The sequence below is a fragment of the Hypanus sabinus genome, chromosome 6, assembly GCF_030144855.1.
Source record: "Hypanus sabinus isolate sHypSab1 chromosome 6, sHypSab1.hap1, whole genome shotgun sequence".
In the NCBI taxonomy this organism is placed as follows: Eukaryota; Metazoa; Chordata; class Chondrichthyes; order Myliobatiformes; family Dasyatidae; genus Hypanus; species Hypanus sabinus.
The window spans coordinates 59,278,045-60,197,711 of record NC_082711.1 but is presented as its reverse complement, the minus strand read 5'-3'; the positions used below and the strand labels follow the sequence as shown (position 1 = coordinate 60,197,711).

Sequence of the window (919,667 nt, the reverse complement as noted above, 5' to 3'; positions counted from 1 at the left end):
AAGTATTTTGATAGACATTGCTAGCAGAGTAGAGTATTTAAGCTGCAGGTGTATGCATTCACTGATGTAATATTACAAAAGCTTCAATCATGTAGAACCTACAAACCCTATTGACTTTTGATAGCAATTATATTCCAATCATCAGATAATCTCTTTTATGGTAAATGGTTCAATGTAACACATGGGAAAATGCCACATCATGGAGAGAGCTCCATGACAAATTAATACCTGGGTACATTTTTAAAATAAAGCATTGCAGTATAACTCCCAAAACAAATTTACTTCCTTCTTTTCCTCTTTCTCCTGAAAGTCTAAATACAGAATGGTATGTCACCTTTCAACTTTACGAGGCATTGGTGAGACCACACTATAATGTGTACAGTTCTTGTTAGCCGACAATAGGAAAGATGCCATTAAGTTAGAAGGGATGCAAAAAAATTTTACAAGATTGTTACTGTGACTAGAGGCCTTTAGCTTTAAGAAGAGGCTGGATAAACTGAAATATTTTCCCTGGTGTGTAGGAAGTTGCGAGGTGACCTTATAGGAGTATATAAGGGAGATGATCACATTTTTTCCCAAGGTGACAGAGTTTAACACTAGAGATGAGTGAGTAAAGATTTAAAGGGAACTGAGGGGCATTTCTTTTCGCACAGAGGCTGGTTGGTATATGGAACAATCTGTCAGAGAATACTGTAGAGATGAAGACAATTACAAAGCTTATAGACATTTGGACAGGTACATAGATGGAAAAGGCCTAGAAAGGTACAAGAAAGCACAGGCCTAGAAATGGGAATAAACTCAGATAAGTATCTCGAGCAGCACAAGTAGCTTGGGCAAAAGGGCACATTTCTGTTCTGTTTAACTCTGACTCTAAAGAGAACACAGCTGAACTAAATAATCAATCTTAATATGAAGCAGGTAGTATCATCAACCTGTTTGACACTATCAAACCTAAGTTCAGTCCTGCCCTTATCCATTATTCAGTAGGATCCTGGCAGACTTCTGATCACTTTCTACCATATTGTTCAGAGACAGAGATACCAGTTCAATGTCCAACTACTTTCTTCAGTACAAAATAATTAATGCAATATCTACCAGGAATTAAACTTCTGCTAGTTCAATTCAATAGCAAAACCATGCATTTTCTTCAATAGCAGAACCATCAGATGCTTTGTTTTTTTTATTTCTTTCAGTTATGTTTAATGATTAAACTGGTCCTGTGGTCTCATTTGAAACAAATACCTATTATCACTAAATTCAGTTTATTGATCTATTATTATGAGGATCGTATGCATAATAACATTCCAATCAGTGGTGATCAAAGATAAGTAAAAATTGAAGATGTTATTACCAGAAAACCTGATGTATGGTGAAAAAGAGTAATTAATGCATTTCTTCACTTTACATGCTTGGCTACATGGTCCATGAGTCAGACTACTACATCGATTAATGGGTAACTGGCCAGATATGGATCATGCACACTGATCTCGGATGATGTGGATTTCTTCCTGATCTTTTTCTTTAATTTGCTTCTTTGAAATAATTTGTGCTTCCAACCAATTTAACATTTTAAACAGCAGTCTGCATGCAAATCACGCTGTCTTCTGACCTTTTCTCTTGATACCACTGTGCTTGCCTTCAGGTCTGCAAAGGCACCAAATAGCATCTGGTGTAGTTATTGCATTAATCATGACCTTATATATGTACTTCAGTGAAACATCTTTTCATTAGCAGCAGTGACAACATGGCATGACAAACAGGAGAAAACTTAAGGTCCTGGCTGATTTTTGAATATCTTGACTTTATATGACATTGCCTTCACAGACCAGATGACAGGGTGTGAGATGACCCCAAAAATTACAGTTGTCCCAGAAAAGTCAAATCTCCAAAGGAAGCTGTATAGATGTCCTGTTAAAACAAGTCAAACAGTATACAAAATGTATTGATATCTTGGTTAGTTTAGAAAAATCAGAGTTAATTTGTTATCAAAGTACGTATATGCCACCATTTTCTACCTTGAGGTTCATTATCAGAATCAGGTTTATTATCAGCATTCGAAGCTCAATGTACATTTATTATCAAAGTATGTTTGCTGTATACAGTCTTGAGATTTGTCTTCTTGCAAGCAGCCAAAGAAACAAGGATAGAATCCAGTAAAATACACACAACAAAGACTGTCAAACACCCAATGTGCAAACAAGAATCAATTACGCAAATAATAAAAATGTTAACAAATTACACACAGATCATCAACCGTGGAGCCCCCAAAAGTGAACCCATGACCTTGGAGCAAGGCAGGTGAAGCCTCCAGGAGCCTGATAGCTTCAGGCCACAGCCAATGAATCAGTTCTGTGCTGAGATGAGCACCAATGGTTGCAAGCCATGGCCAATGAATGAGTTCAGTGCTGAGACGAGCACCAATGGTTGCAAGCCATGGCCAATGAATGAGTTCAGTGCTGAGTTGAACGCCAATGCTTGCAGGCCAAAGCCACGGAATCAGTTCAGCACTGAGATGAGTGCAAAAAGTAAACAAAAACACATGGAGCATGAAGTAAACAGTCCTGAAAGTGAGTCCACAGCTGCGGAGCCCGATGGCTGCTGAGCAACAACTTCTCCCAACCTGGTAGTGTGGCACCCAAGATTCCTATACCTCCTGCCTGATGGCTGCAGGGCAACAACTGCTCCTGAACCTGGTAGTGTGGCAACCAAGATTCCTGCACCTCCTGTTCAATGGTAGTAGTGAGAAGAGAGGAGGACTGGTCAAATGCAAGCCCACAGCACTGAACACATGTTAGTTTTCCGCTCTCCTCCTTGATGATTTCAGTCTTGCTCACTGTATTAATCGGTGAAGAGTAATGGAACTGACTGTGGGTTTGTCTTCCACCATCAGACCTTGACTTAGCCTCCATGGCCACCCCAGTCATACAGCTGCACCTCCACTCTCAAAAATTGAGTTCGCTGAATCTCCCAGGAGATCGCAAAAGCACCAAGTCATTCAGTCAGTTCAAAAGAACATCCTTAAAAGGAAAATTACAGGGTGCAGACTGAAGAAATCGCAGTTCAGATTTTCAATCTCCCTTCTATATGCCACCTTTATTTCAGCCAATAACAGTGGCATTGTCAGCAACTTAAATATGTCATTGGAGCTGAAATTAGCCACAGTCATAAGTATAAAGTGAGTGGAGGAGCTTACTGAGCACACAGCTGCCTGGTACACCTGTGATGATGGTGATTATGGAGGAGATATTGTTGGCAATCCATGATGACTACAGGTGAGAAAGTAGAGGATCCATTTGCACAAGGAGGTATTGTGAGACCCAGATCTTTGAGCTTAGTGATTAGCTCTGAGGGACGATAGTATTGAATGTTCAGCCAATATCAATGAAAAGCATCCTGATGTTTGCATCTTCACTGTCCAGATGTTGCAGAGCTGAGTGAAGAGCCAATAAAATGGTATCTACTAATGACCCACTGTGATGGAATGCAAACTGAAGCAGATCCAAGGCAGGAGTTGAGATGTTTCATCATCAATGTTAGACTGGAAGGAAGGATAGACAAGGGCCAGGTTAATAAACATGGTGGACTTGACTGAAACATATTTATTTTAATTCAAGGAGTATAATTAGTGAAGCATGTGAGTTCAGAGTCTGGATTATACGTGGAGCTATAATGTTGTTGCTATTACAGAAACTTGATTGAGACAGTGGCAGAACTGACAGCTCAATATTCCAGAGTTTAGATGGTTCAGATACAATAGACAGAGATGGAAAAGAGATGGGGAGTTGCATTGCCATTTAGTGAGAATTTCACATCTGCACTTAGAGAGGATATCTTGGAGTGCTCATCTAGGGAAGCAATATAGGTAGAGCTCAGGCATAAGAAAGGTGCACTTATTATGAAGTTTAAACTACAAAACTTCCAATGGCATTTTGGAGATCAAGGTACAGACATAGAGGCAGATGAAAAGAAATAAAACAAAAGGGTAATTGTAATGGGTGATTTTAATTTTCCCAATATTGACTGTGACTCCCTTTATGAGAACAGGATTAACTTGCATTTGGAAAAGCATGGACTTTATTAGGGATAGTTAGCATGGCTTTATGCAGGGGAGCACCTGTCACAAATTTCATGACATTTTTTGAGGAGGTGATAAAGATTGTTGATGAGGGTAAGGTAATGTATGTTAGCCACATGGAAATACAATAAAGTACAATAATCAATGAAAAACTACACACAAACAAAACTGACAAATAACCAATGTGGAAAAGAAGACAAACTATGCAAAAACAAAAAAAGTAAAAAAGCGAATGGAAAATACTGAGAATGAGTTGTAGAGTTTTTGTAAGTGAGTTCATAGGTTTAAAATTTTAAATTTTCTCCATTTTAAGCAATACTTTAGTATTTCATTCAAATTTACTTTAAATATTTAAATATTAGATTATTGAAACAATTATTAATCAGCTTAAGCAACTTAAACCACTAAATTTTAATTTCTATTCGGATAAGGAGCAATATTGTAATTAAAGGGCTGGTGAGCAGATCAGTTAATAATACAGGTAAGTGTGAAGTGTTGGATTTTGCAAAGTTAAATCCGGGTAGAAATTTTGCAATGAACATTGGGGCCCTTGGGAATGGCTTGGAGTACAAATGAAAGTGGAGTCACAGCTTTATGAAGGCGGCTTTTGGCATGTTAACCTTAATAACTCGAGGCGCTAAGTATAAAAGTTAGAAGGTTATGGTGTAGTTTACAAGATGCTGCTGTGACTCCACTTGGAACATTGTGTTCTGAATTGGTCACCCACAAAAGGAAATATATACTTATTTAGAGATACAGTATGGAATATTCCCTTCGAACCAGACTGCTCAGTAATCTTTGATTTAACCCTAGCCTAATCACAGGACTATTTACAATGACCAATTCACCTACTAAGCAGTACATCTTTGGACAGTGGAAGAAAACAAGGGCATCAGGAGAAAACGGGGAGGACATGCAAACTCCTTACAGAGAGTGCCAGGATTGAACTCAGAACTCTGATGCCTGTAATAGTGTTATGCTAACTAACCACTACGCTACTGTGGCGGTCACAGTGTTAAACTTCAGGAAACTGGATAGAGTGTAGTAAAAGTTTACAAGGATGTTGTCAGGATCTGAAGGACAGATTTATAGGGGAAGAATGAACAGGCTCGGACATTATTCCTTGGAGCACAGGAGACTCAGAGATGATCTTCTAAAGGTTTATCAAATCATGATGGGCATTGATAGGTGAATGTACGCAATCATCTTCCCCAGAAACAGGAATCAAGAACAAGAGGGAAAAGGTTGAAGGTGAGAGAGGAAAGATTTAAAAGAAACATTCCACATTTACCCTATCAATATTCAGTAGGTTTCACTAGAACTCCTCGCACTCTAAAATCCACCAAATACACACCCAGAACCATAAAATGTTCCTCATACAGCAACCTCTCCAACTGCAGAATTATTCTTGTGAACCTCCTCTGGACCTTGTCAAAGGCCATCAGAAAATCCAAGTAAATAACATCCAGTGACTCTCCTTTATCCTGCCTATTGCTTCCTCAAATAATTCCACAGATTTCCCCTTAAGGAAACCATCCGGACTTTGCCTATTTCATCATGTGCCTCCAGGTACCCTAACAACATCCTTGTAAACTTTTTCTGCTCTCATCCTTAATAAAGGACTCTAATGTTCATTGACTTTAGTCTAACTGGCCTACAATTTCCTAGGTTTTTTCCCTTCTTCCATTCTTCAAGTTTCAAGATCTTCCAAAATGTTTAATGTCATTTCCACCACACAAGCGTAAAGGAGAACAAAGTAATTGTTACTCCAGATCCAAGCAGCACAAAAATTACACAAGATAAAAAACACTGTAATTAATAAACACAATAAATATAAATACACAAGATAGCTTATATGCTTAGATTAATCATATGTTAGTGATTATATGTCACAGGAGTCTTTGTACATAAGTTGACTCTGACAGGAAATGATAAAGAGTGGTGATGGGGTATGTGGGCTTAAAGAGTGGAGTGACATTAGCAATTTTCCAATCCTTCGGGTCCATTCCTGAATCTAGCGATGCTTGAAAGATCACTACAAATGCCTCCACAATCTTTTCATCTGCCTCTGTCTGAACCATGGGGTGTAGTCCACCTGGTCTAGGTGACTTACCTACCTTCAGATTTTTCAGTTTCGCAAGAACCTTTTCATTATTAGTAGTGACTACACCCACTTCTGCTCCCTGACACTCAAATTTGTGCCGTGCTGCTGGTATCTTTCACTGTGAAGACTAATGCAAAGTACTTCTGAAATTCAACCACCATTTCTTAATTTCTCATTATTCCCTCTCCAGTGTCATCTTTTAGCAATCTGATATCCACTCTTACTTTTCTTTTACTCTTTAAATATCTGAAAATAAAAACTGTTGCTATCATATTTTATATTATTGGCTTCATATTTCATCTTTTCTCTCCTTATTGCTTTTTTATTTGGCTTAAGTTGATTAGAAAAGCTTCCCAGTCCTCTAGCTTCCAAATAATGTTGCTATATTAGATGCCCTCTCATTTGATTTTATGCTCTCTTCGACTTTCCTTATCAGCCATGGTTGCCTCATCCTCCCTTTAGGATGCATCCTCTTTGGGATGAACTGGTCATCTTTCTTCCAAATTGACCATAACCATAAGACAAAGGAGTAGAAGTCGGCCATTCAGCCCATCGAGTCTGCTCTGCCATTTCATCATGAGCTGATCCAATCTCCCCTTTAGTCCCATTCCCCTGCCTTCTCACCGTAACCTTTGATGCCCTGACTACTCAGATAGCTATCAATCTCTGCCTTAAATACACCCAATGACTTGGCCTCCACTGCCGCCCGTGGCAACAAATTCCACATATTCACCACCCTCTGGCTAAAAATCTTTCTTCACATCTCTGTTCTGAATGGGTGCCCTGCAATCCTCAAGCCATGCCCTCTTGTACTAGACTCCCCCACCGTGGGAAACAACTTTGCCACATCCACTCTGTCCATGCCTTTCAGCATTCAAAATGTTTCTATGAGGTCCTCCCTCATTCTTCCAAACGCCAAGGAGTACAGTCCAAAAGCAGTCAAATGTTCCTCATATGTTAACCTTCTCATTTTGGAATAATTCTAGTGAATCTTCTCTGAACCCTCTCCAACGTCAGCAGATCCTTTCTTAACTAAGGATCCCAAAACTGCACACAGTATTTCAAGTGAGGTCTTACCAGTGCCTTATAGAGCCTCAACATCACATCCCTGCTCCTATACTCTATTGCTCTAGAAATGAACGCCAACATTGCATTCGCCTTCTTCACCACCGACTCTACCTGGAGGTTAACCCTCATGGTATCCTGCACGAGGACTCCCAAGTCCCATTGCATCTCAGAACTTTGAATTCTCTCCACATTTAAATAATAGTTTGCCCGTTTATTTCTTCTATCAAAGTGCATGACCATACACTTTCCGGCATTGTAATTCATTTGCCACTTCTTTGCCCATTCCCCCAATCTATCCAAGTCCCTCTGCAGACTCTCTGTTTCCTCAGCACTACCAGCCCCTCCACCTATCTTTGTATCATCAGCAAACTTAGCCACAAAGCCATCTATTCCATACTCCGAATCGTTGATATACAACATAAAAAGAAGCGGCCCCAACATGGACTCCTGTGGAACACCACTGGTAACTGGCAGCCAAACAGAATGGGATCCCTTTATTCCCACTCTCTGTTTCCTGCCAATCAACCAAAACTCTATCCACGTATGTAACTTTCCCGTAATTCCATGGGCTCTTATCTTGTTTAGCAGCTTCATGTGCGGCACCTTGTCAAAGGCCTTCTGAAAATCCAAATACACAACATCCACTGCATCTCCCTTGTCTAGCCTACTTGTAATTTCCTCAAAAAATTGCACTAGGTTTGTCAGGCAGGATTTTCCTTTAAGGGAACCATTCTGAGTTCTGCCTCTCTTGTCATATGCCTCCAGGTACTCCGTAACCTCATCCTTGACAATCGACTCCAACAACTTCCCAACCACCGATGTCAAGCTAACAGGTCTATAATTTCCTTTTTGCTTCCTTGCCCCCTTCTTAAATAGCGGAGTGACATTTGCAATCTTCCAGTCTTCCAGAACCAGGCCAGAATCTATCGACTTTTGAAAGATCATTGCTAATGATTCTGCTACTTCCTTCAGAACACGAGGGTGCATTCCATCTGGCCCAGGAGATTTATCTACCCTTGGACTATTCAGCTTCCTGAGTACTTTCTCTGTCGTAATTGTGACTGCACATACTTGTCTTCCCTGACACCCTTGAATGTCCGTTATACTGCTGACGTCTTCCTAGTGAAGACTGATGCAAAATACTCATTCAATTCCTCCGCCAACTCCTTATCTCCCATTACAATTTCTCCAGCATCATTTTCTATCGGTCCTATATCTACTCTCATCTGTCTTTTACTCTTTATATACTTGAAAAAGCTTTTAGTATCCTCTTTGATATTATTTGCTAGCTTCCTTTCATAGTTCATCTTTTCCCTCTTAATGGCCTTCTTAGTTTCCTTTTGTCAGCTTTTAAAAACTTCCTAATCCTCTGTCTTCTCACTAATTTTTGCTTCCTTGTATGCCCTCTGTTTTGCTTTTACTTTGGCTTTGACTTCCCTTGTCAGCCATGATTGCATCCTTTTTCCATTCGAAAATTTCTTCTTCTTTGGAATATATCTGTCTTGCACCTTCTTCACTTCTCGCATAAACTCCAGCTACGGCTGCTCTGCCATCCTTCCCACTAGTGTCCCTTTCCAGTCAACCTTGGCCATTTCCTCTCTCATGCCACTGTAATTTCCTTTACTCCACTGAAATACTGGCACATCGGATTTCGACTTCTCTTTCTCAAATTTCACAGTGAACTCAATCATGTTATGATCACTGCCTCCTAAGGGTTCCTTCACTTCCATCTCTCTAATCACCTCTGGTTCGTTACACAATACCCAACCCAGTACAGCCGATCCCCTAGTGGGCTCAACAACAAGCTGTTCTAAAAAGCCATCTCGTAGACATTCTACAAATTCTCTCTCTTGAGATCCAGTGCTGACCTGATTTTCCCAATCCACTCGCATGTTACAATTATCATAACACTGCCCTTCTGGCAAGCCTTTTCTATTTCCTGTTGTAATTTGTAGTCCACATCACTGCAGCTGTTTGGAGGCCTGTAGGTAACTGCCATTAGGGTCCTATTACCCCTGCGATTTCTTAGCTCAACCCATAAAGATTCTGTACCTTCCAATCCTATGTCAACTCTTTCTAATGATTTAATATCATTTCTTACCATTAAATCCACGCTCCCAGAAGCTCCAGCCATTGCTGCTCTACCATCATACCTGGTCCTGCTTATCCACACTTGAACTGAACCTGAGGTCAAGTTTCTAATGTACACTGTCATCATTATTTTTTTCTTCTTTTGAGTCTTTGCTTGTACTTCAGCCAAACAACAAGCAAGTTTGGCACTTCTTGACTCAGCAGACTGTGTTTAAAATCCCATACAGGATAACTGAATGGCCATAACATATGAAGGGAAAGGGTAAATACATGTAATCACTTTACCAAATTTGGGAGCTTGGTAATTGGTGAAGGATTCCAAAAGGACCTAAGGGAGCAATGTCCTCACACAGATGGTGATGTGTATATTGAATTAACTGCCAGAGAAAGTGGTTGACACAGGTACAGGAACATCATTTCAAAGACATTTGGTTAAGTCTATGGATAGTAGGGGTTTAGAGTGAAATGAGGTAAAGTGGGCAAATCGGTTAGCTTGGTGGGCACCATGGTTTTGGCATGGACAAGTTTGACCATGAGGCTCTTTTCATGCTGTATACTCCATGACTTTATGACTCTGGTAACAGATTGGAAACTGGATGGTCATGCAGTTGTTGTTTCTACCTGATCTTTTCATGAGTTCACAGAATAGGTTTGCTGAGGGAAGAGGAAAAGATGTTGTTTTGGTGTTTCATAAGTGTAGAATTAAGCCAAGCTGTCTGACGATATTTTATCCCTACTTTGATCTGGTGTAATTTTTTTTTTGTTTAATTCCATCACTGTGAGCAGTTCAGGAAATTTTAACATTAAAGACTTTATATAAGTGAAATAAGTTGCTGTTACATAGACAGAGCTCTGCATCTGTTTAATTTTGAGTTGTGATAATGTGTTGAACAAAACAGAGCAGTTCCAATTTCCACACTATCACCCCTCACCTTAATGGAAGCAACGAAGAAAAACGTATTACAAACGTTTGTATTTTGACCAATTCCCATTCTTTTTTTTTCGTTTTATCCAAGCATGCAGAACCTGGACCTCTGTACCTCCCTCTGCAATTCTATCCTTAACTTCCTAACTGGAAGACCATGATCTGTGTAGAATGCTGATAATATCTCCTCCTCGCTGATGATCAACACTGGAGCCCTTGTCTACTCTCTCTATGCCCGTGACTGTGTATCTAGGTATAGCTTAAATACCATCTACAAATTTGCTGATGGTAAAACTATTGTGGGTAGAATCTCAGATGGAGATGGGATGGTGTATAGGAGAGATATATACTAGCTGGTTGAGTGGTGTCACAATTACAACAGTGCACTCAATGTAAGTAAGCCAGAAGAGCTGATTACGGACTTCAGGAAGGGTAAGATGAGGGAACATGAACCAGTCCTCACAGATGGATCAGAAGTGAAGGACGTAAGCAATTTCAAATTTCAATTTCCTGGGTGTCAAGATCTCTGAGGATCTAACCTGGTCCTACCATATTAATGCAACTATAAAAAAGGCAAGACAGCAGCTATGTCTCACTAGAAGTTTGAGATCTGGTTTGTCACCTAAAACACTCAAAAACTCCTATAGATGTACCATGGAGAACATTCAGACAGGCTGCATCACTGTCTGGTACAGGGGGCTACTGCACAAGACTGAAAGAAACTACAGAATGTTGAAAAATTAGTGAGCTCCATCTAGGGTACTGGCCTCCATAGTACACAAGACATCTTCAAGGAGCCGTGCCTCAGAAAGGCGATGTCGATCATTAAGGACCCCCCATCACCCAGGACATGCTCTTTTCTCACTGTTACCATGAGGAGGGAGGTACAGAAACCTGAAGGCACACACTCAGCAATTCAGGAATAGCCATCTGATTCCTAACTGGACATTGAACCAATGAACACTAACTCACGTATTTTAAATATATATTATTATTTCTGTTTTTGCACTATTTTTAATCTATTCAATACATATACACACACACACACACACACACACTTACTGTAACTGATTTGATTATTTTTTTCTTTCTATATTATCATGTATAGCGCTGTACTGCTATACATTTACTGTTAACAAATTTTATGACATATGCTAATGATAATAAACCTTATTCTGAAACATGCATTTAACATTTAAAATGAATGCATCCATAATAAAATAGATGCATGCTTCAAAATATAATGACAAATTCAAGTTTTATTCCTCAATGATTTATGGAGTCTTATGGAGTTTAGTCCTCCAGTCTACTGCACCTGAATTTTAAGAATGATTACATTTTTAGTAATCAATGTTAAAATTGGAAGAAATCTAAAAAGTCAGCAGAACATGTAAATAATTATTATAAAGTTTTCCAGCTCTATATCTTAATTCATATAACTCTACATGTATATCTTAATTTATGAGTCTCAATATCATTAAATATTGCATGAAATTAGAAATAATTCAGTTTTACATTCTATCAATTCCTTTTCATGCTGTTTCTACCACTGGTGATGCTTAAACTTAAAGCAAAGAAATAGAAATATGTGTGCTAGTAGTGAGGTATTGTGACTTCACTGGGTATAAGTTCTACTTGACTCAGGCAGATGTGAATTGAATCGTGGGATCCAAGAAAGCAATTCTGCAATGCTTCGTGGAGAGCGAAGGCCATGATAAGGCATAGAAGACATCATAGATATCCACTGCAAACAAGGAAGACCCCAGTTTGTGACAACTACTCGTATCACTGGACCCAGACTTCAGAGGTTGAGAGTGGAACTGTCCCAGTGCAACAGCTTTTCCAATTTAAAAACTTTCCTGTACTGGTTTCACTGTCATTGTTGGATTGTTGGATACAATGGACTGCCGTGTTTGTTTGATTGACTGTAAATAAACAAAATTAGAGTAGAACCAGTGCAGATAATGGATATCCCCTATACAGTGCTTTCAACAATAGTATCCTCTAAATCTTCATTATGTTACATATTCAGGCAACAATAAATATATGAGTTCGGCAAGGGATTTTATAACAAATAACACTTTTATTAAACACTGGAAACAAACCCCCCCCCAAAAGTAAACAAACACTAACGTAACCGGAATCAGCTGCTGTGCGGCAGCTCAAACAGTTCAAAGTAATGTTGCAAAAACAGTTCTTTAAAGTAGTATTGCCAAAAGTTCAGAAATGCTCACAGTCCATTTTAAAAGGAGAGACTTTATAAGACGATTTAAATTCTCTTTCACGTCGTTTTGCTTCAATCCCCGACGTCGAACTTTTCCCACGAAGAATTTACTAAACGAAACGGCTTAAAGGCACTGACCTTTCCTTTATCACACTGTCCTCAATCTTCTGCTATCCCGCAGAGATTAACATGAGAACAGTCAATGAATTCCCTTTCGAATAAGGATTAAATAAGGTCGAACCCGTTTCACAGTCAAAATAGATTCTCCTCGATCTTTAACTCCCGAACTCCGATCTTCACTCTCCACTGACTTCTGAACTAGCAGTATTGTAAAGAAACTGCTGGCAATGACCTTTTAACCTTTAGGCATTAGATAAAAGCTTCATCCTTCAATTAAACTGCGTCATCACATTAAATTACGCAGTGGCATGAAGACAACTTGGCAAATCCAGCCACGAACTGCCCCTCCTCACAGGGTGCGGTCTTCCTTTTATAACCTGTAAAAAAAACCTGTCACATGATCTCTACTGGCGGGAAAATGACATCACTCCACCATCACAAGACCATTACCTCAAGTCCAGTATAGCTTCAACCCCAGTCACGTGACAAGGGCCCCACTGTCATATCACGAGTACGTAACAATTATCATTGCAACATTTTAAATGTTTGTCGATGCCATCAAATTCTTTGTAGATCCTAACTTGTTGAAGTAGTAGCTTTGTTTCATTTTTACTCCCAGAGGTTTCTGGTATCTCCAAGCATGAATGCTTGAAACCATAGTGAGCAAAGCAATTCTGAATTGTGTTACTGGTTATTTCTCACTGGTTTTTTCTCATCAGTGACAAAAATTGCCTCTTTTTGAATACAAACTATTTAAAAACAGCTCAATCTAAGCACAATGTAGAGTCTAACAACCACAAAAGGTCACATTACTGACACTAGTTAGAAACTGTTTGGCAACAGTCTTCTGTCCCAATTAGTGATATAGTGTCCTAAATAAATGAAGGAATTTCTGGCTATTTTCTCAATTAGTTTTTATTCTTTAAGAGTTGTCCCAAATTAAAAGATCTAGCAAGTGTGGATTAGGGCAGGCTGTTTTCAAGCAAAAAATTACTTGATAAGTGGGAGCCCTTCAAATGTGAATTTTTGAGATTACAAAGCTTGTATCTGCTTGTCAGAATAAAAGGCAAGGATAACTTGTTCAAGGAACCTTGGTTTTTTGAGAGATGTTGAGACCCTAGTTAAGAAAAAAAGATAGGAATAGATACATAGGAAGAAATGAGGTACTTAAGGAGTACAAGAAATACAAGAGAACACTTAAAGAAGAAATCAGGAGGGCCAAAAGAAGGCATGAGGTTACCCTAGCAGCCAAGGTGAAGGAGAATCCTAAAAGTAATGTTAAGAGCAAAAAGATTGCAAGGGTCAAAATTGGTCCTTTGGATGATCAGAATGGTAATCTAAGAGCAGAGCCAAAAGAGATGGGGGAGATCTTAAATGGATTTTCTGGCTTTATATTTACTCTGGACACTGACACAGAGCCAATAGAAGTGAGGCAAAGCAGCAGCAGGCTTGTGGAACCTATACTGATTACAGAAGAGGAGATGTTAGCTTTCCTGAGGCAATTTAGGGCTGATAAGTTCACAGGGTCTGACAAGATATTCCCTCAAACACATTGGCTTTGTGGGAGAAGACATAGTGGTAATAGTTGGTTGCCTCTCTGACAGGAGGCTTGTGACTAGTGGAGTGCTGCAGGGATAGGGGCTTGGTTCATTGTTGTTTGTTATCTATATCAACCATCTGGATGATAATGTGGTAACCTGGATCAGCAAGTGTATGGATGGCACCAAGAAGAGGGTGTAGTGGACAGTGAGGAAGACTATTGAAGCTTGCAGTGGGATTGGGACCAGCTGGAAAAATGGGCTGAAAAATGGCAGATGGAATTTTAATGCAGATAAGAGTGAGGTGTTGCACTTTGGGGAGGCCGTCTAAGGTAGGTCTTACACTGTGAGTGAAAGCGCATTGGGGATTGCAGTAGAACAAAGTGATCTGAGAGTACAGGTCCATAGTTCATTGAAAGAGGGATCACAGGTAGATAAGGTCATAAAGAAAGCTTTTAGCACATTGGCATTTGTAAATCAAGAAGATGGGATGTTATGTTGAAGTTTTATAAGAGGTTGGTGAGGCCTAATTTGGAGTATATTGTGCAGTTTTTCTCACCTACCTACAGGAAAGATGTAAATAAAATTGAAAGAGAAAAGATGTTTCTGGGGTCTGGAGGACCTGAGTTAGAAAGAAGGATTGACTAGGCTAGAACATTATTCCCTAGAATGTAGAAGACTGAGGGGAGATTTGATAGGGTAAATGCAAGCAGGCCTTTTCAATTGAAGCCTGGTGAGATGACAATTAAAGGTCATGGGTTAAGGGTGAAAGGTAAAATGCTTAAGGGGAACATAAGGGGAAACTTCCTCACTCGAGTGTGGTCAGAATGTGGAATGAACTGCCAGCACAATGGTGGATATGATTTTGATTTCAACTTATAAGAGAAATCTGGATAGATACGTGGATTGGAAGGGTATGGAGGCCTATGGACTGGGTGCAGGTCAATGGGACTAATCAGTTTAAATAGTTCTGCATGGAGTAGATGGGCTGAAGAGCCTCTTTCTGAGCTGTAGTTTTCTATGTGACTGTAAGTAAGTGACTGCCCTGATCAACTGATGGACCACTTATCTGGAATCCACTGTATTTCAATAATATTAGGTTGACCAATAGTGCTGGGACATGTGAAGGAATTCTGGAGTGCAGGGAATTGTTTCTGGATTAGGGTGTAGCTGATCAAAAATAAAATTCATTGACCAGGGGCTCTGGAAATGAGGAAGAAAAAGCTTGACTGTTCAATGACATTAAGTAGCATGTCACAAACTGTCTTGAACTCATGGTTTTTTAGTTAAGGAGAAAACAAAAAGGCGAACACATTCATTTCTCACAAGAATTCATATTGATTTTTCTTCCATCACAAGCTGTCTGGTCAGGGTTCTGCCTATGCAAACAAACTCCCTATTATGGAGCCCGACATGCTGTATACCTGCTGTTTCAATTTAAATGAATTGGCAGCATTAATTCCAGAAGGAAGTTAAGGGCTAGACATCAGAGAACATTGCTATGATGAATGGCTATCTTTCCATATTGAAGTATATTGCTTAATGGAACCATATGCTTTTGATGTACTGCTGCATTGAATTAATGGAACGAGAACTACAATGGATGACACTAAATTTATTCATTCTTAAAATCCAAAACAGGTCAACTTTAGTCTGCACAAGCCTAAAGATGGAGGTGTGATAAATTTTTGATTTGAGATTGCACGTTACACATGATTAGTTTGAATCACACAGCACTTTGTGAAAACATTTCAATCCATTAACATGAAATAAATGAAATTTAACTGCAAGACAGTTCTGAGTTCCAGCAAATTCTTTATTGTGATTTTAAGTCAGATAATAATTTGAAATTAGATTATTTTCTCCTTTGTTCTAGTTTTGAATGAAACTTAACAATTTACTTGCTTTAAACTGTGATGGATCATAGTTCAAAGTATATTTTATTATCAGGATACATATATATCACCAAATATTACCATGAGATTCATTTTCTAGGGGGCATTCACAGTAGAATCTATGAAAAACTACACACAACACACAAAGACTGACAAGTTGTGCAAATATAAAAAAAGTAATAATAATAATAAATAAATAAATAAATAGATAGATAGATAGATAGATAGATAGATAAATAAATGGATGGGTGAGTGGCTATGGTCAACGGGACTAGACAGTTTAAATGGTTTAGCACAAACCAGATGGGATGAAGGGCCTATTTCTGTAATATAGTTTTCTATAATACACTTACTCTGAATGAATGATCAAACAAATACATAAATAAATAAAAAGATAAATAAATAAAGCTGAGAACATGGGTTGTAGAGTCCTTGAAAGTGAGATTTTGTGTTGAATGATTAGTTCAGTGTTGTGGTTAGTGAGAAGGTCCATGCTGAATCAGGCGCCTGATGGTTGAAGGCTAATGATTGTTTTTGAACCAACGGTATAATACCTGTGGTTCCTGTACCTCCTTCCTGACAGTAATAACAAGAAGGGAGCAAGACCTGGATGATGGGGGTCCTTGACTGTTTTCTTGTGGCTGCAGAATTTGTTGATTGAATTGAATTGACTTTATTACTTACATCCTTCACATTCATGTGGAGTAAAAATCTTTACATTACATCTCCATCTGAATGTGCAATGTGTAATTTATAGTAATTTGTAATAAAGGGTATGTACAACACGACTGCTCTTCAATGGTGAAGATGGCTTTCCCTGTGATGAACTGATCTGTATCTACCACTTTTCACAGGCTTTTCTATTCTTTGACACTGGTGTTTCCACACCATGATACAGCCCGTCCGAATGCTCTCCTCTGTGCATCTATAGAAGTTGGTCAGAGAATATTCACTTTCTAGGGCCTGAGAGGCTAATTGCTAAGCTAAGATTTCTAGCACAGCATGACCTTTCCAAAGGGTCAAAGTTGTTTTTGATAAAGTTAATCTTCTAGTCAATGTTTCGTGGTCAGCTTCTAACTTGTAAACAAGTAAACAGTGAGGTCTTGGGAGCCCATGTTTAAGCGACATAAGACAATAGAGTTATCTTAATGGCCTGCATCAAACCAGAAAACTGGTTAAGTTATTTGCAGCATTGAGACTAAGTTCAAAGGCGCTTGCCAACCAGACTGATTTTGTAATTTAGCACGCCAAACATGGTCACAGTCCCAAAAAGTCAAATATTTACTTTTTTCCATAGATACTGCCTAGTCTGCTGAGTTCCTCCAGCATTTTGTGTGTGTGTTGTTACGATTTCAAGCATCTGCAGATTTTCTCTTATTTGTGATTGAATAATCACAGATATAGTTGATCAATCAATAGATAAGATATTAGTGTACTCTGTCTAGTCAGCATTCGTTTCGGCTGTTTCAAATTTCTGTCCACAGAAGCTTTTAGACTATCTGTGTGAATTACTTTGTCCCAGTAAAGGTATCGGACAGAAACATCTCATGCAGATAACATCAACCAGAGGCAAAGTACTATAAAAGTTAGAAAGGAATGTGCATTGTTATGAATGACAATGAGAATGAAAGCCTTCCGTTTCTATGACAGATGACTCATTCATCTGCAACTCAGTGATATGTTCTTTTAATTCATTAGAATTGTACCTATGGTTGGAGATTGTAGTTTATAAATCTTTTGGAATTCAGAAATATTTTATAAATCAGAAATCCTCTGTAAGTGTGTTGATAGCTATCTGTCTAAATTTCAACATGCATCATTAAAAATAAAATAAAATGTGTTTAAACTACTTCATTAGTTGGAAGTATCTCCTTCTTGGTAGGAAGGGGGAAATGACCAGTGGATATTGGCAACTAGACCTTGCTGCAGAAAATAGACAGGGAAGTAAGCTAGTTTTTGAAGAGCAGGTGAATACAGTATAACCTGCCTGTAGTGAGGGTATCTGTAGATAGTTATATCAGTTAGGCCTTAAAATCTACTTTTGAGTTTTGGGCTTTAAGGATAGTGAACCCAATGCCATCACAAAAGATATTTGTTTCTCTATAGATCTTAAATAATTTTTTTCTTTTGTTAATATTAGGTATGTTTGATAAGTTTGAACAAAAATCAGTTTTAATATTTCATTAGGACAAGTCCACTTATACATATTCATAGGAATAGTGCACTGCATAATACCTGGAGGGAATGCGCACATGAGGTACTTGGTTGAGCAAGCTATCACTGCACCCTGCACCATCTACACCATTACACCATGGTTATAAATATAGGTTTTCTGAGGCAAGACTTTCTGGAAAGAATTTAACTTTTCACAGACAACTGACTCTGAAAAGATATTTTGTGACAAAAAATGGATTTTGAGCTCCAGTTCCCAATCTTTTATTTAAATCCAATTGTACCATATTTTTCATTGACCCATTATTGCTTTTAACTTTTGATTATATTACCAAGGCAGAAATTATTGACATCTAGCAAGTAGATGGCAGTCCATCTGAGCTCCTGGTTATTAGTTACACTAAGCACTGTTTCCAGTGCCATAGCACAAACCTCCTCAGTGGAGGCCTTCAACCTTACATCAAGCATTCATTTGAAAAATGGTCACTAGCCTTGATTGAAAATTTCAGTGAGATTTATGGATTAGAGAACATAGAAAACCTACGGCACAATACAGGCCCTTCAGCCCACAAAGCTGTGCCGAACATGTCTTTACCTGAGAAATTACCTAGGGTTATCCATAGCCCTCTATTTTTCTGAGCTCCATGTACCCGTCCAGGAGTCTCTTAAGAGACCCTATTGTATCTGCCTCCACCATCATTGCTGGCAGCCCATTCCACGCACTCACCACTCTCTGCATAAAAAAACTTACTCCTGACATCTCTTCTGTACCTACTTCCAAGCACCTTAAAACTGTGCCCTCTTGTGTTAGCCAATTCAGCCCTGGGAAAAAGCTTCTGACTATCCACATGATCAATGCCTCTCATTATCTTATACACATCTATCAAGTCACCTCTCATCCTCCGTCACTTGCAAGGAAAAAAGGCTGAGTTCACTCAATGTATTCTCATAAGTCATGCTCCCCAATTCAGGCAACATTCTTGTAAATCCTTTTCTATAGTTTCCACATCCTTCCTATAGTGAGGCAACCAGAACTGAGCACAGTACTCCAAATGGGGTCTGCAACATTGCTCTCGGCTCCTAAACTCAATCCCACGATTGATGAAGGCCAATGTACTGTATGCTTTCTTAACCACAGAGTCAGCCTGCACAGCAGCTTTGGGTATCCTATGGACTCGAAGCCCAAGATCCCTCTGATCCTCCACACTGCCAAGAGTCTTACCATTAATGCTGTATTCTGCCATCATATTTGACCTACCAAAATAAACCACCTCACACCTGGGTAGAACCCCATCTGCCACTTCTCAGCTCAGTTTTGTATCCTATCAATGTCCCACTGTAACCTCTGACAGCCCTCCACACTATCCACAACACCCCCAAACCTTGTGTCATCAGCAAATTTACTAACCATCCCTACACTTCCTCATCCAGGTCATTTATAAAAATCATGAAGAGAAGGGGTCCCAGAACAGATCCCTGAGGCACACCACTGGTGACCGACCTCCATGCAGAATATGACCTGTCTACAAATACTCTTTGCCTTCTGTAGGCAAGCCAGTTCTGGATCCACAAAGCAATTTCCCCTTGGATCCCATGCATCCCTACTTTCTCAATAAGCCTTGCATGGGGTACCTTGTCAAATGCCTTGCTGAAATCTATATGCACTATATCTACTGCTCTACCATCATCAACGTGTTTAGTCACATCCTCAAAAAATTCAATCAGGCTCATAAGGTATGACCTGCCCTTGACAAAGCCATGCTGACTATTCCTAATCATATTATGTCTCTCCAAATGTTCATAAATCCTGCCTGTCAGGATCTTCTCCATCAACTTACCAACCACTGAAGTAAGACTCACTGGTCTATAATTTCCTGTGCTATCTCTACTCCCTTTCTTGAACAATGGAACAATATCCACAACCCTCCTATCCTCCAGAACCTCTCCCGTCCCCATTGATGATGCAAAGATCATTGCCAGAAGCTCAGCAATCTCCTCCCTCGCTTCCCACAGTAGCCTAGGGTACATCTCGTCTGGTCCTGGTGACTTGTCCGACTTGATACTTTCCAAAAGCTCCAGCACATCCTCTTTCTTAAAATCTACGTGCTCAAGCTTTCCAGTCCGCTGCAAGTCATCCCTACAATCGCCAAGATCCTTTACCATAGTGAATACTGAAGCAAAGTATTCATTAATTACCTCTGATATCTCATGCGGTTCCAAACGCACGTTTCCACTGTCACACTTGATTAGTCCTGTTCCCTCACTTCTTATCCTCTTGTTCTTTGCATACTTGTAGAATGCCTTGGAGTTTTCCTTAATCCTGTTCACCAAGGCATTCTCATGGCCCCTTCTGCCTCTCCTAATTTCATTCTTGATCTCATTCCTGCTAGCCTTATAATCTTCTAGCTCTCTATCGTTACCTAGTTTTTTGAATCTTTTGTAAGTTCTTCTTTTCTTCTTGACTTGTTTTACAACAGCCTTTGTACCCTACAGTTCCTGTGCCCTACCATCCTTTCCCTGTCAATTTGGAATGTACCTATGCAGAACTCCACACAAGTATCCCCTAAACATTTGCCACATGTCTTCCGTACATTTCCCTGAGAACATCTGTTTCCAATTTATGCTTCCAAGTTCATGCCTGATAGCCTCATATTTCCCCTTACTCCAATTAAACGCTTTCCCAACTTGCATGTTCCTATCCCTCTCCAATGTTATGGTAAAGAAGATAGAGTTGTGATCACTATCTCCAAAATGCTCTCCCACTGAGAAATCTGACACCTGAACAGGTTCATTTCCCAATACCACATCAAGTACAGCCTCTCTTCTTGTAGGCTTATCTACATACAATGCCAGGAAACCTTCCTGAACACAGCTAAAAACTCCACCCCATCTAAACCCTTTGCTCTAGGGAGACGCCAATCAATATTGGGGAAATTAAAATCTCCCATCATGACATCCCTGTTATTACTGCACTGTTCCACAATCTGTCTCCCTATTTGCTCTTCAGTGTCCCTGTTACTATTGGGTGGCCTATAAAAAACACCCGGTAGAGTTATTGACTTCTTCCTGTTCCTAACTTACACCTGCAGAGACTCCATAGACAATCCCTCCAAGTCTTCCTCCTTTTCTATGACCATGACACCATCTCTGATCAACAGTGCCACACACCCACCTCTTTTGCCTCCCTCTCTGTCCTTTCTGAACATCTAAAGCCTGAAACCTGAAGTAACCATTCCTGCCCCTGAGCCATCCAAATCTCTGTAATGGCCACGACATCATAGCTCCAAGTACTGATCCACTTTCTAAGCTCATCTGCTTTGTTCATAATATTCCTTGGTTTCTTCATAATTCTACATGGTTTTACTTGATAAGTAAAGTTAAATATTTGATAGTTAACAGCATTTTAAAGTAATTTTATTTTTCATAATTTTTGATTTGTTTTTATTATTCACGTAGATCATAAACAATATTATGTGGTGTTGTAGGACATGGGTGATCATGGTCTTCCATCTGTCCTTAATCTGCAAGTCATTGCAGCATGTGGAGAAGACTCCACTCACGCTGCCATTCCCACTCCTGTCTCTATCCATTATTCTTGGCAAGTCTTTCTACAGAAGTGGCTTGCCATTGCCTTTACAAGACAGGTGACCCCAGCCATTATCAATACTCTTCAGAGATTGTCTGCCTGGCATCAGTGGTCACATAACCAGGACTTGAGATATGCACTGACTGCTCATTAGACCATCCACTACCTGCTCCCATTGTTTTTTGTGACCCTGATCAGGAAGCTAAGTAGGTGCTACACAGTTCTCAATGGTGATCTGCAGGCTGGCGCAGAGAAGGAGTGCCTTATACCTCCTTTGGTACAGAGGTAGCTCTACCTCACCTTCCATCATATACATATGAATGCTTTTTAAGCAACTTTGGCTCTAACAGCATCTAGCACAGTAGTTCCCAACCTTTTTTTGGCCATGCCCCACCTAATCACCTCTAAAATCCTGATGCCCCCTGTGGTGATATATAATTCTTATTATTCAAAAAGTGAACTCCTATTCACCTGGAGGAAGCCTAAAAGACCATTAACTTGGTTTAAACAAGCTTCCAAAGAACATGGCATTCATGAAAGAGAAAAATAAAAGAACCAAAGGACTGTTAAAGTTCTGAGGAAGAAATTACTAAGAAATTGTAAAAAAAGAACATTAAGTGATATTAAAATAATAATAATAAATAAAACAATGCCGATTAGTTTCAACAGCATACAAAGACAGCTATACCGTTTAAAAGAGATGACGCAATGTACACACCTTCACACCACCAAGAACCGAAAGCTACTGCAAAAATCAGCATTGGCGCGACCTCGTACGAGTTTCTTACGCATTTGGACTTGTTCATTCGTTCCTTCCTACATCAGTCAATTCATTGATTTAATTATGAAAGCCATTTGATGGTTGCAATGATGGTGATACACTATATATACAGTACATACGCAATTACACATGTACATACACACAAGTATTTTTATGTGTGCATACTGTATATACACATATGTATTAACTCGCACACACACACTCATACTCACACAGACTTACTAGAAAAAATTCACTGTTAATAACTCATTCTCAAATTGCCCCCCTTAAAAATCAAATTACCCCCCTGTGTTGGGAACCACTGATCTAGCAGAGGAGTCACAGGAACCAGTACGAGACCAGTTTACTGACTGGGTTCTATTCTGCTTCATGAGGCATCTGTAATCCAATCGCAGAGCCACTGAAGGAATGCTTGGTCACAGGAAGTGTGCGGTGGGTGAGTGTGGGTAGTGGGCTATACTGGGATAGTGTGACACGAGCACAGAAGACACACACGTTGGAAGAATACTTGCCCCATTCAAAGACTTGCATGCCATGATTGTAACAATACAAGTTGCATGAAGTGTAATTCATAGTTAATGAGACTACTTGAGACAAAGTATTTATAATTTTAGTTAGTGTCTGATGTTTGGAGATGTTTTATTTCAAGAAGTGTTTTATCCTGGTACACTACCAACCTCACTTCAAAGCCTCCAGCATTCAATGGACTCACAGGTTCACAAGGAAGTTATGCAAGACTGATTATGTCTGATCTGACCAATGCAGCAGACTCTATGAGCCACAGTTTAGGAAGGAATAAAGATCTTAGAATGGGTATGGAGAACATTTGGAGTGATGAAAGACTGTTGCTATTTTGTGAGATGAGCGAATCTATGGTGATTTTCCTTTTGGGGAGAATGGTTGGGGGTGAGCAGATAGCAGTGCTTGAGATATTGAAAGGTTTCGGTAGAATGAGTAATGCTTCCAGCATGGGCAAGTCAGTGACCAGGTGATGACATTTTGAAGTTAAGTAGCAAAATGGGAAAATGTTTTTCAATGTAGTGACTGGTCTTAATTTGAAAACAAATATCTGAAACATTGGTGGAAGCAGATTTAATATTAAGCTTTGTTATGAACCCCATAACTGGGTCACTTACCAGCAAAGATAGAGAGGTCCGTTGGAGTCTAATGATACTATTTTTAACAGTATTTATTAGTAAAAATACACAAAAATAATATCAATGCAAATATACAGATAATATACGTCATCAATACTAAACCTAAAAGTGCGGGTATAATAATAATCAATAAGAAATAAGCTCTATCATTATCTAGGGGATAATGTATTGTCCGATGGAAATATAAAGTTTGCTTCAGTTCACACAGGCTGCCGTCGTTTGTTTATCGCTGTGTTGCAACTGTTGGAGAGAGAGAGAGAAAGAGAAAAACTTGCCGACTTTCCTTTATGATTTCGATCCATCGGTGTCTCGTTGGTGTGGCCGTTCAAATATGACCTCTCCTTTAGCTAAACCGTTCTTCTGTGATGAGCCTGCAACCCAGGCAAGGGAGGACACACACGAGCTCCCACCGGCTTTCGCTATAAAACGCTGTCACTGGATTACTAGCGTTTCTCCTGGTGCGTCTAAAGGGGTGTTCCCCAGACCCATCTTTTATCTTCACTCATGGGGTCTCAGATGTCATTCAGGTTGGGATGATGCAATCCCTCAACCAGACCACTCTGGTTGTCCCCTGAGGGGTTTCAATGAATAGTACAGTACTAAATACACAATTCCTTCTCCAAGAGACAATAACAGTGATCAGTGGTTCCGTTCCGCTTATGTCAGGAGACATTCCACCTGGTTGTGTATTCTGCGTCTCTCTCTCTCATTTCCTGGGTCTCAGACCCGAAATAATAGCAATCTTGCGATTCTCAAAAAGGAGGGGGCGACTTTGTACCCTTCAGCTCCTCAGAGTTGCTCCACATTCGTAACAGCTTCATTAAAAAATTGGGGTGCAAAAAGACAACAAAGTGCTGATTTGAAGGTGTTTGGGGTGGACAAAGTAGTTCTTTCAAACTGCCAACATCACCAAGATGGCTGGATGACTTCCTTCAATCTATCCAATGTTGTTTTGTTTTATCTCTAAGCCACTATTGGTAAATTTCAACCTTGTCTTTCTGATGTAAGTGATAATTATAGGCCTACAGATTAACTTCAGCACACATGAAAAGTGCTACAGGCTTCAACCACCCTCAGCTTGTCATAATAATAGACAGATTTTCAACTATGATTGCACATATCAGAAGATTGAGAAGTCAAGGTCTGAATAGATGACAAAGCAAAGTGAATTCTGTTTACCTTCCATATTCAGTATATGTCTAATTTTAAAACAATGTCATTAATGGCTGAAGTCCAATTTCTGGAAAGTAATAATTGCACCATCACACATGGGAAGGGGAGATGGAAAACAATGTCACCAAAGGTGAATAGCAGTCAAACTAAACTTGTTAAACTAGACTGAGATCAGATGTTATATTTTTCCACTGACAAATAGCTTTTCTGGTTATCACATGGTATGAAAGGAGATATAAACAGGATACAGCACATAGAAACATAGAAGACCTACAGCACAATACAGGCTTTTCGGCCCACAAAGCTGTGCCAAACACATTTCATGTACTCCAAGATTCACAGTTGATGTTAACCTGGAAGAACTCAAACACGTGTTGTATAATGTAAGTGTTAAAATCCATTTATTCATGAGAATTTCTATTAACTCTCTGAGCAGAGAACTAGATAATATAACAGCAACACTCAATCTAATATTGCATATCAAGAACCACTGTAAGCCCTGTATGTACTGGGTACATACCCAGTAGTATGTAAGCCTCCGTTAGTCTCGATAGACCATGAATTTGCACCTTGGAAAGTTTCCAGGGCACAAGCCTGGGCAAGGATTTTTTTATGGAAGCTGCACATAAATCTCCACACCACCAATGTTGTCCAAGGGAAGGGCATTAGGACCCATACAGCTTGGCACCGGTGTCGTCGCAGAGCAATGTGTGGTAAAGTGCCTTGCTCAAGGACACACATGCAGCCTCAGCCAAGGCTAGAACTAGCGACCTTCGGATAACTAGATGAACGCCTTAACCACTTGGCCACGCGCCAACATACAATCTAAGTACCACGTTCCTTTCTGCTCCCTCCATGTGATAAATTGTACCAATCGAATGGTTCAAAAGTAGGCATCTCTGTTCAGCCATACTCAGATAAAGAAAAGGTTTAAGAGTTCCAGGAGATGGGAGGGAATAGAATTGAGGTCACAATCATGTCAGCTTATCGAATGGCGGAGCCGGCGCAAGAATTCTGTCCTAATTCAGAAGTCCATATGTCAGTAATTCACAGATGTGGAAAATGGGCAAGTGCTGCTGGGTGACAGAACCAGTGCAGGGTTCACTACCTGGCCCAGTCGTGCTCACATTCCTCACCAGAACAGGAGTCCCTATTCAACTATCACAAGAGATTGGTAGGAATATGGAAGAGCAAATTCATTTATTTACTAACTTTATTCAAATCTCTTTTTATCTATTTATTTGCATTTTGAAATGCTTAGTCACTATTTTAATTGTTTAAGTATGCAGCAGAGACTTATGTTTTTAATTATTTAAATAAGTAAAACAAGTCTTAAATTTTGCTCTACTCTATTTGAATACCTAAATCATATTAAAACTGTAACAAAGCCTTGACAGATTAAGTTACTTAGAAAAGTATCGAGAAGTTTGAGCCATTGATCCTGATGCAATGAGTTCAGATCCCTCTGTACAATAGGGAATCTAGCATTACGTAATTAAATCCCCTCTTCCATTGAGCAGAAGCTATATGTCCTGAAAGCATGCACAAGGCTCAAGGATAGCTTCTAAACCACTGGCATGAGACTGTTAAACAATTCCCTCATATGATATGAAGGACTCTTGACATCACAATCTACCTTGTTGTTTTTTACACAGACATTGGTTGATATCTGAAACATACTACCTGAGAAGGAGGTGGAATCTGATACAATTACTATCCTTAAGGCAAGTTCAGATACACAATTAAGGCATGGAAGCACATATACCTACTGGGGACAAATAAGATCAGTGTAGATCGGTATAAAGGCCAGCATGAACAAAGTGGGCTGAAGGGCCTGTTTCTGTGGTGTACAATTCCATGAGGCCACGAACAAGTGTTTGTTAAGCTTTAATGATATACTACTCAATAACATACTACTTCATAAAGTACCTACCTTAAACACTGAATATGAATTAAATATCCATAAATGGGCATTTCAAAATATGAACCATTTCCTCAATGGTCATGATAATTCATCTTGTAGCTACTTCTGCCTTAAAAGTATTCAAGGATTTGACTTTTGTTACCCTTTGGAGATGAGAGATCCAACAACTGAAAAAATACAAAATAATTGCCACAATCTGTCACAGTTACTTATTTATTCACTTATTTATTTATAGATACAGCACAGTAACAGGCCCTTTGGCCCAATGAGCCTGTGCTGTCCAATTACACCCTTGTAACCAATTAAGCTACTAACCCTTGTGCCTTTGGGATGTGGGAGGAAACTGGTGCACACGGACAAAAACTGCTGTAACTCCTAGTTCTAGATTCTCCTCCAAGAGGAAACAGTCTTTTCACAAAGGTTAAGGATACTCTTAAGAGAGAAATCAGGACATTGATGAGAGGGGATGAGATGGGTCTGGCAGGCAAAGTTATTAAGGAAAATCCAAAGAAGTTCTACAGCTATATTAAAAGTAAAAAGATGACGAGGGAGAGAGCAATTCTCCTCAGAGATCAGCAGGACCTCCAATGTCTTAAACTGCAGGAGTGTGTAGAATTTTTAATGAATATTTCTCCTCGGTGCTTACTGAGAAGAAGATCATGATACTCAAGAGATAAGGAAAACAAGTGGACATGGTTTGCACAGTAGTCAAATGAGCAGGAAGGAGGTATCTGCACCCTTATAGCAAATTAAAATGGATAAATCCCTCGTGCCTGACTGAATGCATCCTTGGGTATTTTGGGAAGCTAGAGAGGAAATTGCAGAATACCTTGTAGATATATTTGCTTCATTATGAAGTTCCCAAAGATTGGTAAGTGGCTGAGCATGTTCCAATGTTTTAGCAAGGATTTCAGTGGCCAGGCAGAGAACTACAGGCCAGTCAGCCTGACATCACTTGTGGGAAAGTTGCCGGAGGGAAGTTACTGGGAGTTGTGAGTGCAAAATTGTGCTTGATGAGACATTCAGAGTTTTTTGAACAGGTAAGCAAAATGGTAGCATAGGGCAATGTACATTGTCCTTTTGAACTTTGGCAAGGCTTTCAACAAAGTCCCACATGGTAGGCTGATCTTTCAGATTTGGCACCAGGGAAAACTAGTTAGGTCAACTCAAAATAGACTCTGAGGTGGGAAGCAGAGAGTGATGAGTGAAGGCTGTTTCTCGGAATGGAGGCTGGTGACTAGTGGTGAGCTGCAGGGTGAAATATTGGGACCTGTGTTATCCATTATTTATATATATAAAAAATAATGAATACACAAGATCAGTATGCTTGCAGATGACACGGTAGTCAGAGATGCCTTTGAGAATGAAGAAGGTTAACATAAATTACAAAGGATCTTGATTAGTTAGGGAAGTGGACTAAAGAGTTGCAAATGGATTTCAATACAGATAACTGAGAGATGATGCATTTTGGAAAGTCAAACCAGTGTAGGACTTATGCTATTAATGGAATGCACTAGGGAGTGTAATGGAACAGAAAGTTCTAGGAGTACAGGTGCATAGTTGATTGAAAGCAGCATCACAGGAAGAAAGAGTGGTAAATTAGGTATTTAGTATGGTGACATTCATCAGTCAAGGTATTGAGTATAGGAGTTGGAATATTGTGACGCAGTTGTAAAAGTCATTGATGTACTCTCATGGAGTACTGCATATAGCTTTGGTCACCCTGTCATAGGAAAAATGTGGTCAAATGGGAAAGAGTGCACTAAAGATTTATGAAAATGTTGGCAGGTCTAGAAGGTCCGACTTATAGGGAGAGGTTGGTCAGACTAGTATTCCACTCTCACCCTGAACACCAGCGTGCCTCAAGACTGTGTGCTGAGCCCTCTTCTGTACTCCCTTTTCACCTATGACTGTGTTCCTGTACATGGTTCTAACTCCATAATCAAGTTTGCAGATGACACCACGGTGTTTGGCCTGATCAGATGGGATGACGAGACGGCCTACAGGGATGAGGTCCAGCACCTGGCCGCGTGGTGTGCCGACAACAACCCTGCCCTTAACACCCGGAAGACCAAGGAGATCATTGTGGACTTCAGGCATGCTAGGAGCCGCACTCACATCCCCATCTACATCAATGGAGCTTTTGTGGAGCGTGTATCAAGCTTCAGATTATTTAGTGTCCACATTTCTGAGGATCTCACCCGGTCCCTGAACTCCTCCAATCTGATCAAAAAGGCGCAATAGTGCCTTTATTTCCTGCGGAGCATCAAAGAAAGCTCACTTCTGTCCCGGGATACTGACGGAATTTTACCACTGAACCATTGAGAACATACTCACCAACTGCATCACATGGCAATTGTCCCACATCGGACCGCAAAGCACTCCAGCGGGTGGTGAAAACTGCCCAGCGGATTATCAGCACCCAATTACCCACCATTGAGAACACTTATCATAGACGCTGCCTGGGCAGGGCAAAAAGCATTATCAAGGATGCATCTCACCCTAACCATGGACTTATTATTCTCCTCCCATCCAGTAGACACTACAAGAGCTTCCACTCCCACACCAGCAGGCACAGGAAGAGCTTCTTCCCTGAGGCTGTGACCCTGCTGAACCTCACATCACAGCGCTAAGCAGTATTGCACCCATACTGTACTGTCTCAGTACTTTTGTATTTGTATGCTGTAGCACTTTTTATTCGCAGTTATTTTGTAAATAACACTATTCTTTGCATTTCTGGTTAGATGCTAACTGCATTTCATTGGCTTTCTATCTGTACTCAGCACAATAACAATAAAGTTGAATCTAATCTAATCTAATCTAATCTAATTTATTCCTTGGAATGTGGGAGAATGAGGAACAACCTTACAGAACTCTGGTATTTAAAATTCTGAGAGGCAAGGATAAGGTAAGAGCCTTCCTCAGGGTTGGAGACCAAATCTAAGGGATATAGATTTAGGGTATGTGGGGAACGATTTAAAAGGCAACTTTTTTCCACAGAAAGGGTGGTGAGCATATGGAAGACGACAGAAAAAGTAGTTGGGGCAGGTAGAACAGAATTTTTTAAGAAGCACTTGGGGAAGTGAAGCATAAAAGAATATGGGCCTATAACAGGAACAGAGTGCTGGGTGGGCACTCTGGTCGCCAAGAACTCCTAGACCCAAAGGCCTGTATCTGCACTGTATTACTCAATGGCTCAATGACACTGTGACTCTATCCATTCTGATTTAAATCGAGTCACTTTTCATTCTTTTAAATTTCAGCAGACACAGCCTGTCCAATATTTCCTTGTAATACAACTCATCATTCCAATATTAGTCTAGCAGATCTTCTCTGAACTGCTTCCAATGCATTAGCATTAAATAAGGGGATCACAAATGAACACAGTGTACTAGATAAAAACACAAAATGCTGGCAGAACTCAGCAGGCCAGACAGCATCTATGGGAGGAGGTAGTGACAACGTTTCGGGCCAAAACCCTTCTTCAGGAGTGAAGTAACATGGGATGGTCACAGGGGGATAAGGAGTGGGGGGAGGGATAAAGTAGCGAGCTAGGAAGTGATAGGCTGGAGGGAAATGGGCTAGGGGGAAGGTGGAGAATTATGGGAAATAAAAGAGAAAGAAAGGTAGGGCTTGGGAGAAATTATAGTGAGGGGGGAAAAGAAGAGAGAGAAAGATTACCAGACTAAAATAATAGATTGGGATCGGGTAAGGGGGGGCAGGGGTATCAACGGAGGTCAGTGAGTTGGATGTTCATGCCGTCAGGTAGGAGGCTACCTAGACGGGAAATGAGGTCACACGCAGGTCGATGGAGCAATACCTTATCTCCCACCTAGGTAGCCTCCTACCTGCCGGCATGAACATCCAACTCACTGACCTCCGTTGATACCCCTGCCCCCCCCCCCTTACCCCATCCCTATCTATAATTTTAGTCTGGTTCTCTTTCCCTCTCTTTTCCCCCCTCACTATAATCTCCACCCTGTCATGCCTTTCTTTCTCTTTTATTTCCCATAATTCTCCACCTTCCCCCTAGCCTATTTCCCTCCAACCTATCACTTCCCAGCTCTCTACTTTATCCCTCCCCCCACTTCTTATCCCCCCTTGACCATCCCATGTGACTTCACTCCTGATGAAGGGTTTCGGCCCAAAACGTCATCACTACCTCCTCCCATAGACGCTGTCTGGCCTGCTGAGTTCTGCCAGTATTTTGTGTTTTTATTTATTTCCAGCATCTACAGATTCACTCGTGTTGACAGTATACTAGATGTAGTCTCACTAAAGCACCATATAACTGAAGCATAGCCTCCATATTCTTATCTTCAATTCCTCCAACAATAAATCATGCCATTCTGAAAATCAAAAACAATCTGAAATCACTCAGCAGATCAGGCAATAGCTATAGAAGTTGAAACAGTTAACATTTCAGATTAATTGTTTGTCGGAACTGGGAGGAGAGATTACAGTTAGTGTCAAGTTAGGACTGCAGGATATTCATTCACAGCGGGTCAGCCTGTACTAATAGACAGAGAAACACTAAGCTAAAATAACAGATGGATGGCAAATAACTTTACATTCCTTTGAAGGTGTTCTCACTATATAAATGCTCTCTTTTCTTAGTTTTCATGAACAAAGGACCGTGGAGACTCTCTCCAAATACCCCATTACTTCATGAATCTCAGATGGCATCATTTAAGCTCCTCTCCATAGCACCCCTGGATTTGTCCTAGCAAAGATGTTCCCTCTGTCCTATAAATCTATCCCTGCAGCTTTAAAACAAAGGTGTTTTCTCTCCAACTCAGTTCTCACAAAGGGTCTCAGACTGCAAGGAAGAACCTTTCGTTGGTTTCTTTTTCATAGAATTATAAAGAAATGCAGTACAAAAACAGGACCTTCAGGACTATCCATCCTGACCACCAGGCACTCATTTACATTGCTGTACATGTCTATTGCAAACCATGCGAATCCCCCCTACATCTCAGAGCTCTGAACTGAGCCACTCTTCAGAAAATATGTTTTTATTTTATCTGTTTCTTGCGAGGTTTCATGCTGGATGGCCAGCCTTCGGCTCAAAGGAGAGGCTCATCTCTGTACAGTGGAGTGCAGGCTCTCTCAACTGCACTCACAGAATGGCTTTGACACTCAGTAACATTTACCCTCAGGTCCATCCAACTGCAGCTGGCATTGATTGCAACAAACGTTCCGCTGGTGGCTGTCAATGTGGGGGATAACTGAGTCAAAACCAAGTGTCAAGATTGGAATTGCTTTCCTTGACATTCACAAATATTCAAAAAGATCAGAAGGTAACAACAGAAAAATATTAAATAGTAAGACTGACAAACATTTGCTTGAAATATTTTTAAATTTACTGGCCTCAGTGTTCCTTCTGCACTTGCAGTACATTTAATGCAGGCTTGGAGGAAGATTTCCTAGGGGAATGGAACTTAACTGCAATGAAAATCTGATTATAAGTCTGGAGATAGATTTAATTTCCCAATCCATTTTCTTATTTAAGAAACTGAAAAACTGCCAGCCTTGTTAGTTACATTATGTAAAGCATGCATATGTGAGTGAGAGCTATTGACCTGGGTTAAACAGCTGGGCCTTATGTTGTGTTGCACTTCTGACCAATGATTACTCATTCTCCTTATATCTCTACCTTCCTATGAGATGGAACAAAGCTAAATAAGAATAAGCACCTTCATTACAGTTTGGGGCATTTTCTGCTCAGAGACTAGCTTCTAAAAGCAGTTTTGTCAAATACAATCACATAAGATACTATTGAATCTAAAAATAAAAATTCTCTGGTGCATTAACCCAATCTTAGATTAAATATTCATTTAGCTATGTATTGACGTACCATTTATTGCTTTGAATGGTATATTTCCACTCAAGCCCTGTAATGATGTAGTCAATGAGCATTTTGCTATCTTACTTTAAGAACAAGCATAAAAGAGAACTAAATTAGTTCTCTCCTGTGTGTCATAGCAACAAAGGAAGACTGATGTGAAGTCAAATGCGTAATTATTTTCCATACATGTGACATGGCCAGCACTACCAATTATACAAAGTTTGTTATCAAGATGAAGTTTGGATGTGCAGCTGGTTGTAATTTCATCAGCCAAGAAGTGAAATGTTCACACCAGGAGAATGTTTATCCTGATACATGAAGGATGTAGGAGCAGTAGAAAAACTGCAGAAGAGGTTCATCAGGAATGGAGAACTTTGATTAAAAGGAGTGATTGGATAGGACGGTTATCAACTAAAGCCTCTAAACTGAGTAAATACCTGAGAAAAATAACAAATGATTGGAAAAGAAGAGGGAAGAAAACTTAATTGGGTGAGACATTTCAAAGTAACAAATGGACTCCTGATTTGCTTGGTACATCAATGACTCTTCAATTAATTTGACGGACCAATTCAGCAACTTAAAGATACTTGTTCATTCCTGAGCTTCAAATATTCTACAGTCTGGTGACTAAATAGTGAAAATGCAATGAAATATATTGCCAGAGGCTGCTTCAATGGACCTCTGAACAGATTATCCATAACAGAGTGACAGAGTCATAGAGACTACGGCACAGAAACAGGCCTTTCGGCCTGTCAATTATGCCAGCCTGGTTTTCTGTACCCAGACTATAACCCTCCATACTTTCCTCTTGCATTATCTATCGAAACTTCTCAAAATTGTTACCATCGAACAGTTACAATACCTACCACTTTCACTGGCAACTCATTCCACATTTGCACTTCCGTCTGAGTGAAGAGGTTCCCTTTCAGGTTTCCCTTAAATATTCATCTTCATCCCAAGCCTATGACCTCTACTCTAGTCTCACCCAACCCAAGGGGAAAAAACCTGTACCATTCACTCTATCTATACTCCTCATAACTTTGTGTACCTCTAAAAGATCTCTGCTCATTCTTCTCGCTCCAGGGAATATAGTCCTTACCTATTCACTCTGTTACTGTAATGTAAACATCCATGTAAATATTTTCAGCACTTTTTCAAGCTTATTGATATCTTTCTTGTAGGTAGGTGACCAGAACTGGGACTTTGTTACGTACCAGCAGCAATAGATCACAAATTGAGTCAGGTTTTAATGTTAGAACCACTACATTTATTAGTATCTGCTCAAAAATATAGAAAATTAAGTGAAATAAACAGAAGTTAACAGTGTTATGTGTGTGTGGCTCCCAAACTGTCAAGCTTAGGAACAGTTCTTAAAGTCTTAAGATGGCAAACTAGAAAGGTCCAGTGATCCACAGAATAAGTGAGGGGAGGGACTGGTAAATCCACGTTAAAATGTAGAGAGGAGGCGATCACAAAGAATACCACAGGTTCCACGCTGGGAAAACGAAGTTACAGTCACTGAAGATCTTATCCATCGAGTCATCCCAAAATCCACGTAGAAATATCACAAGCTGACAGTCACAGAGTATTTCCTAGCACAAGTGGTTACCACATAACATACCCAAAACCAGGTAAGGGTTAACAAAAATGGTTGCCACAGGATACTCCAACAAAATCTGGATATGGATCATATGAAGTGGCAGTCACACATCCAATGTGCACTGTGTGCCATTAATTAACCCAATCCTTTGGGCACGGGAAAGTATGAGACTTTACCCATTGTCACAGCAAGCCAGCAGCAGCAGCTGCTACCAGCAGCTTGCGCCCAAAACCTCCACTCTCTCTCTCTCTCTCTCTCTCTCTCTCTTTCTTCCTGAAAGTCCCAGCGGTCTGTCGCAGCTTGTTATACTCACCTCCTTCTACCTTAGGCCACAAACTTATCAATCACCCCGATGAGTTATTAACTTCAAACTTTCTGCATAATCACTCAAAGAGTTGAACTGCAAGTGCATGTAACGAGAGCTGTATGACTCATCTCCTTCTACCTTAGGCCACAAACTTATCAATCATCCCTGCTGTCGAGCACTTTCTGGAGGTCCAAGATCCGTATGCTCCACAACTGCTGGACTGTGTGTAGATGTAGGAGAGGACTATGTTGAAAAATAAATGTGCTAGGTTTTCTAAAATTGAATCCTTCTAGCTTAGGCCACCAACTTATCAATCACCCCTCGTATGTATCCTGTCCCTTATAATCCCTTCCAATAACTTACCCATGATTGGCATCAGGCTCACCTGTGGCTAAGGGCGTTTCAAATATCTCTGCTATCCAATTTCTGCCCCCATCTCCCTCATCAAGGCTCCAGGCGACACCTCATCAGGCCCTGGGTATACATCCACACTAATTCACCTCAGTGCTGTAAGCACCTCCTTTTCTGTAACTGGCTACACTCACTGCTCTTCTCCCTCACTTCTGCAGACTCTGGGTCTGTCTACTGAGTAAATACAGGTGTTAAAAATCATTTAACATTTCCTCTGTTTCCTTCAGCTCCAGATCACACTGACCTTCAAGGGGACTAATTTTGTCCCTTGCTATCATTTTGCTTTTAAAGTAACAATCAAAGCCCTTAGAATTTTGTTTCAACATGAAGCTGCCAGAGAAACCTCACGTCCTCTTTTAACCATCCTGGTTTCTCTCTTGTTTTCTCTTACATTTCTTATGATCCTTAAGCACCTATATCTGATATATGCCTCTTTTGTTTTCTTTACCATGGTCTCAACATCCCTTGACGATGCTAGAAAAAAAAATTAAATACTAATGGAATTAACCTGATACTTAGTTCTTCAGAACTTTTTGGGTAATAAATATATTGGATTATGTTATAACATAAGAAATTAAATGCTTCAGAAATATATAGTATCTTTGCATTAATTCCCACAACTACTGGAAATCACAAGCAGATTAGAATCACTTATCTTCATATAATATTTATATTTATTTTATTCTTTTATTTCAATAACTTGTCTCCACCAACTTCTGGGCAACTACAGTATCTGCTTGCCTTTAAACACAAAGGATTTCCTTTACATCTACTTCTGACGCAACACATGATAAACTCCTGCGCATATACTCATTCTGGATGGTGGTGGGGGGTGCCAGTAGCAGTAAGAATCTGATCATCTGTGTACTGATTGCAGAGGATTTTTGCAGAGGTCTAGCAGAAATATGCATACATTATTTCAGCAGATTTATAACTATAGTATAACACACAAAATGGCCATTTGACTCAACAAGCAGAGAGTAACGGAGTAACTATGCAACAACAGGTTCTCTGGTCCATCACGTATATGCAGATCCATTTGCCCAATACCTTCTACATCTTGTCTCTTTAGATGACTGTCTAGATGTCTCTTAAACGGTGATTATATTTGATTCCATTCCATCTCATCTAGCAATGTTCCAGATATTAATCACTCTCTTTGTAAAAACTTTACACTCAAATACCCCTTAAAGCTCCTTTCTCTCACCTCTTTTGTTTTAAATACCCATACCATGCTTCTTATAACTTTATACACTTCGATCAGGTATACCTCAGCCTCCTGTGCTCCAGAGAAAACAAGTGCACCCTATCCTATTTTTTTCCTATAACTAAAGTCCTCCAATCCAAGCAGAATCCAGGTGAATTCCCCCAGCACTCTCTCCAGCACAATCAAATCCTTCTGACTGTGCAGTGATCAGAACTAAACACAATACTCCAAGTGTGGCCTGACCAGTGTTTTCAAAAGGAGCTCTCCCAGCTGGTCATTCTCTCTTCATCCAACTTCCACTGGGCAGAAAACACCAAAGCTTGACAACACATACCTCCAGTCTCAAGAACAGCTTCTATCCCTTTGTTTTAAAATTCTTGAACAGGCCTGTCATTTGATACAGATGATTTTTTTTGATCTTTATATATACCTCTTCATAGTCCTTGCTTTTTATTTGTCTGCCTGCACTGTATTTTCTCCCTAAAGGTAACACTATATTCAGCATTCTGTTATTGTTTTCCTTTTATACTAGCTCAGTGAACTTTAAAACCATAGGTACGCAATGAATGGATGGCTTGGAAACAACAGTTTTCACTGTACTTCAGTATATGTGACAATAATAAACAGTGGCATGAAGAGGGAAGGCTTGCAGCTTGGGCAACTGCTGGTCTCCCATACAACCCTGCCCAGGCCTGTGCCCTGTAAACTTTCCAAGGCGCAAATCCATGGTCTCTTGAGACTAACAGATGCCTATTAATAAACCAATTACCAATATTCCACCTTATCTACTTGTATTACTACTCTTAGGCTACGTCCACACTACGCTGGATAAATCCATAACCAAAGTTTTTTCTCTTCATTTTTACCCTCCGTCCACACTAAAACAGAGTTTTTGTCCCCCGAAACCAGAGCTTTTCAGAAACACTTTCCAGGGTGGGTATTTTTGAAAGCACTGCTCGGGCAGATCAGTGTGGATGGGGTAACTGGAGACTTCTGAAAATGCTATCAGACAGCAGCACACTATTTCATTGTTTTCTTGAACGCAACTTAACAATTTCAGAACCAACGGAAATGAGACTGAAGCTAGAAGAGTTAGAAACATACTCACCAAATACTTCGACCCATAACTTACTGAATAAATATACTCACTTTGCCCTGTTTTCTGTCCTTGCTCGTATGAAGGTGGTTTACCTATTTATGCAAGTACTTCTCTGACAATAGATGTGTAACAGCCTAATGTAGCATTGTATGGAAATACAAGATAACACTGATGCAGACATTAAAACATTCATACATTTAACAAGGTGCTTTATTAATGCAACAGGATTAGTAAGTTTTTCAATGTTCATCGTCAGCCAGGTCATACTGTCCATGAACTCCCTGTCAGTTGCCTCCGTACGCTCCAGTATTTGTTTTTTTTTACTTTTAAGTTCTGCGCAAAAGCCAACAGCTGTCCATCGTTTTAAGTTTTTCTAGTCTGTAACTACACAAACACGCACTTTTACGGCGAGATTCGACACCAAACATGTCGATTGTTTTCAATAGATGTGTCCTGCGCATGCGCAGCAGGAGGAGATTCACCGAAATCTCCGTTTCAGTGTGGATAGAGATATTTTCAAAAACGCATAGTATGGACGCCTATCATTTTCACGGGAAACCGGCGTTTTCAAAATTATCTGGTCTAGTGTGGATGTAGCCTTAGCGGAGTAAGGATTTGTGAATCCTACCCTAAGATTCCTCTGTTTACCAACATTCTTTAGTGCTTTACCATTTACCATAAATGTTCTTCCCCAATCTGGCTTCCCAAAATGCATCACCTCATACTTGTTGCGATTAAATTCCATCTGCCATCACTCCGTCCAGCTTTCCATCAGATTCATATATTACTGTACCTGTGGCAACTTTCCTCACTATCCACACTACTAACTCTCATGTCATCCATAAATTTACTTGTCACACTTTGTATCCCAAGTTTTTAATTTGTATCACACACAACAAGCTTCTCAGCTGCAATCCCTGCTCACAGAATTCCTATCAGGGAAGAATACTTCTTCTATTATTCTTCCTTTCATCCTACCACCAAGCCAGCTTTGGATTCAATTAGCTAGCATGCTTGGATCCCACATGCACCAACCTACCTTGCAGTACTTTATCAATGACTCACTGAAGTCCATATAGACATTATCTACCACCCTGCCTATGTTAATCTATTTGGTTACTTTTTCAAAAACTCAGTCAAATCAGTGATGCTAGATTTATCTTGCAGAAACTTGCCATATATATGATCCTTGATCACCCCTGGCCTTGTTAAATATAAATATAGACTTTTCATAACTTCTGTACCACTGATGTAAGGGCTAGTGACCTATGGTTTCCTGAAGCCCTTCTTACTAAATGGAATAACATTAGCTATCTTTTAGTCTTCTGTCACTTCAGCTGTAACTAACGAAGATGTAAAAGTCTCCTACAGGGCCCAGTTTTCTCTTTTCTTTCTACCCATAGCTACCTGCAATAGAACTCCTTCGATCATGATGATTTATCAAACTTTATCTGACACCTCCTCTTTCCTAAACTGACCTGCTTCAGATTATTCATATTATCATCACTGAACTCACTATTTTTCATGTTTTTCACTCTTTGATAAATAAGGCCATCACCCAATTCAAGATATTAACTTGAGAACCAACCTTATCCCTTTCCATAACTACTGTAAAACTTGGGCACGGTTCCCAAAGTGTTCCCTTACTGACCCTTCCATCACCTGTCTGATTTCATTTCCTCAGATAAGTTTGAGCCTCTAAAAGGATTCTCTGCATATTGTCTTACAGAAGCTTTCTTGGACACGTTTAACAAATTTCATCCCATATAAATCCTTTGCATTATCGCAATCCCAGTCAATATTGTGAATGGTAAAATCACTCAGTACTCACTGGTCTATAATTTCCTGGGTTATCTCTACTCCCTTTCTTGAACAAGGGAACAACATTTGCAACCTTCCAACCCTTTGGTACTTCTCCCGTCCCTGTTGATCATCTCTAGAGGATCAGCAATCGAAGTACTAGCATTCTGTACTTCCTAAGCAGAAACTGGCCTCCCCTTCCCTGTTTGAACTCCCCGCTCTCAAATCTAAGCCTCCTGCACCCAGATCATTAAACTGCTTGCCCATGTTCCCATGCTTGCAATAATCTCATAATTCCAGTGCTGATCCATGCTGTAAACTGATCTGATTTACATACAAGGTTCCTCGCATTAAAATGCCTGCCAGCCCTCTTTAACCTGCCTCCATCTACCCTTCCCACTGGATCTTCTTAATGAATTCTTGACAGTTTTCTTCCCACTTGCTGCGCTATTCCTATGCTTGTTTCAGTCTTTATACGCCACTGTAGTTTCCAGCCATTCCACAGCATATCCTCTGTTTACTTTCTCCCTTGTGTGCCTACCTAGCTTCTCTAGATCATCTTCACACACAACGTATACTCGCTGTGATTCCCTATGCTACACCATTCAAAAACATTTACTCTCATAAATTATTGAATTTCAAGTCACTATTGAGCTTACAATTTCTTCCTCTATTCCCCATATCCTGTGCACTTATGATGTTAGCGTGCCACAGTTTGTTTTCCTTGACCCTTGCATCAAAAAGTTATTGGCTCAAGTTCTCACCAAAGAACTTTATGCTGACATGCTGGTACAGTGGCACAACAGTGACGTGACATTCCAAAGCCTCCTGGATGGTGATACAAATATTCTTTAAAATGCACAATCTTATTTTTTAATGGTTTTTGTTCAACTTTCAGTTTCATTATGCTGATAAATGGCTCAGGGCATTTGATGGAAAAGAGTGGGGAAGTACCCCAGGCCTGCTGACCAGTAATTACATTTCAATCAACACACCAAAATAAATCACTCATCCGGAGTTCATCACGTCGCTAATCATGGAATATTTCTGGGCACAAACCAGCTTCCATGTTTCCTATGTTATGACAGAGGCTCGATTCCAAATGTAAAGGGCTTGAGGACTCCCAGGGTCTTGAAAAAGCATGATAAACAAAACAAAGTTATTTTGAACATTTTATTTAAAAGATTAAATGCAACATGGCAATGGTCACTTGTGACTTGTCAGTGTTACTAACAGTCCTCGTCAGTTTCTCTGCTAACAACCCAGCAATAGGGTTGTTTTTGTAAACTACACTAACTGGTCATTTTGAGACTAAAGAATTGTTAGGAAAATGAACCTTTAAATGGGGATATAAATCAACAGTTTTTGGCTTGCATTTTGGAAGCCAGCAGACATGGCAATTATTTTCCTGCTGGGTAATTATTCAGCTTGTAGTACAAAGGGGTATGTGGAGAGTCGTCTTAATTTGCACTTCCCTAGACAGCTTGGAAAATGTTCTTCAGGAACATGAATTTTCTCTTCCAGGGTTTAACATGATCTCACTTTCATTTTGTGAAGTTATTAAATTACCCAGATTATTGCTTCTCTCTGCAGATCTTTATCGATAATGAAGTTCAAAGTTCAAAGTAGGTTTATTATCAAAGTACATAAATGTCACCATATACAACCCTGAAATTAATTCTCTTGTGGGCATACTCAATAAATCCTTCATGGAGTAATAACCATAATAGAATCAATGAAGCATTTGACCAATGTGGGTGTTCAACCAGAGTGCAAAACACAAAAAGAAATAAATAATAATAATAAATAAATAAACAGTAACTATCGAGAACATCACATGAAGAGTCCTTAAAAGTGAGTCAATAGACTGGGGGAACATTTTAGTGATGAAGCAAGTGAAGTTATCCCCTCTGGTTCAAGAGCTTGATGGCTGAGGGATAACTGTTCATAAACCTGGTGGTGTGAGTCCTAAAACTCCTGTACCTTCTTTTTGATGGCACCAGCAAGAAGAGAGCATTGCCTGAGTGGTGGGTGTCCTTGATGATGGACGCTGTTTTCCTGCAACAGTGCTTTGTGTAGATGAGCTCAATCTTTGAGGGCTTTATCTGTGATGGACTGTGCTGTATTAATTAGTTTTAGACCAATTTTCCATTAAAGGACATTAGTGTTTTCATACCAGGCTGTGATACAGTCAGTCAATATACTCTCCACCAAACAACTATAGAAGTTTTAGAGGTTATGCCAAATCTTCACAAGCTTTTAAGGAAGTAGAGGCACAAACATACTTTCTTCCTGCTGGGTTCAGGACAGGTTTTCTGAAATAACACAGGAATTTAAAGTTGTTGACCTTCTCCATCTCTGATCACCTAATGAGAACTGGCTCATGAACCAATGATTTCCTTCTCCTGAGTCAATAATCAACTCCTTGGTCTTGCTGACATTGAGTAAGAGGTTGTTGTTGTGGTACCACTCATCCAGATTTTCAGTCTCTCTCCTATATGCTGATTCATCACCACCTTTGATTCGGCCTCCGATAGTGGTATCATCAGCAAATGTAAGTATGGCATTGGAGCTGTGCTTAGCCACACAGTCATAAGTATGAAGCAAATGAGACAAGGTGCTAAGCACACAAACTTGTGGAGATTGTGGAAGAGGTATTGTTCCCAGTCCAAACTAATGGGGACTGCAAGACAAGAAACGGAGGATACAATTGCACAAGGAGGTATTGAGGCCAAGGTCTTGAAGCAATTGTTGATTACTTTTGAAGGGTTATTGATTAGTTATAAAGAGCAGTTGGATGTTGAATAAAGTGAACCATGACTGGAATCACTGAGCACACTGGCCCTGATATTTTGGGCTTTTTCACTTTGGCAGAAATATTGATCGGGATAAAAATTAGCAGAAAGTGTATTCAATCTTTGTAGAAAAAAAGAAAAAGGCTAATATTTGTCTTCCATATTTTTGATGAATCTAATGGCTTTGAGCTGCTTCACATCCCCCACTCTTCAGCCACTCTTTGCTATTTTGCAATCTCTCGAACCTATTTTGCTCTCAGTTTAAAATACTCGTCCTCCATTGCCATGCACCCTGTCTTGAGCTCTTTGCAACAGCGCAGGGTGCTGGAGAGCATCAGGCCTCAGTGTACAGACGCACCTGAACATCATTGTTTTGTTTTTACTAGAGATTGTTACGTGACTGGTTTGTCATTACAGTTTCATTGTGTTTATCGTGCCACTTGCTTTTTGAATGCAGGTTCTTCGTGCAACCTGTTTTTAGATTTTTGAGTTTTGATTTTGATACACATGGGTGCCCATGCAATATACACTAACTTAGTGATGCACCATCAATAACTCACTCTGAGACGTAAGGCGAGATATCGGCTTTTATTGACTGGAAGAAGGAACAAACAGTGAGTGACCACCATACTACATCCTGTAGACTGAAAGGCCGGGCTCAGGCCGCGATCACCTTTATACCGGGGTCTGTGGGGGGAGCCACAGGAGCAGTCAGCAGGGGCGTGTCCAGACAGGTATATGTAGTTCACTACACTTAGTCCATCACCACTAGCGTTCATTGCTGAGTCCTGAATTTGGGTTCCAAGTAATCTAGCATTCTGTGTACTCTGGTCCTCTCAAGGAAGTACGCTCTGAGTCATTAGTTATTCCTCTGTTACATTCTTTGAATGAATCCTCATCATTACTTCCTACCTTTGAGTCTGGCGTTTACTCCATGCCTGGGTTTGCTTGCCTGAAGATCTTATTACACATCCATATGTCTATAATACATCCCACCTCAGCTGCTTATTCAAAGTTGAAGGTAAATTTATTATCAAAGTAAATATACGTCACCATATACAACCCTGAGATTTGTTTTCCTTTGGGCATACTTTACTTTTTTGTCACCAAACAACTGATACTAGAGTGTACAATCATCACAGCAATATTTGATTCTGCACTTCGCGCTCCCTGAAGTACAAATCAAAGTAAATATAATAAAAATTTAAATTATGAAGCATAATTAGAAAATAGAAAAGGGAAAGTAAGGTAGTTCAAGTCAGGTCCAGATATTTGGAAGGTCCGGCCCAGATCCGGGTCAGGATCCATTCAGCAGTCTTACCACAGTTAGAAAGAAGCTGTTCCCAAATCTGGCCATACAAATTTTCAAGCTCTGAACCTTCTCCCGGAGGGAAGAGGGACAAAAACTGTGTTGGCTAGGTGGGTCGTGTCCTTGATTATCCTGGCAGCACTGCTCTGACAGCGTGCAGTGTAAAGTGAGTCCAAGGATGGAAGATTGGTTTGTGTGATGTGCTGGGCTATGTTCACGATCTTCTGCAGCTTCTTCCAGTCTTGGACAGGACAACTTCCATACCAGGTTGTGGTGCACCCTAGAAGAATGCTTTCTACGGTGCACCTATAAAAATTAGTGAGGGTTTTCGGGGACAGGCCAAATTTCTTCAGCTTTCTGGTGGGCCTTCTTGGCAGTGGACTCTGCTTGGTTAGACCAAGTCAGGTTATTGGTGATATTCACCCCAAGGAACTTAAAGCTTTTGACCTGTTCCCCCTGTGCACCACTGATGTAGATGGGGTTGTGCGGTCCACTACTCCTTCTGAAGTCAACGACCAATTCCTTCATCTTGCTGGCACAATGAATCCAAGAAACATAATAGAATCAATGAAAGACCACACCCAACAGGACAGACCAACAACTAATGTGCAAAAGACAACAAATTGTTCAAATACAAAAGAAGCAAAAAAGAAATTATAATAATAAAAAATAAATAAGCTATAAATATCAAGAACATGAGATAAAGAGTCCTTGACGGTGAGTCCATAGGTTATGGGAACAGATCAGTGATGGGATGAGTGAAGTTGAGTGAAATTATCTTCTCTGTACAAGAGCCTGATGGTTGAGGGGTAATAATTGTTCCTGAACCTGGTAGTGTGGATCCCAAGGCTCTTGTATCTTCTTTTTGATGCAGCAGGGAGAAGAAAGCATGACCTGGGTGGTGGGGGTCCCTGATGATGGATGCTGCTTTCATGCAACAGTGCTCTGTGGTTATGTTCTCAATGGTGGGGAGGGTTTTATCTGTGATGGACTAGGCTGTATCCACTACCTTTTGTGGAATTTTATTTCTGCCCTAAACTCTGCAACTGCTTGCCAAGGCCTTATTTCAGTCCACAACTCTCCTCCTCCATTTGCACCCTCATTGGTAAAGAAGGCATATGGTATGCTTCTCTTTGTTGATCAGCACATTGAGTATAAGAGTCAGGAAGTTATACTGCAGCTATCTAAAACATTACTTAGGCCACATCTTGAGATCCACTTGATCATGGATAAAGATAGATCTGGTCCTCGGGTTGAGATTCTAAACTGGAAAAAGGCCAAATTTGAAGAAATGAGAAAGGATCTAAAAAGCATGGATTGGGACAGGTTGTTTTCTGACAAGGATGTGATTGCTAAGTGGGAGGCCTTCAAAGGAGAAATTTTGAGAGTGCAGAGTTTGTATGTTCCTGTCAGGATTAAAGGCAAAGTGAGTAAGAATAAGGAATTTTGATTCTCAAGGGATAATGGAACGCTGATAAAGAAGAAGAGAGAGATGTATGACATGTATAGGAAACAGAGAGCAAATAAGGTGCTTGAGGAGTATAAAAAGTGCAAAAAAATACTTAAGAAAGAAATCAAGAGGGCTCAAGGAAGACATTGGCAGTCAAGGTGAAGGATAATCCAAAGAGCTTCTACAGGTATATTAAGAGCAAAAGGATAGTAAGGGATAAAATTGGTCCTCTTGAAGATCAGAGTGGCTGGCTATGTATGGAACCAAAAGAAATGGGGGAGATCTTAAATGGATTTTTTGCATCTGTATTTACTAAGGAAACTGGAAATGAGTCAATGGAAATAAGGCAAACAAGTAGCGAGGTCATGGAACCTATACAGATTGAAGAGGAGGAGGTACTTGCTATCTTGAGGCAAATCACAGTAGATAAATCCCCAGGACATGACAGGGTCTTCCCTCAGACCTTGAAGTAGACTAGAGTTGAAATTGCAGGGGCCCTGGCAGATATATTTAAAATGTCGGTATCTATGGGTGAGGTGCCAGAGGATTGGAGGGTAACTTATGTTGTTCCGTTGTTTTGAAAAAGGCTCTAAAAGTAATCTTGGAAATTATAGGCCAGTAAGTTTGATGTCAGTAGTAGGTAAATTATTGGAAGGAGTACTAAGATTTAAGATCTACAAGTATTTGGATAGACAGGGACTTATTAGGAAGAGTCAACATGGCTTTGTGCGTGGTAGGTCATATTTAACAAATCTATTGGAGTTTTTTGAGGAGGTTACCAGGAAAGTGGATGAAGGGAAGGCGATAGATGTTGAATGGACTTCAGAAAGGCCTTTGACAAAGTTCCAGACAAGAAGTTAGTTAGGAAGATTCAATCACTAGGTATACATGGTGAGGTAGTAAATTGGATTAGACATTGGCTCAGTGGGAGAAGCCAAAGAGTGGTAGTGGAGGATTGCTTCTCTGAGAGGAGGCCTGTGACTAGTGGTGTGCCACAGGGATCAGAGCTGGGTCTGTGGTTATTTGTCATCTATATCAATGATCTGGATGATAATGTGGTAAATTGGATCAGCAAATTTAAGAGGATGTTGAAGATGAGGGGACTGGAGGGATATACTGTAGATCATGCCCAAGCAGAAGAGAAGCAGTTTAATGTTGTGGACCATAAGGCTTGCTGCTGTTTCCATGTTCTATCATCCAGTCAAAATGATAGATGCTCCCTAGGCCGACATCTTCCAGATGGTTCACGAAAATATTCTTTTTACTTCCTTTACATCTGTTTTTCACCTTAAATGTGTTTCTGAGACTGTTACAGTTTGGAGATTGTTTGAGTGATCCAGAGCTTTACTGGCTCCAAGAAGATTCAGGAAGGTGAGTGCATACTCAGACAGCCTCAATGTGAAGAAGCTTTGAGACAGGACACTAGCCAATGTTTGAATCAATTTCTTCGTGTATAGGGTGGTGTGTCCATTAAACACCAATTAAAGCCTCGAGGTAGATTGGGACATCAAGGCAAATGCAGTAGCGAGTGAGAGTTTCAGCCCCAACTGCCTGCTTTTTGATCACTGCTGGAGGATTCTGAGAGAGGCCTATCACTGTGGCACACAGGTAGGCCTCTCTGCCTTGTGTGGTGTCCCTCTCTTCTCTTTTAATGAACGTTGGAGATTTCGTAGGATGGTGCCGTGGTTCTGCGTTTATGGATTGGACTATTGCGTTTATGGACTGTGGATTTTTTTCAGATTTATGGTTTTTATATTTTGTGATTTCTTATCGCATGTTCCTTTTCCATTATATTGTGGGAGGGGTGGGTTTTAGGGGGCTGATGTTCTGTTGTGCTCTGTCAGTATCTGTGCAGAGGAGGTTGGTGTTCCTATTTTGCTTGTGTGGGGGGAGGGTGATTTTGCGGATTGATAAGCGGGATGCCATTCATTTTTGTATGGAGGAGTGGGTTTGATGTTGCTCTCTGAACAGCATTCATGTTCTTTCTAGTTCATGCGGCAACCTGGAGAATACAAATTTCAAGTTGTATATGGATACATGCTTTGATAATAAATGAACATTTGATCTTCTGTAGCATAGCATCTATTCTTGTCAGAATAAATCTTTGGGATGTGCATTAGTGCACATTTTTCTATATCAGAGGCACTAAATGAGGCAAGATGGTGTTGTTAAATATCCAAACCAGATTTTGCCCTAAAGGTTGTTGTCAAAAAGAACATCTAAATCCCTTTCATCCTGTAGAACAACCCTGCAGCAGCCAACAATTGGCAAAATTTACTAGCACAGAACCAAAAATGTTGACTGTCTCTTTATATGCCTACCAATGTGATAGAGGGGGAAGCAAGTTTAAGGAGAAAAGAAGATACCTTAAGGATACTGGTGTGGAAATTCTCATCATCCGATTAGATACAATGGGGACAGTGAAACTGGGAGAATGGAATCCTTACACAAACTATAGTGGGAAATGATGCCTGTGGGATCTGGTGGACATAGGGAATCATGGAACAGTAGCAGCACAGAAGGAAGCCACTTGTCTCATTGTGTCCGTGCCTGCACTCTTCCAGAATGACTCATCAATTCCAAATTTTCTTCTTCAGTTTGCAAATTTTTCTTCGCTCTATATTTGGAGGCCACAGTAGAAGCATTTTTCCAGCACTTGGCTTTGACAGTTAACTTAACTAGTGATGTAAGATAGAGGTGTGAAGGAAGTGAAGAGTCACATACGGAGAGCAGGATGGAAAATGGAACTAAAGGTGATGAATTTTTATTGAATTCTGTCACCAGCATGTCATGCTATGAATTTGCTTCAATTCATTGTGGATTCTCTAGTGCTTAAATTTATTAGATCTTTGACAGTGATTTTAGATGAGTGATATTATCAGAAGTCTCTTCACCGCCAGGCACTCAGAAGTGGAGATAGCAATTGAAGATTAATGTTGATTTTGGCAAACTTCAATGTATTCAGTAATTTGCAGCTTTCTGAACCTTCCCAAGCTAAATGAAGTTTTGAATTAAGCTTTATCTAGATTAGCATTGACTCTGAATTTTTAAGATGAGACTGATTTTTCAATGAATTTTTATGGCAAAGCAGATGGCAGAAATTGCAACAAGAGATGTGTTTCTGAAAGTAAATTGCTGCCTATCGCAAATAAAAAGCTCCTGGAAGATAAACAATAAACCCTATAAACAGCCAACATCCTCAATAGAAAAGAATTAAAAATATAAAAACAGAAGAAAAGAGAAACCTTCTTTCTGGAGAAATTGAGGTGGCCATGAACATAAAGGATGAGCCTGTCTATGATATTGTGCTGTATTCACTCCAGTATCTGAACCTGTTCAGATCTCTAGGACGTACAGGACATTTGCTACTGTAGTGCATGATACCGTATGTATTCTTCACCAGACCATGATCTGAGAAAATTTGTGAAATACTATATTTTTGAAACACAAATTTTGAAGGAAATAAAAATGGTGACAGCAATTTCTTTAGCATTGTTAACATTAGAAAAACAAACTTTATAAATAGGAATTGATAGAAAGAAAGAATCAACAATTTCTCCTTCGGTTCCTACGACTTTCTCAAGGAGTAGTCATTGGCACTTGCATGGACATCAATTATGCCTGCCATGTTGTTGGTCAGATAGAACAGACCATGTTCCAAGCTTTCCCTGATAATGCTCCACAACTCTTTCTGCACAACATTGAGGACTGCATTAGTGCTGCTTCATGCACCCTTGCTTAGCCTGTCAATTTCATTAACTTTGCCTCCAATTTCCAACCTACCCTTAAATTCCCTTGGTTCATTTCTGACACCCCCCACCTTTCTCAATCTCACTGTTTCTATCTCCAGAGACAAACTGTCTACCATCATCTTTTATAAACCTACCAATTTTCACGGCTATCTTAATTGCATCTCTTCTTACTTTGTCTCTTGCAAAAATGCTATTCCTTATTCTCAGTTCCTTCGCCTCCACCACATCTGTTCCTAGAATGAGGTTTTCCTTTCTCAGACATCAAAAAACGGGTTCTCCCTTCCTCTGCAATTGATGCTTCCCTCTACTGCAACTCCTCCATTTCCTGGACATCCACGCGCAATGCATCTTCCCGCTATCTTAATGGACAAAGTTCCACTTGTCCTCACCTATCACCCCATGAGCCTCTGCATTCAACACATCATTCTTCACAACTTACGTCATCTTCCACAGGAACCTCCTTCAGGCTTATGCAAATAAAACTAACTGAGGCGTATTATGTTTAACGAATCCCATGACACATTTTATTGAACTCCAAAACCTACACAACTAAAGCGCACTAAAAATCCTTACGTAACAATGTCTTCATGTCAGGCCAGCCTCTTAAAGTGAAACGGCAACTCAGTGGTTGTGAATTATGTACGTTTCTGCCAATTATGTTACCCTACACAGGGCCCTCCCCCAACCCCCACAGAATTCACTAAAACCGGCATCGTGAGTCTGTCCGGAGCTAAGACAAGCTGCTTTGCTTGGGTCATTTGTTCCGTGGCCAGAGGAATCACAGGTGTCTCTGGCTTGTCCAGAGGTGCTTACACACACTCATGGTCACATTGTGACACCAGGGGATGGCAGTGGAAAACTCCAAATCTTGGTGTGCTGGTTTAAAGCAATCTACTGAAATATGTTCAGTTTTACCCCTCTTATCTACGATAAAAGTCTTTTCTCTTTGTTGCAAACCGTGGAAAGGGCCATTGTAAGGGGGGCCTAAGGGGATGTCGGTGTGCATCATGGTGAACAAAAACAAAAGAGGCAGAACTTAGGTAAACAGGGACCCAAGAGTGCAGTACACCCTGATGGAAGGTAGGAATAGATGAAAAGGAATTGGATTTACTGAAGAGGGTGGGATGCTATTGCTAAGCTGACCAGGCATCATGGCATCAGGAATGAAATCACCTGGCACTTGTAATGGCCGTCCGTATGCCAACTCAACCATGAACGACTGCAGGTTCTCCTTCGGAACTGTTCTGAGCCCCAGTGGGACCCATGGGAACCAATCATGCCTACATTCATCAGTCAGGGAAGCCCTCAGAGGGGCCTTTAAGGAGCAGGGAACCCGCTGGAATACAGGTGATACACCATGGTGTGATATAGCCTACACTGAGTTTCTGGGCATCACAGTCCAGAGGCCTGAATGAATTAGAGACCGTGGTCAGAGGGAACGTCAGAGGAAACATCAGATGCTGATGAACTCCTGACACTCCACACAGGCTGTAATCCAATCACACGCATCCTTTCTGAGGCCGTGCCAAATAAACTTTAGTGCAGCCAGTTTCTGTGAGGCCTTCCAGCCGAGATGCATAGGGCATGTATGAATCTGCAAACAATCCATCTCCATTTTGTGGGCACAGTGGGTCAGGGAGACTGATTGAGACATCGCACAGGAGAGAAACACCAGCTTCCTGGAACTTAATGTCAGTCAACCACAGACCCATAACTGCTGTTCAGTAAGCCTGGACCTCTGGGACAGTAACCTGGTTAATTGCCATGCCAGCATAATCAACCCCTGTGTTAATGGCATCAACAGCTGGCCATGGGAGTTAATTGGCCATAGTATTATTTTTCCCCTTGTTCTGAACTCGGATATGTACGCCAGGTGGTGTTGCAGCCTTGCAGAACAAGGGTCTGATATACACACACAAATTCCTGAAGAAACTGAGCAAGCCAGGAAAAGAGTACAGTCAACTTTTCAGGCTGTAACTCTTTGGCATTGTCTGATATTTTGGCCATCATGTGCACAAGGGGTTTATAGTCAACGAACGCTGTGAACTGGCGACACTCGAGAAGAAAATAAAAACGGCAGACAACCAGATAGAGACCAAAAAGATCACGGTCAAATGTGCTGTCCTTCCTTTCCAGGGGATGGAGCTGCCAAATGAAGACGGTGAGCATTTGCCACACGACTCCATGCACTGCACCCACAGCTGAGGCATCAGTTGCAATGGCTGTGGGTGTGCAAGTAGGGTCACGATATAAAGAGCTTGTTTGGTGTCATCAAATGCCCTGGTCATGCCTGCTGACCAGTCAAGCACTTGATTAGGGGTATTGCCTTTAAGCAGGGGAACAGAAGTTCACTCACTGATTGAAGCGATGATAGAAATTCACCATGCCTCAGAACCCCTGTAGTTTATTTGCAGTGCAAAGCAGTGGTAATCTATAATAGCAATTATCTTTGATGGGAGGGGTTTTGTACCTTCTGCAGAGAGTTGATGGCTGAGAAAGTCAATGGTTGACAACCCAAAATGGTATTTAGCAGGATTAATAATCAACCCATATTGGCTTAAGTTCTCAAAAAGTGTGCGGAGATGAGATATTTATCTGGATTTGTACACACTGGTGACAAGTATGTCATCCAGATAAACAAAAAGAAAATGTAGGTTATTTAATACAGAGTCTATCAGCCACTGGGAAGTCTGTGCTGCATTGTACAGTCCAAATCACATGCACAGAAACTCAGAAAGGGCAAATGGGTTACTGCAACAGTTTTGGGAATGTTCTCCAAGTATTCAGTCTCCTGATGGTAGCACTAACTAGATTGACTTTGGAAAAAATTAACTTTCCAGCTAAATATGCCAAAGAGACCAGATAGAGATCGAGGGTGGTGGCCTCGTCAAGGCGTCAGTAATCTCCATTTGGGCAGCAACCACCACCAGACTTAGGCATAGTACAGAGGGGTGAAGCCCAGGGGCTATTTGACCAGTGTACAATGCCAAGTCTTTCCATTGTGGGCAAACCCAGCCTTTGCAGTTGCCAAATTTTCTGAGTCCAGTCTAGACTGGTGGGCCAATTGTGGGAACGTGGTATTCAACCCCATGTCTTCTGACTGTAGTGGAGATCGTGAGCGTGGTGAGGTCTGGGAATTCATCCAGCAGTCGAGTAAACTCAGATGTGGTAGTGCATACACTTGACAGGGTTGTTGTGTGGAATTTACTGGGGTTGCCAGGTAATAACACAAAGTCCTTGACATCCATCAGCCAGCAGTTCATAAGACTAACAGTCTTTAGGTACACAGGGAATCTGCACCGAGCAGAGGTCTGGCTACTTTAGCCAGGACAAAGTCCTATCTGTAACGTCAACCACTGAAGCAGAACGTCACCCATCGTGTCCTGTAAGTCTGGATCTTGCAGCTATTGGCAGCCTCCAGTGAGGTTTTATTGCTCTTTGCCTTCTTGTCAACAGGTGATGCTGGTAGCACTCTCACTTGAGCACCCCTGTCCCACAGGAAGCACTGCCCGGTGTCTGTAATGTACAGTAGATGATCCTGGCTGGAACCCACGGTGTTCACAGACCTCTGATATCCTGATGCGCTGGCACTGTCGAAGCAGCAAGGCGGTCGGCACTTCCTGGCATTCCTACCAAAGCGAGCATGGTAAAAGCATAGGCCCTGCATCATCTGTTTCGCAGCCATGGGCATCCTTACACTGGGGGCCTTGCTGACTGGGCTTATCGAGGCAGAGAAAGGAGGAAGAATGTTGCATTGCTGCTTAGCCAGTGTAGACTATCAGCCATCCTATCAAGCTCCCTATAGTCCTTCACAGGTGCATTAGCAAGAACTACACAAACTGAATCAGGGATGTGTTGTATGAACAGTTCTTTAAAAATAAAACAGGGATGTGATTTCTCAGGAGAGACAGCATGTGGTCCATTAGCTCCGAAGGATTACCATCACACAGTCTTGGTAAGGAGAGCAACTGTTTGCCGCGTTTAGACTCCAGAAGTCCTAAAGTCTGTAAAAGGTGAGTTTTCAGTGATTGGTATTTATTGTGTTCAGGCAGGTGTTCAAGCCGACTCACCATTCTCACCGCCACGGAATTGCTGAGTGACACTACCACATAGTAGAATTTGGTGTCAAACACAGAGATTCAAACTGGGCTTCAGTTTGTATGAATCAAGTGGCGGCATTTTGAACTCCAAAACTCCAGAAGTTTCAGAGTGACAGTGTTGGCTGACATGTTCAATAACTCCTAAAATTGTCCTACAGTATTGGGGTCATCGATGTAGGTTAATGCAAATGAAATTAAGTGAGACATTTTATGCTTAATGAAACCCGTGACACATTTCATTGAACTCCAAAACCCTCACAGCCAAGGCACGCCAGAAATCCTTATGTAACAAACATCACCACCTCAGACCAGCCTCTTAAAGCGAAACCCCAACTCAGTATCAGTGGTTGAGAATTAGGTACATTTCTCCCAATTACATTACCCTTCACTACCATCAAACTCTACCTCCCCTGCCCACTCTCTGCTTTCCACGGAGATTGCTCCTTCCATGATTCCCTTATCCATTCATCCCCCCCCAGAGGCCCTCTATTGTATATATTGTTCTGGATGTGGCCTCCTCTACATTAGTGAAACCCAGTGTAAATAGAGGGAATGTTTTGTCAAACACCTCCAAACCATTTGACAAAATCAGAATTTCCAAGTGGCCAGCCATTTCAATTCCTATCCCTATTCCCATTTCAACTTATCAGTCCATGGCTTCCTCTTTTGCCATGATGAGGACACTCTCATATTGGAAGAGCAAGCCTATCACACCCCCCCCCCCCGGTCCTTTCCTTCTTCCCTTTCTTCCATTGTCCTCTCTCCTCTCCTATCAGATTCCTTCTTCTCCAGCCCTTTACCTTTCCTGCCCACGTCGTTTCAGCTATCATCTTCCAGCTAGTCCTCCTTCCCCTCCCTCCACTCTCCATTTTTTCTAGCATCTTCCCCCTTTCTTTCCAGTCCTGAAGAAGGGTCTTGTCCCAAAACGCCAATTGTTTAATCATTTCCATAGATGCAGTTTGACACGCTGATTTCCTCCAACATTTTGTGTGTGTTGCAATAGATAGGAAGATGGGCCGTGAGCCATGAACAGAGAGAGAAAAAGAGACACAGGGAGGTAGGTGGGCAAAAACTGATACTGTAACTGATGAAGTTGCAAAGAAGAGCAAATAGCTTCCACAATGTTAACTTGCTTTTAGTTTTTAAGATTATGAGTCATAGGGTCAAACAGCATGGAAATGGGTCCATCAGCCAAACTGGTCCATGCTGACTAAGATTTCCATCTGAGTTATTCCCATTTGCCCACATTTGGGCTATATCCCTCTAATCCTTTTCTATCCAAACACCTATTCAGATCCCTTATGAATGTAGTTAGCGTAGCTGCCTCAATCACTTCCTTTGGCATCACATTCCATTTACTGCTCATCCTCTGGGTGAAAAGTTTTGCCCTCAGGTTCCTATTAATTTTTTCCCCTTCTCACCTAAGTTCTTGATTGCTCAGCACTGGGAAAAAAGACAGTGTGTGTTACTCTATCTGTGTCCCTTCACAAATATATATACCTCTAAGTGATCTAATTAATTAAGGAAATTGGTAATGGAGAACACACACACAGTTTTGATGAAGAATATTAGCCTGAAACATCAACTCTTGATTCCTCCATGTAGATACTGCCTGAGTTGATGAGTTTGTGGGTGTTACTCTGGATTTCCAGCAGTTGTAGCATCTCTTGTCTTTATGATAATAGAGAGCTATTTCAACTTTGGGAATTCAGAACAAGGAACTAAAATCTGAAAATTAAATTTAAATATAATCATTTGATGGTAAAATAAAGAAGGGGGATAAAAATAAAGGTCTCTTTTTCAGATGCTGAAAATTTGAAAAGTTCTCTCTGAAATCAATAATTTTTATTATGTATGTTTATTCAGAATATGTGGCATAAACAGAAAAGCAGGTTTTTGAAATTGAATATCTTAAGGGACTTGTTTCTATGGTAAAGGTGCAAGTAAAAAAACTGAAGCAGGAACAGGAATATATAACTTCTTTGGAAAAGGGAGAACACTGTATTTAAGTCCCACCACCAGTATTGATAAAAAGATGGGATTTCAGACAACATCAGAGACAAATAGTTTTATCATCTAAGAGAATAAAATTCATAATTCATTTACATCCACCCAACATTATCTTTCATTAACTTTCTACTTGCTGTTATAAGATTAGTAAATGTTTCCATCCCAGTACAACAAGATGGACCCTTGACCTTACAATCTATTCCATTATGATCTTGCACCATACTATCTGCCTGCACTGCACTTTCTTGGTTGCAGTACACTTCATTCTGCATTTGGTTATTGTTTTACCTTGTACAACCTCCATGTAATGAACTGAGCTTTTCACTGTCTGTCAGTACATGTGATAATAATAAGCCAATTCGATACCAATTCCATTGATTTCAGTTTCCCCATGGGTAGGTCAGGTTGAGGAAACAAGGATTCAGGGGAGTTTCCAATGGTGTGAATGGGACCTGTTGTAAAATGCATAGGTTGTTGCATTTTCGATGAGTTGGAGTTTATGGAATATGAGAAACAAAAACCTGAAAATAGGACACTGAAATAACAGAATCAGATTTAAACAAGGTTAACATTGGAACAGAATGAAACAAAATTGAACAGTTCAGCATTACCAAGTGATTGAAAAGTTCAGAGTTACTGGAATAAGAAACAAGTTTAGGGTAGAGACTGAAAACTTATGGCCAAGAATTTCTGGCACTCTGAAGAAAGTTACAGTTTGATGCTTGGTAGACAATGGTTAATATGAAGATGACCATTGAGCTAAGAAAAATGATAGAGTTCTCGAGCTGATTGTCTTTAGAATATATACTCAGTGGCCACTTTATTAGGTACACCTATACACCCACTCATTAATGCACTTTTCTAATTAGCCAATCATGTGACAGCAAGTTGATGCATAAAAGAATGCAGAAATGTTCAAGAGGTTCAGTTGTTCTTCAGAACAAACATCAGAAAGGAGAATAAATATGATCAAAGTGACTTTGACCATGGAATGATGTCTGGTGTCAGACAGGGCTGTTGAAGTATCACAGAAGCTACTGATCTGGGATTTTTACGCACAAAAATTTACAGAGAATGGTGTGAAAAACAACAATCGTCTGGTGAACGGCAGTTCTGTGGGAGTAAAAGCCTTGCTAATAGAAGAGGTCAGAGGAGAATAATCAGACTGGTTCGAGCTGACAGGAAGACATCAGTAACTCAGATAACCATGTGTTGCAACAGGGATGGGCAGGCGAGCAACTCTGAAAACACAACTCATTGAACCTTGAAGTAGACTGGTTACAGCAGAAGACCACACCGGGTTCTAGGGTGTACCTAAAAAAGTGGCCACTGATTGTATATTGCTATTGATACATGGCTGGCAAGCTGGAAAGAAATTTCAGGAAGACAAATTTTGACCTAAAAATGTGTTAAATAAAAGCCCTACTTTACTGCAGGAAGTTTGATTTAGTTAAGCAGGGAAGATGTAACAACATCTTGCATCACTTGAGGCCTTAGGTGCTAAGTTCATAATTTAATATATGAGTTAGAAATATTTTTTGGACAGTATATCATTCAAAATAATACAAAGGCATTATTCAAAAGAAACAAAATCAAAATACTATTTAACAATTGCCACAGTTACAGTGGTAACACAATCTGAAACAACTGTAACTGAATAACAATGAAGTGGTTGGCCATTCCTTCAACTTATTGTACTTAGTCAGATCAAAGGTTCAAAAGTTCATTTATTATCGATGTATGTATGCATTGTACAACTCTGAGATTCTTCTTCTCCAGACAGCCACAAAACAAATAGAAACCATGAAAGTCAGTTCAGAGAGAAACAGCAAACACACCCCCTCCTGCACAATAAAAGAATGGTAGCATGATGATCAACACCCCTCCTCCCACAGGAAATGCAACAAGAACATCGGCCCCTAAATCTCCCTTTCCCTGCCCAAAAAATGCAACAGGAACATTGACCCTGAAAGCCCCCACCCCCCTGCACGAAGTGCAACAAGAACACTGGCCTCTCCAAATCCTTGTCTCTCCACACAAAAAATTAACAAAATCGCAACAAGGACATTGACCCCCTGAACCCCCTCCCCCACACCAAATGGCACAAGAACATCAACCCCAAATTCTCCTCCTCCTTCACAGAAAAAGACACCAAAAGAAAGAACAGGCAAAAATACAGAATATAAAAACCATAAGGCTGAAAAAATCCATAGTCCATAATCCAAATCTATAAAGACAGAAACTTCAGTAACATCTTCCAACATTATCGAAAGAGACAGACCCAGAGGTCTGCCCGCTGGACACTGCAATAGACCACACAGGCTCCCTTTCCAGTGGCAGAGAAATCCCACCATCGACCGGAAGTTGGCAGTCAGCCCTCTCCACATTCGTCTCGATGCTTTAATCTTCCTTGTCGCTTTAATCAATGGAAGCTTTAATTGGCAAAATGAAGTCAAACATAAGATTGCATGGTGTCGCGGAGGTAGTTTCTTCACCTCGAAGCTCATGCTCACTGCTTCCTGGAGACAGCCAAGCATTCGACCACTCAATAGATCTCCAAACTGCTTTACTTTATAATATTTTTATTAGCAACTACACATCCTGTTGTATCATTGTAGCAATCTCAGAACGATTTACCTTTGGTAGCTTGATATGGCTGACATTCTCTTCAATTAAATGTATTTGGAAATTCTAACTACTTACATAACAAAAGTTAATTTACAATTCTAATGTCTACCAGGAAGCTTCCAACACTCGATCTTTTTTGTTGTGTAGACAGAATTTTTGAGAACATCTACAAATTCTTCTGATCATTCTCACCAGCAGTATTTATAATCCATTCATTGTGCTTTGGTAATATGTCACAAATTTGGATTAATTTCAGTTTCTCATTTTGTTTCATACAAACCCTCTCCAAGGTATACTTCTTAATTTTATAGGAAAAGGAAAGATTGTGTAATTGCATTTTTCCCAGTGCCTGAAAGTCACCTCATATCCTTACCAAAACGCTGAAGCTCTGGAATCTGGATTTTAAAGCACACATCAGACCAGCTTTCCCTGGTCCCCGAGCAGCACACGGTTCCAATGTGCTTCAAGGCCGCCACCTTTGTCCCTGTGCTGAAGAAGTCTTCAGTGTCCTGCCTAAATGACTACTGTCCCGTTGCACTCATATCCATCATCATTAAGTGTTTCGAGAGGCTCGGCATGAGGCATATCAAGACCCTGCTGTCCCCCTCATTGGACCTCCTGTAGTTTGTGCACCGTCCCAACCGCTCAACAGATTACGCCATTGCCATCACCCTCCACCTGGCCCTAACCCACCTGGACAAAAAGGACACATACGTTCAAATGCTGTTCATAGACTTCAGTTCAGCATTCAACACAATCATCCCTCAGAAACTGATTGGAAAGCTGAGCCTACTGGGCCTGAACACCTCCCTCTGCAACTGGATCCCAGACTTCCTGACTGGGAGACCTCAGTCAGTCCAGATCGGAGGCAGCATCTCCAACACCATCACACTGAGCACGGGGGCTCCCCAGGGCTGCGTGCTCAGTCCACTGCTGTTCACTCTTCTGACCCACGACTGTGCTGCAACACACAGCTCGAACCACATCATCAAGTTCGCCGATGACACGACCATGGTGGGTCTCATCAGCAAGAACGACGAGTCAGTTTACAGGGAGGAGGTGCAGCGGCTAACAGACTAGTGCAGAGCCAACAACCTGTCTCTGAATGTGAACAAAACAAAAGAGATGGCTGTTGACTTCAGGAGGGCATGGAGCGACCTCTCCCTGCTGAACATCAACGGCTCCTCGGTAGAGATCGTTAAGAGCACCAAATTTCTTGGTGTTCACCTGGCGGAGAATCTCACCTGGTCCCTCAACACCAGCTCCATAGCAAAGAAAGCCCAGCAGTGTTTCTACTTTCTGCAAAGGCTGAGGAAAGTCCATCTCCCACCCCCCCCCCCCATCCTCATCACATTCTACAGGGGTTGTATTGAGAGCATCCTGAGCAACTACATCGCTGCCTGGTTCAGAAATTGCACCATCTCGGATCGCAAGACCCTGCAGTGGATAGTGAGGTCAGCTGAGAAGATCATCGGGGGTCTCTCTTCCTGCCATTACGGACATTTACACTACACGCTGCATCCACAAAGCAAACAGCATTATGAAGGACCCCATGTACCCCTCATACAAACTCTTCTCCCTCCTGCCATTTGAGAAAAGGCACCAAAGCATTCAGGCTCTCACGACCAGACTATGTAATAGTTTCTTCCCCCAAGCTATCAGACTCCTCAATACCCAAAGCCTGGACTGACACATTACTGTCTTGTTTATTATTTATTGTAATGCCTGCACTGTTTTGTGCACTTTATGCAGTCCTGGGTAGGTCTGTAGTCTAGTGTAGTTTTTTTTTCTGTGTTGTTTTTTACTTAGTTTTTGTACTGTGTCATGTAACACCATAGTCCAGAAAAAACTGTCTCATTTTTACTGTGTAATTTACCAGCAGTTATGGTCGAAATGACAATAAAAGTGACTTGACTTTCATCATTATTCCTTCAACCTCCATTTTAAAACTGTTCATGTGATCTAAATGCTAATATTTTCAACAGCATATGCATATTACTGAGTTATTTCACAAGCAACACAACTGCTCTGTAAGGGTGTAAGTGATATTTATTACTTCAAGGCTGTCACCCATTGAAGGACTGTGGCAATAACTAACTGCTCCTGGGTCTGTCTGCCTCACTGGGTGAAGGAACTCAATATGAAGAACCCCTGGATAAACTACACCTGTTAAGGTTCGAATGCCTGACATATATAGTTGATCATACTGTGCAATGGTCTCTGAAATTAAGAACAGACCAAACACACAACTTTCACACAGTCTTTATTCAATTAACCATTCTGCTGTGACATAACCACAGGTATTACTCATATTCTCCTCTAAGCTAAAGCTTACAATGTAGTTACTGAGACAATATGCTCCATATCCTATTATCAATAAACAATTCGCAAAATATTCACATCCCCAGTGTTGTCAGAGCATTAAAATGGCTGCTTAGGGGTCCTGATGAATGTCAGCTGTTCACTCTTTTCCAGAGATGTTGCCTAGACTAATGAATTCCTCCAGCTTTGTGTGTGTATTGCTTAGATTTCCAACGGCTGCAGATTTTCTCATCTTCATGCTCAACATTTTATCTGTTTTCACATTTTGATTGACCTATGATGCAATTCCAGCATTTTCAATCATTTATGATTGGAAAAAATGTTAAATAAAACATTTCCATTACTTCTGCCTGCAGGCCCTTTCAGATGGCCAGTTGGCATTTCAAATTAAGATTTAAATAAAACCTCAGCTAAGCTTCTTCTAAAGCATATATGGTCCCTCAGGTCTGCAAGTTCTGCTATGTCCTTATACATAGGCAGCTTTTCGTTTTGGATATTTTAAAATCTATAAAAGTCAGCAATGCCTCTTTAAATAAATCATAAATTTTGCAGAGTGATTAAGGAGGTTAAGGTAAAGGAACCCTTAGGACAACAATATTCATAATATGATCAAACCTGCAGTTTGAAAGAGTGAAGCTAAAGCTGGATGTATCAGGATTACAGTTGAGTAAAGCCAACTACAGAGGCACAAGAAAGAAGTTGGCTAAAATTCATTGAAAGCGGATGTCAGCTGGGTTGATGGTAGAGCAGCAATGGCTGGAATTTCTGGGAGTGATTCAAAAGACGCAAAATAGGTTCATCCCAAAGAAGAAACTTTCCAAAAGAAGGATGTGGCAATTGTGGCTGATGGGGGAATTCAAAGACAGCATAAACGAGAATGAAGGGCATACAATATATGAAAATTAGCAAATTAGCGGGAAGCTGCAGGATTGGGAAGCTTTTAAAAACCAACAGAAGGCAAATTAAAAAGCAATAGGGAGCAAATAGATGAAATATGAAAGTAAGTTAGCCAATAATTTAAAATGGAACACCAAATGTTTTTGTACAGTTCTGTGCAAATTTCTTAAGCACACACACACACACATAGAGAGAGAGAGAGAGAGAGAGAGAGAGAGAGAGAGAGAGAGAGAGAGAGAGAGAGAGAGAGAGAGAGAGAGAGAGAGAGAGAGCACTAGGGTGTCTAAGAATTTTACATAGTACTGTATTTGTCAATGGTGAGTAGAGAACAAATGTATAAATCTGGCAGGAGCAAAGCATGGTGGGAATGGGGCTAGTGGAAAGCCACGGGAGGGGCATGGGTCAGGTAGTAGAGAATGAGTATCATAGCAGATGGTGGTGCAGGTACACACACACCCAGCCCTGAGACACCAGGCAAGATCATTTGATTCCAAACAATTGGTTTATCGATCATTACACAATGTCTCTCTGCTGCTTCCCATTCCCTCCCCTCTCCCTTCTCCTTTTTCCATGCCCTCTCCCTGCCCTCTTCCCACTCTCAGTCCACATTAAAGACTCATATCAGAAATCAGGTTTATCTTCACTCAAACATATTGTGGTGAACTACATATACCTGTCTGGACACGCCCCCCCCCCCCACAGACTGCTCCTGTGGCTCCTCCCACGGACCCCGGTATAAAGGCGATTGAGGCCTGAGCCCAGCCTCTCAGTCTCCAGGATGTAGTATGGTGGTCAACCACTACTTGTTCTTTCTTCCAGTCAATAAAAGCAGATATCTCGCCTCCCGTCTCAGCAAGTTATTGATGGTGCATCACATATCATGAAATTTGATTTTGTGTTGCTCCAGCAGTACTGTGCAATACATAAAATTGCTACAGTACTGTGCAAAAGTCTTATGCACCCTTGCTATAAATATGTGCCTAAGACTTTTGTACAGAACTGAAGATATATAAAGAGTAAAAGAGAGGCAAGAGAGGATATTAGACCACAGGAAAATTATGCTGGGAAGATAGTAATGGGGAAGAAAATAACAGTGAATGAATTGAATTTTATGTCAGTCTTCACTGTAGAAGACACCAGCAATATACTGGAATTTTGAGAGTGTTGGTGGGGGAGGGCAGAATCAAATGTAATTGTTATTACTAAGGGTGCTTGAGAATCTAAAAGATCTGAGGGTAGATAGTCACCTGGACCAGTTGGTATGCACCCCAAAGTTCTAAAAGAGGTAGCTGATGAGATACTGGAGGCATTAATAGCGATCTTTCTAGAATCACTGGATATTGGAATGGTCCCAGGGACTAGAAGATTACTCCTTAAGAAGTGAGAGAGGCAATTGTCAGGAAATTACAAGCCAGTTAGCCTGACTTCAGTAACTGACAAGGTATTAGAGTCCATTATTAAGGATGATATGCCAGGAAGCTTAGGGGCACACAAAAATAAAAGTAGGCCTAAGTTAGCGTGGTTTCCTTAAGAGGCAATCTTGTGGATAAATCTGTTGGAATTCTTTGAGGAAGTAACAGGCATATAGACAAAGAAGAGTCAGTGGATGTTGTTTTCTTGGATTGTCAGAAGGCCTTTGTCAAGATGCCACACATGAGGCTGCTGAACAAGATAAGAGCCCATGGTATTTTCAGGAAAGACACCAACGTGGGTAGAAGATTGGCTGACTGGCAGAAGGCAAAATAGTTTAAATAAAGGGGACTTCAGTGATTGGCTACCGGTGACCAGTGGTGTTCCACAGGGGTCACTGTTGGATCTGCTACTTTTCACATTTTATATTAATGATCTAGATGACAGAATTGATAGCTCTATGCCAGATTTTGCAATGGTACAAAGAGATGGAGGGGCAGGTAGTGTTGAGGAAGCAGGGAATCTGCAGAAGGACTTGGACAGATTAGGAGAATGGGCAAAGAAATGGCAGGTGGAACACAGTGTAGGAAAGTGCATGGTTATGTACTTTAGTAAAAGGAATATAGGTCTATTTTCCAAATAGAAAGCAAATTCAGAAATCCAAGGTACACATGGTTTTGGGATTTCTAGTGCAGGGTTCCCTAAAGGTTAATTTGGTGAGCTGAGATGGAAAGATGGCAAGTGCAAAGTTAGAATTAATTTTGAGAGGACTAGAATATGAAAGCAAGGACGTAATATGTAATACAGAAGAGAAAATCTGTAGATGCTGGACATCTGAGCAACACACACAAAATTCTGGAGGAACTTAGCAGGCCAGGCAGCATCTATGGAAAAAAAGTACAGTTGACTTTTCAGGTCAAAGCCCTTCGGCAGAACTGGAGGGAAAAGGCTGAGGAGTAGACTTGAAAAATTGGGGGGGGGGGGAGGGGGGAGAGAAATGCCAGGCGATAGGTGAAATATGGAGGGGGAGGGATGAAGTAAAGTTGATTGGTGAAATAGACAGAGAGCCATGGAAGGATGAAGAAAGGGGGAGGAACACCGGAGGGAGGCAATGTGTGAGCAAGGAGACAACATGAGAGAGGAACAAGGGGAGGGGAAGAGATGATGGGGGGGAGTGGTGGAGGCATTACTGTAAGTTTGAGAAATCAATGTTCATACTATCAGTTTGGAGGCTACCCAAGCAGAACATAGGTTGTTGTTCCTCCAACCTAAGTGTTGCCTTTCCCATGAGTGGAGGAAGGCATGGATGGACACATCAGAATGGGAATGGGAGGTGAAATTAAAATGGGTGAACTCTCGGAGATCCTGCTTGTAGATGCTCAGCAAAGCGATCTCCCAATCTACACTGGGTCTTACTGGGAGCACCAAGCACAAGTATATAACCCCAATGGACTCATGGGTGAAGTGTCACCTCACCTGGAAGGACTGTTTGTGGCCTTGAAGGGTAGCGAGAGAGGAGGTGTAGGGGCAGGTGAAGCACTTGTTCTGCTTGTAAGAATAAGTGCCAGGAGGGAGATCAGTGGGGAGGGACAAATGGACAAGGGAGTCGCTTAGGGAGCAATCCCTGCGGAAAGCAGATAGTGGGGTAAGGGAAAGATGTGTTTGGTGGTGGGATCCAGTTGGAGGTGGCGGAAGTTTCAGAGGATTATGTGCTGGACGTGGAGGCTGATGGGGTGGTAAGTGAGGACAAGAGGAACCCTATCCCTGGTAGTGTGGCAGGGGTAAGAGCAGACGTGTGTGAAAGGTAATGCTGAGACCTTATAAGGCATTTGGAGCATTATGAGCAATTTTAGGCCCCTTATCTAAGAGATATTGTGCTGGCTTGGAGAGGGTCCAGAGGAGGCTTATAAGAATGAGCCTGGGAATGAAACAGGGAGCATTTGATGACTCTGGGCCTTTAATCACTGGAGTTTAGAAAAATGATGAGGATGAGAAAAATTGTCAGTATTGAATGGGCTAAATAAGCTGGGTGTAGAGAAGATGTTTGTAATATGGGGAGGGACTAGGACCAGTTTAGAGCAGGGATGAAGGGGAATTTCATTAGCCAGAGGGTGAATCTGTGAAAATCATTGCCGCAGATAGCTGTAGAGGTCAAGTAATTGAGTATATACAGTACGAGGGGTGATTGATAAGTTTGTGGCCTAAGGTAGAAAGAGTCAATTTTAGAAAACCTAGCACATTTATTTTTCAACATAGTCCCCTGTACATGTACACACTTAGTCCAGCGGTCGTGGAGCATATGGATCCCTTCTTTGTAGAAGTGGTCCACAGCAAGGAGTGATTGATAAGTTTGTGGCCTAAGGTGGAAGGAGATGAGATATTAACTTCAAACTTTCTGCATTATCACTCAAAGAGTTGACTGCACGTGCATGTCACAAGAGTATCTTGAACCTTCAGGTGGTCCACAGCAGGGATGATTGATAAGTTCGTGGCCTAAGGTAGAAAGAGATGAGTTATACAGCTCTTGTTACACACATGTGCAGTTCAACTCTTTGAGTGAAAATGAAGAAAGTTTGAAGTTAATAACTCATCTCCTTCTACCTTAGGCCACAAACTTATCAATCATCCCTGCTGTGGACCACCTCTGGAGGTCCAAGACGCCGACTTCTACAAAGAAGGGATCCACGACTGCTGGACTAAGTGTGTAAATGTAGGAAAAATAAAGATGCTAGGTTTTCTAAAATTGACTCCTTCTACCTTAGGCCACAAACCTATCAATCACCCCTTGTATTTAAGCAGAGGTTGATAGCTCTTGGTTAGTAAGGTGTCAAAATTACCGGGAGAAGCAAGTGAATAGGATTAAAAGGGAAAATAAATCAGCCATGATCAAATGACAGAGCAGACTTAATGGATTCAATGGCCTAATTCTGCTCCTATGTCTTATGGTCTTATGGTGAAACATAGAAACATGGAAAACCTACAGCTCAACACAGACCCTTCGGCCCACAAAGCTGTGCTGAACATGTCCTTACCTTAGAAATTACCTAGGGTTACCCATAGTCCTCTATTTTTCTGAGCTCAGTGTGCCTATCCAGGAGTCTCTTCAAAGACCCTATTGTATCCGCCTCAGTTGCCAGCAGTCCGTTCCACGCACTCACAACTTCTGTGTAAGAAACTTAACTCTGGCATCTCCTCTGTACCTACTTCCATGCACCTTAAAACTGCGCCCTCTCATGCTAACTTCTTCATCCCTGGGAAAAAAAATCCCTGACTATCCACATAATAAATGCCTCTCATCATCTTATACACCTCCATCAGGTCACCTCTCATCCTCCGAAACCCGACTATTTCTGAAACCAGAGCCTTAAATTGAAGGAAATATGGTTATGAAGTTGTGAGGGAAAAGTACATTGTACTCCAGGTGTGCTCTCATCAATTACAGCAAGTCTTTCAATTCACATAATGCATTCTGTTATAGTATTTGCCTTCCTAATTGCTTGTTGTACTGCATTTTAACATCTTGTGATTTATGTATCTGGACGCACTCATCCCACTCATACCAATGTTCATCAGTCTGTGAATTTTGAAATGCTACTTTGATTCTTTTCTTCAAAACAAGTTGGGTATTTTTGTAATTCCCTATGGTCTATACCATCTGTTACTTTCTTACCCATTTTTAAACTAGTCCTTTGTACTTTATTTGTTTTCTCCTCACAGCTATTTTTTATACCTTGCAGAGTTACTGGCAAACTCTGACACCTTCCAATTACGTTCTTCATCAATGTCATTGTTAAAGATTGCATATTGGTATGGCCCCGCAAATGATCCTTGCAACACTTTATTGTTATTAACTCATTTTTCTGGACTAACTAATGCTTAATGACAAACCTTTTGACGCATCTACAATTCTGTAGTTTGGCAGAGCAGGTGCAGAGTTGTTCTTTAGCCTGGATGGGATGTCTAGAATCCATGGTGTTGTATTGTCAAAATAAGTGGTCAAACATTTAGGTCAAAATGAGTTGAGAAGAAATTCCTAAACAAAGAGGGCAGTGAATCTTTGGAATTATCTAACTAACAAGGAATGTGGAGACACTATAAATGAATATGTTTCTGACCAAAATTAATATGCATTTGCATATTAAGGGAATCAAGTGGGGTCAGTTCAGGAAAGTAGTGCTGAACTGAAAGAACGTCTATGATCTTATTGAATGAAAGTGCAGGTGCAAAGGGCCAAATTGACCACTTCTGCTTCTACTTCTTAAACTTTAATGTTGTAAAAGGAAAGAACTGTGCCTCACCATTTCTGAATTATGTACTTTTGATTGAAAAGTATTAATATGAACAATTATTTATTATTCTGTGAATTTCTACTGGGTTTCATTTGTTTGCACAGTGCTAATGACATCAATGAGAAAATTTGCTTTAAAGCACTACTGAGTCAAGATTGTTGGTGAGAGAGAATTGTTCTGGCTAATACTGGAATGATGCATAAGTAGATTTAAAAGGCATGGCTTTGATACACATAGCAACCTGCATAATTCGTCCCTCACTGTGGCCTACAGCTGAAATTAAATGATTGCTTGGCTATGGATTATGTAGAGGAAAGCTTCCTGAAGGAGGTGCATAGACAGACAAACTGATGGGCTTCAGGAGAGTTATCATTATTTGCTCCTAGCTGTTTCAGAGCTTCCTATATTGCTTCTAATTTTATATTCATGCTGAGTGTCTGCCCATGCAGGTTACAGCCTGCAGAACTTTCCATGCATAGGCAATAAGATTTAAAGCATTGCAGCAGTTGCTTAAAGGACTTTTATTTTATATGAGGTGAACATTAAAGGATTAAACAGAGACAGTATTTATCACCACCAGATAGCCCTAGTAAAGGAAGAACCTGTTTATAAATGGTGTCCTTTTGGCCCTACAACATATAGGAAGGAACTCAAAAACCCAACTGAAGTACCTGGTCTGAGATTACTTTCCCAGCAACAAGACACTGGTCACGTTGACATTAATCACTAGTCTTTTAACTTCTACATTTCGACTTCAGCTCTTTATTTGTTAAAACAAAGAAGCCCACCCTGGGAGAAACTCTGGAAACATTAGCTGCCAATGCCTATAAGAAGACCAGCCTGGAGATAGAGGTTTATTGTTTTTTAACTGTCCTTATATTTGATACCTTACTCAGATTCATATGCACTTTCACAATATAGTATATTGCTGAGGAAATTCTTTGAGTCTTGATCCAGCATCCTAACAAATTACAAAACTGTGCTTTACAGTTGTTCCATTCATGTGCATTCCAGCCAATAGAGAACTTTTAGTTAATCCCACCTCTGAGTTCTTGATCCATAGTAGGGAGAACAATCTTCGACACTTCGTTAATGCAATGAGTGCCAGCTCGTTTCATTGCTCCTAGTTACTCACCAACTCTATAGATCCTAGTTACTAGCATCTCTCCTAACAGAAATAGCTACTTCTTGTACACTCTGCCTAGATCTTTCCCAAATTCATGTACTTCAGTTAAATATTTCTGTAAGCTCTGTTATTTCAAAGTATGCAACCCTAACCTGGCCACTCAGCCGTCAAAGCAAATTGAAATTTGAATGGATACTTAAATAGTCAAGGAGGATACAGACCTAACACAGACAAATGGAATTTATGTGGCTAGGTAAAAATTGACATGGATAATTTGGACTGAAGTTCCATGTTGCACAGTTCTATGACAATATGTCTCGAGTGCAGTGACAGAACTGTTCAGTTCAGCCATGGCTTACCTGGGGATTGACATCATTCTCGCATAACCACATTGTTCTTGTGCTCTGTGTCTTGGCCAATGAAGGAAAGTTACGTCTGATTAAAGACTGATAAAAAAGATTATGTTGTTATAGGGTCATACATTACAGATATGGCAGGGGTCATTTCAGTGGTTAATTAATCCACCAGTCTTCAAGTCTTTGAGATGTATCAGAAAACTGGAGCACCTGTGGGAAACCCATGTAGTCACAGGAAGAACTATCAAACACCAAGCACACAGCACTGGAGGTCAGGATTAAACTCTGCTTGCGGGAGCTGAGCTGTGCTGCTATGCCACCCCTGTTGATGTTTTCTGAAAAAGACCATCATTTTCACTTCAGATGGGGTAGGAAACTGGGCATTTGAGGTTTATTATGTAACTGCCCTGGCTTACACTGCAACTCTGCAATAATGGTTTCCTCAGAAAGCATTCAAGCTCTTAGGTTAACAGTATGACAGATCTGAAAACATAAATTGGAGACAAGTAATGGGATGAAAGTTCATGTGAATCTTTAATCAGCCTTGCTGTGCAACAGCATGAAAGAAAATGTAATTTATAGATATCAGTATACCATAGTCTCACAACACACCCAGCAAGCTCAGCGGAGTGTCAGCAACTTGGTAACGGAAGCCAATCTAATTTTAAAGTATGCTGTTCATTCTCCCTGATAATTGAGATAATAACAGGAATTACCAGTTCTGTGGTACGAACAAAACCAATTTGTGTTTCTGGGGCTGCTGTTTAAAACTGCAATTTCTTCTAATAGTTGTCAGCTTGTGAATTTGAGGATAAGCATTATATGAAATTGTTACGGAAATCAGAGATTCACATATGTGCCTAAAATTTATATGATGCATTTAAAGTGCAACAGATCTTTAGTGGTGGGTATAAAATCAGTGTAGAATCTGTTTGTGCCATTCCTGCGATGGTGCCTGCTGAAAATCTCCTCATGGTAGCTGATAATTGCTGAAAACTGTCTTGAAGCTCAACCTAAAGCAAAGGAATTCTCATTTTGAATTCAGCTCAGTCTTCCTGGGACTAAAGTCGGGGTAGAAAAGTGACAAAGACAGCCGGTAAATATACGTGGAAACTATCATCTAGATTTTTCTCTTTCTGAAACTTCTTCTTTTGTATGACCAGATACATCTCAGTCAAACATTTAGTTTGTCAATCTACTCAATGGTTTCTTGAGATGCCATATGGAGAGAAATCGTTTCTTGCAACAGGGCTCAACCACTAAATCAATGTATTGTTCTCCATGCATTATCACTTATGAGTGCCAAACAGACCTGATGGAAATGGGGTGAAGAGTTAACCATTCCCCCCCCCTTGAGAACTATGAAATATTGCTATTGCTATGCTGCTAATGAGGGAGGGAGATGAAACACAGAGGCAGGGACATCTGCTACAGATAAGAGAGAGACACACAGTTGATTTATGTATTATGGCTTCCTGGATTGTTTATCTTTCGCTGCAAGGACGTTACTTTGCTCGTTATTAGGCCTGATTTGATGGACATGGTCATTTTGAGTTGATGGATGGCTGATACCCCATCAATAGGGATAAAAGACAGGTGTGGGGAGACACCCCCAGATAAACCAGTGGACGCTGACCAAGTGTTGTGCACCCACAGGAAGGTGGGAGCTTCGAGGACCGAATCAGGAGATCGGTCAATAAAGCTCACAGTGTTATGGCAGGGCCAGTGGGGACTTGTGTGTGTGTCCACTCATACCAGAGTGATGAGTCCACCACAGAAGAACGGTCTGGCTGAGGATGGAGGGGTCATAACCGAATGACCACAATGGTACAATGGAATCAGAATACAACAGAAGGTTTGCTGGCTGCAGCTGCTCAATCTCGTGTTTGCTCTCTCTCTCCAACAACTTACAATACAGCAACCGCAACTACCTCAGCACACATGAACTGAACTGAACTTTATATTCTTCAATGACAATTCGTTTACCCCTAGACATTGATAGAGCTTGTTTATTATTATTGATTATTATTCCTACACTTCTATGTTTTATTATTGCTAACCTGTTTTATATATTTGCATTTTTGATACTGTATTGTGTAGTTTACTAATAAACACTTTTAGTTTTCGGTACCACCAGACTCCAACGGATTCTTCTATTTCTGCTGGTCTGTAAACCCAGTTACAGGATACATAACATGGTAATAACAGCAAGTCTGCAATATTTTCCATGGCCTATGTGTGTACAGTGGAGAGTTATTCACTGTCTTTGAGAGAGGTTGAAGACTGTGACCTTTCCATGAGGTCAATCATGAAACATTTCCTCCCTGTGATGCACAATTCCTTCCATTTGGAGGAAAGACTGCGTTTTGGCTCCAGATTTCCAAAATACTTGGTGTGATTTTAAACACTTTAGTAATGGCTGCTCTAAAACTTTGTGCATGGGAGGTTGGTGTTGCCCACGATCTTTCAACTTTGAAGAGCATACTGGAATCCTGGCAAATATCTGTCAGGGCAGTGCAGCCTGGTGCCAGTGTAGCCAATCAGACGATGGAGTTAGAGATCTTTGTTGCCATCCACATGATCTTGTTTAGTTGTACGCCTATGAAGTCTGTCTGATGATTCCAGGATTATAACGCAGAGCTGAGTCCTGGAGCAGAGTATTCAAGGGTTAGAGATACAGTGTGGCTTGTTCAGGCTGTACTCCCATATAATGTTCCAGTGAGTTTCCAGACCTGGTACTTTCCTGAAGGAAGTGCTTTGAGCTTCTTTTTTGTAAAAAGAGTATGATTTTTAAACAGGGATGATTTTTGTCATGTGACGTAAATAGCATGAATCAAAACTTATCAAAGAAAGCCATTGCAATATTATCCCTTAAACAATTTTCCACTCGCAGGATCCATCATCCACCCTTTATTCCTTAGTACAAAGCAGGTTTATTCATTGTCATGGTGAGTTCAGTTTGATAATGGAGAACAGAAAGATTTAGACTTATTGGAGGAGAGATTCATATTTAGGATCGCCGTACTAGATTCACAGGTATTTCTGGAAATGTTCAGGCACGGTGTTTACAGGAGAATCATTGATTATGTCTCCCTTCTTTTGGGTTCTGTTTGTGCTCATAAACTAATTCCACTGTTACATCATTTGCAATAGGGAGATATATCCAGATAAAAACAAGATAGTTTGTTGTTGGACATGTGAGCCCTGTGGACCACTTTAAACTGTAGGAGGGAGTGGCGAGCACATAGTGATGAAGTGTTAACCAATTTAAAAATTTCATTCCAAGTCTCCTATGAAATGGAGAGGGTTCACTAATCCATATAATTTGGACATGTCCAAGTCTTGAAAAATACTGGAAGGAAGTATTCAAAACTTTTTCTGTACTTTTTAAAGTAAATTTTAAGCCTAACCCTTTGACTGCCTTGTTTGGTATTGTTGGAGAAAAAGGCAGAACTTTGGAGACATCTGATTTGCATATATTGGCTTTTATTTCTCTTATAGCTAGGAGAGTGGTGTTGCTTAAATGGAAGGATGTTGCTCCGCCTACTCACACTCAATGGTTACGGGATGTTATGTCATGCTTAAATTTAGAGAAGATCAGTTGTTCAATTTCTGATTCTAACCAAGACTTCCAAACATTGTGGGGACTATTCTTGAACTACTTTCAAAACCTTTGATTTGGCGTTAAAGTACAGATGTTGGCTAATAACATAAATCACTATGTGATAAGGATTATTTTTCATCTTTCTTTTTTTTACCAAACAGCTTCAACTTTGATAGTGGGTTTAGATTCTTTTTTATAATAAAATTATTACAATTCAAACTACAATTTAATTAATATACATGCTTGATTATGAATAAAGGGTATTGCAATTGCAAGTGTGATTAAAATATAATGTATTTGGTACTATTCTATCTTTTTTTGATTCATAATGTATATCCTCATGTACTCTGTATTCTTCTATGTGAAAATTAATAAAAATATTGAAAAAGAAAGGAACTAATTCCAAAATGCTGAAGCTGACTTCCTACAAGCAATATCATTGGAAGTAGATCCAAGAACGTTCTATTTGTTTATTAATGCATTAATTTTATGAAGCTTGAATAGGTGATGCAAGAGCACAGAGGTTCATTAAATGAAGAGGTCAATCAGTGTAGATTAAGTACCACTGATACAGAAAGAAACTTGGAGTCCTCGTCTCCTTGGAGGGAATTAAGTTTATGCCAGTACCATGTTAGTTTTGCAAATGTTATTGCAATGATCAAAGAAGATAAGCACATGTAGGAAATGCACATGATAATGCTAAAGCTGATGGAAAAGACATGTTACAGTTGCCAAGTTTCATCTCAGGATGAATTAGCATTTTGGATATTTACTAACTTTCTTGTATTGATCTTATTCTTTAACATCAGCTAGGGAGCCTCTACAGCCGCCCACCCCCCACCAGCTTTCACTCTTGGTTTTATTACCATCATACATTAACTTGGCACCCCAGAGAGTATGCTTCATAGTTGCAGCTTTCAAACAAAGAAAACCAAACAAATAACCACAAAGCAGGCAGATATGCAGTCTGTATTGGAAAATTTGATTGACCCAGGGATATACTGAATGGCTTGAGGTTTGTCAATCTTTTGTCAATGTTTTCCTAACCCTAAACACTTGATAATAAACTTATATTGATGTCTCATCATTGAATCATTAAACAGAGGAACGAGGGGAAGATTTCCTCTCTGTGGGGTTTTTCGGTAACTGACCAGCCAGTAATGCCCATGCCCTGTCCCACCTTGAGGAATGTTTCTCTTAACGTGGTCAGCAGTAAATAGAAGGCAGGCATCTAGGGCAGTCTCTGTCAGGAGCACTTCATAAAGTTTGTCATGTGGGATCAAGTTCAAATTCAAGTTTAATTGTCATTCAACCATAAATGAATACCCAGGAATACAGCCAAATGAAACAGTGTTAGTCCAAGGATAAAGTGTAAAATACAACACCAATAATCATACACAACACAAAGCACATATATCACATAGAAGATAGCAGTAAACGTACATACAGTCACACACACAAATAAAATAATCCAAGTCCCTGACTCCATGAACATTACAGCAATCTGCAAGTGCACACAATACAGCTTGTCTTTCACTGAGGCAGCAACACACCACCTCCAACACCAACTCTCCTACAAACAGGCAACATTGAGGCTTCAAGTCTGGGATGTGTGAGACTTAGACTACTCAAGAGCAAGAAAACTTATTACTGCTATAAGATTAGAACAGTTATTGTGCATGACAAAATGGGCAGCAAGCAGCAATGTTTCTGTACAAAATCAAGTTTTATTAATACAATTTCCATACTTAACAACTGCCAATATGTGATGAATAATTCACAACCCTTGACTGCTGGACCTGTCTGGAGACAAATGACATTGTCTTCTATGCGTTCCTTTGTCAATGGGATCTGTAAGCCTATGTGAATCTTTCTTCTAAGTGCTTAAAGTTATCCTTCAGTCCAGATACAAAAGCTACTCAATCAATATCTATGCTGATTCTACTCAATGTCACCGTCTCTGATGATCAAAAACTCCATCAATACTTAAGGTTGTGTGCAACCTTTCATTTCAAAGCTCAGTCAAGACTACATGATGGTTTAATATTGATTATAATAATCTGCTTCATATGAATACGTATGCAACATTAAATATGACTTTTATTGAAAACTTCAAAAAGGATAATAAATAGAAAAGCCACGGCTTCAGACTCTTTTTTGATTGTTCCTACTTTTCTAACATCACACACACCCATTTTGATACTATTCTTCTGCAACTTCTGTCATGTAGAATTGTAGAACTGCTCTTCCTTATATCCAACAGCCAAATGACCACACAGATTTAATAATTCGCTGCTTAATTATTGTAACCCTCAACTTACTTACTCTTGCTTATTCCCATACCTTATGATTACAATTTTATCATGATTTTCAAATAAAAAACCAAGAGAGATTCATTTGATGCTACACTGCATGATTATTTGTGCAGAGTTCAGAGGCCTTCGACACAATTGATCACAACATTCTCCTGGATCACCTTGAGGACTGGGTTGGCCTCTCTGGTGGTGCCCTTAACCTTAGAGATAATTTTTTTTGCTTGTCTTAGAGATAATTTTTCTAAGAAATACAATATACTTAGTGTTGCTCAGGGAATCTGTCTTGGTCTCCATCTCTTCCCCTTATTCATGCAACATTATACATGTGACATTATTGGAGAGTGTAAATTTGATTTCCACACAATTGAATATCTTGGTCGAGCCTGACGATTGAGCTTGGATTTGCAGCATCTGCAGACTTTCTCCTGTTAATGATAACACCCTATCTTCTTGACATCTGGTCTGGCTGCAATAAACAAATGGATGGGCAATAATTTCCTAAAACTAAATGGAGATAATACTGAAATATTTCTAGTTGGTCCAAAGGCCAAAATAGATAATCTTCTTGATAAACTTGGACACTTAGCTCACCTTGTAAAATCAGAAGTAACAAACTTGGATGTTATCTTTGATTCAGATTGAAATATTAAATTCCACATAAAGAAAGTGGCCAGAGCAGCACTCTCTTGACTGATTAGCAAGCACCCTTGACTATTTCAGAGAGCAGTTAAGAACTAATAGTATTGCAAGTGACAAGAGCAAGGAATGCATCAAACTAGATTTTATCATTTGTATTAGTGAATTATTGGAGAATTGTTTCATATTTACCTTTACCAATAATCCAAATACTGCAGACACCACTAACTTGCAAAAATAGGCAGAAAGTTTTTAAGGCAATTAGCAGATTAGACATCATCAATGAAGAATGAGGCAGTTCTAATCTTTCAGATGGATAACTCTTATTCAGTTTACTTCTACAGACACTGGACAACAAAGATTTTGCTCCCTGAATACGCTTGGGTGCATCTTATGGATTTTGGGCTGCTGAAAACCACCACAAAATTTCCCTATCACATGCTATTTTTCTGAAATTGCCTATATTTGTTATTTCAATTTATAACTCAAGTCAATTAAAATGTTGCCCACAATGTAAGCTGAAAAAATGTCTGTCTTTTCCAGGCATGCCTTGGCCTGCTTAGGCAGGGAGGATGCTGCATGGCAGGGCAGGTTTTAAAAGGGTTATACATTTCTGTGAAGGATTTCAATATTTGTGACAGATGTTTCTCAGAGTAACTGATGCCAAAGTGACAAGATTTTTGTTGGTCCACACATCCAACATGTCATCAATGACAGGCAATTCAAAGAACTCCTAGTGGGACCGGAGAAAATCACATGAAAGGGATTCAAGGATGTTGTTGAAAATTTTCTTGGCAGCTACAGATCACCAAACTACGTGTAGCTAGTTGACAACATGCTTCCGGAATACAAAACAGTAAGTGCAATATGTCACTAAGGATTCATTTTCTGTATTGCCATTTAGACCTCTTCCCTGCAAATTTTGGTGCTGTCAGTGACAAGCATGGTGAAAGGATTCATCAGGATATTGCATCCATGGAGAAATGATATCAGGGCAACTGGAATCCATCAATGCTGGCTGATAATTGTTGGTCACTTAAGTGAGAAGCCTCAGACACAGTACAAATGAAAATCATCAACAAAATGTTTTTTAGCTTAGCAAAGCGTTGGCACTGTTATGCAATTAAATGCATTATATTCATTAAAAGTTAATTCTCCAAATTCTTACATGATATAAGTAGTCTGAAATTATTTTTGTATTCAGCTTCGAGTGGTCTGTTATTAAAAAAAATTCTGAGGAAGCAACACTTTAGAAAAATGTTTTATCCAGTGCGAACAGCATGCAATTTCTCAAATAGTTGTGGTGGATTTTAAACTGGCATTCCACTGGATTATTAGACTCGATCTCTGGATTCTCCTCTCCAAGAGATAATCACTATTCCATCAATTCTAATAGATACTTGTTCGAAGATCCGTTCACCACCACCTCTCCATCCCTGCAGAATAAAAACAGAAATCAGAAAATAAGTTTTAAGGTAATGATTCAGTCATCTTTTCCATAGGTGGGCAGAAATCTAAAGGACTGCACTGAAATGTAAAGGATGCTTAGCTGTCTAAGCTAAATAAAAATAATCCCTATTCATAAGTGCATATTAAGAAGATGCTGGTGCAACACATTGTGGTTGTCAAGGTGATGCTGGTTGAAAAGCATAGTTTAGCTTTAAAGAATTATAGTAAAAGTAAGTTGTTCATTGAAAAATCTTAGGTGAGTTATTACCTAAATTTTCAATTTATTTCTATGAAAGTAGTTACCTGTTTACTGTAGCATCTGCAGATTCAATTAACCACTTATAGTTTGCTGTTACTGTCTTTTATAACTTCAGATGGAACAAGATCAAAGAGGCTGGTGGAATCTCCCTGGTTGCGTTTTTATTAACCAATTCCAAAATAGACACTTTTGTTTTCAAGAACCCAAAGGCTCTGAATCAGATATGCCTCATGGTGTGCCATAGACTTATCAAGTCCAAAACAATACCAGATTTCATTCTTTAGCTTGTGAAATTGGCCAATTATTCCAGTGGAGTCAATGTAAATAGATGTATTGTCAGAGGAAAATAACAACATGTATTGCCTGATGGAAATAGAACACAGAGAATAATGAGTTAAGGTAACCGTACCCTTATCAAGGCTTTATACTGTCAGAAGGAAAGAAAAAGGGGGAACAAATATGGTGGAAAACCTAAATGTAATAGAACATAGAACATGATGTTATTCCAACCTTTTAACCTACTCCAAGATCAATTTAATCCTTCCCTCCCATACTGCCCTCCATTTTTCTTTCAACCATGTGCCTATCTTAAATGACCTAATATATCAGCCTGCACCACCATCCCAGGCAGTGTATTTCGTGTACCTATTGTGCTCTCTGTAAAAAACCTGCCTCTAACATCTCCTCTATGCTTTCCCCCATCACCTTAAAATTATACGCCGTTGTATTAGCAATTTCTATCCAGGGAAAAATAATATGCTAGCTTTCTACAGCTCTATCAAGTCAGCCCTTATCCTCCTTTGCTCCAAAGTGAAAAGCCCCAGCTTGTTCAACCTTATAAGGCACGTTCTCTAATCCAGCCAGCTTCCTGGTAAATTGTCTCTGCATCCTCTCTAAACCATTCACATCCTTCCTATAATGAGGAAACCAGAACCAAATGCAATACTCCAAGTCAGGTCAAATCAAAATTTTATGGAGCTGCAATATTACCTCACGGTTCTTGAACTCCTTTCCTCGACTAATGAAGGCCAACACACCATAAGCCTTTTTAATCTTCCTATTAACTTGTGTGGCAACTTTGAGAGATCCATGGATGCGTACTCCAAGATCCCTCTGTTCTTCTACACTGCTAAGAATCCTACCATCGCACTTGTACACAACCTTCAGGGTTGACCTTCTAAAGGGTATCATTTCACACTTTTCTGGATTGACTCCAGCTGCCACTTCTCAACCCAGCACTACATCAATAACCTGTTTGTAACCTGCAACAATCAGCTACACTATCCATCACACCACCAACCTTCATATTATCTGCAAATTTACTAACCGAACCTTCTACTTCCTCTTCTAACTCATTTGTAAAATTCATTAAGAGCTGAGGTACCAGAACAGATGACAGTGGAACACCACTGGTCACTGACCTCCTAGCACACCATGCTCTATCTATTACCACTCTTTACCCTCTGTGAGAAGAGTCAATTCCAAATCTACACAGCCAGGTTTCCCTGGATCCCGGGATCTACCATGGGAATCTCGTCAAATGCTTTTTTGAAATCCATCTACACCACATCCACCACTTTACCTTTATCAGTCTGCTTTGTCACATCCTCAAAGAATTGAATCAGGCTTGTGAGACATAACCTGCCCTCATTAGCCATGCTGACAATCCTTTATCAGAGCATGCTTCTCCAAATGTTTACAAATCCAAGAGGAGATTACCACTAAATGTGAGACTCACTGGTTATTAATTCCTAGGATTATCCCTGTTAACACTCTTGAACAAAGGAATAACATTTGATATCCACCAAACTTTCTGGTACTCCTGTGGATAGTGATGAAGCCAAGCTTATCTCCAAAGGTGCAGCATTCTCTTCCCTCACTGGGATATACCCCATCCATGCAGGGACTTAATTATCCTAAAGTTTTACTTTCTTAACTTCAATGTGTTCCCACATATTATCCTGTTCTACACTGACTTCACATTCATCAAGGTCCCTCTCATTAGTGAATACTGAAGCAAAGCATTCATTAGTGATCTCCCCTACCTCTTCCAAATGCAAGCACGTTTTCTCTTTTATCCACAATCTCTTCGACGTTCATTCTACTCATCCTTCTGTTCTTCACATACAGCACACGTAGAAGACCTGGGTGTTTTTCTTAATCCTACTCACCAAGACTTTCTCATGCCTAGCTCTCCAAAATCCATTCTTAAGCTCATTCCTCTTATAAATCTCAAGATTCTTGCTTCCTAAACCTTACATAAGCTTCCTCTTCCTCTTGACTAAGAGTTATGCTTCTCAATCATGGCTTCTTCTCCCTTCCAACCTTTCTCTGCTTTAATGGGACAAGGACCCCATAAACCATCCAGAACCCCATGCAAGGGTTCCATCAAAAATTTCCATATGTCAGTTGTACATTTCCCTGAGAACATCTGTTCCCAATTTATACTCCCAAGTTTCTGCCTAATAGCATCCCGAGTTAAATGTTTTCTGATACCATCTGTTCCTACAAGGAAGTTGGAAAGTTGTAAAGATCAGGAAGTTGTGGGCTCTGTCTCTGAAATGCTCAGCAATCGAGAGATCTGTTCCCTGACTAGGTTCAATAAAGCACTTGTGTATATGACTAGAATGGACTGCATTTTTCATAAAGGGTATAAATAAGAACATAAGAAAGAAATTCACATTCAGTTTCTAGATATGTGATATATCTGCAACTAGGTTACTGGGAAATGTTGACAATTCCTTGGATTGACAACTTATATCAGGATTTTCAGGAAAACAAAACAACACACCAGTTGATTCCTCAATTGCAAAGCTATGCTGGACTTCTTGTAGAGTCTAAAGCAAAGCACAGACCAATGAGTATCCCTGGCACTGAGAAATGTGCCCACAAATCTCCAAGTCCTGTTAGACCTGGCAAAGAAACAGTGGAGAAAAACAGTGCAAGGGACTGAAGGCATTCTCCGATTTGCAGTTTTTGAATTAATAGATGTTTTAGGATTATTAATATAAATAACACAATGTAGGGCCTCACAAAGTTCAAAGCAAATTTATTATCAAAATGCATATATGTCACCATATACAACTGTGAGATTCATTTTCTAGACAGCATTCATAGTAAATACAAGAAAAACAATAGATTCAATGAAAGATTGCCCCCCAACAGGATGGACAAACAAACAATGTGCAAAAGATAACTAACTGCAATACAAAAATATCAAACACTATAGAAAGAAATGAATATACAGTGGGAATATTCCTTGATCTAAAAAAAGCATTTGACACCATTGACTGTAAGCTATTATTAACAAAATTAGAAAGATTAGAAAGGTATTGAGAGGGGTGACACATGACTGGTTAAGTAGTTATTTGGAAGACAGGTATCAGTAGGTACATATAAACAACTCAAATTCAAAACTTTTGGGGGTAACTTGTGGAGTTCCACAAGGTTCAGTGTTTGGTCCATTGCTGTTCATTCTATATATAAACAATATATGTATGGTCTCTCAGATATTAAAATATATATTATTTGCTGATGATACAACTATATTTTGTAGCGGGGAACATCTGAAACAACTTTTGGATACAGCGGAGAAAGAACTAAAATTTATAAAGAAATGGTTTGATACTAACAAATTATCACTGAATCTTAGTAAAACTAAATTCATAATATTTGGAAACTTAGAATAAATGATGCTGAAATTGATAAGGTATCTGGACCAAAATTTTTAGGAGTGGTAATAGGTCATAAATTAAGCTGGAAACCACAAATAAATTATGTCAAAGCAAAAATGTCAGAAACTGCTGCAATACTGTATAAAGCGCAATGTTTCTTAAATCATGAATCTTTGTATACATTATACCATTCACTTATAGTCCCATATGTGACTTACTGAGTAGAGGTATGGGGAAATGCATACAAAACAAATACAAATTCAATATTTCTACTCCAAAATAAAGTTATATGAATTGTAAATAAGAGAGGTTATTATGAGCCAACCAATCCAACAGAACACTTAAAAATTCAGAGATTTCGTACACACAAAATGCTGGTGGAACGCAACGGGCCACCAGGTGGAACGTAGCTGAATGAGAATCAGTATCTGGATGAGCTGCATTCTGTGGTCCATCAATTAAAAAGAGGTGAGGGTCAAAGGGGATGTGCCATATTTCTTCAGCCTCTTGAGGAAGTAGAGGAGTTGGTAAGCTTTCTTAGCTGTACCATCCATGTGGCTGGACCAGTAAAGGTTATTGGAGTTTGAAGCTCAAAACCCTCTCGACCTGAACATCATTGCTGTAAACAGGAGATTGTGCACTGCACTCACACCCTCCCAGAAGCTGATCACCAACTTTTCAGTATTGCTGTCATTGAGGGAAAGGTTGTTGTCTCAACACTATGTCTCCAGGCTAACTCCTTCCTGAACTCTGTTATCATTATTTGAGACACAGCTCACTACTACACTGATATCATCTGCAAAATTGTAGATAGATCAGAACAGAATCTGGCCATACATCTGTGAATGTGTAGAAAAAGATGGTGAACCCAAGATAGCACACATATAATTTGGCACATGGCATGCAGTGCTGCCTCACAATTCTTTAAACCTAACCCATAATAACAGAGGGCTATGGGTAACCCCAGGTAATTTCTTAAAGTAAGTACGTGTTCAGCACAGCATTATGGGCTGAAGGACCTGTATTGTGCTATAGGTTCTCTATCTTTCTAATAAAAAATCTTTTTAAAAGATTAAATGGTTCTGACAAAAAGTCTTCAGTACTACAGCTGCGATGTTGTCTGTTCCGTTGTGTTTGCACTGGCATCTGTGAGGATGATCATCCCAAAATAAACCATTCTCCTGGTATTTTTGGCTGGGCACAGCTGGAAATTAAGTGATCAACTGATTGAGATACAGTGTGGAATAAACCCTTCAAGCTGCATCACTCAGCAACCTCCGATTTAACCCTCACCTAACCACGGAACAATTTACAATGACCAATTAATCTAGCAACTGGCATGTCTTTGGACTCTGGGAGGAATCCAAACCGGAGCACCCAGAGGAAACCCAAGTGGTCATGGGAGAAAGTACAAACTCCTTACAGGCTATGGTTAAGGGGCAAAAGTTTAGGGGTAACACAAGGGGGAACTTCTTTACTCAGAGAGTGGTAGCTGTGTGAAACGAGCTTCCAGTAGAAGTGGTAGAAGCAGGTTCGATTTTGACATTTAAAAAAAATTGGAAAAGTATATGGACAGGAAAGGAATGGAGGGTTATAGGCTGAGTGCAGGTCGGTGGGACTAGGTGAGAGTAAGCGTTTGGCACAGACTATAAGGGCCGAGATGGCCTGTTTCCATGCTGTAATTGTTATATGGTTATATGGTTACAAATTATGTGTAAAGTAAAAAAATGGACAGCTACCACAACGAATCCAAAAGTTGTTTAAAATGAGAGAAAGTCAACATGATTTGAGAGGAATATGTATATTTCAAAAACAAAGGATAAAAACAAATGTAACAATCATTGTCTTTGAGTCAGAGGGGTGAACCTATGGAACAGTTGTAGTAAGAATTTAAAAACATGCACCATACTTAACAAGTATAAAAGTTATTTTAAAATTATTTAAAGAACAAATATAAAATACATGATTTAAAATGAATGAGAGTTATATACATAAATGATACCTGGAATTGGATTTTGTGTTAAAAGATTATGAATTTTTTTGTTTTTGATGTGATGACTGACACCAAATATCTTGTTATATAAGTAAGAGGGGTAGGTGGAATAAGCTGCAGCTTCAACCTACACTCTTTAGGTCTTTTTTAAAGAATATCTATGTTTTGTGGTGTAATTTTTTTGTTGTAATTTTGTCCTATGAAATCATCGTTGTAAATGATGCTTTTTGTTATGCTTGTACTGTTACGTCCATGGCCCCCTCCTTTTTGAGAATCGCAAGATCACTATTAAGTCAGGTCAGGAGACCCAGGAAATGAGAGAAAGACATGCAGAATCCACAAAGAGTTTGGAATGTGTCCTGGCCTCCGAAAGGCGGAACCATTGATAACGGCTATTGTCTCTTGGAGATGGAATTGTGTATTGAATACTGTACGATTCATTGAAGTCCCCAGGCAATGAACCGAGGGGGAGGTTGGTGGAGAGATTGCATCATCCCAACCTGATTGACATCTGAGACCCTGTGAGTCAGGATAAAGGAGGGTCTGGGGAACAGCCCCTTCAGACGCACCAGAAGAAATGCTGGAACTCCTGTAACAGCGTAATAGCGAAAGCTGGTGGAAAAGCCCACATGCGTCCTTTTCCATTTGCCTCAGAATTGGTGGGCCTTTACCATGGAAGCACGGCTTTAGCTAACCACAAAGGGGAAATCAGTCCCCAATGACTCTCAAAGGATTGACATCATAAAAGGAATGGGCAAATAAAACCTCCGTCTTTCTCTCCAACCAAAAAGCTGCAGCTTGAATGAACTTGAGTGACTTTTATATTTCCATCGGACAATACATTATCCCCTAGACAACGATAGAGCTATTTCTTATTGATTATTATTATACCCGCGCTTTTAGATTTAGTATTGATGACGTATATTATCTGTATGTTTGCATTGATATTATTTTTGTGTATTTTTATCAATAAATACTATTAAAAATAGTACCATCAGACTTCAACAGACCTCTCTATCTTTGCTGGTAAATGACCCAGTTACAGGGTACATAACTGTACTGACTAAAATAAATTAGTTTCATTCATTCAAAAAAAAAGAATGAAAAGAAATAATAATAATAATAATAATAATCCAAAATGGATTAATATTAAAGTTAGTAGACTATGAAATAGAGCAGCAGGATACAATACGATAAATAGATGAATATGAAAGGTCTTTTGGGATGGGTGTGACCTGTACAAAAAGGACAGGTTGCACTTGAATCCCAGGGAGACCAATATCCTGGTGGACAGGTTTGATAGAGCTGTTGGAGAGAGTTTAAACTAGTTTGGCAGAGGGGTGGGAATCAGAATGTGAGTGCAGGGATTAAGGTAGAAGGACAAGGGGATGATGCTAAGAGTTCAGAATTGATGAGGAAGGACAGGCAGGGGACAGAACATAATTGTAGCCAGTTAAACGGGTTGAAATGTGTTTATTTCAATGCCAGGAGTATTAGGAACAAGGAGGATAAACTTAGAGCATGGATTAGTACGTGGAACTACGATGTTGTGGCTGTTACTGAAACTTGGTTGGAGGAAGGGCAGGATTGGATGATGCAGGTCCTGAGGTTCAGGTGTTTTAAAAGGAATAGGATGGGAGGTAGAAAAGGGGGGGAGTGGCATTGCTGGTCAGGGATAGTATCACGGCTATAGAAAGGGAGGATGCTGCAGAAGGAGTGTCCATGGAGTCAGTCTGGGTGGAAGTTAGAAATAGGAAGGGATCAATCACTGTGCTGGGAGTAGTCTAAAGGCCCCCAAACAGCCCTCGGGACACCTAGGAGCAGATAAGCAGGTAGATTTTAAAATGGTGCAGGAAATACAGGGTAGTAGTTATGGGTGATTTCAACTTCCCTCATATTGACTGGCACCTCCTGAGTGCAAGTGGGATAGATGGAGCTGAATTTGTCAGATGTGTTCAAGAAGGATTCCTGACATAGTATGTGGACCGGCCGACGAGAGGAGAGGCTATACTGGATCTAGTTCTGGGTAATGAACCTCGTCAGGTGACAGACCTCTTGGTGGGGGAGCATTTTGGTGAAAGTGGCCACAACTTCCTTAGCTTCAGCATAGCTATGGAAAGGGATAAAATCAGATGAAATGGTAAAGTGCTTAACTGGGGAAGGGCTAACTTTGAAGGGGTGAGGCAGGAACTAGCAAGGGTAAATTGGAAACAGATGTTCAAAGGGGAAAGCACAGAAGTAATGTGGGAAAAGTTTAAGGACCACTTGAGCTGGGTTCAGGATTGTCCCACTGAGGCAAGGAAAAAATGGTAGAAAATGGGAACCATGGCTGATGAAACATGTGAGGCAACTCGTCAAGAGGAAAAAGGAAGCATAGGTTTGATATAAGAAGCAGGAAGTAGGAGGGGCTCATGAGAAATATAGGGTAGCCAGGAAGGAGCTAAAGAAAGGACTTAGGAGAGCTCAAGGTGGGCATGAGAAGACCTTGGCATGTAGGATTAAGGAGAACCCCAAGGCGTTCTATGCGTATGTGAAGAATAGGAAGATGATGAAAACGAAGGTGGAATCGCTAAAGGATAAAAAGGGCAACATGTGCCTGGAGGCGGAGGAGGTTGGAGAGGTCCTAAATGAAGACTTTACTTCAGTATTCACAAGTGAAAAGGATGAGGTTGAAGTAGAGCGGGCCTGTGTGCTGGACAATGTGGAGATCAAGGAAGAAGAAGTGCTGTATCTTCTTAAAAACATTAAGATTGATGAATCCCCAGGGCTGGATATGATACACCCCAGGTTGTTGTGGAAATTGAGAGAAGCGATCGCAGGAGCATTAGCTATGATCTTTGAATCCTCTTTGGCTGCAGGGGAAGTGCCAGAGGACTGGAGAATGGCAAATGTAGTCCTCTTGTTTAAAAAAGTTCATAGGGAGAAACCTGAGAACGATAGACCAGTGAGTCTTATGTCAGTGGTATGCAAACTACTGGAAAGGATTCTTAAGGATAGGATCTATGAACATTTGGAGAAGTACAGTCTTCTCATGGATAGTCAACATGGCTTTGTGAAGGGAAGATTGTGCCTCATGAGCCTGATTGAGTTTTTTGAAGAGGTAACAAAAGAAATTGATGAGGGTAGGACAGTGGATGTGGTCTACATGGACTTTAGCAAAGCATTTGACAAGGTCCCTCATGAGAGACTCATACAGAAAGTCATGAGGCATGGGGTAAGTGGAACCTTGGCTGCTTGGTTAAAAATTTGGCTTAAAGGAAGAAAGCAGAGGGTAGTTGTGGAAGGAAAGTACTCTGCCTGGTTATCGGTGACTAGTGGAGTGCCGCAGGGATCTGTCCTGGGACCCCTGCTATTTGTGATTTTTATAAATGACCTGCATGTAGAGGTGGAAGGATGGGTGAATAAGTTTGTGGATGACGTGAAGATTGGAGGAGTTGTGGACGGAGCTATAGGTGATCAAAGGTTACAAGAGGACAAAGACAGGCTGCAGAGTTGGGCAGAAAAATGGCAGATGGATTTCAATCCGGACAAGTGTGAGGTGATGCATTTTGGAAGGACAAACCAGAAGACTGAGTACAGGATTAATGGTCAGTTACTTAAGAATGTGAATGAACAAAGGGACCTTGGGGTTCAAATCCATGCATCCCTCAAGGTCGCTGCACAGGTTGATAGAGTAGTTAAGAAGGCCTATGGGATGCTAGGTCTCATTAACAGGGGGATTGAATTCAAGAGTAGAGAGGTCATGTTGCAACTCTATAAATCTCTGGTGAGACTGCACTTAGAGTATTGTGTTCAGTTCTGGTCACCTCATTATAGGAAGGATGTGGAAGCTATGGAGAGGGTGCAGAGGAGATTTACTAGGATGTAGACTGGACTGGAGAACAAGTCATATGAAGCAAGAGCTGGGACTTTTCTCTTTGGAGCATACAAGAATGAGAGGAGACTTGATAGAAGTCTACAAGATTATGAGAGGCATAGATAAGGTGGAAAGTCAGTACCTGTTTCCCAGGGCATCAATAGCAAACACCAGAGGGCATATGTACAAAATTAAGGGAGGGAAGTTTAGGGGAAACATCAGGGGTAAGTTTTTTTACACAGAGGGTTGTGAGTGCCTGGAATGACTTGCCAGGGATGGTGGTGGAGGCTAAAACATTAGGGGTATTTAAGAGCCTCTTGGACAAGCACATGGATGAAAGAAAAATGGAGGGTTATGGGGTAGTGTGGGTTTAGTACTTTTTTTTAAGGATTATTTGGGTCAGCACAACATGGAGGGCTGAAGGGCCTGTACTGTGCTGTAGTGTTTTATGGTTCTGTGGTTCTATGTTCTATGGAAACAGGTAAGTATAACAACAAGCAAAACAAATAGATCATAGTGCAATAAAGGGAAAAACATTCAACAGAATTTATTTCAAGGCTTAAGAAAATCTGTCAAACAGAGCTCAATAGTAAAAATATAACAAAGGCAATGAACACTTTCCCTAAACCCTTACTAACATATTCTTCTCACATAATATTTTGATTCAAAACCGATCTGGAAAATTTACAAAGAAAAATAAGAACTGAAATGACAAATTTTAGAAACCACTATGTATGTTTTTCTTGTATTTAGATTAACATGACCTAGGACAGAAGAGGAGGAGGAATAACAGACTTAAAACATTTACACAACAGTCAGATAAAACTTCTAAGGATATATTTTCATCCATGTAAACAGGACTCAGCTCCCCACACAAGCATATGCAATTCTAATAAGAAGCATACATCACTAAAATTAAATGAAAGTACAACCCATAAAGTGAAGAAATTATCACTATAGAAAAAAATTAATCAATGGAAGAGCATGGCTTTCCATGGAAGACATCCCCACAATCTGAGTCAAGTTGATTGCAACAAGGAAGCATCGAAAGCCTGGCTCAGAGTTGGAGCCCTCCTGCTGTCTGGGAAGAGGCACCGAAGCATTCGGGCTCTCACGACCAGACTATGTAACAGTTTCTTCCCCCAAGCTATCAGACTCCTCAATACCCAGAGACTGGACTGACACCTTACTGCTCTACTGTCCTGTTTATTATTTATTGTAATGCCTGCACTGTTTTGTGCACTTTATGCAGTCCTGGGTAGGTCTGTAGTCTAGTGTAGTTTTTTTCTGTGTTTTTTACATATTCCAGTCTATTTTTGTATTGTGTCATGTAACACCATGGTCCTGAGAAAACGTTGTCTCATTTTTACTATGTACTGTACCAGCAGTTATGGTCAAAATGATAATAAAAGTGACTTGACTTGACTCAACTTGAGAGTCTTCCCAGAAACAGAAGGGTTCCTTGTGGCAATACAGGACCAGATGGTTAACACAAAAAATAATAAAAGACCAACAAATTCAAGGTGATAAATGCAGATAACACCAGGTGAAAACAGGGACAATCCAACAAATTACAGGATACTGTTGCAATTTAACTCAATCCGATAACTTACACAGCAACCATCAAGTGGCAAACAACATTAAGCAAACTCACAAAAGACACAATACCTTGCAAGCCTGATTCGGTTTTAGAGTCAGAGTCCTACAAGTTATTTTACAACTGATCTGCTATTACAGATTGGACAATCCATAATAACCTTCTGGATATAATTTTACAGGATAAATCAGGAAGAACAACTTACTTAATAGAAATAGCCATTCCAAAAACATAACATACAGAAATCAACAAGTGGAAAACAGCAGAAATATACTGAATTAAAAGAGGAACTTGAAAGACTCTGGAACATGAACAGGGTATACATTGTCCCAATAGTAATATCTACAACTGGTATCATCCCAAAGTCACTACATAGTCGCTTTAAACAATTAGGCCTACACAGCAATATTTATGTAAATCTCCAGAAAGCCACAACACTAAACACCACTAGAATATAGTCTGAAAGTTCCTAGATTGAAAAATGAGTGAGCTTGGCTATGCCTGTATCTTGGGTTTTATCAGCTTGAGCTGAGAAAAAAATAAAATATAATAATAATAATAAGTAAGCAATAAACATTGAGATGAAGAATCCTTGAAATTAAGTCCATAGGTTGTGGGAACAGTTCAGTGAAGGGGCCTCATGGCTGAGGGGTAATAACTGTTCTTGAGCCTGTTGGTTTGGGTTCTGAGGCCCCTGTACTTTCTACCTGATGGGAGCAGTGAGAAGAGAACATGGTCTGGATGGTGGACAATAGATGCTGCTTTATTCCAGCAGTGCTTCGTGTAGGATGTGCTCAGTGGTGGGGAGGCTCTTGGACCTTCAGCTTCCTCCTCCTGAAGTCAATAATCAGCTCCTTGGTCTTGCTGACATTAACCGAGAGGTTGTTGTTATGGCACCACTCAGCCAGATTTTCAATCACAACTTAGTTTCCATAAGACCATAAAGCACTGGAGCAGAATTAGGGCACCTGGCCCATCACTATTCCATCATTATTATCCCTCTCAAACCCTGTCTTCTCGCGGTAGCCTTTGATACCCTGATTAAGCAAGATCCTATCAACTTCCACCTTAAAGGTACCCAATGACTTGGCCTTCTCAGCCATCCATGGCAATGAATTCTACAGATTCACCAAGAAAGAAAAAATAACTTCATAAAGACTATTTCGAACCTGTGCCCTTTGGTCCTAGACTCCCACACTACAGGAAAAATCCCCCCCATATTCAGGCTTTTCAATATTCAATAGTTTTCAATGAGATTCCCCCCCCCCACCCCGCCCCATCATTCTTCTAAACTGCAGGGAGCACAGGACCTGAGTCATCAAATGCCCCTCATTCATTAACCCTGTCATTGCCAGAACTATTCTTGTGAACTTCCTTTGGATCATCTTGAATGCCAGCACATTTTTTCTTAGCAAGGGAACCAACAGCTGCTCACAATACTCAAAGTGTAGTCTGATCAATGCCATATAAAGCCTCAGCATTACATTTTTGTTTTTATATTCTAGTCTTCTGAATTGAATGCTAAGTTTGCATTTACCTTCTTTACCACCTATTCAACCTGCAAGTTAACCTTTAGGAAATCTTGCACAAGGACTCCGAAGTCTCTTTGCAGATTTTTGTATTTCCTCATTCAGAAAATAGTCTATGCCTTTATTCCTTCTACCAATGTGCATGAACACACATTTTGCTGCACTATATTCCATCTGCCATTACTTTGCCCTTTCTCCTAATCTGTCTAAATCCTTGTGCAGACTTCCTGCTTCCTCAACACTATCTGCCTCAGCATATTATCTGCAAACTTGGCCACAAAGTTCATCACAAATTCCATCATCCAAATCATTGACAAGAATAGAAGCGATCCCAACACCAACCCCTGCAGAACACAACTAGTCACTGGCAGCCTTCTAGAAAAAGCCCTCTTTTTTCCCACTCTGCCTCCTGTTAGTCAACCAATCTTCTATCCATGCTAGTGTCTTTCCTATAATACCATGAGCTCTTATCTCGTTAAGCAGCCTCGTGTATGGCATTTTGTCAAAGACCTTCTGAAAATCCAGACTGCAAATTCATGCTGGTGGATGTGCTAAGAATTTAGTAAGCCAAGCAGCTCACTGCTGTTGGCAAGTTCTGGTGCATAAAGTTGAACATCAATTTAACAACAAATTTCAGTTCATATACACTCAAGAAATGTAATGCATATAGTTAGATAATGCAGACACTGTCAGAATGAAAATAGTAATTTTCATATCAACTAAAGCAACCAGCAAATTACATGCCAATCATGTGAATAAAATCAGAATATTTTGTTGAGAGATAGCATTGAAACTAGTCAATAAGTTATTCTGTGTTCTTCTCCAATTACCAGCAGCAGTCTCCAGTAATGCATACATAAATACAGATATTATTCAGACTGTCAGAAACAACGCTATTTTTGATCATTTGTAATCCAGAACAAAAATAATTCCTTAATATTCACCCTTCCAATGTCCAATGTCGTCACTGGAACAGGGTTTAAGCTTTAGTTATGTAATAGGCTGTAACACACTATGAAAAATTTGGATCTCTGTCAGAGGGACTAAAAAAATCACCATGCAACACTTAAGTATGAATAGATTATTTACCTCTTCTGAAATATGTAATGTCTAGCTGTTCCAAATCATAAATAATTCTCTTTTCCTAGTTGTCAATCACTCAATTATGTTGCATGCTTTTTCTCCAAGATAAATGAACTGTGTCTTTTTGAAAATGGATCCAGTACTTTCTCAGTGGGCATGATGAATAAACTCTTCTCAGGCTTCCAGCGGAGATAGTTATCAATTATTAGGTGTCTTTTTGCCTCATTTTACTTGGTTTTTACTTTATATAATGGACCATTTTGTTGTATGCATTAAACTTCAACACATCTAAGTGCATCTGCAGATATTTTGGATGTACTTATTGCCACAGCATAAAAATAAACATCAACAGATGTGGAAGACTGGATGCAACTTAAGTTATCCCATGATAAACTTGTCAAGTTGGAAGTCCACTACCCATTAAAAGATAAACCAAGATAAACTCAATCATCTCACATACTCGTAACTATTTGGAAAAATATCTGGGTTCATTTATTTCTCATTAAGGCCTCATGAGAGAAATGTCTCTTCTGATGATTGAAGGTATCAACCAGAATGAGAAGGAGAAATAGTCACTTCCAATATCATCATTTTATGTCCCTGGCTAAAGAGCAAATTATCTCTCACACACAGATATTAAATAAAGCCCAATATTCAAAAGAAGCAAATGGGAATGATTGAAGTAAATTCAGTTTTCTTAAAACAAAATATCCAAACATACTTCAATGGTCACATCTACACACAGATACATGACTAATGCCTGTATGAATTGAGGTTATATTTTTTTCCTCCTAATCTCATGTACTTAATTACAAACTTATATGGATGACTTCTCATCACTGATTCTTCAACCAGAAGAAATAAGGGAAGAGTTTCAGTCTCTAGTGCTTTTAGGTACCTGGCTCAGGACCTGCAGCACCAGCCAATCTGTAGATGTAACAGGCATCCCCATATCACAGTTTTCCTCAGTATTCTGCTTGAAGAGCTTTGGTCTTTTTTTTGTAATTTATTTTTTTATTGAAGTTCATCATCAAACAAACATTTTCATAAGATGTATTTCAGATATTGTACATATATATCATATATTCATATTTGCCACAAATCTCCACATATTTATCTGAGGTATACACTTATAGAAAAGAGAGGAAAGACAGAACAAGCAAAAGGAGTAAAATATGTACAAGTAGGGAGTGATCTTTTTTTTACGACATATTCATTGATCTGTGAGAAAAAAAATCAGGCCTGTGAGGTCTTATGTAGTTAAACCATTTTTCCCAGTATGAATCAAATTGGTCCAACTTATGATTAACAGATGCTGTTACCTTCTCCATTTTGTAAATGTCCATTGTAATTTCCATCCATGTAATTAAGGTTGGGCTCTCCTGTGATAATCATTTCCTGGTAAGAATCTTTTTATCAGCCACCGGCAGTACATTCATTAAATATTTATCTCTTTTCAACCATTCTTGAGGTATATACCCAAAATACATGGTCTTACTTTCTAAGGGTATTTTACATTTAAAGATGTCTTGTAGGGCATTGCATATCCCACTCCAGTAGTCTTTGATAACGGGGCATTCCCAGAAAATAGAATAATGGTTTGCATTTTGATTTCCACAATTTCTCCAGCAAACAGGGAGGTTACTATCATAATGGGATTTCAGAGAGGGTGTAATAAAATATCTTAACAAGTTTTTCATCTAAGCTCCCTCCATTTCTGTGAACTGACACACTTCCATTGATACCTCCATATTTATTGTCCATTCTTCCTCAGATATAATTATCCCTCCTTCCTTATCCCATTTTGTTTTAATGTATGAAGTCAAATGTGTTTTCAGTTTTGACAAACCCTTATACACGCTTGAAATGATTCTACTACCATTACCTGAATTATAGGCTTTTCTAAATAGCTCTATCAAACATGTACTTGCCTTAGTTACATTTTTAATCGTCCTGTTAACATATTGCTGCATCTGTAAATACCAATAAAAGTCTTGTTTTTCTAATAAGTGTTTCTCTTTAAGCATTTCAAAACTGAACAGTGTTCCTTCTTTCATTATATTGTAAAGAATTGTTTTTCCTTTAGCTGTCCAGTCCTTAAATCTAGCATCCAGTTTATTCAGTGTAAAATCCAAGTCATTTGCACACCATTTAAGAATTGCAATATCTCCCTCTAGTTTATATTCTTTTATAATAGTTTTACATATTTTAAGAGTCCATTTCACCCATGGGTTATCAATAGTATTTATGTACCTTTGTAGGTTGTTATCAGCCAGAATTCCCTGTATGGGGATGGGAAGTATCCCTTCCTCAATATTTTTCCATTGAGTGTCATATGATGGGTTGCACCAACTTAACACAGCTCTCAACTGTCCTTCAAAATAATAATCTCTAACAGAAGGTAGGCCCCATCCCCCCTTTTCCTTAGCTAATTGTAAAGTTTTGAGACGAACTCTAGGCCTTTTACCTTGCCATATATGTCTTGATAACATTTTGTTCCATTCATTGAATTGATTTGATTAATCTCTATTGGTAGGGTCTGAAAGAGATATAATAGTCTGAGTAGTATATTTGTTTTAATAGATTCAATCCTTGAAATGAGACTTAAAAAAGGAATTAAGTACCATCTTGTTATATCTTTCTTAATTTTTATATATAGGCTAATAATTGCATTCTGATAATTTTGCCAAATCTTTTGGCATAATGATGCCCAAATATTTGAAAGACTCTGTTTGCCATGCCCAGGGATATCTACTTTCAATTTCTCTTGGTGGGCTATAGTAATATGAAAGTAATTGGGTTTTATCTATATTGATCTTGTATCCTGATAATTGACCATATTGTTCAAAGGATTGCATTAATTTAGGTGAAGAGTATGTTGGTTGCCCTAGATAGATCACAATGTCATCTGCATAACAGACAAACTTATGCTCTGTCCCTTTAATAGTAATTCCCCTGAGACCTTCATTTTGTCTGATATATTTGAGCTAATGGTTCCAGATATAATGCAGAGTAGCGGTGACCATGCACAACCCTGTCTTGTGGCTCTTTCTAGGGTAAAACTATTTGATAAATACCCATTGATTTTAATCCTAGCAGTAGGGTTGTCATATACTGCCTGTACAGTTTTAATAATTGTGTCTTGGAAACTAAATCTATGTAAAACTCTGTAAAGGAAAGTCCAATTAACTGAATCAAATGTCTTTTTTGTGTCCATACTTATCACTATTGCTTCAATTTTTTTGTATATGATCCATAATATAACCATATAACAATTACAGCACGGGAACAGGCCATCTTGGCCTTCTAGTCTGTGCTGAACGCTTACTCTCACCTAGTCCCACTGACCCGCACTCAGCCCAGAACCTTCCATTCCTTTCCTGTCCATATACCTATCCAATTTTTTTTAAATAACAAAATCAAACCTGCCTCTACCACTTCTACTGGAAGCTCATTCCACACAGCTACCGCTCTCTGAGTAAAGAAATTTCCCCTCGTGTTACCCTTAAACTTTTGCCCCCTAACTCTCAACTCATGTCCTCTTGTTTGAATCTCCCCTATTCTCAATGGAAAAAGCCTATCCACGTCAACTCTATCTATCCCTCTCATAATTTTAAATACCTCTATCAAGTCCCCCCTCAACCTTCGACACTCCAAAGAATAAAGACCTAACTTGTTCAATCTTTCCCTGTAACTTAGGTGCTGAAACCCAGGTAGCATTCTAGTAAATCTTCTCTGTACTCTCTCTATTTTGTTGACATCTTTCCTAGAATTCCCAGAACTGTACACAATACTCCAAATTTGGCCTTACCAATGCCTTGTACAATTTTAACATTACGTCCCAACTCCTATACTCAATGCTCTGATTTATAAAGGCCAACGTACCAAAAGCTTTCTTCACCACCCTATCCACATGAGATTCCACCTTCAGGGAACTATTATTCCTAGATCACTCTGTTCTACTGCATTCTTCAATGCCCTACCATTTACCATGTATGTCCTATTTGGATTATTCCTACCAAAATGTAGCGCCTCACACTTATCAGCATTAAGCTCCATCTGCCTTCGTTCAGCCCACTCTTCTATCAGGCCTAAATCTCTCTGCAAACTTTGAAAACCTACTTCATTATCCACAATGCCACCTACCTTAGTATCATCTGCATACTTACTAATCCAATTTATCACCCCATCATCCAGATCATTAATGTATATGACAAACAACATTGGACACAGTACAGATCCCTAAGGCACACCACTAGTCACCGGCCTCAAATCTGACAAACAGTTATCCACCACTACTCTCTGGCATCTCCCATCCAGCCACTGTTGAATCCATTTTACTACTTCAATATTAATACCTAACGATTGAACCTTCCTAACTAACCTTCAGTGCGGAACCTTGTCAAAGGCCTTACCGAAGTCCATATAGACAACATCCACTGCTTTACCCTCGTCAACTTTCCTCATAACGTCTTCAAAAAATTCAATAAGATTTGTCAAACATGACCTTCCACGCACTAATCCATGTTGACTGTCTATCCAGATAATTATATACACCATCTCTAAGAATACTTTCCATTAATTTACCCACCACTGACATCAAACAAACAGGCCTATAATTGCTAGGTTTATTCTTAGAACCCTTTTAAACAATGGAACCACATGAGCAATACGCCAATCCTCCGGCACCATCCCCATTTCTAATGACATTTGAAATATTTCTGTCAGAGCCCCTGCTATTTCCACACTAACCTCCATCAAGGTCCTAGGGAATATCCTGTCAGGACCCGGAGATTTTTCCTCTTTTATATTCCTTAAAAGCGCCAGTACTTCCTTCTCTTTAATCTTCATAGTTTCCATAACTTCCCTATTTGTTTCCCTTACCTTACACAATTCAATATCCTTCTTCTTAGTGAATACCAAAGAAAAGAAATTGTTCAAATTCTCCCCCATCTCTTTCAGCTCCACACATAGCTGTCCACTCTGATTCTCTAAGGGACCAATTTTATTCCTCACTATCCTTTTGCTATTAATATAACTTTATTTTGGATTCCCTTTGGATTTATTTTCATCTTACTTGCCAAAGCAACCTCGTATCTTCTTTTAGCTTTTCTAATTTCTTTCTTAAGATTCTTCTTACATTCTTTATATTCCTCGAGCACCTCATTTACTCCATGCTGCCTATATTTATTGTAGATATCTCTCTTTTTCCTAACCAAGTTTCCAATATCCCTTGAAAACCATGGCTCTCTCAAACTTTTAGCCTTTCCTTTCAACCTAACAGGAACATAAAGATTCTGTACCCTCAAAATGTCACCTTTAAATGACCTCCATTTCTCTATTACATCCTTCCCATAAAACAAAATTGTCCCAATCCACTCCTTCTAAATCCTTTCGCATCTCCTCAAAGTTAGCTTTTCTCCAATCAAAAATCTCAACCCTGGGTCCAGTCCTATCCTTATCCATAATTATATTGAAACTAATGGCATTGTGATCACTGGACCCGAAGTGCTCCCCAACACATACCTCTGTCACCTGACCTATTTTCATTCCCTAACAGAAGATCCAACACTGCCTCTTCTCTAGTTGGTACCTCTGTGTATTGCTGAAAAAAACTATCCTGCACACATTTTACAAACTCCAAACCATCCATCCCTAATGTGAAGTGTCCTTCGTATATTGTCTTGTGTTTGGTGTAGTTGTATAAAACCTGTCTGATCATTACGTATAAGTATGGGTAAAAAACCTTCTGATCATTTGGCCATGATGGAGGTAAATAATCTATAATCCACATTAAGAATGGATATTGGTCTAAATGACCCACATTCTATTTTATCCTTGCCTTCCTTCGGTATAGCTGAGATTATCGCTTCCTTCCAACTGGGTGGCATTTGTGCCTTTTTTAGAGCCCAGTTCAGTGTGGAGAGTAAGACAGGAATTAATTCGTTTTCAAATTCTTTGTACCACTCTGCCATATACCCATCTGATCCTGGTGACTTGCTTAATTTAAGCCTACTAATTGCAGTTTTTAGTTCACTTCAGTCATGTCAGCAGTCATTGTTCTATGTTGTTCTTCGCTTAAAGTGGATAACTCTAGAGAATTCAGGAAGGTGTCAATTTGTTAAGCTTCCCCCGGAACTTCGGAATACAGACTTTTGTAACACACTTCAAAAGCTTCTTGAATTTCACTTAGCTTATTTTTGTATCATTTTTGTTCTTGGATCCCTAATTCTACGAATTGTATTTTCTGCTATCTTTTTTTTCAGTTTCCATGCCAGTATTTTCATAGACTTAGATCAAGTTTCATAATGTCTCTGTTTCAGAAACAATAAATTTTTCCTGATTTCTTTCATAGCCGAACTATTAATTTCATTCCTAAGTTTTTTAATTTGCTCTAATGTATCCTGACAAATTCAATTTGTGTTTTTTTCTAGTTCCTTCATCCTATTTTGTAATTCCTCTAATGTTTTATTCCTTATTTTCTTCTTATATAAAGTGTTACGCTTGTTCCCCCCCCCTTTTTGAGAAACGTAAGATCGCTATTAATTCAGCCCCTTTAGACGCACCAGAGGAGAAACGCTGGAAATACCGTGACAGCGTTTAATAGCAACAGCCGGTGGAAGGTCCACGTGTGTCCTTTCCCGTTGCACCAGGATTGAGGCCTTACCACGGAAGATGGCTTAGCTAAAGAAGAGATCACCACCGACGATATTTCAAAGGATCCACATCATAAAAAGGGAAAATGGGCAAGTTCTAAAAACATCGTCTCTCTCTCCAACCAAAAGCTGCAGCTTGAATGAGCTAAAGTGACTTTTATATTTCCATCGGACAATATATTATCCCCTAGACAACGATAGAGCTATTTCTTATTGATTATTATTATACCCGCGCTTTTAGATTTAGTATTGACGACGTATATTATCTGTATGTTTGCATTGATATTATTTTTGTGTATTTTTATCAATAAATACTGTTAAAAATAGTACCATCAGACTTCAACAGACCTCTCTATCTTTGCTGGTAAGTGACCCAGTTACAGGGTACGTAACAAAAGAAATCGCTATAATTTTCCCTCTTAAAACAGTCTTCAGAGTATCCCATAGAATGGGAGGTGAAACCTCTCCATTATCATTGAATCGTAAGTAAAGACCAATTTCTTTTTTAACTTGTTCCTCAAAGTAGGGATCATTGAGTAGATGTGAATTTAGTTTCCAAATAGTATTCTTTGGTTGTAGATCAAAATTAACAGATAAATATATAGGTGCATGGTCACTTACATCTGTTGTCCCAATTCCACAGGTGTTTATTTTGTATTTGTCTTTTTTATTTCATGAAGTAGTCTATTCTTGTACATACAGAATGGGGGGGCAGAATAATGAGTGTAATCCCTTCTGATAGGGAAAAGGTCCCTCCATATATCAATTAGACCAACATCCTCAAAAAGTGTATTAACTTTCTTATGTAAGGACTTTGTTTCATAGGTTTTTCTATTGGAAGAGTCAAACTTCGGTTGTAATTGTAAATTTAAGCCTCCCCCATATATCAGGAGACCTTCTGTTTCTGTTACCATAATATCAGTAATTTTCTGAAAGAAACCAATATCACTTCCCGGGGGTGCATATATATTCAATAGAGTAACTGAATTCCTATCTATATTCCCCCTTACCAGAATATATCTGCCCTCCTAATCTCCCATTTCGAATGCTTTTTCAAAATTTAGCTTGCTTGAGATAAGAATAGCAACTCCTCTCCTATGCCCTGATTTATATGAGGAGAAAATCAAATTAATGAAGCCCATTTTCTTTCGTTTTCTGTGCTCATTATCACTTAAGCGAGTTTCTTGTAAATATACTACATGGGCTTGTTCTTTTTTCATTTTGGATAGAATTTTACTGCGTTTGATTGGATTCAACAGCTCATTGACATAAAAGAAATGAATTTTACTTTGTCCTTAGCCATGTGTATTTATCTGTCAATATATCATTGAAATTAACAGAATAAAACTTAATCCATCTATTTCCTGAGCAAATAAGTCAAGAAACGCGAATAATAAAAAAAAGGCAACGAAGGAGTGATTCCAAGCCTGAGGTCTCTAGTAGATGACCCTGGGTTGAGCTAGAGGAAATGTCTAGCTGTGGGGGATAGCCCCTCCTACCTGTGAGTTGAGTGCTCCCATTGCAGTACCCATAAAAGTAAGTGAACAATTCTATGTCCATTACACAGAAAAGATTTCCCTGTGTATTCCTCCCATATATATATTCTCATTTAGGTTTGGGAAAAGGAGTGAATAAATGAATTAAAATAAAATAATTGAGTAATATAAAATCCACATTGTAATAAGTATTTCTTGAGATAGGTCGTCACTTTCATGGCTATCCCTCGAGGTCGAGGATGATGGTCTTCGTTCTGTTGATTTATTTATGGGCTCTCAAGTGGCTTCTGTGTCCAATCATGGCTTTGAAAGTTCTTCCACATTCAGGACAGGTAGTTCCAGATGGCAGATCGGGCTTTGGTTGTTGGCTTTGAAAGTTGCTGTTCCTTTTTAGATGATGGCTGCCAGTTTCCTGTCCTTGGCATTGGTTTCCCAATTGTTGATGTTGATGTTACATTTCTTCATGTTGGCTTTTAAGACGTCTTTGAATCTCTTCTGTTGTCCGCCTCTTTTACATTTGCCTTCTTTAAGCTGGGAGTAGAAGATTTGTTTCGGCAGATGTTTGTCTTTCATCTGAACAACATGATCTCTCCATCTTAGTTGGTTCTTGATGACGTAGGCTATAATGCTTGTTGTTTTTGCTTCATTTAGCACGCTGATGTTGGTTCTTCTATTTTCCAGCTGATATTTAAGATGTTTTGAAGACAGCATTGATGGAACTTTTCAAGCGCCTTCAGATGTCGTCAGTATGTTGTCCAGGTTTCTGATGCATACAGGAGTGTTGGGATTACCACTGCTTTGTACACTCGCATTTTGGTGTCTGTTCGTTTGTCATGATTTTGAAAGACGCTTGTTCAGAGACGTCCAAAACCTGTTCCAGTGCATTTAAGATGATGTTGGATCTCGTCATTAAGGTCTACATTGGAGGAGAGGAGACTTCCAAGATACGGAAAGTAGTCCACGTTTTCCAGGGTTGTTTTGCCAGGTTGAATTGATGGATCTATCCTATTTGTCTCAGTTGGTATATGATCTGAGTCTTATTTGAATTGATGGTAAGTCCAAGTTTTGTATATGCATGGTTGAAGGCAGTCAGAATCTGTTATAGGTGGTTTTCTGAGAGAGCTGCAATACAGTTGTCATCTGCATATTGGAACTTGATGAGAGAACTCATAGATGTCTTGTTTTTGGACTTGGGACGGGAAAGATTGAAAAGTCTACCATCTGTTCTGTAGACAATTTTGATTCCTGGAGGTAGGTCATCCTTGATTATGTGGATGATTGTCGCAATGAAGATGGTAAACAAAGTTGGGGCAATCACGCATCCCTGTTTTACTCCTGATCTGATTGAGATAAGTATAGCACCATCTATTTTTTGCTTCTGTTTAGCTTATCAACACTTTTAAAGTTAGCCAAACCTTATGGCTCTTCTGGAGGGGGTGAGGGCTGTCTTTGGAAAACTCACAGTCTCTTCCTGATATACTTCTCTCACCCTCCTCCTGTCCCCTGCTTTCTCGATGTTTCCCAAGCAGATCGGGATAACTGTTCAGCCAGGCTTTCCCTCGGTTTGATCACACTGACGGGCAACCCTCTATTCTTTATGCCTCTTCCACTGTCTGATACAGTTGTGTCCCATCTTCATAAAACATTCGCAGTTTAGCAGGGTACGGATTTTGGAATCTAATCTTTTCTTGCTTTAATATTCGCTTTACTTCAGAGTATCCGTTACATTTCTGCAGGACCGCCAGGTGTAATGTTGATTGAAATATATTAATTTCCCATTCAAAAACACCCTCTTCTTTCCCCAGGCCCTTCATAGAATCTCTGCCTTGGTATTGTATCGAAGGAATCTAATTACTATTGAGCATGGCTTACCTTCTCTGTCTCCAGTAGGCCTTGGGACAAGCACACAATGTGTCCTCTCAGTTTCAAGCTCCATAGGTGCAGCTATCTTCATGAAGGGCAACCTGAGAGGGTGTGGTCCCTACGGCAGATTGTTGTTCATTGCCACAATAGCAGTTCAACTCTGATTAAAGCTGACGTGAAAGGGGTATAACTCACTTTATTCTGCAGACATTCACATTGTTGACCACAGGAATACCTTTTGAATATCTCCCAGTTGGCACCTGGTGCTGTGGGACCACAATTACCTAGTTCTATTCATATCTGCCTTCTCCTCCGGTACCTGTACCTTTTCCTGTGCTATTTCTGCAACATCTTTTTTTGACTTCCACCTTTTCCTGATCAACATGCTACCTTTGTCCACATACAAATATGCATTGTTACCAACTTACACATGCTTAATTTCACTGCTCCTTCCTTGATTTCTTATTTGCCTCATTTCACACTGTGGAACATCTATGTAGTATTGGATGAACAGTAACTTCCTCCAAATAAATAGTGGGAAGATTGAAGCCAATGTTTTTGATCACATAACAAACTTTATGCCTAAGGCATTGACTCTATCCCTTTCAATGCTAGTTGTCTGGACCTTCAGCCTTGATGACATACATACTCCTCAGTTGGGCAAGCTTTCCTATGTCCATACATTTTCACTTCCGAAACATCACCCCATGCAATGCATAGCTCAGGTATTCAACTGTTGAAGTTCCCATCTGCTAGACTTCAATACTCAATGCAATCCAACTCTCTCCTTCCCATGTCCTGTCCACATATCATCCAGTATCTTCAGTCTCCCAGTTAAAACAATGCCTTGCTTTTAAAATTCCAATCAATCCAAAGTAGTTCTCCACTCATTCTCTATAAACTTCCCAGTCTATTCAATGCTCAGAAACTCAGTGGATTCTCATTAATTGGGGTACATCAAGTGGCTGCCTAATTAGCTAAAGTTTCATAAAAATAGTTACAAGGTATTAAAAAAAGACAAACTGCCATTTAACTGAGTCATGTATTTAAATGTAAATCCGAGCAAATTAGAACACTACCAATACTACTATAGTACTACTGCATAAAACTGTTAATTCCTGATAGTTATCGATGGAGGAATTAAACCACTGTCACGTTTTTTTTGATTCACTGTGAATAAACAAAATCAGAAGACACCTAGTGTGGAAAATGGACTGCCTTCATACAATCCTTTCGACAATTGCATCCTCCAAATCTTCATTCTCATTGTGACATTCAACTTGATTGTTGATACCCTTAAATAGTTTGCTGTTGGAGTAGTGAAGTCACTTCATTTTCATGCTCTGCTGTTTCTAGCATCTCCAAGTCTGAATGCTTGGAAACATAGCAAGCAAAACAGTTTTGAGTTGTCTTACTGCTTATTTCTCACCAACTATCAGTGACAGAAGTCACACACAACCAAAGCTATTTAAAACTGTTTGCTCTAAGTACGGTGGACACTACACCATGTTTAGAGCATGCAGCCGATGCTACCTTGGCAACAGCCTGCAGCCCCAGTTGAGCAGCACCGTGTCCCTCATAAATGAAGGGATCTGCGCTATTTTCTCGGTTAACTTCTGTTCTTACTTCTCCCAAATAAATGACTACCTCAATTAACCAATGGCCCAATTAACCAGAATCCACAGTATTGAATTTCCTTTAAATCTTGACCATCCCTGAATTTAGTTGTTACCTCATTGGTGATTGCACTTTCTGCTGTTGAAGTGCAGATAGTGGAGTTCCCTTCAAACTTCTCCACATTGCCATCTCTTTCCTTTTTTTCTTCCTTCTTTGTCCATCTCTTTACAAAAACCTTTGGCCTTCTTACTTAATCTCTCTTTGAAGGGTGACTAATCTTGCAACAAAAAAAAATACAGTGAGCAGTAGTTCTATGGATGAAAACATCTTGTTATTGAGAGAGGTCAGCAGAGAATAACCAGAGCGGTTCAAGCTGACGGGAAGGCGCCTGTAACTCAAATAACCATGCATTACAACAGCAGTGTGCAGAAAAGCATGTCTGAATGCACAACACATTGAATCTTGAAGTGGATGGGCTACAAGTGTACCTACTAAAGTGGCCACTGCTAATATGTTGCTATTGCTACAAGGCTGGCAAACTGGAAAGAAATTTCAGGCACAGAAACTACAACCTGAAAATGTGTTAAATAAATCGTAGTTTACTGCAGTAAGTTTAATTTAGTTAAGCAGGCAAGATGTAATAACGTCTTGAATCACTTGAGGCCTTTGACGCGAAGTTCCGTTTTACAAGAGAAGTTGGTTTGTCCTGGAAGCTGCTAAATGAATTATAAATGTACATTAAATGCCTTACCCATTCAAACTTACTCTAGTTAGATGTAGGTATGTTAATGAAATAAAAACGGAAAATGCTGGAGATACTCAGCAGGTCAAACAGCATCAATGGAAAGTAAAACAGATTTAGCATTTCAAATTCGTTCAGAATTGCATAGAAATTCTTTTGTTCAGAAATATTTTTGGATAATACAATATATCATTTAAAATATTACCAAGGCATTATTCAAAAGAAAACAAATCAAAATGCTATTTAACAATCATATAGTTACAGTGATAACACAATCAGAAACAAACGTAACTGAAGAACAATGAGATAGTTGTCTTGCTCAGTGATAACTCTTTCCATTCCTTTAACTTACTGCACATCGTCAGCTTATGAGCTTTATATTTTGTTCCCAGCTGTTAATATCTAATAGCATGTATCCATAATGATAGTTTGCATCATTATAGCAATATCAGAATGATTTACCTTCTCAGTAGCTTGATATGGCTGACTGTCTCTTCAATTAAATGCATTTGGAAATTATAACTACTTCTATAACAAAGGCTAATTTAAAATTCTAATATCTATCAAGAAGCTTCCAACACTCGATCTTTTTTGTTGTGTAGACAGAATTTCTTGAGAACATCTACAAATTCTTCTGATCATTCTCACCAGCAGTATTTATAATCCATTCATTGTGCTTTGGTAATATGTCACAAATTTGGATTAATTTCAGTTTCTCATTTTGTTTCATACAAACCCTCTCCAAGGCATAATTCTTAGTTTTATGGGGAAAGAAAATTATGTATAATTGCATTTCTTCCAGTGTCCCAGTGAAAGTCACCTCATATTCTTATCAAAAACCTGAAGCTCTGGAATCTGGATTTTAAAGCACACATCAGACCAGCTTTCACCATTATTCCTACAACCTCCATTTTAAAACTGTTCATGTGATCTAAATGCTAATATTTTCACAGCATATGCATATTACTGAATTATTTCACAAGTAACACATTTCCTAACTGCTCTGTAAGGGTGTAAGTGATATTTATTACCTCAAGGCTGTCACCCATTGAAGAGCCTTGGCAACAATTAACTGCTCCTGGGTCTGTCTGCCTCACTGGGTGAAGGAACTCAATATGAAGAACCCCTGGATAAACTACACCTGTTAAGGTTCTGTTGCCTGGCATTTATAGTTGATCACATTGTGCAATGGTCTCTGTTTGAAATTAAGAACAGACCAAACGCACAACTTTCACACAGTCTTTATTCAATTAACCATTCTGCTGTGACATAACCACAGCTATTACTCATATTCTCCTTGAAGCTAAAGTTTACAGTGTAGTTACTGAGACAATATGCTCCATATCCTATTATCAATAAAACAAAGCACAACATGTTGTCCCCAGTGTTTCAGAACATTAAAATGGCTGCTTAAAGAAAATTTATTTACATTTTGAGGAAGGTGATATTCTGCAATGTTTTCCTTTACAGAGCTCTTGGAATCTCAGAAGTTCATTACCATTGCATTTAAGATATCAAGCCCATCACTTCATCTGTTTTCACATTTTGATTGACCTATAATGCAATTCCAACATTTTCAATCATTTATGATTGGAAAAAAAATGTTAAATAAAACATTTTCCTCACTTCTGCCTCCAGGCCCTTTCAGGTGACCGGTTGCTATTTCAAATTAAGATTAAAAAATAAAACCCCAGCTAAGCCTGTCACAAAGCACAAATTCGGCCCCTCAGGTCTGCAAATTCTGATATGTCCTTGCACACAGGCAGCTGTTCTTTGTGGATATTTAAAAATCTATACATCTCAGCAATGCCTCTACAGACAAAATATAAATTGTGCATGGTGGCATAGAAGGAACTATAAACTAAACTCTTAATTTTCAATGAACAAAATAATTAATACGTGTCAAATGAACACCACATCAATCAGTGACATCTGATGAAGTCCATCAGCTGACTGACTCACAACAGAGATTATATTTTGGAAAGTAGACTGGGGTATCCATGTAAACCCTATGAGGCATTAAATATTAATCCACTTCAAATTTAGCTATGTGACTCTTCTCTGAGATAGGGATAATTGTATTAATTGGAGATTAGACAATGTGAAAATTAATTTCCAGTAGAAATACATATTCTCTTTGCTATTTGAGGTGGCGTATTAAAAATATTCTTCTTTTATTCTGTGTTTAAGCTTTGCTGAAAAATTGTAATTGCAGATAGAACATTTTCTCCAAGTCAATTATGAACTGGGCATCGTAATTACAAGGTATATTGTGCACTTGCTTCTAATTTTCTTTTTCCCTTTGGCTATAGAATCATTATTCCCTGGCTACTTATATACACACACACACACACACACACACACTTACTTTAGATATATATATATATAATTTAAGCCTCAAACTCTAATCCGGTTTGCATGATATCCATGCAGAAACTTATCATAAAATACCATTTATAATGCTGGTGAGAAGTCGTTTGTTCTGTTTACATTTCGTAGGTTTTTTCACCGGCAGGTAACTGCTATGAAACATTGTCAGGCGTCTGATAAAAGTGGCAGGAGGGATTACTGAAGTAAAGGTTTCACTTTTTATTCGTTTACTGCCCTGTGTAAATCAGGTTGTAAGCTGTAATGATGTAAAGAAGAAGGTAGACAACTATGTCTCCGTTATTCTGCATAATTCCATGTACAATTCCAGTGGATCAATGCTTGGCATATGAAACTGCATTTTAGGAGTAAGTGATACAGAGATATTTAATAACATATTCAACATCCTTTCCTTTCCTTTTTTGCTGAAAACAATCTCAATAAATTGTTCTGAAAATTGGACATTAAATGTTGCCTCACAGAACCTTTGTTCAAACTTTATTTTAACAGAGAAGTTTTACCTTATTGTGGTCCATGAGCAGTTTTGTTAGAAATATCAGGTCTCTTCAGTTGCAAGGTTTGGGTTAGGAGGACTTTTGAAAATTGTCAGAGGATCGTGAGCAACACATGCAAGATGCTGGAGGAACTCAGCAGGCCAGACAGCATCTGTGGAAAAGAATACAGTGAACTTTTCAGGCCAAGACCCTTCGGCAGCACTGGAGAGAAAAAGATAAAGAGTAGACTTTAAAGGTGGGGGAGGGGAGAGAGAAACACAAGGTGATAGGTGAAACCAGAAGGGGGAGGGTTGAGGTGGAGCTGGGAAGTTGATTGGTGAAAGAGATACAGGGCTGGAGAAGGGGGAGTCTGACAGGAGAGGACAGAAGGCCATGAAAGAAAGAAAAGGGAGCAAGCTGTTGGAAATGGACCAGGTAGATTTGAGGGTAGGGTGGAAGTTGGAGGTGAAGTTGATAAAATCAACGAGCTTCATGTGGGTGTAGGAAGCAGCATCAATGCAGTCATTGATGTTGACTTCATCAACTTGCCTCCAACTTCCACCCTGCCTTCAAATTTACCTGGTCCATTTCCAACAGCTTCCTCTCCGTTCTCGATCTCACTGTCTCTATCTCTGGAGACCCCTAATCTACTGATGTCTGTTATAAACCCACAGACTCTCACAGCTACCTGGACTATACCTCATCCCACCCTGCTACTTGTAAACGCGCCATCCCTTCTCTCAATTCCTCCATGTCCAACACATCTGCTCTCAACACATCTTCATTCCAGAATGAAGGAGCTGTCCTCCTTTTTCAAAGAAAGGGTCTTCCCTTATTCCACCATCAACACTGCCCTCAACCACAGCTTTTCCATTTCATGCACTTGTGCTCTTACCCCATCCTTCCACCACCCTACCAGGGATAGAGTTCTTCTAATCCTTATCTACCACCCCACTACCCTCTACATCCAGCAAATAGTTCTCCAGAACTTCTGCTATCTCCATTGGGATCCCACCACTAAGCACATCTTTCCCTCCACCTCCACCTTCTGCTTTCCACAGGGATCGCTCCCAACGTGACTCCCTTGTCCATTTGTCCTCCTCCATTGATCTCGCTCCTGGCACTTATCCTCGCAAGCAGAACAAGTGCTTCGCTTGCCCCTACACTACCGTTCAGGAACGCAAACAATCCTTCCAGGTGAAGCAACACTTCACCTGTAAGTCTGTTGTGCTCATATACTGTTTCCAGTGCTACTGGTGTAGCCTTTTGTATATCAGTGAGACCCAATGTAGATTGGGAGACTGCTACGCCGAGCACCTACGCTCCATCCGCCAGAAGAAGCGGGATCTCCCAGTAGCCACCGATTTTAATTCCACTTCCCATTCCCTTTCCAATGTGACAATCAATGGCCTCCTCTGCTGTCATGATGAAGCCACACTCAGGCTGGAGGAACAACACCTTATATTCCGTCTGGGTAGCCTCCAACCTGATGGCATGAACATCGATTTCTCAAACTTCAGTAATCTCCCCCCAACCCTTCACCTTTCCGCATCCTTTTATCCCTCTCTCAATTTATCTCCTTGCTTGCCCATTGCCATGCTCTGGTGCTGCTCCCTCCTTTTCCTTCCATGGCCTTCTGTCCTCTCCTGTCGGATTCTGCCTTCTCCAGCCCTGTATCTCTTTCACCAATCACCTTCCCAGCTCCTTCCTTCATCCTTCCCCCTCCCAGTTTCAGCAATCACCTTATATTTCTCTCTCCCCTCCCCCCACCTTTTATACCTACTCTTCATCTTTTTTTCTCCAGTGCTGCCAAAGGCCCGAAAACATCGACTGTGATTTTTTCGTTGATGCTGCCTGGCCTGCTGAGGTTGTCCAGCATGTTGTGTGTGTTGCTCGGATTTCCAGCATTTGCAGATTTTCTCTTGTTTGTGAGAAGGTAGTGAGGCTGAATTTTCACCTGCTATTCAGGCAGAGAGCTGATGGATAGGCCTCATGTATAGAATTAGCCTGATTTACAGTTCTTACTCCTCAGAGATGAAAAGCTGATGCAGTTTGGCTGATCTTTATTGTGGCAAAATTACTACTTGGAGTCAAGTCTTCTTTCAAGTCTTCTTACAAACATGCAGGAAATTGCTTCGTACATAGGAGTTTTTCAAAATAGTGAAGATTAGCTGTATTTGTCATAGGTACATTGAAACATACAGTGAGATGTGTCAATTTGCATCAACAACCAACACAGATTGAGGATATTTGAAAGGCATCCCACAATGCTGTCATGCTGCTAGTGTTGAAATAGCATACTCACAACCTAATAGCCTCACGTTTTTGGAATGTGGGAGGGAACTAGAGCACCTGGAGGAAACCCACATGTTCATGCGGAGAACGTGCAAACTCCTTAGCGACCGCGGTGGAAGTAGTACCCTGTTTGGTGATCACTGGGGCTGTAAAGTGTTAAGTTAAACTCTACACTAATGAGCCATCCGCAAAGTGGTTATACATTCCGACACATAATTCCACCTGGAGTAATAGTCAACGTATTCAATATATTAACACTTCATATCTTGCTAACAAGTGCATATTATGGTCAAATTTAACAGATATTCCATTCCTATCCTTGGCATGAATGTGTTAACAGATCTCTGGTCTTCAAAATTTAATGCTAATGCAATCTCTTGGTGAAATGTTGGCCCCCACATATGTGGTCTGCATACCTTCTCTTGCAGTTACCATAGCAATCTAATAGAATGATCTTTAAGTTATACAGGTTTGAAGTTTTGTTAAGTATACAGACATTTATACATCTGTTGTTTATTGTTAGCATTCTGAGCAATCCTCGGGTCTTAACAATTACCACACAATCTCTTTTTTCTTATGCACTATCTCATCTTCCAAATATTCATTAAAAAATTGATATAGTTATCATAAAAATGTGAACTCTGTCATTCAGGACAATATCAATGTTCATCATTTTAGCAGAAAGATGTATTAAGCAGGATGTATTGTGCAAAAATTGACATGGGAGTCAATCATTGAGGATCAATCTTTCAGCAAATCATTGGTGAAAGAGAAGCAACAACAAAAGTTACAGGAAAAGCTCAACAGTTTAGGCAGCCTGCAGCAAGAGAGAATTAACTGTAAAATAAAAGGTCATCAACCAGTTTCGCACTGTTTCACTCAGCTTACCTGCTGCATGATTTGCTGAGTATTGTGAGCATTCTATTTTTGTATTAGTTAATAAGTGTGGCTTAATAACACTATCAGCCATCCCTCCCACTACTTTGCCGACAATTGAGCATAGAATACTGGGACAACAGCTGGGTTGGATTTCTCCTGCTTCTAGTTGGGTCTGTCTTATCAGGGCAACTTTCCAAATTGGCATCTGTGTTGTACTAGGGCAGCTCAGTAAAGTAGTTAGTTCTGAAGTGCTGTTATTTGGCACTGTCAGATTCCATCGTTGTAAATGAATCAATCACGTGTACCGATTTATCAGATGGCAGGGAACTCGGCAGAAAACTGAGATTGATTCTTTCCTTGGCACATCAAGTCGGTTTTAAATGTTCCAGCCTCCTCTTTGGCACCACTATTACTGAGGTGGGGATCTGAGAGATACCACATTAAAAGGCTTTTTATTCCAAATTTATTTAATTATTTGAAATTTAGTCCACTAAATACTGTAGTGAATCCAAATTCATGTACTTGGATGAAGACCCCAGATCTCAGGGTGCTGGTCCAGTAATATAGCCAGTGTCATCAAATCTGATTTTATATTAATAATTTATTCTAACTGTTATTAAAATAGAAACTGTTTTGCTTTAGATTCATCTCAATGAACAATTCAATTTAATTGGACAATAGATACCTCTGAATCAATAAACATACAGTTTATAACACTGAATATTTTTTCAAGACAAGAGTAATTTGATCTACTAATTCACATGAATCTTACAGTATATCTGATACTAGGATATATTGTCCGGCAATGAGGTAAGTTCAATCCTGGGGCATAAAATGATACGAGAAACATTTCTGCATGTAAGTCAATGCTTTGGCTCCCGAGTGTGATCATGATTATTGGCTGGAATTTTTACTAAGATTCTGCAGATAGCCCATTGCAGCTTTGGCAAAATTTTGAGGATAATCAGCATTCATGGCTAAAAATGGCCTTTTACACTTTTGTTACTAGATGTTTCACTGAGCTATTAATGAAGCTACAATGGAAGATCAGTCAAATCACTGTAAAAATTAAGCATTCAGAGGTGCTCAGTGACTTTACCCACAATGGACAACAAAGATTTTTCTTCCTGAATATTTCTGGATGTACTTTAAGAATTTTAGGCTGCTGATCGTGAAAATCACCATGAAATTTCCCTATCACACACCATTTCTTTGAAATCGCCTTTATTTGTTATTTCAATTGATAATTCAAGTCAGAATAACCAATGCCAAGATTAAAGAAGGCATTTTTGTTGGTCCACAAATCAAACAGGTCCTCAATGACTGACATTTCCACGAACTTCTAGTGGGACCTGAAAAAATTGCATGGAATTGCATGAAAATTTTCTTAGGCAGCACAGAGCACCAAATTATATGCAGCTGCTTGACAACATGTGTCAAGCATATGAAGTGCGACATATCACAAAAGATTCATTTTCTGTTTTGCCATTGTTATGATCCCAGCCCCCTCCTTTGTGAGAATCGCAAGAGCACCCGTTGAGGGGGGGGGGGGGGTCAGTAGACCCAGGAAGTGAGAGAGAGACGTGCCAAATTGCACGTCCCACCCGGGATACAGAATAAGATGCCAGCGACTATTGTCTCATGGAGACCACGTGAAAAGCCCTCGGGCAAGGTGGGCTGGTTGAGAGAGAGATTGCATCATCCCAAGCTGATTGACACCTGCGACCCCGTGAGGAAGTATAAAGGAGAGTCTCAGGGGGACAGCCCCTGAGACGCACCAAGAAGACACGAGAGAGTGATCCCACAGCAGCGGGAAGCCATTCTGAAGGAAGCCACATGCGTTAGATTCCGGGATTGGAATTTGTGGCTGGAATCACAGAAAACCGCTTTCAACTAACATCGGGGAGAGGGATCCAACGCTCCCCCGATTTCACGGAAGATTCATCGAGACTCGGCAAGTTCTTTCTTTTCTCCCCCAATCTCTCTCTCTCGGTCGCCTCACGTGAAACCCAGCGATTTTCAAAGGGCTGAGGCCTGCAGACTTTCAGAGTGACTTTTATATTTCCAACGGACAATCTCTTAACCCCTAGACACCAGCAGAGCTCACTTCTTAATGATGATTATTACTATACCCGTGCTTTAGATTGAATGTTGACAATGTGCACTATCTGAATGCATGTATTAACCCTACTTTTGTGTCCCTTTATAAATAAAACGTTTGAAAATAGTGACATCAGACTTCAACGGACCTCTCTATCTTTGCTGGTAAGTTCTCCAGTTACGGGATTCGTAACACCATTTAGACTTCTTCCCTGCAAATCTTGGCGCTGTCAGTGAGTAAACATGGTGAAAGGTTTCACCAAGAGATTGCAGTCATGGAGAAATGGTATCAGGGCAACTGGAATCCATCAATACTGGCGAATTATTGTTGGGCACTTAAGAGAGAAGCCTCAGACACTGAGAACAAATGAAAATTATCAATAAAACATTTTTAGCTTAGTTGAACTATTGCAAAGCATCAGCACTGTTATGCAATTAAATGCATTATATTCAATAAAAATAATTTTCTTGTTGCTCCAAATCCCTATGTGATACAAATAGTCTGAAATTATATTAGTGGTCAGCTTCAAGCAGTCTATCAAAACAAAAAACAATTCTGAGGAAGCAACTCTTATGAAAAAAATTGGTGTTCAGTGCATTCATATAGACTTTATCTCATTTTAAAATGAAGTCAAAGAAAACTGTCTACCGATGTAATTTTACATGGAGGGACGAGATTTAGTTTAACTTAGTTGAATGTAATGAAAGAGCACTGGATCACATTTCGCCCAGTTGCATGGGTAGATTTGAACCTCATTTCAATAAATGAAATCAAATTTGCACATTGAAAAGTGATTGAAAAACAGATAGAGACTATGTTTGTCAATCATTTTCAGATCAATGCAAATAGAAGGTACAACCAAACATCCTGTAGAGTAAATTTATTTTAGTGAGGGAGAGTTAATCTCTTATACTCTTCTTGCTCGGAGATGCTGCTGAAAGCAGGTTTGAGGGATCCAGTGAGAAGTTGTGGTTCTATTGGTTTCAACTGTTCAAGCACTAACCCTGAGCTGGAGGAAAGTGGGTTGTGGATCAGGATTCTCAAAGTCCATTTACCAATGTTAATTGCTGATGTGCAAAAGAAATAACCAAGATCCAGCCGTTCACCATGCTCTCCAACCCTTGTTACAATATGCAACATTGGTTTACTTACCACAGGGAAGATCCACCCAATGTCTCATTCAACTCCTCTAATTATTTGGTTCACTTACCTTTAAAACGTGATTTTGAAGAATAAGTGTACTGGAGCTCTGGCTTATGTGGGATAGAAAATGCATTTTCAAATTGCCATAAGAAGTAGATTTGATCATTTTCCACATCAATGCTTTCTATAAGGCAAAACTTCAAAATAGTGATTGATTTTTATTGCACTCAGCTTAGCAGAGAATGCTACTTGTTCAAAAAATACTGTGGTGAGTCAGTGACTGGGGTTGAGGTTCAACAGCACAAATTGAAATTTTGTTTAACAAAGGTCAAACACCTCACATGTATTTATTTCAGAACTCTTGTTGGATTCCATACAAAACCTGACTGGACAGTTGCAACGCAGGAATGAAAGGTTAAGGTGATGGTATCGATTCTGTTTCACGTCTTCAGTGAAAACACCATCAAAACATTCAAATAGACACACAAGATATTATTCCAGGAAGATGAATAGGATAATTCTTTTTTATAGATTGGGGAGGTCAAGGTCATAGCACTTAATGTTTGTTGTATTGGGGTTGGTATTAGGTCTCACAGAATCTAAAGCTGAACAATTGGATTTCAGATTATTCAATGTGATGTGAGATGAGAATTGTGGGGCAATTTTTACTCATATTGCAATGGAAACCAAGGCTGTACAGAGAAGCAAAGGCAGGGGGAGAAAAAGGCAGTCAAAAAGTATTAAGTTAATTTCTCACTTTCACAATGCGAGCCGTCTGACTGACCCATCTCCTCACCAATTGTGAAAAAACACCAGACATTGGTATAGTAACAGGAGTAGATCATTCAGTCTTTCAAGCCTGCTCCATCATTCATGACAGATTCTCTAACTCAATATCATATTCCTGCTCCCTTTTTGTATCTCTTGTTTCCTTTTGTGTCTAGAAAGCTGTTTTTCTCTTTCTTAAATATGCTCATCAACTTGAGATATGAGAAGATTGCAGAAGTTCACCACCTCTGAATGAAGAAATTCTTAGAGTCATAGAAAAGTATAGCACAGAAATAGGCCCATCTAGCTCATGCTAAACCACTTAAACTGCCTACTCACATCAACCTGCACCAACTGTAGCTCTCCATACTCCTACAATACAAACTTCTCTTAAACGTGGAAATCAAGCTTGCAAGCGCTACTTGTGCTAGCGGCGCATTCCACACTCTCACGACACCTCTGAGTGAAGGAGTTTCCCCTCATGTTCCCATTAAACTTTTCACCTTTCACTCTTAACCCATGTCCTCCGGTTGCAGTCCGCCCAACCTCAGTGGAAAAGCCTGCTTGCATTTACCCTATCTATACCCCTCATAATTTTGTATACCTCTATCAAATCTCCTCTCAATCTTCAATGTCCTAAGGAAAAAATTCCGAACCTGTTCAATCTTTCCTTATAACTCAGGTCGTCCAGTCCTGGCAACATCTCTGTAAATTTTCTCTGTACTCATTCAACATTATTTACATCTTTCCTGTAGGTAATGGACCAAAACTACACACAACGCTCCAAATGAGACATTGTCAACATCTTACACAACTTCAATATAACACCCCATCCCCTGTACTCAATTTATGAAGGTCAATGTGCCAAAAGCTCTCTACCTGTGGCACCACTTTCAATGAACTGTGGACCTGTATCCCCAGATCACTCTGTTCTACCACACTCCCCAGTGCACTACCATTCACTGTGTAAGACCTACCCTGGTTGGTCCTCACACAGTACAACACCTTGCACATGTCTACACTAAATTCTAATTGCCATTCTATAGCCTATTTTTCCTTAGCTCCCACTGCAATCCTTGATTGCCCTCCTCACTGTTCACTACACCCCCAATCTCGGTGTTATCCACAAATTTGCTGATCCAGTTAACCACATTATCATCCAAAATACTGATATAGATGACAAACAACAAAGAACCCAGCACCGACCCCTGTGGCACTCCATTAGTCACAGACCTCCAGTCGAAGAGGCAACTATGTACTACCACTCTCTGGCTTCTCCCACAAAGCCAATGTCTAATCCAGTTTACTGTCTCATCTCAAATGCCGAGTGACTGAACCTTCTAGACCAACCTCCCATGTGGGACCTTGTCAAGTGCCACATAGACAACATTTACTGCCTTGCCTTCATCAATTTTCCAGGTAACTTCCTCGAAAAACTCTTTAAGTTTGGTTAGGCATGACCTATCACACACGTAGCCATGCTGACCATCCTTAATCAGTCCATGTCTGTCTAAATAATTATATATCTGTTCCCTCACTGTATTTTCCAATAACATTCCCACTACTGATGTCAGGCTCACCAGCCTATAATTTTATAGTTTAATTTTTAGAGCCTTCTTGAACAGCAAAACAATAGTTATCATCCAATCCTCTTGTACCTCACCTGTAACTAAGGATGATTTAAATAACACTGCCAGGGCATTTGCCTCCCATAGGGCCCTAGGGAATACCTTGTCAGGCCCTGGGGATTTATTCACCATAATTTGCCTCTGGACAGCATATAACGTATCCTCTAATCTGTATGAGGTCGATGAAGTTGATGCCGCTTTCCCACACTTCTATCGAATCTGTCCATCTCCTGAGAAAATAGAGATAGCAAAAAAATTTATTTAAGATCTCCCCCATCTCTTTTGGCTTCACACACGGATAACCATTTTGATTTTCCAGAGAAAGTATTTTGTCCTTTGCAAATACTTTTGTCCTTTGCCTTGTCTTCCATGGTATCCTCACACCTTATTTTGGCCTTCCTGATTTCTTTCTTATGTGTTCTCCTGCATTTCTTATAGTCCATAAGCACTTCATTTGTTCCTATCTGTCTATCCTTGCTTTGCCCCTCCTTTTTTTCTTAACCAGGGGCCTCAATATCTTTTGAAAACCAAGGATCCCTAAACCTGTTCTCTTTGCCTTTTATTCTGACAAGTGCATACAAACTTTGTACTCTCACAATTTCACTTTTGAAGGCCTCAAGCTCACCAAGTACACTTTTGCTAGAAAACGGCCTGTCCTAATCCACAGTTACCAGGTCCTTTCTGATACCATCAACATTGACTTTTTCTCCAATTTAGAATCTCAACTTATGGACCAGACCTATCTTTTTAAACGAATGGCATTGTGATCAAAAGATGCAAAGTGTTCCCCTACACAAGCTTGTGTCACCTGCCCTATCTCATTCCCTAACAGCAGATCCAGTACTGCACGTTCTCTCATTGGGACTTCTATGTACTGATGAAAGAAACTTTCCAGAACACATTTGACAAACTCTATCCCACCCAGTCCTTTTACAGTATGGGAGTCCAGTGAATATGTGGAAAGTTAAAGTACCCACTATAACAACCTTCTGCTTCGTGCAACAGTCTGCAATCTCTCTGTTCCTCTAAAGTCCTCAGACTGTTAGGTGATCTGTAATATAGTCTCATTAACGTGGTCATATGTTCTTTACTTCAGTTCCACCCATAATGCTGCACTAGATGAGGTCTTCCGTCTGTCCTGACTGAGCACTATCGTTGCATTTTCCCTGATGAATAATGCCACCCTTCCTCCTTTAATCCTTCCATTCCGTCACGTTTAAAACAACAAAACCGTAGAATATTGAGCTGCCGGTCCTGCACCCCCTACAACCAAGTCTCCCTAGCGGTTACAATATCATAATTACAGGTGTTGATCCATGCCCTGAGCTCATCTCCCTTTACTACAACACTCGTCATCTTAACATTCCCAATGTGTATCCTAAGACTGCAATTACCAGTTCCAGGTCTTCAGCCCCTCACCCTTCCTGCAACTAGGCTATTGAACCATGTCAGAATTAGAATCAGCAGTTCTAGGTTTTATTGTGAATCACGGAAACAAGCTATTCAGCACAACCCTTTCATGCTGACCAAAATTTCTGTCTAAGCTAGTTCCATTTGCCATTGTTTGGCCCCTAGATCTCTAAACCTTTACTATCATCTTCAAAAATGCAGAAGTGAGCTAGTAAAAATCCAAATGACTCTTAAACGTTGTAAGTGTAGCTGTTTTGCATTTAGTGTTTCAATGAGATCTTCTTCCATGCTTTAAACTCAAGTGATAACCAGCCTAGTCTTCTCAAACTCTTCTCACACAACAGTCCTGGTATTCCAGGCATCAAACTGATAAGCCTCTACTGTAAATTCTCAGAGGTAACTGTATCCTTCCTTAAGTAAGAAGACTGCTTTCAGCCATTGAACTTTCAGAAGGCTCAGCCCAAAACGCTGACTGTATCCTTTTGCATAGATGCTGCCTGACCTGCTGAGTTCTTCCAGCATTTTGTATGTGACACGTGATCTTACCCTACATTTGGTGTGGGTCGACAGCCAGTGAGATGTAAATTAAACCCAGATATTAATCTACTTCAATACTGAAATTTATGGACCCTTTGCTTAATTATTCTGTGCCTGTCCTCCCCATCATCAAATATATACTTATTGAAAAAAAGCCTTTCATAACAGTTATTTCTGTAGTTATGCAGGTCTAAACCAGATTACTTTTCACAATTTGATTGTGATGTGGCCTGTGGTTAACTTGCTACTAATTTTACAACACGGTAGATTGTTTCCATGGCTGGAAACGCTACACCTGCAATTACCTTTTTAAGTGCTGTTTAGTTCCTCGAGTTCACAAACGATTCAAAAGATCAATTAAAAACAGGGCTAGGCATAAATTGTTCTGCTCGGGAAAATCTCAGCAGGATATGTGTATGGCCTGCAGTTTCTTCTGTCTTCAGGAAGGTCAAGGTCAAAGATATTTAAAAATCTTTGACTGCCATGGTCACTCTGGCTGCACAATAATCACTGTGGGTCAGACCTTGAAGCCTAAGCACAGATACACCAGAGTGCCCTTCAGAATCCTATCACTGATTTCTGCGTCGAATGCTCAGAAAGATGAAACATTGCTGTAGCATTTACATGCTGAAAAACACACAGATAAACTAAGTAAACAGAAGCAGTGTTAAAGATCTCACTATTATTAAAATCACTTTTCTGTGGTATCACTGTCTCCATGGCAATGTCTTTTAAATACATAAAACCTGCAACTTTAATAAGAGATTTAAAGCAACAGCCTGATGATATTTAATCGATGTCAGAGAAAATCCCAATATGAAGAAGACATGGCTCTCATGTGATTTTGCATTGAGACCCAAGGGTTCCTAATCTGCAAGAATTGGAAATACTCTCACTTAAAGTGGTGCTACAATATGCGCTCGATTTGACAGATAGTGAGGAAAATTGTTGGAGGGGGAGGTAATTTTTGGGAGAGCAGAACGTTTGGAGAGGCAAAAGGCAGCATGCCTGCTGCCCCCAGCTGACAATGGTAATGAGAAATTCACTGCTTTTAGTGGTTACATCTGATTTAATTTGAACACACATACTGTGAGTGCAAATCTCACTGCTCACAGACAGCCTAGTGTGTGGGAGGACAGGGCTCATGGCCATCACTGGTTTGCAACAACACTTTAGAGGGGAGTATCTAGTATCAAATAGAGCTGGAGATTTTAACAGTACAGAAATTTTACTCTGACACAATCATAACAGTGGGAAGGAGTTAGAAAATTAACTATTGCCATCATGAGCTGGTCCTTTATTGGCTGTCATGTGACACAATAACTGCATTGGTGTTCTGGCAAGATCAATTGACACCTGTTTAAATATTTTATTTAGCCTCTTCCATGTTTCTGCTTAAAACACCTCCTATCTGAGCTAAGATCTGCCCAATAATCGGATTGGCAGAACTCCAGGTGTGAATGGGGAGAAGGGAAATGAAAATCAGTCCTGTGAAGTTGTCTGATAGATACTGAACTGATGGAACTGTTCAATGGATTGTGTTGCCATTAATATATCCAGCATGAATGATAACAGCACTTATAGGTTTTACTGCCAATACATTTGCCTTCACACACTGCAATATATGCTGTACTCTCATAGACAACACTGGCTAATGTATCAGTGATTAATAATATTACCTCATTGTCACTCAAAGGGCTTCACACAATGAGTAACAATGAGTGAGTAGAGGTCCATTATTAAGGACCCTCCAGCACCCAGGGCATGCCCTTTTCTCACTGTTACCATCAGATAGGAGGTACAGAAGCCTGAAGGCACACACACAGCGATTCAGGAACAGCTTCTTCCCCTCTGCCATCCGATTCCTCAATGAACATTGAAGCTTTGGACACTACCTCATTTTTTTAATATAATGTATTTCTGTAAATCTATTCAATATACGTAATTGATTTACCTGTTTATTTATTATTATGTTTTATTTTATTTATTGTTTTTTCTCTCTCTGCTAGATTATGTATTGCATTGAACTGCTGCTGCTAAGTTAATAAATTTCACATCACACACCGGTGATAATAAACCTGATTTTGATTCTGATTCTGAAGTATAGTCATGTCCAGAAGACAATATATTTATTCACTGTTAGAATAGCGTGCTGAATTGGTGCAGCATTGCAAATTTAGAGTCTCATGATCTGTATGAAAACCCTTTCATACATTGCTGAACATGGGCTATTAGTAGGGAAGACTCTAACCAATTCCACACAGAGGGTGTTTGCTGGTTGGCTTCTTCTCACTGCTGCTACAAAAGCTTAATGTTGGCTAGAATTCCCCTTAAGTTGTTCAAGATTCAGGGAAATATTTCATCAGGTGCTCAAGGACTCTGTTCTGGCTTCAAAGCTTCGACACAGACCAATTACAGACACGGGGGTGTTAGCAGACACTTAACTTGAAATGCAGCAAAGTTGGGAGGAGAGAAGATGCAGAGTAAGAAAATAGCCAAAAGAAATTAGATGGTGCGGTGTGGGGAGAAGGGGGTCTCTAGTGCAAGCTACATCTGGATGATGGGGTGGTACATTGGATTAGTAAGTATGCAGATGATACTAAGATAGGTGGCGTTGTGGATCATGAAGTAGGTTTTCAAAGCTTGCAGAGAGATTTAGGCCAGTTAGAAGAGTGGGCTGAAAGACGGCAGATGGAGTTTAATGCTGATAAGTGTGAGGTGCTACATTTTGGTAGGACTAATCAAAATAGTAAATGGTAGGGCATTGAGGAATGCAGTAGAACAGAGTGATCTAGGAATAATGGTGCATAGTTCCCTGAAGGTGGAATCTCATGTGGATAGGGTGGTGAAGAAAGCTTTTAGTATGTTGGCCTTTATGAATCAGAGCATTGAGTATAGGAGTTGGGATGTAATGTTAAAATTGTACAAGGCATTGGTGAGACCAAATTTGGAGAATTGTGTACAGTTCTGGGAATTATAGGAAAGATGCCAACAAAATAGAGAGAGTATAGAGGAGATTTACTAGAATGTTACCTGGGTTTCAGCACCTAAGTTACAGAGAAAAGTTGAACAAGTTAGGTCTTTATTCTTTGGAGCATAGAAGGTTGAGGGGGGATTTGATAGAACCTCGGTGAGCAACAAGGTGCGAGGTCTCCAGCAACATGTCCAGCAAAGCAGTCTCCTTCAATGCTGCACCAAAACGTCAGCCTAGGTTTTATTATGATGTCCTGTGGTGGGGCTCAGATCTGCAGCCTTCAGAGATGAGTTGCATCACCAGTGAGTCAAGTTGACATTGAATCACAAAGCTATCATGAATTCTGCTATGTAGTTTTAGACTGCAGATTGAGTGAATGGTGAGGGAACTCCAGAATCTTGAAGCTTAAGAAAGAATTAATTAGAAAAGCAATCTTCATTTCAGCAAACTAAGAATGCTTAGATTGGAATTCAATAACAAATTTATAATAGTGTTGAAATGATATGAACTGAAACCAATTCAGAAACGATTGTCAACACCTCTAAGCTGACTCTAAAAGGAACATTTTTACGCATTCCAATAGATTGTCCCTGTTTATTAAGACAATAAGATTAGAATATGGTGTCGGTGCAGTGGATCCGCTTTGTTACACAGCCGGTAATTCAGCAACCTGAGTTCAGATTCAGTTTATTGTCATTTAGAAACCACAAATGCAATGCAGTTAAAAAATGAGACAACATTCCCCCAGAATGATATCACAAAAGCATATGACAAAACAGACTACACCAGAAAGTCCACATAACGTTTGGCAATCCCCAATCCAGAGTCCGGAGAGGTTGCTGCATATTAATATCGCGCTACCATCTTAGCGCGTTCCTCGGAAAGGAGCTCCAATCCCACCAGACAAACAAGACCAAAAACTAAAGCTACAAGACCTGCACAAAACCACATAATTACAACATATAGTTACAACAGTGCAAACAACAGCATAATTGATAAAAAACAGACCATGGGCACAGTAAAAATAGTCCAAGATGTTAAGGGACTGTAAGTTCAAAAGAAATCACCACAGTTTCCACAAGTCCCCAGGGTCCCAACAGACTCGCCATCCCATGCCGGCGGCAGAAGGGAGCACCCCCGCTATGGACTTCCAAGGTGCCGCCCAACTCAGCCTCGCAGACGCAGCACAGAATGGAAGCTCCGTCGAAACCAGCCTCGCAGACACAGCACACACCAAATGTGACCTGAGTCCGTCGAACCTCCAAGCTGACGACCATCCCCTCCGGCACAGCTTCTCCAAGCACCATCCTCTGCCAAGTGTATTAAGACGGCCCCACCAACGGCCATCGGCAACGCGATCCCGAGGACTGGAGGCCTGTTCTTCCCAGCAGAGTCCCGGACCTCACAGCAGCAGCAGCAACGAAGGAGGTCTTCCTGGAATTTCCCAATGTTTCTCCGTACTTCCACGTCCGTTTTCAATCGATTATGATTGTGCACGGCACCCCACTTCACAAATAACAGATAATCAGTTCTGGAGTTCAAACTCCATCAAGACACTTATGGGATTTAAATTCAGTGAATAACTTAAACATCTAAACAAACCTTTTTAATGATGACATCAAAACTATTTGATTGTTGCAAAATCCTCTTCAAGCCCCTTTAGGGCACTGAGGCCCACACCGGCTAACAAAGGAGCTTAGCCAAATGCTTTCATATAGAGTATTATATGCCAGCAGCTCTTCACCTCAATCTAAGATGCCCTCTTACATAATACTTACAATGCTGGAAGTTTGTCCCAATCTAGGATATCCTGTTACATAACAAAGGCAATACTGGAAGTGATTAATAGGACAATCACACTTGTGGAGTGAGAAACAGAGTTAATGTTTCAGCTAAATTGCCTTTATCAAACTTCCCTGTTTTTATTTTCGGATTCTGGCATCTGTAATGTTTTGCTCTAGTATTGACCTCCTATAACCCCTTGCATTTTTCGTGTGTGATGTTATATGCATCAAGAAGCTGTTAAGCTATTTGAAAGCAAACTTAATAAAATCTTATCAAAAATAAAAAATTAGAAATGCAGATGCTAGAAATTTGACAAAACAGACAATATTAAAATGCTGCCTGACTTTCCGTCTGTTTCCAGCAATTTGCGCTTTTATTTAAAATGATTTAAATCTCTTTTTAATATCCTTCCACTTTTGCATCCTGCAACTTAAAAGGGTCCAAATGATAACAGAGCTATTGGTCTCTTGCAAAAGCAACTATTCGTCATATGAATGACCTTAGATTATAAAGAGTGACAGAGTATGATTGGAACACAGTCAAATCCAATGTTGTCATTCAGTTCAAATTGCAAGATTTGTAAAGGCTGAGGAAATCTGAAAAAGAAGTGGATAAGCTGAAGGCAAGATTAGAGATCTCAGGAACAATCATAGAAGTGTCTGCTGAGGACGACATAAACAGCCATCAAGAACCATTAAAAATGGAGAACTATAAACATCAGTAATCTCTGGTTGATAAGCAAATGATATTTACGGGAGAGAAGTGAAAGTTATTTTGTTTATGAACAAAATGTTTGTGCTACAAACTGATTACACTGTTTCAAATAATGAGGCAGAAATGTTAAGAAGTCAAAATATTAATTTGGTTGGAAAATCTCTTCAGTGAAAAATGTTAACAGAATTTTTGTACATTACATTCAAGTGATTTGTAAATGTACTTCAGCTTAGAAAATATTTGGCATCTACTACAAGGAACATGATATATAACACAAAAACATGCATGTGTATTGCTAATTTAGTATCGAAGGTAATAATCTAATTATTAGTTAAGTAATAGAAAAATGGAATGGAATTCAAAGACGTTGTAAAGGAGTACCAGAATACTTTTCCACTATGGGATTCAATTATGGGATTCAGGAGTTAGTAAAATATCTGTGAATGATGTACGTTATTCGGTGTTAACTTCATCATTTTTAACCTGTTAAAGCAAAGACTTGTTTGTTAATCAAATGTTTTCAGGCTAAAATGAAACTTACAACAGAATGATAAAATGTAAAAGGAAAATTAGAAAGAACATGAAAAATGTTCATGCGAATGTAATTTTAAATTCCATGAAACTGTACATTGATTGCTTTCTTCTTGCTTTCTTCAAAGTTATCCCAAAATAATTGATTATTATTTCAGAAGTTTCAAATCATCTGTCAAATATTAAGGGTATCAACAATCTTTCTGACCTTATATCAGAGTGTGCTGGAAATACCAGTCAGGTCAGTCAGCATTTGTACAGAGAGAAACTAAGCTGTGTGCTCATATCACTGAGTTTTCATTCATAATAGAGAGAAAAGAGAAGAAAGGAGTTTTAAGACGGAGAGAAAGGGAGAGAACAGAGAGAACAAAAGAGCAAATAGAAATAAAGGAAATGGAAAACAATTAGGATGAACGAGATTTAAAAAAAAACAATGGTAATTCAACTAGAGAGAAGGACAGAATTGCTAACAGGTTGGCACTCCTGAAAAATAAGTGTAATTTATGGTAACTTAGTACTGAAAAAGGAAAATATTGCAGAAGATGAGAATCTGTAATAAAAACAGAAAGAGCTGGAAGGGCTCAATAGGTCAGGCAGTTCTGTAGAAAGATAAACAGAGCTGGTGAAGAAAAATATTTCAAGGTGGTTATGGAAAGCAGAAGATTAGTACAAAATATTAACCTTATTGTAGCTTTACCTATGCTCTTGGTGATTCTGAAAGCACACTGGAGTAACCTTAGTTTCTGCTGACGATTTTTGGACCTGAAGAATTACCTGTCTCTCCTTTCACAGTTGTTGCTTGACCTGTTGAATGTTTCCAAAATTTTATTTAATGCCAGATTTCATAGAATTGTGCAGAATTAAAACATGCCATTTGGCTCAACTTAACTATGGTGACCAGTGGATACCCTCTTGTATTAACCCCATCACCCAGCGCTTGGTCCATAGCCATCTACAAGCAATTGAAATGTTCATCTAGACCAGGGTTTCTCAACTGGGCTTGTGCGAGAGGTCGCTGGGTGTTCAGCGAGAGATCATGATTAAAACAAATAAGCATCATTTTTTGAACTGACACGGCAATGGTAGCGCTCACAGTGGTGTGCAGTGACCAAGCAACCCCATTAGAAAAATCGTTAAAGGTCTCTCAGCTCAGTGTGGCAGTGCACAGCAGGACTGTGATTATTTGGTTAAGTCCATTCTCAGATAGTGGATGCTGTTAATAGTTAGTGAGCTATGTATTGCATGGAGGGGATGATGGTAGGCTGATGAGGAGTGCGGTGTGTTTTCCGAGCATTGAATGGACTTGCCCAATTTGGGTTGTAATGTCAGCCTCTCCCTTCCGAATTACCTCCCCAAGTTTCCCCTTATGCACCACCGACTGACTTATGGGAGTGAACAAACTCTACCAGTGCAGAAAATTGAGGGAAATTTTCATTCTAAAGAAGGAATTTTACACACATGTCTGACAGTCCAATATGGCAATTTTTGAAGAGGAGGTATGAGATGGAAGAGGAGGATTCTGGGACTGAAGGGTCTTGACCCGAAACATTGACTGCTTCTTTCAACGGATGCTGCCCAACCTGCTGAGTTCATCCAGCTTTTTTGTATGTCTTGATTTGGCCACAGCATCTGCAGTCTACTTTGTGTTTACTAAGTAGCTGAACTATTCAGTAGCAGAACTTTTTACTCAGAAAAGGAAAAGTCACACAGTTGGTGACAACCTAATAATGACAGCATATAAAATTATAGTGGGTAAAATGCTAGGACAAGATGCAGTACAAGAAATTGAAAAGGATTCATTCTTTTGAAACAGTTTGATAACTTGATCTATTGATGACATGCTACATGATACTGAAGAGGTTTTGTGTGATAGACTGAAAAACAACAGCTCCATACTTAGGTTTATGAGTCGACAGATTTCACCAATAAATATCATGTTGTAGCATTTGTAAATGATGATGAAATTCATGAAAACTTTTTCTGTTGCAATGAGCTGCCGGAAACAAGAAAAGACCAAGATATTTTTAATGTTTTGTCTTCATATCTGGAAATAAAAAGTCTGTCTTGGAGGAACTGTGTTGCCATCCGTACTGATGGTGTCCCATCAATGATTGGCTTCATAAGAGGTTTCATTTCTCTTGTTAAAAAAGAAAATCCTGATGTTTGAGTTGAAAAGTGAATGGCAGAAATACTATCAAGAAAATAGTAAGCCAGATTTTGCTGAGTGCTTTGAAGATGAAGAATGCCTGCAGAAACTAGCTTACTTAACAGACATTTTTCATCTTATGAAACAATTGAACAAGTCCCTACAAGGCCCTAGAGAAGATTTTTTGACTTCAAGTGACAAGATTATTGGATTTAAAAGGAAACTGAATCTTTGGAAAAATCATGTTGCAAAGGGAAATCTTGAAATGCTTCCATTGCTGCTTGGACTTGAGAGTGAGGAAGGGTATCAGAGTCTTCCGTCTTATGGAAAACCAGCTGGAAGAAGTGCAGAACAAAATTGAACAGTATTTTTCCTGTCTTTCAAAAGTGTAAGACTGAGTGAGGGACCCGTTCTCTGAATCTTCTGCTCAGCCTGAGAACTTGATTTTGAGAGAAGAGGAAGAACTTTGTGAGCTACAGTCTGATTGTGTACTCAAGATAAGATTTACTGACCTGCCACTGGACAAGCTCTAGATTTCTGTGAAAGAAGAATATACTACCATAAATAGGAAATCAACGAACATTTTGCTGCAGTTTTCAACTTCTTACAAGAGTAAGCAGGCTTTTTCTTGTTTAACAAGTATCAAGAGCAAGGATAGAAATCATCTCATTTCAGCTGAAGATGAAATCTGAGTGTGCTTACCTCACATTTGGCCCAGAATTGAACACTTATCCAGCAAAAAACAAGCACTGGATTCACATGCTAGGCCTAGAGCTCAGCCTGATCATGTCACTTGGTAAGAAAATGCTTTTTCAAAGTCTTGTATAAAATTGTGTCTTAGGCTATATCTTTATACATATTGCTTTGGCTTATGGTTTTTAGTAACTTTGCTATTCAACATTGTCAATAAATATTCATGTTGTAAATAGCATTAATTAAAATCAGTCTACAACTTTTATTTAAATTAAATCTACCAAGCCTACCTTTAGAAAATTAAATCCCATTTTGGCTTCAGCCAGTTACTCAACAGAAATTTAGTATGTTTGCCTTATGAGCTTTTAAATTTTATGAAAGGAAAAGAAAGAGATTAATTTCAAGAAAGGAAAGCTAAGCTTAACTATCTGCTTTTTTTCAAGAAGGGTTGGCTAAAAATTCATTCTCTACTCAAAAGGGCATTGACAATTATTTTTGGATGATTGTATCTACAACTTACTGATTATGCTAACGTACTGTGAGCTGTAGATAGAAAAAGTTTTTATGCAGGGTTTCCTTAAGACCTGAAGGTTATTTCAGAGGTTCCTCCAGGGCAAGAAGGTTGAGAAAGGTTGAGCACTTCTTAAATGTTGTCAGTGACCCACCTTCAACTAATCTCGCTAACAGAGCATTCCAGAAAATTACTGGTCTCTGAATGAAGAAAGTCTCTCTAATATCCCTTCTGAACCTCCACTCCCTTTGCTCTGAACCTATAACCTCTAGTTTTATCAATTACTGACGTGGGGGAAAGTTTCCTGAAGTCCACCCTATCTCTCCATCTCATTATTGAATATTCCTCAGTCATATCCCCTCTTAATCGCCTCTGCCCCATGGAAAAAAGACCTGACTTCTAGTATAGAAACATAGAAAACCTACAGCAAAACACAAGCCCTTCAGCCCACAATGTTTTGCCGAACATGTACTTGCTTTACAAATTACCTAGGGTTACTCATAGCCTTCTATTTTTCTAAGCTCCATGTCTCTCCCATACTCAAGATTCAGAATAAAGCCCTTCTGGTCCAGATGAAGGGCTGTGACCCAAAATGTTGACTGTTCATTCCCCTCTATAAATGAAGCCTGACTTACTGAGTTCCTCTGGCATCTCATGTGTTTCTGTGGTTTGTCTGATTGTCACATTGAAAACATACCTTTTCTATATGCTCCTTAGCTTAGAAAGAAAAGCCAAGGGTGTAGAAAAATTGTTAAAATACTTCAGTTGGATTTTGGTAGGCACAACTTTGTAAAACATATCGCTGGATTAAACAGCTATGCAAGACACTGTCAGTTTATAAGTTGTGGTGCAAGGATGAATATGGGTCAGGCGAATATTGATTAGAGTGCTGTGACAATAAAATAATCTGATGAACTGAAGCCATAAGCAGCCAGGTAGGATTATATCATAATGGCAAAAATGCCACACGCAAATTGAGAAATGAACACTTAATATTCCTAAGGGCAATGCATTCAGCAAAGGTAATGGAGATTAAAGAAAAGGGGCAGGGGATGTCAATGTTGATCAAAAATACTATTACAGTATCAGAAAGGGATGATGTACTTACGGAATAAATAGTACAATCTATTTGGTTAGTATGAAGGAAAATATATTCAAACAACAGGGGCACACCACAGGTTAATACATAGCAGAAAGTAAATTTCTGGGCAAATTGCAAAAAGATTTAAGAGCTTTGGAATAGAGATAATGTGGCACTTAATTTATTCTAATGCATAATGAAAAAAACCAACAGAAATGCTGGGAAGGAATTGTTGAAGTATATACAAGAGATTATTTGAACAGCCTAAAACAGAAAGAAGCAATGCTTGACCCAACTCTGGGGATGACATGGAGCAAATTTTAGTGTGAAGGCATTTTTGAAATGGTGCGCACGTAAATTAGAGTAAGATTGCTCCAGAAGTAGCCCCACCTACAGCCAAGTTGTTTCAGTCCTGTTATTAGAGTCCTGCCTCTACCTGATGACCTGGTACGTCCTGTTCACAAAAGAGAGGATGAATCCAGACAGGCTAATTACAGCACAGTCAATATGATCTCCATCACCACCAACCTAAGATCAACACCATTACTCACCCTTGATCATGTTACATTTTGCCAGAGCAACTTGACTCCAGTCCTCATCTCACTCAACATGGCTGCAGACCTGGGCAAAAGATATGAATTTCAGAGATGAGGCAGGAGTGCCGTTCAGATCACTGCATCTTTTGACTGAATGTCACACCAAGGCACATTGGTAAAACTGAAGTCAATGGGCTTCAAAGGTGATAAAAAGCACTTCAATGGCTGGATTCAAACCTCAAACAGAAGAATGGCTATTGGAAATGGTTGATTCCAGCCCTAGGGCATCAATACAGAACGAAGGGTCTTGTTTTGTGTGTGCGTTGCTGTGGAATTGTATGACTAATATTATTCACAGTGACACACGGAACTGTTATTGAAAGAACTATCTAATTGGTTCCAGTACCCTGTTAATTCTAGTTCTACAAACTTAAATGATTTCCCTTTGAGACCTGTTTCAAAATCTGCTTCTGGCACTGATTCAGATAGCATATTCAAAACTGTAACAATTCACTTTTTTGTCGCCTACAGTTCTTTAGTCAATTACCTTAAATTTATGCCCACCAGTTATCAAGCATTCAGCCACTAGATGCCTGTAATTTTTGGTCCAATGTTCATAAATCACTCTAAGGCCTTGACATCTGTCCAAAAATGTGGAGCTCAGTTTGGTCCTGAGCAGTCATTTATAAGGATTCATATAAATTTCTCAATTTTATACTGCGTTGTCTCTACTGATTGCCTTTTTAGGAGCTTTGAATGTTCTACCACATGCTATTAATAATTGTTCCGTATCAAAAAAAACGTATTTCCACCAACTCCAGGGGAATATCACTGCAATTTATCTCCAATTTGAAAAGTAACTCTTCACCACTACAATGTTTTCACCAAGCTGTATGTACAATGCATTATCCCTTTCTCCTGGACTTCTATCTTTCTGTAGATGTCATTGAGAGTAACAGAGACAAATAGCAACACAGCATTTCAACAGTCCTTTTAGCCCACCATCCAAATAATATCTATGGTACCATTGTTCCATTCTGTTGCTCCATCAATGACTTCAATCAAGCTGGTCAAAAAATGATTTACCCTTAACAAACATAAACTGACCTTCAGGCCATGTTTTCTCAAATCCCCATTTATTTTGTCCAGATTACTGTCCCTAAATGTCCCATTATTGATGTTAGATTGACTGAACTGTAGGTGTGAAGTCGACAGATCTGTCAACTTAATGTTCCAGAGTATAGATGTTTCAGGCATGACAGATGGAGAGGCAGATATCACACTGCTTATCAACTTTAATTTTGCATAGATAGACAGTTAGTGTCAGCGTTATCCTGTATCCATTTTGCCTGGTTTATTCAAGTGTGTGCTTTTGTAAATAGTAATTGCATCGACCTCACCATCTCCGTTGGCAGCGCTTTTTGTTTACCAATCATTCATTGTCTGTGTAAAAACATGCTCCTCAGATTCCCCTTAAAACACCTACACACACCTTAAACCCAAACCCTCTTATTCTAGAATGCTTGCTGTGGGAAAAAAGATTCTGAGTACCAGCCCTATTTATGCCTCTCATAATTTCTTATGCCTCTATCACATCTCAGATTCTTTTACTCCAGGGAAAATATACCCCTGCTTCACACAGACAGTAGTTATCTTCATCAATTTATGGACTCCGTGCAGCATTCTGCCACCCGTGAATGGTATGTGATGTTTATCTAATTCAGGTAGGTTTTGGAAAAATATTTCTCATTGTATCTTGAACTGATACTGAACCATAAGTTCACCATCAAAGTCCACTGAAAACCACAAACTCACCCCAAAGTTCACCGAAAACCATAAACTCACCCCAAAGATCACTGAAAACCATAAACTCACCCCAAAGATCACTGAAAGCCACAAACTCACCCCAAAGTCTACTGAAAACTATAAACTCACCATCAAAGTCCACTGAAAACCATAAACTCACCATCAAAGTCCACTGAAAACCATAAAGTCTCCCCAAAGATCACTGAAAACCATAAACTCACCCCAAAGGTCACTGAAAACCATAAACTCACCCCAAAGGTCACTGAAAACCATAAACTCACCCCAAAGATCACTGAAAACCATAAACTCACCCCAAAGATCACTGAAAACCATAAAGTCTCCCCAAAGATCACTGAAAACCATAAACTCACCCCAAAGATCACTGAAAACCATAAACTCTCCCCAAAGATCACCGAAAACCATAAACTCTCCCCAAAGATCACTGAAAACCATAAACTCACCCCAAAGATCACTGAAAACCATAAACTCACCCCAAAGATCACTGAAAACCATAAACTCACCCCAAAGATCACTGAAAACCATAAACTCACCCCAAAGATCACTGAAAACCATAAACTCTCCCCAAAGATCACTGAAAACTATAAACTCACCCATCAAAGTCCACTGAAGACCATAAACTCACCATCAAAGTCCACTGAAGACCATAAAGTCTCCCCAAAGATCACTGAAAACTATAAAGTCTCCCTAAAATTCACTGAAAACCATAAACTCACCATCAAAGCCCACTGAAAACCATAAACTCACCCCTAAGATCACCGAAAACCATAAACTCACCCCAAAGATCACTGAAAACCATAAACTCACCCCAAAGATCACTGAAAACCATAAAGTCTCCCCTAAGATCACTGAAAACCATAAACTCACCCCAAAGATCACTGAAAACCATAAACTCACCATCAAAGTCCACTGAAAACCATAAACTCACCATCAAAGTCCACTGAAAACCATAAACTCACCATCAAAGTCCACTGAAAACCATAAATTCACCCCAAAGATCACTGAAAACCATAAACTCACCCCAAAGATCACTGAAAACCATAAACTCACCCAAAAGATCACTGAAAACTATAAACTCACCCAAGTCCACTGAAAACCATAAACTCACCATCAAAGTCCACTGAAAACCATAAACTCACCATCAAAGTCCACTGAAAACCATAAACTCACCCCAAAGTCCACTGAAAACCATAAACTCACCATCAAAGTCCACTGAAAACCATAAACTCACCATCAAAGTCCACTGAAAACCATAAACTCACCCCAAAGATCACTGAAAACCATAAACTCACCCCAAAGATCACTGAAAACCATAAACTCTCCCCAAAGATCACTGAAAACCATAAACTCACCCCAAAGATCACTGAAAACCATAAACTCTCCCCAAAGATCACTGAAAACCATAAACTCTCCCCAAAGATCACTGAAAACCATACACTCACCGTCAAAGTCCACTGAAAACCATAAACCACCTAATAAAAATAGCTTCCAATATGTAGAAAAGGGTTAAACAAACCTAGAAATGAGTAAGCAAGTATAAAGCTGTGGGATACCTGCATCACTGATGAAGACTCCAGAAATGGTTGTTACAAATACAGTGTCTCTTTAAAATCATTGAATGAGGTGACTGTGGCTGCATACTACTTGTTTAGTACAGAGCACTCCCAGGTAAGTAAGAGTGGTGTTATTGCTTTTAAAGATCACTTTCAAGATTGGGTTTGTGCTGCTTTTATTAAAGAGAAAAGTAGTGATGCTTTTTTAAGGGGAATTTGGTCTGAGCTTCTAATTCCAGTAATACTCCTTTATGGTTTTTAAGTGCCTGTTCAGAGTGAATGCAATGAATTTAATGGCTGCCCATTGTGCAGTTAAATTGATGTCACTCTCATGTGCAAACATGTAAGACTCTGTGGACGTTGGACAGTGTTGGTGTGAGTTCTGAGGTTCTGCACCCTGTGGAGGTTCACTGCTGAGCAGCAGGGTGAGAGGGCTCTCTCACAGCCAGGTACACCTGCTGCTCGTCAACAGCTTTGTTAGACCATCCAGCAGCAGAGGCCTCATCAGATTCAGATCAAATTGATTTATTTATCAAATGTACATCAAAGCATACAGTGAAATATATTATTTATGTTAACAATCTCTCTCTCTCTCTCCCCCCCCTTCCCATGACATGACTTCCCAACTTTTATATTTGATGCCCTAACTGATGAAGGCGAGTATACCACATGCCTTCTTTACCACCCTATCTATTTACATTGCTACTTGTAGGAAGCTAAGGACTAGCACCCCAAGAATGCTCTCAATATTAATGTTCTTAAGGGTCCTGCCATTTACTGTATAATTTCTCTTACATTTGACATCCAAAGCGCAACACCTTGCACTTGCAAGGATTAAGTGCCATTTGCCATTCCTCTGCTTTTATCTGTAACTAATCCTTAGCTTTCAGTATCCTTGACCACCTTCCTTACTATCCACATGCCCATCAATTTGTGTCACCTGCAAACTTACCGATCAGCCCATCTACATTTCCATTCAAATCATTTATATATCATAGTCAGAATAACACCCTTTATCATTAACCCCATCTTCTATGCAAGCCAATTTCAAATCCAATCTATCAAGTCACCATGGATCACATGCATCCAAAATTCTGGATCAGCTTACCATGAGGGACCTTGTCAAATGCCTTACTGAAGTATATATAGAAAAATCCACTGTCCAACCTTCATCACTCATGCACATCATCTCCTCAAAAAACTCGATCAAATTGGCAGAACATAACATCCCCAACACAGAACCATGCTTACTATTCCTAATCTCTATGCTTTTCCAGCAAATATTCTGGCACTGTATTCATTAATAACCAGAAAATCTATCAATCTCTGTTTTAAATGAAATCAATAACCAAGCCTCACAGACCCAAACTTCCAAGGGTGTAGAACTTCCAAGATTTACCATTCCCTGTGTGAAAAAGTTTCTCTTCATGTCAGTGCCAAGTGGCCTATCCATTCTTCTGAGATATAAATTCCTCAGCAGGATAAACATCCTCCTAACAACTAGCCTGATGAACTCTGTAAGTATTTAGCAAAATGTCTATGGGATTGTCCCTCACAGTTATTAACTGTGAATGATTAGAGTCTCAGCCTAGTCATTCTCTCCCTATACAGCAAACCTACTATCAATGATAGTGTCTCATGGCTCTTCATTGCACAACCTCTAAAGCTATTATATCTTTTCTTCAGGCAAGGATACCAAAACTGAACTGAATTCTCTAGATGTGATCCCACCAAAGCCCTACATATGTGCAATGTGACCTCTTGCTCCTTGCAATTAGATATAATTTCTCTTGCTTGTCATCTATCAGTGACTTGTGTACAAGGCAATTCGGAAAATTCAATCTTCCACATTCTCTTCGATCGGTTCTCTTAATTTGGGAAACTCTGAATCTGTGATGGAGTTTTTTGCTTGCACAACAGTGTTGTACTTTGAACAAAACTGGCCAACCATGAGGTTGTAACCAAAGGTGTGACAATGACAGACACATTTGCCATTGGAGGCACGCATTTTCTGGAGTGCAAGGACAACAATTTCATGAACTTTCAGCATGCTTGCCATGTATCTGGAATTCAGCTGAAGGGCTCCTCCACTATTTTACCTGTGGATCCCTGTTTTGGGCTGTCTGGTGCGCTTCCTGGCCCTGGAAAGGGATGCCACTGTGGTTTGCATCATTGCCCTGAAAACTCAGAAATGAACATCTGTATATTTAGTTAATGGTATTAGACACTATTTTTCATTTAAAGGAGCAGGTTATTATTCTGTGTTTATAACACACACAGTCACAAGCTCAAATTGAAAAATTCAATCATTTTAGAATAAGGTTCACTTTACCCTTACACGTATGCACCAATCTGTGTGCAGCCATTTAAATACAATGTTAGAAAAGAAATATAACAGCATCAGAGTTCAAAATAAAATTTATTGTTAGTGTGCACGATGTCTCAAAATACAACCCCGAGATTCTTTTTCCTGTGAGCATACTCATCAAATCTGTAGAATAGTAACTGAAAACAGGATCAATGAACAAACTGTGCTAATGCAAATATAAATAAGTATCAACAAATAACAAGAGCATGAAATAACAAGATACAAGTCCTTAAAAGTGAGATCATTGATAGATAGATAGATAGATACTTTATTCATCCCCAAGGGGAAATTCAACATTTTTCCAGTGTCCCATACACTTATTGTAGCAAAACTAATTACATACAGTATTTAGCTCAGTCTAAATATGATATGCATCTAAAATCACCCTCCCAAAAAGCATTAATAAATAGCTTTTAAAAAGTTCTTAAATAGCTTACTAAAGTGCATTGAGTGGTAACTTAAGCTCAGTCCTAACCCCGGCACTTTAACATGTCTTGCCCCTGGTGGTTGAATTTTAGAGTCGAATGGTGTTGGGGAGTAATGATCTCTTCATTCTGTCTGAGGAGCATTGCATTGACAGCAACCTGCCGCTGAAGCTGCTTCTCTGTCTCTGGATGGTGCTGTGCAGAGGATGTTCAGGGTTTTCCATGATTGACCGTAGCCTACTCAGCGCCCTCCTCTCTGCCACCGATGTCATACTCTCCAGTTCTGTGCCCACGACAGAGCCCGCCTTCCTTACCAGCTTATTAAGACGTGAGGCGTCCCTCTTCTTAATGCTGCCTCCCCAGCACGCCACCACAAAGAAGAGGGCGCTCTCCACAAATGACCGATAGAACATCTTCAGCATCTCACTACAAACATTGAATGACACCAGCCTTCTGAGGAAGTACAGTCGACTCTGTGCTTTCCTGCACAGGGCATCTGTGTTGGCAGTCCAGTCTAGCTTCTCATCTAACTGCACTCCCAGATAGTTGTATGCCTTAACCTGCTCCACACATTCTCCATTAATGATCATATGAGACCTAGGTCTCCTAAAGTCCACCACCATCTCCTTGGTCTTGGTGATATTGAGACGCAGGTAGTTTGAGTTGCACCATATCACAAAGTCCTGTATCAGTTTCCTATGCTCTTCCTCCTGACCATTCCTGACACACCCCACTATGGCCGTGTCATCAGCGAACTTCTGCACATGGCAGGACTCCGAGTTATATTGGAAGTCTGATGTGTACAGGGTGAACAGGGTGAATATTGGTTGTGGGAACATCAGAAATAGAATGAGTGTAGTTATCCTCTTTTGTTCAAGAACCTGATAGTTGAGGGGTAGTAACTGTTCTTGAACCTGGTGGTGCGAGTCTTGAGGTATCTGTACCTTCTACCTGATAACAGCAAGAAAAGAGAATGGCCTGGGTGGTGAGGATCTTTGATGATGGATGCTGCCTTCCTATAGCAACATTTCATGCAGATGAGCTCAATGGCTGAAAGGGCTTTATCCATAATGTACTGGGCCAAATCCACTACCTTTTTAAGGATTTTATGCTCAAAGGCATTGGGGTTCTCATATCAGGCTGAAATGCCGCCAGTGAACCGCACACCTATAGAGGTTTGGCCAAAGTTTTTGATTACATGCTGAATATCTGCATGCTTCTGAGGAAGTAGAGATGCTTTCGTGCTTTTTTTGCAATTATATTTATATGATGAGTCCAGGACAGGTCCTCTGAGAGAGTGACACCCAGGAATTTAAAGTTACTGACCCTCTCCACCTCTGATGATCACTGGCTCATGGACTTCTGGTTTCCCTCTCCTGAAGTCTACAAACACTTCCTTGGTCTTACTGACAATGCATGAGAGGTTGTTGTTATTACACCACTCAGCCAAGTTTTCAGTCTCCCTCCTGTATGCTGATTCTTCACCCCCTTTGATACAGCCCATTACAGCAAACTTGTAAATGGTGTTGGAGCTGTACTTAGCCACACAGCAACAGGTGTAAAGCAAGTAGAGCAGGGGGCTAAGTACACATCCCTGCAGTACTCCTGTGCTGATGGAGATTGTGGAGGAGATGCTTTTGCCAATTCGAACTGACTGGGGTCTGCAAGTGAGGAAATCTGGGATCAACTTTCACAAGGAGGTATTCAGACCCAGGTCTTGGAGTTTACTGATTAGTTTTGAGGGGGTGATGGTATTAACTACTGAGCTGTAATCGATAAAGAGCATCCTGATGCATGCAGCTTTGCTGTCCAGATATTCCAGGATTGTGAGAGCAGCCAATCGAGATGGGATACACTGTAGACCTACAGCTTCAGTAGGCAAATCGGAACAGATCCAAGTTGCCACTCAGACAGGAGCTGATGCGCTTCAGCACCAGCCTCTCAAAACACTTCTTCACTGTAGATGTAAGTGCCACTGGGCGATAGTCAATGAGGCAGGTTACCACACTCTTCTTGGGCACCAGTGTGATTGAAGCCTGCTTGAAACAGATGGGTACCACACACCGCTGGAGCAAGAAGTTGAAGATACCCGTGAACACACCAGCCAGCTGGTCAGCACAAGTCTTCAGTACTCGACCAGGTACTCCGTCCAGACCAGATGCATTCCTTGGATTCACTCTCTTGAAGGCAGCCCACATGTCACCTTCAAATACTGAGACCAAAGGATTATCGGGAGACATGTGAGTGAGCAATGTTTTCTCCCTGTTCTGGTGGCCAAAGCAAACAAAGAAGGCATTGAGCTCATCTGGAAGTGAGGCTCTGTCATTCCCTATACCACAAGATTTAATTTTGTAGGAGATTATGGCATTTAAACAATACCACAGCTGTCGAGCATCCCTCGTTGATTCCAGTCTACTCCAAGATCTCCACTTTGCTCTTGAGATGGCTTTCCAGAGGTGACACCTGCACGTCTTGTAGCATTCTTCATCTCCAGACTTGAATGCCTCTGACCCTCTGAGCAATCAGAGAAAGGTTTCTATTCCTAAAAGGACACTGATTCTCATATTGATAACCTGATGTCCAAATTGGTAGGTAAGTTTGTTGAAAATTAAACACTTCTAATGAGGTATTTGTACCTATTTTGATTGAGAGCAATGTGTTACTATGGCAGCAGTTTGATAGTTTGATATATATAAAAAAGGCAGGAAGCTAAATTAGAATCAATCCAAGATTAGCAGATTTATATATTACAAGAGAAAGTCATGAAGAGATTGTAAGAAAGCAATTGAAAATAATAGAATATGGTGTATAAACTGGTACGAAATGCAGCATTGCTTTCCCTTTCCTTAATTTTAAGCTATTCCAGCTGGGAAATTTACAAAGTAAATTTCTTTCTTTTAAAGCAAGATTACTTTTTTATTTCCATCTTTTACAGTTTCAAAATAACAAAATAGAAAAAGGGCCCGAAACAAAAGTTTGGGCATCCTGCATGGTCAGTACTTAGTAACACCCCCTTTGGCAAGTATCACAGCTTGTAAACGCTTTCTGTAGCCAGCGAAGAGTCTTTCAATTCTTGTTTGGGGGATTTTCGTCCATTCTTCCTTGCAAAAGGCTTCTAGTTCTTTGAGATTCTTGGGCTATCTTGCTTGCACTGCTCTTTTGAGGTCCATCCACAGATTTTTAAATACATATTTATTTATTTATTAAATTTTAGAAAATTACAAAGAATAAATGTGATGATAAATAGTGAGAAAAATAATATTGACCCCCCCCCTTAACCCTTATCTAAAGAAAGAAAAAAAAAGAGAAAGGTTGCCTGGATATCGGAGGATCCCCACATGCTCCATGGAGTTCAAAATAATTTTAATATTTATTTTTACTTTCCCCAATTACTTTATAATTTTATCTTCAAAGGACCTATGAATTTAATCCTATCTTTTGTAGGTATGGGAGCCAAATTTTCAAAAATATATCATATTCATTTCTTAGATTGTATGTAATTTTTTCAAGTGGAATATAACTATGTATTTCATTATTCCAATGATCCATAGTTAAAAATAAATCAGATTTCCAAGTAACTGCGATAACTTTTTTGGGTACTGCCAATGCAATTTTTATAAATTTTTTTCTGATACTTATTCAATTTAAGTTTCGGTATTGTCCCTTCAATGTCTACTAATAAAAATAATACAGGACTATGTGGGAGTTGTACTCCAGTAATTTGTTCCAATAAAAGTCTTAGATTTATCCAAAATGGTTGAATTTTAAAACAAGACCATGTAGAATGTAAAAAAGTACCAATTTCTTGATTACATCGAAAACATTGGTCAGACATATTTGAATTTAATCTATTTATTTTCTGTGGTGTTATATATAATTGATGTAAAAATTATATTGTATTAATCTAAGTCAAACATTTATTGTATTTCTCATACTATCAGAACATAATCTTGACCAGTTTTTTCCATCAATTTTAACATTCAAATCAAATTCCCATTTTTGTCTTGATTTATGAATTCCTGATTTAATTGTTTTTGAATCAAATTATACATACAAGATGTAAATTTTTAAATTTTTCCTTTTCGAATTAATATTTCTATTTCACTATATTTTGGCATTAACATTGTTTGACCCAGCTTTTCTCGTAAATAAGCCTTTAATTGAAAATAACAGAAGTGTTATTTGATATTTTATATTTATTTTTTAATTGATCAAACAACATCAATATACCTCCTTCAAAACAATCACCTATATATTTAATCCCCTTTTGGAACCAATTATGTAAAAGTTTATTATCCATTGTAAAAGGAATAAGCCTATTTTGAATTAAAGATCTTTTTGCTAATAAAGATTTCTTTATCTCATCATCCATATTTACCTTATTCCATAAATCAATCAAGTGTCTTAATATAGGAGATTCTTTTTTTTCCCCGTATCCATTTAGATTCCATTTATATATAAAATCTTCTGGTATATTTTCTCCTATCTTATCTAATTCTATTCTAATCCATGTCGGTTTTTCTTCATCAAAAAAAGATGCAATAAATCTAAGTTGATTTGCTTTATAATAATTCTTAAAATTTGGAAATTGTAACCCTCCTAAATCAAATTTACATGTCAATTTTCCAATGATATTCTTGACATCTTTCCTTTCCAAAGAAATTTCCTTACATATTTATTCAGTTCTTGAAAAAACTTCTGAGGTAATTGTATTGGTAAAGTTTGAAACAAAAATAGCAATCTAGGAAATATATTCATTTTTACAGCATTAACTCTACCTATTATTGGTAACATCATCCATTTATCAAGATCCTCTTTTTTTAAATAATGGCAAAAAATTTTGTTTATATAATTTTTTTACATCATTATCAACTCTAATACCTAAATATTTTATCCTGTTTATTGACCATTGAAATTGAGTTACTAATCGACATTGATTATAATTTCCTTTGGTAAGGGGTAAAATTTCACTTTTATCCCAATTTACTTTATACCCTGATACTTTCCCATATTCTTCCAATCTAAAAGATAAACTTTGCAAAGATTGCAATGGGTTTGTTAAATAAATCAAAACATCATCAGCAAATAAATTAATCTTATATTCTTCTTGATTAACTCTAAAGCCCCCAATGCCTGACTCTGTTCTAATTAATTCAGCTAATAGTTCTATTGCCAATACAAATAAAGCAGGTGATAATGGGCAGCCTTGTCTAGTTGACCTCATTAAGCAAAATAGTGTTGAAATCTGACCATTTGTAACTACTTTAGCTTGAGGATTAGTATTTAAGGTTTTAATCCATTGTATAAAAGATTTTCCTAACTCATATTTTTCCAATACCTTAAATAAAAAATCCCATTCCAATCTATCAAATGCTTTTTCTGCATCCAAAGCAACTGCCACACTCATTTCCTCGCTTTTTGGTGCCAAATGAATTATACTAAGAAAATTTCTTAAAGCTTGTTTAAACAGTACAGGATGAACAACACAACCAAGATGTGGTATAAAGAATAGTGCACCTCATCCTAAACTCATTAAATTTATAGATGTACATAAAGCATCTCGTAAAGTATTTTAAAGCTAAAATATCCAAAATCAATCAAGAAAATTTCAGATTTTGTTCAAGTTAAGCTGTTAATCCGTGTAAAATAGGATTTTGTCAGCTAGATTTATCACCGAGTAGCAAACACAGCCTAATGCAAAAGATGCAACATGATATATAACTTTGAAAAGTAATACAATTATTATAATTTGTTAATGCATACTTAAGTGTAATTTGATTTTCTGTCTTTGAAAGTAATAATAGAAAGCCTGCCAATGTAAGCACATTGCAATGGAAGCAAAATACTAATAGCTGCATGTTCTAACAAACTTAACCTCTGTCATTCAGTGTAGATTTATCACAGAACCTGTTAGAATCCTCGTAAATCCTAGAAATGATATGCTCTAAGGCATGGACCCATGACTTTTAAGAATTCATCTCACCCTCCCACACATCAAATGCTCCTTTACCATCTTACTCATGCCAATTTACAGATAAAATTGAACTGCAGAGCTGAATGACAGATGGATAGTAAAGACTGAGCAAGACCAATGAAAGGAGTTTCAAATCCTCTATTTCAGGTTATAATCATTAGAATTGGCACTGTTTATGCGAATATAGTCTTCAGTTCGTTGTAATTTATCTGTGTGTAGTAAATCAGACAATATTCATCTGCTTTGAAAAATGTAATTTTGAGCTATTATGGAGATGGAGGTTCATGATTAATCCCATTCCTGAGGGAATGTGCTAAACTCAAGTTGTAGATAGGTGCTTGGCTGCACTTCATCTGCTGCTGATGTTATAATATTGTTAAAACTCTTTTATGGCTTTGAAGTGATTTATAGTTCTATAACAAAGAAGCAAAATAGGATGTAATGCAAGCTACAAGAACAAGAATATTTAACCATAGTTAAGTTGGTACTTTTTAATCTTGAAGAAATGTCATTTTATTTTTGTCTTTCATTTGTATATTCCTGGAATTGAATGGTAAATTACAGATTCTTGACAAAGGTTAGCTTTGTCTGATTGATCTTCTCAAAGAATACCAACACTGCAAAAATTCTTTCCACATGAAAGGAAATTGGTGGCATTGATCCAAGGTATTATAAGGATATGGGACATTCTAAGCATAATTTTAAAAATGTCATTCCTTTTATAAATTCATGCTGTGCTTAGGTAGAACTCATAATAGAAATTGATCAAGCTTAAGTCAATTTAAACTCAGACATAAAGACTTCATAGATGAAATCAAAATATGCTAATACTTAAAAATTAAATTGGTTCTAAAACTCCATTTAGAAAATTACCTTTTAGAACAGGAGCAATAAAAATGATAACATTGGCGTATGCATTAAGCCCATTGCCATTCCTCAGCCTTCCAAACTGCAGTGTCAACAATATTAACCAATGGATCGATAAAAACAAATGCAATAATTATATTTATATTTCTGACTAATTTTGGCTATTTGAGAAGTAATCCTGCACAGGTAGATTCAAAACAAAAATGAGTTGAGAAGCAATCACTGAATAATGGCAGGTCTTCAAGACATAGAACAACCCATCCTATGCCAGTGCTTTACAGTTGATAAAGTTCTTAGCTATAGAAAGATGCACAGTAGAAATCAAAACTGTGCTGTCTAGCTACTCTTTTTCCCATAACTAAGTTATAAAATCTCTTTGGATTCTCCCTAATCTTCTCAACAAAGCTACATCATGCCCACTTAAGTCCTCCTGATTTCCTTCTTGTGAATGCTCCTGCCTCCCCTACAGGATTCATTTCATCCCAGCTGCTTGTACCTAACCCGTCTCCTTTTCTCTGGCCAGTGCCTCAATATACTTCATCACCCAGGCTTGCTTCCTCCTATCAGCCCTGCCCTCCACACTTGCAGGAAGATGCAAATCTTGAGCACTCACTCTCATCTTTAACAACCTCCCACCTGCCTGCAGTCCCTTTGCTCACAAACTCATCCAAACTACATTTGCAAGATCTTGTCTCATACTGTCAAAATTTGCTTCACCCCATTTAGAACTTGAACCTGTGGACTAGTTCTGTCTCTTCCCGTAAATAGTTTAAAACTAATAGAATTATGGTCACTGCCGCCAAAGAAATTGCTCCACACTGTCCCCTCAGTCACCTACCATCTCTAGAACCTAAGAGTTGGTCAAGCTTTGCTTTCTCCCCAGTAGGGCCCTCTATACATTGCCTAAGGAAACTTCCTGTAATACATTTAACAAATTACACCTACCTAATGGCAGTCCTACTCTTTGTTAGGAAAGTTAAAATGTCCCATTACGACAATACAATTATTCTTGCAACTTGTCACAATTTTTCAGCATATTTGTTTCTCTAATTCCCACTGACTATTTAGGGGCCTATTGTACAACTCCAGAAATGTGATCATCCCTTTCTTATTTCTCAGCTCCACCCATAAAGTCTCACAGGATGATCACCTCTGACTACAGCTGTGATATTGCCCTGAATCAAAAGTGCAACTCCCTCTCTTCTCTTCCCTTCAACTCCATCCTACCTAAAGTGCCTGTGTCCTGAAATAGTTAAGGTATATATGTCCTGTCCCTCCGTTAGTCACATTTTTGTAGTGGCTACAGCATACCATTCTCCATATCTAACCAAGTCCTAAGTTCATCTGCCTTACATCAGTGTGGAGAAATGGAGAAGATGGGGTGGGGAGGGAAAGAGACATGGTGATGGGAGCAGATTAATGAGGAGAAAATAAATGGAAAAGGGAGAAAGAGAAGTGGTGAGTGAAAGTTGGAAAATTCAATGCTCATACTGCCAGATTGTAAGATATCCTGGAGGAAATGAGATGCCAATGTTCAGACTTTACTGGATGTCGATTACTGACTGTTTCATTGCCTGAGGATAAATAAAACTGAACACTGTGCTCAGTTGTTGGCAAATATTCCCATTGCTGATGCATGGAAGATCACCAATAAAGCAGCCAAAGATGCTTCATTTCTGGACACTACCTTGAAGACCTTCTTTAAGTGGTAATTAGGGACTAAAATGATTGGCATCCAACAAGTGCAGTGACCTTCCTTGTAGTCTTCCTCTTTACTCTCTTCTACTTCAATTACTCTATTGTTTTCCATTTTTGTTCAAAGACTGTGTTACTGTAAAATCTCACTATGCATCTCTCATTGCATGTTTGGAATTTAACTCATTTGTTCATTTTTTGATCAAGTCTTTTAAGAGATTTGTAATGAAATGAATAATTCATTTGTAAACAAATTACAGCTGAACAACTCTGTTATCGAACCTACTACCAGTTTGATTAAGATTGACCGGTACACTTTTGATGGTTATTTGTTAGATCCGATTTATCTGCTCTTCATGAATTGGAATACAGGATACTTGGCAGGGCATATACCAAAGTGCTACCTGTGCTGCTATAACTTGGCTGAGGAGGTGTCTATTTCCCAAATAGGTATCTTCACTCATGTTGTCAGGGTCTGCAGCCTTGCAATAATATTCACTGAACTCAGCCAGTTTTTAATAATACATTAATTGAATTGGATGGATCAGAATCAGAATCAGGTTTACTACCAACAGCATGTGACGTGAAATTTGTTCTTAGCAGCAGCAGTTCAATGCAATACATAATCTAACAGAGAGAAAAAAATAAAATAAAACATAATAATAAACAAGTAAATCAATTACATATATTGAATAGATTATTTAAAAATGTGCAAATACAGAAATACTGCATATTAAAAAGGTGAGGTAGTGTCCAAAGCTTCAAAGTTCATTTAGGAATCGGATGGCAGAGGGGAAGAAGCTGTTCCTGAATCGCTGAGTGTGTGCCTTCAGGCTTCTGTACCCCTACCCTCTACCTGATGGTAGCAGTGAGAAAAGGGCATGCTCTGGGTGATGAAGATTTTCTGTGATGAATTTGATATGCACAGTTGTAGCAGGTGGGAACAACTTAAAGGATAACCACATTGGCCTCTTCTTTTAGTAGTGGTAACACTAGGCACTTTCTGATCAACTATTTGGACAATATTATTAAAGAAGCCTTAGTAAACTGCTGCACAGCATCTTCAGGTGGTACCCACTGCGATCAATTGAAGGGAAGGAAAGTTTTGGGTGGTGAATCATTCACCTATTGTATCTGCCTATGACTGAAAACACTGCAGCTTTGAGTTATGCATTTGCATGCTGAGCTCCATCCACCATGAGGTTGTTCCCTATATTCTCTTTTTGAGTGGAAGGTGCCCATTCAACTCATCGTATCCAAGCCAGTGCTCAGAGCATTCCCATCAATATCAACCCTCCACTTATAACCCGCTGCTTATTCTTTTTAAACACAGTCGTGATTCGTCAACCAGCCACTTACACTCAGTAGCCACTTTGTTACACCTGCTCATTAGCGTAAATATCTAATCAGACAATCATGTGGCAGCACCTCAATGCATAAAAGTATGCAGATGTCAGAATGGGGAAGAAATGTGGTTTTGACTGTGGAATAATTGTTGGTGCCAGATCGGGTGGTTTGAGTATCTCAGAAACTACTGATCTCCTGGGATTTTCACACATAACAGTCTCTAGTGTTTATATCTCCATCCCTTATCTCCATTTACAGTTCCCAGGGTTCAATTCCCGCTGCTTCCTGTAAGTAGCTTGTACATTCTCACTGTGACCTTGAGGGTTTTCTCTGGGTGTTCTGGTTTCCTCTCACAGTCCAAAGACGTACCAGTTGGTAGGTTAATTGGTCATTGTAAATTGTCCTGTAACTAGGCTGAGATTAAGTTGGGTGATTACTGGGCAGCATGGCTTGAAGGGCAGGAAGGGCTTACTCTGCACTTTATCTCAATAAATAAATAAACATACATGCTGCCGGCTCAGTTCTGTGGGAGAAAATCCCTTGTTAGTGAGAGAGGTCAGAGGAGAATGGTTAGACTCGTTCAAGCTGACAGGTAGGCAACAGTAACTCAAATAACCACACTTCCCAATAGCGTTTCCGAGCACACAACACGTGTTATTACCTCCTCCCATAGATGCTGTCTGGCCTGCTGAGTTCTGCCAGCATTTCGTGTTTTTTTTTTTCCCAGCATCTGCAGATTCACTCGTGAGGACAATTTAGAATTGTTTTGCTCACTGTGGTTTCAAGCATTCAGGCTTGGGAGATTGCAGAAATAGCCGGGAGTGAAAATGAAACAATTTCACTACTGCAACAAGTTAGGAATGATGAATAATTTGCTTTTGGCATTCATCTTGAATGTTACAATGAAAATGAAGATTTGGAAGATGCAATTATCCAAAGCATTTATGAAGGCAGTCCATTACCTTCACCAGGTATCTGTGCTAATTTTGCTCATTTAAATTTAATCCAAAGAACACAGAAGCATGTTGGTTGTCCTTCATATCCAGCGTAGACAGAAGAGTTTTTGAAGTGGACAAGCTGTTGTATTGGAATAGTTCCACTCTCTCGACCTTGGAAGTCCAGGACCAGTGGTACAGTAGTTGTCACAAGCTTGGGCTTCCTTGGTTGCAGTGGTAACCAGGACTTCTGTGCCTTATCATGGTCTTCGATCTTCATGAAGTGCTGCAGAGCTGCCTTCTTGGCCATTGGATCTCACTATTGATCTCATCTGCCCAGTCCACTGGAGCTGATTTCAAATGCATGTCCCTGTTTCACCAGCTACCCTCAGCTGGTTTAGCCTGCCTGTCAAAGCAAAGTAATGGGGTGTGGCGACCGTTGTGCACAGCCACTCAGAGCCACAGGACAGAGCTGAGTGTCCAGTGAAAACCAAAGTTGAGTGAGCTGCCCCTTCACCAGGAGATAATCCTCCGTGGACATCCCATATATGGCACCATACTTTGGATGAATTCCAATTGGATGAAGGCAGTCCATTATCTACACTAGGTGCCTGTACTGATTTTGTTAACTTACAGTCAAACTGTTAGGAATTAACACACAGTTCTATAATGTAGAGGTATTGATAGTGTTCTAATTTGTTCCGTTTTTCATTAAAATACATAATCTATTATTTAGTTAAACAGTGGTTTGTCCTTTTTTTATATCTTTTTAACTTTTTTCCATGAAACCTCTGCTAATTGAGACAGCCACTTAATTGGGCTAAAATTTACTGGACATAATGTGTCCCAATTAATTGGAATCCACTACATTTTAATGTGAATATTTGTGTCTGATTAGTTCCTGCTGACCACATGAATGGTTGATTGATACAATGAAGAGGAAACTGAAAATGCACGATCTATTTGTTAATATCAATTGAAAAGTAATACCATTTGAGATACCTAGGGCTAGGTTGTGAAGTCTAGAATATTTAATTAATCTATTTTAACATTTTATGACCTAGGAGTTCAACTTATGAATCCAACCCTGAGTTTCTTAAACTACACTTTCTTAAAAACTGCAAACCTATTAAATCAAAACCATTACACGAGAAAATCTGCAGATGCTGGAAATTCAAGCAACACAGACAAAATGCTGGTGGAATGCAGCAGGTCAGGCAGCATCTATAGGGAGAAGTACAGTCCTGACGAAGGGTCTCGGTCTGAAACGTCAACTGTACTTCTTCCTATAGATGCTGCCTGGCCTGCTGCGTTCCACCAGCATTTTGTCTGTGTTGGTTAAATCAAAACCATTATTTATTTTATTTGTATTATAGTGAAAACAGTAAGTGAAATAAAACCACTATGAAAGTCCCCTGAATATAACTTAAAATTTTATTCAATAGATAATAATTAGATGTTTGTTTTGATATGAACACGCCTAATTCACCTGCCAACTTGTACTCTACCTCCCTTTCCCCCACTTTTTTACTCTAGCTTTTCCCCACTTCCTTTTCAGTCCTGATGAAGGGTCTTGGCCCAAAATGTTGACTGTTAATTTCTCTCCTTAGATGTGGCCTGATCTGCTGAGTTCCTCCGGCATTCTTCTAGATTTCCAGCTTCTGCAGAATTTCTCGTGTTTTAAATTATAAAGCAGTCTGTGAATTTTGATTTATAGACTCATGTTATTTTATTATTATTTGATAAATTATTAATTGAGTTTAACCAAAAACTTCAATGCGGCCAAATGCTTAAATACCAAGCAAATCCATCAAGATTAAAACAAGATAGGACAAACTAAACACAAACAAGAGAAAATCTGCAGATGCTGGAAATCCAAGTAACACACAAAATACTGGAGGAACTCAGCAGGCCAGGCAGCATCTGTGGCAAAGAGGAGAGCTGATGTTTCGGGTTGAAACTCCTCAGCAGGACGCAACCACAGACAAGTTGGAGACTGAAGACAAAAGAGACTAGAATCTAGAAGGGAAACAAAATGCTGGAAGAACTCAGCAGATCAATTAGCATCTGTGGAGGCAAAATGTGTAAGTTAAAGTTCTGGCTTGAATCTCTGCATTAGTATTGAGAGGGAACAGAAAAGATTCCCGGTATATAGTCGTACATAGGAGGATGGGACACAGGGCTAGTAACAGATGGATTATGGGCAGAGAGCACTAGGTGAAGAGAAGAAATGATGAGACAAATGAACAATGGGAGAAGAAAACTAGGTAGACAGTCAAGTGTTTGCGAGAAGAGAACACTGGGATTGTGGGTTGCCTGGAATTGGAAAATTCATTATGAGTACAATTGGAATGTAAGCAACCTCAGCAGAATTGGTGATACTTGTTCTTCACATTTACATTCAGTCTCTCTATAGTAATGAAGGAAGTTGAGGACAGACAGGTCAGTGTGGAAGGGAGGTGGAAGAGTTAAAATAACATACAACTGGAAACTGGAAATGACCATTGTGGAAGAACACAGCTGTTCTATAAAATGGTCATGGGGTAGAGCTCTTTTTTAATCACAAACTCCATCAAAAGTCAATTCTTCATATACGTAGCAATTTTCAGCAATTTGTGTTTTGTTGCAGATGCAGTATTTAACTTTTTGTTTCAATTCTGCCCAACCCCCCCCCATCATCATTTTTAAGATAATTTTACAGGAGCGAATACAGTACCCCAGAATACTCGTATCTCATTTTAAATCGGTTCTGTAATGACAGACAAAATCCCATCGGTGACACAAGCATAAGATGCAACGCTGAAGACACCATATTGTTAACGTTGCCAATACCTGGCCTGCATCAGCAGTGAAATTTATACAAAATACTGTTGGAATGTCTTGGGTTTTATATGTTCACAGAATTTTTATTTGAAGTTTCCAGTTCTTAAAGCAATAAACTTTTTTTTAAGAATTCTCAAATTAAGTCAAATGTACAGATAGCTTGCTCCAAGTTCAGTGCCAGGAATATATCCACAGCAACATGTGGTAACAGGGACTCTGCCTCTCACTCATAAAATGTAACTTCTTTAGAAAAGGGTTCCTTTACTTGCCATTTTTGGGTAAAAGTAGTCAGAAATGTTTATTGAATTATTCCTGTTGCATTTCCTCATCCTCACTGGTCTCTACAAAGTCATCCTCGATGTTCTCAATGGGAAGTTTCTCACTGTCTGACAAGTCCAGGTCTTCACTGGGTCCCAGCTCCTCCAGCAACTGCTCTGTGTGAACCAGCAGGGAGGTATCATCACATTTCACCTTCATGTAAAGCTGCAAAACACAAATAAACTATTAAGCTGATAATATTTAACAGTTTAATACATAATTCAATCAATTGCAATTATAAATAATCACACTGTAAATAAAAAGTCATTGTTCATTAGTAAAACTCAGAAAAGTTGCAAAGAGCAATTTTAGGTTTATAACTAAAGTAGAAAGCACTGGAAACTGTTAGCACGTCAGGTCCATCTGCGGGAAGAGAAATAGATTCAATGGTTCTAGTCAAAGAACGTTTGTAGATTGGAAATGTTAACTCTGTTTCTCTCGTTGCAGTTGCAGCTTGGCCACTGAATTTTTCCAGGATTTTCTACTTTTGTTTTTCTAATTGTTTTTCTTTGTTCTTATTCTATGATTGAGAACAGGATCTTATTTAGGATTTAACTTTGATGATCAGTCTCCACCTAAAATCAAACTTTTGGAAGTAAAGATGCTGTGTCAATACTGACAAAATAAAGACAGTTTTGATAGTTCCATTTCTACCACTGGAAAGCTAACAAATGATGACGTACAGCAGAAGCAGCCAGTCTGAAAACAAATAAAGAAAGTGAGTTACCCTGAATCTAATATTGAGAGCAGGAGGATGCAAAATGCCTCGGTGTGTCTAGACAGAACATGAGGTGCGGCCTTTGGGCCTTGTTGAAACAGTGCAGGATACCACAAAACAGGTGGGTGAAGTTTGGAGTTGAATGGTAAAATTAAGTGCCAAACAGCTGGATGTTGTCTCCACTATACAGTAGCAACCAATGCAGTATGGTTAATCCCTAAACAGAGCACTTTGTTTCAGTCCATTGGGGGTGGGGGAGAGCAAGGAACTTTGAAGTTCCATATGCCTATCACTTTAAAGTTTGTACCCCAACTTTCATCTGGACATATTAAAAACTTTTGGACACAATATCACATTTAAATATTTCAGTCAAATCACATTCTCTGTATCAGAACAGCAAATCCTACTTTGGTCAGATGGACATTGCTAATAGCTCTGATGTGAATTTTACTGTCTCTTTTCGCTTCCTCTCTAACTTTCCTTATTAATATATCAACCATAGCCTTATCAACAGTTTATCAATACAGCAACCCAGATGCCCCCCACCCCCCCTTAAGGATAGCATTTTTATTCTATATATCCTTCCCTAATTTACACCAACTTTTCTTTTTTTCCCAGTTCTGATGAAGGGTCTTTAACTTGAAAAATCAACTCCATTTCTCATTCCACAAATACTGCCTGACCTGCTGGATGTTCCTAGTATTTTGCTTTTATTTCAGATTTACAATCTGCATTTCTTTTTTCATTTTAAATACTTCAGATCAACTTAAATGGTCAAATTGACGAACTACTTATGATCTGATAAGAAAAGTATTGGAAGATGCAGGTAAATAGGAATTACAGATGGAAGTGAACGTTAAGAAAGTGTGCTTATACTGAATCCATTCATAATCACTCAGGATATAGAAATTGTATGTTATATCTTTTTACCTACAATTGTTTGCAAATTGTCATAAATTTCTTATTTCTTATATCATTCAATAACACGCCAAAACATAGGAAGTGTCAAACTTGCAAGTGAGGTAAGGGCAAATAAAGTAGTATTCCTAGAATTGAACACAAGAGACTTTGCTCTACATGTGGCCTGTGAGATATCTAAACCATGGCTGGAAAAAATGTACATTTTATCTCTCTCATAATGAATAATAAAACACTGCAGTAGAGAAAAAAATCCCCTGACCGACATGAAAATTTATATTTTGATCCCAGCAATACTAAAGAAAGTATGGCTATGGGGTAGTGCAGAGAGCTTGCAACCAGATCTGTTGCATGCCATCACTTATTGTTAAATGTAACTCACCATTGTGTAAACCTCAAGAGTATTTTGTCTTTTGGAAATTTTGCAGAAGATTGCAACCTTGAAAGATAAGTCACAAATGATTATCCCCACCCAATGATGGTTCTTCCTAAAAGTATAATTGTGAGAAGGAGGAGAATGGGAATGTCCATAGCGCAAATGAAGTGGAGGGAAGACAAGGAACAAAGCATAATTGTGAAATTTGTGACTTTCGAGTTAACTGCAATTGATGATCAACACCAGAAGTCAGACTTTTAAAACCAAATTTAAACAGCATGAACTTTCAAACAAGTTTCTGATAAATCTTCTTTCCACTCTGCTATAGCTCATACACCTATGATATTTCCTCTCTCTACTGACACTTCCGGTCAAACAGGCATTGCTTCAGTTTTGACCTGATTTTACTGTCTTCCCTCATTAATCAATTAGACAGTTGGCTATACAGCTTATCAGCTCAGCCATCTAGCCCTCATCCTATCAAAGCTATTCCCTCTATCCTGATCACCTTTTCCCCTTCCTTGTTGTATCCCAAGTTACCTTGTGGAGATTTTAGAATCAATCTAGAAACCACAAATTGTTCTTTTAGACAGCATAGTTTCTGGGCCTTGTTGAATACAAAGTTTAATGAATTAACATTGTTTACTTCATATGAAGAGTAAATCTGGTCAAGTTTGACAGGGGTTGATGCACTAGAAATGAAAGTAGTTACTTGATTCTGAAATGAGAGTCCTCTCATTGAATCAGGCTTTAAACAGTAATAATAAAATTGTAAGAGACTTGAAGTAAACAGCAATCAATTGGATAGGTATATGGATGGTAAGGGAATGGAGGGCTATGGTCCTGGTGCAAGTTGATGGAAATAGGCAGCTTAAATGGTTTCAACATGGACTAGATCAGCCAAAGGGCCAGTTTCTGTGCTGTACTTTGCTATGACTGTGACACCATGTGTCTTTGGACATGAAAAATTTTGGAAAGACACAAAAACTTGAAATACTGATATTGAATGGAAAAGTTCAATTTTTTTTTAATATATAGGGAGAATTAGGGTCAAACTAACTTAGAGAGAAAGTCCAATCACAAACAAGAGAAACTCTGCTGATACTGGAAATCCAAGCAACACACACACACACAATGCTGGAGGAACTCAGCAGGTCAGGTAGCAGCTATGGAAAAGAGTGCAGTCAATGTTGCAGGCCAAGACTCTTCATCAAGACTGGGAGAGAAAAGGATGAGGAGTCAGAGTAAGAAGGTGGGGAGAGGGAAGAAAGAAACACAAGGTGATAGGTGAAACCATAAAGGGGGAAGGGTGAAGTAAAGTGCTGGGAGGATGATGGGTAAAAGAGTTAGAGGGCCGGAGAAAGGGAATCTAATTGGAGAGGACAGAAGGACTTGGAAGAAAGAAAAGTGGGGAGGAGCACCAGAAGGAGGCAATGGGCAGGTAAGGAGATAAGGTGAGAGAAGGCAATGGGAATGAGGAATGGTGAAGGAGAGGGGTGGGGCATATTACTGGAAGTTCAGGAAATCGATGTTCACACCTTCAGGTTGGAGGCTACCCAAACATAATATAAGGCGTTGCTTCGCCACCTGAGTGTGGCCTCATTGCAACAGTAGAGGAGGCCATGGACTGACATGTCGGAAAAGGAATGGGAAGTGGAATTAAAATGGGTGGCCACCGGAAGATCCTGCTTTTTCCGGCGGATGGAGTGTAGGTACTCCGGAAAGCGGTCTCCCAATCTATGTCAAGTCTCACCGATATACAGGAGGCCACACCAGGAGTCCCAGATACAGCAAGATCCCAAAAGACTCACAGGTGAAGTGTCACCTCACTGGGAAGGACTGTTTGGGGCCCTGAATGGTTTTGAAGGAGGAGGGGTAGGGGCAGGTGTATCACCTTATCTCCTTACCTGTCCATCACCACCCTCTGGTGCTCCTCCCTCTTTTCTTTCTTCCATGACCTTCAGTTGTCTCCTATCAGATTCCCCCTTCTCCAGCCCTGCATCGCTTTCACCAATCGACTTCCCAGCAGTTTCCTTCATCCCTCCCGTCCACCTGGTTTCACCTATCACCTTATGTTTTCTCCTCCCCTCACCCCTCATTCTTACTCTGACCTCATCTTTTTTCTCCAGTCCTGATGAAGGGTCTCGGCCCAAAACGTCAACTGTACTCTTTTCCATAGATGCTGTCTGAGTTGCTGAATTCCTGCAGCATTTTGTGTGCGTGCGTGAATGCGTTGCTTAGAAGGAAAGTCATTCTTTACTCCTTCTAAATTATATGTACACAAAATTCACCATTCTCTCACTATTGTTAACAATACGTCCTAATGTTGTAATTAGTACTTTTCATGATAATTGCTAAATATTACCTTTGAGTTTTAGTTTTACATGTGTCTAAAATAAATGCCAGTTAGACACATTAGGTGCCTCATTATAGAAGAAATGATGATTGTGAAATGTTTTGGAACATTCATTACATGCAATCAATCTATTGCTAAAGCAGACCTTCACATTTTATGATAACAGTCATGGTGCAATCCATTCACTTTTATGTTACTTGAGACAAAGCATAATTGAATTGTTAAAATGTATTGGGCACATAGAAATCGCAATGCATCTGTTAGAAAAAAATACCGATTAAATTGTTTTTACGATTTGGCAGTGTTCATAAGGTATATTTGAATTGTACAGCAGTGATGGTTTTATGTAGCAAATATTAGCTAGAAGCAGTTACCATTCTTTCATTTGGCCAACACCTGTCCGAATGTTAAAGATTCACTTTACACCTTCTTTCCTTTCTAGCAATAAAAGTAGTATTTTTAATTTGCTAATACCTTTTTACTCATTTTTATTCTGCCAAAATAGAATGCAACGTGAATACTCTGTTAAAATCTGTGCAATTGTCTACTTAATCTCAGTATTTTTAGGAACAAACTTGCATTCACACCATGCCTTTTACTCCATAACACACTTCAAAGCCAATGAGATGCACTTGAACAACAATCACTGTTGTGGAACTGCAGCTCACAGTGTTCAGTTAGGGACATACAGCCAACAACAAATGACCAGAAACCATTTTTCAAACAGATGTATTTGAGCAATGAATATTGGCAGAAAATCCAGGGAGAATTCCCTGCAAGTTGTTTTTCCAATGCAATTTGATTTTGGAAGATTATTGAGCCGAAGCACATTCCTTTATATTTGATTAAAAGCAGATCTAGTAGTTCCCTATCAACCAGTGCTCAAGCCTCCTCTCTGACACATTGGCCCTCCAGTGGCATTCAATAAGTAACACTTTCATAACACTTCTACTACTTCTTAGTGTTGAAAAAGAGATGGAACTTGTGGACTGAATTCCAGCTCCTGATCCAAACTAGCTTCAATGATTTTTTAATATAGTCAGGGACAGCTGAGAAAATCCTCAGGAAAACAGCAAAACAAAATAAATGTTCATAGTAACACAAATGGAGAACTCAGCAGATCAGGCAGCCGCGATAGAGAAGTAGAAACAGTCTGAAGTTCTGGGCCAAGACCCTTCATCAGGACTGGAGAGGAAGCGGAGGGGAAGGAGTACAGGCTGTACGGTGAGAAGTGAAGCCAGGTGGGGGGAGTTAAGTGAGAAGCTGGAGGTGAAAGGTGGAAAAGATGATGGGCCGGAGAAGAAGGAATCCCATAGGAGAGGAGAACTGAAGAAGCATATAGCTTTGACCAAGCTATTTGAAACCATAATTACAGAGATAAATAGAATTAAATTATAATTGCTATTCATACTGGATATGGAACAAAATCCTTTCTGTGATCCATCATTGCTACTTGTATAATTTATTATATACACCAGAGGAAATAAAAACAACTTGGTATCTAGATCCGAGCATCAGTTGTACCACTAATGAAGTCAGTCATTGTACAATACATGGTTTAGATCTTCCTTTGAACTAGAGTTCAAAGTTCCAGACCAGGATGACCCTAAAATATGCAGACTTCAGATACCTCCCAAATTCCAAACTGGACTTAAACCAGCAGGAAATGTTTGATGCAGCATTTGTTGCTAAACTACAATAGCTTTCTTAGTAGGAATCATGCTGGCAGGTCTTCTCTACCAGAGGCTTTCTAGCTATGGACTATGATAAAGGAGATACAAAACTGTTCACCTGTGAGAACTATACACGAGGAATCTTCGAACAATGTTTTTGCAAGCTAAGGTTTCCTCATGCTTATACCAAAGATAAATAAAGTTTGCCAAGGACACCACACTGCGTGGCATTTAGGTTTTGCAGAATGGAGTTCAGCGAGACCTACTTTCAACTGTTAACTGTTTCTGAGACTTCAACAACTCAAGCTGACCATTGACAGCGCAGCCATGCAAATTTTAGGACCGAGATGGAGAATTCTATGAGGCTCCACAAAGGCTGATTTGTGTGTCATCATGTGTATAAATGGGATATACTGTATGTACTATTTCACAATCTATTCCTCTGTTGCATTCATTGTCTTAAAACTACAGCTATTGTTTCGACGAGTAGCTTAATGATTAGCTTACATCATTAAAAAGCCAATACAGAAACCTATCATCTTAAGATCTCAATGGTGGAGCTGGCAGCAGATGATTACACATCACAACCGCAGTGAAGGTGGAAGAAGGCTGCAGCATTGAAGGATCCCCCGTCATCTTTCATTCCATGCCACTGGACCCTGACCCTGATCTATTTGCTGGCTACCTGTGCACCAGCCTCGCACCCTCATGTTAAACAAAGCTTTGTACAACTGTTCTCCATTATGTTATACTACTGTTAGAGTTAATACACTCCCACCTCCAGATAACTTTATTAGGGGCTTTACACCTTGAGATGTAAAGTGATAGCTAGGTAACCCAAAGAGATGACCATTACTAAGCAAAGACATGCAATGTTTTGATGCTACTGAGCTCTGGAGACTAAGAATAAAACAAAACTGTTTTAAACCTTAAAAGTGCTTTGTTCCCACACATATCACTCTTTCTTGCAAGTAGCATTAAATGAAAATGAACAATGGATTTAACATATACGAAGCAGTTAAAGAGTTAAAAAACTATGATGTCAACTAATCACTTATCACAGCTACTAAGACAGGGATCAGCAATTAAAACTGTTTAGTCTTTAAGAACATATTACTCAAGTACGGATGCATATCTAATGTTATTAAAGTATTACCTTGAATTAAATTGATTTCTTTCAAATTTAACAGAGCATTAAAGCTATTTCAATAGTCTGAATTGAAACATTAAACTCAATTAATATAAGAATGACAAGTTTGTTGATAAGACTTTCACGACTCCCCAATGACCAGGATACCCATTTTTACAACTGAATAGTTGTGCTAAACACAACTCCTAAATGTAATGCCTCATGTCTCTGCTGCATGCCTCATTCACAATCACTGCTTAGGAGAAATTAATAACAAAGAAAGTGATCTGTGGAAAAAGTCTATTAAATTAATGTATGATGTTACATTATTCAGTACCACATTAATAAGAAAAAAACGTAAGTAAGACTGTACCTGAATATTATTTATTGTATTTACAGTAAATTGCCTTTGGCACTGGATAGATAAATACAGTCAAGATACCTGCTGCTGAATTTGTTAAATCTGCGAATGCTATTTTCATTGCCTACTTGGGTCACTCTTAAGGGCTATAGGAGTTAGGAATACAATACTTAAGTCCATCATATTTCTTTCTCTAAAAATGACTATCACCCTGCAAAACACCAGAGACTCTAGCACAGCAGTACAAATTTACGGCAAATGCCTAAGATATACATAACTTGAACCTAAATGTACAACTGAAATAGCTTGTGGGCGTCAAAAATTGCATTTCAAGCTGTGCCATTTTATCTCAAACCCTTAGATCATCTATTACAAGAATTTGTTCATCTTTGCTTATTTTCTAGGAGATGAGAATTTAAGATTCAATTGGCAACTTCCCTGCCCCAATGCTTTAATGTACATCCAAATTTAAAAATGCCCACTGAATATGTCATGCAATCAGGCACGGTGTAAGCAAACAACTTAACGAATGACAAAGATCATCCCTCATGGAGTTGAATAATCCTCGTATTTACATGAAATCAATGATGTACAAGAATGATTCATGGAACTACATCCTGATCATTCTAATCGCAGTCTGTATAGCGTAAAGGCCAATTCAAAAGCTGCTAATTTAAAATTCTAAATTATTACATTTTATTCTTTCACATCAGTAGGTACATGTTGTAAATGTACATCAAATAGGTCAGAGCTCTGTGAGGCTTAACTGGTCTCAGAATCAAAAGAGACCTAATCAAAAGAGACTGTTGTGGTCTGTTGATCTTTTTCTCTCTCAAGCTCACTGTATTAAAGACTGCCCCATAAAAGCAAAGATTTCAAGCACTCCTGCCAGTTGTTCAGATACATCGTCATTCCACAATTGTGAAAGTAGATAGTAAAATAGTTGAAGCACTAGTAAAAGTAATATATATATAAAGTGGGGCACAGTGGTACAACTAGAGAATTCACTGTCTCACAGCGTCAGAAACCTGGATTCAGTCCTGAACTTGGGTGCTGTTTGTGTGGAGTTTGCATCTTCTCCTCCTGATGTTCCAGTTTCCTTCAACGTTGTAGAGACACGGTGGTTGGTAGGTTACATGGCCTTAGTATAGCCTAATGTGAACTTGAGTGTAAGAATCTGGGGAGAGTTGATGAGAGCTTGGGGAGAATAATAATTGAGATTAATGTAGGATTTTCATAAATATGTGATGGATGACTGGTGTGAACTCAGCAGGTTAAAATGTCAATTTCTGTGCGCTGTGTCTCTATGAAACCATGACTTTAGATCAACTATTTTAGTATTGCCTAACATCATTTTAGCATGTGGGCAGGTCACTCTGATTTAGGGACTCTCAGTCCATGGCTTGTGCAATTAGCTCTCACCTTGGTTTAAGTGTGGTATAATTGATCTATTCTCCACAATTATCCACCAGTGTTCATTAGAGATGGATGGACACAAAGACATGACTAGGGGCTTGGAGAAATATTGGTGTGGGGCTTTGAGAGATGTCAGGTAGGTGAAGGGTTTGTATATATGTTAGCAGAAGACACTTGGAGGGCTAATAGGGTGGAGAAAAGCTTGTTGAGATTATTGAGGATTAGGACTATAGATTAGCGGAGTGAAACAAACCATTGCAAAAGGGGTTTGCAATAATTGACTGGGACTGGACAGATGATTTGTCAGGAAGCCAGGCTGGGGGAAGTGGGGGCAGTGTCGAGAAGAGGTTATTGGGAGAATGATTACAAGGTGGATGGGTTTGCTGTTCTGAATTTGAGGCTGGGGACACTGATAAAGGGTCGATAATGATAGTAAACTGTAAGGGCATCTGACTAGAGGACACTTGATCCCCCACATCTCTGGAAGAGGCCCAAGTATGGTTGTGTTCTTTAAGGAAGTCCAAAGCAGATCTTAAGTTTTCAGTTAAGATCTACTGCTGTAGTCTGGTGGGTTGTATGTGTGTGGGAGAAAGACTTGCACACAACTGTCTCACTGACCTCACTGCATACAGCTATTGGCAATAATCCGTTATCCCTGTTGCAAGGTAGTTATTCTGAGTGATGGCTTTTGACTTCTACCTGAAAATGGCCCTCCAAAATCAGCAGTCTGGACACTCATGTATTAAAATACCAATATGTATTTCAACATCTACAGCAGACGTAGTCTCATAAAAGCCGGATAAATAAACTTCTTTATTCTTCTACCACAGACCTGTTATGATCAACTCCAATATACCCACTGCTCACTCTGCCAGCGTGTTAGTCTTGTATGTTAATGTACCAACACACGAGGTCCTGCTATGCAAAGGGGCACCCCTCTCTACAGACGCACTCCTAACAGAGAAGACATGGCACACAGGTCATCCATACAATTTCCTTACAACCACATCTCCAGTTCAAGACCTCTCCCTATCAGATGTTTTATGCAGAAATTTGGCCTTGTGGTTTAAACTCCAACATTAAAGGATTTGTAATCTTGAAAATCACAAGCTAATTTCTGCAAGATTGCTTATGATTGCTGTAAGCAAACCTAAACCTGGAAAAATAGAATGACAGAATGAATTATGCTCAAAGGCCGAATTTACTTCACAATTACCAACTCAAAAACTTCGAAGGAAACTAAAATCTACGGTATGTACAATCTTAGTTGAAGAAGTAAATAATAATCATTTATTGCCTGACTTAATTGTTTTTGGAAAGAAATGAATTGCAATTAAAGATGGCAATTGTTTGCTTTATGCCACTTTGCTTTTACAAAAGACCTACATTAGTAACCTGTTTTCACATTACAAAGAGGATTTTCACTTTTATGAAAATTTTTCCCATATAAAATAATGGTTTTTCACTTTACGCCATTTCGGCTTAAGAAAGGTTTCATAGGAACACTCTACTTTTGTAAATGGTGGGGGAGGGTGACACCTATACTTTACGTTAAACAGAATAACAGTACACATGGGTGGGTACGAAAGCTGTGATTCAGCTACAGAAGACCAGCAGGTGACTCTGAAAATGCAATTTGATCATGTCATTCTGAATATTCCACCAATTTTAACTGAAGCCCACTCTGGTTAAATGAAAAGAAAACTAAAATTAAAACCAATATTGTACAACTCAGAGAGATATTAGGGAAGTATTTGAAACTACTTGTTTAGCTTCAATTTTAATGTAATTGCTCCAGCAACATATTAATGCTTCATAGAGTCATAAAAAAGTATGGAACAGAAACAGGCCCTTCAGCCTATCTAGTTCATGCTGAAACATTTTAACTTCCTTCTCCAATCTAACTGAACCTGGACCATAGCCGTCCGTCCCCTCCCATCCATGTACTTATCCAAACTTGGCTTAAATGTTGAAATTGTATTTCCATATACCACTTGCCTGTTCCACACTTTCATGACCCTCTGAGTAAACATGCTTCCCCTCACATTCCCCTTAAGCATTTCACCTTTCACACTTAACTCATGACCTCAAGTTGTAACCCCACCCAACCTCACTTGAAAAAGCCTGCTTACATTTGCCCTATCTATACCCCTCATAATTTTGTATACCTCAATCAAATCTCCCCTCCATCTTCTATGTTCCAAGGAATAAAGTGCCAACCTTTCCTCATAACTCAGGTCCTCCAGTTCCAACACATCCTTGTAATGTTTCTCTGTACTCCTTATTTACATCTTTCCTGAGGCAGAATGACCAAAACTGCACACAACACTCCAAATTAGGCCTCACTAACGTATTATACAACTTCAACATACATCCTATCTCCGGTATTCAATACTTTCATTTATGAAGGCCAAAGTGCTGATAGCTTTCTTTATGACCGTATCTACCTGTGATGCCACTTTCAATGAATTTTGGACCTGTATTCCAAGATTGCTTTATTCTACCACACTCCTCAGTACCCTATCATTCACTGTGTAAGACCTATCCTGGTTACCCCTACCAAAATGTAACACTTCACACTTGTCTGCATTAAATTCCATCTGCCATTTTTCAACCCATTTTTCCGGCTGGTCCAGATCCCACTGCAAGATTTGATAGTCTTCCTTGCTACCCAGTATACCCCTACTCATGGTGAAATCACAAATTTGTCGATCCAGTTCACCACATTATCATCCAGATCATTAATATAGATGACAAACAACAATGGATCCACCATTGATCCTTGTTACACCCCACTAGTCACAGGCCTCCAGTCAGAGAGGCATCCATTTACTACCACTCTCTGGTTCCTTCTACAAAGCCAATGTCTAATCCAATTTACTACCTCATCTTGGATGCCAAGTGACTGAACCTTTTTGACTAACCTCCATGTAGACAACAACTACTGCCTTGCCTTCATCCACTTTTGTGGCAACTTCTTCAAGGAACTCCATAAGATTGGTTAAACATGACCTACAATGCACAAAACCATTCTGACTATCCCTAATCAGTTCTTACCTATCCAAATACTCACATGTCCGGTCCCTTAAAATACCTTCCAATAACCCTCCCACTACTGAATAGGCTCCCTGGCCTATCATGTCCTGGTTATTTTTACAGCCTTCCTTAAAGAGCAGAACAACACTGGCTATCCCACAATCCTCTGGCACCTCATCTGTGGCTAAGAATGATACAACATCTCTGCTAGGCTCCTGCAATTTTTGCACTGACCTTCAACAGGTCCCGAGGGAACAACTTGTCAGGCTCTGGGGATTTACCCACCCTAATTTGCCTCGATAGCAAACATCTCCTCCTCTGTAATCTGTATGGGGTCAATGACCTCACAACTGCTTTGCCTCACTTCTATAGACTCTGTATCCATTTCCCAATTAAATACAGATGCAAAAACATTCCATTTAAGATCTCCGCCATCTCTTTTGGCTCCACACATAGATTACCATTCTCATCTTGCAGAGGATCAATTTTGACACTTGCAATCTTTTTGTTCTTAACATATCTGTAGAGTCCCTTAGGATTGTCCTTTGTCTTGTCTGCCATGGCAACCTCATGTCTTATTTTGGCTTTCCTAATTTCTTTCTTAAGTATTCTTCTGCATTTCTTACACTCCACTGGTACCTGATTTGTTTCTACCAGCCTATACCTGCTCCACACCTTTTCTTTTTGTTAACCAGGGCCTCAATATCTCTTTGAAAAACAATGTTTTTGTTTTGCCTTTGTTTTGTTCAATGTACCTGATCTGCTTTGTTCTTTATTTTGTGTGGGAAGAGGGATTTGGGGTCGATGTGTCTGATCTGTTTTGTTCATTTTTTTGTGCAAGAGGAGGGATTTGGGGGTTGATGCGCCTTATCTGTTTTGGTTTGTTGTTTTTTTTTACGGAGAGGTAGGATTTAGGGGTGGATAATTGTGCTGCTTTTCTATTCTTTCTTGGTTAAATGGCTACCCACAGAGTTGAAGAATTTCAGAATTGTATACTTTGATAATAAAAATGAACCTTTGTTCCCTAAACCTGTTATCTTTATCTTTTATTCAGACGGGGACATATAAGCTTTGTATTCTCAAAATTTCACTTTTGAAGGCCCTGCACTTACTAAATACACCTTTGCCAGAAAACAGCCTGTCTCAATTGACACATGCCAAATCCTTTCTGATACCATTCAGATTTGCCTTTGCCCAATTTAGAATCTCAACCTGCAGACCAGACCTATCTTTTTCCAAACTTACTTTGAAACTAATGGTATTATGATCACTAGGTACGAAGTGTTCCCCTACACAAATTTCTGTCACCTGCCCTGTCTCCCTAATAGGAGATCAAATATCACACATTCTCATTGGGAGTTCTATATACTGATGGATGAAGGAAACTTTCCTGTACACATTTGACAAACTCTATCCCATCTAGTCCTTTGAAAGTATGACAGTCCCTGCTATGTGGAAAGTTAAAATCCCCTACTATAACTACCTCTGCTCCTTGCAACAGTCCGCAATCTCTCTACAGATTTGTTCTTCTAAATCTTGTGGACTGCTAGGTGGTCTATAATATCACCCATTAATATGCTCATACCTTTCTTATTACTCAGTTCCACACATAAGTCTCACTAGACAAGTTCTCCAGTCTGTTCTGACTGAGCACAGCTATGACATTTTTCCTGACTAGTAACACAATCCCTCCTCCCTCTCTGTCACATCTAAAACAACGGAACCTTGGATTACTGCGCTGCTATTCTTGTCTCTCCTGCAACCAAGTCTCACTAATGGTTACACTATCACAATTCCATGTGTTGATCGATGCCCTGAGTTCATCATCCTTTCCTAGGATACTTCCTGTGCTGAAGTGTATGCAACTCAGAACATTAGTCACTCCATGCTCAATTTTTTGATTTGTGACTTTGTCTGAGGCCTTAACAACATCTGTCTCCACAATCTCTCCATTATCTGTTCTGGCACTCTGGTTTCCATCTCCCTGACCTCTAGTTTAAACTCTCCACCATCCCCCACCTCCATGAAGCACCAGAAAACCTTCCTGTGAGGGTATTAGTCTCCCTCCACTTCAGGTGCAAACAATCTCTTCTACCTTCCCCGATGATCCAAAAAACTGACACCCTCTTCCTACACCAATTTCTTACCCACATTAAACAAAATGATCTTCCTATTTCTAGCCTCATCAGCATGTGGTCCAGGTTGCAATCCTGAGATCACAACCCGAGAGGTCCTGTCCTAAAATTAGCACCTAACTCGCTGAACTCACTTTGCAGAACCTTGTCACTCTTCCTACCTACATCACTGGTGCCTATATGGACCACGACCTCTGGCTGTTCACCCTGTTCACTTAAGAATGCTGAGGACTCGAACCGAGATGTCCTGAGCCCTGGCCAGGAGGCAATGTACCATCTGGGAATCTGATTCTCATCCACAGAACCTCCTTTCTGCTTCCCTAACTAATGATTCCAGATTCAGCTTCTGAAAGAGCATGTTGCAGCACTGAAGAAAGAACTGGATGACCTCAGGTTTATCCGTGAAAACGAGGGTTTTCTGGACAGGACCTACAGTGAGGTCGTTACACCGAGGATCCCGGAAGAGAGAAAAGGGGCGACGATGAGGAAGGAAAGGATGCTTGAAGTACAGGAGACCCCAGGGGATGTACCGCTTGTAAACAGGTTCACCTTCTTGGAAGCTGTCAGGAAAGAAGATACTGCCAGTCTGAGAGGTGGACAGGTCTGCGAGCTGAAAATTGGCGCAGAAGCAGAGCCGAGGAGTCAGACATCAGGAAGAGCCGTGGTAGTAGGGGACTCCATAGTAGAGGTACGGAAAGGGGTTTCTGTGGTAACAGGCAAGGTTTAAAGTTGTGTGTTGCCTCCCTGGTGCTAGGATCCAGGACATCACGGACCGATTGCAGGGAATCTTCAAGGGTGAAGGTGAGCAGCCTAAAGTGGTATTGCATGTCGGCACAAATGACATCGGGAAGAGGAAGGACATTTTGCAGCAGGACTTCAGAGAACTTGGAAGAAGGCTGAAAAGCAGGACTTCCAGAGTGGTTGTCTTTGGTTTGTTTCCAGTTCCTCGTGCTGGAGAGGGCAGGAACAGGGAGATAATGGATCTGAATGTGTGGCTGAGGAACTGGTGCAGGAAGCAAGGATTTACATTCTTGGACCACTGGGATCTGTTTTGAGGTAGGGATGAATCGTATAAAAGGGACAGGTTGCACCTTAATAGGCAGGGGACCAGCATTCTGGCAGACAGGTTTGCCACAGCAATACGGATGTGTTTAAACTAAGTAGTGGGGGGGTGAGGGGATGAGCTGGAAATATAAGGATGGAGTTCAAGGGAAAGTGAAAATAAGAAAAGTTAAAAAGGACAACAGAATCAATGGAGTAGAAACCTCAAGAAGAGATCATACAGTATGGCCAAGTGAAATAGGAATTGATATGAAAGGAGAGGGGAGTACCAATTAAAAGTATTATATATGAATGCACGAAGTATAAGGAATAAAGTAGATGAGCTTGAGGCTCAGTTGGAGATTGGCAAGTATAATGTTGTGGGAATAACTGAGACATGGCTTCAAGCGGACAGGGCCTGGGAAATGAATATTCAAGGATATACATCTTATTGAAAGGACAGACCGACTGGCAGAGGGTGTGAGGTGGCTCTGTTGGTGAGGAACGATATTTAGTCCCTTGCGAGGGGGGACATAGAATCAGGGGATGTAGAGTCAGTATGGATAGAACTGAGAAATTCTAAGGGTAGAAAGACCCAAATGGGAGTTATCTACAGGCCCCCAAACAGCAGTCTAGATGTAGGGTGTAAGTTGAATGAAGAGTTAAAATTGGCATGTGCGCAAAGGTAATGATACAGTTGTCATGCGGGATTTCAACATGCAGGTAGACTGGGAGAATCAGAATGGTACTGGACCCAAAGAAAGGGAGTTTGTGGAGTGCCTCCGAGATGGATTCCTGGAACAGCTTGTACTGGTGCCTACCAAGGAGAAGGCAATTCTAGATTTAGTGTTGTGCAATGAACCGGATTTGATCAGGGACCTCGAGGTAAAGGAACCATTAGGAGGTAGTAACCATAATATGATATGTTTTAACCTACAATTTGAGAAGGAGAAGGGAAAATCGAATCTGTCAGTATTACAGTTGAACAAAGGGAAGTATGGAGCTATGAGGGAGGAGCTGGCCAAAGTTCAATGGAACAATACCCTAGCAGGGAAGACAGTGGAACAAAAATGGCAGGTATATCTGGGAATAATGCAGAAGGTGCAGGATCAGTCCATTCCCAAGAGGAAGAAAGATCCTAAGGGGATTAAGGGGCGACCGTGGCTGACGAGGGAAGTAAAGGGCAGTATAAAAATAAAAGAGAAGAAGTATAACATAGCAAAGATGAGCGGGAAACCAGAGGACTGGGAAGCTTTTAAAGAGTAACAGAAGATAACAAAAAAGGCAATACGCCAAGAAAAAATGAGGTATGAAGGTAAACTAGCCAAGAATATAAAGGAGGACAGTAAAAGCTTCTTTAGGTATGTGAATAGCAAAAAATAGTTAAGACCAAAATTGGGCCATTGAAGACAGAAACGGGTGAATTTATTATGGGGAACAAGGAAATGGCAGATGAGTTGAACAGGTACTTTGGATCTGTCTTCACTAGGGAAGAAACAAACAATCTCCCAGATGTAATAGTGGCCAAAGGAACTAGGGTAAAGGATGAACTGATGGAAATTTATGTTAGGCAAGAAATGGTGTTGGATAGACTGTTGAGTCTGAAGGCTGATAAGTCCCCGGGACCTGATGCTCTGCATCCCAGGGTACTTAAAGAGGTGGCTCTAGAAATCGTGGACGCATTGGTAATCATTTTCCAATGTTCTATAGATTCAGGAACAGTTCCTGCTGATTGGAGGGTGGCTAATGTTGTCCCACTTTTCAAGAAAGGAGGGAGAGAGAAAACAGGGAATTATAGACCAATTAGCCTGACGTCAGTGGTGGGAAAGATGCTGGAGTCAATTATAAAAGAGGAAATTATGACACATTTGGATAGCAGTAGAAGGATTAGTCTGAGTCAGCATGGATTTATGAAGGGAAAATCATGCTTGACTAATCTTCTGGAGTTTTTTGAGGATGTAACTATGAAAATGGACAAGGGAGAGCCAGTGGATGTAGTGTACCTGGATTTCCAGAAAGTTTTTGATAAAGTCCCACATAGGAGATTAGTGGGCAAAATTAGGGCACATGGTATTGGGGGCAGAGTATTGATATGGATTGAAAATTGACGGGCTGACATGAAACAAAGAGCAGTGATTAACGGGTCCCTTTCGGAATGGCAGGCTGTGACCAGTGGGGTACAGCAAAGGTTTGGTGCTGGGACCGCAGCTGGTTACAATATACATTAATGATTTAGATGAAGGGATTAAAAGTAACATTAGCAAATTTGCTGATGACACAAAGCTGGGTGGCAGTGTGAAATGTCAGGAGGATGTTATGAGAATGCAGGTGACTTGGACAGGTTGAGTGAGTGGGCAAATGTATGGCAGATGCAGTTTAATGTGGATAAATGTGAGGTTATCCACTTTGGTGGCAAGAACAGGAAGGCAGATTACTATCTAAATGGAGTCAAGTTAGGAAAAGGGGAAGTACAACGAGATCTAGGTGTTCTTGTACATCAGTCAATAAAAGCAAGCATGCAGGTACAGCAGACAGTGAAGAAAGCTAATGGCATGCTGGCTTTTATAACAAGGGGAATTGAGTATAGGAGTAAAGAGGTCCTTCTGCAGCTGTACAGGGCCCTGGTGAGATCCCACCTGAAGTATTGTGTGCAGTTTTGGTCTCCAAATTTGAGGAAGGTCATACCTGCTATTGAGGGAGTGCAGCGTAGGTTCACAAGGTTAATTCCCAGAATGACGGGACTGTCATATGTTGAAAGATTGGAGCGACTGGGCTTGTATACACTGGAATTTAGAAGGATGAGAGGGGATCTGATTGAAACATATAAGATTATTAAGGGATTGGGCACACTGGAGGCAGGAAGCATGTTCCCGCTGATGGGTGAGTCCAGAACTAGAGGCCACAGTTTAAGAATAAGGAGTAGGTCATTTAGAACAGAGATGCGGAAAAATGTTTTCACCCAGAGAGTGGTGGATATGTGGAATGCTCTGCCCCAGAAGGCAGTGGAGACCAAGTCTCTGGATGCATTCAAGAGAGAATTAGATAGAGCTCATAGATAGCGGGGTCAAGGGATATGGGGAGAGGCCAGGAACGGGGTACTGATTGTGTATGATCAGCCATGATCACAGTGAATGGCGGTGCTTGGTAGAAGGGCCGAATGGTCTACTCCTGCACCTACTATTGTCTATTGAAACCCCTATCCCCACAGCGTGCCTCTTCTTCCCCCTTCCCTTCTGAGTCACAAAGCCAGATTCAGTGCCAGAGACCAGACTGCTGAGACTCTCCTCTGCTAGGTCATCCTTCCCAACAGTATCCATACTGATAACAGTTGATGAAGGGATAACCACAGGGATAATCTGCACTGGCTCCTTAACTCATTTCCCCTTCCCATCAAGCAGTCTCCTGGCTCCTGCATCTTGGGTGTAACTACCTCTCTCTATGTCCTATCTATCACCCCCTCAACCTCCCAAATGATCCAGAGTTCATCAAGTTCTAGCTCCAACTCATTAACAGGGAGTATTAGAAGCTGCAGCTGGATGCACTTTTTCTAGATGACGTTGTCAGGGACATTGGAGGTCTCCCTGCCTTCTTATGTCCCACAATGGGAGCATTCCACTATCCTGCCTGGCAACTCACAATAAGAGAAAATCTGCAGATGCTGGAAATCCAAGCAACACACACAAAACACTGGAAGAACTCAGCAGGCTACACAGCGTTTATGGAAAAGTGTACAGTCGACATTTCAGGCCAAGATCCTTCAGCAGGATTGGAGAAAACATGATGAGGAGTAGATTTAAAAGGTGGGGGGTGGGGGAGAGGAGAGAAACAAAAGGTGCTAGGTGAAAATGGAAGGGGGAGGGATGAAGTAAAGAGCTGAGAAGTTGATAGGTGAAAGAGATACAGGGCTAGAGAAGGGGAATCTAATAGGAAGGCCATGGAAGAAAGACAAGGGGGGAGGAGCACCAGAGGGAGGCGACAGGCAGTCAAGGAGATAAATTGAGAGAACCAAAAGTTTGAGAAATTGGCATTCATGCTATCAGGCAGGAAGCTATCCAAATGGAATATAAAGTGTTGTTCCTCCAACCTGAGTATGACCTCATCACAACAGGAGAGGAGGCCACAGATTGACATATCAGAATGGGAATGGGAAGCGGAATTAAAATGCTTCATTTGGCATAAGGAGATCCTGCTTCTTTTGGCGGAGGGAGCATAGCTGTTCGGTGAAGCAGTCTCCCGATCTATGTCGGGTCTCACCATTATACAGGAGGCTACATTGGGAACCACCGGCCACAACAAACAGTATATGACTCCACAGCAGTCTCACAGGTGAAATGGCACCTCAACTGAAAGGACAGTTTGGGGCCCTGAACAGCAGTGAGGGAGGAGGTATAGGTGTAGGTGTAGCACTTGTTCCGCTTGCAAGGATAAATGCCAAGAGGGAGATCAGTGCAGAGGGATGAATGGACAGGGGAGTTGTGTAAGGAGGAATCCTTGACCCCACTTTCATTATCTACCTCCTCAGCAGCCTCAGCGTCCAGCACACAATTCTCCAAAAGGATCCCACCATCAAGCAAATCTTTCCCCCCCCCCCCCAGCCTACTTTCCCCCCTGGAGAAATCTGCTGTAACTATTCTAAGATGATAGTTTCCACTTCAGGACATCTTCAGAAAGTGCAGCATCACTTCCACTGTCCTTGATAGAGCTCTCTCGTGCATTTCCTCAATTTTTTCAGATGCCTGCTCACAGTCTTCTCTTCTCAAAAAAGCAGTAATAGAGTTCTTAGTTGTCATCTTACAAACCTCTACATCCAGCAAAGTCAAAGTCGAGTTTACTGTCATGTGCACAAGTACATGTCAGCACAGTTGCAATGAAAAAAATACTTGGAGTAGAATCACTGGCACATAGTATCATATAACAGAATTCATGAGAAAAAAAAAATTAAATCTAAATGATACACTATTTTTACCTGAAAGCACAGTCAGGACAAAGAAAAAACAAGCCTATTTTAATGCAAAGTGGTCCAGGATTTGCTGAACTGTAGTGATTAGGGGTTTTCCCAAATGGTTCAAGAAAAAAATGGTTTAAGGGTAGAAACTGTTCTTGAACCTGCTGATGTGGGCCTACAGGCTTCTATACCTCCTGCCTGATGGTAGCTGTGAAAAGATGGTGGATCCCAGATGATAGATATCCTTGATGATCGATAATGCCTTCTTGATTTTACCAAGGCTGGGAGGGATGTGCCTGTGATATATTGGGTAGGGTCCATTACCCTCCAGGTTGCATCCATCCACTACCCACACATATCACCTGTCAGATTTCCTCCTCCCCATCTGGTTCCACCTTCCCTAATGGCTCTCAGAAACACCTTATTTATCAGATGGTAGCATTTGTGTCCCAGCTTGTCACCTTCGAATAACTGTCCCCACCTACCCCTGCACTCAGCCACATCTACTCTTTTTCTTCCTTGTCTGCTTCTACCTGTCACCCAACTTTCTCTGTCTCCCAGCTCTGTCCCCTTCCTCCTGAACAGGTTCTAACTGTTCATGATGCTTCGTCTCTCCTAACTCCACCAATTGCCTACTTGTCCCTCTCTCACACCTTCTCTTCTCCCCTTTTTATTGGCTATTATCCCTTTTCAGTGCTGATGCAGTGTCTCAATGCAAATCATCAACAATTACTTTTCTTCCACAGATTCAGTTCAACCTGCTGAAATCTTCCAGCAGTTTGTCTTTTTTTTACTGTTGACATAATATGCATGTTTTAAAATTCACATTTAGATTTAGATTAGTTTATGATTTATTGATTTAAACAAGAGAAAGAAATTGTGGGGTATATCTATGTATGTCAGTACCTTCAATATAACAGCAAGAGCTCAGCAACATCTTTAAAGTTAATGCATGCGCTGTTGTATGGTGAAATATGGATTTGCACTAACAATTGTCTGGTTTTGTTGAAAAAGACATCTACAAAGTTGCTAATCTTTATAAAGAAACAGATTACATTTACATCAATTATGCAGCACCCAGTCCAAAAATGCAACTTACAGAAATCATGGGATCAAATAATCATGTTGATTAGGAATACCCATGGCACATCAAAATGTAAAATGGAGGAGGATACTGTTTAAGGAATAATAATTACAATGTTTTGAGGCAAGCATTGTTACATAAACTGAGAGTTCTTCTCATTGTTCTCTTTTATATTAGAACATGCCTCCGTTTGAGTAAACAATGTTCTTCATATCACCAAAGCATTTCTAAACAAACTACATTACTGGAACTTTAATCAGTGCTTTCAATGAGCAATCACTTTACAAACACGCACACACACACACACAAGCCTGCACAATTTTGTGAAAGCATAAAATTGCACTCTGTAGTTTTCTATCATAAACACAAGGAATGCTATTGGACCACTTTTTAAGAGCTGATTCAAGGTCTGTGAAAACGGAAAGGCATCAAAGGAGTAAATATGTTGAAATTCATTCTCCGCTAGTACTTTACATGAGTGTACTAAACAGTCACACTTGAAGAAACATTAATATGCTTCCATTTGTTTTTGAACTTCTGGTATACTTTATCATTAATATAGCACACTTATCCATGTACAATGGTAGAGAAATATTCTACCGGATGCTAAAAGTTAAATTAAAACCATGTTATTTAATCCCTGAATACATTAAACTGCATTCTAAATAGCAATAATTCCAAATTCAATATGCCTTGCTTACTCGCATAGGATAATATGTAAACCACACATTATTCAGTGCACATTTACAGCCAAAATATATTTCAGTTGTCTGGCCAACAATTTATAAATCTTTCATTCTGAATATTAAAAAATGTAAATTTTGCTCTAGGGTGCTTTCCCATTGATAGTTGAAAGCTTAATTTGAATTCTTGCAAACCATTTTACTTTTTCCAGGTCAACTCGTTCTAAAGCAAAACAAATTTTATTTAATCAAATGACATACAAACCTACATAGCTGGGTAATAAATAGTCAAATTTTAATAGGACTATGCTGAAATGGTTTTAAAGCAAATCAGCTTCTGGAGGCAAATAGTACGGCCTTTTGCCAAATCAGCTCAAAACAGTTGAACAATTGAAAACAGGTAATGATGCAACGAGATACTGCATGGCATATAAGAGATAATCAGGCAAGTCTGCATTCAAGTAAAACATCCTAAACTTATGGTTAAAAAGACAGAAAATAATTCTTAATATTTCCAGTTTACTGCTGCAGGCCGCATTTGCTCATTTCACGGTCAATCGTATTTATACATGTCAGATTAGGTCTAGTTAATAACCTCCTTGAAAGTATGGTTTGTCTTACATTTGCAATTTAAATATTTTCACATACTTGATAAAGGCCTTTGGCTGAGTTGCCTTCTTATAATTTTTCTGGTGAATAAACTGAAACCATACTTACTAATCTGCTTTATCACAAGAAGCTGGATTTTCAGTTTAACCTCAGGCTATTTTAGCTAGCATTCTGAATGTCTTCAGGGTGTCTTCACCGCAATGAAAACTCAACACGATTAAGTATGGTGCTTAACAATCCTGAGCTTAACAGGAGGATGAGAGAGTTAACTCCCATTATTAATGCAGAAGTTGTAGTCAGTTTGTAAGTTGGTATGATATGCTAATTAATGATACTGCATCAATGTCCCATTCAACTTTAAAAATATAAGACAGGCAGCAATGTGTTCTCAAACACTTACTGTACATTTTATCTTCAATTCCACTTGCAACACATTCCAAATCCCTCAATCACTGGACAAAATAATCATGAAAACTAGAGCTAATCAATTGTTTTTATATATTTTATTGGAGAAAGTCTTAAATTTCACTCAATACTGAATCAATACTGTATTTTGTTCCAAATATTTTTTGAAGGTGCCACCACAGTGACTGTACTGTTGAGCTTCCTATTAAATTGCATGGTGTGGACAGTACTTGCGTCTCTGTTCCTGTATCTTGGATGTCAATCTCACTTCAGGCAATGACTGAAAAGAGTAATATAGATCCTTTTGTGATTGGAAGGTTAAAAAGTTAATCGAAAACTACACTCAATATTTATTTTACTCTGACCTTCATCTAAATTATTTTTGCTATTTCAGAAGAGACAGAATCTATCTGATGTGACATTATTCAGGAGTCTCTGAAATACTTTGAATTATTGAAGTAATACTTCTAATAATTATTTGGCAATTGCAAATAAAAATTAATTTAGGCTAAATTATGCAGCATTTAGTATTATGGAAGAGGAGAAGAATTTCAATATGTAATGATCTAGGCTCTGGTATCCACTCTAAGTAAGTGGAAGATACTGTTTTAATTCCATAGTTAATCATATACACATGTGTGCACACACATGCATGTATACACACACACACACACACACACACACTCACTCTCTCTCACACACACACACTTAATCTTAAAATAGTTCAAAAGGAATAAAATTAAAATCCATACAATTGGGGTATGGATATCCAACCAAGTGGTATGGATTGAGATATTATCATTGGACATAAAACAGACTAGGGTCTTTTTCAGGATGGGAGGCACTGTCTCGTAACTTGCGCCAGGATCAATGCTTGGGCTGCAGCTGTTTGTAATCTATATCATTGATCTGGATAGGTGTAATATATCCAGGTCTGGTGCTAATACAAAGACAATCTGGTCTGTGAAAAAAATGTACCATTCTTAGCAATCAAGTTAAAAAAGTACACTGATGATGTTTGCAAGCTTATTGACTCTGTGAAGTACAGCCCTATAGGAATACTTCATTAAAGATATGGTATTAAGTATCATGCTTCCATTAACACTTAAGCAATTTTCTCAATGCCACTACTAATACTTAGCTACAATTCATATTCTGATTATGCTAAATGCAGACAAAGAGCATATCCATTTCTGATTTCAAATATATAAATAAAATATATTGATGCCAATACTGTCATGATTTAATTTTCCATTATTTGTGGATACATATAAATAGATTTTAAAAATAGTATTTATTTAAGAACAAAACTAACTTTTCATCATTCTATTTTTTTATCTTGGGGAAGCTAATGACTAAAGGAAAATAATTTTGTTACAAGATGTACATATTCACACAGGCAACTTTATGAAATCTGAAGCTGTCTCATAAGCACAGCAATGAAATGCACAATGTTATTCCGGTAAAATATATAATAGCATCTTGGCTTAGTTACTTTACAGAAAATAATCCCTGTATTAAGAGAAAGTGCTCTCATGATGGAGTATTATCAACTGTCAGAAAAGATTCACACAACACCGATGACACTCCTGAAGATAAATGACCTGTCATCCAAAGAATCACTGATGATCCCATCCCAAGATAACGGTGACATTCATAAGTCTTGCAACTCAGTCTCAGGAGAACCATGTCCTCTCTGGTGATTGAATCCACTAAACCAATTCACAATGTCAGTGTTTGTATAGTAATGAAAAACACAATGACAGAAACATGCTGATGCATGAACTCTCTTCTTCATCACGGTGATGAGTCAGAAACACAACTCAGATGTAGGTAGGATCACGGCATGAAGGTAGGCAAATGTGCTACATAGATGCTTCAGAATAGCATGAACTGCAATGGTATTTTTGGAAACACAGAGAGGAAAAATAATGACAAATAGAAGCAGTAGGAGCTAAATAAATCTGGAAACGTGAGTGAACATGATCTATCACAAACTAAAATAAATTTCTTTAAATGCTGGAAATCTTTTTTTTGTAATTTATTTTTTTTCTTGAAGTTCATCAAACAAACATTTCCATAAGATGTATTTCAGACATTGTACATATACATCATATAAATCACACAATCTCCACAAAGTAATTATCTGGGGTATACACTTATAGAAAAGAGTAGAAAGAAAGAACAGGCAAAAGGAAAGAACTATGTACAAGTAGGGAGTGATGTTTTTTTTTACAACAGATTCATTGATTTGTGAGAATAAAATCAGGCCTTTGAGGCATTATGTAGTTAAACCATTTTTCCAAGTATGAATCTAATTGTTCCAGCTTATGATTAACAGATGCTGTTATCTTCTCCATTTTGTAAATGTCCATTGTAATTTCCATCCATGTATTTAAAGTGGGCTCTCCTGTGATAACCATTTCCTAGTAAGAGTCTTTTTTACTAGCCACCAACAGTATATTCATTAAATATTTCTCTCTTTTCAACCATTCTTGAGGTATATATCCAAAATATATGGTCTTACTCTCCAAGTGTATTTCACATTTAAAGATGTCTTGTAGTGCATTGTGTATCCCCCTCCAATAGTATTTGATAACAGGGCAGTCCCAAAACACATGATAATGATTTGCATTTTGATTTCCACAATTTCTCCAGCAATCAGGGAGGTTACTATCATAATGGGATCTCTGAGAGGGTGTAATAAAATATCTTATCAACTTTTTCCATCCAAACTCCCTCCATTTCTGTGAATTGGTACACTTCCATTGATATCTCCATATTGTTGTCCATTCTTCCTCAGATATAATTATCCCTCCTTCCTTCTCCCACTTTGTTTTAATGTATGAAATCGAACGTGTTTTAAGATTTGGCAACCCCTTATACATGCTTGAAATGATTCTACTACCATTATCTGAATTATATGCTTTTCTAAAGAGCTCTATCAAGCATGTATTTGCCTTGGTTACATTTTAAAGTGTATTATTAACATATTGTCTCATCTGTAAATACCAATAAAAATCTTGTTGTTCTAATTAAGTGTTTCTCTTTAAGCATTTCAAAACTGAACAGTGAACCTTCTTTCATTATGTTACAAAGAACTGTTATTCCTTTAATTGTCCAGTCCTTAAATCTAGCATCCAATTTATTTGGTGTAAAATCAGAGTCATATGCACACCATTTAAGAATTGCAATATCTCCCTCTAGATTATATTCTTTTATAGTAGTTTTCCGTATTATTTTCAATTTCACCCATGGGTTATCAATAGTATTTATGTACCTTTGCAGGTCGTTATCAGCCAAAACTGCTTGTATGGGAAGGGGAAGTACCCGCTCCTCAATGTTTGTCCATTGAGTGTCATATGATGGGTTGCACCAACATATCACAGCTCCCAACTGTGCTGCAAAATAGTAATCCCTAAGAGAAGGTAGGCCCCATCCCCCGTTTTCCTTTGCTAATTGCAAAGTTTTGAGACGAACTCTAGGCCTTTTACCCTGCCAAATAAACCTTGATAGCATCTTGTTCCATTCATTGAATTGATTTTGATTAATCTCTATTGGTAGGGTCTGAAAGAGATGTAACAGTCTGGGCAGTATATTCATTTTAATAGACTTAATCCTTGAACCGAGACAAAAAAAAAAGGAATCAGGCTTCATCTTGCCACATCTTCCTTATTTTTTTTATATAGAGGCTGATAAGTACATTCTCATAATTTTGCCAAATCTCTTGGCATAATGATGCCCAAATATTTGAAAGACTCTGTGTGCCATGCCCAGGGGTATCGACTTTCAATTTCTCTTGGTGGGCTAGAGTAATATGAAAGTAATTGGGTTTTATCTATGCTGATTTTGTATCCTGATAATTGACCATATTGTTTGAAGGATTGCATCAATTTAGGTAAAGAGTATGTTGGTTGCCCTAGATAGATCAAATTGTCATCCACATAACAAGCCAATTTATGCTCTGTCCCTTTAATAGCAATTTCCCTGATATCTTCACTTTGTCTGATGTATTGAGCTAATGGCTCCAGATATAACACAAAAAGTAGCGGTGACCATGTACAACCCTGCCTCGTGCCCCTTTCTAGGGTAAGACTGATAAATATCCATTGATTTTAATCCTAGCAGTAGGATTGTCATATAATGTCTGTATAGTTTTAATAATTGTGTCTTGGAAACCAAATCTATGTAAAACTCTGTAAAGAAAGTTCCAATTAACCGAATCAAATGTTTTTTTTTCAGCGTCCACGCTTATTACTATTGTTTCGATTTTTTTTTGTATATGATCCACAATGTGAAGTGTCCTTCGCTTATTGTCTTGAGTCTGGCGTTGTTGTATAAAACCTGTCTGATCATATCAGTATGGGTAGAAACTCCTCTAATCATTTGGCCATGATGGAGGTAAATAACCTATCATCTACATTAAGAACGGATATTGGTCTAAATGACCCGCATTCCATTTTATCCTTGCCTTCTTTTGGTATACCTGAGATTATCGCTTCCTTCCAACTGGGTGGCATTTGTGCCTTTTTTCGAGCCCAGTTCAGTGTGGGGAGTAAAATAGGAATTAACTAATTTTTAAATTCTTTGTACCACTCTGTCGTATACCCATCTGATCCTGATGACTTGCTTAATTTAAGCCTACTAATTGCAGCTTTTAATTCAACTTCAGTTATGTCAGCAGTCATTCTTCTATTTTGTTCTTCGCTTAAAGTGGGTAACTCTAGAGAATTCAAGAAGGTGTCAATTTGGGTTATGCTTCCCCCTGGAACTTTGGAATATAGAGTTTTGTAAAACACTTCAAAAGCTTCTTGAATTTCACTTTGCTTATTTTGTATCATTTTCGTTCTTGGGTCCCTAATTCTATGAATTGTATTTTCTGCTATCTTATTTTTCAGTTTCCACACCAGTATTTTCATAGATTTTGATCCACTTTCATAATGTCTCTGTTTCAAAAACATTAAGTTTTTCCTGCTTTCTTGCACAGCCAAACTATTAATTTCATTCCTAATTCTTTTAATTTCCCCTAATGTATCCTGTGCCAAATTCAATTTGTGTTTTTCCTCTAGTTCCTTCAGCCTATTTTGTAATTCCTCTAATGTTTTATTCCTTATTTTTTTCTTATATGAGGATATCGCTATAATTTTCCCTCTTAAGACCGCCTTCAGAGTATCCCATAAAATGGGAGGTGAAACCTCTCCATTATCATTAAATTCTAAGTAGAGACCAATTTCTTTTTAAATTTGTTCCTGAAAGTATGGATCATTGAGTAGACTTGAATTTAGTTTCCATATAGTATTCTTTGGTTATAGGTCAAAATCAGTAGATAAATATATAGGTGCATGGTCACTTACATCTATTGTCCCAATTCCACAGGTGTTTATTTTGTCTTTGTCTTTTCCAAATATTATGAAATAGTCTATTCTTGTATATACAGAATGTGGAGCAGAATAATGAGTGTAATCCCTTCTGACATGGAAAAGGTCCCTCCATATATCAATTAAACCAACATCCTCAAGAAGTGTATTAACTTTTTTATGTAAGGATTTTGTTTCATAGGTTTTTCTATTGGAAGAGTTTAAGTTTGGTTGTAATTGTAAATTTAAGTCTCTCATACATATGAGGAGACATTCTGTTTCCGCTACCATAATATCAGTAGTTTTCCAAAAGAAACCAGTATCTCTTCCCGGGGGTGTATATATATTCAATAGAGTAACTGAATATATTCCCCCTTACCAGAATATACCTGCCCCCTTTATCTCCCATTTCAAATACTTTTTCAAAATTTAGCTTACTTGAGATATGAATAGCAACTCCTCTCCTATGTCCTGATTGATAATGAGGAGAAAAACAATTTAGTGAAGCCCATTCTCTTTAGTTTTCTATGCTTATTATCACTTAAATGAGTTTCCTGTAAATATACTACATGGGCTTGTTCATTTTTCATTTCGGATAAAATTCTCTTACATTTGATTGGATTTAATAGCCCATTTACATTAAAAGAAATGAATTTTACCTTGTCCTTAGCTATCTGTAATTATCTATCAAAGTATCATTGAAATTAGAATAAAACTTAATTGATCTACTCCCTGAACAAATAAGAACCAAGAAACGGATAATAACAAAAATGGCAACGAACGTGAGATTCCAAGGCTGAGGTCTCTAGTAAATGACCCTGCGGTGAGCTGGAGGAAATGTCTAGCTGTGAGGGATAACCCCTCCTATTTGTGAATTGAGGGCCCCCATTGCAGTATTCATAAGTCAGTGAACAAATCCATTACACAGAAAAGATTTCCCTGTGTACTCCTCCTATATATATATATAAAACACACACAAATATATACATATGCAGACATACACACACACACACACACACACACACATATACATATATTCTCATTTTCGTGGGGAAAATGGAGTAAGTGAGCGAATAAATTAGAACAACTATGCAATATAAAATCCACATTATAATAAGCATTTCTCGAGATAGGTATATCAGCGTGTACTTTTGCTTCTATTTAGCTTCTCAACATTTTTAAAGTTAGCCAAACCTTATGGCTCTTCTGAAGGGGGTGAGGACTGTCTTTGGGAAACTCCCGGTCTCTTCTTGATATGTTTCTCTCGGCTTCCTCCCGTCTCCTGTCTTCTCCTTTCTCGCACTATTTCCCAAGCCGAGCGGGACAATCCCTCAGCCAGGTTTTCTTTTGTTTTGGTCATGTTGACGGGCAACCCTCTGGCCTTCATGTCTGTAGTCGCCTCTTCCACTGTCTGGTACAACTGCATCCCGTTGTCATAAAACACACTAAGTTTAGCAGGGTACGGAGTTTGAAATCTAATCTTATTTTGCTTTAATACTTGCTTTACTTTGGAGTATTCTTTGTGTTTCTGGAGGACCGTGGGGGGGGGGGGGTAATCTTGGTCGAAATATATTAATTTATCCTCTAAAAACACTCTCTTCTTACCCCAGGCCTTTCATAGAATCTCCGCCTTGGTGCTGTACCAAAAGAATTTTACTATAATTGAGTCTGGCTTTCTATCCTGGGTAGGTTTTGGAACAAGCGTGCGGTGCACTCTTTCGACTTCCAGCTTCATAGCCAGGGGAAGCTCCAGCGCATCCCGCAGTAACTTTCCGACAAACTCCGTCATAGTTGGGCCCTCCGCTCCTTCGGGAACGTTGTAGATTCTGATATTTTTCCGCTGTGATCTTCCCTCCAGATCAAGCAGTTTACCTTCTTGGTGATGTATGATTTTTATTGTCTTGATCAGTATCTGCTCCACGTTTTGAACACTATCTTCCACCTTCTCAATGCGAGTCTCTGCCACCGCTACTTTTTGATTAACTCTGGCGAGCTCTGCCTTAATATCACGGAGCTGCTGCTTTATATCTTTCTGGACCTCCATTATTTCTTTCAGGATTTCGAAGATAATCGCCGCTTTGTCTGAACGAGGCCCGGCGGCTACCTCGCTAGCACGCGGTCGGGTCAGACAGCCACTCGCTGCACTCCTCTCGGACGCAGGCTCCGCAGTGTCACTTTTTTTATTTCCATTTCTTCTCCCCATTCTTGCCCCTCTTTTAAGTTCAAATATTTTTCGAAATTATATTTGAAGGGTTAATGGGGCTTAATACGTGTTTTTCCGGAGCAGCTAGTGACTTAAGCTGCCATTCTTGACAATGACGTCACCAGAAACCCCCAAAATGCTGGAAATCTTAAGCAAAAACTAAAAAAAACCTGAAAATATTTAGAGATCTGGCAGCGTTTATGGAGATAGAATTGGTATTCATGGATCAGTAAAATGACCTATCAAAACTGGGTAACATTACAGGTATAACACCCTGGAAAATGTTTCACTGCTAACATAACTGCTGTTCTGTAGCAGCAGTGTTTGGGTTATGACTAGAGATAACAGGGGTTTTGGAATGTACACCGTGCAATGAAGGGAGTGTTTTTTCTTGTTGTATGCCTGAGAACGAGGTGATCTGGGTTTTTTGCTTGGCGAGAGATGAAGAGAGAAGAAGCCAGAAAGGAGAGGTCATAAACAGCAGGATGGGAGCCGGGAGTTGACGAAGCCTGGGGAAGTGAAGGAGGACCAACAGAAGAGAAACCATGAGCTCCAACGTGCACCCACAGACTGTTTCATTAAAATGGGCCTTTTTCTTTTTATTTTCTTTACTAACCCTTCAGTCAAATTAAGAATTATAAAGCTAAATAATTTAATTGCATATTGTGTAGCGTCTGTTATTTCATGGTACTGATTTGTAATGGGGGAACAGATCACACAGCATCCACACAAACAAGAGGTTTTGCACCTCAGATTTCACATATTTGGCAGGGCCAGAGACGGTCTTCCTGAGACAAACGCTGCCGGTTGAACCTGAGGGTCACACAGGTAACTCTGAATAGGTGGAGAATAATGGAGCGGGGAGAACGAGAAAACAAAAATTATGATAGATAGGTTAAAGGACAAAAGGAGCACCGCACAGCATCCTGAGTCAAGTAAAGGAAGATAAAGTCAGTATGGATGAAGAGTATAAAGGAAACACAGAATTATCATCTGAAATTACTGGACTATTGTACATCTGAAGTAAAAGTGCCAGCATTTCTAATTTTCTTTAATTGTTGAACTTAATGTTGCATCCGGAAAAAGCTGGTTAATGTATTCTAACCAGGAACATCAGGGAGATGTTAAGAGAATCTCATGGGATGGTAAGATCTACATTTTATAATTTGACATCAGTACAGTGCTCTACATAGAGAATGACGTCTCATATTCAGAATAAACATGGTCAACCCCGTTAGGACAGGGAAAATCACTGACTGAAATTTTCACATGTTTAGTCAGCGCTAACTCTGAGTAGCTTAGAAATAGACTGAGAATAAGCAAGATTGAGCAATCCAGGAAAGAGATTGAACAGGGAGGACTGCAGGCTCTGAAGGGATTTTTAGAAATAAAGGGAGAATAGAAAGAGTAGTTCACGTCAGAGGAGGAGAGAATAAATGGAGGGTGAATGGATGCTGATTTCTAAAAGTTAGAAAATGAAACCCATTTCACTGTCAATGGTAAAAATTAGGAAGGAAAGGAATTGTATTTTGGAGATGAACATTAAAATATGAAAACTTATTCTACAGCTACCAAATGATAATTTCTTTTCAGTTTGAATGATGAGATCTGTGAAAAACTGATATACTTTAATTATGTTATGTTGTAGAAGTTTTGAACTCCACAACACATAAACAAGATATTTGGCAAAATATGCCTCTGTCGGATATTTAGAATTGCAATAAAAAAAGTCACATTGGGATCTCTCTCTTTAAAGCCTTATACCTTCTTCTGTGAGAAACATTATTTTATATTTCCTTAATATATTGGTCCGTCTCAGCCACTCCCTAAGGCAAAGCATTTTGAAGTCTAGCAACATCCTACAAAAGATTGTTAAAATTTCTACACACAAATGTTGCAGGAACTCCACATTTCAATGTTTCCTGCTGAGACTCTTCATCAGGACTGTAAAGAAAGGAGGAAGCACAAATAGGGTGGGGTAGGATGGAAGGGGAAGGAGTACAATTTGGCAGGTGATAGGTGCGACAAGGTGAAGGGGAAAATTGGTGGTGGAGTTTGATGAAGTAACCTGGGAGGGGATAGGTAGAAAAGCTAAAGGGCTGAAGAAGAAGGAATCAGACAGAAGAGGATAGTGGGCCACAGAGAAGAAGGGAGGAAGAAGGGAACTAAAAGGGGGTGATGTGAAGGTGAGGAGAAGGCGTGAGAGGGTAACTGGAATCAGGAAGAGAAAGAGGAAAGGGGGAGAGTTTACTGGAAGTTGAAGAAATTAATATTCACACCATTAGGTTGGAGGCTACCTAAATGGAATATAAGGTGCTCTTTCTCCAATTGTGTTTGGCCTCATTGTAGCAGTAGAGAAGGCCATGGACAGACATGTCATAATGGAATGAAAAGTCAAATTGAGATGGGTGGCCGCTGGGAGATCCTGCCATTTGTGGCAAACAGAACAAAGGTGCTCTAAAAAGAAATCTCGCAATCTATGTTGAGTGTCATTGATGTAGGAGGCTGCACCAGGAGCACTGGATACCAAAAGACCCATAGGTGAATTATCACCTCAGCTGGAAAGACCGTTTGCGATCCTGAATGGTGCTGAAGGAGAAGGTATAGTTAGGGGCAGGTATAGCACTTCTTGTCACACTTGCAGGAGGGAGATCAATGGAGAGGGATGAATGGACAAGGATCATGTAGAGATCACCTATTCTAAGTGGAGAATTAGGGGGAAGGGAAAGATGTGTTTAGTGGTAGGATCCATTCGAAATGGTGTAAATTACCATAAGACCATAAGATATAGGAGCAGAAGTAGGCCATTCAACCCATTGAGTGTGCTCCGCCATTCAATCATGGGCTGATCCAATTCTTCTAGTCATCCCCACTCCCCTGCCTCCTCCCCATATCCTTTAATGCCCTGGCTAATCAAGAACCTACCTATCTCTGACTTAAATGCACCAAACGACATGGCCTCCACAACCTCTCGTGGCAACAAATTCCACAGATTCACCACCCTCTGTAATTTCTCTGCATCTCTGCACTAAATGGACATCTTTCAATCCTGAAGTCGTGCCCTCTTGTCCTAGACTCCCTGATCATGGGAAATAACCTTGCCATATCTAATCTGTTCAGGCCTTTTAACATTCAGGATATTTCTATGAGATCCCCCCCTCATCTTCTTGAACTACAGGGAATACAGCACAAGAGCTGCCAGACATTCCTCATACGGTAACTCTTTAATTTCTGGAATCACTCTCATGAATTTTCTCTGAACCCTCTTCAATCTAAGTCTCTCTGCAATTAATGACCTCAGCATGGGCACAAGAATGCAGTTGTCAGGAAAAGTTATGGAGCTTTACCAATGTAGGCTTGGAACATGGACTGTTCCCCGTAGCTGATAAGCAGGCAGCCATAGCTGGGGGGCCCATGTGGGTGCCCATGGCAACACCTTTAGTTTGGAGAAAGTTGGGAGGAACTGAAGGAGAAATTGTAGAGGGTAAAGATCAGACAGAGGTGGGAAGAGGCAGTGGGGTTCTACTTATGTCTGTTATCAAGAAATGTGGAGAGCTTTAAGTCTTTCTTGACAGGGGATAGAAGACAGTTGATATGTTGGGTTGAGCATTCTTCATCAGGACTCAAGTCTTTTGCCCCTTATCATCAGATTTACCCAGATTTAAGTATGTCTTATCAAAATTATCATAGCAACCCTAATGTGGCACACTGCTTTAATCAGTTAATTTTACAACTATACTAATTATTTCCTCTTGTATGCAATGCCCTTAATCAAACCACAATAGTATGCAAGAATCAGCTCTTTGTAGCAAGTATAATCTTTTCTTGAATCTGCAACAACACAGGGCATCATTCATACTAGCTTCATACACAGTAGCGTAGTGGTTAGCACAACGCTTTACAGTATCAGCAACGGGTTCAATTCTCACCGCTGTCTGTAAGGAGTTTGTACATTCTCCCTGTGACCTGTGGGTTTCCTCCAGGTGCTCCAATTTCCTCCCACAGTCTAAAGATGTACCAGTTAGTAGGTTAATTGGTCATTGTAAATTGTCCTTTAATTAGGTTAGGATTAAATCACGGGACTGCTTGGCAGCGCAGCTTGAAGAGCCAGAAAGGCCTATTCTGTGCTGTATTTTAATCAATAAATAAATAGAAATAGAAATCAAAACCTCAGATATCAATGATAAAAACTTCTTTGCTGTTTCCACTGCTGCTTGTATTCAGTTTAGAGAAGAGGAGGAGGAGGAGGAGGAGGAGGAGGAGGAGGAGGAGGAGGAGGAGGAGGAGGAGGAGGAGGAGGAGGAAGAAGAAGAAGAAGAAGAAGAAGAAGAAGAAGAAGAAGAAGAAGAAGAAGAAGAAGAAGAAGAAGAAGAAGAAGAAGAAGAAGAGGAGGAGGAGGAGGAGGAGGAGGAGGAGGAGGAGGAGGAGGAGGAGGAGGAGGGAGGAGGAGGAGGAGGAGGAGGAGGAGGAGGAGTGAGGAGGAGGAGGAGGTAGGAGGAGGAGGAGGAGGAGGAGGAGGAGGAGGAGGAGGAGAGGAGGAGGAGGAGGAGGAGGAGGAGGAGGAGGAGGAGGAGGAGGTGAGGAGGAGGAGTGAGGAGGAGGAGGAGGAGGAGGAGGATGAGGAGAGAGGAGGAGGTAGGGAGGGGGAGGGTGGGAGGGGGGAGGGGGAGGGGGAGGGTGGAGGGGGAGGAGGAGGAGGAGGAGAAGAAGAAGAAGAGGAAGAAGAAGAAGGCCCTTAAGTCCGAGTGGAATCATCGGGACGCCATCGTGAAGCCGTTTTGTTTAGCAGGCTTTCTTGTTTTTTGCCAGGCCGAGTTGCCAGCTCGACACTCAACCAGCAAGGATGGAAAGCGTGCAAGGGAGCCAGCTGGATTTGAACTCAGGAGCCTTCTCTACGAAGCCCGACGCCAATGCTACTACGCCACCAGCCGGCTAAAGGGAACATATTTGTGAAATAATACATTCCATCACAATGGTCTGAGTACATTGTACTGACAAACAGAAATCATACAATATACTAATAGTCTGAAGCTTAGTTGCAGGAGGTGTAGTAAAGCATAGTAATGTTTCTATTTGTGCTTTTCACACTACCAAAATAAAGGACTCTTAAACATGGTGTTACATTTCCGAATAATTAGATGATTACAGGGGAAAACATGACAGATTCTAAAGATGAAGAACTAAGCAGCAACCTTTAATCAGTTTTGCTCCCAAGTCTGAGACACATCATACAATGAGGTTGTGAGGCACCACCACAGCCTGTCACATATGTTTTGCAAACATTGCACCACCTATGTACATCTCAGACATCTTCCAGGTCCTGATGCATTTTGAGTGAGAATTAATAAGACCATGAGACATAGGAGGAGTATGGAGGGCTATGGTCCAGTTGCAAATCGATGGATCCAGGCATATTAATAGTTTGGCATGGAGTAGATGGGCCACTGGGTCTATTTATGTGCTGTAGTTTTCTATAACTTTATAACCATAAACACATGTGAGCAATATTAAGCTGTTCAGCCCCAATGAGTTTGCTTCGCCATGGCTAATTAATTATTCCTCTCAATCCCTTTCTCCTGCTTTCTCTTTGTAAACTTTGATGCCCTTACTAATCAAGAATCTATCAACCTTTGCCTTAAATATACCCGATCACTTGGCCTCCACCGCCATCTGAGGCAATTAATTCCACAGATTCACGACTCGGTATCTAGAGAAATTCCTCCTCACCTCTGTTCTAAAGGGACATCCTTGTATTCTGAGGCTGCCCTCTCTGGTCCTAGTCTCTCCCACTATTGAAAACATCCTCTTCACATCCACCTTATCTAAGCCTTTTAATATTTGAGATTTCCCCTCATTCTTTTGCTCCATAGAGCACAAGCCCAGAGCCATCTAGTGCTCCTTATATACAGTATTAATCCTTTCCTAATAAAAGAAAGTGGAAAACAGCCTGGTTTACAGAGAAATACTTACTGTTTTTGTTTCATCTGTTTTATTCACATTGGTATCTTAACGAAAAGCAGAAAAGATGGCTACTAGTAAGCCGTAAAAGAGCTTCACAGAATAACAGGACGGACTAGGGTGGTCAGTGCTGATGTGTGAAAAACCTGGAGTGAAAAGCTGCATGATTTGACTTTGTGTGTGATGAAGGTCAAGAGAATAAACAGAACTTTAACTTGAAAAATACAAAAAACTATTAAAAAAGAAACTGTCCGTTATAATGATAACTTTAATGATATTCTGATGGTCATTTAGTCCCAAAATTCTACAACCTAACATTAGTAATCATGACATAAAAACAAAGATCATCTTCTTTCAACCAATCTATAAGGAAATGGGGTTGAGGTACCTTCTCAGTATCAGCTTCAGGTTAGGTTAAGCACAGATTCTGATGTAACATTAGGGATCTGGTCAAGTTGGGCTGTGCCACCCTGGCTCTCTATTTATCAGGAGCAGGGTGATTTTGCTCAGTCTAACTATACATTTTATGTTCAGAATCAACCTCAATATACCTATGCATATCATAGCAAACCTTTCATCCACTATTTTGCAAATGTCTCCTGTTGAGGCAGGATTATATATTTTCATTCTGGAAATTATAAATTTTTAAAATACAAATCATATGCACGTATTTGAAGTTTTTAAATGTGCAATGATCATCTGCCCAGCAGACAGCAAAGGACAATTAATTATTCTCTTTAGCAGTCCTTAATCCCACAGGAACATCTGCTACATGCTTCACTGGACAATCTTGTCCATCGGCGTTTGTGCCGGGAGACTTGCATGAATTACATCGATTACAGCAAGCACTATTTTAACACAATCAACGATTTGCAGTCAATGCATTTAGTACGTGTTTAACTGTGGAGTGTTGTTTAAACTGGGGTTAGTCCGAGATTGGCAAGAACGTGCATGAACTGTTCAAACAATATGGATTTGCAAGGAAATTCACTAAACAGACTGATTTGCTGTATTTTGATTACCTAGGTCACTCATGGATGTGATAGGATAGAAACTATTAGTAATTCTAATCTTACTGAGTGACTCTTTTCAAGATGCTTTTTGTAAATTAGGGGCTCCTTGTAGAAACACTAAAGTAGTAAAATACTGTTAACTTTAAAAAACATTAAAGGATTGATGCTTATGATTCAATGGAAATGAATTTAATTAGGTACTTGGCAAATATATCCTGAAATGTCATGGCTGAGGTCATGACTTTAAATCTCTGAGTCTATTGTAAAATAAAATGGTTGTAATTGAGACTGTAGACACGCCATTTGCTTGACTAAATCATCAGAAGTTTTCTGTATTTTTACAGTCCCATTCTACAGGTACACTATCATCTCAATGTGTAGCTTTGCAGTGTATTTGAAAAAAAGGGTGTTTTTTAGACTCCCCGGTGTGTACAAGGAACATACTTAATCAAAGACAGTTTATCCTTTGACAAAAAAAATGAACTAGCAATTTAGCAGTTACACTTCTATGTTTCCTCATCTGATTATAGCACAATAAAATTCAAGTTCAAAGTTCAAAATAAATTTATTATCAAACATGTACAGTAGTGTGCAAAGCTCTCAGGCACATATCTAAAGCTAGGGTGCTTAAGGCTTTTATGCAGTACTGTATTTGTCAACGTGGAGTAGAGAGCGAGTTTGCAAATCTGGCAAGGCAAAGAATGTTGGGAATGCTGAGGGTGGAATGCTGCGGGAAGGATGTGGGACAGGTGGCGGAGAAGGATGCTGGAGCGGGGGGGGGGGGGGCGATGTGGGTGCAGACACACCCAGCTCTGAGATACCAGGCAAAGTCATCTGATCCCAAACAATTGCCTTAGTGATCATTACAGAATGTCTCTCTGCTGCTTCCCACTCCCTTCCCCTTTCCCAACCATGATTCCCCTTTCCCCGACCCTTCCTCCCTCAGTCCACAAAAGAGCCCCATATCAGAATTAGGTTTATCATCACTCACACGTCAGGAAATTTGTTTTTTTTTGTAGCAGCAGCATTACAGTGCAATACATAAACTTACTACAGTACTGTGCAAATGCCTTAGGCATCCTAGCTATATACATGCCTCAGACTTTTTTGCACACTATTGAACAACATTAACCTTGAGATTCATCTTCTTGCAGGCACCCACAGAACAAAAAATAATAATAGAACCCAGGAAAAGCACACACAACAAAGACTGACAAATATCCAATATGCAAAAAGAGGACTAATCACGCAAAAATTAAATAAAAGTAACAAATAATACATAGAACCTTAACTGCAAAGTCCCTGAAAGTGAGTGTCTAGGCACATTAGTGCTAAGGCGAGTGAAGCCGGCCCAGGAGAACAAATGGCTATAGGGCAACAACCGTTCCTGACCCTGGAGGCGTGGAACGCAAGACTCCTATCGGTAGTGGTAGTAAGGAAGAGAGGCAGATGGGTCAAATGTAGGCTAACAGGACGGGCTCAGGCAGGTGACCTTGGATGGCACGGAGTAATGAGGGGAACAGCAGGCAAACTGACTAATAGGTGTTTAACATACAGCAAGTAATGAGCGACTGAAACCAGCTATATTACCACAGAAATGGCATCTTTGGCACATACTGCTGTTGGTATTGGTGTTGCAATCCATCTCTAAACAACATGAAACCTATTATATTAAGAACTAAAGCTGCATCCCTATCTCGTGATCAATTTTTTCAACTCATTTCAAACTGGGAAATATGCAGAAAAATACATGAACAGAGGCAATCAGTTAAACTGAAGATTAAAGTCTAGAAACTCAGTTGGGAAGTGCATTTGTGAAGATGAACAGTAACACGATCTGGCTTGTCTTTAATTGCACCTTATTAAAATAACTTGCCACTTGGCCCAGGTGTATTAGTCACCGGTAGCCAGCCAGAAAAGGTTACTTTTATTCCCACACTTTGCCTCCTGCCTATCAGCCTCTGCTTTATAGATGTCAGAATCTTTCCTGTAATAGCATGGGCTTGTAGTTGTTAAGCAGCCATATGTGTGGCACTGTAGCAGTGTGCTACACGCAGCGCTAAAATAACGACAAGGAGTTGGTAAACTGCAATTAAAGAAGATTTTATTCGAACTTCACAGCCTTGCTTTAAAACCTCCCTCATCCCAGCCTCCCCGGGTGCGGATGCTGTAAGGGACACGTACTCACAAACCCCCGCAGGCTTTCCCTTTGTTGGTGAAGCAGACCTGACCTTTGTGCCGGCGCGCTGGCTATTTGTGAGCCGGTTCGAGTGCGCTAGGAAGTGGGTCGCCACATACCCCCCCCCCCCCCCCAGAACCAGCGATACACCCCCCAATGTCCACAGTCTGGGCCGGACCCAGTTTGGGAGATCGGCCTCTGCGCCGTGGTGCCGGAAACTCAACTAGTTGTGCCAGGTCCACATGGGCCGGTTTGAGACGATCCACCGTGAAAACCTCCTCTCTCCCCCCAACGTCCAGCACGAACATGGACCCGTTGTTCCGGAGCACCGTGAACGGCCCCTCATTGGGCCGTTGCAGCAGTGGCCGATGCCCGCCCCTTTGTACAAACACAAACTTACAGTTCTGCAGGTCTTTAGGTACGCAGGTCGGGTGCCGCCCGTGCTGTGAAGTGGGTATGGGGGCCAGGTTGCCGAACTTCTCACGTAGTCTGTTGCGGGTTCTTCCTCTTGCCCCCTTGGGGCCGGTATGAACTCCCCGGGGACGACCAGGGGCGCGCCGTACACCAACTCGACTGACGAGGTGTGCAGTTCATCTTTGGGCGCTGTGCGGATGCCGAGTAGGACCCAGGGAAGCTCGTCCGCCCAGTTGGCTCCTCTCAGGCGGGCCATGAGAGCCGACTTCAGGTGACGGTGGAAATGCTCCACCAGTCCGTTCGACTGTGGGTGGTAGGCAGTGGTGTGTGCAGTTGTGTCCCCAAAAGGTTGGGCATAGCTGACCACAGGCTGGAGGTGAACTGGGCGCCTCTGTCAGAGGTAATGTGGGCCGGTACACCAAAGCGGGACACCCAGGAGGTGATCAGTGCCCGGGCGCAAGATTCGGAGGTGGTATCGGTGAGTGGGACCACCTCTGGCCATCTTGTGAACCGGTCCACGATAGTCAGGAGGTGCCGCACTCCGCGTGACACTGGCAGGGGGCCCACGATATCCACATGAATGTGGTCGAAATGCCAGTGGGTGGGGTGGAACTGCTGCGGCAGAGCTTTGGTGTGCCACTGCACCTTGGCCGTCTGGCAGTGCATGCACATTCTGGCCCATTCACTGACCTGCTTGAGGAGTCCGTGCCAAACGAACCTGTTGGAGACCATCCGGATGGTTGACCTGATGGAGAGGTGCACCAAGTTATGAATGGAGTCGAAAACGCATCGCCGCCAAGGTGCCGGGATGACGTGACGGGGCTGGTCAGTGGTGACGTCACAGAGTAAGGTCCTCTCACCTGGGTCTACGGGGAGGTCCTGGAGCTGCAAACTGGAGACAGCGGTTCTGTAACTCAGGATCTCCTCATCTGCCTGCTGCGACTCTGCCAGTGCCTCAAAGTCTACCCCTTGGGGAAGAGCATAAATGTTAGGGCGAGAGAGTGCGTCCGCCACGACATTGTCTTTACCCAAGACGTGCCGGACATCCGTCGTGTATTCAGAGATGTAGGACAGATGTCGCTGCTGGCGGGACGACCAGGGGTCGGACGCTTTCGTAAACGCAAAGGTAAGCGGTTTGTGGTCCGTGAACACGGTGAAGGGCCGACCTTCTAGGAAGTACCTGAAATGCCGGATTGCCAGGTATAGCGCCAACAGTTCCCGGCCGAAAGCACTGTATTTGAGCTTGGGTGGCCGCAGGTGTTTGCTGAAAAACGCCAGGGGTTGCCAGCAACCCGCGATGAGCTGCTCCAGCACCCCACCGACTGCCGTGTTAGATGCGTCCACTGTGAGGGCGGTAGGGAAGTCCATTCTGGGGTGCACTAGCATCGCAGCGTTCCCCAAAGCTTCCTTCGTTTGAACGAAAGCGGCGGCGGACTCCTCGTCCCAGGTAATGTCCTTGCTCGGACCCGACATCAGGGCGAACAGGAGGCGCATGATTCGGGCAGCTGAAGGGAGGAAGCGGTGGTAGAAATTGACCATACCTACAAATTCCTGAAGGCCTTTGATCGTGGCGGTTCAGGGGAAATGGCGGACCGAGTCTACCTTAGCGGGCAGAGGGGTTGCCCCGTCTTTAGTAATCCGGTGGCCCAGGAAGTCAATGGAGTCGAGCCCGAACTGGCATTTGGCCGGGTTGATTGTTAGACCGTATTCACTCAGTCGGGCATAGAGTTGACAGAGGTGGGACAGATGCTCCTGACGACTGCTGCTGGCTATGAGGATGTCGTCCAAATAGATGAAAGCGAAGTCTAGGTCGTGTCCCACCGCGTCCATTAACCGCTGGAACATCTGTGCGGCATTCTTCAGGCCGAACGGTATGCGGAGGAACTTGAAAAGGCCGAACAGGGTGATGAGAGCCGTTTTGGGGACGTCGTCTGGATGCATTGGGATTTGATGGTATCCTCGGACGAGGTCTACCTTGGAGAAGATCCGTGCGCCGTGTAGGTTTGCTGCAAAGTCCTGAATGTGCGGCACAGGGTAGCGGTCCGGTGTGGTAGCCTCGTTCAGCCTGCGGTAGTTGCCACACGGTCTCCAGCCCCCTGTCGCTTTGGGCACCATGTGCAGGGGGGAGGCCCATGGGCTGTCGGACCGCCGGACGACCCCCAATTCCTCCATCCTCTTGAACTCCTCCTTCGCCAGTCGGAGCTTGTCCGGGGGAAGCCGCCGAGTACGGGCGTGGAGGGGTGGTCCCTGGGTCGGGATGTGGTGCTGTACACCGTGTCGGGCCATGGCTGCAGTGAACTGCTGTGCCAGAACCGATGGAAAATCCGCCAGGACTCTGGTGAAGTCGTTGTCGGACAGCGTGATGGAGTCTACGTGTGGGGCTGGCAACTGGGCTTCTCCCAGGGAGAACGTCTGAAAGGTCTCGGCATGGACCAGTCTCTGCCTCGGCAGGTCGACCAGCAGGCTGTGAGCCCGCAAAAAATCTGCATCCAGAAGCAGTTGGGCTACGGCGGCCAGTGTGAAGTCCCACGTGAACTGGCTGGAGCCGAACTGTAGCGCCGTGAGAGTCCGAAAGTCCTTATGAGCAGGGCTTTGAATTCCGTGTACTTGCCTGCCGCTGGGGGAGACTGTACGAACTCCACAACCTGGGCTGCTGTGTCCTGGTCGAGGGAGCTCACCACGTAGTAGTAACGTGTGTCCTCTGAGGCTATCTGTCGAATGTGGAATTGGGCTTCTGCTTGCTGGAACCATAGGTGAGGTCGCAGCGTCCAGAAGCTTGGCAGTTTCAACGAAACCGCATGAACAGATGTGGCGTCGGTCATCTCCAGTCCAAAAATCGTTTGGACCATTGGGGTCACCAATTGTAGCGGTGTGCTACACACAGCGCTGAGATAACGACACGGAGTCGGTAAACTCCAATTAAAGAAGATTTTATTCGAACTTCACAGCCTTGCTTTGAAGCCTCCCTCATCCCGCCCTCCCCGGGCACGGATGCTGTAAGGGGCACGTACTCACAAACCCCTGCAGGTTTGTACTCACAAACCATGCTGACCTTGGCCTAGTTTATCATGCATCTCCAAGTACCGTGAAACCTCATCCTTATCCAACATCTTTTCAACCACTGAAGTCAGGCGAACTCGCCTAGAATTTCCTTTTTTCTGCCTGCCTCCCTTCTTAAAGAATGGATTTCCCAAAGAACACTGAGGCTGCCTACAAGAAGGGTCAGAGCCGTCTCTACTTCCTGAGGAGACTGAGGTCCTTTAACATCTGCCAGACGATGCTGAGGATGTTCTACGAGTCTGTGGTGGCCAGTGCTGTCATGTTTGCTGTTGTGTGCTGGGGCAGCAGGCTGAGGGTAGCAGACACCAACAGAATCAACAAACTCATCTATAAGGTCGGTGATGTTGTGGGGGTGGAACTGGACTCTCTGACGGTGGTGTGTGAAAAGAGGATGCTATCCAAGTTGTATGCCATCTTGGACAATGTCTCCCATCCACTCCATAATGTACTGGTTAGACACAGGAGTACATTCAGCCAGAGACTCATTCCACCAAGATGCAACACTAAGCATCATAGGAAGTCATTCCTGCCTGTGGCCATCAAACTTTACAACTCCTCCCTCAGAGTGTCAGACACCCTGAACCAATAGGCTGGTCCTGGACTTACTTCCACTTGGCATAATTTACTTATTATTATTTAATTATTTATGGTTGGTGCGACTGTAACGAAACCCAATTTCCCTCGGGATCAATAAAGTATGTCTGTCTGTCAAATTGCCTAATGCTAAAAGAATGCTAATAAGAAATAATAATAGCAATGCAACTATTGTTGTCTGTGTGTGAGACTTCTCATCTCTAAAGTTAAGATGATTTTATAAAGACTTATTTTGATCTGTAAGATTGGAATTGTTCCAGCTAAGGAGTAAAATTAAGCTGACATCCTGGTACGATCATAATGAGGACTTAGTGCTCAAGTTGTTGACTTTATATACTAATGCACAACAGTCAGTTCTAGTCACCCCATATCCCACATTGCTCACACACACGGACACCCAACTCACACCCATGTGGGTAGGAAAGAGAGAACTTTCCTGGTGGCTTTTCCTTCCTCAAGTCTGGTAAAGGGTATCATCTGGCCCTGTTCATTACCAAGCCCACGTAGACCTGGTTAAGACACTGACGGTCTCCAACATAGACCAAAGCATCTTAGTTCATGCTGTCAAGATTCCAACTGCAGCACAAACTCTGCTAGCGTATCAAGGAAAACCTCACCTGAACATTCGCTGGAAGTTTTGACAAATAGTCCTGCCTGCTTCACCAGAAATAAGTTGAGAAAGAATCAATAGTTTTTAAATACCACTGACATTTGGATATTTAACAATTGTTAATATTGAAGTAAATAATTAAAATATCAAATTTTAAAAAGGGTAAAGTATGAACACACAAGTTTCAAATCAATAATTCATAAAATTAAACTAAAACAAAAGATACTGACTTTCCTGTTGCCTTCAAAGTCACAGTTAGACACTGAAATCAATAATGTGCTGCATCTCAAGTCAGATCTCATCACTGTACCTCCACATCCTCAATCATAAATAAAGCTCCACATATTCAATCCAATACATTCAACACCATCCAGAATAAACCAGGCGTCTTGACTAACACCCCATTCAACACACTAAACATTTATTCCCCAACTGATAAACAATGGCTGTGGTATGTATCATTTAGAAAATGCTCTACTACTGCTCATCCAGTTTACTCTGAATCTGTCTTCTAAATCTGAAATCTCTACCACCAAGTCAACAAGAACAGGATACAATCTAATCTCTAAGTCAGGCACTGTCCTGACTTAAAAATATATAGCTGCTCCTCTGTTGTCACTTAGACTAAATTCTGGAACTCCCTGCCCAACTGTGGGAGCTTCTTCATCAAAAGAAGTATCCACTACTTTCTCAAGAAAATTTCGAGATGGGCAATAAAATGACAGGCCTTGTCTATATCAACCAGCTCATGAAAATAAATATGAAAGAACCATAACCCCTCTCTGTATGTTATGTGGGGCTAGAAAAGACCCAAGCCAAAAGCTGCACACACAGAACTCCACAAACATCTAAATCGCAAATCGAGAAATCCCATGCACAAAGACCGTTGCACACCCCATCCCACATACAGCCTTACCCAGTTCTCACCCAGAACAGACACACTATGGCACATATCTCCACATTTGTTTTCACTTTGACATGAAAAAGTTTTTTTCTGTTATTCATTGTCAAAAAAAGCCAAATTCAATCCACTGCGATTCAACGTTGTAAAATAATAAAACATGAAAACTTCCAAGTGGGTGAATACTTCCTATAGGCAGTGTAAACCTCCCCCCACACTGAACCTCTTAAATCTCACCTACAAATACACACCCAATCTTATAAACCCTCAGCAAACTCCATAAACTACTCCTACCCCTCTACATTCAACCCCATTAACTGCCCCACACACATACCCAAACAATCTCAAAACTCACACACCCTTAATATCACACTTTAACTGCCACATGCTAAAATAAAAACTAATGCACTTAAGAGTAATATGTTAAAGCCAAATTGCACTTAACATTAGTTTATGTGGACATGACCAAATATAATTGTTGATATAAAAATTTAAGATAAAACTTCAAGTAATACATGATATTAATCTATTTTAGACACATGGCCAAGTTTTTGTTTAAATATTCACACATTTTATAAATAGTGTCAAATAAATGAGCAGTATCCCAACCATAAAGAGAACCTTCCTTTGCTTTCTTGCTAAGGATTTAATTATATATGTGACTCCACAGGAAAAACTGGCTCAAGATCTCAGAAAAGCAACAAAAAAAAACCCGACATGTGTTGCAAACAAATCTTAAACTGGTGCAGTAAAAGTGCTCATTTGTATTTTCAATAATTGACTGTGGTGTAGCATTGGCAAGCAAAAGGTGGTTCGATTTAAAGAAGTTTATCTGCCGGTTAAAGTCTCATTTAACGGGGAAAGATAGTTTTTATTTTGACCTGTGAGTATGTTGCCTCACCATAATTTGTCAGTATTCTATGTACTTACCTACAATAAAATTTAATAGAGTGCAGAGGTTCTGTGGGTGGGCCACAGAATAGATAACATAAATTCCTCATTAAAGTTTTGCATGTAATAGGCAAGCTTCATATATAGACTCCTACTGCAAAATCTGGGCAGTGAGACACGCCTCCACTGTCAACAAATAACTCCACTGAGTGCAGATATTTGAAGGGATGCATTCTCAGGAAGGACATCATCTTTTCATTCTAATGAAGCTTAATATTAGCATGAACTATTTCTAACCATAATAGATAATGAGATTTTCTTCCACATATCTTTAGAGTTCATTTTCTTACTGTCAGTTTAGAAGGACAAGGAACATATCGGTAGATTTGCAGTCCGTCACATGATTTGTAGTTTTGCCATCTTAATATTTATTATAGTTTAACTTCTTAACTTTAACATATGGTACAAAAAGCCTTTATAGTGCACAATATGTTTTCTTATGCTTAGAAGCTTTCAAAAACAGTGGTCGGGCAACAGCTGGTAATGCAAGAGACTGCAGATGCTGGAACCCGCAGCAACACAGTCCACTGGATGAACCCAGTGACTTAAGCTGCATCTGCGGGAGGAGAGAATTTGGTGATGACTCGGGTCGAAACCTTGCATCAGGACTGGAGTATTACTTCAAGTTCTGAAGTACTAGCACAGTACCAACAGTCACACACACCACAAGGCACATTTAAGCACATATATCAGTAAAGTACAGTCACACAAAAAAATAGTCCAAAGCCATGAGTCCATGTATGTTGCAGCAGTCTATGGTCAACCACAATACAGATTGCCTTCTACCAATTGAACACTGGAGGGGTGGAGGGGGTGTGAGCAACACCAACTCCAGCTTGGACACTGCACCACACCGCCTCCAGTGCAGTGCACCAGCAGGGTCTTGCAATCATAAAAAGGACAAGAACACCTTTGGTTGAGCACGCAGAATGCACTGCAATTGAACACACTGCTATCTTACTGGACATCCCATGATATGGGAGGTTCTTAATAAAGTGGACACTGAGTGTATATTTAATTTAAAATCTATACTGTAAGCCTGTTCTCCTCTGGCCCACTGTTCCAACATCCAGTAGGTCTGCTGTAGTGTTGAGGGAAGACATCACAATCATCTTACCCAAACTACATGTTAAGATGATGTCATATGAAGAACGTTTTCACTATAAAAAACTAGAATAAGGAGTGACCTCATTGAGACCTATTGACTGATGAAAGGCCTTGATCGAGTGGATGTGGAGAGGATGTTTCCTATGGTGGGGAGAGTCTAAGACCAGAGAACAGAGCCTCAGAATAGAATGGCATCTTTTAAAATTTTTTATTTATTTATTTATTAAATTTTAGAAATTACAAAGAATAAATGTAATAGTAAAAAGGTAAGAAAGATAATACTAACCCTCCCCCCCTTAACCCTTATCTAAAGAGAGAAAAAAAGAAAGAAGAGAAAGATTGCCTGGATATCGGAGGATCCCCACATGCTCCATGGAGTTCAAAATAATTTTGATATTTATTTTTTACTTTCCCCAATTACTATAATTTTATCTTCAAAGGACCTATGTATTTAATCCTATCTTTTGTAAGTATGGGAGCCAAATTTTCAAAAATATATCATATTCATTTCTTAAATTATATGTAATTTTTTCAAATGGAATACAACTATGTATTTCATTATTCCAACGATCCATAGTTAAATTTAAAACAGATTTCCAACTAACTGCGATAACTTTTTTGGCTACTGCCAATGCAATTTTTATAAATTTTTTCTGATACTTGTTCAATTTAAGTTTCGGTATTGTCCCTTCAATGTCTCCTAATAAAAATAATAGTGGACTATGTGGGAGTTGTACTCCAGTAATTTGTTCCAATAAAAGTCTTAAATTTATCCAAAATGGTTGAATTTTAAAACAAGACCAAGTAGAATGTAAAAAGGTCCCAATTTCTTGATTACATCGAAAACTTTGGTCAGACATATTTGAATTTAATCTATTTGTTTTCTGTGGTGTTATATATAATTGATGTAAAAAATTATATTGTATTAATCTAAGTCGAACATTTACTGTATTTCTCATACTATCTAAACATAATCTTGACCAGTTTTCCCATCAATTTTAACATTCAAATCAGATTCCCATTTTTGTCTTGATTTATGAATTCCTAATTTAATTATTTGCTTTTGAATCAAATTATACATACAAGATGTAAATTTTTAATTCTTCCTTTCTGAATCAATATTTCTATTTCACTAGGTTTTGGGATCAACATTGTTTGTCCCAGCTTTTCTGGTAAATAGGCTCTTAATTGAAAATAACAGAAAAGAGTGTTATTTGATATTTTATATTTATTTTTTAATTGATCAAATGACATCAATATACCTCCTTCGAAACAATCACCTATATATTTAATCCCCTTTTGGAACCAATTATGTAAAAGTTTATTGTCCATTGTAAAAGGAATAAGCCTATTTTGAATTAAAGTTCTTTTTGCTAATAAAGATTTCTTTATCTCATCATCTATATTTACCTTATTCCATAAATCAATCAAGTGACTTAATATAGGAGATTACTTTTTTTTCCCGTATCCATTTGGATTCCCATTTATATATAAAATCTTCTGGTATATTTTCTCAAATCTTATCCAATTCTATTTTAATCCAACTTTAAATACTAATCCTCAAGCTAAAGTAGTTACAAATGGTCAGATTTCAACACCATTTTGCTTAACGAGGTCAACTAGACAAGGCTGCCCATTATCACCTGCTTTATTTGTATTGGCAATAGAACTATTAGCAGAATTAATTAGAACAGGTTCAGATATTGGGGGGGTTTAGAGTTAATCAAGAAGAATATAAGATTAATTTATATGCTGATGATGTTTTGATTTATTTAACAAACCCATTGCAATCGTTGCAAAGATTATCTTTTAGATTGAAAGAATATGGGAAAGTATCACGCTATAAAGTAAATTGGGATAAAAGTGAAATTTTACCCCTCACCAAAGTAAATTACAATCAATGTCGATTAGCAACTCAATTTAAATGGTCAATGAATGGGATAAAATATTTAGGTATAATAGTTGATAATGATGTAAAAAATTTATATAAACAAAATTATTTGCCATTATTAAAAAAAAGAGGATCTTGATAAATGGATGATGTTACCAATAACATTAATAGGTAGAGTTAATGCTGTAAAAATGAATATATTTCCTAGATTGCAATATTTATTTCAAAATTTACCAATACAATTACCTCAGAAGTTTTTTCAAGAACTGAATAAATATGTAAGGAAATTTCTTTGGAAAGGTAAAATGTCAAGAATATCATTGAAAAAATTGACATGTAAATTTGATTTAGGAGGGTTACAACTTCCAAATTTTAAGAATTATTATAAAGCAAATCAACTTAGATTTATTGTGTCTTTTTTTGATGAAGAAAAATGGCGTCCTTTTAGAACCTAGGAATTTCTTTAACCAGAGAATGGTGAATCTGTGGAATTTGTTGCCACAAGCAGCTTTAGAGGCCAGTCTTTATGTATATTTAAGGCAGAGGTTGATAGATTCTTGATTGGTAAGGGTATGAAAGTTCCAAGGTTGTCAAGCTGAGGAGTGGTAGAGCGGACAAGCTCCCACTACTTGAAAGATCTCCTCACCGCATGCACCTCAAATGGCCTCTGACAACCAAGTCCAACTCTTGGTCTTCTCGTGTGGCTTAGCCTCTAAGCCCGGCGGAACTGTTTCTACTGACAGGAGAAGGGGCAAAGGCGGGTCCTGGCACCTTAAAACCAGTGCTTTGGGTAGATGGAGCTCGTCAGCCTGGGAAGGCAGTCCATCTAAGAGAGGGAAAACTCTGATTTCAAACCTCTGCTGCCTTGTGGCCATACCCACTCATGGGAAATGCTTAGAGAGTAAACCCTGAGGACAAATCTGGAGCTGGAGTCCCTAAGGCAGTCCGACATTGTCTTCAACCTCGTTCTGGAAACTCCTGCAATGACACTGGTGCCAAGCTGCATCGGCTCTTGCCCTTCCCTTGGACAACAGCCGATCTTCTGTACAACCTTGCCCAGGCCTGCATCCTGGAGAGGACACTCCAGTGTCGCCTCATCGCGACAGCACAACACGGAAGACTTTCCAGGCGCAGTTCCATGGTCTCGAGAGACTAATGGATGCTATCACCAAGGGTATGAAGGGATGGGGAGAAGACAGGAGATTGGAGCTGAGAGGAAAGATGGATCGACCATGATGAAATGGCGGAGCAGACTTGATGGAAAAAATGGCCTAATTCTGCTCCTTTGTCTTGTGGTCTTATGCCTTAGGCCTCCAGTGACATCAACACAGTCCTATAAGCATGTTTACAGAGAAGAGTCCCAGGTCAGAACTGGCAACCTTGCATGTGTAGGTTTGCACTGCAGTTAATCAGGTTCTGAATTAAATATCTTTTCTGCCTTCCCTCCAGCTGATCATTTGTAATCAAACAACTGCACAGTTCAGTATTTAGAAATTATTTTGCTTTTGATCATTTTGATCATGCAGCCATGTCTAGATTAATATTTAATTCCTAGAAACTCTGGGACAATCCTGTATTTTTGTCAGCCTTGACCCTGAAATGGCACAACAGTTTAGTATCCGTATTTCCTACAGGAGATGGGTTAGTCAGCTAAAGGGAAGGAGCCAGGTAAATCCTCTATGATAATAGCAGCAGGAAGACTGAGGTGATGGAAACATTTGCTCCACAGCAGCATCCAATGGTCAGAATTTGATAGAACAGTCTCAAGCTAAGCCTTCAATATAGGGTACCTCAGAATCACAAGGTGAGAAATTTGATCACGTTGTGCAAAGTTTTTATCCACCGCACAATAAATCAACCTCCAACATTTAAAAGGAATGCATTTTTTCTTCAGTGCTTTGATTGAGGCACGACTGTGCAGGCGCGTGGGCGTTGAGTTAGACTGGCGGGAAGAATTTTAAAATAAGACAGTTTTATAGAGCAGGCATCAAAGTAGAGGGCTTTGGCTCAACGGGACTTCAGCAATAACAAGTCAGAGTGAAGTAAGTTACTTGTGAAAAATAGGAATAGGAAGTAGGTCTGCGAGGCCGGTGTTCTGTACTAGATGTAGGATGTGGGATGTTCGGGAGACTCCCAGCCTCCTGGACGGCCATACCTGTGCCAGGTGCATCGAGCTGCAGCTCCTTAGGGACTGTGTTAGGGAACTGGAGATGCAGCTCGATGACCTTCGTCTGGTCAGGGAAAGTGAGGAGGTAATAGAGAGGAGCTATAGGCAGGTAGTCACACCAGGTCCTTGATTGACAGATAAATGGATCTGGAGGGTGAAGGGCAAGAGTCAAACGCTGGAGAGTACCCCTGTGGTTGTCCCCCTTAACAGTAAGTACTCCTGTTTGAGTCCTGTTGGGGTGATGACCTATCTGGTGGAAGCAACAGTGGCCGTGCCTCTGGCACAGGGTCTGACCCTGTGGCTCAGAAGGGTAGGGAAAGGAAGAGGATGGCAGCAGTGATAGGGAACTCCACAGTCCTCTATCTCAGGGGGTCTGACAGGCAATTCTGTGGACACTGAAAGAAACACGGATGGTAGCTTGCCTCCCATGTGCCAGGGTCCGGGATGTTTTTGATCGCATCCACAATATCCTGAAGTGGGAAGGTGAACAGCCAGAGGTCGTGGTACATATTGGTACCAATGACATAGGGAGGAGGTCCTGAAAACAGACTACAGAGTGTTAGGGAGGAAGTTGAGAAGCAGGACCTTAAAGGTAGTAATCTCGGGATTACTGCCTGTGCCACGTGACAGTGAGTATAGGAATAGAGTGAAGTAGAGGATAAATGCATGGCTGAAGGATTGGAGTAGGGGGGCAGGGATTCAGATTTCTGAATTATTGGGCCTTTTTTGGGGCAGGCAAGACCTGTACAAAAAGGACGGGTTGCACTTGAATACGAGGGGAACCAATATCCTGGCAGGGAGGTTTGCCAAGGCTACTGGGGAGAGTTTAAACTAGAATTGCTGGGGGGTGGGAACAGCACTGAAGAGATGGAGGAAGGGGCAATTGGCTCACAAATTGAGAAAGCTTGTATCCAGTGTGAGAGGGAGGATAGGCAGGTGATAGAGAAGGGATGCGCTCAAACTGATGGTTTGAGATGTGTCTATTTTAATGCAAGGAGTATCATGAACAAAGCAGATGAGCTTAGAGCATGGATTAGTACTTGGAGCTATGATGTTGTGGCTACTACAGAGACTTGGATGACTCAGGAGCAGGAATGGTTACATACAGTGCCAGGCTTTAGGTGTTTCAGAAAGGACAGGGAGGGAGGCAAAAGAGGTGGGGGCGTGGCGCTGTTGATCAGAGATAGTGTAACGACTGCAGAAAAGGAGAAAGTCATGGAGGGATTGTCTACTGAGTCTCTATGGGCAGAAGTCAGAAACAGGAAGGAATCAATAATTCTACTGGGTGTATTTTATAGACCATCCAATAGTAACAGGGATATCGAGGGGCAGATAGGGAGAGAGTCTAGAATGGTGCAATGATAACAGGGTTATCAGGCAAAAGGAGGCTGTTCGGCCCTTCAAGTCTGCTCCACTATTTAATCATGGGCTGATCCAATTCTTCCAGTCATCCCCACTCCCCTGCCTTCACCCTATACCCTTTGATGCCCTGGCTAATCAAGAACCTATCTATCTCTACCTTAAATGCACCTAATGACTTGGCCTCCACAGATGCTCATGGCAAAAATTTCCACAAATTTATCATCCTCTGACTAAAGTAATTTCTCCACTTCTCTGTTCTAAATGGACATCCTTCAATCCTGAAGATGTGCCCTCTTGTCCTAGACACCCCTACCATGGGAAATAACTTTGCCATATCTAATGTATTTATGTCTTTTAACATTCAGAATGTTTTTATGAGAAATGTTCTGATATTGATTTGCATCTCCCTAGAGCAAGGGGCTTAAATGGGGTGTAGTTTGATAGGTTTGTTCAGGAAGGTTTGCTGACACAGTATGTCAATAAGCCTACAATAGGAGAGGTTGTACTTGATCTGGTATTGGGAAATGAACTTGGTCAGGTGTCAGGTCTCTCAGGTCTCAGGGAGAGCATTTTGGAGATAGTGATCATAATTCTTTCTCCTTTACCATAGCATTGGAGAGGGATAGGAACAGACAAGTTAGGAAAATGTTTAATTGGAGTCAGGGGAAATACGAAGCTATCAGGTTGGGGATGTTGTGGATAGTGTGGAGGGCTGTCAGAGGTTACAGCAGGACATCAATAAGATGCAAAACTGGTCTGAGAAGTGGCAGATGGAGTTCAACCCACATAAGTGTGAGGTGGTTCATTTTGGTAGGTCAGATATGATGGCAGAATATACTATTAATGGTAAGACTGTTGGCAGTGTGGACAATCAGAGAGATCTTGGGGTCCAAGTCCATAGGACACTCAAAACTTCTTAACCAAAGTACAATGGTTAAGAAGGCATACAGTGCATTGGTCTTCATCATGTTACAGCTATACAGGACTCTGGTCAGGCATCACTTGGAGAACTGTGCTCAGTTCTAGTCATCTCACTACAGGAAGGATGTGGAAATTATAGAAAGGATGCAGAGGAGATTTACAAGGATGTTGCCTGAATTGGGGAGCATGCCTTATGAGAATAGGTCGAGTGAACTCTGCCTTTTCTCCTTGGAGAGATGGAGAATAAGAGATGACCTGATAGAGGTGTATAAGATGATGAGAGGCATTGATCGTGTGGATAGTCAGAGGCTTTTTCCCAGGGTTGAAGTGGCTAACACAAGAGGGCACAATTTTAACGTGCTTGGAAGTAAGTACAGAGGAGATGTCGGGGTAAGTTTTTTTTACGAAGAGAGGGGTGAAATGGGCTGCTGGCAACCCATTTTGAAAGACTTTTGAAAGTCTCCTGGATAGGTACATGGAGCTTAGAAAAATAGAGGGCTGTGGGTAACCCTAGGTAATTTCTGAAGTAAGGACATGTGGGCCTAAGGGCCTGTATTTTGCTATAGATTTTCTGTGTTCCTGTGTTTCTAATACAGAGCCAGCAAACAGTTAGAAAGTAAATGGAATGCTGTCCTTTATTGCAAACAATAATCTCTAAAAGGAAAGTATTGTTGCAATTGAAAGCAGAGTTACTGAAACAGATTTTCAATACCACAGTCAGTTTTGGTCTCCTTCTTTAAGGAAATATATAACTATACTGGAGTTCACTCAGCTAATTCATGGGATGAGAGGGGTGTAAGAACTGATTGATCAATGCTCAGTGGAGTTTAGAAGAATCAGAGGTAACTGACTGAATCATGTAAGAATTTGAGGAGGCTTGGCAGATTGGAAGATGATAGTATAGTTCCACTAGCAGGGCATCTAGAGGATAGGTGATTGTTTAGGAGTAAAGGGTCATCCACTTAAGACAGACTTGAAGAGGAATTTCTTATCTTAAAGTGATGTGACCCTTTGGGGTTGTTTATCTCAGAGAGCAATAGAGGCAGAGCTGTTCAATTTATTCCAGACTGGGATAGATGGATTTTTGAACTATGGAAGAGTTTACAGTAATGGTAAATACACTAGAACTAGACACTAGAAAACTACAGTACAGTACAGGCCCTTCGGCCCTCGATGTTGTGCCGACATATATATTCCTTAAAAAAGAAGTACTAAACCCACAGTACCCTGTAACCCTCTATTTTTCTTTCATCCATGTGCCTGTCCAAGAGGCTCTTAAATACTCCTAGTGTTTTAGCCTCCACCACCATCCCTGGCAAGTCATTCCAGGTACTCACAACCCTCTGTGTTAAAATCTTACCCCTGATGTCTCCCCTAAATTTCCCTCCCTTAATTTTGTACATATGCCCTCTGGTGTTTGCTATTGGTGCCCTGGGAAACAGGTACTGACTATCCACCCTATCTATGCCTCTCATAATCTTGTAGATCTCTATCAAGTCCCCTCTCATTCTTCTACGCTCCAAAGAGAAAAGCCCCAGCTCTGCTAATCTTGCTTCATATGACTTGTTCTCCAATCCAGGCAACATCCTGGTAAATCTCCTCTGCACCGTCTCCATAGCTTCCACATCCTTCCTATAATGAGGTGACCAGAATTGAACACAATACTTTAAGTGTGGTCTCACCAGGGATTTGTAGAGTTGCAACATGACCTCTCTACTTTTGAACTCAATTCCCATACTAATGAAGCCTAGCATCCCATAGGCCTTCTTTAACTATCCTATCAACCTATGCAGCGGCCTTGAGGGATGTATGGATTTGAACCACAAGGTCCCTTTGTTCATCTACAACCCATTAACCCATTAACCCAGTAACCGACCATTAACCCTGTACTCAGCCTTCTGGTTTGTCCTTCCAAAATGTATCACCTCACACTTATCCAGATTGAACTCCATCTGCCACTTTTCTGCCCAACTCTGCATCCTGTCTATATCCTCTTGTAACCTTCAACCACCTACAGCTTCATCCATAACTCCTCCAATCTTCATGTCATCTACAAACTTACTCACCCATCCTTCCGCCTCTTCATCCAGCTCATTTATAAAAATCACAAACAGCAGGGGTCCCAGGACAGTCCTTGTGGCACTCCACTAGTCACCAAACTCCAGACAGAATACTTTCTTCCTGTAAGCCTATTTTTTATGCAAACAGCCAAGGTTCCACTGATCCCATGCCTCATGACTTTCTGGATGAGTCTCTCGTGGGGGAAGGAATAGCCAAGGAAGTGGGGCTGAAGCCAAGGTCAGATTATTCATGAATTTACTGATGGATACAACAGGCTCAAGCATTAGGGTTGCTTAATTTCTTCCTATTACAACAACATTGAGGAACTTAGTTGAATTCTTCTGTTCTAAATTCCTTTACTTATTGATTAGCCCAAAAAACGAGGTGTTGCTCTGGTGCCTATTGCCCAAACAAAATGCATAATCTTTGTCCATGAAATCATCTTTCACCTCTGCCCCAAATTGGCCTTATTATTTTATATGCTTTTACCATGGTTCTGGAGGAATGGAAAATTGCAAACGACACTTCGCTCGTCAAGAAGGGAGGGAGGCAGAAGAAAGGAAATCATAGGCCAGATAGTCTGACCTCAGTGACTGGGGAGATGTTGGAGTCCACTGCTTAAGAATGTGGCTTCAGGGTCCTTGGAGGCACATGATAAATTAGACTGTAGTCAGCATTGTTTCCTTAAGGGAAAATCTTACCTGACAGATCTATTGGAATCCTTCGAAGAAATAATAAGCAGGATAAACAAAAGAGAATCAGTGGATGTTGTGTACTTGGATTTTCAGAAGGCCTTTGCTGAGGTGCCACACGTAAGGCTGCTAAACAATTTAAGAGCCCATGGTATTACAGAAAAGGTACTAGCATAGATAAAGCATTGGCTGATTTGTAAGAGGCAAAGAGTGGAAATAAAGGGTATCTTTTCTAGCTGACTGCTGGGGACTAGTGGTATTCTACAGGGACGACTACTTCTTACATTACATGTCAATGACTTGGATGACAGAATTGATAGCTTTGTGGCCAAATGTGCGAATGATACTAAGATAGGTAGAGGGGCAGGTAGTTTTGAGGAGGTAGAGAGGCTACAAAAATGGGTAAAGAGTTAGCAGATGGAATGCAGTGTTGGGAAGTGTATGGACATACAATTCAGTAGAAGAAAAGAAATTCTATTTTCTAAATGGAGAGAAAGTTCAAAAATTTGAGGTGCAGGGACTTGTGAGTCCTCGTGCAACATTCCCTAAAGGTTAATTTGCAAGTTAAATCAATGTGGAGGAAGGCAAATGCAATGTTAGCATTCATTTTGAGAGGACTAGAATATAAAAGCAAGGATGTAATGTGCAAACTTTATAAAGCACTGGTGAGGACTCACTTGTAGAATTGTGAGAAGTTTGGAGCGCCTTATCTGAGAAGCTGACATTAGAGAAGGTTCAAAAGATGTTCGTGAAGATGATTTCAGGATTGATAGGGTTGTCATGGGGAGCATTTGATGGCTTTGCACCTCTACTCACTGGAATTCAGAAGAATAAGGGATGACCTCATTGAAACCTATTGAATGTTGAAATGTCTCAATAGAGTGAATGTAGAGACAAGTTTCCCACGAAGGTGGGGGGGACCAGAGGTCACAGCCTCAGAATATAGGCTGTCCTTTTTGAATGGACTTTAGGAGGAACTTCTTAAGCCAGAGAGTGGCAAATCTGTGGAATTCATTGCCACAGGCAGCTTGAAGGCTATCATTGGAGCTAATGAAGACAGAGATTCATATACTCCTGATTAGTCAGAGGATGAAGAGTTATGAGGAGAAGGCAAGAGATTGGGCTGAGTGGAAAATTGGATCAGCAATGACGAAATGGCAGAGCAGACTCGATGGGCCAATTGGCCTAATTCTGCTCCTATATTTTATGGTCTTATGGTTTTACGATTGCACAGCAAATAATGTACATTTTCTGTGTGATTACGCATAGGAATTCAGGAATTTATGCTTTGAATGTGAATGATATGTAGCATATCATGTACTTTAGAATGACTGGCTTTTGTAAAATTTGAGCACGATCTTAAATAGCTAAAATTTCTAGGTTACAGATTTTTGAGACTGAGAAACAAATTCTTGAAACCTGAAAACCATATTATGCGTGTCAACTGCAGACAATTAAAAATATAGTGAAGAGACAAACATAACAAATGTCAGGTATAGCAATTTTAAGATGTTACAGATTTGTTCTTCCATTTGTGTTTTCCCAATGTGATACTGAGGAAAAGAGATAAAAGGCTCTTTGACATGCACCATTGCCACACCTTTGCAGTCCGTCACCCAAGAATGAATTATAAATTACTAGATTACTAAAGCAGCAGATGCTGATTCAGGGTACTTTAAGGGTAACATGAGAAGCTGGAATATGATGCTGTTGTATCCATCTCTTAATATTAAAGTAACATCCTTGATGATTGCTGGAAGGCCAATGTACTGCAATACCACATTTCCCAGTCAGATTATAGATTAAATTTGATACAGGTATCTGACAAATGAATTAAGCAAGCCTTATACTTACACAGCTCCAAGGTTGCATGTGGAATTAACATTCAATTTTCAGAAGTAGACCCTGTTAGCTACATGCAACCTTTATGGAGTGGAGATTTTTTTTAAAAAAGTGATTGCAACAACAAATTAAGTACTACAATCCCCATAAAAATGCATCAGATGAAAATCAGGATTATATATGTTGTTTAGCCCTGGCTGACCTAAGCATAGTAAGTGCATGGTAAAATAAACATAATCAATCTGAAATCCTGTCCATGACCCTCCACTCACCTCCCCTCATGACACTCCAGATAGTGACAGTGCTGTGAAAACAGTTCTCATTCTCTCGCCTCACATACTGATACTCCATTTGCCATCACACTAGTGAACTCTGAGAAGGCCAAGAATATATCTGACCAAGTACAATGCTAATAGGAGGCAGAAAATCGAGTTTCCTTCTTAAGATAAAGTACTAGAAAAACAGAATGACAGTAAACCCTAAATGGCTTGACCAATCCAGTGAAGCCTCACATTATACACAAGAGAAAATCTGCAGATGCTGGAAATCCAAGCCACACACACAAAATGCTTGAGGAACTTAGCAGGTCAGGCAGCATCTATGGAAAAAAGTACAGCAGACATTTCGGGCCAAAACCCCTCAGCAGGACTGGAGAAAAAAAGCTGAGGAATGGGGAGAGAGAAACACCAGCTGATAGGTGAAACCTGAAGGGGGAGGAATGAAGTAAAGAAGGTGAAAGAGACAGAAGGCCATGGAAGAAAGAAAAGGGGGGAGGAGCAGCAGAGGGAGTTGATGAGTGGGTAAGGAGATAAAGTGAGAGAGGTAAAAGGGAATGGGAAATGGTGAAGGAGAGTGGGATGGGGATCATTAGTGGAGGTTTGAGAAATCAATGTTCATGCCATATAATGTTTCACATTATCCTTATTCAAACCTAAGCTCTTGTTTGTACACATAGAGGTCAACTGTCCTCTTAGTACATAAAGGAAAAAGGAACTAAGTGTATTTCTATTCATTCTTTCCTCAATTACAATGGTTTTCATGTCCATTGAGCAGACAATTCCTGTTGGGTGTCATGCAAATGATTTTCCACAAAAACTATTACTATATATATAATTTTCTGTTCGAGCACAGCTGCCAGTAATTAGTTCATATAGTTCCGAAGTTCAAAGTAAATTTATTGACAACATATGTCAATAAATATGTCACCATATACAACCCTGAGATTCATTTTGTTGTGGGCATTCACAGAGAAACACCATAGAATCGATGAAAGACCACACGTAATAGGATGGACAAACAATTAATGTGCAAAAGACAACAAAGTACAAATACAAACAGAAAATAATAAAGAAGTAAATATATAAATATGTCAGTAAATAAATAAACAATAAACATTGAAAACTTGAGATGAGAAGTGAGTCCATAGGTTGAGTTGAGTTCAGTTTTAGGGTATATGAAGTTCTCCTTCCTGGGCTGTTGGTTCCCCCTCCAGTTCAGGTGTGTCCTGTCCTTCGGGGAGATCTGATAGATGTATACAAAATTATGATGGCTATAGATAGAGTGAATGCAAGCAGGCTTTTTCCACTGAGGCTAGGGGAGAAAAAAAAACAGAGGATGTAGGTTAAGGGTGTAGGGGGAAAAGTTTAAAGGGAACATTAAGGGGGTGTCTTCTTCACACAGAGAAGTGAAGTGTGGGAGTGTGGAATGAGCTGCCAGATGAAGTGGTAAATGAGTGCTCACTTTTAACATTTAAGAAAAACTTGGACAGGTACATGGATGAGAGGTGTATGGAGGGATATCATCCAGGTGCAGGTCAGTGGGACTAGGCAGAAGAATGGTTTGGCACAGCCAAGAAGGGCCAAAAGGCCTGTTTCTGTGCTGTAAAGTTCTATGGTTCTATCTCAAGAGCCTGATGGTTGAGGGATAATAAATGTTCCTGAATCAGGTGGTATGGGTCCTGATGCTTCCTGATGGCAGCAGTGAGAAGAGAGCTGGGGGTTCTTGATGACGGATGCTGATTTCCTGTGTCAGCACTCGAATAGATGTGCTTAATTGGGTGTCGGGGGGGGGGGAGGGCTTTACCCGTGATGGACTGGGCCATATCCACTACTTTTTGTCGGCTTTTCCATTCAGGGGTTTTGGTGTTTCCTTGCCAAGCTGTGATGCAAACAGTCAATATACTCTCCACCGCACATCTATAGAACACAAACTACCAAGAAAGTAGAGATACTGCTGTGCTTTCTTTGTTCAGTAATGTCACTTACATGCTGGACCCAGGACAGGTCCTATGAGATGATAACACCTGGAATTTAAATTTTCTGACCCTCTCCACCGCAGATAATTTGATCAAGACTGGGTCATGTTCCTCCAGTTTCCTCCTCTTATCATCAATAATATGCTGCTTGACCTTGGTGATACTGAGTGAGAGGTTGTTGTTGTGGCATCACTCAGTCATGCTTTCAAACTCCCTCCCATATGCTGAATTGTCGCGATCTTCGATTCAGCCACCTGTCAGGTATGTATACTCCACCCAACAGATTTCTGTTTAGTTAAGGCACTTTTAAAAAATATACTAACCCAACCTTCTCCTTCCCACACCCTAACCTACAATCCTCCCACCTCTCCCCAAAGACCACCTGACACCTCAACCCACTGGCCACCTGGGCCATGAGCAAAACTCACTTCCAGCCCATTGATCCCATCTGACCTTTCAGGTCTACCATCTCAATTTTTCTGCGATTCCCTCATCACCACCCCCACCCCACCCCCATCAACCACTGACTGGGAGCCTTAAATCCTTGGTCATCTTGCTCACAGGTCTACAACACATCAACCAACTAAAGATATAAGGCTGTTCTCATCAACAATGTTCCTCATTGACACTGGGTGCAGGCATAAGCTTATCATTGCCATCAGTGGACATCAACACCAACCTCTCTTCCATCCACAACCTTCCTCCCACCCTGGGCCTTTATCCTTCTACTTCATCCTACCCAATTTTATGCCCTTGTTCATTTTCCTTTTCACACTCTGCAGTGTTTCTGCAGGCAAAAAAAAAAGCACACAGCAGTACATCAGGCTGTTTCAATTGCCTAAATGCTTTGGGCCTCAAGTAGTAAACCCACATCAAAATATCTTGGCCTTGTTGTGGCCCTTTAACACTACACTGCTAAATTTCAGGGCTTATATCCTTAATGCATTAGATTGCTATCCATGGCATACCTCCAATGCTAAATTGTAGATTTGCCAATTGCACAACATCTTAAACAAGAATTAAACTCTTCCCAAGCAAAATGCCAAATGTTCATATCTATACTTGCCAGACAATTACGAATCTTCGGCGATAAAAGAACACCAACGGGACAACAAAATCAAATGAACCAGAGAAATTGGACATCCTCCAAGTCTCCTGTTTGACTTTACTTCTTGTTACCTAATTATTGGCTGTGTTATCAGTTTCCATTTTACAACAGGTTTTTACCCAGCTGGAAAACAATGAATAATGGCGAACAGCCTATAAGGGGGATGAATAGAGTTCAAAAATCACAGTTGTCTTTGACCTTGCAGGAATTTTCCTGATCAAATGCAAGGAAGACATATTTCCTAATCCAGCAATGTGGTCAAGATATCTAGAACTACGTCCATTCTTCTGTAAGCCTCAGATGGCCCCATAGCATTTTACAGTCCAACAAAAGTACACTTAACACGTTGAAAACTGTTTTACTATTTTTCTTAAGAGCTTAAAATAAATTTAATATGGCTGTGTACTGCTGCTTGATGACACCAAGCACTGCTGCATCATCTAGTGACATCAAAAAGAGATGCAATTCTGTTCTGTGACAGGGAGATACCTCAAACCTGTGGACAGGACAAAACAGCCACAAGACTGACTCGCAAAAGAGAGGAAGAAAGAGTTGAGCTATATCAGCTTATTAGTTTTTAAAGTAAGAAACTGATAAGGGAATGTAACAAATTACAGTACTTCATTTATGATGTACATTTTCTTCCATAACATGAATTTATACAGCTGATCAGCAAGATAAAGAGATAAAAATGCCACTTTTAGAGTACACTCTGTGTACCCCATATCTACTTAAGTAGGGCCAGACGTGTTTCAGATTTCAGAATTTATTCAGCTTTTGGAGAATATATAATGAGGTAGCTTGAGATCATATCCAACTGTGAATTTTTGAGCTACCGGTAAGCAGTCTTTTTCTTAGACTAGTTCATCACACATCTGTAGTTAACAGTAAAAATTAATCCATACCATTAATACAATGAGAATATAATATGTTCGGGGTAACAAAAGCAGCACAGCTTCGTTGGGAGAGTACCTGAATCAGCTGTACAGCAGGCTTTCAGACTCCACCTACAATGCCACATTTTGATTAAAAGATTACACTACACTGTATTTGAACTTTATTTTAGGTTTTGTGTGAAGTAGAAAAGCAATCAGTATTGTAGACATTTTCCAGTGTTAGATCTTTATCAGCGATGCTTTAAAAATTTAATGCTGCGGCTTTTCTTAAATGTCTGCAGAATACTCACAATTACCTTCAATTTTCAGTTTGTCGTGATAAACCTTTGCTTGTTTCATGATCAGCACATTGTTAAGCATTATATGTTTACTCCAACGCTGATGGTACACGATCGAGATCCTCATTTTTCACTCTATGCACGCTTTTTCTATTTTTTGTTAACTTCTGTTATTTACATATGAGGTCACTTCTCAAAACTGTCTGTGGTGTGCACAGACCTGCAGATCACCTGGAAACACTTCCAGCACTTTGCAGAATTTTCCTTTTATCACATCATGTCAGTACTCAAAAAAAAAATTCAGATTTCAAAGTATTTTGTATTTTGATAATTCAGATAATAGGACTAATTCAAAAGTGATTCTCCTTATACTTATCAAAATTAAACAAAATGGAATTGGAATATTCAATGGAAATGAAAAGTATTCAAATTTCAATTCGAGTAGGAGTAAAATATAGAGTTCTGTGACATTACCATAAGAACATACGATAGAGGAGCAGAATCAGGCTATCTGGCCAATGAGTCTGCTCCACCATTTCATCATGGCTGATTCATTTTTCCTCTCAACCCCAAACTCCTGCCTTCTCCCCATATCCCTTCATGCCCTGATCAATCAAGATTATATCAACCTCTGCCTTAAATATACATAAAGACGTCCTCCACAGCTGCCTGTGGCAAAGAATTCCACAGATTCACCACTGTCTTTTCATCTCCATTTTAAAAGGACACCCCTCTTTTCTGAGGCTGTATCCTCTGAATTTAGACTCTCCCACCGTAGCAATCATCCTCTCTATATCCACTCTATCAAGGAATTTCACCATTCTGTAGGTTTCAATGAGGTCACCCCTTATTCTTCTGAATTCTAGTGAATACAGGCCCAGAGCAATCAAACATATGACAAGCCATTCAATCCAATCACCTTTCCAGCTCTTAGCTTCATCCCACCCCCTCCGGTCTTCTCCTATCATTTTACATTTCCCCCTCCCCCCACTACTTTCAAATCTTTTACAATCTTTTCTTACAGTTAGTCCTGATGAAGGGTCTTGGCCCGAAACGTCGACAGTGCTTCTCCTTATAGATGCTGCCTGGTCTGCTGTGTTCCACCAGCATTTTGTGTGTGTTGTTATCATTTTCATGAGTCTCCTTTGAACCCTCTCCAATTTCAGCACATTCTTTCTAAGATAAGGGACTAGAACTGCTCACAATACTTCAATGGGCTTGTAGCTTGTAATGCAGCCTCATGTGAGGCACCATTTTAAATGCCATCTGAAAAACCAAGTACACAACATCAAGTGATTCTCCTTTGTCTACCCTGCTTGTTATTTCTTCAAAGCACTCCAACAGATTGATCAGTAAAGACTTTCCGTTGAGAGAAACATATTGACTATGGCCTATCTCATCATGTGCCTCCAAGTACCCTGAGGCCTCATCCTTATTAATCGACTCCAACCACTGAGGTCAGTCTAATTGGCCTTTAGTTTCCTTTCTTCTGCCTTTCTCTCTTCTTGAAGAGTGAAGTGCCATTTGCAATTTTCCATTCTTCCAGAATGAATCCAGAATCCAGTGATTCTTGAAAGCCAGCCTTGCATAACTAAGCAAATAAAAGAATGCAGCAAACTGAAAGCTCATGCATAGAAAGTCGCCAGGAGTAGTGGGAAACTGGAAGATTGGGAAAACTTTAAAAAGCAACAAAGAAATTCTAAGCAATCAACAAAGAAGCTAGATTATGAAAATGTGCGTGTGTGTGTATGTGTGTGTGCGCCCTTAACTCCTGGTGGAGTTGTCGGGGGCGCCGTCATGACAAGCTTTTTGCACTGATCTTTTTGGTGATTGCTAATCATATGGCGTGTCTTGGGCATCTGAAACCTGGTAGAGCCCATCCCCCTCCAGGTTTTTTTTACGAGGTTGAGTTGCTAGCATGGATGGAGAGCATGTAAGGGAGCCTGGTGGATTCGAACTCGGGACCTATTGCCCCAAAGTCCAATGCTGATGCCACTACGCCACCAGCCCACATACGAAAATAAACTAGCACAAAATGTAAAAATGAATAGTAAAAGTTTTTACAATTATATAAAGCAGAAAAGAATGGCTAAAGTGAATGTAGGTCCCTTGGAGGACAAGAAAGGGAAATTGATATTGGCTAATGAGGAAATGGCAGAGGTGTTGATTGACTATTTTGTGTTGGTCTTCACGGTGGACGGTGGACACGTCCAACATGCTAAAAAGAGATGTTATGGTTGTGATGGGAGGTGAGGACCTCGATACAATAGCTATGACTAAAGAGGTAGTGCCGATCGATAAGCCCCCTGATCCAGATAGAATGCATCCCAGGGTACTGAAAGAAAGGGTAGAAATTAGAGGCTTTGGTGATAATTTAGCAAAATTCTCTGGACTCTGGGCAGGTCCCAGCAGATTGGAAGATGGCGAATATCATGCCATTGTTCAAAAAAGGGTGTAGGCAAAAGGCAGGTAATTATAGATTAACATCTGTAGGTGGGAAAATGCTTGAAGCTATCATTAAAGACATAGCAAGGAATCTGGAAAGAAATGACTCTATCAGGCAGACACAGCATGGATTCAACAAAGGCAGGTTCGATTTGACAAACTCACTGCAGTTCTTTGAGGATATAATGAGTGCAGTGGATAGAGGGAAACAGATGGATGTTATTTACTTGGATTTCCAGAAGGCGTTCTATAAGGTGCCGCATAAAATACTTATCCATAAGGATGTGTAGAGTTGGGGGTGATGTATTAGCATGGATAGAGGATTGGTTAACTAATAGAAAGCAGAGAGTTGGGAATCAGTGGCCAGTGGTGTGCAACAGGGGTTGGTGCTGGACCTGCAACTGTTCACGATATACATTAAGGATCTGGAAGATGAGACCAATAGTAGTGTATATAAGTTTGATGATGATACTAAAGTGAGTGGAAACGCAAATTGTGCAGGAGATACAAAAAGTCTGCAGAAAGATATAGTCAGTTTAAGTGAGTGGGCAAAGGGTCTGGCAGATGGAGTACAGTGTTGGTAAATGCAAGGTCATCCACTTCAGAAGAAAAAAATGCAAGAGCAGATTATTATTTATATGGTAAAAAACTGCAGCAGGCTATCAAGAAGGCAAATAGAACATTGGCCTTCATTGCTAGAGGAATTGAATTTAAGAGCAGGGAGGTTATGCTGCATCTGTACAGGGAACTGGTGAGACTGCACCTGGAGTACTGCGTGCAGTTCAGGTCTCCTTACTTGAAGAAGGATATACTGGCTTTGGAGGCAGTGCAGAGGAGGTTCACCAGGTTGATTCCAGATTTGAGGGGGTCAGACTATGTGGAGAGATTGAGACAGCTGGGATTGTACTTGCTGGAATTCAGAAGAATGAGAGGAGATCTTACAGAAACATAAAATTATGAAAGAGATAGATACAGTGGCATGCAAAACTTTGGGCACCCCGGTCAAAATTTCTGTTACTGTGAATAGTTAAGTGAGTAGAACATGAACTGATCTCCAAAACTCATAAAGATAAAGATGAAACATTCTTTTCAATATTATAAGCAAGACTAGTGTATTATTTTTGTTTTGTACAATTTCAGAGTGAAAAAAAGGAAAGGAGCACCATGCAAAAGTTTGGGAACCCCAGGAGATTTGAGTTCTCAGATAACTTTTACCAAGGTCTCAGACCTTAATTAGCTTGTTAGGGCTATGGCTTGTTCACCGTTATCATTAGGAAAGGCCAGGTGATGCAAATTTCAAAGCTTTATAAATACCCTGACTCCTCAAACCTTGTCCTAACAATCAGCAGCCATGGGCTCCTCTATGCAGCTGCCTAGCGCTGTGAAAATTAAAATAAATGATGCCCACAAAGCAGGAGAAAGCTATAAGAAGATAGCAAAGTGTTTTCAGGTAGCCGTTTCCTCAGTTTGTAATGTAATTAAGAAATGACAGTTAACAGGAACGGTGGAGGTCAAGTTGAGGTCTGGAAGACCAAGAAAACTTTCTGAGAAAACTGCTCTTAGGATTGCTAGAAAGGCAAATCAAAACTCCCGTATGACTGCAAAAGACCTTCAGGAAGATTTAGCAGACTCTGGAGTGGTGGTGCACTGTTCTGCTGTGCAGCGACACCTGCACAAGTATGACCTTCATGGAAGAGTCATCAGAAGAAAACCTTTCCTGCATCCTTACCACAAAATTCAGCATCAGAAGTTTGTAAAGGAATATCTAAACAAGCCTGACACATTTTGAAAACGAGTCCTGTGCACTGATGAAGTTAAAATAGAACTTTTTGGCCGCAATGAGCAAAGGGATGTTTGGAGAAAAACAGGTGCAGAATTTCATGAAAAGAACACCTCTCCAACTGTTAAGCACGGAGGTGGATCGATCATGCTTTGGGCTTGTGTTGCAGCCAGTGGCATGGGGAATATTTCACTGGTAGAGGGAAGAATGAATTCAATTAAATACCAGCAAATTCTGGAAGCAAACATCACACTGACTGTAAAAAAAAGCTGAAGATGAAAAGAGGATAGCTTCTACAACAGGATAATGATACTAAACACACCTCAAAATCCACAATGGACTACTTCAGGAGGTGCAAGCTCAAGGTTTTGCCATGGCCCTCACAGTCCCCCGACCTAAACATCATCGAAAATCTGTGGATAGACCTCAAAAGAACAGTGCATTCTAGACAGCACAAGATTCTCACAGAACCAGAAGCTTTTTGCAAGAAAGAATGGGCAAAAATCCCCCAAACAAGAATTGAAAGACTTAGCTGGCTACAGAAAGCGTTTACAAGCTGTGATACTTGCCAAAGCGGGTGTTACTAAGTACTGTCCATGCAGGGTGCCCAGACTTTTGCTTTCAGCCCTTTACCATTTTTTTTATTTTGAAACAATAGAAGATGGAAATAAAAAGTAATCTTGCTTAAAATATTAAAGAAATGTGTCATCTTTAACTTTATGCCTTTTGGAAATCAGGTCATCTTTTATTCGCTTAGCTATTCACAACAGAAATTTTGACCAGGGGTGCCCAAACTTCTGCATGACACTGTAAGATAGAGGCAGAAAAGCTTTTTCCTCTGGTAAGTGAGACTAGAACTAGAGGACATAGCCTGAAGATTCTGCGGAATAAATTTAGGATAGAGATAAGGAGGAATGGCTTTTCCTAGAGGGTGGTGAATCTGTGGAATTTTCTGCCCAATGAAACAGTGGAGGCTACCTCAGTAGATGTATTTAAGACAAGGTTGGATAGATTTTTGCATAGTAGAGGGATTAAAGGTTACAGGGGAAAGGCAGGTAGGTGTAGATGAGTTCATCATCATGATCTTATTGAATGGCTGGGCAGGCCAGATGGCCTACTCCTATTTCTTATGTTCTTAGGAAAGATCATTACCAATGCCTCCACAATCTCTTAAGCTACCACTTTCCCAACTCTGACGAGCACACCATCTGGTTCAGGTGACTTATCTACCTTCAGACCTTTCAAATTCCCAAGAACTTTCTCTCTAATAAATGGTAACTTCACACACTTCATGCCCTCTGGCACCTGGAACTTCCACCATACTGCTAGTGTCTTTCACAGTGAAAACTGATGCAAAATACTTACTCAGTTCATCCGCCATTTTGTTGTCCTCCATTACTACCTCTCCAGCATCTTTATCCAGAGGTCTTACATCCACTCTCGCCTCTCTTCTATACCTTTTGTATCTGAAGAAACTTTTGGTATCTCCTTTAATATTATTGGCTAGCCTACTTTTGCATTCCACCTTTACCTTCTTAATGACTTTTTTAGTTGTCTTCTGTTGGTTTTTAAAAGCTTCCCAATTCTCTAACTTCCCACTATTTTTTGTTCTATTATATGCACTCTCTTTGGCTTTTGTGTTGGCTTTGACTGCTCTTATTAGCCATGGTTGGGTCATCTTTCCTTTAAAATACTTCTTCCTGTTTGGAATGTATATATCCTGTCCCTTCCACAAATTCCAGCCATTGCTGCTCTGCCGTCATCCCTGCCAGTGCTCTTTTGCAGTCATTTCTGGTCAACTATTCTCTCATGCCTCTGTAATTCTTTTTATTCAACTGTAACATAGATATATCTGATTTTAGCTTCTCTTTCTCAAATTTCAGGGTGAAATCAAAATTATAATCACTTGTCTCTAAGGGTTCGTTTACCTTAAGCTCTCTAATCAATTCTGGTTCATTGCACAACACCCAAACCACAATATCTGAACCTCTCATAGCTAAACCACCAGCTGCTCAAGAAAGCCATCTTATAGGTGTAACACTTACCCAAAAGGCTGGTATGTGTCTAGGGGAAACGGAGATCCAGCCACTCACCAACCCACCTCCCGTTCGCGCAGGTGCTGTGAGAATCAAGTTTATGCTTCGCACCCGCCAACAGTATCAAACCCACAACAAATACCGTTATGAAATACACTTTAAAGAGTTTACTAAAATTAAAAGAGTATTAGGCAATACAATATATATATAAGGAAAAAAACAAAAGGCGCCAATTTATCAAAGTTCAGTCTGTTTAGTGCACTCGTTGGAGCTCAACCATCGAACCAATTGACCCTTCGTCGCCTGCCTCCAACTTCCACGTCTTCCACCCCGGACTCCCCGGTGGTCTTCCGAGCGCACGTCCACCTCCCTCGGCGTCTTTCTCCCGACTCCCCTCACACCAAAAACCCGCGAAAACCCCTCCCCCAAGTTCCCAGCATCACAAGACACAATAACATTCCCCATTGATTAACAAATGAATACAATTACCATATCAGCCATTCTAAAGCAAAACAACGGCGAGAGAAACACTTATCCAACAAAGAAGCATTCCTACTACTAACAAACCAAAGAAGCCATTTTGAGTAACATACACAGGACATTGTACATAGGCACTCTAGAAATTTTCCCTCCTGTAATCCAGCACCAACCTGATTTTCCCAATCTACCTGTTGAAGTCCCCCATGACTATTGTAACATTGCTCTTTAGGCATGCATTTTCTATCTTCTGTTGTAATTTGTAGACCATATCCTTACTACAGTTTGGGGGTCTGTATACTACTCCCATCAGGGTCTTTTTACCATTGCAGGTCCTTAGCTCTATTCACAATGATTCAACGCCTTCCAACCCTATGCCACCTCTTTCTAATCATTTGATTTCTTTTTCTACCAACAGAGCAACGCCACCCCCCCCCCCCCGCCTTCTTACCTGTCTATTTGATACAATGTGTATCCTTGGATATTAAGCTCCAAGCTATAATCTTTCAGCCATGATTCACTGAAACCTACCTCTCCATATGTCCTATCTATCACCCTTCAGCCTTCTGAAAGATCCGGAGTTCATCCAGTTCCAACTCCGACTCCTTTATGCAGTTGTTAGGAGCTGCAGCTGGAGGTCTCCCTGCCTTCCCTCATCCCACGAGGGGAGCGTTCCGCTATTCTGCCTGACATCTCTACTGTCCTACCTGAGCTAGAAAAGGAAAAAACTTGAGCTTTCACTTCCTTTGCTTTCTCTGAGTGAAGCCTGTCTTTGCTGAAGACTCGAAGAGCAAAAGCCTCAAGATCACCCCTCTGACTCTGTCCAATCAGATGATGGCCACTGTGCTTGCCCCTGCCTTCCTTTAATTTGCTCTTACTAATCAACCCCAGACTCCGATTAGCTGCTGGTCAAAGCTCTATTACGCTGCCATGACCTGCTGCTGTCTTTTATCCTTGGGCAGTGGACCTGATTGATGCCCCCTCCTCTCCAAACTTCCAGTGTCTGGACTGGCTACTGGTCAAAGCTCTGTTACATATATCTTCAATGTGCTGAAATTTTTTATTGCCTATTTTTGTGGTGTTGTCCTGGAAGAGCATTTTCTGCAAAAATTTCAGTGTTTTTCTGTATTTACCCTCATGGAATTGTTTCGGTTTTCAAGAGTGCGTATAATTCTAAATTTCCTGCCTGCAGTCCTGTTTATAAAGATCTTAGATCAATAAGTTTGAAAATCCAATATTTGCTGTGAGATAAAATGGCAAAATTAAAATGGTTTGCCAGTGTTATTTAACTTCAGCTAAAAGGCGAAAGAAGTTTTAAAATATAAATGTTTCTACATTACTTTTTGCCATAGGTCTCAATTTTAGATGAACAATGCAGTTGTAGTATTCATTATTGACTATAAAAACACTTAATGTTGTACCAAATAAAATGCTAAAAGCTAGCTCCTTACAAACAAATTTTGTAACTTGAGCATGGGTTCTTTATAAATTCATTCCAGTATGTTAAGCTTCCAATATGACTGTAGAAATTTAGGGCACATTGTTACAAAGCCATGTCTTACAGAAGTATAGCAGGTCACTTATAAAATTAATGAGGCAATCAGAGTCATTATGGCTTTATGAAGAGGAAATTGTATTTGAGAAATTTGGATTGTTTGATGAGAATGTAGTAGTAAATAGGGTGGATGAAGGGGTACCAGTAAATGTGATATACTGGATTGCATTCAATAAGGGACATATAAAAGATTATAATAGGAGGCATCTGTTGGTCTCGTGAGACCGTGGATTTGCGCCTTGGAAGGTTTCCAGGGTGTAGGCCTGGGCAGGGTTGTATGGGAGACCAGCAGTTGCCCAAGCTGCAGGCCTCCCCCTCTCCACGCCACCGATGTTGTCCAAGGGAAGGGCACTAGGACCCAAGCAGCTTGGCACCAGTGACGTCGCAGAGCAATGTGTTGTTAAGTGCCTTGCTCAAGGACACAAACACGCTGCCTCAGCTGAGACTCAAACCAGTGACCTTAAAAGATTACTTCACAAGATAACAGCATATTGGTTGGGGACTATGTACTTCTATGAATATATGAGATTAACATATAACTAACCAACAGAAAGTGGTGTTGTAATAAATGGGCAGTTTTCAGACTGATACGACTAGGTAATTTGTTAGGTGGAGTGCTTCTTCCTCCATTTACATGCGACCTCAGTACTTCTGATGCAAGGACCTGAAGTTCTGCTTCTCCGCTTTGAGCAATCACGAGCACAGATTCCTGAAAATTAATAGTAATGGTATACGTTTTCAGGAAGGCGTTCCAAACATCTTTGATTTGTTGCTTCTTTCTATCTTGTCATCTCTTGCATCAGTGAACATTTTGGTAACATCAGGCATGTGAATGATATGGCTTGCCCACTGGAACCAACTTGGTAAAATTAGGAATCAATATTGGACATGGATATGCACCATGAAGGACATATAATACTGAAAGGTACAGGAAAAGGACCAATAAGATCATTACAGATTCCACCCACCCTGCTCAAGGACTGTTTGTCCTACTCCCATCAAGGAGGAGGCTATGTAACGTCCACACCAGGACCACCAGACTCAGAAACAGTTACTTTCTCCAAACAGTAAGGCTGATCAACACCTCTACCTCCACATCGTTAACCACCACTTTATCATTTCCTGTCAGTCACCTTATGTACAATCACGCCTATGCCTAGCATCATTTTACAGCATACAATCAATCCATGTATATAAGCTGTCTTACGTAATTGTATATATTATGCTTTTTATTATAATTTTGTTCTTTAACTTATTTTGGTTTTTCTTGTGTGCTGCATTGGATCTGGAATAAGAATTATTTTGTTCTCCTTTACTCTAGAAATATGGCTTTGGAGCTGTACTGGAACTGACATTAAATAATCTTGAATCTTGAATATTAACTTGGAAGAAGATTCAGATTCAGATTAATTTATCACATGTACAAGGAAACATACAGTGAAATACGTCAACACGAGGAAATCTGCAGATGCTGGAAATTCAAACAACAGCACACACAAAATGCTGGTGGAACACAGTAGGCCAGACAGCATCTATAGGGAGAAGCGCTGTCAATGTTTCGGGCTGAGACTCTTTGCAGGTGTTCCCACCAAGCTCCCTCCTGGCACTTATCCTTGTAAACTGAACAAGTGCTACACCTGTCCTTACACTTCCTCCCTCACCACCATTCAGGGCCCCAGACAGTCCTTCCAGGTGAGGCGACATTTCACCTGTGAGTCGGCTGGTGTGGTATACTGCGTCTGGTGCTCCCGGTGTGGCCTTTTATATATTGGTGAGACCTGACGCAGACTGGGAGACCGTTTTGCTGAACACCTACGCTCGGTCCGCCAGAAAAAGCAGGATCTCCCAGTGGCCACACATTTTAATTCCACGTCCCATTCCCATTCTGATATGTTTATCCATGGCCTCTTCTATTGTCAAAATGAATCCAAACTCAGGTTGGAGAAACAACACCTTATATACCGCCTGGGTAGCCTCCAACCTGATGGCATGAACATTGACTTCTCTAACTTCTGTTAATGTCCCTCCACCCCATCCCTGACATATTTAGTTGTTTGCCTGTTCTCCATCTCCCTCTGGGGCTCCCCTCCTCCTCCTTTCTTTCTCCTGAGGCCTCCCGTCTCATGATCCTTTCCCTTCTTCAGCTCTGTATCACTTTCGCCAATCACCTCTCCAGCTCTTAGCTTCATCCCATCCCCTCCAGTCTTCTCCCATCTTTTCGCATTTCCCTCTCCCCCCACTACTTTCAAATCTCTTACTATCTTTCCTTTCAGTTAGTCCTGACGAAGGGTCTTGGTCTGAAACGTCGACAGTGCTTCTCCTTATAGATGCTGCCTGGCCTGCTGTGTTCCACCAGCATTTTGGGAGTGAAATACGTCACTTGCATTCACAGATGTCAGTAAACACCCTGGGAAGTGCTGTGGTTAGCCCATAAACGTTGCCACACATTCCTAACATAGCATGCCCACTTTGACTGGCAGAACAAAGCTCTAAGTAAACCTATTATTAAAGAACATATACTGTAAGTTACCAAAAACTACCCTGAGATTTATTTTCTTTCAGGTGCTCACAGTTGATAGAGACACAATAGAATCAATAAAAAAAAGACTGACAAACAACCAATGAAAGAGGACAAACTGTGAATGTACAAAAAGTAAAATAAATAATAAACAAATACATAAATAATAAATAATATTGATAACATGAGCTGTAGAGTCCTTGAGAGTGAGTCCACAGGTTTTGGAATCAGTTAGGTGTTGAAGTGAGTGAAGTTTTCCACTCTGGTTTTGGAGCCTTGTATTACTATTGTAGGGAATAAGTGTTCCTGAACCTGATGGTATGGAACCCAAAGCTCCTGTAACTCTTAACTGATGGCAGCCCTAAGAAAAGAGTATGGCCCAGATGGTGGGGTCCTTCGTGATAGATGCTGCTTTCTTTTGTCAGCACTCTTTGTAAATGTGTTCAATGGTGGGGAGGGCTTTTTTTCTGATGAACTGGGCTGTATTCACTACTTTCTGTAGGTTTTTCTGTTCATGAGCATTGGTGGTTCCACACCAGGTTGTGATCTAACCAGTCAGGATACTCCCCACTTTCACCTATAGAAGTTTGTGAAAGATTTACATGATGAGCAAATCTGTGAAACTTCCCTTCTTTGAAATGGCACTTACTTGCTGCTCTCAGGACAGATCCTCTGAAATGATAACACTGAAGAATTTAAAGTTACTGACCATCTCCACCTCTGATCCCCTGATATGGACTTCGGGGTTCCTCCTTCTGTAGTCAATAATCATCTTCTTGGGCTTGTGATATTCAGTGAGAGGTTGTTGTTGTGGCATCACTCAGCCAGATTTTCAATCTCCCTCCTATATGCAATTCATCACCACTTTGATTTGGCTAACAACAGTGGTGTTGTCAGTAAACTTAAATATGGCATTGGAGCTATACTTAGCTCTGCAGTTATAAATAAAAAGCAAGTAGAGTAGGGAGCTAAGCACACAGTCCTGTGGTGCGCTTATGCTGATGATGATTGTGGAGTAGATCTTGTTCCCAGTATGAACTGACTGGGCTCTGCAAGTGATGAAGTGAAGGATTCAGTTGCATTAGGAGGTATCATGGCCTAGGACAGAGCTTGCTGATTAGTTTTGAGGGGATTATAGTGTTGAATGCCGAGATTGAGGTGGGTGGGTACCTCATACTGCTGAAGACAGAGGCTAAAGATGACAGTAAACACTGCAGCTAGTTGATTGGAACAGGGTTCTAGTACTTGGCCAGGTATACCATCTAGGCCAGATTCTTTTCATGGGTTCACTCTACTGAAGGATGCTCTCACGTCAGCCTCAGAAAGTGAAATCGCAGGGTTGATGGAGGTTGTGGGAGTTCGTGAAGGTGTCCCTATGTTCTGTCAGTCAAAGCAAGCATAAAAGGCATTGAGATCATCTGGGTGCGCAACATTGTTGTCACGTATTTCACGTGGTTTTACTTTGCAGGAGGCAATAGCATTCAAACCCTGCCACAGCTGTCAAGTATCCTTCTGTGATTCACATTAGGTCCACAATTGCCAATTCACTTGTGAGATAGCTTTCCAGAGGTCATACCTGGACCTCTTGTACTTTCTTTGACCACTGATCTAGCCCTCAGCAGATTGCAGATCTCTTGGTCCATCCAGGGCTTCTGCTTGGGAAAGACTTTGAATGATTTTGTGAACAAGATAGAACACAAAACAGAATACACAAAGCAACAATTCAAAATTTAAGGGTAGCATCATCTAAGGTGGACACTGTGGCTAATATTCACCATGGCTTTGAGTATATCAGGCTTTGACCAGCTGATAATGATGCAAAGATCACTATCTTCTAGGCAGTAGGGATCTCTGGCACTGGATAAGTGTTTCATATGTGGACTACCTACAACAGGCACTCAAAGCATTGGAGAGAAGTACAGTACAAGGAAAGCCACCATGCTGTTTTGCATATTATAGCATTTTATGTAGATATCAGGGAGAAGTTTTGTGATAAGGAGATCCAAATGCTGAAGTCCTACAGAGTATGCAAAGGAAGATAGTTGTGGTTGTCTGAGAGCAGACATTAATGTAGGAATTTTTCAGGGCAGTGTCCTAAACCCAATGATCTTCATCTGCCTCAATAATAATCTTCCTCGTATTACAAGTCTGATGTCTGCTAACGACTGCACCATCTTCAACTCCGTTTGCAACTCCTCAGCAAATACAACAGTCCATGGGTGCATACAGATAAATCATGACAACATTTAGGCATAGAATGCTGAGTAGCACACTTATGTCATTAAAGTGCCAGACAATGACCATCTGGAGAATCCGAGAGCCTAAATATCTGCCCTTGACATTCAATAGCAATACTGTCTGAGTCCCATAACATTAACTATGATGGAGCCACAGTTAACCAGAAGCATCTCTGGACCGGCCATCTCAACTCTGTAGCTCCAGTGCAGGTCAGGAAATTGGATATACTTGGGGGCAGTGACTCACATGACACTTCAAGATCTTTCCATCACCTACAATGCAAAAGTCAGGACATGCATGTACTCAGAATGGTTGAAGATTACGCAACCACCTTGTTGGCAACCCACTCACCACCCACTCTGCAGCACTGGAGCCCAGTGTGTTCCATGCACAAACTGCACTGCAGTAACTTCAATTGCACGAGCTGCGACTTCTCCAGGTGTATCTTCCAAGCCTGCAAACCTCTCCACTAAAAATAACTACCTACAGGCTCCCCTCCAAAGCTGACACCATGCTGACTAGGAAATATGTGAACATTCTTTCATCTTTGCTACATCTGAATTCTCATATCCTCTATATCACAGCAGTGTAGCAGTCCCTTCTTTGGAAAGTCTGCAGTAATTCAGGAAAATATTCATCACCATGTTTCCAAGGATTATTGCCCAACACTGGGCAATGTTGCAAGTGAGGTTGTGGATTTTTTTTGTGGTTATCTTTTGTCCACTGGCTATTTCCACTTCTGCAAATTCTCTAGGTTTGCCTGTATACCAGGAATCCAGAATAGAGAAAAAGAAGATACAGAATTTCAGAGATTGAAAACTTCTGAGCAACTTTACAAGATCATGAATGACTGTCAATGTGGTCTTACAATATGAGAGGATGGCAATTTAAAACCTAGGTGTGTAGGAATTTCTCAAAGCGGGTGGTGAATCTGCCTCAGAAGGTTCATTAAGAGTAACTAAAGAGTTGGTAGAGAGTAACTAAAAGATAAACTTTTTAAAGCTTGGGAATTGAGGGCTTTCGGGAACCAGGAATGGAAGCGAGGCCAGTACAGATCAACCATAGTCATTTTAAATGGCAGGACAGACTTAAGGGGCCAAGTGGCCTACCCCTGCTCCGAATTTATATTCATTATTCTAAAATACCCTGAGCTGAAAACAGCGCAATAGAGAAAAAGACCTTTCTTTTGTTATCTCTGGAGTGTAGCAGGCTGAGATATGACCCTATAGAGATCTATAAAATCATAAGGGATGTAGATAATGCAGATGGTCAATGCCTTTTTCCCCATCGTAGAGGAGACTATAACCAGTGGACATAAGTTTAAGGCGAGGGTATAAAGATTTATAAGGGGAAACATTTTCATAAAGGAGGTGGAGAGTATATGGAACGAGCTACCAAACAAAGTGGATACAGTTACAATGTTTGAAAGTCACACAGAGATGGATAGGAAAAGATTAGAGGGATACATGCCAAATGTAAGCAAATAGGAGTAGCTTAGATGAGCACCTTGGCTGGGATTGATGAGTTAGGCTGAAGGGCCCGTTCCCATGAAGCAGAACATGAATCTGCTGGAGCACGGAGTGAATGCTTTGCCACAGCAGCAGCCCGGCCTGCCAAAGCTACATCTTTTAAAAGAAACATAGAGGGAAATTTGAAACAGAGAAAGACACACAGTTCACAAAAAATATCAAGATAGTGAAATACAGTTTGGATTGATTTTTCTTTTCCTTGACACTTCGTTTAAAAGGTCCTTCACACTTTTTTAAAAGTTTTATTAAATTGCCCTGCAGTCTTCGAAGATTGGACCATCTGAGCTCCAAGCACTGCTTTTAACAACTTCTTTGAAAGGAGCATTGTTAATTTATACTACCTCTTTTTCTAAAGAAATATAAATGTTGCAACTGAGTATGAAAAGAGTCTGATATGTTAGTATAGAGTATGCTATGCTGCCGTGCAGAGAGCTCAGATCTGCTGTTTTGTTTCCAATGCCAGATTAAGCTCAAGATTTGACATGCCAGCATGTGTTCCAAAATGTGAATGAAGAGTAACGTCTGGAGAAACCCATTGTGCCAAATTCATCTGACTGGATTGAAAGTTAAATGACTTGTCCAAGGATATGTGACAATCAAAGACAAGCTTCATAAAGGAAACACCAAACCTTGATAGATGTTGTCAAGACAGTATTAATTGATGACAGCCTTGCTTCACTCCATTCCTGGATAAAAACGCAAGTGCAAAGTGTCATCAATCACAAACAGCTTTAGGTTAAAACCTATCTGATTGGACACACTTCAGGGAGAATTCATGGGATAGAAACTCCTTAGATTACTCCAGTAAAGAAGAGTAGAAAATTATACCAATCATGTCATGTAAATGAATTTGCATGTGTTTCTTGGAAAATTCATCACCATATTTTACAGAAGTTTAAACTCCCTTGTACTTTTAGTCTGGCATAACAACCCCCACCCCCCAATAACATCAACTGCAGCAAAACATGCGCCACTCATCTGATGTGAGATGGAAAAATATTGGTCTGGAAAAAATAATTGATGACTTACATTCATTATGTTTCCCTAGTATGGTTTTATTAATTTGCTCATAAAGGTCAATGTCTAGGTCACTTGATTGCTATCACAGTTCATAGTTTGCTGCTCACTGCTTCATCAATTAAATTATCCAAACACCATACTCAAGAAGAGTAGACTTCAACTACATCCCATTCAGTCTGCATTCTGGTTCTTTTTACTACCCCTGCTGTGATCTACCTGAACTGCTTGAAAAACTGAAGCTTTTCATTGTACCTTGCTACATATAAAAACAATAATAAAACAAGCCCTGCTTCCTCAGGAGGCTAAAAAAATTTGCCATTTTGCCTTTGGCCATTGCCAATTTTTATTGATGTATCCTAGCCAGAGGCATCATGACTTCATAAGGCAACTACTACTAGAAACTGCAGAAAGTTGTGGACACAGCTCAGTACAACACGGAAAACAGATACCCGTCCATGGACTCTATCTACAGCTCTAGCTGCCTCGGTAAAGCAGCCAGTATAATCAAAGACACCAGGCACTCTGGACATTCTCTATTCTCCTCCCATCAGGGAGAAGATGTAAAAGCATGGACCACTGGGCTGAAGGACAGCTCTTATCCCATTATTATCACACTTTACAACAGACCTCTCAAACGGAATGAGAGTTAAAATGCCACTGGACCTGCTTCATCCTGGCCCTTGTACTTTATTTGTCTACCTGCACTACACTTATTCTAGGACTGCAAAGCTATATTCTGCATTCCGTTTAATTTTTACTGGCCTCACGCTTATGCCGATCTGGCATGATCTGTCAAATTAGCAAGCAAAACAAAAGCTTTTCATTGCAGCTCAGTATCTGTGACAATATGAATAAAACAACCAAATAAAAAATAAGTTTTGTCTCCTGAAAACACCTTGTTGGGTAGACAAACAACAGCACAAACCCTTAAATATATCGAGTGTACTTAAATATTAAAACTATGGAATATATATAAAACATTTCTTGCCATATATACAGTATAACAATGCTTCTTTCTCAACAAAAGACCCAATCAGTTCCTCTCCTCCAACATGCTCATCCGCCTGGCAGAACTGGTCCTCACTCTCAACATTTTTACTTTTGGCTCCTACCTCTTTCTCCAAACTGAGGGGTAGCCATGGGCCCCAGCTATGTCTGCCTTTTCACTGGCTACATAGAACAATCCATGTTCCAAGCCTTCCCTGGTAGTGCTCCTCAACTCTTCCTGCCCTACGCTGATGACTGCATTGCTACTGTTTCATGCACCCATGCTGAGCTCATCAATTTCATCAACTTTGCCTCCAACCTCCACCCTGCTCTTAAATTCAATTGGTCCAACTCTGACTCAAAAACTCATGTCCTGTCTAGGTAGCCTCTAATCCGATGGCATGAGCATCAATTTATCCTTCCAGTCATTATCTCCTTCCCGTTCTCAACTCTCTGTTTCCATCTCTGGAGACCAACTGAATACTGACATCTTTTACCAACACACTGATTCCCATGGTCATTGTGACTATACCTCTTCACGCCCTTTCTCCTGTAAAAATGCTATTCCTTTTTCCCTGTTCCTTCAACTCTGTGCCACATGTTCCAGGATCAGGCTTTCCTTTCCAGAATCTCAGAAATGTCCTCCTCCTTCAAAGAACAAGGCTTCCCTGCCTCCACCATTAATGCTGTCCTCATCCACATCCATTGCTGTCCATTTTCTGGAGATCCACACTCACCCCATCTTTCCGCCACTTCAACAGGGATACAGTTCCTCTTTTCTCACCTACCACTCCATGAGATTCCGCATTCAACACATCATTCTCCATCTTCAACAGAAACCTACCACCAAAGACACCTTTAACTCCCCCCCCCACTCTCAGCTATCCGCAGGGAGAGCTCCCTCCATGATTTGCTTGCCCATTCATTACTCCCCACTAATCACACGTCCCTGCAAATGACAGAAATGCTACAGCTGCCCATTCACCTCTTCTCTCATCTCTATTCAGAGCCCCAAACAGTCCTTCCAGGTGAAACAAACTTAACTTGTGAATCTACTGGGGTCATCTATTATATCCAGTGCTTCTGATGCACCACCTCCTCTTCACTGGTGAGACCCATTGTAAACCGGTGGGCTACGTCGACGAGCACCTCTGCTCCATCTGCTAAAGCGCAATTTCCAGTGGCCAACTATTTTAATTCCCATTCCGATGTGTCAGTCCATGTCCTCCTCTTTTGCCACGATGAGGCCACTCTCAGGTTGGAGGCGCAAAACCTCAAATTCCTTCTAGGTAGTCTCCAGCCTGATGGCATGAAAATCAATTTTTCCTTCCAGTCATTTCTCCCTGCTCTTTGCTTCTTTTATTCTTTTAATCCCCACTCTTATCTTTCCTCCTCACCTGTCTATCACTACCCCCGGTGCCCCTCCTTCTTCCCTTTCTCCCTCCTATACTCCTCTCCTATCAGATTTCATCTCATCCAGCCCTTTACTTTTCTCACTTGGCCTGGCTTCACCTATCATCTTCTAGCTAGTTCTCCTTCCACTCCCACCATCTTTTTATTCTGGAGTGTTCCCCCTTCCCTTTCAGTCCTGAAGAGGGGCCTTGGTCCGAAATGTCAACTGTTAATGTTAACTGTTAAGTTCATCCAGCATTTTGTGTGTGTAACAGCATTTCTTCTCTGATCCATTATCACTGACCTTGTAAGACATTGATTTGATCCAATACCAGCACTGTACTCCACTGGACACCAAAACCAAAGCAGGACTGTGCTCATTTCTGTTCAGATGTGATGAACTACTTGCTGAACATTGAGAAATTTAAGGAAAACTCAAAGGAGCACATATGCTGAGATGCTGATACTGAGGTGAAGATATTTAATGAACCATTAAACTATAGCCATGAACCTCACTGGAGCCCCTACAGTTCACATACCATCCCAAATGTTCAACAGACGACGCCATTGCCATCACCCTCCACCTGGCCCTAACCCACCTGGACAAAAAAGACACATACGTTCAAATGCTGTTCATAGACTTCAGTTCAGCATTCAACACAATCATCCCTCAGAAACTGATTGGAAAGCTGAGCCTACTGGGCCTGAACACCTCCCTCTGCAACTGGATACTAGACTTCCTGACCGGGAGACCTTCGTCAGTCCGGATTGGGAGCAGCATCTCCAACACCATCACACTGAGCATGGGTCTCCCCAGGGTCGCGTGCTCAGTCCACTGCTGTTCATTCTGCTGACCCATGATTGTGCTGCAACACACAGATCAAACCATATCATCACGTTCGCTGATGACACAACTGTGGTGGGTCTCATCAGCAAGAACGATGAGTCAGCATAGAGAGAGGAGGTGCAGTGGCTAACGGACTGGTGCAGAGCCAACAACCTGTCTCTGAATGTGAACAAAACAAAAGAGATGGTTGTTGACTTCAGGAGGGCACGGTGCAACCACTCCCCGCTGAACATCGATGGCTCCTCGGTAGAGATTGTTAAGAGCACCAAATTTCTTGGTGTTCACCTGGCGGAGAATCTCACCTGGTCCCTCAATACCAGCTCCATAGCAAAGAAAGCCCAGCAGTGTCTGTACTTTCTACGAAGGCTGAGGAAAGTCCATCTCCCCTCCCCAACCTGAGAAGATCATCAACGTCTCTCTTCCCGCCAATACAGACATTTACACTACACGTTGCATCTGCAAAGCAAACAGCATTATGAAGGACCCCACGCATGCCTCATACAAACTCTTCTCCCTCCTACCATCTGGGAAAAGGCACCAAAGTATTCGGGTTCTCATGACCAGATTATGTAACAGTTTCTTCCCCCAAGACATCAGACTCTTCAATACCCAGAGTCTGGACTGACACAAACTTACTGTCCTCTACTGTGCTTATTGTCTTGTTTATTATTTATTGTAATCTCTACACTGTTTTGTGCACTTTATCCGGTCCTGGGTAGGCCTGTAGTCTAGAGTAGTTTTTTCTCTGTGTTGTTTTTATGTAGTTCGGTGTAGTTTTTGCATTGTTTCATGTAGCACCATGGTCCTGAAAAACGCTGTTTCATTTTTACTGTGTACTGTAGCAGCAGTTATGGTCTATTAATGGTAAGAAGGAATGCCATTTGAAAAATGGCTCATAGATAGAAATAAGTGACACATAAGAACATAAGAAATAGGAGCAGGAGTAGGCCATCCGGCTCTTAGAGCCTGCCCCGCCATTCAGTAAGATCATGGCTGATCTGTCCGTAATACAGCTCCATCTACCTGCCTTTTCCCCATAACCCTTAATTCCCTTACTATGTAAAAACCTATCTAACTGTATTTTAAATATATTTAGTGAAGAAGCCTCAACTACTTCCCTGGACAGAGAATTCCACAGATTCACCACTTTTCTGGGAAAAACAGTTTCTCCTCATCTCTGTCCTAAATCTTCTCCCCTGAACCTTGAGGCAATGTCCCCTAGTTCTAGTCTCACCTACCAATGGAAACAACTTTCCTACTTCTATCTTATCTATCCCTTTCAAAATTTTGTATGTTTCTATAAGATGCCCTCTCATTCTTCAGAATTCCAGAGAGTATTGTTCCACGTGACTCAATCTCTCTTCATAAGTTAACCCCTTCATCTCTGTAATCAACCTGGTGAACCTCCTCTGCACTGATTCCAAAGTGAGTATATCCTTTCTCAAGTATGAAGACCAGAACTGAACAAGTACTCCAGGTGCGGCCTCACCAGTACCCGGTACAGTTGCAGCATGACCTCCCTGCTCTTGAATTCAATCCCTCTAGCAATGAAGACCAACATTCCGTTTGCCTTCTTAATAACCTGTTGTACCTGCAAGCCAACTTTTTGCGATTCATGCACAAGCACTCCCAAGTCCCTCTGCACAACAGCATGCTGCAATCTTTCACCATTTAAATAATAATCTGCTCTTCTATTATTCCTTCCAAAGTAGATGATCTCACATTTACCAACGTTGCATTCCATCTGCCAGACCTTGGCCCATTCACTTAACCTACCTGTGTCCCTCTGCAGACTCTCCACATCCTCTGTACAATTTGCTTTTCCATTCAGTTTAATGTCATCAGCAAAATTTTGCTACGCTACACTCAGTCCCCTCTTCTAAGTCATCAATGTAAATGGTAAACAGCTGCGGGCCCAGCACCGACCCCTGCGGCACCCCACTCACCACTGACTGCCAACTGGAAAAACACCGATTTATACCAACTCTCTGCCTTCTATTGGTTAACCAGTCCACTATCCATGCCAATATACTTCCTCTGACTCCATGCATCCGTATCCTATCCACTGCGCTCATTATGTCCTCAAAGAACTCCAGTAAGTTTGTTGAACAGGACCTGCCCTTTCTGAATCCATGCTGAGTCTGTCTAATGGAACCACTCCTTTCTAAATGTCTTGCTATTTCTTCCTTAATGACAGTTTCAAGCATTTTCCTGACTACAGATGTTAGGCTAATTGGACTATAGTTGCCCGTCTTTTGCCTACATCCTTTTTTAAAAAGTGGCGTGACATTTGCTGTCTTCCAATCTGCCAGGACCTGCCCAGAGTACAGAAAGTTTTGGTAAATGATTACCAACAGATCTACTATAACTCCGCCAATTCCCTCAGCACCCTAGGATACATCCCATCAGGACCAGGGGACTTGTCTACCTTTAGGATCCTTAGTTTGCTCATCGCTATCCCTTTAGTGACAGTGATTCTAGCGAGGTCCTTACCTCCCATTTCATACATAACATCACTCTTTGGCATATCAGACACGTCCTCCACTATGAAGACTGACACAAAATAGTCTTTCAATGCCTCAGCCATTTCCTTATCACCCAATATCAATTTCCCCTTCTTGTCTTCCAAGGGACCTACGTTGACTTTAGCCACCCTCTTCCACTTTATATATTTATGAAAACTTTTGCTATCTGTTTTTATATTTTGTGCTAATTTACTTTCATACTCTGTCTTCCCTTTCCTTATTTCTTGTTTAGTTTTTCTTTGTTGCTTTTTAAAGTTTTCCCAATCCTCCAGTCTCCCACTACTCTTTGTGACTTTGTACACATAAGCTTTTAATTTGATACTATCTTTTATTTCCTCAGTTATCTAAGGCTGGCTCTCCCCACACTTACTGTCCTTACTTTTGACTGTCCTCAACTTTTGTTGAGCACTGTGAAAAATCTCTTTGCAAATATTCCACTGTTCCTCAACTGTCCTACCAAAAAGCCTGTGCTCCCAATCCACATTAGCCAACTCCTCCCTCATCCCATTGTAGTCTCCCTTAATACACTAGTTTTATTTCATCTTCCATCTGTATGCAAAATTCAATCATACTATGATCATTCTTTCCAAGAGGATCCTTGACTACAAGATCATTAATCTTACCTGTTTCATTGCACAGGACTAGATCTAAGATAGCATTTTCCCTTGTAGGTTCACTAACATGCTGCTCAAGAAAGTCATCACGGATGCATTCTATGAAATCCTCTTCAGAACTTCCTTGACCAACCCGATTCACCCAATCTAAGTGGAAGTTAAAATCCTCCATCTGCCGTTCTGTTCTTACAAGCCTCAGTTATTTCTTGATTAATTGCCTCTGCCACTGCAATATTTTTATTAGGTGGCCTACAGACAATTCCCACCAGTGGATTTTTTCCCTTTGCTATTCTTAATCTCTACCCAGATGAACTCAACATTCTGCTCCGTAGATGTTATATCATCTCTCACAATCGCCCTGATCTCATCCTTAATTAAGAGCACCACCCCACCTCCTTTGCCTTCCACATAACTTGTAAAGAGATGTGAAGAGACCAATCTTCTCAATGAAATAAGGGGCATGGGAACTAACTGGGCTACAAATATTATAATATTCATGAAGTGTAATGAATCAATGGGAGATACAGTAAAAATTATTTATGTGAAACAAGAGTTGAAGGACATGATAGAAATGCAGTTGAAAGAACCATATGCTAAATGTTATTATGACAAATTAATCTATTACAACTATTTAGTAGATAGCTTAGAAAAAAGTCATTGCTGAAGAACTCAGTAAAGAAAGTGTGAACACATCACTGACTTAGGAAACCAATACCTGATCATAGTTATTATACTACGTTTCAGTGGAAAGGAATAGCTGATGTAGGCTGAAAGGCCATCTTTCTGATATGATGGCCTATGTGATATATTGTTTTGCTTGTATGCAAATGCTTTTGAAGTAAGTTATCAACATTCAATGGCAAGATTCTATAGATGGGGAAGAGAACATACAGTTGACTACTATTACATAAAATATTGAATTATAACTTTTACATAAATAACAGATGGTTGAAGGTGGGTTTAGAAGCTGCAACTTCATCTGGGTGAATGGGGATGTTAATAAACTGGATGAGTGTCATCTCATGGTTTACAACATAATATTTTACAGCTATGCAGCACATTCCTGACAATCTATTCTGTTTTATGTGTTTTGCATTGTATGAAACACATTCAGTTAAATTTTACAAGAAAAGATTATCTCTGGTCCTTAAATGTGGAGAAATTACTGCAGTGTTCTTTATACTTTTGCTTCCAGCATTTACAAAGAGCAAATTAAACTTCCTTCTACTCACAAAGTATGGCTAAATCTGTGATTTGCTGTGATTGAAAGATTGGTTATAACTACTAATATAAATCTGCCAGAGATGACAGAGCTTGCTCATCTTTGGAGAGACCTTAAAGCAGACAGAACTTAAGCATGTTTATTACTGAATATCTAATCCCTATATCATGGTAGAAAATATCATCCTCAAATCATGAGTAAATTATTATAGCTTAAAAACATTTTCAAAAACATACTAAAATACTTTAGAGAACTGAATTGCTGAAAAAGTGATGTCTTCCTCTGGAACATGCATTAGTGCAATTATAAATCTCGAAAGAAAAAGAAATAATGCATTTTGTTAATCTGCATTTTGGCAAATGTAAATTAATACACTGCAGGTAGGATCAGCCTCCTTAAATTTTTCACATGTAATCACTCTTTAAACAAAATATGGTACCCATAGAACAAGGTTACCTTTTTGGTTTTTGTTAGGTATGTTCTGGCAGAGTCCTTGAAAGACACATCCTCATTGGGCTTCTCTGATTGAAGGTAACAAACCCAACCCAGTAGATACCAGACCTATAAGACAAGTACATTCTGCAGGTTATCAATATAGCAATTATAGGGAGATAGTCACAAAAAGACTTAATAATAATTATCAGAACAAAATGTATGTTATGCAGAACATCAGATGCTCAAAGAGTGCATTTTATCAGTTAATCATTGACATATGGATAAAAATACTATTAGGAAGTCAGTGTTTTATTACCTGTCTATTATTGATAGTCTCTGTATTATTCCAGTAATAGCTGGAAGGTTCTTCTGGTAAGTAACATTGAAAATACTTTGTAATAGCAAAAGACCATTGGAGTTGGTGTGGAGGTGGTGGAGGAAGTGGTCTAAGAACAACAAAGAGGGAGGGGCATTAAGTAACAGAATCTGTTATCAGACTCCATCAGGATTAGTTTTGTAAGTTCTTACTAAATGGAAATATTGGTAAGATAGCAGAAATAGCATACAGTAAGAAAGTAGCAGGAGGTTGTTAATATTTGAAATATGGCAACACTAAGCTCAATTCTCTGGGAGAATAAGAGGCAATGAAAGGCCAAGTCCAAGTCACAAGGAGCAGGGTGGGGCTAAACTCCCAGACAACAAAGGTGAGCGGCATGGTGTCTGACAAAGTAGGCATCAGAGGAGGAAAATCTGGGGATTCTGAGACCCAGGGGAATGGAGAGAACTGGATGTGACCAGATGAATTGACATGACCTTCTGTGGATGACTAGAAACCTATCCAAGAACCTCAGTAAAGAGACTCCTTTGAAAAATGGGACAAAGGCTTTGATCAGGATGTGGACGAAGACCCAGATATAGCAATGAGCTTTATATTACCTTGATACTTGGTTATGCTAACAATTTTACCAAATATTATTAAATAATGTTGTTAATGCTATCAAACAAAGATCTTGAAGATTTTGTACTTGAAATAAATATGGTCAATCGAATGAATAATGCAAACCCCATGTCTAAAATAATTAATAGAGATGAAAATAATTGACAGACAAATTTCAAAGCTGATGAATGTTCTTTTCTTCACATAATTATAAAGGTTCAAGTACAAAGTAGATCCATTCAGATAATATTTAATGCATTACATTCAGTAACTTATTTTCACTTCTATTTCTCAGTAGAATTCTGATCATAATATCTACAAAGAATAAGATAATACCAGCCAGTGATTATAGTCTGCTGTTCACATCCTGTTCTTTATATTCATTAACAATGACCTTACAAGTGACAAAGATAATCTAATACAACTACCATCTGGTTAAACTGATATTTTCTTGCTTTATTTTAGTGTACATTTGCCTACAAATGGGAGGACATTGAATATCACTGGATCATTTGTTCAAAATGTCAATAAAAGACTAGTCAATGCTTTATTGATTATATTTTAAGTTAGAGAACATTTTGAACCTCAAAGGCTCTAAGATGTTTTACTTGGTTGACTACATTTGCTAAATTTTAATCAATAAAAGATCTCCTGTGGCATTGCTCTCAGTGACTCAAATGCTACAATATTTTATAATGACAGAAGCAATGTACCATGTTACACACAATATATTAAATTTAAATCATCTCCCGTAGCATTACTCACTCGAAAAAGAACTGATATATCTCTTCCAGTAACTGTGGTTATTTCTCACTGTCTAATTCTTATTCAGCATTTGCTATGCCAGTTCTTTCTCTGCCATTCTACATGCTTCATGGAAAAGAAATTCTTACTGTAATGTCTATCACTTTGACCACTCTTTATGTGACACTTTCCTCTTCCTGCCCTTATTTATCTTCTATGTCTTTCTTTGTTAATGTAGTTGATATTTATCTCATCTTGTTAAGGTCTAGGCTTCACAGAAAATTAAAAACACCAGGTACCAAACTGGATGTGGGTGTGGAAGAAGATTGTCAAGGAAGTAGTAAAGGGAAAAAGAAAGTTAGGTGGAGTTGGGAGAGGTTGCTTAACTGGCAGTCAAGTACAACTTATCCCAAATCTGGTCCGTGTAACTGCAGATGCATGCTGCCTGCTCATTATGTTGACTGCTACTTGCAGGTGCTAACTGTGTCATTTATTAGGAGTATGCAGTAACAGTAAAGCACAACATCAACACTACAGCTCTTAGCAAATATACACCATAGTTTCTGGAGCTGTAAACATAATTTGAAACAGTGCTGCCAACCACCTCCAATGGCTTACCGTGGAAGGATTGTGCACAACGGCATCTGATTGTAGCACCTGAAGTTTTGATGCAGAAGGTGGAAAGGAAAAGAGAGAAACTAGTTTGTCTGCTGGGAACAGGAAAGCAGGCCCTTTGGGCACATGGTACACAAGCAGTGGGTGAAGTTTAAGGCAATAGCAAACTTGCTGCACTTGTAATTCGGAGAACCAACCATCCAGAGATATGAGTTTGAATTTCACCAAAGCAATTACGAATTTGAAAAGAAAGGATGAACCACCCATTGTAATGATCTATTGACTTGTAACAACCCATCTGGTTCAATAGTGCACTTAAGGGATCAGCCATCCTCGCCATGTCCAATTTATTTATGTCGTTTTGGTTATAGCAAGGATGTCAATAAGCTGGAATGCTGCTCGGCCTCAATGCCCTGAGTTACAGGGAGAAATTTGGCATATGAGTAAAAAAATCATGAAGATCATAGATAGAACGAATATACACAGGTTTTCCTTCCTCGAGGATCAAAACTTAGAGGGTACAGGTTTAGGGTGAGAGGGAGAAGATTTAAAAGGGACCGAAAGGGCAACTTTTTTACTCAGAGGATGGTGCATATAGTATACGGAATGAGCTGCCAGAGAAAGCAGATAAGGCAGGTACAGGAACAACATTTAAAAAATTTTTGGACAGGTACACAGACAGGAATTGTTAATAAGGATCTGGCCCAAATATTGCAATTCCACAATATCCTTCAATGTTGCAAAAACAAAGGAGCTGGTTGTGGATTACAGGAGGAATGGAGACAGGATAACCCCTATTGACATCAATGGATCTGGGGTTGAGAGGGTGAATAGCTTTAAGTTCCTCAGCATCCACATCACTGATGACCTCACACGGTCTGGATATATCAGCTGTGTGGTGAAAAAGGCACCTCAGATGGTTGAAGAAGTTTGGCACGTCCCCAATCCTAAGGACTTTCTACAGGGGCACAATTGAGAGCATCCTGACTAGCTGCATCACTGCCCGGTATGGGAACTGTACTTCCCTCAATCGTAGGATCCGGCAGAGAGTGGTGCAGACAGCCCAGTGCATCTGTGGATGTGAACTTCACACTATTCAGGACATTTATAGAGACAGGGTCTGAAGGATCATTGGAGACCCGAGTCACCCCAGCCACAAACTATTCCAGCCGTTCTGGGAAACAGTACTGCAGTGAAAAAGCCAGAACCAACAGACTCCAAGACAGCTTCTTCTGCCAGGCCATTGGGCTGATTAATTCCCACTGATACAATTGTATTTCTATGCTAGATTGACTGTCCTGTTGTACATATTATTTAATACAAATTACTATAAATTGCACATTGAACATTTAGACGGAGATGCAATGTAAAGATTTTTACTCCTCATGTACATGAAGAATGTAAAAAATAAAGTCAATTTAATTCAAATACGGGCAATTGGACTAGACAGACAGACAGACAGACATACTTTATTGATCCCGAGGGAAATTGGATTTCGTTACAGTCGCACAGCCAAAAATAGTGTAGAAATATAGCAATATAAAACCACAAATAATTAAATAATAATAAGTAAATTATTCCAAGTGGAATTAAGTCCAGAACCAGCCTATTGGCTCAGGGTGTCTGACACTCCGAGGGAGGAGTTGTAAAGTTTGATGGCCACAGGCAGGAATGACTTCCTATGACGCTCAGTGTTGCATCTCGGTGGAATGAGTCTCTGGCTGAATGCACTCCTGTGTCTAACCAGTACATTATGGAGTGGATGGGAGACATTGTCCAAGATGGCATGCAACTTCAACGTGCATCTTGGTTAGCATGGATGAGTTGGGCCGAAGGACCTGTTTCCCTATTGTATTACTCCATGACTCTATCCAACAATACTGTTAACGCTTAAATACCCTCTGAAATGTCCTAGCAAGCAACTCAGCTGCAGCTTCACTGCTGAAATTAATAACAAAAAGAAAATCCAATATCAATTAAGTACTGAATTCAGACATAGCAAATGTGTTCTCATCTCAGCTTCCTTCACAAAGTTCTCTTCATAATCTGTTGTCAACATTAAGAGAGTTTTCATCAGAGCAGTCCAGCAAAAATTTGACATATCATTCTCACAGAGTTGCATCTTATAGACAATGTGCCAGGCGCTTCACTACAATCCCTGATTACATTGTCCTACAGAAAAGACAGAGCCATAAGTATCAAGAGATAAATTGGTCCCAGCAAACTTCAATTTTGACTTTAGAACCCATGAGGTCTAATGCAACCAAGTTTAGTGTGGGCAAGGAAGCTTCCTCCTGATCGCTGTCCTGCCTCAGGAGATAAATGAGCATTCCTATACACTGGGAAAAATAATCTGTGAAAAACAGTGAAGGCAGCAAGAACACAAAGTGTGTTCTGGAGGGGGGGGCTTCAATGTCTAACACCAATGTCAAAATCCATGGGATGCCACGGCAATTAGAGCTCCAGGCGTCGGAGTTTAGTTCCGCTGCCGTCTGTAAGAAGTTTGTGCATCCTTCCCATGAGTACATGGGTTTCCTCCCGCACTTCAAAGGTGCACTGGTTAGTTGGCTAATTGGTAATTGTAAATTGCCCTGTGGTTGGGCTAGTGTTATGTAGGTGGGTTGCTAGGCAGTGCAGCTCGTTGGGCTGGTAGGGCCTGTTCGGCTCTGTATCTCTAAGTAAGCAAATAAATAAATAAATAATGGCTTACAGCCCTAGTACAGACCAAGCTGGCTAAGAGGATATAGCTAACATAGTATATCTGCAGAAGATGTTGGTATACTAATGTGATGAACAACCTTCAATGATCCCATCTTCATCAATTTATTTTTAGCAATACATCTGTCTGTAATGGTATTGTTTGAAGTGGCCATCACACCATCTTTGCATCAATACTCAGGAAACGTTGTGTGGTCTACAACTGCACTCAGTGCAATAGGTTCAGAATGGAGTTGGGCATCTGTGGACAATCAGCAGTCACATATATGAACACCACCACAATTTCAAACCTCAGAGCCCAGCACATCTCTCAGTTTGCCATTACTATTACGCTTGAGTCAATGAGGAGTGCAGAAAACCTGGAAACAGTACCTGGCACACTTATGAATGCAGGGCTAATCTAGTGAAATCATGCTTGCTGTTATATGTCTGCTAACCAACATGCAATAAACAACTAACATATAACTGACGATCAGATCAAATCTCGGCAGTCTTATCACATCTACAGTGAATGTAAGTGGACAATTAGACAGCATTTGGATATGGTAGCTCCCGAAACGTTGTTGTGCACAATGAAGATAATGTGGGTGCTAAAGGCAAAATGATGTATTCACAGTCATATTCAGCCATTAATATTTAATATAATACAATCGAGCTTTCTCCTGAGAGTTCCACCACCAAAGCAGCCATTCCTTAAAAAATTCAATCCATTCTACATAATATCAAGAAACAACCCTGGATGCATTAAAAACCATTGGAGCATCTCAACTATAGCACGGAAAACTCTAAAACTAGCATGTAACCAGCCGGTTCCAGTACACTTACAATATCTGCACCTACCTAACAAAGAGGGAAGTTGCAAGTTATATATCTCTGACAAAAAGCAGGACAAATCAAATCCAGCTAATTACCAGCCAGTCTGTTTTCAATCATCAGCAAAATGATAGGATGTGCTCCTGAGAGTGATATAAAGCTGCATTTACTTCTCAATAACCTGTAGATAGAAGCCAAGTTTTGAGTATTTCCAGGAAAACTTAGCTTCCAGACCTCATTAATCCTGATTCAAACTTGGAACAAAGAGTTGAATTCTAGAGCCTACAAGCGAGTGCCCTGGACATTGAAGGAGTATTTGACTGAATGCTGGTTATGGAGCCCTGGTAAAAGCTAAGACAATGGAAAACACCCAGAGCTTGAAGTCAAACTTTCTTAAGAAAGGTGATTGAGGTTCTTGGATGACAACCATTTCCATCCCAGACATCACTATACGAGTTCCTCACAACAGTAGCCCAGGCACCAGCACCTTCACCTGCTTCATTAGTGACTTTACTTTAAATTAACAGGTCAGAATTGGGAAGGTTCACTGAGCAATCATTAATGTTCAATACCATTTGCAGTTCTTCAGCCAGTCAAACAGTCCGGCAAGAAGCTACACACAGTCAGACATGGGGAATAGTACAGCAAACTTGTTGCAACTTTGAAGATAAGGGAATCATAATGCTTGTACTTCTGTGTTTATGATTTTTTTTACTTATTTACATTGTTAGTGTAAACCAGAATCCTTGTTCTACATTATTTTGTGCAGGTTCCTATTATCCAACTAGCATATAATCTTCCAGCATGGACATAGTAGTTGAGAAAAAAACCTTTTGTGACATTAAAGTGAAGAATTTTCTGCAAAGCACCATCTCATATTTGTTCACATTGAAATTCTTTTGTCATTTACATATATCCATTCTGCAAGTCTATTTAATACTTGTTTTGTGTTATAAGGAAGGATGTATTTGTTTCGGACTACTCATCTTTATTTCAACCTCTAAAGGTCTTCCAAGGTACAAAAATTTGTTTAGTGATCAAAGCTGCAGCATGCCAAGAATTTCTCTGTGGGACAGCAGGGAACGGAGTCCAACCAAGATGAAAAAAGTCAGGCCATCTGGCTATCCCTAGAGCCTGGCTCCCTATCAGAGAAGTTCAATATTGGAGTCCGAGGCAGCTGAGCAGCATATAATTATCAAGTGATCCTTTGCATTCCTTCAGAGAGCTGTAACAATGCTCAGTATTACAAATGACATAAGGTAGCAGAGTATTTCAAAATATGTAAAGAAACATCAACAAAACACCAAACATCAGAAAAAAATGTCTGCTTAAATGATTTTTATGCTAGGTCGATTAGGCATAAGTTCTCTTAACTCTTCATTAAACTTTATGAGAAACGAAAAGCTTTGCTGGCACAAATAAACAGATTACAACCGCTATCAATTAAGGTATACTGCTCTCTTTGGTGGTAAAGAGCTCCCACTTAGATGCACTTTTTCATGCAAATATATTTGAGTGTTTATCACTATTAATAAAATATATGAAGACATATGAAATGATAAGTCAGTGGTACAATTGAGAAGGAAAAGTACTGAGAAAGAGAAAAGTGCCACAGATAACATTGAATGCAAAGTACTTCTGTATGTGCTTTATACAAAGGGGAAGTGTTTCTGCCTTTTCCCTGTTGAAGTCCTGTCCACTGGGAAACTGTTAGGCCTCTTTCAGTTGTTTACCCCAATGTGAGTGTTATTCCCTCGTATTTTTCACGTGATGATTTCAAGAACATGTTGAAATTTATGCAAATTATTCATTTAACAATAACTTGATGAAAAGGTTACAGTTTACCTTTATATTTTTATCATTATATTTGACCTTTAACAAAACAAGAAGTTCATTCACTGAAAGTGACATTAAAGGAAGTTACTTGGCTAATTGTATCTGTGTCAAATGAAAAATTATGAACCTAATTCCAACTTTAAGCATGTGACCCATTATGGCTCTTCCAGTTCTTTCCAAGTACTTTTTAAATGTGATAAGGTTATCTGTCATCACCCAGCTCTTTCAAGTAGTGATTTCTAGGTTGCAACCACCCTCAAGGTTGTAAAGATCTTTCCTCTCTCCCATGTAATCCTTCTGTTGACTACTTCAAATCTATCCATCTAGGTTGTTGACAACCTCCTCCAAATTACTCAATTAAATTCCTTCGTAATGTTATATGTCTCAATTAAATATCCCCTCAGTTTCCATTCTTCTAAAATACCGAAAAAAACATTTACCGGAGATCTGAAATAAAAGCAGAAATTATGGAAGCATTATTTTCAGCATTATCTGTTCTTATTCTGGATTAGTCAAACATTCCTCATGCTTACAATTCTCCAGCCCTAGAAACATCTTTTGTAAATCCCTGCACACTCTTCAGTGCTATAATATGTTTCCTGTATATATCACACTTGAGATGTGCAAAAATAGGCAGCAAATATTTCATACCTTGGCTCGTAAATAAAAGCATCTCATAGCTACTTCTACCCACATGAGCCTGTCCTGTTGCTTTTAGGAATGTGGTTCCCTTGTTGCTCCACTTTCCTCAATATATCCCCATATACTCTCCGTCTTGCTGCAGTTCTCCAACTGCATTGCCTCCCGCTTCTTTGGATTAAATTCCAAATGCCACTTTTTCATCTAAATGACTAATTATCCACAGCTACCCACGTGCTACAGCTTTCCTCCTTATTATCAAGGTTTGCATTGTACATAAACATTTTTGTTATCATACCTGAATGTTTAAGTTTAACTCATACTGAATCCTGAAAGACCCTACTGCTTGTAGTCTTCCAAACAGAATAAACACCCTTCAACCATTATCATTTGAGTCCAATCACTGATCCAATGTGGGATCCAATTTGTCACTTTCCTTTATACCCCAATGCCTTTTACATTTTTGAATTTACTCCAAAATGGTAGAGAGTTACATATGATTTAAAGTGTCCTGGCTGAGATATGTATTTCATATTATGAATTCCTTCACTCCCTGCATGCATATTAGTTGTATTAAAAATATCACTGCAGACAGTGCTGAGCAAGGATCCAAGGACATCCTCCAACTAAGTATCATGATCTCCATTACTCTCTTGTCTGCTGATCCCTCCACCTGCCCTCCAATCCCTCTCAAGGCACTTATCCCTGCAAATGTGCTGTGTTACACCTGCTCCTACACTTCCTCACTCACCACCTTAAAAAGTCCTTCCAGGTGAGGCAGTCCTTCACACGTGAATCCATGGCAACTTTTACTGCATCCAATGCTTCTCCTTCACATCCATGAGACATCAAACAAATTGGGGGATCACTTTGTCAAACAGCTTCACTCCATCCAGCGTACCAGCAGAGATCTCCCTGTGGTCAGCTATTTTAAATCCACTTCCCATTACCACACCAACATATCTGTCCACTGCCAAGTTGAGACAAGACACAGGTCAGAGGAACAGCACCTCATATACCAGCTGGGCAGTCTCCAACCTGATGGCAAGAACATTGATTTCTCAAACTTACACTGGTCATTCCTGTCTGCCCACTTTTCTTCCCCTTATCGAACTGGCCTCCATCACCCCATCCCTTTCCCCTCCTTGTTCCTCTTGATCTGAACATTGCCTACACATTCCTCCCAATGGTTTGGCTCCTCAACTCTTTCCCTTTATTCCACGTTCCACTCCTCTTCAATCAGACTGCATCTTCCTCAGGCTTTGCCACCCCACCTATCACTTTCCAGCTTTTTACATCATTCCTATTCTCCTCCTCTCACCTAGATTTACCTATCACCCACCAGCTCTTGTTCCGCAGCTTCCCCCACCTTTTTATACTTTCCAGTCCTGATGAAGAGCCTAGACCTGAAACATAGACTGCCCATTTCCATCCATTGATGCTGAGTTCCTCCAGCTTTCTGAGTAATGCCTTAATATTTCTACTTCTTTTGGAGCAGTCCCTGCCTCTTTTCACAAAAGGAGACACAAAAAGCCTCCCACTGTTATGGTCCAGTCCGGAGCCCGCTTTCTGGGTCTTGATCCGGTCTGCGGACTCCAGGTCTTGTAGCCGTCCCTCCTTTCACCTTTTAGCCCAAATCATCCTTAACCTATCTTGGCTTAAGGAGGTGCACCTGAGACCTTTCGGCTTACAGGTGGATATAAGGGGCTCTAGGACTGAGTCTAGTTGGGGGGTGCTCCCTGCTCCGAAGTAATGTGGCCTGCCCAGGGGGCTATGCTCCCAGCATTCCTTGTCCCATAGACCCATCCTTTAGCCTAGCCAGGGTGATGCCTTTGCCATGAACTCCAGGGTCCTGCCTTTGCCATGAACTCCCTGAACCCAGGATCACTGTTGCATGCCACGGTCTCCCCATCTTGTTCTATCCTTTAGTTGTTCCTGTCCTGCCCCTAGTACTTCAGTGCCTGCGTCCTGCATTTGGGTCCAGTCTCCAAGTCCTCTTGTGACACTCACAAATATTGGAGAGCAAAGGATTTAATACTGGAGAAAGAGGAGGCCCAATACACATGAAGAAAAAATAAATATTGGGTGCGATGTAGAGGAGAGATACCCTGTGTGAAGAGGTGAGAGGGAGAGGTGAATCAGGGGCTGGCAGACATTAGGTGGAACCAGATAAGGAGAGAATGATGGGCAGATGGTGCCAGAGGGGGAAGAGGGAGGAATGGAATTGAGAGACAGTGGCAGATGACTTAAAATGTTTGAATGAATTTGAGTGTCCTCATACACAAGTTACTGAAAGCTACAAGAGTAAAGATGTCTTACTATAATTGTATATGGCAGTGGTGAGAGTACACTGGGAATTTTGTGAAGAAAAAACAACTCTGATCTCTTTATAGAAAAAATAAAATTGATATTGTGAGAGTATGTGGAAGATTCATCAGAGTGGCATATCTGTTGTATTAGAAAAGTCAACAGGAAACAGCGAGCAACCTGGGTTTAATCCTGATCGCTGTGCGTAAATCGCATATACTCCTTGTGACCATGAATTTACCCTGGGCATTACTCTCCTTCCAATACATGCTGGGTCGTTAGCTAATTGATCACTGTAAATGCTCTCACATAGGTGGGTGGTGGAGAATCAGACCTGAGCTGATGCAATGTAGGAAGGAATAGAGAAGAGGAATATAAAAGGGGGAAAGGGATTTAGGGGGTTGCACTGAAAACTGGAATACACTTGATTGGTCAAGTGGCTTCCTCCTTTGTTGCTCGGCAACTTAAAATAAGTGAATGAATAGGCTACACTGTTATTATGGAGAATGAGAGAGGAGTGACACTGAAGCATACAAAATACACTGCAGACTCAGTGGGCTCACACTATAGACCGTTCCTCCTGACTGAGGTTTAGAAATAAGGGTCATGGTCTCAAAACAATGATTATTCTGTTTAGGAATAGAGTGATGGGAAATACTTCACACAGAGGGCAGTGAATTTTTGGTTTTCCTTCCATCCTCAGGCTGTGGAAAACTTTTCAAGAATATACAAAAAAAAAGTTAATGGATTTCTGGATAGCAAAGGAATCAAGGCACAAGGGGAAAAGCTAAGAAAATGGTGCCTAAGGTAAAAGATCAGCCACAGTGTTGTTGAAGGTAAGAGCAGGCTAAAGCAACCAAACTGCCTGTAGCTGCTCCTATTTCTTACATTGAATTTAAAATAGTCATATAATTAGAGTCATAGAGCACTACAGTACTGAAACAGGCCCCTTGGCCCATCTAGTCTGTACCAAACTATTAATCTGCCTAGTCCCATTGACCTGGATGATAGAGGTCCATACCCCTCCCATCCATCTATCCAAACTTCTATTAAATGTTGGAATCAAATCCACATCAACCACTTCCAAACTCTGATTGAAGAAGTTCCCCTTTCACCTTGAATCTATGACCTCTAGTTCTAGTCTCACCCAACCGTGGTGGAAAAAAACTTGCTTGCATGTACCCTATCTATAACCTCTCATAATTTTGAATACCTCTATCAAATTTCCCCTCGTTCTTCTACACTCGAGGCAATAAACTCTTAACCTATTCAAATTTCCCCAACAACTCAGGTCCTCAAGTCTGGGCAACATCTTTCCTGTAGGAAGGTGACCAAACTGCACACATTACTCCAAGTTAGGCCTCACAAATGTCTTGTACAACTTCAACATAACATTTCGACTCCTGTACTCAATATTTGATCTATGCAGGCCAATGTGCCAAAAGCTTTCTTTACAACCCTATCTACTTGTGATGCCACTTTCAAGAAATTATGGATGTGTATTCCCAGATCACTCTGTTCTAGCGCAGGCCTCAGTGTCATATCGTTCACTCCATACGACCTATCCTGGACTGGTCACCCCAAAGTGCGTGACCCCGACCGTATAGGTATATGTAGTTCACCACAGTGCAACACCTCAAACTAGTCTGCATTAAATTCCATCTGCCATTTTTCAGCCTACTTTTCCAGCTGGTCCAGATCCCACTGCAAACTTTGATAGTCTTGTTCACCGTCCATTACACCCCCATCTTCGTGTTATCTGCAAATTTGATGATCCAGTTTGCCACATGATCTATCATTGAAATAGATGACAAACAACAACCTATCATTCATTGATTTTTATTTTGTATAGTAGGGGAATTAAGGTTTATGGGGGAAAAGGCAGGTAGGTGGAAATGAGTCCATGGCCAGATCAGCCATGATCTTATTGAATGGTGGAGCAGACTAGATGGACCAGATGGCTTACTCCTGCCCTGTTTTCTTTAGTTCTTGTTTTGGGTCACACCTCTAGTCCCCAGCCTCCAGTCAGAGAGGCAACCATCTACTATCATTCTTTATCTTTTCCCATAAAGCTAATCTGAAATCCAATTTACAATCTCTGATTGAATGCCAAGCGACTGAACCATCTTGACCAACTTGCCATGTAGGACCCTGTCAAAGGCCTTGCTAAAGTACATGTAGACAACATCCATAGCCTTGCCTTCATCAACATTCCTGGTAACTTTCTCGAAAACCTAATAGAGAGAAGAGACATGCACTACCATGCACAAAGCCACGTTGACTATCCCTAATCAGTCCCAGTATATTCAAAAACAGTGGATTCCAGTTAATCAGAAGACATCGGGACCAGTACATTTTGGCCCAATTAAGAGGCTGCTCCAATTAGCCAAAGTTTCATTGAAATAGGTAAAAGGTACTGTATAAAAAAGACATACTATTATTTAACTGAGAAACAAATTAAAGTATTTAAATGAAATACAGCACAAATTAGAATACTACCAATACCTCTACAGTACAATAAAACTGTTCATTCATTTGTAATAATTACCAATGGAGGAATTCATCTGCTGTGTTCTCATGATTGACTGTAAATGAACAAATAAGTGGAGACCTAGTGCAGATACGGAGTGACTTCATACAATGCTTTAGACCGGGGTTTCCTATCTGGTTAATGGTAGGAGTCTATGGCATTAAAAAGGTTGGGAAACCTTGCTTTAGATGATTGCATCCTTCAAAATCTTTATTTTCATTGTAACAATCAAGATGACTGTCAAAAATGAAATCATTTCATTTTCACTCCCAGCTATTTCTCGCATTTCCAAGCCTGAATGATTGAAATTGCTGTGAGCAAAACAGTCCTGAATTGTCTTACTGCTTATTTCACACCAACTATCAGTTACAAAAATCACTGCTTTTTAAAACACAAACACACTGATGGAATTAAAAAAAAATGATTGCTCTAAGTTTGGTGTAGTGTCTAATGGCCACAGAAGTGCACAAAACTGACACGAGTTAGAAACTGTTTGGCACCAGTCTCCTGTCTGTATTAAACAGCATGATGTCCCAAATAAACAAAGGCAACCCTAGCTAACACGAGGAAATCTACAGGTGCTGGAAATTCAAACAACACACACAAAATGCTGGTGGAACACAGCAGGCCAGGCAGCATCTATAAGGAGAAGCACTGTCGACGTTTTGGGCCGAGACCCTTCATCAGGACTAACCGAAAGGAAAGATAGTAAGAGATTTGAAAGTAGTGGGGGGGAGGAGGAAATGTGAAATTATAGGAGAAGACCGGAGAGGGTGGGATGAAGCTAAGAGCTGGAAAGGTGATTGGCGAAAGTGATACAGAGCTGGAGAAGGGAAAGGATTATGGGACGGGAGGCCTCGGGAGAAAGAAAGGGGGGGAGCACCAAAGGGAGATGGAGAACAGGCAGGGTGATGGGCAGAGAGAGAAAAAAAAACAAACAACTAAATATGTCAGGGATGGGGTAAGAAGGGGAGGAGGGGCATTAACGTAAGTTAGAGAAGTCAATGTTCATGCCATCAGGTTGGAGGCTACCCAGCCGGTATATAAGGTGTTGTTCCTCCAACCTGAGTGTGGCTTCATCTTGACAGTAGAGGAGGCCATGGATAGACATATCAGAATGGGAATGCAACATGGAATTAAAATGTGTGGCCACTGGGAGATCCTGCTTTCTCCAGTGGACCGAGCATAGCTATTTTATTGATTTAACTTTTTTCTTTAAGAATTGTTCCAAATAAGTGGCTACCCTGATTAACTGATGGTCTAATTCACTAGAATCTACTGTACTTATATAACTTTCCTTAGAATATTATCCAGTAACCTACCCTCTACTGATGTCAGGCTCACCGGCCTAACATTAGGTTTCCTCCTATCCTCTGGCACCTCACCCATGGCTAAGGATGCTTTAAGTATCTCTGCCAGTGCCCCTGAAAATTCTGCAGTATCCTCCCACAGGAGGCTACCTACCCTAATATGCCTCACATCGCAATACCTCCTCCTCTGTAATCTGTATATGGACCATGATCTCACCGCTGCTTTGCCTCACTTCTGTGGACTTGGTGTCTGTCTCTCACGTAAATACTGATGCAAACATTCCACTTAAGATCTCCTCCATCTGTTTTGGCTCCATGCATAAATTACCACTCTGATCTTCCAGTGGATCAATTTTGTATCTGACTGCCAGGAGGCAAAGAGTGGGAATGAGGGGAGCCTCTTCTGGTTGGCTGCCAGTGACTAGTGGTGTTCCACAAGGGTTGGTGTTGGGACCACTTGTATTATATTATATTTTAATGATTTGGATGATAGAATTGATGGCTTTATGGCCAAGTTTGCTGATGATATTAAGGGCAGGTAGTTTTGAGGAAGCAGGGAGTCTGCAGAAGTACTAAGAGAGATTATGAAAATGGACAAAGAAGTAGCAGATGGAAGTGTATGGTCATGCAGTTTGGTAGGAGAAATAAAGCTACAGACAATTTTCTAAAAAGGGAGAAAATTTAAAAATTGCTGAGGGACTTGGGAGTCCTCATGCAGGATTCCTTAAAGGTTAACTTGTAGGTTGAATTGGTGGTAAGGAAGGCAAATGCAGTGTTAGCGCTCATTTTGAAGGACTATAATATAAAAGCAAAGACGTGATGCTGAGGCATTGGTCTGACTGATTAGGTTCGGAGTACCGTGAGCAGTTTTCGGCCCCTTATCTTTCTTTTTTTCTCTCAATTTTTCCCATTTCAACCTTGGTTTCTCAAAACTATCGCTGCAGATATGTAGATAAAAAGGGTTCCAAAGCTACTTAAAATACATGGCACTGCTGAACAATATTAAAAAGGTTGCATTTTATCAGGAAATAAAGTGATCCAGTCAAAAGTGAATAGTACCAAACCATTTTCTCTAAATTGCTGAGTTGAAATTCATGTTTCATTCCACAATTTTACTAATTTATTTAAAGTGGCTGGTGCTACAGCTACAACAAAACAGAGCCATAGTAGTGGATTATAGCTGAAGCCATATACTGGATTATTGTTGAGCCCTTTCAGGATCCTGTACCATTCAATCTTAATTTCATTTTCTGGCATTGCACCCAAAGCTCTCTAATCTCCTCATAGCCAGAAAACAACCTCAAAACATACCTCTCAGTTACTGCGTATTTAAAGCCATCTCTATATAACATATACCCTGCCTATAAAGATTTTGACATTCTCCCCCGTGACTGCGTGGGTTTCCTCCAGGTGCTCCAGTTATCTCTCACAGTCCAACGAAGTATCAGTTGGTAGGTTAATTGGTCATTGCAAATTGTCCGGTGAGTAGGCTTGGGCTAAAATTGGGTGACTGCTGGGTGGCACAGCTCACAGGGCCGGATGGGCCTTTTCCATGGTGTATCGAAATAAACAAACAAATAAATAATTGAATAGCAGATCAACAATCCTTCATATTTAAGACCGTTCGCATTCCTGACCTTTATGATCTGACTTTTTTTAAGACACTGATGCATAATTGTAGTTGCCACACTCTGTGAATCCCCTTAAGAATCGTGTGTAATTCAGAAATTGACTTTCATCTTTCAAAACTATACTCTAAAGGATATATTCCTTGTCTTTTCACTCTCCTCATAAGATAACTGTTCATTCCAGAAGTCAATCGATAAAGTATTGTTGCATCCTTTGAGGTTAGAACATCTCTTTTAGATAAGGATACCAAAACTGTACACCTCATCACTGCCAGCTCATTGAAGTCCTAAATAATTGCAATAATGCTCCAGAGGTTGCATGCATTGAAATAGAACAGTAAGCAGGCAGTGTGAATATTAGGTGTGGCCTCTGTTTACTTAAAGGACTTGGGCTAATTGTGCATTTGTTCAGCCTTTCATGGGCACAGTCCAACTCTGTTCATTAGATTCAGCAATTTGCAGGTGTGAAGGAATAGAAGGATCTTAGGGTCTACATCCACAGATCCCTGACAAAGTTGCCTTGCAAGCTGAGAGTGGTTTAGAAGGGCGTATAGTACTTTGGATTTTGTTAGTTGGGGGATTGAGTTCAAGAGCTACAAGGTAATGTTGCAGCTCTATAAAAGTGGTTAGACCACATTTGGAATATTGTGTTCAGTTCTGATCACCTCATTATAGGAAGGATGTGGAAACTTTAGTGAGGGTGCAGAAGAGATTTCCCAGGACACTGCCTGGATTAGACAGCATATCTTAAAAGGAAAGGTTGATCAACCTAGAGATTTTCTCCTTGGAACAAAGGAGGATGAGAGGCGACTTACTAGTGCTGTATAAGATTATAAGAGGCATTGATAGATGAGACAGCTAGTGCTTTTTTCCCCAAGATGGCAATGGCTAGTACAAGAGGACATATTTCGAAGGTGATTGGTAGAAAGTATTGGAGGATGTCAGAGGTAGTTTTTTTTTAAACAAAGTGGTAAATGCATGGGACGAACCACAGGGGTGGTGTTAGAGACAGATACATTTGGGACATTTAAGATTCTCAGACAGGTACATGGTTGAAAGAAAAAATGGAGGGCTACGAGGAAGGGAGTGGTTAGATTGACCTTGGAGTAGGTTAAAAGGTTGACACGACATTGTGGGCTGAAGGGCCTATATTGTGTTGTGCAGTTTTATTTTTTTGGAATCACACCTATTTAAAAATATTAAAATTGTTTTATGTGCTTAAAGTTGGCTCCATTAACTTCAGTTATCCTTGTTTTATGGACTGCTAGCTTACAGATTCATACTCTGCCCAGCTTTCCAACAATTGCTGGGGGTAAGGGAGGCTGAGGTTAAGCCTATTTAAAATTCATAAGCATTTTCTGTCCCTTGTTCATGCAAACGATTTGACATCACCTTTCCTCACTGTATTCTATGTAATTGTTTATTACCAAGACTAACCCTTCCCTACCTCCCCAACACCACCACCGCCACCCTTCCCCACCCCCATCAATACTTAGAAGTCAAGCATTCTTGAATATTTATTTGCCAACCTTGTTTATACACCCACATACCCATGTCTCAGTAATTAGTTTGGCACATAAATTTCATTCTGTGTGGATTCCTGACTTAAGCTAAAAGCAACAAATATTGAAAATATTCACCATGTCAGGCCACATTTGTGGGTTAGAGAAATAGAGGTGGTCATTTCAGTTTGAAGAATTGAGACAAAAATAGTTGGTTAAGCTGCAGAGTGGGAGAATTACTCTGATCAGGTAAAACTGGGCTATGAATAAAGTTCTCCAGTCAAAGAGTGAACGGAAGTAGTTAGAGAGTGAGAACAAAGACTAAAGATTGTAGCCGTTGCGAAATGCAGAGCAGGACGACTTGTTATGAACATCTCTTCCACTCTGAGATGAAAAGAAAATTAAATAGGAAAATAAACAAGCTGAGCTGACTAGATGACCTAGTTGTTTGAGAATATACCGTACATAAAGATATTGCATTTTTTTCCTTGTCTTCTATTAAAGGTGCATTCAGCAGGATGTTTTTTAATGACTACAGCTCAGCCTCAATACCATCAACCCGTCAGTTGGAGAGCTACGAGAGAGGAGGCAGCGCACAGATCCAGGAGTTTAAAAGGAGAAAGCTCGGCAGCAACTCAGCTGTAACTGGAGCACCAATTGTGTGTTGAAGAACAGGGAAGGATCAGGCATAAAAGGAAGACACTGCCTAGCAGAGCGGTCATCAAAGGAGCGGTTTGAGTCAGAGTGGTAGGGCTTTGGCGGGGTAAGTGGTTATGGACTTTGTTTTTTCGAGGAATAGAGAGCATGTCCTGTAGGGTTAGTGCTTCGGTCTGAGTGTCAGATGTGGGAATCGTGGGAATCTTCCAGTCTCCCAGATGGCCACATCTGCACCAGGTGCACTGAGGTGCAGCTCCTGAGAGACCGTGTTAGGGACTTGGAGCTGCAGCTTGATGACCTACAGCTTATTAGGGAAAGTGAGCAGGATTACTTGCATGTGCCACGTGCTAATGAGCACAAGAATAGCATGATCAGGAATATTAATGCATGGCTGAGAAACTGGTGTAGGGGGCAGGGTTTGGGCTCCTGGATCATGGGGGCCTCTTCTGGGGGAGGTACAAACTGTACAAAAAGGACAGGTAGCAATCTTGAGATTACTACCCTGGAGATCCTACCGAACTCCCTGAATTCTCTTCAGGACCTCCTCCCTTTTTCTACCTCTGTCATTGGTACCGATATGAACCAAGACTTCTGGTTGATCACCCTCTCCCTTCAGAATACTCTGTACCTGATCTGAAACATCTCGTACCCTGGCTCCTGGGAGGCAACATGCCCTGTGGGTATCTCTATCAGGCTGATAGAACCTCCTGCCTGTTCCCTTCACTATGGAATCCCCTATGACTAACGCATTCCTCATCTTCTTCTCTACCCTCTGCACCACTAAACCAAGCTCAGTGCCAGAGACCCGATTACTGTGGTCATCTTCTGTCAGGTCACACCGCCCCCAACAGCATCCAAAACGAGATAAGAATTACTGAGGGGGTGGTCACAGGGGTGCTCTCTCTCTCTGAGCCCTTCCCTTCCCTTCCCTGACAGTCACCTAGGGATGAGTTGAGCCAAAGGCCAGTTTCCATGTTGCATTACTCCATAACTATACGCCTTCCCCTAAATCCTTACTCCAATCACTTAAAAACAGCAATTTTTAATTTAGATTCCTTTGCCAAAAGAAACAGACCCTTTCTACTTACACATTCTAAATTTTGCCATAGGTAAACAATAAAATAAAACTGAAAATGCTGGAGTTAGACACACCTTCCATTTTGCAGCATAAACAGAGCAAAATATCTATCTATGTCACTTTACCATCACTGAAAGTAAAACTCAGACACAAATAATAACCGGGTCAGCAGCAATACTAAGTTTTCTACGTAAAGCACACAACATGTATCTTAGCACTAACCCTAAGAGAAAATTCTTTCCACGTGAACACTTAGCTGCTGTGTTATCTCAAACTCAGATCTGGTTCCCAGCAGATTTGGATCAATATGCACTCTGGCTGGTGTCAAGATGAAACTAGGACAAAGTGCCAGAACTCAATTCACATGTGTTATTAACAGCTACCAGTGCATGGAGATTGTCATTTCCTACATGGCCTTGATAAAGTTCCTTGTCTTCAAAGGGTAAGGGCATTATCTATTTGAGGAAAGTAATTAATTCAATATTTCCTAAGCAGTATGTACCTAGTGGTTAATTTCATCTATTATTGCAAAATTCATCTCTGTAAGATTTGAATCATAGCTGTAAAATAAATCTGATATTTTACTTTGAAATAACTTGATTTTTTTAGAATTTTTAAAATATTCAAATCAGAATTTCACTACAAATTTGTATCAACAAGTGTAGAAAAATATTTAAGTTACAGTTAAATGCACAAGTTACAAAGACTGAGGCAAATTAAGCATGTGCCAAATGTCAGGAAACTTTAAGAAGAAATGCTCAAAATGCTTAGTAGATCAGGCAGTATCCTTGTTGATAGAGAAGAGCTAAGGGCCACATCTTGCCTTGAACCTTGGATTACCACCATCTGAACCCCACATTAGTACTTATCTGTTCTGAATGCAGAAGGCTAATGTTACTAACTTCATGGATCCAAAACAACGTGTGAAGTCTCAGAGGTGTCCAATGCACAACACGAAAATCTCACCCATGAAACTAGCCTAAAAGCTTTTGACAAAACTTAGAGCAGAACATCATGGACCAAAGGCCTGGTCCTCATGTTATACTGCTCTATGATCCAAAACTCCCACATCAAAGAATAGAATCAGAGTAAGTTATTATCACTGTTTTATGACATGGAATTTATATTTTTGTGGTAGCAGCACATTGCAAAGTCATAAAAATTATTATAGAATATACAATACATAAATAATGCAAATTTAAACAATCACGATGAAATTATGTTCATGGACATTTCAGAAATCTGATGGCAGAGGGCGGAGAAAAGGTGTTCCTGAATCATTGACTCTCCTGTATCTCCTTCCTGATAGTAGTAATGAGAAGAGGGCAAATGTGTGCTCTTACAGTGAATGCTGCCTCCTTGAGGCACTACCCTTTGAAGATGACCTCAGTGGTAGGGAGGGCTGTGCCTCCATTGGAGCTGGCTGAGTCTACAACCTTCTATAGCCACTTGCAATCCTGTGCAGTGGAGCCTCCATGCCAGTTGTGATGCAACCATCTGTACAAATTTGCAACAATCTTTGTTGACATATCAAATCTCCTCACATTCTTAATGAAGTAGGCCTAGGTTTAGAAACTTGATTAATACTGAAGTGATGATGGTATTGAAACCAAGCTGTAACTGGTTAAGAGCAGCTTTACTGCTGTCTAGATGTTCTAAAATCAAGCAGACAGCCAATAAGACTGCATTTGCTGTAGACCTGTTGTGGAGGTATGCCAAGTGCAGCGTGTTCAGGTTCTTGCTCAAACAGGAATTATTTACAGCCATAACCAACCTCTCATTAGAGTTAATTTGAATACTATTAGTTGATGGTTGTTGAGCAGCTTACTCTGAAGTTCCTGGGCACCAGTATGATCGCTGCCCTTTTGAAGGGGTTAGGAACCTCATGCTGCAGCAGTGAGACTCTGAAGAGAAGCAGTGAAAAGGTGAACACTCCAGCCTGTTGGTCAGCACAGTTTTCAGTACCTGGCTCGGCACATCACTGGGTGCTCCCATGTTTGCTGATGTAGCCATGAGGTTTTGGTGAAATTATTAACTTATTTTTATAATTATTTACAATGAAAATATAAATTTAAAATACTTAAAATAATTGAAAATATTAAACAAATGCAAAATATATTTTTTGAAAATAACATATCTCCCTCTTTCTTTCCTAATCCTACAGGAAGGATGTGGAGAGCAGAGAAGAGTTACAAAGACGTTGCCTAGATCATAGGCCATGCCTTATAAGAATAGGTTGAGTGCACTCCAGAGGATGAGAGGTGACCTGATTGAGGTGTACAAGATAATGAGCAGCATTGATCGTGTGGATAGCCAGAGGCTTTTTCCCAGGGCTGAAATGGCTGACATGGGGGGCATAGTTTTAAGGTGCTTGGAAGTGGGTACTAAGGGGTAGTCAGAGGTAAGTTTTTCATGCAGAGAGGGTTGGGTGCATGGAATACACTGCCAGCAATGGTGGTTGAGGTGGATACAATAGGGTCTTTTAAGAGACTCTTAGATAGGTATATGGAGCTTAGAAAGATAAAAGGCTATGCGGTAGGGAAATTCTAGTTAGTTTTCCAGAGTGGGTTACATGGTTAACAAAACATTGTGGGCTGAAGGGCCTGTAATGTGCTGTAGATTTCTATGTTTCTATTACTGATCAATCCCCATTGAAATGAATGGACACCAGATTCTGGTATGGGATCCTTGAGGTGATCTTCTGCAGGTCTCAGTCTGTCACTGGACCTCAGACACCTTCTGTGAAGAGAGCTCCACAGGTGGAGTGGACAGTTTCACCATGGAAGACTTAAATGATTAACTCTCACAGCTTCTTTTCACTGAAGTTGACATTAATGAACATTCTATGACCCATTGTTTCAGATAAATGATCTTTCGATTATCTTTTTTCTTCTGCAAAGAGAGTGTCAGCTCCTTGAAATATTTGCAGAAATTTAAGATTTTGTTTCCCATTGCCTCAGCATCCAACTAATTTTTCTCCTCCATTTCCAAGACGATCCTACAACCAGTCACATCTTCCCTTTAGCCCCACCCTTTTTGCTTTCTGCAGAAAATGTTCTCTCCGAGGCTCCCTGGGTTGTTCATACCTCAATGAGCCAACTGGTTTGCAGAGCACCTGTGCCCTGTATGAAATAGCCTTCTCAACCAACACACACAAGATGCTGAAGAAGCTCAGCAGATGTCCTCCTCCATTGCAAACACAAACTAGAGGAACAGTAGCTCATATGTCACTTGGGTAGGCTACATCCCAATGGTATGAATATTGAATCTCGTAATTTCAGGTAACCCACATGACTGTCGTTCTCCATCCCCATATACTTGTCTGTCCACCTAGTTTCACTTCCCTTTGTTCGTCCCTTCCATCCCCTCCTCCCACCTAATTACATCTGCTTATTATCCTCTTCACCATCTGCTTCCACCCATTACCTACCAGCTTCTCTCTCACCCCCTTATCTACATATTGGCAAAACCTTCCTGTTCCCTCTCAATCCTGATGCAGGGTCTTGTCTCAAGCATTGATTTATATATTTTGTCTCCACTACTTGACCTGCTGAGTTCTTCCAGCATTTTGTTTTCGTTCAAGGTTTCCTAAGCATTCTGTACAATGCTGAGATAACCCCTAGGGGATGCACTGGGACACATCGTCAGTGACATAACCTTGGATCATTGGGTGTTTCAGGTTCTTCAACGTCAGACCCTCACCCAGGCAAACCAACCAGGGTTGATCAGGCCCTGACTTGTGTCCCAGCAACACTGGTCCATGGGTCACACCTCTGGATCCATAGCCATCTGGAAGTTCACTCAGCAGCCTCTGTGATGGACCTGATTGCTCTTTTCGTTGCAACCCCCGCAATGCCAAGGGAACAGCCAGAAAAAACTCTACACCTGGCATCTACAGCCTCGCATTGTGTCCTACAATCCTGTCTCTGGCACTGCTCTACCAGCTCCTGATATCTGGCTTTCTAATGCTCAAATGCTCCCTCAATCCGGTCATCCTAAGGAACTGTCAGTTCCACCATGACAATCTGCTTCGAGGTCTCTGACTGAATGACCATGTCAGGGCTCAGGAATGAAGTCAGGGAACTTCAATTGCTTGCACAAGTTCTAATTTCAGTTGCTAGTCAGATGCCATGGTGAGCACGCTTGCTGGTGATCTGCACTGAGGCTGTGGTTGGTCTTTAGCTTTGTCAAAGGGTTGACAGAGGTGCTGATTACTGTTAATGGCCAAGGAGATACTTTCTACCACTGCCTTCAGCACCTGATCATGGCGCCAGCAGTAGCGGCCCCCTCCCAGGTATTTGAGGCAGCTAGTGACGATGTGTTCCAAGGCTTCTCGACCAGGGCAGAGAGGACTTGACGGTGTCTCCTCTTTTCCTCAAGCAAAAAGGTTCTCGGGACCAGGCAGGATGTTGTACACAGTCTGAATCATGAACATGATGCGATGGGGTTCTATCTACCAGATGTTAAACCAGGAGATCTTCTGATTCAGCTCACCCTCCTACCTGTTCCAAGCTCCCTGCTGTCCTACCATCCTAGTGGGACACACATTTCCTCAACAGCTGCTCATACCTCATCCTAGATAAGTTTGCTCTCATTGAGCAGAAAATACCTGTCCAGGTGCCACTCTCCCTACCAGATCGTTCAGACATGACACAGCCATCTCCACTGCATGCTTGGCCTTCCATTTCCTGACTGTCTGGACCTCAATGTCTGCTGACAAGACTTTGGGGTCACTGGAATCTCTATACAGCAGCAATTCCCTTGTAAGGGAAACCTTGAACTTCTTATTCAGGCTGCTGAAGGGAAGCTGTTCCTTGATCATATCACCAGCTTTGGTCAATTCATCACAACTGAGAGCACAAAGCAAACACACAACACACAAAATGCTGAAGGAACTCAGCAGGCCAGGCAGCATCTAGGAAATGAGTATAGTCGACGTTTTAGGCCGAAACCCTTCAAGGTCAATGATACACATTTCCTAGACGCTGAAGTCCTCCAGCATTTTGTGCGTGTTGCTTGGATTTCCAGCATATTCAGATTTTCTCTTGTTGCACAAAGCAAAGATGCAAGTCAAAAGACATCTATAAATCACTCTGAGCACTTCAGGGACATGGAGAATACCGTACAGCAACAAGATCTTTCTGCTCCTTTTAATTACTTAGATCCTCCTTCTGAACTTTAATCATATTTCCAGAATTTATGGTTCTGTCAGATGCATTGAAATTCCCTTTTGGAAAGAGATGTACAGAAGAAATACAGTGTATTTGCTCTTTTAATGATCTTTCCTCAGTAATAATGTCAGAATGACGGTTGCTGATGATTCCAGTCCATGTTCACTTGTACTAAGATATGTGTGCAAAATTCATGCTCAGGAAGATTGGTGGAGCAATTAACTTTTGGAACAACAGGTGCCCAATCAATTCCAGCAAAATTGTGTCTAACCAAATCCCCTTGATCTTCAAAGGCACTGTATTACCAAATATAAAGATCCATGAGTCAGCCGACAGGATGGAGACAGAAAGCAGGGACATGCTGTCATAACAACAGCCATTCTCTCAATGTCAGCAGAAGAGCTCAGGAAGCTAAAGAAATTTGAGACATCTTTTTGATGCTCACCATTTTTTATTGATGTACCATATAAGGCATCCTTTCCGGATGTATCATGGGTTCGTACAGCAAATGATCTGCCCATGACCACAAGAAACTACGGAAAGTTGTGGTCACAGCTCAGCACATCAAGCAAACCAGCCTCCTCCTCATGACCTCTGTTAACATTCCACACTGCTTCAGTAAAGCAGTCAGCATAACTAAAGGCCTCACAAACCTCTTCTTTTCCTGCTCTCATCAGGCAGAATATACAAAAGCCTTACCACTACGCTCAAGGACAGCTTAAAAGACTTGAATGGTCCCACTGGTATGATAAAATGGACCCTTGACCTCATAATCCATCTTGTTATGACATTGCACCTTACTGTCTATCTGCGCTGCACTTTCTCTGGAAATGTGACATTTTATTCTGCACTCCGTTATTGTTTTACCTTGTATTTCCATAATGAACTATAGAATTGATTTGATTTGTATTAATGGTACTCAGATGGGTTTTTCACTGTACCTTGGTACACGTGACAATAACAATGATCCCGATGTAATGTAGTAATATTCAACTGGGCAAACCAACTGTAATACGATGAACACAAGAGTAGGTCAAAGGCCGATTCACTGAAATGTCATATAGTTTCAGAAGACATAGGTAGAACATTTTATAAAGAAACATATAAAATGCTCAATATTCTGCAGGTCAGGTGGAATCTGTACAAAGAGAATGCACTTAAGCTTCAAATTCTATGACTTGAACTGAAACATAAATTTCTTCACCTTCCACAGAGTATCCCGACCTCCTGAGTATTTCCAGCAGTTTTGCTTTGATTTTAAATTTCCAGTACTTTCTATGTGCCTGGATGAGTACAGTTCCAAAAATAAGCCACCCAGGAAGCTTAACATAACCCAGGACAAGATTTATCAGGATATAGCCTAAAAATTGCTTATTTAGAAGAGATCTTATTGGCTGGGTTTACTTTCATGGAAACATAAGACCATAAGATATAAGAGCAGAATTAGGCCATTTAGCCCATCCAGTCTTCTCTGCCATTTCATCATGGCTGATCCAATGTTCTTATCAGCACCAATCTCCCGCCTTCTCCCTGTATCCCTTCATGCCCTGACTAATCAGAATCTATCAAAATCTGCCTTAAATGTACATAAAGACTTAACCTCCACAGCTGCCTGTGGCAAAGAATCTCGCTGAAGAAATTCCTCCTCATCTCCATTCTAAAAGGATGCCCCTCTATTCCTGTGTCCTCTGGTCTTAGACGCTCCCACCAAAGGAAATATCCTCTCCACATCCGCTCTATCAAGGCCTTTCACCATTTGATAGGTTTCAATGAAGTTACCCCTTATTCTTCTGAATTCCAGTAAATATATGCCAAGAGCTCTTCATATGACAAGCCATTCAATCCTGAACTTAATTTCATGAACCTTCTTTGAATCATTTCCAGTTTCAGCACATTCTTCCTAAGATAAGGGGCCCAAAATTGCTCACAATACTCCATGTGAGGCCTCACCAGTGCTCCATAAAATCTCAACATTACCCCCTTGCTTTTATATTCCAGTCCTCTAGAAATGAATGCTAACATTGCATTTGCCTTTCTCACCACAGACTCAAACTGCAATGAATCTTTAGGGAATCCTGCTCCAGGACTCCTAGGTCTGTTTGCATCTCAGATTTTTGTATTTTCTCTCCATTTAGAAAATAATTGGCTCTTTCATCTCTTCTACCAAAGTGCATGACCATACAGTTCCCGACACTGTATTCCATCTGCCATTTCTTTGCCCATTCTCCTAATCTGTCTAAGTCCTTCGGTAGCCTCTCTACTTCCTCAAAACTACCAGCCCCTCCACCTATCTTCATATCACCTGCAAACTTTGCAACAAAGCCATCAATTCCATCATCCAAAGTATTGACATATAATGTAAAAAGAATCAGTCCCAACACAGACCCCTGTGGAACACCACTAGTCACAGACAGCCAACCAGAAAAGGCTCCCTCTATTCCCACTCTTTTCCTCTTGCCAATCAGCCACTGCTTTACTTATGCCAGAATATTTGCTATAACACCAAGGGCTTGTAGCTTGTTAAAACACCCTCACATGTAGCACCTTGTTAAAGGACTTCTGAAAATCCAAGTACACAGCATCAACCCATTCTCCTTTATCTATCCTGCTTGTTATTTCTTCAAAGAATTCCAACAGACTTGTCAGGCAAAATGTTCTCTTTGAGAAAACCATGCTGACTACAGCCTATTTTATCATGTGCCTGCAAGTATCCTGAAACCTCACCCTTAATAATCAACTTCAACATCTTCCCAAACACTGGTTCAGATTACTTGGCTTTTAGTTACCCTTCCTCTGCCTCTCCCTCCTTCTTGAAGAGTGCAGTGACATTTGCAAAGTTCCAGTCTTCCTGAACCATTCTAGAATTTACTGATTCTTGAAAGATCATTACTAATGCCTCCACAATTTTCCTCAGCCACCTCCTTCAGGACCCTGAGGTGTACACCACCTTGTCCACGTAACTTATCTACCTTCAGACCATTCAGTTTCCCAAGAACCTTCTCTCTAGTTATGGCAACTTCACATATTCCATGACCCCCTGATACCTGGAACTTCCACCATAGTGCTAGTGTCTTCCACATTGAAGACTGATGCAAAATACTTCAGTTCGTCGACGATTTCATTGACCCCCGTTACTACCTCTCCAGCATCATTTTCCAGCAGTCCAATATCCATTCTAACCACTGTTTTACACTTTATGTATGTGAAGAAACTTTTGGTTCCATAGAATATGAAAATTGTGAAGTGCATAGATAGGTAGATAGTATTTTTCTGTGGGTGGAGAAGTAAAAGCATAGGACACAGATTGAGGGTGATAAGTTGAAAGAAGATCTGACGGCTAAGTTTTTTTCACATTGTCGCTGATTGTCATATGCAATAAATTGTAAAAGAAAGTATTAAAGGTAGAAACAACAAAAACATTTTTGAAAGGTGTTTGGACAGAGGGATATGGGCTTAATACAGGCAATTGGGATTAGTATGGTTAGACATCATAATTGGTATGAAGGAGTTGGGCTGAAGGGTCCACTTGTGAGTAGTATGACAAAGCAGACAGTTTGACTGGCACAACAAATTCTGCCGTGCAAGTATTTATTGCTTCCACTGCTCCCTCCAAAATGCAGTCAGGACCATCTAGAAAAGTGTCGATGTTATGTGAATCAGAATATAACCATTTTGAATGGGTTCCAGAAAAAACATTAACCTCTGCATGCGATTGTATCGCGTACTGGAAATTGCACGGGGTCTCCAGCTTTGATGTTACATAACTCTACAATCTGCACTCAGGTAATCTACTTCCTTATTCCTTTCATCATTACAACACTATAAGAAACGAATAAGTACTTCACATCCCACTGCCTGCAAGTTCTTCTCAGAGCATGTTGCTCCGAGTCCTGTTACAGCTTTGATCTTGATGGATCAGTCTGAGGAATTGCCATTCAAGTAGTATTTTGGAAATACATACCCCGTGAAAAATCTTGTATTTAAGCAGAAATTTATCAACAAAATGTTGAGGGAAATATAACAATAGGCATAAAATGTTGGATTTTCCCCATCCTCAGAATGAACAAACAAGTGGAAATGGTGAGAACTTTCGCAGTATATCTTCCATCAACACTTCTGAGAAAAAAATTAATGAGATAATGTCAATACTTTCTTTTATTCTCAAATATTGACAATGTTATAATTGAAAGTAGGGCATACATGGCGACACTTCCTCTTTGTAGAGTTCTCTTGTTCACCGTAATCAGATCTTTGGCCTGACATGTGAGCATTTAGTTCTATTTCTTGTGCACTGCCTAGTCCAGAAATGCCACCAAGGATTCCTTGACAATCATGTAAAGAGAAGGAGGTGATGTCATCAGAATGAGAAGGCTGTCATATGTTCTCCCCAGTGTACCAATGACATCCGACAACAAAGACTTTGCTTCCCGAGTTCTTTTGGTTGGATCTTATGGAATTGGAGCTGCTGATCACCATGAAATGTCCCTATCAGGCACCATGAAGACACCTAAATTTGTTATTTCAATTCATAATTCAAGTCAATTAAAATGTAAGCTGAAAAGTTTTCTATCTTGTCCAGGCATGTCTGGGCATGCTTAGGCAGGGAGGATGCTGCATGGCAGGGCAGGTTTAAGAAAGGCTATAAATTTCCGAGAGGGATTTCAGTATTTGAGGCAGATGTTTACCAGAATAACTGATGCCTAGATTAAGGAAGGCATTTTTGTTGGTTCACACATCAACCAGGTCATCAATGACAGGCAATTCAAAGAACTTCTAGTGGGACCATAGGAAATTGCATGGAAGGCATTGAAGGATGGTGTTGAAAATTCTCTTGGCAACTACAGAGTGCCAAACTACATGCAGCTGGTTAGCAACATGCTTCAAAGATAAAAACCATGTAGTGCAACATATCACGGAAGATTCACGTTCTGCATTTCCATTTAGAGTTCCTCCCTGCAAATGTTGGTGCTATCACTGACAAGCATGGCACATTACTTGAATAATACACTCAACCGCTTGGTCCTTGCTTTGAGCATAGAACTTAGAAAACTACAGCACATTACAGGCCCCACTGCCAACCACGTAACCTACTCCAGAAGCAGCCTAGAATTTCCCTACCACATAGCACTCTATTTTTCGGAGTTCCATGTACCTATCTCAGAATCTCTTAAAAGACCTTATTGTATCTGCTTCGACCACCATTGCTGGCAGTGCATTCCGCACACCTACCGTGCTCTGTGAAAACTGACTTCTGACATACATACCTACTTTTAAGCACCTTAAAACCATACTTCCTCATGTTAGCCATTTCAGCCCAGGAAAAAAGCCTCTGGCTATCCACAAGATCAATGCCTCTCATCATCTTATACACCTCTATCAGGTCACCTCTCATCCTCTGTTGCTCCAAGGAGAAAAGGCCAAATGGTTAAATGATGTTACCATAAGGATCAAATTCACATAATCTCCCATGTTAAATATCTGGTAACTACTGATGATTAAGTGAATCATAGATTTGCACCCAGAAACCAGGACTGCATTCCTTGCGGTGGGTGCTGGAGGCGGGTACTCTCACAAGATTTGACACGTATGTAAACAAGCACTGGAATTATCGAGGCATGAGAGGATATGAGCCAAGGGCTAGAAAATGGAATGAGTCTAGATGGTCATTTGATGATCAGCATCGACATGGTGGACCAAAGCATCAGCTTCAGGAGAAGGCAGGAGATTGGGGTTGAGAGGAAATTTAGATCAGCCATGATGAAGTGGAGCTGCAGACACACTGGACCAAATGGCCTCATTCTGGTCCTATATCTTATGATCTCCTATACAGTATGACTCTATGACAATATGGCATGCCCATTGGAGATGACCAACTTCTGTAAAAACATTAATAGTGGGGAAGTTAATCTGGTCAAGGACATTGACATTGGTTGACTTACTTTGCAGAGTTGTCAGTATTTTCCCAAAGATGAATAAGTATGCTAAAGGGAGCATGAGGCAACTGTGGATGACAAGAGAAGTGCAAAATAGCATAAAAGAGGGCATAAAATATCACAAAAATTAGCAGGAAGATTGAGAATTGGGAAATTTTAAAAAATTAACAGAAGGCAACAAAAAAGGAGAGAAAAGATGAAATATGAAGGTGGGCCAGCCAATAATATCAAACAGAATACCAAAAGATTTTTTCAGATATATAAAGTGTGAAAGAAGGGAGAGAAGAGATATTGGACTGCTGGAAAGTGTCACTGGAGATGTATTAATGGGTGACAACGAAATGGAGGATGAACTTAAAAAGTATTTTGCATCAGTCTTCATTGTGGAAAACACAAGCAGTATGTCAAAAATTTGAGAGTGCCAAGGGACATAATTGAGTGTAGTTGCTATTACTAAGAAAAAGGTGCTTGGGAAGCAGAAAGGTCTCATCTGGACCGGATGGACTACACCCCAGGGTTATGAAGGAAGTAGATGAACAGATTGTGGAGGCATTAGTAATGACCTTTCAAGAATCACTGTATCCTGAAATGATTCTGGAGAACTGGAAAACTGTAAATGCCACTCCACACTAAGAAGAGCGGAAGGTAGAAGAAAGGAAACTATAAGCAAGTTGCTTGATTTGGGAAGATATTAGAGTCCATTATTAAGGACGAGTTTTCAGAGCACTTGGAGGTGCATGATAAAGTAGGCAAAAGTCAGCATGGTTTCTTTAAGGAGAACTCTTCCCCGACAAATCTGTTGGAATTTATTGAGAAAATAACAGGCAGGATAGATAAAAGAGAGTCAGTGGATGTTGTTTACTTGGACTTTCAGAAGGCCTTTGACAAGGTGCTGGACATGAGGCTGCTTAACAAGATAAGAGCTTAAGGTATTGGAGGGAAGATACCAGCATAGAGAGAGGATTGGCTGGTGGCAGGAGGCAAAGAATCAAGATAAAGGGGTCCTATTCTAGTTGGCTACCTGTGACAAGTGGTGTTCCTCAGAGGCTGGTACTGGGACTGCTTATTTTCACATTGTCAACAACTGGGTTAACAGAATTGATGCCTTTGTGGTCAAGTTTCCAGACTATACAAAGTTAGGGGCAAATAATTTTGAGGAAGCAGGGAGTCTAAAGAAGGATTTGGACAAATTGGGGAATTGGGCAAAGAAATGGCAGATGGAATATAGTGTAGAGAAGTATACGGTCATGTACTTTTGTAGAAGGAATAGAGTCCATTTTCTAAATGGGGAGAAAATTCAAAAATCAGAGGTGCAAAAAGACTTAGTAGTCCTTGTGCAGGATTCACTAAAGGTTAACTTGCAGGTTGAGTTGATGGTAAGGAAGGCAAATGCAATGTTAGAACATAGAACATAGAAATTTACTGAATATTACAGGCCCTTCAGCCCACAATGTTGTGCTGACCATGTAACCTACTCTAGAGACTGCCTAGAATTTTCCTAATGCATAGCTCTATGTTTTTCTAAGCTCCATGCTAGCATTCATTTCAAGAGGACAAGAATATAAGAGCAAGGAGGTAATGCTGAGGCTTTATAAGGCATTGGTCAGACCACACTTGGAGTATTGTGAGCAGTTTTGGGCCCCTTATTTAAGAAAAAATGTGTTAGCATTGGACAGGGACCAGAAGAGGTTCATGAGAAGATTCCAAGAATGAAAGGGTTAACATATGAGAAGCATTTGATAGTTCTGGTCCTGTATTTGCATAAGTGTAGAAGAATGAGGGAGATATAATTGAAACCGATCGAATATTAACAGGCCTAAACAGATGTGGACTGTCGTGACTCTAGGAATTGAGGGCACAGCCTTATTAGAGGGACGTCCTTTCAGAACAGAGATGAAGAGGATTTTCTTTAGCTAGAAAGTGGTGAATCTGTGGAACCTGATGCCACGCAGCCAAGTCATTGAGTATATTTAAAGCAGATGTTGACAAAGTTCTTGGCTAGTCAGGTGTAAAAGGTTACGGGAAGAAGGCAGGAGAATGGGGTTGACAGGGATAATAAGTGGTCCTGCTCCTATGTCTTATGGTCTTAAGGGGCCCAATGTAGATCATTCATTCCCTCAAAACATGTAGGACAATAGGGATCAACGCTGCCTAGTAACCATGAGAGGTGGGTATGAGCCCTTCAGTCTTTGAGCAAAGGCTGACATGCTAGCGGAGATAGTCAATTTTGAAAGGGCCTTCACTGAAAGGAGGCTTCTGGAAACTAATTTCTGCAAATAGTCAATGCCAAATTGAAGGAGCAGGACTAAGATCTGAAGTATTACTTCTGCAAACATTCCAAAAGACCTTTGGCACAAATCTTAAAGAAATGGTTGAGAAAGATAAAAATGAGAATTCCAAAGGCATACTAAAAGATAGATACAAATTGGAATTCATAAAAAGAACAAAAGAAAAGCAGGGAGAAAGTAAACCATCTGGCCCCTTGAGCATCCACTGTCATTTTATTAGGCCATGATGATCTTCCAACATATTTTCTTCATCTTTCTGCTCTTTATCCCCATACTCCTTCATTCCTTTATTAACCAGATCTTTTTCAGCCCCAGTTTTTTATACAGTTAGTAACTCTACTACCTTGGTAGAAAATTCCAAAGATTGATCATCCTTTGAGTGAAGATTGCTTCCTTTATTCCAGTGCAAAATGATTTACCTCTTACTCTAAGACTGTGATCAAGTATCTCTGGATTTGTCAGCCAGTGGAAATATTCAGTGAAGCTTCTAAAGTCTTTGTACATTATAAAGAGGTCTCTCACCTCTGCTGAACTCTAAAAAGAAGCCTAACTTACTGAATATATTCCTTGATGACATCTCAGTCTACTTAGTCTATCCTTTTAGATGAAAACACCTTTTAGAAGAGTACATAATATTCCAGGTATAGACTCACCAAGGCTCTAAATAATTGTAGTAAGTCCTCTTTATTCTTGTACTTGAATCTTCTAACCATAAGTCCAATCTAATATTTGTTTCCCCAATCGCTCTGCTGCACTTGCATGTTACATTTTTAGTGATTTGTGTACAAGCACACCAGGTGCCTTTATTAAATTTACCCAATCTCTCACCATAAAAAAAACAAATATAGTTTGCTTCTCTTCATTCCTGCTGAGGTGGATAAACAAATTTTCCCACTATCTAAGTTGTTGACAACATTCTTATCCTGTTGATAGCCATCTTCCCACCATCTAAGTTGTTGACAACATTCTTATCCTGTTGATAGCCTCTTGAAGCATCTTTGCATCCTCAATATTATACATATTCTGCTTAGTTTCATGTCATCAGCAAACTTGGGAACATAGTGGCCCTGTACACCTGTTCATTAATGCAAATATCCAATCAACCAGTCATGTGACTGCAAATCAATGCACAAAAGCATGCAGACATGGTCAAGAGGTTCAGTTGTTGTTCAGACTAAACATCAGAACAGGGAAGAAATGTGACTTTCACCATGGAATAACTGTTGGTGGCAGAAGGGGTGGTTCAAACGTATCAGCAACTGCTGGTCTTATAGGATTAACATGCGCAACAGTCTCTAGAGTTTACTGAGAATGACGTAAAAATCAAAGAAAACATCCAGTGAGTGGCAGTTCTGTGGAAGAAAATAGGCGAGGTCCGAGGGGAATGGCTGGACTGGTTCCAGCTTACAGGAAGGCAGCAGTTATTCAAATAACCGTGCATTACAACAGCGGTGTGCAGGAGAGCATCTCTGAACATACAACACATTGAACCTTGAATTGAATGGGCTACAGCAGCGGAAGAACGCACTCAGCCAAATCTTTGATTTGTATTTTCCCAGTTCCACATGCTCTAACTTTGTTCAGCAATCTCTTTCAATAGATCTTTGCAAAATTCAGAACATGTCACCACCACAGCTTCCTATTCATCTACCATCATAGATGTAAACTCACAGAACATCAGTAGATTGGTCAAACATGATTCTGCTTTAATGAATTCAAGTTAAAACTATTTAATCGGACTCAAATGCATGTCAACTTCACCCAGGTGCCAAAAAGAGCAACCAAAGGGTTAGGTTCTAAATGGCAATTAAGAATATGGGATAAAGTTTAAAAAAATCTCTCCAAAATTTCTCCGAACTAGGACAAGCCCAATACATATGAATAAGAGAAGCCTCGCCCTCTTTGCACTTAACACAAAAGGGACTAATATCAGGATAGAACCGCGATAATCCAACATTATATTTTGCATCTCTTTTGGCTAGACAGTTAGTTCCTCTTGGGTGGAGAGATGTTGCCCCACCCACTCATGCTCAATGGCTTAAAGACATTATGTCCTGCTTAGACCTTGAAAAGATTCATTATTCACTTCTCAATTCGGACATAAAGTTTCATAAGCTGTGGGGACCTTTTCTTGAATATTTTCACAATTCCTCTTTAGATTAAAGGTTTATCCTTTTTTTGTACTACAATCCCTTACTTTCAGCTTTTTTTTCTGGTTAAGTTTGACGGTTTTTTTTTGATGTGAAATACATTATAGTTTAGGTTGTAGGCATTATACTTTTTTTAATATTTACAGCTCTGTGGCGATGTAAGCTTTGATTAACTTTACATTGTAATGGTTAGCTTGGAGTTTTGTAGTGGGAGGATGGGGAGGATACTAACTATATGATTTCATTTTGGGTGCTTTTTCTGCATTGTTACGAATTGTATATTAGACACCCATTTGTTTTGCACTGCATGAATCTCCATTTTGTTGGGGGTTTTTTTTGTTGTAGTGTAAAAACTAATAAAAAATTAATATAAAAAACTATTTAATCATGTTATTATTTAGAATACTTTAATATTACATAATCTATTATGGATTCCAGAATTTTCTAATGACCAATCAAAGTCAAGGTTATTGTCACATACAAAAGTACTTGAATGCACAGCTGTAATGAAAAACTTAATTGTAGCAGCTTCATAGGCACGTTGCATCATATAAATAGCATTCACAAGAAAATAAAAATTAATCTGAAATCATACATATTTTTAAAAGAAAACACAATTCAAATAAATATCTATTTTCGTGCAAAGTGGTCATAGATTTGCTAAACTGTAGTCATTAGGATTTTACTAATTGGTGCAAGAATAAAATTGTTGAAGGGAAATAACTTTCCTTGAGCCTGCTGGTGTGGTACTTCAGAAACCCATTTTGCTCCAGTAAGCTAACTCATCTCCAACTGTGATTTGTCTGAAAACAGCAGTGTTATTGCCAAATTTGGAACCATACCTTGAATATAGCTTTGGAACTGTACACAGTCATGGATATATAGACAGTAGAGCAGTAGGCTAAGCCTGCAGCTTGAGACGCAACTGTGTTGATGGTCAGCGATCAGAATCTTTTTGTGGGTACTCAGATGAACTAGCTTTCCATCCTCTCTCTCCCTCTTTCCTTAAGTAATGAGATCACATATGCTAGCTTCCAGACTGCAGGAACCATTCAGAATCTCTCACACATTAGGTGATAACCAGAGTATTCAATCTCTCCTAAGCCACTCCATTCAAAACTCTTAGATGTAGATTATCAGATCCTTGGAGCATATCAGTTCTCAGGTTTAGGAATTTCTACCTTAGGAACTTCTTTCATGGTAGTTCTTTTCATATTAATGTTCCTATGCAGTAGCTGTTACAATGTTTGTTATAATTTTACTTTTATTATTCTCATAATTTATTTGCCCTTCTTAACCTTGATTGAAATCCAAAATACTCCAAAACTCTAAGCTTATTTCTTTTTCAATATTGGCTTTTTCCCTTGGTTTAATATTAACTTTAATCTCCTCTGTAATCCATAGATGTACATTTCCTATTGCCTTTGTAGATTCAAATCTCACGTTTTCTCTTGTTACTACTCTGCCTAATAATCACTGCAACTATTCAGAGGCCTATAGATAATAAGTATCTGTAAAACAAAAACACCAAGTATTTCAAAAGGGGCACATTATTCCTCTAAAAAACATATCTACAATGAAAAAGGAAAACATTCCTGAAATAGGAGCTTTTTGTACCAAAAGCAACAGCAGCAAAAAAAAAATCATAGTCATTTTCCAGAGTTATCCACTCTTTCTATCACTTTGGTAATTTTCCTACCTCAGGAAATTTGAGCACTTTACATGTCTTCTGAACAAAATAATAAATAGATAATTGATTGAGACTAACCTGGACAACTTCATCATCTTCATCCAAAAGTCCTTCTAGTACTTCAGTGGCGGTCTGTAATGACATACAGCATATTTGTTTTATTAAGATTAATGGAAAATGATACCCAATTTACTCAAGCAGTCCATGCCACTTATTCATAGCTCTTCTGAGAGGATCAAGCAAAGCATGGTTTCCTCTCAAGCAAATAAAAAAATGTAGAATCTGACATAAGACAGAAAATACAGTAAGCACTTAGCAAGTCAATCAGCATTGGTGGAACGATAAATTAAACTACTGTCTCAGTTCAAAGATCCACTATTAAAACAGCTTCCACCATAAACATCAACTGTTTCTCTGCCCTCAAGAGGATGCCTTACCTACTGAGAGTATTTTCCACTTTTATTTCGTTGCTTCCTACGAACTTATTTGGAAACTCTTTCAATAATTTCAATTAATTTCCTCCTCTTCTTCCCTTCATCATGTATTTAGTACCTTTGGCATGATGTTCCAGCAGTAGCAGACCTGTTACAGACTAATGTACAACTGGTTGCAAGAGCTGTGCAGAGAGCATGAGGAAGAGAGGAAGAGCAGGGGAGGCTGAAAGAAAATGCAGTAGAAGAAACAGGAAAATGATAAGAGGGTGGAAGATTTAGGAAATGAGTATGACTTTTGAATGAATTTTGAGAGGGGTGGTAGGATTGACACTACAATACAGATTTTTACTTGAAAATCCCATGGCACCAAAGTCAGATAGCTGGTAGCAGAGTGAACCAAACAGGCCAGTACACTACAATTATTTTTTTAAATGAAGATTTGCTCTGCAGGAGAAGGGCTGTTCCATCAAGTACTACAAAAGATATTTGAGCCTTCTCGTTCCTGAAACTTCTATATTCCATCAGCTTCAGTTATTTAAAGATGCTCTCGGCCCTCCCTCATCTTTCTTTCTCAGGTATTAACATCACCATGGGGGGGTTCCCTCGTCTCCTGAGCAGGAAAGCCACTTGCTGCTTCTGAGGTTGTTCTCCGGATCCAGCACAGGGTACAACATGTTTAAATGAAACCCATGAAGTAAAATGAACAAGGCTGAAATTACTAATCGGCATTTCACGCACCATCAATATACCAAGAGTAACATCTTGCCCTGGGATTTTTATCTTCCCAGATTCAGAAGATTGTCGGCCGGATGAATTTTGGTCACCTTCATAGTTAGACATTAAATATTCTGTGCACAAATAAGATTTTGAACACACGGCATTTAGGTCTTCTGGTTCAGAGACTACAAGGCTTAACACCCACAGCCAATGAAATGCTCCCTGAGCCAATGCTATAAGATAATCATATCCAAGGATTTTCAATATACACTTCAGTTAAAAGATGTTGGCAAATAAGTTTGCTTCCTGAATTTACATTGCTTAATGTTAGTCAGTCAATTGATATATACAGGTTTTAGGAAATGAAAGATACTTTTATCAATACTGTGTACTTATTGGGTCATTTGATGTAGTTAAGTCAGCGGGTGATATGTTCTTGATTGGTATAGGCATTAAGGGTTATGGAGCGAAGATAGATTGAGGTGGAAGAACAATTAGCTGTGATAGAATGGCGGAGTAGACTCAATGGACTGAACAACTTAAATCTGCTCCTATATTTTATGTAACCTAAGTCCTTTTAGATGGAATGCTGAAAAACATTTTTCAGCAAATGTTGGGATATTATATTACAGCTATACAAAGCACTGGTTCAGCTGCACATATTGTATGTAGATCTGGGCACCCACACTAAAGGAAAAACAAACTTGATTAAATTAGAGATGGTGCAGAGAATGTTGCCCAAATTAGAAGGCTTGAATTATCAGGAGAGATTGCATAGATTAGATCTGTTTTCTCTGGAGCACAGGAAGCTGAGAGGTGATAAGATAGAGGTGTATAAAATTACGAGAAGCATAGAGAAGGTAGATAGCCAGTGTATGACATGGTAGGGGTAACTAAAGTGGAGGGCATAGGCCGAAGATAGAGGGAGATTTAAAGGATCTGATGGGTTAATATTTCACAAAGAGTAATTGGTATCGGGAATGAGCTGCTAGAGGAAGCTGTGGATGCAGGAATAGCAACAACATTTAAGAGGCATCTTGACTGGTACTTGAATGAGAAGAGCATAGAGGGATGTGAAACTATTGCAGGCAAGTAAGATGAGAATAAACGGGTATGATAGTTGGTATAAATGTGGATTCTACTATCCGAATATGTGTGGTGGACTAAACAGCCAGTTTCTAACATTGTATGTCACCTTTTAAATAAGTTTGTTGAATGTGCAGGCACCACTGGGAAATAATAGCATTATAAACACATTCATGAGTAGGCCCTTCTGCAAATAGATTTTGCTGCCATACATTTTCTCTACTCAGAAAAATATGGATGCTGTTTAAAGATGGCAACATTTGTTTTAAACATCTATGCTTTTGCACATTAATACATTGTAGATTAAACTGGATAGAAAACTGAGCTTTTGTACTTTAGTAACTGGCACTTTGCCTTTGTCTTTAAGATGTAGAAACAATTTGTAATGTTTCACTGATGCTCTATCTGCATAAAAAATATTGAAAATAATAAACCAAGTGTAAACATGGTAACTCAGCAGCATTTTAAACAGGGGAGCAGCAAAAACTGTCAAATGCTGCAGTTTACAAGTTATAATCTGTCCATGTCTTTGTAGAAATCATTTTAAAGCAACACAATTAGGTGCAAAGGGCTCAAATTGAGATTGCCTCACACAGCAGCTCAAGTGCAAGACATGGAGCACTCAACCCAGTAATTTAGATGACTGACCATTCAATTTATGAGCATTCCAGGCAATAAAATCCAGTCTGAACTTCATAACAGCACATTTTATGTGACAAAGATGACAATTACAATCTATGGCTACTGCAGTTGCTCTTTGGTCTGAAAGAAGATGACAGTATTAATTATATGCAGTTGTCATTTATCAGACTTAACTTGGCAGATAGCTGAGTCTTTATTCTTATCACCAACTTGACTATTACATTTTGAATTTTTTAATACACTGAAGTGAAGGTAATTAGGACAGAAGTGAACATGGCTTTCCTTTTATCTTATGCACTATAATTTATCCCATGGTGTGTACCGTGAGTACCAGTGAAACGTTACTAATTGTTTCTACATCTTAATGACAGAAAGCAAAGGCAGAGTGCCAGTTACTAAAATAGAGGCTCAGTTTCTATCTAGTTTTACTGTGCATTTCATGTACAACATATTAATATGCAAAAGCATGGATTAGTTTTCGGCGACTGTGAGAATTCTTTTGATTATAGTTAGATCTACAAGCAGCAAAGGAATGAACAACTTGTTTTTTAGAATCCAGGGAAGAATGAGAATTAGAAAGCCAAGCCTTCATTTTCTTCACAGGATCATTGATATTAAATAGCTGAGAAAAACAAGAGTCATTGATTTACTTTTCCTTGAAGGGCTTGGTGGCTCAAATAACGCTGCACTCAGAATCAGGTTTATTATCACCAGCATGTGTCGTGAAATCTGTTAACTTAGAGGCAGTGGTTCAATGCAATACATAATATAGAATGAAAACAAATAAAATAAATAAATTAGAGGATGTATATATATAATAGTTTGAAAATAGTGCAAAAACAGAAATAATATGTATTAAAAATAAGTGTAATGCCCTGGTTCACATCTTTACTGTTATTCTGTAGGTATTTCAGTTAGCAGCTCTGTAAGAGCTGCTGTTCTGCTTTCAACCTGTCTGGGTTATTGTTGAAGATAAGGGATGATTTGAAATGTGTGCCATCCAGTTAGTGGGAGGTTTTCCTGGTGAGGGTCAGTAAGGTTGGTCTTGGGCTTTTGTTTGTCGGGAGATGAAGAAAGACGCTGGGGAGAACCGGTCGTAGCATACAATCTGGTGGGAGACCCGATTTGTTCGAGACGGATTGTGAGCGACGTTTGGAAGGTGGTGTGGGCATTCTCGCTGACTGAGGGCCCAGTGCGTGAGTGACAGAAAAGATCAAGATGGGCTCCAACTTGTGCACATTTGACTATTTAATTAGAATGGGCCATTTTTTGTTACTCTTTACTAATGCTTTAGTTAAGATTCATAAATATAATTCCTTTAATGGTATGCAGTGTACTGTCTGTTATTTGGTGGCACTAATTTGTAACAGGGTAACAAATGACACAGCATCCACACAAACTGGGGTTTGGGGTGGGGTGAGCCATTTTCAATCTCATGAGTTTGATGGGACTTGAGAGTGTCTTCCCCAGACTTCCGCAGCCAAGGAAACCAGAGTGTTTCATAAGTAAGGTAGTGTTCATGGGTTCAGTGTCCATTTAGGAATCATATGACAGAGGGGAAGAAGCTGTTCCTGAATCGCTGAGTGTGTGTCTTCAGGTTTCTGTATCTCCTTCCTGATGGTAACAATGAGAAGAAAGCATGTCCTGGGTGATGGAGGGTCCGTAATAATGGATGCTGACTTTATGAGGCACCGGTCCTTGAAGATGTCTTGGATACTACAGAGGATGGTACCCGAGATGGAGCTGACTCATTTTACAATGTCCTGTAGCTTCTTTCGATCTTGTGCAGTGCCCCTCCCCCATACCAGACAGTGATGCAGCCTGTCAGAATGCTCTCCACTGAACATTTATAGAAGTTTTCAAATGTTTTATGTGACAAACCAAACCTCTTCACACTCCTAATGAAGTATGGCCACTGTCTTGCCTTCTTTATATGTGCATCAATATGTTGGGACCGGGTTAGATCCTCAGGTATCTTGACACACAGCAACATGAAATTGCTCACTCTCTCCACCTCTGATTGCTGTATGAGGATTGGTTCATGTTCTGTCGTCTTACTCTTCCTGAAGTTCACAATCAGCTTTTTCTCATCTTACTGACATTGAGTGCAAGGTTGTTACCGTGACACCAATATAGCTGATATATTTCACTCCTGTACACCCTCTCATATCCATCTGAGACTCTACCAACACGGGCTATATCATCAGCAAATTTATATGTATGGTATTTGAGCTATACCTAGCCACACGGTCATGGGTATAAGGGAGTAGAATAGTGGGCTACACATACACTTCTGGGTGCACCAGAGTTGATAGTCAGTGAGGAGGAGCTATTATCACCAATACGCGCAGTTTGTGGTCTTCCGGTTAGGAAGTCAAGGATCCAATTGCAGAGGGAGGTACAGTGACCCAGGTTCTGTAGATTATCAATCAGGATTGTGAGAATGATGTTGTTAAATGCTGAGCTATATTCAACGAACAGCATCCTGACATAGGGGTTTGTATTGGCCAGGTGATCTAAGGCCATCAGAAGAGCCATTGAGATTGCATCTGCCATAGACCTATAGTGGCGATAGGCACATTGCAGTGGGTACAGGTCTTTGCTAAGGCAGGAGTTCACTCTAGCTAAGACCACCCTCTCAAAGCATTTCATTACTATAGATGTGAGCGATACTGGGCGATAGTCATTAAGGCAGCTCACACTACTCTTCCTTAGCACTGCTATAATTGCTGCTTTTTTGAAGCCTGGTATTAAGAAAATCAAAAAAATGCAGAAGCTGGAAATATTCTACAGGTAGGGCGACATCTGTAAAAAAGGAAGCTGAGTAAAGTTCTGAAAAGTTAAATCTGGTTCTTTTTCATGGATGCTATCTGACCTGCTGAGCATAGCGTTTTCACCATTTACTTCTTCAATATTATACGAAGAGTAGGTGGGACTTAAATAAACAGTTTTATGACCTAAAGTGTAAGAATTTAATTAATCCACCATTAGTTACACAGTGCAGCCTCATAGCTTCCCAGTTCAAGGTCCTCAATGCTGATTGTCCTAAATCTGGCCAGCGAGATTGATCTCCTCTGACCCTTGCATGCTCTGTGACTCTTCCTTTGTAAATCTAAATCTAAATTCAACTCTAATACCCCATGTGATTCCTCTTCCTGCTGCTGCTTCACTGCTCCACTGCCCTGGGTTTGATGTCAATCCAGAATGCTGGCTGTGTAAAGATTGCATGTTTTCTATGTAATTGTCCGGGTTTCTCCAGGTGCTTTGGTTTTCTCCTACATCCCAAAGACATGCAGCTGGGTGGATTACTTGGGTAACTTATCCCTAGATAACAGTCAATGAATATGTGACAGAGAATGGGTTAAAGGAAAATAATTAAGGGAGTGGGTGGGAATACTCTGAGAGCCTCAAGGGGTCAAGTTGTGCTTTTCTATGTTGTGAGAAACTTGACGACAATTTTGTGATGTGACTGTTCTGCAAACACTTTCAATATTCAGCAGAATCGAATAATTTATGGCAGTCCAATATTTAACTATTTTTTGCTCTTTACTTTTTGAACATATTGAAAAATACTTCTTAGTTTCCTGCAAACAAAAATGCATATCCTTCTCAAGCCTATATGTCAACAACTTTGAAGAAATTACTTGGATCAGTATCTGCAGTAAAACTGAGAATACATTCCATTTAAATAATGTACACTGCCCAGAATATTTCTTCCATAACAACTGTGTTACAGGATTTTCATAAAGTTGACATTTATAGTCTATTTAAGCTAAAATTTCTTAGCTCAAGTAGTCTGCCGTGTTATCCTAATATTAAAATTATGTCATGGACTTGATGTCATCAATTATGATTTTCCAAATAAAAATTCTTTCCTTTTACCATAGACATACAGTGCCTATACAAGGTATTCGCCCCCCCTTAGAAGTTTTCATGTTTTATTGTTTTACAACATTGATTCACAGTGGATTTAATTTGGCTTTTTTGACACTGATCAACAGAAAAAGGCTCTTTCATGTCAAAGTGAAAACAGATCTCTACAAAGTGATCTAAATTAATCACAAATATAAAACTCAAACTAATTTATTGCATAGGTATTCACTCTCTTTAATATGACACACCAAATCATCACTGATGCAGCCATTTGGTTTTAGAAGTTGCATCATTAGTTAAATAGAGATCTGTCTTTGGAGATCTGTGTGCAGTCAAAATGTTTCAATTAATTGTGAAAATACACCTGTATTTGGAAGGTCCCACTGCTGGTGAGTCAGTATCCTGGCAAAAACTACACAATGAAGACAAAAGAAATCTCCAAGCAACTCCGCAAAAAGGTTATTCAAAATTACAAGACAGGAGATGGATACAAGAATGTTTCCAAGTCATTGAATACCTCTTGTTAAGTCAACGAAGTCAATCATCAAGAAATGGAAAGAATACGACACAGCTGTAAATCTGCCTAGATGCAGGCCATCCAGAGTCACCGTACAAGAAGGGGACTAGTGAGGGAGGCTACCAAGAGACCTATGACAACTCTGGAGGAGTTACAAGCTTCAGTGGCTGAGATAGGAGAGACTGCACATATAATAACTGCTGTTCGGGTACTTCAGTTGCAGCTTTTCGGCAAAGAGAAAGCCACCATTGAAAAAAACTCATATGAAATCTCAGCTGGAGTTTGCCAGAAGGCGTGTGAGAGACTCTGAAGTGATCTGGAATAAGATTCTCTGGTCTGATGCAACCAAAATTGAGCTTATTGGCCATCAAACTAAACACTATGGTGTAAGACAAACACTGCACATTATCAAAAACATACCATCTCTACTGTTAAGCATGGTGGTGGCTGCATCATGCTGTGGGGATGCTTCGCTGTGGTGGCCCTGGAAGGCTTGTGAAGGTAGAGGGTAAAGTGAGTGCAGCACAATACAGGGAAATCCTGGAGGAAAACCTGAAACAGTTTGTAAGAGAACTGTGACTTGGAAGAAGATTTGTTTTCTAGGAAGACATTAACTCCCAGCATAAAGTCAAAGCTACATAGGAATAGCTTAAAAACAACAAAGCTAATAACCTGGAGTGGCCAAGTCAGAGTCCAGACCTCAATCCAACTGAGAATTTGTGGCTGGACTTGAAAAGGGCTGTTCACTCACAATCCCCATGCAATCTGACAGAGATTGAGCAGTTTTCTAAAGAAGAATGGGGAAAACTTGCAGCGTCCAGATGTGCAAAGGTGATAAGAGACCTATCTACACAGACTCAAGGCTGTAATTGCTGCCAAAGGTGTAGCTACTAAATACTGACTTGAAGGGGGTGAACACATATGCAATTATTTTGTGTTTCATATTTGTAATCTATTTAGATCACTTTGTAGAGATCTGATTTCACTTTGACACGAAATAGTCTTTTACAGTTGATCAGTGTCAAAAAAGCCCAATTAAATCCACTGCGTTTCAATGTTGTAAAACAATAAAACATGCAAACTTCCAGCGTGGGTGGGTACTTTTTATAGGCACTGCACAAATAGATTCATGCTTTCTGTCACACTGCCAAGGGCTACCTTTTCTCAAGGAGCAACATTTCCTTGTTTAATCTGACTCCTACCTCTGAAAACACAGCAGAGAGTAGGTACTAAACACAAACAAATAAAGACAGTAATGGCAGACCACAATGAAACATGCAGGAATTTTGTTGTCTCTTGCAAACCAACCTACTGTAAATAATAATTTTGATTAAATTGATGAACATACATTAGAGCATTTATATATGCCAAAATGCTGCTGAGATTAAATCCTTGTGAGATTGTTTAATTAAATGATCTTTGAAGATAAAAAGATCTTTCTGAAGGGCAGTATAATTTGATTTATTTAGTTAAGCACAAAAGCGATAAGGAAATATTTAATCAAGTTACACAAACCTCCCCAACATTTAGACTGTCATTGCATTTAACAACTTTAATCTCCTCAATATTCTCAGCAAGGTCCCACAGCTATGAGTCCTGATGAAGGGAGTCAGCCCAAAATGTTGACTGTTTACTCGTTTCCACGGGTGCTACCTGACCTGCTGAGTTCCTCCAGAATTTTGTGTTTTGCTTAAGATCCTACAACTGTTGACTTCAATCATGATTCAAATATAAATAAGTGTTTCTTTCAATACCTCCTTCTGCAGTGGGAGTCTTGATTTTCTTCTTGCAGCCATTTCAGATTGGCAATATCATCTCCTTCACAATCTCCATCAGCACAGGTGCACTACAAGGGTATGGGTTGTAAGCCTGCTCTTACACTTTACACTTATGTGACTAAATACAACTCCAATGCCACATTCAAGTTTGCTGATGACTCTACTATCGTAAACCGAACCAAAGGTGGTGATGAATCAGCATATGGGAGGGAGATTGAAAATCTTTTGGTGGTGCCATATCAACAACCTCTTACACAATACCAGCAAGAACAAGGAGCTGATTATTGACTTCAGGAGGAGGACACCAGAAGTTCATGAGCCGGTCCTCATCTGAGGTGGAGAGGACCAGCAACTTTAAATTCCTTGGAGATCTGTCCAGGGCTCAGCACGCAAGTGCAATGATGAAGAAAGCATAGCAATACCTTTACCTTCTTAGGAGTTTGCAGAGATTTGGCAAGAAATATAAAACACTGACAAACTTCTATAGATGTGTAGTGGAGAGTATATTGACTGGCTGCATCACAGTCTGGTATGGAAACACCAAAGCCCTTGAATGGAATATCCTACAAAAAGTTGTGGATATGGCCCAGTCCATCATGGGGAAATACATCTACATGAAACGCTGTAGCAGGAAAGCAGCATCCATCATCAGGAGCTCCCACACAGATATGCTCTCTTCTCACTGCTGCCATTATGAAGAAAGTACACGAGCCTCAGGATTTACACCACCAGGTTCAGGAACAGTTATTACCCCTCAACCATCATGCTCTTGAACCAAAGGTAATAACTTCACTTGCCCCATCATTGAAATATTCCCACAGCCGATCGACTCACTTTCAAGAACTCTTCATCTCATGCTCTTTATATTTATTGCTTATTTATTTATTATTATTATTTTGTTCTTTTTGTATTTGCAATTTGTAGTCTCTTGCATGCTGGTTGAACATCCAAGTCGGTATGGTTTCTCATTGATTTTGTTATGGTTATTATTCTATAGATTTATTGAGTATACCCACAAGAAAATGAATCCCAGGGTTGTATATGGTGACATATATGTGTATGTGTGTGTAGGCCTCCGTTAGTCACGATAGACAATGGCTTTGCACCTTGGAAAGTTTCCAGGGCACAAGCCTGGGCAAGGTTTTTTTTTTATGGAAGACTGGCAGTTGCCCAAGCTGCAAGTCTCCCCTCTCCACGCCATCGATGTTGTCCAAGGGAAGTGCATTAGGATCCATACAACTTGGTACTGGTGTCGTCACAGAGCAATGTGTGGTTAAGCGCCTTGCTCAAGGACACACACACAGCCTCAGCCAACGCTGGAACTAGCGACCTTCAGATCACTAGACGAATGCCTTAACCACATGGCCATGCGCCAATATATGTACAGTACTTTCATAACAAATTTACTTTGAACTTTCAGCTTTGAAAAGGAGTAGTAATGTTTTATAAGTAGCTGTTGAGACTACTGCAACATAATTGTCTTTCTGATCTTGACCTAACAGTTTTAATATTACCAAGTTTCTACTAAATGAAACTTCTGTGGAGCAAGCATTATCTCTGCAAAATTCTCCAAATCCACTCGCATTCAGGTTAAGATTTTCAGCACTCATGTGTAATTACACTCAGAATGCTCTGTTGGACGGACCACAATATCTCCAAGCCTGAACCAAGACTCACAATGAAGACACACTATTCTGAATTCTGTCACAGTAAGAGATGACAAGATTTAGAGAGGGAATGGTTCAAGGATATTCTAAAAGCTTCCTTGATAACATCCCTACAGACTCATAGAAATCCATGGCCAGTTGCGGCACAGTTGAGAAAGCAACACCGAGAACTTCTAAGCTATTCATCAGAAGCACACAAGCAAAACACACACAAAATGCTGGAGGAACTCAGCGGACCAGGCAGCATCTGTGGAAAAGAGTAGTCGACCTCTCAGCCCAAAACTGTACTTTTTTCTATAGATGCTGCCTAGCCTGCTGAGTTCCTCCAGTGCTATGAGTGGGTTGCCTGGATTTCCAGCATCTGAAGATTTCATTTGTTTGTGATCAGGAGCACACAGAAGCCCATGAGAAAGGCTAAAGGAGTATACCACTTCCAAGTCCATCTTCACATCCTGCCAAGCAACGTTCTGTAATGAATTTAATATATGGATCCAACAAGCTGTTAAAGGTAACAGGGCAGCTCAAGGTTCATTTCTTCCCGAGGACTAGAAAATCAAGAACTACAGGACATCGGCTTAAGGAGAGAGGAGAAAGATTTAAAAGGAACCTGAGGGGTAACATTTTTACACAAAGTGTGGTACCCATGAAATAAGCTGCCTATGAAAGTGGTTAAGGAAGGGACAATAAAAGCTTTTATAAGACAGATGGACAGGTACATTGACTGTAAATGTTCAGAAGGTTATTGACAAATAGGGTATCTTGGTCGGCTTTGAACTGTTGGGCTGGAGAGCTTGTTTTCATGCTGTGTAATACTATGACTCTAAATCAACACTGTGGTAAAACATTCACAGCCAAATCCCGGAGTTCACACTATGTCCTACCCCTCAGCTTGTTGGCCAATTGTTATGAATATTAACAGTGCATGTGTGAGCTCACTATTATTTTTCTAAGAAGTCTGACACCGTGCTGGTCATTCATTTTAAACTACATAGAAATAGTAACATGGAAACATGTTTCACAGCAAAGCCAGTTTATGTCAGTGGTTGCTGTCCATGCCAGAAAACAACTCCTATCTCAAATATCTACGTTATTGCCAAGACTCTAACATTAATAGGGATTTGGTAGCTTATGATAAAGCCATCAAATGATGGCGCAAGTAAACTTGGGGATGATCAAGAAGCTAGAGCAATAGGTCTACAGCAGATGCAATCTTGCTGGTTCTCCACTTGGCCTTGGAGCGCCTTGACAACAGTAAAACCTACATCAAGCTGCTGTTTACTGATTACAACTCAGCGTTTAACACCATCATCCCCTCAGTACTGATCCACATGCTTCAAATCCTGGGACTCGCTATCTCCCTCTGCAACCAGATCCTTGACTTCTTTATCCTGAGGCTACAGTCTGTATGGATCAGAAATAACATCGCTTCCTCACTGACAATCAACACTGGTGCACTCAAGGAAGTGTACTTAGCACACTGCTAGATATACACGGCTGTGTCGCTAGGTACCACTCAAACACCATTTATAAATTTGCTGATGATACAACTGTTGGCAGAACCTCAGATGGTGATGAGGAGGCGTACAGGTGTGAGATAGATCAATTGGTTAAGTGGTGTCACAACAACTACATTGCCCTCAAATCACTAAGACCAAGGAACTGATTGTGGACTTTTGGAAGGGGAAGTTGAGGGAATACACACCAGTCCTTATCGGGAGACCAGCTGTGGAAAGGATGAGCAGGCTCAAGCTCCTGAGTGTCAACATCTCTGAAGATCTATCCTAGGTCCAACATATTGATGCAATTATGAAGAAGGCACATCAGCAGCTGTATTTCATTAGGAGTTTGAAGAGATTTGGTATGTCACCAAATTTGGTGTACAATGGAGAGCATTCTAACTGGTTGCATCACCATCTGATATGAAGTGGCCACTGCACAAGATCAGAAAAAAGCTGAATGGGTTGCAAACTTAGCCAGCTCCATCATGGGCATTAGCCTCCTCACCACTGAGGACACCTTCATGAGGTAATCCTTAACAAATGTGATATCCATCATTAAGGACCACACATGCTCTCTTCATATTATTAGCATCAGAGAGGAGGTACAAGAGCCTGAAGACACACACTCAATGTTTCAGGATCAGCTTCTTTCACTGTGCCATCAGATTTCTGAACAGACAATGAACCAACTCTTGAGAACTACCTCACTATTTTTGCTCTTTTTGCACTACTTAATTTAGTTTTTTAATATACTTCTTGTAATTCATAGTATTTTTATGTATTACACTGTACTGCTGCTGGAAACCAACAGATTTCACTATGTATGTCAGTGATATTAAACCTGTTTCTAATTCTGATTCCAATTGTGATAGAAATGGTGCAACACTGCTGTTTTAGAGGTCTTAAAGTGATTGTACAGGTTGGTGCTTTGAGGCTGTCACATCAAGGCCCGATATGTCTGAAAACATGAAAAGACATTTCAAAGACAAAGTAGCCCCTAATCAGGAGTCAATATAGGTCAGAGTGTTTGGCACATATTATACCTAAATGGGAGTTAGGCTTATGCCTTCCTCAGCATTGAAATAGCGTGCATTCTATTCTGTCAGAATGTGAGATTTGTTCAGCCATTTGGTTTAAATACTGCTGTAGATAATAAAACATGAATTTAACAAAACTGCAAGTGCGCTTATTCGATATTCCAAAAACAATGCTAAAGAGGTATTAAAATAACAAATAAAGGTTTTTCTGCTTTAACTCCATGAGCCTCTTATTGGTTATCTTCCCAATAGCAAATTTTCATTCAGCTTCAGCATTTAGTTAGATTGCACCTCCACTCACAATAAAATGGCAATGTTTCAAGCAAATTCAATCTGAAAGTATTTTTATGCTATCCTGACTTGTAATTAGTTTTAGTAAAGGTTGACTCATCATCCCACTGTAACATACTTTATGCAAATAATATGCTGTGTGAAATAATTAAAATTTGACAAATATATCAAGTATAACTTAAAAAAGCATGAAAAACCAATCTATTTAAAAATAATGAATAACAAATTGTGCTTTCCCAATCCACTGGACTGCGCTTATTTCCAAGTTGTGAGTTTTATGAATTATTGTGATAAACTACATTGTCATTACAAATTACAACACAAAGCTTCAAAATGTTCTTCCTGAATGGAATTTCAAACTTCTAAATTGTTTTACGATTTTGCTATAAGGACAAAAATCATGCCAAAAATGATCATTTGATCTCAGTGATGAAATTAAATTGTTTGGCATTCACTGATTCATGCCATGCAAAAATGTGAAATGGCCCCTGAAACAAGGGTTTGGATCAGACTCTGCTGAAGTATTTTTTTAAGGTGGTTGAACATTATGGTATTGGTGATAAAGAGTATAAGGGTTGTATCTGATTTCTTATGTTTGAAGCAAGCCATCCTAAACCAAAACAAAATCTCAGCATTCATCTTCAGCAGACTGGCAATAAATAACAACTCACATGACCAGCAAACAGCACAGACCTGGTTCGTTATAGAGTAGGGAGAATTCCACTGACTGCTCAACAGCTCAAGGAAGTCAGTCACCAATTCACTTAAAGTGGGCTCCAATGTTAAACTGTGTAAGTTCCTTCACTTCCTCCCAGTTTACTTAATATACAAAGTTATTGTATCATTATTCCATATATTTTCAATATCTATGTCTCTTTCTATATTTTGCCCAATCTAGAAGGCAAACAATATTTGCCACAGGCTATCTGTCCTTCTTCGTTGCATTTTGGTGAGTACATCAAAATTATTGTGAGACATATTCACTAATTATAGGGCAGTAGCATCATAGTTTTCCCCCAAATTTCCAAATGCCCATTAATTCTTAACTTTAAAGAACAATAACTGCATACTCCATTAAATAATGAGCAAATTAAAGCATGGTAGATGAACTACACAATATTTTGCTGTGCAATTTTTGTACTGCGTAAGCTTAATACATAAGCTTAATACAGAGTCTTTTTTGAGGCTAGTTTAAAGTTTTATCAGTTTGTAGCTGATCAGACAAATTTAATAGCTTGTATATTTTTTTTACAAAATTTATTCATTCTCAATTTCTTCACAAGATGAGAACTAACTTTTACAGCTTGATTTCTAACATATGTGGTTTTATTTTTGATTTTCAGATTGACTTTAGTATATAGGAGGGAAGCTCTGACGTTACAGGGAAGATATGACTGTACTGCTAGATCCAATTCAAACTAAATTATCAAGTTCACTAATGACACAACAGATGTAGGCCACATCAGTAACAATGAGATGGCATTCAGAGCAGAGATAGAGGGGCTGGTAAAATGGTGCGAGCCCAACTTGATCCAACTTGGACTTTGATTGCGGACTTTAGGAAGGTGCAGGCTGCCCGCTTCCCAGTGTCCATTAACAGCTACTCCGTGGAGAGAGGGGTACCACATTTCTGGATGTGCACATAATGGATGATCTCACCTGGTCCCTCAAAATTACCTCTTTAGCCAAGAAAGCACAACAGCGTCTGCACTAACTGCAGAGATTAAAGTGAATGAGGCTTCCCCTTGTCCCCCGCCCCCCATTCTAACCAATTTTTACAGAAGCATTACTGACAGGGTCCCAACTAGCTGCATCACCATCTGGTACAGGGATTGCAAGGCATCTGTCCACAAGATCCTACAAAGGATTGCAAGGACTGCTGAGAGGATCATCAGTATCTCTCTTCCATCCATCAGAAAGATTTATCAGGAGCAATGATGAAGCATTATCAATGATTTCTGCCATCTGCCCTATAAACTCTTTGACTCCCTACCACCAGGCGGAAGATACCATAGTATTAGAACAAGCTTTGTTAGGGTGGGAAACAGCTTCTTCCCCTAGGCTGTGAGATTACTGAACTCAATGCCACCACCCAGGTCTCATTAAGTTTGAAGCGCCAGTAGCATATACTGTTTGCTTTTTGACATGCCATAAATGCACCTTATTATTTGTTAATTTTTTGTGGTAATATTATTTTATATATTGTATACGGGCTATATTATTGTGTTGTGCACCTTGGCTCAGGGGAATGCTGTTTTGCTTGGCAGTATACATGTATACGGTTGAACAATAATAAATATGAACTTTAATGTGATCTTGAATTGAATAAAGAGGAGATTCGCAAGTACAAACACAAGGAAATCTGCAGATGCTGGAACTTCAAACAACAACACACACAAAATGCTGGTGGAACACAGTAGGCCAGGCAGCATCTATAGGGAGAAGCACTGTCGACGTTTTGGGCCGAAACCCTTCGTCAGGACTAACTGCCTTTCAGTTAGTCCTGACGAAGGGTCTCAGCCCGAAACGTCGACAGTGCTTCTCCCTACAGATGCTGCCTGGCCTGCTGTGTTCCACCAGTATTTTGTGTGTGTTGTTGATTCACAAGTATGTTGCCCAGAATTGAAAATCTTACCAAAGTGAAAAAAATTGGATAGGCAGAAGTTGTTTCCTTTGCAAAAGAAGCTGGTGTGGTTGTGACTTAACTGATAGCTACAAAGTCATCAGTGGTCAAGATAAAATGGTAATAATATTAATTATAACAAGTTTCTCTTAGCAGAAGTGTCAAACACAGGCAGACCCAAATTTCCAATAACTGGCAGAAGGTTTCAAGGATAGATGAGGAACATGTTTTCACTCAGAAGCTGCCTGGAATGGTGAAATGCATATGAAAGGTCAAATGCTCTTTTTCTTCATCCTATTAAATTTTATTCAGAATCAAAATATCCAATTGTGTCTTTAGTCATCCAGAAATTTGGCATCAGATCCTCTGTTATGCAGAAAAATGGGAAATTTTTCTAATCAATTAGCTACCTTTGGGAGCTTTCAATTAATGAGAAAGCAATGTTATTTTAAGTCTTTATAATGGAAAATCCAGTCATGGTTTAATTTGTGTTTAATTTGTGCCCAATTCTTTTTATTCAAATTGAACAATAGCTGTGTTTGTAAATCTGCTGATATCAAGCATCAGTTTAAAGATGTCATTCTACATTGATAATGTATCCATGGTTACCTACTATAATAGGGTAGGCAGTAGCATTGAAATTGTATTGTTAAACTGACTGTTTAAAGTTATATTATATATTCTGCAAATTGCAAGTTGAGTACAATATGATTGAGGCCTATTATGTAAAGTTTTGAAATTATTTGATATTTCTTTTATCTAGTAGGAGAACCCAGAATAAGGAAACAAAGGCAGAAATAGAGTGGATTTGATTAATTGGGACACATCAGCACCAGTACATTTTAGAACAATTAAGCAGCTGTCCCAGTTAGCCAAAGTTTCACTGAAGTAGTTACAAAGGTATAATAAAGAAAAACTGAATAACAAATCCTGCATTTAAATGAAATACACATCAAATTAAAATACAATCAGCCCTCCTTATCCGCGAGGGATTGGTTCCGGGACCTCCCGTGGATACCAAAAAACGCGGATGCTCGTCCCTTATTTAACCTGTCTCAGAGCGGTGGACTTTAGGACCCAGCAGAACCCCCGGACCTTCTTTAACCTGTCTCAGTGCGATGGACTTTAGGACCCGGCGGAGCTCTGAATCCGCAATGATTCTGTTCAGAAAATAATCATGATCACATTGAAAATAAAGTGGAAATAATAAAGCGACTGGAAAGAGGTGAAATGCCATCGATCATTGGAAAAGCATTAGGCTACAGTCGGTCAATGATTGGAACAATTTTAAAGGATAAATTAAGAAAGGCCCTGCCCGATGAAAGCTACAACTATTACTAAGCAACGCAGTGGTTTAATTATTGAAATACATACGTTTCTTAAGTGTTTTATATGCATAGTAAGGTAAAATATACACTATATACTAAGACAAACATTTGACTAACTGACACTAAATAATACTGGATGTATCTGTTCCGATTTAGAGAACTTCCGGCTTTTTTTCTCGATCCCGATCCGCGGTAACCCATGCACATCCTCCAGTATACTTTAAATCATGTCCAGATTACTTATAATACCTAATACAATGTAATTACTATGTAGATAGTTGTTATACTGCGTTGTTTAGGGAATAATGACAAGAAAAAAAAGTGTGTATATGCTCAAACAAGTGTAGGAGAGAGAACTCCGGGTTTTCCTGATCCGCAATTGGTTGAATCCGCGCATGCGAAACCCGCGAATAAGGAGGGCCGACTGTATTACCATTAGTACTACAGTACTATTAAACTGTGTATTAGTTCCTAATAGTTATCGACAGAGGAATTCATCCAGTGTACGCAATGACACCTGGTGCAGATAGTGGACGGCCTTCAAAGAATCCAATCAAGGTTTGCAGCTCCAAACCTTTATTTTCATTGTAAAATTCAAGTTGATTATCGATACCTTCAAAGCTTTCATATTTCCCAAGTTGTTGAAGTAATAAAATTGCTTCATTGCCACTCCCTGCAGTTCCTGGCAGCTCCAAGCCTGAGTGCTTGAAACTGCAATGAACAGAACAGTTCAGAATTGTCTTACTGCTTATTTCTCACCAGCTGTCAGTGACAAAACTCACTGCTTTCCAAACACAAACAACTGATGCTATTTAAAAATTATTTGTTCTAAGCACAGAGTAGCATCTAATGGCCACACAATTGTGTGCGACTGACTCTAGTTAGAACCTAGTCAGCAACAGTCTCCTGCTCCAAATAGGTGCCATAGTGTCCCAAATAAGCAGCTGTCCCAATTAACCAATGGCCCAATTAACTGGAAACCACTGTACATGTTTGTTTTCTTTGTACTGAAGGAGGAACACTATTCTTCATTTGCTTGTTGTATTCTTCTTACAAGCTACAAAGGGTGATTAAGTTTGTGGCCTAACATAGAAGGAGTCAATTTTAGAAAACCTAGCACATTTATTTATTAATATAGTCCCCTCCTACATTTACACACTTAATCCAGCAGTCGTGGAGTATACGGATCTTGGACCTCCAGAAAGTGTCCACAGTCAGGTGCTTTTTAAGTTTGTGACCTAAGGTAGAAGGAAATGAGTTATACAGCTCTTGTTACATGCACTTGCAGGTCAACTCTTAGAGATATTAAGCAGAAAGTTTGAAGTTAAGAACTTATCTCCTTCTACCTTGGGCCACAAACTTATCAATCACCCCCTCCCCCCACTGTGGACACTTTCCAGAGGTCCAAGATCCGTATGCTCCACGACCATTGGACTAAGTGTGTAAACATAGGAGGGGACTATATTGAAAAATAAATGTGCTATGTTTTCTAAAATTGACTCCTTCTACCTTAGGCCACGAACTTAACAATCACCCCTTGTATGGTTCTATTAAATAACACCAATGATTCTCAAAGCCTAACATAAAATGGTTAATAATAGTGAAAAAGCAGCACAGAAATGGTATTGATAATGTTCAATATCCTGTGTGAGGAAACAATAGAAGATAGAAACCAGTCAGATGCACAAAAGGAAAACAAAAAAAGCACTGTAATCAGATTATTGTGATTAAACAGGAAGAGATGCACAAGAAAGTAAAAATGCTCAATGACCTAAAAAGTCCACTCTCATAACTTCTAAGTGTGGGGTTGACTGAGTTTGATTACAAGTAAGGGCATCTATCTAGAATGAATTTAAATATGTTCAATGACATTTCTGGATCCTGAACAGTTTAAATTTAGTTGAAGAATATCCACTCAGTTGAAATATCATTCAGCCAGCTGTATGTTGACTGCTCATTTCCACAGATGCTGCCCGACCTGCTGAGTTCCTCTAGCTTGTTGTACATGTTGCTTTGACCCCAGCATCTGCAGTGTACTTCAAGTGTTAATTTGTTTTGATGTATTCTTTTACAGGATGCAAGTATCCTCAAAACAATAGGTATCACTAAAGAAGTAGTACCGAGCAAACCTGTGGGCCTGAAGATAGATAAGTACCCTGGTCTTGATGGCATGCATCCCAGGGTACTGAAAGACATGTTAGAAGTTATAGTAGAGGCTTTGGTGATCATTTACGAAAATTATCTGGACTCTGGGCAGGTCCTAGTGGATTGGAAGTCACTGAATGGCACACCACTGTTCAAAATAGGATGTAGGCAAAAGGCAGGTAACTATAGGCCAGTTAGTTTAAAATCTGAATTCCAACGAGTACAGTCCCAAGTGACTCAATCACTTCTCATAGCCTAACCCCCTCATCTCTGCAATCAACCTGGTGAACCTCCTCTGCACTGCCTCCAAAGCTAGTATGTCCTTCCTCAAGTATGGAGACCAGAACTGCACGCAGTACTCCAGGTGTGGCCTCAATGTCTATTTACAATGGTTGAAATGTCTAATACTAGAGGGCATGTATTCAAGGTGAGGGGGCAATTTCAAAGAAGATATGAGGGGCAAGTATTTATTAGAGAGTGGTGGGTGTCTAAAATGTGCTGCCTGAGATGGTAGAGGCAGAAACATTGGAGACTTTTAAAAGATGTTTAGTTAGGCACATAATGTGAGGAAAATGGAAAGATAGGAACGTTGTGTTAGCAGAAGTGATTAGTTTAGTTAGCCACTTGAATACTAATTTAGTTGGCTTGGCACAATTATGTGGGCCAATGGGCCTGTTCCTGTGTTGTGCTGTGCTGTTCAATGTTTTAGGTACACCCACAAAATTCCCAGGAGGAACCTGGCAACAGAGTGAGAAACAACAACCATCTGCTTTTGAGCTATTTTAACCTCTTCGGGCTCTATCAAAATGACAGCAGTCATCATTTCCATTCTCATCAGTACCTGATGACATCGAACAGAATAGCACAAGGACAGGCCCCTTGACCCACCATGTCTGTACTGATCATGATGCCAAATTAACCTAAACCTATCTAGCTCCAACCGATCCATAAACCTCTTCCCTATATGTTTATGAGCATATCTATCAGGATCACTGACATACGTTGTGAAACGTGTTGCTTTGTGCTGCTGTTGAGTTTGCTTCTACCTTCACCCTTGTCATGGCATTCCAGGCACATCTAATGTTATATGGTTGGGGACTTCCAACCATAATCACAACTGTTTGGCAATATTGCAAACCTGATATGTAAAAGCACCTGCAGTTCAAGGATTTATATAATTTGCTAGAGAAATTAAAAACAAACTGACAGGAACAGACAGACATCATGTTTATTTTCTGATGCCTCTCCTTGCCAGATACTGGAGTGCATCTGGTTCCAACAATTAGCTCCTGGTCTCAGCTATGTGACCATGCCAAGTATAGATATTTCAACTGAGAAAAAAAATGGAAACATGCTTATTAATACAACCATACAAAGAAAATAGTTATAAAACAACTAATATCTAACAGACAAATGTAAAGTATGCTATTCCTCTAACTAATTTTCTGTGTCTTAACCTGTGACTTAAAACATCTTGGAGAAAAAGAGCTTAAAAATGTCAATTTATTAGAAACTGTTAATTAGAAAACAATTAATCCACCATAATTAGACAAAGTGCATCTAATTTATAAGGTTGTTAGCAAAATGATTTGAACTAACCTGGTGTAAGGTTACCATGAAGAATATATTTAAGAATTACACAGGCAAATGTAACAATTATTTAATTTTTTTATTTACAAGAATCGATGTCTAAAGTTCGCATGCAGAGCAAAAATGAACTGAATTATTAATGGATAATAAAATCATTTTTATCTTATTTATAAATTGAAACAGTCAAGTACTTTCATTGAGAAGATGTGTATTATTCTCAGATATTATCAAAGATTGCCATTCACAAACTACTTCACATTTGTAAAAGAACGACAAGATTAATAAAATGATTTTAAACATTCATAAATTAAGAAAGAAAGAAAGAAAGAAAGAGTCTTTTGATCAGCAATACAACAACAAACAGAAAAAAAAATCATCTGGTTTCTAAACAGATATTTTGGGAGGATAATTTCCTCTGTAGCCTTATTTTGGCAATGCATATTTCTCGTAAATTGAATTTTATATACTTCTTTTATGTAAGCCCTCAGTGGCACTTCAGTGAAAATAATCCAGGTTGTCCACTCTCACCTTATAACAATATGCTCCAATCAAGGCAACATCTTGATAATCTGATGTTAACCTATGATCTTTTGAATCCTCCACACCTTGAAGAGATTAGTACAAAATAATCCAACATGGAGACACAATTTCTATTTTGATTCCTCCTACTTTATTACAAATCAAAAGTATAGGCACAGGCACCTATATACTCCACAGCAACACCTGTCTTTTTTAACTATGTACAACAGTCATTGTTCCAAACCCACTTCTGCACCTTTCCTCAGCTCTTTCTCTGCTACATCGATGACTGCTTTGGTGTAGCTTCCTACAGTCATGCAGAATTCGTCAGTTTTATCACATCTGACATCAACTTCCACCTCACTTTCAAATTCATCTGGTCTATTTGATACTTCCTTTCCTTTTCTGAGTCTTTCTGTCTCCATCTCAACTATCCACCAGTAAAAACTACAGACCGACAAACTTCCATGGCTACCTCGACTACACCTACTCTGTCCCCTCTTCTTTCAATTTCTCTCCATCCATTTCATCTATAGAACATAGAACAGTGCAGCACAGTACAGACCCTTGAGCCCACAATATTATGCCAACCCTTTAACCGACACTGAGCACAATCTAACTCTTTCCTCCCATATAGCCCCCTGTGTTTCTTTCATCCATGTGCCTATTTAAGAGTTTCTCATGTGTTCTTAATGTATCTGCCTCTACCACCACATGTGACAGCATATTCAATGCACCCACCATTCTGTGGGTATAAAAAACATACCTCTGACATTCCCCCATACATTTTTCCAAATACCTTAAAATTATGCTCCTCATATTAGTAATTTTTGCCCTGAGAAAATGTCTCTGGCTGTCCATTCTATCAATGCCCCTTATGATCTTATACAGCTCTATAAAGTAACCTCTCATCCTCCTTCCCTCCAAAGAGAGAAGTCAGAGCTCACACAACCTTTCCTCATAAGACACGGTCTCTAATCTGTCTAGTCCTGCTGAACCTCTTCTGCACCCTCTCTAAAGTTTCTACATCCTTCTTATAATGATTTGACAAGACAATGCTCCAAATATGGTCTAACCAGAGTTTTATAAAACTGCATTATCACCTTGTGGCTTTTGAACTCAATCCCCTGACTAAAGAAGGCAAGCACGTCATAGCAGGAGGTAGTACAGGAGTCTCCAGCAGTCATCTCCTTCCAAATCAGATATACCGCTTTGGAGTCTGTTGGGGGAGATGGCTTATCAGGTGCAGTAGCCAAGATCATGGCACCGTGAGTGGTTCGGCTGTGCATGAGGGCAAGAAAAAAAGTGGCAGAGCTGTTGTGGTAGGGGGTTCCATGGTAAGGGGAATAGAGAGGAGCTTCTGTGGCCACAAATGGGACTGCTGTATGGTGTGCTGCCTCCCGGGTGCAAGGGTCAGAGATGTCTCGGAGAGGCTGTAGGGTATTCTGAAAGGGGAGGGTGAGCGGTCAGCTGTCGTGGCGCATGTTGGTACTAACGATATAGGAGGAGAGCAGGATGAAGTCCTACAAGCTGAGTTTAGGGAGCTAGGAGATAAATTAAAGAGTAGGACCTTAAAGGTATTAATCTCAGAATTATTACCAGTGCCACATGCAAGCCAGAGTTGGAACAGCAGGAATGAACTAGAATGAATATGTGGTTTGAGCGGTGGTGCAGGAGGAGGGTTTCAGATTCTTGGGGCATTGGAACTGCTTCTGGGGGAGGTGGGACCAGTACCATCCAGACAGTATGCACCTGGGCAGGGCAGAGATCAATGTCCTAGGGAGATTGTTTGCTAGTGTTGTTGGGGAGGTTTTAAACTACTATGGCAGGGGGATGGGAACCCACACAGAAAAGAGGGAAGTGATGCAGAGACCAAAGCTAGAGTTAGTGAAGAAATAAGTAAGAGTAGAGTGCATAAAAGTAAAAAGCAAAAATTGCATAGGTCACTAGATTCTAAAAGGATAATGAGTAAAAGGGCACTTTAAATGCCCATAGTATTAGAAACAAGGTTAGTGAACTTGTGGCACAGATCAGTACCAAGGCTTATGATTTAGTGGCCATTACAGAAACCTGGTTACAAGGTGGAGATGATTGGGAATTAAATATCCAAGGGTATCAGGTAATACGGAAAGATAGGCAGGAAGGCAAAGGAGGTGGTGGGGTGGCGCTCTTGATTTGAGATGAGATCAGGGCGATTGTGAGAGACGATATAAGACCTACAGAGCAGCATGTTGAGTCCATCTGAGTAGAGATTAAGAATAGTAAAGGGGAAAAAAATCACGGGTGGGTGTTGTCTATAGACTACCTAATAAAAATATTGCAGTGGCAGAGGCAATTAACCAAGAAATAACTGAGGCTTGTGAGAATAGAACAGCCGTTGTCATGGGGGATTTTAACATAGATTGGGTGAATCAGGTTGGTCAAGGAAGTCTTGAAGAGGATTTCATAGAATGCATCCGTGATGGCTTTCTTGAGCAGCATGTTAGTGAACCTACAAGGGAAAATTATATCTTAGATCCAGTCCAGTGCAATGAGGCAGGTAAGATTAACGATCTTGTAGTCAGGGATCCTCTTGGAAAGAGTGATCATAGTATGATTGAATTTTGCATACAGATGGAGGATGAAATAGTTAGATCTAAAACTAGTGTATTATGCTTGAACAAGGGAGGCCAAAATAGGATGAGGGAGGAGTTGGCTAATGTGGATTGGGAGCACAGGCTATTTGGTAGGACAGTTGAGGAACAATGGAATACTTGCAAAGAGATTTTTCACAGTGCTCAACTAAAGTATATTCCAGTCAAAAGTAAGGACATTTAAGAAATGTCTTACTCTCTGTTTATCCCTTATGGTGCAAACAATTTTACTATCTTCTTTTTCTTCTTTCTCCCCTACATCTTCGGTCTGATTGCTCCCCTTCTCTATCACCTGCCTATCCTCCCTCACACACTGTCTACAAGCTTTCTCTATTTGTGAACTAACCTCCTCTCTCCTAGACTCTTCAATTTGATTCCCACCCTCCAACCATTCTAGTTTAAAGTCTCCCAAGTAGCCTTAGCAAATCTCCCCACCAGGATATCGGTCCCCCTAGGATTCAAGTTCAACTTGTCCTTTTTGTACAGGTCACACCTGCCCCAAAAGAGGTCCCAATGACCCAGAAACTTCAATCCCTGTCCCTTGCTCCAATCCCTCAGCCACTCATTTATCCTCCACCTCATTCCATTCCTACTCTCACTGTCACGTGGCACAGGCAGTAATCCCGAGATTACTACCTTTGTGTTCCTTCTTCTCAACTCCCTTCCTAACTCCCTATATTCTCCATTCAGGACCTCTTCCCCTTTCCTACCTATGTCATTGGTACCTATATGTACCATGACCTCTGGCTCCTCACCTTCCCACTTCAGGATATCTTGGACGTGATCAGAAACACCCCTGACCCTGGCACCAGGGAGGCAAACTACCATCCGGGTCTCCTGACTGCATCCACTGAATCACCTATCTGACCCCCTAACTATCGAGTCCCCTATCACTACTGCCTTCCTCTTTCTTTCCCTACCCTCCTGAGCCACAGGGCCAGACTCTGTGCCGGAGGCACAGCCACTGTTGCTTCCCCCAGGAAGGCTGTCGCTCCTAACAGTACTCAAACAGGAGTACTTATTGTCAAGGGGTACAGTCACTGGGGTACTCTCTAGTACCTGACTCTTCTCCTTTCCTGTCCTAACCGTGACTCACCTGTCTGCCTCCCGTGGCCCTGGTGTGACCACCTGCCTGTAACTCCTCTCTATCAACTCCTCACTCTCCCTGACCAGATGAAGGTCATTGAGCTGCATCTCCAGTTCCCTAACATGGTCCCTTAGGAGCTTCAGTTTGGCGCACCTGACGCGGATATGGACGTCCGGGAGGCTAGGAGACTCCAGGACCTCCCACATCTGACACTGAGAACAACAAACTGCCCTCGCACTCATAATTCCCCCTTTCCTCAAATAACAGGAAAAACTGAAAACTAAACCTACCTTGCCTCGCCCGTTTCTGCCTAAGCCGGTTGAGCCAAAGCCCTTAGGCCTTCACTCTGCTCCCGGCTCACTCTGCTGCCCACCGTATAAGGCTGTGCTCCTTTTAAATCTTCTGCGCTTCACTGCCTGATGTCACACGCCTGCACAGTCCCGCCTCTCTTAACCCCAATGAGAAGAAAAAATCAAAATGGCTCCCACAGCACTCCCATTCCAATACTCAGACTTCCTTCTCCAAATTAAACCCGAATCAGGATTTCTGTCCTTTTAAATCTTCCACGCTTCACTGCCCACTCCTTGTAATACCACTTTCTGCCTTCTAGGGAGCAAACGAACTCTGATCTATGCAACCAGGTTTCTCCAGATCCCATGTTTCTTGACTATCTGAATGGATCTTGTCAAATGCCTCACTAAGATCCATATACATCTCATCCACTGCTCTGCCCTCATCAATTTGTTTTGTTACTTCCTCAAAGAACTGAATAGACTCATGAGGCATGACCTGCCCCTCACAAAGCCATATTGACTATCCGTAATTGGATAATGATGCTTCAAATGTAGGGAAGTCTCGTCTCTAAGAATCTCCTCCAGTAGTTTGCCCACCACTGATGTAAGACAATTGTGCTATAATTTCTGGGGTCATCCCTATTAACTTTCTTGAACAAAGGAATAACATTTATCACCCTCCAATCTACTGATACTATTTCAATGGCCAGTGAGGATGCAAAGATCATCGTCAAAGGTGCAGCAATCTCTTCCCTTGTTTTCCTGGGGTATATACCATCAGGCGTCCAGAGACTTGTCTATCCTAATGTTTTCAATAGTTCTAGTGCATCCTCTTTCTTAATATCAACATGTTTCAGCCAGTTTTATGCTGCCCTCACATTCATCAAGGTCCCTCTCACTGGTGAATACTGAAACAAGTTATTCATTAAAAATCTTCCCTACCACCTCCAAATCAGGTGCATGTTTCCTCTTTTATCTCTGGCTGGTCCTACCCTCACTCTAGTCATCCTCCTGTTTTTCATGCACAGTATGTGATGAATGCCTTGAGGTTTTCCTTAATCCTACTAGCCAAGGACTTCTGATGTTTCTTTCTAGCTCTTTAAGGTCCCTTCTCTCTAGAGCCCTGGCTTATCTGATCCTTGTGTTCAAAATTTTAAGTCGTCTTCTTTCTCCCTCTTAACTGAATATTCCACCTCTCTTGTCAACCATGGTTCATTCACCCTACCATCATTTCTCTGCCTCAATGGGACAAACTATTCAAAATCCCTTGCAAGTACTCCCCTAAACAGTCTCCACATTACCATTGAACATTTTCCCAAGTAATTTTGTTCCCAATTTACTCTCTCAAGTTCCTGCCTAATAATTCGCCCTCTCTTAATCAAATAATTCCCCATACATATAACAACAACATATAACAATCACAGCATGGAAACAGGCCATCTCGGCCCTCCTAGTCCGTGCCGAAATCTTAATCTCACCTAGTCCCACCTACCCGCACTCAGCCCTCCACTCCTTTCCTGTCCATATACCTATCCAATTTTACCTTAAATGACACAACTGAACTGGCCTCTACTAGTTCTACAGGAAGCTCATTCCACACAGCTATCACTCTCTGAGTAAAGAAATACCGGGCGGAGTTTCAAGATGGCGACGTAGACATTTGCCTTTTAGGCGCTCTTCATTTTTTAAACTATAATCACCCTTTAATCAAATCTTTTCGTACTTAATTACATGGGTTGATATTTACGATTTACTTCTTTTCTAAAATAATACTTGATTTAATCTTTGCAAACTTAAAATGTCTGTATCTAAGAAATCGTCTAAAGACCCTCCATCTTTTGAGGCAATTTCCAGTCTTCTGGATACTAAACTGGATACTAAACTCGCAAGTCTGGAGAATAAGCTTACTGCGAAAATGTCTGAGCTTGAAGAAGTCGTTAGATCGTTTGATACCAAGCTTCAATCGCAAGCAGCAGATATTGAACGGCATGAAGAAAAGTTTGCGGCTCTTGACAAGTTAATTTGTGAAAAAATACGTACTATTGAAACTTTGGAGAAGAAGGTACGGTCGACCGCTAAAATAGTGGAGCAGAATAAGTTCAAAATCACCGATCTTGAAAACCGATCTTGCAGACAAAACTTGCGAATTATCGGATTTCCCGAAAATGTTGAGTCTGGTGACTTAACTGAATATTTCTCTAACTTATTGTGGGAAATTTTTGGCGAGGACGCTTTGCGGGCTAAACCTACTATTGATCGTGCCCACAGAGTTTCGAGATTTTCGATCTCGAGAGACAAGCCACGAGCTGTGATTGTTCGCCTCCATTATCCTCGGGAGAAAGAGCTTTTAATCCGATTAGCTCGTCAGAAAGGTATGATTTCTCACAGAAACAACAAGTTACGTATTGTTGAAGATTATTCATTTGATGTGATGAAGGCGAGAATCACATTTAAACCAATGATGGCAGAGATTCATTCGATTGGACTTAAACAAGCTTTAAGATACCCAGCGAATCTCAGAATTACATTGAGTGACGACAGTCAGCGCTTCTTTAATACTCCGGAAGAAGCGAAGAAATTCGTCGAAGAATATCGGTCTTCCAGTACAAGTTGAACTATGTGTTATGTTGAAGAAATTTTGGACAGAAGATGCCATTTCGTTTTGGGCTTTAACTTATGAAGCTGCGGTATAGCTTTTTACTGTGGTCTGTAGACCTGTTTTTTTTTATTATTATCATGGTTTAAGAGATGCTCTTCTAATTTTACTATAATGTCTTTTTTCTTAATTTTTTTCCTCTGAATTGGATATACACGTTAATACTCTGTAATAATGATTTATTTTTTAAGATGTCGTTTCTTCTTCCCATAAGACTTTGCTTTCCGTAAGCATTTATTTGCTTGTACTTGAAAATGGGACGAATGTTTTGGATTTTTGGACCTTTTTTTTACATATTATAGTGATTATTGAATCCTTTGTTAATCCTATTTTGATGACCTTTTTTAATAGATTGGTAAACTTACATTTATATTCTGTAATATGGTTTTTTCAAAATGTCGTTTCTTCTTCCCATAAGTCTTTGTTTTTGAAACGTCATTTTCTTGTATTTGAATATGGAATCTTTTTTTTAAAGGCATATTACACTATTTTAAACTTTAATGTTTATCCTTTTTTATTAATCTTTTGCTTTATTATATTATTTTTTCATTTTGATTGATATATATTCTTTCTTTTTACAACCCTGCATTTATATCTGGGTGTTATATAGTCTTTTTTTCTTTTCATGGAGTTGCCATCTTGAAAATGGGGGTAATATTAGTATTAATTTGTGCGCCTGCCGCTTGGCTTTTTTTCATGGGGTTGGGGGAGGGGGTAGGGATCTTTTTTCACGCTTTTGCTTGTTATTTTTTTGCTTTTAGTTTATGGGCCGACCTTAGATTATTAATATTGTTGAAGTGTCATGTTCTCCGGTTGCTCCTGAATCATTTTTCCTTCTTCCTGAATTATGGGTTATGTGTCTTTTTAACCTTTTATGATATATACAATTAATATTGGCATGATGGATAAGTCTATTAATTTTATTTCTTGGAATACTAATGGTTTAAATCATCCAATTAAACGTAAAAAATATTTAAAGTATTCCATAGACTAAATGCTAATGTTATTTTTGCACAGGAGACCCATATTAGGAGGGAGGATAATCAAAGCTTTTTCAGATTCTGGAAGGGTCAACAATTTCACTCGAATTGTACTGCCAAAATTAGGGGTGTGTCTATTTTTAAAGACCCCTCAATTTTGTTTACACATCATGAAATTATTTCTGATCCACAGGGCAGATTTTTGTTGATAACTGGCTCACTTTTTAATCGAAAAGTGGTTCTAGTTAATATTTATGCTCCAAACTTTGACTGCCCTGAATTTTTTAAACATTTATTCACTTCCCTCCCTAATCTAAATGAATATATGTTGATAATGGGTGGAGATTTTAACTGTTGTCTGAATCCTTCGATGGATAGATCTAAACCTATTCGAATTCTTCTGAATAGATCAGCCTTACTTATTAATTCCTTTATGATTGATTCGGGAATTACTGAAATATGGCAGTTTTTGAACCCTAAAGATAAAGAATTTTCATTCTTTTCACATGTATATCACAGTTATTCTAGAATTGATTATTTCCTTATTGATCATCATTTATTAACAGATGTTACTGATTGTAACATGACTCTATTGCCAATTCGGATCATGCACCTTTGAAGTTATCTATCAAGATTTCGAACTCTTTCAATAATACTAGATCTTAGAGACTTAACGCTACTTTGCTTCAAGATCCAGAATTTATCACCTTCATAAAACAACAAATTGACTTGTTTTTTTAACAAACTATACTGAAGAGATTGACAGAGGAATACTTTGGTACTCTTTTAAGGCATTTATCCGTGGACAAATTATCTCATATTCCGTCGGTAAAAGAAAACAAAGATATTTAGATATTGCTTTATTAGTGGATAAAATTAAAGAAATTGTTAAGATTTATTCCGTGACTCCTACCAAAGAACTTTATAAGAAGAGAGTTGAGCTTCAAATGGAACATAGTTTATTATTATCTTCTTCAATTGAGAATCAATTAATTAAGACCAGGGCTCAATTTTATATTCATAGTGATCGAACTGGTAAATTGTTAGCTAACCAATTAAAAGCTATTTCGACTAAGCGACAAATTATTAAAATTCGTAAACAAGACGGTAATCTGACTACTGATCATAAAGAAATTAATAATACTTTCCAAGGATTTTATAAATCTTTATATCAATCAGAATTTGATGGCGATCTGTCCATGATGGATAATTTTTTTAACAATTTGAATATTCCTAAACTGACAGATGAAGATCGGAGCTTGGTCGATGCTCCTATCTCTATGGCCAAAATAGGAGAGGCTATCTCATCAATGAACTCAGGGAAAACTCCTGGTCCTGATGGTTATATTATAGAATTTTTAAAACTTTTTCTTCTTTGCTTTCCCCTTGGTTATGTGAAATCTTTAATGATGCATTTACTAAGAAGAGACTACCCCAGTCTATTTATGAAGCTACTATCTCTCTAATTCTTAAAAAAGATAAGGATCCTACTCTATGTGCATCTTATCGCTCTATATCACTATTAAATGTAGACTCTAAGATTCTTACAAAAATTTTAGCTATTAGATTAGAAAAGTTACTATCACAAATTATTTCAGAAGACCAAACTGGTTTTATTAGGAACCGGTATTCCTTTTTTAATGTTAGAAAATTGATTAATATAATTTATACTTCTTCACCTACAACCTCAGAATGTGTTATTGCATTAGATGCTGAAAAAGCTTTTGATAGAGTTGAATGGACATATTTAATGCCTTGAAAAATTTTAATTTTAGTTCTAATTTTATATCATGGATTAAATTAATATATTATAAACCTGTTGCTTCTGTTCTTACAAATAATTATAGATCCTCTTTTTTTCAATTATCTCGTGGTACGAGACAAGGTTGTCCCTTAAGTCCTTTATTATTTAATATCACATTAGAACCTCTAGCCATTGCTATTCGTGAATCCCCTAATATTTTTGGTATTACTCGTAATGAGAAGTTATACAAGTTATCACTCTATTCTGATGACTTGTTATTATATATTTCTGATCCTGACAGGTCTATTCCTGCTATTTTATCCTTATTGGTTCAATTTGGTAGTTTTTCTGGTTATAAACTAAACTTGGATAAGAGTGAATTATTCCCTTTAAATGCACAAACTTTATTGAATGACAAGATACCATTTAAAGTTGTTACTGATAACTTTATTTATTTAGGTATAAAAATTACCAAGAAATATAAAGATTTATTCAGATTGAATTTTTTACCTATGCTTCATCAAATTCAACAACTTACTACAAGATGGTCTCCTTTATCCTTATCATTAGTTGGCTGGATTAATGCTATTAAAATGATAATTTTACCGAAATTTTTATATTTATTTCAAGCCTTACCAATTTTTATTCCTAAATCTTTTTTTGATAACATTGATTCAAAAATTTCCTCATTTGTGTGGCAAAATAAAAACCCCAGGTTAAGTAAAAGGCAATTACAAAAATCTAAAAAAGATGGTGGTTTAGCTTTACCTAACTTTAGATTTTACTATTGGGCGAATAATATTTGAAACTTAATATATGGGAAATTAGATTTGGATTCACCATTGTGCCCACAGTGGGTAAATTTAGAATGCAATGATGCACAGGGATATTCTTTATTCTCCGTTCTTGGTTCTTCTCTTCCTGCTGATTTAATTAAATTCAATAAACTGATATCTAACCCTATTATCAAACACACATTACGAATTTGGTTTCAATTTCGTAAGTTTTTTACTCTGAAAAACTTTGTTCTAGATAGCCCTATCTTACTTAACTTCTTTTTTAAACCTTCTTTGACAGATCAAGCTTTTAGCATATGGAAAAGGAAAGGTATAATATGTTTCCCTGATCTTTTTTTGAAGGTAGTTTGATGTCTTTCGACCAACTTTCCAACAAATTTAAGTTACCTAAATCTAATTTTTTTTAGATATTTACAAATTAGAAATTTTTTACATAAAGTTCTACCATCCTTCCCCAACTCAACTTTGATAGATTTTTCAGATATGATTTTTACCTTGAATCCTTGTCAGAAGGGATTAGTGGCTCTTATTTATAATATGATTATGAAGATACAACCAGAAATATCAGGTAGAATTAAACAATAATGGGAAAAAGAACTTCAATAAATATATCAACAGAAAAATGGGGAAAAAATTTACAAATGGTTAATTCTTCTTCTATATGTGCTAAACATGCTTTAATACAATTTAAGGTCGTACATAGAGCCCATATGTCTAAAGATAAGCTTGCTCGATTCTATTGTCATATTAACCCTCAATGTGACAGATGTCATTTAGATGTGGCCTCATTGACCCACATGTTTTGGTCATGTCCCACTTTATATAACTATTGGAAGGACATATTTGCTATCATTTCCTCAATTTGGAATATTGATCTACAACCTCATTTTATTACTGCAATTTTTGGTATTCCAAATGAGGATGGTAATCGGTTTTCCCCTTCAATTAGACGAATGATCGCCTTTGTAACATTAATGGCCAGAAGGTCTATATTACAAAATTGGAAAGAAGTAAACCCTCCTACCACGTTTCAGTGGTTCCCTCAAACTATTTCTTATTTGAGCTTAGAAAAAATTAGAAGCACTATTTTTGACTCATCAATTAAATTTGAAGAAACTTGGGGACCGTTCATTCGACACTTTCATATGAATTAATTTGGCCTCTTCCAGACCTTTTCTCTTTTTATTCTTGTTCTGGTATGGAGTTCCGGAGTTTTTGATGCTATCGTATATATATAAACTGTTATTACTGCCCATGTTAGTTTAGTTTAGGTTTAATTTTTTTTTCAATATATATTTTTTTTCTTGTATTTTTTAAATTTTTTTCTCTTGATGATTATTCTTACTTTTTTTCATGTATAATTATTATAAGCTTGACTGATTAATGTACTTTTTTGCTGATATTTTAATAAGATATTGGTATCTTATTAATAATTCAACTTCAAGTCTAGTGCACTTATAACCTATTCAATATTATGATATGTTTTTTTATATATGAAATTCAATAAAAAGATTGAAAAAGAAAGAAGAAATACCCCCTCGTGTTTCCCTTAAACTTCTGCCCCCTAACTCTCAAATCATGTCCTCTCTTTTGAATCTCCCCTACTCTCAATGGAAACAGCCTATTCACGTCAACTCTATCTATCCCTCTCAAAATTTTAAATACCTCGATCAAATCCCCCCCTCAACCTTCTACGCTCCAATGAATAGAGACCTAACTTGTTCAACCTTTCCCTGTAACTTAAGTGCTGAAACCCAGGTAACATCCTAGTAAATCGTCTCTGCACTCTCTCTAATTTATTGATATATTTTCTATAATTCGGTGACCAGAACTGCACACGATATTCTAAATTTGGCCTTACCAATGCCTTGTACAATTTTAACATTACATTCCAACTTCTGTACTCAATGCTCTGATTTATAAAGGCCAGCGTTCCAAAAGCCTTCTTCACCACCCTATCTACATGAGACTCCACCTTCAGGGAACTATGCACTGTTATTTCTAGATCTCTGTTCCACTGCATTCCTCAATGCCCTACCATTTACCCTGTATGTTCTATTTGGATTATTCCTGCCAAAATGTAGAACCTCACACTTCTCAGCATTAAACTCCATCTGCCAACGTTCAGCCCATTCTTCTAACTGGCATAAATCTCCCCGCAAGCTTTGAAAACCCACCTCATTATCCACAACACCTCCTACCTTAGTATCATCGGCATACTTACTAATCCAATTTACCACCCCATCATCCAGATCATTTATGTATATTACAAACAACATTGGGCCCAAAACAGATCCCTGAGGCACCCCGCTAGTCACTGGTCTCCATCCCGATAAACAATTATCCACCACTACTCTCTGGCATCTCCCATCTAGCCACTGTTGAATCCATTTTATTACTCCAGCATTAATACCTAACAACTGAACCTTCTTAACTAACCTTCCATGTGGAACTTTGTCAAAGGCTTTGCTGAAGTCCATATAGACTACATCCACTGCCTTACCCTCGTCAACATTCCTCGTAACTTCTTCAAAAAATTCAATAAGGTTTGTCAAACATGACCTTCCAGGCACAAATCCATGCTGGCTACTCCTAATCAGATCCTGTCTATCCAGATAATTATTAATACTATCTCTAAGAATACTTTCCATTAATTTACCCACCACTGGTGTCAAACTGACAGGTCTATAATTGCTAGGCTTACTTCTAGAACCCTTTTTAAACAATGGAACCACATGAGCAATACGCCAATCCTCCGGCACAATCCCCGTTTCTAATGACATCTTAAAGATCTCCGTCAGAGTTCCTGCTATCTCGACACAAACTTCCCTCAAGGTCCTGGGGAATATCCTATCAGGACCCGGAGATTTATCCACTTTTAAATTTCTTAAAAGCGCCAGTACTTGCACCTCTTTCATTGTCACAGGTTCCATAACTTCCTTACTTGTTTCCCACACCTTACACAATTCAATATCCTTCTCCTTAGTGAATACCGAAGAGAAGAAATCGTTCAAAATCTCACCCATCTCCCTCGGCTCCACACATAGCTGACCACTCTTATTCTCCAAGGGGCCAATTTTATCCCTCACTATCCTCTTGCTTTTAATATAACTGTACAAACCTTTCGGATTTACTTTCACTTTATTTGCCAAACCAACCTCATATCTTCTTTTAGCTTTTCTAATCTCTTTCTTAAGATTCCTTTTACATTCTTTATATTCCTCAAGCAATTCCTTTACTCCATGCTGCCTATATCTATTGTAGACATTCCTCTTTTTCTGAACCAAATTTCTAATATCCCTTGAAAACCGTGGTGCTTTCAAACCTTTAACCTTTCCTTTCAACCTAACAGGAACATAAAGATTCTGTACCTCATAATTTCACCCTTAAGTGACCTCCATTTCTCTATTACATCCTTCCCATAAAACAACTTGACCCAATCCACTCTCTCTAAATCCCTTCGCATCTCCTCAAAGTTAGCCTTTCTCCAATCAAAAATCTCAACTCTAGGTTCTGTCATGTCCTTCTCCATAATTATATTGAAGCTAATGCTATTGTGATCACTGGACCCGAAGTGCTCCCCAACACATACATCTGTCAGCTGACCTATCGCATTCCCTAACAGGAGATCCAACACTGCCCCATCTCTAGTTGGTACTTCTATGTATTGTTGCAAAAAACTATCCTGCACTCATTTCACAAACTCTAAACCATCCAGCCCTTTTACAGAATGAGCTTCCCAGTCTACGTGTGGAAAATTAACATCTCCCACAATGACCACCTTGTGTTTACTACAAATATCTGCTATCTCCTTACACATTTGCTCTTCCAACTCACGCTCCCCATTAGGTGGCCTATAATACACTCCTATCAGTGTTACTACACCTTTCCCATTCCTCAATTCCACCCAAATAGCCTCCCTAGAGGAGCTCTCTAATCTATCCTTCCAAAGCACCGCCATAAGATTTTCTCGGACAAGCAATGCAACACCTCCTCCTCTGGCCCCTCCTACTCTATCACACCTGAAGCAACTAAATCCAGGAATATTTAGTTGCCAATCACACCCTTCCTGCAACCATGTTTCACTGATAGCTACAACATCATAATTCCAGGTATCAATCCACGCTTTAAGCTCATCCACCTTTCTTACAATGCTCCTAGCATTAAAATAGATACATTTAAGATACTCTCCACCTCCTCCTCTCTTTTCATCCCTAACAATGCATTCAAATTTATTATCCTTTTCTTTCTTCTCCCCTACATCTTCGGGCTGAGCGCATCCCTTCTCCATCACCTGCCTTTCCTCCCTCACACACTGTCTATTCACTTGCTCTACTGGTGAACTAACCTCCTCTCCCATAGTTTCCTCAAATTGATTCCCGCCCCCGCCCCCCATCTCACTAGTTTAAAGGCTGCCCTGTAGCCCTAGCAAACCTCCCCGCTAGGATATTGGTCCCCCCAGGATTCAAGTGTAACCCGTCCTTTTTGAACAGGTCACGCCTGCCCCAGAAAAGGTCCCAATGATCCAGGAACTTGAATCCCTGCCCCCTGCTCCAATCCCACAGCCACGTATTCATCCTCCACCTAATTCTATTCCTACTCTCACTGTCGCGTGGCACAGGCAGTAATCCCGAGATTACTACCTTTGCGGTCCTTCTTCTTAACTGCCTTCCTAACTCCCTATACTCTCGTTTCAGGACCTCTTCCCCTTTCCTACCTATGTCATTGGTACCTACATGTACCACGACCTCTGGCTCCTCACCCTCCCACTTCAGGATATCTTGGACGCGATCAGAAATGTCCCGAACTCTGGCACCAGGGAGGCAAACTACCATCCGGGACTCCCGATCACCTCCACAGAACCGCCTGTCTGAACCCCTGACTATCGAGTCCCCTATTACTATGGTCCTCTTTCTTCTATCCCTACCCTTCTGCTCCTATACCGTCTGCTCCTATCCCTTCCCAAGGTTATGGTAGAGGTCAGGGAGTTGTGATTACTGTCACCCGAGCAGGCTCATTACCAAGTACCAATTACAGTATGGCCTCTCCTCTGGTCGGCCCCTCTACATATTGTGTCAGGAATCCTTCCTGAACACACCTGACATATTATACCCCATATAAACCTTTTGTCCTAAGGAGATGCCAATCAATATTAGGGAAGCTTAAGTCACCATGCAACAGCCCTGTTATTTTTGTACTCTTCCTCGTGATCTGCACTTTAGTGTCCCTAATGTTACTCGGGAGTCTACAGAATATCCCCAACAGAGTAATTGCTCCTTGCCTTGTTCTGACTCCCACCCACAATGACTCAGTAGACGATCCCTCTGTTGTATCCTCCCTTTCTGTTGCTGTTATACCATACTCGATTAGCAATGCCATTCCTGCCCTTGTAATAGCCAAATCTTGGTAATGACCACAACACCATAGTTCCATGTATTGACTGATGCTCTGCCTTCATCACCCATGTTCCTGATACTTCTCACATTAAAATAAGCATATTTCATCACACCTAAATGACCACAAATATGTCCTATCCACTCTCTATCTTTCCATGCAGTCTGTCTATCTGCTATACCTACTATCAACTGCCCATCCTCTGGCCCATCCACCTCTCTGGTTCCCATTCCACTGCCAAACTAGCTTAAACCCTCCCCAAGCAGCACACAAAATGCTGGAGGAACTCAGCAGGCTAGGCAGCATCTATGGAAAAGAGTACAGTCGATGTTATGGGCCGTGACCCTTCAGCAGGACCCAGCATCTGCAGATTTTCTCTTGTTTGGGCTCCACCTGTACATCGTCCAACCATCCTCCCCCCGACACCTGCAAATTCTGTCTCATCTCTCCCTCTTGCTTCTACATACAGCCATATCTTCTCTCTACACTCTCAGTTCTGATACAGGGTTGGGATTTGAAATGTTGACCATCCCTTTACCTCTACAGATGTGGCTTGGTTGGCTGACTTCTTCAAGCAGTTTACCTTTTAAACCAACACAGCGTGTACTGCAATGATTTGCAGCTGTGATGCTCACAGCAAGAAACAACTATCAACATTTACCTCAGGCTACACAGATCAATTGCAATCTCATGATAATTAGAGGAAGTTACAGTGAGCATGCCAAGGTTTGTTTAAAATTATGAAACCTTGCCTTTCAGATGGATAATAAATCTGCTTTTATCTGAGTCTCATTTTTACCTATTAGTATAATGCGAGGCCTCCTGGTCCTCTACTCACAATTACCATCTATCAGCACTCAGAGAAAAGGCCAGTTTTCCAGTTGTTAATGACATTTAGAACATAGAACAGTACAGGCTCTTTGACCTACAATATTGCACCGATCTTATAGCCTTCTCTAAAAGATCTGGTCCTTTCCTCCCATATAAACCTCAACTTTTCTCATCTAAGAATCTCTTAAATATCCTAGTGTACCTGTCTTTAGTATCATCCCTGGCAGTGCATTCTGGGTACCCACAACTCTCTATGTAAAAGAACTTACTTCTAACATTCACTCTTATACTTCCCTCAATTACTTTAAAATTACGCCCTCTCATAATAGCCATTTTTGCCTTGGGATAAAGTCTCTGGCTGCCCATTCTGTCTATGCTTCTTATCATCTAATACACCTCTGTCAAGTTACCACTCATCCTCTTTCACTCCAAACAGAAAAGCCCCAGCTCACTCAAGCTACTTTCATAAGGCATGCTCTCCAATCCAAGCAGCATCCTGGTTCACCCTGTCAAGACTTCCCCATCCTTCCAAAACTGAGCACCAGAGTTTTACAAGTTGCAACATTGAACTTAATCCCCCAACTAATGAAAGCCAACACACTATACTCCTTCTCAACCACCTTGCCAACCCGCGTGAGAACTTTTGAGAGATCTATGGGTGTGAACCTCAGTATCACTCTGTTCCTCTACGCCACTAAGAATCCTACCATTAACCCTGTATCCTGCCTTCAAATTCGACCTTCTCAATGAGCCCACCAAGGGAAACCTTGTCAAACGCCTTACTAAAATCCATATATATCATACCCAATGCTCTACCTTTACCAATTTGTTTTGTCATTTCCTCAAAGAATTCAATCTCTGTAAAGTAAGACTTGCCCCTCTCAAAGTCATACTGACTATCCTAAATCAGAGTATGCTTCTCCAAATGCTTGTAAATCCTGTTTCTAAGTTTGCCCACCACTGATGTAAAACTCAGTGGTCTATAATTCCCAGGATTATCCCTATTACCTTTTGTGAACAAGGGACAGTCTTCTGGTACTACTCCTGTGGCCAGTGAGGATGCAGTACAAAGATCATCGCCAAGGCAATGGCAATGTTGTTCCTTGCCTCCTGTTGTTACCTGGGTTATAACCCGCTAGCCCTGGGAATTTATCTATCCTACTGTTTTTCAAAAGATTCAGCATGTCCTCTTTCTTAACATTGTATATCATATCAAGCAGATTACGCTGTTTTCACATTCAGCATGTATTCATTAAGAACCTTCCCTACCACTTCCAGCATTTCTGCCAGATGATTTTAATTCGTATCAATTCTACAAAAAAGGACAATCTAGAATTTTATCACTATACCATTAAAAAAGTGTTGGAAACATGCAGGACCTGTGGAGAAGAAAATAGTTAACATTTCAGGTCCAGGACACTTGGGTGGCTTTACACCCACTTTCAGCTGTTGGGGTGAGCCATGCTTGACTTAATTGAAAGCTAAATTTTGAATCTGCAATTAGGAAATGTACAAATTAGTACGTCAATATCAGTGGCGGAATAACAAGTCATTCCTGAACAGTTACTTAAGAGTAGATATGTGTATACAACCAATTTACTCCATCACCAGCGCTAATTAATGAGAAGGATTAATTTAAAATGGCCAGTGCTTGGTACGAAAACATGTAAGTACAGACATTTTCTCTCTACAAGTCATTTAGAGAAGCAAAGTAATTGTCTTTTTCCTGATAAGCCAGTTTGGTCTGAGAAAAATAAAGAATGTCTCGTTTTACAACACTCTACAATACTTGCAATATCACTTCTAAAAGAGTCCAACAGCAAGGACTATAGAATCCCATGAGGCGGCGCGGCACGGCAGCAGCGGCCTTTCAGTGTTACTTTAATTTAATTTTCTATTTTAAATTTGATACACAATTTTCGATTAGGGCACATGGATAACAGAGCGGCTATCTACCATTGCCAGATACTACTACAACACAGAGATCGTCCAAAAACAAACCTCTACAAAAATCTGCTGGCTGAATTACGCGACGTCAGCTTGCTGAGGGGAACGGGCCTACAATCCGCAGACTTGCCTGATGCTGGGAGCCGGAGATGGAGATGACGAAAGCGATGTGCGAGGAAGCAGAAGCGAGGCAAACGGGCAGGGGTCCGTGCCAGGCTAAAAGCAAACCCTAGCCGGCCGGCTCTCCCGTCCATTCTGCTCTCCAGTGTCCGCTCCCTGGGCAATAAAATGGACTACAATCTGACTCCAACGTAATACTCGGCGAGAGTACAGAGTTTGCTCCGCGTATATCTTCACAGAGACATGGCTCACTGATGGGATTTTGGACACTGCCGTCCAGCTAGACGGGCTAGCTTTGTTTCGTTCAAACAGAGATGCAGCTGTCTCTGGTAAGGTCCGCGGAGGCGGTGTGTGTGTTTATATCGACACGGAATGGTGCAAGAACTCCGTGCTGGTTTCCAGACACTGCTCATCGTTAGTGGAGTTTGTGGCAGTTCGATGCAGACCATTTTATTTGCCACGGGAATTCACCTCTGTCCTTATATTCGGTGTCTACATTCCCCCAGCGCTAATGCTAAAGAGGCGCTCTGTGAACTGTACAGGGCTATTAGCGAACTGCAGAACGCACACCCTGCTGGTCTGTTTATTGTCACCGGTGATTTTAACCACGTGAACCTTAAGTCAGTGCTCCCCAAATTCCATCAGTATGTGGACTTTGCAATGAGGGGGGAGAACGTGTTGGACCTGGTTTACACAAACAATCCCAACGCATACTAGGCAGAGCCCCGCCCCCACCTCGGATACTCAGACCACATCTCTGTTATGCTAATCCCAGCATACAGACTGCTCGTCAGGGGCTCCAGACCAGTTCAGAAGCAGGTGAAAACCCGGCCAGCAGGAGACACATCTCTGCTCTTCAAGACTGCTTTGAGCACACTGACTGACACATGTTCAGGGAGGCTGCAACCAATGGCGACTCTACCAGCTTAGAGGAGTACACAGCATCAGTGACCAGCTACATCAGCAAGTGCATTGATGATGTTACTCTGTCCAAGACCATCACTACACGCGCTAACCAGAAGCCATGGATGACCGCAGAGGTACGTGCGCTGCTGAGGTCCCGCGACTCCGCCTTCAGAGCAGGCAACAAGGCAGCTTTAACAACAGCAAGGGCCAAAATATCCTGAGCCATCAGAGGGGCAAAGCATGCACATGCCCAGCTAATACACATTTATTTCAAGGACAGCGGCAACACGAGGCACATGTGGAAGGCATCCAGGACATCACCAATTACAAGACAACATCACCTGACTGTGCAGGTGATGCTTTCCTCCCAGATGCACCCGGTTTGAGGCAGAAAATGACATGGCGGTGTGGAAGTCCACCCCTCCTGCGAATGACCAGGTGCTGTCTCTCCGTGGCCGATGTGAGAAGAACCCTGTGCAGGGTCAACCCACGGAAGGCTGCTGGACCAGACAACATCCCGGGTAGAGTGCTCAGAGGATGTGCAGACCAGCTAGCAGATGTTCTCACTGACATCTTCAACATCTCCCTGAGCAGCGCCACCGTTCCAACGTGCTTCAAGGCCGCCACCATCGGGCCATGCCGAAGAAGTCTTCAGTGTCCTGCCTAAATGACTACCGTCCCTTTGCACTTACATCCATCATCGCGATGTGTTTCAAGAGGCTCGTCATGAGGCATATCAAGACCCTGCAGCCCCCCTCACTGGACCCCTTGCAGTTTGCGTACCGTCCCAACCGCTCAATAGATTATGCCATTGCCACCATCCTCCACCAGGCCCTAACCTGCCTGGACAAAGAAGACACATATGTTCAGATGCTGTTCATAGACTTCAGTTCAGCATTCAACACAAACATCCCTCAGAAAGCTGAGCCTACTGGGCCTGAACACCTCCCTCTGCAACTGGATCCTAGACATCCTGACTGGGAGATCTCAGTCAGTCCGGATCAGGAGCAGCATCTCCAACACCATCACACTGAGCACGGGGGCTCCCCAGGGTTGTGTGCTCAGTCCACTGCTGTTCACTCTGCTGACCCACGACTGTGCTGCAACACACAGCTCGAACCATATCATCAAGTTCGCCGATGACACCACCGTAGTGGGTCTCATCAGCAAGAACGATGAGTCAGCTTACAGAGAGGAGGTGCAGTGGCTAATGGACTGGTGCAGAGCCAACAACTTGTCTCTTAATGTGATCAAAACAAAAGAGATGATTGTTGACTTCAGGAGGGCACGGAGCGACCACTACCCGCTAAACATCGACGGCTCCTCGGTAGAGATTGTTAAGAGCACCAAATTTCTTGGTGTTCACCTGACGGAGAATCTCACCTGGTCCCTCAACACCAGCTCCATAGCAAAGAAAGACCAGCAGCGTCTCTACTTTTTGCGAAGTAAAAGACACTCCCCCCATCCTCATCACACTCTACAGGGGTTGTATTGAGAGTGTCCTGAGCAACTGCATTACTGTCTGGTTCGGAAATTGCACCACCTCGGATCGCAAGACTCTGCAGCGGATAGTGAGGTCAGCTGAGAAGATCATCGGGGTCTCTCTTCCGGCCATCACAGAAATTTACATTATACGCTGCATCCGCAAAGGAAACAGCATTATGAAGGACCCCGTGCACCCCTCATACAATCTCTTCTCCCTCCTGCTGTCTGGGAAAAGGCTCCGAAGCATTCACACTCTCACGATAAGAGTATATAACAGTTTCTTCCCCCAAGCTATCAGACTCCTCAATACCCGAAGCCTGGACTGACACCTTGCCCTACTGTCCTGTTTATTATTTATTGTAATGCCGGCACTATTTTTGTGCACTTTATGCAGTCCAGTGTAGATCTGTAGTCTAGTGTAGCTTTCTCTGTGTCTTATTACGTAGTTCTGTCTAGTTTTTTTGTACTGTGTCATGTAAACCATGGTCCTGAAAAACTTTGTCTCATTTTTACTATGCACTGTACCAGCAGTTATGGTCAAAATGACAATAAAAGTTGACTTGACTTGATTTGAATGACTGAAGAAATATGAAGCCTTTCATCCCCAGTGTAAGTCTCCTACATTACCTGAATAAATATAAAACATACATGCAGCCAAAGGGTGCGTCCTGTCCATCACTTATGATAAATGTATACTGCATACCTGTCAATGTCATAGATCTATTGAGCATGCCTTCTTCCACAAAATGGCAGAACACACATCATGCTCCCAGCTTATTTATCAACACCTCTCCAAAATTTCTCTTTTCATACACATATTGCAACAGAGCCAATGATATGCCACATTAAATTACAGGTCGACCTTCACTAATCCGGCACCATTGGGACCTGCGGAGTGCCGGATTACTGAAAATGACGAATTACAGAAGGATCACATTAAGTAATAGCTAACCGCCTCATCATACCTTTAAAATATCATGTAAATCAGTACAAGTTAGATAATAATGAAACAGATATATTAAATGAGTAGCAAGTGAAATTTTAATTAAGTAATGTACTGTACAGGCACAGATAAAATAAAGGGTACAGGTAAATGTACAGGAATTAACTCATACAGAACAGTTGAGCACTTCTGCTTCTAAAGTGAAACGTTTAATATACCTTCAGGCAAAGTTACATGTCTGAAACTGTGGGGTTGTCAGGATCATCAACATCTTCATCTTGAAAAATGAGTGAAGCATCAGGAACTGGTGCTGAAACTGGCACAACAGTTTCTTCAAAAACTGTTGATGATGGTGGCAGCACACTTGGGTGAGCAGAAGCAGAAGTCGGAGAAAGGAGGTCTTCTATCCGCCACATTTCACGCAACCGCCAGGCAGCTGGGGATTCGGTGCTGGGCTCTTCCCTCTTCACTCGCAGTTACTGAGGGAATCCTCCTCAGTTTCTTTTCCTCCACTTAGTAATATGCTTAAATTCAGCGAGTCGCCACATCTGATCTGAGATCATTGGCAGAAGAGAACGGAGCGCCGTCCAGGCAACGCCGGTGGGCAGTGTGTGACTGCCAAAGGCGGGCGAGAAGGCGAACCAACTCAGCACGCGCCAGTTCCCCTGCTGCTGGCGGGTGAGATAGGTGGCAGAGCCTCATGCAAATGACATTAATAAATGCAGGAAAACAAGCAGGAATCATCTGTCTGTGCTTACGAGAGTACGCCAACACGTGAACAGACCTAGTGCAGACCTAGCGCGGAAAATTTGAAATCAGTGCCGGATTAGCGAAGGTCGACTGTACTTGAATTCTCCCAATATATTCGTTAAGACAAATAGGAAACACCTAAGACAAGTAGGAAACATCTAGGACATACAAACAAAAGATTCTGGAGCAATTAACAGAACAACTATGGCAAAATGATCTGTGGGCCTACAAGATTTAAAACTCTTTTGCTTTCCAGTCATTTTCCAAAATACAGCACTACAGGCAAATTTTGTTTTAAATGCTGAACTCAATTTCGGTCAAGTTTCATTTAACTTTGGCTGTGTTTACCTTCCAACAAGTAAGGGCCCCATTTACATAATATTGCACAATGTTTATGCAGAGTAGAATGACAAGAGGACAGCTTTGGAACGGTCAAGGTTAGAATTGAAAAAGGTATAGCTGGGGACTTCAGCAACAGAACAGCTGAATCAACAAAAACTAACACTGATCCATAGAAGATATCAAATATATGCTAGAATTCACAACAACACACAAAACGCTGGAGCAACTCAGCAGGCCAGGCAGCATCTACGGAAAGGAGTACAGTCAACGTTTCAGGCCGAGAACCTTCAGCAGGATCTGCCAAGCAGTCTCAGCCTGAAATATCAACTGTACTCTTTTCCATAAGCTGGCCATCAGTTCCCCAGATTGATTGTTTTTTTTAAAGCAGTTTCATACCCAAAGTCTCAGTTAACCTGACTCCAACTGAGGCACCCAATGTTATAATGGAGCAGAGAACAAGAAAAAATATTTGGTAAGTACAATGAAAACTCTTCCCCCACCCCTTTCCACCCTCTATTTCTTATCTTCACAATGCCAAACCCTGGGAAGATTCAAATTCCAACATGATATTGGTCCTGAGGCTGCTCGATTTCAGGCATTGTTACCTGATAAAATGCAGGAATCTTGGATGCAGTAGGCTGGATAGGAAATCTTGCAAGTACCAGAAAGTAAGAGAAGTTAATGCACGATTTTCAGACTAGCCATGCTTTCATAATGGATTGAATTCAGTTGTAATAGTTAAAATCAGTCAAGCTGCAAAAATTAGAATATAGTTGGCTCTGAGATCAAAATGACTCCCAGTGAACACAGATCAGACAGTAAGTTAAGCATCTGAATCAATTTAAGGCAGATAAATGTGAGGTATATAGATATGTTAAAAGTTATGGTGCACGTATCGGCTGACATTTAAAGGATGAAAATGAAATGGTGTAATGTGGGGAGAAGGTAAAACAGCTTGAAAATAAGTAAGGAGTCTCACTCTGTGGTGATCCCTTGCATCAGATGAGATTGGTGCTAGACTTCAGAGTTTTGGAAGGTGCTATCAAAGATGCCTAGGTGAGTTATTGCAGTACACAATGTACAAGATGGAATATCATGGAAGGAAATAAGAACAGTTGAAGGTCTATTTCATCTTTTCTCTACAAAGTACCCATTTTTCTCTATAAGATAGATAACCAGGTTATATTTAGGTTTGAGGCAAAAACAGTACATAATAATAATGAAAGAATAAATTAAACTATAATTAACAAGCTCAAGAACTAATCGTATGGCCTTTTGAATTTATCTTCTTCTTTTGTGAACATTATTTTCCTCCTTGAGTAACTACTTTTTATATTCAGGACAGTAAAACTCACCAAATTAAAATGATGCAGCTTCATGCAATATTTTCAATATAAATTATATTTTGCAACACAGGAAATTGTTTTCCCACACATATTGCCCAGTAAAATATTTATCTGAAGTAGTTGTCTATTTTCTCAATGTGCTTTTGAACACATACATCACCATTATAATGAAAGTGAAATGTATTGTTCCATCGTGTATTAAGAAGTGCAAGTACCTGACTAAGCTTACCATGCTTAAACTTACATATGAAAACCTGGCCAAATAACATGGAGATGAACTAACCAAGAAATTTTCTCCTTCTCTGAATCAATAGAAGAACATTGCCCGTGTCCCAGAGCTGTGATTTAATCCCACACCAAGGATGGGAGCTTAACAATCCAAATTAGACCTCAATGCCGTATTAGATGATCACCCAAGTTGTTACAAGACCTCAGCACCTCCTTGTGGATTTGGATCCTCGATTTCATCACTTGCAAACATCAGTCAGTTTGGATTGGCCACCATGATCTCCATCAGCACAGGTGGACCACAAGGCTGTGTGCTTAGTTCTCTGCTCTACCCATTTTATACTTATGATTGTGTGGCTAAGCAGAACTCCAGTGCCACCTTCATGAAAGCTGATGACACCACTGTTGTAGGCCGAATCAAAGGTGGTGATGAATCAGCATATAGGAGGGAGATTAAAAATCTAGCTGAACCTTTTAATGTCAGCAAGACCAAGGAGCTAATTACTGACTTCAGGATGAGGAAACCAGAGATCCATGAGTCAGTCCTCCCTCATCAGTGGATCAGAGGTGGGGAGGGTCAGCAACTTTAAATTTCTTGGTGTTGCTATTTCAGAAGACCTGTCCTGGTTCCAGCACATAAGTGCATTTATGAAGAAACACAGCAGCGCCTCAATTCCCAAGGAGTTTGCAACAATTCAGCATCACACCTGAAAATTCAACAAATTTCTATAGATGTGTAGTGGAGAGAATATTGACTGGCTGCATCATAGCCTGGTATGGAAACACTAATGAACTTGAATGGAAAATCCTACAAAAAGTAGTGGATACATCCCAGTCCATCATGGGTAAGGCCCTCCCCACCACTGAGCACATCTACACAAAGTGTTGTCGGAGGAAAGCAGCATCCAACGTCAGGGACCCCACTACCCAGGACATGCTCTCTTCTCGCTGCTACCATCAGGAAGAAGGTTCAGAGCCTCAGAAGTCATGCCACCAGGTTCAGGAACAGTTATTACCCCTCTACCATCAGGCTCTTGAACCAAAGGGGTAACTTCACCCAGCTTCACTTGCCCCATCATTGAAACGTTCCCACAACCTATGGACTCACTTTCAAGGATTCTTCATCTCCTGTTCTTGATATTTATTGGGTTTTTTTTGTGCGTTTGTACAGTTTGTTGTCTCTTGCACACTGATAGAATGCCCAAATTGATGCAGTCTTACATTGATTCTTTAATGGTCATTATACTTTATGGATTTATTCATTAACCCCACTAGAAAATGAACCTCAGGACTGTATGTGATGATTATATATGTATTTGATAACACATTTACTTTGAACTTTACAATGAAGTACCAGAACCACAGATTTAAAATGTCATAGCTTATTTTAATATAATAAATGGAGTTAATGTACTTACTTATATCAATGATTTTACCTCAATTAATATTCTTAAACAAATGACTTAATAATTATCACATTTTATTTGTCTTATCATCATATATATACACCAGGGTGCAATGAAATCCCTTGTTCCCATGAAGCTCACAGATTAAATAGGATCCAACAATAAATACAAACACAAAATACTAGAATGATGCAAAGATGATGTGCATAAAAAAACAAAAAGTGACAATATCAGAACAACTGGAATTTAAGGTACAAGACCATGACAGCACCACCGAGAAGAAAGTGTGAAAAGCATGATTGGTTCAGGAATGTGATAGCAGTGGGGAAGAAGCTGTTCTTGAGTTTTGATGTGGAAGCTTGCTGAGAGCAGATTTGCTTTTGGTTCCTACAATATAACACTGACTGCACATCAAATGTATTTCATTGGCTGTGAAATCCTTTGGCATGTTAAAGTGTTATAAAGGATGAAATACAAATGCAAATCTTTTTCTGCAATTTCATGAATTTTAGCAAATTATCTATTTCTTAATTGACTAGGTAAATTTTGTTCTTGAAAAGCAGGACAAATCCAATCATCAGCAAATTGAAGAAAGATGGTTTCAACAGGACTATCCAGTGGCACTTATTCAGCAAAGAATTGAATTGAATTGAACTGAATTGACTTTATTTCTTACGTCCTTCACTTACACGAGGAATAAAAATCTTACATTACGTCTCCATTTAAATATGCAATATGCAATCATAGTAATTTATAATAATTTATAATAAATAGAACAGTCAATGTAACATAGAAATTCACTCAAACCAGCGTGTTAATCAGTCTGATGGCTTGGTGGAAGAAGCTGTCCCGGAGTGTCTTGGTCCTGCGGTACCGTTTCCCAGATGGTAGCAGCTGAAATAGATTGTGGCTGGGGTGACTCCTGTCCTTGTAAATGTCCTGAATCATGGGAAGTTCACAACAGCAGATGCGCTGGGCTATCCTCAGAAACTCTCTGCAGAATCCCGCGATTAAGGGAGACACAGTTCCCATATCAGGCAGTACTACAGCCAGTCAGGATGCTCTCAATTGTGCCCCTGTAGAAAGTTATTAGGATTTGGAGGCCCATACCAAACTTCTTCAATTGTCTGAGGTGGAAGAGATGTTGTTGTGCCCTTTTCACCACACCGCTAGTGTGTACAGACCACGTGAGGTCCTCAGCGACATGGATGCCAAAGAACTTAAAGCTGTTCGCCCTCTCAACCCCAGATTCATTGATGTCAATAGGGGTTAGACCATCTCCATTCCTCTTGTAATCCACAACCAGCTCCTTTGTCTTTGTGACATTGAGGGAGAGGTTGTTTTCTTGACAGCACTGTATCAGAGAGATGATCCTTCTCTGTAAGCCACCCCATTATTGTTTGAAATTAGGCCAATCAATGTAGTGCCGTCGGCAAATTTAATTAGCAGATTAGAGCCGTAGATGGTGTTACAGTCATGGGTATTCAGGGAGTAAAGGAGGGTCTTAGTACATAGCCCTAAGGGGTTCCTGTGTTGAGAGTCAGCGGGCTGGAGGTGAGGGAACTCACTCTTACAATCCGCTGGCGATCTGACAGGAAGTCCAGGATTCAGCTGCACAAGTCAGTGTCAAGACCGAGGTCTTTGAGCTTCCTGACAAGCCTAGATGGAATTATGGTGTTGAATGCTGAACTGTGGTCCAAGACCAGCATTCTCACATAAGCATCCTTCTTCTCCAGATGTATAAGGATGGTATGTAGAGCTGTGCCTATTCCATCATCTATTGATCAGTTGAATCGATAGGCGAATTGTAGGGGGTCCAGTTTGGGTGGTAGCACGCTATAGATGTAATCCTTGATCAGACTCTCAAAGCGCTTGCATTTTATTGAGGTGAGTGCGACAGGACGCCAGTCGTTCAGGCATGTTACCTTGGTGTTTTTTGGTACAGGGACAATAGTGGATAATTTGAAGCAGGAGGGCACTCTACATTGGAGAGGGAGAGATTAAAAATGTCTGTAAACACACCCGCCAGTTGTGCTGCGCATATCCTGAGTACTCGCCCTGTGATGCCGTCCGGTCCCGCAGCCTTGCAACTGTCCACTCGTTGGAAACATCTGCGTACTTCAGCCTCAGAGATGACCAGGTTGCAGGTTGTAGCGGTGGCTTTCCTTGGAGGCTCAGAGTTAGCGACATCGAACTGAGCGTAAAAGCGATAGAGCTCATCTGGGAGAGGGGCCGCGATGTTGGTGGCACCATGTTTAGCTTTGAAGTCTGCGATGGTATGCAGCCCTTCCCACAAATCACCTGAGCTTTTCGTTGTGAAATTTGACTTATTGTAGCTCATTGAAATTTCCTGTGTAGCTGCTTTTCTTGAGTTCCTGGTGGTTACTGGCAATGTAAGCTCTACGTTGTGTGGTAAGTGCTGCTCGCATGGAACTACTGATCCAGGGTTCGTGGTCCGGGAAGACACTGACTTACTTCTGGGGTCCACATCATCGTGTACTTCCGGATGAAGCATCATCCATGAACTCAGAGACATCTTCATCATGGAAGACTTTCCAGTCAACGTCATCAAAGCAGTCCTGCAGCATGGAGGCTGACTGATCGGACCAGCAGTGGACGGTTTTAACTATGGCCACCTCTTGTTTCAGCTTCGCCTGTACGTCATCAAAAGCAAAATTGAAGAATGATCTGATTTTCCAAAACCTAGGCGAAGGAGAGCTTTGTAAATATTGCAGAAGGGAGTGTAGTAACTGACTTATCTCCATGAGTGTCCACCTGGATGTGGTGTCAAAACTTCAGTGAGGCTTTCATCAGCAACGCTCAATTAAAGTCACCGGTGATGATGAAGGCAACCTGGGGTGTGCAGTCTCCGGCGTGTTGATGTACAGTTCCTTGAGAGCCAGGTCAGTATCAGGCTGCAGTGGAAAGTACACCGCTGTGATGATAACAGCCGTGAACTCCCTAGGCAGCCAGTAGGGTCTGCACAGCAGCACCAGGTACTCCAGGTCCAGGGAACAAAAGGATTTGAGGGCATGCACATCCTGGGGGTTGCACCAAGCATTGCCCTCCTCCTCTACTCTTCCCTTCCCAGAGAGGTTATTTGACCTGTCTGCTCAGAACAGGGAGAACCCAGAGGGCTTGACAGGGTGGTCTGGTATCTCCTGCATCAGCCAGGTCTCCACGAAGCACAAAATGTTGCATTCCTTTATTTCCCCACTGGTGGGAGATTCTGGCTCTCAGTTCACACAGCTTATTGTTCAGGGACTGAACAGGAGTCTTCTAGGAGTCCGGGAGTATTCTAGGGAGCGGTGGCTGATTTGCACATCCTCTCAGCCTCACCAGAACGCTGGCTCCTCTCCCGCGCCTCCGCCACTTCTTCCGGTGTAAGAAATGAGTCTCCCATGGATCATGCAAGCAGGGGATCCCAGTGTAGGAAAGGCCACACAGGGTGGGCAAATGCCGTCTTTCTGATGTTCAGAAGGGTCAGTCTATCGTATCTGATGTGCCTATCAGCTACTTGAACAGAAAATACTAAGAAAATTGTAAAAATTAGTGGTATACTGTAGATTTGTAACGAAGCTTGCAACATGGCCGCTGTACGCAGCACCATCTCCAGTACAGAGCAGTAAGCCTTGCTCACTTTTGCTAGAGCCATTCAGCTTCATATCTCATCTTAGCCATTGTCTAAACATGGAGCACAGAGCTAATTTCAGAAGTCAAATAAGAGTAACTGCCCTTGAGACCAAGGCCACATTTGAGTGAATGTTGTATCAAGGCACCCTGGGAAAGCTGAAATCAACCAGCATCAAGAGAAAAACACTCCAATGGTTTTTTAAGATATTTTACAAGAAAGGAAGATAGCTGTGATAACTGAAGGACAGTCATCCAACCCCAGGACAATGACCTTCCTTCCACAGTATGAAGCAGGGTGGGTTCACAGGTGATTGCACATCTATTCACAACTCACCGATAAATGAAATAGGCCACATTTCACTATAAAACGTTCATGTCTGGGCTTTTAAAATGAACACGGGTAACGTAGTGTACCTATATTCACTTTGTAAGTGTTCATCAAGTGTACATAGCCTACCACACTTCATGAAGAGGACATACAACAGCACCACATAGGACACACGAGTGGATCTTAGATGCTGGAAATAAATAAAAACACAAAATGCGGGCAGAACTCAGCAGGCCAGACAGCATCTATGGGAGGAGGTAGTGACAACGTTTCAGGCCGAAACCCTTCATCAGGAGTGATTGAACCCTCCTGATGAAGGGTTTCAGCCTGAAACATCGTCACTACCTCCTCCCTTAGATGCTGACTGGCCTGCGGAGTTCTGCCAGCATTTTGTGTTTTTACCACATAGGAATAGGCTCTTTAGCCAATGATAATTGCATCAACCATGATACCGACTTAATTTAATACCATCTGCCTGCACTTGGTCTATATCCCTCCACTCCGGGCCTATTTGTATGCCTGTCTAAATGCTGCTTAGATGTTGCTACTTTCTGTGCTTCCAGAACTTTCCCTGGCAGCACGTTCCAGGTACCTACTACTCTCTAGGTAAAAACTTGCTTTAAAAATCTCCTTTAAACTTCCCCCTCTCTTATTTGACATTATCACGATGGATGAAAGACTCTTATAATCCACCCCATCTATGCTTCCATTAATTTCACTGCATTTACTTCTATTAGGTCATTCTCCAGCTCCAGAGAAAATGAGCGAACACGAGGAAACCTGCAGATGCTGGAAATTCAAACAACACACACAAAATGCTGGTGGAACACAGCAGGCCAGGCAGCATCTATATGGAGAAGCACTGTCCACGTTTCGGGCCGAGTCCCTTCGTCAGGACTTTCTCCCCTATGTCCTTTAAATCCCCTGGGCCTCTCGAATTTCAGCTTCCTAAACAATAGATTTCACCTACTACTTATTTTGTAACATTTTACATCATCAACAGTTCCTGAATCTGACTGCACCTGTCTTTCTTCCTCACAGGAATATGTTGGCCCTGAATTCTGACCAGCCAGTCTTTACAATAACTCTCATTTATCAGACTTGAACTTATCCAATTACAGCTGTTTCCAGCTTGCTCTCCTAGCTTCTGCCTAATAATCTTAAACTTGTTTCCCCTCTTCTTCAGCATTCCCCATTCTCATTTCCTTCTTCCACCTCATCTACTTACCTGCATATCACCTCCTTTTGGTGCTCCTCTCCCTTCCCTTTCATCCATGGTCGTCTACCCTCTCCAGCAGATACCCCCTCCTTGACCCTTTTATCTCTTTCACCAATCACCTTCCCAGCTCTTTACATTGTACTTCTTTCTCCATTCCCCCATCTTTTTACTCTGACTTCTCATCTTCTTTTCCAGTCCAGATGAAGACATTGACTGTTTACTCTTTTCCATATATGCTGCCTGTTCCTCCAGCATTTTGTATGTGTTCCTGCCTAATATGTTGAAATTAGCTTTATTCAGTTTTAGTGCTTTCCCCCTACATTCAATCTTATCAATGGCTATCAGAAAATAAATAGAATTCTGTTCCGCATTCCCAAAATTCTCTCCCACTGAAAATCTGATTACCTAGCCAGGCTCATTTCCCAAGACAAGGTCTAGTATGGCCACTAAATTTAGGCCATTCTTGTAGACAGTGGATATATGATTATCCTGTTAAACCTCATTAAAGACTTCTCTAAATTCCTTTATGTTTTGCCTCTAAATGGTTCAATTTAATATCAGAGAATATATATATATATATATATATATATATATATATACACAATATAACCTGAAAACCCTACACTTTGCAGATATCCACAAAACAGAAAAAAAAACACCAAAGAATGAATGACAGAAAACACTGGAACCCCATAGTCCCCCCTTACCCCCTCCCATGCACAAGCAGCAGCAAAAGCATCACTCTCCCCCTCCCCCCTTGCTCCAGCTAAAGCACCAACCCCACCACCCACCATGCAAGCAATAGCAACGCCTACAGACCAGCAAAACTACTGTCCATCCCAACACTTCGACATCTCAAACAGGCTTGCTCTCTGCTTAACATGAGCGAGAGGTATCACTCCTGCAATAGACTGATTTTCCCAACTCAGTAATGTAAAGAATTATTTACTATCTTAGCAGAATTCAATGCAAAGTTTTGCCAGTTGTACATTCCTAGCATTAAGAAAAAATACACAAATGATATATTTTTATGTGAAGGAGACTTCAGTCATGAATGCTTGTAAAATCATAATCTGTAATACGAAAAATGACCTGTAAATTTTATTCTAGAGATATTAAGAAATTTAAAGATGACTACTATTGCCCAATTATTTTTAGCTTGAAACATTAGTTTGTTGAAGTTTAATAATCCGCAATACATCACTATTTAACTGCTATGAAAACAATTCAGAATAAACTTCATTAATTTTTTGCATGAATTATGGTTTACTGCTGTCTAAAATGTTACCACTTTGCCAAATAAATTTCAAAGCTGCAATGTGATAAGCACAACCCACCGTTAATACTGTATGGTTATTGTGTATGGTAACTTAATGGTTAAAACACTAATAATACAGAGGCTTGCACTAATGATCTGCCAATGCAAGTCAAATCCCACCACAACAGATGTGGAATTTAAATCAACTTAATTAAATTAAAGTCTGGAATAAAAGGCTAGGATCAGTAATGGTGACCATGAAGCAAACAGCTTGTCATTAAAAAACGAAGTGAAGCACTAACATTGTTTAAGGAAGGAAATCTGCTGTCCTTATCTAGCTGCGCCTCCACCACATACGAGACTGTCAGCATTTTTATTGATACGTAAATGCCCATAAAAACACCACAGCAAATCGTACAGTTCGTGGTTAAGGAAAAGCAATGAATGCCGACAATACCTCAAAGCCTGCATCTCATAACAGTGGAAAAGGAAATTCTGTTAATTATATAAGAAGATAGTTTTGGCTTAAGATGTAATGAAACAGTTTAAAAATCACGAAGTACGCACAGCTGTGTGTTAGTACTGGATTTGCGACAACATTTCTGATTCCGATTCAGGTGGCACAAGTGTAACCTTGTCTAAGGGACGTGCGCTTATAAACCAGGCCAACACACCACCACAGGAATGAGCGCCACCTCTAGTTCAAACATACATCCACTCCTTCAGATCCTATGCTAACTGAAGAACAATTCTCATATCCTGGTTTAACAGTTACTCTCTCTAGCTAATATCATGGAAACAATTGAGCTGATTGGCTGTCCCACTGTTATTTGCAAATGGAAATGGTTTGGAGCATATGAGGCCTTGAAAACTTACCTCTTTCTTTCTGAGAGTGCAAGTAAATTACGAACAGAAGACCTCTGAGATCTGCACAGAGAACAGACATGGCAACTTTACTGAATTTGGATTCAGGTACAAAAAACATCCCAAGGGGCACATATCAGAGGCATAAACTCATCTCCGCTCACACAGGTGTTGACCTAAATTTTCCATTTTGGTTTCATATTTCCAAAATTTGCCATACGTTGCTTTTGACTCTTTTCCTTGACAGTCTGTCACAGAGCTCTCTAAATTTAGATCATTTCAGAGATGCATTGTATTAGTTAACTATAGTTTCATATTACACTCTAAAATTAAGTACAACATTGAAATAACATTTCATAAGCAAAATAACATTGGATCTCCTTTGACTAAAAAGGAAAGTGGAGAAACTTTTAAATTTGTGATCTGTGAATATAGATGAAATGGATCTCTGCATTTTGATAAACCAGGTTCATCAGATACTCCTAAAAGACCGTAGACCAACAAACAAAATTCTGGAGGAACTCAATGAGCCAGGCAGTGACTGTGAAGGAAAATGAACATTTGATGTTCTGGATTCAGGCCCTTCATGTGGACAGTATTCAACCTACTTGACCTACTTTTTTTTGTAAATAACAAGTCAAGCCCCATATTATTTGGCAAGTGTGTCCCTTGCAAAGCATGACAGTTCTGATAAAAATAAATTTAATGATTAGCATAGCACCTAACTGTCCATTTTATTTCAAATGCACTGCACTGATTTAAAACCCTGCAATGTCAACTGGTTATTCCTTTCCAAAGATGCTCCCTGACTTGTTTGGTCCTCCATCATTCTGCATGCGTTGCTCGGTTATTTAGTTCTCTTTTTTTGTTTATTCATTCAGCTGCCTGGTTGCACAAAGATTTAAAGGGTTACATAAGGATAGAAATTAAATGCCCTTCGAACTGCCCATTAGCAATAGCAGATGTGGAAAATCTGCAGCTTTGTTACTCAGTGCCTCTCAGTGCTTGCCATCACCTGGGAATGAACTAACTCAATCCTCTTTAAATTCAGATTAATGGAGCAAACAAAACCATAAGCAGCTCTTAAATTCATTCTGATGGATTCATTACAAATACTTGCACAGCTGACTACATTTGCAACAATGCAAAGGAGCTGAAGTGCCAAAAGGAAATCCTGCATGCCTTTGGAACAGTGCAATTGCTGACATTTGCAATTCTTTCCTCCACAAAGAATGCACAAGAAAACTTGATTAACAATTTGATGTACAACAAAATATATTATCACTGTAAAAACTGTTGGCATTCCTACCATGAATTGACTGTTCAATAAAGCAAATGCAAAATATTTCAAAGATTGACATATTCCACCCAAAAGTGAAAGATTAATCTTTTCAAATGTTAGGTATTGCATAATCTTCCTGTGTTGGACTTGTTACATACCCCGTAACAGGGTCACTTACCAGCAAAGATAGAGAGGTCCGTTGAAGTCTGATGGTACTATTTTAACAGTATTTATTGATGAAATACACAAAAATAATATCAATGCAAACATACAGATAATATATGTCATCAATACTAAATCTAAAGGCACGGGTATAATAATAATAATAAGAAATAGCTCTATCGTTGTCTAGGGGATAATGTATTGTCCGATGGAAATATAAAAGTCACTCAAGTTCATTCAAACTGCAGGCTGCAACCTTTGGTTGGAGTCAAGAGAGAGAGTTAAACTTGCCCATTCCTTTTATGATGTCAATCCTTCGAGAGTCGGTGGGGGCTGATTTCCCCTTTTTGTTAGCTAAAGCCGTTCTTCTGTGGCAAGACCCACCAATTCTGAGGCGAATGGAAAAGGACACACGTGGGCTTTCGCTATTACGCTGTTACAAGAGTTCTAGCGTTTCTTCTGATGCGTCTAAAGGGGCTGTTCCCCAGACCCTCTTTTATCCCCACTCACGGGGTCTCAGATTTCACACAGGGTGGAATGATGCCATCCCCCAACCAGCTCACGTCGCCTGAGGGTTTCCACGAAGCATAGTACTCAATACACAATTCCGTCTCCAAGAGACAATGACCTTTTCCGTGGCTTTGTATCGCTGGGGGCCAGGACATTCCAAACATCGCTCTCTCGTTTCCTGGGTCTCCTGCCCTGACTTAATAGTGATCTTACGATTCTCAGAAAGGAGGGGGGAGGGCACAGGCGTAACAGACTTCAAAGTTCAAAGTTCATTTATTATCAAAGCATGCATACATTATGCAACCTTGAGATTCACCTCCTTACAGGCAGCCACAAAACAAAGAAACAAGCCCCATATATATGAAAAAGATTGTCCAACACCCAATGTGTAGAGAATTTAAAAAACACACCATGCCCATAAGAAAGAATGAAATAACCCACAAAAAAGACAGTCAATGTCCAATGAAAGAAAATCATACAAATAGTAACCACATGCAAATAGTGCTTCTAAACAGAAGTTCTCAAAGGGAGTCTGAGATCCACAGTTCAGTGCAGAGCCAATTACCCATTGTGGAGTAGCGATATTAATCGGCCCATACCTCGCCTCAGCCCCCCCGATACCCTGACCTTGCTTCGTTAACCATCAGCCAGAAGTCGCAGAGGTTCACCAGTGCCATCTTAAACTGGATGGTTTAATCCTGAAATTGACATTCCTAATCCTCACTGACTTGTTAAAGGCTAAAATCACTCACTCTCTTGACCCAGAAGACAGGCCATGTGGGTTTAGGAGTAAGTAGTCCTTGTGAATTAGTAGTCCTTAAGATTTACAGTCCTGAGGCCCCCATCTTGGTATATCTTTGAAGATAGCAAATTCTGGATTGGAATTTTCCATCTTTTAAATTCTGAGCTCTTTATACAGGTTTGAAATGCTGCTGACATTTAAAGATATTTAAAATATTAAAAGGAATCTAAATAATTAAAATGAATAATATTAACAGTAAAAATGTAATTAAAACATATTGGAATCTTTAGAAATGAAAAAGTTAAACTAAAATAAAATAATTTTTAAAAGGTACAGTATTATCTACAGGCCCACTATCCCACACCCAGATATATGGGGTTCCATATATCAGGAAGACTCTAAAACAGATAGATAGAACTGCCCAATGCATCATTAGCACCAGCCTACCCACCATCAGGGACACATACAGAGAAAGGTCCTACCAACCCTGCTCAGGGACTGTTTGTCCCATCCTCATCAGGAAGGAGGCTACGAAGTATCCACTCCAGGACCACCAGACTCAAGAACAGTTACCTTCCTCAAGCAGTAAGGCTGATTAACATCTCCACCCACTAACCCACCCCACCACCACTACCTTTTCATTTCCAGTCAGAGTCACCTTATCTACGCACACCTTCATTGACAATCAATCGGTGTATATAAGCTATCTTATGTATTTCTATTTATTGTGCTTCTTTAATCATCATATTCCTCGTCTTATGGTGTTTTTTTTTGTGCTGCATCGAATCCGGAGTTCATTCACCTCTACATTGGTGTATTGGAAACGACATTAAACAATCTTGAATATCCGTGTCTTGTCTGAGAGATAATGCCCAGTGCAAGCAATACCAGCTAGACTGGGCTTCAACTTTGAACTCTTCAAATGAGATGGCATCATTATGTCTTTGCCTTACAGAAGTGCTGTAGCTGCTTTTCATGCCAATGGCCAAATGCCTCAGCAAGGTTTTTTGTAATAAATTTAATTCATGAGCCCTTAGGGACAGGGATGAAGCTTGTAAAGTAATTAGAAATTATTCTTGCTAGACGCCATGCTAAAAATTCCTGTTACCTTTCCTGGTTTGACTTAGTATTATTACTCACTGCAAGCATAAAAACCTCATTCCAAATTATAGAAATAATGGTTTGTAGTTACTCTGGAGAAGTATTTATATATCATGTGCCCCATATCCTATTATTGTAAATGGCAATTTAATATGTAAGGAAAATTACTTAAATATTTTTGTAAGAAATGTCTAACTTGAAGGTATTGTATAAAGTGTGGGTATGAAAGAGAATATTTATCAACTAATTGTTCAAAAGACATTAGTCTATCTTCTTTAAATAGATCCTAAAAAGAATTAATGGCTTTATTTTCCCAAAATAAAAAATTAGATCACTCAAAGAAGGCTTAAAAAATAGCTTCAATAAATTAAACTACAAAGTTTAAATTTTTTTTAATTAAAAAAATTACGGAACTGGAGCCAAATTTGTAAAGAATATTTAATCACAGGGTATAAATTTAAATGAGCAACTTTAGCTAATTGTATAGGATGAGCAGCTCCCAATAACGAGGTTAAATAAAACTGTTTCACAGCTTTCAATTCCAAATCTACCCAAATTGGCCGCTCTTTCGTATCAACCCAGTGTAACCAAAAGGACATATATCGCACATTAACAGCCTAGCAATACATTCTTAAATTAGGCAAAGCAAGACCTCCATCCTTTCTCAATTTTTGTAAGTGAAGATGAGACAATAGAATCAATACGATCAAAAAACTCCTTAGTCAAAAAAACAGAGATATTCTGAAATAAATATAAAAATTGTGGTAAAATCATCATTTTGACTAGATGGATGCGGCCAGCAAGTGAAAACATCAGTGGGTTCCATCTACTAAATAAATACTTCATAGAATCTACCATGGGAACAAAATTAGCTTTATAAAGATCCTTATATTTTTTAGTGATTATAATGCCTAGATATCTAAAGGAATCCGTAACTTTGAAAGGAGTATTTTCATATATAGAAACAGATTAATTTAAAGGAAACAATTCACTTTTATTAAAATTAATTTTATACCCTGTGAAATCTCCAAATTCATTAAATAATTTTAGCAAGGCAAGGACAGATTCCTCTGGATTAGATACAGTATATAAACCAGTAAATCGTCAACATAAAGAGAAATCTTACGAATGGTCTCATAAGAGTATGGTAATTTAAGACAGGCTTCAAGCAGTTTTAAAAATACTGACTCGAGGGGCCGAATGGTCTACTTCTGCACCTATTGACTATTGTCTAAATGGCTCAGAAGGCTCCAGACCAAGTGCCGGTAAATAGAATTAGTACAGATTGGTATTAAATGGCTGGCATGGATAGGGTGGGTTGGAAGACCTGTTACATGTTGCATAACTCAATTTATGAAAACTGTCTATTGCCGGCAGTGACATTATACACTTAAAAGTTGGCATTTCATAACATTAAAATTAATAAAGACCAATGTATTCATAAAATGAGTAAATCCGAGAGAAAAATCTCAGGTCATAACAAAACTAAAGCATAGAGGAAAATCAAATGTGATTGTATTCAAAGACTAATGATCAAAACTCTTGTCAGAAGGAAGCATCAATATTGCATCCAGTTATGATCTTTAAAAATCTTGAGAAACATTGAAGGACTTATGAAGACCAGAGAAGGGGAACAAAGTTGATCCCCTGAATTAAGGGAAATGAAAGTTATACATTGGAATGGAGGAGCTGAGGGATTTTTTTGTATGGAAAGAAGGTAATGTGGAATAGTACTTTAATCTATACAGGTTACCCCCATAATCCAAAGGTAGAGCGTCCCTATGAAACCGTTTGTAAACCAAAATGTCATAAAGCAAAGAAGCAATTACCATTAATTTATATGGGAAAAAATTTTGAGGGTTCCCAGACCCAAAAAAAATCTACCAAATCATAGCAAATAACACATAAAACCTAAAATAACACTAACATATTGTAAAAGCAGGAATGATATGATAAATATACAGCCTATATAAAGTACAAATATTGTAGGTATGGTGTAGTTTCACATCAATATCGGGAAGGCAGCAAGCCAAAATTGATTTGGAGAAAAAAAATTGTCACGTACGCGCATGTGCACGTACACGCATGCGCAAACAACTGCCTGCGCAAGGCTTCATTGTCATTGTAGCCTTTCTCGGGGTAAACACACGTATAAAGTGGGCGTCCTTTTTTCGTAAAAGTAAAAATCCTCTTTGGTTATCGAAAACAGGTACTAATGTAGGTCTTTCGTAACAGCGAGCTGTCATAAAGCGAATGTTCGAAAAACGGGGGACACCTGTACTGCCAAACTACAAAACAATATCAGTAGAGAAAAGGTTTGCAGCACATGTCAGGAAATAATCTTCACTAATAATAATCAATGTTTGGAATACATTTCAGAAAAGAGTGATGGAGGCAGAGACAAAAGCATCACTAAAAAACCATTGATGCTTCATAGGCCAGGGAGCAGTATGGACTCTGCATCAAATGTATTGAATGACTTCCCTCATAACTATTCAATGCAGCTTTATAGAAACCTTCAATAGGAGGAAGCCATCAGACTATACAGATTCAGTGCCCAGAGGCTTCTATTTCACTTTCTTTACATTTTACACAGTAAAATAACAAATGATTCACAGAATCTGATAAATTCAAATGGAAGGGGGAAAACACAAGAGATTGGCACAATAGTCTAGCAGTAAGCAATGCCAGTGGTCATCAGAGTTCAATTCCTGCCCCTGCTTGAAAGGAGTCTGTATGTTCTCCCTGAGACAATGAGCATTTTCTTCAACATTCCAAAGACATTTGGATAGTGTTAGCAAGCTGTGGGCATGTTATGCTGGCACTGGAAGTATGGCACCGCTTGTGGGCTGCCCAGCACAACACTCGCTGATTTGATTTGTTGCAAATGATGCATTTCACTGCATAGCTCAATGTTTGTACATGCGACAAATAAAGCTAATCTATCCTTGCAGACTCCCAGCTCCAGTTGTAAAGCTATCCACGTTCCTGATGTCTGGCATTCCAGATTCTGACCTGGAACTGGCTACACATCCAGACTGGACTTGAGCATGGGCCACAGTCCAGCATAATGAGCAAAATTGATGCCGGGCATCCGGATTTCTGAACTATTGGATTTTGAATGATCTGAGTTTTACTGTAATTACAACAGCTTGTTGAGACCAGTATTTATATTAGCCATCTCGAATTGCCCCTAAACTGCCTATCTTATATCAGGAAGATTTCCTTCTCTGCAAGACTTTATTGAAACTGATGGATTTTGTATGGTTCCTAGTTTATTCCATATTTATTTATTTTCTTGGATTAAAATTTCCGAGTGTCACAGCAGGATTCAAAGCTTCTGTCCAGAGAGCCTAAATGCTTGGCACAATTTGCAACCATTCCCCGTGATGAGCAGTTCTGCAATCCTGAAACAGCTGTATTTTTTGTGTGTCAGTAGATACAGTACTTTCACCTCGTGTCAACCACGTGACATACCACAGCAGCAAATTCATGAGATCACTAAGAGGAATGAAAGTGCTTTAGTTTTCAGGCTGCAGCAGGACTGATGTATAAATCAGACATTGTAAAACAGGTTATAGAATGTATATGAGCAGAGTCACTGTACGTTTATTCACTGCAATAAGTGAGACTTGTGATTTCAGTGGGAGTTAGAGGAATAAATCAGTTAAATCAAGGCAGTTGAGGAAGAAAAACACTCTGTGTATGGGCAGTTCATAAATATGAGCTTAGCAGCTTAAATGAAGTCATTGGGGGAAGGACACTGAATGGCTTTGCACTTATATTCAGATCAAAAGATGGCAAAAAGATTGCAAATATACAACACTCCCACTATTTCTCTCAGCCCGACATAACTTGATTTGATATATACACTTGTAGAAATTAGACAAAAACAAGATATTAATGATTCAGGGAAAAATAGTCCTAATGAAATTAACCTATCTAAGACCCTCAGAACAAACAACCATCAAAGTGGTAATTGCTATTTGAAACATGTTCTGCATGCCTAATTTGCAAAGGATTAGATAATAAGGGAAAGCATTTATTTTAATTACATGTTGACCATGCTCTCTTGCCTTTGAGGAGGTGGTGGTGAGATCCCTCGTTGAATTGCTGTAGGTGAATATGCTCACCCAACTGCATTCAGCCAGGGATATTTCATACAGTATATTACGTTTATCTTATCTCTTTACTGTATCTGCATGTACTTGGTGATACCTTCAAATTCAAGGATTAGTTAAATTGACAATATCCAACTAATTTAACACTTTCCATCATCCCTTTTGTCATTTACACTTAGTGGCACATCACTATGTACCTCCTGCACCTAATAAAGTAGCCACTGTGTGCATGCTGCTATAGCCCAAGGTTTGACATCTTGTGTATCCAGAGATGCTCTTCTACAAAAACCACTGTTACAACATGTGATTAGTTGAGTTACAGTTGCATTTCTGTCACTTTGAAACAGTCCAGCCAATTTTCCTCTGACCACCCTCATTAACAAGGTGTTTTCACTCACAGAAGTGCAGCTCACTAGCTGTTTTTGTTTGTCACACCATCCTCTGTAAACTCTAGAGACTGTTGTGTGTGAAAATCCCAAGGGATCAGCAGTTTTTGAGATACTCAAAACACTCCATCTGGCACGAACAATCATTCCATGGTCAAAAACACTTAGATCGCATTTTTCCCCATTCTGATATTTGGTCTGAACAACAGCAGAACCTCTTGACAATCTTAGAATCATAATCATAATCAGATTCATTATCACCGCATGTATTGTAAAATTTGTTAACTTAGCAGCAGCAGTTCAATGCAATAAGTAATATAGAAGAAATAAAATAATAATAAACAAATAATAAATCAATTAGAGTACATGTATATTCAATAGATTAAAAATCATGCAAAAACAAAAATAATATATATTTAAAAAGTGAGATAGTGCTCATGGGTTCAATGTCCATTTAGAAATCAGATGGCAGAGGAGAAGGAGCTGTTCCTGAATTGCTGAGTGTGTGCCTTCAGGCTTCTGTATCTCCTACCTGATGGTAACAGTGAGAAAAGGGCATGCCCTGGGTGCTGGAGGTCCTTAATAATGGACACTGCCTTTCTGAGACTCTGTTCCTTGAAGATGTCCTGGGTACTTTGTAGGCACCCAAGATGGAGCTGAATAAATTTATAATCCTCTACAACTTCTTTCAGTCCTGTGCAGTAGAGCCTACCCATACCAGACAGTAATGCAGACTGTCACAGTGCTCTCCACTGTACATCTATAGAAGTTTTTAAGTGTTTTTCTTGACATACTAAATTCTCTTCAAACTTCTAATGAAGTATAGTCGCTGTTTTGCCTTCTTTATGACTACATTGATATGTTGGGACCAGGTTAGATCCTCAGAGATCTTGACACACAATAACTTGAAATTGCTCACTCTCTCCACTTCTGATCCCTCTATGAGGATTGGTATGTGTTCCTTCATCTTACCCTTCCTGAAGTCCACAATCAGCTCTTTCATCTTACTGAAGTTGAGTGCAAGGATGTTGCTGTGACACCACTCCATTAACTGGCATCTCACTACTGTATGTCCTCTCGTCTCCATCTCTGCATGCTATTATGCATTGAGTTGCTTCCACATGATTGGCTGAATAAATACTTGCATTAACGAGTAGGTGTACCTAATAAAGTGGCCACTGAGAGTATTTTCTCCTGCCAACTATCCTATTATAGACCTTGAACAAAAAAGGTTGCTGGAAGAACTCAGCAATCAAAAGTTCAAAGGTTCACCTTATCGTCAAAGTAATGCAACTCTGATATTTGTCTGTTCTAGATAGCTATTACATACAGAAAGACAGATGAAAGAAAAGTCATCAACCTCCCCCCACCCAACCAGCATGAAAAAGAAACAAAATTTGCAGACCCCAAAATCCCTCCTCACCTGCAGCAAAAAACAGCCAAAACAAACAACAATCCTCTACACGAAACAATCCCCGATCCCCTCAATCGCAGAAAAGAACAGCGACGGTAGCACAATATCCCCCACTTAGGTTCAAAAAAATGAACAGATCACCCATCTGTCAATTGACCCCAAGAAAGAAAACAATGAAAAACTGAAGGAGACCAATAGAGAGTACAGTGCAATAATCGCATAAATCTCAGAATATGGGAAACATCTTCTTGCTGCTTATGAGGAAAACTGCCGCACAAACTCAGCCCTCCGTAAAGAGTGACTGCTGACCTAGCTCCTGATGCCGCCCACCCAGGGACGAATGCACCGAACTGGGTCCGTATGCCAACTTGGAGCAAAACATATGGAACTGGGGCAGAATGCCAAACTGGGTCTGAATGCCAAACAGGGGCCAAATATCTCGGCTGCCAACATCTCGCGCCGAGCCATTGCTGACCCGCCTTGCATTCACCTTGATGCTTCAATCTTCCTTGAATGGAGTCACTCATGACCTCATCTCTGGTCTTTTCCATGAGTCAGACTGTGTTCATGATCCTTCCCACCCGCCCCCCCCCCCCCCCCGAACTTCACGAGGCAGCTCTCCGAACCCAGCAGAGCACTGGATCCTTCAATCGAGATTCAAACAGTACATCACAGGCTCTGACAGGATCCGTAACACAAACGAGACAAAAAGATCAAGCAGAGGCATAGGAAAAGTGAAATAATTAGAATGCCGTGCTATCTGGAGATGCCACCCAAGGAATCGTTGTTCGCTGGCACCACCTTGACTAGAAGCAGTATCATTGAAGGCAAAAGGAGTAAATCAACATTTCAAATTGAGTGCCTACATCAGGACTGACAGAAAAGTGAAAAGCTTACCAGTATGTAGCAGTATAGGAGGTGGAGAGCATTGAAAACACTCTCGAGGCCCTGCAATCCAGTGTGCATGTCCTGCCCTGGTTTAACTTCCCAAAATCATCACATTGCGCTTGTCTGAGTTAAATTCCATCTGCCGTTCTTTTGCCCATTTTCCCAGTTGACCTGGATCAAGTTGTAACCTTAGACAATATCCTTCAATGTCCAGAACACCACCAATTCTGGTGTCATGTGCAAACTTACCATATGCATTCTCATCCAAAATAATAAACCAGCGGACCCCACCGCCAAACCCCACAACATACCACTGGTCACAGGCCTCCAATCTAAAAAACAACCTTCTATTTCCATTTCAGATTCCTACGAGCAAGCAATCTTGCATCCAATTTATAAACTATCCCTGGATCCTATGTGTTCTTCAGGGAGTTGCTACAATGTATCTTACATGTTGTGCCATTAGTGGCAGTGATCATAGCGTCATAGAATCACACAACACACAGAAAGGCCCTTTAGCTTACTAACACCACATCAACCATCAGATAACTAACCACCTGTACTTATACCAGCACCTGCTCCACAGTTACGATGCCAAGTGCTTATCCAGTTGCTTCTTAAATACGTGAGTACCCAAATCCTCTAATGCCCTTCCCTTGGACAACATTAGTGGCGTGGAGAGGGGTCTTGCAAGCTTGGGCAACTGCTGGACTTCCATAAAAAAAAACCTCGTCCAGGCTTGTGCCCTGGAAACTTTCCAAGGTGCAAATCCATGGTCTATCGAGACTAATGGAGACCTACCTACCCGAATGCATCATCTATGCAGACAGCACATTCAGAAATGATTAAAGTTCTGGAAAATTTACTGTTATTCCTCTCGCCACAGATTACTTATTTTATTTTTTTTGACCATCCCAGAATTTTGATTTGATACTAATAGCTTCATTAGAGTTTTGGTCATGCTGTTGAAAAGTACTGAAATCTATTGGGTTTTAAATCAGCAATGAATAGTCATGAACAAGCAGGCACAAGCTTTGCTCTGTGATGTGTCTGCCTACATTCTCCAGTGAAAAGCAGTGATATTGTGCTCTTCATTGTTGTAGAGTCATACAGCATAGAAACAGGACATTTGGTCCAACTGGTTCATGCCGAGCGCAGCTTCTCTCCTGCTATTTCCAGTAACTTCTATTTGGCCCATGACCCTCCAAACCCCTCTTCTCCATGTATCCATCCAAATACAATTATACCAGCCCCTGGCAGCACAGTCGAGGTACTCATTACCCACCTGTTTCAGGCAAGTTTCAATCATACTGGGGCCAAAAATGTGATAGGTTGCCTCAAATACTGCCAGTCAGTAGCACTTACATCCACTATAATAAAGTGCTTTGAAAAGTTGGTCATGAAAAATATCAACTCCTACCTGAGGACCAACCTGGACCTGCTCCAACTTGCCTACCGTGACAACAGGTCAACAGCAGATGCCATTTCATTGGCTCTTCACTCAGCTCTGCAACAAGTGGACACTGAAGATGCAAAACTCATCACTGAGCTCAAAGACCTGGGCCCTGATACCTCTTTGTTCATCTGGATCCTTGATTTCCTCACTTGTTGGCTTCAGTGAGTATGGATTGGCAACATCTTCTCCACAAACATCATCAGCACAGGTGTACCACCAGCCTGTATGCTTAGCGCCCTGCTCAAATCGCTGTATGCCAATGACTGCATAGACTAATGCCATAGTTAAGTTTGCAGACAACACCACTGTTTTTGGCCATGAAACAGTTCTCATTTGGGGTCAGAGGTGAAGAGCCTTACTGATACAAGGCCACAGCCCCTGACAGAGGAGTTGCGGGAGAACACAGAACATCGGGAGTAGCAGGTTAGGTGCCGGCTGTGAGTCCAGAGACCTGAGCCTTTCTGGGGCCAACTCTCTGGGTACAGAGCTCAGAAAAATCAGCGAGTTGTTTGTTATGTCTCCCCTCCAGCTATGAAACAGGGACACCTCTTTTTCCCTCATTAGGAAGAGAGAGAGCCTATGATATGTTGAATTATCAGGTGAACAAGTAGTCCTTAGGGTACTGGAAGTCCGTGTCTTTATTGATGCTTGCTGTATGCTTGAATGTTCAGAGTGATATTCATTCTTTGGGGCACTCCTCTGTTTTTGTGGATGTTTGTGAAGAAAAAGAATTTCAGGATGTATAAAGTATACATTTCTCTGAGGTTAAATGCACCTATTGAAACCTACTGAGTTGGGGTTTCACCTTAAGAGGCTGGTCTGACGTGATCACGTAATTACATAACGGGTTTTTTACATGATTTGTGTTCAGTTTTTTGGTGACCAGTAAATGAGTTTCTACAGCTTTCCTGAAACATGAAATGCTTCCACTATTTTATTTGTGAAAATCTACACTACTATTGGGCAGGAGGTTCAGAATTCTTAGGATTCCACATCACCAGGTTCAGGAACATTTATTAGCCTACAACCATCAGGCTGCTGAACCAGCATGGATAACTTCTCATCACAACTCGGAATTGATCCCACAACTTACAGATTCAGTTTTAAGGCACTCCACAACTCATGACTCTACAACTGGTGTACTCAGTATTATTTATTTTTTATTGTCTTCTTTTCCTCATTGGTTGCTAGACAGTCCTTATGTATAACTTCTAGTATACTCACTTTCCTGAAAATATCTGCGAGAAAATGCATCTCAAGATAGCATATAGTAGCACATATGTACTTTGACAATAAATTTACTTTGACTTTATGTAAACAAGTTACCTCTCATTTCTCATTTAAATCTCTCCCCTCTTATCTTGTATCTGTGCCCTCTAGTTCTGGACTCCACAACCTGGGGAGAATGACTGTCCACCTATGATTTTATAAACTTGTTTGAGATCACCGCTTTACCTTCAACACACACAGTGTGGCCAACCTTTCCCTGTAAATCAGGCCTTCTAGTCCAGGCAGAACCACTGTAAATCTGTTCTGCACCCTCAGCAGCTTGATAATGTCTTTCCTATAATGGGGTGACAAAATTGGACACAATATTCCGAGTGCAGCCTCACCAATGACTTATATATTTGCAACACAGAGTCCCTATCGTCGAATTTGATGCCTTGACTGATGAAGGTCAGCTTGCTGATCATCTGTCTACTCACGCAGCTGCTTTCAGCAAATTGTGCATTTATACTCACAGATCTTTCTGTTCCACACACATTCATCACTGCCCTGTAATGCACCATATTAGCTCCACCACCCCCTCCCACTATTTAGTGTCTAAAATGATGCACCACCTCACACTTATCGAAGTTGAAATCTATTTGCTATTGCTCAGCCAATTTCCCTAATCAATCAAGATCTCTTTGCAATTCATTCCAATCTGCTTCACTGTCAACAAGACTCACTAATTTAACATCATCAGCAAACTTGCTATTCATGCCATCGCTTACATAATTGCACCCAGGAAGGTAACACTGCTAACCCCGCTCAGGTTACACGAGTGGACAAAAAAAAAGTCCATTTACAAAACTTCAATATCTAGACAAGAAATTTGAAACTCCAGCTTTGCAAGCTGTTAAAGCTCTCAGTAGGGTTCAAAACTTCTTAATTTTTTTTGCATACTATTGAAAATGTTTTCAAAATTTAAAAATAATGAATATTCTTTGTATTTCTTTATCACACAGAAATAAGCCTTTAATTCCATCAAGTGTACATCAGCTCTTTGGGCGTAACAATAATGTAACAGCGCAAAGTTATTACCGAGCTAGTGACCCAGATTCAATTCTACCGTTGTCTGTAAGCAGTTTGTACATTCTTCCCGTGACTGTGTGGTTTCCTCTGGGTGCTCTATTTTCCTCCCACATTTCAAAGACCTATGGGATAGTAGGTTACTTAGTGAAAGAGCTATAACTGAGTGGCGTAGGTCAGAAGGGCCTGTAGCTGTGCCGTATATTTAAATAAAATGCTCTTAGAGATTTCCCATCACATCTGTCGCCCAGCTTGTTTCCTGTAATCTATTCTCTTATTTTCTCATCAACTTCCCCCTCCCACCCCAAAGGAGAATTTACAGTTTACTTAGCAGCCTGTCTTGGGATGTGGAAGGAAAGAAACCCATATGGTCACAAGCAGAAGGTGCAAATTCCACACAGACAGTGGCAGAGGTTAAAAGCTGTGAGGCAGTACGTAGTACTATCTACTGCAGTGCAGTGCTGGCTACCTGATAATTTAGATAATTTAAAACAATACAATAAACAGGAATAACACAATAGGAAAAAAATTGCAGAATCTGAAATAAAAACAGAAAATTATAAACACTCACCAGGTCAAACACTCAGGTTGAACTTGGTTCTGGTTAAGCATCACACTCTAATAAAAATGATCTCCATCATTTACTATTTTATTTTATTTTTACTAATAATTAAACAATACAATTTACACTTAATCCTAAACAACCCACACAAAATGCTGGAGGAACTCAGCAGGTTAGACAGCATCTATGAAAAAGAATAAACAGTCGACGTTTTGGGCTGAGACTCATCTTCAAGACTGAGAAGAAAGAGGGAGATCCTGATCTTCCTTCTCATGTTATGAAATTCCCATTCAGATGAATGAGTTTGCGGGTCTTGGGTTGGATATAATCTGACAAGGAGTTTGGAATTTCCCCAGTGTAACTGCTGGAGAAACGAAGCAAACTCCTACTTCACCCGTATTGTGTGCTGAGTCCAGCAGCAGAAAAGAAACACAGGATTCCTGCAAACGGTCAAAGGTTAACACAATTCTCCAGGCAGATATGAGGGTTCCTTCCATGAATGGATTTCATGATCACGTTTACAGCAACTAATTATTTTTAGAATGATTCCAGTTTAAATTTTCCAGCTGCTATGGTTGAATTCAAACTCAGGCCGCTGGATCAATGACCAGACTTCTGCATGTTGGTTCAGTAACTTAACTATTAAACAACTATAGCTTGGTAATTGCAAATGTAATGGTGACTGCACTGAAACATAAAAAAGCATTTACAGAGCATGATACTGGATGGAAGTCGGCCGATGGGCTGGAGAAGCTGAAGCCGGCACTTGGGTCAGAGAAGGAGAAGCCGGCGGTCAGATGGGTAAAGAGGAACTGGTGGTCAGACGGGTCAGAGACGGCGGTCAGATGGGTAAAGAGGAACTGGTGGTCAGACGGGTCAGAGACGGCGGTCAGATGGGTAAAGAGGAACTGGTGGTCAGACGGGTCAGAGACGGCGGTCAGATGGGTAAAGAGGAACTGGTGGTCAGACGGGTCAGAGACGGAGAAGCCGGCGGTCAGATGGGTAAAGAGGAACTGGTGGTCAGACGGGTCAGAGACGGCGGTCAGATGGGTAAAGAGGAACTGGTGGTCAGACGGGTCAGAGAAGGAGAAGCCGGCGGTTGATGAGGTAAAGGAGAAACCGGCTGTCAGCTCTGAATAGGTTCGGGGGAGCTGACCTGGGTACAGACTGTGCTGCTGTTGGCTACTTGAAGATAGTGAGTTAGTGCATGTAAGAAGCATGCAGTGTAACCATAGGTGACTGTCTTGCACATTTCTCTTGTGATCACAAGACCCTGCTGGACATTGATAATGTAAAGTGCCACAGGCCTGCTTCCCTTGCTTGCTGGAAAGACAGGCGACGAGGCAGGATTGTGGCCTCAGTTATAGGAAGGACTAGGCCTCAAGCCACGGGTTTGTCTGCTGCTGCAGTCCAGGCGAGAAGACGCTGGAAGCAGTGTGGCAAGGCATCCGTGCTCAGTTGGAAGCTGGCCTCTCCTGTCTCCACTGTTCGAGCGGTGGAATGACAGGCTGGAATGCCGAGAGCTTTACCATCAATTTGCATGTTGCTCAGGGACTTAGACTATACTTGTGTTTTCTTGCATAACAATGTGTGTCTCTCTCTCGCTAATTCGAATGCGTATGACAGACATACTTTATTGATCCCGAGGGAAATTGGGTTTTGTTACAGCCGCACCAACCAAGAATAGTGAAGAAACATAGCAATATAAAACCATAAATAATTAAATAATAATAAGTTAATTCTGCCAAGTGGAAATAAGTCCAGAACCAGCCTATTGGCTCAGGGTGTCTGACACTCCGAGGGAGGAGTTGTAAAGTTTGATGACCACAGGCAGGAATGACTTCCTATGATGCTCAGTGTTACATCTCGGTGGAATGAGTCTCTGGCTGAATGTACTCCTGTGCCTAACCAGTACATTATGGAGTGGATGGGAGTCATTGCCCAAGATGGCATGCAACTTGGACAGCATCCTCTTTTCAGACACCATCGTCAGAGAGTTCAGTTCCACCCCCACAACATCACTGGCCTTACGAATGAGTTTGTTGGTTCTGTTGGTGTCTGTTACCCTCAGCCTGCTGCCCCAGCACACAACAGCAAACATGATAGGACCACCTTGGCTCTAGAGGAACACTAACTCATTCGACTGTATCCATGTATGGTTTGAATGATAATTAAACTTGATTTGATTGCCCACAATCCAGGGTAACTTTGTAGAGATCTGTTATCACTTTGGCACAAAAGACTCTTTTTCTGTTGTTCAATGTCAAAAAAGCCAAACTAAATCTACTATGATTCAGCGTTGTGAAAATAAAACATGAAAACTTCTGGGGGAGGGAGGGGGAATACTTTTTATAGGCATTGTAAATTAACTATGAAGGCTCCACCACTGATTTTATTCAAGACCGAGATAAATACATTTTTCAGTAATAAACATATAGGATATGAAGTTAGCACAAGAAAATGCTGCTGAGTTTATCAAAATATAGTCATGACAAGAGCTTCCTCCTGTTTTTGTTTCTTGTGTATCCATAAACACAGCTTGTTTTAGGGCCGGAGTGAATGTGGAGCCGGAATTAAGCTGAACATATCATTTAAAGCTCACCCCTTCTTTTTGAGACAAATCAGTAAACAGCTTCACTGTTTTACATCAAGACTAGTTCAAAAATACCCGAAGTATTCGTCAATTCACTGAGTCCCCTTGATTATGCTGAAGGTGACTGAAAACTGAATGAACACAGACAACTTCAGGACTTCTATGTCTAAACGACACACATCTAGAAATCTTGGAGTTGTCAGTTTTACTGTGCAATGATGGGGACTGCTGATAATTTCATTGCCATTACAACCACAGAATTGAGCCCAGGTATCAATAAAAACATGACTTGTATTTCATCATGCTCAAAGTATGCACTGCTTACAGAATGAATGTCCTTGCTTCTATGGATTTACTGACAATCATCGGCTGTGGATTTTCTATAGTTCCTCAGTTACCAAGAACCATTATTTATATATGTCAACTACACCTATATAGACGTGGCTGTTTAAAACATATACTTTCTAAGTTTGTTCAATATATTTACCCAAAATTCTTCCTTGTCATTTTTATTAAAAGCTGCCCTTGGTTGGAATATTTTTTATAATTGTGCAAAAACAGATTCATAAATTTTCTTTGATTTAATATCCTTATACCAACAAAGATTTTCTCTGAATGCAAACTTACCTACTGATGGTATTAATATCAAAAACTAATTAAAGTACTTTAATATTCAAATGATCACAACATCAGTCATTTTAATACTGAAGATTATACACTGATCTCTCTATTCTATCAGGGTTATATTATCTAAATTAGATTTAAATGCAGGCATGCACGCACAATGCAAAATAATCTGTCTCAAGGCACGCGCCTTTTTCCCACCATGCATGCATCTCCTTTCATCTGCATGCTGCTTCATCAAGTAATTACGATTTAGAGTGCTGAGCAACAAATTTTAATTAACCCTTTTAGATTTACAGAGTTTTACCAAATTACCTATATATCAGACAGGATCAGGAATCACTCAACATTCTTTTAGATTATTCCCTTTAACCAAGTGACAGATTTCCATATTGAAGGAGGCAAGACTAACAACCATATTCATTTATTCACCTAATGCACTCAGAATCTATGATAACTGAATTGGATAGATCCAAGAAAATAGAGAGGAGATTGCAGATCATAAACACAAGAGATTCTGCAGATGCTGGAAATCCAGAGTAGCAAACACAAAAAGCTGGAGGAGTTCAACAAGTCAGGCAACGTCTGAGCAGAGGAATAAAGAGTCGCCGTTTCAGGCTTTGTCAGGGCTGGAAAGGAATGGAGAAGAAGTCAGACTGGGAAGTTGTGGGGAGGGGAAGGAGTAGGAGCTGGAAGGCAACAGGTGAAGTCAGGTGAGAGGGAAAGTAGGTGGGTGGGGGATGGGAGCTGAAGTGAGAAGCTGGGAGGTGAAATCTGGAAAAGGTAGAGCTGAAGAAAAAGGAATCTGAGTGGAGTATGGGAGAAAGGGTAGGAAAAGGGAAAGGGAAGGAGGTGATAGGCAGATGAGGAGAAGGAAAGGGGTAAGAGGGGAGCCAGAATGGAAAAGGAGAGAAGGGGGACTGAGAAGAAATTATAGTAAATTGAAGAAATCGGTTCATGCTGTCAGGTTGCCAGCTACTCAATGGAATATGAGGTTTTGCTTCTCTGACCTAAGAGTACAGGAGGCTGTGGACTGACATGTCAGAATGGAACATCGAGTGGAATTAAAATGGTTAGCCACCAGGTAGCCCCCCCCCCCACCCCGTTGCAGACAGAGCAAAGACGCATGACAAAGCAATCCCACAATCTGTGTCAGGTCCCACCAAGGCCGCACTGGGGTGGAGCTTAGGAGGACGATGGTGCCTAATGGCGACTCCTTTGCTTGTATCTTCAGAAACAGCTCTATTTCTATCTTTAATATCTCTATTTTTCTCTTTCAGGGTTCTTTTCAAGATCCAGACCTAGAGTTACACGCTGACTTCAGTTCTTTTTGGGAATGAGACCTACTCTCGGGGGGGGGGGGGGATAGGGGGGAAGGGGGGAGGGGGAGAGAGAGAGAGAGAGAGAGAGAGCCTGTGGTATGTTGAATTACCGGGTGAAAGAGTAGTCTTTGGGGTATGCAAGTCTGTGTCTTTATTGATGCTTTACTCATGCGGGGTAGGGGGCAACGCCAATGCATTTTTTTGCTGGTGGGGAGGGGGGTTCATTGCTTTGCTGCTACTTATGTATGAGGGGGGAGCTGAGGGGGGCTTTGGGGTTCTAACATTTAACTCATTCATTCTTTGGGGCACTCCTCTGTTTTCATGGATGTTAGTGAAGAAGATGTATTTCAGGATGTATATTGTATACATTTCTCTGACATTAGATGTACCTTTGAACCTTTGAACTGGGAACATCGGACAGTGTAGGTGACCACAACAGCTTTGCAGGTGAAGAGTTGCCTCACCTGGAAGGACTGCTTTGTGGTGAAGCAGGAGGTGAATGGGTAGGTGTAGCACTTGCTCTGCTTGTAGGGTTAAATGCCAGGAGGGAGATCAGTGGAGAGGGACACATTAACAAGGAAATCAAGAACACAGCAATCTTCGCAGAAAGTGGAGAGTGGGGTGGGGGTAAAGATGTGTTTGGTTGTATGATCCTGTTGAAAATGACACAATTTGTCACCTACCTCCCTTCTCAACTGGTTTCACCTATCACCTTCCAGCTTGTACTCCCTCCCTTCCCGCTATCTTACCACTTCCGGCTTCTTCCCCCTTCTTTTCGAGTCCCAATAAAGAGTCTGAGCCCAGAACATTGACTCCTCATCACACTCGAAGTTGCCGTCTGACCTTAAGAGAGACTGCAGTACATGGCTAACCTGAATCTGTACAGTGTACAGATAATGATAATTTTGATTCATAGTTCATATCCATGAGATGACCATCCAGAATCTTCTAAGCAAATTGCTCAATTCAGAAGATTTAGTGAAACATCATTAAGACCCTTCTATACATAGATGACTATAGCAGCTATATTTCATTACGAATTTCATAAGTTTCTACAGATATATCCTTGAGAGCATTCGATCTGGTTGCATCACCGTCTGGTATGGTGGGCCACCGCATGGGATTAGAAAAAACTGAAGAGGGTTGTACACTCAGCCAGCTTCATCATGGCCACTAATCACCTCAGCATCCAGAGCAGTTTCAAAAGGTAAAGTCTGAAAAAGGTGGCATCCATCATTAAGGTCCCCGCCACCATTCAGCGTATGTTTTCTTATCATTACTATAATCAGTGAGAAAGTACAGGACACACATTCAATGTTTTCGGAATAGCTTCTTCCAGTCTACCGTCAGATTTCTGAACAGTCCATGAACCCACTATCTCACTATTTTAGACCATAAGATGTAGGAGCAAGATCACGCCATTTGGCCCATCATATTTCATTTGCCACTTCCTTGCCCATTCTCCTAATCTTCCTAAGACTTTCCGCAGCTTTCCTGTTTCCTCAACACTACCTGCTACCTCCACCAATCTTCGTATCATCTGCAAACTTGGCAACAAAGCCGTCTATTCCATCATCTAAATCATTTTTACACAGCATAAAAAGAAGTGGTCTCAACACCAACCCCTGCTGAACACAACTAGCCACTGGCAGCCAACTAGAAAAGGATGCTTTAATTCCCAATCGCTGCCTCCGAGCAATCAGTCAATGCTCTAACCATGCAAGTAACTTCCCTGTAATACCACGGGCTCTTAACTTGGTAAGCAGCTTCTTGTGTGGCACCTTGTCATATGCCTACTGAAAATCCAAATATACAACATCCACTGCATCCCCTTTAATCTTGTAATCTCCTCAAAGAATTCCAACAGGTTTATCAGGCAAGATTTTCCCTTAAGGAAACCATGCTGATTTTGTCCTATCTTGTCCTAAGTCACCAAGCCTCATCCTTAACAATCAACTCCAACATCTTCTTTATGTTTGGGGTCCATAAGACCATAAGACATAGGATCAGAATTAGGCCATTCAGCCCATCGAGTCTGCTCTGCCATTGTATCATGGCTGATCCAGGATCCCACACAACCCCATACACCTGCCTCTTGTCATAACCTTTGATACCCTGCCCAATCCGGAAACGATCAACCCGATTTAAATATACCCACGGATTTGGCTTCTACCGCAGTCTGTAGCAGAGCGTTCCACAGATCCACTATTCACTGGCCAAAAAAGTTCCTCTTCACGTCTGTTCTAAAAGGTCGCCCCTAAACTTTAAGGCTGTGCTCTCTAGTTCTGGATACCCCCACCATAGGAAACACCCTCTCCATATCCATCCTATCTACTCCTTTCAACGTTCGGTAGGTTTCAACAAGATCCCCATGCATTCTTCTAAATTCCAGTGACTATAGGTGCAAAGCTGTCAAATGCTCTTCATATGATAACCCCTTCATTCCTGGAATCATCCTGGTGAACCTCCTCTGCACTCTCACCGATGACAACACATCCTTTCTGAGATATGGGCCCCAAAACTGTTGACAATATTCCAAGTGCAGCCTGACTTATTATCTCCTTGCTTTTATATTCTATTCCCCTTGAAATAAATGCTATCATTGCATTTGCCTTCTTTACCACAGACTCAACCTGTAAATTAACCTACTGGGAGTCTTGCATTTGGACTCCTAAGTCCCTCTGCACCTCTGATGTTTGAACCTTCTCCCCATTTAGATAACAGTCCCTTACCAAAATGTATATGTTTCCCAACACTGTATTCCATCTGCCACTTTTTTGCCCATTCTTCTAAATTATTTAAGTCCTGCTGCAATCACATTGCTTCCTCAGTACTACCTATTCCTCCACCTATCTTTGCATCATTTGGTAAACTTTGCCACAAAGTCATCAATTCCATTATCTAAATCATTGACAAACAATGTGAAAAGTAGCGGTCCCAATACTAACCCCTGAGGAACACCACTGGTCATTGGCAGCCAACCAGAAAAGGCCCCTTTTATTCCCACTCGCTGCCTCCTGCCTGTCAGCCATTCCTCTATCCGTGCCAGTAACTTTGCTGTAACACCATAGGATTTTATCTTGTTAAACAGCCGCGTGTGTGGCACCTTATCAAATACCTTCTGAAAATCCAAGTAAATGACATCCACTGCCTCTTCTTTGTCCACCCTGCTTGTTACTTCCTCAAAAACTCTAACAGATTTGTCAGGTAAGATTTCCCTTTACAGAAACTATGAATTATTTTATCATTAGTCTCCAAGTACCTTGAGACCTCACCCTTAATAATAGACTCCAACACTTTCCCACTGAGTTCAGCTCACTGGCCTATAATTTCTTTTCTTCTGCCTTCCTCCCTTCTTAGAGAGTGGAATGACATTTACAATCTTCCAGTCCTCCAGGACCATGCCAGATTCAAGTGATTATTGAAAGATCATGACCAATGCAACCATTAACTCTTTAGCAATCTCTCTCAGGACCCTGGGATGTAGTCTACCTGGTCCAGGTAACTTATCCACCTTAAGACCTTTGAGTTTGTCTAACACTTTTTCCTCTGTAATAGCAATGGTACTCACAGACCTCTGGCACACTGTTAGTGTCCTCCACAGGGAAGACTGTTGCAAACTACTCATTAAGTTCATGTGCCATTAATTTGTCCCTCATTATTACCTCACCAGCATAATTTTCCAGTGGCCCAATATCAACTCTCACCTCCCTTTTACTTTTTATATAACTGAAAAATCTTTTGGATTCCTGTTCTATATTATTGGCTAGTTTACCTTCATATTTCATCTTTACCCTGCTACCTCTTTCAGAACCCCAGCAATGCAGTTTTACTCTCACTTTGCACTTCCTATTTATATTTTATATATACCTTCTTGTAACTTATAGTCTATTTTATGCATTGCACTGTACTGCTGCAACAAAACAACAGATTTCACGACATATGTCAGTAATAATGTAGGTATTTAGAAATAAGTCAGCAGAGGCGCTTTACATAAGGGAAATCGTGACAACTACTTTATTGTCTCCCAGCACAGAACATAAAGTGTGGTAAAAAAAAACTTCATGTAATGAGGTCATTATGTCAGACCAGCCTCTCAAAGTGAACTCCAACTCAATGGTGATGGTTGTAAATTATGCCTATATTTTCACCCATTACATTGTCCTACAAATTAAACCTGATTCTAATATGCCAAACACCTTTTCATGAAAGCCTGTAACTCTTAAAGGGCATTTGCAATGCCATTGTATCAATTCCCTTCAGGTATACAGCAGGCTCTGCTGTTTTTCAACGATGCACTAGCAGCTTTGTTGGAAGAGCTGAAAATGAGCAGTGTCTTCCTGCATCTTCAAGGGACAAGAAGGCAAAAGGAGGCAGATATTCAAGTGAAACAAGTCCTAGCATCTGCATCAACAACTTCACACACTGCCCACTTCATAATCTTACCATCCACTTCTTTTGCCTAGGAAATGGATGACATTCACATGTTCTACCAGACCACAGCACCAGGTACAGCTTCAAGACTCTTCACCCATTTGATAGGTTGCTCAAACCTTGACTAACCATAATAATCAGGTCACTTGAACACAGAACTTCACTCAGTATTATACTGTTTTCTCTCCATGTATGGCATGCAATTGCATGTAGTAAGATTTAACTGGCCAGAAAAACTTGATTTTAGCAAAATTATTTTAGCAAAACAATCTTGTGCCAACTTAAACCACTTTACGATCAATCTAACCTTTCTCTCAAGCATGGCTCATTATCTTCCAATTATGTTTTTTCCCTCATGGAAGAGGTAGTAGTGCCCACAATTTGGCTGCCCAATGCTCAGACACTGTCTAACAGTGGTCCCAGCAAAGATGTAGTCCTTGTGCATCATTTTCCTGCCCTCACACCATCCTACTCAAACCACATTCTCCTTGCAGATGGTATAAACATGTGTTCATGTCCCACTGTTAAAACAAATAACCAACAATTACAACCTGGCCAGACAGTGCAGGAGGAGGAGGAGGAACAGAAATGTTGAAGGCATGTCATCACTCCGTTTAGCACTCACAGCTACCAACTCAGACACACTAATTTACAGAATGCCTCAGAGGTGTCGAATCACTAGGCACATAGGGCCTTCAGCCAGGAAACGTGGATACTGGATACGTGGAAACCAGGATACTGCAGCTGCCAGCTTGCCAGAGGGTAAGGTCACACATAAGCTCTGCAAGGAGGACCTGCAGTACTTTGATGATGCAGAGAACAGAAGGTAGGTTCAATAAAATGCCTGAAGCATTGGCAGGCTGCCAGGAAGCTTGCACTCACTGTTAAAGAACATAGCGGAGTCTTACCACAAGCAGCTTGAAACCCAATACCTCACGTATAGTGGATTACGATTAATTGGGCCATCAGCTAATTGGGGCAACCACCTATTTAGGCCACCTCTTAAAGAACAAAAAATAATCAATAAACAACCAGAATTTCCTTTGTTTATTTGAAGCACTATACTGACTAAAATTAGTTTCTAATGTGTGCCTATTAGACACAACACTGTGCTGAGAAGGAACAGCTTTTAAATAGTGTCAATTGCCTGTGTTTGTCTTCAAAAATCAGTGATTTTTGTCAGAGAGTTGGTGAGAAAAAAGCAACACGACTATTCAGAAGTTTTACTCACTGCAGTTGCAAGCATTTAGACTTGGCGACACAAGAAACTGGGAGTGAAAAGGAAACAATTTCAATAATTCAAGTTAGAAACGGAAGAATTTTAAGGCAGTTAGATTGTTGGAAAATGAGAGATTTAAGGGTTATAACAATCTGGCAGGAAGATGGAAATCTATGCCCGTTGAATGATGGAACAAATTCAGGAGGGGGCACAGTTGGCTTCTGCTCCTCATTTTCATGTTCCTGATAGGGTGAGGTGGCCAATTTAGATTCTAACACTTGTGGACCCAGCTGAGATGTGGTATGAGCAATAACAATGCATCCATTGCAGAAAACACAAGTTACCTAAAATTTGAGGAAACATATCGCTCACAGTCGCTATGATGGTAACAAAGGAGCTACACTGTTGCCTAGGAGTTTAACAAACTCTCCATTACAAAACTACTATTATTCTTGAGGTGGTGTGCAACGAGTGGGACAGTTGCTCCATGGACCTGATCTCCTCTCTCAAAAGACACCAAAAGAAGAAGAGGGTGGGGAACATCATAAAGGACTCCTTCCATCCTGCGCATGGACTGTTTGAACTGCTTCCGTCTGGTAGGCGCTTCAGATCCCTCCAGAATAAGACTAATAGGCACTGGAGAAGTTTTTTCCCTACTGCGGTCACTTTGTTGAACAGTTAACTGCCAGTTAACTGTCGGCTAACTATTACTTGGATTGCACTACTTGTATGTATAATCTATATTTTCATTTATATTTATCATTATTATTGTAATGAGCAGAGAGACAACATCTGCCGGAAGTAAATTCCTTGTATGTGCACAGGCACTTGGCAATTAAAGTCTGATTCTGATTCTTATCCACTAATTCCAGTAACTAAATTTGCACCCTCACTGTTGCCTGTCAGCCAGTCCAGAGTGACATTGTCTGTGCCTTAGCCTCATGGACAGCACTTATAAGTTTGGTTTTAAATTTGTTTTGCAACAGGCTTTATTTTTACAGTGTACCTTAGTAGACAACTGTAAGAGTCAGATTTGCAGGAATACTGGCAAGTGAACAGTTATGCTTTTGCTAACTGGAATCATATCTGAATTAATTTTTCATGAGCTGTAGAGATAGAAAGTTGTAGTTCTCACTTCCCCTTCCTCCTACTCTCCCTCAGCTAGTTATCCTACCATTAGTGGATAGGGTTTCTTCTTCAAGTTTGCGAGCTTGTGTGGCATGTGGGAAGTTTCGTACAATTCTTGACAACTGAGTGTTGGAAGGTTTCAGCCCGGGCAGCGGAATTTTTCTGAAACTAGGAATTACCTGCATTATTTTTCATCTTTCATTGGACTGAAGCTGGTTAACCACAACGAGGAAGAGTTCGGGTCCAGCCTAGGGGAGGATCAATAGTGTCTGCCACGACACAGTCGGGTAGTTGACAGTATTCAATGCACAGTCTGCAATCCTAGTCAGGTCGTGCACTCTCTCTGCCTGCTACATTTGGTAAGAGAAAATGGGATACAGACTCATTTTTATTAAACAACATTTGTAATGTCTATATAACATACTGCAAATGATTAAAATACCTCTGGGTACAACAAGCCTGACACATGGAAGTTCATTGCTGTGGTCACCTTGACAAAACTGGCACTAAAATTCTTGCCCTGCCGGAGGCACAAGATTTCAGTAAGAGCATCCTTATAAAAATGCAGATGTCTCATACAGCCTTTTTCTCTTGTGTTCAAGGAGAATGTTGTATATACTACCTGATTTAATACAGCTCTTGCTTGAAGTGCTTCCCCTCATTCTCCTCTACGTTTTTTCTAGTACTTTGCTTTCTTTGCACATTTTGCTCAATCTCCTAGACGTTTGCATTGCAACGTAAACATTTACGATTACGCTCTTATCTGGGAGCAATCAATTTACGTAGAAGCCTTGAGTCAGCAAATGCACTACAGCAACAGATAAAGCCATCTTCAAAGCACCTCTCAAACCCATACCCTCCAACACCAAGGGCATTAAGCACAGGGGAATGCAACCATTTCCAAATCAAACAGGATCCTTATTTGGTAACACGTTGCTTATCTTCCACGGTTGTGGGGTCAGATTTCTGGAATTTCCCACCCAAAAGCATTCACTCAAAGAACTGCAGCAATTTAAGAAAATGTTCATCAGCATTTTGTCAAGGGCACTTCGAGATGGGCAGTAAATGTTGTGCTTGACAGTCCCTAACACTTCCAATGTTTCAACTTAATAAATATTAAGTTTTTTAATAAGCTATTTAATCAACACCTGGAATATGATAGCACAGACTTCTTTTTGTAGCCATGACTTTTAGCAGGTGAGCATTTTTGTACCATGAAGAATTAATCTTTGTGCATGTCGAAGAATGGGCCACAGAGTCCGGGGATGTGGGTATTCCACATTTCCCTATTATTCACAAGCTGCAGGATTGATCGAGCAGATAAATGGGCTGCTAAAACAGCAGTTTAAATTATTAACATCTGCATGCACCATGCAGTGGTGGTTGGGTGACCTATAGCAGGCAGTGGAGGGTCCCCAATATCCTGACATTTGGCAGTGCTAACGACTCCCCCCTCCAAATTGGGCTGCCAAAGAGGGGGCAGATCATGATGCCAGGGCTGGGCAATATGTAGTAGTTGGCTCTTCTGTGAGAACAGGTTATGATGTGTCTGAACACCTGATGATTAACTAAAAGGGACTGATAGTGTGCTTCCCTACTTTGTTGTGCTCCTCGCCTCAACAGCAACAGTAATCTGTACCACATCATCGACTCATTCCTTACTGTGAGTGATGTAGAAGTATGTTTATTGAAAGAACATTTCAAAGTTGTTTTACAAATTGTGGGTACTACTTTTCAGTTCTCTCTTAACTCATGCTATGATAAAGGTTTTACAACTGGTAACCATTATTATATAGTGGCAGAGATTCCTTTCCAACTTAATTTTTTTTAGATCAATACTGCTCTTTTCTTTATTTTTTAATTAATTTTTATGCATTTCTACAGTACAACTACAAAAAACATCAACAAAATGAAGATTAATACAGTGCAAAACAAATGTATCTAATACATAATTCATAACAATAAAGAAAAAGCACCCAAAATAAAATCATATAAAGTTAGTATCCTCTCACCCTCCCACTACAAAACTCCAGGCCAACCATTGCAATATGTAAAAGAAAAATTAATCGGAGCGTTCAACCCCACAGAGCTGTAAATATATATTTTTTAGAATTATAATGCCTACTATCAAAACTATAATGTAATTCCCATCAAAAAAACCCATAAAACTTACAGAAAAAAAAGTTGAAAGTAAGGGATTATGGTACAGAAAAAAGAATACACTTAATCTAAAGAGGAGTTATGAAAGTGTTCAAGAATAGGTCTCCATACCTTATGTCCGAATTGAGAAGTGAATAATGAATCTTTTCAAGGTCTATACAGGACATAATGTCACTAAGCCATTGAGCATGAGTAGGTGGGGCAACATCTCTCTACCTGAGAAGAACTAAGCATCTAGCCAAAAGAGAGGCAAAAGATAGTGTTCAACATTTAGACAGACTCAAATGTATGTCTGCCTCACCCAAGGTACGAAAAAGGACAATCAGAGGGCTAGGTTCTAAGTGGCTATTAAGAATATGGGATAAAAATTAAAAAAAACTTCTCTCCAGAATTTCTCTAGACTAGGACAAGCCCAGTACATATAAATAAGAGAAGCCTCATCCCCTTTACACTTGTCACAAACAGGACTAATGTTAGGATAAAACCGCGATAATATAGCTTTAGGCATATGGGCCCTATGTACAACCTTAAACTGCAAAAGGCAGTGGCAAGCACATGAAGAGGTTGAATTAACTGACTTAAAAATTGAATCGCAAACCACATCAGATAAAGAAATATTTAAATCATGATTCCAAGCAGTTCTAATTTTAACAAAGGGGGCACGCCTCAAGGTCACTAACTTATCATGAATAGAAGACATTAAGCCTTTACTCAGTGGATTAATACAAAGGAACAGGACCACAACATTTCATGATTGGTATAGAAAGGGCATTAGGCGTTTTGAAGATCCTTTCATAGATAATCGTTCTGCAACTTTTCAACAACTGTCTGTAAAGTTTAACCTACCTAATACTCATTTCTTTAGATACCTTCAAATTAGACATTTCATTAACCCTTTAATATCAAGTTTTCCTGAGATGCCCAACTTAATTTTTATAAAGTCATCTGGGGTCAGCACAAGTCATCACAATTTTAACCATCTTATTTCTGGAATCAAGGAGCTGTTCGAAGGAGATCAGGAGGAGGAATGGTGGCAATTGTTCACTTCTTTTCTACAGAATATGACGTTTCCTGCTGCAAGTTGTTTGGTATTCCAAGAGCTTTCTTCTAAATATGGTAAAACACATTTCAATGCCAAGTACTGTAATTACCATCAAGCCATAAACAAAGTTTTATTATCACTTTGAATAAAACCTGGTTTAAAACATAAAGATGACACAAGTCTGATTTGCTCAATAGCTCGTGGTCTTCTGGCACAAACTCAAGGACATAACCCTGAGCTTTAAACTACAGAGGTCACTGGAACTGTATGACACTTTGCCAGAGTCTAGCTGCTGGGATCTGCAGATTCTCTCATCACCTGATAGATGCAATGGAACAGATGACACTAATTGACAGCAATGGTGGCACTTACTGTGTCAGCCCTCAGTCCCACATCTGAGAGACCAGACTGCTCCCTGGAGCACCCTGAACCTGCCTTCATGGGCTGTAATTTCACATGAAACTGTGGGCTAGTCGATGCTTCATGGGCACCAGTAGAAAGCAGGAATTTGTGGCAAGTTCCTGTCATAGAAGCACAAAGTCATAGGAAGGCAGAAGTTTGTACTGGGCTCCCAGCACAATGGTGGTTTCAACAGCACATCTCATTTATTCAAAGCTATTACGACCCCCTTTTAATGCTGATTCCATTCCTAGGAACACATCATGAGCACTAAATAAGATGCTAATAAATGCATCAGCTGAATTATCCTGTTTTAATTTGTATTATCTTGTTGATTTCATTTGAGAATCTCATTTCATAATATAATTCACATCATTTAAGATCAACAACTATAATCAAATTCTCATTTAAATTAAATATCTTCACTGTTTAAATCTAATTATATTCATTGCAAAGTAAAGTCTCGCCTTCCCCTCTTTTCCTATTCTCCACTCTAGCCTCTTATCTCTTCTCACCTGCCTATCACCACCCCTGGGTCCTCTCCTATTTCTGTTTCTCCTATGGTCCACTCTCCACTCCTATCACAATCCTTCCTCTCCAGCCCTTTACCTCTCCTACCCATCTAGCTTCACCTATCACCTTCCAGCTGTCCTCATTCCCCTCCCCCCACAATGTTTTATTCTGGTGTCTCCCCCCCCCCCCCCACTTCTTTTCCAGTTCTGAAGGAAGATCTGGGCCTGAAACATTGACTGTTTAATAATTTGCATAGATCTTCCCTGTCCTGGTGAATTCCTCCAACATTTTGTGTGTGATGTCCCAGCAGCTGCAGACTTTCTTGTGTTTAAAATAAAAGGCTAGTTTGAAAGAGTGCATTACTGTCGTACATTCTTAGCACACACTATAAACTGATGTATGGTTTTGCTGCATTATGACAGACTATGTAAAAACTATTCTGAATTAATCTTCACAAATTATATTTTTCACTTAATTTCTCAACTCTGTTAGTTTTAAATGTACCCTTTAGGATTCAATTGATTTATGAGTTTTTCTTCCTTATTTGTACAAGTTGACTGGTTGAAAAATGAAGAAAAAGCCAATTTCTCCTTGGTTGTGCATGATTTGTTCCAGAGCCTAGTCATTTTCACTATGATATGATTTTGCACATTAATTCTGAACTATATTAGTTGAGTCAGTGAGTTAGCAAGCCCTCGATATCCGGATCAGCCCTTCTTTCCTTCCAGCACTCCCTCAAGGCCCAAGCCAGATTACAACCACCTTCTGAGTGAAAAGAAATCTTTTTCAAACCCTGAGCAACACACAAAATGCTGGAGGAACTCCGCAGGTTTGGTAACATCTATTGAAATGAATAAACAGTCAACATATCGGGCCAAGACCCTTCATCGGGGCTGGAAAGGAAGGGAGAAAAAGCCAGAATAAAAAGGTGGGTGGAGAGAAAGGAGGTCAAGCTAGAAGATGATAGGCGAAGCCAGGTGGGTGGGGAAGGGGTGATGATGTAAGAGGCTGGGAGGTGATAGGTGGAAAAGCTAAAGGACTAGAAAAGAAGGAGTTTGATAGAGAAGAGTGGACCATGGGAGAAAGAGAAGGAGTAAGGGCACCAGAGGTAGATAATAGGCAGGTAAGGAGGAGAGAAGAGGTAAGATGGGAGCCAGAGTAGGGAATGTAACAAAAGGAAAGGGGCAGGGGAATAATTGCCAGAAGTTAAGAGAAATCGATGCTCACGCCATTAGGTTGGAGGCAACCCAGACAGAATATGAGATGTTGTTCCTCCAACCTGAGAGTACCCTCATCATGACAGTAGAAGAAGCCATGAACTGATATGTCACAATGAGAATGGTGATTGGAATTAAAATGGGTGGCCACCTGGAAATCCTGGTTTTTTTTGCTGATGGTTCAATAATGGGCAGGTGTACCACTTATTCCGCAGGGATAAGTGCCAGGAGGGAGATTAGTTGTGGGGGGGGGGGGGGGCAGTATTTTACAATGGAAGGTGTAGTAAACAAAATCAAAACAAGAACTACAAAAACCAGAAACTGCAATAAAAAGAGAAAGTTGGAAATACTCAGGATGTCAGCCAGCATTTGTGGATCAGAATAGAACTAAGGTTCTGGACAATGAACTTTTCTGATTAGAGGACGTTATAATGAAACCCTACCTCTGCTTCTCTCCTCACAGAGACTGGTTGACTCGAGCAATATTTCCAGTCTTCACTGTCATCATTAACATTTAAACTACATCCTTTGGCACCAAAGGAATTTCTATCAGTTAAAACTAAGCAAATAATTGCGTGAGTGCAGATGTTTAGGTTTTAATTTTACCCCATTTATTATGCAATAAAAAGTAATGAATTAGCTCTGAATAAAATGCATAGATTACTGTAATTGAAGTGTAGAAGAATGAATAAACCTACACAAATCTGGAATTAAGAATATGAAAATGACGGAATAAATACAGATTCATGAGAGAAGAATTTAACCTGTACATTAATAACAATGAGGTTATAATCATTTGGTTGACAGGTTGAATGGATTTACTGCTATATGATTTACTATGATTGTATCAGTAAATAAATGTGCAATTCTAACTTTTTGAATTTAACAGAAGCCATTTCAGAACTGAAGTCCTGTCAGAATAAAGTGACCTCAAAGAGTATCAGGGATAAAATTTTTGATAAGGCAAACATACATTAAAAGAGGTCAGCAGAGTTTTGTTTGCGGAGGACTGGGAGTTGCAAACGTGAGGATAATAGTCTAGGGGGCCGTTGACAAGTTCCATGCCATAAGCAGCAGGCTGTAAGGAACGTTTCAATAATGGCACTCAAGTCCTAATAAAGGACCTTAAACCACCCCCACAAAAAGTACCACTTCTTTTTCATCAAAGGGATACACCAATGTTGACTGCATAAAATACTCTAAATCCATTGGTAAGATAAGCAAACCAATGTTAATGTACTCTCCCATGTTAACAATCCCAGCAGCAAGGATCAAATTATGCTCACTTGGCTCCAGTGCCAGCCTACATTGCTCACATGGCTTGCCCAAACTGCCAATTCAAGCACTTTATTCTAAGCTCTTTCACAGCAAATAAATAATTCACCAGCAGAAAAGAAAAAGCTTCAAGCAAGTTGTCAACTTCTCCTTGACAATATGTAAGATCCTCTTCAGTTTGTGAGAATTCTTGGATCCTGACATTTGAAATGGAGGAGGGAAATCCACAAAGTTACCTGGAACGTTGAGTCATTGTTAGGAGCATGAAGCAGCATAAGATGACAACATTCCTCTTCAAACTAACCCCACCCCTGCCTCATTAAAGCATCACTTGCCCCACCTGCAGCAAATACACACAAAACTGGAATAGAAGCAAGTCATCTGTAGTCAGAGGGCCTTCCTAAGGAAATTCAGAGTCCAGACTTACCAGTTGTTTGCCCAAAGCTTGAGCAAAAATGCAGAAGTTATCCACAATCTTGAAATTATGACCATTAAAATTTGATGATTATAATTTAAATCACTGATGCAAAATACTCTTCTTGAGCAATATACAAAGGGCCTGGAGGAACTCATCATCTATAGAGGTAAATGAGCAGCTGATATTTTGGGTTGAGATCCTTCATCAGGTCAGCCTGTCATATAATCAGCATGACTTTGTGGGGGCAGGTCATGTCTCACGAGCCTGATTAAATTTATAGAAGAGGTGAGAATACAAATTCACGCATGTAGGCTGGTCAATGTGTGGGTATGTGGTTTAAGTACAGCATTTGATAAGGTACCCCATGGTAGTCTCATCCAGAAATTCAAGAGGGATGCGATAAGTGGAGACTTGGCTCTATGGATTTGGAATTAGCCCAACCGCAGAAGGTGGAGGATAGTAGAAATGGAGCATATTCTGCCTGGAGGTCCAGGATTACTGGTGCTCTGCAGGGATCTGTTCTGGGACGCCTATAAATGACATGGATGAAGAAGTGGAAGGATGGGTTAGTAAGCTTACAAATGACATGGAGGTTGATAATGTGGAAGGTTATTGTAGGTTACAATGAAATATAGAGAGGATGCAGAACTAGACAGAGAAGTGGCATGTGGAATACAATCCGGAAAAGTGAGAGGTGATGTTCTTTGGAATATTGAAGTTGGAAGTGGAATCCAGATCAATGGAGGATTCCCAGCAGTGGAGCGATGGAGGGTTTTGGGGTCTAAGTCCACAGACCCCCTCTAAAATGCCATGCAAGTTGAGAAAGTAGGTAAGGAGAACTATGTTGTGCTTGGGGATTGAGTTCAAAAGCCACGAGGTTATGTGGCAGCTCTATACAAATCTGGTTAGACCATACTTGAAGTATTGTGTCAGTTCTGGTTGCCTCATTATTGGAAGAATATGAAAGCTTTAGAGAGGATGCAGAAGGGATTACCAGGATGCTGCCTGGATTAGAAAACATGATTTATGAGGAAATGTCGATTGAGCTGGGGCTTTTTTCCTTGAAACGAAGGACAATGACAGGCGACTTGATAGAGGAATATAAGATTATGAGAGGCATAGATAGAATGGACCAATGGTGCCTTTTCTCCCCAAGGCAGCAATAGTCAATACTAAAGGATATCCAGTCAAAGAGTGACAAGAGAATTTTAGTGGAGATGTCAGATGTAAGTTTCTTTTTTACATAAAGAGTACACACACTGTCAGGGTGGTGTCAGAGGCTGATACAATAGAGACATTTTCGAGACTTAGACAGGCACATAGATGTAGGAAAATAGAGAGTGTTGGGCTATGTAGGAGGGAAGGGTTAGATTGATGGAGTAGTAGGTTTATACAGATCAGCCAAAGAGCCCATAATCTGCTGCACTGTTCTACATTCCATGTTCTCGGGCTGGGTCTCCAAAATACTCTTCTTTCATTTGTTTTATATTATAACATCGAAACTTCAAGATTTCAGTTACTCATGAAGTAGCTAGTAGTTTTCTGATGGCACTAACGGGTTTGGGCCTCATTACAGACCCACCACTCTTCAGCCATTTTCGTGGCCACAATCCTGGCCGATAATATACCACAGGTCATCCAGGCCAAACCACTGAAGGAGTTCTTGTATTCTCTTTACTGGTGAACCTCACACAGTAATTGTCTCATTTGAAGGACCATTTGCCAGCATTTGCATATATTGATAATGTCAGCCTTGTAGCTACACACTCCTAAATAATGAAAGGGCTCATAAGGGATTCTCTCCCAGCCATGCTTCAGTGACCAAGCATTTGACCAATGTTACTTTCCATTCACTAAAACCAGACTAAGGCAAAATACCAACACCACAGACTACAGATGAGGGAATCTGGAATGAGAAACGATCTGCTAGAGGAACTGAACAGGTCAGGCAGCATTTGTGGGAAGGAAATAGACAGCGCATCTGTCCACCTTCACCTCCCGCGCTGCCCACCCGCCCCCCCCCCCAAATACTGGCTGGCCAGCTGTGCTCCTTTAAGCTGTTTATTTTTAGAGGCAAAATACAGTTAACACACTAGAAGCACATTTCTAATTAGAATTCTGGTTACAAAACTCATCACTAGGAAACATAAAGGTAAAACACTGAAATTAATTGGGTGATTTTTTTGCAATTATCATGCTGCTTGTCATAAAATTCAATATTAAAGGTAAATAATAATATGCTACCTCTTCTCCCTTTCTGATAAATATCTGCAGCAAACAAAATAAACTCTGTTGCATGCTGCCACATTGTGCACTTTGTGTAAAATACACAAGGAGATGCAAACCCCAATGAAGAACAGATGGATGTAAATGATGCTTCTAAGAGAGCAGACCAAGACCAAAGGGAGTCACAGTGTGTTCTCATGATGCCATCACTTTTTTGTACTGGACTCATTAATTCTTGCATAGTAAATCATTTCCAGTATCGTGACAATGCAGCACCTCTGCTAAACCAGACGTGTGTCAATTTAGCTTTCTTACTCATGTTCTGGAGTAGATTTGAGTTCAGATTAATAACGTCATCAAAAGCAACATAAATTGACACAAATTATAACAAGATATGCCTGACTAACATTTGCCTTGGCATTCTTCCCTACACAAACAGACATTTTGATTATATTTATGAGGACGATAACCACTGCAACTGACGTTCATTTATTATCAACTCTGTGGTGTCACATTGCAACCTGGATTACCAGTTAACGAGGACTATCTGCTAATGCTAGGACTGGGTGCCAACTCATTGCTACTGTGACAGATCATAGCATAAACAATCAGTGCCTCCAGTGAGCCACCATCCTCTATATATAAACAGTCAGCCAGTCTGGGTAATTCCTAATCTGGATGATCTGGAACACTAAGTGTAGATGATGACATGCTGTAACATCCCTACATTGTACAACTACTTGCATCATGGCATAACACTTTTTATTAAAAAAAAACAAAGTAGAGAAAGTTTTGTTTTTGTTAAATGTAATCAACTACATGTGCTACGTGTAGTATGTCCCCAAACAGTGGTCTGAACCAATAAATACAAGATCTTTTGTACTCTCAGATGCAACAGCTTCTGTTTACATTGCACCTTGAATACAGCAAGAACATCACAAGGAACTTCACATTAAGTATTCTCAGAAACTAAATGATGACAGACCATATAAGGAAGTATGAGGGCAGGTAACAAAAAAACCTGATCAAAGAATCAGCTTTATAAGGTATCTAGTCTTGAGACTACCTGCTAGGGTGCCAGAGAGACATCTCCTGGCACAACATCAGGGCCAAGCTTACTCCCAAACAGTTGCAGAAACGGAAAAACAGTTTTGTTTCCATCCCTGCGTCTAATTTGCAGACTCAAGTAAGATTTCTCCATCCAGAAAAAGGACAAGCAATTCATGCATGTTGCTTGTCAGCAAATGAATGGTTCTTATCCCCAGAGGTCATTAGCCGCACTTTATCCAATGTCTGAGCCAGAAGATTATGGATTTGAGCTTCATTCAGAATGCAAAGTCCACAGTCATGCCTAATGGAAATGTACCGGTAGGGCACTGAAGCTTGGGCAGAGTGTTGTAATGAGTTGTTAGTCCAGGGTCAAAGCTGTTCTTTTGAATGGTGAGAATCAATTGGCAGTAATTGCAGTGTAAAGAAGTAAGTTTTGTCTTTGAATTTTTCTATGTCCCAGTGGAACTATTTTCAAATTAGAATCATCATGCAATTCATGGAACAGCATTGGGCTGTTTATGAGAAAGAGCCAGTTCTTGCTATCAGCTCTTCCAGTGGAAGAGCAGCTGGTGAATTACATAAAAATTGTAGTTTCTGCAGACTTTACTGTAATTAATTCACTTGCATTTTTCTGTTATTTTGAGATTTCCAATTTGGATTATTTATTTGAATATTAATTAAATTAGTAAGCTATTAGGGAAAAATCACAACGCAAATAAAAAGCTCTAAGCACCTAGGAAAAAAACAGAGTTAATCAAACTGGAAATAAACCTCAATCATCTTTTACTGCATTTCAAAATTATTTGCTTAATTCATGAAACAGACTTAATTAGAAGAGTTGTAGACTTGTCCTGGATCCAGCAGGTAATTGCAATTATGAAGAAAGTACGGCTGTACCTCTACTTTCATAGGAGTTTGTGGAGATTCACAATGATATCTAAAACTTTGACAAACTTCTGTAGATGTGTAGTGGAGAGTGTATTGACTGGCTGCATTTCATCCTGCTATGGAAACACCAATGCCCTTGAAAGACAAATCCTACAAAAAGCAGTAGGTACAGCCCAGTCCATCATGGCTAAAGCCCCCTCCCAACCGTTCAGCACATCTGCATGAAACACTGTCACAGGAAAGCAACATCCAACATCAGGGAAGCCCACCTTCCAGGACATGCTCTCTTCTTGTTGCTGGCATCAGGAAGAAGGTACAGGAGCCTCAGGGACTACCAGGATCAGAAACAGTTATTTGAACTAATGGGGATAACCACTCAGCTTCACTTGCTCAATCACTAAAACCAATGGACTCACTTTCAAGGACTCTTCATCTCATGTGGTCAATATTTACCTCTTATTTATTTATCATAATTAATCTTTTCTTTTTGTTTTTGCAAAATGTTGTCTTCTGCATTCCGGTTAAGCATCCAAGTTCAGCAGTCTTTCATTGATTCTGTTATGGTTATAATTCTATAGATTTATTGAGCATGCCCACAGAAAATGAACTCAGGGCTGTATATGGTGGCATATACGTACATAGATAATAAATTTATTTTTAACTTTTAACACACTTTGTCCTAATTATTTCCCCAAATACTTGGTGAATAAATATTTCAAATTTAGGGAACTGAAACCTTAATGGACAAGAAGCAGACTAGAAACTGAAACCAACTGTACCCAGCAAATGCCATAATGTCTTTGAGCTTATTTCAACCTGGCATCGCTGTAAGTAAGTTTACAGGGATTGTCTCTGAAACACTGCCATTTTTTTGTGGGATTGTAAATTCTCTATGGACAATTTAATATTTTGCTTTTAACCCAGTGACTGGATAATGGGCAAGTCATCCCCATTGAGCATGTGCACACAGAGCAGTGAATGACATTTGATTACCTTATGACAACTGCATCCTCCTGAAAGGTTGGGGAAAGACTTTAAAACATCTCTTACTCTAATGTTCCACAAATAAAACTCTTTAACGAAGGCAGGATTGGGATTTTACATGCAAAATAATTAAGTGGTGCAAAGAAATAGGAAGTTGAAAAGATACTAAGATAGGCCTTTGCGGTATCCAAAGTACTAACAATGGAAGAATAAATAAGTAAAGGTTGGAGACAGGGACTGCAAAGCAAGAAGAGAAGTCAGAACAAAAGACCTGATCATTGGCGAATTTGACTATAAATGATAAAGAAAAGTTAGAAGATTATTGGATTCAATGGCTTGTATAAGAAGGCTTAAGAATTTTGTGTGTTGCACCACAAAGAACCCAATCAATGACATCAGAAAGAAAAGTGTTACTGAAATGTTTGTAGAAAAATAAACATGTATTTGAGAAAAAGGGAGAAAGTGCAGAGGAAAAATTTTAATAAATGACTGAAGAAACTTTTGAGGGAACAAAAGCCTGTGTGCCAACAGGTGTAGATCCCAAATCCCTCAGTGGTCTTGCAAAACATAAAAATTAGCATTCTCAGTTTTGAAATTCAGAACTGCCTCTTATGTGCACTGAAAATAAAGCCTTTCAATTAGATCTATTTATTTTCCTACACAGATTAGAAGAGCTTAAAGAATAGAAAACTTTTTTGGAGCTTATGATCAAATATGCATAAGTCTACACCGAAGAAAGATCATGTATTTTGTAGAAATCAGAAATAATCAGCAAGTGTTTTAGAATTCAATGCTCAGAATGAAAAGCTGAATGGAAGAACATATTTATTTTTACTTCTCAATTAAAGAACATAACATTTATTTTCTTAACATTCTCATCAAAGTATTTGTATCCAATCAAACATTTGAAATAGAAAATCAAGCTCAGAACAGCCTCCTGAAAAACACAGTGATTCGTAATGAGCAGCCTCTCAGGCATTCAACTTCATGTTAAAGGGTCAACGTGCACCCTTCACATATATGCAGAGAGGCAGCTGATGCAGCTTGAACATAAGATTTAAATTTTACAAATTTTAAAGCTTGCTGTTAACAAGTTGAGGAAAAGGTCATAACATTTAAAATGCAAATTTTTAGAAGCATGTCAACAAAGGTACCAAGTGGTTCACATAAAAATATCACCACCACCACCACCACTAAATTTGTAAACCAAAGTTCTTTCTGAATGTAGTGATGAAAGAAATATTGTATGTAATTATAGAATAATCAGTTGAAAAATCAGGAATTCATCAAATATTAGTTAGGCACTTGCTTTTAAGGTAATTATTAAAATTGTTTGTGCCTGAACACACCACTTTGGACTTCATGCTTACTTCCAAGATCTTATGGATTACGTTGGGTCAAAAAGACATAAGACTTGATCAGCTGCTGAAGGCGTATTTGAGTTTTGGCTCCTAATATGGTATGACTTCGAACTTTGGCTCGTATTCAATTTAGTCAGTTGAATAGTGAGAATGAGGTGAAACAGATGGAAGTGAACATTAGCACATTTCACTCAGAAAGAAGTCCTTCGGTCACACTTTACTGAACAAAAAGTATTCTGGAACTGAATTTAAGTGAGAGTTTCTATTTTCCAAGCTAACTCAAAGTATATGATGAAACTGATTTTAATTTGTTTTAGTAATTTCTACAACAATTTTAACTTCATGGAAAAGTCTACTGTTCTGTCATCTTTACCATCAGGGACATGTTTTGTCTGGGGAGGAGATACAGGAGTCTAAAGATGCACTATCAACATTTCCTCTCTGCCATTAGACTTCTGAACTGTCCAGGAACATTCCCTCCCTACTCCTCTTTCACATTATTTATTCTTTTTTAGTAACACATCATAATTCTTATGTCATGTCTTGTACTGTACTGCTGCCATAAAACAGCACACTTTGAGGCATATGTCAGTGATTATAGACCTGATTCAGATTCAATGCACTATTTCTTCAGCAGCACATTGAAGATCCACATTAAGCGTTCAAGACCAGTAAAGAAACATGAGCCACAAGCTTCCAATTCCTTTACAAGAATACTATCAAAGACCAGGCTGCCGAATTAAATTTGGGTGTTAAAGATTGCAGACAGCTAGCTTTATGAATCTTTTCAGCAAGAGGCATGTACATACACCAAAAGATAAGTCCTTCACCAGAAGATTTTACAAAGAAATTGTGATCTGATAGGCAAGCTCATTGATTTTCTTTTGTAGCTGTATAAACCTACACAGGTGTTTTTGGCCTTCCCTGCTGCATGACAAAAGCAAACATTTCAAAGGGCTATATTGGTATCCTTAATCAATTGGGGATACGATAGCTTACATCTGATTTGGTTTTTTTAACATTCTGATTGGTGGTATAATGGTGGTATAACCATATTCTTATAATGGTTGGTATATAATGAATGTAAAATTCTTACCTTTCTATTTGTGATATATTATTTACTTTAGATTATTTAATGCAAGCTTTTTAAAATCAAATTGACCCAGGATTTATGATGAATGCTGACAAAAGAACACAAGATGCATTGAATCTCACCCATTACTGACATATTTGTCAATGTACACTTCAGAATTATCTTATTCTTCAAAGAACTATATATTCTATAAACCCAGTAGGTTACTCCTCTCCCCTCAATACAAAAAAGCTGATATTAATTGAAACATTGATAAATATTTAATTGTTAATGAGTAAATAATACATAATTAATAACTAATCAGTATTTAGGGTCCTGATAAGACCACTTATTTTGTTGATGGGAAGGTCAGTGTAAAGTGAACCAATAGCATGTTTGCCCAAGGTGGCATGTGCAAAAATTATGTTGGTGTGTGGAATACAGTCCAACCGTCAATTCCTTAAACCCCACCCATAATAAAAAGATACATAATGATTATCTTTACTGCCAAATAAAGCTGCTAATGAGTTTTACAACCCAAGAGCTCGAGATCTTTTCACAGCAAATGTTTTATGCTGGTTTGGCACCTAGTAGATGGTTGCAAGAACATGTGATATTTTGGATAGTAAACAGTTGGGGTAGTTGGCATTGGCTTTTCTCTGTTTTTATTTTCTCTTCAGTCATTTGTGAGTGAACACTGGATATTCAGTGATAATGGTAAAGACCATAAGTAGTTTAACACTTCCATGAATATATATATATATATATAAGGATTTTAAAATAGAGCTTATCCTATTTATCTTCTTCAGAATGTCAGATACACTAACAAAGAAACAAAAATATTTAAGTGATGGGAGAAGCAGCAGAAAAAGAAAAAGAAAATTCAGCATATTAAGGGTTTGCCGGTGAGCATAAACAATAAAAAATAGAATATTAATGAAGAGAACAACCATAGAACAACTAACAAAAGATATCTGTTCATGTAAATTTATTTTCATTTGTGTTGATGAAAATACTGACATTACATTATTACAAAAAGCATTATTAATGCTTTTTGGGAGGGTGATTTTAGATGCATATCATATTTATACCGAGTTAAATACTGTATGTAATTAGTTTTGCTACAATAAGTGTATGGGACACTGGAAAAATGTTGAATTTCCCCTTGGGGATGAATAAAGTATCTATCTATCTATCTATCTACATCATCAACTAGGCTAGCCATTATTGCTTGATTTTTCTTTAGGGGTGATGAAATAAGCAAAGAATTGGTTAACGGTAACTGAATACACCTCAGAACTGAACACAATATACCAAGTGTGGGCTATCCAGAATTTTATAGAGCTACAACATTACTGCACTGACAAACCTTCTTGACAAACCTTTCAACTTGTGTGGTAACCTTGAGGGATCTATGGAAGTGGACCCTTATATACCTCTCTTTCTCCACACAGTTAAGAATCCTGCCAAAGACCCTGCATTCTATCTTCAAGCTAGACCCTCCAAAGTCTATCACTTCACACTTGTCCGTTTTGAACTCCATCTGTCATTTCTCAACCCACACTGCATCCGATCAATGAGTCACCCGTTGTAACCCTGAACAGCTTTCTACACAATCACAACACAAATAACCTTCGTGTCATCTGCAAACTTACTAACCCATCCTTCTACTTCCTCAACCACATCATTTATGAAAATTACAAAGAGTCGGAGTTCCAGAACACCACTAGTCACAGACCTTGGGGCAGAACACATTCCATCTACCACTACACTCTGCCTTCTGTGGGCAAGTCAATTCTGAATCTATGTAGCCAAGTTTCCCTGGATCCCACACCTCCTGACCTTCTAAATGAGTTTACCTTGGCGAACTTTGTCAAACACCTTACCGAAATCCCTATACACCACATCCACTGCTCTACCTTCATCACTTCTTCGAAGAATTCAACTAAGCTCATGAGGCAAGACCTGTCCCTCACAAAGCCATGCTGACTGTCCCTGATCAGGCTATGCTTCTCAAAATGCTTGTAATACCGATTCTGAGAATCGTCTCCAATTTCACCAAGTTCATCTGTTCCTGATTTACGCTCCCAATGTCTGATAGCATCTGTAATTCACCCTCTCCAATGAAGTACTTTCCCATACTGTACGCTATGCTGCAGATTAGGGAGCTGTGGTCACTGTCCCCGAAATGCACAGCCACAGAGAGATCTGTCACCTGACGAGGTTCATTACCTTGTACTAGATCCAGATCCAGATGCAGTGTGGCCTCTCCTTTAGTCGGGCTGTCCCCACATTGTGTCAAGAATGCTTCCTGGACACACCAAACAAAATCCACCCTATCTAAAAATTTTGCACCAAGAAAGTGCCAATGAACATTAGGGAATTGATTTCACCCATGACAACAACCCTGTATTTTGCACCTTTCCAAAATCTACTTCTCTATCTGTTCCTCAGTGTTTCAGTTGCTACTTGTGTGGGGGGGGGGGAGGGGGGGAGTGCCTACATAACACTCCCAATAGCTCCCTTCTGTTTCTGAATCCCACCCACACTGACTCAATGTACCATCCCTCCATGATATTCTCCCTTTATGCAGCAGTCATACCGTTCCTGATTAGTAACTCAGTATTTTCATGGTGCATAAATTACATACTACTTATCAGACTATGTCTGGATGTTGTTTAGATCTCACTGCATGCAGGCATGAGATGCTTCATTTGCTTAGGAGTTGCAAGTGGAATTGAATATTGTACAATCAATGGGTGATTAACCCCACAACCAAATTTATGGATGGAATATTACTGAAAGAACATCTGAAGATTGTTGAACCTACAACACTACCCTGAGGAACTTTTGTAGTGATGACCTAGGGCTGGGAATGATTGTCTTCCAACAATCATAGAATTTTTTCTATGTACAAGGTATGACAGTCTACTGGAATGTTTTCTCTTTGATGCCCATCGACTTCAGATTTATCAGTGCCTTGATGTCATAGGCAGTCACTCTCACCTCATCTCGAAAATTCAGCTTTTTGGAGCTGAATGGTCCTGTCAAAATCCAGACTAAGCATCAATATACAGGTTATTGGTAAATAAGTGCTGCTGATCACAATGTTGACAACAACGTCAATAACTCTACTGATAGTTGGGAATGGACTGATGGACAGGAATTCACTACATTGGATATGTCCTACTTTTTTTGAAAAGGTCATACCTAACAATTTTCCACAATATTGGTTTGAATCCAGTGTTATAACTGTACTGGAACAGTTTAACTAGAGTCTAATTCTAGACAACAGATCTTCAGTTTGCTGGGCTGCCCAGTCCCATAGCCTTTGTCCTTTCTAGTGCATCACTTGTTTAATGATAGTGCAAACATGAATCAAAGTGGCTTCTGTAATAGTGGGGTTGTTAAAAGTAGAGGTAGATCATCTGTTTGATACTCCTGCTTGAATTTCTTCTTTTTTCATCAGCATTCACATGCTGGGCTCTGCCATTATTGAGATTGGGAATGTTCTTGGAGCTTCTGCCTCCCATTAGCTGCTTAATTCTCAAAATTAGATATGGTACGATCGCTGAGCTTTTATTGCAGAAATCACTGCTTTGATCTCTACCTCATTACAATCCTGTATTTCAGTGGCTTGGGGCCATAAAGATGCATAGGCAAAATAGAGGGCAAAACTCAGTAAAGGCATGTGTTTTTGCACCCCCACATTCTGTCTTGTATCCTCTACATGACCAAGGGACTGCTCTTCAAGATTCTAACATCCTTTCTAGGATTCCTAACAGTAATAACATGGATATGGCTGTTGCCATGGGGGAATTCTTTTTCAGCACACCAAAACTAGGGGAGGATACTTAAAATTTTGTAGCTTAATTTCATTACTAGGTGCTAAGGGGAAATACAGCACTTATTCAGTGTGGCAAATTGAATGAAATCATATTTCTATGCAATGTTCTCGAAGAAATAAAACATCACAGAATTTCCAGAGCTTTAGAAAAATGTTTAAAGCCCAATTAAGGAGGGAAAAACATAAATCAATTTGATCTGCCACTTTTGACAAGATTTCACCCCTACTCTTGATTACCATCTGCCAGCAACAGCCTCAATCCAAGAAAGCTCAGTGGATATAGCATTAGAGGGGAAATATTTATGCATAAAGAGAATTGAACATCACCGCCATCTGGTCATATCAGATTATAATCAGGACCAGCAATCTCATGTGGTTGGCACCATCAGGAAGAAACATTCTTAAGAGAATGCCATTTGCCATTTGTATCCACGGCAAGGAATACTTATGATTTATGAGCGCTGGAGCGTGCCAATAGACAGTTGACTCAAAAATGCTAAAGCTTCAATTTATTCAAGGAGCAAATTCTTATATTGATGCCACAAGATCAAAAATGCAATATTACATTCTTAGCATTAATCAGAGACATAAACTAATTTGAATAACTGTAGAAAGGGCAAAAAAAAATGAAATACACAGACTAAGTCTCACATTTTCCTTTCTTTTGCTTCTTCACATGATCTTATAGACTCTGGCATGTTTTGCTGTTTTTGCCAGTTGTTTTCCTTCAGTCTAACATCTTAATCTACTGCCTGTTTGCCTTTCACATTTCACAATCTCCTTCTCAATCCTTTGTGAAATATGGCTGCCTACCACATCTAAATGTTTTCCCATCTCAGCACCCTAACCTGAAGAATTTGATGCTTGTGGCAACTTATTTAAGGCACAGTCGTAAACACCATTTTCAACTGTTCTATTTTTGGTATTTATTGCTTCAAGTACAATTTTTAAGCATATGAAGTCAAATGTTATGGCAACTGTTTTACACTTGGTGTGCAGGAATGAAAACTATGAATGATGGAATTCAATTGTCAAACTTTTATAAAAATCAACCTGTAACTGTTAAAGAGAAAGGAAATAATGAACAAATTAAGTCAATGCAAAATATCTGTTAGCTTGGATTCAGCTGCCATCAACACCAGCTAACACTGAAACAAAATTCTCAAAGGGTGAAATGAAAGAAAGCTATTTACCCACAGAGGAGGCAATGACAAAGGAGACAGAGAATATTTTTTTCATTCACATTTTTTATCTTGGAGAGTTATGGAGGCTTAGTTATTGCATTCATTCAAAAACCCAAATTGATAGATAACTAGAAATTGACAACGAAATACAAGGTCAGACACGCTTTCAGAGAATGATTCAGCAGGCTCAAAAGCAAATGGCCTCTTCCTGCCCTACTGCTCAGTTCTTGAGTAAGAACATGTCACGAGTGGTTGAAACTTTGGGAAGTTTCATTAAGGAAGTTATCCCCTCATTCAATTTGTATTGTCTGTGATTTTAATCACTAGATCAAGCTTTGCTTTATTTCTGTTCATGCCTTTGGCTCTTTAAGTAGTTGGTCATGTTATCACAGCAATTCTCAAGGCAAGTATTGCCACAGAAGTCCTACTTAACATGAGAATGACAGATAGTGAAGATAAGATTAGAATATGTCAGCTGAATGTGTGGCTGGAGAGTTGTTGCAGGAGGATGAGCTCCAGGTTCTTAGATCACAGGGACCTTTCTGGCGAAGGTAGCAAGATGAATAGCACCTTAACCAGAATGGAACCAAATTAAAGTAAGGGAATGGTCACCATGGTATGACCCTCAAAGGTCCGTGGGAATTTGAGGTGCAGATGTGTCAAGTAATTGCACGTATTTACGAGAAGAGTAGAATAGTACTAGTGGGAGATTTCAATTGTCAACCTGGTATCAGGCCACCCAGAGTACAAAAGGCCTGGATGGGGCAGAACTTGTGTTATTCTCCAAGAAAGTTTTCTCATGCAATATACTGTATAAAGGACCTACTTGGAATCTGATAATAGGGACAAGTATCTGAAGGGGTAGTTGGAAACACCCTGGTTCCAATAACTACAATTCTATTAATTTTAAAATAGTTATGACAAAAAATAGCATAGGCCCACAGGTTAAAGCCCTGAACTGAAACAGAGCTATCTTTGAAGGCATTAAGCAAGAATTAGCTGGGGTCGACTGAGTGAATCCATTTAAAGGCAAGTTGGAATCCAGGGCAGCATGTTCCTGTAAGGTCGAAGGGTAGACATACCAAGTTCAGGGAACTCTGGCTGATGAGGCTCTAGGAAGGGGAAAAAAAAGCAGTGTACAACATGTTGAGACAGCTGAGTATAAGTAAACCTTTCAACAAATATAATATGCCAAAGACCAGGTTTAAGAGGGAAACGACCTGCAATACTTATATATGGAGCCACAAGAGATGGCTGAGATTTTCAATGCATATTTCCCTGCATTGTTTACTAAGAAAAGTATCATGGCTACCAAAAAAAATTAACAGCAATAGTACTGAGGTCTTGAATCATTTGCATGTTATGAGGAAGTGGGTATTTGCAGCCCTGAAGCGCATTAAGTTGGGCAAATCCCCAGGGCCTGACTAAGGGCACCCCTAGGCCTTGTAGTGGGACAGGGAAGAAACTGTACAGACCTTTGTAGAGATAAGTACTTCATTGTTAACCAATGCTGAAATTCCAGAAGACTGCCTTTGGTAAAGTTGTTCCATTGTTCCAAAAGGGCAGCAAGGACAGAATAGTCTAATTTCTGCTGTAGGCAAAGAATTGGAGGGAATTCTGATGAACAAGATCTACCATCACCAAATACACAAGGTTCAATCAGGAATAGTCATCATTATTTTGTACATGGGAGGTCATGTCTGACAAATCCTTTGGAGATTTTTGAAGAAGTATCTAAGGGAATAATGAAGGTTAGTCAGTGGATCTTGTCTATGAGGACTTTAGTAAGGCTTTTGATAAGATTCTGCATGCAGGTTCATCTGGAAGGTTTGGTCGCATGAGTTTCAGGAGCTACTGAGCCGGATTCGGAATTGGATCAAAGAGAGAAAGCAAAGGGTGATAGCTGAAGGTCGATTCTCCAACTGGAGGCCTGTGACTAGTGGGAATCTGCAGTAATGGGACGTCTGTTATTCATTATTTATGTAAATGATTTGGATGTGAATATTCACGGTACAAATACTCAGTTTGCTGATGACACTAAGCTGAGGAGTCTTCTTGATAGTAAAGCAGGTCACAATGAATTACAAAAGGATCTTGATCCATTAGGAGATTGGGTTGAAGATTAGCACGTAGATTTCAACATAGATAAATGTGAAATGATGTATTTTTGGACAGTCAAACCAGGGTAGGACTAAAACAGTGAATGACAGGGCACTGAAAATTGTGTGGAACACATGGAACTGGGATTACAAATACACAGTTCACTGTCAGCACCAATAGACAGTGATGACAAGGGCATTTAGAAAACTGATTTTTATCAGTCAAATTTAGGAGTCAGAATATAAATTGCAGCTATATAAGTCATTAGTGAGGTTGTATTTAGAGTATAGTGTACGAATTTAGTTACTTTGTTCTAGGAAAGATGGACACTATGCAGAAGAGAGTTCCAAGGATGCTGCCTGGACTAGAGGACCTGAGTTATAGGGAATGGTTGGCCACAATAGATTTCTATTCCCTGGAGTGGTGGAGAATGAGGGATGACCTCATACAAGTTCTTAAAATCTTGAGGGGTATGGATATGGTGGACAGTCACAAACTTTGACCCAGGGTCGGGGAATTCAAGACTAGAGGGCACAGACAACAAAATGAGCAGAGATATTTAAAAATAAATAAGAGTAATATAGAGGGTACTGAACTGCCAGAGGAAGCGGTTGAGGTAGGTATAATTACAAAAATTGGATAGATAGACAGAGAAGAAAGTTTTGGAGGTTTACAAGCCTAACACAGGCAACTGGGACTCATAGGAATGATGCTGTGGTTGGGTGAAAGGTCCAGTTCCCTAAGGCTATCATAACACTATTACAGCACCAGCAAAAAGGTTCAATTCCGCTGTGATCTGTAAGGAGTTTGCTCTCCCCACAACCTTGTGGATTTCTTGCAGATGCTCCAGTTCCCTCCCACATTCTAAAGATGTACAGGTTAGTAAGTTAAATAGGTCATATGGGTGTAACAGGGTAGTATGTGTTCCTTGAGCAGGAATGGTCTGTTATCGTGCAGTACCAATAAATAAATAAATAACACGGTATGGGGCTGGCGCTACTGCAAAGGATCGAAGTGAACTGCAGAGTGCCGTAAAATTAGTCAACTCCATCATGGGTACCAGCCGCCATAGAATCCAAGACATCTTCAAGGAACAGTGCTTCAGAAAGACTGTGTCAATCATTAAGGACCCCATCACCCAGGACATGCCCTCTTCTCACTGTTACCATCAGGAAGGAGGTACAGAAGCCTAAAAGCATGCACTCAGTGACTGAGGAACAGCTTCTTCCCCTCTGCCATACAATTCCTAAATGGACATTGAACCCATTAAGGCTATCATACATTTTTTTCTCCCTGCTTTTGCACTACTCATTTAAATTTAACTATTTAGTATACATATAGATACTTACTGAAATTTGTTTTTTCCCCTATATTTAGCATGCATTGCACTGTACTGCTGCTGCAAAGATAATGAATTTCAAGACATATGCCCATGACATTAACCCTAATCTGGATTCTGATTCCCTCAAAAGAGTAAATTTTTTTTTAGTATATCACAAAAGAATTAAGAGAGATGAAATGACTCACACACAAATGACAAATAAAGTCAATTACTAACTTAGTCTGAGAATACAAAACTAATGAAAAACATAGGGTCTCAGCGTCACAGTATAAAACAACAAGAAGACAGAATGAGAATTGATGAAATTTAGTGAGTGAATTAACACAAGAAATTCATATAGGATTTTCCCAATATTCTTTTTACTGCCACTTAGTTTTGTTCATAACATTCTCCAGGAGACAACTTCCAAGAATCATTATTAGCAATCTGCAAGCATACAATATATAGTGTACCATGCCTTTACAGCAGCAAGAGGATTCAAGATAAATTACTGTACATGAGGTTTAGAAAAATCAGTTGACTCATAAATCTGGATCATGTAAGATGTGTTTTTGACAACTAATCAAAAGTATAGTCAGAGCTACAGTAAATTTTAAGGGAGGTATTACAGGAGGAATGATGGTAGAAAGGCAGACAGGTTTGGTGAACAAATTTTAGACCTAAGGGCATGGCAATGGAATGTAAAGCGTTTAAAGTTGGGGATGATCCAGAAGTCAGTAATGGATAAGTCTGGATTTCCAAAGAGCAATAGGGTTGGAGATTACAGAAATGAGAGGGATAACATCACAGGAAGTAAGAAACTTATTATAAAGGCATAACTTTAACCCACTAACAGAGTATTGGAAGTTGAATAGGACAATACAAGTTAGGACAAAATTTTAGATGACCTTGTTTAAGCTGAAGAAATCAGCCATAAGTGTACTGGAGTATGCAAGTGGTAATAAAGGATGCTTTAGTGTTTCATTGAAGATGGGATAGGCCAGGGAAGGAATCAAGTAATATATTGAATAAAAGTAGGTACTCTTATCAAGGGCAAATGTAAATAGTCCATTGTTCATCTGCAAGTCAAATACGACACCGAGGTTGCAAATAGGTCAGTTCAGCCCCCACTTCAACCAAAGTTAGTGGCAGGGGAACAAAATTTAGTTACTGAATTTAGCCCAAGGCAATGGCTATGATTATCCTGATACTTAGCTGAAAAAAAATTGTGTTCATCCTTTATCAAGCATCTTAACATTCAGATGCAGTGCTGGGGCCCATTGTTGTTTATTTCTATAAAGGTTTTCCATCAGAACATACAAGGCACATTGAGCAATTAGGTGAATGACAATAGGTAACATCATAGACAGTGAAGACGGTTATCAAAAATTACAGTGGAATCTTGATCAGCTGAGGAATGGCAAATGACATACAATTGTGAGGTGTTGCATTTTGGGAAGCCAAACCCAGGTAATAATTGTACAGTGAATATTTGAGCCCTGGGGAGTGGTGTACCTAGGAATACACGTACATAGTTCTGAGGCATCACACTTTGAAGAGTGGTGAGAAAGGTGTTTGTTATGTTGGCCTTCATCAGTCAGGGCACTCAGTGTAAGAGGAAATACATTACATTAAAGTTGTACAAGACAATGGACAAGAAAGAGGCCACACAGAGGAGAGGCAATGGATGTCATTTACTTGGATTTTCAGAAGACATTTGATAAGGTGCTACACATGATGCTGCTTAACAAAATAAAATCCTATGGCATTACAGATAAGATACTGGAATGGATATCAGAATAACTGGCAGCCAGAAAGCACAAGTGGGAATAAAAGGGACATTTTCTGATTGGCTGCTGGTGACTAGTGGTGTTCCTCAGGGGTCAGTATTGGAACTGGTGCTTTTCGCATCGATGGTCAATGATTTAGATACTGGAATTGATGACTTTGTGGCAAAGTTTGTGAATGATACAAAGATAGGTGGAGGGGTAGGTAACTTTGAGGAAGTAATGACATTGCAGCAGGACTTAGACAAATTGGAAGAATGGGCAAAAAAGTGGCAGATGGAGTACAGTGTTGGGAAATGTATAATTCATTTTGGTAAAAGAGACAATAGTGCAGACTATTATCTAAACGTGGAGAAGGTTGAAACATCAGAGGTGCAGAGGGCTTTAGGAGTCCTTATACAAGACTCCCAGAAGGATAATTTACAGGTTGAGTCTGTGGTAAAGAAGGTAAATGCAGTGATGGCATTTATTTCAAGGGGAATAGAATATAAAAGCAAGGAGATTAATGCTAAGCCTTTATGAGACACTAGTCAGGCAGCACTTGGAGTTTTGTCAACAGTTTCGGGCACCATATCTCAGAAAGGATGTGTTGTCATTGGAAAGAGTCCAGAGGAGGTGCATGAGGATGATTCCGCGAATGATCAGGTTAACATATGAAGAGCGTTTGGTGACCTTCAGCCTGTACTCATTGGAACTTAGATGAATGCAGGGAGATCTCATTGAAACCTGCTGAATGCTATAAGGACTAGAGGGCACAGCCTCAAAATTCAGGGGCAACTCTTTAGAACAGAAGTAATGGGGAATGTTTTTAGCCAGAGAGTAATTAATCTCTCGAATGCTCTGCCACAGACTGCGATGGAGGTCAAGTCCACGCGTATATTTAAGGCGACAGCTGATCGTTTCCTGATCTGTCACGGCATCAAAGGATATGGCAAGAAGGCAGATGTGTGGAATTGAGTGGGATCCAGGGTCAGCCATGATGGAATGGTGGAGCAGACTCAATGGGCTGAATGGCCTAATTCTGCTCCTATGTCTTATGGTCTTATTATTCTGCATTTTGGTTACTGTTACAGAAAGCTGAACAGAGAGAGAGAAAACAAAAAACAAAAATATGACTGCACACCATCGCACAGGGCGTACACACTTAACGGTTACCCTCTAGAAGGAAATACAACATTAATCTGGAAAGATTGCAAATAAGTTTTATAAGAATGTTTCCAGGACTCAAGGGCCTGAGTTACAGGAAAAGATTGGGCAGGCTTGAACTTTATTCTGTGGGTGGTAGGAGACAGAGAAGTGACCTGATAGAAATGCATAAAATCATGAGGATCAGAGTATAAAAACTCTCAGGGAAGGGTTTAAGATGAGAGAGGAAAGATTTAAAAGGGACTTAAAAGGCAACTCCTTCATAGAGAGGATAGTCCATATGTGGAATGAGATGACAGAGGCAACTTGAGGCATGTACAGTGACAATATGAAAATTTTGAAAGGGATAGATAAGATAGAAGTAGGAAAGTTGTTTCCATTGGTAGGTGAGACTAGAACTAGGGGACATTGCCTCAAGATACAGGGGAGAAGATTTAGGACGGAGATGAGAAGAAACTGCTTTTCCCAGAAGAGTGGTAAATCTGTGGAATTCTCTGCCCAGGGAAGTAGTTGAGGCTTCTTCACTAAATATATTTAAGATATAGTTAGATACGTTTTTACATAGTAGGGGAATTAAGGGTTATGGGGAAAAGGCAGGGAGATGGAGCTGAGTTTACAGACAGATCAGCCATGATCTTATTCAATGGCAGGGCAGGCTTGATGGGCCGGATGGCCTAATCCTGCTCCTATTTCTTATGTTATGTTCTTATGAAAAGAAGGATATGGGCCAAACCTTGACACATTGACATGTACAAGATGGACCAAGGGGCCTGTTTCTTTGCTATATTACTCTATGAGTCTTAGAGAAATGGTTGTGAAATTGAGCTAGATATCGTCAAGGTAATCTGGAAACTGATGCTGCCTTTTTAAATGATACCATGTAGATAGAAGGAGAAAGCCAAGGACAGATCCCAATGTGGGAAGATAACCACTAAGATCCCCATGGCTGGATAACAAAAATATCCAATTTCTAAGAAATTACAAAGAAATGCAAAGAAATACAAACTAAACACAAACCTGCATGATAAGCACAGCACATTAAACCAAAGCAAGCAACAAATAATAAAAATATAATTAATAACCACAAGAGAAACTGCAGATGCTGGAAATCCAGAGCAACACAAAATACAATGCTGGAGGAGCTCAGCAGTCAGGCATCATCAATGGAAATGAGCACAGTTGAGAGCTGTGATATGTTGGTGCAACCCATCATATGACACTCAATGGAAAAACATTGAGGAGCAGGTACTTCCCATCCCCATACAAGCAATTTTGGCTGATAACGACCTGCAAAGGTACATAAATACTATTGATAACCCATGGGTGAAATTGACTCTTAAAATATGGAAAACCACTATAAAAGAATATAATCTAGAGGGAGATATTGCAATTCTTAAATGGTGTGCATATGACTCTGATTTTACACCAAATAAATTGGATGCTAGATTTAAGGACTGGACAGCTAAAGAAATTACAGTTCTTTGCAACATAATGAAAGAAGGAACACTGTTCAGTTTTGAAATGCTTAAAGAGAAACACTTATTAGAAAAACAAGATTTTTTTATCGGTATTTATAGATGTGACAATCTGTTAATAAGATGCTTTAAAATGTAACCAAGGCAAATACATGCTTGATAGAGCTCTTTAGAAAAGCATATAATTCAGATAATGGTAGTAGAATCATTTCAAGCATGTATAAGGGGTTGTCAAATCTTAAAACACATTCGACTTCATACATTAAAAGACAATGGGAGAAGGAAGGAGGGATCATTATATCTGAGGAAGAATGAACAACAATATGGAGATATCAATGGAAGTGTACCAGTTCACAGAAATGAAGGGAGTTTGGATGGAAAAACTTGATAAGATATTTTATTACACCCTCTCACAAATCCCATTATGATAGTAACCTCCCTGTTTGCTGGAGAAATTGTAGAAATCAAAATGCAAATCATTATCATATTTTTTGGGACTGCCCTGTTATCAAAAACTATTGGAGGGGGATACACAATGCCCTACAAGACATCTTTAAATGTGAAATACCCTTAGAGAGTAAGACCATATATTTTGGATATATACTTCAAGAATGGTTGAAAAGAGAGAAATATTTAATGAATATATTGTTGGTGGCTGGTAAAAAGACTCTTACTAGGAAATGGTTATCTCAGGAGAGCCCAACTTTAAATACATGGATGGAAATTACAATGAACATTTACAAAATGGAGAAGATAACAGCATCTGTTAACCATAAGCTTGAATAATTTGATTCATATTGGGGAAAATGGTTTAACTACATAATGCCTTATAGGCCTGATTTTATTCTCACAAATCAATGAATCTGTTGTAAAAAAAAATCACTCCCTACTTGTACATAGTTCTTTCCTTTTGCTTGTTTTTTTCTTTCCACTCTTTTCTATAAGTGTATACCTCAAATAACTACCTTGTGGAGATTTGTGATATATATGATTATATGATATATATGTACAATGTCTGAAATACATCTTACGGAAATGTTTATTTGATGATGAACTTCAATAAAAAAATAAATTACAGGAAATGAATAAGCAGCCAACTTTTCGGGCCAAGACCCTTCCTCAGGACGGAAAAGAGGGGGAGGATCCCAGACTAAGATTGAGGAAGGGAAAGAGGTAATAGTTGAAGCCAGGAGGGTGTTGGAGGGGAGATGAAGTAAGAAGGTGGGAGGTGATAAGTGGAAAAGACAAAGGGCAGGAGAAGAAGAAATCTGATAGGACAGTGGAACATAGCAGGAAGAGAATGAGGAGGGACCACAGGGAGGTGATAGGCAGATGAAGAGAAAAGATAATAGGTCAGAGTGGGGAAATGAAGAGGGAAAGGGAAGGGGGAAAATTACCAGAAGTTGGAGAAATTGATATTCATGCCATCAGTTTGGAGACTTTCTCTGATGTCCTGGAAAATAAAACCTCATCCAGGGAACAGATGCGGCAGAAACAAGGAAACTGAGAAAAGGAAATGGAATTTTTTTTTACAGGAGAAAGGGTGGGAATAGGTATAGTTAAGTTAACAGTGGGAATCGGTAGGTTTATAGAAGATATTGGTAAACAATTTGGTCGAAACAGAGATCAAGGAAAGGGAATGAGGTGCCAGAAATGGACCAGGTAAATTAAGGGCAGGTTAAAAGCTGGAGGCAAAGTAGATGAAATTATGAGCTCAGCATAGGTGCATGAAGCAGCACCAATGCAGATGTCAAATTAATGTAGAAAGTTAGGGACCAATACCAGGAAAGGCATGGAACATAAAATGCTCCACATAGCAAATGAAAATACAAATTAATACAAATAAAATTTACATTATTAATACAATTATATTATTTTAAACATACAATTGATATTATTTAGGTATGCTGTTTACTGTACAAATTAAACTGTCTCTCCTTATTTATCTTTGATTTTGAAAGTCTGACTGATTTACGAAGTTGTACTGTTTTAAAGGATGGACAGTTCTAGGGGTTTCACACACAGAATGGATGACAGTAGAATGATAAGGACTGTGGTATTATGTCACATCTGTCACTGACATCCTGATACCAAATCTACACTAGTATTCTATGTATGTCACAAAAAGAAATAGATAAATAAAAATTTCAGAGCTTGGAGTACATAAAAGATTCATTAAAAAGGTAGATGTTTTACAGCCAACCATCATTGTCTAGGTATATTTTAAGATCATAAATAACAAATATGAATCCAATTGTTACAGACTGTTTTAATTAGTTAACTTTCATTTTTCAATCATTGATGGAGTCTAGCTGCAAGGGAAACACAGTGACTTTGCAGAGGCATAAGATTTGAAAAGGGAACAAGAGTTAGAGCATATCCAGCTTGTTTTTCAAAAACATGTGAAAGATCCTGCATAGGTCATTTTTCACTGTTGAAGGAGACAGCCCCACTAAACAAGGCAGTGTCACAGAGGAGTTGGTTCTGTTTCATCCTGTTATTGATGGTTCATTCACTGTTCTTTTTACCCCATCATCTATTTCCAGGCATAAAGGACATAAGTCAGGTTCAAAACAATTGTCTGAACTGCAGGGAAATGCTTGGCTAGAATTCAACATGTTTTCTAGGACAAAGTAGCTGTCATGCTATGACATATGACCACAAGTTGGCTCATTGTTCTTTTGATCATCACTCCACTAATATTGTAAAATCACAAGCAAAAAATTACAGCAATGCACCTCCTTATTATGAACATAATGAATTTATATTAACTTTAGAGTGATATTCATAGACGGTATTTGCAAGCCCTGAGAAGTAGATGACACATCCATTACGAGCCGTCCTTCAAACCTTTCAGACAAGCTTTATATTTTGTAAGAAATGGAAGTTTAGTCAGCTGATTGCATTTCTATGTGCTCTCCATGTAATAACTTGGAAATTATCCAATTTTGTTTCCCAAATAACTTGGAAAAAATATAACACTGTAAAAGAATTCAGACAGTTCAGCAAAACGACTTTCCCCCTTATTCTCATCCACACAGCAATAGTGCAAAGCATTCTATAGATTTCATTGTTAGAAACTTTATATTTTTCTTTGATACATTTAGCACTCTCTGCAGTCCACTACTGTTTTCTTCTACTGTATGTTGTTACACAGGTTATTCATTCATGACTCAAAGAATTACATTGAAATTACAGATTTTCCCTCTCCAGTCTGTGACCATCTTTGGTAGCAGCTGTTCTAATCCCCTGCCTTCCGTGCTCACATATCATTTTAAACTAATTTCCTCCAGCTACCTATTAACCAATTTTTAAATGATTTGCTGCACTCTGTTTCAATCATCAAAACCAAATCACACGGTCTTAAAGATAAGAATGAATTCTAGAATAGATGGTTTCATATGGTTAACATGCATATACATAAAGTGACCCACTTTCCTTTTGAGGGAATAACTTTCTTGACATCAGACAAAATCTAACATGATCCATGATTTTTCAAACTAGTTTTAATTTTTTAGATTTTAAACTGACTTTAGATTTAGGAAGACCAGAATCCACAGGACCCCATCTGATATTTGCAGAGTTAAATCTGGCCCTCTTCATCTAGAGGACTTAAAAAAATGGATGCGGACACCAATTATGTTCTTCTCTCAACACACAAGTCAGTCTTAAGGAGTTGCATTGACTAATTAAAGAGAAGGGATTCACTTATAAATGTAACAAATATCTGAACTGATGTGCTGTTGATATGGACAGCTTACCTAACTATCTGTACCTTGAAACAGCACCACAAGTGTGGTTGAGCCAAGACCTCTGTTTAGCTCAGAAACCGGCATTTTTGGTGGTGCTGTCACCCTCAAGACTGAGTAGTCCCGCAGTAGTGAACTGGAATGTCAGCCTAAATTTCTTATGTCTGTGTCACCGAAATAGGACTTGAATCTACAACAATATGACGCAGAGGCAAGAGTTCTCTTGATTCAGCCAAGGCTGATGCGGTAGACTCATTCTCCTCCCATGAGGCAATCCCTCAGGATCGAGGATGACTTGCTTCTGTGGGATCTAAAGTGATGTATAAGGCTGAAGTGAGAACTGAAGACTCTGTCTCAGATAGGGCAGGAGGTGCCTGTTGGTCAGGGTGGATAGGTGGGCAGTTGTAAGATGGAGTATTCCTTCTGACATGTTTGCAGGGTTTCTGTGTGCTCCTAACAAGAGTATTTCAGGTTCTCATTACTGCTCTGAATGATCCTTTTCCACTTTGAGCAGACCAGAAATTCTCAAGGGTCAGGTGTTGCACTTCTTCAAGGAAGCTTTGAGCACATCATTAATTTTTTTTTTCTCTGTCTGCCTGGTATTCACATCCCATGACAGCACCAGGAGTCTGGTAATATGCATGCAACCAACATGGGCTGCACAACAGAGATGAGTGAGTGTAATTAAAAACTCATGATGATAAATACAAAAGCAGTTTTATACTTGCAGAGTAGCTAACTGAGAAAAAATTTGTCTAAAAACCCGAAAACATCAAAATGCTATTCTAGTTTTGACAATGGTACTATTGACCTGAATGACACTATACTCAGAATGTGCACCTTTTTATATGGCTATAACTTTTTTTCATAAATTAGATTGATTATTTCCTGAAAAATCAAAGTTGAACATACCTTTCAATGTTAAATTTTATATTTCTAATCAATTAACTGAACTGAACATACTGTCAAAGATGATTTATCTGAAGATAAATTATTCCTACCTTAATTGTTTTGTCAGAAAGATTAGACTGACTCCAATACCAGCAGAAAGTTCATCACTTATATTCATTCACAAAAAAACAGTGAAAACAATTTGTAGTAAATTCATGAAAATTAAAAAGACTCATCTCTTAAAATTATTCCAAATTAACCATTTTATACATGCATTCCTGATTGTTGTAATCTAGAGTATACAACAGTGTCTCCTTCTTTTAGTATAATTTTTGAGTATCCTTATATCACAATTATGAACTGCACAAATGTGCATGTATCTGGCAAATTACAAAACTACACATGCTTACATTACTAACATTTTATTGTAGATTTTAAGAACAATACATGTTTAGTTTTAAAACTATGCATATTGTAACCTCTTTCTATGCACAAACCTTCCTTTCCATTATTGTATCTTAAACCTTTGTCTCTAATGTTCTTTGAAAACATCCACATCAAAATGAATATTCCATATGAAAACTCTGCCAGTGACTCTGTAGTGGCATAAATCCTCTTCCTGCCTCAATTAGTTTCTGAAGCCTAGGCTCTACTCAAATTTTAATAGATCCCTATCTTGCTTGACAAATGTTCCTCTTGCTCTAGGCCATTTATTTAGAAACAGCTAGATGTAAATGGGGACAAGATCTTTATTTCTAGTCCCTTGTCTTAGCTGAATACAATTAATACTGAGGCCACTGCATAATGGCATGTCTGTCACAGAGCTCAGCAATAGTGGTGCTGAATCAGACCATTCACTGTCAAGACAGGACTCAAACAGGGCTGTGTCACTGTGCCCACCCTATTTGCCATCTTTTTTGTTGCCACTGTTCACCTCATTAGCCAAGATGTGCCACAAGGAATCCCAATCATGTACAGAATGGACAACAGGCTTTTCAACCTCAACCTGTTCAAGGTCAAGAACAAGGTCAGCACTACCATTATTATGGAGCTTCAGTATGTGGATGACAATGCCATCGCAGCACACTCTGAAGCAGAACCCCAGTGCATCCTGAATGCCTGTACCAAGGCATATAGGACCCTGTATCTTACTTAGAATATAAAAAAAGACACAGGTCCTATATCAGCCTCTGACCAACCAGCCATTTATCCAGCCCTCCTTAAAGTTGACAATTTCATCCTTGAAAATGTAGACCACTTCCTAACTTGGCAGCATTCTCTCCTCAAAGTCAGACATCAACTCGGAAATCAATGACTGCCTGAGTAGTGCCAGTGGAGATGAAAGAAAAAGGTATTTTAAGACCACAACCTACAGATCCAAACAAAACCTTTGGTCTAGAGAGCAGTCATCCTTCTTATATTATTGTGTGGAGCTGACTCATGGACCACCTACAGTAGATGCCAGAAAGCCCTGGAACAATTCACCAAAAAGAACCTTACAAAGGGTTTTGAGAATCAACTGGAAGGACAGGCACACTAACACTCGTTTACAAGATGAACAGCATCTCCACCATTATAAAGCAACAGCCACTCCAATGGATAGATCATGGAATTCGAAAACCTAGATCACAACTCCTGAAGGAAGGATCTGCGAGCTCCTGGTGGGCAAAGGAAATGCTTCAAAGATAATGTCAGAATCTGCCTGACAAAATTCAACCTTATATGGTGTATAATGGTGCATAGTTCCCTGAAGGTGGAATCTCATGTGGATAGGGTGGTGAAGAAAGCTTTTGGTATGCTGGCCTTTATAAATCGGAGCATTGAGTCTAGGAGTTGCGATGTAATGTTAAAATTGAACAAGGCATCGGTGAGGCCAAATTTGGAGTATTGTGTACAGTTCTGGTCACCAAATTATAGGAAAGCTGTCAACAAAATAGAGAGAGTACAGAGGAGATTTACTAGAATGTAACCTGGGTTTCAGCACCTAAGTTACAGAGAAAGGTTGAATAAGTTAGGTCTTTACTCTTTGGAACGTAGAAGGTTGAGGGGGGACTTGATAGAGGTATTTAAAGTTATGAGGGGGATAGGTAGAGTTGATGTGGATAGGCTTTTTCCATTGAGAGTAGGGGAGATTCAAACAAGAGGACATGAGTTGAGAGTTAAGGGGCAAAAGTTTAGGGGTAACGCGAGGGGAAACTTCTTTACTCAGAGAGTGGTAGCTGTGTGGAATGAGCTTCCAGTAGAAGTGGTAGAGGCAGGTTTGATTTTGTTATTTAAAAAAAATTGGATAGGTATATGCACAGGAAAGGAATGGAGGGTTATGGGCTGATTGCAGGTCGGTGGAACTAGGTGAGAGAAGTGTTCGGCATGGACTAGAAGGGCCGAGATGGCCTGTCTCCGTGCTGTAATTGTTATATGGTTACGTGACTATATGGTTATATCTAAAAACTGGGAAGATGTCGCACTCAATAGACACACCTGGAGGAAATCTGTTCAAGAGAGGGCAGCACTACATGAGAGCTACCACCAATATGCTGCTGAAGATATATAAATTTCTGTTAAAAACTGTATAGACTGACAAAATTTAAAAGAAGCTGTACTATTCAAATTTTAACAAGCAGCTACTGTCTGCATGAGGGCATTAACTTGAATGGATTATAAGTGCTTAGTAGCTAAATTTAACATAAAACCAACTGACACCGTGATGTTCAAGTCAGAGGTTAATGGGTCAGGATAAGAAGAAAGAATTTGCATTTATATAGCACATTTCACACCCTCAAGGTATCTCAAAGCAATTTATAGCCGAAGCAATAAGTGTATTCATTGTTGCAAACATATGATGCAGTATTCACACAGTGACATTAAATTAAAAGCAACAATAAAAGATATTGTTTAAGAAGAGCTGGAAGAGATAATATATTTAAAAAATCCATTCCTCACCTGAGTCAGATAAACATATCTGTTTAATGTCTTCTCAGGATTATGATATTTATTTCAGTCTGTACTTTGGTTTGCAACATATATAAAATTAATGCTTTGTCTCCACACAACATTTTGTCATTTTTATGTGATAATTTATTGCCCCCTTGATTCCATTTACATTACTATATAATGTCCCTCCAAATGGCAATATTTTTAATGCTTACGTGCTTTGTGTGCACATCACATCAGGTAACAGAAACTGTCTTTCAAACAAATGCTATGCTCCTGCGGCCACTCATAAATGTTTTGAGGAGCGTCATTCATGTCTCGTATGTTCAGCGATGAAGACACTACTGTTTATTGCATGGCACAGTTAATTTGAGCACAGGCAGCTTTTAGATAGTAACATAGCAACATTTTGAACAAGGAGAGCCACTAATCCTGGTTACAACCTTGCTAATAGATTTCCCCACAACAACTAACTGCTTTATTCCTAGTAAGAATCAATCTAGTCTCTTAAAAGCCTGCAATAGCTTCCTGCCTGTAAACTATTTTTTCAACATCTATTATTCCTTTTCTAAAATTAAGTTGGCTAATTGGCATCTTTCGCTGCTGTTAACATTAAGCTATGACCAATAGCCTTCAAGCCACATGAACAATGGAAATCATTTGGAGATGTAAACATTTTATACCTCTTAAAATCATAAAGATTTCTGTCAAATCCCTCATCATCCTCCTCTTCTTCATAAAATTCAAATCTACATGCTGCTTCATGAGAGTGACACAGTGGCACAGCTAGAACAGCTGCTGCCTCACAGTGCCAGTGACTCAGGTTCAGTCCTCAGGACTGTCTGTGTGGAGTCTACATGATCTTCCTTTGGGTTTCCTCCTAATGCTCCAGTTCATCCTCCATCCCCTCCATCCCAAGCACATGCAGATTGGTAGGTTAAATTGTACCTAGTACGCGGGTGAGTGGTAGAATCTGATCGAGGGTGGGGGAGTTGATGAGAACAAGGGAAATTAAAAAATGGGATTAAAGTACGATTAGTTGCAAATGGTGTTTGATGATCAGCATTAACTTGGTGGGCCAAAGGGCTCATTTCCATGCTATATATCTCTATGGCAATATAAAACTGGAGAGATACATCCTATAATACGATTTACATTTGTTACCTTTTATGAACATTGAATTATGAATTTAACAACTTTACCACCTATCGTACATTACCTCAAAGTGCCAATAGTAATAAAATACTGTCATTTATTATAAGCCTAACTGTTTTGCTGCTTCTATATAGTTACTATATTCTATTCTCCATGCTTAAGTCTTTCCATTGAATTGGCTCATTCTGATTCTGTTCAATTAGTGCACAATATAGCTTACAGCTTTAACCAAATTATTGTCATCCACAGTGCATAAACTTCAGATAATGTGTAAGTAATTTCTAATCAGCAGTCACCAATCTCCAAAAGCCTCATTTATCAATTTCTTTCTGAAATTTACTGGCACAGCCAAACACATTATTGCCCTCATCTTTCAGTAAGGTAGTAATCCAACCCAATAAGATACCATTTAACCCATGATGTAGCAAAGTAATAAATGATTTCTTGGAACATGCATCACCTTAATTTTAACCACCAGATCCATTGTCTTCTGAAAGTAAGTGAATTACTTGATAACCCACAACCTTTGAATACATTATAACTTTGTGCAATTTGAACTATCTCCTTTCAGGTGAACTTTTCAGACCATCTAAATTCATAAAACCAATCTTCAATCAAGACACAAAAGAAAATCAGAATACCCTTTAGTCTATTTAAGTCTCATCCATGCAAGTGTTGGTCTGCTAACTTCTTCAAGCTTCATTTGAAACCCTGGAGGAAATTGCCTTTCATGAAATGGTAAAACTATTATTGTGGTGAGTGAATACCAATTAAATTCATACCATTCACTAATGTTATTTGGGAAGGGAGACCTCTATGACTATCTAGTTTATACTGTAATACATGTTGTCTAAACCACACACCAAGGATAGATGGCTAATAAATATCAGTATCACATATTGTCTAAAAAATTTTTTTAAATCTTTCCAATATACCTTCCCTCAGTTGACATACAATCTAAGATTCTTAAATCTGCAAAAATGGATCCTGGCACAGTAGGCACATTATTATAAAGTTTGTTTTCTTGAGTTACTTATATTTTACATAAAAGCCACAAATGGAGGAAACTTCAGCCATTTTTACAACTAAAATGTGTTAAATTCCATGATGTAGAACAAGTGAAATTCTGAAAAGCATTTGCAAAAGGTGCTACAGCAAATGTTATGGCAGAAAATAAAAAACATGGTTTTGGATGTATGATGTTGATCTAGACAGATTAGCCATCTAAAAGTTAACAGAGAGGAGGCATAAGTAAGTATATTATTTTCTGATTAACAATTTGCAAGGAGTGTTGAGCCATAGAGGTGACTACTTTTCACAATTTCTACAAATTGGAAAATATAAATAACACATAGCATGGTAACTAGTTTACTGATGATGCAAAGAGAGGTAGGAGAAACTCATTCAAAAACATCCAGAGACAGGTCCAGGTGTTTCTGACACTATTAACCAGACGCACCTAGACCGGTCTCATACTGTCAAAGCCTGCAAGAGTAATACACATCCTCACTCTCCAACATCTTTCCAGAGCTTTTTCACAATCTTCAAGTGCACTACTCTCCATTTGGTTGCATGAGTAAAACTCCAACATCACATGAGAAGCGCAGCGCTTTCCAGGACAAAGTAGTCTGCTGATTCTTTGTTCCTATTTCAGATTTTGGGAGTTTTTCACTCCACAAAGTTCATTGAGACAATAAAACTACAGCATTAATATGTCTAGCCACTGAAATAATTTCTCCTAAGCTCTAGCATAAATTTTGTGCGTGAATATAATAACAATGGTCCCAGATATGTTTTTTTTTCTGTGCTGTCCTGTTTAGTCTCTGAATGTTTTGGAAACAAAGGAAAAGTACCTCCATTCACAAAGCATTGAAAAATTTCTTCTTCAGCATATAAAATTTCCAAGGTTTCTGACCTTCCTGACTTTATGACGTTTTACTCTTCACAATGTCAAAGCAAACCACAAAGGAAGCCATTTTCCTTAAGAATGTCTGAACACCACACTCTGTGAGTCACTTGGACATCGTTCTGAGGTTGTGCTGTGACATTTGCGTTGCTATGAAATTGAAACCACTTTGCAGGATAACTGCACCTTAAAGGTCTGAAATGACATGACATTTTCAATTTTCACAATAGCTATCATTACAGGTTTTCAGAGAATCACTAGTGAGTCAGTGTTGAATACTGAAAATACTGAAACTTTCCATTCCCTAGTTTCCACAGGAAACAGCATCCAAGCAACCATCCTGTGAAGGAATGGGTGAAACCTAGGGTCTCATTATGCTATAATGGAAGAGTCCTCACACAGGTGGGCAAATGGGACACATGGAGGAACAAAGACCAGGGATGCTCACTGGGAGAGCTCACTATGAAAGGACAAGGAAGGTTATTTTTCATGATAAGTTATTATGTGATTCTTCAAATGCTTTATCAAAACGGCAATCAGAGCATTGCTTAAAGCATTATTTATAATGTAATTTATGGTACAGTACGAAAATGCTCTTTTATTATGAATACACAGTGTCGCAGAATTAGAGATAGGGCACAGAAACAAACCCTTTGACTGACCAGGTCTGCACCCAATATTAACCACTTGTTTTACCCTAATTGTAGAATGATCAAACTTCAATTCTTTCTGTGTTCTATTCAACAAATAAATGTGGTTCCAAACTGAGTTTTACACATTGTGATCTCTTGCAAATCTTCCAAACTCCAAGGCTATGTCCTTTTGAGTGATTATTCTGTTCATAGAGTACTACACACAGAAACAGGCACCTCAGCCCACTTAGGCCATATTATTCTGCTTAGTCCCATCAACCATCATCCAAACCATAGCCCTCCATACCTCTCTCATCTGTGTATTTACCTAAAATTCTCATAGATGTTGAAATCAAATTCACATTCACCACTTTCTCTGGCAGCTTGTTCCACACTCTCACTACACTTTGAGTGAAGAAGTTCCCCCCTCATGTTCCCCTTAAGTATGTCACTTTTCACCCTTAACCCATGAGCTCTAGTTCTAGTCTCACCCAACCTCACTATTATGTTCTGTAAGGAGTCTCTGTGCGTCCTCCCTACAGAATGGGTGAGTTTCCCTGGGTCCTCTGGTTCCCTCCCATAGTCCAAGGAGGTACTGGGTAGGTTAACTGTGACTAGGTTAGTGTTAATCGGGGCTGTAGGGTTGCTTGGGGGGCAAGGCTCGAAGGGCTGGAGGGGCCTTCTCGATCCCATCACTAAATAAATAAATAATACTCCAAATTCAGCCTCAATATCGCCTGATACAACTTCAATATAACATCCCAATTCCTGTTCTCAGTGGTTTGGTTCTGTCTGGTCCTTGCCTCCTATGCAAAGCCCAAGTGCAGACCAACTCTGACTGAGGTTCAGCATACAGAACTGTTACCTACTTAAGGAACCCAAACCCAAACGAAAATCCAAGACAATGGATGGGTGGATGTAGTTGGGGCTGGTATAAGTGACATATATTGGGGAACCTGTCAGCACTTTGTGCAAAGTAGCAACATTTCTAATCATGGTCAAAAAGTGAACAGTGGCAAAATATGGAATTGCTGTAACTTTAAAGGTAGTAATAAACAGGATAATAGGGCAGTAAGGTGTCAGTCCAGGCTCTGGGTATTGAGGAGTCTGATAGCTTGGGGGAAGAAACTGTTACATAGTCTGGTTGTGAAAGCCCAAATGCTTCGGTGCCTTTTCCCAGATGGCAGGAGGGAGAACAGTTTGTATGAGGGGTGCATGGGGTCCTTCATAATGCTGTTTGTTTTGCGGATGCAGCATGTAGTGTAAATGTCCATGATGGTGGGAAGAGAGACCCCGATGATTTTCTCAACAAGCCTCACTATCCGCTGCAGGGTCTTGCGATCCGAGATGGTGCAATTTCCAAACCAGGAAGTGATGCAGCTGCTCAGGATGCTCTCAATACAACCCCTGTAGAATGTGATGAGGATGGGAGGTGGGAGATGGACTTCTCTGTTGTTTTTTTACATATTTCAGTCCGGTTTTTGTACTGTATCATGTAACACCATGGTCCTGAAAAACATTGTCTCATTTTTACAAACGTTTGTACTATGTACTGTACTCAGCAGTTATGGTCGAAATGACAATAAAGGTGACTTGACTTCACTTGTAGGGCAAGATAGCAGGAGATGCTGATCTTGAGGGGCAAATCTCTGATGGAGTGAGTCTCGTTACTGCAGCAATGCTCATAAAGAACACTCTAATTATGGCCAAGAAGTCTGTGAGCAACTGAGGAGGAGACTAAGACATCAACTGAAGCAGTCCCTCTCCCTCTGTGGAGCACAGCTTAAGTTATGATACAAAATATATTTTTGTTAACTGTACTTATTCAGATTTGCTACCAGCTGACATATGTGTAATATTACTTCATATTGTGTTCTGGAGTTCAGGATATTTACGTGCAGCCTACTCCAGGTCACTGCATTCTGCTGTGGGTTTTGCTCTCTGTCAACTATGGGAGCATTGGTTGTCTTGTTACAGCCACATCATTCACTCTGCACATGGAGACTCCGGTTTCCTCTCACGTTCCAGAAACAAGCAGACTGGCTGGCTCATTGGCTGCTGTAAATTGATCCTAATGTGTGGGTGAGAGGCAGAATCAGGAATGGTGGGAAGAGTGCAATAGGATGAGTGTAAATACCTAGTGGATGGTCACCACAGACTCGGTGGGCCAAAGGACCTGTTTCTGTGTTTATAGACTGTGTCTATGACAATTAGGTATTAGGTCAACTATTATTAATGACTTACTGATTTACTCTTCATTTTAAAGGATTTTACCAGAATGACTATCAATTAATAATTCCATTTTAGTGTGTCACATCAGGTGTGAAATAAGGAGCAAAGAGACCCAATGGCAAATGAATAAACCAAAATCTTCCTATATGCGTATGCAAAACTATTCACAGAAATAATGAGATCAGGAAGACTTTCAATCTTCATGCATGACCCATTGTCAAACCCTCAAAAAAAAACCAGAAGTTACAATTGGTATCATAAGGTGATTTGGTTAAAAATACAATTTTTTTCCAGGCCAAAAATTGCTAGAGGGTTAAAATAAACATGCTGACTTTTATATTGTTCACTTTCTACATGAGAAATAATTGCAAAAACTCAGGGCTACAGTCTGCAGAGAATTTACAAAATGTCACCATAAATGAAATACATTTGGATATCTTCTATTAAATACCATGGTAAGCATGACTTTGTTTCAAAAGCTAAGCTAGACAATGATAAAAGCTTCCTCTAACACTTTAACACTTCTAACCAATCACTTTTATGCTTCCTTGGAAAACTGCTAAAAATAGTACTAAACTGCAAATAATCAAAACTGCCTGCCATTGACAGTTCAATATCTTTAACAATAATTGTTTCTGCAGTATAGAAATCTCATAGTGTTCCACCTCGCTGATAGTTGAAACATGACCCTGTTTTCTATTCAGCTCAGGTACTGTTTGATGCATTTTGAACAGGAGAATCAAAAACAACAGATTTATCAGGGAAAGTATAATTTTATACACCTTTTCCAAAGAACAGTAGAAATTACATATGAAATGGCACTTTGTAAATTGATGCAATTAGACAACTCACTGTTCTGATCAAAACAACAAAAACTGAGGCACTGACGTCAACTCTTTAGAATACTGCAAGGCATTCCCATCATATTAAATTCATATATTCATTAAATTCAAAATTAATGGGGGAGATTATTCACCATTATTTTGGAGTACAGCAGATATGGCACTTCTGGTATCATACATGCATATTTGAATGGGAAAGTCCCAGGCGCTATCTGATTTGCTTCAATGTTCATTAGATGTGCAAAATTGGTACTTCACAGTCTACGACAAAACAAAAGCATGTCAGATTTTGTTATTTATCCATTAGCATATAGAGAAAAGCAGCTTTGATATCTTCTGAATAAGTAAATATTTAACAACACATTAAGTATGATTCAATGTCAAACAACCTCTCTGGCATTGAAACTTTTATTTTTAACTTAAGTATGGTGTATTTTTCAGAAAAGAATTACTGAAAAAAAAATTCTAAAATTAGTTTTAAAAACTTTTCCTTTTTGTCTCGTTTATTTCTCTAAATTCAATCTTTAATTCCTCCTTATATTTTGCTTTCTGTGCATGATTTGGCACAGAATCTGATATTCTAATTTATGTTTTCTGGTTTAGACCATTAACACCTAAAATAAGTGGCGTAGGATTTCTGAGTCAGTGTAAAGGAGGAGAGTACAGGGATAGGGAATCCATCACATATCCAGATACCTTTTCAATTCAACAGGTACATTGAAATAATTAAATGAGTTCCTGGGATGAGTGATTATTTGTGATTAGTAATTAAAGCTGATTACTAATCACCCCAACCTGCATCCTTCAAAACTGGAGATGGTTCTGCACTTCAGGTTCAGGAACAAACCTGTCCATTTGGTATTAAAATTCTCATTCTCATCTTTTTCACATAAGGAGGCAGAAGAAAATCTTCATTTAAAAATGCGATCATTCTAGAAATATTAAATGCTACATATTAGATGCTATTTTCTACCAATTCACTTTGTTGTCTTTCCACTTCCGGTACACTTGCACATTTTTAAGCAGTGTTCCATATTTTCTGTTTTATTCTAATCAATTTCACAGTAACGCCCCAACATTCCAGACTTCAGAACCACTTCCTCTCTGCTACAATCATACATCTGAACCAATCACTTCTTTCATACCTGTTCCCAGTCCGTTCTCAGATATTCCATTAGTGTTGCTTCAGTGTTTCCTTTTGCACCACTTCAGGTTACACTATTCTGCTGCTTTGTACTCCTCGCTTTTATTACCACCACGTAGAGTGTTCACTCTGAGTTTCATGCAAATAAAAAATGTCATTGTATGCTGGTGTATATGACAACAAACTAATACAATCTAACTGGATCAGAAATTGGCTCAGTGACAGGAAGATGATAGTTGGAGGTTCTTCTTGCAATTGAAAGCCTATCAGTTGATGCATTGCTAGGATGGGACCTTTCCACTTTGTTAAATATGTAAAAAATATGGACATGCACAAAGAGGGAGTGATTAGTAAGCTTGCAGATGACATGATAATCGATGAAGTTGTGGATGGTGAGGAGGCCACAAAATGAAACTGACAAAGTAGTAAGATGAGAGAGAAACGATAAATGGGACTTTAATCTTGAAATATATGAATTGATAAACTTGGGAAGAACAATAATAGAACATCCACAATAAATGATCAGGAACAGAAAGATCTTCGTGTACATGTACAAGGACAGTACAAATGAGCACTGATTCATGAAGTGGTCTGAGTACTCAGTGAACTTCAGCAACCTTTAACAACAATTCACCAGAAGCTACACATAGTGAGGACAGTCTTGCACACCATATGTCATGGACAAGCACACTGAACATTTCCAGAAGGGTCAAGCTGAAATGGTTGCAACAGCCTCTACAAGTTAAATGGTTTTAAATTTGAATAGACTAAAGCTATAAACCTCAATTGTAGAACCAAAGGATGGAACATTAAACCATGCTTACGCAAACACATAAGAACTGAATGGTGCTTTGGTTCTTCATTCTTCCATCTTTAAGTCATTTGTGGTGTGTGAAATCTTGATCTTGATATTTGCCTCTGTAAAATCAGAGACTGAACTTGAAAAATAATCTGTTAACTTAAACTGCGCCTTTAACACAAATACTATTATTTCAGTGTGTATCTATACAAAATTGATCTCATACCATAATTATGCTTTTGAACTTTTGAGACTCGGCACTGTGGAGGAATGACATGGAAAGAACAAACATTTTGGTTGAAACTCACTGCCTGTCTCAACTGAGCAGGGTGTTGTGCACTACCACAACCAAATCATTCCCAACCTCTAACTCTATATATGCATATAACACCCTGGAGCCCCCTTAAAAACAATGTAAAAGAAATAAAGCTAGATAAAATGTGTTGTGCAGTTTATTATTGTTAAGATGGATTCCCTTAATGAAGAATGCAAGTGTGTGACTTTGTTTAACATGGGGAGGCTGATGCATGGGCAACCACCACAGGGTCCTTGACAGAGCAGAGTCCGGGCCCAGTAGCATGGAATGCAAGATGACTGGTGACCCTTCACTAGTGCAGCCATCCTCCATCTTCACTGCTGTTATGATGTGTCACTATCTTCCGACAGCTTCAGCGTTGAAGTACTGGTTGGATCGTTTGAAAGCTCCCACTTGAACTTACCACCATGGGTGACCCAACCAGGAGCTAAGCAACAGAGGGCTAAACTCCAGACAGTACGGCTCTTGAGATCTCAGGAATTCACAATCCTCTCCACCACGACAAAGTGATGACCCGTGATGTGCAATGACATGTAACAAGTTATCAAATATTTTCATTTACCAACTATTCTAATGAATGGTCAGGTTTGAGAATGCTCATTCAATATCTGCCTAATTTCAACAAAACAAAGATTACTCAGCATCTGTGGAAATAATGTAACTGGTTTCTCTTTCCACACATGTTGATTGGCCAGACAAGTACTTCCAGCATTACTGTTTTGTTGCAGATTTCAACATCTATACATTTATTTGTTTTCCTTTTTCTTTAGAACTAGAGCTTGGACACAGACACAGGAAGTTCAGAGCAATGCTTTTGCACAAGCAAAACCTAAAAATTCCTCAATAAGATAGTTCATAATTTTAATTCACCAGTTTCTTTCTTTATTACTTCTTCTGTTTGATCATGGACTTCAACTGAACAAACATACTCTTTCTGGAAAATCATTCCTCAATTTACTTAGCTTTGCAGTCAACTTAAACAGAAGAAAATTTGCAAATAAATAGCTTGTTGGCTCTTCAGGGTGCAATGTGCCAGGTTTTCATTGTCTTCCTATGGCCTTACTTTATTAGTGGCACAAAGCAGAGGAATGAAAATACACAGTGAAAAAGGAAAAATTGATTTTCAGCAGGCACATGCATTTGAAATTCAATTCCAACAGTAACCAACAAAAGACAAGGGTTTTAGTAAAAGAATATTGAAATATCAAGAAAGTGAAAAATTAAGACATGAAATTAGTTAAAGTGGATAATTTTCTATCAATGCAATTGAAAATTGAGAACTAAAAAATAAATATATAACTTAAAAACATTTTTGGATCAAAGTCCTTGACGTCTTTCTCTACCAAAATGGCATTGACTCAGGACGAGCACTCTCCTGTGTGTTCTCATGTTCAGACCATTGAGAATCCCAAGGAGCAGAATTAAATAACCATAACTAAACAGATTTTGTTCAGCGTGCCATCTCACAGTGCAGGCACCACCTGGGAATGCAAGCTGATTTGCCTAAAATGTTGTAACAGATACGCATAATGTACAGATCTTTCAGCCCTCACTAATCTGCTGTTATAGATCAATGTTTTGTTCCACAACCCAATTGCTATTAGGAAGCAATAGTTATGGCTGAGTTAGGGACCCAATTTATGGACATCACACATGGGAAACTTACAAAAATTACCAAGGATCCAGCAACCTGCAGGTCCAACCTCTGAAAATATTTAGGTCCTCCACATGTCCACAAAAGGCAATGATGAGGTCCACTACAAATCTGTCTAACCCATCCACTCAGATCATTCAAATTTTATACCGATGGACCATCAATTTAAATTTCACTGAAACAGTGTTAAAGGCACTTAATTATATAAAAAGAAAAAAAAACGATTTTAAAAATCTCTTAGTACAGGTGAAAGTGCAAACAACTCGAAAGTAGTTTCAAGTAACTACTGGAACTTTCCCTCCCACATTAATTCATCCTAAAGTGGAAACCAGTAGCTAAAATGATCAGGCTTAATGGCTAAATATGATCAGTTGTGCAATATTTTGATTGACTGGTGACTTCTAAATCTAAACAACACTGCCATAGAAAATATACAGACAAAAATCTACTTTTTAAAATTTTCCTAATTGTGATGACCATAATTTAGGCTGACATCCTATATCTTATCCCAGTTCCAAACAGAACACAATCTTCCAATGACACACTAGCAAGTTAAGAATATAGAACAGAAATCACCTCCCCCCCGAAGTTAGGTTTTCACTAAGCAGCCATAAACCTATCCAACCAGCCAACCAGGTCAACACAGCTGACCTCTATCATAGCACCATTTTAACGACCACTTACCTTCAACATCTTAACCAATTATCAACTATCAAGTTCAGTTTTGAATGTCAGTTGCCGCATCCACAACAGGTTTTTGTGCAGGTAAAAATGCATGAAAAAGAGTTTCAATCATTGTCAAGCCACACACATCTCTGACTTTTGCAGAAAAGCTGACTCTATCAAGCACCATTTCCCCAGTGAACAGAAGCCAGAACAATTTGGCTCCACTAATTAATCAATCTAAGTTTTACAAAGACATTGAAAAATAATTATCTTAGGTATTTAATATTGACTGATGTCCCAAAATTCCAGATATAAAAACTGGCTCTATTTAGAAGGCAATCTATTTGTGAAATTAGTAAATCTTCCTGTTGCCCATGCCAAGGAATAATAATTCCCAATGCCACAATGGCCGCATTATTTTTTACATATTTATTCATCACAAGGAGTGAAGGTCCTTACAAATATTCATGCACCATCATTATAGTTAAAGTAAACAGAATTTGCAAATCAAAAGCTAATCTTAGTGACTAATAGAACTACATATCATCACAACACTGTGTCTGATTTGCCAAAATCTTTTAAAGGAGGAAATCTGCTGTACTTCCCAAGTCTGGTTTATATGTGACACCAGAGCCAGCAATGTGGATGTATATGCTTCTGTTAGAGTTAATAATGAATGAGAGAGTCTACCCTGCAACAACGATGTATATTACATAATCTTGATCATCTGGCCTTACAAATCAAGCCAGAAGTAAAGAATTTAGGCATTACTATTGACTCTGAGCTAAACTTCAAATCACATATTAACGATATTGTTAAGACTGTGTTCTTTCATTTAAGGAACATTGAAAGAGTTTGATTTCTTACAACATCTCAAGATGCAGAAAAATTGATACACAGTTTTGCTTTTAGCCAATTAGACCATTGTTCTGCACTCTTTTCAGGACTGCCTAAGAAAGGTATAAATCAGTTGCAGCTTGTTCAAAATGCAGCAGCAAGATTCTTAACCAAAAAAGAAAATCCGGAAACATTTTACCAGTTTTGGCATCATTACACTGGCTGCCTATGTCCTTTATGATCAATTTAAAAATATTCTTAAATGCATATAAGGCTCTGAATAATCTAGCTCCTCCGTATATTTTGGAGAGTCTATTCCCTTACATCCCTAATCATAATCTTAGATCCACAAATACCGGTTTGCTTAGTGTTCCAAAAGCCAAGCATGTAAGGACTGGTGATGCAGCCTTTTGCTCTTATTAACCAAAAATCTGGAAAACTCTACCATCTGAGACATGCCAGGACTGTACTGTAGAAAGTTTCAGAACACTTCTAAAAACCTTTTTTAACTTGGCATTCTTATAGGATTACTTAACGCCTGCTGATGTCAATTACATTTATATAAGTTTGTACGTGTGATTACATTTTATTCTATATAATGTTTATCTTTAATTAGGATTTTTAATTTTGTCTCATCTTTTTCTATATTGACTTACCTTTGCAATCTATGTAAAGCACTTAGAGCCTGCATCTTAATGTGTGCAAGGTGCTATATAAATGAAGTTATTACTATTATTATAAACAAGTAATTAAGTAGCACTCTACTCCAGTGTGTAGTTGTGAGATTATGTCTGGAGAATTGAGAACATTGCTGATCCCCATAAAACTAAATTTGCACTCCAATATAGGCCAAATACTCAGACTTTTGAAGAAAAATTGCCAGTGAACAAAACCTAGCTTCATTATTCACGGGGAGAAGTAGATTGAGCACTGAGGAGGTTTATTCAGGTGTAAATGCCTTTGGGAAAGGCGAGTGGTGAGGAGGGAAATAGGCAAAAGAACTAATAGACAATCTGGCTTAGCCGGCTGGCATTCAGAAAATTGAAAAATTTATTCAAACAAATTAAATTAAAACTTCGGCTGCACATAAGCCAACAGCAACAGCGAAGGGAGTATTCTGCAGACTAGAGGAACAAACCAAAGTATTGGAAAGACCCATGTGGTCGTCAAGATCTAATGCAGGGACTACAGCAAATATTATGCCAGCCAGACTGGGTGAAAACTGCTCACAAGGATCCACGACATCAACTGGCTGTAAAGTGACATGACCAACTTTCCCTAGTCTGTACCCATGAAGTTTGAGAGGATCACAAATTTGACTGGGCATCAGTGAAAGTAATGGCACAAGCAAACATGCGGCATGCAAGAGAGTTCCTAGAAGCTTGGTTTTTTTCAAACACATCTATAAACAGACATGAGGATCTCAATCCTATTTATAAGCGGGGTGAGCAAAAGGGAATAACAGATATATTTTGATTTTCACAAGATTTTCAATGCAAGAGGCTATATACAAAGTTAATGCACAAAAAGAAAATATGTGGCAACCCTGGTAAGACATTAGCATGGATGGAGAATTAGCTAAAAACATGAAACAGATCATTTTCAGAACGACAAACTATAACTAATGAGATGCTACACGGATCAATACCAGGGCTTCAACTACCTATGTTATGACTTTATGACAAGACTAAATATGTAATTGCCACACTTACATACGAAGATCAGTTGGAATGCTATGATGAATATATAAAGAATGCAAAAGAAGAGGAGGTAAAAAAATTTAGACTAAAATTTCCTGAAGTTTAAACTATAGGAAACAAACAGGAATATTCAAATGAATCTAAGATCAAAATCAGTTGCAATCATTGAATGGCAAAACAGACTCAAGACTCCATAGATTATTCCACCTGGTGTTTTGATTATCATGAATCAATCATCCCTAAGTCTCCTCTTAGGTTTCCATAGTTCTTATTTACTTTTGCTGCCCTCCTTTATGAAAATTAATGGGAAAGTTATGAAAACTAATTTGAAAGTTGCCCTTGCCCTAGATTGAACATGCCATCATTATTCAGAAATTGTTGTTGATTTATGGGCCACAGGAGATCATCAGAAGTTCTATGTGGTTACAGCCAGCAAACCTACCACAGTTAGGTGACAACCACTTCAAGATCTCTTTAGGAATGTGCAAATACCAAAGTCACAAGATATTAAGAGGAATAGATAGAGTGAACAGCAGCGCCGCTTCCCCAGGGCACCACTGCTCAATAGAAGAAGACATGGCTTTAAGGTAAGGGCAGGAAAGTTCAAGGGGGATATTAGAGGAAAATTTTTTACTCAGAGAGTGGTTGATGCGTGGAATGCACTGCCTGAGTCAGTGGTGAAGGTAGATACACTAGTGAAGTTTAAGAGACTACTAAACAGGTATATGGAGGAATTTAAGGTGGAGGGTTATATGGGAGGCAGGGTTTAAGGGTCGGCACAACACCGTGGGCGAAGGGCCTGTACTGTGTTGTATTCTTCTATGTTCTATGAAACTATTGGTAGTTAAGCTGGGGCTTGCAGACATCTTATTAATCTTGTACCACAATCTAAAAACCCCATTTCCAGAAAAGTTGAGATGTTTTCCAAAATGCAATAAAAACAAAAATCTGTGATATGTTAATTCACATGAACCTTTACTTAACTGACAAAAGTACAAAGAAAAGTTTTTCAATAGTTTTACTGACCAATTTAATTGTATTTTGTAAATATACACAAATTTAGAATTTGATGGCTGCAACACACTCAACAAAAGTTGGGACAGAGTTAAAATAAGATTGAAAAGTGCACAGAATATTCAAGTAACACCAGTTTGGAAGACTCCACATTAAGCAGGCTAATTGGTAGCAGGTGAAGTATCATGACTGGGTATAAAAGTAGCGTCCATCAAAGACTCAGTCTTTGCAAGCAAGGATGGGTTGTGGCTCACCTCTTTGTGCCAAAATTTGTGAGAGAATTGTTAGTCAGTTCAAAAGGAACATTTCCCAATGCAAGATTACAGAGAATTTAGGTCTTTCAACATCTACAGTACATAATATTGTGAAAAGATTCAGAGAATTCAGAGACATCTCGGTGTGTAAAGGGCAAGGTTGGAAAACACTGTTGAATGCGTGTAATCTTTGAGCCCTCAGGCGGCACTGCCTAAGAAACTGTCATGCTACTGTGACAATTATAGCCACCTGGGCTCGTGAGTACTTCAGAAAACCATTGTCACTTAACACAGTCCGTCGCTGCATCCAGAAATGCAACTTGAAACTGTATTACGCAAGGAGGAAGCCATACATTAACTCTATGCAGAAACACCGGTGAGCTCTCTGGGCCCGAGCTCATCTCAGATGGACCGAAAGACTGTGGAACCGTGTGCCGTGGTCAGATGAGTCCACATTTCAGCTAGTTTTCGGAAAAAACGGGCATCGAGTTCTCTGTGCCAAAGATGAAAACGACCATCCTGATTGTTATCAGCGAAAGGTGCAAAACCCAGCATCTATGATGGCATGGGGGTGCATCAGTGCCCACGGCATGGGTGAGTTGCATGTATGTGGAGGTATCGTTGACTCTGAGGCGTATATTAGGATTTTAGAGAGATATATGTTGCCATCAAGGCAACGTCTCTTCCCGGGACGTCCATGCTTATTTCAGCAGGACAATGCCAGACCACATTCTGCATTGGCTACAACAGCGTGGCTTTGTAGACACAGAGTGCGTGTGCTTGAATGGCCTGCTGCCAGTCCAGATCTATCTCCTATTGAAAATGTATGGCACATCATGAAGAGGAGAATCAGACAATGCAGACCATGGACTGTTGAGCAGCTGAAGTCTTATATCAAGCAAGAATGGACAAAATTTCCAATTGCAAATCTACTACAATTAGTATCCTCAGTTCCAAAATGATTAAAAAGTGTTATTAAAAGGAAAGGTGATGTAACACAATGGTAAACATGCCTCTGTCCCAACTTTTGTTGAGTGTGTTGCAGCCATCAAATTCTAAATTTGTGTATATTTACAAAATACAATTAAGTTGGTCAGTAAAACTATTGAAAATCTTTTCTTTGTACTTTTGTCAGTTAAATAAAGGTTCACTTGAATTAACATTATCACAGATTTTTGTTTTTATTGCATTTTGGAAAATATCCCAACTTTTCTGGAAATGGGGTTTGTATAAAGAATACAGTGAATTCTGGTTAGTTGGGCCATCAGTTAATCGGGTTAGCCACTTATTTGGGACAGCTCTTAAAGAAAACAAGCTAATTGAGAAAATAGACAGGATTCACTTTAATTGTTTAATTGGGAGAGGAGACTGTTGCTGTAAAGCAGGGGTTCCCAACCTGGGGTGCAATATGGAATTTCAGGGAGTGCGACAAAGAGTGGCTTGCGTCCTTGAGTGACGAGTCATCACTCAGCCAGCTGCCAGTGTGCCTTGAGAAGTGGTAGTAACGTTTGTCCCAAGCACACTTCAGTCTCCAGCTGCCTGAGTTGAGAGAGACGTAAACTCACTCCAGCCTCCCGCTGCCCGAGTCAGCATTGAGGATTCTCATCAGTGTTACCTGGGAATTACACCTCAGAGTTCAGGAGTTTCATCAATGTTAGCTAGAAGGTTACATCCCGGAGTTAAAAATCATCTCATAATGCCAAAATCTTTGTACATCCCGAATCAACCATCGAGTAACGACTTTGTGTTAAAACCAAACCCACAGACAGTAGGTAAATTATTCAATTATAACATTTTAAAAAGCCACATTTTGATAAAAAGCAGCTGAAGTCATTCATTCGTATTTGTCTCAATGCATCGAAGAAGTTTTTGAATTTCAAAGGTTTTTTTTCTCTTAAAAGGTTTTTTCTTGAATCCTTGATAATTTTGAATTGCATTAGTTGAGGAGGTATCATTGTTAGCACCGAGGACTTTGAATCGTGTTATGGGAGTTCATATCTCCGGTAATCATTGGAAATAGGTGTGTAAATTCAGTAGAGAGTAGCCTAATAAGTTGCGTCACATCTCCGTAGCATTTCCACCTGACGAGTTATCTTGGTGTAACCGCAGATAATGTTGTAATATAATATTCGAAAGCATATTTCTCACGATACTTTGCTATAGGCGTGTCTGGTTGAGTAAAGCGGTCATCACTGACTTAGATAGTTTTTCTCATATTAGCTCATATTTCTCTCTTTACCCTTAACCCTTCATCATGTCAAAAAGAAGGAAATGGAATGATGACTATGTGTGCTTTGGTTTCACTTGCACAACAGGAAATGATGGCTTGCAAAAACCCCAGTGCATTCTTTGTAGTTGTGTTTTCCATCTCACATCTGAAGCCATCCAAGCTTCAAGAGCACTTCATGAACAAGCATGGCGGAGCTGATGTTGAATGACATGATGTTGGGTCATTGAAAATCAAAAGAGCTCATTTTGATTCACAAGGAACTCTTCCAAAATTAGGTTTTCTTTCTGTTGAGAAACCACTACTTCTTGCTTCATACCAAGTGTCATATAAAGTGGCCAAGTCCAAGAAGCCCAATACGACTGCGGAAGATCCCATCATGCCATGTGCACTGGTAATGGCAACAATTATCCTGGGCAAAGAAGCAAGAAAAAAATTTGAACAGGTGCCCCTATCAAATAATGTCATTCACAACTGAATCAGTGATTTAAGTGAAGATATTTTGGACCAAATCATCTCAGATGTCAGAGCTAGTCCTCTTAAAATCTCTATTCAGTTGGATGAGTCAACTGATGTCTCCAGTTGTAAACTCATCACTTTAGTGAGGTATGTCAATGATGGTGCTGTGAGGGAAGATTTCCTGTTTTGTAAAGATCTGAAAACAACCGCAACTGCAAAGGATGTAATGAAGCTGGTGAAAGACTTCTTTGCCAAGCATGATTTAGATATCAAAGTCACTGGTTCTGTGTGCACTGACTGGGTACCTGCAATGCTTGGAAATAAATCTGGCTTTTCTGTATTGATGAAAAAGGAGATTCCAGACTTGCAAGTTACCGATTGTTTTCTTCATTGGCATGCTTTGTCATCAAAAACATTGCCTCCAAATTTGAAGGAAGTCCTTGATACTTGTGTGAAGATCATCAACTGGATCGGGGGGGTGTGCTTTGAACCATCACATTTTCAAATCATTTTGTAAGGATCTGGGAAGTGAGCATTCAGTTTTGCTTTTCCACACAAAAGTCCGTTGGTTGTCACGAGGACAAGCTTTAACCCGCCTCTTTGAACTTCAGGAAGAAATCAAAGTTTTTTTGGAGGAGCAATGGAATCACAGGAATTCACCCAAATGCTGGCTTACTTAGCTGACATTTTCACTCGTATAAATAACCTGAGTGTTTCTCTTCAAGGAAAAGGGATAAACATATTGAAGGCTTGTGAAAAGTTGAATGCCTTCAAAGAAAGGTTATGTCTTTGGCGTCGAAGGATGGTAAGAGGCAGTCTCTCAAATTTTCCTTCACTAGAAGAGATGGTTGATGGTGCTGGATCTATAACTCCTACTGTGCCTGAAGAAATTGAGGCTCATTTGGAAATGCTGTCAGAATTGATGATGGATATTTTGCTGCTGGAGACCTGAAGATTTCTGAAGAATGGATCATGAATCCATATTCCTACAATTTGGAGTAAATATCAGATGATGATGAGCTGAAGGAAGATCTTATTGATTTGCGGACAAATCGAGCTCTTGAAGTGCAATTTGAAAGCAAGACTTTGGAGGAGTTTTGGTGTGCAGCACTGGATACGTTCCCAAGACTTGGTGGAAAAGCACTCCATGTCCTCATTCCATTTGCAACAACATACTTGTGTGAATCTGGATTCAGTTCTCTTTTGTCAATGAAGACGAAATCTAGGAATCGCCTGAATCCACAGACAGACCTGTGGATCGCAGTCTGCAAGAAAGTTTCACGTTTTGACAAAATCATGAATGAGAAGCAGGAGCAAAGAAGTCATTGAATTTTATGTTCACAGTTGGGATTGATTTTACTGTTTACAATTTTTTCTGAATAATCGCTCAATTTATATTTGCATTTTTTGCACTGAGTTAAAAGCTTATTTTTTTAAGTTCAATTTGTTCACCCGCAGTATTGTAAGTGGTTCTATTTGTGGTTCAAAAATTAGAAATTAGACTTCTTCATCTTCAAATGTGATATTACTTTTGTAGGGGGTGCGAACATTAATCAAACATTTCCTAGGGGTGTGGGGCATAGAAAAGATTGGGAACGACTGCTGTAAACAATATACCATGCTTAATGTGAAGAATTCTTAAATAGCATTGGTTGTGTATGTTTGTGTCAAAAAAAAAGGGAAGCTTGTCATTGATAGTTGGTGAGCAATAAGCAGTAAGACAACTTGGAACTTTTTTTGCTCACTGCAGTTCCAAGCATTCAGGAGTGGAGATGCCAGAGACATCTGGGACTGAAAATGAACAATTTGACTACTTCAAGCAACACACACAAAATGTTGGAGGAACTCAGCAGGCCAGGCAGCATCTGTAGAAAAAAGAACAGTCTTCAACAGGACTTCGGCCCAAAATATCGACTGTACTTTTTTCTATAGATGCTCCCTGGCCTGCTGAGTTCCTTCAGGATTTGTGTGTGTTGCTTGGATTTCCAATATCTGTAGATTTTCTCACTGTGATGGAATTTTACTACTTCAATAGGTTAAGCAATACAAAGAATTTGATGGTATCAACAATCTTGAATGTTACAATGAAAATGAAGATTTGGAGAATGCAATCGTCAAAAGCATTGAATGAAGGTAGTCCATTACCTGCACTACTTACCTATGCTGATTTTCTTCATTTACAGTTAATCAAAAGAACTCGGCAGCATACACTGGGTGAATTCCTCACTGCTAACTATCAGGAGCTACAGTTTTATAGTACTATAGTAGTATTGTTAGTGTTCTAATTTGTTCTGTATCTCATTTAGAAACATAATTTGTTACTCAGTTAAATGACAGTTTGAGTATTTTTCTCTTCATTTTTAATTATTTCCATGAAACTTCAGCTAATTGGAGCAGCCAATTAATTTGGCCCAAATGAACTGGTCCCAATGAACCAGAGTTCACCGTATTAAAAAGCTACATTGGAATTGGAATTGGTTTACTATCTTCACATGTACCAAGGTACAGTGAAAAGTATACTGTTCATACAGATTGAATCATTACACAGTACATTTTGAGGTAGAACAACAACAATGCAGATAATGTGTGAGAGCTACAAAGAAAACTCAGTGCAGGTAAACAATAAAGTGATTGATCATTTTGAGCTAGATTATGAAGTCAGCAGTCTATTTTATTTTAGCAGGGAACCATTTAATGATCTTGTAACAGTGGGTCGAAGCTGTCCTTGAGCCTGGTGTAAAAAGAATTCAATAAAATGACCCAGAGGCAAAAGAATATAGAGACTCTTGTGAAGGTACCAAAGAAATAATAGAAAATTGCCACAATACAATGAAAGGATTCAACAAATAATAGCTTTTTGCCTCCAGAAATAGTAAGATTTAGGAGCGATTTGTTAGAAATCATCAAGATTATGGAAAGGCTTGATAGGATAAAAGTAGATGTGATTTTACCACTTGGTGGTGAGATAAGAAGTAGAAGTTATTCCATGAGAATGTCACTAAAAATCTAATCAGGAATTCAGAAGAAACTATTGAATGCAAAAAGTGATTAAAATGTTGAACTTACTATCAAAGGTACCAGTTGAAACAAATAACAAAGATTCATTTAATGGGAAGCTAGATAAAGACTGAAACAGAGGAAATAGATCAGATGAACAGGGAAGAAAGGTAGGCTGATTAAACCAGAGGCATGAAACCAAAGGGAAACATTATCTGCTTTTTTGTTGTACATATTTTGTAATTATAATAATTTACTTTAAAATAAAATGTGTGTCATTGCTTGTGAGCTTAAGCCTCTAGAAATGTTGCTATACAGCTGACAGTTTGAGATCTGCTGGTGCATGTATTCACATCACATGCCTCAGCTTGAGTGTTATGTGCAAATGGTCCTTGACAGCAATCCTTAAGACATATTGATCTTCCTTTCTGAAATCTCATTTACTTTCTTCTACAGATTTAAGAGCCGACATTTCTCCATTCCTGCAGCTGGCAAGAAAATGTAGGACTGAGTAAGCAGTGATGGAGTGCTGGGTGAAAACATAAAGCCAATAATCATCTATTTTTAGTGATGGTCTTGTAGAAATGCCAAATTACCATAAGGTATTAACAAGATAACTTCAAAATACCATTTGAGCAGAATTCCTTTCCTAAAATCTATTGGGATTATGCTATGATCATCTCTCCAGTGGAATGCAATTTCAGAGTGTGTTCTTTTAATGTATTTTTAAGTGCACTTTAGAATAGCACTCACCCATTTTTTCTTCATAATCCATGAATATTATGACAGCTTTTTTCTTTTAATACTTATTTTTCAGGAATTGGATGGGTATCACTCCTCTCTAATTGTCTTTGAGAATTTGGTAATCAGCCCCATTTCAGGAATCATTACAATCCTTCTTGTGAAGGTGTTCCTACAATGCTGTTGGGAACAAACTCCAGCATTTAAACCCAGATATAATGAGATACTTCCTAATCAGGGTGGTATGCCAATCAGTTCTGTGGTTTCTCAATCCGCTATTGCTTGGTTTTTCCTGTCTTTTTCAATTCAACACAGTGAAAATGAGTAACTGTGTGGGTTGCTAGGCCATTCCAGTTATAAATTTCTCAAGTGGTTGACAAGCTGGATGTTGCAAGGATGCTTCCTTGACTAAAGAATCTATAATTGGAGAATAGCTTAGGAATAAGGGATAAACCTTCAAATTTCTTCAGACTAAGAAGGTAAAGTTTTGAAATTGTCTATCCTAGACATCTGTGCCATATGTCCTTGGCCTATATATCCTCGCCATTGTGGGATTAAAGAGATATGGCGATTGAGCTGGAAAACGTTGCTAAAATAGGTAAATCGTGATCTTTATGAAAGGCAAAGTAGTTTCATACAGCCAAATGGCTTCCCCCGCTCCTGTTTCCTAGAGTCACAGAATCATAGACTGGTAAAGCCCAGAAAGAGGCCATTTGGTGAAACTCAACCATGCCAACCAGCACTGTTAACTCCATCACCCAGCACTTTTCCCACAGCCCTCTATAGACTTAAAAGATGATCTAGACATCTCTTAGATACTGTTAGTGACCAGCTTTAACCCAAACAAACACTCTCCACATTCCAAATACGTATACTTACTTCTCTTTGGAGAAAGAATGACCTCTCACATTCCTTCAAAACTTCATCCCACTTACTCTAAATATATGTCCTCTAGTTTTAACTGTTTCTGATTTGAGGGAAACTTCCCAGTAGTCTACACCATCTATAGCCCTCATAATCTTAACCTCCTCCACTCCAGGGACAACAGACCGAGCTTCACCAGCTACTCCTCATATGTGAGCTGCTCCATCATAGGCAACATTGCTGTGAATCTCCTCTGCACCCTCTTCCACACCATCACCATCGCATCCTTCCTATACAACAGTGCTGCACAAAGTATTCCAGCTGGGGTATGACCAAGGTACCATGATGCTGGATCATTACCTCCCTATTTCTATATCTACTGCCCTGACTAATGAAGGCCAGTAACCCATATACCTTCCTAACCACGTTATCTACCTGTGCCATCAACTTTAAAGATTTATGGGCTTGACTTAAAGGCCCCTATGTTTGCCTATACTTTCAAAGACACTACTATTCATGGAGTATGTCCAAGCCCTCATTTGCTCCCAAAATAAATCAGTTCACGTTTGTCTGGATTGAAATCCATCTGCCATTTTTCAGCCCATTTCACCAGCACATCAATCTCTCTGCAGCATAACACTACTTCGCACACCATCAACAGTTCACCAGGCTTCATGTCATTCTCAAACTTACCGATCATGCCTCCTACATTCAAATCATTATTCCTTGTAGGACACAACCGGTCCCAGGCATCCAACCATAAAATCAACTCTCTACCATCACTGTACATCTCCTACTGCCATGTTAATTTTGGATCAAGTTCATCTAGTTTCCCATCTCGCTAGGACCCTAACATGTTGAATCAGCCTCCAATGTGGGGCCTTTCTGATCCATATAAATCCAATCCACTACCCTACCCTCACTGATGTAGTTTATCACCTTCTGTTGTTTATGGTTAGCATTTTCTTATATTCACAGGGCAGTTAAGAGTTGACCACAGTGCCCTTGGTTTGGAGTTATATCAAGCCCAGACTGGGTAAGGATAGAAGATTTTCTGACTTGAAGGGCATGAGAAAACCAGATACATATATACGAACAATTCAGTGGCTTTACTATCGCCAACACTTTAACTACCTATTTGTCCAAAATTACTTAGGTTATTTTCAGGTTATTTAGTGCAGTTTAAATAAAGTCAAATTACATATTGGGATTTGAATGTGTGCATCTACAATTTTAGTCTTGGCCTTTTGGCTATGAATAAATTACAAGGACACAGCAGAGACTGGGTATTTTGCTGTGGATAGTTGCTGTTTTGACAGCTCAAAACTTTCCCAACATTTAAATGGCACAAGTCAGCAATGTGATACAGCATTTTCTACTTGCCTGGATGCGTGTAATGCTAACAATTCTCCAGAAGCTCAACACCAGCCAGAACAAAGCAGCCAGATTGTTTGCATTCCATTCACCACCTTACACCTTCATTCTATGCACCACTGTGGTGGCTGTTAATGTGCCTAGGCTTGTACAATAGCACTCACAAGCCCTTGACTTCCTCTATTAAGAACAACACAAACAACGGGCATATGGGAACACCATCAGTTGTACACCTGCCTTTATTGTTGTATGTCTAAATCACAAAATAACAGGTGATTGCAATGTTCAAAGCAATGGCTCATCACCACCTTCTCAAGGGCAAGAAGGCCAAGGTTATACAAATGCTACCTTACCAGTGACTCCCACATCCTAAACAATGAATAATAAAACTCAATCACTGTGTCACCACTACACCTTATAATTATATTCTGTTAAAAGTATTTTAGAACATAACAACCTTTATGATCATTGGCTTTAACTGTCTGTAGGCCAAGGTATAATCACTAAATCCTTGTGTTCAAATCATTATTCAAGGCAATTTAATTACCCCTCAGATGAACTAGTGTTCTCTTATGTATTATAAGAGTGTTTGAAACTGTGAGGAGTAACCCATCAAAAATGCTCAGCTACTCATTAAGATCATGCCAGATGTTCATCTCAATGCCATGTTCCTGCACTATATCCATATCTCTTTATTACTTTAATATCTAGAAATCTATCAATCTTTATTCTGAATAAACTCAATGACTGAATCTCCAGGGATAGAGAATTATGGATTCACCACAATCTGAGCAAAAACGTTTTTCCTAATCTCCTAGTGGCCTCTCTGTTATATACTGTAAACAAGTTCTCAATTCAGAAGTATCTAAGAATCTTCATTATTCTGAAATATGCTTCAATAGGGTGGCGGGGTAGAGATATGTCTCTACCAAAGATGGTGTAAGGTGTTCCTTCCCTCTGCTAGCCTGCAGGTCATCCTTGAGCAAGGTGTAGCACCTGCTTAGCCCCCCAATCAGGGTCACATGAAGCCAAGGGAGCAGGCGGTGGATGGTCATATGAGCAGCTGGTACATATCACAAGTCCTGGTTATATGACCACTGATGCCATGCAATCTCTGGAGAGTATTGAATGGCCTCAGGTTAGAGGGGCGTCAATTTAAAACTGATGTGGAGAATTTTTTTTTTTAACCAGAGGATGGTGAATTAGTGGAATTTGTTACCACAGGCAGCTGTGCTGGGCACTTGAGGCAGAGCTTGATTGGTTCCTGGTTGGACATGGCATCCAAGATGAAGGGGAGAAAGCCAAGAAGTGGAGCTGAGGAGAGGAAAAAGGATCAGCCATAATTGAATGGCAGAGCAGACCTGATGGGCCAAATGGACTAATTCTTATGATCTTATGACAATGGCTGGGGTCACTCATTTAGGATTTACACTACTGTAGTGGTGTGCTACACGCAGCGCTAAAGTAACGACACGGAGTCGGTTAAAGAAAAAGATTTTATTCGAACTTCACAGCCTTGCTTTAAAGCCTCCCTGATCCTGCCCTCCCCGGGCGCGGATGCCGTAGGAGGCACGTATTCACAATCCCCCGCAGGCTTTTCCCTTTGTTAGTGAAGCAGACCTGGCGCCCTTTTGGGACTGGCCTTTATGCCGGCGCGCTGGCTATTTGTGAGCCGGTTCGAGTGCACTAGGAAGTGGGTCGCCACATAATTGCCATCCACTGGGGGAGACTGTATGAACTCCGCGACCTGGGCCGCTGTTTCCTGGTCAAGGGAGCTCACCACGTAGTAGTAACGTGTGTCCTCTGAGGTTATCTGCTGAACATGGAATTGGGCTTCTGCTTGCTGGAACCACAGGTGAGGTCGCAGCGTCCAGAAGCTTGGCAGTTTCAATGAAACCTCATGAACAGATGCGGCGTCAGTCATCTCCGGTTCAAAAATCGTTTGGACCGTCGCGGTCACCAATTGTAGCGGTGTGCTACAGGCAGCGCTAAAATAACGACACGGAGTTGGTAAACTGCAGTTAAAGAAAGATTTTATTTGAACTTCACAGCCTTGCTTTAAAGCCTCCCTGATCCCGCCCTCCCCGGGCGCGGATGCTGTAGGAGGCACGTATTCACAGTCCCCCGCAGGCTTTTCCCTTTGTTAGTGAAGCAGACCTGGCGCCCTTTTGGGACTGGCTTTAATGCCGGCACGCTGGCTATTTGTGAGCCGGTTCGAGTGCGCTAGGAAGTGGGTCACCACACTACCTCAAAGAGGGCAAAGACAAACCACTTCAGTAGAAAAATTTGCCAAGAACAGTTGTGGTCATGGAAAGACCATGATTGCCTATGACAAATGACATGCCACATAAGGAAGGAACAAATGATGCTTCAATAATGGAAACAATTATTAAATCACAGAAACATCTGCTGAACAGTCATTCCACTAACTTCCAGATGTGCAGAGGAGGTGATGAAGAGGTCTGGAAACTTGGTTGAATGGTATAATCTGTGATTATAATGAAAGGCCAGAGGGCAGGTTGAACACACTGCGTTCACCATCCTCAATTTGTGGGCATACCTACATAGTTCAGGAAATCTTACAGTGTTGACTGGAATAGGAGTACCTTGGAAACACTTCATGCTTAGTCAATAGCACGTCATTCACTCATTTCACCATTATTGATTTTTGCAGTGATTTTGGTACAGCTCAGTGCCTTTGCAAGAACGTTAGATGGTACTGCTGTGGGCCTGGAATCACAATTAGGCCAGATCAGTTAAGGATGTCAGGTTTCCCTCCCCTGCAGAAATTTATTGAACTAAATGAGATTTCATGGCAATCCACACTTTCATGGTAACTACCGTTGATGCCTTGCCTTTTATTCCAGATTTATTTAATTAACTCAATTTAAAATCCTCCAGGATGTCGTGGTGGTTTGCACATCATTAACTCAAGCTCCGGTTTACACATTCAGGAACATAACTGCAGTTGAGGTCAAGCTTATAATTTCATCTCATATTTTGAATGACGGCTGTAACCTACTCAGCTTACTCTCAGTTGATTACAATGACATTATCTGCAATTACTACCTTACAAACATTAAGGTACATTATGATCCATTCAGCTCATTAAAGCAGTTCTGCTACAAAAGTATATTGGTTTAGCTGATGAATAAATTAATAAAAGCATCACTATAAATAGGGCCATACACACCAGATGGTCTATGGTTTTACTGTAGATTAGTATTAAATTAGCTGCTGTTACCTGGTCAGCAGCAGACAAATACTTCAGTACCCCTGGTCTGTGGAAAAGAAAATCATTCTTAATCACTTAACTAATGAATTCCCCATTGTAGAATGCACATGGGGAATATCAGAAAAAAAATAAAGGTCTCTCTATTACCCCAAAGGATACTTAAACAAACACTACAGGTCTGGGAAATAGAAAACTCCTTCCTTACACCTGGGATAAAGATGGGAGCCAATGAGACACAGTCAATCAACCTTGACCCAGGAAACTGTCTGACCTCAGCAGTGTCCAAAACCAGACAGAAATTAAACATCGCTGGAATATTAATTATGAGGAGACTTTCAGCTGCTGTGCCCAAGTTTCCTGTTCCTCAATTATTTTAGCTATTGGTGTTAGTTTATTTTTGTCACATATACCAAGATAGAGTGAATAGCTTGTCCTACATACTGTTCATACAAATAATGATTACACAGTGCATTGAGATACAACAATGGTAAAACAATAAGAATGCAGAATGAAATGTAACAGCTACAGAGAAAGTGTAATGTATGTAAACAATAAAGTGCAAGATCATAACAAGGTAGATTGTGAGGCCAAGGGTCAATCTTATCATACAAGCCAGCAGCTAATTACCCTTTTGTCTTACAGCAAAATTAGTTATCAAAGAAACCAAAAGAATTTTCCTCAGGGAGTATCAGATTTTTTTTTCCTTTTAAACAGTTGTAGACATTCGCTCAGGAGTTTGACAGTGTCAACTTTGAATCAACACCATTTCACAACCACCCACCAAAGGCAAAAGTCACCAGCAGAGAAATGTACATCACTTTCTGACTTCCAGAATAAACAACAGTTACAGTATTTGAAAGCTCAAATATGACAGGCTGAGTATCATTTCTTGTGGGCATACATAGTAAATGCAAAGAATCATTGAAAACCTGCACACAAAGATAGACAACCAACATGCAGAAAACTAATCATGCAAATACAACAAAAGAAAAAAACCCAAAATAATAAATGTATTTATTTATTCATTCATTCTGAGAAATTGAGAACACGAGTTGTAGAGTCCTTGAAAGTGAGCCCATAAATTGTGGAATCAGTTCAGTGTTAGGGTGTGTCAGGTTTTCCACACTGGTTCAGGAGTTTAAATACATCGCTGAGAGGGCAAATCTGAAACCGTGATTGACACACAGGTCTGGGTACTGCTAAGAGATTGGGGTGCTGCCTTCAGTTTGGGGAGTAAGACAGCTCTTAGGTCAGCAAGAGATGCACTTTCCTACACAATCAGGAAGGCAAAAGGGGATTATTCACAGCGAATTTATAGCCAGTTCTGTGGCACCAGAGACATGAGACTCATGTGACCAGACATTCAGACCATAATGGACTACAAGTCCACTCTGCATGTGAATAATCAGAGATGCCTCTCTTTCTGCTAGGCTGTCTCTTACACAATTTTTCTTGCACAGAATGATGTACCCGTTCTCCCCTGCCCCCACAACAGCCCCCCCCCCCCCACAAAGGAGCAGGCACTCTGTTTGGCTGCAGCTAATGTGAGGAAGACCCTAGCCCAGGGTCAACCCACATAAACCTATGGGACCTGGTTAGGTGCTGAGAGACTTTGCAGCCCAGTTAACAGAGGTTATTACAGACATCCTCAACATCTCTCGAGAACAGTGCACTGTCCCCTGCAGGCTTCAAGGCAGCCACTGTCATCACAGTGCCCGAGAATGCGATGGTAACTGACCTCAACAATCATGAAGTGCTTTGAGTAACTGCATTAAATCCCATCATACTATCATACTGGACCTATTCCAGTTTGCTTATCGCTCAAATCAGTCAAATCAGTCAACGACACCATAGATTCCGCCCTCCACTCTGTCCTGTGCCAACTGGAAAACAGCGCAGCAAACATGGGGATGGTGCTTATCAACTTCAGCTCAGTGTTTAACATGATTATCCCTCAGAAGCTGGTAGGTAAACTGCCCTAGATGGGTCTCAACACCTCTGTCTGTAAATAGATCTTAATAGAAAGACCAGTCAGATCATGTTGGCAGCAATATCTCCAGCTCCATCACGCCAAGCACTGGCACCCTCCAGGGCTATCTGCTCGATCTGCTGCTGATGCACGACTGCACTGCTTGATCCAGCTCAACTTGAATCATCAAATTCACTGCTGACACAACAGTGGTGGTGGTAGGTCTCATCAGCAACAACAACAGAGGCAGAGCAACTAGCAGAATGGTGTGAGCACAACTTAGTCTCAAGATGGACATGATTATAGACTTTCGGCTGACCTCACTTTACAGAAACAGGTCCTCCACTGACACTGACAGTTAGGAGCACCAGGTTTCTGGGATTGGACATAACACATGATCTCGCCTGGTTCCTCAATACCAACTCTTTAATCAAGAAAGCACAGCAGTATCTCCACTTCCTGAAGAGATTGAAGTGAGCAAGGGTCCCCTCCCACCAACCCCATTCAAAGCAATTTTTACAGGAGCACCTGACAGTGGCCTGACCAACTGCATCAGCACCTGATAAGGTCATTGTAAGGCATCTAACCGCAAGACCCTACAAATGACTGTGTGGACTGCTGACAGGATCATCAGCAAATCTCTTCCACCCACCCAAGATATTTATCAGGAACACTGCGTACACACAGCCTTTATCACTATCACGGTAGCAATATCCCCATATCACTTCATGCCCTGATCAATCAAGAATCTATCAACTTCTGCCTTAAATAAACATAAAAGACTCGGCAATGAATTCGAGATTCACCACTCTCTGCCTAAAGAAATTCCTCCTTATCTCCGTTCTAGAAGGACGCTCCTCTTTTCTGAGGCTGTGTCCTCTGGTCTTAGACTTTCCCACCTCAGGAACATCCTCTCCATATCCACTTATCAAGGTCTTTCAACGTTCGCTAGGTTTCAATGAAGCCATTCTTCTGAATTCCAATGAACACAAACCCAGAGCAATCAAACGCTCTCCATGTGACAAGCCGTTCAATACTGGAATTAATTTCATGAACTTCCTTTAACCCTCTTCAGTGTCAACACATCCTTTCTAAACCAAGGTCCCAAAACTGCTCACAATACTCCAAGTGAGGCCTCACCAGTGCTTTATGAAGCCTCAACATTACATCCTTGCTTTTATATTCTAGTCCTCTTAAATGAATGCTAACATTGCATTTGCCTTCTTAATCTCAGAATCAACCTGAAAATTAACCTTGAGAGAATCCTTGCACAAGTACTCTCAAGGCTCTTTCCATCTTCTATTTTTGAAATTTCTCTCCATTTAGAAAATAGTCTACCCTTTTATTTCATCTACCAAAGTGCATCTCCATACATCACGGTCCCCTTAACTTTTTAGGCAGTTTTATGTGCCCTTCCCAAAGGCTTCAAGAAAATCCAAGTACACAACATCAATCTATTCTCCTTTGTCTGTTCTGCTTGTTATGTCTTCAAAGAATTCCAACAGATTTGTCAGACAAGATTTTCCCTTGAGGAAACATGCTGACTATGGTCTATTTTGTCATGTGCCTCCAAGTACCTTGAAACCACATCCTTAACAATCGACTCCAACATCTTCCCAACCACTGAGGTCAGACTAACTGGCCTATAGTTACCTTTCCTTTGCCTCTCTCCCTTCTTGAAGAGTTCAGTGACATTTGCAATTTCCTAGAACCAATCCAAAATCTAGTGATTCTTGAAAGATCATTTCTAATGCCTTCACAATTTCTTCAACCACCTTTATCAGAACCCTGAGGTGGATGCCATCTGGCCAGGTGACTTATCTATTTTCAGACCTTTCAGTTTCCCAAGAACCTTCTCCCTAGTAATGGCAACTTCACACACTTCTGACCCCTGACACGCTGGAACTTCCACCATTCTGCAAGTGTCTTCCACAGTGAAGACTGATGCAAAATACTTATTCAGTTCATCCGCCCTTTACCTCTCCAGCATCATTTTCCAATGTGCCGATATCCACTCTCACGTGTCATTTACACTTGTGTACCTGAAGAAGCTTTTGGTATCTTCTTTAATATTACTTTAGCTTATTTTCATATCCATCTTTTCCTTCTTAATTATTTATTAGTTGCCTTCTGTTGGGTTTCAAAAGCTACCTAAACTAACTTCCCACTAATGTTTGCTCTATTATATGCCCTCTCTTTGGCATTTATGTTGGCTTAGACTTATCTTGTTAGCCCACGGTTGTGTCATTTGCCTTTAGAATACTTCCTCCACATAGGATGTATATACATCCTGTGTCTTCCAAATTGCTTCCAGAAATTCCAGCCATTGCTGTTTTGCCATCATCACTGCCAGTGTCCTTTTCCAATCAATTCTGGCCAGCTCCTCACTCATGCCTCTATAAGTCCCTTTACTCCACTGTAATACTGATACATCTGACTTTACTTCCGCCTTCTCAAATTGCTGGGCCAATTTGATCATATTATGATCACTTGCCCTGAAATGTTCTTTTACCTTAAGTTCACTGATCAATCCTGGTTCATTGCACAACATCCAATTGAGAATGGCTGGTCCTCTAGTGGACTCAATTACGAGCTGCTCTAAAAAGCCATCTCATAGGCTTTCTAGAAATTTACCCTTTGGGATCCAGCAGAAACCTAATTTTCCTAATCTACCTGCACGTTAAAAAACCCCAGAACTATTGTAACATTGCCCTTCTGGCATGCATTTTCTATCTCCCATTGTAATTTGTAGACTACATCTCTACTACTGTTCGGGAATCTGTATATAACTCCAATCACGGTCCGTTTATCCTTGCAGTTCCTTAGCTCTAACCACAACAATTCAACACCTTCCAATCTTATGTCACCTCTTTCAAGTGATTTGATTTCATTATTTACCAACAAAGCCATGCCAACCCCACTGCCTACCTGCCTGTCTTTTTGATACAATGTGCATCCTTGGACATTAAGCTCCCAGCTATAATCTTCTTTCAGCCATGATACACTGATCCTTACAGCATCAGACATGCCAATCCGTAACCATGCTACAAGTTCATTGACCTTATTCCATATACTTTGCGCATTCAAATGTAAAACCTTGTATTCACCCTTCTCAATTTTGTCTATCATTTACATTGCAACTCATCCAGTTGACTGCCCTATCATCAGCCTCTACTTCCTAGAGTCTCATTACACACTGCCTCTGTTTGTAAACCAACTACCTCATCCTTGGGACTACAGTATCACTCAGGTTCTCATCCCCCTGCCAAATTAGTTTAACCCCTCCCAAACAACTCTAGCAAACCTACCCTTAGGGATATTGGTCCCCCTTGGGTTCTGGTGTAACCCGTCCCTTTTGTACAGGTCATACCTTCCCCAGAAAAGATCCAAGTGATGCCTAAATCTGAACGACTGTCCAATGCAGCAGTTCCTCAGCCATGCATTCAACTGCCAAATCATCCTATTCTTACCCTCACTGGTGTGTGGCAAACCAGAGATTACTAACCTGGAGGAGCTGTTTTTCAGCTTGCTACCTAGCTCCCAAAAATCTCTGCAAGACCTACTCACCTTGTCTACCTAAAACAAAACAGCCAGTCAAGATGGTGCAAATGAACTCAGGCTACATCTTCCAGTCACTTCTATTAGTTCACTTTCTCTATGTGTTCTGTGTCTTGACTATGTTACGGAAACTGCTGGAGCCCATGACGAGCATTTTAGAATTCATTCAAACGACCTAGTGCTCTGCTGGGTCTGGGGAACTGCCTGGTGGAGATGATCAGAGACAGGAGACCCGAAAAGGTCTGAGAACACTAGTTGACTCGTGAAAAAGACCAGAGATGGGACACAGGGTCATAGGCGACTCCATCTCGAAGCAGTGTGGAAAACTGAAACATCGAGGTGAATGCTAAGAGGTCAGCGGTCACTCTTAACGAAAGCCACAGGGTCATTAGTTCGGACCGGGCAAGGCAGTCGCTCCGCAGAAGGTCTGAATTCATGTGGCTGCCCCCCTCCAAAGCTGATGGAAGGATATTTTCAATATTCTAAGATTTATGTTATTATTGGACTGCACTTTCCATTGGTCTCCTTCAGTTTCCAGTGTTTTTTTTTCTTGTTGCTGATTGGCGGTTGGGCGATATGTTACTTTTTATATGAGGGAAGAGGTTGGGGATTTGGAGTCTGGAGTTTGATGTTCGTTTGGTGTTTTTCTGTGGGGAAAATCTGTTAGTTTTTGTGCGTGAGAGAGCCACTTGGGCATTTTGTTGCTATTGTCACAGTTCTTTTCTGCAAGGAGGCGGCTGGGGATTTGATATCGTCATCACTGTTTTTTTGAGGGAGAGGGAAGGGGTATTGGGGTTTTGAGGTTTGTGAGTTTTGTTTTGTTTTCTTTTTCATGTCAGTGGGGAGTGATTGCTTTTTTCAATAATACCCCATGGTTTTTCTGCATTTCATGGCCATCTGGAGAAGTTCGTGCACTCTTTGAAAATAAAAATAAACCTGTCTCAACCTTACTGAAACTTACCTAGGTCATTGGTTCTAATAGGCACCAAGACATGCCAAATCTTCACAATTTTTTAAAGAAATTAGAGGTGCTTTCTTTAGAATGGCACAAGTTCTGAACTTAGCACAGATCCTCTGAACTGATAACCCTGAGGAATTTAAAGTCACTGACACTTTTCACCTCTGATCACTGATGAGGACTGGCTTGTGGACCTCCAGTTTCCTCTGCCTGTAGTCAATAATCAGCTTTTTGGTTTTGCTGACATTGAGTGAGAGGCTGAATGCTGTGGCACCATTCAGTCAGATTTTCAATCTCCCTTCAACATGCTGATTTGTCACCACCTTTGATTCGGCCAATGTCACCCTTCACCTTGGAAATAAACTGAAAACTGACAACCTCTTTTAATAATAGACAGTTGCGCAGGACCGAAGCTATTAATGGAACTGAAATACTGAACTCTTCAGCTGCAATTTATCACAAGCTATTTATCAGTAATCATTCATGAACATTATTGCCCAATATGTGCTTTTTATTTTTGCAAACTACTGAGAACTAAGATATTCCAACATCTGTTTTATCACTCCCATGATTGTTGTTAAAATACATTCACCTGACTGCTTCTGGGAGAATGCATCTTCCATCCAATCTTATTGTACAAGTTGCAAAGCAGAAGATAAACTGCAAACCATCATTCTTATTACATATGCTAATCTTCAATCAAATGTTAATTCCAAGCAAGATTTACCTTCTTAATTAATCCCTTAGCGTTTAATTGTGCTTACAAATTTTAGAAGAGCTGCAAACAGTCTTAAATTTCAAGGGACGAGAGAGGCAGAAATTAAATAAACATATTCTGTGGTTAGTAATTGAAAATTAAAGTAAAACTGCACATACTGGAAATCAGATATATAAAAATTGCTGGAAATAATTAGGCAGCATCTGTGGAAAGAGAAATTAAGTTAATACTTTTGGTTGAAGATCCTTCATCAGTTCCAGCATTTTATTGCCATTTTTATTTCAGTGAATAGTAACTTCAGTGGGAAGAAGGAATAGAGAAAAAAATACATAACAAAGTTGCATTTTTTAAAAATGGTTTTCAATTCAAGATTTTACCACTGAAAACTGTGTACATTTTGCCTCATTAGGGACCGAACTGCTGATTTGGAAAAGGCAAAAAGTGGAGGTGTGTGTTTCATGATAAACTCTCGGTTGTGCTCTAATGTGATTTTGTCAGACTTGTATTCCCCAAACTTGAACACCTAATGGTCAAATGCCGTCTGTTCTATTTACTAAAGGAGTTCTCCATAATCCTGACCACAGTTTACATATCACCAGCTGCCAACTATTATCAAGCGCTTGCGATACTGCATGATAGGGTCTCCAAACAAGAAACAGTCCGTCTCAACATATTTCAAATCATCAGTATCTAACCTATAGCAACTGTAGTCTCAGTAAACTAGAGCACTGTTACATTAAGATACGGAGTGCCCAGACCACATTTCAGTAAATCTTTAGCCCCCGCCTGCATGTAGACACTCAGCTGTCCTTTTCCTATCTGCATACAGGCAGAGACCAAAGAGCAAAGATTCAGAGATTAAGACTCCAAAGAGGTGGTCACAGTAGGCAGAGGAGTGGCTGTGGGATCACTTCGAGTCTGTAGACTAGACCATGTTCAAGGACTCATCTGTGGATCTGAATGAATACACTTGGTTGTAGCGGTCTTTATTAAAACAGCTGTAGACAAGTATGTCCCCACAAAATCATTCAGAAGCCGTGGATGAACCATGAGATCTGGAATCTGCTGAGAGTGAGATCAGAGGCATTCGGATCTGGTGACCAAGAGTTACAAGAGGTTCAGTATGATCTCTAGAAAGCCATCCCATAAGTGAAGTGGAAATTCTGGACTGAGCTTGAATCACTAAAGGATGTTTGACAGTTGTGGCAGGGCTTGACTACTATCACCTCTTAGAAAGTAAAATCAAACAACACAAGTGACAGAGAGGAGAGCAGACAATTGGAGAAAGGGAAGGAGTAGGGGACCCAGGGGGAAATACACCCGGCCCTCCTTATCCAAAGGTTCCGCGTGCGCGGATTCAACCAACCGCAGATCAGGAAAACCCGGAACTTCTCTCGCCAGCACGTTGTTTGAGCATGTACAGGCATTTTTTTCTTGTCATTATTCCCTAAACAATACAGTATAACAAGTACTTTCACAACATTTACATTGTAATAGTTATTATAAGTAATCTAGAGATGATTTAAAGTATATGGGAGGATGTGCATAGGTTACCATGGATCGGGAATCAAAAAAAATACTGAAGTTCTATAAGTCCGAACAGGTACATCCGGTATTATTTAGCGTCAGTTAGTCAAACATTTGTCTTAGTATATAGTATATATTTTACCTTTCTATGCATATAAAACTTAAGAAATGTATGTGTGGTAAACTACTTATACCTGTCTGGACACGCCCCCTGCTGACTGCTCCTGTGGCTCCTCCCACAGACTCCGGTATAAAGGTGATGGAGGTCTGAGCCCAGCCTCTCAGTCTCCAGGATGTAGTATGATGGTCACTCACTGCTTGTTCCTTCTTCCAGTCAATAAAAGCCGATATCTCACCTTACGTCTCAGAGTGAGTTATTGATGGTGCATCAGTATGTATTTCAAAAATTAAACCCTGTGTTGCTTAGTAATGATTGTAGCTGTCATCAGGGCAGGGCTTTCACATGCTCCATTATTCTCATCTTATCCTTTAAAATTGTTCCTATCGTTGACTGACCGTAGCCTAATGCTTTTCTAATGACCGATGGCATTTCACCTCTTTCCAATCGCTTTATTATTTCCACTCTATTTTCAATCGTGATCATTTTCTGGAACAGAAATATGGCGGGTGGAGGGTCCTGAGCTCCGCCGGGACCTAAAGTCCATCGCACTGGGACAGGTTAAATAAGCTCCGGTGCTCCACTGGGTCCTAAAGTCCACTGCACCGAGCCAGGTTAAGTAAGGTCCAGAGCTCCACCGGGTCCTAAAGTCCACCGACTTGAGCATCCGCATTTTGTGGTATCTGCGGAGGGTCCCGGAACCAATCCCCCACAGATAAGGTGGGCCGACTATAATAGGCAGGTGAGAAGAAGTAAAAGTTCGGTGTGGGGAATAGAGGGGGGAGGGGAGATATTTTTTCACCAGAAGAAATTGGATGGAGAAGGTTAACAAATATATATTCCTCGGTATTTTTGCTTATTTATTGATTATTATTTATTTCTTTTTGCATTTGCAGTTTCTCGTCCTCTGCAATCCGGTTGAACACTCAAATTGGGCAGACTTTCATTGATTTTGTTATGGTTATTATTTTATAGATTTGTGTATACCCACAAGGAAATAAATCTCAATGTTATATATGGTGACATACATGTAAGTTAATAATAAATTTACATAATGAACTTTGCACTTTCAGCACCTCATTGAATAAGCACTGAAAGAAGGGCCCTGACCCCGGTAACAAAATTTCCATGAGCTTGAATTCAGCTTGGCTCCATTAATAACTACTTCCATTGACTTCAAAGCTTCAAATCCTGTACCTGATACTGAAACAGTATTTGGGCCGACACTTCAGAACCAACATCTCATTGACTTGCTGAATCAATGGTTTCTCTGTGAACGAATTATAAAATATTCAAAGAGCAACAGAGAATACCACTTAAAAGATTAGAAACATTACCAAATTTACTTGTTCATCTGCTGTTTCTGGGACCTCGCAAATCTTTAAGATCGTCTCCTGCGTAAGCTTGCTCTACAGTGTCTGTAGTCTAATGTAATCCATAGACTGGGAAACTGTGGATACATAATGTAAGTTCTGTCTCAAAATAGTTTTGTTTTATTCCTGAGAGCCTAAGACTTTTAATGCAACTCAATAAAATTTATTACAGTATTTATCTGGAAAAATACTAACTTCAGAAACTCTTGCACATACAATATGTAAAATAATTTTAAACCTACCATAAAACATTAACTCCTTTTTAAATTAAAATGTAAGAGGTCATCTTCTGCTAAAACTGAAACATGTTGAGTAGGCAGCAGTGCTCACGAATGTTACAGCTACAATCAGCAATCTGGATTCACTCCTGACTTCCTGTGTGGCTACTCAGAATTTACACACTTTCCCTCTGACAGTGTCAACTTCCCTGGTGATATCCAAATTTCTGAATCCAAAGATGTTCTTGTAGATTTATTTGTTATAGTGAGGATGGGTAAACTGGAGAAAGAAGGGAAAAGTTGATGGACACGTGGAAAAGAGTAACTTACATGGGAAAATAAATGGGAAAACGGGATTAATGGGGTTGCTCTGAGAGACTGCAGAGATTTAATGCACGATGGTCCCCTATTATGTTGCAAGAAAATACAAAAATGAAAAAGTTATCGGGAGTCTGTCTCTGTACTGACGATAAATTAATTTCCAGAGAGCTGCTCAATAAACGGTTGCACCATCTCTAAAAAATGAGGACCAAAACACTTGAAGCATGTTTGATCTGTCAGTGAATAGATTCTCCTCCTGTTGCTCTGTTCTCCATTGAACCCAAATTTAACTTTACACTGCCTATACACTAAATGCCCACACAAAGGGCAAACAATAAAAGATTTAAAACATTACAGAGCAATAGGCATCACACTGTATTAATAGTAATATTTTTGCTTGTACATATTTACAAAGATACATTAACAAATCCCACAGATAAAATAGACCAAGTCAGAGAAGGCCCAGACCTGCTCTTTCGTCCTTTTTCTGAGACCTCACAGAAGACAAGTCAAGCAGAAACCAGTCAGCTTGCCAAGACAAGAAACAGAACATTATTAGCCTTTCCTTTATGCACACTGTTCAATCTATTCATTATCAATGAATCAATGGAATTCTTTAGCTGAGGCTGTGCTTCCTTTGATCTACAGTCCTGGATGGGACATTCACATACAGTGCAACACCTATTGTTCCTGTATCAAATTAAAAAGAATTTGAGTATAAATTTAATATCAATATTGTGAAGTGAACACGAATGAGGTTTAGCCAGTCGCAAACCTTAGACATTCTAAAGCAGAACTTCAGACTGAACATATAAACTCCATGGTAACTTACTATTCTCTGTTGCCCCAATTGCTCATAACCTATTTAACCTTCCATAAAACAATTTCTCCCTTTTCAGCTTGTCTGTGGCTTACAGGCATTTGAAGAAATGTCTGTGGGAGAAATTAAGGGCAACAGAAGTCACTTTTTCCATTTCCCACCATGTGCTAAGCATACAGCTCAAGTACTATCTAACTTCAGTGCTTTCATCGCCTAGCAGAACTACAGATAAGAGATCCATAAGTGTTTCAATTTTCTTGTTCATGCCATGAATTAAACTCTTATCAATGACAAGTTCCCTTGCAGTCGTTCTCATTCACCAAACTCATTTTAACAAGACAGTTCCACTTTCTTTTTACACTGAGTTTTATGTTTTGTTCAGCAATAAAGACAGACTAGGGAGTATCCATATCATTACGCATGATGAGAATTTTGAGATATCATTACAAGATTTATATTAAATTTATAGGGTAACAAGTAAAGCAGTCAGTAGTACAAAGCAAATATTGTGGATTCCAGTTAATTGGGACACAATGGGACCTGTACATTTTGGCTCAATTAAGCAACTGCCCCAAATAGCTGAAGTTTCATCAAAATAGAGGGCCCGACGGATCGTTGGGGACCCAAGTCATCCTAACCACAAACTATTCCAGCTACTACTCACGCACTCACACTCAAAGCAGCTGTGCAGGTTGACTCTGTGGTTAAGAAGGCATATGGTGTATTGGTCCTCATCAATCGTGGAATTGAATTTAGGAGCCGAGAGGTAATGTTGCAGCTATATGGACCCTGGTCAGACCCCAGTAGCCTCACTACAGGAAGGATGTGGAAGCGATAGAAAGGGTGCAGAGGAGATTTACAAGGGTGTTGCCTGGATTGAGAAGCATGTCTTATGGGAATGGGTTGAGTGAACTCAGCCTTTTCTCCTTTGAGCAAAGGAGGATGAGAGGTGACCTGATAGAGGTGTACAAGATGATGAGAGGCATTGATCATATGGATAGTCAGAGGCTTTTTCCCAGGGCTGAAACGGCTACTACAAGAGGACACAGGTTTAAGGTGCTGGGGAGTAGTTACAGAGGAGATGTCAGGGGTAAGTTTTTTACTCAGAGAGTGGTGAGTGCATGGAATCGGCTGCCAGCAATGGTGGTGGAGGCAGATACAAAAGGGTCTTTTAACAGGCTTTTCGATAGGTACACGGAGCTTAGTAAAATAGAGGGCTATAGGTAAGCCTAGTAATTTCTAAGGTAGGGACATGTTCGGCACAATTTTATGGGCCGAAGGGCCTGTATTGTGCTGTAGGTTTTCTATGTTCTATATTTCTATGCTACCATCTGCGAAATAGCACGGCATCCGGGGCAGCTTCTTCCACCAAGCCATCAGACTAATTAATTCACATTGATACAATTGGATTACTAAATTATATTGACTGTCCTGTTGTACATATTATTTATTACAAATTACTATTTATTGCACATTGCACATTCAGATGGAGATGTAACATAAAGATTTTTACTCCTCATGTACGTGAAGGATGTAAGTAATAAAGTCAATTGAATTCAATTCAATACAGCACAGAAACAAGCCCTTCGGCCCATTTAATTTGTACCAAAGCATTAATCAGTCTGATCCATCAACCTGCAGCCGGACCATAGCCCTCCGTACCCCTTCCATCCATGTACCTATCCAAATTTCACTTAAATGTTGAAATTGACCCCACATCCACCACTTGTGCTGGCAGCCTGTTCCACACTCTCACCAGCCTCTGAGTGAAGATGATCCCCCTCATGTTCTTCTTAAATATTTCACCTTGCTCCCTTAACCCATAACCTCTAGCTGTAGTCTCACCCAATCTCAGTGGAAAAAGCCTTCATAGGTGTCCCAAATTTGCCCCGATTAACCAATGGTCCAATTAACCAGAATCCAGTGTATATTAAATTAATCTCCATTTGACTACAGCCTTAAACATTAATATTAGTGAAAATATCTCCACAATCAAGCACAATCATGCTCTAAATTAAAATGGACTGCCAGCATGTACACATGTTAAATTTGATCTTACTGCAGGGAAAGATGAGCTAAGTCATCTTGGCAAATGAAGTTAAAAATCATTTAAGCAGTTATATCAAAAGTGTTGAAGCAGAAGGAAATCAGTCCAACTCTTGTTGCAGCAAAGTGCATCAAATATATCAAAAATTCAGAATGTACTCACATATTATCTCAATCACCGATACACGTTTGCTTCCGCTGGGATATTGATTTTCTTATCCTTACTAAAGTATGAAAATGTCACTGTAGTGCAAACAGATCCTGCAAACCTATTTCCATTTTGAAGAGATAGGCCAGTGGTGGAGGAATATTCATGGAAGGCAACAAAGCAGCTACAATTAAACTGCCAACCAAAATCCAAAGTGCATTAATTTCAATCTCCAAAATTATTCAAAGAGGAGCTACATAAACTTCCTACCAGTTGTATTTATAAATTGTCTATGTGGCCTTGCACATCCCAGTTTCTGTGATCTTCTCAGTGTTCCTTCAATTCTGGACTCTTGCCATCACCAATTTTAATTACTCCTCTTTACAAGCATGTGGTGCACTGCAAATGTCCCTAGCTCTGAAATCCATTTCCAAATCCCTCTTATTCTCCCTCCTCCTAAAAAACAGCACAGAACTAGGCCATTTGGGTGGTTTTCAGAATATTCCAATTAGTTTCATTCCCCTACTTGTAGCTGTTATAATTTGACAGCCTCTTAAATGCTTTTAACTGTTTCACAATGTTAAATGCAAGCTGTCATTATCACATTTTGTTAAATAGACTCAGGGTAAGAGAAAGAAGAAAATCAATCCTAAAGGTTTATTTTTAACCCATGGACAGTGCCAGTCACGAGGCTGGTAGGATGAGCAACAGATTCAGCAAATAGGAGGGAGATTGAAAATCAGGCTGAGTCGCATCATAACAACAATCTCTTATTCAATGTCAGCAAGACCAAGGAGTTAATTATAGACTTCAGGGGAAGGAAACCAGAGGTCCAAGAGCCAGTCTTCATCAGAGAATCTGAGATGAAGAGGGTTAGCAACTTTAAATTCCTTGGTATTATTATCCTGCGACACTGCCCTGGGCTGAGCAGGAAAGTGCAATTACAAAGAAAGCATGGCAGCACCTCTACTTCCTTCAGAGTTTGTGAAGTTTTGGCATGACATCTCAAATTATGGCTAACATCTATAAATGCGACGGAGGATGAGAGGTCACCCGATAGAGGTGTATAAGGTGATGAGAGGCATTGATCGTGTGGATAGTCAGAGGCTTTTTCCCAGGACTCCCAGGGCTAGCATGAGAGGGCACAGTTTTAAGGTGCTTGGAAGTAGGTACAGAGGAGATGTCAGAAGTAAGTTTTTTAAGCAGAGAGTGGTGACAGTGGAAAATTGTGTATGGAACCGATGGAGATAACAGAGGTACTTAATGAGTACTTTGCTTCAGTATTCACTATGGAAAAGGATCTTGCCGATTGTAGGGATGACTTAGAGCAGACAGAAAAACTTGAGCATGTAGATATTAAGAAAGAGGATGTGCAAGAGATTTTGAAAAGCATCAATTTGGATAACTCACCGGGACCAGACGAGATGTACCCCAGGCTACCGTGGGAGGCAAGGGAGAAGCCTCCGGTGATGATCTTTGCATCATCAATGGGGACGGGAGAGGTTCTGGAGGATTGGAGAGTTGCGTATGTTGTTCCATTATTCAAAAAAGGGATAGCCCAGTGAGTCTTACTTCAGTGATAAGTTGATGGAGAAGATCCTGAGAGGCAGGATTTATGAAGATTTGGAGAGGCATAATATGATTAGGTATAGTCAGCATGGCTTTGTGAAAGGCAGGTCATGCCTTACAAGCCTGATTGAATTTTTTGAGGATGTGACTAAACACATTGATGATGGTAGAGCAGTAGATGTAGTGTATATGGATTTCAGCAAGGTATTTGACAAGGTACCTCATGCAAGACTTATTGAGAAAGTAAGGAGGCATGGGATCCAAGGGGAAATTGCTTTGTGGATCCAGAACTGCCTTGCCCACAGAAGGCAAAAAGTGTTTGTAGACGGGTCATATTCCGCATGGAGGTCGGTCATCAGTGGGGTGCCTCAGGGATCTGTTCATGGACACCTACTTTTCGTGATTTTTATACATGATCTGGATGAGGAAGTAAGGGATGGGTTAGTAAATTTGTAATGAAACAAAGGTTGGGGGTGTTTGGATAGTGTGGAGGGCTGTCAGAGGTTACAATGGGACATTGATAGGATGTAAAACTGGGCTGAGAAGTGGCAGATGGAGTTCAACCCAGATAAGTGTGAGGTGGTTCATTTTGGCAGGTCATACTACATGACAGAGTACAGTATCAATGGTAAGACACTTGGCAGTGTGGAGGATCAGAAGGATCTTGGGGTCCGAGTCCATAGGATACTCAAGGCTGCTGAGCAGGTTGACTCTGTGATTAAGAAAGCATATGGTGCATTGGCCTTCATCAATCGTGGGATTGAGTTTAGGAGTCGAGAGGCAATGTTGCAGCTATATAGGACCCTGGTCAGACCCCACTTGGAGTACTGTGCTCAGTTCTGGTTGCCTCACTACAGGAAGGATGTGGAAACTACAGAAAGGGAGAAGAGGAGATTTACAAGGATGTTGCCTGGATTGGGGAGCTTGCCTTATGAAAATAGGTTGAGTGAACTTGGCCTTTTCTCCTTGGAGTGACAGAAGATGAAAGGTGACCTAATAGAGGTGTACAAGATAATGAGAGGCATTGATCATGTGGAAGGTCAGAGGCTTTTTCCCAGGGTTGAAATGGCTAGCATGAGAGGGCACAGTTTTAAGGTGATTGGAAGTAGGTACTGAGGAGATATCAGGGGTAAGTTTTTTACGCAGAGAGTGGTGAGTGTGTGGAATGGGCTGCTGGCGACGGTGGTGGAGGCAGATATGATAGGGTCTTTTAAGAGACTCCTGGATAAGTACATGGAGCTTAGAAAAATAGAGGGCTATGGGTAACCTTAGGTAATTTCTAAGTACAGGTGTACCCTGCTTTACGTGTGTTCGCTTTACGCCACTTTACTTTTACAAAAGACCTAGCCTGTTTTCGCATTACAAAGAGGATTTTTGCTTTTAAGAAAATTTTTCCCATAAAAATTAATCTTTCTTTGGTTTACGCCATTTTGGCTTAAAGGTTTCATAGGAACGCTCTACCTTAAGAGAGGGACACCTATACTGTAAGTAAATGTTCGGCACAGCATTGTGGGCCCAAGGCCTGTATTGTGCTGTAGGTTTTCTATGTTTCTGTGTGATGGCATGAGGAAGACAAAAGGGCATTCGTACTAATGCCAGTCCACCAGAAATGTAATTACAAAGTTTCAAGAGAACTACCTTTGTGGCTCTCTTTTGCGTTTTAGCCAAATATGTAAGTCAGTTAAATTTTGTAGTAGGTCCGTCTGACAGATCTCTACATCAACAGTAATGGTGCCTAAGCAAGTATCTGTTAAGCTTCTTCAGAGATACAAAATTTTATTTTAATGAGCTTACTTGACCTCATTAGATGCGTGTGAAAATCAGACGTGAGGTTTCTGGTTAAGAATTTTTACTCTATTTTGTCATTCCAACTGGTCTGTATTAACAAACTTCAACTAATCAGATTTGTTTCATTTCAAAATTGATTTTTTCTTTCTCAGTTCTGATAATCGGTCTCAGACTTGAAACACTATTTCTCTTTCCACAGATGCTGTCTGACCTGCTGAGCATGTTCTGTATTGTCCAGCACTTTCTGTATTTATTTCAGATTTCCAGCATCTGCAGTGCTTATGATATTCATTCATGTCCTAACTACTATTGTAACCAGACTTCCATCTCCTTGTGGATTTCAAGTTTCAGTGCATGATGCAGCACAAACAATATGATAGCTCAGAATCCCAGTTACTGTCAGCTGTCACAGAAATTGTTGCAAATATCAGGAATCTCGGTTTCTGCACATCACAAAGGTCAGCCATTTGTTATATTATAGTCAGTCTTTTTATGTAGTGGTGTTGCTATGGCTACTCAAGTTAGGTTTCTGATCAATCACAATGATGAAGGTCCTGTTGAGAGCAATGGTGCAGAAGGTCAGGGGAAAGTGGCTGTACCTAACTACTCTGCTCCTAATTATTCTGATGCAAACATTTACAAAGGTTTGGGTGCCATTCCAGCTTTGTCCTGAAAACGAAAATCCTTACCTTTGTGCTTACATTCCTCTGGCTTTAAAATTCTCTCTCCAAACATCAAGCGTTTCTGACTGCAGTTTTATTCTGCATTTCCTATTCCCTTTCTCCGAACATCAAAGATCATGCTTCCTCAGTAAATCTCAGTACCTCTCCATTTGCTCTTCCTAAAGAGTTTTAAAACACACCTATTTGCCTGACTCTTTGTTCACCACTTGAAATTTATTATTTTCTATGACATTTGTTGGTCCTTGCATTTCTATGAAATGCTTTGAATATTCTTCTGCGCTAAAATGCTGTTCATAGTGCTTCATTATTAAGTATTAAAGAGAAAGGACTGTATAAACCAATAAGATTAGATGAAACTGTAGAGGGAAAGAAATGAGTTTAAAGATCAAATTCCTTGTAACATCCTACTTCAATTTGCTTTAATTTACCAGTGCAAGCATGGTAGCTTTTGGAAACTAACACTGACTGATGTGATTTATGCTTGATGATTAAATTTGAAGCACTTTCATATTTGGTCAAACATTAGATTATTCTCTTAACATTATGTTCATTCTTTAGAGCAGTATCTTTTATTCTAGTCTCAATGAGTCCTGAGAAATTATGATTTCTAATGATAATTTGCTGAGATAGATTGGCGTGGTGTATTGAGGATGTGTAGGAAAGTATGGGAAAAATTATAAACACAGTTTTGGTTCAGAAAGCACAGTATTGCAGTCAAAGAAAGAGGAGCTTATGGGGTGGCAGTTTCATTTCAGGATATAACGAAAGCACCATTCAGCTTCAAGCATTAGCTTGTCAAAGACTGACATTCGTGATCACATTCTTCACAAAACAAAAAGCTTATTTATTGTAGATTATGCGCACCCACAACATTTTACAGAAATTTATTTAAAATAACCAGGCAAATAATGCTATTGGGTACATATTATTACAGAAAAGAGGTGTCATTCCCAATCCAGAAATATTGACCAGAATTTGAGTTCAAAATCAAAACAAATTGCCTTCTTGACATTTCATAACTTAAATTCATAACACAAGATGAAAATTACAAGTTTATCCTCAACAACACAAATCAAAATCTGCTGAAGCACCACTAAAATTATTGAATCAATCCTAACTATTATGAATAGGTTCAATGATATATGTCACGGCTTTTCCCAATCACCAGAGTGACAAGAAAAGCCTTATACACAAGATATAAAAAATGTTCAGCAGAAGCAGTGGAGAAAAAAAAGTTAAAATTCAAGCAATGACTTCCTCTGTAACAGGATTTCAGTGTTGAACCCAGGACAGATCTTTTGAAATGATAACAACGTGGAATTTAAAGTTGCTGACCCTCTCCAGTTCTGATCGCCCAATGAGGACTGGCTCATGGACCTTCCATTTCCTCCTCCTAAAGTCAATAAACAGCTCCTTGATGTCACTGACATTGAATGAGAGGTTGTTGTTGTGGCACCACTCAGCCAGATTTTCAATCATCCTCCTTTATGCTGATTTGTTACCATCTTTCATTCAGCCAAAGACAGTGGCGTTATCAGCAAACTTAAAAATGGCATCGGAGCTGTGTTTAGCCTCGCTGTCGTAAGCATAAAGCGACTAGAGCAGAGGGCTAAGCACACAGTCTTGTGTTGCACATGTGCCGATAGAGATTGTGGAGATGATTTTGCCAATTCCAACTACAAGTGAGGAAATCAAGGATCCATGTGGCACAAGGAGGTATTGGGGCCAAGGTATTGAAGCTTCTCAATTAGCTTTGAAGGGATGATAGTATTGAATGCTGAGCTGTGGTCGATGCAGCCTGATGTCCAGATATTCTACGATTGAATGAAGAGCCAGTAAAATAGCATTGCAGTGGACCTGTTGTACTGGAAGGCAAAATGGAGCAGATCCAAGTCACTTCTCGGGCAAGAGCTGATATCTTCCATTATCAACCTCTCAAAGCACCTCACCACAGTGGCTGTAAGCACTACTGAAAGGTAGTCATTGAGGCAGGTGACCACGTTCCTCTTAAGCACCAGTATAAGTGAATTCTGCTTGAAACAAGTGGGTACCTGAGACTGCTAAAGCTAGAGGTTAAAGAGATCAGTGAACTCTACAGCTTGTTAATCAGCACAGGTCTTTAGCACTCGGCCAGGTATCCCATCGGGGCTGGATGTTTTTCCTAGGCTTACCCTTGAGAAGGATGCTCTTATGTTAGTCTCAGAGTCTGAAATCATGGTGGCTGTGGGAGTTCATGACAGTTCCTCCCATGTTTTGACAGTCGAAGTGAGCATTGTGCTCATCTGGTAGTGAGGCCTCGATGTCACCTATGTTGTTTATGTTTCACTTTGTTAGAGCTAATAATGCTTATGCCATGCCACAGTTGTCGAGCATCCTTCAGAGATTCAAGTTCAGTCTGGAATTGCCACTTCACACATAGGATCGCCTTCTGGAGATTGTACCTGCACCTCTTGTATCTTATTTGTCGCCAGACCTGAATACCACTGATCTGGCCCTCAGCAGATTGCAGATCTCCTTCCTGGTTCATCCAGGGCTTCTGGTTGGGAAAGACACTGAATGATTTTGTGGCAACATACTCATCTATGACTGTTTTTATAACGTCCATGACAACTGTGGTGTATTCAATCAGATCCTCTAATGAGTCCTTGAACACGGCCCAGTTACCAATCCCGTGCCAGCTCATCTGCCTCCTGTGAACAAACCTTTATCACTGGAGCCTTTCTCTTTAGCCTCTGCCTGTATGCAGGTAGGCAAAGGACAGTCAATCATAATTCCCGGAATGCAGTTTAAAGATCAAACGGTAGGCATTCCTAATCGTATTACTGCAGTGGATGAGTGTGTGGGACCCTGGTCTGTTGGTTATATATTGATAATAAATGGACAGAGATTTCTTCAAACAAGCCTGACTGAAGTCCATGACAACGATTTGAAAGGCTTCGGGGTAGGCTGTTTGGTGTTTTCTGATCACGGCATTCAACACTTTCAGTACCTGTTTAGCATCTGCCTTTGGCAGTATGCAAACTACGGTCATGATCATGGAGAACTCTCTCAGTAAGTAGAACAGTCAGCACTTAGTCATTAGAGGTTCCGGGTCAGGAGATGAAGAGTGCAATAACACCAGTGTCCAAACACCAAAAGAGTTTATTGTGAAACACAGACCCCGACCTTTTGCCTCCTCCAAATCAGCAGTCTGGTCCATCAAAAAACCCTCAGGTTTGACCAACACATCTGGCATATCTGGTATATCTCCATGAAATAGAGAATGCAGCAATTTCTCATTTCCCTCCGATAGAGCAATCTTGTCCTTAGGTCCTCAACCTCATTTTCCAGTGACTGTACATTTGCTAACAAGATGCTATGTAGAGGAAGTTTCATTCCTCTGTGTATCTGTCTGGTTTGGAGTCTACCCCTCCTCCCTCTTTTACAGCCATTGTGGTATACCTTTGTCCACTTAAAGGTGCTATACCTGCACTCTTGAGAGTTAAGTCTGTCGAATCCTTCAGAAGATCGTGAAATCACTGGTTTGTTAAGATGGTTCAAAAGTACATTACCTGAAGGGCAATTACAGACTGAAGATTTCAGTGAGAGCAGTTCAGAAGTATATTTAGTAGTTTTGTAAGTTTCTTGCAACATATCATGTAGTTCACCAACATATCATATAAATCTTAATGAACAACAACCTTAAGAGTCCCCAGTTAAATAAAAGGATGAAGACTGAAGATTATTGTTACACTAAGCTACAGATCAGCTTGAATAACTTTAATAGCATTTCACTCAGACAACAGCAAAATATTTCAGAAACACAATTCGAAGATTGTATCATTTAAATGATCTATACAGTGTGTTCAGATACAGATAATCAGTTCTTAGAGCTCCACTTTCTCCACTCTAATGTTATCCATGTACACACTATTAAAACTATATGTAAACAGATCACACTAAATCCATATTTTAAAACGATTTATAAAACAAGTCAAACATAGACCCATTTCAATGTGTTTTTCATACAAATGAGAATGCTAATCAATAGCAGGCGGACTGAAAGCGGTGAAGCAGCCTGGCAATACAGGCTTTCAAAGATGCCCAGATTAACTGCAATATCTGTGTGTATTGGAAAACCAAAACAGAAATGGCCTTATCAACACATTGGACCTTGCTTTCCTTACTTAATTGAAATTGTATTCTTCCTTGACTTTCCTCTGCCATCTGTTATTTTCTTACAACCTTCTTTCTAGGCTGGAAAATGTCACCTTACATTTTCTATAGAAATACCCCATTTATTCTTAGGATTAATCTTGCTTATGCACACATCCTACACAACATCTGAAAACTTCTTTGAATTTTTTTCCAACTGTAAATGATTATGCCTTTTTGGAATTCTTCCAGATTAAGGACTAATTTAAGAATTGGAAGCATTAGTTAACAAGTAAAAGCTTTTTACAATATACAGTATATATGTATGTATATTGTGTAAGTATATATACATATACACACATATGCACATATTATAGAAACATATCATAAATACACACACACACACACACATACTTTTATATGAGCATGTTGGATACAAAATTTATTCTGTTCAGCTTGATCATAAACAGTAATAATACTAAGGTTTAAGCAATTACACCAATATTGGGTTTGTGAGCTGTTTACTCAAATATAATTTGATTCCAACAAATCGCATTGCTAAATCAATAAATTAATCATTTTCTCCAGATACAACACCATAGTGTGAGGTATTGGTACCCATAACTACCACAGCCACAAGTGGATCCTTTCACAGTAGTTGAACAGCTGAATCTTAATTAAACATCTGTACAAAATCTCAACAGGAAATAAAAGTATAAAAGATACACACTAAAACTGCCTTATCATTATTAAAGAACAAGAAAATGCTTAATGAAACTAAACCTTGTGGCTGATAGAGCATTAGGAAACAGTTTTTAGGTGCCAGATGACCAGCTGCAAATTTCCTGTGGCCAATCATATGCTCTAGAAAGCTTTATTCAGTGGATGGAATGATTAGAAAATCATTTTCACAAGTACTTAACAGCAAAGCGAAGTTCATTTCCTTGGATACTTGTTAAGATATGACAGGTTCTAATTTATTAGCAATAACTGTTTAGACTTTTTAGAAAACTGGAATTTAGAACCAAGTAACATTTCCAGCTGCCATGCAAGGAAACCCATGAATGTAACCAAAGGAAATAATCTAAACTAAAACACTGGCCCAGATTTTGCAAAACAAGCTATTAACTGTATCAAATGTACATAAAGCAGTTAGTCACAGTGAATGCATGAATACATTTCAGGATGTACATAGTATATATTTCTCTGACATTAAAAGTACCTATTGAAATTTCAAAATTAGAAAGATGCTAACAAAATTGCCCGGCTTTTCCAGATATTACATTATTATAGATAAACTGGCCACATTCTTTCAATCACCTTTAGATTCAGGGATGGTGCCACAAGAAAAGAATGCAAATTCTTGTTCATAGAAACCCAGTTAGCCTAACCTCAGAGGTGCAGTGACAGCAGGGTGCAGCTCATAAGACAACAACCTGGGAGAGGTTTAACGTCTGCACTGGTGCTGGAAAGCTTGTGAACCCTGTAGAATTTTCTCTACTTCTGCATAAATATGACCTAAAATGTGATCAGGTCTTTGCGCAAGTACTAAAACTAGATACAGAGAACCCAATTAAATAAATAACACAAAAATAGTATACCTATTAATTTATTTATTGAACATATTATCCAATATTACAAGTATTTGTTGAAAATAGTATGTGAACCTCTGGGGTAATGCATTCTACAAAAGCTATTTGGAGTCAGGTGTTCCAATCAATGAGATGAGATTGGAGGTGTGGATTACATAGGATGCCCTGCCCTATAAAAAAAGACACACAGTCAGATACTGATAGAACCTGCTCTTCTCAAGAAAGATCTGTTTATATGCACCATGTCTCAATCAAAACAATTTTCAGAAGGATTGTAGAGTTGCACAAAGCTGGAAAAGGCTACAAAAGCATTTCTAAAGAGCTGAGTGTTCATCAGTCCACAGTGAGAGAAATTGTGTACAAATGGAGGAAACTTAGTACTGATGCTACTCTCCCTAAGAGTGGGCATCCTGCGAAGACCGCATTAAGAACACAACATGCAATGTTGAAGGAAGTGAAAAAGAAACCATGGGTAACAGCAAAAAAACTGCAGAAATACCCAAAACTTGCTAAGTCTCCATTCTTGTGTCCACTATAAGAAAAACATTGAACAAGAATGGTACTCATTGAAGGACACCAAGGAGGAAACCACTGCTCTCCAAAAACAAAAACTGCTGCACATCTCAAGTTAGCACAAGACCATCCAGATGTTCCACAACACTTCTGTTATTTAGACAGTTGAGACAAAGGTTGAACTTTTTAGGAGAAATGCACACAGCTATGTTTGGAGGAAAAAGGGCACTACACACCAACGCCAAAACCTCACCCCAACTGGTGGCATGGTGGAAGGAGCATCATGGTTTGGGGATGCTTTGCTGTCTCAGGGCCTGGATAGCTTGTGTAAGGAAGTTTCTGCTTTGTGAGGGGGTTTCTTCTTTCTTTATGTTACTGCGTGTGTCAATCAAAATGGCTTCTTCGTTTGTTAATGGTAAGAATGCTTCTTTGTTATGCTAACTGGTGAGAGAGTGCTTTCTCTGGAAGCTTGTTTGGGTCATGATTGCTGATATTGGGAAATGTATTCTTTTGTTAACCAATTGGGATAGATGTTATTCTCTCTTCTGGGTCTGTAAGCTACAGTTGGTGGGCTTTTGAGGAGTCGGCGCGAGGGGGTGAGAGAGAAAGGATGCGATGCTGTAAGCTGGGCAACGGAATGGACCCTGAGCAGGGGTCCGAGGCCAGGGTTTTCGGCGAGGAGAGGAGAGGGTGCTTGGTTGATCACTTCGGGTGGCCCTGAGCTGCAAGTCGAGGAGGTCTGAGGAGATCGAATGGTGGTCAGAAGACTTCGTTAATTGAGCTTCAACGGTTGTGCACGAAGTGGTTTGGACTTTGATAAGTTTGGCACCTTTTACTTTTTCTTTTATATTCTATCTCTATTAAATACATAGTTCCAGTAAGATCTATAAAGTGAACTCATTTAATTGCATATGGTGTACTGTCTGTTACTGGGCGTGTTGGGGACATCACACAGCATCCACACAAGCTGATTACCCAGTCTGGCGGGGCCAAAGGCTGCACCCTCTAGACGGAAGCGAGCTGAGCGAGCCTGAGGCTTACCAGGGGGTTACATTTGCAATTGTTGAGGGAACATGAATTCAAAATTGTATCAAGACATTTTACAGGAGAATATCAGGATGGCAGTGAATCACCTGAAGCTTAACAGAAGTTGGATAATACAACAAGACTATGATCCAGAAGACAAGAGTAAATCAACAACAGAATGGTTTAAAAAGAAAATTTGTACTTTGAAATGGCCAAAATCAAAGTCGTGACCTTAATCCTATAGAAGTGCTGTGGAAGGACCTGAAGCAAGCAGTTCATGCAAGGAAGTCCACCAACATCCCAGAGTTCAAGCAGGAATGGCCTAAAGTTCCTCTAAGCCGATGTGCAGGACTGATCAATACTTTACGTTCCTGTTAGGTTGAAAGGAAAGGTTAAAAGTTTGAGAGAGCCATGGTTTTCAAAGGATATTGGAAACTTGGTTAGGAAAAAGAGAGATATCTACAATAAGTATAGGCAGCATGGAGTAAATGAGATGCTCGAGGAATATAAAGAATGTAAGAAGAATCTTAAGAAAGAAATTAGAAAAGCTAAAAGACGGTACGAGGTTGCTTTGGCAAGTAAGATGAAAATAAATCCAAAGAGAATCCAAAATACAGTTATATTAATAGCAAAAGGATAGTGAGGGATAAAATTGGTCCCTTAGGGAATCAGAGTGGACAGCTATGTGTGGAGCCGAAAGGGATGTGGGAGATTTTGAACAATTTCTTTTCCTTGGTATTCACTAAGGAGAAGGATATTGAATTGTGTAAGGTAAGGGAAACAAGTAGGGAAGTTATGGAAAATATGAAGATTAAAGAGGAGGAAGTACTGGCACTTTTAAGGAATATAGAAGTGGATAAACCTCCGGGTCCAGACAGGATATTCTCTAGGACCTTGAGGGAGGTTAGTGTAGAAATAGCAGGGGCTCTGAAAGAAATATTTCAAATCTCATTAGAAACGGGGATGGTGCCGGAGGATTGGCATATTGCTCATGTGGTTCCATTGTTTAAAAAGGATTCTAAGAGTAAATCTAGCAATTATAGGCCTGTCAGTTTGACATCAGTGGTGGGTAAATTAATGCAAAGTATTCTTAGAGATGGTATATATAATTATCTGGATAGACAGGGTCTGATTAGGAACAGTCAACATGGATTTGTGAGTGGGTCATGTTTGACAAATCTTTTTTAATTTTTTGAAAAGGCTACGAGGAAAGTTGACGAGGGTAAAGCAGTGTTGTCTATATGGACTTCAGTAAGGCCTTTGACAAGGTTCCACATGGAAGGTTAGTTAGGAAGGTTCAATTGTTAGGTATTAATATTGAAGCAGTAAAATGGATTCAACAGTGGCTGGATGGGAGATGCCAGAGAGTAGTGGTGGATAACTGTCAGGTTGGAGGCCGGTGACTAGTGGTGTGCCTCAGGGATCTGTACTGGGTCCAATGTTGTTTGTCATGTACATTAATGATCTGGATGATGGGGTGGTAAACTAGATTAGTAAGTATGCAGATGATACTAAGGTAGGTGACATTGTGGATAATGAAATAGGTTTTCAAGGTTTGCAGAGAGATTTAGGCCAGTTAGAAGAGTGGGCTGAACGATGGCAGATGGAGTTTAATGCTGATAAGTGTGAGGTGCTACATTTTGGTAGGAATAATCCAAATAGGACATACATGGTAAATGGTAGGGCATTGAAGAATGCAGTAGAACAGAGTGATCTAGGAATAATGGTGCATAGTTCCCTGAAGGTGGAATCTCATGTGGATAGGGTGGTGAAGAAAGCTTTTGGTACGTTGGCCTTTATAAATCAAGAGCATTGAGTATAGGAGTTGGGATGTAATGTTAAAATTGTACAAGGCATTGGTAAGGCCGAATTTGGAGTATTGTGTACAGTTCTGGTCACCAAATTATAGGAAAGATGTCAACAAAATAGAGAGAGTACAGAGAAGATTTACTAGACTGTTACCTTGCTTTCAGCACCTAAGTTACAGGGAAAGATTGAACAAGTTAGGTCTTTATTCTTTGAAGCGTAGAAGGTTGAGGGGGGACTTGATAGAGGTATTTAAAATTATGAGAGGGATAGATAGAGTTGACGTGGATAGGCTTTTTCCATTGAGAGTAGGGGAGATTCAAACAAGAGGACGTGAGTTGAGAGTTAGGGGGCAAAAGTTTAAGGGTAGCACTGGGTAATTTCTTTACTCAGAGAGTGGTAGCTGTGTGGAACGAGCTTCCAGTAGAAGTGGTAGAGGCAGGTTCGGTATTGCCATTTAAAGTAAAATTGGATAGGTATATGGACAGGAAAGGAATGGAGGGTTATGGGCTGAGTGTGGGCCAATGGGACTAGGTGAGAGTAAGCGTTCGGCATGGACCAGAAAGGCCAAGATGGCCTGTTTCTGTGCTGTAATTGTTATTGGTTTTATGGTTACCAGAAACTTTTGGTTGAAGTTATTGCAGTACAAGGGGTCACACCAGTTACTGAAAGCAAAAGCTCACATAGTTTTTCCAACAAATACATTAAATATTGGATTATTTCCCTCAATAAATAAATAAATGAACACGTATAATACTGCTGTGCTATTTATTCAACTGGGTTCTCTTTATCTAGTTTTAGGACTGACTTGCAGATTTTCCTTGGAGTACTGTGCTCAGTTCTGGTCACCTCACTACAGGAAGGATGGGGAAACTATTGAAAGGGTACAGAGGAGATTTACAAGGATTCTTGCCTGGATTGGCAAGCATGCATTATGAGAATAGGTTGAGTGAACTCGGCCTTTTCTCCTTGGAGCATTGGAGGATGAGAGGTGACCTGATAGAGGTGTATAAGATGATGAGAGACATTGATCATGTGGATAGTCTGAGACTTTTCCCCAGAGCTGAAATGGGTAACATGAGAAAGCACAGTTTTAAGGTGCTTGGAAGGAGGTACAAAGGAAATGTCAGGGATAAGTTTTTTTATGCAGAGTGGTGAGAGCGTAGAATGGGCTGCCGGTGACAGTGATCGATGCAATAGGGTCTTTGAAGAGACAGGTAAATGGAACTTAGAAAAATAGAGGACTATGGGTAACCCGAGGTTATTTCTAAAGTAAGTTCATGTTTGGCACAGCATTGTGGGCCGAAGGGCCTGTATTGTGCTGTAGGATTTCGATGTTCCTATCTTTCTATCTGATCATATTTTAGGTAATTTTATGCAGAAATAGAGAAAACTCCACAGGGTTCACAAACTTTCTAGCACAACTGTATGGTAGGACCCATGACCTGGGACAATTTTAACAGGCATTTGAACAAATGTCAATTCATCAGAGAAAGCCAGTATGATTTTTTTTTTAAAAAAGGAACATCATATCAGCAGGGTAAGAGAGGGGGCAAGGAATGGTTTAATTCAGATAACTGAAATGTATTGCTTTTTTTCCAGTGAGACCAGAATAGGACTTTCACAGTGCACAGTAAGGCCCTGCAGAACAGATAAACGTAGGAGTACAAATATATAGTTCCCTAAAGATGATGGGCAGGTAGACAAAGTGGTGAAGAAAGCGCCTGGCAAGCTGGCTTCATAAATGAGGGCAATAACTACAAAGGTTATGGTGCAGTTGTAGAAGACATGGGCACGGCTGCACTTGGAGTACTGGGTTCAGCTTGAATCACCAATATAGCATGTATTGAACATGTCATTAGGCTGGAAAGAGTACAGAAAAGATACTTAAGGATGATGCCTGGACTCAGGGGGCTGAGTCATATGGAGAGGTTGGGCAGAATCTGTTCTGTGGAGCCCATGAGGGACTGAAGGCTGATCTTACAGAGGTCTATACAATTATAAGGGGCATAGGATGAAAGCACTCAGCCTTGTTCCCCAATGTTGGAGAAACTGAGAACAAAGGGGAGTTTCAAGGTGAGAGTGGAAAGACTAATCGAAACCTGATGGCCATTTTTCCCCACACTGTGGGTGGTAGGTACTGTTACAAAGGTGAAGCAACTCTGAAGGGCCGAAGGTTACAAAGTCGCCTCCTCCTTTTTGAGAATTGCAAGATCGCTATTATTTCGGGTCTGAGAGCCAGGAAATGAGAGAGAGACATCCAGAATACACAAGGTTTGGAATGTGTCCTGACATCAGTGGAACGGAACCACTGATAACTGCCGTTGTCTCTCGGAGATGGAATTGTGTATTGAGTACTGTACTATTCATTGAAACCCCTCGGGGGACAACCAAAGTGGTCTGGTTGAGGGATTGCATCATCCCAACCTGATTGACATCTGAGACCCTGTGAGTAAGGATAAAAGAGGGGTCTGGGGGACAACCCCTTTAGATGCACCAGGAGAAACGCTAGAAATCCCGTGACAGCGTTTAATAGCGAAAGCCAGTGGAGGCTCGTGTGCGTCCTCCCTTTGCATGGGGTGGCAAGCTCACCACGGAAGAATGGTTTAGCTAAAAGAGAGGTCACACTTGAATGGCCACGACAACAAGACACCTGACGGATCGAAATCATAAAGGAAAGCAGGCAAGTTTTTCTCCTAAGTCTCTCTCTCTCTCCAACAATTCTCTCTCCAACCGCTCTCTTCACAGCGGTCCCCGACGGCTGCAGCCTGTGTGAACTGAACGAACTATATATTTCCATCAGACAATACATTATCCCCTAGACAACGATAAACCTTATTTCTTATTATTATTATATCCACACTTTTAGGCTTAGTATTGATGATGTATATTATCTGTATATTTGAATTGATATTATTTTTGTGTATTTTTACTAATAAATACTGTTAAAAATAGTATCATCAGACTTCAATGGACGTCTCTATCTTTGCTGGTAAGTAACCCAGTTACGGGGTTCGTAACACAACAAACTGTCAGTGGAAGTACAACACTTGGCAGAGTATCAGTTCAGCAGGAACTAGAAGGACCAAATGGCATGTTTCTGTACTGTAATGCTGCATGACACTTAAACATTTTTTTTAAACAGATGGGAAAGGTTTAGGAAGATATAAGTCAAAAACAGTAATGGGTTTTAGCTCAAAAGGGCATGGACAAATTGGGCCAAAGGATTTGATCCTGTGCTGTATTCAGATTGAGATCTGACTAAGTATGACACTAACACAACAACTCCATATCCAAATAATTTGATTTGATACTTCCTTTTAATGTAGAGGATAATGCAGCTTATGTGATTATACATGAATTTCAAAAGGCAATTAATAAGATACCATATAGCATGATTGAAGGCTTTTGCAGAACAGCGACTGATAGAAGATTGGCTGAATGATAGAGAGGAAGTGAAAGGTTGATTCTTGAATAGTGGAGATCCTTAAAGGTCAGTAATAAGCCATTGCTTTTCCTAACATATATTACTGATTTAGATTTGAATGTACAGGTCATAATTCCTAATTTTACAGATGATAAAGAACTTGGGGGCCTAGTAAGCTGTGAGGAAAATAATAATACATTTCAAGGAAATAAAAATAGGTTTATGGAATGTGCAGAAACATATTAGACAAAATTTAAAGATGACAAATGTGAATTTTTACATTTTGGCATGGTTTTAAAAAACACTATAACCTAGACAGCATAATTTTAAAAGGGAGCCGAAACAGTGTGATTTGGAGGTATACTCATACAGTTAACTGAAAATGAAAGCTCAGGTTGAGAAAATGGGATTCTGAGCTTCATAAATAAAGCCACAAAGTACAAGAGCAAGGAAATCACAACAAAACTTTCTGAAACACTGGTTCAGGAAGGGTAAATGAGAAATTGTTTTCAGTGGTCAAAGGGTAAAAACTATAAATTTCAGTGTTAACATGATTGGCAAAATGAGCAGACCAAGGAAAAGCTACTTTATAAAAATGCTACATTTTTTGATTAAGTGGTGGAATTCAACAGAAGCTTTCAAACAGGTCATATTTAAGCGACTAAAGAGAAAAAGAAGCAGAAATATTGGGAATGAACAAATGAATGGGAAAAACTGGATTAGACTTTGAAAGAACCTGTGCAGATTCAATAGCATGATCAGTAAAATGTTTGAAATCATTTGAACTGCAGTAGGTGACTGAATCAAAATAATCCGAAAAAGCAAAATCTGACTTACAACTGTAATATTTATCAGAAGTAGTATTTGGTTCCATAACACCAGCTTTTAATATTTTATAAGAAAGACATAAAGCATCTTAAAGGCATACAAACAAATGAGAGGGATGACCTTGACGTCAGGGCTGTTGGAACATATTTTATTTATGTTGTAGTAAATGGAAATTTGGTACGTAGATCATCTTATTGTCATCAAAAAAATTCATTTTTTTTTCATTACACTGACTTTCTCTGGTGCTGTGGGCACAGTAAATAGTGACTTGCCACCTTCTGCAATGGGACTCAAATATTTAAGGGTTTAGTCATGAAAATACATTAATATTAATTTAATTAATATAGTCCAAAGGTCATAATTCAAAGGTGCACTCCACCAGAGTACCTGAGGCAGTGTGCCATGGTATGCATATTGGAGTCATTGCTGCTCTCCAGTGTTTGCTCAGCAGAAGACAAGATGTATTACATTTGACTGCAGACTGCTGCAACATTCATGAACTCAGGGACTTGGACTTGCAGTTAAATTACTTAGTCATTAATACAAATCCCACTGTTTTCTGTCCTCGGTGTCAGATGTGGAAGGTCTGGGAGACTCCCAGCCTCCTGGACGGCCACATCTGTGCCTGGTGCGTCAAGCTGCAGCTACCTAGGGACTGTGTTAGGGAACTGGAGATGCAGCTCAATGACCTTCGACTGGTCAGGGAGAGTGAAGAGGTGATAGAGGCAGGTAGTCACACCGGGGCCTGGGGAGACAGATAAATGGGTAACAGTCAGGAGAGGGAAGAGCAGAAGTCAGAGGCTAGAGAGCACCCCTGTGGCTGTCCCCCTTGACAATAAGTACTCCTGCTTGAGTACTGTTGGGAGAGATGGCCTATCTGGGAGAAGAAACAGTGGCTGCACCTCTGGCACAGAGTCTGGCCCTGTGGCTCAGAAGGGTAGGGAAAGGAAGAGGATGGCAGTAGTAATAGGGGGTTCTATAGTTAGGGGGTCAGACAGGCGATTCTGTGGAGACAGGAAAGAAGGACAGATGGTAGCTTGCTTCCCAGGATGTTTCTGATCGCGTCCAAGCCATCCTGAAGTGGGAAGGAGAACAGCCAGAGGTCGTTGTATGTATTGGTACTAAGACATCAGCAGGAAAAGGGAGGAGGTCCTAAATGCCGGCTACAGGGAGTTAGGAAGGAAGTTGAGAAGCAGGATCACAAAGGTAATCACGTAACACGTAACAGTGAGCATAGGAATAGAATGAGGTGGAGGATCAATGTGTGGCTGAGGGATTGGAACAGGGGGCAGGGATTCAGATTTCTGAATCATAGGGACCTCTTTTGGGGCAGGAGTCACCTGTACAAAAGGACGGGTTGCACCAAATCCCAGGGGGACCGACATCCTGGCGGGGAGGTTTGATAAGGCGGTTGGGGAGAGCTTAAACCAGGATTGGGGGGGGGGGTGGGAACCAAACTGAAGAGACGGAGGAAGAGGCGGTTGGCTCACAAGTAGAGAAAGCTTGGAGATAGTGCGAGAGGGAGGATAGGCAGGTGATCAACAAGGGATGTGCTCAGACCGATGGCTTGAGATGTGTTTATTTTAATGCAAGGAGTATTATGAACAAAACGGATGAGCTTTGGGTGTGGATCAGTACTTGGAGCTATGACGTTGGGGCCATTACAGAAACATGGATGACTTAAGAGCAGGAATGGCTACTTACAATGCCAGGCTTTAAATGTTTCAGAAAGAACAAGGAGGGAGGCAAAAGAGGTGGAGGCATGGCACTGTTGATCAGAGATAGTGTCACGGCCGTAGAAAAGGAGGAAGACATGGAGGGATTGTCTACAGAGTCTCTGTGGGGGGAAGTTAGAAACAGGAAGGAGTCAAAAACTCTACTAGGTGTTTTTCATAGACTACCCAATAGTAACAGGGACATCGAGAAGCAGATAGGGAGACAGTTGATGGAGAAGATCCTGAGAGGCAGGATTTATGAACATTTGGAGAGGCATAATATGATTAGGAATAGTCAGCATGGCTTTGTCAGAGGCAGGTTATGCCTTACGAGCCTGATTAAATTTTTTGGGGATGTGACTAAACACATTGATGAAGTAGAGCAGTAGATGTAGTGTATATGATTTTCAGCAAGGCATTTGATAAGGTATCCCGTGCAAGACTTATTGAGAAAATAAGGAGGCATGGGATCCAAGGGGAAATTGCTGTGTGGATCCAGAACTGGCTTGCCCACAGAAGGCAAGAAGTGTTTGCAGACGAGTCATATTCTTCCTGGAGGTCGGTCACCAGTGGTGTGCCTCGAGGATCTGTTCATGGACACTTACTTTACGTGATTTTTATAAGTGAGCTGGATGAAGAAGTGGAGGGATGGGTTAGTAAATTTGCTGATGATACAAAGGTTGGAGGTGTTGTGGATAGTGTGGAGGGCTGACAGAGGTTACAGTGGGACATTGATAGGGTGCGAAACGGGGCTAAGAAGTGGCAGTTAGAGTTCAACCCAGATTAAGTGTGAGGTGGTTCATTTTGGTAGGTCATACTATATGACAGAGTATGGTATTAATGGCAAGTCGCTTGGCAGTGTGAGGGATCAGAGGGATCTTGGGGTCCGAGACCATAGGACAATCAGAGCTGCTGCGCAGGTTGACTCTGTGGTTAAGAAAGCATACGGTGCACTGGCCTTCATCAATCGTAGATTTGAATTTAGGAGCCAAGAGGCAATGTTGCAGACACCACTTGGAGTACTGTGCTCAGTTCTGGTCGCCTCACAATAGGAAGGATTTGGAAACCATAGAAGTGGTGCAGAGGACATTTACAAGGATGCTGCCTGGATTGGGGAGCATGCCTTATGAAAATAGATAGAGTGAACTCAGCCTTTTCTCCTTGGAGCAACGGAGGATGAAAGGTGACCTGACAGAGGTGTATAAGATGATGAGAGATATTGATCATGTGGATAGTCTAGAGCAGTGGTTCCCAACCTTTTTTTGGCCATGCCCCACCTAATCACCTCTAAAATCCTGATGCCCCCTGTGGTGATATATAATTCTTATTATTCAAAAAGTGAACTCCTATTCACCTGGAGGAAGCCTAAAAGACCATTAACTTGGTTTAAACAAGCTTCCAAAGAACATGGCATTCATGAAAGAGAAAAATAAAAGAACCAAAGGACTGTTAAAGTTCTGAGGAAGAAATTACTAAGAAATTGTAAAAAAAAGAACATTAAGTGATATTAAAATAATAAATAAATAAATAAATAGATAGATAGATAGATAGATAGATAGATAAAACGATGCCGATTTGTTTCTACAGCATACAAAGACAGATACACCGTTTAAAAGAGATGACGCAATGTACACACCTTCACACCACCAAGAACCGAAAGCTACTGCAAAAAGCAGCATCGGCGCGACCTTGTACGAGTTTCTTACGCTTTTGGACTTGTTTATTCGTTCCTTCCTACATCAGTCAATTCATTGATTTAATTATGAAAGCCATTTGATGGTTGTAATGAAGGTGATACACTATATATACAGTACAATTACACATGTACATACACACAAGTATTTTTATGTATGCATACTGTATATACACATATGTATTAACTCGCACACACACACTCATACTCACACAGACTTACTAGAAAAAATTCACTGTTAATAACACATTCTTGAATTGCCCCCCTTAAAAATCAAATTAACCCCCTGTGGGGCATATGCCCCACGTTGGGAACCACTGGTCTAGAGGCTTTTTCCCAGGGCTGAAGCGGCTAACACAAGAGGGCACAGTTTTAAGGTGCTTGGAAGTAGGTACAGAGTAGATGTCAGGGGAAAGTGTTTTTTTTTACGCAGAGTGGTGAGTGCCTGGAATGGGCTGCTAGCGATGGTGGTGGAGGCGGATACGATAGGGTCTTTTAGGAGACTCCTGGAAGGTAAATGGAGCTCAGAAAAATAGAGGGCTATGAGTAACCCTAAGTAATTTCTCAGATAAGGACTTGAGCGGCACAGCTTTGTGGGTCGAACAGCCTGTATTGTTCTGTGGGTTATAGAAACATTCTATGTTCATCTACCAATGCCAATAGGTGGACATCGTCTTTTCATTCACTATGACAGAAAAATCTCAGATAGGATAAAATAATAAAATTGTGGCTTACTGTAAAATTTGTGGGTTATTTTTTCAACACTGAACATCTAATTTTGTTCAATTACTTTTCATAAACTGAACATTAATTTTTCATACAGTTGTTCCATAATGCCAATATTTTAAATCAGTTTTCAATTTCAATGGTATTGCTATTTATGAAAGCTTAGAATTATAATATGCTTTCACAATCTGAGTTGTAAAAAGAAACAATACAGAAGTTAATCAAGAAACTGTATCCAGCAAAATTCCAAATATCAAGTTTTTTGGGGAATAAAAGGCTCACAAAAGTATGAAAATCCATTACACACAACATCCCAGAGTTCTAACTCTACTAATCTAAATAAAAACGAGTAGGACTGATTTTTTTTTTCTAAGTATGAACTTTAATGGCATTTTCATTCCAACTTGTATGTGGACGTATATGTAACTTGAAAAGGTTGGGTACAGGCCAAGCCAAAGGGTGAGGAACGCAGTGTTGTTAGGCCATTGCTAGAGCACAGACTTGGGGCCGAATCAAAGCAACAGGACCCAACTCCATGAGCAAGCAATGAGCCGATGTTTGACTGATTTAAGTGCAGGCCCAGTTTGAAAAGGTCAGGATGTCAAGGCTGAAGGTGAGGGACGAGCGGGCGTTCAGCTCACTGCTCTACAAGGTTTACTTGTCCCTGGCCTGCAACTAATGCATTCCTGGACTAGGTAGAGCAAGTAACTAGCTTCATGGCTGTGGAATTACTTACGTGAACTTCAGTTGTGATGGCTCTATTTTTGTACAATTTGCTCTTTTTTCGCACATTAGGTGTTCAACTGTCTTTTTTTTTATGAGTTAGAAACATAGAAACATAGAAAACCTACAGCACAATACAGGCCCTTTCTTCTGGGTTTCTTTGTTTTGTGGATGTCTGTCAGAACATAAATTTCAAATTTCTATGTAATATACGTACTTTGATAATAAATGTACAGCTCTATTTCCATCTTTAATATCTTTATTTTTCCCTTTCAGGGTTCTTTTGAAGACCCTGACCTGGAGTTTTGTGCTGACTTTAGCTCTTTGTGGTAAAGGGACCCATTCTCGGGGTTTCAGGACTTACCGTTGTTCGGCACACCAAGAGTTCAGCCTGAGAGTCCAGCACGGATTTGGAAGCCTAAGATCTCAGGGCTCTGGAGGCGGATGGATCGAGGGTCGGTGTCACAGCAGGAGACCAGTGTGGCGTCAGGGGAGTCAGAAAATCTACTACTGTAAAGACCCGGGATCTTTGCGATCTTCAGGCACAGAGCTCGAGAAAAGCAATGTAACTTAATTTTAAACCAGTGAGTTGTTTATTATGGTCTCCCCACTCGCTGGGGAAATGGAGACACCTCTTTCTCCCTTATTGGAGAGAGAGAACCTGTGGGATGCTGAATGCCGGGTGAAACACAAAGTCTTTGGGGTAACTGCAAGTCTGTGTCTTTGCTATTGCTTTGCTCACACTTGAGTGGTCGGTGGCGATGCTGATGCTTGCTTTTTTTTTACCGGTGGTGGGGGGGGGGGGAATTGTTGCTCACTATCAACTATGCCGTGAGAAAGGAAGGGGAACTGGCGGTGGGGGGGGGGGGCTTTGGGATTCTTACATTTAACTGTCATTCATTCTTTGGGGCACTTCTCTGTTTTCATTGATGTTTGCGAAGAAAAAGAATTTCAGGATGTATATTGTATACACTTTTGTGACATTAAATTGGACCTTTCAACCCTTGAACTTTGAATAATAATTTTCACAGAGAATTCGGAACATATGCAAAATCACTGAGGGAGTTTTAGGGAAGCTGACTGAGAAACACAAAACTACCAGTGCTACAAAGCCAAAAGGAAGACAAAAAGTGCTGGTAATACTCAGCAGGTTAAGCAGCATGTGTGAAAAAAGAACCTGTTAACAGATCAATTTGATGATATAGCGGGGGGGGGGTGGAGTTTCAAGATGGCGACGTAAACATCTGCCTTTTAGGCGCTCTTCATTTTTTCAACTATAATCACCCCTTAATTAAATCTTTTCGAATTTAATCACATGGGTTGATACTTTTGATTAACTTTTTCTTCCTAAAATAATATTTGATTTAATCTTGACAAACTTAAAATGGCTACAAGCAAGAAATCGTCTAAGGAACCTGTATCCATCGACGCAATCTCTACTCTTTTGGACGCTAAACTGGATATTAAACTTTCAAGTCTGGAAGGCAGATTGGATGGTAGATTGGGAAGCAGACTGACAAGTTTGGAAAATAAACTTACCAGGAAAATATCTGAACTTGAAGAAGCTGATAGATCGCTTGAAATTAAACTTCAATCGCAGGCATCGGACATTTAGCGGCATGAAGATAAGATCGCGACTCTTGAAAAATCCATTTGTGAAAAAGTACGTACAATTGAAGCGTTGGAGAAGAAGGTAGAGTTGAATGCTAAAACTATGGATCAGTATAAGTTTAAAATTACTGATCTCGAAAATTGATCTCGTAGACAGAATTTGCGTATCATCGGGTTTCCCGAAAAAGTTGAGTCCGGTGATTTAACTGAATTTTTCTCTAAATTACTATGGGAAACTTTCAGTGCTGAAGGTTTGCAATCCAAACCTGTTATCGATCGTGCTCACAGAGTTACGAGATTTTCGGCTCTGTCTGATAAACCACGAGCGGTGATTGTTCGCCTTCATTATCCTCGGGAGAAAGAGCTTTTAATTCGATTAGTTCGTAAAAAAGGTATGATTTCTTATAACACCAATTCATTCCGAATTGTTGAAGATTATTCTTACGATGTAATGAGATCAAGAATCGCTTTTAAACCAGTGATGGCAGAGATTCATTCGATTGGACTTAAACAAGCTTTAATGTATCCAGCGAAGCTTAGAATTACGTTGAACGACAACAGTCAGCAATTTTTCAAAACCCCGGAAGAAGCGAAGAAATTTGTTGAAGAATATAGATCTTCTAGTGCAACTTGAACTATGTGTCATGTTGAAGATTCCTCGGAGAGCGGGTGCCATCTCATTTTAAGTAACCTACGAAGTTGGGTTATAATTTTCTATCCCGTTCTACGGGTCTGGTTCTTATTTTTCACTGATATCACTGTTTTATGGATGCTTTCTTAACTTTTACAATATTCTTTTTATTTTTTCTGTTTCAGATATATACATTTATATCTTGTAATAATGATTTATTTTTTTTCAAGATGTCATTTCTTCTTCCCATAAGACTCTGCTTTTTATAAACATTTATTTGTTTGCCTGTATTTAGAAATGGGACGAATGCTTTGAATTTTTTTAGTTTTTTTTTATATATATTGTAGTGTTTATTGAATCTTTTTTAATCCTATTTTGGTATTTTTTTTCTTTATTATTAAACTTTTTTAATAGATTGTTGAATCTACATTTATATTTTGTAAGATGGCTTTTTCAAAATGTCGTTTCTTCTTCCCATAAGTCTTTGCTTTTGAAACATCATCTTTCTTGCATTTATATATGAAATTTTTTAAAGGTATATTAAACTCTTAAATTTTAATGTTTATTTTTTTTGTTAAAGATTGTTTGTTTTATTATATTAGTTTTTTCATTCTGATTGACATATATTTTCTTTTTGCAACCCTATATTTAAATATGGGTGTTACATAGATTTTTTTTAAAAGCTTTTTATGGAGCTGCCATCTTGAAATGGGGGTAAGGTTAGTGTTAGATTATGCGCTTGCCGCTTGGCTTTTCTTCGAAGGGTGGGGGGAGGGGGTGGGGATCTTTTTTCACGCTTTTGCGTTTTTTTCTGCTTTTAGTTTATGGGCCGACTTTAAATTACTAATATTGTTGAGGTGTCATGTTCTCCGGTTGTTCCAGAATCTATTTTCCTTTTTCCTGAATTATGGGTTATGTGTCTTTTTAACCTATTATGATACACACAACATGATGGATAAATCTATTAATTTTATCTCTTGGAATACTAATGGTTTAAATCATCCAATTAAACGTAAAAAAATATTTAAGGTATTCCATAGATTGAATGCTAATATTATTTTTGCCAAGGAAACCCATATTAGGAGGGAGGATAATCAACGTTTTTTTAGGTTCTGGAAGGGTCAACAATTTCATTCGAATTGTACCGCTAAAATTAGGGGTGTGTCTATTTTTATAGACCCCTCAATTTTGTTTACACATCACGAAATTATTTCTGATCCACAGGGCAGATTTTTGTTGATAACTGGTTCACTTTTCAATCGGAAAGTGGTTCTAGTTAATATTTATGCTCCAAATTTTGACTGCCCTGAATTTTTTAAATGTTTATTTACTTCCCTTCCTAATCTGAATGAATATATGTTGATAATGGGTGGAGATTTTAATTGTTGTTTGAATCCTTAGATGGATAGATCTAAACCTATTCGAACCCTTCCGAATAGATCAGCCCTACTTATTAATTCTTTTATGGTTGATTCGGGAATTACAGAAATATGGCGGTTTTTGAACCCTAAAGATAAAGAATTTTCTTTTTTTTTAACATGTATATCATAGTTATTCTAGAATTGATTACTTTCTTATTGATCATCGGTTATTAATGGATGTTATTGATTGTAAATATGATTCTATTACTATTTTGGATCATGCACCTTTGAAGTTATCTATTAAGATTCCGGACTTTTCCAATAATGTTAGATCTTGGAGACTTAATGCTACTCTGCTTCAAGACCCAGAATTTGTCACCTATATAAAACAGCAAATTGATTTGTTTTTCTCAACAAACTATACTGAAGAAATTGACAGAGGAATACTTTGGGACTCTTTCAAGGCTTTTATCCGTGGACAAATTATTTCGTATTCCGCTGGTAAAAGGAAACAAAGATATTTAGATATTGCTTTATTAGCGGATAAAATTAAGGAAATTGATAAGATTTATTCCGTGACTCCTACCATAGAACTTTATAAGAAGAGAGTTGAGCTTCAAATGGAACATAGCTTATTATTATCTTCTTCAACTGAAAATCAGTTAATTAGGACCAGAGCTCAATTCAATATTCACAGTGATCAAACTGGTAAACTGTTAGCTAATCAATTAAAAGCTATTTCGACCAAGTGACAAATTATTAAAATTCGTAAACAAGACGGTAATTTAACTACTGATCATAAAGAAATCAATAATACTTTTCAAGATTTTTATAAATCTTTATATCAATCAGAATTTGATGGTGACCTGTCCATGATGGATAATTTTTTTAACAATTTGAATATTCCTAAACTGATTGGTGAAGATCGTAGCTTGTTTGATGCTCCTATCTCTATGGCCGAAATAGGTGAGGCTGTCTCATCAATGAATTCAGGGAAAGCTCCTGGCCCTGATGGTTATATTGTAGAATTGTTCAAAACTTTTTCTTCTTTGCTTTCCCCTTGGTTATGTGAAATCTTTAACGATGCATTTGCTAAGAAGAGATTACCTCAATCTTTTTATGAAGCTACTATCTCTCTAATTCTTAAAAAAGATAAAGATCCTACTTTATGTACATCTTATCGCCCTATATCATTATTAAATGTAGATTCTAAGATTCTTACAAAAATTTTAGCTACTAGATTAGAAAAGGTACTACCAAATATTATTTCAGAAGATCAAACTGGTTTCATTAAGAATCGGTATTCTTTTTTTAATGTTAGAAAATTGATTAATATAATTCATACTTCATCACCCACAGTCCCAGAATGTGTTATCTCATTAGATGCTGAAAAAGCCTTTGATAGAGTTGAATGGACATATTTATTTAATGCATTGAGAAATTTTAATTTTAGTCCTAATTTTATATCATGGATTAAACTAATATACTATAAACCTGTTGCTTCTGTTCTTACAAATAATTATAGATCCTCCTTTTTTCAATTATCTCGTGGTACGAGACAAGGTTGTCCTTTAAGTCCTTTATTACTTAATATTGCATTAGAACCTTTAGCCATTGCTATTCGTGAATCTCCTAATATTTTTGGTATTACCCGTAATGAGAAATCATATAAATTATCACTTTATGCTGATGATTTGCTGTTATATATTTCTGATCTTGATAGATCTATTCCCACTATTTTATCCTTGTTGGCTCAATTTGGTAGTTTTTCTGGTTATAAATTAAACTTAGATAAGAGTGAATTATTCCCTTTAAACGCGCAAACTTTATTGAATGACAGGATTCCATTTAAAGTTGTTACTGATAATTTTATCTATTTAGGTATAAAAATTACCAAGAAATATAAAGATTTATTTAGACTGAATTTTTTACCTATGCTTCTTCAAATACAACATCTTACTACAAGATGGTCTCCCTTATTCCTATCATTAGTTGGTCGGATTAATGCTATTAAAATGATGATTTTACCAAAATTTTTATATTTATTTCAAGCCTTACCAATTTTTATTCCTAAATCCTTTTTTGACAACATTGATTCAAAAATTTCCTCATTTGTATGGCAAAATAAAAACCCCAGGTTAAGTAAAAGGCAATTACAAAAATCTAAAAAAGATTTAGCTTTAGCTTTAGGTTTAGCTTTACCTAACTTTAGATTTTATTATTGGGCGAATAATATTCGTAACCTAACGTATTGGAAATTAGATTTGGACTCATTATTGTGTCTGCAGTGGGTAAATTTGGAATGCAATGAGGTAAAGGGATATTCTTTATTCTCTGTTCTTGGTTCTTCTCTTCCTGCTGATTTAGTTAAATTCAATAAACAGATATCTAATCCTGTTATTAAACACACATTACGAATTTGGTTTCAATTTCAGAAATTTTTTACTCTGAAAAACTTTGTTCTTGATAGCCCTATTTTATTTAATTTTTTCTTTAAACCTTCCTTGACAGATCAAGCCTTTAGCATATGGAAAAGGAAAGGTATAAAATGTTTTCGTGACCTTTTTTTTGAAGGTACTTTGATGTCTTTTGACCAACTTTCCAATAAATTTAAATTACCTAAATCTAATTTCTTCAGATATTTACAAATCAGAAATTTTTTACATAAAGTTTTACCATCTTTTCCCAACTCAACTTCAACGGATTTCTCAGATTTGATTTTTACCTTAAATCCTTATCAGAAGGGATTAGTTGCTTTTATTTACAACATGATTATGAAGATACAACCAGAGATGTCTGATAGAATTAAACAACAATGGGAAAAAGAACTTCGATACAATATACCAACAGATAAATGGGAAAAAATTTTACAAATGGTTAATTCTTCTTCTATATGTGCTAAACATGCTTTAATGCAATTTAAAATTGTACATAGAGCTTATATGTCTAAAGATAAACTTGCTCGATTTTATTCTCATATTAACCCTCAATGTGACAGATGTCATTCAGAAGTGGCTTCACTGGCCCACATGTTTTGGTCATGTCCCACTTTACATAACTATTGGAAGGACATATTCGTTACCATTTCCTCAATTTGGAACATCGATTTACAACCTAACTTTATTACTGCAATCTTTGGTATACCAAATGAGGATGGTAATCAGTTTTCTCCTTCAATCAGACGAATGATTGTTTTTGTAACATTAATGGCCAGAAGGTCTATATTACAAAATTGGAAAGAAGTAAACCCTCCTACCACGTCTCAGTGGCTTTTTCAAACTATTTCTTATCTGAGTTTGGAAAAAATTAGAAGCACTATTTTTGACTCGTCAATTAAATTTGAAGAAACTTGGGGACCGTTCATTCGACATTTTCATATGAATTAATTTGGCCTTTCCCAGACCTTCTCTCTGTTTATTCTTGTTCAGGTATGGAGTTCCGGAGTTCTTTGACACTATCATATACTTATAAACTGTTATTATTGCCCATTTTAGTTTTAGTTTAGTGTTTGTTTCATATATATTTTCTTTCACACATTTTTAATTTTTTTTTCTTTTGATGATTATTTTTGTTTTTTTTCATATATAATTATATAGACTCGATTGATTAATGTACTTTTTTTTGTTGATGTTTAATAGGATATTATTATCCTATTATCAATGTAATCTTAAGTCTATTGTATTCATAACCTATTCATTATTATGTTATGTTTTTTTTATATTTATATGAAACTCAATAAAAAGATTGAAAAAGAAAGAAAGATGATATAGCAATAGAACTACTGATCAGTTCATCAACTGCAGTGAGAAGTCATTGACTGAAAGCTTTACTGTTTCTCCTCTCACAAATACCATATGGCCTGCTGAAATCTCCCCATAGCCAAAGGCAGTATATAGTTGTTGCATACAAAAATTGGATGAGACACAAGATGCTAATTCTTGGAACTCATTTTTGATCTCCTTCAAATGGTTAAGAATTTCCCACAACTAGCCAACAAAAGGTACAGAATCAGTGGGATCATGTTTAAAATTCTCCAAAAGACTGGCAGAATAGTAAATAGGAAGTCTGGAACATGAGAACACGACTCAGGTTAAGTATAAGTCAATATGAAAAAGGATGAGGAAGAATTACTTTTCTTAGTATATTGTGAAGCTTTGAAAAGCTCTACTATAGAACTTCAGGATTTTCAGTCAATCACAATCTTTAAGGTCAAGATAAATAGATTTTGGACATGAAAGAAAATGCAAGACCCTTAGCAGAAGGCAGAAACTTTTCCATCTTCTGTGTCATCACAAGGTCAGGTAAGGACAAGAGTGAGGCAAGGATAGATGGGAATTCCATGTAACAAAGCAAGGACAGAACTTTTTGACTTGGATATTTCCAACAGTGTACATGGTTAATGCTTTATGGCCATTGTTTTAATCTGTTCCTCCATGGAGACCTATTTACCTTTATTTGACTAGAAACCACGTAAATTCTACTTTAACCAAAGATAGTTACTCCAATTTCAACACATGCATAAAAACAGAACAAAGGAGTAAAAAAAAGCAGTTATCATAAATTGATAAAATATTCAACTCCTCTTATGGTACTTCAGTCTCTTACAAAAGAATTTTTTTCTGTTCACTTGAGGACAAAAAGGAAAATCAAAGTACTTAAACAAATTCAATTATTTTATGAAAATGCATTGAAAAGAAAACAACACTACTCCACCCAGCCTCTCTTCCTTTATTCATCTTTTCCATCTCTTTCCCCACTTGAATTGTAAGAAAAACGTGGAGCCAGGAGATAACTTGTGTACGTTCCTTTTAACTATAAGTGAGATGCATACTTATCACATGGTAGCATCATGACAAATGTCATGCATGTAATTTTACATAGAAATTTGTATAACCTGTAATTAATTATTTAAATGTTTCTTCAAGCAATATATATACAATATTACTCTAATATTAGTGAAATATTGAATTCACAACACTCTTTCCTACTTAGCTATGAACTCAATATAGAATGCATCACAAATTACATATTGTAGCGGAGTGCTACATGCAGCGCTAAAATTATGACACAGAGTCAGTAACTGCAGTCGAAGGAAAAAACTTTATTCGAAATCCTCAGCCTCACTTTTAAGCCTCCCTCAACCTGCCCCCCGTAGCGCAGAGACTCCAAAGCTCTGTGCTCGCAAACCCCCGTAGGCTATCTAATTGTGAGCCGGTTCGGATGTGCCAGGAAATGGGTCGCCACATAACCCCCCCCCCCCCCAGAACCGGCGATACACCCCCCAATGTCCACAATCTGGGCCAGAACCTGCTTGGGAGGTCAGCCTCTGCGCCGAGGTGCCGGAAACTCGGCCGGTTGCGCCAGGTCCACATGGGCCGGTTTGAGTCAGTCCACCGTGAAAACCTCCTCTTTCCCCCCAACGTCCAGCACGAACGTGGACCCGTTGTTCCGGAGCACCATAAACGGCCCCTCGTATGGCTGCTGTAGCGGTGGCCGATGCCCGCCCCTTCGTACAAACACAAACTTACAGTTCTGCAGGCCTTTGGGTACGCAGGTTGGGTTCCACCCGTGCTGTGAAGTGGGTATGGGGGCCAGGTTACCGAGCTTCTCGCGTAGTCTGCCCAGGACTGCTGCGGGATCTTCCTCTTGCCCCCGTGGGGCTGGTAGGAACTCCTCGGGGACGACCAGGGGCGCGCTGTATACCAACTCGGCCGACGAGGCGTGCAGGTCGTCCTTGGGCGCTGTGCGGATGCCGAGTAGGACCCAGGGAAGCTCGTCCGCCCAGTTGGCTCCTCGCAGGCGGGCCATGAGGGCCGACTTCAGGTGACGGTGGAAACGCTCCACTAGCCCGTTCGACTGAGGGTGATAGGCAGTTGTGTGGTGCAGCTGAGTCCCCAAAAGGCTGGCCATAGCTGACCACAGGCTGGAGGTGAACTGGGCACCTCTGTCAGAGGTAATGTGGGCCGGTACACCAAAGCCAGATATCCAGGTGGTGATCAGGGCTCAGGCGCAAGATCCGGAGATGGTGTTGGTGAGCGGGACCGCCTCTGGCCATCTTGTGAACCGGTCCACGATAGTCAGGAGGTGCCGCGCGACACTGGCAGGGGGCCCACAATATCCACATGAATGTGGTCGAAACGCCGGTGGGCGGGATGGAACTGCTGTGGTGGGGCTTTGGTGTGCCGCTGCACCTTGGCCGTCTGGCAGTGTATGCACGTTTTGGCCCATTCACTGACCTGTTTGCGGAGTCCGTGCCAAACGAACCTGCTGGAAACCATCCGGACAGTCGTCGGATAGAGGGATGCGCCAAGTTATGAATGGAGTCAAAAACACGGCGCCGCCAGGCTGTCGGGACGATGGGACGGGGCTGGCCGGTGGCGACGTCACAGAGTAGGGTCCTCTCACCCAGGCCTACGGGGAGGTCCTGGAGCTGCAAACCGGAGACTGCGGTTCTGTAACTCGGAATCTCCTCATCTGCCTGCTGTGCCTCTGCCAGTGCTTCAAAGTCTACCCCTTGGGAAAGGGCATGAACGGTAGGGCGAGAGAGTGCATCCGCCACGACATTGTCCTTACCCGAGACATGCCGGACATCCCTCGTGTATTCAGAGATTTAGGACAGGTGGCGTTGCTGGCGGGACGACCAGGGGTCGGACGCTTTCGTAAACGCAAAGGTAAGCGGTTTGTGGTCCATGAACGCGGTGAAGGGCCGACCTTCTAGGAAGTACCTGAAATGCCGGATTGCCAGGTAGAGCGCCAACAGTTCCCGGTCGAAAGCACTGTACTTGAGCTCGGGTGGCCGCAGGTGTTTGCTGAAAAATGCCAGGGGTTGCCAGCGACCTGCGATGAGTTGCTCCAGCACCCCACCGACTGCCGTGTTAGATGCGTCCACTGTGAGGGCGGTAGGGGTGTCCATTCTGGGATGTACTAGCATTGCGGCGTTCGCCAAAGCTTCCTTCGTTTGAACGAAAGCGGCGGCGGACGCCTCGTCCCAGGTAATGTCCTTGCTTGGACCCGACATCAGGGCGAACAGGGGGCGCATGATCCGGGCAGCTGGAGGGAGGAAGCGGTGGTAGAAATTGACCATACCTACGAATTCCTGAAGGCCTTTGATCGTGGTGGGTCGGGGGAAGTGGCGGACCGCATCTACCTTAGCGGGCAGAGGGGTTGCCCCGTCTTTAGTAATCCTGTGGCCCAGGAAGTCAATGGTATCGAGTCCGAACTGGCATTTGGCGGGGTTGATTGTAAGACCGTACTCACTCAGTCGGGCGCAGAGTTGACGGAGGTGGGACAGATGCTCCTGATGACTGCTGCTGGCTATGAGGATGTCGTCCAAATAGATGAACACAAAGTCCAGGTCCCGTCCCATCGCGTCCATTAACCGCTGGAACGTCTGTACGGCATTCTTCAGGCCGAGCGGCATGCGGAGGAACTCGAAAAGGCCAAACGGGGTGATGAGAGCCGTTTTGGGGACGTCGTCAGGATGCATCGGGATTTTATGGTACCCTCGGATGAGGTCTACCTTGGAGAAGATCCGTGCACCGTGCAGGTTTGCTGCAAAGTCCTGAAAATACGGCACAGGGTAGCAGTCCGTTGTGGTAGCCTTGTTCAGCCTGCGGTAGTCGCCGCACGGTCTCCAGCCTCCCGTCGCTTTGGGCACCATGTGCAGGGGGGAGGCCCCTGGGCTGTCGGACCGCCGGATGATCCCCAATTCCTCCATCCTCTGGAACTCCTCCTTCGCCAGTCGGAGCTTGTCCAGGGGAAGCCGCCGAGCGCGGGCGTGGAGGGGTGGTCCCTGGGTCGGGATGTGGTGCTGTACGACGTGTCGGGGCATGGCCGCTGTGAACTGCGGTGCCAGAACCGATGGGAAATCCGCCAGGACCCTGGTGAAGTCGTTGTCGGACAGCGTGATGGAGCCAAGGTGAGGGGCTGGCAACTGGGCTGCACCCAGGGAGAACGTCTGAAAGGTCTTGGCGTGTACCAGTCTCTTCCTGGGCAGGTCGACCAGTAGGCTGTGAGCCCGCAAAAAATCCGCACCCAGAAGCGGTTGGGCTACGGCGGCCAGTGTAAAGTCCCACGTGAACTGGCTGGAGCCGAACTGTAGCTGCACCTGACGGGTGCCATAGGTCCTTACTGTGCTGCCATTCACAGCCCTCAGGGGGGGCCCCGGTGCCCTGCTGCGGGTGTCGTAACTCGTCAGAGGTAAAACGCTGATCTCGGCACCAGTGTCGACCAAAAACCGGCGTCCCGACCTTCTATCCCACACATACAGGAGGCTATCCCGATGGCCAGCTGCCGTAGCCATCAGCGGCGGCTGGCCCTGGCGTTTCCCGGGAACTTGCAGGGCGGGCGACAACGGCAGGCTTCTATGCCCCACCGCTGGTGGTAAAAGCACCAGTGTTCTTTGGGCCGGGGGTTGGTGGGCTCTGCGGCCGGGCCTGGACTGGTTTGCTGCTGGGACCGTGGCTGGGAGATCTGTGCGATGGACACCCCACTCACCTTTTTGGCGTTCCACAGCAAGTCCGCCCGGGCTGCCACCTTCCGGGGGTCACTGAAATCCGCGTCGGACAGCAGCAGGCGTATGTCCTCGGGCAGCTGCTCCAGGAACGCCTGCTCAAACATGAGGCAGGGTGTGAGTCCGTCGGCCAGAGACAACATCTCATTCATTAAAGGTCTGTCGCCCAAGCCATCCAGGTGCAGTAAACGGGCAGCCCGCTCGCGCCGTGAGAGTCCGAAAGTCCTGAGGAGCAGGGCTTTGAATTCCGTGTACTTGCCGTCTGCCGGGGGCGACTGTACGAACTCCGCGACCTGGGCCGCTGTGTCCTGGTCGAGGGAGCTCACCACGTAGTAGTAGCGGGTGTCTTCTGAGGTGATCTGGCGAACGTGGAATTGGGCTTCGGCTTGCTGGAACCATAGGTTCGGTCGCTGTGTCCAGAAACCTGGCAGTTTCAACGAAAACGCATGAACAGAGGCGGCGTCGGTCATTTCTGGTCCAAAAATCGTTTGGACTGTCGGGGTCACCAATTGTTGCGGTGTGCTACACGCAGCGCTAAAATTACGACACGGAGTCGGTAACTGCAGTCGAAGGAAAAAACTTTATTCGAAATCCTCAGCCTCACTTTTAAGCCTCCCTCAACCTGCCCCCCGTGGCGCAGAGGCTCCAAAGCTCTGTGCTTGCAAACCCCTGTAGGCTATCTAATTGTGAGCCGGTTTGGATGTGCCAGGAAATGGGTCGCCACAATATGACACTATTATAACATATAATAGAAACTACTATATAGACATCCAAGGCATAGAAAGTTTAAAATTTTCCCAATCAGGCCTAAAGATTTAATCACTGAGGAGGGTTTCTTACTCTTGTGGGATAATGTCTTTCTTGGGGGATCACTCTGCTTGATTTGTGGGATTTGTTGCTGTGAAGCCACCTCAGGTATTGGAGCCTCCTCCACGTCAGCTGCAGGGGTTGGCTCTGGGACTGCAGGAAGTGGCACTGACAGCTCTGGACACCTTTTCTTTTGGCATCCTGGACAGTGACCAGGTTTCACTGGATGATGTGGATCATAATGTGTGAGTACAGTGTCTGATGACGCCATTTCCTTTACCTTTTGGAAAGCCACCTCACACTGCTTTGTCCATTGAAATTTATTCCTGATCTGCATTAATGAGCTCAAAGGGTGGAGCACAATAGCCGGGTTCTGTAGGAATCTATTATAACAATTGACAAATCCTAAAAAGAACCACAACTTTCACATGCCCTTTGGTCTTACATCTACTATTGCTTGAATTTTCACAGTTTACTTGTGTAATACTTGTGCATCAATGCTATGACAACAGTAAGTGATGCTCGATTTAAATAATTCACATTTGCTGCGTCATGCTTTGAGCCCACAATCTTTTAATCTTTTTAACATCATCTTGAGATTTTGGACATGTTATTTGTCATTCTTACCAGTAACAATGTCATCCAGGTAACGCTGGGTGGCTGGGCAGCTCTGGAGCACCTGGTCCACAGCTTTCTGTCAGAATGCAGGATAAAAATAAGCCCTTTGTATTACCCACTACTCACTGTTTATATCCTGTGAATTGTGTCTAATTCCTGCCATTTTTTAAAATTCAAATCTCTGAGCCCTTATGAAGAAGCACGTATGCTGCTTTTTTTAAAACTCAAACGTCTCGCTGTGCTTTCTTGTTTACCTCAAAGTAACTCATAAATACATTGTACAGCTGCAATATAACCAAGGAAAGATTGTAGACCTCCAGAGAGGGAAACCAGAGGACTATGAGCCAGTAATCATTGGAAGATCAGCGGTGGAGAGGGTCAGTAACATTAAATTACTGGATGTCACTATCTCAGAGTTCTGTCCTAGGCCCATCATATAAATATAATTGCGAAGAAAGCACAACAGTGACTCTGCTTCCTCAGGAGTCTGCGGGGATTCAACGTGTCATCAAAAACCTTGACAAACTTCTATAGATGTGTGGTGGAAAGTATGCTTACTGGCTGCATTATGGCCTGGTATGGGAACACCAATGCCTTTGAGTGGAAAATCCTACAAAAAGTAGTGGATTCAGCCCAGTCCATCACAGGTAGGATGCTTCCAACCATTGAGAAATCTACATGAAAGGTTGCCGCAGAAAAGCAGCATCCATCAAAGATCCTTACCACCCAGGCCGGGGGTCGGCAACCCGCGGCTCCGGAGCCGCATGTGGCTCTTTTACGTCTGTGCTGCGGCTCCCTGTTGCTTTGGGAAATAATTGGTTGTGGCGACCCTTTTCCTGGCACATCCGAACCGACTCACAATTAGATAGCCTACGGGGGTTTGCGAGCACAGAGCTTTGGAGCCTCTGCGCCATGGGGGGCAGGTTGAGGGAGGCTTAAAAGTGAGGCTGAAGATTTCGAATAAAGTTTTTTCCTTCGACTGCAGTTACCGACTCCGTGTCGTAATTTTAGCGCTGCGTGTAGCACACCGCTACATGGTCAGTATTTAATTAAAATGTATTTTATGTTAGTTTGTTAGTTTTTGAAATGTAAATCTAAATTTGAAGATTATGGTGATCTTGTACAATCTAAATAAGACTTTGTGGCGACCCATTTCCTGACACATCCGAACCGGCTCACAATTAGCCAGCGTTCAGGCTAAGGGAGATAGCCTACGGAGGTTTGTGAGTACGTGTCTTTTGCAGCATCCGCGCCCATGGGGGGCGGGTTGAGGGAGGCTTAAAAGCAAGGCTGTTTAGTTCGAATAAAGCTATCTTTGACTGCAGTTTACTGACTGCGTGTAGCAACCGCTACAACGTGTTTTTATCGCTGGCTGTCCAGAGGGGAGGTGCTGAAACGCTTTGTCGCGTGTCTGGAAGAAGTGAAAACTTTCCTGGGCAGCAAAGGGCTCACCTTTCCTGAGCTGGAACAGCCAGAGTGGCTGGAAAAGCTACACTTCATGGTAGACATAACAGCGCACCTGAACACGCTGAACACAGCTCTTCAACGGGGTAAGGACGTACAGCCCTGCACATGTTGGAGGATGTTTTGGCATTCGAGCGCAAGTTGACTTTGCTTGCCAGAGATTTACAGAAAGGCACATTGTCTCACTTCCCCAATTTGAGAGAGTTCAAAAAAGGTCACGACATGATAAATTCGGAGTATTTACATTGGGCAATCATCGCAATGCAAACATCGTTTGGGAAACGCTTCTGTGAGTTCAGAGAGGAAAAAAACACATTATCCTTCCTGGTCACTCCCCTAAGCATCGATCCATCCCTACTGAATACGACTGCATTGTCAGGTGTGAGTCAACCTGAACAAGGATGATAAATATTTTAATTGCCTATTATTTTACGTATATTCATATGCTTTCATTGTTCAGTGAAATAGTCCTTTTATTTTTCAGGTTGACAGCTGGCTGACGTTATTTTTGGTTTGCTGCTGGCGGCAAATTTAAGTTTGGCGTTTTTCATAAATACAAGAAGGACTCAAATAGACGTTGAGTATTTTACTTAAAAGTAACCTTCAACCCAACGTCTTTTTTTCGGAGGTCAACATGTTTTTGTTGCATGCAGAAATGTAATTTCGTTTTCTCTGCAGGAGTTCATCAATTTCATAAATGCAACACATTATAGTTTGTTTATACATAGCATAAAGGCAAAACAAAACGTTGTATGCAGTGTTATTTCATTTTAAATGTCAAACGGGTTTTGCGGCTCCCAGTGTTTTCTTTTCTGTGGGAAACGGGTCCAAGTGGCTCTTTCAGTGGTAAAGGTTGCTGACCCCTGACCCAGGCCATGCTCTTTTCTCGCCGCTGCCATCACGTAGAAGGTATGGGTGCCTCAGGACTTGCACCACCAGGTTCAAGAACATTTACTGCCCCTCAACCATCAGGCTATTGAACAAATGGGGATAAAAACACTCATTTAAGGACACTTTTATCTTGTTATATTATTCATTATTTATTTATACCTACATTTGCATGGTATGTTGTCCATTGATAGTTACAGCTTACCATAACTATTCTATACATTTGTTAAGTATGCCCACAGAAAAAAGAACCATGGCACCATGTGTGTACTCTGATAATAAATTTTACTTAGATTTTTGATATAAGTTTTATAAAATTTCTACCTTCTGATCATTTTTATTAAGAGCAAATAAACACCACATAGCTGAAAACTTTAATTTCCTAATTCACCTAATTTGTATTTGATTATTGCATCTTAGTTGTCACTGGTTGACCACATTTCATTTTGATTAAGTCTGGTTCCCAAGCTGATAAATCTGAATTCAATTCGTTGTTTCCCGCCAATTAATAGGTGACGATTTCTATACAGCACATTATATTTTTATTCTGGTTTGCTTATACTGGAGTCTTTAATTAAAGACCAGTATTTAAATCTTTGTAACTCTAAGGGCCTGTCATATTTGACAAATGTTACTATATAATTGGTCAGCACCATAAATCTATGGACTGCACAGGTTTCATTTTAATTGGAACTCATATGACAGCTGATGCTCAAGAAGTCCTTAAGTATAGCTCAAATTGGCTTTGTGATTTCACTTTCTACATTACTAAACTATTCATGGTACCCTGCCTGTGAAAGGTACATTTAGAATAGTTATTCTATTCTAAAGGGTTTGCTGCAAATTACATGTCTGCAAAGTCTGTGTTGAGCTAATAAACAGATAGAACCAGAGACATCGAGTGGATAATTGTAAATTTTATCTAGTTTGTTACTTAATGTGTACAGTTTTGTTGTTCCATACAGACTCTGTGTTTGGGACCAGTAGAACTGTATGGATAAAAGGAAAATTAAAATAAATTGAAATCTAAAATAAAAACAAAAATTGCTGAAAACAGTCAGTAAATCAGGCAGTACGAGTTGAAAGGAAAATTCAGCTTTTCTGGTTCAACAGCCCTTGGCACAAAATCCCCAGCTGAACTATTCACTGGGTTTCTCTTTCCACAAATACTGCCTGACACTTCAACTGTTTCCAGAATTTTCTGTTTTTAAAACTGTTAAAGTCATCAGTTGTGAAGTTGAAATAAGAATTTCCAAAGCCATCTACACATACCCATGTGTGACACGTGGGTATATTTATTCATTTTAAATCTTTGATATGGATATTTGGTTTGGTGAAGATTTCTCAAGTAGAACAGATTCTATCGAAAATATTATAAAACTAGAAATGAAAGCAATTTGAAAGAGTAATTTAGCTTGGCAAAATCAAAGTTTATTTATGCCAAATCTAATTAAAGCTACTTTTCTTTGAAATAGTGTTGTAGTTAAGCATTAAATATTGTAATTAGGGCAGTTCCAGCAACCATAAAAAATATGTCATCAATGCAACCAAATTTCAAAATGCATTGCTAAAAGAAAAATACTTCATAGAAACAGAACAGTCCATCTGAAAATTAAATTACTTGCTTGTGCTCATTCACTTCTATGATGAAGCTATGACAATTTGAGTGGTTAGGGTGAATTAATTTGTTAATTATATAATCTCAAAATGTTTTTGTATATAGTAATTATGTGATTTGCTGTGCATTTTTGTGCATTGGGTATTAGAAGTTTTTCTTTGAACAGGTTCCATGAAGTTTTTTTGTTTCGTGGTTATTTGTGGGAAGACAAATCTCTGGGTTGTATACTGCATACATACTTTGATAATAAATGTACTTTGAACTTTGAATTGTTGATTATATTTCCTCCTCTGCTCTATTTGCACTTACAGATACCAAAGGTGCCCCAAATGCCAGTTTAATTCTGAGCTATGTGTTGGAACATTGGGTCATAATGGACCAAAAAACATGATTGTGGTCAAAATGGCTGGAGCTGTTTTTTTTAAACAAACTGCTCCACCTCAGATGTCTATGATGTAAATGAAACCTAGGAATGACTCTAAAGCTATCTATTAATCTTTTCATCATGATTTAACCCCATGTACATCTATCAATTACTGCCTCCTGTACGTTCAGAATGAAGGAATACATTCACAGGTGCACTAGTAAACAAAACCTAGCACTGAACCATACAAGGAAACAATAAGATAGATGACAAAAAGCTTGGCAGAAATAGGTTTTAAGCTGAGTCTTAAGAGTAGACCAAGGCAAAGAGACCCAACGCAGACTGGGAGACTGTTTCGCTGAACACCTACGCTCAGTCCACCAGAGAAAGCAGGATCTTCCAGTGGCCACACATTTTAATTCCACATCCCATTCCCATTCTGATATGTCTATCTATGGCCTCCTCTACTGTCAAGATGAATCCGCACTCAGGTTGGAGGAACAACACCTTATGTACTGGCTGGGTAGCCTCCAACCTGATGGCATGAACATTGACTTCTCTAACTTCCATTAATGCTCCTCCTCCCCTTCTTACCCTATCCCTGATAAATTCAGTTGTTTGTTTTTTTTCTCTCTCTCTCTCTTTGCCTGTTCTCCATCTCCCTCTGGTGCTCTTCCCCCTCCCCCTTTCTTTCTCCTGAGGCCTCCCGTCCCATGATCCTTTCCCTTCTCCAGCTCTGTATCACTTTCGCCAATTACCTTTCCAGCTCTTAATTTCATCCCACTCCCTCCAGTCTTCTCCTATCATTTCGCATTTCCCCCTCCCCCCCCCCCACTACTTTCAAATCTCTTAGTATCTTTCCCTTCAGTTAGTCCTGACAAAGGGTCTTGGCCCGAAACGTTGACAGTGCTTCTCCTTACAGATACAGCCTGACCTGCTGTGTTCCACCAGTATTTTGTGTGTGTTGCAGCATTTAAAAGTGGGAGACTAGAAATGGAGTGAGGCATGTGGCATACATCTTGGATAGTTACAAGGCTGAAGAAAATATGGAAAGTTCATGGCTTTAGATAGAAGAGTACACAGAGGAAGGAGCCCTTCAGCCTAATCTACAATGTTTGTGCAGACCACTATGTCAAATTAAACTGAATCCATTCTCTTGAACATGACCCATATCCCTCCATGTTCATGGACATAAACACAAACACGGACATGCAGTCTGCTTCCACCGCCTCTCCCTTGCAGATGTTTGCAAACTATTTCAAAAACATATAAAATTAAAGTGTGGCTTAGCAAGTGCAGGATTAAAAACCATGATTATCAACAACAACAAATTATATAAAGGGTAGAACAAGGAAGGCAACGAGGAATACACAAGAACCAGCAGCTTTGGAGATAACGAGCATAGATCAGATTTTCTAAAGTAGACTAACTAAGGCAAGGGAAGAGCAGGCATTATTAAAGGCAGAAGCAGAAGGTGTGCATTGAAGGTCTTCTCAGGACAAATATGACAACAGGGTTGCATGGTCTGAATCGGGTTCAGACAATAAAATGGTTCCAGAATCAAACATGAATTGTTAAGTAAAATCATTCATAACTATCGCATTCAAAAATAAATTCTGATGATATAACCATTGTCGGCAGAATTTCATATGGTGACAAAACAGCGAGAGTAGTGTCGCAGCAACAACCTTACTCTCAACATCAGCAAGACCAAAGAGCTGATTGTCAATTTCAGACAGGGTAAGACGAGGGACATATTGATTCAAGTATAAAAAATGCAAGACACTGATTATATGTCATTAGGAGCTAAGAGGAAATTTGGGTGTCAACAAAGACACTCAAAAGCTTCTACAAATGTGCAATGGAGAGCATTCTGCCTGGCTGCATTCACTGTCCGGTATTGGGGGTGGGAGATACTGCAGAAGACAGAAGTAAGTTGCATAAACTTGTAAGATTAGTCAGCGGGTGCCAGCCTCTGTAGTATCCAAGACATCTTCAAGGAGCAGTGCCTTAGAAAGGCAGTGTCCATTATTAAGGACCTGCACCACCCAAGACATGCCCTCTTCTAATTATTACTAATGGGAAGGAGGTACAGAAGCCTGAAGGCACACACTCAGTGAGTCAGGATCAGCTTCTTCCCCTCTGCCATCTGGTTTCCTAAATGGTCATTGAACCCACGAACAATACCTCACTACATTTTTTTACTGGTTTCTTTGCACTACTTGTTTTAACTTAACTACTTAATAAATAAATATACAGTCGGCCCTCCTTATCTGTGAAGGATTGGTTCCGGGACCCCTCGTGGATACCAAAAAATGCAGATGCTCAAGTCCCTTATTTAACCTGTCTCAGTGCGGTGGACTTTAGGACCCAGCAGAACCCTGGACCTTATTTTACCTGTCTCAGAGCGGTGGTCTTTAGGACCTGACGGAGTTCTGAATGCGCAGTGTTTCTGTTCACGAAAATAATCACAATCGCGATTGAAAATAAAGTGGAAATAATAAAGCGATCAGAAGGAGGTAAAATGCCATCAGTCATTGGAAAAGTGTTAGGCTGCAGTCAGTCAACAATCAGAACAATTTTAAAGGATAAGGTGAGAAAGGCCCTGCTCCAATGAAAGCCACAATGATTACTAAGCAACGCAGTGGTTTAATTATTGAAATACATACGTTTCTTAAGTGTTTTATATGCATAGAAAGGTAAAAATATATACTATATAAAAAAACAAACATTAGACTAACTGACGCTAAATAATACCGGATGTATCTGTTCCGACTTACTTAGTAAGAGACCTTACGGGTTTTTTCGATCCCGATCCATGATAACCTACGCACATCCTCCCATAAACTTTAAATCATCTTTACATTACTTATAATACCTAATACAATGTAAATGCTATGTAAATTGTTGTTATACTGCATTGTTTAGGGTATAATGACAAGAATAAAAAGTCTGTACATGCTCAAACAACAAGTGCTGGAAGAGCACTTCCGGGTTTTCTCTATTTGCGGTTGGTTGAATTCGCATACGCGGAACTCGCGGATAAGGAGGGCCGGCTGTACTCACTCACCCCTAGGCATATGTACCTCGTAAAGAGACCACTGAATTTCATATTAGCAAGTTGGATGTGAATGTTGGAAACATGATAAGTATGAGGATGTTATGAAAATGACTGAATGTTATGCACATAATAGAAGGTGGTCTAAGACTACAGCAACATATAAATAAAATGAAAACTTGGATAGAACATTAAGAGAGATAATTTGTCAAATAGGGGCTAGATGTGTATTTAAAATAGTGGGATGCTAAGGAACATTGACAGAACAAGTCCACAGTTCCCTGTAAGTTGCAACATACACATAGCATGTCTGCCTTCATATGCTGGGGATAGAATTTAAGAGTTGGGTCATTCTGTTGCAACGTACTAGCTAGATCACACTGTACAGTGCACTCCAGTTCCCAAACTATAGCAACCATGTAGCTGTGCTGAGAGAAATGCAGAGAAGATTCTGCAAGATGTTATCTACATAGGAAGACTTTAGTTATGAGGATAGATTGGATAGGCTGGGCTTGATTTCCCTGCAGTGAAGGGAATCAAGAAGCAAATTTTTTAAAGAGGTATACAAAATTACAAAAAGTTTATAGAAGGTAAATAGTCAAAACCCTTTTACATTGTTAGGTTACTACACACAAGAGCGCATAAATTTAAACTGACAGGAAAGAATTTTAAAGCAGATTTAAGAGGAAAGTTTGTTTTTAAACACAGAGAATAGTTGATGATTGGAAATTGATGCCAGAAGAGGTGGTACAATCAGACACAATCACAATGTTTTAGACAGTTTGAAAGGCACATGTACAGGCAAGGCATTGGTGGATGCAGAATTCATTGAGGTAAATAGTACTGGATTAGTGTAGCTGCTTGAAAAGGTTAAACTGGGCATATAATGTTAAATCTCTTTGTTTTCTGCCCAACATTGTATTTTTAATGAGAACCTCAGAAGATCCTGCTGAAAAATTAACACATTATAAATTAGTGTTGGTATGATTTCTACATTTTTGCACAAGGACCATGGTGGGTGGACTGAAAGGCCCATTTCTGTGTAGTATGATTCTATGAGAATGGTGTGTGCTCTATGATATTGATGTGCAGTTTCTTCACAAACAATTGTGCTTCACATAATCAACAGTGAAATACATTAAATCAGATGTCATTCTCTTAAGATGCAGTACAATGATTAATGGCAATACCCAACGAGGCAAAACACCCTAGAAAGTGCCAGCAGCCCCACATAGAATCAACAGGATCTCTTCAAGCAATTCACATCAAGTACAAGATTACACAGAGACACAAAAGCCATAAATTTCCTAGCTTCTCTGCACCAGCGGTTTCCCAGTTGGAGAGGTTTTCAACAAATTTGAGGGCAGGATTGCTCAGGCTCATCCACATGACAGCACAACGTTACACTACACAGAAAACCTCTCCTTTGGAGCAGGACAGCTTTAGACAGCTAAATAGACAAAGGTAGATCCAAAATAGGCAAGTTTATACCTGCATATAGATCAATGATCAGCTGGATAGTTGCTGTTGGCCACAAGAGTAAGCCCTGAGATTCAGAATATTAATCAACTGTATTTGATTAATTCTACAGGAACTAGAGACCACCACTAGGTTAGCAAGTGTTAAAGGGAGAGAAATCTTTGCTGAAAAATAGATGTTCGCACATCAAGAAATTCTAACTTTTAAGTGTTAAATCATGTTTTCTACCCAACATCATATTTTAATGAGCTCCTCAGAAGATACTGAAAAGTTCACACATTCTAACTTACCGTTAATGTGATTTTTGCAATTTTGCATAATTCAGGCTCAAGTGGATGACAATCAGCCTGTGTGTCATTCTAATTTATATCACACAGTAGGTCTTACTGATAAATGTAATCTCAAGGCCTGGAATTCTTTTATATTAAGCCAGATACAATTATCTGTACATTCTGTTTTACACGGCACCAAACTACAAAGGCAATATAAAAAATAAAGCAGATCATTTTGAGTTAATTGACAATTGTGAACTAGTCAAAAAGATGCATAGTGATATGTTACGGAACACATTTTATTTTAGCTCTAGGACTACTATACTCAATGGCACTAAAGTATTGGCAATGAAACTTGGACAGATTGACTAACAAAATCAATGACCCTTAGAATCACAAAGCAAGCAGGATTTTATTATACTAATAAGTTAACACGCTGAATTCACCATTTACATACACAGTTTATATTTCTATCAACATTCAAAACCATTGCTTGCAAAGTATTTTACGTGCCAGTTAGACAGTATTATTGAGCTGGGAAAATTTATTTATATACTTATTCAGTTGGAATGTATTTGCATTTGATAAGAAAGAAAATAAAAAGCTCAGCAAACACTTCACAATTGTAGCAAATTATAGTACAAAGTCTTAGGCACATAAATACAGCCAGGGTGCCAAGACTGCTGTTATGTTTTGTAACTTCAAAACATTAAATTAATTCATGCAAGACACTGGAGTCTGGGAATGTGGGTCTGGCCTTGTTCTTACCTCAAGTGAGACATGTACGCAATTAACATACTTTACATATAACCCATAATTAATCATTTAAATAATAATGCTTAATCTCTCCCTCTCTCTCTCTCTCTCTCTCTATATACATATATATCACACACACACACACACACACACACACAAGATTACTCAAATAATATTTAAATATTAAATGAAGAACAACTGCTATTAATTAGTTCCACATTCTAAGCCATCTAGCAGTACAAAGTTTAAAATTTATATATTTGTCAGTTCCACAAAATTATCTATTTAAGATGAGTGGGGGAAAGTTTAGGTTAGTTTTTCAGAGGTAGATTCTCCACCCACACAGAGAGTGGTGGATGCCCAGTATACATTGCCAGGGTGATGGTAGAGGCTGATACAATACAGATGCTTAAAAGATTCTTAGATAGACAGATAAATATCGATGCTTTGTTGCACACTTGAGTGCTCGGTGGTGGGTTGTGGGGGGGGGGGCGACGATGCTTTTTTGCTGGTGGGGGTGCTATTGCCCTACTGCTGCTTATGCGTGGGAGGGGGGAGCTGGTGGGGGGTGGCTTTGGGGTTCTAACATTTAACTGTCATTCATTCTTCGGGCACTCCTCTGTTTTTGTGTGTGTCTGGAAAGAAAAAGAATTTCAGGATGTATATTATATACATTTCTCTGACATTGAAACCTATTGAGATGTAGGAAAAAATGGATTACGGGCTGTGTAGGAGGAAGGGGTTAGGTTGATCGTGCAACAAGTTTACATAGGTTAGTACAACATTGTGAGCCAAGGCCCCATACGCTGCTGTGCCGCTGAATGTTCCATATGCAATACAATGAATGTACTTTGTATGATTGGTAAATATGCTTTCTAATAATAAAAACAAACATATTAAATAAGATTAACAAAACAATTGAATGATTCACACTTCCTCTGTCCCATCAACATTAATTTCCATTCTACAGTTTTGCAGTCATTTAGGCCCCTTCTGGCAATTTTTTCCATAGTTCCAATCTCTATCCTTTCCTCTATCCCAGGTTTACAGCCTCCTACAATTATGCTTTATTCTATGCTTTGTTCAGACAAAAAGCAAAATTATAAACTGTAATTAGTAAATATTTAAAATTATTCAAAGTTCAAAGTAAATTTATTATCAATGTATAACCCTGAGATTCATTTTCTTGCAGGCATACTCAATGAATCAAATAACCATAATAGCATCAATGAAAGACTGCAACAACAAGGTAGACAATCAGTATGCAAAAGATGACAAACTGTGCAAATACAATATGGAAAAAAAGCAATAAATAAGCAATAAATATCGAGAACATGAGATGAAGAGACCTCTACTGCAATTCCCATTTTGTGACTACTCTTAACACTGGACTAGGATATATACACACACATATATTTATTTTGCTCTTTCCTTTCAATTTTCCCTGTGCTTTTCAATCATGTTGTGCATGAACAAGCAAATCATTACTCGACATCTCTATCCCCTCACTACTATGAACACTGCAGCATTCTTCACATGGCTAAAAAGCAGTTTTTAAATTAAATTCAACAAAGTGAGGAAGTCAGACTATCAATCCACAATGTTTAACTAATTCTGTCTGCACTGCAAGCGAATCACACAAATATGTTTCTAAAAGTATTTCACAGTGCACTTTTAAACAGAGTTTTTTATAGTTACTATTAGCAGCATTTTATTAAAATACTAAACAGTTCACAAAAATATGACATAAATGAAAAACGATCGATTGGTTTCTCGGCATGTATAACGAATAAACTCTTCTTGGCCATCCAGCCGGGTACAGGTATCAATTTTAACCGACATTTAACATGACAAATCCAACCATCTTCATCAGGGATAATGCCTAGACACGTCTAGTCCAGTTGTATATATACCCTTATCATCCATCCCTCCTGATTAGTTAGTCCACAACCAATCCTATTTCAGTTCTTACTTAAGAGTGCGACCTTCATCTTTGTTAAAATTCTTATTTTCTAGTCATATTTCAATGGCTTCCTTCACCAGGCGGTCCCAAAAGCCACTGGCACAGCACAGCAGTTTTGTGTCATTTAGTCAATCCTGTGGCCACAGCGCATGCAATGTTCTGCTCCCACCAATTTCTCCGGGTAACCAAAACAGATACACCTCCTATAGTCATTGATAGGACCTTCCACCGTGTGCCCTGACTGGCTAATATATGCTTCTCCAGATTCACAGGGAATCCTGTAAGTGCCTGCCATCCTGAGTCCCAGGACATCCCAGCTTGTGCTAGGACCACCTGCTACAGGAAGCCATTCAAATAAGACTAGAAAATAAAAATTTTAACAAAGATGAAGCTCCTGCTCTAAGTAAGAATGGGAATTTGATTGTAAACAAGGTAAGACAGCATAAACCTGATTAGATGAGGACTATCCAATCAGGAGGGATGGACATCAGTGGTATAAATATCACCAGACTAAACATGCCTAGGCATCACCCCGATGAAGATGGCTGAATTTGTCATCAAAGTGTCGGTTAAAATTGATACCCATGCATGGCTGGAAGCCCGAAGAGAGTTTATTATGACTTATAAGTCATAGAATAAAGCAATGGACAATGTAAATACGTGAGCTGGATTTTTGAGAGTTGTTAGCAGGACAAGGCAGTATTTATTCACTGGACAGCTATCATGTGTTTCCCCTCAATCATCCAATCTTCCCCTCCATCTTGTTTTTTTTTATCATGACTTGCACTGAAAAGACAAGCAACTAACTCCTGTGAGTGGAAAAAATACAGACCCAGTAACTAGCTGATAATCGTAACATGCGCTTTTTCAGTATCCTTAACATCCAGGTACTCACCATGATGAGAACCAAAAACTGAGGAGAATTTTATAAGCTGAACTGTCTGAGACAATAAACCTTATATTAAACATCTGCAAATCAATCATCCTTTAGCAGTCTGTATAACGAAACAAGCATTCAGTTCATATGCCCGACACTGACTGACAAAACAGATATTATGCTCCAAAGTATGTCACAACAGGTGATTACCACATGGGGGTGGGGAGGTGGTAATATGATGAGCATGATCTCAAAGACCTGTTGGGAAAAAAAGAAACATTCACACTAACTGGTGGAAATGCCTGGCCTATGGCAGCTCAAAGGGAAAAGAGCACTACAGAGGCACCTAGAAGATCCATGAATCTTCTAAGGAGCATGCCAACATCCAAAGAAAACTGTGGAACAACAGCATCGACTTCCAGTTTACCCAGCCAGCTGGCTAGCCACACAAATAGCAGTGCCTGAAGATCCAACATTTGCCCCATTAGCCACCTCAGAACTCACCAAACTACGGTTATCTACAATCTCAAAAGATTGCCTATGAGAAACGGGCACCCGAAGGAGCAAATCAACCTGCTTTTAAGAAGAGTAAGATCTGTGGAGAGGAAAAGGAGGAACAGAAGGAAAATGTTGCTGAGAGAGAAGATCAGCTATGATCTTGTAAAATGGCAGAATAGGCTCAAGTTACCAAAGGCTTTAGCCATTTTCTAATTTGTACATTCCTTCCTTTGTTCCTATCATCCAATCCAGCAGAATTATTTTCCGGAATATTGTTTTCATTGAGGTACGTGCCACATTTTCAGCTCCTAGTATCACACCACCAAGTCTTTCTAAAAAATCAACACAAAAGCTGAGAAATCCTTACAAAATTCTCCCTCCCACCCACCCACAGTTCCAAATTCCCCTGGGACCAGTAAAATGAGATTAAAGTATAGAAGGGTGATCATACTGTCATAGACAAACAACATTTTCCTTCACTTTGTTTGTTAATTATGGACTACATAAGACAAACAGAAGAATATTTCATACATAGGTTTCTACAGTGCAAAAGAAAAAATACCTTTAATGCAGCCAGCTCCATTAAATACAGCTTCAATCTGTGTAATAACCCAAATGCATTATAAATTGCTGGCATCTAATTTGTTATCTCAGAAAGCACAGCATGTTGCCTGGAGTAGCATAAAATGTTTATTGCTGATAAAAAAGATTTAGCTTTAAGCTAAACAAATGATACCAACCCTCTACAGCAAAAAAGCTCAAAATCTGGAGTGCTATAAATTTACTGATAATGCAAAGGAAATTACACTGGAAAAAGAAACAAATTATTATTGTAAATGCAAAAATTACTCTATTCCTGCGCATATTTCAACTTGGACAAATGAGAGTTTAAAAATCATAAATAATCTGTGAAAATAATTGTCATGAAAGATGATTAAATACAAGACTGTATCTCACCCTGCAGTCAATTTTTCATTAAAGGATGGAAATTTACACTACCTAAAAATATTTTGTTCTCAGTTAGCACATACTTACAGACAAAGGCTTACATTATCTAAGCAATTCTTTAACATTTTTCATGTCTTTCAGTTCACAAGTTAAAGTGTAATTCAGACTTTCAATGAACATTACATTCAAAACCAGCTTTGTTGAGAAAGTACTTTCAATCTTCCTAACACTACGCTAATAACAGAAAGGCAGCCTATTTATTTTTTTTTATCAGTGCACACAAATGACAGCAGGTTCAACAAATCTTTTCCAAAGAGAAATACAATTTAGCAATGCTGAACTAATCTGCTGAGTCACCTTGCTGCCCATTTAAAATCAGAATCAACAGATTTTCCAAGGTGATCGAATACTCATTAAGCAGTTGTCACACCAACACTCTAAAGGAGAGAGAACAATTTGTCCTTTTTTAAATGAGAGCCATTTAAAGCTTTTCAATTTTACTATTAGTGATTTATCAAAACTGAGGCACAGCCAGAGTTGTACAGCACAGAAATGGATCCTTGAGCACCAACCACATCTATGCTGACCTTCTTGGCCTGCTACACTAATCTCATCTGACTGTACAAGGTCCATATCCTTCTGTAGCTCATCTATTTAAGTATTTAACTGTTTCTTAGCACAGAATCTCAGATTTCTGATTCCAAGGAGTTCTCAGAGGAGGTGAGAATAATTATATTTAAGAGGCAACTAGACCAGCACTGAAATAGGCAAGTTATAGAAGGATACAGACTTAGTGGTCTAGGGAAAACAAGTCCAGCCTATCTGAACTTTCTCCATAACTCAACTCCTTCAATCCAGCAACATCCTGCTCAACTACATGCTTCCTAAAGTGGAGCAAACTACTGTGCACAGAACTGCGCACAGAATTCCAAGTGCAGTTTAACCAGTGCCTTGCAAAGGTGCAATACACTGACCCGTAAAGGAAAGTCCACCAAAAGGAAAGCCTTCTTCATGACTCCAGCTACCTGTGTTGCCACTTTCATGTAACTGTGGACGTATCCCAAGGTCTATCTGTTCATCAACATGCCTCAAATGCCTACCATTCACTGTCTTACCTAAACCCTGCATGACTCTCCAAAATATATCTGTCAAAATCTGCTCTAATCTATAATGCAATGATGACAAAATATTCAATATATCAGAAGAGAGTCTGAAAATTAAAAATTTATATTTCAGGTTATATTGTATCCATAGGTTTGTTGTACAGAACATGGTTGCCTTATACATCAATGCAAAATAATGCCTTTATGTTCTCCAAGACATCATATCACTTCCTTCTGCTTTATTCACAAAGAAACCATGTTCACAGGCACACACAGATGCCAATTTTAAGAGCCACCGATCTTCCACTGTAGCTGTGACTATTTCAGTTCATAAATAATAGCATTTGTCTCACCAAGTCCAAAAAAACACTGTAGTAACATTCATAATGTAAAAGATAGGATTTGTTCGGAGCTGAGAAACAACTAGTAAAGACAGTTCATATACATATAATCCAAGAAAATACCCCAAGATGCTTTGAAAGACACTACAACAGGCAGGCACAAGGTAAGGGGGAACACCGTGGAAGTATAGGAAAGAAATGTGATGGTATATGCTTGTACAATTTTTATTATAGTGGGACAGTATTGGGTTTGCTGACTGCCAAATTCTAAACATTCTAGACTTTAAGCCCCATCAGATATAAATAGCTACGATTACCGGTACTCGGACTAAAGGGAGATTATACTATAGTTACCCAATCTTCAAACACTAATTTACTTCCCTGCTTATTCTCCATGGTGAGCTTAGCTGCCAATACTCACTATTTGAGCAGTGGGTCCCCAAAGTAGTTTAAAACAGTTCAGTTATTTTAAATGATACACGCAAAATAAAATCCAAACAACTGTCTCACAAATCACAAACTATCTCTGAAACACAAACCATAAAGCACAAAGTATTTCCTAAACCCAAAGGATTTCTCATCCACAAAGGACTTTTCATACACAAATTAGTCATGGCATACAAGTCTGTCGAGGCCATATGGTGATGATCAACAACAAAGGATAGCTAAAGCATTTGTAAGTCCAGTCAAGGCCAATGGCCAGAGCCCAAGTCTGCGGATCTCTGCGAGTCCACTGGCGAAGTCAAGGTCCAGGATCTATGAATCCACAAGTCCACCAGATGCTGGAGTCTGAAGAAGGTCCATCTTGGGATGCTCTGTTTTGTTGTGTCTCTGTTACTCTACCTTGCATTATGGGCATGCAATGTTGACACTGGAGTACGTGGCAACATCAGCCATTAGGAAGTGCTTTGAGTGGCTGGTCATGGAGCACATTAAAGCTTTCACTGGCTACATTTGATCCTTTCCAGTTCGCTTATCACACAAAACGATCCACTGACAATGTGATAGCCACTGCCCTCCTGGGAATTGGGGTCTCTTATGCCAGGCTGTTGTTCATAGACTTCAGTTTGATGTTTAACACCATCATACCCCAGAAATCGGTGGGGAAACTGCCCTCACACTTTCCTCAACAGTTCCCTCTGTAACTGGATCCCTAGCTTCTTAACAGAAAGGCCACAGTCAGTCCATGTGGACAGCAACGTCTCTAGTCTCATTACGCTGAGCACTGGCACTCCCCAAGGCTGCATGCTCAGCCCGCTGCTGTTCACACTGCTGACATATTCTGACAGGATTCAGCTCAAACCATTTCACCAAGTTTGCAGACAATGCAACAGTGCTTCATTTCATCAGCAATGGTGACAAGTCAGAGGACAGAGAAGAAGTGATCAGCTGATGGACTGATGTGAGAAGAACAACTTAAGTCTAAACAGGGAGAAGACCAAGGACATAACTGTGGACTTTAGGAAGGTACAGATGAACCATTCCTCTCTGCACATGCATGCATACACTGTAGAGAGTGTTAAATGGATCAAGTTCCTGGGAGTTCATATCAAGAATGACGTCAACTGGTCCCTTAATATCAACTCCCTATATAAAAATACACAGCAGCACCTCCACTTCCTAAGGAGATTGAGGGAAACCAAGGCTCTTCTCTCAAACCACCCCCCCCCCAAATTAATTGAATTTTACATGAGCACCATTGATAGCACATGTATCTCCATCTGGTATGGGAACAGCCGAACAGCGAATCAGAAATCCCAACAAAGGACTGTGGGAATGATTGAGAGAATTATACGGGTCTCCCTATCTTCTGCTGGGGACATTTATCAGGAATGCTGCATACGCAGGACCATTAGTAGTACTAACAATCCACCCGTCCATCCAGTCAGTATCCTCTTAGACTCTCTACCATCAGGCAGGAGACTCCAATGCATAAAGCCAAGAATGGTCAGGATGGGAAACAACTTCTTCCCAACACCATTAAGCTTCTGAACTCCCGGCAGCATTCTATTGCTGTCACTGGTTAATCTGCTCCGTACCTTACAATATTTTATATTAGTACATTTTAGTTTGTTATTTATGTGTGATTATCTGCATCCTTACCTTCATACGTTGTAATTTGTTATATGTGTTATGTGTACCACTGTGCTTTACACCCTGATCCGGAGAAACGTTTCATTTGGCGGCATACATGTCTATAGTTAAAAGACCATACACTTGCCTTTACTTGACTGGACTGGTGGGCTGCTCCAGCATATCATTGGGTGTGTTAGTTGATATTGCAAATGAAACATATCACTGTATGCTTTGATGTATATGTAATAAATATAAATCTGAACATTAAATTTGTATCTGAAAAGCAAAAGGATCCTCTTCTGATTAGCTCTCTCCTCAACCATTACCAAATGTCAATCCTATATGCTTACATCAACAACAAACACTATAACAAAACTGTAGACCTGTTCTGATCTATGAGTCAAATCTTCCAGGTGATGAGAGTTTTATTTGTGCATGGTTTGACATAATGGATCAAAGATGAAAAGCTCAGCAAAGTGGAGTAAAATAAAAGCATTGCAACTGATATTTGGATGCTGAACAATAATGTAACGTATACAGTCACAGAAATGCTGTTTATCTACAAAGTGGAAGCCCAAGTGGTTATGGCTTAGCATACCTATAATATGTGACATCATCTGTCAAGTGCAAGCATTTTGTATAATAAACACCCTGCCCATTGAGAATCCCACACTCTCTCAAATCTATGTCTTTTGCTAACTGGGACTTTTCAGCCAAATTCTGCAGCTAACAGTTTATTCCTTCAGGTAAATCAGTTATACTAAATCCAATAAAATAAATAATATTTGAAAGATCAAGACAATTTCTGGATTGCAAATGATCATTTAAATATAATCACTCTTTGTAATTCAACAAACACTCCTGCTAAACAACAGAACCAACACCACGTTAAAACATTTCAGTATCAGTCCATGTCAGTAACATCTGACATCAGTTTTAGCACCAAGGTCTACGACCAACACATTTACACCTACAATTATGACAGCATATTAATTACTACTTATGAAACATTTAATCTACCAGTTGGACAAATTAAAGCTTGCATGTAAGCTATAATGATAATCACTTCAGATTCTAATAAAAAGTTTGTATTACAAGAGGCTTTCCCGCCAGTTTCAGTAAACTGTTAAACAGAAATGCTTTCTGACCTTATTAATCCAAGTGAATTATGCAAATCATCTCTGAAATAATATCTAATGCTGCATACCACAGAAGAATTAACTATGGCATTAACAAGTTATATACCTGGTGGTATGGCAATTCGTAGGGTAGCATGACAGTATAGCAGCTAGCTTAATGTTATTACAGCACCAGCTGTAGGATTGGGGCTCAATTCCCACCAATGTCTATCTATAAGGAGCTTCTACATTCTCTATGTGACCACATAGATTTCCTCCAGGTGATCTGGTCACCTCCTACATTCCAAAGACATATAGTTAGGGTTACAAGCTGAGGGTTGTGGGCATACGACAGCGCCAAATGCATGGTGAAACTTGTGGGCCATCCCCTCACTGATTTGATTTGACACAAATGATATATTTTTCTGTATATTTCAATGTACATGTGACAAATAAAAATAATCACTAAGATCTTTAAATCTTTGTAATGTCAAATAATGAGCTATAAAATATTTCACTTAATTGCTTTTTAGTGACTAAAGTTTCCATTCCAAACTAACATAATTAACTGGTAATAAGTTTTTCACTTGTACTTGGCTGTAAAATATTTGACACTTGTTTCTGTTGTTTATAATGTTGCTATTTAGATTTCATTTAAAGTTACATGTTGAAATACTTAATGGAAGATTTCAATTAAAAACTGTAATGATGCACATTTCATCATTTCAATGATCCATTTGAAAATTGATATTACTGACTTGCCTGATAGTAACCTCCACTGACCTGTGCCTTTATACTAAAATTACTCTAGCTAAAATAATTTACATACATGGATGCATTTCTATATCAAAGCTCAGACTTAGAAGTTCATAAAACATCATCTGGTCATACATGTCATAAATGCAGGCATTTTGGGTAATAGATGAAAAGTGTTCTCAAAGAAAGTAAGGCATGAAAGAAAATAAATGAAAAAGAAAAGAGAGGAAGAAACTGTCACAACTGTACATCCGAAATTTTCCAAATCAGAAACCTCCATTAATACAGACATTGGGAATTTATAATAAAAATATTGTTATCTTAAGCTATGTTATGCTGACTTTCAAATTTGTATATTCTTAAAAAGCAAGTAGGTTACAATTTTGCATAATTATCATCATTAGTGTTACGATACGGCAACAATGAATATAGAATTGAGACAGATTTTTTATAAACAAATAAACATTTATTTAAACTCTGCTCAATAAAAATGAAAAGTAAACAAACGACTAACTTAAGCGGAAGTTAAATGCTACACAGCAACTCTAACAGTTCTTAAAGTGCTAAATGTGAAAGTCCAAATTATTTATACAGACAATTAGGAGAGCCTTTCCTGAAGTAATGAATTCCTCGACGAAATGACATTACTGCTGATCGCAGCCAAAATATTCCTTGCTCGAAGGATTCACGATGAAGGAAATAAAAACAGCTTGAAGGAACTGACCTTTTCCTTGGTGAATAACACTGTGCCCAACCCTTTCTGCTCTTACAATGCAGGGGCTATCTCAAATGCAGGTTACTATTCCCAGAACGAAGATCTAATAAAGTCGATCCTGTATTAAACCACCGACGACACCAACTTTACTCGATTCTTCATGTTTCCGTACTTCGGTAAATCTTCACTCTCCAATACTTAGACTTTAGAATTAAATCGAAGATACATCAAACATAACTGGCAGTGATTTTCAAAACTGCTGGCACAACGACAATGTACCTTACAGTAAGAATTAAAACTCCACTTTAAAACAAAACTGCGTCATGAAACCAAATACACAGCACAACGGAGTAATGGAGGACTTAAACGATGTCCCAACAAAAACTCCTGCATCATAGCAGGCTTTCCCTGTTTTATACCTGTTGGAACAGGCCATCACATGACCTCCCACTGGCGGGAAAATTACATCATGTGACCTCACACTAGCGGGAAAAAACATCACCCCAGCATTACAAGACCATACATCATGCTCACCAGACACTCAACTACATCATGGTCATAAGACAGTCACAGGATATCCACAAGATGTGTAACATTAGTCTTTACATATTACCAAGCATATCCTTCTGATAGACTGGCTTGATCTCTGGTCAATAGGAGTGGAATTTATTTAACTTTCTGGACAGTATTCTAAACTTAAATCCTTTTTGTCACCAACTTTGTAAACAAGGAGCAAGCAAGTCAAGAAGTTGAAAAGTAAAGGCTTTGGATCTAATGAATAAATCAGGATTATCCTTTTCTGCAATACTCTGATTGTGAACTGAACCACTTTTGAAGATAGAAACTAGGAAAGGAAGAAAAGATGGACCATTTGACCTTTTGAGCCGGCACTGCCATTCAATATGATTATGGCTGATCAACCCCTTTATACCTCCCTTCCTTCCCTCCTCTTTTCCAAACTATCCCCATTAAGATCATCTGCTTTTTGTTTTCAGAACTGAATACACCACTACATTCATCCACTTCCATCCACCACATTCATACCAACTATCATGCCTATACACACTAAGCCCACAAGGTTGAAAGCCCTCTATTGAATAGAACAGTAACAACATTTAAGAGGCATCTGGACAGATAACTGAATGAGCAAGGTATGGAGTCTTCACAAAGCACATTCAAGTATCTGTCCAGATGCCTCTTAAATGCTATTACTGTTCATGCCTCCGCGACCTCCTCTGGCAGCTCATTCCAGATATCAGACTCTCTTTCTGAAGAAAATCTACCTCTCATTTCCACTTTAAACCTCCACCCACTCATGTTACACCATCAAGCTGCATCTGGCACACATTTGTGCTAAACGTATTTGGAGACTCTTTACATGCTCCTCACAGTACACCTTGCCCTACAACTTTCCTCCCCCCAGCTTTTTGGTGTCTGCAAAACTGGAGGTGTTACATTTAGTTCTCTCATCCAGTTCATTCATATGCTGTATATTGTAAAAGTCCTGGACCAAGCACTAATCCTTTTGTCATTCCGCTAGACACTACTTGCCATCCAAAAAAAGATGTATTTATATGCAATCTGCTCTCTTTCAAGTATTTATCAGCCTATGTTAATACATTAACTGTTTCCCTCCCCCCAGTCCCAAGCGCTTTAGTTCTGCATGCTAACCTCTCATGTAAGAGCATTTCAAAAGCTTTCTAAGGATGACCATCAATATCCAGGAACAACTTGGCTTACGAGTTGAGAGGAAGTCACCATTATGACACTGCTCCTGAACTAGTTCATGGGAAAAGGCCACTTCGATTTACATGCAATCTTCAATTTGTTGTTTTGCTGAACTATTTTCACTTTCACTGCTTCACTCTAACCATGACCACACCATTCTGCCCTTCCAAAACTCAGATGAGACTCAAGTGAGATTCAGGTTGGTAGCAATAAATATACACTATCTGAAAGGCATTGGCATTATTTTGGATCTCACTATTCCAATATCTCGTCAGATTATCAGAAAAAGACCAGTCTGCCTCAAAACACTGAATGCTATGCCAGAACCTGAATTCTATCCCAATATCGAAAGTTTATTTTGCTAAGAAGTGTTCGAATGAATGATGTGAAAGCTCACTGGCTTAATGTTTTGTAAACAATTTTTTGTGGACTCCAGTCAAATTCAACATAATGTGCCTGGACAGATCTTTTTTTAAGCCAAAAAAAAACATAAATCTCTGTTTTCCAGCTTCAGCTCTCATGGTTTCCCATCTGAAAATGCAGTATCTCACACCAATCACAGCACAATATCCATGAGTCGTACGCTCTGAAGTGATGAATGTCCAAATCACGATAGGGTTTACTTCAGGTTCAATAATCAATGCAGACATTGAAGTATGGTTCACAGGGCTGCTTTTACCCTTATCAAAACTCACAGACAGTGATATTACAAGAAAAAGTGGCAGAGTAGTAACAGCAGTTTAGCTGTTCATTCTTCATTAATACCGGTGTTCTTCAGTCTTTAGTCAATTAGCTATTGGGATAAGGACATGTTCGTTCACTTCATTAACGACTTATATTTCAAGTGGAACTGTTTCTTAAATTCTCTTTTTCTAAGCTATCTGGTAATAGAAAAGATTACATACATTACCTTGGGATAACAAGAACTCAAGGCATTACCAATTAAATGTCTGGAATAAAAATTAGGCTATTATGAGAACTTAAAGTCAATCAATGTTTCTGACATTCAGATTTGACTCAATTAATGGTAAAGGGTAACAAAGGGACATCTTAAAGTCATATTTCCTCTTCCTATTTCAGATTATTCTAAACTTGTAACAAAACAAGTGGCAAAACATTTGGCTTTTAATGCCAGTGACAGCCTGCTTATTATAAGTGAATTAATGCCAGACTTTGCTATCTGATGTCACACCACTGTCAAGTACCCAGAGTTCAAATTCCAAAGTAAATTTATTATCTAAGTACATATGTGTCACCATATACAACCCTGAGGTTCATTTTCTTGCGGGCATATCAATAAATCCATAACAGAATAATAACCACAATAGAATCAATGAAAGACTGCACCAACTTGGGTGTTCAACCAGTGTGCAAAAGACAACAAACTGTGCAAATACAAAAAGAAAAATTATGAAGAAATAGAAATAAGCAATAAAGATCAAGAACATGAGATGAAGACCCCTTGAAAATGAGTCCATAGGTTGTGGGAACATTTCAATGATGGGGGAAGTGAAGTTGAGTGAATTTATCCCTTTGGTTCAAGAACCTAATGGTTGAGGGGTAATAACTGTTCTTGAACCTGGTGGTGCGGATCCTGAGGCTTCTGTACTCTTTCCTGATTGTAGCAGCGAGAACAGAGCAGGGGTAGGGGTCCCTGATGATGGACACTGCTTTTCTGCAACAATGCTTCATGCAGATGTGCTCAATGGTGGGGAGGGCTTTACCTGTGATAGACTGGGTCATATTCACTACTTTTTGTAAGATTTTACATTCAAGGGGAATTGGTGTTTCCATACAAGGCTGTGATGCAGCCAATCTCCACTACACGACTAGAGAACCACATTCCACTACACATCTAGCATATCACATTTCTCAGGATTTCTCAGCTATACACAATTTGAGAAAAATATTTGGTTTAGGATTTCTTACACAACTGAGTTAATATGTAAGTGGCTGAAGCTTGCACGTTTAAATCTGGAAATGAACATTACATTTGTTTCTTAAGATCATGAGGACCATCCATTGATTTTAATGGTCTGATAGTAGATCCTGATTTGCAAGTCTCTAACTGATATTAACCTGTGAAACTAAATTTAACCATTATAAATAGGGCCTGTTAAATTAAAAATAAACCCTTTTTGTCTTCCTTAGATCTGGCATTTGCCATTTTAAATGTAATATAACACTTGGAAAACCCTATAGCCACAACTTATTCCATGGCATATGCTGTGAAATTCATAATCACCATGGAAACAGATTTGAGCAAGGTTAAAGCAATTTTCAAACATATACAGGTTCAGTGATTGGTTTTGTTGTTTCAAATTAGACAGGCAGTTATGAAAATTGATAATTAGCCAACTATGTCCAGCTATGGGAAAGAACATGCAAGATATTCAAATTGAGGGGACATAAAAAAAGACATGTTAAAGACCAGCAGATTAAATTAAATTCAATGTTCAAGGGACCAAGTGTTTACTGAACACTGTAATAGGAAAGGAAGCTGTACAGTTCTATATACTTCAAGGACTCACAGAAGGTAAATGAACGTGACTCTCTGGCAAGGGCCATGCTACAATAAATATTTTGTTAGGCAACTCAAACACAGAAAACATTACCAGTTAAGGCTGATGATTTGTTACCAACCACTGGGACAGTACTGGAAAGAAAGCAATGTGCTCTTATCAGGAGGCAGGAATGAAATGAGGTGTAAAACTTAATGCATGGCTGTGCTGTGACTTATTGGATTAGGTCAACCACATAAACCAGTGCTAACCTTCACCTGTGTTTATGAACAACCAGACATCATACAAGAGACTGGATGTGAAACATGTCTGATAGCAGCCGCTACCAAATCACAGAAAGGTTAGAGTACAGAGGGAGCCACCAAGCCTTTGAATACCTGCTGCATATAGGGGCAATTCATCTTCCCTCTTTCCAAGGCCCTGAACATGCATAATTCAAATACTTACTAGCTCACTACTGAACAACAGCTTAATCGGCCTCCATGATCACTGTGGATTACAGACTCTGATCAACCACTGTGTTCCAAAATCTCCTTGTGTTACTGTCAGTTCTTCTGCTAAACATTTCAATTCACTTTATTCTTAAATCATACATCAGTGAAAAACAACTTATCGAATGCCCTATCCTTCATTATTTTATCTGCCTCTATCCTATCTCCTCATAATCTTATTCTAACGGAAAACAATCCCAACTTTTCCAGTTTATCCATGTAATACACAATTTGAATGCAAAATTCCATATAACATGGACTCCAAAACATAAAGTCGGAGACTTGACATCGTCTGAAGAAATTACTTAACAACTAGATTAGCTTCTCATCAATGGATACTTGAAGTGTACACACACACACACACACACACCACCCCACCCCCCACCGCCAAAAGGGTAGCTAGCAGAGTTACTGTCTCACTGATTCAAGTTTAATTCTGACTTCTGGTGCTCTCTCTGTGGAGTTTGCATGTTCCCACTATGATTTCATGGTTTCAATTCAGATCCACAGCTACTCCACATATCTCGAAAATCCCAAAGAAGTGTGGATTAGAAGCATGACCATGCAAAATCTGGTAGTGAGTGGTAGGATCTGGAGAAAATTAATGGGAGTGTGGGCAGGAGATATTACAGGGAAAAATAATGAAGGAGAAATATTGTCTGTGAACCAACTGAAACTCAATGGACCATGTGACCTCCTTAATGGTAAGGAAATGTAGAAGGAATGCTGGCAAATATATAGTAATCATCAGTGGGAATCTCAAAGCTCATTCCACACAACTTTAACGGACATACGAATTCCGGAACTATAATCTCTATAAATCTCAGATAAAAAGAAAAATGGATTTAGGGATATATACAAGAAAACTGACATGAAAAAAAATCTTTTAACAGCAACCAGTAAAATAGCAAAAACATTTAAAAAATATGAAGAAAGTTAGAGGAAAAGAAAACTTAAATATACATTTGAAATAAACTGAGGCAAAAACTTATAAATATTCCGGTTATTTTGTCCAAAAGTTTGAGTTTTCTGTTAATATCTGGGAATTTCTAGTGAGATTACCACTCATAATCACCACCCGCAGTCAAAATTTGTCTTCTGTCATTACTGAATTTGAAACCTCAAATTCTACCTGGCAACAAGATGAAAATAGCTTTATTGGAAAACTGTTGCAGTTCAATGCCACCTTCTAAAAAAGATACCTTGCCACTGTCATCTACTTTTGTAAATCAATACAAAGGATCTACAGACATAAGAAACTGAAGGCAATTTGTCTGCAGCTGTAGAAACTTTAGGTTCCCCGAAATAAGCTTCACTAACTCTTGGTAGTGATAGTTGGGAGCGTAGGTATGATCCAGGTTAAAGAACAAATCAGTATGATTTAAATAGTACTTCAATGTGCTGCATAAACAATGAAATTTTGGCAAGCACAGTCGCTGGTTTATAAGCACGTGCAACAGAAATTGCAATAATTAAATTATTTAGTCATATTGGGTCATTGGCGAAGATGACATTTGTTACCCATTTCTATTTCCCCTTAATGTACTGAATACTTCAGGATTCACTATGGAAAAGGATCATGGTGACTTACAGCAGACTGAAAAGCTTCAGCACGTAGATATCAAGAAAGAGGAAGTGCTGGAGCTTTTGGTAAGCATCAAGTTGGATAAGTCACCAGGACCGGATGAGATGTACCCCAGGCTACTGTGGGAGGTGAGGGAGGAGATTGCTGAGCCTCTGGCGATGATCTTTGCATCATCAATGGGGACAGGAGAGGTTCCGGAGGATTGGAGGGTTGCGGGTTGCGGCTGTTGTTCTTTTATTCAAGAAAGGGAATAGAGATAGCCCAAGAAATTACTGACCAGTGAGTCTTACCTCAGTGGTTGGTAAGTTGATGGAGAAGATCCTGAAAAGCAGGATTTATGAACACTTGAAGCGGTATATATATGATTAGCAGTAGTCAGCATGGCTTTGTCAAAGGCAGGTTGTGCCTTACCAGCCTGATTGAATTTTTTGAGGATGTGACTCAACGCATTGATGAAGGAAGAGCAGTAGATGTAGTGTATATAGATTTCAGCAAGGCATTGATAAGATACCCCATGCAAGGCTTATTGAGAAAGTAGGGAGGCATGGGATCTAAAGCAACATTGCCTTGTGGATCCAGAACTGGCTTGCCCACAGAAGGAAAAGAGTGGATGTAGATGGATCAGTCACCAGTGGGGGGCCTCAGGAATCTGTTCTGGGACCCTTACTCTTCGTGATTTTTACTAATGACCTGGATGAGGAAGTGGAGGGATGGGTTAGGAAATTTGCTGACACGAAGGTTAGAGGTGTTGTGGATTATGTGGAGGGCTGTCAGAGGTTACAGTGGGACATTGATAGGATGCAAAACTGGGCTGAGAAGTGGCAGATGGAGTTCAACACAGATAAGTGTGAAATGGTTCATTTTGGTAGGTCAAATATGATGGTAGAATATAGCATTAATGGTAAGACTCTTGGCAGTGTGGAGGATCAGAGGGATCTTGGCATCTGAGACCTTAAGATGCTCAAAGCAGCTGCGCAGATTGACTCTGGTTAAGAAGGCACACGGTGTGTTGGCCTTCATCAATCGTGGAATTGAATTTAGGAGCTAAGAGGTAATGTTGCAGCTATATAGGACCCTGGTCAGACCCCACTTGGAGTACTGTGCTCAGTTCTGGTCACCTCACTACAAGAAGGATGTGGAAACTATAGAAAGAGTGCAGAGATTTACAAGGATGTTGCCTGGATTGGAGAGTATGCCTTATGAGAATAGGTTGAGTGAACTCGGCCTTTAATCCTTGAAGCGACAGAGGATGAGAGGTGACCTGATAGAGGTGTATAAGATGATGAGAGGTATTGATCATGTGGATAGTCAGAGGCTTTTTCCCAGGGCTGAAATGGCTGCCACCAGAGGACACAGGTTTAAGCGCTGGTGAGTAGTTACAGAGGAGATGTCAGGGGAAATTTTTTACTCAGAGAGTGGTGAGTGCGTGGAATGGGCTGCTGGCAACGGTGGTGGAGGCAGATATGATAGGGTCTTTTAAGAGACTTTTAGATAGGTGCATGGAGCTTAGAAAAATAGAGGGCTATGGGTAAGCCTAGTAATTTCTAAGGTAGGGACATGTTTGGCACAACTTCGTGGGCTTAAGGGCCTGTATTGTGCTGTAGGTTTTCCATATTTCTATGTTTAATGTGATGGCAATGACAACACTTGAGCTTTTGAATTTTTGATGAGTGTTTTCTTGGGTGATGTAAGCAGCAATTAAGACACAACCAAAACCTGTGGGCTAGTAACATAAATAGAACACACCAGGTTTGGCTTTATGCCTAGGGTCATTGTCTTGCTGGAAAACACATCTTATCCCAAGTCGCAGTTCTCTTGAAGACTGAATCAGGTTTTCCTCCAGGATTTCCCTGTATTCATTTTAACCTCACAAGCCTTTCAGGGCATGATGCAGCTACTGCTATGCTTCACAACAGGATCGGTGTGTTTTGATGATGTGTAGGTGTCTGGCTTATGCCAAACATAGCATTTAGTCTGATGGCCAAAAACCTCAATTTTGGTTTCATCAGACCACAGAACCTTCTTCCAGCTGACTTCAGAGTCTCTGGCAAACTCTAGTCGAGAAGTCCTGTGAGTTTTTCAACAGTGGTTTTCTCTTTGCCACTCTCCCATAAAATGTGACTGGTGAAGCGCCTGAGCAACAGTTGGGTATGTGCAGTCTCTCCCTGATCAGCCACTGAAGCTTGTAACCCCTCCAGAGTTGTCATTGGACACTTGGTGGCCTCCCTCACTAGTCCGCCCCTTGCACGGTCACTCAGTTTCTGAGGATGTCCTGCTCTAGGCAGATTTACAGCTGTGCTGTATTGTTTCCATTTCTTGATGATTGACTTAACTGTACTCCAAGAGACATTCAACAAATTTCACAACATATGTCAGTGATATAATACCTGATTTTGAGTCTATCACAATGATAAACCACATTCTAGTTTCTTAAATTAGATCCTACTATTTGTTAATACAACATATTTAACTTTCAAAATTGTTGCTGTATAATTAAATGCCTCAATTGAAGTTTGCTTCAATTTTTCCCCCCAGAACATTATTCTGATAAATGTAGCCATCACTAAGTTTACTTAAAATTACTTAAAGATTATTGCTTAAACAAATACAGTGGATGCTGGTTAATTGGGTTATCAATTAATCAGGACAGCCCCTTATTTGGGACAACTTCCAAAGAACAAAAACTAAATTGAGAAAATAGCCACAATTCCCTTCATTTATTTGAGGCACTATGCTGCTTAACTGGGACAGGAGGCTGTGGCCCAACACTTTCTAACTAGCATCAGTTACGTGCACTTGTATGGCCATTATACAATACACTGTGCTTAGAGTGAACAGTTTTGAAATAGCATCAGTTGCGTGTGCTTGGGTTATATTATCCAGTTGGGTTGATGGACATCAATTCAAAAAGCAGTGAAGATTTGGAGCATGCAGTCATCAACAATTTTCTATCAACACCAAAGTGGGAAATATGAAGACAAGGAAAGCAATGAAGATGACACAAATTAAATTGAGCTGGTGACCATAAAGGATGTCATATTTATTGCAGGAAGGTAACAAAGGCAGTCCATTATCTGCACTAGGTGCCGGCGCTAAACTTGTTCATTTGGTCAAAAGAACACAGCAGCATACACTGGATGAATTCCTCCATCAACTAATACACTGTTTTACAGTACTATAGTAGTATTGGCAGTATTCTAATTTGTTCTGTATTTCAGTGCAATACATAATTTGTAACTGAGTTAAACAGCAGTTTGTCTTTTTTTATACCTTTAGAATGATTTCCATTAAACTTTGCCCCACTGGAGCAGCTGTTTAATTAAGCCAAAATGTACTGGTCCTGATATGTGCCAATTAACCGGAATCCACTGCCTCTGCAATAAGGTGGTCTGTGTCAAAAAAAAGCAATATTACCTTGACTCAAAGAAACACTCACGCTTGAATGAAAATGTTCTGAATGCAAACTCCGGCTTAGGACAGGAACACATTGCTCATTCTGACAGTTCAGTGTCGTACCAAACTGTCAGACATCAATCCTCTGAGATGATACAAATTATTGCTGATATCTATCTGCACCTGAGAAATTAAGTAGTTTGTTGGTAAAACACTAAGTTAATGCCATTTGAAAAGACAAAAAGAAAGATCAATAAATTATTGAAAAGGTTGTTATTTCTGCAGGCTGAATGTCAGCTCTGGTCAGAACCACAAAAGCAATCTGAATTTGTTAGTTTAATCTAAGAGACTTGACACAGAAACCAAACAAGAAATAATCAGGAGCAAGGACTGCTGGTACCTTTGAAATTAAATGATTCAGCCAGTTTGTCCACTCAGCAGAAAGTCTGCTTCTGATTTTCATTTAGTTCAACAAACAATTCATGAATCATTTAACGAAACTGAAAACCGGAGTCAGGGCACAGGATCTCTCTCTTACCACTTGAACCCTTACCCAACAACTCATTTGGGAGAAATAAAGCAGCATAAGTAAAGGAGAGTGTCATTATATTTCCAAAATTATGAAGAATAAATGTAATTTAAACTGTCTAATAAATTACACAACTACATATAGGCACAGTAATGAGTATAATATGGCTGTTAGTTTTGGTCCTGAGCACACACAAGTTGGTGTGGAAGAAATAAATAAAGAAATAAAAAGCTCTCTTAAATGTGTTCAGGAACACTGCATCAGGTATCGTTCATGGTGGCAAGCATAGAGCATACTGAACCGTATTCAAAAAATTAGCTTGATCTAAAAAAATAAATTTCCCATGCAGTCTGAAAAACACTTATTCGTGTCCAGATCTACCCTTATTAACCAATAAGGTGGCACATTCAGTCCATGTATTGTACATGTACAAAGAGAGATTTAACGTTTTAACTTATGTAATAATAGATACAGCTCAGAACCAGATCTTCCAGACCAACAAGCCGGGCCACCCAGCAACACAGGACGGTTTGCAATGACCAATCAACCTTCTAAAAAATATATCTTCGGACTGAAGGAGGAATCTGGAGCACCCGGAGGAAACCCATGCAGTTTACAGGGAGAATTACAAACTCTTTACAGATGGTGCCGGAATTGAACTTAGAACTCTGGCATGCCATGAGCTTTATAGTGTTGCCCTAACCACTATGCTGCTTGGCATCAAACCCCCTACAGTGGCAGGAACTGAACCTCCATCGGTGATCATTGGCACTATGATAGTGTTACGCTAGTACAAAAGTTTTGATACTACAGATTTATTAGAGAAGCTAAAATACATGGCATAAAATGGACATTGAAAGCATGGAAATGAAGTTGGCTATGTAACACAGCCATGATGAATGATGTTTTTGGGCTTGGAGAAGGTGACGTTTCCAGTGGTCAGAGTGAAAGCCGCTACTTTTTTTCCTTCTTCTTAAGCCCACCCACTCTACTGGGGCACAGGCCACCAACAGCAGCTCACCAGGGTTCTCCATCCTAGGCCAGTCTTCCAAGTCATCTCCAGGTGTAACCCATCTTCTTTGCATATCCTCCCTCTCCCAGGGATGAGGTCTTCGGAGCTGCTGTAAGCGTTCCCATAGCATTGTTTTTTTCGATATTAATAACTAGGACTTGGAAGATTAAGTCATGTCAGTGACACAAACTTGGTTGAACTGTGAAGAGGATAATGATTAATTGCAGTAGGATATGAACAGGTAGATGTGCGGCAGCTGTAATTTAATGTAGAAAAATTTAAGTTGATGCATTTTGTAGGTACGAGGAGGAGGAGAATACAGAAGCAGGAACCATTTTAAGCGGTTAAGAAAGTGGTTAATAAGGCATGCCTAAATGTAGGCTGCATCAACAGAAGTTCAAAATTATAATAGTATAGAAGCCATGATGATTTTTTATAAAACAATGGTCCAGCCTCAACAGAATGCCCTTCAATTCTGTTTGCCTCATTATGGGAAGGATGTGAAGGCAGTAGCGAGGATACAGAAAGTTTTGAATGAATGATTCCCAGGATGAGAGTGTGTATCAATAGATTAGAGAGACTCCAGCTGTTTTCTTTAGAGAAGACTTAAGGAAGCTCTATCAGAACTATATAAAATAGCAAGGGGTCTGGGCAGAGTGCATAAGGCAGATTGGGAGATATATTCCATTGGAAGTCTGTTCCTCCTAGTGGTGAAATCAAGGTCAAGAGGTCATATGTATAAAATGAAGAGAGAACATAATTAACAATGACATTGGGAAAAGCTATATTTTTATATAGTGTACATTTTGGTATCCAAGAATTACTGCTGGCAGATTTGATGAAGATAGGTTTGACTGTGGCCTTCAAAAGGAAATTGCATAACTATATTATGGAGAAGGAACCGGAGGTCAAATAAGTGAGTTGCTTTATCCTAAATGGGCCAAATGACCTTCTGTATAACCTGGGTAGAATTACAACACTTAAACCAGGTACAAAAGCAACAAAACCGACGGAGGATGAGAGGTGACCTGATAGAGGTGTATAAGATGTTGAGAAGCATTGATCATGTGGACAGTCAGAGACTTTTTCCCAGGGCTGAAATGGTTGCCACAAGAGGACACAGGTTTAAGGTGCTGGGGAATAGGTACAGGAGATGTCAGGGGTAAGTTTTTTACTCAGAGAGTGGTGAATGCATGGAATGGGCTGCCGGCAAAGGAAGTGGAGGCGCATACGATAGGGTCTTTTAAGACTTTTGGATAGGTACATGGAACTTACAAAAAAAAAGGGCTATAGGTAAGCCTAGTAATTTCTAAGGTAGGAACATGTTCGGCACAACCTTGTGGGCCGAAGGGCCTGTATTGTGCTGTAGGTTTTCTATGTTTGTATTTAAAAGACATTTGGTTAAGCAGATGGTTTAATGAGATATGGGGCTAACACAGGTAAATGTGACTAGCTTAGATGATCACCTTGGTCGGTATGAGCAAGTCAGGCAAAAGGACGTGTTTCTGTGCTATATTATCTACGACTCTGACTCGAGATCTGAAAGAGAGTTTCTTTTTAAAATAGAATCCTACAATAATCCCCAACTTAAATCGAACCTGCCTCAATCAAAACTCAAAATGAAAATCTATTGAGCTGCAAATTACCAGCACTCAGGAGCCTACATGCAAGTTTTATTCCAAAAAAAAGAATGGTAACTTTCTAGCATTTTACAGTACTCTCATCCAGTTTACCAATGACAACAATCACCAAAATCAACCAGGCTCCTTCAGATTTGCCTCACAATCAAACACATTTCTACTTGCAGTTTGGTTGACGGCTTTGAAGCAAATTACTTGCAAAATGTGATTGAATGTCATATGACTAACCACATTCTTCACTTCATTCTGAATCAGCTCTCAAAATAACACAAATCCAGTATAAACAGATAACCTTTTGGCTTTGCAAATGCACCAGCTATCAGTGGCAGGGACTACATTTTCCAAGGCACAAATTAACTACTTTACCGTTTTAAGAGTTACAAAATACAATGACTTTCTAATCACATGATCTTTCCAAATGAAGCTGCTATTTCTGAAGGCTAGAGTTTCATGTTTACATTTCTAGACGAGCTCAAATTACATCATAGCATGATGTGAAATTAAACAATAAATCTATTAATATTTGAGCTAGAACCAGAAAGCTGCAATAAAGCTCATCATAAAAAATAAAAGGACAACAATTCCAGGGACAGGAGAAAGCCCACGACTTCAATAGACTTAATTGGTCATTAAGCATTACCAATGTTATTTGGGGAAAAAAAATTGTGTACTACTAACCATCAGATTTAAAAGGCAAAGTGTAATTCTGTTTTATAAAATAAGTTATTTTGACTGCTTTTCTTATTCATACTGAAAATTACATGATACAATGTTCATTTCAGATATTTCACGTGAGATTAGATCTTACGACATACCCTACATAGTTTGCTTGAATTCTGTGATCTTACATCAATAAGCATGCAATGATTGTTATGATTTCCTTGAGTGTCTCAATATAATCAGACTTGCTTTTCAGTGTCTTCTGCTACTTCCAGGGTACACATCATCATGTCAGTTTCTCCAGAGGATAGTTACAGGAAACCAAATGATAAAACAGAATATGCTATAAATTCAAGGAAGCAAAAGCTTTCTAAGAAAACACAAGATTTGTGGCCTAGAATTTCCTGCCTAATCACATTCAATTCCAGATAAATAAAGGCAAACATTATGAAATGAATATGCACCTGAAAAAACAGTGGAAAATTGGTAAGCAAGTTACATGTTCAAGAGCAAATTAATCTTTTGTCTATTGTTCCTTGTGCAGTAATTCATTGCTCATCAGAAAGTTCCCACCATAAAGTTGAGAACAGATTTTGATTTTTCTGCATTTGCTCTGATCTTCTAATTACCATTGTATTTTAAACACACAGAGACATTGAAACTCTCTGTGCAGAGCATATGATCCAGGAGTGGATATCGATTCTAATACAGATTACAGATCAATCAGTATAAGAGCAACCTAATCTTGAAATAACGTGGGAAAACCTTATCTATTCTATTTTTTTTTGGTTATCTTTACCCATGTTTGATTTTGAATATAACAAAACTTAATTTGAACTTCTCCTTTATGACTGCCAATATATGCACACCTCAAGAATGCATGCTTAACCCTCTGCTTTACTCTCTATATATACTCATGACTGTGAAGCAAAGCACAATTCATCAAATTTTTCAATGACACCACTAATGCTGGTCAAACCTCAGATGGCAATGAGGTTTACAAGAGTGAAACAGATTGCCTGGATAAGTGATGTTGCAACAACAATCTCAAACTCAATGTCAGTAAGGACTTCTGGAAGTGGAAGTCAGGAGAACACATAACAGTCCTCATTGAAGGGGTCAGCAGTAGAAAGGGTGAACAGCTTCAAGTTCCTGGCTGTCAACATTTCAGAGGATCTATCTTGGGGCAACCATAAAGCAACTCTAGCAGTTTGTTTTCTTCAGTTAAATAAAGAGTAAAAGGGAGGTGAGAGTTGATATTTAACCACTGGAAAATGATGCTGATGAGGTAGTAATGGGGGACAAAGAAATGGCACATGAACTTAATGGGTACTTTGCATTTGTTTTCACTGTGCAATACACTCGCCGTGTGCCAGAGGTCTGTGAGTGTCAGGCGCAGGAGTGAGTGCCATTGCTATTACAAAAGGAAGTGCAGGGTAAACGCAAAGGTGGATAAGTCACCTGGGCCAGATATGGACTGCATCCCAGAGTCCTGAGAGAGATTGCTGAAGAGATAACAGATGCATTGTTCATGATCTTTCAAGAGTCAGTTGCTTCTGGAATGGTCCCAGAGGACTGGAAAATTGCAAATGTCACTCCACTCTTTAAGAAGGGAGAAAGGCAGATTTCCAGTGACATCATCATAGAGAACGGCAGCTTAACTCACTAGCTCCTCCGGAAAAACGCGTATTAAGCCCCGTTAACCCATCAAATATAGTATTTTTTCAAAAAATATTTGAACTGAAAAGTGGGGCAAGAATAGGGAAAAAGAATGTAAATTAAAAATCGACACTGCTGAGCCTGCGGCCGAGAGGAGTTCAGCGAGCGGCTCTCCTACCTAACCACGTGCTAGTGAGGCGGATGCTGGGCCTCATTCAGGCGAAGTGGCACATATGATTGAAATTCTGAAAGAGGTAAGGGAGTTCCAGAAAGATATAAAGCAGCAGCTACATGATATTAAGTCACAGCTCGCCAACATCAATCAGAAAATAGTGGTGGCAGAGACTCGAATTGAGAAGGTGGAAGATCGCATTCAAAACGTAGAATGAATACTGAGTAAGACAATAAAAATAGTAAATCACCAAGGTAAACTGCTTGACCTGGAGGAAAGATCACGGCGGAAAATCGAATGTACAACGTTCCCGAAGGAGCGGAGGGCTTGCCTATGACGGAGTTTGTCGGAAAGTTGCTGCGGGACACGCTGGGGCTTCCCTTGACTATGGAGCTGGAAATTGAGGGAGCGCATCGCGCGCTAATCCTGAAGTCTACCCGAGATAAGCCACGGTCAATAATAATTAAATTCCTTCAATACAGTACCAAGGCAGAGATTCTACGAAGGGCCTGGGGTAAGAAGATGGTATTTTTAGGCGATAAATTAATATATTTCGACCAAGATTATCCCCCCCCACCCCCCCCCCCCCGCGCGGTCCTGCAGAAACGTAAAGAATACTCTGAAGTAAAGCGAGTACTAAAGCAAAAAAAGATTAGATTTCAAACTCCATACCCTTCTAAACTTCAAGTGTTTTACGATACAGACAATGAAGGCCAGAAGGTTGCCCATCAGCATGATCAAACCGAGGGAAAGCCAGGCAGAGGAATTATACCGCTCCGCTTGGGACATAGTGCAAGAATCGAGAAGGCAGGAGACGGGAGGAGGCCAAGAGAAGTATATCAGAAAGAGACCAGGAGTGTTCCAAAGACAGTCCTCATCCCCTCCAGAAGAGTCATAAGGTTTGGCTAACTTTAAAAATGTTGAGAAGCTAAACGGAAGCAAAAGTAGACGGTGATATACCTATCTAAAGAAATACTTATTATAATGAGAATTTTATATTAATAAGTTGTTATTCTTTATTCGCTCACTTCTTCCTTTTTCCCCATCAAAATGAGAATATATGTGTGTGTGTGTGTGTGTGTGTGTGTGTGCGCGCGCATATATGTGTATGTATGTAATATATATTTAAATATGTGTGTGGGTGTGTGCGCACGGCACACAGGGAAATCTTTTCTGTGTAATGGATTTGTTCACTGACTTTTATGGATACTGCAATGGAGGCCCTCAACTCACAAGTAGGAGGGGTTATCCCCCACAGCTAGACATTTCCTCTAGCTCAACGCAGGGTCATCTACTAGAGACCTCAGCCTTGGAATCACACGTTCGTTGCATTCGTTTTGTTATTATTTGCATTTCTTGGTTCTTATTTGTTCAGGGAGTAGATAAATTAAGTTTTATTCTGCTAATTTCAATCATACATTGACAGATAAATACAGATGGCTAAGGACAAAGTAAAATTCATTTCTTTTAATGTCAATGGGCTATTAAATCCAATCAAACGTAAGAGAATTCTATCCAAAATGAAAAAAAACAAGCCCATGTAGTATATTTACAGGAAACACATTTAAGTGATAATGAGCATAGAAAACTAAAGAGAATGAGCTTCACTAATTTGTTTTTCTCTTCATATAAATCAGGACATAGGAGAGGAGTTGCTATTCGTATCTCAAGTAAGCTAAATTTTGAAAAAAGTATTCAAAATGGGAGATAAAGAGGGCAGATACATTCTGGTAAGGGGGAATATAGACAGAAATTCAGTTACTCTATTGAATATATACGCAGCCCCGGGAAGTGATATTGGTTTCTTTCAAAAAATTACTGATATTATGGTAGCGGAAACAGAAGGTCTCCTGATATGTGGGGGAGACTTAAATTTACAATTACAACCAAACTTAGACTCTTCCAATAGAAAAGCCTATGAAACAAAATCTTTACATAAGAAGGTTAATATACTTTTTGAGGATGTTGGTTTAACTGATATATGGAGGGACCTTTTCCCCGATAGAAGGGATTACACTCATTATTCTGCTCCCTATTCTGTATGTACAAGAATAGACTGTTTCATAACATTTGGAAAAAACAAAGACAAAATAAACACCTGTGGAATTGGGACAATAGATGTAAGTGACCATGCACCTATATATTTATCTGTTGATTTTGACCTACAACCAAAGAATACTATTTGGAAACTAAATTCAAGTCTACTCAATGATCCGTACTTTAAGGAACAAATTAAAAAAGAAATTGGTCTCTACATAGAATTTAATGATAATGGAGAAGTTTCAAATCCCATTTTATGGGATACTCTGAAGGCGGTCTTAAGAGGGAAAATTATAGTGATATCTTCATATAAGAAAAAAATAAGGAATAAAACATCAGTGGAATTACAAAATAGGCTGAAGGAACTAAAGAAAAAACACAAATTGAATTTGGCACAGGATATGTTAGGGCAAATTAAAAGAATTAGGAATGAAATTAATAGTTTGGATACGCAAGAAATAAGGAAAATTTAATGTTTCTGAAACAGAGACATTATGAAAGTGGATCAAAATCTATGAAAATACTGGCGTGGAAACTGAAAAAAAAAAGATAGCAGAAAATACAATTCACAGAATTAGGGACCCAAGAACGAAAATGTTAAAAAATAAGCCAAGTGAAATTCAAGAAGCTTTTGAAGTGTTTTACAAAACTCTATATTCCAAAGTTCCAGGGGGAAGCATAACCCAAATTGACACTTTCTTGAATTCTCCAATGTTACCCACTTTAAGCGAAGAACGAAATAGAACGATGACTGCTGACATAACTGAAGTTGAATTAAAAGCTGCAATTAGTAGGCTTAAATTAAGCAAGTCACCAGGATCAGATGAGTATACGGCAGAGTGGTAAAAAGAATTTAAAAATGAGTTAATTCCTGTCTTACTCCCCACACTGAACTAGGCTCTAAATAAGGTGCAAACACCACCCAGCTGGAAGGAGGCGACAATCTCAGCTATACCGAAAGAAGGCAAGGATAAAATGGAATGCGGGTCATTTAGACCAATATCCGTTCTTAATGTAGATTATAGGTTATTTACTTCCATCATGGCCAAACGATTAAAAGAGTTTCTACCCATACCGATACGTAATGATCAGACAGGTTTTATATGACAACGCCAGACACAAGACAATATATGAAGGACACTTCACATTATGGATCATACACAAAAAAATAAAATCGAAGCAATAGTGATAAGTGTGGATGCTGAAAAGGCCTTTGATTCGGTTAATTGGAATTTTCTTTACAGTTTTACATAGATTTGGTTTCCAAGTCACAATTATTAAAACTATAGACACTATATGACAACCCTACTGCTAGGATTAAAATCAATGGATATTTATCAAATAGTCTTACCCTCGAAAGGGGCACGAGACAGGGATGTGCATGGTCACCGCTACTCTTTGCGTTATATCTGGAGCCATTAGCTCAATACATCAGACAAAATGAAGATATCAGGGGAATTACTATTAAAGGGACAGAGCATAAATTGGCTTGTTATGTGGATAACATTTTGATCTATCTAGGGCAATCGACATACTCTTTACCTAAATTGATGCAATCCTTTGAACAATATGGTCAATTATCAGGATAAAAGATCAACATAGATAAAACCCAATTACTTTCATATTACTATAGCCCACCAAGAGAAATTGAAAGTAGATATCCCTGCGCATGGCACACAGAGACTTTCAAATATTTGAGCATCATTATGCCAAAAGATTTGGCAAAATTATCAGAATGTAATTATCAGCATTTATATAAAAAAAAGGAAGATATGGCAAGATGGAACCTGATTCCTTTTTTCAGTCTCAGTTCAATGTTGAGTCTATTAAAATGAATATACTGCCCAGACTGTTATATCTCTTTCAGACCCTACCAATTGAGATTAATCAAAATCAATTCAATGAATGGAACAAGATGTTATCAAGGTATATTTGGCAGGGTAAAAGGCCCTGCAAAAGGCCCTAAAACTTTGCAATTAGCAAATGAAAAGGGGGGATGGGGCCTACCTTCTCTTAGAGATTATTATTTTGCAGCACAAATAATTGAGAGCTGTGATATGTTGATGTAACCCATCATATGACGCTCAATGGAAAAACATTGAGGAGCGGGTATTTCCCATCCCCATACAGGCAATTTTGGCTGATAACAACCTGCAAGAGTACATAAATACTATTGATAACCCATGGGTGAAATTGACTCTTAAAATCTGGAAAACTACTATAAAAGAATATAATCTAGAGGGAGATATTGCAATTCTTAAATGGTGTGCATATGACTCGGATTTTACACCAAATAAATTGGATGCCAGATTTAAGAACTGGACAGCTAAAGGAATAACAGTTCTTTGCAACATAATGAAAGAAGGAACACTGTTCAGTTTTGAAATGCTTAAAGAGAAACACTTATTAGAAAAACAAGATTTTTATCGGTATTTACAGATGAGACAATATGTTAGTAAGATGCTTAAAAATGTAACTAAGGCAAGTACATGCTTGATAGAGCTATTTAGAGAAACATATAATTCCGATAACAGTAGTAGAATCATTTCAAGCATGTATAAGGGGTTGTCAAATCTTAAAACACATTCGACTTCATACATTAAAAGACAATGGGAGAAGGAAGGAGGGATAATTATATCTGAGGAAGAATGGACAACAATATGGAGATATCAATGGAAGTGTACCAGTTCACAGAAATGAAGGGAGTTTGGATGGAAAAACTTGATATTTTGTTACAGCCTCTCAGAAATCCCATTATGATAGTAACCTCCCAGTTTGCTGGAGAAATTGTAGAAATCAAAATGCAAATCATTATCATATTTTTTGGGACTGCCCTGTTATCAAAAACTATTGCAGGGGGATACACAATGCCCTACAAGACATCTTTAAATGTGAAATACCCTTAGAGAGTAAGACCATATATTTTGGATATATACCTCAAGAATGATTGAAAATAAATAAATATTTAATGAATATACTGCTGGTGACTGGTAAAAAGACTCTTACTAGGAAATGGTTATCACAGGAGAGCCCAACTTTAAACAAATGTATGGAAATTACAACGGACGTTTACAAAATGGAGAAGATATCAGCATCTGTTAATCACAAGCTGGAACAATTAGATTCATACTGGGAAAAATGGTTTAACTACATAATGCCTCATAGGTCTGATTTTATTCTCACAAATCAATGAATATGTTGTAAAAAAAAAGATCACTCCCTACTTGCACATTGTTTTTTCCTTTTGCTTGTTTTTTTCTTTCCACTCTTTTCTATAAGATAAGATAACTACTTTGTGGAGATTTGTGATATATATGATTATATGATATATGTCTGAAATACATCTTATGGAAATGTCCTGACGAAGGGTCTCAACCCGAAACATTGACTGCTTCTTTCAATGGATGCTGCCCAGCCTGCTGAGTTCATCCAGCTTGTTTGTATGTCTTGATTTGACCACAGCATCTGCAGTGTACTTTGTGTTTATTATGGAAATGTTTGTTTGATGATGAACTTCAATAAAAAAATAAATTACAAAAAGAAAGGAGGAAGGCAAAAGAAAGGAAATTGTACGCCAGTTAGCCTATCGTCAGTGGTTGGGAAAGTGTTGGAGTCTATTATTAAGGATGAGGTTTTGCGGTACTTGGAGACTAATGCCTCTGTAATTCCCTTTATTCCATCGCGATACTGATACATGTGACTTGTGCTTCCCCCTCTCAAATTGCAGGATGAATTCAATCATATTATGATCACTGCCTCCTAAGGGTTCCTTTACATTAAGCTTCCTAATGAGAACTGGGTTATTACACAACACCTAAATTAAGATGGCCTTTCCCCGAGTAGGCTCAAGCACAAGCTGCTCTAAAAAACTATCTTGTTGGCATTCAACAAATTCCCTCTCATGATCTGACACCAACCTGATTTTCCCAATCCTCTTGCATATTGAAGTCCCCCATTACAATTGTATCATTATTCATTACATCCCTTTTCCAGCTCCCTTTGCAATTTCAACCCCACATCCTGGCTACTGTTTGGAGGTCTATATATGATTCCCATCATGGTTTTATTACCCACAAAGATTCAACATTCTCTAATGTTATGTTACCTCTTTCTTAAGACGTAATTCTATCTCTTACCAACACCATCACACTACCGCCTATGCCTTCCTGCCTGGCCTTTGAACACAAAGTATATCCTTTGATGTTAAGCTTCCAACTATTGTCTTCTTTCAGCCACGAGTCAGTGACATCCACAATGTCATACTGTACTGACCAATCTGTAACTGCGCCACGATTTTGTGCACCTTATTCCAAATGATACACATATTTAAATACAACACCTTCAGTCCTGCATTCTTCACCCTTTTGAATTTTGCCTCTGTGATACAATTTAGCTCTTTGCTTTTTCACCCAAAATTCAGTAAGTCTGAGCTGCAAACAAAAAGGAAACTATAAATGTTACCTGCTAAAATTGGGCAAATAGCAAGGGCTGGTTGCTGTGTAAACCAGTGCTACATAGGATTCCAGCTACTCCCATCCATTTCCCGGGCCAAAAGCTAGGACCAACAGGCTCTGGGACAGCTTCTTCCAATCAGACTGATTAATTCACACTGATTTGAGTGTTCTCTATGTTACATTGACTGTTCCATTTATTATAAATAACTATGATTGCACACTGCACATTTAGACAGAAACGAAACATACCAAGATTTTTACTCCTCATGCATGTGAAGGATGTAAGAAATAAAATCAATTACAAGACATTAGCATTATCTATCCAGTGCAGTTCTTGAACATGACAATGATTTCAGAGACGTACAATACAAACTCTTCATACTTTTGATGAGATACACAGCAACAAATTAACAGATCAGTTTTTGAAGAAAAGCTGTACTGTACACTAAAACATTACCATTTCAAAAAAGTGTCAGTAATTTCCCAAGAGCAATCTTAATATCACAACCACGAGAGAACTTGCAGATGCTAGAAATCCAAAACAAGCACACAGAAAATGCAGGAGGAACTCAGCAAGCCAGGCAGCATCAATGGTAAAGAGTAAACAATCAAATGTTTTGGGACAAGACCCTTCTTCATGGGCTCAGCCCAAAACGTTAACTGTTTACTCTTTATCATCGATGCTGCCTGGCCTGCTGATTTCCTCCAACATCTTATGACTGTTGCAGCAATGTTAATGTGTTTAATTCCCACGTTCAGCAAAAATTTAATTATAAGTCTACTTAATTATTAAGTTTTCCTAATAATTCCTAATCATTAATTTGTGTAATTTCTCTGGCAGAAAGTACTGATTTTTATTCCCTCCAGATGAGCACATCTCAGAGCTAACAAGACAAACTGTACATGAGGAAGCCATGCTTAAGTCTCATCACAGCTGGACCTCAATCCCAAAGCTTCACGATGTGAGATAAACATATGCAACACCACTCTATTTAGATTCTTCATTGAGTATTCAGTTGTTCTGACAGGTTTTAAACATGAAATATATCAGTTAAACAAATTATACTTAGTAAATTGCTCTAAATATTTTAAATTAGAAATAGAGGGCGCAGATCCAACAAAGTCAAACAGTAAGACAAATTAACACCTGCAATAAGCTCCTAATTCAAGATGTGTGTTTCCACAGGGATGTAGGCTGGGGAGAAGAAATTGGGCAAATTCTGAAGGATAACTAATTGGGGAGGATTGGGAGTTCAATTTCTTGTTATTATTGCTGCACAGACTATAGAGACTAAAAGGAAGTACACAAAATAAGACACCTTATTAATAAAAATCAGAAGTATCAAAACAGAAAAGATGTATTCAGCTTTAACTTATTTTACTTTCCTGATTTATATTCGTTGACGGACAGGTAAATAGTGCAAGAATCAAATAATCACAGTTAAACACACACTTTGAATGGAACAAATTTTAAAATTAAAAAAGCAGTCTTGCAAACTTAAAACAAGGCTAAAACTTCTCCTAGTTGCAGGAGATAAATTTAAAGCGATATACAGAGCACACCAATTTGAGTTAGCCAATGTCAACATGTTGCAAAATAAAATACTTCACAAGCCCTGGAATGTGTTAGTCCCAATAATGATGCCCCATTGTCAAATAGTTAGCCAACACTCACTGCCCAGGCTCCCAAAAATATTCACTACAACATGCAATGGGCAATCAGAATCCAAACATACGTCTTCTCTTCAGCTCAACTGGGTTTGCCCCTCTGTAGCCAAAATCAGTGTATGCAGACGATGTAGTATTCTGGGTATTCAGGTGAAACAAAGTTGTAAATTAAATAAAAATATTAAGATAAATTACTACAGAAACATTACTGCATTTTGTCACAGATGGATAAGTAACATAAGAAACAGAGGCAGGATGCCATTTAGTTCCCATGTGTCTGCTAAGCCATTCAATAAAAGACTGGCTGTTCTTTTCCATGGTGCCACTATCCTCTACTAATTCATATCCCTTAATGCCCTGAACATCCAACTTCCTCTCTATCTTAAATTTACTCAGCAACTGAGCCCCCCATGGTACACCTAGGTAGAGAATTCTACAGATCCACTAACATCTAGGTGAAGAAAGTTCCACTCCACTTAATCCTGAATGGTTGAGAACATTTTTTGGAAAAAACATGTCTCTAGCCTGGCAAGACTTTCAATTAAGTCATTTTCAATCTTCTAAATTTTAGAGAGTATGCACACATGCTACTTCATCATAAAATAATCCCTCCTTCCTGGGAATCAATCTAGTTAAACTTTGTTGCAGTACATCTGTCGCAAGAATATTGCTCCTTATTTAGGGAGACCAGCCCTATAGATAAACTCCATGTGCAATCTCATTAGACCCATATATAACTTCATTGGGGTGCCTTTCCTAGTGTACTTTTGCTGCTTGCCACTTCAATTGCTTGTATGTTAGCTCTCATGGTTTGTGTACAAGGCTACATGAATCCCTTGGGCACCTACACACCACAACTTCCATTTAGTAGTTACTTTGCTCTTCTCTGTATATAAAAAAAAGGATCATACATTTATCTACTTTCCATTCCATGAGCCATGTCATTGATTTTCCATCTAGCTTGTCTGCGTCTCCCTGAAGCCCCTCTACTTCCCATGACTCACACAGCTTCTCATCAACACACAGAAAGTGACCCATTATTCTTGATCTGCCCTGTTGTCCAATAACCAGTCCTCTATTCACATCAGGATCTTACCACCAATCACATACTTTATTTTTGTTTAATGATCTTTTAGTCAATGCCTCTGATATAGTTACGTACACACATTCTTTAATGGAACACAGTTCAATGTTCCCCAAAGATTAGAGCCTCAAAACCAGGTTAAACATGACTTCCTTTTCATGAATCCATGTTGACTTTACCAAATCCCATCATCATTCACCAAGTCTCTTGCTACCAATTCTTCATAACACACACCCAGCATTCTCTCTCTATTGATTTCAGTCTAACTGGGGTGCATTTCACCACTTTCCCTCACCCAAAGAACAAAAGTGAAAGCAAGTCACCTTCAACCCTGAGACAGAGATGAAGAGAGAGTGTTCAAATTTAAGACCATGGTTTCAAATTAAACTAAATCAACAATCCATTGCAACTCCCTGCTGAGATCTAATTTGATTTAGTGCATGTGATATTAAGAAACAGCTGCAAGCACCAAATACTGTAAAGGCTTTGAGAGGCACATACTAAAGTTCAAAGTAAGTTTATTATCAAAGTACATATATGTCACCACATACAACCTTGAGATTCATTGTCTTGTGGGCATAGTCAATAAATCCACAATAGAATAACCATAATAGAATCAACGAAAGACAGCACCAACCTGGGTGTTCAACCAATGTGCAAATACACAAAGAAAGAAATAATAATACTAGATAAGCAATAAATTTCAAGAACATGATATTAAGAAGTTTTGAAAGTGAGTCCACAGTTTGCGGTATGAGCTCCGTGATGGGCATGTGAAATTATCCCCTCTGGTTCAAGTGCCTGATGGTTGAGTGGTAACCATCGTCTTCACGATAGCCGAGCAAGAAGAGAGCAAGTCCTGGATGGTGTGGGTCCCTGGTGATGGATGCTGTTTTCCTGTGACAATGCTCCATGTAGATGTGCTCAATGATGGGGAGGGCTTACCCACGATGGACTGGGCCATACCCAATATTTTTTGTATTTTTTTCCCATTCAAGGGCAAGAGGGTTTCCATACCACAGCCAGTCAATATACCCTCCACTACACAACTATTGAAATTTGTCAAAGTTTTAGATGACATGCCGAATCTTCACAAGCTTCTAAGGAAGCAGAGGAACTTCCAAGCGAAATAATAACACCAAGGAACTTAAAGTTGCTGACCCTCTCCTATACTCCACACCTACACTCCAGAAATATTTGTGCCTATAGCCAAGTTATTGCAATACAGCTATAACCCTGACATCCACTTAATGTGATGCTCAATCATTTTAGTTCTAATCCCTACTCCCATTCCAATATATTGGCCTATGGCCTCCTCTTCTGCTATGATGAGGCATTCTCATGCTGGAAGAACACCACCATATATTCCGTCTAGGTCGTCTCCAACCTGGTGACATGAACATCAATTTCTCCAACATTTCGGAATTGTTTTCCCATACCCTTTTCCTTTTTTCATTTCCCCATTCTAGCCTCCTTCTTACCTCTTCTCCCCACCTGCGTATCACCTCCCACTAGAGCCCTTCATGTTCCCTTTCTCCTATGGTCCACTCTCCTATCAGATTCCTTCTTCTCCAACCCTTTACCTTTTTCACCATAGAGTACTATACAAAAGTCTTAGGTATATTATCTTAGTACTTTCCTCATAAACTTCTTAGGAAACCTAATAATATGTATGTGCCCAAGACATTTGCACGATATTGTTCTTTATTCCCCCTCCCGCCCACATGGCTTCACCTGTTACCTTCCAGTTTATACTCCTTCCTTTCTCCCCCCCCATCTTCATATTCTGGCACCTTCCCCCTTCTTTTCCAGTCATGATGAAGGGTCTCAGTCCAAAACATCAATTGTTTATTCATTTCCATTGATGCTGCTCAACCTAAGAGAGCCCACTGCCAACTTCCCTAGAAAAATAAATGAGGATGATCAACAGGCAGAGAATCAACGCTAGATCACAGTGGCAGCAGACAAGTGGCCCACCATATTTTTAATGAAAAAAACCCCACTATATCAGTAAATCTGGGCGAATGAACAAGAGAACAGCTCACAATAGAAAAGATTATTCCTTGATATTATGAAGTATGTACCACTGCAAATAACTTTCTAATCTATGGGGTTTTGAATTGCAGGTGAATCACGAATTATAATGAGGACCTAATCGGCCTACCCAATCAATTAAAATGCCAGGCAAATTTCATATATTAATTTCAAATGAATGCTTTTGACCTTTAATTAATTAAGGAATTAAGAATTTGAGATGCCATTGTGAATTACTTCTAAAAGCGCTCAATAGCAGACTCCTTGCAATTTAAGAGCCCAAGCAAAAATATTGAATAGATACAAATTATATTTTTTAAAGTTTATTAAATATTTTGCTTCAGGCAATTAAATGTGTTTGTGCGAAATAAACTCCGAAGTTAAATCTTAAATATAAAATGGTGTGGAAAAACCTTACCTGACTTCATATTAAATCTTTTTATGGCAGGTTGGTGAGCAGATTAAATTAAAATATAATCATGTCTGGATTACCCTAGAGACAACCATAAACAATTAAAAATCTTTCACTGCATATCATCCAAATGTGCCAAATACGGCAAATCACCAAATGGAGATCAACGTTTCTCATGAAAGATCAGGGCTACTATTAAATGGATCAACATACACAAAATGCAAGGGGAACTCAGCAGGTCAGGCAGCATCTATGGAAATGAATAAATAGACCACATTTAGGGCCAAGACCCTTCCTCAGAACTGGAATGGAAGGGGAAGTAGCCAGAATAAAAAGATAGGGGTAAATGGATCAGTGGCAATTTGCTTGGCAACTATAACACTATTTATGAGAAAAGTTGTTTCAGTAATACTCATTTATTAATTAACTAAAACATTTTTATTGAGGTCCAATATATTTAAACAAAAGGTAGAAGTTATCATACATGCATAAGAATACAAAAGTACAGATTACACTGGAAAAATAAATCAGGCTTACCAAATTTCTCAATTCAGTTTTGTAACCTACTTGATCCATAATTTCCAGCCAAGATGTGTTTTGCTGACACTCTGGATATGTCCAGATTACATGTCCCATATCTTTCCAGTTTGCTAGAAAGTGTGGGACCCATCTTTAAGGATGAGGACAGTTTAGCAGCAAGGTTTGGTACATGTAAATACCATTTATGTTTCACATTAATGGGGCAATATACAGACAAAATTAAGAAACTAAAGATTTATGAACTATTTAAATGACTAAAAATAATTTTTCCAGCAGTTTCCCCAGCTTAAATATTAGTAAACTGACACAACTATTTGCTCGGCTACTCAACTCCATGAGAATTCAAATATCAAAGCAATTTGGGAAAAGACAGAGAAAGGCAGTCAGCAAATTCAGAAATTTTGTGTCCAGGCACGCATTTGCAAGAACCTGAAGCCAGCTGCACGTACACAGGGGATTAATGAAATTCTGCATGCAATTGCTAGCATTTCCCATTAATTTCAAAGCATTTTCACAAGTCATACTTTGATTACCTTTTAATTATTAGCATATTTTTTCTTACTGAACTGTGAAACTGATGTAATGGTAGTTAATAAAATAAATGAAGGAATCTTCTTTCCATCACTTACAAAGAGCTTGAGCAACATTTAGATGCCATACTCGCTGACTTGCATCAATCATGAAAACAGAATCAAAATCTGTTTTGAAATTTTGTTACAGCGGCAGAGTGCAATACATAAAAAAACTGATATAGGTTACAATAATAATAGAGAGACAAAATCAGATCGATAAAAAGTGCAAAAGTGGCATACTGAGGTAATGCTCATTGGCTCATGGACCATTCGGAGAACTGATGGTGGAGGGGGAAGAAGCTGTTCTTAAAAGATCAAAGTTCAAAATTCAAAGTAAATTTATTATCAAATACCTTTATGTCACTATATACAACCCTGAGATTCATTTTCTTGTAGGCATTCTCAATAAATATGTAACAGAATAGTAACCACAATAGAATCAAAGAAAGATCACACCACTGGGCATTCAACTATTGTGTAAAAGGTAACAAACTGTGCAAATACAAAACAATAATAATAATAAATAAATAAGCAATAAATATCAAGAACATGATATGAAGAGTTTTTGAAAGTGAGTCTATAGGTCATAGGAGCAGTTCAATGGTGGGGAAAGTGAAGTTATTCCCTTCCGTTTAAGAGCCTGATGGTTGAGGGGTAGGAACATGGTAGTGGGAGCTCTGAGGCTCCAGCACTTTCTTCCTGATGAGATCAGCAAAATGAGAGCATGACCTGGGTGATGAGAGTCCCTGATGATGCATGCTGCTTTCCTGCAACAACGCTTCATGTAGATATGCTCAAAGGTGGGAAGGACTTTACCTCTGATAGACAGGGTCGTATCCACTACATTTTGCAGGATTTTCAGTCCAAGTGATGTCTGTATACTCTCCACCAATGTTCCCACTAAGGTGTGTGCATTCACACATCTTTTGCTACTAGCACACAAAGGAATTCAAACTGTGAACAAAAGGTTGTCACCCTCTACCTTGCTGGCATGTTAAGTGTATTTCATGATCGTATATAATCACATTTCCTTTTCCAGGTTCAGATGCAGATGATGTTTACAATGCGGAGTTTGCAATGAATTGTCTGCAGATTTTAGAACTAGCTTATTTATACTGTTTTTATTGAAGAAACTATTGATTCACTATGTCAAATTCTAAAGAAGCAACAGGCGTGAAGCGTAAAAGAACAACTGGTTTATTTAAAACGGAATGGATTAATGAAACAGTCGAAGCTACTACACTGACAGCTAATGAGGTCAGGAATCAGAATCAGGTTTATTATCACCAGCATGTGTCGTAAAATTTGTTAACTTAGCAGCAGTCCAATGCAATACATAACATAGAAGAGAAAAATAAATAAGTAAATTAATTATAGCATATATATTGAATAGATTGAAAACCGTGCAGAAACAAAAATATATATTTAAAAAGTGAGGTAACGCTCATGGGTTCAATGAACATTTAGGAATCGGGTGGCAGAGGGGACAAAGCTGTTCCTGAATCGCAAGCGTGTGCCTTCAGGCTTCTGTACCTCCTACCTGACGGTAACAGTGAGAAAAGGGCATGCCTTGGGTGCTGGGGGTCGTTAATAACGGACACTGCACTTCTGAGACACCGCTCCTTGAAGGTGTCCTGGCTACCTTGTAGGTTAGTACCCAAGATGGAGCCAACTAAATTTGCGACCTGCTGCAGCTTTTCAGTCCTGTGCAGTAGCTCCCCTTCCCCATACCAGAGACAGTGATGCAGCCTGTCAGAATGCTCTCCGTTGTACTCCTATAGAAGTTTTTGAATGTTTTTGTTGACATAGCAAATCTGTTCAAACTCTTAATGAAGTATAGTCACTGTTTTGGCTTCTTTATAGCTACATCAATATGTTGGGACCAGGTTAGGTCCTCAGAGATCTTGACACCTAGGAACTTGAAACTGCTCACTCTCTCCACTTCTGATCCCTCTATGAGGACCGGTATGTGTTAAGAGAAATATTTATATACATACAGAAATTGGTGTCACCTGCATGTATTGTTGAGATGCAAACGTTGCTGGAGAATTTGTAAGTGAGAAGAAGTGGTGTAATATTTGGGAACTTGACTTTTTAAAGCGACACTTAGCAAGCAAATCACAGATGGACGGTGTGCAAAAGCTCCAGCGAGAAAATCCTTCGTTACCCACTACAAGCCTGCTTTGTACGTTTTATGAGAGTGCAGATGAACGACAATGAAAACGATCAAACCCAGGGATCAAAGTTCTTATTGACAGTGTTTTGCTAGCTGTTAAAAAGGATACCTCTACATACAAAATTTAGTGTGTACATTATCATCACTGGGCAAAAAATTAATAGGACAAGATTTTTGCCACACTGGTCATTACAAATTTGAGGGAACATTGCTCTCCACTACAGACTTATAGAAGTTTGTCAAAGTTTTAGATGTCATGCTGAATCTCTGCAAACTCCTAAGTAGAGACACTGCCATGCTTTCTTCATAATTGCACTTACAGATGTATGTGCTGGGCCCAGGACAGGTCCTCTGAAGTTATAACACCGAGGAAATTAACGTTGCTAACCCTTTCCACCTCTGAACATCCAGTTTCCTCCTCCTGAAGACAATAATCAGCTCCTTGGTCTTACAAACACTGAGCAAGACATTGTTGATGTGGCACCACTCAATCTCATTCCTACAGGCTGATTCATCACTTCCTTTGATTCGGTCTACGACAGTGGTGTCATAAGGAAACTTAAGTATGGCAATGGAGCTGTGCATTGCCACACAGTCATAAGTGTAAAGCAAGTGGAGTAGGGGGCTAAGAGCACAGCCTTGTGGTGCACCTGGGCTGATGGAAATTGTGGATGATATGATACCCAATACTAAAATGTTAAGAGTGGTTCCTGTACCTCCTCCTCAACAGTACTAATGAGAAGAGGGCATCTCCCAAATGGAGAGGATCAAAAAGAAAACTTTAAAGATTGATTATAGTGAACATAAGAACATAAGAGATAGGAGCAGGAGTAGGCCAATCGGCCCCTCAAGCCTGCTCCGCCATTCAACAAGATCATAGCTGATCCAATCTTAACTTTGAATTCTCTGAAACAGAGAATTGACCTGAACTCGGAGGAGAATGGTGTTATAGGACATGGCACGTCTATATTTTGCAGAGTGCACTTCTAAAGAATTTAATAAAGCCTGCTAACGGTAGTGCATTCGGTTTAATGCGATATCTTTTAGTCAACTGATCAGTCTCCAGCACGCCAATTAATTATGTGAGTAGGATTTTCTATGTTTCACATAAATACCTTTACAACAAAGGAGAAATACGCATTAAGTCAACCATCAGTACTTCAGTGAATATAATCTCTTACATTTTAAGCAGAAAATTTGGCACTTAAGAATAATAATTTATTCTTCTGAATTTGCAAATCTTCTGCATTTTATTTCTTCTGGTTCTTTGACAAGATGAAATGATTTCAGAACTTGAATACTATAACAGAATACTGTTTCATTCCTTCTGCAAATGTATTTTTTAAAAATCTATAACCTAATTAACAATATACACAATTCACTTAACAGTTAAGAGGTTTAGATAATGCAGACCCCAGGCATCTCCCAAGACAGCAATGAAACCAATCTTTAATTGACACATGAATCCACACATTTACATAATGAGGAAAAAAATCGCTTTGCAGCTCTTGTTTCACGTAGATGAACTAACTCCAATAAAAAATAATACTCCACCACCTAATTATATTTACAGCTGTGTAAAGTCCATGTTCAACTAATTCAAAGCTCCTGTGGCCAGCTTTCCATTTCCACATAATAAGTACTTAAGCCATTGCAAATTCCTGCTGCTCATTTATGATTCTCTATCAAATTCCATTCAATATACACCCACTTCCTTTCCAGTCTTGATGAAGTGCTTCGGCCTGAACCCTTGGCTACCATTCCATTCCCTAGCCTAGTGGCTGCCTGACTTAGTAAGTTCCTTCAGCATTTTGTGTATGCTGCTCAACCTAAACAGGCTAATTTTCCTTCAACACCTCCACATTTACAATGTTTATTTTTTAAATCCCTCTAATTGAACCCTATACTCACTGCTTCCCCACACACTCCAAATTTCTAATCTTTCATTTTTATCCACCATCCTTTCAAAGCTTATACCCTGAGGTAAATTAAAAACAGATTTTTTTTACTTGGAATGTAGTTGCCCATTTGCAGTACTCATATTGAGCAAGCCTGTCAGTTAGTAATGCAAGTAAAGCATAAGGTCTTGCTTCACGAGGTCCCTGAGGTCTTGACGTATATATACAGATGATCATTTGCTCTCTTTTTCAAGGATGAGCAAAACCATTTTGGTTGGCAAAGTAAAGTCTTGGCCGATAAGATTTTCAGAAATAAGCACATTGGACTTCTGTCTTCAGACTGGATGTGAACGTAAAGAGTTTCCAGGCCAGTTGTCATAAATCAGAGTCCTTGACAAGCAAAGCAGCATCCGTAATCACAAAGTACACTGCAGATGCTGGGGTCAAAGCAACATGTTCAGAGGAACTCAGCTGGTCGGGCAGCATCCGTGGAAATGAACAGTCAACTTTTCAGGCCAAGACCCTTCGTCAGGACTGAAGAGGGAGGGGGCAGGGGCCCTATGAAGAAGGTGGGGTGAGGGTGGGAAGGAGAAGCTGGTAGGTGCCAGGTGAAAAATCAGTAAGTGGATAGATCAAGGGGTGGGGAAGGGGAAGCAGGGAGAGGATAGGCAGGAAAGGTGAAGAAGGAATGTAAGGGGAAAGCACTATGGGTAGTAGAAGACAAAATCATGAGAGAGGTGATAGGCAGCTGGAGGAGGAGGCAGAGTGAAACTGGGATGAGGGAAGGGAGGGGGAGGGAATTACCAGAAGTTGGACAATTCAATGTTCATGCCAAGGGGCAGGAGACTCTGGGTAGTCTCCAGCCCCTTGGCATGCAATACCTTATATACCATCTGGGTAGTCACCAGTCCCTTCCCACCCTCCCCCCACCTTCTTTATAGGGCACCTGCCACCTCCCTCTTCAGTCCTGACGAAGGCTTTCGGCCCGAAACGTTGACTGCTCATTTCCATGGATGCTGCCCGACCTGCTCAGTTCAAAATAGTATCTGACTTGTTCCTGTACTAATTAATCTGCACTCTGCTTCAGGCATGTTGTTTTGTTAATCCTTTGCATCACTTAGTAGAAGGATGGGGAACTTGTTCTTTTATCAATTATTTTACTCATTGTTTTAGTGTTTTATATATTTTTATGTTTCTTTTCCCTACAGCAACCTTGGAGTGTTTCAGCACCCTCACTGATCTGAATTCTCAAACCCTGCATGGAAGTTCAAAATATATTTATTATCAAAGTACGTATATCATATACATCCTCGAGATACATCTTCTTGCAGGAAACCACAAAACAAAGCAAGACAATTGAACACATTTAAAAAAAAACACAATGAAGACCATCAAACACCCAATGTGTGAAAAGAGCAGATCATGCAAACAATAAAAGTAATCAAACAATACACAGAACACGAGTCCTTGAAAGTGAGTCCACAGCCACGGAGCCAGTTCAGGCAGAGGTGAGTGCTGATGGTTGCAGGCCACAGCTGCAGAGTTAGTTCAGCACTGAGGCAATAAACCTCACTGAGTAATGAACTGAACACTGATTTATCCTTCACTTTCAGCCTTAATTAAGCTCATTGTTTAAATTGGTCAAACATTGATTTGTTTTTTGCTCTCAGACCTGGGCCCCGACACTTTGATCTGGCCCCAAGTCCACTCCAGCAATAGCTGCAGCAGCCATATCTGCATTCTTTAGAGTCCAGTTCACTGGATCCTTCAGGATATGTAAAGACAACAGGTTGTACAGACTGTTCAAAAGCACAGCTCCCAAGGGGAATTTACAGGCTGTGGATTTAGCACTTGTAGTCCAGAAAAAGCGTAATTAATAGAATAGTTAGTAATTTTGTTTTCTGCCTGCAAAACGTCGCCATGCCACACAAGCGCCATGCTTATAATTCCTTTGGAATCACAAGATTCCAAAATTGTTCACAAGTACAGTTAAAAGATTGGTACAAGTACACTATTTGATAAAACAATGAGAGAAAAGGTCAATAAATGGATCCATATGTAAGAACACAAAGGAAGAAAGCAAAGGTAACAGCAAAATAATCAACTTGAAGAAAAGATGAGAATGAAAAGAGGAGAAAGATAATGTGTAGGAACAAGGTGAAGGGAAGGAAATCAGGATTTAAAAATAACATATCACAAAATATTCCAGTGATCAAAATTCACTCTTTTGGCAATTTGACACCATTGGATTTTAAACTTATTATGAACCTCTTTTAACTTCTTATATCTGCAGGGTGGATCTAATCAAAGTAGTCAAATCAAATCTGTTAAAGTAATCGTCTGAGTCACGAGTCCAATATTACCATCACATTCAGATGCTGTTAAATCCTAAATATGCCTTTGCAGAAGAAAACTACATAATATAATGAAATATTTCACTGTATGCCACAAGCATCTTTGGTTTGCATTGTAATACTCATCAATAATCCTTACCAGCCAAGCAACTTAGGCTCACAGAAGAACATCATAGAAGAGCAAAAAGCAGCTCTTCAGTCAGAAAAATAATCTCAGGAAATATGTGTTGCAAGGTGAAATAATTAATGTGGACTCTCAAGAATAATACTTTGTCTTTAACAATTTCATTCAAAGAAAACGAAGATTGTATTTTCTTTAACACAGAAAGAAAAAGGAAAGAAATAATACAAATAGACAGCCAAAACAACTTCAGAGTTTATAGATTTTAGTGTTACGTTACATGAACAAGAAAACATGTTGTGAGTGATTGGTAAAAATTTCCAAATACACGGAAGCAGATGTTTGCTCTCTGGTCTTTCTTTCCTTCTAGCGTTCCTTTCTAGTTTATGGATCCATGAAAAGTTAAAGACCAGCACTGGTTACTTTTATTTATATTACACAGAATAAAAGATAGAATCTGACAATCCTACCTCATATTCTTCAACTTCTATCAACAGCTTTGCTGCAGTTATTCTGGATTCATAAGGAGGAAACAAATTCTGAAACATGAAGGAAAATAGATTAATGCATTAATTTTAAACCCAAGGAAGTCTACAGATGCAGGAAGTCCAGGGCAATACACAAAATGTTGGAGGAACTCAGCAGGTCAGGCAGCATCTATGGAAATGAATAAACACTCAACATTTCAGGCCGAGACCCTTCTTCAGGACCGAGAAGAAAAGGGGAAGACGCCAGAATAAAATGGAGGAAGGTGGGTAAGGAGTCTAGCTGGAAGGTGATAGGTGAAGCCAGGTTGTGGGAAAGGTCAAGGGACAGAGAAGAAGGATAAGAGAGGAGAGTGGACCACAGGAGAAAGGGTAGGAGGAGGGGACCCAGGGAGGTGATAGGCTGGTCAGAAAAGCTAGAAAGGTCACAGTAGGGAACAGAAGAAGAGGGGAGGGAGAGGGAAAAAATTACCAGAAGGAGAAATCAATATTCATTCTTGACACAAGAGGAGGCCATGGACCGACATGTCAGAACAAGAAGTAGAATCAGAATTAAAACATTTGGCAACAGGGAAGTTCCACTTTAGGCAAATGGAGTGGAGGTCGACAAAGCGGTCCCCAGTTTATGACAGGTCTCACCAATGTGGAGGAATTCACAACAAGAGCACTGGACACAATAGAAGTTTCCAGCAGAAGAAGTGTTGCTTCGTCTGGAATAGACTGTTTGGGGTCCTGACTGGAGGCAAGGGAGGAGGTGTAGCACTTTGGCCACTTGAAGGAATAAGTGCCAGGAAGGATGAACGATCAAGGGAATCGTGGAGGGAGTGATCCCTGCAGAAAGCAGAGAGTGGAAGGGGAGGAAGAGATATATTTAGTGGGGGGATCTCTTTGGAGATGGCTGAAGCTGTGGATGATGCTGTGTTGTGTGTTGAGGCTCATGGGGTGGTGGGCAAGGACAATGGGAACTCTGTCATTGTTCAGGCGGCAGGAAGACCGGGTGAGCACAGATGATAGGGAAATGCATGAGATGCAGTTGGGGGCAACATCAATAATGCAGGAAGGGATACGGCATACTTATAAGTGATCTCTGTGTCCTGGAAAGGAAAGCCATGTCCTAGGAACAGATGCAGTGGAGACAAAGGAACAGCATTTTTACAGAAGGTCTAAAGAAATATAGTCAAGATAACTATGAGTATCAGTAGGTTGACAGTTTCTCAATTGTGTATTAATTTGTTTCATTATATACACAAATACAATATATCCAGCCATTCCAGTAACATTTTCAAATAAGGATGGCTTTAACAGCACAAACACACGATAGCCACGATAGTTTGAACTGCAGTTTGAAGTCTAGACCAAGCACAGCGATATATGTGGAGAATGTCAGTCAGGTCTTTTTTCCCCCAAAGATACGGCCCATACATTGCTGAATTCAGCATGTCTTAGAAAGTGCCTCCCACACTCTCCTCACACTCATACCAATCCCGTGGGATGCTAAAAACTTGCACAATGTTCTAAAAGAACAAGATCAGGGAAAAGAGGCTCAATTCCTGTCAAAATCAGTGCTGCTTTGTAAAAGTGCTTTTTTTAATTTAAATTTAAACCATTTAAATAGTTTTTTAAAAATCATTAAATATATGCAACTATAACTAGAATTCTAAACTAAAATAAATAAAAATTAAGATTTATTTTCTTTTCCATCTGCAGGTCTTAAGTGAGAATCCTTCTGCAGTGTTGACTGGTGTAGAATCAGAGAAGTGAGTTCCCATTGAAATGTGGGAGATATACCAACAGATATATAGCATACCTCAGATTTTAGCAAGAAAATGTTGTAGTTCCTCCATAAATGTGCTGAAGCACTGAAGTCCATGAGATGTAAAACACTAGCACTTTCCATTAGAACTGCTAGCTACAGTAATTCAATTCAGCTCCAAACCTTTGTAGCTTGTTCAATCTTTACAACAGCTACCAAACATGCTATTCACTCTCCTAAACAAACAGGACTGGAATATCTCCCGACAAAACTTGGGCCCTGTTAAATGATCAGTGACTGAAAAGGTAACCTCACCTCACTTAATCCACAGGATTTCCTCATTTTTTTGAATTGAATTAACTTTATTTCTTACATCCTTCACATACATGAATAAAAATCTTGACGTTACGTCTCCGTCTAAATGTGCAACATGCAATCATAGTAGTATTTAATAATTTATAATAAATAGAACAGTCAATGTAACATAGAATACACTCAAATCAGCATGAATTAATCAGTCTGATGGCCTGGTGGAAGAAGCTGTCCTGGAGCCTGTTGGTCCTGGCTTTAATGCTGTGGTACCATTTTCTGTATGGTAGCAGCTGGAATAGATTGTGGCTGGGGTGACTCAGGTCCCCAGTGATCCTACTGGTCCTTTTTACACACCTGTCTCTGTAAATGTCCTGAATCGTGGGAAGTTCACAACTACAGGTGTGCTAGGCTGTCCCCAACACTCTCTGCAGAGTCCTGCAATTATGGGAGGTACAGTTCCCATTCCAGGCAGTGATGCAGCCAGTCAGGATGCTCTCAGTTGTGCCACTGTAGAAAGTTCTTAGGATCTAAGGACCCATACCAAACTTCCTCAACTGTCTGAGGTGAAAAAGGCATTGTTGTGCCTTTTTCACCACACAGCTGGTATGTATATACCACGAGGTCCTCAGTTTTTACCTAATTTATTATATATACTGTATAGATTTCCTCTTTAGGATAACATACAGAAATTACTAGCTCAGAATTATTTTAATGTATCCACCAACTAAAAGTGATTCATCAAAGCAATTCAATGCCATGTGAGCCTCTAATGAATAAAAGTCACTCAATGTCAAAACCTTCAACCTTAATGAGATCTCTTTAACAGAGAACATGATTTGGTAACTGTAACTGAAACAAAAACATGGAGCTGAGAATGTGTCTTTATTTCATTTTAACTTCCGTAAGACACGCACTTATGACATGCCATTTATGTATTTACACATTTAACTTGTAATGAATGATACTAACAAACAATGCTAAATGAAACAATATATTTACAATATTACTCAAATATTACTGAAATACTAAATACACAACAATCCTCCCTGCTTAGCTATAAACTCCAACTCAATAAAGAATGCATTTCAACAATAAACACAGAATATAATACACTACTATAAAGACATCCACTGCATATTAAATTTTACATTGTCCCAGTAAGGCCTAAAGATTTAATCACTGTAGAGGATTTGTTTCTCTTGTGGGATAACAACTTTCCTGACAAGGTGGGGGGAGGGGGGGGGCGGGGGTGGGGGTCACTCTGCTTGGTAGATGAGACTTGTAGCTGTGAAACAATCCCAGGTTCTGGGGCTTCCTCCATGGTGGCCATAGGAGTAGACTCTGGGACTGCAGGAAGTGGATCTGACACCTTGCTTCCCTCTTCCCCAAGATACTCTTGCCATCTTCTCGACAGATTGGCATCCCAAACAGTGCATGGCAAGCTGCTCGATCTGCTCACCTATCTCAGGCCAGCAAAGCTTTGAACCAACGCTTCTATTTTGTCCACGCCTAGATAGCCGGCATGTAGCTCCTCCAACTCTTCAGAGGCATGTAGCACTCTCCAACTTGGATAGAACAACAACTCTCAATCCCCACAAAAAGCGACCTCCATCAGGGGCAAATTCATCCTGGCACTGGTAAAAATGGAGGGAACTGGGATACTTGCTGCACGTTCCAGGCATTTTAGGTGACCATGTGGACCTGACACAGTGTGGGGTCTTTTCTAGTTTCCCTTCAGATCCACTTCCTGCAGTACATTATGGAGAGGATGGGAGACATTGTCCAAGATGGCATGCAACTTGGACAGCATCCTCTTTTCAGACACCACCATCAGAGAGTCCAGTTCCACCCCTACAATATCATCGGCCTCACGAATGAGTTTGCAAAAACCACATGGGCTTTCTAAAACTTGGGTGCGGCGTTTTCACTTAACACTATTTTACCCTTGATATGTTTGAGTTTTCCAGTGCCTTTCTTGAACATTGCTGTGGCATCATCTTGTACCTTTCTTAATTCGCTTTCAATTGACTTACAAGGGATGTGGATGGATCTCCAATCAAGTTGCAGTTGTCTCAGCCAATCAAGGCCCCACAATGCTTTTACCACAGGCAAGCCCAATGTGACTTGTTGGTTGTTGTATTTCACCATTATGAACGTCACTCTCACAGGAGTTATCTTTTTTTCCAGTATAAGTTCAGTATCTTTGAAAAGCTGTTCAGACTGATTTTGTAGAATGACTGAAACAGCCAAGCCAATGTCCAGTTCCATTTTCAATAATTCTCCATTCACTTCTAGTGTAACCCATATTGCTTGTCTCTTGTCAGTTTTTACATTGTAAATCTCAGTCCTGTGTCACTCTGATCATTATCAGAATTTTCATCAACAGCATCCAGATTAGTGCTCTTTTTCAAACTGCAACTTGGATGTTTTATCTTTTTTTTTCCGTCCCTGGGCAGTCCATTTATTTTTGTCTGCCTGGCATGCTCTTTGTATGTATCCTATGTTGTTGCATTGTCCGCAAGTTTTGCCTTTAAATCTGCTTTAGTCTGGAGTATGCGAGTCCCTGCCACAACGTTTACATGCTGCAATTTGTTTAGATTCTGTTTATATGCTGCAATTTGGTCACATTCACTTTCATTCCTGGCCGCAACTCTATTGTGTCTCTGTCTGCCTTTTCCATTGATACAGCTATTTCAACTACTCTTTCAAAGTGAGAGTTACACTTCAGATAGCAGACGTTTTTGAATGGTTTCTTGTAAGATTCCACTAACTAAATGATCTCTCAGTGCATCATTAAGCCCATTACTGAATTAACTGCTTGGACAATCACCTCAGTTCAGCCACACAAGCTGAAATGGACTCCCTTCCTTTGGTTCTGCTTATAAAACCTAAAGCGTTCTGCAGTCAGCAATGGTCTTGGTTCTAAATGTCCCTGCATTACTTTCACAATATCAGCAAAGCTCATTTAGGCTGGTTTGGTTGATGCAGGTAAACTTCAAAGCAACCTGTAGGTCTTTCACCAAATGCACTCAGCAAAATTGTCACTCGTTTCACATCAGCTATTCCAGTTGCTAAAAAATACTGCTCAATTCCCTCAGTATTTATCAACTAGTTAACTTTTTTTTGTAATCAAACACTTTTATCTTTCCGTTATAGCGAGACATTTCTATGTTTGTTTATTTATGATCATTATCACCCAGTACTCATTGTTTATGAACCCATGAATTTGAGAATATTCTGCCTTTTTCTTAACTCAACATTCTCTGTCCTTTACTGAAGAACCACGTGCTGCGCTGTTCTTTTACCTGACCGTGTCTCACTGCACATTTTTCCAACTCAAGCAGCTCACTGCGCTTCAACAGGTATGTAATTATCTATGGGTATGGTTCATTTAAAGCTTCCTCGTTGCCACTGTTATGCTTTGGTACTCCAAAACATAAAACTAATTAAAAGAAAACATGGTCCCGGTGGTGTAATGATATATGCCATTCACATACTTTTCAAAGGTTTAATTTATTGACGAAGTAAGGATGTACAACTCTGAAATTTGTCTTCTCCAGATAGTCAAGGAAATACAGAAAGGCCATGGGAGTTGATTTTAAAAAAGACATGAACCCCTCCCACAGCACATAAAAGAAAGGGAACAGAACTCACAGACCCCAAAATCCTCCACCTCCTCCCCACAGGAAAAAAAAGTGACAATAACAATCCTCGACCCCCCTCCCACTCACAGAAAAGAACAGTCACACCCCCCCAACCCCCAACACACAAAAAAATGACCAGATCACCCACTTGACAATCGGCCACAAGAAAGCAAACACCAAAAAACTGAAGAAAACCAATATAATGTATAGTCCAATAATCGCATATTCTCAGAATATTGAAAACATTTGTTCATCTGCATACGGGAGCAGCCACATAAAGGAGAGACTGCTGACCAGGTCCGAAAGCTATGGCTACTGACCATCGTTGCTCCTCTGCATTAACCTCAATGCTTTAATTTTCCTTGTCACTTCGAGATGGTGTTGTTCATGACCTTGCGCCATGTCTCTGGTCTTTTCCACAAGTCAGCTTGTGATCTCCGCCCTTTTTAACCCTGTCTCTGATCTCCACAAGGCAGCTCTCCAGACCCAGCAGAGTGCTGGATCCTTCGATCGAGTTCCAAACCGTACATCACAGGCTCCAACAGTGTCCGTAACACAAACAAGGCCAAAAGAGCAAGCAGAAAGTGTAGAAAAAGAGCAATAATTGTAAAGATTTGTTATCTGGAAGATGTCGCCTGACGAATCGTTGCTCACTGGCACCATCTTGACCGTACGTGTTTTTATATATAACCCGCAATGAATTATGTACACAAGGAATGCTGAATCAAACAATCTATTTACAATGTTACTGTCATATTCAGTACACAACAGTACCTCCCTTAGCTTGGATTTCAAATTACGTTTTAAAGAAAATACATTATGTACAGTACTTTCTACAAGAGTCTAATCTCCTACAGCACCTAAATCAGACGAAAATCAAGGGGAAAAAAGATCCGCTTATATGAAAGTTTCTCCAAAGTATAAATTTATCAAATATCTTCCTTCCAACTGCATTAAAATTCTAATGGGGACATTTAATTTCCACTGATATTAAAAGGTAGAAATCAAAGCAATGTTTATTAATCACTGCATTTCATTGTATGTCAGAATAAATTAAATTTCTGGCAATATGCAGGTCAGGTTGTGGTTAGGTGAGGGAAAGATCAGAGTTAATGCTTCAAGTCAAAGATCCTTCATCAGAAGTGGCAAAGAGACAAAAGAAGCTCATTAAGCTGCAGGGAGAGTCAGAATGTGGGGATGTCATTGATGGGGTGATCACGAGTACAAGATGTAAACAATATTATTTGCTCAATAATTGAATGGGAGCAGTGAGAGACAAAGAACACAGACAAAAGAACATGACAAAGGAATTCAGGAATTGTGAAATGCAGAGCATGAAGACATGTCTGGCAGGGCAGGGCTGGGCTGGGCACTTTCGAAGGAAGCAAAAAAAGGGACAAAAATCAAACTGAGCTAATATCAGATGGATACTGATACAAATGGAAATCAAATTAATATTTAATTCTACAACTTAAATCCAGAAGGCTGCAAAATTCCCAGATGGAAGATGACATGTTGTTCCTCAAGCATCCATTAGTCCTCACGTAACAGCACAGTAGGCCACAGACTGCTAGGTCAGAAGGAACTGAGATGGAGAATTAAAGCGGCAGGCCATTGGATGCAGAGGGTCATTCCTGTGGTCTATATGCAGGTTATTCTATAAAAATGATCACCTAATCTGTGCTTGGCTTCCCAAATGTAAGGGACCACACTATGAACATTGAATGCAGTACACTAATTTGGAAGGTGCTCATGAATTGCTACTTCACTTCAAAAGACTATCTATGGCTCTTGATAGTGGGAAGGGAAGATGTGATAGGTCAAAGTTTATTTGATTGACAGAATAAATTACCCGGAACTAGTAAAATTTGTATAACTCCAGGCTTGGTTATACAGTATATTTAGAAGGGTGAGATTTTGGAAAAGAATAAATAAAGTCTTTGCAGTCAGAGTTAGAGATGAAGATCTGTTTAAAGTAACTATAATGGCATTGGGAAAATCAGGAGGGAAAGAAAAGAACAAAAGATAAAATACAAAAAATAAAGAAACATTATTTTTTGTTGGAGAAAATCAAACAAGAGAACATATATGCTTCCTTGGTTGAAATTCAAAATCATGTTAACACATGGAGTAGGGTTAGGGGTATAGACAAACTGAGAGTGATAGCCTAGTCGCTGAAGAATTAGAGATAAACTTCCTGCGAAACTCTTCCCTGAAGGACCTTGGAGGATATCAGTAACACAAAAGCCATATTCTAAAAATACTGAAAAATTGGAATGAAGTAGAGTCAATTAGAACGATTGGAAAGGTTATCCAACCTGAAATTTTAATACGTCTTCACCAAACCTGCTAAACGGCTGACCTGCTCAGAATTTCCAGATTTTCTGTTTTTATGGAAGAAATGAAATGGTTTTGACATAATGGTATCATTAATCAAGAGCTAAAGATTGTTCACATTAAAGTCATGCCTTCTATAGGACATTAATGAAAGCAGAGTGCATTTGTCTGTGGAAAAGAATGACTGAGAGTGGAAGAGGTCATTCACATGCAGACTGGGACAAGTTCAGGTTCTAAAGACACTCTTAACAGGGAAATCCAGTTTGAGAGCAAGACTTATTCAGACCATCACATTGTCACATTATCCCAGTTTTGCTACTGAGCAAAGCTCCCACTACAGATCAAGTCATCACTGGCAAGTCACCATCAAGCAACACCATACTTTTCCATGTGCTGGTAGTACAAGCAGCTTATTACTACCCTCAAACTCTGGTCCATTACTTTAAAAACAAAGTAAATACAGGAGGACGATAATAAAATATAGAAACATGGAGAATGTGGAAAAATACTAGATAGACTTGTGGAGAAAAACACAAGTTTGATGGAATAAATAATCTTCAAAATCAAGGAAATAAGTGGATGACCATTCAATTGTTTTGAAAGTGATTTTCTATGCTTTGGTAATTTCATTAATCCTCCTGGATTTTTTTATATTCTAAATATAACTATCAATAAAATTCAAATCATCAAAAGAGTTTAGTACTCCAAACCCCCAGTGTTGCAAAACTTACATTTCACAACACAAGTCTGACCAATTTCAAGGCTAGATCAGGGGGTTTACTTAATACACAAAATAAATTTGAGAATATTAATATTGCTTCAGTAAATAATTGATTCCCTAACACTTAAAACCAAACAGAAGTACACAGGACATCATTCATATTCCTGTAAGCTCAACGTCACTGGAAAATACCTGCCAAACCTTAACAGAGAGATACAAAAGAAAATGGCTTAATTTCATTTCACTGATATATCAAGATAAAAATTTAAGATTAAAGTCTCATTTTCAATCAAAACTGGTGTCCAAAAACCAAATGAAATAGCCTCAGCTATATCACATTTTATACCTGTCCTTTCATACACTTTTTAAAAAGGCTATGAGCTTCAAAGTACTATATGTATTTTAAACACGTCATCTTATGCATATAAATTATTCACTTTCTCTCCATAATATAAGATTAGAACAACCTTCAGGTACTAATTTAAAGTACTGTTTACTTTTACTGCATACTGGAGGTTTTAAAAATCACTATCAGAATCAGAATCAGGTTCATTATCACTGGCATGTGACGTGAAACTTGTTAACTTAGCAGCGGCAGTTTTTATGCAATACATAATCTAGCAGGGAGAAAGAAAAAATATAATAAAACAAAACATAGTAATAAATAAACAAGTAAACCAATTACATATATTGAATAGATAATTTTTAAATGTGCAAAAACAGAAATACTGAATATAAAAAAAATGAGGTGTCCAAAGCTTCAAAGTCCATTTAGAAACCAGATGGCAAAGGGGAAGAAGCTGTTCCTGAATCACTGTGTGTGTGCCTTCAGGCTTCTGTACCTCCTGCCTGATGGTAACAGTGAGAAAAGGGAATACCCTGGGTGCTGGAGGTCTTTAATAATGGACGCTGCCTTTCTGAGACACCGCTCCCTATCGATGTCCTGGATACTTTGTAGGCTAGTGCCCAAGATGAAGCTGACTAGATTTACAACCTTCCACAGCTTCTTTCAGTCCTGTGCAGTATCCCCTCCATACTAGACAGTGATGCAGCCTGTCAGAATGCTCTCCACGGTACAACTATAGAAGTTTTTGAGTGTATTTGTCGACATGCCAAATTGCTTCAAACTCATAATAAAGTAAAGCCACTGTCTTGCCTTCTTTATGACGACATCGATATGTTAGGACCAGGTTAGATCCTCAGAGATCTTGACACCCAGGAACTTGAAGCTGCTCACTCCCCACTTCTGAACCCTCTATGAGGATTGGTATGTGTTCCTTTGTCTTACCCTTCCTGAAGTCTACAATCAGCTCTTTCATCTTACTAACGTTGAGTGCCAGGTTTTTGCTGCAGCACAAAGTTGGCATATTAGTTGGCACACTAGTTGGCATATCTTATTTCTGTACGCCCTCTCGTCCCCACTTGAGATTCTACCAACAATGGTAGTATCGTCAGCAAATTTGCAGATGGTATTTGAGCTATGCCTAGCCACACAGTCGGGTATAGAGAGAGTAGAGCAATGGGCTAAGCACACACCCCTGAGATGTGCCAGTGTTGATCATCAGCAAAGAGGATATGTTATCACCAATCCACACAGACTGTGGTCTTCCAGTTAGTAAGTCAAGCATCCAATTACAGAGGGAGGTACAGAGGCCCAGGTTCTGCAACTTCTCAATCAGGATTGTGGGATTGATGGTATTAAATGCTGAGCTGTAGTCAATGAATAACGTCCTGATATAGGTGTTTGTGTTGTCCAGGTGGCCTAAAGCTGTGTGAAGAGCCACAGAGATTACATCTGCCGTTGACCTATTGTGGCAACAGGCAAATTGCAATGTGTTCAGGTCCTTGCTGAAGCAGGAGTTCAGTCCAGTCATGACCAACCTCTCAAAGCATTTCATCATGTAGATGTGAGTGCTACCAGGCGACAGTCATTAAGGCAGCTCACATTATTCTTCTTAGGCACTGGTATAATTGTGGTCTTTTTGAAGCATGTAGCAGTGAGAGGTTGAAAATGTTCTTGAATACTCCTGCTAGTTGGTTGGCACAGGTTTTCAGAGCCTTACCAGGAACTCCATCAGGACCTTTTGCCTTGCGAGGGTTCACTCTTTTTAAAGACAGTCTAACATCGACCTCTGAGACAGAGATCACAGGTCATCAGGTGCAGCAGTGATCTTCACAGCTGTTGTGTTTTCCCTTTCAAAGCATGCTTAGAAGGCATTGAGTTCATCTGGTAGTGCAGCATTGCTGCCATTCACACTATTAGGTTTCGCTTTGTAGGAAGTAATGTCTTGCAGACCCTGCTAGAGTTGCTGTGCATCTGATATCACCTCCAACCTCGTTCGAAATTGCCCCTTTGCCCTTGAAATAGCCCTCCACAAATCATACCTGGTTTTTTGGTATAGGCCTGGATCGCCAGACTTGAACGCTACAGATCTAGCCTTCAGCAGACGACATACCTCCTGGTTCACCCACGGCTTTTGGTTTGGGAATGCACAGCAAGTCTTTGTAGGCACACAAATTAATTTAGACTATTTTTCCAAAACAGTATCACTTTGAAAGGAAACAATGAGGTTGTGGGAGAGATTTCATTTTCTGTATTAGCATACTTATCAAAATATTATCCAATATTATCATGTAATATAATATTGTGCAGGGAGCTGGAGAGCGCTGGGCTCCGAGGTTTTTAGAGGATATGAATTGGTTAGTTCTTGTTTAATAAGAGTTGTTAATCATTTAGAGTTCCTTGCGGCTTTTTTCAGGCGGCTTGCTCTTTGTAATGCGGTCTCCTGGTGCTTTCTGTTTAACCTTGTTACATGTATTTTGATCGGCTCGGGGATTCCGCGTTACTTGTTATTATTTAAGCGGATGCCCAATTAGTGCTAATCGCAGGGTACCAGTTTTGAGAATGTTATGTCATACTGTGTCGCTCAGCCAATTTACCAATGTTCTGTTGACATTCTTATGAATAAATCATGGTTGCATTGTCCACATCAGGGTCAGTCTTTTCTCCACACGTCAGGACAAATCATGTCAAAATTTTATATCATCGGTTCTCTTTAAACAAACCACATAGACCTGGGTTTCCTTGAAGCAATTTATTTAAACATCTTCCATGCTCAATTCCTTTGGAGTTGGAGGAAGATTAACACACTGGACTGATGCTGAGATAGAAGGAGTAACTATAAATCAGCAGCACCCACAAATCACACTGCAGTTTCCTGCCTAAACTACCCTAACAACACCTTCCTCACCAGCAACTTCTACAACCAAGGGCATGAAAAGACAACTACCTACAGATTCTCATTCAAGTTACATACCACCATGATGCAGAAATATATTGCTATTCCTATGTTGTCACTCGATCTAACTCCACAGCTGCCATGGCTGAGTTTTGAACTCAAGTCAGCCCAGGATTACAGATTATTGATATGGCAAATAAACCATCATGGTACCCCAGATGGTTAGCGACGCAGAGAAAATGGAAAACTGCGGCTTTTCAGCATTCAAATCAGCAGTGTATTTTATAATCAGAATATAAAACAAATGTCGTCATTTTCCATGTCAAGCTTTACCTTCCAGAAAGAAAACAAGCAGCAGAAAGGAATAACACAATTTCAACAAAGACTAAAAATGTGTGTGGCTGATGGAGCCTCTGTAAAACGACCCCAATTACAAGATAGTTAATCAAAAGGAGTCAAGTTTAAACACTTCAAAAAGAATAAATATTATGGCACCCTAATAAAGTTCTCATGGCTAGCAGATAGTTTCACTTTAGCTGGAGTAAGTCTCTTTTCAGCTAATGTTATCTCAGTGCTAGAGGTAATTAAGGCAGTGCCAGCTTTGTTAGGAAATAGCTCTTCATATAAGATTATTCCAACAATACAACTGATCATTCATATGATAACATATAAGCTTGTGAACATTTGACCTCAAAACCTAACATGACCTTTGCACTTTAACTACCTACACTGCACTTTGTCTGTAACCTTAACAATTCATTCAGCATTCTCCTTTCTTTTTATTACCTTGACATAATTACAGATGGCAAGTTGAGCCCCTTTCTCCTTCCCTTTATCCTACGGTCCACTCTCCTCTCCCATCATATTCCTTCTTCTCCAACTCTCGACCTTTCCCACCCACTTGGCTTCACCTATCACCTTCCAGCTAGCCTCTTCCCCCTCCCCCCACCTGTTTATTCGAGCATCTTTCCTTATCCTTCTCAGTCCTGAAGAGGGGTCACAGCCTGAAACACTGACTGTCTATTCATTTCCATAGATGCTGCCTGACCTGCTGAGTTCCTCCAGCATTTTGTGTGGGGTGCTTCGGATTTCCAGTTTCCTATCCTTTGATTACCAGTTCAGTATTTCCAGCTGGTTCTGTTTTTATTTCAGGACTTCATTATATATTATACTTTGCTTTTTGCTTTGTTCTATTTCATCCTCTTATGGTCAGGTAACTGTTCTTTCTTGAATACTGTGGCATGCAAAAGTTTAGGCACCCCTGGTCAAAATTTCTATTACTGTGAATAGCTAAGCGAGTAAAAGATGACTTGATTTCCAAACAGCATAATGTTAAAGATGACACATTTTATATTTTAAGCAAGATGGCTTTTTTATTTCCATCTTTTACAGTTTCAAAAGAACAAAAAAGGAAAAGGGCCTGAAGCAAAAGTTTAGGCACTTTGCATGGTCAGTACTTAGTAACACCCCCTTTGGCAAGTATCACAGCTTGTAAACGCTTTCTGTAGCCAGTGAAGAGACTTTCAATTCTTGTTCGAGGGATCTTCACCTATTCTTCCTTGCAAAAGGCTTCTAGTTCTGTGAGATTCTTGGGCCGTCTTGCATGCACTGCTCTTTTGAGGTCTATCCACAGAATTTCAATGATGTTTAGGTCGGGGGACAGTGAGGACCATGGCAAAACCTTCAGCTTGTGCCTCTTGAGGTAGTGCATTTTGGATTTTGAGGTGTGTTTGGGATCATTATCCTGTTGTAGAAGCCATCCACTTTTCATCTTCAGCTTTTTTCTTAACAGACGCTGTGATGTTTGTTTCCAGAATTTGCTGGTACTTAATTGAATTCATTCTTCCCTCTACCAGTGAAATGTTCCCCATGCAACTGGCTGCAACACAAGCCCAAAGCATGATTGATCCACCCCTGTGCTTAACAGTTGGAGAGGTGTTCTTTTCATGAAATTCTGCACCCTTTTTTCTCCAAACATATCTTTGCTCATTGCGGCCAAAAAGTTCTATTTTAACTTCATCAGCCCACAGGACTGGTTTCCAAAATCCATCAGGCTTGTTTAGATGTTCCTTTGCAAACTTCTGATGCTTAATTTTGTGGTGAGGATGCAGGAAAGGTTTTCTTCTGATGATTCTTCCATGAAGGTCCTATTTGTGCAGGTGTCACTGCACAGTAGAACAGTGCACCACCACTCCAGAGTCTGTTAAGTCTTCCTGAATGTCTTTTACAGTCAAACGGGGGTTTTGATTTGCCTTTCTAGCAATCCTACGAGCAGTTCTCTCGAAGAGTTTTCTTGGTCTTCCAGACCTCAACTTGACCTCCACCATTCCTGTTAACTGCCATTTCTTAATTACATTACGAACTGAGGAAATGGCTACCTGAAAACACTTTGCTACTTCTTATAGCTTTCTCCTGCTTTATGAGCATCATTTATTTTAATCTTCAGAGTGCTAGGCAGCTACTTAGAGGAGCCCATGGCTGCTGATTGTTGGGACAAGGTTTGAGGAGTCAGGGTATTTATAAAGCTTTGAAATTTGCATCACCTGGCCTTTCCTAATGATGACTGTGAACAAGCCAGAGCCCTAACAAGCTAATTAAGGTCTGAGACATTGGTAAAAGTTATCTCAGAGCTCAAATCTCTTGGGGCACTCAAATTTTTGCGTGGTGCTCCTTTCCTTTTTTTCACTCTAAAATTCTACAAAACACAAATAATACTCTAATCTTGCTTAAAATGTTGAAAAGAATGTTTCATCTTTAACTTTATGACTTTTGGAGATCAGTTCATCTTCTCCTCACTTAACTATTCACAGTAACAGAAATTTTGACTGGGGTGCCCAAACTTTTGCATGCCACTGTATATCTGGTATTAGTTTCTATGTTTTAATTGCTATCTTGATTTATGTCGTTAAAACAGTATGAGAATTGTCTATTATTATTAACCTTAATATCAGACTTCAAATCATAATGTGTTCTTGGTCATTCTCCCAAATGAATCCACTCTTAAAGGGACATGTCAGAATAGAGATGGGAAGTCAAATTATAAAGGGTAGCCACCTGGAGATCCTGTCTTTTGAAGCAGACAGAGCAATCCCCTCCCAGCTTCTTTCTTCATCCCTTCTCACCCAGCTGCCCACCTTCCCCCTCACCTGGATTTATGCATCACCTGCCAGCTTGCACTACTTCCCCTCCCACCACCTTCTTGTTCTGGCTTCTACTCCCTTCATTTCCAGTCCTGAGAAGGGTCTCAGTCCAAAACGCCGCCTGCTTATTCCTCTCCATGGATGCTGCCTGACCTACTGAGCTCCTCAAGCATTTTTCGTACATTCCTCATGATTTCCAGCAACTGCAGAATTTAGTGTTCAGGATTTGCTGCATACTCGTTGATTAACTACTTTTACCACAGCAGTGCTTGTAGCTTACATCTTTCAATGTGCTTACCCTTCCGTCAACTCTGAGTTCATCACTTTCACCAATGGAAGACACTAAGGTCAATACTGAAACCTTACAAATAAGTTAAATTTTACTAAAATACAATGCCTGACATGAATTCACTCTGCAGGCCAATCCTAATAACTAATGTTGCGAAGTGCTGATACAAGGGTAGAGTCACTTTCCATTTCTCTTCTTCCCTGAATTAAAGCAGCCTGGACCACAGCAACCCTTCACAACATTCATGACTGGATTTTAATTGGCCAATTCTCATTGGCTGAGTGGTAATTTCCATGCATCTGGATAGTAACGTTTTCTACGTTAGAGTACTGTTCATCAACTACAGAATCAACTTCAAAAGAATAATTCTGAGTTAACTTATTTCCAAATTCCTAAACCTGGGAGTCAATATCTCCTTGTGCAGAGGATCCTTAACCTCCTAAGCAACAGACTGCAATCAGTAACGACAAGCACAAGCACGTCCATCACAAATATGGCCGCCTACTCTACTCTGACACAGCTCAGCATATCAGAGAAACCAGCCTACCCTCCATGGACTCTCACTAAACCAAATAAAGCAGCCACCATAATCAAAGATCCCACCCAAGCTAGACATTCTTTCCCCTCCCTCCTCCCACCAGGCGGAAGTTACAAAAGCCTGCAGGAACGTACCACCAGCTTCAAGGACAGCTTCTATCCATCCCGTTGTTCTAAGACTATTGAATATTTCCCTCGTATAATAAGACGGACTTCGACCTCACAACCTGCCTTGTTGTGACCATGTACTTTACTCTTTACACTTTCCCTGTACCAGATACTCTTTTCTGCACTCTGTTACCTTGTGAAGTCTCAGTGCATTGCTACAAATTAACCTGCATGGATGGTATACAAGACAGGTTTTTCACTGCACCTCTATACGTGTGATCCTAATAAGCACATTGACTGCTGTTCAAATGCATTTTAACTTGACATTTGCCAAGCAAATCTGAAAAATTTAGCTGTATTTGGGAAGCAAAATTAATAGAGCAATAGGGAAGAGTATCCCCATTTCAGCTTCTACATAAAGGATCATTTCACCACAAAATGAGGAATAATGACCGTTTGTTATGTATTAAAATCCCTCATCAGGATTTCTGCGCAGCCAGTGATAATTCAATTAACATCTATTATAAATGTGGATTTCCATCCGTGCCGGGATGAGTGTTGAGCTCACAACTCGGCCTCGTTAAAAAAAAACTGCCGTGAAAAGGAGGGGGGACCACTCACAGAATCTTTCCTCCAAGACAACCACTTGAAAAAAGTGATCGCCAAGGCTCTAGCAGACTATGGCACACAAAAAAAAAATGTGGATAGGCAAGGGAAGATACCAGAACTACATCAAATTACTGTACCTGTAATGGATCTAGATCATTGCTGTCGTGAGGTATTGCTGACTCTGCTCTCTGAAAACTGGGTAGCCATTGTTTAAGGCTTTTCATCAGGTATGTTTTCCCTTCCTGTAAATGCAGAAAAAAGTTTTAGAAAGTGCCATGTCAACCAGGAAATTGCCATGACAATAATGAATCATTCCTGATTCAGAATACAGAACCCTGAAAATATCAACTGTGCATCTGTCTATGCTTATTCTCTCTGCATGGTTTCTGCCACACAAGTTCACTATCATATACAGAGATTTATTCCCAAATCAAATGAATAGAATTCTGATACAAACCAGCTGTGAACTGGCAAAATGATAGAATGTCTTATGGAGCTGAATTACTTTCTCCTGCTGCAAAAAATTCCTATCAATAGGGATGAAGTGCAAAGTAGTGAAATGATGCTACAACTGCAAAGGGCTTTGATAAACTGTTTCCAAGTGATTAAATACAGTTGTGGGCTAGTTATTTAAAGCATGCACTACAGGTTCGATTTACTAGATTGATTTCAGAAATGAAAGCATTGTCTTTTGAGAATGATTTACAACTCACTGGTGATCTTGCAGAAATATGCAAGGTTCTGAGGGTTTTGACAGGATAGATACTTCAGGAATTTCATTGGGTATATTCTGAAGGTGTTTCCTACCCAGAGAATCTAGAACCAAGTATCATTGTTCAGAATAAAAGGATCTCCATTAAGGTCTCCTGATGAAGAGGATTTTTTTTTTAGAAAGGGGACTGTGAATCTTGGGATTCACTACCCCAGAGAGCTGCAGGTGCTGACTCAAGAAGTAACAGTTCACTTTTTTGTGGTTGACCATGGGGTGGACCACCTTGGATCTAACCACCACTACTCAGCGCAGCTTCAATTTTTAAACTCTGCTCACTGCAGCTTGGTAGTTCAGAGCTGCAGCTTAGGTGCGTTTGACCACCTACTCCAAAATGAGGCTCAGTTCTGGGTTCAGTTATTGCTCCAGAATGAAAGAAATGAGGGACAGATTTGCCCCAAAAGTGATGATCTGATTTATTTTAATGTAATTGCTGATATTCATTAACAGTTTAGCCATTTTTATAATTTTATTTTATATTAGTATGTTTCATTAATGGTGACACGTTTTAATATAATTTATATAAATTTTTGCAATCCTGACATTCGGTGCTATATGCACGCACGTTCTTCCTGCAAATGCATGGATTTCATCTCTCCCACAACACAAAACACATACAGGCTGGTGGCTTATATGACCACAGTAAGTTGCCCCTGGTGTGCAGGGAACTGATAGAATGAAAGAGAGTTAATGGGAGTGTATTGAGAATAAAATGACATTAGTGTGGATTTTAGTTCAGCACAGACTTGGTGGACCAACTGGCCTGCTTGTGTGACATATGATTCTGACTTTATAGTGCATTGCAATTTATCTGAAAAACTATTATCATTCTGTGTAGAAGGAAGATATAGTAACCATATAACCATATAACAATCACAGCACGGAATCAGGCCATCTCGGCCCTCCTAGTCCGTGCCGAACTCTTAATCTCACCTAGTCCCACCTACCCGCACTCAGCCCATAACCCTCCAATCCTTTCCTGTCCATATACCTATCCAATTTTAACTTAAATGACACAACTGAACTGGCCTCTACTACTTCTACAGGAAGCTCATTCCACACAGCTATCACTCTCTGAGTAAAGAAATACCCCCTCGTGTTTCCCTTAAACTTCTGCCCCCTAACTCTCAAATCATGTCCGCTCGTTTGAATCTCCCCTACTCTCAATGGAAACAGCCTATTCACGTCAACTCTATCTATCCCTCTCAAAATTTTAAATACCTCGATCAAATTCCCCCTCAACCTTCTACGCTCCAATGAATAGAGACCTAACTTGTTCAACCTTTCTCTGTAACTTAAGTGCTGAAACCCAGGTAACATCCTAGTAAATCGTCTCTGCACTCTCTCTAATTTATTGATATCTTTCCTATAATTCAGTGACCAGAACTGCACACAATATTCTAAATTTGGCCTTACCAATGCCTTGTACAATTTTAACATTACATTCCAACTTCTGTACCCAATGCTTTGATTTATAAAGGCCAGCGTTCCAAAAGCCTTCTTCACCACCCTAACTACATGAGACTCCACCTTCAGGGAACTATGCACTGTTATTCCTAGATCTCTCTGTTCCTCTGTATTCCTCAATGCCCTACCATTTACCCTGTATGTTCTATTTGGATTATTCCTGCCAAAATGTAGAACCTCACACTTCTCAGCATTAAACTCCATCTGCCAACGTTCAGCCCATTCTTCTAACCGGCATAAATCTCCCTGCAAGCTTTGAAAACCCACCTCATTATCCACAACACCTCCTACCTTAGTATCATCGGCATACTTACTAATCCAATTTACCACCCCATCATCCAGATCATTTATGTATATTACAAACAACATTGGGCCCAAAACAGATCCCTGAGGCACCCCGCTAGTCACTGGTCTCCATCCCGATAAACAATTATCCACCACTACTCTCTGGCATCTCCCATCTAGCCACTGTTGAATCCATTTTATTACTCCAGCATTAATACCTAACGACTGAACCTTCTTAACTAACCTTCCATGTGGAACTTTGTCAAAGGCTTTGCTGAAGTCCATATAGACTACATCCACTGCCTTACCCTCGTCAACATTCCTCGTAACTTCTTCAAAAAATTCAATAAGGTTTGTCAAACATGACCTTCCACGCACAAATCCATGCTGGCTACTCCTAATCAGATCCCGTCTATCCAGATAATTATTAATACTATCTCTAAGAATACTTTCCATTAATTTACCCACTACTGATGTCAAACTGACAGGTCTATAATTACTAGGCTTACTTCTAGAACCCTTTTTAAACAATGGAACCACATGAGCAATACGCCAATCCTCCGGCACAATCCCCATTTCTAATGACATCTTAAAGATCTCCGTCAGAGCTCCTGCTATTTCTACACAAACTTCCCTCAAGGTTCAGGGGAATATCCTGTCAGGACCCGGAGATTTATCCACTTTTAAATTTCTTAAAAGCGCCAGTACTTCCACCTCTTTAATTTTCATAGGTTCCATAACTTCCTTACTTGTTTCCCACACCTTACACAATTCAATATCCTTCTCCTTAGTGAATACCGAAGAGAAGAAATCATTCAAAATCTCTCCCATCTCCCTCGGCTCCACACGTAGCTGACCACTCTGATTCTCTAAGGGGCCAATTTTATCCCTCACTATCCTCTTGCTTTAAATATAACTGTAGAAACCTTTCAGATTTACTTTCACCTTATTTGCCAAACCAACCTCATATCTTCTTTTAGCTTTTCTAATCTCTTTCTTAAGATTCCTTTTACATTCTTTAAATTCCTCAAGCAATTCCTTTACTCCATGCTGCCTATATCTATTGTAGACATCCCTCTTTTTCCGAACCAAATTTCTAATATCCCTTGAAAACCATGGTGCTTTTGTAAAGGAGGTTTCTTTTTTTTCTTTGTTACTGTTGGGAAAGGGTTTCCTTTTGTTAACTAGCAGGAATGCTAATTTACTGATAACGAGAATGGTATTCCTTTGTAAACCAAATGGGGATTAATGTTCTTTCTTCTGAGTCTGTAAACTTTTGTTGATGGGCTTTTGGGCAGATCGGCGCGAGGGGGTCGAGAGAGAGGACGCAATGCTCTAAGCTGGGCGAGGATCAGACCCCAAAGGGGGGTCCGAGGCCGGGAGATTCTCCGGGGGGGGGGGGGGGGGGGATGAAGCTAGATGTGCTTGGTTGACCACTCGGAGGATCCTGAGCTGTTTGGAGAGTCGAGGAGTTCGGAGGGTCCTTAGCTGCGAGTCGAGGAGTTCGGAGGGTCCTTAGCTGCGAGTCGAGGAGTTCGGAGGGGATTGAATGGTGGCTAGAAGACTTCAGTAATTGAGCTCCAACGGTTGTGCACGAAGTGGTTTGGACTTTGATAAGTTTGGCGCCTTTTCTTTAATTTTCTCTTCATATATACTGTATCGTTATTAATCACTTAGTTATAGTAACCTTTATAAATTGTACTCATTTAATCGCATATGGTGTACTGTCTGGTTTTGGGCGAGGTGGGGACATCACACAGCACCCACACCAGCTGATTACCCAGTTTGGCGGGGCCGAAGGCTGCTCCCCCTAGACAAGAACGAGCTGAGCGAGCCTGAGGCGACCCAGGGGGTTACATTGTGGGGTGCTCGTCCGGGGTTGATTTCTGTGGAAGCTGTGTGATCACCCTCTTTAAATTGTGTCTGCGGCGAAGAGCTGGTGTGCCTTTGTGGGTGTGCGATTGCTGGTTATCGCTGTGTGTGTGTTGGGTGGGGTGGTTGCTGTTGGTAGCAATTGTCGTTGTTCGAGTTCCGACTAGTGCTGACGAAATGGTGGTGGGACCATGGGTTGTCCGTACTGTTTGGAGAGTGAGGAGTGACAGGTTGGGATGTTTCAGCAGTGGTGGGCTCCGCCCGGTTATTGGAATAATGTCCAGCCCTAAAGGGGCGGAGGCGTGGGCGGAGCGGACCTCTCAGTTGTTGGGTGAGTGGCAGTGCTTGGCTGAGGAAAAGCGACAGGGACGGGTTGAAAGTTTGAGTAGGTGGGCTGGTGACTTTGTTAGAACTGTCAGGCCCAATTACCTCGAAGTGACCGCTGCCAGTTCTGGGAAAGTGTGGGAAAATGCGTGTGGTTCGACTGGAAGTCAAATGCCGCAGGTGGGGGGCTTATTATATCTGTGGCAGGAGATTGGTGGGAAGTTTTTAGGGTATCCCTTTTTGCCTAGGGGGGCAGATAAATTGCTTGTGGTGCCAAGGGGATCTGTCAAGGGGATCAGTTGTTCCGTTGATTCGAGAGGTGTCGGGAAACTTAGAGGAGGCCCAGTGGGAGAACGGCTTGGGGTCTCTGGGGGAGCACGTTCCCAGCAACGTACCAAGGAACTCCCGAAAGGAACAGACACTATTCCTGAAGGCTTAGAGGGGCCATGCGCACAGGTGTTGTTATGGATGGATGGAAGTCAAGTTAAAGTCATCCTCGGCACCGGGGCGCCGGTGAAGTTGCTGTACAGTTTGTTTCATAACCGTTATTGGAAGCATTTACCCTTGACAACATTGAGGACACTGGAGAATCGGGGTACCAGTGCCGGTGATTATCCAGACGACGGTTGTTGGTCAGTGAAAATGGAGTTCTTAGAGGCAAATGTGGAGGAGACTGAGGTTCATGAATCGTTAATGCTGATGTGTCCGGACCCTGTTGAGACTGGCAGCGTTTCTGTTCTAGAGAGAACCAAAATCCTGCTGGTGCGCTTGGGGGCCTGCCCGGAGGAGGTGGGTGAGCGCTGTTTGGAGGCATTGTCGATGCACCCAGGGTTTCGAGCTGCTTGTGCGGACGTGTGTAGCAGCATTGGGCTGATACCGAATTCAAACAAGAGCCAGTGGTGGTATGGCCTGGGGGAAGTATCTGAGGGTGAGACCCTCTTCGTGGACGCTGTGAAATACCACAAGGGAGGGGAGTTGACTGCTGAAGACACCTCGGAGAGAGAGAGGTTGCGGCGACTGGCCCCGACAGCCGTGGAAGATGTAGGCAGCGTGTGTATGGATTATATTGCGTTGAAGAGGCGCACTGTCAGTGACCAGAATATGGCCCTGAGGGCCAGAGAGGCGATGGCCTGTCTGAGTGGTGTGAAGTGGTTTAAGGTGCTGGATCTGAGGAGTGGATGTTGCCAGATCCCGATGAGTGGGGCCGACAAGGAGAAGATGGCCGTTATAAATTCCCTAGGAGTCTTCGGGTCCGAAAAGATGCCACAGGGCATATCTGGAGCCCTTGCAACCTTCCTGCGGGGCAGGTGGAAGACCATAGGGGATGTGGAGGCATTTGGAGTTTTGGTGTATGTGGATGATCTCTTGGTATTTGGATTTGCCTCAGGAGAATATGAAGTGAGGTCGTTGCAGGAGCAGCTGAGAACTACCGAGTTAAAGTGTTTTCGGGACACGTGCCAGGGCTGGCGAAGGTCGCAGCTCGTGAGTGACTGTCTCTACGGAATCAAGTTTGAAATGAAGACGGAGAGACTGGAGAAAGTGATCTGGAACCATTCGGAAGACTTACAAGTTGGAGAGAATGAAGAAAGTTGTCTGACTGAGGGTAATAGCAAACTGAGAACCCGGAGAGGGGAGTTTGCAGAGGTGAAGAAATTACAGACGAATCTCAGAAGAGAGAAGCGGAAGCTTGAAGGGAACCTGGAGATGACCATCGACAGTTCAAATGAAGTGCAAAACCTGAAGGTTGATCTGGAAGAAGTCATGAGGAAGAAAAAGCTGGAGAGAAGTGCAGTGAATACTGAACAGGAGGCTGAAGAGACTGTGGGAGCAGTGCAGGCCACGTGTTTCCGTTTGGAGAAGATCAAACAGCAGCTACCGATCACAGGAATGAGGAAGAATACAGATTCGATGGATGATGTGCTGGATGCTGACTTTTGCTAACTTTCCCTCGATTGAGGAAGAGACCTTTGGCCCTTCTCCCATTGAGTCAGGTGTAGCGGGGAGGGTTAGCTGTGTGCAGTGTGGGGCATGAGTGAGAGGTTGAGAGAGGAGTTGGTAGTGGGCCCAAGGTATCCCCAGTTGTGTCCGAGCCTAAAGGGTTTAGGTGAAGGGGTATGGAGGCCTCAGAAGGGTTAGGGAACTCCCAGATAGTTGGCCTAAGTAGCGCCTGAGGAACAGGGCGTGAGGGTTACTGTGTGGGGAAGAGATGTCACTGTTTGTGCTTGGGTTACGGTGTGTTGGCAGGAAAGGTGGCGAGTTATTTAGTAGTCATGAGGACATGACTTTTATTTGGTGGAGGGAGAGTGTAAAGAGGGTTTCTTCTTTTTTGTTAACTAGCAGGAATGCTAATTTACTGATAACGAGAATGGTATTCCTTTGTAAACCAAATGGGGATTAATGTTCTTTCTTCTGAGTCTGTAAACTTTTGTTGACGGGCTTTTGGGCAGATCGGCGCAAGGGGGTCGAGAGAGAGGATGCAATGCTCTAAGCTGGGCGAGGATCGGACCCCAAAGGGGGGTCCGAGGCCGGGAGATTCTCCGGGGGGGGGGGGGGGGGGATGAAGCTAGATGTGCTTGGTTGACCACTCAGAGGGTCCTGAGCTGTTTGGAGAGTCGAGGAGTTCGGAGGGTCCTTAGCTGCGAGTCGAGGAGTTTGGAGGGGATCGAAAGGTGGCTAGAAGACTTCAGTAATTGAGCTCCAACGGTTGTGCACGAAGTGGTTTGGACTTTGATAAGTTTGGCACCTTTTCTTTAATTTTCTCTTCATATATACTGTATCGTTATTAATCACTTAGTTATAGTAACCTTTATAAATTGTACTCATTTAATCGCATATGGTGTACTGTCTGGTTTTGGGCGAGGCGGGGACATCACACAGCACCCACACCAGCTGATTACCCAGTTTGGCGGGGCCGAAGGCTGCTCCCCCTAGACAAGAACAAGCTGAGCAAGCCTGAGGCAACCCAGGGAGTTACACTTTCAAACCTTTAACCTTTCCTTTCAACCTAACAGGAACATAAAGATTCTGTACCCTCATAATTTCACCCTTAAATGACCTCCATTTCTCTATTACATCCTTCCCATAAAACAACTTGACCCAATCCACTCTCTCTAAATCCCTTCGCATCTCCTCAAAGTTAGCCTTTCTCCAATCAAAAATCTCAACTCTAGATCCTGTCCTGTCCTTCTCCATAATTATATTGAAGCTAATGCTATTGTGATCACTGGACCCGATGTGCTCCCCAACACATACATCTGTCAGCTGACCTATTGCATTCCCTAACAGGAGATCAAACACTGCCCCATCTCTAGTCGGTATTTCTATGTATTGTTGCAAAAAACCATCCTGCACACATTTCACAAACTCTAAACCATCCAGCCCTTTTACAGAATGAGCTTCCCAGTCTACGTGTGGAAAATTAAAATCTCCCACAATCACCACCTTGTGTTTACTACAAATATCTGTTATCCCTTTACACATTTGCTCTTCCAACTCACGCTCCCCATTAGTTGGCCTATAATACACTCCTATCAGTGTTACTATACCTTTCCCATTACTCAATTCCACCCAAATAGCCTCCCTAGAGGAGCTCTCTAATCTATCCTTCCAAAGCACTGCCATAAGATTTTCTCGGACAAGTAATGCAATACCTCCTCCTCTGGCCCCTCCTACTCTATCACACCTGAAGCAACTAAATCCAGGAATATTTAGTTGCCAATCACACCCTTCCTGCAACCATGTTTCACTGATAGCTACAACATCATAATTCCAGGTATCAATCCACGCTTTAAGCTCATCCACCTTTCTTACAATGCTCCTAGCATTAAAATAGATACATTTACGATACTCTCCACCCCCTCCTCTCTTTTCATCCCTAACAATGCATTCAAATTTATTATCCTTTTCTTTCTTCTCCCCTACATCTTTGGGCTGATTGCATCCCTTCTCCTGCCTTTCCTCCCTCACACACTGTCTATTTACTTGCTCTACTGGTGAACTAACCTCCTCTCCCATTGTTTTCTCAAATTGATTCCCGCCCCCCCATCTCACTAGTTTAAAGTCTGCCCTGTAGCCCTAGCAAACCTCCCCGCTAGGATATTGGTCCCCCCAGGATTCAAGTGTAACCCGTCCTTCTTGAACAGGTCACGCCTGCCCCAGAAGAGGTCCCAATGATCCAGAAACTTGAATCCCTGCCCCCTGCTCCAATCCCACAGCCACGCATTCATCCTCCACCTAATTCTATTCCTACTCTCACTGTCGCGTGGCACAGGCAGTAAACCTGAGATTACTACCTTTGTGGTCCTTCTTCTTAACTGCCTTCCTAACTCCCTATACTCTCGTTTCAGGACCTCTTCCCCTTTCCTACCTATGTCATTGGTACCTACATGTACCACGACCTCTGGCTCCTCACCCTCCCACTTCAGGATATCTTGGACGCGATCAGAAACGTCCCGAACCCTGGCACCAGGGAGGCAAACTACCATCCGGGACTCCCGATCACCTCCACAGAACCGCCTGTCTGAACCCCTGACTATCGAGTCCCCTATTACTATGGTCCTCTTTCTTCTATCCCTACCCTTCTGAGCTACAGGGCCGTCCTCTGTGCCGGAGGCCCAGCCACTGTCACTTCCACCAGTAAGGCTGTCCCCCCCAACAGTACTCAAACATGAGTACTTATTGTCAAGGGGTACAGCCACTGGGGTACTCTCTAGTACCTGCCTCTTCCCCTTCCTGACCGTGACCCACCTATCTGCCTCCCATGGTCCCGGAGTGACCACCTGCCTGTAACTCCTCTCTATCACCTCCTCACTCTCCCTGACCAGGCGAAGGTCATCGAGCTGCAGCTCCAGTTCCCTAACTCGGTCCCTCAGGAGCTGCAGTTCGGTGCACCTGGCGCAGATGTGGATGTCCGGGAGGCTCGGAGACTCCAGGACCTCCCACATCCGACACCGAGAACAACAAGCTGCCCTCACACTCATACTTCCCGAAAAACTGAAAAATAACAAGAACTAAAAGATAAGCCTACTGTGCCCTCTTCTGCCTAAGCCCCCTGAGCCCAAGCCCTACACTCCGCTGCCCGCAAACGAAGCTGCCCGCTTCTTAAGGCTACGTTCTATTTATATCTTCCCTCCTTCCCAGGCCTCCTCACGCGCCTGCGCAGTCCCGCCTTTCAGAACTCCGATCTGAGACGCAATTGGACAATTTGAAAATGGTCGCCACCGCACTTCCTCTCAAAGCCTCGCTGTCCTCTTCCAAAAGAGGACTGCTGAAAGACAAATTATTGACTAAATTAAAATAAATTAAAAATCAGACAAAACTACCAATACCTGTTGCTGTTCAGTACTGAAAAGATAACTAGCCATCAATTGCAAGGCTTCAGGGTTTTCCGGATCATATGCCAAAGCATTTCCCAAAGCTTCTTGGCACTTAGTTGAAGCATCTTCCTCTGAACTGTGAACAAAATAAAAGTACACCTGGTTTAATTGAGATAAAATTTTGACAACAGTTACTCATTAAAATGCAATGTTAATAATACAATTACAACTGATTACATAAGTCATGAGCATATAACAAACTAAATATATAACGTTAACCAAACAGAATCTGTATTTGCATTTATAAACAAGCACTCCCAAGCTCCTCCACACAACAGCATGTAGTAATCTTTTGCCAATTAAATAATAATCTAATCATCTACTTTTTCTTCCGAAGTGGATGACCTTGCATTTGCCAACACTGGTTTCCATTAGCCAGACCCTTGGCCACTCACTTAACCTTCCTATACATCTCTGCAGATTTTCTACCACCTTTGCAAATCAGCTTTTCAACTCAATGTAGTGTCATCAGCAAACTTATATATGCTACACTCACTCATTTGTCCAAATCATGAATACCATCATTAACAGTTGCAGGACCAGCACCACCCCCTGTGGCACTCCACCAACCACTGACTGTCAACCAGAGAAATACCAATCAATCCCAACTCTGCCTTCTGTTGGTTAACCAATCCTCTATCCCGGCAAATCACTACTCCCAACTCCATGCATCCTTATTTTGTGGATTATTTTTAATGGGGCACTTTATCAAACACCTCCAGAAATCCAAGTATGCAACATCCACCTGTCCGCTCTACACACTGTATTTGTTATATCCTAAAGAACTTCAGTAATCTGTCAAACTGGACCTGTCCATCCTGAATTGTGATGAAACCATTTCTATCAAGATGTCTCCTTATTTCTTCTTTACTTATAACTCAGCATCAAGCTTCCTTCTCATAAGTCAGATGTTCATACTTCCTGGCAGAGATTTAATAGGATTGTGTACCCTTAACTATACATTCATTTATCTGTAATAACTTTTCTCTCTTTTCCTTATCATATGACTACCTTTGCTTCAAAAGTATTCACAGCCTCTTTTTGAGGCATGGTAGCATAGCAATTAGTGTAACACTGTTACAATGCCAGCCATAACCAAACGGGGTTCAATTCCCGCTGCTTTTTATAAGGAGCTTGTACGCTCTCCCTGTGACCACGTGGGTTTCCTCTTGGTGCTCTGGTTTCCTCCCATGTTCCAAATATGTATGGTTAGAATTAATGAGATGAGGGGGTGCCATGGTTGGCACTGGAAGAATGAACTTTACAGCCTTCTGTGAGAAAAAAAATGGTACCTCATCTATGACTCAAATGCTGGTAGGCCAAATTTGAAACAGTGACCAATAGTTGCAGGTTCTCTAATGCAAGGACAATCACCTCCACAATCATTTTATGAAAATCCATCAGGGTTTAAATTGTTTCATTCAAGTATATTTTAATTTTTCCAGTCTCCGGTGGATATGACCAATCTGTTCAACGTTTTCCTACAAGACAACCCGCTGAGCTATTAATCTAATGAAGCTTCTCTGAACAGATTAGTATTCTTCCTAAAATGAGAGAATAAATATTATACAGTGCTACAAATGCTGCGAAATACAGATGCTGCGAATACCCTATACAACTGAAAGAAAACCTCCCCTTTTTAAGTCAATTTCCTTTTCTGCTGCTTTTCATAATTACTTGCATACCTCCATGCTTGTCTTTTGCAAATTGGAACAATGAGACTCTCAGATCCCCCTGCATCTTAGTTCTTTCACAGTTTGGATACAATGATTTTTTTTTAGCCATGTCAACATAAATAATGTTACATTTTCTCATGTCACATTTCATTTGCCAGATCTTGGCTCAATCACATAACCAATTTCCATTTCTTCTTGTGGCCTCCTTATGTCATTTTGACATTCTACTTTCCTAAACACCTTCTTGTCATCAGTAAACTTAACGACCAGTACCTTCATCCAAGTAATTTACTGTAAATACAATGTGAAATGTGAATGCCAGCACTGATCCCTATAAGCACACAATTCATCACAACTTGCAGTTATCTCCAGCTCTGTTCCTTGTTTCCCAGCCAATATTTTATCTCTGCCTATATGTTACCTCCTACTATGAGATGTTAGTAACCTTTGATATGGTATCCTATCGAATGTTTTCTGGAAATCTAGATCCACTGGTTCTCATTTATTCACTGCAGGATCAACTTCTTCAAAGATTTCTAATATGTCAGACCTGGTTTCCCTTTCACAAAAAGTTAGCTTCTTCTGATTACATTGATATTTTTGATGCTAAAAAAGACTGTACTACAAAACTACAGCATTCAAAAACACAGACTTCTTACTTTAAATTAACTCAATTGAATGAAAACATGTAATTTATTTCATTTTTACTTCTTTCCATTGCAATGAATGTCCTTGCTGTTCCTGCTGCAGATATAATTTGGCATGGACTCAATGCACAGATTTCCCAGAATTAACTTCTGAAGTTTTCTAATGCTAATGATGTGGCAGAGCATAAGCAATACCCCACTCTTGAGTTGTCCAAAATTGAGTAGCCCCACACTGGAGCCTATGAAGTGATCCACTACGAGAGAGATTAGAAATTTTGTTTCAGCAGGCATATCACCTTTATTCTCACTAACGAATGAGTTTCCTTATCTTCTTTCACCATGGTAAATCTGCAAGTGCCAGCTTTTAACCTGGTGAACCATCACTGCACTAATCCAATTGCAGGTATGTCCATCCTTCAAGAGGTTGACCAGACCTGTATTCAGTATTCCAGAGGTGTGGCCCAGTAGCCTAGCAGCTTGTGTAACACTTTACAGCCCCAACAATCAGGGTTCAAATCTCACCACTGTCTGTACGTTCTTCCCGTGCTCACTAGTTTCCTCCTACACAGAGTTGTGGAGGACGCCAGTGCAGGACAACACTTGTGGGCTGCCCCCAGCATATCCTTCAGCTGATCTGGTTATTGATACAAATGATACTTCTCACTGTCTGTTTTAATGTATATATGACAAATTAAGTTAATTTAATCTAACCTAATCTCCCAACCAAGAACAGAGGTAAATCGCACAAGAACATAAGTAAATATTGACAGTCCTAAATGGAGCAACACACACAAAATCCTAGAGAAACTCTGCAGGCCAAGCAGCATCTAGGAAAAGTTACAGGCAACGTTTTGCGCCGAAACCCTTCGGCAGGACTGGAGAAAAAAAAGTTGAGGAGTAGATTTAAAAGGTGGCGGAGGGAAGAAAGAAAAAGGGGGAAGGAGCACCAGAGGGAGACTATGGATGGGCAAGGAGACAAGGGCGAAGGGGATGGGAAATGGTGAAGGGGTGGGGGAAGCATTACCAGAAGTTAGAGCAATCAATGTTCATGCCATCAGTTTGGAGGCTACCCAAGTGGAATATAAGGTTTTGTTCTTCCAACCTAAGTGTGGCCACATCACGACAGTGCAGGAGGCCATGGATGGACAATTCAGAACGGGAACTGGAATTAAATGGGTGGTCACTGGGAGATCCCACTTTTTCAGCTGGACGGAGCATAGGTGCTCAGCGAAGTGGTCTTCCGATCTACATCGGGTCTCACCGATATACAGGAGGCCACATCGGGAGCACTGGACACAGTATATGACCCCAACAGACTCACAGGTGAAATGTCACCTCAGCTGGAAGGACTGTTTAGGGCCCTGAATGGTAGTGAGAGGGAGGAGGTATAGGGGCAGGTGTAGCACTTGTTCCACTTCCAAGAATAAGTGCCAGGAGGGAGATCAGTAAGGAGGGACGAATGGACAAGGGTATCATGTAGGAAGCGATCCCTGTGGAAAGCAGAAAGTGAGGTGGAGGGAAAGATGTGTTTGGTGGCGGGATGCCGTTGGAAGTGGCGGAAGTTACAGAGAATTATGTGCTGGACACGGAGGCTGGTGGGCTAGTAGGTGAGGACAAGAGGAACCCTATTCCTGGTAAGGTGGCGGGAGGATGGGGTAAGAGTAGACATGCATGAAATAGAAGAAATGTGGTTGAGGGCAGTATTGTGGAGGAAGGGAAGCCCCTTTCTTTGGAAAATGAAGACACCTCCTTCATTCTAGAATGAAAAGCCCTCATCCTGAGAACAGATACAGCGGAGACAGGGGAGTTCAAACAAGGGGAAGGCATCTTAAATGGAGTTCACTGCAGATGTTTCAGATAACATATTTACATGTCTTAGACAACCTAGGTAACGGGTTCTCTAAAAAAAAAGGTAAAATGAGCGATATAGAAATCTGTTCATCTAGAATTCAGTACAGTATCGTATTTCTCACAATATGTAGATTAGTTTAGGCAATTACCACACATACACTTATGCAGAATCTGGATAAATAAACCCAAGAAAACATGAAAAAGACAACCTGATGGGGTTAATGGAGGAATGGGAAGTCTTGTGGAAAATACAAACACCAGAAAAAAATCTTGGGCTGAATAGTCTGCTTCTACACAATAAACACTGTCCAACACTATATAACAACTATCTGAAGTTTACCAACTTGATCTCTATTTACAATTCAATAAACCCAACATGTGCATGGATGAGGATTTCTTTGCCAAATGTATAACTGCTGCTTCTCTTTCAGTCCCCCATAGCCTTTCCTTTACTCAAATAAAAAGCACGATTCTTCAGAAAGCAAAATAGGACTCAATAAGCAATACCACCACGACTTCATAAAGCACCTGCAATAGAGTGTCATATCCAGAGACCCTAATTAACTAAAGGCACTACATGCAGTGGTGAAAAGAAAGATAACTGGAAAGGACAAGAAGGCCAAAAACAACTGACGCAGAAATGTCCAAGGGTGCAAGCGCGGGGGGGGGGGGGGGGGGGGGGGGGGGGGGGGGTTATGTGGACAAGAAAGGGCAGGGCTATGGAAGGATCTGGGAATTTTAACTAGTAAATCAATACCAGACTCAAAATGATGAAGATGAAAGCAGTCCACTTTTGCAAGAGCCCTGACATATTTGCACTAGTGAACCATAATAAGTGAAGCAAACAAAAGTATCACAAAAAATGACATCCACAAAAACTGCAAATTATTGGTTTGAGCACATCTGATTCATATTGACTGTAGAATTTGATGATTCAGCCAGACTATGTCGGGATTTAAAGCTGCTTCAAATATTAATAATCTTCTTTGTTCAGTATTACATATTGTTTACAAGTTGCTTACGTTTCAGTTATTCTGTCAGGGGTCATATAAAATCTTTCAATTGTAATGAATGGCTTCTAATTCACTCCCATCTACCTACTGCCAGATATTCTATTATATTGCGGCCAATATGTACTAAATACACACCACCAGCTCCTCAAAATTTAAGGTAAAAGTATCACCTTGAAATTAACAATAACTCTTTGGGTTTGAGTAATTTTTAAAGCGCATTGTATTCTAATATTAAACACAATGACTAACTATGAGGGGCCTGACACTGAAGAAATTTTATCGCATTTTTTTATCAACTTTTGTGATGTCTGCAACATTGACAGAGCTAACATTTATTAGTCAACCCAAGATATCACAGGTTGATGCAATTCAGTGTTTTTCTAGTTAAAAACTAACTGCACTGCCATATCATTGCTGTCACCTTTATTGCCAACAACTTTATTTTATTAATTTTAAATTGAATTCAAAATTCTAAATCTTGAGAGATGATTTGCAGGATCAATTTTTTCTTTTTTTTTTTGTTATCAGCCCAGAGTCAGGTGCAATGAGTGATATTAGACTTTATGGCTAAAACACATATACTTTACCAGAGTAACAGCAGCAAAGACAGTCATTGAGTTTTCCAGCATAGAATCAGGTCCTTTGATCTAATCAGACTACACTGGACAAAGCTAATCCGATTTGCCTAGACTTGGCCTATATCCCCTAAACTTTTTTTCTTTCATGAACCTTTCCAAATATCTTTCAAATGCCTTAACTACTTCTCTGCCAGCTTGTTCGATATACCCACTCCTCTTTGCAAGGTCCTCTTTAGGACTATATAACCTCTGTAACATCATCCCTCCGCCTCCTTTGCTCCAGGAGAAACAGTCCCAGTCTATCTAACCTCTCCTTATACTTCAAGTGCTCCAGACCTAGCAACAAGCCTTATGAATCTCTTCTGCACCCTTTCTAGTTAAAATCGCATCTTTCACATACAGTCTCACCAACATGTTGTACAATTGTAACGCGTCCCAGTTCCTGTACTGCTAACACAAATGAAGACAAGCATATCATGTGCCTTCTTCGCCACCAGGTTTACCTGAGTCATCTCTTTCAGGCAACTATGTACTTGCACTCCTAAGTCTCTGTTCTACAACACTTCCCAGAACCCTGCCATGATTTAATTTCAACAAAACATAACACTTTGCACTTGTTTCCGTTGAATTTCTTTGCCCACTTTCCCAGATGAACCAGATCTTGTTGTAACGTTAATCAACTTCTTCACTATCCACTATATCACCTAATTTGGTGCCATCCACAGACAATATTCATACCTCCTGCATGCTAATCCAAATTTTTAATATGTCAGAAACAATGGTGGACCCAACAAGGAATCCCTGAAGCACACCACCGCTCACAAATTCGAGAAACAACTCTTCCCTGTCAATCCTTGCCTTTCCAAATGGTGCCAGTAACCTACCATAATTTATTGCAGAAAGCTCACTAAACTACTAGATGCTCCTCATTTTCTAGATATACTTCTTTTGGACAGCGATCGATAGTCTGCAGCCTGTAATTTCCCTCTGAAGGATGTACTTGTGAGCCAGGCACGTCACGCACCTCCTGGGGCGAGCGAACTAGACTCTCGGAGTGCAGTAACGACTGGGGCGACCATCGCTGGGGGCGGATGCTGATTCGATGCCTGATGGCAAAACACAAACCCATTCCTCTACGCCGATTAAAGCGTTGAGCAAGACTAAAATCAGAGGATGAGAGCAGAAAACGAACAGGTATTCTGTGCCATCTGGCTGCATTGGACCATTCTCACTCTCTTCTTGTTGATTCTGTCGGGTGGGAGGTGCAAGAGTCTTGGGACCCCAGCGCCAGGTTCAGGAGCTGCCGGGCTCCTGGACAGTCTTCAATAGCCTTAGCACCGGACAGGCTCTGCTGCTCTGGGCTCACTTTCAGGGACACTGCACTTCATGCTCCAGGTGTTTCTGTACTTCTTTTTATTATTTGCGCAATTTGATCAAGGAGCTGCAGACTGCATAATATAGGCTTCAACAATCAGCACTTGCCACAGCCCTGAAGTGGCCTGCAGCATTTGTGCTCCTGGACCAGTCTCACTTGCCTCAGCGCAGACAAATGCAATCCAGTTTGTTGTCTCCCACTGAGTGAACACAGGAGGACAGAACTAATGGGAGGGCAGCCCCCAACCCAGAATCCAGCAATACATAGCCAACTTGTGTCTCCCTCACCGACAGTCACAATGGAGGGCAACCCCAAGGCACCAGGGCCTGGTCCACATCACAAACGAGGTCACACAGCTCCTCAGCCATCAGTCTCACCATTGAATCAGTGAGTCAGGCTCGCAGTATTCTGCACTATCAACTTCCAATAGGGTCTTCCGATCACAACAAAAACGTCCACAACAAACACCTGCAACAGCTGTTGGTCCGCACTCCATCTCTGCGCATCACTTCTGACACCTTCTATCCTGAGTGAATGAAGCGGGTTCCACCACTATCCAGCAACTCACTGGTGGGGTCGACCTAAGGTACTTTCTGTTATTAATATCCAGCAGCATCTTATGATCGTGAAAAAGATGTAAAGGATGAACAATTACGCCTTTGTTTGTACCCAGGGAGGCTGCTGTTTCTATCTTACAGGAAAGAAACTAGAACTTCTTCCACTTGCAGGGATGAGTGCCAGGAGGGGGATTAGTGGGGAGGGATGGACAAGGAATCACAGGAGCAATCCGTACAGAAAGTGGAGAATGGGGAGGGAGGTAAAGATACGTTTGGTTGTAGGGTCCTGTTGAAGAATGAAGATGTTGTGGAGAATGATGTGCTGGATGCAGAGGCTCATGTGAGGTAGGAACTCTATCACTGAAAAAGGCGGCACGAAGATGGGGTGAGGGCAGATCTCTGGGAAATAGAGGAGATGCGGGTGAGGACAGCCTCAATGGTGGAGGAAGGGAAACACCTGTTCTTTGAAGAAGAAGAACATCTCTAATGTTCTGGAAATAATATTCCTAAGATGAGTACTACAAAAGCCACACACAAAATGCTGGTGGAATGCGTTCTTGAATTTCCAGCATCTGTAGATTTCCTCGTGTTAGACTACTAAAGCCATTTTAGTTGCAGAGTAGCTGAAGATGCTAATCGCATTACATGATAAAAACTGCACAGCACCACCTAATGTTGAAGATCAAATGCTTTAACTCACATGCGTGGAAAAACTCACTGAAATGAAGACTCAGAAGTTGGAAAACTGAACAGCAATATGAATAATTCACTCACTATGCCAAGTCATCACATTTGGATAATATGGCATCTTCTATCCAGCTCACCTCTTACAAGGAGAAAAACCCAGCTTCTCTAATTTTACCTCATAGCTACACTTTCCAGTCTTGGCAAAATCCTTGAAAATTCGCACTGCACGCTCACCAGTGTAATCACATCTTGTGACCAAGATGTTTACATGGACTTGAACTACAGCCTAACTTGCATGGTACCTTGTTCTATCACAACCTCCCTATTCTTCCATCTTGACCAATAAAGGAAATATCATGTGTCTGTTTAACCCGACCTGGACTTTTAAGGTTCTGTGGCCATTCACTCTAAGATCCCTTGGTCCCTACATAACACAGCCGTTCATTGGACATGTCAGCAAATGCCTCCTTACCTTTCACCTCTCTGAATTAATCTCCATTTGCCAATTTCCTGCCCAACTGATCAGGCCATTATATCTAGCTAGTGTCTACAACAACCCTTCTTGTTACCTTACATTTAGGCTTAAATCATTTTAATCTGACAAATACAGTGGACCATGGTCTGAATCCTGTGGAATCCCTCTAGTAAACAGTCTTTCAGTCACAAAAATATGCAATTTTTGTTTCAGTCCATCACTTGAAGCCAGTTCTCTGCCATAAATAATGCAACCAATATCCTCAATACTGCACTCCCAGATGCAAGTTTAGATCGTATTGTTTTCAAATACAGAACCAATATGGAGACAAAATGCTGGAATCAGGAGCAAAACAAAAAGAGTTGCTCCTGCAGCTCATTTTTTAAAAATTTATCATTCTGATTTGTCATTTGTGAGGATCCCTCATAAATGAGCTGCCTTGAAAGCAAATAGCAACAAACACCCAGAGAAACAACATACAGCAGATCCTAGAAGATGAAGGGAGTTCACCATATTGTCTAAATTTTATCACATCTAAATTCTCCAGCACCAAGCAAGAATTTGCTGCTACAGAATTTAATGTGCACCAAATCCTTGCCTCTGTGTGCCAAATGAACTGCTTTCCTGATGAACTATTGTAAGAAAATATGTGGGCCACGGATCCAGTTTTGGATGTCAGTCAGTTGAAGGGATTAAAAGCAGGAATGAGCTGCCTTGAAGGCAAATTGCAACAGATGCCCGGAGATGCATTATATATCAGATGCTGGAAACTGAAAGAAAAGCCAAGCTGCTGGAAGAACTCAGCAGGTCAAGCAGCAAAAGATGATCTACATTTCATGTCTCAAACTTCGACTAGCCCTTTGCTTCCATGGACACTGCTTGATCCATTGAGTTCTGCCAGCAGTTTGTTTTTAGCAAAAGACTCCTACAGATGGATTCACTTCAAGTCATGCTGAGTTAATCTTCATAGATTTTTTTTAAAGTGCATTTAAGTACATCAATGAAACTTCCAAAAACGGCTTTGCATTAAATTGTTTGGGTTAGTGCTTGTCTGGACACCTCGGTGCATTCCAATTTCATGTACACAAAGGACCCAAGGGGAACAAAAAATAATAAGGATTTCACAAACTATTGTAGGTAACAATGATGCTTCATGACAGTATTTCTCAGGAAAATTAACACAAAGTACACATCAGCATTCCAGCACAAAAAAAAATAATCTTTGGCCTTTGTATCTCCCTTTAATCAACAAACTTCCTTTTGAGCACCTCATCAAAACATGTTGGAGATTCTTGCAAACAATACAGATAAACCATCCTTTATTGGTATAGTTTTATTTTCTTGAGGTCCCTTAAATTTAAGGCACAATCCACTCTCTACATATCTATCTTGACTAGCTAGATACTCCCCATCTGCCAACATGAGCACTAACTTTAATTTCTATTACGAGTTCCAAACACTTAACCCCCAACCTCACTCAAAACATCAAGTGGTACAGCAATGGTGCATGAGCGTGAATGTGGAAAAGGGGAGAACAGTGCCAGTGTGGATGGGCGCCTCATGGTTGACGCAGGGGAGTAGAGAAAGGCCTACTTTCAAATCGCATGACTCCGTGACAAGCAATGCTTCGTTCTCCAATGCAACTCTCAATTCAGTTTTTGAATAAAGACACATGCTTTGTGAGTACACTTTAAATCTTTTCTTACCAAAATTATATGAAGATACAAAAGGAACCACAACAGAAAGTTCCTCCCTCAAGCCCTGCTCTGCCAATCAGTGAAACGTTGGTGGATATATAACCCAATCCATCTGCCCATATCCCTTAAAATGTAAGGCAGCTAATCAATCTCAAATCTAAAATAACTAACTTAGGATTAACATCAGCTGGGGAGAAAGTAATAAATATCTGGGATGTCTGTGCTAGTTTCCTTTCATAATCCATATTCAGGATTTTACATCTTTGTCACTTTTTGATCTTCTAATCTGTTCCAATTCCCAAGACCTCTGCCAGTGCCAGTTTACACCATTTTCTTTATTGTTTGCTTAGATTTTATTTCCTTGTCTCTCAGTTGTGTTCTTCCAACCTTAGGAAGCATAAACTTCCTATATAACATTACACTTCTGCACCCCCATGAGTTAAAATTCGTTTTTAGTTTTTCTTACAGCGGCTAAAGCATACTCTCTGATGATTAAACTATTCTCTTCCCTTTCATTTGTTTTTTTAACCTTTATTAAAAATGCCTTAATTTCATGCCACCCACCTCCTCTCCTGCTCCCCAAGTGATAATTATATTTATTCGTTCTGCTAAAGCCTCAGTGTCACCCAGTTTACATGCATCCCATTACAATTCAGCCCATTTCTCATGAAAAGGAACAAATCTTTCGGGTACATATTCCTACAGTGATCTGCAGGCAAAGTGTAACCTTTATACACGCTCTGATTTCCACTTCCATAATTAGCTATTAACATAAGGTAATTTATAACTGTGCCATTTCCTTTATGACCCATAAGATTTCCTTTTTTATCTCTAGTCAGTCCAACACCTTAACTACCTAATTACAGTCCTCTTATGTTTATCCACCATTTTAATGTTTTTGTTTTCTCTCAATATTTGCCTGAGCATGCTTTTCATGATTTGAAGTGGCACCTGAAAACACTTAAGCGATGCCTTTCACATTGCTTTCTGGCAATGTTCTCTGAACACAAAGGCAAGAACGATTAGGTAAACAATCACAAATTTGAAAATCTAAAATCACATTCTCAGCATGGAACTAAGCACCTTCAAGAGCTATTGCAGAAGTACTCAACCTTGCTTAAATAAATTTATTTTTGTGAAGAAAGGACAATTGGTACGATTACAACACAGAAGTCACATGCTGGTGTCTAATGCCATTAAAACATGACTAAAATTTGCCCAAGATAATGGCATCACTGCTTTGATAACAGCCTCATTATATCTCAGCACACAAACGCACACTCACAAAGCTGTGCTCACTGGATTCCAAGCAACAGAAAGAAGAATTCATATAATTGTTCAATACGTGATCTATACCGGTGTAAAGAAGATTTATTTTAAAGTCTGCAGGAAGCATTTGCAAGCTGAATCACATTAGCATAATGTGGCATTTTACCAAGCAACATTTGATAGTGAAATAATTGGGTCAACTCAATTGGAGCAAGGCAATAAAAGACATGAATGGATACAGAGTACTATTTCTCTCCTGAGTGTAGCTAATCACAGTAGGCATTATTTATGCTAGACTGATCGAGTAAACACTGAACGGAAGAACATGAATTGTTTATCCATGTTGTTTCAGAACTTCAGCAAGGATTTCTCCTGAGTCAGAGGGATTGTTACCTTTACATTACTGAATGGCATTTTTAATCTTGTGCTAAACTGGGGCTAAATTAAAATCATGTGTGAATGTTGAGGGATGGCATCAAGGTCGACTGAGGTGTTCAACACAGTCCTTTAAGCTGATATTGACTTCCACTCTATCCTCGACTCTTGGCAGAGAGTTGCAGATTACCTACCAAGAGAGGGGGCAACACTGGACCCTGGAGACTAAAGGGCAAAGGTGAAAGAGATTAGGGAGCCCTGGTTTATCAGGTAGAGACTGCTGGGATCAAACAAATCCCTTGAGATGTTGGTGAGACTGCACTTGGCACTGTGTGCAATTTTGATTTAGGAAATAAATACATCATTAAACTCAAAAGAGTGCAGAAAAGATTTATAAAGATACAGCTGAGACCATAGGAAGAAAGAGCTGTAGGGAGAAGTTGAGCAACGTGGGACTTCATTCCTTGCAGGGTAGGGTGCTGAGGGGGAACAAAGTCATGAAGGGCATAGGTAGAGTAAATGCACATCGTCTTTTTCCCAGGAAATAGAACTAAAAACAAGAAGACATAGGTTTAAAGTGAGAGGTGAAATATTTAAAAGGAGCCTGAAGGGCAACTTCTTCACATCTTGGTTAGTACTTATATGGGATGAGTTGCCAGATTAAGTAGCTAAAGCAGGTCGAATAACAATATTCAAAAGACATTTGGGTAAATACATGGACAGAAAAGATTTAGCAAAATTTGAGACCAAACTCAGGCAAGTGAATGTCATCAAGCTGCTGGATCTTCCTTACACTGTCCACTCATCTGTCCTTCAGATCATAACTTTTCTGTAACAATTTCCATCTTCAGGTCCAGCTATCTATTTCATTTCCTCCTAAGTTGTGTTACTGCTTCCAGTCCACAAGAACCTTGCACTTAAAACTCCTGGCTCTCTTGGTAATCCTTGACAACACTGTTTGGTTTTCTTGTGAAGACACCAAAGCCTTTATACAAGTGTTGACTTGGGTTGACTACAAGCCAACCTGGAGCAAGGGTACAAGACAAGGGAATGTACAATAAATCAGAGGATATCAAAGATCTGAACCACCTTGGAGTATATTTCCAGAGATCTTCAAAGGTTACAGAACAGGTTGATGAATGTGATTAAAATTACCTAAAGTGCAATTCCCTCATTAACTAAGGCACAGAATACAAGATCAAATAAATCACGCTAAAACTTGATATACTTTTATGTTGTATAAAGTTTTTACCTAACTTAGCTAGTTAGGTTACAAGTTAAGTAGAGATTATTGCTTCAGTTACAGAAAAGGTATGAAGAGGTTCGTTATGAGGGTGTTGTCTGGATAGGAAAATTGTAGCTACAAAAAGAGATGGCAAGGGATTCTTCTGGCTTCTCTGGAATAGAGGGAGACAGGCTGCACTGTACCCGCAACTCACTGACTGGGAAGTGAGTGGCACCACACGGATACATATCTCTGCTTCCTTTAGAATCTCTCCATGTTCGGAACGACAAAATCTGAGAATAACTGTTTTCCTTTGACTTAATCCTTAGTGTATAACATCCTAATGTTCAAGAATTTACATTATTCTCAAATACAGGGATGTGTTGTCCATGGAAGTGGCAATCAATTAATTTCTAAAATACTCAACTGCAATATACATTAAAAATAGATTGTGCATTGACTTAAAATTTCGAGAACAAAATCCAGTTTTTAAACTCAGCCCCCTCATTCTCCAGAAGTTTCAAAAACATCTATTCAACCATGACTGTGGCTCTACCTAAACAACCTGTCTGAGACCTACCATCCTACTTGTCCAAACCACAATGTCAGAAACCACAATCCTTTCCATTACACATGATATTACTTCCAGCTCCATAGTATTGGTTCTCTGACGTGGTACGAAACATCCACTGCAGGAAGTCCAGTGCTTTTCTGGTCAGTTACCCATTGACCTCAGCTTCTACATAAATATGCTGTTAGTATCCTGAGTTCCTGAATTACTTAACTAGACTTGCTCCTAATCAACTCCTGCCCCAAACCACAAGGAAATTTCATCCTCAGTCTCTCCTCCCCAACTCTGAGATTTCTCTGGGATTCACCCATCAAATTCATTCAACCGTGCTTGCTTGTTTTCAGAGGGTTAATTAAATCAAATGATTGACTAAATGAGAGGATTGGGTATTTGGTGCTAATTGTAGATCCTAGTTCATGAATGACCAATAAGTATCCAATAACACCAACAACTAAAGTTGCAAGTCTTTGGAATTCCTTTGAGAAACATTTATCAACCAGTCCAAATACTGCCACCATCCCCTCTGCCCCATTACACAAACATATAATCCTCATTTTTCCCCCTAAACTCAATACTTAAAAGCAATCTCTTTGAGCTCATATTTAAAGATGGCTAAAACAATAAAGTTAATTTAGTCGGAAAGTAAAACCTTCATGTTATAATGTTCTAATACTTTACCAGAGGTCAGTAAGGAAGATCTCTGCCAGCGAACAAAATGCTGTGGAGATGTTCTGAGGAGTCACCACAGCATTATCAGGATCAAAGGAAGCTGCTCCAGTGGCCTGCCCAAAAACATTGCCAGAAACATATTATAAATACACCCTATGTTGTTTTATAAAGAAGTGTCAAACAACACCACAAAAGAGAAGGTGGCAAACCATTATTGATCAATGAGATCATCACTGCAGGAGCAAGGGAGGATATCTTAGAAGCCTTCTGAATAGTAATGAAAAAGAGGCAATGATTTAGCTACGGATATACTGCAGCTCTCCCAACAGTCACCAGGAGATCAGAGAGCAGATATAAAGTCACATCACACAGAGGTGCAAGAGGAGCAGGAAATAGGGGATTTCAACTTCTCCAGTATTACTTAGGATTACCTAGGTATGGAAGGATTAGATAGGATGAATATTCTTTAAAGTGCATCCAAAAGTATTTTTAGTGCCAGTTAATAAATAGTCCCACTAGGATGAGTCAGCATTAGTCTTAATCCTGGGAAACAAAACCAGATGAATGATGAACAAGCAATATGGGAAAGTGATCAGAGCAAAATGAATACTGAAGTAGGCATGAACAGAAATTAGCATAGTCTGAAAACTAAAGTTCTGAAATGCCTTTAGTCTTGCCTCCTATTGGAGATGTTAGATATTATATTTGTGGAAAAAAAAAGATATTCTGATTCTATTCTTTTAAATAAGACTAACCTAGTCAAATCAGTTGGTTTGGTTTGCAACAATGAATTTATGCAACATGTGTGTTTAAGTAAACTCTGTATGTGCCTCTTTATTCCAGATATACCTGTATCCAATGTTGTTGCTTCAGATCATTCCTAAATTTTAATTGAGGTATCTGGCACATAAAATAATGCAGTAAACCAAAAGCTCAAATTAAAACATTTACAACACTGGATGAAGACTTACAAAAGCAAAGACATTACTTTGTTTTATGATTGGAACAATCTTCTAGGATTGCTACTCACCATTTCCTCCTGCCTTTGGTAGTCTTTAATCAGAAGTTCAATGCCTTTCTTGAAGTACTGTACTGCTTCTTGCCCACAATGAATCTGACCCAAGTACATGTACTTAGAGTAACCTTCATCAGGGCTCAAAGCAACAGCTTTTTGAAAAGCTTTCACCACAGTCAAAGAGTTATTATTTTAAAATTGTACAGTTTTAATTACTTACTCTACAAAGGGCCACAGATAAAACCCAGACAGCACAAGAACCTATAACAACAAACAACCTGCTGGAAAAACTCAAAGGACTGAGCAGCATCTCTAGGAGGAAAGGAATTAGTTAATGTTCTGGGGCGAAACCTTGCAAAAGGATGAAACCAACCAAAGATGAACTCCCCACAGCTGCTGCTCAACCCACTGGGTTCCCCCAACAAACCACTTATTGGTCCAGATTCTATTCTCTACAGTCTTTTTGTGTCTCCACAAGAATCTGTAATTTTTATTTTAGTCATTCACAGGACAAAGGCTTCACAAACTAAGTCAGCACTAATCTGCTCATCTCAAATTGCCCTTCAAAAGGTGGTAATGAGCTACAGTAACCTGTAAAAAGTTTTCACCCCACCCCCTTGGAAGTTTTCATGCTTTCTTATTTTACAACATTGAATCACAGTGCATTTAATTTGGCTTTTTTGACACTGATCATATCAAAGTGAATACAGATCTCTACAAAGTGATCTAAATTAACTACAAATATAAAACACAAAATAATTGCATAAATATTTACCCCTTTCATGTCTGCATTTCAGAGATGCACCTTGGGCAGCAATTAGTCTTGAGTCTGTGTGGTTAGGTCTCCATCACCTTTGCACATCTGCACACTGCAATTTTTCCCCATTCTTCTTTACAAAACTGCTCAAGCTCTGACAGATTGCATGGGAATCATGAGTGAACAGCCCTTTTCAAGCCCAGTCATAAATTTTCTGTTGGATTGTGGTCTGTACTCTGACTTGGCCACTCTAGGACATTAACTTTGTTGTTTTTAAGCCATTCCTGTGTAGCTTTGGATTTATGCTTGGGCTGATTGCCCTGCTGGAAACAAATCCTCTCTCAAGTCACAGTTCTATTGCAAACTGAATTTGGTTTTCCTCCCGGACTTCCTCGTATTTTCCAGCATTCATTTTACCCTCCACCTTCACAAGCCTTCCAGGGCCTGTTCCAGTGAAGCATCCCCACAGCATGACGCAGCCACCATCATGCTTCACGGTAGGAATGGTGTGTTTTTGATGATGCGCGGTGTTTGGCTTATGCCAAATAAAGCGTTTAGTCTGATGGCCCAAAGGTTCCATTTTGGTTTCATCAGACCATAGAACCTTCTTCCAGCTGACTTCAGAGTCTCCCACATGCCTTCTGGCAAACTCCAGCCGAGATTTCATCAGAGTTTTTCTCCCCCAACATTGGTTCTCCCTTTGCCATTCTCCCATAAAGATGCAACTGGTGAAACACCAGTTGTTGTATGCACAGTCTCTCCCATCTCAGCCACTGAAGCTTGTAACTTCTCCAGAGTTGTCAGAGGTCTCTCGGTCGCCTCCCGCACTAGTCCCCTTCTTGCACGGTCACTCAGTTTTTCAGGAGTTACAGCTGTGCCATATTCTTTCCATTTCTTGACGATTGACTTAACTGTACTCCAGAGGATATCCAGTGACTTGGAAATTTTCTTGTATCCATCTCCTGACTTGTGTTTTTCAGTAACCTTTCAGAGTTGCTTGGAGTGTTCTTTCATCCACATTGTGTAGTTTTTGCCAGGATACGGACTCAGTAATAGTTGGACCTTCCAGATATAGGTGCATTTTCACTATGATCAATTGAAACACCTTGACTGTACACAGGTGATCTCCAATTAACTAATTATGTAACTTCTAAGACCAACTGATGTACCAGTGATGATTTGCTGCATCATATTAAATCAATTATTTTGTGTTTTATTGTTGTAATTAATTTAGATCACTTTGTAGATGTCTGATTTCTCTTTGACACAACAGAGTATTTTTATGTTGATCAGTGACAAAAAAGCAAAATTAAATACACTGTGTTTCAATGTTGTAAAACAATAACACATGAATACTTCCAAAGTGGGGGTGAATACTTTTCATAGGCACTGTATCTTCATGAACCACTGCAGCCCTGAGGTCTGCTTTTTGGACAGCATTGAAAGTAACATTCTGGAAACATACATAATTTATCAAGAAAATGTTCATCCTTTCCCGAAACTCAAGAGCGCAAGAAATTAAGAGCAGAAGTTGGCCATTAGGCCCCTCAAGCTGAAGCTGCCGTTATGGCTGATCCATGCTGCCCTCATCTTCTCATCTGTGTCTGTCTCCCATAACATTCTATTCCTCAGTCTTTCTAATCTTTAACTGCATGTTGTTTGATTTAAATCACTTAATGGCTTAAATCTTTCGCCTTTAAGTATAAAAAGGCATCATGTAACTCATCACCAAACACTATTTCCTTGTGCCCAAATTAAGATGAGAACAGTTCCACCTAAATACAACAGCTCCCCCTGGTGGACTGATGATGATACAGTCCCATGATCATAACCACTGGCACCAGGTATTAACTCTTCAAGATTGTCTGGCTAAGTGACTAGTTCTTTCTACCAACTGCTCCGGGGCTCACATAAATTTAAAAAATTTACTACAAGAAAGGCTGTTTAAAAATCTTAACTCAAACGAAAATGCATAATCCAGCCCAAAAGGATATTTCTTTTGCTTTCTCTGAGTTTCCAAGTTCTGCAAAGATATTGCCCATCATATCAAGTGTGGTTAAATTGTTGGGCTCCATGTCCAATGCGCGTTGACAGAACATTTGTGCCAGTTCATAATTTAAGTTGTCCATGTACTCCACCACCTGAAAAAGCATAAGTAAATTTAGAAAGGTTTCCTCAAATAAGAAGATTTTATGTCAAGTGCTCTCAAAAGATGTAGCTGGAATACAAAAAGAATCTCAAACAACTGCACACAGGATATCAAAACAGATTAACTAAGTAGTTCTACTTTTGAGTCTAACTTCAAATGATTGAATAGATCTAACCAAGATACAGTAAAATCAAAGACGAATAGGTAAAGTGCGACAGAATAATTGGTGACCATTACAAAAGGAGAATTTCCAGGTATGAAATGAATACATATCCACCAGTGGGGGGTGGGGGGGGGGAGACAGGGGTCAGGGGAACCAATGACAGAGCTCCTTCGACAAAGGAGTTAGGGTATATGATGAGACAATAGAGGTATGTTTGATGCACATCAAGTGCATAATTCAAAACAGAAACAAGCTGAATACAGAGGGAGAAAAAAAACGGAAAACAAAACCAAGCTAAAAGCAGAATTTGAGAACAGATTTGCAGTCAATGTAAACAGAACACTGAACGCCTCCGGGAAGATGGCAGTGCGTTCAGAGCAGTCTGAGTAAGATGGCAGTGCGTTCGGAGCAGTCTGAGGTAAGATGGCAGTATGTTCGGAGCAGTCTGAGGTAAGATGGCAGTGCGTTCGGAGCAGGCTGAGGTAACATGGCAGTGCGTTCGGAGCAGTCTGAGGTAAGATGGCAGTATGTTCGGAGCAGTCTGAGGTAAGATGACAGTGCGTTCGGAGCAGTCTGAGGTAAGATGGCAGTGCGTTCGGAGCAGTCTGAGGTAAGTTGGCAGTGCGTTGGGAGGCAGCAGTCTGAGGAAAGATGGCCGTGCGTTCGGAGCAGTCTGAGGTAAGATGGCAGTGCATTCGGAGCAGTCTGAGGTAAGATGGCAGTGTGTTCGGAGCAGTCTGAGGTAAGATGGCAGTGTGTTCGGAGCAGTCTGAGGTAAGATGGCAGTGCGTTCGGAGCAGCAGTCTGAGATAAGATGGCAGTGTGTTAGGAGCAGTCTGAGGTAAGATGGCAGTGTGTTCGGAGCAGTCTGAGGTAAGATGGCAGTGCGTTGGGAGGCAGCAGTCTGAGGTAAGATGGCAGTGTGTTCGGAGCAGTCTGAGGTAAGATGGCAGTGTGTTCGGAGCAGTCTGAGGTAAGATGGCAGTGCGTTCGGAGCAGTCTGAGGTAAGATGGCAGTGCGTTCGGAGCAATCTGAGGTAAGATGGCAGTGCGTTCGGAGCAATCTGAGGTAAGATGGCAGTGTGTTAGGAGCAGTCTGAGGTAAGATGGCAGAGCGTTGGGAGGCAGCAGTCTGAGGTAAGATGGCAGTGCATTCGCAGCAGTCTGAGGTAAGATGGCAGTGTGTTCGGAGCAGACTGAGGTAAGATGGCAGTGTGTTCGGAGTAGTCTGAGGTAAGATGGCAGTGCGTTGGGAGGCAGCAGTCTGAGGTAAGATGGCAGTGCGTTGGGAGGAAGCAGTCTGAGGTAAGATGGCAGTGTGTTGGGACGCAGCTGTCTGAGGTAAGATGGCAGTGCGTCAGGAGCAGACTGAGGTAAGATGGCAGGGTGATGGGAGCAGTCTGAGGTAAGATGGCAGTACGTTCGCAGCAGTCTGAGGTAAGATGGCAGTGCGTGCGGAGCAGTCTGAGGTAAGATGGCAGTGCGTTGGGAGCAGCAGTCAGAGGTAAGATGGCAGTGCGTTCGGAGCAGTCTGAGGTAAGATGGCAGTGCGTTGGGAGGCAGCAGTCTGAGGTAAGATGGCAGTGCGTTCGGAGCAGTCTGAGGTAAGATGGCAGTGCGTTGGGAGGCAGAAGTCTGAGGTAAGCTGGCAGTGCGTTCGGAGCAGTCTGAGGTAAGATGGCAGTGCGTTGGGAGGCAGCAGTCTGAGGTAAGATGGCAGTGAGTTGGGAGGCAGCAGTCTGAGGTAAGATGGCAGAGCATTTGGAGCAGCAGTCTGAGATAAGATGGCAGTGTGTTGGGAGCAGTCTAAGGTAACAAGGCAGTGCATTCGGAGCAGTCTGAGGTAAGATGGCAGTGTGTTGGGAGCAGTCTGAGGTAACAAGGCAGTGCATTCGGAGCAGTCTGAGTAAGATGGCAGTGTGTTCGGAGCAGTCTGAGTAAGATGGCAGTGCGTACGGAGGCAGCAGTCTGAAGCAGGATGGCAGTGCATTCGGAGCAGTCTGAGGTAAGATGGCAGTGCGTTGGGAGGCAGCAGTCTGAGGTAACATGGCAGTGTGTTCGGAGCAGTCTGAGTAAGATGGCAGTGTGTTGGGAGGCAGCAGTCTGAGGTAAGATGGCAGTGCGTTGGGAGGCAGCAGTCTGAGTAAGATGGCAGTGCGTTCGGAGCAGCAGTCTGAGGTAAGATGGCAGTGCGTTGGGAGGCAGCAGTCTGAAGTAGGATGGCAGTGCGTTCGGAGCAGTCTGAGGTAAGATGGCAGTGTGTTCGGAGCAGTCTGAGGTAAGATGGCAGTGCGTTGGGAGGCAGCAGTCTGAAGTAGGATGGCAGTGTGTTCGGAGCAGTCTGAGGTAAGATGGCAGTGCGTTGGGAGGCAGCAGTCTGAAGTAGGATGGCAGTGTGTTCGGAGCAGTCTGAGGTAAGATGGCAGTGCGTTCAGAGCAGTCTGAGGTAAGATGGCAGAGCGTTCGGAGCAGTCTGAGGTAAAATGGCAGTTCGTTGGGAGGCAGCAGTCTGAGGTAAGATGGCAGTGCGTTGGTAGCAGTCTGAGGTAAGATGGCAGTGTATTGGGAGGCAGCAGTCTGAGGTACGATGGGAGTGTGTTGGGAGCAGGATGAGGTAAGATTGCAGTGCGTTCAAAGCAGACTGAGGTAAGATGGAGTGCGTTGGGAGAAGTCTGAGGTAAGATGGCAGTGTGTTCGGAGACTCTGAGGTAAGATGGCAGTGCGTTCGGAGTAGTCTGAGGTAAGATGGCAGTGCGTTGGGAGGCAGCAGTCTGAGGTAAGATGGCAGTGTGTTGGGAGGCAGCAGTCTGAGGTAAGTTGGCAGTGCGTTGGGAGCAGTCTGAGGTAAGATGGCAGTGTGTTGGGACGCAGCAGTCTGATGTAAGATGGCAGTGCGTTCGGAGCAGTCTGAGGTAATATGGCAGTGCATTCGCAGCAGTCTGAGGTAAAATAGCAGTGCATTCAGAGCAGTCTGAGGTAAGATGGCAGTGCGTTCGGAGCAGTGACAGGTAAGATGGCAGTGCGTTGGGAGGCAGCAGTCTGAGGTAAGATGGCAGTGTGTTCGGAGCAGTCTGAGGTAAGATGGCAGTGCGTTCGGAGCGGTCTGAGGTAAGATGGCAGTGCATTCGGAGCAGTCTGAGGTAAGATGGCAGTGTGTTAGGAGCAGTCTGAGGTAAGATGGCAGTGCGTTGGGAGGCAGCAGTCTGAGATAAGATGGCAGTGCGTTCGGAGCAGTCTCAGGTAAGATGGCAGTGCATTCGGAGCAGTCTGAGGTAAGATGGCAGTGTGTTCGGAGCAGTCTGACGTAAGATGGCAGTGCGTTGGGAGGCAGCAGTCTGAGGTAAGATGGCAGTGCGTTCGGAGCAGTCTGAGGTAAGATGGCAGTGCGTTGGGAGGCAGAAGTCTGAGGTAAGCTGGCAGTGTGTTCGGAGCAGTCTGAGATAAGATGGCAGTGTGTTCGGAGCAGTCTGACGTAAGATGGCAGTGCGTTGGCAGGCAGCAGTCTGAGGTAAGATGGCAGTGTGTTCGGAGCAGTCTGAGATAAGATGGCAGTGCGTTCGGAGCAGTCTGAGGAAAGATGGCAGTGCGTTCGGAGCAGTCTGAGGTAATAAGGCAGTGTGTTCGGAGCAGTCTGAGGTAATAAGGCAGTGTGTTCGGAGCGGACTAAGGTAAGATGGCTGTGCGTTCAGAGCAGCAATATGTGGTAAGATGGCAGAGCCTTCGGAGCAGTCTGAGGTATGATTGCAGTACGTTCGGAGCAGTCTGAGGTAAGATGGCAGTGCGTTCGGAGCAGTCTGAGGTAAGATGGCAGTGTGTTCGGAGCAGTCTGAGGTAAGATGGCAGTGTGTTCGGAGCAGTCTGAGGTAAGATGGCAGTGCGTTCAGAGCAGTCTGTGGTAAGATTGCAGTGTGTGCAGAGCAGTCTGAGGTAAGACGGCAGTGTGTTAGAAGGCAGCAGTCTGAGGTAAGAGGGCAGTGCATTCGGAGCAGTCTGAGGTAATAAGGCAGTGTGTTCGGAGCGGACTAAGGTAAGATGGCAGTGCGTTCGGAGCAGTCTGGGGTAAGATGGCAGTGCATTCGGAGCAGTCTGAGGTAATAAGGCAGTGTGTTCGGAGCGGACTAAGGTAAGATGGCTGTGCGTTCAGAGCAGCAATATGTGGTAAGATGGCAGAGCCTTCGGAGCAGTCTGAGGTATGATAGCAGTACGTTCGGAGCAGTCTGAGGTAAGATGGCAGTGCGTTCGGAGCAGTCTGAGGTAAGATGGCAGTGTGTTCGGAGGTGTCTGAGGTAAGATGGCAGTGTGTTCGGAGCAGTCTGAGGTAAGATGGCAGTGTGTTCGGAGCAGTCTGAGGTAAGATGGCAGTGCGTTCGGAGCAGTCTGAGGTAAGATGGCAGTGTGTTCGGAGCAGTCTGAGGTAAGATGGCAGTGCGTTCGGAGCAGTCTGAGGTAAGATGGCAGTGCGTTCAGAGCAGTCTGTGGTAAGATTGCAGTGTGTGCAGAGCAGTCTGAGGTAAGACGGCAGTGTGTTAGAAGGCAGCAGTCTGAGGTAAGAGGGCAGTGCATTCAGAGCAGTCTGAGTAAGATGGCAGTGCGTTGGGAGGCAGCAGTCTGAGGTAAGATGGCAGTGTGTTCGGAGCAGTGTCAGGTAAGACGGAAGTGTGTTCGGAGCAGTCTGAGGTAAGATGGCAGTGCGTTGGGAGGTAGCAGTCTGAGGTAAGATGGGAGTGCATTCGGAGCAGTCTGAGGTAAGATGGCGGTGCGTTCGGAACAGTCTGAGTAAGATGGCAACGCGTTCACAGCAGTCTCATGTAAGATGGCAGTCTGCTCAGAGCAGTCTGAGGTAAGATGTCACTGCGTTGGGAGCAGTCTGAGGTAAGATGGCAGTGTGTTCGGAACAGTCTGAGGTAAGATGGCAGAGCGTTCGGAACAGTCTGAGGTAAGATGGCAGTGAGTTCGGAACAGTCTGAGGTAAGATGGCAGAGCGTTGGGAGGCAGCAGTCTGAGGTAAGATGGCAGAGCATTCGGAGCAGTCTGAGGTAAGATGGCACTGTGTTCGGAGCAGTCTGAGGTAAGATGGCAGTGCGTTGGGAGGCAGCAGTCTGAGGTAAGATGGCAGTGCATTCGGAGCAGTCTGAGGTACGATGGCACTGTGTTCGGAGCAGTCTGAGTAAGATGGCAGTGTGTTCGGAGCAGTCTCAGGTAATATGGCAGTGCATTCGCAGCAGTCTGAGGTAAAATGGCAGTGCATTCAGAGCAGTCTGAGGTAAGATGGCAGTGCGTTCGGAGCAGTCTGAGGTAAGATGGCAGTGCGTTGGGAGGCAGCAGTCTGAGGTAAGATGGCAGTGTGTTCGGAGCAGTCTGAGGTAAGATGGCAGTGTGTTAGGAGCAGTCTGAGGTAAGATTGCAGTGCGTTGGGAGGCAGCAGTCTGAGATAAGATGGCAGTGCGTTCGGAGCAGTCTGAGGTAAGATGGCAGTGCGTTCAGAGCAGTCTGAGGTAAGATGGCAGTCCATTGGGAGGCAGCAGTTTGAGGTAAGATGGCAGTGCGTTGGGAGGCAGCAGTCTGAGGTAAGATGGCAGTGCGTTGGGAGGCAGCAGTCTGAGATAAGATGGCAGTGCGTTTGGAGCAGTCTGAGTAAGATGGCAATGCGTTCACAGCAGTCTCATGCAAGATGTCAGTGTCCTCAGAGCAGTCTGAGGTAAGATGGCAGTGCGTTGGGAGCAGTCTGAGGTAAGATGGCAGTGTGTTCAGAGCAGTCTGAGGTAAGATGGCAGTGCATTCGGAGCAGTCTGGGTAAGATGGCAGTGTGTTAGAAGGCAGCAGTCTGAGGTAAGAGGGCAGTGCGTTCAGAGCAGTCTGAGTAAGATGGCAGTGCGTTCGGAGCTGTGTCAGGTAAGATGGCAGTGTGTTCGGAGCAGTCTGACGTAAGATGGCAGTGCGTTGGCAGGCAGCAGTCTGAGATAAGATGGCAGTGTGTTCGGAGCAGTCTGAGGAAAGATGGCAGTGCGTTGGGAGCAGTCTGAGGTAATAAGGCAGTGTGTTCGGAGCGGACTAAGGTAAGATGGCAGTGCGTTCAGAGCAGTCTGGGGTAAGATGGCAGTGCGTTCGGAGCAGTCTGGGGTAAGATGGCAGTGCGTTCGGAGCAGTCTGAGGTAAGATGGCAGTGCTTTCGGAGCAGTCTGTGGTAAGATTGCAGTCCGTTGGGAGGCAGCAGTCTGAGGTAAGATGGCAGTGTGTTAGAAGGCAGCAGTCTGAGGTAAGAGGGCAGTGCGTTCAGAGCAGTCTGAGAAAGATGGCAGTGTGTTCGGAGCAGTGTCAGGTAAGATGGCAGTGTGTTCGGAGCAGTCTGAGGTAAGATGGCAGTGCGTTGGGAGGCAGCAGTCTGAGGTAAGATGACAGTGCGTTCGGAGCAGTCTGCGGTAAGATGGCAGGATGTTCGGAGCAGTCTGAGGTAAGATGGCAGTGCGTTCGGAAAAGTCTGAGGTAAGATGTCACTGCGTTGGGAGCAGTCTGAGGTAAGATGGCAGAGCGTTGGGAGGCAGCAGTCTGAGGTAAGATGGCAGTGCGTTCGGAGCAGTCTGAGGTAAGATGGCAGAGCGTTGGGAGGCAGCAGTCTGAGGTAAGATGGCAGTGCATTCGGAGAAGTCTGAGGTAAGATGGCAGTGCATTCGGAGAAGTCTGAGGTAAGATGGCAGTGCGTTCGGCACAGTCTGAGGTAAGATGGCAGTGCGTTCGGAACAGTCTGAGTAAGATGGCAACGCGTTCACAGCAGTCTCATGTAAGATGGCAGTGTGCTCAGAGCAGTCTGAGGTAAGATGTCACTGCGTTGGGAGCAGTCTGAGGTAAGATGGCAGTGCGTTCGGAGCAGTCTGAGGTAAGATGGCAGTGTGTTCAGAGCAGTCTGAGGTAAGATGGCAGAGCGTTGGGAGGCAGCAGTCTGAGGTAAGATGGCAGTGCATTCGGAGCAGTCTGAGGTAAGATGGCGGTGCATTCGGAGAAGTCTGAGGTAAGATGGCAGTGCGTTCGGAACAGTCTGAGTAAGATGGCAGTGCGTTCGGAGCAGTGTCAGGGAAGATGGCAGTGTGTTCGGAGCAGTCTGACGTAAGATGGCAGTGCGTTGGCAGGCAGCAGTCTGAGGTAAGATGGCAGTGTGTTCGGAGCAGTCTGAGATAAGATGGCAGTGCGTTCGGAGCAGTCTGAGGAACGATGGCAGTGCGTTCGGAGCAGTCTGAGGTAATAAGGCAGTGTGTTCGGAGCGGACTAAGGTAAGATGGCAGTGCGTTCAGAGCAGCAATATGTGGTAAGATGGCAGTGCCTTCGGAGCAGTCTGAGGTATGATTGCAGTACGTTCAGAGCAGTCTGAGGTAAGATGGCAGTGCGTTCGGAGCAGTCTGAGGTAAGACGGCAGTGTGTTGGGAGGCAACAGTCTGAGGTAAGATGGCAGTGTGTTAGAAGGCAGCAGTCTGAGGTAAGAGGGCAGTGCGTTCAGAGCAGTCTGAGTAAGATGGCAGTGTGTTCGGAGCAGTCTGAGTAAGATGGCAGTGCGTTGGGAGGCAGCAGTCTGAGGTAAGATGGCAGTGCGTTGGGAGGCAGCAGTCTGAGGTAAGATGGCTGTGTGTTCGGAGCAGTCTGAGGTAAGATGGCAGTGCGTTGGGAGGCAGCAGTCTGAGGTAAGATGGCAGTGCGTTGGGAGGCAGCAGTCTGAGGTAAGATGGCAGTGTGTTCGGAGCAGTCTGAGATAAGATGGCAGTGCGTTCGGAGCAGTCTGAGGTAAGATGGCAGTGTGTTCGGAGCAGTCTGAGGTAAGATGGCAGTGCGTTGGGAGGCAGCAGTCTGAGGTAAGATGGCAGTGTGTTCGGAGCAGTCTGAGGTAAGATGGCAGTGCGTTGGGAGGCAGCAGTCTGAGGTAAGATGGCAGTGCGTTGGGAGGCAGCAGTCTGAGGTAAGATGGCAGTGCGTTCGGAGCAGTCTGAGGAAAGATGGCAGTGTGTTCGGAGCAGTCTGAGGTAAGATGGCAGTGCGTTGGGAGGCAGCAGTCTGAGGTAAGATGGCAGTGCGTTGGGAGGCAGCAGTCTGAGGTAAGATGGCAGTGCGTTCGGAGCAGTCTGAGGAAAGATGGTAGTGCGTTCGGAGCAGTCTGAGGTAATAAGGCAGTGTGTTCGGAGCGGACTAAGGTAAGATGGCAATGCGTTCAGAGCAGCAATCTGTGGTAAGATGGCAGTGCCTTCGGAGCAGTCTGAGGTATGATTGCAGTACGTTCGGAGCAGTCTGAGTAAGATGGCAGTGTGTTCGGAGCAGTCTGAGTAAGATGGCAGTGTGTTCGGAGCAGTCTCAGGTAATATGGCAGTGCATTCGCAGCAGTCTGAGGTAAAATGGCAGTGCATTCAGAGCAGTCTGAGGTAAGATGGCAGTGCGTTCGGAGCAGTCTGAGGTAAGATGGCAGTGCGTTGGGAGGCAGCAGTCTGAGGTAAGATGGCAGTGTGTTCGGAGCAGTCTGAGGTAAGATGGCAGTGTGTTAGGAGCAGTCTGAGGTAAGATTGCAGTGCGTTGGGAGGCAGCAGTCTGAGATAAGATGGCAGTGCGTTCGGAGCAGTCTGAGGTAAGATGGCAGTGCGTTCAGAGCAGTCTGAGGTAAGATGGCAGTCCATTGGGAGGCAGCAGTTTGAGGTAAGATGGCAGTGCGTTGGGAGGCAGCAGTCTGAGGTAAGATGGCAGTGCGTTGGGAGGCAGCAGTCTGAGATAAGATGGCAGTGCGTTTGGAGCAGTCTGAGTAAGATGGCAATGCGTTCACAGCAGTCTCATGCAAGATGTCAGTGTCCTCAGAGCAGTCTGAGGTAAGATGGCAGTGCGTTGGGAGCAGTCTGAGGTAAGATGGCAGTGTGTTCAGAGCAGTCTGAGGTAAGATGGCAGTGCATTCGGAGCAGTCTGGGTAAGATGGCAGTGTGTTAGAAGGCAGCAGTCTGAGGTAAGAGGGCAGTGCGTTCAGAGCAGTCTGAGTAAGATGGCAGTGCGTTCGGAGCTGTGTCAGGTAAGATGGCAGTGTGTTCGGAGCAGTCTGACGTAAGATGGCAGTGCGTTGGCAGGCAGCAGTCTGAGATAAGATGGCAGTGTGTTCGGAGCAGTCTGAGGAAAGATGGCAGTGCGTTGGGAGCAGTCTGAGGTAATAAGGCAGTGTGTTCGGAGCGGACTAAGGTAAGATGGCAGTGCGTTCAGAGCAGTCTGGGGTAAGATGGCAGTGCGTTCGGAGCAGTCTGGGGTAAGATGGCAGTGCGTTCGGAGCAGTCTGAGGTAAGATGGCAGTGCTTTCGGAGCAGTCTGTGGTAAGATTGCAGTCCGTTGGGAGGCAGCAGTCTGAGGTAAGATGGCAGTGTGTTAGAAGGCAGCAGTCTGAGGTAAGAGGGCAGTGCGTTCAGAGCAGTCTGAGAAAGATGGCAGTGTGTTCGGAGCAGTGTCAGGTAAGATGGCAGTGTGTTCGGAGCAGTCTGAGGTAAGATGGCAGTGCGTTGGGAGGCAGCAGTCTGAGGTAAGATGACAGTGCGTTCGGAGCAGTCTGCGGTAAGATGGCAGGATGTTCGGAGCAGTCTGAGGTAAGATGGCAGTGCGTTCGGAACAGTCTGAGGTAAGATGTCACTGCGTTGGGAGCAGTCTGAGGTAAGATGGCAGAGCGTTGGGAGGCAGCAGTCTGAGGTAAGATGGCAGTGCGTTCGGAGCAGTCTGAGGTAAGATGGCAGAGCGTTGGGAGGCAGCAGTCTGAGGTAAGATGGCAGTGCATTCGGAGAAGTCTGAGGTAAGATGGCAGTGCATTCGGAGAAGTCTGAGGTAAGATGGCAGTGCGTTCGGCACAGTCTGAGGTAAGATGGCAGTGCGTTCGGAACAGTCTGAGTAAGATGGCAACGCGTTCACAGCAGTCTCATGTAAGATGGCAGTGTGCTCAGAGCAGTCTGAGGTAAGATGTCACTGCGTTGGGAGCAGTCTGAGGTAAGATGGCAGTGCGTTCGGAGCAGTCTGAGGTAAGATGGCAGTGTGTTCAGAGCAGTCTGAGGTAAGATGGCAGAGCGTTGGGAGGCAGCAGTCTGAGGTAAGATGGCAGTGCATTCGGAGCAGTCTGAGGTAAGATGGCGGTGCATTCGGAGAAGTCTGAGGTAAGATGGCAGTGCGTTCGGAACAGTCTGAGTAAGATGGCAGTGCGTTCGGAGCAGTGTCAGGGAAGATGGCAGTGTGTTCGGAGCAGTCTGACGTAAGATGGCAGTGCGTTGGCAGGCAGCAGTCTGAGGTAAGATGGCAGTGTGTTCGGAGCAGTCTGAGATAAGATGGCAGTGCGTTCGGAGCAGTCTGAGGAACGATGGCAGTGCGTTCGGAGCAGTCTGAGGTAATAAGGCAGTGTGTTCGGAGCGGACTAAGGTAAGATGGCAGTGCGTTCAGAGCAGCAATATGTGGTAAGATGGCAGTGCCTTCGGAGCAGTCTGAGGTATGATTGCAGTACGTTCAGAGCAGTCTGAGGTAAGATGGCAGTGCGTTCGGAGCAGTCTGAGGTAAGACGGCAGTGTGTTGGGAGGCAACAGTCTGAGGTAAGATGGCAGTGTGTTAGAAGGCAGCAGTCTGAGGTAAGAGGGCAGTGCGTTCAGAGCAGTCTGAGTAAGATGGCAGTGTGTTCGGAGCAGTCTGAGTAAGATGGCAGTGCGTTGGGAGGCAGCAGTCTGAGGTAAGATGGCAGTGCGTTGGGAGGCAGCAGTCTGAGGTAAGATGGCTGTGTGTTCGGAGCAGTCTGAGGTAAGATGGCAGTGCGTTGGGAGGCAGCAGTCTGAGGTAAGATGGCAGTGCGTTGGGAGGCAGCAGTCTGAGGTAAGATGGCAGTGTGTTCGGAGCAGTCTGAGATAAGATGGCAGTGCGTTCGGAGCAGTCTGAGGTAAGATGGCAGTGTGTTCGGAGCAGTCTGAGGTAAGATGGCAGTGCGTTGGGAGGCAGCAGTCTGAGGTAAGATGGCAGTGTGTTCGGAGCAGTCTGAGGTAAGATGGCAGTGCGTTGGGAGGCAGCAGTCTGAGGTAAGATGGCAGTGCGTTGGGAGGCAGCAGTCTGAGGTAAGATGGCAGTGCGTTCGGAGCAGTCTGAGGAAAGATGGCAGTGTGTTCGGAGCAGTCTGAGGTAAGATGGCAGTGCGTTGGGAGGCAGCAGTCTGAGGTAAGATGGCAGTGCGTTGGGAGGCAGCAGTCTGAGGTAAGATGGCAGTGCGTTCGGAGCAGTCTGAGGAAAGATGGTAGTGCGTTCGGAGCAGTCTGAGGTAATAAGGCAGTGTGTTCGGAGCGGACTAAGGTAAGATGGCAATGCGTTCAGAGCAGCAATCTGTGGTAAGATGGCAGTGCCTTCGGAGCAGTCTGAGGTATGATTGCAGTACGTTCGGAGCAGTCTGAGTAAGATGGCAGTGTGTTCGGAGCAGTCTGAGGTAAGATGGCAGTGTGTTCGGAGCAGTCTGAGGTAAGATGGCAGTGCGTTGGGAGGCAGCAGTCTGAGGTAAGATGGCAGTGTGTTCGGAGCAGTCTGAGGTAAGATGGCAGTGCGTTGGGAGGCAGCAGTCTGAGGTAAGATGGCAGTGCGTTGGGAGGCAGCAGTCTGAGGTAAGATGGCAGTGCGTTCGGAGCAGTCTGAGGAAAGATGGCAGTGTGTTCGGAGCAGTCTGAGGTAAGATGGCAGTGCGTTGGGAGGCAGCAGTCTGAGGTAAGATGGCAGTGCGTTCGGAGCAGTCTGAGGTAAGATGGCAGTGCGTTGGGAGGCAGCAGTCTGAGGTAAGATGGCAGTGCGTTCGGAGCAGTCTGAGGAAAGATGGTAGTGCGTTCGGAGCAGTCTGAGGTAATAAGGCAGTGTGTTCGGAGCGGACTAAGGTAAGATGGCAATGCGTTCAGAGCAGCAATCTGTGGTAAGATGGCAGTGCCTTCGGAGCAGTCTGTGGTATGATTGCAGTACGTTCGGAGCAGTCTGAGTAAGATGGCAGTGCGTTCGGAGCAGTCTGAGGTAAGATGGCAGTGTGTTCGAAGCAGTCTGAGGTAAGATGGCAGTGTGTTCGGAGCAGTCTGAGGTAAAATGGCAGTGCGTTGGGAGGCAGCAGTCTGAGTTAAGATGGCAGCGTGTTCGGAGCCGTCTGAGGTAAGATGGCAGTGCGTTCGGAGCAGTCTGAGGTAAGATGGCAGTGCGTTGGGAGGCAGCAGTCTGAGGTAAGATGGCAGTGCCTTCGGAGCAGTCTGAGGTAAGATGGCAGTGCATTCGGAGCAGTCTGAGGTAAGATGGCAGTGTGTTAGGAGCAGTCTAAGTTAAGATGGCAGTGCGTTCGCAGCAGTCTGAGGTAAGATGGCAGAGCGTTGGGAGGCAGCAGTCTGAGGTAAGATGGCAGTGCATTCGCAGCAGTCTGAGGTAACATGGCAGTGCATTCAGAGCAGTCTGAGGTAAGATGGCAGTGCGTTCGGAGCAGTCTGAGGTAAGATGGCAGTGCGTTGGGAGGCAGCAGTCTGAGGTAAGATGGCAGTGCGTTCGGAGCAGTCTGAGGTAAGATGGCAGTCCTTTGGGAGGCAGCAGTCTGAGGTAAGATGGCAGTACATTCGGAGCAGTCTGAGCTAAGATGGCGGTGCATTCGGAGCAGTCTGAGGTAAGATGGCAGTGCGTTCGGAACAGTCTGAGTAAGATGGCAGTGCGTTCAAAGCAGTCTCATGTAAGATGGCAGTGCGTTCGGAGTAGTCTGAGGTAAGATGGCAGTGCGTTGGGAGGCAGCAGTCTGAGGTAAGATGGCAGTGTGTTCGGAGCAGTCTGAGGTAAGATGGCAGTGCGTTGGGAGCAGTCTGAGTTAAGATGGCAGTGCGTTCGCAGCAGTCTGAGGTAAGATGGCAGAGCGTTGGGAGGCAGCAGTCTGAGGTAAGATGGCAGTGTGTTCGGAGCAGTCTGAGGTAAGATGGCAGTGTGTTAGGAGCAGTCTAAGTTAAGATGGCAGTGCGTTCGCAGCAGTCTGAGGTAAGATGGCAGAGCGCTGGGAGGCAGCAGTCTGAGGTAAGATGGCAGTGCATTCGCAGCAGTCTGAGGTAACATGGCAGTGCATTCAGAGCAGTCTGAGGTAAGATGGCAGTGCGTTCGGAGCAGTCTGAGGTAAGATGGCAGTGCGTTGGGAGGCAGCAGTCTGAGGTAAGATGGCAGTGCGTTCGGAGCAGTCTGAGGTAAGATGGCAGTCCTTTGGGAGGCAGCAGTCTGAGGTAAGATGGCAGTACATTCGCAGCAGTCTGAGCTAAGATGGCGGTGCATTCGGAGCAGTCTGAGGTAAGATGGCAGTGCGTTCGGAACAGTCTGAGTAAGATGGCAGTGCGTTCAAAGCAGTCTCATGTAAGATGGCAGTGCGTTCGGAGTAGTCTGAGGTAAGATGGCAGTGCGTTGGGAGGCAGCAGTCTGAGGTAAGATGGCAGTGTGTTCGGAGCAGTCTGAGGTAAGATGGCAGTGCGTTGGGAGCAGTCTGAGTTAAGATGGCAGTGCGTTCGCAGCAGTCTGAGGTAAGATGGCAGAGCGTTGGGAGGCAGCAGTCTGAGGTAAGATGGCAGTGCATTCGCAGCAGTCTGAGGTAACATGGCAGTGCATTCAGAGCAGTCTGAGGTAAGATGGCAGTGCGTTCGGAGCAGTCTGAGGTAAGATGGCAGTGCGTTGGGAGGCAGCAGTCTGAGGTAAGATGGCAGTGCGTTGGGAGGCAGCAGTCTGAGGTAAGATGGTAGTGCGTTCGGAGCAGTCTGAGATAAGATGGCAGTGTGTTCGGAGCAGTCTGAGGTAAGATGGCAGTGCGTTCGGAGCAGTCTGAGGTAATAAGGCAGTGTGTTCGGAGCGGACTAAGGTAAGATGGCAATGCGTTCAGAGCAGCAATCTGTGGTAAGATGGCAGTGCCTTCGGAGCAGTCTGAGGTATGATTGCAGTACGTTCGGAGCAGTCTGAGTAAGATGGCAGTGTGTTCGGAGCAGTCTGAGGTAAGATGGCAGTGTGTTCGAAGCAGTCTGAGGTAAGATGGCAGTGTGTTCGGAGCAGTCTGAGGTAAGATGGCAGTGCGTTGGGAGGCAGCAGTCTGAGTTAAGATGGCAGCGTGTTCGGAGCCGTCTGAGGTAAGATGGCAGTGCGTTCGGAGCAGTCTGAGGTAAGATGGCAGTGCGTTGGGAGGCAGCAGTCTGAGGTAAGATGGCAGTGCCTTCGGAGCAGTCTGAGGTAAGATGGCAGTGCATTCGGAGCAGTCTGAGGTAAGATGGCAGTGCGTTCGGAACAGTCTGAGGTAAGATGGCAGTGAGTTCGGAACAGTCTGAGGTAAGATGGCAGTGTGTTCAGAGCAGTCTGAGGTAAGATGGCAGTGCGTTGGGAGGCAGCAGTCTGAGGTAAGATGGCAGTGCATTCGGAGCAGTCTGAGGTAAGATGGCGGTGCATTCGGAGAAGTCTGAGGTAAGATGGCAGTGCGTTCGGAACAGTCTGAGTAAGATGGCAGTGCGTTCGGAGCAGTGTCAGGTAAGATGGCAGTGCGTTGGCAGGCAGCAGTCTGAGGTAAGATGGCAGTGTGTTCGGAGCAGTCTGAGATAAGATGGCAGTGCGTTCGGAGCAGTCTGAGGAACGATGGCAGTGCGTTCGGAGCAGTCTGACGTAAGATGGCAGTGCGTTGGCAGGCAGCAGTCTGAGGTAAGGTGGCAGTGTGTTCGGAGCAGTCTGAGGTAAGATGGCAGTGCGTTCGGAACAGTCTGAGGTAAGATGGCAGTGCGTTCGGAGCAGTCTGAGGTAATAAGGCAGTGTGTTCGGAGCGGACTAAGGTAAGATGGCAGTGCGTTCAGAGCAGCAATATGTGGTAAGATGGCAGTGCCTTCGGAGCAGTCTGAGGTATGATTGCAGTACGTTCGGAGCAGTCTGAGGTAAGATGGCAGTGCGTTCAGAGCAGTCTGTGGTAAGATTGCAGTGTGTGCAGAGCAGTCTGAGGTAAGACGGCAGTGTGTTGGGAGGCAACAGTCTGAGGTAAGATGGCAGTGTGTTAGAAGGCAGCAGTCTGAGGTAAGAGGGCAGTGCGTTCAGAGCAGTCTGAGTAAGATGGCAGTGTGTTCGGAGCAGTCTGAGTAAGATGGCAGTGCGTTCGGAGCAGTGTCAGGTAAGATGGCAGTGCGTTCGGAGGCAGCAGTCTGAGGTAAGATGGCAGTGTGTTCGGAGCAGTCTGAGGTAAGATGGCAGTGCGTTGGGAGGCAGCAGTCTGAGTTAAGATGGCAGCGTGTTCGGAACCGTCTGAGGTAAGATGGCAGTGCGTTCGGAGCAGTCTGAGGTAAGATGGCAGTGTGTTAGAAGGCAGCAGTCTGAGGTAAGAGGGCAGTGCGTTCAGAGCAGTCTGAGTAAGATGGCAGTGTGTTCGGAGCAGTCTGAGTAAGATGGCAGTGCGTTGGGAGGCAGCAGTCTGAGGTAAGATGGCAGTGCGTTGGGAGGCAGCAGTCTGAGGTAAGACGGCAGTGTGTTCGGAGCAGTCTGAGGTAAGATGGCAGTGCGTTGGGAGGCAGCAGTCTGAGGTAAGATGGCAGTGCGTTGGGAGGCAGCAGTCTGAGGTAAGATGGCAGTGTGTTCGGAGCAGTCTGAGATAAGATGGCAGTGCGTTCGGAGCAGTCTGAGGTAAGATGGCAGTGTGTTCGGAGCAGTCTGAGGTAAGATGGCAGTGCGTTGGGAGGCAGCAGTCTGAGGTAAGATGGCAGTGTGTTCGGAGCAGTCTGAGGTAAGATGGCAGTGCGTTGGGAGGCAGCAGTCTGAGGTAAGATGGCAGTGCGTTCGGAGCAGTCTGAGGAAAGATGGCAGTGTGTTCGGAGCAGTCTGAGGTAAGATGGCAGTGCGTTGGGAGGCAGCAGTCTGAGGTAAGATGGCAGTGCGTTCGGAGCAGTCTGAGGTAAGATGGCAGTGCGTTGGGAGGCAGCAGTCTGAGGTAAGATGGCAGTGCGTTCGGAGCAGTCTGAGGAAAGATGGTAGTGCGTTCGGAGCAGTCTGAGGTAATAAGGCAGTGTGTTCGGAGCGGACTAAGGTAAGATGGCAATGCGTTCAGAGCAGCAATCTGTGGTAAGATGGCAGTGCCTTCGGAGCAGTCTGAGGTATGATTGCAGTACGTTCGGAGCAGTCTGAGTAAGATGGCAGTGTGTTCGGAGCAGTCTGAGGTAAGATGGCAGTGCGTTCGGAGCAGTCTGAGGAAAGATGGCAGTGTGTTCGGAGCAGTCTGAGGTAAGATGGCAGTGCGTTGGGAGGCAGCAGTCTGAGGTAAGATGGCAGTGCGTTGGGAGGCAGCAGTCTGAGGTAAGATGGCAGTGCGTTCGGAGCAGTCTGAGATAAGATGGCAGTGTGTTCGGAGCAGTCTGAGGTAAGATGGCAGTGCGTTCGGAGCAGTCTGAGGTAATAAGGCAGTGTGTTCGGAGCGGACTAAGGTAAGATGGCAATGCGTTCAGAGCAGCAATCTGTGGTAAGATGGCAGTGCCTTCGGAGCAGTCTGAGGTATGATTACAGTACGTTCGGAGCAGTCTGAGTAAGATGGCAGTGTGTTCGGAGCAGTCTGAGGTAAGATGGCAGTGCGTTGGGAGGCAGCAGTCTGAGTTAAGATGGCAGCGTGTTCGGAGCCGTCTGAGGTAAGATGGCAGTGCGTTCGGAGCAGTCTGAGGTAAGATGGCAGTGCGTTGGGAGGCAGCAGTCTGAGGTAAGATGGCAGTGCCTTCGGAGCAGTCTGAGGTAAGATGGCAGTGCATTCGGAGCAGTCTGAGGTAAGATGGCAGTGCGTTCGGAACAGTCTGAGGTAAGATGGCAGTGAGTTCGGAACAGTCTGAGGTAAGATGGCAGTGTGTTCAGAGCAGTCTGAGGTAAGATGGCAGAGCGTTGGGAGGCAGCAGTCTGAGGTAAGATGGCAGTGCATTCGGAGCAGTCTGAGGTAAGATGGCGGTGCATTCGGAGAAGTCTGAGGTAAGATGGCAGTGCGTTCGGAACAGTCTGAGTAAGATGGCAGTGCGTTCGGAGCAGTGTCAGGTAAGATGGCAGTGCGTTGGCAGGCAGCAGTCTGAGGTAAGATGGCAGTGTGTTCGGAGCAGTCTGAGATAAGATGGCAGTGTGTTCGGAGCAGTCTGAGGTAAGATGGCAGTGTGTTCGGAGCAGTCTGAGATAAGATGGCAGTGCGTTCGGAGCAGTCTGAGGAACGATGGCAGTGCGTTCGGAGCAGTCTGAGGTAATAAGGCAGTGTGTTCGGAGCGGACTAAGGTAAGATGGCAGTGCGTTCAGAGCAGCAATATGTGGTAAGATGGCAGTGCCTTCGGAGCAGTCTGAGGTATGATTGCAGTACGTTCAGAGCAGTCTGAGGTAAGATGGCAGTGCGTTCGGAGCAGTCTGAGGTAAGATGGCAGTGCGTTCGGAGCAGTCTGTGGTAAGATTGCAGTGTGTGCAGAGCAGTCTGAGGTAAGACGGCAGTGTGTTGGGAGGCAACAGTCTGAGGTAAGATGGCAGTGTGTTAGAAGGCAGCAGTCTGAGGTAAGAGGGCAGTGCGTTCAGAGCAGTCTGAGTAAGATGGCAGTGTGTTCGGAGCAGTCTGAGGTAAGATGGCAGTCCGTTGGGAGGCAGCAGTCTGAGGTAAGATGGTAGTCCGTTGGGAGGCAGCAGTCTGAGGTAAGATGGCAGTCCGTTGGGAGGCAGCAGTCTGAGGTAAGATGGCAGTGTGTTAGGAGCAGTCTGAGGTAAGATGGCAGTGCGTTGGGAGGCAGCAGTCTGAGGTAAGATGGGAGTGCATTCGGAGCAGTCTGAGGTAAGATGGCAGTGCGTTCGGTACAGTCTGAGTAAGATGGCAACGCGTTCACAGCAGTCTCATGTAAGATGGCAGTCTGCTCAGAGCAGTCTGAGGTAAGATGTCACTGCGTTCGGAGCAGTCTGAGGTAAGATGGCAGTCCGTTGGGAGGCAGCAGTCTGAGGTAAGATGGTAGTCCGTTGGGAGGCAGCAGTCTGAGGTAAGATGGCAGTCCGTTGGGAGGCAGCAGTCTGAGGTAAGATGGCAGTGTGTTAGGAGCAGTCTGAGGTAAGATGGCAGTGCGTTGGGAGGCAGCAGTCTGAGATAAGATGGCAGTGCGTTCGGAGCAGTCTGAGGTAAGATGGCAGTGTGTTCAGAGCAGTCTGAAGTAAGATGGCAGTGCTTGTGGAGCAGTCTGAGGTAAGATTGCAGTGCGTTGGGAGGCAGCAGTCTGAGATAAGATGGCAGTGCGTTCGGAGCAGTCTGAGGTAAGATGGCAGTGCGTTCGGAGCAGTCTGAGTAAGATGGCAGTGTGTTCAGAGCAGTCTGAGTAAGATGGCAGTGCGTTCGGAGCAGTGTCAGTTAAGATGGCAGTGTGTTCGGAGCAGTCTGACGTAAGATGGCAGTGCGTTGGGAGGCAGCAGTCTGAGATAAGATGGCAGTGCGTTGGGAGCAGTCTGAGGTAAGATGGCAGTGTCCTCAGAGCAGTCTGAGGTAAGATGGCAGTGCGTTGGGAGCAGTCTGAGGTAAGATAGCAGTGCGTTTGGAGCAGTCTGAGGTAAGATGGCAGTGTCCTCAGAGCAGTCTGAGGTAAGATGGCAGTGCGTTGGGAGCAGTCTGAGGTAAGATGGGAGTGCATTCGGAGCAGTCTGAGGTAAGATGGCAGTGTGTTCGGAGCAGTCTGAGGTAAGATGGCTGTGTGTTCAGAGCAGTCTGAGGTAAGATGGCAGTGCGTTGGGAGGCAGCAGTCTGAGGTAAGATGGCAGTGCATTCGGAGCAGTCTGAGGTAAGATGGCAGTGTGTTCGGAGCAGTCTGAGGTAAGATGGCAGAGCGTTGGGAGGCAGCAGTCTGAGGTAAGATGGCAGTGCATTCGGAGCAGTCTGAGGTAAGATGGCGGTGCGTTCGGAGCAGTCTGTGGTAAGATTACAGTCCGTTGGGACGCAGCAGTCTGAGGTAAGATGGCAGTGCGTTGGGAGGCAGCAGTCTGAGGTAAGATGGCAGTGTGTTAGAAGGCAGCAGTCTGAGATAAGAGGGCAGTGCGTTCAGAGCAGTCTGAGTAAGATGGCAGTGCGTTCGGAGCAGTGTCAGGTAAGATGGCAGTGTGTTCGGAGCAGTCTGAGGTAAGATGGCAGTGCGTTCGGTACAGTCTGAGTAAGATGGCTACGCGTTCACAGCAGTCTCATGTAAGATGGCAGTCTGCTCAGAGCAGTCTGAGGTAAGATGTCACTGCGTTGGGAGCAGTCTGAGGTAAGATGGCAGTGCGTTCGGAGCCGTCTGAGGTAAGATGGCTGTGTGTTCAGAGCAGTCTGAGGTAAGATGGCAGTGCATTGGGAGGCAGCAGTCTGAGGTAAGATGGCAGTGCATTCGGAGCAGTCTGAGGTAAGATGGCAGTGTGTTCGGAGCAGTCTGAGGTAAGATGGCAGAGCGTTGGGAGGCAGCAGTCTGAGGTAAGATGGCAGTGCATTCGGAGCAGTCTGAGGTAAGATGGCGGTGCATTCGGAGCAGTCTGAGGTAAGATGGCAGTGCGTTCGGAACAGTCTGAGTAAGATGGCAGTGCGTTCACAGCAGTCTCATGTAAGATGGCAGTGCGTTCGGAGTAGTCTGAGGTACGATGGCACTGTGTTCGGAGCAGTCTCAGGTAATATGGCAGTGCATTCGCAGCAGTCTGAGGTAAAATGGCAGTGCATTCAGAGCAGTCTGAGGTAAGATGGCAGTGCGTTCGGAGCAGTCTGAGGTAAGATGGCAGTGCGTTGGGAGGCAGCAGTCTGAGGTAAGATGGCAGTGTGTTCGGAGCAGTCTGAGGTAAGATGGCAGTGTGTTAGGAGAAGTCTGAGGTAAGATTGCAGTGCGTTGGGAGGCAGCAGTCTGAGATAAGATGGCAGTGCGTTCGGAGCAGTCTGAGGTAAGATGGCAGTGTGTTCGGAGCAGTCTGACATAAGATGGCAGTGCGTTGGCAGGCAGCAGTCTGAGATAAGATGGCAGTGCGTTCGGAGCAGTCTGAGTAAGATGGCAGTGTGTTCGGAGCAGTCTGAGGTAAGATGGCAGTGTGTTCGGAGCAGTCTGAGGTAAGATGGCAGAGCGTTGGGAGGCAGCAGTCTGAGGTAAGATGGCAGTGCATTCGGAGCAGTCTGAGGTAAGATGGCGGTGCATTCGGAGCAGTCTGAGGTAAGATGGCAGTGCGTTCGGAACAGTCTGAGTAAGATGGCAGTGCGTTGGCAGGCAGCAGTCTGAGGTAAGATGGCAGTGTGTTCGGAGCAGTCTGAGATAAGATGGCAGTGAGTTCGGAGCAGTCTGAGGAAAGATGGCAGTGCGTTCGGAGCAGTCTGAGGTAATAAGGCAGTGTGTTCGGAGCGGACTAAGGTAAGATGGCAATGCGTTCAGAGCAGCAATATGTGGTAAGATGGCAGTGCCTTCGGAGCAGTCTGAGGTATGATTGCAGTACGTTCGGAGCAGTCTGAGGTAAGATGGCAGTGCGTTCTGAGCAGTCTGAGAAAAGATGGCAGTGCGTTCGGAGCAGTCTGTGGTAAGATTACAGTCCGTTGGGAGGCAGCAGTCTGAGGTAAGATGGCAGTGCGTTGGGAGGCAGCAGTCTGAGGTAAGATGGCGGTGCGTTCAGAGCAGTCTGACGTAAGATGGCAGTGTGTTGGGAGGCAGCAGTCTGAGGTAAGATGGCAGTGTGTTCGGAGCACTCTGAGGTAAGATGGCAGTGCGTTGGGAGGCAGCAGTCTGAGGTAAGATGGGAGTGCATTCGGAGCAGTCTAAGGTAAGATGGCAGTGTGTTCGGAGCAGTCTGAGGTAAGATGGCAGTGCGTTCGGAGCAGTCTGAGGTAAGATGGCAGTGCGTTGGGAGGCAGCAGTCTGACGTAAGATGGCAGTGTGTTCGGAGCAGTCTGAGGTAAGATGGCAGTGTGTTCGGAGCAGTCTGAGGTAAGATTGCAGTGCGTTGGGAGGCAGCAGTCTGAGGTAAGATGGCAGTGCGTTGGGAGGCAGCAGTCTGAGGTAAGATGGCAGTGTGTTAGAAGGCAGCAGTCTGAGATAAGAGGGCAGTGTGTTCAAAGCAGTCTGAGTAAGATGGCAGTGCGTTCGGTGCAGTGTCAGGTAAGATGGCAGTGTGTTCGGAGCAGTCTGAGGTAAGATGGCAGTGCGTTGGGAGCAGTCTGAGGTAAGATGGCAGTGCGTTGGGAGCAGTCTGAGGTAAGATGGCAGTGTGTTCGGAGCAGTCTGAGGTAAGATGGCAGTGCGTTGGGAGGCAGCAGTCTGAGATAAGATGGCAGTGCGTTCGGAGCAGTCTGAGGTAAGATGGCAGTGCGTTCGGCACAGTCTGAGGTAAGATGGCAGTGCGTTGGGAGGCAGCAGTCTGAGATAAGATGGCAGTGCGTTCGGAGCAGTCTGAGGTAAGATGGCAGTGCGTTGGGAGGCAGCAGTCTGAGATAAGATGGCAGTGCGTTCGGAGCAGTCTGAGGTAAGATGGCAGTGCGTTCGGCACAGTCTGAGGTAAGATGGCAGTGCGTTGGGAGGCAGCAGTCTGAGATAAGATGGCAGTGCGTTCGGAGCAGTCTGAGGTAAGATGGCAGTGCGTTCGGAGTAGTCTGAGGTAAGATGGCAGTGTGTTCGCAGCAGTCTGAGGTAAGATGGTAGTGTGTTAGGAGCAGTCTGAGGTAAGATGGCAGTGTGTTCGGAGCAGTCTGAGATAAGATGGCAGTGTGTTCGGAGCAGTCTGAGATAAGATGGCAGTGTGTTCGGAGCAGTCTGAGGTAAGATGGCAGTGCGTTGGCAGGCAGCAGTCTGAGGTAAGATGGCAGTGTGTTCGGAGCAGTCTGAGATAAGATGGCAGTGTGTTCGGAGCAGTCTGAGGTAAGATGGCAGTGTGTTCGGAGCAGTCTGAGGTAAGATGGCAGTGCGTTCGGAGCAGTCTGAGTAAGATGTCAGTGTGCTCGGAGCAGTCTGAGTAAGATGGCAGTGCGTTCGGAGCAGTGTCAGGTAAGATGGCAGAGTGTTCGGAGCAGTCTGACGTAAGATGGCAGTGCGTTGGCAGGCAGCAGTCTTGAGGTAAGATGGCAGTGCGTTCGGAGCAGTCTGAGGAAAGATGGTAGTGCGTTCGGAGCAGTCTGAGGTAATAAGGCAGTGTGTTCGGAGCGGACTAAGGTAAGATGGCAGTGCGTTCAGAGCAGCAATATGTGGTAAGATGGCAGTGCCTTCGGAGCAGTCTGAGGTATGATTGCAGTACGTTCGGAGCAGTCTGAGGTAAGATGGCAGTGCGTTCGGAGCAGTCTGAGATAAGATGGCAGTGCGTTCGGAGCAGTCTGTGGTAAGATTACAGTGCGTTGGGAGGCAGCAGTCTGAGGTAAGATGGCAGTGTGTTAGAAGGCAGCAGTCTGAGATAAGAGGGCAGTGCGTTCAGAGCAGTCTGAGTAAGATGGCAGTGCATTCGGAGCAGTGTCAGGTAAGATGGCAGTGTGTTCGGAGCAGTCTGAGTTAAGATGGCAGTGCGTTCGGTACAGTCTGAGTAAGATGGCAACGCGTTCACAGCAGTCTCATGTAAGATGGCAGTCTGCTCAGAGCAGTCTGAGGTAAGATGTCACTGCGTTGGGAGCAGTCTGAGGTAAGATGGCAGTGCGTTCGGAGCAGTCTGAGGTAAGATGGCTGTGTGTTCAGAGCAGTCTGAGGTAAGATGGCAGTGCGTTGGGAGGCAGCAGTCTGAGGTAAGATGGCAGTGCATTCGGAGCAGTCTGAGGTAAGATGGCAGTGTGTTCGGAGCAGTCTGAGGTAAGATGGCAGAGCGTTGGGAGGCAGCAGTCTGAGGTAAGATGGCAGTGCATTCGGAGCAGTCTGAGGTAAGATGGCGGTGCATTCGGAGCAGTCTGAGGTAAGATGGCAGTGCGTTCGGAACAGTCTGAGTAAGATGGCAGTGCGTTCACAGCAGTCTCATGTAAGATGGCAGTGCGTTCGGAGTAGTCTGAGGTAATATGGCAGTGCATTCGCAGCAGTCTGAGGTAAAATGGCAGTGCGTTGGGAGGCAGCAGTCTGAGATAAGATGGCAGTGCGTTCGGAGCAGTCTGAGGTAAGATGGCAGTGCGTTGGGAGGCAGCAGTCTGAGGTAAGATGGCAGTGTGTTCGGAGCAGTCTGAGGTAAGATGGCAGTGTGTTCGGAGCAGTCTGAGGTAAGATGGCAGTGTGTTCGGAGCAGGCTGAGGTAAGATGGCAGTGTGTTAGGAGCAGTCTGAGGTAAGATTGCAGTGCGTTGGGAGGCAGCAGTCTGAGATAAGATGGCAGTGCGTTCGGAGCAGTCTGAGGTAAGATGGCAGTGTGCTCGGAGCAGTCTGAGGTAAGATGGCAGTGCGTTCGGAGCAGTGTCAGGTAAGATGGCAGTGTGTTCGGAGCAGTCTGACGTAAGATGGCAGTGCGTTCGGAGCAGTCTGAGGTAATAAGGCAGTGTGTTGGGAGGCAGCAGTCTGAGGTAAGATGGCAGTGTGTTCGGAGCAGTCTGAGGTAAGATGGCAGTGTGTTAGGAGCAGTCTGAGGTAAGATGGCAGTGTGTTCGGAGCAGGCTGAGGTAAGATGGCAGTGTGTTAGGAGCAGTCTGAGGTAAGATTGCAGTGCGTTGGGAGGCAGCAGTCTGAGATAAGATGGCAGTGCGTTCGGAGCAGTCTGAGGTAAGATGGCAGTGTGCTCGGAGCAGTCTGAGGTAAGATGGCAGTGCGTTCGGAGCAGTGTCAGGTAAGATGGCAGTGCGTTCGGAGCAGTCTGAGATAAGATGGCAGTGTGTTCGGAGCAGTCTGACGTAAGATGGCAGTGCGTTCGGAGCAGTCTGAGGTAATAAGGCAGTGTGTTCGGAGCGGACTAAGGTAAGATGGCAGTGCGTTCAGAGCAGCAATATGTGGTAAGATGGCAGTGCCTTCGGAGCAGTCTGAGGTATGATTGCAGTAGGTTCGGAGCAGTCTGAGGTAAGATGGCAGTGCGTTCGGAGCAGTCTGAGATAAGATGGCAGTGCGTTCGGAGCAGTCTGTGGTAAGATTACAGTCCGATGGGAGGCAGCAGTCTGAGGTAAGATGGCAGTGCGTTGGGAGGCAGCAGTCTGAGGTAAGATGGCAGTGTGTTCGGAGCAGTCTGAGGTAAGATGGCAGTGCGTTGGGAGCAGTCTGAGGTAAGATGGCAGTGCGTTCGGAGCAGTCTGAGGTAAGATGGCTGTGTGTTCAGAGCAGTCTGAGGTAAGATGGCAGTGCGTTGGGAGGCAGCAGTCTGAGGTAAGATGGCAGTGCATTCGGAGCAGTCTGAGGTAAGATGGCAGTGTGTTCGGAGCAGTCTGAGGTAAGATGGCAGAGCGTTGGGAGGCAGCAGTCTGAGGTAAGATGGCAGTGTGTTAGAAGGCAGCAGTCTGAGATAAGAGGGCAGTGCGTTCAGAGCAGTCTGAGTAAGATGGCAGTGCGTTCGGAGCAGTGTCAGGTAAGATGGCAGTGTGTTCGGAGCAGTCTGACGTAAGATGGCAGTGTGTTGGGAGGCAGCAGTCTGAGGTAAGATGGGAGTGCTTTCGGAGCAGTCTAAGGTAAGATGGCAGTGCGTTCGGAGCAGTCTGAGGTAAGATGGCAGTGCGTTCGGAGCAGTCTGAGGTAAGATGGCAGTGCGTTGGGAGGCAGCAGTCTGAGGTAAGATGGCAGTGTGTTCGGGGCAGTCTGAGGTAAGATGGCAGTGTGTTCGGAGCAGTCTGAGGTAAGATTGCAGTGCATTGGGAGGCAGCAGTCTGAGGTAAGATGGCAGTGCGTTGGGAGGCAGCAGTCTGAGGTAAGATGGCAGTGCGTGCGGAGCAGTCTGAGGTAAGATGGCTGTGTGTTCAGAGCAGTCTGAGGTAAGATGGCAGTGCGTTGGGAGGCAGCAGTCTGAGGTAAGATGGCAGTGCATTCGGAGCAGTCTGAGGTAAGATGGCAGTGTGTTCGGAGCAGTCTGAGGTAAGATGGCAGAGCGTTGGGAGGCAGCAGTCTGAGGTAAGATGGCAGTGTGTTAGAAGGCAGCAGTCTGAGATAAGATGGCAGTGCATTCGGAGCAGTCTGAGGTAAGATGGCGGTGCATTCGGAGCAGTCTGAGGTAAGATGGCAGTGCGTTCGGAACAGTCTGAGTAAGATGGCAGTGCGTTCACAGCAGTCTCATGTAAGATGGCAGTGCGTTCGGAGTAGTCTGAGGTACGATGGCACTGTGTTCGGAGCAGTCTCAGGTAATATGGCAGTGCATTCGCAGCAGTCTGAGGTAAAATGGCAGTGCGTTGGGAGGCAGCAGTCTGAGATAAGATGGCAGTGCGTTCGGAGCAGTCTGAGGTAAGATGGCAGTGCGTTGGGAGGCAGCAGTCTGAGGTAAGATGGCAGTGTGTTCGGAGCAGTCTGAGGTAAGATGGCAGTGTGTTCGGAGCAGTCTGAGGTAAGATGGCAGTGTGTTCGGAGCAGGCTGAGGTAAGATGGCAGTGTGTTAGGAGCAGTCTGAGGTAAGATTGCAGTGCGTTGGGAGGCAGCAGTCTGAGATAAGATGGCAGTGCGTTCGGAGCAGTCTGAGGTAAGATGGCAGTGTGCTCGGAGCAGTCTGAGGTAAGATGGCAGTGCGTTCGGAGCAGTGTCAGGTAAGATGGCAGTGTGTTCGGAGCAGTCTGACGTAAGATGGCAGTGCGTTCGGAGCAGTCTGAGGTAATAAGGCAGTGTGTTGGGAGGCAGCAGTCTGAGGTAAGATGGCAGTGTGTTCGGAGCAGTCTGAGGTAAGATGGCAGTGTGTTAGGAGCAGTCTGAGGTAAGATGGCAGTGTGTTCGGAGCAGGCTGAGGTAAGATGGCAGTGTGTTAGGAGCAGTCTGAGGTAAGATTGCAGTGCGTTGGGAGGCAGCAGTCTGAGATAAGATGGCAGTGCGTTCGGAGCAGTCTGAGGTAAGATGGCAGTGTGCTCGGAGCAGTCTGAGGTAAGATGGCAGTGCGTTCGGAGCAGTGTCAGGTAAGATGGCAGTGCGTTCGGAGCAGTCTGAGATAAGATGGCAGTGTGTTCGGAGCAGTCTGACGTAAGATGGCAGTGCGTTCGGAGCAGTCTGAGGTAATAAGGCAGTGTGTTCGGAGCGGACTAAGGTAAGATGGCAGTGCGTTCAGAGCAGCAATATGTGGTAAGATGGCAGTGCCTTCGGAGCAGTCTGAGGTATGATTGCAGTAGGTTCGGAGCAGTCTGAGGTAAGATGGCAGTGCGTTCGGAGCAGTCTGAGATAAGATGGCAGTGCGTTCGGAGCAGTCTGTGGTAAGATTACAGTCCGATGGGAGGCAGCAGTCTGAGGTAAGATGGCAGTGCGTTGGGAGGCAGCAGTCTAAGGTAAGATGGCAGTGTGTTCGGAGCAGTCTGAGGTAAGATGGCAGTGCGTTGGGAGCAGTCTGAGGTAAGATGGCAGTGCGTTCGGAGCAGTCTGAGGTAAGATGGCTGTGTGTTCAGAGCAGTCTGAGGTAAGATGGCAGTGCGTTGGGAGGCAGCAGTCTGAGGTAAGATGGCAGTGCATTCGGAGCAGTCTGAGGTAAGATGGCAGTGTGTTCGGAGCAGTCTGAGGTAAGATGGCAGAGCGTTGGGAGGCAGCAGTCTGAGGTAAGATGGCAGTGTGTTAGAAGGCAGCAGTCTGAGATAAGAGGGCAGTGCGTTCAGAGCAGTCTGAGTAAGATGGCAGTGCGTTCGGAGCAGTGTCAGGTAAGATGGCAGTGTGTTCGGAGCAGTCTGACGTAAGATGGCAGTGTGTTGGGAGGCAGCAGTCTGAGGTAAGATGGGAGTGCATTCGGAGCAGTCTAAGGTAAGATGGCAGTGCGTTCGGAGCAGTCTGAGGTAAGATGGCAGTGCGTTCGGAGCAGTCTGAGGTAAGATGGCAGTGCGTTGGGAGGCAGCAGTCTGAGGTAAGATGGCAGTGTGTTCGGGGCAGTCTGAGGTAAGATGGCAGTGTGTTCGGAGCAGTCTGAGGTAAGATTGCAGTGCGTTGGGAGGCAGCAGTCTGAGGTAAGATGGCAGTGCGTTGGGAGGCAGCAGTCTGAGGTAAGATGGCAGTGTGTTAGAAGGCAGCAGTCTGAGATAAGAGGGCAGTGCGTTCAGAGCAGTCTGAATAAGATGGCAGTGCGTTCGGAGCAGTGTCAGGTAAGATGGCAGTGTGTTCGGAGCAGTCTGAGGTAAGATGGCAGTGTGTTCGGAACAGTCTGAGTAAGATGGCAACGCGTTCACAGCAGTCTCATGTAAGATGGCAGTCTGCTCAGAGCAGTCTGAGGTAAGATGTCACTGCGTTGGGAGCAGTCTGAGGTAAGATGGCAGTGCGTTCGGAGCAGTCTGAGGTAAGATGGCTGTGTGTTCAGAGCAGTCTGAGGTAAGATGGCAGTGCGTTGGGAGGCAGCAGTCTGAGGTAAGATGGCAGTGCATTCGGAGCAGTCTGAGGTAAGATGGCAGTGTGTTCGGAGCAGTCTGAGGTAAGATGGCAGAGCGTTGGGAGGCAGCAGTCTGAGGTAAGATGGCAGTGCATTCGGAGCAGTCTGAGGTAAGATGGCGGTGCATTCGGAGCAGTCTGAGGTAAGATGGCAGTGCGTTCGGAACAGTCTGAGTAAGATGGCAGTGCGTTCACAGCAGTCTCATGTAAGATGGCAGTGTGTTCGGAGTAGTCTCAGGTAATATGGCAGTGCATTCAGAACAGTCTGAGGTAAGATGGCAGTGCGTTCGGAGCAGTCTGAGGTAAGATGGCAGTGTGTTCGGAGCAGTCTGAGGTAAGATGGCAGTGTGTTAGGAGCAGTCTGAGGTAAGATTGCAGTGCGTTGGGAGGCAGCAGTCTGAGATAAGATGGCAGTGCGTTCGGAGCAGTCTGAGGTAAGATGGCAGTGCGTTCGGAGCAGTCTGAGTAAGATGTCAGTGTGCTCGGAGCAGTCTGAGTAAGATGGCAGTGCGTTCGGAGCAGTCTGAGGTAAGATGGCAGTGCGTTGGGAGGCAGCAGTCTGAGGTAAGATGGCAGTGTGTTCGGAGCCGTCTGAGGTAAGATTGCAGTGCGTTGGGAGGCAGCAGTCTGAGGTAAGATGGCAGTGCGTTGGGAGGCAGCAGTCTGAGGTAAGATGGCAGTGTGTTCGGAGCCGTCTGAGGTAAGATTGCAGTGCGTTCGGAGCAGTCTGAGATAAGATGGCAGTGCGTTCGGAGCAGTCTGAGGAAAGATAGCAGTGCGTTCGGAGCAGTCTGAGTAAGATGTCAGTGTGCTCGGAGCAGTCTGAGTAAGATGGCAGTGCGTTCGGAGCAGTCTGACGTAAGATGGCAGTGCGTTGGGAGGCAGCAGTCTGAGGTAAGATGGCAGTGTGTTCGGAGCAGTCTGAGGAAAGATGGCAGTGCGTTCGGAGCAGTCTGAGGAAAGATGGCAGTGCGTTCGGAGCAGTCTGAGGTAATAAGGCAGTGTGTTCGGAGCGGTCTAAGGTAAGATGGCAGTGCGTTCAGAGCAGCAATATGTGGTAAGATGGCAGTGCCTTCGGAGCAGTCTGAGGTATGATTGCAGTACGTTCGGAGCAGTCTGAGGTAAGATGGCAGTGCGTTCGGAGCAGTCTGAGATAAGATGGCAGTGCATTCGGAGCAGTCTGTGGTAAGATTACAGTCCGTTGGGAGGCAGCAGTCTGAGGAAAGATGGCAGTGTGTTAGAAGGCAGCAGTCTGAGATAAGAGGGCAGTGCGTTCAGAGCAGTCTGAGTAAGATAGCAGTGCGTTCGGAGCAGTGTCAGGTAAGATGGCAGTGTGTTCGGAGCAGTCTGAGTTAAGATGGCAGTGCGTTCGGTACAGTCTGAGTAAGATGGCAACGCGTTCACAGCAGTCTCATGTAAGATGGCAGTCTGCTCAGAGCAGTCTGAGGTAAGATGTCACTGCGTTGGGAGCAGTCTGAGGTAAGATGGCAGTGCGTTCGGAGCAGTCTGAGGTAAGATGGCAGTGTGTTCAGAGCAGTCTGAGGTAAGATGGCAGTGTGTTCAGAGCAGTCTGAGGTAAGATGGCAGTGTGTTCAGAGCAGTCTGAGATAAGATGGCAGTGTATTCAGAGCAGTCTGAGGTAAGATGGCAGTGCGTTCGGAGCAGTCTGAGTTAAGATGGCAGTGCGTTGGGAGGCAGCAGTCTGAGGTAAGATGGCAGTGCATTCGGAGCAGTCTGAGGTAAGATGGCAGTGTGTTCGGAGCAGTCTGAGGTAAAATGGCAGAGCGTTGGGACGCAGCAGTCTGAGGTAAGATGGCAGTGCATTCGGAGCAGTCTGAGGTAAGATGGCGGTGCATTCGGAGCAGTCTGAGGTAAGATGGCAGTGCGTTCGGAACAGTCTGAGTAAGATGGCAGTGCGTTCACAGCAGTCTCATGTAAGATGGCAGTGCGTTCGGAGTAGTCTGAGGAACGATGGCACTGTGTTCGGAGCAGTCTCAGGTAATATGGCAGTGCATTCGCAGCAGTCTGAGGTAAAATGGCAGTGCATTCAGAGCAGTCTGAGGTAAGATGGCAGTGCGTTCTGAACAGTCTGAGGTATGATGGCAGTGCGTTCGGAGCAGTCTGAGGTAAGATGGCAGTGTGTTAGGAGCAGTCTGAGGTAAGATTGCAGTGCGTTGGGAGGCAGCAGTCTGAGATAAGATGGCAGTGCGTTCGGAGCAGTCTGAGGTAAGATGGCAGTGCGTTCGGAGCAGTCTGAGTAAGATGTCAGTGTGCTCGGAGCAGTGTCAGGTAAGATGGCAGTGCGTTCGGAGCAGTGTCAGGTAAGATGGCAGTGTGTTCGGAGCAGTCTGAGTTAAGATGGCAGTGCGTTCGGTACAGTCTGAGTAAGATGGCAACGCATTCACAGCAGTCTCATGTAAGATGGCAGTCTGCTCAGAGCAGTCTGAGGTAAGATGTCACTGCGTTGGGAGCAGTCTGAGGTAAGATGGCAGTGCGTTCGGAGCAGTCTGAGGTAAGATGGCAGTGTGTTCAGAGCAGTCTGAGGTAAGATGGCAGTGTGTTCAGAGCAGTCTGAGGTAAGATGGCAGTGTGTTCAGAGCAGTCTGAGATAAGATGGCAGTGTATTCAGAGCAGTCTGAGGTAAGATGGCAGTGCGTTCGGAGCAGTCTGAGTTAAGATGGCAGTGCGTTGGGAGGCAGCAGTCTGAGGTAAGATGGCAGTGCATTCGGAGCAGTCTGAGGTAAGATGGCAGTGTGTTCGGAGCAGTCTGAGGTAAAATGGCAGAGCGTTGGGACGCAGCAGTCTGAGGTAAGATGGCAGTGCATTCGGAGCAGTCTGAGGTAAGATGGCGGTGCATTCGGAGCAGTCTGAGGTAAGATGGCAGTGCGTTCGGAACAGTCTGAGTAAGATGGCAGTGCGTTCACAGCAGTCTCATGTAAGATGGCAGTGCGTTCGGAGTAGTCTGAGGAACGATGGCACTGTGTTCGGAGCAGTCTCAGGTAATATGGCAGTGCATTCGCAGCAGTCTGAGGTAAAATGGCAGTGCATTCAGAGCAGTCTGAGGTAAGATGGCAGTGCGTTCTGAACAGTCTGAGGTATGATGGCAGTGCGTTGGGAGGCAGCAGTCTGAGGTAAGATGGCAGTGTGTTCGGAGCAGTCTGAGGTAAGATGGCAGTGTGTTAGGAGCAGTCTGAGGTAAGATTGCAGTGCGTTGGGAGGCAGCAGTCTGAGATAAGATGGCAGTGCGTTCGGAGCAGTCTGAGGTAAGATGGCAGTGCGTTCGGAGCAGTCTGAGTAAGATGTCAGTGTGCTCGGAGCAGTCTGAGTGAGATGGCAGTGCGTTCGGAGCAGTGTCAGGTAAGATGGCAGTGTGTTCGGAGCAGTCTGACATAAGATGGCAGTGCGTTGGCAGGCAGCAGTCTGAGGTAAGATGGCAGTGCGTTCGGAGCAGTCTGAGATAAGATGGCAGTGCGTTCGGAGCAGTCTGTGGTAAGATTACAGTCCGTTGGGAGGCAGCAGTCTGAGGTAAGATGGCAGTGCGCTGGGAGGCAGCAGTCTGAGGTAAGATGGCAGTGTGTTAGAAGGCAGCAGTCTGAGATAAGAGGGCAGTGCGTTCAGAGCAGTCTGAGAAAGATGGCAGTGCGTTCGGAGCAGTGTCAGGTAAGATGGCAGTGTGTTCGGAGCAGTCTGACGTAAGATGGCAGTGTGTTGGGAGGCAGCAGTCTGAGGTAAGATGGCAGTGTGTTCGGAGCAGTCTGAGGTAAGCTGGCAGTGCGTTGGGAGGCAGCAGTCTGAGGTAAGATGGGAGTGCATTCGGAGCAGTCTGAGGTAAGATGGCAGTGTGTTCGGAGCAGTCTGAGGTAAGATGGCAGTGCGTTCGCAGCAGTCTGAGGTAAGATGGCAGAGCGTTGGGAGGCAGCAGTCTGAGATAAGATGTCAGTGCATTCGGAGCAGTCTGAGGTAAGATGGCGGTGCATTCGGAGAAGTCTGAGGTAAGATGGCAGTGCGTTCGGAACAGTCTGAGTAAGATGGCAGTGCGTTCGGAGCAGTGTCAGGGAAGATGGCAGTGTGTTCGAAGCAGTGTCAGGTAAGATGGCAGTGTGTTCGGAGCAGTCTGACGTAAGATGGCAGTGCGTTGGCAGGCAGCAGTCTGAGGTAAGATGGCAGTGTGTTCGGAGCAGTCTGAGGAAAGATGGCAGTGCGTTCGGAGCAGTCTGAGGAACGATGGCAGTGCGTTCGGAGCAGTCTGAGGTAATAAGGCAGTGTGTTCGGAGCGGACTAAGGTAAGATGGCAGTGCGTTCAGAGCAGCAATATGTGGTAAGATGGCAGTGCCTTCGGAGCAGTCTGAGGTATGATTGCAGTACGTTCAGAGCAGTCTGGGGTAAGATGGCAGTACGTTCAGAGCAGTCTGAGGTAAGATGGCAGTGCGTTCGGAGCAGTCTGAGGTAAGATGGCAGTGCGTTCGGAGCCGTCTGAGGTAAGATGGCAGTGCGTTCGGAGCAGTCTGAGGTAAGATTGCAGTGTGTGCAGAGCAGTCTGAGGTAAGACGGCAGTGTGTTGGGAGGCAACAGTCTGAGGTAAGATGGCAGTGTGTTAGAAGGCAGCAGTCTGAGGTAAGAGGGCAGTGCGTTCAGAGCAGTCTGAGTAAGATGGCAGTGTGTTCGGAGCAGTCTGAGTAAGATGGCAGTGCGTTCGGAGCAGTGTCAGGTAAGATGGCAGTGTGTTGGGAGGCAGCAGTCTGAGGTAAGATGGCAGTGTGTTCGGAGCAGTCTGAGGTAAGATGGCAGTGCGTTGGGAGGCAGCAGTCTGAGGTAAGATGGCAGTGCGTTGGGAGGCAGCAGTCTGAGGTAAGATGGGAGTGCATTCGGAGCAGTCTGAGGTAAGATGGCAGTGCGTTCGGTACAGTCAGAGTAAGATGGCAACGCGTTCACAGCAGTCTCATGTAAGATGGCAATCTGCTCAGAGCAGTCTGAGGTAAGATGTCACTGCGTTCGGAGCAGTCTGAGGTAAGATGGCAGTCCGTTGGGAGGCAGCAGTCTGAGGTAAGATGGTAGTCCGTTGGGAGGCAGCAGTCTGAGGTAAGATGGCAGTCCGTTGGGAGGCAGCAGTCTGAGGTAAGATGGCAGTGTGTTAGGAGCAGTCTGAGGTAAGATGGCAGTGCGTTGGGAGGCAGCAGTCTGAGATAAGATGGCAGTGCGTTCGGAGCAGTCTGAATAAGATGGCAGTGCGTTTGGAGCAGTCTGAGGTAAGATGGCAGTGTGTTCGGAGCAGTCTGAGTAAGATGGCAGTGCATTCGGAGCAGTGTCAGGTAAGATGGCAGTGTGTTCGGAGCAGTCTGACGTAAGATGGCAGTGTGTTCGGAGCAGTCTGAGGTAAGATGGCAGTGCGTTCGGTGCAGTCTGAGGTAAGATGGCTGTGTGTTCAGAGCAGTCTGAGGTAAGATGGCAGTGCGTTGGGAGGCAGCAGTCTGAGGTAAGATGGGAGTGCATTCGGAGCAGTCTGAGGTAAGATGGCAGTGCGTTGGGAGGCAGCAGTCTGAGGTAAGATGGCAGTGCGTAAGGAGGCAGCAGTCTGAGGTAAGATGGGAGTGCATTCGGAGCAGTCTGAGGTAAGATGGCAGTGCGTTCACAGCAGTCTCATGTAAGATGGCAGTCTGCTCAGAGCAGTCTGAGGTAAGATGTCACTGCGTTCAGAGCAGTCTGAGGTAAGATGGCAGTCCGTTGGGAGGCAGCAGTCTGAGGTAAGATGGTAGTGCGTTCGGTGCAGTCTGAGGTAAGATGGCAGTGTGTTCGGAGCAGTCTGAGGTAAGATGGCAGTGCGTTCGGTGCAGTCTGAGGTAAGATGGCTGTGTGTTCAGAGCAGTCTGAGGTAAGATGGCAGAGCGTTGGGAGGCAGCAGTCTGAGGTAAGATGGCAGTGAGTTCGGAACAGTCTGAGGTAAGATGGCAGAGCGTTGGGAGGCAGCAGTCTGAGGTAAGATGGCAGTGAGTTCGGAACAGTCTGAGGTAAGATGGCAGAGCGTTGGGAGGCAGCAGTCTGAGGTAAGATGGCAGAGCATTCGGAGCAGTCTGAGGTAAGATGGCAGTGCATTCGGAGCAGTCTGAGGTACGATGGCAGTGTGTTCGGAGCAGTCTGACGTAAGATGGCAGTGCGTTGGGAGGCAGCAGTCTGAGGTAAGATGGCAGTGCATTCGGAGCAGTCTGAGGTACGATGGCAGTGTGTTCGGAGCAGTCTGACGTAAGATGGCAGTGCGTTGGGAGGCAGCAGTCTGAGGTAAGATGGCAGTGTGTTCGGAGCAGTCTCAGGTAATATGGCAGTGCATTCGCAGCAGTCTGAGGTAAAATGGCAGTGCATTCAGAGCAGTCTGAGGTAAGATGGCAGTGCGTTCGGAGCAGTCTGAGGTAAGATGGCAGTGCGTTGGGAGGCAGCAGTCTGAGGTAAGATGGCAGTGAGTTCGGAGCAGTCTGAGGTAAGATGGCAGTGTGTTAGGAGCAGTCTGAGGTAAGATTGCAGTGCGTTGGGAGGCAGCAGTCTGAGATAAGATGGCAGTGCGTTCGGAGCAGTCTGAGGTAAGATGGCAGTGCGTTCAGAGCAGTCTGAGGTAAGATGGCAGTCCATTGGGAGGCAGCAGTTTGAGGTAAGATGGCAGTGCGTTGGGAGGCAGCAGTCTGAGGTAAGATGGCAGTGCGTTGGGAGGCAGCAGTCTGAGATAAGATGGCAGTGCGTTCGGAGCAGTCTGAGTAAGATGGCAATGCGTTCACAGCAGTCTCATGCAAGATGTCAGTGTCCTCAGAGCAGTCTGAGGTAAGATGGCAGTGCGTTGGGAGCAGTCTGAGGTAAGATGGCAGTGTGTTCAGAGCAGTCTGAGGTAAGATGGCAGTGCATTCGGAGCAGTCTGGGTAAGATGGCAGTGTGTTAGAAGGCAGCAGTCTGAGGTAAGAGGGCAGTGCGTTCGGAGCTGTGTCAGGTAAGATGGCAGTGTGTTCGGAGCAGTCTGACGTAAGATGGCAGTGCGTTGGCAGGCAGCAGTCTGAGATAAGATGGCAGTGTGTTCGGAGCAGTCTGAGGAAAGATGGCAGTGCGTTCGGAGCAGTCTGAGGAAAGATGGCAGTGCGTTCGGAGCAGTCTGAGGTAATAAGGCAGTGTGTTCGGAGCGGACTAAGGTAAGATGGCAGTGCGTTCAGAGCAGTCTGGGGTAAGATGGCAGTGTGTTCGGAGCAGTCTGGGGTAAGATGGCAGTGCGTTCGGAGCAGTCTGAGGTAAGATGGCAGTGCTTTCGGAGCAGTCTGTGGTAAGATTGCAGTCCGTTGGGAGGCAGCAGTCTGAGTAAGATGGCAGTGTGTTCGGAGCAGTGTCAGGTAAGATGGCAGTGTGTTCGGAGCAGTCTGAGGTAAGATGGCAGTGTGTTGGGAGGCAGCAGTCTGAGGTAAGATGGCAGTGTGTTCGAAGCAGTCTGAGGTAAGATGGCAGTGTGTTCGGAGCAGTCTGAGGTAAGATGGCAGTTCGTTGGGAGGCAGCAGTCTGAGGTAAGATGGCAGTGCCTTCGGAGCAGTCTGCGGTAAGATGGCAGTATGTTCGGAGCAGTCTGAGGTAAGATGGCAGTGCATTCGGAGCAGTCTGAGGTAAGATGGCAGTGCGTTCGGAACAGTCTGAGGTAAGATGGCAGTGCGTTCGGAACAGTCTGAGTAAGATGGCAACGCGTTCACAGCAGTCTCATGTAAGATGGCAGTGTGCTCAGAGCAGTCTGAGGTAAGATGTCACTGCGTTGGGAGCAGTCTGAGGTAAGATGGCAGTGCGTTCGGAGCAGTCTGAGGTAAGATGGCAGTGTGTTCAGAGCAGTCTGAGGTAAGATGGCAGAGCGTTGGGAGGCAGCAGTCTGAGGTAAGATGGCAGTGCATTCGGAGCAGTCTGAGGTAAGATGGCGGTGCATTCGGAGAAGTCTGAGGTAAGATGGCAGTGCGTTCGGAACAGTCTGAGTAAGATGGCAGTGCGTTTGGAGCAGTGTCAGGGAAGATGGCAGTGTGTTCGGAGCAGTCTGACGTAAGATGGCAGTGCGTTGGCAGGCAGCAGTCTGAGGTAAGATGGCAGTGTGTTCGGAGCAGTCTGAGATAAGATGGCAGTGCGTTCGGAGCAGTCTGAGGAACGATGGCAGTGCGTTCGGAGCAGTCTGAGGTAATAAGGCAGTGTGTTCGGAGCGGACTAAGGTAAGATGGCAGTGCGTTCAGAGCAGCAATATGTGGTAAGATGGCAGTGCCTTCGGAGCAGTCTGAGGTATGATTGCAGTACGTTCAGAGCAGTCTGAGGTAAGATGGCAGTGCGTTCGGAGCAGTCTGAGGTAAGATGGCAGTGCGTTCGGAGCAGTCTGTGGTAAGATTGCAGTGTGTGCAGAGCAGTCTGAGGTAAGACGGCAGTGTGTTGGGAGGCAACAGTCTGAGGTAAGATGGCAGTGTGTTAGAAGGCAGCAGTCTGAGGTAAGAGGGCAGTGTGTTCGGAGCAGTCTGAGGTAATAAGGCAGTGTGTTCAGAGCGGACTAAGGTAAGATGGCAGTGCGTTCAGAGCAGTCTGGGGTAAGATGGCAGTGCGTTCGGAGCAGTCTGGGGTAAGATGGCAGTGCGTTCGGAGAAGTCTGAGGTAAGATGGCAGTGCTTTCGGAGCAGTCTGTGGTAAGATTGCAGTCCGTTGGGAGGCAGCAGTCTGAGGTAAGATGGCAGTGTGTTAGAAGGCAGCAGTCTGAGGTAAGAGGGCAGTGCGTTCAGAGCAGTCTGAGTAAGATGGCAGTGTGTTCGGAGCAGTCTGAGGTAAGATGGCAGTGTGTTGGGAGGCAGCATTCTGAGGTAAGATGGCAGTGTGTTCGAAGCAGTCTGAGGTAAGATGGCAGTGTGTTCGGAGCAGTCTGAGGTAAGATGGCAGTGCGTTGGGAGGCAGCAGTCTGAGTTAAGATGGCAGCGTGTTCGGAGCCGTCTGAGGTAAGATGGCAGTGCGTTGGGAGGCAGCAGTCTGAGGTAAGATGGCAGTGCCTTCGGAGCAGTCTGCGGTAAGATGGCAGTATGTTCGGAGCAGTCTGAGGTAAGATGGCAGTGCATTCGGAGCAGTCTGAGGTAAGATGGCAGTGCGTTCGGAACAGTCTGAGGTAAGATGGCAGTGTGTTCGGAACAGTCTGAGTAAGATGGCAACGCGTTCATAGCAGTCTCATGTAAGATGGCAGTGTGCTCAGAGCAGTCTGAGGTAAGATGTCACTGCGTTGGGAGCAGTCTGAGGTAAGATGGCAGTGCGTTCGGAGCAGTCTGAGGTAAGATGGCAGTGTGTTCAGAGCAGTCTGAGGTAAGATGGCAGAGCGTTGGGAGGCAGCAGTCTGAGGTAAGATGGCAGTGCATTCGGAGCAGTCTGAGGTAAGATGGCGGTGCATTCGGAGAAGTCTGAGGTAAGATGGCAGTGCGTTCGGAACAGTCTGAGTAAGATGGCAGTGCGTTCGGAGCAGTGTCAGGGAAGATGGCAGTGTGTTCGGAGCAGTCTGACGTAAGATGGCAGTGCGTTGGCAGGCAGCAGTCTGAGGTAAGATGGCAGTGTGTTCGGAGCAGTCTGAGATAAGATGGCAGTGCGTTCGGAGCAGTCTGAGGAACGATGGCAGTGCGTTCGGAGCAGTCTGAGGTAATAAGGCAGTGTGTTCGGAGCGGACTAAGGTAAGATGGCAGTGCGTTCAGAGCAGCAATATGTGGTAAGATGGCAGTGCCTTCGGAGCAGTCTGAGGTATGATTGCAGTACGTTCAGAGCAGTCTGAGGTAAGATGGCAGTGCGTTCGGAGCAGTCTGAGGTAAGATGGCAGTGCGTTCGGAGCAGTCTGTGGTAAGATTGCAGTGTGTGCAGAGCAGTCTGAGGTAAGACGGCAGTGTGTTGGGAGGCAACAGTCTGAGGTAAGATGGCAGTGTGTTAGAAGGCAGCAGTCTGAGGTAAGAGGGCAGTGCGTTCAGAGCAGTCTGAGTAAGATGGCAGTGTGTTCGGAGCAGTCTGAGTAAGATGGCAGTGCGTTGGGAGGCAGCAGTCTGAGGTAAGATGGCAGTGCGTTGGGAGGCAGCAGTCTGAGGTAAGATGGCAGTGTGTTCGGAGCAGTCTGAGATAAGATGGCAGTGCGTTCGGAGCAGTCTGAGGAAAGATGGTAGTGCGTTCGGAGCAGTCTGAGGTAATAAGGCAGTGTGTTCGGAGCGGACTAAGGTAAGATGGCAATGCGTTCAGAGCAGCAATCTGTGGTAAGATGGCAGTGCCTTCGGAGCAGTCTGAGGTATGATTGCAGTACGTTCGGAGCAGTCTGAGTAAGATGGCAGTGCGTTCGGAGCAGTGTCAGGTAAGATGGCAGTGTGTTCGGAGCAGTCTGAGGTAAGATGGCAGTGTGTTCGAAGCAGTCTGAGGTAAGATGGCAGTGTGTTCGGAGCAGTCTGAGGTAAGATGGCAGTGCGTTGGGAGGCAGCAGTCTGAGTTAAGATGGCAGCGTGTTCGGAGCCGTCTGAGGTAAGATGGCAGCGTGTTCGGAGCCGTCTGAGGTAAGATGGCAGTGTGTTCGGAGCAGTCTGAGGTAAGATGGCAGTGCGTTCGGAGCAGTCTGAGGTAAGATGGCAGTGCGTTGGGAGTCAGCAGTCTGAGGTAAGATGGCAGTGCCTTCGGAGCAGTCTGAGGTAAGATGGCAGTATGTTCGGAGCAGTCTGAGGTAAGATGGCAGTGCATTCGGAGCAGTCTGAGGTAAGATGGCAGTGCATTCGGAACAGTCTGAGGTAAGATGGCAGTGAGTTCGGAACAGTCTGAGGTAAGATGGCAGTGTGTTCAGAGCAGTCTGAGGTAAGATGGCAGAGCGTTGGGAGGCAGCAGTCTGAGGTAAGATGGCAGTGCATTCGGAGCAGTCTGAGGTAAGATGGCGGTGCATTCGGAGAAGTCTGAGGTAAGATGGCAGTGCGTTCGGAACAGTCTGAGTAAGATGGCAGTGCGTTCGGAGCAGTGTCAGGGAAGATGGCAGTGTGTTCGGAGCAGTGTCAGGTAAGATGGCAGTGCGTTGGCAGGCAGCAGTCTGAGGAACGATGGCAGTGTTTTCGGAGCAGTCTGACGTAAGATGGCAGTGCGTTGGCAGGCAGCAGTCTGAGGTAAGATGGCAGTGTGTTCGGAGCAGTCTGAGATAAGATGGCAGTGCGTTCGGAGCAGTCTCAGGAACGATGGCAGTGCGTTCGGAGCAGTCTGAGGTAATAAGGCAGTGTGTTCGGAGCGGACTAAGGTAAGATGGCAGTGCGTTCAGAGCAGCAATATGTGGTAAGATGGCAGTGCCTTCGGAGCAGTCTGAGGTATGATTGCAGTACGTTCAGAGCAGTCTGAGGTAAGATGGCAGTGCGTTCGGAGCAGTCTGAGGTAAGATGGCAGTGCGTTCGGAGCAGTCTGTGGTAAGATTGCAGTGTGTGCAGAGCAGTCTGAGGTAAGACGGCAGTGTGTTGGGAGGCAACAGTCTGAGGTAAGATGGCAGTGTGTTAGAAGGCAGCAGTCTGAGGTAAGAGGGCAGTGCGTTCAGAGCAGTCTGAGTAAGATGGCAGTGTGTTCGGAGCAGTGTCAGGTAAGATGGCAGTGTGTTCGGAGCAGTCTGAGTAAGATGGCAGTGCGTTGGGAGGCAGCAGTCTGAGGTAAGATGGCAGTGTGTTCGGAGCAGTCTGAGGTAAGATGGCAGTGCGTTGGGAGGCAGCAGTCTGAGGTAAGATGGCAGTGCGTTGGGAGGCAGCAGTCTGAGGTAAGATGGCAGTGTGTTCGGAGCAGTCTGAGGTAAGATGGCAGTGAGTTCGGAGCAGTCTGAGGAAAGATGGCAGTGCGTTCGGAGCAGTCTGAGGTAATAAGGCAGTGTGTTCGGAGCGGACTAAGGTAAGATGGCAATGCGTTCAGAGCAGCAATCTGAGGTATGATTGCAGTACGTTCGGAGCAGTCTGAGTAAGATGGCAGTGCGTTCGGAGCAGTCTGAGGTAATAAGGCAGTGTGTTCGGAGCAGTCTGCGGTAAGATGGCAGTGCGTTCGGAGCAGTCTGAGGTAATAAGGCAGTGTGTTCGGAGCGGACTAAGGTAAGATGGCAGTGCGTTCAGAGCAGTCTGGGGTAAGATGGCAGTGCGTTCGGAGCAGTCTGAGGTAAGATGGCAGTGCTTTCGGAGCAGTCTGTGGTAAGATTGCAGTCCGTTGGGAGGCAGCAGTCTGAGGTAAGATGGCAGTGTGTTAGAAGGCAGCAGTCTGAGGTAAAAGGGCAGTGCGTTCAGAGCAGTCTGAGTAAGATGGCAGTGTGTTCGGAGCAGTGTCAGGTAAGATGGCAGTGTGTTCGGAGCAGTCTGAGGTAAGATGGCAGTGTGTTGGGAGGCAGCAGTCTGAGGTAAGATGGCAGTGTGTTCGAAGCAGTCTGAGGTAAGATGGCAGTGTGTTCGGAGCAGTCTGAGGTAAGATGGCAGTGCGTTGGGAGGCAGCAGTCTGAGTTAAGATGGCAGCGTGTTCGGAGCCGTCTGAGGAAAGATGGCAGTGCGTTGGGAGGCAGCAGTCTGAGGTAAGATGGCAGTGCCTTCGGAGCAGTCTGCGGTAAGATGGCAGTATGTTCGGAACAGTCTGAGGTAAGATGGCAGTGTGTTCGGAACAGTCTGAGTAAGATGGCAACGCGTTCACAGCAGTCTCATGTAAGATGGCAGTGTGCTCAGAGCAGTCTGAGGTAAGATGTCACTGCGTTGGGAGCAGTCTGAGGTAAGATGGCAGTGCGTTCGGAGCAGTCTGAGGTAAGATGGCAGTGTGTTCAGAGCAGTCTGAGGTAAGATGGCAGAGCGTTGGGAGGCAGCAGTCTGAGGTAAGATGGCAGTGCATTCGGAGCAGTCTGAGGTAAGATGGCGGTGCATTCGGAGAAGTCTGAGGTAAGATGGCAGTGCGTTCGGAACAGTCTGAGTAAGATGGCAGTGCGTTCGGAGCAGTGTCAGGGAAGATGGCAGTGTGTTCGGAGCAGTCTGACGTAAGATGGCAGTGCGTTGGCAGGCAGCAGTCTGAGGTAAGATGGCAGTGTGTTCGGAGCAGTCTGAGATAAGATGGCAGTGCGTTCGGAGCAGTCTGAGATAAGATGGCAGTGTGTTCGGAGCAGTCTGAGGTAAGATGGCAGTGCGTTGGGAGGCAGCAGTCTGAGGTAAGATGGCAGTGCGTTGGGAGGCAGCAGTCTGAGGTAAGATGGCAGTGTGTTAGAAGGCAGCAGTCTGAGATAAGAGGGCAGTGCGTTCAGAGCAGTCTGAGTAAGATGGCAGTGCGTTCGGTGCAGTGTCTGGTAAGATGGCAGTGTGTTCGGAGCAGTCTGACGTAAGATGGCAGTGCGTTCGGTACAGTCTGAGTAAGATGGCAACGCGTTCACAGCAGTCTCATGTAAGATGGCAGTCTGCTCAGAGCAGTCTGAGGTAAGATGTCACTGCGTTGGGAGCAGTCTAAGGTAAGATGGCAGTGCGTTCGGAGCAGTCTGAGGTAAGATGGCTGTGTGTTCAGAGCAGTCTGAGGTAAGATGGCAGTGCGTTGGGAGCAGTGTCCGGTAAGATGGCAGTGTGTTCGGAGCAGTCTGACGTAAGATGGCAGTGCGTTGGCAGGCAGCAGTCTGAGGTAAGATGGCAGTGTGTTCGGAGCAGTCTGAGTAAGATGGCAGTGCGTTCGGAGCAGTGTCAGGTAAGACGGCAGTGTGTTGGGAGGCAAAAGTCTGAGGTAAGATGGCAGTGTGTTAGAAGGCAGCAGTCTGAGGTAAGAGGGCAGTGCATTCGGAGCAGTCTGAGTAAGATGGCAGTGTGTTCGGAGCAGTCTGAGTAAGATGGCAGTGCGTTCGGAGCAGTGTCAGGTAAGACGGAAGTGTGTTCGGAGCAGTCTGACGTAAGATGGCAGTGTGTTGGGAGGCAGCAGTCTGAGGTAAGATGGCAGTGTGTTCGGAGGTGTCTGAGGTAAGATGGCAGTGTGTTCGGAGCAGTCTGAGGTAAGATGGCAGTGCGTTGGGAGGCAGCAGTCTGAGGTAAGATGGGAGTGCATTCGGAGCAGTCTGAGGTAAGATGGCAGTGCGTTCGGAACAGTCTGAGTAAGATGGCAACGCGTTCACAGCAGTCTCATGTAAGATGGCAGTGTGCTCAGAGCAGTCTGAGGTAAGATGTCACTGCGTTGGGAGCAGTCTGAGGTAAGATGGCAGTGCGTTCAGAGCAGTCTGAGGTAAGATGGCAGTGCGTTCGGAGGCAGCAGTCTGAGGTAAGATGGCAGTGAGTTCGGAACAGTCTGAGGTAAGATGGCAGAGCGTTGGGAGGCAGCAGTCTGAGGTAAGATGGCAGAGCATTCGGAGCAGTCTGAGGTAAGATGGCACTGTGTTCGGAGCAGTCTGAGGTAAGATGGCAGTGCGTTGGGAGGCAGCAGTCTGAGGTACGATGGCACTGTGTTCGGAGCAGTCTCAGGTAATATGGCAGTGCATTCGCAGCAGTCTGAGGTAAAATGGCAGTGCATTCAGAGCAGTCTGAGGTAAGATGGCAGTGCGTTCGGAGCAGTCTGAGGTAAGATGGCAGTGCGTTGGGAGGCAGCAGTCTGAGGTAAGATGGCAGTGTGTTCGGAGCAGTCTGAGGTAAGATGGCAGTGTGTTAGGAGCAGTCTGAGGTAAGATTGCAGTGCGTTGGGAGGCAGCAGTCTGAGATAAGATGGCAGTGCGTTCGGAGCAGTCTGAGGTAAGATGGCAGTGCGTTCAGAGCAGTCTGAGGTAAGATGGCAGTCCATTGGGAGGCAGCAGTTTGAGGTAAGATGGCAGTGCGTTGGGAGGCAGCAGTCTGAGGTAAGATGGCAGTGCGTTGGGAGGCAGCAGTCTGAGATAAGATGGCAGTGCGTTCGGAGCAGTCTGAGTAAGATGGCAATGCGTTCACAGCAGTCTGATGCAAGATGTCAGTGTCCTCAGAGCAGTCTGAGGTAAGATGGCAGTGCGTTGGGAGCAGTCTGAGGTAAGATGGCAGTGTGTTCAGAGCAGTCTGAGGTAAGATGGCAGTGCATTCGGAGCAGTCTGGGTAAGATGGCAGTGTGTTAGAAGGCAGCAGTCTGAGGTAAGAGGGCAGTGCGTTCAGAGCAGTCTGAGTAAGATGGCAGTGCGTTCGGAGCTGTGTCAGGTAAGATGGCAGTGTGTTCGGAGCAGTCTGACGTAAGATGGCAGTGCGTTGGCAGGCAGCAGTCTGAGATAAGATGGCAGTGTGTTCGGAGCAGTCTGAGGAAAGATGGCAGTGCGTTCGGAGCAGTCTGAGGAAAGATGGCAGTGCGTTCGGAGCAGTCTGAGGTAATAAGGCAGTGTGTTCGGAGCGGACTAAGGTAAGATGGCAGTGCGTTCAGAGCAGTCTGGGGTAAGATGGCAGTGCGTTCGGAGCAGTCTGGGGTAAGATGGCAGTGCGTTCGGAGCAGTCTGAGGTAAGATGGCAGTGCTTTCGGAGCAGTCTGTGGTAAGATTGCAGTCCGTTGGGAGGCAGCAGTCTGAGGTAAGATGGCAGTGTGTTAGAAGGCAGCAGTCTGAGGTAAGATGGCAGTGTGTTAGAAGGCAGCAGTCTGAGGTAAGAGGGCAGTGCGTTCAGAGCAGTCTGAGTAAGATGGCAGTGTGTTCGGAGCAGTCTGAGGTAAGATGGCAGTGTGTTGGGAGGCAGCAGTCTGAGGTAAGATGGCAGTGTGTTCGAAGCAGTCTGAGGTAAGATGGCAGTGTGTTCGGAACAGTCTGAGGTAAGATGGCAGCGTGTTCGGAGCCGTCTGAGGTAAGATTGCAGTGCGTTGGGAGGCAGCAGTCTGAGGTAAGATGGCAGTGCCTTCGGAGCAGTCTGCGGTAAGATGGCAGTGCATTCGGAGCAGTCTGAGGTAAGATGGCAGTATGTTCGGAGCAGTCTGAGGTAAGATGGCAGTGCATTCGGAGCAGTCTGAGGTAAGATGTCAGTGCGTTCGGAACAGTCTGAGGTAAGATGGCAGTGTGTTCGGAACAGTCTGAGTAAGATGGCAACGCGTTCACAGCAGTCTCATGTAAGATGGCAGTGTGCTTAGAGCAGTCTGAGGTAAGATGTCACTGCGTTGGGAGCAGTCTGAGGTAAGATGGCAGTCCGTTCGGAGCAGTCTGAGGTAAGATGGCAGTGTGTTCAGAGCAGTGTGAGGTAAGATGGCAGAGCGTTGGGAGGCAGCAGTCTGAGGTAAGATGGCAGTGCGTTCGGAACAGTCTGAGTAAGATGGCAGTGCGTTCGGAGCAGTGTCAGGGAAGATGGCAGTGTGTTCGGAGCAGTCTGAGGTAAGATGGCAGTGCGTTCGGTGCAGTCTGAGGTAAGATGGCGGTGCATTCGGAGAAGTCTGAGGTAAGATGGCAGTGCGTTGGGAGGCAGCAGTCTGAGGTAAGATGGCAGTGCGTTGGGAGGCAGCAGTCTGAGGTAAGATGGGAGTGCATTCGGAGCAGTCTGAGGTAAGATGGCAGTGCGTTCGGTACAGTCTGAGTAAGATGGCAGTGCGTTCGGAGCAGTGTCAGGGAAGATGGCAGTGTGTTCGGAGCAGTCTGAGGTAAGATGGCGGTGCATTCGGAGAAGTCTGAGGTAAGATGGCAGTGCGTTCGGTGCAGTCTGAGGTAAGATGGCGGTGCATTCGGAGAAGTCTGAGGTAAGATGGCAGTGCGTTGGGAGGCAGCAGTCTGAGGTAAGATGGCAGAGCGTTGGGAGGCAGCAGTCTGAGGTAAGATGGCAGTGCATTCGGAGCAGTCTGAGGTAAGATGGCGGTGTATTCGGAGAAGTCTGAGGTAAGATGGCAGTGTGTTGGGAGCAGTCTGAGGTAACAAGGCAGTGCATTCGGAGCAGTCTGAGTAAGATGGCAGTGTGTTCGGAGCAGTCTGAGTAAGATGGCAGTGCGTACGGAGGCAGCAGTCTGAAGCAGGATGGCAGTGCATTCGGAGCAGTCTGAGGTAAGATGGCAGTGCGTTGGGAGGCAGCAGTCTGAGGTAACATGGCAGTGTGTTCGGAGCAGTCTGAGTAAGATGGCAGTGTGTTGGGAGGCAGCAGTCTGAGGTAAGATGGCAGTGCGTTGGGAGGCAGCAGTCTGAGTAAGATGGCAGTGCGTTCGGAGCAGCAGTCTGAGGTAAGATGGCAGTGCGTTGGGAGGCAGCAGTCTGAAGTAGGATGGCAGTGCGTTCGGAGCAGTCTGAGGTAAGATGGCAGTGTGTTCGGAGCAGTCTGAGGTAAGATGGCAGTGCGTTGGGAGGCAGCAGTCTGAAGTAGGATGGCAGTGTGTTCGGAGCAGTCTGAGGTAAGATGGCAGTGCGTTGGGAGGCAGCAGTCTGAAGTAGGATGGCAGTGTGTTCGGAGCAGTCTGAGGTAAGATGGCAGTGCGTTCAGAGCAGTCTGAGGTAAGATGGCAGAGCGTTCGGAGCAGTCTGAGGTAAAATGGCAGTTCGTTGGGAGGCAGCAGTCTGAGGTAAGATGGCAGTGCGTTGGTAGCAGTCTGAGGTAAGATGGCAGTGTATTGGGAGGCAGCAGTCTGAGGTACGATGGGAGTGTGTTGGGAGCAGGATGAGGTAAGATTGCAGTGCGTTCAAAGCAGACTGAGGTAAGATGGAGTGCGTTGGGAGAAGTCTGAGGTAAGATGGCAGTGTGTTCGGAGACTCTGAGGTAAGATGGCAGTGCGTTCGGAGTAGTCTGAGGTAAGATGGCAGTGCGTTGGGAGGCAGCAGTCTGAGGTAAGATGGCAGTGTGTTGGGAGGCAGCAGTCTGAGGTAAGTTGGCAGTGCGTTGGGAGCAGTCTGAGGTAAGATGGCAGTGTGTTGGGACGCAGCAGTCTGATGTAAGATGGCAGTGCGTTCGGAGCAGTCTGAGGTAATATGGCAGTGCATTCGCAGCAGTCTGAGGTAAAATAGCAGTGCATTCAGAGCAGTCTGAGGTAAGATGGCAGTGCGTTCGGAGCAGTGACAGGTAAGATGGCAGTGCGTTGGGAGGCAGCAGTCTGAGGTAAGATGGCAGTGTGTTCGGAGCAGTCTGAGGTAAGATGGCAGTGCGTTCGGAGCGGTCTGAGGTAAGATGGCAGTGCATTCGGAGCAGTCTGAGGTAAGATGGCAGTGTGTTAGGAGCAGTCTGAGGTAAGATGGCAGTGCGTTGGGAGGCAGCAGTCTGAGATAAGATGGCAGTGCGTTCGGAGCAGTCTCAGGTAAGATGGCAGTGCATTCGGAGCAGTCTGAGGTAAGATGGCAGTGTGTTCGGAGCAGTCTGACGTAAGATGGCAGTGCGTTGGGAGGCAGCAGTCTGAGGTAAGATGGCAGTGCGTTCGGAGCAGTCTGAGGTAAGATGGCAGTGCGTTGGGAGGCAGAAGTCTGAGGTAAGCTGGCAGTGTGTTCGGAGCAGTCTGAGATAAGATGGCAGTGTGTTCGGAGCAGTCTGACGTAAGATGGCAGTGCGTTGGCAGGCAGCAGTCTGAGGTAAGATGGCAGTGTGTTCGGAGCAGTCTGAGATAAGATGGCAGTGCGTTCGGAGCAGTCTGAGGAAAGATGGCAGTGCGTTCGGAGCAGTCTGAGGTAATAAGGCAGTGTGTTCGGAGCAGTCTGAGGTAATAAGGCAGTGTGTTCGGAGCGGACTAAGGTAAGATGGCTGTGCGTTCAGAGCAGCAATATGTGGTAAGATGGCAGAGCCTTCGGAGCAGTCTGAGGTATGATTGCAGTACGTTCGGAGCAGTCTGAGGTAAGATGGCAGTGCGTTCGGAGCAGTCTGAGGTAAGATGGCAGTGTGTTCGGAGCAGTCTGAGGTAAGATGGCAGTGTGTTCGGAGCAGTCTGAGGTAAGATGGCAGTGCGTTCAGAGCAGTCTGTGGTAAGATTGCAGTGTGTGCAGAGCAGTCTGAGGTAAGACGGCAGTGTGTTAGAAGGCAGCAGTCTGAGGTAAGAGGGCAGTGCATTCGGAGCAGTCTGAGGTAATAAGGCAGTGTGTTCGGAGCGGACTAAGGTAAGATGGCAGTGCGTTCGGAGCAGTCTGGGGTAAGATGGCAGTGCATTCGGAGCAGTCTGAGGTAATAAGGCAGTGTGTTCGGAGCGGACTAAGGTAAGATGGCTGTGCGTTCAGAGCAGCAATATGTGGTAAGATGGCAGAGCCTTCGGAGCAGTCTGAGGTATGATAGCAGTACGTTCGGAGCAGTCTGAGGTAAGATGGCAGTGCGTTCGGAGCAGTCTGAGGTAAGATGGCAGTGTGTTCGGAGGTGTCTGAGGTAAGATGGCAGTGTGTTCGGAGCAGTCTGAGGTAAGATGGCAGTGTGTTCGGAGCAGTCTGAGGTAAGATGGCAGTGCGTTCGGAGCAGTCTGAGGTAAGATGGCAGTGCGTTCAGAGCAGTCTGTGGTAAGATTGCAGTGTGTGCAGAGCAGTCTGAGGTAAGACGGCAGTGTGTTAGAAGGCAGCAGTCTGAGGTAAGAGGGCAGTGCATTCAGAGCAGTCTGAGTAAGATGGCAGTGCGTTGGGAGGCAGCAGTCTGAGGTAAGATGGCAGTGTGTTCGGAGCAGTGTCAGGTAAGACGGAAGTGTGTTCGGAGCAGTCTGAGGTAAGATGGCAGTGCGTTGGGAGGAAGCAGTCTGAGGTAAGATGGGAGTGCATTCGGAGCAGTCTGAGGTAAGATGGCGGTGCGTTCGGAACAGTCTGAGTAAGATGGCAACGCGTTCACAGCAGTCTCATGTAAGATGGCAGTCTGCTCAGAGCAGTCTGAGGTAAGATGTCACTGCGTTGGGAGCAGTCTGAGGTAAGATGGCAGTGTGTTCGGAACAGTCTGAGGTAAGATGGCAGAGCGTTCGGAACAGTCTGAGGTAAGATGGCAGTGAGTTCGGAACAGTCTGAGGTAAGATGGCAGAGCGTTGGGAGGCAGCAGTCTGAGGTAAGATGGCAGAGCATTCGGAGCAGTCTGAGGTAAGATGGCACTGTGTTCGGAGCAGTCTGAGGTAAGATGGCAGTGCGTTGGGAGGCAGCAGTCTGAGGTAAGATGGCAGTGCATTCGGAGCAGTCTGAGGTACGATGGCACTGTGTTCGGAGCAGTCTGAGTAAGATGGCAGTGTGTTCGGAGCAGTCTCAGGTAATATGGCAGTGCATTCGCAGCAGTCTGAGGTAAAATGGCAGTGCATTCAGAGCAGTCTGAGGTAAGATGGCAGTGCGTTCGGAGCAGTCTGAGGTAAGATGGCAGTGCGTTGGGAGGCAGCAGTCTGAGGTAAGATGGCAGTGTGTTCGGAGCAGTCTGAGGTAAGATGGCAGTGTGTTAGGAGCAGTCTGAGGTAAGATTGCAGTGCGTTGGGAGGCAGCAGTCTGAGATAAGATGGCAGTGCGTTCGGAGCAGTCTGAGGTAAGATGGCAGTGCGTTCAGAGCAGTCTGAGGTAAGATGGCAGTCCATTGGGAGGCAGCAGTTTGAGGTAAGATGGCAGTGCGTTGGGAGGCAGCAGTCTGAGGTAAGATGGCAGTGCGTTGGGAGGCAGCAGTCTGAGATAAGATGGCAGTGCGTTTGGAGCAGTCTGAGTAAGATGGCAATGCGTTCACAGCAGTCTCATGCAAGATGTCAGTGTCCTCAGAGCAGTCTGAGGTAAGATGGCAGTGCGTTGGGAGCAGTCTGAGGTAAGATGGCAGTGTGTTCAGAGCAGTCTGAGGTAAGATGGCAGTGCATTCGGAGCAGTCTGGGTAAGATGGCAGTGTGTTAGAAGGCAGCAGTCTGAGGTAAGAGGGCAGTGCGTTCAGAGCAGTCTGAGTAAGATGGCAGTGCGTTCGGAGCTGTGTCAGGTAAGATGGCAGTGTGTTCGGAGCAGTCTGACGTAAGATGGCAGTGCGTTGGCAGGCAGCAGTCTGAGATAAGATGGCAGTGTGTTCGGAGCAGTCTGAGGAAAGATGGCAGTGCGTTGGGAGCAGTCTGAGGTAATAAGGCAGTGTGTTCGGAGCGGACTAAGGTAAGATGGCAGTGCGTTCAGAGCAGTCTGGGGTAAGATGGCAGTGCGTTCGGAGCAGTCTGGGGTAAGATGGCAGTGCGTTCGGAGCAGTCTGAGGTAAGATGGCAGTGCTTTCGGAGCAGTCTGTGGTAAGATTGCAGTCCGTTGGGAGGCAGCAGTCTGAGGTAAGATGGCAGTGTGTTAGAAGGCAGCAGTCTGAGGTAAGAGGGCAGTGCGTTCAGAGCAGTCTGAGAAAGATGGCAGTGTGTTCGGAGCAGTGTCAGGTAAGATGGCAGTGTGTTCGGAGCAGTCTGAGGTAAGATGGCAGTGCGTTGGGAGGCAGCAGTCTGAGGTAAGATGACAGTGCGTTCGGAGCAGTCTGCGGTAAGATGGCAGGATGTTCGGAGCAGTCTGAGGTAAGATGGCAGTGCGTTCGGAAAAGTCTGAGGTAAGATGTCACTGCGTTGGGAGCAGTCTGAGGTAAGATGGCAGAGCGTTGGGAGGCAGCAGTCTGAGGTAAGATGGCAGTGCGTTCGGAGCAGTCTGAGGTAAGATGGCAGAGCGTTGGGAGGCAGCAGTCTGAGGTAAGATGGCAGTGCATTCGGAGAAGTCTGAGGTAAGATGGCAGTGCATTCGGAGAAGTCTGAGGTAAGATGGCAGTGCGTTCGGCACAGTCTGAGGTAAGATGGCAGTGCGTTCGGAACAGTCTGAGTAAGATGGCAACGCGTTCACAGCAGTCTCATGTAAGATGGCAGTGTGCTCAGAGCAGTCTGAGGTAAGATGTCACTGCGTTGGGAGCAGTCTGAGGTAAGATGGCAGTGCGTTCGGAGCAGTCTGAGGTAAGATGGCAGTGTGTTCAGAGCAGTCTGAGGTAAGATGGCAGAGCGTTGGGAGGCAGCAGTCTGAGGTAAGATGGCAGTGCATTCGGAGCAGTCTGAGGTAAGATGGCGGTGCATTCGGAGAAGTCTGAGGTAAGATGGCAGTGCGTTCGGAACAGTCTGAGTAAGATGGCAGTGCGTTCGGAGCAGTGTCAGGGAAGATGGCAGTGTGTTCGGAGCAGTCTGACGTAAGATGGCAGTGCGTTGGCAGGCAGCAGTCTGAGGTAAGATGGCAGTGTGTTCGGAGCAGTCTGAGATAAGATGGCAGTGCGTTCGGAGCAGTCTGAGGAACGATGGCAGTGCGTTCGGAGCAGTCTGAGGTAATAAGGCAGTGTGTTCGGAGCGGACTAAGGTAAGATGGCAGTGCGTTCAGAGCAGCAATATGTGGTAAGATGGCAGTGCCTTCGGAGCAGTCTGAGGTATGATTGCAGTACGTTCAGAGCAGTCTGAGGTAAGATGGCAGTGCGTTCGGAGCAGTCTGAGGTAAGACGGCAGTGTGTTGGGAGGCAACAGTCTGAGGTAAGATGGCAGTGTGTTAGAAGGCAGCAGTCTGAGGTAAGAGGGCAGTGCGTTCAGAGCAGTCTGAGTAAGATGGCAGTGTGTTCGGAGCAGTCTGAGTAAGATGGCAGTGCGTTGGGAGGCAGCAGTCTGAGGTAAGATGGCAGTGCGTTGGGAGGCAGCAGTCTGAGGTAAGATGGCTGTGTGTTCGGAGCAGTCTGAGGTAAGATGGCAGTGCGTTGGGAGGCAGCAGTCTGAGGTAAGATGGCAGTGCGTTGGGAGGCAGCAGTCTGAGGTAAGATGGCAGTGTGTTCGGAGCAGTCTGAGATAAGATGGCAGTGCGTTCGGAGCAGTCTGAGGTAAGATGGCAGTGTGTTCGGAGCAGTCTGAGGTAAGATGGCAGTGCGTTGGGAGGCAGCAGTCTGAGGTAAGATGGCAGTGTGTTCGGAGCAGTCTGAGGTAAGATGGCAGTGCGTTGGGAGGCAGCAGTCTGAGGTAAGATGGCAGTGCGTTGGGAGGCAGCAGTCTGAGGTAAGATGGCAGTGCGTTCGGAGCAGTCTGAGGAAAGATGGCAGTGTGTTCGGAGCAGTCTGAGGTAAGATGGCAGTGCGTTGGGAGGCAGCAGTCTGAGGTAAGATGGCAGTGCGTTGGGAGGCAGCAGTCTGAGGTAAGATGGCAGTGCGTTCGGAGCAGTCTGAGGAAAGATGGTAGTGCGTTCGGAGCAGTCTGAGGTAATAAGGCAGTGTGTTCGGAGCGGACTAAGGTAAGATGGCAATGCGTTCAGAGCAGCAATCTGTGGTAAGATGGCAGTGCCTTCGGAGCAGTCTGAGGTATGATTGCAGTACGTTCGGAGCAGTCTGAGTAAGATGGCAGTGTGTTCGGAGCAGTCTGAGTAAGATGGCAGTGTGTTCGGAGCAGTCTCAGGTAATATGGCAGTGCATTCGCAGCAGTCTGAGGTAAAATGGCAGTGCATTCAGAGCAGTCTGAGGTAAGATGGCAGTGCGTTCGGAGCAGTCTGAGGTAAGATGGCAGTGCGTTGGGAGGCAGCAGTCTGAGGTAAGATGGCAGTGTGTTCGGAGCAGTCTGAGGTAAGATGGCAGTGTGTTAGGAGCAGTCTGAGGTAAGATTGCAGTGCGTTGGGAGGCAGCAGTCTGAGATAAGATGGCAGTGCGTTCGGAGCAGTCTGAGGTAAGATGGCAGTGCGTTCAGAGCAGTCTGAGGTAAGATGGCAGTCCATTGGGAGGCAGCAGTTTGAGGTAAGATGGCAGTGCGTTGGGAGGCAGCAGTCTGAGGTAAGATGGCAGTGCGTTGGGAGGCAGCAGTCTGAGATAAGATGGCAGTGCGTTTGGAGCAGTCTGAGTAAGATGGCAATGCGTTCACAGCAGTCTCATGCAAGATGTCAGTGTCCTCAGAGCAGTCTGAGGTAAGATGGCAGTGCGTTGGGAGCAGTCTGAGGTAAGATGGCAGTGTGTTCAGAGCAGTCTGAGGTAAGATGGCAGTGCATTCGGAGCAGTCTGGGTAAGATGGCAGTGTGTTAGAAGGCAGCAGTCTGAGGTAAGAGGGCAGTGCGTTCAGAGCAGTCTGAGTAAGATGGCAGTGCGTTCGGAGCTGTGTCAGGTAAGATGGCAGTGTGTTCGGAGCAGTCTGACGTAAGATGGCAGTGCGTTGGCAGGCAGCAGTCTGAGATAAGATGGCAGTGTGTTCGGAGCAGTCTGAGGAAAGATGGCAGTGCGTTGGGAGCAGTCTGAGGTAATAAGGCAGTGTGTTCGGAGCGGACTAAGGTAAGATGGCAGTGCGTTCAGAGCAGTCTGGGGTAAGATGGCAGTGCGTTCGGAGCAGTCTGGGGTAAGATGGCAGTGCGTTCGGAGCAGTCTGAGGTAAGATGGCAGTGCTTTCGGAGCAGTCTGTGGTAAGATTGCAGTCCGTTGGGAGGCAGCAGTCTGAGGTAAGATGGCAGTGTGTTAGAAGGCAGCAGTCTGAGGTAAGAGGGCAGTGCGTTCAGAGCAGTCTGAGAAAGATGGCAGTGTGTTCGGAGCAGTGTCAGGTAAGATGGCAGTGTGTTCGGAGCAGTCTGAGGTAAGACGGCAGTGCGTTGGGAGGCAGCAGTCTGAGGTAAGATGACAGTGCGTTCGGAGCAGTCTGCGGTAAGATGGCAGGATGTTCGGAGCAGTCTGAGGTAAGATGGCAGTGCGTTCGGAACAGTCTGAGGTAAGATGTCACTGCGTTGGGAGCAGTCTGAGGTAAGATGGCAGAGCGTTGGGAGGCAGCAGTCTGAGGTAAGATGGCAGTGCGTTCGGAGCAGTCTGAGGTAAGATGGCAGAGCGTTGGGAGGCAGCAGTCTGAGGTAAGATGGCAGTGCATTCGGAGAAGTCTGAGGTAAGATGGCAGTGCATTCGGAGAAGTCTGAGGTAAGATGGCAGTGCGTTCGGCACAGTCTGAGGTAAGATGGCAGTGCGTTCGGAACAGTCTGAGTAAGATGGCAACGCGTTCACAGCAGTCTCATGTAAGATGGCAGTGTGCTCAGAGCAGTCTGAGGTAAGATGTCACTGCGTTGGGAGCAGTCTGAGGTAAGATGGCAGTGCGTTCGGAGCAGTCTGAGGTAAGATGGCAGTGTGTTCAGAGCAGTCTGAGGTAAGATGGCAGAGCGTTGGGAGGCAGCAGTCTGAGGTAAGATGGCAGTGCATTCGGAGCAGTCTGAGGTAAGATGGCGGTGCATTCGGAGAAGTCTGAGGTAAGATGGCAGTGCGTTCGGAACAGTCTGAGTAAGATGGCAGTGCGTTCGGAGCAGTGTCAGGGAAGATGGCAGTGTGTTCGGAGCAGTCTGACGTAAGATGGCAGTGCGTTGGCAGGCAGCAGTCTGAGGTAAGATGGCAGTGTGTTCGGAGCAGTCTGAGATAAGATGGCAGTGCGTTCGGAGCAGTCTGAGGAACGATGGCAGTGCGTTCGGAGCAGTCTGAGGTAATAAGGCAGTGTGTTCGGAGCGGACTAAGGTAAGATGGCAGTGCGTTCAGAGCAGCAATATGTGGTAAGATGGCAGTGCCTTCGGAGCAGTCTGAGGTATGATTGCAGTACGTTCAGAGCAGTCTGAGGTAAGATGGCAGTGCGTTCGGAGCAGTCTGAGGTAAGACGGCAGTGTGTTGGGAGGCAACAGTCTGAGGTAAGATGGCAGTGTGTTAGAAGGCAGCAGTCTGAGGTAAGAGGGCAGTGCGTTCAGAGCAGTCTGAGTAAGATGGCAGTGTGTTCGGAGCAGTCTGAGTAAGATGGCAGTGCGTTGGGAGGCAGCAGTCTGAGGTAAGATGGCAGTGCGTTGGGAGGCAGCAGTCTGAGGTAAGATGGCTGTGTGTTCGGAGCAGTCTGAGGTAAGATGGCAGTGCGTTGGGAGGCAGCAGTCTGAGGTAAGATGGCAGTGCGTTGGGAGGCAGCAGTCTGAGGTAAGATGGCAGTGTGTTCGGAGCAGTCTGAGATAAGATGGCAGTGCGTTCGGAGCAGTCTGAGGTAAGATGGCAGTGTGTTCGGAGCAGTCTGAGGTAAGATGGCAGTGCGTTGGGAGGCAGCAGTCTGAGGTAAGATGGCAGTGTGTTCGGAGCAGTCTGAGGTAAGATGGCAGTGCGTTGGGAGGCAGCAGTCTGAGGTAAGATGGCAGTGCGTTGGGAGGCAGCAGTCTGAGGTAAGATGGCAGTGCGTTCGGAGCAGTCTGAGGAAAGATGGCAGTGTGTTCGGAGCAGTCTGAGGTAAGATGGCAGTGCGTTGGGAGGCAGCAGTCTGAGGTAAGATGGCAGTGCGTTGGGAGGCAGCAGTCTGAGGTAAGATGGCAGTGCGTTCGGAGCAGTCTGAGGAAAGATGGTAGTGCGTTCGGAGCAGTCTGAGGTAATAAGGCAGTGTGTTCGGAGCGGACTAAGGTAAGATGGCAATGCGTTCAGAGCAGCAATCTGTGGTAAGATGGCAGTGCCTTCGGAGCAGTCTGAGGTATGATTGCAGTACGTTCGGAGCAGTCTGAGTAAGATGGCAGTGTGTTCGGAGCAGTCTGAGGTAAGATGGCAGTGTGTTCGGAGCAGTCTGAGGTAAGATGGCAGTGCGTTGGGAGGCAGCAGTCTGAGGTAAGATGGCAGTGTGTTCGGAGCAGTCTGAGGTAAGATGGCAGTGCGTTGGGAGGCAGCAGTCTGAGGTAAGATGGCAGTGCGTTGGGAGGCAGCAGTCTGAGGTAAGATGGCAGTGCGTTCGGAGCAGTCTGAGGAAAGATGGCAGTGTGTTCGGAGCAGTCTGAGGTAAGATGGCAGTGCGTTGGGAGGCAGCAGTCTGAGGTAAGATGGCAGTGCGTTCGGAGCAGTCTGAGGTAAGATGGCAGTGCGTTGGGAGGCAGCAGTCTGAGGTAAGATGGCAGTGCGTTCGGAGCAGTCTGAGGAAAGATGGTAGTGCGTTCGGAGCAGTCTGAGGTAATAAGGCAGTGTGTTCGGAGCGGACTAAGGTAAGATGGCAATGCGTTCAGAGCAGCAATCTGTGGTAAGATGGCAGTGCCTTCGGAGCAGTCTGTGGTATGATTGCAGTACGTTCGGAGCAGTCTGAGTAAGATGGCAGTGTGTTCGGAGCAGTCTGAGGTAAGATGGCAGTGTGTTCGAAGCAGTCTGAGGTAAGATGGCAGTGTGTTCGGAGCAGTCTGAGGTAAAATGGCAGTGCGTTGGGAGGCAGCAGTCTGAGTTAAGATGGCAGCGTGTTCGGAGCCGTCTGAGGTAAGATGGCAGTGCGTTCGGAGCAGTCTGAGGTAAGATGGCAGTGCGTTGGGAGGCAGCAGTCTGAGGTAAGATGGCAGTGCCTTCGGAGCAGTCTGAGGTAAGATGGCAGTGCATTCGGAGCAGTCTGAGGTAAGATGGCAGTGTGTTAGGAGCAGTCTAAGTTAAGATGGCAGTGCGTTCGCAGCAGTCTGAGGTAAGATGGCAGAGCGTTGGGAGGCAGCAGTCTGAGGTAAGATGGCAGTGCATTCGCAGCAGTCTGAGGTAACATGGCAGTGCATTCAGAGCAGTCTGAGGTAAGATGGCAGTGCGTTCGGAGCAGTCTGAGGTAAGATGGCAGTGCGTTGGGAGGCAGCAGTCTGAGGTAAGATGGCAGTGCGTTCGGAGCAGTCTGAGGTAAGATGGCAGTCCTTTGGGAGGCAGCAGTCTGAGGTAAGATGGCAGTACATTCGGAGCAGTCTGAGCTAAGATGGCGGTGCATTCGGAGCAGTCTGAGGTAAGATGGCAGTGCGTTCGGAACAGTCTGAGTAAGATGGCAGTGCGTTCAAAGCAGTCTCATGTAAGATGGCAGTGCGTTCGGAGTAGTCTGAGGTAAGATGGCAGTGCGTTGGGAGGCAGCAGTCTGAGGTAAGATGGCAGTGTGTTCGGAGCAGTCTGAGGTAAGATGGCAGTGCGTTGGGAGCAGTCTGAGTTAAGATGGCAGTGCGTTCGCAGCAGTCTGAGGTAAGATGGCAGAGCGTTGGGAGGCAGCAGTCTGAGGTAAGATGGCAGTGTGTTCGGAGCAGTCTGAGGTAAGATGGCAGTGTGTTAGGAGCAGTCTAAGTTAAGATGGCAGTGCGTTCGCAGCAGTCTGAGGTAAGATGGCAGAGCGCTGGGAGGCAGCAGTCTGAGGTAAGATGGCAGTGCATTCGCAGCAGTCTGAGGTAACATGGCAGTGCATTCAGAGCAGTCTGAGGTAAGATGGCAGTGCGTTCGGAGCAGTCTGAGGTAAGATGGCAGTGCGTTGGGAGGCAGCAGTCTGAGGTAAGATGGCAGTGCGTTCGGAGCAGTCTGAGGTAAGATGGCAGTCCTTTGGGAGGCAGCAGTCTGAGGTAAGATGGCAGTACATTCGCAGCAGTCTGAGCTAAGATGGCGGTGCATTCGGAGCAGTCTGAGGTAAGATGGCAGTGCGTTCGGAACAGTCTGAGTAAGATGGCAGTGCGTTCAAAGCAGTCTCATGTAAGATGGCAGTGCGTTCGGAGTAGTCTGAGGTAAGATGGCAGTGCGTTGGGAGGCAGCAGTCTGAGGTAAGATGGCAGTGTGTTCGGAGCAGTCTGAGGTAAGATGGCAGTGCGTTGGGAGCAGTCTGAGTTAAGATGGCAGTGCGTTCGCAGCAGTCTGAGGTAAGATGGCAGAGCGTTGGGAGGCAGCAGTCTGAGGTAAGATGGCAGTGCATTCGCAGCAGTCTGAGGTAACATGGCAGTGCATTCAGAGCAGTCTGAGGTAAGATGGCAGTGCGTTCGGAGCAGTCTGAGGTAAGATGGCAGTGCGTTGGGAGGCAGCAGTCTGAGGTAAGATGGCAGTGCGTTGGGAGGCAGCAGTCTGAGGTAAGATGGTAGTGCGTTCGGAGCAGTCTGAGATAAGATGGCAGTGTGTTCGGAGCAGTCTGAGGTAAGATGGCAGTGCGTTCGGAGCAGTCTGAGGTAATAAGGCAGTGTGTTCGGAGCGGACTAAGGTAAGATGGCAATGCGTTCAGAGCAGCAATCTGTGGTAAGATGGCAGTGCCTTCGGAGCAGTCTGAGGTATGATTGCAGTACGTTCGGAGCAGTCTGAGTAAGATGGCAGTGTGTTCGGAGCAGTCTGAGGTAAGATGGCAGTGTGTTCGAAGCAGTCTGAGGTAAGATGGCAGTGTGTTCGGAGCAGTCTGAGGTAAGATGGCAGTGCGTTGGGAGGCAGCAGTCTGAGTTAAGATGGCAGCGTGTTCGGAGCCGTCTGAGGTAAGATGGCAGTGCGTTCGGAGCAGTCTGAGGTAAGATGGCAGTGCGTTGGGAGGCAGCAGTCTGAGGTAAGATGGCAGTGCCTTCGGAGCAGTCTGAGGTAAGATGGCAGTGCATTCGGAGCAGTCTGAGGTAAGATGGCAGTGCGTTCGGAACAGTCTGAGGTAAGATGGCAGTGAGTTCGGAACAGTCTGAGGTAAGATGGCAGTGTGTTCAGAGCAGTCTGAGGTAAGATGGCAGTGCGTTGGGAGGCAGCAGTCTGAGGTAAGATGGCAGTGCATTCGGAGCAGTCTGAGGTAAGATGGCGGTGCATTCGGAGAAGTCTGAGGTAAGATGGCAGTGCGTTCGGAACAGTCTGAGTAAGATGGCAGTGCGTTCGGAGCAGTGTCAGGTAAGATGGCAGTGCGTTGGCAGGCAGCAGTCTGAGGTAAGATGGCAGTGTGTTCGGAGCAGTCTGAGATAAGATGGCAGTGCGTTCGGAGCAGTCTGAGGAACGATGGCAGTGCGTTCGGAGCAGTCTGACGTAAGATGGCAGTGCGTTGGCAGGCAGCAGTCTGAGGTAAGGTGGCAGTGTGTTCGGAGCAGTCTGAGGTAAGATGGCAGTGCGTTCGGAACAGTCTGAGGTAAGATGGCAGTGCGTTCGGAGCAGTCTGAGGTAATAAGGCAGTGTGTTCGGAGCGGACTAAGGTAAGATGGCAGTGCGTTCAGAGCAGCAATATGTGGTAAGATGGCAGTGCCTTCGGAGCAGTCTGAGGTATGATTGCAGTACGTTCGGAGCAGTCTGAGGTAAGATGGCAGTGCGTTCAGAGCAGTCTGTGGTAAGATTGCAGTGTGTGCAGAGCAGTCTGAGGTAAGACGGCAGTGTGTTGGGAGGCAACAGTCTGAGGTAAGATGGCAGTGTGTTAGAAGGCAGCAGTCTGAGGTAAGAGGGCAGTGCGTTCAGAGCAGTCTGAGTAAGATGGCAGTGTGTTCGGAGCAGTCTGAGTAAGATGGCAGTGCGTTCGGAGCAGTGTCAGGTAAGATGGCAGTGCGTTCGGAGGCAGCAGTCTGAGGTAAGATGGCAGTGTGTTCGGAGCAGTCTGAGGTAAGATGGCAGTGCGTTGGGAGGCAGCAGTCTGAGTTAAGATGGCAGCGTGTTCGGAACCGTCTGAGGTAAGATGGCAGTGCGTTCGGAGCAGTCTGAGGTAAGATGGCAGTGTGTTAGAAGGCAGCAGTCTGAGGTAAGAGGGCAGTGCGTTCAGAGCAGTCTGAGTAAGATGGCAGTGTGTTCGGAGCAGTCTGAGTAAGATGGCAGTGCGTTGGGAGGCAGCAGTCTGAGGTAAGATGGCAGTGCGTTGGGAGGCAGCAGTCTGAGGTAAGACGGCAGTGTGTTCGGAGCAGTCTGAGGTAAGATGGCAGTGCGTTGGGAGGCAGCAGTCTGAGGTAAGATGGCAGTGCGTTGGGAGGCAGCAGTCTGAGGTAAGATGGCAGTGTGTTCGGAGCAGTCTGAGATAAGATGGCAGTGCGTTCGGAGCAGTCTGAGGTAAGATGGCAGTGTGTTCGGAGCAGTCTGAGGTAAGATGGCAGTGCGTTGGGAGGCAGCAGTCTGAGGTAAGATGGCAGTGTGTTCGGAGCAGTCTGAGGTAAGATGGCAGTGCGTTGGGAGGCAGCAGTCTGAGGTAAGATGGCAGTGCGTTCGGAGCAGTCTGAGGAAAGATGGCAGTGTGTTCGGAGCAGTCTGAGGTAAGATGGCAGTGCGTTGGGAGGCAGCAGTCTGAGGTAAGATGGCAGTGCGTTCGGAGCAGTCTGAGGTAAGATGGCAGTGCGTTGGGAGGCAGCAGTCTGAGGTAAGATGGCAGTGCGTTCGGAGCAGTCTGAGGAAAGATGGTAGTGCGTTCGGAGCAGTCTGAGGTAATAAGGCAGTGTGTTCGGAGCGGACTAAGGTAAGATGGCAATGCGTTCAGAGCAGCAATCTGTGGTAAGATGGCAGTGCCTTCGGAGCAGTCTGAGGTATGATTGCAGTACGTTCGGAGCAGTCTGAGTAAGATGGCAGTGTGTTCGGAGCAGTCTGAGGTAAGATGGCAGTGCGTTCGGAGCAGTCTGAGGAAAGATGGCAGTGTGTTCGGAGCAGTCTGAGGTAAGATGGCAGTGCGTTGGGAGGCAGCAGTCTGAGGTAAGATGGCAGTGCGTTGGGAGGCAGCAGTCTGAGGTAAGATGGCAGTGCGTTCGGAGCAGTCTGAGATAAGATGGCAGTGTGTTCGGAGCAGTCTGAGGTAAGATGGCAGTGCGTTCGGAGCAGTCTGAGGTAATAAGGCAGTGTGTTCGGAGCGGACTAAGGTAAGATGGCAATGCGTTCAGAGCAGCAATCTGTGGTAAGATGGCAGTGCCTTCGGAGCAGTCTGAGGTATGATTACAGTACGTTCGGAGCAGTCTGAGTAAGATGGCAGTGTGTTCGGAGCAGTCTGAGGTAAGATGGCAGTGCGTTGGGAGGCAGCAGTCTGAGTTAAGATGGCAGCGTGTTCGGAGCCGTCTGAGGTAAGATGGCAGTGCGTTCGGAGCAGTCTGAGGTAAGATGGCAGTGCGTTGGGAGGCAGCAGTCTGAGGTAAGATGGCAGTGCCTTCGGAGCAGTCTGAGGTAAGATGGCAGTGCATTCGGAGCAGTCTGAGGTAAGATGGCAGTGCGTTCGGAACAGTCTGAGGTAAGATGGCAGTGAGTTCGGAACAGTCTGAGGTAAGATGGCAGTGTGTTCAGAGCAGTCTGAGGTAAGATGGCAGAGCGTTGGGAGGCAGCAGTCTGAGGTAAGATGGCAGTGCATTCGGAGCAGTCTGAGGTAAGATGGCGGTGCATTCGGAGAAGTCTGAGGTAAGATGGCAGTGCGTTCGGAACAGTCTGAGTAAGATGGCAGTGCGTTCGGAGCAGTGTCAGGTAAGATGGCAGTGCGTTGGCAGGCAGCAGTCTGAGGTAAGATGGCAGTGTGTTCGGAGCAGTCTGAGATAAGATGGCAGTGTGTTCGGAGCAGTCTGAGGTAAGATGGCAGTGTGTTCGGAGCAGTCTGAGATAAGATGGCAGTGCGTTCGGAGCAGTCTGAGGAACGATGGCAGTGCGTTCGGAGCAGTCTGAGGTAATAAGGCAGTGTGTTCGGAGCGGACTAAGGTAAGATGGCAGTGCGTTCAGAGCAGCAATATGTGGTAAGATGGCAGTGCCTTCGGAGCAGTCTGAGGTATGATTGCAGTACGTTCAGAGCAGTCTGAGGTAAGATGGCAGTGCGTTCGGAGCAGTCTGAGGTAAGATGGCAGTGCGTTCGGAGCAGTCTGTGGTAAGATTGCAGTGTGTGCAGAGCAGTCTGAGGTAAGACGGCAGTGTGTTGGGAGGCAACAGTCTGAGGTAAGATGGCAGTGTGTTAGAAGGCAGCAGTCTGAGGTAAGAGGGCAGTGCGTTCAGAGCAGTCTGAGTAAGATGGCAGTGTGTTCGGAGCAGTCTGAGGTAAGATGGCAGTCCGTTGGGAGGCAGCAGTCTGAGGTAAGATGGTAGTCCGTTGGGAGGCAGCAGTCTGAGGTAAGATGGCAGTCCGTTGGGAGGCAGCAGTCTGAGGTAAGATGGCAGTGTGTTAGGAGCAGTCTGAGGTAAGATGGCAGTGCGTTGGGAGGCAGCAGTCTGAGGTAAGATGGGAGTGCATTCGGAGCAGTCTGAGGTAAGATGGCAGTGCGTTCGGTACAGTCTGAGTAAGATGGCAACGCGTTCACAGCAGTCTCATGTAAGATGGCAGTCTGCTCAGAGCAGTCTGAGGTAAGATGTCACTGCGTTCGGAGCAGTCTGAGGTAAGATGGCAGTCCGTTGGGAGGCAGCAGTCTGAGGTAAGATGGTAGTCCGTTGGGAGGCAGCAGTCTGAGGTAAGATGGCAGTCCGTTGGGAGGCAGCAGTCTGAGGTAAGATGGCAGTGTGTTAGGAGCAGTCTGAGGTAAGATGGCAGTGCGTTGGGAGGCAGCAGTCTGAGATAAGATGGCAGTGCGTTCGGAGCAGTCTGAGGTAAGATGGCAGTGTGTTCAGAGCAGTCTGAAGTAAGATGGCAGTGCTTGTGGAGCAGTCTGAGGTAAGATTGCAGTGCGTTGGGAGGCAGCAGTCTGAGATAAGATGGCAGTGCGTTCGGAGCAGTCTGAGGTAAGATGGCAGTGCGTTCGGAGCAGTCTGAGTAAGATGGCAGTGTGTTCAGAGCAGTCTGAGTAAGATGGCAGTGCGTTCGGAGCAGTGTCAGTTAAGATGGCAGTGTGTTCGGAGCAGTCTGACGTAAGATGGCAGTGCGTTGGGAGGCAGCAGTCTGAGATAAGATGGCAGTGCGTTGGGAGCAGTCTGAGGTAAGATGGCAGTGTCCTCAGAGCAGTCTGAGGTAAGATGGCAGTGCGTTGGGAGCAGTCTGAGGTAAGATAGCAGTGCGTTTGGAGCAGTCTGAGGTAAGATGGCAGTGTCCTCAGAGCAGTCTGAGGTAAGATGGCAGTGCGTTGGGAGCAGTCTGAGGTAAGATGGGAGTGCATTCGGAGCAGTCTGAGGTAAGATGGCAGTGTGTTCGGAGCAGTCTGAGGTAAGATGGCTGTGTGTTCAGAGCAGTCTGAGGTAAGATGGCAGTGCGTTGGGAGGCAGCAGTCTGAGGTAAGATGGCAGTGCATTCGGAGCAGTCTGAGGTAAGATGGCAGTGTGTTCGGAGCAGTCTGAGGTAAGATGGCAGAGCGTTGGGAGGCAGCAGTCTGAGGTAAGATGGCAGTGCATTCGGAGCAGTCTGAGGTAAGATGGCGGTGCGTTCGGAGCAGTCTGTGGTAAGATTACAGTCCGTTGGGACGCAGCAGTCTGAGGTAAGATGGCAGTGCGTTGGGAGGCAGCAGTCTGAGGTAAGATGGCAGTGTGTTAGAAGGCAGCAGTCTGAGATAAGAGGGCAGTGCGTTCAGAGCAGTCTGAGTAAGATGGCAGTGCGTTCGGAGCAGTGTCAGGTAAGATGGCAGTGTGTTCGGAGCAGTCTGAGGTAAGATGGCAGTGCGTTCGGTACAGTCTGAGTAAGATGGCTACGCGTTCACAGCAGTCTCATGTAAGATGGCAGTCTGCTCAGAGCAGTCTGAGGTAAGATGTCACTGCGTTGGGAGCAGTCTGAGGTAAGATGGCAGTGCGTTCGGAGCCGTCTGAGGTAAGATGGCTGTGTGTTCAGAGCAGTCTGAGGTAAGATGGCAGTGCATTGGGAGGCAGCAGTCTGAGGTAAGATGGCAGTGCATTCGGAGCAGTCTGAGGTAAGATGGCAGTGTGTTCGGAGCAGTCTGAGGTAAGATGGCAGAGCGTTGGGAGGCAGCAGTCTGAGGTAAGATGGCAGTGCATTCGGAGCAGTCTGAGGTAAGATGGCGGTGCATTCGGAGCAGTCTGAGGTAAGATGGCAGTGCGTTCGGAACAGTCTGAGTAAGATGGCAGTGCGTTCACAGCAGTCTCATGTAAGATGGCAGTGCGTTCGGAGTAGTCTGAGGTACGATGGCACTGTGTTCGGAGCAGTCTCAGGTAATATGGCAGTGCATTCGCAGCAGTCTGAGGTAAAATGGCAGTGCATTCAGAGCAGTCTGAGGTAAGATGGCAGTGCGTTCGGAGCAGTCTGAGGTAAGATGGCAGTGCGTTGGGAGGCAGCAGTCTGAGGTAAGATGGCAGTGTGTTCGGAGCAGTCTGAGGTAAGATGGCAGTGTGTTAGGAGAAGTCTGAGGTAAGATTGCAGTGCGTTGGGAGGCAGCAGTCTGAGATAAGATGGCAGTGCGTTCGGAGCAGTCTGAGGTAAGATGGCAGTGTGTTCGGAGCAGTCTGACATAAGATGGCAGTGCGTTGGCAGGCAGCAGTCTGAGATAAGATGGCAGTGCGTTCGGAGCAGTCTGAGTAAGATGGCAGTGTGTTCGGAGCAGTCTGAGGTAAGATGGCAGTGTGTTCGGAGCAGTCTGAGGTAAGATGGCAGAGCGTTGGGAGGCAGCAGTCTGAGGTAAGATGGCAGTGCATTCGGAGCAGTCTGAGGTAAGATGGCGGTGCATTCGGAGCAGTCTGAGGTAAGATGGCAGTGCGTTCGGAACAGTCTGAGTAAGATGGCAGTGCGTTGGCAGGCAGCAGTCTGAGGTAAGATGGCAGTGTGTTCGGAGCAGTCTGAGATAAGATGGCAGTGAGTTCGGAGCAGTCTGAGGAAAGATGGCAGTGCGTTCGGAGCAGTCTGAGGTAATAAGGCAGTGTGTTCGGAGCGGACTAAGGTAAGATGGCAATGCGTTCAGAGCAGCAATATGTGGTAAGATGGCAGTGCCTTCGGAGCAGTCTGAGGTATGATTGCAGTACGTTCGGAGCAGTCTGAGGTAAGATGGCAGTGCGTTCTGAGCAGTCTGAGAAAAGATGGCAGTGCGTTCGGAGCAGTCTGTGGTAAGATTACAGTCCGTTGGGAGGCAGCAGTCTGAGGTAAGATGGCAGTGCGTTGGGAGGCAGCAGTCTGAGGTAAGATGGCGGTGCGTTCAGAGCAGTCTGACGTAAGATGGCAGTGTGTTGGGAGGCAGCAGTCTGAGGTAAGATGGCAGTGTGTTCGGAGCACTCTGAGGTAAGATGGCAGTGCGTTGGGAGGCAGCAGTCTGAGGTAAGATGGGAGTGCATTCGGAGCAGTCTAAGGTAAGATGGCAGTGTGTTCGGAGCAGTCTGAGGTAAGATGGCAGTGCGTTCGGAGCAGTCTGAGGTAAGATGGCAGTGCGTTGGGAGGCAGCAGTCTGACGTAAGATGGCAGTGTGTTCGGAGCAGTCTGAGGTAAGATGGCAGTGTGTTCGGAGCAGTCTGAGGTAAGATTGCAGTGCGTTGGGAGGCAGCAGTCTGAGGTAAGATGGCAGTGCGTTGGGAGGCAGCAGTCTGAGGTAAGATGGCAGTGTGTTAGAAGGCAGCAGTCTGAGATAAGAGGGCAGTGTGTTCAAAGCAGTCTGAGTAAGATGGCAGTGCGTTCGGTGCAGTGTCAGGTAAGATGGCAGTGTGTTCGGAGCAGTCTGAGGTAAGATGGCAGTGCGTTGGGAGCAGTCTGAGGTAAGATGGCAGTGCGTTGGGAGCAGTCTGAGGTAAGATGGCAGTGTGTTCGGAGCAGTCTGAGGTAAGATGGCAGTGCGTTGGGAGGCAGCAGTCTGAGATAAGATGGCAGTGCGTTCGGAGCAGTCTGAGGTAAGATGGCAGTGCGTTCGGCACAGTCTGAGGTAAGATGGCAGTGCGTTGGGAGGCAGCAGTCTGAGATAAGATGGCAGTGCGTTCGGAGCAGTCTGAGGTAAGATGGCAGTGCGTTGGGAGGCAGCAGTCTGAGATAAGATGGCAGTGCGTTCGGAGCAGTCTGAGGTAAGATGGCAGTGCGTTCGGCACAGTCTGAGGTAAGATGGCAGTGCGTTGGGAGGCAGCAGTCTGAGATAAGATGGCAGTGCGTTCGGAGCAGTCTGAGGTAAGATGGCAGTGCGTTCGGAGTAGTCTGAGGTAAGATGGCAGTGTGTTCGCAGCAGTCTGAGGTAAGATGGTAGTGTGTTAGGAGCAGTCTGAGGTAAGATGGCAGTGTGTTCGGAGCAGTCTGAGATAAGATGGCAGTGTGTTCGGAGCAGTCTGAGATAAGATGGCAGTGTGTTCGGAGCAGTCTGAGGTAAGATGGCAGTGCGTTGGCAGGCAGCAGTCTGAGGTAAGATGGCAGTGTGTTCGGAGCAGTCTGAGATAAGATGGCAGTGTGTTCGGAGCAGTCTGAGGTAAGATGGCAGTGTGTTCGGAGCAGTCTGAGGTAAGATGGCAGTGCGTTCGGAGCAGTCTGAGTAAGATGTCAGTGTGCTCGGAGCAGTCTGAGTAAGATGGCAGTGCGTTCGGAGCAGTGTCAGGTAAGATGGCAGAGTGTTCGGAGCAGTCTGACGTAAGATGGCAGTGCGTTGGCAGGCAGCAGTCTTGAGGTAAGATGGCAGTGCGTTCGGAGCAGTCTGAGGAAAGATGGTAGTGCGTTCGGAGCAGTCTGAGGTAATAAGGCAGTGTGTTCGGAGCGGACTAAGGTAAGATGGCAGTGCGTTCAGAGCAGCAATATGTGGTAAGATGGCAGTGCCTTCGGAGCAGTCTGAGGTATGATTGCAGTACGTTCGGAGCAGTCTGAGGTAAGATGGCAGTGCGTTCGGAGCAGTCTGAGATAAGATGGCAGTGCGTTCGGAGCAGTCTGTGGTAAGATTACAGTGCGTTGGGAGGCAGCAGTCTGAGGTAAGATGGCAGTGTGTTAGAAGGCAGCAGTCTGAGATAAGAGGGCAGTGCGTTCAGAGCAGTCTGAGTAAGATGGCAGTGCATTCGGAGCAGTGTCAGGTAAGATGGCAGTGTGTTCGGAGCAGTCTGAGTTAAGATGGCAGTGCGTTCGGTACAGTCTGAGTAAGATGGCAACGCGTTCACAGCAGTCTCATGTAAGATGGCAGTCTGCTCAGAGCAGTCTGAGGTAAGATGTCACTGCGTTGGGAGCAGTCTGAGGTAAGATGGCAGTGCGTTCGGAGCAGTCTGAGGTAAGATGGCTGTGTGTTCAGAGCAGTCTGAGGTAAGATGGCAGTGCGTTGGGAGGCAGCAGTCTGAGGTAAGATGGCAGTGCATTCGGAGCAGTCTGAGGTAAGATGGCAGTGTGTTCGGAGCAGTCTGAGGTAAGATGGCAGAGCGTTGGGAGGCAGCAGTCTGAGGTAAGATGGCAGTGCATTCGGAGCAGTCTGAGGTAAGATGGCGGTGCATTCGGAGCAGTCTGAGGTAAGATGGCAGTGCGTTCGGAACAGTCTGAGTAAGATGGCAGTGCGTTCACAGCAGTCTCATGTAAGATGGCAGTGCGTTCGGAGTAGTCTGAGGTAATATGGCAGTGCATTCGCAGCAGTCTGAGGTAAAATGGCAGTGCGTTGGGAGGCAGCAGTCTGAGATAAGATGGCAGTGCGTTCGGAGCAGTCTGAGGTAAGATGGCAGTGCGTTGGGAGGCAGCAGTCTGAGGTAAGATGGCAGTGTGTTCGGAGCAGTCTGAGGTAAGATGGCAGTGTGTTCGGAGCAGTCTGAGGTAAGATGGCAGTGTGTTCGGAGCAGGCTGAGGTAAGATGGCAGTGTGTTAGGAGCAGTCTGAGGTAAGATTGCAGTGCGTTGGGAGGCAGCAGTCTGAGATAAGATGGCAGTGCGTTCGGAGCAGTCTGAGGTAAGATGGCAGTGTGCTCGGAGCAGTCTGAGGTAAGATGGCAGTGCGTTCGGAGCAGTGTCAGGTAAGATGGCAGTGTGTTCGGAGCAGTCTGACGTAAGATGGCAGTGCGTTCGGAGCAGTCTGAGGTAATAAGGCAGTGTGTTGGGAGGCAGCAGTCTGAGGTAAGATGGCAGTGTGTTCGGAGCAGTCTGAGGTAAGATGGCAGTGTGTTAGGAGCAGTCTGAGGTAAGATGGCAGTGTGTTCGGAGCAGGCTGAGGTAAGATGGCAGTGTGTTAGGAGCAGTCTGAGGTAAGATTGCAGTGCGTTGGGAGGCAGCAGTCTGAGATAAGATGGCAGTGCGTTCGGAGCAGTCTGAGGTAAGATGGCAGTGTGCTCGGAGCAGTCTGAGGTAAGATGGCAGTGCGTTCGGAGCAGTGTCAGGTAAGATGGCAGTGCGTTCGGAGCAGTCTGAGATAAGATGGCAGTGTGTTCGGAGCAGTCTGACGTAAGATGGCAGTGCGTTCGGAGCAGTCTGAGGTAATAAGGCAGTGTGTTCGGAGCGGACTAAGGTAAGATGGCAGTGCGTTCAGAGCAGCAATATGTGGTAAGATGGCAGTGCCTTCGGAGCAGTCTGAGGTATGATTGCAGTAGGTTCGGAGCAGTCTGAGGTAAGATGGCAGTGCGTTCGGAGCAGTCTGAGATAAGATGGCAGTGCGTTCGGAGCAGTCTGTGGTAAGATTACAGTCCGATGGGAGGCAGCAGTCTGAGGTAAGATGGCAGTGCGTTGGGAGGCAGCAGTCTGAGGTAAGATGGCAGTGTGTTCGGAGCAGTCTGAGGTAAGATGGCAGTGCGTTGGGAGCAGTCTGAGGTAAGATGGCAGTGCGTTCGGAGCAGTCTGAGGTAAGATGGCTGTGTGTTCAGAGCAGTCTGAGGTAAGATGGCAGTGCGTTGGGAGGCAGCAGTCTGAGGTAAGATGGCAGTGCATTCGGAGCAGTCTGAGGTAAGATGGCAGTGTGTTCGGAGCAGTCTGAGGTAAGATGGCAGAGCGTTGGGAGGCAGCAGTCTGAGGTAAGATGGCAGTGTGTTAGAAGGCAGCAGTCTGAGATAAGAGGGCAGTGCGTTCAGAGCAGTCTGAGTAAGATGGCAGTGCGTTCGGAGCAGTGTCAGGTAAGATGGCAGTGTGTTCGGAGCAGTCTGACGTAAGATGGCAGTGTGTTGGGAGGCAGCAGTCTGAGGTAAGATGGGAGTGCTTTCGGAGCAGTCTAAGGTAAGATGGCAGTGCGTTCGGAGCAGTCTGAGGTAAGATGGCAGTGCGTTCGGAGCAGTCTGAGGTAAGATGGCAGTGCGTTGGGAGGCAGCAGTCTGAGGTAAGATGGCAGTGTGTTCGGGGCAGTCTGAGGTAAGATGGCAGTGTGTTCGGAGCAGTCTGAGGTAAGATTGCAGTGCATTGGGAGGCAGCAGTCTGAGGTAAGATGGCAGTGCGTTGGGAGGCAGCAGTCTGAGGTAAGATGGCAGTGCGTGCGGAGCAGTCTGAGGTAAGATGGCTGTGTGTTCAGAGCAGTCTGAGGTAAGATGGCAGTGCGTTGGGAGGCAGCAGTCTGAGGTAAGATGGCAGTGCATTCGGAGCAGTCTGAGGTAAGATGGCAGTGTGTTCGGAGCAGTCTGAGGTAAGATGGCAGAGCGTTGGGAGGCAGCAGTCTGAGGTAAGATGGCAGTGTGTTAGAAGGCAGCAGTCTGAGATAAGAGGGCAGTGCATTCGGAGCAGTCTGAGGTAAGATGGCGGTGCATTCGGAGCAGTCTGAGGTAAGATGGCAGTGCGTTCGGAACAGTCTGAGTAAGATGGCAGTGCGTTCACAGCAGTCTCATGTAAGATGGCAGTGCGTTCGGAGTAGTCTGAGGTACGATGGCACTGTGTTCGGAGCAGTCTCAGGTAATATGGCAGTGCATTCGCAGCAGTCTGAGGTAAAATGGCAGTGCGTTGGGAGGCAGCAGTCTGAGATAAGATGGCAGTGCGTTCGGAGCAGTCTGAGGTAAGATGGCAGTGCGTTGGGAGGCAGCAGTCTGAGGTAAGATGGCAGTGTGTTCGGAGCAGTCTGAGGTAAGATGGCAGTGTGTTCGGAGCAGTCTGAGGTAAGATGGCAGTGTGTTCGGAGCAGGCTGAGGTAAGATGGCAGTGTGTTAGGAGCAGTCTGAGGTAAGATTGCAGTGCGTTGGGAGGCAGCAGTCTGAGATAAGATGGCAGTGCGTTCGGAGCAGTCTGAGGTAAGATGGCAGTGTGCTCGGAGCAGTCTGAGGTAAGATGGCAGTGCGTTCGGAGCAGTGTCAGGTAAGATGGCAGTGTGTTCGGAGCAGTCTGACGTAAGATGGCAGTGCGTTCGGAGCAGTCTGAGGTAATAAGGCAGTGTGTTGGGAGGCAGCAGTCTGAGGTAAGATGGCAGTGTGTTCGGAGCAGTCTGAGGTAAGATGGCAGTGTGTTAGGAGCAGTCTGAGGTAAGATGGCAGTGTGTTCGGAGCAGGCTGAGGTAAGATGGCAGTGTGTTAGGAGCAGTCTGAGGTAAGATTGCAGTGCGTTGGGAGGCAGCAGTCTGAGATAAGATGGCAGTGCGTTCGGAGCAGTCTGAGGTAAGATGGCAGTGTGCTCGGAGCAGTCTGAGGTAAGATGGCAGTGCGTTCGGAGCAGTGTCAGGTAAGATGGCAGTGCGTTCGGAGCAGTCTGAGATAAGATGGCAGTGTGTTCGGAGCAGTCTGACGTAAGATGGCAGTGCGTTCGGAGCAGTCTGAGGTAATAAGGCAGTGTGTTCGGAGCGGACTAAGGTAAGATGGCAGTGCGTTCAGAGCAGCAATATGTGGTAAGATGGCAGTGCCTTCGGAGCAGTCTGAGGTATGATTGCAGTAGGTTCGGAGCAGTCTGAGGTAAGATGGCAGTGCGTTCGGAGCAGTCTGAGATAAGATGGCAGTGCGTTCGGAGCAGTCTGTGGTAAGATTACAGTCCGATGGGAGGCAGCAGTCTGAGGTAAGATGGCAGTGCGTTGGGAGGCAGCAGTCTAAGGTAAGATGGCAGTGTGTTCGGAGCAGTCTGAGGTAAGATGGCAGTGCGTTGGGAGCAGTCTGAGGTAAGATGGCAGTGCGTTCGGAGCAGTCTGAGGTAAGATGGCTGTGTGTTCAGAGCAGTCTGAGGTAAGATGGCAGTGCGTTGGGAGGCAGCAGTCTGAGGTAAGATGGCAGTGCATTCGGAGCAGTCTGAGGTAAGATGGCAGTGTGTTCGGAGCAGTCTGAGGTAAGATGGCAGAGCGTTGGGAGGCAGCAGTCTGAGGTAAGATGGCAGTGTGTTAGAAGGCAGCAGTCTGAGATAAGAGGGCAGTGCGTTCAGAGCAGTCTGAGTAAGATGGCAGTGCGTTCGGAGCAGTGTCAGGTAAGATGGCAGTGTGTTCGGAGCAGTCTGACGTAAGATGGCAGTGTGTTGGGAGGCAGCAGTCTGAGGTAAGATGGGAGTGCATTCGGAGCAGTCTAAGGTAAGATGGCAGTGCGTTCGGAGCAGTCTGAGGTAAGATGGCAGTGCGTTCGGAGCAGTCTGAGGTAAGATGGCAGTGCGTTGGGAGGCAGCAGTCTGAGGTAAGATGGCAGTGTGTTCGGGGCAGTCTGAGGTAAGATGGCAGTGTGTTCGGAGCAGTCTGAGGTAAGATTGCAGTGCGTTGGGAGGCAGCAGTCTGAGGTAAGATGGCAGTGCGTTGGGAGGCAGCAGTCTGAGGTAAGATGGCAGTGTGTTAGAAGGCAGCAGTCTGAGATAAGAGGGCAGTGCGTTCAGAGCAGTCTGAATAAGATGGCAGTGCGTTCGGAGCAGTGTCAGGTAAGATGGCAGTGTGTTCGGAGCAGTCTGAGGTAAGATGGCAGTGTGTTCGGAACAGTCTGAGTAAGATGGCAACGCGTTCACAGCAGTCTCATGTAAGATGGCAGTCTGCTCAGAGCAGTCTGAGGTAAGATGTCACTGCGTTGGGAGCAGTCTGAGGTAAGATGGCAGTGCGTTCGGAGCAGTCTGAGGTAAGATGGCTGTGTGTTCAGAGCAGTCTGAGGTAAGATGGCAGTGCGTTGGGAGGCAGCAGTCTGAGGTAAGATGGCAGTGCATTCGGAGCAGTCTGAGGTAAGATGGCAGTGTGTTCGGAGCAGTCTGAGGTAAGATGGCAGAGCGTTGGGAGGCAGCAGTCTGAGGTAAGATGGCAGTGCATTCGGAGCAGTCTGAGGTAAGATGGCGGTGCATTCGGAGCAGTCTGAGGTAAGATGGCAGTGCGTTCGGAACAGTCTGAGTAAGATGGCAGTGCGTTCACAGCAGTCTCATGTAAGATGGCAGTGTGTTCGGAGTAGTCTCAGGTAATATGGCAGTGCATTCAGAACAGTCTGAGGTAAGATGGCAGTGCGTTCGGAGCAGTCTGAGGTAAGATGGCAGTGTGTTCGGAGCAGTCTGAGGTAAGATGGCAGTGTGTTAGGAGCAGTCTGAGGTAAGATTGCAGTGCGTTGGGAGGCAGCAGTCTGAGATAAGATGGCAGTGCGTTCGGAGCAGTCTGAGGTAAGATGGCAGTGCGTTCGGAGCAGTCTGAGTAAGATGTCAGTGTGCTCGGAGCAGTCTGAGTAAGATGGCAGTGCGTTCGGAGCAGTCTGAGGTAAGATGGCAGTGCGTTGGGAGGCAGCAGTCTGAGGTAAGATGGCAGTGTGTTCGGAGCCGTCTGAGGTAAGATTGCAGTGCGTTGGGAGGCAGCAGTCTGAGGTAAGATGGCAGTGCGTTGGGAGGCAGCAGTCTGAGGTAAGATGGCAGTGTGTTCGGAGCCGTCTGAGGTAAGATTGCAGTGCGTTCGGAGCAGTCTGAGATAAGATGGCAGTGCGTTCGGAGCAGTCTGAGGAAAGATAGCAGTGCGTTCGGAGCAGTCTGAGTAAGATGTCAGTGTGCTCGGAGCAGTCTGAGTAAGATGGCAGTGCGTTCGGAGCAGTCTGACGTAAGATGGCAGTGCGTTGGGAGGCAGCAGTCTGAGGTAAGATGGCAGTGTGTTCGGAGCAGTCTGAGGAAAGATGGCAGTGCGTTCGGAGCAGTCTGAGGAAAGATGGCAGTGCGTTCGGAGCAGTCTGAGGTAATAAGGCAGTGTGTTCGGAGCGGACTAAGGTAAGATGGCAGTGCGTTCAGAGCAGCAATATGTGGTAAGATGGCAGTGCCTTCGGAGCAGTCTGAGGTATGATTGCAGTACGTTCGGAGCAGTCTGAGGTAAGATGGCAGTGCGTTCGGAGCAGTCTGAGATAAGATGGCAGTGCATTCGGAGCAGTCTGTGGTAAGATTACAGTCCGTTGGGAGGCAGCAGTCTGAGGAAAGATGGCAGTGTGTTAGAAGGCAGCAGTCTGAGATAAGAGGGCAGTGCGTTCAGAGCAGTCTGAGTAAGATAGCAGTGCGTTCGGAGCAGTGTCAGGTAAGATGGCAGTGTGTTCGGAGCAGTCTGAGTTAAGATGGCAGTGCGTTCGGTACAGTCTGAGTAAGATGGCAACGCGTTCACAGCAGTCTCATGTAAGATGGCAGTCTGCTCAGAGCAGTCTGAGGTAAGATGTCACTGCGTTGGGAGCAGTCTGAGGTAAGATGGCAGTGCGTTCGGAGCAGTCTGAGGTAAGATGGCAGTGTGTTCAGAGCAGTCTGAGGTAAGATGGCAGTGTGTTCAGAGCAGTCTGAGGTAAGATGGCAGTGTGTTCAGAGCAGTCTGAGATAAGATGGCAGTGTATTCAGAGCAGTCTGAGGTAAGATGGCAGTGCGTTCGGAGCAGTCTGAGTTAAGATGGCAGTGCGTTGGGAGGCAGCAGTCTGAGGTAAGATGGCAGTGCATTCGGAGCAGTCTGAGGTAAGATGGCAGTGTGTTCGGAGCAGTCTGAGGTAAAATGGCAGAGCGTTGGGACGCAGCAGTCTGAGGTAAGATGGCAGTGCATTCGGAGCAGTCTGAGGTAAGATGGCGGTGCATTCGGAGCAGTCTGAGGTAAGATGGCAGTGCGTTCGGAACAGTCTGAGTAAGATGGCAGTGCGTTCACAGCAGTCTCATGTAAGATGGCAGTGCGTTCGGAGTAGTCTGAGGAACGATGGCACTGTGTTCGGAGCAGTCTCAGGTAATATGGCAGTGCATTCGCAGCAGTCTGAGGTAAAATGGCAGTGCATTCAGAGCAGTCTGAGGTAAGATGGCAGTGCGTTCGGAGCAGTCTGAGGTAAGATGGCAGTGCATTCAGAGCAGTCTGAGGTAAGATGGCAGTGCGTTCTGAACAGTCTGAGGTATGATGGCAGTGCGTTCGGAGCAGTCTGAGGTAAGATGGCAGTGTGTTAGGAGCAGTCTGAGGTAAGATTGCAGTGCGTTGGGAGGCAGCAGTCTGAGATAAGATGGCAGTGCGTTCGGAGCAGTCTGAGGTAAGATGGCAGTGCGTTCGGAGCAGTCTGAGTAAGATGTCAGTGTGCTCGGAGCAGTGTCAGGTAAGATGGCAGTGCGTTCGGAGCAGTGTCAGGTAAGATGGCAGTGTGTTCGGAGCAGTCTGAGTTAAGATGGCAGTGCGTTCGGTACAGTCTGAGTAAGATGGCAACGCATTCACAGCAGTCTCATGTAAGATGGCAGTCTGCTCAGAGCAGTCTGAGGTAAGATGTCACTGCGTTGGGAGCAGTCTGAGGTAAGATGGCAGTGCGTTCGGAGCAGTCTGAGGTAAGATGGCAGTGTGTTCAGAGCAGTCTGAGGTAAGATGGCAGTGTGTTCAGAGCAGTCTGAGGTAAGATGGCAGTGTGTTCAGAGCAGTCTGAGATAAGATGGCAGTGTATTCAGAGCAGTCTGAGGTAAGATGGCAGTGCGTTCGGAGCAGTCTGAGTTAAGATGGCAGTGCGTTGGGAGGCAGCAGTCTGAGGTAAGATGGCAGTGCATTCGGAGCAGTCTGAGGTAAGATGGCAGTGTGTTCGGAGCAGTCTGAGGTAAAATGGCAGAGCGTTGGGACGCAGCAGTCTGAGGTAAGATGGCAGTGCATTCGGAGCAGTCTGAGGTAAGATGGCGGTGCATTCGGAGCAGTCTGAGGTAAGATGGCAGTGCGTTCGGAACAGTCTGAGTAAGATGGCAGTGCGTTCACAGCAGTCTCATGTAAGATGGCAGTGCGTTCGGAGTAGTCTGAGGAACGATGGCACTGTGTTCGGAGCAGTCTCAGGTAATATGGCAGTGCATTCGCAGCAGTCTGAGGTAAAATGGCAGTGCATTCAGAGCAGTCTGAGGTAAGATGGCAGTGCGTTCTGAACAGTCTGAGGTATGATGGCAGTGCGTTGGGAGGCAGCAGTCTGAGGTAAGATGGCAGTGTGTTCGGAGCAGTCTGAGGTAAGATGGCAGTGTGTTAGGAGCAGTCTGAGGTAAGATTGCAGTGCGTTGGGAGGCAGCAGTCTGAGATAAGATGGCAGTGCGTTCGGAGCAGTCTGAGGTAAGATGGCAGTGCGTTCGGAGCAGTCTGAGTAAGATGTCAGTGTGCTCGGAGCAGTCTGAGTGAGATGGCAGTGCGTTCGGAGCAGTGTCAGGTAAGATGGCAGTGTGTTCGGAGCAGTCTGACATAAGATGGCAGTGCGTTGGCAGGCAGCAGTCTGAGGTAAGATGGCAGTGCGTTCGGAGCAGTCTGAGATAAGATGGCAGTGCGTTCGGAGCAGTCTGTGGTAAGATTACAGTCCGTTGGGAGGCAGCAGTCTGAGGTAAGATGGCAGTGCGCTGGGAGGCAGCAGTCTGAGGTAAGATGGCAGTGTGTTAGAAGGCAGCAGTCTGAGATAAGAGGGCAGTGCGTTCAGAGCAGTCTGAGAAAGATGGCAGTGCGTTCGGAGCAGTGTCAGGTAAGATGGCAGTGTGTTCGGAGCAGTCTGACGTAAGATGGCAGTGTGTTGGGAGGCAGCAGTCTGAGGTAAGATGGCAGTGTGTTCGGAGCAGTCTGAGGTAAGCTGGCAGTGCGTTGGGAGGCAGCAGTCTGAGGTAAGATGGGAGTGCATTCGGAGCAGTCTGAGGTAAGATGGCAGTGTGTTCGGAGCAGTCTGAGGTAAGATGGCAGTGCGTTCGCAGCAGTCTGAGGTAAGATGGCAGAGCGTTGGGAGGCAGCAGTCTGAGATAAGATGTCAGTGCATTCGGAGCAGTCTGAGGTAAGATGGCGGTGCATTCGGAGAAGTCTGAGGTAAGATGGCAGTGCGTTCGGAACAGTCTGAGTAAGATGGCAGTGCGTTCGGAGCAGTGTCAGGGAAGATGGCAGTGTGTTCGAAGCAGTGTCAGGTAAGATGGCAGTGTGTTCGGAGCAGTCTGACGTAAGATGGCAGTGCGTTGGCAGGCAGCAGTCTGAGGTAAGATGGCAGTGTGTTCGGAGCAGTCTGAGGAAAGATGGCAGTGCGTTCGGAGCAGTCTGAGGAACGATGGCAGTGCGTTCGGAGCAGTCTGAGGTAATAAGGCAGTGTGTTCGGAGCGGACTAAGGTAAGATGGCAGTGCGTTCAGAGCAGCAATATGTGGTAAGATGGCAGTGCCTTCGGAGCAGTCTGAGGTATGATTGCAGTACGTTCAGAGCAGTCTGGGGTAAGATGGCAGTACGTTCAGAGCAGTCTGAGGTAAGATGGCAGTGCGTTCGGAGCAGTCTGAGGTAAGATGGCAGTGCGTTCGGAGCCGTCTGAGGTAAGATGGCAGTGCGTTCGGAGCAGTCTGAGGTAAGATTGCAGTGTGTGCAGAGCAGTCTGAGGTAAGACGGCAGTGTGTTGGGAGGCAACAGTCTGAGGTAAGATGGCAGTGTGTTAGAAGGCAGCAGTCTGAGGTAAGAGGGCAGTGCGTTCAGAGCAGTCTGAGTAAGATGGCAGTGTGTTCGGAGCAGTCTGAGTAAGATGGCAGTGCGTTCGGAGCAGTGTCAGGTAAGATGGCAGTGTGTTGGGAGGCAGCAGTCTGAGGTAAGATGGCAGTGTGTTCGGAGCAGTCTGAGGTAAGATGGCAGTGCGTTGGGAGGCAGCAGTCTGAGGTAAGATGGCAGTGCGTTGGGAGGCAGCAGTCTGAGGTAAGATGGGAGTGCATTCGGAGCAGTCTGAGGTAAGATGGCAGTGCGTTCGGTACAGTCAGAGTAAGATGGCAACGCGTTCACAGCAGTCTCATGTAAGATGGCAATCTGCTCAGAGCAGTCTGAGGTAAGATGTCACTGCGTTCGGAGCAGTCTGAGGTAAGATGGCAGTCCGTTGGGAGGCAGCAGTCTGAGGTAAGATGGTAGTCCGTTGGGAGGCAGCAGTCTGAGGTAAGATGGCAGTCCGTTGGGAGGCAGCAGTCTGAGGTAAGATGGCAGTGTGTTAGGAGCAGTCTGAGGTAAGATGGCAGTGCGTTGGGAGGCAGCAGTCTGAGATAAGATGGCAGTGCGTTCGGAGCAGTCTGAATAAGATGGCAGTGCGTTTGGAGCAGTCTGAGGTAAGATGGCAGTGTGTTCGGAGCAGTCTGAGTAAGATGGCAGTGCATTCGGAGCAGTGTCAGGTAAGATGGCAGTGTGTTCGGAGCAGTCTGACGTAAGATGGCAGTGTGTTCGGAGCAGTCTGAGGTAAGATGGCAGTGCGTTCGGTGCAGTCTGAGGTAAGATGGCTGTGTGTTCAGAGCAGTCTGAGGTAAGATGGCAGTGCGTTGGGAGGCAGCAGTCTGAGGTAAGATGGGAGTGCATTCGGAGCAGTCTGAGGTAAGATGGCAGTGCGTTGGGAGGCAGCAGTCTGAGGTAAGATGGCAGTGCGTAAGGAGGCAGCAGTCTGAGGTAAGATGGGAGTGCATTCGGAGCAGTCTGAGGTAAGATGGCAGTGCGTTCACAGCAGTCTCATGTAAGATGGCAGTCTGCTCAGAGCAGTCTGAGGTAAGATGTCACTGCGTTCAGAGCAGTCTGAGGTAAGATGGCAGTCCGTTGGGAGGCAGCAGTCTGAGGTAAGATGGTAGTGCGTTCGGTGCAGTCTGAGGTAAGATGGCAGTGTGTTCGGAGCAGTCTGAGGTAAGATGGCAGTGCGTTCGGTGCAGTCTGAGGTAAGATGGCTGTGTGTTCAGAGCAGTCTGAGGTAAGATGGCAGAGCGTTGGGAGGCAGCAGTCTGAGGTAAGATGGCAGTGAGTTCGGAACAGTCTGAGGTAAGATGGCAGAGCGTTGGGAGGCAGCAGTCTGAGGTAAGATGGCAGTGAGTTCGGAACAGTCTGAGGTAAGATGGCAGAGCGTTGGGAGGCAGCAGTCTGAGGTAAGATGGCAGAGCATTCGGAGCAGTCTGAGGTAAGATGGCAGTGCATTCGGAGCAGTCTGAGGTACGATGGCAGTGTGTTCGGAGCAGTCTGACGTAAGATGGCAGTGCGTTGGGAGGCAGCAGTCTGAGGTAAGATGGCAGTGCATTCGGAGCAGTCTGAGGTACGATGGCAGTGTGTTCGGAGCAGTCTGACGTAAGATGGCAGTGCGTTGGGAGGCAGCAGTCTGAGGTAAGATGGCAGTGTGTTCGGAGCAGTCTCAGGTAATATGGCAGTGCATTCGCAGCAGTCTGAGGTAAAATGGCAGTGCATTCAGAGCAGTCTGAGGTAAGATGGCAGTGCGTTCGGAGCAGTCTGAGGTAAGATGGCAGTGCGTTGGGAGGCAGCAGTCTGAGGTAAGATGGCAGTGAGTTCGGAGCAGTCTGAGGTAAGATGGCAGTGTGTTAGGAGCAGTCTGAGGTAAGATTGCAGTGCGTTGGGAGGCAGCAGTCTGAGATAAGATGGCAGTGCGTTCGGAGCAGTCTGAGGTAAGATGGCAGTGCGTTCAGAGCAGTCTGAGGTAAGATGGCAGTCCATTGGGAGGCAGCAGTTTGAGGTAAGATGGCAGTGCGTTGGGAGGCAGCAGTCTGAGGTAAGATGGCAGTGCGTTGGGAGGCAGCAGTCTGAGATAAGATGGCAGTGCGTTCGGAGCAGTCTGAGTAAGATGGCAATGCGTTCACAGCAGTCTCATGCAAGATGTCAGTGTCCTCAGAGCAGTCTGAGGTAAGATGGCAGTGCGTTGGGAGCAGTCTGAGGTAAGATGGCAGTGTGTTCAGAGCAGTCTGAGGTAAGATGGCAGTGCATTCGGAGCAGTCTGGGTAAGATGGCAGTGTGTTAGAAGGCAGCAGTCTGAGGTAAGAGGGCAGTGCGTTCGGAGCTGTGTCAGGTAAGATGGCAGTGTGTTCGGAGCAGTCTGACGTAAGATGGCAGTGCGTTGGCAGGCAGCAGTCTGAGATAAGATGGCAGTGTGTTCGGAGCAGTCTGAGGAAAGATGGCAGTGCGTTCGGAGCAGTCTGAGGAAAGATGGCAGTGCGTTCGGAGCAGTCTGAGGTAATAAGGCAGTGTGTTCGGAGCGGACTAAGGTAAGATGGCAGTGCGTTCAGAGCAGTCTGGGGTAAGATGGCAGTGTGTTCGGAGCAGTCTGGGGTAAGATGGCAGTGCGTTCGGAGCAGTCTGAGGTAAGATGGCAGTGCTTTCGGAGCAGTCTGTGGTAAGATTGCAGTCCGTTGGGAGGCAGCAGTCTGAGTAAGATGGCAGTGTGTTCGGAGCAGTGTCAGGTAAGATGGCAGTGTGTTCGGAGCAGTCTGAGGTAAGATGGCAGTGTGTTGGGAGGCAGCAGTCTGAGGTAAGATGGCAGTGTGTTCGAAGCAGTCTGAGGTAAGATGGCAGTGTGTTCGGAGCAGTCTGAGGTAAGATGGCAGTTCGTTGGGAGGCAGCAGTCTGAGGTAAGATGGCAGTGCCTTCGGAGCAGTCTGCGGTAAGATGGCAGTATGTTCGGAGCAGTCTGAGGTAAGATGGCAGTGCATTCGGAGCAGTCTGAGGTAAGATGGCAGTGCGTTCGGAACAGTCTGAGGTAAGATGGCAGTGCGTTCGGAACAGTCTGAGTAAGATGGCAACGCGTTCACAGCAGTCTCATGTAAGATGGCAGTGTGCTCAGAGCAGTCTGAGGTAAGATGTCACTGCGTTGGGAGCAGTCTGAGGTAAGATGGCAGTGCGTTCGGAGCAGTCTGAGGTAAGATGGCAGTGTGTTCAGAGCAGTCTGAGGTAAGATGGCAGAGCGTTGGGAGGCAGCAGTCTGAGGTAAGATGGCAGTGCATTCGGAGCAGTCTGAGGTAAGATGGCGGTGCATTCGGAGAAGTCTGAGGTAAGATGGCAGTGCGTTCGGAACAGTCTGAGTAAGATGGCAGTGCGTTTGGAGCAGTGTCAGGGAAGATGGCAGTGTGTTCGGAGCAGTCTGACGTAAGATGGCAGTGCGTTGGCAGGCAGCAGTCTGAGGTAAGATGGCAGTGTGTTCGGAGCAGTCTGAGATAAGATGGCAGTGCGTTCGGAGCAGTCTGAGGAACGATGGCAGTGCGTTCGGAGCAGTCTGAGGTAATAAGGCAGTGTGTTCGGAGCGGACTAAGGTAAGATGGCAGTGCGTTCAGAGCAGCAATATGTGGTAAGATGGCAGTGCCTTCGGAGCAGTCTGAGGTATGATTGCAGTACGTTCAGAGCAGTCTGAGGTAAGATGGCAGTGCGTTCGGAGCAGTCTGAGGTAAGATGGCAGTGCGTTCGGAGCAGTCTGTGGTAAGATTGCAGTGTGTGCAGAGCAGTCTGAGGTAAGACGGCAGTGTGTTGGGAGGCAACAGTCTGAGGTAAGATGGCAGTGTGTTAGAAGGCAGCAGTCTGAGGTAAGAGGGCAGTGTGTTCGGAGCAGTCTGAGTAAGATGGCAGTGCGTTGGGAGGCAGCAGTCTGAGGTAAGATGGCAGTGTGTTCGGAGCAGTCTGAGGTAAGATGGCAGTGCGTTGGGAGGCAGCAGTCTGAGGTAAGATGGCAGTGCGTTGGGAGGCAGCAGTCTGAGGTAAGATGGCAGTGTGTTCGGAGCAGTCTGAGATAAGATGGCAGTGCGTTCGGAGCAGTCTGAGGAAAGATGGTAGTGCGTTCGGAGCAGTCTGAGGTAATAAGGCAGTGTGTTCGGAGCGGACTAAGGTAAGATGGCAATGCGTTCAGAGCAGCAATCTGTGGTAAGATGGCAGTGCCTTCGGAGCAGTCTGAGGTATGATTGCAGTACGTTCGGAGCAGTCTGAGTAAGATGGCAGTGCGTTCGGAGCAGTCTGAGGTAAGATGGCAGTGCGTTCGGAGCAGTCTGCGGTAATAAGGCAGTGTGTTCGGAGCAGTCTGCGGTAAGATTGCAGTGCGTTCGGAGCAGTCTGAGGTAATAAGGCAGTGTGTTCAGAGCGGACTAAGGTAAGATGGCAGTGCGTTCAGAGCAGTCTGGGGTAAGATGGCAGTGCGTTCGGAGCAGTCTGGGGTAAGATGGCAGTGCGTTCGGAGAAGTCTGAGGTAAGATGGCAGTGCTTTCGGAGCAGTCTGTGGTAAGATTGCAGTCCGTTGGGAGGCAGCAGTCTGAGGTAAGATGGCAGTGTGTTAGAAGGCAGCAGTCTGAGGTAAGAGGGCAGTGCGTTCAGAGCAGTCTGAGTAAGATGGCAGTGTGTTCGGAGCAGTCTGAGGTAAGATGGCAGTGTGTTGGGAGGCAGCATTCTGAGGTAAGATGGCAGTGTGTTCGAAGCAGTCTGAGGTAAGATGGCAGTGTGTTCGGAGCAGTCTGAGGTAAGATGGCAGTGCGTTGGGAGGCAGCAGTCTGAGTTAAGATGGCAGCGTGTTCGGAGCCGTCTGAGGTAAGATGGCAGTGCGTTGGGAGGCAGCAGTCTGAGGTAAGATGGCAGTGCCTTCGGAGCAGTCTGCGGTAAGATGGCAGTATGTTCGGAGCAGTCTGAGGTAAGATGGCAGTGCATTCGGAGCAGTCTGAGGTAAGATGGCAGTGCGTTCGGAACAGTCTGAGGTAAGATGGCAGTGTGTTCGGAACAGTCTGAGTAAGATGGCAACGCGTTCATAGCAGTCTCATGTAAGATGGCAGTGTGCTCAGAGCAGTCTGAGGTAAGATGTCACTGCGTTGGGAGCAGTCTGAGGTAAGATGGCAGTGCGTTCGGAGCAGTCTGAGGTAAGATGGCAGTGTGTTCAGAGCAGTCTGAGGTAAGATGGCAGAGCGTTGGGAGGCAGCAGTCTGAGGTAAGATGGCAGTGCATTCGGAGCAGTCTGAGGTAAGATGGCGGTGCATTCGGAGAAGTCTGAGGTAAGATGGCAGTGCGTTCGGAACAGTCTGAGTAAGATGGCAGTGCGTTCGGAGCAGTGTCAGGGAAGATGGCAGTGTGTTCGGAGCAGTCTGACGTAAGATGGCAGTGCGTTGGCAGGCAGCAGTCTGAGGTAAGATGGCAGTGTGTTCGGAGCAGTCTGAGATAAGATGGCAGTGCGTTCGGAGCAGTCTGAGGAACGATGGCAGTGCGTTCGGAGCAGTCTGAGGTAATAAGGCAGTGTGTTCGGAGCGGACTAAGGTAAGATGGCAGTGCGTTCAGAGCAGCAATATGTGGTAAGATGGCAGTGCCTTCGGAGCAGTCTGAGGTATGATTGCAGTACGTTCAGAGCAGTCTGAGGTAAGATGGCAGTGCGTTCGGAGCAGTCTGAGGTAAGATGGCAGTGCGTTCGGAGCAGTCTGTGGTAAGATTGCAGTGTGTGCAGAGCAGTCTGAGGTAAGACGGCAGTGTGTTGGGAGGCAACAGTCTGAGGTAAGATGGCAGTGTGTTAGAAGGCAGCAGTCTGAGGTAAGAGGGCAGTGCGTTCAGAGCAGTCTGAGTAAGATGGCAGTGTGTTCGGAGCAGTCTGAGTAAGATGGCAGTGCGTTGGGAGGCAGCAGTCTGAGGTAAGATGGCAGTGCGTTGGGAGGCAGCAGTCTGAGGTAAGATGGCAGTGTGTTCGGAGCAGTCTGAGATAAGATGGCAGTGCGTTCGGAGCAGTCTGAGGAAAGATGGTAGTGCGTTCGGAGCAGTCTGAGGTAATAAGGCAGTGTGTTCGGAGCGGACTAAGGTAAGATGGCAGTGCGTTCAGAGCAGCAATCTGTGGTAAGATGGCAGTGCCTTCGGAGCAGTCTGAGGTATGATTGCAGTACGTTCGGAGCAGTCTGAGTAAGATGGCAGTGCGTTCGGAGCAGTGTCAGGTAAGATGGCAGTGTGTTCGGAGCAGTCTGAGGTAAGATGGCAGTGTGTTCGAAGCAGTCTGAGGTAAGATGGCAGTGTGTTCGGAGCAGTCTGAGGTAAGATGGCAGTGCGTTGGGAGGCAGCAGTCTGAGTTAAGATGGCAGCGTGTTCGGAGCCGTCTGAGGTAAGATGGCAGCGTGTTCGGAGCCGTCTGAGGTAAGATGGCAGTGTGTTCGGAGCAGTCTGAGGTAAGATGGCAGTGCGTTCGGAGCAGTCTGAGGTAAGATGGCAGTGCGTTGGGAGTCAGCAGTCTGAGGTAAGATGGCAGTGCCTTCGGAGCAGTCTGAGGTAAGATGGCAGTATGTTCGGAGCAGTCTGAGGTAAGATGGCAGTGCATTCGGAGCAGTCTGAGGTAAGATGGCAGTGCATTCGGAACAGTCTGAGGTAAGATGGCAGTGAGTTCGGAACAGTCTGAGGTAAGATGGCAGTGTGTTCAGAGCAGTCTGAGGTAAGATGGCAGAGCGTTGGGAGGCAGCAGTCTGAGGTAAGATGGCAGTGCATTCGGAGCAGTCTGAGGTAAGATGGCGGTGCATTCGGAGAAGTCTGAGGTAAGATGGCAGTGCGTTCGGAACAGTCTGAGTAAGATGGCAGTGCGTTCGGAGCAGTGTCAGGGAAGATGGCAGTGTGTTCGGAGCAGTGTCAGGTAAGATGGCAGTGCGTTGGCAGGCAGCAGTCTGAGGAACGATGGCAGTGTTTTCGGAGCAGTCTGACGTAAGATGGCAGTGCGTTGGCAGGCAGCAGTCTGAGGTAAGATGGCAGTGTGTTCGGAGCAGTCTGAGATAAGATGGCAGTGCGTTCGGAGCAGTCTCAGGAACGATGGCAGTGCGTTCGGAGCAGTCTGAGGTAATAAGGCAGTGTGTTCGGAGCGGACTAAGGTAAGATGGCAGTGCGTTCAGAGCAGCAATATGTGGTAAGATGGCAGTGCCTTCGGAGCAGTCTGAGGTATGATTGCAGTACGTTCAGAGCAGTCTGAGGTAAGATGGCAGTGCGTTCGGAGCAGTCTGAGGTAAGATGGCAGTGCGTTCGGAGCAGTCTGTGGTAAGATTGCAGTGTGTGCAGAGCAGTCTGAGGTAAGACGGCAGTGTGTTGGGAGGCAACAGTCTGAGGTAAGATGGCAGTGTGTTAGAAGGCAGCAGTCTGAGGTAAGAGGGCAGTGCGTTCAGAGCAGTCTGAGTAAGATGGCAGTGTGTTCGGAGCAGTGTCAGGTAAGATGGCAGTGTGTTCGGAGCAGTCTGAGTAAGATGGCAGTGCGTTGGGAGGCAGCAGTCTGAGGTAAGATGGCAGTGTGTTCGGAGCAGTCTGAGGTAAGATGGCAGTGCGTTGGGAGGCAGCAGTCTGAGGTAAGATGGCAGTGCGTTGGGAGGCAGCAGTCTGAGGTAAGATGGCAGTGTGTTCGGAGCAGTCTGAGGTAAGATGGCAGTGAGTTCGGAGCAGTCTGAGGAAAGATGGCAGTGCGTTCGGAGCAGTCTGAGGTAATAAGGCAGTGTGTTCGGAGCGGACTAAGGTAAGATGGCAATGCGTTCAGAGCAGCAATCTGAGGTATGATTGCAGTACGTTCGGAGCAGTCTGAGTAAGATGGCAGTGCGTTCGGAGCAGTCTGAGGTAATAAGGCAGTGTGTTCGGAGCAGTCTGCGGTAAGATGGCAGTGCGTTCGGAGCAGTCTGAGGTAATAAGGCAGTGTGTTCGGAGCGGACTAAGGTAAGATGGCAGTGCGTTCAGAGCAGTCTGGGGTAAGATGGCAGTGCGTTCGGAGCAGTCTGAGGTAAGATGGCAGTGCTTTCGGAGCAGTCTGTGGTAAGATTGCAGTCCGTTGGGAGGCAGCAGTCTGAGGTAAGATGGCAGTGTGTTAGAAGGCAGCAGTCTGAGGTAAAAGGGCAGTGCGTTCAGAGCAGTCTGAGTAAGATGGCAGTGTGTTCGGAGCAGTGTCAGGTAAGATGGCAGTGTGTTCGGAGCAGTCTGAGGTAAGATGGCAGTGTGTTGGGAGGCAGCAGTCTGAGGTAAGATGGCAGTGTGTTCGAAGCAGTCTGAGGTAAGATGGCAGTGTGTTCGGAGCAGTCTGAGGTAAGATGGCAGTGCGTTGGGAGGCAGCAGTCTGAGTTAAGATGGCAGCGTGTTCGGAGCCGTCTGAGGAAAGATGGCAGTGCGTTGGGAGGCAGCAGTCTGAGGTAAGATGGCAGTGCCTTCGGAGCAGTCTGCGGTAAGATGGCAGTATGTTCGGAACAGTCTGAGGTAAGATGGCAGTGTGTTCGGAACAGTCTGAGTAAGATGGCAACGCGTTCACAGCAGTCTCATGTAAGATGGCAGTGTGCTCAGAGCAGTCTGAGGTAAGATGTCACTGCGTTGGGAGCAGTCTGAGGTAAGATGGCAGTGCGTTCGGAGCAGTCTGAGGTAAGATGGCAGTGTGTTCAGAGCAGTCTGAGGTAAGATGGCAGAGCGTTGGGAGGCAGCAGTCTGAGGTAAGATGGCAGTGCATTCGGAGCAGTCTGAGGTAAGATGGCGGTGCATTCGGAGAAGTCTGAGGTAAGATGGCAGTGCGTTCGGAACAGTCTGAGTAAGATGGCAGTGCGTTCGGAGCAGTGTCAGGGAAGATGGCAGTGTGTTCGGAGCAGTCTGACGTAAGATGGCAGTGCGTTGGCAGGCAGCAGTCTGAGGTAAGATGGCAGTGTGTTCGGAGCAGTCTGAGATAAGATGGCAGTGCGTTCGGAGCAGTCTGAGATAAGATGGCAGTGTGTTCGGAGCAGTCTGAGGTAAGATGGCAGTGCGTTGGGAGGCAGCAGTCTGAGGTAAGATGGCAGTGCGTTGGGAGGCAGCAGTCTGAGGTAAGATGGCAGTGTGTTAGAAGGCAGCAGTCTGAGATAAGAGGGCAGTGCGTTCAGAGCAGTCTGAGTAAGATGGCAGTGCGTTCGGTGCAGTGTCTGGTAAGATGGCAGTGTGTTCGGAGCAGTCTGACGTAAGATGGCAGTGCGTTCGGTACAGTCTGAGTAAGATGGCAACGCGTTCACAGCAGTCTCATGTAAGATGGCAGTCTGCTCAGAGCAGTCTGAGGTAAGATGTCACTGCGTTGGGAGCAGTCTAAGGTAAGATGGCAGTGCGTTCGGAGCAGTCTGAGGTAAGATGGCTGTGTGTTCAGAGCAGTCTGAGGTAAGATGGCAGTGCGTTGGGAGCAGTGTCCGGTAAGATGGCAGTGTGTTCGGAGCAGTCTGACGTAAGATGGCAGTGCGTTGGCAGGCAGCAGTCTGAGGTAAGATGGCAGTGTGTTCGGAGCAGTCTGAGTAAGATGGCAGTGCGTTCGGAGCAGTGTCAGGTAAGACGGCAGTGTGTTGGGAGGCAAAAGTCTGAGGTAAGATGGCAGTGTGTTAGAAGGCAGCAGTCTGAGGTAAGAGGGCAGTGCATTCGGAGCAGTCTGAGTAAGATGGCAGTGTGTTCGGAGCAGTCTGAGTAAGATGGCAGTGCGTTCGGAGCAGTGTCAGGTAAGACGGAAGTGTGTTCGGAGCAGTCTGACGTAAGATGGCAGTGTGTTGGGAGGCAGCAGTCTGAGGTAAGATGGCAGTGTGTTCGGAGGTGTCTGAGGTAAGATGGCAGTGTGTTCGGAGCAGTCTGAGGTAAGATGGCAGTGCGTTGGGAGGCAGCAGTCTGAGGTAAGATGGGAGTGCATTCGGAGCAGTCTGAGGTAAGATGGCAGTGCGTTCGGAACAGTCTGAGTAAGATGGCAACGCGTTCACAGCAGTCTCATGTAAGATGGCAGTGTGCTCAGAGCAGTCTGAGGTAAGATGTCACTGCGTTGGGAGCAGTCTGAGGTAAGATGGCAGTGCGTTCAGAGCAGTCTGAGGTAAGATGGCAGTGCGTTCGGAGGCAGCAGTCTGAGGTAAGATGGCAGTGAGTTCGGAACAGTCTGAGGTAAGATGGCAGAGCGTTGGGAGGCAGCAGTCTGAGGTAAGATGGCAGAGCATTCGGAGCAGTCTGAGGTAAGATGGCACTGTGTTCGGAGCAGTCTGAGGTAAGATGGCAGTGCGTTGGGAGGCAGCAGTCTGAGGTACGATGGCACTGTGTTCGGAGCAGTCTCAGGTAATATGGCAGTGCATTCGCAGCAGTCTGAGGTAAAATGGCAGTGCATTCAGAGCAGTCTGAGGTAAGATGGCAGTGCGTTCGGAGCAGTCTGAGGTAAGATGGCAGTGCGTTGGGAGGCAGCAGTCTGAGGTAAGATGGCAGTGTGTTCGGAGCAGTCTGAGGTAAGATGGCAGTGTGTTAGGAGCAGTCTGAGGTAAGATTGCAGTGCGTTGGGAGGCAGCAGTCTGAGATAAGATGGCAGTGCGTTCGGAGCAGTCTGAGGTAAGATGGCAGTGCGTTCAGAGCAGTCTGAGGTAAGATGGCAGTCCATTGGGAGGCAGCAGTTTGAGGTAAGATGGCAGTGCGTTGGGAGGCAGCAGTCTGAGGTAAGATGGCAGTGCGTTGGGAGGCAGCAGTCTGAGATAAGATGGCAGTGCGTTCGGAGCAGTCTGAGTAAGATGGCAATGCGTTCACAGCAGTCTGATGCAAGATGTCAGTGTCCTCAGAGCAGTCTGAGGTAAGATGGCAGTGCGTTGGGAGCAGTCTGAGGTAAGATGGCAGTGTGTTCAGAGCAGTCTGAGGTAAGATGGCAGTGCATTCGGAGCAGTCTGGGTAAGATGGCAGTGTGTTAGAAGGCAGCAGTCTGAGGTAAGAGGGCAGTGCGTTCAGAGCAGTCTGAGTAAGATGGCAGTGCGTTCGGAGCTGTGTCAGGTAAGATGGCAGTGTGTTCGGAGCAGTCTGACGTAAGATGGCAGTGCGTTGGCAGGCAGCAGTCTGAGATAAGATGGCAGTGTGTTCGGAGCAGTCTGAGGAAAGATGGCAGTGCGTTCGGAGCAGTCTGAGGAAAGATGGCAGTGCGTTCGGAGCAGTCTGAGGTAATAAGGCAGTGTGTTCGGAGCGGACTAAGGTAAGATGGCAGTGCGTTCAGAGCAGTCTGGGGTAAGATGGCAGTGCGTTCGGAGCAGTCTGGGGTAAGATGGCAGTGCGTTCGGAGCAGTCTGAGGTAAGATGGCAGTGCTTTCGGAGCAGTCTGTGGTAAGATTGCAGTCCGTTGGGAGGCAGCAGTCTGAGGTAAGATGGCAGTGTGTTAGAAGGCAGCAGTCTGAGGTAAGATGGCAGTGTGTTAGAAGGCAGCAGTCTGAGGTAAGAGGGCAGTGCGTTCAGAGCAGTCTGAGTAAGATGGCAGTGTGTTCGGAGCAGTCTGAGGTAAGATGGCAGTGTGTTGGGAGGCAGCAGTCTGAGGTAAGATGGCAGTGTGTTCGAAGCAGTCTGAGGTAAGATGGCAGTGTGTTCGGAACAGTCTGAGGTAAGATGGCAGCGTGTTCGGAGCCGTCTGAGGTAAGATTGCAGTGCGTTGGGAGGCAGCAGTCTGAGGTAAGATGGCAGTGCCTTCGGAGCAGTCTGCGGTAAGATGGCAGTGCATTCGGAGCAGTCTGAGGTAAGATGGCAGTATGTTCGGAGCAGTCTGAGGTAAGATGGCAGTGCATTCGGAGCAGTCTGAGGTAAGATGTCAGTGCGTTCGGAACAGTCTGAGGTAAGATGGCAGTGTGTTCGGAACAGTCTGAGTAAGATGGCAACGCGTTCACAGCAGTCTCATGTAAGATGGCAGTGTGCTTAGAGCAGTCTGAGGTAAGATGTCACTGCGTTGGGAGCAGTCTGAGGTAAGATGGCAGTCCGTTCGGAGCAGTCTGAGGTAAGATGGCAGTGTGTTCAGAGCAGTGTGAGGTAAGATGGCAGAGCGTTGGGAGGCAGCAGTCTGAGGTAAGATGGCAGTGCGTTCGGAACAGTCTGAGTAAGATGGCAGTGCGTTCGGAGCAGTGTCAGGGAAGATGGCAGTGTGTTCGGAGCAGTCTGAGGTAAGATGGCAGTGCGTTCGGTGCAGTCTGAGGTAAGATGGCGGTGCATTCGGAGAAGTCTGAGGTAAGATGGCAGTGCGTTGGGAGGCAGCAGTCTGAGGTAAGATGGCAGTGCGTTGGGAGGCAGCAGTCTGAGGTAAGATGGGAGTGCATTCGGAGCAGTCTGAGGTAAGATGGCAGTGCGTTCGGTACAGTCTGAGTAAGATGGCAGTGCGTTCGGAGCAGTGTCAGGGAAGATGGCAGTGTGTTCGGAGCAGTCTGAGGTAAGATGGCGGTGCATTCGGAGAAGTCTGAGGTAAGATGGCAGTGCGTTCGGTGCAGTCTGAGGTAAGATGGCGGTGCATTCGGAGAAGTCTGAGGTAAGATGGCAGTGCGTTGGGAGGCAGCAGTCTGAGGTAAGATGGCAGAGCGTTGGGAGGCAGCAGTCTGAGGTAAGATGGCAGTGCATTCGGAGCAGTCTGAGGTAAGATGGCGGTGTATTCGGAGAAGTCTGAGGTAAGATGGCAGTGCGTTCGGAACAGTCTGAGTAAGATGGCAGTGCGTTCGGAGCAGTGTCAGGGAAGATGGCAGTGTGTTCGGAGCAGTCTGACGTAAGATGGCAGTGCGTTGGCAGGCAGCAGTCTGAGGTAAGATGGCTGTGTGTTCAGAGCAGTCTGAGGTAAGATGGCAGTGCGTTGGGAGGCAGCAGTCTGAGGTAAGATGGCAGTGCGTTGGGAGGCAGCAGTCTGAGGTAAGATGGGAGTGCATTCGGAGCAGTCTGAGGTAAGATGGCAGTGCGTTCGGTACAGTCTGAGTAAGATGGCATCGCGTTCACAGCAGTCTCATGTAAGATGGCAGTCTGCTCAGAGCAGTCTGAGGTAAGATGTCACTGCGTTCGGAGCAGTCTGAGGTAAGATGGCAGTCCGTTGGGAGGCAGCAGTCTGAGGTAAGATGGTAGTCCGTTGGGAGGCAGCAGTCTGAGGTAAGATGGCAGTCCGTTGGGAGGCAGCAGTCTGAGGTAAGATGGCAGTGTGTTAGGAGCAGTCTGAGGTAAGATGGCAGTGCGTTGGGAGGCAGCAGTCTGAGATAAGATGGCAGTGCGTTCGGAGCAGTCTGAGTAAGATGGCAATGCGTTCACAGCAGTCTCATGCAAGATGGCAGTGTCCTCAGAGCAGTCTGAGGTAAGATGGCAGTGCGTTGGGAGCAGTCTGAGGTAAGATGGCAGTGCGTTCGGAGCAGTCTGAGGTAAGATGTCAGTGTGTTCAGAGCAGTCTGAAGTAAGATGGCAGTGCTTGTGGAGCAGTCTGAGGTAAGATTGCAGTGCGTTGGGAGGCAGCAGTCTGAGATAAGATGGCAGTGCGTTCGGAGCAGTCTGAGGTAAGATGGCAGTGCGTTCGGAGCAGTCTGAGTAAGATGGCAGTGTGTTCAGAGCAGTCTGAGTAAGATGGCAGTGCGTTCGGAGCAGTATCAGGTAAGATGGCAGTGTGTTCGGAGCAGTCTGACGTAAGATGGCAGTGCGTTGGGAGGCAGCAGTCTGAGATAAGATGGCAGTGCGTTCGGAACAGTCTGAGTAAGATGGCAATGCGTTCACAGCAGTCTCATGCAAGATGGCAGTGTCCTCAGAGCAGTCTGAGGTAAGATGGCAGTGCGTTGGGAGCAGTCTGAGGTAAGATGGAAGTGCGTTTGGAGCAGTCTGAGGTATGATGGCAGTGTGTTCGGAGCAGTCTGAGTAAGATGGCAGTGCGCTCGGAGCAGTGTCAGGTAAGATGGCAGTGCGTTCGGAGCAGTGTCAGGTAAGATGGCAGTGCATTCGGAGCAGTCTGAGGTAAGATGGCAGTGCGTTCGGAGGCAGCAGTCTGAGGTAAGATGGCAGTGCATTCGGAGCAGTCTGAGGTAAGATGGCAGTGTGTTCGGAGCAGTCTGAGGTAAGATGGCAGTGCGTTCGGTGCAGTCTGAGGTAAGATGGCTGTGTGTTCAGAGCAGTCTGAGGTAAGATGGCAGTGCGTTGGGAGGCAGCAGTCTGAGGTAAGATGGCAGTGCATTCGGAGCAGTCTGAGGTAAGATGGCAGTGTGTTCGGAGCAGTCTGAGGTAAGATGGCAGAGCGTTGGGAGGCAGCAGTCTGAGGTAAGATGGCAGTGCATTCGGAGCAGTCTGAGGTAAGATGGCGGTGCATTCGGAGCAGTCTGAGGTAATATGGCAGTGCATTCGCAGCAGTCTGAGGTAAAATGGCAGTGCATTCAGAGCAGTCTGAGGTAAGATGGCAGTGCGTTCGGAGTAGTCTGAGGTACGATGGCAGTGTGTTCGGAGCAGTCTCAGGTAATATGGCAGTGCATTCGCAGCAGTCTGAGGTAAAATGGCAGTGCATTCAGAGCAGTCTGAGGTAAGATGGCAGTGCGTTCGGAGCAGTCTGAGGTAAGATGGCAGTGCGTTCGGAGCAGTCTGAGTAAGATGGCAGTGTGCTCGGAGCAGACTGAGTAAGATGGCAGTGCATTCGGAGCAGTGTCAGGTAAGATGGCAGTGTGTTCGGAGCAGTCTGACGTAAGATGGCAGTGCGTTCGGAGCAGTGTCAGGTAAGATGGCAGTGTGTTCGGAGCAGTCTGACGTAAGAATGCAGTGCGTTGGCAGGCAGCAGTCTGAGGTAAGATGGCAGTGTGTTCGGAGCAGTCTGAGATAAGATGGCAGTGAGTTCGGAGCAGTCTGAGGAAAGATGGCTGTGTGTTCGGAGCAGTCTGAGGTAAGATGGCAGTGCGTTCGGAACAGTCTGAGGTAAGATGGCAGTGAGTTCGGAACAGTCTGAGGTAAGATGGCAGTGTGTTCAGAGCAGTCTGAGGTAAGATGGCAGAGCGTTGGGAGGCAGCAGTCTGAGGTAAGATGGCAGTGCATTCGGAGCAGTCTGAGGTAAGATGGCTGTGCATTCGGAGAAGTCTGAGGTAAGATGGCAGTGCGTTCGGAACAGTCTGAGTAAGATGGCAGTGCGTTCGGAGCAGTGTCAGGGAAGATGGCAGTGTGTTCGGAGCAGTCTGAGGTAAGATGGCAGTGTGTTGGGAGGCAGCAGTCTGAGGTAAGATGGCAGTGTGTTCGAAGCAGTCTGAGGTAAGATGGCAGTGTGTTCGGAACAGTCTGAGGTAAGATGGCAGCGTGTTCGGAGCCGTCTGAGGTAAGATGGCAGTGCGTTGGGAGGCAGCAGTCTGAGGTAAGATGGCAGTGCCTTCGGAGCAGTCTGCGGTAAGATGGCAGTGCATTCGGAGCAGTCTGAGGTAAGATGGCAGTATGTTCGGAGCAGTCTGAGGTAAGATGGCAGTGCATTCGGAGCAGTCTGAGGTAAGATGGCAGTGCGTTCGGAACAGTCTGAGGTAAGATGGCAGTGTGTTCGGAACAGTCTGAGTAAGATGGCAACGCGTTCACAGCAGTCTCATGTAAGATGGCAGTGTGCTTAGAGCAGTCTGAGGTAAGATGTCACTGCGTTGGGAGCAGTCTGAGGTAAGATGGCAGTCCGTTCGGAGCAGTCTGAGGTAAGATGGCAGTGTGTTCAGAGCAGTGTGAGGTAAGATGGCAGAGCGTTGGGAGGCAGCAGTCTGAGGTAAGATGGCAGTGCGTTCGGAACAGTCTGAGTAAGATGGCAGTGCGTTCGGAGCAGTGTCAGGGAAGATGGCAGTGTGTTCGGAGCAGTCTGAGGTAAGATGGCAGTGCGTTCGGTGCAGTCTGAAGTAAGATGGCGGTGCATTCGGAGAAGTCTGAGGTAAGATGGCAGTGCGTTGGGAGGCAGCAGTCTGAGGTAAGATGGCAGTGCGTTGGGAGGCAGCAGTCTGAGGTAAGATGGGAGTGCATTCGGAGCAGTCTGAGGTAAGATGGCAGTGCGTTCGGTACAGTCTGAGTAAGATGGCAGTGCGTTCGGAGCAGTGTCAGGGAAGATGGCAGTGTGTTCGGAGCAGTCTGAGGTAAGATGGCAGTGCGTTCGGTGCAGTCTGAGGTAAGATGGCGGTGCATTCGGAGAAGTCTGAGGTAAGATGGCAGTGCGTTGGGAGGCAGCAGTCTGAGGTAAGATGGCAGAGCGTTGGGAGGCAGCAGTCTGAGGTAAGATGGCAGTGCATTCGGAGCAGTCTGAGGTAAGATGGCGGTGTATTCGGAGAAGTCTGAGGTAAGATGGCAGTGCGTTCGGAACAGTCTGAGTAAGATGGCAGTGCGTTCGGAGCAGTGTCAGGGAAGATGGCAGTGTGTTCGGAGCAGTCTGACGTAAGATGGCAGTGCGTTGGCAGGCAGCAGTCTGAGGTAAGATGGCTGTGTGTTCAGAGCAGTCTGAGGTAAGATGGCAGTGCGTTGGGAGGCAGCAGTCTGAGGTAAGATGGCAGTGCGTTGGGAGGCAGCAGTCTGAGGTAAGATGGGAGTGCATTCGGAGCAGTCTGAGGTAAGATGGCAGTGCGTTCGGTACAGTCTGAGTAAGATGGCAACGCGTTCACAGCAGTCTCATGTAAGATGGCAGTCTGCTCAGAGCAGTCTGAGGTAAGATGTCACTGCGTTCGGAGCAGTCTGAGGTAAGATGGCAGTCCGTTGGGAGGCAGCAGTCTGAGGTAAGATGGTAGTCCGTTGGGAGGCAGCAGTCTGAGGTAAGATGGCAGTCCGTTGGGAGGCAGCAGTCTGAGGTAAGATGGCAGTGTGTTAGGAGCAGTCTGAGGTAAGATGGCAGTGCGTTGGGAGGCAGCAGTCTGAGATAAGATGGCAGTGCGTTCGGAGCAGTCTGAGTAAGATGGAAATGCGTTCACAGCAGTCTCATGCAAGATGGCAGTGTCCTCAGAGCAGTCTGAGGTAAGATGGCAGTGCGTTGGGAGCAGTCTGAGGTAAGATGGCAGTGCGTTCGGAGCAGTCTGAGGTAAGATGGCAGTGTGTTCAGAGCAGTCTGAAGTAAGATGGCAGTGCTTGTGGAGCAGTCTGAGGTAAGATTGCAGTGCGTTGGGAGGCAGCAGTCTGAGATAAGATGGCAGTGCGTTCGGAGCAGTCTGAGGTAAGATGGCAGTGCGTTCGGAGCAGTCTGAGTAAGATGGCAGTGTGTTCAGAGCAGTCTGAGTAAGATGGCAGTGCGTTCGGAGCAGTGTCAGGTAAGATGGCAGTGTGTTCGGAGCAGTCTGACGTAAGATGGCAGTGCGTTGGGAGGCAGCAGTCTGAGATAAGATGGCAGTGCGTTCGGAACAGTCTGAGTAAGATGGCAATGCGTTCACAGCAGTCTCATGCAAGATGGCAGTGTCCTCAGAGCAGTCTGAGGTAAGATGGCAGTGCGTTGGGAGCAGTCTGAGGTAAGATGGAAGTGCGTTTGGAGCAGTCTGAGGTAAGATGGCAGTGTGTTCGGAGCAGTCTGAGTAAGATGGCAGTGCGCTCGGAGCAGTGTCAGGTAAGATGGCAGTGCGTTCGGAGCAGTGTCAGGTAAGATGGCAGTGCATTCGGAGCAGTCTGAGGTAAGATGGCAGTGCGTTCGGAGGCAGCAGTCTGAGGTAAGATGGCAGTGCATTCGGAGCAGTCTGAGGTAAGATGGCAGTGTGTTCGGAGCAGTCTGAGGTAAGATGGCAGTGCGTTCGGTGCAGTCTGAGGTAAGATGGCTGTGTGTTCAGAGCAGTCTGAGGTAAGATGGCAGTGCGTTGGGAGGCAGCAGTCTGAGGTAAGATGGCAGTGCATTCGGAGCAGTCTGAGGTAAGATGGCAGTGTGTTCGGAGCAGTCTGAGGTAAGATGGCAGAGCGTTGGGAGGCAGCAGTCTGAGGTAAGATGGCAGTGCATTCGGAGCAGTCTGAGGTAAGATGGCGGTGCATTCGGAGCAGTCTGAGGTAAGATGGCAGTGCGTTCGGAACAGTCTGAGTAAGATGGCAGTGCGTTCACAGCAGTCTCATGTAAGATGGCAGTGCGTTCGGAGTAGTCTGAGGTACGATGTCAGTGTGTTCGGAGCAGTCTCAGGTAATATGGCAGTGCATTCGCAGCAGTCTGAGGTAAAATGGCAGTGCATTCAGAGCAGTCTGAGGTAAGATGGCAGTGCGTTCGGAGCAGTCTGAGGTAAGATGGCAGTGCGTTCGGAGCAGTCTGAGTAAGATGGCAGTGTGCTCGGAGCAGACTGAGTAAGATGGCAGTGCATTCGGAGCAGTGTCAGGTAAGATGGCAGTGTGTTCGGAGCAGTCTGACGTAAGATGGCAGTGCGTTCGGAGCAGTGTCAGGTAAGATGGCAGTGTGTTCGGAGCAGTCTGACGTAAGAATGCAGTGCGTTGGCAGGCAGCAGTCTGAGGTAAGATGGCAGTGTGTTCGGAGCAGTCTGAGATAAGATGGCAGTGAGTTCGGAGCAGTCTGAGGAAAGATGGCAGTGCGTTCGGAGCAGTCTGAGGTAATAAGGCAGTGTGTTCGGAGCGGACTAAGGTAAGATGGCAGTGCGTTCAGAGCAGCAATATGTGGTAAGATGGCAGTGCCTTCGGAGCAGTCTGAGGTATGATTGCAGTACGTTCGGAGCAGTCTGAGGTAAGATGGCAGTGCGTTCGGAGCAGTCTGAGATAAGATGGCAGTGCGTTCGGAGCAGTCTGTGGTAAGATTACAGTCCGTTGGGACGCAGCAGTCTGAGGTAAGATGGCAGTGCGTTGGGAGGCAGCAGTCTGAGGTAAGATGGCAGTGTGTTAGAAGGCAGCAGTCTGAGATAAGAGGGCAGTGCGTTCAGAGCAGTCTGAGTAAGATGGCAGTGCGTTCGGAGCAGTGTCAGGTAAGATGGCAGTGTGTTCGGAGCAGTCTGAGGTAAGATGGCAGTGCGTTCGGTACAGTCTGAGTAAGATGGCTACGCGTTCACAGCAGTCTCATGTAAGATGGCAGTCTGCTCAGAGCAGTCTGAGGTAAGATGTCACTGCGTTGGGAGCAGTCTGAGGTAAGATGGCAGTGCGTTCGGAGCAGTCTGAGGTAAGATGGCTGTGTGTTCAGAGCAGTCTGAGGTAAGATGGCAGTGCGTTGGGAGGCAGCAGTCTGAGGTAAGATGGCAGTGCATTCGGAGCAGTCTGAGGTAAGATGGCAGTGCGTTCGGAGCAGTGACAGGTAAGATGGCAGTGCGTTGGGAGGCAGCAGTCTGAGGTAAGATGGCAGTGTGTTCGGAGCAGTCTGAGGTAAGATGGCAGTGTGTTAGGAGCAGTCTGAGGTAAGATGGCAGTGCGTTGGGAGGCAGCAGTCTGAGATAAGATGGCAGTGCGTTCGGAGCAGTCTCAGGTAAGATGGCAGTGCATTCGGAGCAGTCTGAGGTAAGATGGCAGTGTGTTCGGAGCAGTCTGACGTAAGATGGCAGTGCGTTGGGAGGCAGCAGTCTGAGGTAAGATGGCAGTGCGTTCGGAGCAGTCTGAGGTAAGATGGCAGTGCGTTGGGAGGCAGAAGTCTGAGGTAAGCTGGCAGTGCGTTCGGAGCAGTCTGAGGTACGATGACAGTGCATTCGGAGCAGTCTGAGGTAAGATGGCAGTGCGTTCGGAGCAGTGTCAGGTAAGATGGCAGTGCGTTCGGAGCAGTGTCAGGTAAGATGGCAGTGCGTTCGGAGCAGTGTCAGGTAAGATGGCAGTGCGTTCGGAGCAGTGTCAGGTAAGATGGCAGTGTGTTCGGAGCAGTCTGACGTAAGATGGCAGTGCGTTGGCAGGCAGCAGTCTGAGGTAAGATGGCAGTGTGTTCGGAGCAGTCTGAGTAAGATGGCAGTGCGTTCGGAGCAGTGTCAGGTAAGACGGCAGTGTGTTGGGAGGCAACAGTCTGAGGTAAGATGGCAGTGTGTTAGAAGGCAGCAGTCTGAGGTAAGAGGGCAGTGCATTCAGAGCAGTCTGAGTAAGATGGCAGTGTGTTCGGAGCAGTCTGAGTAAGATGGCAGTGCGTTCGGAGCAGTGTCAGGTAAGACGGAAGTGTGTTCGGAGCAGTCTGACGTAAGATGGCAGTGTGTTCGGAGGTGTCTGAGGTAAGATGGCAGTGTGTTCGGAGCAGTCTGAAGTAAGATGGCAGTGCGTTGGGAGGCAGCAGTCTGAGGTAAGATGGGAGTGCATTCGGAGCAGTCTGAGGTAAGATGGCAGTGCGTTCGGAACAGTCTGAGTAAGATGGCAACGCGTTTACAGCAGTCTCATGTAAGATGGCAGTGTGCTCAGAGCAGTCTGAGGTAAGATGTCACTGCGTTGGGAGCAGTCTGAGGTAAGATGGCAGTGCGTTCAGAGCAGTCTGAGGTAAGATGGCAGTGCGTTCGGAGGCAGCAGTCTGAGGTAAGATGGCAGTGAGTTCGGAACAGTCTGAGGTAAGATGGCAGAGCGTTGGGAGGCAGCAGTCTGAGGTAAGATGGCAGAGCATTCGGAGCAGTCTGAGGTAAGATGGCACTGTGTTCGGAGCAGTCTGAGGTAAGATGGCAGTGCGTTGGGAGGCAGCAGTCTGAGGTACGATGGCACTGTGTTCGGAGCAGTCTCAGGTAATATGGCAGTGCATTCGCAGCAGTCTGAGGTAAAATGGCAGTGCATTCAGAGCAGTCTGAGGTAAGATGGCAGTGCGTTCGGAGCAGTCTGAGGTAAGATGGCAGTGCGTTGGGAGGCAGCAGTCTGAGGTAAGATGGCAGTGTGTTCGGAGCAGTCTGAGGTAAGATGGCAGTGTGTTAGGAGCAGTCTGAGGTAAGATTGCAGTGCGTTGGGAGGCAGCAGTCTGAGATAAGATGGCAGTGCGTTCGGAGCAGTCTGAGGTAAGATGGCAGTGCGTTCAGAGCAGTCTGAGGTAAGATGGCAGTCCATTGGGAGGCAGCAGTTTGAGGTAAGATGGCAGTGCATTGGGAGGCAGCAGTCTGAGGTAAGATGGCAGTGCGTTGGGAGGCAGCAGTCTGAGATAAGATGGCAGTGCGTTCGGAGCAGTCTGAGTAAGATGGCAATGCGTTCACAGCAGTCTGATGCAAGATGTCAGTGTACTCAGAGCAGTCTGAGGTAAGATGGCAGTGCGTTGGGAGCAGTCTGAGGTAAGATGGCAGTGTGTTCAGAGCAGTCTGAGGTAAGATGGCAGTGCATTCGGAGCAGTCTGGGTAAGATGGCAGTGTGTTAGAAGGCAGCAGTCTGAGGTAAGAGGGCAGTGCGTTCAGAGCAGTCTGAGTAAGATGGCAGTGCGTTCGGAGCTGTGTCAGGTAAGATGGCAGTGTGTTCGGAGCAGTCTGACGTAAGATGGCAGTGCATTGGCAGGCAGCAGTCTGAGATAAGATGGCAGTGTGTTGGGAGCAGTCTGAGGAAAGATGGCAGTGCGTTCGGAGCAGTCTGAGGAAAGATGGCAGTGCGTTCGGAGCAGTCTGAGGTAATAAGGCAGTGTGTTCGGAGCGGACTAAGGTAAGATGGCAGTGCGTTCAGAGCAGTCTGGGGTAAGATGGCAGTGCGTTCGGAGCAGTCTGGGGTAAGATGGCAGTGCGTTCGGAGCAGTCTGAGGTAAGATGGCAGTGCTTTCGGAGCAGTCTGTGGTAAGATTGCAGTCCGTTGGGAGGCAGCAGTCTGAGGTAAGATGGCAGTGTGTTAGAAGGCAGCAGTCTGAGGTAAGATGGCAGTGTGTTAGAAGGCAGCAGTCTGAGGTAAGAGGGCAGTGCGTTCAGAGCAGTCTGAGTAAGATGGCAGTGTGTTCGGAGCAGTCTGAGGTAAGATGGCAGTGTGTTGGGAGGCAGCAGTCTGAGGTAAGATGGCAGTGTGTTCGAAGCAGTCTGAGGTAAGATGGCAGTGTGTTCGGAACAGTCTGAGGTAAGATGGCAGCGTGTTCGGAGCCGTCTGAGGTAAGATGGCAGTGCGTTGGGAGGCAGCAGTCTGAGATAAGATGGCAGTGCCTTTGGAGCAGTCTGCGGTAAGATGGCAGTGCATTCGGAGCAGTCTGAGGTAAGATGGCAGTATGTTCGGAGCAGTCTGAGGTAAGATGGCAGTGCATTCGGAGCAGTCTGAGGTAAGATGGCAGTGCGTTCGGAACAGTCTGAGGTAAGATGGCAGTGTGTTCGGAACAGTCTGAGTAAGATGGCAACGCGTTCACAGCAGTCTCATGTAAGATGGCAGTGTGCTCAGAACAGTCTGAGGTAAGATGTCACTGCGTTGGGAGCAGTCTGAGGTAAGATGGCAGTCCGTTCGGAGCAGTCTGAGGTAAGATGGCAGTGTGTTCAGAGCAGTGTGAGGTAAGATGGCAGAGCGTTGGGAGGCAGCAGTCTGAGGTAAGATGGCAGTGCATTCGGAGCAGTCTGAGGTAAGATGGCGGTGCATTCGGAGAAGTCTGAGGTAAGATGGCAGTGCGTTAGGAACAGTCTGAGTAAGATGGCAGTGCGTTCGGAGCAGTGTCAGGGAAGATGGCAGTGTGTTCGGAGCAGTCTGACGTAAGATGGCAGTGCGTTGGCAGGCAGCAGTCTGAGGTAAGATGGCAGTGTGTTCGGAGCAGTCTGAGATAAGATGGCAGTGCGTTCGGAGCAGTCTGAGGAACGATGGCAGTGCGTTCGGAGCAGTCTGAGGTAATAAGGCAGTGTGTTCGGAGCGGACTAAGGTAAGATGGCAGTGCGTTCAGAGCAGCAATATGTGGTAAGATGGCAGTGCCTTCGGAGCAGTCTGAGGTATGATTGCAGTACGTTCAGAGCAGTCTGAGGTAAGATGGCAGTGCGTTCGGAGCAGTCTGAGGTAAGATGGCAGTGCGTTCTGAGCAGTCTGAGGTAAGATGGCAGTGCGTTCGGAGCAGTCTGTGGTAAGATTGCAGTGTGTGCAGAGCAGTCTGAGGTAAGACGGCAGTGTGTTGGGAGGCAACAGTCTGAGGTAAGATGGCAGTGTGTTAGAAGGCAGCAGGCTGAGGTAAGAGGGCAGTGCGTTCAGAGCAGTCTGAGTAAGATGGCAGTGTGTTCGGAGCAGTCTGAGTAAGATGGCAGTGCGTTGGGAGGCAGCAGTCTGAGGTAAGATGGCAGTGTGTTCGGAGCAGTCTGAGGTAAGATGGCAGTGCGTTGGGAGGCAGCAGTCTGAGGTAAGATGGCAGTGCGTTGGGAGGCAGCAGTCTGAGGTAAGATGGCAGTGCGTTCGGAGCAGTCTGAGGAAAGATGGTAGTGCGTTCGGAGCAGTCTGAGGAAAGATGGCAGTGCGTTCGGAGCAGTCTGAGGTAATAAGGCAGTGTGTTCGGAGCGGACTAAGGTAAGATGGCAATGCGTTCAGAGCAGCAATCTGTGGTAAGATGGCAGTGCCTTCGGAGCAGTCTGAGGTATGATTGCAGTACGTTCGGAGCAGTCTGAGTAAGATGGCAGTGTGTTCAGAGCAGTCTGAGTAAGATGGCAGTGCGTTCGGAGCAGTGTCAGGTAAGATGGCAGTGTGTTCGGAGCAGTCTGAGGTAAGATGGCAGTGTGTTCGAAGCAGTCTGAGGTAAGATGGCAGTGTGTTCGAAGCAGTCTGAGGTAAGATGGCAGTGTGTTCGGAGCAGTCTGAGGTAAGATGGCAGTGTGTTGGGAGGCAGCAGTCTGAGTTAAGATGGCAGTGCCTTCGGAGCAGTCTGAGGTAAGATGGCTGTGTGTTCGGAGCAGTCTGAGGTAAGATGGCAGTGTGTTGGGAGGCAGCAGTCTGAGGTAAGATGGCAGTGCCTTCGGAGCAGTCTGCGGTAAGATGGCAGTGCATTCGGAGCAGTCTGAGGTAAGATGGCAGTATGTTCGGAGCAGTCTGAGGTAAGATGGCAGTGCATTCGGAGCAGTCTGAGGTAAGATGGCAGTGCGTTCGGAACAGTCTGAGGTAAGATGGCAGTGTGTTCGGAACAGTCTGAGTAAGATGGCAACGCGTTCACAGCAGTCTCATGTAAGATGGCAGTGTGCTCAGAACAGTCTGAGGTAAGATGTCACTGCGTTGGGAGCAGTCTGAGGTAAGATGGCAGTCCGTTCGGAGCAGTCTGAGGTAAGATGGCAGTGTGTTCAGAGCAGTGTGAGGTAAGATGGCAGAGCGTTGGGAGGCAGCAGTCTGAGGTAAGATGGCAGTGCATTCGGAGCAGTCTGAGGTAAGATGGCGGTGCATTCGGAGAAGTCTGAGGTAAGATGGCAGTGCGTTCGGAACAGTCTGAGTAAGATGGCAGTGCGTTCGGAGCAGTGTCAGGGAAGATGGCAGTGTGTTCGGAGCAGTCTGACGTAAGATGGCAGTGCGTTGGCAGGCAGCAGTCTGAGGTAAGATGGCAGTGTGTTCGGAGCAGTCTGAGATAAGATGGCAGTGCGTTCGGAGCAGTCTGAGGAACGATGGCAGTGCGTTCGGAGCAGTCTGAGGTAATAAGGCAGTGTGTTCGGAGCGGACTAAGGTAAGATGGCAGTGCGTTCAGAGCAGCAATATGTGGTAAGATGGCAGTGCCTTCGGAGCAGTCTGAGGTATGATTGCAGTACGTTCAGAGCAGTCTGAGGTAAGATGGCAGTGCGTTCTGAGCAGTCTGAGGTAAGATGGCAGTGCGTTCGGAGCAGTCTGTGGTAAGATTGCAGTGTGTGCAGAGCAGTCTGAGGTAAGACGGCAGTGTGTTGGGAGGCAACAGTCTGAGGTAAGATGGCAGTGTGTTAGAAGGCAGCAGTCTGAGGTAAGAGGGCAGTGCGTTCAGAGCAGTCTGAGTAAGATGGCAGTGTGTTCGGAGCAGTCTGAGTAAGATGGCAGTGCGTTGGGAGGCAGCAGTCTGAGGTAAGATGGCAGTGTGTTCGGAGCAGTCTGAGGTAAGATGGCAGTGCGTTGGGAGGCAGCAGTCTGAGGTAAGATGGCAGTGCGTTGGGAGGCAGCAGTCTGAGGTAAGATGGCAGTGCGTTCGGAGCAGTCTGAGGAAAGATGGTAGTGCGTTCGGAGCAGTCTGAGGAAAGATGGTAGTGCGTTCGGAGCAGTCTGAGGAAAGATGGCAGTGCGTTCGGAGCAGTCTGAGGTAATAAGGCAGTGTGTTCGGAGCGGACTAAGGTAAGATGGCAATGCGTTCAGAGCAGCAATCTGTGGTAAGATGGCAGTGCCTTCGGAGCAGTCTGAGGTATGATTGCAGTACGTTCGGAGCAGTCTGAGTAAGATGGCAGTGTGTTCAGAGCAGTCTGAGTAAGATGGCAGTGCGTTCGGAGCAGTGTCAGGTAAGATGGCAGTGTGTTCGGAGCAGTCTGAGGTAAGATGGCAGTGTGTTCGAAGCAGTCTGAGGTAAGATGGCAGTGTGTTCGAAGCAGTCTGAGGTAAGATGGCAGTGTGTTCGGAGCAGTCTGAGGTAAGATGGCAGTGTGTTGGGAGCAGTCTGAGGTAAGATGGCAGTGTGTTCGGAGCAGTCTGAGGTAATAAGGCAGTGTGTTCGGAGCGGACTAAGGTAAGATGGCAGTGCGTTCAGAGCAGCAATATGTGGTAAGATGGCAGTGCCTTCGGAGCAGTCTGAGGTATGATTGCAGTACGTTCAGAGCAGTCTGAGGTAAGATGGCAGTGCGTTCTGAGCAGTCTGAGGTAAGATGGCAGTGCGTTCGGAGCAGTCTGTGGTAAGATTGCAGTGTGTGCAGAGCAGTCTGAGGTAAGACGGCAGTGTGTTGGGAGGCAACAGTCTGAGGTAAGATGGCAGTGTGTTAGAAGGCAGCAGTCTGAGGTAAGAGGGCAGTGCGTTCAGAGCAGTCTGAGTAAGATGGCAGTGTGTTCGGAGCAGTCTGAGTAAGATGGCAGTGCGTTGGGAGGCAGCAGTCTGAGGTAAGATGGCAGTGTGTTCGGAGCAGTCTGAGGTAAGATGGCAGTGCGTTGGGAGGCAGCAGTCTGAGGTAAGATGGCAGTGCGTTGGGAGGCAGCAGTCTGAGGTAAGATGGCAGTGCGTTCGGAGCAGTCTGAGGAAAGATGGTAGTGCGTTCGGAGCAGTCTGAGGAAAGATGGCAGTGCGTTCGGAGCAGTCTGAGGTAATAAGGCAGTGTGTTCGGAGCGGACTAAGGTAAGATGGCAATGCGTTCAGAGCAGCAATCTGTGGTAAGATGGCAGTGCCTTCGGAGCAGTCTGAGGTATGATTGCAGTACGTTCGGAGCAGTCTGAGTAAGATGGCAGTGTGTTCAGAGCAGTCTGAGTAAGATGGCAGTGCGTTCGGAGCAGTGTCAGGTAAGATGGCAGTGTGTTCGGAGCAGTCTGAGGTAAGATGGCAGTGTGTTCGAAGCAGTCTGAGGTAAGATGGCAGTGTGTTCGAAGCAGTCTGAGGTAAGATGGCAGTGTGTTCGGAGCAGTCTGAGGTAAGATGGCAGTGTGTTGGGAGGCAGCAGTCTGAGTTAAGATGGCAGTGCCTTCGGAGCAGTCTGAGGTAAGATGGCTGTGTGTTCGGAGCAGTCTGAGGTAAGATGGCAGTGTGTTGGGAGGCAGCAGTCTGAGGTAAGATGGCAGTGCCTTCGGAGCAGTCTGCGGTAAGATGGCAGTGCATTCGGAGCAGTCTGAGGTAAGATGGCAGTATGTTCGGAGCAGTCTGAGGTAAGATGGCAGTGCATTCGGAGCAGTCTGAGGTAAGATGGCAGTGCGTTCGGAACAGTCTGAGGTAAGATGGCAGTGTGTTCGGAACAGTCTGAGTAAGATGGCAACGCGTTCACAGCAGTCTCATGTAAGATGGCAGTGTGCTCAGAACAGTCTGAGGTAAGATGTCACTGCGTTGGGAGCAGTCTGAGGTAAGATGGCAGTCCGTTCGGAGCAGTCTGAGGTAAGATGGCAGTGTGTTCAGAGCAGTGTGAGGTAAGATGGCAGAGCGTTGGGAGGCAGCAGTCTGAGGTAAGATGGCAGTGCATTCGGAGCAGTCTGAGGTAAGATGGCGGTGCATTCGGAGAAGTCTGAGGTAAGATGGCAGTGCGTTCGGAACAGTCTGAGTAAGATGGCAGTGCGTTCGGAGCAGTGTCAGGGAAGATGGCAGTGTGTTCGGAGCAGTCTGACGTAAGATGGCAGTGCGTTGGCAGGCAGCAGTCTGAGGTAAGATGGCAGTGTGTTCGGAGCAGTCTGAGATAAGATGGCAGTGCGTTCGGAGCAGTCTGAGGAACGATGGCAGTGCGTTCGGAGCAGTCTGAGGTAATAAGGCAGTGTGTTCGGAGCGGACTAAGGTAAGATGGCAGTGCGTTCAGAGCAGCAATATGTGGTAAGATGGCAGTGCCTTCGGAGCAGTCTGAGGTATGATTGCAGTACGTTCAGAGCAGTCTGAGGTAAGATGGCAGTGCGTTCGGAGCAGTCTGAGGTAAGATGGCAGTGCGTTCGGAGCAGTCTGTGGTAAGATTGCAGTGTGTGCAGAGCAGTCTGAGGTAAGACGGCAGTGTGTTGGGAGGCAACAGTCTGAGGTAAGATGGCAGTGTGTTAGAAGGCAGCAGTCTGAGGTAAGAGGGCAGTGCGTTCAGAGCAGTCTGAGTAAGATGGCAGTGTGTTCGGAGCAGTCTGAGTAAGATGGCAGTGCGTTGGGAGGCAGCAGTCTGAGGTAAGATGGCAGTGTGTTCGGAGCAGTCTGAGGTAAGATGGCAGTGCGTTGGGAGGCAGCAGTCTGAGGTAAGATGGCAGTGCGTTGGGAGGCAGCAGTCTGAGGTAAGATGGCAGTGCGTTCGGAGCAGTCTGAGGAAAGATGGTAGTGCGTTCGGAGCAGTCTGAGGAAAGATGGTAGTGCGTTCGGAGCAGTCTGAGGAAAGATGGCAGTGCGTTCGGAGCAGTCTGAGGTAATAAGGCAGTGTGTTCGGAGCGGACTAAGGTAAGATGGCAATGCGTTCAGAGCAGCAATCTGTGGTAAGATGGCAGTGCCTTCGGAGCAGTCTGAGGTATGATTGCAGTACGTTCGGAGCAGTCTGAGTAAGATGGCAGTGTGTTCAGAGCAGTCTGAGTAAGATGGCAGTGCGTTCGGAGCAGTGTCAGGTAAGATGGCAGTGTGTTCGGAGCAGTCTGAGGTAAGATGGCAGTGTGTTCGAAGCAGTCTGAGGTAAGATGGCAGTGTGTTCGAAGCAGTCTGAGGTAAGATGGCAGTGTGTTCGGAGCAGTCTGAGGTAAGATGGCAGTGTGTTGGGAGGCAGCAGTCTGAGTTAAGATGGCAGTGCCTTCGGAGCAGTCTGAGGTAAGATGGCTGTGTGTTCGGAGCAGTCTGAGGTAAGATGGCAGTGTGTTGGGAGGCAGCAGTCTGAGTTAAGATGGCAGTGCCTTCGGAGCAGTCTGAGGTAAGATGGCTGTGTGTTCGGAGCAGTCTGAGGTAAGATGGCAGTGTGTTGGGAGGCAGCAGTCTGAGTTAAGATGGCAGTGCCTTCGGAGCAGTCTGAGGTAAGATGGCAGTGCGTTGGGAGGCAGCAGTCTGAGGTAAGATGGCAGTGCCTTCGGAGCAGTCTGAGGTAAGATGGCTGTGTGTTCGGAGCAGTCTGAGGTAAGATGGCAGTGCCTTCGGAGCAGTCTGAGGTAAGATGGCTGTGTGTTCGGAGCAGTCTGAGGTAAGATGGCAGTGCGTTCGGAGCAGTCTGAGGTAAGATGGCAGTCCGTTGGGAGGCAGCAGTCTGAGGTAAGATGGTAGTCCGTTGGGAGGCAGCAGTCTGAGGTAAGATGGCAGTCCGTTGGGAGGCAGCAGTCTGAGGTAAGATGGCAGTGTGTTAGGAGCAGTCTGAGGTAAGATGGCAGTGCGTTGGGAGGCAGCAGTCTGAGATAAGATGGCAGTGCGTTCGGAGCAGTCTGAGTAAGATGGCAGTGTGTTCGGAGCAGTCTGAGTAAGATGGCAGTGCATTCGGAGCAGTGTCAGGTAAGATGGCAGTGTGTTCGGAGCAGTCTGACGTAAGATGGCAGTGCGTTGGGAGGCAGCAGTCTGAGGTAAGATGGCAGTGCCTTCGGAGCAGTCTGAGTAAGATGGCAGTGTGTTCGGAGCAGTCTGAGTAAGATGGCAGTGCATTCGGAGCAGTGTCAGGTAAGATGGCAGTGTGTTCGGAGCAGTCTGAGGTAAGATGGCAGTGCGTTCGGAGGCAGCAGTCTGAGGTAAGATGGCAGTGCGTTGGGAGGCAGCAGTCTGAGGTAAGATGGGAGTGCATTCGGAGCAGTCTGAGGTAAGATGGCAGTGCATTCGGAGCAGTCTGAGGTAAGATGGGAGTGCATTCGGAGCAGTCTGAGGTAAGATGGCAGTGCGTTCGGTACAGTCTGAGTAAGATGGCAACGCGTTCACAGCAGTCTCATGTAAGATGGCAGTCTGCTCAGAGCAGTCTGAGGTAAGATGTCACTGCGTTCGGAGCAGTCTGAGGTAAGATGGCAGTCCGTTGGGAGGCAGCAGTCTGAGGTAAGATGGTAGTGCGTTCGGTGCAGTCTGAGGTAAGATGGCAGTGTGTTCGGAGCAGTCTGAGGTAAGATGGCAGTGCGTTCGGTGCAGTCTGAGGTAAGATGGCTGTGTGTTCAGAGCAGTCTGAGGTAACATGGCAGTGCGTTGGGAGGCAGCAGTCTGAGGTAAGATGGCAGTGCGTTGGGAGGCAGCAGTCTGAGGTAAGATGGGAGTGCATTCGGAGCAGTCTGAGGTAAGATGGCAGTGCGTTCGGTACAGTCTGAGTAAGATGGCAACGCGTTCACAGCAGTCTCATGTAAGATGGCAGTCTGCTCAGAGCAGTCTGAGGTAAGATGTCACTGCGTTCGGAGCAGTCTGAGGTAAGATGGCAGTCCGTTGGGAGGCAGCAGTCTGAGGTAAGATGGTAGTCCGTTGGGAGGCAGCAGTCTGAGGTAAGATGGCAGTCCGTTGGGAGGCAGCAGTCTGAGGTAAGATGGCAGTGTGTTAGGAGCAGTCTGAGGTAAGATGGCAGTGCGTTGGGAGGCAGCAGTCTGAGATAAGATGGCAGTGCGTTCGGAGCAGTCTGAGTAAGATGGCAATGCGTTCACAGCAGTCTCATGCAAGATGGCAGTGTCCTCAGAGCAGTCTGAGGTAAGATGGCAGTGCGTTGGGAGCAGTCTGAGGTAAGATGGCAGTGCGTTCGGAGCAGTCTGAGGTAAGATGGCAGTGTGTTCAGAGCAGTCTGAAGTAAGATGGCAGTGCTTGTGGAGCAGTCTGAGGTAAGATTGCAGTGCGTTGGGAGGCAGCAGTCTGAGATAAGATGGCAGTGCGTTCGGAGCAGTCTGAGGTAAGATGGCAGTGTGTTCGGAGCAGTCTGACGTAAGATGGCAGTGCGTTGGGAGGCAGCAGTCTGAGATAAGATGGCAGTGCGTTGGGAGCAGTCTGAGGTAAGATGGCAGTGTCCTCAGAGCAGTCTGAGGTAAGATGGCAGTGCGTTGGGAGCAGTCTGAGGTAAGATGGCAGTGCGTTTGGAGCAGTCTGAGGTAAGATGGCAGTGTGTTCGGAGCAGTCTGAGGTAAGATGGCAGTGCGTTCGGAGGCAGCAGTCTGAGGTAAGATGGGAGTGCATTCGGAGCAGTCTGAGGTAAGATGGCAGTGTGTTCGGAGCAGTCTGAGGTAAGATGGCAGAGCGTTCGGAGCAGTCTGAGTAAGATGGCTGTGTGTTCAGAGCAGTCTGAGGTAAGATGGCAGTGCGTTCGGTGCAGTCTGAGGTAAGATGGCTGTGTGTTCAGAGCAGTCTGAGGTAAGATGGCAGTGCGTTGGGAGGCAGCAGTCTGAGGTAAGATGGCAGTGCATTCGGAGCAGTCTGAGGTAAGATGGCAGTGTGTTCGGAGCAGTCTGAGGTAAGATGGCAGAGCGTTGGGAGGCAGCAGTCTGAGGTAAGATGGCAGTGCATTCGGAGCAGTCTGAGGTAAGATGGCGGTGCATTCGGAGCAGTCTGAGGTAAGATGGCAGTGCGTTCGGAACAGTCTGAGTAAGATGGCAGTGCGTTCACAGCAGTCTCATGTAAGATGGCAGTGCGTTCGGAGTAGTCTGAGGTACGATGGCAGTGTTGTCGGAGCAGTCTCAGGTAATATGACAGTGCATTCGCAGCAGTCTGAGGTAAGATGGCAGTGCGTTCGGAGCAGTCTGAGGTACGATGGCACTGTGTTCGGAGCAGTCTCAGGTAATATGACAGTGCATTCGCAGCAGTCTGAGGTAAAATGGCAGTGCATTCAGAGCAGTCTGAGGTAAAATGGCAGTGCATTCAGAGCAGTCTGAGGTAAGATGGCAGTGCGTTCGGAGCAGTCTGAGGTACGATGGCACTGTGTTCGGAGCAGTCTCAGGTAATATGACAGTGCATTCGCAGCAGTCTGAGGTAAAATGGCAGTGCATTCAGAGCAGTCTGAGGTAAAATGGCAGTGCATTCAGAGCAGTCTGAGGTAAGATGGCAGTGCGTTCGGAGCAGTCTGAGGTAAGAGGGCAGTGCGTTCGGAGCAGTCTGAGTAAGATGTCAGTGTGCTCGGAGCAGTCTGAGTAAGATGGCAGTGCATTCGGAGCAGTGTCAGGTAAGATGGCAGTGTGTTCGGAGCAGTCTGACGTAAGATGGCAGTGCGTTGGGAGCAGTGTCAGGTAACATGGCAGTGTGTTCGGAGCAGTCTGACGTAAGATGGCAGTGCGTTGGCAGGCAGCAGTCTGAGTAAGATGGCAGTGCGTTCGGAGCAGTGTCAGGTAACATGGCAGTGTGTTCGGAGCAGTCTGACGTAAGATGGCAGTGCGTTGGCAGGCAGCAGTCTGAGGTAAGATGGCAGTGTGTTCGGAGCAGTCTGAGATAAGATGGCAGTGAGTTCGGAGCAGTCTGAGGAAAGATGGCAGTGCGTTCGGAGCAGTCTGAGGTAATAAGGCAGTGTGTTCGGAGCGGACTAAGGTAAGATGGCAGTGCGTTCAGAGCAGCAATATGTGGTAAGATGGCAGTGCCTTCGGAGCAGTCTGAGGTATGATTGCAGTACGTTCGGAGCAGTCTGAGGTAAGATGGCAGTGCGTTCGGAGCAGTCTGAGATAAGATGGCAGTGCGTTCGGAGCAGTCTGTGGTAAGATTACAGTCCGTTGGGACGCAGCAGTCTGAGGTAAGATGGCAGTGCGTTGGGAGGCAGCAGTCTGAGGTAAGATGGCAGTGTGTTAGAAGGCAGCAGTCTGAGATAAGAGGGCAGTGCGTTCAGAGCAGTCTGAGTAAGATGGCAGTGCGTTCGGAGCAGTGTCAGGTAAGATGGCAGTGTGTTCGGAGCAGTCTGAGGTAAGATGGCAGTGCGTTCGGTACAGTCTGAGTAAGATGGCTACGCGTTCACAGCAGTCTCATGTAAGATGGCAGTCTGCTCAGAGCAGTCTGAGGTAAGATGTCACTGCGTTGGGAGCAGTCTGAGGTAAGATGGCAGTGCGTTCGGAGCAGTCTGAGGTAAGATGGCTGTGTGTTCAGAGCAGTCTGAGGTAAGATGGCAGTGCGTTGGGAGGCAGCAGTCTGAGGTAAGATGGCAGTGCATTCGGAGCAGTCTGAGGTAAGATGGCAGTTTGTTCGGAGCAGTCTGAGGTAAGATGGCAGAGCGTTGGGAGGCAGCAGTCTGAGTAAGATGGCAGTGCGTTCGGAGCAGTGTCAGGGAAGATGGCAGTGTGTTCGGAGCAGTCTGACGTAAGATGGCAGTGCGTTGGCAGGCAGCAGTCTGAGGTAAGATGGCAGTGTGTTCGGAGCAGTCTGAGATAAGATGGCAGTGCGTTCGGAGCAGTCTGAGGAACGATGGCAGTGCGTTCGGAGCAGTCTGAGGTAATAAGGCAGTGTGTTCGGAGCGGACTAAGGTAAGATGGCAGTGCGTTCAGAGCAGCAATATGTGGTAAGATGGCAGTGCCTTCGGAGCAGTCTGAGGTATGATTGCAGTACGTTCAGAGCAGTCTGAGGTAAGATGGCAGTGCGTTCGGAGCAGTCTGAGGTAAGATGGCATGCGTTCGGAGCAGTCTGTGGTAAGATTGCAGTGTGTGCAGAGCAGTCTGAGGTAAGACGGCAGTGTGTTGGGAGGCAACAGTCTGAGGTAAGATGGCAGTGTATTAGAAGGCAGCAGTCTGAGGTAAGAGGGCAGTGCGTTCAGAGCAGTCTGAGTAAGATGGCAGTGCGTTCGGAGCAGTCTGAGTAAGATGGCAGTGCGTTGGGAGGCAGCAGTCTGAGGTAAGATGGCAGTGTGTTCGGAGCAGTCTGAGGTAAGATGGCAGTGCGTTGGGAGGCAGCAGTCTGAGGTAAGATGGCAGTGCGTTGGGAGGCAGCAGTCTGAGGTAAGATGGCAGTGCGTTCGGAGCAGTCTGAGGAAAGATGGTAGTGCGTTCGGAGCAGTCTGAGGAAAGATGGTAGTGCGTTCGGAGCAGTCTGAGGTAATAAGGCAGTGTGTTCGGAGCGGACTAAGGTAAGATGGCAATGCGTTCAGAGCAGCAATCTGTGGTAAGATGGCAGTGCCTTCGGAGCAGTCTGAGGTATGATTGCAGTACGTTCGGAGCAGTCTGAGTAAGATGGCAGTGTGTTCAGAGCAGTCTGAGTAAGATGGCAGTGCGTTCGGAGCAGTGTCAGGTAAGATGGCAGTGTGTTCGGAGCAGTCTGAGGTAAGATGGCAGTGTGTTCGAAGCAGTCTGAGGTAAGATGGCAGTGTGTTCGAAGCAGTCTGAGGTAAGATGGCAGTGCGTTCGGAGCAGTCTGAGGTAAGATGGCAGTGCGTTGGGAGGCAGCAGTCTGAGTTAAGATGGCAGCGTGTTCGGAGCAGTCTGAGGTAAGATGGCAGTGCGCTGGGAGGCAGCAGTCTGAGGTAAGATGGCAGTGCCTTCGGAGCAGTCTGAGGTAAGATGGCTGTGTGTTCGGAGCAGTCTGAGGTAAGATGGCAGTGCCTTCGGAGCAGTCTGAGGTAAGATGGCTGTGTGTTCGGAGCAGTCTGAGGTAAGATGGCAGTGCGTTCGGAACAGTCTGAGGTAAGATGGCAGTGAGTTCGGAACAGTCTGAGGTAAGATGGCAGTGTGTTCAGAGCAGTCTGAGGTAAGATGGCAGAGCGTTGGGAGGCAGCAGTCTGAGGTAAGATGGCAGTGCATTCGGAGCAGTCTGAGGTAAGATGGCGGTGCATTCGGAGAAGTCTGAGGTAAGATGGCAGTGCGTTCGGAACAGTCTGAGTAAGATGGCAGTGCGTTCGGAGCAGTGTCAGGGAAGATGGCAGTGTGTTCGGAGCAGTGTCAGGTAAGATGGCAGTGCGTTGGCAGGCAGCAGTCTGAGGTAAGATGGCAGTGTGTTCGGAGCAGTCTGAGATAAGATGGCAGTGCGTTCGGAGCAGTCTGAGGAACGATGGCAGTGCGTTCGGAGCAGTCTGAGGTAATAAGGCAGTGTGTTCGGAGCGGACTAAGGTAAGATGGCAGTGCGTTCAGAGCAGCAATATGTGGTAAGATGGCAGTGCCTTCGGAGCAGTCTGAGGTATGATTGCAGTACGTTCAGAGCAGTCTGAGGTAAGATGGCAGTGCGTTCGGAGCAGTCTGAGGTAAGATGGCAGTGCATTCGGAGCAGTCTGTGGTAAGATTGCAGTGTGTGCAGAGCAGTCTGAGGTAAGACGGCAGTGTGTTGGGAGGCAACAGTCTGAGGTAAGATGGCAGTGTGTTAGAAGGCAGCAGTCTGAGGTAAGAGGGCAGTGCGTTCAGAGCAGTCTGAGTAAGATGGCAGTGTGTTCGGAGCAGTCTGAGTAAGATGGCAGTGCGTTGGGAGGCAGCAGTCTGAGATAAGATGGCAGTGCGTTCGGAGCAGTCTGAGTAAGATGGCAATGAGTTCACAGCAGTCTCATGCAAGATGGCAGTGTCCTCAGAGCAGTCTGAGGTAAGATGGCAGTGCGTTGGGAGCAGTCTGAGGTAAGATGGCAGTGCGTTCGGAGCAGTCTGAGGTAAGATGGGAGTGTGTTCAGAGCAGTCTGAAGTAAGATGGCAGTGCTTGTGGAGCAGTCTGAGGTAAGATTGCAGTGCGTTGGGAGGCAGCAGTCTGAGATAAGATGGCAGTGCGTTCGGAGCAGTCTGAGGTAAGATGGCAGTGTGTTCGGAGCAGTCTGACGTAAGATGGCAGTGCGTTGGGAGGCAGCAGTCTGAGATAAGATGGCAGTGCGTTGGGAGCAGTCTGAGGTAAGATGGCAGTGTCCTCAGAGCAGTCTGAGGTAAGATGGCAGTGCGTTGGGAGCAGTCTGAGGTAAGATGGCAGTGCGTTTGGAGCAGTCTGAGGTAAGATGGCAGTGTGTTCGGAGCAGTCTGAGGTAAGATGGCAGTGTGTTCGGAGCAGTCTGAGGTAAGATGGCAGAGCGTTCGGAGCAGTCTGAGTAAGATGGCTGTGTGTTCAGAGCAGTCTGAGGTAAGATGGCAGTGCGTTCGGTGCAGTCTGAGGTAAGATGGCTGTGTGTTCAGAGCAGTCTGAGGTAAGATGGCAGTGCGTTGGGAGGCAGCAGTCTGAGGTAAGATGGCAGTGCATTCGGAGCAGTCTGAGGTAAGATGGCAGTGTGTTCGGAGCAGTCTGAGGTAAGATGGCAGAGCGTTGGGAGGCAGCAGTCTGAGGTAAGATGGCAGTGCATTCGGAGCAGTCTGAGGTAAGATGGCGGTGCATTCGGAGCAGTCTGAGGTAAGATGGCAGTGCGTTCGGAACAGTCTGAGTAAGATGGCAGTGCGTTCACAGCAGTCTCATGTAAGATGGCAGTGCGTTCGGAGTAGTCTGAGGTACGATGGCACTGTGTTCGGAGCAATCTCAGGTAATATGGCAGTGCATTCGCAGCAGTCTGAGGTAAAATGGCAGTGCATTCAGAGCAGTCTGAGGTAAGATGGCAGTGCGTTCGGAGCAGTCTGAGGTACGATGGCACTGTGTTCGGAGCAGTCTCAGGTAATATGACAGTGCATTCGCAGCAGTCTGAGGTAAAATGGCAGTGCATTCAGAGCAGTCTGAGGTAAAATGGCAGTGCGTTCGGAGCAGTCTGAGGTAAGAGGGCAGTGCGTTCAGAGCAGTCTGAGTAAGATGTCAGTGTGCTCGGAGCAGTCTGAGTAAGATGGCAGTGCATTCGGAGCAGTGTCAGGTAAGATGGCAGTGTGTTCGGAGCAGTCTGACGTAAGATGGCAGTGCGTTGGCAGGCAGCAGTCTGAGTAAGATGGCAGTGCGTTCGGAGCAGTGTCAGGTAACATGGCAGTGTGTTCGGAGCAGTCTGACGTAAGATGGCAGTGCGTTGGCAGGCAGCAGTCTGAGGTAAGATGGCAGTGTGTTCGGAGCAGTCTGAGATAAGATGGCAGTGAGTTCGGAGCAGTCTGAGGAAAGATGGCAGTGCGTTCGGAGCAGTCTGAGGTAATAAGGCAGTGTGTTCGGAGCGGACTAAGGTAAGATGGCAGTGCGTTCAGAGCAGCAATATGTGGTAAGATGGCAGTGCCTTCGGAGCAGTCTGAGGTATGATTGCAGTACGTTCGGAGCAGTCTGAGGTAAGATGGCAGTGCGTTCGGAGCAGTCTGAGATAAGATGGCAGTGCGTTCGGAGCAGTCTGTGGTAAGATTACAGTCCGTTGGGACGCAGCAGTCTGAGGTAAGATGGCAGTGCGTTGGGAGGCAGCAGTCTGAGGTAAGATGGCAGTGTGTTAGAAGGCAGCAGTCTGAGATAAGAGGGCAGTGCGTTCAGAGCAGTCTGAGTAAGATTGCAGTGCGTTCGGAGCAGTGTCAGGTAAGATGGCAGTGTGTTCGGAGCAGTCTGAGGTAAGATGGCAGTGCGTTCGGTACAGTCTGAGTAAGATGGCTACGCGTTCACAGCAGTCTCATGTAAGATGGCAGTCTGCTCAGAGCAGTCTGAGGTAAGATGTCACTGCGTTGGGAGCAGTCTGAGGTAAGATGGCAGTGCGTTCGGAGCAGTCTGAGGTAAGATGGCTGTGTGTTCAGAGCAGTCTGAGGTAAGATGGCAGTGCGTTGGGAGGCAGCAGTCTGAGGTAAGATGGCAGTGCATTCGGAGCAGTCTGAGGTAAGATGGCAGTGTGTTCGGAGCAGTCTGAGGTAAGATGGCAGAGCGTTGGGAGGCAGCAGTCTGAGTAAGATGGCAGTGCGTTCGGAGCAGTGTCAGGGAAGATGGCAGTGTGTTCGGAGCAGTCTGACGTAAGATGGCAGTGCGTTGGCAGGCAGCAGTCTGAGGTAAGATGGCAGTGTGTTCGGAGCAGTCTGAGATAAGATGGCAGTGCGTTCGGAGCAGTCTGAGGAACGATGGCAGTGCGTTCGGAGCAGTCTGAGGTAATAAGGCAGTGTGTTCGGAGCGGACTAAGGTAAGATGGCAGTGCGTTCAGAGCAGCAATATGTGGTAAGATGGCAGTGCCTTCGGAGCAGTCTGGGGTATGATTGCAGTACGTTCAGAGCAGTCTGAGGTAAGATGGCAGTGCGTTCGGAGCAGTCTGAGGTAAGATGGCAGTGCGTTCGGAGCAGTCTGTGGTAAGATTGCAGTGTGTGCAGAGCAGTCTGAGGTAAGACGGCAGTGTGTTGGGAGGCAACAGTCTGAGGTAAGATGGCAGTGTGTTAGAAGGCAGCAGTCTGAGGTAAGAGGGCAGTGCGTTCAGAGCAGTCTGAGTAAGATGGCAGTGTGTTCGGAGCAGTCTGAGTAAGATGGCAGTGCGTTGGGAGGCAGCAGTCTGAGGTAAGATGGCAGTGTGTTCGGAGCAGTCTGAGGTAAGATGGCAGTGCGTTGGGAGGCAGCAGTCTGAGGTAAGATGGCAGTGCGTTGGGAGGCAGCAGTCTGAGGTAAGATGGCAGTGCGTTCGGAGCAGTCTGAGGAAAGATGGTAGTGCGTTCGGAGCAGTCTGAGGAAAGATGGTAGTGCGTTCGGAGCAGTCTGAGGTAATAAGGCAGTGTGTTCGGAGCGGACTAAGGTAAGATGGCAATGCGTTCAGAGCAGCAATCTGGGGTAAGATGGCAGTGCCTTCGGAGCAGTCTGAGGTATGATTGCAGTACGTTCGGAGCAGTCTGAGTAAGATGGCAGTGTGTTCAGAGCAGTCTGAGTAAGATGGCAGTGCGTTCGGAGCAGTGTCAGGTAAGATGGCAGTGTGTTCGGAGCAGTCTGAGGTAAGATGGCAGTGTGTTCGAAGCAGTCTGAGGTAAGATGGCAGTGTGTTCGAGGCAGTCTGAGGTAAGATGGCAGTGTGTTCGGAGCAGTCTGAGGTAAGATGGCAGTGCGTTGGGAGGCAGCAGTCTGAGTTAAGATGGCAGCGTGTTCGGAGCCGTCTGAGGTAAGATGGCAGTGTGTTCGGAGCAGTCTGAGGTAAGATGGCAGTGCGTTGGGAGGCAGCAGTCTGAGGTAAGATGGCAGTGCCTTCGGAGCAGTCTGAGGTAAGATGGCTGTGTGTTCGGAGCAGTCTGAGGTAAGATGGCAGTGCCTTCGGAGCAGTCTGAGGTAAGATGGCTGTGTGTTCGGAGCAGTCTGAGGTAAGATGGCAGTGCGTTCGGAACAGTCTGAGGTAAGATGGCAGTGAGTTCGGAACAGTCTGAGGTAAGATGGCAGTGTGTTCAGAGCAGTCTGAGGTAAGATGGCAGAGCGTTGGGAGGCAGCAGTCTGAGGTAAGATGGCAGTGCATTCGGAGCAGTCTGAGGTAAGATGGCTGTGCATTCGGAGAAGTCTGAGGTAAGATGGCAGTGCGTTCGGAACAGTCTGAGTAAGATGGCAGTGCGTTCGGAGCAGTGTCAGGGAAGATGGCAGTGTGTTCGGAGCAGTCTGACGTAAGATGGCAGTGCGTTGGCAGGCAGCAGTCTGAGGTAAGATGGCAGTGTGTTCGGAGCAGTCTGAGATAAGATGGCAGTGCGTTCGGAGCAGTCTGAGGAACGATGGCAGTGCGTGCGGAGCAGTCTGAGGTAATAAGGCAGTGTGTTCGGAGCGGACTAAGGTAAGATGGCAGTGCGTTCAGAGCAGCAATATGTGGTAAGATGGCAGTGCCTTCGGAGCAGTCTGAGGTATGATTGCAGTACGTTCAGAGCAGTCTGAGGTAAGATGGCAGTGCGTTCGGAGCAGTCTGAGGTAAGATGGCAGTGCGTTCGGAGCAGTCTGTGGTAAGATTGCAGTGTGTGCAGAGCAGTCTGAGGTAAGACGGCAGTGTGTTGGGAGGCAACAGTCTGAGGTAAGATGGCAGTGTGTTAGAAGGCAGCAGTCTGAGGTAAGAGGGCAGTGCGTTCAGAGCAGTCTGAGTAAGATGGCAGTGTGTTCGGAGCAGTCTGAGTAAGATGGCAGTGCGTTCGGAGCAGTGTCAGGTAAGATGGCAGTGTGTTGGGAGGCAGCAGTCTGAGGTAAGATGGCAGTGTGTTCGGAGCAGTCTGAGGTAAGATGGCAGTGCGTTGGGAGGCAGCAGTCTGAGGTAAGATGGCAGTGCGTTGGGAGGCAGCAGTCTGAGGTAAGATGGGAGTGCATTCGGAGCAGTCTGAGGTAAGATGGCAGTGCGTTCGGTACAGTCTGAGTAAGATGGCAACGCGTTCACAGCAGTCTCATGTAAGATGGCAGTCTGCTCAGAGCAGTCTGAGGTAAGATGTCACTGCGTTCGGAGCAGTCTGAGGTAAGATGGCAGTCCGTTGGGAGGCAGCAGTCTGAGGTAAGATGGTAGTCCGTTGGGAGGCAGCAGTCTGAGGTAAGATGGCAGTCCGTTGGGAGGCAGCAGTCTGAGGTAAGATGGCAGTGTGTTAGGAGCAGTCTGAGGTAAGATGGCAGTGCGTTGGGAGGCAGCAGTCTGAGATAAGATGGCAGTGCGTTCGGAGCAGTCTGAGTAAGATGGCAGTGTGTTCGGAGCAGTCTGAGTAAGATGGCAGTGCATTCGGAGCAGTGTCAGGTAAGATGGCAGTGTGTTCGGAGCAGTCTGAGGTAAGATGGCAGTGCGTTCGGAGGCAGCAGTCTGAGGTAAGATGGGAGTGCATTCGGAGCAGTCTGAGGTAAGATGGCTGTGTGTTCAGAGCAGTCTGAGGTAAGATGGCAGTGCGTTGGGAGGCAGCAGTCTGAGGTAAGATGGGAGTGCATTCGGAGCAGTCTGAGGTAAGATGGCAGTGCATTCGGAGCAGTCTGAGGTAAGATGGGAGTGCATTCGGAGCAGTCTGAGGTAAGATGGCAGTGCGTTCGGTACAGTCTGAGTAAGATGGCAACGCGTTCACAGCAGTCTCATGTAAGATGGCAGTCTGCTCAGAGCAGTCTGAGGTAAGATGTCACTGCGTTCGGAGCAGTCTGAGGTAAGATGGCAGTCCGTTGGGAGGCAGCAGTCTGAGGTAAGATGGTAGTGCGTTCGGTGCAGTCTGAGGTAAGATGGCAGTGTGTTCGGAGCAGTCTGAGGTAAGATGGCAGTGCGTTCGGTGCAGTCTGAGGTAAGATGGCTGTGTGTTCAGAGCAGTCTGAGGTAACATGGCAGTGCGTTGGGAGGCAGCAGTCTGAGGTAAGATGGCAGTGCGTTGGGAGGCAGCAGTCTGAGGTAAGATGGGAGTGCATTCGGAGCAGTCTGAGGTAAGATGGCAGTGCGTTCGGTACAGTCTGAGTAAGATGGCAACGCGTTCACAGCAGTCTCATGTAAGATGGCAGTCTGCTCAGAGCAGTCTGAGGTAAGATGTCACTGCGTTCGGAGCAGTCAGAGGTAAGATGGCAGTCCGTTGGGAGGCAGCAGTCTGAGGTAAGATGGTAGTCCGTTGGGAGGCAGCAGTCTGAGGTAAGATGGCAGTCCGTTGGGAGGCAGCAGTCTGAGGTAAGATGGCAGTGTGTTAGGAGCAGTCTGAGGTAAGATGGCAGTGCGTTGGGAGGCAGCAGTCTGAGATAAGATGGCAGTGCGTTCGGAGCAGTCTGAGTAAGATGGCAATGCGTTCACAGCAGTCTCATGCAAGATGGCAGTGTCCTCAGAGCAGTCTGAGGTAAGATGGCAGTGCGTTGGGAGCAGTCTGAGGTAAGATGGCAGTGCGTTCGGAGCAGTCTGAGGTAAGATGGCAGTGTGTTCAGAGCAGTCTGAAGTAAGATGGCAGTGCTTGTGGAGCAGTCTGAGGTAAGATTGCAGTGTGTTGGGAGGCAGCAGTCTGAGATAAGATGGCAGTGCGTTCGGAGCAGTCTGAGGTAAGATGGCAGTGTGTTCGGAGCAGTCTGACGTAAGATGGCAGTGCGTTGGGAGGCAGCAGTCTGAGATAAGATGGCAGTGCGTTGGGAGCAGTCTGAGGTAAGATGGCAGTGTCCTCAGAGCAGTCTGAGGTAAGATGGCAGTGCGTTGGGAGCAGTCTGAGGTAAGATGGCAGTGCGTTTGGAGCAGTCTGAGGTAAGATGGCAGTGTGTTCGGAGCAGTCTGAGGTAAGATGGCAGTGCGTTCGGAGGCAGCAGTCTGAGGTAAGATGGCAGTGTGTTCGGAGCAGTCTGAGGTAAGATGGCAGAGCGTTCGGAGCAGTCTGAGTAAGATGGCTGTGTGTTCAGAGCAGTCTGAGGTAAGATGGCAGTGCGTTCGGTGCAGTCTGAGGTAAGATGGCTGTGTGTTCAGAGCAGTCTGAGGTAAGATGGCAGTGCGTTGGGAGGCAGCAGTCTGAGGTAAGATGGCAGTGCATTCGGAGCAGTCTGAGGTAAGATGGCAGTGTGTTCGGAGCAGTCTGAGGTAAGATGGCAGAGCGTTGGGAGGCAGCAGTCTGAGGTAAGATGGCAGTGCATTCGGAGCAGTCTGAGGTACGATGGCACTGTGTTCAGAGCAGTCTCAGGTAATATGGCAGTGCATTCGCAGCAGTCTGAGGTAAGATGGCAGTGCATTCAGAGCAGTCTGAGGTAAGATGGCAGTGCGTTCGGAGCAGTCTGAGGTAAGATGGCAGTGCGTTGGGAGGCAGCAGTCTGAGGTAAGATGGCAGTGTGTTCGGAGCAGTCTGAGGTAAGATGGCAGTGTGTTAGGAGCAGTCTGAGGTAAGATTGCAGTGCGTTGGGAGGCAGCAGTCTGAGATAAGATGGCAGTGCGTTCGGAGCAGTCTGAGGTAAGATGGCAGTGCGTTCAGAGCAGTCTGAGGTAAGATGGCAGTCCATTGGGAGGCAGCAGTTTGAGGTAAGATGGCAGTGCGTTGGGAGGCAGCAGTCTGAGGTAAGATGGCAGTGCGTTGGGAGGCAGCAGTCTGAGATAAGATGGCAGTGCGTTCGGAGCAGTCTGAGTAAGATGGCAATGCGTTCACAGCAGTCTCATGCAAGATGTCAGTGTCCTCAGAGCAGTCTGAGGTAAGATGGCAGTGCGTTGGGAGCAGTCTGAGGTAAGATGGCAGTGTGTTCAGAGCAGTCTGAGGTAAGATGGCAGTGCGTTCGGAGCTGTGTCAGGTAAGATGGCAGTGTGTTCGGAGCAGTCTGACGTAAGATGGCAGTGCGTTGGCAGGCAGCAGTCTGAGATAAGATGGCAGTGTGTTCGGAGCAGTCTGAGGAAAGATGGCAGTGCGTTCGGAGCAGTCTGAGGAAAGATGGCAGTGCGTTCGGAGCAGTCTGAGGTAATAAGGCAGTGTGTTCGGAGCGGACTAAGGTAAGATGGCAGTGCGTTCAGAGCAGTCTGGGGTAAGATGGCAGTGCGTTCGGAGCAGTCTGGGGTAAGATGGCAGTGCGTTCGGAGCAGTCTGAGGTAAGATGGCAGTGCTTTCGGAGCAGTCTGTGGTAAGATTGCAGTCCGTTGGGAGGCAGCAGTCTGAGGTAAGATGGCAGTGTGTTAGAAGGCAGCAGTCTGAGGTAAGAGGGCAGTGCGTTCAGAGCAGTCTGAGTAAGATGGCAGTGTGTTCGGAGCAGTGTCAGGTAAGATGGCAGTGTGTTCGGAGCAGTCTGAGGTAAGATGGCAGTGTGTTGGGAGGCAGCAGTCTGAGGTAAGATGGCAGTGTGTTCGAAGCAGTCTGAGGTAAGATGGCAGTGTGTTCGGAGCAGTCTGAGGTAAGATGGCAGTGCGTTGGGAGGCAGCAGTCTGAGTTAAGATGGCAGCGTGTTCGGAGCCGTCTGAGGTAAGATGGCAGTGCGTTGGGAGGCAGCAGTCTGAGGTAAGATGGCAGTGCCTTCGGAGCAGTCTGCGGTAAGATGGCAGTATGTTCGGAGCAGTCTGAGGTAAGATGGCAGTGCGTTCGGAACAGTCTGAGGTAAGATGGCAGTGTGTTCGGAACAGTCTGAGTAAGATGGCAACGCGTTCACAGCAGTCTCATGTAAGATGGCAGTGTGCTCAGAGCAGTCTGAGGTAAGATGTCACTGCGTTGGGAGCAGTCTGAGGTAAGATGGCAGTGCGTTCGGAGCAGTCTGAGGTAAGATGGCAGTGTGTTCAGAGCAGTCTGAGGTAAGATGGCAGAGCGTTGGGAGGCAGCAGTCTGAGGTAAGATGGCAGTGCATTCGGAGCAGTCTGAGGTAAGATGGCGGTGCATTCGGAGAAGTCTGAGGTAAGATGGCAGTGCGTTCGGAACAGTCTGAGTAAGATGGCAGTGCGTTCGGAGCAGTGTCAGGGAAGATGGCAGTGTGTTCGGAGCAGTCTGACGTAAGATGGCAGTGCGTTGGCAGGCAGCAGTCTGAGGTAAGATGGCAGTGTGTTCGGAGCAGTCTGAGATAAGATGGCAGTGCGTTCGGAGCAGTCTGAGGAACGATGGCAGTGCGTTCGGAGCAGTCTGAGGTAATAAGGCAGTGTGTTCGGAGCGGACTAAGGTAAGATGGCAGTGCGTTCAGAGCAGCAATATGTGGTAAGATGGCAGTGCCTTCGGAGCAGTCTGAGGTATGATTGCAGTACGTTCAGAGCAGTCTGAGGTAAGATGGCAGTGCGTTCGGAGCAGTCTGAGGTAAGATGGCAGTGCGTTCGGAGCAGTCTGTGGTAAGACGGCAGTGTGTTGGGAGGCAACAGTCTGAGGTAAGATGGCAGTGTGTTAGAAGGCAGCAGTCTGAGGTAAGAGGGCAGTGCGTTCAGAGCAGTCTGAGTAAGATGGCAGTGTGTTCGGAGCAGTCTGAGTAAGATGGCAGTGCGTTGGGAGGCAGCAGTCTGAGGTAAGATGGCAGTGTGTTCGGAGCAGTCTGAGGTAAGATGGCAGTGCGTTGGGAGGCAGCAGTCTGAGGTAAGATGGTAGTGCGTTGGGAGGCAGCAGTCTGAGGTAAGATGGCAGTGTGTTCGGAGCAGTCTGAGATAAGATGGCAGTGCGTTCGGAGCAGTCTGAGGAAAGATGGTAGTGCGTTCGGAGCAGTCTGAGGTAATAAGGCAGTGTGTTCGGAGCGGACTAAGGTAAGATGGCAATGCGTTCAGAGCAGCAATCTGTGGTAAGATGGCAGTGCCTTCGGAGCAGTCTGAGGTATGATTGCAGTACGTTCGGAGCAGTCTGAGTAAGATGGCAGTGTGTTCAGAGCAGTCTGAGTAAGATGGCAGTGCGTTCGGAGCAGTGTCAGGTAAGATGGCAGTGTGTTCGGAGCAGTCTGAGGTAAGATGGCAGTGTGTTCGAAGCAGTCTGAGGTAAGATGGCAGTGCGTTGGGAGGCAGCAGTCTGAGGTAAGATGGCAGAGCGTTGGGAGGCAGCAGTCTGAGGTAAGATGGCAGTGAGTTCGGAACAGTCTGAGGTAAGATGGCAGAGCGTTGGGAGGCAGCAGTCTGAGGTAAGATGGCAGAGCATTCGGAGCAGTCTGAGGTAAGATGGCAGTGTGTTCGTAGCAGTCTGAGGTAAGATGGCAGTGCGTTGGGAGGCAGCAGTCTGAGGTAAGATGGCAGTGCATTCGGAGCAGTCTGAGGTACGATGGCACTGTGTTCAGAGCAGTCTCAGGTAATATGGCAGTGCATTCGCAGCAGTCTGAGGTAAGATGGCAGTGCATTCAGAGCAGTCTGAGGTAAGATGGCAGTGCGTTCGGAGCAGTCTGAGGTAAGATGGCAGTGCGTTGGGAGGCAGCAGTCTGAGGTAAGATGGCAGTGTGTTCGGAGCAGTCTGAGGTAAGATGGCAGTGTGTTAGGAGCAGTCTGAGGTAAGATTGCAGTGCGTTGGGAGGCAGCAGTCTGAGATAAGATGGCAGTGCGTTCGGAGCAGTCTGAGGTAAGATGGCAGTGCGTTCAGAGCAGTCTGAGGTAAGATGGCAGTCCATTGGGAGGCAGCAGTTTGAGGTAAGATGGCAGTGCGTTGGGAGGCAGCAGTCTGAGGTAAGATGGCAGTGCGTTGGGAGGCAGCAGTCTGAGATAAGATGGCAGTGCGTTCGGAGCAGTCTGAGTAAGATGGCAATGCGTTCACAGCAGTCTCATGCAAGATGTCAGTGTCCTCAGAGCAGTCTGAGGTAAGATGGCAGTGCGTTGGGAGCAGTCTGAGGTAAGATGGCAGTGTGTTCAGAGCAGTCTGAGGTAAGATGGCAGTGCGTTCGGAGCTGTGTCAGGTAAGATGGCAGTGTGTTCGGAGCAGTCTGACGTAAGATGGCAGTGCGTTGGCAGGCAGCAGTCTGAGATAAGATGGCAGTGTGTTCGGAGCAGTCTGAGGAAAGATGGCAGTGCGTTCGGAGCAGTCTGAGGAAAGATGGCAGTGCGTTCGGAGCAGTCTGAGGTAATAAGGCAGTGTGTTCGGAGCGGACTAAGGTAAGATGGCAGTGCGTTCAGAGCAGTCTGGGGTAAGATGGCAGTGCGTTCGGAGCAGTCTGGGGTAAGATGGCAGTGCGTTCGGAGCAGTCTGAGGTAAGATGGCAGTGCTTTCGGAGCAGTCTGTGGTAAGATTGCAGTCCGTTGGGAGGCAGCAGTCTGAGGTAAGATGGCAGTGTGTTAGAAGGCAGCAGTCTGAGGTAAGAGGGCAGTGCGTTCAGAGCAGTCTGAGTAAGATGGCAGTGTGTTCGGAGCAGTGTCAGGTAAGATGGCAGTGTGTTCGGAGCAGTCTGAGGTAAGATGGCAGTGTGTTGGGAGGCAGCAGTCTGAGGTAAGATGGCAGTGTGTTCGAAGCAGTCTGAGGTAAGATGGCAGTGTGTTCGGAGCAGTCTGAGGTAAGATGGCAGTGCGTTGGGAGGCAGCAGTCTGAGTTAAGATGGCAGCGTGTTCGGAGCCGTCTGAGGTAAGATGGCAGTGCGTTGGGAGGCAGCAGTCTGAGGTAAGATGGCAGTGCCTTCGGAGCAGTCTGCGGTAAGATGGCAGTATGTTCGGAGCAGTCTGAGGTAAGATGGCAGTGCGTTCGGAACAGTCTGAGGTAAGATGGCAGTGTGTTCGGAACAGTCTGAGTAAGATGGCAACGCGTTCACAGCAGTCTCATGTAAGATGGCAGTGTGCTCAGAGCAGTCTGAGGTAAGATGTCACTGCGTTGGGAGCAGTCTGAGGTAAGATGGCAGTGCGTTCGGAGCAGTCTGAGGTAAGATGGCAGTGTGTTCAGAGCAGTCTGAGGTAAGATGGCAGAGCGTTGGGAGGCAGCAGTCTGAGGTAAGATGGCAGTGCATTCGGAGCAGTCTGAGGTAAGATGGCGGTGCATTCGGAGAAGTCTGAGGTAAGATGGCAGTGCGTTCGGAACAGTCTGAGTAAGATGGCAGTGCGTTCGGAGCAGTGTCAGGGAAGATGGCAGTGTGTTCGGAGCAGTCTGACGTAAGATGGCAGTGCGTTGGCAGGCAGCAGTCTGAGGTAAGATGGCAGTGTGTTCGGAGCAGTCTGAGATAAGATGGCAGTGCGTTCGGAGCAGTCTGAGGAACGATGGCAGTGCGTTCGGAGCAGTCTGAGGTAATAAGGCAGTGTGTTCGGAGCGGACTAAGGTAAGATGGCAGTGCGTTCAGAGCAGCAATATGTGGTAAGATGGCAGTGCCTTCGGAGCAGTCTGAGGTATGATTGCAGTACGTTCAGAGCAGTCTGAGGTAAGATGGCAGTGCGTTCGGAGCAGTCTGAGGTAAGATGGCAGTGCGTTCGGAGCAGTCTGTGGTAAGACGGCAGGGTGTTGGGAGGCAACAGTCTGAGGTAAGATGGCAGTGTGTTAGAAGGCAGCAGTCTCAGGTAAGAGGGCAGTGCGTTCAGAGCAGTCTGAGTAAGATGGCAGTGTGTTCGGAGCAGTCTGAGTAAGATGGCAGTGCGTTGGGAGGCAGCAGTCTGAGGTAAGATGGCAGTGTGTTCGGAGCAGTCTGAGGTAAGATGGCAGTGCGTTGGGAGGCAGCAGTCTGAGGTAAGATGGTAGTGCGTTGGGAGGCAGCAGTCTGAGGTAAGATGGCAGTGTGTTCGGAGCAGTCTGAGATAAGATGGCAGTGCGTTCGGAGCAGTCTGAGGAAAGATGGTAGTGCGTTCGGAGCAGTCTGAGGTAATAAGGCAGTGTGTTCGGAGCGGACTAAGGTAAGATGGCAATGCGTTCAGAGCAGCAATATGTGGTAAGATGGCAGTGCCTTCGGAGCAGTCTGAGGTATGATTGCAGTACGTTCGGAGCAGTCTGAGTAAGATGGCAGTGTGTTCAGAGCAGTCTGAGTAAGATGGCAGTGCGTTCGGAGCAGTGTCAGGTAAGATGGCAGTGTGTTCGGAGCAGTCTGAGGTAAGATGGCAGTGTGTTCGAAGCAGTCTGAGGTAAGATGGCAGTGCGTTGGGAGGCAGCAGTCTGAGGTAAGATGGCAGTGTGTTCGGAGCAGTCTGAGGTAAGATGGCAGTGTGTTAGGAGCAGTCTGAGGTAAGATTGCAGTGCGTTGGGAGGCAGCAGTCTGAGATAAGATGGCAGTGCGTTCGGAGCAGTCTGAGGTAAGATGGCAGTGCGTTCAGAGCAGTCTGAGGTAAGATGGCAGTGCGTTTGGAGCAGTCTGAGGTAAGATGGCAGTGCGTTGGGAGGCAGCAGTCTGAGGTAAGATGGCAGTGCGTTGGGAGGCAGCAGTCTGAGATAAGATGGCAGTGCGTTCGGAGCAGTCTGAGTAAGATGGCAATGCGTTCACAGCAGTCTCATGCAAGATGTCAGTGTCCTCAGAGCAGTCTGAGGTAAGATGGCAGTGCGTTGGGAGCAGTCTGAGGTAAGATGGCAGTGTGTTCAGAGCAGTCTGAGGTAAGATGGCAGTGCATTCGGAGCAGTCTGGGTAAGATGGCAGTGTGTTAGAAGGCAGCAGTCTGAGGTAAGAGGGCAGTGCGTTCAGAGCAGTCTGAGTAAGATGGCAGTGCGTTCGGAGCTGTGTCAGGTAAGATGGCAGTGTGTTCGGAGCAGTCTGAGGTAAGATGGCAGTGTGTTCGGAGCAGTCTGACGTAAGATGGCAGTGCGTTGGCAGGCAGCAGTCTGAGATAAGATGGCAGTGTGTTCGGAGCAGTCTGAGGAAAGATGGCAGTGCGTTCGGAGCAGTCTGAGGTAATAAGGCAGTGTGTTCGGAGCGGACTAAGGTAAGATGGCAGTGCGTTCAGAGCAGTCTGGGGTAAGATGGCAGTGCGTTCGGAGCAGTCTGGGGTAAGATGGCAGTGCGTTCGGAGCAGTCTGAGGTAAGATGGCAGTGCTTTCGGAGCAGTCTGTGGTAAGATTGCAGTCCGTTGGGAGGCAGCAGTCTGAGGTAAGATGGCAGTGTGTTAGAAGGCAGCAGTCTGAGGTAAGATGGCAGTGTGTTAGAAGGCAGCAGTCTGAGGTAAGAGGGCAGTGTGTTCGGAGCAGTGTCAGGTAAGATGGCAGTGTGTTCGGAGCAGTCTGAGGTAAGATGGCAGTGTGTTGGGAGGCAGCAGTCTGAGGTAAGATGGCAGTGCATTCGGAGCAGTCTGAGGTAAGATGGCAGTGTGTTCGAAGCAGTCTGAGGTAAGATGGCAGTGTGTTCGGAGCAGTCTGAGGTAAGATGGCAGTGTGTTCGAAGCAGTCTGAGGTAAGATGGCAGTGTGTTCCGAGCAGTCTGAGGTAAGATGGCAGTGTGTTCGGAGCAGTCTGAGGTAAGATGGCAGTGCGTTGGGAGGCAGCAGTCTGAGTTAAGATGGCAGCGTGTTCGGAGCCGTCTGAGGTAAGATGGCAGTGCGTTGGGAGGCAGCAGTCTGAGGTAAGATGGCAGTGCCTTCGGAGCAGTCTGCGGTAAGATGGCAGTATGTTCGGAGCAGTCTGAGGTAAGATGGCAGTGCATTCGGAGCAGTCTGAGGTAAGATGGCAGTGTGTTCGGAACAGTCTGAGGTAAGATGGCAGTGCGTTGGGAGCAGTCTCATGTAAGATGGCAGTGTGCTCAGAGCAGTCTGAGGTAAGATGTCACTGCGTTGGGAGCAGTCTGAGGTAAGATGGCAGTGCGTTCGGAGCAGTCTGAGGTAAGATGGCAGTGTGTTCAGAGCAGTCTGAGGTAAGATGGCAGAGCGTTGGGAGGCAGCAGTCTGAGGTAAGATGGCAGTGCATTCGGAGCAGTCTGAGGTAAGATGGCGGTGCATTCGGAGAAGTCTGAGGTAAGATGGCAGTGCGTTCGGAACATTCTGAGTAAGATGGCAGTGCGTTCGGAGCAGTGTCAGGGAAGATGGCAGTGTGTTCGGAGCAGTCTGACGTAAGATGGCAGTGCGTTAGGAGCAGTCTGAGGTAAGATGGCAGTGTGTTCGGAGCAGTCTGAGGTAAGATGGCAGTGCGTTCGCAGCAGTCTGAGGTAAGATGGCAGTGCGTTCGCAGCAGTCTGAGATAAGATGGCAGTGCGTTGGGAGGCAGCAGTCTGAGGTAAGATGGCGGTGCATTCGGAGCAGTCTGAGGTAAGATGGCAGTGCGTTCGGAACAGTCTGAGTAAGATTGCAGTGCGTTCACAGCAGTCTCATGTAAGATGGCAGTGCGTTCAGAGCAGTCTGAGGTACGATGGCACTGCGTTCGGAGCAGTCTGAGGTAATATGGCAGTGCATTCGCAGCAGTCTGAGGTAAAATGGCAGTGCATTCAGAGCAGTCTGAGGTAAGATGGCAGTGCGTTCGGAGCAGTCTGAGGTAAGATGGCAGTGCGTTGGGAGGCAGCAGTCTGAGGTAAGATGGCAGTGCGTTCGGAGTAGTCTGAGGTAAGATGGCAGTGCGTTGGGAGGCAGCAGTCTGAGGTAAGATGGCAGTGTGTTTGGAGCAGTCTGAGGTAAGATGGCAGTGCGTTGGGAGGCAGCAGTCTGAGGTAAGATGGCAGTGCGTTCGGAGTAGTCTGAGGTAAGATGGCAGTGCGTTGGGAGGCAGCAGTCTGAGGTAAGATGGCAGTGTGTTCGGAGCAGTCTGAGGTAAGATGGCAGTGTGTTAGGAGCAGTCTAAGTTAAGATGGCAGTGCGTTCGCAGCAGTCTGAGGTAAGATGGCAGAGCGTTGGGAGGCAGCAGTCTGAGGTAAGATGGCAGTGTGTTCGGAGCAGTCTGAGGTAAGATGGCAGTGTGTTAGGAGCAGTCTAAGTTAAGATGGCAGTGCGTTCGCAGCAGTCTGAGGTAAGATGGCAGAGCGTTGGGAGGCAGCAGTCTGAGGTAAGATGGCAGTGCATTCGCAGCAGTCTGAGGTAACATGGCAGTGCATTCAGAGCAGTCTGAGGTAAGATGGCAGTGCGTTCGGAGCAGTCTGAGGTAAGATGGCAGTGCGTTGGGAGGCAGCAGTCTCAGGTAAGATGGCAGTGCGTTCGGAGCAGTCTGAGGTAAGATGGCAGTCCGTTGGGAGGCAGCAGTCTGAGGTAAGATGGCAGTACATTCGGAGCAGTCTGAGCTAAGATGGCGGTGCATTCGGAGCAGTCTGAGGTAAGATGGCAGTGTGTTAGCAGCAGTCTGAGTTAAGATGGCAGTGCGTTCGCAGCAGTCTGAGGTAAGATGGCAGAGCGTTGGGAGGCAGCAGTCTGAGGTAAGATGGCAGTGCATTCGCAGCAGTCTGAGGTAACATGGCAGTGCATTCAGAGCAGTCTGAGGTAAGATGGCAGTGCGTTCGGAGCAGTCTGAGGTAAGATGGCAGTGCGTTGGGAGGCAGCAGTCTGAGGTAAGATGGCAGTGCGTTCGGAGCAGTCTGAGGTAAGATGGCAGTCCGTTGGGAGGCAGCAGTCTGAGGTAAGATGGCAGTACATTCGGAGCAGTCTGAGCTAAGATGGCGGTGCATTCGGAGCAGTCTGAGGTAAGATGGCAGTGCGTTCGGAACAGTCTGAGTAAGATGGCAGTGCGTTCAAAGCAGTCTCATGTAAGATGGCAGTGCGTTCGGAGTAGTCTGAGGTAAGATGGCAGTGCGTTGGGAGGCAGCAGTCTGAGGTAAGATGGCAGTGCGTTCGGAGTAGTCTGAGGTAAGATGGCAGTGCGTTGGGAGGCAGCAGTCTGAGGTAAGATGGCAGTGTGTTCGGAGCAGTCTGAGGTAAGATGGCAGTGCATTCGCAGCAGTCTGAGGTAAAATGGCAGTGCATTCAGAGCAGTCTGAGGTAAGATGGCAGTGCGTTCGGAGCAGTCTGAGGTAAGATGGCAGTGCGTTGGGAGGCAGCAGTCTGAGGTAAGATGGCAGTGCGTTCGGAGCAGTCTGAGGTAAGATGGCAATCCGTTGGGAGGCAGCAGTCTGAGGTAAGATGGCAGTACATTCGGAGCAGTCTGAGGTAAGATGGCGGTGCATTCGGAGCAGTCTGAGGTAAGATGGCAGAGCGTTGGGAGGCAGCAGTCTGAGGTAAGATGGCAGTGCATTCGCAGCAGTCTGAAGTAACATGGCAGTGCATTCAGAGCAGTCTGAGTTAAGATGGCAGTGCGTTCGGAGCAGTCTGAGGTAAGATGGCAGTGCGTTGGGAGGCAGCAGTCTGAGGTAAGATGGCAGTGCGTTCGGAGCAGTCTGAGGTAAGATGGCAATCCGTTGGGAGGCAGCAGTCTGAGGTAAGATGGCAGTACATTCGGAGCAGTCTGAGGTAAGATGGCGGTGCATTCGGAGCAGTCTGAGGTAAGATGGCAGTGCGTTCGGCACAGTCTGAGTAAGATGGCAGTGCGTTGGGAGGCAGCAGTCTGAGGTAAGATGGCAGTGGTTTCGGAGCAGTCTGAGGTAAGATGGCAGTCCGTTGGGAGGCAGCAGTCTGAGGTAAGATGGCAGTACATTCGGAGCAGTCTGAGGTAAGATGGCGGTGCATTCGGAGCAGTCTGAGGTAAGATGGCAGTGCGTTCGGAACAGTCTGAGTAAGATGGCAGTGCGTTCAAAGCAGTCTCATGTAAGATGGCAGTGCGTTCGGAGTAGTCTGAGGTAAGATGGCAGTGCGTTCGGAGCAGTCTGAGATAAGATGGCAGTGCGTTGGGAGGCAGCAGTCTGAGGTAAGATGGCAGTGTGTTCGGAGAAGTCTGAGGTAAGATGGCAGTGCGTTGGGAGGCAGCAGTCTGAGGTAAGATGGCAGTGTGTTCGGAGCAGTCTGAGGAAAGATGGCAGTGCGTTCGGAGCAGTCTGAGGAAAGATGGCAGTGCGTTCGGAGCAGTCTGAGGTAATAAGGCAGTGTGTTCGGAGCGGACTAAGGTAAGATGGCAGTGCGTTCAGAGCAGTCTGGGGTAAGATGGCAGTGCGTTCGGAGCAGTCTGAGGTAAGATGGCAGTGCGTTCGGAGCAGTCTGAGGTAAGATGGCAGTGCTTTCGGAGCAGTCTGTGGTAAGATTGCAGTCCGTTGGGAGGCAGCAGTCTGAGGTAAGATGGCAGTGTGTTAGAAGGCAGCAGTCTGAGGTAAGATGGCAGTGTGTTAGAAGGCAGCAGTCTGAGGTAAGAGGGCAGTGCGTTCAGAGCAGTCTGAGTAAGATGGCAGTGTGTTCGGAGCAGTCTGAGGTAAGATGGCAGTGTGTTGGGCGGCAGCAGTCTGAGGTACGATGGCAGTGTGTTCGGAGCAGTCTGAGGTAAGATGGCAGTGTGTTCGGAGCAGTCTGAGGAAAGATGGCAGTGCGTTCGGAGCAGTCTGAGGTAATAAGGCAGTGTGTTCGGAGCGGACTAAGGTAAGATGGCAGTGCGTTCAGAGCAGTCTGGGGTAAGATGGCAGTGCGTTCGGAGCAGTCTGAGGTAAGATGGCAGTGCGTTCGGAGCAGTCTGAGGTAAGATGGCAGTGCGTTCAAAGCAGTCTCATGTAAGATGGCAGTGCGTTCGGAGTAGTCTGAGGTAAGATGGCAGTGCGTTGGGAGGCAGCAGTCTGAGCTAAGATGGCAGTGTGTTAGGAGCAGTCTGAGTTAAGATGGCAGTGCGTTGGGAGGCAGCAGTCTGAGGTAAGATGGCAGTGCCTTCGGAGCAGTCTGCGGTAAGATGGCAGTATGTTCGGAGCAGTCTGAGGTAAGATGGCAGTGCATTCGGAGCAGTCTGAGGTAAGATGGCAGTGTGTTCGGAACAGTCTGAGTAAGATGGCAACGCGTTCACAGCAGTCTCATGTAAGATGGCAGTGTGCTCAGAGCAGTCTGAGGTAAGATGTCACTGCGTTGGGAGCAGTCTGAGGTAAGATGGCAGTGCGTTCGGAGCAGTCTGAGGTAAGATGGCAGTGTGTTCAGAGCAGTCTGAGGTAAGATGGCAGAGCGTTGGGAGGCAGCAGTCTGAGGTAAAATGGCAGTGCATTCGGAGCAGTCTGAGGTAAGATGGCGGTGCATTCGGAGAAGTCTGAGGTAAGATGGCAGTGCGTTCGGAACAGTCTGAGTAAGATGGCAGTGCGTTCGGAGCAGTGTCAGGGAAGATGGCAATGTGTTCGGAGCAGTCTGACGTAAGATGGCAGTGCGTTAGGAGCAGTCTGAGGTAAGATGGCAGTGTGTTCGGAGCAGTCTGAGGTAAGATGGCAGTGCGTTCGCAGCAGTCTGAGGTAAGATGGCAGTGCGTTCGCAGCAGTCTGAGATAAGATGGCAGTGCGTTGGGAGGCAGCAGTCTGAGGTAAGATGGCGGTGCATTCGGAGCAGTCTGAGGTAAGATGGCAGTGCGTTCGGAACAGTCTGAGTAAGATTGCAGTGCGTTCACAGCAGTCTCATGTAAGATGGCAGTGCGTTCAGAGCAGTCTGAGGTACGATGGCACTGCGTTCGGAGCAGTCTGAGGTAATATGGCAGTGCATTCGCAGCAGTCTGAGGTAAAATGGCAGTGCATTCAGAGCAGTCTGAGGTAAGATGGCAGTGCGTTCGGAGCAGTCTGAGGTAAGATGGCAGTGCGTTGGGAGGCAGCAGTCTGAGGTAAGATGGCAGTGCGTTCGGAGTAGTCTGAGGTAAGATGGCAGTGCGTTGGGAGGCAGCAGTCTGAGGTAAGATGGCAGTGCGTTGGGAGGCAGCAGTCTGAGGTAAGATGGCAGTGTGTTCGGAGCAGTCTGAGGTAAGATGGCAGTGCGTTGGGAGGCAGCAGTCTGAGGTAAGATGGCAGTGCGTTCGGAGTAGTCTGAGGTAAGATGGCAGTGCGTTGGGAGGCAGCAGTCTGAGGTAAGATGGCAGTGTGTTCGGAGCAGTCTGAGGTAAGATGGCAGTGTGTTAGGAGCAGTCTAAGTTAAGATGGCAGTGCGTTCGCAGCAGTCTGAGGTACGATGGCAGAGCGTTGGGAGGCAGCAGTCTGAGGTAAGATGGCAGTGTGTTCGGAGCAGTCTGAGGTAAGATGGCAGTGTGTTAGGAGCAGTCTAAGTTAAGATGGCAGTGCGTTCGCAGCAGTCTGAGGTAAGATGGCAGTGCGTTGGGAGGCAGCAGTCTGAGGTAAGATGGCAGTGCATTCGCAGCAGTCTGAGGTAACATGGCAGTGCATTCAGAGCAGTCTGAGGTAAGATGGCAGTGCGTTCGGAGCAGTCTGAGGTAAGATGGCAGTGCGTTGGGAGGCAGCAGACTCAGGTAAGATGGCAGTGCGTTCGGAGCAGTCTGAGGTAAGATGGCAGTCCGTTGGGAGGCAGCAGTCTGAGGTAAGATGGCAGTACATTCGGAGCAGTCTGAGCTAAGATGGCGGTGCATTCGGAGCAGTCTGAGGTAAGATGGCAGTGTGTTAGCAGCAGTCTGAGTTAAGATGGCAGTGCGTTCGCAGCAGTCTGAGGTAAGATGGCAGAGCGTTGGGAGGCAGCAGTCTGAGGTAAGATGGCAGTACATTCGGAGCAGTCTGAGCTAAGATGGCGGTGCATTCGGAGCAGTCTGAGGTAAGATGGCAGTGCGTTCGGAACAGTCTGAGTAAGATGGCAGTGCGTTCAAAGCAGTCTCATGTAAGATGGCAGTGCGTTCGGAGTAGTCTGAGGTAAGATGGCAGTGCGTTGGGAGGCAGCAGTCTGAGGTAAGATGGCAGTGTGTTCGGAGCAGTCTGAGGTAAGATGGCAGTGTGTTAGGAGCAGTCTGAGTTAAGATGGCAGTGCGTTCGCAGCAGTCTGAGGTAAGATGGCAGAGCGTTGGGAGGCAGCAGTCTGAGGTAAGATGGCAGTGCATTCGCAGCAGTCTGAGGTAACATGGCAGTGCATTCAGAGCAGTCTGAGGTAAGATGGCAGTGTGTTCGGAGCAGTCTGAGGTAAGATGGCAGTGTGTTAGGAGCAGTCTAAGTTAAGATGGCAGTGCGTTCGCAGCAGTCTGAGGTAAGATGGCAGAGCGTTGGGAGGCAGCAGTCTGAGGTAAGATGGCAGTGTGTTCGGAGCAGTCTGAGGTAAGATGGCAGTGTGTTAGGAGCAGTCTAAGTTAAGATGGCAGTGCGTTCGCAGCAGTCTGAGGTAAGATGGCAGAGCGTTGGGAGGCAGCAGTCTGAGGTAAGATGGCAGTGCATTCGCAGCAGTCTGAGGTAACATGGCAGTGCATTCAGAGCAGTCTGAGGTAAGATGGCAGTGCGTTCGGAGCAGTCTGAGGTAAGATGGCAGTGCGTTGGGAGGCAGCAGTCTGAGGTAAGATGGCAGTGCGTTCGGAGCAGTCTGAGGTAAGATGGCAGTCCGTTGGGAGGCAGCAGTCTGAGGTAAGATGGCAGTACATTCGGAGCAGTCTGAGCTAAGATGGCGGTGCATTCGGAGCAGTCTGAGGTAAGATGGCAGTGCGTTCGGAACAGTCTGAGTAAGATGGCAGTGCGTTCAAAGCAGTCTCATGTAAGATGGCAGTGCGTTCGGAGTAGTCTGAGGTAAGATGGCAGTGCGTTGGGAGGCAGCAGTCTGAGGTAAGATGGCAGTGTGTTCGGAGCAGTCTGAGGTAAGATGGCAGTGTGTTAGGAGCAGTCTGAGTTAAGATGGCAGTGCGTTCGCAGCAGTCTGAGGTAAGATGGCAGAGCGTTGGGAGGCAGCAGTCTGAGGTAAGATGGCAGTGCATTCGCAGCAGTCTGAGGTAACATGGCAGTGCATTCAGAGCAGTCTGAGGTAAGATGGCAGTGCGTTCGGAGCAGTCTGAGGTAAGATGGCAGTGCGTTGGGAGGCAGCAGTCTGAGGTAAGATGGCAGTGCGTTCGGAGCAGTCTGAGGTAAGATGGCAGTCCGTTGGGAGGCAGCAGTCTGAGGTAAGATGGCAGTACATTCGGAGCAGTCTGAGGTAAGATGGCGGTGCATTCGGAGCGGTCTGAGGTAAGATGGCAGTGCGTTCGGCACAGTCTGAGTAAGATGGCAGTGCGTTGGGAGGCAGCAGTCTGAGGTAAGATGGCAGTGGTTTCGGAGCAGTCTGAGGTAAGATGGCAGTCCGTTGGGAGGCAGCAGTCTGAGGTAAGATGGCAGTACATTCGGAGCAGTCTGAGGTAAGATGGCGGTGCATTCGGAGCAGTCTGAGGTAAGATGGCAGTGCGTTCGGAACAGTCTGAGTAAGATGGCAGTGCGTTCAAAGCAGTCTCATGTAAGATGGCAGTGCGTTCGGAGTAGTCTGAGGTAAGATGGCAGTGCGTTGGGAGGCAGCAGTCTGAGGTAAGATGGCAGTGTGTTCGGAGCAGTCTGAGGTAAGATGGCAGTGCATTCGCAGCAGTCTGAGGTAAAATGGCAGTGCATTCAGAGCAGTCTGAGGTAAGATGGCAGTGCGTTCGGAGCAGTCTGAGGTAAGATGGCAGTGCGTTGGGAGGCAGCAGTCTGAGTTAAGATGGCAGTGCGTTCGGAGCAGTCTGAGGTAAGATGGCAGTCCGTTGGGAGGCAGCAGTCTGAGGTAAGATGGCAGTACATTCGGAGCAGTCTGAGCTAAGATGGCGGTGCATTCGGAGCAGTCTGAGGTAAGATGGCAGTGCGTTCGGAACAGTCTGAGTAAGATGGCAGTGCGTTCAAAGCAGTCTCATGTAAGATGGCAGTGCGTTCGGAGTAGTCTGAGGTAAGATGGCAGTGCGTTGGGAGGCAGCAGTCTGAGGTAAGATGGCAGTGTGTTCGGAGCAGTCTGAGGTAAGATGGCAGTGTGTTAGGAGCAGTCTGAGTTAAGATGGCAGTGCGTTCGCAGCAGTCTGAGGTAAGATGGCAGAGCATTGGGAGGCAGCAGTCTGAGGTAAGATGGCAGTGCATTCGCAGCAGCCTGAGGTAAGATGGCAGAGCGTTGGGAGGCAGCAGTCTGAGGTAAGATGGCAGTGTGTTCGGAGCAGTCTGAGGTAAGATGGCAGTGTGTTAGGAGCAGTCTAAGTTAAGATGGCAGTGCGTTCGCTGCAGTCTGAGGTAAGATGGCAGAGCGTTGGGAGGCAGCAGTCTGAGGTAAGATGGCAGTGTGTTCGGAGCAGTCTGAGGTAAGATGGCAGTGTGTTAGGAGCAGTCTAAGTTAAGATGGCAGTGCGTTCGCAGCAGTCTGAGGTAAGATGGCAGAGCGTTGGGAGGCAGCAGTCTGAGGTAAGATGGCAGTGCATTCGCAGCAGTCTGAGGTAACATGGCAGTGCATTCAGAGCAGTCTGAGGTAAGATGGCAGTGCGTTCGGAGCAGTCTGAGGTAAGATGGCAGTGCATTGGGAGGCAGCAGTCTGAGGTAAGATGGCAGTGCGTTCGGAGCAGTCTGAGGTAAGATGGCAGTCCTTTGCGAGGCAGCAGTCTGAGGTAAGATGGCAGTACATTCGGAGCAGTCTGAGCTAAGATGGCGGTGCATTCGGAGCAGTCTGAGGTAAGATGGCAGTGCGTTCGGAACAGTCTGAGTAAGATGGCAGTGCATTCAAAGCAGTCTCATGTAAGATGGCAGTGCGTTCGGAGTAGTCTGAGGTAAGATGGCAGTGCGTTGGGAGGCAGTAGTCTGAGGTAAGATGGCAGTGTGTTCGGAGCAGTCTGAGGTAAGATGGCAGTGCGTTGGGAGCAGTCTGAGTTAAGATGGCAGTGCGTTCGCAGCAGTCTGAGGTAAGATGGCAGAGCGTTGGGAGGCAGCAGTCTGAGGTAAGATGGCAGTGGTTTCGGAGCAGTCTGAGGTAAGATGGCAGTCCGTTGGGAGGCAGCAGTCTGAGGTAAGATGGCAGTACATTCGGAGCAGTCTGAGGTAAGATGGCGGTGCATTCGGAGCAGTCTGAGGTAAGATGGCAGTGCGTTCGGAACAGTCTGAGTAAGATGGCAGTGCGTTCAAAGCAGTCTCATGTAAGATGGCAGTGCGTTCGGAGTAGTCTGAGGTAAGATGGCAGTGCGTTGGGAGGCAGCAGTCTGAGGTAAGATGGCAGTGCGAGCGGAGCAGTCTGAGGTAAGATGGCAGTGCGTGCGGAGCAGTCTGAGGTAAGATGGCAGTGCATTTGGAGGCAGCAGTCTGAGGTAAGATGGCAGTGCGTTAGGAGCAGTCTGAGGTAAGATGGCAGTGTGTTCGGAGCATTCTGAGGTAAGATGGCAGAGCGTTCGCAGCAGTCTGAGGTAAGATGGCAGTGTGTTCAGAGCAGTCTGAGGTAAGATGGCAGTGCGTTGGGAGCAGTCTGAGGTAAGATGGCAGTGCGTTCAGAGCAGTCTGAAGTAAGATGGCAGTGTGTTCAGAGCAGTCTGAGGTAAGATGGCAGTGCGTTCGCAGCAGTTTGACGTAAGATGGCAGTGCGTTGGGAGGCAGCAGTCCGAGGTAAGATGGCTGTGCATTCGGAGCAGTCTGAGGTAAGATGGCAGTGTGTTCGGAACAGTCTGAGTAAGATAGCAGTGCGTTCACAGTAGTCTCATGTAAGATGGCAGTGTGTTCAGAGCAGTCTGAGGTAAGATGGCAGTGCGTTGGGAGCAGTCTGAGGTAAGATGGCAGTGCGTTCAGAGCAGTCTGAAGTAAGATGGCAGTGCGTTCGCAGCAGTCTGAGGTAAGATGGCAGTGTGTTCAGAGCAGTCTGAGGTAAGATGGCAGTGCGTTGGGAGCAGTCTGAGGTAAGATGGCAGTGCGTTCAGAGCAGTCTGAAGTAAGATGGCAGTGTGTTCAGAGCAGTCTGAGGTAAGATGGCAGTGCGTTCGCAGCAGTTTGACGTAAGATGGCAGTGCGTTGGGAGGCAGCAGTCTGAGGTAAGATGGCTGTGCATTCGGAGCAGTCTGAGGTAAGATGGCAGTGTGTTCGGAACAGTCTGAGTAAGATAGCAGTGCGTTCACAGTAGTCTCATGTAAGATGGCAGTGTGTTCAGAGCAGTCTGAGGTAAGATGGCAGTGCGCTGGAAGCAGTCTGAGGTAAGATGGCAGTGCGTTCGGAGCAGTCTGAGGTAACATGGCAGTGCATTCGGAGCAGTCTGAGGTAAGATGGCAGTGCGTTCGGAGCAGACTGCAGTAAGATGGCAGTGTGTTCGGAGCAGTCTGAGGTAAGATGTCAGTGCGTTCGGTGCACTCTGAGTAAGATGGCAGTGCATTCGGAGGCAGCAGTCTGAGGTAAGATGGCAGTGCGTTCGGAGCAGTCTGAGGTAAGATGGCAGTGCGTTGGGAGGCAGCAGTCTGCGGAAAGATGGCAGTGCATTGGGAAGCAGCAGTCTGAGGTGAGATGGCAGTGCGTTGGGAGGCAGCAGTCTGAGGTGAGATGACTGTACATTCGCAGCAGTCTGAGGTACGATGACAGTGCATTCGGAGAAGTCTGAGATAAGATGGCAGTGCGTTCGGAGCAGTCTGAGGTAAGATGGCAGTGCGTTCGGAGCAGTCTGAGCTAAGATGGCAGTGCGTTCGGAGCAGTCTGAGCTAAGATGGCAGTGCATTCGGAGCAGTCTGAGGTAAGATGGCAGTTCGTTGGGAGCAGCAGACTCAGGTAAGATGGCAGTGCGTTAGGAGCAGTCTGAGGTAAGATGGCAGTGCGTTCGCAGCAGTCTGAGGTAAGATGGCAGTGCGTTGGGAGGCAGCAGTCTGAGGTAAGATGGCAGTGCGTTGGGAGCAGTCTGAGTAAGATGGCAGTGCGCTCGAAGCAGTCTGAGGTAATGTGGCAGTGCATTCGCAGCAGACTGAGGTAAGATGGCAGTGCGTTGGGAGCAGTCTGAAGTAAGATGGCAGTGCGTTGGGAGCAGCAGTCTGAGGTAAGATGGCAGTGGGTTCTGAACAGTCTGAGGAAAGATGGCAGTGCGTTCGGAGCAGTCTGAGCTAAGATGGCAGTGCAGTCGGAGCAGTCTGAGGTAAGATGGCAGTGCGTTGGGAGCAGCAGACTCAGGTAAGATGGCAGTGCGTTAGGAGCAGTCTGAGGTAAGATGGCAGTGCGTTCGCAGCAGTCTGAGGTAAGATGGCAGTGCGTTGGGAGGCAGCAGTCTGAGGTAAGATGGCAGTGCGTTGGGAGCAGTCTGAGTAAGATGGCAGTGCGCTCGAAGCAGTCTGAGGTAATGTGGCAGTGCATTCGCAGCAGACTGAGGTAAGATGGCAGTGCGTTCGCAGCAGTTTGACGTAAGATGGCAGTGCGTTGGGAGGCAGCAGTCTGAGGTAAGATGGCTGTGCATTCGGAGCAGTCTGAGGTAAGATGGCAGTGTGTTCGGAACAGTCTGAGTAAGATAGCAGTGCGTTCACAGTAGTCTCATGTAAGATGGCAGTGTGTTCAGAGCAGTCTGAGGTAAGATGGCAGTGCGCTGGAAGCAGTCTGAGGTAAGATGGCAGTGCGTTCGGAGCAGTCTGAGGTAACATGGCAGTGCATTCGGAGCAGTCTGAGGTAAGATGGCAGTGCGTTCGGAGCAGTCTGAGGTAAGATGTCAGTGCGTTCGGTGCACTCTGAGTAAGATGGCAGTGCATTCGGAGGCAGCAGTCTGAGGTAAGATGGCAGTGCGTTCGGAGCAGTCTGAGGTAAGATGGCAGTGCGTTGGGAGGCAGCAGTCTGCGGAAAGATGGCAGTACATTGGGAAGCAGCAGTCTGAGGTGAGATGGCAGTGCGTTGGGAGGCAGCAGTCTGAGGTGAGATGACTGTACATTCGCAGCAGTCTGAGGTACGATGACAGTGCATTCGGAGAAGTCTGAGATAAGATGGCAGTGCGTTCGGAGCAGTCTGAGGTAAGATGGCAGTGCGTTCGGAGCAGTCTGAGCTAAGATGGCAGTGCGTTCGGAGCAGTCTGAGCTAAGATGGCAGTGCATTCGGAGCAGTCTGAGGTAAGATGGCAGTTCGTTGGGAGCAGCAGACTCAGGTAAGATGGCAGTGCGTTAGGAGCAGTCTGAGGTAAGATGGCAGTGCGTTCGCAGCAGTCTGAGGTAAGATGGCAGTGCGTTGGGAGGCAGCAGTCTGAGGTAAGATGGCAGTGCGTTGGGAGCAGTCTGAGTAAGATGGCAGTGCGCTCGAAGCAGTCTGAGGTAATGTGGCAGTGCATTCGCAGCAGACTGAGGTAAGATGGCAGTGCGTTGGGAGCAGTCTGAAGTAAGATGGCAGTGCGTTGGGAGCAGCAGTCTGAGGTAAGATGGCAGTGGGTTCTGAACAGTCTGAGGAAAGATGGCAGTGCGTTCGGAGCAGTCTGAGCTAAGATGGCAGTGCAGTCGGAGCAGTCTGAGGTAAGATGGCAGTGCGTTGGGAGCAGCAGACTCAGGTAAGATGGCAGTGCGTTAGGAGCAGTCTGAGGTAAGATGGCAGTGCGTTCGCAGCAGTCTGAGGTAAGATGGCAGTGCGTTGGGAGGCAGCAGTCTGAGGCAAGATGGCAGTGCGTTGGGAGCAGTCTGAGTAAGCTGGCAGTGCGCTCGGAGCAGTTTGAGGTAATATGGCAGTGCATTCGCAGCAGACTGAGGTAAGATGGCAGTGCGTTGGGAGCAGTCTGAAGTAAGATGGCAGTGCGTTGGGAGCAGCAGTCTGAGGTAAGATGGCAGTGGGTTCTGAGCAGTCTGAGGTAAGATGGCAGTGCGTTCGGAGCAGTCTGAGCTAAGATGGCAGTGCGTTCGGAGCAGTCTGAGGTAAGATGGCAGTGCGTTGGGAGCAGCAGACTCAGGTAAGATGGCAGTGCGTTAGGAGCAGTCTGAGGTAAGATGGCAGTGCGTTCGCAGCAGTCTGAGGTAAGATGGCAGTGCGTTGGGAGGCAGCAGTCTGAGGTAAGAAGGCAGTGCGTTGGGAGCAGTCTGAGTAAGATGGCAGTGCGCTCGGAGCAGTCTGAGGTAATATGGCAGTGCATTCGCAGCAGACTGAGGTAAGATGGCAGTGCGTTGGGAGCAGTCTGAAGTAAGATGGCAGTGCGTTGGGAGCAGCAGTCTGAGGTAAGATGGCAGTGGGTTCTGAGCAGTCTGAGGTAAGATGGTAGTGCGTTGGGAGGCAGCAGTCTGAGGTAAGATGTCAGTGTGTTCGGAGCCGTCTGAGGTAAGATGGGAGTGCATTCGGAGCAGTCTCAGGTAAGATGGCAGTGCGTTTGGAGCAGTCTGAGTTAAGACGTCAGTGCATTCGGAGCAGTCTGAGGTAAGATGGCAGTGTGTTCGGAGCAGTCTGAGGTAAGATGGCAGTGCATTCGGAGCAGTCTGAGGTAAGATGGCAATACGTTGGGAGCAGCAGTCTGAGGTAAGATGGCAGTGTGTTCGGAGCAGTCGAGGAAAGATGGCAGTGCGTTCGGAGCACACTGAGGTAAGATGGCAGTGCGTTGGGAGGCAGCAGTCTGCGGAAAGATGGCAGTGCATTGGGAAGCAGCAGTCTGAGGTGAGATGACTGTACATTCGCAGCAGTCTGAGGTACGATGACAGTGCATTCGGAGAAGTCTGAGATAAGATGGCAGTGCGTTCGGAGCAGTCTGAGCTAAGATGGCAGTGCGTTCGGAGCAGTCTGAGCTAAGATGGCAGTGCGTTCGGAGCAGTCTGAGCTAAGATGGCAGTGCGTTCGGAGCAGTCTGAGGTAAGATGGCAGTTCGTTGGGAGCAGCAGACTCAGGTAAGATTGCAGTGCGTTAGGAGCAGTCTGAGGTAAGATGGCAGTGCGTTCGCAGCAGTCTGAGGTAAGATGGCAGTGCGTTGGGAGGCAGCAGTCTGAGGTAAGATGGCAGTGCGTTGGGAGCAGTCTGAGTAAGATGGCAGTGCACTCGGAGCAGTCTGAGGTAATATGGCAGTGCATTCGCAGCAGACTGAGGTAAGATGGCAGTGCGTTGGGAGCAGTCTGAAGTAAGATGGCAGTGCGTTGGGAGCAGCAGTCTGAGGTAAGATGGCAGTGGGTTCTGAGCAGTCTGAGGTAAGATGGCAGTGCGTTCGGAGCAGTCTGAGCTAAGATGGCAGTGCGTTCGGAGCAGTCTGAGGTAAGATGGCAGTGCGTTGGGAGCAGCAGACTCAGATAAGATGGCAGTGCGTTAGGAGCAGTCTGAGGTAAGATGGCAGTGCGTTCGCAGCAGTCTGAGGTGAGATGGCAGTGCGTTGGGAGGCAGCAGTCTGAGGTAAGATGGCAGTGCGTTGGGAGCAGTCTGAGTAAGATGGCAGTGCGCTCGGAGCAGTTTGAGGTAATATGGCAGTGCATTCGCAGCAGACTGAGGTAAGATGGCAGTGCGTTGGGAGCAGTCTGAAGTAAGATGGCAGTGCGTTGGGAGCAGCAGTCTGAGGTAAGATGGCAGTGGGTTCTGAGCAGTCTGAGGTAAGATGGCAGTGCGTTCGGAGCAGTCTGAGCTAAGATGGCAGTGCGTTCGGAGCAGTCTGAGGTAAGATGGCAGTGCGTTGGGAGCAGCAGACTCAGGTAAGATGGCAGTGCGTTAGGAGCAGTCTGAGATAAGATGGCAGTGCGTTCGCAGCAGTCTGAGGTAAGATGGCAGTGCGTTGGGAGGCAGCAGTCTGAGGTAAGAAGGCAGTGCGATGGGAGCAGTCTGAGTAAGATGGCAGTGCGCTCGGAGCAGTCTGAGGTAATATGGCAGTGCATTCGCCGCAGACTGAGGTAAGATGGCAGTGCGTTGGGAGCAGTCTGAAGTAAGATGGCAGTGCGTTGGGAGCAGCAGTCTGAGGTAAGATGGCAGTGGGTTCTGAGCAGTCTGAGGTAAGATGGCAGTGCGTTCGGAGCAGTCTGAGCTAAGATGGCAGTGCGTTCGGAGCAGTCTGAGCTAAGATGGCAGTGCGTTCGGAGCAGTCTGAGGTAAGATGGCAGTGCGTTGGGAGCAGCAGACTCAGGTAAGATGGCAGTGCGTTAGGAGCAGTCTGAGGTAAGATGGCAGTGCGTTCGCAGCAGTCTGAGATAAGATGGCAGTGCGTTGGGAGGCAGCAGTCTTAGCTAAGATGGCAGTGGGTTCTGAGCAGTCTGAGGTAAGATGGCAGTGCGTTCGGAGCAGTCTGAGCTAAGATGGCAGTGCGTTCGGAGCAGTCTGAGGTAAGATGGCAGTGCGTTGGGAGCAGCAGACTCAGGTAAGATGGCAGTGCGTTAGGAGCAGTCTGAGGTAAGATGGCAGTGCGTTCGCAGCAGTCTGAGGTAAGATGGCAGTGTGTTCGGAGCAGTCGAGGAAAGATGGCAGTGCGTTCGGAGCAGTCTGAGGTAAGATGGCAGTGCGTTGGGAGGCAGCAGTCTGCAGAAAGATGGCAGTGCATTGGGAAGCAGCAGTCTGAGGTGAGATGGCAGTGCGTTGGGAGGCAGCAGTCTGAGGTGAGATGACTGTACATTCGCAGCAGTCTGAGGTACGATGACAGTGCATTCGGAGAAGTCTGAGATAAGATGGCAGTGCGTTCGGAGCAGTCTGAGGTAAGATGGCAGTGCGTTCGGAGCAGTCTGAGCTAAGATGGCAGTGCGTTCGGAGCAGTCTGAGCTAAGATGGCAGTGCATTCGGAGCAGTCTGAGGTAAGATGGCAGTTCGTTGGGAGCAGCAGACTCAGGTAAGATGGCAGTGCGTTAGGAGCAGTCTGAGTTAAGATGGCAGTGCGTTCGCAGCAGTCTGAGGTAAGATGGCAGTGCGTTGGGAGGCAGCAGTCTGAGGTAAGATGGCAGTGCGTTGGGAGCAGTCTGAGTAAGATGGCAGTGCGCTCGAAGCAGTCTGAGGTAATGTGGCAGTGCATTCGCAGCAGAATGAGGTAAGATGGCAGTGCGTTGGGAGCAGTCTGAAGTAAGATGGCAGTGCGTTGGGAGCAGCAGTCTGAGGTAAGATGGCAGTGGGTTCTGAACAGTCTGAGGAAAGATGGCAGTGCGTTCGGAGCAGTCTGAGCTAAGATGGCAGTGCGTTCGGAGCAGTCTGAGGTAAGATGGCAGTGCGTTGGGAGCAGCAGACTCAGGTAAGATTGCAGTGCGTTAGGAGCAGTCTGAGGTAAGATGGCAGTGCGTTCGCAGCAGTCTGAGGTAAGATGGCAGTGCGTTGGGAGGCAGCAGTCTGAGGTAAGATGGCAGTGCGTTGGGAGCAGTCTGAGTAAGATGGCAGTGCGCTCGGAGCAGTTTGAGGTAATATGGCAGTGCATTCGCAGCAGACTGAGGTAAGATGGCAGTGCGTTGGGAGCAGTCTGAAGTAAGATGGCAGTGCGTTGGGAGCAGCAGTCTGAGGTAAGATGGCAGTGGGTTCTGAGCAGTCTGAGGTAAGATGGCAGTGCGTTCGGAGCAGTCTGAGCTAAGATGGCAGTGCGTTCGGAGCAGTCTGAGGTAAGATGGCAGTGCGTTGGGAGCAGCAGACTCAGGTAAGATGGCAGTGCGTTAGGAGCAGTCTGAGGTAAGATGGCAGTGCGTTCGCTGCAGTCTGAGGTAAGATGGCAGTGCGTTGGGAGGCAGCAGTCTGAGGTAAGAAGGCAGTGCGTTGGGAGCAGTCTGAGTAAGATGGCAGTGCGCTCGGAGCAGTCTGAGGTAATATGGCAGTGCATTCGCAGCAGACTGAGGTAAGATGGCAGTGCGTTGGGAGCAGTCTGAAGTAAGATGGCAGTGCGTTGGGAGCAGCAGTCTGAGGTAAGATGGCAGTGGGTTCTGAGCAGTCTGAGGTAAGATGGCAGTGCGTTCGGTGCAGTCTGAGTAAGATGGCAGTGCATTCGGAGGCAGCAGTCTGAGGTAAGATGGCAGTGCGTTTGGAGCAGTCTGAGTTAAGACGTCAGTGCATTCGGAGCAGTCTGAGGTAAGATGGCAGTGTGTTCGGAGCAGTCTGAGGTAAGATGGCAGTGCATTCGGAGCAGTCTGAGGTAAGATGGCAATACGTTGGGAGCAGCAGTCTGAGGTAAGATGGCAGTGTGTTCGGAGCAGTCGAGGAAAGATGGCAGTGCATTCGGAGCACTCTGAGGTAAGATGGCAGTGCGTTGGGAGGCAGCAGTCTGCGGAAAGATGGCAGTGCATTGGGAAGTAGCAGTCTGAGGTGAGATGACAGTACATTCGCAGCAGTCTGAGGTAAGATGGCAGTGCGTTGGGAGGCAGCAGTCTGAGGTGAGATGACTGTACATTCGCAGCAGTCTGAGGTACGATGACAGTGCATTCGGAGAAGTCTGAGATAAGATGGCAGTGCGTTCGGAGCAGTCTGAGCTAAGATGGCAGTGCGTTCGGAGCAGTCTGAGCTAAGATGGCAGTGCGTTCGGAGCAGTCTGAGGTAAGATGGCAGTTCGTTGGGAGCAGCAGACTCAGGTAAGATTGCAGTGCGTTAGGAGCAGTCTGAGGTAAGATGGCAGTGCGTTCGCAGCAGTCTGAGGTAAGATGGCAGTGCGTTGGGAGGCAGCAGTCTGAGGTAAGATGGCAGTGCGTTGGGAGCAGTCTGAGTAAGATGGCAGTGCACTCGGAGCAGTCTGAGGTAAGATGGCAGTGCATTCGCAGCAGACTGAGGTAAGATGGCAGTGCGTTGGGAGCAGTCTGAAGTAAGATGGCAGTGCGTTGGGAGCAGCAGTCTGAGGTAAGATGGCAGTGGGTTCTGAGCAGTCTGAGGTAAGATGGCAGTGCGTTCGGAGCAGTCTGAGCTAAGATGGCAGTGCGTTCAGAGCAGTCTGAGGTAAGATGGCAGTGCGTTGGGAGCAGCAGACTCAGATAAGATGGCAGTGCGTTAGGAGCAGTCTGAGGTAAGATGGCAGTGCGTTCGCAGCAGTCTGAGGTGAGATGGCAGTGCGTTGGGAGGCAGCAGTCTGAGGTAAGATGGCAGTGCGTTGGGAGCAGTCTGAGTAAGATGGCAGTGCGCTCGGAGCAGTTTGAGGTAATATGGCAGTGCATTCGCAGCAGACTGAGGTAAGATGGCAGTGCGTTGGGAGCAGTCTGAAGTAAGATGGCAGTGCGTTGGGAGCAGCAGTCTGAGGTAAGATGGCAGTGGGTTCTGAGCAGTCTGAGGTAAGATGGCAGTGCGTTCGGAGCAGTCTGAGCTAAGATGGCAGTGCGTTCGGAGCAGTCTGAGCTAAGATGGCAGTGCGTTCGGAGCAGTCTGAGGTAAGATGGCAGTGCGTTGGGAGCAGCAGACTCAGGTAAGATGGCAGTGCGTTAGGAGCAGTCTGAGGTAAGATGGCAGTGCGTTCGCAGCAGTCTGAGATAAGATGGCAGTGCGTTGGGAGGCAGCAGTCTTAGCTAAGATGGCAGTGGGTTCTGAGCAGTCTGAGGTAAGATGGCAGTGCGTTCGGAGCAGTCTGAGCTAAGATGGCAGTGCGTTCGGAGCAGTCTGAACTAAGATGGCAGTGCGTTCGGAGCAGTCTGAGGTAAGATGGCAGTGCGTTGGGAGGCAGCAGTCTGCGGAAAGATGGCAGTGCATTGGGAAGCAGCAGTCTGAGGTGAGATGGCAGTGCGTTGGGAGGCAGCAGTCTGAGGTGAGATGACTGTACATTCGCAGCAGTCTGAGGTACGATGACAGTGCATTCGGAGAAGTCTGAGATAAGATGGCAGTGCGTTCGGAGCAGTCTGAGCTAAGATGGCAGTGCGTTCGTAGCAGTCTGAGCTAAGATGGCAGTGCGTTCGGAGCAGTCTGAGCTAAGATGGCAGTGCATTCGGAGCAGTCTGAGGTAAGATGGCAGTTCGTTGGGAGCAGCAGACTCAGGTAAGATGGCAGTGCGTTAGGAGCAGTCTGAGGTAAGATGGCAGTGCGTTCGGAGCAGTCTGAGGTAAGATGGCAGTGCGTTGGGAGCAGCAGACTCAGGTAAGATGGCAGTGCGTTAGGAGCAGTCTGAGGTAAGATGGCAGTGCGTTCGCAGCAGTCTGAGGTAAGATGGCAGTGCGTTGGGAGGCAGCAGTCTGAGGTAAGAAGGCAGTGCGTTGGGAGCAGTCTGAGTAAGATGGCAGTGCGCTCGGAGCAGTCTGAGGTAATATGGCAGTGCATTCGCCGCAGACTGAGGTAAGATGGCAGTGCGTTCGCAGCAGTCTGAGGTAAGATGGCAGTGCGTTGGGAGGCAGCAGTCTGAGGTAAGATGGCAGTGCGTTGGGAGCAGTCTGAGTAAGATGGCAGTGCACTCGGAGCAGTCTGAGGTAAGATGGCAGTGCATTCGCAGCAGACTGAGGTAAGATGGCAGTGCGTTGGGAGCAGTCTGAAGTAAGATGGCAGTGCGTTGGGAGCAGCAGTCTGAGGTAAGATGGCAGTGGGTTCTGAGCAGTCTGAGGTAAGATGGCAGTGCGTTCGGAGCAGTCTGAGCTAAGATGGCAGTGCGTTCAGAGCAGTCTGAGGTAAGATGGCAGTGCGTTGGGAGCAGCAGACTCAGATAAGATGGCAGTGCGTTAGGAGCAGTCTGAGGTAAGATGGCAGTGCGTTCGCAGCAGTCTGAGGTGAGATGGCAGTGCGTTGGGAGGCAGCAGTCTGAGGTAAGATGGCAGTGCGTTGGGAGCAGTCTGAGTAAGATGGCAGTGCGCTCGGAGCAGTTTGAGGTAATATGGCAGTGCATTCGCAGCAGACTGAGGTAAGATGGCAGTGCGTTGGGAGCAGTCTGAAGTAAGATGGCAGTGCGTTGGGAGCAGCAGTCTGAGGTAAGATGGCAGTGGGTTCTGAGCAGTCTGAGGTAAGATGGCAGTGCGTTCGGAGCAGTCTGAGCTAAGATGGCAGTGCGTTCGGAGCAGTCTGAGCTAAGATGGCAGTGCGTTCGGAGCAGTCTGAGGTAAGATGGCAGTGCGTTGGGAGCAGCAGACTCAGGTAAGATGGCAGTGCGTTAGGAGCAGTCTGAGGTAAGATGGCAGTGCGTTCGCAGCAGTCTGAGATAAGATGGCAGTGCGTTGGGAGGCAGCAGTCTTAGCTAAGATGGCAGTGGGTTCTGAGCAGTCTGAGGTAAGATGGCAGTGCGTTCGGAGCAGTCTGAGCTAAGATGGCAGTGCGTTCGGAGCAGTCTGAACTAAGATGGCAGTGCGTTCGGAGCAGTCTGAGGTAAGATGGCAGTGCGTTGGGAGGCAGCAGTCTGCGGAAAGATGGCAGTGCATTGGGAAGCAGCAGTCTGAGCTAAGATGGCAGTGCGTTCGGAGCAGTCTGAGGTAAGATGGCAGTGCGTTGGGAGCAGCAGACTCAGGTAAGATTGCAGTGCGTTAGGAGCAGTCTGAGGTAAGATGGCAGTGCGTTCGCAGCAGTCTGAGGTAAGATGGCAGTGCGTTGGGAGGCAGCAGTCTGAGGTAAGATGGCAGTGCGTTGGGAGCAGTCTGAGTAAGATGGCAGTGCGCTCGGAGCAGTTTGAGGTAATATGGCAGTGCATTCGCAGCAGACTGAGGTAAGATGGCAGTGCGTTGGGAGCAGTCTGAAGTAAGATGGCAGTGCGTTGGGAGCAGCAGTCTGAGGTAAGATGGCAGTGGGTTCTGAGCAGTCTGAGGTAAGATGGCAGTGCGTTCGGAGCAGTCTGAGCTAAGATGGCAGTGCATTCGGAGCAGTCTGAGGTAAGATGGCAGTGCGTTGGGAGCAGCAGACTCAGGTAAGATGGCAGTGCGTTAGGAGCAGTCTGAGGTAAGATGGCAGTGCGTTCGCTGCAGTCTGAGGTAAGATGGCAGTGCGTTGGGAGGCAGCAGTCTGAGGTAAGAAGGCAGTGCGTTGGGAGCAGTCTGAGTAAGATGGCAGTGCGCTCGGAGCAGTCTGAGGTAATATGGCAGTGCATTCGCAGCAGACTGAGGTAAGATGGCAGTGCGTTGGGAGCAGTCTGAAGTAAGATGGCAGTGCGTTGGGAGCAGCAGTCTGAGGTAAGATGGCAGTGGGTTCTGAGCAGTCTGAGGTAAGATGGCAGTGCGTTCGGTGCAGTCTGAGTAAGATGGCAGTGCATTCGGAGGCAGCAGTCTGAGGTAAGATGGCAGTGCGTTTGGAGCAGTCTGAGTTAAGACGTCAGTGCATTCGGAGCAGTCTGAGGTAAGATGGCAGTGTGTTCGGAGCAGTCTGAGGTAAGATGGCAGTGCATTCGGAGCAGTCTGAGGTAAGATGGCAATACGTTGGGAGCAGCAGTCTGAGGTAAGATGGCAGTGTGTTCGGAGCAGTCGAGGAAAGATGGCAGTGCATTCGGAGCACTCTGAGGTAAGATGGCAGTGCGTTGGGAGGCAGCAGTCTGCGGAAAGATGGCAGTGCATTGGGAAGTAGCAGTCTGAGGTGAGATGACAGTACATTCGCAGCAGTCTGAGGTAAGATGGCAGTGCGTTGGGAGGCAGCAGTCTGAGGTGAGATGACTGTACATTCGCAGCAGTCTGAGGTACGATGACAGTGCATTCGGAGAAGTCTGAGATAAGATGGCAGTGCGTTCGGAGCAGTCTGAGCTAAGATGGCAGTGCGTTCGGAGCAGTCTGAGCTAAGATGGCAGTGCGTTCGGAGCAGTCTGAGGTAAGATGGCAGTTCGTTGGGAGCAGCAGACTCAGGTAAGATTGCAGTGCGTTAGGAGCAGTCTGAGGTAAGATGGCAGTGCGTTCGCAGCAGTCTGAGGTAAGATGGCAGTGCGTTGGGAGGCAGCAGTCTGAGGTAAGATGGCAGTGCGTTGGGAGCAGTCTGAGTAAGATGGCAGTGCACTCGGAGCAGTCTGAGGTAAGATGGCAGTGCATTCGCAGCAGACTGAGGTAAGATGGCAGTGCGTTGGGAGCAGTCTGAAGTAAGATGGCAGTGCGTTGGGAGCAGCAGTCTGAGGTAAGATGGCAGTGGGTTCTGAGCAGTCTGAGGTAAGATGGCAGTGCGTTCGGAGCAGTCTGAGCTAAGATGGCAGTGCGTTCAGAGCAGTCTGAGGTAAGATGGCAGTGCGTTGGGAGCAGCAGACTCAGATAAGATGGCAGTGCGTTAGGAGCAGTCTGAGGTAAGATGGCAGTGCGTTCGCAGCAGTCTGAGGTGAGATGGCAGTGCGTTGGGAGGCAGCAGTCTGAGGTAAGATGGCAGTGCGTTGGGAGCAGTCTGAGTAAGATGGCAGTGCGCTCGGAGCAGTTTGAGGTAATATGGCAGTGCATTCGCAGCAGACTGAGGTAAGATGGCAGTGCGTTGGGAGCAGTCTGAAGTAAGATGGCAGTGCGTTGGGAGCAGCAGTCTGAGGTAAGATGGCAGTGGGTTCTGAGCAGTCTGAGGTAAGATGGCAGTGCGTTCGGAGCAGTCTGAGCTAAGATGGCAGTGCGTTCGGAGCAGTCTGAGCTAAGATGGCAGTGCGTTCGGAGCAGTCTGAGGTAAGATGGCAGTGCGTTGGGAGCAGCAGACTCAGGTAAGATGGCAGTGCGTTAGGAGCAGTCTGAGGTAAGATGGCAGTGCGTTCGCAGCAGTCTGAGATAAGATGGCAGTGCGTTGGGAGGCAGCAGTCTTAGCTAAGATGGCAGTGGGTTCTGAGCAGTCTGAGGTAAGATGGCAGTGCGTTCGGAGCAGTCTGAGCTAAGATGGCAGTGCGTTCGGAGCAGTCTGAACTAAGATGGCAGTGCGTTCGGAGCAGTCTGAGGTAAGATGGCAGTGCGTTGGGAGGCAGCAGTCTGCGGAAAGATGGCAGTGCATTGGGAAGCAGCAGTCTGAGGTGAGATGGCAGTGCGTTGGGAGGCAGCAGTCTGAGGTGAGATGACTGTACATTCGCAGCAGTCTGAGGTACGATGACAGTGCATTCGGAGAAGTCTGAGATAAGATGGCAGTGCGTTCGGAGCAGTCTGAGCTAAGATGGCAGTGCGTTCGTAGCAGTCTGAGCTAAGATGGCAGTGCGTTCGGAGCAGTCTGAGCTAAGATGGCAGTGCATTCGGAGCAGTCTGAGGTAAGATGGCAGTTCGTTGGGAGCAGCAGACTCAGGTAAGATGGCAGTGCGTTAGGAGCAGTCTGAGGTAAGATGGCAGTGCGTTCGGAGCAGTCTGAGGTAAGATGGCAGTGCGTTGGGAGCAGCAGACTCAGGTAAGATGGCAGTGCGTTAGGAGCAGTCTGAGGTAAGATGGCAGTGCGTTCGCAGCAGTCTGAGGTAAGATGGCAGTGCGTTGGGAGGCAGCAGTCTGAGGTAAGAAGGCAGTGCGTTGGGAGCAGTCTGAGTAAGATGGCAGTGCGCTCGGAGCAGTCTGAGGTAATATGGCAGTGCATTCGCCGCAGACTGAGGTAAGATGGCAGTGCGTTCGCAGCAGTCTGAGGTAAGATGGCAGTGCGTTGGGAGGCAGCAGTCTGAGGTAAGATGGCAGTGCGTTGGGAGCAGTCTGAGTAAGATGGCAGTGCACTCGGAGCAGTCTGAGGTAAGATGGCAGTGCATTCGCAGCAGACTGAGGTAAGATGGCAGTGCGTTGGGAGCAGTCTGAAGTAAGATGGCAGTGCGTTGGGAGCAGCAGTCTGAGGTAAGATGGCAGTGGGTTCTGAGCAGTCTGAGGTAAGATGGCAGTGCGTTCGGAGCAGTCTGAGCTAAGATGGCAGTGCGTTCAGAGCAGTCTGAGGTAAGATGGCAGTGCGTTGGGAGCAGCAGACTCAGATAAGATGGCAGTGCGTTAGGAGCAGTCTGAGGTAAGATGGCAGTGCGTTCGCAGCAGTCTGAGGTGAGATGGCAGTGCGTTGGGAGGCAGCAGTCTGAGGTAAGATGGCAGTGCGTTGGGAGCAGTCTGAGTAAGATGGCAGTGCGCTCGGAGCAGTTTGAGGTAATATGGCAGTGCATTCGCAGCAGACTGAGGTAAGATGGCAGTGCGTTGGGAGCAGTCTGAAGTAAGATGGCAGTGCGTTGGGAGCAGCAGTCTGAGGTAAGATGGCAGTGGGTTCTGAGCAGTCTGAGGTAAGATGGCAGTGCGTTCGGAGCAGTCTGAGCTAAGATGGCAGTGCGTTCGGAGCAGTCTGAGCTAAGATGGCAGTGCGTTCGGAGCAGTCTGAGGTAAGATGGCAGTGCGTTGGGAGCAGCAGACTCAGGTAAGATGGCAGTGCGTTAGGAGCAGTCTGAGGTAAGATGGCAGTGCGTTCGCAGCAGTCTGAGATAAGATGGCAGTGCGTTGGGAGGCAGCAGTCTTAGCTAAGATGGCAGTGGGTTCTGAGCAGTCTGAGGTAAGATGGCAGTGCGTTCGGAGCAGTCTGAGCTAAGATGGCAGTGCGTTCGGAGCAGTCTGAACTAAGATGGCAGTGCGTTCGGAGCAGTCTGAGGTAAGATGGCAGTGCGTTGGGAGGCAGCAGTCTGCGGAAAGATGGCAGTGCATTGGGAAGCAGCAGTCTGAGGTGAGATGGCAGTGCGTTGGGAGGCAGCAGTCTGAGGTGAGATGACTGTACATTCGCAGCAGTCTGAGGTACGATGACAGTGCATTCGGAGAAGTCTGAGATAAGATGGCAGTGCGTTCGGAGCAGTCTGAGCTAAGATGGCAGTGCGTTCGTAGCAGTCTGAGCTAAGATGGCAGTGCGTTCGGAGCAGTCTGAGCTAAGATGGCAGTGCATTCGGAGCAGTCTGAGGTAAGATGGCAGTTCGTTGGGAGCAGCAGACTCAGGTAAGATGGCAGTGCGTTAGGAGCAGTCTGAGGTAAGATGGCAGTGCGTTCGGAGCAGTCTGAGGTAAGATGGCAGTGCGTTGGGAGCAGCAGACTCAGGTAAGATGGCAGTGCGTTAGGAGCAGTCTGAGGTAAGATGGCAGTGCGTTCGCAGCAGTCTGAGGTAAGATGGCAGTGCGTTGGGAGGCAGCAGTCTGAGGTAAGAAGGCAGTGCGTTGGGAGCAGTCTGAGTAAGATGGCAGTGCGCTCGGAGCAGTCTGAGGTAATATGGCAGTGCATTCGCCGCAGACTGAGGTAAGATGGCAGTGCGTTCGCAGCAGTCTGAGGTAAGATGGCAGTGCGTTGGGAGGCAGCAGTCTGAGGTAAGATGGCAGTGCGTTGGGAGCAGTCTGAGTAAGATGGCAGTGCACTCGGAGCAGTCTGAGGTAAGATGGCAGTGCATTCGCAGCAGACTGAGGTAAGATGGCAGTGCGTTGGGAGCAGTCTGAAGTAAGATGGCAGTGCGTTGGGAGCAGCAGTCTGAGGTAAGATGGCAGTGGGTTCTGAGCAGTCTGAGGTAAGATGGCAGTGCGTTCGGAGCAGTCTGAGCTAAGATGGCAGTGCGTTCAGAGCAGTCTGAGGTAAGATGGCAGTGCGTTGGGAGCAGCAGACTCAGATAAGATGGCAGTGCGTTAGGAGCAGTCTGAGGTAAGATGGCAGTGCGTTCGCAGCAGTCTGAGGTGAGATGGCAGTGCGTTGGGAGGCAGCAGTCTGAGGTAAGATGGCAGTGCGTTGGGAGCAGTCTGAGTAAGATGGCAGTGCGCTCGGAGCAGTTTGAGGTAATATGGCAGTGCATTCGCAGCAGACTGAGGTAAGATGGCAGTGCGTTGGGAGCAGTCTGAAGTAAGATGGCAGTGCGTTGGGAGCAGCAGTCTGAGGTAAGATGGCAGTGGGTTCTGAGCAGTCTGAGGTAAGATGGCAGTGCGTTCGGAGCAGTCTGAGCTAAGATGGCAGTGCGTTCGGAGCAGTCTGAGCTAAGATGGCAGTGCGTTCGGAGCAGTCTGAGGTAAGATGGCAGTGCGTTGGGAGCAGCAGACTCAGGTAAGATGGCAGTGCGTTAGGAGCAGTCTGAGGTAAGATGGCAGTGCGTTCGCAGCAGTCTGAGATAAGATGGCAGTGCGTTGGGAGGCAGCAGTCTTAGCTAAGATGGCAGTGGGTTCTGAGCAGTCTGAGGTAAGATGGCAGTGCGTTCGGAGCAGTCTGAGCTAAGATGGCAGTGCGTTCGGAGCAGTCTGAACTAAGATGGCAGTGCGTTCGGAGCAGTCTGAGGTAAGATGGCAGTGCGTTGGGAGGCAGCAGTCTGCGGAAAGATGGCAGTGCATTGGGAAGCAGCAGTCTGAGGTGAGATGGCAGTGCGTTGGGAGGCAGCAGTCTGAGGTGAGATGACTGTACATTCGCAGCAGTCTGAGGTACGATGACAGTGCATTCGGAGAAGTCTGAGATAAGATGGCAGTGCGTTCGGAGCAGTCTGAGCTAAGATGGCAGTGCGTTCGTAGCAGTCTGAGCTAAGATGGCAGTGCGTTCGGAGCAGTCTGAGCTAAGATGGCAGTGCATTCGGAGCAGTCTGAGGTAAGATGGCAGTTCGTTGGGAGCAGCAGACTCAGGTAAGATGGCAGTGCGTTAGGAGCAGTCTGAGGTAAGATGGCAGTGCGTTCGGAGCAGTCTGAGGTAAGATGGCAGTGCGTTGGGAGCAGCAGACTCAGGTAAGATGGCAGTGCGTTAGGAGCAGTCTGAGGTAAGATGGCAGTGCGTTCGCAGCAGTCTGAGGTAAGATGGCAGTGCGTTGGGAGGCAGCAGTCTGAGGTAAGAAGGCAGTGCGTTGGGAGCAGTCTGAGTAAGATGGCAGTGCGCTCGGAGCAGTCTGAGGTAATATGGCAGTGCATTCGCCGCAGACTGAGGTAAGATGGCAGTGCGTTGGGAGCAGTCTGAAGTAAGATGGCAGTGCGTTGGGAGCAGCAGTCTGAGGTAAGATGGCAGTGGGTTCTGAGCAGTCTGAGGTAAGATGGCAGTGCGTTCGGAGCAGTCTGAGCTAAGATGGCAGTGCGTTCGGAGCAGTCTGAGGTAAGATGGCAGTGCGTTGGGAGCAGCAGACTCAGGTAAGATGGCAGTGCGTTAGGAGCAGTCTGAGGTAAGATGGCAGTGCGTTCGCAGCAGTCTGAGGTAAGATGGCAGTGCGTTGGGAGGCAGCAGTCTGAGGTAAGATGGCAGTGCGGTGGGAGCAGTCTGAGTAAGATGGCAGTGCGCTCGGAGCAGTCTGAGGTAATATGGCAGTGCATTCGCAGCAGACTGAGGTAAGATGGCAGTGCGTTGGGAGCAGTCTGAAGTAAGATGGCAGTGCGTTCGGAGCAGTCTGAGGTAAGATGGCAGTGCGTTGGGAGCAGCAGTGTGACGTAATATGGCAGTGCGTTGGGAGCAATCTGAGGTAAGATGGCAGTACGTTCGGAGCAGACTGAGGTAAGATGTCAGTGCGTTGGGAGGCAGCAGTCTGAGGTAAGATGGCAGTGGGTTCGGAGCAGTCTGAGATAAGATGGCAGTGAATTCGGAGCAGTCTGAGGTAAGACGGCAGTGCGTTGGGAGCAGTCTGAGTTCAGATGGTAGTGCGTTCGGAGCAGTCTGAGGTAAGATGGCAGTGTGTTCAGAGCAGTCTGAGGTATGATGGCAGTGTGGTCAGAGCTGTCTGAGGTAAGATGGCAGTGCGTTGGGAGGCAGCAGTCTGAGTTAAGATGGCAGTGCGTTCGGAGCAGTCTGAGTTCAGATGGTAGTGCGTTCGGAGCAGTCTGAGGTAAGATGGCAGTGTGTTCAGAGCAGTCTAAGGTAAGATGGCAGTGCGCTGGGAGGCAGCAGTCTGAGGTAAGATGGCAGTGCGTTGGGAGCAGTCTGAGGTAAGACGGCAGTGCGTTGGGAGCAGTCTGAGGTAAGATGGTAGTGCGCTGGGAGGCAGCAGTCTGAGGTAAGATGGCAGTGCGTTCGGAGCAGTCTGAGTAAGATGGCAGTGCGTTGGGAGCAGTCTGAGTAAGATGGCAGTGCGCTCGGAGCTGTCTGAGGTAATATGGCAGTGCATTCGCAGCAGACTGAGGTAAGACGGCAGTGCGTTGGGAGCAGCAGTCTGAGGTAAGATGGCAGTGCGCTGGGAGCAGTCTGAGGTAAGACGGCAGTGTGTTGGGAGGCAACAGTCTTAGGTAAGATGGCAGTGTGTTAGAAGGCAGCAGTCTGAGGTAAGAGGGCAGTGCGTTCAGAGCAGTCTGACGTAAGAGGGCAGTGCATTCAGAGCAGTCTGAGTAAGATGGCAGTGCGTTCGGAGCAGTGTCAGGTAAGATGGCAGTGTGTTCGGAGCAGTCTGACGTAAGATGACAGTGTGTTGGGAGGCAGCAGTCTGAGGTAAGATGGCAGTGTGTTCGGAGCAGTCTGAGGTAAGATGGCAGTGCGTTGGGAGGCAGCAGTCTGAGGTAAGATGGGAGTGCATTCGGAGCAGTCTGAGGTCAGATGGCAGTGCGTTCGGAACAGTCTGAGGTAAGATGGCAGTGCGTTGGGAGGCAGCAGTCTGAGGTAAGATGGCAGTGCGTTCGGAGCAGTCTGAGATAAGATGGCAGTGCGTTCCGAGCAGTCTGAGCTCAATTGGCAGTGCGAACGGAGCAGTCTGAGTTAAGATGGCAGTGCGTTGGTAGGCACCAGTCTGAGGTAAGATGGCAGTGCGTTGGGAGGCAGCAGTCTGAGTTAAGATGGCAGTGCTTTCGGAGCAGTCTGAGGTAAGATTGCAGTGTGTTCGGAGCGGTCTGAGGTAAGATGGCAGTGCGTTCGGAGCAGTCTGAGATAAGATGGCAGTGTGTTTGGAGGCAGCAGTCTGAGGTAAGATGGCAGTGCGTTAGGAGCAGTCTGAGGTAAGATGGCAGTGCGTTCGCAGCAGTTTGACGTAAGATGGCAGTGCGTTGGGAGGCAGCAGTCTGAGGTAAGATGGCTGTGCATTCGGAGCAGTCTGAGGTAAGATGGAAGTGCGTTCGGAACAGTCTGAGGTAAGAGGGCAGTGCGTTCACAGCAGTCTCATGTAAGATGGCAGTGTGTTCAGAGCAGTCTGAGGTAAGATGGCAGTGCGTTCGGAGCAGTCTGAGGTAAGATGGCAGTGCGTTCGGAGCAGTCTGAGGTAAGATGGCAGTGCGTTGGGAGGCAGCAGTCTGAGGTAACATGGCAGTGCATTCGGAGCAGTCTGAGGTAAGATGGCAGTGCGTTCGGAGCAGACTGCGGTAAGATGGCAGTGTGTTCGGAGCAGTCTGAGGTAAGATGTCTGTGCGTTCGGTGCAGTCTGAGGTATGATGGCAGTGCGTTCGGAGAAGTCTGAGGTAAGATGGCAGTGCGTTCGGAGCAGACTGCGGTAAGATGGCAGTGTGTTCGGAGCAGTCTGAGGTAAGATGTCTGTGCGTTCGGAGCAGTCTGAGGTAAGATGGCAGTGCATTCGGAGCAGTCTGAGGTAAGATGGCAGTGTGTTCGGAGCAGTCTGACGTACGATGGCAGTGTGTTGGGAGGCAGCAGTCTGAGGTAAGATGGCAGTGTGTTCGGAGCAGTCTGAGGTAAGATGGCAGTGCGTTCGGAGCAGTCTGAGGTAAGATGGGAGTGCATTCGGAGCAGTCTGAGGTAAGATGGCAGTGCGTTTGGAGCAGTCTGAGGTAAGATGGCAGTGCGTTCGGAGCAGTCTGAACTAAGATGGCAGTGCGTTCGGAGCAGTCTGAGGTAAGATGGCAGTGCGTTGGGAGCAGCAGACTCAGGTAAGATGGCAGTGCGTTAGGAGCAGTCTGAGGTAAGATGGCAGTGCGTTCGCAGCAGTCTGAGATAAGATGGCAGTGCGTTGGGAGGCAGCAGTCTTAGCTAAGATGGCAGTGGGTTCTGAGCAGTCTGAGGTAAGATGGCAGTGCGTTCGGAGCAGTCTGAGCTAAGATGGCAGTGCGTTCGGAGCAGTCTGAACTAAGATGGCAGTGCGTTCGGAGCAGTCTGAGGTAAGATGGCAGTGCGTTGGGAGGCAGCAGTCTGCGGAAAGATGGCAGTGCATTGGGAAGCAGCAGTCTGAGGTGAGATGGCAGTGCGTTGGGAGGCAGCAGTCTGAGGTGAGATGACTGTACATTCGCAGCAGTCTGAGGTACGATGACAGTGCATTCGGAGAAGTCTGAGATAAGATGGCAGTGCGTTCGGAGCAGTCTGAGCTAAGATGGCAGTGCGTTCGTAGCAGTCTGAGCTAAGATGGCAGTGCGTTCGGAGCAGTCTGAGCTAAGATGGCAGTGCATTCGGAGCAGTCTGAGGTAAGATGGCAGTTCGTTGGGAGCAGCAGACTCAGGTAAGATGGCAGTGCGTTAGGAGCAGTCTGAGGTAAGATGGCAGTGCGTTCGGAGCAGTCTGAGGTAAGATGGCAGTGCGTTGGGAGCAGCAGACTCAGGTAAGATGGCAGTGCGTTAGGAGCAGTCTGAGGTAAGATGGCAGTGCGTTCGCAGCAGTCTGAGGTAAGATGGCAGTGCGTTGGGAGGCAGCAGTCTGAGGTAAGAAGGCAGTGCGTTGGGAGCAGTCTGAGTAAGATGGCAGTGCGCTCGGAGCAGTCTGAGGTAATATGGCAGTGCATTCGCCGCAGACTGAGGTAAGATGGCAGTGCGTTCGCAGCAGTCTGAGGTAAGATGGCAGTGCGTTGGGAGGCAGCAGTCTGAGGTAAGATGGCAGTGCGTTGGGAGCAGTCTGAGTAAGATGGCAGTGCACTCGGAGCAGTCTGAGGTAAGATGGCAGTGCATTCGCAGCAGACTGAGGTAAGATGGCAGTGCGTTGGGAGCAGTCTGAAGTAAGATGGCAGTGCGTTGGGAGCAGCAGTCTGAGGTAAGATGGCAGTGGGTTCTGAGCAGTCTGAGGTAAGATGGCAGTGCGTTCGGAGCAGTCTGAGCTAAGATGGCAGTGCGTTCAGAGCAGTCTGAGGTAAGATGGCAGTGCGTTGGGAGCAGCAGACTCAGATAAGATGGCAGTGCGTTAGGAGCAGTCTGAGGTAAGATGGCAGTGCGTTCGCAGCAGTCTGAGGTGAGATGGCAGTGCGTTGGGAGGCAGCAGTCTGAGGTAAGATGGCAGTGCGTTGGGAGCAGTCTGAGTAAGATGGCAGTGCGCTCGGAGCAGTTTGAGGTAATATGGCAGTGCATTCGCAGCAGACTGAGGTAAGATGGCAGTGCGTTGGGAGCAGTCTGAAGTAAGATGGCAGTGCGTTGGGAGCAGCAGTCTGAGGTAAGATGGCAGTGGGTTCTGAGCAGTCTGAGGTAAGATGGCAGTGCGTTCGGAGCAGTCTGAGCTAAGATGGCAGTGCGTTCGGAGCAGTCTGAGCTAAGATGGCAGTGCGTTCGGAGCAGTCTGAGGTAAGATGGCAGTGCGTTGGGAGCAGCAGACTCAGGTAAGATGGCAGTGCGTTAGGAGCAGTCTGAGGTAAGATGGCAGTGCGTTCGCAGCAGTCTGAGATAAGATGGCAGTGCGTTGGGAGGCAGCAGTCTTAGCTAAGATGGCAGTGGGTTCTGAGCAGTCTGAGGTAAGATGGCAGTGCGTTCGGAGCAGTCTGAGCTAAGATGGCAGTGCGTTCGGAGCAGTCTGAACTAAGATGGCAGTGCGTTCGGAGCAGTCTGAGGTAAGATGGCAGTGCGTTGGGAGGCAGCAGTCTGCGGAAAGATGGCAGTGCATTGGGAAGCAGCAGTCTGAGGTGAGATGGCAGTGCGTTGGGAGGCAGCAGTCTGAGGTGAGATGACTGTACATTCGCAGCAGTCTGAGGTACGATGACAGTGCATTCGGAGAAGTCTGAGATAAGATGGCAGTGCGTTCGGAGCAGTCTGAGCTAAGATGGCAGTGCGTTCGTAGCAGTCTGAGCTAAGATGGCAGTGCGTTCGGAGCAGTCTGAGCTAAGATGGCAGTGCATTCGGAGCAGTCTGAGGTAAGATGGCAGTTCGTTGGGAGCAGCAGACTCAGGTAAGATGGCAGTGCGTTAGGAGCAGTCTGAGGTAAGATGGCAGTGCGTTCGGAGCAGTCTGAGGTAAGATGGCAGTGCGTTGGGAGCAGCAGACTCAGGTAAGATGGCAGTGCGTTAGGAGCAGTCTGAGGTAAGATGGCAGTGCGTTCGCAGCAGTCTGAGGTAAGATGGCAGTGCGTTGGGAGGCAGCAGTCTGAGGTAAGAAGGCAGTGCGTTGGGAGCAGTCTGAGTAAGATGGCAGTGCGCTCGGAGCAGTCTGAGGTAATATGGCAGTGCATTCGCCGCAGACTGAGGTAAGATGGCAGTGCGTTCGCAGCAGTCTGAGGTAAGATGGCAGTGCGTTGGGAGGCAGCAGTCTGAGGTAAGATGGCAGTGCGTTGGGAGCAGTCTGAGTAAGATGGCAGTGCACTCGGAGCAGTCTGAGGTAAGATGGCAGTGCATTCGCAGCAGACTGAGGTAAGATGGCAGTGCGTTGGGAGCAGTCTGAAGTAAGATGGCAGTGCGTTGGGAGCAGCAGTCTGAGGTAAGATGGCAGTGGGTTCTGAGCAGTCTGAGGTAAGATGGCAGTGCGTTCGGAGCAGTCTGAGCTAAGATGGCAGTGCGTTCAGAGCAGTCTGAGGTAAGATGGCAGTGCGTTGGGAGCAGCAGACTCAGATAAGATGGCAGTGCGTTAGGAGCAGTCTGAGGTAAGATGGCAGTGCGTTCGCAGCAGTCTGAGGTGAGATGGCAGTGCGTTGGGAGGCAGCAGTCTGAGGTAAGATGGCAGTGCGTTGGGAGCAGTCTGAGTAAGATGGCAGTGCGCTCGGAGCAGTTTGAGGTAATATGGCAGTGCATTCGCAGCAGACTGAGGTAAGATGGCAGTGCGTTGGGAGCAGTCTGAAGTAAGATGGCAGTGCGTTGGGAGCAGCAGTCTGAGGTAAGATGGCAGTGGGTTCTGAGCAGTCTGAGGTAAGATGGCAGTGCGTTCGGAGCAGTCTGAGCTAAGATGGCAGTGCGTTCGGAGCAGTCTGAGCTAAGATGGCAGTGCGTTCGGAGCAGTCTGAGGTAAGATGGCAGTGCGTTGGGAGCAGCAGACTCAGGTAAGATGGCAGTGCGTTAGGAGCAGTCTGAGGTAAGATGGCAGTGCGTTCGCAGCAGTCTGAGATAAGATGGCAGTGCGTTGGGAGGCAGCAGTCTTAGCTAAGATGGCAGTGGGTTCTGAGCAGTCTGAGGTAAGATGGCAGTGCGTTCGGAGCAGTCTGAGCTAAGATGGCAGTGCGTTCGGAGCAGTCTGAACTAAGATGGCAGTGCGTTCGGAGCAGTCTGAGGTAAGATGGCAGTGCGTTGGGAGGCAGCAGTCTGCGGAAAGATGGCAGTGCATTGGGAAGCAGCAGTCTGAGGTGAGATGGCAGTGCGTTGGGAGGCAGCAGTCTGAGGTGAGATGACTGTACATTCGCAGCAGTCTGAGGTACGATGACAGTGCATTCGGAGAAGTCTGAGATAAGATGGCAGTGCGTTCGGAGCAGTCTGAGCTAAGATGGCAGTGCGTTCGTAGCAGTCTGAGCTAAGATGGCAGTGCGTTCGGAGCAGTCTGAGCTAAGATGGCAGTGCATTCGGAGCAGTCTGAGGTAAGATGGCAGTTCGTTGGGAGCAGCAGACTCAGGTAAGATGGCAGTGCGTTAGGAGCAGTCTGAGGTAAGATGGCAGTGCGTTCGGAGCAGTCTGAGGTAAGATGGCAGTTCGTTGGGAGCAGCAGACTCAGGTAAGATGGCAGTGCGTTAGGAGCAGTCTGAGGTAAGATGGCAGTGCGTTCGCAGCAGTCTGAGGTAAGATGGCAGTGCGTTGGGAGGCAGCAGTCTGAGGTAAGAAGGCAGTGCGTTGGGAGCAGTCTGAGTAAGATGGCAGTGCGCTCGGAGCAGTCTGAGGTAATATGGCAGTGCATTCGCCGCAGACTGAGGTAAGATGGCAGTGCGTTGGGAGCAGTCTGAAGTAAGATGGCAGTGCGTTGGGAGCAGCAGTCTGAGGTAAGATGGCAGTGGGTTCTGAGCAGTCTGAGGTAAGATGGCAGTGCGTTCGGAGCAGTCTGAGCTAAGATGGCAGTGCGTTCGGAGCAGTCTGAGGTAAGATGGCAGTGCGTTGGGAGCAGCAGACTCAGGTAAGATGGCAGTGCGTTAGGAGCAGTCTGAGGTAAGATGGCAGTGCGTTCGCAGCAGTCTGAGGTAAGATGGCAGTGCGTTGGGAGGCAGCAGTCTGAGGTAAGATGGCAGTGCGGTGGGAGCAGTCTGAGTAAGATGGCAGTGCGCTCGGAGCAGTCTGAGGTAATATGGCAGTGCATTCGCAGCAGACTGAGGTAAGATGGCAGTGCGTTGGGAGCAGTCTGAAGTAAGATGGCAGTGCGTTCGGAGCAGTCTGAGGTAAGATGGCAGTGCGTTGGGAGCAGCAGTGTGACGTAATATGGCAGTGCGTTGGGAGCAATCTGAGGTAAGATGGCAGTACGTTCGGAGCAGACTGAGGTAAGATGTCAGTGCGTTGGGAGGCAGCAGTCTGAGGTAAGATGGCAGTGGGTTCGGAGCAGTCTGAGATAAGATGGCAGTGAATTCGGAGCAGTCTGAGGTAAGACGGCAGTGCGTTGGGAGCAGTCTGAGTTCAGATGGTAGTGCGTTCGGAGCAGTCTGAGGTAAGATGGCAGTGTGTTCAGAGCAGTCTGAGGTATGATGGCAGTGTGGTCAGAGCTGTCTGAGGTAAGATGGCAGTGCGTTGGGAGGCAGCAGTCTGAGTTAAGATGGCAGTGCGTTCGGAGCAGTCTGAGTTCAGATGGTAGTGCATTCGGAGCAGTCTGAGGTAAGATGGCAGTGTGTTCAGAGCAGTCTAAGGTAAGATGGCAGTGCGCTGGGAGGCAGCAGTCTGAGGTAAGATGGCAGTGCGTTGGGAGCAGTCTGAGGTAAGACGGCAGTGCGTTGGGAGCAGTCTGAGGTAAGATGGTAGTGCGCTGGGAGGCAGCAGTCTGAGGTAAGATGGCAGTGCGTTCGGAGCAGTCTGAGTAAGATGGCAGTGCGTTGGGAGCAGTCTGAGTAAGATGGCAGTGCGCTCGGAGCTGTCTGAGGTAATATGGCAGTGCATTCGCAGCAGACTGAGGTAAGACGGCAGTGCGTTGGGAGCAGCAGTCTGAGGTAAGATGGCAGTGCGCTGGGAGCAGTCTGAGGTAAGACGGCAGTGTGTTGGGAGGCAACAGTCTTAGGTAAGATGGCAGTGTGTTAGAAGGCAGCAGTCTGAGGTAAGAGGGCAGTGCGTTCAGAGCAGTCTGACGTAAGAGGGCAGTGCATTCAGAGCAGTCTGAGTAAGATGGCAGTGCGTTCGGAGCAGTGTCAGGTAAGATGGCAGTGTGTTCGGAGCAGTCTGACGTAAGATGACAGTGTGTTGGGAGGCAGCAGTCTGAGGTAAGATGGCAGTGTGTTCGGAGCAGTCTGAGGTAAGATGGCAGTGCGTTGGGAGGCAGCAGTCTGAGGTAAGATGGGAGTGCATTCGGAGCAGTCTGAGGTCAGATGGCAGTGCGTTCGGAACAGTCTGAGGTAAGATGGCAGTGCGTTGGGAGGCAGCAGTCTGAGGTAAGATGGCAGTGCGTTCGGAGCAGTCTGAGATAAGATGGCAGTGCGTTCCGAGCAGTCTGAGCTCAATTGGCAGTGCGAACGGAGCAGTCTGAGTTAAGATGGCAGTGCGTTGGTAGGCACCAGTCTGAGGTAAGATGGCAGTGCGTTGGGAGGCAGCAGTCTGAGTTAAGATGGCAGTGCTTTCGGAGCAGTCTGAGGTAAGATTGCAGTGTGTTCGGAGCGGTCTGAGGTAAGATGGCAGTGCGTTCGGAGCAGTCTGAGATAAGATGGCAGTGTGTTTGGAGGCAGCAGTCTGAGGTAAGATGGCAGTGCGTTAGGAGCAGTCTGAGGTAAGATGGCAGTGCGTTCGCAGCAGTTTGACGTAAGATGGCAGTGCGTTGGGAGGCAGCAGTCTGAGGTAAGATGGCTGTGCATTCGGAGCAGTCTGAGGTAAGATGGAAGTGCGTTCGGAACAGTCTGAGGTAAGAGGGCAGTGCGTTCACAGCAGTCTCATGTAAGATGGCAGTGTGTTCAGAGCAGTCTGAGGTAAGATGGCAGTGCGTTCGGAGCAGTCTGAGGTAAGATGGCAGTGCGTTCGGAGCAGTCTGAGGTAAGATGGCAGTGCGTTGGGAGGCAGCAGTCTGAGGTAACATGGCAGTGCATTCGGAGCAGTCTGAGGTAAGATGGCAGTGCGTTCGGAGCAGACTGCGGTAAGATGGCAGTGTGTTCGGAGCAGTCTGAGGTAAGATGTCTGTGCGTTCGGTGCAGTCTGAGGTAAGATGGCAGTGCGTTCGGAGAAGTCTGAGGTAAGATGGCAGTGCATTCGGAGCAGTCTGAGGTAAGATGGCAGTGCGTTCGGAGCAGACTGCGGTAAGATGGCAGTGTGTTCGGAGCAGTCTGAGGTAAGATGTCTGTGCGTTCGGAGCAGTCTGAGGTAAGATGGCAGTGCATTCGGAGCAGTCTGAGGTAAGATGGCAGTGTGTTCGGAGCAGTCTGACGTACGATGGCAGTGTGTTGGGAGGCAGCAGTCTGAGGTAAGATGGCAGTGTGTTCGGAGCAGTCTGAGGTAAGATGGCAGTGCGTTCGGAGCAGTCTGAGGTAAGATGGGAGTGCATTCGGAGCAGTCTGAGGTAAGATGGCAGTGCGTTTGGAGCAGTCTGAGGTAAGATGGCAGTGCGTTCGGAGCAGGCTGAGGTAAGATGGCAGTGCGTTCGGAGCAGGCTGAGGTAAGATGGCTGTGTGTTCGGAGCAGGCTGAGGTAAGATGGCAGTGCGTTCGGAGCAGGCTGAGGTAAGATGGCTGTGTGTTCGGAGCAGGCTGAGGTAAGATGGCAGTGCGTTGGGAGGCAGCAGTCTGAGGTAAGAGGGCAGTGCGTTCAGAGCAGTCTGAGGTAAGAGGGCAGTGCATTCAGAGCAGTCTGAGTAAGATGGCAGTGCGTTCGGAGCAGTGTCAGGTAAGATGGCAGTGTGTTCGGAGCAGTCTGACGTAAGATGACAGTGTGTTGGGAGGCAGCAGTCTGAGGTAAGATGGCAGTGTGTTCGGAGCAGTCTGAGGTAAGATGGCAGTCCGTTGGGAGGCAGCAGTCTGAGGTAAGATGGCAGTACATTCGGAGCAGTCTGAGGTAAGATGGCGGTGCATTCGGAGCAGTCTGAGGTAAGATGGCAGTGCGTTCGGAACAGTCTGAGTAAGATGGCAGTGCGTTCAAAGCAGTCTCATGTAAGATGGCAGTGCGTTCGGAGTAGTCTGAGGTAAGATGGCAGTGCGTTGGGAGGCAGCAGTCTGAGGTAAGATGGCAGTGCGTTGGGAGGCAGCAGTCTGAGTTAAGATGGCAGTGCTTTCGGAGCAGTCTGAGGTAAGATTGCAGTGTGTTCGGAGCGGTCTGAGGTAAGATGGCAGTGCGTTCGGAGCAGTCTGAGATAAGATGGCAGTGTGTTTGGAGGCAGCAGTCTGAGGTAAGATGGCAGTGCGTTAGGAGCAGTCTGAGGTAAGATGGCAGTGCGTTCGCAGCAGTTTGACGTAAGATGGCAGTGCGTTGGGAGGCAGCAGTCTGAGGTAAGATGGCTGTGCATTCGGAGCAGTCTGAGGTAAGATGGCAGTGCGTTGGGAGCAGTCTGAGGTAAGATGGCAGTGTGTTCGGAGCAGTCTGAGGTAAGATGGCAGTGCGTTCGGAGCAGTCTGAGGTAAGATGGGAGTGCATTCGGAGCAGTCTGAGGTAAGATGGCAGTGCGTTTGGAGCAGTCTGAGCTCAATTGGCAGTGCGAACGGAGCAGTCTGAGTTAAGATGGCAGTGCGTTGGTAGGCACCAGTCTGAGGTAAGATGGCAGTGCGTTGGGAGGCAGCAGTCTGTGTTAAGATGGCAGTGCTTTCGGAGCAGTCTGAGGTAAGATTGCAGTGTGTTCGGAGCGGTCTGAGGTAAGATGGCAGTGCGTTCGGAGCAGTCTGAGATAAGATGGCAGTGTGTTTGGAGGCAGCAGTCTGAGGTAAGATGGCAGTGCGTTAGGAGCAGTCTGAGGTAAGATGGCAGTGCGTTCGCAGCAGTTTGACGTAAGATGGCAGTGCGTTGGGAGGCAGCAGTCTGCGGTAAGATGGCTGTGCATTCGGAGCAGTCTGAGGTAAGATGGAAGTGCGTTCGGAACAGTCTGAGTAAGATAGCAGTGCGTTCACAGCAGTCTCATGTAAGATGGCAGTGTGTTCAGAGCAGTCTGAGGTAAGATGGCAGTGCGTTCGGAGCAGTCTGAGGTAAGATGGCAGTGCGTTCGGAGCAGTCTGAGGTAAGATGGCAGTGCATTCGGAGCAGTCTGAGGTAAGATGGCAGTGCGTTCGGAGCAGACTGCGGTAAGATGGCAGTGTGTTCGGAGCAGTCTGAGGTAAGATGTCTGTGCGTTCGGAGCAGTCTGAGGTAAGATGGCAGTGCATTCGGAGCAGTCTGAGGTAAGATGGCAGTGTGTTCGGAGCAGTCTGACGTACGATGGCAGTGTGTTGGGAGGCAGCAGTCTGAGGTAAGATGGCAGTGTGTTCGGAGCAGTCTGAGGTAAGATGGCAGTGTGTTCGGAGCAGGCTGAGGTAAGATGGCAGTGTGTTCGGAGCAGTCGAGGTAAGATGGCAGTGCGTTGGGAGGCAGCAGTCTGCGGAAAGATGGTAGTGCGTTGGGAGGCAGCAGTCTGAGGTGAGATGACAGTACATTCGCAGCAGTCTGAGGTAAGATGGCAGTGCGTAGGGAAGCAGCAGTCTGAGGTAAGATGGCAGTGCGTTCGGAGCAGTCTGAGTTCAGATGTTAGTGCGTTCGGAGCAGTCTGAGGTAAGATGGCAGTGTGTTCAGAGCAGTCTGAGGTAAGATGGCAGTTCGCTGGGAGGCAGCAGTCTGAGGTAAGATGGCAGTGCGTTGGGAGCAGTCTGAGGTAAGACGGCAGTGCGTTGGGAGCAGTCTGAGTTCAGATGGTAGTGCGTTCGGAGCAGTCTGAGGTAAGATGGCAGTGTGTTCAGAGCAGTCTGAGGTAAGATGGCAGTGTGGTCAGAGCAGTCTGAGGTAAGATGGCAGTGCGCTGGGAGGCAGCAGTCTGAGGTAAGATGGCAGTGCGTTCGGAGCAGTCTGAGTTCAGATGGTAGTGCGTTCGGAGCAGTCTGAGGTAAGATGGCAGTGTGTTCAGAGCAGTCTAAGGTAAGATGGCAGTGCGCTGGGAGGCAGCAGTCTGAGGTAAGATGGCAGTGCGTTGGGAGCAGTCTGAGGTAAGACGGCAGTGCGTTGGGAGCAGTCTGAGGTAAGATGGTAGTGCGTTGGGAGGCAGCAGTCTGAGGTAAGATGGCAGTGCGTTCGGAGCAGTCTGAGGTAAGATGGCAGTGCGTTGGGAGGCAGCAGTCTGAGGTAAGATGGCAGTGCGTTTGGAGCAGTCTGAGGTAAGATTGCAGTGTGTTCGGAGCAGTCTGAGGTAAGACGGCAGTGCGTTGGGAGCAGTCTGAGGTAAGATGGCAGTGCGTTGGGAGCAGTCTGAGGTAAGATGGCAGTGCGTTGGGAGGCAGCAGTCTGAGGTAAGATGGCAGTGCGTTCGGAGCAGTCTGAGGTAAGATGGCAGTGCGTTGGGAGCAGTCTGAGGTAAGATGGCAGTGCGTTCGGAGCAGTCTGAGGTAAGATGGCAGTGCGTTGGGAGCAGTCTGAGGTAAGATGGCAGTGCGTTGCGAGGCAGCAGTCTGAGGTAAGATGGCAGTGCATTAGGAGCAGTCTGAGGTAAGATGGCAGTGCGTTGGGAGCAGTCTGAGGTAAGATGGCAGTGCGTTGGGAGCAGTCTGAGGTAAGATGGCAGTGCGTTGGGAGCAGTCTGAGGTAAGATGGCAGTGCGTTTGGAGCAGTCTGAGGTAAGATGGCAGTGCGTTCGGAGCAGTCTCTCAGGGTCCATCCAAAGGTGTTTGTGTCTCTTTTATGATCACTGGATGATGCTGGACTTCAGAAGCTCAGGTACTGCAGGTGTAGCCCATCAGTGAGCTGCTCGTTGGCTGAGTAGCTGGATTTGGAGCGGACTGCGTTGCTCTTTCCTACAGGAAAGCATCAGAGTTCATGTACAAAATCGGTGGGCAGTCTAACTGTGAGTGGTTGTCTTGGATGGTTCTCGTGCAATCACAAGACTCTGTAGGACGTGGATAATGTGAAGTTCTGCAGATCCATTGCCCTTGTTTATTGGAAAGACGGTGCAGGAGCTGCGTGACCCTGGTTGAAGCAAGAACTGCACCTCAAGATTGCAGACTTGCCTATTGCTGCAGTCCAGGAGAGGAGACATTAGGAGGCAGTGTACAGCAGCATCCCTGCTAGGTTGGAGCTGGTCCCCTCCCATCAGTGCTGCCCTCCAGTTTTTGATCAGAGGAATGACAAGCTGGATTGCATGCATAGCCTGCTGAGAACTGCTTAATCTTGCCGATAACACCAATGCACAACCAATTTACAGGACATGTCACTCAGGGACATCGGCTTTTTTTGTGTGACTGTATGTTTACCTGCCGTCTTATATGTGCCTTGTGCTGTGTGTGACTGTTGATACTGTGTTTTGTACCTTGACCCTGGAGGAGCACTATTTCATTTGGAGTTATCATGGATGGTTGAATAATAGTTAAACTTGAATTTGAAGCAAACTGCAAAGATTTCTGTAGCCCACTTGGCTTGCCGCTCACGTTCATCTTGGGGAATCAGCTTTTGGCCCCGCCAAGCAGGGTAATCAAGTTTGGGTGGATGCAGTGGAACGTACCCCAGTACAAACCCCCACCACAAAATATCATACAGTACATAATATGTGATTAAATGATTACACTTTATATCTCTTACTTTGATATGTGGTTAGTACAGAAACAAAATATAAAAGAAAAAAGCACCACTTTTATCAAATAGTTCGTGCACAAATATTGTCAGGTATTTCTCCATAAATTAATCTGCCGAAACATCACCAACCTCCAGACCCTCGCATTCCCATATACGCTGCCCAGTGATCACCAAGCGCCCTTTGCACTCATCCTTCCTTTTCACTCTCCTCGACCGAAAACCCACGAGAAACCCCGTTCCCAGACATAGAAGAAAGAATAACATTTCTCCCCATTGGTTAGCCACCTGTTATCAGTAGCTATAACCCAAACATCGCTGCTACAGAAAACCCATTACCTCAGCAGTGAACATTACAGAGAAAACATTACATTCTCCCCCCACCGAACTTAGTCATGTCCTCATGACGTGAGATAGCTCGCCAACCCTTCCTGCAAAACACAAAGCCCAATCCAGGTGCAAAAGGCAGTGACATAGCTCCCCAAAACAGTGGAGATCACACCCTGTCTCCCTGGCGCTACATAGGCCAACCTATCCGGTCGTCTCCTAGTTCTCTGAGACCTCCGTACCTCCGGCTCAGATGCTACTGGGGATACTTCGGGTCTGCTTGGCAAAAGCTCCCGCAATCTATCACTCACAGCCCCCTGCAACCCGGAGCCCCCGTCTCATGTTCAGGCTCCGCCTCCTCCCCTTTAGGATCCTGCCGTACCCCATGCTGCCCACCAATTGCCCCCCTCACCTCACCTGACTCAGTGGGAGAAGGGCCAGGAGTCTCATCCTCAATCAATGGGAGTTAGTGAATGGCAGCATGTACCACACATCCAGATCATCATCCTCTGAATCAGTATCCCTCTCAGGGCCAGCCTAACCTCTCCTGCAGTCGCCCCGCATTTTCTCAGAGTCCTTTTAGGCTCCAAGTCGGGCTCTGGGTCAACCTTCACCTCTTGACCTGGGGCAGCAGGTGGTTTCGATGGAGAATCTTGACAGGCCCATTCCCCTCCTCTGGTTTCACCCGGAAAAGCAGTAGGTTTGGCATCTGACTCTCCACCACATAGGGCATAGCCGCCGAGCAGTCAGCCAACTTGTGCTTTCCAGGTAGCCCCAAGTTCCTTATGTGGACTCCGTCTCCTGGTAGGAGTTGGGAGAACCTGACTTTCTGATCATACCTCCTCTTATTTCCTTGATTCTGCTTTCCAGCTGCAACCCCAGCCAATTGATAAGCTCTTTTCCGTTCCCTCATTTCAGACACACACTTCAGATAAGGCTTCGGTAGTAAGTCACCCTCATCAGTCCCAAAACAAAGGTCAATGGGCAACCTCACCTTGCACCCAAAAATCAGATAATATGGCGAGTATCCAGTAGCATCATTGTGTGTACAGCTGTAACAGTGAACCAGATGCCCAATACGTTGACTCCACCTGCTCTTCTTGCTGATCTCCAGGGTCCCGAGCATGTCTAACAAGGTCCGATTAAACCTCTCAGGCAGGGGATCGATTTCTCAACTCCAAGCATGCCCAGTAACTCATAGATGAGTCTACTCTTGAAGCTCCGTCGCTGGTCACTATGTGTCCATCTGGGAAGGCCATAATGCACGAAATACTTCTCCCATAACACTTTTGCCACCGTAGTCGCCCTCTGGTCCTTGGTAGGAAAAGCCTGAGCGTATCTGGTGTAGTGGTCTGTGATGACTAAGAAATTTGCCGTGTTGCTGGCATCGGGTTCTATGGACAGGAAATCCATACGCACCAGGTCCAGGGGCCCTGCACTGCAAGTGGGACAATGGAGCTGCCCGTGTAGGCAGTGTCCTCCAGCATATGCAGCGAATGCATGACTTGCAGTATTCTTCAACCTGCGACCTCACTGGGGGCCAGTAAAACCAGTCTTGGAGCATCCCATAGGTCTTTTCCACCCCCAAATGTCCAGAATCATCATGAAGTGACTTCAACGCAATCTTCCGATACTTCCCCGGCAGGACCAGCTGCCCATGCCGAAGTCGGTCCGGGGGTGATGTAACGCAGTATAAAATCTGGTTCTTCAACTCTAACCGCGGCCATTCCTTCAGTAATGGAGCCACCGAAGCATGTTTCGTCTTCTCTGCCTGAGCCACGTCTCCCTGTTCAACCACGTACCAAATAGTGCCAATGCCCGGGTCATCTCGCTGAGCAGCTGCTACTTCCCCAGAACTCAATTCCAGCAGCTGACTGGTCTTCAGAGCAGACAGGTTACAGTAAACTGGGGGTAGAGCATCATGAGAAGCCCCCAATGAGTCACTGCTCGATCCGACCTCTCCTTTTCCTCGGCTTTCACGGTGATGGCAACCTGTCACATGGCCTTCACCCCAGGGGCAGGAACGCTCTCCTACTCCTCGTCCCTGTCCAGTCACTCATGCATCCATAAGGACAGAGCATCCGCATCGATGTTCCAGCTCCCCAGCCGGTACTTCAAGCTGAAATCATAGGGAGACAATGCTGCCAACCACCGATGGCCTGTGGCATCCAGTTTCGCCGAGGCCAGGATAGAAGTTAGGGGGTTGTCGTCTGTCCTCACCTCAAACTTGGCCCCATAGAGATAGTCACTCAATTCATCCACCACCTCTCACTTCAACACCAAGAATTCCAACTTGTGGGTGAGATAGCTTTTCCTTGGAGGGCGACAAACTCTGGCTGACAAATGCCACAGGCCTCAACCCGGTGCCCTGATCCTGATACAGGACAACCACTGATCCCTCTCGGTTGGCGTCAGTGTGTAATACATATGGCAATCGGGGGTCCACAAAAGCCAGCACTGGTGCCTGGGTCAGCAACTGAAAAGCCTCCTCACATTTTGCATCCCACCTATGTCCAAAAGGCTCCGACGGGTTTAGATATTCTCCAACCTCCCGTCCCTTTTTCCCTTTCTTCCCCAAGGGAGGGTAACCACACAGAAGCTGATACAAGGGGTGACTCTCTTTGGCGTAGCCCTTCACTTATCTCTGATAATAACCACAGGACCCAAGAAATGAGTGCAGAGCACTCACAGTCTGGGGCCTCAGCCATGTGATCACCGCTTGTATCTTAGCCGGGTCTGTAGCTACTCCATCACGCAAGATTATATGCCTGACATAGCTAACAGATGTCTTGCAGAACTGGCACTTGTCCAAGGAAAGTTTTAACCCTTCATCCTTCGGTCAGCCTAGCACCTTCAATAGCCTCGCTTCGTGTTCCTTCAAGGTGGATCCAAATACTATCAAGTCATCCAAACACACCAACACTTCAAGCAAGTTCATATCCCCCACTGTCTTCTCCATGACCCTCTGGAAGGTGGCAGGGGTTCCTGATATGTTCTGGGGCTTCCATTCAAACTGGAAGAATCCCAGGGGACATATAAATGCCACCTTCTCTTTGTCAGCCCCACTCATGGGGACCTGGTTATATCCAGCACACTGAACCACTTCGCACCACTCAGACAGGCCAGTGCATCTTCGACCCTGCGGACCGTATAATGGTCAGGGACGGTGCACCTGTTCAGAGTCCTATAGTCCACACACGTGTACCTTCCCATTTTCTTCTGGGCCACTACTATTTTGGATGCATAGGGGTTTCGAGACTCAGTGATGATCCCAGCTTCCTTCAGCTTACACAAATGCTGCTGCACGTCTTCCACGTCTGCAGGGGCCAGTCGCCGCAAGCTCTCTCTAAACGGGGTGTCCTCAGTCACCCGGATAGTGTGACGAGTGCTCTTGGTACAACCCACATCAAACTCGTCAGTGGAAGAGACACCTTCCAGCTTCAACATCTTCTCCACCAGCCTCCTTTTCCAGCCCGGTGGCACAGGAGGTCCACAAAGTTAAAGGCCTCAGCGGTCAACTTTTCCCTTTTCTCCAATAGTTTCTCCCCAGCAGGCCTCACAGGGGTCTAGACATTACCGTCAGGGGCACCAGGGGCTTCCCTCTCTTAAAGGTGACCTCTCTCTTTGTAGTGTTCCTGACGATCACTGCCATCCTGCTCGCCAGTACAACCGAGGGCCTCTGCAATTCGGCCTCACCAGTACCCCACCTGAAAATCGCGACTGCCCCGAGGTCTTCCGGAGCGTCCACTTAGAGGGCCTGACCCTCAGGCACTCCGGGAAATCTGGTGGTCCCCACCACTCTCTTTACTTCCCCAGGCCGTATCACCTTAGGCTTCAACCGGATGCACCATACAGTCCCTCGTTTAAATTCGGCATTCAGCCCAGCGCAGCCACGCACTTCCTCAAACCCAGCTCAAAACACTGGGTGCACAGAAAGGGACCCCAAAAAGCTCTCACCCACTTTCTCCCCGCAGGCCCCTATAAGCCTCCGTACCAGAGGGGTGTTGGTCCCCACCAGAATTGAAACGCCCACCCCCCCCCCCCCCCGTTTCAACCAGATCCAGACAAACCAGGACTAGTGTATCAAGAACCTTAGACACTCCCACATCAGCCTCCGAGAACGCCAACTTCACTGACAAATAACCAGCGTATGGTTAATCACCAGCACTGATACCCCAAATCTCCAATGCACTGAATGGGGTCAAGGGCAATTGCTTCAGATACTGGTTGTAGAACGAACAGTACAGTAACGTGACCTGCGACCCGGTGTCGAGTATGGCTTTAGCATATATTCCCTCTATCTGTAATGACACACTGGAGCGTGGAAACCACTAAGCCTTCAGGAATAGGGTCTTGAGTGAATCTGCAGATACTGGAAATAAATAAAAACACAAAATGCTGGCAGAACTCAGCAGGCCAGACAGCTTCTATGGGAGGAGGTAGTGACGATGTTTCAGGCCGAAACCCTTCATCAGGAGTGAAGTAACATGGGATGGTGGAGAGGGGATAAGAAGTGGGGGAGGGATGAAGTAGAGAGCTGGGAAGTGATAGGCTGGAGGGAAATGGGCTCCGGGGAAGTTGGAGAATTATGGAAAATAAAAGGGAAAGAAAGGTAGGGCTGGGAGATAGCCTTCCCCACAGTTATAGCATACGCTACCGGCCGCCCCTCTTCTCGCGGAACCCCTGCCACCCACAGCCCTCTGCGCGATCCATCCCCTGGGGGGGGTGGGCCCTCTCTACCAGTCCTATCATACGAAGGGTCCACACCCACCAAGAACCCACATGACCTCTCAGTGCTCAGCTCTGCCACCACCTCCTTTACCATTTCCCAGGTGGGTCAGCCCCGGTCACTTCACCACAAGAGTCTACAACCGAGGACTGTACCCTGCTGATGGAGTCCTCTCGCAGCCTCAGTGTGTTCTCATCCCCCCCCCTCCCCCGTACCTCTCTGATCAGCTGAACGAACGATGGAGGGTCCACGTTTTATAGGACTGCTGGAGACCCCAAGCAATTATGTCCTGGGCCTGGGCGCCCATATTTACCTGGTCCATCCTTAACTGATCCACCTCAGCCATCCGAATGACCCCCCTCTGGCACCTCAAACAATTAGCCGACTCTCTAGCCAAAAAGGCTATGCGGAAAGCTTCTCCCCCTTCTCCTGATGCACATTTTGAAACTCTCCCAGAAGCTCAAAGTTCATGGTACATTTATTATCAAATTATGTATACCATATACAACCTTGAGATTCATCTCACAGGCAGCCACAAAACAAAGAAACTCAATAGAATCCAATAAAATAGGTCATTAAACACTCAATGTGCAAAAACAAGAACAAATCGTGCAAACAATAAAAAGTCAGCAAATATAGTTGATGAAAGTGAATTCAGAGCTAGGAAGCCAGTCATCAGAGGCCAGTCTATAGCTGGATGCAGGCTACAGCTCGAGTTTGGCGCAGAGAAGAGTACACCTTGTCGGCCAGCCAGCTGGACACCAGCCTGTCCCTCATCTCCTGCCCCAACACCATGACTGGCACTTACATCAGCCAAACATCAGCTCATTCCTCACTCTCGTGCCCAGGCCCTGTTGCCTCGGCTCTGCCACTTCAAATACCTGAGAGAGGTGTATAAGATGATGAGAGGAATTGATCGTGTGGATAGTCAGAGGCTTTTTCTTAGGACTGAAAGGCTAGCACGAGAGGGCACAGTTTTAAGGTGCTTGGAAGAAGGTAGAGAGGAGATGTCAGGGTTAAGTTTTTTTTAAACAGAGAGTGGCGAGTGCGTGGAATGGGCTGCAGGTGACAGAGGTGGAGGCAGATACGACAGGGTCTTTTAAGAGACTCCTGGATAGGTTAAATGGTGCTTAGAAAAGTAGAGGGCTATGGGTAACACTAGGTAATTTCTCAGGTAAGGACATGTTCAGCATAGCTTTGTAGGCCGAAGGGCCTGTGTTGTTCTGTAGGTTTTCTACGTTTCTCATCAGTACCAAGTCCACTCTAGCAACGGCCAAAGATTGGCTCACTCTCGCTGTGTTTGACAGTGTAGTTAGCAGTTTCATTTGCTGCCAGTAGTGCTTTGCCGCATTTCACCAGCGTCATCTTAAACCAGGAACAGCAGGATTGGGCTGAATTTGGAAATATGAAGGGGAACAAAGCTGGATTTTTTTCTTCCATTTGCCACTATCTAAAAATTAGTGAAGGTACTGAAGTTGATGGGTTGAAGCTTGGAAAGGAGGTAATAGAAAGGTTCATTAAATTTAAAATATCTTGCCAAACGAAAAGCCTTCCAGATTGCTATGAATTGGACACTGCCAAAATGCTTACCGTCATCTTCCTGACCTGGAACCTGGAAGGTACCAGAGAATATAGGCAATCTTTCAAATTTTGGCAGCAACACTAAATTCGCTATCGTGAAGGATAGTAGCAGATAGCAAGAGGCCAAAGGTAGACTGGCAGATTGGGCAAACAACTGTGGGATGTAATTTGGTATGGAGAAGTCTGAAGTGTAGAAAAAACAAAGCTACTATTTTAGAAGGTACGTCAGAATAGATGGACATGGGTGAATAAAACTTTTAAAATGACAGGACATGTTAAGAGAGAAGTTAGTACAACAAACGGAATTCAGGATAGAGGCATCAAAATCGCAAAACAGAAATTTCATTGAACTAGAAGTCACCATTAAGTCACAATTGGGATATGGCATTCAGTTCTGATCACCACCCTTTATAAAGATTGTACAGACTCTGATTGGGTAGCGAAAAGACTCACTAGCATCGGTTCATGGATGAGGGATTTCAAACACAAGGTTAGACTGGCATCTGCACAGCTGCTGCTTGAGCCAGGGTACAGCCAACATTTTTGACCAGGGGTTCCACACCTGGGGCCCATGGAACCCTTGGTTAATAGTAAAACTCATTGCCATAAAAAGGGTTAAGAATCTAAAAGATAGAACAGTAGAGCACAGTACAGGCCTTTTGGTCAAAGTTGTCGTGCCAACCATTTAACCTACTCCAGGATCAACCTAACCCCTCCTTCCACTCAGTCCCCCATTCTTCTTTCATCAATGTGTCTATCAAAGAGTCTTTTAAATCTCCCTAACTAACTGCTTCTACTGCTATTCCTAGCATCACATTCCACCTACACGCCACTGTGTGTAAAAATCAACCACTGACATGCCCCTATACTTCCCTCCAATTACCTTAGAATTATGCCCTTTCCTTTCAGCCATTTCCACCCTTGGAAAAAAGTCTGTCCACTCTTTCAATGCCTCTTATCTTAAAAACCTCTGTCAAGTTGCTTCTTATCCTCCTTCACTCCAAAGAGAAAATCCTTAGCTTGCTCAACCTTTCCGCACAAGACATGCTCTCTAATCCAAGGAGCATCCTGGTAAATATCCTTTACACCCTCTCTAAAGCTTTTATATCCTTCCTATAAATGAGGTGACCAGAACTGAACTCACTATTCCAAGTGCAGTCTAGCAAGGTTTGATAGAGCTGCAACATTACCTTACAGCTCTTGAGCTCAATCTCCTGATTAATGAAGGCTTTCTGAATAACCCTATCAACTTGTGTGGCAGCTACGAGAGATCTAAGAACTTGGACCTCAAGATCCCTCTGTTCCTTCTCATTGCTAAGAACCTGCACTTTGCATTTAACTTCAACCTTCTAAACTGTATCACTTCGCATTTTTCTGGATTGAACTCCACCTGCCACTTCTTAATCCAGCTCTGCATCCTATCAAAACTCCGTTGTAAACTTCTACATGACCAACAAAACCACTGACCTTCACGTCATCTGCAAACTTAGTAACCCGCTCTTCCTCTTCCTCGTCCGAGACATTTATAAAAATCGCAAACAGCAGGCGTCCCAGAACAGATCCCTGTGGAACACCACTAGTCATCGGGTGGCTAACAGACAAGTTTCCCTGGAATGCATGCCTTCTGACTTTCTTAATGAGCCCACCACGGGAACCTTGTCAAGAACCTTATTAAAATCTATATACACGACATCTACTATTCTACCTTCATCAATTTGCTTTGTCATTTCTTCGAAGAGTTCAATCAGGCTCCAAGGAGGAAAGAGCATCTCCCATCTTTATGTTGTTTTATTTTTGGAGATACAGCACAACTGCAGGCCCTTCCAGCCCAGTGAGGCTGCACCACCCTTCACTTCCTTTCAGTTTCAGAGTTTCAACATCTATAGTTTTTGTTTTGATTTACAGAACGAGTGGTTAGATTGATCTACCAGGAGCCAGCACAGTCTCCACAGGACGAGTTACTTCCTTATTGTCAATAGGAAAGATTCTACAATTTTCAATTTGTAGGATAAAGCTACACGAAGACGCTACTGGGCCTTTTAAACATAAACAATATTGTAAACACAATAAAGAAGGAATAACTGGCATGAATTGATGACTTTAGTCAGTCTTAACAGCAGAAAAGGATGACTTTACTGCTTGGATGACAGAACAATGTGAAACTGCCAACCTCTGCGAGTCACTCCTGGGCAGTTAAACAGTGAAATCCGTTGACGCTGCCTGCACTCCCTGCTCTTTTGAGGTGTACAATGTTTTACAGGCTTCCCCAGTGAAATTTCAAGAGACTAACAATTTGGTCAGCATTTTGGGAATATTCACAAATTATTGTCAATATAAAAGGCAACAAAAATGTTTTAGTCAATGGGAACATGTGTTTTCCATAGCATACTTGTTACTGCTTAGCAACTCTGTTAATCTGAATTAACCAATTTTAACAGGAGTGAATTGAATTCCTCTGGAAATTTCAAAAGATAACATACATTTTACACCCCCTCCCCACCATCCCTCAAAGTTAATAATATTTCTGATCCTGTATCACTTACTTTGATGTATTCAACTTTACAGTATCTAGGCATCACTGGCAGGAACAGCATCTGGAATTGCCCTCACAGGAGGGTTTACTAGGCCATTTAAGAGTTAACTAGATCCCAATATGCACTTCAAATAACATGAAACATTCTTACTAATTCTAATCACAATTCTTCAACGTTTTAGCAATTGGGGTGACATCACGTCGCAAGACAAAAGAAATCTGAAACTCAACAGCAACCACAGTCAGAAAAGAGAGAATAATAGACCCTAATGGTTATTTCCTTATCGGGTCAGCATTCTGCAGTCAAAATCACTCCCAATAACCTAGCCTATTTCCACACGTTCCAATGGTGCAACTGGTAGCAAAATAAAAAGTAAAAAGAATAGTCTTTGATTTGAAACTATCTTTATCGTTTAGAAGGCTAATTGTGTACATGGAAATTCAGATTCTACATTTGCTAGATTAAAACGTTTCAAATAAAGACTATACTTTTAAGGATCATTTCTATAGTCTGTGACTGAGAAATCCTGTACAAAAAAGTTGGTCTCTGCAACCATGATGAGGAGCTGCAGCGTTTTCTCCTGAGCGCAAAGTGGTTCTCAAGCTTTGCTTTATGCAATGGCTTGTTAACATTGATGACCGTTCCCTTCTTCCAATGTGGGAGTTGTGGAGGGAGAATACGCAGTCTGAGTGGTTTAAAAAAAAATAAATAAATAAATAAATAAATAAATAGATAGATAGATAGATAAATAGAAATGTTTCAAATAGATAATTTGAAATGTTATAATGTCATAAATCCTAACAGTATTTGTTTTAATTTTGTAAAATAGCTTACTTTTTCCAACAACTGTTGAACTGAATATTTGCCTTCTGTTTTCCTCCTGGCTTTTTTCTCCATTTTTAGCTGCATCCTCTCCCGAACATTTAATCCAGTCATTTCAAGACCTGCACCATAAACAAACAGAGCTCAGTACAGACCATTTCATCAAAACTTCAAAGACAATAATGACACTATGTTTGTATTACCAAATCCATGGTTAATGACTGTAAAAATGAAAACAAAACAGCTAAATCCTATTTCCAAAATTTATGAAAACATTCACCAATTGTTTATCCCAATGGCACAAATTTGAACAAACATATTTTTCCAGAAATCATTTTTTCCACTATTTCATCACTGAAAAATGCTATCCTAATTACCTCATTATATTAAATGATTTTGGTAACAAACTTGTGTCACCTGTTTTGCTGTAGAAATGAGTGTTTCTGCCCACCATGTCCACACTGACTTCTTTGGCCACCTACACTAATCCCATTTGCAATATTAGGTCCATGTGCATCTGATCAAATGTCTCTCAAACAGTGATTGATTCAGATTCTGTTACCTCCACCAGCAGTGCATACCAGATATCAACCACTCTGTAGAAATCTTTTCCTTCAGATCCACTATTAAAATCCTTCCTCTGTTCTTAAACCTTCACCCTTTTGATACTCTTACCATGAGTGACTATAAAGGCTCTGACTATCTACCCATTACACACCTTGTATAATTGTATATACTTCTATCAGGTTCCACCCCAACTCCTTCACCCCAGGCAAAACAAGTCCAACCTATCTGATTTCTTCCCAAAACTTAAAGCTCTCCAATGCTCTAGAAAACCGGGATCTCCATACCTCCCTCTGCAATGAGGCTCTCCTGATCAGAAGACCACAAGACAATACAGATCAATGATAACACCTCCTCATTGAATATCAGCACAGGCACGTCCCAAGGATGTGTGCTTAGCCCACAGCTCTACTCTCTCTACACTCATGACTACATGGCTAACCACAGCTCAAGCACCACCTGTATGTTTACAAATGACACCGGTGTTGATAGAGTCTCAGATGATGACAAAGCGGTGTACAGGAATGAGACCGATTAGATGGCTGAGTGGTGTTACAACAGCCTTGCACCCAACATCAACTAGACCAAGGAATTGACTGTAGAATCCAGAATCAGAAGTCGGAACAACACACACCAATCCTCATTGAGGGGTCAGTAGTGGAAAGGGTGAGCAGAACCAAGTTCCTGGGCATCAACATCTCAGAGGATCTCTCTTGGGCCCAGCACATGGGTGCAATCATGAAGGCACACAAGTAGCTGTACTTCATTAGAAGTTTGAGGAGATTTGGTATGTCACCAAAGACTCTTGCAAATTTCTATAGATGTACGGGGGAGATCATTCTGACTGGTATTATCGCAGCCAAATGCCGAAGTTCCAATGCACAGGATTGAAAGAGGCTGCTAAGGGTTTCAGACTCAGCCAGTTCCATTAAAGGCACAACCCTCCTCACCATCGAAGAATCTTCAAGAGCTGGTGCCTCAACAAGGTGGCGTCCATCACCATCCAGGACACGCCTTTTTCTCATCGGGGAGAAGATACAGGCACCTGAAGAACCACATTCAACAACTCAGAAAAGGCTTCTATTCCTCCACCATCAGACTTTTGAAAGGCCTGTGAATGCCAACTCATTATTCCTTTCTTGGCACTATTTATTTCTTCTGCAATTTATAGTAATTTTATGTCTTTGCAGAGTAACACATTTTGCATCATAAGATAGTGATAATAAACCGGATTCTGATTCTAGGCAACATCTGGTGTATCAAACTGGTAGATCCAACTGTAACATCAATTCCCCATGGCACCACAGTATCTTTACGCACCTTGATTATCAACTATCTATCTAGCTCAGGCTTAAAAATATTCAAAGGATTCTGTTACTTTGGAATTCCACAGGCTGGTATTTTGCAGGGGAAATTTTTTGCTTTTTCCCTCTCATGAAACCAACCACTCTGCTTCAGTCTCACTTTAGAGAAGTTGACCATCTGTGACCAGTCATGAGACATAAGGATATTAAACATAATTTCTAGGGAGATAGCCACTGTAATCTTCCAAATTTCATTCTACTTGTTCCAAGTCCTAGCAGCTAGAAAACCATGTAGCAATTCCAGTCAAGAAAGCAGAGACAGAATGCAGTTCATCATTAATCAGGAAAAATACAATATTAACCAGAGCAACAAAGATAAAGAAAATCTTGGCAAAGTACATTTATTATTTATTATCAAAGTATGTATGAATTATACAATCTTGAGATTCATCTGTTTACAGGCAGTCAAAGTAAGAAACCCAAAAGAACCAATTAAAAAAAAGAAAGCCGATACCCAATGCACAGAGAAAGAAAAAAAAACACAAATCATCCAAACAATAGAAGCAAGCAACAGCATTCAAAACCAAATTAAATCCATAAACCGGAATCCCCAGAGCAGCCGGAGTAAGCTTAAGCCTCATTCTCAGTTTATCATATAGCAGGCAAATTGCCCCGAAGCTCACAGACACAAAGCGTGTAGGAGCCAGAGCAGCCTTATAGCCTCAGCTCCATGGAGAGAGGACTGAGCATCGTGGGGGAGCAAGCAGAATCAGCCCAATTGTCATCTCCAGACCTGGCACCATTCCTTTCCAGTTCATCCAGGCTGGCATTTAAATCATCCAATTTAGGACCCTGGCTCCGATGCAGCATTATGCTCTGTGCCTCCACTTTGCTGCCCAGCCTGAGGCCATTTTCAACCTTTCCAAATTGGCTCTACACTTAGATCGATCCAACCTTGCTCCCAGTTTAGGTGGACAGACATTGAAACCCCTCTGCCTCAGCTCCCCAAATCGCTCGCTCCAACTGCGAAACCATCTTGAACACGTTCTGTTCCAACAATGTGTTGCACCAGCACAGCACATCCTTCAAGTCAGCTTCACCTTTGCTTGCCTCTTTATTGTTTGCAGTGATAGTCTACCACAATTTACCTCAGAAAAGGGGTATTTGATGATATTTTTAGTTGTATTTTTTGACTTTTGAACAACCAGTAAGGTTTTGCACAACTTCAGTAGTGCCATCTTAAACCAGATATTAACATCAGACTTATCAGCCACTTAGCAAAAAAAAACATAATCTGCACCATCAAGGCACAAAAGAAGTCATATTTGGTATGCTATTACCATTCTTTGATGCAATGCTCTGGATGAGTAAAGGGGAACCAGAATACGTACAGGTTGTGGATGCCTGATTTTCAATAAGGTGCCACATAAACATTGCTACACACCTATCTGGCCAATCTGGCATCAATTAGCAGACTAACAAAAAAACCTTGAAATGGCAGGGGTATTTACAGACATTTTTAACCTCTCCCTGCTTCAATCTAAGGCTCTTATCTGCTTTAAGAGGCTATTATCATCCTGGTATCCAAGGCAACATGCCATAATGACTACTACGCAGTGACTCTGACATGCACCATCATGAAGTGCTTCTAGAAACTCATAATGACACATATTAATTCCAGCTTCATAGACAACTTCCACCCACTGCAATTTGCTATTGCCAAAATAGGTCTGCAGTGGACATCATCTTCCTAGATTGCCAAGCCACCTACATTCAACTATTCTTTATTGACTCCAAGCAAACTCATCTCCGAACTTGAAGGTCTGGAACTATACACCTCCATTTGCAACTGGATCTTTGACTTTCTGATCAACAGAACACAATCAGTAAGGAAAGGCAGCAACACTTGAGCCACTATTATTCTCAAAACTGGGTCTACTCCCCATTCACTGATGACTGCACGGTCAGATTCTGCTCAAACTCCATCTACAAATTTGCAAATTATACCACTGTAGTCGGCCATATCTCAAATAATAATGAGTGGGAGTACAGGAAGAAGCTGGGGAGCTTAGTAACATGGTGTCATGACAAAAATCTTTTCTTTGTCAGCAAGACAAAGGAGGTGGCTATTGAATGCAGAAGATGGAATGGTGCATACACTCCTGTTTACATCAACAGTGCTGAGGTTGAGAAGGTTGAGAGATTCAAATTCCTAGGAGTGAATAAATATCACCAAAGGTCTGACCTGATCCAACTACACAATGAAGAATGCTTACCAATGCCTCTACTTCCTCAGATGGCTAAAGATATTTGGCATGTCCCCTTTGACTCGCACTGATTTTAATCAATGCACCTCAGCTGTGATACATCCAATCCCGATGCATACAGCAACTTCTCTGCCCTTGACCACAAGAAAATGCAGTGTTGTGGACACAACTTAATATATCAGAGAAACTCCACTATGAACTTTGTCTACACTTCTCACTGCCTCGGTAAAGTAGTCAGTATTATCGAAGACCCTCATACCATAAACATTCTCTCTCCTGCCCTTCCCATCAGACAGAAGACACAAAAGTCTGAAAACATGCAGCACAAGACTCAAGGACCACATCCATTATGCGGTTAGAAGACTACTGAATGTCTCCCTAGGATAATAAGATGGATGTTTGACCTTACAATCTATATTGTTGTGACTTGCACCTTACTGTCTACCTGCACTGCACTTTCTCTGTACTGTAACTCTTTCTTCTGCATTCTGTTGTTTTACCTCGTACGACTTCAATGCACGATTGTAATGAGTTGATCAGTAGAGATAACATGCAAGACAAGGTTTTCACTGTGCAAGAGACAATAATAAACCAATTTAGCAAACTGTTACCTGATGGGATGCTGTCAGGATCAATATTTGGGCCTCATCTTTACAAAACATGTATATATGATTTTGATGAAGGAAGTAAGTGTTGGGGTCTGTCAGGTGTGGATGCTCTCACTGAGGTAGCAAGAATAGAGAAGTATCAAGAAGGAATACTTCAATGATCTGGATCCTGTATCTTTAACTCGCACGTCCTTGACTCCAGTCTACAACAAACTATCTGGTCCAATCTCTAGCCATCCCTGATTGACAAGAAGTTGAAAGGGCCACATGCCATCTAAAATAATGAAGAGTCTTGGGATTGGGTGGTTTTTCTACTGAAGTTCTAAAACGTGGTGGAGATCAACTTCAGTCACAAAGTCACATCAGAGTTCCGCTAATTTTATAAGCAACTTCAAGAAAAGAGCAAATTTGACTGTAATAATTAGATTCTTAAAGAAAGAGGGCATTTGAGATGTCCTGGAACGTAAAGCCTCGTTCTGGGAGCAGATGCGGCTATTCCCTATTCCCAGTTCCTCCGTCTCTGCCGCATCTGTTCCCAAGATGAGACTTTCCATTCCAGGACATCCCAAATGTCCTCTTTCTTTAAGAATCGTGGTTACCCTTCTGCGGTCATCAATGATGCCCTCAACCGCATCTCCTCCATTTCCCGCACTTCGGCCCTCACCCCATCCTCCTGTCACCACAACAGGGACCGTGTTCCCTTGTCCTCGCCTACTACCCCACCAGCCTCCGGATCCAGCATATTATCCTCCACAACTTCCACCACCTTTAACAGGACCCCACCAGAAAGTAGATCTTTCCCTCTCTACCCCTCTCCGCTTTTCGCAGGGATCGTTCCCTCTGCGACTGCCTGGTCCACATGTCCCTCCCCACAGAACTCCCACCTGGCACTTAACCCTGCAAGAGTAAGTGCTACACTTGTACCTACACCCCCTCTCTTACCACAATTCAGGGCCCAAAACAGTCCCAGGTGAGGCAACACTTCACTTGTGAGTCTGTTGGGGTCATTTATTGCATCCGGTGCTCCCAGTGCAGCCTCCTCTATATCAGCGAGACCCGACACAGATTGGGGACCGCTTCGTCGAGCACCTTTGCTCCGTCTGCCACAGCAAAAAGGATCTCCCGGTTGCCACTCACTTCAACTCTGCTTCACATTCCCATTTGGATATGTCCATACATGGCCTCCTCTACTGCCATGATGAGGCCAAACTCAGGTTGGAGAAGCAACACTTCATATACCATCTGGGTAGTCTCCAGCCCCTTGGTATGAACATTGAATTCTCCAACTTCCAGTAATTCCCTCCCTCTCCCTTACCCATCCCACTTTCACTCTGCCTCCTCTTCTAGCTGCCTATCACCTCTCTCATGACTCTGCCTTCTTCTACTACCCATAGTGCTTTCCCCTTACATTCCTTCTTCACCTTTCCTGCCTATCCCCTCCCTGCTTCCCCTCCCCCCACCCCTTGATCTGTCCTCGGATTGGTTTTTCACCTGGCACCTTCCCCTCTCCACCCACCTTCTTTATAGGGCCCCTTCCCCACCCCCCTTCAGTACTGACAAAGGGTCTTGGCCCGCAACGTTGACTGCTCATTTCAACGGATGCTGCCCGACCTGCTGAGTTCCTCCAGCTTGTTTGTACATGTTGATTTGACCACAGCTTCTGCAGTGTACTTTGTGTTTACATGCTCTCTTTATTTATTTATTTTACAACTTGCTGTCTTTTGCACCTTGTGTAGTTTTTCATTGATTCTATTGTTACTGTGAATGCCCATAAGAAAATGAATCTTAGAGTAGTATATTGTGACATATATGTACTTTGATAATAAATTGACTTGAACTTTGAAAATATGGTCATTAACGATGAAATGCATCACCACATTCAAAGGTACCTGTACAGAGCTCAACCATTTGAAGATCAATACAGCAAAGCTAGCACAAAGCTAACCATATATGGGGCAGCAGTAATCTCTGCATTTCTGTCTGCTTCAGCAGTATGGCCTACAGTATGGTCTTTCAACGCACTGACTGGAGAGATACCATCAATGCTGTCTCCACAAATCCTACAAAGGAACACAATAAACAAACCAACTTTGACGGATCCAGTCAGCCTCAGTTCAGCTCCAGTGACCAAGCCACACCATCCACATGCCTCACTCATGACCCTCTCTGCCAAGCTCTGCCATATCAAGAGGTTACCAGGTGGACAGCAGAAATGATTCAAGAATGTTCTCAAAATCTCTCAGCATCTCACCATTTTGAGTTAATTCCTGCCCTATTATTATTCAAAATAGAGGTAAAGCAGGAATTCCCATCCTGGGGTCCACAACCTCCTTGCTGAATAGCATTGGTCCTTGGCACAAGAAGTTTGGGAACCCCTGAAATTGAGAAAATGGGACAACATAGAAAACCCAAGAAGTCTCCTCCACCATTCAAAAATAGCTGATTTATTTCCTCTCAACACCATTCTCTTGACTTCTCCCCATAACCTTTGATGCCCTTACTAATCAAGAATCTTACTAATCTCTGCTTTAAATATACCCAATGACTTGACCTCCATATCTGTCTGTGGCAATAAATTTCACAGATTAATCACCTTCTAGCTAAAGAAATTCCTCCTCATCTTTGTAATAAAGAGACGCCCTTCTATTCAGGGACTGTGCCCCCCGGCCCTAGACTCTCCCACTATTGGAAACATCCTCTCCATATCTACTCTGTCTAGGTCTTTAAAAATTTGTTATGTTTCAATGCGATTCCCCCCCCCCCCCCCCATTCTTCTAAACTCCTGTGAGTGCAGGCCCGAGACGTCAAACACTCCTCCTACGTTAACCTTTTCATTCCAGGGAACATTCTCATGAGTTCTTACAATAGGATCACACAAAAGCCCAGTTCACATGGCCAAAGTAACGCACCACCTCCAAACTTCCTCTACAAGCAGGGTTCTCAGCAAATACAGTGTCTTGTCCCTCTGGGATTCTCAAACAATTACTGTTGACAGCGGCAGACGATTTATTTAATCTTTAAAACCAGCTTGCAGTCAGGGTAAAAGTTTTATCTCAAGATACTTGCGGGGAAAGTAAATTTGCTTTCACTCTTCTAATGCCACATGCATCTGACAGATCTAAGAAAAAAATTAAAATTCGTGCACCTTGTGCTATCCTGCGACGTTTTTTACTCTGTTTCTGACGTTTGGTGCTCCCTGCCATGTCCATGCCTCAAAGCTGGGATTGCAAACTTCCACCCTTGCCGTGACAACCGGTGAACAGCAAAGTCTCCCCGTTCGGTTAGAACTCAGACCCGGGCAGCGTGAGTTCTCCTCTACGGGCGCCCGACTATGACAAAAATCAAATCATCTCTCTGGAAAACGCGTCCATCCTGGTTTCAAAATTCAACGTCGCTAAAGAAATTACGCTAATACCGATTTCTCGCGCAATTCACATATCCACCCTGCGGGTTCAAGTTACGCACAACTGCGCAATAAACATATGTTTTAAAATCAGATTAATTTATAATGCAGGATGTAGCTGAACCAGTTTAATAATAATGTAAGTCAGAGTGGTAGTAGGACTGGGAGTTGGAATTAAAGTGGCAGACAACGACAAACTCCGAGTCACTCGTGCAATCTCCAAGTTAACTCTTGGTTTCACCAATGCAGTGTTGGGGAATGTGCAAAAGATTCGCTACTTCACCAGGTAAAAACAACCAGAAGCCGTGTATGAACCCGGAGATCTACAACCTGCTGAGGGCCAGATCAGTGGTGCTCAGGTGTGGCGACATAAAGGACAAGACTACCAGATGAGCTCAATGCCTGGTAAGCTCGCTTTAACCATCAAAACATGAACGCACCTTAACAAACTCCCACAGCCCCCAATGAACCTGTGATTTCAGTCTCTGAGACGGAGCATCCTTCAGGAGGATGAACCCATGGAAAGCATCCAGCCCAGAATCGGGTTCCACCACATGTGCTTTGAAATATGTTGTTTCGCGGCGGTACAGCTTAATACATATAAAACTACTTTAACTTACAATAAGAAACATTCAATAAAGTAGTGCCAAAAAGACGTGTTCTTGGGTTCGTGGTCCGTTTAGAAATCTGATGGCTGAGGGGAAGAAGGTGTTCCTAAAACATTTAGTTCAGGCTCCTGTACCCCCACCCTGGTGGTAGTATTGAGAAGAGGGCATGTCTCGGGTCTGGTGCGGGGCTTTAGAGATGGATGCGGTGTTCTTTCTCTTATTCTCTAAGGAGAGGTGAAGGTGGTGAGGGGAGGAAGAAGGGGAGAAAGTGGGACGAGGAGAGGAAGAGGGGGGAGGAACAGGGTTGAGTGAGGGGCTCTCCCTGACAGTTGGAGGCTATGTGAGTTACCAGCTTTGATGTTACCAGGCCAAATTCTAAAGACTTATGCTGATCATCTGGCTGGAGTGTTCACTGATATCACTTTGGTAGGCTGAGGTACTCCCCGATTCAAGCAGGCTTATATTATACCAGTGCCAGAAGAACATGATAACCTGCCTCATTGACAATCGTCCGGAAGCACTTACACCCATTGTGATGGTGCTTTGAGGGGTTGGTGATGAAACTTATCTACTCCTTCCTAAGAAGTGACTTGGATCCACTCCAGTTTACCTACCATCGCAACAGGACAACAGCAGATGCCATTTCACTGGCTCTGTACTCAACCCTGGGACATCAGGACAGTGAAGATGCATACATCAGGATGCTCTTCATTGACTACAACTCAGAATTCAATACCATCAATAAGCTACAAAATACAAAAAACCACAATAGAATCAATGAAAAACTGCACACAAGCAGCCAGTATTTCTTTGTATTTGCTGTGAACACACAGAAGTAAATGAATCTCAGGGTTTTATATGGTGACACATATGTACTTTGATAATAAATTTACTTTGAATTTTGAGATGGTGGGAAGGGAAGGGACAAAGAGCAGACCTGAAAATTGCCAAGACAGCAATCCTTTCAAAATGCTTAAAGGAGGTGGGAGGGGAAAATGTGTCAACTGGTGAAATCTTGCTCTAAACCCATTCCCTCACATTCTCTGCTACTGCAAGTAACTTTTTTCTCTTCTTCACCGTTCTGATAAACTGCCTTTTAAAACTGTTTTCCTTTCCACAGATAGTGCTGACATGCATTTTCCTTCATCAGCTCAAGCTGAAAGGCTGCCTAAAGAGATCACGTTTATTCAGCTTTATTAACAGATACATTTCCAGAAAGCAACTTCATCTTTTTTCTTCACCAGTTAGGTCTTAGCTGATGACTAATTCCAATTAGTTTGCTCTAAGATCTTAGACCTGGCAAAAAAAAAAGCAAAGGTCATTTATGAAAATAATAGTAGGAATGAGAACTCTATATTTCTCTCATTGGAACTCTGTAAGATTACTTTTCAAAGATGTCAACACTTTTAAAAATGTTTTTAATAGGGAGAAGTTGTTTTCACTGGAACAAAAAACTTAGCAGAAGACAGGGATTTTTAGCAAAAAATACTATTAGGGAACTAGAAGAATAATTTACACAAAAAGTTCAAATAATCAGGACTACATTCCCTGAACAAATAGTGGAAGAAGATCATATGGTTACTCTCAAAAGGAAATTGAATACGAAAATTCATCAGGACAGGTTAAGAGTTTGGGAATGAATGACTTACTCACCCAAATAATCAGCATAGGAAAAAAATAACTAAACTACCTTCTCTGTGCTAAAATTTACTAATTCTTTGTATCACAGAAGTGGTGTTTTAATACTAAATTTAAAATGGGTGAGGGAAGAAACACATTTTATATAAAGTATAAATTTTACATAAATGGAACATAAAGAAAATTTTACAACAGGATAACAAACCAGTATCAGAAATTTTAAAAAGCACATGGGAGAAATATAACAAAGAAAATTAAATCCAATAAAAATTAATCAGTCCCATTATAGTAGTCAGGGAATAATTTAGATCTTTAAAAGGAAATGGTGTTACAATAATTGAAAATAACATCCCACAATGGTTCTACAAACAGTAATGAAATAGCTGAACAAATAATTAGTTTTGGTTACGTTACTTGTGGGAACAATGTTGGCCATAACCCTAGGAAAATCTCTCTGGTCTCTTTCAGATTTGTGGGATCTTTTATATCTACTAGAAAGAGCAAATGCAGCTCAATTTAATGCCTTTAGCAAAAAACATCACCAGCAATGCAACATCACATGAGTACTGCTCTATCAGAGAAGGAGCCTTTCACATGAGAAATGCCAGCCTAGATTAAAATTTAAACCTAAAAATATATCTTTAGATTTTAGTAAGGAGCTGTTATATTGCATATATCTATTCATTGAAATTCATTGAAAACCTGAAAAAACAATGTTAACTAAAATCCTCTAAGTATGACAGCACCATGTAATGAAAGAACATTGATGTTTGAAGGTAGAAGTATTCGTTTTTCTCTTCTAGTACATAGCTTACATACCACCTGGCTTTGGGTTTCCCATGAGGACCAAAGGAAACAATTTAATTGCAAATTTCTGAATTTCACTTATAATTTTACTTGAAATTATTAGAGGAAAAAGAAATGTCTGTAACACATTCTCAAGAGATGTTCAGATGGAAGAGTTTAACAAACATTTGGTTTAATCACTGACCATCAGATCTGGCTTGACTAAATAATATGCTGTCAGCCCCTATTCTTCTATACCAAAAACGGCTTTCTAGACTAAAACTATTCTGGAAATCAAAGAAAAATACTTAATTTCTTTACCACATTTATTTTCTTAAATCATCTGTTGTCTCATGTATCCTCACCTCCATTCACCACAAGAACTCATGAGACAATCTGATTAGGTATGTCTTGTCCCATATCTTCATTTATCAGGCCAACAGAACAAACTTTTCTTTACTTATCTCTGATATCCATTCACTGGCCTATTAATTGCACCCATTAAACTGCTGACTGCCCAATTTACAACCATACAAAGATTTGCCAAGATCACATCTGTTGTGACCTCCTTATCTAAGAAAGAATGCACTTGCCATTGAGGGAAGGCAGTAAAGATTCATAAGACTGGTTCTAGGGATGGCAGGTTTGGAGTCAATAATGCCAACCAGGCTATATTCTCTCAGACTGACGAGATCTCAGTGAAGTTTACAAAATTTGTAAAGGGATTAACAGGCTTAATACTGGGTGTGTTGCCTTTAAGGCATTTGTTTAGTTTATTATATTTTTGCTTTAGTAATTCATTTGTTATAATTTTCTAGTTAAAGTTAAGGTTGTTTAAAGTAAATTCGTTGTCTGTGATATATCGCGGCATGCGATGATGTCACACCCAGTTACGCCGCGTCTTGTGGGAAAATACCGGTTTGGAGAAACAGGAAGGAGGGGGCTTATGTGTGTGCGGGATCAGCGCGAGAAAAGTTTTCTTTCTACACACTAGAAACATCAGTGAAGCAACGCCGTAAGTTCATGAGATAATCGATATGTTGAATTAAAAATGTTAGTGCTGATTCTGTTCAAAGTAATGATGATTGATAAAGTTCATGTTTTTTGTTATTTAAAGAGTTGCAGATAGTTTGTGTTGAAGTGTATTTAAAGCCAGTCGATGGCGTAGGTAGATTCTGACTGTATATTGCACTTTAATGTAATATAGTTGTTGTAGTTTTACTTTTGCAAGTATTTATGATGTAAATGTGATGTCAAGAAGGAAACAAACACTGTATATATTTTGTATTGTTTTATCAACAGTTTTCACCATACGTTAATGTGGAAGAGTGAACAGTAAACAGTTAATCTTACTGGGACTGCCTCATTGACTGGTTTATGCTTGGTGTTTAGTTCAGAATTCTTTTACACCTGTGCGAGAACACTACACTGGGAAAATATTTCCCCAATCAGAGAACAAAGTTTGAAGATAAGGGATGAGTCGTTTAGGCCTGATAGGAGAAATTAGAACATTCAAAATCAAGTGAACCCTTGGAGTTCTCTGCCCTGTGCAGCCAAGAACGTTCATTAATCGTGTTAATTCAGAACAGAGATTGATTGATTTTTGGGTGGAAAGTGAATCAAATAATATGAGGATGGTTCTGAAAAATGGCATTGGCATGGAAAAACAGCTGTGGTCTTAATGAATGACTGAGCAGGCTCAGAGGATGAATTGACCTACTCCTGTTCCTATTTGTTATGTTACATTTGTTTCTAAGTGCACAACATTGCTGATATTGTTTTCTTTCCCTAAGTATTGTTCCTTTTCCTTAAAAACTACCTTTGTCATCCCCTTGTCATCAAAAATAATCAAATCCTTGACCTCTAATGTCCAAATATCCAAATTAATTGTTTCTGAAATTGGAGAATATGTTGTAAGCTTCCATATCTATGCCTATCTTGGCTTGATTAAATACGTCCAGTCAGGTTTCCATCCCTGTATTAAAATACAATGATGAATCTCACTATGATGTCCAAAGGGATCATAGCTAGGTTGATTGTACAATTGAATGTATCCTTCCTCACCTTTTTTTTGGACCACGTTATCCATTTCCAGTACCTCTCCACTATTATCTATTTCAATGGGACAATATTTTCCCACTTCTGTTTCTATCTTTAGATTTGTTGTCAAACACCTCCAATAATTACTCTTCTAATTATTGAACCTTCACAAATGTGACCTTCATCCTTGCCCCTTCCTTCTGTTCCCATTTAAGATCTAGCCATCTGTGCTTGAGAAAATACAATGCATATTATCTCCTGTCATTATCTTTGAACATTTAAATTATCTGCTAAACATTCAGTAGAAGCTGAGCAGCAAATTCCTTGAACTTATAGCTTGAGAATATGTTTAGAATAGTCAAGCCCAATTTCAAACCTTATCACAGGTATATTTTTCTGTACATCAGCACAATCTGTCCAGCAACTAGTTATATTAAAAAAACTCTTTACATTTTTAGTGATAGCACTGACACCAAGATACCATTACTAAGATCACCCACTCTCTGCTGCTGACGCAGTAAACCTGACCTGAATGTGTCAGGTTTAACTATTTCAATGCATCTCTCTTATCCTACTTTTTCTAGAGTTGAAGTTACCCAAATCTAAACTGTCCACTTCATAGTCTGGATTAAATCTGGTCTCTTTTTCATCTGCACTTGCTGACCTACATTTAAATCCCATTAACTAGAATATCAAATTTAACACTCTCTATGATTTCAAATCTTTTATGCTGTCCATCCATCCTATTTCTAATTTTGGCATGTTGGTCATCTCCACATTTCATTAATCCTCCATTGTCTGCTAATCTTAGAAGCGTGAAATTTACTCACTAAAGCTCACCTTCAAGAAACACCTCTTTGATTAGGACTTTGATCATGTCCTCAAACCTCCTTACACAACTTGCTAGTATATTCTCTCTGGTAAAGAGTTAATTTTGATTAGAACATTTAAAGAATCATTTCTTTAAATCTCTAAGGATTTCAATGAATCTTAAAACACAGAGTATCACAGAACATGCCCTTCGTCTCACCGTAGCTGATATGCCCACAAGCCAATGTAATTAATCCCATCTGTCTATACGTGGTCCATATTCCTCTATTCTCTGCACATTCAGGTGTTTTCCAAATGTTTTCTAAGTACCAATCACTGTGTAAGGTAATTTGTTTTCTAAATCTCCTGTAAATTTTCTCTTGCCGACAAACCCTCTGGTAATTGACAAATCCACCCTTCCTAAGCCATATGAATTTTATATATTTATAACATGTTACTCCAGCCCACCAGAAAAAAATCAAGTTTGTCTAAACTATCCTTACAACGAATACACTCCAATGCTGCAGTGTGGCAGTCAGAACAGCACCATGTTCCAAATGTAGCTAAATTCTATGCAGACTTAAGGTTCAAGATAGTTTATTATCAATCTTCAGTATGTGATGGATATTCACCTTCAATGGCCTGAGAGGCTTTCTAACATAGCAGCATGACCTTTCCAAAGGATCAGTGTTGTTTATGACAAAGTTTAACTGCTAACAAATATTCCTTACTCAGCTTCAGTTTTCAGAACTGGTTTTCAGTTCTTAATATAAATTGCAACCAGGAATCAGCTTGAAGTTAAAAGCACAGCTTTGCAAACAGCATTGTTTACACAGCATTGGCTGCTCAAGAGATATTGTTTGCAAAGTGAAGTGACCATGGGACTTCTTGCCTGCATTAGTCAAACATTAGACAATGGGGTTATGCCAAGGTGACAGGCATAGCTGATCTGTTAGTGGTTGAGATATTTGTGTATTCAGAGAGTCAGCCCTTGCAGCATTAATTTTAGGTGTCTGGGAACTCTGTCCTCAAAAGCTTATTCTAGAATTACTTTGTCCCAGCAAAGATATCTGAGAAACATCATATGCGAATAATGTCAACTAGTAGCAAAACAGTATAAATATTAGGAAGCATTGGGTATTGTTAGCAATGACAAGGAGAATGACAGAAAGACTGGGCAACAAAAAGAGGAACTCAAATACATTCTTGAACTTTTGGTTTCTGCGATGGACAACTTATTTGCCTGTAACTTGCTGGTATGTTCTTTTAGTTCGTAAGAATTATACCTGTGTTTGGAAACCTGTAGTTGTAAATCTTCTGTAATTTGTAAACCTATTATAAATCAGAAAACCTCAGTGACTGTTAAATGTAAGTTAAGAGCTTTTTGTCTAAATTTAAAAGTGTATCATTAAAAATAAAACAAACTACATATAAACTTCTTCATTAGTGAAAAGCATCTCCCCCTTTGGAAAGGAGGGGTAACCCACCACTCAGGCAGTGGGTATTGGGATATTGGCAGAAAGACCTCGCCTCAGAGACTAGACTGGGAAGTAATCTAGTCGTTGAAGAGTAATGGATACAGTATAACCTACCTATAGAGAGGGTGCAAGTTGATACACATATTGTATAGAGCTTAAAATCTTCTTTTGAGTTGAGAGCTTTACGAATAGTGAACCAAATATCATTACGGGGGGGGGGGGGGGGTGATTGATAAGTTTGTGGCCTAAGGTAGAAGGTGTCAATTTAAGAAAACCTGGCACATTTATTTTTCAACATAGTCCCCTGTACATGTACACATTTAGTCCAGCGGTCGTGGAGCATATGGATCCCTTCTTTGTAGAAGTGGTCCACAGTAGGGGTGATTGATAAGTTTGTGGCCTAACGTAGCAGGAGATGAGTTATTAACGTCAAACTTTCTGCATTATCACTCAAAGAGTTGAACTGCACGTGCATATGACGAGAGCATCTTGGACCTCCAGGTGGTCCACAGCAGGGTTGATTGATAAGTTTGTGGCCTAAGGTAGAAGGAGGTGAGTTATACAGCTCTCGTTATATGGACGTGCAGTACAACTCTGAGTGAAAATACAGAAAGTTTGAAGTTAATAATTCATCTCCTTAGACCACAAACTTATCAAACACAAAGTACACTGCAAATGCTGTGGTCAAATCAACACATACAAACGTGCTGGAGGAGCTCAGCAGGTCAGGCAGCACCCATGGAAATGAGCTGTTAAAGACTTTCCCACTTTCACTCTGCCTCCTCTTCCAGCTGCCTATCATCTCTCTCATGATTCTGTCTTCTACTACCCATAGAGCTTTCCCCTTACATTCCTTATTCACCTTTCCTGCCTATCCCCGCCCTGCTTCCCCTCCCCCACCCCTTGATCTTTCCTCTGATTGGTTTTTCACCTTGCACCTACCAGCCTTCTCCTTCCTACCCTCCCCCCACCTTCTTTATCGGGCGCTTGCCCCCTTCCCCTTCAGTCCTGACAAAGGGTCTCGGCCTGAAACATTGACTGCTCGTTTCCATGAATGCTGCACGACCTGCTGAGCTTCTCCAGCGTGTTTGTACGAACTTATCAATCACCCCTCATACCGTACAAGTGTAAAGGAAAACAAAACATAAGATTAGCTTATATACATAGGCTGATTATATGTGCATAAAGTGGTTCTAGATACGGAAATATCTGTCTATAAGGAGCCTCTGACGGGAAAAGATAATATAGTGGTGGTATGGTCGGTTAATGTATGGAGATATTGATCAGCCCTGCCAGCTTGGAGAAGGTAACTGGTTTTGAGTTTGGTGGTTCTGTTGTGAATGCGGTGGAGCATCTTCCCTGATGAAAGTGAGGCAAACAGTCCATGAGCAAGGTGGGTGGAAGGTTGTGAGTACTGATATTCAAAGTCCAGCCTCCTCAGAAAGCCGAGGTGACAGTGAGCTTTCTCAACTGTGGTGGATGTGTTGCAGGACAAGGAGAGGCTGTGTGAGGCGTGCACTCCCAGGAGTTGAAAGAACTCTGGAGTTTCTATTTTAGGGCATCAACGTGAAGAAGGGTGTGAGTGATGCTAGTTTTCATGAAGTCAATAGCCATCTTGTCGATATTAAAGCTGAGGTTATATGCCTGGCACCAGGCCTTGAGCTCTTCCACCTCCTCTCTGTCAGCTGTCTCATAGTTGTTGGTAATGAGCTCCACCACTGACATGTCATTGGCAAACCTTACAATGTGATTGCTCGAGTGTTTGGACATGCAGTCATGTGTGAGCAGAGGGTACAGCAGTGGGTCAGCACACTGCCCTGGGAGGAGCAGTCATGTTGCGGATGATGGGGAGGGAAGAACAGATGTGCATCCTGTCTGCCTGTTGGTTAGGAAGTCCAACACCCTGTTTCACACTGGTGCGTTTGGATCAAAGAGCAGGAACTTGTTCACCATGGTTTGTGGGACAATCGTGTTTAATGCTGAACTGAAATCCAGAAACCTCATTATGATTTTAACATCCTCAGTGATAATTTCAGAGATCAGTCCTGGGCCCAGCATGTAAGTGCAATTATGAAGGAAGTACAGCAGCGCTTCTACTTCTTTATAAGTTTGTGAGGATTCAGCATGACATCTAGAACTTTGACAAACCTCTGTAGATGTGTGGTGGAAAATATATTGACTGGTTGCATCATGGCCTGGTATGGAAACACCAACACTGTTGAATGGAAAAGCATACAAAAAGTAGTGGATATGGCTCACTTAATCACAGGTAAAAGCTTACTCACTCCTGAGCGTATCCCTACGGAGCATTCTCACAGGAAAGCAGTATCCATCATCCTTACTGCTGCCATCAGGAAAAAGATACAGGAGCCACAGGACTGAGACCACCAGGTTCAGGGACAATTATTACCCCTACACCAGAGGGGATAACTTCACTCTCCCCCATCACTTAACTATTCCTACAACCTATGGACTCACTTTGAACAATTCTTTATCTCTTATCCTCAATATTTATTGCTTGTTTATTTGTTATTATTATTTCATTTATATTTACACAATAGTTTGACTTTTGCCACATTGGCTGTTTGTCCATCCTAATGGGTGCCGTCTTTCATTGAATCTACCTTGTTTCTTTGAGTTACTGTGTATGCCCGCGAGAAAATTAATCTCAGGGACGTATATAGTGACATATGTACTTTGATCGTAAATTTACTTTTAGTTTGATATCAAGTGTCCTTGTTTTCCTGGTGTGTCATGGCTGGCTGCATTACAGGCACTATTGACATTTGTTGTAGAGCGGTTCTCTTGGTAAGTGTGGAATGGAGCTTTTGATGTGTGTTAATCGCCGTTCGAAACACTTCATGATGAAAGGCGTCACCGTGCAGTAGGCATTTTAACTGCAACATAACTCGTCAATAGGCAGCATCCTAATCATAACGGTTAGTATGGAATTCACCTTCATTATCACCGCACCAACTTGCGTTACCACTCTTAAGGATCTTTCACCCCAAGATCCCTCTGTACATCAGTGCTCCTCAGCGTCCTGTTTGAGCTTCTGCCACATACAGGGAAACTTGCCACAGAGACCGTTTGAGAAGGAGCGGCGGACTGCACACAGGTGTCAACGATCGGCACGGGTTCCTGCCGCCGGCGCTGATTGGTGCCCGTGCGTGCTGCGTAGCGGTTCGTTGCCATGTGATCTGGAACCGCGCGTGCGCAGCTGCCGGCTTCCGGTTGCGCCAGGGGGAGGGTCAGGATGTGGCGGCGCCACTGACATGTTGGCGGCACGGAGCTGAGAAGGGGAGGCTGGATCGATAGATTCGGTGGGAACCGATTCAACACGGTGCGCGTCGGCTCCGGCTGGGAGATGTACAACGTTGAGCTGGCCGAGCTAGTGTGGGGCAGGCGCCCGAGCGGCGGCCTCTCCGATTCCGTCTTCCGCAGATGGACCCAAGGTAGCGGCCCCACCCTGAGTTCGTTCAGTCAGCCTGATTGATGAGGCCGTAGGCCCGACGCCTCGCTGGTACCCGATAGTCCCGACCGATTAAGCGATGCTCAGAGCCGCATTCGGCTCCAGTTGTTCCTCATGCAACCGGCTTGGTCAAACATTCATTACTCACCCTGTCTTCCTTCTCTCCGGTAGTGAGGAGACATATCGCTACTTTAACTCAAGACTACTGTTGTTTTTTTTTATTAATTATAAACACAAGAAATTCTGTATATGCTGGAAATCCAAAGCAACATACACAAAATGCTGGAAGAACTCGGCCGATTTGACTGCATCTGTGGAAATGGAGTCGATGTTTCGGGCCAAAACCTTCCTAAGACTCCTTAAGAAAGAAAGATCTCGACCCGAAACATCGACTGTTGATTCATTACTGTGGATTCCTCCAGACCTGCTTGAGGTCTTACAACATCTTGTGTGTTGCTTTTTTATTGTCCGTTTTCCATTCTTCTCGTCTTCTATTGTCTGTATTCTGCAGTCTGCTTTTTCAATTGGCGCAGTTTCAACTCTGCTGCTTGTAGTAACCACTTACAAGTCAGTAATAAAAAGAAAATGCTGGCAATACTCGGCTTGTCAGCTCGCATTAGTGATACTGTCCTTTCAAACCGAAGACCCGGAGTCAGCCCAACTCTAGAGACTGCAAACCGGTTGTAAAATACTCCTGATTTTTCGAACAGCGGTATTCCTCCTAATCGCATGGCCATGGAACACTGAGCTGTTTGGTAGTTCGAGTTTTATGTTGAGAGATTAAAAAGGTCACTATAATACTAATACAGGTAAATGGAATTAGCGTGCATGGTCAAAAGGTTTGCCATGAACTTGGGCTGAAGGGTCTATTTCAGTACCACAGCATTCTGATTCAGTGACTTAAAGGAAATGTTTTTGTGTTTTTCTTGTAGTAAATATGTTGGCTTGGTTAAATTGTCATTTGACCACTCCTGTGTCATGACTCCATGCAACTGACATTGTACTGTTCACTGAAATGCTGGAGAAAATACTGAAGCTCATTTGAGTTTCCCAACTTTATTATTTAAAATCAGCAGTCTATGGGTTGTTCCTACAAGTAGGGTAGACAAGGAACTACAGATGTTGGTTTCCGGAGCAAAAAATGAATTGCTGGAAAGACTAAGTGGACTGAACAGCATCGGTGGTGCAAAAAGGACAGATGATGTAATGAAACCTGAATCAACTATTCCTGTGTTTTATTTAGTTCCTTAATCCAGCCATCTGCCCCAGGTTTGTGGGTACTATGGCAGTCATTATTTTGAGGTATCAGGAAATTAATGGTAGGATACTGAGGTTTGGAAGAACAGCGGGACCTTGGTGTGTATTCTGTAGACACTTGAAGCTATTAGAGTAAGTCAATAAAATGTTTGAAATTATGGAATGTTTATTAGCCAAGGCATGCAATAATAATGCAGTGAGTTAGACCATAGTTTGGTGTTGTATACATTTCTAATCACTGTTACAGTAAGGATTGAATGGCCCAGAATTGTTTAAGACAGGCTGATGAGAAACTAAACTGAGGTTAAAATTACTTGGGTCCTGTTTAGTACAAGTAAAAGGGACTGGGGTCCATTCAGAGGTTGGGGAGAGGATGATATGGTTTCTCATAGATTAAAATTGAATGAAGGGAGATGAAGAGATGAATTGGATCTGGTCCTTGCTGCCCAGAAACTTGGTAATGCGGAAGCCATTTAAAGAACTGTGACCAGTGGGGAATGAGTCAGCCTGCTGGGAGATAAGATTAGGCTGGGCAACTTTTAATTCATCTCCATGGAAATTATGGGCTGGATAGCCTTGTGTTGTAAATCCTATATGCTTCTGACAGTTCAGCTTCTAGTGTTCATTTCATTACAATTAAAATTTCCTTTGTAGGCTTCGTTTTAAGTCAGTCAGAAGCAACAGCCTTGGAACAGTTTGAAGGTGGACCCTGTGCAGTGATTGCACCTGTTCAGGTATAATGCGTAGATTTAAAGTTTGTAGTTTTGTTAAATGTGTTGCAGTTTGTGAATATGTATAAACAATATTTTTAGATATGTATATTTAAATATATATTATTTAATGGACATTGTCAGAAGTCAGTTCAAGTGTTTCCTTCAAGGACTTGTTTGTAGCTTTCAATGAATCTTAATTTTTAAACTTTTTCATACATTTTGCTGGCATGGTGATTTGACTAACAATGTGATTTTTATTTGTAAGGTAATTCAGACATACAATTTTCCATGAAATACAAAGCTACCTAAAAGCAGCAATAGAAATAAGGTGGAAAAGAAGGTTCACTGCATGCTTGCTTTCAGTCAGGGCACCAAATATATAAAAGTTAGAATTTCTACAAGGTTCTAGTTGAGCTATGTTTGAAGTATAGTTTGCTGTCCTGGTCACTACACCAAAGAAAGGATGTGAAGACTTTGGAGAGGGTGCAGAAGAGGACATCTGGTTTGGATTGTATTAGCTATAAAGAGGAGTTAGACAAACTTGAACTATTTTCTCTGGAGGATCAGAGGCTGAGCAGATAGAAGTGCATAAATTTGAGAGGACAGACATGAAGAGTCTTTCACAAGATTAATCAAATATTAAAGGACTGCTGTAAGTTGAGAGGAGAAAAGTTTAAGATTTATATGGCAACTTTGTTTTTGGACAGTGGTTTTTGCTTAGAATGTGCTGCCAGTGGAAGCAGCTATGAGAGTAATGTTTAAGGATCATAAACAGAAGATATGTACGGCTATAGACTATGTGCAGGAAGAGAAGATTGGTTTGTATTAACATCTTGTCAGCATAGACGTCAAGATATCACTGTTTTCTGTTCTATGTTTTGGTTTCTGTATTCCTCTATTTTTCTGTTTCACTTGGAAATCAAGTGGAAAAGTAACGTTAAATAATTCTGGAACTTGAATCTCTGAATTATAATTCTGAAGTGGAGTTATTTGCTTTTGAAAGAGTTTATTTGGTCTTCAGTCCTCTACGTGGGATAGATAGCTAGAAGGATATTTTGCAGTTTCATCTTTTTAACTGTTAAATTATGTAGTCTTTCTAAATCCATAAATATATTTCTATTTACATTCATTGTATTCTCAAATGTTTTACAGCTTTTTTGACTATTAATATGCTGTCAAAGTTTATGAGATGTATAGTTGCTCAAAACTTGACTATTTCTAAAACTGGTCTAGTAGAATTATTGGACTTGATCGTTGGAGTAGTTAAAATTGAATAGTTTGTAGCATTAAATATTCTGACAGCAAATAAGACATGAAATTTGCAGTTTATATAGAAAATAACTCAGCTTGTGTTAATTTCATGGTGTTTGACTGCTTAGTGGTCATTAACTTAATTATTAAATACAAATATTGCCAAACATGCTTGAATTATACTGGATCTGGAAAGAGAAAAGCAGGTTTAAAGTATCAGGTCAACAAGGTAATGAAAATTTCATGTTATTAAATTTGGTTTAAAAAAAAGCCATTTGATCTGCATGTACTTGAAGGTAGTGGTTCATTGGATGCACTTTTGACTTTGCCAAGTTGATATAAGCAAAACTGTGACAATGGGGAAAGAAAAGTAAGTTACTAATTTTGCTGATTAATTAGTAATGTGATTTCACACTGGGGTTTATTTTGTTCCAGCTGATAGTACATTCAATTCATGTATTTAGCTCTGGCTTTCTTTTTTTCGTTTTCAGGCTTACCTTTTAAAGAATATTATGTTTCACTCTGAAAAACCAAACTGGCGAAATTGTACAGGTACAATGTCTTAACTAATCACTTTGCCAAAGGCAAAGGTGTTCAAATATGTAAAAATTGTTAGTGTCTTCCTGTGAGGTGAATTTTATCAAATATTAAATCATGCATGAGATGATTTTAATTGCAAATAGTTTTAAATTGATCTGTCCACTTATTCTGTAATTGGTCTCCTATCACAATTCAGATCTACTTAACATGAGAGCTGGTCATTTTTCTCAGACTGTGGTTAATGACACTGATATGCGAGGAGTCTATTTCTTGCAAAGTGTCCCATCCAGCAGCAGTCCCATCTATCAAAATATTAAATTGTTTTAAGTTGTTGCCATTGTAGATCTATCATAAAGCCAGTCAATTTTATGACATGTAATGGAAATTTCTCTACGTTAATAGACGTTGGTTTGTATTGGATATTGACTGGCAGTTTATTAGTATTTCAAGATAATTTATTGTCATTCTTCAGTACACAAATGTAAAAGAGGACGAAATAGTTGTTACTTCAAGTCCGATGTAGCATAAAACACACCATAAGCAAAAAGAACACAATGAAAAAACAAAAAAAGAACAAAACAGAAGAAATATAAAAGCAATCCTATAAAACACAATTTACAAGTCATTGTTTGAGTGTAGCCATATACACAAGATTTGCTTATTAACATTGATTATATGTGGATAATGTGGTCCCAGGCACAGGAGTATCTGTACATGAGTGAATGTCATTGGATTAAACATCAGAAGCACAACCAGAGTATAAGCAAAAGTTATGTCATTGAAAATTAAAAATTCAAATTCTGGACTGAAAAAAGGAGTTGGAAATAAACTGATAACTGGTCATGAGAATGACTTTTCTTGAAAAGTAGTTGTGATTTTATTTGTAAATTTTCTGGATAGGGTCTTTTTTCCCCCTCCCAGTTTGCTCTAAAAGTGACAACTCCCACATTATCTTTGTGTTAAGGCTTCTTTTTGAGTATTGGATGTGGCTGGCAAGGGTAGTTTTTATTGCCTATACCTTGTCTTCTATCATAGCATTCCTTCTGGAGAGGGAACTCCCAAAGTGTCTGTTGAAGGTCTTTGCCCCACTGAAATAGTTTGCAACACAATGATAGCCTGTAGTTGTTACTGTTGTAATGTGCCCTTGTCCTTTCCTGATAGTAGGGGTTGTGGGTTTGTGAGATGCCATTAGTTACCTGGATGGGTAGCTTTGTAGCTGGTACACTACTGCTGGGATAGGAGGTTAACATTTAAGCGACCCAGAAATGCAGCTACTTTGTGCTGGAAATTTTTGAGGTTCTGGAGCGTTGCTGCCATTCATCCAGGCAAGTTGATGCTTTTTAAATGGTGCAAATTGGGATGTTATTTTAAAAAGATCCCATTATTCTATAAAATTATCAATGTAGTTTTCAAATTTTTCGCTAATTTATTCTTCAACTAACAACAAATGTCTGTTTGTTTTGTTATATCTAATCCTTATGGTAGAATCTATAGTTGCGAGGAAAAGGTTGTGAACCCTTACTTGGTTTTCTGCATTAATTACTCATGAAATGTGTCTGATCCACATCTAAGTCTCAATAACAGACAAACACAATCTGCCTAAACTAATTAACACAAACGATTGTACATTTCATGTCTTTATTGAGCATATTGTTTAATCATTCATAGTCCAGACTGGAAAATGTATGTGAATCCTTGTGGTAGAACCTCCTTTGGCAGCAGTAGCCTTCACCAAATGTTTGCTGTCGCTGCTGATCAGATTTGCACAATGCCGAGGAGGAATTTTAGACCATTCCTGCATACAAAACTGTTCCCGCTACCAAACACATTTTTCCCTCCCCCCCCACCTTTCTGCTTTTTGCAGGGATCGCTCCCTACGCGACTCCCTTGTCCATTCGTTTCCCCCCCCCCATCCCTTCCCACCGATCTCCCTCCTGGCATTTATCCTTGTAAACGGAACAAGTGCTACATCTGCCCTTGCACTTCCTCCCTCACCACCATTCAGGGCCCCAGACAGTCCTTCCAGGTGAGGTGACACTTCACCTGTGAGTCGGCTGGTGTGGTATACGGCGTCCGGTGCTCCCAGTGTGGCCTTTTATATATTGGTGAGACCCGACGCAGACTGGGAGACTGTTTTGCTGAACACCTACGCTCGGTCCGCCAGAAAAAGCAGGATCTCCCAGTGGCCACACATTTTAATTCCACATCCCATTCCCATTCTGATATGTCTATCCATGGCCGCCTCTATTGTCAAAATGAATCCAAACTCAGGTTGGAGGAACAACACCTTTCTACCGGCTGGGTAGCCTCCAACCTGATGGCATGAACATTGACTTCTCTAACTTCCGTTAATGCCCCTCCTCCACTTCTTACCCTATCCCTGACATATTTAGTTGTTTGCCTGTTCTCCATCTCTCTCTGGTGCTCCCCCCCACCCCTTTCTTTCTCCTGAGGCCTCCCGTCCCATGATCCTTTCCCTTCTCCAGCTCTGTATCACTTTCGCCAATCACCTTTCTAGCTCTTAGCTTCATCCCATCCCCTCCGGTCTTCTCCTATCATTTCGCATTTCCCCCTCCTCCCACTATTTTCAAATCTCTTACTATCATTCCTTTTGGTTAGTCCTGACGAAGGGTCTTGGCCCGAAATGTCGGCAGCGCTTCTCCCTATAGATGCTGCCTGGCCTGCTGTGTTCTACCAGCATTTCGTGTGTGCTGTTGTTTGAATTTCCAGCATCGGCAGATTTCCTCATGTTTACAAAACTGTTTCAGTTCCTTTAGTATTTCTGGGATACCTAGCATGAACAGCCCTCTTGAGTCATGCCACAGCATCACAATTGAGTTAAGCTCTGGACTCTGACACAGCTGTGCCAAAACATAAATTTTCTTCTTTTTAAACCATTCTGTTACTTATTTACTCTTGTGTTTTGGATCATTGTCTTGTTGCACCATCCAACTTCTGTTAAGCTTCAGGTGACAGACTGCGATCCTGACAGATGTCTTGATACAATTTGAAGTTCATTGTTCCCTCAGTGATTGCAAGCTACCCAGGCCCTGGGGCAGCAAAGCAGCCCCAAACCATGATGCTCCTTCCACTGTACTTCACAGTTGGGGTGAGGTATTAGTGTTGGTGTATAGTACCGTTTTTCTTCCAAACATAGCAATGTGCATTTCTGCCAAAAGGTTTAACTTTTTTCTGGTCTGTCCATGGAACATTGTCCCAGAAATGTTGTGGAACATCCAAGTGATCTTTTGTAAATCTGAGACGTGCAGTTATGTTTTTTTAGAGAGCAGTGGTTTCCTCTAGTATCTTTCCTTGAACACCATTTTTGTTCAGCGTTTTTCTTATAGTGGACACGTAAACAGACTTTAGCAAGTTGTAGAGGTTTCTGAATGTCTTTTGCTGTTATCTGTGGGTTCTATTTCATCTCCTTCAGCATTGAACATTGCACTATTGGTGTGACCTTTGTAGGATGTGCACTCCTAGGGAGGTTAGCTACAGTACTGAATTTCTTCCATTTGCAGACAATTTCTCTTTCTGTGGACTAATGAACACTCAGGTCTTTAGAAATGCTTTTTTAGCCTTTTCCAGCTTCATGCATCTCTACTATTCTTCTGAGGTTCTCTGAAGTTGTTTTGATCGAGGCATGGTGCACAGATCTTTCTTCAGAAGAGCAGACTGGCAGTAACCTGACTTTGTGTGCCTTTTTATTGGGCAGGGCATCTCTACAACCCACACCTCCAATTTTATCTCATTGATTGGAACACCTGACTCCAAATAGCTTTTGTAGAGGGCACTAACCCAGAGATTAACAGACCTTTTAGTGAACCTAGACTGTGATTGTTCAAATGGTGAACTCAGTATTGACAAGAAGTAGTACACTTGTATGCTATTAGTTTAGGCAGATTATATTTATTTGTTATTCTGACCTAGATGAAGATCAGACCATATTTTGAATAATTTATGCAGAAAACCAGGTAATTGGAAAGAGTTCACAAACTTTTTCTTGCAACTGTACGTAGAGATAATCATTCTTTCCTGAAGTTCTGTCAAAGGCAAGGCTAGTATTACTGTATTGTTGATCTTTTACCCTGCCTGATAAATTTTGTTTAGCTGATAATGTTAGTTACAAATGCAGGTTTTAAATTTCTGTCAATTTCAGAAGAAGAGCTTAAGCATCTTTTCTGCCTCACTCTGACTGAGATTCTAGAAAATGCTAGATTAAACAACTCCAGTCCTTACTGTTTGGTAATGTGGGCAAGAGGAAAAACACCAGAAGAACATGCCAGTATTTCTGAAAATCAGCCAGAATCCAGTCAAGGGACTGAAGAGGATCAGCTCTGTAAGAAACCACCTTTTTGGATAAATAATTATATATGATGGTGAATATTTCCATTTTTTAAAGAAACAATTTTGCTTTTGCTTGCCTAATTTGTGCAGTCTGCATGCCTGTTTACAATTCTTAAATTAAATATGGAGCTATTCATTAATTTTGATTTCATGCAGAATGTAGCTATATTTTGTAATATTGATATTGAATAGAAATAACTTCAGCTCAGATTTTGGGAATATTGTTACTTCAAACTTAGCCGTTTTAATTGTTTTTCAGTACTGGATGAGTTGAAGATGTTGAGAAATTGTTCTTTGTTCTTATAACGACAGAAATAAAATAACTCAAGGAAAGTAATAGAAAATTATACTTCATAATCATTGTTAAATGCAGACTTCAGCAAGTTCAGTGTCAATCACATCATGATTCAAACTATTTCTGCAAGAGTGAAATTCAAGTTTCCATGTCATGTGTAACTGTGGTCATGAGCTCCTTCCTTGCTTTCTCAGGATAGTGTGGCAGGAGTCTGTGTTGGCACATGCCATGGTTTTGTTGTTGTCTCTTAGACAAATAGTACAACAGATGTTATTTGTGAATGGCCTCTTGCCCTTGCAGTGCAGTTTTCACCTGTGAACTGATGTCATTCCTTAAAAGGTTTTTTTTTCTTGGTTTCTTAGATAATGTTCTAAGCTGTTGTGCTCAGGCTATGACTTAAAAACACTTGAAGTAATTTATACAAAATTCAGGTGGAAATTGGTGGGACTGGCAGAATGCATGGAATTAAACAGTCAAAATTTTGGGCTGAGACCTTTCTTAATACTGGAAAGGAAGGGGGAAGATACTAGAAGGAAAAGGTCGGGGAGAGGAAGAGGGGTAGCCAAAAGGTAATAGGTGAAGCCAGGTGGGTAGGAAAGGTAAAAAGCTGGAGATGAAGGAAACATAAGCAAGAACTATTTATGATATTTGCACATTTATGATACATACTAGATCTTGTTGGTAAGATGCATGGATGTCAATATTCACGAACTGAAAGTTAGTAGTAATTGCATAGTGCAATAAAAATTGGTTCCAGACTAAGAGCACTCAAGTGAATTTGTAGCACCACTACAGTCTGTATTGTGAATGGGGAAAATAGACTGAATGGTCAAATGCTTCACTACTCATTTTCCTAGTGCTGTAGTAATTATTGAGTAAGAAGGAAAGTAAACATTGAAAAGGAAAGGGAATTGACTTGGTTCCGTTAGGTAAGAAAAAATTTAGGCAGCTATATTTGTTATATTAAAGAAAAGGGGAGAAACAATCTTGACCCTAATCTTAACCTTTCAGGCACTTAGTTTTGGCAGTCTCATTATTAATATTCTTAGAGAGATGCTGCAAAAATACAGACCAAAGCTGTTAGCAATAATTGAAGTATTAGAAATCTGTGGATCAAGAAGTTAAAATCTGCTTTGCAATGTAGAACATATGAGCATTTGGAGAAAATTAAAAGGAAAATTGGAATATTTTCTTATCAGAGCCCATTTTTTCCCTGTGGTGAATTTCTGTCTCTTGGTAGGTAGAAAAATTGAACTATTACTGACTGCTATTTGGGCTTGCAATTTGTTAAGTGGGTGAGATCAGTGGAGAGTGATATATTGTTAAATGCAGCTCAACAAGGTTGACTTCGTTGACACTATTGAATTGACTTTATTACTTACACCTTTCATATATGCGAGTAAAAATCTTTGTTAAGTTGCCATCTAAGTGTGCAATGTGCAATTTATAGTAATTTATAATAAATAGTATGTACAACAGGATAGTCAATATAACATAGAAATACATTTGTGTCAGCATGAATTAAGCAGTCTGATGGCCTGGTGGAAGAAGCTGTCCCAGGGCCTGTTGGTCCTGGCTTTTAAGCTGTGCTACCATTTCTGGGATGGTAGCAAATGGAACAATTTGTTGTTGGGGTTTCTCTGGTCCCCAATGATCCTTTGGGCCCTTTTTACACACCTGTCTTTGTAAATGTGAATAGTGAGAACATCATATCTACAGGTGCAGTGGGCTGTCTGCACCACTCTCTGCAGAATCTTGCAATTGAGGGAGTTACAGTTCCCGTACCAGGCAGTGACGCAGCCAGTCAGGATGCTCTCAGTTGTGCCCCTATAGAAAGTTCTTACGATTTGGAGGACTACACCAAACTTCTTCAGCCTTCTGAAGTGACAGAGGTGTTGTTGTGCCTTTTTCACCACACAGCTGTTATGTACAGACCATGTAAGATCCTTGGTGATGTTTATGCCAAGGAACTTAAAGCTGTTCACCCTCTTAACCCAAGATCTATTGATGTCAATAGGGGCTAGCCTGTCTCCATTCCTCCTGTAGTCCACAACCAGCTCCTTTGTTTTTGTGACATTGAGAGGAAGGTTGTTTTCTTGACACCAATGTGTCAGGGTGATGACTTCCTTGTTATTTTTTGAAATTAGGCCAATCAGCGTAGTGTTGTCAGCAAATTTAATTAGCAGATTGGAGCTGTGGGTGGCAACACAGTCATGAGTATACAGAGAGTAAAGACAGGGGGGCTTAGTACACAGACCTGAGGGGCATCTGTGTTGAGGGTCAGAGGGGCAGAGGTGAGGGAGCCCACTCTTACCATCTGCCGGTGATCTGACAGTAAGTCCAGGATCAAACTACATAAGGCAGGGTGAAGACCAGGATCTCTGACTTCTTGTTGAGCCTGGAGGGAATTATGGTGTTGAATGCTGAACTGTAGTTCAAGAACAGCATTCTCACCTAATCATCCCTCTTCTCCAGGTGTGTAAGGACGGTGTATTGAGCTGTGGCTATTACATCATCTGTCGATCAGTTGCATCAGTAGGCGAATTGTAAGTGGTCCTGTGTGGTTGGTAGTAAGCTGCAGATGTAGTCCTTGACCAACCCCTCAAAGCGTTTGCTTATTATTGAGGTGAATGTGACAAGACTTAAGGCTGATTTATACTTCTGTGTCAAATGAATGCTGTAAGTACGGCATATCTGCGTAACCTACGCTGTATCCTACGCCATAGCCTGATGCGCATCTCTCCAAAAATGTAACTGCGCATTGCGGTGACACAGACAGCAACAACCGTGATTGGTCCGCTTGGTAGCATCGCATTTCCTCCTGTCTATAGGCATACTGTGTGTACACTGATGCAAAATAAATGGTTGGAGATGATGATCCAAATCGTCAAATCTACCTGCCGACATCTGAAAATATTTGAAATGCATTTCCTCATGCCTGTCTCTCAGTGGCCGGACAAGCACAGAAAATTCACCCTCTTTTGCCTCAATCCGTTCAATGGTCGTTCACACCATCTCGTCTGACGACTTCCCTCTTTTCTGCGTTGCAGTAATTTCAATAAAAGTCACCCTTGTTCAACATTTATTAGCTCCAACTCCAGCATGATGTGCTCAATCGCCATTAGAATCCCCACTGCCAACTAGCATTTTGGCAGTGACACAGATGCACCAACACACAGGTATAAAAGTGGTACACAAGCCACTTACGAAGGCTGCAGCATAGGCTACTACAGAAGTATAAATCAGCCTTTAAGTCATTCAGACATGTCACCTTGTTACTATTAGAGATCATTGTGACTGATGGAAAAACAATAAACCAATTTTGAAATATCCAGACTCAAATGACAAAACTGAGCATTTATTTTGATTTTGGGTTGCAATTGCACAACTCAACAAAATCTAAATAGTACTTGTCAATATCATTTGGTGTGGTGGTTCTAATGGAAAAGGGAAACCTTGTATTGGGCCTGTAAATTAAAAGGGAATATTTGGTGGATGCATTGAGGTATTATTATTCTGCTTACAACTTAATATATTTATCCAATGTCCTGAAAAATATGACTAGAGGCATGTCTCTTTAATATCATACAAGTAACTAACTCCTGATTGTTTTCATTAAAGATTAGAGTTGAAAGCTGCACAATGATCACTTTGTTAGAGGAATATGTTTATGGTAATGAGTTTTAATGAGAGTAGAACACTTTTTGTTTACTAAATATTAAAATGATTTTGGTGGTTTATATTAGAATACACTCAGACCCCGTATAGCGTTGATTCATTACAATGTGATTATTCAATTCTTTATTGAAATTTTTTTTAGATGACAAAAATTCATTCTAAACAACACAAAACTTTTCAAGTGGTCGCCATTTCAGTTAGCATTTAGTCAGCCAATGAAAGTGCTTTGCATATGCTCTGAGCCATTCACAGCTAATCACATATTAGTTCATAGTCTGCCTCCCCTGTGTGTGTAAATATTCTTGCTCCCTTGCAGACTTATTCCTTTTTTTCCACCCATGATGTCTGGAAAAGAGACTGTAACTTCCAGTGAGTGGAATACATGTAAAATGTCTAGGAAGAGCATTAGCTTGGATCTGAAACTGCAAGTAATATGGTGTGAGGATGTTAATGATGGCGATGTTGAAGAGTCATGGTGAGAGCCTTATTAACGAAGAGCTTCGAGAATTGGCAGAGCAATGCATCCTGGAAGAATCCGAAGACATGGATGGAGAAACTCCAGCAAGAACCTTCAGCAGAAAATTTCTCAGCACTAGCATCACCATGATCTCTCAAATCATGGACCGGTTCTTAGATAATGACCCTGACTGGGAGTGAAGCAATAAGGCAGAGGTGTTCTCAACATGATTTCCTGTTAAGCGAGAATTGCCTCATGAAAGGAAACTTAAGAAAAAGCAGTCAAATCTCAATGCCTACTTAAAGAAGAAGCCAAAGTTAGAGGAGGACCCACAGCCTGGTCCCCCTAAGATATAGCCACCACCCGCTTCCTTCCATGGCTGCTGCCATGTGTTGCTGCTCCACTGATGTATAGGTTAGGCCTAATTGTGTGTTACTCTGCAAATAACTGTGTATGCATAAAATAATACGTCAAATATCTCAGGTTTGATTTTTTTTAAATCAAGCACGTCTATTTACATAATGTTATAATAACCCGGATAGCATTGATTTACACAGTTCTCCACCTTCGAGGAATGTATCCTCAGCATTAAGCGAGGTCTGAGTGTATTAGTGTGATTAAAATTATAGTTGTGATTTAAAAATGTAAGAATAGCTTTAATAATCTTTAATACATAACAGTTTAAAAATAGCTTTAAAAACTGCTCACCATTTACTTCAATTAACCTTAACACTGAATGCTTTGTGACAGCTTTGCAATGTATAATCTTGTTTGTTTTATTGCTGTCTGTGGTGCTGAAAAGTGTCTGGTTTTGTGCATAGCTGCCTTGGCTGCAGAGGAGCTTGGCTCTGAGCGATTTCATACACTGATTCAGTAAGTAATTCACTGCTACTACACTTAAGTGAGCATGAATACTGTTTTTATTGTAATGTTATGTACTAATTGATTTTTCCTCCATTCTTTCTACAACATCCTTTCTTTCCTGAAGATGCTATTTCCCTAATGTAGTGTAATTTTGCAAGCAAGAAGTCTTGCTCTGAAATATTGCACAATTAAGATACATATTAAGTGTTGATAGCATGATACACGGATGTTATATGCACATGCTTACAATTGGGATGCATTAAAGATTATTGCTAGGCTAAGCACCTAAACTAATTTGTAGAATTTTAATCCCAATCTATATTGAGATTAGCTAATTGGTACATATTCAAATTTATCATCTATATGTAACAGCGAAAGTGGTCTTTAGGATAACAAGCTGAACCGCTAATAACACTGTGAAGTGAATTTGAGAAATCAGATTTATCTTTTTAATTGTTTCTGCCTGGCAGTTACTGAGCGAATAGGTTCAAAGTTGAAAAAACCTGAAAGGTGTTGACATACTTGTAAAATTATGTTAAGCGTCATTGAAAATTATACATTAAGTGTGCATTAAAATATATTATAAGCTGAAATACCATACTGAGACTTATATTTAGCAAGCCACTGCATTTATGAAAAATACAGACCTGTGTACTTTCAAAGTACTGTTATTAGAATGAGCCTTTACTTTTCACATTACTGAATGGAATCCTTACTCAAAGTGAGACTGAATTTCAAGCTGATTCTATTTCATAGAATGTGATGTAGCAAGGTATAATTTTAGACGAGCCTCTGAACTCAGCTAAGCCAGATGGTAGCATTTTGGAAATAATGACAATTTGCAGGTCAATGTACAGAAAACTTAATCAATTTTGCATTTCATTGCAACTTAATTAAATACTGTAATTGATCTACTGGAATTGGCATGTAAGCAATGATACAATTATTCTTTCTAATATCCTATCCTTTGTCCCTGGCTTTAATGCAAATGGAATACTACAAAACCAATTAGTACTAATTAACTTGATAATTTTCAGTCAGGTACATGAGTACCTTGTATCATTGAGATATATTTTTATTTCTTAGGCTAGTCCTTTGCTTTTTTTTAAAATGTAGGGTTGATATAGCAAGGGTCTTGTGTTAATATCTTGCTCTCCCAATACACTAATGAAATGGAAGATGTACTTTGCAGAGTTGGTGCAATTGTAATTATTTGAAACTCCTTTCAGCACAGTTCAGACTACAGTGTGTTAGAGGCATGATTATCGTATTGCAGTTTCATTGTAATTACAATGTTTGTTTTTCCATGAACCAATACTGATTGGGAATCATATTCAGATCTTGGATTTATAAGAATGGTTTTCAGCTGATTTCATCATATACAAGTTAAATTATTTGATCCATTTATCAAGGCTTAGTATTGTGCAAAGTTTGTCAGATTTTATTTTTACCGAGTAGACTGCGTTCTTTCTCTCTATCCACTATTTAATGATACAAGATTAAAAAAAAGTAAAGCTACTATTAGTGAATGATTTGCTTAAAAGTGCAAGTTGTGATGTATGAAGAGTTCCAAAATAACATCCTTCCGTCTGATAGATTATTACCTCTAATGACCTTATTAAATTTGAATCTTGTGTAGATGACATTTTGAAGATGACTTAAGTTAGATTTATCAATTCAATCAATTTTTCAGAAAACGTACATTTGAAAGTGTGACAGAATTGAAAGAGGCAGTTTTAACTCAGTATTCAACCTGGAAGAATCGATTTGGAGTCCTGCTTTTTCTTTATTCTGTAATTTTAACAAAGGTTAGTTCACTTTAATACATTTGTTTCTAATTATAGCCTGAACTTGACAAGTAATATGAATCAATTATTTGGCAAACAAATGCCTAATTTGAACTAAAAGCTGAATATGAATTGGATTTCTTGTTTTCAAATTTATATTGAATATTTTAAAAACTGATTGCAACTATAGCCATTGATTCCTTAGTTCTCTTCACTATTGGTGCATTATCCCTTTTGTTTAGCAGCTACATGACTGAAATTATTCTAAATTATATTTATCCTTGCATTATTGTATGCTTTTCTAAGATAATTTTAATTGTTGTTTAGGGCATTGCAAACATTAGAAATGAAATTGAAGATGCAGCTGAACCTTTAATAGATCCTGTATATGGTCATGGAAGGTGAGTATAAACCACAAGGTATTAGGAAATATGTAAATATGAAATAATTTAATGTAAATTTTTCATAGAACTGTTCTGTAATTTCCAGTTTTGAAGTGGTGCTTCTTTTGGACTTGGTAAGTGATAGAGCATTACAGTAGTATTGGTCCTTATAGTAATCTATTAAATGATGAACTGCAAAATAACATTTAGAGCTACAGCTAGCTACTTCAATAGCTATTTTTATTTAAGCCATATCTACTTTTCCTGGAAATGTTGTATTCTTTTATGCAGTGGAATATTTAGCATTTTTTTGTTTCATTTAGTAGATATTGTAACAATTAAAAATGGTTATTAAAACCATTTCCTTTATTTAAAAAAAACTCCAGTAATAGGGTGGGCCACAGAATTTGTTTGACTTTGAAGTTGAAATTATTTCAATTTAAATATGACTACTTCTTTAAAAAAAAAATTACTCTTGGCCTAATTCTTCTTGGGTGCCTTGTTGAGGTTTAATTATCATTTAGCCATACATGAATATAGGCAAACAATACAGCTTTTCTCTGGCACCAAGCTGCAAAACACATTATCAACAGCACACTGTACATAGTATAAATGTCACATGTGGTTTGCTAGCTTCATAACAAAAGTAATTGCTTATGTGTATTTTCTCACATTCAGAACTTGCTTGAGATAAACAATAGCTGTAATATTCAAATTGTCATCAAATTTAATAATGCCAAATAGTCTCTTAAGAGTAATTGAATTGAACTGGCTTTATTACTTACATCCTTCATATACACGAGGAGAAAAAGTCTTTAAGTTACGTCTCTGACTAAATGTGCAATCTATAGTAATTTATAATAAATACTATGTGTAACAGGATAGTCAATATAACATGGAAATACATTTGTGTCAGCATGAATTAAGCAGTCTGAAGGCCTAGTGGAAGAAGCTGTCCCAGAGTCTGTCGGTCCTGGCTTTTATGCTGGGCTACCATTTCCTGGATGGTAGCAGCTGGAATAGCTTGTGGTTGGGGTGACTTGGGTCCCCAAAGATCGTTCAGCCCTTTTTACACACCTTTCTCTGTAAATGTCGTGAATAGTGGGAAGTTCACATCTACAGATGTGCTGGGCTGTCCGCACCACTCTCTGCAGAGCCCTGCAATTCAGGGAAGTACAGTTTTCACACCAGGCAGTGATGCAGCCAGTCAGGATGCTCTCAATTGTGCCCCATAGAAAGTTCTTATGATCTGGGGGCTCTCACTAAACAACTTCAATCGTCTGAAGTGAAAGAGGCGCTTTGGTGCCTTTTTCACCACACAGCCGGTATGTACAGACTACCTGAGATCCTCGGTGATGTTTATGCCGAGCAGCTTAAAGCTGTCACCCTCTCAACCCCAGATCCATTGAAGTCAACAGGGACTGGTCTGTCTCCATTCTTCTTTTGTTTTTGTGACATTGAGGGAGAGGTTGCTTTCTTGACACCACTGTGTCAGGGTGATGACTTCTTCTCTGTAGGCTGCCTTATTATTATTTGAAATTAGGCCAATCAGTGTCATGTTGTCAGCAAATTTAATGAGATTGGAGCTGTGGGTGGCGACACAGTCATGAGTATACAGAGAATAAAGAGTAAAGTACAGAGAGTTAGTACACAGACCTGAGGGGCATCTGTGTTGAGGGTCAGAGGGGCAGAGGTGAGTGAGCCCACTCTTAACACCTGCCAGTGATCTGACAGGAAGTCCACAATCCAGCTGCACAAGGCAGGGTGAAGGCCGAGGTCTCTGAGCTTCTTGTTGAGCCTGGAGGGAATTATGGTGTTGAATGCTGAACTGTAGTCCAAAAACAGCATTCTCACATAAGCATCCTTCTCCAGATGTGTAAGGACTGTGTCGAGCTGTGGCTATTGTGTCATCTGTCAATCGGTTGCTTTGTCACTTCTGTTATACTGGTGAGACATGACAATCTTTTATGGGCAGCAAACAAATTACCAACTGTTCTATTAACTATAATTTTTTTTGGACAGCAATCACTGCAATCTGCAGCTTGTAATTTCCTGTGGGGAAGCCCTGTGGGAGTTGTGCTTTCGAACAGTCTGTACGACCTAGTATTTTTATGGTATACTGAAGGATTTAGCAAATTGGACTCTTGAAAACGCAGGTACCGCTGCTGTGGCCATAGCTGGAGTGAACCTTGAGGCTGATTGAAACCTTGGCTGTATCGAAGTGGTGGGGCCCAGGCCGAGACTGGAAAACGAGCCGATATTTAACCAATTTAAGTGCCAAGGCAGGTTAAAAGGATCATGTGTCAAGGCTGAGTCTGAAGCACAAACCGTTGTTTAGCTCAGTAATCCATGAAGATTTACTTGCCTCAGTGCTGAGCTGGTTCTGTGATTGTGGCTTGTAACCATCCAGCTCCTAGACTGCATTGTTCCAAACATAATTATCAAAGATTATATTGCCCTTATTTTATTTTCCAATAAATTAATCATAGTCCCATTTGAGAGTTGCTGCTGGCAGAAATTTCAACATGGTTTTCTACTTATGGTTTAAAATACTTAATACGGCAAATATTTTTTCAACATTCTTACTTGTAAAGTTGGCTCCAAGTTTTCAAGCTTTTGCTTGCACAGGATATGTGATTGTGTATACACCTTAATCATGTTTTCACCAAAAGCTCAGTGTTTCTTTCAGAGAGCCTGAAGAGATTAATAATGATGTTAGAGTGAGTGAGTCGGGCAGGCATTGTCTCTGGAGTGGAAAACAAACTTGCAATTCAAATTGATGTCTTCAATGGAAATGGAAAAGTGTGATGCAAGGAATATTGTGAACAAAGTGGATGAACTTAGAGTGTGGATCAGTACTTGGAGCTATGATGTGGTGGCCATTACAGAGACTTGGGTGGCTCAGGGACAGGAATGGTTACTTCAAGTGCTGGGTTTTAGGGAGGGAGGCGAAAGAAGTGGGGGCATTGCACTTTTCAGAGATTGTGTCACGGCTTCAGAAAAGGTGGACGCCATGGAGGGATTGTCTGCGGAGTCTCTGTGGGTGAAGTTTAGGAACAGGAAGGGGTCAATAACTTTGCTAGATGTTTTTTATAGGCCACCCAATAGTAATATCGAGGAGCTGATAGGGAAAGATCCTGGAAAGGTGTATTAATAAGAGTTGTGATGGGAGATTTTAATTTTCCAAATATCAATTGGCATCTCCCTAGAGCAAGGGGTTTAGAGGGGTGGAGTTTGTTAGGTGTGTTCAGAAAGGTTTCTTGACACAGTATGGAGATAAGCCTACAAGAGGAGTGACTGTACTTGATTTGGTATTGGGAAACAAACCTGGTCAGGTGTCAGATCTCTTAGTGGGAGGGCATTTTGGAGATAGTGATCATGATTCTATCTCCTTTACAATAGCATTGGAGGGAGATAGGAACAGACAAGTTAGAAAAGCGTTTAACTGGAGTAAGGGAAATTATGAGGCTATCAGGCAGGAAATTGGAAGCTTAAATTCAGAACAGATGTTCTCAGGAAAAAGTATGGAAGAAATGTGGCAAATATTCAGGGGATATCTGTGGAGTTCTGCATAGGTACATTTCAATGAGACAAGGAAGTTATGGTAGTGTACAGGAACTGTGGTGTACAAAGGCTGTAATAAATCTAGTCAAGAAGAAGAGAAAAGCTTATAAAAATGTTCAGAGAGCTAGGTAATGTTAGAGATCTAGAGGATTATAAAACTAACAGGAAGGGGCTTAAAAAAGAAATTAGGAGAGCCAAAAGGGGCCATGAGAAGGCCTTGGCGGGCAGGATTAAGGAAAACCCCAAGATGTTCTACAAGTACATGAAGAGCAAGAGGATAAAGTGTGAAAGAATAGGACCTATTAAGTGTGACAGTTGGAAAGTGTGTATGGAACTGGAGGAAGTAGCAGAGGTACTTAATGAATACTTCAGTATTCACTATGGAAAAGGATCTTGGTGATTGTAGTGATGACTTGCAGTGGACTGAAAAGCTTGAGCATGTAGATATTAAGAAAGAGGATGTGTTGGAGCTTTTGGAAAGCATCAAGATGGATAAGTCGCCGGGACTGGATGAGATGTACCCCAGGCTCCTGTGGGAGGCGAGGGAGGAGATTGTTGAGCCTTTGTTGATGATCTTTGCATCATCACTGGGGACGAGAGAGGTTCCAGAGGATTGGAGGGTTGTGGATGTTGTTCCTTTATTTAAGAAAAGGAGTAGAGATAGCCCAGGAAATTATAGACCAGTGATTCTTACTTCAGTGGTTGATAAGTTGATGCAGAAGGTCCTGAGAGGCAGGATTTATGAACATTTGGAGAGGTATCTTCTTCGGCTGTCCATTGATTTCAATGTTGACTGTGCTCAGAGTTTGGTCTCTGCAGGCACTTTTATGGGTGACAAGACCAGCATTGGATCGGCACTGTCTCTCACATCAGTTGCGTTTGTGATTTGACTGGTCTACAACCAAGTGTCTGCGTTCATGACCTGCTTCATATTTCTTCTGCCTTTTCTCCTCGATAGCTGGGATTGACTTCTTGACAATGCAGCGCCAGCTTCTTCTGTCCAAAGCATCTTTCTCCCAGGTGTTGACATCCATGTCAGTGTTCTTCATATGGCGTTTGAGCACATCTTAATAGCACAACTTCTGACCACCATGCTTCCTCTTTCCTTCATGTAGCTCGCCATAGAAAATGGCTTTGGGTAAACAATAATCACTCATTCTTGTGACATGACTGGTCCAACGAAGCTGAGAAGCTGCAATGAGCGATTCTGCGCTGACTGTCCCAACACGTTTCAGCACCTCCACATCTGGTACCCTCTCTTGCCACTTGATGTGTAATATTTAACGTAAATGCCTGAGTTGTGTCTTGGTCAATTTTTTTTTATGTGCTTCCGATACAATGTCATCGTTTCAGTTGAATAAAGCAGAGATGGTAGAACAGCTGTGTTATACAGTAGTCAGCATAGTAGTGGGGCAGGTTGTGCCTTAGTAGCCTGATTGAATTTTTTGAGGATGTGACTAAGCACATTGATGAAGGTAGAGCAGTAAATGTTGTGTATATGGATTTCAGCAAGGCATTTGTTAAGGTACCCCATCGAAGGCTTATTAAGAAAGTAAGGAGGCATGGAATCCAAGGGGACATTGCTTTGTGGATCCAGAACTGGCTTGCCCACAGAAGGCAAAGAGTGTTTGTAGACGGGTAATAATTCTGCATGGAGGTTGGTGACCAGTGGTGTGCCTCGGGGATCTGTTCTGGGACCGCTACGATTCGTGATTTTTATAAATGAACTGGATGAAGTGGAGGGATGGTTTAGTTTGCTGATGACACAAAGGTTGGAGGTGTTGTGGAGGGCTGACAGAGGTTAAAGTGGGACATTGATAGGATGCAAAACTGGGCTGAGAAGTGGCAGATGGAGTTCAACCCAGGTAAGTGTGAAGTGGTTCATTTTGGTAGGTTAAATATGATGGCAGAATATAGTACTAATGCTAAGACTCTTGGCAGTGTGGAGGATCAGAAGGATCTTGGGGGTCTGAGTCCATAGGATGCTCAAAGCAGCTGCACAGGTTGACTCTGGTTAAGAAGGCATATGGTGTATTGGCCTTTATTAATCGTGGAATTGTATTTAGGAGCCGAGAGGTAATGTTGCAGCTATATAGGACCCTGGTCAGACCCCACTTGGAGTACTGTGTTTTTTATATCACTTATGTTTTTGAGGTACATGTCTGTAGAAAGCAAAGGAATGTCTTTGTAGGCCAGAGACCAAAGATTGGGTTCATTGCTGGAAATGCAGATGGACCTTGCATCGTGATAGGGTCCCAGGAGAAGGGGTTCTGCATCCCGGTATATGGTCCATATTGTAATTTCTTATGCTTCATCTATGCAGGCATTAGGATTTGCAAGTTGAAAGAAAAAAAAATGCTATTTATTCACTTTTTTCACAAATTTTGTGTAATTTTTTATCATGCATCCCAATAGTGTTTTGCAAGTTCCAGAAGGGTGAATTTCGGTATGGATCTGTGATTTCGGTATGGATCTGTGATAATGGTTGCCTGTATCCTGGATCTATGGAGAAAATGAAAACAAGTTTGGAAATTTTGAACTGATGTTTTTTTTTCCTTTCTAGCCAAAGCCTAATCAATTTATTACTGACTGGGTATGCAGTTCTGAATGTATGGGATGGAGACAGAGAGTGTTCTGGAATGAGTAAGTCTTTATTTGCTAAACTCTCTTCAATAATTGGCATCTTTTAAAACTCAAATTTAATCTTAATGTTCCAGTTTGCTGTTTTCCTTTTTTTTTATATTTTAACCTCTCAGTATTATTAATTGGTAGCACTCCCTCAAACAGTTGAATAGATTACAATTCAGTTTGCAAAATTTGCTTAAACACCGATTCTCATATAATTCTCTCCGCTGCTCATTATGTTGTTAGAATTGGAATCAATGCATTTGAGTGAATAACCAGCTTTTATATCGTTCCTTTAAATCTTTCATGAAAAGAAGTGGATGCTGAGCATAGGAATATTTTGGGGTGGGATAACAAAGCTCTAAGAAATTTAGTAGGATTACAATTTTTTTTAAACTAATAGGGAAAGCTGAGAAGTTAGAAGAATCAGATTAAATACTGTAATGGCATAGTTGAGATTACTTAAGAGATGCATGAAAGTTGAGAATTATGGCACATTGGTGGCTATGATGGAAAAATAGTTTGAAAGATATCTTCAAGTATTTACTTTGCTTTTGCACAATTGCTGTTAAATTTGAAACTTTCCCTCTTGATCCTCTTAATCTCAAACTTCCTCTCCTGATTTCTCCCCCCCACCACACCCATTCATTCAGCTATTAGTTTAAAGCTCTGAAAGTTGGCTTTGATCTTGACTAAGTAAATTGAAGCTCCCTTCCCAGTATAACTATGCTTTACCCCCCCACTGGTGCAGTGTGGATAAGGTGGCCCTTGAATCTAATCCATAATGTCTCATACTACTCTTCGACCCACACATTTAATTTGTTGAATATTTCCTTCCCAGTGCCAAGATCGAATAACAATCACAAGATCATTACACTTGGTGTTTTGAATTTTAGCTTTACTCCTACCTTCCTTGAGCTTTCTCAATAAAGCCTCCTTGTTTGAAATAATTTGTCAAAGAAACAAGTAACCACCAGAGCGACGATTTACATTGAAGTATTGAAGGAATCCTCTGCTTCTTCATTAGTGGAATTTGTGCAAGCTGTTGGCCCCTTAGGGGCAGTAGAGGGATAGTGGAAGAACCAGAAGCTGCATTATGTCAGGGGTCCCCAACTTTTTTTGCAGCGCGGACCAGTTTAATATTCTTGCCGACCGGGGGGGGTCAGGGGGTGTTGATCATGACCGGAATATAGGTGAAACTATGTCACTTATAAGTGGCTAATTAATACTCTCAATTTTGTTTTAATATTAAACACAGTGCATATTTTCCTCGCATGAATATAGTGATGTCTTATAAGTCAATAACATCATATAGCATCATAACATTTTAAGTAACGTTTGAATATTATACGCACAGCACACACTTTCCTCATATGAACATATAAAGTCATTGTAACACACCAATATCAGTGAATCAGTGGGAGCCCTGGGCTTGTTTCCCTGCAGCAAGACGGTCCCATCGAGGGATAATGGGAGACAGCGATACTCGAAGGGAGTTCCTTATGTCCAGTCTATTCTGCAATTTAGTTTTTGTTGCATTCATTGCAGAACACCCTGCTTCATATGATGTTGGAAATGGAAGCAACGTTTTCTGTGCTTTCGTGGCTATCTCAGGATATTCAGCCTTGACTTTGATCCAGAATGCTGGCAGAGATGTTATGTCAAACATACTCTTCAGCCCACCGTCATTTGCAAGCTCAAGGAGTTGATCTTCTTCCTGCGCTGACATGGATGATTCACCGGGGACAGTCACAAATAGGTCACGGACCCATTCCTTTGCACGTCTTGGGTCATTTGAGGTTGGGAAGTAACGCTCGAATTCTGTGGACAGTGAAGTTAGGTGATCGCGCACCAGCTATGAGAAGAATGGTGCAGCCTCAGTCTCTCCCAAAATCTCAGCTAATGTTAAAAACATGTCAAATATGCCCCTGTCCATTCGCCGTTCCCACAGTTCGTTTGGCCTTGAAAGCAGACACTTTATCTGCCAACTTGAAGACAATTGTCATTCTCTCCTGAAGTGACAAATTCAGTTCATTGAGCAGGTTGAAGATGTCACATAGATAAGCGAGTTTTGCTATCCACTCCTCGTCACTGAAGTGTGCTGCCAATGGTGACTTTTCTCGTGAAAGAAATCTCTGTAGCTGCTCTCTTAACTCAAAATCCCTGGCCAGGGCTCTCCCCCTTGATAGCCACCTGACTTCAGTGTGAAGGAGAAGACGTTTGTGCTCTGCATCCATTTCCTCACAAAGCTGCTCAAATAGATGAGAGTTAAGGCCTTTTGCTTTAATGTGATTGATAACTTCAACAACGTCACTCAATACGCTGTTAAGATCAAGTGACATTTTTCGGCTAGCCAGCATTTCCCTGTGTAGACTGGCATTCAGGAGCAAACTCTTTGACTCGGGTAGTGAAACCAGACAGCTGTCCAGTCATAGCTGCAACCCTGTCTGTGCATATTCCAACACAGAATGACCAGTCCAGTTTGCCTGACATGTAGTCGTTCAAAGACTTGAATAGTTCTGCCCCAGTTGTGTTAGTTGGCAGCGGCAGTGCACACAACATATCCTCATGCACATTGTCTTGAAATATATATTGCACATAAACCAGCAGTATTGCCTTGTTGTCGACATCGGTAGACTCGTCGACCTGGACAGCATACCATGGTGACTCATTAAGTCGTTCCAGCAGCTGTGCTTCGATGTCCTCCACTATGTAATCGATTCTCCTTGAAACTGTGGAAGCTGAAAGAGAAACCTGTGCCATCTTGTTAGCTGCAGCTTCTCTCAACAGTTCACGGCACATATCCTTGGCAGCAGGCAGTGAAAGGCTTCTTAGCAATACGGCTAGCCACTAAGTACAATGCTCTCAGAGCAGCAGCATTTATGGAGGTGGTGGCTCTCAGCATTTGCTTCTGACCCGCTTATGCTTAATTATAAGTCCTACCCCACCTCCTTTATCTTCCTGCCTGTCCTTCCATATTACTGGATACCCTAGGATATTTAATTCCCCATCATCTCCATCCTGTAACCACGTTTCTGTAATAGTCACTGAATCATACCCCTTTGTACTGATTTGTGCCTGTTCATTGGCCTTGTTTCGAATACAACGGACGTCCAGATGAAGAGCCCTTATAGTCATTCACTTTTTATTTGTGTCCTTTGCATTTAACTTTTCTGTACCCTACTGTGACTTTTCTCTTTTCTAACTTTTCATCTCAGCATTACTTCTGTCTGTCTTTCTGCCCATCCCCTGTCAAATTCCTTCTCCACCGGTACTACTTCTCCATCAGTACCCCAAGAACATTGATTTAAGTCCTGCCCAGTATATCTTGCAACAAGTAACATATCTCTTACCACCTGAAGCTGAGCAGAAAGTCCTGACAGGTTGCTTTTTTTTTTCAAATCTCTGTCCTCACGTGATTTGAAAAATCAGAAAGTTGGTTGGGGTCATCATCAGATAACATCTTGGAGAAAGTGAGTATACTGTAAAACAATTGGGTATGAGTATAACACACTGCAGCATAAATATGTGGGTGCACACCCTTTGAGGTTCGCAGACTAACCTGAGTGTGTTACTCTCTGGTTCATTTCTGGAACACAGGTTGGGGAGGAAGTATCTTGTTTGGTATAGGGAACTACCATAGTATAAAATATACAGTATAGCACGCTTTTAGATATTTTATGAAAGGGATGATTAAGACAATTTTTTCAAAATAAAATTGTGAAGGATGCAACTTTACATAACTATATGATTGGTATGCTTGAATAAAGTGGATATTATTAGATCAGGCTAGTTGGCTACTTTGATAGTGGATTTGAAGTTTTTGCTTTATTTGTAAGTTGGGGAATGTTGCTGTTAGTTTAGGTTAGTTAGTTTAGTTTAATGCCTATTTAAAGTTTTCATTGATGTGGATTGGGCATTTTTCCATAGGTTTAAACCTTTACCTTGCAAATAAATTAATCAATAGTTACTGTTATTACTAGTCTAAATATTCAGTGGAAATGCCATTGAAAACTTATATACGTGATGTAGGCTATACATGCCAATATTACAATTAACACAACATTTAGGCTGGAAACTCAGCTGGATCAACCATATATACTATGACTGTAAGAAGAGATTGGGAGGCTGTGTATTTTAACACTTGACACAATGTTTTTCCAGTCAGTACTCATCACTTGCCTCATGAATTCCAACAGCAAATCAGGAAGCTTGACATTGCCTTCTTGAAACTCGTCAAGCAGCATTATGACTTGCATTCATCCTGTACTTTCACTGGGTTGAAATCCTGCAACTCTCTCCAACATCACTGGAAGTGCACCAGACTGTGATGCTTCATGAAATTGGTTCTCAAACTATGGTCCACAAGGTGGCACCAAACATCATTAAGTTTATGCTAGTCTGTTATGTCAGTAAGAAGGTGATGTTGAACAATGTCTTTTACTTTAGTCCAAAAAATTCTGATTTGTTTTTTACTATTAAAAATTGATCCTTTATTTAAACATATTGATATTATACTTACTTGTTTATTTTAAGGTGATCCTTTTTGCAGAAACTAAATTTGTTTTTTTTCTCTCTCTCCCTAAAATGGCTCTCACTGAGAATAGCAAGATTAGGGTATTCCTCTGGCCTTCATCCTGCTCTTTTCTACCTTGTCCAGGTATCACTACAATCCCAGCATGAATTGATGCTGTAACATCAAAAACTTTTAGTTTGAGCATCTATAACTCTTTGGAAGTGCCAAATTCCAAAAATTCAGTTAACTGAAGAAATTTCTCACCAATCATAAATGGCAGCTTCTGATCCTGAACTAATCCCTTAGGATGTAGACTATTCAGTTAGAAGATTTAACTTTTCAACTCCTACCCGGTGAAATTCTATAGTTCTATTTTTAGGCTTCTTTTATTTTCAATAAAATATGGATTAAACATCTATATGCACACTGTAGATTTTCATTTTTAAAATTTGATACTTCCATGTGAAATCAATTGAAAAATTTAAATCACTAACAAGAGAAGATCTGCAGGTGCTGGAAATTCAAGCAACACTCACAAATTGCTGGAGGAACTCAGCAAGCCAGGCAGCATCTATGGAAAAGAGTATAGTTGACGTTTTGGGCCAAGCCCCTTCATCAGGACCTCTGATGAAGAGTCTTGGCCTGAAACATTGACTGCACTCTTTTTCCATAGATGCTGTCTGGCCTACTGAATTCCAACAGCATTTTGTGTGTTGCTTGAAAAATTTAAATGTTGTTTATTTTCATTTTATGTAACTTTGCTTATTCCTAGAGATTTTGTGTGAGTACTATGATTGTTTTGTTTCAGAACTGCACGGTATAAGGAATCAAGCTACTATAGGTTTCCTGACGTTAATGGAGTCCTTGCGTTATTGCAAGGTAAGCACTTAGCACTTCTCTATCTGTGCAGAAGTAATTTAATTTTCGTTGTGATCCTCTTCCTGCACATAGTGCCTGGAGATTTTATGAATTTTTGTTTTAATTTTTGATTACTTTTTAGTGCAGCATTGAGGTCTACTTTCAAGCCAGGAATCGAACCACATTATACCAGAATGTTTCGCCTTTTATATGTTCATGATCCAAAAAACCTGTAATTTTTCAAGAATCAGTCAATTCTTATGAACGCTCAATAACAAGCATGAATGCCGTGCAATATAACCCATGATAATTCACTTGGATATGGACTTGAGGCAGCATTTTGCACAACTGGCATTGTCCTGGAAAAAACTGGGAAGTCAATTGAGTAGGACATGCGCATTAAATGGTAGGTCATTTAGGTATTTTGATGAACTGAGGGATCTTGGAGTTATGGTCCATTGTTCCTTAAAAATAACATAGATATTTAGGGAAATGAAAAATAAATGCTTGCCTTCACAGCTTAGAATAGACTGTAACACTTTGGATGTTATGTTGTAACTTTACAAAACACTGCTTAGACCACAGCTGGGGTGTTCTGTACAGTTCATCTTGCCATTCTATAGTTAAAAAGTGATTGTTGTAGAGAGTACTGAAGAGATTTACCAGGATGTTGCTTCGATTAAATGATTTCAGTTATGGAAAAGCATTAGGTAGGCTGGTAGAGTTATCATGGTCTGAAAGAAGCTGCTAGGTAAACTGATGGGGGGTGGATAAAGTTGAAGCATGTGATCTAAGGAGGTGTTGGACAAGCTAGGGTAGTATTTTCTGGACCAGTAGAGGATGAGGGGGAATCTGATAGAATTTGTAAAGGCAAGCATGTTATCTTTTTTCCAAAGCTGATGTATCTAATATTAGAGGACATGCATTAAGGTGAGACAGAGTAAGTTCAAAGGAGATGTGCAAGACACTTCTGGATTGATCCATTAAAGAGAAATATGCACTTGACTATGCAGAGAATGGAAAAATATGAACCATGTGCATGTATTGGGGAATAGGTGTCCTTAGATTGACTAGTAGAGCATAACATCCAGTGTAAAGCCCATTCCTGTACTGTGCAAACACGAGGACATGTTCCACCAGCATTTTGTGCGTGTTATTCCTGTACTATGTTGTTTTATGTTCCAAGTCTAGAGAGTCCGAATTTCTTCTCCAATGTAATCAGGTATCAAAATGAGAGCATTGATTTAAGCTGGAAGGATGGAGTTGTAAAAGGGATTTGAGGGTTTACATAGTGGTTCAGGTTTAAAACTCATGGACAGGAGGAATGCAGGATTTGATATAACAGCGACATTTAGACATGCACGTGAACAAACAAGGATGGGACTAGTGTAGGTATTCTGGTCAGCCGAAATGTGGTGAGTTGAAGGGCCTGTTTCTGTTACACAGACCTGTCGAGCAAAGGTTCTACAGCTACCAAGCAATTCAGGTATTCTATTGTGACAACATTTGTAAGTGCAACTAAACTGCAAGAAGTGAAAATGTTGTAGTAAATTTTTTTTTAAGTTACACATAGTATTGAAAATGTGGAAGTTTGTAAGTGGAAAGGATAATCGAATGTTTTTATGGGTAAGTGGGCTGTTTAAATGTTGAAAATTCTCAAGGTTCCTTTATGCCTTGAAAACAAAGTAGAAGTACATACTTCTAGTTAACTGATGTACATGTTAGTGACAATAGTCTCTGGATTCAGCTAGTTAAGATATTGTGGAGAGCACAAATTCTTTATCAAGCCATTGCTAAATTGCTAAATAGTAGCTTGGCCATTTAACCTCAATAGCCTGGCCAGAAATAGAAAACTAACATTGCCACTCCAAACCGTTGATCGCTAAAGTTCTCTACAAGAACATGTATTGGATCATTCTTGATTAAGGTGGGATGCCAGTTAATTAGTAGATGCAAAATTTGCTATTGAGTGTGCTCATTGAAAGGCAGTGCCTTAAGGAGAAGTGAGCAGAAAAAAAAGGAACGATGAGGTTAGTGTGTGAATTAGCCAATTACCCTGCATAATTTAAAATCTAGTAGAGTACATGGTTGATAGGGCAGGCGGGTCTATGAGGACAGTGGTTATAGCTAAAATTAGATAAGAGTGCATGGGAGTATAGGTTCAGATAGCAATGGGATGGGAAGAGGTCATTAATGTTTTAAATGTAGTACATAATACTATAAGCAGCACTGGCTACCAAAAGTGAATGTTTTTGATTGTCTAACTTTGTGGAACACTTTAATGAACATTTCAATGTTGATATTCAACTTGGTAAATTTAGGTTTTAAGATCTTATTTTAATTAATTAAACGGATGCAAATATCTGCTATATTAAATATGTTGCACCATATTAAGGTTCCTGATATTTTAAATATAAACATTTTTCACCAATTATAGAAATAATTGGGTGTATATTTAAAAAATTTGTAAAGGCAACTATTTGAAACTTTAAAAAAACTGCTTTTTTGGCAAATTTCACTGTCTTTTTGAAAGTTAAACCGTTTTGTGTGGATATGTGCTGAAATTTTTATGAATTCCATATTATTTATATTTTTTAAAAGCCACCTTTAGTATATTCTGTATAGCAGCTAATGGGTGCTTTTCAAATGTGCTGGTCTTTCATGAGGTATAGATATTCAATTCCAAAAGACTAAAATTAACTGTGTTATCCACCTAATTTATCCACTTGGGCTTCATTTGAAGCCATCTATTTTCTTTTGTTTGTAATTCAGCAAGGTTAGTTTTGTGTTGTAATGGATAAAGACCCTTGGAATGATATTTCTGACAATTGATTGTGTGATCATTGTTAATTTTGTATTGTGTAATAATAATACCATAACCCAAATATGTTTATAACTGCTTTAGTCCAATGCAAAAAGTAGTATTTGTGTAATTTTTTTGTTTTCATTTCACTTTATGCATTATTTTATCACTCATTTATATCAGTAATCATTATGCATCATAGAAGAATAGAACAGCAATTTGAGCTAATCCCATTTTCTTTGCTGCCCTATAAATTAGTAGATTAAGTGCTAATTTTTGAATATGAGTGTTTCTGCGGCTCACAACAGTGGATGTGTGTTCCAGAACACCTTTACTCTTTGAATGAAAAGTTTTTACAATTCTCATTTTTGTCCCAGTAGTTTTATATCCACTTTCTATATGGAGTGCTGGCACCTATTCAGACCTAACACAACCCTTCCCATTTACTGGGTTTGTTAACAGGAATGAATGCTTTCTTACAATTTTCCACACCTATATTAGACTTGCATTAGTCCTTTCCCAAAATAAATCACCCTGGTGTTGGATTGCACTGTTTAAGTTTTATTTTCCTTGTAGTTGAACTTTCTTACACTTTGCATCTTTTTACAATTATCTGTGTACATGTTATGTGTGTTTTGTAGTGGTTGCAGTTGCTTTTCAGCAGGCACTAATTGGTTAATGATTATCTGTGGAAATTCAATAGAATGGACAAACTACTATCAGAGTACCAGACCACATTGGCTCTTCTTTCTTCTTTCTTTGTTCTTTTCCCTGCTACTGGGATCTCTGTACCCTTTCCTTTCTCTCCCTCTCACCCTCTTGCTTCATAGTTTTTACCACGTTTTAATATTATGTGAAAATATATGAAAACAGCAATTTGTTCTGAATGACTTTAGAATGTTATGTCTCCGGTAGACTTGTTTACGTTCCTGGGCACCAGATAAGATGGCATTGGAGCCATTGCCAAGCGACGATCTGTTAAAGCGACAATTTCTCGCTAGAGAGCTGTTGGGTTCTTGATAATGTGTTATACTATATTTGAGAAGGAAATGGTTTAAATTATATAGGTTAATGGGTTTGTCCAGTTTTTTTGTTGTCTCTTTGATATGATTGCCTATGAGAACTGCTTTACCTTTCTAATTTGTTGTTGCTAGAGGGGGGCGGTTAATGTCAGTGTTTGGTGTCTGACATTGCTAAGTGACACTCATAGGTGTTACAAAGTAAAGGGTTGAATGTGAGGGGTGGTGGGAAGGGGGTAACTCAGGGCTCCAACACCAACTTACAACAACAGATCCAGGGCAAGATGAGCAACACAGATAAATTAGAAAATCTTACTATTGTATCACTTAATGTTAGAGGACTAAACTCTCCCTACAAGCGTTCAAAGGTTTTAGATTTTTTATGCAGGATGAAAATAGATACCGCCCTGTTACAGGAAACACATCTTAAACCTAATGACATTCCCAGGGTTCAAAACCGCTTTTATAAACCCGTTGTGGCATCAGCTGATGGTACTCGTACCAAAGGAGTTATGATATTAATGAGGTAATATTAATGTAGCAATTGAAAGGTCTGGCGCCAACAATAAAAGATGTCTAGTTTTTTGCTGTACATCCATTCAGGGTAAAAAAAAAAGTAGCATTCATTAGCCTATATTCGAGGTTGAATTTTTTCCCTCAATTACCTCACAATTACTGAAGTTAAGTGACCACCAACTATATCAAGCTCCCAAGCACTGCTATATCTGCTTCCAAAGCACTTAACCTTTTTCTAACGGATTTAAATGTAACTGATGTGTGGAAGGTGCATAATCCATCTGTTAAAGACTATACCTTCTTCTCCACAAGACATAAAACTTTCCCTCAGATAGATTACATTCTTGTATCCTCCAGTTTGCTGCCTTTAGTACACTCAATAGAATTTTTGCCAAGATACCTATCTGATCACAACCTGGTCATATCTACTTTTAATTATGGCAAAATTAAAAATAAGGCTACTAGGTGGAGGTTTAACTCCACTCTCCTAAAAAAAAAGACGAATTTCTTTCACGACTGAGAACAAAACTGATGGAATTTATAAATTTAAATAAAAATAGTGTCTCAGATGTGACAGTGATTACATAAAAGTCAGCTCAAAAGATCTTGTTCTTCCACCCTAGAAGAACAATGTAAGGTTTTGGAGAATGATCTCAAAAGGAGATGCACCATAACAAAAGAAAACGAGCTCAAAACAAATCAAGCAGAATTAAATGATTTATTAAGAAGCAGGGCAGAATATATGATCCATATAACCAAATGATGAGTATTATGCAGAAGGCAGCCATCTTTGAGCAGTAATGCTCAAACAGCAGGAAGCTAAAAGGTCTATACCAGAAATTAGATGTGCTAAACGTGGAGTAGTATCTTCAACAGAGGAAATAAATGAGACATTCAAGAATTACTTTAAAGAATTGTATACAAGTGGCTCAGTTCCTTCTGAGAATGATTTCACCTTTTTTTTAGTGGATTAGACCTCCCTACATTGTCATTAGAGGACACCAAAACTCTAGACTCTCCTATTACACTAGATGAGCTACTTAAAGCAGTCAAAGCTACAAATAGAGGCTGTACACCAGGTATAGATGGCATACCTGTGGAACTTTACCTAGCATTTTGGGATATTCTTGGACCAGTATGGTTAGAAACATTAAATTATGCTTTTGGAAAGGGTGCTTTCCATAGAAATCTAAACACAGCCCTGATCAGTTATACCTAAGCTCGGTAAGGACCCCTTGTAGTGTGCCAATTACTGTCCAATCTCCTTGATAAATGCCGACCTCAAGATATTTTCCAAAGTCTTAGCCAGTAGACTTGAGACAGTAGTTGGGAAAATAATTAGCCCAGATCAAACGGGTTTTATCAAGGGGCGTCTCACATCTGATAATATTCGCCGGCCCTTACACATACTGAGTGCAACACATAAAATCCCGCCTGCCTGTGGCCTGCTATTTCTTGATGCTGAAAAAGCATTCGATCGTCTTGAATGGCCATATCTTTGGAGAGTTCTTAAAGAATTTAAGTTTGGCGATAAATTTATCAATATGATTCAAACATTGTATGCTAATCCTTCAGCCCGGGTATGTGTGGGAGGAAGTTTCTCAGAGTTATTTGCCTTAGGACGGAGCACACGACAAGGGGACCCTCTCTGTCTCCTTTAATTTTTACTATATCTATTGAACCGCTTGCACAGTTAATTAGAAACTGTCCTCAGATTTCCCCTATTACAATAGGTACAATTTCACATTCGATATCACTTTACGCAGACGACACGCTAGTTTATATGGCAAATGTTCAACAAACTCTCCCCTATGTTTTAAAAACACTGGAGCAATTTGGATTTCTTTCAGGATACAAAGTTAATTTGTCAAAATCAGCACTGATGCTGATTAATACAGATAAAAGTAAGGTGTCTCTCGCTCTCCCCAAATTACGGTTGCAAATGAGGTCTGCTACTTGGGTATTAAAGTTAATACTTCCTTATTATCTGTGGCTAAAACAAATTACTCTTTAATTTTGAAAAAAAATAGAAGATATTAATAGATGGAGACACCTGCCAGTATCAGTCCCAGCCTGTACATCGATCATTAAAATGAACATCTTGCCCTGCATTAATTTTATCAGCTCAATTATCCCACTTGCACCTCCAGCAGGATATCGGCAAAAATTGGACTCCTTACTACGATGCTATCTTTGGAACGGTAAATGACCCAATATAAAGTGGTCAACTCTACAATTCAAAAAGTCGGATGGGGGGATTGGCATGTCCAAATTTTATATTGTATCACTGGGCATTTGTATTAAAAAGTCTTAGCTATTAGATGGAGGAGGATAAAGTTTTATCGAAAAATATAGAACAAGAGATAATAGCACCAATTAAGGTTGAAGGACTTCCTCCTTATAGGTATGTCTACAAAAAAATGTAATTTGTATTACAGTCCAATTTTAACCCATATGCTACAAGTGATTAGAGCAGCAGAAAATCTCCTAAAATTTAAAAGTGTATGGTGCAAGTCATCTCCATTATGGAACAATAATCATTTTCTATCAGGCGGGGGGGGGGGGGGGGGAACCATTCACTAACAGAACTTGAGAGGATAAAGGTATTGCTACTCTTCAAGATATTAATGAGGCAAGTACTATCCTTAGCTTTCAAGAACTGATAACTCGATATAATATTGATAAACACTCTTGTACTTTAGAGTAAGATCAGCTTGTAAAGCCTATGGCATTCCCTGGGGGTCAGATTTAAAGGACCGTCACATTTTAAGTTGGATACAGGGTGCTCCAAGACAGATAGTGTCATATCTATGATAAATTAAACTCCCAGAATTATATGCCCACATTAGGAATGAAAGCCTGGGATAGGGACATATCTGAATTGGGACAAGACTTAGACTGGACATGAGGAAATCTGCAGATGCTGGAAATTCAAACAACACACACAAAATGCTGCCTGGCCTGCTGTGTTCCGCCAGCATTTTGTGCGTGTTGTAAGACTTAGACTGGGATGCGATTTGGGATAATGCTGCCGGTGCTTCGAAAAACCCAAATCATCGATATATACACTTGAAATTTTGTCATAGAGTATATTTAACACTTAAAATTAGACATCAAATGGGATTGGTTCCTGACCCATATTGCTCATTTTGCCCCCACGGAACTATTGGCTCTTTTATACATGTTGTATGGGAATGTCCAGGGGTTTTTGATTTGTGGGGGAAGGTTATCAGTACTCTTACAGAACTAAGGGGGTACAATTACCAGTGGACCCCACTGTACATCTTCTGAATGATGACTCCCACCTTCCCCTTATGGAAAAAACACACAAAGTCTGGCTGGCAGGCCTGACTGCAGCTAAGAAGATTGTAGTCCAGTGTTGGAAACCTCCCCATGATATTTCATATACTCACTGGCTTTGGAGCTTTTTGGGCATTTCTTACTTGGAACTTTCATCAGCAAGAGTAAATGATGCACGACCAAACTCAATCTAAATGTGGACAAATTTGATATCTAACTTAAAAGATCTTTTGTTAAAATAGGAATGTTTTGTCTGTGTATGCACACTATTCCACCCACAGTTGGTGGGTGGAAGGGAGACAGGTAGAGGGGGGATGGTGAGGAAGGTTGTGGGGTGACTGGGTTAAATAGTCAAAATGTAATTGGCAGTTGTTGTATTGAATGTAATTTGTTGGTGTTCCAATGAAAAATTAGTAAAAGAAAAAGTGGCTGTATTAAAATATAAAAGTCACTCCAAAATGACTACGAGGGAAAGCAGTGGAAATGCATTCACAGATGAAATTGCAAAACAGGCGTAATGGGAATGGTTTAAAAATTAAAAAAATAAATATGTCAAAGGAGTTAAAGTACTGGAAATGTGCAATGAACCTGACAACTGAAATTATGGAGGTGAAGTTGAACTCTGTATCACGAGCATAGAAGCTATTTGAGAGATGTGAGCTCAATGCTCTCCAAAGGAAAAGTGATCCTGGATGGCGAACGTTGGCAGCTTAAACAGTGACCGAATGTGGAGATATGACACTAGTCCCAGACAAGTAACTCCAACTATGCTGCTTCCTTATCTGGCACAGCAGATACACTCTCTGTGACACAATTGAGTGGAAAGGATGATCAGCAGGTTCTCCCAGTGGCAATGGAATCCAACATTTGAAAGATACATGATGTGCCAGAAAACAAATCCTGGAGTAGTGGAAGAGCTATCACAATTAAGTGCTCCTGGCCCAACTGGTCCAATTTTACACTTACAAATGGACTTCAGTACTTTGCTAGTGTCAAGGATACTCAGACGTACTGGTAATAGCGGACAAGTTTTCAAGATGGGTGGAAGCTATTCCAGCAAACAAAGCCACTGCCCCATACAAAGCAACTATCTTGATTAAGGACTATATTCCTCGAAGGGATTGCCATATCATATCAACTCTGATCAATCAAGACATTTCACTGTGAATGGTTGTCAGGAATTATGTCAGCTGGTGGTCTTCGAATGATCTTTTCATTATTCACATCACCCAGAGTCATCAGGACAAGTCAACCAAATGAACGGTATCGTTAAACAACATGAGGAAGGTGTACCATGGCCTACGGCTTTTCTGATGGTCTTGTGCAGTAGAGCAACTCCAAACAAGGAAAGTAAACTAAGTCCATTTGAGGTAGTAACAGGGTCACTGCCAGGACTTCTTGGTCTCAGGTTGATATACACATTATGGCTGACAGTTTAATTAATTATTGTGTGAAATTAACCAAGCTATCCAGCCTGCTGCTCAACAGGTTTCTGCCACTTGGTGTGATCCAAAAGAAGGACATGCCCTGATTCCTGGTGAGTAGGTCCTGATTAAGAACATCACAGAAATGTTTGTTTCAGCTCTTGGGTCGTCTTGTGCTGGTTTTAAATTTAAACAAAAGATAATTGGCAGGTCTTTTTTTTTTCTGTACTATGTATCCAGGATGATGGGATGGAGATGCATCTCTACCAAAGGAGGTGTAAAGCACTCCTTCCCTCAGCTAGCCTGTTGGTCACCCTTGGGCAAGGTGTAGCACCCTGATCCCTCGATTAGTGTCATGTGAAGTCATGAGAGCAGGTGGTGGATGGTTGTGTGAGCAGTTGGTGAATATCATAAGTCCTGGTTATGTGACCACTGATGCCATGCAGAGAATTTCTGAAGAATATTGCACTGTTTTGTGCACTTTATGCAGCCCTGGGTAGGTCTGTAGTCTAGTATAGTTTTTTCCTGTGTTGTTTTTACGTAGTTCAGTGTAGTTTTTGTATTGTTTCATGTAGCACCATGGTCCTGAAAAACATTGTCTCATTTTTACTGTGTACCGTACCAGCAGTTAATGGTTGAAATGACAATAAAAAAGTGACTTGACTTGATGAGTGGGGTCACTTGTCTTGTAAAGACACTGCACAGAAGACAGCAATGGTAAACCACTTCCATAGAAAAATCTGCCAAGAACAATCAAGGTCATCAAAAGACCATGATCACCTATGTCATATGACAGGACACAGCACAAAATGAACACTCCTAAGCTGCGGAATTCAGTAAGGGATGTAGACTCAGTTGACATTTTTAAATGCCAGCTCAGAACTTATTTATTTAACCTTGCTTTCAACTAACAATCTTTAGTCTTTTATTTTCAAGTTTATTTTTTTATTTTTTATTTTATTTTCATGTTTGTACTTTTCTCCTGTTGTAAAGCACTTTGAACTGCATCATCTGTATAAAAAGAGCTTGATAAATAGTTATCATTATTAAGTCTTGGGAACTGGGGGCTACTCAATATTACAAGTTATAGTATTTGTCTTGATTTTGTCTTAACTTAATTTACATTTTTTCTGTAAAAAAGATAATTAAAAGAGCAGTTCAAACTCGCACAAGTGTACCTACTCGTTAAAAGCAATCTACCTTGCAATGGTATAATCCTACGGATACTCCTAGATATTTTCATAACAGGTGAATTTTTTGATTATACCTTGGGTACCACAAGTTTTTCTGCCTATAATTTTCAGATGTAATGATTCAAAATGTAGGATTTAGAGTCAAAGGAGAGAATGTTGCATTGGACTGTGTAATTCTTACTTTCCTTGCAGTTTAACTTTCTTAATGCTTGTTTGTATTTGTGTATAATTACATACATGTAATTGTTCAGTGTGTTTTGTAGTAGTTGCATTTGTTTTTTAACTACTTGGTTTCAGTGGTGGGTATTGCATTACTTAAATAGATTGGTTAACTGTTATCAATGCAATTGGTGAGCTGGTCTTAGAGGAGCAGACTCCTCCTCTTTCTCTGCTCCAAGGGTCTGCCTCATTTCACATTTTTTTAATACTTAATAAAAAAAATCATAAGCAACAAGTTCTTTATACCTTGACTTTCAAAGAACTTTGCAGATCCAACAACAGCTAGGTGATCCTGCCTCCATAACTGACTTTTGCCAACCTGTGCAATATTTTCAAGTTATCAGTTGTAATTGGTCTATACAGTACTCTGGTCCTGCTTGTACATCATACAGTTACAGCTAGTCCTTTGTGCTGTTCTTCACTGGAAGGATCCTAAATGTTCCCTTAATCATTTTGTCTATCAGCACTGTGAATTCAGTGATCTATCACTGTCCTCTCCAAGATTCTTCTGTTCACATGCACTTTGTGCTTTCCTGGCTTTTGTGTATTACGCATCATACTTTGCAGGTGATTGGAATAGGTGTTTAGCTTTTATATGCCATTTTTTAAGCTAAGATTCTTGATATTCAGTTGTAAATTCAGATATTATTTTGATTCAGGTGTTTGATTTACATTGATTCCATGAATTATCTTTGAATTAAATGTTTTACAGTTCTGAACATGAGTGAAGTTTTTCCACCCATGCTGTGAATTTGGAAGGTGCAGTTGCACGGTCACAATTTTCCAGACTCTGTCAATTGAACTTACTGTTTTTTGGAGAATTTAAAAAATTGAAAGCATAAATTAATAAAAGGCATTATTATTGTGTCAGTTTCCTGAAGCCAGGAGCAGTGAACAGCAACGTGAATTCAAATCGCACTGCTCCAGCTGGCCAATTACAAGTACAATAAGAACTTGTAATAGTAGTATCAGAAGCTACCAGATGGCTATAAAACTCTTATTTAGCTTCCTGACCTACTTATGGAAAGGAATCTTTAAACATTTTGGTTTGCATCTGATTCTACACAAGTTTAATTTTTCACATACATTTCCTGCAGCAAACTCCTACAGGGTAAAATAGGAAAAAGGGCAGAACACATGCTCACATTGACATAACCATTGAATTAGGCAGACTCTTTCTAATGAACTCTGCAAAGTCACTTACACTAACTTTGGTTGTGATTCAGTTAGAAAGTCAAGCCAGGGGGAAGGATTGGAGAATTGTGCTGGTGTGCTTCAGAGCACATGTGCTTTGCATCAGTGTTAAAATCACCTGTTTGCACTGCCATAATGTTGTCCCAAATAGGTCACTCATCACTATTCTGGTGTTCCAAAGCAATGTGGCTGCTAAGCTTACTTGCTCTTTGCCCTGTAGTCTCGGGGTCTTTCAAAACTCATTGCCCAAAACATAGATCATTTTATCATTTAAATTCCACCACAGAATCTCCTTCAAATAATTAATTCAGAGCTTATTGCATATTCTTTAGTCATAGAAGAATGGCAAGGAAGAAACCCTGGTTTAAAATAAATGCATATGCTTGCTCATAAAGACTTTGCCAAGTATCACCCTAGGTAATACCCTGGTTAAGATTTCTACTGCTATGCTGTGAGATGGTTTATATTAGTGATTTTCTGTAAAAGCAGTCTGCCATGCTGGAAAGTGTGTTTTGACTTTGGCTAAACATAAGGAGCCATGTTGTCCAACAAGTGTGTCAGCCAATTAGGATTGTGGGGTGTGAGAGAAGGTTCTAGAGAGCAAGTTTTCTGAAGGACCATAGTCTGGTTTGAGGCTTTTTAGTGAGAGCTGTGGAGTTGGGGCACAAGGGTAGATGCTGCAGAATACCATGGGAAGGAGACTCACCATTACCGAAAGTGCTTTGTGCAGATAAATGGCTCCAAGGAGGAAGGGCCAATACCCCTGAGGGAGAGCCGGTTTGTTTGAGAAGGACTTCAAAGAAAGTTCGGAATGTAGTTGGTGCTTTCATTACATTAACTGAAATAGGCCCTTTTATTTTGCTTTTTCTGTAACTGTTAAAGTTGAAAATTTGGTAAATATACTTACTGATATGCGACCTCTCATTTCTGAGCTATCGTTAACTGGGTATCGGCAGTATTAACACAGCATTTGCTCAAATCAAGCTTCCTTTATTCAGAACACTGCGACATTCCTGTTTGGTTGAACCCCAAATCATACTGACCCTAGACCCATATTGTTTATGAAAGGTGGCCTTCTCACCACTGAGTCATGTGGCTGTTAGCAGAGTTAGCTAACCTCAAGTCTGTATACGAGTCCTGATGAGAGGATTATACTTTAGCTCTATAATCTCCTATCGGAAAGCCAAGAACCCTTTACTGAAACAAAATAAAGAATCTTTTAAAAGTATGTCTGTGTATGAATGAGGAACTTCTCCAATTATATGCAAATTAATTTTTAGGTTTCTCTAGAAATCATTGATTTTTCCACCAATGTTATGTGGATGGTAATAAATATTAACTGCTGATTCCTTATTGTGTTTGTATGTATTCCAATATAATCAGCTTGTTGAATAAATTATAAGAATTTGGGGGAATAATTGAGAATGCAATTCAATTCAAGGTTAATTGTTATTCAACCATATATGAATACCTATTAATACAGCCAAACAGGACAGTATTAGTACACGGTAGCAACAGTCACTCTGCAGAAAGCACACAGAGCACGTACAAGATAGCAAGCACATAAAACTATCAGTAAGATACATCTGTACAATGAAGAAGTTCAGACTTTGAGTCTCTGAATGTTGAGAGAAATCTGCAGTCAACCACAATACAGCTAGTCTTCTGCCAAGCAAACACTGGCGTAGCACTGTCTCCAGCTTGGACACTGCTCCACACTACTGCCCCTGGTGGAGTATCCAGGCTCTGAAGCACCTTTCCTGGCAACTGTAAGCAGGTGACACCACAGCTTGAGGCCTAGTCCTTACTACAATTGAAGCCACACAGCTACCCTGCTGCCCGCCCTTGCTCTCAACCAATAAATGAATGAATCGAAATCGAACAGGTAGCATTCCAGATTAATGATATTCAAAAATATTTTGTGATCACAAGAGGGGCCAAGATGGGCACTTACTATTTTACTGTATGCTTCCTTTGACTCAGGCTGCAGTATGATGCACAGGTCCTTCATTTTCTCTGCCAGTGAGCAACTTGCTGATGGGTAGACCTGCAGTACTTTTAAGTTCTTGATATACAGGAGAATCTTGTGATCATAAAAAATATGTTTAAAAAGGACAATAGCACCTTTTGTTTGTTGACCACATGGAAGCAGCTGTGATCAAACACATCTTAGCGTATTTGAAAATACAGCATGCAAAGTGGAGGCATGAATAAGTTATTTGACAGTTTTAAAAAAAAGGATAATAGCAAAATTTTAAGGGTAAATAATGAGAACAGTGATAGAAATCTGGGGCATGGTATAAAAAGAGATGAGATATAAAAGAGTGAAAAGGTGAAGTATGTAATAGTAATAAAGTCTGAAATAAAACAACTATTGAGAGAATCTAAGGGTGCTATCTCCAGAAGTCCATTCTAAATGCGGCCTGCGGTGTTTGGTTGCCCCTTAACTTGTTGCATCACAGTGTGTTGCTGCCAATCAACTCAAAGGAAAAATAGAAGCAAAAGATGACATAACCAAGCAGTTAGTGTGTTTAAAAAAAAAAGCAGGAAATTAAGTGGCAGCAAAGAAAGGAAGATATGCAAGAATTTAGATGGAATTGCAATGCTGTGCTCAATTAAGGAAGATCAGTCAATTTGATTTATTTTTAGTAGGGTCAGCTTTGCTGGTGTTAGTTTTGGAGCAAATATTTATTACTTTTTATAATTATTTAACGACTGTTCTGAACATTGGGGCCAGGTTTCTAGTAAATCAAATTTAAAGAAATGAAATATTTTAGAATTGAGTTTACATGTATTAGCATTCAGTAACAAGAAATAAGTTCCTTTGTTCTGTATGATTTTATTTTTAAATGCATGCTGCCTCCATAACCCCAGCTTGTGCCAGTTTAAAACAACTTGGTTTATAAAAATGTTTGTGTTTTGGTGGCTTTATCTCCAAGACTTGTAATCATGTGTTATGTACCTTGTATTCTATTTTATTTTAATGATGTTTATTTATTTTTAGGTAGGAACATTCTTGAAGTCACCAAAATTTCCCATTTGGGTACTTGGCAGTGAAACTCATCTGACAGTATTCTTTGCTAAGGTAATCTGAGCTATGTTGATAAGATTGGTTAAAAGTTACTATTATTTAGTTTGCTATTTTTGATATATAGTCAACTGCATTTTGAAAAGTATATGTTTTACACAAATAGTGGGAGTAGGAGTGGTCTGTGGAATTGAAGTGTGTGGCCACAGGGAGATCCCACCTCTGCTGGAGGACTGAGCGCCGGTTTTAGGCGAAACGGTCTCCCAGTCTGCGGCAGGTCTCCCCAATGTATAAATGGCCACATCGGGAGCACCGGATACAGTATATCACCCCAGTTGATTTGCAGGTGAAGTGGTGCCTCACCTGAAAGGACTGTGAGGCCTGGGATGGTGGTGAGGGAAGAAGTGTGGAGGCAGGAAAAGGAAGACATCTCCTTTGTCCTAGAATGAAAGGCTTCATCCTGAGAGCAGATGCGGCAGAGGCGGAGGAATTGAGAGAAAACCTACCTGGTGGCCACACACTTCAATTCCACAGACCACTCCCACTCCGACATGTCTGTCCATGGCCTCCTCTACCGTCAAGATGAGGCCACACGCAGGTCGATGGAGCAATACCTTATCTCCTGCCTAGGTAGCCTCCTTCCTGCTGGCATGAACATCCAACTCACTGACCTCCGTTGATACCCCTGCCCCCCCCCCCTTACCCCCATCCCTATCTATTATTTTAGTCTGGCTCTCTTTCTCTTTTCCCCCCCTCACTATAATCTCTCCCCCCAGCCCTACCGTTCTTTCTCTTTTATTTCCCATAATTCTCCACCTTCCCCCAGCCCATTTCCCTCCAGTCATTCGCTTCCCAGCTCTCTACCTTATCCCTCCCCCAACTTCTTATCCCCCCCTCGACCATCCCATGTTACTTCACTGCTTATGAACGGTTTCGGCCCGAAACGTCATTATTACCTCCTCCCATAGATGCTGTCTGGCCTGCTGAGTTCTGCCAGCATTTCATGTTTTTTAATTTATTTCCAGCATCTGCAGATTCACTCGTGTTGCCTTTGAATTCAATAAAAACTGATTTGTGTCCCAGTATGGGAGTTGCTTTTGTAGAGGTAGATTGGAAGATCAGATTCAAGTTGATTCTCATTTTGTGAAGATTGTCTTTTTGCAGCATGAGCACGATATGTTACAATCGTGAGGAACATTGTAGAAACACACTAAAATAACAATGTTATATACTAGAGAAAATTTATAGATGCTGGAAATCCAAGTAACAAGACACAAAATGCTGGAGGAGCTCAGCAGGCCAGGCAGCATCTATTGAAAAGAGTAAACTGAAGAAGAAGGTGGGGGGGGGGGGGGTGCGGTGAGGAAGAAATACAAGATAGTAGGAGATGAAGCCGGGAGGGGGTGAGGGGTGAAGTAAAGAGCGGGGAAGTTGATTGGTGAAAGAGTTAAAGGGCTGGAGAAGGTGGAATCTGATAAGAGCAGACAGAAGGCCATGGGAGGAGCACCAGAAGGAGGGGTGGATTGGTAAAGAGATACAGTGAGAGGTAAATGACAATGGGAATGGAGAGGGGAGGGGGCCAATACCAGACGTTCAAGAAGTCGATGTTTGTACCATCTGGTTGGAGGCTACCCAGACGGAATATAAGGTGTTGCTCCTGCAACACAGGCCTCATTGTGGCAGTAGAGGAGGCTGTGGACTGACGTTTCGGAATGGGAAATGGAATTAAAATAGCTAGCTATTGTGAGACCCCACTTTTTCTGGCAGATGGAGCATAGGTTTTCAATGAAGCAGTCTCCCAATCTGCGACTGGTCTTTCTGATATACAGAAGGCCACACTGGGTATTTCCTGCCATCAAAATGTTATAAGTAGGAGTTGCTGATTGCTTAATGTTGAATTCAGTTGGAAACTCCTCAGAAAATGAACCATCCATGCCTCCAGGCAGCAAGACCGAAAATGGTTCAAGCATTAGCTAATAAGTAGCAAGTAAGATACCTGCCACAAATGTGTGAGACAGTGGCCATTGACAGCAAGAGTCTTAACTACCTGCCATTTCCATTCACTGGTGTGACTATTGCCTGGTGTTGCAGCTGCAATTCCATGGCTACACAAGAAGATAAGAGCGCAGATAGCCTGTAATGAGTGACTCACTTCCTGAAGTCATTGATCTACATCTACAACGACAGAAGTTGGATAAAATATTCTCCACATACCTACATGAATACAAAACTATAAAATCAAATTCAACACCACACAGAACTGCAGCTGGGATAACATCACAGTCGGTGCAGACATGGTGGGCTGATGGGTCTAGTCTCTGCTGTGCTGTACTATTATTCTCTCCACTGCTGCACTGTGACTCCATTCTTTACCATCTACAAAGTGCACTTCAGTTGTTTACCTAGTCTACTAAAACAGCACATCCTAAACCTTTAACAACTAAGAGCAAGGGCAAAGGTGTTTTGCATCTAGTGTTTTTGGTGCTACACACATAGAGACAAATGTAGACTATTTGATAATATTCATACAGTTCAGAGTCTTTAGGGAGTTGAAAGACAAAATACGTGCAACTTACATACTCATATTTGCACACGTGACTTGTATATCACAACACATGATTGATTTGCTGGCAAGTGGTGATGTGTAGGATATTAATGGTATGATATGTCTTATAATTACACTTCAAACTGCATGCCATCCCACTGTGGATATTGTTAATTCTTCATGGTTTTAGATCCTGGAACAATATCCCCTTCTGCAATGCAGTCCTTCTTCAAATGAACTTGAAAGAGTACAGAGGTGGTTTACCACCATTGCCACTTTGAGGAAATTAAGGGTAGGTAATAAATCCTGGAACAAAAACGAAATGCTGTGAAGATTCAGCTGGTCAGACAGCATCTGTGGCAAGAGACCTATCTGGGACCCTTTTGTCCTTGCTGACAATATTTAATTTGAATGCCCCTGGTCTAACTATCCAGAACTCTGTACCTGCAACTACACTAGCATAGCTTTGGTGGAAGTTACTTTCACGGTAGAGTATACTAGGATTAGGATTCAGACCCAGTGACATTGAAGGATTTTAGTTCCCATTTAGAATGGTGTTATTTGCAAGGAAACCTCTAAGTTGAAAAAATGCATTTAACTTTTTGTCCTGATTCTTCCTAATATACAGGTAGTGTTGCTGAGTAATCAGTGTCCTTTTTATAGATGGTGTACGTTATATGTGCATTGTGCTCAGGGTGCTTTGATATGGACTGATGCAATTATTGCGTGATTGGAATTTTTGCTACAATCCGAGTGTGACAGGGTTATGAACGTTTCAATTTTTAAAAACATTTTGAGAATAGTATTGAAAGTTTATATTTCAAACTTTTCATCATAATTGCTCTGAAGCTATCAAATTAATGAAATTATTCATATTTTCCTGTGTTTTAGACACTTATTATAGTTTATGATTCATGTTGAAGGCTTGTATCTATACATTTTTTTCTGCTTGTTTGAGCTGTTCATTCCTTGACCATAAAACTTTTATTTGACTTATCAATGTTTTGCAGAGTTAAAAAATGAATGAATTTTTGATTTTTTTTCTAAATGATTTCTTACAGTAAGTATTTATCATGTAATACTTTATTCAGACATTTTAATTCAACATTTTCAGAATTGGACCTAAATATTTTCAGGATATTCAGTTAAAATTTTAGACTAGAATTTAATCCTTAATCTTAATGCCATTCTTGATGTTATTTTGATTTTATAATGGAGATTAACGGTCTCTAATATGAAGTACAGTGTAGTACAAATACAAAGAACTGTATAAACCCAATGGTGTTACTTAGAATCGTCTCCAGGATGTCTAAGGTGGCCCAATGGCCTTTTGTTTTTTACAAAGTAGGCAAGCTGTGACAGCTGTTATATCAGTTAAAATTGATGGGTCTACTGACAGAGATGAAACCAATCTGCAGCATCAGGTTTCTCTCTCCTCTATTGCACCAAGTAGTTTTCAGGGTAATCCTCTCATGAGTGGGTTTTTGATGTTGGTGGGAATTAATGTGTTTTTACAACCTACATTGACACTGCTCGTAGTTAGTGGGTCTTTCCCTTCTCCAGAAGTATCACCTCTGACCTAACTTGGAATGCAGCAGATTCATTTTCAGTGGTGGGCATTTGGAGAAAAACACTGGAGAAGGCAAGAAGCCAGATCATTTTAAAATCAAGTTTCCATAGAAACAAGGCACGGCTTGCAATGGCAATAATATCTCCTGACTGCAAACCCGTATTTTCTGTGGGTGTCAGTAACTGGGAAATGGCAAAAGAATAGATCTCCACTAAATAAATCCCTTTTTTTTCACTTTACCTAACAATTACCGCATTGTTTCAGCAGTCATTGGTAGATTTTGCACTGTTGTTAATGTAATGCGCCTTTTTACTGTTACCTAGCATTATTTTAGTCATTGTTGCACTCCAGACATGGTCAAAGTACATTAAAAAAAATAGTGAAACAGTTTGTTGAATATTTTTCTCTTTAAAACTCTGCTACAAAAGTTATCTTTTCTTTTGTTTTCTGTATGTATCAACTTTGACCCCTGCCTTACAGTCTTGCGGACTGTACTCCATTGCCAGTACCTGTCTGAAATTGAATGAGATGGTTTGCAACCTAGGTGTCATGTTTGCCAGCAAATCAATTTTAAGATAATGGAATCTGCACAGTCACTGAGCTCACATATTTCATGTTCTAACATTATTGGACTCTGGTTTTAGCTTTGGGTATCAGTTTCAACATTCATACCTCAACTCTTTGCGGTTTTGATTTTACTAATAAAATTTAGTTCGAGGAAATGCTGTCACTGGCTAGCAAGTAGATAATAAATTGATGACTAAAGATAGATATATTCATGAGACACACAAACGATAAGAGTACAGAAATAAAAAATAAAATAGTTTGTAACAATTTGTCTGTTATTGTACCAGAATTACTAAGCCATTAAATAGTTGTTGGCAACTATTAATGTGTTTGGAAAAACCTAATTTTTTTTTAAAGAAGTGCAGTTCTTGTGCTAGTATTTGGAACACAAATTAACACGAGAATAGGTTTACGTGAATTTAGGATTTAAGCAACTTGTGTCCAAGACTGAGCTAATTATGTGCTAACACACACAAAATTAGATTCAACCTTCATCTATGTTCTTAGTAGCTTACATTGTTTCCTAATAAAACAATGTCTTGAATTTAAAGTTCTTTTGCTTATTTTTAAATCCCTCTATGTTCTTGGGCTGCAGTATTTATGTAATCCCTCCCAGTACCATAACCCTCTCATATGTTTTCTTCTGTTTCTGGCCTTTTGCTCATCCCCAAAATTAATTGCTTCACCATAGGCTCCTTTGCTTTCAGCTGCCAAGACACTCAGTGCTCTGGAATTTGCTGCCTAAAGCTCTTGGCTTTTCTTTTGTTTTTTCTTAGATTGAAATCATCTGCCTTGATGTGATTTGGTGACTTATTTACTTAGCTCCATTTAAGCATTTTAAACATTACGATCTCTGTATAAACTCTTAAGTATTGTGTTTCTTTTAACCATAGTAATGGATCACTCTAATAGCCCTTCAAGGTCATAATCTAAACGTAATCTAAAAGATGAATAGTTTAGATGCCTTTTTAATGTGAAGTTTGAATTCAAATATCCCTATCAACATGAATGTGCATCAAAGATTCCTCTTAAACCTGAATGGGCAAGGCATTGCTCCAGCAAATCATAATCGTGATTTTTTGGAGTCAGACCTTGCATTAGGAAGCTGCTTTTGGTTGGAAGAAAATCATTCCAGACCCAGCACTTCACTGCAAGAGTTTCTCGGAGCGTTGTCTCAATCCCAATCTGCTACAGAGCCAAAACTGAGAAATAACTGTAGCCCTAAGTGGCAATGGAAACAGAAACATATAAGCTTGAAACGAGAGAGCATTTCAGTATTTTATGGACAACCTGATGATTTCGAACAACACAAATTGCAAATTGAGTGGCCACCATAATTGACATTCATGAAGTGTATCTTAAATTCTCTTAATGAAAACTTTTGTGATTGGTAAATTTTGAAATGACTACAAGTGTCTGACAACTAGTTTCTGCATAAAACCGTCCCCTAAAAAAAACAATTTGTTGATTGAAAAAGCACTGGCATTCAAGCTAGTCTCTGATAACCATGGAACACATGGATCTTTCAACAATGTCAAGGCCATTTACAGCCATGCATGTCAAGGCCCACCCCAGTGAGTCAGTGCTGGAGATAAATTTACAAGAAACAGTAATTTGGTGATTGCTTAGTAAGTCTGTACTTAGCATGGTGTTCCCTAGACATCAAACGACCTGGTCCAATTCTCACTAATCTATCATAAAGACTGTATGCTGGATAAAAACCAACAAAGACTTGGGTGCAGAAGTTATGTATAATGGAGTTCTAAAATTTGGTTGATAGGAGTTTTGATTACAAGTTTGCAATCTCATCTGAGGTGAGGAGGGTGTATCCAGAGACACTTATCATAATCATCATTATTTTCAAGAATGGAGGCTATTGTGAGAGCAGAGGCTGCAAAGGGGTCTGTCTTCACTGCCAGAAGGGTTATTGACACTGGTGTCTTCCTCAACCATTTATCCACACAGTTCTGTGTGGATCCCAGTGAGTTAGATGCACAATGGATATGATATTCACTGTGTGAGACAAGAACTTGCTGTCATTTTATTTCACAATACCAGGTGATCATTGTTATTCACCTCTACCCTTAGAGTCTGTCATGGGACCCCTGTGATCTATGCTGCTTTAATATCACCCAGTAACATAGCCATATCACAGCTTTTAAATAATTTGAGTTAGATTTACTCTTTTTAACAAAAGCGTGCTTGATCAGTGATTTAGTTGCATTTACCCTGTTACTCCTCAGTGAGCCTTCTGGAATGAAACTTCCTGGACTGTCATATTCTGTGGAGACAGTAGCTAATCCAAAATAGATTTTTTCCGGCGAGATGCTGCCCAGATTTATTGAAGGCCATTTTCAGCTGTAATACTAACTTAATTAATTTTGAAATACAAGCTTGAGTATAAATGTTTCCTCTTCCATGCTGTCTAGTGCTTTCACTGATTGGACAAGGCTGTGGAAAAGTAATGCATAGACAATGTTCAGTATGTATAAATCCATTAAGCTAACTGGAAGTATAAACTTATAATTTACCATTTGTAGAAGTGGCAATATCTTAATTTTGAAATAGTGGTGCAGAATTTGATGAGGTTGGTGTAGAACTGTCAGCATTTACTGCAAGCAGACAGCAATGATTGGCATCTATAAATGTGCAATTAAACAAAAAAAAACAGAAGTTGTTTGTGTTATTCTGTTCTTCTATAGAATGTTGTACTGTAATCATTACATAAGCAACTCTGAGATTCATTTTCTTGTGGGCATACTTAATAAATCTGTAAAATAGAAACTATAGCAGAATCAATGGAAGACAGACGGACTTGGGCATTCATTCAGTGTGCAGAAATTGTGGAGGAGATATTTTACCAATCTAAACTGACTGGGGATCCAGTTACAAAGAGGTATTATTGATCAGTTTTGAGGAGATGATGGTATTGATGATATTCAATCATTACATAAGAAATCAATAGCAGATTAGTAATTTGTAATAAAGTTAAGCATTCAGGGTGTCAAAGAAGGCTTCTGGCATACTGGACTTAAGTATGGAAGTTGGGATATTGTTGCAGTTGTTCATGACATCAGTGTATCTGCATTAGGCAAGAAAAAGTGTAGTAAATATTTGTGCCTGTAAACAGGACGTGGGTGACCGAGTTTTAGAGAGAGGTTGAGCAGACTTGGACTGCATTCATTACAGCATAGGAGTGTGAGGGGTGACTTAACTGTGGTGTAGAGCAAAAATAGGGTGAGTGTCCAGTTTTTTTTTCCCAGGGTTGGAGAGTCGAGAATTAAAGGCTTAGTTTTCGACTCAAGGGGGAAAGATTTAATAACGTGAAAGACAACCTTTGAGAATGGTCTTTATGTGGCATGAGCTTCCAGAAGAAGTGGTTGATGCATTTAGAAGTTGCTTAGAAATGTATATAGATAGGTATGATTTAGAGCAATGTAGTCCAAATGCAGGCAGATGGGATTAGATTAATGGCTGGCGTGGACCAGATGGACCTTGGGCTGTTTCTGTGTGTTGTCTCTAAAGGCCTAATTATTGTTGAATCAGCTCTTTTGCTATTGGGGGAAGAAAGGAGAGTCATTACATGGTTTTAGTTTTTTTTAAGGTTTGCTATCTCTATATCCTATTGATTAGTTTTCTTTGTGCAAAATGTTTTAGGTGATGAAGTATGGAAGCTTATACCTAGCTTGCTCATCATGTGACATCTGTTTCCAAATCACATGAGAGTTTAGTGCCCCCTTATTGTTGACCAGGCAAATAATTTATCGGCAGAGAGTTAATGAATGTTTTCAACCAGAATAGAAAGTTTTTATCAATGGGGCATATTTTGTTTTATGGGTAGAGAAAAACATTGCAAATCTATAGAGTCACTATAATGCTAAAAATGAACAAACCTAAAAAGACCCACTTGTAGATACAGTGCCTTATTAAAAGTATTCACCACCCCCCCCCCCCCGGAAGTTTTCATATTTTATTGTTTTACAACATTGAATCACAGTGGATTTAATTTGCCCTTTTTGACACATCAAGAAAAAAGACTTATGTCAAAATGAAAACAGTGTAAATATTACTTAATTTATTTAAATGATTGTGTGATTTGTTAGTCTTAAGGTACATATATAATTCAGATCTCATGAGAAATGAAATATGAAGGCTGTTACTACATTCAACTTATATCCTATATGTAAACACTGATATTGTTTAAGAAAAGTAGCAATTTCCATTTCAAGCTTTTTATTTTGCAATGCAGTTTTGAGATGCTTGTGGATAAAATCTCTTGGAATACAGTTTGCAGGTTGGAAATTATCGGCCTTGTACACTGGTGCAGTGTCCTGTCACATGTCATGGAATTAATGCTAAGATGGTTTTAGAGACTTTATACTTGCATTATGTCAGTTTCAGATTGATGGAACTGGGTCAGTAAGTCTATTTCTTAGAAACTGTTCAGATTGCATAGGTGGCCTAATATTTTTGAAAAATATAATGTACTCCATAGTATGTACAATGCCTTGAAAAAGTATTCAGCCGCCAACCCTTTGTTCACGTAAATGAATATTACAATCAGGGATTTTGATAAATTTAACTGATCATATTTATTTGGGAATCATGTGCTCCTTTTCTTCACAATAGATCCCAAAAAACGAGAAATTGTAAAGCATGAAGAACTAAAAATTCAAAAGCTGAAATGACAGCAGTTCGAAAGTATTCATCCCCTTTGCTCAGTTCTTAGTTGAACTGTCTCTCGCATCTGTTATAGCCAGTAGTCTCTTTGAATCTCCATTAGCTTTGCAGAAAGTGATAGAGCAAGATTTGCCTATTCCTCATTGCAGAATTTCTCAAGTTGTGCTAGGTTAGTTGGGGAGTGGTGGTGGGCGGCAGTATTGAGGTCTTGCCAGAGATGTTCAGTGGGGTTAAGGTCAGGACTCTGGGCATCAATTTGCCCAGGACTAAGGACATCAATTTGCCTTGTGAAGTCATCCATGCTTGTCCTGGCAGTGTGCTTTGGGTCACTATACTGCTGAAGGACAAACTTCCTCCCCAGTTTAAGCTTTCTGGCAGAAGCCAGCAGGTTTTTATCCAGGATCTTTCTGTATTTATCAACAATTATCTTCTCATCAATATTAACCAGATTTCCAGTCCCTGCTGCTTAAAAGCATCCCCATAGCATGATGCTGTCTCCACCATTCTTTACAATAGAAATTTTATTACCTGGATGATGAACAGTATTATATTTACTCTACATGTACTGCTTAGTGTTGAGGCCAAAACGTTCCATTTTAGTCTCATCCAACTTTAAGACCTTCCGCATCTTTATAGTAGCTTCTAAGTGATACTTTGCAAAGTATTTAAGAGCAAGGGTTTGCTCTTTTTAAAGCCAGGGCTTCTTCCTTGCCATTTGTCTATAAATACACTTTTTGTGCAAGGCCTTAGAGATTGTGGAGCCATCAATTCCATTTCCAGTTGCAGCTGCTGACTGCATCACAGTAGTCACTCTTATAAGTGCCACTCTTTTGTAGTACCTAAGTTTAGAGGGGCAGCAGTGTGGCTGTAGCTTCATACGTTGTCCACTTTTTCATGATGGACTTCACTGAGCTCTGAGGTATGTTCAGTACATTTGAGATGGTCTTGTACCCTTCATCTGATTTGTGCTCTATTACCATTTCCCAGACTTGTCTTGAATGCTCTTTTGTCTTCATTTTGGTTTGGTCTGTTGAAAATTTACCATATGATTGGACCTTACACAGTGAGGGAGTGTTTATTTTTATGAGTTCATTGAAAACATGATTTTCCAATCTTCTGTATCAACATACATTGATGAATATTAAATCAACAAAAAAGTTATTAGTATATTGCTGCTGAGGAAAGTTAACATAGCACTTAGAAGGGGGATGAATACTCTTTCAGCGTCACAACTTTGGTTTTTATGTTTTAGTAAATTGTTAACAGGTTTTGGAATTTTTCTTTTGTTTTGACATGATGCACAATGTTTTGTAGATTAGCTCAAAAATTGTACTTCAATACATTTTAAATTTTGAAAATAAGGCAGTAAAATATGAAAATGGTTGAGTGGGCTGAGTATTTATTCAAGGCACTGTATCTGTTCAATCTAGTTTGTTTTGTGCCCTATATTTGTTTTGAGTTTCCCACAAGACATTTAGAAGAAGTGCTGAGTTAAGTTTGATCTATTTCACTGCATAACTTGATTTTGAGAACATGTAACTTTTATTGACAGCATTTAACCTTGAAGGCCTTGACCAGTCCAAAAACCACTGTTTTATTTTCTGGATAAAATCTTCATTTTTAATGAAATCATAATTTGAGTTTCTTTAACATACCAGCAGGAATTTGAAATAACATACTTTTGGGAAATGTTGCCTTTCCTAAAACAAGATCTTAGATACCACATTAAATTTGTGCAATTGAAAGGAAGTTGGATAATTTTGTTTCAGGAACATGCTGTACCAAAGTGCATGTTTTAGAAGATCAGTCATACGGCATTACATATTGCAATTGCTGAAGTCCATGTAAGGATTTTCCCAAGTAAGGAATGAATGCCAGAATAGTAAGTTAAGCTTTTTGAATTGGCAAGATGAAAATAATTTTATTTTGGACATGATGTTAATGTAGTAATGGCAGTTATATCTTTTGTTATTTGCAAACTTTTGCAGACTTGATGATCAAAGTACTAATCATAATAAGTGGGCTAGAATTTGCAGAAGAAAGCACGCATCTGAAAAGGCTAAAGTTTGTCTAAAATCAACCTCAATTGTATCTTTTTTCCAAGCTGAATTCACTTGCCTGAGTCGGCCTTCCTGATTTTAAAGGTTTAGTTTGATTCAGTTTATTAGACTTGACTAGAAACTTAACTCTTGAGTTACATAAATATTGTGACCAGGAGAAAATCAGAACTTGTATGCCCTGCAGTAAGTGACTAACCTCTTGAGTCTTTAAAGCCATCTGCTTGTCTGCAAGATAAACGGTGAAGTCTGGAGCACAATAGAATAATCAATTTGCCTGAATAAGTGAAATTTTAATTTATCTTATTTGTTAGATGTTTATTCATTTATTTATGTGTTGAAGCTGCGCAGAGTTGGCCCTTCCTGCCCTTCTAGCCCCCACTGCCCCGCAACCCCCGACAAAGCTGATTAACCCTAGCCTGATCTCAGGATAATTTACAATGACCATTTAACCTACCTGGTTTGTCTTTGGATTGTGAGAGGAAACGGGAGGACCTGGAGAAAATCCAAACATTGCTGGGGAAGGACATACAAAGATTCCTTACAGAACCAGACCGGAGTTGAACTCTTAAGTCTGGGACATTCTGAGCTGTAATAGCATCACACTGAATGTTCCAACAAGACCAGGATAAAGCTGATACCAAATCCACCAGTTTAATATTGATACACCCTGGCACTGTATTATGGCTGTGTATTCCATCTACAGTCATTTCTCAAAACTGCTTTTCTCACATCTCCTCAAACCATGACCTCTGCCATCAAGGACAAGAGCTGTAACTGTATGCATCTGCCACCACCAGCAAATTTTCCAAGCAGTATACCTTTCTGAACAATAATTTTGTATGCATCACTATATTGAAGTCTGAATGCATCATATTAGATGCTTTCCCTTGTCTATTCACTTTCAAAATACCAAAAGATTTGTTGAGCAGGAATTTCTTTCATAAATTCAGTTAGTCTCTGAATCATTGGCCTGTTTATTTTTAATTTATTTGTTCACTTTTAATAAATGCCAAATTATCTAGTGGAGCTGTCATGCAGATTTGTTCCATTTCGGATTTAAGAAGCCCTAAAATTAGTTGTTTATTTTTATCCGTTTATGTCCAATTCTTCAGAAAAAAGTGCTTATTGACAAAAAAAGAAATGGTATAACTTAAATAGAGAATCTGGCAAAAGTGACAGCTGCAGCTCCTGAGCTCCCTTTCTCCCACCTTGATTTTTTTAAAGCATTCTAACCCAAGCATTTTCTTTTTGTTTCCTTTTTATTTGTTACAATATTGTTGTAAAATGCTTAAAGTGATCAGAGTAGCATTTGCTTTCTTGGTGATTCTGCTTAAAAATCCATTTTCACTCTTTTTTTGTGCTTGATTATAAATTTATATTTTAAATTTTGAGACATTTTGAGTTTCACCTTCCACACCAGACAGCCAATTATACATTAAACCTGTAGATTAACTTTGAATGTTGCATAAAGAAGCCTCATTCTTCTGAATACTTGTGCCTTTCAATCACTTACTGATATTAAAGGTTGAGTTGCACTAAAGGCAGTAAGGCAACTAACTGGATTAAAATCCATGAACTTAATTTTTTCTAAAAGATTGTCTTTTTAAGGTAAAAGATACTGTATTCACATTTTCATTGAAGTCTCTTTACAAGAAGTTACTGTGATGTCCATTGAATTTGCAATGTGGGTTAGTTTTTAATAGAGAGAATTACATTATTCAGGGGTTTTACAACACATCTAATTCTCACATCCACCCAAGAATCTTTGCTGGTACTTGGGGGAGGGTTTCCAGAGTGAGTCATTGCATCCCTCTGTTTTGGTGCCAGTTGACTAAATCCTGAAAGAAATGGGAATACTTATTTCTTTAACTTCTTGATTTGCAATCCCTTCCAATTTTGCTAAGTAGAGAAAAGCGTTAATCTTTTGAAGCATTCCGAGGTGCTACTGTAACTTATCTATATACTGATACTTCATTTGATGCTGAACCAAATGTTCAAAGCTTAGTAAAAGTTATCCATTTGGCATGAGGCAACAGTTTGCTGGCACCAAGGAGGGGCAGAATAGAACCTTCTTTCACGGCATCTGTCCCAAAGCTGAATACAGTTACTGGAATATTTCTGAAGTTTTTAAAACTAACCAGAAGAGAAAGAATTATCATGTAGGGAAACGTCGCAGCCAATTTACAAAGTAAATTTATTATCAAAGTACATATCACAGTATACAACCCTGAGATTAATTTTTTTGCAGGCAACCTCAGTAAGTATAAGAAACACAATAGAACCAATGAATGATCACACCCAGCAGTATCAACAGGCAGTGTGCAAAAAAAAAAGCAAACTGTAAATACAAAGAGATAAAAAGATAATAAGCAATAAATATCAAGAACATTAGATGAGGGTCCAGTTCAGTGATGAGGTGAGTGACGTTATCCCTTCTGATTGAAGAGCCTGATGGTTGAGGTGTAGTGACTGGTGCTGCAGGTCCTGAGGCTCCTGTATCACCTCCTTGATGGCAGCAGAGAGAAGAGAACATGGCCTGGATAGTGGGTGTTCTTGATAAAGGATGCTGCTTTCCTGTGACAGCACTCCATGCAAATGTGCTCAATGGTAGGAAAGATTTTACCCGTGACGGACTAGGCTGTATCCATTACTTTTCGTAGGCTTTTCCAGATCAGGGCATTGGTGTTTCTATTCCAGGCTGTGATGGAATCTGTAAATTTACATTTGCCTAGATTCAACCTTCACTCAACCTTTAACATCAGTAAGTGATTCCAACAAGTTGTAAGTCACAGGCTGATTATATATACAGTGGATTCCAGTTAATTGGGGCAGCTGCTTAATTGGGTCAACTTTTGAAGAACAAAAATAAATGTAGAAAATAGCTGGGATTTCCTTTGTATATTTGGGACACTATGCTTCTTAATTGGAACAGGAGACTTCTGACCAGCTTCTAACCAGCGTCAGCCACAAACATGTCATGTGGCTTAGAAAGAACATTTTTTAAATAGCATCACCTGCATGAGTTTGTGTTCAAAAAGCAATGACTTTTGTCATTGATGTTTGGCAAGTAGTAAACAGTAAGACAAATGTGTAACCTGAAGGCTGTAATGCAGGAATGCCTGAGTATATCACTAGCTTACATTTTTTTTTAAATATGCTTTATCATTTTTATATGACAGATGCACTTGGAGATTTGGGCTTGCAGATCACTATGTTGAATTTGTAGCCCATTCATTTCCCTCTATTAATTTAATGAAATGTAAATGTATTGTCTGTTCTCAATGCAATACTAAATAAATGGCTTGTGAAAGGATGTACTTGCATGCATAATCTCTTCAGAGTCAAAGTAAAATTTATTATGAGAGTACATACATGTCACCACATTCAACCCTGAGATTCTTAGCAAATCTATAGAGCAGTAACTGTAAACAGGATCAATGAACAACAAACTGAATGTACAAATATAAATAAATAAATAGCAATAAATAAAAAGAGCATGAAACAAAGAATCCTGAGTGAGAGAATCGGTTGTGGGAACTCCTGAAATAGAATGAGTGTTCAAGACCCTGATAGTTGAGGGTTAGTGACTGTTTTTGAACCTGGTGGTGCAAGTCCTGAGTCATTTGTACCTTCTACCTGATGGCAGCAGCGAGAAAAGAGCATGGCTTGTGTGGAGAGGATCTTTGATGGATGCTGCTTTTCTATGGCAATGTTTCACGTAGATGTGCTCAATGGTTGGGAGGGCTTCACCTGTGATGTGGGCTGACTACTTTTTGTAGGATTTTCCACTCAAAGGCATTAGTGTTCCCATACCAGTCCGTAATGCAGCCAGTCAATACACTTTCCACCACTCATCTATAGAAGCTTGCCAAGGTTTTTGATGACATGCTGAATCTCCGCAGAGTCCTGAGGAAGTAGAGGTGTTTTTGTGCTTTCTTTGCAATTATATTTATATGATGTGTCTAGGATATGTCCTGTGAGATAGTGACACCCAGAAATTTAAAGTTACTGACCCTCTGCACCTCTGATCAAATTAAGAAAGAGCTAGATTTTTCTTATATGTATTCTTACTTCAGTAGTTGATAAGTTGATGGAGAAGATCCTGAGAGGCAGGATTTATGAACACTTGGAGAGGCATAATATGATTAGGAATAGTCAGTATGGCTTTGTGAAAGGCAGGTCATGTGAAAGCTGGAGAAGTCAATGTTCATGCCAAGGGGCTGGAGACTACCCAGACGGTATATGAGGTGTTTCTCATATACCATCTGGATAGTCTCCAACCCCTTGGCATGAACATTGAATTCTCCAACTTCTGGTAATTCTCTCTCTCTCCCTTCCCCATCGCAGTTTCACTCTGCCTCTTCCTCTAGCTGCCTAACACCTCCCTCATGATTCCGCTTCCTTCTACTACCAATAGTGCTTTCCCCTTACATTCCTTCTCCTTTCCTGCCTATCCCCCCCCCCCCCCCGCTTCCCCTCCCCTACCCCTTGATCTTTCCCCTTGTTTTTCACCTGGCACCTACCAGCCTTCTCCTTCCCACCCTCCCCCCCAACCTTCTTAATAGGACCTCTGTTCCCTCCCCCTTCAGTCCTGACAAAGGGTCTCGGCCTGAACCGTTGACTGTTCGTTTCCATGGATGCTGCCCGACCTGCTGAGTTACTCTAGCATGGATGAGAGGTGACCTGATAAAGGCATATAAGATGATGAAAGGATCATGTGGATAGTCAGAGGCTTTTTCCCAGGGCTGAAATGGCTATCACAAAAGGGCACAGTTTTAAGGTGCTTGGAAGTGGCTACAAAGGAAATATCAAGGGTAAGTTTGTGGAAGTGAGTGCTTGAAATGGGCTGCTGGCGATGGTGCTGGATGTGGATATGATAGGATAATTTAAGAGACTCCTGGACAGGTAGATGGAACTCAAAAAAAAAGAGGGCTATGTGTAACCCTAGGTAATTTCTCAGTTAAAGACATGTTTGGCACAGCTCTGTGGGCTGAAGGGCCTGTATTGTGCTGTAGGTTTTCTATGTTTCTAAATTAGGTAATGCTGTTGATTTGATTTTTTTTGTGTTTTCTTCCTGGAGATCTACTTATTATACCAATTACTGGTTAGTTTTCATTCAAGGCCAAGAACTGAGAATTAGAATTGCAGCAAACCACATGGCTATTTTAAGAAATTGGCGATTGTTAAGGTTTTCTGTTCTTTAACCTTTTGCATTCCACCTATCACTTCTTACATAAGTTTTGTTCTTGCAAGTATTTCAAACTATATTAAACACGAGGAAATCTGCAGATGCTGGAAATTCCAGCAACACACACAAAATGCTGGTGGAACGCAGCAGGCCAGGCAGCATCTATAGGGAGAAGCATTGTCGACGTTTCGGGCCGAGACCCTTCGTTAGGATTTTACTTTCAATAATCATATTTTAAAATTGTAAAATTGTAGTTCAAGACTTCTTTAGAAGTATATGTATAGCAAATTTGCTTTCGCAAGTTCATTGAGTATGGAAATCAACCAACAGTTCAGGAATCTTGCCTGGGAAGCTGTTCTTGACCCTGGTATGAAATGTTGAAAAATTGGTTGTTGGACTTGTGTAATGGTACACAGATAATCTGTTTTATGAATGGAAGTAGTGGTATCTGCAGCATGGTTTGTACCATTGCTCTTTCTGACTTGGAAGTGGGATTATCGGATTAATTCTGAAGTGAATGTAACAAAGTAAAGAAAGTAAGAAAATCCTAGAGTTCAGCTACCTATCCTTAGTGACAGCAGGGGCCTCCTTTGGGAAACCCAAGACTTGGTCCTTGAAAGTTCTGTTTTATATAACTTGGGTGTTCATCCACTAATATTTTAGTCGAAGTAGTATTTGTGTAATATCAAAATTTGAGGTAGTTTAAACAGCCTTTCCAGATTTTGTGTTGTGGAAGGATATTCTTTTGTGCCCTCCGGTCCTAGACTCTCCCACTATTGGAAACATGCTCTTCACATCCACTCTGTTGAGGCCTTTCAATAGTCAATGGGTTTTAATCAGGTTCTCTCACCCACCCCTCACCTTATCCTTATAAACTCCAATGAGTCCAGGCCCAGAGCTGCCATATGCTTCACATCATGAACCCATTCATCCCCAGGATCTTTCTTGTAAACCTCCTCTGAACCCTCCAATGCCAGCATATCCTTAAATATGGGGCCTAAAACTGCTCACAATACATGAAATGTGACTTGGAATTAATTCTAATATTACATTTGCCTCCCTTATTACCAGCTCAACCTGCAAGTTAACCATTTGCAGCTCTTATTTCTGAGTTGTCACCCCATTTAGAAAATAGTCTATACTTACACTAGCATACACTTCCCTCTGCTGTATTCCACCTGTCACTTTGCCAGCAGTACCCGCTCCTCCACAAACTTGACCACAAAGTTATCAAGCTATCTGGATCATTAACATATAATGTGAAAAGCAGTCAACCGAACACTGAATCTTGTGGACATCACTAGTCACTGGCAGCCTCTATCCAATCTATCCGTGCTAATACCTTTCATATAATACCATAGGCTCCTATCTTCACAGCCTTGTGTGACACCTTGTCAAAGGCTGCCTGAAAATCTCAAGTAAACAACATCCACTATCTCTCCTTTGTCTATCAACCTTGTTATTTCATCATGGCAGGGAAGATCACTCCTTAAGGAAACCATGCTGACTTCAGCCTATTTTATGATGTGGTTCCAAGTATTCCAAAACTCATCCAAAATAATGGACTCTAAAATCTTGCCAATGACTGAAGTTAGGCTAACTGGCCTATAATTTCCTGGGTTTTTTATTCCCATTCCTTCTTAAGGAGTGAGTTGATATTTGTGATTTTACAGTGATAAATATTAACTCAGGCTACTAGAGTTAATTTCCATGTCTTCCTTTAAAATGATGCATTAACTGAAAATAAAACTTAGTTTATTTCATCCAAAGAAAGGCTTGAATTTATTTGGGCTCTTGCATTGACTTTGTTAATCTGGTGGTAAAACAAAATTTTTACTGTTGAGTATCTTACAACATAATTGCAGCTCAATCATGAAATTGGGTTGTAATGTTCAAAGTTTGAAGTAAATTTTTTCTTAAAGAACATAGATGTCACCAGCTACAACCCCGAGTCTCATTTTCTTGCAGGCATTCTCAATAAATCCAATAACCATAATAGAAGCAATGCAAGACTGCACCAATAGGGCGGACAACGAATGTGCAAAAGAAGACAAACAGCAAATACGAAAAGTAAATAATAATAATAATAAATAAGCAATAAATATCAAGAACATGAGATGAAGGGTCATTGAAAGTGAGTCCACAGATTGTGGGAACAGTTCAGTGATGGATTCAGGAGCCTGATGCTTGAGGGATGATAACTATTCCTGAATCTGGTGATATGAGTACTGAGGCTCCTGTATCTTCTTTCTGATTGCAGCAGTGAGAAGAGCATGATGTGCGTGGTGGGGGGTCCCTGATGATGGTTGCTGCTTTCCTGCAACAAAGCTCCATATCCATATGCTCAATGTTACAGAGGGCTATATTCGTGATATACTGGACCATATTCACTATTTTCTTGTAGGATTTTACATTCAAAGTCATTAGTGTTTCCATGTCACGCTATGGTCCAGCCAGTCAATATACTCTCCACCACACATCTATAGAAATTTGTTTAAGGTTTAGATGACATGCTGAATCTCCTAAGCTGCTAAGGAAGTAGCAGTGCTACTGTGCTTTCTTCGTAATTGCACCATGAACTCGGCCTAGGACAGGTCCTCTGAAATAATAATACCGAGGAATTTAAAGTTGCAGACCCTCGTCACCTCCGATTCCCCTCAATGAGGATTGGCTCATTGCCTTCTGGTTTCTTCCTCCTGTAGTAAATAATCAGCTCCTTTGTCTTGCTGAGGTTGAATGAGAGGTTGTTGTTGTGGCACCACTCAGGCAGATTTTCAGTTTATTTCCTATTTGTTGATTCATCATCACATTTGATTCAGCCTACAACATTGGTGTTGTCAGCAAACTTAAATCTGGCATTGGAGCTCTGCTTAGTTTCACAGTCATAAATATAAAGTGAGTGAAGCAGAGGGCTAAACACACTGCCTGTGGTGCCCCATGTGCTGATGGATGATGATGTTGCGACTCCGAGCTGATTGGGATCTGCAAGTGAGGAAATCGAGGATCCAGTTACACAGGGAGTTATTGAGGCCAAGGTCTTAAAGCTTATTGATTCGTCTTGAGGGGATGATGTATGCGTCTTTGCTGTCCAGATATTCTAGGGTTGAGTGAAGAGCCAATGAAGTGTCATCTTCTGTGGACCAGTTGTGCCATTTAGCAAATTGGAGCAGATCCAAGTTGCTTCTCAGGCTGGAGTTGATATGTTTCATCACCAACCTTTCAAAGCACTTCCATCACAGTGGACATAAATGCTACTGGACGATAGTCATTGATGTAATTAAAGACTGCTGAAGCAAGAGGTTAAAGATCTCAGTGAACACTCCAGCCTATTGAACAGCACAGGTCTGTAGTACTTGGCCAGGTATCCCGTCTGGTCTGGATACTTTCAGTGGGTTCACCCTCCTGAAGGATGCTCATATCTCCACCTCAGAAATCTCAGGATCATTGGATCAGTGGGGGTTTGTGATGGCTCCTCCATGTTCTGACGGTCAAAGCGAGCACAGAAGGTATTGAACTCATCTGGAAGCAATGCTCTGTTGTCACCTATGTTGCTTGATTTTACTTTGTAAAAGGTGATAAGATTCAAGCTCTACAACAGCTGTTGAGCATCCTTCATTGATTTAAGTTTAGTTTAATGCTTTGTGTGATAAGTCTGTTTGTATCCTATTGTTTGGGCATTGCTGATTTAATACAAAAAAAAAGACCTTGATAATAACGGGGAACTGGTCGCCATTGAATTGGGTCTTAAAAGGGATATATTGAAATTGAAAGAGACATTTGAAAAACTGTTTCCCTGATCTTATGGTAAGATTACTTTGCAAATGCTTGATACTTTTAATGCAAATGCGGAGGATTAGAAGTGTAAAAAGCAAGTTACAAGAAACACTTGTTATTATGCTGTTTTTAATCTTTCATTGTTTTTAATTCATTGAAATTAAGATCTCATTGCTATATGTTGTAGCTAAAGTATGGCAGAACATGGGCATTTGCAAGCTTTAAGGTTTGCCGCAGCAGAACTTGGTAATCATAATTGGCTACAGTAAATGACAAATGTCTATTTGGCAAAGAATGAATCTTTACATAGCTTTTGTTGAAGTAGACAGAAATCTGTATCAGAATCCACTAGGTAAAGGCTTAATATCAATCATCCGAGATAAACTAGCGGCCTTACGACGGGCCCCCATGGATAAAATCAAAATGGCCTGGGAGCAGGATTTTAAATATCTCCTTATCTGAGGAGAACTGGGATTCAGTTCTCAAATCGGTTAACTCAACCTCTCTTTGTGCTCGCCACTGCCTTTTACAGTTTAAGATTGTTCATAGAGCCCATATGTCTAAATCTAAACTATCTCGATTCTACCCTAGCATTAGTCCGCTCTGTGATAAATGCAAGAGGGGCGTGGCCTCTCTCATCCATATGTACAGGTTCTGTCCTAGCTTGGAGAAATTCTGGAAAGATGTCTTCACTACGTTATCGTGTATTCTGAATCAGCACCTGGAACCAAACCCCTTAATTGCTCTGTTCGGTTTTTGGGGCGAGACAGATTTATGTCTGGGTCCGACCAAATGCCGAATATTATCCTTTGCCTCTCTTCTGGCTAGACGCTTGATCCTCCTCAGATGGAGAGATGCTGCCCCGCCCACTCATGCTCAATGGCTTAACGACATCATGGCCTGTTTGGACCTCAAAAAAATTCATTATTCAGTTCTCAATTCGGATCTAAAGTTCCGTAAGGTCTGGGGACCTTTTATCGAGTACTTTCATAACCTTCCTCTTGACTAGGGTTTTTTTTTCTCTTCAGTCCCTTGCTTTCAGCTCCTTTTTTTTTCTGGTAGAAGGCATTATTACCCTCTGTTGCTGAGTGTATTCACAGTCTGGGAGCTTGGCTGTCCTGACTTATACTCTCTATATTGTGTTGTGGTTGGTCTGGAGTTGATGTTGTTTTTTCTTGTGTTGTGGGGCTTGGGGAGGACACTAAGCTTACTTGCCTTTAATTTAGGTGCTTTTTTTTTGCTAAATTCTCTTCCTTTGTAACATATTGTTATTGTATGCTTAATTTTGCACTATTTTAATGTTCCTCATTGGGATTTGGGGTTTTTAATTTGTAAAATGTTTTGAAAAACTAATAAAAAAATTTTTTTTAAAAAGTAATCTGTATCAGTATACCATTTATAAATGTGAGTGTAATGCTAAATTCATATTCTCAAGGTAAAGAACATGGAATAGTTTTCAGAATATTTTAAACAAGATTGTAGAATTAGTGATTTATAGACATCATCAGTTTGGGAAACCAAACAAAAAAAATTGTGCTTTTCATTAGCTTCCCTTAATTTGTTTATTTATGTTTTAATTCTTAAATTAATGGTTTGTGAATATTTACAAAAGAGTAAGCAGAGTTTACGTGGAGAATACGGCTAAATTACATAGAAACACTTCATGTTTCTGAAATGTCTGTTTTCTTTTTGCTAGTTTTGTTGACCATTAGACATTTTTAACAGAAGTCCTTGTACAAGAAGTTTTGCTGAATTTACTTTGCTAGTTTTGGAGTGGGGAAAAGTGAACTTGTTCTTAAAGGTGATGCTTGGGGCTGGTGTCTGTAAGCTTCTGAAAAGTTGGCAATGAAGTTCTGATTCAGGTTTTGATTCTTCCATTCTTGAATCTCACATGAAAATTCCAGTTTGCTGAATGGGCAAACTTTTGTTCTTTGTATCAAATCATTCTTGTCTTGCCTGTTTATAGAAGTTTCAGGCCTGTGAATTTCCTGTTTTTTAACCTCAGACAATCATGTATTGCTGAGCTTTGGTAAAGGTGAAAGAAATATGAAATCTGGGTTTCTAAAGTTGTAGGCACCATATACAAGGGTGAAGAGTTGGGCTTCTTTTAGAATTGCACCAATTTTAGGTACGGAGAAGTATGTAGTTGCATGCAGGAAACTGCTTTTTTATTATATTGCTTTTCATTATTTATATTTCTTGCCATAATGGAACACTTCCGGATGCTTCAGAATGCTCTGAGGCACAGCAATTTTCTATGCAAATCTTTTGTATTATTCTTCAAAGGAACCAAAAAGTTACTACAGGTCTTTTGAGACATGGGGTACTTTCTTTTTCCAGGAAATGTCCTTAGTTGCCCCAGAAACTCCTTGGGAACAAGCTAGAAGAGTATTCCAAACATATGATCCTGAAGGTAATTTAGTTTCAATTATAAATTATAGTTTTCCAGTTATTTAAATTATTTGTAAATTTGTATTAAAGGATTATATTTGTTGTTGTGTCAGGCAAGCATTTGGTATCTATAATCAGAAAACAAATTTAATAGAAATGTCACAATACAGGAATTGGAGCAGTTGTCTATTGAGAAGAAAGCTTTTCTAATGCATTCATTCCTCTACAATGTACCTTGAGCCATTATAAAATGCTTTGACGTTAATCTTTTTAAGAAATTAGTTGGGTAGTCACTTGCTTTAAGTTCTGTTCCTGGTCAAGTAATCCCATTCCATTGCTAAATACAGAGCTGAGCATTATGACAGTAACTGAGACCTGATAAGGTTGAAAATGTAAGAGTTGCTTTTTAGGATTCTTTGGTCATCCAATAAACAGAAGTATTTCAACCTTTTTACTGGAATCTTTCTGTGGCATGTCTTGGTAGCATTGGGTGATTGAGACATATTAATTGCTACATAGACTGATAAGGATGTTGCTCAGATTTTTATCAGTAAATATCCATTCAAGCTAAGAAATGAATCTACATTTCAGAGTCTGGTTTTTCCCTGACTTGTATGCAATGATATTTCTTTTTGTGGCAGCAGTACAGTGCAAAGACATACAATTGCTGTAAGTTGCAGGTTAAGTAGTACAGAAAAGGAATACAATGTAGCATTCATGGACCCCTCAGATATCTGATGGCAGAGAAGTTATATATGGATCTTTAGGATCCTTTACCACCTCCCCAGTTATAGTAATGAGATCCTGGATGCTGAAGATCCTCAAGTGATGGATGCTGCCTGCTAAATGCTCTCCCTCTTACAGTTGTCTTTGGTGGGGATGGTTCTGCCCATGATAGAGCTGGTTGAATCAACAACCCTCAGCAGCCTTTTGCAGTCCTGTGCATTGGAGCCTCCATAGCAGGCTGTGATGCAAACTGTCAGAATGCTCTCCACCATACATCTTTGGAAACTAGCACGTCTTTAATGACATATTGTATCTTCTCAAACTCCTAATGAAGTAGAGTCTCTGGCATGCATCATAATGTTGAAAAAGGAGAATCCTCTGAGAAATTGACACCCAGGAACTTGAGACTGCTCACTCTTCCCACTGCTGACCCCTCAGTGAGGACTGGTGTGTCTTCTCCTGACTTCCCCTTTATGAAATTCAGAAAATATTCCTTGTTTGTTGATGTGTTTTTAAACCTAGCTTGAGATGTTTTCTGTATATTATGGATTTTTGTGTGTCTCAGTTACTGTTGAAAAATCCATAGTATCTCATGAGTGCAGGATAATGTTTCGAATTGCTTTTGATACTGAACATCCTGGTTTTTAGGAGCACTTTCCTTTCTTCAAAGTTGGCACAGTAACATTCTGAAGGCATGTTACAGAGCATGTAACTATATCCTTATGGTTTTACAGCAGAAGCAATCAAAATGCTGACATGGCAATTTAGAACAGTATGTGATGAATAATTTGAAAAAAATGCGAAATATTTGGACAGTACATCTGCATGTACTATTAACTATTTCCTTGTAAAGAAAATAATGCAATTAATCTATTCTTTTAGCAGTTTTAGAGTTAACATATTATTTTCTGATTGATTATCTAGCTACAGAAGCGTAAATGAAGATTGCATGTTGGCTTTATTTAACTGAATTTTGTTCTTTAGTTGCTATCATTTTTAATACCAATCTTGTATTAAATCATGTCAGTTGCATGTAATAAAGTATTTTAAGATTATTCCCAGTTCTCAGTTCTCAATCAATGATACTGTGGCTTATTCAGGTACTACTTAAATGTGATTAGAGTTTTTGCCTCAAGCAGTGATGTGTTCCAGACTTCGACGTTTGTTGAGTTTAGATTTGGTTTGCAAGCTTTTAATTCTACCTGTTTCTTTCTCCAAAGCTATTCTGACTGCTTAGGGAAATTGATCCTTCCTGTTCTGTGCATACTGCCTGAGCCTCAGTTTTATGTAATTCATTTACAAACATTTGTAGGATTTCTTGTATCCAAAGGAAGCAACTATTTGTTCCTCTAAAAGTAAAATTTAATAATCAAGCAATTTTGATAATTTATATAGAATATGATTTACGTAAGCTCTTATTTTTATTGATTTAGCAGTGGTTTTGATTTAGACTGGTATTATTCTATTTATTCCATTAATACATTAGTCGCCTGTTCTGATATGAATTGTCCATACTTAGAAAACCCACCATGCATTTATGACTATTTAACTGTGCAACCTCCTACAGTTGATACTGATAGGATCCCTTTTCCAATTCTAGCTTCCTATACATTTTTCCAACCTTTCCTCGTTATTTTGGTCCTATACTTTGTACTTCAAGACTACTTTTTAACATTCTTTTATAAGAGTGGAATGTAGCTAAGGGTTGCTACTTCCTAGTTTCAGTGACCCAGATTCAATCCTAAACCCAGTGCTGTCCGTCTGGAGTTTGCAGGTTGTGTTTGGCCCCTTTTGTTTCTTCACACATTCCAAAGAGGTGCAGATTGTTAGATTAATTTCCACTAAACTGCCCCTAGTTTGTGGATGAAGAGCAGAATCTCCAGAGGACTGATGAAAATGTGTGAAGAATAGTTACAGGGAAAATCAGGAAAGGAATAAAGTTGCTGTGAGCCAATATAGACCTGATGGGCTTAACTGGCCCATTCATTCTATTTTCAATTGAACAAAGTGTGTTAATATTTATAAATGCATTCCCCCTTTCCCCAAAGAGTAAAATAAGTAGGAGAATTGTTAGTGTTGACTAGTGGAATAACTCGCAGAAAATGCATTGTACGTGCTGTGCAGTCATGATCATTTAAGGTAGTGAATAATGCTAACTTTAACAAATATGTAACACGTATCTAATCTAAAGAGATCTTATCAGAGTGGGCCTTAAAAATAAGATTATAATATATAATGCTTTCTGGATTGAGCTTCCAGTATATTTAAATCAAAGCAGATATGGTTGCAGTTGTAAATAATATGTTCAATGCTAATTTCATTTTCATTTTCAATCTTTTTTATCGGTTTAGAAGAATAAGGATAAATACAAGTCAGAGGAGAGGTTATCTCACATACATATCTCAATAATAGTACAAACAAAGGAAGGAATATACACTGTGAAAATCATATATAGTATTAAGCTAATAAAAAGAGAAAAAAGAAGAGCCAAACCTCCTCTTGACAATTCATTAAAAAAAAAAGATTCAATATTTCTGTTATTGATAGGAAAGGAAAACCCACTAAACTGACCCAAAACAAAAAAAAAAGGGACTGGGCAGTCCATCTTGAGGATACAGTTTAAAAAAAAAAGGAAAAATCCTTCTGGTCAAATCTAAAACTTTGCAGAGAAGAAAAAAAATTAACTGAAAAAGTAAGAAGAATTTTTAATACGATCGGTTACCGAATTACCCACTTGCTCATTTACCAAATATGATAGATGTTATCTTTCAGCTTAAGCCTTTTCAAACAGGATTAATAGCCATTATACATAAAAGGCTATTGAATTTACAAATGTTGTCTAACGATAAGGTTAAACATGCTTGGGAATTGGAACTTCAGGAGTCACTTTCAGGTAATCAGTGGAATAAAATTTGTCATTTAGTTAACAATTCATCTATCTGCACCCGTAATTCCTTGATTCAGTTCAAGGTAGTGCACAGGGCACATATGTCAAAAGATAAATTAGCACATTTTTTTTCTAATATAAATCCCACCTGTGATAGATACAACACTGAGGTGGCTTCCTTAACGCATATATTTTGGTCCAGCATAAAGTTAAATAATTTTTGGAGAGATGTTTTTAGAAAGTTATCAAAAGTGATAGGTTTGGACTTAGATTTATAGCAATCTTTGGGATTTTTCCAACGGAAGCAGGAAATGTTCCTGCTTCTGCTCAACGCATGATAGCTTTCTCAACTTTGTTGGCTAGGAGAGCTATTCTATTGTATTGGAAGGATCCCAATCCACCTACCGTTTTTTTGGCTCTCCTCCAATATGTCGTGTTTAACTTTGGAGAAAATTAGGAGTTGGACATTTGATACATCTTTTAAATTTGAGCAAACTTGGCGACCTTTTATTCAATATTTTCATATGATCAATGCTAGTTTCAAATGGTGTGATTAGACCAGTGATTTTGCTTCAATCAGGGAAGAAGTTGATTTCTGTCCAGTTATTTTAAAGTTTTTCTTTCAGTCTTGCTCATTCTTCAGTGAGATTTCAGTTTGAAAGTTTTTATGCAGTGGAGGCAAGTTCTATTTGGAAAGTGATCACTACCTCTAATGATTATTTGAGCAAACTGTCAATGCCATTATATGAAGAACTATAAGCTGGAAGAATAACAGCAGGTAAGCTTGGGGAGAGATCGGGCTAAATTTTTGTATATCTGCGTGAAGGGGGCATGAGGAATTGAGTTGTTAAGTGTAAGTAAATCGTATTAGAGTAGAAGTGGCCATTCATTCAGGTATTACCATAGGAAACATAGAAGTATAATACAGATGGAAAACAATATATCAATTGATGTTAAATGAAGCTCAGGAGCTAAGGTTTGTTATTGTTACTTCGGGGTATCACTGAACGGCTTCTGTTCTGATGCTGAAAGTTTCAGTGACTAAAACTTGAGTGCTGGGCATCCAGTGTAGTTACACAATAATAACTGAGGCATTGAGCTTGTACCTTTCTAAATTTTGAATGTTGACGTTAACTTGGTATCCGTTTGCCAAAGAGAGCACATAGATCACAAAGAATAGACTTATTTATGGCAGTTCAGGTACTTCTGGTCCCAGTGAAGAAGATTTCAAAACCTGGTGCAATTCAACTCAGGCAAAAGGCAGTTTATTTAAATAATTAGCACCAAATCAAGCTGACACTTTTTCACTGTTGATCTTCAACAGAACCAAGGGGGTTGGGGGGAGTATTATTTTTAAGTTGCATAGAACGTCTATCTCACCTCTCCATCCCCTCCTTCTGGGCCCAAGTGATCTTTACTGTGAAGCAAGGATTCACTTCTTGTACTTCTTCCAAACTATTGTCGTTCATGTGTTGTTCACAGTGTAATTTGTACCTAGGAGAAACCAAAAGATGATCAAGTGATTATTTTATGGAGGGACATTTGTTCAGCAAGACAGACCTGCCATTTTAATTTTCCATTCAACTTCCATTCTGACTTTTCAGTGTCCTCTTGCATTGTTTCAATGAGATTCAGTGTAGGCTTCAGGAGTAGAACCCTAAGAGTATGTTGCAGTGATGTTGAATATTCCATTGTTATTTAACTCACTTTCTCTGAGTGAGAACTGGACATACCTAATGTTAGTTGTGTAAATTTTGTTCTGTCCAAAAACTGCAGCTTGAACTGCTAGTCTTGGCTTTGCAATTTGCAATGCACAACACAGACAAAGAAGCATAATCACTCTTGAGCTGCAATGATTATATAGATATATAGATACTTCATTGTCACCAAACAATTGATACTAGAGCATACAATCATCACAGTGATATTTGTTTCTGCACTTTGCGCTCCCTGAAGTACAAATTGAAGTAAGTATAATAAAAATTTAAATTGTAAATCATAATTAGAAAATAGAAAAGGGAAAGTAAGTTAGTGCAAGTCAGGTCCAGGTATTTGGAAGGTACGGCCCAGATCCAGATCATTATCCTATGTGACCGGGTGAATTGACCGCATGCCAGATTTGATCTCACCCTATCATCTTTCCATTCCTTTTCCCTCTCTGCAATTTAAAATTCAAGATGGTGCTAATAAGTGGCAACTCATTGCATGCAGCTTCAGTGAAAATCATCAGATATTCCCATTTAGGACTTCTACAGCTAAAATCCACAAACACAGCCATAGGTACTCCAGAAACCAATATAGTTTTAAGATGATTTAATAAATCTATCAATGCTCAAAACTGAATGATCCCAGATGGCACTTAGAGGTTGTGAGTACAATTCCTTTTTAAGAGAACAAAAGCGGGAGAGACTCATTGGGCTACAGGTACAATTAAAATACCGAGGCCTTAGACTGCCCCAGTTTCAACTATCATGCTGGCGAATGTAGAGTCCTTAGAAAATAAATTCATGACCATCCTGACAAAGGGTCTTGGCCCGAAATGTCGACAGCGCTTCTCCCTATAGATGCTGCCTGGCCTGGTGTGTTCTACCAGCATTTTGTGTGTGTTGTTGTTTCATGACCTCAGCAAGATTACCATACCAGAGAGACATCAGGGACTGCTGTGTACTTTGCTTCACAGAAACATGGCTATTTCCCACCATTTCAGATGCAGTGCTCCAACCCTACAGTTCCACTATTCACCATAAAGACAGGTCAGTTGAGTGTTAAGGTGGAGGAGAGGGAGTATGCATTAATGTTAACTCAGCGTGGTGCACAGATGTGACAGTCCTGTCTGAATCTTGTTCACCCAACTTGGGAGTATCTAGCAATCAAGTGTCATCCATTTTATCTGCCAAGAGTTTTCTGCCATCATCCTGGTAGCGGTGTACATTCCACTTCAGGCCAACATCAGGTAGGCACTGGAGAAGCTGAGCACTGTGATCAGTCACAAAACAGCGCACCCTGATGCCTTCCCTATTAATGTGGGGGATTTCAACCAGGTCAGCTTGAAGAAGTCCCTGAACAATGACCACCAATATGTCACCTATGGAACCAGAAGAGCCCAACACACTTGATCATTGTTATAGCACCATCAAGAAAGCTTACTATTGCATCCCACACCTGCACTTCAGAAAGTCTGATCATTTGGCTGTGCTTCTACTCTTGGTGCACGGCAGAGACTAATGACTAGCATCAATGGTGAGGACCAAGAAGACATGATCAAGGGAGGCAGAGAAGTGTTTACAGGAATGGACAGTATTCAGGGATGCATCTTCGAAACTGAGTATTTTCGCCACAGTTGTCATCGACTTCATCAAGACCCGTGTGGATAGATGACCATGTGCCTTCCAAGAACATACCGGACATACCCAAACCAAAAGCCATGGATGAACTAGGAGATTCCCGCAGCTTGATGCACACATGTCAACAAACCCATGTAGAATATCAGCAAAAACACAACGATGCAGAATATGCATATGCATAGTCCAGATCCCTCAGTCCATTTTTTAAAAATCTTCAGTTGCCACAACTGCTACACCGCCCCCAGTAGAACACGATGACTCCTCCGGCTGCTAAAAAACAAGTAGCTCCACAGCTTGAAGCCGAAATCCATTGAGTGCCATTAAAAACTCCGCAGTTAGTCATAGCATAGCTTGTCTTCTGCTGAGCAAAACTCTGCAAGGGCAGTGTCAACTCCATTCTGGACACTACGCCACACCACCCCCATTGAAGTGCTGTGGCTTCATCCCCTCACTTTGAGAGGGTGCAAACAGGTGACACCATGGCTTCAGGTCTAGTCCTCTCTACAGCTGAAGACTTGGCTCCATCCATCCACCCCTGCTCGCTTCCAATAAATCAGCAAATCGAGCTTACCGCATACCAGATTAACATATCGAAAGGGGTCTTGAGATCACAAGAAAATCAACCATGATGGCCACTCGTTGTTTGACTGTAAGCCTCCATCGACTCAGGCAGCAGCACGTTCTTCAGCTCCTTCATTATCTCAATTTACTGATGGCGTAGACCTGCAGTACTTGGAGTTCTTAACATATAGCAGAATCTTGTGATCATTAAGTGCATGTTTAAATAGAATGGGAGCATCTTTTGTTGACCCTGTAGAAGCTACTGTGACCAGTTGTGCCACCATCTTGCTGGAAGATCCCTCCACATTCTTGTAGTCTGCTAACGGCTAGTTCTGTGGCATTTAAGACCAGTGATCCAGAACTATACAAGAAGTCCATGTAAGACCTATGGAAGGCTTTTTTAAGAATGATAAAACAATTCCGATTGAAGTTAGAGACTGTTTCAGATGCACGTCAGCTGTGGCAAGGTTTGCAGGCCATTGCTTCCTACAAGGCAAAACTTAATTTCGTGAATGGCTGTGATGCTTTACTCCCAGATGAGCTCAAGGCCTTTTATGCATGCTTTGACAGGGAGGAAAAAAACTACATCTGTATGAATCCCTGCAGTATCTGGTGACTCTGTAATCTCTGTCTCAAAGGCTGACATCAGAACACCTTTCATGAGGGAGAGCCCTCGCAAGATGTCAGGCCCTGGTGGCATACCTGGGAGGGCACTGAAAATGGTGGGGAGTGTTCTGGGACATCTTTAATATCTCACCGATGCAATCGGAGGTTCCCACCTGCCTCAAAAGAGCAACAATCATACCAGTGCCCAAGAAGAGCAGGGTGGGCTATCTCAACAATTGTTGCCCAGTTATACTCACATCTACTGTGCTGAAATACTTCGAGAAGTTGGTCATGGCTAGAATCAACTCCTGCCTAAGCAAGGATCTGGACACACTGCAATTTGTCTATCACCATAATAGGTCTACAGTGGATGCAATGTCACAGGCTCTCCACCTGACCTTGGATCACTTGGACAATAGCAGTACCTTTGTCAAGCTGCTGTTTATTGATTACAGCTGTGTTTTTAAAACACCATACCCTCAGTACTAATGAACAAGCTCTAAAACCTGGGCCTCTGTAACTGGATCATGGACTACCCATTCAGGAGACCGACCACAGTCAGTGCTGATTGGAAATAACATCTCCTCCTCGATGATAATCAGCACTGGTGCACGTCAAAGATGTGTGCTTTGCCAACTGCTCTAATCTCTCTGCACCCACGATTATGAGGCTAGACACAAATCAAATGCCATCTATAAATTTGCTGATGTTACAAATATTGTTGTTAGAATTTCAGATGGTGATGAGTGCAGGTGTGAGATAGATCAGTTGGTCATGTGGTGTCCGTAGGACCAAGGAATTGATAGTAGATTTCAGGAAGGTGAAGTCGAGGGACACACATCAGTTCTCATCAAAGGATGCAGCAGTGGAAAGGGCAAGCAGTTTCAGGTTATTGGGTGTAAGCATCTCTGAAGATCTTTCCTGATCCCAACATATTGATGGAATTACAAAGAAGGCACGCCAGTGACTGTATTTCATTAGGAGCTTGAAGAGACTTGGTATGTCAACAAAGGCTCTTGCAAGTTTCTACAGATGCACTGTGGAGAGCCTTCTAACTGGTTGCATCACCATCTGAAATTGAGGGAACACTGCGCAGGATCAGAAAAAAACTGCCATAAGTTTCAAACTTAGTCAGTGCTTTGTGTTGGAACCAGGCATTAGGGCAAAGTGTGTAGAAGGAAACACCAGTATAAAGAGTTGCAAGGGAGGGCCGAGACAGGCTGATAGATGATAGGTACTACCACTGAGGTGGAGGATAAGGGGCATATGGAATAAAGAGTGTGATGAGGAAGGTAGAGATAGAGGCCGAAAGGTGATGGGTGGAACCAGATAAGTGGAGAAGGGGTGGGACAAAAAGTCTAGATAGTATGCTAGCTACAGCATGATCTTGTCCTCCTTGATCTGAGATAGGCTATAGAAGCAATTATGAGCTAGAATACAAGTAAATTTTCAAGAGCTGGAGAACACACTGCCCATTTCTGACTCAGCCACATTTGCCAAAAGATTACATAAGATCAGACTTGTGCCTCTACACTAACCTAATCTGGGAGTTCTGGATATTTATGAATAATTTGTTTATTGTTGTCATATTTTGTGAAAAGCTTTTGTTTTTAATGCCATCTTGTTAGATCATTCCATATATAAGAACATTGAGTAAAGTACTAAAGGAAAACAAAATAGAATGCAGAATCTAGTGTTAGAGTTGCAAAAGAAAATATGTTGAAATAGGGTGCAAGAGCCTTGAGATCAAGTTCATCTTTATTGTATGTGCTCCATTCAAAAGTCTTGTAACCACAACATTCAGGATGCGCTTGAGCCTGGTCGAAAATGTTATCAGCTTTTACATCTCTTCTTTGTTGCTAGGGAGAGAAGAGAGAATGCCACAGATGGAATGGCATTATTATAATATTATTTATTATATTGGCTGCTTTCCCAAACTAGATGGAGTCAGTGGAGAAGAGGCTGTTTTTGTTCTACTGAGCTGCGATCTCAACTCTGCAGTTACTGGCAGCCTTGGACAGAGCAGTTGCCATGCCATGCTGTGCATCTGGATAGGATGTATGCCATGGTGAAATCTAGAATTGTTAGCCCTATAAAACTACTAAAACAATAAAATTATTCTATAAAGATTTCCTATAATTTTTTGAAGTTAGAAGTTTGACATGCAACAAATTTTTTAGGTTTGAATTTGAACAGACTTTCAGGGGCTTGCCAATTACAGTTTCTCTGTAAAGTTTTGGTGATTTGCTCACAACAACAATTAGCAGTAGAAAACGATGCCACAAAATACCTTTCATGCTAAATCATATTTACATAATTAGACTTAAATGTTCAATGATTCCCACAATAAAAAATGCCTGAAGTGTTAATATTTCAGTATTGTGGCTTCTGTTATGCATATTTATTAAAAAGGAAGTGTTTGGAAAGGTAAGAATAATCATTAGACTAATTAGTTTTGGATTAAAAGTTTTGGATTGTTCCGATTTTTCATTGGAAAAAAACCTGACTACAGAAATCTCTGGACATCCACATACAAGGATCCTACAATTTAATAGCTTGTCTTCAGCCAGTTGTCCTCAATATAACCCACTACAAAACTATCCCAAGTGAGTAATCTCAATTTGACAGGCTGTGGGAAATTGGGGAAAAATGGATTGCTTTAGCAACAGATACTATGTGAAATGGATTGTGTAAGGAAAAAGAAACATTGGTCAAATAGGGAAGATTTTACACTTCATCCGTCTGATGTGAGAATGTTTAATTCTACTCAAAGAATGCCAAAAAAGAAAGGAATGTTCTATATTGAGCATATCCTTCAATAGGAACACAGATCTAATCTTTATATTACATGCATTCATAATGTTTTCCACATAATAAATAAAATTTAAATATTATTTAAACCTGATGATGTAAATGACATAGACATCTCCATTTATTATAAGTCCTTCGTCATTCATTTAGGCTCCAAAAATGACTTTTAATTCCTGTTGCAAGCTCTGCCTTTTACTGGAACTTTTAGATTGTTTTTGCTTCACTCATTAATTTGTCACCTCTTGGCTTGCAAGGTTTCTAATGGATCTGCATTCAGGCAACATCAGTGGAAGGCTACTGAAACTCTGCTGTAGACGACTGCCAGAGGTTTCTGTTAACTCTTCAACTGCTCTGTCTGAACATTCTGTACCAACCATTTGCCCAATTCCCAAGAAGAGCAATTCCACTTGCAGTAATGACTACCTTCCTGTAGCTCTAACGTGGCTGGTAAAGAAGTCCTGAGAAAGGCTCTGCCTTCCACAACCACAGATGGGGAGTGGGCTCACTGACCTGCTGCAGTTTGCTTATAGGCTAAAAAGATGTGTGGATGATGCAGTACTAAAGTTACTGCACAAGGCCTACACACACTTGGAGAGGCCCTAATCGATGTTTAGGATGTTGTTTATGGATTTCTCCAGTGAATTTAACACTGCAACCCCATCTCATGGGACACAAACTCCAGCAAATGGATGTAAGCCTCCACCTTATACTCCTCATCCTCTTCTTCCTCACAGACAGGCATCAAAAAGTTGGATATAATGGTTATATGAGCAGCAACAGGCAGTTACCAACTGGAGCACCACCGGACTCAGTTATCTCACCAGTCTTGTTCACATTGTACAGAGATGACGGCAGAAGCTCATCCCAGGATGCAGTACGTGAAGTACTCAGATGACACAGTCATCATTGACACTACCAACTCTGACTGCATCAGTGAGGAAATCAATCCTTACTGGATGTGCACAAACAACTATCTGGGTCTGAACCCCAGTAAAACTAAAGAAATAGTAGTGGACTTTAGGAAACAGCAGTACACTGTCCCAACCGTGAAAATTAGTGGCCAATTGATAGAACATGTTGAAGAATACAAATACCCAGCACAAGTAGATAACAAAATCACCTTTAAGATCAAAGATGGGGTGATATTCTCCAAGTGCCAACAACGGCTATTTTTCCTTCAGAAGATGCAGAAACTTCAGGTCCAGCCATCATTTCTCCAGACATTTTATAACTGCTTCATTGAATCAATATTAACCTGCAACATCACAGCATGGTTCCCAGAAATGAGCACTATCAACCTCAGCTCAGAATTAGTAGTAAAATCATTGGCCAGGAACAAGAGTCACTCAGCAACATTTTTCATTTTACTTTTTCTCTTTTTACACCATTATTTAATGCGCACGAACGCAGAAGTTTCGGCACTGCTGGTCAAAATTTCTGTACTGTGAATAGTCACGTGAGTAGAAGATGAATTGATCTCCAAAAGTCGTAACGTTAAAGATGAAACATTCTTTTCAACATCTTAAGCAAGATTAGTGTATTATTTTTGTTTTGTACTATTTTAGAGTGGGAGAAAAAGGAAAGGAGCACCATGCAAAAGTTTGGGCACCCCAAGAGATTTGAGCTCTCAGATAACTTTTACCAAGGCTTCAGACCTTAATTAGCTGGTTAGGGCTATAGCTTGTTCACAGTCATCATTAGGAAAGGCTAGGTGATGCAAATTTCAAAGCTTTATAAATAACCTGATTCCTCAAACCTGTTTAACAGTTGGAGAGGTGTTCTTTTCATGAAATTCTTCACCCTTATTCATTCCAGCCAGTATTCTTGCTACAACTTCACTTGTTCTGAAAATGAAATGTTTCATTCACTGTTAAACAACAAGACAAATGCAGTATGTTAGACAAGCTACTTCAGGGATTTCCTGTCTGCCCCTGTATTGTTTCTTTTGAAACGTTGCTCTATTATGTGTAAGCCTGTATTTTTAATTTTGGTGAATCATACAAATAAGGGGAAGAATAGGACTAATTAAATAAAGAGCATGCAAGTTAATTTAATACTTTTGCTGTGATAATTTATGCATTAATTTTGCATAAAACATACTTTATCTGTGATACAAGGAATATATGGATAATTAACGGAACCAACGGAGTAGAGAACGTAGTGTTTCTGGACAATATTTAAAATCTGCAATTAGAACCATTTCAGTTGGCCCTTATGAACAGTTCCACTTTTTATAAAATGTATCCTTTATTATAAAGGTAATTATGCTGATATGTTGTTTCATTGGTAGACATTTCTTCCAACTCTGGTCTTCAAACCATCAGCTTTTGTCCATATCAGTTGACAAGATGAAATTATTTTGAAGTATTAGAGCAGATTTTCTGAGCCAGGATGGTAGTAACTTGCTTTTCTACCATAAGAAATACAAACATTTGGTGGTCCTTGATGACCTGCTCTGCCAACCAGTAAGTTCATGACTAATACCGCTTTCCTACCCTATCCCCATAACCAGTTAAACATTCGTCAACTTCAAATATATTCATTAATTCACTTTCCAGTAGCTCTAAAGTCTTATGCCTTTGAGGGAAGCCTCATCTGTCTCCAATGAGAATAAAACAACCAGAACTGTGTGTTACTCAGTTGTTTTACCTACTACAACTGAAGGAAGACATCCCAATCTTTATGCTCCGTCCCAGTGGAACAACAGCCAATATCCCATGGGCCTTACTGGTTATCTGCCACGCAGATCTGCAGGCTTTGTGTTTCATTTGAGGGACAGCAAGTTCCTTTGCCATAGCTTTATAAGTGCTTTCTTTCTGAGTTCTTAATTTCTCTGACATATTATCAAATGTCTTTTATAAATCTAAAAATATGAACAATATGCACTGGTTTCCCTCAATCCACTCTGGGTAATACTTCCTCCAAGAAGTCTAATAAATTTGTAGTTATTTCCTTCAAGCTGATTAGTGCATTAGAATACAATCAGAATACAATGTTGTACAGTGTAGGCCTATCTAATTTGCATAAACATGAGAGATTCTTCAGATGCTAGAAAGTAACACAGGTGAAATGCTGGAGATTCTCAGGTCAGCAGCATCTATGGAAAGGAATAAACAGGCAACAATTCATGTGGAGACCCATTCATCAGGGCTGGAAAGCAAGGGGAAAGAAGCCAGAATAAGCAGATTGGGGAGGGGAAGGACTACAAGCTGGAAGGTGATGGGTGAAGCCAAGTGAAGGGAAGGTAACTGCTTTCACTTGGTAAACTGGTCCATGTTCAGTGATTCAGCTGCCAGCCTACAGTAGATTAGGATGATGTGGCCACAGACTTTTATCAGCTAGTGTTTTGCAAACTGCATACGAAAGTGAATAATCTAGGTGTTCCCAAACCGATGTGACTAGGCACAGCTCAGTGCTTATGATACAGATACTGTTCTCAGAATATCAGATAGTGATGAAGAGGCACACAGGAATGGGATAGATCAGCTGGTTGAGTGATGTCGCAATAACAACCTTGCACTCAATGTCAGTAAGACAGAATTGATTGAGGACTTGGGAAGGGGAAGTCGAGGGAACACATACCTGTCCTCATAGACAGAATATCAGTGGAAAGGTTGAGAAATTTCAAGTTCCTGGGTATGGACATCTCTGAAGGTCTGTCCTGGGCAAATCATAGTGATGCAATTATCAAGAAAGCATAGCAGGGGCTATATTTCATTAGGAGTTTGAGGCAACGTGGTTTATTACCAAAGACTTGGAAATTTCTACGGATGTACTGTGGATAGCAATCTAACTGGTTGCATCAATGTCTGGTATAGAGGGGCCATTGCCCAGGAAGCTGCAGAAAGTTATAAACAGCCAGCTTCTTCATGCACACTACACTTATCAGCATCAAGGACATCTTTGAAAGGTGGCATCTGTCATTAAGGAGCCTCATCACCTAGGACATGTCCTCTTATTCTATCTTCATGGAGGAGCTACAGGAGCTTGAAGACCCACACTCAACAGCTTTTACCCAAACACCAGGTTTCTGAATGGACAGATGAACCCATGTACACTACTTCACTATTTTTTCCTTTTATTTTGCTCTTTTTGCACTACTTAATTTATATGTATATAAAAATAAATTTCATTGCAAAGTTCTGCTGCTGCAAAACAACTTTCACAATATATGCCAATACTAAACCTGATTCTGACTCCTAGATGAACCAGGAAATTCACTCCCTACTAAAGTCTTGATGGCAGCTTTCAAATCAGAGGGCCCTGACCTTTACAAGAAATCAAGATATGACGTCTATAAAGTTATCAAAGATGCCAAGAGGTAATACCAGTCCAAAATTAAATCCCAGCCCAGCCATCAGGGATGGCAGGGCTATAACAGGTTAGAAACTGAAGTTGAGCTGCATTGCTGACAACAGACAGCAGAACACTTCCTGCTGACCTTAACATACTCCATTCACACTTTGAATAGAAGAATGTTGGGCTATCACCATCTACACCAATAGCCTCCAATGTACCAGAAACTACAGTCACTTATGGGCATAAGATCAGTTTTCCAGAGGATGAAGATGCCAAAAACATTGAACCTGAATGGTGGTGTGGCCTTGTCCTTAGATCCTGTGTAGATAGCTGGCAAGGGTACCTGCCGATATCTGTAACCTCTCCCTGATACAGTCTGATGTTCCCACTTGCTTTAAGAAGACTACTGTCATCCTGGTACTTATGAAATACAAGGCAGTGTGCTTTAATGAGTACCGCCCTTTGGCTCTGATAGCCTCCATTATGAAGTGGAGGCTTCTCCCAGGTAAACCTGACTCACTGCAAGTTGTCTGCCACCAAAACAGATGTAACTCATCTCTCTGGCCATACATTCATTTTTGGCTTTCACTTTCTCCAGTTCCTCCAAAATCTAAAGATTTTTGGAAAATTTCAAGCATTAAATTGTCAATTCCTACAGCCACTTCTTTTGGGATGTTGAGTTGCAGACTGAAGACAGATGGTGCTGATCAGCATTAAGTCCTATTAGTTTGGCTAATATTGATTCTCCTACAAAGGTACAAGTATTTAACTTCACTCCATTTTTCATTATTATTAGTAAAATATAAGGGAGGAATGATATACCCTCCACTGGAAAATTGTATTACCAGAATGACTGAAAAAAATTTCTGCTTAACTCCTCTGATATTTTAGTTCCTCATTATTATCTTCCCAGCCTGATTCTGCAAGGAGCCAGTGTTCACATCGACTTTTTTTTTAAATCTACTTGAACAAATTAATTCTGATTTTTATATTTCACTTAAGTTGTACTCATGTTTATATTCTTTCTTGATTTTATTTAGTTCTTTGCTGGAATCTGAATTTATCAGAGTTTACTGGCCAGCCTCTAACTGTTACATTTTATACATGTTTTCCTTTAACAGAGTACCTTCTATAATTTCCTCAGTTAGCAAAGGTTGGTTTATCTCCCCATTATAACTTTTCCTCAACAATAGTTATATTAGTTATATTATACCTTTCAGTATACTGTGTGCTGATCCTGGAGTTTTTGCAATGGGGCATTTAGACTTGAGCAATCCAGCACCATCTTCTTGCCCTCGAACACGTCAGTCATGACAGTGTCGATCTGAGTCAGTTCAATAGAGAACAGCTGAATCATGAAGACGGGCAGGTGATTTGGTCTCACAACTCAAAACTGACTACTTTCTATGAATTCTGACTTCAAAAACTCTCCCTTCTCCAGTGCTTGTTAAAGTAATGACCAAGAATCTACCAAGGTAAATGTCAGTGGATTATAGTGAAAAACCAAATTACTTGGTAAAAACAGTGGAGTTCTTATTTCGAGAGTTTACTTGAAAGGAAGTGCAAATTGGGATTTAATGCAAGTGGGAGGATCTTTGCAGGATCACTTCCTGATTGAAATGATCTATCATAGAGTTGTAAAGGCATACAGAATAGACACAGGCCTCTTGGCTCACCTCTGCCTTGTTAATTCTCATTACCAGCATTTGGTCTGTCGTCTTCTATACCTTGGCAATTCCAAGGCTCATCATTCTATATCGTAGAAATTGTGAGTCTTTGCCTCCACCAAGAAGCAATAAGCAGTGTTTGAGATAGTCCATTGCTGCTAACCATTTAATAACTGGGAGACAGGATCTCATCAAATGGCAAGCTCATTTGGAACAAGGCCAGTCACACAGAAATACTTTGATCTGCGCAGGGCCTCACTGATGTATGAAGGAAGAGCTGGTCATTGAGAGATTGTCCCGTTCTTTTGAAGAGGGGAAGTGAAAAACGCAATGCCTACTAATTGAGCTACCAGGTTAAATGTAAATTCACATTAAAATCCCTTCCTAATAAAAATTGCTATTTATTTTGATAAATAAATTGGACTTGTGTTTCAATATGTTTGATCTCTTAACTTTAGCACATTCATGATCAATGCTCAAAAAATGTGGAATAAACTAATTTTTCAAAGGTATCTATTAACTGATTCTTCTAGTTACATACAGAATGTGAAAGAACAGAGCAGTAGATTTTGTGGATTTCATGAGCATCAAGAAACTTTTGTTCTGCAGTGGTGTTATTTCTCCCCCTCCTTTGTGCTTGGTTTTAGTTGTTATGTTTTTAAATAGCATCTAATGACATTAATTTTCTAATCCTGTTGAACTGTAGGTCCTTAATCCATGAGTTTCACACTTTACAGTTCATACACAATGAAAAACATGGCGCTTAGATATTAAGTAACTCCATTAACACCAGGTCCTTATTCAGATGTTTTTGCACATTGAAGTCCGCTAGAAGAATTAATATGGTAAATGTGATATACAATATTGTACAGAAGTCTTAGATATATAATATAACTGGGGTGCCTGAGACAATGTACGGTACTGTATTTGTCAACGTGGAACAGAGAGATTGTAAATCTGGTGGGAGCACAAGATGTTCGGAATGGTGAGAGGGGACAGTTATGGGACGGATGGCAGAGGAGGAGTGTCGGGCAATGTGCAGGGGGGAGAGGTGATGCACAAGTGCAGACACACCCTGCCCTGAGACACCATGCAAGATCATTTAATTCCAAACAATCGGTTTATTGATCGTATAGAAGATCTCTCTGGTGCTTCACTCTCCCTTCCTCTTTTCCCAACTATGGCTCTCCTCTTCACACTCTGTCTACAATAAAGAGCTTTATCAGAATCAGCTTTCTAATTACCCACATATGTCATGAAATCTGTTTTCTTTTGAGGCTGCAGTGCAGTGTATTACATAAAGTTACTACAGTACCATGCGGAAGGTACCCTAGCTGTATGTCTATATAAACACTTCCTCATGTTATGTGCCTAAGACTTTTACACAGTACTGTACACTTGAGCTATCCAGCTGTGAAACACCAGCATCAGGGCACTGATGTAAATTGATACCATTCTAGTCCAGAGCACCAGGTGATGGTCACATCTTGCACTTGTATTAATGGCAGAGACTCAATATCAGATAACCACCTCCTGGGGCATAAACTTCTATGTTTCTACTGTTTAACACTTAACTGCCACTTAACAGTAAAATAAAAATGAAAAACAGGAAGAGTGAAATAGTGAGCAGTTTGGAAGTAAGCAAGACAGAGACCCAGTAAGGTGGATTTAACATTGTCTCAAAGTTGAAAAGTGGAAGGTAGTGGTTTAATGCTATTTTTTATATATAGGTTTCAGGAGGATCTTGATCAGCTAAGGAAGTGGGTTGAGGCAAATGGACGTCAGGTGATGGATTTTGGAAAGTTCATTGAAAGTGGCATCACAGACAGATTGATGAATAAAGCATTCATTAGTCAGGGTAATGAGTATAGGAGTTGGTTCATTATTTTGCAGTTGTATGAAACTGGTGATGCTGCACTTGGAGTGCAGTGTATAATTTTAGTCATTGTGTTACAGGAAAGATGTGGATTTTACTGGAAGCTTTGCAGGAATGAGTTATCAGCATGTTGCCAGACTGAAGGGCCTAAGTTATAGGGATGAGGTTGACCATGGTGGATCTTTTTTCCTTGGAACATTGCAGAATGAGGAGCGACCTTATAGAAATGTTTGGAGATATGAGACCCATATATTGGTCTTTTCCCCAGAGTATTGAACACTAAAACTAGAGTGTATAGATTTAGGATGAGGGGACAAATTTAACAGCAACCTTTTGGGCAACTTCTTTTAGCTGAGATCTGTCCTGTGGCATTTGAAAAGAGGTAGAATCATTGCGGAAGATTGGGAATTGATGTATAGCATGCACAGGGATGATGAGTGAGTGGGGATTAGTGCAAAATAAGTTAGGCAGCGATGTTTTTGGAAAAACTCAGGTGTTTGAAGATTGAAACGTGGGAAGCCAGAATTGGAGTTGTTTGAAGCTAGATAGATAGCTTTATTTGTTACGTGTACAGTTGCAAGAAAAAGATTGTGAACTCTGTACAATTACATGGTTTTCTGCATTAATTACTCATAATGTATGATCTGATCTTCATCTAAGTCACAATAATAGACAAACACAATCTGCCTTAACTAAAAAAACACAGAAACAATTGTAACAGGAGTGAATCTGCAGATGCTGGAAATAAAAACGGGCCGAAACATTGTCACTACCTCCTCCCATAGATGCCGTTTGGCCTGCTGAGTTCTGCCAGCATTTTGTATTTTTACAGAAACAATTGTACTTTTATTTCTTTATTGAACAGATTACTTAATCATTCACTGTCCAGGCTGGAACATTTATGTGAAACCTTGTATTTAATAGCTGGTAGAACTTCCTTTAGTAGCAATAACCTCCACCAACCTTTTCTTATAGCTGCTGATCAAACTTGCACAACAGTGAGGAGGAATTTTAGACCATTCCTCCATACAAAACTGTTTCAGTTCATCAATATTTCTGGGATACCTTGCATGTACAGCTCTCTTCAGGCCATGCCACAGTATCTCAGTTTCTGGACTTGACTTGGCCAATAAAAAACATGATTTTTTTTTTCTTTTTAGACCGTTCTGTTGTTAATTTACTCTTGTGTTTTGGATCATCCAACTTTTATTAAGCTTCAGGTGATGGACTGCTACTCTTGACATTCTGTAAAGTATCTAGATACAATTTTGAATTAATTGTTTCCTCAATGACTGCAAGCTGTCCAAGCCCTGAGGCAACAAAGCAGTCCCAAACCATGATGCTCCTTCCACCATGCTTCGCAGTTGGGATGAGGTTTTGGTGTTGGTGTACAGTGTCCTTTTTCCTCCAAACATAGCAGTATGCATTTCTCCCAAAAAGTTCAACTTTTGTCTCATCTGTCCACAGAACATTTTCTCAGAAGTGTTGTGAAACATCCAGGTGGTCTTTTGCAAATTTGAGCTGTGCAGCAGTTTTTTTGGAGAGCAGTTGTTTCCTCCATGGTGTCCTTCCATGAACACCAATCAAGTTCAGTGTTTTTCTTACAGTGGACACGTGAACAGAGACCTTAGTAAGTTCTAGAGATTTCTGCAGTTCTTTTGCTATTAACCCTTGAGTTCGTTTTCACCTCCTTCAGCATTGCATGTTGTGCTCTTGGTGTGATATTTGCAGGATTCTTTAGAAATGCTTTTGTAGCCTTTTCCAGCTTCATGCATCTCTACAATTCTTCAGGTTTTGATCGAGGTCTGGTGCACATAAACAGATCTTTCTTCAGAAGAGCAGACTCTGTCAGTAACCTGATTTGTGTGTTTTTTCGTAGGGCAGAGCATCCTCTATAACCCATATCTCCAATCTCATCTCATTGATTGGAACACCTGACTCCAAATGCCTTTTGTGGAAGGCATTAACTTAGAGGTTCACATACTTTTTTAAACCTAGACTGTGATTGTTTAAATGGTGCACTCTGTTGATGAGAAGATATACAATTGTTGTGTGTTATTATTTTAAGCAGGTTGTGTTTGTCTATTATTGTAACCTTAGATGAAGATCAGACCATATTTTATGAGTAATTAATGCAGGAAATCAGGTAATTGCAAAGGGTCCCAAACTTTTTCTTGCAACTGTATGTCAAAACATCCAGTGAAAATGCATTGTTTACATCAGTGGCCAGCACAGGCTGGGAATGTGCCTGGGCAGCTCGAAAGTTTCGCATTGCTTCTGGTGGCAATGTAGAATGCCTAAAACTTACTACCCTACCCTGTATGTCTTTGCAATGTGGCAAGAAACTGTAGCACCCAGAGGAAACACACAGCCACAGGGAAAATGTCTTCACAGACAACAGAATTGAATTCTCATTGCTGGCACAGTAAAGCATTGCCCTCAAGTTTACCTGATCCATTTCTGACACCATCCTCTTTCTCGATCTTTCTGTCTCTATCTCTAGAGACAGTTTATCTACTGTTATCTTTTATAAACCCACTGATTCCCACAGCTACCTGGACTATAACTCTTCCTACCCCTTTACTTGGAAAAATGTCATCCCCCCCCCACCCCCCCGTCAGTTCTTCAAGATGAGGCGCTTCATTCCAGAATGAATGAAATGTCCTCCTCCTTCAAAGAAAGGGGCTCTTCTTCCTCCATCATCAATGCTACCCTCACCACCATGTCTTCCATTTCATGCATGTCTGCCCTCACCCCATCCTGCCGCCACCCCACCAGGGATAGGGCTCCTCTTGTCCTCACCTACCACCCCACTAACTTCCATGTCCACACATAGTTCTCAGTAACTTCTGTCATCTCCAATGGGATCCCATCACCAAGCGTATCTTTCCCTTCCCCCCAACTTCCATTTTCCACAGAGAATGGTCCCTAAGTGACTCCCTTGTCCATTTGTCCGTCCCCACTGATCTCCCTCCTGGGACTTATCCTTGCAAGCAGAGCAAGTGCCATACCTGCCCCTACACCTTCTTCCTCACTACCATTCACAGCCCCAAACAGTCCTCCCAGACGACACTTCACCTGTGAGTCTTTTGGGATCATCTGCTGTATCTGGTACTCCTGGTGTGGCCTCCTGTATATCAGTGAGACTCAAAATAGATTGGGAGACCGCTTTGCCGAGCATCTACCAGAAAAAGCAGGATCTCCCGGTGGCCATTCATTTCAATTCAACTTCCCATTCTGCTATGTCAGTCCATGGCTTCCTCTACTGCCATGATGAGGCAACACCTTATATTCTGTCTGGGTAGAGTCCGGCCTGATGATATGGACATTGATTTCTCGAACTTCCAATAATTGTTCCCTACTCCTTCACCATTCCCCATTCCCATTTCCCTTTGTCACCTTATCTCCTTACCAGCCCATTACCTCCCTCAGGTGCTCTTCTTCCTTCCCCTTCTTATGTTGTCCTCTACCCTCCCCTATCAGATAGCTCCTTCTCCAGCCCTTTATCTCTTTCCCCAATGAACTTCCCAGCCCTTCACTTCATCTCTCCCCCCCCCCCCCCCCCCCCACCGCTTCTTGCTCTGTCTTCCTGTCTTCTTTTCTAGTCCTGGTGAAGGGTCTCGGTTCAAAATTTCGACTGTTTACTCTTTTCCATAGATGCTGCCTGGCGTGCTTAATTCATTCAGCATTTTGTATGTGTTTCCAGTTTATTTTCTGGTATGAGAGAGTTCCTCTTAGGAGCAACTCGGTGAGGTTTACCCATGTTCATGCATGTTTAGATGATTGAGACAGGGATTAACAAGGTAGATGCTAGGTATAGGAATAGAGATAGAGAAGCAAGACGCTTTTTCTACTGAGTTTGGCTGAGACTAGAAATATAGATTATGGGTTAAGGATAAAAGGTGAAATATTTAAATGAAAGGGAACTTGAGAGTGAGCCTCTTCACTGAGAAGGTGGAACAAACTGTCAGCAGGTGGATGCGGATTGATTTCAACATTTAAGAGAATTTTGGGTAAGTACATTAATGTGAGAGATATGGAAGTCTATAGCCCAGGTGCAGATCAATGGCCTACTCATATTAATGGATCGGTGTGGACAAGATAGGCTAAAGGGCCTGTTGCTGTGCTATAGTGCTGTATGTTTCCTCTAGGAGAGTCTAGCAGTAGGAGGCATAGAATATGAAGATTCTATGTAATTCTGTATACAAATGGCTCGAAGCATTGTTGAGGATCCGAACCACCCATCCCACAATCTTGATGACCCACTACCATTGGGAAGGAGGTACAGGAGCATCAGGACTGGAATTGCCAGACTGGGTAACAGCTTCTTTTCTCAGTCTGTGAGACTAATGAATAGCCTGCCACCACTGAAGTCTCATTACTGGAACAGCGAGCTGTTTACTGTTTATCTGTGCTGCACGCCCGTTGAGATACATTTTAATTAATGGTAATATATCGCTTTATGTCCTGTGTATGATATATGTTTTGTGGGTGCACTGTAGTCCAGGGAAATATGTTTGCTGAGTTCCTCCAGCACTTTGTGTATGTTGCTTTGGATTTCTCGTGTTTGTATATATCAAGTTCAGGTTTAATTGTCATTCAACCATGCATGAATACCCATGAATGCAGTCAAACGAAATAGCATTCCTGTGGGGCCAAGGTGCAAAACACAGTACCTATTGACAAGCGCAGCACAAGGCACATAAAGCACACATAATTACAATAACAGTAAATATACAGTCACAAAAAAAAACCCGCCCCTGTGTGTCATGTGTCGCAGATTGATGGGATGTTGTTGGCAAGAAGAAGCCCAAGGCAGTCCAATCATTATACACTTCTGCAGCCACAGCTGATTGCAATCCAGCTTGGCTTCCACCAAGCGTACACTGGAGGGTAGCATTAGGGTCCAGCCCCCAAACCAGCATGGATGCTTGCTGTGCCACACCATCTTTAACGTCTGATCTCCTGGGCAGCTGCAATTGGTGACCTATGGCATTAGATCCTGGTCTGTGCACTAACTGAGGCTATGTCATTCTTGTCCATAAACCAGTGAATCGGACTTGCAGTATTATACATTACCACTGTTCAACAGGGTCTTGCGATCACAAGAAGAACGTCCAAGACAGTGATTTGCACCATTTGTTGGACTGCGCACTGCCTCCAACACTTTTCTCTAGTCAACGGCAACACAGTCCGCAACAAGTCCAGCTCCTTCACTAACAAGCAACTTGCTAGTGGGGTAGACCTGCATTGCTTGGTGTTCTTGATATCCAGCAGTGTTTTGTGATCATAAAAAAGACGTTGTTACGTACCCCGTAACTGGGTCACTTACCAGCAAAGATAGAGAGGTCCGATGAAGTCTGATGGTACTATTTTTAACAGTATTTATTGATAAAAGTACACAAAAATAATATCAATGCAAACATACAGATAATATACGTCGTCAATACTAAATCTAAAAGCGCGGGTATAATAATAATCAATAAGGAATAGCTCTATCATTGTCTAGGGGCTAATGTACTGTCTGATGGAAATATAGAAGTCACTTTAGTTCATTCAAGCTGCAGCTTTTTTGGTTGGAGAGAAAGACGGGTAAAACTTGCCCATTCCTTTTATGATGTCAATCCTTTGAGAGTTGTTGGGAGTTGATTTCCCCGTTGTTAGCTAAAAACCGTTCTTCCGTGGTAAAGGCCCACCGATTCTGGGGCAAGTAGAAACGGACATTCGTAGCCTTCCCACCCGCTTTCGCTATTACGGGATCGCTAGCGTCTCTTCTGGTGCGTCTGAGGGGCTGTTCCCACAGACCCTCTTTTATCCTGACTCACAGGGTCTCAGATGTCAATCAGGTTGGGATGATGCAATCCCTCCACCAACCTCCCCCTCGGTTCATTGCCTGGGGCTTCAATGCATTGTACCGGATTCAATACACTATTCCGTCTCCAAGAGACAATAGCCTGTATCAATGGTTCTGCCTTTCGGAGGCCAGGACACATTCCAAATTCTTTGTGGATTCTGCATGTCTTTCTCTCATTTCCTGAGTCTCCTGAACTGACTTAATAGTGATCTTGCGATTCTCACAAAGGAGGGGGCTACCCCGCACCCTTCAGAGCTGTGGCACATTCGTAACAACGTGAAGGACAAACAATTGCATCTTTGTTTGGACCACAGTGGCTGCTGCGACCAGCCACACTGCCATCTTACTGCATGCCCAAGTATGTACAGTCAGATGACAATGAACTTCAGCTTGGACAGGGTAAAAACTATTACCCTGAAATGCTATTTAGGGTTGAGCAAGAAGAAATTAATTTCATTGCTTCACCTTACAGTGTTATAAATACTCAGTTGAAACTCCTTAGAATCTGAGCTTGGTAATTTTTTGAGTACAGTGGGAATAAGAATTAGCAAAGAAATACAATGTAATAAATTGTGGCATTATTATCAGCAGAGCAGGCTCAAGATGTTGTAAGGCCTATTTGTATCCTACTTTCTTAAAAGTTGCACAATAAAAACAGTTGTATTATAACAGCACTCAGTCCTTCTTACACAAGATTCTGGAAGAAAAGTACCATCATAAATGTCTAGTGTTTCCTATTTAAATTAATAATTTCTCAAGTCACAAGTTATCAATGACTAAACTGAAGGACCTTGAATCCTGTTGACATTAGATCAGAACACTTCCAATTGCATTCTCACTTCATCAGTAATATTGTAAGAGCATTGCAGATAATCACTTGAAAAGCATAATTTATTTAATTTGATTGATTATAACAAAAATGACCAGTAGATTGTTACAAACAATTATGACTGACAATATGCTTGTGCTTTGCCACCACTTTGTTAATTCTGTGATTAATACTGGATTTTTCAGATTAATATAGTTTTGAAAACTAGGGAAGATCTAATGTAACCTCAACATTAAAAAGGTTTCTGGCATATTAACTCATTTACAATCCAGTAAAACATAATTATGGATAATGAATGTAATGTTTTCATTACTGGTTGCATAATAGTGTTGAGAACATCAACAGCATCGATTAACAAGAGAAGTTTAATAAAGCACATCAGTTGCAAAACATCCAAACAATACAGAAATTGTCATCTTGTAACCTTTCAGGTGTGTGTTTGTAGTTGAACACATTGTGCAGCATCTTCTGATAAAAATATATTTCATTCCAACATATTAAAAAGAGGTGAATAATTAGAATGGAATTAAGGAAAAGTGGTTGCTGAATTCTTAACTTAATCATATTTCCTATTCCAACATAGCCCTCTCTTATTCCTCTCTAACTGTGCTTCTTGAATATTGTTTTCTTTAATGCCATAGTTTATGACTTTGAAAATTCAGTCTGAAACATCATTGTTCTATAAACTTCCTTTATTGTTAAAAGTGCCAGGAGTTAGCTTAAGAGGCATTTGCCATATGAATACCATAGGGCTGTTTCACAGCTTGTATTATTAGTGAGAACAAATATTTGTAGGCAGTTCATTGTTGAGTAGACATGGCTGAGCTCTTTCTGCTACCTCTGTTAACTTCAGCTCAGTAAAAAATGTGGGAGGGCTATGTGATGCTTGAGGAGATTAAAGCTGAGCAATAACAAAAGGCATGCAGAAATTATGACTGAAATAGTCACTAACTGTCACCTTTTGGTATCTTTTTATTGAAATAGCAAGAAAGGAAACATTTGATGCTATTAATTATAATGACTGGAAGGCATCAGCCCTTTGGTAATTTAAGATTCTTATGTACATCTTTAGGGGTAATGCATCTGGGATATTAGTAGAAGTGTAATTGGTTTGGTGAATCTGATTGCACAGCATTTAAATTTTGTGAGAAAAAAAGTGAAAATATCTTTAGAACAACAGACATATACCAATCTGTGGGGTAAGTGTTACAGAAATTAGAAACTTTTTATACAGTAGTCACTGTTGTAAGAAATGACTGCATTTTGCACATCTTGGGGATGTGATAATGTGAGAGATGAAGCACGTATTACTAGAACACTACGAGGAAGCCCCCAATGCCCAAAAAAGGGCCATGAGATTTATGTCCACCTACGGGGTCCAAGAAGTCTAAGACATCAGAATAGTTTTTGTGTAGCTATCACGTATAGTTTTGTTGAACTAGGTTCTTGCCCATTACATCCTTTCATTAACTAGCGTAACTTTTTTACGCTCTGGACCTTGGTGACAAAGCAAACATTTGTTGTCCATTCATAATTGCTCTTGTGCAGAGTGTCTTGCTAGGCCAGTTCAATGACAAATGAGAATCAGTTGCATTAATTATTGAAAGAAGTAATGAAAGGAAGTTTTTTGAAAACATTGATTTTAAGAGTGAAGGCTAATTCAAGTTAATGTGCTGAATGTGATTGCAGAAATTAAACTTCAGTACCCCATGCAATTCCTCACCATGAGCTTTCTACATGTGCAAAGCCAATTATATAAATATATCCATATGAAAACGTGATCTGTTTCTGTGAACGATAATGTCACTTCCTGTACATATGTGCCACATATGTACACAAATGTGTGTGCATCATTGCCTGAATATTAAGTATAGGAATACCTATAATTGGAAACCAGCTGTGGACTAGCTTTGTATCACTCTTGGGATCCTGCAGGTTTGCTGTTCGATGGATCTGAAGGTTAAAGTGTTACATTGATTTGAAAGATTTATGCTGAATCATTTCTTGGATGATAAAGCTTATAAGCAATACTAGTACAAATTATATGTGCAAAGCTGACAGATTTAATTCTGGTTATAAATGCTTGACATTCCTAAGATTTATTGCAATGTACAGCAAGCAGAAGTGCTAAGATCAGAATTTTGATCTTCCTCAAATAATGAACTGTTTCTTGTATCCATCATTACAAAGTTTCTGAGGTTTTTAAATCAAAAATTTTTCTTGTTCCATTACAGATAATGGATTTATACCAGACACACTGCTGGAAGATGTGATGAGAGCCTTGGATCTGGTGTCAGAACCTGAATAGTATGTGTTCTCTGTGTTACTATGATTTAAAAAAGCTTCCTTTACAGTTTGTAACAAAAATAAAATTATAGTTTTTCCTTTACATTTCTGACAGTGATTCATATTAATTGGCAATATAGATGCATTCAAGTATATTTTAACTTAACTGTACAGTAATATTAATTTTTTACACAAATGCATTATTTTTAATCAGAGTCCAGCATTCATCTTGATGGTTTCTTCTACCATACCTCCTTGCAGGCAATCTTCCACTCCATTAGCAACATTTTGGCTATCGACTGCCATCCCAGTAGGATTACCTCTTATCCACGTTCCGTGTACTTTAAACCAAAATAGTGGCTTAATATCTAAAAATTCTGATGCATATTCATTATATTTTCATTATTCATCTAGTGTGTTATTACTAAAATAACCTGCAAAACTATACTTTTCTTCTTATCCTTAAAAAAAAGAATGTACCACAGAAGATCAAACATAACTGAGATTAAGATTAAAGGTCCTACTAATTCCTGGTTCAGTTTTGCTCTCACTTTGTTTTGGTTTAAAGGTTTTCTGTTAATGCAACCCTGCAATCATAATTCAAACAACAAAAATCCCTTCTCAAGCACAGCATACCACGTATGTTTCAGGTGCCTAATGAGTTCCAAGAAAGGAAATTCTGTGTTCCAGCTGAATAATTCTCATTCCATTTTTGTTCTTGGCTGCACTCTTGACATTATTCTAAATTCTAAGTTTCTCTCAGCAATATATAGGATACCAAACACGGAGTTTTTACATCAAAAATGCTGAAATGTTGAAGAATGTGTTGAAGATGTATGTTACAGCCTCGATAGCTTGATTGCTTCTATAATATAAAGATTGTCACTTTCATGTAGGATAACTTTTATGAAAATTTAGTACTCTTCAACTTTGTAAAGTCAGCTTTGCTTCTCAAGAGATGAATGGTATGTTGGAGAAACAGATTAACAATATGTGTAATAATGGAAGTACCACAGTTTAATGAGAGTTTAATTAAGGTGTTACTTGTGATTTAATTGTGCATAGTGCCTGTAAGCTTTTAAACTTACATGGTAGCCTGCCAGTATGGAAATATGTAACAAAGTATCCAAATTCTTAACAAAGCTTGCTAGACCAAATGAGGCAACATCATCATGTGTGACACTTGTTTTCACAATCTTGCGATAGAAGTATTTCAGGTGAAGTCATAGACTTGAAATAAATGTTTTGTCGATATTTGCCCCAATGTCAGCTCTTAGTTTGAAGATAAATATGCAAGATTATCGATTGGGATTCAAGTTGTATTTTAAACAAAGCATGTCCAATGTAATTGAGTTACTTAATTCTAGGCATTGAATTATTAAGTAGTTTGCTGAATAAAATACTTTGGGATTAACAGGAAAGGTCCATATAACAGAGAAACTGGTGAAGTATAGCATATAAAACCTTTGATATAGCTCAAATTAACTTTGCTATACATATGGAATTGTTGGGGGCTTGAAAAAAAGGAATGAGCATGGTGTGATGATTTTAAATAGTATGATATGCCATTGAAGAATACAAGTAAAGTTACAAACTTTTAAAAATGCTCTAAGCTAGATGTCAAATCAAGATATCTGAATAAAAGAGAGGAATTATAATTACAAAAAAATTACTTCAAGAGTTTGCAGAGAACACTATAGCCCTGGAACAGGCCCTTCAGCCCATCATGTTTGCACTGATCATGATGCTAATATAAACTGCACATGGCCTAAATCAAGCTATTCCCTGCCTTTCCATGCATCTGTCTAAATGCCTCTTAAATGTCCTTATCATTTTGCTGTCATACCCTGGTAGTGTTTCACCCCCACCCCTGGCAGTGCTTTCCAGGCAGCCTCCATTCTCCATGAAAAAAATGTCTCAGACATCTCTTAAAATTTAGCCAATGCCTTCCAATATTTGATCTTCTCAAATACTGAAAAAGACTTTTGCTTCAGCTAATCCAAGTTATTTTGGATGCTGTTATGTTTTGTAATCCTAAAATATAAAAAAAACTAATTGAAAGGAAACACAGAGCTGGGAATTAATGTATGTGTTTCATTTTTTACTTTAGCAAGATGTATGATGATGTGGTGTAATGTCACTTGCCATTTATGTACTTTTACATATAACTTGCTTTGCATTGTGTAAACAACAAAGAATGCTTAATCAAACAATATGTTTACGATGTTACGTATCCCGTAACTGGAGAACTTACCAGCAAAGATAGAGAGGTCCGTTGAAGTCTGATGTCACTATTTTCAAATGTTTTTTATTTATAAAGAGGCACAAAAGTAAGGTTAATGCAAACATTCAGATAATGCACATCACCAATACGCAATCTAAAGCACGGGTATAGTCATAATCATCATTAATATCGGCTGTTGTCTAGGGGATACTATTTTTGTCCATTGGAAATATAAAGAGTCATTCAGAAGTCTTTCGAGGAATCGCTGGGTTTCACGTGTTTTAGAGGGATCGGTGAGAACGAAAAGAAGACTTGCCCGTGTCTTTATGACCACTCCGTTAAAATCAGGGGAGTGTTGGTTTCCCCGTTGTTAGTTCGAAGTCCTTCTCGGTAGTATCAGCCACCCGCTCCCCAGGCAAAGGAGTTAGGAGCACACGTGGCGCTGAGTGGCTTCCAGCTCTCCCGGGAGCGTTGAGCAAGCAAGTTCCTCTGGTGCATCGCTAGGGTACTGTCTCCTGCAGTCCGCTTTTATCTTTACTTGCAGAGTTGTAGCTGTCCATCAAAGTAGGGGATTGCAATCTCCACCCCCACTTTGCCCGAGGGTGTTCATGTCCATGCTTGCTGTCACGTAGTAGGGACACACAGGTGCCTCTAAGAACAATGGTCAGAACCGTTGCATTGTCTCTCACTTCCGAGACCCGAATTAATAGCGATCATGCGATTCTCCGGAAGGAGGGGGCTGCTCCCGCTCCTTCGGCCCCTCAGAGCTGTGGTACCTTCATAACAACGATACTACTGAAATATTAAGTACACAACTCTCATCCCTGCTTGGTATAGGTTCAACTTAATATAGAATGCATCTCAACTTAGATACAGTTGCAAGAAAAAGTTTGTGAACCCTTTGAATTTATCTGGTTTTCTGCATTCATTATTCTTAAAATGTGGTCTGATCTTCATCTAAGTCACAATTATAGACAAACACAATCTGCCTAAACTAACCCATGGGCTCCATTCAACTTTGGAAAGAGCTCCTTCAGCCTCAGTGCAATCTGGCTCACTGGCTACTTTATTGCGAATGGTGTAAGGAGCCGGATGGGCTTTATAAAAATTAGATGTGGTATTTTCATTTAGCACTATGTTACCCTTGATATGCTTGAATTTTCCAATACCATTGTTGAACACAGCTGTGGCATCATTCTGTCTTAATTCGCTTTCAGTTGGCTCAATTACAGGGCATATGCCATGCAAATGATGGATGGATCTCCAATCAAGTTGTATTTATCTCAGCTGCTCATTCTCCCACAATGCCGGCCCTCCCATTTTTACCACATTCAAGCCCAATGTGGCTTGTTTGTTACAATACAGTCGGCCCTCCTCCGCGGATTCCGTATGCGCGGATTCAACGCGGAAAACCCAGAAGTTCTCTCTCCAGCATTCATTGCTTGAGCATATACGGACTATTTTTTTCTTGTCATTATTCCCTAAACAATACATTATAACAACTATTTACATTGTATTAGGTATTAGTAATCTAGAAATGACTTAAAAGTACAGGCAGTCCCCGGGTTGTGAATGAGTTCCATTCCTGAGTCCATTTTTAAGTCAGATTTAAAGTCGGAACAGGTACATCCAGTATTATTTAGCGTCAGTCAAATGTTCTTCTTAGTATATAACACATATTTTTCCTTTCTATGCATATAAAACACTTAAGAAACATACGTATTTTAATAATTTAACCACTGCGTTGCTTAGTAATAATTGTAGCTTTCATTGCGGCAGGGCCTTTCACATGCTTCATTAAAATTGTTCAGATCATTGACCAACTGTAGCCTAACACTTTTCCAATGACCGATGGCGTTTTACTTCTTTCTGATCGCTTTATTACTTACACATTATTTTTCATCGTGATTATTTTCATGAACAGAAACATTCCAGATTCAGATCTGCACCACCTGGTTTTAATGTCCACTGCACGGAGACATTAAATAAAGTCCAGGGTTTCGCTGGGTCCTAAACACCACCGTACTGATACATGTTAAATAAAGGACTTGAGAATCTGTGAATTTTGGTATCCGCGGGGGTTCTGGAACCAATCCCCCACGGATAAGGATATTTTACTGTTACTAATGTCATTCCCACAGGAGTTAATCTTTTCCCAGTGTAAGTTCTTAGTTGGATATCTGCAGGCTTCAGTATCTTTGAAATGCCTTTTAAACTCATTTTGTGGAATGTCTGAAACAGCCAAGCCAGTGTCCAGTAACATTTTAATTAATTGGCCATTCACTTCAGGTGTAAGTCAATTTGCTTTTCTATTAGTTTTCACATTATAAATCTCAAGGCTATGCAGTCCAATGTCCCTCAGACTTTTCATCAGCAGCATACAGATTAGTACTTTTTTTGAAACTGCAACTTGACATTTTATCTATTTCTCTTCCCTAGGCAGTCCACTCATTTTTGTTGCATTTTCTGCAAACTTCACCTTTAAACCTGCACTGGTCTGGTGTATGTATGTGAGCCCCTGCCACGGCGGTAACACAGTTTGTTCAGCCAGGCCGCTTTCTGTTTAGACATTGCAATTTTATCCATGCTCATTTTCATTTACTCAGTTGTGTTTCAGTTAGAATACTTTCGTATAAGATTTCACAAACTAAACAATCTCTCAGTGCATCATCAAGCCCATCACTGACCTGACAGGGACTCTCCTTCCTTTTGATTAAACTTAACGCATTCTGCAATCAACAGTATGTTTGGTTCTACATGTTCCTGCATTACTTTCACAGTATCAGCAATGCTCATTTTGGCTCGTTTGGTTGGAGCAATTTGACTTCTAAACAAACTGTAGCCTTTAAATCCAATGTGCTCAGCAAAATTGGCATTCACTTCTCATTGGCTGTTTCATTATCTTCAAAGTACTGCTGAATTCACTCAGTATCCAGTCATCTCGTGCAATTATACATGTTAATCTTCATAATGTAGCCACCCATTTCTGCTTTTTAAAAAATTTATGATTATTATCACCCGGTACTCACTGTTTATGAACCCATGAATATGTTTGTTTTCAGCCGTATTTTTTTAACTCAGCTAAGTCTGTCCCTTCCCAAAAAAAGTACGTGTTGTGCTGTATCTTTTAATTGACTATCTTTTGCTGCACTTTTTAAAACTTGAACATCTTACTGCGCTTCAACAAGTGAGTAGTCGTCTCAGGTTAGTTTAGAAGTTCCTCATGGCCGCGATTATATTTTGTAAATCCAAAACATAAAACTAATTAAAAGGAAGCAGGTAGAGGGAAATGCAAGTCTAACTTTGTTTTTATTTTAAGTGAGGTGCATATGTATGATGTGACAGAGTAATGACAAATGCCATTTACACACTTTTACATATAACTTGCAATGCATTATGTAAACAACAAAGGATACTTAACTAAATAATATATTTGCAATATTACTAAATAAGTACAACAAAAAAGTTAGACCTTTTGATGCACTTCTGCCTTATATTCAGAAAAAAAGTCTTATTTCTTTCTACTCACAAAGTGCTGCATTTACCTCACAAATCTCAGGTTACAATTTTAGAGGTGTTCATTCACCTCTATCAGTTCAAGCTATTTCTAAGTTCGATTTGTAAATTAATATATAATTCTGGGCATTTCAAGTATCTAAACTTTGGATGGACACAATGAAACAGAAATAACCCCCTTCCAAATGAACAAGATGTGAATTTTATTTTTTTTAGAACTAATTTTATTCTGGAAATTAAAAACAGCAAAAAAATGTTAACAGTTTTGTACCCTGCCTAGTTAGCTTTTGATAACTGAGATCAGAAAGGATATAATGCTGCACATAGTTTAGAATGGAGAATAGTAAAAATCAAAGTGTTTACGATTCCAAATGAATGTTATACATTGGATCCTCAAGAAATATTCGTCACAAATGCAAGCTCTGAAACAAAATGCATATGAATTTACGTAGGTGCAAATGTGAGTGTATATCTAAACTGCAAACTCTGTACATGGATAAGAGATGGATTGGTTTACTTTAAGGTGGTATCATTGTAAGATGTAATAATTTTCAAGACAATAATGGATAAATCTGCAATAGGCAAACATGAATGGATGTAGCAATATTAAATGGATGAGAAATCAGTGAATTTTAAGACTTGACTAATGGAATTGAAATTTTTTGTTTCTTTGCAATTAAGTCTCACATTTTTATTGTCTATTTAAATGGTCCACTATAGACTTTACTGAAATATGCCTTAGATTATTTTCCCTCTTTTATGCACTCTCCATAAGGAGGGTGGATTGTCTGGTCTTCAACACAAGTTGTTTTTTTGTTCTTTTTCCAATTTTGATGGAATCTTGCTCGTGATTCCAAGACTTTCTATGATTAGACTTAAAAGGCATCCACAATTTTCTAAAAAACTTACTCAAGTACCCTCTGAAGCAAAGAAATGAAACATGTTCATGAATAAGCACTGAACAAGTGGGCTGTAGATATCAATAATTTTTTGTTTCTTTGCAATTCAGTCTCACATTTTTATGGTCTATTTATCAATGGTCCACTATAGACTTTACTAAAATATGCCTTAGATTATTTTCCCTCTTTCATGCACTCTCCATAAGGAGGGTGTGAATTGTCTGGTCTTCAACACAAGTTGTTTTTTTGTTCTTTTTCCAATTTTGATGGAATCTTGCTCGTGATTCCAAGACTTTCTATGATTAGACTTAAAAGGCATCCACAATTTTCTAAAAACTTACTCAAGTACCCTCTGAAGCAAAGAAATGAAACATGTTCATGAATAAGCACTGAACAAGTGGGCTGTAGATATCAATAATTTCACATGCCCACTTCAGTACAAATTTCAGTGTAGCATTACATTATAACGTGTTGCTAACTATTTTCCCAGAAGTATTCAAATTGAAGGCTTTCGATCCGCAAGCAGTACAACTGAATGGCTTAAGAAATGACCAGTGATGCCTGAAAGCAATGACCTTTTACTGAGTAATCAGCAAATGATAGTAACAAAATCTTATTACAAAATAATTAGATTTATTTAGAATTTATTTTAAAATGTGAAACAAAAGTGCAAGATTTTTTAACCAAATTATAGCTGCCAACTGCTGTTCAGTTAGTGACCACATCTTGCCCAGTCCTGACCAAATGCAAATCTTGACGAATGCACTCAGTAGACTTCTAAGTTATCAGTCTCTGGATTGTCATATGAATGGTACGCAAATCTCATACTTTTAAGAAAGCAAGGAAGTTCACATTTATTTCATATTGGAAGTTTTCATTTTGAAAATCAACTTCTGTCTTTGCTTGACATTGTCCCTGTAAATTTTAAGGCAATATAAGCTGTGTCTTTAAACCTACAGTTGTTGTTATTGTGATTTTCTTATTGTAAGATAATTTAGATGCAGCTTCCTTTTGATTTGCTTGCCTTTCAAGTATCTGAATTAAGATCTTTTGGAAGACAAGCACAAGCACAAATACAAGATACATCTATTTAATCAGTGTATTTTTTTTACCTCACGAGCAATGCAGTACAATTTTTAAAGGCTGACAGGTGGAATCTTTGGATTTTTACTCCTGTCTTTTCTTGTATAAAATATTAAGCACAAATGACCTGATCTGAGTTTTTCTCCCAAAAAAGGCGATGCAAAGCAAATAGTTTTAAATAGTACCAGATTTGTACTGGCAAAAGGGCCAACTTCAGTCTAATTCTGGCACCAAAGTTATGCAAAAATATGGGATGAGGTTTGAACTGTAGAATAGTTGGAGCAGAGTGATTGTTTTACTCTTCAGCTCTGCTGTAAAAATGAAACTAGAAGTGGGTTTTTTTAAAATGACTGTACCTGCAGATCCTGAGACAATAAACAATACTCAAAGTTTTCATCCCTAGTTTTTTACTACTTATTTTATCTCAGTTTTAGAACTAATTGTTTTATTTGCAGTGGACGTTTCCAAAGCTTTGCACCACTATCACAGGTGATGTACATGTCTCCAGCCTTAGTGGTTAGCTCTCACTTATTTTTGATAATTATTTCCTCACACAAAAAATCTCCCATAAATCATATTTTCCTTAATGCTCACTTTTATATTCTTACTTCATCTTGCCACCTTTATCAACTTTTGTCAATGAGAGTGAAGGATATATTGCCTCATTCAATTCAACTGATTTTCTTTCCCCATTGACCAACAACCAATCAATAAATAAAAGGGTAATTAAGAAGGTAAAGATGGAATACGAAAGTAAACTAGCCAATAATACTAAAGGGGATACTAAAAGTTGCTTCAGATACATAAAGTGTAAAAGGGAGGCAAGAGGCCGTAGTCAGCATGGTTTCCTCAAGGGAAAATTTTGCCTGACTAATCTGTTCAAATGCAAGCAAGATAGACAAAGGAGAATTAGTTGATGTTGTGCACTTACATTTTCAGAATGCCTGGACAAGATGCCACACATGAGGCAGCATGAGCTCATGGTATTACAAGAAGGGTTCTAGCATGGACAAAACAGTGACTGGTTGGCAGGAGGCAAAGAGTAGAAATAAAGGGAGCCTTTTCTGGTTGACTACCGGTGTCTAGTGGTGTTCTCAGGGTTCTGTGTTGGGACCGATTTTTGTGATTTGAATGATGGAATTGAATTAATGACTTTGTTGCAAAATTTGCAGATGGTATGAAGTAGGTGGAGGGGCAAGTAGTTTTGAGGAAGTAGAGAGGTTACAGAAGGATTTAGATAAAGATAATGAGCAAAGAAATGGCAGATAGAATGCAGTGTCAGGAAGTGTATGGTCATGCACTTTGGTAGAAGAAATGAAAAGGTCGACTATTTTCTAAATGGAGAGGAAAATACAGAAAAAAACTGAGGTGCAGAGGGACTTAGGAGTCATTGTGCAGGATTCCCTTGAGGCTAATTTGCAGGTTGAGTCTGTGGTGAGGAAGGTAAATGCTGTGTTAGCATTCATTTCAAGAGGACTAGAATATTAAAACAAGAGTGTAATGTTGAGACTTCACTTAATGAGCAGTTTTGAGCCACTTATCTTAAAAAGGATGTGCTGAAACTGGAGATGGTTCAAAGGAGGTTCAGGAAAATGACTCCAGGTTTGAACGGCTTGTCATAATAAAAAACGTTTGATGGCTCTCGGTCTGTACTCACTAGAATTCAGAAGAATGAGGGGTGATCTCATTTGAATATTGAATAGTGAAAGGCCTTGATAGAGTGGATGTGGAGAGGATGATTCCTTTGATGGGAGAGTCTAAGACCAGAGGACACAACCTCAGAATAGAGGAACGTCCTTTTGGATTGGAGATGAGGAGGAATTTCTTTAGCCGGAGAGTGGTGGATCTGTGGAATTCTTTGCCACACAGGTAGCTGTAGAGACAAAATCTTTTTGTATATTTAAGACAGAGGTTGTTAGATTGGTCAAGGCGTGAAGGGATATGGGGAGAAGTCGGGAGATTGGTGCTGAAAGGGAGATTGGATCAGCCATGATGAAATGGCGGAGCAGACTCAATGGACCAAATGGCCTAATGTACTGCTCCTACATCTCCATCATTTTGAATGTCCATAGCTTTTAAGGAAATTCTTCCAATATTTCTACAATAGTCTGTAGTTTCCTTACTACTTTCATATTTATTAACCTTATCACCGCCATTATCAAAATTAAATACAGTATCTGCAGGTGTATTTATGTATATTCTTTTGTTCATTTCAACTTCTGATCTAGCTGCTGTGCACAATCATTTCAATCACCTTTCTTAATTAGCTGTTATTGTGGTTGAGTTTCCTGCTTTCTCCACAACCCCTTGTTTTGATCAATTTTCCAACATGTAGATCTTTTCTGACAGCTCGAGCATATTGCTATAATCAGTCTTCCACCTGATCATTGAGTACTGGAGTAGATGTGAGGGCTGAGTGATCTACTCATATTTCTGTTTCTTATGTTCTCATGTGTGTGACTTGAAGGCAGCTTGCCTTGAGCCTAGTTGCTCTTGTCTGCTAGAGTTACAGCTATGTATTTGGGAAGTACAGCAAGAGGAGCTTTGATGAGCTACTGTATAGTTTCTTATAAATGGTACAACTTGCCATCACATGTTGGTGGGAATGAGTATGCAAGGTCGTGGTAGTGCTCAAACAGGCAAGTGGAGGATGTACTCTCAGCCTCCTGATTTGTACCTTACAGGTAGTAGAAACACTCACATGCTTTGGCATTCTTGCCTCCAAGTAAAGGGAACCAAAAAACTTCTAACATGTCAATTTTCAGTTTTGCCAAACCACCAAGTGCCATTGAATATTTTGTGTCATAACAAACAGAAACTGTTCATAATCTGTGCCTGATGTTTCATATGGCTGTTTCAATGGGTTGTTTTCTGTATTGCAGTGTGAATATTATGAAGAATAAATTAGACCCAGAAGGACTAGGTATCATTTTATTGGGAACATTTCTACAAGAATTTTTTCCTGAGCAGGTAAAATATCTGATGTCACATTTTACTAAAATAACATTTGTGCAGTATTTAAAATCATATGTTTATATTTGATTGCTCCAAATATGATATTGCATCTTTTGTTGCTATCCACCAGATGCATTACTCAAAAGGGATTAAAGCTTTGGTAGGGAGTTAAAGGCATAAGGAAGAACGGCCATCATACCTAACAATCAATTATAGCTTTCATTTATTGAGGAATACTCGGCTAAATTCCAAGCTCCCACTGCCAGCAGAAAAACTTGCTGTGATGTTGGAAGTTGTATTATTGTATGGGGTTCTGACTCCCTAGAGAATAAATTCCAGCAGAAGCTAAAGTAACCTGAGCCTAGAAACTGTTGTACACTTTATATATCCCTTCAGGTGCTAAAACCAATGAAATGCAGTCTACTTTCAAAAAAATAAACATCTGTGATGTTTGTAAGACTTACATTCTATTGCAGCATGCTGATGGAGTTGTAATGCAATGAAACTTGTACTAGTTTGACCTTCCAGTGATGCAAACTTAAATCCCCAAACAAAATATTTTAACCTGTCCTGACAATCAAGGACTAGAGTTCACAGGTACACGATGAAGAGGAAGAGAATGTTTATGCAGTGTGCAGTTGGAATTAGAAATACACAACCTACAGCTATGGTGGAGGCTGATTCCATTATAGTATCATCAGCTGAAGGTGCTCTAGTATTCCTATTAAGAATAGGAATGCTTTTTTAGACTAATGAGAAACTCAGACACATCCTGAATTGCTACCAGAGCTTCTGCTTCGCAGCACCAAAGATCTGGCACCTTGAGTGCTGTCTGTGTAGAATTCTCACTTTCTTCCTGTATCTGCGTGTGTTTCAAACACAAACACACACACACACACACAAAGTCATAGCACAAGAGTAGTTATATACTTGTACACCTTGTAATTTTTCATTCTCAGCAAGTCTCCGATAGTAACTTCTGAAATTCTCCACTCTGCCATTACCAAATGCCATGGCTGAATTTCTTATCACCACTATCAGTGACTGGTGAAATCTATGTGGGGAGATGGAATTTAAAAGGCAAGACAGATATTGTTTCTATGCTTTTGGATTAACTTGGGAGTTAGGGAGACATCAACAATGTGTGTTGAGAATTTTAATATTTTAAATGCAGAAGAGGAAATGTGAGAATAAGGTTAAGTCATGATGATAATGTAATTCAGATAGGTTGATGTAAATAGTTCACCTGTGCAATTCTATTTGGGTGTCAGTGTGGGAAGAGCAGGCATGTCATGCCTCCAAACTGAACCTTTGAAACTTTGGTCCCTCTGAAAGGCAAATACAACTTCTGAAGAGTCATCGAGAGGTACAATGAGGAAACAGGCCCTTCAGCCCACTGAGTCTGTACTAACCATCTACCAATCTTACATTAATCCCAATTTTTATTTTCTTCACATTCTTATGAACTCCCCATTCCCCCAAAATTCTACTATTTCCCTGCACACTAGGGGGAAATTACAATCTTACCCACCAAACATACATCTGTAGAATGTGAGAGGAAAGCAGAGCACCCAGAAAAAATCCATTTGGCCTTGGAGAGACTGTGCAAACTCCACACAGGTTGGATAACTTTAGTCTTGGGTATTGTCGGGCAGTCACTTTACTATTTATGTCATTGTGCCCTAAATCCTGTTGGCAATGTGCCTGCAATGGGAGTATTATTTGAAACTTGATGCCTGTGAAATTATATGGAACACATCTAAACAGCCCAAAATGAAGAAAGCTTACACACTCCTGATGGTAAAAGCAACAGGTTGTATTAACTTTTCTGTTTTAGCAGGCACAGAAATAAAGAGTGTGCCTATAAAACTATATGAACCTATTTAACAAATGTCTTTTTTAAAGAAACCCTGATATTTAAATTAGGATAGTTCTCGGATCAACTTTTATTTGAAATCTGAGATTGGAGTCTTTAATTGAGTGGGCTGTTCACAGACAGGCAGAAGTGTGGTAAAGTCATACTCACAGCATCATGTCTGATCAATTTTTATTTTAATTCCAAGCTTTTAATCTCCATGTTTTATACTGTTTGGGAGAGGGATAACTTTTGAATCAACAAAATATATGATATGATTAACTGTGATACAAGTTCATAATCAAAAATTGACATCTAGAGGCCGACAAATGAAATCTTCAAACCTTTGTTAGTTCATAACTTAAAATAATAACTAAGGTATAATTTAAGGCTTCATGGAGAAATGGGAAATTATTTTTAATATAACATAACTATATTCCCAAGCATAAAAGTGGTCAACTCAGTTTTTGTTAAATTTGCATTTCCTTAGATTTTCACTTCAAAGGGTTAAACATAGTTCACTACATTGCCCCAGATATTTTTCCATCTGTTCCCAAAGCTAAAAATACACTTTTCCTTATTTGCATTGAACTTTCTATATAATCAGTTCAAGCTGTGTCACTTAGACTAACCTGTCCTGTCTTCTACATTTATCAAAAAATCACAAAACCTTACATTTTCTTCTTCCTTCAGAGTATTGATCACACATTACTGTAGACTGATTTCTAAATCTTGCTTACTTAACTGGAGACAAGAAAAAGCTGAATTATCAAATCTCAGGCAAGTTAGGAAGAAATAAATAAAAAGCAGAGACAGTTTTTTCTCAAGATAAACAATTTAATCATTGTTTTAATCCAACACTGTAAGAAACCCAGTTTATTAAATATAAAAAATATCAAAACTAGTTCTTGTATCTTAGAGTAACTAGTTTCTTCATAAATGAAAATGCATGCTTTTTATTAGTGACCTTGTATCGGACTCTTAAATAGGTGTCTTAAATGTTCAATCCAAAGTAAATTAAAATAGGTATAGATACAGTTACATGGACTAACCAATATTAACCTTAATATTAATTTAGACTCAGCAACGTCTCCCGCAGCCCAGTTAATCTCATGAAAATCTGAGATTGGAGTCTTTAATTGAGTGGGCTGTTCACAGACAGGCAGAAGTGTGGTAAAGTCATACTCACAGCATCATGTCTGATGTAGACTGTGCCAGAATCCTCCATCATTATCCCTTTATATGTTTTGTCCCACCATTTACTCTTGTGGCTCTTGAACGTTGACTTTGGTTCCCATGAAATCTCATGCCATCAGTTCAACATGAACAAAAAGGTTTCTTCCTGATTATCATTGTCCTTCCCTTCCTCATTCTGAGGACTCTGTGTTGTGTGGCACTTCCAACATACTAAATAGGATAGATACATAACAGTTCTGGCAATTTAACTGAGAGTCAGTGAGGCACTTTGGCCCATCAGAGCATCGCACCGGAATCTGTAGTGTAATATCCCAGTATAACCTCACTCTGCATTACTGTACAAGTCGAGGTATCAACTCTGGTTTGTTAAAGGAGTGTGGAATGGCATGACAGAAGCAATAACATATCCACCTAAAATGAAATGCTAACCTGTTAAAGCTGAGGCAAGGTGTGCTATAAGTAAAAAGAGTCTACATTAGGCAGAATGAAATGCATGTTTTGCATCAGCGCAGATTGTGCTGAGCATCACACAAGTGTCACCAAGCTTCCAACATAGCATGCCCACAACTTACTAAGCCATACCTTATAGTTTTTGAATATGGAAAGAAACTGGAGTGGCTGGGGAAACGACACACAGACATGGAGAAAATGTACAAACTCCCTGCAGACAATGGCAGGAATTAAATTCTGATTTTAACAGCTATTTCTGTAATTCCATTATGCTAACCACTGTGTTACCATGCCACCTGCTACCTGCTGACTTCCCTCCGAGACAGACATTATCCTCATATGGAAATATTGTAAAATGCTGCCCTGCTCTAAATCCTAGAACTCCCTAATAAAGAACACTTTGCGATTAACTCCACCAGAAGCACTACAGACATTCTTGAAAACAGTGACTTATTAATGTCTTCTCAAAACAATGAGGGATAGACATTATCCACATATTTTAAAATGAGTAAATAAATAAATATCCAAAGCAAAAGGCTTTGAGTGGTATTTCTTAGTTTATATATAGCAATTCACTGTACAGATCTTCCTATATTATGACCATCTCACTTGTAGACTCTCATATATATGAGCGAGTATTTGGGAGGCCAGTGGAATGGATGGGGATGGATTTGCTGCCTATTGCAGGGCTACAAGCATCTTCTACCAAGTGGGAGCTGGATGTTCCTCTGTACCATCTCTTTCCATATTACCACATCCCCCAGGCAACACATAGGAGCTGTAAGCATTGTGCAGATTCACTCCCTCGCTGGCTCAGTGAGACTCACTGGAGGCTGCTCTTCCCATATAAACTTCCTCTCCCATCACCTCTGTTTCTCTGCTTCTCTCCCATATTGTGTTTCTGTTCATTTTTTACTTAGAAACAGTTAAAATTATGAATAGTTCTCAGGAACTGTTGTAACATGAGGATAGCATTCATTTGTCAAGAACATCAGCTTTAATCTGTGCATGTGATCATAAGTAAAAACTACATGGTCTATTTTGAAAACCAAATGCAAAACCTACATTGAAGTATTGAATTGTACTGTATTTTCAGGAATCTACTATTCCAGAATCGTTTACTGTTTATCACTATAATGGATTGAAGCAGTCCAACCACAATGAAAAGGTGAGCCAAATCACTCTTAAAAATCTGGAATTCCTTTCACATTAAGAAGCCATCAGTTTGAATTTGTAAATAATATGTTACACAATGGTTACATAAGCTATGTCTTATAGTGATTTTATTGTCTGTATTAATCTCACAGCAAAAACATGAGCCGCCAAACAGCTCTTTCCGTATAGCCTTTCATTGAAGAAAATAATTGAATCAAATAGTCATGAGGTTTACTTTTGACAATGATTCCAGAGGAATATTAGTAAGGTGATTTAGTGCCACACGCACCCCCACCCCAGAAGAGGATACGGTCCATTCTCCACTAAAGGAAAAACAGGTTGATTAAACACTCATACTTTATTGTCTTAAAATGAACCTTACCAACCACTGGGAGTAATTAAGACTACACAGAGAAAGAAAACAGGCCACAATGACCTTTTATCATTCATCAGGTCTCATTGCTTGGGAATTGAAATAACTCTCACCTCTTATTTTGGAATCCTCATGATCTTTTTCTCTTCCCTTTCATTAACTGTGTACTTTCAGGTCAAAAGATTAAGTATAGGTTACACAGCTGTCCTTAGCATTAAAAGGTTTAATGATGAAAGGCAGTAAACTGTGTGCGTGGATGTCCATCTACTCATGAATTTATTTATTTATTTATTTCACGTGGAAAAGACAAAAGTTTATTACATATGCTTAACCTGCTGTCCCTTTAAAATATTACAAGCCCCATTTCCAGAAAAGTTGGGATATTTTCCAAAATGCAATAAAACAAAAATCTGTGATATGTTAATTCATGTGAACCCTTATTTAACTGACAAAAGTACAAAGAAGAGATTTTCAATAGTTTTACTGACCAACTTAATTGTATTTTGTAAACATACACAAATTTAGAATTTGATGGCTGCAACACACTCAACAAAAGTTGGGACAGAGTTAAAATAAGATTGAAAAGTGCACAGAATATTCAAGTAACACCGGTTTGGAAGACTCCACATAAAGCAGGCTAATTGGTAGTAGGTGAGGTATCATGACTGGGTATAAAAGTAGCGTCCATCAAAGGCTCAGTCTTTGCAAGCAAGGATGGGTCGTGGCTCACCCCTTTGTGCCAAAATTCGTGAGAGAATTGTTACTCAGTTCAAAAGGAACATTTCCCAACGCAAGATTTCAGAGAATGTAGGTCTTTCAACATCTGCAGTACATAATATTGCGAAAAGATTAAGAGAATTTAGAGACATCTCAGTGCGTAAAGGGCAAGGTCGGAAACCACTGTTGAATGCGCGTGATCTTCGAGCCCTCAGGCGGCACTGCCTAAGAAACCGCCATGCTACTGTGACAATTATAGCCACCTGGGCTCGTGAGTACTTCGGAAAAACATTGTCACTTAACACAGTCCGTCGCTGCATCCAGAAATGCAACTTGAAATTGTATTACGTAAGGAGGAAGCCGTACATCAACTCTATGCAGAAACGCCGGCGAGTTCTCTGGGCCCGAGCTTATCTCAGATGGACCGAAAGACTGTGGAACCGTGTGCTGTAGTCAGATGAGTCCACATTTCAGCTAGTTTTCGGAAAAAACGGGCGTCAAGTTCTCCGTGCCAAAGATGAAAACAACCATCCTGATTGTTATCAGCGAAAGGTGCAAAACCCAGCATCTGTGATGGTATGGGGGTGCATCGGTGCCCACGGCATGAGTGAGTTGCATGTATGTGAAGGTATCGTTGATGCTGAGACGTATATTAGGATTTTAGAGAGACATGTGTTGCCATCAAGGCGACGTCTCTTCCCGAGACGTCCATGCTTATTTCAGCAGGACAATGCCAGACCACATTCTGCACGGGCTACAACAGCGTGGCTTTGTAGACACGGAGTGCATGGGCTTGACTGGCCTGCTGCCAGTCCAGATTTATCTCCTATTGAAAATATATGGCGCATCATGAAGAGGAGAATCAGACAACAGAGACCACGGACTGTTGAGCAGCTGAAGTCTTATATCAAGCAAGAATGGACAAAATTTCCAATTGCAAATCTACTACAATTAATATCCTCAGTTCCAAAACGATTAAAAAGTGTTATTAAAAGAAAGGTGATGTAACACAATGGTTAACATGCCTCTGTCCCAACTTTTGTTGAGTGTGTTGCAGCCATCAAATTCTAAATTTGTGTATATTTACAAATTACAATTAAGTTGGTCAGTAAAACTATTGAAAATCTTTTCTTTGTAATTTTGTCAGTTAAATAAAGGTTCACGTGAATTAACATATCACAGATTTTTGTTTTTACTGCATTTTAGAAAATATCCTAACTTTTCTGGAAATGGGGTTTGTAATTCTTGCACCCTATTAAAAACTGTGGTAATTTTAAAAACATTTTTATTTGTACGAACCCTTCAGCTTATCAAGCAGGTAAAATAACTGATGTTATTTTTTTTCAAAAGGTTATGTATGTCGAGGGAACTGCTGTTGTTATGGGCTTTGAGGATCCAATGGTGCGAACTGATGACACTCCAGTCAAGCGCTGTTTGCAAACAAAATGGCCATATATCGAACTCATGTGGAATACAGACCGGTCACCTTCCTTAAACTAGTTCTAGAAAATCTAAAACCAAACAAAATTCCAAATATTATAAGCTGTATTGCTTTTGAAATCTATACACAATTGCTGCTAACTGGAATGTAGTGTCCACAAAGTCATTAAGAAACTGTAAACCTTAATTATTCTACTATTTACTATTGATAAAAATTCAGGTCACTGCCCTTCACTGCTAATCAAAAGTTTATCCAAGGAAACAGATTACATAGTGTCAGTTTGACTGTGTCAGAAGGAATTCTTTCCTTTTAATCCTGGAAATGTAATTCTACAATTCTTTAAAATAATGGTTTTTTAGGAGTACAATGCAAATTTGGGACCTGAAATTCTGTGTCCTGATTATGCCACAAAAATTACAGTGGAGCAGGTCTCCTGGCCGATGAAAGCCAAAGCTGTAGATCCCAGCAGGATACAAGAGGCCCTAATGGATAGAAGCAAAATTCCAAAACAAAAATAAAATGTATTCCTCTAAAGGTTAAAGATTTTTTGTGAACTTTAAATAATTAATTGTTAAGTACTGTAAGCATCCATGACATTTGGAAAGCCCAATAACTGACTTGTGTTTTCCCTACTCATATAGATCCTATTGGACATAAGAGATGGCAATGGCTGGAATTTTTTGGCTTAACAGTGGGAATGCCCTCAGATATGCCATCAAAAAAGTGATTTTAAGTAGGGGTGGTAGATGAAATTTTTGCCCAACGCTTCCCCACTCTACCACATCACCATCACCACTGTAGAATTTATGTCAGCTTTAAAATAATGGCAGCTCAGAAAGACCAGATTTAGTCCCAAAACAGGTGAATTTGAATCAAGGTCAAAATATTTACTCCCTTTAGGAGTAGGCTGTTCTCCAGAATATTCTTAGTGAGGGTATGTTTTCAAGGCAACTTTATACCTAAAGGATTGCTTTTCACAGTCCAGTAATACAATTCATTCATTTGGATATTTTGCCTTATGTTGCCATAGTACCACCACAGATGATGTCCCTCAATAATTCATTCAATCTCGTGTGTATATTTAGTCAATATTGTAAAGCTTAATTCATTGTTGGATTTATTCTCATTACATTCCAACTCATAGTAGAACATGATAAGATCCCGTTTTGTGATGTAAGTGGAGCACATCTGCTCAGATAACTGCCTTCCATAATTGGCAAGAATTAGTACAAAATTGCATGTTCTGGGTCATAGGTGTAATTGAGAAGGAAGGACCAAATTATACTGAAAGTATACCCCTTTCACCATCCCCATCCCACTCTCTAATTGCCCTATAAGTATATGATTTTTAACTTTATTATAAACAGGATTGACAACACCCTGTATACTTGGGTTTAGTTGTTTATCTATCTTCCGGCATCCCACAAACTTAACCAGTGACAGTGACTGAAAGCTTTATCTTTTACAGTGATTTCTTGTTAAAAGCAAATGAATGGATATGTTGGGAGAGCCATTTGCTTAACTTTACATTGCTTTGTGATGCATTGCAATGTGCTTTTAACCATTAGCTGAGTATATGGCTCTCTGAAACATACTGAAATTCTGTAGTTTACATTTTTGAAATGTACCGCAGTGGAAGCCATATGAAGATGAAATATAAATGCAAATTGTGGCTAATTACATGATACATTCTAAATAACACAATGTATCTCTGAAGTTATCAAGCTCGTTGTTACATAATCTTGCCAAGATTAATTTTCTTTGGTGTCAAAATTACACTGTTTGCCAGTGTTCATGTGTATTTAAATTTGCTTGTTGTTAAATTGCATGAGAAATGAACAATTTATTGCCCATAAGACACTAGAGTTATCTTATTTATTATGATTTGAGAGTTGGCCTAAAATAAAAATACAGTTAAAAAATGTTTTGATTTATTTTCTTAATGCACTGGGAAACTAGTTTTATGACTGTTTTATTACTTGTTTCTAGGCTGAACAAAGGCATTGTAAAATTACTTTTCATTGATTACTAATTTTCCAAAATAGTAATTTTATCTGTAAAGGATATCTTTAGCAATAAATGGTCCATGTTTTGTTTTATTGGAAAATATTAAAATAATTCAGTTGATTCTAGAAATCCTCATTTTGTGGTTTTGTTAACAGATCAATTTGGTACAGGTTTCCAGGGCAGTAGAATCCAAAGGACCCACAATGAAATATGTCATATTTATGTGATGTCCAATACAATAACTGCATAGATACACTTACAGTTAGGCAGAAAATTTTGGCTCTGATGTCTTACCTAAGTATTTGTGGGAGTATCAGCATGACAGTTCAACTGCCCTCGGATGTTTCATCCCATTGATTGCAATGGCACTAAATATAGGGAGATGAGTGAAAAAGACAGGCAAAACACATACAGATATTTAAAACTTGATTCACTTCTCCACTGCTGTGGTGCCATGTTTGTAGTAATTAACTGGTTTATTTAATGAGGCATTCCTGATCTTGAGTTAAACATTAAGCTAAAAAGAGACAAGCCTGGAAATAGAATTCTACCCTTTGTTGTACTAAACCAACATCTTGTGTAACTCCGAGCTGCTGTTTTTTCCTGCAAAAAAAAGCCAAAAGACCACTGAAACAGTCCTTTCCACCCATACTGCTATGTTGACAGATTTGCACCTCAAGGTCTCTTTACACATCAAAGCCCCCCAAGTCCCTGCTGTTTATATGTCTGAACAGGATTTGATCTCCCCTCTCAACTTCCCGGATGATTTATGTCTCACTGTGTCTTTAAACAACCTTCTTTGTTATTTGCAACTCCTCCAATGTTTGTGCTATCTGCAACCTTACTAATTGTACCCTCTACATTTATATCCTCTTAAGTCTAAGTAGCCGCTATGTACATTACAAACAAAAAAAGTCCCAGGATTGATTCCTGTGGTACACCACTTGTATTTGGAATTCCAATAAAAAATACACAGATCCACCACTACTCTGCCTCCTAACACCTAGCATCCATGGATCCAGTTCACCAAGTGTTTTGCATCTTTTATGCTTTAATCTTCAGGAACAACCTAGCATGCAGGACTTTGTCAAGAGTCTTATTAAAGTCCATATAGACAACATCTGCCACACTGCCTTCATCAATCTACATGGAGCACTGTCTCAGCATCCAACATCAAGGGCCCACACCACCCAGACTATGGTCTCTTCAAGCTGCTGCCATCAGGAAGAAGGTACAGGAGCCTCAGGACCCACACCACCAGGTTCAGGAACAGTCATTACCCCTCAACTATCAGACCAGAAGGGATAACTTCACTCACCCCATCAATCACTAAACTGTTCTGACCACCAATGAATTCACTTTCTAAGATTCTTCATCCCTAGTGTTCAATATTTATTTATTTTTAATTTGCACAGTTTATCCATCCTGTTGGGTGTGGTCATTGATTCTATTGTATTTCTTGGGATTACTGTGTATGCCCACAAGAACCAAATCTCAGGGTTATATCTGGTAATGTATGTACTTTGATAATAAATTTACCTTGCACTTTGAATCAGTCCCCTTAGTTATCTCCTCAAAAAAGATCATCTAATTTTCCTGCATGAAATGACAGTCATGGGCTGCACCCAAAAGCTCCAATTCATGGCAGCAAGAGTGAAACTAGACTTGGGCAAATAATGACTTCATTAGATGGGCACTTTGATGCTGAAGAAATGGTAGATGTACTGATGAGACACCATGCGGAGAGTGTTCCAGTCCAATTTGTTGTCCAGATCAAGAACATGCTGCTGAAGGAACTCAGCAGGCCACGGCTGGAAGGGATGATATTTCAGGCAATTACTATTTAAGAAGCAAAATGTTCCAAGTTTATCAGAGGTGTAAATTGAAATACCACCATGCCAACTAGTCAGTTAATAATTAAACCCCTTTTCTGATTACTCAAGGCTAACTCATTTTATACACCTCTTACACATTCAAAGTGGGCACCACACAATCAAATTCTGGGATGTTATACAACAGCACAGTAACAGGCCCAATGTCTCACCATGTTGTGCTGAACTAATGATGCCTACTTACTCTAGTCCCTTCTTTCTGCACATGTTCTTTATTTTTTCATTCTCTAATACCTCTATCATATCTGTCTCAATCACCTTCCCCATTAACACATACCAGGCACCTACCCTTTCCTGTGTAAAAAAAAACTTGTCTTGTAGATTTGCTCTGAATTTCCCCTTCTTTCCTTAAGTGCATGCCCTTTCGTATCACTTGGAAACATCTTGCATGCCTGACTGCATCTGCAAACAGAAAGTGAAAGGTCTATGGTGTTTGACTATCACCTATAAAAATTACAGGTAAAAAATTTAAGCTGCAGAATAAGTTGGGGAGGCAAAAAGTCTCTGTGACAAGGTGGAATACAGGTGGGAAAAGTGATGGTAATAGAAGATAAATGGGGCAATAACAGGAAGAGCAAAATCAATTTACAAGGAGTGTAAATGAAAAAGCAGAAGTATAAAAATGTCAGTAATGCTGATTGTATGGAAATATTGATCTTAGAGATGGGTTTGGAATATTGCAAATGGCCAAAGCAGAAAATGAGGTTGTGTTTCAGTAGAGAGTTCATAGACTCAGAATGGGAATGGAACAGAGAATTAAAGTATCATTGTAAGTACTGACTAAGTTAGGGCAAAAGTAAGATTGGTTATGATCCAGAAGCATAGTGGTTATATTACTAGACTAGCAACCAGAGCCCTGGACATTGATAAGGTCAAATACTACCATGACGTCGGAAGAGCTTAAATCAGATAATTAAATTAGTCTACAGTAAAAAGCTAGATCCTTCATGGTAATCATGAAACTAACATCTGGTTCTCTAATATTTTTCACAGAAGGAAATCTCATCCAGAAGTGGTCTAGTTTACACGTGACTCCAGACCCACCAGCTAGACTTTGCCTCTTCTGCGAGGGGCAGTTGAACGTAGACAGTAAATGCTGACCATTCATCTCTCACAAATGCAACAATTAAAACATTCCTGCCACTTTGATGATTGGTCCACTTATACCTCTTTCTCACAGTATTAGCAAAATAGAAGGCATAGTGGAACTTACATGAATCAATGTGGTGACAAAGATAAATCATTTGTAGCTGGGTCAGTTTCCTTTGCACAGTCCTTGTATCTGGTTTCATGGCAGAGATACTGCAATTTGAAAATAATATTCTGTCCTGTTGTTTCATCTTGGGTGGTCCAATATGACCATGAGACTTGCTAAAGAACAAAGGAACAACCTTAAAAAAAAATCAGTGCTTAATTACAAAGACTGAAGCAGAAAATCACAACAAATCTCTGGAATTAACTGAAAAGGAATAGAGGAAAGAGGTAAATTCACCATGAAATGAGAATAACCTCCCTCAGTGTTTGCAAACTCTTGGCATATTTGCAACTTGATAGGATAATGTTCTACTGAGCTGCCAAGAAATGGTGTCCAATAGACACATTGGTGACAGATGTAAAGCTTTGAATATGCTGTAGAAGTAACTACCCATTGCTGAGCATTTGAGGCAATAGTAATTTAGCTATCTGATTTGACATCAGTGAGCAACAAAGTCTGCGGAATGTGCTGGAGGCAGTCTGCAACTGTCGCCACGCTTCTGGCACCAACATAGCATGCCCACAACTCACGAACTGCAGATCATCAGAATGTGGGCGGAAACCTAATTACCTGGAGAAAACCCATGTGGTCACTGAAGAATGTACAAACTCCTTACAGACAGCAGCAGGAATCAAACCCCAATTAGTGATCAATGGTGCTGTAAAGCATTTGCACTAACCTGTCAGTTAGTGCAACTAACTAAAGCATTTGCTAGCATGTCAGCTGAGTACTCATAGAGCAAGACAGGTTCAATGAGTATGCTTTCTTTTGGATTGCAAAAGGTCCACAAATATAAAATAATTGTATTTACAGCCAGATATATACAAACTGTATTTACAATTGTGAAATCAACACAGAAGTCTTGATCAATGCACTCACAGATAATATCAGCAAATACAACCTGCACTATCACATCAACCATGAACCAAAGATATTTGCCTCATTACTATTAGATCTTATGCTATGGAAAATAATTGTTTTATTTGACTTATGACCATAACTTGCTTGGGAGGAATAGTTTCATCATGTGAAAGCCTTTGGAAAAATTAATAGATAAACAGAAATAAATGAATAAAAGTAATAAAGTCAGACAGTAAATTAGCACAAAAACAGGCCCTTTGGGTGACTACTTCCATACCAACTGTGGCATCATCCACACTAATCTAAGATTCCTCTGTTCCTCCATACTGCGAAGAATCCTGCCATTAATCCTGTACTCTGTCTTCAAGTTTTATCTTCCAAAGTGTATCACTTTACATTTTTCTGGATTTAACCCCATCTTCCATTTTGCAACACTGCTCTGCATCTTCATTGGAGAGATCCCACATAAACTGGGGGACCACTTTGACAAACATCTCTGCTCCAACTGCAAAAAGTGGGATTTTCCAGTGGCCAACTATTTAAACTCCTATCCCATTTCCATTCCTACATGTCAGTCCAAGGTGTCCTCTTCTGGCACAGTAAGGCCACTCTTAGGTTAGCCCCCTGACTTACTGAACGAGGAACCTTTATGAACGGTTTACTACAATGCATATACAACACACCCACTGTCCTACCTTCATCAAGTTGCTCTGTCACTTCTTCGAAGTATTCAATCAGGATCAGGAGACACAATCTGCCCCTCACAAAACCTAGCTAACTATCCCTAATCAGACTATGCTATGCCAAATAATGATAGAATCCTCTCCAATAGTTTTCCCACCACAGATTTAAGACTCACTGGCCCATAATTCCACAGATAATCCCAATTACCTTCCTTGAACAAAGCAACAACATGTGCTACCCTCCAATCTACTGGTACTGTTCCTATGACCAGTGAGTTCACAAAGGTTGTTGTCATGGGAAAGCAATCTCTTCCTTCACTTTCCATAGTAATCTGCAGTATATCCAATCTGGTCCTGGGGACTCAGCTCTACGAAAGTTTTGCATAAGTTCCAGCACATCCCCTTTTTAATGTTGAAAGAGTCCTTACCTGCTCTGTGTCCCACATCCATTATACCAATCTTCAATTCATATGCTCAGTAGTGCACTGCATTGGAAATCATCAGCAGATTACAATCTTAGGGTCCTGCACTTTACCTAGCTCTCAAAACTCATGTTGCAGGAACCCATCCTTCATTTTATTTCTGTCATATATGACAATGAGAACCATGATCTCCGGCTGTTTGACCTGCCCCTTTGCAACTGTTCTGTGATATCCTTGGCCCAGGCATCAAAGACATAATAAACTTATGCATTCAAGTGTATATCTGCAGAAGAACATAACAATTCTTCTTATTGAATGGTGATCTATCACTATTACTCCTCTCCCCTCACGCAGCTGAATCATCCATGGTCTTGGCTCTGAATGGAATCCCCAGAGACACATTCACTCTCACCATTATCCAATATAGAGAAACATTTTAGATCTGAGATGTACTTTCAGCTTACCGTCTTTGGCTAGCGATCAAACTCTGAAACCTGGCAATCAAGCCAGCCATTCAAGAGATACCTACCAAGGGTGTAGTCTCCTGTCTGGAAGGAATGTCTCTAAATTCCTACTTACTGCAGGCTTTAAAAAACATGGAACTGATCTTCTCTGCCATGTTTTTAATTTAGAAAGGGTATCTTAAAATATAACCAAACCATTGTACCCACAATACTTCTTCAAAAACTGAATATATTTAACAACTGTTGTCAATGTCACAATATCCAACCAAAGGCCAATGATGAATAATTTGCACAGGCTCTCCTTAGCAAAGGACCCTCATTCACAAAAGCCCATACTCTGAAACCACTGTACTCAGCAGACCACTATGGAAAATGTTGTTCCTTTTTCGTTCTCCTGCTTTCAGTTTGAGACGAGAGCAATCTTATTCATGGTTAACTTATTTTAGGCATTATTTACATACACAAAAAAAGAGTCTACACTATCCAATTTCAAGGCAACAAATCTGGAAATGCTCAACAGGTCAGGCAACATGTATGGACAGTGAAGGACAGCTTAAATTTCAGATCAATGCTTTTCACCAAATATTAGAAAAAAAAGCTAGAGATAAACATACCATAGATGCAAAAGGAATAGAGGGGGCTTGTCCTTTCTTTAAATGTATCTTCTTTCCTAATTCCATATTGTCTTCACTATTTCACCATATCTTCTATTTTTCTATGATGATTATTACAGAAATATACTGATTTTATGTATTTTAAAGTTGTTTGTATAAATCGATAATCATTCTATTTTGAAATGCAGAGCAAAAGGCCCAGATATTAGTTGAATAGTGGATTTACCAGTAGGATGAAATAAATAGTAAATGAGGACTCCCATGACATTGATATATACTGAAATATCATAAACTATATCACACACGTGCTCAGAATCAGGATTCTTCAAGATGGCGCCAGCAAACAATTCACAAAACTATTTATTTTACTCCTTCTCTCAAATATAATTCTTCTACTAAGCTGTGTGTGATTGAAATGTGTGATTTACGTTTTGATGGTGCATTTTTGGGCTGACTGAGCGACCTGGTGCTTTGCTGTCTTTGAGGGAGTCTGGTGAAGTTTGGAGTGGAGAGTAGGGCACGGTGGCCAAGAATCCTATAGACGGGGCGCAGTACTATGATCAACTCTCCGACTGAAGTGTCGAGCAAGGTTGAAGTCGATGATGATGAGAGTGAAGGATGGACGGGTGCTCATTGCTGCCTGCTTGGGTTTGACCAGACTTCCGCTCGCCCTCGCTAGCTGCTGTTGGAGGAAAGTGCAGGAGTCACAGGATCCATGTTGTAAATATTGATCAGAGCGGCTGTGGGCTCTTCTTGGGGGTCATTAAGATTCACGGTGCATGTGTTCCTGGATTCCGGTTACTCTTTTTTTTGCTACTTTTGAGTGGTTCGATCGGGGGGATTGACACAGACAGACACACATACTTTATTGATCCCGAGGGAAATTGGGTTTCATTACAGCTGCACCGACCAAGAATAGAGTAGAAATATAGCAAAATAAAACCAGAAGTAATTAAATAATAATAAGTAAATTACTGGAGGTATTTGGCAGAAAATGGCCCTGCGGTCGTCAGTGGACTAGCAGCATGACACTAGACTGAATACAGCTGGACTCCTGTGTTGATGTTTGATGTTCTTGAGTTGTTCACTGGCTTTTTGCTATTTTGCACGTTGACTCATTTGGCGTTTACTTGAATGGTGTTCCTTTCTTTTGTGGCTGCCTGTGGGAGGATGAATCTCAGAGTTGTGTTCTGTATTCATACTTTGATAATAAGTGTATTTAGTTTCTCTGAATCTTTGAAGGACACCTTTCACCTTGTTATAGAGACACTTGAAACCAAGCAGATTGGCTTTTAACACCTGTGGCACATGTTACACAAAAATATCGCATGTGTGCAAGTCAGCTTGTCTTTGAAGCTAAATTAACATCACATGAACAGACATCCATAATAAGTTTAGTCATTTATCAGTGTCCTTAGTAAGGAGATAAGAATCATTAAATATATTCTGGGAACAGGCAATAGACTGGCCTAAACTTGCAGACAGCAGCAGGGGTTTGAGAGAACAGCATAATACCTGTCTTGCAGAACTAGAAGCATGAGTGCTAAGCCTGCATTATGTGCGTCTTTCAACTGCTCATATAATTTTGTTGATTTAACAAATGAACAGAATTATGAAATTGCCACTGAAATCAACAATGGATTGAAAGTTTGAACACTGGCCTTTAAGTTATTGCAGGGATTTATTTTTAGTTTTTTTCACTCTCTATTTTAGCAAATTAATATTGGTAATTGGTTTATTAATGTCCATGTAATGAAATAGAGAGAACGATCTTGCCATACATAATTACATCAAGGTAGCAAAAAGAAAAACAGGACTCAGAATCCGGACTTGCTTGTATCTGAGAAAAAGACCTTAAAACCATAAGGCATAGGGGTAGAATTATGCCATTTGACCCATTGATTCTGCTTCTCCATTCCATCAGTCTGATTTATTATCCCTCTCAATTCCATTCTCCTGCCTTCTCCCTGTAACCTTTGATGCCCTGATTAATCAAGAACCTATAAACCTCTGCCTTAAATATACCCAATGGCTTGGGCAGCACAGCCACCTGCAGCAAAGAATTCCACAGATTCACCACCCTCTGTCTAAAGAAATTCTTTCTCACCTCTGCTCTGAGGCTGTACCCTCTGTTCCTAGACTCCCCACTATAGAAAATGTCCTCTCCATATCCACTCTACCAATAGTAATGGAATAAAATGCAAGGTTCAAATAAGACCATGAATTCAAGAGTTTATCTTTCAGCAATATTTAAAATTAATGTCTTAATGTCTGAAAATTTTAAGTCCATTTCAAAGCATATCTTTATACATTTATTGCATATTTCTGCTCAGCACCAGTGGGCAAATATTAATTTCTGAAACGGTTCTCTCTGTATTTGTCATTATGAATGCAATCAGTTACACAAATGGATTAGATTGCCCAAGTTCTTTTAGGGAGAAAATAGTGCAGAACACCAAAAGTATGTTCCTCCATACTGAAGTCTTCAGCCTCTCTAGGGCTTTACTCTAATCAGGAATGATTCTTGCCACAGGATCATGTAGATCATAGAATAAGAAGTTCCAAGTGTTAACTGGACTGTAAAGGAAATACAACTAAGGGGTATGTATAGCAGTACTGTATATATAACAAGTGGCATAAAAGGCTCTCTGTTTCATCAGGTCTGTCACACACTGTCATGAATTTATTGTTTCCCTGGTGGCTATCTGCTATTTATTCACTACTTATTTAAATTGCACTATTCATCGGAAGCCTCTTCATTATCAGTCTTAATTGTAATGCACTTATATCTGGAAATTGGATTATCCCAAATTTGTTGGTCAACTAACTGGGTGCTGTGTCGAGAAATAGCATCCAATTAGATATATCTCAAAATATCTGTTTTCATCCCGATTGTCATGCTAGACATGCAAAGTTCCCGCTGACAGCTGGCTGAAGATGTCACATCTGCCACTATTAATGATGCTAAGCAAGTCAGAACCTTAAAGAAGACACAAGAGACTGCGGACACTAGAATCTGGAGCAACAAACAAAATGCTGGAGGGGCTCAAGGGTCAGGCAGCATCTATGGAGAGAAATGGATGGTCAATGTTTAAAGTTGAGTCCTTTCATTTGGACAGAACAAAATATAAACTGTCCACTTTCTTCTTTAGATGCAACCTAACATGCTGAAAGCCTCCAACATCTCGTATGTTGTTTCAGAGCCTTAAGGGAGCTCCTGGTTTTGTGGACTCAGTGCAGCTACAGAAAAGACAGCAATGGAGGTGAGAAAAATCCAATGACACATTTTAAAGAATGCCGTAGAACAATAGAGTTGTACAGCACAGGAATGGGACTTTTAGTCCATTTTCATATCAACATCTTTTTCAAATTTGCTTACAGGACCATATCCTTCTATGCCTTGCCTATTTAAGTTCTTGTCTAAATGTTCTTCCACAGACGCAGCCTGAGAGCTTCTCTTAAATTTAGTGTTTGTATCTGTTTGTGCCAACTCCTCCGGCAGAGAGTTCTAGACATTGGCCAAATATCAACAACTCTCTGTGTGAAAGTCTCACTCCTTAGGTCACCTTTAAAACTCTCCCTACTCTCCCTAGACAAGCTCCTACTATCTATAAAATGCTCTCATTAGAATGCATCTCTGAGAACCAAGTCCAGCTCCTGGCCTTCATGTGTGGCTTAGCCACTAAGCCAGTCGGAACCGTTTCAACTGACAGGAGAAGGAGCAAAGGCGGTTTACTAACACCTTAAAGCCAGTCACTTCGGGCAGATCGGGCTTATCAGCCATGGTTGGCATCTCATCTAGAAGAAGGAAAACTCTGATCTCAACCCTCCGCTGCCTTGCGGCTATACACAGTCATGGGAAAGACTTTGGGAGTAAACCCCAAGAAAAAAATCTGGAGCTGGAGTCGCTAAGGCAGTCCTACATTGAGTTTAATGCTGACTGATAACTCCTGCGATGCTGCTGGTACCAAACCGTATCAGTCTCTGCCATTCCTTTGAGTTCATCAGTTGTGTAGAGAAAGGGAGCTTGCTACTTGGGCAGCAGCTTGCTCTGCATATCATTCTGCCCATGACTAGGTATCTAGGCAGCTAGGATGCAAAATCCATGGTCAAATCTGACCAATGGAAACCCTCACCATTCATCCTGAATTCCCATGCAAATGGGAAAAATTCCTATAAATAATAATAAATCTGATAGATATTCTTAAAATACCTAAGAAATCTTAAAATACACTTTTGTAGTTGATTTATGTTGGTACATAAGGGCAATGCAGTTGCAGGATGATTGGCAGCTATATTCTCTTGGAAAATTTGATGCATGCCATGGTGAGTAGTCATTCAGTTGATATATTTTTGCTGTATTTTACATCAATACTGTTTACGTTTGAAATATAGAAGAGCATAATAAAAGCATAAAGTGACATTTAGTTTGGCAATTTATTTAATGATTTATGCAGAGAATACCAATGTGTTGTAATGTACTCTTTGAGCAATTCTCTTGCAATTTGCATCTCCATGCAACAGTAGTTCATCATTCTCCATGGCTGATATTAGATTGTATAAAACTTATTTAAGTGATGTAACTTTAAGTCCCTTGCCTATAAATTGAACTGCATAGTGCATATCACTTTGGACACTTCACTGCCCAATTTCAACTTTATCCATTGCAGATCATGCTGGATATTATATCTGGGAAACCATGAAGAGTTGGACTGGACTTTCCTGTGCACTGCTCACATACGCACACACATTCAGAGTCTTGTGCGTGCACCAAATTATGTCATTATTCAAACAATGTCTATTCCGTCCATACTAATATAAAATAGAGTAGAAAGTTTCTCGCTAAGACTACCATGAAACATTCTTTGCAAGCCCCTTTGGGAAAGAGTCAGTGTTCGAAGTAGTGAGTGGAGAGGGTGACGTTTTGTAGGGTGGGAGCCATTTGAAAACAGCAAGGCAACAGCAACCTACACAGAGCCCCATAATGAAACATGGCTTCATAAGTTTAGGGTTTCCAAGGCTATCTTCACTGAAATATGTGAAACTCTGTGGTAAGAAGCATGGACCAGAGTGAATTGGCTATAGAGATCAATGCTGCACTAACTTTAATGTTCCTCGCCACAACTTCGTGTCAAGAAGCCCGAGCCCTGCCACAGATCCCAATTTGCTGCTCACCTCTTCATCAGACATTGCTTTAGCAATGGAATGATTTCATTTAGAAAATCTTGGGAATTAAGATTTGCCAGTACTGCTGGCTTCTCAGGGATGTCAAGGGAATATACAGTATATGCCCACTGGGGCTCCTCTTAAGTAATATCAGAGTTTTTTAGAACTAAGAAAGGTTTCAACTTTCTTGATGTGCCATGTTGTGGGTATTAAGAAGAGTTTCCTCATGGTGAATGCCATGTTCCCAGGAAGCACATGTGACCCTTGGGTTCCAAGGGAAGCTGCACAGCTGGATGTTTGGAACAAGGTCGGACTTGCCTGACCTCTCCATTAGTGAGCTCTCCAACTTTACCAACTGAGCACAGATGCAGCACAGCAAACTGAAGTGGAAAATGTCATTAGGCTGCTTGAGATAAGATATTGTAGCCTGCATCAATCATGGACATCCTACTGTGTGTGACAAACAAATGCAGAGACTTGCAGTGAAAATAGAAAATGCTGGAACAACTCCACGGCATCTACGGAAAAACACACAGTCAAAGTTTCAGGTCCAGGGCCCTTCATCAGAACTGGGAAACTGGGGAGGCAAGTTAGTTCACACTAGCACAGAATGTGGAGGAGGGATATATCGAACAAGGGAATGTTCTAGATTGAGTGGGATCAAAAGCACAGAGTTTGTAGTGTGTTGTGTGCTGCATAATCTAGCACGCTGTAGGCGGCAGCTGGTGCCAGGAATAGAAGGATAGAGAGACCCGGAGCCTAAGGGCTGGGGGAAGTGCCTTCAGCGCAGTTAGAGGATGCAGGTAGCTACCTGCAGGAGTTCCTCACTCAGCATCACAGCCTTGTCAACCAGGTGAGCAATGGAGGACAACACTGGGGACAGTTCTGTAGGATTTGTGAGCATTTGAAAGATCATAGCCTTATTAGAGAGAGCCAGTATGGCTTAGGTCGTGTGTAGGGACAAGAGTGATTAATAAAGGTAGAGCTATGGATATCATCTACGTCGATTTTAGTAAGGCATTTAACAAGGTCCCTCATGCTAGGCACATCTAGTGGATTCAGATGCATGAATTCAAAGGAACTGAGGAGCAAGTTTTTACACAGAGTGGTGGTTGCCTGGGATGGTGGTGTCGACTCTATCCTTTTCCATAGATGCTGCCTGGCCTGCTGAGTCCTCCAGCATTCTGTGCATGTTGCTTGAATGTCCAGCATCTGCAGATCTTCTCTTGTTTGCGGTTAGTTTAGTTGGCCATATGATTGCTAATTTAATTGGTTTGGCACAACATTGTGGGCCAAAGGGCCTTTTTCTGTGCTGTACTGGTTTATGTTCTATGAAATATAACAGACTATCTAAGAGATTTCCATAATGAACTGGTAAAATCATATCCTCCAATAAAGAGTATGATTCATTCTCCATACAATAATCCTTAAAGTAAGTTATCATCCTGCAAGATTAAAGATGTCCAAGGTTCCTTCACATGAACGTCTAGATAAATAATTCATTGCTCCGTTTAATTCCATGTCCTCTACTTCCTAATGAGCACACCTCACTTAAAGATTCAGATCTCTCCATCAACTAAATATAATGTAAGGATATCTATTTTGCAAATATACAGTAAATTGTAATTGCAGTTCACACTAGCATGCATTCTTCAGAGGAAGAATTTTTACCTCATACTCCTTTCTGTAAAGATTCCCACTCCTACAGGAAATGACAGAAGTCACCTTCTGCCAGGCTCTTCACAGTGGTGGGGTTGGAGGGTGGGCATGTGGGTCGTCTGGTCCCTTCTATTCTATCCCAGATGAACAAAATCTTCTCCCAGCATATACATCTTTGACCAAACTTTTGTGTTCCTTTGAGTAAACTTGGTAATGGCTGACTTCTCTCCCATTATCCCTGTCTGGTCCATTGGAACCATAGTCATTGGTGGCTGCCAAAGTCAGGCAAAGTTGAGTTTATTGTCATATGCACAAGTACGTGTACGCATAAATGCAATAGGAAATGTTCTTACAGCTGCATCACAGGCACATAGTATCATGTGGAATGTGCTTTTGAAGATTGATGCCCTTCTCCAAGTGAGTACAGCGAAGTGATGGAAGCTGTGGGAAACTTGGCGGGGTCCTTCTAGGAATTGTGTAAATCCCATTTCAATGTTTGTCTCCAATGCCATTCCCAATTGGGGTTATGTTAATGTTGCAATTTTTTTGGACCAGACCCAGTTGGTCGTTAATGCTAACTACAGCCATATTTTAGCCTACCAGAATGGGTGCATTCCAATTTTTCGACATGTGTTACTGAGTGAGAAATTGACAAGAGTTAAATGCAGTAATATTTACTTATGTCTCGTGCAAATCAAAGTTTTTTTTTGCAGAAGTGAACTTTTTAATATAAGATAATGAGGTTTAAAACATTAATCGATTATTTGGCCTTTACTGTTTCTTTGAAAAGGTATATTGTAAGACATTTATTAGAAATTATTTGCTTTGTAGCAGATTAGGAATGGTATCTGCAGCATTTCCAGTGCACCGCAATGATTTATGATGTATAACTAGCTCATCTGGAAACTACAGTGTGCAATTTAGAAGCTCGTTCAACTTCATCACTTTAGGGTTTTGTGTGTATGCATGCTTGTGTGAATTCAGAAATCTCTGATATTAGTTATTTTGGTCCTTTTCCTTCCAAATCAATCTTTTACTGCCCCAGCCTCTGAGGTTCTTGCTGGAGTACTTTTCTTAGTGCTGGATGCCCTTCCTTATCTCTCCATTGGTAATGTGAAATTGCAGCTCAGCTGCCTATAACACTTCCCATATTCTACTCATGTAAAGTATCATTTGTCCACGGGGTGCACTGATCTATAATATTGACAAATCTGTGGCAGTCTTACTTCCAAGTGGCAAGTTGAAGATCTATCTTAATGGTTACTGGTAGACCATCTGATTGTGGGGGGAGTCACAGAAACTGTGACCTTGCCTCATACACCATGCTTAACTTAGCTCGCTGTGTTGCAGTAAAGAGCTAGAGAACCAACAATATATCCCACTTTAATGCAATGTTTCTGAATCCAAGCATAAAGTTCCTACCTGCACAACTGAGATCTATTAACTATGTCCAGTTGTGAAGACTCTCTCTAGACTTAGTGGCTCAGCTACTCACTGCAGTAAGTAGTGATACCATCGAGTGGATCATTTCTCATCTCTCATTAACCCTTTCTGGAAGACTGGCAGGGAACCATACTGGGCATGTTGAAAACATTATAAATTGCCTGCATCATTCTCAGAGAGGATTGAATCCAGGTGTTTGGGCTGGATGTCAGTGTCCCTGCCAAACATTTTATGAATAGTTGAAAACAGACTGGTTAAGAGCAGCTTGTTCAATCAAATCTGGCGTCTCCTGTTATGAGAGTTCCACCGTTAATCCCATTTCCATTTCCTTCACTTTTCCATGGTCACCCAGGGAAATACTGAACAAATTTAAGTAATGAAGAAATGGTCTGAATTTAAATGCCAGGGTCCTGGTGCCAGTACTCAATGCTCACTGTCACCCTCTCCTGAATTTACCCTAACCAAATCCAGAAGACCGATCTAATTGGCCTGAAGCATCTGAGAGTCAAGTGACAAGGCCCTGAGCAGGAGCAGGCCTTTGAGAGAAAAAGTTCAGCTCTACCCATAAAACTGCTTTGCAAGTCGAATAAACTCTTCTCAGGTTTCCAGCCGGGTACAGATATTGATTATAACCAATGTTTTGATGACAAACTCTGCCATCTTCATCAGGGATGATGCCTGGGCATGTCTTGTCCGGTGGTATTTATACCCCCACAGTCCATCTCTCCTGATTGGTCAGCCCTCATCCAATCAGGTTTCCGCTGGTCGACCTTGTTTACGGTTGAATTCCACTTCTTACTTAGAGCAAGACCTTCACCTTCATTAAAATTCTTTCCCTGTAGTTTTATTTCAATGGCTTCCTTCATCAGGCAGTCCCAAAAGCCATTGGCGAGGCACAGTAGTTTTCTGCCATTGAAGTCAATCTTATGGCCACAGCGAGTACAGTGTTCTGCTACTGCCGATTTCTCCAAGTAACCTAACCAGATACACCTCCTGTCCCGTCTGGCCGATACACACTGCTCCAGATTCCCAGGGAATCCTGTAAGCACCAGCTGTCCTGAGTCCTCACCCATATCATTTTCATGAAGGAATACTACGAGGCAGGTCAGGAAACACAACAAACAATCCAAACTAGGTACAGCCATCTCACCATGGGACCCAGAAAGGATTGTCATCAATCAAACTGGGACAAGGCGACTGGATCGGTCCTCGCCACGGGGCTAAACTTAGCTCCCGTCCCCAGGAGCTAAACCACATCATTTGCAGAGTAGAACAATCAATCTGAAAACCGCCACTGGATACTGCAGAGGAGGTCAGAATAGAGGTCTACATGGTCGTCAAAAGAGCCGTTTTGCCAAAACTGAACATAGCAAAAGCAGAGCGACTGGCCCACCAGGCACTGCGGCAAAACCCAGCCACCATGATTTTACCAGCGGACAAAGGAAATGCAATGGTCCTGATGTCCTCGGAGGAATACCACAGGAAAATCTAATAGATCCTGGTCGCTCCCACCTACAGAGTTCTATCGCTGGATCTCATGGATTTGATTGTGAGGATGACCTTTGCTTTACTGAAGAAATCCGAACTGCCAGAAGACATATGCAGGGTAGTTGTGCCTCAGGTGCCAGTACCACAAAGACTTTACGGGCTCCATAAGATACACGAGAAGGGTTTCAAAATTATAAAAACTGAAAGAAAGGATTCCAAAAACAATAGAATTCAATAAGTAAACAAAATGAACAAAAACACTTAAAATATGATTAAATGTTTAAAAACATCATACAGTCCACACATAATTGAGAAACGATTTTTATTAATCCTTTCTCTTTCTCTCCCTAAGCTGCAGTCTCTTTGAAACCAACAGGCTCATGTGGTAGGTCTTTACCAACACCCAAGACCTGAGAGTAGATTCCCCCACGTAATCCCCCAGGACTCTGTCCTGTTACTGGACTCTCCTTGATGTAGATGAGAAAAAGCTGCCGGGCTCTGCGAATAAGTTTTGTTCTTCATTATTCACGTGGAGTCCCAAACTTCTTGACATTTGAGCTCAACTCAATCCAAAGTTTGTTCTGTTTAAAACCCAATGATTGATGATTTTATAATAACATCTTGCTTAGACCTATCCTTGGAGAACACATATTTAAATCAATTGATCACCTTTTGAATCCAATGATGTATCTGCATTGAGTAAGCACACTTTCAATTGTGTTCACTGATTTCAAACAGGTGCAGTTATAACTTCAACGGGGGTTATGAATAAAAGCAGATGTCCAGTCAACTTGCCCAAAGCAGGACAATCATCAGGGGTATTTTAAAGAGTTTGCCTACTTCATGTTATTGATGGATTTATTTTAGCAGCAATAGTCTGTGTTTGCTTGGCTTTAGGAAAATCCACAGGTGAAGGGTAAACAAAATAAAGAGAAAGGAGACTGCAGAAGCTGGAATCTGGAGCCACAAACAACCAGAGAAACTCAGTGGGTCAGGCAACAACATCTCAACATCATTATCAACGTAGAAGGCATGGTATCACAATGACTTACAGTTCTGGTTGTTAGATATTTGGTCATTGGAAATTGTCCTGTGATCAGACTAGGGCTAAAATTGGTGGGGGGGGGGAGTTTGCCGAGCAGAGCAGCTTGAAAGGTCAGATGAACCCGGTCCATGTTGTATCTCAATAAATCATAATGGACGGTTGACATTCTAGCTGATTTTGCCTGACCTGCTGAGTTCCACCAGTGCACATTTATGTGCCATGTGCTGTGGAGGGGTTTCTTCCCAGCAAAGCATATTATTTTCTTTCAATATACAAGGAATATTTTGGCCATCAGTTATACGCTGGATCTCAGAGCGTTCCTATCAGTGCAATTCCCTATCCTCACTTTCCCAACAATTCCTTCTGATTCTCTTGGCATCAACTTACTGGTCACTAAGAGCACTTTTTATGAATGTGAGAAGAAAGTTCTAAAACTTTTTAAATGCCATTGAAGGGATATGAGGAGAAGCCAGAGCACCCAAAGGAAACCCATATGGGCTGCAGGGAGAACACACAAAGTGCACACGGGAAGCAGCGAGGAGCAGGTTGAATCCTGGTGCCTGGGAATGTGTGGCCACAGTACTAACTACCAGCTACTGCGCCAATTACAACCATGCATCATTTACTACCCCCATGTCCTCTCTGGTCCTTCCTCCCATACTACTAATAACCACTCCTTCCCACTTGTGACATCCCCCAAGCTAACAAATCCTATGGTACAGTGTAGGAGATGTTTTTGTCTGATTAGCCCCATAACCTTTGTTTAGAAATTCAGAATCAGAATCACGTTTATTATCAACGGCATGTGACGTCGAATCTGTTAACTTAGCAGCAGCAGTTCAATGCAATACATAAACTAGTAGAGAGAGAAAATAATAATAATAAATAAAATAAAAAATAATAAATGAACAAGTAAATCAATGACGTATATTGAACAGACTTTTTAAAAAGAGCAAAAACAAAAATACTGTATATAAAAAAAAGTGAGGTAGTGTCCAAAGCTTCAATATCCATTTAGGAATCAGATGGCAGAGGGGAAGAAGCTGTTCCTGAATCGCTGAGTGTGTGCCTTCAGGCTTCTGTATCTCCTACCTGATGGTAACAGTGAGAACTGGGCATGCTCTGGGTGCTGAAGATCCTTAATAATAGATGCTGCCTTTCTGAGACACCACTCTCTAAAGGTCCTGGGTACTTAGGTTAGTGCCTAAAATAGAGCTGACTAGACTTACAACCTTCTGCAGCTTCTTTTCCCCCTCTATACCAGACGGTGATGCAGCCTGTCAGAATGCTCTCCACGGTACAACTATAGAAATTTATGAGTGTATTTGTTGATATGCCAAATCTCTATAAAACTCCTAATAAAGTATAGCCATTGTCTTGCTTTCTTTTTGACTACATCAGTATGTTGGGACCAGGTTAAATCCTTAGAGATCATGACACCGAGGAACTTGAAACTGCTCACTCCCTCCACTTCTGATCCCTCTATCGAGATTGGTATGTGCTCCTTTGTCTTACCCTTCCTGAAGTCCGCAATCAGTACTTTCGTCTTACTGACGTTGAGTGCCAGGTTGTTGCTGCAGCACCATTCCACTAGTTGGCATATTTTAAATATACTCTACTGTTCCCTGATTTCCTGCTGTATTTTTGAAGGGATTCATAGAGCAAATGTTCCATTTTTGGATGCAGGTCCACACAGGGTGGTGAAGCAGCAAAAGCTCTCTATCCATCACAGGTTATTGAATAGTCAACATGTTGGATGGTTCTACTCTCCTGGGAGAATCACAGTCAATTTACACCTCCCCACCTTGCAGCAACAATTTCCCACTCAACATCAGCAAAACAAAGGAACTGATTGTGGACTTCAGGAATTGAAGCTGAGAGAACAGAGACCAGTGTTCATTGAGCGCACAGTGGTGGAAAGGGTGAGCAGCTTCAAGTTCCTGGCTGTTTACATCTCAGAGGATCTATCCTAGGCCCAACACGTTGATGCTATTGTGAAGACGACATGCTATTGGCTCTACTTCATTCGGCGTTTGAGAAGTTTTTACTGTCACTAACCAGTTGCTAATTTCTATGCAAGTATGGCAGGGAGCATTCTGACTGGTTGCACTACAGCCTGGTAAGGAGCACAGGATCGCAGTGGGTTATAGTGAGGTGTAGACAGCCAGCTCCATCATAGGCACAATGCTTCCCATCACCAAGGACATCTTCAATAGGTGGTCGTCAAGAAGGTGGCATTTTTCATTAAGGACCCTCGCCATCCAGGACATGTCCTCTCATCAGAAAGTAGGTACAGGATCCAGAGTCAATGGGTCAGGAGCAGCTTCTTCTCCTCTACCATCAGAGTTCTGAATGGTCCACCAACCTGTAAACACTACCATGTTTTTGGCTTTGTTTTGCACTATTGATTTATTTTGTATTTTATTTATTTAGCCACAGTGTGGAATAGGGAATGCTGTCCCTTCAATCCACTCCACCCAGCAGTCCCCTGAGTTAATCCTAGCCTAATCACGGAACAATTAACCTACCGACTTTTGACTGGAGCACCCAGAAGAAACCCACACGGTCACAGGGAGAACATACGAACTCCTTATGGGCATCTGTGGGAATTGATCCCAGATCACTGGTCCTGCAAAGCGTTGTGCTAACCACGATGCTATTACATCTTTGGACCATACTGCTGCTGTAAAACAACAAATTTCATGTCATATAAGGCAGTGATAATAAACGTGATTCTGATTATGAATGTTATACTGGTATATTTAAATTTGCAGAAACAATTTTTTAAAAAATATTCTCAAAGTAGCTAACTGCAATGTAGCTGGGTATACATTTATACAGATGTGACTTAGGTGAGGACAGTGAGATAATTACTACAAAAAAAATCTATCAGGGTTGTCCAAGTGGTTAAGAAAGCACACGGTTGGATTAATTAAACGTTACCTTGCAATGCTGGAAAAAGTAAAACTCAAATTTACTTGATTAGGGTAACACAAAAAGCACTGGAGGAACTCCGCAGGTCTGGCATCATGAAGGATCTCAACCTGAAACGTCAACTGTCCATTTCCCTCCATTGATGATGCCTAACCCGCTGAGTTTCTCCAACGATTTTTATTTTTTTTCAGATTCCAGCACCTGCAGTCTCTTGGATCATCTACTTGGCTAGAGTGATGTAATATGAAAGGCACTGTTATTCTAATTGGAATGTTCTGCCAAACAGTGAAATCAGATTAAGCAACTATACAATCATCCAAATATAGACTGGAATATGAAAGGAAAAATTTGGAAGTGATCCCTTCAATAAATTCAAACAAGCTTTCTTGATCTGTGCTTTTGGTCCAATGAGGAAAAAGACAGTTTCAGAACTAGTTCAGGAAAATCATTTGGAACAGGTTAGGAAAATATGTACAAAACAGAGAACTAGATCACAATTTTGTGTGATAAACAGGTGATTATGGGTCAACAGCATGTTTTAGATCTCTCCTAGCTTTTATTTCAATAATTCAAAATAATATCTGTTACTGCAATAGTTGATATAAAATTTCTATCGGGCCGAACTCAGCCGATAAAGGTAGTTGCTTGAGAAACAGTAAATTCACTGAAGTAAAATGGAAAAGCTCTGACAAACGGTAAAATGTTCCACAAAAAAAACTGGGCTTTCTTGTAAGGAAAGTAAAAGTTGAGGAAGGAAAATGCCAATTTAGGATCAATAGAGACAGATGAGTAGCTAGAAAATCAAGAAAGACAAAACAGTTAAAAACAATTAAAGAAAATCTGAAGTGACTTTAAGCAGAAATTGTGAAGAATTTTATAAATAGACAAGCCCTCTAATCCCTGCCATTATGTACATCACAGTAATCACTCCAGACGTCTTCCTAAATCACCGGGGGTCAACAGACCATGGCTCTTTCAAAAGGGCACACTAGCATCAGTTTGTAAAGGAGTTTGACACACATCTGTTACACCAGTGGCACCATTAGCCTCCAGAAGGTGTTGCATAGCCCCAAGGTAGGGAGAGGTTAGTTGCTTTTGTCCTGTAACATCCAGTGATAGTACCTCGCTCGCTTTAGGTCACATCTGGAATTTCCAGTAGGCGGACAATTTCTCTTCATGCCGCTCTGACATATTGTGAAATCATGTACTCGCAGGTCACAACAGTGGTTTGCCTTTGCCTCCTGCCGGGTGAGATTAAAGAGATCACCACCTCTTGCAGTGGATAACTAGGACATCTAAGTGCCTCGTCATGCTTTTAGCGCTCCACAAACGCCTGTTGGCCTGCCTGCCTTCTTGACTGTTGGACCATTAATCGGTCTCCTCCGCTCTATTTTCCAGGGCCAGACTTCACACAGTGGGTTAGGCAGATCCCCTACCTCACCGAGGCTCACCCGTTGGCTACCCTCACCTGATTTGGTCCGTCTGCCGTGACGGTTTACCGGGGTGTGGCCGCTGTGCGTGTTACAGCTACTTGGAGCCACAGGTGAGAGCTGAGTGCCAGGTGGGGACCAAAGGTGGATGAGCTGCCCTGAAAAAGGGCACGGCAGGCCCCCCCACCAGAGGGGCTACCCCTCCCTAGACACCCCATATACCCCAGTGATAGTATGGAGCTTTCAAATCCTAACTGCCATGAGACTGAGGAAATTGAAGGGCAAATGAGAAGGAAGAAACAAATGCCCAGCTATGTTCTCAACCCCAAAACAGACCTTTGACATAGAGAGGGGAACAGTTGAAGAACACCTTTCCACCTTCTTGATCATACAGAATCAGAAGGAAAGATCAAATTTTAAAAATCCTGGTTATGGAGCTGAACCAGCCACAAGATAATAATAAACTGACTGCCAACAAGATATACTGTATTACTTTGTGGGCCAGCTCCAGTTGAACATCTAGGAAAGGGCTGCAGATGCTGGAATATAGAGAAAAACACAAAATAGCGGACCAGTCAGCAGCTCAGGCAACATCCAGTCCAGATGAAACTCAAAATATTAACTGTTTATTTCCCACTACATATGCTGCCTGATCCATTGAGTGCCTTAATTTTATATATATATACACACACACATACAGTAAAATTATCTCCTCTTAGCACTTGATATGACTGCACCTTGAGTGGACTCTGCACTGGTGCAATCTGCATCACCTCCCTATTCATGCTATCTGTTTGATTTACTTCAGGCAAACTATTACTTTCCACCAATGACCTACATCCCAACTATAATAATTGTTAAGAACATAAGACGCCTCAGCATTATATCCTTGTTTTTATATTCTAGTCTTCTCAAAATGAATGCTAATGTTGCATTTACCTTCCTCACCTTTGACTCAACCTGCAAATTAACCTTTAGAGAATCCTGCAAGAGGTCCTTTTGCACTTTGTTTTTTGAATTTTCTCCCCATTTATAAAATAGACTATCTTTTTATTCTTTCTATCAAAGTGCATGACCATACACTTCCTGACACTGGTATTCCTTTTCCCATTTCTTTGCCCATTCTCCTAATATGTTTAAATCCTCCTGCAGCCACCATGCTTCCTCAATAGTATCTGGCCTGTCTCTGTATCATCCACAAATCTGGCCATCAATTCCATCATCCAAATCATTGACATACAACGTAAAGCAATCGATCCCAACACAGATCCCTATGAAACAGCACTAGTCACCAGCAGCCAATCAGGAAAGGCTCCCTTTATTCCTACTCTTTGCCCCCTACCCATCTGCCAATGCTCTTTCCATGCTAATGTATTTCCTGCAATATTATTGGCTCATACTTTTTTAAGCAACCTCATGTACGACAACTTGACAAAGGCCTTCTGAAATCCAAGTACACAACATGAACCGATTCTCCTTTGTCTAACCTGCTTGCTGTTTCCTCAAAGAATACCAACAGGTTAGTCGGGAAGATTTTCACTTAAGTACCGTGCTGACTTTGCCCTATTTTATCATGTGCCTCCCAGTACCTCAACATCACATCCCTAACAATCAACTCCAACAGCTTCCCAATCATTGAGATCAGGCTAACTGGCCTATAGTTTCCTTTCTTTTCCTTCTTAAAGAGTGGACTGACATTTGCAATGTTCCAGTCCTCCAGGATCATGTCAGAATATATTGATTCTTGAAAGAAAATTACTAATCCCTCCACAATCTCTCCAGCTACCTCTTTCAGGACTCTGGAGTGTTGTCCATTTAGTCCACATGATTTATCTACCTTCAGACCTTTCAGTTTCCCAAGGACCTTCTCCCTAGTAATAGCAATTGCACTCATTTCTGCTCCCTGACACTCAAACTTCTGGCATACTACTAGTGTCTCCACAGTGTCTCCACAGTGAAGAGTGAAGCAAAACACTTATTCAGTTCATCTGCCATTTCATTGTCCACCATTACTACCTCTCCAGTGTTATTTTCCAGTAATTCAACATCTACTCAACCCTCTCTTTTACTCTTTATATATTTGAAAAAATGTTTGATGTTATTGGGTAGCTTAACTTCATATTTCATCTTTCATCTTTCCCCCTCTAATGGCTTTTTCATTTGCCTCTGTTGGTTTTTAAAAGTTACCCAATCCTCTAACTTCCCACTAATTTTGCTCTATTATATGTCCTCTCTTTTGCTTTTATATTGACTTTGCCTTCCCTTGTCAGTCACAGTGGTGTCATCTCACCTTTAGAGTACTTCTTCTTCTTAGGGATATATCTATCCTGCCCCTTCCAAATTTCTCCCAGAAACTACAGCCAGTGCTGCTCTGTCACCATTCCTGCTAGTATCCACTTCCAGTCATCCTAGGCCAGCTCCTCTCTCATGCCTCTGTAATTCTCTTTCCTCCATTCTAATACTGGTACATCTGATTTTACCTTCTCCTTCTCAAATTGCAGGATGAATTCTATCATGTTAAGATCATTGTCTCCTAAGAGTTCCTTTACCTTAAACTCCTGAATCAATCCTGGTTCATTACACAACACCCAATCCAGAATTGCTGATCCCTTAGTGGGCTCAGCCACAAGCTGCTCTAAAAACCCGTCTTGTAGGCATTCTACAGATTCCATCTAGCACTAACCAGATTTTCCCTATTTACCTGCATATTGAAATCCCCCACGACTGTTATAACATTGCCCCTTTGACATACCTTTCCTCTCTCCTGATGTAATTTGTAGTCCACATCCTAGCAGGTTTGGAGTCCTGCATAAAACTCCCATCAGTTCTTTATATCCTTGCAGTCTCACTAGATTTCACTTTCCACTGTCCCCAACCCAAGCAGTTTGGGAAAATGAAAAATTTCTTGCAGAATGCCAAGGCCACCTATATGCACAAGGGCTAATTTGTGAGGTAGTGGGAATAAGAAGGTTGCCAGGGCAGGATGAGAAAGCATTTGAAAACCCAGTCCCAAGAATTTGGTCTGTTCTTTCTAAGTGGCCATTTTTTTACAGGCAAAAATCACAGAATCCCAATGTCTCGCAACATTAGATGCCTGAATAAAATTGTGCTGTAATTACACAAATTAAATTGTTTGGGAGTTCTTGGTTGAAAATAGCTTGGCATTAAGGCATCAACAAAATGATGTCATTTTAAATCCCTGCATCATTAACAGTATGGTATGTTTTCAAGCAGAAGTGAAGACTGAAGCTTATTAGTCCAACAGTCTCTGGGAAGCTGATTAAGACCTAATGTTGCTTGAGTCGACCCAAGTGAACAACCCGATAAAACCAAACAATTGAAGAAGAGCAATATATATCTGGCAACACTGGCAATCAGTGGCCCATTGCTGGAGGGTTACCTTGCAGTGGTAAATATGACATTTGCTTATTGTTAGCTGAGCACTGGATAGCCCCTGATAGGATTAGATATTTACAGAAAATATATTAAATTCCTTCCGATAATTGTACTTCAGAAATTTATAGAGTTGGAATAAATTCATTTAATAATTGTCACAACAATTAAAGAGCCTCCTGGGATACAAATTGATCACAAAGTTGTATGAAAATATTATTAATAAAAACAAATATTAGGCTTCTTTGCAAAATAAAGAGTGATTAAATATGTCACTCAGTTTTCAAATGTGCCTTCACTGTCTGATGAAATTAATGTTAACAGGAATTGTGGTAGAGTGAAATAATGAATAAAATCTTTTTTTATTTTGAATGAAAATAAACTCCTTTTTATTGCTATTTGCTATTGATTGAGAATGTGCATTGATTGAGAAAGATTGTTCTGGCAGCCTGGGAGAATGTACAAGGTGTTGGTTTGATGGACAGAGTGAACAATTTCAAGACCCTGGGTGTCAAGGTGTCTAAGGATCTAACCTGGTCCCAACATATCAGTGCAGAATTAAAGAAAGCAAGAGAGCAGCTATAGTTCATTGGGAGTTTGAAGAGATTAGGTTTGTTACCTAAAACACTTGAAAACATCTACAGATGTTCTGTGGAGAGCATTCTGACAGGCTGCATCACTCTCTGGGGTGGAGCTACTGAACAGGATCGAAAGAAGGTACAGAAAGTTATAAAATTAGTCAGCTCCATCTTGGGTACTAATCTCTGTAGTATCCAAAATATCTTCAGAAAGCTGCTGTCTATTATTAATAACCCTCATCACCCAGGACAAGTCCTTTCCTCAATGTTACCATCAGGAAAGAGGTACAGAAGCTTGAAGGCACACAGCTTTCTCCTCTGTTCCATCCAATTCCTAAATGGACATTGAACCCATGAACACTACCTCACTTTTTTTTGTTTTTGCACTATTTTAAATTTAACTATTTAACATGGATATATTTACTTACTGTAACTGATTAACTTATTTATTATTTTATATTATCTTGTATTGAGTAATACTGCTGCCGCTAAGTTAACAAATTACACGACATATGCCAGTGATATTAAACCTGATTCTGATTCTGATGGGTTTAATAACTTTTGAGCCAGCAGGACTTGTTATTTAGAAAACAGCCAGATTCAAAGAATAAATGTAGACATAAGAATATTTCTCACTTTTTGCTGGAAGCAGGCAAACTTCAGTAAAAAGGATATGACTTGATGATGCAAAAGAGAACTGTTTCGAAAATTTTTGTAATGTTTCTTTTGTTGGCAGAACCCATTTTTCCCATGTACTTAGAGAGAAGTGCATTGAATTTAACGTACCCAGTATTTGCTGACTTGCTTATTTTCTTAAGCTGCTAATCAGGCTTATTTAGGAAATGATTATTTTCATCTTGTAATTTTGATGATGGAATGAGATATGCATGGTAATTACATAATGTAAATGAACACTAGATGGACCCCTGATGGAGTAGGCACATTGTAACAATTATACTTCTCTAATATTGCTTTTGCTAATCTAGCATGTCTGGAAATAAAATCAGCTAATTATGATGAGTTGTTATTTAGTGATAACTCAGTACAGATAATATTACAGAGAGGTGGGGTACATTCTTACAAACTCTCTGGGTTTAGTAAGGATGCTTCAGTAATCCATGAAAGTAATCATGGATATGGGATATTTGGAGCTAGCCCCAGGTTACTCAAGAGAGAAGAGCCAATTTTCCATAGCCAAAAGTAAACAGCTGATGCTCAGCCTTAATGTTGGGTCTGAGTAGCAGTTCAAGCCTGTGTTCTTGTGCTTGAAACGCCTCAGGCTCATCTGACTGGATCGTTTGCCAATGACACAGTATGTATCCTTTAAAAGCCAGCAACCACCAGCGTTCTGCCCCTTGCCAATACCATTTAAAAAGCACTGTCAGTAGCACATTTAAGACTCTCCAGGCTGCCTGTCATATTAAGGTAGCACTTGACTGAGAATGGTATCAAGAATTCATTGTATTAGGGTGATAGAGCACTGAAACAGGTTCCTTGGCCCCACTTTTCCATACCAACCAACAAGTAACCACTTATCCCAATTATCAGAACTTGATCTGTAGCTTTCTTATGCCTTGGAAGTTCAAGTATTAATTTACATGCTTGTTAATTGTTGCGAGAACTTCTGTCTCACACATCTCTCAATGGGCATACCGAAATTCATCAACCTTCTCAGTAAAAAAGATCCCTCGTTATATCCCTCCAAACCTCTTACCTTAAATTTAAACACAAACGCTGTGGTACAGATATGGCTGCCTTAGTTAGAAAGTTTACTACTGTCCATCCTAACCATAATCCCATAATTTTGTACACTTCTCTCAGGACTCTCCTATTCATCTTTCTCTTCTCCAAGGAAAGCTGACCCAGGCTATTCAGTCTCACCTCATGATTGAGACACTTCATCTCAGTCGACATCCCAGTGAAACCCCTCTGTACCCTTTCCAGAGCAACCACGTCTTTTCTGTGCCGTAGGAACCTGAACTTAATGGGATTTTTTGTAAGGAAGATGATTCCACCGGCCGTTGAAGGCCACTATTCTCAGGTGCAGGACGCTACTACATGAGTTCCTTGAGAAAGAATCCAGGAATGTACTGTCTGCAGTTAATTCACTCGAGGCCCCTCCATGATCAATTAAGAATTGGGAGCAGCTTATTGTAAAATTATTATCTCTGATAATAAACTGGTGTATGCCCAAATACAGCAAGATTAGGCTGATGCTGAACGGGGCCAAGTTACAGTTGGACCACACAAGCGGTAGACAATAATTATTTCCATTAAGACAGAGCTGAACAACATTGAATGATATTACTATTAATGAATTCTATGGTTGTGCTTACTGTAGTCCTGTGCTGACCCTCCCAGGCTCTAATTTGCCTGATAGTTTGTAGATTTGCTTAGTTTCCAGTGTTTGGCTTTTCCTTCTATTGTTGCCCCTGGTGTGTGTGACTTTGGGATTTCCCCTGGCACAGCTCTGTAGAGATTCCCTGCCAGATCACCAGAATTTTCTCTTTTCACCTTCCCTTCTGACTGTGAGGGATCAAAGGCTGTACTTTGCCAGCGGCACTATGGCACAGCAGTTAGTGCCACTGCAACACGTACAACACACTGGAGGAAATAGTGAGGCAGCAGGTAGTGCTCACAAAGTACACTGCAGATGCTGTAGTCAAATCAAGCTGGAAGTACTCAGCAGGTCGGGCAGCATCTGTTGAAACGAGCAGTCAATGTTTCAGGCTGAGACCCTTTGTCAGGACTAAAGGGGGGTGGGGAAGGGGCCCTATAAAGAAGGTGGGTGGAGGGGGGAAGGTGCCAGGTGAAAAACCAATCAGAGGAAAGATCAAGGGGAGGGGGAGGGGATAGGCAGGAGAGGTGAAGAAGGAATGTAAAGGGAAAGCACTATGGGTAGTAGAAGGCAGAATCATGAGAGAGGTGATAGGCAGCTAGAAGAAGAGGCAGGGTGAAAGTGGAATGGGGGAAGGGAGAGGGAGGGAATACCCGGAAGTTGGAAAATTCGATGTTCATACCAAGTGCTGCTGCCTCACTCCTCCAGTGATCCAGGCTCAACCCTGAGCTCTGGAGCTCTGTGTGTGCACCTTGTGCACTCTTCCTTTTCCTGTATATGTTTTCCTGAGTACTCTAGTTTCCTCCACATCCCAGAGATATGCTCCACATCCTGGTAGGTTACCCAAATAGTGCAAATTGTGTCCATTGTGGATGGGTGATAGGAGAATTAGTCTGGATTTGATAGGTAGACAAGGGATGATTTATTACAAGGTAATATGTGGGGGAGTGTGATTAATCTGAGTGCTCTATGAGCTGTCAGGAACTGAATGGCTTTATTCTAATTTATAGTGAATTTTAAATATAAAATGCCTTAAGGAATTGTCTGTTTTTTTGGAAACTGCTAGAGAGATTACATTTTGGATAAAATATTAACGTGATCGGGAATGGGAGTGAAGCTACGGCCTCCTGATTAAACCATTTTCTTGCACCTATTTCTGTGCTGTGAACAATCAAGTTCATGTGAGATGTAATGGGAAGATTGGGGTCAGTATGGAAATAAACAACAGGAATCAAATTCTGGTGGAGAACTGGGATTGAGGTAAAGAGAGAGGATGCAATCATAGCATGAGGATGTGGAGGTTAAAAATAACCTATGAGGGAGGAAGGCAGTGATAAATGAACAGACAATTCTGTAGAAGAGGGATGATAAGAGTAGGCCAGAGAGTGAACAGATGACCAATCAGTGGACAGGAAACCTAATAGAAGTTTGTAAGATACATAGAGGTATCATTACCTCAGGGTTGAAATTTCTAATCCTAGAGGGCATTAATTTAAGGTGTGAGGCGAGTAAGTTCGGTTTACTTTAATTACTTGTTTAATTAGCTTAGGAAAACATTATGGGCCACAGTCCCATGCAGACTGCTCTGTGTCCTGTGATAGAAAGGGCCATTTAGAGGAAGGCAATAGAGAGAGAGATATAGAGCTTTGCATGACGTAGATTGAATGAAATTGGGTGAGGATGAAGTGGTGGACCGGACTTAAGCCTTTTACTCTCTGGTGAACTGGCCAAGGAATCTGAATTCAAATTCCACCAAGGCCGCCACAGAAATTGTTCAAGGAATGAAATATATTTGATAATTTTTAGTAAGTATTTCAGTAATGATAAACGTAGAACTACTTGCCAGGCCTCCATTGGTCAGATTCAAACCAGCTGTCCACGTGATATGCAAGCCAGGACTGAAGCCAGGGCAGCACAATATGGAGAGCATGCTGTTGCCCGTGTAGCAGACTCCACTTCTCTATGCAGCTGATGAATCCAACGGAACGGCAGAGACTGATACAATTTGGCAACAATGGCATTGCAGGAGTTTCCAGTCAGTGCTGAACTCAATGTAGGGCTGCCTTAGGAACCCCAGCTCCAAATTTTCCCTCAGTGTTTACTCCCAAAGCCTTCCCCATCCCCAAAAGTGGGTACAGCCACAAGGCAGCAGAGGTTTGTGATCAGAGTTTTCCTTCTCTTAGATAAGCTGCTGTCCATGGCTGACGAGCCCCATCTGCCTGAAGTGACTGGTTTTTAGGCACCAGAAACCCAACTTTCCCCTTCTCCTGTCAGCAGAAATGATTCCATCAGTCTTGGTAGCTAAGCCACACATGAAGGCCATGAGATGGACTTAGTTGTCGGAGGCTATTTGAGATGCATGCCATTGGGAGCATTTAATTGTAGTGCAAGCTTATCCCCACTACTACCCCTCTTGGCTATAACAATATTAAGGAATCATAGGCTACTATTACTACAGTACATGGAACTACTAGACTGTGGTAAATACGAAATCAGTTCAGGAAAGGAACTCTGCTGCCTTTATAAATCTGAATTGTATGTGTCTGTACTACCTGTAATGTTTACTCATAAATGCTTTCTCGGCTCGAGATCAATTAACTTGGACAATAATATCAGGAATTGTTAATGTCATTTGCACCCAGAAACAAACATATTTTAAAAATCCCTCTCCCCATTTTACCGTTTCTCATCCCTTTCTTTTTTTTTACATTGTGTTCTCCCTCTTTATTTGTTTTCTTAGCCCACAATCTGAGAACAAAAACTTCCATTGCTTCTCCTTGACTAACATCATGGGAAAAATATATCGTTGTAAGTAAAACCATAAATATAGTAAAATGAACCAGAAAAGACCAATGAAAGCTGACACAAGGTGCATGGAATATGGATTTTGTTAAAAATGTGCTCAAATGGGGCTTCAGCCAATTTACTGTCAAGAAGCATTTCATATTATGAGAAAAACAAGTTTTCAGTAATTCCAGATTTTATTCTTCAATAATACTGAGATGATTAAGCCTAGGTTTAAGTTAAATCGCTACTTTTAGCGGTTCAATGTTAAGTTTTTGTTTGTATAGCTAATGACTTTGGAATAAAGTTTGAAAGTTAATATAAAAATGTTGGAGCTATTTTAGAGTACTTGAACTTAGAGAGCAGAATTACCACTGAGTTCGTGACAATGAGCAGCTTCATATAAAGAGGGATTTTTTAGCGGAGGTAGGAGAGGAGAAATCATCATTTGATTTCAGAACTAACCTGAAGCACTTGGATTCTCCATTTTTCAACGACTCTTGTAATATGTGAAACATAAATAAGTTAATGTTGGCGCGTGGCCTAATGGGCAAGGCATCAGACTAGTAACCTGAAGGTCACTGGTTTGATCCTCAGCTGAGGAAGCGTGTTTGTGTCCTTGAGCAAGGCATTTAACAACACATTGCTCTGCGACATCACCAGTGCCAAGCTGCATGGGTCCTAGTGCCCTTCCCTTGGACAACATCGGTGGCGTGGAGAGGGGAAGGCCTGCAGCTTGGGCAACTGCCAGTCTCCCATACAACCCTGCCCAGGCCTGCATCCTGGAAACTCCAGGCGCAGATCCATGGTCTCTCGAGACCGACGGATGCCACCACCAAATGAATTAAAAGTTTGTTGTTTTATCAGATAGATATTCTAGAAGCACCCACATGTTGAACCCACTGGTGTATCAGAAAAGGAAGAAAGAAAAAAAATAATCATCAGCATGACTATATTTACTAATTTGCTATTGTAAGTGTAAAGTCATACCTGTGATGGAGAAACAAATAGCAATTAGATTACAAATATCAGAAGTTAATGATATCAGAAACACTTATGAAGGGGAAATAACATGATAGGATGTAACGTCTGAAGTACTCTGTGCATTTTCCAGCTACACCCTGCAGGGAAATTCAAGCTCTGGAGGAAATGCAAACACATACAATTAGTTTTATAACCAAAAATTGAAGTTGGGACAAGAATATTATGAATGACTGGACCCAAAAGTTTATGCTTATTTAGTATCTTACAGGTCCTTGCTGTACCTCAATTCACATCGCACTAGTTGATTACTATGGGATATAGCTGCTGTTGGTAAACAGAACACATGAGCTGATCTTACTATGATTCAATGTGAACTTTTAGAAAGCTTTAACCACAGGATCCAGAATGTTTTATAATACAGCAGGAATTGACTTACACTGCCTAAGTTGGTTGCCTGAAAAAGTTTTTAGTTTTCTTTTTATATTCTTTTCCTGTTTTTCACATGATTTTGTCCATACTTCTCAAATATTCATTCCATTCATGGATTCAGCCAAGAGAAGGCAGGTGCATGGGGTTGAGTGGGATCCAGGATCAGCTATGATGGAATGGCAGAGCAGACTCAATGGGCTGAATGGCCTAATTCTGCTCCTTTGTCTTATGGTCTTATATTTCTGCTGAAATTTTAAAGAAGAATGAGCCACTCTTCAGTCATTTTGATCATGATCTTAAATGTATTGCTTCCAATCGCTCACTAACACTTAGTATTAGGCAAGGTTTGGCATTTACATCCTGAGTTGGGAGGAAGTAGAATTAACAATGCAATTAGAAAAGCTCCAAATGTGGAAGTATTCTTTCTTAATGATGATCTAAGCAGTTTAATTTACCTCTCACAAAGCATTATCTCACCTAACATATTTTGATAAAACAACCCCAACCATCCTATTTCCAAAAGCTGGTTTCATTTATTCAAATAATCATCAGAAATAGGGACACAAGAGACTGCAGATGTCAGAATCTGAAGCAACAATCTGCTGGAGGAAATCAGTGTCGAGTTGGCATCTGATGGGGTATAGCAATTGTCTACGGTTCAGATTGAAACCCTCTATCAGGGATCAAATCTTCAGAAATAGACTGAAAATAAGGCTAAAACCTACTTATAATTCTCAATAACTGTTTTTTTTAAAGAACACTGACATAGAAGTAGTCTTGAACTCTGAATTTAAGAAGTAATGCAGATGTTTAAACATTTCCTGCCCCTATAAGAGATCATTAAAAATGACATTTTGACATACATGTAAAATGAATGTTTCCTGTTCCTGAAGTTGCTATTTCCATTTGAATTGTAATATGTAAAGTAAAACCTTCCATAAAAAAAACTCAACTTCTATATGATGCACTCTAAATCCTGACCATAAAGTCATTCCTTCTTTGTGCCTTTTGGACGTATTCATGTTAATACAAAAATACGTAAGGAAATTCTTGGTTGCTTTTCTACCTTCAAACCGTTTTTCTGCGCTATCCCTGGGTCCTTTGTTTTCCCTCTTACTCAGAAATCTATCAATCTCTCTTTTGATACGGTGCCATCAAATGTCAATGGCTGGAGGATATCACTTAAAGCAGGGGCTGCAAAGCTGGGGTCCATGGACCCCTTGCATATTGATTTTAGTCCATGGTATAAAAAATGTTGGGAAGCCCTGAGTTAAATGTTTTCAAGCCTAAGTTTACTAAAAAATACAAATCTGAATACAAACTCATCAATGAAGTTTCTGATTTTGTTAAAATCAACCTATTAAATTAACTAGAGAAGAAATAAAAGTGGTCGTCATGATTTTTTTCCAAATTAGTTGGATTGGAATACCATGCCAGAGCAAAATTTTTACTCATTTTCCCCTATGCCTAAACTCTCATAGCAGCACGACTGCCTCAATCCAGCTTTCAATTAGATTATGATACTTGGAAAACTTAACATGAATCACGTTGCAATGTTTGAGTGCACTCCTAAAATAATTGCACATCATAGTTTAATCTCTCCTGTAAATGATGTATTGTTTTTTTAAATCTACTCCAACTCTAATACATCTCTCCAAAGGTATAAAGCTCATAACTGTTCAGAACGCTCCAGGTGCAGTTTGACTGTTGCTCTGTAATATTGCTGTAATAATTTATTAGGGAATGAATGAGACTTCTGGAGTACATCAAGTATGGAATGCTTGGCAACTGTGGAAATACAGAAGGTGATCCTGGATACACCCTTCTCCTCCAAATGGTGAGGCCTCCTGGCTGATAGACTGCAAGAGTGCGAGACTGAGGGACGCATTCAACAGATTGGCACTGAGAAAGGTTGAAAATATTACCATGTACATTCAGAAGTAAATGATTTATTAAGAGATGTTTATTTAAGAGAGAAATTAATGGGCCTGAGAACTAGTAACCCCAAGAACCTGATAATCCATATTCGCCTTTTTGGAAAAACAGAAGGATGGCTATGGAGATAGTGTAGTCTATGTTCTGGTTTCCATATTGAAAAATTCTATAGATTCTACAATAGTTCTTGCCGATTGAATGATGGCAAATGAGACACCACTATGTAAAAAAAGAGAAACTATATGACTACTCAACTGCTATATAATATCCATAGAAATTATACAAATGAAGGGGAAATGAAGGATATGATATCAAGGAATTTAGAAAATAGAAATGCGTGCTCAAAGTAAACATGGATTGATGGAAGGGAAATCATATTTGTAAACTGGATTTTCAGAAGGTGTTCAATTAGGCCCTACATAGGAGGTTGCTGAACAAGTTAAGAGCACATGGAATTGAGTTTAATGTTAGTAGCATGAATTGAAAACAGAGAAGGAATAAATGGACCTTCCTCATCATGGCAGGCTGTTACTCATGTGGTACTGCAGAGAACAATGTTTCATGGCTATACATGATCTGCAACAACAATTTGACTGTGGGCTAGATAAGGCCATAAGACTGTAAGATATAGGAGCAGAATAAGACCATTTGGCCCATCAAGTCTGCTCCACCATTTCATCATGGCTGATCCATTTTTCCTTTCATCCACAATCCCCTGCCTTCCCCCCCCCCCCATATCGCTTCATGCCCTGACAAATCAAGAATCTCTCAACCTCTCCATTAAATATACATAAAGACTTAGCTGCCACAGCTGCCTGTGGCAACGAATTCCACAAATTCACAACTCTCTAGCTAACGAAATTCCTCTTCATCTCTGTTCTAAAAGGACGTCCCTTTATACTGGTCTTAGCCTCTTCCACCAGAGGAAACATCCTCTCGAAATCCACTCTCTCAAGGCATTCACCATTCAATAGGGTTCAGTGAGGTCACCTCCTCATTCTTCTGAACTATATTGAATAAAGGCCCAGAGACATCAAACATTCTTCATATGACAAGCAATTCAATTCTAGAATCATTTTTGTGAATCTTCTTTGAACCCTTTTTAGTTTCACAGCATGTCCTTTCTCAGATAAGGGACCCAAAACTGCTCACAATACTCCAAGTGAGACCTCACCAGTGCTTTATAAAGTCCCAACATTACATCATTGCTTTTAAATTCTAGTCCTCTTGAATTCTAGTCCACCTATATTTGTATCATCTAGAAACTTTGCAACAAAGCCACCAATTGCAAATCATTGACATACAAAGTAAAAAGAATCAATCCCAACACAGACCCCCGTGGAACACCACCAATCACCAAACAGAAAAGGCTCCTTTCATTCCTACTTTTTGGATTCAGCCAATCAGCCACTGCTTTATCCATGCTAGAATCTTTACCATGGGTTTGCAGCTTGTTAAGCAGCCTCATGTGTGGTACCTTGTCAAGGCCTTCTGAAAATCCAAGTAAACAGCATCAACCAATTTTCCTTTGTCTATCCTGCTTGTTATTTCTTCAAAGAATTCCAACAGATCTGTTAGGCAAGATTTTCCCTTGAGGAAACCATGCACACTATGGCCTATTATGTCATGTGCCTCCAAGTACCTCGAAAACACATCTTTAACAATTGACTCCAACATCTTTCCAAGCACTGTGGTCAGATTAACTGGCTTATAGTTTTCTTTTTTCTGCCTTTCTCCCTTCTTGAAGAGTGGAGTGACATTTGCAGATGTAACTTTTCTAAATTTGCTGGTAACAAGAACCTGAATGGGAACACAAGCAGTGATGAGGATACAAAGAGTTTCATGGGGATACAGACTAGACAACAACAGGGGAGATGGAGAGCAATAAGGGGAAAATGTGACTTTGGCAGAGAAAAAAATAAGATTGGATGATCATAAAGACAGGTTACCATAAGCTGGCAGTAGAAAGACAAATGGCTTTTATTGAAAGAAGATTTTAGTACTAAAGTATAGAGTGTATAATAATGAAATAGGGCTTTGTTAGTATTGTATGCAATTTTGGTTTTGTTATCTGAAAAGGCATGCACTTGCTACAAAGGGATACAGTGATTCACTAGACTGTTTCTAGGAATGGCAGGTCTATTTCAGGGAATATTCTAGGAATAGCAGAAAGCATTTTGTAGGCTAAGTGTCTATTCTCTGAAGTTTAGAAACATGAAACTCATCGAGACTCACAAAGTAGCACATGGTGTTCTGGTTGAAAATAAAGGGTAAGTAATTAAGTACTGAAATAAGATCCTATTTCTCTTGCAGATAGTTGAATTTTTATAATTCCCTTCTCAAGGAGACTCTAGATATCATTTAATTCATCCAAAACTCAAGAACAATAGTTAAATCAAATAATATGAGGTTGAATCACAAACAAGAGGAAATCTACACATGCTGGAAATCCAAGCAACACACACAAAATGCTGGAGGAACTCAGCACGCCAGGCAGCATCTATGGAAAAGAGTAAACAGTTGACTTTTTGAGCCAAGACCCTTCATCAGTCAATGTGATCTTTAATGTTTGCTCTGTCAGACCTTTCCTTTTGTTCTCTCCTGCTCTCCCTCCATTCTCTGCATCGTAATCTGTGCTTGTTTAGTTCTGACAAAAGAACATCTACTTGAAATATTAACTATATATGCTTCCTCATCTGGTGAGCATTTCCAATAATTTACATTTTTATTTTACATTTATAGTAGTTGTATGTTTCACTTTTGAGGGTTTGGACTATTCCCAGTGTCCCAATCCACACTCCTTGCTCATTCAACACCACATTTCATTTGATATAATTGTCTTTCCTTTTTGGATATTACAGATAAAACTGGCTGTCTTATTTGTTAATGTTATAGCTGTCAGCAGCATTCTCGTCTCAGACACAACAGAGTTCAAGTTTCAAGAATCTAAACCCTTGCTCCAACTTTCTACCGAACGAGTACTGCTCCAGTGGTAAGTAGCCATCTTTCTGATGGGAGTTTGAATCGATGCCTTGCCTGCTCTCATAGGTAAGCGTAGACAATTGTGTGGTAATATTTTAATGAAGGGTGGGCAGTTCCCATATCCAGTGTGAACTCATGTATGGGAATGTTATTCTAATTAATACACCAACACACTTTCAATTCGCCTATTCATTACATAGCAGTGTAATAGGTATAATAATTTTTTCTCAAACCTGGAGAGTTTGAGAGAAGCACATAAATGAGTTTATAGAAAGTGAGGATATCAGTCCCCAGATGTGCTGCTGTAAAATTATCAGTGCTTTTTGGTCTGCCTGGAATTTGTTGTTCTTCCATCACAGTGAGATGTTGTGATAGAAAGCTACCTCCTGGCACAATCCAGGCTGCAGTAGTAATTTCTGAGGGATGCAATGAAGCTTGGTGCAGCCAACTCAAAAGACCTTCTGCGACCACACTTGGAGGGTTTCTGTCGAGTAGGGAAAGCCTCTCAGATATTGAAAGGGTATATCACCCCCAAGAGCCACATGAGTGGCAAGAGTATTATAGTTTAAAAAAATGTGTAATCACTACTGAATATACATACCACATGACATTAACAATATAAGAAGTTTTGCATTGTGTTTGTTCTTTTTTTTTTAATTACAAATGAAAATTGAATTTGAAATAAAACAACACTGGGCCCAGTGTAAAAAAACACACACATGCTTGTTAAAGGGAATATAACAGTCAAAGCCTTGATGTATTCACAGGAGTGTTGGGCCAATAGTGTGTTAAAGGTAATATAGGAACAAGGGCCTCAGGATATTACTGGGAGTGTGGACATCCACACTCAGTGAGCTGTATGCTGAATTATAAGCATCTCTGAATAATTAGATAACATTTCTTGTTTCTGTCTGATTGTTGCTATTCAACAAACTCATGTTTGTTCAGTTCATCATTCCCTATAAGAATTTCTAAATTTTAGCATATATGCTGTAACAAAATCTAACATTATAATGAAGTACAGTTTTGTTATAATAACATTGAGTCAAATTATCAGGACACATGTGAATGAAAACAACAGCAACTAAAGCAGAGAAATCATTTGCTGTGCTGGGTCTGCTATTATTTATCTGAACAGGAGGTTGTGCAGGGAAAAGAGCCAAAAATTCAATCTTGTGAAATTATATGGGACAGCTGCCACCACAATCATGGCTCATTATAACATTACTTAAACCCACAGGAGGGAAGACACTATTAACTTGAGCTAATTACAGGAGAAAAATATCTCTTATACAGACAAGCTTTACTGAAGTGGACACAATTGGATAACATATTGGACCAATACTTTAGTCCAAAATGGTACAATGAAAGGAAGTGACTCCAGTGTTTAATTACTAATTTTGTTTATTTCTAGTTGTCATCATCCACCCATTCCTGAGGTAATGACAGCTGATGAAACATCTGAGTTACCCGCCAGGACAGTCTCAAACACCACAATGGTTGAAGATCATTCTTCGGTCAAGGTCCTGGATGTTACTATAATACACTGCCATTATTCTGTGAGGACAACTTGAAGATATTAAGTCAAAACATGTTACAGAGACTGACCTTCCCTTTTGCAGATCACATGCTACTTCACAAGACAATAAATAATTTTTGTTGAAAACTTCACTTACATTTGACATTGCTTCATAGGATTTGAATCTTTTAATGACATCTTTTATGGTATCAATACCAAAGCAACACAGACAAGATGCTGGAGGAACTCAGCAGGTCACCAGCATCTATGGAAAAGAGTAAACAATCGATGTTTTGGGCCGAGACCCTTCATCAGGATTTAAGAAGGGTCTGTCCTGAAGAAGGGTCTCAGGTCGAAATGTTGAGAGTTTACTCTTTACCGTGGATGCTGCCTGTCCTGCTGAGTCCCTCCAATATTTTGTGTGTGTTACTTAGGACTGCCAGTATTGACAGATTTTCTCTTGTTTGTAATATGCACCAATCCCAATTTTCCTATTGCTGATATTGCTCATAAAAAAGCAGTCCAAGAGAACATCCTTACCCTTGGAGAACATTCATTAATCTAATTCAGTTTTACACTAGAGGCATGTGATATTGGCGATTACCTTTAGTTTTTGTTTTGCTTTAATATAAGGCAATCAAAAGTAAGGCAGTCTGTTGTACCATCCTCTTGTTAATGATGTTTCAACAGCTTGTTACATTAGAAACAACTTTACCCACGGCTAAAACCTGTGCACAGGCAAAATTATGATAGAGTCATAGAGCAATAAAACATGAATTCAGGTCCTTTGTATGCTGACTACAGTGCCATGAAGTTAATTCCAATTTATTGTGTAGGACAATATCTCTCTAAGACCCACCCTTCCATGTACCTATCCAAATAACTCTTAAATCATACTATTCTACCTACCTCAGCTATTTCTTCTGGTTACATGTATTCACTGCTCTTTGAGAAAAAGTTGTCCATTGGATTCCTATTAAATCTTTTCCCCTCACCCTAAGCCTTTGCCCCCTAATTTTGAACTCTTATACCCTGAGGTAAAAATTGTTACTGTCCACATTACCTATGCCTCTCATAATTTTAAACATCTCTAAAAAAGTGCCCGTCATTCTGCTATGTTTCGAGGAATAAGGACCTAGCCTGCTTAACCACTTTCTGCAGTTCAAGACTTCTACTCCTGGCAACATCCTCCTTAATCTTTTCTCCACTCTTTCCAGTTTAATCGTGTCTTTCCTATCACAGTGAACTATGCACCTGTACTCCTACAGTAAGTCTCTCTGTTTCATTACACACCCTAGTGCCCTATAAATCCTATGCTGGTTTAACTTTACAAAATGCATCATGTTGCATTTATCTGTATCGAAGTTCATTTGTCACTTTTGGTCAATTTCCCTAATTTATCAAGATTTCCCTGTAATCCAGGTTATTTGTAAAATAATCTTCCTCACCTTCAACAATACCTCCTAATTTCATGTTATCTGCAAATTTACTGATCAAGTCCTTTCCATTGACAGCCTGATCAACAAGGATCTCATAACTGAACATGAGGACCAGCTCTTTTTTCTGTTGAGGCCCATTTGATTTTATCTTGATTATCTTGAATTTGTATAGTGAATTGATTTAATTGACATAAACTGTTTTCATAAAACCAATGCCATAAAGAATGTTGACTTTAGTGGAAATTACTCTGCTATTTTAATGAAGGGTTATCTTCTGGCCCCAAAATTATCTTATGTAGTTTCTTCTGAATGATATGTAGCACTTTTGCAAGTTAACATTTTTTCTTCTAGTAGATGGTATTTCCACAATTCAAAGAAGCTGTTTTACGTCATTTATTTATTTTTGTATTTTTTGTACACTTTCAAAAGCCAAAAATAGTGCTCTCTGACAGCTTAATGAGGCTACAATTAAAAATACACTAACACAGTGGACACAGTTACTGCAGGTGCTGAAAATCCAGAGTAATAGATACAAAATGCTGCAGGAACTCAGCAGGTTAGGCAGGATCTATGGAAATGAATAGACTGATGATGTTTTGAGCAGAGACCCTTCTTCAGGACTGAAAAAGAAGGGGGAAGATACTAGAATAGAAAGGTAGGCTAAGAGGAGGAGGCTTGGGGTGATGGGTGAAGCCAGGTGGGTGGGAAAGGTCAAGGGCTAGACAAAAGGAATCTGATAGGAGAGGAGAATGGACCATAGGAGAAACAGGAGGTGGGGACTCAGGGAAAGTGATAGGCAGGTGAGAAAAGGTAAAATGCCAGAGCTACAACCAGAATAAGAGGGGAGGGGGAGTGACAAGTATATTTTTTTGCCAGGAGAAATCAATAGACATACCATCAGGTTGGAGGCTACCAAAACAGGTGTTGTTCCTCCACCCTGAGGGTAGCCTCACCTTGGCTCAAGAGGATGCCATGGACTGATATGTTGGAATGGGAATGGGAATGGGAATTGAAATGTTTGGCCACCAGGAAGTTCTGCTTTTGGTGGATGGAGTGGAGGTGCTCAACAAAGTGGTCCTCCAATTTACAACGAGTCTCACCAATGTAGAGGGGAGCACAGACACGATAGATGACCTCAGCAGATTTGCAGATGAAGTGTTGCTTCACCTGGAAGGACATGGTTACTAGTCTTGTTATCCAGGGCCTTGACAAATAGTCCATTAGCATTGCTTACAGCCTGGCAGTTGGGAAATTAAAATTCAGTTAAATCTATAAGTGATCAATAACAATGACCATGAAGTCCATCTGCTTCACTCAAACCTTAAAGGGAAGGACATCTCATTCCTTTGCCTGGGCTTGTATAATATTACTCTCAACTCACTGCAGCACCATTGATACTTCATTAAAAAATTACACTTAATTACATCAATCTGTTACATTACACACAGTAGGAATAAAACTAGAGGGATAATTATGCTTCAGTGGTAAGTCAGACAGGCCAAAGAGAACCATGACCCAGTCAACTCTCATAATTCTCCTCAAGAAGTGGGATTTGTACTTAACTGTTCCCACCGACCACTCCAGCATGGTCTAACAGTTCCACTCACGGCCAATGTTCCATCAAAAACCGTGGGTGTCAAGTCCCAAAGGAAGGACAGAGGATGCTGCACAATGATGTATGTTAGCCCTGGGTGTTCTCAGTATTGGCTCCATGTCCCAGTGTTCCATCACTTCCGCTCAAACAAGTTAAACCTTCTGCTGATTTCCCACCTTTGGGCATAATTCAGCTGACAAGCCAGGACTGGTTCATGTTAAGCAAGAGATGCAGTGGTGCGGAGTGTACTCCAGTTGAGAAACACCAGGTTTCGTCACCACGAATGATTCAGGTGAACTATCTTTGGCCAATTGACAAAGTTATAAAGTATGATTTGATCCACAGTCGATAATGATGAAATGAAATGTGAAAGCACACCCATTTGATCTCATCCATGATGGCTTACCTGTTGCCGGTACATCTATATTTAAGTGTACAGGTAGAGAGACCATTGCAAAATCTGTGTGGAGACAATCTTTGTTCTTTTCAGTGAAGGCACATTCATTACCTTTGACACGAGCATGACAGTAGACGGAGTGGAATCAGGTCAGATCTCAAAATCTGGCATCATGAATGACTACTGCAGAATAGTAATCTAATGTCATCTCTGTACCTTTCTCTAATAGTACAATCTAGACCAGGCATGGGCAAACTACGGCCCAGGGGCCATATGCGGCCCGTTAAGCTTTTTAATCTGGCCCGCAGAACTTGATGAAATTATATTAATAAACCTTGTTAACGTTTTTTCCCCGCAATTCTGGCGTTTTCCCAATAGATGACGCACTCTATATACATTGACCTTTGTTGAGGTGCAGCGTATTACTCCACATTTGCGCTTTACTCTTTGTTCGGCTCGATCTATTTGTGTGAACAGGCGTTCAGCGTCATGAACATCAACAAAGCCAGCCACAGATCCAAGTTAACTGACCAACACCTCAGATCCATCCTGAGAATCGCCACAACAAAACTAAATCCAGACTTTGATGCGCTGGCTAAAAAGGGAGACCAACAACACTGTTCCCACTGAAATTAAAAATAAGTTTCTTCGTTGTGTTATGTACAAAATGCATTTGAAAATATTTTTTTCAATAAGCCTTACATGTTACATGTCATTTCTGTTAAGTGATGGACATGAGTAGTGCGCAGGTGCACGTACGTTCTCAAAATTAAAAATGCGCTCCAGATCAAATAACGCTCTCTGCATACTGGCGCGCTGTCACTGTTCTGTCTTTGTGCTGGTCGTTGTTGAGTTTTGGCACAGGGGACAATTGAATAAGAAGGAGCAGGACAAGTAGACCTGCATCTCCTACCATTTTTGAAATAAAGACAGTCAGGAGGAGAGTGATGATGATAATATCTTGAAGGATAACAGAATTTTCAGTGCTTTAAAATAATAACTGTTACTATTAAAAAAAGCTGTATTTTATTCATTTAATTTTCAGTGTTTTAAAAGTCATTTCAATAAATAGCTAAATACCATGGGACTTCAAAGACAGATATTTTGTTGTAATGCATTTGTTCTTTTTCAATTGAAATTAAAGCACATGTTTTCTACATATCCCATGATATTTTATTTTCTCTTATGAGGTGTATTACCAAAACACTCCGTCCATCTGCTCCTGGTCCAGCCCCCCTGTCAAATTTTAGAACCCTTTGTGGCCCACAAGTCAAAAAGTTTGCCCACCCCTGATCTAGACAGAGCTCATCCTGGTTAAATGAAGAGTGTTAAACAGCATATGGGGAAGACGTTCAGGCATACATTAAAATGACATGTCAACCTAGTGAAGCTATAAAATAGGGTTAAAGACTATAGACAATAGGTGCAGGAATAGGCCAACTGGCCCTTCAAGCCAGCACCGCCATTCAATGTGATCATGGCTGATCATCCACCATCAGTAACCCATTCCAGCCTTCTCTCCATATCCCTTGACTCTGCTATCTTTAAGAGCTTTATCTAACTCTTTCTTGAAAGCATCCAGAGAATTGACCTCCACTGCCTTCTGAGGCAGAGCATTCCATAGATCCACAGCTCTATGGGTGAAAAAGTTTTTCCTCAACTCTGTTCTAAATGGCTTACCCCTTATTCTTAAACTGTGGCCTCTGGTTCTGGACTTCCCTAATATCGGGAACATGTTTCCTGTCTTAAGCATGTCCAATCCCTTAATAATCTTATATGTTTCAATCAGATCCCCTCTCATCCTTCTAAATTCCAGTGTATACAAGCCCAGTCGCTCCAATCTTTCAACATTTGACAGTCCCGTCATTCTGGGAATTAACCTTGTGAACCTATGCCGCACTCCCTCAATAGCAAGAATGTCCTTCCTCAAATTTGGAGACCAAAACTGAAAGCAGAATTCAATAGATAGGGGAGATGATGGCTCGTGTAGAGGAAGAAAAAGTTTTAAAAAAATGAGTAGGACAGTCAGCACATCTTGCGTACCACATTTCTCAAGGAGACATTGGATTGTGCATAATTAGGCACTTAGTAAGGTCCAATAAAAATAAGTTAGGTTTAAATGGAGTGGCTATTGTGTGAGTGGGCCAGTGTTAGAGTGGGGAGTTGAAGCTTTGGTAAGGAGAGGCGTAGGCCATAGCCATTGGTGTCACTTGGTTGCAGATGGCAGCTTGATGTTGCAGGATCCTGTTGTGTTAGATGTGATTGAGGAGAAGAAATTAAAGGGGATTTCATCTAGTCGGGATTTATGGGTAGAATTGAGGAATAAGAAAGATATGACCATGTTAATGGGACTATATTATTGACAACCCAACAGAGTTCAGGGATAGAGGAGTAAATTTGTAGAGAAATCATGGACTGTTGTAAGAAATATAAGGTTGTATTAACCTATGTGATTTGAACTTTTCACATATTAACTGTAACTTCCATACTATAAAAAGGCTGAATGGGAAAGAGTTTGTCAAATGTGTTTGGAGAAGTCCCAGCTAGAGAGGGTGTGATGCCAAATCTCCTATTAGAAAATGAGAAAGGGTAGGAGACAGAGGTTTGCATAGGGTAAACGCGTTGCATCTCGTGATCATTATACCTTTGGTTTCAAGATAATTATGAAATAGGTCTGATCCTTGGTTTGAGATTCTAAGTTGGAGAAAGGCCAATTTTGATGGTATCAGAAAGGATCTGGCAAGGTTGTTTTCTGGCAAAGGTGTATTAGGTAAGTAGGAGGGCTTCAAATGTAAGCTTTTGAGAGTATAGGTTTAGTATGTTCAGAATCAAAGGCAAGGATAATGGTTTTAGGAGACCTTGATTTTTGAGAGATATTGAAGCTCTGGTTAATAAGAAGGAGGTACACAACACTAAAATGAGGTCCTTGAGGAGAAAAGAAATGCAAGAGAACACTTAAAAAGGAAATCAGGACAGCTAAAAAAAATAGGTTGCTCTAGCAGACAGGGTGAAGGAGAATTCTAAAGGCTTCTACAGAAGTGTTAAGAGCAAAAGGATAGCCAGGGACAAAATTGGTTCCCTGGAAGATCAGAGTGGTCATCTATGTGTGCAAATGAAAGAGATAAGGAAGATATTAAATGTAGTTTTCGCATCTGTATTTACTCAGGAGTTGGCCACAGAGTCTATAGAGTGAGGCAAAGCAATAAGTGAGGTCATGGACCTACTACAGATTACAGAGGAGGAGGTGTTTGCTGTTTTGAGGCAAATTAGAGTGAATAAATCCCCAGGGCCAAACAAGGTGTTCCCTGAGATCCTGTGGGAGGCTAGTCCAGAAATTGCAGGGGCCCTGGCAGAGATACCTTAAACATCTGTAGCCATGAGGGAGGTCCTGGAGGATTGTTCGTCAGCCAATGTTGTTCTGCAGTTTACGAAAGCCTATAAAATTAAACCAGGTAGTTATGGGCCAATGAGCCTGATATCAGTAGTGGAAAAGTTATTGGAAAGTACTCTAAGGGACTGGATATATAAGTATTTGAATAGATATGGACTGATTAGGGATAGTCAATGTGGCTTTGTGTGTAGTAGGTTAAGTCTAACCAATCTCATAGAGTTTTTCAAGTAAGGTACCTGGAAAGATAATAAAGGCAAGGATGGGGATGTTATCTACCTGGACTTGAGCACGGCCTTTGACAAGGTTCCACTTGAGAGATTGGTCAAGAAGGTTCAGTTGCTTGGCATTCAAGATGAGGTAGTAAATTGGATTAGACATTCCAAGATATTTGCAGGAGAAGTAGATGGTTGCCTCTCTGATTGGAGGCCTGTGACTAGTAGTGTGCTGCAAAGATTGGTACTGCGTCCGTGTTTGTCATCTTTAGGCATCACAAGTAGATAGGATCATAAAGCTTTTGGCACATTTGCCTTCATAAATTGATATACTGAATACAGGAGCTGGGATGTGATGTTGAAATTGTGTAAGATGTTGGTGAGGCCTAATTTGGAGTATTGTGTGCGATTTTGGTCACCTTCCTATGGGAAAGATATAAATAAAATTGAAAGTGTGCAGCGAAAATGTACAGGGAAGTTGCCCTGACTTGAGGACCTGAGTTATAGGGAAAAGTAGGATTTTATTTCCTAGAATGTAAAAGAAATGAAGGGGAGATTTGATAGAAGTATATAAAATTATGAGGGTATAGATACCATAAATTCTGGTGTATAAGGTGAGAATTTGGCCCTAAAATGAGGGGGTCAGCTTATACAGAGGGTGCCAACTTTGGGAAAATGAATACACGGAAGACAGGTCGCATTTATTAGCTGTTTGTGAGTTAAATTCGTTCCACTGTCGATGCATGAATTCTTTGAATGATTTGTTTGAACTCACATCTTAGTGGCTGGAGCACGGAGATCAAACCACCGGGGATGACCGCAATGTCCGTATTTTCAGCTTTCAATGCTGCTTTTGTCTCACCTGACTTTGAAGATGTCCCAGACAAGTAGCCACTTTTCCTTCCTGCCACCTTCGGGACCTCTTTAACCCACTTCAAGCAACTGGCTTCGTCCATCCAGCAGCGTTCTTGAACGTAAACAACAACACCCTGCGGGAATCTTCTGAGCAATCTTTGTTTTTTGTCTCAACACAAGATCACGTCTATTCATAAATCGGGTGCACCAACTTCGCGTAGCTTTGAAATTTTCGCTGACCTCACGGTGTTTTTCGGCCCATTTCAACGCTTGAACTCGAATAATTTCTCTGGTAACAATGTATCCCGACGATCGCTGGTGATTCACCCACTCTGAAACTTTTTCTTCCAGTTCCGGCCACTGGCATGTTTTCCCGCGGTTTGCACATTTCCCTCAGCGTGTCCTCTGCCTTTCTCCACTCTCTCTCGTTTACACCCAACTTCTTAGCAGCTGCAGAATTATTCGTTCCTTTAGCAAAATCAACAACCTTCAGCTTGAAGCCAGCAACATAGTGCATTTGTTTTAATCGTTTGTACATGGCTCAATACTGAGTAGACGTACTGATCCCGCCACCCCGTGTTATGTTTTAACGAGATTACGATGGGCGCTAAATGGTTTCACGGGAGTTACATTTCAGAGGCTTCTTTACCACCGGAGACCTAATCCAAAATTTCCCTCCCTGATTCATTTATTAAGAATTCTCTTACAACACTGCAATGCGTAGGCCTGTTTTATTAACAGGCACTGGTTCTCAAAATTTCCCGGCTCCGGATCCGGCAAAGCTGAGTACCGGCATGTGAGATCTTGTGATCTTTTCTAGGTTACATAAAAAACCGCTACAAAAGGGGTCGGCTTATACAAAGGTAACATGAAAAAGGCACTTTTTTAACCTTGAAGATGGGGGGGGGGGGAGTTGGCTTATACTCTGGAATATATGGTACTGGTAAATAAAAGCAGGCTTTTTCTACTTCGGTTGGGTAAGACTACAACTAGAGGTCATGGGTTTGGGGTGAAAGGTGAAATGTTTAAGGGCAACATGAGGGAAACTCTCATTCAGAGGGCAGTGAGAGTGTGGAATGAGTTATCAGCGCAAATGATGGATGCAACAGTTAAGAGAATTTGGATATGTTCATGGATGGGTGAGATATGGAGGGCTATAATCTGCATGCAGGTTGATGGGACTAGGCAGATTAATGATCAGGCATGGACTAGATGGGCTGAAGGGCCTGTTTCTGTGCTGTGATGTTCTATGACTGTGACTAAGTGATGAAAACATTTCTCAGTCAAGTGTACTATTTACATGATTTATCTAAATTTTATTTTAAGGTTCCATTGTTAATAAGTCAGAAGTGGTATAAAGAACAGCTGAAAGAATTGGATAGGTTGAAGACTATAGGTCTAGGCTTCTTCCTGGATACTGAATAACCCAGATTTGGAATCAGCTCTGCCTCTAGTCAGTTTGTCGTAATATGGTTACTACTCAGAAACACGGAAAAATAAAGTAGGACAAATCTAAAGTAGCCAAGCAGCTCCCCACCAGTCTATTCTCATCCAATGTCAAAGGCATATTTTACAGTACTTAGTCACCCATTATTAGATACCAATGTGCAGTTTCGATTTTGTTAGAACTATTCATGTCTGCATGACAAAATATGAATGGAAGACCTAAACTCAGAAGTAAGCTGAGAAAGTGCCCTTATCCTGGTAAAACTGAACTCGAAGTATTTTTGATGGAAAAATCTTCCTTGGCCAGGATTAGCTGTGAGGAGGACACCAGTGTAATGGAGGTTTTTGAGGCAGCAAGGTGTACTGAAAATAAAACGGGTAGATGCACCATGCTTAAATTCATTGATATGGTTCACTGCCAATAGTTACTGCAGAGTATAAAAGCTCAAGATGTAGAAGGTAAAGGGGATGTGCAGAGAAGTGTAGCTCACTGATAACAATTAGAATGAAGACATACTGTACTTAAGTATTTTTCAGGTTGGCAAGATGTAACAACTAGTGTGACTTTTGATTTACTCCTATTAAGTCCAGAGACCTCTTCTCAAATGGCAGAAGAAACGGAATCTTTGAATATTTTTAATGCAGAAGTGCTCTACTCTCTATATACACATATACTGCATGGAGGTTGGTCACCAGTGGTGTGCCTCAGGGATCTGTTCTGGGACCCCTACTCTTCGTGATTTTTATAAATGACCTGGATGAGGAAGTAGAGGGATGGGTTAGTAAGTTTGCTGATGACACAAAGGTTGGAGGTGTTGTGGATAGTGTGGAGGGCTGTCAGAGCGGGTCATTGATAGGATGCAAAACTGGGCTGAGAAGTGGCAGATGGAGTTCAACCCAGATAAGTGTGAAGTGGTTCATTTGGTAGGTCAAGTATGATGGCAGAATATAGTATTAATGGTAAGACTCTTGGCAGTATGAGGGATCAGTGGGATCTTGGGGTCTGAGTCCACAGGATGCTCAAAGCAGCTGTGCAGGTTGACTCTGTGGTTAAGAAAGCGTATGGTGTATTGGCCTTCATCAATTGTGGAATTGAATTTAGGAGCCGAGAGGTAATGTTGCAGCTATATAGGATCCTGGTCAGACCCCACTTGGAGTACTGTGCTCAGTTCTGGTTGCCTCGCTACAGGAAGGATATGGAAGCCATAGAAAGGGTGCCGAGGAGATTTACAAGGATGTTCCCTAGATTGGGAAGCATGACTTATGGGAATAGTTTGAGTAAACTCAGCCTTTTCTCCTTGGAGCGACGGAGGATGAGAGGTGACCTGATAGAGGTGTATAAGATGATGAGAGGCATAGATGGTGTGGATAGTCAGAGGCTTTTTCCCAGGGCTAAAATGGTTGCCACAAGAGGACACAGGTTTAAGGTGCTGGGGAGCAGGTAAGTTTTGTACTCAGAGAGTGATGACTGCGTGGAATGGGCTGCCAGCAACGGTGGTGGAAGCGGTTACGATAAGGTCTTTTAAGAGACTTTTAGATAGGTACATGGAGCTTAGAAAAAATAGAGGGCTGTGGGTAAGTCTATTAACTTCTAAGGTAGGGATATGTTCAGCACAATTTTGTGCGCTGAAGGGCCTGTATTGCAGGGGTCACCAACCTTTTTTTGCACCGCAGACCGGTTTAGTATTGAAAGTATTCTTGTGGACCGGCCAACGGGGGGAGGGGGGGGGCAGTGGTGTGGGAGGGGGGAGGAGGGTGGTGTGGGTGTTAATCATGACCAGAATATAGGTGATAAGTCAGCTATAAGTCACTTATAAATGGCTAGCTAATACACTCAATTTCGTTTCTAAAAGGGTTTATCTAACAAATTTAATATTAAACGCACAGCGCATATTTTCCTCGTATGAACATATAAAATTATTGCAACACACCAGTGAGAGGACAAGGTAAGGGCCGGAGGTCCCTGTGCCGGGGCTGCATTGGTCGCAGTCCGGAGAGAGCAACCGACTGAGCGAGGAGTGCGACAGGGCGTTCCCCCACCCACCCTGTCTTTGTAGGTAGGTAGGATCTATCAGTTGACAAAAGTTTGGCTGGAGGGATGACTTTCAGTAGATCGCAGCGAGGTAGCTGCTCTGCTTCTTACAAAACCCTGAGCCCGAATTAGGTCGTCCGCGAATATTTTAGCGCCAGGCTCCCCACGAACATTCGGTGTGGTGAACAGGTTCAGAGGCGGCGCCCATCTGTCCGCGCTCCAGGCCGGATACCCGAGGCCAACCTGTGACCCCTGGCGCGAGGGTATCACTGCGTTTAGGCGACTGACGACCTCACGTGGGTAATGCCCTCGCGTGTGTTCAAGTTCAACAGTGGGCGTGACAGGGAATGAGGAAAGGTGCAGCTGACTTATATCGGTTCATATCGCCGAATCATATTGTTTTCTCGCAGCCCGGTAACACATGCTTTGCGGCCCGGTGTTTGGGAACCACTGCTGTATTGTGCTGTATGTTTCTATGACTGTGTGGCTCGCCATAGCTCAAATACTATCTATAAATTTGCTGACGATACAACCATTGTTGATAGTGGTGATGAGAGATCGTACAGGAGTGAGATATGCCAACCACTGAAGTGGTGCTACAGCAACATCCTGGCACTCAAAATCAGTAAGACGAAAGAGCTGATTGTGGACTTCAGGAAGGGTAAGCAGAAGGAACACATACCAATCCTCATAGAGGGATCAGAAGTGGAGAGAGTGAGCAGTTTCAAGTTCCTGTGTGTCAAGATCTCTGAGGATCTAACCTGGTCCCAACATATCAATATAGTTATAAAGAAGGTAAGACAGTGGCTATACTTTATTAGGAGTTTGAAGAGATTTGGCATGTCAACAAATACACTCAAAAAACTTATATAGCTATACTGTATTCTGACAGGCTGCATCACAATCAGGTATGGAGGGGCTACTGCACAGGACCGAAAGAAATTGAAGAAGGTTGTAAATCTAGTCAGCTCCATCTTGGGCACTACCCTACAAAGGACCCAGGACATCTTTAGGGAGCAGTGTCTCAGAAAGGCAGCGTCTATTATTAAAGATCTCCAGCACCCAGGCATGCCCTTTTCTCACTGCTACCATCAGGTAGGGGGTAGGGGTACAGAAGCCTGAAGGCACACACTCAGCGATTCAGGAACAGCTTCTTCCCCTCTGCCATCTGATTCCTAAATGGATTTTCAAGTTTTGGACACTACCTCACTTTTTTTAACATACAGTATTCTTGTTTTTGCAAATTTTTAATAACCTATTCAATATACATAATTGATTTACTTGTTTACTTATTACTATATTTTATTTATTATTAATATTTTTTCTCTCACTGTGAGATTATGTTGAACTGTTGCTGCTAAGTTAACAAATTTCCCTCCACATGCTGGTGATGATAAACCTGATTCTGACTGATTTTTGATGATCAATTCCAGTTACACCATTGCAGGAGGGATGAGGCGTCGTTAGAAAGGGTGCAGAAGAGGTTTACCAGGATGTTGCCTGGGTATTAGCTATCAGGAGAAGTTGGACGGACGTGGATTGTTTTCCCTGGAGCAGTGGAGGCTGACAGGACACATGATAAAAGTTTATAAAATCATAAGAGGCAGAGAGGGGGTAGAGAGTTGGAATTTATTCAAAAACCAGAGGGCATTAATTTGAGATTAGAGGGGCAAAGTTTAAAGGTGATATGCGAGGCAAGGTTATTGCATGGAGTGTTGTGGGTGCCTGAAACCCAGTGTTGGGGTGTGGGGTAGTGGAAGAGAGATAGT

At 42.4% G+C, this 919,667-nt stretch overlaps 2 protein-coding genes and 1 non-coding gene across 8 annotated transcripts; 2 read left to right on the top strand and 1 right to left on the bottom strand.

Annotated features, from left to right (window-relative positions):
- Window positions 1-144,946: 144,946 nt before the first annotated feature.
- On the bottom strand, window positions 144,947-755,703 carry si:dkey-12j5.1 (uncharacterized). Of its 3 annotated transcripts, none has more exons than XM_059972254.1 (11): window positions 755,495-755,703; window positions 737,045-737,154; window positions 563,044-563,188; window positions 560,306-560,457; window positions 559,285-559,388; window positions 544,563-544,686; window positions 534,656-534,760; window positions 517,815-517,883; window positions 269,589-269,642; window positions 232,986-233,090; window positions 144,951-146,805 (listed from the first exon to the last, which is right to left on the bottom strand). In XM_059972254.1, the coding sequence occupies exons 2-11, from the start codon at window positions 737,144-737,146 to the stop codon at window positions 146,629-146,631; spliced, it is 1,137 nt and encodes a 378-aa protein (XP_059828237.1). In that variant the 5' UTR covers window positions 737,147-737,154; window positions 755,495-755,703; the 3' UTR covers window positions 144,951-146,628. The 3 variants fall into 3 exon arrangements, with proteins under 3 accessions (XP_059828236.1, XP_059828237.1, XP_059828235.1); XM_059972252.1 differs by lacking the exon at window positions 755,495-755,703 and adding an exon at window positions 744,921-745,085 and having other exon boundaries at window positions 144,953-146,805; XM_059972253.1 differs by lacking the exons at window positions 517,815-517,883; window positions 755,495-755,703 and adding an exon at window positions 744,921-745,085 and having other exon boundaries at window positions 144,947-146,805.
- On the top strand, window positions 736,689-736,904 carry LOC132396210 (small nucleolar RNA U3). The gene has a single exon (XR_009512903.1). It is a non-coding gene; the product is annotated as a small nucleolar RNA U3 (small nucleolar RNA).
- Window positions 755,704-755,776: 73 nt separating the features above from the next.
- On the top strand, window positions 755,777-868,363 carry mindy3 (MINDY lysine 48 deubiquitinase 3). 4 transcript variants are annotated; one of them, XM_059972247.1, is made up of 15 exons: window positions 755,777-755,993; window positions 757,922-758,001; window positions 759,723-759,783; window positions 763,931-764,110; window positions 769,370-769,421; window positions 771,106-771,220; window positions 771,527-771,600; window positions 777,710-777,789; window positions 783,096-783,166; window positions 797,818-797,898; window positions 820,566-820,638; window positions 848,311-848,383; window positions 858,967-859,054; window positions 863,638-863,709; window positions 866,137-868,363. In XM_059972247.1, the coding sequence occupies exons 1-15, from the start codon at window positions 755,906-755,908 to the stop codon at window positions 866,284-866,286; spliced, it is 1,338 nt and encodes a 445-aa protein (XP_059828230.1). In that variant the 5' UTR covers window positions 755,777-755,905; the 3' UTR covers window positions 866,287-868,363. The 4 variants fall into 4 exon arrangements, with proteins under 4 accessions (XP_059828230.1, XP_059828231.1, XP_059828232.1 ...); XM_059972249.1 differs by lacking the exon at window positions 755,777-755,993 and adding an exon at window positions 756,051-756,819; XM_059972248.1 differs by lacking the exon at window positions 763,931-764,110.
- Window positions 868,364-919,667: the final 51,304 nt, after the last annotated feature.

Excerpts from the sequence above, each read along its gene's own strand:
- mindy3 (XM_059972247.1), top strand. The coding sequence starts at position 755,906 with ATGTACAACGTTGAGCTGGCCGAGCTAGTGTGGGGCAGGCGCCCGAGC. Across the intron at positions 759,784-763,930 it reads AAACTGGCGAAATTGTACAG|AAGAAGAGCTTAAGCATCTT; the intron begins GTACAATGTCTT and ends TGTCAATTTCAG. Across the intron at positions 771,221-771,526 it reads ATTCTGTAATTTTAACAAAG|GGCATTGCAAACATTAGAAA; the intron begins GTTAGTTCACTT and ends ATTGTTGTTTAG.
- si:dkey-12j5.1 (XM_059972252.1), bottom strand. The coding sequence starts at position 744,984 with ATGGACATGGCAGGGAGCACCAAACGTCAGAAACAGAGTAAAAAACGT. Across the intron at positions 559,389-560,305 it reads ACCAAAGGCAGGAGGAAATG|GCCACTGGAGCAGCTTCCTT; the intron begins GTGAGTAGCAAT and ends GTTTTTGGGCAG. Across the intron at positions 269,643-517,814 it reads TAGAAGTTGAAGAATATGAG|ACCGCCACTGAAGTACTAGA; the intron begins GTAGGATTGTCA and ends ATGTCATTACAG.